Source organism: Camelus bactrianus, chromosome X, assembly GCF_048773025.1.
Source record: "Camelus bactrianus isolate YW-2024 breed Bactrian camel chromosome X, ASM4877302v1, whole genome shotgun sequence".
Lineage (NCBI taxonomy): Eukaryota > Metazoa > Chordata > Mammalia > Artiodactyla > Camelidae > Camelus > Camelus bactrianus.
The window spans coordinates 8,422,432-9,575,864 of NC_133575.1; the positions used below are offsets into that span (position 1 = coordinate 8,422,432).

The 1,153,433-nt window shown below is 41.7% G+C and overlaps 6 protein-coding genes, 3 long non-coding RNA genes, 3 other non-coding genes and 1 pseudogene across 26 annotated transcripts; 10 read left to right on the forward strand and 3 right to left on the reverse strand.

The window, feature by feature from the left end:
* The first annotated feature begins 454 nt into the window (after nt 1-454).
* Nucleotides 455-15,040, forward strand: MSL3 (MSL complex subunit 3). 2 transcript variants are annotated; one of them, XM_010966210.3, is made up of 13 exons: nt 455-616; nt 1,983-2,065; nt 2,463-2,558; nt 2,885-2,985; nt 3,544-3,629; nt 4,209-4,331; nt 4,911-5,071; nt 5,837-5,995; nt 7,539-7,801; nt 8,472-8,581; nt 11,426-11,525; nt 11,877-11,961; nt 14,228-15,040. In XM_010966210.3, exons 1-13 carry the CDS (start codon nt 515-517, stop codon nt 14,325-14,327), a joined length of 1,569 nt encoding a protein of 522 aa, XP_010964512.2. In that variant the 5' UTR covers nt 455-514; the 3' UTR covers nt 14,328-15,040. The 2 variants fall into 2 exon arrangements, with proteins under 2 accessions (XP_010964512.2, XP_045380991.1); XM_045525035.2 differs by lacking the exon at nt 455-616 and adding an exon at nt 661-687.
* A 6,075-nt stretch (nt 15,041-21,115) lies between these two features.
* LOC123620023 (uncharacterized) lies at nt 21,116-105,008 on the forward strand. 2 transcript variants are annotated; one of them, XR_006728731.2, is made up of 5 exons: nt 21,116-21,350; nt 26,398-26,552; nt 57,355-57,476; nt 88,282-88,411; nt 104,883-105,008. It is a non-coding gene; the product is annotated as an uncharacterized LOC123620023 (long non-coding RNA). The 2 variants fall into 2 exon arrangements; XR_012504848.1 differs by lacking the exon at nt 57,355-57,476.
* Nucleotides 105,009-257,662: 152,654 nt separating this feature from the next.
* Nucleotides 257,663-257,770, reverse strand: LOC123620028 (U6 spliceosomal RNA). Its single transcript, XR_006728741.1, has one exon. It is a non-coding gene; the product is annotated as a U6 spliceosomal RNA (small nuclear RNA).
* Nucleotides 257,771-288,451: 30,681 nt separating this feature from the next.
* FRMPD4 (FERM and PDZ domain containing 4) lies at nt 288,452-774,484 on the forward strand. 2 transcript variants are annotated; one of them, XM_074359181.1, is made up of 17 exons: nt 288,452-289,956; nt 607,219-607,335; nt 688,367-688,527; nt 692,791-692,893; nt 730,547-730,592; nt 738,568-738,672; nt 741,386-741,493; nt 745,558-745,689; nt 749,226-749,345; nt 755,400-755,536; nt 758,102-758,228; nt 760,529-760,618; nt 761,089-761,271; nt 763,495-763,633; nt 768,260-769,327; nt 769,714-770,997; nt 772,613-772,755. In XM_074359181.1, exons 1-17 carry the CDS (start codon nt 289,916-289,918, stop codon nt 772,615-772,617), a joined length of 3,966 nt encoding a protein of 1,321 aa, XP_074215282.1. In that variant the 5' UTR covers nt 288,452-289,915; the 3' UTR covers nt 772,618-772,755. The 2 variants fall into 2 exon arrangements, with proteins under 2 accessions (XP_074215282.1, XP_074215281.1); XM_074359180.1 differs by having other exon boundaries at nt 288,453-289,956; nt 772,618-774,484.
* Nucleotides 765,942-766,013, forward strand: TRNAT-GGU (transfer RNA threonine (anticodon GGU)). The gene has a single exon. It is a non-coding gene; the product is annotated as a tRNA-Thr (tRNA).
* A 51,603-nt stretch (nt 774,485-826,087) lies between the features above and the next one.
* Nucleotides 826,088-856,566, forward strand: PRPS2 (phosphoribosyl pyrophosphate synthetase 2). 4 transcript variants are annotated; one of them, XM_074359552.1, is made up of 8 exons: nt 826,088-826,342; nt 831,873-832,056; nt 839,462-839,560; nt 840,258-840,382; nt 846,274-846,447; nt 847,283-847,442; nt 849,147-849,253; nt 850,467-851,722. In XM_074359552.1, the coding sequence occupies exons 1-7, from the start codon at nt 826,221-826,223 to the stop codon at nt 849,237-849,239; spliced, it is 957 nt and encodes a 318-aa protein (XP_074215653.1). In that variant the 5' UTR covers nt 826,088-826,220; the 3' UTR covers nt 849,240-849,253; nt 850,467-851,722. The 4 variants fall into 4 exon arrangements, with proteins under 4 accessions (XP_074215653.1, XP_074215652.1, XP_074215651.1 ...); XM_074359551.1 differs by lacking the exon at nt 850,467-851,722 and adding an exon at nt 855,456-856,566 and having other exon boundaries at nt 826,089-826,342; nt 849,147-849,287; XM_074359550.1 differs by having other exon boundaries at nt 826,089-826,342; nt 849,147-849,287.
* Nucleotides 856,567-864,669: 8,103 nt separating this feature from the next.
* Nucleotides 864,670-885,286, forward strand: TLR7 (toll like receptor 7). Of its 2 annotated transcripts, XM_010966214.3 has the most exons (3): nt 864,670-864,892; nt 865,266-865,366; nt 881,123-885,286. In XM_010966214.3, the coding sequence occupies exons 1-3, from the start codon at nt 864,745-864,747 to the stop codon at nt 884,270-884,272; spliced, it is 3,399 nt and encodes a 1,132-aa protein (XP_010964516.2). In that variant the 5' UTR covers nt 864,670-864,744; the 3' UTR covers nt 884,273-885,286. The 2 variants fall into 2 exon arrangements, with proteins under 2 accessions (XP_010964516.2, XP_074215645.1); XM_074359544.1 differs by lacking the exon at nt 865,266-865,366 and having other exon boundaries at nt 864,769-864,892.
* TLR8 (toll like receptor 8) lies at nt 865,266-918,606 on the forward strand. Of its 8 annotated transcripts, none has more exons than XM_010966216.3 (4): nt 865,266-865,366; nt 901,251-901,466; nt 908,894-908,960; nt 912,963-918,606. In XM_010966216.3, exons 2-4 carry the CDS (start codon nt 901,396-901,398, stop codon nt 916,059-916,061), a joined length of 3,237 nt encoding a protein of 1,078 aa, XP_010964518.3. In that variant the 5' UTR covers nt 865,266-865,366; nt 901,251-901,395; the 3' UTR covers nt 916,062-918,606. The 8 variants fall into 8 exon arrangements, with proteins under 8 accessions (XP_010964518.3, XP_045380987.2, XP_074215647.1 ...); XM_045525031.2 differs by having other exon boundaries at nt 908,894-908,957; XM_074359546.1 differs by lacking the exon at nt 908,894-908,960.
* Nucleotides 918,607-945,706: 27,100 nt separating this feature from the next.
* TMSB4X (thymosin beta 4 X-linked) lies at nt 945,707-947,808 on the forward strand. The gene is made up of 3 exons (XM_010966220.3): nt 945,707-945,799; nt 946,828-946,941; nt 947,363-947,808. The coding sequence occupies exons 2-3, from the start codon at nt 946,842-946,844 to the stop codon at nt 947,395-947,397; spliced, it is 135 nt and encodes a 44-aa protein (XP_010964522.1). The 5' UTR covers nt 945,707-945,799; nt 946,828-946,841; the 3' UTR covers nt 947,398-947,808.
* Nucleotides 947,809-954,289: 6,481 nt separating this feature from the next.
* LOC141576399 (uncharacterized) lies at nt 954,290-1,111,328 on the forward strand. The gene is made up of 3 exons (XR_012504775.1): nt 954,290-954,681; nt 965,461-965,526; nt 1,110,920-1,111,328. It is a non-coding gene; the product is annotated as an uncharacterized LOC141576399 (long non-coding RNA).
* TRNAT-GGU (transfer RNA threonine (anticodon GGU)) lies at nt 1,081,410-1,081,481 on the reverse strand. Its single transcript has one exon. It is a non-coding gene; the product is annotated as a tRNA-Thr (tRNA).
* A 6,954-nt stretch (nt 1,111,329-1,118,282) lies between the features above and the next one.
* LOC105077756 (casein kinase I pseudogene) lies at nt 1,118,283-1,120,526 on the reverse strand (annotated as a pseudogene).
* Nucleotides 1,120,527-1,128,175: 7,649 nt separating this feature from the next.
* On the forward strand, nt 1,128,176-1,140,383 carry LOC123620025 (uncharacterized). Its single transcript, XR_006728733.2, has 4 exons — nt 1,128,176-1,130,932; nt 1,131,679-1,131,806; nt 1,135,994-1,136,223; nt 1,139,558-1,140,383. It is a non-coding gene; the product is annotated as an uncharacterized LOC123620025 (long non-coding RNA).
* The last annotated feature ends 13,050 nt before the right edge of the window (nt 1,140,384-1,153,433 follow it).

The window sequence follows — 1,153,433 nt, forward strand, 5'->3', positions numbered from 1 at the left end:
CTCGCGCGGCCACACACCGCGGCGCGCGCTCTAAGGTGGTAGATGTGGCGCAGCCAGGGAGCTCCCGGAGGGCAGCCCCCGGCCGGCCTCCCCGCCGCCAGTGCCCACCCTAGAAGGGCTCTGTCTTGAGCGTCTCCCATCCCCGGACCGGAGAGCGCGCGTCCAGCGCGATGACCCCGTGGGCCCGCGTCACCCGCCTTTCCCAGGAGGACGGGAGAGGCCGCTCTGCGGGCAGACCTTGGCCACCGGGTCCCGGCTCGCAGCCTCCCCGGGGCCAGCGGGGATTCGCGGGGCGCGCTCGATCGGGAGCGCGCGCGCCCGGCCGCTCCGAGGTCCGGCAGAGGCGCGGGGCGGGCAGAGGCGGGGCCGAGGGCGGGACGGCCGCAGCCTCCGCCAGTCCCCGCTCCCTCCCCACCACCCCCGCCGCAGCGCGCCACCTCCCCGCCCCCACCCCCCTCCCCCACCGTGCGCGCTCCGCCCGCCCCGGAGCCTCGCCCTCCGCCACGATGAGCAAATGAGCGCGAGCGAGGGCATGAAATTTAAATTCCACTCAGGGGAGAAAGTGCTGTGCTTCGAGCCTGACCCCACCAAGGCGCGAGTGCTGTACGATGCCAAGGTGCCGCCGCGGAGGGACAGGGAGGAGGCGCGGGCCGGGGACCCCCGGACGGGAGGCGAATGCGGATGCGGGTGCGGACGGTGCCGCGGAGCTGGGGAAGTGGCGGGGCCCGGGCGCTCTCTGCTCGCGGCTCCTCGGCCTGCGCAGCGCCGGGCGGGCGACAGGGGGCGCTCGCGGGGCGCCGCGCTGGGCAGTCGGGGCCGGGGCCCTTCCGTTTCCGCCCGGTGCTCCGTGGGTGGGGTGGGGGCGGGCGCTGCGCAGGCGCTGTCGGAAACCTCGCGGGTGCGGTGTCGCGAGGCTGCGGCCGCGTTGTCGAGACGCTGGGGCCGCGGCGTCGGTCTGCGCACGCGAGGGCACTCGGGACCGCGCGTCCAACAGGCTGCTCGCTCGTGGCCTCTGCGTTCGGGTTAAATCTCTCCTCATACTGCGCAGTCTAGCGCCTCGTGGGCTCCCGTGCGACGCCCTGACCGACCGACCCAGGTCTTACTGCATAGCGTCACAGCGTTGGCCATCAGTGGCGACGTTTTTGCCCTGGGGCCCCAGTCATGTCTAGGCCCGACCCTTCCCGTAGGCCTAGATCCCCACCCGGAGGGCAGAGTCTTCATCTCTCAGGGCCTTGCAGCATTTAGGTTTTCAATCCCATGTCGCGTCCCGTGCCTGTCCGCCTAAGTCTAAGGGGCTCGGGGGAAATCGAGCCACATGTGCAGCTCCTCAGGTCTGGATGGCGAGAGGGAGTGGGCCTCGCAGGCCAGGGGTGGGGGCTGGTCCCTGGCCCCAGGTGTGTCTGGGCGGTGCTGTCCTTTGGGGGACTTTCCAAGCCCTGGTGGCTCTGTTTTACTTTCGGGCTCCGCCCCCGCTGTCCCTGTCTCTTTTTTCTATTTGCTGTGCTTCCTCCCTCCCCTCCTTGAGTCTTCCGAAGGGTGACACGCCCCATCATTTGCCCCAGACGTCCCCCCTGGGGACACCGCTGGGAGGGATGGCGTAATTTGCGAGCCAAACTGGCCCTGGACGCAGCGGAGCCCAGGAGACTACAAGTCCCAGAGGTCTCACGGCTGCAGCTCGCTTGTATGGCCTGGACTCTTTAGTTAGTGACAAATCGGCTGACCAATAGCTTCAGAAGCTGCATCCTTTCTCACACTCAGAGACCAATCAGGGGGTGATTGGAAGGATGTTTCCTATTTTTGAGGCATCCACTCAGGGAAAAAAATGGAATTGAAAGGAAAAATGTTTCAATCCAGCTCTCTGTCTAAAAAAGGAGAGAATGCTTTCTTTTCTTTTAAAAAAAGGTCTATGATCTAATTTTCCTGATCGAGCTTCTGATATTCTGTATGTTCTCTCGTTTGTGGACAATATTTCCTGGTTTCAGGTTGTCGATGTTATTGTTGGGAAAGACGAAAAAGGCAGAAAGATCCCAGAATATCTGATCCATTTTAATGGTTGGAACAGAAGGTGAGTGTACTTGTTAAACCGGACTAAAAATTGATCATGTCTGCACTGAAACATTGCAAACTTCTTTGTTAAGTTTTAGAAACACTCCTAGGAAAGTTTCATTTCCTGTTTTTGCTTTTTTATCAAACCTTGCCTACTCTGAAGAATGATTGCTTCTGAGTCGATTATATTTGGATTCTCTCTGGGTAATTCTGGAAACCCCAGTTTCTTCTGTGTCTGAATGAGTTCCTTCTTCAGTTTATTTGCATCTTTTTTGTGATTTTAAAATATTTAAATAGTTTTCTAAAATGTAAGTAATTCTGAGACACTTCCCTTACTATGAAGTACTGTTAGCATTTGTTTTGTATCAAACTGAAATACTGAATTTTACATACTTGTCCTTTTTTTGTTTGCTTAGCTGGGATAGATGGGCAGCTGAAGATCATGTCCTTCGTGACACCGATGAAAATCGGAGATTACAGCGTAAATTGGCAAGAAAAGCTGTAGCTCGCCTGTAAGAATACAAAAATCACGATATAAATGTTACTCAGTGTGTTTTCTTTTTGTGTTTAGAATTTTTATGACTAAATAAGAGTTAAAAAATCTGATGGCCATGGTTTATTAAATAATTTTACATACTGAAAGGGTGTTAGTGAACAGTTTCTATTGTATTCTAAGTAACTGCTGTGCTTTCAGAGAGGTTGTTGTGTAGCATTCTGAAATGGAGATTAGCACTTATGTTTTAAAGTTTCGTTATTTCTTACGTTATTTTGTCTTATTTTTTACCTCAAGACCCATAGCAGTCAACATCAGCACTTCAGTTGTGTTTATCTGTTTCAGGAGAAGCACAGGAAGAAAGAGGAAGCGCTGCCGGTTGCCTGGTGTAGACTCTGTCTTAAAAAGCCTCCCCGCTGAAGAAAAAGATGAAAATGATGAAAACTGTGAGTGGCTTGACTCATCTTCTCTGGTTAAAAGGAGTTTTACCTTGTTCTTTCATAGCTTAGGATTGGGGGGGGGAGATTCATTGGAATTATAGACAGGGAAACATTTTAAGCTCATTACATATAACATTTGCCCCTTTTGTTTCTGACAATTAAAGTAGCAGTCAGTAAGTTCCTAATCAGACCTCATCAGTTATGCACATGACCACTGCCTTCTCAGCTGGTGTCTTTAAACTAAACCTTCAGAGCTCCATTCTCATGTTTTCTTCTTGGTACCTTGCTTCACTTATGAATGCACTAGGGAACCACAGGATCCTAGGTGACTGAACACTTTCAGATCATTTACTTCTGTGGTTTTTGCATCCATTGAAATTGGTGTTTCTTCAAAATAAATTTCTGTTCTGAAAGGTACAGTATTTGTGTTCAGCATTTAAAATAAATGAAGGACTGCAGTTCTCTACCTGCAGTAAGACACACATGGCACCTTAAAGAATTGTAAATGTAAGGGTTAGGAAAGTATATAATGCTGGTTTGCCTGTTATTTTTTGTTTTGCCTAGCAATAAACAGTTCCTCTGATGACAGTGGTGAAGAAAAGGATGGAGAAATAAGTGAAGAAAGTGATATTGAAGAGAAGACTGAAGTGGTATAAAGTTTTTTTTTTGTAAAAACTCTTTGTCTTTGCTATATATTTTTAGTAGTGAAATTTTCTAGTTGTGAAATGTTTTGTAAAAATACATTTTTTAACCAAACATTATAAAGTTGTACTTCATATTTAAGGGAAAATAACTCTTAAATTGATAGTTACTGTATGAACTGCTCCATGGCTCTTTATACCCATAAAGTGTTTCCACAAATCGTAGTTACTTCTTTCTTTCTACTGAAATTGTGAACTTTATTTTTATAATGGTGGTTAACTTTCAAATGGTGTGTATCAGAGTTTGGCACCTCTCACCTGCCTGCCTACAAAGCTAACGTAGATCCCACTGGTACACTTAAATTGAGAAGAAACAAAATAAGCATTTATAGTGTGGTTAGTGCCCTAAAACAAGTTAACTTTTGCCCTTTAACACACTTTTCATTAGAACACATGGCATCATTACTGGTGTAAGTGTCGAGAATTAACTGTGTTTGTTTCATTGTAGGCTGTTCTATGCTGAGTTTTTTTTCGATATAGACTCTTGACCTGTTTGAGGTAGTTAAAAATGGACTTGTGATATTGCAGAAGGAAGAACCAGAGCTGCACGCAAAAAGGGAAATGGAAGAAAGAACAATAACTATAGAAATCCCTGAAGTTCTGAAGAAGAAGCTTGAGGATGATTGTTACTATATCAACAGAAGGAAACGGGTATACTGCGAGCAAATATAAAACATGGATTTGTAATAGAGCTTTCATTTCACCATATTTTGCAATCACAGACTCAGACAGTTGAGAACCTTGGAGGAATGAAATTCCTATTTTAAGTTATGTGCTGAGTCAGGTTTTCAACTCCTCTGGCAGTAGTATTCTGATAATTAAAGTGTGCACGTTCTTTTCCAGCCCTGGCTGCTCTTTAGAATCTTCTAGGGAGCTTTGCAAAGTCCTGATGCCTGGGCTTCAACCAAGATGTGAAGAGGAAATTCATGTGTGGTGTTGGGGGCACTGACTGTGGATATAGTCTTAGAGGCTCCCCCGGGTGATTCTAATGGATCACTAAGCTGAGAATCACTGCATTTATTTTAAAAATTAATACTGTAATCTGCATGGGATATGATCAGTAGAAGAAAAAAAGAGTTTCAAAGCACATTTATTTTAAAGAAGTGTCTTCAAATAGAATTGGCTTTTTTTTTTAGTTTGGAAAATGATGTATACAAGACCACTGTTTCTTGGACTATATGGTTTATACAATGGGATATATGTATCAGATGTTTATATTTTTGTTAACAGTTAGTGAAACTTCCGTGCCAGACCAACATCATAACGATTTTGGAATCATACGTGAAGCATTTTGCTATCAATGCAGCCTTTTCAGCCAATGAGAGGCCTCGTCACCATCACGCTATGCCACACGCCAACATGAACGTACATTATATCCCAGCAGAAAAGAAGTAAGTGGGGAGGGAAGGTTGGCATCTCATGGTTCTCTTTGGATTTTAGAGAAGTGACTTCCATTTAAAACAGGTAACCCTGTCTCTGTTTCAGTTATGAATTCATTTAATACAGTGCTTAATGATTGACTTAATAACCTGTTTAATTTCAAAATATTATCCCTTTTCCAAAATGTTTAATAACTCTAGATATGTGATGTGGATCCATTGAATATATGCACTGCCTCAACACCAGGACTAGTTTTTTTTCAGTGATGTAATTTAGGGAGAAAACTTTTTTTCTTCCTCTGAGAAGTACTAAAATGGAGGATGAGAATTTTATTGAAGTTTGTTCACAAATAGGTCTTTATCTCAGTCTAAGTAATTGTCCTCATAGCCAGCCTTGTGACATGACCCAGCTGTCGTTGAGTCAGACAAGTAGATTATTGGAGTTAAAATAGGTGTTAGGAGTACCTCAGGTCCACACCCTTCAGCTCCTGGTGATTGGGGCTTGTCCGTCCTCTGCGGCACAGACTACTTGGGCTCCTTCTGTGGCACTGAACATACTCATTTGTGTTCAGTGTGGGTAGGTTAAAATTACTTGCTTACTGCACTTTATATTAGGGATATGTGTTCCCATTTAATTCTTTGCTGTCAGCATCTGCAGACTCTTTATTTTTTATGTGTGTAGGTGTAGTATGTAACATTTAAAATGCTTCCTTGTTAAAAATGTGCAAATTCATTGTTGTTATTTTATTGCATCTCTCATCTCTTTAATCTTTCCAGTGTTGACCTTTGTAAGGAGATGGTGGATGGATTAAGAATAACCTTTGATTACACTCTCCCATTGGTTTTGCTCTATCCATATGAACAAGTTCAGTATAAAAAGGTGACTTCATCCAAATTTTTTCTTCCGATTAAGGAAAGTACCACAAACACTAATAGGTAAGTTGGCTTGCAGTTCAGCCATCAGGTATCAGCAATCAAATAGCTACATCTGTTTTTGAAGATTTCCATTTGATGCTACGCGACCAACATGTTTGGGGAGGGAGTAGATTACTGGTGGCTTCCTTTTTCGCTAGGTAAGCTATCATTCACTTTCTGAATGGTTCTCCTAAGTGAACATTCCAGTATAGAGAAGGTGGATTTGGGGTAGCTATCCCCTTCTTTCCAAAGACTATGGGGTGAAGAGAGCACACACGGCCTGTGAAGAGTAGATGTTGGTTTGAACTTGCCTCCCTCACTTGCTGGCTGTGTGACTTGTGGAGGTGCCTTCTGAGCCTCTTGTTTTGGCCTCTGTACAATGGAAAGAACATTTGCTTCTGTAGGTAGTTATTAAATGACGAAGTGCACGAAGGGCCAGCCACCTTTGGCCTTTGAGTAAAGGTTGGTTTTCTTCTTGTTCTGCTGGGTTACCACTTTCTTCCCTTGGTGACCAAGCATGCTCAAATCTCTATTCTTTGGGGGGAACGAACGTCCCCCAGCCTAAGTCTGTGCCTACATCTGTGTCAGCTACTTCCCTATCTCCCTTATGATTTTCTGCCTGAGAGAGAGAGTGGTCTGTTCTCATGATTTCCGCTCATCCATCTTTTCTTGCCTGTTTACCATCTGCCTTTGTCTCCCACCTCCCTTTGCTCCCCATGGACACCAACAACTCCCCACTTTGCTACGCCATGCATTGACTACCTTTCCCCTCCGCCCCTTTTCCCCCTTTTTTCCCAGGTCCCATCTCCTGGTTCTCTGCCTCATGACCGTGTCTTCTCAGCCAGCCTTTCTTCCCTATTGATTCCACCCCATTTGAGAGGCCTGTGTGACTCACTGGGGACCTATGTTGATGTCCCCATGCCCTATTCCAAACCTCGATATTCCCAGTGTCTGGGAAGGACTGTGTGTTTCCACAAAGCTTGGCGGACATTTGTCACATTTCTAGTCCTACCAGTAGTTACATTGTGATGAGAGAATGTAGAATTCTTAGCCTCTTCCACCAGGGTTTCTCAATCTTGGCTCGGCGGATGTTTTGAACCATGTCATCCTCTGTGGTGGGACTGCCCTGAGCACTGTAGGGTGCTGAACAGCATCCTTGGTCTCTACCCACTAGTTTCTGATAGCACTTTCCCAGATGGGACAGTCAAAACTGTCTCCAGAAGGTGTCAGTGTCCCCTGGCAGGGTGGAATCACTACCAATTGAGAACCACTGATCTAAGACAAGTATAAAAAGGCATCGCAATCTTTGATGGCAGTGTGCCTTGAAGAGTTATTGAGAGGGTTAAAATAATTTAATATGTTTAGTCACTTTAAAATATATATATATGTTTAGTTACTTTTTAAGAAAATATTTGTTTTGGCACATTTGAAAGTGAAAGTTCCTCACCGTCCTGGAGTGGAGGCTGTGTTTATTGTCTGAAGGAGAACTTTGAAGAAACCCTCCAGGTTTTGCAGAGATGCTGCAGGCCGGGGCATGTGTGATGCTTTCCCTTCTCTTCCCTAGGAACCAGGAGGAGCTCTCTCCAAGCCCACCTTTGTTGAATCCATCCACGCCACAGTCCACAGAGAGTCAGCCAACCACAGGTGAACCAGCTACCCCCAAAAGACGCAAAGCCGAGCCGGAAGCCTTGCAGTCTCTGAGGCGGTCCACGCGCCACTCTGCCAATTGCGACAGGCTGTCTGAGAGCAGCGCCTCGCCTCAGCCCAAGCGCCGGCAGCAGGACACGTCCGCCAGCATGCCCAAGCTGTTTCTGCACCTGGAGAAGAGTAGGTCCATTCCCCAGTGCCGGGAGGCTGGGGAGAGCTGACGTTGACTTGGTACTTGGTCTGGGCCAGGCACTGTGGTCCTGTAAGGGGTCCAGCCAGCCGGAGGGGCTGGGGGGAAAACAGGGTGAGCACACGGTCACATCTAGAGTCACATGCTCAACTGTGGCAGTTCGACTCAGGAGTTTGGCACACCTGAGGCTCATGAGGCATTTTCCCTCCCTCGTGAGCAGCCGGGTAAGAGAGGACAGCCCCCACGCCTTCAGCTGTGCACTTGGATCCTTGGCACTGACTGATTCAGAGTTGGCTAGCCATCACTCCCCATTTCCTCTCCCTAGCCCTAGTCTGCCATACTAGGCAACCACTGATTACTTCCTGTCCTTATGGATTTGCCTCTTTGGGGCATGAATTCATATCAGTGGAATCATACGATGTTGTCTTGTCTGGCTTCTTTCACTTAGCATAATGTTCTCAAGGTTCATCGTGTTGTAGCATGTATCAGTACTTGATTCTTTTTTTTTTTTTTGCCAAATAATAGTCCAGCTACTGTTGTTAATAATAGTCTTATTGTTAAAGATGAGTAACTTCTCTGCTTTTTGTAACGGGTCTTCCAGCAGTCTTTGAGTAGTTGTGTAATTTATAAGGGAGTAATTACCATTTTTTCTTTTTGAAGAGACACCTGTACATAGCAGATCATCCTCGCCTGTTCCTCTGACCCCTAGCAAGGAAGGGAGTACCGTGTTTGCTGGCTTTGAAGGCAGAAGAACTAATGAAATAAATGAGGTAAAGAGTTTGTGTCTGCTGTTTATTCCCAGTGAGTCCTTCCTTTTGTGATTTCTTAAGTCCTATTGGAGGAAATCGGGTTTTCTTAGAAGTGTTGTGTTGCTCTTGCTGTGAATATTAACAGAATTGTTTGTGTTATGTATAATGTTGTGTTTATGGTTTCGAGAATGATAAAATGGTTAGGATTCCAGCCCTACACTTAACATTCATCTTTTATTTCAAGTAAGTGCAAGTATTGAAATGCAAATATTTGCACTTTATAGAACAGTTACCAGCACACTTTTTCTGCAAAGGCCAGAGAGTAAATATTTTAAACTTTGCAGGCCACACAGTCGCTGTCAAGACTACCCAACTCCAAAGCAGCCATAGACATTGTATAAATGAATTAGTATGCTTTGTTCCAACAACATTTTATTTATGGACACTGAAATTGAATATCAGATAATTTCTGTATGTTATGAGGTACTATTCAACTTTTGGTGTTCTTCTGACCTTTTAAAAATATAAAACCTATTCTTAACAGTAATACTAATATCCATCCCTTTGAGGGCATGCTGGATGCCAGTGTTGTGCCAAGTTCTCGACCCAAGTTCTTGAGAGTAACTTTACCACCAGAGTTCCATTTTACGAATGGGAAACTTCATTTTAAAACTCTATTTTTAGGGCCAGTTAACTGAGGCAGGCAGTGAGTGTTTGAGGAGTTCGGGTGATGTCTTAGTCCCCTGGGATATTCTGTGACTCTCACCTAGGAGGTGGGATTTCCTTGGGAAGGATGGCTTTACTAGACAGAATGTTTATGGTGGGGGTTGGCAAACTTTTCTTATAAAGGATCAGATTGTAAATATTTTCAGTGTTGTGTACCAGTGTGAAGTTAGTGTGGACAGTTCACAAATGAATAGGTGTGCTGTGTGCCCCCAGAATGCATTCATGCATGCTGGTAATTGAATTTCGTATGATTTTCATATGTCGTGAAAGGTTATTCATTGGATTTTTTAAAGCAGTTAAAAACATAACCATTTTTAGCACAAGATGGGTGGATTTGGCCCAAGTTGACTGGCCCCTGATAGAAAACCCAATTTGGGTTACAATGATGTTAAGGCAAGGTTAGGAAATTCCTAGTACAAGCAGTTCCTAATCTCCCATTTTTCAAACAAGGCCCTGCAGGTGTTAGTATTCAAGGAGAATTTCTTTTAGAATACAGCTGAATATTTAGGCACATCTGAACATTCCCACTCTGGTCACTGGTACCAGGCCACCATCTAGTGGTTATAGGTACAGCTGCAGGATCTAGTGAAAAAGGAGGATTTCTGGTAAACGGTTGAAGTTCGGCAGGCTCTCGGTGATTCATGAGACCTCAGTGCATTCCCGCCTCCGTAAGTGCCTCTGTTGCAGCATGTTATAACTGAGACTTGCATCCTGACCACCGTTTGCTGCCCCACTGCATCAGGGCAGGATCTGGACTCACACATTCCTGGTTAAGATCACAGGTGGTTCTCAGGCACACCTCAGTTGAGAATCCCTCCATTTGAAACCTGTTATTTTCCCCCATAATGCATCTTTGATAAATAGGAGATGAGTTGGTGCATTAAGATGCAGAATTGAGTGCATGAGGTCCACTGGCTTGCTGACTAGCTCAATGACTTGCTTTTGCACACACATGTGCTTCATGCCTCCAGTGGTCGTAAATTCCCCTTTGTTCACTTCAAGTACCACTGTTGAAACAGTTCCTGAGCTTCAGCTTTGTGCACCAGGGGGTTAGGTGCTAAGGATAGTCTAAGGATGCTGAAACTATTCCTGCCCTGAGCCTTCCCCAGCACAGAAGACTAGCGAGCGAGGCAAGGAATGAAGCCGAGACCTTCGGCACAGAGTCATACAGAAACATGGTGGTGCTAGTTAACTTCTACAGTTTTGTGTCATTCAGTGGTCTACATCAGCCTTTCTGGGGTTGTGTTGGCATTCCTCTGCTTTGTCTTATAGAGGATTTCCTTTGGCCCTGCTATTTCCAGATTAAATTTGGCACAGCCCAAAAAGCAAAGCAGCAGCTCAGTAGAATAGTTTTATAATTTGCTGAAGTATTTCTATGGAAGCTCATCAGAGAATTTTGAAATTCAGCTCTTTAACAAAAGCCCCCAATCCACCCACAGTTCTGAAATTCAAGAAGGAAAAGAAATCATTTATCAGGGTTGAAATCTGTATTCACTTAATTCAGTGGGTCAGATTAGTTTCCAAAGTGAATCTCACATAAAAGAAAATTAGAGAATCTTGAAACAATGGTAACATTACTCAAAACATCTTTGGATTGCTTTTTACTGCTTCGTTGTCTAATACAGCAGAATTTCCAATAAAGGAAAAGGGGCAAGATGACCAAGACAGTTAAAGCTAATTCATAGGTAGTAGCTATTGAAAAATTAGAAAATCAGGTATTTTCCTAACCTAATTTTAAGTCTTCTCCCCTCACTTTTATTTATTTTTATAAGCTTGTGGTTATTTTGATATAGGGGCATATTTTTTCCTCTGCATACAATTTGGCGTAATTTTTAGGTGATTCTTTAAAAGCGTCTCCATGTTGCCGAGGAGGGTGGGATAGCTTTAGAACTTCCACTTTGGTTTGTTCCACATTTGGTTAAGCCTTCCTGTTTTCTGGTCCAGCTGTGAAGCAGCTCCTGAGGTGCCAGAGGGAGGGGAAGCTTGAGGGCAGAAATGTGACACTTGATTTGTGATGTCTTTCTGCTGGCCTGAGAATGTCAAAGCATGTATATTTCTGCCAAGATTCCAAATGTACAGACCTGTTGGTAATGAAGTGTTAAGATATAACTACAAAGCACTCAGTTTTGCTTTTCCCAGGTTCTCTCCTGGAAACTGGTACCCGACAGTTACCCCCCAGGTGACCAGCCACCACCACCATCTTACATTTATGGAGCTCAACACTTGCTGCGATTGTTTGGTAAGAAATCCTGGTCCCTGCTTTCTTCCCCCCCACCCCCTTTTTTTTCTGCTTTGATTTTAACACTTGTAGGCTTACGTACATCTTGTGGTAATTTTAGGTTCTAAGAAAAATCATTGAGAGTTGATCTCTTAAAAAAACACTTGAATGAATCTTAAATTTCATAAAAATTGTGTTTGTAATATTTGTACCACTACTCTGTGTTCAGTAAGGGTTTTGGTTTTATTTGGTAATGTTGATGTAAATTTCAGTTTGAATTAAAGACGAAAGGAGACACAGAAGATCCCTGGGTGTGGCCCACTCGTCAGAGCCTGCCGATTTTAAATGGTTTTACTTTTATTTTTCATGCAGTGAAACTTCCAGAAATCCTTGGAAAGATGTCCTTTTCTGAGAAGAATCTGAAGGCTTTACTGAAGCACTTTGATCTCTTTCTGAGGTATTGTTACTTGGTCAAAACTCACCTCTGCCACCTTATGTATGGCTTTTCTGAGCTCTTCAGCAGGCCTGGAAGCTAGCTCTGTGGTATTTTAAATGGTAACAGCATTACCTAAGGTGTGGTTGGTTCTAACAGTAATTGTAACATGGGAGTTCTGGGCTATTCTTTTTTTATAGTTTATCTGGTTTCTAAGTGAAGGGTATTCATTGTACAGAGATAAAATTTTTTGTTAACTTGGATAACCGTGTTGAATAGAAAATTTTCTACAGAAGTGATTGAGATTGATAATAATTTAACTTTACATTTTTTTATTCATGAGTACGCTAAATATTAGACTTCTCTTTGTTGCATATGCATAAACTAACTTAAATATACAGGTATAATTTTAGTGTCTACTTTGGAGTTAAGGTAAATGACCAGTTGACTGTGCTGATAGTTTGTGAATTCAGAGAAAGTTATTGTTTCCTTCAGCTGACAAAGCCAGTCATTTTGTTATGTCATAGGGTCATTTGCCCTGAGGCTCTGCCCTCCCCTCACCTTTGGACCCCGGCCTCATTTTATGCTGTGGCCCAAATCTCCCACCTGGATGTCTACTGACCAGTTCCTCTTGGTGCTCAAGGCTGGTTGTCCCCCTGCCTCACCCAACCTGTCCTATCTACCAGACCTTCTTTCTTCATTCTCTTTGGGGTGGGGGGTACCTTTTCCGTATATTTAGGCCCTAACCTGCAAGAGCTAATCAAGTAGGATTTACCAGAGTGCAGAACACTCCAGCCAGATAAATGGGTCTTTGAGTTTTTGAAAGATACTTAGGTGTGGGTATTTTGGATAAAGTATCTATGAGTGGATTTTGACTTTATAACATTTTATTAGAAACAAGTTTCAAAATTGCTCTCTTCCCCTCTAGCCTCCCCATCAAACAAACCCACAACTGTATTTGGCATAAAAATTGTGTAAGCTGAAATCAAATAATACCAAAATGAGGTAGCTGCAAGTTAGCATAGGAGAGCCTGCTAATTTTGAGATATGCCCAGTACAAAATAGGAATTAGAGTTTTAAGAAGTAACTTAGAAGGGTTTACAATTAAATGTAGTACAGTTGAACAACACAAATTTGAACTGTGCCAACCCACTTATATGCGGATATTTTAAAATAATAAGTACTATAGTACTACATGATCGATGCAGTTGGTTGAATCTCTGAATTTGGAGTAACAGTGGATATGGGGGGCCTACTGTAAGTTACACAAGGATTTTCGACGCCCCTAATCCCCACATTGTTCAAGGGTCAGCTGTAATGGGTTTTGTTTTGTTTTGTTTTATTTTTTATTGAAGTACAGTCAGTTTAAAATGTGTCAATATCTGGGGTACAGTATAATGTTTCAGTCATACATATACATACATGTAATGGGTTTTGAAATTGTAGCCAAAGACATCAACTAGAGAGTCAATGCATCAATAATTGCTGTAAAAAGGGTATAATCAGAGAAGAAAGAGCTCTCAAATGAATTTGGACTCAGTTTTACTGAAGAAGGTATTATATTAGTAGAGGTTTAGCCTTACCTTTTTAGGAATTTATACAGGTGGGGGGAGGCCAGGGAAATAAACACAAAGCTAATGACTTAGCTCAGCAGTTAATGTGGCCTAGGCGAGAATGTTTTAGCCCTTCATGGTGAAGTATTTGATACTTCAGGGGCAAGATAGCATCCCTGTGTTACAGATTCTTGAATGACTTGCTCAATTTTAGCATCTGCCCATCTCAGGCATAACTCAGCCTTATTTATGTGTTTTGATACTGTAAGCTGGAACTGTAGCACCTTTTAGGACACAAAATGCTCTTTACTAATTAAACCATCCAGTTTGGTTTAACGTAGCCCATGTAAGTTCTGTGAATTTCTCAAGTAAAATTTATGGAGTTTATAATTTATTTTTTATAGTTCATTTTTAAAACAGGAAAATGTAGAGATAGTCACTAAGGCCTTTTTGTACAGAAGTGTTTATAATCAAGGCTGCCACCCAATGGAGTTTAGGTTCTATTTCTGTTTGTACACTTGATAGTGAAAGGATTCCAGTGAAGTAGTAATTAAACATAGAAGCTGGCTATGTGCAATGAAAGTAATCGGTATATAGAAATCAAGATTATATTCATTATTTTTTTCTATCTAATACAAAAAAAGTGAAATGTCAGAGTGGTCGGAAGTTAAGATTTTGCTTCCTAGTATTTAGTCTTTACTGTGGTGATCATCAGGGCTATTTTTTTCTTTTTCCAGGTTTTTAGCAGAATACCATGACGACTTCTTCCCAGAGTCTGCCTACGTTGCTGCTTGTGAGGCGCACTACAGCACGAAGAACCCCAGGGCGATTTATTAAGGTTTTGATGGTTGATGGTTCTGGAAGAACAGCTTTTCTATCTAGCTTTGCGTTCTGAGTTCCCAGTAAAGAACTAGGGAGTTGGTGGGCCTTCTTTACAGAGTGGATGCAACACCCTCCCTCGGGGGGCTCAGGCAGAGGCAGACCCGTTTATTTGAGTTGCTTACCTACTGTAGTAATTTCTGTTAAGGATTACTTCTTAGGTGCCTAAACAGGTTCCAACATTTGACCCTTGCCACATGGTACGTGTCATCTGTGATGGCAGGACGAGAGCAGCTGTGTTCACAGTGAAATGTTCCTGACAGTGTGCATAGGTTGGGCTGTTTCAGTAGATGTTGGAGTTATTTGCTAGTGATAACTACATTTTTTAGTTATTTGTTAGCATTAAACAAAACTGTTCTGCAAACTGTTTTCTACTTATGATGAGGCTGAGCAGCTGCCCAACAGATTCTAGTTTTGCTTGGAAACCGCGAAGTAGTCCCAGAATATTTTAGAGGGAATTAATATTGATGGCAAAAGAAAATTTGCAGCTATGCATTTGCTTGTTACAGTTCCTTTTCCTTAAAACCTTATTTTTGATTAATTAAATAAAGCAGTGCCTGAATGTTTGAGATTTTACAGCTATACTTGATTTTGTAATGTTATGATTCCCTTTCTGTAAAATGTTATTTTTGGTGACCTAAATAAATCATTGCCCATCTTGTTGGAAAGAACCAGGAGAGAGAGTTTTCACTCTGGCCTTGTCCTCTTCTCTTTCTTTATTGTAGAAGAACTGTAATGTAACCTCGATTCGTAACTTTTTGCGTTTATTTTGTTTTACCTGTATGCCTTTTTTGTTAAGGCCTTTTGTTTTCCTTTCCTTCTTTGATTTTGCCTCGCTTGTCAGCATGACTAGAGGTGGTTACTGGAAGCTGGTAGCGCCTCCCTGTCTTATTACTGCGCTCCGGGCTGGCTTGCGGCCAGCACGATTATCCTCCTCCATCATTACCGGCTGATGGTCTCTGAAGTCACCCTTCTAATCCTCATCTTAGTCTCTCACAGGCCTACCCCATCCCCTCTTCCCAGGATGTTTTAGAAAGTTCCAACTCTGGTTAAGGGGTCCCAGTACTGTACAAGCCTTGAACATAGCATCTGCCTTTTCTTGTAGCTCAGCTTAGTTGACTTTAACTTCCAAAGATCACTGGACATGAGCGACAAGGGCCACAGGGAGTTTTAATAGATCTGTAAGTAATTCCATCAGAGAGACTTCTGTACATACTGACCAGTGAGAATTAGCACCTCTGAGTCGAGTAGACATTGTCTTAGTGCACCTAGTTGCTATAAGAGTCAGGTTTTGGTTTCTGATCTGGCGTAGCATTTGGGCTCGTGCTAGATTTCCTCTCCATTTGGTTTATGCACTACTTGTTTAAATCTAGTGTACCTGCAGTATGTTCACAATTGTTGAAAAATTTAAAATCAGTAATTATTCATGGCCTGGAAAAGAAAAAATTTTCTCTTAGAAGAATCTACTTGTTAAATATCCCCAATGAAATAATACAGACTCTTCTTTGAACATTTATATAGTTATATACCTTGAGTTTACAATTAATGCATTTTCTAAATAATAAAAAATTATTTTTTCCCCAAAGGCATTTCTTAATCACAACTTCCCTTAAGTTGATCATTTGTAGCTTAGGTTGATTAAAATAACTGTTCAAAATATTATCATTTTATGGTATATTGTCAATTTTTAGATTGTTACTTTCCTAAACCGCCAAACCTTGCCATTAAGTATCACATCATTGTATTAATGTTTTCCTTTTAAGTCATTTAAAGATGTATTGAAAATATTCCAATAACTTGTATAATAGATCCTTGTACTAGGACTTTGAAAAAAAATGTGAGAACAACCAAAAACACTTCTGAGCTGAAGCAGATTATAAAGCATTCCAAAGTATACTGTATACAAAAAAGAAAAATCTATCATTTTACAAAAGTTGACGTCTGTCATTAGATTATGTTAACAACTCTCTGAACATTTGAGCAAATGCTTTTACCCTGTTTTGCCATTATTTTCTTAATGACTCAGTGGCCTCTGCCCTTTAATATTTAGTCAAAGGTATGTTTATCTGAATATTTATTGATGACCACCCAACTGTAGTACCCAAAACTGCTAGGTATTGAAGAATGAGTACGAGTAAGGCTTTGGTGGGGGGATGCAGTTAAGAGAATCTCTACAGCCATAGACCATTGTTATTTTTACTAATCAAGTTCTATATTAAGGAAGTGTGTTACTTTAATTACTTACTAATTTTAAAAAGTATAATGTAACCATAAATAGCAACATTTCCCAAAATTAACCTTCTCATTGCCCAAGAAAGAATGGATAATTCTACTCTTCACTGGCATGTGGATGTCAGTTTAAGTTTTCTCTGGTTATAAAGTCTGGCAAGATGTTGTTAAGGGACTTGATATAGATTGGGAAAAGGAATTTCAAGAACTTAAAATTAAAAGCAGTAACTTGGGGAAATCGTGTGTATACTCCAATGAGATGCACTCAATAAACCAGTTAAATCTTTTTTGTTGTTGTTGTTCTTTTTTTAGCAATGCAATTGGTGACACACTTTTTTCTAGCTTCTGCTTGTCTTGTGCTTGAGCCAGAGTCTTCAAGATGTCCATTTGGGACAAATCCTTAGGTGGTGCATTTTTAAGATGATTGAGTTATGTTGTTTTTACCTGATTTCAGTAAAAAACAGAATGCTTTTCTTTGCCTCTCTCCCCCATGGAATACATGTTCTAAATTCAAAGTGAATTTGTAAATGGCCATTTCTTTGCTTCAACTTTCTCTTTGGTGTAAATAGTGGGACCAGCGAGCACAGTGTAAGTCTCCAGTGAAGGTCTTCAAGGCCTGGGATGATGTGCTTAGCCAGTTCCACTCCTTCTGCACATTGACTGGCGCATGAAATAGCAGGCTGACCCAGATCATCTTACTGAGATTACGTGTTGCCAGTGTTCCTCTTGCATCAAAAGCGTATGTATTACATCTGTCCTCACGTGGCAAGGAATTCAGTTACTATAAATGGGTGAATAGCAAGAGTTCATGTGTTGTTGAACAGTCAAGTTGTGGATTCAAGGGTGTGTATGGTGGGGATTTCTGAGTACACAAGTTTCCAGCAATGATGGATCTGCTTCAGAAAAAGAGGATTAGGGTGTGTTTGCTTGGTGGCTTGCGGTGTAAGCCTCCCTTAATCTCTGTAAGAGACCACTGCCAAAATGTCGACCATTCGCTTAATGTTTGAGGGGATAGAGTTGTGCTTTTGACCTTTTGTGGAGTTGGATTGCCAGGCTGAGACTGGCCTCCAGTCAAGCAGGGAAGGAGCAGGGATACCCCAAGAGTTGGAACATCAGGTTCCTGTGTTTTTCCACTCATCAAAAGGAGTCCAGGAGGAGGCAGACACAAGTCGCCATGTACTGTATGATGCCATTTATGCGAAGCGTCCAGACTAGGCAAATTATAGGAACAGAATGTAGATTAGTGGTCATCAGAGGATGAAGAGAGGAGGGAATTGGAACTGACTGCTAATGAGTCTGAAGGAAAGGGTGATGGAAATCTCTGGAGTTAGTAGTGATCATTGTCTCCCCTCTGTGAATTTACTAAAAAACACTGAATTTGACACTTTTAAAAGGTGAATTTTATGGTATGTGAATTATATCTCAGTTAAAACAGGGAGATCTAGGGATTGGCTATGCCTAAAACTCGAAGAAAAGTATATGATGAAAACTCATTTTTGAGAGCTGAAAGGCTCTCTGATCTAATACTCCAGCATGCCTGCTTTCATGCGTCATTGCCCAAGGCAGGCAAGCTCCTTTCCTCACTCCACTGACTTCACACTTCACCTGAAGGTCAGCAGACCAGGTGCTGTGCCTTCATACAGCTTCCTTCGTAGCTAAATAGGGAGTTGGCAGACCTTCAGACTTCTTTGATTCCCAAATTCTTCTGCATGGCAGGGCATAAGAAATAACTATATCCTGATAGTCTGATGTAAGCCCCCAAAAGATTCATAGAGGGGTTAGTGATAGCAAAAGTCACATGAATTAAGAATAATGTAAACCATAGCCAGTTCATCAAACAGGGCTTCTGGTTTGGAATTTCTTTGCAACATCAATCTTCATCCTTCCAGAAGGTCATGGAAAATCATAGGTAGTAAAGTGCTTGACTGTGTTTTCCTGTTGATTTGTACTTTTCTCACTCAGATTTACGACTTTCATCGGAATGATTTAATAAGTCATCTGCTTTGGCACAAGGTAAATTACACCAGCCTGCAGGTTCTACTTAGTGTTCAGTCTTCACTATTGTAAAGGTGACTTTTTGAGACAATTTCAGGTTGTCGGTCTCTCTTATCCAGGAAATAATTTTGGGTGAGATGATTTGTGAGCTGTATAGAAACAAACCTATTAGAGTCAGAGGATGAAGGCTGTTTAAATGTGTTTGGGCAGTATGTAAAATAAAGTCTGAAAACCAAAACGCTCTATTAGAGGGAAAACCCAGTAAGATTTTCTTTTGATATATGATAGTCCATCTTATCTTTTATATTCTGTAGCACATAAAGCTTAACCAGTCAGAGCATTAAAACCCTTTTTTAATCCACTGCGTTTTGGGGCGGTTTGCTATGCAGCAGTAGCTAACATTGCAATGCGCCTTTGTGGTGTAAAGGTTTTGTACCCTGATCTATGGAACAGCTCAAACTTCATTGCCTTGGCTGAATGCCAAAGTTCTGGCATGTTCAGAAGCCACCAGCTCACCAAGGGAACGTGTATCTGCTCTTGCTCCCATTCAGGTTTCAAGGGAGAAAACGGATAGAGACAGCAACATGTCTTTGGGATCTTGTCGCTAACACGACCTGGGTTTTATTTTGTAAGAAATTTAAAGTTAGCAGAAAACTAGAAAGGAAAATATAAAATATATTTTCACTGTAAAATTAACAACTGTGTTATTTTATATGATTGGTTTCCAGCCACTGTTTTTTAAAAAAAATGAAACATTTTGGATTTGTCTAAAATTCTTTTTATCATTACCTGGATTTCAGTCCCCTGCCCTTCTCCCAGAGGCAATACTACCCTGAGTTTGGTGTAGCATGGAGAAATATTGTACACATGGAACTTCTTGTTCTTTTATTTTTCATCATATTTTAACTTGTAATAGATGCATATTTACATATACATACATATGTATACACACATATAACTACATCAATTTGTGTTTTTACATAGACACATTTAGTTTGTCTTTTAACTGCTGTATAAAAGTCTATCACATGAATATAATACCCTGTATTAATTCCGTTACCATTGTTGGGCCTTCAGATTGCTTCCAAGTCTCCCTTTTACTAACAGTCTTTCAAGGAACAGTACTTGTACATAGTTCCTTGTATTCAAATGCCAGTCTTTCTCTAGGTCATACACCCAGAATTGTTGGATGGTCAGACATGTGCTTTTTCACATTTTCTAGAACGTGTTACCCCATTAGACAGGGACCTGGCTTTACAAGAGTTCCTGGGTGTTAAGTTTCAAGTTGTCTTGCGACAGATTTTTAACACAGGGAGCTAAAGGAAAACTGGATGAAAACTTGAAATCTCTTTGAAACATCCTCCTCATTACCACATCTCACATCGAACCCTCCCCCACAAAAGTGTTTTTATGCGGTATTGGGGATTGTTTTTTGATGGGCTCATAGCAATCAGAAATAAAAAATTAACTTCCCAGTGGTAAAAAGCAGGGTAGGAGGTGATGGTCTGCTACTTTGCTCACTAATTGGTTTCCAGGGCAACTATTAATGACATTATGGAAAGGGGTTGATTGGTCATACAAGGAATATTTCAAATACTGTGTTGAATGGAGCAAACACACCACATTAGATAATTTGAGGAGGTCACAGGTTCATAATGCCAACCAGTTCTTTTGGTTTTCTCATTTGAGAGGTCAAGTTTGAAAACCTGCATTTTACCATACTGAGACATGATGTGGTGAACATACCACGGTACAGTCAAGGTTAGGTCAAACAGTATTCTCTATAAACAGGGGAAAATTACTCTTGCTGCCTAAGGAATAAGTAGCTAAATGTTCTTAGATTTTACACATCTCCTGTCAAAAGTGAATCAGTAGACAAGAAGCCTATCCTCCCAAGAAATGTTCTTCCCAACAAATTGTGTGTAGCCTTTGTCCTTTGGGTTCAGTCCAGACCCACTGATCATGATAGGATGATGTCAGCATCAACCTATTGCTTTCAATGTGTAACCATATCTGAGAGCTGCCTGAGGTTTTTTGATTTATGTCAGGTTACGTTAGCTGCTCAGTTTAAAATTCTTAGAACTGGTGATAAGAGTTGCTGTTTGTAGACTTAATACTGTATCATGCATTTTGTACAGAAAAATGAGAAATAAAACTATTGGAAAACTACATCCTTGTCCTCAAAACTTCCAAGCCAGACCCATCACAAAATCATGATTTAAATGAGTCTGTTAATGAAGTAAACTCCTGCTTGCTCCCAGAAATCACTGTAAAAATAGCCGATGCTAGGTTTTTAGTTCTTTCCTTCACGATTTTTGGAATCAAGGCTCTAGCTTTGAAGATACCCAGCATATTTTGTACCCTTAAGGGAAATTTTATAAAGAGGTTTCAGATGTTGCCAGTTTTTCGGTGATTATCTGGCAGTTCCAAACCCACCGCTCTCTGCTATGCTCTGTTTTGCTGAAAATGGGACTCGGCAAATCCCATTTTTCCTATGCTGCTTTGCTTCCTGTTTCTGCCAGTAGAGGGCACCAAAGAGGGAGGCCTGAGGCAGGGAGGAGGGGCTTCACCCGGGCTGGCGTGCTCTCCCTGTCCCGGAAGCGGTGGCGCTTGCCCTGGCGGCAGCAGCTGGGTGCAGCCCACACCTTCTTTCAGCAGTTCCAGAAGCTGCCTCGTGGGAGGCGTCCCCTTCTTCAGACGCCCCTCTAAACTCCCAGGCCCAGCAGCAGCCGGGTAGCAGCGCTCCCTCCTTCACAGGTATCAACACGTCATACACACTTTTAAAGTTCTTGATACGTTTGCCAAATTGCTTTCCAGACGAATTACTGTGATTTACACTCTCACTGGGAATGTGTGAAAATGCTTCTAGAAAGCCTGCTCCCAGGCAATTGTTGTTAATTTACTCATCATTGACTTCTACCAGTTTTTTACGTTTAACTCGAATTCAGTGGCTCCCAAATGCTAGTGGAATTTGAATGGTTGCCACACAGAGTGCGTGGTACACGTAGCCTAAAATATGTATTATTCTTTCACAGATAAAGTTTTCCAACTCTGACCTAGATTTTCAACTAGATTACAATTGCGCCTGCCTATTTTTTATATTTTCAGAGTTATTTTTCAGTAGCTGTTGTTAACGCCCAATCTTAACACTCATAATTTCTTTAGGAGGCAGTTTCCTCCTTTTTAATTGATTTTATTTGTCAGAGGTGACCATTTTATGTTTTCTTTTTTCCCAAGAAATTTGCTCTTGGATTTATCAATAATGTTGTATTTTTGTTTTCTAACATCTTTTATTTTATGCTTTATTTTCTTCATCCTACTTAGACTTAAAATATCATTTTCTAAAAATGGTAAGGTTATTATTATTGTTATTATTAAACTAACCAATGCTCATTTCTTTTAAAAATCACATGATACTAACATTTTCAGCCCCCCAAATAAAACCAAGTTAAAAACTAAAAAGCACAGACACATAAAAGCACAATTAAAACGAAGGACAAAATCATGGATCATCCCACCACTATAGCAGGTTCCTAGTCATTTTGGAGTTTTTTCCTCCTAGTCTCCTCTTCCAGGCCCTGTGTGTTTCAATGGTTAGTTGAAGTCCTTTTCTTCTTTGAGATTTAAATTAAATTTGCCTGAGTGCCCTTTTCCACACTCCATGGGAAATATAATCCCCTGTTCCAAGTTTTTGTGACCCCAGGAGGACTTTTCTTCTCATGTCTGTATGGTTTCTTCTTCCTCTCCTCAACCGTCTTCTCTTTTTTTCTGGGAGTAGTTACCAACTTTGATTCTTTTTTCGCAAGTTGCCTCTCACCAGCAGACTTAAGCTCAACAGCTATAGTTTAGGTTTCTGTGACGTCTTTCTTTCTCCTGACCTGTTCTCTGTTTAATAAGACAAGTAGAATGGGGGGAAAAGTGCTTTTTGCAAAGATGAGATTCTATACAACAAGGACCTACTGTAGAGCACAGGGAACTAGATTCAATATCTTGTGGTCACCTATAATGAAAAAGAATATGAAAAGGAATATATGTATGCATGTCTATGCGTGACTGACACATGATGTTGTACACCAGAAATTGACACATTGTAAACTGTTTGTACTTCAACGGAAAAAAAAAAAAAAAGATGAGATTCTGAAACCCCTGGCACTGAGACAGTAGATTGGGAAAAAAAAAATCTTTCCAGAATTTAGAGTATGATTATATTTTGTGTCTTACTACTGTTGCCAGATGACTTCACTCTTTCTTAGATGATTCTCCATGTCTTACCTGTAGTTTAGGAGAGACATTTTTCATCCAGCATGCTCACACTGCCATCTGAAGAGAATGCTGTTTCTTGCTTTTAAGATAGAAAAGAAAATGATAGAGCTGGCTTGTTTTAGAACAATTTTTAGATATCTTAAGGAAAGTTTTGAAATACTAGATGCGACCTCACAGCCTTAAGTTGAGTGAGTTCACTTCTGGGTAATGACAAAGTTTGGTGGTTTAAAACGGCAGTACTCCTTCTCATCCCCCGGTCAGTTCTGTAGACTGAGTTGGGCAGTTCCCCGAGGTGTTGGCTGTGGCCCCTCCTGTGGCTGCATTCAGCAGAAATGTCCCACATGGCTTCACTCAAGACTGGCACCGTGGCTGAGGTGCTTGCCATGTCTGCTGACTCGTGGGGCCTCTCCTAGCAGGGGAGATAGAGGTACATGGTGCCAAGAGCAGATCAGAAACCACCAGGCATCTTCCACAATATTCTGCTGTCCAAGCAAGTCACAGGGCCACTCCAGATTCAGAGGGAGAGGAAACAAACTGTGCGTCTTGATGGAGAGAGCAGAAAGCAACACAGTGCGGGGTGGACTCTTTGGCAGCCAGATTTGCAGACTATCTATCAGAACTTAATGTGAATCCCATTTAGTTACATTCAGGAAAGCAACATACTAGATACTGAAAATTTACATATCTGGTATTTATTCTGCCACAGGGACAGTGAGGATAAATAATTAACTGTCTGGTGCATTGGTCAGTAAAGGGCCAGGCAGTAAATAATTTAGACTTTGTCGGCCATACGGTTTCTGCTGCAGCCACCCAATCTCTGCCATTAGACGGTGAAAACAGCCACAGACAATGTGTACCTGAATAGATGTGTGAATGAAAAGTATTGCTGCCGAGTCAGTAAACAGGATGCTGTAGCTGTCAAGCCGTCATATTGTGGCCGCCCTGACGGTGAGCCCTAAGGGAAGTCAGGATGGAAATAGGATGCCTGCCAGCCAGAAGGACAGCCCCTGAGGACACTCAGGATGAGAAGCACAGGATACTGGTCCTAGATAGTTAAGGTACATATCAAAGGGATGCTTTCAGTGAGCCCAGACTCTTGGATCTTCCCATACAGAGAAAAGCACTAAATTCCTAAACTTGAGGCAGCTAGTTTTCTTTAATTAACACTAAGCTTTTTGGGAAGGGTATATATAGCTCAGTGGTAGAACCCATGCTTGGCATGCACAAAGTCCTGGGTTCAATTCCCAGTACCTCCATTAAGAAAAGAAAATTTTAAAAAACCAGTAATCTTTTTGATGCAGGAAAACAGATGTGAGGCGTGAGGAGGGCTGAGTCCCAGGTCTCATTTGAGCCCCTGGTACGACGTGCCCTGCCAAGTGTGGGTCCTGGGCTTCGCACAGGAAAGAATTCAAGTGCGAGCCACCGTTGAGTAAAGGTAGATTTACTTAGAGAGATACACACTGCATAGAGTGTGAGGCAAGAGAAAGGCGAGGAAAGAGGTGTGGGAATTGGGTGCTCAGGTTAAAGTACAAATAGGTACGCACTCCATAGACAGAGAGCGGGCCGTCTCCAAAGGGGAGAGAGAGCGCAAAGGGCCACTAGGCGTGGTGTTGTCACTTTTTATGGTCTCAGTAGCTTCACACGCTTACAGGTGGGACCATTCCAACTGCCCTGGGAAAGGGGCTGAGATTCCCAGGAATTGAGTCACCGCCCATTCTTTGGCCTTTTGCTTTTAGCCTTGGGGCTGTCGTGGCACCTGCGGGCATGTTCTTTGATCACGCTGTTACAATGAGCATATAATGAAGCTCAAGGTCTACTGACTAGAAGTTAAACCTCTTAATCCTCAAGGCCCACTAGGAGGTGAACCTTCCAGCATGTTGGTGTTAAATTGCTGTCATTCCTTGAGTGGCTCTGGCTTGCCCCCTTCCCTCCTGTCTCATTTTGATGTTCTGATTACCAAGTGTTTGTTGCAAAAACTCCTATGTATCCTGGCTCCTCCCCTACCTCTTGGGAGCTGTCCCTTAGGGCTATCTGAGAGGTCGCCTCCCGAGCTTGAAGTCCTCAGAAAGCCCGCCAAATAAAACATAATTCTCAACTTTTAGGTCGTGCATTTCTTTCAGTCAACAGGTAGGACTGGGTTCCAGTACAACTTTCTTGACAAAAAGAAGGTGATGGGCAGGATTTGTCCTGCAGGCTGTATTTTGCTGCCCCTGGTCTAGAGAAATACTGTGGTGCTTTTCTTGTGTTCTAAAGGGATTTTAAATTAGTTACGTAGGAAGGAGATTTCAGATTCTAATAATACCCACATAAACTATCTGAAAGTAACTAGAGTTAATGTAATAGTGAACACGTAGTTAGCTTGTAGTTGTTATTTTTGTACCGTTAATATCACCCCATGCTAATCACATCAAGCATCATTTGTGGAGTCCATTTATTACTTGAGAGCCATGCGTGGCGGCACAACCTTTGTCCTTACTGGATTACCATTGCCTTTTAGATTCTTAAGAATGCCTTAATGTCCTTAGAGAAAGGACATTTGATAATGTGAAATCCTATTTGGTAAGCAGAAGGCAAACAGGGGGATAGTTGCTATTTTAAAAATACACTTGTTAGTTTTATATTCCTATGGCTCCAAATATTTGAGTTCCTCAACTCTTAATAATAAAACCCAAAGGAAATCATGATTTCAAAACCCTCTTGATGCCTTTTTGTCCTGAATTTTTTTGACCTCTGCACTTTTCTGTAAACCCTCAACATCTCATATTTCATTCGTGGTACATTGGTGCTTTATGAGGTCATCGATTGGGTTTTTTTCACATCCACACATGCCCATGTGCAGGTGGGAATTAATGGAGTTTCATCAGTATGCATACCATTTAAATGTCCAAGAGATCCCAGGGAAAGGAATTTCCAGCCTCAGCACCAAAGATACTTGTTTTCATGGATTTTTATGTGTGTGCATTTACATAAATTGCATATACCATTCTTTGCATCTCTAAGATACGGCTTCCATTAAATCCAAAGAGAAGTATTTCCTTTTGAACTTAAAATAAGGACGCTGCTCAATATGCCATCTATGAAAAAGTAAATATTTTAAATGTTTTTCAAACTTGCTGTCAGAGTCATGCCCTTTATAAACTCTGAGATATTCCACTGCTGTTTCATTCTCAGTTAACATCCTTTATTTTCAAACAGAAAAGCTGCCCTCTGGGCTTCGTTTTCTCAGGTATTGACCGTGGGAGGTCATATGATGCTGCCTTTTTCAGTCCTGGCCTCCAGCTTGCCTCCTGGGTCTGGCAGTCAACCCCATCCCCAGGCCGCAGAGGGCGGGGGCTTCCGGCCTGGTTCCAGGCCTCTGCCCCCTGGGAAGGGCAGCTGAGGTTTGGCGAGAAGTGTGTGCCTACTGTGTGCCCAGAGGAGGTTGAGAAAATCCATAACTGCTTGAAGAGTTGCTTTGCCTAAGTGTCTGCTTTATAGGTGTGAAGGGATGCCCCCAGCTTCTCCCACTTAGCCTTGTCTGTATCGCTCATGTTTGATTCAGATGGCGCTGGCCGCCCGCTGGCTTCATGCCGACGACAGGAGAAGTGCTTCAGACTGAAAAGTGAACATCGCTCGAACAGCAGTTGGTGCCTGAGTTGCTGCTCCTCTTCCTCCTCCTGCCACAGAAAGTTCCTTCTCTCAGCTGCTGCGCCCACTGTGAGTCTCTCCCAGAAACTGTCCCAGAAACGAAATAGACAGAATCCATTCCTAACACTTTGTTTGGAAGTGGGTTTAGCCTTCCTTAAGAGGCCCTTCCAAATGGATGCTTCCTTGGTATTATCTTTTTTAAATTGAAGTAGAGTCAGTTTACAATGTTGTGTCAATTTCTGGTGGACAGCATAGTGATTCAGTTATACATACATATATTCCTTTTCAGATTCTTTTTCATTAGAGGCTATTACAGGATATTGAGTATAGTTCCCTGTGCTGTACAGTAGGACCTTGCTGTTTATCTATTATCTTTTCATTTCATGATTTTTCCTTTCAACTCCGAAGCGCTCATCCTGAAGGCGGGCTCCTGCCCCCCAGGTGGATGGGTTCAGGCTTCTAGAACCCAGCACAGAGCCTGGGTCTCTGGGAGGGGCTGTTTTTCTTTTCTGCTTCCTTGAGGAAAATCAATCCACAGCCATGCACAGACCTTATTCTATTTCATCCACCAGCCAGCTGCCTGGCACTTTTTTTAAACATATGAAGTTACCATGCATTGGGTTAGTTTCTCTAAGCTTCCTTTTGAAACCATCTCCTTTGATTCTTGTCCTATTTCCTTTTCAACCATATGTTGAAGTATCTTCTTTAGAGATACTGAAATTGAGACATTAAAAATGCTTGTGAGGCTGACGGCTAATGTTGGTGATTCAAGGCTTGAGGGGGCATCAAGGATCCACTATGAAACAAAATACCCCTTTTCCTATATTTTCTAAAAGGCACAGAGAAGTTTGAAAGTGCCAGTAATGAGTTTTTTGAAGACTTAGAAATGACAGTTATTTCATTTCGATTTCTTAGATTACAGTGTAAATTGCCACCTCATAAGGATGTGGACCTTGGCACGTGGGAAATGAATACTTTACAACATGCCTTTCACTTTTCAGCCTAATTGCCTTCATAGAAACCTCTAGATTCATTCTGTGGACACTTCACAGTATGTATTTTTGAGAAATTACTCTTCCAATAGACTGTTCAATACTTCCAAGCTGATTATTTTCTCTTTAATGTCTCATTGTGAACAACACTCTTAAGAAGGATATTCTTTTCCCAAGGGTAGTTTCCTGTTTCCCAGATTTTCTATACCTAAACGAACCAACTCTAATCTTTTCCAGTGAAAGACCACAAAATTAGCTTGCTATCAGGATATGCAAAAAGAGTGAAACGATGTAATTTGTTTTCAGTGTTAATGACTGAATTGTGTATTTCGATCAAGTCAACCAAAGAGCATCTGAGCATATTTTAGCCACCTTAAAATATGGAATTATTTAAGGTGGCATTACACAGATAATACCAAGTAATTAGTGACAATCACACATTTTTTGCTGGAGACTTGCTAGAATTGTGGCTCGGCCTCAAGTCAGCTTGAGTAACATCATATACTTTCAGGGCCCATGGCTCTTGTTGAACTTCACGAAGGCCAGGTTGACAAATAATCTGTGCCTGGGCCCCTCTGACCGCAGCGCCGTTTTTCATAGTTGACTGTTCTGTAGCTAATTTGTCAACATAGAATCTATTCTACATTGCATTAAATTAAGTGGTTTAACTTGTGCATTCGTTGCTACATGATTCTGTAATAATCATTTTGTTTTGGTCTAACAAGGAGATCCTTTGCACCCGGACTCCAAAACCAAAATGTCAAACTCTGTGTGTGTGTGTGTGTGTGTGTGTGTGTGTGTGTGTGTGTGTGTGTATGTGTGTGTGTGTATTCACAGTACCTCTTGAAAAAAGAAAAGAGAAAATTTGTCCAATGAAGTATATTTTATGTTTTATAACAGAGAAGGGTGCTGTAATGATTTTTCAGCTAAAATGAAAATTACAAATATTCAATATTTTTTAAAAATTTGGCTTAGATCTATGAAAGTAATGCATACAATATGTTTATTTTTCAATATTTTCTTATGGGAAATAGTGAACATATACAAAAGTTGACCCGGTAGAATATTGAGCCCCCCAAATATGATCATCAGTTTCCACCATGATCAATTTATAGCCAATCTGTTTTATCCATACTTTTACCTACTTCTTGTACCACTCTCAAGTTAGTTTGAAGTAAATTTCAGATATCATATCATGTAAAAATACCTTTACAAAGGGATGCATTTAAAAATGTTGGACAAAATTAAGTATAAACAGGTAGTAGGTTAGTAAAAGCTATTATCTCAATGTAATTCAAGAAATGGAGTGAGGTCTGGCATTTAAATATCAACGTTATGGCAGGAAACCAGACTTTTACAAAATAATTAATTAGGTATAACTTGAGAGCCAGTCAAATTGAAATGTACTAATTGGTCAATAAATATTTTTTCTATATACATATTTGTCTATTTGTATGTGTATAGAAAAAAATAGAAACAATCACTGAGATTTTAACCATGGTTGCTCAGAGTAGTGAGACTTTTATTTGCTTTTTTGTGCTTTTCCTTGCTTTACAAATTTCTTGCAGTGAGATTTATTGCTTCTGAAATGATTTTGAAAGTATTAAAAAAATGATTTTGACTACATGTAAGCTATTGTACAAGGTGCCAGGTGGAAGCAGAAAGATAATAGTAGATTATGTCTTGTCCTCAATTCATGATTACTTTGGGTTGGCTTCGTCTGTACACATAGAAAGCCAGCACAGCAGGCATTTTTGCTTTTTGCTCCCTTCTTTGTTCTCCCTTCCTTCCTTACATTTCCTGTGGGGGGCATCTCCTTTTCCTCACTCCCAGTCCCTGTGGCTTGTGTATGAGGTGAGAGGCTTCCTCTCCAGCTCCAAGTTTGGGCACAAGACTAGACTGGGTAATCCCCGCCCCCAGACCCTTGGGCACCTGGTGATTGGTTCAGGAGGAACATGTGACCAAGGCAAGCCAGTCCAATAAGAGCTTGAGTTGATTAGACTCAGGAAAGATGTAAATGTGGGCAGTTACTCAAAAAATTAAACATAGAGTGACCTCATGGCCCAGCAATTCCACTTCTAGGTACCTACCCAAGAGAATTAAAAACTTGTGCACAAATGTTCATAGCAGCATTATTCATACTAGCCCCAATGTGGAAACAATGCAAATGTCCAAAAAAGAAAAGAAAAGAAAAAGAGATGAACAAATGAGGTCTATCCACATAATGGAATATTACTTGGCCATAAAAAGAAGCAAAGTAAAAAAACACAAACAAAGCATAAATACAAAGCAGAAATAGACTCATAGACATAGAATACAGACTTGTGGTTGCCAAGGGGACAGAAGGTGGGAAGGGATAGACTGGGATTTCAAAATTGTAGAATAGATAAACAAGATTATACTGTATAGCACAGGGAAATATATACAAGATCTTATGGTAGCTCATGGAGAAAAAAATGTGACAATGAGTATATGTATGTTCATGTATAACTGAAAAATTGTGCTGTACACTGGAATTTGATACAACATTGTAAGATGTTATAAATCAATAAAAAATGTTAAAAAAAAAAAAAAGAAGCAAAGTACAGATACATGCTACAGCATGGATGAACCTTGAAAACATTATACTGTGTGAAAGTGCCAGTCACAAAAGGTCGTAGAGATTATATGATTTAATTTATCTGAAATATCCAGAATAGGCAAATAGATGGAAAATAGATGAACGGTTGCCAAGGGTGAGGAGGGGGCCACAAGCAATGGTGGATGGGCTCGCAGAGGAAAATGCTAATGGGTATGGGATTTCTTTATGGGGATGATAAAATTGTTCTAGAATTAGATAGTGGTCATAGTTGCCTAACTTTGTTAATATACTAAAAACTGCTGAATTTTATGCTTTATTTTTTTTTATTGAAGTATAGTTGGTTTACAATGTTGTGTTAATTTCTGGTGTACAGCATAGTGATTCGGTTATACATATATATATATATTCCTTTTCAGATTCTTTTTCATTATAGATTATTACAAGGTCTTGAATGTAGTTCCCTGTGCTGTACAGTAGGGCCTCATTACTTACCTATTTTATATATAGTAGTTAGTATCTACGAATCCCAAACACCCAATTTATCCCTCCTATACCCATTTCCCCACTGGTAACTATAAGTTTGTTTTCTATGTCTGTGAGTCTGTTTCTGTTTTATAAGTAAGTTCATTTGTGTCATTTTTTAAAAAGATTCCACATATAAGTGATATCATATGGTATTTTTCCTTTCTCTCTCTGACTTCACTTAGAATGACCATTTCCAGTCCCATCCATGTTGCTGCAAATGGCATTATTTCATTATTTTTTTTTATGGCTGAGTAGTCTGAATTGCATGCTTTAAATGGATGCATTTTATGATATGAGAATCATATTTCAATCTAAATAATGCTATGGAAATAAGAACATGTAAGCATGCCAAAAAAAAGTAAATAGATATATTTTGACACTAAAAGCTTGAAGAGTTGGGGCAGGCATGTTAATCATTAAAGTAAAACAGTAAGTGTTTTAAAAACATCTCTCATAAAACTAAACAAAGCAAAGCAGGTCAGGGGATTTATTTGATGTCTTCTGCCCAAGTCCAATTTCAGACTATTTGGCCCAGTCATTTTTAGAATAATTTGCAAAAGTGAAGCTTGCATTTTGCTGCCTTCTCCACCAGGTGTCAAGCATAATATAACCTTTTCTGTTTTGGTCCAGGATACTTACTTACTGCCTTGGTCATATTAGGTACGTGGTAAGCATTTAACTGATTAGATAAATGGATGTTTCTTCTTACTATAATGTTTTCTTAAGAAAGCACATATTGGGTGTGTAGGGTTATCTTCCTCTTTAAAATGAATGCTTTCAGGATGTCGTACTTTGTATTTGTCTACTTTAAAGTTTCTCCTTTACTTATATGCGCAATCTTCTCTTTCATAATTTATTTGTTCAGATCAGGATTGAAATAATGTTCAAACTCTGTAATTGTTGATAGGTCCTTTAGCCTCTTTTTAATTGGTAGGTTTTCTCCCTCCCTCCATATCTTTTGTTTTTTTCAAATCCTCTTGCAACTTATGTTTTGAAGACATTAGTTCTTTGTCTTGTAAAAGTGCTCACAGGCTGGATTTTGCTACTGCCATTTATGTGGTATTGTTGAACACTTTCCTTTGGCCCCTCTAGTTCCTGTACATTTGCAGAGGGGACAAGAGGCTTAATCAGATTCAAGTTCAGATCTTTTGACCAGACTACTTCACAGCTGCTCTTGTTACTCATGTGGTACTTTCAATCTGGTTGTCCCTCTCGTGAGGTCAGCAGCCATTGATGATTATTGATTTATTGAGGGCTGAAAAATGGTGTTCCTGGTAGCCAGCCTCTACGGCGGCCCCCAGTCCTCCCTGCCTCCTCGTATGCAAGCCCTTGTGTCATTGTTGCCGAGTCCAAACTCATTCTGCTCGCTGCAAGACAGGCCAATAAATCAGGAGACGAGGTGTTGGGGCAAGGAATAGCGACTTTATTTGGAAAGCCGGCAGTCCGAGAGGACGGCAAACTAATGTCTTGGAGATCCATCCTGCTCTAGTCAGAATACAGGCTCCTTTTATACAAAAAATAAGGGAGGGGGTGTGGTTGATTGTTGTAATCTTCTTGCTGCAGGCATTCTTTGTTCTTGCAGACATCCCCTTGGGCCAGGTCATGGTGTCCCTGTAAACCTGCAACAAAACAAAGCTTATTCTCTACTACATCATGTCCTTCTGTACTGTATCAGGGTTGGTGTGCGTGACCCATTGAATATGAGGCAAGTGATGATATGTCACTTGCAAGGTGACGTCATGAAAGGCAGTGTAGCTTCTGCCCCTCTTTTTCCAGCATTTGCTCTGAGCAAAGGCAGCAGCCGTGTCAATAAGACCATGTGGAAAGGAATGGAAGCTTCCTGACAGCAGCCCCATGAGTGAGCTTCAGGTCATGTCTTCTAACCCTTTCATGCAGTCTATTAGCTGGAATCCTTCTATAAAGAGAAAATTTCTTTCAACAACTATTTGATTACTCTGTGGTACTGTTGGTATAGGAAGTAATAGTTATTCTTTTAGCTCAGAATTAGAATCATACCATATATATGCCTTTGTACACACACACATATATATACATGCACATATATGTATACATATATTTGTAGATGGATGGATATATAAATTGATAGATAAATTTAAAGAATTTAGAGCATTTTCTTATATTTTTACCGGTTGTCCTGCACATCATATGATACTTGTTGTGTAATATTCCACAGAGTTTATTTAACCATTCCACTTTGTTGGAAATGTAATTTGTTTCCAGTGTTACTGCTAAGAGCTCCTCAACTGGAAAGATTTTTGCATAATGCTTTTTATGATTTTAAGTTTATTTTGTTAGGTCAGATTCCTACAAGTAAAATTGCTGAATCCCAAGTTACAGCATTTTTAAGACCTGATCCATTTTTCTAAATTACTTGCCAAAAAAGAAAAGAATTTCTCCTGGCACCAGCAACATCTGTGTAGCCATTTCACTGCATTCCTGTTAGGAATCTATGTTATTTATCCATTTAATGTCCGTACAACAAACATTTATAAAGTATCTGCTCTGTGCCAGGCACTGTTCATAAAACAAAAAAACTCAATTTCTTAACTGTTTTTGTTCCAATCGTATCTCCAAATTTTTGTTTGGAAGTTTTTTAATATCTGCTTTTAAAATATCTTTTGATACTTCTTCTTTTTTACCCTCTGAGTCGAGCAGGCGCTTATTTGTGTCCGCTCACCCCCGTCAGCTTTATAGTCTCTGAACCTTCTCTCTCCATCCCTTTCCTGTTTTGCTTCTTTTATTTCCTGGAGGCTGTGAAGCCAGATAACCACCTTGTTAGGACAATGAATTAAATGAGGTGACTTTGATTCATCTACTGTCATCATCCATTCTTGTAAATGAAAGTGTAAATCCTTTTTTAGGCCATATTTTATTTAGCTTGATTTATTATTTCTCACAAGAATAGCTTTCCCCGAGAGTCCTGGAGGGAAAGCAACCTCATAAAGATGCAACAAGACATTTTCTAAGAAAAAATCTTTTACAACAGAGACTGTCATCCTCTAAACTGAAGAGACATGAACTGGTTTCTCCTTTAGCAACATTTGGGGTGATACATTGAGAGCAGAGATTAGATTGCCTTTAAAATCACTATCTCATAGATTACATCTTTAAAGGAACCAGGGGTTAATTCCAGACCAAATCACCAAATAGATTTGTTTCTTTTGAAGGGCTACCATTTGTGTGGTTTCACTTCCACTTTAGATAATAATTATCCCCTCCTCCATCCTAAGGGTAAAGTAGAAAATTTTCAGTCAGAAGAGCAGAAAGAAAAAAATACCCATTGCTTACAGCCCCACAACCCAGACAAGCTCAGCACCAGTATTTCAGGCTACATCTTCATGTGGGCGGTTCCTTCCGCTGCCTACGGGTCATTCACCAAGATTTGGGATTGACTAGATGCTACGTAGTATGGGACAAGGAGTACATCCTGTAGGGAAAGGGCAGATTTATAAAACCAGAGTTGGCAAGAGACAGCAGGCATGGGCACCCCATCCTCCCAAAAGAAAGGAGTTAGGTTTTTGCTGTCTTTGCATGGGAGGTTCACGTCCTAGTAGAGTGACCTTATCTCTCGTAAGCTTTCATTCTTATAAGAGAGTATGAGAGTGACCATGTCAGACGTGGAATAATCAAGAGGCTGGCTCTGGGAAGTCTAGATTTGAGTGCCAGGTGTTTGCAGGACTTCTCCAGAAATGCCAGCTCCCCAGGACCCCAGGCCTTTGGAGTCCATGGGAACTTATGGCCCCTTGTTTCTCAGGACGGGAGCCAGTGGACCTCAGGGAAGCTGTGTTTAGGTGAGGACCCTTTCACTAGAAGAGGTGGAAGCATCTTTTTTACATAAAGCACGATCCCAGCTCAGTTTCAGTCCAGGTCACCCAGCTAGGGTTAGGGGGTGAGCTCCTGGGTCCCTCTTGGACCCTAATTTCCTTTTAACTGGTGTTGTGCATGTGTCTGTATGTGTGTGCATGCCTGTTATCTCTCTCCACACACACACACACACACACACACACAAATTCACATGCCCACGTGTTCTGCACAGTTCCCAAAATGTCCTCAAAATGTTCACGGTTTCCAAAAACTTCACTTTCAGACACAGAGTTCTTCCTACTGCCTCCATAGCTTGAAAGCATCCTATCCTCTCTGCTTTATTTTTAGTATGCTCTTAACTTGGAGTGCTTTTGCTGATGTTGTATTCTTATTTTTAAATCAAAACAGCTAAGATTCACCTTTAAGTTGAAGAGTTTTTGTGTGTTTTTGAAAGGTGCCCCTTTCCAGGGACAGAGCTCTCGTGTCAGTCAAGGCGTACATTTTATTCATGTCTATTTCTCTTGTCAAATTTAGCTACTTCTCAGCTCTTGGGGATCAAAATGAGAAAGTGTGGGGTCCAGGCCTTGGCTCCTTGGTTTATGTCTGCTTGTTTCAGTCAAAACTGGGATTTTTCCACGGAGAAGCAGGGGGTAATTATAAAACCATTATACGATTTCTGTTTAATCCCTCACAGAGAGAGCAAAGCAGGGCTGAATTATCTAGCAGGAGATTTTAGAAATTTAGAGGCAAGGTCAAGGAGCCAATCTTGGCAAAGTGCCCCCTTAAGACGTCTGCCCGTGCGATCTGGCTGGCGGCTTGTGCCGAGAGGGCAGAGGAGGGGGACCGCCCGTAGTGTAACACCTGCGCCAGAGCTTCGTGCACGTGCTCACTTAAGCCTCCCAGCAACTCCTGGAGGGATCTGTGTCCCTGTGGAGCTGACGAGAGACTGAGACACAGAGAGAAATAACATGCAGCCAAGAAGGGAAAAGCAGGAATGAGAACCCAGGGCTGCCTGTCTCCCACTACCGGGGCCCGTGACGCCTTCGTGGGCCCCATCTTCCAGCAAAAAAAATATTTTAAAATATATTTTACTTCTGTTTGGGCATAAAGACAAATGTAATCCAGGCTGGAATCATTCTTACATATATTTTTTTATTATAGTCTTTTTTACTTCTGTTTTGAAAAGAAATTAAAATGCAAATCATTTTGAGGGGTGGGCTGTAAACATATTTTGGGCTGTGGATCCCAGAATTATTGTACCTAATGGAGAAGTTGGCCCTGTCCACTCTCATGTGATTCTTCTTGCAGTTTCTTTGTTTCCTAGGAGAGGGAAAGTTAAGGGAAGCCAGAGCTCTGGGGTCAAGAGAAGAATAGCAGAATACATGACAATGTATTGACAAAGTATTAACAATGACAAGACTCAATATGTAGAAGCAGAGAATATCTGGCATTAAGCAGAGTTTGAAAGTCACTGTGATCAGTTGTTTTTCAAAATCTTTCATTAGTGCTGGAACCTTTTGTGGTAAAAGGATGCATTCTCTTATGCAATGTTAGTACAGCCAGCCCTCCATGGCCTCGGATTCCGCATTCGCAGATTCAATCCACCATGGATCAAAAATATTTGGAAAAAGAAATGTCCAAAAAGTCCCGAAAAGGAAAACTTGAATTTGCCATGCACTGGCAACTATTTACATAGCATTACATTGTCTTTACACCCATTTACATAGCATTTACTTTTAGGTATTTTAGGTATTATAAGTAATCTAGAGATGATTTTAAGTACTGATTTGGGGAGGATGTGTGAGATTATATAAGGGCCTTGAGCATCCTTGGATTTTGATATCCGAGGAGGCTCCTGGAACCGATCCCTGTGGATACTGAGGGATGACTGTATATAAAATTGGTCAAAGTGGGCAGGGGCTGGAACCCCATTCCAGACACCCTGCCACCCCGAGGGGCTCCTGAGGGACCCTCACTGATCCTGAAGGTGCTTTGGAACATAATCTGAAACCTCACCTCTGTCCTAGGGGAGTTCAGTGAGACTCAGAGAAGCAGAGCTGTTCACAGTAGCTCAGAGGTTCAGTAACATTTGGACCCAGGCCCGGGTATCTGGATCCCGGATCTGGGCTGTTTCTGAGAGCTTCCTCCTTCACTATACCTTCCTAGGTCCAAAGGGTCACAGCCAAATCCAGTTTTGAATTTTCAAAATATGATCCAACTGGAAGACAAGTGGAAATAATGATCATAATATTGAAAATGAATTAAACAATGAATGGGGAAGACATTCAAACACCAGGAGAGGTTCTGGACTTCTTTGCAAGGTCTCCTTTGGGCTTGAAGCTCAGGCTCTTAGGTCCTCCTCATCTTCCCTGTAATGAGTCCAGTTGTCACTGTGAGATTTTTTTGGTTGTTGTTAATGGAGGTACTGGGGACTGAACCCAGGACCTTGTGCATGCTAAGCATGTGCTCTACCACTGAGCTATTCCCTCCCCCACCATCAATTATTTTTAACTAGGAGTTACATTTGTCCTCAGTACCTCCATTAACAGCAACAACCAAAATCTCACAGTGACTGCGTAACCTTGGGCAATTTGTGTAATCCCTGAAGCTTCAGTTTTCCCTTCTCGACAGTAGAAGACAACGATGCCCACTGCCTCACTTCATTGCTTTGAAGATCAGATGTGGTAATATCTGAAACAGCACTGAGCAGTCTTTCTCCTGGGTATGTGTCTTAGGGAAATTCTCATACAGATACATACGGAACATTTCCAAAGGTGTTCATCATGACACTTCTACCAGTGGAGTGTTGGGAACGCCACCACTGGTGGCAGTGGGGGAGGTTATTGGTCACCTGCAGTGAAAGCATACCCTGGAACGTCTCTTAGCAATGGGAAGAACTGTACTGGATTTGCACCCACTTGAAAACAGTGCTGTTTGGAAGAAAGTCAGTAAAGTGATGTGGTTTAGAGCCCAATGCCATGCATGTAACATAAAATATGTGACACACATGCAACCCTAAATGTTCTACAAGGCCATATACCAAAAAAAAAAAAAAAAAAAAAGTAAGAAAAAAACCCCACACATCAAGGACATTAGAATGGAGACAGAGAATAAATAAAACAGAATCAGGCTTGTAGAGCCCAGTGATGAAAATGTACCATTGACCAGGGAGTCTGAAACCCCCAAATAAAATTGCTAGCAGTGAGCCAGTCACCTAGGAGGCTTAATGAAACCTAACTCTGCAGCGGGGTTTCTCAATCTCAGCATGATTGACATTTTGAACTGAATCATTCTTTGTCGGGGGTGGAGGGGCCGTGCTGGCTTATGCATTGTAGGAAATTTAGAAGCATTCCTGGTCTTCAACAACTAGATGCCAGTAGCATCCCTTCCCCAGTTGTGTCAATCCAAAATATCTCCAGAAATTGCCTAAGGCCCTAAGGGTACAGAGTCACCCCTGATGGAGACCCTGATTTTGAGAGTGGTGAGAGAGAAACTGAGGATGGGCTACCAGAAGAATAGTCTTACTGCTCTGGGCTGGGCCAAGTTCAAAGTAACAAATCTGTACTTGGTATGAAAAAGTTATGTTCAGGCAGAGAAGCCAAGAAAGAAAGAAATGGGAAGAACAAAGTGTCAACAACAGCTGGACCTGTGTCTCTCTAGCAGAGTTCCTTTTTCGGGGCGCTCGCCATTGGAAGACACAAGCATATTTCATTTGTTATGAAGTTAAGAAAAAGCACTTCATGCTTATGGAGATGTGTGTGGGTGTAGGTATACACATATGTACACACTCACAGGTATGATTCTTCCCCCATTTACTCATTCATAGGAAGATTGTATCCTGAATATTCTTGCTTCTTCCCCTGTTGATTCTGACTATGGTGAAATATTACTTTTCTTTTTGAGCTATCTGCTAAACGGATAGTCCATAATTTGATGGAGTGGAAGATTATTAATTCTGCAGGAGGAATGTGGGAACTTTCTATCATCTAGTGAGTGATTTTGTCTGCTGTGTGGTGTATATTTTAATGCAGCCTTGTGTACCTTGTATTCTGTCGCTTGTAATTTATGTCCCCTTGGAAAGGTAGATCTTCCATTTAAATATATTATTAGCAACCCATGAAAACATCTGTTTTGTAAATATCCCATCAGTTCTGTTTCCACAACGTGTTTATGACCAAATTGGAAGATGTTAGAAGAGGTAAAGAAAAGGGAATAAGGATGTTACAGCTTTCTAAAACTCTGGCTGGTGTTAATTGAAAATGAAGGCACTTTTATTCCCCCTTGTCATTTTGATGTATCTGTGAGCTTTTGTAAACGGATTTTCTTTAAAGCTTCAGAGATTACAAGGTATGCTATATTCCACCTCAGCTGCTTTAACTGATTAGCCACATCTTCCATTTTACCAGTGCAGTGGCTGGGGTGAAAAATAATAGATGATAGTTCCAGCCTTCTAAATTAAACTTCAGTCTGTTGCATTTCAGCTTAGGACAAAAGAGTTTCCTTAGAGGGTCTAAGTTTCTCTTTGACATCAGTGTTTTCAACTGTGATACATACTTAATTTTGCAGAAACGGTTCTTTTTATTTCAGTCTATTAAGATGTGCTACTTGAATTTTGCTATAAACTAAGGTTAGTTCCTGCACTCAAGATAGCTGGGTGGAAGACCAAAACAAAACCTCTTTATGTTTAGACAGTAAGTTTGCTCAGGGTCAATACATGTATCTGAAAGAAAATATTTTTCTCACATAACAGAAAAACTTGTCATTTTCCTGATCCAGTCCTTTATTTATGAAAATGTATTAGTATCCTATGAATTTGGACATGTCTATGTAGAACTACAGCATTTTAAAGAAAATTCCCATTCAGATATATACCTCAAAACACCTATCTGAGAAAAAGATTTCAATATATCAAAATTCCAATTTGAGCTGCCAGCCAAAAGTTTTATGTAAGGGAATAATTTTTTTTACCTACTTTTATAAAATAAGAAAAACTGATTTGTAAATTTGGGATAATGTAAACCTGTTCATATTTCAGTTCTTTAAACTGTTGTCAAATATAAGCTTTCTCATCAATAGGTTACCACTTGTAATCATTTCTCAGCTCTCATCCAGAGTGATTAATGCTAGTGGAGTGATGGCCCCATAGGTGGATGTGGGGTTGGCCCAGTACCTGGGTGGGTGATGGCCTCATACCTGGACCAGGTTTGGAATCTGCAGGGTGAAACATGGGATGCTGAGAGCCAGGTGGTCTATAAGGTCCGAGCCAATAGGGAAGCAGCTGAGGGTCAAAGTCCTTGAGTTCCCCTCACAGAGCAGGGCCAAAGGGTTAGAGGTGGTCTAGGCAGAGGTCAAGATGTCACAGTTTAGAGCCCATTTGGGACAAGGCAGAATGGAGAGACCGATGTGAAGATAACCCCTTGCATGTTCTCGAACTGGCCTCCAATCCCAGTTGACAGACATACACCATAGTTGTAGGGAGAGGGAACTGAAAATGTGAGTCTGTTTTCAGTAACAGGGAGCACCCATGCGCTTGCTGCTGGAAGACAAAGAGGCTTGCTTGGATCGGCCGAGGGGGTCCCTGGAAAGGCTTAGGGGGCCGCACAGCCAGGAACAACATTTTCAGAGGGGACCACAGCGACTTGGACACAGAGCCCCATGGCAGACTACTGAGAGCCACGCAGCTGTCAGGATAGAACACAGACATAAGATACCATGACCTAGGGAGCCAGTGAAACCAGGCGGGTGAGGATAGGTGAGCTGCAAAGAATGAATGCTGTTGGCACTTCCTTATGTGACTCTTCTGGCCCACAGAAACATAGTGCAAAGTAATCAATGATTATTATTACCTTCTGCCTCTTTTATAGAAACTAAACATTAGTAAAATGGTGTTAGAACAATTGGTGTAACTTCTTAGGATACTGCTCTATTTGGAGTCTTTGAACACAATCTAACTTACTTTCTAAAATCTTGACTGTCTTATCAAGATTCTGGAAGATTTCTTATGAGTAGGGAAAGCAGGGAAGCAACAATGTATATTACCCATGAAGAAGAAATTCCTATTGCGGCATAATGTATAGGCATTAAAATGCAGAGATCTTAAGTTCAGTGACTTTTTGCAGAGGAACAGCTCCAGCGTACCCGTCACCACAATCAAGATCTGGAACATCACTGTCTCCCCAGAAAGTTCCCTCATGTCCCTTTACAGTCAGATCTACCTCCAGCTCTCCCACCCCCTCCCCCAGGCCATCACTATTTGAATTGTTCACTGTAGAAGTTTCATTTGTTCTAGAAACTGTTGCAGCGTGTACTCTTTCACCTCTGGCTTCGATTACTCAACAAAATGATTCTGACATTCTTTCATGTTGTTGCATGTCTCAGTACTTCCTTTTCATTGCTGAGTCAGATAACACCACGCTTTGATGGATTAGCCACTCACTTGTTGATGGAAACTTGGGTGTTTCCAGTTTTTGTCTGTGATGAATAAAGTTCCTGTGAACATTTACATACAAGTCTTTGTGTAGACATACATTTTCATTTCCATGGGGTAACTACCCCGGGAGTAGAAGACCAGGAGTAAGAGTATAGAAACTTTATTAAAAAGTGTCAAACTCTTTTCAGACTATATCACACCATTTTATACCCCCACCAACAATGTAGGTAGGAGACTTCCTGTTTCTCCCCAAGCTCCCTATCACATGTTAATGCTAATCTTTCCATTTAAATCATCTTCCTGGATTTATAAACTAGTGGTATCTCATGGTGGTTTTAATTTGCATTCCTGATGATTGATGATGCTGAGTGTCTTTTCATGTGCTTCTTGGTCATCTATCATCTTCTGCAAAGTATATTTTCAAATCCCATTTACAATTTTTAGTTGTCTTTTTATTACTGATTTGTAGCAGTTCTTTTCATCATCTGGATTCGTCATGGATTATGTATTGCGCATCTGATCCTAGTCTGTGGTTTGCCTTTTCATTTTCTTAATGATGTCTTTTGGGGAGCAGAAGTTTTTAATTTTGATGAAGTTCAGTTTATTGCTTTTTATCTTATGGTTAATGCCTTCTGGGGTCCTGGTTAAAGAAATCTTTGCTTACTTCAAGGTCAAGAATATGTTTTCCTCTGACTTCCTCAAGAAATACTATGGTTTTTGCCTTTACATTTAAGCTTATGACCCTATGAAGTTATTTCTTATTTACTGCTTATATACAAATCTGTCAGAGACATGAAAAACAATTTATATGACAAAACATCTCTTTGTGAAAATAATGGCATGCAAAACATATGTCCTAAAAATACATTATTCATAGTGGCCTATTAAATTGCAATCATGTATTAGTAAGGAAGTGATTTAGAAAATCAGCTGCCTTTCATTCTGTTGGGAGAGCTTGCTAATTACTGTAAAACTCGCATTGTAATAACATGGGAAAGATTATCTAGCTGAATTCAGTTTTGCTAACAAAAGAATGTGCAGGTTTTTACATACATTTCTTTTACCCAGATGCATTTCGCAATTTACGAAATAATTTCGTATTAATGGCATATTGTTTCTGGAAATAGTTACGGTTTTGAAAATCTCTTTCCTCAGCTTCTATGCAGAACAAACTCATCAGCCCTTTTCTTTTATGAGTGGCACATGGTGAGCCCTCCAAGAGGTGCTGGAGATGGTCTTTATCAGCAGCAAGGCCAGCTGTTCCAGACCCCCTCCATCTCTATTTCTAAGCAGAAACTCCAGGAAAGTTTAGTTTGCAGATGGAAATTCCTCCATCCCTTCCTTCTTCTTCCATTCATCAAGATTTGAAACACCTCTGATATACCAGGGGTAGTATACATAATTCGAGGATCCCCAAGGATACATCTTGATCATTAAATGTAATTTTCTTCTTAATTTTTACCTACATGAAATATGTGAATAAATAACTGTATCAGTCAGGGTTCTCTAGAGAAACAGAACCTATAGGCTATATGTGATGTGTATGTGTGCGTGTGTGTGTGTGTGTGTGTGTGTGTGTGTACATACATTATACATATATATCTATATAACATACATTGAAAAGATTTATTTTAAGGAATTGGCCCATGTGATTGTGGGGGCTGCCAAGTCTGAAATCTGTAGAGTGGGCTGGCAGGCTGTAAACTCAGATGAGATAATATTGTAGACTTAAGGTCTAAATGTGTATGGTAGGCCAGCAAGCTTGAAACTCAGGCAAGACTTCTCTGTATAGTCTTAAGGCAGAGTTCCTCCTTCTCTGGGAAACCTCAGTTACTGCTTTTAAGGCCTTAACTGATTGGATGAGGCCGACCCACATTATGGAAAGTAATTCCATTTACTTAAAGACAACTGATCATAGATTTGAATCACATCTACAGAATACCTTCACTAGACTAGTGTTTGACCAACCAACTAACCGTAGCCTAGACAAGTTATCACATAAAATTTGACCATCATGATAATATTTAGCAGATTCTTGAGTAGTAAGTCATTTGGAGCCAAAATATTTTATAAGAAAACCCAATTTTCCAAAAGCAGTATAGTTTATCCCAAGTTCGTCATAGAGGACTGCATGCATTCAAAGCTTTACATAATGAAAATATCTGTTCCTCCTTACTTGAAAGTAAACAATGTCTATCACAGGCATAAAGTTGTGGCTTATTTTCTATTGAAGTGGTTAAAGAGGAAGAGAGTTCTTTCTCTTAGATTCAGGTAGTGGATAGCCCAAGCTTTATATTTTCTTCTGAACATAAAGCTGAGGTGTTGGACTATCAGATGAGCTGTGAGACCTCCCCATGTGGAGAGTATTAATGTGTCAGCTAGAAAGAGCATTCAGTATGTCCCTTGAGGATTGTGTATGAGCATCTATTCACAGATGTTGCAGGAGAGGGAAATGTCACGTCCGGGGACCTGCAGGAGTACTTAGGACAGACCACATGCCAAGAGAGAGTTCTTGGCTTCACACAGGAAAGAATTTAAGACTGAGCCATACTAAGGGGAAAGCAAATTTATTTAGAGAGATACACATTCCATAGGCAGAATGTGGTCCATCTCAGGTGAGAGAGAGCCTGGGTGTGGGGTCGTAGGTTTTATGGGTTAAGTAATTTCATACGCTAATAAGTAGGAGGAATATTCTTGCTATTTCAGGGTAGGGTGGGGATTTCCCAGGAATTGGGCCACTGCCCACTTTTTGGCCTTTTATGGCCCCTCTCAGAACTGTCATGGTGTAAGGGGGAGTGAATTTTAGTATCACAGTGAAGGTATAATGAGCTAAAGGTCAATGACTAGCCTATTCACCAAGCCACTATGGTTTCAGCTGGTTCCAGCCAGTCTTGATCGCATCCCAGCAGCTGGGCGCCTTCTTCATTTATCTAACATTGTCCTGCCCCTTTCCCTCCTGTCTCATAGGGGCTGAGGCATGGGCCTCTTTTCAGGGAACTAGAAGACAAGCCTAAACGTCATCCAGAGAGATAACCCAACATTCTTGGGGGATATCATAACCTTGGATGACAACATTAAGATGCTCAGTGCTTAAGGAAACAGTTACGTTTCCTTAGTGGATAAACACCTTTTAATCCAAGGAGAAGTTAGAATTTAGAAAAAAGTTTAGGAGAGTCAAAACTATAGCACTAATATTTTTTCTATTTAAGAATAACATATATGTATTTGACATTCTAGGTGTTTTTAATATTTAAGAGAATTTGCCCTATTAAATAACCAATCAGCTTTGTGATACCAATTCAAATTGTGTATTTTACTTATTAATTTCAACTTGTGCTTTTAGCTTGAAACCTTTTGAAGTTTATAAGCAATATTAGAAAATTCAGGAAAACTTAAGTTTATCAACATATTGACAAATTTAATTCATTCAATTTATAAACATTGCTTAAGTACTTGGGAAGATTTGTTACAATTGAAGCATGTTTAAAAAATAGAATATATTAAAAATTTAAATGCTGTTTAACATGCTAAAGAGAGTCTAATCAACTGCATTGGCAATGGGAACAAACATAAATTAATGATCCCTGGAGAGTGATTATTAAAACTTGGTAGATTTATAAATACAACAATGTGATGAGCAAATTGAATGTAAAAGCCAAGAAGTCATTTTTGAGTTGGAAACTTTAATAAATTATTTTTAAATATCACAGGTAATTTAAATTATTTTGTGTGTGTGTAAAAGCTGATATCAGAAAAAGCACAAAACATTCATTGACATTTAATAATTAGCGTTACTACTTTCAAGTAGTCAGAAGCTACCCAATGATTGTGATTCGGCTCCTAACATATGTATGTGAATAAGAAGGCTCACTTAATCTGTAATGGAAAAGAATCTGAAAAAAAAAGTATTAATTTTTACAAATTCTTATTCTTTATTAAAGTGTAGTCGATTTACAATGTTAGTTTCACGTGTACAGTGAAGCAGTTCAGTTACACGTATACATACATATTGAATGAATTAAATTTGTTAATATATGTATGTATATGTGTAGCTGAATCGCTTCACTGTACACGTGAAACTAACATTGTAAATCAACTACACTTTAATAAAAAATAAGAATTTTTAAAAATTAAAAAAAAAAGAAGGCTCACATAAATGCCCCCTCACACAACAGGATCTGTTAGAAGGACAAAAACCTGCAGTGATTGAGGAAGGAGATTTCTAGAAGTTTGGTTACTTCTTCTAATCAGCAAATGTTCAGAAGTATTGAGTTTGAGTCTTCGGATCTTAACTGTCTGCCTTCACATTTCTCATCGTATGGAATATGAAGCAAAATTACAGAAGTAGCTGATTGTTTACTGAACAACCGGAAACCCTACCTGGGCAAAGTTAAGTCCAGTCCTCCTAGCCCTCATCCTAACCTTTTTGGACCCTGTCAACCTAAATAAACCTAGGAGGCAGTAATCAAGCAAAAAGCATTTATTTGAGATCAAAGAATGCAATTCGGGGCACACAGATTTGGGTAGTAACCTAAACAGGGTCCCACTAGGGATTAAAAGTCAGAGTTTTTACAGGCAAAGAAGGGAGGTTTGTGTTACAAAGAATCTTAATTGGAGGTGGAGGCAGAAGCTAGTCATGGCTAAATATGATTGAATACTAAGGCTATCACTAGAGGGAGGTAAAAGTCCATTATTTCTGTGACAAGTGCAGGTGTTCTTGCAGAGTCCTTGGAGTGTTTGTGGTTCGGCCCACTTCAAAAGTTCTTGGTTCTACCCGGTGAGGATGTGCATAAGGCCCACCTTCTTAATGGCCTCCTGGCTCCATTTGAAAACCCCTTGACATAAAAGACTCCATTTTATTTCACATTTCACAGTCCTTTTTCCTAATTCTCTTGGAACCTGTCATCCTCCCCCTACATGAGAAGGTTAAGTCTATGATCTGAGACTCCCACCGATTGGTTAGTAAGCATTTCCATTTTCAGCTGTATCAGTGTTTATTTCAGTTGTCATTTTCTTCGTGGTCTCTTCTCTCCAGATGGTGGCTTTTGCCTCAATATTAAAATAATGACAGCCTTCAGGAAGCAGGTGGATAGGTATTTGTAGAGTGAAAGTGTTCCTAAAAAATCTCAGATAACTCCTTGCTTCCTGCCAGAGGCTGTTCTAGCCAGTTCTAAAGGCCTGTATCTGGATCTCTTGGCAGTTGTCAAAAGGGGAACAGTTTGTGTTACTTGTCATCAGCTTTTTACAGGAAATGGAGTTTGTCTTAGATCTACCAGCAAGCCCACTCTGGTCTTTGTCTCTCTTGCCTTGTGTGATGTTCTAAAATATGTTCACAAATTCTTTGACTCATTCTTCAAAAAGTAGAGCCTAATTCCTCTCCCCTCAAGTGTGGTCTTGTTTCTAATTGATAAATAATGTAAGGTGGAAGCGATAACACAAGACTTCTGAGAATTCATCATAAAAGGCATTGTGGCTTCCTCCTTGCTCACTGTTGGATCACTCACTGTAGAGAAAGCCAGCTGTCCTGTCATAAGGGCACCCTGCAGCCCTATGAAGAGGTCCATGTAGCAAGGAACTGAGGCCTCCCACCAATAGCCAGCATCAACTTGTCCACCATGTGAGCCATTCTGGAAGCAGATCCTTCAGCCCCAGTCAAGTCTTCAGATGCCTGTAGCCCAGCCAGTACCATGACTGCAGTCTCATGAGAGACTCTGAACCAGAACCAGTCCCCTAATTTGCTCCCAAGTTCTTTACCCATGGAAACTGCAAGGTAATAAATGTTTGTTGTTTTAAACTGCTTATTTTTAGGTTGACCTGTTATGTATTGATAGATACCTAATACACTTTCCTTGGTTGAACCCCTGATAGATACCTAATACACTTTCCTTGGTTGAGCCCCAGGTTAGGCATCTTTGCATCTTCACTTCCTCCTAAATAACTCCTTCTCATGCTCACTCACTCAAGGCTCCTAACAACGTTTCTAGTTTTCCCCATCACCTTTGAATATCTCATATTTAAGATAATATTTGTATCACAAACTCCCTTATGTCATGCCTTGCATTGATTTTTATATGATCAATGGTTTATTTTCCTCCAGTATCAAAGCTTTAAACAGTGCAGCATGTTGTTGGACATTTTCCTCATTCTTCACAGAAAAATTCCTGTAATTTTTGAGTAGTTTAAATGTATCACGTCTACTCTATATTCTCCTTCTGGACATTAAGAGCTTACAGACATGATTTCATTCGGATAAAGCCCGTCAGACAGGGAGTCTCATCTTCCTACTTTGTGGTCAGTGGTTAAGAAAGATGAGCAGCTACGTTATGTGCTATATGTTCAAATTTTGCATCAGTACCGCTCAACCCTGCCTATGTGTTAGAATCACCCGCAGAGCTTCATAAAGATTTAAATCAGAATCTCTGCTGGGATGGAGAGAGAAATCTACATTTTAAAAGGCTTCCATGTCTCCATTAAGCATTCAAGGTTGAGGTCCACTCCTTTGGATCATACCCAGCTTAGAATTCAGTCTTTCACTACCAGCTCTAAAGAAAGCAGGGTGCTAGTGCTTCTGCTACTATTTAGGTCTATCATCTTAGGAAAGTCACTTTACCTCTCTGGATAGCCATCTTCTAGAAGAGAGCAGTGGTTCTAAACCTTGGCTGTGGTGCCAGGGAGCTTTAAAAGCTTTATTCCTGAGTTCCACCCCCAGAGTTTCTAATGCAGCTGTTTCGGGGTGTGGTCTGGACCTCAGGATTTTAAGAAGCCCCCATATGCAGTCAAGGCTAAGAACTAGTAAACAGATCATTGCCAAGATCCTCTCTAATACTTTTTATTTTCAGTGCCTGTGATGTGGGTTGACATGATCCATAATATTAAAATATCTTACCCTCATAGGGAGGAGTTCTCAAGCCACATATTTGACTCTTGATGTATGTGGTGCATTTTTCATGAGTTATTTGAAGTTACTCAATAAATAGAAGGGTTGGAACTGGAAAGGGTTAACCTTGGAACACTTTCAGAGAAGTTGAGTTTTTATCAAAGTTGGGAAGCCAGGGAGGACAGTGGGAGGACTGAGAGGAGTGGCTCTTCTGACACCAGCTTTTGTGGATTGTGCATGAACATAGACAAAAGGCCAACTTACTCAGTTTTTCCAAAACTAGACATTGGCTATGATTTTTTTAAGGCTGTCCCCCCTAATGACCTTATTGTCTTGATACTGCACCAGGGCAACAAATAAAGTACATGTCATCTTTTATTTTTAGTCCTTAAATAGTGTGATGGAGGAAATGTTGTGCTTCCATTTCTAGAAGCAGGAATAGAAACAATCCTGTGGTTGCTTCACAAAGTGCCTAGTGTTGGTTTGAAAGCAGTAATGTCAGTAAGGGGTGCTTGTCGTAGGTGACCTCTAAAATGGCCCTGGTGAGCTCCGTATTCTGGTGTTCATGCCCCTTGTGTATCTCTCTTGAGTGTAGGCTGGACCGAGTCATATGCTTATAATCAAGAGCATACAGCAAAAGTGATCAGATGTCACTTCTGGGATTAGGTTATAAAAGACTTATAAAATATTCACACACTCTCTTTGATTCATCTCATGGACTAGCTCTGATGAAGCAAACTGGAGAGGCCAACATGGTAAGGAACTGAGATGTCCAGTCCACTGCCAGGGAGGACCCGAGGCTCTTAGTCTAGCAACACTTGAGGAAGTGAATCTTGCCGAGAACCACCTGAGTGAGTTTGGAAGTGAATTCTTCCTTATCAGTCCTTCAGATGAGACTTACATCTTGACCACAACCCTTTGAGAAACCCTGAAGCAGAGGGCTTAGTTAAGCTGTGCCCAGATCCCTCACCAACAGGAGCTATGGGATAACAAATGTGTGGTGTTTCAAGATGCTAAGTTTTTTTTTAAATTGAAGTATAATAAGTTTACAATGCTGTGTCAATTTCTGGTGTGCAGCATCATGTTACAGTCATACATATACACACGTATATTCCTTTTCATATTCTTTTTCATTAGAGGTTACTACAAGATATTGAATATAGTTCCCTGTGCTATACGGAAGGACCTTGTCGTTTATCTGTATTATATACAGTAGTGTGTATCTACAAATCTCGGACTCCCAATTTATCCCCTCCCCTCTCCCTCCCCCCATAACCTTAAATTTGTTTTCTACGCCTGTGAGTCTGTTTTTGTTTGGTAAGTGAGTTCATTTGTGTGAAGACACTAAATTTTATGATAATTTGTTAGACAGCAATAGATAATGAATACAGTGCTGATGATGAACTTGTCTGGAGGAAGTTTTTGGCTATGCTCCTTTTTGAGACTTGGAGCTCAGTGAAAGTGATGGTAACAGCTGAGTTTCAAGCAGGGTTCACCCCTACAGAGGTTGACTTCAGGGATCTCTGTGCTTGGATCCTCCATAGGATATCTGCAGTCTCTGAGAAAAACTACCAGCCTGCCTACAGATCCTGGAAATATGACTTGTCATTCCAAGGAGGAAAGTCAGGCATCTTTCCTCCTGGCATGAATGTTCATCTTGCTAAGTCTGTGACCAGGGGAGTGAATCTGCTGGTAAAGGAAGAATGGAAAGAAGGAAGTGGAATACAGGCTTGCTACGTATAAGCATGTGCTCGGCACTTGATCCAAACATTAGTCCTAAACGTGAGGTCAGTGTGGTTCTCCCATTTCACCCAGGACGACAGGCTCATGGCAGTTAGGTCACTTGTTAAGACCCCAACCTACACTTTTTTTTAGATTTTTTTTTCCACTACACTAAGCTATTTATAATTAATCATTGTGATGTGAATGGGTTATTCTCACCCATAATTACTGCTACACAAATAGAAAAATGACCTCCTGAACACACACCAATTTTTGCTGAGTTCTCCTCCTCCTCCTCATTGTCATCATCAGGTTCATCATTTCCGTGGAGAGACCGAGAAGCAATACAGCATGGTTTTTGACGTCTAGTTCTAACTTCAGTTGGAAATAGGTTTCGATGCCTTTGCCAGTGCATATTGATTGCGAGTGAGTGCTGGAACTCAGTGTAAAAAGAATCCTGGGGCCAAGTTTAGGCTCAGTTAGAAAAGAGTTGCAATCAGTTAGCGATTAGTTGGGAGTAGAGCAGACTGACAAGGATTATCGTTGTTTTCTCTAATGAATGTCAGCCCTGACATAGGGACCTAAGTAGGAGGATCAGTTCATCCTGGTTTGTCTGGAACTTTCCTGGTTTTAGCACTGAAAGCCCTGCATCTTGGCAAGCCCTCAATACCAAGCAAACTAGAACTGTTGGTCATCTTATACCAAAGTATCTTTCTGGAAGCCAGGTAGACCAGAAATTGGAGGTATTGTAGTGCCTTGCTACTCAAATGCGATCCCTGGGCCGGCAGGATTAGTATCCCTTGGCAACTTATTTGCAATGCAGAATCTCAGGCTCCACCCTAGACCTATGGAAGCTGGAAGCCTAATCTGCCCTTCTACAAGATCCCCGGGGAAGCGTGCCCAGGAAAGTGTGAGCGGCTGCCTTGGGGCCGTGGGCCCTGCTGGAGGACCACTACTTACAGATGAGTGGCTCCCGGCCCTTGTCAGATGAAACACACAAGATCAGTCACAGTACACATGTGACACAGTCTCAGGAACACATCCCATGCTCTACAGACATGCACACCCCTCCCATTCGAGAATCACCTGAAAATGAGAGAAGGGAGAGTGAGGCTCATACACAGCTCCCTAGAAACTGCTCGGACTGATGCTGCAGTGACAGCAGTGGAGGCGGGGCTGCTGCAGGGGCAGCTGCTGCCTGAAACTGCTGCTCCGAAAGCAAAAGCGAGCAATTCTGCAGAGGACGACGGGAGACTCATTTGTCCTCTCTTGCTCCATGTTCATCCTTTGGTCATGTGGCCGGTGATGTTCTGTCCTAGGATCCCTTTCTAGATGCTGTGGGTGGGGCTGGGGGTGGCGGGGTGTTGCTGCAAAACCAGCCTCTGTACCCCCAAAACCGGATTGAGACTCAGAGGCAGAGTCTTGGGGAGATCCGAAAAGAACAGCTTTATTGGTTTGCCAGGCAAAGAAGAGTCACAGCTGGCTCGTGCCTTAGGGGCTGTGAATCCATCTTGGGGTTGGGGTCTTGAGGTTTTATAGAAAAACTGGGTGGAACAGAAAAGGTGATAACAATCAGGGCACTTTACAGGGTGTTAACATTCCTCTTAACCTTGATGATCTTGCTGGCCTAAGGGAGGTACTCCGGAGGGTTTGTTCTTCTGAGATCACCGGCCCATTACCTCCTTCCTGGGGCATAGCCTCTGGGTTAAAGCTGTTCTTGGTGGCGGTTGTTTAGAAGCCAGTTAGTTTGCTTCCTACTCCTTCAGAGGTGGGGTTTGTAGAGAAGCCTTGAGGTTCTCTCAACCTGTGATTCTCAAACTTGAGCAAACCTCAGAATCACCTGGAGGGCTTGTGAGAGCAGTTTGGTGGTCTTACTTCCAGAGTTCCTGTTCTGTAAGTCAGACATGGGACATGAATGTTTGCTTTTCTTGCAAGTTCCTGAGAGTCCCTTGCTGTTCACAGAGTGTGGTTTCCGGGCCAGCAGTATCAGCATCACCTGGGAGTTTGTTCAAAATGCAAACTCTGACAGATTCTCAGGCCTATTGCAGACCTCCATCTGCTTAAAAAATTTTTGTTTGTTTGTTTGTTTTGGAGGGGGAGGTAATTAAGTTTGTTTGTTTGTTTATTTTTAAATGGAGGTACTGGGGATTGAACCCAGGACTTTGTGCATGCTAAGTGTGCACTCTACCACTGAGATCTACCCTCCCCCCTGAATTTGCATTTTAATATGATCCCAAGTGATAGGTGAACTGTGGCCCCGCAGACCATGAACTGTGGGTAGCAAGTGTCAGATGGCCACGAGAAGTCGTTTTTCTTGTTCCAGACTTGTTGGAGGTGATGGCAGTTTTTCGATCTGTCTCTGCCCTCTTTGAGTGTCTGGTTGGTTCACCATCCTGCCTGTCATCCCCAGCCTCCTCTAGGTTGTCCCCTGCCTCACTGTGAGCTGTCTTCCTTTGAATACACCGCTGTGTATCCCTGAAAGGAAATACTACTTGACTCTGCTCTGAAATATTAGTTTTCAAAATTCTAAAGAGGGTGAATGCTTAAATATCTACCCAGCTTCCTGCTTCTCTGCAGGCAGGTGGTGACCTGTGCACTCCCTCAACTCCCTGCCTGCGCGAGCTCTGACCCCTCACTTCCCCCTCAAGGTCTTCTAGCAAATATGCGGAAGACCGAAACACTACTTCTGCATGGCACTGTTACAGGAAGGCTCCAGATTTATATTTAAATACCCAGAAAAATGATGGCAGTGATGTGCATGTGCTAGGTACGGTTTTGTCTGCAAAAGATTATGGAAGTAATATAACAATGCAAAAAGTTGGGAAAATAGAATAGAGCATATTCACTCAATATCCCACTACCCTAAAATATAGTTACATTTACATATATTTTCTTCATCTGTTGAAAACTGTATGTGATAGATAGAATAATGGCCCCTCAGTGATGTCTGTATCCTAATCACCTGAACCTGGTAATTTGTTAGGTTCCATGAAAACTTGGAAATTAACAGATTGAGGATTGAACAGTGGTTGCTTATTGCAGACCTTAAATAGGGAGATTATCCTGGATTATCTGGGTGGGCCCAGTGCCATCGCAAGGGTCCTTAAAAGTGGAAGAGAGAGACAGAAGACGGTTTAGAGGGAAATGTGACTGTGGAAGCGTGATGTGATATGAGGACTTTGAAGATTGAGGGAAGGGCCGCCGACCAAGGAATGTGGGCGCCCTCTAGAGGTTGCAGAAGGCAAGGAAATGGATTCTCCAGTACAGTTTACAGAATAGGATGAAGCCTTGAGGACACCTTGATTTTAAGAATAAGACTTATGTCGAACTTCTAACCTCCACAATTGTAGGATAATACATATGTGTTACTATAAGCAGCTAAATTGTGATGATTTGTTACAGCAACAATAGAAAAGTAATGCACCATATTTTTCATAGTTACATAGTTACATCATGCCTAAATATTTTTTTAATGTTGCTATAGTTTTTATAATTATTCAAGTGGTCATTTATCATTCCACAGAGCTGAAGTACTGTCATTCTTTAACTGTACCCTCATTTGAACTTTAGATGTGAGAAGAGCTTTCTGTATTTTCCTTTTTTAAGTTTCATTATCTTCGAAGGATATTCTAGAAGAAATTAAATATTTTCTGTATTTAGCTTTAAAAAAACTCTTAAATCCACTTGAAATTTGACTTCATATGTGACACAAGATAAGAGTACCTGATTTTCCTAATTTTATTATTTTCTTTTCTATTGTTTTATAATGGTTTATTTATTAAATATTCAAATATATATATTATATATATATATATAATATATATAAGCTCCTTTTTTTGGCTACCGATTCTCTTGTACTGACTGGTTTGTTTTCTTGAGCCAATATTGCACTGTTTGAATTCTTGTTACTTTTCACATGTAAATTCCTGTGAGAACTAGTTTTCTCCCTTATTACACTTTTTAAAAATAGTACATACTTAAAAATTATTTTTAATTAAAAAAATTTTAAATTGAAATATAGTCAGTTTTATTTTTTAATTTTTTTTATTGAGGTGTAATCGATAAATGCCTTTATATTAGTGTCAGGTCTTATTACACTTTAAATTTTTTAATTGATTTTTTTCAGGTGAATTTGAATTTATTGTTTCTAGCGTCTAGAAAAATCCCATTGAGAGTATCTGGTGTCCACTGCTTTGGAAAAGACCTTCAAAACGCTTACCCTACAGCCACAGCCCTCAATCATGTGACCCCCTCTTCTTCCCTATTTCCATTTTTCACAAACTTCAATTATAGTTAGGCCATTTCTTTTGTATCTTCCTTGTGGATCATTTTGCATTTTATGGATCTTTGTGCATTCTTTTCTCAGTCCAGCTTGCAATTCTCACAGTGAAATTATCTGTGATTTGTCTTATGAGCTTTTCCCAACAGTCCTGGGCTTGAATCTCAGCTCTGTTTCTTACTAGCTGCTTGGCCTGGAATGAGTCACACATCCTCCTTGAGCGTCAGTTTCCTCTTTAAAATGAGGTCCACAGCATCTTCCTTGCAGAGTTGTCAATTGGATTATAGCTCATGTATACAAAGAATCTAGTGAGATCCCTGGCACTTAGTAGACAATCAATGAATGTCACAATTCATCTCATGAATTTGTTATCTACCCTCACTAAATCATAAATTTCTTTAAAAGTAAGGACAGTTTATTGTTCTTATGTGTATAGCCCATGGAACCTAGGATGTAACAGGTGCTTAATAAACTTTTACTATTTCAATTTCCTCCTCCCTCTCGCTGTCTTATTAAAATCTCTTTCATTCTCCAAGGCTCCTGCCGCAGCCCCAACTCATTTATGACTCACCCTCACCGCCTTCCCCACACTTCAGCTAGGTGGGTGAGTGCAGTTGAATGATGGAAATGGAGGACAAGGGAGAAAAACAGGGGTTCAGAGGTGGTCCATTAGATCCCTTCTAGCTCTAACTTTTTATGTAATTTTGGGATTTTATGGGGAGGGAGTTATTACTGAGTTCTTGTTAATGTGCCCACAAGTTTCCACATATGCTAGAGCTTCTTTTCAGGCCATTTAAACCTCAGCTCTAAATGAGGAAATATTTGCAAAAGACACATCTGATAAAGGACTGTTATCTAAAATATCAAAGAACTCTTAAAACTCAAAAATCAGAAAATAAACAACTCTATTTAAAAATGGGCTGAAGACTAACAGACATTTCACCAAGGAATATGTACAGGTGGCAAATAAGCATATGAAAAGATGAGCCACATCATCTATCATAAGGGAAATGGAAATTAAAACAAAAATGAGATACCACTGCATACCTGTTAGAATGGCCAAAATCCGGAACACTGACAGCACCAAACGCTGACCAGATGTGGAGTAACAGGAGCTCTCATTCACTGCTGGTGAGAATGCAATGGTACAGCCGCTTAGAAAGACAGTTTGGTGGTTTCTTATCCAGATGAACTGAAGACTTGTGTTTGCACAAAAACCTGTACACAGGTGTTTATAGCAGCTTTATTCATAATTACCAAAACTTGGAAGCAACCAAGACGTCCTTCGTTAGGTGAATGGGTGAATAAACAGTGGTCCATCCAGACAGTAGGATATTCAACACTAAAAAGAAATGAGCTATCCAGTCATGAAAAGCCATGGAGACACTTTAAATGCATATTGCTAAGTGATAGAATTCAGTCTGAAATGGCTATATAAAATATATAATTCCAACAGATGACATTCTGGAAAGGCAAAACTATGGAGACATTGCAAAGATCAGTAGTTGCCAAGAGTTGAGGGAAGGGAGGGATGAATAGGCAGAGCACAGAAGACTTTGAGGACAGTGAAAATACTCTGTATGACACTGTGATGATGGATACATATCATTATACATTCATCCAAACCCACAGAATTTACAACACCAAGAGTGAATCCTAATGTAAACTATGGACTCTGGGTAATGATGGTATGTCCACGTCAGTTCATCAGTTGTAACAAATGTATTGCTTTAGTGGGGCTGTTGATCAGGGGAGAGGCTATGCAGGTATAGGGTAGCAAGTAAATACAACTTGAAGCTGCTCTAAAAACTAAGTCTTTTAAAACAAACCCAAAACTCAACCCAACCCTCACCATATTATACTCATTTTTCAGACAAGCAAATGTAGAAACAGAGAGGTTAAGTGGCAGAACCAGGACTTTCATCTCCATTTCTTTGCCTCCAAAGCCCATGGTCTTTCTACTCTATCACGCTGGACGATGCTGACGGTGTCCTGCCCATGACCTCTTGTTTCTCACCATTCCCATACATGCCTTCAGCTTCCTTCCAGGAACCCCTGTGCTTCTACACCTTCTCAGCCGGCAGAAATGTGCTTGGCCCATTAGCCAGATAGACCAGAAGGACCAGGAGTCTGTGTGCCAGGGAGCAGCCCTTGATAATGATGGGTGGTATTGGTGGAGAGCTGTTCCCGCCTCCTCACCTACTAAGAGAGACCATGGGGCTGTGAACTGGTGAACCGTGGTGATGGCCTTGGCTGAGATCAAGGGCCCGACCTGTCTGTGATAAGTTAGGTGCAGAACTTCAGAGTGAGCACTGAGAAGCTATTAAAACAATTAGACCACGATGTGATGTCTTTTGATTCTGATAATTAAAAGACTTGCATTTTTGATGCCTGTCATTTACATTTCATTTTTCTGGTGATTCATTTTTGTTGTATTGACAAAAATCTTGTTTTGCAATGGAGTGGACATTTTGAAAAAATTAGTTCTTTACCCTGGGAGTTTGAGAAACACTATTCTATAGCAAGGGATTGACAAACTACAGCTCTCGGGCTGGTGCCTGGTTTTGTAAGTAATGTTTCATGGGAACACAGCCATTCCCATTCATTTACATAGTATCTCTGGCTGCGTTTTTTTCTACCATGACAGAATTTAGTCATTGTGACAGGCACTGTCTGACTCCGAAAGCCTAAAATATTTACTCCCTGCCCTTTACAGGAAAAGTTGGCTGTCCTCTGTTCTACTGTGTCTCCACTGGTTCCCCAGCTGGATGGAGCTATAGTGGCCGCCAGTGCTAACTTGCTTGTTAACACACCTTCGAGTGCCTTCTTTCTGTCTCCTGTCTTTTTCTCACTCCCTGCCAGTGTTTCCTAGATGTCCTCCCAAATAAACGACTTATACTTACATTCTTGACCCAAGGTGAACTTCTGGGGGAACCCAGAATGCACACATCATGCCCTCGTTTGTCCTAATTCTAGGCCAGATTTACTGGCAGAGTAGGGACTGCTTACTAGCAGTGTCAACCTCAGCACATCAATTAAGCTATCAGCCCTGTCTCTTCTGCCGCGCTGTGTGAAACTTCTTTGTCGGCGTGCATTTTTCACATTCATTTACTCTATCTTATCAAGCGGCACCTCTGCACCAGGGATGCTGGAGGAAAGGATAAAGGGGGAGGGGGAGAAAAAATCCCATCTTGCCCTACATAGGGATGCGCTTGGGGCCAATCCTGAGATGTCCGTGCACCTGAGTCTAGGCTAGACATTCTCAGCCTCACAGGACGTGGCAAGTCATCGCCCACCCCCACGTTATCGCTACTGCTTTCATCTGTCTCTGTCTGCCTCTCCTAATTACTTAGGTCACTTCAGACCTTAATTCTGTCTTCTAAAGTGTAACACTGCCATAATTAGGCCGTATGTTAATTAGCCAGGTGACGTCTTGTCACTCGTGAGAGATGTGGCTCATCCCAGAAAGTACCATGGAAAGGGCAGTTCAGCTGGAAGAGGAAGTCTAAGGAGGCTGGAAGTGACTCTCCGCTCAGCCACAACTACCTAGAGAGCAGGAGGAAATGGCAGGGTATAAGAGGGGAAAAGGATGGGGTCACACAAAGAAAAAGGGCTAGAGTTGACCTCTTTTCCACTCCAGGAATGAGATGTGAGCCAGAAGGCAAGCCTGAGGCTGAGAAGCCACCAGGGATGGCAGAATCTCCTGAAGGACTGGAGGTGGCCAGGGCTGAGGCCAAGGCCCCGATGGAGGCCACAGGCAAGGTGAGTGTCAGGCATGCTCCCCTCTCTTATCTCTGGAAACCTGTGGGGATGCTCATGAAAAATCACACTGGTCTCTGCCTCTCTGGTCACACTTAGTGACCTCCAGATAATCTGAAAGAGTGCAGTTCTGGGAGTCTGGGGACTATTTCTACATATTCTCCAGGAACTTACTGTTGATTTCCCTGTTTTCTGGTAACTAAACTTATTTTCTGGCATTCTTGGGATTAGAAGGTTGGAAAATGGATTGTGCAGGTCATGATGATTTCCCATTTCAGACAGTGTCACCTTTCTCACTCAGGGGACAAGTTTCCAGGAAACTAATTACTCGGGGAATTCATGATTCATGCAATGACATGTGAGTTATGAAGATATTAACCTCCCTCCAGTTTGCTGTCAAAACATAATGTGATGGGAACTTGTTCTGTCATCACCCAACTAATGTATGAAAAGGACTAGGATATTTAAGTTTTATTTGCCTGGATTTCAGAGAAAGGCATTTGACACAAAATCTCCTATAGCATACCAAAGGGGAAATTTTGAGGGGTAAAGTCTGTGGTAATAATAATATTAATAAGTATTATTATTTTTGCTAATATTTGTTGAGTTCCTCCTACTATAATCCGAACCATTACAGGCATTGCTTCTAGTACTCCTAACAATCCTTCAAGGAAAGTAATATTATCTCCATTTAATGTGAATCTCACAGACATTGGATCATACTCAAAGATCACCCTGCCAGCTGAGACAAAACTGAAATCCATGTTTTGTTTTGTTTTTTAAACTCTAAAATTTAAGCTCTCGTCAGTGTACTGGGGTCACTAAACTTGTCCTGTAAAGGGCCAGATGTTTTCAGCTTTGCAAGTCATACAGAGAATGTTGCAACTTCTCAATTCAGCTATTGTAGCACAAAGGCAGCCAGAGACAGTATGTTAATGAATGAGTGTATCTGTGTCCCAATAAAACTTTACTCACTAAGATTTGTTTACTATGATTTTCACATGTCATAAAATATTATTGTTCTTTGCAACCCCCCCCCCAATTATTCATGGGTCATACAAAAACGTGGCAGCCCAGGTTTAGCCCATGGGCTGGGGTCTGCTGAACCCTGCACTACACAAAACTGTCTGACATTGACTTATGAAAATAATGAAGTGAATGCAACTGAGCTAAGTCAGTTCCGGGAAAGTTTATTGGTCCCAAAGCTGCAGGAAACAGTGGTTCTCATTCTGGCTCTACCATCAAGTTAAATGTGTAGATTTAGGTACATCTCAAAAATCCTGGCTCTTGCTCTCTTCATCTCCCAAATGAGATCCCTCACAGCTCCACTGTTCTTTGATTTTAATCAGAGTGTGCCTGCAGAATCAGAGTTTGGATCTAAGATGACTACTTGCATGGTACCATCGTCAATACGGGGAAGACTAGGGGAGAAGCAGGTTGTGGATGAGAGCAAGTTTGGTTGTGAACAAGTGAAGTTTGAGGCACCTACAAGCTATAGGTAGAGAGAGTTACATATAAGAACTTGGAGGTGGGGGGGGAAGACAGGACTAGAGATTGAAATTTGGGAGTTATCATCAGCATGTAGACTGAATCTGTGTATAGCGTGGCATTAAGCAAGATCTTTCAGGGCTAGATTTTATAACCTTGGCACTATTGACAGTTGGGGTGGGATCATTCTTTTTTCTGGGGGCTGTCCTGTCCGACACTACACTGTAGGGTACTGAGCAGCATTCCTGGCCTCTACCCACTAAATGCCATTAGCACACCTCCCACCCCACCGCCAGCTGTGGCAACCAAAAGTATCTACAGACAATGCCCAGTGTCCCCTGGAGTGAAAATCAGCCTTGGTAGAGAATCATGTTTTAGGGAAAAGCCTGTGGATGGTCCCCAAGGTCTCTGGCTTTGGAGGTCAGAAACAGGAGAGGGAAGTGGGAAAAGAGACTGAGAAGGAATGGCCAGTGAAATAGGAGAAGACTCCTCAGTGAGGTCCCAGCTGTTTAGTCTGGACTTGGTTTAATAGTTGATGAAAGGCAGAGGTGGAGGTCAGACATGAAGTAATGGCCCACTAAACAGACACAGACTCGCAGACATAGTAAACAATTTTACGGTTACCGGGGGGAAGGGGGTGGGAAGGGATTAATTTGGGAGTTGCAGATTTGCAAATGTTAACCACTATATATAAAAAGAGATAAAAAACAAATTTCTTCCATATAGCACAGGGAACTATATTCAATACCTTGTAATACCTTTAATGAAAAAGAATATGAAAATGAATATATGTATGTATGTGCATGACTGGGACATTGTGCTGTACACCAGAAATTGACACATTGTAACTGACTATACTTCAATTAAAAAAAAAGGTAATGGCCCATAGCTCAGTGCTGAGCCCCAGCAAGCTCCACCATATTTCCTTTATGGGACCCCCAGTGGTGGTAGAAGGAACAGGAGTACATGAAGCTGAGGCCACAGATAACTGCATGGAGCCTGAAGATTGTGCAATGGACAGAGTATTTTCTAGTAAGGAATGGTGATTAAATAGGAGGTTAAAAGTAACATTTAGAAACCATGCATAGAGACCTCTACCGGTTTCTTTTTCTTTCTCATTTTATTTTTAGAATAATCCTCAAAGAATAAAAACACTGTTGTCTGGGTGCAGGAGAAAAACAAGAACAGAAATAGAGTTGCTATGATTTTGAGGAAAAGCAAAAGTGACTTAAGACCTGGAGCTTTTGCCATCCTGAGCTGCAGAATGGACCCTCTTTGTTTTGTGATCTCTTCACTCACTTTATGCCCAATGGTAGTTAAAAAAAAAAAAAAAGGAACAGATTGTGTGAACTTTCTCATTATACATTTGAAAATCGAAGAGCTCTGACTTAATGAAGGCCCAAAGTGAAGGTTAAAAAAATAAATCCCTCATATTGAAATTAATGTCATTAGACAAGAGTGCCTGTTAGCTACGTGCCTGTTACTAAAGACCAAAAAGAGGGGAAATGTCTGCTTTTTTCTTTTTGTTTGTCTTCTTTCTCCAAAATGAAGATAATAAATTTACCTCCTAAAGTTATTAGATAAAAGTGCCTAACAGTACCTAGTGCATAGTTGGACTTCCATAAATGTTTAAATACAATAACAATGTGTATCCTGGTTGTGGTGCTGGTTACACATGTCTAAACATGAAATAAAATTCCGTAAAACTAGACACGGCACTCTCAGCCCCCTAAAAGTGCAGCAAAAAGTGAATTCCAAATACAATTATTAGTTGAGTTAACAGTATTGTATCAAAGTCAGTTTGCTGATTTTGGCCATGTACTATAAGGTACGTAAGATGTTGTCATTTGGAGAAGCTGGGTGGAAGGTACGCAGAATCCTACATTATTTTTGTAACTTCTTATGAGTTGTAACCTATTTCAAGTAAAAAGGTATTAAAAAGAAACAAACGTGTTGAAATAGACTGAAAAGACTTCGTGTTCATGATTCTTGGGTCTCTCAGGATCATTGGGGTTTATGGTCAAATTTACCTTGTAGATTTATTTTTATTTTGATGGAGACTCATATCATGAGTAAGCCCAATTACCAGGTTTTATTTATACATGACAAAACAGAATCTAATCAGTGTATGTTTAGGCTAATGTAGTAGGTTATAATCCAGATCATGAATGTAAATTGATCTTAACTATGCAGTCACAAAGCCTAATGGTAGGTGAAAGCCTGAAATTAAACAGGATTACCATTCATCTTTAGTTTTGGCATATTTTATTTTTGGATAGTGCAGAATTCATCAAAATTTGCCAGAGATTGAAATCTTCACACAGCACATCCTTAAATTCCCTGGGAAGTATAAAATAGAGGTGGCTTGCCTACTTTTCTGGTGAGAATTTCTACTTCAGCAGACTTTGGGGAGGGCAAGCCTCCCCTATCTTGCTGATATGCCTAAGATGTGATCTATTTATATTACAAACCATATGCAGAGCCTGGCAAGCCTTTCTATAAATGAGTTCATCGGCTCTGCCCTAAAATAGGAGGCTGGGAGAGGGGCACCAAAGACATTAGGGACCTTTCACAATCATTATGCTGCTTGAACTGGAAGGATGAACAAAATCTATGAGTTCTGATAGGAAGGATAAATAATAAATACCTGTCAAGGAGAACAAGATCCTCTCTTTGCTCTTCTTTGCAGGTCGTCAAAGTCAAGTTCTTAAGACTTGAGTACTTTTTAATGAGTTTTTCTTTTTTGTGTAGTGTACAAATTGCAAGTACAGATAATTTCAGATTTGTCTTACTGATGGGCCTCCTTCAAAGTGTGATGAGTTTTATCTAGAGCTTCATTCAAAGTAACCAGTATTTTTAGAACATTTATCCAGTGTTAAGTAATTAGATTTGTCTGTAAGGAAATAGAGAAGAGTAGTTGCTGACCTCAAAAGATCCCAGACAAGTAGGAAAAGATGAGAAAACAAAGGAGGGTATTACAAAATGACCCACACAGCAAGAATAGTCACACACAAGGTTCAGAGAACCATATACGGTGGAGGTCAGTAACTATTTATGACAGCGGGGCTTAAACTGGGGCTAAAAAAAAGATATATTCTTGGGGTGTGTTGAGTTACTACAAGAATTTAAAATTTTTGTGTTTTCATTTAGATGGAAATTATATGTTTACATATATACACATACATACATATTTTTCCAGTTATTTGGATGAGTGTAACCTAAAAACAGTTTTTTATTATAGTAAGAACACTTAACATGAGATCTACCCTTTAAAAAAATTTTTTTAATGGAGGTACTGGGAATTGAACCCAGGACCTCATGCATGCTAAGCATAAGCTGTACCACTGAGCTATACCCAACACCTCCTTAACAAATTTTTCAGTTCACAATACAGTGTTGTTAACTATGGGCACAGTGTTGTACAACAGATCTCTAGGAGTTATTCATCTTGTGTAATTGAAACGTTTTATCCATTGAGTAGCATCTCCCCCTTTTCCTGCTTCCCTCGGCCCCTGGCAATCACCATTTTACTTTCTGCGTCTATGAATTTGACTACTCTAAGTTCCTCCTGTAAGTGGAATCATGTAATATTTGTGTTTTTGTGCTTGGCTTATTGCACTTAGCATAATGTCCTCCAGGTTCATTCATGGGGTCAAATTTTATAGGATTTCCTTAATTTTTTAAGGCTGAATAATATTCCATTATATGTATATGCAGCATTTTCCTTACCCACTCATTGTCTAGGGATATTTAGATTGTTAGTTATTGTGAGTGGGATGAGACTCTATCTTATTGAATACTCATGGCCACATGGTTTTACTGCATTTGCATCTATATACTGTTCAGACGAGTGTTTTGCTTTAGTTTGAAACTGGACAAGAAAACCAAGTCATTCCAGAGTACAGGCAGTTGGGAAGGTGGCATTCACAGAAAATGGACTACAGCATTAATGGCATATTCCGAGTTACAATGGATCTTTTGCATAGATGCCATTTTTGTCCTAACTAGTAAAACATCCTTAATAGGAAGTGTAGTAGTATATAGTCAATGAAGGATTTGTATGTTCAACCACAGCTGGATGAGCTGTCCATTTAGTGTCTGAATAATGCTCCCGTGCTTACCCTCCCTTTAAGTCAACAAAAAAAGCTGTGCCCGTGACAGACCCTTTCCCCCTTCTCCGTATTCTTGTCATAAACAAGGGAGCAGCAATTTTAATACTTTAATGAAAAGACCAAAAGAGCTATAGATACACTGGCAGTGTCTCAATCAAAAATTGCAATCATTTGACACAACATTGTAAAATGATTATAAAAATGATTATAACACAATAAAAAAATTTTAAAAAATTGCAATCAACTGCTAGTAATAAAAACCCATAAAAGGATGGCTTAAATTATGTGTTTATTAAGTCCAGAATGGGTACTCCAAGGGTGTTATGGTGGTTTTATGATTTAATCAGGGACCCATGTTCTTCTTGACTTTGTGTTTTGTCATCCTTGTCCTCCTGATCTCAAAATGGCTGTCAGAGCTCCAGGCATCATATTTTCAATTTGGGCATAAAGAAAGGGAAGAGCAAAGAGAAGAGAAGGCATATGCCAACTGTATTAACCCCTAAAAAATTGCCTTCCTGGAAGTCCCCTTCAGTGACTTTTGCTTATATCTCACTGATCAGGATCATTCTTAAATACTCCCAGTTGTAAAGGAGACAGGAGATTTCATTTTTAGTTTGTCCCATTGTCCTTTCAGATATTCTCAAGGTTCATGTAACTCAAGAAAGATTAGATATTTAGTAGACAGCTAGTAGCCTCTGCAACACTGAGGTCTTATTGTCACTGAATTCTTAATGTAACTTCAGACTTCTTGATATATAAGAGAAAGAAACCCCTATTTGTTAAAGGTATTGTTGTTTAGGTGTTTGTTATTTGCAACTCAACACATTCTTAACTGAAACAAATTAAACCCTACTTACTGATGTTTAACTTTTAGAATTGACTCATTGACCAGGGATCACAAATCCAAATACAGTCAGCACTAGCTAGGCAATGTGAGTGAGTGACATGGTTGGAGAGCGAACGCCCCAGCTAAAGTGGGTCGCTGCTGCTGCTGCTGAACGGAGAGGCTTGTTTTCATACAGGATTGACAGCCCACTGTTACCAGATAAAAAAAATTCAAGAGAACCAGAAGGCCAGATCTTTCTGTGTGTTGCAGGGTCAGAAAATTTTTTTCATACCACAATATAGATATAAATAAAAGAATCTCAGTTTTTCATTGAGTCTGTAATTACAGCCTCTTCCAATCTCCCTTCTGCGGATTAAACACAAGAGAACACCAAAGACATCTAAAAGTCAATCTTGTTTAAAGGTTAGTCCACTCTGAAAATTTGGAAAATGTTGCTTTGTTCTTTTTAAAAATCATTAAGGTGTAATTCAAATACCACAAAAGTCACCCTTTGAAAGTTTGCAATTCAGTAAGTAGTTTTTCGTGTATTTACAAGGTTGTGCAACAATTGGCACTGTCTAACTCCAGAACATTTTATCACCTCAAAAGGAAAATCCATACCCATTAGTAATTGCCCCCCCAGCCCCTGGCAACCACTAATCTACTTTCTGTCCCTACGGATTTGCCTACACCAGACGTTTCATATAAATGGAATCATAATATGTGGCTCTTTGTGACTGACTTCTTTCACTTAGTATAATGGTCTTAGGGTTTATCCATGTGTAACATGTATTAATACTTCATTCCTTTTTATGTCTGAATAATATTAACATTGGATTGATAGACCATATTTTGTTTATCCACCAGTTGATGGACATTTGGGTTGTTTCCACTTTGGGGCTCTTATGGCTGATGCTGCTATGAGCATCTGTGTACAAGTCTTTATGTGGGCCTGTGTTTTCACTTCTCTGAGGTACATACGTCGGAGTGAAAATGCTGGGTCATATGAGAGGTTTGTCTTTCACTTTTTGAGGAACTGCCAAAGTGTTCTCCAAAGTGGCTGCACCAATTTCCATTCTCATCAGCAGCGTGTCCGAGGGTTACAGTTTCTCCACCTTCTTACCAACTCTTGTTATTGTCTGTCTCTTTGATTCTAGCCCTCCTAGTAGGTATAAAGTGGTATCTCACCATGGTTTTGATTTTTATTTCCTTAATGACTAATAATGTTGAGCATCACTTTATGTTCTGATTGGCCATTTATATATCTCCTTTGGAGAAATGTCTATTTAAATCCTTAATCTATTTAAAAAATTGGATTACTTGTCTTTTTATTATTGAGTTGTATGTTTTTTATAGTTTGAAATATATGTTATTGTCATATTTTGTAGTCATAAGTATTTGAAAATTGGCAAATAATATGGTTCGAACTAATACAGAAATACCCAGTTCCTGCTTTTCTCCCTAGATGAGTATTGAGGTATATGCAGTAGGGTGTTGCTTTTGTGGCCTCCTGGTAGGAGGGAAGAGTTAGGCTCTTTGGATCTTCTGAGCTCCTGAAGCAATGTTATTCGTTCCCTGGGTGCTGCTAGCTTGCTGGCATTTGTGGCTTATGTCTGTAATGGATGAGCTAGTGATCTGGCTGCTCTTGGCTTTGGGAGGGTCTTGTGTTGCTCTGGCTGCTTTGGCCTCAGCTCTGCCTCTCTTGTCACTTCAGCCTCCTCTGAGATCTGACCCTCTCTTCCATTTGACCCTGTCTTAGTTCATTTGGGCTGCTCAAACAAAATACTGTTGACCCTCTGGATCCGTGGGTTCCAGATGCAGAACCTGTGGATCTGGAGGGCTGACTGTACTATGTCATTTATGTAAGGGACTTGAGCATCCACAGATTTTGGTATTGGCCCGAGGGGTGTGGTGGTGTGGTCCTGGAACCATGTCCCCTGCGGATACCAAGGGACGACTGTACTACAGACTTGGTAGTTTATAACAGCAGAAATTTATTTCTCACAGTTTTGAAGGCTGGAAATCCAAGAACAGGGCACCCATGTGGTTAGGTGAGGACCCTCTTCTGGGTCACAGACTTCTTGTGTCCTCACCTGATGAGGGGCTAGGGAGACCGGAGGGATCTCTTTTGTAAAAGCACCAATCCCATTCATGAGGGCTCCACTCTTATAATCTACTAAGTTCCCAAAGGCCCTTCCTACTAATAGCACCACCTATGGAGGGTGTTAGGATTTCAACGTATGAATTTTAGTGGGGGCACAAATACTCAGACCATAGCAACCCTGACTCAAGTGGTCTGTTACAGAATCTTCAGTGGACGCCACCTTACCTCCACTATGACCGTTACTAACTCTGCATCTAGAAACTCAGCTACTTTTCTGAATCGGACCCAGGGCACCTTGAACAAGCTAGATTTTAGGGTCTCCTTTTGCATGACTTCATTGTCAGGCAACGTGATATGACTGCGTTGCCAAGCTGTATGAGAAAGCTTCATCTCAGAATCCCAGATCCTCTTTATTCTTCCCAGTTTGTCCATCATCTCTCTCCTTTGTCAGGCACAGGCTCAAGAGAAGAAATCAGGAGACCCAGCTGCCCACTTTGGTCTCCTGCTTTTTTTCTCGCTCCTCAAATTCCTCAGATTGGAAGAGAGGAGAGCACACTGGTCAGGGTTCTCCAGAGACCCAGACCCGATAGGATGTGTGTGTGTGTCTGTGTGTGTGTAAAGATATTCACTATAAGGAAGAATCGGCTCACCCAATTATGCAGACTGACAAGTCCCAAGATCTGTGGGGTGAGCTGGCAAGCTGGAGACCCAAGAGAGCCAATGATGTGGTTCCAGTCTGAGTCTAAAGGCCTCGGAACCAGGAGAGCCAATGTCGTAGTTCCAGTCTGACGGCCAGCAGGCTCAAGACCCAGGAAGAGCTGATGTTTCAATTTGAATCCAAAGGCAGAAAAAAGCCAATGTCCCATTTTGAAAGCTATCAGGCAGAAGGAGTTCTCTCTTAGCCGGGGTGGGGGGGTCGTCCTTTTTCTTCTATTCAAGCCTTCAACTGATTGGATGAGGCACCCCCCCCCACATTAGGGAAGACACCTGCTTTCCTTAGTCTACCAATTTAAATGTTAATCTCATCCAGAAACACTCCGGCAGAAACACAGAATAGCGTTTGACCAAATAGCTGGGCATCCCATGGCCCAGTCGAGTTGACACATAAAATTAACCATCACAGAGGACTTTCCCTTAACTTCCATTATAATTAGGATGACTGTAAAATGTATCATCTGATCTGGAACCTGTTTGGGAATGAAGGGAGGCACTAGCTGGATGGGATGCAGGGACAAGTGTAAACTGGGACTGTCCAAGTCAAACTAGGCTATATGGTGACCATACTTAAATCCTGACTGGCATAGCTTGTGCCCAGTTGGCAGAGATGGAAGGATTACCTCTTGTCAGGCTACTGTACAGAACAGTGAGGCTGGGTCCTCGAAGCTTGTCCCTTGGCAAACTTAAGAGGGACATAAAGTAATCTAGAAAATCCTCTCTCAAGAAAATAGCTAGTTTTGGAGGATTAGTGTCCTGCTTCATAAGCCTCTTTTTGAAGATCAGAAGATGAAGATTCCCTTGGACTTTCTCTTTGAATTTGCTCTGAAATGGATTCTGATTTCCTTCCAGGCAGCTAGATGACTGAGCATTCGAGGGTGAAGGGCATGTAATTGAGAAGGTGAAAGAGTAAAGCACAGAGGCAATATTAAGGAAACAGTACTTCCATTAGAGGGGAAATCGCTTAGTTTAAAATACAGGGATGCAAATTTAATTTGTAAATTTCTATTTTAATCAAATGAAACACAGCTATGTCGTTTTTTACTCAGGGGCTAAGAGCTTGTGACCCTTGCTGGACAAATCACAGATGAGTTTTGTTACAGAATCACGTTGGTGGGGACGTAAAAGGAGAGGGGAAGGAAAAAGAAGATTACTGCTTCCCGGGACAGAATGAAGAGGCAAGAGACATTGTCTGTGGTGGAGACAACGTGAACAAGAGACACAGAGATGTGCTTGTTACTCGCAGCACTGGTTAATGGAGGTCTTGATCTGGAGGTATAATCAGAGTATGTGCCCAAATATAAGTGGACCCTAAACATGAGTGAAACCGTCATTTTCCTAAATGAGAAAGTTGAAAACAACTTCTCTTTTTTTCAACTTGAATATGCGCTCTTTAGGGAAAGAGTTGAAATGACCCAATGTCTACCTATAATATTTAATTTAAACTTGAATTGTATAAATACATATTTTAAACTTCGTGTTATATCAAATATATGGTTTTACAGAATTGCTCTTTTGCACACTCACATTTAATGATCCATTTTTCCCCCCAAATCCCGTCCATGAACATGCCCCTTCCTTTCCTCAGCTGGAGCTGCTTGAAAACAGTGCCACCTCTTGCTTCCAATTGTTTGCAGCACTTTCTGACTCTGAGCTTGATGCTGCCCATAGAAATTTTATCATAATTCACATATACCCATTAATTGGTAGCAAGCTCCACAACATAAGCATTTAATGTTGTAATAAACTGTTTTTAAAAAAGGCTTGTATGCAGTGGCACCTACAACTGCAGTTTGAAGTCATTTCTCCAGAAATGATGACTCAATCTGTGTTAAATTCATTTACCTTCCCCCTTCTTGTTAAGTGACCTCTATAAACATGCAAACTGAGTTTGACTGAGATCATTTCAGCCTAGTGTGTCATCCCCAAATCGCACTTTGTTGTTCAAAATTAAGTAACTGAGAGACTGCCTGTAATGTGAAGGCTTAATAAGGACTTCATTTTTGATGGGATAATTTTCCCCATTTTCTTTATTGAAGTATAGGTGACTTACAATGTTATATTAGTTTCTGGTGTACAGCATAGTGATTCAGTATATATATATATATATATATTCTCTCTCTCTATATATATATAATATATATATATTCTTTATATATATATATTTTTTATGTGTATATATGCTTTTTCATTACAGGTTACTACAAGCCATTGAATATAATTCCCTGTGCTATACAGTAGGACCTTGTTGTTTATCTATTTTGTACATAGTAGTTTGTTTGATGGGATAATTTTGAGGAAAACCTTGCCTTATATTTGAGTATATGCAGAATTTGGGAAAGAAGGACTCCTGGAAATTTGGGTGAGGGCAGTAAGTGAAATCTTCATCTACAGTAGCAGAAAATTAATAGAAATTTGATTTTGATAAACCCAGAAGTGGTGACATAAAGCATACTATCTAGAGACAGTGCAGCAACTACTAGATGGTCAGACATAAGTAATACTTTCAATTAGTGGCTTGTGGGGAGCTAGACTGGGACAGGGTAAGACTGAGCCAAGAAATTTGTCATTCATTCTTAAAGTATGTAAACTATAAACTACTATACTGAAAAAATATAAAAGCTAAAGCAGACCATTACAGTAGTCCAAAGGAGACGATGAACCATGTCATTGGTAAAGGAAGAGGCAGATTTTAGAGCTGCCTGGGGGCAGAGTTGATGGGATTTCATGCCTAGATTATGGAGGTTCACGGAGAGGGAAGAGTACAGGGTGACTTTTAGTTTTCCAGCTTTGGAGACTGGATAAATTGGCAATGCATGGAACAGGGGAGTGAAGGAGAATGGGGTCCCTTAGGAGCACACAGACTCTTGTATATCTGTGGCCTGTTCAGGTAGAGGGGAGAGCATGGGAGACAGGTCCTTGGAGAGATATACCCTTGGGATTCATCAGAATAAGAGTGTAGATATATTCATGGGAATAGATAGATTGCCTAGCAGATGTGTTTTCTGTAATATAACAAGGCTGGGGTTGGGCTTTAGGAAAACCATACTAGTAGCTGGGAGTGGAGAGAATCCAATGTAGGAGGCTGAGAGAAAACGGGCTAGAGATAAAGAAGGTCAAGACAAGGAAGGAGCAAGTGTCAAGGAAAGAGTATCTAGTAGTATTAGATTTCTAAGGAGTACCAAGCGAAACAAGGAATGAGAAGTAGCCACTTGATTTAGCAAAATTATTTTATGTTTCCTAAATAAGGCTATGAACCCTTTAGAAGATTCCATCTGCAAACAGTTTAGAAGAACTTTTGGGAGAAAGTATGATTTAGGAAAGTTTAGTTAAAATAAACTCAATATTCATCAAGAGGATGATGACCCCTGCAAAAACAAATGAATGTGCTCTTTGCCCAGATTTGCCTCTGACTCTGCACAGTGATAACCTCATGAGCACCTAAACTGAGCCCCTGCCTTTGTTCTCCAGGATCTCAAGGTCACTCTGAGTCCACCTTGCTGTCCATTCTGGTTCTGTCTGGTTGTCTCTGGTCCCTGCCTCATTCTCTTCCAATGCCCACCTGTATGGCAAAGGCCTTACATTTACTGGAACCTCCAGATGCCCACCACTGTCTTTCTGATTCCCATGCTTTTATCTAAAAGGTGGGAAGTATGGAGAGACAAGTTGTCTCAATGCAGAGATGACTCTCAGACCAAATGATTCAAGGAGGTAATGAAAGAGTTAATCAAAGAGGTACCAAATTTCCAGTCTCTGAAGATCTTCCCGCAAAGATTAGATGACCTTTCAGCAGTCATACTGAAAAGAATTCATCCATCTGATGACCTTTAAAATCCTTTACTGTCCTAAGAATCGATGGTCTCCCAAACACCAAACAGAGCATAGAAATCAGGGAACCTCATGGTTAGAAGGGACTTTCATAGGTCATCTGATTCACTTCCTACCAAATAAATACATCCCTTCTACTGCCTTATTGGAAAGGAACATCCCGACCTTCCTTCTTTTTTTCTTAACTAATAAGCTGTATTTTTAGAGCTGTTTTAGATTCAAAGCAAAATTTAGCAGAAAGCACAGAGAAATCCCACACACTCCCTGCCCTCACATTTGAACAGCCTCCCCCACTATCAACATCCTGCACTAGAGTGGTACATTTGTTACAACTGAGGAACTTACATCAATACGTGGTTGTCACCCAAAGTCCATAGTTTACATTAGCATTCACTGTTGTGTTGCACACTCCATGGGTTTTGACATATGTATAGGGGCATGTATCCACTATTGTAGTATCATATACAATAGTTTCATTGTCCAAAAATCCTCTGCCCTCTGCCTATTCATCTCTTCCTCCCCATAACCCCTGGCAACCACTGATTGTTTTACCATCTCCATAGTTTTGCCTTTTCCAGAATGTCATCGAGTTGGAATCATGCAGTATGTAGCCTTTTCTGATTGGCCTTTTTCACTTTATAATATGCATTTTTTTTGCTTATTTAAAAAAATTGGGCGGGTAGGTAATTAGATTTATATATTCATTTACTTTTTAATGGAAGTACTGGAGATTGAACTCAGGACCTTGTGCCTGCTAAGCATGCACTCTACCACTGAGCTATACCCTCCCCCAAATAATATAAATTTGTTTCCTCCATGTCTTTTCATGGCTTGATACCTTATTTGTGTTTAGTGCTGACTGTTGTCTGGATGGACCAGAGTTTATTTATCCATTCACCTACTGAAGGGCATCTTGATTGCTTCCAAGTTTTGGCAATTAGGAATAAAGCTGCTATAAACATCTATGTCCAGGTTTTTGTGTTGACATAAGTTTTCAGTTCATTTGGATAAATACCAAAGAGTGCAATTGCTGGATCACATAGTGAGAGTATGTTTGGTTCAATAAGAAACCAAACTCTCTTCCAAAGTGGCTGTACCATTTTGCACTCCCACTAGCAATGAATGAGAGTTCCTGTCGCTCCACGTCCTTGCCCACATGTGGTGGTGTTAGTGTTTTGGATTTTAGCCATTCCTTGACTTCTGTTTGACTGCTCAAATGGTGGTAATTCACCATGTTAGAAATTCAGAACATATTGAATAGCTGGGCAAGGAAGGCTTTATAGGATAGTAAGCTGAGATAAAGAATGTTTGTGGCACCTCTGCCTGGACACGGAGTTCTATCTGGGCTTTGGGCAGTGCGCCCTCATACAACACTGAATATCCATTTCCTCCCCCTGTGTTTCCTAGCCTCTCTGTGCTGGGGCGGTGACTGAGCTCTGGCCAATGGGAATATGCGAAGAGGTGAAGCCTCAGTATAGGTTTGAGTCACTCAAGAGTCTGCGTGCCCTGGCCTTTTTCTGTTCCTTACATTCAGAGAACTTGGAGCCTCTGTGATCCAGATGAAGCAGTTCTAAGGAACGAGACCCCTGTGAGCTTGGACCCCAGAATGACTGTGTGGGACAGAACTCCCAACCCACCTGCAGTGGGACATGTATTTGGAGCAATATATAAACTTTTGTGTTAAGCCGCTGAGATTCCAGGTTAAGCTGTTACCTCCACATAGTCTAGCCTAACCTCACAGTACACCTCTCTTTGCTGACCTTTAACTTGTCTCCATCCAGTTGGAATTCCCTCCTATGTCTGTGCTAAACTTTAACTTCAGACCTCGTTAGTTCTATTTGGCAATGTGACCCATCTCAACAAGGCTTTTGGAATCTGCACCATGTCAATAAGGTTTCCCAGACTCCCACTGCATTCTCTGTCTCTGGACTCTGTGGGAATCCATATGCTCACTCTTCCGTCCGGTCCTTCCATGGGCTTCCCGCTGGTTTCTCAGAGTTTCATTAACACCAGGGCTCCAGTCTTTAGCTCCATCAGTGACAGTGCCCCTTACTTGACAATTACTGAATGAGGCAGCCCATTCTATTTTCAGAAGGGTCTAACTGACATCAAGTTTTTCCTTAAGTGAGTTTACTGTGCCTGATGCAAATTACCTTGTGTTTGTTCAGCTGTCATTATCTGGAGTTGTGAAAATTTCTTCTTCAGTGTGGTATACTTCTAGGCAACTGCACATGGGAAGCTAGCATGTTCCTCCTAATTTCTTCTCTTATCGAGGGTGTCTGATTTTTATCCAGGCGAATATATACATATTTTTACAAAAGTGAAACCCTACTGATTATAAAAATGGGAATGATAAAAGGATATACATTTCAGTACATAAATATACTTATAACTAATATTATATATTTAACACCAGAAAGATGAGCTTGTTTAAAAAAACCATAACACATGCAGAGGACGTATGATTATACCTATAACCCATCTGCTTTTTATACATCTTTCAGTTTTCTTGGTAAGATTTCACTTGAGGTTGAAACTTGGCAAAGCATTAGTCTGACAACAATTTTTAAAATACAGAATGTGGGAAAAGGAGAAAAGGATCTGTCATATTTTTCAATTACAAAAGCACTAAAGCAAGGAATAGTTCCTTTATCTTCTTTTCCTTTTAGTGAACTCAGAAAGTCAAAAAAGGGAGGGTTGGAAGACTAAAACCCTAGAATGTTTCAACTTAGAAACAATTTGCTCTAGGTATTTAAATAAGAGAAGCAACCAAGGACCACTCAGAAGTCAAGGAGGCCACTGTCATTTGAAAATACACTCAGAAGAGCCTATTTTGCCATATTTTCCCCGTGCTTCTCGTCTTCTAAAGCTGGAAGGACTGCGGATTTCTTTCAAAGTTCAGAGGGGCTCTGGGAGCCTGTTCTTGCCATCTTCTTCCGTTTAGCTTAAATATCTTCCTATTTAATCTCATTACTGTTGGGTTTTCCCTCCCTCTCCCTTCTCCTCTCTCCTTATCAAAACAGCCAGATGACACCATGGTGGCCAAGGGGACAGATATGTATATAAACAGAGCGCATGAAAACTTGGCATGTTGGACAAGGCATCACAGGAAGCAGAGTGGGAGGTGGGGCGTTCGGGGGGCGGCAGCGCTGAGAGAGGGCTAGAGGGTCGGGTGGCAGGCGGAGGGGCCAGCTTGGGTTGGCCTGGTGATGACTTTCTCATCCGCCTGCCTTCTCTCTTCCTTTTCCTGTCTTCTTCCCTTGCCCTCCCTTCACTTCATTTTCTCTCTTCCTTTCAACCATTTCCTCCTTTCTCTGCTTTCCCCAATTCTGATTACCCTTCTTGCCTGTAACTCCTGCCCTCTTTCTCCAGCTTCTCACTTGCCACGTGGACAGGGAAGACTTAACCCAGCGGACCTGAGGCTGCTATCTTTAAATGGCCTTCTTACAGGGTTGGCCCTTGGCTGGCAGCTGGGAACTTTGCCTTGGAAACGTTCTCTAAGTGATAGATTGTTCTGCCCCTCTGGGCCATTAAACACCTGCTTCCTTCTGGGAATCTGGAAGTTCGGCAGTAGTGGAAGGTCATTATGCCTAAGTGACAAACCCACAATATAAACTCTGGACTCCAGTCTCAAGCAGGCCTCACATCTGTTGCTGAATCTCATTGCTAGAGGAAGAAACACGTTACTTCCTGGTGCTAGGGAGACAACAGAGGACATGGATTCCCCAAGCTCCTCCTGGGGGTCTTTCCCCCTCAGTGATTCCTGTAATACACTCTAACCATCAGTCCCTCTGCTTCAAAGTCCTGTGAGCCCTTCTAACAAATCACTGGAATGTATGGGTGGTCTTTGGACCCCTGAAACACGTAGCAAGCCTAACGTTTTCCCTGGCCCATCTTTGGTACTTTCAAGTGGCATTTGGAAGTCAGATAAAGGACTGCTGATTTTTTTACCTTACGAAAATTATTACTATTTCCCACAGGGAAGAGACTTATTTTGAAAGAAGCGGTGAGGGTGAGTGGAGAGACTATTACACACCCCGCGTGGTGCTAAGTGCTTTATGTACATGGTGCCATTTAATCAACAACCCTGCGAGGCAGTTATTACCACTCCTACTTTGAATGCAGGAAGCTGGCTCAGCAAAGATTGCAAAGGTGGACTTACTTACAAAACAGAAACAGACTCACAGACATAGAAAACAAACTCGTGGTTACCAGGGAGAGAAGGGGGAGGGAAGGGATAAATTGGGAGCTTGAGATTTGCAGATACTAACTACTGTGTATAAAATAGGTAAACAAAAAGTTTATACTGTAGAGCACAGGGAACTATATTCAGTATCTTGTAGTAAACTATAATGAAAAGGAATATGAAAATGAAAAGAAATATATATATATGTAAATCTGAACCACTATTCTGTACATGAGAAACTAACACAACATTGTAAACTGACTATACTTCAATTAAAAAAAAACAAAGATGGGCGTTGGAGGAAGGAGGACATCAGTGGTTTAGTTCAGTTTCATGTACATTTATTGAACAACTAGCATATACCAAGCAGCATGCCAGGCACAAGAGAGAATATGATAAATGATGCCAAGAACTAACTGTACAGTTGCTCCCTATTTAGGGAGGTAACAGACAGATAAACCTACTTATTATGCTCTGGTGAAAGCTTAAGACAAATATATGCCTGGCACGCTATGAAATTTGAATCTAAATATTTTTGATGGCAAAATTCAGGCTTTTTCTTTTCAGAATTCATTACTGCTGCAACTCCCCTTTCATTCAAGGGAAACACATATGAGGAAATGAAAAAGTCTAATTTTGTTCTTAAATAATTTTTATTAGGTTTTGAAATCTAAAAGGATATATTCATGAAAAGAATGACAGTTCGAAAAGTAAAGGGAAAAGTCAAAATCCACATCCATTTTCAGCAACTTCCCCCCTCCCCTTCGTCATTGTCCCACTCATTCTCTAATACTGGGAAATACCAAATACAAAGACAGGAGCCCAGCAATACTTACTTTTGATTCTTAAAATACTTCATCATTTTCTTCACAGCTTGTCTGGACAGAGTTTAAGCGTCCTGACTGCCCATAGCCACGTTGGACTGAACTTGTGTTTCTGACTCTGAATTATATTTCTGACTATAAATTACATTACTATGAATTCTATTTTTGTTTATATTTCACTTCATTTTTAAACTGAAAAAAAAAAGCATTGTATTTCCCTACGTTTCTTTCTTTTTTATTTAAACAGATCCTAGTGATCAATTCTTTAAGGGAGTAATCTTGAATATTTATGCTGATGGTGGATTTTGAGGAAATTAATTTGAAATGTTCATTTTTTTTTTTAAGCTGAGATTTTGTTTCTTCTATCGTGGATCAGAAAAAAAAATCTTACTTTCCTAAGGATGTGGTAGAAGAAGAGTGTGACAAAAATAGACTCATGCTCAACTCCTACAGAAATAGGTGACAATGGGTAGAAATGATAAATGGTGGGAGGAATACGGGGTCGTGATTATGCTAGAACTGGAAGGAATCCTCCAGCTCACCCAGCGTGTTCCCTCATTTTATATATAGGACTCTCTATATTGCTAAAGATGAAAATCAGAAATGAATATTAATTCACAGTGAGAGGAGTTTGTGGTTTGGTTTTTGTTTTTTTCCTAGAGGCTACTTTGTTTGCCCCTGGACACTCGTATTCTTGTGTATGTTTGGAGAATTTGCAGTCGTACAAGCTGAGTAATTAAGGAGCAGAAAAGCCACTATGTTCGATCCGATTTAGGAGAATGGCTCAGTCTCACCAAGCTTATTCCAGTGAATTTAAATCAAGTCAGTTCAGTTCAAATTAACTCATCAAGAATCTAGCACAAATTCTTGCCCTATATTCTAAGGCATATTCTTCATTCCGTGGGGAATAGGATCCTCAATGTGAAAAATTAGAAAGCAGTACAGAGTTCAAATATGAGACACAGACAAAAGCTGCTAGAAGATATTCCCACGTTTTTATGGGCTGAAGAAGGCAGTTTTCTTATTTGTAAAATGAAGATTTTGGATTACATTGACCCAATGGTTTTCTTCTTGAACTTCGAGTAAATTCATAGGATTGTGTCACCATCGTCACAATCTTGTTTTAGAATTTTCCCATTACCCTCAAGATTTGCCTGGAGCACAATTCCCAGCCCCACCCCTACCCCAACCAGGCCCAGGCAAATGATGATCTGCTTTCTGTATTTATAGATTTGCCCTTCTGAAATTTTCTTTCCCTTCTGAAATTTCATGGACATGGAATCATATGCTATGCAGTCTTTTGTATCTGGCACATTTTTTGGAGGTTCATCCATGTTGTCACATGTTATAGCATGTACCAGTAGTTTGTTTCTTTTTATTGCTGAGCAATATTCCATTGTGTGGATAGATCACATTGTGTTGGTGGAACCACCAGGTGATGGACATTTAGGTTATTTTCACGTTTTGACTTTTAAGAATAATGGTGTTATGAATGTTCCCATACAAGTTTCTGTGTGGACATATGTTTTCATTTCTCTTGGGTAGATTCCTGGAAGTAGAATTCCGGTTTACATGGTAAATTTCATTTTTAAAGAAACTGCCAAACAGTTTTACAAAGTGGCTGTACCGTTTTACATCCCACCAGCAGTATATAAGGGTTCTCCTTTCTCCAAATGACTTATGAGGTACATCCTTTCATATGCTTATTATTTATTTGTGTATCTTTTTTGGTGAAATGTCTATTTAAGTCTTATGTTTAAAAATGGCTTGTCTATTTATGATTGAGTTATAAGAGTTCTTTATATAATCCGGATTCACAGAACTAAGAAATGAATTGTTAATTTTTGAACTCTTCTTATGGATTTTGTTAACAAAAGATTTGGGGGAGTCCTTGGCTTTAGCTTGGGTATGATGACAAGAGAAACTTTTGAGAATGGCTAAACTCACACCTTGGAATGTGAATCACATGCAGTTTACCTACAGTAACTTAAGTGTAAATATATACCAGAAACCCCTTCCAACACATATACAGTGAGATTCTGTTACCAATGTCTAATTCTTTATCACAAGGAAATTAATGAAATCCCTTTGTCTGGTATGAGTCTGAGAAGAGAGCCCTTGTTTTGGTCCAGTAGCGAAACCTGTTTCTTCATTGGATGTTAGCTGAAAATGAGTCTAGCCCACTGGGCTGATAAACATGGATGATGGGTGAGGTGGGGCGTGGGATATTCCGCTTAGCCATTTCGTGCCATCTGGGCCACACGATCACACCTTCTGTCTGGGAATGACTTATGTGTCAGTAGGAGGAAGCACCAGGCTTTATCAGTAAAGTGGGCCACACTCCAGGACTTTCTCAGAGTCTATGGTGAGAACGCATTTTGTGTGATTTCAGCCTTTTCACATTTTGGGGGACTTGTATTTTGGCCCAGTCTATGTCGTCTATCCTGTGGAATGTTCCATTGGTACTTTAAAAGAATATTTACTATGAAAACTCCTAGCAAAAGAAGTTGATTCTGAAAAGAAGTATTCTGTGAAACATACTTTGAATCACTTTCTGATACCCTTGTGTAAATGAGGCTTCTTCCTATTCTCCTAAGGTAAATTTAACAAGACAATGCATATTTATAATGCATATTATTAAGAAAGCAAATATACTTGCAGAAATCCTTAAAATTGTAGCTATGGAAATTATTTTTTCCTATCCCTGGTTCTAATAAGCAGTGGAAGGTGTGAAAATACTATTTGTTTCTTCACCATGTTCTTCAATAGTTGGATCCATAATATAGGCTTATTAACCATTCCTATGCTTGAACTGAACTATTTGACCTTTATTTAATTAAAATATTATTCATTTACAGCACATGGGAAGAACTACACTTGCAGACAAGGACAGAATTATCCAGGACATCAATTTTGATTCTCTGCAGTATGAAGTTGATAATAGCTAAAAGCAGGAAGCACAGAGCAGCAAAGTACAGCATTATGCAGTGTTTTGAGGGTTTGTCATGCAGGGTTAAAAAGGAATTTCAGGTTTTCGCATGGTCACGTTTTGCAAAAGATATTTACTTCCACTCATTTGAACTTGGAATGATCATTTGAGACAGAATCTTCAGATGAGGTGGATATTTTCTAAGATAATTAAAAAAAATAAAAACCATGTTACAATGATAGAATTCCTCCATTTTGCATCAAGTAAGGAAGGCTTCTTTTTGAGACTGTTGAGTTTCTGCTTTTTCATGTTTTAGAGGCTAAACAGTGAAGATTGCTTTGTTATTCAGTTTATCACTATTTTAGAAATAACACTGAGGTTCAGGGTCAGGGAGGAATTACTGAAATTGTTTTCTCCACATATTTTAAGAGTTTTGCTTTTGGGGTTTTCTTTTCTACCACCCTGCCTCCAACCCTTGTTACATTAAGTGGTTTCCCATGGTTTAGAATAGCTGCTGCCGCCACTTCAAATGAAAGGCTCATTTCTGATTCCTGATGTTTCCACCCTGCCTGTGTCTTTCTCCTACTTTGGGGATATATTCCTGTTGTTGTTCCAGTCTTTATGCTTGAGAATTTGAACTGTCAGTTCCGTTCACTTTGCTTAACTTTTGCCTTGTGTGCTGCAAAAATACCAAGAATTAGTGTTGACTTAAATGAGTCAAATTAGCAGTTAGATGCAATGGGAATATTTCTGAGGACAATGTAAAGTTAAGAACACATTTGCCAGAGCACTTGCAATCTACAACAATAGGCATATATTTTGGAAAGGATAGTTTCTCAATTTATTGTTTTCTTTTAAGAAGAATTGCTGTGGTTTTTGACTGTCGATTCTGAGCAAACTTTTTACAAATTGTTACTATCTCTTGGATTAATCACCTTTTGGAGATTGAGTGTAAGGAGAACTTCTTGGTGGAGAATTTTCTATGGGCTCTTGGCCTGAAGTTCAGCCTCTTCCAGGGTGTATTGGGACTGTGTGGTTGAAGCCATACCAGGACTCAGGTAGCATTTGCAAGCTTGATTCATATCTTGCCAAGCAGCATATTGATGCCAGAGACTGTCTTCTGATAATCATCAAAATTCCTTTTCTTAGATATACTTGGTTTTCCCAGGAAGGAGAGTTGGCAACTTAGAGCTAGTTGGCACCTGACTAACTATTAGTAATATGTTCTTCTCCCTCTGGATGTCAGATCCCTAAGGGTTCTGTGCCAAGCACATTTTTAATGGTATTTAGGAGACGAATTGTCTTGGGTAAATGTTTCTGCCTTGGAAGCATCTTACGAGGTTCCTGAAACCTGATTACAGATGAACTCATGAAAGAGATACACATTTTCTAAGTCAGTTGGCTTTTTCCTAAACCAAGTTAGAAAGAGACGGTTCCTTCATTGCTGCAGGTGAGGTGGAACGTGCTTAAGGGCTTTCTGTAAGGATCAAGTTCCTGGTTATTCTCACAGATGAAGACTGATCAATCTTCATTTACTGCTAGTTGTGTTTTCATTGGAAAGTTTACAAGGTTCTCTATTCACATAAGAATAGAATCAATTCAAAGGGTTTTTTAGTCTACGACTCTTGAATTTCATTGAAATTCTTTCCAAAAGTATTAATTTTTTAAAAATAAAGAAGCAATTAAATCTCTGATACGGGACTCTTAAGCAACTTAAAGGCATTTAATGATTTTATTTCTTCGTATTAATTGTGGATATACAGTTGATCCTTGAACAACACGAGTTTGAACTGTGTGGGTCCACTTATACTGGATTTTTTTCCAATAAATATGTACTACAGTACTACATGATCTGCATTTGGTTGATTCTGCAGATGTGGACCTGTGGGTATGGAGGGCCAACTGTAAAGTTATACGTGGAGTTTTGACTGTGGTTCCCCTAACCTCTGCATTGTTCAAAGGTCAGCTGTATTTGATACAAAGGCAAACAAGAGCCACAAGTTCCAATAGAAGGTTGACCCTGATATCTGAGATAAGTGATACCTGAGAAAAAGGACAAAGAAAGGTGAACAAGTATTATTAGGATTGTAAAAAGATAAACTGAGGCATATTAAAAAATTTTAAGAGTTTGAGCAAAAATCAATTGGAATAGGGCAGCACCAAACCAGAAGTGGTGAAGAGTAGTCCACCAACAGGAGCTTAGGAGAGGCTTTCATAGAGAAAAGGCAGAAGTAAGTAAAGTGTTGATTGGCTGTAGGCTAAAGCCTAGTTGGCTCTCTGTGATTGGCTGTCCTTAGCATTTTGATTTCATAACCTTGAGGAACTCAACAGGCTTAGATTTTGGGTTCTTACTTAGGCAGACAAGCCATTAGAGCCACCTCGGTCTAATGGACTCTTTGGTTAATTAATTAAACAATTCCTCCCTTTTGGTCATCCTCTCCTACACGAGAGATTGACCCCAAATTTGGTATTAGCACCACTCTCAGCCACCAACAGAGTTAAGTTGTTCTTGTCTCATCGTGAAACTCTTGGGTTGTGATGTCAGATCCGTGGAAGACTTCCTTTTGCTGTTCATCTCATTTTTCATCCTGTTTCTGTTTCTCTAAGCACAGAGACACCATCTGATGTACTGCCAATGGCTGTGAACGTGCATTTAAGACCTTTGAGAGAACATAGCACACCAGGGACTCTACAATGATGACAATTAGGAGGATAATACAGGAGACTGAAGTATACTCCTTAACCCGGGCCCCCATGCATCAAACCAGTTGGTATCAAATAAATCAAAGAATGTTCCTGAAGGGGCATCAGCCTGTTTGTTAATTTCCTGTATTTGTTACGACACTAGAGGTGTTGATCCAGGTACAGCAGGAGGTATTTGCTATGGCACAGACTCCTGCTTGTTCAGCCAGCAAGTAATCTAACACAACTCTAGTATCTAAGCCACCTTAGCAAGAACGTCTCGGGACTTGTGTTGTGTAGCTGCGGCCTGGGCAGCGGATGCACGACAGTGGTCGGAGGGAAGGAGCACTGTCCTCCCAGGCGTTTACGGAGAGGAAAAGCAAGTAGCAAGAAGGCAAAAGGAACAACGTTTCCGTGTTGGAGATGAAGATCTTGATCTGTGACCTTGGAAGATCTGTCCACTGCAAGCTGCCATCTGCTTCTGGGGAGGCGCTCCCTAGTCAGTTGTAACTTGACATCTGCTGCAGTGTGCCGTCCCAGGAGTCTGGGGAAGCCCTTTTCAATCGGGGGATGTGTACCCAGGTTCAGTTCCTTGAAATCTGGCTGCCACCTGGGTAGTGAGGAGGACCTGGTGTGGTCCCTTCCAAGGAAGTTCAAGGGCAGTCACATTCTTAGTGATCCCAAAATAGAAGAGTGGGAGAAAACTGGAAACATTCGTTTAGAGAGCCGTTGCCAGATATTTGAGGAAACTGGAATTCAGGATCCAGTTCAGTTTACAGATACACAGTTGTTTCCTCTCACCTCTATTATTTCTAGTAGTTCTAGTTATATATATTTATAAGAATTCTTAACCCTTAGAATCCTTTATTCCTAGTGAAAACTAAGAAGTAAGCAGTGTGCACTGTCCGTTACACTAGCATTCTAGTGTAACAAATTTAGAAACACTGTTCACAATTTCTAGAAGTATATCCTTCCTCTTGGTAAGTTTTTTAATGTGGCGTAAAACATGTTTGTGGGTAGAACCAAGTATCTTTAGTTCCTCTGTAAAAGAAAGCCGAAAGTGGAAAACCTATGTTTAGTAATTAATGTTTCAGTATTTTATCTTATTTGGAAATGATGTGGATGTTCAATAAATAGCCATCATTTAACTTATCTCGTCCAACTTTAAGGTCTTAAGTAACTCAAAAGATTTTGGAAATTGTTTTTAAGCAGAAATACCATAAAGCATAGTAATTGTTGAAAAGTGCGTTTATAAACTTTTATCTTACTGACGTCTCTTTAGTTTACTTATTCTTGTTTTGTTTAGATTACTCATGAAAATTTCATGAGACGTTGAACAGGCAGCCATCATCCTAAGTTACCTTTGTTTCCTAACAAATTATGTAACAAAGATTACATGAGCTTATTTGACTTTACTTAAGCTAGGTAATATAAAAGTATTCTATTTAATGCTGATCACTCTCAAGACATACCTGTTTTAATTAAACCAACCAACAAACTAGCTGTCGTTGACCAAAGATTATCCTAGAGCACATGAACTTGAAAAACATTTGGGTTGGTTTCTATATTTCTGAGCATATACTTGATTTATATAAATGTTTGTTTTTGAGCCTATTAACAGAGCTCTTTACAAATTAATTTTGGCACTGCCATCAGAAGGTAGAAAAACATCACACATCTGTCAGAATCATACAGCAATATATAGGCAGATGCAGAGATCATACAGCTTTTGTTTAAAATTTTTATTGTATGAGATAGATACAATAATGCAAAACTTACTAGTTTATAAAAGAATGATTGGATCCAAATTGTATTTCTGGCTGATAGAATACATTAAGTTTACCAGCTCAGATGGCTAAACCTTTTATTAATATTTGTGGAAAAAACTTTTAATATTTTTCATTCTCCTAAGTTCCAAATAACTGCTGCTGTTCCTCCTCTTCCCCCGCCCCTTCCCCCTGATAAGAATTACCTCCCTAAAGTTTGCATTCCATGAGCTAGCTCTAAGTTCCTCGAGAAGACCAGGTAGAACATTTATATCTCAAAGGCACAGAGAAAGGACGTAAGTTTCTCCAAGAAGGGCTTTTACTTTCTAAATCCAGATTTTTTTCAGAGTATTTGTAAGCCTTTTCATATTAATAGAGGAGGTTGGGGATTGGTAAAAAGGATATGTGGGCTTTGAATTGTTCCTGGAGCCACATTTCTGTTTTTGTAAAAACACAATTTGTAAGATAAGTATGGTTATTTTAAATTCCTCAGAGAATTGGGTTGCAATCAGAATGATATCTAGACTTTGACCTAGCTATCAAACTATGTTATGCTCAGTTTGCTTCTTTACGTCAGGGAGATCTTCAACTAAGATGGGAATCAAAAGATTCCTATGTTTTAGATTTCGAACTCTGTCTTTGGGATGTTTTAGTAAATCCTTCCACCACAGCTTCAGAGTGTTTTTCTTTCCCTTTGGGTGCACAGTGCTTAGGGGAGAAGGCTTTTTAAAAACGTTCCTATCAGGTTCTGAGTATCAGCTTCCAATTTGGCCAACTTCTGACCATAGAGCTATTTTTTTAAAAAAGAAAGTTTTTGAATATCTTCTCAGGTTTCAGCTGTGACAAAAAGTAAATATTCCCGTCAGTATTGAACAGCCCCATGGATACAAGAGGGGTTCTCAAAGAGGGTGCAGAAAATACTACCCTCCCAAGATCCAGAGCCACTTCCAAAAATAACCAAAAGACTGACACCTGGCAGCAGTCGGTGGGGTACTAGCTACAAATGGTTTGCAACGCATATTTCTGTCTGGCTATAGGTTTGAGGTCCCCAACCTGGCAATTGCCACGCCACGTCCTCAGGACACAGAATGAGACAAACAAGAAGGCAGTAGCTGTCCCTGGGAGGAAAGGACCGATAACCGATGTGCCTTCCTGCCAATGTGAATTTGGAAAGGAAGGGACAACGTGAAACTGTGCCTTCCTCTCTCGACCAGGCTCCACAGATCTGGGAGGGCTGACCTGACCTTGGTAAGAATTCTTACCCTTTGCCAGGCTTCTGCCAGTTTTCCCAGGACGCTGTCTGCTGGATTCGGAGCGAGTGGGGTGTCCCAGCGGGTCTCATCCTGGTCACTAGAAACTGCAGAGGAGGAAAACTGTCCTTCCCTGTGCCCTTTATAGTGAGTGCCTGGCTGAGACCCCCTTTCCTCAGGGCACCTCGTGCCTGGGTAATGCTGTCTGACGTGGTTCAGAGTTCTCCGCTGTGGCCACTGTAATTCAGATTACCTCTGTTAAGGTTAACCTTAAAACACAGTTCTATTCACCCGGGTCCTTACACTGGACGTGGTCAGGTTTCTGCGTCAGACCCAGTCGGTCCCCAGACCCATTTCAGTTTCTGAGTCGGAACCAGTTTGTCCCGCGACCAGGTGCAGTTAAGTCGGACCCAGTTTGTCCCCGGACCCGGTTCCGTTTCTAAGTCGGACCCAGTTGGTCATCGGACCTGGTTCAGGTTGTACTTCGGGCCCAGTGTGTCCTGGTCCTCGTTCCGTTTCTAAGTTTCTAAGAACCTGGTTTGTCCCCTGGCCTGCTTTGTAAGTCGTAAGAAGTCGGTTCTGGCCGGTTTCTGGACCCAGTCCGGAGAAGGAAATGCTCCAATAAAGTCCGAAAGCTCGACGCAAAAGGCGGAGTTGGGATTCAGTATCCGAGAGGGCCTTGCCCACCACGTCCAGCGGCAGCGAGCACGCCGCCGGTGCTGGCGCTTCACAGGTACCTCTGCCCGTTTGCTCACTGCTCCCGGGGCTCCGGGGCGCCCTTGGGTCCCTGTTCTGACACAGAACTGTTAAAAGATAAACTGAGGTGTATTAAGAATTCTTAGAGTTTCTTTGAGCAAAAATCGATTCGAATCCCGGTAGTGCCAATTCAGAAGTGGTGAGGAGTGCTCAACCCACAGGAGCTCCGGGAGAGAATTTTATAGAAAAAAGGTGGAAATTAAGTAAGGAAGTTACTGATTGGCTATGGCTTCAAGCTAAGTTGGTTGTTTGTGATTGGTTGTTCTTAGCTTTTGGATTTCGAAACCTTGAGGCATTTGCAAGCTTAGCTTTTGGTTTGCTTACGTGGGCCTCTACGGCATTAGAGCTACCTCTGTCTAATAGCCTTGTTTAATTAATTTAACAGGATTCTATATTTAAACTCTCACAAAATAGTCATTTATTGGGTCAGCTTCCTGTGTCAGCTAATTATACCGAGTGAATTTCTTCATGACTGCAGCGGTCCTTTCCCAGGTCTGTGGGGATTTTTGTTTCGAATGTTAGAAACGATATTACTTTGGGTTTAATAGTTTCTATTTACCTTATAAAATTAAAAAAATCAGTTCAAATGTGAAAGTAAGGAACAAACAAGGTCTTTTAGCTTTATTTTAGCCCTGGCTTGATAGGTACGCACCAGGCCAGAATTTGTCTTTCATTAATTAATTTATTTGTTTATTCAGTTTACTTTTTGCATAATATTACAGGAATACAAATCTGAAATGTGTGCACTCCTTCCAGGGCTTTGCCGCAGAGATAAAATTTATAACTAAAGCAGTGGGTAGTACTTAATTCTCTAAATGCTCATGTCTAAGTGGGCAAAGTCCCATGAAGTTTCCTAGGCAGGAGAGAGAACCTGTCTACTAAGGCAGGGGTTCAGTAGGTGGAATGGAGGCAAGAGTTTTGAGGACAGCCTTAGTGTTTAATTGACATTTCGTATGCACCTTACAGAATAGGCAGGATCTTGAAAAGAGGGTTTAAGATGGAGAAAGTATTAGAGGGAGGAAACAGAATGAAGGAAAGTATTTTGGTCACCTATGAGGCTTATATGCAGATGAAGGGAGTACTTAGACTACTGTAAAGGTGGCAAAAAGGGAAGTGCTACAAATTAAGTTTGCACCTGGTTTAGGTGGATATCAGGGAGAATTTGGATGTGCAGCTCAAGATTCATTGTACAGGTATACACTTTTGAATTTCTGTGTAGGAAAGGTTGTTAGCCCTGAGAATGCACCTTGCAGAGCTTCCTACACTGAGGAACAGTTGTCCCGGGGCCCCAGCTCCTACAGTGTGGAATCCATGATCTTGCTTTCCATGGGCTGCTCTTCAGCAGTGACTGAGCAGGTTGGGGATACAAAGGCATGCTGTTCCAGGAGACACACACTCCTTTTTTAGTTGACCTTGGCTCCAGAAATCCCAGACAGCTTTGCTGAACCTTCCTTAGACATTAAGGGAGTCTAGGATGCTTCCACCCAAGTGAAGGTGGGTATGTCAGCTCTCTTGACCTTGCCTGGCTCCATCTGTATTTTTCTTTGCACAAGCATTTCCACTAATAAAATCCGTGTACGTTTAATCGCCTCTTGACTTCTACATCTTAGAGGAAGAACTAGGACTAACTCAAAGTGTTTAAGGGTGGCCACCTGGTTGGAGGTGTATGGCTAGGGAGGTTGTCTTGAAGAGATGTTTGTATGGCGAGGACACTGCTTTTGTTTAAATTTCATGGATATTTGAGGAGGCTTTGGTGGAAGTGGTGAAGATTATGGAGGTCTGTAGCACCCCCAGGCTATCCTGGGTGTTGGTAGTGGGGAATCACTTAAAGTTTTTGACGCATTACAAGAGTGATGATACAGATTATTTCCTAGTTCAGTCATAAACTATGACTGGGGTCATATATATATTATGTATGACTAAAGATAACATTATTCAACTCTAGTTCATTCAATATAAACAAAAAATAATGAATAATAATAACTTCTACCTGTCATTCAGTGCTTCTGACTCAGACATGATGTCTTAAGTATTTGACAAAGACAGCTTAGAAATTCTTTTCCCCATTAATATTTTTCCCTCAGTATCCTTTTAATACATTTTATCAGGAATTATGGCATGGCCATACAATTTCTTAATTTACAGTGCCCTTTCTTTGTATAATTTCTGAAAGAACTGTGACACCCAGAAATTACTTTGACTCAATTTAATATTAATAAAGACATACGTTAAAGCAGGTCCTTTGTTTGCCTGTTCCTCAGCTTTGTGTTACGCATTGTCTTGCATTGAAATAATTCTATGTTTAGGACCTTACCGTTGGTTGCCTTGGATATCATGGTACTGTCACAACTTTAGGCTGTGACTTTGCTGCAGGTGTTAACGAGAGGAGACAATAGTCTGCCAGGCAGATGCAGAGGAAAGGAAAACCGGATTCCCACACATGCTGTGGCCCTGGCAAGTTGCACACATTATATGCATCTGTGAAAATAATTTTTACTCAGAATACCTGCAATACATAAATTAAGACTGCTCGGAAAGTTAACAAGAGTGAAGGAATGAGGGAGCAAGAGGAGCGTGGGTGCAGACTGAGGGCACTTGAAGGGCATTGCATTGGCAGCACTAAATGGGTGATCAGGGACACCGGAGGGGCAAGGACAGAGGAAGCCACTAGGGGATCTAGGGCTCATGGGAGTCAGCCAAGGCTTTGAACAGGGTAAGTAGAAGGGAAGGGGGAAATGGCCAGTGGTTTCGATTTGCCTGCACAATTGGAAATAAGGGCTTTTAGTATCTTTGGGGGGAAAGCATGTGCTTCCTCCTGAGAGACTAAGGGGTGATTTCACAAATGTACAAGCTGTCAGGCCTCTTGTCTTTATATGTAAAACTGTCCTGTCTTCTTTTGTTGCTCTGGGAATATTCTAGAAAATTGATGCCTTATTTATCCATGAAGACTTCCACTCATGTGCTAATCCCCTGAGAACAAAGTTACATTCCAAAATTGGAAGGAGTTTAATGGACACTTTCCATTCACCTTACTGCTCTTTGATTTTGTTGGCAACATTGACTTCTTCTTATAGTAAAATGGGGTTTTCTCTAGTAAATGTTTGTTCTTGTGCAGAAAAATGTGAAAGAAGCCTTATAATTCATTGTTACCAGTAGTTGTTTAAAGTTAATCATTATTTAAATTGAGGGTGGTAGGCAAGTCCGAAGAATATCCGTCAGTGACTTTCCAGGAGAAGAATTCGTGCCAGTGAGTAAAACTGAGTGAATGACACAGTTCTTTAAAAATGTATTACATATGCTGTACAAAGAAGATAGTCAAAATGAGGTATCATTTATCTTATAGGTGGTTGGAAACGAGACCAAGAGAAAAAAATAAGTGACTTAATAACCCAACTTTACCCAGAGAGTGAAAAATAAAATGCAAGATTCCAAACCCTGACCTTCCATTTCATCTTCATCTTTGAAAAATACAGGTAAGTATTAATCATTTTGAAAGTTGACCTTGTGGCTGTGGACACAGAAAGTGGCAAGACAGCTGTGCTGATCTGACGTAAAGATGGTTTTAGTTTTCTTGCAAACATAATTAGGATGGTATTATTTTCTGATTCATGAATGTGAAAACATGTGACTTGATTCTTTTTTCTCTTGTCAACAAAGAATGGCGAGGGTGTGGAGAAGTGGGCTGGACTCTCAGGCTAGTCCAGATTTTGCCAGCAGTTAGTGACCAATGCTTCCTTTATTTGAACTCTTCTGGGAGTTTCTTCCCAGTCCTTGCCTGTTCCCAGCCATCCACAGTGAATGGCCATCTGCAGGCTGCCTGGCCTGGACACTGGGTTAAACCAGCTTGGCAAGATATGACACTCCTGCTCCCATGGTAAGTGGCGTTAAGAGCTGTTTGCTGCCTTATTCTGAAGGATGGAACATGGAGTGCACAAATACGTGTGCTGGGGAGATATGGGGCTCCACCCCCAATCACAGGTGACTGGTAAGGCCGTCTGGCTCTCTCTGCCCAGGTCTCCTCGGCTTACCACTCCATGAGCCTCTGGTAGGGTAGAGGGGAGCTATGTGTCCCGGCCACGGTCTCCTCTAATCTGCCACACCTTCCCTACCTCCTCTGGGCTTCCCCGGTGCCACACCCATCTGGGCTTCCTCTACCCACTCCTGTGCTTGCTGCTCCTTCTCTGCCTCATTGCTGCCTTTCCCTGTACCAGAGTGCAGAGTCTGAACTCTCCCTCGTGGCTGGGGACCGCATTCACATTCACTACCGGAACCCACGGCTTTAGAATTGGGTGTGTCTGTGTGTTAAATATTAGATATATTATATAATACACACATAAAATATTCAAAGCAATATATGTATAAACATATATACATATGTATTTAAATTTACGCATGTGTGTATACATAGATACACATGCGTATTTATTTATTTTTCTCTTTACCTTTTTTTCCAACTTACTGCCCTCAAGGTCCATCCATGTTGTTACAAATGGCAAGATTTCATTCTTTTTATGGCAGGAATAATATATATTATACACACCCCAATTTCTTTACTCATTCACTCATCTATGGACACTTAGATTGTTTCCATATCTTGGCAATTGTAAATAATGTGGCAATAAACATAGGGGTGCAGTTATCTTTTTGAGTTAGTGTTTTTGTTTTTGTTGATTAAATACCGGAAGTGGAATTGCTGGATCATATGATAGTTCTATTTTTAATTTTTTAAGAAATCTCCATACTGTTTCCCATAGTGGCTGCGCCGCCAACATATTCCATTCGCACCAGGAGTGCACAAGGATTCCCTTTCCTCCACATCCTTAGCAACACTTGTTATTCTAACAGTTGTGAGGTGGTATCTCATTGTGGCTTGCATTTCTCTGTTGATTAATAATATTGAGCATCTTTTCATGTACCTGTTGGCCATCTGTGCGTCTTCTTTGGAAAAATGTCTATTCAGATCCCCTGTCCATTTTTAAATTGGATTGTTTGGGGTTTTATGTGCTATTACGTTGTATGACTTCTTTATATATTTTGGATATTAGCCCCATATCAGATATATGATTTGAATATATTTTCTTCCATTCAATACGTTGCTTTTTCATTTTGTTGATGGTTTCCTTTGCTGCACAGAGCCTTTTAGTTTGATGTAGTCCCACTGGTTTATTTTTGCTTTTGTTGCTTTGGCTTTTTTGTATCAAAAAATCATTGCTAACACCTATGTCACAGAACTTACTGCCTATTTTTTCTTCTAGGAGTTTTATGAATTCAAGTCTTATGTTTAAGTCTTAATTCATTTTGAGTTAATTTTTGTATATAGTATAAGATAGTGGTTGAGTTTTATTCTTTTGCATGTGGCTGTCCAGTTTTCTCAGTAGCATTTATTGGAGAAACTGCCCTTTCCTCCTTGTATATTCTTGGCTCCTTTGTCATAAATTAATTGATTATACAGATGTGGGTTTATTTCTGGGATCTAAACTGTTCCATTGATCTATGTGTCTGATTTTAGGCCAATACGAGACTTTTTTGATTACTGTAACTTTATAATATAGTTTGAAATCAGAGAGCATGATACTTCCATCTTTGTTCTTCTTTCTCAAAATTTCTTTGGCTATTCAGGGTCTTTTGTACTTCCGTACACGTTTTAGGATTGTTTATTTTATTTCTGTGAAAAATACCATTGGACTTTTGATAGGGATTGCATTGAATCTGCATTTTGCTTTGGGTAGTGTGGACATTTTAACAATATTAATTATTCTAATCAATGAGCATGGGATATCTTTCCATTTATTATGTCTTCCTCAATTTCTTTCATTAATGTTTTGTAGTTTTAAATATACAGGTCTTTTACCTCCTTGGTTACGTTTATTCCTGGGTATTTTATTCTTTTTGATGCAGTTGTAAATGGGATTGTTTTCTTAATTTCTCTTTCTGATAGTTCATTATTAGTGTATAGAAACGCAACAGATTTTTGTGTATTGATTTTGTATCCTGCAACTTTACTGAATTCGTTTATTAGTCCTAACAGTTTTTTTTAATGGAGTCTTCAGGGTTTTCGATGTATAGTATCATGTCATCTGAAAGTAGTGACAGTTTTACTTCTTCCTTCCAATTTGGATGCCCTTTGTTTCTTTTGCTTCCCTAATTGCTGTGACTAGGACTTCCAATACTATGTTGAATAAAAGTGGCAAGAGTCGGCCTCTTTGTTTTCTTCCTGATCTTAGAGGAAAAGCTTTCAGCTTTTCGCTGTTGAGTGATTCTTTTTTTTTAAGCACATCTATGTGAGTTGTATACACCATATGAAGATGTATACAGGACTGAATCTCCACAGGAAAGACAGCTCTGACAATAGCAGCAGTGATAGCCGCAGTTTATAGAGTACCTCATTCTATGCTGAGCAGTGTGCCAAAGTGCATTCTATAGATTTTCAAATTAATCCTTATATAGGTTTCCCCTGCTATCCAAAAGTCAAGCATTCCTATGAAACTTTTCATAAGCTGAAATGACATAAAGTGAAGAAGCATGCACCTTAGGACACATCTTGGTAATGCATGTACAAAATAAGTGGAGGTAAAGCACAGATGCTCACAGACACAGTGCAAAGCTGTGGCAGCTTAATGCTGAGATGTTGAGCGCAGTTCCTGAGGAAGGAGCTTGGTGGGGCCCCTCTCACTGCTCAGGGTGCACGCTGCCTCTATAAGGGCTTGCTGCAGAATAAATGCTGAACATTATTTTCACTTTTTGGCATTTTGTAAGAGGGAAAATCCTCTTCAGATTTGTTTAACTTAGTGAAAACAGGTACTAATGTAGGTTCTTCATAAGAGTAAAATGGCTCAAAGCAAACTTTTGAAAAGCGGGTGACACCTGCAGTCGGATTAATTAGGGGTATGTATTTTTAGCATCTTATGAATATGGAAACTGAGGCCTAGAAAGGCTAAGACGTTGGCTGAGGTTCATATATCTAATATAACTAGTCTAGGTTTGTTTATCTGTCTCCAAAGATAGTTCTCTCTACTAGAACAGATTAGGTAACTGGTCAACTGTGTGGCGATTGGGATACACAAGATCCTTTCACACATTTGATTTTTCTAAAAGGATTTCCATATTATAGAGTAAGTTGAATCAAAATCAGTCAAGTCATACAAGGCTTTGGCATGGGAATAACTACTATGTGGCCTGGTCTTATGATGTCTTATGCCCATCAATTACTTTGGGGAAGAGAACTTTACAAAGTGGATACAGTTTCCTGGCTAGTAGTTCAGGTAATAAAGGCCTGCAAACATTGAGTTTAGACAATAGAAGAAGAAACAAGGTGGAAAAGCATAGTTCTGAGTTCTAGAGTCCTGGAAATCCATAGATGGATAATGAAGGTCCAGGGCAGACAAATTCTGTGAGCTATAATGGTGGTCTCCAAACATATCTGTTCACATGTCACTGCAGCAAAAAAAATGGTACGACTATCCATATATGCCTGTGTCTTTGTATGTCTGTATGTTTACAGATTGTATACATATATACTAAGAGATCTTTAGAGAGATTAAGTTTAGTAAAATTTTGTGAAGTAATGGATGAGTGTTGTCTCATGGTTTTTAATATTGAAAAATATGATAGTGGTTTGTTTTTGTGGTCTGGATGTTTAGTTTTTAAAATGTTTCTCAAATTCTGATGACTTCATTCTCCCATTAGCCAACTTCTAAGGGGTAAAAATATACTTTTGTGGTGAGATTGATGGTTAACAGTAATGGATGTTAGTCCATATTTAGATAGTCTTAATTTCGATTTTGTGTGACTGATTTCTCCTCAGATCCTATTGCATCAGTGTTTTTCAAACTGCATGTCACAATCTATTGGTGGATTATAATATTAATAGTAACTAATGTCATTTTTAATAAAATAGGAGAGAAAATGTCAGAGTATATTACTAATAAGTATTGTTTTGAGAAACTCTTACTTCAGTTATATACCTATATCCATATGTCTGTATATATTTACATGTCATCTAAATACTGAACCATGGAGTGAAATGTGTCAGTCAGAAACTTTTGAAAGTATTGAGTTAGATGATTATTGTTTTTACCCAAGCCTTGTTGCTATTAAAGAGCTCATACCAGGGGAAGGAGAAATGTGCTCTACCATTTTCTTGCTTTTCTCTTGTCCTTACATTATTGGCATTACTTTCAATCCTTGATTCCTTTGCACAGAGCTTTTTAATCCATTCATGTGTTGTGTGAGAGTTCATTTAGTTAAAACTAGAGAATATGATCTGTAAATTCACTTAACAAGGCACATGTCAACTACAACAGAAGGAAATATTGCAGGAGCCTATGGACCCTTTGATAACTCTTTTCCCTCAGGAAATTTCCAGTAACATACCTGGTTCACGACCTTCAGGCATCCTGACTAAGAGAGAGCCCCAATGGCAATCCTTATATGACCTATTAGCAAAGCTTAATTTCTTCCATATTATTTCAGACAAAAAAACATTTAAATGAAAGTGTTCATATTTTTACCCCTTCCCCCAGTGGATCATATGCCCTGCTTTGTAGATGCTGACTCATTCACAGGCATGGCTGCCAGAGGTTGCAGCCATCCCTGCCTTCCGTTTTGACCTCATCTCACACCATTCTTGTGCTTACCTACCTTCTCTAGTCTAACCACTCTGAACACTCCAAACAGGTTTCTGCCTCAGGACATTTGAACTCAGGACAATAAGAATCATGGTTCTTATTACCATGATCCTTACGAGGCTGGCTCCTTGTCATCATGCAGGACTTATCCCAAAAGACACCCTCTTAAAGAGGCCTTCTCTGGTCACTGTATTTTACATAGCCCCTTTCTCCCTCTCCATGGCTCCTAGCCACTCTTTATTCCATTCCATTCCATTCCATCTATTTATTTATTTATAACTTACCACTATCTGTTTAATGCCCGCCCAACTCTACTTTAAGCCCCTCTAGAATGGACTTTTGTCTCTACAGTTCACTCCAATGTCCCAGAATGTTGTTGGGATTGGTAAATATTTGTGGAAAGATGCAACAAATGACTCAGCATTTCTCCTGTCCCTCTGCTCCGCTTGAGCCAGTCCCTTTGAATCTTGTCTTCTCATTTGTCTGTGAAACCAGTTCCTCCTATGATGCTGAGATACTGGATTAGAGGTACTGGATTAGAAAGGATGAGTTGGTTGAGCCAAAAGCTGTTAGAATTACCTGGAAGAAATGCTTGTGAGCCAGGGTTTAGGTGGGGATGTTGATCCTGGAAATCCTCATGGCTCACTTCTGGTAATAAAATTATCAGGCCACCTGTGCATTTGGGAAGAGACCTATAACTGCAGCTGTATTATGCTGTTAGCTCTAAAGGAGGCCAAATTTTTGTGTCCCGTAGACAATTTCCATGATCAGAAATTTGATCTCCAATTGAACATGTTTTCTTGAGAAATAATTAGTAGAGATTGCTAAATTTTATCCCTGTAGACAAAATATTACAGTCTTAACCTGAAGTTATTCAACTCTACCAGAATGCCCTACCATCCTGCTTCATGTCTGGCACTCAGTAATAGGTATTCTTAATAGGTATTAGTTAGATGACTCTTAATAGGTATTAGTTAGATGAATAAATAAATAAACATAGCCAGTCATAGAAGCTGAGTCTGGCCTGGCTATGACATTATTCAGCTGTGCAGTCTAGATCAGGTTTTGGCAAACTATGGCCCATAGACCAAGTCCAAGCCACCACCAGTTTTTGTAAATAAAGTTTTATTGGAATACAGCCATGCTCATTTGTCAAAGTATAGTTATCCCTCAGTATCCTTGAGGGGGTCGGTCCAAGACCCCCATGGATACCAAGATCTGAGGATGCTCAAGTCCTTTATATAAAATGGCATAGTATTTACACATAACCTACACACATCCTCTCATATACTTTAAATCATCTCTAGATTACTTATAATACCAAATGCAGTGTAAATGCTATGTAAATAGTTGTAAATGCAATGTAAATGCCATGTAAATAGTTGCTGATGTGCAGCAAATACAAATTTCGCGTTTTGGAACTTTTGGGAATTTTGTGTGTGTATGAATATTTTAGATTTGTGTTTAGTTAATGCCGTGGATGCGGAACCCCTGGCAGACGTATTGCCTTTCACACCACAGTGGCAGAGCTGAGTAGGGATGACAGAGACCACAGGGCCCACAAAGCCTACACTACTTGCTCTCTGGCCCTTTACAGGGAAAATTTGCAGACCGTTGGGCTAGAGAACACCACTTAACTCTTCTGGGCATTGATTTTGTCGTTTGTAAAATGAATTGAATGGACTCAGCAGTGTTCAAGATCCTCTTCAGAGCTCATGTCTGAATTCCCTGGAATTTAAGACACCGTGTCCATAAAGAAAATGCAGAGTGACATAGGCTTAAGGTTACAGTCATTGTCTTCTTAGAAAACATGTGGTTTGCAGTAAAGTTCTCATTAAATAGACGTAACTATGTCCCCACACATAGCTTGAAGACATATAGAACATTCCAGATTGAGTTCATTTCTATGGTTTGGTGTTTAAATGCTTGGAGAATAGACTTATTATGCTGCTTAGTACCACCTCACAGCTTTCACCAACAGCTTTACTAAAGTAAAAATGAAGGCTTTGTGAAGTGACTATGAGAAGTGGGTTTGCTTACAATCTGTGATGCATTAAGTGTGGGTCTGGCATATTAAGTTGAGATGAAAAACAATGTTAAATATGACATTGAAGATCGCAGTTGAATTTCCTTGACTTACTGTGAGGTCATTTAGTGCTAGATAAGCAAATTATTGGTTGCGACATATAGAAGGGGAAAAATTCTAGAGCGTGGGAAGAAAATTTTGTCTTTATTCAGTTAGAATCAGTTACATTATCTTGATTGGTTTCCTTGTTTTGGTTTAAACTGTAAATGCTTAAATAAATAAAAGCCTCATGGATACCTTTCAAAAACCATTAGGTCGGTAAAAATGTTGTTCAGGTCACGAAGTTTGCATCAGATATTTCTTTCCATACTTGCCATCCTCTTCCTTAGCGACTCCTAACACTTCTGACTGCACCCTGTATCCCAGATCACAGAACATGAATGTCACCATCAAATCACGTAGTCAAGGGTTTCTAACAAACTGAGCAAAAAGCAGAATACATTGATTTTTAAGTGAGGATAAGGAATAAGTTGCAATTCAGGGACTCTGTTCCTCACTCATTAAACTTTTATTCAGCATCTACTATATGGCAGTTCTGTGCCAGAAGCTGGAATATCTGTTTTATGTTATCTTTTATAGATTGCAAATCTATAGAACTTCAGAAATGTTACACCATGATCTCACTTGATTTTCATCCCAAATTTGGGAAGGAATCAGAGCAAGAATTCTGTCCACCTCTAAGGCTTCTGTGGGACCCCTCTGAAGGAAGAGTGGAATGACAGAGTGAAGAGGTGAACCCAAACTGGCACTGTCTGGAGAAGTTCCATCTTCCCTCACAGAACTTTCTTTATGTGGGAGCTCGGTGTGATCTGGGGAAGGCCAAGCACCTTGTTGACCTGAGGATAGGGAATGGAAAAGGGGCAGTGCCATGACTCTGGGGCAGGGTGACTTCTGCATAAAAAGAGGACTGATTTGTAACTCACACTCTACCCTGTCTCCCAGATCCAAGCAGGAGACTGAGTTCTCATCCCGTGGTGAGAGGGCCCCCCTGAGTCTCCATGATACCCAGATCGCGTTGGTCCTTGCCCAGTGCCCCACTCCTGACCAGACTCAAAGAGCTCCTCCTTTGGATGTAGCGTGGTAGGAGCGGGGTCTATGAAATGTGAAATTTCTTTGCAAATCATCCATCGCTGTTTGATGGTGATCTGACCATAATAGAAAGAGCATCTTGGACTTGCCAAAAGGTAACTCCTTCCTTTGGAGAAGAAACTCTCTAACATCCTGATCTGTGAAATAACAGGGTTGGATTGGATTATCTTTGCAGTCTTTCCCAGTTGTTACTTGCCACAATTTTTGGACTTACATTTGGTTCCCAAAATAACTCGGTTTATATTGGGCTCACAATCCAGAGATGTCGTTGTGGCAGATGCTGTCACGGCAGTGCCTGTTCATATCTCCTTGGCATCCACCATCTCTGCTGGCTTTGCTGCAAGCACCTATCACTCTCTGCCAGAGGCTTTCATCTGGCTGCCGAGACACACTTGGCTGGAAATGCAGCGAAGTTAAAATCCCCAGGAACAATCCTCAACTAATGCCAAACATGAGTTGAAGAAAGATGCTGCAGCATTGTCCCTCAGGGGAGACACCTCTGAAGTGGGTTCTCACTTATCCACAGCAGTAACTTGTTGGTTAATGCACACTGTTTTAGATTCCTTCCCTTCCCTCTTTTATGTTGCCTCCCAAATAAGCTGATTGCGCTCAGATTCTTATATCAGAGTCCGCTTCCAGGGGAACCCAACCTAGGACCCATCCCAAACAAGTTCTACTTGTGATTCATCTAGCAGCATGCATGTTAATTCACAGTGGTCAGTTTCTTGAGGAGTGTATTTTATTTGCCCTGACTAGGGCTGCCAGATTTAGCAAAGAAAAATATAGGAGTCCAGTTATACCTGAATTTCAGATGATATCAAATTATTGTTTAGTATGGGTATGTCCCATCCCAAGTATTGTGTGGCATATACTTATGTGAAAAAAGTCATTTTTTTGAAATTCAGATATTCTATATTTTATCTGTTATCCTAAATCCCAGCTTTCATTGGGAGGACAGGGCATTGCAGCTAGACAGAATTCCAGCACTGGAGGGAAGGCAGAGGATGATTGGGATTGGCTGAGAAGATGCAGAATGTGGAAGGAGTGAGGCAGACCTAAATAGCAGTGCCCAGGGATAAAGCCAGGTCTAAACCAAATAGCCTACAGGTGTGGGGTGGTGGATAAGGGATTATCCATTCAAAGGGCTCAGGCAGAGGGGCAAAAACCGCAGCTAGCAGTCTCAAACACTGTGGGGAGGGGATGCTGAAGTCACTGAACTTGCCCAGACATTATTCCTTTCTCTAGCTCTACTGTCTAACACAATGCCTGGCTCACTCTTGGTACTCAGTAAACACTGAATGAATGATAGGGAAGGAAGATGGATGGGAATAGGAAATTCTGCTATTGTGAATTTCATGGAGAATTGTGCCCACTGAAAAATGCGGAGAGCCTTTTTGAGCAATGACTTGCATCTGATTATGGATGCATAGCAAACAGGAATTGCTATGTGAATTCTAAGTAATGAGCTTTTCTAATCCTTTCCTCATTTTTCATTGCAGATGCAATTCAACTTAAATCTTTCATAGGTAGACAGATTTTTGAATGCCACTTGTATGTTCAAAGGTAATTTACTTAATAGCCGACTTAACTGAACCTTGAACAATATACTGGGAACATTTAGACTGAGAGAAGGAGTTTGGGAGGCAGATTTCCTCTTCAGTTTCAAAAGGCTGTAATCAATTTATGTTTTTAATGACATTTCCTTTTCTTTCTGCAGGAAGGATAAAATCTCATTGTGTGTCAATTATTTCTAACTATAAGTTCAAAGTTGAAAAAGATTGGTCTTATTCTCAGCAAGCCATGTGATATTTTTCTTACTCTTTTACAGAGAAGACAAAGGAAAATAGAAAAATAAATGACAGCATATAGATAACAGAAAAGTAGTGCCAGTGTTTCCTCAATTTTCATTAAAGTCAGCTTTTATGTTACTAGAGAAAAACGTTTTTATAAAACACCAAGCAGGCTGCTCTCTGAAGGGTGGTTTTAACTTTAAATAATTTTTTTCCTATGGATGATGTATTTTTAGAGTTTACATGTTCATTTTGTGTTAACACCATGTCAGCCACATGAGAAGAGCAGAAATTTATATATGGAGAAATACTGAAAATAAACCTAGGAATTCAAAATAATACATATCTTAATGTAAATTTAAAGGTGTACTTGTTCTTAGCATTCTGTCAAAAATGAAATTCCCCCCAGATGCTGTAGAGCCAGTGATGTTACTTTGAGGTTTATTTTAACAACTGTGTGACACAGTCATGGAAATTTGTATAAATAAATAAATAAAAGTAAAAGAAGGTCTCCTGCTACTAAGAGGAGCAGGGCCAGTTATTCAGACCAATTCTCTGGATGAAATACTTTTTAAAAAGCTTAAAGTAACTGAAAAGCTGAGTAAAGTACAACAGTGAAGGAAAGTGTAAAATAACAAGTGTTGGTGAGGATGTAGAGAATTGGAACCTTGGGCGTTGCTGTAGGAATGAAAGTGGTGTAACTGCTGCGAAATAATAGTCTGGCAGTTCCTCAAAAGGTTAAACATAGAACTCCCACGTAGTCCAGGATTCCATTCCTAGGTATACACTCCAAAGAATTGAAAGCAGAAACTCAAACAGATGTTTATCACCAGTATTCATAACAGCATTAGTCACAATATCCAAAAGGTGGAAACAACCCAAGTGTCCATCAGCAGATGAATGGATAAACAAAATGTGGTCTGTCCGTACAGTGGGACATATTTGTCCATAGAAGGGAATGAAATTCTCATACACGTTACAACACGGATGAACTTTGGAAACATTATGTTAAGTGAAATAAGCCAAACACAAAAGAACAAATACTGTATGATTTCACCTACATGGGGTACCTACAGTAGGCAGATTTGTAGAGACAGAACATAGAATGGTGGTTACCAGGGGCTGGGGGAAAGGGTGATGGGGAATTATTATTTTGAGGATGATGAAAAAGTTCTAGAACTGGGTGGTAGTGATGGTTGCACCACATTGCAAATGTACTTAATGTCATTGAATTTGTACACTGAAAAATGATTCAAATGGTGAGTTTTATGTTATGTGTATTTACCACAATAAGAGAGAAAAATGAAGGAAATAATGAGAAAACTGACAGGTAAATGAGCCCAGAGTAAATGACCTGGGGGCATGTGCCATTTCTCAGAAATTTTGGACCTTTTCTTTACAGCATCCTACAGCAAGAGAAACAGAAATCACAGCCCAGAGTCCTTTTATTGGGTTTTTAATATTACTCTTCATTAATTTTATCCTGAATGTGTTCATGAGGTTTTCTGAATCAGAGACAGACTATCATTAGTGTTATTTACCTAATAATCACTGCATTGGCCCCTTTCCCCAGACCTTACTCCTGGGGCATCACAATGAAAGCCAGATGGAAAAATCTCTTACGTGAGAGGCCAGATAATCCACAGGTGAGGAATGGAGAAAAATGGATTTTCTCTGCTTATGTACAAGAGAAAGAGGCTGCTGCCTTCCCCTTTTCTCTCAAAAGGAGGGAATAAAACTTTTGCTCTTTGAAGACAGGATGAACAGATCCTGAGTTCTTACTGTAACCTCTTGGAATGTAATGACATCTTTTCAAGGACCAAATAAGCCTGAATGTCTCTGGCTGTCCAAGGCACTGAACCTCATTTTCCCTTGAAATGTAAACACATACGTCCAGAGTTAGGCCCATCTCTCTGGAGTTCTTTCAGTATCTATGTAGTTCTAAATGACCTTCCCAAGGGTTGCTCTTTGCTTACTCAGGATCCCAAGTTTTCAGCAAAATTAATTCAGAAGTCCCCAACTCGACAGGAACACAAAAATATTTTGTCTACGCTACACTGTTGAAGGCTACACTTTAAAAATTTTCATAAAATTCAATTGATCAATTCTTTGTACTACTTAAGAATGCTTTTTCCATAAGGTCAGGAACGAGGCAAGGATTTCCATTCTCACCACTTCTATTCAACATTATACTGGTGGTTCTAACCAGTACATTAAAACAAGGGGGGAGGGGGCAGCAGAGGGAGAAGGATTAGAAAGGGAAGAAGTAAAACTGATTTCATTTGCAGATTAAATGATCAGCTATGTTGAAAACCCTAAAGTATCTACAAAAAGCATACTAGAGCTTCATCAGTAAAGGGGGAGGGTATAGCTCAAGTGGTAGAGCACATGCTTAGCATCAACAAGGTCCTGGGTTCAATCCCTAGTACCTCCTCTAAAAATAAATAAACCTAATTGCCTCCCCCTCAAGAAAAACCTAAAAAAAAAAGATATTGTAAACGTTCAATGAGTTTAGCAATTTGAACACAAGTCCCTGCAATGGAAGGCAGAGTGTGACGGCTGCTTTTACAGAGGTACCACTTCTTTTAGAAGTACCAAGGTGGGGGGATTAATTCTCTTGGAGAAAGTGGAAGACATCACAGGAGATGGGCTGTGAATCAGGTGTTTGGGGAAGGATTGATTTTGGTCAGGAAGAAGGGAATTGGTGTTCCAAAGGGAGGTAAGAAAAAAACCCCAAATGTTTGGAGGTGGAAAATCACAGGAAGCTCATTGCATTCTTTAATATAATTGGCACGGAAAGTCTCAGGAAGAGGAGAAGGGAGGCAGGGTCAGAAAGGAAGGTTGGAAAGATGGCAGAGGCCTTGAATGTCAGACCCATAACTAAGGACTTTATCTGAACAACTTTAAATAATTCTCAACACCTTCCTTTAGGGGAGTTTAAAATTAGTTTCTCAACTATAAAATAGTAATCTTTTTCTATTGGCTAGTCAAAGATGATTATATTCATAAGTAATTTTAAAGTCAATTAATTGGGAATTTGGGATTTGCAGATATACACTACTATATATAAAATAGATAAACAACAAGGTCCTACTGCACAGCACAGGGAACTATATTCAATACCTTGTAATAGCCTATAATGAAAAAGAATATGAAAAGGAATATATATATGTATAACTGAGTCACTGTGCTATACACCAAAAATTAATGCAGCATTGTAAACCGACTCTACTTCAATTTAAAAAAAAAGGGGGGGGGGAATAAAGTGCACCTTTAGTTTCTTAAGCTAGGCAAAATAATCCAATTTTATGTAAAAACAAACTGAAAATGTGAAATGAAATCTTTCAAATCTGCTGCTCTTGGATATTTATCATCTCTCTCGCTAATCCTAGAATATAAACTCTCTGAGGGTAGCAATGTGATCTAAGTCTTCCATATTTGCTATTGTGCAGGCCATTCAGTGGGTATTTAATAAATCCTTGGTACCCAGCTGTAATGTAAAAGTGCAGGAATCTAGTTGGTAGCTCTTGACATTATTAAGAAGTGTTTCCAAGTTAAAAAGAAAGAAAGAAAAATCTAAAGCACATAGCCAAGAAATAAATATGGAAAGTAGAGTAGAAATAAAGAGATTTTATTTCTTGAAGCTTCTGCTTCTAGGACCCAGTGCTCAAGTGGAGGGTCCTTCCCCCATCCCGTATTGAGCAGCCTGCACGTTTCCTGAGGCAGACAGCATCCTCCTCCTACAGTCCAGCCCATAGAGGGGGACATGGTTTACTCATCTCAGAACACAATTCTGCTTCATTAAAAATTCTTTTTCTCTCTTATTTCAAAGGAAATAGGACACAGCACTTTCCCTGCCCATTCAATACCCTTTTCCATAGGAACCTTGAAGCACAAACCTCAACCCTTCAGGGACTGACCCCTCCATACAGACTTCCAAAATAAGCCCTGGAGTGGACAGACAGCCATATTGACATGCTTTACCATGTGAAAAACTCGCCTTCCTCTTGATCACACCTGTTCCTACTCAGAAAGGAAATTCTGAGATTCCGAAGTCTGTTCCTTCTCCCAGGACAACTTCCCCATTGCAAAGTTTCTCCTAGGCATGCCATTTTTCTAAATGAGACGATGTCCACCACCCCTGTGGACTTGCTGATCTGTACTTTGGATTTTGAAACCGTGACCTAATTTTCTCAGCATTGAATTTTAGTGAATTGCTGTTATTGTATTTACAGGCATACCTCATTTTGTTGCGCTTTGCAGATACTGCCTTTTTTTTTTTTTTTTTCAATTTAAAGGTTTGTGGCAACCCTGGTGTTGTCAGATGATGGTTAGCATTTTTTAGCAATAAAGTATTTTTAAAAATTTTTTACTGGGGGTACTGGGGATTGAACCCAGGACCTCATGCATGCTAAGCACACACTCTACCACTGAGCTATAACCCCACCCCCAGCAATGAAGTATTTTTAATTAAGGCATATATGTTGTTTTTTTTTTTTAGATGTAATGCTATCACACACTTAATAAGCTACATTATAGCGTAAACATCACTCTCATAGGTACTGGGAAACCAAAAAATTCATGTGGCTTGCTTTATTGTGATATTTACTTTATTGCAGTGGTCTGGAACCAAACCTGCAACATTTCCGAGATATGCCTGTATGTTTGTGTGTGTGTGTGTGTATGTATATATACACACAGAGAGGGAGATTGATTGATTGATTATAAGGAATTGGCTCACATGATTATGGAGGCTGAGAAGTCCCATGATCTCCCATCTGCAAGCTGGGGACCTGGGAGAGCCAGTGGTGTAGGTCCAGTTTGAGTTCAGGAGAAGACCCATGTCCAGGCTTGAAAACAGTCAGGCAGAGAGTTCTCCCTTACTCCACCTTTTTGTTCTATTCAGACCTCCATTGGATTGGATGAGGCCCACCCACATTGGGGAAGGCAGTCTGCTTATTCAGTCAGCGGATTCAGATGTTAATCTCATCCAGAAGCACCCTCACACATACACCCAAAATAATGTTTTAACCAAATATCTGGTCATCCCTTAGCCCAGTCAAGTTGACACAAAAAATTAACCTTCACAGATAGTGAGCAGTTTGGCAAATGTCAGTGGGGGGTTTGTATTCCCCACTTTAAATGTGTCTCCATTTAGACAAATCAAATTGGCCACCTGCATATGAGTCCTAGGGTCACCCGCAGCCTTGACTGTTTACCTACCACCTGTCTTTGTAATGAGCCTACGCCAAATGTAAATAACATTCCTCTGCTTTTGAAAAACTTCACTAAAGCAATGGGTCTAGAGCAATGTTTTTAACTGGGGTGATTCTGCCTCCCAGTAGGTATTTGGCAATGTCTGGAGACATTTTTGGTTGTCACAACCAGAGATGCTACTGGTAACTAGTAGGTAGAGGCCAAGGATGCTGCTAAACATCCCCCAGTGTACAGGGCAGCCCTGCAACAAAGAAACATCCAGCCCAAAATGTCAGTAATGTTGAGGTTGAGAAATCCTGGTCTAGAGAAAAAGGGACATTCTATACCCCTCAACACAGTGTACCCTAAGTGTCCCATCTGTGTCACGGGAAGCCAATGCTTTCTGAAAGATTTCTGCATTGGCATTTTCCCACTGAGTTTAAATTCCTGGGTAGTTCTGGCATTAACATTGGCAACTTTCGAATGGCTTTAAGGTTGGCGTGTTAAATCTCAAATTTGGATGAAACACAAGAAAGCCATGAGAGAAGTTCACAGCACCTTGAAATCTAGGAGAGCTGTGAGAATTGCGTGCAGGTGTGGCTTCATTCCAGCTCATAGTGCCAAATAGCCCGTAGTGAGTTCTCAGACGGCGAGGAGCAGACATTCATTTTCATCAGAGGCAAATGCTCAAAGTGCAGTTATGGCCTCTTCGAAAGGTGTCACTTTATCCCCAGTGTAATATCACTGTGATTCTAACTGCACGGGGTCGTCCTGATTCATGGGGGTCAGTGGCAGAACTTTGATCAGAAATCTTGTTTCTTGACTTGTCTCTTTGTATGCTTCTTGCCAAACCTGATTGCTTTTTCCCCCTTGAAATGAGTAACCTGTGAATCCTTGCTCGTCAGGAAAAAAGTACCCATTAATAATTTACAGAAGACAGCTACTCCTCTTTTGCATCCTCAAATCTCTCAGAGCACATGATTGTCTCAGCATATCTGGTTTCCAAGTAGCTGAGTGATGAAATATGATTGGCTTCTCAGCATCGATTCCCCCTGTCCTTCCTCCCTCCCTCTCCTCGTCTAGCAGTTGTTTGTTGTGATACAAACATTCTTCTTATAAAAGAATAAAGAACAGGGTTCTTTCTCTCCATCTTTAGGAAGAGGTGGGCTGTTTTGGCTTCCTACCATGGAGGAGGATCTGGAAGGAGAAACTTGGCAGACCTTCTCCATTCCCTGGGGCTTCGGCAAGACGGTAGAGAACGAAGGCGCACATATATGCCAGTGAGTAATAGTCCTCAAGTGAAAATATCAGGGGTCTTATCATTGCTTTCAGATTAGCTCATGTTTTTCCGTAGGATGGATTTATTTGCACAAGGGTTGAAAGCCATGTGTCGAAATTACACAGGAATGATGCCTTTGATAGAAAAGTGATGAGATCCTTCTGAGTTTTTGTCCAGGTAATTCTAATATTTAAAAAGAATATTTGAGGCTTTTTCTTCTGTAAAAGAAGAGTACAAAACTACATACTAGTCTGGTTATTTCCTTATGACTGAATGTTCAGAGGCATTTTTGGGAAAAGAGAAACTGATTTTAGCTGCGCATCCTTAGATGTGGTATTATAATAGGCTATAATTCAGTAAACTTTTGACTGCGCTTTTTGCAAGGGAAATTGGATTGTGTTGTGTTTATTTTCTTTTAAAAATGGTATCTTCTCAGAGACAAATGTATCTGTCAGGATGAAAAGCTTTGACTTTTTAAACAGAAAATGCTATGTTGGCTATGCAGATTGGTTTGTGTTTAATCACTTCTTTGTGTTCAATGGTCTTGAAAAACAAGAGTTTCTCCTTTGAGAAAAACCACAGTTTTACAGAAAGTTCAGATCATTGCCGAGTGACTTACAGCTTATATAAATATGGAATTCTTTCTTGAGGTTGTCAGAGTTTCAAGTATGAGAAATTTGTCAGTAATGAATACATTTTGGAATGCTGATTGGAAAGTTTCCAGTCATTCTGCTATTTAATGCTTCCTCATTAATCACTGGCATTGTGTATTATAAGCCACTTATGAATTTGTTTAAAATATATTTTTTCAGTAGACTGTATGATCATTGAGTGTTCAGGCATTGCAGTAGGAAAATTATATGGAGGCCCAAGTATAAAGGAGCTGCCACAGGTTAAAAGAAGCTCTCCAAATGGATAAAGTTCGTTACCCTTGACTTTTACTACTTGGGACTTTGAGCCAAATACTTTTCTGAGTTGCCGTAATTTTCCACGATGGTAATCACTTGGTGGCACTCTTTGTTTTAAGAACAGTTTTGAGAGTTTGCATGAGTGCAAATGAAACCTCTTTCTGTTATGTAGTTCATTTATAAGAAAAATTTAGAAATGAATGTTGTCATTATATGGGACTGAAACACACAAAACAGTTTGACATTTTGGAACTAGCAACTGTGATTCCCCCCAAACTACTGTTTGCTTATGATATAATTTCATTGGATAACTTTCTTTTTTAGTGCATGCATTTTCCTTCTGATTTCCTACTTGAAGGATGAAATGATTGAATATTTGTACTAAGGAAAGTGACCCCTTAAAACATAGATCCTGGGACTTGTGCCTCTTGTTTGTCTGGTCAATAACATAAAAAGAAATAGATTCAGTTCCAAGCTCATTGAAGCATATTGTTTATGAGTTTGGGAGAAAGTAGGTAATAAAAGAGATAAGAAATATTTTAAATCAAAATACTAAAGCCAAACCACTGAATTCCAATTTGACGGTTTGTTGGCCACAGTTTTAACTCCATGCGTCCAGTGAAAAGTCTAGTATGTCTTGTTTTATTAGACCTAGTGCTAGATATATCTCTAAAGAGTGAAATTCTATGTTATCTCTGGATGTGCTTAGTCATTAGATGTTTCAGGTTAGTACACTGTTAATTTTATTTCATATCTATGTAAAATACTATTTTATTTTTATGACTCAACATAAAAAGCAACCACTATTATGACTTCAGCTCACGTCTCCTGTGGAGGATGCTCTCAAGTGTAGCACTATATAAGTGGGGTTCAAGATGCAGTGGATGGGGATAATTTTCATAGAGTAACAAATGATGCTCAGTTGAGTCCTGTTTCTGCTGCTAGATTCACAGGAATAAGATCTAAAATCCTTAGTCTGTCCTCCATTCAGGCCATGCAGGCTTCCCAGACTAGGGGTCCCTGAGCCACTCATCCATATGTCTCATTGCTGATCTGAAGGAGCTGTCATAAGACTGATGTGAAGAGGAGAATGGTTCATGTCACATCATGAAGGGCTATAAAACTTATACATTAAACATTAAAGTGACTTGAGATTGTTTTTGTTGTTGATTAAAGAGCAACTTGTTCCTTTGCCCAGTAGAGCTGGCACGCAGAATGGTTAGGACTATGGTTTCTGGAACTAGCCTGACCTGGGTGTGCACCCTGGTGCCTTCACTTATTAGCTGTGTGACTTTGGGCAAGTTTGTCAGCTTCATTAAACTTCAGTCCCGTCATCTGTAAAGAGAGCATAATACCTATCTCCTGGGGTCGGAGGGGTAAGTGAGTTACTATAGGAACAGCTCCTAGCTCATTCAATTATCTAATTCCTGATGCTCATTCTTATTGTTAGTACTAGTAGCAGTGATAATAGAGCCTTTCAAGAGCAGTCTTGTTTGTAAGCCTTTCAGCTCTCTTTGAGGAAAATTGTAGATTACATTGCTATATCAATGTTCTAGTAGGAAGAATGATTCATTTAGGGCTTGGGGAAGGAGTGAGTACAGGAGGGTAGGAGGGAGTTTCGTGCTTTTATGCATTTTCTTTGGTTTTTAAACACAAAGCTTGATAGAAAGTATAATGAGAACATTAGTGAATTTGAAACGGGTGAAAAAATGAGATGAGTTTATTTCAGTTCAACAAATATTTATTGAGAATCCACCAATGTGCTAATTGCAATTTTGATATGTGATAACTTAAAACGTAAAAGATGAAAATACTCAGTTCTTGCCCTTGAGGAGCTCACAGATGCGGTGAGGGACAAACACAAAGACAAGTAATTATAGTACAGGGGATGGATGTAGTGATAGTGACGTGCAGAGAGCAGAGTTACACCATCGTGACATGCATGCCACGACGGGGTTACAAATGTGCCCAGATGTTGCCACACAAGGACTGTGAAAAAGGGCTCAAAAGAGGGCTTCTCCAGGGGAGTGGGAGGGCCTTACAAGTGAACCATTCCTTGGCTGAGAAAGGCACCGAGGAGAGAAAGAGTGACGTGTGAGTTGGGAGCTGTAGGGCGTTCAAGATTACAGGAATGCAAAGAGTGAGACTGGCTGGAGAAGTGAGTCTGTGAACAGATTTATAGCTAGCCTTGTCTAATGAAGGAACATTTTGTTGTATCATAGTAGATTTGGGGCATATTTAGAGGCGAATGGGGATGAGGCAGCAGAGGGGGCGATTTGAGAAAGAGACAGGAAGCTGGAGGGAGGAGATAATGGGAAGAGGTGTAGGGTTCCATTTTAACCGTCAGGTGCTGGAGAACCCTCTTGTAAACTGTGGAGCATTAACGGAAGACTCTGCCTCCTGGGAGGATCTTTTCATTCATTTTCATTCATTCATTCATCATCAATTCATTCAACAAGTCTTTATCGAGCACCGAGCCGCATGCCAGGCACTAGTTTATCTCCTGGTGATCCAACAGTGAACAAAACAAAGTTTCAGCTCTTGTGGAGCTGATATTCTAGAGGCTGAATGAGCTCAGCCTCGGACAATGGTGAGGTGTCAAGGGCCTCTGAGGTAATGATATCTAGTAGACTGGAGCTGTAAAGAGCAGTCTGGGTTGAGAATGCAAATTGAGACTCACTGGCACGAAGATAGAAATTGAAGCCTGTGAAATTGGTTAAATAACCAATTTTTATACCTCAATAAAGCTGGAAAAAATCTAATTTTTCCACCAAAATTCTCAAAGATTTGCCATCAGGACTTGTCCTTATGTGAGAAAGGGAGAGATATATGTAGCTTATGCTGTAACCCCAAGGGTACTCATCCATCCATACTCCTTTTTTTTATGACACCCTGGTAAAGGACTCTCTAATCTTCCTAGAAGACAATTAAAAGTCTTAAAATTAAATATCTTTGACATGCAGAGCATTTTACTAAGGTTTAGGGTGGGGAGAAAATGGAAAAGAAAGAATAGACCTACTATCTGTTTTGAAAACACTGAGAGTCTGCAAGGAGAGAGTTTCTGTGCCCTTTGTAAATATTCGTGGTACTTGAAACCAGCCATAAGCAAACAAGTAGAACTTCTCGGTTGCTAAGGGGACTCTATATGCACCAGCAGAGTTGTAAAGCAATCATTGAGGACACTTCCAAAAGCAGTATGTTCTGAAGCCAAATTATTGATGATCTGAATCCACAATGGCTTGGAATACCACAGTCAAGTTCTTGCGTTTGACTTTGGGTAACATAAATGGGCACATGGTGTTTTTAAGAGATTATTTTAGTGAGACAGTTTTGACCCAGGTGTGTTGTTAGAGCTCTTGTGACTCTGGTACCTATTGATGCCATCATGTTGACATGGCCTCAAGACTAAATCATTACAGTTCCAGCTGTTCTGATAAGCAGGAAATAAACAAATGGATGTTCCTTCTCCATCCTAGGGCCGCATCTCCCCTGTGGTGGGTTTCGGAGCAGGTGGGAGTTACAAGTGGGGAAGTAAAGAGTAGGTTCAGGCACCCTCTGGCCGGCAGCCAAACATAACAGGGGGTCACATGCTAACCATTGTCCTTGGCTCATAAAGATCATTCTGAGCTGAATGACCACTCATTCTTGGAGCAATCATAGACATCTTGAGTCTACACCTCATGTTAATAAATTTTGCCTCTAAAGTTACCATGGCTCTACTTGTTTACATTCAACAAGGAATTAGACTTACTCAACTAAAAATTTAACTTATTTCCTTTTCCATTTGATAATTTGAGGATAGACACTTCTGATATTTGAAGGCTTCTTGAGCATACTCAGTTTTATTGGTCAGTGTTATTGTTGGACACTGGGGGACAACAGGAGGAGGAATTCATGTGTCCTTATTCTCAGCTCCATACTACACAGAAAGTCTTCAAATAAATTTCTAACAGATCTTCTAATATATGTTAGAATATATTTTCTTAATATAGAATCCATTTACCAATATTCATATTATAAATTTCCTTGGAAATTAATTTTTAAGAGATAGTTGAGATACCCTTAGATACTTAGTTCTAACAAACTTTAAACGATCTTTATTGCCTTTTTACTATAAAATTAATGCATACTTGTAAAAGTTCAAAAAAAAATTGAAATGAATAAAGTTGAAAGTGAAATCCACATAATTGAGGAGGAGTTAAGTATAGAATAAGGATCAAGGAAGTCTGTCATACACATGGCTTGGTAATGAAATGCCACTCTCACATGCTGGAGAGTCCCTTTTGACAAGGGACTTGACTCCTTGCATCAAAAGGGCCCATCAAAATGGCTCCATCAAAATCACTGTGTCATTCCACTTCTGGGTATGCATCCAAAAGAACTGAAAACAGAATCTTGAAGAGATTTCTGTACACTCATGTTCATGGCAAAATTATTCATAGCAGCCAAAAGGTGAAAGCAAACCAAATGTCCATCATGGATGAATGAATAAGCAAAATGTCCATATACATGCAATGGAATATTATTCAGTCTTTGAAAGGAAGGAAATTCTGACACATTCTACACCTACAGCAAAGGTGAACCTTCAGGACATTATGCCAAGTGAAATAAGACAGACACAAAAAGACAAATACTCTTATATGAGGTACCTAAAGTAGTCAAATTCATAGAAACAGAAAGTAGAATGGTAGTGCCAGCGGGGAGAGAGAGGGAAAATGGGGAGTTGTTGTTTAATGGGTGTAGAGTTTTCAGTTTTGCAAGATGAAAAATTTCTGGAGATCTGTTGTACACCAATGTGAACATACTTAACACTACTGAACTGTACACTGAAAAATGATTAAGATGGTAAAGTTTATGTTATGTGTATTTTACCACAATTTTAAACAGGTTTTCTAATATTTAAAAAACCGTATGTCAACACAGCCTGCTTGGATGTACATATCACCTATAAAGTGAAAACTCTTCTCCTGGTGCCGTGCAGCTGGGAGGTGTTCACTGTTGTCACATTGTCTTCCAGTGTCTCCAAGGCAGGGGGCTTCAACAACAGACCCAGGGTATCCATGAGCTCCTCCATACTTAATGCAAATTCTTATTTGTTTAAGCATTTTTCTGGGGAAAAAGGCCCATCACTTTCTTCAATTTCTCAAAGAGGCGTATAGCTCCCTCCCCATCAGTAAAGGCTTAGCAGTGCTGCTCAGTAGATTCTCTATTCAATAGACTTTATTAAATTAACTGTGCACAAAAGCTATTATGTCAAAGCTTTGAGTTGAATATATACTCAGATAAAGCACAATCTTATTAAGGCTCATTTATGTGATTGATTATTCCATCTATGCTTTCAGTAGCTGGGATGAATTTATGGCCAAATACTTATAAAACCAAGGTGCCCCTGTGAGATGCCCAGCTTAGAGTGCTTTATTCTGCAAGGATGCGCCTGCCCGGGGGAATCTTATTTGTTAGTTTCTCAGCTCTTCCTATACAAATCAAGATGTATTCAGTAGTGATCAGTAATTCAAACCCCACCAATGTGTACTCCCCATTCATAATTTTCTCCAAAATGTACCCCTATTTTCCAAAGATTTTTAAGATGACAGTTAGGGTATCTTCTACTGTCTCAATAAAGCAGATTTCTAGAAGGAAACAGCTGGGAAACATGTTGGAATTACAGAGACGAGTTCTGTTTAGACAAACTTTTTTTTTTCTGATTACCAAGCACAGACAAACTCAGTGTTTTGAAAAGCAAACAGAGATGTTAGAAGGTCTTTCCCCAGGCAATTCAACAAGCACTTGAAGGATCCTTCTCCGACAAGGAGTATGCTTTGCCCTTTTAAAGCTCACTCACAGGTAAAGATGGTTATCCTGTGTTATAGATAATGGCTGACAGGATTGAACAGAATCCTCCCCGGGGACTGAAGCTAATGGGTTGGAAGTTCTGTGTCTTTAATCTATTTGCCCGAGGAATGCCATTTCTCTTTCCCAATACAGAACTCAAAACCCCAAAGCGGAGAATATACACACACACTCTCACACAAAGCCAGCTCCAGTAATCATATCTTTGATTTTTTGTTATTTAATTTTTGGAGCTTATTCTATTTCTCAGTTTTTTAGTATTATTTTTCTTGTTATCAGTTAATCGTATCTTAATACCAACTCTCCTTTCTGACACAGGATTTTTGTGCTAATGCTTCCCTTTCTCTGAAATGTTTTACTGCTCACATCTCTGCTGAAATGTCTCCTTCTTGGAGACAAAACTTTCCTGAATACCTTACCTAAAAATTGTTCCTGCTTTCTGCTCTCCTCCTCTAGATGCAACTTTAATTTTCTTCAGAGAAATTGCAATCATCTAGCATTCTTATACAATTCTTAGTCTGTTTATTGTCTGTTTTTCCCCACCGTGGTATAGGTATTCAACAAATAAATATCCCTTAGATTTTAAGTTACTGTAACTTTTTCAATATTGGCCTTGTAACTTCATTGTTAAATGGATAAATGAAGGAATGTTCAAAGGATTTAACTACAAGAGTTTAGGGAGGGGGAGCCCTCTCCTTTCTTACTTCCTCTCTCCAAGGCTGTCCTTGAGAAAGCTTGCACGCATTGGCATGTGTTCAGTTAATGACTGTGGGTCGAGTGCTAACTATGAACCTGGCACTGATCTAGATGCTAGTGGGAGGGTAACATTATACCCTTGCTAAGCCAGTCTTTTGTCTCTTTGTGAATACTTGAACACTCAACTATGATTTGGGGTTGGAACTTTTGTCTAAAATGAGTATTCTTCTGAGATCTCACATTACCATTATGTAAGGATTGTGTTCTTTTCCCATGGGGAAAGAGGTAGCAAAAAGATAACATAGATAAATGGAGTTTTGAGAAGGTACCCAGACGATTACTTTCTTGTTTTAAAAAAATGGATTGATTGATTAATTATCCAGTACTTGATTTGTAAGTGCATAATTTTTCTTACAGAAAATGCTTATAAAGAATATTATAAAAATAAATATAATTTTATTTTTACATCTGATTCTTAACCATTGAACTTATCTTATTGGAGTATTATTGGAAATTTTTAATTCTGAGGTTTCACATTACCAATAGCAACCACTTAATAGAAAATATTTTCCAAAATGAAGCACATTTTAACTGGGATGTGGAGGAGAGTGCTAAAGATGATCACTACATACATTAAATCCTTTATATTTATTTCCCAATTCTATTTTGTGTACACTTTTCACCTTCAAAGTTCTATGTCATCATCTTTTGGCTTTCACACTATACCTTCACAATTTTCACCTGGGTTACATCTCTGAAATTCTACTGTTTCTGCTTCTGTCACATATATTCTATAATATTCTTAAATCTCCATAATTTACTAATTTAGTGAAATTGTGTGCCATGTATTATAGCAAATAGTAATTTCAAAGGTCTATTTAAAATTGTCATTTTCTGTATAAAGGACTTTGAGAACTTTCTAGAAGTTATTTCTCAATAGGGCTGAGTTTTTTATTTTTGTATAGCACATTTGAACCCCATTATTTAATCTTTACTTACTTCTTTTTACTCCTACATTTATCCAGGTTTAAGTTTAGTGAATTGTTCTTTGATAACTCCAGAATACACTGACTGAATTCCTTTTAGGTGTCCATAGAATTTTATTCTTGATGTTAAAATATTTTGATTCTCAAATACATGCTTAGTGCACTATTATTAATTAATGCATGTTTTCTTATCATTTTCTTTGTAACATACTACTATTCCCAATTATGTCTCCAACTTTTCTCACAGTAGCCCTGAATAAGTACTTATTAAGTTAAATTGAATCCAGAAGAGTGATCTTCATTAAGAACTCTCTAAATATAAAAGTCAGCTCCTGGCATATATTCTGCCCTCCAGTTGGTAGGCATGTTTCTTTGCGGTTCTTTCAACTGTTCTGACTTTTGAAATTTCTCTTATTTCCTATGTGAGTAAAACATGTATATCAGCTATCAATTGCTGTGTAACAAACAACCCCTAAAACATAATGGCTTAAAATAATAGAGACTTATTATTTCTCATAATTCTCAGGAGTGGGCTCATCAGGGTGGTTCATCTGCTGCCTGAGATCTCAGCTGGGGTCACTTGTGTAGCTGCATAATGCTAGGAGGTCAGCTGGGGCTGGAATGTTCAAGTCAACTATACTCACATGTCTGGCCCCTCAGCTGCAGTTCTTGGAGCAGGGTTTGGGAGGGAGCTGGCTCTCTCCCTCTTCTCATTCATCAGTCTAGCCCAAGCTTCTTTACGTGACAGCTGAATACTAAGAAGGCAAAAAAGAAAGCTGCCAGGCTTCCTTAAGCCAAAATGTAAAAGTCACACAGCTTTACTTATGCCACATTCTCCTGCTCTAAACAAGTCCCTGGACAAGCCAGATTCAAGGGGAGGGACTCCACCTCTCAATGGGAGGGGCAGCAGAGTCACACTGCAGAAGGGCTGGTAGTGTGGGAGGAACTGTGGGCAGCCAGTTTTCAGATAATCTGTCACAGCAGGATAGCATGAAAGGAATGTGAAATTACCTGGATAAAGTTAAAATTTTACATCTGAGAAGAAAAACTGAGGCCTGGAGCAGTGAGATGGCTTACTTAGGGTGCTGCAGCTGGTTTCCCTTGCTACACGAAGCATGGTCCCTGGACCAGCAGAATCAGCATCACTGGGAACTCATCAGAAATACACTCAAGTCCCACCCAGAGCTACTGAACCAGCATCTGCCTTTTCCCATGCTCCCCAGGGGCTCAGAATGCACATCAAAATGTCCTGAGAAGAGCCATTGCTCTTTTTGTTTCCAGAACGGATATGGAAGACCTGCCACCTATTAAAGAAGAATGTTTCACAGTCAGAGACTTGACTCAGCATGGATAAAGCTTTGTTTACTTAATATCTATTATGTTTTTCTTAAAGCACTGCCCTTAACTCTTTATAGTTACTATTGAATTTAATCCTGACAACAACCTTGAAGGATAATGATTATAATAATTTCCACTTTACAAAAGAGGAAAATGATGCTCAAAGACCTGTACTTGTACATGATGGAGATGATGGAGCAGAATTCAAACCTAGGGTTTTCTGACTCTAGACTCCATGCTCTTAATTATGGGACTGTATACACTGGCAACTGCCACACAGCGGCCATGAAGGAGTCTAAATGCTTAGGGGAAGAGCCTGCTAGAGGGGAGCTATGGCATGTGGCTGGCTCGGTGAGCTGTCGCTTTTCTCCTGACGCCTCCCACTCCCACCTTGCCGAAAGTGAGGAGGCTGGCACAGGCGTGTGACAGATGGCGCAGCCCCTCTCAGCCGTATGTGCACTGCTCCCTGTTCCTGGGCACACAGCTGCCTGATAACGGGCAGCTGGGCAGCTGCCTCTGGAGGTGTCTCCAACGGCCGTTGCTCAGAGAGTACAGTCCAGCATTTTCTCCGCTTTCCCTTTGAGACACGTCTTCCTTCCGCTCCTCTTTCTCTCTTTCTCTCCACCTGGAGTAGAGAGCACTGTTGGGGCTCTGCCTGGGAGCCAGTGCCAGACCTTGAGCTGCACAGAACAGGTGGCACATGGATGAAGCTCATCCAAAAGTGGGTGAGCCAAGGAAGGAGCCAGGAACGGCTCCTCCTGGAATCCTGCTCCTGGGAGAGCTCGGCGCCTGCCAGAGCTTCCTTCCAGCAGCTGTGCGTGGGCTGGAAAGGCAGTTTCCTCCTGGCTGTTCCCTTTCCAGGAATGAGAGAGGAAGGAATGAAGAATGAGGACCAAGTGTAAGCCAGGGCACTCCTCTTCCGAGACCCGGAAGCCGTGGGAAGAGAGAACCAAGAAAGAAAGCTCCAGAATCCCTCCACATTGGAGTAAAGAGAGCAATATTTATGTTTGCTTTGCTCCCATCAGCACTTTATGTCACCACCAGATAGGTTAGCAGTTGACATCTAACACTGATTGTGCTATGTTAGCCCAGGTGCCATGGTTACCCTCTCTGGATTACAATCTATGTGCTATTACTTTCTTGGCAGCAGTTACTAGATCTTGATAAGCCTCAGGGTTCTCATCTGGAAACTAGGAGTAGTCATTTTACCTCCTCATATGGTTGCTTACCTAGGCCAATAGCTGGTATTTAATATATATTTGATAAATGATATTTAGTAATGTTAAAGTCTTCGTGAGGGCAGAAACTTTGACTTGTCCACTGTTGTATCCTTGGCTCCCAGAACAGTTCCTAGCTCATAGTACATAGTCGTTATTTGATAAATAAATGAATTATTTGATGAATGAATTAATGACCAAATCCTATAATGTTCTAACAGTTATTTTTGTGCTTGATCAGAGGGCTCACTGGCTTTAGTTAGAGGGTTGAGGACTTACACGTGTGTGTATGTGTGTGTAATTGTGTGTGTGTGATTGTGTGTGTGTGTAGGAGGTGTATATACATATACATATGGGGTAGACAAGACATTTTTCACATGCTGCTCAGTTGATCAGAAATGATACTTTTTTTTCTGAAGGTAACTGACTTCCCTCCCCTTCCTGCCGTCCTTCCTTCCTTCTCCCTTTTTTCTTTCTCCCTTTTTTCTTTCTCACTTTTTTCTCTCTCACTTTTTTCTCTTTCTCTTTCTCTCTCTTTCTTTTCTTTCTTTCTTTCTTTCTTTCTTTCTTTCTTTCTTTCTTTCTTTCTTTCTTTCTTTCTTTCTTTCTTTCTTTCTTTCTTTCTTTCTTTTTTTCTTTCTCTTTCTCTTTCTCTCTCTCTCTCTCTCTCTCTCTCTTTCTTTCTCTCTCTCTCTCTTTCCCCCCCCCCCCCACCTTCCCCTCTCTCTTCCTCCCTCCGTCCCTATCTTTCTCTTTCTGGTTCTTATTTTGTGGCATTAAAATCCCACCTCAGATTATATCTAAATAGATTGCTTTCATGCTCAGAGTAGAACAGAAAGAGTAACCTAGATAGAGACCCAAGGTCTTTGCCAAGTGAAATAGTACAACCTTTCTGCTCTAAAGATGGTTTTTCAACAATGCACTTGCTTTTGTTGTAATTGAAACCAAGCACCAGGACAGTCCTTCTATAGCCATCCTTTGGTGAATGAGCATCTGTGGGAGTGGAACTTCTCCTGATCTTGGCCTGTTGGAGACCCAGAGGCTCTGACAACTACCTTCTCCTTCACTCTACATGTGTTGGAAGGAAGACAGGATGAGCAAAAGACACACAAGTGAAAGGGCATAACCCGAGGCACAAGAATCAGTACATAAAAATCTGCTGTGTAGAGCAGGGAGTTACTCTGCTCAATAATTGAGTTCTGAGATGGAGAGATTGAGAGGACTTTCCACAGGTAAAGAAAGGGCCAAGAATGAAAGAAGACTAGTCTTGCCTTTCCTAGGGCTCTCCACCTTTTGGTCAGAGGTCGGGAGAGCCCGACCAGGGTCCTGGGCGTAGGGTGCTCTCTCGTCCCTCAGGTAGCCTGTGTTTTCCCGAAGGGGTGACTTTCTAACAAGAGCTGGGAGTAAAATATGCTCTTTCAGAAATGAAGTTTGGGATGGCTCTCAGTGCTGGGGTTTGCTTCAGAATCAATGAGAGCATGTCAGCATACACATGCCTGGACCTCAGAATTTCCATCAAAATTCCTGGAGGATCATCCAGGGTTTGTTTGTTTATCATTTTATTAAATAACCCTTTTTATTTTAGAATAATTTCATATTTACAAAAAAGTTGCAAAGATAGCCCAGACGGTTCCCAGGCAGCTCTCACCCCGTTCCTCCCAGCGTTAACATCTTAGCTCTCCCTAATACAATGGTATTTCTATCACCTAAACTCTAAACTTGATTTAGATTTCACCAGTTTTCCTACTACCCCCTTTTCAGTTCAAGGATCCCACCCAGGATACCACATTGCATTCAGTTGTCATGTCTCTGCAGAATTCCCTGGTCTGTGACAGTTTCTGTGCCTCTCCTTGTTTTCCATGACCTTGACAGTTTTGAGGAATCCCAGCCAGGGGTATATTTACTTTTTAAAAGTTTCAAGTTGAGTCTGACTCTGAAGGGCACTGCTGTTAGTAACTCCCTCCTCTACAGGTACTTGAGCTTGCATTTCATTGTGCATATATTTTCCCCCTGAGTTCTTAAAGGTTTTATTAAGATTTCATACTGCCTGTCAAGTATCTATGACATTTTGGTGACACATAACCTATTTTTGGTGAGGGATGAAAATATGTGTTGGCTAATAGAAGCCAAGGTAAAGTTGAAATTGAGATTTCAGTTTCAAAATATCAAAATGCATTATATGCACAAGCACTTTGATATAAGCATCTTTGGCCAAGTAAACTTTTTCGACTTTGATAAGGACAATAATCTTGCTTGTTGAGTGCTAGTTGTGAGCAAGGTACTCTGTCCTCAGTGAGTTAGGTGTGGTCAGGCATTTAACTCTGTGATGGCTTTTTGGATGTGTCAACTTGGCTAGGCTCAACTCCAGTCCAAGAAATATGAACTCACAGGACGAGAAAGATTCCCAGATGGTTGTTTTGGACCAGATGATTCTTGCTCTTGCTTGTACGACAGATTATAGTAGAGCATGGTTTCTTAACAGTGGCACTAATTGATATTCGGGACCAGATGATTCTTTTTTGGAGGGATATCCTGTGCATTGTAGGATGTTTAGCAGCCTACACTAAATGCCAGTAAATGCCAGTAGCAGCCCGGAGTTGTAACAAGCAAAAATGTCTTGAGAAATTGCCAAATGTGCCCTGAGGGACAAAATCACCCCCATTTGAGATCTCCTGGAATAGATGGAAAGTTAGCACAGGGCTGTTGCGCTAGGTTCCAAGATAAAATATTTACAGCATAATGAAAACTGTTAGGAAGAAAGAATGAATGGCAGATCCAGTCACTGCCCTGGAGAACAGGAAGCACTTGGTCAAGGAGGAGAAGGAAAGGAGGACGGAGGGCCTTGGGTTCACCCAGCGTAACAAGCGTGATCCTATTGAAATCAACAAACATTTTCTGAACTTCAAAATTAGGCAGTGTTAGGATAACAAAACAGAGGAGTGTCCTGCCGCTGGTGGTGACATTGCAGAGGCCAGTGGATGGGAAGATAAACTGTTCCAGGATGTAGGTTCATTTTACTTTAGGTTAAGATGGGGAAGGTCTTCTGCCTTTCAGTCTTCCATTAATGCCTACCCAAGGACTGTGTGTCTCGTTGTTCTAGAAACCTCTCAACCATGTAATAAGGGGAGCTCCACCTCCCATAGGTTGTTTTCTTTCTGCAATGGGGTCAATGTTTATGCTTCTGACAGAGTTGTGTAAGCATCCTGAGATTTTATAGCCATTTTAAAAGTCACTATTTATATTTGCACCTGAATCCTTTCACCAGTATTTTTTTAAATCCCCTGTAATCAAGCTACCTTTCTGCTTTAGATGAATATATAAGAGTTCAAGGAGTCTTTCCTTTAAAAGAAGTGTCCCTTATTAATGCTCTTCAATGTGATTTCCCCGTTTCAGGCTGCCAGCCATTGAGTTCTGAATGATTTCCCCTGTGTGATGGTGCAGACACCCTCCTTCAGCCCTTTAGGCTATCATGGTTTAGATAATCCAATTAGCTTTCCTAAATCCTAGCAGCAGAGGTGCTTTTAAGAAGGGAATTCAAACTTGACTACATCAGTTGCTTGCTCCTGCAGTGTTCCTTCCTTATCTTTCCACCCCCTGGTGCCAAGCTGGTGTTTGTAAAGAGGCCAAGGTGATATTAGGAGTCCTTGCTTAGTTCAGGTGACCAGCAGCAGTGAGCCCTGTTGCAACAGTCCACGGGTAGCACGAGGACTGGACTGCTGAACTGCTCACCGGAGAACACTTAACCAGGTGCTTCTCAAACTGGATGGTGCCCACTGATCACCTGGGCAGCTTGTTAAAATACAGGTGCTAATTCAGTAGGCCTGGGACCAGGCCTGGGATTCTGCATTTCTAGCTAGCTCCCATGGAATGCCAGTGCTGCTGATGCCCAGGACAGACCACTCTTTTTTGTTTTTTTTTCAACTTTTTTTTATTGAGTTCTAGCCATTTTACAATGTTGTGTCAAATTCCAGTGTAGAGCACAATTTTTCAGTTATACATGGCCATACATATATTCATTGTCACATTTTTTTTCCGCTGTGAGCTACCATAATATCTTGTATATATTTCCCTGTGCCGTACCGTATAATCTTGTTTATCTATGACTACTCTTTGAGTAGTGAAGATTTAACCCAGTCTTGTGGTTGGAGGTTTGGAAGCTGCTAAAGTCAGTATCTGACTTAATCAGGATGTAAGTTCCTTAATGTTTGTCTCATCTTGCTTTCCTCGAAAACCTTGATGATTACTGTTCCAGTTTTCTGCTTTAAAATATGGTGTGAAACATGGATGAATTACTGAAACAGTGCGTTGAGCAAAAGAAGCCAGACACAAAAGAGTACATACAGTATGACTCTATTTACATGAAATTCTGGAACAGGTGAAACTAAACTGGAGGGGTGGATATTAGATCCGTGGTTTCCTGGGCCTGGGGTATGGTGGGGTTGTCTGAATTTGTTAGGGGTGATAGTAGTCCTTGTATTTTAGAGAGAATACTGATACATTTACAAATAAATAATACAATTCCTGAGACTAGGTTCAAAATAATCCACTGGGGGAAATGGGTAGGCATATAGCTAAAACAAGAGTGGCCACGCATTGATAATTGTTGAAGCTGGGTGTTGGGTACACGGCCTTCATTGTACTATTCTTGACTTCTGTGTATACATGACTATTAACAGAACATACACTTAAAAAAAAGTGATTGTCTGTTAGGGCATTTCTTCTCATGATAAAAGCTATTTTCTGAATGTAGATGTTATCACTGAAGACGACTTTCATTCAGTTACTCAACATACATTCATTGTGTACCTACTATGTGCCCTGCACTGCACTAGGTACTGGGGTTCATTAATGAATGGAGCTGGAAAAAACCTCTCTGCTGTCAGAGTGCTTGCATTCTGGCGCAGAAGACAAGCAGTAACAGATTAGGGTAATAAGGAAGTAAATGGGTTGTGAGATATGTAAGACATCAGTGCTCCGTGAACACTGAAAGAGGGTGAGGGGTCAGAAGTGAGGAAGGGAGCAAGGGTGAGAGGGACAGGTGAGGGCTCACTGAGGAGTTGGGTGCTCAGGGTAGGCCTCCCTGTGATTACATTTGCATCAAGACCTGAAGGAAGTGAGGGATTTACCTCATGCAGATAATGGGAAGGAACATTCTAGGCAAAGAACAACTGATGAGAAGGCCTCTGCAGGAGCAGCCTGGAGCTCAAGCCAAAAGGAAGAGGCCTTGTGACTGACTGGAATGTGAGGGGGAGGGAAGGGAGATATGAGAGAGGAAACCGGGCAGTAATGGGTCCAGGTCAGTCTTTGTAATGACTACCTTACTCTGAGATGGAGGCCACCTGAGGGTTTTGAGTGGAGCGTGATGTGACCTGACTGTTGTGTTGAGAACAGATTCTAGGGGCCGGGGCAGAAGTCAGGGGGGTAGGCTGGCAGGTGACTCCACTCGCTTGGACTGTCTCCGATGTCTTCTCTCACGTGTTGCACGTAGATTGCTCCATATGCTATGATTCACAGCCAAGGATACCCTCCTCTTTTCCGATCTCTCCTCTCTTTCAAATATCATTCAGTTTGAAACACACGCCAGAACCTTGCTACCCAAGTGTGGTCCCTGGACCAGCAGCATCAACCTCACCTGGGAGGAGCCTCAGAGATGCCCCATCACTAACCCAGGTGAGAGACTGTGGGAGAGTCGGACAAAATGGAAGCTCTGGAGGTAGGGAGAATGAGTCAGATTCTGGAAGTAATTTGCAAGTAGAGCTGACAGGATTTCCTGACCAATTGAGTGTGAACTCTGAAGGTTGGAACCTGAGTAAAGGGAAAGATGGAGTTGCCTCTGAGATAACACTGCTTTGGGTCTCTGAGAGAGGGTTTAGAGGTTGTTTAACAAAGCCTCCGCTCTGCAGTGAACATAACATCTCCCTTCCCTAAAGACAGACTTATGTTTGTGCAGTAGCATCATACCAACTACAGAATGGCTGTTCCGTTGTACTGAGGAATACAGGAAGCCTGGACTAGACATCTGTAGGGCATTTCTGTTGATGTCGCAGCTGATGGCATCGTGATGCACATGTCTCTGTGGCACCCTAATTGTTCACGCCGGAAATGCACCTGGGTGATTGAGAATGTATTTGTTTCCTTTCAGCATGTGGCTGGTGACTATAGCAAGAGGCAGGTTGCAGAATAATTTGTTAGTACAGAAGAAAATGGCTGAAGAGTTGATTGTGAACCAAAACCTGATATCAATTCTAATCTTATTTTCCCTTGCTGTGACTCAGAAATGATGTTGGCTTTCTTTGCAGCTGACACTTTGTGCTGTCAACCTCCACTTTTATTTCTTTGTTTTGGCTTTTTATTGTCACACCATTGCCGTCTTTTTTTTTTTTTCCCGAGAGCTAAGGTTTAAGGCTTAAATGATAGAATAATATATTAATGATTATTTTTCTCTAGTCTCTGAGTTACCGAATAATGCTTTCATTTTTATGAAGAGTTTTGAACATAAGACACATTCACTTAAATGGACAATTATGTGAAAGAATTCTTACGGGTCATTTTATACCAAGAATAGGAGCACCATTCCAAATGGACGGTATTCCTTCCTTTCTGTGAATTTGTTACTTGCTTTCAATATACCATCGTTCTTCCCTGAATCATTCCCTGCTATTACCCCAACCTCACAATAATAGAAGAATATTGGATATTAAAGAATTATTCAAATGCCTGGTCTTTGGAAAAATACTCTCTTAGTGATTCAGTCCCAGCCTCTGAACAATATTGTTTAGGTCAATGTTCTTTAGTTTCTTTCAGGTCTGGCCGGAGCCAAGTTCCTTGTTTCTCTTCTACTTTTACATCCAATTGTAAGCAATCCAATATGAAAGATATAATAATTTGACAGATTATTAAATTGCCTTTCAGTGAGATTTGTTGTTTAACTCTCACCTCAGCAAAATAGAATTAGTGGGAATCTGCTTTGTGGCAGCTCGCACTTGGCATGGGAAATCATCTCTTAGAATGGAACTGGAATGGAAATGGTGGTAGCTTCTCACCTCTCTCTCTCTCTCTCTCACCCAGGCTAAGGCACAATTCCCTGAAGGAAAGTGAGTGGCTGAGCAAAGAGCAAAGGTGAGGGCCAGGAGACTGGCCCAAGGTTACTACAGGAACCCAGGGGAGTCAGAAGGGAGTCTGGCATCGCTGGCCTGGCTCTGGAGCTTTCATGGGTAGATTCTGGATATGACTTAAATACAGGGCTAACAGGATTTGCTGATGGGATAAATATATGTGTGAGCCAAGGATAACTCTGCGGTTTGGGGCCTGAATAACTGGAAGAATGCAGTTGATAGGCAGGGCGTTCTCAGGGGGCTATACAGAAGGGAAGCTGAGGAAGGCAGGGTTTAGAAGGGTAAAGCGGCATTGAGGAGGAGGCAGCTGCTGTTGGTCACTTTGTCTACAGTCTTTGAGAGGGGTTACTAGTCTGATCTACCCCTGGACATTTTCCAAATCTTTCTAGTAAATGAAAAAGGCTGGCAAAGATAAGTGGTGTATATTTGTATGTCAGTATTGAACACAGACATCAATCCCAAAATGATATATATTGCCCCAGTTTTCTAAACTATAATATTTTCAGTTTTAATATTTATGCTAATATAACACTCTTATTGAAGAAAAATGGATTCAAACTGGTTGAAGAGCAAATGAAAACCATATTCATATACAGTTTAAATTCCTTGACCCAAAACATCAATTAAGTAAAATATTAGGTTATTGCAGAAGTATCGTCAGTTTATTTTGAAATGGTCACACTTACCGTCTCTGTCTTTCTCTTTAAAATGGGTAGGTATACATAGTTATCATCTGGTTTAAAGCATTGTCATTTTTATTTTTAAATATTTTTTATTCTTTAATGTTTTTGTTGCATCCAAATAATTTAATCCAATGCTTCCTTAGGCAACCTGATGGTCTCCCACTCCTGGTGGTCACCATATTGATACTGAACTCAGTGTGGAGACCCGATCCCCAGAGCACGCTACAGCCCACAACTCCTGGGCTCAAGCATTCCTTCTGCCTCAGCCTTCTGAGTAGCTGGGACTACAGGCACATGTCACCACGCCTGGCTGTAATTTTTATTTTTTACAGTGTCTATTTCAATAGAAACCAGACGGAGCCCTCCATTATAAAAAGTAGACTTCATAAAGTGCAGCCTTACTCACTGAACTCACATAATTAAGGAGAGACTTTTCCACTAAGCACGAGGCTGTGGAGGGTATACATCTTTTTCATCAAATCCTGTTGATCCTTGACCTTTTTAGTTGAAGGGCAAGGGACACTGTTAAAATGTTGGCTTTCAAGAGGGCAAGAGCTTAATTTGGGCTTTAAATTTAGCATTCAGTTTTGCCCTACCAATATCAAGTCAAGTGGTTTTATACAATTAGCTGAAACCAATATTGAACTTCCTGTCTTGGTCCTCACTTTCACCCTTCTCAGGAAGCAAGTTGGAATTGACTCTGCATCAGCTTTGACCTCCAACACTCATGGGAGGTCAATACTCATCAGCACCTTTCAGGAATATCAACAGTGACCATACTCAGACAGAGTTATTATTGATCCTTTGATTGCTATTCTTGCTTTAATGTTAGGTCTCTGAACTCTTGACCTTGTCCCCATAGCTTCTGAACTTTCATATTATGATTGTGTTTAAAGATACAACAGTGTTATTGACATGTAGAGAATAAATCTATTTTTGGTGATAAGGGAAGTAGCTCCTCAAGTAACAAGACTGTGTTTTTGCTATTATTTTCTGTGGCAAAGTTAGTTGTATCCATAACAGTATTTCCCCCTTTTCCTTGCCACCAGGAACTCAATTTTACTTTGGTGGCAATGTGTACTACACCAGGAGATGAGTCTAAATAAGTGGTCTAAACCAGTCGTCTACATAAGTGCATGGTAATTCCATTTCCCTTGGACAGATACTCTCCTTCCCAGCCCCTCTTGCAAAGTAGGTGGCCATGTGATTTTTGACCAATGAGACATAAGGGTGAGACTACTGAGGGATATCCAGGAGAGATTCTAACTGCCTGACAAAAGAGAGAGTTTGGCAAGACACCTCCTCTGCACTGTACTTTCCCCCTTCTTCCTGCCTTGAATGTGGTTATAAGATGTAATGCCTGGATTTATAGCATCCATCTTGTAGCCATGAGGTAACAAACTAAGGCAAAAAGTGCTAAGGATGACAAGGTGGAAAGATAAAAATTATCCTGGGACCTTGGTGATTTTGTTGATCTAAGGCATCAACCCAGGAACTCCCTACGTTCTCTTATTGAGATAATAAAATCTATTTATTTTCACATTGTTAATAATTCTGTTCCTCAATAAGAAACATTCCTTATTGATCAGCTTCTCTCATATTCTTCAGACAGATTATTCATATACTCCAGTTTGAGCTAGTTTTGAATTCCCTACAGTGAAAGCAATATAGAGGCAAAGGTTATCAGAATCATTCAAGTACTTTAGGAGACCCTGACCACACTTACAGAAGCTGTGTGGCTCTAACTGCTGAAGCATGGTACCATGTTGTGGCAAAGGGCCTCTCCATCCTTCTGAATGAACTCCACCTCCATGCTGGCACCTTAGAGAGCAGCCACAGAGAGACTCTTTGACATAATTTTGGTAGGGCCTGATAGAAGCAAGGAGGCTTCTCCAGGAGACTGAGTGGGCAGGAGATGGAAACCAGGGTAGCAAGAACAAAGAGGACAGGAGAGACATCTGGGATGGACTGTAGCTGGCAGATGTTTTTGTGGACACATGGGAGCTGGGAACTACTGTGATGATAATGGTAGGAGAGAGAGTTGGGGGCTTCATTCCAGTTGCTTTACAAATGAGTACTGTTGAGCAGGAAGAAGACTAAGAGTGCAGAGAAAGGAGACAGCTTTCCCAGGTGATGTCAACAGCAGAGGCTGGCTCCTCCTATGCAGAAGCCACTCAAGAAAAGGAAAAATGTGCCTCTTGTTCCTCTCAGTTGAAGCTGGCGGTTAGGAGGAAAGTGAGTGTCTCTAAACCACTCCCAGCCTCTTTTCTTATTTTTCCTTCTTAGTTTGAAAGTTTTAGTGTAATCAGGTTGGCCTCACATCTTTATACGTAGCTAAGCCTTAGAATGTTACCCTTGGAAATGGAAACTCATGGTTGATATGGGACAAATTGTATTCTCCTCTCCTCACGATCCAAAAGGAGATCATTTACCAGAAAGATATTTTCTTCCTGTCTTATGTCTAAATGATTGACACAATGAACAGACAGCTTTAGTTTACTAGTGTTCTGGTAGGCTAGATAGCAAATGAGTTGTTGGGACAATAACACATAAAAGAAATATAAAGGCTCAGATTCCTCCAAGGACAAAAATACCACTTGACAGATGAGTCCACTGGCCTGACAAACTAGTGAACTTATCTTGACCTATGGAGAAAAAAAGTCCTGTGTACACATGATGACAAAACAAGATTTGGGTCTGCCTGTGGATTTCCTTCTGGTCAGACAGTTTTTAAATGCTTCATCAATTCTTGCAATATTTTTAAATGTGAAAGTTCTCTGTTGCTCAGTCACAATTGTAGGACATGACAACCAATTGCTTATGTTCTTTCTTTTTTTTTTAAACCTTTATTGTGGTATGATTCCTGTACAATAAACTACATATATTTCAGATGTACAATTTGAAGAGTTTTGATAGATGTATACACCAATGAAATCACCATCACAATCAAAATAGCTAACATTTCCATCAAGCCCCAAGAGGTGCAAATTTCGAATTCCCAATTTATCCCTTTCCACCCCCTTTACCCCTGGTAACCATAAGTATGTTCTCTATGTCTGTGAGTCTGTTTCTGTTTTGTAGATAAATTCATTTGTGTCCTTTTTTGTAGCTTCCACATATAAGTGCTATCATATGGTATTTTTCTTTCTCTTTCTGGCTTACTTCACTTAGAATGACGATCTCCAGGTCCAGCCATGTGCTTATTTTCTCATATTTATAGCAGAATAAGTGAGATTACAAAAAAAAAAAAAAGAGACTTCTTCTAGACAGTGGCAAAATGGGGAGGGGGATTTATGGATCACCAGCTCTGTCCCAGGTGTGAGACTGGGTGCTGTAGTTTTGTTACTTCATATTATTTCATTTAATTCTGAGGTCATTGCCGTGACCCCATTTTAGAGATAGGATAATGGTAATTAAGTAGTGTACTTAACTAAGGTAATTACATTAAGTGATGCTAAAGGAGGTTAAGAAACACCCAGGGGGTGCAGCTTTTAAGTGGCCAAGTTGAGATTAATACCCATATCTGCCACTAAAGCCAATGTAGGGGGAGGGTATAGCTCAGATGGTAGAGCACATGCTTGGTATGTATAAGGTCCTGGATTCAATCCCTAGCACCTCCTCTAGAAATAAGTAAAACCTAATTACCTACCATCCCCAAAAAAGAAATGTCTCTAAAGCCAATATACAATGTACTACAGTATCCTTGTAGTTCTCTACAAGTCTAGCCTGTGGTTCACAGTCTGTTGGTCTTGTGTACTTCAGAGAGGGCTGGGAATTTGCAGATTCCTGAACCCTGGCTCTAGAGATCTGAATTCTGTTGCTTTTTGGGGGGTGTGGTCAGAAATTCCCATTTTCCCAGGCACATTCTATGATTGTGATGCTGACTGTCTGAAACCAATACTTGGAGGAGTGCTGGTCTGGACCTGAGGTTCTCCATGCTGGCTGCACATTGAATCTCCCAGGGTTACACAGTACCGATACTTTGTGCCTCACTTCAGATTCTCTGGAGTGGAGCCCAGGCATCAATATGTAAAAGTCAAGTCCTGCCCCCCTCTGAGTCGTGGCCATTCTGATGGACAGTGAGGGTTGTAAATCTCTGGTCTAGCTGTTTCTGGCCGTGGTTTCATCATTGAGTAAGTGCATGATCACTGACAGCCCTGGCTCCTTCATAAGACGTTGGACCATGATGCTTAATTTCATGTGTCAACTTGACTAGGCTAAGGAATACCCATATAGCTGATAAAACATTATTTCAGATTGTGTCTGTGAGGGTGTTTCCAGAAGAGATTAGCATTTGCATCAGTAGACTGAGTAGAGGACCTGCCCTCATCCATGTGGGGAGGCATCATCCAATCCACTGAAGGCCCCGGTAGAATAAAAAGGCAGAAGAAGTATGAATTCCTGGCCTCCAGAGCCACATAAGCCAATTTCTATAATAAATCTCATATGTATCTCTGCATATCCTATTGGTTCTGTTTCTCCAGAGAGCCCTGACTGATACATGGACTCTACCTTCAAGATCTTTTCCTGATACCTGGGTCTTTGAGGAAAACTACATCGTTGGTATTGGATGCATTAGTCATTGCATTCAGTAAAAATTCCAAATATATTATATATGATTGCCTTCTAGAATTAAAAATTTTAATATCATTTCCCACTTGGCAAATAAGGAAAAATAGAATATTTGCAGGTAAAACCTGATTTTGTTTTAGCACTTCCTGCAGAATAAAGATCAAGAATTTCCCTGTGGTAGCTCAGAGAGAAAAAAATGTGACAATGAATATATATATATTCATGTATAACTGAAAAATTGTGCTCTTCACTGGAATTTGACACAACATTGTAAAATGACTATAACTCAATAAAAAATGTTAAAAAAAAAAAAAAAAAAGAATTTCCCCAGGAAGGAAAGTATAGCTCAGTGGTAGAATGCCTGCTTAGCATGCATGAGGTCCTGGGTTCAACCCCCAGTACCTCCATTAAAAATAAATAAACAAACCAAGAAATAAATAAATAAACCCAATTACTTCCCCCCGTAAAAATTAAAAAAAAAAAAATTCCCCAAAGCTGTAAAATAGAATCGGAGGACAAGGGCTGAAGATGTAGGTAGTGAGTGAATGAGCAGAGGGGTGGCAAGACCCCAGGTCAAGTTCCCTGTTTCAGTGGGACTCCCAGCAAGTGCTGGAGAAAACAGATGTGGAGGAAAGAGAATGGAAGTATGTGTAGATTTGGTAATTATCATTGTTCTTAACTGTGGCAGACAGTGAAAGCTGCCAATACATCCTAGTATTCTAGTTCTGCTAGGATTCTGTGACTTGAACAACATGGGTCTATAACTCTGTATCCCATAAATACAACGCTGTATTCTGTAAATATTTCCTGGATGAATTACTTCCTCCCGACTTAGAGAAGGTTCATAAATGCGGAAAGTGAATTTGTCCTTTTTGTTTAAAGGATCAGTCAGTCTAACTTGGCAAACTGATGGTGTGTTGCATCTGAACAGTGTGTTGCAGTGTCCCTCAATAATGATGTCATTTGAATATTAACTAGGTAAGAATATGACTTTTTGGGAAAGTATCTCAGTGCTCTGAGTTAGTGGAATACTGCCTAACCAGGTGTTGCAAACTTAAATGCCTCCGGCGGGGCAGAGAGGCAGTCTAGATGGGAGTACTGAGCACATAGAGAACAGAACGGAATGGTGGGAACAACGAAACATTTGAATGTGCGAGCCCTGTCTGAAAGCGTGCGTTCAAATACAAAATTTCTAGAAAAACATTGTGTGGGCGGAATAAAATACATCCAAGGGCCCCGACTTTGTAACCCCTGATCCAACAAAGCCAATTAGTATTCTGTTGCAGGCTGATGTTGTGTAGCTTTAAAACCATAATCCTTTGATTATTTAAACACTCTTTACAACTTTCAACAGCTACTTTGTTGCCAGGATCTCCTTTCTGATAAAGAAAACAAAACTCAAGACATACAAACAACCCTGTGTGTTCTTTAAACTGTAGCTAAACATATGGGAACTTCTTTCCTGTGGATGTTGTCATTCTCTGTGCACTGTGCTGAATGGGGGAGAAAAATTCACCTTTTTCCGTGTATATACATAAATAACATGGTGTAGACAAAACATATGCTGCCTTTGTCACTTAGATATTTTCACACTGAGTAGTGACTAGTGTTCAGAAATGTAAATTACTGATACAGATACCTGCCAAAGTTTCTAAGCATAGATCTCCATAGGATATGGATATATATGTGTGTGTACACACACTCACACACACACACACACACAGAAAAAATGGGCTTTCTAGAAACACAAAACAAATAGCTTTCAGGATGTTCTTGTCTTGACTGCAGTTGACTTTTATTTCCTATTCCTTGGTGCAGTGTGTTGACCTTATAAATGTTATAAGATGTTGACCTGTAAATATAAATAAGAATTGTCCATAAGTGGTATTGTATTTCTGAACACAGAAGTCAGATTCTCCTCTAAGCTGCATGAGGTTGCTTTGAGCTTGTAGTATTGAAAAGTAATAAAACTTTTTTTTGAGAAGCATTTTCAATTAGAGTGGTTAACCAAATATTCTAATAATAGGGATTATTTGCTACAAACATCTGCTACAAAATGGAAACTCAGCAAAATATTCTTGTCCCTCAGTTGTAGGGGTCAGAAGGCTGTCCTACATTTTTCTGGCAGAAAAGGCAAATAAGCCTGACTATTTCAATCTAACAAACATCAAAGCTGTTTCTTGGAGGCACATGAACAAGCTGTAGTTCCTGCCCTTGTACAGAGAGAAATATGGTACCAAGCTTTGTTGTCCAGTATGGTAGCCTCTAGTCACATGTGGCTGTTTAAATTAAAATTAAATTAAATTAATCAAATTCAGATCCAGTTCCTTAGTCACACTGGCCACATCACAAGTGCTCAGTAGCCCTGTGTGGTTAGTGGCTACCATACTGGACAGTGGAGATATAGACTATGTCCATCATCATAGAAAGTTCCATTGTGCAGTGTTGTAGAAATGATGAACTCACCTCTGGAGTCAGAATGACTGCGTTTGAAACCAAGAAGAGTCCCTTGAGATCGCTGTGTCTCAGCTTCCCCCATCTGTGAGATGGGCATGATACTTTCAAGAGGGCTGCTGTGAGGATTAAATGAGTTTATCATATAAAATACTTTTATAAGTACCCGGACCATAGCAAGTGTGTGATAGATCCAGTGGGGACTTCCTCAATAGATGTTCAACAGATCATTCTGAACACTCAGAAGAGGCAGCAAATTAATTCTGATGCAGAGAGATTGAAGAAGCTTCATGGAAATGGTGACATTCAAGTTGGACCTAAAATGATGACTTTTAACAAGTAAAGAAGGGAAGTGGGTGGGGAAGAAGGGTATTTAGCCTGTGCAGAGGCATGGAGGTATTAAATTATGTGGCACATCTGGGTCATGGCAAAATTGCCCAGTTTTCCCATGGAAAAGAGTAAAGGCAGAAGGTGAGGCTTGGACGGCAGAGGAAGAAAGACTATGGTGCCTTGCCTGCCACACAAGGTGGCCAGATTGTATTTTATAAAAAAAGTAAGGAGCCATCAAGGAATTTTGACATGACCATACCTAAGGCTTAGAATGATAACAGTGGTGATATTGTGGAAGATGGATTAAAGTGGAGGGGTCCAGCAATCAGGAAGGAAGGAGTGGGGGATGAGATCTTGAAGTAAGTCTGTGATCTTGAATTAAGGCTGAGAAAGTATGGAGGTAAGAGAGAGAGGGGTGTTGAAAAGTCTTGGGGGTGAGTTCCATGTAAAGAGGTGGAAAAGGGGGGCTTTGAAGACAACTGCTTGGGCTTCTGACTTGGGTGGAGATGCTGTTACTAAAACGGATTTGGGGAGAAAGATCAGGCACACATCTCCTGTGAAGCCTTCCTTGACCTCTCCAGACAGTGCTGACAGCTCCTGTTTTGTGTTTTACATTCTAGCTCTAGATGGCAGCAGCGGTCTTGTGCTAATCTGATTCTCCCTGCCATGGGCTGTGAGTTCTGTAAGGACAGGACCAAACCACATCCACACGGTTATGTGTCTTCTTGGGGAACCTCTCCCATCCTTTTTCTTGCCAGCAGACACCCCCTCCCACTAAAATGCCGAAATCTGTGTTCCTAGCCTCCCTTGCCACTCAGGCCTGGGCGTGGCCATGTGAGTCAGTCCTGGCCAGTGTGAACTGAGGGGACTGTTGGGCCTGGGGCTGGGCAGAGACTTTCTTCCTTGACAGAGGAGCATATTGAAATGGGACGCTTGTCTCCCCTTCGTGCTTTAAGGCACTGTTTTGAGAAAATGTGACAGGTAGAGCTGTGGCTGCCATGTTGTCACAATGAGGCAAATGTGAATAATCATAGAAGCTGACAGTGAACCCTGGTATTGTTGAAGCCCTGGACCAAATATGGACTGCCTTTCTCCTCGTATTTCCCTGGCTCTTTACATCACTTTAAATAGGTCTTCTCTTACTCATGTGCCCTCAGAGGCAAACTTGCCCCTAGTAGAGAACCATAGTTCTAGGCAGATACTTTGTTTATATGTCAAAATCTAAAGGACAAATAATAGAAACTACAGAAATACCTGTTATGAATCGCTGGTGAGTACATGAGAATCCATCTAACAGCCTAAGGAATGGGATGGCGGGGAGGACAGAGCCTATGGGGACTGGGAGGCTGTGCACAGGAATTGAGGAGCCAGGTGACATCATGGGTGCTGTGGAGGGGTGATTGGTCTGGCTGGAATGTTCCAGAAAACTCCTAGGGAGTCAGGGTCAACAGCAGACACCAAGAAACAGGCTTGGCAGTTATCATTGGAGTGGATCCAATGACAGTTCTTGCCTACTTCAGGAGCTGAATTTGGAGATGACTCGAGAAAATGCTGCTAGAAGCAGGACTTCCACCATGAAAACTAGTTGATGTTTCCACATCAAGGCTATTAACTGAAGCTGCCTCATTATATTCCATTATCTAGGTTTTAAAGCCTGAATAGAGTAGACTGTCTTTAGAAAAAGGCCTCCCCTCCTCCTCCTTGCTCCTCTTCAGAGATTGTCAGTTTATCCACGGGACAGAGCTCAGCACCTGTGACAGCGCTGCGTGCTCTGTGCAGATAACTATCACACTGTTCTGGAGTTAGTACTGAATTACCAAAGGACAATATGGCAATGAAGAATAGTAAATGGATATTTATTAGTGAGCAAATCTCTTCTTAGGCCTATAATTCCTGGATTAAAAACAACCCAGGTGGCATCCTTTTAAGAAACATTACACAAACACGCCATATTCTCCTCCCTCCCACCATCTAAATTCCTGATATAATTGCCAACGCTCCCCCAACCCCCATTTTGTTTCTAATAAAAATAGAGATCCTTTCTTTGTACCATTGAGATTTTGCATTGCTAAGACCAGGGGGAAAATAAGGGAGGAAAAAAAAAGCCAAGTATGTTTTCAGCTTTTGCAGTAACTGTGGGCTTTAATCAAAATTGATGATTAATGCTAACATCTTTATTTAAATGCCGGTGTTGTTATGACAAGTAAATTCCATTCGGCTGCACAGTGGCCCTATTAAATAAATGCACTGAACCTTTCTTCTTGCCTACAGGTTGGCTCAACAGCCTCCATCCTTCCCTTCCCATCTCCACTGTCTACAGTCCCCAAACAATTGATCATAATATCTTCTGTATGGTAATTAGTCCTGGAAGATGAGCTTTGATTTGAAATTATGATTTATGGAACAAAGGAAAATGTCTCTTTTGGTAAGACTGATACATTCTGAGCTTTAAATTCCCCTCAGGGTGAATTTCTTCAGTTCCTAAGAAGAATCTAGGAAGAAAGCAAAATGATATTTGAACAAAACCTACTGTGTGCTAAGATTTGCTCTCATTTACTTCTCACAGCATCTCTGGGACACAGAGATGTTCAGTGTTCTTATTTGACATACAGACAGAATGAAACTCAAAAGAGTTAATGAAATTTGCCCAAGGCTACAGCACTAGTAAATTTTAAAATCAGGTTCCAAGGACAAAGTGCTGTAGCTCTGACACCCGTCTCTTCCACTTGGGCCAGCTGCTGCCCATTCCGTGAGGTCTAGGAACTGAATTAACCCTAGACAAGGGGAGAAGGGAAAGATGTTTTATCTTCAGTGCCCTCTAAACCACCTTTCTGTATGTGTCTAGTTAGCCATTCCCAATGCATCTGAAAAGTCAGGGTAAAACTGGCCAACTGCTTTAACAAACATCCTCCAATTCAGCGGCATAATGTGATAGATGGTTTCATTGTCCCCAGTTGTCTAGTCTCTTGCTATGTAAGAAGACTGTCATCCTCACCCATTGCCACATGACTCGCAATGCGTCTTTGTGGCAGTGTATTAGTTCGCTAGGACTGCCATAGCAAAATATCACAGATGAGGTGACTTAAACAACAGAAATTAATTTTCTCACAGTTCTAGAGGCTGGAAGTCCAAGATCAAAGTGCTGGCAGGTTTGCTTTCTCCTGAGGCCTCTCTCCTTGGCTTCCAGATGGCCACCTTCTCATTGTGTCCTCACATGGCCTACTCTGGGTGTCTCTCTCTCTTCTTTTAAGGACACCAGTCTTACTGAATTAGAGCCCCACCTTCATGATCTCATTTATCTTTAATTACCTCTTTAGAGGCCCTATCTCTAAATACCGTCACATTGTTCATTAGGACGTCAACCAGTGAACTTTGCGGGGATATAGCCCAGTCCATAACAGTGGGTAAGTGGATTTTCCACTCTGCTAACTGAGGCTCAGCCATATAACAGGCTTCAGCCAATGAAATGTGAGCAAACATGATGGATGCCAGGTCTGAGCAGAAGCTTTAAGAGCCTTGCGTAGTTGCTCTGTTGTTGGTTCGTTTTCCCCTGTGCCATGAAAACAGCATGTCTCATGGATTCTGGAATAAATAAAACATAAGGAGCATAGTCATAGCCAGAAAGCTGTTATCATGTATTATGAACTATAAATAAACCTTTTTTTCTCTTAAGCTATTGAGATTTTTGAAGTTTGTTACCACAGCATAACCTAACAAAAACTGACCAATACATGTAACAATGTAAACATTTATTAATTCTTGCTCAGTTACAATCGAATGCAGCTTGGATACCTCTCCTTTTATGTTTCTCTTTCCAAATAGTAACTCAGGAATCTGAGCTCCTTGCATTATAGGCTTCTGTTATTTTGAAGTCCTCATGTGTTGACACTCAGATGGAAGAGAAAGCCAGTGATTTCTTGGGAGATTTTAGTGGAGAAGCCTAGATATGAAATGTATCACTCTGTCTTCATGTCTTTGATGAGAATTAATCTCATGGTCTAAACTTAAATGCAGGGGAAGCTTAAGAACAGTTTTCCAGAATGCCCAGGAAAAGGAAATATTGGTGTGCATTTTGCTACCTCTGCTTGGTCACCTCTCCTCAATATTTAATTCCTGAGAGGGGTCCTCTCCTTCAGCTGTTAATAACATCCTGGGGTTATTAACTGACTGTGGCATAAATAGTTGGATACACATCTGTTTTAACAAAGGGCTTTTAAAGATCAGAGAGCCTCATGAACCCCAAAGGAATAAAATGCTGATAATCTACCTAACAGATGAAGCTGTAACCTATGTGCATCTATTCATAAGCCCAGCTGGACCCAAGTGGTTCAGTGAGTATTTTTTAAGCACTTAGCTGTGCCCATGTGAGACCCTGGATGATATGCTGTGAGAAGCAGAAAGTGACTAATTTTGCCAGTGAGGTATTGATAAGGTCATGTGGAAACAGTGACATTTGAACTGGCCCCAAAGATTTGGTTCTGCCAGGGAAGGTAGCAAATGGCATTCTGGTCAGAAGGGCACTGTCATGTGATCACACAACAGAGCACAGTGTGTCATGGGAGGTACGAGTGGCAAAGAGTACCCAGATCACAGTGTGCATCTGGCTGGCAACAAGGAGGAGAGAGGACATGGGGAGGTAAAGTGTAGTGGGGTGAATGGTGGCCCCTCAAAAGATATGTTCACCTGGAACCAGTGGGTATGACCTTATTTGGAAAAGGGGTCTTTGCAGATGCAAATAAATTAAGGATTTCCAAATGAGATTATCTTGGATTACCGAGGGGAGCCCCACATCCAGTGACAAGTGTCCTCATAAGAGGAGAACACATACACACACAGAAGGCCATGTGAAGATAGAGTCAGAGACTGGAGTGATGCAGCCACAAGCCAAGGAATGTCTGGAGCCTCCAGAAACTAGAAGAAGCAAGGATTCTTCCCTGGAATCTTTGGAGGGAGCACAGCCCTGTAGACACCTTGATTTCAGATTTCTGGCCTCCAAAACTGTGAGGATAATTTTCTCTTGTTTTGAAGCCATGAAGTTTATATATAGGTGATTTATTATGACAACCACAGAAAAGTAATACGTGAGGATGTGAAGAGACTGTTCGATGTCTTTCTGAGGCATTTGGACATCATCCTGGGAGCAGGGGATGGACAGAGGAGGCATTGTTGATAATCCTTAAGGTGGAACCGATATCATCTGCCTTGTACATGAGAAAGGCAACTCTACTAACACAACGTTGTAAATCAACTATACTTCAATTAAAAAAAAGGCAACTCTGGTGGCTCTGAAGGGTATCAGGCAATTAATATCAGTCTGCTTGTTCTTGGGGAGTGGGGTGATGGTGCGCTGTGGGTGAGCCTGAGGTTCAGTGGAGCTGAAGCTGGGACATCTCCCTCTAGAGACACCAGCTATGCCTTGGCCATGAGGTCCCAGAGTCTCTTCCTAGCCAGTGAGTTACCCCAGCACCCTCTCAGAGGATACCTAATGGGCTGCCTTTATCTAGCTCCCAGAATAACCAGTTCATTGCTAGAGGGAGGAGAATGAATCCTTTTCAGTGATTCCCTTCTGTAAAAGGCAGAAATATTTTTATCATTGGGCCATACTTTGCCTCTTTTGGAATACTGACCTCAGAAGTACTCTGAGTTCAGCATATGTGTGGGAGTGTCTCATTAGTTAGCCACCCAGTTCCACTGATGGTTATTTTATTATTTATTACCATATAACAAACCACAGTACTTTGATTTTCTCTCATCATTCTGTGGGTTGACCAGCTCAGTTGTGCACCTCTTCTGCTGGCCTTTCTTGGGGTTTCTCACAGTTGTAGTCAGATAACCTCGGGTCTAGAGTCATCTGAAGGGGCTCACCTGGGTCACTGGGACAGCTGAGCCTCTCTCCTTCTCCATGTAGTCTCAGTACCTTTTCCCTCCACATGGCTTCTCCATGTTGGGGAATGGGACTTCTTACATGGTGATTTTGGGGTCCTAAATGTGAGAATTCCAAGAGGGAGGATGTAGAAACTTTTAGTACTCATGAAAGCCAGGTCTCAAGTTAGGGCAACCTGCCTTCTGCTGCAGTCTGTAAGTTAAAGCAATCACAGTAAAGCAGATTCAAGGAGGGAGAGGTAACCTCCATTTCCAGATGGGTGAAGACAGAGAATTGGCAGTCATCTTTAAACTGTCTCAAGGCTATTTTTGAAAAGTTGCACTTTTGTCATTTTCCTTCAGCTGAACAAATGGGAGTAGAAGAGGCATAGTGTAGGTAGCCAATGAATATTTGATTAATAGATTTATGAATACATGTATGCACACATGCAAACAGCTTGGTTTCAGAATTCCTAAGTCATTTAAGATAGGAGATTTGAGAGTAGCCAAGGATGGAGTAATGAAATTAACCAGAAATACTGTTGAAGGGTTAGGTTCGAAAAAACAGAAAAGCTTCTTGTCCGGGCAAGAGTATAATGTCAGCATGGAGTAGTGTTATTAATTCAGTCATGTCGTTAATTGCAGGCTGGATGTGTACACCACAATGCTGAGCCCGGGGAAAACACAGTGTTTGCTCCTTGCCGTTTAGATGGGAGACTTGTTACAAAGAAATATTAATGACATTTAGTTCCTTTTTTCTTAATGAATTCTAATCTAGCAGATAAAACTGCTACAGGCATGAATTAAGAAAGATGAGCTAGTCACTGAAAAACTTCATAAAATTAAAAAGCTTTTAAATCAATATGTACGTTTCATCTTTACTGAATAATTCTGCATTCATAAATTATTTTCGTTGCTTAACTTTTTCTAACCTTTCCCTTTCTCTCCTTCCTATGATATGAATCCTAAAAGACATCACTTTTCTAACTTAAGATACCATAATTACTTTAATATTATAAATTAAATACTACCAGCTGTACTCATGTTTCAGGCAGCATACAAAAAGTATATCGAAATGCTGGGGGGAAATATCAACAACTTTTTGGGAAAATGTTATTCAAATTAAGAGATGGGTCAGCTGCCCAAATGACTAGGTGACTTTAACGCAGAAATCTCCAGTTGTATATTGTGCAATGAAATTCTTCAATATTTACTACTTTGAGTTGGGTATCTCAAACCATATACCAGGTATTAAATACTCAAAGCAACTTGTTCTCCTGTTTGAACAAATGAAGGTCTCAAGAGGACCAAAGAATACAAGAAACATTCAAAAATGCCTTGAACTTGACAAGCATGTTCCTGGGTACGTTTGCCTAGCCCACTCTTTCCCTCTGCCTGAAACTCACATCCTTGGTGGGACTTGCCCCTAATTCCATTCACAGGCCTGCTCCATTTCAGCCTCACTCCCCAGAGTCACATTTCCTGACCACCCTTGCTAAAATAGCATCCCCCATCCTAAGTTTCTTCTTGGTGTGTGCATTGAGTGTTCGGTTTCCTGTTTATGATTTGTCTCTCTCCACTAAGAGCAGGGGCATTGCTTTCTCACTGCTACCCTACAGTGCCTGGCGCATAGCAGTTGTTCAGTTAATACCTATGTATTATTCATAAGACCAAGTCCCAGAATGCCAGCTTGATGTAATACACAGAGGCTGAGGGTTTGGCCACTCCAAAGTCAGGTACACTTTTCCACAAAAGAGATAGATAAACACTGCCAATATAAGTCCTAGCCCGAGATTCTAACATGGAGGCAGCTGCACCGATTGTGGGAAAGGCTGCCGGGCTCAGATTGGCCTCATTATTCATGGATCATAAAAAAGAATGATTTCTTCCTCTTGGAAGACAGCTTATCAGCAGTGTTTATTGCTTTGTACTAACCATATCCTTGCCATGCTCCTCGTGAAGACAGGCTCTGTCCCTTTCATGGCAGTCCCCTCTCCCAGTGGCCGCTCTCTTTTTTTTGTATTTAAGCTCTGAGCTATCTCAGCAGCCTCAAATGATTCATTGGTAAAATATCTTTCGTTTGGATCACTGAAAGTTTTCCAGATGCATGGAGTTGCAGTAAACCAGGAAACGTCAGCAGAAAATCCAACATTTTATTGTATTGCTGCAAAATGATTTTCATTTCTTTCTACACCCAAATCAGTGCCCAGAAATTCCAAAGGATCCAAAACCTCATTGTTTTTCAGTGCCTCCACCATCAGTTCTATTTCAGGAACCAGTTGTACCCACCCACTCTCGATTGGGGAGAATAATTGTATGCATTTGTAGGAATGAAACTGAGTTCCCAAAATATTTGGTGACATTATTGAGGTTAGCTTTGTTTCTTTAGGGACGATCAATATAACGCTAGAATAAATGTAGCATCAAATTGTATTATTTCAGTGGCAGGGCTTCTAATTATGATTCAGTTGATAAATCTGGTGCTAAGCATGCAATAACCTTGCCCTTTTGTTTATGTTTGCCTCTGTGCTAATTTTCTTTTTAAATTAAACTCCTCAGAAGAGAGCTTAAGGTGTGGAATTTTTATTTCAGTTAAGCAGTCCCTGCTTATTCATGGCATAGACCCGGCTCTCCTGGCCCATTGCCAGTCATACTTAAAGAGAGATGAGCTTATCAAGATAGCTTGACAATGCCAGGCACCAGTCTGCTACCTGATAATCTCAGTTTCAAAGAATTTCAAGCAAGAGGTATGGATTTAGTCTACTGTGCTGGCTAGGTAAAAGAACCACTGCCTGCTTCCTGGGTCACTTCACTGGGTACTAAGACTTGAAGTTGCTGGGATTTTGTCTGTTTGCTTGCCTTACTTGGGTCTCCCTAAGTTTAAAACTAGGAAAGTGTGCTTGAGTTCTCACAGCAGCGTGGTTCTGCCAACCCTCAAGACAGCTGATCTACGTAGAAACAGCAAGTTTAGGGCTGGAAGGAATATCTTGACATTCAGTGTCTCCAAGCACAGCACCAATACGAAAGTTACTGAGTAATGGAGAGCATCTGTCTGGTTGTGTAGGACAGTGGTTTCTAAACTAGAGCCACTCCCAGGAATGTCCACATGGTAAGGGTGGTTTACTTAACTCGTGCGGGAGACTGACCTTCATTACAAACATAAAGAGAGCATTTGGGGAAATATTTTCTGTTCCTGTATGGAGAAGTAATGTGTTCTTGCCAAACGTAATTGGATAGTATTTAGTATTTTAAGATGATAACTTGATGAAGGAAGACTTTGTCTTTTCTAAAATGGTTATTTGTTTGTAATTACTTACATATCTATGTTCCTCAAGATTATGAACTCTTTGAAGTTACGAACAATGTCTCTCTCTCCCAGTGCTGTAACCCCAGCCTAGGACAGAGTCTGAGACATGGCAGAGTGTCAGTAATACTTACAGATTGAACGATGAAGGGTTGAATGCTATCTTTGAAGCTAATAGCAATTTATTACCCAAGATGATTTTTGTTGTTGTTTAATTTGTTTGTAGAAGAACAGGAATCGCCACATTATGTGAGCAACAAAACACAGGCAAGACAAATCACACGTAATTCTTGTGAGTGCTGAAGGTCAAGTTCATCCAGATACACTAGTCTGTCGATAAACTTTGGCCCTTTGTGACACTTAATTTCTAGCATTCCAATAAACTATTGGTGAATTTTTCAGTACTTTTGGAAGGTTTTAGGAGATAGTTATTATGAGAAATGCCATATGTTTACCTGTAGGCCATTCTGATTTTTACTAGTAACTGAATTCCCCATGGCCCCAGCACTTAGTGAAATATAGAAGCATTCTGTCCTTCCTCCCCGACGGTTAGCCATATGCTTCCTCATATCCATAGGTAATTCTTACACATCCCTCCCTCCTGAGAAGGAAGAACAGCTCACATATATGAAGACTCATTCCAAAATGAGAAGCATGGACGGTGTTTAATTTACTTAAGAAATACTTCAGCTTCAAGTATTTAAAAGCTTAAAAGAGCAGTACCTTTGTTGGAATAAATCCAGTGTTCAAAGTTTGAGGAAATCCAGTAGGCTTCAAGCAAGCTTCTAAATTCATCCCCTAGTTTAGAGGACTTAGGCAAGGGAGACTGAAGGCATGGCGGTTATTTTAAGCACTATTGAAATTGTGGAGGTACATCTTTATTGCTCTGCAAGTTGAAAGGCTTTTCTCCTGTGCTGAAAACATCAGGTCCTCTTCCTCCTTCCTAAGGCCATGTGTGTGTGATGCTAACAGGAGCCCCGTTAAACATCAGTCCCCAGTCATCAGCTGTGACCAGGGGCTTCCAGATAGGACATGTGCAGTGGAGAAGTGGAGAATTAAAGAAAACCCATCACTCGGGTGCATGTGAATGCTAAGGCTTCGGAGATGGACAAAGGCTAAACATTATTGCAAATCGGCTTCTGGTTTGATGCATATAAAATAGCAAGGGAGAAACCTCCACTAACCCTTCATTTAATAGTAACTTTGTTTCAAACTCTTACCCTATGGAAATCTTCTGAGTGATTATGTTGATTTCTAGTTGCAAGATATATTTTAAAATGTATCATTACTTAAATAAAAATATTTAATTTCAAAAGTGTTAAAAATCAAGGCACAGAGGAAGCACAAGTAAGGGAGAAGCAGTAACCTCCCTCCTCATGAAGTCAACTGCAAATGAGGAAATGAAAGTTTCCCCCAAATAGTGACTTTTTAAACATCTATGTAAGACCAGATTTTTGTGTCTAACAAAGAGATATTAAGAATTAGATTGTCTTCTATAGTATCGGTCTCTTTTTTTCAGAATAAGTAAAAGGAAAGCACATGGGATCAGTTTTTTCATTGTGTCAAAATTCATAAATAATGAATTTTTTGTTTAGTTTGCCAGTTTAACTTCTTTAAAGTGCACAATTTGGGAGCATTTAGTATATTGCACAGCTGTGCAACCATCAGAACTAGCTAATTCGAGAACATTTTCATCACCCCAAGGGAAACCCCATATCTGTTAAACAGTCACTTCCTATTTCCCACTCTTCCCAGCTCCTGCAACCAAGTACCAGAGTTAGGCAACCACTAAAATAAATATACTTTCTGTCTTTTTGGATTTACTTATTCTGAATATTTCGTATAAATGAGATCAATTTTTTTAACAGGGGAAAATCTAAGCCAGCAATAGCCATCATTTGATAAAGCTTTAGGCAGTGCAGTCCATGTATGAGGCATACATGCACATGGTAGGTGAGGAAAACAGCTCTCCCAAGGAGAGGCTAGTACCAGCAGAAGATGCTCTAATAATCTGGAGGCTGCTGCTTCTATGACTACCCACCAGAGGTCACCCAGAACAGTTGCTAGTCCTTGCACCCTTGGACCCTGAGCCATGGTGGTGGCAAACAGGATAGGAAGCCACTCTCTGAGCCAACACCTCCCAGTAAGCTGAGGGTAGCAGCATGTATGTCTCCAAACCATGGTTATGCTCCAAAATTCCCTCCGTCCCTCTCTTGGAGCAAAACACCAAAGTTCTGTGCACCATTGCTGAGAAAAGAGAGCTGAAAAAGAAATCCACTGTTTTTTCCAACTCGAGAATGCTGGTTTGATGTTTCAGGAAATGCCATGAGAGCAGCGGCTTTGTAATGGGACTGCACATTGATATCACCTGGGAGCTTTGAGAAATCTTGATGCCCAGGTGCCACTTCATATTATTTACACTCAAGAAATAAGTGGCCGAGCTGGGAGTCCATCTCCAGGGTTCAAGGTCATGGCTACACTGCCTCTACCTTTAATTTTGCAGGTAGATGATGTCTTAATGGAAAATGATCAAATTATAATAAAATAAATATCAAAGTGAGCAAAAATAGAAATCTCTGACCACAGCTCATGTCTATAATCCTTTAAGTCTGAAATGCCCAAAGCTTGAAAAACAGAGAGTATTGTAAGTTTGGCCCCAAAAACTTGTTTGTGTTCAAGACCTGAACTGAATCAATGTGAGGTCATGCATGATCTCTTTTTACTACCACCCCCCAGGGTAAGTAGTCGCATTTTTTGTGGCGCAGGTGTTGGGTTTTCCTACTCCTTGCTATGACAGACTCTGTTACATAATATATGGCTGTGGAAATCCTAAGGGCTGTGTACCAAGTATTTCCTGCTCTCAACTCTCTGGGCATCTTGTAGGGTTGCACTTCCCCTCCTTTTTGAAGTTAGATGTGACCATGTGACTTGATTTGACCAATGAAATGTGAACAGATGTGATAATGTCACTTCTGGGCTGAGGTTTTAGGTGGCAGTTTGAAATTAGCTTTAACTCTTTCTCTCTGGAACTCTGACCAGCCATGCTCCTGTCTGTCTTTGCTCTGACAGCCTGGACCTGGATGAGATACAGAGCAGAGCCCACACCAACTTAGATTTTGGAGATAGTTGTTACTGGAGCATAATCTAGCCTATCCTGACAGATACAGTGATACAAAGTACCACCTTACCTTTCTAAAATCTGAAAAATTCTAAATTCTGAAACAGATCTGGCACCAAGGGTATCAGATAAGAGATTGTGGATCTTTATTTAAAGATTTGAAATTGGGTTTTTCCCCAAGAAAATTTGAACTGTGTTATTGCTTTGAGCACAGCTATTTCCTGACATGATTAAACTAGCATCTGGGCAGTGGCCTCTGGCCTGAGCTCTTGGAAATGAGGAATTGTCTCATTTATCTTGGTAGCCTCAATGCCCAATGCTGAGTGAACTCTTGGTAAATAGGCACTGAAAAAAAAAAAAAAGGGTGGCACAGACAGTTAATACCCGGAGCTTGAGGCTCCAAGAGAAAGAGCAAAATGAGAAGATATAAGAGGTGAAGGCAAAAGTTATCTATTTCATCTAGTTCGCGATTTTGCCTTGTTCAAATAATGAACTGGAGACAGAGCAAATCCTGTTGGAAAGGACGATATAGTGGCTGTAAGTAAATGCTCATGGGTGGATGTCAAGATTAATTGAGGTAATTTGAACAAGTAAGGCTCTTAGCACAGAATTGGTTTATAGTTAAGCTGTAGTAAATGTAGCTATTATTCATATTAATTAAAAACTAGATAGCAATCCTCATGAAACTGTATTAGGGAAAATTGGCTAATACAGTGGTTTTCAAACTGTGCTTTACTGTGTTCCATGGATTCTGAAGCATCTCTTCAGTACCTCTAGGGTGGGAAATCTCAGAGCCCTGGGGAGGAGAGGGGGCAGCTGAGTGGGTAGGGCCTGAACCGTCAATGCCCACTCCAACCTCACCAGCTCTGCTTTTTAGCCATCATGGATTAGCTGCCACAGAGGATTCTGTTAGAAGAAAGGGTCCTGTGGAAAAAAACAACCTTGGAAACCACTAGAATAATATATTTTAGAGAGACCTTCAGCAGCAAGTGTTGAAAACCAAGGCTTTTAGATGAATTTCATTTTAAAATAAATGAATTAACAAGTTATCCATGATGTACTGGTATTCTGGCTAATTAAGGTTTTAATGTAGCATTTTGACATAACATTTTAAAAAATATTTAATGCTCTAGCAATCACGAGCATATAGATCCTTACATTTTCCCTGCCTCCTCAAAAACCAGATAATAGACTTAGAAATTTGTATATTAATCACATGAGAGCTCTGCTAAGCTAGAATTTAATGAGATATTACTTAAAGCTCCTAGCGTCTCCTCCTTGGGTGATGAACTAGTGGCTCTGTGGGGCTCACTATTAATGTTCTGTTTTAAGGTATAGTTGGAGACTTTGAGGAAAGCCTATTGGGTGGATTCTATTTTCTGAGGACCCACTGATGTGATAAATGTGACATCACTGAATAACATTAGCTCAGTCTGACTTTTGAATTGTGTGGGCTGTGGGAGGTGTGTGTGTACAAGATGGAGGTCTCCGTATGGGCTCACTGACCCATGCAGTCTCACAAGATGATGCTTTTCCTACTTACCCTTGCTTCCTGTTGGTGCTTCAAGGATTCCTGGTCCTGGGGGCCCTTGAGGGGAAAACAAAAAAGAGACTTGAAACTTCCAGAGTATTTGTTCAGAAGGGGGAGGGTTGGGGGTTGCTGCTTAGAACACCTAATCCAAGTTAGAGACTTTTAGGAAATGAAAAGTTTCCAAAGACAAATCTGATTATTTTGAAATTTCTAGAGTGAACCCTGCAAAAGTGCGTACATGTATATTGGTGAAGGGTTGCTAGAGGGAGAATCGAATTATTTCCTTTTCCTCTTTCTCATATCCAGAATGTCTCTGATTTTCAGGATTCTTAACCAAGTGCATTATTATTAAAAGTTGACTTGAGGTCAAGGATAGGCTCAGTGAGGGCTGCGGCTGGCCTCAGACAAAGATGGAGAAAACTGCCACCTGGGCCCAAACTGGCTTAGAATGGTCTCTAGGAACAAGCACTCAGTTCCACGCAGGAAGGAATCAGTGACAGGAATCTTCACATCTCTTATTTATTAGAAGTCTCTTCGGTGGTCATAATACTGCCATTTAATGGTTGATGAAACTGACTTTGAGAATCTAAATGACAAAACTTAATTTAAACTCAAAGTGTTTGATGTTAAGTTCTGCCATTTTTCCTCACCTACCGGAACGTCATTCCTATGTTTAAAACACAACTGGAAATATGGCCTCTTTGACTGTCCTAATTCTGTGGGCGATGTGTACAGTGCCTGACAACACTGAAATCACAAATCCTCTGTGTGCAGGTCTAACGAAATCCAGCAGACGTTTCATAGGCTTGACTGGTTTTGTCACACCAGGTTTGGCTACTATTTCTAGGGTGAGTTTTGTTCACGGTCTCACTTCAGAATTAACTAAGAGAAGTGAGTTTTTAAGAGGATTCCATCTGGGACTCGTTGGAGAAAGGATATGAAGTTAACTTTTGAGGCCTAGGTATAGCTCCCAGGTAGGCTGTTTCTAAATGGCTGGAGACTAGTTGCTTGAGGGGGCAATCACATTCCTCCTGACTCCGAGTCTGAGTGCGGCAGGTGGGCTGTGGCTTGGCAGAATTTGAGGATTCTCCAACTTGCCTATGAGTTGCCCACTGGCTGAGACAATGTCATATTCATATTTTAGACTCCCAGAAGGTTCTTGCTTGTTTTTGTTTTTTTTTTTAGTTTGTGTAATTCTTAAAGTCACTTTTATTTATTTTTTAAAACTGAGATATAATTTACATACCATGAACTCACATACCCTTTTAAAGTGTCCACTTCAGTGGTACTTAATATGTTCACAAGATCTGGCACTTGGCACTGAGCCTCCTGTGCCCAGTGGGTGAGCCAGCCCTGCTTTCATGAATACTCTGGCCACTGGTCAGTGTTATGGGTGGACCGAGGGCCCATGGGAGCCTTATCCTCTTAAGCAGAGCTTTAAGAGAATAAGAATATGCAGGCTCTTTCCCTGTCAGGCTAAGCTTGGCGCTTTTATTTCTTGAAGCTACAAAATCAACACTTCTTGGTACATCAGGATGAGAGCATTAAATCACAGCTGGAGCTGTACAAGGGAAGTCGTGTTTATCAGAGTAACCACCTCCTCAAATTTATCGCAGATGCTGCAGTTTGCATCCCAGGGGAGCAAAACCTAATCTGCCTTCCCCAGAGCCCAATTGTAATCTTTGAAAGGCAGTGGGAACTGGCAGCTGTCCAACCAATGCCTTCTTTCTCCTCCCATTGCAGGAGGTGGATGCTTGAGATTGAAGCAATTACTCAAAGCTCAAAAAAGTGTATTTGAAAGGCCCTGATTTTTTGCATTTCTCCCTGTCCTAGAGACTCTAGGAGGGGCAAAGCTAACCCTGAGGACGTATTTGCAGCCATTACCCTACCCGCATCATATAGCATCTCCCCTGACACCAACATTTCCCTTTGGGATGGCCACCCTGGCCAAGGCCGTTGGGACTCCCTGGCTGAGGATGGCAGAATAGACTCAATGTGGGGACCATCAGCAGCATCAGCATTGCCCTGAAATTTGTTAGACATGCAAAATTTCAGGCTCCACCAAAAGCAGAAACTGAGGGCGATGTTCAGCAAGCTCTGTTATAACAAACCCTCCAGGAGATTCTTTTGCACATTAAAATTTGAAATGCACTGAGAAGACCATGATCAGGTGGGATTCAGAGTGCAAGAGATAAAGAGATTGGCTGGTACAAAACTAATAAAAAAAAATCAAGTGACCAGCTCCAAACTTCTGAAGCTTATATACATGACCACGAATACCCACACACACATTGTAGCACATTCATATAGGCTAAAAATGAATGAGACTGCCCTCTCCTACCTGCCTCTGTTGTTTTATCATTTGTTAATATCCTTCTACCTTCAAGACATTCTTTTTTGTTAACTTCGTTGCAAATAGACTAAATTAAGAAAGGAAAAAAGTAGTGATGAGCAAGGGGAAAAAAAAGGAGACTTGAATTTGTTTTCTCATTTCATTTCATTTTTAGATCCTGGGATTTAGGAGTCAAAGATTCTTGACCAGGGTACTATTTAAAACTTCTACCTGGATTTCCATTGTCAAATAAAAACTAAATCCAGATTTAGATAAGGAAAGACTATTCAAAAAGATTATTGCAATAAGGGAAGGGGACCATTGCAATAGGGAGAGAGAACTCTGCAACACAGTGAACATTCAGTCCATAAGATCTGCAGGCATCTCAAAGGCCAGGCAGAAAGGAATTTTCAAATGTAGTGAGGGGTAAATAAGGCTAGAAAGAACCAGATATTGGGGAGGGGAATGAACGGTGGTATGATCCAACAGTTTGAATGGGAAATGTCTTTCCTTGGGGTCAGCTGATTCTTGTGAGGCGTCAGTGAAGAGGGTTGGCTGTTTGGCATTCTGATGCTGTCAGCAGGCATTTTGTCCAGACTGGTCAGTGGGACCAGTCCAGTTAATCATTCATGGCAATGAGTGGGAACATGGAGGGTCTGTGTCTGGTGTTGTCCAGGTAAGTCCACCAGTCTTACTGGAGTCATATGGGGATGGTGGTTCTCTGTAGTAAGGAAGCCATTCCCCAGAACACAACAGGTTGGAGGGATTTCTTAACCTTTGCTGTTTTCCACGCCCCCAGGACTCAGGTCAAGTTGAACATTGTCACTGTAGATCTTTGGAACATTTTAAAACATAAATCTCTTTAAAAACACACACACACAAACCTCTTAGCATTTATTTAATAAAGCAATTCTCTTTAATACAGAACACATTTGTTGACTTCAGTTTGGTACATGATTTAATTATAAACTGATGTGTTTTGTAATTAAAGAGAGTATGCTTTTTTGGATAAATGCTAAATTTCTCTTTTAGGAGAGGAACCAGTAACCAAACTTAGCTTTAAACACATGCAAATACATAGCATAGATTTTTTAAAAGGTACTTTGAGGATAGATAGAATTGAGTCAACTATTTAAAGCTGGATGGAAGAGTTGCAACTGAAGAAGATGCTACATAATTTTTCCCACGTCAGTAAATCTGGTATACACCACTGTGTGACTTTGGTGAACAAAGAAATGCTGCGCAGTCATTAATTACAGTAATGAGAGGACAGTGTGGCTTAGAGGGTGTTCACAGGTTGTCCTATTAGCACCTCCTAAAAATAATCATCATGGCTGAAGTGCTTTTTTTTTTATGTGGAAAGCTTAATAATTAAAAAAAAAAAACCTAAAAACAGGGGAATCCTTAAGTAGAGGTGAGGGAGGAAAAAAGGTTAATTTTTTAAACCCCACTTTTTTCAGTGCTGTAGTCCACTATGACCATCAGCTGCCTACAACTTCTATAAAATAAAGCAAATCCCTTTTAATACCATCCTGGAGTCTCGCCATAGTGTTCTACAGTTTGCACTGTTGTTCTCTAATATTCTAGCTTTCATTATAGGATCATAAATTGATTGTAGGAACTGCTAATTTCCACTGAGGATTTGTTCTTAAGCTTGTTGGTGTCCTTGGGGGCTTTTTAGCAGAGTAAGAAGGCCTTATCACCAGGGACGAGTCTAAAACTCCTCCCAAACAGCAACAATAAAACCATTTATTAAGAATCAGCCAGACACTGTCTTAGGCGGTGATAAAATTAATTCTTTTACTGAGACCCACAAAATGGAGGCTACCCACGTGGCCTGGTCTCCATCACAAATCTAAACCTGAGTCAGCCTGCAATTATGGTAAATGCCTCACGGTCAAGGAAACCTAATACTAATCACAATTCTCCAACTCAGGTAAGGTAGTGTACCTTACCCTACAAAATATCAGTTTATACATTTTATTTCATTTAAACCTCACAACCTATTTAGTGGATATTGTTTCACTCCACAGATGGCAAAATTGAATTTCCAAAGTTTAGTCTCTGTCTTATCACTGCACTACAGGAAACTTCTAAAATGCATGGCAAAGAAAGGGGTCCCTTTTGAGCCCAAATTTCTGAAGGATGAGTAAGGGGTCATGGCAGGGGTGAAGGGGGCTGGTCTTTCCAGCTTCTCTCAGCTGTGGGCCTCAGCGACTTCACATTTTAGGCTTATCTTCGCCAAGTTGCAGAATCAGTTCTGACACAGGTGGGCAGTATGGTAATGATTATGGGATTCAGGATACCCTACCCCAAAATATGGTACCTCGGCATCTTGACTATTTTATGCTGAAAGAACTTGAGAAATGGCAGGTACAGGAAGGACTCTCTGACCTTTGCCTGAGGCAGGTCATAAGACCCTCGAGTGAGAGGTGCCCTCCCCACACCGGAGGAACGGAGCATCCTTATCTGTGCAGATGAGGGACGCTGGGGGACATCTGAACACAGAGGCCTTGCTGGGTTTCCCCCAGTTGACGACCCTTAGCTCATGCCCTTTGTCCTTTCACATTTTCCCATGACTTCTCACTCTTCCTCAAACCTAGTACAGAAACACTCCGGTGTAACTGTTTCTGAAACCAAGCAAGACCCTGTGGTGCCTTCCCAAGTACAAAGGCCTTTCTCTGTCCCCTATTTCTTGTTTATAGGAAAAAGGTTTCAGCCTCCTAGCCCTTCCCTGAGTCCAAAGGGCAGATTCAAACAGTTACTAATTAGGGGAGTGAGGGAAAGCAGAAAGAAACGATACTGCTGAGACAGGGCCTAGTCCTGGTTCCTCCTGAGGGTGTGCACGACAGTGTGATACAGATCTCACAGTTCTCCTGTAGGAACTAAGGCCCCCACCCAGGTGGAGGATGGCGACTTCAGGCTGAGCACAAGCTCTTGCACCCCAGACTGGTTGGAACCTGAAGGCGGATGATAGAGATTCCTGGAACACCTCCCTGTTAGCTCCCCACCAAGCAGTCAGAGGTGGGCCACACACCCTGCAGTCCTCCCCACAAATTTTGCCTATAGACATTTCTTCCCTGAAACCCATCAGTGAATTCGGGTCTTCTGAGCGTGAGCCACCCTTGTTCTCCTTGCTTGGCCCTGTGCAATAAACCTCTCTCTCCTCCAAACTCTGACATTTGGGTTTGTTTGGCCTCACTGTGCATTGGGCACATGAACTTGGGTTCAACAGCATTTCTTCAGGTCTTCATTTCCTTATGAAGTCTCCCAGGTCACACAAAACTTAACTAAATTTAGGTGCTTTTCTCCTGTTAATCTGTTTTTTTTTTTTTTTTTTTTTTATGGTGGCTCCAGCCGAGAACCTAGAAGGGTAGAAGGAAAAGATATTTTTCTTTCTATACAATGGCTCAAGGCTGCTGGAAGACGTAGTCTAGAGTTCTTACTGCCTGCCATGTGCTCCATCTCTGCTGTGTTCACCAAGCCCCCACCCTCCCCGGCTCTCTGCATATATAGAGCTTGTTAAATGAAATAAAACCACACAATGTGAGAGTTGTGGGTTAAGTTTTTTTTGGAGCAAAATGAGGACTATAGCCCGGGAGACAGCATTTCAGACAGCTCTGAGGAGCTGCTCTGAAGAGGTAGGGGGAGAGGTCAGTATTAGATATGATGTTAATGAAGGGGGGCGTGCAGTCAAGCCCACAGTTAGGCAGAGGCTGCGGCTAGTCACGAGGAGCAGATGTCACCGTTAATTATTTTAGTGCTTTTCTAGATGTGAGGAGATGCAAGAATTTGGGCTAATAAAATCTTCTCCTGAAAATATCTAGCTGTCTGAAGGCCTGTTTTGCATTTTCCCAGAGCACAGAGCGCCTCGTTCCTGATCTCCACCCTGAACTCCTTTCAGGGTGTGTTGGAGGTCAGTGGCTGCAGCGGCTCATGATTTAATCCAAGCAGAGTTAGATGGCAAGTGCCAACGTGATCCAGTCCTTGTAGAGACAGATAGCAAATGCCAATTTTTAGTTGGCAAGCTCTTGCCCAGTTCTACCCAGTGTCCTTATTAGCATGTCACTTTCCCTACTGGAACTGGAGGCTGTCCTGACTCTCTATTCTATTTCTCACTTTCCAAAAGGTGATATTGTGGTAAATTCAATTAATTGTTATTATATTATTAACTAATTAAATTAATTCTATTACATGAAGTTTGGAGAGCGGGGACTGCTTTAGAGAACATTAGCTACTCAAAAATAACATAAAACCATTATGTAAAAAGATGCTGAATATAATAACAAGAGCTAACTTCATTGTTAGTACAGTTAGATTAACCCTTAGTGGGATTCAGGGATGCTGTGGTCCTGTGATACCTGTATGCACAGTTTACATTAGCCTCTAGTGTGACCTAGCTCTTCCTTGCTTGGGGACAATACCTCTTTTATCAATATGCTTTCTTTTGTGTCAAAAACTCTTTGAAACATTCTCCTGTACCAGTTTTAAATATCATCTTTGTTCTCTTTTCATCTTTGGCGTTTCAGAAAATAAACTTAGAAGGTTTCAAAAGCATTAGAAAAACTCTTTTTCCATGTTAAAGTTAGAGAACTGAGGTAGAACTGTTTTCCAAAGGAGGCAGGCTGGTTACTAATATATGTTCTAGGATCTGGCCCTCAGGTTTGGAGTTTCAGAAACGGGAATTGTGTGATACTCAGAGTCAATCAGCCTTAAATGTAGCCTAACCATACTCACAAGAGGCTGGTTTATCATCAGAGTCATAATTTATTTGTTCACATTGAGAAATCCAATTTGCAAGAAGACTAGAATACCTCTTGTATCTGGTATTGCATTTTATCCCTTACAGAAAAGCTGTGGCTTTTGGCAAGCCAGAGAAATAGAACAAAAAAGAGATAGATGAACTCACTGGCTGACATCATCTCCCTCTAGATCCTTTGAATATTAACAATGTTCTGGATAGAACCTTTTAATGGATAATTTTTAACAAAAGGTAAAATCATGACTCATATGAATATAAAATGAACACATAAAATATTTTATGTAATTCATTAATTAATTGAGGGCCCCAGAAAGATGTTACAACCAGTTTGAAGTCAGCTTAATGAACCATTGATTTGTATGGAGTAAAGAAATTTTCAAGTGAATATACAAATGGACGCAAAACTGGCTTTTTCCCAAGGAGTGTGGTTGAGGGAGTCAACTGCCACCAGACAATTTATTTACTTATCTATAGGCAAGAATTACTTGACATTGCCATTATCTACAATTTACTGTTGTAAAATAGCTCAAAGAAAATGAAAGGCTAGAATCAGACAACCCAGGAGGTTGTGCTCTATACAGTGCATAGTTTTCCCATTGGAGATACCCAGTAATCTTTTTGCTTATTCCTGTTTTTTTTTTGTAAACTTGTCTGACATCTTTTGATGGGCATTCATTATCTTGAAGGTCAGTTGTAGAACTGATTTTTCCTGGCCTTTAGATACCTTTGTTCCCTCCCATCTTCACTGGCCAGCTAAGGTTCCTTAACAATATACCTTAAGGAAGTAGCTTTTATTATTTAGAGTGTTAGAAAACAAAATTCAACTGAGTAAATTTGAAGATCTAATTGGCTTTATTCAACGACTCATGAATCAGAAAGCAGCCCATCTAGCAGAGAGAAGGGTGCTCTGAGGGGCTGTACAAAATGGAAGATCTTTATAGGCAGAAAGAGGGCTGGGTAAGAAAGTATTAGCAAAAGAAAAGAAAGGACTGTTTCAGGCCAGGCCTTCTTCTTTTGCAGGGAAGGGAATGGCAGAGGTCTTTATCATGCCAGTAACCTCACTAGAGTTGGTCAGGAAATTTCATATTGATTGTTTTAAAGGTAACATTTCTGGAATGGATTGGAATTCCAGTTGAATATTGGTATGCTATTGTTGGGGCAAATGACTCCATTTTGGGCTTGTTATTTCTTTTAACAAAAACAACCCTTGATTGGTATTTTGTGCAATTAAAATTAAGTACTTAATATATTAATTCCCAAACCTGGTTGAATAGAACCATCTAATTGGATTTGCAGAAATACAGACACCCAGGCCCCTCTCTGGATTTTCTGATCCAAGTTCTTGAGGGTTGGTGCTTTAGGACATATACATCTTTACAAAATTCATATTAGGAGTCTATGGATATACTCTGAATTAGCAACAAAGGGGCCTGAAAGGGGGAAATGTCAGTCTTGATGGAGAGGAGGTGAAAGAGTAGAAAACTAACAAGATGGCTGTTGAGTTGTTCCGACCTGTACTTTTAGCTAAACTGATCTTACCACTAACACGCTCCCCCCTGTGCACCCTTTTCTTAGAATAACTTATCCTTTTACCCTAGAGGTCTTGAAAGAAGGTCATGCACTGAACCTCAAGAAAATGGGAGACCTTCCTAAATTCCTCTATAACAACAGCAAGTTCTTATCAAGATGAAAGGAAAGTAGCCCCTGCTCACACCCTGATTGTTATCACCTTCCTATTCCCATTTTTCTACAAAACCCCATGACCCTTACCCCAAGGTGGGTTCCCAGTCTTTAAGGCATTAGCTTGCCATGACTCCCTTTGCCTGGCAAAGCAATAAAGCTCTTCTTTTCTAATTCTCCCAAAACTCTGCCTCTGATTCTCAATTTGGTTATCGGGGTACAGAGGCCAGTTTTTCAGCAACAGAGGGTTGAGCTAGAGGAGCCATTGAGGCGAAATTGGTGGGACCTAGTGACAAATTGAATATTGTAGTGGATAGTGGGAGAGGAGGAGTTTTCTTGAGTTGAGGATTACTTCCAGTCATTGAGCAACTTGTTGGGTGATGGTAAGGCTCATTATCATCTTTACAATATTTAAATAATCAAGATATTCACATTAGTATAGCTTTTCCCTCCATGACCAATCTGGAATTAATTTCAACATTTACCATCACTTTAGAAAGAGGCATTTTATGATAGAATGTAATTCTCTATATTGCCCTTATACTATTATATACCAAAATCCAATATGTAAATATAGGATATATTTGGTAGTTTAGACTCCATTAAAATTTAATTAAATGGGCTTTAAAAAATCATAATGCCCAAAAAAATGTAGTTTGTGTCCTGAAAAGAAGTCTTAAATGAGAAGACCAAACTATTTATTATTACAGATTGTATTTGTGATATTGTGATGTTGGGGAGGAAAAAGTTTTCCTCGACCCTCTTAGAGTCCCTGGATAGGTCTGAAAATTAAACTGACAAAGGGATTAACAGGAAAAAACAATAACCAAATGTATTTAATACGAGCTTTCTATTATTCGGGAAATGCCCTCATAAGGAAACGTTACCCAATTGGTCGACCAGACCCACACCAGGGTCCTAGCCTGGGCCCCGGGCCAAGACCACTTGTCTCAGGAGACTCTTTTTCTGATTGGATTCATGCAGCCAATAATGAAACCAATGCTGAGCCTGGAACAGCATCAGCTTTATTCAATGGCCAACGATTGGAGAAGCAGGAACCTAGTGTGCAAATCAATCTTTCAACACGTTTCTAGTAGAAACGCCAAATATAGAGGAGGGTCGAAGTAAAAGGGAGGAATTGGAAAGGGTGGAAAATGTTTTCTGTTTAAAGTTTTCTTGTCTTGCCATAAAATATGAATTTTATTTCACAGTCTTGCACAGTATTGTCACACTTCCTGAACGCCATATTTTGTATTTACTGAATCAATCATGGGGTATTTTTTAAGCACTGTGCTTGACAAAAGACATCTAAGACACAAATCCCGCCTAAAAAAGGCTTTAAATCTGGTGAAAATATTTACAAAGGTGGAAATAAAGAAGCTTCTATACAAAGAGTGTAATTAATTAAACCTTTTCTATGCCGAGGAAATATATTCACATCTAATCATAGTAGTTATTTTCGCCTTAATTTGCCTCCATTTACCATAGCAATGGGTTGAAAAGATAGCATAGATATGTAAAAATAATCTATGATTTCAAAATGTTGTAACCAAGACTTTTCTCATGAATCTGTTATTTTTCTAAGGCATAATCAATAAGTAACACCAAGTCGGATTTTGCTTTCTTTCTCTTGTTTAACATTTCCAGTAATGCCAAGTGACAATTCCTTTGATTCATGGACTCTTGCTTTGATCCAGAATCCTCCTGAATGCTTTATCCCTTAACTCTCCATCTAAATGTATTTTTAAGAGACTAACTTGTATGAATGCAGCTGATTTTTTTTTTAAGTAGGATAGTTAAACATTCTGCGTGGCCACACTTATTTGGATTACACTGGAGGATTCTCTTCTAATTAAGCTCATTTCAGGTCCTACTTCCCTAGCCATCAGCAAGTAAGTGGCTTGAGTGTGATTTTTTATCATTTTTCTGGGTTTCCTATATGCTTTTCATGGCAAAAGTTAACAGCAATTTTTTAAAAAGTGCTATTGCTGTCCTGGAGTTCGAACTGAGCAAAGACTTTAGATGTAAATATATTTTATCCATGTTGGAGCTATTTCCCATTTCACTGCCTTCAGAAATTGGAGACACTGTCTCCTCCACCCAATACTACTGAAAACATACTAAGTCATGAACTGTTTTTGCATGGACAGGGCTGCTATATGGTGGTGTGTTGTGAACCTCTGATGGGTGCATTTTTAAGTTTAGATTTAGAGTCACAATTTACTGTCTCAGTTACAACTGTGCCTCCCAAGGGTCTCTGAATGACTTTTATTTGCACAATGCATTCATAGCAATAAGCTTTTGAATTTGTAAATTTCCAGTGCCTTGAGCTCTTACCATCGGCCCTGATCATTTGCATTTTTACAGTGAACACCTGGTCTTGCAGTTGCTGGACCAGATGCTGGTCTTATAGGCTCTGGAATGGAGGGGAAGCTCACCAGCTGGCTTCAGCTTAAACCCAGACTAACAGGAGCCTGGGACACACCGAGAAGTGGATGACTCTTGGGCAGTGTGGAAATTGACTAGCGGCAGCTATAGTGGGTTTGTTTGTTGCAGATGCTACAATCACTGACTCTTGGTTTTCTCTGAGAAGTAGAAGATTCGCAGGAATCTTCACTGAAGTAGATAGCTGACATCTAGAATTCTGTGTCCCCTCTTTTCTCTGTTTGACCATCTAGGTCCACCAAGTGTTTCCATTTCATCTTCTCTGCTCTTGCATTCCCTTTTCCTGTGACCAGCTGGGGAGCCCTTAACTGTGCCCCCCACAACTCCCATTGTTTGGGCCTTGGGTCTAGTTCACAATAAAAGCTACTGTTTCCTGCCAGGTACTGTACTAATATTTGCAACAGTCCAATGAGATACTAACATTTTCTCCTCTTCCCTCTTCTTTCTCAAGATAAGCAAGGCACAGAGAGGTTAAGTAACTTGCCCAAAGTTAAACTGGGGTAATGGGTAGCAGAGAGGGTTCAAATCCAGGCAACCTGGTTCCAGCCCCTGTGTTTTCAACCAGCAAGCCATTGGTCACTCAGGTAAGCTACAGGCCATCTCTGCCCCATCCTTCCCAGTTTGGGGAAGCAGTAAAGGTACTTATTTTTGCCACTTGTAACCTCATGAGGCCTGACAAATAGACCAGCCAAAACCCATTTGCTTTTATTTCGACTTTCTTATTCTCTGGTCGGAGAAAATAAGGAACCAGTAGGGGGTTTACTTTCAAATATTTCAGCTAAGTAAAGTTTTAGTATCTCCTGTCTATATCTCATTCAGTCCAGTGTAGGTATTTTTTCAACTGACGTTTGCTACCTTCGTAACTATTATTATAAATGGGAGTTTCCTGGGGGTGCTATTAGCTATTGTGTGGTTGTTATAGGGAAGTATTTTAAAAAGGTGGTGGGCAGTCCTGAGGAAGACAAGATAACCATGAGTTTGTTGGCAGGAAGAAGGATGCCTGATGAGGGATAGGAAACTCAGCTGTTCCATGAAGAAATTTAGGATTGTTGAAATGATTTTTCCCTGAAACTTTTGATGATTATGTAAACCACTTGCTTGTTTTGAAGTCACTGCGCTTTGGTCAAAAATGCCTATCATTTATCTCATACAGCAGTCATTGAAGAGAGCAATATATCCCCAACCAAGAGTGTCATAGAGGTTGCATCACATTTTGGGACAGGTAGAGGCCTTGAGGCTGTAAAGAAACTTCTAACCAGATGCTGGGGTGGGAAGTCAGTGTATGAGACAATTTCAGGCAAGTCTATTATCAAAGTAGAATTTACAGCCAGGCAGGCTATGAATGGATGTGAAGGCAGTAAACTTTGGCCTGAACAATCTGGATAATTGGATCTTATCTCCAGCCGTATTGTGTCAGTGGAGACTGACAAAAACAGAGGTTATTTGTCATCAGCATTTCCTCTTTGCAACAGGACTACTAAGAGGGGCCCCTTTTCAGCCCTCTCAGGATGGCGAAGTGCCTTGAATGTCTTCTTGTCACCTCTAGCACAGCCCCCATCCATTTACTGAAACCAGGCTGAATTACTGAACTTGCTTATCAATGTTGATGAATTCGGCAGTGGAGAAGCATGCCCCTAGAACGTTACTGCTGGTGCAGTTCCATCCCAAGTGTGAAAGCATGGCGGGTGGGTGTAGCTCAGCAGTACCGCACATGCTTAGCGTGCCCCCAGTACCTCCATTAAACAAACAAACAAAAACAAACAAAACAACAACCAAATGTGAAAGCACTAGTGGATTTCCATGGGGTTATGCCTTAGATCTGAAAATAAGGAGTCTTCCATAAATGACCTGGATAATGGAATAGAAGAATCACCGGTATTAAGATCCCAAATGGCCTTAAAGCAATTGTAGGGGTTGCCCAGCAGCTTGGAAATTGGGTTCAAGTTTAAAGTTACCTTGATAAGTGGCTATGATCATGAAGATCAAATAGTTAGGAGCCCAAGGCTGTCTTTCTATAAATCCACTGATGAATTTGTGTAAAATGCTGTGGTCTGTGAAAGGCTGGCTAAGTTTAGGGTTAGAAAGATGCAGAAAGCCTGGAATCTATGTAATTTAATAAAACATCATTGTCTTTGTTATTTAAAAATATGTAACATGTGAATTCATTTTTACTAACATCTCTCAAGGTAATTAGCTCAATAGACTTAAAAGCTTGCTTTAACTTCCCTGTCCCCATTTCTACCTTTTCCCACTCCCACCAGCTCTCATTGGAATATTCAAAGTACAGGTAGCCTTCTGAGTTACAGTAATAAACTGTTCCTAGCACATTCCCCCTCCACCCTCAGATCCAATAGCCATGGTATTTGGGGGTTTGTAGAATACTGTAGCCAAACCATAGACAGATATAATTTGCCATATTGTGGGAAACCTTACTAATTTTAAGATGCCTCTTGGCACCAAGAGAGTAGGCAATTTGGGTCTGCAGCCCACATCAAAGATATCAACTTATTCAAAAGTGTATCTCAAGGCTCTTCTCTGTTTCCCTGTCAACTCAGTATTCTTTACCCCTCCTGTCACCATAACAACCTTCATCCCATAATAAGCAGTGATTATCAGGAGAGGCTAAAGAAGAAAGCTTTTCCTGGTGTCTTTTTTTTTTTCTCTTCCTGGGGCCCATCTGGTGATCTGATCTTCTTGCCGGCTCTTTGCACTTTGTAATAGAGATGATCGCATCCATTAGACTTGACTTCCCAGATGGAGTCTGATGCTGCCATGCTGTGTGCAACCTTTTTGATCATTTCTGTCTCTCTGTTGCTGAGCATCCACATATCATGATCAGGATAAATGCCCAATCACACTGGCTACCTAGGAAACGGGAGAAGGGCTTGGTGTCGGCACAGACAATGTCCCAATCACAAAAATTAACTAATCACGCTCTAAGCAGATGAGCTGCAGGATGTCACTGTTCTTCATAGATAGGAGCTAGACAAGAACCACCAGGGGAACAGAAAGAGTAGGTGTCAGGAGTAAAATTTCTGCTGACTGCAAATCTCTGCCACTTTGGCTGGGTGAAATGATTTTTCCCGGAAGGTTTCGGTGATTGCCTAAAGCAGTTGCTAGTTTTGCTAATGTGGTTTGACCTCACTGGGGCTCTCATCACAAATGCCTGTTATTTATCTCATACTACACACAGCTGAGGCAGAGAATTTATTCGCAGCCAAGAACTCATAGAAATTGGATAATCATCCTTCGGTTCAATCCAATTCTGTTTGATTGTCCCCTAGTTTAAGCCTCCCCTACAAATAAATATAGTATTGATCTGGTGGTCAGGATGTGTAATTGGCAATTGTTCTTGCCCTCTTCCAGATCATTTGTGTGTCTCACATGGTTTATAATGGCTGAATTTGTCAGGGGTTTTTCCACTCGGCTTCCTAGATTTCTGCAGGTCATGATCTGATCCCCAGTGTTTATTTCCTCTCTTTCTGGAATCTTGAGTCATTGACTGCGTCTTAGCCATGGACCGGCCTGCCGTTCTTACTCCAAAATCGGACTCTGACTCGCTGCCTGACATGCAGGTTTTGTCAGGGCCAAGGAAACAAGCCTCCTCACTTGCAGCAAAGCTTTTTGAGTGAAGATCCCATATGACACATTGTCTATGACCTAGCCATTTCCTATAGCAGATTATTGTCTGGTTATTATTCCTAGAACATGACTCAGGAGTTATTACAGTATTATAATTGTCTTACTTAGGTAGAAACATATGTATATATAAAAGTTAACAATGTAAAGTATCAGTATAGAGTGTGAGCTGGTCACTGGCAGGGTCTGTATCTCAAATATGTATATTCTAGCCCCTCAAAGAGTAAGTAAGTACCAGCTCATAGTTGGAATTCAATAAATACTTTCATTTTAATGGATAAACAAGTGATGAAATAAAAGAATGAATGACTTTGCACTAGATTTTTCCACATTAGTGCGTGCCTAGTAACTTAAAGAACATTTTAATTGTCTTCCCAACATTGGTTCCACCTTGCCGTGTGGGAAATAGTAGTAATGCATTTGGTACAGGGGTTGGAGCTGCCCCACCTCTAGGGTGAATTCCTGAGTGATCTAGGCCTATTATCCCGTTGTTAGGTACCACAAAGGACACACTATTTTAGGTACCATTAAGGAAAAATGAGGAAAAACCCTGACTGCTATGCATCAATTTTAAGATGTATTTTTCCTTCAGAGACGTTACAGTATGAAAAACATGCATCTCACAATGGATCCAATGAGGAGTTGGTTCAATCAGACTGAAGCTCAGGACTTGTATTTGATAGTTTGGGGGAGAGGAGGACCTCCTCTCAAGTGCAAATGAGGAAGTAAGTAGGTCCGAGAGTCTCTAGCTATCAACATCCTAGGACTCTGAGAGGAACTGGCCCCAGATGTGGCCTACAGTTTCAATGACAGTGTGAAATGCTGAAAAGAAACTGGATTCTTGACCCTGTCCTGCCTCTTCAGTTATGTGGATGAATATATTCCCTTTATTACTTAAGCCAGTCCCAGTTTTATTTTTTAAATTTGGAACCTAAAGCTTCCTGAGAATGACTTTTAATAAAGGATGCTGGGTTCAGAGGGGACAGACCATATACTAGCAGCAATTAGAATGGTAGGGAAAGAAATCCAAACCATAGCACTGTATAGAATGTGAATGAAAGAACCACTTGTAGGAGGAGTAAAATGTCCCTTCTGTGTTCTCACTTCAGCTAGATTCTTGGATCATAATTAGTTCCTGCACTCAAGTCCACTTGGAGGACTTTTCATTGGAATTCCAGAGGAGTCTTCCAGGAAAAGTTTCTGAGAAAATAAACTGGAATTGTGTGGTTTGGAAACAAAACAAAAGTAGTTACAGAGAGGCAAGCTAGTCTTGTGGAAAGCTTCCAACCAGAGTCAGATGCCTGAGTTCGAATCTTGGCTTTGTCGCTCCCTCCTAAGACCTCAGGCACATTGCTTCTCCCTGTCTTCTTTCCTCATTTGTCAGATGGGACTGATAGAGTGCCTACCCTTTGCATCTTTAACAGAATTAAGTGAGATTGATTCCCATAAAGCACAGAGTGAATGCCTTACAAACGCTAGTCATTAATATTGAAAAAATTTAGAAATCCTTTTCAAGTATATGCTGTGTCCAGACGACAATAATCAGGTGGCCTTATAAGTATGTAAGAATAAATTAGTTTAATACTAAAGTTCAAAGATTTAGGTTGATAAAGGGAGGGGGGGGACTTTTCAGCCAGTAAAAGCTGCCAGACCTCAAGATAGACAATAGACAAATAAGATTCTTATCTGTCTAGATTCAGTCAAGTCCTCTCTGAAGTTGGCCCAGCGTAACTTTCTGAAATGAAAGCTTGGCTTTGCCTCCCTCCCCCATGGGCTCATGTCTTTGGGGTTCTTTTATTCTTTCCGAAGCAGAATTCAGGAACTTTATTTTTGCTTGATCACCCAGTAACCTCCACTTCAGTGCCTCTTTCTAATTCACACTTTTTCTGTCCTTTCTCCTCCCTTTGTTGAAAGAAACAACTTGTGTCCATTAATTCAGGCTCTCATCCATAGCTAGGAATAAATAAATCATTGTTATGTTTGAAAACATTTGGTTTTGCTTAAATGTATTCAGTAAAATGTGATATTTCAAAGAAAAGGGCTATGGTTTGAATTGGAGACAGGGCTACCTAATGCGTGTACTGCTTCAGGAGGAGGCCAGGTATAAATCCAGCTCCACGTGGTAGATCTAGGGCTTCACTGCTCAGATCATGGGCCTTGTTGTAGCCAGGGCATCACCTGGGAGCCTGTTAGAAACACGCCCTCCTCCCGACCTCCTGAACCAGAATCTGCATTTAAAAAGTACCTCCAGTGATCATGAAAGTTGGAAAAGCACTGCTTCACCAGGGCATATCTGGACTGTAAAGTTTATCTTCTGATTGGAAGAAGGCCTCTGTGTGATTTTATGTTGATAAAGGTTCATTGTTTGCTTTCTCTATCTTTTGTATTATCCTCCTTTGTCACTAAGAGAGAAGGCTCACCACTTCCTAACAAAGAACCTGGACTGAGAGAGACCCTCTGGTGATAAGGAATGCTCTAGAACACCAGGGAATAGGCAATAAAACTTGTCTGCTACCAAAGAAAGCACAAAGGCCATAAGGATGGCAGTTAATGAATGCTACTCAAGTCTTGAGGAGAATCAGGATTCAGTCCAGCAGCAATTGACAGTGATCAAAGATTCCTCTGCACCCTGAGATGAATGAGAGTTGGGCATGACAGGCCCTGGGCACTGCTCAAGGGGGTGGGCATGCAGCCGGATCCCAGGAGCATCTGGGAGCTGGGAATCAGGCTTGAACTAGAGATCTGGCGTGAGCAGTTTGAAGTGGAACGCAGGTCCGCACTAAAGTGAAAAGCTTGCAGAGAGAAAAGGTCAAAGTCAAGAGACAGAGGTGCAGGCAGCCTCAGAAAGAGCAAAGGGAAAGGTTAAATGCCCAAAGCAATCATCAGAAGCCAGAAGATCCCCGGGAATTGAAGAGGTAGGAAAAGTCCCGTGGGAGATAGTGGGCAGCAGCCCTCTAGCAGCTTTGCAAATGAGCATCTGTTTCTCAGCCAGCGATACGCTGTTGGTAAGTGCAGGCTATCAAGCCCTGTGTGTGGTTCTCCAGGAATCTAGGTTATTATTAAACAGAAGCTCCTGGCTGGAATGAGGAGAGAGGGTCCTGGAGAGGCTGCTGTTGACCGGGAGCTGTTGACCCAGGCTGACCTCTGTGGTGTAGGTGGCCACGGGGCGAGGCTGGGTGGGAAAGATGCAGTCCATGAGGTCAGAAAAGCTGGAGCAGGAAAGGTTAATGGAGGAGCAGAGTTCCTGCAGGGTTATTGTGGGTGAAGGAAAATCATAGAAGGAGGTCAGCTCGGGTGGAAAAAGTGAGAGGAGTCAGGCCAGTGAGGCTGATGGCCTGGGATGCTGAGATCTGACTGTTGGTTCTCTGCTCTTTCACAGAATCTCATGGGGATGGATGACCCTGAGTGTAAATCACATCACAAAGGAGGGCAGAGGCTTGCAGAGACCAAGAGCAGATAAATCAGTGAGGCCTGTGCCTTGGTTTAGTATTTTCAGTTAAAGTCTTCATCCAAAAAAGGTGACACCATTTTGAATATAGGACAAAGCGTGCTATCGAGAAAATTTGCCAGCATTTCAGTCAGACACACTGGGGCTTTGGAAAATCATCTTTCAGCTTTAGTTTCCGTTGCCATAACATTGAGAAAATGCTACCTCCTTTGCAGGCAAACATGTAGAACAGTGAACTCAGTAACGCCAAACATGCAGAGGGAGCCTGAGAAGATCCAAGTAAATAACTGTCGGGGAGTTGGCCTGACTTTCTACCTCCTCTGGCCTCTTTATGAACATTTCATTCTTCTTTTTGTGTTTTGGGGTGCTAAATTTTTTTGGTATTCACTGCACAAAGAAGATTCTATTTCTGGTGGGTAATGGATGAGGACAAATGTAACTCGTAGTTAAAAATATAATTGATGGCGGGGAGGGAATAGTTCAATGGTAGAGCACGTGCTTAGCATGCACAAGGTCCTGGGTTCAACCCCCCAGTACCTCCATTAAAAATAAATAAATAAATCTAATCCCCTCTAAAAATAAAGACAAACAAACCAAAAAAAAAAAAACCTGAAAAAAATATATATAATGGATAGAGAGAAAGTTGAACGCTACCTAGAAGCTGTGCACAGCACAACCCTAGGAAGAGCTCTCACCTCCTGCCGGCTTCCTTGCCCATGTGCAGAGAGCTGGGGGGAAAGTAAGTCTCTTTGGTGCTAGCTCTGAAAATCCATGTCTATAAATGCAACCCAATGCCTCAGCTTGAATCAAGGAGCTGCAATTTACTTGATAAATTATGGGGAGTTAGTGGTGGGCCTAGGTAAGTACCCTGCCCTCTCCAGACGTGACATTTGCATTTTACCAGGGATCTCCAGAGAAAAATGCCACCCTTCAAAGCAGTGACTCTTAAACACTGGGAAGTGTTGACCCGGTGGCAGAGCCGTGGGAGAGCAGTTTGAGGACAGGGAGACTTTTTGATATTCCTGTCCTTCGTGCTCCTGGCATTCCTGCTCGGTGAGCCTCTCCTGCCAGATTAATCCTAAACTTCCCTGATGTTGAGGTGGGGAGTAGATTCTTCTCAAGCTGTTCCCTGGCCTGGGATTTTTTTGGTTCTGCAGCAGAGGTATTTGAATAATCTATAGCTTACCACACAAAAAATTGAATGACAAATTCTTCTTGAAAAAGTAAGGAACAAAAAGAGGAGGGCCTTCTGGCCTTTTGATAGTGAATCATGCCATAAAAGATAAAAGTATTCCCTCTAAAAGCTATTTTTTTTCTTTAAAAAAATCATGCAGCCTTGATCTGCTGCTGTCTTTTTCTTTTTTCCTTTTTAAAAACAACTTTTAAAACACAACACTCTTGACTACACATCCATTTTCAGGTAAGCTGTGGCCTTGATCAGTGAACCAATTTTTATTTAAATGGAAAGGAAAACCTACTTTCTGGCAAGGGCATCAATCTGGTTGACCCTTTGAATGTGTTTATTACAACTGTCAAAGGAATTGGAAGACATAGCTTTAAATATTAGATCAATTGATCGAGTATAATGTGATTCCTCACATCAGGCACTTCCGTTGTGTATTAGACAAGCCCGTCACTATTCAAGATGCTGCCTACTGAGAATTACCCATGACTAGCCACTTTAAGAGATTAACCTTGCTCAAAAAGACCCGGAACGGCTGTGATTCAGCGTCTTCATTAGACCCAGTTACTTCCTCCTTATTTACCATGACTCATCAGCTTTGATGTGACCAGTTCTGTGATCATTTCCACTTTATTTGTCCTTTCTTTGGGGTTGCATCAGATTTTTAGTTTAATTTTCCATTGTATAAGATCATATTTATCACAGAGGGCTTTTTCTTGTCAAACAAATAAACAAAACAAAAAAAGAATAAATCCAGGTTCATGGAAACAGGGGCAAACTATACTCGACTGTTAAGCAAATAGTGTTTTTTTTCTCGAGTATAATGAGTAAAAAATATCAAGAAGGCATTTAGGTCAATAAATTTTGCTGCTGCTTCTTATTAAAAAGTAGCTGGAACAGTAGAAAACAAACTCTGAGCAAATGGCTGCGTTTGTGTAAATTCACTTTTCAAAATATTCTAGCATGGTCCTGGGTCTCAGAAATGGATTCTGTGTACAGAGTGGAATCAAGGACATCTGTCAGTCCACGTGTTTTTACTCTCTGGTGCTCTAATGGGTACTCAGAACAATCTGATGTCATTGGGACTTCACACTGGTTTTTCCTCCTGGAAAACCTCTCCAAGGCTGATGTCCTTCCCTGTAATTCAAAACGATAGGTGATGTTGAATAGTGTTAAGTGGAGATGGGAGAAGAGAACTATATCCAAGAACACTGCAGCGTATCTACTTGAGCAGGATTGAGCTATCTGGGGCATTTTGCATATTTAAAAAAAATTAAAAGGAAACAAACTGCACTTGGAAATATAAACCGATTCAAAGAATATATGCTATCCATCTTAGAGGGGAAGAAAAAGAAATCCTTCTGGTAATTACTGCAGGAGAAATCTCAACTGATTCACTGGAGTAATGAAATGGTTATTATGAGTAACATAAGTCAGAGCTGCTAGGAAAAATGGAATCTTAATGAGTAGAGTGTGTTTGTAAAGAATGAATCACACACTACAAAAACAAAAATTTGTTTTGGAGCAATTAGAAAATTAGGGGGCAAAAAAGAACATCTTTAGGATTAAAATTTTTTCCCAGCTTTACTGAGATATAACTGACAAACACTGTGTATATAACGTGTACAATGTGATATTTTGACATACATTGTGAAATTGTTACCACATTCAAGCTAATTAATATATCCATGACTTCCCAGAGTTGCCATTTTTGTGTGGTGGGGACACTTAAGCTTTACTCTTACTATATTTCAAGTGCTATACAATACAGGATTGTTAACTATCATCAATCTGCTGTGCATTTGATCTCCAGAATTTATTCTTTATACTCTTTGATCAACAGTTCCCCACTTCCCCCACCTCCCAGCCCCTAGTAATACCATTCTACACTCTGCTTTTGAGTTCAACTTTTTTAGATCCCACATATGAATGAGATCATGCAATATTTGTCTTTGCTGTGTCTGGCTTATTTCACTTAGCATAATGTCCTCTCTGTCATCTATGTTGTCGCAAAAGGCAGGATTTCCCTTTTTTAAGGCTAAATAATATTTCATTGTATATACAGTTGACCCTTGAACAACATGGGGGTGAGGGGCACTGACCCCTGTGCAGTTGAAAATCCATCTATAACTTTTGACTCTGCCCCCAAACTTAACTACTAATATCCTACCATTGAGCCTTACCAATAACATAAACAGTTAATTAACATATATTTTGTATAGTATATGTATTATATACTGTATTCTTACAATAAAGTAAGCTAGAGAAAAAACAACATTATTAAGAAAATCACAAGGAAGAGAAAATACATTTTCAGTGTTGTACTGTATTTATTGATACAGTGAGTTTACATCATCTGTTTACAAGATGAATTATCTGTCAGTTCCTACATCAGAATTGTCTTATATGGTACAAAATACTGTAGATATTATATATATTACTAACAGTCGCCATTAAAATGAAAAGATAATGTGAAAAAGAAATTCATATTTATTTATAGGTGTAGCGATTCATGCACTGATAATGAAGAAGCCACAATATGGTTGCTTTATGGTTGCCTTGTGCAGTTGATACATTGCTTCCATGTGGTAGCTTAGCCTAAACACTAATGAATGAGTCATTATAACATTTTTGTGGCATAAGGTATAACAGTCACATTCATAACATAGCACTGGGAACATTATTACATTTAAACACTTGTGATGATAGGCTCACGCACGAGAGAGAGGGAGAGACAGACAGAAGACAGACATACTGTACGGTAAGTTTTTGAAAGCAAAGTTATAAAGCAGTAAGAAGACTAACATACTCAATTTTAGATTGAAGATACTTTATACCTATGTAAGGTATATCTCCTCCAATACAAATCTTGCACACAGTATTCTACATGTATATTTTTGTATGTTTATTGAAAACAATAGCATATAAGTGGACTCATGCAATTCAAACTCGTGCTGTTCAAGGGACAGCTGTGTGTGTGTGTGTGTGTGTGTGTGTGTGTGTGTGTGTATCACATTTTGGTTACCAATTTGTTTGTCGACAAGCACATAGGTTGTTTCCATATCTTGGCATCTTCAAGATCTTAATTCACTTTAGGGTCAGTGCTTTTTTTTGAAGCTCAAGTGTATGTAGAACTGCTGTGTACCCTGTCTTCACCCCATTCCTCACTGTTCCAACACTTCACCCCAGAATAGGTCCCTTTTCATTCCCATAGTACCTTATTTTTTGTAGCACTAAGCACTTTTTTAGTTATTACTATCTTCAAAAATTTATTATGGTGAAGTGTATGCATACCAGGAGGGTGGGACTCATTGGGGAGTCACCTTAGGGTCTGTCTTTCACAGGGTCTAATCCTTAGCAGCATTTCAAAATAAGGTCCAATGTTTCAAGTATGAACACTTCCAAGTAATGATTTCATAAACAAATTATCATGTAGAACAAGGGGCCACACTTTTATTGTTGCTTGAGAAGATGCCTTTGAATCTATTTTTCTTTTTCTTGAAACACAAATGATAAGATGCCTCAATAAAAGACCTAACTTGGTACCTCTATTCCAACCACAGACAGGGATTTAAATTTAGACACTAATTGTAGTTGAATAGACTATCAAAGTCAAGCTTAAGAATAACGATTGCTTCTAAAATTTCCATCTTTCTTACATCCTTTTGAACCTGAAATATTTCTTCTGTGCTTTGAGCAGTAGAAAAAAATGATTTCCTTTAAATTTCAGTCATTTATTGTACAGTCACCTGAGAACATTTAGAAATTTGCTCCTCTAAACAGAAAAAGAGGCAGCCCTACCTTTGACACTGATAAAGCGGGTATCTCGGTTGAGATGCATTATACAGACTTAGAGTTGATTTCGGGTTTGCTTGCCCTGATTGCAAAGAGTGGCAATTGAAATGGTATTGAAGTTTTATTGCAAGTGCACACACATCCAGATCACAGGGAACCATTTTATTTTTATATTTAGACTACTATCCAACGATTTAGAAGATGGATCTTATCTAATTTTATTCAGTGTGTTCTTTCTGAGTGCTATAATAGGCTTTTGTTTGCACGCAGGCACCTAATTAAGAGAGGGGGAAAAAAATCTGTTGTTAAAATCAGCTGGGAATAATCAGAATGATCATTCCGAGGCTCATAAATATTACATGAGCAATATGGGTGCATTTGTAATATATAACTGTTTTCCAGTTCCACTTAAAACTTTTTGTTCTAAAAGTCTCCAAGCCCAGGAGAAGATTGGTGCTTTAAATTCTTAATCACAAGAAGAGCTCACGGGATTTCTATTTGCAAAGGTTTGGTTTATTTGTATACTTTCAAGGATTATTACAAAAACTAACATGTTATTGCTGCAGCCATGTGTTTAGTCTCTCAGGACATAGGAATCTAGTGTGGCTTACCCAGAGTCCCAAGGAGATGCCTGCATTTGCTGGGATATTTCACCACCACCTGTGTTTTGTACCTTAATCTTTTGATTGCCCCCTTTTGTTAGGTTCCATTGCCTTTGGAGAACTTGGAACAATGGGATATGTTTACATAAATCTTCAAAAAAGATTAAGTCAGATCAGAGCTCTCATTCAAATTTTTATCTGGAATTCCTGAAAAGAGATGCAAAGGGAAAATAAATTCATGGTGAAGAGATTTACTTAAAGGAAGAGGAAGATTAGAGCCTCACTTGAGTTCTCTTTATTGCTCACTTCTTGTCCCCACTCTCTGGCATGGTGGCCTCCTTGTGCCCTGGGAAAGCCCTTCAGCATTATTGCCCCTCAGGGAGCTGCCTCCTCTTGGTGGAGAATGAGGGGGTAGAGGGTGAGGAAAAGAGCCTTTAGCGACCCTGGAGGTTCAAATACACAACCAACGGATACTGTGTTCCAAAAAGGTCCTTGTTTTTTTGCAAATGTTACAATTCATCCATTTAAAAAACAGGATTTTATTCCAACCATACTTTAATTTTTTTAGTTTGCCAAGAATGCTTTAACCGAGAAGAATAAAGTTATTTCTTTGTCTTTTCTTCCCCCAAAATTGGATTTTTCAGGTAACAGTTAAATGGGGCACCTACAGTAGATATATCCCTATCCTAGGCATCGTGGTCATTAAACAAATGGAGAAGATGTGAGTACCATGTCTTTCCCATAGCTTGTAACCAAATCAGGGACTGTGTATGGGAGTTCTAGTTATGTGTCTAGACTGGGATTTCTCAGCCTCGGTACTATTGACTTTTGGGGCTGGGTAATTCTTTGTGGTGGGAGCTGTCTTGTGCATTGTAGGATGTTTAGCAGCATCCCTGTTCCCCCACCCCTAGATGTCAGCCCTATTCTCCCTGCCCCAACCTCCAAGTTGTGATAACCAAAAATGTCTCCAAATATTGACAAATACCACCCCCAGGCAGGGGGAGGATAAAATATTCCCCGGTTCAGTCCCACTGATCTCAAGAAACCATAAGGAATGGAGATGGGGAGTACCAAAAAAAAAAAAGGTTAAGCAAAAATAAACATTTATTTAAAAATGAATATGTTCTATAGATCAGAGTGTCTAACTTGAGCCAGAGACATGTATTGTACACTCAGGGATCTAATATTAGAATTTTTGTAAAAACAAAGCTCTGCCTCTTCATATGTTCTTAGAAGTTATTTTTTCATTCCATCTGTTTTTGTGATGCAGTCATTTCAAAAGCCACAGTGAGTCTAAAGGAACATATTTGCTTGCCCTTTAATTTAGTTTCAAGCAGGTATTTGTGAATAAGTCTGAGGGCAAAGAGTGTGATGATGTATTGAGTCCTTGCTTGACAACATTTTCATGTGTAAATTTTTCTTCGTTGAAACAAGAACAAAAGCTCTTGACTGGAGTCCAGTTATTCTGGTTATTTTGTGATGAGTAGGTTTCCTGTTTTGTTTTTGTTTTCTATAGAGTGATTATATACTAACAGCAACTGCACAGGAATAAAACCCAAAATCTGAGGCAATGAATTTAAGATTATTGGTCTTTGCAAGTAAGACCTATGTTAGGGGTGGGGGGAATAGCTCAGTGGTAGAGCGCATACTTAGCGTGCATGAGGTCATAGGTTTAATCGCCAGTACCTTCATTAACAACAGCAACAACAAAAAAAAGTAAAGCCTGTCTTTACATAAACAAGTGCTTCTCAACTGGGTTGTTTTGTGCCCCCAGGAGACATTTGACAGTATCTGGGGATTTTTGACTTTGAAAATGGAGTGAAGGGTTGCTATTGGCATCTGGTGTGTAGAGGTCAAGGATGCTAAACATCCTACAATGCACAGCAGTCTTCCATAACAAAGAATTCTCCACCCCAAACATCAGCAGCACCAAGGTTAAGACACCCTGGCCTATATATTTGGGAAAGGAAGGCGTCATCACATAAGAGGACTTGAGGGTCAGAGGAAAGTTATTTTTCCCCCCAAATTCCTCCCCTACTAGCTTATGGAGTTCATTCCTTTGAATCTAGCACAGACCTCTCATTCTCTTCTTTTGAAAGGCAGACAGTCTTGGAAGAGGTAAGATGTTGAATTGCTAAAATGTAGTCAGAACCCTCAGATGGTTTGTTCTTATGGTGAGAAGATGGTGGAACAGAGCAAGTATACAACTTTGGGGACTGTTTGGGAGTGGAAGAGGTCTTTGAAATGAGGGAGAAGTGGCTGAAAGGGGCAATGGAGTCTGTAAGGTTGGATTCTATTTGTTGCTTCATTGTTTTCCGAAAGATTCTTATTTTTTAAATTTATTTTTATTATTTTGGGGAGGGAAGTTATTAGGCTTATTTATTTTTTTATGTTTAGATGGAGTACTGGGGATTGAACGCAGGACCTCATGTGTGCTAAGCATGCACTCTACCACTTGAGCTATACCTTCCCCTCTTCAGGAGCATTCTTAAATGCACGAATACACACAATGGCAAAGTGTATTCAGCGGTGTGTGTGTGTGTGTGTGTATAGGAGTTTATTTTAGAGTAAATCTAAAAGATGATTCCTATAAAATGGGACTTCTATGCTCGCTAGTTCAGATAATGAGTGATAATGGGGCATATTCACCCCGATAACTCAAGCACCCCAAAGTTTACATTTAGCTCATAGACTTCTAGAAGGCATCAAGTCTGTAGGAAGCTCTGTGCTTAGTCCTTCATTTCAGTTTTGTGTCTATGTTCTTTCTTTTCATTATGGCATATTTAATGCCATATGTCTGCTCTGAAGTAGGCCCAGAATAATTTAAAATACTGGTATCACTTTAAAGAAATCCTTTTTCCCCAGTCCCTTTTCCACTTAAGACTCCAAAATACTTGCAACAGCTCTTCTTTTTCTCTCAGAACAGCTTGAATATGTGGTCTTTGGACCTTTTGTTTTTCCCCTGGATTATGCATTTTGTCTTTGTACAGAAATGTTTCTCACTGCTAAGCTATAATTCTTTACAATGAAGGTTGGCTTTAATTAAGAGTTTAGCAGAGTCTTTCAAAAGTATCTGAAGATCAAAGATGATCATCAAGACTGTCACACTATGGTGTGGTACTTTAAGGCACAACTTTCCTTAAAATTTGGGTTTCCTGACATCTGTTTCTTCACAGTGGCATACTGTAGCACTTTAATTTTTTTTTTTTTCAGTCACAGATCAGCCTGGAAGAGGTCCCAGAGAAATGTAATTTTGTCATCCCAATCTTTCCCACTCTCGCCTAGGTCCTGCTATCTTTATATTCTTTAGGTTTCCCATTTTCGTTGCCAGTGAGCTGTAAATAGAGTTCAGTCTTCAACATTTCAGACTTTTCCCCCCACCAACAGGTGCAAGGGAAGAGTCTACTTTTCTTGGAAAATACGCCTTCAAACTGAAACATTGAGAATTGAAGACAATGAATTTTTGATTGCTCTTTCACCAGTTAGATGTTTAAACATGCAGTTATTTGAAGTATTAAGAGAAACTTAATACTTTGATTTGTTAAAATCTCACTGTCTGTCACCGTATATTAATGTATTTATCCTTCTTGGTCATTTGAAGGCTTTTACCCAATAGCAATATCAACACGTCTTCTGATTTGGCATCTGTCATAACCGGGGACCATCACGGACTTGGACTAAAAGTGTGGGCAGAATTATTCACTTATGTGGGTAAACATCAAATTGCATTAGAAATGTCCAGCACTCCAACTCTGATGTTCATTATGGTGTGGCTGATATACTAGAGGCTGGAAGTGGTCCTCAATTAAATTTCACTTTTGATAAATGCATCAAAGCTATTTTTCAGAATCTTTTGGCAGTGTTACTTTAAAATTATGTTACTGAGTTCTATTTCATACTCAATAATAGGACTTTAAATTTTCCCCCAAATGTGCCAGGTATCAAGATTCAGTTATTTAGATAGGCTCTCCATTTATAAAAACAAACAGAAAAAGAGCAGACAGTGTACCTAGAAAATGCAATTCCATTAGTTAGTGCATTGATTCTGTAATGTAATACGCCGCCTCTTTGATAAATTATGGAAGTTGCCACATTGCTGTCAGATGACGAGGGGAAAATTAAGAAAATGCATTTAAATATTTGTTTCTGGTAAACTGGAAAACTATAAATAGTGTGCTTTACAGAAAATTCCCTCCCCAGATGCCCTTTTGGCTCTTCCTCACTGCCTTTGTGAAGAAAGTAAGTAAGGATTGACCATCATGTTCCCAGAGTGGTGGCAATTAGGTTAAGACAGTTTTCTGGGTAAGAAATGATTGTGACTTCAGAAAGGGCATCTATCATGCTCCTCTTTCATCTTTTTAGTCTGGCAATAGATATAAACATTTAAAATATATGCAGCAAATAGAATGAAATTTCTTCTGAGGAAAACAGTGATGTTTCCTTTTATATATTTATTTGTTGTTGCTGTAAATTGTAGAGCTTTTGAGAGGCCATAGGGAACGATTTAGTCATCTTTTTTCAGCCATTGCATATCACAGTGCCTGGCACATAGTAGGGGCTTAATCAATATTCATTGAACAAATGAAAACTTATTTTAGGGTGTCAAACAAATATCCATTGCTTATTGTGTCCAGCCATTCTGCAATGAATTTGGGAGGGGTGGGGGGACAAGAGAATGTAGTAAAATTTGATGTAGTTCTGGCTTTCAAGGAGATTTCAAGGTAGTTGGGAAAATAAGATATACATATACAAAAAGCAGTACTTGAATAGATGCTCCTGGGATATAAACTAAAAATGTCATAGGAACATATAGTCCTTGAAGCTCTAAGAAGTCTGGGAAGGGTGATTACTGCATGAAAGAAAAGTGGCTTGAAATAAAACTTTATAAATGAGGTGAACAGAAGTGGTGAATATTCTAAATGAGGTTGAGGGGGATAAGTTCTACTGCCTGAACAAAGATGGCATAGAGAATTAATTTGGGGTGCAAACAGTGAAGGGATTAAACTATTTGGTAGTGTTTGGAAACATTTGCATTTGAATCTGAAATACTGTGTGATGGAAAGTCTTGCAAGTATGACATGAAGATGGTGTTTAACAATAGTCTAGACATAGACTTCAGAATAGATGGAAACTGAGCAAAATCAGATTTAGGAATATTGATTATGAAGGTGTTCCAGTAATACAATTCTAAAGAAGGACTGAAAGAATATCTCCTTGGTATTTTGGATTTGGAAGAACGAGTACAAGGTTAAATGGGAGGTAAAAACTGTTGTCATATTTCCTAACATGCATATATTAGTCAGCTATTGCTGCAGTAAAGCTGTGTAACAGATCACCCCCAAACTTAGTGGTTTATAACAATAAGCATTTACTTTTCTTGCTTATAAGTCTTTGGGTTGGCTAAAGTAGCTCTTTTTTAGGCTGCAACTTAGTGGGGCTTGGTTCCATGTTTTGGAGCCCATGGACCAGGCTTTGAACTCCAAGTTTCATATCTACAGCATAGATCTCATGGGGTCGAGGCTGAAGAGACAGAGGCTACCTAGAACATGCTCTTCTCATGGCCATCATAGGACAAAATATACTTAAAACTTCTGTTAGAGTTATGTTCCTTTGGTCAAAATAAGTCACATAGCAAAGCCCAAGTCAATGGGGTAGGGAGGTATATACTCCAAATAGAAGGAAAGTTAAGTGAGTATTTTCTAAGCAATAATCCAAGCTTTCAAAACTGGTATAATTTTTTTGAAATGCATCTGTACAGGTCATTCAAGTGGTTCCCTACTGGTATAAAGGTCAAACTTCTTAGTAAATAGAGTTCTTCATGATCTGCTCATAATCACATCCTTGTTCTGCTACGTTCCCACAACGATCTTGCCTTTTGATCCCAATGACCTATCTGCACTTCCTCATGAAATTTTATGCCTCCTTTTCACATATTGTCCCTTTCTGCCTAGGGTGCTCCTCCTCTCCTTTCAATCCTTCAAGTCTCAACCTAAGGATTGTCTTCTCTCAAAGGATTTTCTGACCTCCTTGAAAGGCCATGATTGATGCTGCTAATCTTTATTCCCTGGTACTTTATGCATAACTCTGTCACAACACCTATCACATTTTAATGCTGTACCCTAGAGGTTGGACATGTGGCTTATCCATCCATAACTCCCTCATGTGTGTTGACTGAATGAGGCTAGGATACTGGTGTTAACTTTAGAAGGAATTGGAAACTTGGGAAGCAGAACCAAAGGTTGTCTTTGTTTTATTTTTGTTGCTGTTTTTGTATGGGTAGATGAGGGACAAGAAAATGAAGTTTTCCCTTTGGACCTTTTCAGGTTTGAGATGAAGACAGGATGTCCAGGTGGCTCTCCATAGCTGAAAGTGTGGGGCTGAGGCAAAGGTCTGGGATAGAAAATCCATTTTGGCAACCATCTGTATTAAAATTGTACTGAAATCTTCACTATGGGTATATGGTCTTTTCTGCCTAATTGTCCTCTAAATTCCTGTTTTTGAAAATTCTGCCATAAAAGGAGATTTTTTAAAAAGCTTTTTTGTGGTTAATCCATACATCATATCTAAATCATAGGAAATGTGTGATTGTTCATACTCAGAGGAGAAATGATTGTTTCATCAACTTGACATATCCTATCTCCAAAACTTTTATTTCTTAGTGGTGATGAAAAGGCATGCAAACTTTGAACGCTTCTTTAGGAAACAACTTCTCTTTCCAAACAGCTGGCATCAGGAACAGCTGCACAGTCAATTAAAAAACTAGTTGACTAATGCTTTTCAGTCATGGGAAGATGTTTTTCCTTTTTTTAATAAAAAAGAGAAATCTGCGTTGTTGTTTTTTAAAGCAGGGATAGCTCAGGAGCCCTACCTAAATGGGCTATGAGTCTTTGTATAATTTCATATGTCTGTGGGACCCACAGTAAATAATAGTTGATCATGTGACCACTGGTGTATACGGATTTCATCTAGAAAGCCCTTACACATGCTGCTTCTGAGACCTTGGGAGATGGTCGCCTGTGGAACTGCCCCAAGTATCACATCACTTTATCCCGGGTGTACATTTCCTGCCTCTATCCACGTCTACAAGGCTCCCTTGAGAGTTGTCATATTTGTCCATAACCTGCCATTCAATCCAAAAGCAATAAAGACATCGCTAGCTGCACCAGACCAAAACTGAATGGGTCAGCTTTCTCTATGATAAGTGTTCCAAAGAAACTCAAAGAAGAGATCCAGAAATGACCCAACCCCATAAATTAACATAGAGTTTGAATCCTGAAATGTTAACATTAACAATTAAATCAGAAAACTTTCAGATTGAATAAATGTTTCTTAGCAACCGACAAAAGAACGTATATGAAGACTAATAACATTGGGTGTATGGCAGCTATCCCCTGAAGATATCATTAAAGCATATTTGAAACTTGATGGGGGAAGTGATAGAAGTTACTGACAAATTCACCCCGGCAAGATGAGTTCGTACATGCAAAGTGATGTGTGCACCTGTAACAATCACATGGGAACTGGGTCTGCATCACATCAGAGACTCAAAAGGCAGAAAGCAAATCTGAATGGGAGATTACAGAGAAAGAGGCAGAGGAAGCAATTAGCAAATGGAGCACACCAGCTCCCCCAACTAAAAACCTCTTCTTCAAATGATTATGAGCATCTGTGCATGCCGTTGATGGCTGTGTCTGTCTTTGGAGCCCATCAGTGATATTCAGAAAGTGGTAAAGAGAAGCCTTTCCTTGTCAACACTCAGAGCACATCCTGAGAAGATGGTCTATGCTTTGAATTCTCTTCTACTCTTTGAGAAAAAGAACTCAACTTTTACTGACATTTAAAAGGTCCATGTTTGAGAGTTAAGCTTGAAGTGATAAAATGATATACCTCCTCAGATTTATTATTTTTGAATTACACCAAATCACATTCCAATGATAGTTTTAAAAACCCACTTTACTTTTTATCTTACCTACTTGAGTTCTTTTACCATCTCTGCCCTGCCCTCTCTCTGCTCCTACCACAAGAAATCTTTTCTGTAGGTTTTTATACAAGTTTGGATTATTTTTCTCCAATTAATTTGACATAGAGCAGAGCTGTGAAAATATCTGTGAAGGTTTTGAGTTACATAGAGATAAAGTGACACATAAGACCAAGAAGCATGTTTGACTTACAATTCTTGTTTTAAAATATCTCCAGAACAGTGATTAGAATTATGCAGGCAAAAATGAAGTCCAGTAAGAGTCTAATAAAAGGCAACTTTGACATCAGTATATAGCAATGTTTAACAGAAGAAAAGTTCAATATCAGAATAGACTGGAAATGGATGGTTTGCTTGTAGAGAAACTGTCAAACAGGATGCTGAGTCCAGCTTGTTCTGAGCATCCTCTGCGCGGTCCTTCCTGACCACAGTAGCTGCCTTGGAGTGTTTTCCTTGCCCAGAACATTCTTCCCTCTCTTCCCTTCTTCAGATTATGATCCCAATTTTCAAGAGTGAGATTGGGCATCGCCCTCCCCTGGAAAGTCTTCCCAAACTGGATTTTGTGTCTTTTTTCTCCGAGGCCTTAGCACCTGTCTCTCAGAGCTTAGCACCCTTAGCTGCTTGTCACGCTGTGTTATTCTTTCCTCACTTGTGAGCCCCTTCCCTAAAAAATTGTGTCTCGTTTCTCAAACCCCTAGCTTCATGAAAATTTGTTGAATAAATGGTTCTGTAAATCTTACTTTTCTGCTTGATACAGTTTGTAACTCATTGCATGCATTTAGAAAACTGACATGAATCTATTTATAGTCTTTGTGTCTCTTGCCCAGTGTGAATATTCATGCATTTAGCTGCAGAAATACAAGTATGCTCGATTATCAGGTGCTCTTCTAGACTCTGCTGATGGGTTATGTGATAAATGGTATATGTACTGCTCACCTTTCTCAAACAGAAGAATGACTTCCGGCATGCATGCCACCCTAAGAGTTTCACTCCACACGCACGCTGCTCCGGGGCACAGCACCTACACTCAGTGGGCGGGCATTTGCATTACTTAAGATTGGCTGTGCTAGCTGCTGCAATACAGACTGAGAGACAAGCACAGCCAATATGTGATTCCTAATATTCCTCTAAGGTGGACCACTTGAAATTGAACTGCGTTGGAAATGCAGGATTTTCAGTTAGTTGTCTTTCCTGATGATTTACTTGACAATCACACAGAAGCATAATTGAAAATACAGGAAGGTGATAGGTGATAGATCGTTTGCATTAAGAAAGAAGGCAATCTGGAGAAAGAGGAGACTGTATAAATGACCATCTATTTCTCAGATATTTTATAAGTGTGGACAAATAATGATTTAGGAGAGCAGTGGTGCCATACCATCTCCTAGAGGCCATAGTAGCCTGAAACACAAAGAGACATTGTTACAAACAAACAAAACAAAACAATCATGCTATTAGGAGGGGGGAAGATATCTCGTAGACTCAGAACACCCATTTTCAATTCTGAATTTTTCCCCTGAGTTAGAGGCTTGCTGGAATGACTTGACCTGCAAAACTGATGCATTTTTATCTTTGTAATTAAACAAGACTTTTGGAATTCTTCCCTGTGAATGAATTTTTCAGAATGGCCATTGAATTAATTATCTCCCCATCATCCTTTTCCAAAGATTATTGGTTTTGAATAAAAATTGACTTGCCATCCTCAGCAGACTAGAACCAGTGCCTGGGCTTTCATGATCTGGAGTGGGGCATGAGTGTGATGTCTGTGTGTAACCAGAATCTAGGAAGTAAATAATTATATTTGTGGCTCTCACACTTCCCAGGGGTCCGCAGAGCATCCAATGACATACAAAGCTCCGCATCAAACACAGGATTAGATGGCTCCTTGGAGGCCTGTTCTTATAATGCTGGAAAGTAAGATGCAAAATGTGGCCACAGAGCATTGGACTTCCTTCTCAGTGCATTTTGTGGAGCGTTTATTACCCAAATTTTGGACAATGAAGGATGTGTTTTCATTAACTTTCTGTCTCTCCAGTGAGTTCTTAGACCCATCACTCCCCTTTATGTGGCTTGAATGATAGCCAGGAGCAATAGCCTGCCTGCTTCTGCTCATGTGGGTACGGGAATCCATTATTTTCCTAGGTTTGTTCATAGGCAGGCAGCTTTGGTTGTGTGTCAAGCCAGCAATTCCAAGAAACTCGATAGCATTACTCCTAGAATTGTCTTTCTAATCACAGGACAGTGCAATGGACTCATTTAAAGCAAGTATGTAACAGAAAAGCCAAGTAAAATTAAATAATGTTAGAGATCAAAAGCAGTCACAGTATGTTTATTTCTGTCTACCTTATGCCCAATTTTTAAGCCCTTCATCTGGCTGCAGTAGTGTTGATAATTGAGAGCCTTTGCTGGTGTTCATTGCTATATCCCCCCTTCCTGGAACTGTGCATTGTACATAGTTGGTTCTCAATAAATGTTTGTTGAATGAATGCAAAAAAAATTTCTTGGAAACTGGAGGAGGAATCCCCTGTGGGGTCAGCTCTGTATTCATTCATTCATTCATTCATTCAACAGACCATTACTGAGAAATTACTAGGTATCTCATAGTATTAGGTATTGGAGATGCAAGACTGAGTTTTCTCAAGCCTAGAGAGGTAGGATTTGGAACATATAGACACACTGACATAATACCTACCTGCTAAAGTTGCTATGGTAGACATGTATTTCAGTAGTCCCACTGACGGGGGCAGTTTGGGGTGAGAGTTTGTCTCCCAAAGACCCAGGCCCTGAGACACTACTGGGTAGAGTTTTAGTAAAATAAGCAGGGACTGAGTAGGTGCCTACCAACTATTCTAGAAGCTGCTTCGACATTAAGCTAGTCTTTTCAAGACTCTCCAACCCCACCCATTCCAGGAACTCAAACTCAGAAACAAACTGCAATAGCCCAAGAGCAGCAGCAGCATTGATCTGGGTTCTTCCTGGCATTCCTACCTGATGCAGCCACTTTAAGATAGTGGAACAATGTCTGAGATCTGAAAGGGTTGATTGGCTTTATCCTCTGTAAGCCTTGATTTCTTAATCTGTAAAATAGGGTTATAATAGGATTAACATGGACAGTCATCAGACTGAACTTAGAGCCTGGTACATATACACCCATCAATTTCATTCAGTTCAACAAGTATATATTGAGATTTAGCTGAGGAACTGTTAGTCTCCTTCCTCATTTGTCACCTGGTTCCTTTCACTGGTTCCTCTCACTGTTCCTTTTTTATCTGCCCATCATCACCCAAACATACATCATTAACATTATGAAATGCATGATTTTTTTCATTACACTTTGTCTCAGGTTTCAGACAAATGACTGAGTGGGGGTGTTTCAGGCAGGTGGGTTCCTCACATAATTAGCTCACCTGAGGTTCCAGTCATGAATCTGTCCTATCCCTCCTTCCCCTACTTCCCCAGGGAAAGCTGGGTAGGAATTGGCTTCTTCTTCCCACTCTTCCCCTCCCCTCGGTCCTCAGTACTGCCTGTAATAGAATGACTTGGTGAGCTATCTAAAAATGCTCCTGGGTCCCATTTTCACCTATACAATTGATCTGAGCCTGGACATCATGTATTAAAAGCTTCAGAAACTGAGAGCCACTGCTCTAAAGCAGGGCTCCATTTAGGTCTTGGTGGTTGGAGGACGTCTTCCTAGAGCCAAGACCAGTGTGATTCCGGTGAACACTACTTCCAACCCAGAGCGGTAGAATTCAGATTCATCTGGCACTTGGCAGTTGCTCAGTCACTGGTGGAATTCACCATTGGCAGTTTCCTTGCTTTGGATATATTAGCAGTATATTGAGCAATTTTGAAGATGGCCTCTGATTTGCATCACCACATTTCATCTCCATGCAGCACCCATGGCACTTCTGTGGTTATGTTCACCATCAGGCCTGGCCCACACCACACTATGAGCCAGCGCCTAATAAGGGTAGGCCCCCAAACCTGTATATTGTTTGTCACCTTGGTGTTGAGCCACTTAAAAACGGGGACAAATGAGAACAGGTCGGATATTAAGCTTCTGATTGTCTGTTTCTGCTTGCTATCCATGATCTACAGTTGTCCCCTTATATCCATGTGGACTGTCTGGCACTCTCACTGCCAGGGGACCTGTTCTGTCCAGCTCAGCCCCGCCTTTTGGCCGCTGTACTGGGGCCAGGTATTCTTCTGTCCCAGGAGCAAGAACCATGTTCTGCTGGTCCAGTGCTCTGCTTGACTTCTTCCTCAGATTGTTTAGATCTGATTTGTGAACTTGTCAAGTTTCATCTATTAGCATTTATTCAGATCCTATCAAACTTTAGGCAATTTCCTAAATATCTAAATAATATATAAATTAGGCCTCATTTTGTTATGCATTCTTGAGAGTTAAGCCTAAGTCAATCAGATGCCTACTGTATAATTTTTACTTTATCCACAATCTGAATTGGGGCTTGTCACACAATCGCATGCTTAGGAATCATCTGGAGGGCTAGTAAAACACTGATTGCTGTACTCCACACCCAGAGATTCTGAGTCTGTAGGTCTGGGATGGAGCCCAAGAATCTACATTTCTAACATGTCAGGTGATGCTGCTGCTGCTGATCCCATGGACCACACTTTGAGTGGCATTGGCTAAATCACAGGCATCATGGGACATCTTGGGTTGACAGTTTATATTTGAACTTCAGCTTGACCGTTATTGAGACTCCCCAGCATGAGGAACTTGTGACAAGCTAACCATTTACTTGGTTCTCTTTATTTTACTATTATATATATTTTCCAGTCTAGACAGAGTCCATTTTATTTCTGATGTTTGTTTCCTTTAATCCCTAAGTACCTGGAGATGCAGAACCATTCTGTAGCATTTTATTGTCCTAGTTTTTACCCTGATGAATCATCTTTTAACAGACATGTGAGCCTTCACCAAATGCATTATGTCATCCTTCTGAGCTCTGCAGAGAGAAGAATTGATACGCCTTTAGGTCTGATGTGAAATGATGGCTTCAGTGTGCCCATCCTGCAGCATCTCTGACTTGGGAGGGTTCCCAGAAGTGTGACAAAAAACCCTGTGGCTGGTGCTGAGTGGGGAAGGGGTGGCTTGTGACCCTATTACTTAAGCCTCCTACCTCCATGCTTGTGGGAGCAGGTCTGTCTCCTCCCAGGCTGCCACATTCAAAAGTTGGATTTATTTTTAGAGAAGAAATCATTAGTCATTAAACTCTCTCATGCTTCTTTTTTCCCTTTGGGTAAAATTTAAGAACCTGATCTTTATAAGAAAATTTTCAGGCTGTTAGGGAAAAAAATGGTAAAATGATTATAGCCTTGGTACAATGAACCCATTTGCCTCTCTTTGAGACAAAGGCAGACTTCTCACCGGAGTCACCACTCTCAGTCCCTACATCTAAATCAGCTTTATCTTTTGGCTTTATTTGAGAATCCCCTGACTCTTTTGATTTCCTGGCCCTTTCAAACCTAGGATTTCAAAAACTAATTGTATCATACACTGAACATTTGCTCTTTAAGCCCATTATAAAATCTCATAATGGAAGCTGGTTCTTAGCAAAATAGCCCTCTGGCTTACATATGTGCATAGTTTCACTTAATAACAGAAGGATTTAATAGATATAATCTATATTGAAGCAGAAATAACTGAAAACAAGATTTCTCTGATATCTTTAAATTCAGGGTTATATTACAAGAACTTTTAGCATGTTTCCATTGCCGCGGACTAAATAAATGTCATGTTGATGGCTTTACTAGCAGAAAATACGTCAAAATAGCCAGTTTTTGTCTTTAATTAAGCTTTATCTGTAAATGTGTAGTTGAGAATGTCATCATTTTGAAGCATATCAAAAATTCATAATCACCTGGTGGTTGATAAGGCCCAGGATACCCTGAGAGGACATCGTACATTTCGTTGCATCTCTCCCTCCCTCCCCACAGCTGTAACATTTTATTTTTACAGTTTAATTTGACTCAGTGAGACAGAGACCATCAATTTTAGGAAAGCAGGAAGTAGATTTTGCAAAGGGGTATCAGGAACCCAAAGGAAAGGGATACTAATGTGTGACAACTCAAAGTCTAGAGGGTTTCTCTGGTCTTGAGACTAGGAAAAGGGCCACATCATGATGAGGTAGCCAGATGCAGCTCCTCTGCTTTGCTGAAGTGATGGAGAAGGAGCAGAGAGCAGTTATTTGAGTCTCAGTCTTCTCTTCTACCTCAGACAACTGAGTGTGGCAAGTTAAGATGGCCACAAATTCTTTGGCACACCTCTCATTGGAGGATGATTCTGTGTCCTCTTCACTTGTGTCTGAGTGGGCGAGGTGATGGCTTAAGCAGTAGAATGCAGTGGGATGTTGCTGTGCCAGTTTCTGGGCCTGAACCTTAAAAGACATGAAGCTTCTACTTTCTGTCTCTTGGAACACCCATCCTTGGAACCCAGCCTCCATGCTGTGAGGAAGCCTGAGCAGCTCTGGAAAAGCTCACATGGAGAGGAACTGAGGCCGGATTACAGCTGGCACCAACTTCCAGCCATATGAATAAGCTGTGTTGGACTTGGGTCCCCCAGCTTCAGTAGAACTGCCCAGCTGCTACTGTGTGGTACAGAGACCATCCTTCCTGCTAAGCCCTACCTGTCTTGCAGATTCAGGAGCAAGATAAATGATAGTCATTATTTTAAACCGCTAAGTTTTGAAGTCATTCTCTAGGCAGAAATAGATATCCAGGACAATTAGCACCTCCTTTTTGTACTCCTTACCATTGCTTCCCCAAGAGGCAATTGCTCTCATGCTAGAGCCTTTCAGACACGGTCCTGCCAGAGTTTCCAAAACCCAGAATTCCCTTAGATGTGTCTTCCCAGTTCTTTTCCATGGCAATGCTGTTGTCCAAAATGATCTCTGTACCTTCCCCCAGCTCCATCATCCACACAGTGTTGCCGTCTCTCCTTCAGAGCCCACTGATTAACTAAGTAATATGTTTGGGGTCAAGAGCAAGAAGTAACTGGAGATTTCCAACCCACTGTTAGTCATCATAGCAATAGAAAGTTTTCATCAAGGTTAAAAGCTGCTCAGTCTTCTATATCCCCCCTTAGGTGACATAAATATGTCCTTAAGGGTATAGCTACAATCTGTAATTTTGTAATATTGTTTAATTCTGAGTAGGGATTGGCGACAGTCAGCTAAGAGTAAAGATTGATCTGTCAGTGGCCGCAGGACAAGACCCTCCCCCTGAAGAGTGCTGGAAGGGTGAGGATACTCACCATTGAGAAGAGGAAGGAGAACTATGCTGAGAAGGAAACAGGAAATGGAGAGGGCATCAAAAATACACTTAGATGGTTTCCCCTGACTAAGGGAGACTACTTCTGAGTCACTACTTGCCAAGCTGATGCGGAACCATCACTGTGATTGATACTAATTCTCCTTCCACTTGATGACATAGTAGGGCTTTCTTTATGCTAGGTAATGTTCCAGCACCCTGTCTGAATTAAGATGGATGTTATTAGTATCCTTGGCTTATGCCTAAGGAAACTGAGGCATCGAGAGGAGAGGACACTGACATGGCAGTACATGACCAAATTCAGAACCAGGATTCAATCGCAGGGGGTCTGGCTCCATTATCTGTCAGGGCTGACATCAGAACTCTAGGCATAGAGGCTTTGGTGAGCCCAGTTTGAGTTCACAATACACTTTTAGTCTTTGCCTCATGTCATGTACCATGTCACACAGGCTAAGAGATGCTTTATCTTTCTTATTTTAAACATATTTTCATCTCAGATATATCATATGTGCCTTTGTAGGCTGCTTGAAGTCATTCTCAGAAGGCAGAGTAAAAATAAACAAATACACAAAGATTGGTTACAAAGGCAGATGTAAAAGACAATAGAGTAGCTCCATGTGAGAAGAATTAAGATTTTGGGGTCCAGCCCATCACCCAGCTAGCCCAGTGGGCCATGATGTACCAGGAAACTAGGTCACATATGCATTCGGCATGTTTTCCTGAGTTTACAGACATTCTAGTAACCCTTATTACAGTGGCTTTAAAAACATATTAAGTTTTGCTTTTTTTAAAAAAAAAAGTAGATATAGATTTATTTTTAGTCTAAATTCATTGGTTGCCCACAGAGAGTTGAATACATACTTCATGATATATATTTTGCCAGTTAGATAGCCTTCAGCTCAGAGAACCACCTGCTTATATTGAAACCTTTCGTTTGCATTGAATTGCATGCATAATTTAAGCTGACTGTAACACCTCAAAGAGGCTCAAAAAGGAATCCATTTTTTCTCACTGGGCAGAAATAAGTAGGCTCTCTATAACTGTAAAGAATATGACCCATTTCAAAGAAAGGGGTATTTCTTTAAAGAATCCTATTTGCATATCAGAAACAATGTGGTTATCTAAGTGCAAAGACATTACAAATACTGTTAAAAAATTCATGAGTGTAGTGTTTAATATATGCAGAATAAAGTCAGAGGGTTTTTACAGGAATACATAAAACAAATGTCCTGTATTCTCACCACTCTGCTTTTTCCCAGTGTTTCACATCAGCTGTGTAAACAATCAATACTGAATAGTCAGGAGGTGTTGCTGAGCAGATAATGGACTTGAATTAGATCAACTTGGCATGGGCAGACTGAACATACTGGTGGGCATATGAGTCTTACTTATGGTTTAATCTGATTGCTACTAATCTGAAGTCAATAGCTTTGAGATGTTGAATGAAAAAGAGCCACTGCCTTTGTAAGGAGGACAAACAGAGCAGGAAGAAGTAGTGTGAGCAGCGTGGGAAATGTACATTTTTTATATCTTTAAATGATTCACAAAAAAATAGTTGCAATTCTGTTATATATATATGTATATATATTCTTTTTCATATTCTTTATTAATATGCTGTACACCAGAAACTAACACAACATTGCAAATCAACTGTACTTCAATTTAAAAACAGTTGCAATTCTATTGAAAATAAACATGGCTTACCTGGACCATGATTATTAATTTACTAAGCAGATATATATATACGTTTTTATTTTGGGTTACGTCAGCATCTTGGTTCAATTTAGGGGAAAGCAGGTAAGCACAGAGAGGCAGAATGAAGTAGCTCAGAGCCAGAAATCAGAAAATCTGGGTTTATGACCCAATTTTGCAACTCTCTTTACTAGCTGTGACCATAGGCAAAAGTCTCTTTGTGCCTTAATTTCTCATGGTGTAAAATGTAGATAAAGAGACCTCCTTTCTCTGTGTCATCAAGTTATCTTGATGAGTAAATGAGAAATTGAGTGGGATAATGTTTGCAAATAGAAAATTGATATACATAAGCAGACACTACTGTTAATTCCTTATAAACAAAAAATTCTTTTTAAAGTATTTTTGATGTTACCACTATATGTAGGACAATACTCTAGGTCTTGTGAAGATTAAAAAAAAAATCAGATATGGTTTCTAAAGTTCATTCCAAAAGCTTATAGTAAAACAGGATCAGCAAACTTTCAGTGAGGAGCCAAGTAGGAAATATATAAGAGTTTGAGGGCCAGATTGTCTCTGTTGCACCTACTCAGTTGTGCCGTTATAGGGCAAAAGCAGCCATGGACAATATGTAAAATAGCAGTCATGACTCTGTTCCAGTAAAATTTTATTTACAAAAGCATGCAATGGACTAGATTTAGTCCACAAGCTGTGGTTTACTGACACTGGGTCTAATCAGAGAGAAGATACTCACATAAAACTATAATACGTGGTCAGAGTACTAAGTGTTACAAACGAAATAGATGAAGAGTGAAGGAAATCATCTAGCTGAGACAAGAAAGTCTTCCAGGAGATTATAGATTTGAGTTCAGCTTTTAAGGATGTGGTTATGTTTGGATTTCTAAGGTAGAGGAAGACATTCCCAGCAGAAAAGATAGCCTAAGAAAAGGTATAAAGTGGAAGCATGAAGGAGGTATTTAAAGAAGAACAAGCAATTTGCTTGGCAAATCTGTGTCGGTGGAGTTAGAAGCAAGAATTCACTGGGGTGCGTGTAAGAGAGGAAAAACATATAATGACTTAAACATAGGTATATTTTTTCTGACCTTACCCCACACCCCTTAATGAATACTAAGCTATAGTTCTTAGGAAAGCATTTCTTCTATTTTTGGTTGGTTAGAACACTCTTAAATGTTTCTATGTTGCAGAATCATTGTAGGTATTTCTAAGGATGTACTGCAACTTGTAATTATTCCCAAGGGTGGTTTGTCTATCTTCATGCTTCTATATACATTCCTCATCAATCAATGAAGAATTACACATAGGTTGGCCACTATGAGGTTAGAACCATGAGGAGGAGTATCTGATTCAGAGCAGAGACTAACTCGCTAGAGCTACACTGTCCAACATCGTGGCCACTAGCCTCATGTGGTTATTTAAATTTAAATAAAATTAAAAATTAAGTCATGCAGTTATACTAGCCACATTTCAAGTGTCCAGTACCCACTTGTGTCTAGTGGCCACTATACTGAACAATGCAGATGTGGAATATTTTCACCATCACAGAAAGTTCTGTTGGACCAATGTTCCTCTTAAGAGATGAGAAACCAAGCAACAATTATGCATTGATTTAGAGTCCTGGAGCTGGAGATTTGGGTGACAGTTTTGACATTTAGTAACTGGTTCCATTAACAAATACATCGCTTTCTAAGTATTGGTTTTGTCACTTGTGATATGGGGCAATAATAGTACTTATCTTACAAGTGGTTATGAAGATAAAACGATGCATAGCTCTTTGGAAGCTGTAAAACACTACATAAATCTATAGCATGGCTGTTATTTCAATGGTACCATCTCTGTGCGTTCAGGCAATTTCCATTATTTTCCTTGTTTGCTTCCATGTACAAAATCATGTCATTTGCAAATAGAGATAGTTTTGCTTTTTCCTTTCCATTTCCGATGCCTTTTATTTCATTTTCTTGCCTAATTGCTCTGACTAGAATCTCCAGTACAGCACTGAATAGAAATGGTTAGAGCAGACATTTATGATCTTAAGTGGCAAGTTTTCAGTCTTCCACCATTAAGTATGATGTTATCTGTAGATTATCCGTAGATGTCCTTTCTCAGGTTGAGGAAGTTCCCTTCTTTTCTAAGTCTCTTGAGTTTGTTTTGTTTTTCTATCATGAAGATGTGTTGGTCCTTGCTGCCTTCTGCTCATTCAATTTGTCTATCACCTTTTCTTAGCTCCTTTACTGACTATTTTTTTCTGTCTTAGCTCCTTATAAGAGTGGAAACTAGCCATGTGACCAATGGTACCTAACATCCCCTAAAGAATTTCCTTTCCAGGAAGGCCAGACAAGAGTATATGGATGCATTAGACAAATCCATGGCACCTAAGTTAAGGCTACTGCTGAAGAGCCAATGCAGAATTCATGTTCTACCACAGTGGGAAACATTATGTCTCAGCAGAACTGTATACCATTAATGTTTACAATTGATTTTTTGACATGGAAGACAATGGAGTTTATTTATCGATATGGTAGTCTGCTATAGGGGAGAAGAGGGGAGAAGAGGGAGATAAAAGAATAAAAATAAGATGCAGCATGGGAAAGGAAGTAACTCTAAGTTGGGGAAACTGCATGAGCCAAGACGTGGAAGTGGAAATGATCAAGGAATGTTCAAGAACAAGTGAGTGATGAGACTGAGCTGATGCAGGTGTTTTTGCAGCTCAGGTAGGTAGCATGTGAGTCCTAGAGGTCCAACCATAAAACGTCAATTTGTGGACAGATCTAATTCTGGATCTGGAACCTCACTGTTTATGACGGTTTCCTGGTTGAGAGAGTCATTAAACATTCTCAAGGAGTCTAAGGAAATTATCTTTTAATAGAACAAAAAAAAAAACTCATTAGTTCTTTTATCATCACAAATTTAGCAGTGTATTTCAGTGTTTCAATGCCTTTTTCTTCAGGAAAGGTAGACAGGTTTTATTGTGGCCTTCTCCCATTTTATCCCCAACCTTCCCTCATTTTCTTCATATGAGTCTGAAGAGCCATCAAGTCCTTTACATCCGTGGTCCAGGAGAGACTTTATAGTCTCCCAGATATCTCACCATTGCAGAGTACATGGCCAGCATCATCTCCAGGGCCTTTATGTATTATATTCCTTTATCTGACTCAGTGTCAAGGTTCCTTTGTTTTAGTTGCAGTGCCAATTTGCTGACTCATATTTAATTTACTTGACTAGGCTATTTTCTCAAGCTCCAGTGATGTCAGTCCTATTCTCTTAACTCCTGTATCAGTGGAAGACCGGAATCAGCTTCTTCATTGCCCGTCTCTCCTTTCTGAGACGTTTACCATTTTTACAACTCCCTCTACCTCCTGGGTATCTGCCTTCACCTAGCTTCCTCTTGACTCCTAAGGAACCTGACAAATACACTTACGCTAAGGTACAAGGAGCTTCATGTGTTCTCTCTCCCCAGAGGGCAGACGTGTTAAAACAGGACAGCAAGGAGTGGTGTGGGAGGCAGCTTCTGACCTGGTCCCCAGTGAACTCCGTCTCCTGGTCTTCACTCACTTGTGTGATTTCCTCCCCTTGGGTCTGGGGCACAAGGGCTAGTGTGCCTGTGGTACAGAAAGCTGAACTCTGACAGCAGGTGTTTGCAGCAGAATAAGGGTTATGTAGCAATAGGTAATTAATACAAATGGACAATACCTGCTCCAAAGTAATGAATTCCAAATGGTGAACATCCAGATATCCAGAAGCAGGAAGGGCACTATTTTGGAGGAAAGGCTTGTCTCTGGCTTTGCCCCGTGGAGACTGCTGCCTACTCTTATTAAACATAAGGTCATCTCTACTGGTAGTAGCTAAAGACCTTACAATCCATAATAATCAACTCCTTAGGACTTGCTTTGCTCAATTACAATTACCATTAGTATGTGAACCTGAGGTAGGCCAGTTTCTGAGGTTATTAGTTATTCTTTCCTTTATAATTTGACCCAGGTGTGTTGGCATTGACCTGCACCAACTTTGTCCTCCTGCATTTTCCCAACTTGTCAGAATTATTTCATCTGCTTCTCTTGAGTATCAGCAACATCCCCCAACTTGGCATTATTAGGAAAATGTAGTGTGAGTATGCTCTTCAGCCCCATTCCCTAAGTCACAAAGAAAGCATCACAGTGCACTGAGAGCTAATCCTTTTGGAACCGACTTAATACAGATCGCGTATTAGTACTTCTTTGAAAATGATTCTCAAATCAGATATTTAAACTATATTTCCCAGTTTTTTTTTTTGAGAGGCATGAAATGTGCTTATCAAAAGTCTTACTAGACCCAGGTCTCATTTTTCTCCTGCATGTTCCCCAAGCCAAGCATGGAAAGGTGTCTGCCCATGTTTCCCCCACACCTTCATCCAGAGGATGCCAAGGCTGAGATTTGGCAGTGCAAGTCCTGGCCATCAGCAGTGCAGCAATGCAGATAGGAAGCAGTGACAGGAAACGGAGTGGGTGGGGTGGCAGGAGCTTCTTAAGGTCTTTGGTTCTCTCTGCTTAAACAAGAGAGAGGACAGCTGCTGTCCAGGAGGGACCACACTGCCGTCCCTTTAACTAGTGAAATTCTTCATTCTGTTCTATGAATATTAAATGACCTGTTTTTATACCATTAGATTTCACAGTGCCAAGTGGATGCTATCCAACTTAATTTTACAAGTTATTCTGAATGCTGCATTCCATTTGTTTTTGTGAGTCTGGAAGCTCACATCCGTAAACGCAAATGTTTGACTGGGTCTGAGTTGCGTGATAGGATATAGGCATCCCTGTCTGCTTGGTGCCTATTTTGCAGAGAAGTAAGCCAAATATTGTGGAAAGTAAGAAAGAAAGCAAAAGATAGTAGTCTTCCATCAGAGTTTTCAGTACTCTGAAGAGAAAAGAACGTAATTTTAAAAGTCTATGGACACAAAAACCCGGAAATATATGCAAACTTGATTGTGTGCGTGTATGGTGTGGATGTGGGGGTGTATGCATGTTTAAGGAATTCTAGAGAGAGAGCTGTGCTAGAATTGCTGCTGAAAATATACAACATCAAGTGCTCTGTGATTTTATTGAGTGTAAGCTTCCGTGGAAGCAATAGCCATGCAAGTACTGCAGGCTGTGACAGGGAAGTGGGATAAAGGATGTGAAGGGGCAGTTGTGATGATGAAATTGCAAATCTCCCTCGATTTCCCAATAGTTAACAATGTAAAATCACATTTTAGATGGTAAAGGACCAACAAGTTAGCTTAATCAGGGCTCTGTGGTTGGATCCCAAGATGTATAAGGAAGACCAAGAGTGGGTGAGTTTTCTTTGCTGCGTTTCTGTAACTGGCAGCACTATGCTGGATTTTGAAAAACGAAGAAAAATATCTTGGCTTCTATTTTTCATTCCAGAAGTGAGGTCGGACAAAGGGATTGATCTTTATGTAGACTAGCTTTGGAAACAGTGTCATCTCCAAGTTCAGAAATTTGAAAAATACGTTCCCTCCCCATCCATGTTATAGTTCATTTCATAGTAAACTTTAAAAGCTTTAGTTTCCCATTTTGACTCTGGTTTGAAGGTAGCGAGGAGAGAACACAGCGCCCCCTCATCTACTTAATTCCTATTTATTTCTCAGGTTTCACTTAATAGGTTTTTCAGGATCATCTCATGTTCCCCACACTAGGTCACACTGCCTCATCATATGTGCTTGTTACCAACCTGACCTTTTTCATTTTACCATTTATCAAAGCTTGTCTTGTGTATTTTTGTAATCATTTCTTTCGTCTCTCATCAGATGGCTGATATTTTTTACCCTCCCCTTTTTAAAATTGAGGTATAACTGACATAGAACATTGGATAAGTTTAAAGTAGACAGTATGTTGATTGGATACACTTCTGTTGTGCAATGTGGTTACCACCATAGCCTTAGGTAACATTTCCATCATGTCACATAATTATCACTTCTTTTTTGGTGAAAATATTTAGGATCTTGTCTCATAGCAACTTTGAAATATATAGTACTGTATTGTTGTCTATCACCAGCACACTGTATGTCAGATCCCCAGAACTTACTCGTCTGCTAATTGCAAGTTTGTGCTCTTTAGCCAACATCTACCCAGTTCCTCCCCTCCTCAGGCCCTGGTAACCACCATTCTAGTCTCTGTTTCTGTGAGTTCAGCTTTTTCAGATTCCACATATAAGGGCGAATATACAGTATTTGTCTTTGTCTGTCTAACTTATCTCACTTAGCATGATGCCCTCAAGGTCCATCCATGTTGTTGCAAATGGCCAGATTTCCTTCTTTCTCATGGCTGAATAATATTCCATTGTTTATATATACCACAATTTCTTTATCCATTCATCCATTGACGGATGCTTAGGTGATTCCATATCTTGGCTGTTATGAATAATGCTGCAGTGAACACAGGAGTGCAGTTATCCCTTAGATATCCTATTTTTGTTTCCTCTGGATATATACGCAGGAGTGGAACTGCTGGATTGTATGATAGCTCTATTTTTAATTTTTGAGGAACCTCCATACTGTTTTCCATCATGGCTGTACCAATTTACATTCCCACTAACAGTGCACAAGGGTTCCCTTTTCTCCATATCCTCACCAACACTTGTTATCTTTTGTCTTTCTGATGCTTGCCATTCTAACAGTTATGAGGTAATATCTCACTGTGCTTTTGATTTGTATTTCGCTGATGATTAGTCATGCTGGGAACATGTAGCTGTTGGTCATTTGTATGTCTTCTTTGAAAAAATGTCTATTCCGTTCCTTTGCCCGTTTTTAAATTGGATTGTTTGTTGTTTTCCCATTGAGTTGTATGAGTTCTTTATATATTTTGGCTGTTAACCTTTTATCAGGTGTATGCTTTACACATACTTTCTCCCATTCTGTAGGTTGCCTTTTCAATTTGTTGATTGCTTCTCTTGCTGTGCAGCAGCTTTTGAGTTTGATGTAGTCCCACGTGTTGGTTCTTTGCTTCTGTTGCTTGTATTATTGCCCTTTTATTCTATCTAAAATAACTCTATTCTGTTTGGGGTAGAAATTTTCCCATCTAAAATATACATTTCCTAGACTGCTATGCATTTATAGCTGCTCATGTGATTATACCTGGTCATGTGAATGGATGATTAAGTTGTAGGTAAGTTATACGATAAGGCTTCAAGGATGTTCTTTAAAATGGTAACCAACACAGCTGACTTGGGTGGCTTTTGCTTGTCACATTCCCTCTTTTCCTGTTTAGGGCACAGTTACAATATTGGAAGAGAAGCAACCGCTTTGCAACCAAAAGGCAACAAGCATTAAGTGGAAGCCATGTGCTATGCTGGGTCTGCGGAAAAAAGACGTGCAGCATGGATTCCCCAGTGGCATCACAGAGCCACCATACGCTTTGGGACTTTCACACAAGAAAAATGACCGCTTTGCTGATGCTCGTTGTTTTTTGTTTTTTTGTTTTTTTTCAGTTTCTCTTGCAGTAGTTTAGAAGGATAAACAAAGAAGGAGTACTGTTGACTGTTTTACCTAGAGAAGAGAGCTGAGTTTTGTTAGACTGAAGTGTGAGGTGTTGGAAAGTTATACCCCTTCTTGGGAACTTGTGATTAAAGAAGTCAGTAGAAGAAAGTTGAGGGTGAGGCCAAGACCTCACGAGAGAAAAGGGAAAAGTGCTCACCGAATGCGTTAAGTCACAGGAAATGGAAGGGTAATCGCCGGGGTCTGTGGGATGTCTAATGTTCCTGTTGTTAAGTGTGGTTGAGTTGGAGGAGAGGCTCAGTGTGGTTAGTATATGTATTGTGGTGCATTACGCAGACCAGAGTGCATTAAGTACAGAGCAAATTGATTTTATACCACTATCCTCTGCCATCTTTTTTGCAAAATAATGACTAATGCAAACCTGCAAATGTGTTTCTCCAGAAAATCTTTTGGGAAAGGGAGATTTATTTTACCTAATCCTTTTCGTCTGTTACAGATTTCTTAGTATACTTATTTGACCTTAAGAACTATACTTTTGGCCATTAGTCAAAGGAAGGCTAGCTTAAAAAAATTTCTATTGAGCACTATCCTTACAAAATCAGCTATTTAGGTCAATTTTTTTTCCATTCCCAAATATATAGAGTACGCTGTCCCAAAATAGAAAACTCTGGTTTTAGAAGGTAAGTTATCTAGAGGCCAAAGCACAGTCCATATTAGGCAGCTCACAGCATGGCTTTCTCTCTACTTCTCCCCGCTCTGCATTCCTTCCTCCAGAGAGATCTTCCCAGGTAACTTCAGCTGGGGGCGTCAGATTTGCCCACACTAGGGAAAGGCTCAGCCTCCCCATGAGGCAGGCCGAAGCCTCTCACTGGAGGAAACTCTGGTCTCACTTCTCCAGAGCTTGCATCTGGCCTCCTGAGCTTTACACCGCTCCTCTGTTTTCTCCACTCACTAGGCTTGTTCACCTTAGAGTAGTGCTTGCCACATATACCAGGCCTCTTTATGTCCTCCTGCTTCTGGCTGACTGCCCTAGCTTTGGAATCCTTACTTGCCGTGATCTTGGATAACTGTGGCCTCTTCTTCTCTGGCTTGCCTTGTGGCTTCTGGTCTATTTCGTGTTCTGACTTCTGGTACTTGCTCCGTCAATAACTAATACCCTGTCTCTACTTCCCTGGTTCCTTGTCTGGGCCCTCGTGACTCATGAAATTATTTTACAGGGTTAAATGCAGAGAAGCAGAAAGGGATGGACTGTTAGGCAGGAAGTCGATATGAACATATAACCTGGTGCTATCCCAGGCATATGGCAGAAGCCAGACTTCCTGCCTGTGACTGTGTTCATAGCATCCCTTTCTTAGTCAGTCAGGAACTGGTTAATCCCTGGAATCTGATTTTATGGGCAGGCTTCATTTCAGATGGCCACATTTCAAGCCCTTAGCAATCGATTCCTTTTCTTTTTCTTTAACACTTTTATTTCAAAAGAACATCAAACTCAGCCCTTCATAGAAGAGCTTGTTTACACCAAATAAATGCTCAGTGAAGGGTCAAAGTTCTGTTGTCCGAAAATAAGGGAGAGGATTATGGTACAAAACTATTACTTTCTCCTACATTTAAAAAAATATTTTGTATTAAGACTTTGTTTTTTTAGAGCATTTTTAGGTTCATAGCATAATTGAGGGGTAAATACAGAGATCTCCCATATACCCCCCCCAAGCATAGCCTCCCTCATTATCAGGATGCTCACCAGAGTTGTACATTTGTTATCATTGATAAACCTACATCGATATATCATCACCACCCAAAGTCCATAGTTTATATTAGGGTTCACTCTTGATATTATACATTCTGTGGGCCTGGACAAATGTGTAATGGCATGTGTCCCTCATTAGAATATCATATAGAGTATTTTCACTACCCTAAAAACCCTCTGTGCTCTGCCTAGTCTCTCCTTCCTCCCCTCCTAACCCCTGGCAACCACTGAGCTTTGTACTGTATCCATAGTTTTGCCTTTTTCAGAATGTCATAGAGTTGGAATCATACAGGATGTAGCCTTTTCAGACTGGCTTCCTTCACTTAGTGACATGCATTTACGGTACCTCCATGTTTTTTCTTGGTTTCATAGTTCATTCCTTTTTAGCGCTGAATAATATTCCATTGTCTGGATGTCCCAAAGTTTATTTATCTATTCATCTACGTCTTGATGGATTCCAAGTTTGGGCAATGTGATTGAAGCTGCTATAAACATCTTGTGCAGGTTTTGTGTGGACATAAGTTTTCAGCTCCTTGGGATGAATACCAAGGAGTGTGGTTATTGAATCATATGGTTAAGAGTCTGTTTAGTTTTATAAGGAACTGCCAGACTGTCTTCCAAAGTGGCTGTCCTGTTTACATTCTCACCAACAATGAAGGAGAGTTCTTATTACTCCACATCCTTGCCAGGATTTGATGTTGTCGCTGTTACGGATTTTGGCCATTCTAATAGGTATATAGTAGCCTATATATTTTTGTTTTGTTTTGTAATTTATTTCCTATTGACAATGCTTTTATTATTCCTAGGGAATAGAAACTAAAGATTATGTGATTCTCTGTTGCTAGTTCAAATTCAAATCTGCAGGTCCTAATCTTCTGAATGTATAAATGAAAAAAAAACCCAATGAATCAATACCTATAAAGTACTTTGGAAAGTGTCTTATACAACATAAGCATTGTGCAATTGTTTGCTATTATTTTAGCTAGAAATCCATCTGCATTCATGAAAAATGCATGTAGCGTGTATGTCTTGAGCCCATTTGGTAGCACAGGAAAGTTGCTGAATTGAACCTTTGTTGGTAGGTGGGCCCAACTCATTCCATGCTAAACGACACATATCCAAGATTTTCAACACAGATTTCTCTCAGAAATGGACCTGAGGGTGAAATACTTGTGGATTTACTCAGCATCTTGTCTTTTCCCTTACCAGGAGCAGCTCGCTTCTGGGCCATTCTGTGTTGTTAAATCACCGCAGAGCTATGTCAGGACACGGCATACCAGGCCTTCTCACCCCATGCTCAAGACCCCATCAGCATTATTATGTCTCTGAAAGCCCAGATCTGTCTCCTTGGTCATCTCCCTTAGGACTCAGTCTCTCACCTGTGCTGATGCCTTTAATTACAGCATTCCTCATCGTTTCTCATGACTCAAGCAAGAGTCAGGCACCAAGAACATATTTCTTCTTTCAGTTCATTATTGGCTTTCAGTAGGTCATTCAGCTCGAGTTCCTTATAAGAGTAAGTCAGAGTCAAGAGGGAGCTCTTGGGCTCTGTGTGTGGCTGGCTGGATCACTCTGCTTCCACCTATCCTCCTTCCCTCCTCACAGTCACAGCCTTGGTGCCACTATCATTCTGCCTTGAAACCATCGGATCACATCTCATCTTGTCCTTTGTCCCTGTTTGAACTGGGAGTCACCAGAAGAAGCTAGACTCCTCAAGTCTTCCTTCGTTTCTTGGACTCCCATCCCCATACTTATCATGTGTCACACGTCACTTTATTAGTGAGTGTCTCCCTGCTCAGGGGATTTTTAATTTCCAACCCCTCCCCTCTAGTGCTCCTCTGCTTTATTTTTCGAAATTACCACTGCTTATAATCTCTTTCATTGTTCATTACCTGTCTCTTCCTACTAGAATATAACCTTCATGAAGGCAGGGACTTCACCTTGTTCGCCATGTTTTCCTAGTGCCAGGAACAGTGCCTGGCACGTGGCAGGAACTTGAAAGAGAATTGTTGAATGGCTCTCTACCAGTAACGGACACATGGTACTGGGGGAAATATTCTTAGGACTTTTATGTTCCTGAATCCACCTTCAGGAATTCTGCTCCATTCCTCCTTTCAGCATCAACTTCCTTTAAATTTCTGTTTAGGGTCTCTGTGCTTAATTTGCCTTTCCCATCCTAGTCATGACTACAGTGATCATCTTCTTTAGGCTCCTCTGTCAGCCTGTTTTTTTTAGTTAAGCAGTTGTTGAAGAGATGTCCTTTCTCTTTTTTTCCTTTATGCTTTTTTGTGGAGGGCAGCAGTGGAAAGGGTAGGGCTGGAACACTGCTTGCTTTTGAAAGTCTCATTACTACAGTCAAGCCATGAAGTTTGGCTGGCTTCTGAGGATCTTTCTTCTAGTTTCTTTTTACTAACACAGATAGATCTGAATACCATTTGGCAGTATTCCCTGCCATTTTCTTTCCCCTTCCATTTTCATTTCTTTTCTCTGTAATCTGCATTCTAGCTGAGCTCTGAAAGATTGTCTTTTTTCAACCCTCACTGTAAAGGTTGAATTATAGCTATGATTTATTTGTTGCCTGCAATACATTCATCAATGTGTACATATATGTGTGTGCATGTATGAATGTGTATATATGTACACCCACATGCACACTCATGTGTGCACACACACATATACACACATACACACATCATCTTATGGGTGAGAAAACTGAGTTTCAGAGAGGTTAAATAACCTCTCCAAGATCACTCAGAGGGGGAAGTCAAACTTCTCCAAAGAAGAATTTACCCTTCCTTACCTCTCATTTTCTCTTTAGTTCATTTTAACCTACTCCATTTAAAACTACTCTTAAAAAGTTGCCAAATCTTGTCCATTTTGTTCATCTAAAATTTTCATTATGAAATATTTCAAACATATAGACAAAAAGGGAAAATTGTATCAGTGATGTTCATGTATTATCCTATATTTGTTTCAAACTTTAAAAGAAATAGTACATTCTAGATAAGGTGATGTCTATTATGTACTTTTCTTTGATCACTTTCCCCTACACCTTCCCCAGATGTTACTGCTTTCATGAATTTTTAAAAAATAATTCCTGTCTGCTTTTACATTATTCCTAAATACAAATGCATCTATAAAATATATAGATATTAGTTTTAGATGTTTTTTAACTTTTCAGTAATATCTGTCTTTGTAACAATTGCTTCTTTTTAGTTCAACATTAGGTTTTAGAGATTTTTCCATGTTGATGGGAGCGTCTCTCTTTCTCATTCGTTTTCATTGCTCAGTGTAGGCCCCTGATATAAATTATCCCCTTACTTACATGTAGTTCACCGCGCTGATATCACATTGGGGTCACCAAATGTCGGTGTCATGATACCATGTACACATACACACTGTATGCGGAGAGAGCTGATGGCTACTCTGAAGCTTTATTAAGTTACACAGTCTTATATAGCTAAGAAGAATGGCAAGGGAAATGGTTAACAGGCAGCGTTTGGCTCAAGGTCAGAAGACCCTTTATGTTTTGGTAAATCGTGTTCGTGTTGGCACCAGTGAGCCTTACAGCTTATCAGGGCGGAACGTATGAGAAACGGCTGCTTCACAACATTCTTCTTGGACTCAGGCGGCTGTGCCTGTCTTAGGTTGTCCCCCTCTGGGGACCTTACCCATCCTTGGCTAACCAGCCTTCTCACCTCTGAGTCTGCAGCTTTTTATAACTTGTTTACCATTCCGGCCCACGGCTCGTTCCTTTGTTCCCACAGTCGGTGGCCTACACTCAGAGTCTTCCATTGCATGAATATACCACAATTTATTTACCTGGCCTCCTGTTGATATAAAATTAGGTTGTTTCCATATTTTGATTTTTAAAACTATCATGTCACTTTTCTGTCTTTATTTATGCCACTTCTCAGCAACATTTTCCATAGTTAACCATTCTTTATTCTTCTACACTTTTCTCTCTTGGTTCTGCAACACCAAGAATCTTTGTCTTTTTCCTTTTCCTCTGGTCACTCCTTCTGAGTTTTCTTTCCCTTCCTGCCCTCTTCTACTTACCCTAATAATTTTGGGGTTCCCCCAAACTTGGTATCAAGCCATTTCTCCTTTTCTCTCCTTCCCACTTTCTTCCTATACGGTCTCATCTATTCCTATGACTTTAAATATAGACTGACAATACTCAAAGTGCCATCTCTCCCCACATCTCTGAGCTCTAGACTTAGGAATCATGACAACTGCCTATTTGACACTTCTTGGGTAAGTTCAAACTAAAGATATCTTTTTAAAAAGTTTTAAAAAAACTTTAAAAAATTTATTGAAGTGTGGTTCTTGTACAGTATTATATAAGTTACAGGTATACAATACAGTGATTCATTATTTTTAAAAGTTATACTCCATTTATAGTTATTTTTAAATATTGGCTATATTCCCCATGTTGTATAATACATCCTTGTAGCTTATTTTATACCTAATAGTTTGTACCTCTTAATTCCCTACCCCTTATAACCCATCTCCCCTTCCCTCTCCCCACTGGTATCCCCTAGTTTGTTCTCTATATCTGTGAGTCTACTCCTTTTTTGTTATATTGACTAGTTGTATTTTTCAGATTCCACATATAAGTGATATCATACAGCATTTGTCTTTCTCTCTCTGACTTATTTCACTTAGCATAATTCCCTCCGAGTCCATCCATGGTGCTGCAAATGGAAAAATTTTATTCTTTTTTATGGCTGAGTAGTATTTTGTTGTATATGTATATGTGTGTATATACACACATGCACACGCGTGCACACACACACACACACACACACACATATATACCACATCTTTATCCATTCATCTGTTGAAGGGCACTTAGGTTGCTTCCATACCTTGGCAATTGTAAATAATGCTATTATGAACATTGGGGTGCATATATCTTATCGAAATAATGTTTTTGTGGGGTTTTTTAATCATTCTTGACCAGAGGTGCTTTCCAGCTTATTTGAGACAGAATTTTCCAGTGTGGTGCAGAAAGTGATGGTTGATAAAGTTATACACATGTCATTGTATTACATCATCTGACTAATTATTCTCTTTTTTCCTTAATTACCCTCCCCATATATGAATCTCTAGGGGTGAGTCCTTAAATACCAGAAACTGTAGCTGGGTGTTCTTCCTCTCTTCACCATTAAAGAGTTTGAGCAAATTGCCAAGATTGCATTATACCTAAGGAAGAAAGGCATAAATTTGTTCTTGTAATATACAGTAACTGATGTGTATATCATGTCATAAATCTTGTCCCATTACAAGCACCTAATGGTGTAGGATATCTCTTTAAATTATTGCATCTTTTTTTCTTTAGAATCATAAAAACTCTTGAAATTGAAGTGGGGACTTTATTGTTCATTGGGCCCACTCTCCCAAGTAGTGTGGAAATTTGTTCTACAGAGTGATCTTCCAACGTCTGCATAATCATTTCTAGTAATTGGCAACTCATTATCACATAAGGCAGCTCATTTAATTGTTACAAAGATGAGATTGTTATAACCTCTTATATTGATTTGAATTCTACTTCCTTTTGATTTCTAGCCTGTTTACTTCTAGCAAGACTGAGTAATTCTACCTTGGGGTTCATTGCTACTTTGTAAATTCATATCAAAAAACTTAAACCCCACATGACTAAGGTTTTTGCAATGGCTTATAACTTTTAGGTCCTCAAAGTTAACTTAATTTGTTCTCACATCAGTTCAATGGATTCTTTATAGCAAGAGACAATCTTCAGATGTTGAATTGTGAGAAACTATAATTTCCTCGATCACATAGACATTTGATGTAATCATCCAATGCGAGCAAGCAATCTATGTGAGGAAAACTAGAATCAACCTGAAACAATTCCTTCCTGTTACATGGAGTGTGACAGAGTGATCAGCAAAAACTGTTCATAGAAGTCAACACTCATTCCTCAGTCCTTGCTTTCTGAAAACAAATTTGCTGGGGTATAAATAAGATCAGCAGTAAATAAGTAAGAAAGATAGTCCCAAGGCAGAAAAAGTCAAACAGAAACCTCTCAACCTTTGCTTCTTGTAAATTGGACTTTGCGATGCATTTCTAGATATCTAATGCATTATTTTGAACCAAATTGTGCCTTCTTTTTCTAGTCAAAAGAAATATTAGTAAAGCTAATATCTGGGATATGTTACCTGTGCAGATAAAATTATTCCTGATTAATGATCAGTGTAGTCTTAAATGTATAGGAATCATTTGCTTATAACTATAGTGTTTTTCTACCGTTGGTGTTTAGATTATTGGCCACATCTTTGAAGTTCCCATAATATGGAAAAAACAAGTTTATTAAATAGGTCACTAGTCTCCTTCTGTTGTCAAACATTGCACTTTATTTCTCAACTTTAAGGATGCATTAGTTTTCAATTACTGCGTAACAAATTGCCACAAACTTAGCTAATGGCTTAAAAAATATGCAGTTTATATGAGTCAGGAGTCCATGCATGGCTTAGCGGGGTTCTGTGCTCAGTGTCTCACAAGGTTGAAAGCAAGATGTTGGCTGGGCCGTGTTCCTTTCTGTAGCTTAGGGTCAACTTCTGAGCTTATGTGGTTGTTGACAATTCAGTTCCATGCAGTTGTATGACTGATGACCACACTTTCTTCTTGGCTGTCAGCTGAGTGCTGCTCTCAGCGTCTACAGACCCCTGTATTTCCCTCCCACTTGACTTTCTTACAACATGTCTGCTTACTTCTTCAAAGCCAATAGGAGAATCTCTCTGATCTCTACACTTTCTTTAAAGGTCTCACCTTTTTGGTCAAGACTACCCAGGAAAATCTCCCTTCTGATTAATTTAACATCACTTGATTAGGGACTTTAATTACATCTGAAAATCCCAACACCCTTGACATATATAATCTATATATGGGATAACTCTCCTATCATATTCACAGGTCGTGTCCACATCTGAGGGGAGGGAATTACATAGGGCATGTACACCAGGGCAGTGGAAATTTGGGGGATCATCTTAGAATTCTGCCTACTGCATTCCACTTGCTCATTTCTGGTCCTAATATCTCTCAGCCTCATTTGATCATCTGTCAAATGAAAATTGTTACAGATCAAATGAGAATTGTTATAGCTATTAGGATCCCACTATTAGCAGCAACTCTGTCTTTCTCTTTATGCTGTCGTAGTAATAGATAGAGATAAAGATATCTTTTTTTAACTTTTATTTTCTTCCTTTTTTTCTCTTTCTTTTATTTTTAACAAATCCTTGTGTCAAGGGCTGATTTTTGATAGATCGCAGAGAGAGATAAAGTTATCTTAAAGATAGAGGATAGGCTGACTTAGAGAATCATAGGAAACTTAACAGACATGAGGCACACTGGCATCCTGGAAGGAGAATGTTAATCTTCTAGATCATCTCAAAGGAACAGGCTTTCCAGAAAAGTTAGTACCAACATTGTGGAGTCTTTCACAGTCCTCTAAGAAAGCACGTTCAATGCCACTACCATTAGCACAATACCCCACAGTTAATAGAAGGGATACCCACATACGGGATGATGGAGTAAACCTCCAAATGAGACCTTCTTCCTCAGGTGGACCTGTTGGTGGTTGGGGTCCTTTCTGCTTGTTTTGAGGTCTCTTGATTATGGCCATCAATATGGAAAGACTCATCTTAAGCTACTCAGTGAGGCCTTATTTCTTGGTAGTTGAAATCTCTGCAAATCCAGCACCAATTGATTAGACAGACAATGAAAACAGCACATATTTTCTATGGCAAATCTGGAAATGGCAGAAAACCACAGATATCTGACCATTCCTTAATTCCAAAAGGAATCTGGACCATTCTAAGAGAAACGGTCATGAAAGTCATTAGAGAAGGCACTATTCATTAGCACTTGTAAGGAGAAAAAAGAAAAGGAAACCAAAAATCAGGCTGGAGCTAACCATTGACTTACTAGAGACAAGGAAAGACAGAATGTCAGTTGAAACAAAGCAAAAAGGTGAGAAGTGAAGGCTATGTTTTGACAGTAGACATTTTCCTGTTAAGCTAAGTGCCTATTATTTCTCTCCTGAAATCCAACTAAGCATCTCCTTTTCTAAGATACCCTAGTAGATGCCAGTAATGCCTCTAAAGATGAATTTGGGTGAGGAACATTGATAACATTTGTAAAGTACCTACCATAATGCCTGGCAAACAATGAATGCATGTAACAAATGCTAACTTGTAGTAGTTCTAGAAGAAATAGTATGAGTGGTCTACAGTACAATCTCCCTAGAGGGAAAAACTATAAAGTACCAACACCAGTGTTCACAGTAATTTACAATAGGATTGGGGAGAAGAGGAGTGAATATAGAAAAGCATGTTTCAACATGCCTGGTCAGTTTTCAGTAACAGAAGTGGTTGTGCTTTCCCCTAGGTGATCAGTTTTCTGGTCGAAACTGTAATGAATAGAAGCCTGTATCATCTGTGTCTGTATGATGAATGCTATTCAGAGCAAAGAATTATTTATAAAAATCTTTTGAAATTAAACCTGCAAGATATATTTGGCAGGTTAAGAAGAAATATGGAGGGACAGAGGAATGTAAAAACAAAAGGTGGTAATGTCTATGGTGGTGCATCTCCCATGAGGCCAGTGGCAAGGTGGAAATATTTAGTGTAAACAATGAGCTGGGAGGGCGAAAACCGAGGAGTCTTTTGCTTTCCATCACTCTAGGTCAGTCGTTCTCAACTAGGGGGTGAATTTGCTCCTCAGGTGGCATTTAGCAATGTTTGGAGATGTCTTTTGGCTGTCATAACCCGGGGAGAGGAAAGGCAGTGCTCATGGCATCTAGTGGGTAGAGGGCAGGGCTACCGCTAAATATCCTGTAGTGCACAGGACAGCGCCCACTGCAAAGGAATGATCTGGCCCTGAAGGTAAACAGTGGCAAAGTGTGAAATCCTACTCTCGGTGTTTAATTCTATTATTGGGTCAAGTTGAACCAGCAAATGCTACATCCACAAACTATGTTAGTTTAGCCCCTCATGAAATCATAGAGGTGTACAATGTTTTGCTTTTTACCTTTGTCAGAGGCCACTACAAATAAATGTATAAAATTTAACATGGCATTTGTACTTTTAAAAAAGATATTGTTCATGAGCTACATGACGCATTTAATGTTAATTTCATTGCTGGTAGAAAAAAAGATTACCCTTTGCTGAGGAATTTCCACACATTTCCTATTCAACAAGATCCATATAGTAGATTTTCTTTCTCTTTTTGCCTTAGTAGCCAGGAAATTTGGGACAAAACTTGAAGCTCAGTCATGATTTTTGAGAATTTGAACATGAGATAGCTAGAATAGTTTTATCTTTATTTTCTTTGGTTTTGCTTTTCTTCTTACATTTACAATGAATTATCATTCACATATGTGAATACATGTATTCATATATATGATTTTCTCATAATCAGACACAAAGAACCTCCTTGCTTTATAGAATTTCTAATCATTTTTAACAAAAACTACCTGGATTATTAATATGTAAGTTATTATTGTGTGTCCCTTCTATACAGTGCACATTCATGGCATTTTATGCATTAAATACTTTATTGGAATGTCAGACATAGCACTTACCTCTGGCAGTTGCTGCTGTGGGAATTAGAAGAGGTATGACCAGAGAATCACAAAGGATTACTAGTCAAAGGACTTCTGAGGCCCTTTTAAGACTGGCTACTTTCAATATGGTACCACAAATCCATTCTGTTTTGAATTCTATCCAGCAGTTGTCAGCATCTTGGTAAAGGCAGTGTCAATGCAGAGTTGGGTTTATTAGGACTAAGATTTAGCCGAGCAGATTTGAGAGGGGGGAGTGAAAGAAGGGTGTTGTGGAATAAATGTCCATAAAACTATATATTAAATGGAGAAGGAAGTGACAACAGGATGAGGGGTGATGGATAAGGAGATCAGTACTCCTCTTATTTAGCCTTCATTCTCAGCCCCAATCCATCTAGCTCTTGCCTCCTGCTGCTTCCTTAGGCTGGGAGTTGATTTAGCTGAAAACATTTTCATCTGGTACATAATCCTATTTTACGTGAAGCTTCAAGTGCAGTCACTAGCTGTACCAATGCTTATTTTAGCACTTGTGAATAGAGCACTGATTCCATTACAGCTGCCCATTTGCCTCCACCCTTTCTGGTTCTTTCACTGGGAAGGTACACTCACTCACCATTCTGGTAGTTTCTTCAAGAACTGATGAGACAACTCATAAAATAGCATGTAGGCATTACTTGAAGGGAGTTACACTTTAGTTAATTCATCTGTTTCTTTGCCAGGCTGTTGTGTGTGTGTGCACATGTGCACATGTGTGCATGTGTACCCACGACTGAGAAAAGCAGCCAGTGCTTGAGCATTTCCCATAGCCTTGTGTGTAGGCAGCTCCAGCATCACTGTAAAAGGTATGCAGTAGGCTGACAACCGCAGTTGGCAGCTGTTCCTCCTGAAACTGTACTTTACTCCTTGAAATCAGCATGAAAAGTAGTCAAGTCTCTTGATCAGTTTATGCCTGATTCTTGGCATCATTAAAATTCTGTTCTATTCAGTGTTGCTTCATTTGTACAATCAGGATGCTCCATTTTCAGACATTCAAAGCTTTGGAAATTCTGTAATAAATAGATTTTTATTTGGCATCAAATCCAAGTTGAGTGATTTTTCATGTGGGAAATAATAATAATTGTATTTTGGAGGGCATTTTCCCCGCTTTGACTGACATTTGTAAGTGCTTTATGGCTTCCAGAGCTCTTTCAGGCATGATATGTTTTATTGTTTATACAACCCCACAGAGTTGGTACTATGAGCCCCAATTTAAAGATGAATAAATGAATTTTCAGAAAGGAAAGTGAATTATGAAAAGCTAGATTTAAGTGATAGAGGTAAGATAAAAACACTGGTTGTCTTAAACTGTGGGGATCTTTCTATTATAACATGCTAACTTTAAGCAAGTGGGGTTTCTAGTGAGTTACCAGTTTGTATTGTAACAAACAGTGTCCAGCTTGATCTCAAACTATATTTCAAGGTTAACACTTTATAAATGGGACTGAATCATTGGGGCTTAAGCCAGGGGCTGAAAGTTTATTTATTGATCCAGTCCACCCTCTTGGGATTCTTGATATTTGGTGAGATGGTACATTTGTCAGTACATTGGAAAAGCGTTTTGTTTCCTCCAGAATGCAGAACACTGCTCTTGAATTTTAAACAGAAGAAATCACTGTCTAACAGGGCTCATGGGAACAAGGCGTAAACAGTAAGCTTCATGTTGGTACAGGAAGAAAATGGGCAATTTCTGTAGAGCCCATCTATCAACATTTACTTAAATCTATGCCTTAAAAATAATGGAAATATAGCCTCTGAAAACCTGTAGAATAAGTACACACATCTTACTCTTCCAAAACTAGATCTGATGAGGTTAATAGTGGCTAAATGTGTTTATTTTTACAGAAATTATACTTTACAATGTCATAATATTTTAACATTAAAATGTATGTAATGGAACTAAGTTATGAACTGTCGAAGTGTTTCTACGTCGGTTATGTATTAATTACAAAGGGTAAAAGATCCCTTTACTGTAGAGATAGCTGACGAATACCACCTATGCTAAATGATCCAAATTGACACCCCTCCTACTAGCACAAATGAACATCCCCTTCCTTCTGATGTGATACAGCACGAAGAATACAATATTATGTCTGTGGAGGACCTGCCTAAAATGCTTAACCAGGAACTAATCATGAGAACCATCTGACAAACCCAGATGCAGGGATACTTTACAACGAAACTGACCACCCCCCACCTCTCCAAAATGGAAATATCATGAAAGAAAGGCAGAGGAACTGCTCCAGGTTGAAGGAGTCTGAAGAGACGTGACAACTAGAGTTACATCTGGATTAGAAAAACAAAAATTGCTGTAAAGGATATTATTAGGGGATTTTGCCAAATAAAAATTTGAACAAGAGAAAATGGCAATATCATTGCAAACAGTTGAGAAGATTTTGACATTTCTTTAGAAATAATGTGAATTGATTTGAATTTTGAAAACAATCTAGAGCTAAGAAATGAACAGCTTGCAGAGAAGACTTTGAGTTTGCTTCGTTATTGCAAAATGCAATAAAAATAAGAAATGCTGCCTACTTCAAGTGAAACAAATTTTTTACACAACCTTATTTCGGCTCAGGCATTATCTAACTTACACAGATCAATTTTACTTGCATAGAATTGTAAGATTTGGATAGAGTTCTTTATTGTGATTTGTCTATCTGTTTTAATCTTTAAATGAGTCATCTGAAAGACATTTTGTTCTTTGTACATGATCCCTTTTTTAAAAAAAGTATTTATCTGTTTACTGACTTGGCATTATGATTATGCACAAAGATTCTCAAACAGCACTGGCACCATTGACATGGTAGTGTGGGGAATTAGATTGAATTTATAGGCTCCTGTTTTCATATTTCACTATTTAATATTTCACCCCCACACCTGGCAGAGTATCTGAGTTTAGCTAAATATCTTCATTAGAAGCCATTTATCTGTCCATTTGTTTTACAAATGTGTTTTAAGAAGCTATGAGATTATGACCCTCTGCTGGGTACTGGGACTATACAGATAAATTACACCAGCTCTTTCTCCTCACACAGGCAATGCACTGACTTGTTGAACTTCTAGGTACTTCTCCAGTGTTCTCAGCTGGATTGTTAGAGTTTTTACTCTGAGAGGATGAGGAGACCTACTTCTAAACCTGTTTTCTCATGAGGATGATATTTGTCAATAATCTTTTTTTCCCCTTTTGTACCTATTTATTTAAGGTATATTTTGGCAAATGTATACAGTCATGTAACCACCATCACAGTCAAGATTTAGAACATTTCCATCATGCCAAAAAGTCCGTCGTGTTCCTTTACACCTGTCTCCTCTCCCTGTCACCCTTGGCCCCGATCTGATTTCTGTCCTTACTATGCATTTTCCAGTGTATGATATATTGGAAGCAAACGGTGTTTGACCTTTTGGATTTAGTTTAGCATAAGTTTTTGAGAGTCATCCATGTTTTTGTATGTATCAGCAATTTATTCCTTTTTATTACCGAATGGTATCTCATTGTACGGATGTACTACAGTTTATTTATTCATTCACCAGTTGACAGGGAATTTGCATTTCCAGTTTTTGACTGATTATGAATAAATTTATTATAAATATTAATTTGCTAGTCTTTTTAACATGTGATTTCATCTCCCTTGAATAATTATCTAGGAGTGGGATTTCTGAGATATATATTAGGTGTATATTTAAGCTTTTAAAACATGTTAAATTATTCTCCAAGGTAGCTGCATCACATTGGAGATACATCATTAACAATGAATGAGATTTCCAGTTATTCCATATTCACATTGGCACTTGATGTTTTCAGTCTTTTTCATTTTAGCCATTCTAGGAGCTGTGTAGTTGTATAACATTATGGTATTAATTTTCCATCCAAATGTTTTCTTGTCATCTCATTTATTTGAGTAGTAATAGTTCTTTATGTGCCCTAGATTCAAACCCTTTAATAGATGTGTCTTGGAGATATTTTCTTCCAGATTTGTGGAGTGTTTGTTCACTTTTTAACAATGCCTTCTGTAGAGCAGAAATTTGCTGGAGTCCAATTTACCAATTTTTGTTATACTGTGTGCTTTTTATGCCTCCATGTAATTAAATCACCGCCTAACTTAACTTCACAACAGTATTCTCCTATGTTTTCTCCTAGGTTTAATTTCAGCTCTCACATTTAGGTCTATCCTTGAAATAGCTTCTTAAGAATTTGTCTATTTAAACTTTTTTACATAATACATTGGTATAAATTTGTTCATAATTTTGTATATTCATTTAACTTCACTAGAATTGGTAGTGATATTCAATCTTTCATTCATGAGTTTGATAATTTGTTTCTTCTCTTTTTGGCCAAACTGACTAGAAATTTATCAGGTTTGTGATTGATTTTCTTTATTGTTTTTCTATTTTCCATTTGATTGATTTCCTCTATGATCATTATGGTTTCTTTCCTGCTGGCTTTGAATCTAATTTCTTCTTTTTTCTTATTTATAATATTGGAAACAGATTATTGGTTTGAGACCTTTCTTTTTTCTTATGTAGATCTTTAGAGCTATAAATTACCCTCTAAGTGCTACTTTAGCTACATCTAATAGGTTTTAATATATATGATTTTTTTCTTAATTCCCTTCAAACACTTTATAATTTCCTTTGTGACTTCTTCTTTATTTATATAGTATTTTTAAAAGTATGGCTTAATTTCCAAATATTTGATAAGTTCCTAAAATCTCTTCTGTTGTTTGCTAACTTAATTTCATTGTGGAGAACATACTTTAAATCATTCAATACTTTTAAATTTATTGAGACTTTTTTTTGTGGACTAGGATGTGGCTGTTCTGAGGAATGTTTCATGTATACTTGGAGAAAAATGTGTAATATTGCTTTTGAATGGAGTATTCTATAAATGTTAATTAAGTGTGTATGGTTGGTATTCTCTCTGCTCATTTTTTTCCGCTAATTTATATTTTTGTCCTGGATATATAGATGCCACAGCTCTGTCTGTATAATGTAACACTCAGGCAATGATTGGGCAGAGGTTGTGTTCAAACACTACAGGCTCTTTGGCTGCCACAGTCTGCCCATGAATGTGTGTGTGTGGGGGGTGGTAACACATTCAGAGAGTTCAGGTGATTTTAACATTGGCCTCAGCTTTTACTTTCCACTGGGCCATTTAGGCTCTCCCTGCCCATATATGTAATTTCCCCAGTCAGTCAGATGTGTGGAGAGCTTTTCTTGCTCTTCTAAGGGGATCTCATTTCCAGGACTACCTTCTTGTTGAATTCCTGCCCGGCTTCCCATCTGCCGTGGAACCTCAGGCTGGTGGGGCTGTGGCTTTTCCCCTTTTGTTTCCTACTGAGTCTGCAACTTTTACTGACAACATTGCTGGGATTGAGTTTTCAGCTCTGCTCCAAATCAAGTCAACCATCTCTGGTGGTGCACTTGCTGGTTTTCGGTCTAGCTGCACCCTTGTCTCCTGAACCAAGCAGCGGAGATGGGAGCAGCCCCAGGCTAGCAGGCTGCAGACTCCCACAGTTCTTGCCTGACGTGCTGCGGGCTTTGCATGAATCAGTGCTTCTCTATTTGTTGCTTGCCTTTGGTCAACTTTTGGAGCTCTGACATAGTTGTTTGTGACCATTTTGTCCAGCTTTGTATGTGTTTTTTGTGGAGACAATTTGCCAAAATCTTCACTCTCTCATAGATGGAAGTTCTGCCAGTTATAAGAGTTTTTAAAGAAAACTCTGTGACTTTTTTGTGGTGGAAGAAATGATATATGGTGAATTTAGTAAGCTAATGATGAAAGCTTGTAAATCAAACAGTAAGATAATTGAAATTGATAAAGATATAAATTAGAAAGTAAACTTAACATCAAGTTTAAGAAAAAGAAAATGTAAAAGCTTCTGAAAGAACTGTCTTTGGTGATCTATTGTGAGACTTGCTATGAAGGACAGAGGCATTTACTATACAGTGATTCGGAAGGAGAATTTAGTTCTGTTAAAAAGTCGGAGTTGAAAGCGACTTTGATACTCTCTAATCCAGTAGTTCCCAAACACTGGGCTGTGGATTATTAGGGCTTTTGGTACCTTTGAATTTCTTTTCTCTAATCTGTAGCATAACTTAAAAAATAGAAACAATTTAACATGCTTTTCAGAAAGCTAAATTTATTTAATTTAAAGGATGGCATTTTAACCAACATAACATTGTTTCCCACATTTTGGTGTTAAAATGTCCTTTCTCGTCTATGAAATGGTGGTGATAGAGGAGGAGACATATTATGTTCTTATTTACCAAAATTAAATTTTTTCCACTGCATGTTATTCTCTAGCATTTTGAAAATTTACTGCAAGTCCTAAGAAGTTAAATGCTGTTCTCAATTTCACTCAGTTTTTTTAAGAGGAGAAAATATCATCTTATGATATTAGAATATAGTTTGTTCTTCATAAGAAAGGCTTTTTATATAACTGACATGAAAAATGAATTACTACTTTCCCTTCTGTGTAATTTAACTATTTGAGTTAATTTTTACCAATTTTCCGAATGATAAAATCTTATTTGGGCTTGGGAAGAAATTTACCCATAGTTCTTAAATCTTTCTTTTTAAAATCAATTTAGCAATGATTCGATGGCTTTATAATCAGCAATCCAGAGCCATTCTAATATGGTTTTGTTATGATCTCATCACAATGCTTGTATTTTAAAGATGCTGAGGTTTGTATGGGTATGCAAGGGATTTGTATATCACATCATTCTTCTTGTATTATATGAGAAGTGACTGGCTCATTCTTACTCTGTCAGTTGGTCCTTTGGGCCTGTCTACTGGAAATACATGAGCTTTGCTCTGTGGAGACCAGATCCATTTATCTGATGATCTTCAAATAGCCATTTCCAGGTGTTGGTTTTACTGCCCTAGTTATGAGAGATAGGAAGCTAGATAAGGAACACTCAAATGAGAGAGAAAAGCAGTACACTGGGAAGTGCTACAGGGCGTATGTGCAGAGGGCAAAGTGAGTTCAGATGACAGAAGCATTCACCTTGGACAGAGCAGGGGAGGAGCCTGTGAGGAGGTGACCAATTTGAGCTGGATTTTGAAAGATGAGTAGGGTTTTCTGTGCCACTTTCCTGGTGTCAGAAACTGATCAAGTCACTTAAGCATTTCAGGTCTCAATGATCTAAGTCCAGGTTCTAAAGTTCTGCTTTCCCAGATCAGTGCAGACACAACCATCTTATTTGATCAATAAACAGGAGGCTGTGGTCTTGTGTACTGTGAAGTCTCTGACTTGGCCTTCAGTGGTACAGTAAGAGGCTTCTCTTGGCCAGTTTGTCTGCTGGGAAAAGTGCTATGGAAACAAAAGTATCCTTTAAAAATTATTGATTATTAATGCTGCTTGGTTTAGTAATAATAGCAAACACAGAAACACAACCACATTAGAAAATATTCAGAACCGGGAGTCAGTGAACATTTGCCTGTGGGCCAAATCTTGCTCGCTGCCTATTTTCAGACAACCTGACAGCCAAGGATGTTTTTACATTTTTGAATGTTAAGAAAGGATTAAGGATATTTATTGACATTTGGAAATTATACAAAATTTGTATTCCTGTGTCCATTAATAAGCTTTTATTGAAGTACAACCTTAATCATTCATTTATCAGAATCTCCAGGTGTACAGACACTTGGAAATTTAAAAGCACATTTTAAATTAACACACACATTAAAGAAGAAATTATAATGGAATTAGAAAACATTTTTAATTAAAGAATGATAAAAACAATATGATATTTCAGAACCTGGGTTATGTAGCTAAAGTGGTTCTTAGAAAATTAATAATCTTGAATTCTTATATTAATAAAAAGAACCTAAAAATTTAAAAGTGAAGCATTTTAGTTAAGATGTTAGAATAAACCCACAGAAATTACAAAGAACTAATAAAGAGTAGAAATGAAAGAAAAAACAAAGATACAACAGAAAAAAAATCAACAAAACCAAAATATTGTTCTTTGAAAAAACTATACACACAACACATATAAATATATATACACATATATGTCCATATATGTGTGTGTATATATATATACATTTAATATATACATATTCATGTAAGATTGGTCAAGTACAAACAAACATTTAGAATTAAACTATTTTTACAATGTGAAAAGAAAAACTTTAAAATTTAAAACTAATGTATTTTAAAGAAAACACAGGAGGCATAATTTGAGACTTTAGTGTGGGGAAAGTTTCTCAAATAAGACCAAAAAAAGCACAAAACCATAAAAGAATAGGTAGATTCATTAGCTACAGCAAATGTTAAAAGCTTCAAAACATCAAAATACTACATTGTAAAAATGAGAAAAGATAAGCCACGAACTTGGAGAAGATGTTTATTGTACATAAAACTGACAATAAATTATTTAGAGTATATTAATATCAATAGGAAAAAACCACAAATAACCCAATTCAGTCTAACCAAAGAGTGTAAATAGGCAATTCACAAAAAGGGAGCCTAATTAGGCAACAGACATGCTGATCTTTATTAGTAATGAGATAATTGCAAATTAAAATAAGATGCCAGTATGTACCATTGAGATTAGCAAAAATTAAAAGTTGATAATATTAAGCCTTGGTGAAGATGTGGAATGATCAGAACTTTCACGTATTGCTGGTGGGCATATAAGTTTGTTGTCACTTTGGAGAGCAGTGTGGCAATATCTAGTAAAGTCAAAGACATTCATTTCCTATGACCTGGGAGTTCCAATCCTAGCTAAAAATGATTCACACTTGTGCACAAATATAATCCTAGTACAAGATGTTCATATTAACATTGCCAGAACCAAATATTGTAAACAGCATAAATATCCATCAAGAGGAGAATGGATAAATAAATTGTGGTGTATTACTGGAATGGAATACTACACAGCAGGAAATATGACTGAGCTAGAGCTCTATGTATCAACATGAAAAAATCTCATGTTGAGAGGCAAAAAGCACATTACGTAAAGATACATATAGTATAATACCATCTATGTGAATGAAGTTTAAAATCATGCAAAATAGTACTATCTATGATTTCAGGATACATGCCTGTGTAGTAAAAAGTATAAAGGTGGACATGGAAATGATGGACAACAAATTCAGAATAATACAAACTTCAGAGATTTGAGGAGAAGTATATACATAGAACTATAAACATATTCATAATGTTTTATTCAGACGTGTGATGGTTACCCAAGTTTTTTTTTTGTAATAAATCATACTTCTGGGTGTAGACTGGGTAGCAAAGGAGACCTTGCTATAGAAGGTGTATGCTGCTTTAGAAAGAAATTAGTGGCGATGGTGATTAAATGTTATGGATAACACAACCACACAACCATTCATCCATGCATCCATCCATGCATCTCTCCACAAATCCAATAAATGCCCAGTGTTGTACCAATCACTAGTATGGTTAGGGTGATGGTCACTTTCCTCCAAGTCTAGCAGAAAGGAATATAAGAAAGTAAACAGTTACATCCCCATGTGAGTGGAGATATATTCCAACTGCTCCAGAAGCACAAAAGAGGGAAGTAATAACTTGGTCAGTGGAGGCAATTTTCAGCTGTATAGAGAATATGAAACAATTCTTTTCATTAAATGGAGCCAGCGATTTTGTTCATTAAACATTTAGACATATTTGACAGTATACCTCAAAGATATTTTTAATTTTTTGAATCATGTAAAACTTGCTGAATAAACATAGTAAGAAGGTCCAATGGCATTTTGCCATTTTGATGTGTTGTGCTAAGTCAAGATATCCAGATTTTACCAGGATCCATATTCTTGAGGTTATTTCTGCTAGTTGGAGGTAAATTCAAATAAGGCATGTATAAATCACTGTGTCCAATTTATAGAGAAGGGAAGCTTGTAAAATGTTTCTTGTGGTCATTAAATGCCCTTTTTGTCTTCTGCCTAGCTTGCTATATTGATGGTCTAACCAACCATCAAAGAAATTTATAGGCTTGTAGCTATCTCACTCAGCCAGAGAATCAAAAGGGAGTGGGGAGGAAAGGGCATCTGAGTACTGAAATCTTGTCTTTACAGATTTCCACAATGAAAATGTTTGGTCTTTATTTGGGTGGTCAAAAGAATATATACTCTGATTTGCCTAGCAAAATGGGGCGAGTGGAAAAGCCCTGAACTGAAAATCAAGGAACATGAATTGAGTTGCCTGTGATACTGGGCAGATAGCTCAGACTCTTTATCTGCTTTATCCCATAGCCACTCAGTTACCATGTATGCAGGATTTCCACCAATATTCAGAGTCCCTTCCAAGTCTCTCACTTAGGCATTCTCTCAATTACTTTAAACAACCAACAACGACAAAAAGTTGCCTATGATAAATTAACATTAATTCCATGACATTAATACTAATATTAATAAAACCCTAATATGGCAGTATTTAAGGCCAAGAACCAAGGTATCATGGAAGGTAGAGGCATGTTTAAGGGAAATGAAAAAGTTGAGGAGGGTAGTCAACGTAAGGGTATTTATTGTAAACTTGGACCATATTTTCTCTGGCTAAATCTATGACACATGGCAAGATTACAGATTCTTGTACAACACTCTTAAGAATTGAACTTAAGCTACAGATTCAGGTAGACAATAGTTTCATGTGGAAGCAAGCTCAGTTAAGGGCTACACATTACAAGTGAAAAAGGCAAGAAAAAAATGTTTAGGTGAACAACCTAACTGTGGCCAGTTCTTAACTGTAAGCCCCTCCAAACTCTTGCTGGGGACATTTGGGAAACCGAGACGAATTGCCACTCAATTCCAATCATGGGCTTCTCAGTGAGGGGCCTGACTGTCTTCCTTTGCAGAGCCACAGATGGTGGTTTAAAGGACAAGCCAGTGGGAATGGATGACAGACATGTCCTCTCCCACAGTCCAGCGCCCTCCCTCTGTGACTTGGACCATCCTCAGTATGCTGGTGGGCCCTTGATTTGTCCTGGCTCCTCACACCCTCCTTCAGCTCCTTAAAAGTCTAATTGACTTGTACACTCCCCAGCCCCCAGTCTCATTACCCTGTTCTCTTCCTATTCCTGCTCCATGCAATTTACTGATTTATGTCTGTTGTGTAAATGTTTGCCTCCTCTCCCTAGAATGTAGTCTCCATGAGAACATCCATCTTCATCTGGTTGCCGTCTTCATTTTGGTCACCAACTGGTCTAGAAAAATTTGTTGAATTAAGGTTAATTAACTCTGATCGAATGAAAATAGAAAGGTTTGAACTGGAACAGATCTCATTCCCAAGAAGTAAATGGAGGGGGGAGTACATATCAAAAAAAAAGTTAACCTAACTAAAATGTGTTTGATATTAAAAAAATTACAAAAGTGTGATGTCACAAGCCATAATTTATTAATGTATAGATGTTTCCAGTCTCTCTACCTGAGCTTATTCAAAGAGAAAAGGAGTTTGCCTCCCTCCCTTTCTTAGGGGTTTTTGCATTGAACCAGAGAATAGGTAGGAGAAGATGAAGCCTGAGGGCTTGAGGCATGGGGGCCAGGAGACACGTGGTAAAATAAGATACATCTGTCTCAGCCTGATTGCCTTTGGCCCATAAAAGGCTACAGAGCAGGAAGAAGGGTAGCAGACTAGGAGAGGAATGTGATTCCTGTTTCTCTAGTGTCTGACTTGAATCTGGTTTGATGTTTGCGAAATGTGTAATTAGACATTTTAGAAATTAGATTAGAAAGGAGACATTTAAGCAGTTAGTATTCTGTTTGTGTGGACCTTGTGTGTTCAGGATTCATAGGAGTTATAATAATAAAAGAGATCCCTCCTTCTCCTCATTTCTTCCCCCAACAAGTGCTATCTTCTCTTCGCAGTTTGGTTTTTTTAAATCTTTGTTGTTTTCTTTTCACAAACCTTATATTTTAAGCCTTTTTCTATGCACAAAATATAAATAGGTACATAATATTTTTTAAATAAAAATGTCATCAAACTATATTATTGTATTACAACTTTTTTCATTCAATAAAATATTATGGGTATATCCATGTCAGTACATTCTGACATGCTTATTCTTTTTAATGGCTACATAAAATTCTATGATATGGATATACCAAAATATATTTAACAATCCCTATATTGATGAGTATGTGAGGTGATTTTGTTTTATTATAACAATGTAATGATCACTCTTATATAGTGTATCAATTATGCATTATGTCTGTTCAAATGACTCCAATAAAGTATGGTTTAAATAGTGAAAAAAAACTTACTTGAGAGTAAATTGTTTTCTTTCTCTTTTTTTGCCACTGTGAAAGTTTAATTTCTAGTGCTTATTTTTAGAGAAAAATACTTTGATATTATAAAATTCTTTGAAGCAAGAATACAAACACCATACAGTAATTGTATGATAAATTTAATGTGTCCATAATGAAGACAGGAATGTGCTTAAATTACCCCAATTTTGGCAGATGTCCCTTCTGCTTTCATTTGTCAATTAGTTATATTACTGATGATGGTGTTTTTGAACAGAGCATAATTTAGTCTCAATCAGCATCACTGAAAAGAGTCAAAATCAAAATGACTATTTTTAGTTATTTCTCTAGTGTCATTTCTTATCTGTCATAAATGGAATGTATTTAAATATTTAGATCATGAATTTAGATTTGGGTATACTATCCTGGATCATGCATTAGTGATATATTTTAAGGTCTGGTGAAATACACAAAACTGCCTTCTTCTCACCAAGCCTTTGCTGGGGCCTGAGATATCAAAAAGAATGAATTTCCGGATATAATAACTGAAGTTGACTTTTGTATGGGCTCAAATAATTTAGCCATTTTAATGGAAGTTATCCTAAAACAAGGTTAGTCATCTGCTACACTATTAAGTTTTCTATTCTGAGTAGCTACAAACAGTGGCTTAAAGCAACACACGTCTATTAACTCACAGTTTCCATGGGTCAGGAATCCAGGCATGGGTTTGCTGGGTCCTCTGCTCAGGGCCTCTCCAGGCTGCAATCAAGAGGGTGGAAATTATGGAGGCCACCTTAGAATTCTGCCTTCTCAAATAGACGATATTATACTTTTAATGTTTCTGAAAATGTACAAATAATATTACGAATATCCATTTCTCTCCTTTGCTCTTACACAGATATTAAAATTGTGCTAGAGCACAATTTGATATTAGCTTTTGAGTTATGGTGACAATCAATTCTTCTGCCTCTGCCTTGTTATCTTTGCTTTAGGGTTGATTTCCAGGGCCTGAATTTACTAGACCATTTATCACTAGATAAGTAAGAAATTCTTGTTCTGGGGCTGGTAGGAAAGAATACCTGCTTCCTCTCACAGGATTTCTATAAATCCTTTGCATGGTTTTTCTCAATCTTTCTTGACACTGGGGTCAGAGCCAGTAAAATAAAATTACACAGGGAACACAGAGGGTGACACCTGCCATTCACAAGTAGAAATTGCTTCAAGCAATATTATCATAAAACAGAAGGGTTATTTTATATCAGATTCAGTCATCAAATAAAATGACAAAGTCCATTGAAGGGTAAATAGACTTAATAAAATAAATGCTAATTTATTTCAGATTTAATGAAAATAAATGCTAATAAATAAAAATGGTATGCTGTGATGTGGTTTATCATTTTTAATATACTGGTTTCATAAATAATTTTATAAAGTATAATACACAGAGTAGCTTAATATTAGTGGTGTAAAAACATATTTTCCCCTGCAAATGAGAGTGTCTTTTGGTTCAGTATTGCTGGAGAATGGACCACAGATGCATCTTTAAAATGTTCATACCCTTTGATTGAATAATTCAACCTGGGAGTTCATTTTAAGGAAATCAGTTATCCAATCAAAGAATTTTGTACAAGTGTTTCTTATTTATCATGAAACAAATAAAGGGTGTTGAAAGTAAAATGTCTAATTATGTATAATGATTAAATTATTATATGTTGTAATATTTTAAAGTTACTAAAAGATGCATCTGGAGAATATTTCATGACAAAGAAGAATGCTCATCATTTCACTATGTCAGTGATTTCTCAACCTGGGACCATTTTGCACACACTCCCCACCACCAGGAGGTATTTAGCAATGTTTGGAGACACTTTTGGTTGTCGTAGCTGGGGAACAGAGGTGCTACTGGCTTTAGAGGATAGAGGCCGGGGACACTGCTGAACATTGTATAATGCATAGGACGCCCCCCCCCCCAAAAAAGAATTATCCAGCCCAGGAGTTAATGGTGCTGGTCAATAGTCCTGGGGCTGAGAAGCTTTGTCCTAGTGAAAGTAGACTACAAACCTATATTAAATATAATTCCAATGCAGTGAAAAAAGTTGTATTTTCCATGCCAGCTCTATACTATAGCTTTAAAGGACGAAATTGTTTCCCCCCATCTATAAGTTTGAGCAGAGACATTATTTTACATAAAAGTTGGTGCTGAATAGATCATTGGCCTAGAATGAGAGAGTAAATCCATGAAGCCTCTGGCTTTCCTTCCTCACCTGTCTTCAACTGCCATGTGTATTCCCTCCCCTCTCCCTGTTGACCCAAAGTCTCTTTTAAAATGGTATATTTTGTAGTCATGATTCTTCTGTGTAGTTATGATATGTATTTTGTATTTACATGCAGTGAGTCAAGATTATGTGTGTAATTTAATGTGCTTTATATCCAAATTGGCTGCTGCGCATTTTTGTCTAACTCTTTGTTGTCTGGGAATAATAATGGTTCACATATATTTTAGTGCATAATACTTGCTATGTGCCTCATTTAATCTTCCTGTGTGGTGGGGAAAATTATTATACCCATTTTAGAGATGAGGAAAGCAAGAAATAAGGAGATGAAGTTCACCAGTTAGGAAGTAATGGAAACTGGAAGGGCAAATGAGATCCTGCAATTAGGAGAAAAGCACAAAGAAGCCAAAAAATAAAAACAGAAAAGAAAAATTAAATCATGTTTAACTTATGATTACCACATGCCAAAAGTAGGTGGAATTTTTTTTGCAACTTGAAAATGAAGATTTCACATTTTGTAGTAGCAATACATGTGATAATAGGGATGTTTGCTTTAAAAATCCATTTTAGAAGTAATTTATTTATTTTCATGCACTTCTCTGTTCCATTGTACCGAGGAACATTTTTGTTCCCCTCAAAGTCTAATGTATATTTATTAAAAATCAAAATGTGTTGAGTTGATGAAATAGGAAAATTTCATTAAAACCTATTTTGAGCTAATTTGAGGACACTAATGTTCTTATACTCAGAAAGATGAGAAACACACGGTTTAGCATTTAGAAGCTGGTAAGCAATTCCTTTTAAGTCTTTAATATCCTTAAAGTTTTTAATTAGAAAAATAAAGCTTGTTGTAAAAATCCTAAGGTGCAGTCATGGGGATAAAATACAAATCTCCTTCCCCTTGCATCCTACCCCTCCCACTCCTTGTGATATTACTACATCTGTACTACCTCTGGGTCTGCGTACAAACATGCACACAATTTGGGGGGGCTTTAATGGAATCATTCTGGGAAAGTTACTTTGTTTCACTTGACAATGTATCATGGTTATTTATCTTATCAGTACCCAGATAAATGCATTTCACATTTTTGTAGCTTTATGGTATTCCACAATATGCACATAACAAATTTAACCACTAATAGAGATTAATTTGGTGAGAAATAACTATTATTTTGAATATTGAGTCTTCCCTTCCAGGAATATGATCAGTCTCTCCTTCACAATCTTTTTAAAAACACTTCAGTGATAATTTATAATTTTGTTTGTATATGTCTTCCACATTTCTCATTGAGTTTATTTTTAGTTTTGAAGTGTTTGTTTCTTCTTTTTCTTCATGTAGGTGGGTGGGTGAATGGATAGACAGATCTGTGGACCAGAGGTTGGTTGTGCAAAAGATCTCCATTTTTCCTAATTATATTTTCTAATTGGTTATTGGTGGTATATAGGAGCACTTTGGTTTTGTAACATTTTCTATCTCACCATGTTACTGATTTTTGTTATATTACTGGTTTGTGTATCGACCCACTAGAGTTTTCAGATAGCAAATTGTAACAGAAGGTTATGACAGAAATATTTATGACAGCCTTTTCTGTTATTTCCCAATATTTATGCTTCTTATATTCTTTGTTTATTGCACTAGATAGTACTTCCAGTCCAATGTTGATTAGTTGAGATGAAAAAGTTGAGAATATTGCTTTATTCATGGCTTTATGGGAATGCTTCCAGTATTTTACTACTGAGAATGAAGTTTACTATAGTTTTCTGGTGGACATAAATTAAGAAAGTTTCCCACTATTCCTACATTATTTAGATTTTTTAAAAAAACAGATAATGAAGTTTATCAAATGCTTTTTATTACCTGTTGAAAAGATATTATGTTTTTCTGCTTTAACATAGTAGAGTACTGAAATTCATTCATACATTTCCTAATACTCATGGTTATGGGATAACTAAATCTACAGAATGAAATTTGCTAATATTTTACTTCGTAACTTTGTATATGCAGTAATAAGTGAAAGGGATCTGTATGTAGTACTCCTTATTCTGTGCTGCCCATTTTCAAAGGTGTTTGGCCTAGTAAGAGAGAAATGTTCATCTCTGTGCTTATTCTGGACTACTTTAAATAATAGAAATATATGATCATTACATGTTTGTTAGAATTTTTCTATAAAACCATCTATGCCTTCGTAGGGATTAACTGACTACCTTTTCAAATTCTTCTGTGATTGTTAGATAGTTCCAAATATCTATCTCCTTGACTTAATTTTAAAAATTTATATTTTCATAGAAAATTATTCAGTTCATCTAGATTTTCAAATTTATCAGTGTCATGTATAGTGAAAAACTAAATGGATTTACTTTTGTTTTAATAAAGACATCTGAATTTCACCCAGATTATTACCTATGATGTGTCTGTTATTGTCGATGATGATGACTGTTGATATCATAGTGCTATTTTAGTAAGGACAGTAAGCTATTGAGTCTTACATGTTAAAGTAGAGACTGATTAAAGATCAGGATAAATGATTAGCTTAGCTTTCCCCCTATTTTATACCTATCTGGCAGACTTTATTATTACTCAACCATCCACTTATTCTAGGCATTGTTTGTTCTAGATGCTTTATGTTTACAATCTCATTTAGTCCTCTAAACAACCTTATAAAGTAGATGTTAACACTGATGTTATGCAGATGATTAAATTTAGACTTAAGAGAGTATTATATTTGTTCAACATTCCAGAACAAGTTTGTAGCAGAGTTGGTGTTCTAACTGAATTCCGTGGCAGCAGGGGAAAATTTATGACAGAGTACTGTATGGGAGGAAAGATCTCTTCTACCAATCTTAGGTTCTCCAGTTGGGGCTCTGTAAGTGAGTCTGGCCAAAGACAGAGTAACAAGACAAAAATAAACAAAAGTTTATTAACATGTGCAGTGTGGTATACACTAGACAGCACTCAGCTATGAGTAACCCAAAAGAGTGGTTAGAATTTGTGTTTAAATATACCAACAAAGGAAAATGGGTTTGGGGCTTCTGTGTGGGAGAGGCAAGTTAAGGAAGGATGACTAGGAAAAGTATGAACCAAGGGTTGTTTAACAAGATTTGTTATGCAGATTTCGGTTGGAGCCTTCTCCCTGGGTGGGTGAAGAGTACTTTTCCTGGTGAGGGAGAGGGAGACATCTCTACAAATGGACGTTTCTTTTATAAATGGAAATTTCTTTTACAAAAGGAAAATTTGTGACCTGTTTTTTAGCTCATAATAATTCGTATGTCAAAGAGGCATATTTTGGGGTGGCATAATCTGGTACCCTTCAGTACCATGTCTCTGGCACAGATTTGAATTGTAATGGAATTTTTTAGGGGTCTAAATAAATCAGTATATTCCCAGAATATGCCTTCCTGGGCCCATTTCAAGCCTGACAAACATCTGGCCAAGAAATGTGTCTGATGTGTGAATTACTGATCAGGTGTCTTTTTCTAGAGTTAAATCAAAGTGTGTTTTAAGTCTACCACTGAAAATACTTGAATGTGGAGGTTTGGAATTGTTGATCATCAAAGTGAGATTCAGAAGAAGGAAGAATCAGGAACAGTAAGGTTAATCTATGCAGGAATAAGAAATCTATCACTACTTTATTGGATGATTTCTCCAGTGCTTTAAAAAAAAGTAAATAGAACATAAGAATTAGAGATAATATATCCCGAGAGAAAATTCATTCTAGGGCTTGATATTTTAATTAGTAGAGCCCTAAAAAACTGAAAAAATATTTATTTCAGTGGATTAATGTAACTGTTTTTAATAAAGATTACTAAAAATTTTCTGTCTGGTTTAACGGAAATGAGCTAATTTGTGGAGGAAGTTTTATGGTTTGAACTCTTCAAGTTAATAATAAATACACAGAATTCATATGGTTTTTAAATGTCAGTATGCATAATTAATAATCTGCATTTACTAAATGAAGATTAGGCAGTTAACACGAAAACAGAGTAATGAGGCTTCTGTAGTTTCTAAAAGGCCATAACGATTCCTATTTGCAAATACTATTGAATTTTAAATCTTTCTCAATTGGCAAATTGAGTTAGTATTGTGACTTTTAATAAGCTACTGAATAGTAGAAGAAAGTAAATCATTAAATCTTAAAACAGATTCCTGTGTGAACTCCAAGTACTCTGGTGTATCCCTTTCAAAGAGAGCTTTCCCTGGCCAGTCTGAAGTACTGAGCTACTGTGAAAAACAGGTAGCTGGAAATGCACAGTAACTCATAGTGGCAGAAGACAAAAAAAGGAGAGTGTGTCTTCAGCCAACGCCAAACAGTGACTGGTGGCAATTTCATATTGTAATCAGGGGAATCAAGGCTTGGTCAAACGCCTGTTTCAGAACCTTGGACAGTTCCATTCAAAAGGCGCAAGCTGGCCGACTAGCCATCTAGATAGATCAGGCCCTGGTCGCCTGATCCTGATATTCCTCCTTCTTCTCTCTCCACTTCCATACCAACCTTTGAGGCGGCATATTGAGCGTAAGTATCTCTTCTCGCCTTGTATGCATATAGCTGCAGCAATCTACCTACCATGGCTGCTCTTGTTTCTGCTTTTGGCTTTGTGGTTCAAGGCTACTTTTAATGATTATTTTAAACAAAATATTTCCTGAATACTAATATTACAGCAGGAGATGGGGATATAGATACACCTTATGTTTTGCCCTTGGTTCTTACACTTTGAGAGATGGCTCTCTTTGTAACAAAGTAATTTTAATGTTTGTGTTTAGTAATCCAAATTAGTACCCTGGGACTATGTGAGAAATTATTCATTTTTTTCAGTCTATATAAATCTCATTTATCCTATATTTCTAGTCTTACCCATTGTTAAGGTTCAGAAATCAGCCACAATTGTTCAAACATATAAATCTAACTAAACCTAACTATATTCCTCCCCTGGGAGCTATATTATGTCACAGCCATTGGGTTAAACTATGAGATATTTCATGTGTTTCAGGAACTTAAATCATTTGGTTGGGGCCAAGATTAACCTGCTAGAATAACAATATCCTGCAGTGAATTAAGTTTCAGCGGGTTTCCAATGTTGTTTCTTTCTCCTGCTATTTTTATTAACTTAAAGAAATTAAATTTCCTCCCAAAGAATAACATCCACCCCAGGTCTTTCTTTTAGGATGTCTGCTCAAGCCATATTCTGTCCCTGAAATTTACACTATGTAGTTTCAGGATCTTTATCCATGTGTAGGAGCAAAATGATGAGGCGCAGATACCAGATTTGAAGGGGTGTTACCTAGGAAACAAATCAAATTCTAAGGCTGTGTTTTCTATAATCGTCCATGATTGGAGATGAACCCTTGAAATTTAACTTCCCAGGAATGTGTCTTTTTGTGAGCATGGTGTGCACAGAAACAACTGAAAGGATCAATTAAGCAAACGTATTTGATGAGATATTCAGCATTTCTTTTCTGCTTTTTGCCCTTTAAACAACTTGAGTTCTCTTTGACCTTTAACAAATATAACTACTTCAGGCTTGTTCATAAGGAAAGAAAAATTTAATTATGGAACATTTAGGTTTTTGAATATTTGGGATGCTTGAGGAGCAATAAAGATATGGGATTCATATTTTATAGACCACCTACGTTCCTGAAATAATGTTTTATTATGTATTTTTTAAAATTCTGGATAGTTTTTAAACAGGAACAGTATAAGGTAAGCATTCTTTGGTGGGAAAACATTATTGTAAAACTCAAACTCTAGTTCCTATAGTTTATGACTCTGGATACCTTAAAACACATTTATAGCAGCAGCCCCAAGATCCTGAAGAAGGATTAAACTCCATGACAAGTTTCTTGCACAGTGAACCTTTTTCATATAAGATGAGAAGATGGCCCCACACCCTTGATCTCCCCTCCTCCACTGGCTTGCAGACAGTGTCCAGGTCCCAGGAATGCCCATGGCCAGTCAGGGCTTCCAGTGTTCACCCTTTCTGGCCTTGGTCACTAAAAGCCAAGCACCAAGTGAAGCATGTTTTATGTAAATAATTTGTATGTTCTTGAATTCTGCTGCAGTTTTGGCATGCTTAAGTTACTGATCAAAAGAATCAGAACAGTACCTTTTTTCCTATTGTTTTCATAGTGAATGACTATTTTAGGCAGTATAAAGCCCTTCCTCCAAAGATATCTGTATCTTGATCCTGAATATGTATCTCACATGTCAAAGGGACTCTGCAGATGTAATTAAGTTAATGATCGTAAGATGGGAAGATTATCTTGAATTATCTGAATAGGCCTAATGTAATCATAGGGTCCTTACAAGAGGGAGGCTTCAGAGAAGGAAATGTGATGACAGAAGCAGGACAGAGCGCAAGAGAGAAAGAGATTGATTGATTTTGTTCTGATTATAATAACAAGCTCAGATTTTAAAAAAAATTTTACTCTTCAGAAAAAGTGTAAAAGGAGGAAGGAACCCATCACTTAGAGAACACAGCAGTCCTGTTTCAAGACCTTCTGACTCTCAACTTGCGCCCACTTCTTACTGTTGAAGTCTAATGAACACATTATGCCATAATGCATCTTAGTTAACCTATGGAACTAGACTGCTTATTTTTCTGACTTACCCTGTGACTATGAGCCCTTGGCTTTTAGCAGAATTCTTAACACACAGTAAGTCCACAATCAAAAATTGCTGAACTCATTGATTAGTTGATTAATTGATGGGCTGCTATTAAAATGTAGTACTCTATAAATATTCATTAAGTATCAAATGAAATATTTAATATTTGTTGAGTGTCCATTGTGTGTCGGACTTGATCCCAGGCACTGTATAAAAAAGAAGTCCCTGCCCCTGAGCAATTCTTACATCTGGAGGGGATACACAGGCAACAAAGAAACAAACAAAACAAATGAATATACAGTGTTTCCAGCAGTCACCAGTACTTTGAGGAAAAATAAATGATATGCGAGATGGAGAGTGTTGGGTTGGTGCTATTTGTATAGAGAAGCAGGGAAGGCCATTCTAATAAGGTGACATTTGAGTAGAACCTGAAGAAAAAGAGGAAGTGAGCAATGTCACTATCTCAGCTGCGAGTGAGAGCCCTGAGCCAGGAGGTTGCTTGGCACATTCAATGAGACACAAAGAGATGCCTGTGAATAGAGGCTAGCAAACAAATGAAAAACTGCTGGCAGCGAGATCACAGAGGTAAATTGGGCCAGTCCTGAGGGCCATGGTTAGAACTTGGACTTTCACCCTGAGTGTGATGGGAAACTTTAGGAGGCATCACCATCTGACAGTGTAAAAGTATCGCTCTGGCTGCCAAATGGAGACTAGGCTGTAGGCGGCAAGGGTAGAAGCGGAGAGAATAGAAATCTAGACTAGAGATAATAGTAGTTTAGATCCCAGTTGCTGTGGCAAAGGTGATGAGAAGTCGCTGTATTGTGGACATATTTCTAAGGAAGCACCAATAGGATTTTCTTGTGGATTGGATGTGAGATAAAGGATGTGAATCTGGAGTTCTGAGAAGAGGTCCAAGCTGAAGACACAATTTTTAGCAAGGTCAGTGGATAGGCGGGTTTCAGTCGAGGAGGCTTGATGTGTGCACCTAAGGAGTAAGCGTCCAGCATGAAGAGGTCTGGGCCCAGAGCACCCCAATGTTTGGAGGTAGAGGAATGAAGCGACTGAGAGGGATTTGCCATGGGCGATGGAAGGGTTGGGGAGAAGAACTGGGAGTGGAGTCCCAGAAGTCCATGAAGAAAGCATTTGGAGGAGCAGGGAGGAATCCACTTGTCATGTCTGTGGATAAGATGACAAAGATAGGAAGGAGTGTTGATTATGGAAATTAACCGCAGGGCAGGCATTGGTGACCTTGAATGAGCAGTTCAGATAGAATAATGGAGACAAAGACCTGGTCACAGTGGGTCCAGAGAGAATGGGCAGACAGGAAGTGGAGACTATGAGTACAGGCAAACCTTTCTAGGAATTTAGCTGCAAATGCAAACAAAGAATTTAGGCAGGAGCTGGAGGAGATGTGGGACCACAGGAAGGATTTATTTTTAATATTGGAGGTATTAGAGGATGTTTGAATGTGGATAGCTATGATCAGATAGAGAGCGGGGGAATTGAAGATGCAAGAGGGATGGGAGATGATTGCTAAAGTGATGTGCTTGAGTAATCAAAAAGGGGGATGGGGCCCAAGGATCCTATGAAAAGCTTGGCCTTAAAAGTAGTAGATGGACAGGTCACATATTTTCTGAACAATTGATAGGGCCAAATCTTTTAACAAAGAATTTTTATGCCACTTTTGGATGTGGGAGGCTTTTCAAACTATGTGGTTTTGATGCAGAAAAAAGAGAAAAATAGAAATTTCTGGAAATTTTCATGGTTTAGAGGGGATGACAGGACAGAACATTAAAAAAAAAAACCTATGCTTTTCACAGAAAACCCATATATGCAGACAACTATCTCATTGATCAGTAGTTATTATATCTGATTTGTTTAACTCATTTTGTTAGAATGTGAAGCTGAGGCCATGGTTCAAGGCTCCATCTCAGTGTAGTTCTGCCAGCTTTAAACCGATAAATACTTGTTCTGTAGCTGTGAATTGCACCACTAAAGCGAGCCATATAAATAAAAGTTGTGGTAGCATAAGCACACAGGGCTGATTCATTGTGGGAGCTATCTCACTGCTGGAAAAAAAAAAAAACAAAACAGCTCCAATGACAGTGCATCAGCACCATTAGCCCACATAAAAGATGGCTCTTTGGGCCAAGAAATAGATATATATTGTGGAACTGATACTGTCCATGTAATGAAACAGCCTTTTAAATTTTTTATTTATTTTTTATGAAATAGCTTTTTAAAAGATGAGATACAATTGAATTAAATCTTCTAAAGTGTGAGCCTTAGAGCTTCTTGGACATTTGCATTGCAAACCACTCTGGTTCCTCACAGCACTAGGCTGTATCGGTCATTAAGATCTTTCCGGAGAATGTGTGCTCTGGATTTATTTTGGAAAGTCAAATTTTTTTTTTTGTCTTAGAAAATTACTTGGCAGTATTTTTGAAAGATTGGTTACATTATCTACACATTGCAGGTGACAATGATGAGATGGTTGAGTTACCTGCCCAGAGCCCATAAACAGTGCTGATAGAAGGGGTCTCTTTGTATTGATGAGACCTAGTCAGGTTTTTCCTCTGGGGACGGTAGACAGGCTTCACTTTTCCCTTCCTGCTGTCTCTCTCTTCCTCCCTACCCTTCTCTTCCCTCCCTCCTTCTTCCCTCCTTCCTTTCTATCTTGTCTCTCTCCCTCCTTCCTCCTTCCCTTCCTCCCCCTTTCTCTCCCTTTCTCTACCCCCCCCCGCATCTTTCCTGCCTCCCTCCTTCCCCACTTCTCTCTCCTTCCCTTCCTTCCCACCTCCCTCCCCTTTGTAAATCCCACGAACCATGGCATATGCCACACAGATCAGTGGAAATGGTTTCACTAAGTTGCATGTTACACAAGTCAAAGCATCTGCTAGAACAGCTGACATCTTTACAGAACTTAACCCTTAATAAAGTATTTTGGCAGGAATTTTCCTTTAAAGCATTTCACAATCCTGTGAGATAGATATTTACCCTTATTAGCTTATGATTTCATTCATTTGGCCTTGGAGAGGACGAGATGCTTACCCAGGGTTGCACAGACAGCAAGTGGCAATGCTGATAATGAAATCCAGGTCGCATGTTCCAAGACTCTTGCCCTAATACCGCATAATCTCTGTTCCTCCTTCCCTCCTCATTAGTGAAGGCAGACAGACACAATTGTGATGCTGATACAGGCTGACAAAACACCCGTGTCCCTCGCTTTCCCTTTCTCCATAAATTTTTCCTCACAGGGTGGTGAAAACTTTTCTAATGCTCCGCCTCCACACTTACCAGCCAAAGGTAGGACCCGTCAGGCAAGCGTTTGACCCAGAAACATGTGATTGTAAAAGCACAGGGGTTTCCATGAACACTCTCTAGTCCCAGCAAACCTCAGACTCCCCAACGTTAAGATAGGTGGTGTAAGTTTCCCAGCGCATCTGACGTCATTCTTTTTAGTATTTAATCATGCTTCATAGCAATATCCCTCTTGACTTATAGCAGGAAACAGCACATTTCTATTTCTTTTCCTGATACTGCTCTTGGAAACGAAGCTGTTTTTCATTCAATGTGTCTGGGAAATGCACACTCTATTAACAGAGGTGTAATTGGAGAGGACTCACTCCTTGGGAAATACATTGCTACGGAATTCTTTTCTATTTCCATCTCTGTTCCAGTATTCATAGAGCATTTGTCTGGGGTTATGGTAATTATTTTGTCACCCATACCCTACAGTGTCACGGTAATTAGGTGGGTAGTCAAAGAACAAGGTTTATGGACTAGGTAATTAATCATGCCCGCTGTGGTGCATTTCCTAGCGTCCAACGATGCAGGACTGACATTAACCAAACCTCTTGCCTGACTTCCTTTCCCAAGTGTTAAGTAATTCAAAGGCATTGACAGAAAAGGTTGTGGTTAACTGAAAATGTGGGCAGTTAGAAATAATAGCTATTGGAATAGTTTCATAATTCTGAAATCGTATTTTCAATTATGAAGATATTTCATACATTTCAAAGATGGAGCACACATTGCAAGAAACATACATAGAAATATAGTAAACACACTGAGTTTCCTTTTTGTTTGCTACCGATACTTCTTTTTAAAGCAGTAGAACATTATAGATGTAGATGAAGTCCCCCATCCCTTTGCCCTCTCATCCTCTGCAGAAACAACTGGCATCCTGAGGGTGTATATTTTTCCTACCTATATTTTTATACTTTCATTCTCCATCTCTCTTTATGTATATATCCATACACCATATATTGTATCATTTAGGGTATTTTTCAGAATGAATATAAGTGGTTTTATACCGTATCCTTTTACAACATGCACCTTTTTTCATTCAACATTGAGTATTTGAGGTTTATCTAAATTGTACATGTAAGTCTATTAGAGTTCACTGTGTAACTTTACTAAGACTTAGTTATGTAGTCACTTCCTGATGGGCATTCACTTCAGTCCCAGTTTCCTTCCATTACAAACAACATTCCAGCGAACGCTCTTGCACATCCTCCTTGCACATACCTGCAAGAGTTTCTGTAGGGCCAAGGTCTGCAAATTTTTTCCTGTAAAGTGCCAGAGAATAAGTATTTTCAGCTTTGCAGGCCAGATGGCCTCTGTCACAACTTCTGAACTCCACAGTACATAAACCAGCAGGCATGAGCGTGTGCCAATGAAACTGTACTTACGGATGTTGATGTGAATTTCACATCATTTCCATGTGTCATTATTATTCTCTTGATTTTTTTCCCTCAGCCATTTATAAATGTTCAAAAATATTTCAAGCTTCTGGGCCATACAAGAACAGACATTGAGCCTGATTTGGCCCAAATTATGATTTGCTGACTCTTGCTCCAGGGACTATATCTAGAAGTGGTTTTACTGTACCAGATGATGCGTGCAACTCCACCTTTACTAGGTAGGGCCAGATTACTCTCCAAAATGTGTGTATTCATTCCTATTCTTACCCATGTTTTCCAGCAGCCTCACCTCCACTTGGTATTATCAGACTTTTTATGTATTGCCTATCTAATGTGTGGGAAATAGTGTCTCATTTTTGTTTCAGTAGGCATTTTTCTACAAACTGGCATTTTCATCTTTTCATTCAGGATTGTAGATAATATTTCATATGTTCATTAGCTGCTTGTTTTCCTTTTTCTATTGATTTACCTATCTGTTTGCTTTTCAAGTTTTCTATTGAGTTGTTTGCCTTTTTTCTTACTAATTTGTAGGGGGTTTTTTAATACATATTCTGAATACTAATCCTTTGACAGATATTAGATATCACAAATGTTTTAGGCTTGTGGCATGTCTTTGTCATACTGGAATAGTTAATATAGAATTCATCAATATTTTATTGATAGGTTGTGCTTTTTGTAAAAGAAACTTCCAGATGAATTTACTTGCTCTAAAATTATTTATCTCTGTTCAAAAGACCACTACCACTACTGTAGTTCCCACTCCAAAATTGAGAGGGAGGTGACATTTGTCTTAGCGGAGCCCAGCCTTCTGATTTTTCACTTGTGTCTTCTCTCCAGTCCCCATCTCCCCAAATGACCCCTTCCCCTCACTCTTCTGTGACCCTTCTCTTATGTGTCCTATTAAATTCTGCTCCCAGCTCCCCACTTAGATACAAATCCCTGATACCTGCTTAGAGATTTTTCCCAAAGAGATCAGCATCTTAACCTAAAGTGATAATTGAATAATGTAAAATTTCAGGCATCAATCAGTAAAAAAAGAGAATTTTCTTAACTCCCTGAAATCAAACTAGTTAGACTGCTATAGACCTGCCTTACCATTGCAAGATAAATGAGATTATTCCTTAAACACAGCATATTATTGATTCAACATATGGCTCTTATATTCTATTAATGAGATTTGAGATAATAAGAATGTGTAAGTGTCCCAAAAATGTACTACATGTTTTGCTAGCTTTTCTCCAGTGACAAAAGATTGAAACTACATTTGCTCTGCATGGGTCTTGCACCATGTCGAGTGACATAATTAAGATAATCGCTTTTATCCTATAATTCTTACAGCAGTGTTCAGAAGTATTCTTCCCCAAATGCTTTACATTATGGTCTTTCGAAAAAGAAATGTGGTGTTCGTAAAGGGAAGAAGGAGCTGACAGCCTGTGTGGGAAGAGATTAAACCATGATAAAGAAAATGAAAAGTTATAAGCTTGCAGGAGGCAGAAGGCAGTGTAGTTGGCCAGATTATGTCAGAAACTGAGGAATGGGTGGATCCGATGCCTATGTAGGCTGTAATTGAAATCCACCCTTAAGCTCAGTGACCGAGAATGGCTACGACCTGGAGGCTGTCTATGGCTTTGCTTGGGCATAGAATGAACCAGCCAATGCTTCACTTTGCTCTTTCATCTTTTGGGTTGGAAATGATTATTTTTATATGCCTGTGTTCACTGAGCATGTGAGAAGTGGCTGGCGATTAAAATATAGGGCATTCTGGAGAGGAGGAACATTGGGCCAACTGCACTGTCAGTGCTACACCAGTTTGGGAAAGCATGGGCTGGCGTGGAACATCTCAGAGGCTGCTACCTGGAGGTTTCTAAAAAGAGAACAGGAATGGTGATGGTGAGATATGGGAAGAAACCGAAGTACCTTTCAGAGGACTCTAGAAGTAACTTTCTTCCTGATCACGAGAAAGGAACAGTAATACAACTCAGGACCACAAACTGGAGAGAAGGAAAAATGGAAGTCTGGAAAAAAACAAAAACAGATCTAAACAGATTCTCTCCTTCTCTTGGGTCAAGGATGTTCTGCATGCCACCAGGCATCCTCAGGGAATGAGTGCATCAAGACTCCAACCTGAGTTCTAGAAAGAAAGAGAGAAACATTGTCAGCTCAGCAGCCTGAATTGAAGGATCTGAACAAGATACAAATGTTCATGATAAAAACTCTGTGAGGACTCAGGGAAGAAGGAAACTCCTTGCAGTGGATGTTACAAGTCAGAGAAGTGGAAATGGAAGCTTTTAGCCTTCTCTAGATGTAATGTCTATATCAGTTTCATGGTGGTGGTGGTGGTGATAAGATTGATGGTATTGATGATGGTAAATTATGACTTCCAAGGGAGGATGGGTAAGACCTTACAGCTACACAGAAAATATAGTACTAGCAGTGCTGAGAGTTGAATAAAGAGTAACTGTGCCTTGAAAGATAAGACTTGTATTAGTGACCCAGAAATTTAATAAGAGAGATGATCCACCCAAGCATTACTATTAGATGTGATTTTGAAATGGAGACTTGACACTCCTTCACCAAAATTAAGCTGTCTTCCCATTTAGTCCACCTAACTCACCATTGTTAAGAAAGCTGGGCGAGGAAGGCAGAGTCCCTGCCCTGCATGAACTCACAGTCTAGAAGAGAAGACAGATAAAGAAACACATAATGACTGTCCAGTGGAACAGGTGCTGTGTTAGGAGCCTGCTGTTGGGCTTTACTCCTGACGTTTCTCCTGCCCCTCTCTTCTAAACCACCCCCACCCTCACCCCCACCATACACACCCACGTGTAAAGTGATTCTGTCCTCGTAGACCCTACCATTGGCCAACACAGCCAGGTTAGGAAGATTTGTTGAAAGCTCTGATGGGCTTCTTTTTAAAAACTCAATCTGATTATCAACATAAGCAATTAAATCTATAAGGAAAGAACAATTTTGACTAACATAATAAAGTATTTATAATCTGCCAAGTGCTGTACTTAAAGTACACCATTTAATCCTTTCATGTTTTAATGCAGGTGCATCGGACCCTCTTCACTTTATCCTTCGTTCATTTTGCTCTTTGTTTTCAAAAGGTGAGGAAAAGGAGGCTTAGTCAGTTTAAGAGACTGGCCGAAGGAAACACAGCTAGTGACGGTCCGAGTTCCAGATCTGTATCTAACTGCACTAAAATGATACAAACGCCTGTATCGCAGTCAGCACGACAGCGATGCCACAGGTGCCCTGGGTTTCCCCACAGCCAGCCAGCTAGTGTTGTGGGAGAGTTAGCTTTCTTGGGCAGATCTCTGATAATTGCAGAGCAGCAAGTCACTTTGCAAACTTTATTTAAAATAGCAAATTAGCAGCAAAACAGCCAGTGACCACAGTGGTTGCTGAATTAAATTGCCTGGACTGAACTGAGCTTCCCCTGGGTCTTGATTGCAAAGAGCACTGGGAGATTGAATCTGAAATTGCAAAATAAGACATTTCCCGCTTAGCAATTCCTCTCCTTTCCCTACCCTGTTGTTAGTAGTACTTTACCCCAGAATTCTGGCCTCTGCGTCATAATAAATATTTTAGAAAATTATTCTGTGAGTTCTTTTTGAAACTTTTGTTTGTTTGCTTGCTTTTGAACACTATCATGAGGAATGTTTTTCATTGATTTCTTCCCTGCACTGTTTTAGGAATGAACTCTTGTGGTAGAGAATTAAGAACATTTCTCAGTTCTCTAGAAAGTTGGCTAGAGCATAACAAATGCATGAATAAAGCATTTGGTTCCTCTTCATTGACTCCTTTACCCTGTAGACAGTAACACCAGGTACCATTTTCCATTGGTGAGTTAGTAGTCCTTGGATGGATGGAATACTGAGGAAGGCATCAACTGCAGCTTAAGTCCTTTTCTGAAAGAGAGAAAAAGAGAGAGAGAGAAACAGAGAGAAGAGAGAGAGGAAAAAACAGAGAGAAGTCTCCTGACCTGTTGCCAGGATTCTTAAGACAGCTTACTGTCTCGAGACAGAAATCTTATCTGAAAGATTCTAAAAATTACTCTCAAATCAAAGTCCATTTGTCAGAAGGAAGGGTGGTTGAGAAAGAACTCCCCTTAGCTACTTAAGGATCCTACTTGAAAACTTCAGATGATCAAATAGACATCTGCTCTTCTCATTGAAAGTTCAGATTTCCACTTGGCAACCCATAGAGATTAAGGACCCTCGAGGCACCACAATTGAAGGTGCTCTGATTTTTCTTCCTTTGTAGAGAGAAAGTTTCCCCCCACTTTGTCTACTCATTGATGACCTTTCCTTAGCACTTAGCACTTGACTCCGACTCTGCTCAAATTCCACAAATTGGCTCTGTATTCATTCACTCCCTGCTTCTATGAATAGACCTTTTCTTTCTGCATCCCTTCTCTCTTTTCTAAATCTGTGTTCATCCTTTTCCATCCCCACTGCCGCCAGCCTTAGATAAGCTCATATCACCTCCGTCATGTTATTTCAATAAACATTCCAATCACAATCCCTGCCTTGAGCTCTCTTTTAGTCATACGTCTATCATTTTTCTTTTTAATTTATCTCCTCAGCTTTGCCAGCACCCTTTTCTTCTCATCTGTTTTTGTTATTAATTCATTTTTCTTATGATTTTACAGAGTCTATGTTTTCTTTCACTTCCATCAGTGTTTGAGTCACTTACAGTGTTCTTTTGTTTACTTGAATAAATCTTCCCCTGATTGTTCACATCATTTGCTTTCTCCATCCAAAATTGTTTCTTTCCATTACAAGCACTTTTGTTTAGATCCCCCATTTGCTTTTGTTTTTTGTTTTTTGTTTTTTGGTGCTTTGAACTGAGACAGGTCTGCTTGCACCCATCCCCCCTTTTCCCTCCTGATAAGTATCACTGACAGAGTTTCCTTGATTCACTTCTACTTTTAGCTAAATTCTATTTGAATCTTCATCTTGGAACCCTAGATAGAGGAGTGGGCATTGCTGTTAATTTATGTTTAGTCTCTTAGTTTTCTAAGGGCTGAAGGGCGAGGTGTGGGGTTTTTTTGCAGCTGGAAATGGAGAATTCCATCTCCTTGAACCCTCCTTCCTCACTTGATAAAACTCCATCAGGACTTCCTATGCCAGGCCACCACATGGTTGTTTGTCATGGAAAAGCATCTCATGTTTCTACGCACTTTGGGGTGATCTGGTCACTTTGGAGAGAAAATAGGTGAAGGTGAAATCTGAAGGCTTTCTGTAATTTTGTTTGGTGAAGCAGTGTGGGATTTTCTGTGTGTGGCTCCCTTTGATCTACTGCTGCCAGTTGGCCTTTAGATGCCATTTTATAGTGATCCTAATCCAAAGCATCTCCAGACTCTCTGTTAGGAAGTCAGATCAATAGAGAAGAGTATCACATGGTGCCATACTTTTTCTTCAGCACCAGATACTGTTTTTCCATGGTGAGTTCATCCTGGTGCTGCATAGCATATTACCACAATTTGAGCAGCTTAAAACAACACACATTATTATCTCACAGTTTCTGTGGGTCATGTTCAAACGCAGTTTAACTAGCTCTTCTGCTGAAGGCCTCACAAGCCTGCAGTTTTGGGGCCAGCCAGAGCTGCAGTGTCATCTGAAGCTCAATTGGGGCAAAATCCTCTCCCAAGCTACCTCAAGTTATTGGCAGGTCACCTCCTTGAGGTTATAGGACTGAGGTTCCTGGTTTCTTACTGGCTGTCAGTTAGAGGCTGTCCTCTGGTCCTAGAAGCTTCCCACAGTTCCTAGATACATGACCCACTTCATAGACAGTTCACAACATGGCAGCTTAATTTTTCAAGGCCAGCAAGAGAATTTCTTACTTCAGTCTTCTAATACAGAATTTTTTTAAGGTCTTATCCTATGAAAGGAAACATTTATATATGTATTTTATATATATATATATATTTTATATATATATAAAATTTTTGTTTTTTATTGAAGTGTAATTGATTTACAATGTTAGTTTCAAGTGTACAGCAAAGCAATCCAATTATACATACGTATATTTTTTTTTTCAGTCTCTTTTCCGTTATGGCTCATTACCAGAAATTGAATGTAGTTCCCTGTGCTATACAGTAGGTCCTTGTTGTTTATTTTATATATGGTAATATGTATCTGTTAATCCCAAATCCCTAATCTGTCCCCACTTTCCCCCAGTAACCACAGTTTGTTTTCTATGTCTGTGGGTCTATTTCTGGTTTGTAAATCAAATTTGTATCTTTTTTTCCTTAAGTTCCTCATATTAGCGACATCATATGATATTTGTAAGACAGGGTCTTATGTATAATGTAGCATAATCATGAGAATAACATCCCATCAACTTTTCTATAGTCTCTCAATTAGAAGCAAGTTACACTCAAGAGGATGGGATTCTACAAGGATGTGACTCATTGGAGGTCACTTTAGGCTATGAAGAATGAGGGGCTTGCCATTTTGTCTAACCTGGGCCCCTGAGAACTTCCTCCCTCCCTTCCTGTGCCACAAACACCTTCTAAAGATCCTATAACCCTTTGAATAGAGAACACCAAGCTCCAGATACAGTGTATTCCCACAATTAGGAAACTAATTGTAAAGGTATCTGATTTTACAGCCCATAGGCAATCAATGTAAGTTGGGTTGGGTGAGTTATCAAATGGTGAGTTCCATCCTAGGAAATGACTTCAAAATACAGTGCTAATGTCTAGGACAGGACTTCTCATCTGTAACACTACTGACATTTGAGGCTGAATAACTATTGTTGGGGGCTGTACTGTGCATTGTAGAGTGTTTGGCAGCATCCTTGGCCTCTTCTCGCTAGATGCCAGTGACACTTGCCCACTCCTACTCCCAGCCCCGGGTTGTATCAACTGAAAATGTCTTTAGATATTGCCAAGTGTCCCTTGTTGAGAGGGAGCATAATCAACCCCAGTTGAGATCCACTAGGCTAGGGTCTTTCCCCAGGTTTCCATTAAGGAGACAGTGGGCATCTCCTGATGGCAATAAAATCCAGACAGTGTAATTTCATGGAAATGTAATTAGGATGAAATTGGTATGAATACAGCTGTGAGTCTATCCTACTGCATTACAACTAATGATATAAGGCAGTGGGAAATTCAGTCATGCTTCAGGCAGCCTAATGGGTTTTAAAGGGGGTCCATTTCTAGTTTGGACCGTAACTTCTCTATGCTTGGGTCACTTCATCTGTAAAATAAGCTGGTACTTTCACACTTCTGAAAAATATGGGTATTGTAGTCACAGAAATGGTACTTTGATTTGAAAAGTGCTGCTGCATCCACTGAACACTTCCCCCTCCACAAGATGCCTGGCAGTTGAAATATCTGTATTTACTATTTATAGTCTCAGAATATTTCTTCTAACTGAAGAAAGAATGAAATTTCACAACTTATATCATTAAACAATAATAAAAACTCTTGTGAAAGATACTGTTGGCTTCTTGAATCTCTGCACACGATCCATTTTCCAAATGTTTGTTTATGTCCCCATTTTTGCACTTTAATTTAAGACTCCAATTTTCTAGCCCTTCAAATGATAATAAAATGTACACAACTGGAAATGAAAGTCCTCAGACACATGTTTGCCAATCCATTAGAAACTGCAATTTGTATAGATGACCCCGTAAATCTAAATTATTGGCACTCATGAAACATTATTTCCATTTATTTTGTTTTATTAGGTAATATTTTTCATTCAAGCTGAGGTAGTATGAAGTCCTGCCAGTTCTACAGTCATAACTCGATGATTTCATTTATTTTGTAAATATCTGCAGCCTTGGACCCACCTCTTCAGGTCCTTCAGCTATTGGCCATGTTAATTGGAATATATTCTGCAGCCAATTTTTTTAAATAGAGAAGGCCCATTAATAATCCATTGCTACAATATCAATTGGCTGGAAATATGAATATCTCTTTAGATTCCAGAGTTAAATACAGAGTAAAATCAAAGAGATATTATACCTTAATGTGCCTTTTGCATCATTAACACATTTATGTAGAAATTAAGTTCTTACATCTTAAATTGTTACTGAACCAATTACTTCTGGAAACTCTTGGAGATCAGGCACCGTATCCTTTCAGTCAATAACACACTTTATTCTCTGAGTGCAGCTAGAATGAGGACATCATCCCCGACAAGGAGAGGATGATGATATTATTGACCCACTATGTCTCTCTTTCCCCTCCCCTCCACAAGTTAGCAAATTCTATTTCTTGCTTCACTTCAGTTACCTGAGGGACAAAGCCACTGTTTCTAACTTTAATACCTAGAATGGCCATACATCCCTGTTTGCCCAGAACAGTCCTGGTTTACATCTGTTTTTCAGGTGTCATTATCTTTAAAACCTCCACTTACTCTCAAAAGCATTCCGGTTTGGACAATAACATATATGGTCCTCCTTCTCCTAACCATCCCTTCTTTAGAGAATCTGGAGAAAAAGTGGTCCATGTTTCTATTTAGGTGGTATCCCCATAGATGTCCACCAGGGAGTGCTCTTGTTTCTGCCTTACATTCCTCAGCTAGAGAAGGTTTTTTTCTCTCCTGGAAGATTTTAAGAAAAAGAGAAGAGAAGCTAACCCGTGGGTATCGGTGAGAAGACGTCAGCTGGGCTCAAAGCTCTCAGTAGAACTTTTAAAACTTGGAAGCAAAAAATAAAAGGACAGTCTATGCTGAAAACATCAGAGCCTGAAGATGGGATAGAAGACAGTTATTGCTAAGAGAAAAGTAAAATAAGAGGAAGCATCTAGAATTCTAGAAATTATTTATAGTGTGATTATTTGGGAATTATAATTCAAAGAGAATTTATGAGCATTTCCTTTTCAGTAGTGATTACAGCTGCTTTTCTAGGTAGTTGTACAAGGTCAAGGCAGTACCGGCATAGATTTCTTGGGCAACCCAGCTAAACAATGCAAAGCTGAATTATTTCTTTATAAAGGCATCAGTATTGCATTTTATTACCTTCTGAAAATGTGTCAGACTCAACTCCTGTGAATTATTTACCTATTTGTTCGCCTTGCCTCCCATTTAAAAGGCTGCTTATTTAAAGCTACCCACAGGAAACCATCACAGCAAATCTTTCTTGGCTTTCTCACCTTGGTTCTTTTCATGAGTTAAGTCACCTTAGACAGAGTGGACTTGCACATGACCAAAAGATGAGGTTGTTCTGGTCTACCAGGGCCCGCTGCTTCGTGCAAAACCCTGGTTCCCTCACACGCTAAGAGCACAGAGGACGAGAATAAACTTTACTTTGTTTTTATCTTACTTTAGATACAACATGCATGTTGTAACTCAGTTGAGGTTAATGCTGACAGCATTTTGCTTCCCTCTAGGATAATGGTATCTTTCTCTCTTCAAGATTTTCCCAGGAACTTCATTGTAGGAGGACTTAGAGTTTAACACGAGGAGAGTGGTCTTGGTCAGGCTGTCTCCCGGTCGGTCGTGGTTCTATGAATGGTGATCTCTTTTCTGGGGCTTTTTTCTCAGCTGTGAATTTGACCATTATCTTATCTACTTCTAAGTACTTCACAGACACGAAGGAAGCTCGTAGATCTAGTAACAGGCTGAGAAGGAACAGCAAAGCTGCCCCAAACCTTCCCCACGCCTGATGACACTTGGATTGCTGCTTTTAGAATACCAGTTTCTTTTATTTAATTCTTTCAGTGTAATTTTAGATTCTAACAGGAAGGGAGAAATATATGACTATGGACTCTTCTAGGAGTTGTGCTTTTCATTTTTTATTACATTTGAAATCCTCTAATGTCACTAGAATTGACATCTCCTAACTTCGAAAATTTCATCTGTATTCTCTGCTGTGTGTGAGACAAATTTCCTTGTTCCTATGAAGTTTATGATGTGGGGAAGGAGCCGCCATAAATATTCTTCCCTCTCATTGTGACATTATTCAGACAGTGGGTGAGCTATACTTTTGAAATTACCTGATGTAGGCCGACTCATGATATTTTTTATTTGTTTCTTCCAGGAATCAAGTACAAGTCATTTTCTATAGGAGACTAATTAATTGTTAAAGCAAAATAAGATTTTAACCACATGGAATGATAATGTGAGATGCAGTTAATTTCTTATTTGTTATTTCTTTGAGAACATCTAATTGTATTTATATGTGCTCTATGTATGTGCATTCTAAAGTACCGTTTTTTGCAAAAGGCTTATTTTTCACAGTGAGCAAATATATGCAAATTTCACATAATTTCAGTGCTCTGAAGGAGTGATGGGGAATTGCTGATGTTAATACTGAATCTTATTTTTGATAATCAAAAGAGAGGTAGACATTTTGGTGGTTCATTATCTAAAATAATGAACAGTTTCCAACATATCAGAAAAACAACTAAGCAATGGATTTAAAATTTGCTTTGCCTCTCCGCTGTGAATGAAGGCAGAATGGTATAATGGTTACTTAAAAGAATCTTCTGGCATAGGAAACTCCTAGAAGAGAGAAGCCACACTGGGTGGAAGCTTTGGAAAGACCAGTGACTTCAGCACAAGATCGCCCTGTGTGTGGAGAACTCAGGGGCGCAGATTCGGATAGGAGAATATGCAGATCAGCAACGTAAGAGCCTTAAGACAAACTCACGCCTGCCATCTTGAATTCAGGTAGAGCCAGAAGGAAGCCGGGGCGGGGGAGGTCCTGAGGTTTGGATATCATCAGGGGATCACAACTAATGGAAGAATAGAAAATTAAAAGCAGGATGGATAAAATGCTTACCGTCTCCACCCAGTACATTTGAAACTCAGTGCTGGGGATAAAAGTAATCATGAGATATTCATCTCAGTTAAATAATTATCTCCAATTATGGTGTTTACTAGTGTCCCATCATAACAGATATACCAGCAGATGCTAAATTTCACCCAGTAAATGTAGCTTCAAAGAGTTCAATTAAAGGAAGTCTTCTTGTGGGTCTGCAATACAGCAATTATTGCACTAAACACATGTATTTCAATTTTTAAAAATTGAAACATAGTTTAAATGTATGAGGAAGTTCATCTTTTATAGAAACCAGGGACATTGTTTAAGTACTGAAAAAATTAATTGATCTGATTGTTTTATGGATAATCACCCCTTAATTTTGTAAAAATAACATCTGGTTGGAGAGGGATACATGTGAGCTATTCTCCCTAATTTTTATCTTTTAAAAGTTATTTGCAAACAGTAAAAATTATAGAGGAGAAAAGAAAACACCCTTAAACCTACTATTGTAGAATAACTACTGATAAAACTACTATCATTTGTAGACTTCCTATTTGAGTAGCTTCTCATCGTTTTCGTGTGTGTATGTGTGTGTGTATATCTCCTCTCCGGGTTGGTATCTTGTGAAATTCCACATGCACACAAACACACACACACACTAAACGATGGAGGAGGAAAAGGCTCTGTAGTTAAATAAGTTATAGAAATGCCTTATGCTTATCTTCCCCTTGTGAATGCACTAACTTCTTTAGGGTGTTAAAAGCTCTAAAACTCCTACAGTAAAGGAACTTGCCCAACTTTGCTTTGCTCAGCACTTCCCCAATATATTTGTCCACAGAACTGGTTTTTTGCTTTGTTTTGTTTTGTTTTGTTCTATAACAGTTACTAACTCAGAGAACACACCTGGAAAAATTCTGAGGTTTCCTCTTAAAAAGTGTATATCCCTGGAGTGGACAGATGACAGGGTCATTAATGTCTAATTAATTATCTATCAGAGCTTAACAAGCAATTCTTTTTAAGGCTCTGAAGAAATAAGAGAGTTTGGATGTTTGAGTAGAGAGGGTGATGTGAGAACCTCTTTCAAAGATGGGACAAAGATAGGGAGGTCTGGATGGGATGTGACGTGGGGGACCCTGAAAATTCAAGCTAATCCTGAGAGCACTGTATTCATTTTCTTCCCCCCACCCCAGCTTTACTGATGTATAGTTGATATGTAACATTGTATACATTTAAGGTGTACAATGTGTTGATACATTAATATTTTGCAAAGTGATTACCAGTATAATTTTAGCTAACACCTCCATTCTGTCACCTAATTGCCTTTTCTTTCTGGTGGTGAAAGCATTTAAGATCTACTCTCTTAGCAACTTTTAAGTATATAATACGGTGTTATTAGCTATACATTCCCCATGCTGCATATTAGATCCCCAGAACTTGTTAATCTTATAACTAAAAGTTTGTGCCCTTTGACCAATTATCTTTCCATTTCTCCCACCCCCAGCCCCTGGTCACCACCACTCTACTCTCTGCTTCTCTGAGTTTGGCCTTTTTAGATTCCACCTGTCAGTGATATCATGCAGTATTTGTCTTTGTCTGACTTATTTCACTTAGCATAATGCCCTCCACTTTCATCCCAGCTGTTGCAAATGAAAGGACTCTTTCTTTCTCGTGGCTGAATAATATTCCATTATACAGACACACCTCATTTGATTGCACTTCAATTTATTGTGCTTTGCAGATATTGTGTTTTTCACAAATTGAAGGTCTGTGGCAACCCTGCATGGAGCAAGCCTACCAGCACCATTTTTCCAGCAGCATTTGCTCACTTTGTGTCTCTATTTCACATTTTGGCAATTTTCACAATATTCCAAACCTTTTAAGTATTATATTTCTTATGGTGATCTGTGATCAGTGATCTTTGATGTTACCTTTATAATTGTTTTGGCATTTTTTAACAATGAAGTATTTTTAATTAAGGTATGCACATTTTTAAAGACATGATGCTATTACACACTTAATAGACTACAGTATAGTGTGAACATAACTTTTATATGCATTGTGAAACAAAAAATTGCAATATTTGCTTTATTGAGGTGATCTGGAACCAAACCCACAATATCTCCCAGGTATGCTTGTATGTATGTGTGTATACATACATATCGTTACATTGTCTTTATCTATTCATCTGCTGATGGACACTTAAGTTGTTTCCATGTGTTGGCTATTGTGAATAATGCTGCAATGAACATGAGTTTGCAAATATCTCTTTGAGATCCTGTTTTCATTTCCTTTGGATATATATTCAGGAGTGGAATTGCTGTATCATATGGTAGTTATATTTTCAATTTTTGGAGGAACCTCCATACTGTTTTCCATAGTGGCGGCACCAATTTACACTCCTACCAACAGTGCACAGGATTCCCTTTTCTCCACTCCTCACCCACACTTGTCATCTCTTGTCTTTTTGGTGATAATCATTTTAACAGGTATGAGGTAATACCTCATTTTGGTTTTAATATGCATTTCCCTGATGATTAGTGATGTCAAGCACCTTTTAATGTACCTGTTGGCCAGTTGTATATCTTCTTTGTAAAAATGTCCATTCAGTTCCTTTGCCCAGTTTTTAATTGCCCAGTTTGTTTTTGCTCTTGAGTTGTATGAGTTGTTTTTATATTTTGGATATTAACCCCTTATCAGGTATATGATTTGCAAATCTTTCTCCCATTCTATAGCTTACCTTTTCATTTTGTTGATTGCCTCTTTTGCTGTGCAGAAGCTTTTTAGTCCCACTTATTTATTGATGTAGTGTCACTTATTTATTTTTGCTTTTTTTGCTTGTGCTTTTGGTGTCATATCCAGGAAATCACTGCCAAGATAAATGTCAAGGAGCTGGTCTCCTATGTTTTTTCTGGGAGCTTTATAGTTTCAGATCTCATGTTTAAGGTTTTAATCCATTCCAAGTTAATTTTTGTGAGTCCTGTAAGATAGGGGTCCAACTTTGTTCTTCTGCAAATGATTATCCAGTTTTCCCAGCACTGTTTATTGAAGAGACTCTCCTTTCCTCATTCAATATTCTTGGCCTCCTTGTCAATTGTTAGTTAACCATGTATGTGAGGGTTTATTTATGGGCTCTCAATTCTGTTCCATTGGTCTATGTGTCTATTTTTATGCCAGTACCATACTGTTTTGATTACTGTAGCTTTGTAGTATAGTTTGAAATCAGGAAATGTGTTGCCTACAGCTTTGTTCTTCTTTCACAAGATTGCTTTCACTATTTGAGGGCCTTTTGTGGCTCCAGACAAATTTTAGGGTTGTTTTCTATTTTGGTGAAGAATGTTAGTAGAGTTTTCATAGGGAATTGCATTGAATCTATAGATGGCTTTGGGTAGTATAGACATTTTAACAATATTAATTCTTCTGATCCATGAACTTGGGATATGTTTCCATTTGTATCTTCTATTTCTTACATCAGAGTCATAGTTTTCAGGGTGCAGCTCTTTCATCTCCTTGGTTAAATTTATTGCTAAGTATTTTATTGTTTTTGATGCTATTGTGAATGGGATTGCTTTCTGGGGGGGTTGCTTTCTTTATTTCTTTTTCAAATGTTTTGTTGTTAGTATATAGAAATGCAACTGTCTCCCATATGTTGATTTTTGTATTTGGAACTTTACTGAATTCATTAGTTCTAGCAGTTTTTTTGGCGGGGGGTAGAATTTTTAGGATTTTCTATATATAAGTTTATATCATCTGGAAACAAAGATAGTTTTACTCCTTCTTTTACTGTTTGGATGCCTTTATTTCTTTTTCTTGCCTGGTTGTTCTGACTGGGACTACTAGTACTGTGTTGAATAGGAGAGATGAAAGTGGGCACCCTTGTCTTGTGCCTGGTCTTAGAGGGAAAGTTTTCAACCTTTCACCATTGAATATGATGTTAGCTATGGGCTTGTCATGTATGGCCTTTGTTATGTTGAGTTATGTGCCTTCTATATCCAATCTGTTGAGAGATTTTATCACGAAAAAATGTTGAATTTTATCAGCTTCTTTTTCTGCTTCTATTGAGATCATCATATGATTTTTATCTCTCATTCTGTTAATGTGGTGTGTCACATTTATTGATTTGAATATGTTGAACCATTCTCACATCCCAGGGTTAAATCCTACTTGATCATGGTGTATCATTTTAATGTCCTGTTGAATTCAGTTTGTTAATATTTTGTTGAGAATTTTCAGGGATATCTGTAATTTTTTTTCTTGCAGTGTCTTTATCTGGCTTTGTTGTCAGGGTAAATGTTAGCCTTGTGAAATGAGTTTGGGAGTGTTTCCTCCTCTTCAGTTTTTTTGGAAGAGTTTGAGAAGGATTGACCTTAATTCTTCTTTAAATGTTTGGTGGAATTCACCAGTGAAAAGTGAAACCATCTGGTCATGGGCTTTTCTGTGGTGGGAGGTTTTGGATTACTGATTGAATTTCCTCATTCAGTATTGGTCTGTTCAGATTTTCTGTTTCTTCATGATTCAGTCTTAGTAGGCTGTATGTTTCTAGGAATTTATCCATTTCTTCTAGGTTATCCAGTTTGTTGGCATATAATTGTTCATTAGTAGTTTCTCATGACCCTTTGCATTTCTGTGGTATGTTGTAATGTCTCCTTTTTCATTTCTGATCTTGAATCCTCTCTATTTTATTCTGAGTTAGACTAGCTAAAGGTTTGTCAATTTTGTTTATCTTTAAAAAAATAGCTCTTAGTTTTACTGGTCTTTTCTGATGTTTTTCTGGTCTCTATTTCATTTATTTCCGCTCTGATCTTTCTTTTATTCTTTCTGCTACTTCTGGACTTAGTTTGTTCTTGTTCTAGTCCCTTGAGGTATAAAATTAGGTTGTTTATTTGAGTTTTTTTCCTTAATGTAGGCATTTACCACTATAAACTGCCCTCTTATAACTGCTTTTGTAGCATCCTGTCAGTTTGAATATGTTGCACTTCCATTTTCATTTGTTCCAAGGTATTTCTTGACTTTTATTTTGATTTCTTCTTTGATTCATTTGTTATTCGGGAGCATGTTGTTTAACCTCCACATGTTTGTGCATTTTCCAGCTGTCCTGCTGTTATTGTGTATTTGTTTTCTGTTGCTGTGTAACAACTTAACACAAATAGTGGCTTAAAACAACATGCATGTGGTATCTCACAGTTTCTGTGGATCAGGAGTCCAGGTGTGGCTGGGCTGGGCGTTCTGCTCATTGTCACACCAAGCTGCCATCAGTGTGTCAGCCGGCCTGCCTTATTTTGCTGGGATCCTCTTCCAAACTCACCTCGTTGTTGGCAGAATCGTTTCTTGGTACTGTGGAACTGAGGTCCCAAAATTTCTTGCTGGCTGTGTGCTGAGGCCACTCTCACTCCCAGAGGTTGCCTGCATCCCTTACCACAAGGCTCTCTCACAACATGGTTGCTTGCTTCTTCAAGGCCGGCAAGGAAGAGTCTCTGGTTCCGTCCCTCTAATTTGGAATCTTGCCTAATATCCCATCACCTTTGCCACGGAGCATAACTTAAGGGAGTGACTTCTCACCATCTTTGCCATATTCTGTTGGTTAGAAGCACATCATAAGTCCTACTTGGACTCAAGAGGAGGGGATTAGGCAAAAATGTGACTCCTTGGTGGTCACCTTAGAGTGTGTCCACCGAAAGCATCAAGGGCCTAAGGATGGGAGGTGGGGTGGGGATAGGGGCTAAGAGGCAGGGGGGAAATCAAAGAGAGGAGAGTTCAGAATACGGCACAACAGGCTTTCCAAGCCAACTTCCCCTCTTTCATCCGTGTGCTCAGTTCTGTCCTGCTCTGAAGCCTGTATACAATGTACAAGTTTATGCACTTGGTGCTCTCCTCTTAGAATTCCTTGCTCATTGTTGATATCACCCAGGGTCAGCATCGAGATTCAGGAGGCCTCCTAGGTAGACAGATTTGTTTACCCAGGCTGGGTTATGTAATACTTTGGCCTCTTTTGTAGCTTCACCTCCTTCTGGCATCAGTATGCACTAAGCAGGGAAGAGATACAAAAGCCTTGTTCAAGGAGAAACAAAAAATACCCACATCGTTAATTTAAACATGTTTTCCTTGAATACAAAATATAGATTTTTTTTGCCTTCAAAATGACAAGGCAAAAAATTGCTACTTGTAAGATTTTTCTCTTTCTTCCCCCCAAAGCATGTTAACAATCCTACAGCACAATGTACCATGTAATTACTAACCAAGGACTAGGTTATGATTCTGCTGTTCAGCTACAGAAATTAGCATGTATACATAGTCTGAAAGAAACAACTGGCTGCAAAGAAAATTAATAAATGTGTCCTCTCCTATTAGATTCCTGTCAAGTTTTCGTGAAAAAGTCTGTTGATGGAGAACTCTTGGCGCCTTTGCTGCAGGCAGACTTTTTTTTTTTTTTTTTTTTTGTGCTCCAAGGATGGTCAGCCATCCCAGGAGAATGTAAACTGTGGACCTTTCTTATGGCACTTTGCTAATTCCTAGGAGGCAGGAGTTCTGGGACCACGCTCCCATCTCAACTGTGAATTGGCTGCATGGTTTCAGACCAACAACTCGATTCTTAAGAATCTGTTTTCTTGTTTATGAAATGAAGTTCTTTGCATTTGTTGAGTGCTGAGCTCTGTGTGAAGAATGACATGTTCTAGTGTGTTTAGCAAAAGACTGGAGGTGGTGAACTGGTGCTGGAGAATGGAAGGTTTTGTGACAGTGTGAGCAGAACAACTATTCTTTCCTTATAGGTTGCTCTCTCCAGGGAATGGTGACTTTTGATATCTACATACTATGTACAAAACAAAAAGCAGTACCTGGAAATAAAGGAAAATGTTGGTCATTTACTCCTATTTAAATCAACCAAAATAATGTTAACTTTATATGGAAGAATAGTCTATATATAGAAGAGGGTATGTATTTTAATCACACAGCTCAATAAATTTTCACAAATTGATCACATTCACATAATCAATACTCAGATAAAAAAATAGATTATTAGCAGTCTTCTCTGAGAAGACCCCCCTCATACTCCATTCTCCAGGAATAACCATTTTCTTAACTTCTAACAGCATAGGTTAGTTTCACTAGGTTTTATGCTATATTAAATTGGATCCTTTTCTAGGTACTTTTTTGTCTCTGGCTTTTTTCACTCAACATTGTGTTTGTGGAATTCATCCATTTGATGAGAGTATTACGTATTCCTTTTCTTTGCTGTATCATATTCGATTAGAAGAATATGGATGTTTCTTTATTTATTCTGCTATGGATTGGCATTTAGGTGGTTTCCAGCTTTTAGCTATTACAAATGGTCTTACTGTGAATATTCTAGTACTTACCTTTAAGTGAACCTATGTATGCATTTCTGTGGAGCATAAACCAAGTGGAATTGCTGAGTCACAAGATGTGCTTTTGCTGAGATTTTGTAGATACTGCCAAACGGTTTTCCAAAGTAATTGTCTCATTCTGTGGTCCCATCGTGGTGTGTGAGAGTTCCAGTTACTCTATTCCTTGCTCTGCATCTTTTTATTTCAGACATTCTGGTGGGTATGTGATGACAGCAACACAAGGTTTTAATATGCATTTTCCCGATAACTCATGCAGTTGAGTATCTTCTCATATGTTTGTGGGCCATTTGGATAAATTCTTGTGGAGCATATGTTTAAGTCTTTCACCCATTTAACCATGATATTATTTGCTTCTACGTTGATTTGTAGGATTATATCGATGTATCTGTGTCTACTTGTGGGAGTCCTTTCTTATTTTGTTTTCTGCATTTGAACACATTCTTTACTGCAACATAATGTAGTGGCTAAAAGTACAAGTTCTGGAGAGAGACTATATGAGTTCAAATCCTGGCTCTACTACTTACCTTGTGACCTCAGACATATTGCTTAATCTCTGTAAGCCTCAATTTCCTCATCTTCAAGTTGGTTTCATTAGTACTTTCTACGTCATAGGGCCGCAAGGATACATGATTAATTATGTGAGTCCTTTATTGAATACATGAGTCGGAATTAATATAATTTTTAATTATTTCGTGGGTTTGGTGCCTACTAAGAGCTCCCCTCTAAACATGGTGCAACAGGAGAGACACATGAGAAACACAAGTTAAGGTCCTTGCCACAAGTCATTTAATGTTTGCTTGGGAAACAAGGCAGCCACGTGAACCAGAGTGGAGGAACAGCTGCGGCGAGTGTGGGATGAAAAGCCTTGTGGAGAGGTGCAGTCCTCTGAGTACTTCTGGAATTTGAAGTAGTCTTGAGAGCATGCCAAGGGCCGGGAGGAGAAATGAAGCACCCATGCTGACACCTGGAGAATAAACAGGATTTGGAGAAGCTGAAACAACCTGAACAAATGGTAGAGGGCTGGCAAGAATCCCATCTGCTCCTGTACAGGGAGGCTCCGGGTCTAGTCCGGGTGGGGGGGCTTGTGATGGCGATGTGTACACATCCCGGGCCCCGTGAGTGTATGTTATTACCTGAAAGCCTTCCTTTAGAGGAGTTCAGAAATAAGACAAGGAAGGAGACAATGAAAAAGGAAACCATAGCCTTTCTCAATCTGAAGTGTCCAGAAAGTACATAAAGCCCATATCAGTTTCACTACAAATTTGTTTTTCTCCTCCTGGGTTTTCCATTAGATACTTTAAACTCATATTTTTCAAAGGCATTCGAGTCTCCCCTTCCTTCTTTGAAATTAGCTCATCAGATATCAGTGAGAGATGATTGAAGAAGAGAGACTAGTAAGTTTACTGGACGTGAGAGATTTCATTCTTTTCTGGGCAGATTTTATAGATATGTCAGTCAGTCCCTTAAAGAGTAAGATCACCATGTTTTCTTTGTTTCCCCTTGAAGAGCGTTACAGTGGCAAACACGTATTGAGTGCGTATGGCATTACCACAGCTGTTGTGAGCACATCACGTGTCTTTATTCATTTAATCTTCACAACAACCCTGTGAGTTTGGCACCATTATTGTCAGCTCCATTGACATATGAGGAAGCTGAAACACCAGTTGGTTCAAGGACTTTGCTGCAAAAAGTGCTGGTGAACTGTTAGCCGAACTAGGATTTAAAAACAAGCAGCCTGCCTCCAGATTCTTTCTGTGCTATAAGCTGAGGATCGACAACTTTTTCTGCCAAAGGCCAGACAGTAAATGTTTTAGGCTCGGCTGGCCGTGCTGCCTGGGCCACAGCTACTCAGCTCTGCCTCTGTAGTGTGATAGCAGCCATAGGCGATATGTGCATGCTGAACGTGTCTATGTTTTGATAAAATTTTATGCACGAAAACAAGTGGGATGGATTTGACCCGCGGACCATGATTTGCCAGCTTCTGCTGTAAATCACAAAGATAAACAAAGATATATAAGAGAATGTGTGCAAAAGCTTTAAGTCAGATCTGCTTTTTACTGCTTTCTATTTCCTGTTCTGCGGTCAGACATTAGTGGTTCTCCACCCGGGGTGATGGTGCCTACCCCAGGATATTTGGCGATATATAGAGATATTTTTGTTTATCACAATGGGGCAGGGGTTGCTACTGTATCTAGTGTGTATAAGACACGGATAATATTAAATGTCTGACAGTGTGCAAGGCAGCCCCCCCATAGTAAAGAATTATGTGGCCCCAAATGTCAACTGTGCCAAGTTTGAGAAATCTCATCTAGTTGAATCAGATTCATCTTTCAACCTATGAAAGGTCCCCTCTTCTCTATTTCCTTTAGCATGATGGTACTTTTCTCTCTTACTGCCCCCTAGATAGATCAACCCTTCCAGGTAACCACAATGATGATGACGGTGGTGGTGGTGGTGGTGGTGTTGGCTGACATCTATTGAGCACCTATTATGGATTGGATAATTGTACATACAATATGCCAGTCTTAAAATATCCTGTTTCATTCTAAAATAAATTCATAAAGTAGGTATTACGATTGTGTTTCTTCTTATAAAGAAATACAAGTATCTGGATTCAAACCCTGGATCTTTCCGTTCTACCTCACTGCCTCTTTCTTGCTCTTATAATGAATTATATCATTGGACATAGGACTTCAAGATTTGGACAGCCCCCATGAACACCAGCTATGCCTGGAAAACAGTGCTAGATTTGTGTTTTCAAGTTTTATTTGTGAAGTTTCTTTTCTAACCATCATGAGCTGAAAAATAGCTTTTATGAGAGTCTGGGATTGAAAAATTGATGTTTGCCTCCTTTTTCCACATCAGGAAATAAGGTCAATGGTCAGCCCCATGCCTTTCCTGTTGATAATAGCTTTTTACCTTCCATTAGTTCATGCAGGCATTTTCCCTTTCCATCACTTTCCCTCCTGCTTAATTTGCCTTGGGATGGAGCTCCTGCTGACCTGAAAAGGAGTGACCTGTGGACACAGGTTGAAAACGGAAAGACAGCCTAAGAGCAGAGCAAATACGGACTCTGGAGGAGGCCCTGAACATGAGATTAGAGCAACAGCCCAAAGGCCAAACAGGAAAGGCAGTGGGGCTTAAGGCTCACGAGGCTCACGCTCACCTCATTGTGCTGCCTTGGTCGTGTCCATTCATCCAACACACATTCATTGAGTCCCATGCTGCATGCCTGGTAGGCGTCTAGGTGCTGGGACACAGCAGTGATCAAGACAGTCAAAAGCACCAGCTCAAAGAGCCGAGAAAGTAAAAGTAACTTTTATAGTCTAATGAAAGGAAACAAGCATTATGGAAAGAAAGAAATCAGCCAAGGGGACGGGGAGTGCTGGAAGGGAGACTGCAAACTGTCAGTAGGTGGTCAGAATAGATCTGCCTATGAAGGTACTTTTTGACTGATTTGAAGCATGTGAGAGAGCAAGCCACTGGTATATCTACGGGGGAAAGTTCCAGGAGGAAGGAACTGCAAGGGTTTGGCCCCTGAGGATGGAAGTTACGCCGTAAGTTGGAGGAATAGTCAGGACTCTCGTGTGGCTGGACTGGAGTGAGTCAGAGAGGTGAGTGAGGGGAAGAGCAGCCAGTACACTGTCTAGAGGTCATGGGAAGGATTGTGGCTTTTTTCCCTTTTCTATTGTAGGTTATTAGAATGGATAATATAGTTGAGTAGAGTTCTCTGCTCTACAGCAGGATCTTGTTTATCTATTTTACCTATAGTAGTTTGTATCTGCTAATCCCAAACTCTTTCATTATCCCTCCCCCTTTCCCCCTCTGGTAAACATAAATTTGTTTTTTATGTCTAGGAGTCTGTTTCTGTTTTGTAAATAAGTTCGTTTGTGTCACTTTCGTAGATTCCACATATAAGTGATGTCATATGGTATTTTTCTTTCTCTTTCTGGTTACTTCACTTAGTGTGATCATCTCTATGTCCATCCATGTTGCTGCAAATGGCATTATTTCATTCATTTTTTTAGAGCTGAGTGCTATTCCATTATATATATATATACACCACATTTTCTTTATCTACTCATCTTTCAGTGGTCATTAGGATTGTGGCTTTTACTCCAGGCAAGATGGGGGATCGCTTAGAGGGCTGTGAGCAGAGGAGTGTTAAGAGTGGCACTGTTCGAAAATGAATCCCTCCAGATGCCAAGTTGAGAAGGGAGTATCTGTTCCATAGGAAGAGAAGGATCTAGTCACATCAACTTCTTGCTCCTTTGAGACTCTCTCCCCTACTCCCTCTCAAGCCAGAGGACAACCCACCTGTATGAGAGTCTATTTGGGAGTTAGAAGAGTGGTATTTATCTAACTCTCAAGACCAGAAGAGACGTTAATAAGTCTCTCATACTGTTCTCCCGTTTTCCTGATGAGCCAGCCAAGGACAGTTTATTGTTATGGAATGTTTACTGTGAGCCTACAACCTGCTTAGCTTTGCAGTGTTTGCAGACAAGACCTTGACAAAACAGTCTTGCCTTTGAGGAGTGTCCAATCTACCAATGAGCAAATCAACAATTTCAAAAGGGCATATGTAGTAGAATAGAGGTGTGCTGGGTACTCTTGAGGTATGGAGAACAGACATCCAACTCAGCCTGGAAATCAGAGAGGGCCTCCTGGACGAGGGGGCCACAAATCAGTGTCCTACTTAAATTCTGTGCTGGGGCCTCAGCCCAGCCAGCTCTCTTGTCTTGTCTGTCCAATCCCCTCCTTTCTACAACATGGTACCTTCTAGGAGGCAGAAGACTACCATCATGTGACAAGAACTCCTAAATGCAGGGATTTCGTGCTCCAATTTCTTAGAAGAAAGGCAACACAGAGGCTGAAACTGTCATTCCCATGACAGAATGATAGGCTGACAGAAGCAGTAAAGAGATTTCAGAGACTGTTAGTCACTGGCTGTCCAAAATCTCCCGGTCATAGTGCCCGTTGTCTCTTGACATTTAGACTTGGTCTTCTCAGGGTGATAAGAATAATTAATACACTTTTTTTCTGAGAATAATTAATATGCTGTTATTTATTCATAAAGCCTCCCAAAGACCAGGAGAGTGTCAATTTAATAAATGCAACAATAAATGCAAACCAACTGCCCTGCTGTACTTGTTCTTGATTTTTTTTTGTTCCCATCTAAATACCTCAAGCAGTTTATTGGCATTAATTAATTTACTCAATACCCTTGGGTGAGACTGGTGAATATTAATATTATCCTTCATTTTTCATTTTACAGAAGAGAAATTGAAGCAGGGCTCTCCCCTAGGCCAAACTTCGGGACAAACAGTTAAGTTTCCTTGCTTTTCTGGATTCTTTGTTTATTCATTCTTCCTGCCTTTCCACACTTACTCGGCATCACCAGTTCCAGCGGCTCAACACTATGCCTGCCACCATTTCCTGGACTTGCCAGTCGGTGAGCTGCCAGTCTTTACCTGAACTGTGGCTGAGCCCAGCTCATCTGGTAAACTGACTTCACAGTCAGGGGTGGGGCTGGGGGAGTTAAGTGTCAGAATGAGCTCTGCCCGCAGCACTCACCCCCTTGCCTGTTTTCCTGCTATAGCGCAGCATGACCAGAAGTGCTTGCCTTCCAGGTTTGCCACATGGATTAACTAAAAGAGTATACAGAAACATAATTCTGGAGCCAGGCTGTCTGGGTTCAAATTCCAGTTCCCCACTTTGTGGCAGTGAAGCATTCTCTGTGCTTTGGTCTCAATTAGTATTACCTATAGTTATAATTCTTGGAAAAAGATGATGAGTTTAAAAGGACACACCATGTCTCTCAGGTTTTCCCCAGACTCAGAGTCACAGAACTGGGAGCAGTCTCCAATGTCATCTCGTCCAGGGATTGGCAAACTGCACCTGTGGGCTGAATCTGTCCCACTGCCTGTATTTTCACAGCCCACCAGCTGAGGATGTTGGGGGAAAAAAAATCGAAAGAAGACTATCTCATGCCATGTGAAGATTATACAAAATGCAATTATCAGGGCCCAGAAATGCAGTCTTGTTGGAACGCAGCCACGTTCATTTATTTATGTGTTATCTGTGACTCTCTTCTTTATACAGCAGCAGAGGTGACTAGTTGCGACAGAGACTATGCAGACTGAAAAGCCGAACATGTTTACTCTCTGGCCCTTTACAGAAAATGTTTGCTGACCCCTGATCTAGTCCAACGCAAGGTCATCAGCTTGAACACTTTCTGTGTTGGCAAGCTCCCTGTCGTATTAAGCCACCTCCTCTGTTGTCTGAGGAAGTTACCCACACAGAAAGTCTTCATCCTCCTAATTTCTCCCTAGTGATCCTAATCCTTTTATCTGGTTGGTTCTTTGTTTTGGTTTTTTTTTCTTTTAACATTTTTTTAAATTGATGCATAGTTGATTTGCAGTGTTGTGTTAGTTTCTGATGTACGACATAGTGATTCAGTTATACATATATATATTCTCTGGTTGAGTCTTCATTCACATAACTACACTTCAGCCACACCCCATCAATTCTCTCTCATCTAGATTATCCATTCCTACACCTCTCAACTATGTCTTACTATTTCCAGACCCCTCCCCATCCAGGTTACCTTCCTGTGAAAGGACATCTAGGCTGGGTCCACCCTTTCCTGCTCTCCTGAGCCCTGCCCCCTCTCTCTGTAAGACTCACCGTGCTGGTAATGACTGACTCAAGACCTGCCTTCCTGATAGCTTAGAAGCTTCACAAGAACAAGGACCTTGTTTTCTTCTGTTTCCCTATATTCCCTGAAACAAGCATGGTGTCTGATACCGCTGGCTCAATTATTTGTTGAGGGCCATTGAATGACTACTCTGTAATATATCTCTTAAAATATTACATTCAGAAATGTATGTAGTACTCCAAATGTCAACTCAACTCTTCACTTCTATTACTGCTGCTCATGAACATAATATTCTTTTTATAAATAAATGATATATCTGATTCACGTGGAAATTGTTGGCATATAAAACTCACCATCTTTTTTTGAGGTATCATTGATTTACAATATCATATAAGTTTCAGATGTACAACAGAGTGATTCACAAATTTTAAAGGTTATACTCCATTTATAGTTATTATAAAATATTGGCTACATTCCCCATGTTGTATAATACATCCTTGTAGCTTATTTTATACATAGTGGTTTCTATCTCTTAAACCCCTAAACTTATCTTGCCCCTCCTCTCTCCCCTCTCACCACTGGTAACCACTAGTTTGTTCTCTATATCTGTGAATCTATTTCTTTTTTGTTATATTCACTAGTTCATTGTATTTTTTAGATTCTGCTATGTCATCATACAATATTTGTCTTTCTCTTTCTGACTTATTTCACTAAACATGATACCCTCCAAGTCCATCCATGTCACTGCTTATGACAAAAGCTCATTCTTTTTATGGCTGAGTAGTATTCCTGTGTGTGTGTGTGTGTGTGTGTGTGTGTGTGTGTGTGTGTGTGTACCACATCTTTATCCAGTCATCTGTGGTTGCTTCTGTATCTTGGCAATTGTAAATAATGCTGCCACAAATATATGTATATATATGCATGACTGGGACATTTTGCCGTACAGCAGAAATTGACACATTGTACCTGACTATACTTCAATTAAAAAAATAATAATGCTGCCATGAACATTGGGTGCATGTATCTTTTCCAACTGATGTTTTCATTTTCTTTGGATATATATCCAGCAGTGGGATGATATGGTAGTTCTATTTTTAGGTTTTTTTTGAGGACCCTCCCTACTGTTTTCCACAGTGGCTGCACCAATTTACATCCCACCAATTTCTTTTAAATGAGTGATTACGAAGCTGGGTCTCCTTCATTCTGTTCATCTGAAATGGATTTATTGAACTTTTACAGTGTATCTATTCTTATTTAATTTTATTTTGTTTGTTTCAGCACTGTTGCACTTTATTGAGATACTTTTTAATCTTAACTCTATTACCTAATATCTTTTATGCCCCTTCAATCCTTGAGTAACTAATGAATTGAATTCGAGGAGTCTACATCTTCAGTGATGCTGATAACAACATGGTCCTGTGGCGAGACACTGGAATCTTTCCTCCATCTAGATCAAAATCCATTAATGAAACACTTTGTTTAGTATACATTTGACAGAAACTGTTAGAATGAAAGCCTAGGCCAAAGGAAGCAAAGGGAGTCGGGGACAGAATAGAAAAGGGAACTCTTTGAGGTGTGAGGACTTTAAATGCTCCTGCATCCTCCAGAAAGTAGGTACCACCTACTCTACTAAAATGAAGTTTTGCCTTCATTGAACACATGTGAATGAGTCAACTGATCTGCGATTCCATTGTATGTCATGGCAACAGTGGAATCAGAATCAGTAAAACTTGATATATCATTAATTTGGGAGATGCAGAGAAGGTTGGAATGGAAGGGAACATAGAGATAGGGACAAATCTCTCTTTGTTCAGACCTGCATTTTCAGGCCTGATGAACAGGACAGTGGAAGCTTACCAACCAAGCTTCTGGCCTGATAGATGAACCTCAATTTTCATTCATGAAATATTTCATCTAGACCTATGCAATATATGTTAACAGCTTTTCTCGTGTGTGGGGGTAGGTAATTAGATTTATTTACTTATTTATTCTTAGAAGAAGTACCAGGGATTGAACCCAGAACCTCATACATGCTAAGCACACACTCTACCATGTGAGCTATATACCCCCTTAACAGCTTTAATGGAATATAAATTACATATCATAAAATTCACCCATGTAAAGTGTACAATTCAGTGGTTTTTAGTTTATTTACAAAAGTGTGCAACCATCACCACACTCTAATTTTAGAACATTTTCATCACCCCCAAAAGAAACTCAATACTTACTAGCTGTTACTCCCCATCCCCACCTCTCACATATACCCCCAGCCCTAGCTAATCTACTTTCTGTCTATAGATTTGCCTGTTCTGGACATTTCATATAAATAGCATAATGCAGTATATGGTCTTTTTAAATATTAAATACATTTGATGTGTAGCATTGTATAAATTTAAGGTATACAATATGTTGTTTTGATACATTTATATACTACAATACTATTGCCGTTGTCATGAAAAAATATGGAACGCCTCCTGAATTTGCATGTCATCCTTGCACAGGGGCCATGCTGGACTTCTCTGTATTGTTTCAATTTTTAGTATATGTGCTGCCAAAGTGAGCACAGTATGTGATCTTCTGTGTCTGACTTCTTTCATATAGCATAATATTTTCAAGGTTTATCCACACTGTAGCATTCTTTTTATTGCTGAACACTATTCCATTGTATGAAGATACCACATTTTGTTTCCCCGTTCACCAGTTAGTGAATTATTTTGGTTCCTTTCACTTTTTGGCGATTATAAATAATGCTGTTATTTGGGTACCAGTCTTTGTGTGGACGTATGTGTTCATTCTTCTTGGGTAGATACCTAAGAGTAGAATTGCTGGGTCTTATGATAAATTATGTTAAACTTTAAAGAAATCGCCAACCTATTTTCCAAAGTAGCTGCACCATTTTACCATTCCACCAGCAATGTATGACAGTTCCAGTTTCTCTACATCTTGTCCAACATTTGTTATTGGGTATACCTAGGTCATATTTTAATTGACAGTAGAATGACATTTATTTGAGGACTAATTCCTTTTTATTACATATTTCGGTTAATTGAATTTTAGTTAGGGAAGGCTGGAGGTAATATACATTTCGAGAGATTGTTATTGCAAATTCCAAGATCACTTAAAAGGTGTAAAAGACAGAATGAAAAAGAAAAAAAATCAGAGAAAACATGTTGATCCCTAGAACATTAATATTGACATCAAACCTATTACAGTGAATGACAAATGATATTTGGAACTATAAAAAACGTGAAGAAAGCACGTTAGTGCATTTGAGTTAGTGCATATGAGTTTTCAATGAGTTCAAAGCTACAAAATAATGTCTACACTTCAATAAAAAAGTGGGGCTGAGTGAGCTTATGGTCCTTGAAGTAGAAGACAAGTGCTCTGTCTCGTGTGGTCTTATCCTCTCCTGTTTTTTTGGACTGAATGTTAAAATAAAGCCAGTATTGGGCAGTTTATGTTCTAACCCAGTACTTTTCAATGAGGGTGACTTTGCCCCCCAAGGGAAGAGATGGCAATGTCTGGAGGCATTTTTTTATTGTCATGATTAGGGGAAGGATGTTACTGACATCTAGTGGGTGGAGGCAAGGGCTGCTACCAGGCATCCTAGATTGCTCTGGTAGCTGCCCCAACAAAGATTTATCCAACTCGAAGTGTCAGCAGTGCCGAAGGGGAGAATCTCTGCTTTAACCAATGCCCCTGAAGATGGAATGATTAGAATTGCCTGAAATATTGATTTCCCCTTATTTTGCTCCCTAAGAGCAGACGTCATGTTATTCCCCGACTCCACCCAGGGGGTCTTGAATCGGGGTAGTGGGGGTGAAGGCTGGGCTGTATACTTGTGATGAAGCTCTCCAGTTGATTCTGTTACTCTTTCTTTCTCCATTCCCTCTGTTTGCAACCCAACTGAAAACTGACTCACCTGGAAAGGAAATGAATGTTTAGCATAAGTGATTGGAAGAATGGACATTTTCTTCTTCCCATTTCCTGTTCTGTAAAACATCAGTCATTCATTTCCTCTCGCTATGACAATGTATTGGATGTGTGGGGTAAATCTCTGGGTTATCAAAGCCCATACAAGAAAATGTTCACTAGTGTTTTCCAGGAAATTCAGGTTAAAGTTATTTTTTTGACATTCACATAATAATTCTTCACTTGATTTTAGCAAGGCCAACTTCTCACTGAAATAGTGCTAGCAAACCCTTTTGAGACTATAAATTTTACAATGAGCGTGGGGCCTGGAATCTTGATATGTTCTACTTGAGTTCTTTGGGCACAGTTTGTGTTATGGAGCAATTGTGTGTTTAGCTGAGCGGAATTTCTCCTCTGAACCATAAATTTTGCTTTTAAAACTGCAAAAGTTACCATGCCAAACACAACTAAGCCTGGAGGAAAGAACGTGAACTCTGGGACAGATGGTCCTAGATTCAAATCCCAGGCCCACCATTTGTGAGCTGAGGGACCCAGGACAAGTTGCTTGAGCACTTTGACCAATAGTTTTTCCATTTGTAATCTGGGACCACTGGGAGCTGAGAGGCAGGCTAACTACTGCCCACTATCCAAATCCAGCTTGCTTCTGTAAATAAAGTTGTGTTGGGACACAGCCGGGCCCATTCACTTACATATGGTCTACCGTTGCTTTCGTGCTACCGAGGCAGGGCTGAGTGTTTTGAGAGAGACTTAGGTCTGCAAAGCCTAAAATATTTACTGTTTGGCCCTTTACAGAAAAAGTTTGTCGGCCACAAATCTCAAAGGTTTGATGGACTTAAATAGAGTTAGTATATGTAAATCTCACCTCAGATAGAATCTTGGAAAATATTAGACCAAATAAATTGTTTTTAACACCAACAATAATACTGAGTAGTATTCAGCATCTAATGAAGAGGTCCCTACGTATAAGATGTTTAATTCTTAACAATAGTCTAGGTAGGTACAATTCTCATTTTGTACGTGAAGAAACAAAGTTTCAGAGAGATGAAGTAACTTCTTCCATGTCACAGAGCTAATTAGCAGAACAGGTGATAAAAATACAAATATCACGGCTGTTTTGGTTTTTCTTTTTCCTCCTATTTAAACAACCCATTTATACTCTGTAAGACTCTCTTCAGGACAGTTTTTGAACTATCTAAAAAAAAGGAGGTACTGTTTAAGCCGCTGAATAAGCCTCAAAGGCCAGAATGTAAATTAACTTTGAATGTTTGCTACCAGTTGTTTTCTAAACACTTTCATGTTTGTGTTAATTTGCTGCTGTCTCCCTTGTTCTCCATACTTTATCATCCCTCGTTTCTCCTCTTTTCCTTAATCTTTGGTTTCCTTCCCTCCACTTTGAAGCTCCCCTCTTTCTTTCTTAATGAGAGCAAGCATTTTGTAAGGGAGGGTGATGAGTGTCCCCTGAATCTGTGAAGCCATAAAGCAGGTGGTTGAAAGGAGCAGCTGAGTATGACCATGTGACCCTTCTGCGGCTACTCGTCACCAGCGCTATTGATTCCCAGGCATTCTTCACGTTCATGAAATGCTGCCATCCCTAAAGACATGCCACTGACTATATGGCTTATTATTTTAGGACATATCTCCCAGCCCTGAGGAGCATCTTTAAGGATAGAAAGCCAACTTCGTGGTCACTTCTTACGAAGGGTTGTGGGCAGGAAGGACATCCAGCATCGGGGTGTGTGCCTCTTCGTTCATTGGCGTCTGGATGTGTATTTCCGTGTGTGCTCATTGGCCTCTGGGAGTGCGTGTTCATGTGTGGTCATCTAGCATCTGGGGGTGTTTCTGTAGTTGCTCATCTGGGCATGTGCCTCTGCAGAGAGGGAGCCCTATCGTGCTTTTTTTAGTACACTGTCATCGTGGAAAAGTATGTCCTCTATTGAATTTCAGGGAACCTCCCTTTCCTTTCTATCTCTTGGTCCTAGTTCTCTCTGAAACTACCTGGAATAAAGTTCCTCTACATGGTTGCTCTTCAGAGAATTTGAAGAGCCTTATCTCTTCTTCCTTCAAAGCCTTCATCTTTTTCCACGATAAAAATTGCACAGCCCTTCAAACGTTTCTCATAAGTCAACATTCTGACCCTTTATTATCTGTTCAAGTGCATCAGTGCTTTATTTTCCAAGTGTAATTTTTTTCTGATTTCCAAGGTAATGAATATTAATTATAAAAAAACCTGGACAACATATAACTCCAAGAAAGGAAAGGAAGAAAAGAAGGAAGGAAGGGAGAAAGGGAAAGAAAATCACCCCATTATCCCCCTACCCAGATAAATACTCTGTTAACTGTCGTCCTTACTTTCCTTTCTGTGTGTGTGAGAGAATAGTGTGTATTTCCACCCCCCACCCCCGTAGCATTCACAAAGGTTGTTCCTAACGAACCACATTTCACTCTGTTCTGTGGATACATGAGAACTGATCTGAGTCCTTTATAAAGTGTGAGTGACAGAGGCCATCCCCATGTTCCAAGCTGAACTGACCATGGCAGAGCCGCGGTGAGCCTGGCCCCTGCCTCGTCATGCATCTCGACTTCTCTTCTTAAACATGTAAACATGGGTCTTGGAATTAACTTACTTTTCTTAGTTCTCATCTTAAGCTTTTCCTTAGCATCCAAGCACACTAACCCTGTCAATCTGTAGGAGAGAGGCCCATTTGCAAATGTGATAGGCTGATAAATATGTAAAAAATGATAACAGAATCGATCTGTGTTTCACAGTAGTCATGTGGACTGAATTAGTTAATATATGTGAGGCACTTAGAAGAGTGTCTGGTGCATACTAAACACTCAATAAAAGTTAATGTTTATTTCTACAAATAAGGCAACTTAGGAGTTTAATGACTTGTCCAAACCATCACGGGTCTGGAGGGACCCCGCTTATAAGAAGTGTTCCATAATCGGCAGGCTATGCTTGAGAATTTCCTTCACGCTGACTTCTCTGGGGTAAAGGGCCAAATAGTAAATGTGTTAGGCTTTGTGGGCCTTGAGGTCTTGGTTGCTCCTGTTCACCTGGGTCATTGTGATACCAAAGCAGCCATGGGGAGTACACAAAGGGGTGTGGCTGGGTTACAGCAAAACTTTATTTACAAGAACGGGGGAGAGTCAGATGATAGTTTGCAGGTCCTTGCCTCTCCCCCACCTTAGAGAAAATAAGAAGATACTACTTCAGTATCTTCTGGTTCTTAATGCATAAGTAAATGTAAATATATTAGAACATTTATAAATTATCTACAAACTCAAAAAACATGTTGAAAAATAAGAATCACCCATATTCTACCACCCAGAGATAACTAGAGTTTACATTTTGGTGAATATTTGAAGAATATTCTTCTAGTAGAAAGATGTTCTTAATCTCTTCCCTTTGTAGGTCTCCCAGAGCTTAGTTTATTTGTGATTTACTTCTTAGCGCTAAGGTTTAATTATGGTCATTAGTGGGTGGAACAACTGTCTGGGTCTAGTGCCCATGACCCTAAAGGCCAGGCGAGAGGTGGTGACATGCTGTATTAATGGTTTACTCTTTTCAGAGTTGTCTTCTCTCTTCATTGTACAGCAAATTTCCTTATGTGATTGTCACACTAGTTGCTCCAAAGCTATTCAGTATCTATAGGGGCTGGTCTTGTATCATTATGTGACGTATCTGCTAAACTCTTTTAACTGATATCCCTTAAGTTTTTGTTTTTTTTTTAATGGAGGTACTTGGGATTGAACCCAGGACCTCATGCATGCTAAGCATATGCTCTACCACCGAGCTATACCCACCCCCCCTTAAGTTTTATATATGCATATATAAATAGTTAAATTTAAAAGTTAATGTAGGGGCATACAAAGGCACTTATATTTGTTCTTGTCAGACATATCACTGAGAATTATAAACTCTTTATTGAGCACTCACTATATACCAGACACCATGCTAACTACTTTACATGTATCATTTCATTGCATCCTTCCCCAAATTTATAATATAGACATATGGTTCTCATTTTACAGAGAAGTAAATTAAGGCTGCAAGAGGTTGAATTACTCATCCAAGACAACAGAGAGTAAATGGCAGACCCAGGATTTGAACTCAAGTCTGTGGACTCTGCTTTAAGTCTGCATACATCATGTAGCTTTGTGTGGTGCTAATTATCCCCCTTCATTTTTATTTCAGATGGTGGCCTTCATTAGCGTAGGGGGAGGTAAAATCCCAGTTGTGAACTACCTTTCTCACTTGACAAGCAGAGACACTTAAGACAGAATCAGTTATTTGCATTAGTTGTCAGTACATGGTCAAAGCCCCTCCTCACCCTTGTGATTCGTTCCATCACATTTGCCATTCAGTTTGGCACCTGAGAAGACCTGTCTCCTTTTCTGGAGGATGCTGAGTCTTTGTCTCTTCTTTTGTTAATTGAGACATCCCAGCCCTGCTTTCCTTGGTACCTGCTCCTCCAGTTAGGATGTTGGCACAGACCATACCTGCAGCATCATGTTACTCTCCTCTGCTAAAAATAACTGAGACCCTGGCTGAGACTTCATATATAATTCATGGTTTTGATTTATTAATCTCTCCATTAAGCCAGAAAATGACATTTTTGCTGGCTGCATTCCAATCTGCATTATCCTAGACATTAAGAATTTGCATTAACTTCAATACCCTCCGTGTGTGTGTATGTGTGTGTGTGTGTTTATTTGTGGTTTTAGTAACATCAGAATCATCTCTGTGTATAACTCCCTTAATCTTTCACTTAACCCCTGACTTCAGACTCATAGCACAAGTGTAATATCTGAAAGAAGCAAATATCAGATGCTTGTTGATGATAATGAAAAAACAGAACCAGGAAGAAAAAGAATAGTTTTGCCTTTTTGTATAGACTTGACATTAAATTTATATTCAGCAAGTCAGGAAGGGCAACACTTTGAAGCCAGTTCATTCATTCAGTATGTATTTAGTGAGCTCCTTCTGAGATCAACTTTCACGCTACCCCCGGAAGTTTTTAAAAGAAATCAAAATCCTTTCCCACTCCCATATTCACACCAGAGTTGGTTCCTTTCACCTGAGATTTTAAGACCTTGGAAAGAATGGACACATTTTAAGGGTTTTCTAAAACACTTCTCTAAGAACTATACCCTAAGGGGTCACTTCACCTTCTTGGTTGCCACTCCCACCACTTTTCCTTGGGCACGACCAGGCTCTTCAAAGCAGGAAGGGAGGACATGATTATAACAAATAAATAAATGAAGGAGGAGACCCACTCATCAGAGTCCTGATGCTTTGCTGTCAGAGTCTACCAACCATCAACTGTTGGGAATTCTTACACCCTCGCATCTCAAGCCCCCTTTGAGCAGTGACCATGTCTTTGTACGGGCAACCCCACCTTGAGTTGAAACCAGTGCCATTTAGACATGGCATTTTGCAATTGTTTTACATGTTATTAACATAATAATTGTCCTTCTTACTGCTGAGTTGCCAAATTCATTTATTAATACAGAATTTTTTAGGAGTAAGGGCGGGGGTGGTCAAGGGCACTAATGAAACCAGACATGTAATAAAAATCTGGAGTATTGTTTTAATTTTATAATGTTATTTTAAAAATTGTATAAATAGTATCCAAAGGAAGTTGCATCATCAATTGTGAAATTCTTGGTCAGATATTGAATATGTGATTTTTAAATAGTATGTTATGTTTTATGCTCAGTGGTAGCTATGATTCTTATTTACTCAGTATCTTTTCCTTTCCCCTCTTCTGGTAACAGCACCTGTCTTTTTTATGGGCACTCAAGTTCTGTGGTTTCTATGAGGCAGACCCTCCCTGCCCCCCACATCACAAGGGTAGGAGGACCAAGATCTAGCCAAAGTACTGCATACCCTTAGTAAATAATTGGTTCAAGGAAAGGGTGTGGCCTATAACAAACCCTTCTGCCCTGGGCTTTTCTGGAGTTGAGGTGGAGTGCTTTTCTTCTGACCTGGCCAGTTTTTTTTTTTTTTTTTTTGGTATATGTGACTTTTATTTATTTATTTATTTATTTATTTATTTATTTATTTATTTATTTATTTTAACATTTTTTTATTGATTTATAATCATTTTACAATGTTGTGACCTGGCCAGTTTTAAGCAGGGCTGCCACACAGTATAACTCAAGGGATACTCATCCATTAAGGACAAGAAAAGCCTTAAACTACCAGTGGTCTTCTCTTCCACGAGAGGAGGAACTGCTGGAAAATGAAATGGCGCAGAGGAAAACATTGCTTAGAACTTATTGTAATAGACAGGTTCACAATATCAGCTGAAGCATTGGATTAAAATGGGCTGGAAGTTCGTTACACTCCCTCAACTTCTCGGTTACATGAGTGTATTAGTTTCCTACTGCTGCTGTAACAAATTATCAGGAATGTAGTGACTTCAAACAATGCACATTCATTATCTTGTAATTTGCAGGTCAAAAGTCTAAAATGGTTCCTCCTTTTCCACTTCTGGGGGCTGCCTGCATTCCTCAGTTCATGGCTCCTTATCTCTCTGACCTCTGCTTCTACCATCACGTTTTTCTCTGACTCTGACTCTCCTCCCTCTTTTCCCTTATAAGGGACCTTGTGATTACCTTGGACCCACCCAAATAATCTAAGATAATCACCCCATCTCAAAATCCTTAGCTTAATCACATCTGCAGAAGTCCCTTTTGCCCTGTAAGGAAGCATATTTTTAGATTCTGGGAATTAGGATGTAGACATCTTTGGGGACCTACCACAATGAGCAGATTCATTCCTTTTCAGTTTAGGCTGGTCTGAGTTGGAATACTGTTATTTGCAACTAAGGATTTTGAAAATTACTGTATTAAAGAAAATTAAATACAGCAGCAACTTAAGGACCTTTTATATAGATATTTGGCGTTATAAAGCATTTTTTGGAAAGATGAAAACATTGTGCAGAGAATATTAAATTATACATATGACTTTAAATGACTCCAATATTTTCTTGTCCTTTAATCTCTTTGTACCTTTTTAAAACATTTTTTTCACTTTTGTTATGTGACCAACTGGGAATTCTCTTTCACATACTCTTGTTCTCACTCAAGTTCACCTTTAAAATATCTTGCTTCCTACAGCCTGTTTCATGCTACAGAGCATTTCTGCAATATTGTTTCCTCCTGTCATCCATTTTTCTTCTTTCCTCTCAACTGTCACTCTTCTCAGTTTTCAGAATATTCATCTTTTCCTTTCTCAAATTTGAACTGTTTCCTCTTGTTCACTATTTCTGTGCGTATTTTTTTCTGTATGTATTTGGAGGTAGGAAATGGGCTCAAAGCATTTTTTTAAAAATTGCCTGTTTCTGTTGTTCTAGAGAATGTTTTGTTCTAATTCTCATAGCTGGTATCAAATGAACATGAATTCCCATTTCACAATAATGAATGAATAAGTCGCTTCCAGAGTTGTTCTTGTTCTTTGCTGTTTCTATGTAAATCACATAGCCCTGCGTTACTTTCCTGAAAAGCTTATATTTTAATATTTTTAGTCTTTAAGTACTCATTCATATTTCAGCCTCCTCTTTTTTTGATTGAAATATTGTTTCCCCAGGATATTTTGACTTTTCACTCATAAGAACAGGTAAGGGAGGAAAAAGTTTTCCTCAGCCCTCTTAAGTGTCCCTGGCTTGGCCTGAAATGTAAACCGACAAAGACAAATTAACAGGAGAAAAGCATACAAATTATTTGATATAAGTTTTACGTGACACAGGGGCCTTCACAAGGAAATGAAGACCCAAAGAAACAGAGCAGTGTGTTGGTATGCTGGGTTTGATCAGGAGTGGACAGTCGTGGAGGAATATGGTAGGCTAAGGAGTATAAGGTTCTTGTAGGAAACTGGGGGGATCTTAGCAAGGCCTGTTTACTCAGATTCTTCTCGGCTTTTGGGAGATCAGGATGTTCCTTTCCTCAGAGTATGGGGAGGGCCCCTCCTACATGAGGGCCTTATGACCTGTTTCAGGGGAGAAGGCCAGAAGAAGGCGGTCAGAGTGACCTTCCTGCTTCTGCCAGAGTTTTCTCAAATTCCGTCAGCTTAAAGCATTCACTCTGCCAAGGTGCCGTATTGTAGTGTAGTATGTCTAAACCCCATCAAGTACATTGTGCAAGATCCTTATTTACTCAATGACATTTAACTCTATTTTTGATGTAAATTTAATCCAACAAATGAAATTTCGTTTCTCATTGCACTAATGTGCCAGAAATAACTGTTTTATATTTTATTTTTATTCACCATTTAGCCATCTTTAACCCATCAATAACTATATAATAGACAATAGAAATACAAAGTAACTCAAAATAACTAAAATATAAGCTTTTTTTTTTTCTGTAAGATTCTATGACCCCTTTCCAATTCTTGTGCTGGTACATTCAAGGCTTTTTTTTTCTTTTTCCTTAATTCATGTAAATGTTTCTGTGTGTCAACTTGATCCACAGTGCAGTACAGTGTTCTAGCATATAGTCCATGCAGCCGTATCCCAGCTTAGCTCACTTGTTGGGTGGCTTTTGTGTTCTTACTCTGTTCTGTTTGTTTACAGTATGAGCCCTGCAGCTATAACCAGTCTTGAATACATTTTTAAGTGATTCCTTGGGATAGAATCCTAAAGGTAGTAGACCAGGCCAGGCAATATGGTCATAACTAATTTTGTCTAGAATACTTTTAGTGCTGTCAGAATAAATGCCCCAGAGAGTAAATAAGCTTTGGATGGAGGGAAGCTAGCACAAAGAAGCAAGGAGAGGAGGTTATTCTCTGTCATATGAATAAAAATTGAAGAAGTGTGTTTTGTTTTGTTCTCATTTTTAATGAGACTGGGGTCTGAGGGATTTGGGGGAAAACAAATGAGATGTAGCTCCTTGGGCTGGATGTTTCTGGTCTTTGTGATGGCTTTCTCTTTCTTAATGTTCCTTTCCTCCAGGGTTGTATGTCGCCCCTCATGGTATTGCACCCTTTTGCCCCTGTCCCTTCTGTTGGCTCCTTTCCTCGCTTCATCCCCTAACTCTGGGTATCCCCCGTGCTGGCCTCTTCATTGTCATGCTGAAACTTTATTAACTTCAGTGATGTTTCGGGGCCTAGAGGCTAAAATCTAAACTCTTTGTTGAAGTAGTCCTTCGTGGACTGTTCCCACCTCATCTTCTGCCATCAGCCCCCAGTCACACCCATCCCCCTTGTCATCATTTCCCAAACGTGCCAAGCCCTTTCCGCCTTCTGTCTTGGCACATGATGATCTCTTCTTTGCTGGACTTGCAAGCTCCCACTGATTTTTTTCAAGATCCATTTTAAAGCATCTCTTTAAAAAGCCTTCCCAGATGCCTGAACTCTCCCCCATACTCCTGGGACTTTAAATCTTGAGCAAATGAACCAGTAACATGGGAACAAAGGCAATAAATAATGTGTGGCCAAGACCATCTTGTGGTGCCTTCTGCTCAGCCCCCAGCCAGCCTTTCTTGATTAGGGTATCTCATTTGAGCCACAGAAACTGAGAATGGTTTGAGTGACAGTTTTCTTAATTCTGCCAAAGATGGCACATGACTAGTACCATTTTAGATGCGTAGGAGAGGAGTTAAGTCATTATATGTAAGGCATTCTATGGGCTGGTAGAGCTTAATTGTCTCATGGAACTCAGGTTAGAACAACTGCTACAGGGCATTTTGGGAACTGCCATCTTTCTAAGCCTGACCCTCTGACCTCTCGCTGATGCTATGAGCACCTTGCCTTATGATACGTTCCTTTTGTGCCTCAGATAACTAACAACTAACAAATAAGACCCTTCTCTGCTATAACAACATCAGAGAATATGTATTTATTGCTGTATATGTTTGTTGAATGATTAATTGGATGAATAACCTTTGAAATGTCTCCATTCCTTTTTCCCTTATACCAAAGCAGTCACCACACACATCAGTCCATTCACAGTGCTGCTCAGAGTCTGTCCTTGCTTTACATTTCCACTACCACCATCCTTGTCTAGGGTTTTATTGTCTCAGCCCATATTCCTAATGCTGCCCTTTCCCTCTTTCACAGTTTCCCCTTAAACGATACTGAACCCAGGTCAATTTTTTCCCCTAAATGGAAGGACACTTATCATATCAACTGGTTTTGAGGTTAAGTTAAACTCATGAGCCTGGTACTCAAGGTCTCCCACGGTTTGGCCCCATGTTCTCCGTCCGGCGTGCTTCCTTCCCTCCACTCAGACAGAGACGGTGCGCTTCTCTACTCTTTGTTTTGTTTATGTGGCTCCTGCCACCCCTCTTGCCCTGCAACCTAAATTATTGACTTAAAAAAAATTCGTTACCACATCTTACCAAACGTTCCCACCAATATCCATGGTCCAACCATTTTGTTTCCTGAGCTTATTAAGCCCTATTCATTGCTTCTTTTTCTCTTGATTGGCCTTTTTCCTGTTCCCCACACTACATTTCATCTGGGTAATTCTTTTTTTTTTTTTTTCATGTTTAAAATACTTCTATTCTCAATGTAATGCATGTACAGTGGTAAGGAAAAATAAGCAAATGGTGAATTATAGAGTGTTCAAAATTTTTTTCTGAATTATTATTGATTTCTAAAACCCCTTAGTACCACTCCAAAATCTACCTTCTTCCAAAAGCTTACTTGATTCTCTTTGACCTAAATACTCACTCTTTCCTAATTCTAACCCTTACACTCCATTATTGCCTTATCTACATACTAGTAAGTGGAATTATCCACTGGAACTCTCTTCATCAAGAACCATTAATTAACCTGTTAAGTATCACTTAAGTGGAAGACAAAGACAAGAAGTACTCTTACCCCACTTTCTTTTCTTTTCTTATACCAAATTGCTAAATACTTTTTATTTTTTAAAAAAGTGAAGGTCTGGCTATTAACAAACCTAGTAAGAAGCAAAACATTTCCAAGTCAGTGTTGGGGCATTGGCATTATCGATGGAAACAGAAAGTCCTCTTGTGTGTGTCTGGGGGACTCAGGGAGAGCATTTGCCACCAAGGAGTGCAGGTCGGGTAGTGTTGGCTTGGATGTCCAGGGCTGTGTCAGACTTGGAGCATTATGTCTCCTATGCCTAAATCATTAGATGGCAAGGATGGTCTTGGCTGGGAATCATTTGGTTGCAAGAGTTAGAAATCTCGAACTAGCTCATGATAAGAAGGGAGTTGTAGTACATTTATACTATGCAATTACTCAGATACAGGAATCAGAAATTGGCCAAGCTTCCTGAAAATGGCAGAAGGGAAGATGCTAGGATAGAAAGCTCTTTGTCTCTCTTCAACTTTTTGTTAACAAACACAAGACCTCTCCCATTTCTGTTTTTCTTGGTCTCTGCTCTCCAATAATCTTGACTACTTGTAAAGGATTCAAAAGGCCCTCATTTACATGACCTAACTGACTTACTTCATCACCCACTGTTCGCTGACTGCATTTTCTGTGACTTTGAGTTCAAATTCTCAAGGGAAAGGATTTGGCTAATCTTTGGTTTGGTAATGATGGTTGACCTTAGGCCAAGTGTTCATCCTTGGTCCACAGCACTGTCTGGGATTGTGGGCATGTATTATAAAAATCAACACTTGGTCCTGTCCTTTCAAGGAGGCTTTGAGTGGAATCACACATAGGTCCCAAAGCTTTCATTATAGCAAGTGCAGTGTTGCATGTGTATTTCAGACTCATCACTGAGTAGTGTTAAAGAAGAATAATTTAATACTCTAGGGCTGTTTCTTTACATTTTTCTAATTTTAGTAGCTAGTTCACTATGATATGGAAGGGGAATTGTTAATTTAATCTTAAAATTAACACGTTACTGATGTCATCAATAGGAAATGAGGGAAAATTATGAATTAATTCTTCTAATCATATATATCGTATGTTGCATAGTTAAAAAAATCAACCTTATCAGGGGCTGGGTACAATTTTGGCCTGCAAATTTAAAAGAGCATATGGAAGAATTGGAGAGGGTCTATGGAAAGCTAAGGAAATGATAAAAGAGAAAGAAAGTAAAATGTGAGTTTCAAACTAAGGAAGAGGATAGGTTTATTTAGCCTGGAGAAAAGAAGACTGAGCAATGATGTGAGAATTTTCCCAAATATATGAAGGTGAAACAGGGGTACATTGAGCTCACCTCTATTGCCTTGATATAACATGCAACAGAATATAGATTTAAATGATAGCATAAATTCAGCCTTTTGGACTGCAGTGCTGTTTGGAGAAGTTGATGGACTCTTTATGTATAAGATGTATAAATGTATCTATAGGAGCAGAGTGCGGTATCATACTCACAGGAGTATAAATTAGAGAACTTCATTGGAATTGCCTCAAGCTCTATGAGCCTGAGGTTAGTTTTATGATACTTAGTAGAAATGAAAACAGAAATTAAAAAAATTTTGTCATTATTTTTCTTGATGAATTATTCCAGATGTGGCCAAATGAATCATGTTCTCTAATGGGCATCCAAAGGAGCAGCAATAATCACCAATCACTGAGTTTTCTTTTGTAGAGTGGGAGTTATGAACTAAGGGTGAAAGCTAAATTTTCCTTCATAATGAAGCAAGATTCTGAGTGACTCCGTGGAAGAAGAGAGAAGGGAGAGATAAAGTGATCAGAAATGGGAAAAAGATGGCGGAAATTTCAGTTAGAGAAATTACAGGCTTTCCTGTAAGCAGTGTGTGGTGGGAGTCATCTTTCTCCACCCCTCTCCCTTAAGATTTCTCCATAAAATCGTCACAAAATATTTGTTTGTGGTTATTGAGTCATGGAATTGGATCTCTGTTAGGATGCACAGAAAACGCTAAGTACAGCCACAAGGTAGGATGGACAAGAGCTGGGGCCATCTGTGGAAGGTGCACTATACTCAGACTATCCATATTTATCAACCCAACAGTGAACTAAGTAGGCACTTCAATGTAGTATCAGGAACAAGTAAGAATTTTGATTGGGTAGAAGAAAACTCAAGATTGGGATTCCAGAGAGATTTAGTATATGACCTTGGATGAACAAATGAACTCTTTGTGCCTTAATTTCGACTTCAAATGAAGATAATGTGTATACCCTATCCACTTCAAGGTACAATAATGTATGATTACTTAAAAGAAAACACAGGCATTTAAGATCAGACGTCCTACCGCCCAATACTGAGAACCATTGAAAACTGAGCAAGCCCTGCGCACTGAGGCATGGGCTACCACTTCCACTTGAAATGTGGTCTGGGATCATTGGGGTCCCTCAAACTAACTTGGGGGGGTACAAGGTCAAAATTATTTTTATAATAATACTAAGACTTTATTTGCTCATTCTCTCGTAAATGCCTGGTGGCGTTTTCTGGAGGCTACATGTTGTGTGATATCTCAACAGATTGAATGCAGAAGCAGATGTGAGAATCCAGCTGTCTTCTTTAAGCCAGATCTTAAAGAGATTTTCAAAAATATAAAATAGTGCTACTCTTCTTACTAAATTTTTTCTTTTGGAAATGCAGGGTTTTTTTTTTTTCATTTAAAGCATTATTTATGTTAACACATAATGGGTTTATTGTTCTTATTTTAAAAGAATAAATAAACATTTTCAGTTTTTATTTCTAGCACAGTAAATATCAATAGATATCTTTCATACAAACAAAAGATTTTTGAGGCCTTCCATTATTTTCAACGATATAATGGGAGTCCTGAATGAAACTGTTGAAGAACCACTGGTCCCCCACTTCATCTTGGCAAAATGACTTTGCATAAGGTTGTCCATGTTCTAGCTTTCCCTCCTTCCCCCATGATCTTATAGTGGGTAGTGGGACCCTTGGGAGAATCCCTCAGAGACTGCAGATACCTGGGAGCCCTCTCAAACTTATACAAGATGAAGCTCAACTGTGTCCATGGTTCCCTAGGCAACCATCATATCCAAGCCTCACAACATATTTCATTCCTGTGCTGTAGGGATTCTCCAATGTTACTCATCTCTGGGTCAGAGGTTGATGGCATTTTATGCTAAAGGAAGGGTCCTGGAAGAGATCTGGACTTGGTGACAGAGCCTAGTCTTGTATCATTAGCGTTTGTATGTTTTTCAGCGTGTGCATAGAGTGTTCCAGTGTCAATCTCAGAATAGCTGTTGTTGATGCTCATGACAGGTGAGACATTGATCTAGGAAATTTACATGTATTACATCTCACAACACACTTATGCGTTAGGTATCATTATCATATTATTACAATTTTGTGTCTGAGGAAATTAAGGCACGCATTTAAGTAAATTTGGTTAAGGTCTCACATGTAGAATGTGGCACAAGTCAGGTTCAAATGCAGGTACTCTGGCTCCAGGTTCTGAGGTATTAAACGCTATATTGTATCACTCTTCCTATAGACTTGATGACTGCAGTTTCCTCTTACAGTTACTAGGAAGGGTAGGCTAACTACTGGAATAACCAACCTAAAATTTAAAAAAGGTTAATACAAAAGTAGTTCCTTTGTGTTCCAGTGCAAAGTAGGTTGGTGAGGATCACTCAGAGACCCAGGATCTTTCCACCTTGTGGCTCCATCCTTCCATAGGCCCTTGGAGTTCTCTATCTTTAGCTAGTCATTGCAGAAAGAGAATGGAAAACTGCACAGAGGAGGGTTTTATAGGGCCAGTGCTTCCACCCATATGTCATAGCCTTAAATTACTCATATGGCTACACCTAATGGTGAGGGATGCTGGGAAATACAGTCTTAACTGCCCAGAAGGGGAAGAGTTGAGCAAACAATCACATGAGCACTCTGAAGAGTTTTGTGTTAAGTAATAATGAAGAGATTCCAGCAATATTGCCAAGGTCTGAGCTCACAGGTCAACTGATGCATCAGAAGGTCTACCAATAATTCTGTATCCCTGACATGGAAGGTTCTTTTCTTTAAGGCGTCCAGGGCCTAGATCCTCAAATATAAGTATATATGGGCCTGAGATTAACTATCAAAAAACTTTAATATGATAGCTCATGCTCAGCAGCCCATAAAACATCTTAGTGAAAATTAGAAAAGACCATATTTTCCTAAGATGCTTCAGTGCTGTATTCCAGAAAATTTTCTGAGCAAATATACAAATCTATAATTAATATATGAATGATACCCTCTAAAATGGTGAAGTACATGTCCTGCACAACTGTACAAGGATGGCCTGCCTTTGTGCTGGCTAAGTTCTCCCGGCCCTTTAGTGGTTACAGTTCAGCCCGGATTTCCAAGTGTCTTGCTGGAATGCACCTGGAGGATAATTAAGTCATAGCTTGATTTTCTTTAAATGTTCCTCTTCCTGGTTCCTTCTCTTTGGCAGATGCACTGTAGCATCTCTTATCATTGCCTGGGTGTAGTAGAAAAGAAAGAACAATAGATTATTCCTTGAGTGAGGGCCACCTAGTCCTGGAGTTCCAGACTCTGGTTCAGACAGAGATTCTCAACATATGTGGTTATTTAGTCTATACAGTGATTCTGTTAGCAGGGTTTGTAAGCCTTGACATGAGCAACACTCAGGGTGGCTGACTCTTCGTGGCAGGGCCTGTCTTGTGCATTGTAGGGTGTTTTGCAGCATTCCTGCTCTCTGCCTACTCTATCCCTCTTCCCAGTTGTGACAACCCAAAATGTTTCCAGGCATTGCCAGATGTCCTGTGAGGGTCAAGATCACCCCAAGTTGAGAACCACTGGCGGCAGACAGTGGCCTGGAGTGTAGTTATTATCTCCTAAACTTGTCGGGTTAAAGCCCTCCTCTAATGGGCGGCTGTGCTTATGCTACTTGGATTCTAGAACGGTGGAGTCTATTCTTGGTTTGTACCTTTCCTCATTCTCTCCGCTCCCACCCTGGCCAACCACCCCTGGGAATGTCAAGAGTGGACATGTGACTGCTGTTCTTAAAACACACTCCTATGACTTCCGTTGCTCTTAAGATGGAAGCTGGTATCCCTCTGGTGGCCTCTGGGTCCTCTACCTCTTCTCTGACCTCGCCAGCTACTGCTCTACCTCATTTGTAATCCAAACCCTGGTACATCCCATGCCGCTTCTCTCCTTTGGGGCTTTGTGCATGCTGATCTCTCTTTCTAGAATGTTCTTCTTGACGTCATTCCTCTTCCCCTAATTTCTACTTATCCTTCAGCATTCAGAGCTTATCACTTCAGGAACCCTTGCCCTAGCACCCTCCTCCTCTTAAGACAAGGTTAGGTTTTGAGTTAAATATTTATAGAACATTCTGTACATTCCTTTCCTAGCTCTTATCATAATTCAAAATATATGCACTGTTGGATAATTAAGTAATTATTTTCTCTCCCACACTAGAAGGTAAGTTCTGCAATGCGGGGGCCCACTGGGATGCTGGATCTCTTACCCTTGACAGACAAAACACCAAGAGCCTTTGAGCTTTTCAAGGGCTTATTTCATCATTTGAATCTGAGGGAAAAAAGATACTGACCTCCAAAGTATGAAAATAAGCTGTAAAATGGAAAGTAATAAATGTATAATTAAATGCCTACAAAAATTAATGACATGATGATACAGCAACCAGTTGACGGAAACTCAATTTTTATATAGTTTTGTATAAATAGAATTCAAATCACAAGAACCAACTGAGTATTTTATTCTGTATAATATTCAAAATTAGGAGTGTTTGGAAATTTTCTTTTCAAAAATTGTATAGCAGCAACATCTGTTTAATGCGTGAAGAGTGTGCATTTTAATATGCTTAATATAATGGGGGGTGGGGGGTGGAGCCCCAAGGCGGAATGCCTTCAGAGTGTGAAAGTACCAGAAGCAGCATCCGTTTGGCTCACCGCTGTAGCCACAGCGTCTTGCACAAAGCCTTCCACGTAGTAAATGCTCAATAACTATTTATTGAATGAAAGAATGAGTGCATCAGTGAATCAATAAATGTTCTCTACTGCCAAGGCCCACCGCTCAGTTAACTTCTGCGTTGCACAGCATGTTTTCCAGCCTGCAAGTCAGCTGGGAATGTTCTCCCCCTCAGTCCCGCAGCCTGGCTGGGTTCTTAAATCACTGGGTGAATGATGCATCGGTGATCTTGAGAGCATACCGGGGGCCCCAGAGGCTTTATAAAAGCTCTTCTAATAAGTCCATACTGAGCATCCAAAGCTCTTCTCCACTGTGTCAATACCTCTGATGTGGCAATAACTTTCGTTTGTGAACCAGCATAGGATATATTAATTTTCTGGAAGAGTCTCATGGAGCTTCATAATCCTGAGACACCAAGCATCTGGAGTTAGAAGGATACCCCTTAGGTTTTACAACTCTGGAAGGAGACCATAGCTGGAAGGCTTTCTGGAAGCTGGAAAGGGTGTTACCAGAGAGAAAGTAATCTCATTATTGACTAATCTCTGATACACAGAAAGCCCAAAGGAATGTGCCGGATGTTACTTTTATTTAGTAATCTTTCCATCTTGACAGTCAGCCTCTAGTGGGTGATGGCAATTGAGAGTTTTCCCCTCTCTGGCCACACTTCTCTTAATTTTCCACCCTGGTCTCTTTCTGGAGCTTTCCTGGCAAGCACCTTGGGGTCAGGTGGGTAGAGGCTGTCTTTCCCAACTCTGTTCTAGAAGGGATCCAATCCGTCCGTGCAGACAGGGTGAAGTCCTCCACAGGTATAGCTTTACATCCTTCAGTCTCTTCAGAGTGGAACAGTCGTAAGACAAACTTTCCACCTGCTAACATTGATAGCCCCTCATACCCAGAGTTCAAATGTTATTAAGCTTAAGCAAACAAAAACAAAAGTCCTCTTAAGGTGAAGAGGACAAGAATCAAACAGGGTGCAGGGCACAGGAAACTGCCCTGCCACACTGAACAGCCCTGAAAAATCTAGCTTGGTGACCTTTCTCCATTTCCCATGCTCCTGTCCCCTCCCCAGAGTCCAAGGGCATTCCCAAGACTAATGATGCATGGGAGGATTTACATCGTTCCATATACCAGTCCCCTAACAATTATGATGGCATTTTGCTAGATTACTTTTGGGTGATGGCAGACAAGGCCTCAGTAATAATACCTTGCAAGTGTAACATGTCTGTAATTAGACTGTCCTGTAATTAGGAAGCTGACAACTTAGCCACAGCTTGTCACTAGCCAGTGACACAGCAGGACACGGGAAGAACCATTGAGAAGGACATCTGTCTGCCAGTTGATGGCGAGGATCCTGAGGAAAGTCAGAATGAATAACACAATAATAATAACAACCACAAGCCATTGAGAGAAGATCACATTTCTTGATCAGAGACAAAGCTAGTGACTCAGAAAGAAAGGACCCATGGATCTCCCTCCATCCTCCTGCTCTGAAGAATAATGTGTGAGAGGTGGATTTTAGTGTCTCACAAAGCCAGGCACATAGCTAAGGTTGGATCTGGAATTTTGGTGGTGATTCTAGAAAGTGTGAGAGAGAGGTACCATGTCACATACGCAAACTGGACTAATGGCTCAAAAAGGAGCCCTCTTTGTGGCTCTGGGGAGGAGTTTGATTTGATTAAATGAAGACATTTTCCTTAGGATGTGAAGGAGCAAGTGGGCCGATCATCTCTGTTATTCTCCTAAACTTGCTTCTATTAAATTGTTTGAAGTCTCATTTGGTTCATCCCTTCTACACCATCTCCTAGAGTCAGTAGCATATCTGGTCACCATCCTAACTCCATCATATCTCTTCTATTTCGGATGCCCCAGCTCTAGTTTGGGTCATCACAGGCTCTTTTCTGGACCAACCATTGCAAAACCTTCTTCCTGGTTTCTGCACTCTGAGCTCTCCTCCTCCTCATCTACCCGGAGCCCTGTTGATAAAGCTCGGTTTCCCATTGTAACTGCCCTTATGGTCTCTCTTTCGGAGTTGCTAATGGAACCCCAATTCCTACTAACATGGAGTCCTTGGCATAAAATTTAAGACCTGGTTTCAGAATTCCTATGTCTCTCATATCTTTAGTTTCTCTCTAACTCAGGGCTTATACTCCAATTGAAATATTTGTTCCATGTCACTTGCATCTTCCTAGCCCAAAGGGCACCCCTTCTTCAGGAAGCTTCCCTTGTTTCCCCTCCTGGTGTGTTTTCTTCCTCTTCTTCCTCTCAGCATTTTCCCCAACCTCTTATCTTCACCTCTCCAGGAATTTCCTCAGGCCCCTGGCCACTGTGCTGACTGGTAGCTCTGGTATAGTTGGAAGCTCAGTACATTGAAAGTTGGGATGCATCTGTTTGAGGGCTGCTGCTTCCAGTTTGCTTGTGTGTGATCTCTGGCAAATGACTTAATCTCCTAGAACCTCAGTATCATTATTGACAAATTGGAGGTAATAATCCTTGCCTCATAGGATTGTTGTAAGCCCTGAGATGAGATACACAGAAACCTCTTCTCAATTGGAAAGCATTATACCAATGTGGGATCTCATAATGATTATCTATCTTATATTCTAGTTGTTTATATAATTGCCTTGTTATCTCTCTTATGCTATGGTTATTTGAGAAATTATTTTACTCCATCCTCCCACAACCAGTGTTAACCTCCTTTATCAGTTAGGCATGCATTCAGGTGCAAGTAACAGAATACATGATTATCACAGGTTTAAGCAAAAAAAGATTTATTTACTTCATAAAAGAAGAAATTTGAAGGCCAGCAGTCAACGTTGAGTCTACAAAACAGGATCTTCCAGCTTCTAACCCACTATCCTCAGTATCTTTGCTTTCTGTTTTCATGCTTGTTGTCTTATAGTTCAAAATGATAGCCACGGCTCAAGGCTTGGTGACCTCGTTTGGAGACAGGAAGCAGTGTGTGTGTGTGTGTGTGTGTGTGTGGTGGTGGTGGTGATGGTGGTGGTGGCGGTGGCAGGGGAGGTCAAGAGACTACCAGATTGGAAGTGGGCCCTCAGGTGGCCTGGAAAAGGGACTTCATTTCCACTGAAAAGAGAGCATACATGTTGAGTAGGCTGCAGTGTCGCCTGTAGCTCTTGATGCGGGAATCAAGTCTTGTTCATCTTGATTTCCTCTCTACGGTGCCTAATATATAGTAGACGGCATATGGTAGCTGTTCAATAAATATTAATGGAATGAATTAATAAATAAAATAATAAATGAATAAATGAATGAGATTGTGAAAACCTGAAATAACCAGTCTCAACTCAGCCATTTTGGTATATATATCTTCCTTAAAGTTCACCCTTATAATAGCCTTCAGAACTAGAGCAATTTATCCATCAAGCAGAAGTGCTGTTATTCAAAGTGATTTGATTAGTTTTTGTCTAGTCAGAGGCTAAGATGCAGGAACATTATGTTGGAAAGACAGCCAAAAAGTGAGTCCAGATCTGAGAGGTTTAAAATGAGTCTGAAATATTAAAATATGTCTCAGATAAATATGAGCCTTTGTGGTTTTCTTTTTATACAGAGTTGCGTAGGAATTCAAAATATTGTTACAGGGTATATCACAGTAAGAATTCATATTCTGAAAATTATACACTAGCAGAATCTTTTAAATGACCTCCTCCCCTTTTTCTTTCCGTACCTTATCAGACAGGAGGAGATTTGGTGGGAAAGCAGTAATTATAATCCTTCCTACATTGACAGACTTTTGGTATATGCCTGAGCAAAATGGGTGAGAGAGGGTGGGGATAAAGATATAAAGGAAATTAGGTGACCTTATGAGGCCTACTGGAAGGTACATGTAGCAAATGTGGTTCTTAACTCTGAATAAAGTTCAGCTTATAAGAGAATGAGCTAATAATTTTCTGTTTTATAGATTTTTCAGTTGACTGGTAAAAGTCTCTGGTCTTGAATTTGTTCCTGTAAAACCTAGCCTTCTGATTACAGAATTACCAAAGTAGGTGGGATCTCAAAATACCATATGTCTCTTGATCTTTAGAAAGAGGCACTTGTATATCTACATTTACAAAATGAGGCAGGGAATGGTAACAGACAAACTGAGTTTAACCCATAAAGCTTACAGATGAGGAAGTCAACACTAAGAAAAGTGAAGTGATATCACAAGGGTCATTTCTGTTTGCAGACTTGGGAATAGAACTGAGAAATCCTAGTGCTTTGTGTCTTGCCCTTTCTATTGCCCTATATGGCATCTTTAATCTTTGAATCGCCTTTAAGATAATCAACTGTGGGAGAAAAAAATTGAATTATGTTAGTGGAACTTGAGAGACTTTTATTCTACAAATCTTTATTCAAAAGTTACTCTTGTGATGCTAGACTTATCCCTAAGAGCCAGTGCTTCTCATAATAATCCTCATACTTTGTTTGAAATTATTGTCATCACTTAGGTTTTCTCGTCTTACCTTTTGTCATCACCCAGGTGGGACAGTAACTTTCTTGTCTAAGTTACAGGGTTATTTCAAGAACTAATAGACCAAAAGAATTTAGAAAAATGAAAACTCACAAATGTACAGCATGATTCATTACCTTATTTAATACTAATAAAATAATAAACTTTAAAGCCAACTTGTCTTGCCTTCTAACCTCTAGTCCCACCACCCACCCCTGTAGAATATTAAGACGTGCATGTAAGGTAAAAAATAAAAATGAAGAAAGGAAGGAAGAAGGAAAATAAAAATAAGCCATCCTTCCTTTACTACTCTTATTCGTTTTTTACCTCATTTCTCAAGAATCCCATTGTCTTTAGGTGCCTACTCCATCTCTGAGAACATCGCTCAATTATTTATACCCAATATCCCATGGAGAAGGGGAATTAACATTAGTACTAAGTTCATCATATTTGGTGCCTTATTGATCTGTCACAACTGCCCTTTGGGTTCAGGCACATACATCTAACATCCTATGGCCTTCACCTGGGTGTTTTACAGTCCATTCAAATTCAACATATCACAAAGTGAATTCATCATCTTCCTACATAACTGCTACTCGGGTACCCCTGTCTCAGGTGCATCTCCATTGACCCAGGCATCTAACTTAGAACCTGGGAGAGTTCCTTGACTGACCCCACTTCCTACTCCCATATATAATCAAATATGTAGTCCTGATGGTTTTATCCTCAGCACAATTCTCTATCCCTTCAACTTCTGCCATAAACTCCCTCTATGTTCTCCTAGCTGACCTTCTTATGTTCATTCTTCTTCCCAAAGCCTCTAGAAGGATGTATTTATAAATATCTATCTGACCAGATCATATCCTGCTTCAAGCCAGTCAATGACTCACCATCACTGGAACCATGGTTCTCAAACTGGGTTCATATGGAGCCCGTGTGGGTGCCTTCATTGGAGAGTGGAAGAAGGCAAAGATAACAAAGGGGATGCTATCTGAGCTGGTGTCTACATTCCCACTTCAGACAAGGAAAGCCTACTCTGTATTTGCTTTCTGCTTTGAGATTCTTGGAAGTAATTGCTTTTAGATAAAAAACATTTTGCTGTTAAAATTGAAGCCCACAACCATAAAGTATAGTCCATGACCTGGCCCCTGCCCACCTTTCAAGGTTTATTTCTCTCTTCTCCCTTCTCACTGTAGAACCAGGCAGCTCCAAACTGCCTACACGTGCTACACACACAACACTTCCCTGCCCCTGACTGTTTTATTATGTTGTGCCTTTCACCATGAAAGCCTTCTGTACCACATCCCTACCTTTAGGGTAACTAAATTTCACCACCTTCAGGAAACGTTCCCTCTTCCCCCTAATTGCCCTTTCTCTCTCTGACACTCTACTATCCATTATATGCTAGTTCACATGTGAGGGGCATTGGATTACGTAGTACAAAGAACACTGGGTTCTGATCCTCACTCTGCTACTAACTATGTGTGTGACTCTAAGCAATTCACTTCATCTTTATGGGATGTACTTTATTCAATCAATCATCCTTGCATTCATTCAACAATATTTATTGATCAGTATTTCCCCTTTACGGAGCTCATATTTTGGTAGGGGAGATAGGAAATTAAATTAAAATTATCCTATGGCATGAAGAGCTATGAAGAAAACTAAAACAAAGAGGAATAAGGAGTCTGGAGGGTGGAGTATTTCTTTTTATATTGAAGTATAGTTGATTTATAGTATTATGTTACTTTTAGGTGTACAACATAGTGATTCAATATTTTTATAGGTTGTATTCCATTTAAAGTTATTATTAAAATAATGACTATATTTCCCTGTGCTATATGATATATCTTTGTTGATTATTTATTTTATACATCATAGTTTTTGTCTCTTAATCCCATATGCATATCTTTCCTCCCTATCCCCACTAGTAACCACTAGTTTGTTTGCTGTATCTGTGAGTCTGTTTCTGTTTTGCTATAACATTCATTTAAGTTTTATTTTTCAGACTGCACATATAAGTGATAGCATAGAGTATTGTCTTTGTCTAACTTGTTTTACTAAGCGTAATATTCTCTAGGTCTATCCACATTGTTATGAATGGCAGAATTTTATTCTTTTTTATGGCTGAGTTATATATATATATCATGTGTTTTTTATCCATTCATCTGTTGATGGGCACTTAGGTTGCTTCCGTATCTTGGCTATTGTAAATAATGCTGTTATGAACACTGGGGTGCATGTATCTTTTTGAATTAGTGTTTTTGTTTTCTTTGGATATATGTCCAGAAGTGGGATTGCTGGGTCATGTGGTAGTTCTATTTTCAGTTTTTTGAGGGACCTCCATACTGTTTCCATAGTGGCTGCACAAATTTCTAATCCCACTAACAGTATACTAGGGTTCCCTTTTCTCTACATCCTCACCAACATTTGTTATTTGTAGGCATTTTGATGATAGCCATTTTGACAGGTGTGAGGTGGTATATCATTATGCTTTTGATTTGCATTTCTCTGATAATTAGTGATATTGAACATCTCTTCATGTGCCTGTTGGCCATGTATCTATCTTCTTTGGAAAAATGTCTATTCAGGTCTCCCACCCATTTTTAAATTGGGTTGTTTGTGGGTTGTTTTTTTTTTTTTTTTTATGTTGCATTGTATGACCTGTTTATATATTTTGGATATTAACTCCTTACCAGCCATATCATCTGCAAATATTTTCTCCCATTCTTTTCATTTTGTCTTTTCATTTTGTCAGTGGTTTCATTTGGTGGTATATTTCTATTTGAAATAGAGTGTTATAAAGGAAGGCCTCTCTGATCTCTGGGAGAAGAACTTTCCTGGCAGAAAGAAAAAGTGCAAAGGCCCCAAGGCCAAGTAGTGGAGGCAACCAAATGGTCGATATGAGTAGGAGAGAGGATATGTAGTCAGGAAGGGGCATGGAACCATATCGTGTATGTCCTTGTGAGTGAGAGGGGAAGCTGCTGGAGACTGTGAGCAGAGAAATGGGATGATCTGCCTGCTGTTTTAAAAGAAGCCTGATAGTTGTTGAGTATAGAGGCAATGGGAGAACCAAGGGGACCACGAAGTAGGTAGGTCATTGTAATTATCCAGGAGAGAGATGGTGACTTGGACATAGGTGGTTGTGGTGGAGTTGGTGACATGTGTAAATAGTGTGGATCTATTTTGAAGGCAGAACTGAAAGATCTGATGATTGGTTTGAGGTGAGGTTTAAAAGAGAAAAAAAAAAGTCAAAGATGGTACCTAGATTTTGGAACTAAGCAACTAGAGGAATGGAATTGATACTAGTTGAGCTGGAGAAGACCATAGGGAGGAGTCTTCTCTATGAGGATTAGTTTTAGGATATGTTAGTTTCAAGGTGCTATTAGACATCGGATGGAGATGTGAAGTCAGCAGTCTGGAATTGAGAGATCCAGGCCAAAGGTATAAATGTGGGAGTTGCCAGCATATAGAGAGGATATAAACATTGTAAAACTCAATGAGGTCATCTAGAAAGTAAGCATAGACAGTCTAAGAGAAGAAGGTCTAGGACTGAATCCCGGGACATTCCAATGTTTAGAGTTTGGCAAGATGAGGCACAGTGATAGAAGAGTAGCAAAGACGATATTGAGAAGGAGCAAGAAAGCAGCAAGGAAGGAAGAAAACCAGGAGAATGTGATGTCCCCAAAGCCAAGTGAAGAAAATGTTTCATGGAAGAGGAAGTCATCAGCTGAGTTGAGTACAGTAAGAACCGAGCCATTGACCATTGGATTTAGCTACATAGTTGTCCCTGGTTACGCTGGCAAGAATAGTTGCAGTGGAGTAGTGATTGTAAGGGTGGGAGAAAACACAGATGGAGTACATTCAAGATGCAGTGAGAGAGCAGACAGAAGTGACTTTTGGGAGCAGCATTGCTATAAAGACAAGCAGAAGAACGGGACTTAGCTGAAAGGAGATTGGGTTAAGGGTTAAGATTTTCTTAAAGATAGGATAAAGAGCAGGATGTTTGAACGAACATGGGAATTATCCAATAGTTAAGGGGAAAATTCTGATGTAGGAGAAAGAGGGTGCTGGAGTGAGGGCCTAGAGCAGGCAAGAGAGGCGAGGCTTACACATCAGGAGGGTCAGCCTCTGGAACATGAGAATTCATTGAGAGGAAGAGGAGGCGAGGCTGACTACGTGAGCACAGGGTCAGGGGAAACCCTTCTGGTTTTTATTTGTTAAATACCTGGAGAAGGGAACCAGGGTATTTTTTAAAATAGCATAAATCAGTGAGTCGTCCTTGATTCCTCTCTTTCCTTATTTCCTGCATCCAATCCATCAACAGATCCTGTTCAAAACATACCCCAAGCCTGGCTACTTTTCATCATATCCTTGTAATGGTCCTTTCTGAGCCACTGTCATCTCTTGCCTGGATTATTGGAACAGGCTCCTAGGTTGTCTCCCTGTCCCCATGCTCACTTCCCTCAAGAATGGCCACTCAAAACATAAATCCAATTTTGATACTCCCATGCTAAAAATCCTCCTCTGGGTCCACATCCCACAATAAAAGGCAGATGGCTTACCATGCCCCACTGTGTCCCGCGAGCTAGTGCCCCTGGCTACCCCTGCAAATTCACCCACTCTCACTCCACTTAATATAGTACCCTTCAGGCACTCCGGCCACCTTCTGATTCTTCAAACATACAACGGTTGTTCTGGTCTCAGAGACTCTGTTCTTGTTTTTTCCTCGCTGGTCTTTCCGTATGGAATGCTCTTGCATGTAAATGTTGAGTGGCAACCTCCTTCCTGTTCATCATATATTCTCAGATTAAACATCACCTTCTTAGAGAGATCTTCCTTGACCATTGGATCTTAGTCATCTAGTCACTCCCTTTTGATCAAAATAACTTTAATTCTCTGCACATCACCATCTGCTATTCTTCTTTTTTATGTTATTTTCTTATTTTGCTGTTTATCATCTGTCTTCTCTATTAGAATATCAAGTCTGTGAGAGCAGAAACTTGTTTTGTTGCCTGCTGTATTCCCCAGTGCCTAGAACAATGCCTGGTTCGTGGGAGAAATTCCTTAAATAATTATTGAATTAGCAGATACCTTGCTTTTTACCTACTCACTTCTGTTTTCAAGACTGTGACCAGATGGCCAAGATGCTACAGTCCAACTGAGAAATGCATGGGGCTCTCTCTTCTGTAATTTGCAGCAAAAGAACCCTCAGCTGCCATCCTGTATGGAACATCTGGCCCAATAGCAGATTCCTGACACTAGCTTGAAATAAGGTTTTAACGGTAATGAAGAAATGTCTCCCTCTTTTCCCTGAGAAGTCCTCATAGCTGAAAAGATACTACTGCTTAGGGCTTTGGTAACTGACCAGGAAATAGTGAGATTGATTTTTCGTCAAAAAACCCACCCATGATCAGTCAAAGCAAATGTTTCCACCTTCAAAGTAATGATCTTAGAGGCTGAAACTTTTACTGCCAAGGCTCAAGACAGTTGTGGAAATCCTTATAGAGTTAATAACCATGTGCCTCACTTCACATGTATTCAACTCTGAATTGGTGCCCAACTTTAAGGACTCATTCTAGGTGAGGTAGGAATACATTATCATTTCCATCTTACAGGTGGGAAAACCGAGTCTCAGAGAAGTTAAATGACTTGCTCTGCATCTGATGCCCTTAAGTCTCTTATTGGTGAATACATTCAACAGTGTATGAAAGTATTTTGTTTTCAGAAATGACCAACTGTCACTTGGAGCCAAGTAAAGCAAATTAAACAAATTCTTGAGGCTGAGGGGTACAGTTTCCAATGAGTAAATCTCTGTAAGATCTAAAAGGGGCCTTAGAGATTCTTCAGGCTTAAGATAAAACCTCAGAAGATCACATATGTACTCAAATGCCATTTACCGGTTTTTGTTTGTTTTAGGCAGATCCATTCTATGCTAGACAAAGAAACCTATGCCAACCTCTGCTGCACACACCTGGCACAGGGAGGGAGCAGAGCCTGGAGATCAGCTACTGAAATCTTTGCCGCTTTGCCAAGAGGGCTTAAAGGTATAAACTGGCTGTGTTAGCATGTTTCAAGGGAGCAGATTCTTCCATTTTTATGTTAATGAAAAACAAAGGAGGAGGGGGAGAATCTCTGCTTTAAAATATATATCAATCCATTAGAAAACATTCTAGATAATTAATGTACCAAAGGAATATAAAGACCTGGAGAAGCCAGTCGTTTCCCCCTGGTGGCAATTAGGCTGTGGAGAGTCGGCATCTGCACCATTCATAAATGTAGCGCAAAATTGGCACAGATTGAAAGCCCAACAGCAAGCTGTTCCAGGTAGACCAGATGTCTTGAAGGGAGGCTGTCTCTCTACAAGTAAACGCAATGCCTATTTCCTGTCACTTTCACTGTTGAATAACTAGCTTTTTGGTATCTGGAATAATTCTTGATTAATAGGGTTATCTTTTTAAAAAGGGCATCCCAACTGTTCTGTTCTCAGAAGGAAGCACTTTTTCAAAACACATTCTCCAAAGGCATTTCTTCACTTCCCTTTCCTGGTCTAGAGCTGGTCTTATGCTGCCAGATGTTGACTCAGAGATGAGGGAAGGTTTTGGTGGCCACACTCTTGGGAAAGGTAGATAGGGTACAGGGGAAAAATAACTGGAGAATATGAGAGGGCCTTCATTGTTATCATTAGCAATCTAAAGGAAGATGAAGGATGCAGGGGATGGAGGAGTGGTGGGAGATGGACGTACATCAGTGATGAGGTCAGAGAGGGAGCAGTACCCACTGGGGATGCTTGGCCAGCGTTGGTTTGGCTGTGAATCTAATGAGCATAACATTCATTCATTCAACAAGTATCTATTAAGGTCCTTCTACATCCAGGGAATTGTTCTAGGCATTTGAGATCCATCAGTGGAAAAACCCAAAAAGCAAAACCAAAAAAGATCCCTGCCCTTGTGGAGCTTTGATGCCAGTGAAAGAATCAGACAAGAAGCAACAGACATAAAAATAAATTATATAGTGTACTAGTGGGTGATAAGTGCTATGGAAACAAACACACACAAAAAAACCAGTTAATGAGGCCTCAGAGTCCCAGAGTGTGGGGGGGTCTTCCAATTTTAAATAGGCTTTTCAGAGGTGGCTTTTTGTAAGTGATATTTGTGCAAAGACTTGACAAGGTGAAGGAGCTGGCCATGCAGATATCTGCGGGAAGAGCATTCCAGGCTGAGGGAACAACCATTGCAAAGAGCCAAAGGTAGGAGGTGGGAGGAGACCTGCAGAGTTTGAAGACCAGCAAGAAGGCTGGTATTGCTGGGGCGGAGTAAGGGTAGTAGAGGTAGGGGGCGGGGTGGAGTAATAGATGAGGTCAGAGAGATCAAGGGCCAGGCATCTAGGGCCTCGTTGGTCATTGTAGAAATGCAACTGTAGCTCGAAGGAGAATGGAGAGCTTTTGCAGAGTTTGGATCAGACAGGTAACCTTATCTGACCCATGTTTAAAACGAATCTGTCTAGTACATCGAGAATAGATTGTGGCGTAAAAATAAAAGATTTCTCTTTCTAAAATATGTTGCCTTACTTTTATACGACAGGGTTGCTATGAGACTCAAAAGCAAAAGCACTTTAAAAATTATAAAACACAGCGCAGACCCAAATTATAATTATTTTCCACAAATAATAGGGGGTTCAAACGCCAAGGTCCTTCTTGCCTCCTCGGATCATGAGTAGGAACCCGTTCATGAAATTAAACTCGTCTTTCTCTAAGAAGCAAAGGAAAATTGATTCTATTTATTTTTAAAATAATGTAGTTTTGTGCCTGAGTTTCACGTCATTTAGATTTTTTAGATTGCTACTGATTTGATGTATAATTTTGGAAAGAAGCCTTTTTTTAAAAAAGTGGAAGTACTAGGCTTGAATACTGAAGACTTTAAATACAGCAAGAGACCAGGATAGAAGCAGAAGTCTGGGAACTTTAAACCTATTTCCTTTTCTCTAATCCCCTTGGAGAGCTAGGAGCGAGCTGGTCAGATCCTCCAACATTTCCGGGGTGGCATCTTTTCTTTGCGGTGGCCCTGCCATCAGGTGAACGCTTCTGGGTGGGAGAACACACTTTGTGCAGCCGTCTGACCTTCAGAGAGTCTGGGGAGAAATTTTAAAGGATTTGGGAGAAGAGGCCTTGAGTCTCCAAGAGAAAGAACAAGAAAAAGGGGCCCGGAAGAAGCCTGAGCCTCCGGGGAGATAAAATTGAGTTAATGAAGAGGGGTGATTATCCCAGATAATTATGTAAAAGAGAAAGCTAGGAGTTCTAAATGGCTGCAACTTGGAGTTTACTCTGCCTAAGGTGAGTGTTTATGTTTCTGTGTTTTTGGGTTTTGGTTTTGTTTTTTGAATAAGGTTTGGTTTGGTTTTGTTTTCCTTCTTCACCCACCGCGCGGCAGCTCCGTCTGCCAGCCCCCCATTCTCCTCCCTTCTCTTCCTTTAGATTCTGAACCCCATTCATACTAGTCTCCGCGCCACTGGCTCCTGGGACCCTCATCTCAACGCCCCTTTAGTAAGAAGCAGCTGTGTGTACCGCCGTCTCCCCCCTCCCCCCCGCGAGCCTCGCGTTCTTATTTTCTTATTTCTCCGACTCTCTCCCGGTGCTGCTGTCCAAAGACACACCTTCCAGCCTACCCTGCTGTCACGTCTCGCTCCAGCGGTTCGGGGGAAGCAGTGGGAACTCTGCGCTCTCCAAATCCAGCCCGCTGCGCTGGGTATCTCCCTCCCCTTCCCCTTGAATAACGACCCAGCCTCGACCGTCCCCGCTCCTTCCCGACCGCTAGTTTTGTTTATGGAACACACCAAGGCTTGGGGCCATCTGCAGTTGCCCGGCTCTCCCTAGGTTTGGGGAGGAAGTGGGTAGTTTACACGGTCCCCGGTGTGCCCAAGACGGTTAGATCCGATCTTTCGGATCTGAAGGCACACGCAGCGGGTGACAGGAGAGCCCCCACCCCCCCGCAGGTTGGGGGTGGGGAGAGGAGAAGGGACTCGGCTTGGGGAAGGAGGCAGGGAGGCAGCTGCAGTGCCGGGAGGGGTGCGCGCGCGTGTGCCGGGCTCGCCTGCCGCCTCCCGGCTCAGTCTGCGCTCCTCGGCACGCGGGGCTGCCGGGGCTGGCGGGCCAGGGAGCAGGAGCAGCGCCCCGCGTCCGGGCCTCGCCTCCTCCGGGCGCCCGGCAGTCCCCGGGCCGCGCTCCCCTTCCCCGCCCCCTCGCACCCAGCCCGGCCCCTCTCCATTGAGTTTTCCCGACGCCGGCGCCCATCAATGGTCCTGCTCGGGGATGCACACGCAGCTCACGGCCGGAGGGGGGTAGCAGCCGCCGCCTCCAGGTGCGGGCTCTCCGGGGCCGCCGCTGCCACCCGCCGTCGCCGCCACTCGAGCCCCGGGGCGCGCTGAGGTCCCGGCCGGCCATGGGGCTGCCGAGGCTGCCGCTGCTGCTGGCGTGAGAACGGGCGACGGAGCCGCCGCGCTCGGGGTCCCTGGCCGCCTGCATGGATGTCTTCAGCTTTGTGAAGATTGCAAAGCTCTCGAGGTAGGGGCTGCGCCGGTTCATGTGCACCCAGGGGCCCCGCCGCGGGCAACTTGGTGCTTTATTTTTCGGGAGCGTCGGGGAGAAGCAAAAGCCGGAGAGAGCAGCTGGGCTTAAGACAGGACTGAAATGAGGTGGCCAGGGGCTGCCGCCTTCAACTTATTTCTCACTGGCTGGTGGGGCTTGTGTAGCCACGGCTGTGGACCACACACACAGAGATACACACGCCCTCCCGCACAGCCCAATATTCACGACAGTTTGTTTTCCCTTAGGAAAAGCCCCGGTGGTGCTTGGGGTCACATGTATAATTCAGGGCTAAGAGAAGATGGTTGTAATCGCTGCTGCTAGAGAAAGCCCGAAGTGCGTACAGCTTGGGTTTGTGCTTTCCAAGCAACAGTGTCCAGAAGTGATCCTTTTCCGCCCCCCATCCCGAAATTAGACTTCCACACCCCCAGAAAGTCAGCTTGCAGAGTGACCCAGGTAATCTGCCAGGTGTTCCTGGCAGTGACCTAGATGCTGAAGTCATGGAGACAGAGGAGAAAGACCTTTAGCCTTTCTGTGGTTAACTATGTAGTTCTAAGCCTTGAGAGATTTAGAAATTTGCTGCCAAGTGGCCATGCTGTTGAAACAGAAGAAAAACCATCGATTCAGGCAAATTTCTCCGGCATTGCTGATAGAGGAAAAACATTTCCACTTTTTGGCTGCCTAGGCATTACCTTGTCAGAGCATTCCTCCTAAGTCTTCTGCCCTGCTTTTGCTTCCAAAGACTTCATCAAACCCAGGAAGTAGTGTCTGTGATTCTTGGAGTGTGGCATTAACTGGGAAGAGCTTAGTACGAGAAGTCTTAGAAGACCATGCCCCACCTTCTCAGCCCAAGTCTCTGGAAACACTAGCCTTCTGCCCTTGGAGTTCTTTACAGCGGTTACTACCACAACCTTAGGAGGGAAACAGAAGAGGTCTTCAGGATGCACTTTTGACTTGCTTGCGACACTGAGAGAATAAATCTAGGGTTTCCTTCTTTCCTTAGTGTCTGGGTGGGACATGTTGACTGCTTCAGACAAGAATGAGCAGCCTCAGGTAGCCCGGGTCAGAAATGTATATTGACTTTGCTTTGCTAAATTATATCTGGGCCATTTCAGAAACATCCTGTTTGGATGTTGCCATTCAGACGTGCCTCTCTTCAGCATGCACTGGTCTTTATTTGTTCTTCTTGCCCATCTGCACCTTCCCTCTCTACTCACACGGGTCAGTCTTAATGTCACCAGCAGATTTCCCAGGGAAAGGGCCCCAGTATAACTTAGTCTGGGTGAACGTGAGGTATGTGTGTCTGTCTTGGGGCAGCTCACCAAGAGATATTGCTCTGCACGTCTGAAAACTAATCTGTTGAGTGGTGGACAATTGTAGTGTGGCAAATTGTTTGATTTCATGCCAATATCATAGAGGGCCATGGCTTCACACCTCTATTCTGTTAATTTCCTGCATGCTTGTGCCTATGACTGGATAATAAACAGCTGTCAAATCATGAACCATGGATGGGAAATGGCTGTGAGCAATAGTTTAGTGATTGCCTGGTGCCAGCTGTGATGGACAGAGAGATTGCTCAAGGGAAAGGGGAGCTCAACCGATAGTATAGTTCAAAGTAACCAAGATGGATGTCGGTGGCCTCAAATGCTAAAAACGTTGAGGCTAACGAAACGTCTAGAGCCTAGATTTCGTCCTTAAACTTTGGAGCTTGGGAGAAGACTGTGCTGTATGTCAGTGAAAAGATGGTTTATACTCATTTTACTAAATTCTAGGATGCCTCCATGATATTCACAAATCTGAGTTTTGCAAAAACCCAAGCCAGGCTGTGGGGGATTTGTATCTTATTTTAAAGAGAGGTTAAAATTTAGTAAATGAGTGTGAATTGCACTTTCTATCCTTAACGTGATCCAAATAGACGGTTTATTCTAAAGAGAGGAGCTGCACATGTTCTGAGCTTATGTGCCGATTAAGAAATCTCCCATCCATAAAAATTCCTCTTGTTTCTCAGTGTGAGCTCAACGATGGTCCCCAAGCTGACATAGAAATACCTTTAGAGGGTCATCAGTACGCAGAAACACATGTTCGCAGCTGCTTGTTTCTGCCCTTGAAGGAATAAAGTCTTGTGTGTGTGTTTTAAACACTGTTACAGAAATCAAGTTCTTTTCTCAAAGGTGAAGTATAAAAGTGCTTACACTGCAGGATTTTCCTGATTTCAGAACGGATAATCTTCCTAAAGGATTTAGCTTTGATCAACGTGGTTACTTGAGTGCTTCAGATTCTCCTGGTTTAGAGATGAACACACACAGTTACCCCAGGTCTTAGCCTTGCCTTTGGTTCCTAAGTGAGTTGAACTTGAGTTTCTAAATGTTAATTTAGAAAGCATTTGCTGTCTGATATTTGCTAACTGTCCCACCGGTGAGTAAAGAAAGTGCTAATTACAGAGAATTCCAAGAGAATATTAATCCACACTGGAATTAACAAACAGCATGTTTTGACTTTTCAGAGTACCTACATTTAACCACTTGTTCCCAGAATCTGTGCCCTTTTAATCATGTGAAAAGTCAGAATTCGCATTGCCCCTCAAGAAAGCAGTACCATCTTATGATCATCATTGAAAAAGAAAAACTGCCAAGCATTGAAATAGTTGGCAAGTTGCGACCCTTTACATCATCTTTTTGAGTTGTGACCCTTGATTGCATCCATCCATCGTGAGTGGCACAGTGTGTCATGGTTCTATCTGGAGATGGTTTTTCTTGTTCTTCTAATTTTCTGGTTATTAAACTGCTTGATAGTTTACATGCAATTTTACTTCACAGTTTCCTTGGTAACAGTTATATATCATTTTCCATCCTTGTAGATGAGAGCATTACAGATGATTGCCTTATAAACCAGTAATAGTATAAAAATAGGCATATATTTTTATTGTTACTGTTCTTTGAATCAACTGTTTCATCTGTAAAGCAGATGCACTCTTTGAAGTGTTTGTGGAAGAATGCAGTTCAGTAGAAAAACATATGATTATGCCCCTTTTGCCTGAGGGAAGTGATTTGAAACCCAAAACTCCTAGGGGTATTATTAAACTGAGCAATGCATTTATGGGTGGAAAAAATGAAGAATTCTTTTCTTTCAGCAAAACGGCGCACTTCGAGATAATGATTGGGTCCCAGTTATTAATATGAAGATTATTTCTTGTAGTAGGTAAATTTGGGGGCTGCTTTTTTTGTATTTTGTCTTGTAGTTGCATGGGTTATTTTGTAGTATAGAGCAGTGACGAATAATAAAGTGTGCTAATTTTGTTACAATTCTCATGCATTTGAGGAAGAATAAAATATATATATTTATAGTTGCCTCAGATCTTATGTAAAGCCTATTTAGAGACTACTAAACTTCTATTCTTTACCTTATTCACAATTAAATATTTCCTAGAGAAAAAGGAAATTAAAGAAGCAATGCAATGCAAAGGTCAGATTTTTCCCATCTCCCTTTTTACCCAAGTAATTGCATTAATGTCGCTGATAACAGCGACTCCAGAGGCTAACGAAAAACTCCCAAAGACTCTGGATTTGAATTTTATTAAAAATGTTGCTTGCTTGTCGTCTGAGTCCTGTCTGAGTTCTGCTGATTTCCGTGGCTGTCAGGAGGTGGAATGATGAACAGTTTCATAACAGAACTCGATTCCTGTTTTAGGATTATTTAACTCTAGTTTCCCAGAGATTGCTAGTTTGCAGCTGTGAAAGTCTAGTCATTAGCAGTTCTAGGGGAACATGTCTAGTTCAGGCTATGTACCATTTCAAGCATCTCTCTCTCACGGAGCAAGTGAATTTTACCTTCTTGGTATCAGAATTTAATATAAGTTTTCAGCTGAAGTGAAACTTCCTTGTACTTTAAAAGCATGACCTGGAAATTCTCCTTTTTATGTTTATGAACATTCCAGCTGTTCATTCTCTCGATCTCTTTCTCTCTCTCTGTCTCCTTCATTGAAGTATAGTTGACTTCAATGTTATATTAGTTTACATGTACAGCATAGTGATTCAGTATTTTTACAGATTATACTCCATGAAAAGTTATTACAAGATAATGGCTATAATTCCCTGTGCTATACAATGTCTTCTTGTTGCTTATCTTTTTATACATAGTAGTTTGTATCTCCTAATCCCCACCCCTATCTCGCCTCTCCCTCTTCCCTCTCCCCACTGGTAATCGCTAGTTCTCTTTATCTGTGGGTCTCTTTCTGTTTTGCTCTGTACATTCGTTTGTTTCATTTTTTATATTCCACATGTAAGTGATATCATGCTGTATTTGTCTTTCTCTGTCTGACTTATTTCATTAAGCATAATAATCTCTGGGCCCATGCACATTGCTGCAGATGGCAGAATTTCATTCTTTTTCATGGTTGGGTAATATTCCATTGTATGTGTGTATATATACCACATCTTCTTTCTCTATCTGTTCATCTGTTGATAGACACTTGAGTTGCTTCCGTAACTTGGCTATTGTTAATAGTGCAGCTCTGGACATTGGGGTGCACTATCTTCTTGAATTAATGTTTTCTTTTTTTCCCCCAGATATATATCCAGCAGTGGAATTGCTGGATCGTATGGTAGTTCTATTTTTTTTTTTTTTTGAGAGACCGCTATACTGCTTCCCATGGTGGCTGCACCACTTTACATTCCCACCAATAGCATATGAAGGTTCCCTTTCCTCCACATCTTTGCCAACATTTGTTATTTGTAGATTGGAAGTTCAAAAAAAGTAAGGTCTACATTAATTTGATAATAGCCATTCTGACAGGTGTGAGGTGGTATCTAACTGTGGTTTTGATTTGCATTTCTCTAATAATTACGTGTACACATATAGACACACAGAATTCAACTTTATTACTTTATTATTCCATTTGGAGTTTGCCTTGGATGTTTAGCTATGAGAGAGTATCCATTATTGATAAATTAGAAATTTATTTAAGGAATAGACTTAAAATCACTGATATCATACTTCAGAAATGAGAAACGAGAAAAAGTGAGAACATATTTTTAGTTTGTTGAGAACCACAGTCCTTAAATATACTACTCTTACCGTCAAATGATCTTGAACTTTGAAAGCTAATAATAGCAAGGAAAGAAAATTATTAATACTTTAAACCATGGATTGGCAAACTATGCCCTGTGGGCCAGATCTGACTTGCTCCCTATTTTCACATAACCTGTGAACTCAGAATGGTTTTAAATTCTTGTAAATGTTTAAATAGTTCAAAAAAATCAAAAGAAGAAGAATATGGAATTAAAGTGTCTGTGTCCGTAAATCAGGTTTCATTGGAACACAGCCAGGCCCATGCACGTGAGTGCTGTCTGTGGCTGCGTTTACTCTACAACAGCAAAGCTGGATAGATGCTCCAGAGCCCTTATGGCCAGCAAAGCCTGAAATATTTACTTTCTGGCCCTTTACAGAAACAGTTTACTGACTCCGGGGTGAAACAATGCCTTTTCCTATTTTCTCTTCTTCACGTTATCAGCATGTGTGGGTGAGTACACGTATGACCAAATACACACTGTCAGAGATCAGCAGAGCCAGACACTGGTTAAAGAGGTGACTGGGCATTTTAAAGGGAGATTGAGGGAATAGGGATGGAGAGAACTGGGGCTTAGTACAGGCAGGGAAGTGAAAAATTACAAAAAACAAGAAGAGGGGTTGGTCTCTGTGAAACCCATCTGGGTTTGTTAACTGGCTCTAATCAGAGTTAGGCTCCTGCCCTCCCACAGAAGCAGAGAGACAGGAGCCCCATCTTCAGGTAGGGGCTGGAACAGTCAATTCTTTTGCAGCCTTGAATTTTCTCAGACAGGCACTTTAAGGGCAGCTGGAGTCATCCTAGGGATGTAGCCTTGAGCTCTTAGAAAATAATTTAGTGTCTATTCAGGTCTCTACAGGCCAAGGTTGAGGCCTAGTCGAGGGAGGGCTCAGAGGAGCCTGGCTACAGTTTGGTTAAGGAGAGAAACTTTGTCAACACATGTTAAGTTCAGCATATTAAATATATGCATTCACCAGTGTATATTCACAATTAATGTAGACCTTACTTTATGTGAACTTCTGATCTCAAAGTATTTACTTAACTGTAGGGACATTGAGCATCGGAAGTGAACATCATTGCCCTAGTGGTATTTGTTGCACTGGGGACAATTTTGCATGCTTATTCTTTGGTCACTAAGTGGGCCTACTTTCTTTGGGCTGGAGAGTTACTTGTTAGAGTGACACTTGCCTTCCATAAGCCTTTCAACTTCTAGTTTAACTTGGATGGAAAAAGAATGGGCAACAGTACTTGGAGAGCCTCAACTGATGTGCTCAGGGAACTGATAAGTCCACAGGAGAATGCCTGGTATTTCCTTACAGTACACTTGAGCCACCTGGTCCTAATGGCTTATGACCTTCATTAATATTTTTCCAAATGGAAAGAAAACTAGATAAGTGGATTTAGTTATAGACAGAGGACTGGAGGTAGGTTGTATTAAGCCATGAAAAGTATCTTGAAGAAATCTAAGCCTCAGTTTTAATCACAAAGTTAACATTCCCATTTTTTCCTGGCAAGAGATGAGAGGGTTTCCTGTCTGTGCTCGTCTTGAGAAATGTATTTTCAAATGTGGTTTACAGCATTTGGCATACGATGAATACTCTATACTAAATAATTCATAAGTAGAGTCATATGCAACCCATTCTACTATTTCTTGCAAATAAATTATCATCATTTGTTTAGCTGAACAATGATCATGATCAGTACTTCAAAATTGTAAAGGAGTACACAAGTTAATAATAAATCATCTGTGCTGATTATAGATTGAAATGTTAAAATGTTGGATGCATTGGAGTAAATAAAATATATTATTAAAATTGAAAACATAAATGGCCAGCTCTTGGACTCTAGGTAGGGGAGAATAAACTTTTATTTCTGTTTTGACATTTGAGGTCATGAAAGAAGCCTTAAGAAATTTAAGAGGATAGAAATTATCTCAAGCACCACAATGGCATGAAACTAGAATTCAACCACAAGTGGAAAAAAAAATGAGAAAAAACTGACTGCATGGAGACTAAACAACATGCTACTAAAAACCAATGGGTTAACAATGAAACAAAACAAAACAAAACAAAACCTCAAGACAGTTGAAAACACAACCACACAAAATCTATGGGATGCAGCAAAAGCAGTCCTAAGAGGGAAGTTCACAGCGATACAGGCCTTCCTGTTTTGATATTTGAAGCTTTAGTTTACTAAGCTCTATTTTAAAAAGTCATCAACTTGGACTTCTAAGAAATCTGTGTTTTATTGCTATAAGATCAACAAGCAAAATTAAGATTATGCTAAAATGAGTTTTTATAAATGTCAGTAAGTTTTTATTTTAGAAAGTCCTTGAATGATAGGAAAATACTGTCATTTTTATGAAAGAAACACTTCTCAATTTTGAATAGGAAAAGTATTTTCCCTACAATTATAATTTACACTAGGATTTTAATGTTTATTTTGGTTGTTTTCATATATTTTTATAGATTGTGTGAAATTTGCTTTGCTGAAAATAAGAACATGATACTATCTGACAAAGATGAGCTTTAAAGAACATAATAGGCCAAAGTTCATAAAATTAATGTTAAAATTCACCCACAAATGTCGGAAGGAGTGTATTTATACATGTAACTGGCACGATTATTTAACTGGTAGAAAATTGCTGTGGTGGAGAGCTGGAAGCCATCTAGCCAATTCAAGACTGTTCCACATTGGCTCATACTTCTAACCATGATGGTTTTACAGTGGCCCTCTAACTGGAGTCCAAAGTACTAGTGTCATAAAAATCACAGTCTGGGTCACCAGTCTTGACCCCAGGGCAGGGTGATTAGCAGTCTCAGTACACAACTGCACTGTGGCTCAGGGCAGTGCAGTGGGCATGGATTAGCACACTATAGCCCACCTGATAGGTATAATCCTATTTTTACTTCCTTATTTACTGCCAGTTTTTGTAAATAAAGTTTTATTGGAACACAGCCATGCTCATTTGCTTATGTATTGTCCGTGGCTGCTTTTGGCAGAGTTGTATAGTTATAACGGAGACCACGTGGTGTCCAAGACCTAAAATATTTACTCTCTGCCCTTGACAGGAGCATTTTACTGTTCTTCCTTGAGCTCTCTGCCCAGTACTCAAATTCCCGCTGGGGGCTAGTGCCATTCCCTGGGTGTCTGCCTGCTTTGCTAGGAGAGGGAAGGGGAGATATGGCTGGGGGGACACCCCACACCCAGGCAGCCCTGCTGGCCACCTCTGGGGTCTTTACCTGTTGGAGCTTACTCTGCCACTTGGAGGTGAATTTAGAAGCTTTCTAAAGTACGTATCTGATCCTCTCTATCCATCTATCTCCTTGTTCCTTAATGCCCCTGGGGAAAAATCCACATTCTTTATCTCTGCCTTTTCGGGGTTGGCTGCTGTTTCTTTTGAATATCTTATTTTGGACACTTCTTTTTTAATTGTGGTACAGTTGATTTACAACATTGTATTAGTTTCAGGACACTTGTTATTTCTCCTTCTTAGCATTAATTAACTTTCTATTCAACCCCCAAACACACATACACACACACACACAGACACACACACACACACACACACACACAGACACACACACACACACACACACACACACACACACACCCCTCCCTACCTCTAACTATGGTGAACTTTTTTAGGAGTCCTAGATTGTGTCACACCTCCGAGCCGTAACATATATACATTTTGTCTGGAACAAATTTTACATTGCCCCCTTTTTCACCTAGAAAATGACTATTTGTCTTTTCTGTTCCTGCTTGTCGCCTATGTTTACTCCATGTAGTCTTTCCAACTACTCAATCCTGGGTTAAATGGCTAACATCTTTTGTTAGTTAAGATAATCTAAGTGCTTTAGCAGATTAGCCCCTCAATTAAGAATAAGTTTCTTTGTACAGCACAGGGAACTATATTCAATATCTTGTAGTAACCTATAATGAAAAAGAATATGAAAATGAGTATATGTATGTATGACTAAAACATGATGCTGGACACCAAAAACTGACACAGCATTGTAAGCTGACTATACTTCAATTAAAAGTATTTTTAAAAGAAAATTAAAAATAAAAACTCTCATTGAGAAAAAAAAAAAAATAAGTAGCTTATTTCTTGTCCACTCGGAGCCCCTAACAGGTGTTCTTAATGGAGTGAGGGAGCTTTGCTACACACACTAAGTCTGAGCATCCAAAAGATGGAGGCTTTCTCATCTTCAATATGAGATTCAAAGTTGCCCTGCCCATCAAATTTCAGCTGACAGAGGAGAGAAATGGAGGAAGATTGGGTGGGAGGTTTGGAAGGGCCATGCCTGGAATTGAAGTATATCATTCTACACACACTCCATTAATCAGATCCATGGCCATACCTCATGGTGAGGCGGCTGGGACATTCAGTCTAGTTGTGTACCCAGTCTCTGCTAGATATCACATGCCCTACCTTGATAATAACATTTATTAACTATCTGGTAGATTGCACTTTTGTTCCCTATTCTTAAACCTTCCCTCAGTCCAAGCCTTTTCTATGTGACGTGACAGTTCCTCCTGTTAAAAGTGGAGTGACCTTCTCTGACTCATTGCTATTGGGCTTGTGACTTGCTTTGACCAATAGAACATGGGCAGGAGTCAGAGCATCAGTTTGGGTAGAAGGCCTTAAAAGGCAGTGTGCATTTCTTTTTTCCTTCAAACATTACTGTATGAAGAACTGCCTGGGTTAGCCTGCTGGTCCCAGAATATTCATGGCACAGCATCACAAACTGGTGAGCATGAAAACAGGTGCTTATTGTTGGGTGACACTGAGTTTTGGGGAGGTTTGTTATGCAGCATTATTATGGCAATAGTTGACTGTTACATATATTATAATTGAGTCCAGTTTGGAGTTGTGTCTTATTTATGAGCTTTTTGAAGGCAAGCCTCCTAAAGGCGGCTTTTATTAAACCTCTTGGTTCAGAGTAGATATTGAGTAAATATTTGGTGAATTATGAATGAATCAGAGTGAAAGCGTACTGTTCCACATGACGTCAAGCATTGATTGTCACAGATACGCCTGCTTCTGTACTTCATTCACCAGCTCCTGATTTTTAGGATTTGATGCCAGTGCTCATTTATTGTGCCTGTTGGACACTTGGCAGTGAATCACTGCCTCCCCCTGTAGTCTGAGACCCAGGCCTACATCTGGACCCAGATCCTCTCAGTCTCACATTTGTTTTCTATTCCTTTTTTCTGGTCCTGAATATGCTAGTCTTCAATTATACACGGTTTTTCTCTACTGCCGAGAGAGAAATATAAATAATGTTTGTAGCATACTTAAAGATTTGATAAGAGTTTTATGTTCTTAAATGTGATAGTAAAGAACCCAAGATCAGGATATCTTGCATTCAGAATATTGGGAAAAGGAAATAAAGACCTAGAAAGTGGAGTCCTCACTCTACGAAATAAAAGATACCGTCTTGTTAAAGTGCACATACTTGACCTAGAGTTAGTTTTTATATTGCCCTCGTAAAATGTAACACTAAATGAGCAACTTTTAAAAAATAGATCTATGAGGATTTTGCTTAAAAAGTTAACATGAAATGCAACGTGGCTGTAGGGAAAAAAGAACAAAGAACTGCTCTGTGTGCAGTGATATAGAAAGATCTTTGGATATACTTACTGTTAAATGAAAATTGTAAGGTACAAAACTGTATAAAAAGGAAGGAAGTTTAAGAAGGAGGGTATAGCTCAAGTGGTAGAGTGCATGCTAAGCAGGCATGAGGTCCTGGGTTCAATCCCCAGTACCTCCATGAAGAAAATAAATAAGTAAACCTAATGCTCTCCCCCTGCAAAAAAAAAAAAAAAAAAAAAAAAAAAAAGAAGAAAAGGAAAGGGGTTTAGTATGTATTTATTATATTTGCATAAAAATGGCCAGAAAGATATAACAAAAAACTAGTAACAGTATAAATACTGTAAAGTAGGGGTACAGAGGATTATGTGTGAAATGGCCTGGGTAGGCAGGGGACGTGAGTGAGTCCCCATGTCCCCATCCACACTTTATATTTTATTTTCTTTTGATTTTTGAACCCTAGGAATATATTAACTATCAACAAATCAATTTGAATTTCAGAAAAGTCATAGGATACCCACATAAATCCAAGGGTCTACATAACATTATCAACAGGATTTTGATGTAATTTTTCTGACTGTAAAAGTAAGATAACATTATTGTAAAAAATTTTGAGAATGTAGAATATATAAAGAAAAAAATATGTATAGGTATTTGAAACTCCACCAGCCAGATATAATCACTGTTCTCTATTTTCTTTAACCTCTCCATCTATTTTACATAGTTAATATCCTGTACATAATTCTGTACTTAGATTTTAAAAAATGTTATGATCTTATTAATTTTTATAAATATAAAATAAACAGCTACATATACCACAGTTTACTGAATGACTTCCTATTTAATTAACATCTAGATCCTTTCAAGTGTTTTGCTTTGGATAATAATGTGATGAATATCTTTATAGTGAAGTCTGTGGATTCCACAAGAATATTTTTTATGACATTAACAACAGCATATTGAGTATTTCAAAACTCATAAAAGTCAGGAGGTAGTTTGAGATGCCGTTAAAATGATATTTAAATTTTATGCTAAAATGATGGGCATTTTATTTCCTCAAAGATATTAAAGTTGACAAACAGTATTTGTCGTAGAAGTTAACCTAATGACAAGACTTGAGTCATTTGGTGACAGAGGACTTGAGTAATGGTGGTAGGAACTTCAAGTGGATTTTTAGCGATTTGAACCTCTGTTTCCTCACATTTGTAAAATAGGGAAACTATGCAATATTCCCTCTAAATTTAATTCTATTTCTGAATTTCTATCATTTTACCATAGAATAAGCAAATTCTAAGAAATGCATCTATGAGAACATAGATTAAAGTAGCATGAAACACTATGCAGCTATAAAATATAAAGAACAAGGGAACACTCTATGCAGTGATACAGAACCAACTCCAGGATGTCTTTATTAGGTGAACATGGTAAATTACACGAAATTTTGTATTTACATAAGAAAATACTGAAAGGATACATAAGAAACTAATAAAAGCGTGATTAGATTGGAAGCAAACTAGGGAGAGAAGAAAGTTTACTTAGACAAAAGAATGAAAATTGGCAGGGGAGGGTACAGCTTAGCAGGCATAAGATCCTGAGTTCAATCCCCAGCACCTACATTTAAAAAATAGAAAGAAAGAAAGAAAGAAAGAAAGAAAGAAAGAAAGAAAGGAAGGAAGGAAGGAAGGAAGGAAGGAAGAAAGAAAGAGAGAGAAAGAAAGAGACAGAGACAGACAGACAGACAGACAGACAGAAAGAAAGAGAAGAAAGAAAAGGAAGAAAGAAAGAAGGAAAGAAAGAAAGACCTACCCCCCCCCCAAAAAGGAATGAAAATTAGGTAAATATGATCCTCCAAAATATGATGAAATGTTGAAAAATCTGTTCTGGATGAAAATATAAATTACTGACTCAGACAGTTTTAACCTATAATTAGTTTTCTCTATTTAGGATGAGTGAAGCATAAGAGATAGTTTAATATATTAAGGGTATATATCAAAAAAGTATAATAGAAATTTCGTATCTATAAAATTTTAATGGTAATTTTATTAGCAAATTCAGATAAAACTGGAAGGTCATATCATTATAAAAATGATCTTATTCTTCATATAGAATTGAATACTCTGAAGCAGAATTCCTTCTGTTTTTATATCTAGATAAGTCTTTCTCTGATAGGAATATAAACAGAAAAAATGTTTTTTATTTGTTCCCCACCACCCAACAAAGAATACATGAAAGTTTTTTTAAAACTTAAATTTTACTAAATTCTTACAGCAGTCCTAAAAATTGTATCCTGATAATCCTCTCTTCACCAAAGGGGACAACTTGGTGTTTTTTGGAGAACCACGTTCTGGGGATGTTGATGGATGTTTCCATTAGGACTGTCATTTGATTATGATGCCATTAGTTCATAATTTGGCTTTCTGGTTGAGATCGTGTTGACAGGCTGATAGAGTGCTATTTAACTAAGTTGATGAAACACACATAGGAGGCAATAAAGTGCCCAGTCCGTCTCTACTGGTTAATCCTTTAGTTTATCTCACTGTACTACTGATGTGGTCATGTATAACTCCATAAACTTCCATTTCTCTGGACTAGAGTGATGGATTTAATCAGAGTCTGGTTACTTTAACTGTATGTATTAACATGCTAAAAAAAAAAGATCATCTGAACACAAGAAGATACATGCATAAAACTATACTGGGCATAACTCAGTTTTAATGCTGACCTAGAAGTCATTTCCAATTTTTTCCTGTGTCCTAGATCAGGGATCAGTGGTTGGCAAACTGCAGCCTGTGGGCCAAATCCAATCTGTTGCCTGTGTTTGTATAAAGCTGAGAATGTTTCTTACATGTTTAAATGCTTTTTCAAAGATCAGAAGAAGAATACTGTTTCATAACATGTGAAAATTATATGAAATTCAAATTTAAGTGTCCGTAAAGAAGTTTTATTGGCACAGCCACGCCCATCATGTGTTGTCTTTGGCTGCTTTCTCGATACAGATGACTTATAAAGTCTAAAACAGGTGCCTGTCTATAGAAAGTTTGCTGGCTCCTGTCCTATGTCATCAGATATTATTAAAAGTAGTTCTTGATGGGTAGAGAATCACAAATGAATATGTAGATACAGATGTCAATATATAAATATTTTCTATCTTTCTGGGCTTTTTTGGCAATTGTGCATAAAGAGAAGTTAGATAATATCACTTTGCACTTATAGGTGATTCTCTGTATGAATGTTCCTACCGTGAACAGTCCTTTCTCTTCCCAAATAGATTTTAAATAACTTGAATAGGAATTGCATTGTAAATGTTTATATCCTCCTGCTACGCTTGCTTTCTTTTCCAGAAAGATGTAATAACCCACACATGCTATGTAGTAAGGGATTCTAAGCCAAAGGGTGATAAACTCTTTCCTCTTTGTCCACCGGTTGCTTTGCTCTGATGGGTGAATGCTTTGAAGGGGAGTGTAAAAACCGCACTGAAAAAGTAGGCTTGCTTAAGAGGATAGAAGAAACAGAAGAGATCGTGGACCCCCTCGATCTATCAGCCCTCAAGGGTTATCCTACTAAAATGCTGTCTACTGTCTAGGAAGTGGACTTCAAAACTCCACTATATCTTGGGTATACTTAGTAGTTCATATATAACCTAAATAGCATCTATGTTTTAAAGTTTAAAATGTCATTCTTTTTATGCTTTCTTATTATGAGTTTATTGGTTAGGACATTTTAGCTGCAAGTAAAGGAATGCTTGAATAACCCTGGCTTCGACAATGTATTCCTAGAGGGGGTGGTTCCTGGAATGGGCTTCATTGACTCAAGCTTTCCTTCTCTCTGTTTCACCAGCTGGTTTCTTATTACCTCATGGTATAAAGTGATTGCCACAGCTCCAGGCATCATATCATCATATGACTGGGTTCAGGGGCAGGAAACAGGGAGTGTCTGGAGCACTGTGAGCATTTTCCTTGTGTGATTTTTTTTTTTTAATCATGGAGGACCACCTTTTGCAGAAGCTGAGGATCTTTCCTGAGTGTCTCCTTGACTAGAATGGATCACATGCTACATCTTGCAAAGGGCAATGTGATGTTTATTTCTGGCTCACTTTCCCAGAGATCCTAATCAGAGCTCAGAATCAGGGCTCTAGTAGTGTGGAAGAGGAAGGGAAAAGAAGTTGAGGAAGCAATCAGCCTGCAGTTCTTCTCCAGTATTTTCTCTTTTATTCAGAGCTGCACTTGGAGAACAGCAACAAGGCTGTTGTTTGCAGAATAAACAATTGAATTTTGGCAGTAGCTAACAAGTATCCATGTAGACACCATACTCATATTCCAGTAGAAATATATGACCCTTAGTGCATTATGATCACATTGAAAGTGTATTCGTTTAAGATGCTGTCATCAGCAGGTACTAGGAAACACAACCAAAATAGGTTAAAGGAGAGGACAGTTTATTCTCTCACGTAGAAAATCCAGAGGTAGGGCCATATAAGGGTTGGTAAACTGGTGTCAAGGGCTCTGGGTTTTGTTGTTTTTCTCATGTGTCATCTCAACGTGTAGACTGTACCTCTTGTGGTTGCAAAGTGACTGCAGTAGCTCCAGCTATCATATCATCACACAAAAAAGACCAAAGATGGGGAGAGGGGAGCAGGATATATTTCTTTCATGCCTTGGTTTTTGAGAGTGTGGTCAATTTTTCCAGAAACCTCATAGCAGAGTCCCTTGATCTTGCATTGTGCAGAATTACCATGGTGTCTCGTGTCTTTCTTAGATCTACCTGGTGAGGAGAATCACCATGGCTGGTTTAGACTTGCAGACGTTGGCAAACTACAATCTGTGGACCAAACACAGCCCACTATCTGTTTTTGTAAATAAAGTCTTGTTAGAACACAGCCACGCCCATTCATTTACATATAATTTATGGCTGCTTTTGTGCTACAGTGACTGAGATGAGTAGCTGTAACAGAGACCATATGGCCCAAGATAGCTTAAAATGTTTATCAAGTGACCCTTTACAGAAAGTTTGCTAACCCCTGGTTTAGAGACCAGTGGTTCTCAACTGGGGCAGCTAGTGGACAATGCCTGTAAGTGTTCTGATTGTTTATAGTTTTGGGGGCAGGGGTCCTGTGGGCGTATTGCAGGAAGGAACCAGGGATGCCAAGCATCCGAACATGAGCAAAACAGTTCTGTATAATGAAGAGTCGTCCCACTCAACATAGCAGTGGGGCAAACACTGGCTCCTATTAATTGAGTCAGTTTCTAGTACGAGAGAGAATCTCAGCTCCCACGACCCCCATCTCACCCCCAGCCCAGCCCAGGGCTATCTGAGACTCTGCCAGAGTGAGACTCTGCCAGAGTGAGACTCTGGGAGGAAAGGAAAGGAAATGACTGTTGGTTAGGCAGGCTCTGGAGAACAGAGAGGATTTGCTAAATTGATCTCCAGAAAGGGATGGTTACGTGGATACCTAGTAATTACCGGCTGACTCATCAGCTGATGACAGTGGTTGCCCTCATGAGGAACAGCTCGCAGTGCCGGAGTTTTCTGTGAGTGGGGTGTGCTACCCTGTGTTCTGATACCACAGGATCTGAGTTTACACGAACTGAAGAGGTCTTTTCTTTCCTGCTGTTCTATAATGAGCACATTATTTCCAACAAGAGTGTATTAATCGTGTGATTGAAGGTAAGTTTTTCAAGATAATTATAAACAATTAAGTAAATTTCAAGTAATTTTTATGATAAAACCAATTAATTTATTAGGCACTTGTGTTTGGGTATCACTGAAAATAATTGTACAATTGTGTATTTCTTATTCCTAACCATTTTGTCATTGACTGAATGAGGTATAATTGTTTATAGTAAAATTGTCTCAGCTATACCTTTTTGTCTATTTGTAGACATAATCACATTAAATGAAAGCATGGTGCTAAGTATGAAATATACACTAAGTGTTCTCATGGGTGGGCAGGTATAGATGTTTACATGTTAAACAAATCTGATGTTTGATGATTGCCTAGAGTATTGGAGTACTCTGATTTTTTTTTTTTAAACTAAAACCGACAGAAAGAAATTTGTTTTCCATTGTTACCTACTACACATATATCACATACACACATACAAAGGTTCACAAAGTATATTGGATTGAATACAGTCTGATTCTGTTCTGTTTTATTCTTTTTCATCTTTAAATTCTGCTGATTGTAGCCCCCGGAAGTAGCTTCATGAACCCTTCCCCAAAAATAAGTTGCAGCCCATGTTTAAAAAACACTAGGATGCATGATTTTTCCTCTCCTGGGACTAATCCCTCTTCTTGAAACATCACTTCTCTTCCTGTGGGAACTTCTCTTTCCCCACACCATCCGTGAACTACAGGAGTGGCTGCTGATTGTCAGCCCACGTGACCCAGACTGAGCCAGTGAGAGCTCTCTCCCAGCGTTTTTGCACCCGAGCTGACAAGGAGGGGCTTTGTTCCTCTATGGTGACAGCCTTTAAGCGTGTAAGCCCAGAGCTCCCTGTAGCCATAGGTGCCATCCCAGGGGACCTCTGGCCGAGAGCCTGAGTCAGCATCTAGTGAGAGGCTGAGAGAACTCTGGTGGCACCTGAGCTCTGGATCCAGCCATGCCAGAGGCTAGTGTGCCTTGTGGGTTTACTCATACAAGCGAATAGTTTGGGGTTTCTTTGTAATCTAGTCTAAGAAGGTTTCTGTCCTGAAAGGCCTCTAAGCAGGACACATCAACCAGGACAGACGTGGCGAGCCCTGGAGATGGCCGTGTATTGATTCCACAACAGGACCTGATAGGCGTAGGACCTTCTCTTGTATCTGGAGTGGCCTAAGCCTGTTGAACAGTACAGCCATTGCTGGCCTCAGTGAGTCCAGAAGAGAGTGAGAGGGCAAAAATGAGAAGGAAGGAGAAAAGGGGGGAGGGTAGGCAGGGAGAGATTTATTGAAAAAAAAAATTGATGTTATCATTGGTGGAGAAATCCATTTCCCCTGTAATTTTGCTTGTGCTCTTTTTAGTATCTGTGTAAATGTGCCTCCTGAGGACTCCTAAGGCTTGAGGGTGTACTTAGGTAGTAAATAAAAAATTTGTGGTTTGAATTGAAGATTATCAGACTGGGCTGCAAGATAAAGAAGTAGGTAAGGTTTCCAATAGCTGTAAACATCAGAAATATGTTTTCTGCAGAAAAAAATCTTTTCTCACTTGCCTAAATATGTGTAGTTGACTCTGTGGACACATTGACCCCTTGAGTCTGAGGTACCTTCTCCAAACTGCTGTCCTGACATCAGTGACACTTGTTATTTTTTTAACTGTTTGTCAAAGCATAATAGTTTTGTACATTTAAATCATAAGTGCATAGACTCAGTGAATTTTCCCAAACTGAATACACCCATGTAACAGTCACCTAGTTGAAGGATCAGACTATCACCTGAACTCTAGTGACCCTCCTTGGACCCTTTTCCTGAAGTTACTCACTTGGGTGATTTCCATCGCCATCAGTTAGTTTGGCCTGTCTTTGAACATAGTATATAAACAGAATCATATGGCTGTGTGTGGCTTCATTGACTCAAGTAATGCTTGGAGCCACACCTGTGTTGGTGTGCGGTGGTAGTCCACTTATTCTCATGGCCGTAGCGTGTTCCATGAAGACCCCGGTTGATTTATCCCTTCTACTGATGATGGCTCTCTGGGGCATTTTCGGTTTTTACATTGAACAAAGCTGTCCTGATCGTTCTTGTGCCTTCTTGTGATGATCCTGTGTGCAGATTTCTATTGTGCATATTCCTAGGAGTGGAATTGCCACCTCTGTAACTGTCTTTCGTAGTCACTCCTGTTTCTCTCTCCCCTCCCTAGACTGTAAATTCCTTGAAAGGAGAGAGTGTCTTACTCACCATTATCTAACCCCTATAGTTAGCAGAGAAGCTGTTGCATAGAAAATGCACAGACAGCTTAAACATGCCTGAAAGTGCTCCTGCATGAACCCTTTAACATCCAAGCTGGAACAGGACATGTTGGCCAGCCCGTCTGGATGTAATAAGTTAAGGTAAAGCTGCTGTAACAAAATAACTCCAAATGGTGTAATGTCTCCAATACCAAAATCCTTTATGTCTTGCCCTCATCAGGGGTCCTCCAAGTAGTGACATAGGTACCTAAGTTCCTTCTGTCTGTGGATCCGTCGTCTTCAGGGTGATCTTCAGTATGCAGCTTCCAAGACATTATGCTTGTCTGCATAAAGTAGGCTGATTTTGAAAGGAGGACAGAGTGGATGAGAAGGCACCCGTATCCCCTCTGCTCTCATGCATTAGTGAGAATGAGTTCTGAGGCTGGTTGGACCACACGAGATACTGGGAATCATAGTCTCGTGGGTATCTTGAGTAAGAGAAACTGATCTGGTGACTGGCTGGCCAGTCTCTGCCACAGAGTCCCTTCTGGAATTCCAAGGTCCTTCTTCCTGTTCTTACCCCTTTATTGGACTAAGAGCTTGCTGTCTTCTCAGTACTTTGTCCTCCTCTGAGGGGTGAGAGAAGTCTTGGTCAAAGGACTGCTACAGTTCCCCTCAACCGTCGCTCTAGGCCACCACTGTGTGTCTATAGTCCTTATAGACATTTGGCAGTAACATATCTCTCTTAGGCTGGAGAAGACGTGGATGAGAAATGCAGTCAGTTCTGCTATGATGCAATATATGTGTTCTTGACTTTACAGCATGATTGCAAAGTCATGTAATACAAAGCCACCAGGCTTGTGGGGAAAATGGATGAAGGGCATGGCACTTAAAATGTTAAAAAAAAGTCAGTGACACAACAAAAAAAAAGATAAGAAGCTAATAAAAATTCTAGTGCAGTTTTTCACAAATTAAGTGGTTAGGAAATACATGAATACTATAATGCATATGTCACTTTCCCTTGAAAAGCCCTGAAGTTGGCTTGTGGAAGTGGGCAGAGGCAGGGCTGCAGCTTGTATGTTACAAGGGGTGGAGGAGGGTGACCTGAAATCAGACGGGAGGTGATACCAGCAGGTGAGCCCTTGTGAACTAAGGTTGCTGCAGACCTTGAGGAGGGTGTGTCCGCGCATATTTTGTGTTCCTGTGCAGCTCTGTTCAGCTGGATGAAGTTTTCTGAGTTCATCATCCTTCTCCTCCATGAAATTGTGCATCAGCAAATGGGAAATTTGCATTGTGCTGGAGTCATTCCCTAATGTATCCATCCCGCTGAAACAAATTCTCACTTATAAAGTGGGAGTGTGAGATCACAGAACTGACTATACCAGGGTAGTGCAGATAGTTACAGGTAGGCACGAAGTGGCCTCTATTATTTGCAATAAAGTTCTGATTGGTACATATTTTCTTTTTTTTAATTCAAGGATAGTCAGTTTACAATGTTGCATCAGTTTCTGGTGTACAGCATCATGTTTCAGTCATCTATATACATACATATATTCCTTTTCATATTCTTTTTCAATATAGGCTATTACAAGATACTGATTTTTTTTTTTTTTTTGGTTTTTGTGGGGGGAGGTAATGAGATTTATTATTACAAGATATTGAACATGGTTCCCTAGAAACTTGTTTATCTATTTTATATATAGTAGTTAATGGCTGCAAATCTCTTGCAATTAGTATACATCTTCTTATATGTGATATTTTCACAGAATGTTTTTGATCCCCATAATTCTCAAACTGGGTAGCTTGCTACTAAGTAGTCAAGAATCGACTGTAATTTGGAAACTATTGCTACTAGAGTAATAAGCTCATTTCTTTCTATTTCAGGTGTTTTCCTCTGTGTTCTTTTCAGAGCAGCCTTTCCTCCTCATTGGTAATCAACATAGCTCATAAATAACCCCTCCTTTAATGATTCCTCTGTGGCTTTCCTTCCCTTTTATCTACATGAAGATGACTCTCTTTTTTCCTAATACTGCTCCAAGATACAATTATCTTCTTTGAAAGGAAGGCAGAAGGATATCACACTATTTAGAATACCCTTGTGTCCAAAGTAAATGAAAATTTCTGGTACAAAATAGGCCAGTTTTATATTGTGTTATTTTTATTGACTGCAATAATTTTTAGGGCCTAGAATATTAGTATAATTATGAAAACTGGTAATAACCATGCTTTTCATACTACTAGAAATGTTAATATTAGTATTAGTAACAGCATTACTAATATTGTTACTAGTAATAATATTAGCATTAATATCATTACTTAATTCTGCAATTTTACTATTACTACATCTTCCTATTTAAATTAGTAATTATTTTACCACTTCCAAAACCTATGGGTGATATCCTTCGTAACTGCTATCTAGTTACTACTATTACTACCATGACTACTGCTGCCGCCACTGCTGCTTCTGCTCCCACGACTACCTAAAGTGTATGGAAGGCTCCCTGTGTCCCAGACACTTGCCTAAGCATTTTCTCAGCAATCATTCAGGTATTTGATTTTCACAATAACCTAGTGAGATAGCTTCTACTGTTAGTCCCAGCTTGCTAAGGAGGACACTGACGGTCACAGAGGATAAGTAACTAATTTATCCAAGGAAGAAGAGGACTCAGGATGTAACCATCGTGTCAGAGTCCCACTTGTAACTACTTTCTCCACAGCAGAAATTAATGCCACTTTGATGTGCTGTCATCATTTGCCTCCTATGATCACATCGACCTGCCTTTATAAATAATAATACTATCCTATAGCAAAGAGGATATTTATATTCTGTGCTGGATTTTATATATTTCCAGAGGTAAAAGTCTCATTTCCAACAATGTGGGTATTAATGAAAGTAGTTTCTTCCCTCTTTTTTAACGCAGTATGATTTTTATCATCACTATCAAAGGAAATAGAGCAATTAAGCATTCCAAAAATCCCGAGTAACCCTCTTTCCAGATACCCATCATATTACATATTCCCTTCTTTCTTTTGAACCTATACTGCCTTTGTAGATTTTATTTCTGAAATAAAATGAATGCAATCCACTGAAAAGAACAGTAGCTGTCATGAGATGTCAGAGAATATAAAAAAGTCTGCATTGTGGAAGTAATCTGAAATTGCAGGTAAAACCAGTTATTTTCCTCCTGGAATAATTGTTGAAGGGTCTGATTAAGAATTCTCACTGGCATGTATAATTAACTCCAAAGTGGGAACAGGTTTCTCATATTTAACAATGTTTATCCAGTTGGGAACAATGTAGAACTGAGAATTAATTAGGTGGAGTTGTGTGGTCCATTTTGGGCAACACCATATCAAGCCCAAGAAAGGTGCTGGTGGTTTCTAAGAACAAGATAAAGAGCCTTGTAGGAACAGCAGCTTTGAAATTAATGTAGCAGCTTCTTGGAACAGGTGTGGTTATGTGGGGCATGTTAGCTGGAAGTCCAGATTTCCCACTCACAGTGCAATAGTAAATTGAATCCAGACTGTTCTATAAGGAGATGCATTTTTTTTGGTGACTTGCTTCCTGTTTATCGTTTTCAATGACATTTACAATTAGTGCCCTTGAAACTGAGGACCACTAGTGCCAGGGAAAATTAGTCTGTGTAGCAGTGAGTCACAGTGGTGGTAACATATGCTTTGGGATTCGCTGCCCACCACAGACACCCTGACAGCAGCATCTGGGATTCAGTCCCAGGCAAACCTGGGAAGACTCCTCCGCTTCCGTCCCTAGCAGGTGGTGTGTCCCCTTCCCTGTGGTGAACATGGCATTTTTGGGTCAGGGAGATTCCTTCTTGACCCAGCACGCAATCTGCTTATGTTGCAAAATGGTGACATTTGATAGATTTCTTTTCCCTCTAACTTTAAAGGTTATGATGAGCCATAGACGTTACCTAGCTACAGTCTTCACCTTTGTGAATTTCTCCACGACGGAAATGTCCAGATTCATTATGTTCAGTAAGACTTTTCCTTCATCTTACTGTGAATTTCTCACTAATAACATCTTTTGATGCCTCCTCCTCAGGTCACATCATGAAAAGAGGAGGAAGGAAGGAAGAGAGGGCACATTTTTGTGCATTGGTGAAAATGAAATAGACGGTTGTTAGAAGATGGTTTCCAAATGATAAATGGAGCCATTAGGTTCCAATTAGGGACTGTAACCTCCCCAGTATGTGGGTGGCTCACAACAGAGATATCTAGGATCCAATGATACTTGTTGGTGAGATTTTCTCAGGACTTTGAGCAAGATAAACTATTCCAATTATTCTTTCTCCTTCTCTGCAGTCGTATTTCTCCCTGTGTTTCCCACTCTTTGGGCTTTATATTATTGCTATTATTTTTTGTTTATATGCTCATTATGTGATGATTCTTGATTGTCATAATTTTTTACAATTGGGTTTATTGGTTCCAGTGACCTTTGGGCGGAGGGGAAGTTGTACTTGAGACCTTGTGGTTTCCATGTTTGGTTTTGATAGCAGCCTTCACTCTAAGTCTCCTGACCTTGGCAAATTGTAGCCATGAGGGTTTTTGTGCAGTGCCAGACCACGTTTACACTTTTCAATGCACTATCCTTTTTTCGTCTAAGATAACACTTTCCAAAAAGAGACTTCAAGGGCTCCAGCATATGCCAGGTGTAGGACAAGCACTATTGGTGGTAATTTTACCACTCTTTCCTAAGCAACCAGTGCACGTTGATGGGCACATACAAAAGACACAGGCCTGCCTTTGATTACTTGCTAGCAGCATCAACGGAATTTGGAAAATGTAAGTAATTATCAGGGGTGCCAGCATTTGGCTTGTAAGAGACATTTTTACAGTCTCATGGGATTTGGTTTCACTTGCAGAAGTGGTTTTGTGCATAGACTGTTGCCTTCCAGTGAAGAGAAGCAAGTAGGGTAGTGGATTTTTAAAGGGAGAGGGAATGAATATCAAGGGGACCTACTGAGAGCTGGAAAAAGTCCCAAGGGAACCAATTTTAGTCAGGCTAGTAAAGACTTCTTATGTGACTCAGGGAGGGAAGTGATTCCTGTGGCCAGTGGAATGGTTCAGAAATGGTTGTGAAATAATTCCAGGCAGGGGGACAGGGTACTTACTTTTTATGGGAAGATGGTATAATGGCCTTTCCGGCTGAAGCACCTGATGTCCAACAGCTACTGGAGCCATGTGTACTACACAGGCAAAGAAAACTTAATATTAAAAATCTTTTAAAGGAAATAAACTAGTCTCCCAGGAATAAATAGAACACGTCATCTCTGATGAATGATAATAATGTTTTTGAGTAACTCAGTGGTTCTCAATGTGGGGAGGGAAGACTATTGTGCCACCAGGGGGCGTTTGGCAGTGTCTGGAGACATAATTTTTGTTTGTCACAATGGCGGGGGCAGGGCTGAAGGAGGTGGTCGCTACTGGTATCTAGTGGGTAGAGGCCAGGGATGCTGATAAATATCCTGCAATGCATGAGACACTGCCATACAGTGAAGAATGATCCGGCCCAGAAAGTCAGCACTGCCAATATTGAGAAATCCTGGTCTAAAGGTTTAGAGGAGGCAGAGCCCACAGATGGGAGATGCCTGGGCCCCCCAACATCTGTGTAGAGCAAAAGACATCCACACACTTCCCCCACCCCTCTATAATTTCCTGGAGTGGGATAGTGAAAACTAACTTGGGCTGACTTAAGCCACTGATACTTTGGGATTGTTTTGTTATGGCAAATAGCCTCTCCTGCTAATAGAGATTCAAAGCTAGATTGAAAAAGAATTCTAACCTGCAGTGTGATCAGAATGCCATATGCATGCAGCTTACCTGAATGGCACACAAGCTGACTGTGATGCCATCAAAGACAAAACAGTAGGAGAATAAAATTCAGAGAGCTTTTTAAATGCTCATGGTGAAGCAGGGGGAATAGATTTTATTAGAGAGTAAAGAAGTGTAACTTTCTGAAAGTTATTTTGCACCCTTTGGAGAATTTTAGAAGGTAAAGACATTGATTCTTTATCACTTTATTTCATGTCAAAGTGTTTCTTTCATCTTCTTTGACAAAGCACATCCCTAATACAACTATTAAACTTACTATTCATGATGAGACTTGTATTTTGACTCACGTGGAGGTAGCTTTCTAATGCCAGTAGACAAGAATGTTAGAAGAGAGAGTAATAAAGAAAGAAGGTAGGAATATGGATATGTCAGAAGACTGCTTAGGTAAGTAGCAATTAGTGAAATCTAGAAGAAAGGGGAAGCACTTATCGGTATGATCCCCTGAAACAGGAAGGAAAGAGGTGATGGGAAACAAAGCTGCTGAGTTTTTTTTTTTTCCTTGACTGGGCAACAATTGGTATCACTGGCATATAATATCAAATTTCATGGAATCTATAAGAGTTCATCAGTTGCTAGACATCGTTATATGTGTGCACTGGGAAATGAAGACATGTTTTCTCACTTTGCTCATCAGTTGGCAGATTGGCTTGGAGGCCAAATCCGGCCCCACTCCCTGTTTTTATAAATAAAGTCTTATTGGCACACAGCCACACCCATTTACATTTTGTCTGTGGCTGCTTTCCTGCTACAGTGGCAGAGCTGAGTAGCTGTAGTAGTGGACGGAATGGCCCACAAAGCTGAAAATGTTTATTCTCTGGCCCTTTACAGAAGAAATTTGGCAATACTTTTACTTTTGTATTTCTTGAGTTAATTTTTAGACTTAGGCATAGATTTTAATCATATAATACTTTGGTTTGCCTCTATTTCACTTTTTTGTATGCACAATTTAGGTGAGGTATTCCTCAAACTTTTTTATATATAAAACATAGAGCTTGACCCATATAAATCACTTTTCAATGTAGTAATTGATGTCCGTGGTTTTCCACAAAATATTTTCCTCCATGCCTCAGAAAGCTCTGGTGATGCAGCATTTCTTGAATGAGTCCTTCATTATTGCCTTAGGATTTTCTTCTAAGCTGCTTAAACCCTTTCTGCCTGCTTTGTGGCAGACACTTTCTTCATCTTCCCAGAAGTTTTCAACAAATTTTTTCAACAGCAATGACGTCTCCTCTTTCCTTCCTCAAATGGACTTTAAATAGTTTTTGGCTGAAATGAGGAGGAATTGTGATTGTCCAATCATGATGCTGGGAATAATCAACCAATTGTGCTTCCTCTAAGAAAGCAGGGATTCAAAAATGCCATTTATTATAAGATAAACCTGGAGACTTTAAAGTGGGAAAGGCCTGTGCTTCTTAGAATTCATGAAATATGTTAGCTTGTTTGTTTCCCAGCAGGTGGGGAATGGCTCGGTTTCTGGTTAATTGAGGTGAGAGAAGGAACAAAGAATCCAGTCACGTGTTTCTGCAGGTCTTTTGTAAGCCTGGCACTACTTGTATACTTGAGATGTTCTGTTCATTATTTGCTTTACTTTATCAAGCTAAATAGACTTCTTCCCAAGGCTCAAAGTGAAATCTCATGGAAATGGTCTTCATGAGTCTCTGGATTTGAAGCTGCCCCACTCTTCCCGGGGCTGCAGTCATTCCGATTGATGCTTGGCGGCAGTGACGGGCATTGGGCTCCCTTGGCTCAGGCCGCTTGGTTCTGGAGCCTAAATCTGGAGTCACAGGATCTGACTGTGAACTTTACAGATTAACTCATCTTTGTCCTCTTTCCTGTGTATAACATCAGTGTCCTGTGATAGTCTAGAAACCCCTTGTTGGGTTAATAGGCTGAGACACTGTTTTGCATGGCTTTCCATTCACTGGTTTGGTTCAAAGGGTTGCGCCTAATGAGCAGGTGTTTCCACTCAGTCTCAGATTTCTAGCTGCTGGGGTGCACTTCAGAGAAGTTGCCCACAGCGAAGGGTTGTTAGCATCTAAGGGTCTTTTCTTCTTGGTCTCAGGGCACCCCAGTATTTGTGGTCTAGAAGCCCCTTTTTTATTTCTCTGGCAGTTGGGGTCCTAATATTTTTTGTAACACCAAGTGCAGTGGAGGAAGGGCTGCTAATTTCCAGAACTCTGCTTGTGGATGAGACCCTGAAAACTGAAAAGGCAAATGATTCAAGACAGCAAGGAGCCTAGCAAGAGCAGGCAGCCTTGAAATGTGCCATGGAAGAACCATGGGTTGACCTGAGGGCCTCTCTACTGATGGTACATCGCAGTTTGGGCTGCAAGTTCTATTTTTTTTTTCTTCTTTATGCCAGCTGTGGTTACATAAGCAGCTTTCATAATGAGAAATAAAGCTTTTGATTTTCCTATACTTTGCTTTTGTGGGCTACCGGAGGTCTTTGAAAGAGCCGAAGCCATTTCCCCCAGCAAAAACACAGCAGAGAAATCGTTTGCACTTGAGAGTAGAGCTTAGTGTGTGTGCTTCTCACTTGTTCCCGTTGAAGAGCTGCCTTACAAGTTGGCAAGATACCGGAGATAAAAGGCAGGGTTGCAGGATTGCAGTAGTTACAGATTCCATTTTCAGGGCCCAACACAAGCAAGCAAAAACTGTTGTAGACTCAGGAGCCAAAAACTGCTTGAGCTATTCTCCATGCACTGATAAGCATCACACCACCAGGCCACCACACTGAAGGGTAGAGGCTTCTTGGGTTCTTTGACTTGGGGAAACAAAGAAGGTCATATCAACAGTTAGTAGAGACTTGGGGATGAAAAAAGGTATTAACAAAGCGAAACCCAACCTGGCTCTGGGCTAGGGCCCCAGGGTTTCGCTTCGGGTTGTACCATGAGTCCTCATTGCCAGTTATCCCCTCCCATCACCCCAAACAGAGACATACATTGGCTGAACCCTTTAGTCCTTTAGTGCCACTCTCTTCCCTTGAATTCCTCCTGGCATAGAGAACTGCTGCCCTGTCCAGTCATCATTGTCCAATACGGGTACGTGCTTGATGCTTGGGGTTAGTCACGTCTTAACTGATGCTCAGGATGTCTGTAGAATAGTCTGGTTTGGTGCTGAACCGGCAGGCTCCAGTGCCTTTGTTAAGGCCTTGTCTCTGGGATGAAGGGATGTTCACATCTCAAGTACCTTGGCTTCTGCTCTGTCCTTAGAAACCATTTCAACAAGACTTTCCCCTGTGTACACATCAAATTCACCTTGGAGGGCGTGTTGACATGCAGGCTGCTGGGCCTGTTCTCAGGGATTCAGATTCAGTAGGTCTGGGGTAGGGCCTGGGAATTTGTCATTTGTTCCCAGAAAATGCTGATGCTGCTGTTCTAAGGACCACACTTGGGAATGGAGAACAAGAAGAGAAGAACAAGGAGGAACTGGAACAAGGAGAGTCTGAGGTGGGAGAGACCCACGGTGGCTGGGTCTGAGCAGGGAATACAGGGGGCCTCTAGGAGTTGACTCTAGAAACTGTGGACAGAGCACAGCCACGTCTTATCGTGGGAAAGAACCTTTTCCTTAAGGCAAAAGTTATCTGCAGGGATGCGACTCTGCCTACAGCCACTTTCTTATTTACCACTCCTGCAGTTGCAGCATTTCAAACCTTTCCTGTACTAATTACAGTCTCCCCTTTACATTTGCATCGCTAAATGGTCCGTTCAAGCAGCTTTTGCCAAATCAAGTAATCCTCTGTCCAAAACTTGTATTCACTTTCTACCCAGAAGAACCTCAAACGGCTGCAGCTCTTGGTTCCAAAGATATAAAATCCAAACTTCGGGCTGAACCCAAGCTCAAGGTCTCTATGACTTTTTCTCTGACCCGAAGTTTCTGGAAATGGGAAGGTTTCCTATAATGAGGAAGCCTTAAGTGACTTCTGCTGAAAATAGCTGTGGTTGTATGAGGCAGGTAATTGGAAGATATTAACAGATCCTGCACCCAGAGCGTAGTAGTAAATTAAATCTGGGCTGTTCTCCAGCAGATATATTTGGAGCACGGCATAGCCTCCTTGCAACCAACCACAGTGGGGTGTGGTGCTGAGACAGAGGCCACAGGTGTACTTAGACATCTTGCTCCGGGGATCACCAGCTTTCCCCTATGGTAGTGTGTCAGTGGGGCTGAAAGAAAAATGGCTTTCGTATTCAAATTCAAGGAGAGCCAGCTGAAGAGAAGGGCATCTGAAGCATGAGCAGAATGTTGGGAAGTAAGGTATATGAGGAAATGCCACATTTCTCTCTTTTCCTAAATTGAATTCAACCTGGCTCAGCCACCACCTGCCTGACAGGAGGGATGTGCAGGGGAGAGGGTCCCCGCTCCTACGTTTTGGCTCATTTAGAATTCCAGGGATTAAGAATGCCAGGACCATTTGAGTGGGGCCTCTGTTCTTCATTTCGTCATGACTGCTGCCAGGATGCTCAGGGTCTACACTGGCATTTGGGCGCCTTTGCTGATGGCCTGCACCTTCCCTGCAGCACACAAGGCCACAGATTTCAGTGGTCTTACACTAAGCTATCGCCCCATGGTCCCAGAAGACACCTACTACCTCTGGGGCTCGGTCTGGGGCTGAGACCAGGTCTCTGAGTCTCCAGGGCTCCACTGTATGTGGAAGCCACCAACTGGGGGACTCTCCCTCTTCGTGGTCTGGGTCAGTCCCTCTTTCCTCATCCTTCCGAGTCTCTTCTAGCTCTAGACCTTCACAGGCTTCGCCTTTAGGATGAGGGTCAGCAGATCTCTTGGTCAAGGCCAGCTTTGCTGACCACGTAGTCTGTCACAACTCCTCAGCCCTGCCATTGTCCTGTGAAGGCAGCCACAGACAGTTCACAAAGGAATGAGTTTGGCTATGTGCCAATGAAACTGTTTCCTGGACACTGAAATTTGAATTTCATATAACTTTCATGTGTCACAAAATATTATTCTTTGATTGTTTTCAACCATAGAAAAATATAAAAACTAGTCTCATCTCATGCAGGAGACAGTAGTGGGTGGTGGGCCTGATATGCTGGTGGACTGCAATTTGCTGGCCCTTGCTTTGAAAAAAACCAATGTTTTTTTGACTCTCAGGGGCTGTGGGCACCGAGATGGCCAGGAGAGGATATAAACAATTCCTCAGGGTTTTTAAAAAACATAATTTCAAATCACTCTCTGCAGGCTGGCCCTGGTCTTTTCTCAAACCCAGCTCCTCCTTCCCTCAGAGACCCTTTGTGTTACTCTGACACATCACATCTGGCAGAATTCTCTGTTTGTGGTCCTCCAACCTTGGTGTATGTCAGACTGACCTGGAGAGCCAATAAAGGACACCGAGGCCCACAGAGAGCGCCTGAACCTTTGTAGTTTTACCAGGTTCCCCCAAATGATTTTGATGCCCACCCAATTTTGAGATCCATTGGCATCAGTATGTTTTGTGCTGTGCTGCCCTCAAAGCAGCTGTTCTCTTTGCCTGCGCTAGTTTATCTCCTTCTTTCCTCTGGTCCAATTAACCGGACTCTTACTTATCTTCTAAAAACGTACATCAACTGACAGTACTTCTTGTCAGACCCCCTGGGCCCGATCTTACTTTGAGTTCTTAAAGCAAGCTGCGTGTACCTTTATGATGGTGCAGTTACCAGACGTTTCTTTGATTGAATATCTAGGTGCTTGTCTTCCAAATCAGGACATAAGCTTCTAGACTGGACCTTTTCTCCCTGATCTTTTATTTATAACCTCCTATCCTACCAGACATATAAAATAGACTCAATAAAAGATGGTGATAGGAATGAATGAATGAATATATCCAGAGAATGGAGGGCAAGTGATAAAAAATAGGCAGGACATAAAAGGCATGAATAAATAGAAAATTGTAGTATTTAGATCTTGTTCCCCAGCTTTTATTGTGAGCGGTGCTCTATCTGGGCTGATTTTGCCTTCTCTCAACTTTTAAATCTAGTCGTTGCACTTGTTAGTTAGTTCACGCTCATTAAATGCCCTGGACCAATGATTCTCGAATTGTGGCCCCTGGACAGCTTTCATCAGCCTCACCTGTTGGAAATGCAGCTTCTGGTGCTCTACCCCAGATCCACTGAATCAGAAACTCAGCCAGTGTTTTAACAAGTCCACCAAGATATTCTGATAGCCCCTCAAGTTTAGTAACCACCATGTTTAGACCACTGGTTCTCAAACTTGGCTACATGTTGAAACCATCTGGGGAGCTTTAGAAAATACTGATACTTGTGCAACCCCCTGCCCCTACTCCAATGATGCGCTGGTAAATGGTTAACAATGGACTCCCTGGAAGATAAAGAGCCCTGATTTATAGTCTCTGCCCCTTTCTGTGGTGTAAATTCTCCCACACTTGCCAATTTCTAGCTATGATCATTAATGTCACTGAACACAGAGTTGGGAAGACATGTGCACTATTGGCTCTTATAGGAGCTGCTGAGAGTCAAGCCAGCTTCAGCTCATATTGGTCCCATCTCCAGAGATCCAGATCATATGATCCAGGTTGTGACCTGGGCATTGGGAGTTTTTAGAAACGCCCCAGGTGATTTCAGTGTGGAGCCAAGTTTGAGAGCCATAGCAGTAGAGGACTTATGAAGTAAATTTTTAGTGAATATAATTCCTCTCACACAGCCATGGGCAAAATACTTCCCACTCCTTTGATTTAATCCCTTCTGTACTATGACGATGCAGGTTCTATAGGGAAGTCACTGATTTTCAAACCAAGGGAAAAAAATTGTGTAAGAATGTTATACATTTCTCCCAATTTTATTCTCAAAAAATGTTTGTGTAAGTGTGGCTAAATGTGATGTTAAAATCTGTATAATTAAAGTCAAATTTAGCTCCCATTCAATAGTTTAAATCAAAATTTTAGATCATAAAATGTTATGTTTGAGACAAGATAATTTTTTCCTCACTATGCAAGTATATTTCAAGACAATATTGGCCTGAAACCAATTCTGAACGTTTATTATTCTAAACATTCAATTAGTGTGATATCTAAACTGAAGCGAAACAGCAATGTTTTGTATTCTGAACATTAGAATAAACTACAATTGGGATATATCATCCATAAAAGGCACAGAAAATTTAAAGAAAGGTGGCATTTTGAAAAACCAAGTACTGGGGAAAAAGGTAAACCATAAGATGATTTTCCATGTGGCTTGCCATAGTCATGTTTGAAAAATGCAATTTCTCAGATCCTTGGGAAGAAAAATGGCTTAATGAGAGCAACAAATAAAAAATTGATTAAAATTAAAATGAATCACTTATTCTAGAATGACATTGGTTTTCTCTAGATGAATAAAAAGTAAAAAACCATTATGAGTGGGTTATTCTTCATGTACTTAGATAAAATCATCACTAATGAAAAGATACCATTAATTAGTATCCATTAAATACAAATAAATCTGAAAATTTCACCAACTGGATTATAGGTGATAGTCATTAACTGGATCTTAAACCAATTATTCATTCCAAAATCTATGTGTGGTGTAGAGGGAAGGTAGATGTGGTTTTCATGAAACAAGGCTGACCAAGAATGGATAATATTGAAACAGGGTGACAGTCACATGGAGTCACATTCTCTATTTTTATATGTGTTTGAAATTTACCCTAATAAAAGTTTAAGTTATTCATTACAGTTTTATTATTTATACCTGGTTTGCTAGGCAGAATGGAAAATACAGAAAAATGCAAGAGAGTGGTCTAGCTCTCAAGATACAAGGAAAAATAGACATGTTCTGACTCATTTATCTGGCAGTTCATGTTCATACATTTTTTAGATGAATGGTTACTGCTTATAGTGTCCAAACTTTGAAAAGCAATTGTAGAATGTTTTCCAATATATTCCTCCTGCCCTGTGTTGGTGTAATGAATATATTTTGACCTTTTCTTGATAGCTCAGGTCATTCTCACTTTAGACATCAATCTGATCTGTGCTGTCTATGGTGATTGCCTTGGAGGCTGTTCCTTCAATCCACAAAGATTTACTGAGCGCTGATGATGGGCCAGGAGCTGGGGTGTAGCACTCAACAAAGGAGACTAAAATCCCTGCCCTCCGCCTACTTACATTCTTCTGGTGATTGAGATGTGTAGTATGGCTCAGGTGAGGACTTTGAGTGAGAGGATCTGTCAAATAGGTCAGAGTTGTATACTTTTCCTGGCTCTCTTATCTCTTCTTTGTAGTTAATTTCATTTAGCTCCTTTCTCTTTCTGAATTATGATTTTTGTTACCTTTCAGTTTGCCTACTGTGAGTGATTTTTAAAAATTAATCTATTTAGGCCTGCCTGCCCAGCATTCAGGTCATGGCTGCTATAATCCACATGATATGATCACTAGGTTTGTTATGAATGTGTATAAAATGAGATACCCTAGGCTTTGAATAAATTCCTGAGTTGTGGCTGGGTGTGTCTTGTCTTACTGACTCCCACCTCCCCATCCCCACCCCATCAATTACTTTTGTATTTCCGTGTCTCTAGATAGCTGAGATCTCTAGATGCATGACTCATTCATTTCGCATTTAAAAAATCGTTATTCAGCACCTACTATGTGCCAAATACTATTCTAGGAGCTGGGAAGACAGGATCTAAAATGAACATGGTGCATGCCCTAAGAGGTTGGGGAAGGTACAGGAGTTTGAAATACCCTGGGTTAGATGGAGAAGCCTTTGCAGTGGTACCTCACCAGGCTGGGAGTGAAAGGAAGGCTTGGGAAACCTGGAAGGGGATGGGATTGCATTTACTGATGGACTTGTAAATTTGATATGCCTCTGAGAAATGCACGGATACAGTTGGAATTTCCGTTATGTCTTGTTGCCTAACAAACCTTCCTAAAACTTAATGACTTAAAGTAGCAATTTAGTATTTCTCACAATTCAGTGGGTTTTCTGAATAGTTCTGCTGCTGGTTTTGCTTGAGCTCACTCATATGGCTGCATTCATCCAGGACAGCAGCTAGACTGGAATGTCCAAGAAAGCCTCACGTGCCTGTTTGGCAGGACTCTCAGCTGTTGGCCGGAGCCACTCGATTCTTCTCCACGTGGTCTCTGAACCTGCAGAACACTGGATTGGCTTCCTTTCATGGTTTCAGGGCAGCATTCCAAGGCTGTGGAGGCCGAAGCAAGGCCTTTTTAGGTCCAGCTTTAGAAGATGCATAATGTCATCTCAACCGCAATCTTTTGGCCAAGCACTTCCCAAGACCAGCCCATGTTTGGGGGATTGGGAAATTGACTCATTCTCTTACAGGGAAGAGCAACAAAGGCACCTTGCAAATGGTCTTTGCACACAGGACGGGAAGAATTCATGGCCATATTTTGTAATCTACCACCGTTGCATAGATGCTTCTGAATCTCAAGAGAGTAATTTGGATGGAAGACCGAGATTTGGAAGTTATCAGTGTTTAGATTAGAGGCTTGTAAATCCTGGCCGCACATCAGACTCCCCTGTGGAACAGGGACAGTTTTCCATATGCTCCACATGCAGTAATGGCAATTCTTATGCAGGAAAGAGATGCCACAAAACGTTGGGTGGGAGAACAGAGGGCTTCATAGAGAAATGAAACTTCCTGGACATCAAGGAGTGAAGAATCCAACCTCACTTCCTGAAGTGATTTCATGTAAATTAGGTCAATAAATTGGCCTTCATTCCTAGTCATAACCACAAAGTTCAGTGCCCACCCCGGGATTTATTATGTTTAATAAAGAATTTGTAATAAAATGAAAACTTAATGAATCCCTAAATACCTTCTGTAGTGTTCTAGTTTGCATACTGTCTTGCAACCTAGCCCCCTTTTTATGGTATATTTGTTTCTTTCCCAGAAATCTTTCAAACCTGAGCCGGGTTCAAAGCCCTCATTTGCCGTTAGGTATCAGGGACAAGATAGACTTCAGCCTGTCAGTCATCTGTTGGTATTGGATACCAGAGAAATGAGGGTGTTCTCTCCAGGCAGTTATGTATATGACAGCCCTGCAGGAGCCTTGAACAAGAAAATGTTGCGTAGAGAGCATGGAACTTTACTATTTCTTAGTGTTCTTAACTCTTTAATGCTGTCCTTTCCAGTACAGTAGCCACTAGCCACGTGTAAATTTCCATTCAAATTTCAATTCACTGAGTTACATCAGATTAAAAATGGAGATCCTCAGTTGAACTAGTCACATTTCAAGTGCTCAATAGCTACACGTGGCCAGTGGTCACCATCGTGAACAACGCAGACATGTAGAACATTTCTAGCAATGTGGAACAGCAGTGGATAGCACTGCTCTGGCATTTCTTGTCCAATTAGAAATAAAACTGGGAATGCCAGTGTTAGATCTCCACGTTGTGGGTTAGAATTAAGGGTGAAGGGTAATTTCCTTTGCGATCTAAAATAAATCTAAAATGTTGCAATGCATTATGGATCAATTAAAATAGATTTTAGGAGACTGGGGATACAGAGTACGATACAATTTTGAGACTATTTGCCTGTGAATTTTTAAAGTTTAGATGTAGGTGACATAGTGATGAAATTAAAGAAAATCTCACCAAACTGAAACAAAGGGCTCAAACTAATGAAGCAAAATCTAACAAGGATAAATAAATGTTTGTATTGTTGGTTTAAATCAGGGATTGGCAAACCTTTTCTGTAAAGAGCCAGATAACAAAGATTTTTGACTTTGTAGGCCAGCTAGTTTGTTGTAACTGTTCCACTCTGCCATCATAACATGAAAGCAGCCATAGACCGTATGTAAAAAATTAAACATGGCTTTCTTTCAATACAATTTAATTTACCAAAAGACCGTAGTGGAAGGAACTATATTCAATATCTTATAGTAACCTATAATGAAAAAGAATATGAAAAGGAATATATATGTATGTATATGTATGACTGAAACATGCTGTACACCAGAAATTGACACAACATTGTAAACTGACTATACTTCAATTAAAAAAAAAAAAAAAAAGAAGAGCCAGTAGTGGGCAGGATCCTGTTTGTCATTGTAGTTTCTTGACCCCTGCTCTTGGTCAGTTGTTTAAGTACAAAAGGGTGAGGCTTAGCCTGACCCTGTCCTATGGTGTCTTTAGTTGACTGAGGTCTCAGCTTGAGCCAGCTGCCTTAGGTAGTGCCATTTTGGTCTGTGTTAATAGACACATTCCATCCAAAGTCAGGGAAGGAAGAATTCCATTGTAGTTCACAGTAGGAGTTTGCATTCAATCTGGATAGTGACAATCTGGATAGTGCATGAGATGTTCAAGGGTTTGGAAACTGAATAAACGGAGCCTGAAAGCAACTGTGTCTAACTTAACAATGGTGAATTATTGGGGGATGTGATTATAGCTGTCTTCAAGTATTTGATGTCCTGCCATGTGACAGGAGGTGCAATTTATCTGAATAATTCTAGAGATTAGAAATAGAGTACAAGTGTATAAAAGGAGAACTTTAAGAATATTATAGTTGTTTCAAAATGGGCTACCTCACAAAGTAGTTAGTTTTCCACGTCTGAAGGGTTTTGGAGAAGGATGTATAATTATCTATGAGCTGGTAGAAAAATTTGTTCTAAAATTGGGTGGAAGTTTGGCAAGGTAATCATCTAAGTTGTTGTTTTACTGTCAGATTAGAACTAAGTTGCATGTAGGGAAATCTCAGCCTAAACTAGTTGAAATGAAAAAGAGAATCTATTGGCTCATACAAGTGAAAGGTCCTAGGATAGGTCTGACTTCAGACATGGCTGGATCCAAAGGTCTTAACTGGTCTTTAGGTAAGGCTAGCTACATAATTTGTGGGGCTTAGTGCAAAATGAAAATGCATGGCCCCTTGTTCAAAAATTATTAAGAATTTCAAAATGGCGACAGCATAGCCTTAAACCAAGGGAAGGGCTCTTCCAAGTGCATGGCCTTATAAACTTCACAGGTTGTCTTCAGGTTATGGTCTGTCTCGGCCGTTCAGCTTTATTTTTCACTGGGTTAGTTTCATTTTCAGGCAGGCTTTCTTCATTTGCAGCTCAAGACTTGTATCTTATAGCTAGAAAAGAGCCTTTCTCTCCCTGGTGACACCAGCAGATGGTACCAGATAATTTCTAGTAAATTTTTTTCATCTCTGAATCCAAATACATGGTGACACTCCCTTTGGCCAGGAGCGGGTGATGTGTCTGAGCGTAGAGTCAGCTCTACTCAGACCAAAAGGACCAAGAGAGAAAGTGATAGTTCCAAAATGGAAAACAGGGTGGAGTAACCTGACAAAGGGAGAATGGGTGTGGGGTAGTCCAATAATAAATGTCTACTCTGTTTAGCAAACAACAACTATGAGCAAAAATGAAGAAGTGACTCCAAGCAAGAAAGTCTTAATCCCGAGATCTTGCCCATAAGTAAATAGATTCCTTTCACTCTAAAAGGTTTTCTAAATTTAAAAATTCTATTTTTTCAAGTATGCAAGCAAGATTTTTCCTGTCTCATGTATATTCAGTATAGTGTTTGTATTCTTAGCATGAGCTACCTAAAAGCTGTCAAGATTCTGAGCTCCAACACTTATTGATTACCCTGCTTGGAAATTATTTTAATGCAATGAGATTGTTCCCTGGAACCTTATTATATTTCTCAGGCCTAACTTTCATCCACAACTTTGTTCACTTTCTTAGAAGGGGAAATATATTTTGTATGTGTGTGTATACGTGTCATCACTTTCTGTCTTGGTCAGTCCTGCTGCTGAACCACCGTATTTAATAAACTCTGCTCAAAACTTGACTTCTTTAAAGGTGAAATCATGGGTCTAATGCCTGGAAAGAAGAAGAGAACCAGGTAGCGCCAGGACCATGTGGAGTTGTAGTTGTAATAGACTGACCACCTAGAGAAATCATTTCAGCCAGAATATTCATTTTAATCTAGTGACGTCTGACCTTATTTTTCCTGTCAAATTTGACACTTTTGGGGATCTGAATTCACTAACAATTTTATTACAGTCAGTTTATCAGGGGAGGCTGGCACAATGAACTAGAGTCTGGCTCTGTTATGGTTCCATTCAGCTGACAGAGAACCCGTTTCTGAAGTTGGCTGTACTGAGGCAGAAGTTAAACACAAGATCTGGGGAGAGAGATGTCTCGGGTTGGATGCCTGGTCCTGTCACTCATGAGCCATGTTTCCCTGAGCCAGTGTCCCTCTCTGAGCTTCCTTTTCCTCATCTGTAGAAATGCCATTGTTGCTACCTATGTATAAGCCCACACCATGAAAATAGTAGAAGTGCTTGCTTCCCTAGGTCTACCAAACCTGCCGAGATTCACAGGGTATGTTTTTGTGAGTCATTCAGCTAGGATGTTAGAATAGAAAATGAGAAGGGAATGCCTTGACTTCCCTTTAATACAAATACATTATCAATTAGTAACATGATTGGGCAAGTATATATTGGTGTATATATTTACATTGGTTGACTTCCATCCAAAAATCTGTCCTTAACCTGCATGGTTCATTCTCCCCAAGTCCACGAGGCATAGATTTACATTAATTGAAAGTCCAAGAGGATGGCCTTTTTTGCTTCCTTTTCCCTGTCTCAAACAAAGCCCTCACTGGAATAAAATCCTAAAGCTTTTGGAAAAAGAAAAGATATTTCAAGGAAGACTCAATTTTTTGGTCTTTCACCTAGAGATTGAAATCTGGTCTAGTAACTTCATTAAAGAATTTTCCCCCCCAAATATCTGGATTTTCCCAGTTTGCAGGTTTGTACTTGGCTTTGATTGGTCTTGAAGATTCTTAACAGAAATTGTAAGGGCTTGGTCCCTTCCTGCCATCTTTCACGGAGGTAACTTTAACATGTCTTCCCACTGATAGTCATTCACAGTCCATGACTTTTTAAGACATGCACACCAGTCTATGTTCTTCAGAATATAAATAGAAGCATTGAAAATACTCTTGGAGCTTTCTAAATTGACTTCCTGGAACTAAGCTAGAAATTAAAGTTGGGTTGAGGTGCCTGTCTTTAGCTCATTAAGTCTTGCAGTGTTTTCTCTGAAATGGCAGATCTCCTGGGACAAATCAAGGAAATGTTCTTGTTCAATTCCCTGAAAATCATAAGGGCACAATTTTCTGATAATTTTTAATTATTCTTTATGAGGACTGCATATTGAAAATGGAGCATACCACCTGGGTAGATAAAGAACATTGATGAAAGGAAAAAAAAAGAAAACACATTTATGTTTGTATTCACTAGCAAAGTAGTCAGCAACACAGTTGGATTTTTTAAAAAAATCCCAAGCTTCTTTCCCATCTTTGCTAACAGAACTACCCTGATTTAAAACTTCTCATAACTTTAGGGAACAGGAATAAAAATCCTGACCGCCAAACAAAGGCACATTTGAGAGAATCCTTTTGAGAAATATTTGCCTCCCTAGACATATAGAGACTACACTGTGAATTCCTGACCATACCTACCTTGCTCAGGAGACAACCGCGGAGCTTAATTTCAAAGTTCAAGTCATTGTCTCCTGTGGCCACTGACATACTGAAAGGGATAAATACCCCGACTACATGCTTAGCCTTGAAACAAACTGCAATACTAGGCATCACCCAGAGCTAAGAAAAATTACAGTGAAAGTTCTGCCTGTGCGTTTTCCCTCCGTGAGCCCGAGAGTACCCCGGCATTGCACATTTACCCCAGTAAGTGCTCATGCCACGACTAAGGTCTGCATTATATGAGTATGTCATGGCCAGGCAGGTGAGGCAACACCCAACTCCTCAGCTCCTGCTTAAAGGATTCATTCAAGTCTTAGATAAAGAGCATGTGTGCGTATTCACCATGAAGTGGTGATTGACCGCCATGGGTGAGCCAAGAACTCCTGTGTGGAGATTTTATCGAGTACAGGGGCTCAGCCCACACTCACCTAACCAGAATTCTGGGGCTGGTGTTCTGGCCTGGGTGCAAAGTTAACACTCGCCAGTTAATCTCATTGAAATGACTGGAACAAGATGAGACCAAGGTCTTCTCTTCTGCCAGTAGACCGGAAGCCAGAGCTGACTCTTCCAATAGTCCTTGTACACCCATGATCGCCCATCCTCCCTACTCCCTTCTTTCTTTTCCTTTGACTTACTCATTCTCAATATTCCTGGAGTGGAAGACACCTCCAAGGGGCAAACTGTTCACTAAGTAATTTTTAAAATGTCATTGCAAATGTAAGCACTTCTGGCCTCACATAAGAAACAAGGCTAAAAAATGGAGTACTAATGGTGGTGAGAGTTTAAGGAACTCAGTTTATTCCCAGGAGCTCCATTCATCAAATATCACTATAACTTTATTGCCTATTCACCAGAAATCATTACATTTTGGTAGTCTTTGAATTCCATTACCCGAGGTCATAAAATTCTCTCTAATAAGAAATCATGGCTGTCAAGTCCAGTCTGATTAAAAAGAATGACAGATGATCAGCAGCCTTGGAGATGATGTTTTTGGCTGCCCATTACTTCACATATGAAGGATGATTAAATGATTATAAAAGGAAATCCATAGGTACAATTACAGGGACTCACATCATAAATAATTTTAAAGGCAAGTAATCGGCACTTTTCATGTCTTTTATTGTTTGCATACAGTTCCTTGAATTGCCTCCACCCCAAGACATTTCAACTCTCTACTTCATGTAAAAATACCTTTTAAAAACCTCACCAGCCAGACACAACACCCTGACCATAAAACTGATGAATTCGATTCCTCCTTGCTAATAAGATAGAATGCTTGTGTGTCATGAAGCACAGCATACTCATCAAACAAGGGCAGTGATGTGTAGTTCTTCCTTCCTCCTGTCTTACTTTCATAGTACTTGATAGTGCCTGGGATCTTTTGGTTGAAAAAATGGCTCCGTAAAATTAGTTTATTTAATTTTTTAATGGAATCTCCCAAAGTGCTTGTTGGTGCTGTTACTTATCGTTTTACTTATTACATGTCATGTAATAATACAGCAGTATCCCAAAGACAGGACTTAGATAATTTTTGATGATGACAGAATTAATATAGTTTGATACTCTGGCTATTCAAAATTGGTAATAGTGACTTCCTAACAACAAAGTAGTAAATCAAGTCGAGGCTCCAGTGTGTCTTTGGCATGTGGCATGATGATAAAAAGAGAATTTTATTAAGAGGAAAACAAATAATAATGCTTCCATTCATAGAGTGAATTCTGGAAAGGAAATAAAACTGTGTTCTGTTTTTGCATGTGGTTTCCCCCTCTCCCCACTTGCATCATCACACAGTGTTTTTTCTTCAACTTTTGGGAGAAAAGTACATCCACAAATGTGTCAACACATCGTATTTTCCCTGTAACCTTTCTGTTGTATCTCCTCAAAGTCCGTGCAGAGGATGTAGGGAGCGCAACTGAAGAGTCTTTTGAGGGCATGTAGGAAACCTGAATTTATCTTACCTGTGTATGAAAGTGCAGCATGATTTTTCTCTCCTCCAGTAGCTGAAAGAAAATATCAGTGGGAAAGGTGGCAATAAGGTAAAGATGATTTTTGGAGGGACTGTTTTAGAAGACACTGACCACCTGATGGTAAATGAGAGGTATACCCAAGCCCTTCTGCCTTAAATATCCTTGCTCATCCGCACCATTCCTGTGGGTCTTTCTCAGCTGGATTCCAGTGTCACTTTGTTTTCTTATGGGGCATTCCCCAACTCCCGACTATTCACATGTATTTTACAACAGACCTTCATAAATGTTTTACATCATCAAACATGTTGCCTTGTATTTTAGTTGTTTCCAAGTCAGTCTCCTCTAAAGAAGCACGAGTTTCTTTTGAGCAGAGCTGGATTAAATTTACTTTTGTTTCCACAACAAAACCAAAAGCTGTTTCTCTGAAAACACCAATAAAATCCATAAGCCTCTGGCTAGGCTAACTAAGAAAAATAAGGGAGAAGACACAAGTTACTAATACTAGAAATGAAAGAGGGCACATCACTACAGATCCCATGGACATTAAGAGGATAATAAAGAAATATGAAAAACTCTGTGTTCACAAATTTGATAACCTAGATGAAATGGACCAATTTCTTAAAGGACACAATCTGTCAAATCTCACACGAGAAGAAAAAAAACAATTTGAATAGGCCTATAACTATTAAAGACATTGAATCGATAATTAATAACCTTCCAAAACAGGGAGCAGTAGGTCCAGATGAGTTCACTTGTGAATTCTTAAGAATTCTAAACATTTTATTTTTTTAAAATTTATTTTTAGGGGGAGGTAATTAGGTTTATTCCTTTTTAGAGGAAGGACTGAGGATTGAACCCAGGACCTTGTGCATGCTAAGCATGCACTCTACCACTTGAGCTACACCCTTCCCCAAGAATTCTGAAATTTAAGGAAGAAATTATACCAATTCTTTACAATCTCTTCCAGAAGATAGAAGCAGGAAGAATACTTCCTAACTCATTTTATGAGGCCAGCATTACCCTAACACGAAAACCAGACAAAGACATTACAAGAAAACTACAGACCAATTATCTCTTATGAACATAGGTGCAAAAATCCTCAACAAAATATTAGGAAATTGAATCCAACAATGTATAAAAAGAATTATATACCACAACTAAGTGGAATTTATCCCAGGTAATCAAGGCTAGTTCAACAATTGAAAATTAATGCAAGCCATCACATCAACAGGCCAAAAAAGAAAACTTTTTTATTTCAATAGATGCAAAGAAAAGCATTTAACAAAAACTAGCACCCATTCATATGGGAACTGTCTGTATCCTCTGTTCAATTCTGCTGTGAACTGAAAACTGCTCTAAAACATAAAGTTTATTAGAAAATTAATTAAACCATAAAATGCTTATGAATCAATTCTTTCTTTTCTGGAGTGCTTTCCCCTTAAGGCATTATTCTGCTTTGGGTTTGCTTTGAATGAGCTGTCTCTTCTCTGCTGGTTAAGTCAACTTTATCACATATTGAAACACAACCAAAATTTCTGGGCACATTCCTCAAGCTGGGGCTCAGAGCCCTGTAGTGGCACTGGTGTGACCGGTCTCCATGCCACTGGATACCATGTGACATGGACATTGGGATGATTTAATTAGCTGGCCTTTATTATTTCTGTGGTAGTATAGAGGAGAGGCGGTAGTCTTTAATCACCAACAGGTGTTTTGAAACCTTGCCCGTAGCAAGCTGCAGAATGGGGGCTGACAACTGGAGAGGGTGTGCAAAGATGGCAGCCGCACTGATACCGGAGTGAGGTCTGATGCAGTGGTAAGAAGGATTTTGTGAACTTTGCATAATCACTTCTTCACCTCACCAGTCAAGCACAGCAGAAGGATGAACCTCCTTGCCATCTGCTTCCCCTCCCTCTAAAGATGACAGCTTGGGTACATCTGTAGTCAGTGTTTCCAAGTTTAGCTGGGTATGTGCCAAATGTTGAATAGTGATTTTCAAACTTGAGTTTTTATTAGAATCACCTGGAGGGCTTTTTGTTATCAGATTACTGGGGCCCATCCCCAGAGCCTCTGATTCCTTAGGTCTGGGGTTAAGGCTGAGAATCTGCATATTTAACAACTTCATACATGATGCTGATGCTGCTGGTCTAGGGACCACACTTTTAGAACCTTCTAGAAGGAAGCCCACCTAAACAACAGAGGAAGCACTGAGTGGAAGGTGTTAAAGACATCAGAAAGGAGCACATGTTTCTCTGACTTGTTTTTAAATGGGTAGATAGCTCAGCATTTGGTCTTGGAAAAACTAGAGTGTTTCAGATGAAAAAAAAACCTACCGTGTGCAACTTCTTTTTAAGGCATTGGCAAAAATGGTATGAAAATGAGAACACAGAGCTGGCTGGAGGTGGAGAGCAATGTGAGATCTGAAAAATGGGCCCGTGTTTCTACATCTGTTTGTCAGTCTCAGAATTGCTAGGTGATTTTCTCCATGGTGCTACCTTCCTGGCTTCTAGGCGACACATAATAAGCTTCTAAAAGAAATCTATTAACTTTGAAAGCTTTGTCATTTTCTGAATATGGCTTGATGGCCTTCTTAAATTGTTGGTAACTAACTCCTATTTTTCCTCCAAAATAGTATCAAACATTCCTTTCATGCCAAAAATATCTCAGTGCTGTGCATTCAGTTATTGAAACAGACATATATGCCTTTTGGAGAGAATGGGCCCCTGGTCAGTGCGAGATAGCGGTGAAAGAGCAGTGGGGACGGGATTTATGCCAATTGGAGAGTTTAAAAAATTGTTTCTTTGGTAAAAGTCTGAGAAATCGAGGTAGGGGAGATCTGTATCTCTTTTTTCCATGACCTGGCTAGTGGGTGGTATGTTTCAATGTAATCATGAAAGCAAGTCTCAGATCAGAGTTTGTGTAGGTATGAGTGAGCCGGCAAAAAGAAAGAAAGAAAGAAAATGAAAAAGGCAACAGAACAGATCTTGTACCTTGGAAACAGAGATGGTGTCAGGCATCTGGCTGGACCAGGCCCAGAGTTCTCAGTCACATGGGCCGTGGGTGAGGGCAAGGGCTTGGGCAGAATTCAGAGAATTACTCTTGGGTGTTCAGCTGCTGGTGAGGCTTGGCCCAGTTCCTACTCTTTTCTCATGCAGGGACAATCATGCCTGTGCCGTCTTCCCAGCTACCACATTTCCGGACCCCTCTGGTGCAGCTTTAGTTAACACACTTGAAGTGTTTGCCTTGGCTGCCTCTGAAGTGTGGATTCCTGATCAGGGGCCTTTAAACATGACCTAATTGTCTTGAGGATATGGGTTAAAAATTAGCTTATGTAACCCTATACATATCACTGTTTTTTTCCAGTTATAAAAAGTTAAGAGAGGTGAGGTAAAAGGTTCTACAGGCTAATCACTGAGGGACTTAAAAAATTGGAGAGTGCTTCCCCATTATCAAGTGTACATCTTACAGGTGTTGGGGATAAAGAAAGAAATTTGGGGACTGTGTTTACTGAAGTACCATTATGAAAAAATTGGATTTTTTTGGTATGATTTAGGTTCGTATTTAAGAAAGTGTTATAAAAATGAGTGTCTTCTAATTCTATCTCGAAGAACCAGAATTTTAGATTCTCAGTGGCAGAAGAGGTAACGAGAGGAAAGGCATGCTGGGAAAAACCGGTTGGACCTTTCTCAGAGGGAGTACGGTTTCTTTCCACACTTTTCTATTCCTAGTGCACCACTTGGGTTGTGCTGATAGCAAGCCCTGCATTTAATTATTGAAAACAGTGCCAACATGAAATGGAAGTTCCCAGTGCCGGCTTCCCTGTTTTATTCAAGATTAGTTAATTTGCCAAATAACTTGAATAAAAGATTGTGGCTGAAAGGTTAATAGAAGCCATGTTGCCCTTGGCTTAATTCTGTCCTTTCTCTTTATGCCATTTGATGTTCAACTGAAACTTTTGAAATCAAAGACATGAAGACAGATATATGAATGCATGTATGGTACATATGTGGGTGTGTGTTAAACACAGTGTAGATTTTCTGTTTTTTTTAAAAACACTGATAACACAGGTAGATGAGGCAAAGTTAAAAAGAACTTGTCTGGAGATCGTCATTCTAAGTGAAGTAAGCCAGAAAGAGAAAGAAAAATACCATACGATGTCACTCATATGTGGAATCTAAAAAAAAAAAAAAAAAAGCCAAATGAACTTATTTACAAAATAGAAACAGACTCACAGACATAGAAAACAAACTTATGGTTACCAGCGAGGGGAAAGGGGGTGGGAAGGAATAAATTGGGAGTTCAAGATTTGCAGATTCTTAACTACTATATATGAAATAGTTAAACAAGAAGTTTCTTCTGTATAGCACGGGAAACTACATTCAATACCTTGTAGTAACCTGTAATGAAAAAGAATATGAAAACGAACACATGTATGTATCTGTATGACTGAAACATTATGCTGTACACCAGAAATTGATACAACATTGTAAACTGACTATACTACAATTTAAAAAATGCAAAAAAAAAGAAAAGAAAAAAATAAAATTGAGTCATCATCTCCACCCCCCCCAAAAAAAGAACTTGCCAAAGTAATTTATTTCACCTAATTTAAAATTTTATTTTACTTCCCAAACTCTCAAATTCACTGAGTAGTTGTCTCGAAGGGCACTAACGTATAAATTCCAGCCCAAATGGTGGACTGTTGCAACAATGGGATTGTTTTCGGGTCTGAAAAACCACCCACTTTGGGGGCAGTTTTCTAGGACTCATGGGGAATCAGCATATAGTCCTGTTAATGGTTTCGTTTATTTATTTGTTACAGCTACACAGCAGGGTTACACGTTCAGATCAGGGAGGGGAAAAGGCACAGGCAGAGTCTAGAGGAATCCACGTGCAGGCTTCTCGCATTGTCCGTGTCCCTTAATGAGGCCATACGGAACAGAGCACTCCCTCCCCCAGCATGAAAATACAGCAACTCGCCTACAGCGTTTCTGCTTAAGGAAACCTGTCTGAGACTCAGGGCCCAGGGTTTTTATTGGTGTTTGCTCACATCATCGTGGTGACCAGCCACAGTTCCTGAAACTCAGGATTTCCCCAAAGTAGGTGCTGTGTGCTCCGGGTAGGGAAAACAACCTGCTAGTGTAGGGAACTTCTCAGAAGCTGACTTCCCAGAAACCAGCTAAGGGCCAGCCTTATAGGGTAGCTTTCTCAAGATAAGAGCTAGGCCTGGTAGATTAACCCTTTCCTGCAGAGATGTGTACTTTTCTTTTTAGTGCTGCTGTAGTCTCTTTCATGTCATGATCTATAAATGTATGTTTGAATGAATAGACCATCAGCTCCTTGAGAGCAGAAGTCATAGCCTGTCTATCCCTGTTTCTCTGGCACCTGAATGACAGGTGAACAAGAATCTCTCTGGAAACATTCTGGAACCATGAATGAATGCATCAATAGAAGGTGAGATTTTAGTCCTGTGTATAAATTCAAACTTGGATATTTATTAGATTATAATTTACCTGTGTGTATAATTTATAGATGATAAAATTCTCATTTTCTGAACAGAATTTTGGCAGCCTGGCCACAATAATCTTAAGATGACCTCATTTCTAGGCTCTTCGAGCTAACTGCTAAACACTGTTTTATGCAGTTTCCAACTTCCAAGTCTAGATACTGTTATCTAAGTATCAGAGAGAAGCTACAGCAGAGGATGGCGGCGGGGGGGGGGGGGTCCTCTCCCAGGGAGGCCCCACAGGGTCCTGCTCGGTTACATGAATGTAGGGAGCATATCTGTACTCCTTTACCCAGTGGGTCTTGGGAAACAGCAAAATAAGCATGCATGGACTCTGAAAGTCCAGGGTGACCCCAACATGAGTTTAGTCATGATGCTTTAAACCTTCATTTCCTCATCCATGAAATGGGGTCTGCATAACAGACTCAAAGAGACAGAGACTCATTTAGAAGCTGTAAAATATTAATACAATGTAAGAGATGATTGCTGTTGTCATAGCACTAGCAGTGAAACAGTTGAAACCCCCAAAATAGGCTTCCTCTTGGTCTTTGGCTCAGTTTCCACTGATTGTTTGCTGAATAGAAACAGGAAATTTGGAAGAAGGTGGACAAGAGAAGCAGGCACATGGGTTGACTGGAAGCTGAAATAAGGCACAAACCAGGGTCAGCTTGCTGGTGGCACTTCTGAGTTCTCTCAAAGGCCTTGCCCTGCTACCTGGCTGTAAATGTGACTTTCTTGTGTGTGTGTGCTGGGGGTGACTTTTGTAATGCAGAAAAGTTTATTTAAGGGCACATTTTGGACTAACTTGATATCCAATGTATTCAAGTTACCTATTCAAAATCCTGTTTCTTCCTTAATTAAAAAAATTTTTTTAATCTAGCAAAATTTCATACTTTTATGAAGACTTATAATTAAATTCCCTTAAACATTTAAAATGGCATTTCTGTATTTTTTTTAAAGCCCTTCAATTGTCTAACAAACGCATCCAAGTATTTAAATTACTCTTGTAAAGCTAATGTTTTAAACTTACAGATACAAGTGTTTGGATCTCTTAACTATTCCAGCCCCATTTACAAACTGTCTTTTGATATATAATCCCAAATCTAAACCAGTTACTCAAATACACACTTTAAATCAGAATTCCAAGGCTACCTTATTGGATATTCTCATGCCAAATTCTCTTAAATAGTGTAAAGTACTTTTAATATCAAATATACCGACTAACTCTAACTTAATACGAAAGTATTAATACTGTAGGATTGATTTATTCCATCCTTTCTATACTTGATTCTAAACCTTTCTGGGGTTAAAAGACTTCCAATAAGGAAAATCATCCTCACCAAGGTAAGATGGGGCTTCCATCTGCATTCACCCAGTTTTTGATTCAGCCAGGGAGGGGCAGGCCTGGTCGTTATTACTGCTTGTGACACTGATGAGAAATACCAATCACTGTCAATGTCCCTGTTTCTGGACCAGTGCTTCTCCATCTTTAATGTTCACTTGAAGTACCTGGGGGTCTGGTTGAAATGAAGGATATGATTCGGTAGGTCTGGGTGGGCTTGCGACTCTGCCTTTCTCACAGGCTCCCAGATGGCATCTAATCTGCTGTGCGGAGACCACCTTTGAGTAGTGAAATCTTACATTCCAGGGGCATTTTACATAGTTCTTCCATCTACTCACAGATGGCTTCCTCTCCCACGGAGATATCTAGCTTCCGTCACAGTTTGATTGGTTTTGCATTTCTTTGACTCTTAAGACATTCAAATGTCATCCCCATTAGACTCTGCAGACTTCTCCAGGCTTTGTGTCTCTGCAGTCATGAAATTAAAAGAACTCTTAAAGATTAAAATTACTCTGACTCTTTTAAAGGGAAAAAAAAGATTGTTCTGAAGTACATGCATAGAAATATTTCACCAGAAAAAAAATTTAGAAAGGACAGGGATAATGTTGCCAGAGTGATAACTTGAATTCTCTTTAGTTTTATAAATATAAGGTACAGCATTTTAAAAACTTGGTTCCTATAGGTAAGTGATTTTTTTAGATCATTTCTAGATACTTTGTATTGATTGAAGGTATTAATACAGATGCAGGTGTTGACTGAAATAAACGCACAGCCTAAAAGTTGAGAGTTATGTTTTATTTGGTGGACATTTCTGAGGACTTGAACCCCTTCCAGCCAGGGATGACAGCCTCTCAGATCGCTCTGAGGGACTGCTCCAAAGAAGTAGGGGAGGAGCTAGGATGTATAGGAGCTTTACAACAAAGACCAGGTAGTTGGAACATTAAAAGCTTACTTGTTAACTAAAGAAAATCAGGCATCTCAAGTTAAAGAATTTAGTGCTTTTCTATGTAAGGGAGGGAGCAAACAGCTGGGCTCATTGAATTCATTCCTTTGACAAGCACCTAGCTATCCAGGGCCAGTATCTTGTCCTTTCTTATTCTGCGTCCCCGCAGAGGGCACCATTGTGAGTGGCCACAGAGGCTGGGCTGCAGGCTTGTCTTCACTGGGGGGGGGGGGGAGGGGCTGGATGGCGGCAGTCGCTGATGACTTGATGGCTTCAGCATTCTTTGTTGACTGATATGGTTTGCAGTATTTTTCGTTCACACAGGTTTTTGGGTTTTGTTTTAACTTAAGGGCTGTACCTCCTCTCCCCTCCCCATGAGTCCTTACTTGAGTGTCAAGGAATATAGCTTGCTGGACAGCTTTTTCTGTCAGTTATGAAAAACAAAGCTTCTTATAGACTGACTGAGCTTTTTATTTAAACTAGCTAACGCCAGGCCAAATTTCTCACTAACATTTCTTTACACGGTAAAGCAGACAATTTAAATTTTAGGAACATGGTGTGTGTGTGTTTTCTTCCTTGAACGCATTGAGTGGTGAGAGTCTGGGAGCAGGCCATGAGCATTGAGCACTCTTCTGTTCCCATCAGAGGTCAGTGCTCTGCGGTCTTACTGAACGTCTGAGAAATCCATCTCTCTTACCTTGCTGGCCTCCTTGGCTGTTAAGTTTGCTACCCTGCTAGAAATGGCTCCTCTCTTAGGGTGTTCATGGGAGCGCAATTGTGTATAGCCTGTCAGCAATAGGTTTCTGTGTGTAGATGTGCATGTATTTCGACTCGGCAATTGCACTTCTAGAAAGCTGCCCAAAGAATTAATTGGGCAGGTGGGCAACCTTGTTCAAGGATGTTCATTATGGTGTTGTTCACCAGAGCAAAATATTAGAAACGACCTAAATATCCATCACTGTGGAACATGCATGCAGTTGGAATAATATGAATTCATTTCAAGTCGGTATTAATCATCATGGAGAAGAGCTGTGATGTGTTGTTAAAAGAAAAAAGCAGCCTAGAAAGAAGTAGTTACAGTGGGATCACATTATTGCAAATTAATTAATAATGTGTGAAAGTAGAATTTTCAAAACAAAGTAAAATCATGAACCTTATACAGATATCAAATGAACACATGTTAAAGATTTTGTTTAACTCATTATCAGCGGGGTACCTGGTAAGTTGGTAAGAATAGCGGTTCAAAGGAGAATCTAAAGAACCGACACGTTTACAGATCAGGAATATTGAAATGAGTGTGCAGTTGATTGCAAAAGTGGCTTCTTCACCAGGGAAAGTTGCAACTTCACCCTACAGAATTCAGTTACTTGTCTGTAGACAAGTATTATTTTGCATTGCTATCAGTTATCTACAACTGATGGAGTTGCAAAAGAGTTCAAAGGCAATGAAAGGTACAGAGCCACTATACAATCAGAATCAGGTAACTCGGAAAGGTGTGTTCCACAGATTAGCGCCTGCACAATGCATGGTTTTCCTTTGAAACACACATTTTCCCTGCATGTCTGCATATATTAGTCTGAAATAGGAACAAAAAATGATTGTTATCAATGGATGGTGTAATTTTGTGTTATGATTTTTCTATTTTTTTCTATTTTTTTTGTATTTTCACAGTATTTCTAAATGAGCATGTAATATTTTTTATAATCAGAAAAAAACCCACTTCTATATTGAAAAACAATTACAGATCATCCTGTGATGTTTTTTAGCAAATCCTTCAAGAACAACAGTAGCAAGAAGTATGCTCCGTGTCTGCTCCCTGAAGGGTACAGTGATGAAGGTAACAGGATGACAAGGGGACCAAAAAATGTGGGGTAGCTGAAAATCCCCTGGCGAATTGTTACGCAACTCAGTTTTGGCTGCTCGCCACTCAAAAGCCAATAATTTGAGAGGCAAGTGTCAGTAGAAAGGAAAAGTGCTTTAATCAGAAGAGCCAGCAATCTGGGAAAATGGTGGACTCATGTCTAGAGACCATCTCTGAAAATTCTGCTCAGCCACGACAGTTTTTAAAGAGGAAAATGGGGGGAAGAATCTGAGTGAATCATGGAGGCAGGAGGTTGGGGTCCGCATCATCTCCGTTGCCTGCAGACTGGCTGACTCTCTCTTCAGATCTTATCTTGCTCCCCTGATCTGCCCTCAGGATCGCTAAGGGGGCTTTTGGAGGTAGAGGGCTAGTGATTCTTTAACTGCTTGATTCTTCATTCTCACTTCTTTTTATCTAGGAAAAGAATCAGCAGGGGTGCACTCAGGAGAGCATAAGTCAGGAGTTAGTTCAGTTGCTTAGTGATCTCATTCCTATGATTTGGTTCTTTCAAGGTTGGAGGGGGACAGGAGTGGGTGAACAGGAAAGGGGCAGAAGAGCTGCTTTCAGTTCCCAGCTGTCAGACGTCATTCCATTCTCTTGGCCAGTTCTTGGTACTGAGCCGGCCATGGATTCAGTACGGCTCAAGATGGAATAGCTTATGTCATGGCTACAGCTTGGTCATCATGCACTTAGCTATCTTCCTCTGGTGGCAGGTATAGTATCTGTAAAACAACTCAGGAATGTGCATCAGACACTGAGTCTGTGACTCTGTTGTCCTAATCATTAGCTGCTTGGTTTTGTGCTTGGTGGGGGGGCCTGAAGGTTCTGCTCAGTTCTAATACCTGCTATTTCTGGTTGGTCCTCCACTTCATTGCTTTGTGTTTGGGCCTAAAATAGTCCCATTTACAAGAGATGTGATGAAATCAAAGTGCCTTGGTTGGCATGTCAGAGATGCTTTTGTCTTTAACGCTCGATAAAGTACCCAGAAGTTGCTGCTGTTTTCTGTGCCTTTTTAAGGTGAATCAGGAAAAATTCTGTTTCTTAACAAGCAACTTCCGGTGGGACAGGGGAGGAGGACCGTGGCTCTGCGTGGTGTGTCAGAAGGGAAGATGACAGTTATTAATGAATAGATGTTTCCAAGTCCACGCAACCCCCTCGGGTTAATGTGCTTATTTATTTATAGAACGGATTTGAAAATTAAACAGAGCTGTTTCTTTCCCCAATTTTACAATTGTAAGGAGATAATAAACATGCTGATGGCTTATATTATTCCGTAACATTTGCCTAGGTATTGATTATTGCTTAGAGATTTGTTGTCTCTGCTCTGGGTGGTTTTTTTGTTTGTTTGTTTTGTTTTTTTGTTTTTCTTTTTTTTCCCCCTCTCCTGCCATTGTGCTTCTGGCTATAATCCTCACTTCCTTACAGCCTGCCAAACTGCAGCTCCTTTTGGGTGCCAGGTTTTTCTTTTAATCCTCACCCTGACTGATGAGAGATTTGCAGAGAAGCTGGCCTACACATACAATACAATATGTGTCTTATTGACAGTGCCCATGGAACATGTTGGCTAACCCTAGAAGGTTAGATTAGCCACCCGTTGTATGAAAATGATTAAGATTGCATCAGTCATTAAATAGTCTTCTTGCTCTCTTCGGTTTAGCTCAGAGCTGTGGGCCTATTGGTGCCAAAATGTTTTTGTTGAATGAATGAACTGAACAACATTTATTTATATCAAGCTATGTGTCACCCTTCCGGGCTAGCCATACGTGTGACTCTGTAAGCATCCTGCCCTCAGAAGTTATAACTTTACCCGTAAGAAACACTGGGGGTGGGCAGTGTTCACATTTGATTTGAAAGTTTAGTTACAAGAATGCTACATCTCCTCAGATGCTGGGCACATGTTCTATGATGCTCAGGGCAGCAGCTCTTACGGCAGGATTGGCCTTGGGGGAGAAGCAAGAGGCAAATTTGGACTTTGATGTCTGTACTGGGTGGAATAATGTCCCCCTAAACTTCATGTCCTGGTACCTGTGAATGTGACTTTATTTGGAAATAGGGTCTTTGCAGATGTAATAAAGTTAAGGGGAGGTGCTATTGGATTAGTGTGGGTCATAATCCAGTGACTGGTGTAAGAAGGACACGCGAAGACACAGACACAGAGACACAGAGGAAAGCACACCATGTAACAATGGAGACAGGGAACGAAGTAATGCAGCTATAAGCCAAGGAATGCCACGGATCGCCAGCAACCACCAGAAGACAGGAGGAGTCGAGGAAGGATTATTAATCTAGGATTCTTCCTCAGTGCCTTCAGACGGAGCATGGCCCTGCTGACACCTTGATTTCAGACTTCTAGCTTCCAGAATGTGAGAGAACAAATTTCTGCTGTTTTAAGCCACCCAATTTTGGGTCATTTGTTATGACAGCCCTAGGAAACTAATACAGTGCCCTCTACTTCATGGTGACGTCCCCCTTTTTTCCTTGGTGTCTCTCCCTGGTGTCCGATGCTTTTATTGTATGGGTTTATCCATGTATTAGTCAAGGCTGAGGAAGGTAAGCAGGAACCACTCTAGGAATACTGAGCGGAAAGGGACTGAATATAGAGAATTAGCTGCTCGCATAACTGTTAGAGGACTTAGGTAGTGAAGGTCCGGGAAACGTTTCTAGTACCAAGAACTCTGGAGGGGCAGGGAAGGCAGAACCCGCTAGCTAATATCTTAGCAGCTTTCAGCCCTTAATGGGGTCATTTGTAAGAAGCTGCTTGAAAGCTCCCAGCAAAACTCTACGTATATCATCTGTTGATGTCCACACATCTGATTCCTGTGGCAACATCCTGTCACCAGTGAATCATGGCTTCTCTCTCTTCTCTTACCAGTTCTCTGTGAATGACTTTCAGTGGCAGAACGTAGATGGGGAGCCTTGCTGCTAAGGGATGCTGGGAAATGTAGTCTCCAGGCTTCCAGCCCCAGTGACCCTGGAGAAAGTGTTGAAGGATAGGGGCAGAGCTAAATACAGGAGATGATGTCTTGCTTACTCATTTTAACTCCTTTCTCCCAAAACAAGAACAAAAGTACTTGCTTCTCTAAAATGTTCTGATAATCTATTCATTTATACCAAGGTATTAAGGACCAGTGATACCTTAAAATATCTTTTCTCCCCAGATTGTTTGCACTTTCATAAGACCAAAGACTTAATTCAAGAGGGGAATCCATTTATTTGACATTCAGTTGGGATAGGGACTCACAACAGGGCTTCCTGAGGGGTCCATAGGAACACAAATTTTAGATGGAAGTCTAAAATCCTTTTGAGGATTTTAATCTGCTATGGCTTTCTCTTTATGCATGAAATGATATTTAGCTGATCTTCTTTTATTTGTATACAAATACATAAGTGAGAGATAGATTCATTCTGGTTAAATGGTTAAAGTCTTCTCAATTGTCTATTACTAGTGATTTTCAACAGAGCAATTTTATCCCCCACCTCCCATCTCCCAAGGGGACATTGTCCAATGTCTAGAGATATTTTTGGTCTTCACAGCTGGAGTAGGGGGGATGCTACTGGCAGCAGGTGGATTGAGGTCGAGGATGCTGCGCAACGTCCTGCAGCAAACAGGGTAACCCCCACGGCAAAGAATGACCTAGCCCCAAACGTCAGTGGTGCCACAGCTGAGAAATCCTGCTCTTTACTGTATGTGGTTGGAGAGAAAATATGAGGTAGGTCTTTATTATTGTGGCCCTTTTCTAACCTCAGATGATCTTTAATGCTGCTGCCACCACTCTTGTCTGACTGTCCACTGTGTTACCCTTCTCACTGTCCTCTGAGATCTCCTGCCAAAAGGTCCCCCTGGCTGCTCAGTTCAGAACTGAGATGCTGGCAGTACATCCCCTCCCTTTTAATGGCTCTTTGCTTTTGTTCTGTTCTGAGATCCCCTCTCTTTCAAAGCCTCTTCCTCCCGCAGTCTGGAAACAGCCCGTCTGTAGTTTGCCCCCTAGTCTTCTGAAGGGTCTCAGGGTCTCATCACATGTCTGGAAGGCCTTTTCTCTTCTCTTCCCTTTAGTGCTCTCCTCTTTGTCCCTGCCCTTAGCCAAATGGTCTGTGTCTTGAGATTTTTAATGTTCTCATCTTCTCTGCATCAGCTGGAGAAAAGCTGATGCCAGAGAAATCTGCTCTTCTCCCCAAATCCCACCCCGCGTATTTACATCGCTTGATTCGCCCATGCCCAGGGTACTTACCCTGAATTTGTACAGGTTGTAAATTGCCCCATTGGTGAATTGGGCTAATTGTGTTTATTTGTTCATTTGCTTCATGCTGGAGGAGTCAATTCTCTGGGGTACTGAAGACTCAATTCTAAGAGGGCAAAAATGAGGTCCCTGTAGATACACTTTGATCAACGTGGACACAAAATCAGGGCTAATTAGAAGCTAAAGAAAGCATCTTTCTGGTGATGAAGGTGATGATAATCCAGGCTGGAAGGGACTTTGGAAGCCCATGCAGCCTGTTTCCGATGCACCCCAGCAGACTCAGTCATCCAAGATAGATGAGGATCCATCCAATTTTCAAAGATTTTCAGAGAGGAGAATTTCACAACCTGTTCCAGCTATTAACTACCCAGTTATGAAATGCTTTTCTCTGTTTAACCCAAATCTCCTGCCTCTTCAGGAAACAACATTATGTAAAAATTATAGTAATAAATTTTGAAGTATGAGTTAAGGTTTTCTTTATATATAAGAAATTTATATAGATAGTACAGTTTCCCTTCAAGTTAAGAGGATTTTTATTTTGATCTGAAAAAAATGCTAAAGTAGGGCTTTTGGCAAGGGGATTGGAATTCAGAATAAATGAGTAGCTTGAAAAGACGATAGATTGTATGAAGTAAGAAAAATAGTTGAATTCTTTCTCTATACTCTCAGGGTGTTACTGCACAGCTGACTTAGAATGTCGAAAGCTCTTTTAAGATGACTCATATTTGGGGTGTTTATTTCCTTAAAGGTATCCTCTCTCTCCTTCTGTATTAAAATGGTACATTGTATTGTTTCTTTCGTAACTTCCTACTGGGCAGCTGCTAAATTATGCAACTTGACAGGGCAATTCTGTCTACCTCAGCATTCCCCCTTTCATCGCAGAAATGAATTTTCAAGATTTGTGTAATTTATTCAGCACACAAGGATTGAGCTTCTCTTGTGTGCTCAGTGACCATGTGAGCTAATTATAGATTCAGAGAAGACGATGCTGTCTTGACTTGCACAGTGCTTTAGAGGCCAGCAGGGAATTTAGACAGGTACATAAGGAAGTTTGGGGGAGGGCCATGGGCTTCGGGACAGCAGTGTGTGTAAGATACAGTGGGAAACATTTGCTACATAACTTTCTAATAAGTATGACTTCTGCGTTCTTCAAGAACATGACTTTGAACCAAGGTAAACCTGGTGACAGATCTGGTCTTTATCACTGCATGATCTTTCTGAGCCTTAGAATCTACCCTTGCAAATGGAAAACAATCATACCTGCCTTAAAGATCATTGTAGTAAATTAAATTAAATTAAATTAAGTTAAATTAAATTAAATTAAATTAAATTAAATGAGATAATGTGCTTTAATAGGGCTAAGCAAAAGGGCCTAGTACTAGGTAGGTACTTAATAAATGTTGTTTCTGGATTCTTTCTTTGATGATTCAAGGCTGTTGTAAAGAACTTCTCTTCTTTACTTTGGGAGAGAGTCACCTCCTGGTATCAAAATTGCCTTCCTGCATGTGGGGACTCTCCTGTGTCATGGGACGGAGCCAACCCTACCTTAGAATTTGAAGATGCCACAGACCCACTTTTCCAGCCTACCTTTGAGCTGGCAGTGGGCCCTGTGGCCCATCAGACACCCCAACACCTGTCCTCGAGTCAGTCGCTTGTGGTCTAGAGAAGCAGGAGTTGCACAAAATCTGTTGTGCTGATGCGTCATGTTGACAGCAGCTGCAGTACCTGGTCACTAGAGGTCTCAGTGTCTGTAGTGCCAGCAGCAATAGCTCCAGTCCGCATTGGTGACATCCATTGTGCAGGTTCCCGTGTCTGCCCTCTGTGGTGGCAGAAGTGGTTCCCCTTAGCGTGCTGACCTGGGATGTGGCTTCTGACACGGGCTCCGGGGCGCCGCCTCCGGCCCTGGTTCTCGTGAGCTCCATAAACAGCCTGTGTGAACCACTGCATTCCTTTCATTAATCCCTTTTGAGCTTGTTGTCTTCATCCTGTTTCTGTTGCTCACAACTTGAAATTTCTGACTGATAAAGGTATTGTCATAATGATCATAATGAGTTTGTTTGGTTATATAGTGGTGTCTTATGTGCTGTCCAAGAAGGAAAGGCTGTTCCCTTCATCATAAGTAGACCCTTGGAATGATCCCATTTCAATTAGTTTGCATTTTTTGTTTTTAAACCTTTCTGCATCTTCCTTTATTGTCACATCATTTCTTATTAGAAAAATAGAGTCTCAGAGTTTCCATTCTATTGATGCTGGATCTACATGACAGGGAGATATACCTTGTAGAACTGCCAAAACCTATAATGCCATATGCAGAGAGAAAACAATTCCAACTTTCTGTTTTGGGTATTGAAACAAAATGCCTCACTATTCTTCATTAATATTCTATTTTAAAAAAAATTCTATTTTAAAACCTGACTATTAGGCCCCAAAGCTCTTTGCTATAGATAGAAATTTTCCAATATTTTAACCAAGGCTGTGAATTAGAAAAAAGAAGTACCTCTTTAATTAAAAAACAACAACAAACTATCACTTAGCCAAAAATAAATCTCAGGGGATGGAAGATATGGCTCAGAGATAGAGTATATGCTTAGCATGCACGAAGCCCTGGGTTCAATCCTCAGTACCTCCACTAAAAAAAATTAAAATAAATAAACCTAATTACCCCCACCCAAAAAGTTAAAAATTAAAAAAAAAATTTTAAGAAAAAATTTTTAAAATTGAAAACAATTCAAAAAAAAAAAAATCTCCAAGATTCTCATTCCAGCACTGGCAGTGTAGCTGGTATTATTCTCACCATCGTTGGCTAACCATTTTGCTGATAACAATTATAAATTCAAAATTATAAATGGTAAAAACAATTGTTGGAAAACTGCCTGGAAAACAACAAAAGCGAGCAGAAACTGGGATGTGTGACCCTTCAAAGAAGAGAAACATGTTGGTGAGATCCACACTTAACTGACTTTTCTGCTGGTCCTACTTCTCAGTTCATGTGGCACATGGACAGAGCTCAAGTGGAAAGTGGCATTCTAATTAAGTAGAGGAGGCAGAGGTTAGAGTGTACGCCTGCTGAAACTCCTAGAAATTGAGAAGGAATCCTAGAGCTAGGGAACCCTCAAATCTACATATATATCCCCAGTTGACTCCTAAACTGTGCATGTGCAGGTGTGACTCCAAGGAACAAGACAGAGAACAGTAGTTGGGAAGTTAAAAGACCTGAGCAGAGATTTTACCAGCTGCCAGGTTCCAGAAAAACAGATTGGAGTGCAAATCATGGCAAGCAATTAAACACTTCATGATTTTCATTGGAGCCCCAGAGTAGCCATACTTTAGTACTCAAGTAGGGACTGTGTGCTAGGAATGAGGACTGTGCCCTTGAAATAAGGACAAAACTGAAATAGACCCATCCTAAGAAGACCTAAAAACCAAGCATCTACAGAATTAAAGTGATCCTCTAGTAATATAATTGCCTGCTACAACAAAAATCAACACTCTTCAGAGGAAGATAACAGAACCCAGACTATATAGAACATATCATCAGTAATGTCTGTATATAATTAGAAATTACTAGACATTTAAGAGGCAGGAAAATCTAACTCATATTAAGAAACAAAATAATCAATAGGTGAAGATCCACTAGTCACCCAGGTGTTGGAATTAACAGGCAAGGACTTTAAAATACTTACTATAATGTGTTTAAAAATGTGTAGGAAAAGATGAGTATAATGTGTAAAAAGATGAAGAATTTAAGGAGAGTGAAGGAAACTCTTAAAAAAGAACCAAATAAAAATCCTAAAACAGAAAAACAAAATTATATCTTTGGTATCCTGTTCATTTTGGTATTCTGTTCATTGCTTTTATGCCAAATAGAATTGTTTATGTATAACTGATTATTAATTATATTTAAAAGACAGGTATCTTTAAATTCATAAATTTGGATTTCCTCCTTCAAATCATATAAAAATAGGCAGATGATACCTTACTATACTATAAAAAAGTTTACAGTAAATTAAAGTAGTAATGTGTCTAGATACTTTTTAAATATAGTTGAAGAAATTATTTCGATTAAGCCACGCTACTCAATTAAATACAATCATCTGTTGCATTTACTACCTATATTTAAAATGTAAAGAGTAAACAATCCAATTAAAAAATGGGCAGAAGACCTAAATAGACATTTCTCCAAAGAAGACACAAATGGCCAATAGGCACATGAGAAGCTCAACTTTGCTAATTATTAGAGAAATGCAAATCAAAATGACAATGAGGTATCACCTCACACTGGTCAGAATGGCCATCATTTAAAAGTCTCCAAGTAATAAATGCTGGAGAGGGTGAAGAGAAAAGGGAACCTTCCTACATTGTTGGTGGGAATGCAAATCTCTGCAGCCACTATGGAAAACGGTATGGAGGTTCCTTAAAAAACTAAAAATAGAGTTGCCATATGATCCAGCAATCCCACTCCTGGGCATATATCCAGAAAAAACTCTAATTAGAAAAGATACATGCACCCCAGTGTTCATAGCAGCACTATTTACAATACCCAAGACATGGAAGCAACCTAAATGTTCATCAACAGATGACTGGATAAAGAAGACACACACACATATACATACACACAATGGAATACTTCTCAGCCATAAAAAAGAATGAAATAATGCCATTTGCAGCAATGTGGATGGACCTAGAGGTTATCATATTAAGTGAGGTTAAGTCAGACAGAGAAAGACAAATATAATGTCACTTATATGTGGAATCTAAAATATGATACAAATGAACTTACTTATAAAACATAAACAGACTCAGACATAGAAAACAAATTTATGGTTACCAAAGGGGAAAGGGGGTGGAAGGAGGAGTAAATTAGGAGTTTGGGATTAACAGATACAAAGTACTATATATAAAATAAGTGGCAAGGTCCTACTGTATAGCACAGGGAATTATATTCAATATCCTATAATAAACCATAATGGCACAGAATATGAAAAAGAATATATAGATGTGTAACTGAATCACTATGCTGTATACCAGAAACTAACACAACATTGTAAATCAACTACACTTCAATGAAAAAAAAAAGATAAAAAGTAAAATTATGGTAAAGTTATATTTAGGAAATATTTGGCAAATTATGAAATAGTTGGAAGAAACTACAATGATTATAAATCATTCTGGTAGAGGGGTTTTGCCTATTTCGAATCAGCTCACTGAAGTAAGTTGGCTTTCAGTAAGGTATTTAATTTGTTGATTTTAATTATTGAATGTAAAAAACTATTTGTGACACTAAGGATCACAAAACCCAGTGCAATTAAGCTCTAATGGACTTCTGAGTTTTTAAACTGATTTAGTTACTAAGTATGTTTTTAACCCTCTTGTGAATCGGTCCTGTGTTTTTTTTTTTTTTTTTTTTTGAGGGGTAGGTGATTCGATTAATTCATTTATTTATGTTTGGAGGAGGTACCGGGGATTGAACCCAAGACTCATGCGTGCTAAGTCTGCCACTTGAGCTATACCCTGCCCCCAGTCCTCTGTATCTTGAATGAACATATAAATTATTTCCAATCATAAAATATTTCCTTTAGTATCTATGATACAGTTTAAGGATTTTAATATGGAGCTTTATAAAACTAACAGCAGACATCCCTGGGCCTTTTTTCATTTTACAGAGTAATAATATATTAAAAAATATATTTTTTGAGATTAACTCTCTTTTTTTTTTGGCCAGTTTTATGTTGAATCTTTGAAATAGCAAACCAAAACCCAATACCATGAATACAATCTTCACTTCATAAAACAAATAATTTTATGGAACCAAAAATTAATTTAGGAAACAATCTTAAGAAGAGAAACTGAAATCCTCTATAAACCGGGACTGTGGAAATTTGATAGCCTCATCTGTTTATATATACACCACATAGACCTCTTTGTTTTACCACTGCAAAATATTAGACACCTTGTCACTTAACCCAAATCTATAGATTACCATTTCAGACCCCCTGCTGTCCTGTGGCTGGGCTTCAGTGTAGTGGATGGGCTTGGTGGCTGGTGGTGGGTGGGTGGGTCTGTGAGTACCTTGAAAGTGCAAAAATATATCTATCTGCAGACATTATGTTTTTTTTTTCTGGGAAGAAGTTTCCTAACTTTCAGATGATTATCATTTGTGTCCTTGATTCTGAAAAGGATCAGAATCCCCAATAATAGCCTTTTTTTTGGTTATTGACAGTAGTGAATCGCTTCCATTTCCTTATTGCTCCTAAGTTTTAATAATCGACAAGAGAAATCAGTGTAGAGGGATATTCATTTGGTCACTTCTTAGAATTCATCTCACCTATAAGAAATGAGATCAATCTTTTCAGAATCACATGTTTCTACTGTAAAATATGAAAGCTACTGCCATGTTTTCAGAGGGTTTACTTAAGTGACTGGTGCTTGGTTTTCGTTCTTTGGTAGTGCCTTCATGAATAATTATTACCCCGTGACTTTGAGCATATCAATGCGTTTATGCCCCACCTTATTGAAGAAAAGATTGAAAACTATTCCTAATTACATGCATGAAACGGTAAGACAAAATGTAAAGTAAGTGATAAAAGCAAGCACAAAGGGGAAAATTAGTTGAGTTGAGGGGGAAAGAATGCAGGTCAGCAAAGCTAGCTTGGACCAACAGAAGCCAGCTGGCATGGGCTAGCACAAACCAGTGTGAACTGGTTAGAAGCCGCATGAATTCTGCATCCTTGCCCCGTAGTGGAGTGGTTCTGGCTTCTATTCTGTAGGAGAGCTCCTAGGACAGACAACCATAGAGTGCTCACACCTGCTCCTTCAGGAACCTTCCCCACTCCCTCCCCCACTATCCCAAGGCTTTCCTGCCCCTTCACTCCACTGGTTCATCAGTGCTGCCTCCCTCCCTTCCCTCCCTTCCCTCCACTCGTCCTTCTGTAAATGTTTCCTGAACCCCTCCTTGGTGCCAGGTTCTCTGCTGGGCACTGGGGACAGAGCATACTGAGAGAGTTAGCCCCTGAGGAAGCCGACAGTCTTCTTGAGAACAGTGTGAACAGTGATCTAGTAAGGGCAGCAGAGGGTACCCTGGGAACCTGCCTTTATGCTGTCTCGGGTTTCTCTGTAAATGATTAGAATATTTGGCAAAAAGAAATCCACTTATTTGAGAGACTTTGATTTCCACTGACTGCTACTGCTGGAGCCTGAAATAACCCCCAATTTAAATATGTACCAAGAATCTGATTGGGAATGTGGAGTTTAAGGCTTCCTGGAGGGGCTGGTCAGGCAGAAAGGGTGGACAAGGGTGTCCTCATTTTTCCTAAAAGACGGGGTGTAGCTTCTTAACACGTATTTACATAGAGCTTGGCTGTGCTCCGAGTGAGCACAGTCTGATGTTCTGGAAACTCTGCAGGCAGTCATCGTGTGTCAGTGTTGGAACCCTCCCCTTGTGCGCACACGCACCAACATGCACAGGCTTCAAAAAGGGGGAAATAAAACCAGGCAACCTGCAGTTTGAATTTAGATATAGGAGAGAAAGTGACAGCCTTAACATTCGCCAAATTTAAAGAGACAGTGTTCAATGGTAAGTTGTATTTTAAAATACCAAACACTGAAATGTTAGACTTTGAGAAATATGAGGGTTTTAAAATGTCAAAACTAGGCATTTAAAAAAATTCCGCAGATATAATTTCTAAGTGACAAAATGAAATAGATGATCTCTCTGAAAGGTACTTTTGTTAAAATAAAAGTGTTTGATTTCAGTGGGTGATTGTTTCATTGCTCTGGCATTTATTTTACCATCTCTGCAAGGACCTGAGAGAGACCAGCTCCATGTAACATGACAGGCATGGACTGACTGGTATTTTTGTAGTTCTCATTAGCAGAATTGAGTCCACCAAAAGAAACAGTGCTGGTTTCTTGAGCATCTCTTTATACCCGAGTTTTCTTTGATGGGCGACTCCAGGAAGATCTCTGGCAGGAAATGGTGGACCAGAAGATTGAGTAAAGCAGCCCGCATCTCTCCACTTGGAGTGTGTTTCCTGCCCTTCCTGCTTTAGCTGCCAAATCCTCCCCTTCCTTTTGCTCCACTTGGCTTATAGATCTGTTTACCAGCCCCTGAACTCTTTGATGTCTGAAGGAAGCCTCTGCATATGGAAAGGATTATTTATAGTAACTTTGCTTTTAACGTCATAGTTAGTTTATTAGAGTTACGCTTGCAAAAATCCTAGTTTTTTTTGTGTTTTGAAGTTCAGTGAATAAATCTTATTATTCTATTTTTAGATCTAGTAAAAATCAGGACGATCGCTCATCACGTTTTCTTTGATTCATATTTAATTAACTCAAATAAAAAATGATACTTATTTAAATTATCAGACCCATTTTCGAAGGTAGTTAATTAAATTCTCTTAAATATTTCACACTGCAATTATGCATTTAATATATTATATTTTCCTTTGAAGTGTTTCCAGTGACTGATAGGACAACTTGGTATGCAAATAATCAAAAGCTTTCCAAGCATTTAAAAGTACTCTTATAATAAATTAAACTTACAAAGCAAACAAGCCTGTGAAATGTTCTAATTCTGTTTAAAAACACAATCTTATTCCTTTCAGCTTAAAATGGCAAGACTAATATGTTAGAGTTTCTTAAATCACTTATATAATAAGCATAGATTATTCATAAAATTTACTAAAAAATGCTAATTCTATGAGTTTGTGTGATTTCAGTTGTTTATTTAATTCTAAATATTCTCATTGTTGAAAAAACATTCCTGCCATTGCAGAAACTTCCAGTTTCTCCCCTGTATCCATTCTTTCTTCCTCTACAGCAGACATTGGCAAACTTTTTCTGTAAAAGACCAGATAGTTAAATATTTTAAGCTTTGAGAGCCACAAATGGCCTCCGTCTCATATTTCTCTTTTGTTTGTTTTTTTAAACAACTTTTTAAAAATGTAAAACCCATTCTTTACCTTTTGGCTGTGAACACATAGTCAGTGGGCTGACTTTGATCTGTTGACCTCTATTCTTTAATTTAAAAATCCTTCATTTTCTTTAGTGGGACCATTTCCCTGTAGCTGGGTGGCCATTAGACTAATTTCTGTCCTCGTCCCCTCGGAATGGAACGTAGACCTAGTGGTTCGCCATCTTGGACCTGTGTTCAAGGACAGCACTGTCAGGCTGGCAGAACATCAAGATGGAAGGAGGCTGGGCTGCATGGCACTTGGGATGCCATGACACTCCAATAACTTCATGGAGCCTGGTTGACATATAGCTTAGACTTTTATGTGAGAGAAAAATAAATTTCTATCTTGTTTAAGTCACTATAACCTGAAGCCAAATCCATTTCTTAACTAAGATCTTGCTGGAGAATAGATTCCTATCTCGTCACAGAAAGAACTGAGAGATGAGAAACGGAGGTCAAGAAAGTAAAGTGAGGATTTATTAAGTGATAGGATGCTCTCAAGGGGAGAGCTGGCAGACTCCGGTAAATGCTGCACTGAGTTTCTCTGGCAAGCTGGTTACGTAGGGTGTAAAAATGAATGGGTGGAATAGTCATCAGAGAGAGGGACTTGGGGTCGTATTCCCTAATTCCCATCCCAGCTCCGCCTTCCTGAGGGGCGGAGAGATTTTTGTCCTCATTTAGTCTTGATGGGAAGTGTCATGACGTCGATGCATGATGGATACTTATAATCTCCAAGGCTAATTTTATTGTAATAAGGGCATAATGAACAAAAGATTATATTCGGATGGTGGAGATTCTTGCCTTTTCCCACCTTTCTTTGCTGGCCTCCAGGACACTTGTCACCTCCAAATATGTAATTTCTTATCATTCCAGAGGCTCCTGCTTTTCTGTCTACCCAAGGACCCCCATTGTTCACAAGATGTATGGTTTCCTGCCATCTGGTCCGTGTCCCCGTTTTTCTGTTCATATCTAGCTCTCTGCCTGCTCTAACAAATCCACTTTCTAGGGGGACAGATTAACTCAGTAGCTCAAGCTAGTGAGTCAAAAATTTATAACCACCTTATGGTTGTCATTGTAACTAATTCTTTAGTGATTGCTAATTGCTGTCATCTTTTCCTTCTTTTCAGGATAAAATCCTGCACCCCCCAGCCAGGTCTAAAGGAATTCTCATGCTATTCCATTAGATTTTTAAATTCTCTTCATAGTTTGTTAGAAAGCCCAATGACGTTTTTTGGTGTCTTGCTTTGTCTGTTTGGTTGTTTGGCTGATCTCTTCTAAGAAGGCAGGGCCTAAAGATCCTTGAGTCCTCTGATTGTAAATTGTGACCTGAGGCCTAAATGGCATTGGGACTTTACCCCTAAGGCTCTGGATCAAGTCTTCCTCACTACCTTCTTCTGGGTGACCCATTGACCAACTGGTCGCCAAGACATGGTTATAGCTGCATTTCTTCCTGGTTCCTGTGGTTCTGAGTCTCAGTTTTGGTAACTTACTCGGGTTCTAGAACTCTGGCTTCTGTTCGCCAATCTCCTTCCAGAATGGAATCCACCGGCATTCCTTTGTGATATGGTCCCCTTTAGGATGAAGTACCTTGCAGATAGTGAAGACTTAATAAAAGTTCATTCTCTTGTCCCTAATGCTCTTGAAAAGAAGAATAAAGCCATAGCTTTTGGAGACATTTCTCACTGCTGGCCTTAAAAATAAAATATAAATGCATTTTGCCAGATTAAATTGGTCTCTTCACACATAAAGGTTGAAGGATGGGTGGAAAGTATCGAGAATTTATGGAAAATATTTGGTCATGAAGAAGCTGGGACATATTTTCCTCAAAAGAGGCACTGACCTCCTGAGAGTGCTTTACTTGAATGGCTCAGTTTTTGCTATCCATTCCAAATGACAGATGGGCGTTTAATCATTTTTGTCTGAAAGATATTTTTCAGTTGAGTTTCTTGTTGGATGAGTATTGACCTAGTGAATACCTTGAAAAATGGCTTGCATCTCAATTTCAAGAGCATCGACTTTACATATTTAGAGAAGCTTTCACGTATCACTTTTCCCCTACCATCTTAGGATGCTTTACTTTCGCTGTAAAATGAGAAAGGGCGAAAATGTATGACTCAACCAAACTCAAAGGTGACTTCTCGTATTATTTATAAAACTGAAAATGGCTTAAGTGTTGGTCCTTAGTTATTTGTTTCATCTGTTCTTCTTAAAACGTCTGCCTTACTCAGGTATATATTGAAGACTGCATTTCTTTTGGTACATTTATTTGACTTACCTCAGGCCACATCTTTTAAAAATTGACTCAGAATTGAAGTTAGAAATATTTATTGGGAATCAGCAGCTATTTTATTTTGGAATGTTGAAATTTAAGGGGATATTATAATACATTTAAATTTTCCTATGTTGTCATGTTGTATGAACTTAATAATAATGATTTATTAAGCTTTTTATTATCAAGTTAGAAGTTAATTTTAAAAAAAAAGCCCTTTAGCAGTATGAATGGTTGAAGTTTTTCTCTCTGTATGTTTTTTTCTTGGTGACTAGCATTTTTGAAGTAATTCACCTCTGATTACTGGCCTTTAAAAATACCAAATAAATTGCCTAAAAAGTGTAACTTAATGCAGTAAAATATTCTCTTGCCATCGAGTAAACATTGGGTAAAAACGTTGTTGAATGCAACCTAAAAGGCAGCCCCTGCCTGTCTCCCTCTTTCTGACCCCGCCATCTTCCCATCCCTGTTAGCTGGCTTAGCCTCTTTCTAGGTACCAGTGCTAACGGTCTCCCCAGACACATCTTGGCTCCTTCCTCAGTTCCTTCTGCCCCTTGTCTAGCTTACTCAGTGTCCCTTCTTCTACCTTATTGCTCACATTTGTTGCCCTCTCTCTCTGTAGTTTCTCTTCTGGTTAACCACTGTCAAAACAGCAGCAAGCATTTCAGTAGTGCTCCCTATTTAATTTAATAGTGTGTCAGGTATCTAAGGCCTTTACATGTCACCAAACTCTCACAGTGACCTAAGAGGTAGATAATATTAGCCAACCTCTTAGATGAGATTAGGAAACAGAGGCACAGTGTTTAAGTGGCTTTCCAAGAAGTCATCTGGATCCACAGGGCATATGCCTAAGTACCAAGCCATCCTGCTAAGTACCTTATTTTGCCTCCAGAGTAGTTTCTGTTATTTCTAGAATAAACAGCCACATTTGTACCTCTGGCCTAACATCAGGTTTCTTCCTTTGCCTAGATTAGTGGTCAGCAGACTACACTCTGTGGACCAGATCTGTCCTCCCCCACCATCCCGGCCCACACCACCTGATTTTGTAAATAATGTTTTATTGGAACACACTCACACTCAATCATTTTTGTATCATCTGCCTGCTTTCTTGGCACAAGAGCAGAGTCACGAAGTTATAACCAAGATCAAGTGGCCTGCAAAATCTCAGACATTGACTGTCTAGCCCTTTAAAGAAAGCTTGCTGATCCTTGGCTTGATTACAGTTTTTATATCCAACTGTTTCACTTACTGCAGCTGTGTAACCAATTACTTCAAATTTTAGTGGTGTAATACGACCATCTATCATGTTCGCAGATTCTGTGGGTCAGGCATCCCAGTGGGGCACAGCATTTGTCTTCCACGATGTCTGGTAGGAGGAGAGGGATTTAACGAGCCAGGGCCTGGAGCTCAGGGGCTCCACGGGCGTTACTCCCCAGCTCTGCGTGGTCCCCCCGCATGGTCTCTCCAGAGCGACAGCTTCAGGCACCCAGACTTCCAATTTGTGTGTCCCAAGAGAGGGAGCAGGGAGCTGGTGCACCTTTTCTGACTAGCTTTGGACGTTAGGCAGTGTCACTGCTACTGTATTCTCTTGGACAAGGGCAGCACAAAGGGCGGCCCAGGTTCAAACAGAGTGCATCGAGGCCTCACCTCTCACTGGAAGGGAGCCAGCATCAAATTGTAAATGTGTCTCCGGTGGAATATATATTGGTGTGACTGCTGCAGGAAAAATGCGGCGCGGGAGGATGATCATGGCCCAAGTCTCTATTGAATCTCTGGGACACGCCCTACCAGGTGAGGGTTCTTGGCTTCGCGCAGGAAAAGAATTCAAGAGTGAGCCATGGTTGAGTAAAAGTAGATTTATTCAGAGCGTGTACACAGAGAGTGCATAGACAAAGTGCAGGCTGTCTCAGAAGGCAAGAGAAAGGCCACGAGGTGTGGGGATTGGGTGCTTAGTTTAAGCAGAAGTAGTTACATATTACATAGAGTGTGGACCGTCTCACGCAGAACTGAGAGTGCTCACGAGCTGTGGGGTTGTTTTTATGGGCTTGGTTATTTCATATGCTAACAAGTGGGAGGGTTATTCCAACTACTTTGGGGAAAGGGTTGAGATTCTGAGGAATTGGGCCACCTCCCTCTTTTTGACATTTTGTGATCAGCCTGGGAACTGTCCTGGCACCTGTGAGTGTGTCATTTACCATACTAATATATTACAATGAGTGTATAGTTAAGCTCAAAGTCCACTGGAGGTCAAATCTCACGCCATCCTGGGCTGCAAGGTCTACTGGGAGTTGAATTTTCTGCCATCTTGTTTCTAATTGTTGTGTCATTCCTTTAATGGCTATGCCCTGTCCCCTTCCTTCCTGTCTCATAACTATGTCTGGAATATAAAATCTACCACCCACTTGTCTTTAACGCTAGACATCTTACTATCTCCCAGGACCCTAACTGGGAACACACGTAGGGTCCTGGGCTAACAAATATTTAGCACTTAGTACCTCACCTCTGAAACCACCTCTGTTCATCTTTGTATCTGGAAGTCACATTCATTTCACTGTTTCCTCTTCCTTTGTTAGTAGAAAACATCTGAGATAGTGTGATTTATAAGAAATATATGACCAAAATATATTTCTCATATATTTGGTCTTTATACACGGTTCCTGGCTCACAGCTTCCCAAATCCTTGAAATTCCTGAGGATATGAGCAATGGGAGCATCTTTTGTTATAATATTTGGTCTCTTGTCCTCAGTTTCTGAAATCCTTTTAGAACCATAAAGGTGAAATGGGTGTCTTGTTATTCAAAACAAGCCTCTTTCCACCACAACTCGGTTTATGTTAATGAGGTAACTTTTGGAAAGCACCTAAGGGTAGGGGCTGGTTGCCAGGGGAACCAACCCTGATTAGAGGGTTGGAATTTTCAGTCCTACCCCCTGATTTCTGGGTAGGGGAGAGGGACTGGAGGGTGAATCAATCACTACTGGCCAATGAATCATACTTCTATATTGAAGCCTCCATGAAAACCCAAAAGGGACAGGATTCCAAAAGCTTCCGGATTGGTGAACACATGGAGGTGCTGGGAATGTGGCACTTGGAGGAGGCATGGAAGCGCCGCACCCTTTCCCCATACTTGCCCTCTGCATCTCTTCCACCTGGCTGTTCCAGAGTTATATCCTTTTATAATAAACCGGTGATCTCGTAAGTAAAATGTTTCTCAATTTTGTGAGCCAGTCTGGCAAACGAACTGAGCCCAAGGAGGGGGCAATGGGAATCTCTGATTTATAGGCGGTCGCTGGGCTTGTAACTGGTGTCTGAAGGCCTCGATAGGGGTGGTGGGGGGCAGTCTTCAGGGACTGAGTCCTTAACTCGTGGACTCTGATGCTGTCTCTGTACCAGAGTGTCAGAACTGAGTTGTAGGACACCCAGCTGGCATCTGAGAATTGCTTGTTGGGGTGGGGAAACTCCCCTCCCCACATGTTAAAATTGGGTCCCATAACCCAAATGACATCAAATTCTTAATCTAAGTCCTGAAGATTACTCCCAGCCTCTATCTCTGCTTTTTTTTTTTCAAAACGTGTGTTATAATAAATGTGTGCTTTTGTTTTTCTAAGTCAGAATCAAACCTTAAACCTTTTCCTCCCTGTGCCTAAGCAAGGCTTCTGCGCTGCTGCAGATTTAAAACCGTCATTACCCCTTTCTGGGGTCTGCAGAGAGTCTCTGTAAAAGAGATTCAAGTGACTGTCTTGGTCATGTGAAATGTACGTGTGATGGGGGGTGTCCAGGGGACTTGTCTAGAAGCTGAATGTATAACTTTCACACACAACTACAAAATGTCAGTGGACATTATTTTTAAAATTGTGGCTGGTGGGGTTGATGTCTTTATTTATCCCTTGGTTCTGCCACCGACTTCCTTATTTTTGAACTAACCTCTTTGTGTAATTTTTCGTTGGGTCTGGAAAGTAAGCTTCTGCAGGGCTGCTTTGAGATTTGCCAAAAGAAAGAGAAGTGTAAAAACCAAGTTAGAAAAGTAGATCCTGAACACCTCTTGTTGGTCTTCAATCCAAGCCAGTCAATAATAGTGGGTAATAGAAGAAGAAACTTTCCTTTGATATTTAAATGAGATCATTTCTTTAAAGAAAACCGTAAAAGCAGGAAATAACATTTTCGATGTTCCACCCCATAGTTCGTGAGCTACTATGCTTGATACTCTTAATTGACAAACTAGGTAATCATTATAGCTCATCTCAGGAAGTACTATTTTGGTTATGTCTCTTTTTCCCTCCCTCATAAAAATTTCCACCAAAATCAGGGGTCAGCAAATGAGGGCTTCCAGGCCAAATCCAGCCCTCCACCTGTTTTTGTAAATAAAGTTTCAGTGGAACTCGGTCATGCCCATTCATCTACGTGTTGTCTGACTGCTTCCCTACCACAGCAAAAGGACTGACTAGTTGTGAGAGAGATCACATGATCTGCAAAAGAGAAATATTTATTCTCTGGACTTTTACAGAAAGTTTGCTGACCCAAAGCATATGTTCCCACTTAAACTAATTTCTTGATTTTTTTTCTATTTAAATGCCAAATAAGGCAGAGAATTGCATGACACATTTTAGTAGGAATATATTTAACTTTACACAGAATTATGTGTTTAGTCAGTATAAAAGTGTCAGGAGAAACCAAGATACCTCTTCATTTTGGTACTTGTCTGATGGGACCTGAGAAATGAACTCTCTCACAAAGGATTTTAGTCAAGGATGTTCATTAACATCCTTGGTTTTTTTAAACATCTCAAAAGAAGGGAACAAGATGAGGTCGAGACAAGAACTTAGGAATCTATGAGATGAACTCTTTCGAAAAAACAATTAAGATTAATATCCTATTAACGTGCAGTGATGTTTGTTTAAAAGAAATTTGTGAAAAGATTTACAGTGACTTTCCAAAATGGTTGTAGTAGTGAAACTCCCTGACTGTAGTAACAGAGCAGGAGTCAGGGCAGACTTCTGCAGACTGGGCTTATAGGACTGCGCACAGGCCGGCGTGCCGGGCCGGAGAGACTGGCACAGATGAACTGGCGTGCAAAACTGGGTGAGCTGCACTCAGAGAAGGGTAGAAGTCTCTCCAAAGAGCACAAAACTGTCTGAGGATTTAGTTGTGCTAGTTCATAGAATCCATAGTCAGGGTGAATAGCTCTCAGTTGAATTTATTATTCTCTACTTCTAAGCGTCCCAGCCTCTTCCCCAAATGGAAGTAGGGAAAATAAGTTAGCTCTAAAAATAACACAATGGTAGAATCGACTTTAATGAAAGGCTTTTGATGATGATAATCATGACTGTCAAAATTTCAAGAGTGTATAAGGAATCTAGGAGGTGAGCTCCAGGGCGGATGGTTCTGTGGGTTCTGTGAGGCCCCCTCAGAGGCCGTGGCAGTTGGAAACCTGCATGGGTCAGTGTAGCTCCGTCTCTTCCAACCAGACCTATGCCTTTGTTTTCTGTGTCCTGCCTTACACCTAAGATTTGCTTTATGATTTGCTTTATGAGTTGTTAGTTTTTACTTAGCTAGTTTTTACCAGTTTTACATTTTTATTTTGAAACCGTAGATTCTGGGCCGACTCTTCAAATTTTGCCGATGAGGAAACTGAAGCTACAGTAGCTTGGATGACTCTGCTTGGGTCATACATATAATTACGGTAGAACTACAGTTAGAAGCTAGCTCTCTGGTGCTCAGTCAAGTGCTTTTTTCTATTTTATAATGAGCAGGAGCAGACTCCCATGCCTTAATCCACTGAGACAAAGGGTGAACCTTTGTATTAATACCCTCACCTACGGGTATTAAAATAAGAGTTTAGTATTTGACAGCTATTGTGACTTTTGTCATCATGCTATAATAGTAGTTCTCACATTTTTGTATGCATAAGAATTACCTAGGGAACTCATTAAAAGAATTCAGTTTCCCATTTATTCTTACTAGAAATTCTGGTGTGGAATATCTGTACTTTAATCAAAAAGCCCAGGTGCTTCTGACATAATGTTCATGTACCATAGTTTAAAAAATACTGTCTTAAGACTTTTATGGTTGGATCTTGAAGGATACTAGTACAAACACCCTTAGCAGTTCCTTGGTGCCATACACTTCATTGAGGCAAACTGTTGTGAAGTAGATGATGTTAGCGTATTACGCTGTTGTGCAGTAACAAACCAACCCAGTTCTTGACATTCTGTAGGGACTGTTTCTGTTTCACAACTCTGTCATCAGAAGCACTTGGTCATAGAAGTGGGAAGAGAAGTGGCCATAGAAGAGGAAGAGGAATGTAAAGTCCTGCTTAATAACCTTATTATTGAAGTATAACAAACATACAGAGACATGCCCAATCATGACTGTGCACGTTCAGTGTGTTTTTCCAACCTGTCACACTCTTGTAACCAGCACCCATTGTAGCAAATGTGCAGGATTTTGATTTCAGGTTTAGAAGTTGCTTATATTGCTTCCTGCCATATTCCATTGGCCAGAACACTGTCATATGACCCCAACCTAACTGCTGGTCCTGGGAAATGTAGCCTTCCTTTGTTCCCAGGAAGTGAATTGTGTGGTTAACATATAATATTTTCTCTATTACAGTTAAGGTTGTAACCTAGAATATAATCTAATGATCCAAATAATTTTATTTTCTATGATTTTCTATAGGTGTGGCAGATTAAATAAAAATCTGCTTACTTTCTAACTTAATTATTTTTCCTTTATCTTTTGTTTAATTTTCTTTAGAAATTAAATATTTTCATTCCTAAATAACTATATATTAGTGATTACTTGAAAACTATTATATGGAGTTGTGGATGGCTGGTAATTTAGAGCAAGATTTCTAAAATGTGAACTTCTAAGAACAATCCATTTTTCAAACATGCCCTGAACGCCATATCAGTTTCGTGGGAATGAGAATTAATTCCTGTGGATTCTGGGCTCCTGAAGAATGTCCAAGTGTGCACAAGATGTGTCTTTCTTTAGATCACAAGAGTAATTTCTTTACTTGACTTTCTTACTGTAGCTTTTTGACATTTGAGGTTGGTAATTGTCTTGGTAATTTTTGTGAAACACTTAAGCTTATTTGTTAAATACTTGTTGTTCAGTTATGCTGTTTCCTATATAAGTGGCTTGTTCCTTTGTATTGCCTAGCAGTATTCCATTTTAGGGATGTACCTTTTCTTATCCATTCACCAGATATTGGACATTTGGGTTGTTTCTATTGATTAGCTATTATGAATAAAGTTGGTGTGTATATGGGCATTGGAATATTTGTGTAGACCTATATTTTAGTTCTCTTGAGTAAATAGAAGTAGAATTGCTGAGTTATATAAGAATTGTGTGTTTTATGTTTTAAGAAACTGACAAACTATTTTTCCAAAATGATGGTAACATTTTACATTTTTCTGCCAGTTGTGTGATAGAGTTCCAGTTTCTCCCTATCCTTGGCAACACATGTCTTTATCTTTTTGATCATAGCCATTCTAGTGGGTATGAAGTGGTATTTTATTGTGGTTTAGTTTGCATTTCCCTGATGGCTAATGATGCGGAGCATCCTTTCATGTGTAGATTTGCCTTTTTTGTATCTTTAAGGTCTTTCAAATCTTTTGCTCATTTTCATTTATTTATTTTGCAAAATATTTTAAAACATTACATAATTGTGTGGTTAATGCAGGGTTTATCAACCTTGGCATTGTTGACATTTTGGATCATTCTTGGTTGTGGGGGGCTGTCCTGTGTATTGTAGGATATTTAGCACCATCTTTGGCTTCTGTCTAATAGATACCAGTAGCACGCCCTCTGTCATGACAACCAAAACTGTCTACAGATATTGCCAAGTATTGCCCCGGGGACCAAAATTACCCCTAGTTGAGAGCTACTGGTTTGGAAATTGATAGAGATTCAGAGAAGTAAAGATCAAAGATATGTGCTAAAAGTAGAACTTAACTTGGGTATTTTAAATGAATATCATTTAGAAAGGTAGAAAGAAGTAGAATTTCAGGTAAAATATTTCCTTTTTTATAATAAATTTTGCTGCTGAAGCAGATTTGCCACGATAGAGATTTAAGACCAGAATTGTATTGTTTTCCTACCATCCTAACGGCAGTGTTGTTTCCTTTTTTGTGTCTCCTTCTGATCTTTATCTAGAAGTCTCTCTTGGTAGGCAGGGGACTGCACATGTTTTTTGTGATACATTTAGTATGGTTCTGATTTTTGTTCCTGTTTTTTGGTTTTTTGGTAAGGGGAAGTAATTAGGTTTGTTTGTTTGTTTGCTTATTCATTCATTTATTCATTTAAATGGAGGTACTGGGGATTGAACCCAGGACCTCATGCACAGCATGCACTCTACCATTGAGCTATTCCCCACCCCCATTATGGCTCTGATTTTTGTGCTCTTAAGTCTAGTATTTCAGTGTGCTCCTCTATTGAGATAGGTTTTATTTTTCTTATTTTGAATTATTTTCCTGGAATAAACATCTATGAATAATATTACTGGGATAAGGGATATAACTTTTTCCCATGGATTTTAATACATATCACCTCTTTGTTTAATACATTTGTACCAGTTAGGAAATAACCGTTTCCCATTCGTACAGGTGCTGTTGTACCAAAGGTTATCTTTGAATAAACCATTCTTTCTCTGCATCTTGAGAGGCAGCTGTTCCAGTTTCTAGGCATCTCATCTAACACTTCTTAAAGATGCTCTTTATGAAGCAAACAATCTGCTAGGTCAAAATTACTGCACTAAATAAGATCCCCATGACAGACTCAGATCTGAAGTATGGAAAGATAAGAAATGAGTTTAAAAAAAATAAATCTGCTCGTGTGCCCAGTCAGGATAGTACTTTATGCAATAAAGCCTCCTTAAGTAAACATCTGATGGAAGGAATAAAATCTTACTTGCACATAAATCTTTTTTATTAACAGCAAGTTTGTGTGTATAAGTGAGCAATAATGTACCCAGGGGAAGAGGCAATAGAAGGAGTGATTATAGCAGATAAGAGGAGGACAGAACTGTTTCACCGTTCATCATCAATTGGTCCAAAGTTGTTTAACCAAAACTAAGGAAAGATGGATGGCCATCCTAATGACACTTCACATAACAGAGTGAAGCTAATACTTGCTCAGTAGCAACTTTCTCTAAAGATTCTGAGTGCTCTAAAAACCTAACACAATTCAGGCATAAATGGAAAGTGTTTTCTGTCCTTTTCTTTTTTGATTTCCACAGCTTAACTGAAAATGGAAGAACAAAACATATACACCTCACATGGAGCTTTGTGATTGCCTTTCTGCTTTTATGCAAAGGCAGCGACACTTCAGTGGGCAGAGCTCTCTGGAGTCATGTGATCTGAAGGCATTTGGAAAAGGAAGAGCCTCACTCTCCCCTGGTAGGAGTTTTGTACCAAGTCAGTGTTGCACAAACAAGTTCCCTTTTCCAGGTGTGACCTGTGAGGGAGGGTAGGATTAAGTCAGTGACAGGAATAATACATGAAAACTAAACCTGCTGGGACCTGTGTGGTATGCACGCCGGGGCTCAGTCTGTGTCAGGTGGCAGGTCCGTTGCATCACCTGTAGCATCAGCTTGCCTGGGTTGGAATGATGGTAACTACCTCCTGTGGTTGTTTCTCTTCTTCTCATGCTCTTGCGTGGGCTGGTGGTCCAGGGGCTCTTATTCCTTGGGGGCCATGTGGATCATGAGGTCCACCATAAGGTGCTCTTGAATTTTGTTTAAACCAACCTTTGCTAAGCTTACCTGACAATCCTAGCTTTGTATAAGATTCATGAAAATCTCATGGAATTAATGTTTGGGAGAGCACATTGCAGAAAATGTTTCATGGTGTTGTTATGCCCTCATGGTCACAACTGAAGTACTAATAAATAATAAGGGGAACTTTCAGATTCTTTCAGAGCTTTTTAGTGATACCTGTTGTTTCACTTGCTGCTTGTATCTAAGGTCAGTTACAAACTCGAAATCTTTCAGTCCTGGCCCTGCATTGTATTTATCTCTAGTAAGAAGGTCTAATCAACCCACATGATCTAGAACTCCTGATACTGACATTAGTATCCAAGGCTTTAATAAGCACTACTTTAACACATTGAGTTGTTAAGATTCTGTGGAAGGATAAATGTGCTTGGCATTTCATAGAGCTTGAGCAACCTCACTGAGAATAGATTCCCATTTTTCAACAGGTTTATAGAATATTCAGTGTTTATGTTGCAGAACACAATGGTTGGTGACCATTGGGCAAGAATGTCTTTTTCTTGGGTCCATGTGTGGTTTTCATTATTTTGTCTTCGTTGCCAGGTAGAATATCAAGAATGCAGTTAAGAATTGGAGAACAGCTTTAGTTTTCATCTTTAGAAGGCTGAATCAATTGGAAGTTTTATTGGGTGTTTTTCGTTAGGTCAATTGGAAGATAAATTAGTTTTTTTAATCTCTACTTTGCACAAATCATGTATCAGATTTTAAACATGACATCTGCTCCTTTTGTTGGAAAACAAGAAGTGAGATAAGACAAAGTTGGTAGGAGTTATCCTGGCAGGAGTTATCACATAATCAAATTGGATATTGTGATTAATTTCACAGTGGCTAAAATTATAATGTGGACAATTTCTTTTCACCCAGTAACATCTCTTTCCTTTTTCTGTTTCATCATGCATTCAAGTCAGGGAGATCAGGGAGGTTTGTGTTTTAATCCTGGGTCCACCATGCAAATTTACTTAATATCTATGAGCCTCGGTTTCCTCTTTTATAAAGAGGACCATATTTATATCATAGGGTGTTAGACGTATTTGATGAAATGCCAACTATGAGGGGCCCGTATCGTTCCTGGAAGATAATATATGCCCTTGATATGTTCATTTCTTGTCTTTCATTCCTTCCCTTCTTCACGTTTAGAATCTTTCCCATGGTACTCCTTGGCTGAGCTCCATGTGGGTCTCCCCTGATGCCCTATCCCTACACATTTCTTTTGTACCTCGTCTTTCATTGAATGGTTTTATCTTCCTTTCCGTTACTCTGTTTCTAGGTTCATCTTTTCTCTCTTCTTCTCTGTTGGTTCTCCCAGACTTCAGTCATACCTTGATCTCACCCATTCTGAAAAGGTCTTGGTTCTATTCTGTTCCTCCCTTGAGATACCAACATTATTCTCTTTTTCAGTTCTTTACCAATATCCTAAACATGTTGTCTCTGCCACCTTCCATTTCTCTTCTCTTTATTCCATGCTCAATTCTCACCATTTGCCCTACATCCTGCTATTTTACCATAACACCTCTCTTGAATGTTGCCAAGATGCCATTCTGCAAAATTCAATAATATCCTTCAGTCCTCGTTTTTCTAGGCCTTTCTGCTGAATTCCATTCTCTTGACTCCCTGGAAATTTGTCTTTTGCCTTCCCCTAAAAATTTATCATCCAAGTCCTTGTTCTCCCTTTCTAACTACTGCAATACAGTGCGATTAAATTATGCCTGCAGATGAATTGGACCAGCTGTTTTCCTCTCATATTCACATTGTTATCACTTGAGAAGTGGGCCATGGGGAAGTGATCCTTTCCAACCAGACTGGCTGTGAGTAAACTTTTGGCACTGCCATTATCCTCCTGATACTCAATTCTGCGAAAATGACTATTACAGCCATCATGTCCATAAAGTGTACAAGGGGCTGAACACTGGCAAACTGACACCAAAATTATTCAGACTACCTTTGGACGTATAAGTAGGAGACAGGTGAGTGTTGTCACAGGATCTCCATTTTGTTTTTGAGTCAAATCAACCAATTTTGGAAATCAGATTAAGCCATCCCCACGCCCACCCAGTTTATTCCGTACAGCAAATTGAACCTTTCTGAATCAAGATACGGGGATCCCCAAAGTCCTGATAACAAGGACTAGGCAAGTATGGTGAGATTGGCTGGTAGGAGGTTATGTTTTCCAAGGGGCTGGTCTGCCCCAGAGATGGTCCTACATAGTAAATGGATGAACTCAAGACATGAAGCAATGAGGTTTTGTTTTCCTATTTGCATCCTGTTATTTAACTAATTTCTAGTCACTTCTAGTCCACATAGAACTACTGAATCAACAAATTTTCTCAACCCCTTTACTTTCCCTCTGTGTTTGTTTTTTGGTTTTTTCTAGGCCTAACCATAGAGCACCATTAAAAATATTTCTTATTCAAAGAAATATTTTGTACACAGAGACTATAGTGGGTAATTCAGGCTCTAATGTCAGCTTGAATCTAGATCTGAGTACTTCAATTGGATGTATAACTTTGAGCAAGTTGGTTAATTTCGTGTCAGCCTCCTCCTTGTAAGGGATTAAATGATGCAGTGCTTGTAAAGCAGGTAGCACATGGCTTGGCTCTTCCTCCGGTGGTGTGTTTCCGCTTAGCTTGGTAGTTCCTTTTCCTGTGCTCCACAGAAGTGTTGGTGAACAGCCTACCAGGCTCAGGCTTACACACAAGGCCCTCATGTGGCTCAGCTTCTACCTTTGGATGTACATCTGATTAGATTCATTTGTAGATCAGATCAGTAACTGCTAGATAGTGACTTGCACAGAAGACTCAGTTGGGTGAATTTTTTAAAAACACAGATTTCCTGGCTCTACCCAACTGTGCTAGATAAGAACCTCGTGGAGAGGGGAGAGTACTGTGATTCTCTGTATTTTTGAGATCTCCTAGAGCCTAGTGATTCTTACGTGCAACTAGTCTTTTCCCAATGACTGGAAAGCAACAGATGAGATTAAAAGCCCCGGTACTTCCCACTTCGTAAGTCTGTCATTCTAAGAGAAGCACTGATTATCTGGAATGAATGCTTTTATCAAGACCATTCTGAGGAGAAACGGTTGTGTACTCTGTGGGGTATTTCCTTACCGCCTCCCTATTTAAAATGAGTTCTTGAGTGTTCTGTGAATGTGCTGACCATTCAAACCAGGGTGCTTCTGAGAGTGAAGGAGGAGTTGTTAATAATTATTCTAGGACAACAGATATAAGCCAAAACTGTCCCAACAAACAGGGATGCATTTCACCCATAAGACCCTGGCCCAAGTCAAAGAAGAAGAAAGTAAGGGGAGGGGAACCCACTGGAAAAGGTCACATGGGAGTAGAAACATGGCACATCTGCCATGTTTCGTCTTCTTTCTGCTTCTCCTTCTCCCTGATGCTTTATATGGTATCCAGTGGGACATACTGGTCTTGCCTACAGAGGTTAGACTGGCAAACACCACTGTCAAGTGGGATTGGAGCAGAGAGGGAACAATATTGGAATGATCTGTAAACTAGATTATGCTGAGTTGTGCAGCCTTTCAGTTAAACTTGGGCATACCAACTCGGTCAACCAAAAGAGGGAGAAAATATGTGTGCTTACCCACAGTATAATCAGGGCTGAGCTGGGCCCTGGGACATGAGAATAGGTAAGAGATTCCTTGCATTTAGGGAGCTAATGGCATAGTAGGAAGTGTAAGCAAGTGCACAAGCTTTTCAAATACTGTGTGAGGTTAAGTACAGGTTTCCTTCAGAAAGAAGTAATATAATAACTCATGCTGTAGGAGTCAGCATGAGCACAGAAATAGTATTCAACAGGACCCCAACCACCACCAGGAACCCCATCAAAATTTGCCGTTGTTTCTCAGTCTCTCCTTTTCTTTTTTTTTTCTTTTTTCTTTCCTTTTCTCTTCTCTTTTCTTCTCTCCTCTCCTCTCTTCTCTTCTCTTTTTGTGGCCAGTGTTTACTTTCTGACTGTGTTTTATAATTCTAAATTCTGTGAAGCCTTACCTAGTACTAACAATAAAAATGCTTCAAGCTCCAAATTCTCCCACTCTGCACTATTCACAAATCCAGTTTTCCGAGGCCATTCATGCGGGTGAGGAACTGTTTAAAATAATTGACAAGGGTGTGACCCTCCTACGGACTCTTTTTAATTCAAAAGTGAGATACCTTAACCCAAAGGAATCTCAGAATGGTATATATGTGTAGGGTTGCCAGATTTAACAAATAAATATACAAGATGCCCAGTTAAATGTAAATTTCAGGTAAACAGCGAATACCCTTTTTTTTAGTAGGAGTGTGTCACATGCAGTATTTGGGATATACTTACTGAATTTCATTGTGTATCTGAAATTCAGATTTAACTGGGTATCCTATATTTCATCTGGCAAGCCTGCATATTTGGGTAGCTAAGTGTGAATCAGGATCTTTCTGGAACTCTTTCGTTTGGTCTCCATTTTTATAATTTTAGTCCCACCTATGCCCACCATGAGATTATTTTCTTTCATTCTTTCAAAAACTATTAATCAAACCTACTGTGGCTCAGGACCCAGGATGGCGATTGCCAAATGGGAAGTCCATTCATCACCAAAGGGGAAGCCCAGATGCTGGGTGTGCTTGGTGGCATGCAGCTGTAAGCAGGGCGGTCTTACTGAAGCCTCCATGGTCAGCAGTCATTGACTGGAGCTGAGTGGAGAGAATGGGGATCAGAGGTAGATTTAGAAATGGAGGCAGACGACTGTGGACCATGTCAACAAGGCAGGGAAACTTCCTGAAGGCAGAAATTGTGCTTTATTCCAGAGGGCTTCTAACAGTCTTTGCATATAGCAACTGTCCAAATATTTGGTGAATTAAGTGGCCTCCTCCAAGGGCATACCTTCTGCCTTTTCCTTCTGTATTATCCACTGGGAAATGACGTGCTTGGCTGATTTATTTCTTTGCTGGCTGCTGCATATGATTGGCTTCCCTTCTTTGAGTTGATGAATGACTCCACAGGGTTCAGTAAAAGAATCAACCTGAGCAAGAATGGATTGGTAGACTGGCCAGTCAAGCCAGGCAGAGGGCTTCCCTTTAACACCATGGCTGAGTGTGAGAGTGTGTGTGTGTGTGTGTGTGTTTGTGGTAAGAGTTACAGATTGTAAATGTTGTGCCAGGGATAGATGGCTCTGTTAACGTTTACAATATAAAACTTTCATTAGAAACTCCGAAGTACGGATTCATTACAAAATAAGGCAAAGTCAATCCAGAAGGTGAGAAATGAGTGGGTACTGAAGGCAGGTTATGCAGCAGGTCGTTGTGTGTTTGCTCTGACTTGAGCAGAGAGGGGCAGAAAGACCACTGAGTGGCCGTCATACTGAGCGACGCTCTTGGGTTTTCTCTTACCGCACTTTCTGGTGACTGATTTGCAGCCTCCTGGAAGGTTGCCAGCCATCTACAGGGGTGTTAAGAAATATCCAAAACAAAATTAAAATGAATTCACTTTCATTTAAAATGCAATTTTTAATGTGTGTGTATATATACATATATTTAGCACTTTAGGAGCAGTAGAATTGGGTGTTAGAAAACCGGACAAAGTGATAGGGCAGCAGTGTTATGAATTGTGAAATTGGGAAAGAAACAAACATGCTGATGACTTAGTAAGGGATTGCACACTGCTGGGGAGGAGATAGAAACCAGGAGAGAAACAGCCTCTAAATTTAGTTTTAATCAAACTCTTGGGAATTCATCTCTATTCTTGAACTGTCATCAATAGAACAACTTGCCCTGGTGGTTTCTGATTTTGATCTTTGTTTGTTTGTGATTCATTCATTCAGTATCACTGTGTGTGCTAACTCTGTGCTAAACACCAGGCTTATTAACACATAGGGCGGGTTTCTCGTGGGTTCCCTTAGCATCCTCATAATACTGTCCCATCTACAAATGCTGTCCTGGCCTGCAGTGGGAGCTGGGAAGAGAGTGCAGCATCAGAGGCTGAAATGTAGTGAGCTCCGCAGCGGTAACCATTGAGAGCCCAAGGGTGCGGGCACCGCACATCCCTTCTGTGCAAAGGAAGATGTGGATGGTAATGGCTTTAAGCGTGATATGTGCTGACGTCAAGGACAAATTGGGGTAAGGCAAGAGGAGAGAGAATGAAATGTTCTCTCCTTTTACAAACCTAAATTTAATTGTAGTTAATAGTAGTTCTCTTTCCCTGTGCCTTTTGTATAGGAAGAGAGTCCTTCCAAATTGTGTGTGCGAATAAATGGGCCAGAGTTATTGAAGATTTGGGATAATTTTATTTCTTCTTGCAGCACAACTTGATTTTGAACGACCATCATATAACTAAAATCTTTTTTAGATATCAAAACTCTTACTTTCTTAGTATCAGAAAAGTGAAAAAAAAGTCAGTTTTTTGACAGGTGTAACTAATGATGCAATTAGTGTGGTTAACCTGCTTTAGAAGATTAGCCATCAGTAATTATGAAAGTAAGTGTAAATTAAAGAGCAGTGCTTACATTTCAGTATAGTGTTGTATACCCACTGTTCAATATTGTACTTTTTATCCAGTATTGTATTTTATCTGATGCCCATTTCTCAACATGTATATTTGAAATGTAGAGTCATAGAAAACACATAGCTTTTATTTTTTAATCAGAAACAGGTAAACAAGGAGAAAAATTGTGGCATCAGAAAAATCACTGAGTAAGAGTAAATGTGTACATATTTTTGAAAAATTATTTTATTTAAATATTCAGTAAAGATTTTTAAAGTATGGTTAACATTTAAAGAGTGATTCAATGTATAACCAAGTACCCACAACTCAAATATGTATATATTTTTAAAATTATGTTATAAAAATGTTAATAGTGAACTTAATAGAAAAACTAAGTTTAAAAAAAATCGGAGACGAGTAGAAATGAGAGAGGAGATAATGATTTACAGTAATTTCAACCTTTGGAAATTATGCAAAAAAAACCCTCACAAATATGTCTTCTATATTTTTCTATGAAAAAATTGTAATTAAAAATTTCCAACAAAAATTATTTCATTGGAAAAATAGAAGAAAATACTTTAAATTTAAATCATGAATCCTGGGCAAATATTTTTTAAAAAAAGAAAAGGAAAAGAAAGGAAAATAGAACATTTCCAGTCACCTTGGGCTGTTTATGAAGATTTTTTTTCTCAAGTGTACATGAGGCGCTCTGCCTCTGTCCTGCTGTCGCATGTTTCTCTGTAAATGGTTGGGATATTTGGCAAAGAGAAATCCACATTCTTGAGGGACTTTTGATTTCCACTGACTGGTACTGCTGGAGCCTGAAATAATCCTCAAATACGTCTGAGAATCTGATCTGAAAGAATGCTTGACAACAAGCTTAGGTATAAATTAGAAATCTTGTCATATTCATGACATAGGAGATGTCGTTGGCTTCTGTAAGCCTGCAGGTCCTAGCGCATTGCAGTGTTGATGGATATTAATTTCTCTTGGATATGAAGACATGAATTGATCTATACTCATCTTGCTCAACTGGGGCTGATTTTACCCCTAGGGACACTTGACCATTTCTGGAGACATTTTTGGATTGTCACAACTGGTGAGGGTGTTGCTACTGACATCTAGAAAGGTAAAAAGGTAAAGGTCTGGCCTGCTGTTCAGCACCCTACGGTGCACAGGAAGCCCCACCACAGAGAATGATCCAGCCCAAATGTCAGTAGTGCCAAGGATGAGAAACCTTGATTTGCACAATTAAAGAACAAGGGTTTAAATTTATATCCTGAAATTAGTAGACAAGAGGATATTTCTTATGCATAGTTTTTCTTCTAATGGACTGTGTCTGATAAAATAAAAATTACTTTTGAAAGTTTGTCTTTACATCTAAGACACATCTATTTGCATCATTCTTTCAGTGTATGCATCTAAGTTGTATAACAAATTTTTTTTTAATATTTGTTTTACAGCTGTATCAGAAAATAGATGATTTAGTGAGTTCAGACATGTTCCATTCATCCTGATCGTGAATGAAACGTCTGCCAGAAAAGGATCATTTCATACCATATTTCATGTTGGCAATCAGGACTTGGACTATTTTAGTAGTACTCTTAGCATTTGAACAAATATCCTCCATATTCATTGGGAGGAAGGTTTATTAAAACATTGCCAATTAAATTCTATTTCAATTCCGGTGCTGACATTTTTTTTTATCTTTGTATTATGTGACTTTCATACTTGATCATAAATTTAGAAAGAGAGGCTATATTTAGATATTAACCCTGAGGATTTCAGAAAAGTTTTTCACTAAAATGTTTCCTACTACCCCTTTCTCCTTGATATTTGTTCTGAAAATTTTTATTTAGCCAGATCTAATTCATTCTCACCAATTCTCATTTTTAAATTGCACCTAAATATTAACAATAATTATTTAATATCTACTATGCATTCAGTGTTCAAATTTCCAATTGTCTCAGGTTTTTTTTTTTGTTTTTTTTTGTTTTTTGTTTTGTAATTTGCTTGTGTGAATTAGAATCCCAGTAAGGTCTGCACACTGCAGGGGATTGATGTGTCTCTTAACGTTTCTTTTAATCTGTTAAATTCATCCTTATCGCTCGCTTGCTCTCTCCCGCTCTCTTTTATAATGTGTTTTTTGAAGAAACTGGGTCATTTATTCTGTAGAATTTCTACTCCGTCAGGATTTGGCTGATTTTAATTCTATGGTAGGGCTTAACAGCTTTCCTCGCTCTCTATATTTTCTGTAAATTGATAGTTGAATCGAGACATCATTTAGCCTTAAAATTAAAATCAAGAAGGAAAATACATCCCCATATTTTGTTTTTTTAAATCTTTTTGGAAGTCCATTTTTGGAGAGGAGTAGGAGCTTGACACAAAATTTACAGAAACTGGTAAGGAAAGTAAAGTAAATCATTATATTTCTAATTATGTTAGGGCTATGTATTCCTAATAATTATGTAACATTATTACATATTATATTCCTAATATTGATTCCTAAATACCAATGGTTTAAGAGGTGAGGCAACTATTTTCTTACTATATTCTTAGGTTGCCACTGGGAAACACTACTACAGGAATTGACAGACTAGAGCCAGGGTGGGGCCTGCTTTTGTAAATAAAGTTTTATTGACACACAGCCACAGACATTCATTTACACACTGCCCATGGCTGCTTTCTCACTGCAACAGCAGAGGTGGATAGTTGTCACAGAGATAGACTGGCCCACAAAGCCAAAAATATTTACTGTACTATCTGCCCCCACCAAAGCTTGCCATTCCTGACAGTACAAAGTTAGACCTTAACAAAAGTGATCTGCAGTCTGCTATAAACTGTTGATTTTTCTAAAAAAGTCATGTCACTATTATCTGTCACAATATATAATTAAAAAGTGAATTATTATTATTTGATCATGATATATTTGTACTTTATCAGCCTAAACTTCATTTCATATCTCTTTATATCTCAAATATAAAAAGTTTACATATCTAAATATTTTCCATAATAGAAAAGTCATTAAAATTTTCAAAAAAAGAATTCTGGAAAAACTGTGTATGCTCTCAGATAATATAGTCTAATAGTCTGACTACAACAATTTTGATTAACTAATCCTTTCTGTACACTTTTTCTGTCTTTAAATGCAGTTTTAAAATCTGTAAAATCAGGGGCATTAGGGGCTTAATTACAATGTCTCTTTAAAATATTCCTTAGATGGCAGAATAATAATGCCTTAGAAACAGTATTTTCTGAATTATGTGAAATGGTTTCTGTGGTTCCATCTGCAGATAAGAAAATAGCTTATTTGTATGTGTCGTTGATATGAATGATGTGCTATCAATTTATCACATTAAGTAGGAATTGACATCATTGCCTAGAATGAAATTGGACCTCTTTTTTTAAGACAGGTACCACTTCTGTTCTTGGGTATCGATCATTTAGAAATTGGGCCCTGGCAGGATTTTTCTAAAAAACACTTGTGACTTATCCCATCAGATTATCCTTGACAAATGTTAACAGATATGGGGAGAGGAGGCAGGGGAGGACAAAAAGAAACTCCTTGCTTAAACATTGTAAATAAGTCTTTAACTTCAGGGAAATCCGGATGCTAAAACTTGTCACAAGGACCCAGATGGGAGCATTAATGTTTCTCCAAGGAAACTCTTTTTTCATTTCTGAAACAGTTTGTCTGATATCTGGTGGTCAAGATTCTGCAAACACTTAGGTATTAGAGTATTCCAACTGCTGAAATAAACTCAGACTTAACACAATACAGTTGATTTCTTACTCAAGTCATTGTCCAGTGTGGGAGTGGGGAGGGGTAAGAGTTTCTTCCTCACACAGTTATACAGGGACCCAGATTTTTCAGTCTAGGGGGCAAACCATGGCCTGTGGACTATGCAGGGTTTTCACATTTTTCCAATGTTTAAATACTTTAAAAATAACAAGAATGGTAATATTTTGTGACACATGACAATTACTTGCAATCTAAATTTCTACTGGCCCATAACAGCGCCCATTTTTTTTCACTTATTGTCTATAGCTGCTGTCCTGCTACAAGGGCAGGGTTGAGTGGTTGTGACAGACCATGTAGCCTGCAAAGTCTAAATATTTTCTATCTGTCCTTTATAGGGAAACGTTTGCCAAACCCCTAGTCCAAGGGCTTGGCAGTCTACCATAACAAAGGAAGAGAGAGGGACCCCCCGGGGGATCTCACAAGAGGTTTCAGGGCAAGGCTAACACATGGCTCTGCCTACCCAGTTGGTTGCAACACAAACATGAATCCCTGAAACCTGCAAGGGAGGCTGGGAAATGCAGTCCAGTGAAGCGCTGCAGACGTGAGAGCACACGTTTGGGTGGACAACAGTCAATGTCTACCATTTTGTACAAGAAATGCATTTTTGTTGACATCCTTGAGCTGTGGCCTCAACTCTTGTCTTCACATGATTTCAAGATCTATAAATGCACGAGCTCTTTTCTTCCCCCTCCCTATGCTGTCATTCTTTCAGCTCATCACCCTTTGTTTTCTCAATGTGCGTAGTCACAAAATGAAAGACAAGTTGTTTGGTTTTTGTTTTTAGATTTTTTTTTTCTTTCTTTAGATCAAGTGAGCAACGGGCTGAAAACAGCAGGAGTGTCCAATATTGAGCTGGGTTTGACAGGCTCATTTGTGTATTTACTGACTAGTCATGCAAAAGGCGTTTGAAATAGCGATCAAAGCAGTGTTTTATTTTTCTGAATCCTGTCGTCTTTCTTTTTGGTCTGATTGCACCTGCCGTTGTTTGTGAGTTATTGTCAAATTGGCACCTTCCCAAAGGGTAGTGTTTCATTGGAGTTTAAATTTCGTGTGAGAGTAGAAGCTCCTATAAATTCAAAGATTGTGATTGGCCAGATTTTCCTTTAAAGACAGATGAAAGAGATAAATAACACGAATAAACCAATCAGATTTTAGTATTTCTACAGGGAGTACTTTCATAATAAAACCCAGTAGGAGCCTTGATTTTCTTTGGGCTCCTGGGAATTACCTGACATCACAAATAGCTTTAAAAAAGCTGGCAATAAGAGAAATTTTAAACATTTATCAGTACACCAAAGGCAGGGTACAGAATTGGTATTTGACTTATTACATTCAGGAGATTTATCTGCTCTGGACTCAGATTGGAACAGGACTGACTTAGACCTTCTCCAAGTAGGTCACTTTTATGCCATCAACATTGGGTCTTTGAAAGTTCTTGGAGAGCCTAAGTTACAATTGCATGGAGAGTGGGAGGTGGAAGTTTGTTTGAACTAGCAACTCAATGCTGCCTAGAGACAGGCCTTTGGGCATGTCAAATTTCTTCTTTTACCTTCAGTTCCTTTCTCTAATTTATATTTGCGGCCATTCCAGCCTGGGCTTCCTTCAGTCCGCATGTGCTCCTGCAGGCCTTTCAGCCTCCTGTGAACACCTTGTCCCACATCACCCAACAGGGCCCGAGTTCTGCAGAGCACTCCGTACCTATTCATAAAGGTGTCTTGACAGCTTTGGACAGGGTCTTCCTTTTCTGACTCCGGCCCACTTGAGTGATGGATTCTGAGGCCTCTGGTGGCTGAAATGAAGTGATCCTATGCAGTATATAACTTCCATCAAGTTCAGTAGTTGTCAACTAGGGATAATTTTGTTCCCAGAGGCATTTTGGGTATATGACTGGCAGCGGGGGATCTTACTGGCATCTAGTGAGTGGAGGCCAGGGACGCTGCTAAACCACCTGCAGTGCACAGGACAGCCCTCACGAGAAAGGATGATCTGGGCTAAAATTGCCGAGTCTAGTGCCAAGGTTGAGAAACCCTGGGTTAGAGGATTCTTCTAGGCTGAATGACCCTGGAATTCTCCTAATACTCTGGTTATGACCAAAGCGTAAGCCCCTAGGTATTGAGTCCTAGTGACTTAACTTCCTACTCCTTCACTTTGGGCAGACGGTGTCCTGTCGGAAGTCTGGTCATACAACAAGAGGTTGTCATGATGTTCGTGATTTATTGCCTCATCTTCCTTAAATAGTATCCCGACAGTGCCACACATCGGAATCACCTGGGGAGCTTTAAAATAACCCTAGGACCTAGGCTGCACCTCAGACCAATTATACTGGATTAGCAGAGGATGGGCCCCAGGCTGGGGTATTTTTTTTAAAGGTCCGCAGGTGACTCCAGTGCACACCCGTCTAAACCAGACCTCCCACTGCCTACCAGAGTTCTGTCATCCTTATTTCTTCCATGACTGTGGACCCCTAAAAGCACCACCCTGGAGGTGCTGGGGCAGCCTCTATCCCACACAGAAGCAGCAAATGTTCCTTGTTTGTCATTTACAGCTTTGTAACTTACACATATCAACGTGATGTTGCCAAACCCCAGTATTTGAGATTTTGCAGTGAAAACACACTTCCAGCTTGTTTGTTTGGATACGAGTAGGGTTTCCTTTTTTCCAGTTGAGATGTCTCTTCTCTTCAGGCAGAAGAAATGTTCATTTTGCCTGTGAGCCTGAGCGGGGGGAGGATTTGGCACCCTTGGGCGCTGTCTCCTCCATGCTACATTGTGGGGTGGGACTCTGAGGAGTAGGAAATTTTTAAATTTGAAACTGCCTTCATGTTGTCATGAAAGTTCTTTTGTCAAATTAGGAGGATAAAATGCTTATTTGATTGAATGAATTATTAGCTCGATTTGGAGCCGTTTCTATTTAGACGTATGGCGTATGAGCCTCCCTTCGTGTTGGCGCCTAGACCCACAGATGCTGTGGGTGGGCGTGCAGGGAAGAGGCTTGCGTCGCTTACGTAGTTGCCTGCCTGAGCCCCACTTTAATCTGGCCCTGACTTCCTTGGAAAGCACCCCTGCTCCGAGATGATAAGGAAAGCAGGGAAACGGTGGTTAGAATTCTTCCTTCACAAAAGGACTGTGTCTGTGGCCTGCCCTGAGGCTGATTCAGCTCATAAACTTCTTATCAAAAGAGATCCCAAGAGTTGAGAAGTGCCAACAAGTGCTTTGTCAAACCCCAGATAGTTACTGTGCGTACTTACCCAGAACAGTAAAGATCATTGACATAACCCAGTCTCTTTTCCAAGCTTTTCTCCTCTGTCACGAAGTCATCTTTCCTTTCCCCGGGTCTGAGGCTCAGTCCCAGAGAGGATGTGCAAAGCCACTCACCATGGATGGGTTGCCACAGAATCGCCTGCCCTGTGAAAGGTTCCCGCGCCTTCTGAGCCAGCCAGGGATGCCAGTAGTGTTCTTCCCCACTTGGGCTTTTGCAAACAGATGTTCTGACAGCTCACCACTGCTTCTTGTGATTCATTTCCTTCGAATTACTGAACCCTGGACCTCACAGGGGTTCTGAAAAGAAGGCTTCACAGTCTGATTGCTGCTCTGATAAAAGTCAGAGAAGTCTTGGTTCACATTGCATCAAAATGAGGTGATCTGTCCTGTTTCTGAAAGCTACTATGCACTCACTTGACTGAAATGGAGACTTTTAATCTCCCACCATATTCTGATAGGTAAAGGTTACATTTCTGTGTGTTAGCAGACAAAATGCAAAAGTGGTAGAGAAATACTTGCAGGACTATTCAGCTCTTAGCATCATTTCTTCATTGTTGGTCCAGGGTACAGTGACTTGCTATGGAGTCACTGAATTCCCAGATGAGCCTGTTAATTTCCTTGGGCTTTTTGGTGTTCATTCCTTGAAATTGGAGTGATACTAACTGAGGTTATTTTTAAGGATTTAGTTTTCACATTCTCCGATAATGCTCTTAAACCACTTAGAGTCATAGGAAAAAAGGCATATTTTCTCTTTGCACAATTCTTATGGTAATTTCTGTTCTTTTTATTGACTGATGAGAAATAGTGCAGACAAAAGGAGATACATTTTGCATGAGATTCCTGAACCAGTTTAGCATTTTTTAGCTCATTTTAGTATAATTTTTCCTGGACACCTTAAAATTAAGGTCTCACTTTCCATTAATGGGATGGCCATAAAGTAGAGTATCATTACACTGCCAACAGACGAGATTCTCATAACTTAAAAAGAAGGAGATGAAAAATTCAGAAACAAGATTTCTGTCAACCTAAGTAAATGGTTTAAAACTAAAAGTGTGGGCAACTAATGAGCCTCGGAGAAGATTTTTTGGTCTGATGGACCAATGGTTGGAAACTTAAGAGAATTACAGAGTTTGTGAAATTTGTCTTGAATTTTCTTGCCTCACAGTTTCTTCCCCCAACTTCCTTGTGTCTAGATCAGAGATTCTCAACCTCAGCGCTATCGACATTTAGGGCAGCATAACTCTTTGTTGCGGGGGCTCTCCTGTGCATTGTAGGGTGTTTAGCGGCACCTCTTCTGCACACTAGGTATCGGTAGCATCCCCTCCCCAGTTATGACAAACAAAAATGTCTCCAGACATTGTCAAATGTCCCCTGTGGGACAGGAGGAAAATCCCTCTTCGTTGAGACCTTCTGCTCCAGTGGCTTCCAGTCACTGGGTGCTCCATGCTACCTTCTGGAGTTCTGAACTCATCCTACCAGTAACCCATCCCCAAGTGCCCTCTTCTGGAGTATCCATGCTCCAAAATCATTGTTCTTTCTCCCCTAGAACGTGACTCTCACAGCGGAAGGGTGTGGTTTGTCACCGGTTTAAAGTGGTTCGTACTGGTGCATGAATGTCTCATGGGCTGACCTCAGACACATTCACATTTTAAAAGAGGAGTTTGTTAAATTAGATGTCTAATTAGTGTAAAATAGGAAACCAGCTATCACTTTACTATTTGTCACTTGGTCTTTTTTGAGACTTCCAGCAATTATATCTGATAGGTAAGGTTATGGAAGAGGAAATTGAGCCTCTGGGAGATTATGTTATGTACTATAAACAAAGTCAGGCGGCTTGGTATAACAACACAGGGATCCCATTCAGGTCTCTTGGATCTTAGCCTGGTGTTACAGGTATTTTGAAAGGTCAAGAGAGTCTTTCTAGGTGCTCCCCAATTGTCCCAAGCAATCACTAATACTCTTCCTTTTCTACCTCCCACCTCCCACCCGTCATAGAAAGCCATCTTCTTTTATACCACTTGGTTGTTCCTTGTAAATCACAAAAAGAGTATTCAAGAAGTGAAATTCCAAGAAACTGACATGTTAGTTTGAGCTTTATTGACGTTGGGGCGGGGATTACCAAGTTTAATTCCACCTGCTAACACTCTAATTTTCTATATAGGCTTCTCAATCTCTCCAGTTTCAAGCCTCACTTACTGCAAACAAAAGTAAGAACAAGACTCTTCTTCATACTCCTCTTATGGGGGATGATATGCTCTTGCCTTACTATTTTCACAAGAGGTATTTTGATAGTCCTTGTAGAGGTCCAGCTGATTACCTCGTAATTGATTTCTTGGTTTCCTGGGGAAATGTTAAGGGATTCTGTAACACGTTAGCAAACTTCTAAATACTGGGAAAAGTTGTTAAAGGTCATGGGCATGCATTTTATGTTTCACAGCTATGAAATTATTTTTTAAAGTGTACTGTTTTTATAATTATATTGTAGCAAATTTGGAAACAATGTAAAATGACAAAGAATAAAGCAAATTACCCATAATTCCACTGCTCAGTCATAACCACTGGTGACATTTTAGTGTCTGTCCTTTTAGTCTTTTCTCCCTACTCACATACATTTATGAAGAAAACAAACACATTGGAATCGTGGTAGTCATAGTATTTTTATGCATAAAAGATTGTGGGCATTTTCTAGAATCATTATTTCTTTTCTGATGACTGCATGTGCTCTGTTTTGTCATATCATGATATTATATGTATTAAAATAAGTTCTTCTCTTAAATCTTGAATATAATAGACACAAAAACATTAAAGGCATTTTGGGGAGCATACTGTAAATCCCTTGTAGGATTAAATTTTATTAGGAAAATACAGACAAGGTAGAGGAAAGCATGGATGCCTGGACTTGGTTTTTTGTGAAAGTCGCAGGTCCGACTAGGTTCCACAGAGAAAAGGTGGTGTTAACTTCAGCAGCCATATTTCGTAGGGCGACAGATTGACTGGGAAAGCATGAGCAGTTCTGGCTGGCAGTGAAGCAAGGGGGACAAAACCCCAGAAATAGGAGCGCCAGTTCCTGTGGCCATTGAGGGGCTTTGGTGCCTTGGAGCAGCTGGATGGAAGGGCAAGGGGAGAGAAGTTTGCTTTCTATTTAATCTAGTTTTCCAGGGCAAGAAGTGCTACCATCATCATCTCCAACACACATTTATTGACTCTTTTCTGTTTGGTAGACCTCTCAGGAAAGTGGGATGTGTTTGAAAGTGTCTGCTTCATACCCGGAAATATATTGTGAGAGAAGGAGGACCCTTTGGGCAGTTCTTACAGAGACTTAAGCCATCCAGATCATTCCTTCAGAAACTTCTAAATTATCAGAAGACAAGAAAGATGTTAATAAGTTATTTTAATGTTAAAGTGGTTATGTTGGATTTTGGACAAAAAAACCCCAAGCTCATCAAGTTGGATCATGCAATTATGTGTGTATTGGGTATCGACACTCAGAGCCCCATATGTAATCAGTGTGCTCATCAGTGTAGGACTTAGTGTAGAATATAATTTTTATTGGGTAGAGTACATATTTAAGCTTATTTTGTATTAGTTATAATTATTTGTTATATATACATATACACGCATATCCTTTCGTGCACTTTTTTTTAGTGTTGTACGCACAAAGGGCAAAAAAAAAATTCTTTTTTTTTGGTATGCTGAAGGTCCCCTGTGATGTTTATTCTGCTAGAGGTTTGCTTAGTGACTTCATTTCCATGCGCACACTGTGATACCAACTGGAAACCGCTTGTCCATGGAGCAAGTTATAACTGAGCATTTAACCGTGTCTTTTGTCATCCCTACATGAAGTGTTATTTTAGGCTTTTTCTTAACATTTTTCCTTGGTAATGATTATTTTCACAGCAAAATAGGCCAACAAGATCACAAAACATATCTTAAACTTCCGATGGGTAGGTTATAACATCTTTTGAATTCTTAAGGTAAGTTTTTTCAGAATACCATATGCAAATACTTCTCTATAAAATTAGAATTTCCAGGTTTGACTAGATGTTTCTTTAGCAAAATTCATTGCTAATGAAAACTGAATATACCTTTGTGGAGATTGGTACATATTATAAAGTTAATTTCATATAGCAAAGCATAATACAGAAATTACTTAAAGGCGTAGTTTCTGTATTTCTGTTCAGTTGACTGCCCTAGGGTAAGAAAATAAAAATTTCACTCAATACAGTGAAAATTAAAATTTGTTTAATTTAGTGACCTTATATTGTCAGAATTTTAAATTTAGCCTAGAACTGCTATTAAAAAGAGAGATCAGTGCTAAAAAAAAAATTAAAAAATAGTCTGTTCTTCTAATCCTCAACCAAATGGCCATAACTGCCAATTTATCCAATGGCCAAAGTGCTTTGTGTTAATTAAAAAAAAAAAAAAAAGCAACCACCCAAGTAGCAGGGCTGGGGTTGGATGCGAGCCATGCCACTTGTGTGGGGATTGTGGAATTGCAGGTGGAGAATGCAGAAAGTGCGTGTTGTGTCTCGTTGATCCTCTGGCCAGATGTCCGCAGTAGAGCTGGGATGGCCAAAAGCCCCTTGACCTTTCCCCTTCTGTCCCCTTGCCCCTGTTGGCCTCTGCTGGAGGAGAGGCCTTTGCTCATGAGACTCCAGCCAGGCTCAGGGCCTAGCCTCTGGTTGTCTTCTGGCCAAGACACCAAAGCATCCTGCTGGAATTTTTTCTTCCCCTGTTCAAAACTAGCCTCGCTGAGCACTGATCTGCCACAGAAAGAATAGCACTTCCAAATATTGCCAGTGGAATTCAAGATTTGGTAAAATGGCCTGATGTTCAGAAATGAGACAAAATCTTGGGCAGTTCCCTTAAAGACTTAGGAGACCCTGGGGATCAGAGCAAGGGGCAGGTGTCATCCACAGGAAAGTCGAGCAAATGCCCTGTGGCTCCTAGGTAGGGCGGACAACGTCGCGGTCTGGCCTGGATCCCTTTATAGCCTTTGTACTGTTTCTGTGCCCTCCGCTAGCCCTTTCTTAGTAATTCCCTTTGATTACTAGAACCTGCGTTGCTGATTGACTAGAAGGCTGGGAGGACTTGGGACTTTATGGCCCTATGCCCACCGCCTACCCGCAAACACACAGCTCTGAGGAGTGGCTGCGTGGGGCTGGCACACCGAAGCCCTAACCCTGTGGCTCAGGTCAAGACAACCCTGAGGTACCTCACACTTCAGAATCCCCAATGGGAATTGGGCAGAAGCTACCCTGTACTAGACATTGCCTGGGAGTCTGCTCCCCTCTCCGCATCAGCAGGTGTTCCAGGGGGTACTGCCTTTAGGGTCCTTTGCACACTCGCCCCTTCTTCTGCTGGAGAGCCTGGACTCAGATAACAAGTCGGTGTACACATTTAGGGAGGAAAGGAGAGATAAGGAGCACTGAGGCCAACGCCGCCATGTTCTAGTAGGCTGTGTGGCTTCACCGTTAAGAGCAGAAGCTCTAGACTCTGAGGAACCTTGGTTCCACTGCCAGCCCTTCCTTCGGTAGCTGTGGAACCTTAGGGAAAGTGGCCCACCTCTCTGAGCTGCCCTTTCCTTACAAAGTGGAGGAAGAATAGAACCAAACTCATAAAGCTGGTGTGACGCTTAAAAGAAATAATGCTCAAAAACATCTGTTCATGGCCCATAATGAACCTTCAATAAATGTTAGGTTTATAGAAAATCCTGTTCTTAAGATTCAAAGGCATCCATATGTTTAGATAATTTTCTATAGCACAATTCAAAGACACTTTATGAGACAGAGCAGTGTCCCCATTTTGTAGGGAAGGGGATGGGCTGAGAAAAGTCTGTGTGCTCAGCTGCATGGTTTGCTGGGTGTGTGACTGGGACCCAAGACTCTGGACTAGCAGGGCACTGCTTTATCCATGGTACACATAGTCTGCTGGCATCGAGTGGTCTGACATTTGGGGAATATGTTTGCTTGAACCCCTGAGCACATTGAATTCCCAGTGTAAAAATGGCCACGAGGTTTTTAAAAATCAGAAATAGTCTATCACTAAGGAAAGAAGTGTAAGATTAGAACCACAGTAAGAGTGTGTCCTCTAACTGTTCTTTGAAAGCCACAAACAATAATAATATTTCATTAAATGAGAGTCTTTCTTAATTACAAATGATTCCAATCTCTGATATTGATTCTTCTACTTGATCTAGAGGAAATGAAAGAGATTTTAGATGATGGTGTTCTTGGAAGCTCTTGGATCTGTGAATTTGAAAATGTCACATGGAAAATCTGAAGGTCGTGTGCATAAATCTACATATGATTGTGTTCATGTATGTGTTGATTACTTCCAAAGAAATTCAGATCAGGCATATGGAAAACCGTATGTACGAGGAGGAAGAGACAGGTGTATTCAATACATTAAAGCGCGGAAATCTCACCTGGTCAGGCTGTGGTCAGACTGTGTGGAGGGCATGGGTGACTCCAGTCTTTAAGGTATAATGCAGTGAAAGTGACAGCATTTCACTAGTTTAGGCGGGAAGGTCCAAGATAGGAAATCTATTTAGAAGTAGGACTTTGAATAATATATAAAGGACTTCAAATTATATTTGAGTTTCCTGGAGGGTTTGGGGCCGCCAGGTCTGAGACATTTCAGCTCTCTGAGAACATCCAGAGGACAGAACAGTTGTAGTGAAAAAGAGACAGAACGATGTCCTCTAAGTCAGGGTCTCTATTTTTTGTTTGTTCATTTGAAGCAAGATACAAATACAAGTGAGACATGCAGAAATGTAGGAACGAACTGGGAGGGTTGTGATCTGGATGAAGGTGCAGGATTCTTGCCCAAGATTCTGGAAGGTAGAACAAAAATTGGAGGAGGAAAACTCTGGTGAGTGGACCATAGGATGCACCTTCTTACAGCTCAGCCGTGAACAGTGAGTTGTCCATCACTAGGGGTGTTGTCCACTTATCAAAGATGTTACAGAAAGCTTTGGGTAAGATGTGACTCTCCCAACTTCTAGGAATCTTTCATTTTAACTTTCATAATCATTTGTGGTCCCTTATAATTGACACATAATCAGTGTTCTTAAGGTATTTTTAAAGTGTCGTGGATTTTATGCCCTTGTGATTTTAGTGAGTCTAGTTAAGAAGCTGTGTCTTGAAGTCAAATAGACCACATGTAATATCATTGTCTTTGACTGAAAGCAATGCATCTTAATTATTGATGCTGCTTCTCATATAAAACTGAAGATTATATTTTTTCAAAAGGACAGGATTATTCCAAGCATATTTTTAGTTAAAGTAATTGGAAAATGTGTCTGTGTAATGTAATAATATGTTCAAAGTGTTGGGAGGGAGAGAGAGGGAAGGGATATAAGAATTCAAGGAATGAGGGAGGGACGGACTCAACACCAGTAATTACCAGAAAAACTACTTCTCAAGGATGGTTTGAAATAAAAGATATTTTCCAGTAAACAAAACACAAGAGATTTTCTACTTAGAGATGGCAACTAAAGAGTGTGCTCCAGGAACAAGGGAGTATTATTGGGAAAGCATGTAAATAAGTTTTTTTCCCTTTCTCCAGAAAGGGAGGGTCACCATGAAGGGATATATTAATTTAGTATAAAATATGGTGGTGCAGTATCCTTTGGAAAAAATTAGATTGGACAAAGAGCCCATCTGTAGGCTACTGCAGTGATTGGAGCATTGGAGGAACAGGAGTATTGAAAATAGAGAAATAAAATGTTAGAATCGACAAGACTTGATGACTAATGAGATGTAAGGAGTAAAAGCCTAGCGAGGAGGCCAGGATGGACACCAAGGTAGATGCTGGTGTCTTTTAGCAAGACAGGAAATAGACAGACTTGGGGACAAGACCCTTAGTCTAGTTCTGAGACTGGTTACAAGATATTAGTGAGACATCTAGGTGGAGATGTCAAGTGGGCAATTGAATATATTGGTATAACCTGGAAGGCAGCTGAGGCAACTTGCTTTAGGATTCAAATAAAATTATGTAGATCCCTAGTCAACACACGGTGAGAGACACAGCGCTCCCAGGCTCTGGGATTCTTGACAGCAGGGCTGGTAGTAGGGGGCCTGCCTGCGAATTGCTTTCTGCTTGTCTCAGTCTAAATTTCTGCTTCTACTGAATTTGTTCAGTAGACTGATGGCTTCCTTATCCTCATGTGCTCATGTCTTTCTCTTCCAAGTGTGGAACAGAGCCCCATTTTATTGATCATATCAACAGCAATTATATACACAAGGCATTTATTTAGCAAAATTGAAATTCTGGGGACTTGGAGGGGTTGACATTAGATTAATTGCTTTTTTTTTTAAATTGTTCTTTTCAAAAATTGAAATATAGTCAATTTATAATGTTATGTTAGTCTCTGTTGTAGAGCATGGTGATTCACTTATACAGACATTCTTTTTAATTTTTTTAATTTTTAATTTTTAAAATTTTAAAAACCTTTTAGTTGAATGTTTACAATGTGTACAGTTTACAATGTGTCAATTTCTGGTGTACAGCATAATGTTTCAGTCATACAGATACATACATACATTCATTTTCATATTCTTTTTCATTACAGGTTACTACAAGATACTGAATATAGTTCCCTGTGCTATACAGTATAAACTTGTTTATTTTATGTATATATTCTTTTTCATTATAGGTTACTGCAAGATAGCAAATATAGTTCCCAGTGTTTTATAGTAAAACCTTGCTGTTTATCTATTTTATATATAGTAGTTTCTCACTTCCTCTAATTAAATATCTGGTTAAGAATCTCTAGTTAAATATCTCGGCACACTTATAATCCATTCATGGCACACCAGTGTACATAGGCAGTGGACATTATTCCACAATTCTTCCTAAGCCCCTAAATGTTTGTTCCACTACCGTTGATGAAATCAAATTATCGTCTCAGTGTTCTCATTTATTTAATGACTAAGATATAGTGACTCTGTAAACATACTTCCCAGAAAAGATGTTTTCTCCCAAGCATTAGACATACCATCCAGCTTCTTATTTAAATTTTGATTATCATCAAAAGTGATTGTGTTGAAGTGATTCTTCAGAGTTGATGTTTCTTACTTGGTTTTACTAGTGTAGCGTCTCTTGCCAACATTTTCATTTTCTTTATGCTGTAATTGTTAGGTGCTTACGAGTCATTCTGTTTCACCAGTATTTGGCTTTATGACCTTTTCTTGCCCATATGGATGGATGAGGACAGTCTCTTAATTGAAAATGTTGTCTTGGGTTTTATCACACTTGTGGTTTCCCTTTTCTTTTTTTTCTTCCTTCTTCCCTCCCTCCTCCCCCTCTTCCTCCTCTTTTTTTTTTTTTTTTTTTTTTTTTGCTTTTCTACCATCTTACAAATTCTAGATAAGTGATTTACTCTTTCCTTTGCCTTCTAATTCCAAAAACACAAAAAAGCCAACAAAAAAGGATTATGCTTTGATTCTTGACTCATTTTCCATGTAATGATGCTTGAGGCCAAAGACTCTTCTTGTTATTTTATTATCTTGCCATTTCTAGCCTTATGGAAGTCAGAATAAATCTTTTATTTGCTCTGATTTTTTTCCTCTTATCTTTTTTTTTAATTTTTAAATTATTTTTTATTGAGTTATAGTAATTTTACAATGTTGTGTCAGTTTCTGGTGTACAGCACAATGCTTCAGTCATACATGAATATATGTATATCCATTTTCATACTATTTTTCACCATAAGCCACAAGACATTGAATATAGTTCCCTGTGCTATACAGTATAAACTTGTTTATTTTATATATACCAGTCAGTATCTGCAAATCTCAAACTCCCAGTCTATCCCTTCCCAACCCCTTCCCTGCTGTTAACCATAAGTTTGTTTTCTATGTCTGTAAGTCTGTTTTCCTCCTACCTTGCCCATTGGACCGTAAGAAGTGTCATGGTGAAGAAGATTACATGAGAGACCTCTCTATTCTATCAGGTGTACTGGAAAGAACATGGTTTTTTTTTGTTTTGTTTTGTTTTGTTTTGTTTTCCAGTTAAACGAACCTGGGTTCCAGTCTTGACTCTGCTGTTTATCAACTGCATGATCTTGGAAAATAAATTATGCTGAGTCATTTCTTCACCTGAAAAAAAGAAAACCCTAATGCCTGCTTTATGTACCTCGAAGAACTATTTTACGGAGTACATGAGAAAAACACTTAGAATTACCTTGCCTTGTGCTGGGGACATAGTAGATGTTAATAATTGCTGCTTATCCTCTTGTGATGTCTTCTACAGAAAAACCTCCGTATGTGCTTCCCTCCAGTTTCAGATGATACGCTGTCCCTTCGTTTGCTGAAGTTACCCCTGTCTCTGTATTCCTGTTCCCTGTCCCTCTTACCTTCTCCAGGGTCTTGATGTTGACGACGAAGTGGAGAAAGGTGTCTACCAGACGCAGAGTCCCAGCTACATGCCAGGCACTAGGCGAGGTGCTTGATGTCTGTTACCTCAGACTCTCACAACTGCCCTGCAGCGTAGGGGTTGTTACCTCTTTTCCCAGATGGCAGTCCCTTTGTGGCTGAGTTTGTTTTATCTCTACGATCCGACCTAACTCTGGGGTTTCTGTGGAATAATTTTATATATATATATAGTGTCGTGCCCCAGGTTTGTGGCACTTGCCCTATGCATCTGTTTATCTGGCTTTTCCTGAGTTAGATCCTTTTATAAAAAACCAGTGATCTAGCAAGTGAAATGTTTTCCTCAGTTGTGTGAGCTGCTATATAGCAAACTCATCCAACCCAAGGTAGGAGGCATGGGATCCTTCGATTTATAGCCAATTGGTCAGAAGGACAGGTGACAATTCAGACTTGGGGTTGGCTTTTAAAGTGGGAGGAGTTCTGTGGAACTGAGCCCTTCACCTGCGGGGGGACGACGCGATCTCCAGATAGAGAGGAGGCCCCCCAGCTGGGGTCGCAGAGAACTGCTGGGCGGAGGCAGACGCTCCGCACATTGTCATCGGGCGCGTTGGGAGCGCGCTAGTAGTGCGAGCGAAGGAGAGGGCCTGGGAGGAGTGAGCGCTTCCCGCTCAGCGTCCAGCCTGTCGCGTGTTGCTTCTTCATTACTCTCATAGGTTCTTCTCATATTAGCGTTTTGTACTTGGGTGTCCCTGGTTGTGATCTTGGCCTTTTTCCCTTCTTAGTCAACGTGCATTCATTTCGCGGCCTCATCCTTTTGTGGTTGTCACCTGTATGTCAGTGACTTTAAAATCTAAGTCTCCGTATCTCTTACCTGAGCTTCAGAAGGATACGTCCAACTGCATATGTCTCACATACCTCTAACTCAGCCTCTCCAAAAAGTACCTCTCTAGTTACATCCAAAGGATTTGTTTTCCCTTCTGTATTCTCACAGTAAGCGACCCCACCCAGTCACCCAAACAGAAACCTAGTGGTAACCATCAATTCTGGCTCTTTACCAATGTCGCCTCCTCTGTGTAACTCTGAACTAGCTCCCTCAGCTTCTACCCTTCCACTGCCTGGTTCTCATTTTTTTATCCCTGGATTGTATTTCACTAGCTCTTGAGGGTTTCACTTATTAATCTTACTTCCTTCAAATCCATTATCCCCAGTGCCATTCTGGTACCGGAATGTTCTCTCTGAAATGCTAACTGTATGCAGTTGTTTCCCGTTCACTCATCAGTGACTCCTAATTAACGTACCAATCCAAGCTCCATAACGTGGCATACAAGGCTGTGGCTGACCTCTTTCTCCATGACTTCTGCCTTGCTGTGTCACTGCCCTGTGTCTTTCCTGAAGCTGACGTCTCTCCCTAGATGCCCTTTTCTCTTCTCTGCATGTAGCGAACTCCTCTTATCCTTCAAGTATCTCTTAAGATGCCTTTAGGTTGGCTCAAATCGCCCTCCTCTGGGCTCTCCTCGCACCCTGTGGTTTTCTCTATCTTTGCACTGGGATGGTTTACAGAAATCCCTGTTTACGTGTCCCTCCCAAGAGTAGCTTCCCTGAGGGCAGGGCAGCATGTCCCGGTACCCGACATAGCAGTTTCTCGAGCGTTGTAGATGCTGACTGAACATTTGCTGAACAGAGCTGAGCTTGCAGAGGACAGAATCACCTGGATGGGGTTTTGAGCCTGGACATGACCACAGATGATTGCTCATCATCCCCTACAGGAGAAAAAAGATGCTTTACTTAGTAAAAGTCTGTGAAAATGGCATTTCAGAATCATTAAAGCTGACTCGAATAGAATGCAAAATAGACAAAGCTCTAAATTCTGTCTGATTCTCTGAGTTTTATTGATTTAAGAAAAAAAAAAGAAGCAACAGTGTTTTGATGCTTCCTAGAACCTCTGACTTCAAAAGCTGGTGATTTGCATTTATCCTCTTAAAATGCCATCAATGCATCTTTCCTGCCCAAGTGCGCACCACCAGGACGTGACATTTAGGGAAGAAGCTATCGAAAGCTGAAGGACTGGCAGACATCATTTTGGTGATAAAAGCTACAAATGGCTGAGCTCAGCAAGAGGCCAGAAAGAAAAGGGAGTTAGCACCCCCAAGGAAGTCAGGGTACCATGCACATTGTATTCAACAGTAAGTAAGGCTTTCATATTTTTAACTCTTTGTTATGAAAATTTCTAACACACATGAACAGAATAGTAGAACAACCCCTCATGTCATTCAGCTTCAACAATTATCAACATTCTTCTATAAATGAATCGCTGTGCTGTACACCAGAAATTCACGCACTGTAAATCGACTATACTTCAATTAAAAAAAAAATTACCAGCATTCTGCCATTTCTAGATCATCTCAACACCCAGACAGTCCCCATTCCCAACTCTTTATATATTCAAAAGCACAAGGCCAATATGCCTATGTTAAAAATATTTCCATCCTGAAATTAATAACAGAAGTATGATATATTAAATTTTTATTGCTTTAAGTTATAGCGATATCACTTTTGGGGTCTTGTTTACTTAATAAAACATGTGGCAAAAAAACTCACAAAAATAATCGTTGCTCATATGAATGGCATTCTTTGCACTTTTAACTTGTTTGTGGAAGCACTTTAGCAGAGTGGGTTACAGTAGGAGCCAGCAGACTGCAACCCACAGACCCAATCCAGCCCCTGCCTGTTTTTGAAAATAAAGTTTTATTGAAAGACAGGTGTGCCCATCTGTTTGCGTGCTCTTGGGCTGCGAGGGCAGAGTTGAGTCTGCCACAAGTTGTGAGGTCCACAAAGCTTACACCGTTTTCTGTTTAGCTCTTTACAGATGCAGTTTGCCAACCCCTCATCTAGAACACGAGCATCTGTGTGGCCTTAGATGGGTCACTTAATCTCCTTGAGACTGTTTAATCATCTGTAAATAGTAATGAAAGTCAGATCTAATTCAGAGGGTTGTTTTGAGGGTCAAAAGAGTTAATAGATGTGAACGCTTAGGGGGGTGTTGGGCACGTAGGAAGCACTAAGTGCCACCATGATTATCACTATCAGTATTATCAAGTGATGGTGCTGGCGGTGTTGGAGGCAGATAAACCTTTGGGCTTCACAATGCAGCTGTGCCACTTAGGGTTTGAAGAAGTGAGTTATCTGGCTGAGCCTGTTTCTGTAACTGTAAAAGGGAGGTGATAGTCCCCTCCCTGTGAGCCTGCTGTGGGGAATGCAGATGACAAAGCCACGGGTCAGGGCAAAGGGCCATGAAATGAGGCTGCTGATCTTCATGAGTTGCTCTGCTATTCTCCGTTGGGATGGAGACTGGGGCACGGGGATCTTGTAGAGGTCTGAGTACAGACGCTCAGGAAACCTCCCGGGATAATACTCTAAATCTTAGTCAGATTGCTGCAATCCCAAGCCTAGGCCTCAGCTTTGAGGGTCTAGGAGCCTTATTTTGTTATTTCTCCAAGAGCAAGTTTTTCCCTCTTGAACAGACTTTAGGTCATGAGACTGATGCGTCAGCCTGGGAAGTCAGTTTGTACATTTCCTTTAAAATTAGAACTGCTAAAGGGATTGGCCACTTGTAGCCCCAGACCGCATGTTAACACCCATCCATAGAAGGTTTCAAGTGGGTTGAGAACAGGGCCATCTCTTAAAGCTTTTGCTTATTTAATGACTAGTGCTTGACAAGACTATATCCCCATCTCCCACCAGAGGCTGTGCCTTGGGGTGGCCCCAGACAGGGCTGGGATGGATAGTGCCAGCCTTTTATTGTTTGGGTCTCCACTTCAAGCAGAATGGGGAGGGGGCTGTCTGTTGGCCTTCCTTTTGTTACATACATATAGTGAATCAGGTTATGGGCCACCCTGCAGAACTGTGGGCAAGCCCAGGGAGCCCTGAGTTGGGGGAGGGAACTGGGCGGCTCAGGTAGCAATTTTTCACGCACTGGTGTGGCAGGGCGATCTTTTACACTGGGATTTGGTGTACTGGTGGAGCAGCATATACCCTGAATTTTATAAGCCTCAAACTCTGGATGACAAAACACATCCAGAAAGTGAAATCAGAGCCAATGTTCATAAGAGGGCAGGAAAAGAAAGCTATTAGGAATGTTAGCATTTATCTTCATGAAGCAAACATTTGCCTCCTCAAATGAGATATTTATTTGGGAGGAAAACAAAGACTCCCCCAGCATATCCTTGCAATAGTACAAATTTGTTTATAAAGCCAGTTGTGGGTGAAATGAGGTGATTATGGTTTCTGATGTGCATTGCACCTGGTATACTGCTAGCCTTTCATGACAATAAAGTGTATGAAGTGTCTTCACCCCCTGCTTGGATGAGTTGTTTATGTCATTAGGAAGTTGGTAGTGGATACATTATAATAATTAATTTATATCATGCTTGGGAAAACATCTCAGTGTACTTTTCACAATTGTAATAGATTTTAAGGCATATGAATGTAAGGACAAGTACTGAAGTGCATTTTATGTCACACTAACTGCCCATTTTCAGCCCATCTTTCCTAGGTAGACTTTGGCTCAAATTTCAAGCGTATTTTCTCCCACAATCACTAAATTTAGTCTGTGCCATGGATTTTTCTAATCACCTGTTGGTTATAGTTCTTAAGTTCATTAAGGAATAGTACTGATTTTCTATTGTTATCTTGAAGCCATATTGTCATCTTGAATCATATATATATATTCCCTGGAACATTTATTATACAGTATAAATAATTATTTCGTTCATATTTACTGAGCATCTACTATGTGCTGGGCACTGTTCGAGATTCCTGGGAATACAGCAGTAAATAAAACAGCCCTCATTAGCTTACCTTCTAGTGGCGGGAGTAGGAAGTGCAACCAAGTAGATAGAGCCTGTTAGATGACGATAGACTCTGAGAAAAAGGAAGCAATAAGAAGGGGTAAGAATAGGGGGAGGAGAAAAGAGTCAGTTTTAAGTATAGGTAGTGAGCGAAGACCTCACGTGAGGGAGGAAGGATGCCAGTGAAGGCATCTGGGGGCGGGAGAGGTTGGTGGCCACCTTGTCTTGGTTTGTCCCGCCCTTGCTGGTATTTAGCACTGAAGGTCCAACATCCTTAGAAACCCCTCAGTCCCTGTTGAGCTAGGATGGTTGGTGACCTTAGGAGAGGCGACAATGTGCCTGGCATGCAAGAGAGTTAGCAGCAAAACAAGTGGAGCTGGAGAGGAGTGCGTGTGGGAGGAAGTGGCAGTGAAATCAGGTGAGGTGGGGCATCTGATGTGTAGGGCCTTGTCTGGACTTTAAAGGACGACTTCTGACTTGGAATGAAATGCAAAGACAGGGGAGGGGTAGCATCCAAGTGACATGGGTCGATGAAGGCCTGTGCTGCCTTCTGTTTCGAGACTAGAGCAGGGAGCAGGGACGGCAGCAGGGAAACTTGGTAAACTCCTCCAATGGTCCAGGCTCAAGATGACGCTGGCTCAGGACAAAGCCAGGTAGCCACGGAGGTAGAAGTGGTGGGATTCCGGTTGTGGAGTGAAGGAGTGAGAGGAGTCAAGAGGGGGACTCTTTTGAGTTTTTGTCCTGAGTAACTGAAAGGATTAAATGGTCATTTCTTGAGACTGAGAAGAGCTACTGTTTAAGGGGAAGATCAGGAGTTAAGTATAAGATACCTGTTTAGATATGCAAGCGGGAGTGTCCCACAGGCAGTTGGATTTAGAAGCCTGAGGTTCAGAGGAGGGGGCTGGGTGTTGTCATGGGAACTCAAGATGTTCTCCACGGCCTCAGCTCAGGCCCAGGGCTGGTATTTCACAGCACAGCTGCTTTTCACAGACACTTTACAGTTCTGCCCTATATTAGTGTGTCCAAGAATACAATGTGATAATTAATAAATCCATCTCTCCACAACAGGTGTTGATTGGAATTAAGCAAGATGTGAGTGTAGACAACTGTATGTTTGTTTTCCCACAAAACTTTAATGAGTTTGTTTAACATAACAAATTTCTGAAAACCAAGAAACATTTGATTATGCCATAGTGTGTTGTTGAAGAATGCTTACAGCTCCTGTTTGGTTGTTTTCAAAACGTTCTTTTACTAATTTTCAGGAGACACAATTCTTTTGCAGTTATTCTGAACTGAGGAAATTCAGATGGGAAAATATGGAGTTGGCTTGTATTAAGCCTAGTATCTACTGGGAAATCTACTAGTAAAGTCATCTGTTCTCCTCTCCCGTCTCCCACACAGGCCTAGGATGGAGTGCTGTGGGGCAAAGGAGTCCAGTTTTCAATAGAGGAAAATAAAGCCTGATGGTGTACGTTACCCTGCTGATATACTGCAGTAGAAGAAAAAGTTGCCTTGTTGACTTTGGACTAATAGAAAAGCAAGGGTCACCTATGTTTCCGTTCCAGCCGGTAGTGGTCAAGGACCAAGTACATAGTTCTTGACCATGGCTGCACTTTGTACTTACCTGGGGAGCTTAAAAAATACCTGGTTCCCTCTCCCGAAGGTTGTCGTGTCGTTGGTATGGAGTATGACCTGGGCATCAAGATTTTGTAAATCTCCCAAGATGATTTTAATGTGCAGCCAAGTTGCAGAACCTCTGGGATAGACCAGATTCGGATACTGTGGTTTGCTAGTCAGTTCAGCAGTGAAGATTTTTATAGTCAATTAATCAACTTCTAAGAAGGAAAAGGAAGTCCAGTAAATGGAGTAAGTCTTCTGCGCTTGTACGGGGTCTCATTCCTTAAAGTCTTTTGTGGGTGTATTTGAGACTGAAATAAGATAGGTATGGTCCACACACGTTTGCATGTTTTTATCCTTTCCTTGGGAAATAATGTGGGAGATGCACCTCCTCTGATTGTGTGTTCAGAGTGGCCTGCAGCAGATTTGGGAGACTAAATTAGATGTCTATATAATCAACCACTTGCCTTCTTTCTGCACACTGTAGATCTATCCATTTAGGTAAAAAAATTCCTTTAAGCATGACTTTATAAGCACCTTGTAATTTCTCCCCATTCCTTCTAGAATACCAAGTACTGGTCATTTTTACTAAGCTTGCCTATTATGACAGCCCATTTCCCTCCCTTTATAACGTAAAAAAATGTGTAGTGCTCTAAATAGCTCCTTCTTTTTCTAAGACAGATGGGATGCTTGGAAGTGAAATCTTGAAGCATGTTTATTAGTGTAAGTCCTGATAAATTCAGTAACAAATTATTGGTTCACTTTTGGGTTGCTGGCTTTTGTCAGAGTGATGATAATTATGCTGTTATTTGTCTCATTGTTTTATTTTGTTTTATTTTATTTTATTTTTTGTTTTGGTTTTTTTTGGGGGGGGTGGAGCAGTAATTAGGTTTATTTACTTATCTTCATGGAGGTACTGGGGATTGAACCCAGGACCTGCTGCGTGCTAAACATGCACTCTACCACTGAGCTACACCCACCAACCCCCATCTCGTTGGTTTATGTGTATTCTGTACAGAAAATGTTTGGGAGGAAGGGTTCACTTGGATATTATTGGGTCTCCATTGTCATGTGAGGAGAAGCTAGTGTTGCTTTCCTCCAAGCCAGCCCTCACTAGAAGTGTTGCTGAAGAGGGAGCTAGCAGCAAAGGCCTTGAGAAGTGAGGTCCTTGAGCAGAAGTGGAAAGGGCTTTATTTAGGACAATGCATGCCACACAAGTGGAGACTGTCCTTGGGACTCTGTGGGCAGCATCTGTAGCTCTCTTCTGTAGGCTGGACCCTCAGAAGTTAGCTGACAACGTGCGCATTCCCCTCCCCAAATGTGCTGCTGGACTGAGTTGTTTTTGATAAAAGCAATGGTAGCAGTTAAGGTAATTATACACCAAATCTCAGTGGTTTCATACAATAATAAAAGTTTATTTCTTGTTCATATCCCTGGCCAATGCAGTGTGGATCGGGATGGCCCAGCTCTACAGGGTCATTCAGGAATCCAGGCTCCTTCCATCTGGTGGATCAACCTTTCTCTAGGTCTGTAGAGTCATCTCCGTTTAGCTAGCAGGTTGGGAAAAAGAGTAAGGACCTCAAGTGGGAGATTTTCAATTGATCAGGCTTGGAAGGAGCACATTCACTTCTTCTCGTGTTACATTGGCTTCCTGCAGCCATGGCCAATAGAAAGAAAGCGGAAAAACCTAGTCTTCCTGTTCGCCCAGGAAGAGGAGGAGAACCGGGGGTAGCCATGAGCAGTAGCAGGCTCTGTCATAGCCACGGACAGGAACATTTCAGGGGTACAAATATTGCCAACACACAAAGGGCAGGAACCTCCTATTCTATCTCTAGCGGGAGTCTGGGTTCCTGTCTCTACTCTGCACTCATGAAGGGTGAGGGGTCCATTTTTTTTTTTTTTTTTTTTTTTTTTGCCTATAAAAACCTACCGGGTCTCCTCCCAGCCTCTTAGGATGATTTTGAGGGTCAAATGAGCTCGGAGTTGGGACTAACTTTGCACGCATCAGTCTTTCTGTTGTGTTTTGCAGTCTCCAGCGCAGTGCTGGGCATAGCCTGTAGTTGCCTTTCTGTGACTCTTTTTTTCACATCGAAGTTTGATGAGAATAGCACATCATTAGGTCCTTAGGGTGCACAGCCTTCTGCAAGGACTTCTGTTTCTGATTTGGGGGCCCTTACTGCAATACCGAGGGAGTGCTGATATAAATGCCACTTTAAGCTTTACCTTCCTACTGAGACTCAACTTAGAGAGTCCTCCCTTTTCTTTAAAAAATATCTGCATTTCTTTCCCTTCCTAGCAGTTTGGCCATAACGTACTAGAGGGTGAAATTTGACTGTTCTTTTTGGTTTTGAAGCCATTTCCTTCTTTTTCCCCCTGCTATTGCTTACCACTGTGGAAGACTGGGGCTTTGGCTTTCTGTCACATAACTAGGTAATCTAGAGCCTGTCCATAAAATGGTAACCTTTTCAATTACATGAATAAGAGTTTGAGAGAAGCCAAGGAGGCCACCCAAGGTAACTGGACTAGAAACCACGTTGCTTGGCTCATTGGGTGATTGAGGAAAAATGCTTACCTCTTTAGAGGACCTTACTTTCTTCATTAATAATAAAAAAAAATAGTCTTCTCTGAAGCTCTATTAAATCTTCTGGCTATAGGCTCTTTTCTTTACACTGATTGACTGGAAAAGTTGGGAAATAATTTTTTAATGCTGGAATGAAAAGCTTATGACATCTTTGGGATCGGCTATCATTGATAGATGTGTTGTCAGGTCACTTCACATTATTTCTAGTTTATTTTTAAAAGGACTGAGTTTTTGTTTGAAAATATGTGTAAGTAATACGATTATGGCAGCGGTAAGTTTGCTCTCTCCTGGTCAGTGGACATTTTCCATGTCTGAAGACATTTTTGATTGTCACAGCTGAGGGGGGTGTTGGGTACTACTGGCATCTGGTGGGTGGAGGCCAGGGAGCCTGCTAAACACCCTACAGGGCACAGGACCGCTTCCGCCTGCACCCCTCCAGCAAAGCGTATTGACCAAATGTCAGTACTGCTGGGGCAGAGAACTCTGAATTAGACAGATTGTGGAGACTCACATTATCCAGCTTTGGGCCACTGGGATGATGGAGATTCATGTTCAGGAGGAAATAGGGTTTGAATCGTGTGTAACCTAGAGTTCGGAATAGATCGATGAGGGAAGTGAGAAATATGGAGAATATGAGAAGGTGGCCCTCAAACTCATGTGCTTAACTTTGGTCACATTTAATTCCCAAAGTTCTAATAGGCTAGTAGACAGTTCTCTGGTGAAATGCCTGATTCCTGGATCCTTCAGAAAGAACTTTTAGATGCCAAAATAGCCATGTGCTCGCTATACCTAGTATCATTCGCTGGCTCTGGGCCAGCAAAATTCCTTTTTCACTTTAGTTTCATCAGTTTGATGTTTTTATCCTGAGTAATTCTTTATTCTGTAACTCTAATGAGGAATATTCGTTAGCATGCCAAATGCCATTATCTTTTCCCAAAATATGCATTTAAAAATACTTTCTTTGGTTTGTCTTGGATGTACTGCTTAATTGAGCTGTGTGTCAAGTACTTTTCTCTTAAAACTCTGTGACCATCTGGTTGATTCACAACTCCTGAAAACTGAAATCATTGTGTTCATTTCACGAAAGGACTTGCGAGAGGGGGAAAGATACAGAACAGTCCCAATACGGCAGTTAGGTAACTAGTAGGACTAAATGATTATGATCAAGTTATGTGACCGTGTCATGAACTGGAAAAGTTAATTTGCAGGTTCACCTAATGATTGTTTTACTCTTCATTTTCAGATATACATACAGAGATACAGATATGTATACATGCATACATATGGGTGTGTATCTACATATAGATTTCTATGTATACGTGTATATATCCACATATGTATTTATGTATAATATGTCTGGAAAGAATAATGTCTAACAGTCAAAAATTAAGCAACATATTTTTATTGTATTTGCTTACGCATCGTTGTTTCCTTTGTAAATCTATGAAGAGGGCCACAAGGTATGACACTGCCAGCTAAGACAGAATGTTCTTATTGGCGAGCTTGCCAGAGAGTCTAGAGTTGAGTTGATAGTCTTGTGCCAATGTCAGTCTCTTGGTTTTGACAGTGTATCATGATTCCGGAAAGGTGAGTTAGCATTTGAGAAGCGAGGTAAAGGGTACATGGAAACTCTCTGAATTATTGTTGCAATTTCTTGTGAGTCTACAATAAAATGTTTACAAAAACCCAAAACAACTAGGATAGTCTTCCTGCATCCAACAGTAAATAAGTGTAAATAGTTTTCCTAAAAAGAGGACACACCCTGCCTTTTTGTTAGAAAAGGTAATAATACTGCCATATATACTATGAAATTCCTACCACTCAGTTATAAAAAGTATTATTTTGCATATCTGTTAATTAGGGAAACTGTTTTCTAGAAATAGACATTTTTTTAATGTCAACTTTTATCCACATATAATATACCTGCAGAAATCCCAAGTCTACAGCTAGTAAATGTTCACAAATTGAACACACTCATGTAACCAGCACCCAGAGCGTGACGGGAATACCGCCAACATCCAGAGCCACCCTATCAAGGGTGCCCCTTCCGATCCATAATCGGACCCCACTCCTGCCAAGGGTAGCAATATCCTGACTTCAGATACCATAGATTAACTGTGACTGTCTCTCCCTTTGGCCTAGTGAAGTTTCAAGTGCCTCACACACGCTGCCGGGAGAAAGGTGGAGGCCAGCACCCGCCGTCACCACACAGGTTTCTGTTCTCGTGCCCTGTGCCAAGAGCCACCACTGAGCTCCTCTTAGCAGCTCACCTGTGCCTAAAGCTGAGTTGGGTACCCCAGATTTTTTTTTCTTTTGTGGCTTAAATTTGTGAACTCAGCTTGTCATTTCAAGATGAAAGTACAAGATTTTATTCAACTGGAAGTGAGAGCTTTTGCGTGGTGATCAAAAGGTCTGTACTGCATTTTTTGTCATTAATGAGTTCCTTAGACTAGTGCATGTCAGACTATGTGATCATCAGACTCCCCGGGGACCTCCTTAACATGCGGATTCTCATGCACTGAGTTGCAGATTCTGCATTTCTACGAAGGTCCCCCAGCCCGCATACTGACACTGTGGGTACAAGTTAGGGTTATGTGGACTTTTTCTTATAACCAGGAGCAGCACTCTGTGGTGGTCTACCACAGGGACATGAGCCAGATCGCCCAAAATCAAATCCTTGTTCTGCCCTTTCCCTGTGGACCTCAAAGAATTTTCCTCTTCTTTCTCTGCCTCAGCTTATGCACCTGTCAAGTGGGGAAAATAATGGTAGGATTTTGCGAGGGTTAAGTGATACCACACCCGTACAGCACTTTGAGCTGTGCCTGGCTCGTAGTAGCACTTAATAAATGCTGCCATTATTATTCGATGATTGGGCACTTGGGAATATTCTCTGTCAATCATGACATTGAACTTGCAACCACTTGGCCTTCTAGGTAGGTAGGTGCATATTTCTGAGAGAGGTGTTGAGCATAGAGTTCAGTCTTGGCATTTGGATTTGGATGGGCATCATGTCGGCAGCGACAGCCCTGCAGAACCTGGCATCATTAAATGACAAGGAAATGATGGGAATCATTTGAGCGTTGCAAGAATACAACCTCTTGATGTCTGAGCAGCTCCTGATGAAATAAATGCCTGTGGTGGTTGAGTTAGGGTGATTTGTAGAAGGGGCAGTCTGTAAGACTTTGTATTAATTCACCTTCTCTGTCGATCATCTGATCTCAAAGTTCAAAGAGTGAACCTTGACTTATTTGAAATCTGTAACAAGTCTTAGCTAGTAATGGTCAGCTACCTGGTGGAGAGATAAGCCAAGGTGGAGAATAAATATCACACCAAGATGTTTTTAAAAGAAAATAGAATTATGTGAAGCTACAGCTTAATAAAAGAAAAATGACTGTCATTTTAGTCACCAGTGCTACTGACATACCTGCTTAGTCTTTTAAGGAAATCCAGCTCCTGCCCTCTGCTCACTGCGGTCTTGTTCTTTTAGATAAGGACAAAGACTGTGGAACAGTAGGTATTTTTTGTTTGTTTTTGTTTTACAAAATGAACTTGGTTCAAAAGCATTCAGAAAGTACCCAGGAACTTGAAATTTTGAAAGTATTAACAAGTAAATGTCAAAATTTTTAAAGAAGATTGCTGTCCATTTTATTTAATGTACTTGTATTATGCTTTCTGTCAAAGTACAGGGACTTTATTTTTAGCACTTATGGTAATTTGGCTTTCAAATCAGGCACATTCAGAGACACTCGAAATTTTGCAAGCATTAAAATTGATGTAGATTTATTTTAGGGATACCGATTGTTCCAAGAATGAAAAAATCAAAAATGATTAAATAATATTTTATGTAAATGCAGTGTTTAGTCATATGATTTGTTAAGATGATTGGACCCTCTTCACTTATAGGAGTTTCTGGTTCCTTGCGGTGCCAGTCTCACTAGTGGAGGTGGTCTTTTAGTAGAAGCACACTAGAGTTTATAGTGCCAGTTATTAAGGATATTTTTCATGATTTGCTCCTTAGGTGTCTGTATTCTGCTGAGACCATGAAAGGTCTGTGTGCTTCACACAGTTTGTAAAAATGGAGACTATCCATAGAAGTCTCTCTAATGCTTCGTGTGCGGGGACTGACTTTGGGAAGACTTTCCTCTTTGTACTGTATTTGCATTTCTGGGTATCAAAACTGCGTGTCATTTAATTTGCCTCCTTGACTTAAATGTTTCTTTCCTAGGTTGTCACTGTCACTTTGTTTTCCTCCACAGAGGTGACAGTATTTCCGTGCTGCTTTGCCATTTTCGTAAAAGTGCTTATTGCCCCATCATGGAGCAGCGTCACGTCACAAAATTCCATTCATGGATTCATTCATTTGTTTAGTCGTTTATTGACTTATTCATTCAGCAAGCGTTATGGGTCTTTTGTGTGTGGAAGGAGAGACCTACTGAGAGTACAGAATGGGCAGTCAGCACCTTCCACTGGATTTTGTGTTCCCTAAATGGCCTCTACGATGTGGTGGTGTTGTTTTTTTCCTTCTCTTTTAAGATTAAAAAAAAATAGGCTTAGGTATCTGCTCTTTCCAATTAAAAACTAAAGGAGAACTAAAATCAGGCACACATCCAGGTTTTGCGGAGCCAGGAGCTGTTGCGTGATGAGAAGCCCTCTTTAGGAAGAATAATAGGAAACGATGAATACAAATTGCCAGAGCCTCACCCAGAGCCCCGGAAGGAGCCTCACAATTAGGGTCCTGAAACCGAGGCATCATTAGTCTCTCAGCCAATCTACTTTGGAATGAAAACAGGCCTCTTTCCTCTGAACAAATGCATGCTCATTCTTAACTTGTGTGAAAAAGAGATGGCACCGATAGAACCATGAAGCAAAGAAACAACATGATTGGGTTTTACAGCTCATGTCAGCAGCCAAGTGATCCGTTGAGTGGATCCTTCCATAGAATTTGTTTCTAGAGGAAGGAAGCAAAGATGGGGCCAGTCTGCAGCGCTTCTGCCTTCAGTGGGGGGCACTGTTCTAGTTCCACTTGGGATGCAAAGATGGACCCTGCTCTTTAGAAGCAAGTTCCGGAGATGAGACGTGCACATAAATAGCCACTGCCCAACACAGGGTGATTTCCTTTTTCAGAAGGCAGTGAGACATGGTATGAAAAACCTGAAAGAGCTAAGATTACTGCCAACTGAGGAAATACGAGCTCTCCCAAGAAAGGTAGCATTTCAGCGTGACTTTGATTGACAGGTGGCATTTGAAGGTGTGGGGACGCAACGAATTGGGATTTCAAGCAGAGGATTTGCTGCAAATAATGGAAGAGGGAAAGGGATGAGACCAGCTCCCTGTGACAGATGCAGAAAAGGAAGGGTAGACATGGGAAAGGAGATCCCACTGGGGAGAGCCAGCAGGGTTACGTGGAATCCTCCTTTTTTGTTGAGTGGCTAAAGGGAAGCTGGAGAATTTTTGGTCCTGACAAGGACCTTTGAGGAAGATTAATGGATAGTGTTACAGTGATTTGGAGATCAATTTAGCTCAACCTCTCACTTGACAGATGAATAAACTTGGGCCCAGAGGGGCAGCGATGTGTCAAGACCACAGTGTGTGTTGGGGAGCCATTTTGGGTTTCCAGATGGACAATTTTCCCTTCTTGCAACCAAGACATCATGTGTCAGGATCAATCTTCAGCCATATAACTTGGTTCACAAAAACATTGTTCCATCCTCCATTTAGGGAAGTAGCGGAAGGGGCAAAATACAGGATAGCTAAAATATTTGACAATAAATATCAATTTATAAATATCAATTTTAAACCCCTTTTTATAGAAAGCAGCACTGAGACTTAAGAAATTAAACTTTTCTAGTAGCCATATTTTTTAAAAGTTAGAAAATGGTGGAATTAATTTTAGTAACAAATTTAACTTACGCATTAGATGCAAAGCATGATCATCTTAACATGTAATCAGTAAAGAAAGTATCATTAAGACATTTTACATTCTTTTTTTCTTTTTAACTAAGTCTTTGTAATTGTGCAATTACAACACATCTCTATTCAGGCTTACCATGTTTGTTGTATAAGCTCAATTGCTACCTGGGGCTATTGAACACAGGTAGAAAGCTTTAGGCTAAGGTTTAAAAGAGGCCAATTTTTGAACTTCTAGTATGGTATTTCATATTCTAATTGGTCTCACTTATGTCTGATCTAGCTAGTATTAGAAATTGCAAGAAACAACTGATTAAATATTCCCATAGTCAGACCTCCGTATGAAACGTAGAATCTCACTTTTTGTTCCCCCAATTAGAAATCTGGGTGAGGGCACTGTGTAGATCTCAAGCTCAAGACTGCTCTCTCCCTCGGCTCACTGGTCTCAGAAAAGGCCATTCTTCCAGGAAGGTGGTGAGTAGCCTTTTCTTAATAAATTTTTTCCTACCTGAAATTCAGGGTTCAACGTTAACAAAGTCCAAAGAAGCATCAAGCCTGTTTTTTTGATAAGGAAACAACAGGGAATGATTGTTTTTTTCCAGCCCCTATTTGATTTTCACCCATTTCAGCTGCTACTTCTGGTCACAGATGCTCCCAGCCACCTGTTCTCTGAATATATTCTTTTCCCAACTGGCTTCCCCATTTGTTTTGATACTGGGAGAAGCAGATTCCAGCCGTCACTCATTTATTAAGCCCATTCAATCCAAAAGCTTTGTCCACATGCAGCCAGGAAGATAAAGTCAGAGGTATCATTTCCAAATCTAGTTCTAAAATCTCAAAAAGATTCATCCATGGATCTAGCCTCAGCTTAACTCCTAAAGCGAAAATTAGGAAGAAGGAAAGATATTTATCTCTGATTGGAGATGAACTGGAGAGACAAGGCTATGAGGGGCTTTAGGAGGCCTTGATTTTTGTATCAAGTCAAATGCCTGGAGTAGCAAATGCTTTCAGGGCCCTGCACAAGACTTCCTGGATGCTCACTCTGCCTGGACATGCTGAGGGCTCCCTGTTACATGCACCTGGGGTTGACTCTGTGATAGCTTTTTCTGTTCTGATCTTCCATGGGGCAGAAAAAGTGCTGGAGAGTTGACCCGACGGACGGGAGTTGGAGGGTAGAGACCCCAGCTTCCTCCCTCTTTAGGTGGATGACTCTGAGCCTTGCTTTATAGAGGCTCCCAGGAGTCCCCAGCCAGACTGAGCTCCAGTTGCCCACAGTGGTCACTTGCTCATCAAGATTCCTTTTATTGCCTTCCCTTCTCTGTCTTACTTCCCCACTCTCTCCATCAGAGCTTCCTGGAATTCTCTCTTAAATAGTGTTTTCACCCAGATCTTTGCCTTGGGGGTCTGCTTCTGAGGAGCCCAGCCTGAGACATCTGCCTTTGCCAGCAGTTCCCTCCTGAGACCTGAAAGAACCCCTGTGCCACTCCTGGGCAGCCAGGGCTCCTTCTCCTGGTAAACACTCAGGGCCTATTGTTAATAAAGAGTGTTAATCCACAGCAGAAGTTGACTTAACTTCATTGGAGCCATAATAGGCATGAGGATGGGACGTGTTCACATACCTCGAAGCCCCAACATCATAGTGGGAGCAGTGCCCCCAACCTACTGAGAGAGGGAGTCTTCTCAGGCTGCCATTGAAGGGTCTTAGCTCCCTCGTCTAAGGTCTTCTTTCCCCAGGTCCTAGCTTTCCCACTCATTACCCATGACTTCAGACAAAAGATAAGTCTCTCTGCATTTCTCTCTGGCCACCTCAAAGTGGAGACACAGATAGACTTACAGGGCTGCTGACACTGCCATCACCAGAGTCACTGTCAGTGTCATCCTCACATTCTCCTTGGCCGCCGTGTCTCTGGTCCATCTGCTCTCTGAACTCTAGCTCTCTCTGAACTGTAGGAGGATGCTGTGCCCTGAACGGCTCCCTGAGGGTCCTCTCTCTCAGCTTGTAGCAATGTTTTCCTACGCTTCTGTCTTCCATTACTTGGGGGCGGGGGTCGGGGTGGAAAGAAGAGCAAGCATTATTAGGGAAAAACTAATAAACAAAACAAAACAGAAAGCCCTCACCCAGCCCAGGTGGCAGGGAAGTTTGGGTGATGGGAGGCCATTTCCTTTCTCAATAGAAATTTCCATATCAAGTCAGGATGAAATACAACTTTCTTCTGGAATTTTGTTTCCTAAACCAAGGGACTATACAAAAGGATAGAGAATCTGCTATCATCATCATGAATTGCATTCTCAAACCTAAGAATTCCAAGCCAGTTGAATCTTTGTTTAAAAAAAAATAAAGTCCCTCCCAGTCCAGCAACCTTTTATTTTGTTAATTTTGTGATCAGTGATGGGATTTTTTCTGTGAAAGACATTGTGTTTTGCAGGTATTATCTTATTTAATTGCCATCACAATCTGGTAATATAGATACTACGTCATTTCAGTGGGATACTAGAAAATTGGGATTCAAAAGTTTTAAGTAATATTCCTAAGGTCACAGAGTTTGCAGTAGACCCAAGATTTGAATCTGAGTTAATGAGATTCCAAAGGCCATGATCTTGACCTGAGTTTCTCTTTGTACCCTGGTTGCCAGACTACTGATACAGGTATGATCACAGATTAAGAGGCTTGAGGGATTTCTGCGCTATCCTGTAATTGTGATTCTAAGTATTTTTGAAACAAGTGAACTCAGATGTTTGCAACTTGGAATTTATGCCTGGCCTAAAGCTATCTGATGTTTCTCCCATCGTGAAGCCCCTCCCTCTACTCTGACCCGCAGACCTTCCGTGCTACTTGCTGAAGGGCCAAGAGGAAGTCACAGATCTTAGAAAACTGGAGGCTAGTTTAAACACTGAGGAAAAAACGGGAACTTTTAGGTCAAAGAAAATGTTTTAATGTGTAATATTAATATCACTGATGTACTTCTACCAGTGTAGTTGTAAACTATAATTTTTAATATTGTTTTATCGATGGAGGGATGTACAAAGGTCATAGTGTCTTGGATCCATGGGAAGGGTCATATGGCACATGGCAACTGACACCAAATCCTGAAGCAAAAACTAACTTTAGCAAATCCAGTTGTATGATTTCAAATGCTTATAGGCATTTGAACTGTCCTGGAACGGGGCTTGGAGGAGCTCAGGCGCACACCCATGTAGTGGTAGGATAGCAGCATCCATTTGCCATCTGCCAAACCAAAGGAAATTAGAACCAGCTGTGAGGGGAGGGGGGCAATCATGTTAGAGTTACGTTCGGGGTCTACAGCAGCTTGCTCTTGGCTTGCCCAGATGGCCACACGAACTCTATGCTTAAAGGCAAATGGATACCTGTCTTCAAGACAAGTCTACAGTGTGGGGCCCAGAAATCTCCGAACAGGTCAGTGTTTACTATTACTGGCTTTGTGGTTTCCCAGGAGCAAAGTCTTAAGTCACAGGCCCACACAGAGAAGAATCCTTGGAATCCCACGTCTTATTTCTGCTGGTGGCAGCGCTGCCCTTGCAAAGCTCTACCTGCTGCTGTGAGGAACCAGTGTTTAGGGAGGAGGCCAGGCGCTGTAATGAAAAGATGGGAATGATCTGCAATCAATTCCGTCATTATTTCTAAGTGAGTGTTTCTCAAGTTCTTGAGATCAGTTTGTTTTCATGGGCAAATGAAGCACATCTTCGAAAATCTCGTTTGTACCGTTAAACTTAGGAGCACAGTCTTCCTAGTGCAGAGATAAATTTCAGCTCAGACAAGGTCAACCGATGACACATGCTAAATTGGTGAGCTTTTAATTAATGAGATTTTAGTAGAACTATCATTTTCTCTAGTAAATATTTCGTTTCAGTTGTATTTTCAGAATCTGCGTTGCCTAAGTGACTAATTAACATATAAGAGACATCAAATTCCTCTGTAACCATATAAATGATTTTCCTTTTTCACCCTTGCTGGTATTTATTCTCTGGTTCATTTACCAGACTGCCACAAAGAAATGAAGAATAACACCCTGGGCAGGCCTGTAAGCTCACATATAATATTTGTGTGTTTTCAGGACTCTTGTTCATGATGTTTTCTTAACATAAATTTAAGAAATTCTGAAAAATCCCTGTTTGAATGGAAACAGATGATTAGGAACCTTCATCATGTAGACACCTCAGGAATAATCTTTTTTTTCTTTAAATTTAAGTATAGTTGATTTACAGTGCTGTTAGTTTCTGGTGTACAGCATAGGGATTCACTTATGCATGTATATATTTTCAGATTCTTTTCCATTATAGGCTATTACAAGATACTGAATATAGTTCCCTGTGCCGTACAGTAGATCCTTGTTGTTTGTCTGTTTTATATATAGTAGTGTGTATCTGTTTATCCCAAACTCCTAAGACATCCCCTTTCCCCTATAAGTTTGTTTTCTATGTCTATGAGTCTGCTTCTGTTTTGTAAATAAGGTCATTTGTATCATATTTTAGATTCCACATATAAGTGATATCATGTAGCTGGTTTCTCATCGATAATATGAGCAGGGCCTGTGTTGTGATGTGACTGGTGTTGGGCAGTACAATATGCCCTGAGAACCAGGAACTAAATTTGAGGATCTGACAGATCCCTTTGAACTCTATGATTTCTGTGACTCTTTAATGAAATTTATGAAGCACACACTTATGCTAGTAAGTTTCATGTATTATACTGCAAGTTTGTGATTGGCAGAATATTGGGAGAGGCACAAGGATCCATCCACTTGTGACTTATGAAGGATTTCCTATTGTTAAAGCTTTGAAATTGGTCAAAAAGTGAAGAACTAAATCTTGTGATAAACTCTGGGGGTCTCATTTGTCACCGTGTAGACAACAGTGAGTTGATCAAATGCATGACATTTTGATGTCCTTTAAAGAGTGAAAAAAATGGTCCATTGAATTTTCTCATTATAACAAATGCAGAAGTGAAAGTGATAGGGCCGTCTGGCACATTTCACAGCTGGAGCACATCTGGCCTTCGGGAACTCTGAGCCTGTGCGGTAGAATACCCTCTTTGGAGGCATCAGTCCTGACTTGGCCTAAGCCAGGAACACTTGGGAGAATGGATTAGTTCCATATGGTATCTTTATTGATTCACAGTTGAGGCAGGGTGTGAAAGAAGGTCGATCCATTCATGTGTTCATTCAACATTGGTCCCGTACCGAGTGTCTGACCTGTTCCTGGCTCTGGGTGCCGAGGATACAGTGATGACAAGGCAAGGCTGTATGTTTTCCCTGAGGGAGATGCTTGTGTTAGGGGTGGAATGATTAGGACAAGTCAGGCAATTGTAAAATTAAAGAAACAATATGTGAATTGGGAGCCTTTAAGAGGGGCAGCTAACCAGGTCCTGGTGTGTCGGGAAGACTTCTGTCCTACTGGGAATATTGATAAAGGCCAAGAAGGGTTTATGCTCAGTGTGGGGTGGCAGCAGGGTCAGCCTCCCAGGTGAAGAATGTATGCCACGAATTGGGGACAGCGGTGACCATGGTGCATTTGGGAGCCTTGTCAGAATGTGAAGATTGACTGCAGCACCAGGCATGGCTGGAAGCCAGCAAGGGCCAGATCACAGAGGACTTTACCATGAGGTCACATGTTCGTGGCTGGAAGGATGCGATTACTGTGAGTGCTTTAGACCAATTAATACATGCCTTGAGCATAATGCCGTTCAGCTCCTGAACAAAATCCAAGTCCTGTGAACAGGGAAGAAGGGGAACGTGGCCATGGCTAGGCAATCCGACAGAGTATTCCCAAACTATTAACAAGTCTCAGCTAGAGAAGTGGAATGGCTTCACATTGTTTCCACTAAAAACCAAGAGAGAACATCTTGCCTATTCCTCTCTAAAGCTACAAATATCTCCACTCAAATTGTTTTGTATTATAATGCTAGCGTTTGAGCATCTTGATGAGGTTTTGGTATGCCTATCTTAAATGACTGCAGCATTATAGTGATATACAATTTAACTTCCCAGTGGTACCCAAAGGAAGAAATGAGAAAGCTCTACTTCCCTGGAAAAATTATAGTTCCTACTTTACAAATTCATCCTATCATTTCAATTTACTGCTGAATTTTCCTGCCTTATTCCTTCATTTAAAAAATTTTTTGTGGCTATAATTTCTTTCAGCTCTATTGAGATATAATTGATATGTAACATCCTATAAGGTTAAGGTATACAATGTGTTGATTTGACACATTTTTATGATTACCACAGTAGCTTATTAGTTAATACCTCCATTGTTTCACATAATTACCACTTCCTTTTTTCCATTCAGTTTTTTCTTTTTTTGCCTTATTCCTTTAGAATTTTCCTCTCCAAGGCATGGCATCTTCAGTTCAGGCTAGGCCACCCTTGCTTGGTGATGAATGAGCTATGATTCTAGATAGAATATGTGATACTTCATCGTTTGGTGTGGAAAAGGATCGGTCTCTAACAGAAGTGAGTGGTAAACACTATTTGTCCCTCCTTTGAAGAAGAGTGCATTGATAATTTGTTTTATTATTTATTAAAAATTTTTATTCACACATGTTCATATTTGGCTCTGAATCTTGGGCAAGGCACAGGCACATGGATGTTAACCAATGTGGTGCCTGGTTTCTGACTTTGTTGTCAAGAGAACAGTGTCTGTCTGGCTGTGTATAAAAAATGGAGCTACTATTAGGGAAAGGAGCTGATTTGGCACAGGGCTAGCATGAGCTCAAAAAATGATGAAATAGCTTGATATTATTATCCATTTATTTCCATAGTTCTCTGAGTGACTAAATTGCACAGGAGACAGTCAGTGCTTTCCACCTCATCGTCTTTCTTCCTTTTTCTCTGAGTCTTTCTTCCCCTCCATACCTCACACCCATGGAGTTTCTATTCCTTGGATTTGTTTCCCTTCTCCCCACCTCACTTCCTCTCTTTCTCCCTCTTCTTCAGTCTGGTTTTTAAATGCCAGCCCCACCAGGACGGGTTTAAAATATGTTAGTGTTGTTATTTTCCCATTGGATTCTGACTTTTTCCCATTTGCCTTCTGCTTCTTCTCCTATAAGTCATCAGAATTGAATCTTTGTATATTTACATTGCATTCTAATCTCTAGACCTATGTAGTCCAATACAATAGTAGCCCACATATAGCTAGCTATTGAGGTGGTATTTTAATTAATAACATTAAATAAAGTAAAAAATCATTCCTCTGTTGCACTAGCTGCATCTCAATGCTTAAGATCTACACGTGGCTAGTAGCCGTTGTCCTGGACAGTGCGGCTAGAACATTTCCATACTTGCTGAAATTTCTGTTGGCAAGTACTACTCTAGATGCTTGCCAGTCTTGCCTTTTTGTTTTGTTTTGTTTTGGAATATTTGGCGTGTACAGTGAGATGAGTCTTGTGAGATGAGATGACTTAAAGAGGTGCGGGGCGGTCTCTGACCTGGCTCACAATAGCTACCAAGCCTACAGTTCATGGAATTAAATGTTGGCACAGGTGCAGAAGAGAAGAAAATCCTCAGCCCATGAGAAGAAGGCTCAAGTTAATACTGAACAAGCCAGTGCCTTCTTGCAGGTGTGGGAGCCTTAGGCCAAGACCTAGCCATGATCCACATAAATACATTATTTCTTGAGAGGGGTCTTAAAGCAATCCTGGTGAGGAAGTCCCACCATTAGTTGGTACTGTAGGGTGAGGAGACCAGAGTAAACACTGGGCTACACAGTGGAGCAGTTCTATTTTTAAACAGAGAAGGGACTTTACCCAGAGCCGACCATCTTGAGTAGCCCCGATCCTGCACGTTCAGGATTCCAGTCCTCCATCGTAGCCTGGGAAAGGCCTGGACCTGGAGATTCCCTTTTGTAGTCACCAAATTGCGTTCCTCCCTCAGAGAAAAGTGAGTTTCTGTGTTAGCATCAGCAAGATAGAGCTATCAGATGCTTGCTTCATGCTCCAAAAGGGAGCCTGGTGATGACTCAAGACTTTATTTTGTTCATGGAGCCCAAGGGTAGAGGAAAGACCAGGTTATGAAATGAGGGACCATGTGTTGAATTTTGGGCTTTGCCACTACTTCACCAGTATTAGCATTGATTAAACTCACTGAGCCTCAGTTTTCTCCCCCCTGACAGGGAGTGAAATTTAAAACTCTTTTACACTTGGCTAATTACGTAAGTACAGTGCTGGTAGCATAGTACTTTGTCATTGCTTTTCTTTTTCTTGGAGAGGGGGGAGATTATTAGGTTTTTATTTGTCTATTTATTTTAATGGAGGTACTGGGGATAGAACCTAGGACCTCGTGTATGCTAGGCATGAACTCTACCACTGAGCTGTACGCTGCCTGCCTTGTCATTGCTTTTCAATTTAAAAGGAAAGGCACTTGTACATATTGATGAATTTTCATTTTAGGAGCAGTAAAACATTTCACATATATGACACTTCTGGCAAAGGCAATAATGAGAAGTCCAAACGTAATTTTCCTCAATGTGATGTAGTTCCCATAGACTATATTTCTCTCGATCAAGTTATTTGAAAACTTATTTACATGGTAGAGCTAGCATGGGAGAGCTGTGTGTACCTGTATATTGCTCTGTTTAATGTAATCTCTTGATATTCACCATCCCAGTTTCTACCACCCACTGCACACACACCTACAAAAAGATGACCTTATATGTGGCAAAGAAGTAGAGGTAATAGGCAAAACGTTCCCTAAACACATCAAGATGGACTCCTTCCTTTGTCATAGCTTATTTTGGAAGAAGATGGAGCTTCTTTCTTACAAAGCCATCACTTCAAAGTCCTGGATTTCTCCCTCTACCTTGTGACTTTAATTATCACTTCTCTTCCCACATAGTCCATCTTTCTAGCTCCTTGGCTCTAGTACCAGGGTCAATTAGCATGCTCAAATTGCCCCTTGGGTTAAAAAAACAAATGAAAATGCCTTTATGCTCCCTATCCCCCTTGCTGCCCCTCTCTCTTCTGAATAGTTCCCTTGGGAGGCTTAATTGTCAGATCCAAAGGCCAGTTTTTGATCTCATCTTCCTTGAACCACTTTGTAACATTTCTCAATACTGCTTTTACTTTTCAAATTTCTCTCTCTCTTTGATTTCCTTTTCTTGGCTTGATCTTAATTTTCCTTATATTTCTTTGATTGTTCTTATCATTCTTTGCTGGCTGCTCCATTTTCATCCAACATAATGCTTCCCCAAGAATTGTTCTTGGCTCCCCTTGAGGGCCTCACAGTACATTCTATCCCAGGTTGATCTTATATCCTCCTGGCTTCAAATGTCATTTATATGCTAATTACTCTCCAGTCTTTGACACTGGTTTCTCCCCCAGTCTCCAGATCTTGACTTCTAAAGACAGGGACATTTTCTATATGGATATCCTATAACGATATCAACTTGACAATTGCCAACTTTTATTATTGATCTTTTCTCCGCAAACTCTCCTACTTCTCACCAGTGGTAGCAAAGTTCACTCAGTTTGCCCAGTAGACATCACAGTCGTTCTCATTGCCAAGTCTCTCCCTCCCTCCCTCCCTCCCTCAGCCCTGAGTCACTTTTGATTTCTCCCTTGGACTTGTGTCTTTCGAATCTGATTTCCTTTCCTCCTAATGACACTCACTGCCTTAGGCTTACCTCCATGCTCTACTAGGAGTTGTTGCTTCCTACTTTGTCTGAATACCACCAGCATCTTGCCAGTGCAGTTCATTGCCACGTTACTGTTAAGAGTTACTTCTCCAAACAACACATGTTTCACTTCTTTGCCTGAAAACCTCTTTTTGCCCTCTGTCGCCTAGGGAATAAAACCTCACAGGTCTGTTCGTGGCAAAAAGATGCTTTCCAGACGATGACTGCCAGGAGCATACCTAGAGTTGAACAAGTTGGTTTATTGCATATTGCAACAAGGGAGAACATCCACTATGGGGAACCATGGGGTGTCTCAGGAAAAGAGCATTAGAAGAACTTAGAAAATTTGAGCTAATGTTAGGTGATTGGGAAAATGTTCAAGAAGCAAGACTTTATTCTGGATGGGATGCTTCAGAAGTAGGGGCAATTCTATGACTGTAGAGAGGACTAACAAGTTGGATCTACAAATCTTATCTATGAGGATGAAGAATGCATTGAGGCTAAAGTTATTTAATAAGGGACCTGTAGTCACATTAGCAAAGCTTGGGTGATGTTTGGCCATTTTCATGGTCTGGGCAATGTTCCTGTTACATCTGAATGCAGACATTATTACAGAGCAGTCTTGTTTGTGTCTTGATCCAGTGTAGTCACAGACTGGCTTTGTCTGATGTTGGTGTTCTGTGAAACTGTAATGGTCACCAGGAGAACACGCAGGCCCAGCTGTAAGTATCTCCAGCCTCCAGATGTCAGGGATACTTTTCTTTTCTCACATTTGGCCCAGTGGTTCCGTTGGGTCCCTCTAGCCTTCTACTCTACCCTTGATGCACTCTCTCCTCTTTGCTTCTACTCTTTTTCCTGTTTTGCATCCCATATAGATAGACACTTTTATTTTTAACACCTTTATTGTGGTATGATTCCTGTACAGTAAACTACACATATTTCAGATGTACAATTTGATGAATTTTGATAGATGTGTGCACCCATGAAACCACCACCACAGTCAAGACAGCGAACATCTCCATCACTCCCCAAGAGGTGCAAATTTGAATTTGTCCCTTCACACCCCGTTTACCCCCTGGTAACTATAAGTTTGTTCTCTATGTCTGTGGGTCTGTTTCTGTTTTGTAGATAAGTTCATTTGTGTCCTTTGGTTTTAGATTCCACATAAAAGCAGTATCATATGGTATTTTTCTTTCTCTTTCTGACTGACTTCACTTAGAATGGCATCCTATCCTATTTTGCCACACTGAAAGTCTCACTTTTCTTAACCAGGCCATGGCATTTCTTACCTTTCTGCCTTTGGCTTTTTCTCAACAGTGACCCTCATTATCACTCATGTATTTTTCGCAGAATCATCAAGAGTCTACTCCTGAGCGGAATAACCTTATGGCACTTTCCACCTTGCACTGTAGTATATTTGTTCCCCTTGCTGTATTGTTATCTTGCCCAGTGGATAACTTGCCAGCTCTACAACTTTGAGCCAATTACTTAACCTTTTAACTACCTCAGTTTGCTTACTTGTAAATTGGGTAGTACCAACCCAAAAGTGTTGTCAGGCTTACTGTGTACAAAGTGCTTAGATCGTTGCCTACACCACAGTAAATAACAAATACGTATTATCTATTATTATTGGTGGTGGTGTTGGTGGCGTAGGGCAGTGTTGACAGTTTTACTATTGCTTTAACAGTGTTTCAACAATGAATTCAGGGCCTGACCCACAAACTAGTGGTCGAAGAAATGATTGTATATTTCTTTCCAATGTAAAGTACTTGTGTATTCATTATTCGACTTAGATTTAGGACAGTGTAAGGTAATTCTTTTCATCCTCAGTTTCGAATTGAGGAAACCAGTGTGGCATCATTAGCTGGCGTGCTCATTATCACACTCAAAAAACTGAGGTAGGAGACTTGAAGTGTAGGGTCTTCTCATATCTGATTCAGTGTTTCTCAAACTGAATATGCCTATTTAAGTGATAACTTTCCCATATGCATTACTATATTCAAACCATGCTTCCCAGGCTCTGAAGTCTCTTGACATACATTAGAGAACATACTGAATGATCTCAGTCACTTTAGTATGTTGGAATCTAATTGAGAAAACTGAGCTAAATGTCAAATCTCTCCAAGGAACCCGATCCAAGTATAAAAGGTTTTGGTATACGGAAACATACATACAGACACCCATACACATCCTAATATTCTTATATGGAACATGGAACATAGATTTTTTTAAATGGAAGTTTGATAGTAACTGTGACTGCATTTTTCTTCTTTCCATCGCCTAGCAAGTTGTTCATGCTTAGTGACTGTGGTCTGGTGTTAGGAAAATTTCACCTCTATTTTTGGCAGATTCAAGTATGTGCTTCCACAAGTTTGCAGCTAGAAGGCGAATGCTAGCAGCTTACAATAATGAGAATATAGCGATGTGGGAAGCAGGGCTGAGGAAAGGGATACTAAGAATTATGTAGCAGAAATAGATCAGATCTGGGAAATAGATTGAGTGTTTCAGGGGAGTCCATTTGCAATTGGTATGCGATGTAAATTCCTGCCTAGAGAAGGGCAACAATTTGAAATCTAACAGCAAAGAATAAATATGCAAATTGTTCCATTCTTTGCAATAGCAAGAAAGAATTATACCTTAATTCACTTGTGGTGTCACTGTCCATGTTAATACTCAGAGAAACACTGGATTCTTTCTACATTTAATTTGTTCATTGCCTTTCCTTAAATTTTCCTTGTTGTAGTGAGTGGCATTGTGGTACAACAAGAAAGACTGAAAAATTAAGATTGACTGCCTTGTATCGCATAAGCCAATGCCACAGACTTTGGAATTAATAATAGGTAATTTTGCCTGAATTTAGTGCAAGTCAACTATTGAGATTTTAAAGTATTTTCAGTTTTAAGCTTCATATAGCAATTTTTTTAAATTTTATGTAACAGTGTAGTGGTAATTGTATTATGAATTAGATATTTCTACTTTAGTCCTTCAGTTGCATGCAATTGTATTACTTAACGTGGGGATGATTTTATAAATCTAGTTTTTTTCTCTGTACCTAAGGCTGATTAAATATTTTATGTTTTTGTCAATAAATTCCATTTTCATTAAACATATCTTTGACTAAGCATAGTGGAGAAGCCGTTAGAGCAATGCCCTGTGCTTAGAGGAAGAAAAGACTCATCAGCCATGGAGTAGTTACTGGGAACTCAATGGTCTATGATGGTGATTAGGTGCTGGAACAGCATACGACATGGCCCTCTGAACTCTAGGGGTTCACACTCTGTATCAGTCTTATGTAAGTCCCTTTCTTCTCTTTCTTCTTTTCTTCATGCCCTAGGATCTGGTTTTCAAACAAGATATTACCAAACCACTCTTGCAAGAAGGCATGGTGGGGTTGAGGAAGGCCAGTGGTTTGCCCAAGTGGCCCTGAAGAGTCCCCAGAACTCTGAGATCTCTTAGGATAAGCCAGGAAGGCTGTTGCTCCACCTGACAAAATAAGATGCTCTTTTGAAATGCTAATAGCATTTCATGGCAGCCAAAGTTCTACACCAATGAGGGACGTAGCTATGAAGCCCAATAGGAGTTACACAATAAACCATGACATCTAAATTGTTAAGTTTGTTCATCAAAGGAAGTATTTGAAACATTGTGTGAATATTAAGCACTTTAGGAAAACATGTCCAAAAACCCATAGCTGTAAACACACACAGACACAGACACAGACACAGACACAGACACAGACACACACACACACACACACACACACACACACACACAGAGCTTTGTAATGGGTTTTTTTTAATGTTTGATATACAGCAGTTAAATAAAACGTATTTGACTTAGCTGTTACCCCACTTATGATGTGCACGTGTCACAAGGCCTTTACCAGATGGTGTATGATCTTTCTGGCGATGTCTTTGATCTGATTTGCAAAGGTCAGTGGTCAGGTTGGGGTCACCTACAACTAGAGAGGTTTCCTCTACCAGAGCAGGGACCATGTCACCTTAAATATCCCTGTATCCTCACACCTCAGTGCAGTCCCTGGTAAATAACTGTTTAATGAATAAGTGAATTCCGAAGGCCAGGTGATAGGCCTGATCAGGGAACTGGTCTTCAGATGCTTCGTCTGAGAATCAGATTTGGTTCTCTTACTGAGCGTAAATTGGCCTCTGAAGGAAGGAATCCTATTAAGGAAGTTCATAGAATTGAAGTATCAATTTGCATATTTTATTTATCTATGTAAACATGCAGAGATCACATATGCAAGTTTCTACATGGCCACACCCCTCTACCCTGCCAAGCCTTGTTCATGATAGATCTGGAAAGTTGTTTTTCTCTGGCTAAAAAGACAAAAGAAGCAGTGTACCTCAAGACACTTCTCTGTCCCAACACACTCTACGTAAGTACTCCAGTTTATGACTAGGATTAGTCATCTCAGTTTACTCAACAATCAAATATTCATGGGCCATAAGAAATTCAAAACCAAACAAAATATAGTCTGTGCCCTCCAGGAAGTTTCAATCGTGTAAGACACAAAAGTGAATCATGTTGCCAGCAGATCTAGGTAGGAATGTGAATAAAATGCTTTGAGAGCACAGACTAAGGCAAGAATCACAAAGAAGTGGATTTGACAAGTCAATTATAAAACTCTACAACAAAAGCACAAGAAAGGAAATGTTTCTCAGAGAAGGTAATTGAGATAGATCTGGAACAATAGTGAAGATGTCTAAAAGTAAAAAAATGAGATCTCACAGTATTCAAGTGAAGAAAATAGTGTAAAAACACACAAAGAACAGAGGTAGGACGTGGCCCCCTTGCTGCGACTGGCTGGTAGAATGGCTCAGAGGAGGATAGGGAAAGGGCGATCGTGTAGATGCATCTGACTACTGGCTTCAACTCTTAGAAGCCCAAGAGTTTGGATTCTCTTTCAAAGGCTCTGAGTTGCTAATGAAGATTCCAATGAGAAATTGACCTCAATGTAAATGACAAGAAGGACAAGGAAGGTAGGAACAGCACTCATGCCTGAGAGTTTTTGATGTACCTGTTGGACTGGCAGCCCATAGGGCCTCCAACAACCAGGGAGCTCCAGGAGGTACCTGGAAGCAGGAAGGAAAGGGGACAAGAATTTATAGAACAAATGAGTGAAAGGGGGGAGGAAGAAAAGGGGAGACTGGAAATAATAGGTGACATGGACTTTACGCCACCCTTTCTGGACCTCCGTTATCGTTTCCACTTGTAGAGTGATACCTGGACTAAGCGATACATTAGCTTTCGTTCAGGGTTACTAATTTTACACTGTTCTGTGGTGTTTCAAGTTATGAACAGATGTGAGAAAAGTCGAGGGGTTGAGGTGGGTGCTAGGTAATCTGAAACGCAGTTCCTGATCTAACAGTTGGGAGAATCAATAAAACCCCAAGAGTGAGGTGGCCGAAAAAGTCCTGAGAAAGAAAATTTTGTTGGGATGGGAGTAGGGTGGAGGTGGTGGCATTGGTGGAAGATTGGATCCACAGGGTCTTCTTAATCCAGGGGATTCTTGAACAAGTTTTGACTTGGAACAGATGAGTAGATCCCAGGACCACAAGGAAGAGGTAAGTATGTCAGCTGCCTCCTTCCTCCTCGCCATCCTGGAGGTCTCTCAACCTTAATGTGCCTCTAGCTGACCTCAGTGCACTCCCTTCCCTTCTGCGCCTTCTTCATGAACAGAGAAGCAGTGTTTCCTTCCACTCAGTTTTCCCAGGCTAGAAATCCCTCTGGTCCCTAACTGCTTTCTATTCCCCACTCTCCATCATCAGTGGCTAGGAAGCCCTCTAGATTCTGCTTCCTGAATGTCTCTTGCATCTATCCCCACTTCTCCATGCCAACTGCCACTGTCATCATTGATGCATGGCCATCTCCTTCCTGACTCGTTACAGCTGCCTTCTGGCTGGCATCTTGGCACTGGCCTCTCCCACATCGTGCACTGTGCTGGTCCTACACGCTGATCTCTTTGCTTGAAAACTTTAACTCGCCTATCATTGGCCACCAGATGAAGACCAGACTCCTTAGCAGAATCCGTAAAAGCCCTTATCATCTGGTCCAGCCTGCCCCTTCAGCTTCCCACAACCCCTCCACACCATCCCACGCTGCAGCCATCCCCAGATGGCATACAGACGTTCTGCTCTACGTGTCGACAGAGGTTCTTCTGTGGTCTTTCTTCTCCCGTGCTGTTCTGTCGTACAAGACTCAACCTGAACATCAGCCTCTTCAGAAACTCCCCAATGCTCCCCAGTGCAATTATAGTACCTGCAGTTTCTTTGTTCCTCTAACACTTCACAGATTTTTTTTCCAAAGTTAGTTTCATATATTGCCCCTATCAAGGGCACTTGCCCCTCTGGCTCAGATGCTGCAGACTTTACAGTAGATACTTGGTGAATCGGGTCCTCTCAGCACCACATGGCCTGCAGTACAATAGCAGGAGACTGCTGCGTGGGCATCATTCTGCCCTGGGCTGGTTTCTTTACATAAATCATCATCTTTAGCCTGGATTGAACTCCTTTGATATTTTAGATGCAGATTGGAAATTTTTTACTCTACCATTTTGCTTATGAATTCTACTCACCAACATTTGTTTCATTTTGTTCTCAAACTAGATGATGTATTTGATAGTTATTAGATATGAGCTAATTTATTATTGCTCTTGTTATTTAGTGACTCCCTACTGTGTCAGGCACTATTTAAGCACGTAGCAGACAATATCTCATTGAATACTCACAAAATCTTAAGAACAATCACTGTCGTTAGCACCTTGTTAGACATCAGGAAATACGAAGTGAGTATATATGGCTGAAACATGCTGCACACCAGAAAGTGACATGTTGTAACTGACTATATTTCAATTAAAAAAGAAAAAATACCAAGTGGGATTTGCAAGAAGGGCTTGTCCTCAGCTCACCTGGAGGAGGCAGAGATGAACCGTCCTGTGCCCAGATGCCACTATCTCTCTCTTTTTAAAAAGTATACATGGCTTATAATAGATTTTTTTAATTTTTAAAAATTTTTATTGAAGTGTAGTTGATTTACAGTGTTAGTTTCAGGTATACAGCAAAGTGATTCAGTTATACATGTACAGACATATATATTTTTTCTTTTCAGATTCTTTTCCATTATATGTTATTACAAGCAATTGAGTGTAGTTCTCTGTGCTATACAGTAGGTCCTTGTTTATCTATTTTATATATAGTCATGTGTGTCTGTTAAGCCACTACCCTTTTTGGAGCTTATCACGATGGCTCTTGCTTAATGAATGTTGCTGGTTTTTGAAGAGCTTGGTCATTATAAAAATCTTAGTTTAAAAAAAAGTGTTTGGGAAGGCCCCAATTCTCCTGTTAGTGAGAAATTTTGTAAAACTTACCATCATTTATTCTTATATTCCAACTGGGCCTTTTGGAACCAGGCAAGACATCCAAAGCAACATGAACTCCAATTTTCCATCAAAAATTAAAATGTAATCTTACTGTTACCTATAGTCTTTGGGCACTTACCAAGTGCAAGATTCAAGCAAGTGCAGTATGGTGGCTGGAATGCACCGTGATGCTGGAACCTTTCTCCCCTCGAAATCAATTCCTTGGTCCTAGGAAGAAGGTACTGCTGACATGTAGATTCATTTCCTAAATAATTTCAATCCTGTTACTCAGTGTTAAAAGTCAAATATTAATTCAAGAAGAATCTTTTAAGAGGATAAAATCTGAGTAGATAATTGTATTAAAAATGTTTCCCCACAAGCCTTAAGTAAAGAAAGAAAATGTAAGTTTCATTTTAGGCCGGTCAGATAAAGTAAGTAGATGAAGGAAGGTAAAATTCATCAGTTATAATAATGATGATGTTGAGATTTAACTAGAAATAAAGATCATAGTTTTCTTTCATTCTGTCTCATTAAACCATCTTAATTAGAAGACAAATGTATTTTATTGTAATAGTATATTCAGTAATATGAGTAAATAGTGAAATGATAAGATTATAAGCTTAGAATATGTTTGCTGACCATTAATATATATAAATCTCATTTTAACCAGTATCTATAGGTGTATTAAATCACAATCCTTAGAGAAACATTACTTAGACCTTTAACTGGTAATTTCTTCCTCTTTATTAGTTGGATTAATGGAAATAACCCAAATAAGAAAAACAAGAATTAAAAGATGGAAAAAGAGAAGAATTTGTAAATTGTTAAATGAGGCTAATGGTAGCAATATGGGGGGAACCTTCCTAAAAAAGAGAGCTTTGAACAACCAAAATGCTGTGGCCACCAGACAGGAAAACTCAGTTTAGAAAGAGGAAAGACTCAAGTCTAAAAAAAACCTCACTTGCACAAGCAGTGTAAAAGGTTAAATGAAGGCAAACACTATATTCTTTTCATATAAGAGTGACATGTCCAAATTGAGAACTCTTCAGGGTAGACTGTGTACTCCAAAGAAGCAGCAGCAGTCAAGGCAGAACGTGATCATTGGTACCTAAGTGGGTTCAGAGAAAACTCACTACACCTACAGCTAGGAGGTTTCTTTCTCAGACTATGGCATATGACTTCTTTCTTTACCCTTGTGTCAAACGATAAAATTAACGATGTCTGTTTACCAAGGTGTCAGTGCCAACTATCATTTCCTATGTTCTTGGTCCTAAGTTGCTAATTCTAATAATGGGAAACTAAGAAGGAATTGAGGGGCCCATTACCCAAAAGCCTTGCACTATTAAAGTGGTGGCAATAGGTTAAAATAGGGCCTCTCTAGCTTTGAACTGTTGATATTTGAAGCCTGATACCTCCTTGTTGTAGGGGGTTTCTAATCTGTCCAGTCATTGTAGGGTATTTAACAGCATCCCTGACCTCAGGATGACCCATTAGATGACTAGTACCCACCTCCCCAAGTTGTGACAACCAAAAATGCCTCCAGACATTGCTTAGTGTCCCTTGGGGAGCAGAATCTCTTGTGGTTGAGAACCACTGCTATATATATATATATATATATTTTTTTTTTTAAATGAAGTAAGTCAGCTACAGTGTGTCGATTTCCCATGTCCCAGTCATGCATATACATACATACACTGCTTTATATTAAACCTGTAATTATATAACCTGTATTTTCCTTTTTGTCCCAAGAACTTTAAATAAGAAAATAAGTCAGTGATGGGGCCATGGAGGTGTAAATTTCCTGTCACTGTTCATTATCGATGGAGACAAAGCAGCCTCATTGTCTGCCTCTGCCCAGTGGAGCCATTTTAAGGCAGCCCCTGTCATCACTCATTCACTCACTTGAGGCAGAAGGCACCCTGGGAAAATTTTTATTTTACAATCACATATAAAATATAGATGCCTGTTGCATGATTTTGAATTTTGACTTGATGCATGTCATAGGAAATGAATTATTCATGTTGAAGACACGGTACAATCTATTGTAGAACAATATGCCATAGAGAACCTTATTAATTGGGTGACTATCAATAAAATATGAACATTGCAGTTCAGATCTGACTCTGCCATTTTACCAATTAGTTACAGCTCACTGCAAAATTCTGGGGAGAAATGATGAGACACTAGAAATTAGGAAGCATGATGGATAGGGAAAGTTTCTTTGTGCGCCCTGACTTAAACATAATCCTTTGATAGGAAAACAGCTTTTATATGGATTTTCCTCTGACTTGATGCACCGAATTAGCATCCTATACACAGGTAACTTACTCAGATGCAGCTCTATTTAATGAGGGGTCAAGCAGGTAGACAAGGGCAGGATAGGTGAGCATTCACATCGCCTCTGAAATCCTGCCGCCCAGCTTTCCACCAATTAGCCTGTGCCCACAGGCAGGGAGGGAGGCAAACTCAAAACCTGCAGGTTAGCAAAGCCTCTGGAAAGAATATTTGAATGACATTCCAGTTTCCTCCACCATTGACAGAGAAGTGGTTTCCTCCACCATTAACAGAGAAGTGAAGCGCCTTCTCAGGTGACAGGCAAGTGGCCTCAGAGACACACTGACCAGGGAAGACTTAGAGGGAATCTGGAAATCGTTCCCAGAGGGCAGTGGTGATGACAGCCTAATGTCCAATGTGGGATCTTCATAAATGCGCTCAAGTGTCCAAAGCAGCAAAGTACTTTAACAACTTAATGGCTGAAATCTCTCCAAAGTTTTTAGATTGAGGTATGCAAATTCTGCACGGGATTACCATACAAAGCAGTGAAGACTGTATCTGAGGGGCAATTTTAAGAGATTCCACAGATGATGAGATTTGAGTTTAAGATCCTAATGGCCACCTCTGCTGGATCTCCACTTTATGCTTTTGCAAGAGATTTTGCTCATTAATTTTACAAACTTAAGCTGTGCTTCAAAAAAAAAAAAAATCCCTCACATCCTGACCCAACAGAAGTTAGCTAATAACATGTTACCATGGGTTCTAAGTGGACAGCAGCTCTTTTTACAGAAATTCTTTCCACAACCAGAAATACTGATCTCATTTCTTGTTTGTCTCAAAAAGCTTTCCTCATGTGCTTTCTTTTTCCTCCAAGGTTTTCTCAAAGCAGTATTTCCACTGATTATATTATTATCTATTTATTTTCTCCAATGGATTGTGAGATCCTTGAGGGTCAGGTTTACGATCTCCGGTCCCTACACCCCACACAGCTCTCAGCACAGGGCCTTGCAGTGATCAGTATTTAGGAAAACAGCAAGGAATGAATATATTATGAGAACACAGGCTGATTATAACTAGTGACCTTTTCCTATTAATTCTTTTCTCTCTTTTATTGTGCCCACAAGAACCTTTCCTCTTTCTCAAGAACCTTTCCTGTCTAGTGGCCACAGCATTTTGGCTGTTTGAAGCTCTTTTTTTTTTTTTTTTTTTAATGCAGGTTGTCTTTTAAAGTCCTGTTTTATTAAAATTAACCAAAAACTGAACATCATCCCACCAATTTACTTCTTGATTTGCCAAATTCTCCCACTGCTTAAGCGATTAAACGATTCATCTAGGTGAGTGCTTAGTAAATCCCAAAAAGGGATGTCCTTTGGAACACTGCTCGAGTAGCATCAGAAGTTTGAGAACAGCAGCCGGCCCTCCGTTCCACCCAGCTCTGCAGTTAGTTTTGATGGAGAAGTCACTGTGGTCAACAGAACTGTGTCACAGGGAATAGTTGCAGAGTATTCCGATGTAATGGGCTTCCACCATGGGAGATAGGATGTTTTCTCAACACTCCCTGGAGGAGCTGGCATTTTTATACAAGCCTAGAAGGTTGTGGACGTTTTCCACAGGCATAAATGAACATAGTAGGGAAGGGACACCTAGGGCCCAAGCCATTGCAGAAACAAAGGCCCCCGAGAGGGAAAGTGAGGGGGGTGTGCTTGAGCAGTGGGGAGAGATTGAATTGGGCTGAATGAACACAAACATGGAGGGCTAAGATGGGCTATAAAGGTTGGATGATGAATCAAATGCAGTAGCAGAAATCTTTGAATGGTAGAACAAGGAGCCTAGTTTTGTCTAGAAAGCCAGTGAAAAGCCATTGGCACTATAACTACTGTGAAGTCATATAAGGGGAGCTTTGATGTGGTGAGATTAATTTGTCAGCTTGGGCAGGAAGCAGTGGTGGGGGAGAGATTGGAAGTCGGGGAGAATAGGCCCCTGCAAGCTTTATCCATCTTAGCCCTGAATTGTGAACAACTTATATGTCCATCAACAGTAAAACAGGTAAACACATTGTCATCTAGTAGACTACTGTATAAAAGCAAAACAAACGAAACCCAAAAAACTAGGAGTTCAAAAAAAAGAAAACTAAAAAAAAGCCAGTGTAATAGTTTTGTGGAAGGGAAGAGGGCCTGATCCAAAGGCCAGTGAGAGTAAGAGCTAACACTTGACATGTGACAGAACTTGTAGGGTAGGTGGAGCCCAGGGCGACGCACATGATTCATTGAGGACTTAGGGAAGGGAGAGCAGTTAGAGAGGGCTCTGAAGTTTTCAAAGCAGGTAAATGTAAGGATCTGTGCATGTGTGTTGCTATAGCAATGGGAGTGGGGGGTGGTCACAATATGTTGGGTCGCACGTAGTTAGGATGACCATTTGATTTCTAGCTACATAGGAAGCCTTAGCAGAATGTACCTTGGCTCCGAGGTTCTAGCATATTCTGGCATACTTCTGCTTCCTTCGTTCACACCCACAGAAATACAAGGACTCCCTGGTGGTACTTTGCATCCCAAGATCCTCTGCATCTTATTAACATCCACCTTGTATGCTATCCTACAGATCCACTCTTCACTCTGAGGAAGCTCAGTAAATACAGTCTCACCAAGGTCATTGCAGAGCTTACACAGAAACCATTCTGTATCCAGAAGATTCTGCAGTCTACAATTATGGGAAGCTTTGTCTTTTCAGGGTCATGATGACCGAAAAAATATGATGCTGGATAGCTAATTTTCAAAGGGTACTTGGATCCTGTTAGTATGATCATAGAAAAAGATCGTGAATATGTGTTGCCCGTTCCTTCTTTTTATTTCTCTGTGTCCAGCTGGGCCCTGGAGAAATGGGTTTGGGCTCCACACACGGTCTGTGTTAGGGGCCTGAGCATTTGAGGTGAGCAGTGAGTTCTTGAAGGAGTGACTGTACTGGCCGCAGTTTGGGGCTTCCCGATGAACCAGCAGAGAGTCTCCCAGCTTTCATGGGAAGGCAGCAGACTCCCTAGGAAACCATTGAGAACTAATGTGAACTCTTCAGAGCAGGGCCCTGATCCTGGTTCACCAAAGCAGTGGACGTGGCCCAGGGCCCATTTTGGCCTTTGATAAGGAAGAATATGGGGATGGCTTAATCTTACAAAGATAGATACTTTGTTTTAATAAAAGTGTTTATAATTAACTCCAGGGAGCCATCTTGGCATGCACCAGCTGCTGAAAGGGCCCTTTTCCCTGGCTGTTCAACATTTGTCTGTGCATGGAGGCCAACACCATTTTATGTATGGCTGAAAATGTCCCTTCCTGGATTCCCTCTACAGTGAACTTTGGCTATAAAGGACCACATAGTAAATATGTTATCTTTTGCAGGAAATGTGATCCCTGTTACAACTGTCCAACTCTGCCATCATAGCATGGTGTATGCCACAGAAAACATCTAAACAAATGAGCATGGCTGTGTTCCAATAAGACTTTATTTACAAAAACCAGGTGGCTGTGAGACTTTCCCCATGGGCTGTAGTTTGCCACGTCCTGTTTGGGGGACCTTTTTCTGTTCAGAGCTAAGTTCTTTTAGCCACTGTATTAAGTTATGCTTGTATGTGCTGTCACTGAATTCTGGAAACTTCATCTACATGAAGTTTATCTCTGAGAGACACCTAGAAAGTTGCTGTCACTGCTGAAATTTAAACCCTTGGTGGAAAATTATCAAGAAATAAGGCCTGGAACTTCTTGAGGCCTAATGTTTTCTTAGAAGAGTAGCACTGAATTACTTTAAAACTTTTAATCCTTTGTCACTATTTAATAGTAATTAAATTAGTTTTTGAGGTGAGAAATTGGTGTATAAAATTAAGCAGATTTGATCATTTGCTAAGTGTGTGCACCATGATGATAGACACCATCTTCTTGGTTAACCATTGTATAACCTACCCCCTAGTCATAGGTGCACAGTAAATATTTGTTGAATGGATTAAGGGTTGGGGCATGGAGGTACAATAGTCTGTTATCTGAGAGTATTTTGGAAACAAATCATGGGACTCTATCTAATTCCAGTGCATAAAACATGCTGTCTTTATATGATGCCTTGGAGTAGCCTTCTGGCAGGACATCCTTGCATTGTGTTCAGGTGTCAAGATTTTCTCTGCTCTGTTGACAGTCTTGCTGGTCCCCTTGGTGTAAGAGTTGCTGATTGGATCAGAAAGGGCATCTGGGCTTGTGCGGGAGCAAACCTAACTGGTCTCCACAGATTGGATTCTGTTCATTTGTGTTCTGAGCACTGCCCTCTTAGCCTAACGAGCTGAACTACGTCAACATAACTCCTTACCGGTCTTGGTCCTAGTCAGTTCCCTCAGTAAAAATGAAGGGAAGATGTTAAGATTCAGAAACTATCACCAGCCCAGTTTCCTGCCTTGCCTCCAAGGAATAAATATCATCGTCATTAAATGAAATCAATAGTTTTTCTTGAGGTGTATCCAGCATAAAATAGCATTCATGTGGAGCAAAGGAGTGACTGCGTATAAAGCAATATTATCCCCAAGCTGATGCACCAAGGTTGACTTAATTTGAGAAGTTGGTCATAGCATGTAACTATTGTCAGCTTCAGTAGTGGCATACCCTAGTGTAGCCAGAAATCTTTATCTGCCCAGCAGAGAAGAATATCAATAATGACATTTTCCACTCCGTTTCTATTGCCAGGTAATGTTCCTCTCTAGATTGCCTTATGTTTTATTCATCTTTTAACATTTTTCTCTAGTCTAAAATTTTGTGTCCCTTACAAGCAGCATAAAGTTGAAATTTAAAAATATTTAATCCGATTTTATCTTAATGAGAGCATTTCATTTAAATTTAATATAATTATGTATATTAAACTATTTATATTAAAAAGATATTTATATGCATAGATTCAAATCTGCCATCTTTAGTCTATGTTTTGTATTTGTCTCAGTGATTCCATATTCCTCATTTATTTTTTAGTGCCTTTTTTTTTTTTTTTTTTTTTTTTGATGGGGGCAGGATCTGGGCCTGCCAAGGTAGGACCCTTCATGAATCTGTCTTTCTGTACATCCACTGCCATGATGGTTGGAAATGGCTGTGACACTCCAGTGCCACCCATTTTCCGGACTAGTTGATTTGGCAGGTTTCTATCCTTTAAGTGATTATGATAGAACGTGAAACATGACTTATTAGCTATCACTGTCTAAAGTTAACTAATACTTTCATTCTCTTCCTACAGAATAAAAAAAATATTTAAACTCCATTTGCTTGCTCCCTCACTTATAAACATACATGCTGCTAATTTGATTCTGTGTGTTTTTTTAACATTTTTTATTGATTTATAATCATTTTACAATGTTGTGTCAAATTCCAGTGTTCAGCACAATTTTCAGACATTCATGGACACATACACACTCATTGGCACATTTTTTTCTCTGTGAGTTATCATAACCTTTTGTGTGTGCTTCCCTGTGCTATACAGTGTAGTCTATTCTACAATTTTGAAATCCCAGTCTATCCCTTCCCACCCTCCACCCCCCTGGTAACCACAAGTCTGTATTCTCTGTCTGTGAGTCTATTTCTGTCCTTTATTTACGCTTTGTTTTTGTTTGTTTGTTTGTTTTTGTTTTTGTTTTTTAGATTCCACATATGAGCGATCTCATATGGTATTTTTCTTTCTCTTTCTGGCTTACTTCACTTAGAATGACATTCTCCAGGAGCATCCATGTTGCTGCAAATGGCATTATGTTGTCAGTTTTTATGGCTGAGTAGTATTCCATTGTATAAATATACCACATCTTCTTTATCCAGTCACCTGTTGATGGACATTTAGGCTGTTTCCATGTTTTGGCTATTGTAAATAGTGCTGCTATGAACATTGGGGTGCAGGTGTCATCCTGAAGTAGATTTCCTTCTGGATACAAGCCCAGGAGTGGGATTCCTGGGTCATATGGTAAGTCTATTCCTAGTCTTTTGAGGAATCTCCACACTGTTTTCCATAGTGGCTGCACCAAACTGCATTCCCACCAGCAGTGTAGGAGGGTTCCCCTTTCTCCACAGCCTCTCCAGCATTTGTCATTTGTGGATTTTTGAATGACGGCCATTCTGACTGGTGTGAGGTGATACCTCATTGTAGTTTTGATTTGCATTTCTCTGATAATTAGTGATATTGAGCATTTTTTCATGTGCTTTGTGATCATTTGTATGTCTTCCTTGGAGAATTGCTTGTTTAGGTCTTCTGCCCATTTTTGGATTGGGTTGCTTATTTTTTTCTTATTGAGTCGTATGAGCTGCTTATATATTCTGGAGATCAAGCCTTTGTCGGTTTCACTTGCAAAAATTTTATCCCATTCCGTAGGTTTTCTTCTTGTTTTATTTCTGGTTTCCTTTGCTGTGCAGAAGCTTGTAAGTTTCATTAGGTCCCATTTGTTTATTCTTGCTTTTATTTCTTCTAGGAGAAAATTTTTTAAATGTATGTCAGATAATGTTTTGCCTATGTTTTCCTCTAGGAGGTTTATTGTATCTTGTCTTACGGTTAAGTCTTTAACCCATTTTGAGTTGATTTTTGTATATGGTGTAAGGGAGTGTTCTAGCTTCATTGTTTTACATGCTGCTGTCCAGTTTTCCCAACACCATTTGCTGAAGAGACTGTCTTTATTCCATTGTATATTCTTGCCTCCTTTGTCGAAGATGAGTTGACCAAAAGTTTGTGGGTTCATTTCTGGGCTCTCTATTCCGTTCCATTGGTCTATATGTCTGTTTTGGTACCAATACCATGCTGTCTTGATGACTGTAGCTCTATAGTATTGTCTGAAGTCTGGGAGAGTTATTCCTCCAGCCTCCTTCTTTCTCTTCAGTAAAGCTTTGGCAATTCTAGGTCTTTGATGGTTCCATATGAATTTTATTATGATTTGTTCTAGTTCTGTGAAAAATGTCCTGGGTAATTGGATAGAGATTGCATTAAATCTGTAGATTGCCTTGGGCAGTGTGACCATTTTAACAATATTGATTCTTCCAATCCAAGAGCATGGAATATCTTTCCATTTTTTAAAGTCTTCTTTAATTTCCTTCATCAATGGTTTATCGTTTTCTGTGTATAATTCTTTCACCTCCTTGGTTAGATTTATTCCCAGGTATTTTATTACTTTGGGTGCTATTTTAAAGGGGATTGTTTCTTTACTTTCTTTTTCTGTTGATTTATCGTTAGTGTAAAGAAATGCAACTGATTTTTGAACATTAATTTTGTAACCTGCTACCTTGCTGAATTCTTCAATCAGCTCTAGTAGCTTTTGTGTGGACCTTTTAGGGTTTTCTATATGTAGTAACATGTCGTCGGCATATAGCGACACTTTTACCTCTTCTTTTCCAATTTGGATCCCTTTTATTTCTTTCTCTTGCCTGACTGCTGTGGCTAGGACTTCCAGGACTATGTTGAATAGGAGTGGTGATAGTGGGCATCCTTGTCTTGTCCCAGATTTTAGTGGGAAGCTTTTGAGTTTTTTACCGTTGAGTGCTATGCTGGCTGTAGGTTTGTCATATATAGCTTTTATTATGTTGAGATATGTTCCCTCTATACCCACTTTGGCGAGAGTTTTTATCATAAATGGGTGTTGAATTTTATCAAATGCTTTTTCTGCATCGATTGAGATGATCATGTGGTTTTTGTCCTTTCTCTTGTTGATGTGATGTATTACACTGATTGATTTGCGTTATGTTGAACCAGCCTTGTGTCCCTGGGATGAACCCCACTTGGTCATGATGTATAATCTTTTTTATGTGTTGTTGGATTCTATTTGCTGAAATTTTGGTGAGGATTTTGGCGTCTATGTTCATCAGTGATATTGGCCTATAATTCTCTTTTTTTGTAGTGTCTTTGCCTGGTTTTGGTATCAGGGTGATGGTGGCTTCATAGAATGAGTTTGGGAGTAATCCCTCCTTTTCAATCGTCTGGAAGAGTTTGAGAAGGACTGGTATGAGTTCTTCTTTGTATGTTTGGTAGAATTCCCCGGTGAAGCCGTCCGGTCCTGGACTTTTATTTATAGGGAGGTTTTTAATTGCTATTTCTATTTCCTTTCTAGTGATCGGATTGTTCAAGTGTTCAGATTCTTCTTGATTCAGTTTTGGTGGACAGTATGTTTCCAGAAACTTGTCCGTCTCCTCTAGGTTATCCAGTTTGGTTCCATATAGTTTTTCATAATATTCTCGTATGATATTCTGTATTTCTATTTTGTTTGTTGTAATTTCTCCATTTTCCTTTCTTATTTTGCTAATTTGTGCTCTCTCTTTTTTCTTCTTTGTGAGTTTGGCCAGAGGTTTGTCAATTTTATTTACTTTTTCAAAAAACCAGCTTTTGGTTTCGTTGATTTTTTCTATGGTCTTGTTAATCTCTATTGTATTTAATTCCTCTCTGATCTTTATTATTTCCTTCCTTCTGCTGCTTTTTGGGGCTTTTTGTTCTTCTTTTTCTAATTCATTCAGGTGGTGGGTTAAATTGTTTATTTGAGATTGTTCTTCTTTTTTGAGGAAGGCCTGTATCGCTATAAATTTCCCTCTTAGCACTGCCTTTGCTGTGTCCCATAGGTTTTGAGTGGTTGTGCTTTCATTATCATTTGTCTCAAGGTATTTTTTAATTTCAGCTTTGATTTCCTCATTGATCCATTGTTTTTTCAATAACATATTGTTTAATCTCCATGCTTTCCTTTTTTTCTCCTTTGTTTCTCTGTTGTTGATTTCCAGTTTCATGGCATTGTGGTCAGTAAAGATGCTTGAGATAATTCCTATCTTCTTAAAATTGTTGAGGTTTCTTTTGTGCCCAAGTACATGATCGATCCTGGAAAATGTTCCATGTGCACTTGAAAAGAATGTGTATCCTATTTTTTGGGGGTGTAATGCTCTGAAAATATCCACCAAATCTAGTTTTTCTACTGTAGTATTTAATTTCTCTGTTGCCTTGTTTATTTTCTGTCTGGAAGATCTGTCTAGTGATGTTAATGCAGTGTTAAAGTCTCCAACTATGATTGTATTCCCATCAATATCCCCCTTTATCTCTGTTAGTAATTCTTGTATGTACTTAGGTGCTCCTATATTGGGTGCATATATATTAACGAGTGTAATATCCTCATCTTGTATCACTCCTTTAATCATTATAAAATGTCCTTCTTTATCTTTCTTTATGGCCTTTGTTTTAAAGTCTATTTTGTCTGAAATCAGTACTGCAACACCTGCTTTTTTGGCTTTTCCATTTGCATGGAATATCCTTTTCCATCCTTTCACTCTCAATCTATATGTGTCCTTCTCCCTAAAGTGGGTCTCTTGTATGCAGCATATTGAAGGTTCTTGCTTTATTATCCAGTCTGCCACTCTGTGTCTTTTGACTGGAGCATTTAGTCCATTAACATTTACAGTAATTAATGATAGATGTGTGTTTATTGCCATTTTGAACTTATCTTTGCAGTTGAATTGGTATATCCTCTTTGTTCCTTTCTTCTTCCTTTTGTGGTTTGGTAATTTTCCTTTGTATTATCATGGATTTTATTTAATTTTTGTGACTCCTTTGTAAATTTTTGGCTTGTGGTTACCCTTTTTTGTAAATCTGTCAACCCATTACTATAACTGTTTTTATTAAACTGATAGTAACATGATCTCAAACCCATCCTACTGTTAAAAAAAATTAAAAAAGGAAGAACAAAATATTCTATATTTCCCTGCCTCCCTCTCCCACTCTCAGTGATTTGTATGTCTTCTTTTATAATTTCATGTTTACTTTATTTGTAATTCATGAGTTATCACCTTTCCAGTTGTGTGTTTCTCATTTCTGTAGCATCCTGCTGCTTTTCTATTTAGAATAGCCCTTTCAATATTTCTTTTAGCATGGGTTTAGTGTTGCTAAACTCCTGCAGCTTTTTTTTGTCTGTGAAACTCTTTATTTCTCCTTCTGTCCTCAAGGATAGCCTTGCTGGATAAAGGATCCTAGGCTGCATCTTTTTTTCATTCAGGGCTTTGAATATATCTTGCCACTCCCTTCTGGCCTGTAGTGTTTGTGTAGAGAAATCAGCTGAGAGCCTTATGGGGGTTCCCTTGTAACTTACTCTTTGCTTTTCTCTTGCTGCCTTTAGAATCCTTTCTTTATCCTTGACTCTGGCCATCTTGATTATGATATGTCTTGGTGTGGGTCTATTTGGGTTCTTCCTGTTTGGGACCCTCTGAGCTTCCTGTACTTGGATATCTGATTCCTTCTTTAAGTTTGGGAAGTTTTCAGTCATGATTTCTTCAAAAACCTTTTCAATCCCCTTTGATCTTTCTTCTCCTTCTGGGACCCCTATTATGCGAAGATTGGGACGCTTTATATTATCCCATAGGTCCCTTATGCTATTTTCATTATTTTTTATTTGCTTCTCTTGTAGTTCTTCTGAATGGGTGCTTTCTATTGCCCTGTCTTCTAGATCACTAATTCGTTCCTCTGCATTATCTAGTCGGCTTTGCACAGCTATTAGATCATTCCTCATCTCTGTCAATGAGTTTACCCATTCTACTTGGCTCTTCTTTATAGCTTCAATTTCATTTTTGACATATTTTATCTCTAAACACTATCTCTTTTAATTCCTTCAGCAATTCGATCACTCCTTTTTTGAAATCTTGATCTAGTAGGCTATCGATGTGTATTTCGTTGATCTTTCTTTCAGGGGATTTCTCTTGTTCTTTTAATTGGGAAAGGTTTTTCTGCTTCTTCATCTTGCTCATACCTCTTTGGCACTGTGGTTTATGGAGTATCAGTTGTTTATTTTGGTCCTTAAGGATTTTATCTATCTGATGCCTATTTAGGAATAGAACTTAGGAAAAAAAGAAAAAAAAATAAGAGAGAGAGAGAAAGAATTTTAAAAGAAGGTAGAAAGAGGGTTTGAAAACAGTGTATAATGAATAATAGAAGAGTGAGTTGAAGCATAGTATTAGTCGGGTTGAGACGTCCTTTTGAAACCTTTACAAAAAAGGGGGGGGGAGATGAATAGATGTATTTGAAACCTGTGTCTAATCAATAGCAGGACATCAAAACCCAAGAGAAACAGAAATGAATTAAGAAGTAAAGATTAAGAGAGTAATAGAAAATAGAACAGGTAAAAACAGATTTAAAAAAAAAGGGGGGGGGTGGGTTTGTCGGTGTTCTCCTGGAGTCTGTGTGCTTTTAATGTGAAGTCTTTCTGTCTTCGTCCTGTTTTGGAAGCTCAGCTTTCTGTTTTTCAGAGGCCCTCCGTTGGCGCCCTCTTCTGTGCTGCTCCCAGCACCTGTCGGCAAGCAGATCGCGCCTCCTCCTAACACTGGGTCAGGTGCAGCTCTCTGCTGTGGGCGGGCGGGTCGCTGCCCCTCCGGATGCCGCAGTCAGATGTTGCAGACTGGCCGGGTAGGAGGGCGGGTCGTGCCCCCTCCCAGCACCTCGGTCAGGGGCTGTGTTCCTGCCCGAAAGGCGGGGGGCCGCTCTTGCTCTAACTGCGCCGCCGCCGGTAGCTCCGCTGCTCTGTGCGGCTGGGCGCTCCGCCCTGGTCGGCGCTCCGCGGGTGGGCTCGGGGAAGACCGAGGGACAGCCCTGTCCCTGCTCCGAGCCAAAACCCAGCTCCTTGTTTGTCTTTGTGGAGCAAGTTCTCTGAGGGACCAGGATGGAAGGATCCTATCTGCCCCGGGCTGCAGGCCAGTCTCAGTCTGGCCTTTGAGGCTGCTAAGCCCTTCGGTGCGGATGCAGGTTTCGCCCCCGCCCCCGCCTGGGTGCTCAGCGCGGAGGATATGGCGGCTGCGCCTCAGCCCCGCCTCTCTTCCCCCGAAAACTTTCCGCGGGTTTTCAGAGATGGGGGTGTGCACCCTTCCCCCGAGAGCACCTCAACCTTGCTGTTTTATGGAGGGCCCAGGTTGTTCTGCCCTGTGCACCCACAGCCACGGCGCGCAGCCCCTTGCGTTCCCCCGGGGCTGCCTCCGTGCAGCCACTTCCGTCCTCCGCCCGGCTTGTGCAGCCTGGCCCTGCCCGCGGCTGCCGGCCCGCCTCGCAGGCTGGGTGTCGGTGGGATGCTCTGTGCCCGTTTAACTTAGTTCTGTTAGTCAAGGGCTGCTCTGTACAGATCCGAGCCTCGGAGTCTCCCCCTCCGTCCCGCTGGCCTCTCAGTTGGAGAGGGGAGCCCCAGCGAGCGAGCGCTGGTCCTCCTTTGCCGCTCCCTCCCCGCGGGACCCGTCCCGCACTGCTTTGCCTTTTGTTCTTTCTTTTTTCCTTTTCTCCTACCAGATTTTTGGCGTCTTTATCTTTTGAAGAGGGCGATGTTCTGTCGGAGTTCCACAGGTGCTCTGGTTGGCTGAGTGGGTCTGTAGATGTGGGTCTTGGTGTATTTGTGGGAGAGGGTGACCTGCGAGCGTCCTTCTACTCCGCCATCTTCTCCCAAAACCTTGATTCTGTGTTTTAATTCATCCCACAAGATGAATTTTACTTGATGCAGTTAGTCTTTCTTTAGTTACCTAAATATTTACTAGTTTGTATGCTTTGCTTTCCTCCCTACATCTTAGACATTTTCTCTGGCATCTTCTGTCTCTTTTTTTAACCTGGTTGAAGTGCACGCTATAGAATTTCATTTAGAATGGTTCTATTGGTGCTATTTTTTTTTCCTAAACATGTATTTATTTTACTTTTATTCTCAAAAGGTATTTTTATTGATTATATTATTCTAGTTTGGCAATTATTTTCTCTCAATTTATTAGGGGTATTCTACTGTCTTGGAACTTACATTGCTGTAGAGAAGTCTGGGACAGGTAATACATTCAGGCAGTTTGGTGATCATTGATGACCTCTGAAAGAACAATTTCAGAACTGGTCGATGGAAATCAGGACTCCCAGTGTTGGGTAGTAATGTAACAGGATTTAGAGTTTAAGAAATGGAGCCATGAGATAGTGCCTTGAGATTACAACTGGAGTTGGCAAACTATGGCCCGTAGGCTAAATCTAGTCCACTGCCTTTTCTGTAAACAGTTTTATTGGAATGTAGCCATACGCCTCAATCTCCTTCTTTTTTAACCTATTATCTGTAGAAAAGTTGAGTAGTTGGGACAGAGACTGTCTGACACACAAAACTGAAAATATTTACAGTCTGTCCCATCATGGAAAATGTTTGGTGACCCTTCAACCACAGTTTCTTTGCATTAGTACAGAAGAGCGTGTTTAAGGCCAATTCTAAAGGAAGAGTGGAGGGGAAAGGTGAAGGTCATAGTAGGAGCGTGGCTGGTGATGGGGACTTTTCTCAACGAATTCGATCTGAAAGCTGTTGGAAAGATAGCTTTCAAGGAGTTGGAATTTGCTCTGAGTCACCATACAGAGAAGCGAGAACAGAACGACTGTATCTACCAGAACTTTGAGTGGAGAATTTTGAGAGAACTCAGGACCAAAGTTTCGGAGATCCTTTTCTCTTTGTAATGTAAAATATTCAAGAAGTTGAAAACCCTCAACTCTTTGAAAGGGTAAGCTTTTGTCTGCTTTTCTCCCATTTCTTTCATCTTTATAACCAATTCCTTTTAATTTCCTGAGGGGTGGATAGTTTCGTTTTTATTGTGTTAATCTAGTTTCTGACTTGAGCTTTCCACTGTTTTCAATTTCTCTTTTTTCCTTCTCAATGGAGTTAACCCCCCCCATGAATTTTTCGAAATTCCTCAATCTTTAAGAGTTAAAATGGAACTTTACCAAAATCTAATGTAATGACTGTAGTATAATGTAATATAAACACATTCAACTACAAAATGGAAATCAGGACCAAAGAATGAAACGTAGCCACAAATGTTGTATATGTAAGTGATGTTTAAGCTGCTGTAGGGTTCAAATTTGGCGAATATTTGTGCAATTCAGGGTAAACCCAAGACAGTAACATTTAACTCTCAGTATCAGAAAGCTAAAAGTGCTTATTCAATCAACTAATTACTGATTGCCTTTTATCAATTAGGCATGGAGAAATGTGTAAATCTAAGACACTCTCTTTAAGAAATTTAGAGTGAAGAGGGAGGAAATAAATGAATCAATTCCACCAGAGGTTATAAGGACAGTGATATAAGAGAACTCAGGGTGCCTTGGAAATACAAATGATGGACATTTAAACCAGCTTGGAATTAGCAAATTGGCTTCTTGGAGAAGGTGGGCCTAAATTGTCTTAGGCTGTGGTTTGCAAGCCTCAAGACCCCTAAGAATCACCTGGAGATCTTGTAAAAAATACGCATTTCCAGACTCTTTCTCCCTGAGCTTCTAAATCAGTTTTAGGAGTGAGGCTAATGATTCTGTACAGTGGCCTGCTGCTCTGTGGACCCTACACTGAGCAACTGGGCTGTGAAGGAGGCCTAGAAATTATCTGGTGGTACTGGAGAGTATATCCCATTTTATGGTCTGTGAACATAAAAATTTCAATTTCAAGTGAGCCTATAGTTGGTTTGGGAAATCTGAGGTTAACAATGAGTGCTTATAGTTTATGTGTGTTTTATGAATTTTTTTTAAAATTTGGTAGTAGATTTGCTAGGCCCGTGTGTCTCCATCCTGAATGTGGTGGCAGTTAGCTTAAGAGACAAGTGACTGAGGACAGCATGATTAGAGAGGGATTCTTAATTAGTGACACAACTAACACTGAGAAAGCGGTGGCATCTGCTACAGTTGCTAAATATAATTGCTAGAGAAAAGTTTATAAATATTCATTTAAATGTATTTCTCAAAGGCTTGTGTTTGGAACCACAGCTGCTGGGTTGCCTAAAGAAACAAAAATGCACCACAATTAGTGCATTCTTAAAGAAAGAAGAAAAGCTGTATCTTTAATATGCAGGCATTTGAGTAAATACTGTGGATCAACCATTTCTATTGCTAACATTTTGAGTGTCGTATTAGTTGGTGACTACTTATACGTTAGACAGTCAGTAGTTTGTGTGATTATGATGTCCTCAATTTAACAGTTATAAATTTAACTTGTGGCGAGTGACTAATAAACTATTTATTGTCTTGTATGATTAAGTTTTGAGTTTGTGTGCCAGAAAATTTGGCTAAAGACTGTTTAAATAAATATCATTTTCTTGCAAACAGAAATCTGGAAAACCCATTTCATTTTAATATTGCAGACAAAGGGAGGCGTTTTGGTAAAAAGTTTGGGGGGTTAATTTTCCATTTTGTTGTTTTGAGAAGAATTTAGTCATAATTATCCATTGACTTCCTTGAGCCAGTATGTCTCCAAAAATGAACTAAATGACAGCATTCTGATGACAGTTTCATATTGTAGGGGAGGAAAAATTCTTTCACCTTCTATCCTCCAGGTTTTCTAGTTGGGGCCCTCTGAATGGGATTGACAGAAGGTAGATTAAAAAGAGAAAAGCACACACATTTATTTAATGTAAGTTTTGTGTGTCATGAGAGCCTTCATAAGGAGATGGACTCAAAGAAACAGTTAAGCCTAAACATTTTTATACTTGTTCCCCCTTATCGGTGGTTTCACTTTCCGTGGTTTCAGTTAATCCGCGGTCAGCTGAGACCCGAAAATATTAAATGAAAAATTCCAGAAATAAACAATTCGTAAGTTTCAAACTCTGCACCATTCCAAGTAGCGTGATGAAATCTCGCGACATCAGCTCTGCCCCGTGAGCGGCGTGAATCCTCCGTTTGCCTAGCGAGCCCCACCCGTTAGTCACTTAGCGGCCGCCATTATCAGATCTGCTGTGTCACAGTGCTGTTTTCAAGTGACACTTATTTTACTTAATCCTGGCCCCAAAGCGCAAGAGGAGTGCTGCTGGCGACTTGGAAATGCCAGAGAGGAACTGTAAAGTGCTTCCTTTAAGTGAAAAGGTGAGAGTTCTCGACTCAATAAGGAAAGGAAAAAAATCAGAAGTTGAGGTGGCTAAGACCTATGGTAAGAACACATCTTCTCTCCGTGACATTGTGAAGAAGGAAAAAAATCTGCTAGTTTTGCTCTCGCACCTGAAACTGCCAAAGTTCCGGCCACGGTGCATGATAAGTGCTTAATTAAGATGGAAAAGACATTACATTGGCCAATACGATATTTTGAGAGCCAGAGAGCACATTCACATTACTTTTATTGTAGCATATTGTTAAAATTTTCTATTTATTAATTAGTTTTTGTCAGTCTCTTTCTGTGCCTAATTTATAAATGAAACTTTATCATAGGTATGTAAGTAAAGGAAAAAAACATATATAGGGTTCTGTACTCTCTGGTTTCAGGCATTTGTCAGGGTTCTTGGATCGTATCCCCTGTTAATAAAGGAGGGACTACTGTACTCGGTTTGCTGAGGAGTGGAAAACCATGGAAAAACAGTATGAGCTAAAGGTAGAGGAAGGTGCCCTCTTTCGGGCAGTGCGTTCTGAACTCTATACTAGCATCTCATATATTGAACTTGGTGGGTTTGTGGGAGGGAACATAGGAAAGACCAAGGGTCAGTGACCCACCTGGGGAAGCCAGCTGGGGATCATCAGAGGATTTGTAGGTGCCTGAGAATATGGTGGGCAAGGCAGGGATTAAAAAATATGCAGATTCTCAAGGGTAAAGTCAGGCAAGACACAGCAGAGGCCAGAGCAAGGCATGAGGCGGGATTCATGATGGGCAAATGAGAATGAGAACTAGGCACCTACAAACCAAGTGTTGGCACGTGAGCTTGACGCTGCTACAAGACGTGGTCCAAGAGTGTCAGTGCCTGTGGACTGGTTCTCAACCGGCGTAGCTTTGCCCTGCAGGGAATATTCGCCAATGTCTGGGGACATTTTTGGTTGTCACAAAATCAGGAGGGGGTGAGATAAAATTGCCACGTAGTGGGTAGAGACCAGGGATATGGCTAAATATCCTATATTGTGCAGGACCACTCCCACCACAGAGAATTATCTTGCCCCAAATATCAATTGTGCTGAGGGTGAAATGCCACGCCCCTTCGCCAAAGGGCTGCCGGGGAGAAGGGTGGTGTAGAAGGGAAGCACAGACCTGAAATGGCAAATTATGTTTAGTAAACTGGTTGGATTGTTAGAAGTTGTGTTCATTTCCAGATTTCTTAAAGAGCAATACGTTAGGCGGTTACTACATGCTCTAAATTCTAGACAGAAAGAGAATTTAAAATGTTCTTGACCATTGTGTGTTTCAAGATGATAAAACCAGAACAGGTTTTATTCTACTCAGCTGAAAACTTGATTGTACTATTTATTTATTTTTATCAAACATAACGAGTTCTGTTGATGTTTTTCACATTTTTCTTTTCTTCTCATTATTTTAGATCCACTTCTGAAATGCATTCCTTCACAAGGGTCTCCAGGTAAATCCACTGTGTGGTATGCTTGCTTTCAGCATTATAAGGGGTGCTGTAAGAATCCTCCAGGGTTCAATGGCATTCTTTTTTATATTACAAAGGTCAGTTTAAAGTCAGGAATATAACTGCTGGAATGCACTGATCACACTGTCCGATGTGGAAGTCAAAATCATTTATAGTTACGGGGCTCATTATTGAAAATGGTATGCATAGTTTAGCATTTTTTAATGTTACTAAAATCGTTAAAATGTATATGTAATGAAGAATGTTTAGTTCTGATTTAATGAACTTCCTATTGCCATTTTAAGATCTGTATATAGAAGCCATTTGAATTTTAAGGTCTTTGGTGACTGCGTAAATTGGATTGAAATTAAATGACAAAGACTTATACATTGTCTTGTCACTAATAAGAAACATTTCCTTCACGCTGTTTTGTTCTAATAGGATCAGAGAGGGAAAAGTGTCAAGAATGTTTAGGTGAAATGACAGACAACGTGACAATTATAATCTTCGGGATCTCTTTTGGCTGTCCTTTCTGGGAAAGTATGAGGATGCATTGACTCTGTTAGGTTAGCTTACCCAGGGTTGGTGGGCATTTCCCCCAAAACATGAACTGGCCAGTTAGAGCAGAGACAGAATGACTGGCTTTCATTTCACCGCCGCGACTGACTAATGTAGTGGGTGCCTTAGAATCCTAGAGGCTGGGAAGCTGTCTGCTTGATTTGCACTGTTGGCCACTGACGTAGGAAGCAGGGTATGGGTGCCCTTGCTGTGCACTGACCATGCGTACCAGGCCCTTTAACTCTGCTCTCTGGAGCACTGGGCTCCAAAGCTGAGAGTGCAACTTGCTGATCCAGGTGTGGAGCTGGATATTTGCTTTTTATCTTTAAAAAAATTAAACTTTTGTACCATATAATATAGAGGTTGATGTGGGAATGCTCATTTTGGTCTATAACATGTGATCACATTTCCTGTGCGATCATGTATCTAGAGGGAAGTGGAGAAGTTTTATAACATGGAGAGATTGTCAGCTGTACTCCTGCTCCTTTATTTTTTTCAGTGTTTTGCGACATGTGTCAGTGACATCCTGTAGAATGTCAGTACTGTGCCTAGTTTGATAACAAGTTTCTACTGTACAGCACAGGGAACTATATTCAATATTTTGTAGTAACCTATAATGAAAAAGTATATGAAAAGGAATATACGTACGTATATGTATGACTGAACTATTATGCTGGACACCAGAAATTGACACAACATTGTAGACTGACTAGACTTCAATTAAAAAAAAAAAACGACTTTTTTTCTTAAAGCTTTTTTCTTTGGGGTGTGGGGAGGTAATTGGATTTGTTTATTTTAAAATTTTATTATTTTGAAATGGAGGTACTGGGAATTGAACCCAGGACCTCGTGCATGCTAAGCACACGCTCTCCCACTGAGCTATACCCTCCCCACAAAACATTCCTTTAAATAGTGGACTCCACTGTACTTGGTGACGAGATGGGACATGACTATGAAAATCTTTTGATATGTGTAAAGGCTTGCTCCTTGTCTTGTGGCAGACTGTTTCTTAAAGGTGTTGTCAAAATTTTTAAATGTTTACTTTTCATTTTATAAAAATCCTTTTCAGATCTGACAAGAAGGTGTTAATAGTATGCTATCTTATACATCATTTTGAGACATAAACATATTTGGTCTGTTATTTTAAAATAAAAATTTAAACATTGAACAAGCGGTTAACTGCTTTTCAAGACAAACCTGTTTTAAAATTCTGGATCATTTTGAAAATGGATGTTTGTCCACGTTTCCATTGTTATATGTTCTTAAGCAAAAACGTTACTGCTGAAAATCATGAGTGTTACCTTTCAACACTCATGGCCAAATGCTTAAAATTCTTGGATGTGAAAATTTCTAACCTGCTTAAAAAGCTTCCAGATTGAAGGTTTTAGTGGGCTCTGAACTCTTGTATTAAAAATGTGAAAATTAACACATTGCGATTAGTTTCCAGGACAACTGATTGTTGCCATGGACGATGGACATTTACTGTCAGAGGTTTAAAAAACATAATTGCCTGGTTGCTGGGTGTGGGTTGAAAACTGAGATTCCTGAGTTGGAAAACTCAGCCAGTCAACATTTGGGTCAACGTAGCCCTGTCAAGTTTTTCTTTTGGTCTGAGAGCCACTGATCCCAGTTTAGCAATGAACTTTAAGCCAGACTTTCTGATTGCTGTCTCATAGCGTGTGAAACCAAGATTTTCAAAGTTAATTAAGCATATTAAAACAAATTGCCCTCCATAAAAAGGTATTAACAGGAATGGTTCCACTGGAACACATTCTATACTATTAATAATTAAATACACAGCTAATGATACATTTATTTTGTCCATTGACAATTCGTGTGTTTTAGGATATATATAACATACTGGCCCCATGAGACACGTAGATAATTGAGCACAGTCTAGGTCAGGGGTCCCCAGAGTCGGGTTCATATGCCCGATCTGGCCGCACGCCCATTTACATGGTATCTGAGGCTGCTTTTGTGTCGCAAGTGCAGAGCTGAGTGGCTGCAACAGACTGTCCCACAAAGCCAACAGTACTTACTGTCTGGCCTTAGGCAGACAAAGTTTGTGGACCCTTCGTCTAGGCAATAATGCAACAGTGGAAAAGAGTTGTTCTGTCCTGTCTCCATTCAGGTAATGGCTTTGGGAATGCCTTTTAGGACTGGTTCTCGGATGCAGCAGTGCATCGTGCTAGTGTGGAGAGTTTTTTTTCTTTAAATACTGATGCCTGGCCCCATCCTTAGGGATTCTGATGTAATTAGTATGTGGTGGGGCAGGCACACTAGGAGCTGCCCCAGGTGGCACTACAGAAACGTTCTTGTCTGCATGTCTGCTAAGTAATGCTGAAGGCCAAATGTCCACACCTTTAGTGGGAAGAGGTCAGGCTTGGGAATAGCAGCCCAGAATGAAACCTTAAATTTCCTCAGGGCTGTGGCAAGAAGAAACGAGAATGGTGCTGTAAAAATGCATTGATTGGAAAATCAATCATTTGGGGAGACTTTGGTGAATTGCAAAACCCATGGGCTTCCATCATATTGTCTCTGTTTTCGGTGTTTTCCTTGGCCCTCTGGTGTCTGTTTTTATCACTGAACAGAGAAAATCTATTGGCAACACTCCTGGTTGTTATCTTCCATTCAAATATCAATGGAAGATGATCTGAAGTTCTAGGAGTGTGGCCACGGTGAATTTCCTTTCCTACGTGGGTTCAGAACTCAGGATTATTTGAGCAATAATCCTGTTTCTGAATGCTTGCCACATAATGCTGTTTTGCAGTTCTATACATGGCTGTCGTTGTCAACACTGTTTATAGAACCTTTATCAGCATTTGCCTCTGGAATTTATAAAGCATTTAGTATAATTTGCTGTGAAATCACTAGTGTTTTTTTTAGCTTAATAGAGTCGCACATATGGAGTATTTGGAAGATAGCAGTTTACATCCTATAAAATGGCTTGTGCGTCTAAAGCACTTTTATCTTAACCATTTTAAATGATTGATTAGTTAATTCACACAGCCAGGTACTGTTCTCATTTTACAAATGAGGGAAATGAGGCAAAGAGAGGACAGGAGACTTTTTCAAGGCCATGCGGCAAGATAGGAGCAGTGGAGAACCGGACCTCCAGGTTCCTGGCTCCCCAGGCTGGACTTCCCCATCCGCTGCTTTCCCCCACCCCCACCGCAAGGCAGCGATAACACACCCCGCGTCTGCATCCTCCCAGAATGCAAAGCACCCCCAGCAGATGCTTGTAGTAAAGCACAGGACCAAATCCTGCTCCTGCCTTGAGGAAAACCTCTTCAAACTTTATTATATTTTGCTTGGAATGGCATAAATGCAAATAGATCCACTGAGAAACAGACATTTTACTTTTGAAAATTAAACCAGTACTCCGGGGTAGGTAATGTCATCTCCACAGCAGTTAGGGAATTAATTCCACCAATGTTTTATAGTGTAAGATGGTAACCAGCAGTATGTTTTCTAAATGGTATGATTTAAACATGTGATTCTGCTGTTTATTCCACTTAGAAGGCTTTTGAAAGAGGTATTTTGAAAGCTTGATTAGCCAGAAGACAAGGAAAATAGAAATGTACCCAACTTAATGGTACCTGGAAAGGATGAAAGGATGAAAACAAAATGCTTGTTAGGTGTTTATTAAAAATTTTAATTTCCAGACCAAGTACCAACAGAGAACCTCTTTCTGTGAAATGTAATCATGCTTAATATTCATGGCAGTGACACTTAGGGGAAGCGAGACACTCAATTATCAAGCATGATTCACTTCTTTCTCTCTGTCTCCTTTTTAAGGCAGCAAAATAAAATTAAATTATGAAAAATATTCTGTCACTGTGGCTAAGCCATGTTTATTCACCAAGAACTACAGTTAATTGAGTTTCTTGTTTTGATTCTCTAACTATAAGCATCTCTTAACTAGAAGGATGTATTACCTCAAGCAAGATTTTGAGATTATAAATGTGTCAAGTACCATGTGTTTTAGAGAGCACATTTTTGTAAAATCGGACCTTCTTGACCACTTATAAGGTGGCTAAGAGTTTCCATAGCAGGGTACATCTGGACGAAGAAGTGAATGGTACAATTTGTAAATTATAAACTTAGTGGATAGAAGTATGCATTTATGTTCATTGTGACTGTATTGCTACATGATCTCTGTCCTCGTGAGGCTTGCAGTCTAGTTGGAGGAGTCTGGTGACAAGCAAGGGCTCAGATCCATCTGGCTGTGGTCATGCTGTAAACGAGCGCCAGGCAGCCCCTAAGCAGCAACAGAGCTGCTAGGCTGACCTCCCAGACTGGTGCAAATTCCGTCTGTGCGCAGGGAGTCCAGACACCGCAGGCAGGCACGACTCATGGCGCAGCATGTTTGCTTTGGTTCCTTCCCTTGCCCCAAAGTTGCAGAGGTGAATGGAGAGGGGCCCCGAGTCGATGCCGGGCACATGGTGGGATTGTGTCCCAGCTGGGAAACACCAAGCTTAGGAGACTCCCAACTGCTAGCCATCCTACCCTTCATCCCTTCCAAGAGAGTCTCTGTGTGGACAGTAAGCAGGTCTTCTCTTGGGAGGCAGGGAGACTTTCTGACCCTTTAAAGTCTCAGAACGCAGGGGACATGAGGGGGGAGCTCTGTGTTCAATTCCTGGTCAGGAAGCAAAGCAGTGACCTGGGGCTATGCAGTCCCCAGCTTCCAAGGTGGTTGCTACCCCAACATCCTTGGACGAAGCTCTCGGTGCCCTTGACTCAAAAGACGCGAAACCTCGTGAATTAGCTCCCATCCCTGAAATGCGGTAATGTGATGTAAAGCGACTAAGGGTGTCAGGTCCTGACCTCAGTGATGATACTCAGAGAGCAAATTATAGAAATAACTCGGGAGGGGCATTTCAGGAGGACAGCATGAGGTGGGTGATGGTTCTTGGTGTGTTCACGGGGCTTTAAGAACAGCTGCGTGGTTCAAGGCGCTGTAGGCAGTGGTTTGAATTGGGAGTTCACCAGAGATGTGACGGGAGCCTGCGCCTGCCTACAAGCACGTAAGGGACCTTCTGTATTTTCACATTACAGCTTCAGACCCTGCAGCGGCTAAATAAATCAATATAGCTGGTCACATGCGGAATTTTTAAAAAATGAAATAGAATAGGACAGGAGATATCAGAGTGCCTTATATGTAGTAGAGTAAGTATTATTTCACAGAACTTTGGTTTTTATATTTTGTTAATATTAAGTTGCACAGTTTTGGTATTTTGACAACTTTTCTAAAATTAAGGTGGGTCTCACAATCAATGGCATCCAAAATTTGGTGAAATACAGTATAAATGATTGATACATGAACGTATGAAGTGGGTTGCTGAGTAATATTTATTTCTAACTGTGGGTCCAAGTCAATATCTTACCTCCAGAGCCCTGGTTAATGGTAGCAGGTTTAGGGCCACCTGGGGAGGGAGAACACCAAGCAGGATTGGATGCCCCCATTCTGAGTGGGGTGATTCAAAGGAGATGGAAGTAGCCTTGGCTCTGGAAGCAAATACCTTTGTTACTCGGACCAACTCTACCCGATGAATGTGATCAAGCCAGCAGACTCAGGCACTGACAACCAAATGTAACAGAATGGGGAGGGCGCCCCATGGACAGAGGGAGCCTGGAGCTGACAAAGCGTTGTCCCCTGGTTGGAAAACCAGCAGAAGTAAAGACTCAGCCTTTAGCGGCTCATAGATACTAGGATGGTTACCAAGCCGAGGTCTGTGGGAGAAAGAACCAAACCCGAGCCCCCGTAGAAAGGATGTGGCAGCCAGGCCGTGACACTGTGGAGCCAGGCCCCATAGGAGGGGTACTGGAGTCACTTCTTTGACCACTTCTCAATCAAACGCAATATATGGCTTGCTCGCTGTTTTTTCTTTACGTTGGAGTCTTAATCACCTCTTCAGAGATGTTACTTTTGGGGAACGGTATGCTCAGGGAGAGATCCCACCCGACTCTGCTTTGGGAGTCTTAAGGTGACTGGGCCTCTGGGACTAAGTGGTAGCCATTGTTGTTTCTAGCAACAAGGGCAGCTGGAGTCCCACAGTGTTGGGTTGGCCTTTCATAAATCCCATCTGTCTACATCTGAGTTCAGTTCCTTTAAGAGCAAGGTTGAGTCTCTGGGGGAGATCAGTTGGCTTAAGGAAGAGGAGAGATGCTGTGGCTGGAATCCTGGGGTACCTTCCATCATCTCATCACTTGAGAGATGGAAGTAATGGGTGGATGTGCAAATGGCTACAAGTGGGTTGAGTCAACAAAGAGAAGGGAGGATCTGCATGTCATGTCTTCGCAGTAGAGCCCTGTGTTTCCTTCCCTCTCCGAGTTCTCTCAGGCCAAACCCTGCCTTCGTTTCTCCAAGAGTAGACAGGAACAGACAACAAAGATCTATCCTTCAATTAGAGGCTGGGCGGCAGCCTCGCTTTCATGAACTTTATCTGTTAATGGTAGTTCCAGTTCTGTAACCTTCTCCCAAGGAATTGAATTGAGTCATAGTATTATTTTCCAACAAGTACCTCAAAATATGCCCTTTATTAATTGTCAGATTATGTCTGCAATTAATCAAGTCATTGAAGGCTGCCCAGGACCAGTAAATTAGCTTGTGATAATTTGTTCTTCACCTAATTCTTCATGCAAACCGTACCTTCTGCCCGTATATGTGGGCCTTACAACATCAAAAGGCGTTTCTTGAGCTTGAGAAAGAGACACATTTTGCTTTTGTGTCTCTTTTTTTTTTGCATTTTAATTGTTCTCAAGGATAACAGTTAAGATTTTTAAGCATAATTTTAGTGCATTACCAAGAGAAACTGCCAATTAACTAAAAGCAATTTGCAAATAAACCTGTCGCAGTGAAATTTTTCTAATTTTCTTATTTTTGGCTTATCAGTAATAAATTAATGGCTTTATGTTCTCCAATAGTAAGTTCCCAGATTATTTTACTTCTCTTTTTACTGACCTGCGTCTGTGTTCATAAAAAGATATATTGATGCATGCAAATTAATTACCTTCTCCTTACTCAGTATATTCAGAAAGCAGTTGCTATTACTAATAATTTTTCTAATTAAGATAATGGAAGTAGAATTTTTTTTTTCATAATAGACTTTTACCAAGCATAAACTGGTGTTTTATGGTTTTTTAATATTTGCATGACAAGGAAAGTTCTACAGTCCACCAAAACTGAATCAAGAAGAATCTGAACACTTGAACAATCCGATCACTAGAAAGGAAATAGAAATAGCAATTAAAAACCTCCCTATAAATAAAAGTCCAGGACCGGACGGCTTCACCGGGGAATTCTACCAAACATACAAAGAAGAACTCATACCAGTCCTTCTCAAACTCTTCCAGACGATTGAAAAGGAGGGATTACTCCCAAACTCATTCTATGAAGCCACCATCACCCTGATACCAAAACCAGGCAAAGACACTACAAAAAAAGAGAATTATAGGCCAATATCACTGATGAACATAGACGCCAAAATCCTCACCAAAATTTCAGCAAATAGAATCCAACAACACATAAAAAAGATTATACATCATGACCAAGTGGGGTTCATCCCAGGGACACAAGGCTGGTTCAACATAACGCAAATCAATCAGTGTAATACATCACATCAACAAGAGAAAGGACAAAAACCACATGATCATCTCAATCGATGCAGAAAAAGCATTTGATAAAATTCAACACCCATTTATGATAAAAACTCTCGCCAAAGTGGGTATAGAGGGAACATATCTCAACATAATAAAAGCTATATATGACAAACCTACAGCCAGCATAGCACTCAACGGTAAAAAACTCAAAAGCTTCCCACTAAAATCTGGGACAAGACAAGGATGCCCACTATCACCACTCCTATTCAACATAGTCCTGGAAGTCCTAGCCACAGCAGTCAGGCAAGAGAAAGAAATAAAAGGGATCCAAATTGGAAAAGAAGAGGTAAAAGTGTCACTATATGCCGACGACATGTTACTACATATAGAAAACCCTAAAAGGTCCACACAAAAGCTACTAGAGCTGATTGAAGAATTCAGCAAGGTAGCAGGTTACAAAATTAATGTTCAAAAATCAGTTGCATTTCTTTACACTAACGATAAATCAACAGAAAAAGAAAGTAAAGAAACAATCCCCTTTAAAATAGCACCCAAAGTAATAAAATACCTGGGAATAAATCTAACCAAGGAGGTGAAAGAATTATACACAGAAAACGATAAACCATTGATGAAGGAAATTAAAGAAGACTTTAAAAAATGGAAAGATATTCCATGCTCTTGGATTGGAAGAATCAATATTGTTAAAATGGTCACACTGCCCAAGGCAATCTACAGATTTAATGCAATCTCTATCCAATTACCCAGGACATTTTTCACAGAACTAGAACAAATCATAATAAAATTCATATGGAACCATCAAAGACCTAGAATTGCCAAAGCTTTACTGAAGAGAAAGAAGGAGGCTGGAGGAATAACTCTCCCAGACTTCAGACAATACTATAGAGCTACAGTCATCAAGACAGCATGGTATTGGTACCAAAACAGACATATAGACCAATGGAACGGAATAGAGAGCCCAGAAATGAACCCACAAACTTTTGGTCAACTCATCTTCGACAAAGGAGGCAAGAATATACAATGGAATAAAGACAGTCTCTTCAGCAAATGGTGTTGGGAAAACTGGACAGCAGCATGTAAAACAATGAAGCTAGAACACTCCCTTACACCATATACAAAAATCAACTCAAAATGGGTTAAAGACTTAACCGTAAGACAAGATACAATAAACCTCCTAGAGGAAAACATAGGCAAAACATTATCTGACATACATTTAAAAAATTTTCTCCTAGAAGAAATAAAAGCAAGAATAAACAAATGGGACCTAATGAAACTTACAAGCTTCTGCACAGCAAAGGAAACCAGAAATAAAACAAGAAGAAAACCTACGGAATGGGATAAAATTTTTGCAAGTGAAACCGACAAAGGCTTGATCTCCAGAATATATAAGCAGCTCATACGACTCAATAAGAAAAAAATAAGCAACCCAATCCAAAAATGGGCAGAAGACCTAAACAAGCAATTCTCCAAGGAAGACATACAAATGATCACAAAGCACATGAAAAAATGCTCAATATCACTAATTATCAGAGAAATGCAAATCAAAACTACAATGAGGTATCACCTCACACCAGTCAGAATGGCCGTCATTCAAAAATCCACAAATGACAAATGCTGGAGAGGCTGTGGAGAAAGGGGAACCCTCCTACACTGCTGGTGGGAATGCAGTTTGGTGCAGCCACTATGGAAAACAGTGTGGAGATTCCTCAAAAGACTAGGAATAGACTTACCATATGACCCAGGAATCCCACTCCTGGGCTTGTATCCAGAAGGAAATCTACTTCAGGATGACACCTGCACCCCAATGTTCATAGCAGCACTATTTACAATAGCCAAAACATGGAAACAGCCTAAATGTCCATCAACAGGTGACTGGATAAAGAAGATGTGGTATATTTATACAATGGAATACTACTCAGCCATAAAAACTGACAACATAATGCCATTTGCAGCAACATGGATGCTCCTGGAGAATGTCATTCTAAGTGAAGTAAGCCAGAAAGAGAAAGAAAAATACCATATGAGATCGCTCATATGTGGAATCTAAAAAACAAAAACAAAAACAAACAAACAAACAAAAACAAAGCGTAAATAAAGGACAGAAATAGACTCACAGACAGAGAATACAGACTTGTGGTTACCAGGGGGGTGGAGGGTGGGAAGGGATAGACTGGGATTTCAAAATTGTAGAATAGACTACACTGTATAGCACAGGGAAGCACACACAAAAGGTTATGATAACTCACAGAGAAAAAAATGTGCCAATGAGTGTGTATGTGTCCATGAATGTCTGAAAATTGTGCTGAACACTGGAATTTGACACAACATTGTAAAATGATTATAAATCAATAAAAAATGTTAAAAAAATAAAATATATATATAAAAAAAAGGAAAGTTCTACAGATTCAATAAAATTCTGTGAGGACAGAAAACAGTTTTTTTTGAAGCTCTGTCAAAGCTATAAGCACTTTAATGTAATCTCCTGTGGGTTTGTTTTTATTTCTATGATATTTCCCTCACCCGGAACACAAATTAAAATGTACCAGAAGAGGAAAGTATTTTAAATTAATCCAATCTGTTTTCCTTTTTCTATTCTGGAAAAATATTATTTGTTGTAAAATATTATGTAACGCTTCATACACTATTTTGTAGTTTTTTTATATTGGCCTCTTGGGTAATGCCTTTATTTTTTAAACATGTTGTTCAATGAACAGTGAAGACATAGAGTGTGAGTTTTGTAATTCTTGGGGATTGAAGCCTGTCAAAAACTGATCAGCTCACTCCCCCTGAGAGGCAGTTTTACCTTAGAGGGAACTGCTGACAGCAACTGGGTTGCACACAAATCCAAAAATATTTGCTATCTGGCCTTTTACAAGAATTGTGATCCAGATGCATTATTAAGAGTTATTTGAGTACTTAATTGGATTCATGGGAAGTGGTCCTTAATAGTGAAGGTTTGGCATTATAGCTCAGGAGTTAGCATTTCCAGTGACTGTACGGCAGTCCATGTGGTCTCTGTCCCAACCACTGAACTCTGCTGGTATCACCAAAGCAGCCGCAGAGGACGTGCAAACAAACAGATGTGGCCGTGTGCCAGCACAGCTTTTCGTGAAACTGGCTTTGGCCTGGATCTGGCCCACCAGTTGTTCGCCAGCCTCTTCAAATCCTTGTTATTTAATGAAGGACCCCCCCCCCCAACTAGGAATACAGGCATTCTCTGGAGCATCCTTAGAGATGCAGAATTTCCAGCCCCACCTTGGACCTACTGAGTCAGAATCTGCATTTTAACAAGATGTCCAGGAGATTCACCTGCTCTGTGAAGTTGGGGGAACACTGGCCTAAACTGCTCTTCAAAGAGAAGTAACAAGTAGCTCCCAGGAAGCTATGAAATGAATAGGTATTTTGACTGGCTTACCTCTGGCTCAGGGGCTTGGGGGTAGGCTGTTTCACTGTGGACTTGTAAATACTGGAATAAAGAGAGCTTTATCTGGGGCACCAGAGCCCCCACTTCCTGCCCTAGATCTTCTCAGATGGTTTCTTCCATTTCTTTAGGGGAAAATCTCCCAGTTTCTTGTCCTAGAAAATATTGGCTGTTGGCACTTCTGTGTGAAATACAATTTCATGTAATTATGTTTATTCCTTCTATGTTCTGTCCAGGGCTTGTGCCACCCATGTCTGCACCTGGCATTTCTGAGTCCCAGACTTTGTGGCATTTTTTCAAGTCAGGTCAACCCCTCCACACTCCCCAGTGTAGGCCTGTCTGACTGGACGTAAGCTTTAAGCTTCCCAGCCTCTGTGCGGAAGTGCTGCTCTAGGGCTTCTGAGCCTGGGCACTACTGGCATTTGGGGACAGATCGCTCCTTGTCACGAGGGCTGTCCTGCAGATGATAAGGTGTTTAGCTACATCCCTGGCCCCTCCTCTTTCAGTACTAATAGTTCCCGCTTCCTGCCCCTCTGTAGTTGGAATGGCCAGAAAGTCTCCAGACATTGCTAACTGTGCTTTGAGGGACATATTTGCCCTGGGCTGAGAGCCACTGAGTCACAGGGATGCTGAGAAATCGATACCTTCCTGGTGATTTCAGGGCAACTAAAGGTCCAGGACATTGGCCTCCAGCCTGGAGCATCCTCTGTTGATCCAGTGAGGCATAATAATGTTATTTTCCATGTGAGTCATGGAATGAAAAGTTTGTGAAGCACAGTAATAGCTACAGCATCCCTACCCCACTTTTCTGGCCCCGCCTTTCACTCAGTGCTTCATCCTCCCGACACTTGCCTCCTCTCAGCTGCTGCTCCATCCTCTTTCCTGTTCTCTCGGTTACAATCAGTTCAGATTCCTTTTTCTTTTTCATATTCACTTTAAATAATCTCAAGTGGGAGAAGAGATAAATACGTGTTGTCTGCCTGGCATTTGTGAACTGAAATGTCTTTTGTAATGTTCCCTACAGTCATATACTGTGGACGGGGAAACAAATTGACTTTCATAGTTTAGGAATCTTCTTTCAAATTAGAAGTTTGTTATTGCTTAGTTTTTACTTATGTGGTCCATGGTATACTTTTAAAAGTCATCACCAAATAACCTAATTTCTGTAGCAGATTCCCCTGGCTGGCTCATCACAAGTCAGGCTGGTAGTATGATTGTCCTTTGTGAGGAAGACAGCTAGCATTTGCTCAGTTTTGTGAGTAATGGTATCCCTCGAAAATCTTCCCAGTCTGATCAAACCAAGTTCATTTACTCCTATAAAAGATCACTTTATCTGATGCAGTGATTATAATATTAAATTTTCAAATATTGAACTTTATTTTCCATTTGGTTATTTCCCACTCACTGTATGCGGTATGCAAATTTTCAGTTGATTCAATTGACTATAATAAAGGTTGTCAGAGGGAGTAAGTCTGGGTCAGCCTGACAATCGACTCTGTAGTTTACCTCCTGATATGAAAGTACTGTAGTGGATCTGATGTACAGCTTCATTTGGATTTTCCTCATTTTCCAAAGAGAAAAAAGATTACATCTATAACAGTGTTTCTGCTGTACATACTGTGCCTTTGTGAATATCATAGATTGATTACAAAATTGGATCCATTTCTCCATCTTTGCCTTTGTCCATGTCCCTTGCCCTATGACTTTTCAGCTCCTCCCATCAATAGTTGAAGCCTATGTCTCCTCCCCTTAAAGCTGGGGTAGGCTTGTGCCTTGCTTTGGCCAATGGGATCCGGGTAGCAGGATGATGCACCTGTTTGAGCCTAATGTGCTTGAGAGACCCTGCACACTTCTGCTGTCTTTTTCTTGGAACACTGCCCAGCTCCATGAGAACAAGCCAGGCCTGGGCTGTTGGAAGGTCATAGGCCGCAAATGATAGACAAGAGCCAGCCCAGCTGAGGCCACATTTGATCACCAGTCCTATGCTGCCCAATATTTGGCTGCAGATGCTTGAGTGAGCTCAGCTGATACCAGAAGAACTGCCCAGCTGAGCCCAGTCCAATTGCCAACCTGTACAGTTGGGAGCTAAGTACAGAGATGTAATACGTAGTTGTTGAGTGTGTGTGTGTATGTGTATGTATATATATATTGCTTACACAACAAACATTTCTTATTGTTCTAGAGGCTGGAAGTCTAAGATAATAGTGACAGCGTGTTTGGATTCTTGCTGAAAAAACCATTATATTTTAAGATGATTTGTTATACGGCAAAAAGCTAACTAAAATGTGAGAATTGGGAAATGTTATCCCCTTTTTGGTGGATGAGTTAGACCATGATGCCCTTGTTCTGGTGCAGCCCTTTGCAGAGAGCACACCTGTGCTCTCTCCTTCGGGGGTCCTAATGCAAGGCTACAGCATTCATACTTGGAAGTGGAAACCATGGGATTTCAGGATGCTGCAGTCCAGCCTAGTCACTGCCATATAGAAGCTCTGTGAGCTTCAGGAGGGAACCTCATCTCTTTAAGCCTCTGTATTGCTTCCCCAGATTTGGATATCTGAAAGTATTCATAGACTACCCAGAAAATACTCACATGAGGCTTCTGTTTAAAGGCAAAGTTCACGGTACAGCAAGAGAAAGCATATGTGGGCAGGCATTGGTGTCTGAGAGCCATTCTACCCACCTAACTCTCCAGAGCCCTTTTCTTTGAGACCCAGGACCAGACTGAGTCACTGTCTTGAATGCCAAGGCCTGTGTGAGGGATCTTGGCCTGGGGACAGTTCAGAGTAGCTTGCAGTACAGGGCACTCCTAAATTCACTGGGTCCTCATCACGCCAGGTTTGTTAAAGTGGTTAGGGCAGTTGCAAACCATCAGTAAAGAAACTGATGGGGAGCAGATGACTGGATAAAGAAGCTGTGGTACACGTACACAATGGAATACTACTCAGCCATAAAAAGAATAAAATAATGCCACTTGCAGCAACATGGATGGACCTGGAGATCATCACACTAAATGAAGTAAGCCAGAAAGAGAAAGAACAAAACCAGATGATACCACTTATATGTGGAATCTAAAAAAAATGACACAAATGAACTTATTTACAAAACAAAAACAGACTCACAGACATAGAAAAGAAAGTTTTACCTATCAGGAGATAAGGGGAGGGTGGAAGGATAAATTGGGAATTCGGAATTTGCAGAGTCTAACTACTATATATAAAATACATAAACAACAAGATCCTACTGTATAGCACATTAGACTGTATGTTCAATAGCTTGTAGTAGACTACAAGGAAAAAATATGAAAAGTAATATATATATGTGTATAAATGAATCACTATGCTGTACACCAGAAATTAACACAACAGTGTACATCGACTATACTTCAAAAAATATGTCATCTAAAAAAAAAATAAAATTATGGGGGAGGGGAATTCTAACCATTAAAATATTCATCATAAATCCCGCTACCCTTATCTTGGCCAAGAGTCAAAAACCAGACATTCAGCATCCTCAGATATAAAAATAGAGTTTTCTTCCCATCCAGTTGTAAATCATTGCCATCTGCACAGCCTCAGTTTCTTAGTTTGTAAAATGGAGTTAGTTATAAACCTTTCCATAGGATTGCTATGAGGATTGCATGACGTGATCCACGCACAATACTTAATACAAGTGCCTGGAACTTAGTAAACACTCAAAAATATTTTCACTGTTACTAATTAAATGGACCTTCAACTAGGAATCAAGAACTGACTACTGCAGTGTGGCCTTGGACACAGGACCTCAGTTACCTGGACATCAGTTTCGTTATATAAAATCAAGAAAGTAATCTGTTGGTCCCATCCTATGATTATACCATGAACACTTTCAATTGAACTGATGCCCCCAAAAACCCAAGGAAGAGGACATTTTTATTATTAATAGTTAATGCAAGTTAGGAGCTAGTGGGTGGGAAAGCTAGAAAAATGACTTTTACATATTTTTAATTCTATAGGGATAGTGCAAATTATGAGGATAACCTCATAGGGTAATTTCAGAGCGCACGTGAACTGAAGAAGTCTTGAGGTTTAGAAAAAGAGTTGAGGAAACTACTGGTATTGAAAGTCTGAGCATCACAGAGAATAATCTTCTGGGGGTCACCTTGTTGTTGGGGCTCCATTGTGGTCCATGAACCATCGGTGATCAGTGGGTTTTCACCAGCAATCAGAGAATGCTAGAAAACTTACTTTGGGATGTCACTTTGCAAACACCCATGAGTATATGCAAGCAGAGTAAATGGGTGAGTGAAAAGCTTGGTTTATCACAGTGGCCTTCTTAACTAATACTTGATTTCACCTCTGAAACAATGCATATATATATATGTATAAATGAAAGATCTGAAAGACCCTGAAAAGATCTGAAAGGTTGGCGTTTTGGTATTTAACATAAAAGTTTTATTTGGGGGAAAAAGTTCAACTGCTTTATGCTAAAATTTTATTTTTGTGGTGTTTAAAGCAGACACTATATAGAAACGGTCTCCTCATTAAACCTCAGAAAGTAAGTGAGTTGATCAAGTGTGCTCATTGGGTACACAATAAATAGATGAAGTACGTAGTGTTTTCAAGGTCACTTTGATATTTACATTGGAATTAATTTTCTGGTAGGAAACAGATAAATCGTCCTTTACTTATTTTACCCAAACTTGGATTAGAACTAATATTGAACCTTAGGATCTTGGGTTCGCAAGTTAATTAAGAATCCTGAAAGTCATTTTTGCTGGCTTTTTAAAAAAAATAGACTTTTTAAATTGCTTAGTGACACAATTTAACATTATAAAGTAAAATGAAATCGACTAATAAGCCCTGTATATTGTTTATTCTTTCCTCTTGAAGAGTTTGCTCTTGAAATACGGCATCAGGAAGCAAAATGCCCTTGCAGTCTGAAAGCAGCATATGGACAGAGTAAATATCATCCCGATTAAGCTCCCTATTTTATATGGGATGCAATGTAGCCAGACATTTTAAATACCTGCAACTTGTCAGCCCTTAATTTGTGGTTTCCCACAGGACTTAGGCAGTATAGTATATTTTTCCTAGCTACAGATGTTCGCCATTTTTAACCATAATAAATGGACCAAAAGTTTTTAAAGCATTATATTTTTCTACTCCATTTAAAGATAAACATCTGTTTGCTTTAAAATTGGAATAAAGTCTATGAATCATAGGAAAAGTGACACATTTTATGGGCCATATGCACACATTCTAGAAATGGGCCAATTTTCAAAAATTATTATGGACAGACAATTATGTGCTTGAAATTTTGTGAGCACATATGATTCATTACCTGAGCCACGTTGAGACTTGGTTGTATTTAGAATGTTTTGATAAGAAGGCAACCGGTAGGCTATGTTTCTTTTTTGGACTCATAGTTATGAAGGTGTGGCCAAAATAAAAGGTAATCTCTGTTATGAAAAAAGAATTATGATTCTCAGCCAAAGTAGCTTTCAATGTAACAGTGCCAACAAAATGAATCCTTCTTGCTTCAAATTAAACAGAAAAAGAGATGTGTCAGAGGGTGCCTGGGTTGTGTTTTCACTTGTCAGAAAGAAGATCGGAGCAACAGATGGCTACAGTTATACCTTATAACTTAGGAAAATTTGGCTTTACCTTCTATGACCCTGTGTGGTCTGTGATACCATGCAGAATAAACTTGTAAACATAACTTTTTTGACAAAAGGTTACAATCCTGATCCTCCCTATGCTTTGACAAGCCAACCAACTGAAGTGTGTTTGAGGGTGAAATTTAAGTAAAATTAGGAAGTCTTCCTGACAACTCCACATAATTTACCTAGAAAGCATGTATGCACCTGGCTGGAAGGAATATATTCAGATTTGTCACTTTTTATTGTTGTGGTCATCTCCAGATTGTTTAAGTTTTGGCTAGAAAACTGTATTAATGTCCACGTTTGAGAACGTACGTGCATCGGGTATAGATGGTGAACAGGGTTCCCTAGGTCTTTAGATAATGGGTAGACTTTTCTGATGTGTGTTAAATGTAATCAAAATCTGTGGTTCCTCATTAGCTTTCCCTTTAAAAGAGCCCTTTTGTGTACTGTGCACTCATATGCTTTGATCTGGAGATCTTGGAGAGTCGTTACCTCTCTGGCCCTTTAAATCGCTAAACGTTACTAAAGTATTGTGAATAAGCCTGACAGTAAGGTTTATCCTCTACTTTTTGTCTTATTTTCTTATTTCAGGGGGAGAACAAGTCCTGCATTCAATTGGTTTAAAAGCATGAATTAACCTAGTTATTGTAAACCTAGGTATTCAATTTGCTTACAAATGACAGGGTCTCCAGCCCACCCTTCTCTTCTCTCCCTGCCTGCCCCCACTCCCTCCCCACCCCCATTCTCCTTGGGGCCAGACTCTTATCTGTCTGGTGCTAGAAGTTATCTCCCCCTCAGGGATCTGCCTCAGGGGCTGTTCAGTGTTCCCTGCACTGGCAAGGCACTGGGTCTGACAGTCAAGGGCCAGACTTGAATGCTCTGCACCCTCATTCTAAATGTGGGCTTTTTATAAAGGCAGGCACTATTGAGAAATGAGGCAAGTTTCTGCATCATCTAAGCTATTAAGTCTCTTTCTCTGGCTGTTTAAATAGGTATGGTATTGGCAGAACTCTATATATTGATAAATAAGCTAAGTTTTCAGTAGGCAGGTTGCGAGAAGAGGTTTTGGCTGTGGAGGTTATTCAGTGACAGTTCCAACTCTCACTTCAGTTCAGCACACATTTATTGTGCTGGCTGTGTCACGAGGTCGGAGGACACGGCACCTGCGCCTGAGGAACCCACAGGCTGCGGACGAAGGACGTGCACCCACAGCTCTAGTTTGCTTCGTACAATGACTTACTGACTCGCTAAAATGAATGTCTATAGATGCCAGGTATTGTTTGGAGCCCTCGACGTATATGATCTCCCTTAATCCTCCAAATAACACTATTAAGATTATTAGCCCATTTTACAGATGATACAGGCGATGTGAAATAACTTCTCGAAAGTCATACACTTCTTCACTTATAACTTTAGTTCAAGGAGTTGTTGGTTCTGCATTTTCATGCGGCGAGCACTACTTCGGGATTCAGAGCTCTGTGCTAGTTTGTGCCACCTTCTTAACTTCTTGACTTTTTATAAAGCTTTTTTGGTTTTAACTAATTTCTTTTCTTCGAATTTCTTTTTTGAATCTTTAATTTTTTGTACAATTTAAAAAGGCTGTCCTCCATTGACAGTCACTGCAAAATATTGGCTCTATTCCCCATATTGTACAGTACATCCTTGTAACCTATCTGACACCCAAGAGTTTGTACCTCTCCTCCCCCACCCCCATATTGCCCCTCCCCCTCCCCCACTGTAACCACTAGCTTGTTTTCTATATCTGTGAGTCTGCTGCTTTTTTTTTGTTATATTTACTTGTTTGTTGTACTTTTTAGATTCCGTATATGTGATACCATATAGTATTTGTCTTTCTCTGACTTATTTCAGTTAACATAATGCCCTCCAAGTCCATCCATGTTGCTGCAAATGGTAAAATTTCATTCTTTTTCCAGGCTGAGTAGTATTCCATTGTCTATATATATCACATCTTTTTTATCCAGTCATCTGTTGGTGGACACTAATGCTTTCTTTTAAAATAATACATCACCTCTCCCCTGACACAAAGAATCTATTATGGGCCTGTTCCCCCTTAGACTCTGAGTCTAGCCCACTCTCATTTTCTGGGGACATCTCTCTCCCCACTGAGACACTGTCACCATCAACTCTCTTCTCCAGATTCTAGGATACTCAAACTTCAGTTTCTGTCAGGAGAGTCATGAGTGCATTTGCTACCTACTCCTGCAGAACATATTTTGCTCCTCTTTCTCTTAGCCTCTCCAGACTGTGAACCTTGAAGCTGAGCTTTGCATCATCACAAGTTCCAGTAAGGTATTTCCCCAAACTACAGAGTGACTGGCTCCTAAGAAGGACCTAGGCTATTTTCCAACATAGTAACCTTTGACAATATCGTATTTCTTTTCAGTCATCTCACTTGTATCTCTGACTCACACAAAGGCGTTGACTGAATCTTTTCATAGGAATTTAGATTCACTTTACTATTTGTTCTTGCTAACTGAATCTGCCTGGTTGGGGTTCTAAGTGCAAAGCCTTGGATCTTAGTCTATGATCTTGTTTCCCTATGAGTCATTTAGTATGGAAAAATGAATTTCGCCCTCATCAAGATTTTGTTTGTCCTAAAGGAGAAAAATAATAGCAGAGACCGGGATGAGTGGCCCATTTTAATCTTGATTAGTTAAGAGGTTGTCTCCAAGTTCAAAGTGATATATAAGACTTGATCTCTTTGCATCTTGTTTTCGCTCCCTCTGACCACAACAAAGTTTAAAGTTTAGAGGCCACTTGTTAAGATGGGTACAAACTGTTTCTCTGTCCAATGTCTACTGGACAATTATTAGAGCTTTGTAAAGTCTTTGTATCCAGCAGTGGGCTTAACTGGGTGTGGAGACCTGAAAGTCCACGTTAGCAATGGCCTTGCCAAAGCTCAACCTGTTAGCCCTGAGGTGGGAGGATTATTTCTCTCTGCGTCACTCCTCTGGGCATAATAAGGTGTGGAACTCAAAGAGCTGAACGTTTCCTTTGCTGTCCTGAGTAGGGCAAGACACATACATCTTTTCTTTAGCAGGAGCCTAGAGTGGTCCCTGGCATGTGGCTCATTCATGGATGGAGCCACATCAGTGAGCACCACAGATACTGTGCAAGGATCTGGAACATCTCACACGGGAAAGCTGATCTGGGGAGAAAGGCCAAAAGGACCTTTCCTCGTAACATTTCTATGGACTTTTAAAAACTAATGATGTTTTGGATTTAGCTGAACAAACTAATCCCATGCTGAGCCTGAAAGGTCACACAGCTGGTCTAGGAAAAATGTCCAACTTCAAAATCAAGCCTTGCTCTTATGCTGCAAAGATAGGAAAGGAGGATTCAAGAAGGCGAGCATTGTAGTAGATGGATGGCTCACAGTTTTGATGGGGAAGAACAGTGGTGTGAACAGAGAAGAGAGAATCTGCCTGAGTAGCCGGTCTGGGCTAGGGGGTAGTGGGCACTCTTCTGGGTGGGCTTGAGTGGGACCAGATGCTGAGAAATGGTACATGCTTGTGTGTGTTAGGAGGAGGCAGGTGGGTACCATGGAGAAAGCAGAGTTTAAGAGGTTAGGTTGTACAGAACAGACTAAAGGAGGAGATCTGAAGACACTTTGACCAATAAGGGAGCAATTATAGCAATTCAAACACAAATAACCAAAAATTATCATTAAATACATGCAGTATACATTCCCTGGTTTATGATTAATGCTAAAATTGAAGGTGATTTTCTTTTTGTAGACAAGTATTTGTGAAGAGACTTTTCTGTTATGTTTATGTATTAGCTCAATATCTTTTTAATTGTAACAGAAAGATAAAAAATTATCATTACTGCCATTGTTCAGGGATATGGGGCTATTTAGAATTGCTAACTGAGGAGCCGGAGAGGAATTGTATGTACCTGATTAGAAAAATACAGTTAAGATTTATAGGGAATGTGCACGTATTCTAGCAGTATGCTGTGTGATATTGTTTTTATTTCTTTGTCCTTGCCTTTTTGCCTGGGTATTTTATATTACCTGTCATCTTTGCTTTTTACAGTTTTAACCCCGCTGATGGCACTCCCCTTAATCCTGCTAACCGACATTACGCCTGCGTCTGCGCGTGTCCACACTGTGCGAGCTCGTTAGTTTCTGGTATATGTCATTCTCTGAGCATTTCTAGGAATATATGACGTAAGAGATGAGACATAGCCTGACCAACTTCTGGCTGACATGCCATGCTATCATTGGAAAATGTTCAAGTAGATTACTTAGCAAACAAATTTGGGTAGCAGTCAAGTCACTCACTGGCAAATGGGACTTCCCTCTACCTGTTCTGTGAGTCAGTTCCCACTTCCCTTAGACTTGTTCCTCCCGATGGACTGCGGCATTATAGCACGTCCTGTGCAGTATCGGGCTTCCTGGCCTTGGCACTCAGCGACTGCATGCTCAGGTTGCCAAGCATTGCTTAGTCTGATTGCAACCTCATTGCACCAGTACAGTGTTGATTGTATCATAAAAGCTGTTAACCATCCTGTAAATGTCATGTTTTCCAGTGGAAGCGAATATAGCATTTCAGTACTCGACACTTTTCTGACAGTCTTAATTATTTGCAAGTACATTTAGTTACATGGAAAATAGTCTATAGAGTATTTTCAAAGAATAAAGAAGACAGAAAGTATTTCTATGAGAGAGGGGAGAGGAAGGAAATCAGTGTAGGGACAGTGAATGTTGACTGACAGTTTTGCAGGAAACTGATAAGCTGTCTGGCACAAAGGTCGAATTTTGTCCTTTAGTGGGCCAACTAGCGTTATCGAAGAAAACCATCTCAGTTCTTACAGATTCTCTGGAAAACCTGGAGATTTTGGCTTAAGAAGCACACACCACTAGTTGTCTCTTGATTTTAAAAAGCTTATTTCATGCATTTAAGGGTTTTGATTTTGGCATCAACATTGATTTTCAGTGGGCTCCAAACTTTCCTTGCCAGTGTCAGTTGCTCTAATTATTAAAGATGTGTATCTGTGTAACCGTGATCTACCTAAATGATGTGTTTCAGTGAGATGACTTCAATCCTTTTCTTTCCCGTTGCTGCACCATGAGGTCGATGGTATTCAAATCACATCAGGTGAGCTGACCACCACTTTCTGCTGCCAGCATGCTGACCGGAGGGCTGCGATCTCTTAACTGAACTCTACCTCAGGAAAATTGTAAACTTTACTTTACAAACCTCCTGACTCCAGCCCTCAGCTTAGTTTAATTTTGTAGGAGTTTTGTTTTTGCTTGTTTTTTGTTTTGGTTTTCAGGTCATTTTATTTGTCAGCTGGCTGGGCTTGGAGAATGTGATATTTCAAGTTCTTTCAGTGTTAAATTCTCTGGCGAGGACTATCCTTCATGAAGACTTACCTCCCAAAGCATTTCCCTTTATCTTCCAGGCATGAGATAATTCCTCAGAATTGTGTCATTGTAGGAAGTGAATCTAAAACATTGATCAGAAAGCAGTGATGCGTGGGAGGGAAGCATACTGAAGCATCGCTGTGTGCTGGACCATTGGACTTTTTCCTTTATGGCTGAATTACTGATTCTACTGGAACCCTAACCGATTGCTCCCCGATTCATGGGGACTTCTGTATCTTGATTCCTGACTCAAAAAGAAAGATCAAATTTGTTTTCCCAAATCATGATGTGTGTCCTTGTCCTTGTGATTAACATACACCACTTATGAGTATTGTACTTTTCAGGTACTCTGCTGTTTTACAGGACGGGGACTAGTGTCTTTCCTTACACTTTAAGAAGCTGCGGCAGGAGTAGTTCAGGTCACCCTGTTGGCGGGTGGTAAATTCAAGATTTGAACCTCATCTGCCTCTAAACCTTGAGCTCTTAATACTCTACTACACTTGACTTTTGCTGGTAGACTATTATAACTCTTCCCCACACTTCTGTATTGTTTCATATCTCCTAACACAATGAGTGAACAATCCTTGATCCAAGTAACTTTTTAAAAAATGTCCTTTTTCAAATATGTGAAAAGCTCTTGGAATTAAAATTCAGGAAGTCCAGAAGCACTGTAATTAATCACAGCTAGAAGCTCAGATAGAATTGCTTTCTTTCCTAGTCCTTCAGGGAATATTAAAAAACATTAATTGGGCAGCAAATACCTTATTAACAATATACTGACTTTTGCCTCTGGATTTTGCCAAATCTCCTATATCTTTTAGAATGGATATTCAATAGAGTAGAATAGAATTCAGATTGATGAGGCTGACCCAGACATTTGTTATGTTCCAACAACTAACACAGGAGGGTTGACTGATACTCATTAAACAAAGACTCAGGCCTTGGTAGTGCCTATTTTGAAATTAAATACAGTCCAAGACACTGTAAAAGGAATAAAATAGCATTTGTCTTCCCGGGTTCCTCAGTCTGAAGGAGGGGGGACATATGAAAGGAACAGACTTGTACAAATAATTGCTAGTGCTTACGGGGTGTTTCCTGAGTCAAGCTGCGTTCTCTCTTTGGTACCTACACAGTAGGTCTCAGCTGGTGCTCAAGCCCCTATCAAGAAGGTGCTATTTCAATCCCCCTTTTATAGTTAAGGAAGAAATTGAGGCATGGGGAAGTTAAGTGACTCGCTGAGGGTCACCCAGCTATTGATGTGAGAGCAGGCCATTCAAATCCAGGCAGCAGGACCCAGAACCAGCACCCTCAGTGGGGTCACCGGTGGGTGTGCTCACGTCTAGCTGAGAGGCCTTATGGAGGAGAGGGCCAGAGGACCTTGGAGTTTGGTTACCGTTGACAAGTTCACACTTGCTGCCCAGGCCCTGGGAGTGAGGCCAGGCGGAAATATTTGCAAAAACAACAGCAGCAGGAAAGCACTAAGGAAATGTTTGTGGAGCAGTGAAAGGTCAACTTGGTAGGCGTGGCTTGTGACGAAGTGCTGTGGCTCAGGGTTAGGGCAGGGTCAGCTTGTAGAGGCCTCCAAAGGCCCAGGTGAGCGAACGAACTCGGTTTATTTAGCTGATCCTTAGGTAGAACGAGCCATGTGTCCACATTCTATGTGTTAATCCATTTGTTTCTAATAATGTGCTAATGTGTCATTATGACCATTCCCCTTTCACAGATTAGAGAACTAAGAAGACAGAGAGTCACTGCCCAATGTCACACAGCTACTAAGAGGTAGAGCTGAGATTCAAATTGAGGACGTGTGGTTCCAGAGGCCAGGAGTTGAACTCCTGTGTTGCCATAGCTATTACTTGGAAGTGGAGTGATGTACTCAGAGCTCAGGACCCACAAGTAAGGATCTCTGAATAGGACAGGAAGAAGAAAGACAGGTGACAGCTGGAGGAGATTACTGCCACACTCCACATGACAGGTGCTCCATGTCCCTGGTAGGAGTGGAAAGGTTGGGAGGTGAGAGAGGTTCATGAGATAGGCTTGAAATTTGGAAGTAGGAGCTCCAAGTTCAAGTCCTTACTCTGTCCTTTATTGGTTGCTGCGTGACCTTGGGATGAGCCTCTGTGCTTTGGTCACCTCATTCACAAAGGGAGGGAAACACCGCAGAGCCGGGGGGAATTAGCTCTATTTTGACTCTGCTGATGTCGAGGTATCAGCCAGTCATCCATCTGGCCATGCCCGGCAGGGCGGCTGGAAATCTGGGTCTGGAGCTCAAGAAAGAGGTCAAGGCTAGAAATGGACTTAGGACTCACCACCAGGGATGTGAGCGTTGAAATTGCTAAGGCAGATGACTAGAGGGGAAGACAGGAGAGCTGACGAAGGACCACCTGCTTGCTCCTGAGTTGTCGAGATTGATAATGAGATGACGAGGAGCATATTCTGCATTTCTAGATCCCTTGTTCCATAGTTAATATCTTTTTTGCTATGGGAAGCCGTTACTACCCTCTTTCCTCACATCAGCGTTAATTACCTGTGCACAATTCATCGTGAGACTCAGGTTGTGGGCGCTCATGACATATCTTTATTGCTCTCCACATTCGCTGTCTGTGGATGAAACCACTTCAGCAGCATGGCTTCGGCAGTAGCCTCCTGGTTACTAAATCCATACACAAAGACAAAAAGGCACATTTTCTGTTCACTCTCGAGGTCCCAAAGCCCTTCTATGGGGCATGTGTTGCCAGTGAAATTACAATCTTGTGATTTGGTATTTTACTAATGCATTAAGTCCCTTAATTTAATTAAGAATTCGAAATTGTAGTGTGCAATTAAAGTTGACTGGAGGAGCAATGGTATAGAATATTACATTTCAGAAATGGCCTTTGAATTGTCCTCAGCTGGTGCCTTTTTGTTTTTCCCTCCAAACGCCCTTAGTCCACATCTGTGTCTACCTAGGCTGCCTGCTCTTGCCTTGAGGCTCTTCTCAGCAGGCTGTGCCATTCAAAGGAAACACAACCTCAAGAAGCCTTGTGAAAATGATGGAGGTCCGTGCCGAAGGTCTGGAGGACATGAACATGTATGGGATGTGGGGACATCACTCTCAGTGCAAAAACTTCCCCCAAATTCTCACTAACCATCTGTTTCTCAAATGCCCTCTTGTCAGTAACTGCTCAGATCCCTCCTTTTTTTTTTCTTTCTTCTGCTGCTTCTCTCTCTTTCCCACCCCACCTCCCCCACAAGCCAGCACATCCTTCCCCACTTTTCTGATCTTCAGATATTACACTTACCTCTTCTTGGTCTTCTCATTTGCATCACCACGTGCGGTCTTTGTCAAAACCGACACATTTTCCATATTGTTCATCATCATTAGGAGATGAGGGAGGAGGGATTGTAATGCTTTGCTCCTGTCACGCAAATATTAATTTCATCCTATTGAAATAGAACTGAGCCATATTCAGTGAATCATGTACAGTGGATTGAGCCCAAGAGCATTTGTCATTTGGGACTTGAGTGAGATTTCACTGACCTTTCCAGACTGCTGGTACTGACATCTTTTGGAGTCTGTTTCTGCTTTGATTTTTTCTTTCCAGGCTTCAGGAGATGGCCAGTGCCAAAGGTGCTCAAGTATTTGTAGATCTCCCCAGATCCACCACAGTGGGGAGGGGAGGTAAATCTAACTGTGAAATTCTCCTTTGTTTCCTCCTGCAACCCCTCACTCACCGTATACAGAGCAGGAAGAAATAGCCGTACAAAATTCCTTCAAATGTTTTGTTTGTTTCTTTAAAGGTATCAGTTAATCCCAGTTAAAAACGAATACAAGGAATTCCAGGTATCACCTCAGTGGGCATTTGGTAGTTGGATGGACGGGTGGGTGGATGGATGGGTGAGTGGATGGAGCGTGTGAAAGGACGATGCCCCCCACTCCCCTTACATGTGTGATGATGAGAGGGAGTTGGGTCGTTATGGCCTGGTTAAGCATGTTTAGCATCAGTTCAAGAAGACGCTTCTTTTTCTTCTAGCAATTGCACCTCTAAGCCTTTTCCCACGAAATTCACAGGCCCAGTTAGTGGTAGACCTGGGCTTTGCATGCAGAGGATCACAAGCTGTCAACCTGGGCTAGCAATGGTCAGTACTGGGAGAATTCAGTACCCTTTCTAATTCCTCATGTTGCTGATTTTTATTACTCCCTGCAAGTTCCCCAGTCGATAAGCCCATGTTTTATGATACAGATGCATGATTTGTGGCATATTGGGAGGCTGGGAGGGATGATAGCAAAATCTCATTTGTCATTCATTTAGCCAATTTAGTTCCATCCTGTTAATTCTGTACTTTATTGAACACTAAATCTACTCCCATCTTATAAAATAATATTCATCTCTCTAGCTCTTTAAAATATAACAATATATGATGTGCTTAAGAGTTAGAAACTTGACGAAGAGCCCAAGACTATTTTTTTTTACTCTGAATTTATAAAAGGCAGTAGTTACGCCACTTCATGAATAAGAAATCTATAAGGAATGTTTCTCTTAAGCTTCAGAATATAATTTGGCATTTAAAATGTATTCCTCTTGAATTTTATGTCAAAAAATTTTTTACTGTATATTGTAAAGGTAAATGCAGAATAAAGATTAGTGCAGTTGACTTGAACCACTCAACATTGTGCAGCCACTTATAGTAAAGCAAAGCAGTCAGCAAAGATCTGGTATGTTTCGGGGATGGCAAGTTGATGGTTAATTGAAAGCTGTGATTAATGAAATATCATTATGATTCACTGCAAAATAACTGGAAAGAGTTTCTTGGGAAGATAAATTTTGCTAGAAAAAAATACGGAGGGTATAGGTCAGTGGTAAAGCGCATGCTTAGCATGCCCAACTCCCCAGGTTCCATCCCTAGTACCTCCATTAAAAATAAATAAATAAATAAACAAACAAACAAACCTAATTACCCCTCCCCCCAAATAAAGCCAAACAAAATTTGGTTGCATTGCAATTACATAAATAAAGGACAAACAGGCAGAGCCCAGTCTGAAATTGTCATATTTGGGGGTGGCTGCATCTGGAGAAGGCTTGAGTGCAATGAGCTTCTAGAATCTGGTTCTGAATTCACTGTCTCCCACTCATTCCTGCTGAAGCCTTGGCAAAATTGTATAATTTCTTTGCTTAGATTGCCGTATCTATAAAACTGGCAAAACAATACCTCCTTCAGAGAGCTGCCGTGTCAATTATTACCGCTACAGCACTTCTTTCCGGCGTACCTTTCGTACGTTCTCCGCTGCCTTACAGGTCTTTTGCAGTGTGCCTCCTAGTTTTGACAAAAATGGAGTATGCATTTTTATTCTCCTTCCACCTTATTGTTTTGCCCCTTTATTTGTTGAGGGAGAGTACTGATTCCTTGATATTTTTCTTACATTTATTTAGAGATTTTTAACATCACAATGTTTAGTAAATGATATGATTGCTTTCATTATTTCCCTGAATACTTTAATAATAATATTCCCTTCCCTTTAAAAATAGGATAATCTTTAAATTTTTTATATTTTAAGACCTTTAATTCATTCATACTCCTAGAATTGACATTTACAAATAGGATATGAAATTATAGGAGATGTATTATCCAATATTCTGAGACAAGTAGGTAACAAATAATACTTTTCATTGCCACAAAGTGGTTGTATAATTTTCTTCATGGAATTAGTTGGGGATAGTTGTGATAATATGATGATTCAGCCTAGTTAGGCATATTCTGTTTAATCATATAATCTGATCAAGGGAAAGCTGCTTTTTCTCAATTTGGGCACAGGAATACAGTCTGGATAAATTTGATATTCCTGCTCTTGAAAATATATCTTTGATATTTTACGTATTTTATCTTTTCCATTGCTGTCTGTTATAAGAATTCTGGTAATATTTATCATCTTTTAAAATCTACAGTTAAAATAGTCCACAAATGATAAATGCTGGAGAGGCTGTGGAGAAAAGGGAACCCTCCTACACTGCTGGTGGGAATGTAGTTTGGTGCAGCCACTATGGAAAACAGTATGGAGATTCCTCAAAAAACTAAAAAGAGAGTTACCCTATGGTCCAGCAATCCCACTCCTGGGCCTATATCTGGAGGTCACTCTAATTCAAAAAGATACATGCAGCCCAATGTTCATAGGAGCACTGTTTACAATAGCCAAGACATGGAAACAGCCTAAATGTCCATCAATTGATGACTGGATAAAGAAGCCGTGGTATATTTATACAATGGAATACTACTCAGCCATAAAAAAGAATAAAATAATGCCATTTACACCAACATGGATGGACCTGGAGATCATCATTCTAAGTGTAATAAACCAGAAAGAGAAAGAAAAATTCCATATAATATCACTTATATGTGGAATATTTATTTAAAAAAAGACACAAATGAACTTATTTACAAAACAAATAGACTCAAAGACATAGAAAACAAGTTTATGCTTACCAGGGGAGAAAGGGTGTAGGAAGAGATAAGTTGGAAGTTTGAGATTTGCAGATACTAACAACTATATATAAAATAGATAAACAAGTTTCTTCTGTGAAGCACAGGGAACTATATTCAATATCTTGTAGTAACCTATAATGAAAAACAATATGAAAAGGACTATATGTATGTATATGTATGACTGAAACAGTATGCTGTACATCAGAAATTAACACAACATTGTAAACTGACTATACTTCAATAAAAAATAAAATCTTAGGAAATTAGTGTAAAATTTTCACCCCAGGATTAGTTTAATTATACATATGAAAATATTGATGATTATTTTTGAGAAGAAATGTAACTGTATACTAGATAATAGAAAGTTGAATTCTTAATTCCTAATTATTTCATAGAAGTTTCAAAATTTTGAATATTTTACTTTGTAAACTGAGGTGATATGAATTTATTCAAATTTTTATTTAAATTGTTCATGAAAGTAGAATAGTTGCAGATGATCAGGACTCTCCATCCACTAAAATTGATGTCTGAGATTTCTTAGGCTGTAAGTAAAGGAAAATACAAGAGACATCCATTATTTGTCCTGTTTCCGTGTGTGAGAGGGAAGCAGAGCATGAGGATGCTTTGTGATTCTATTTCTCAGGCTACGAGAGATCAGTGAGTCGCTCCCCAGGAATTCCAGAGCACCTGGAAAGGTAGAGGGAAGAGGAGGAACCAAGAGGTTCTTACATCCTGGAGTGAGAACGGAAGACACTGGGCCTCCCCTCTCCAATAGCTACATGCTGGAGGGAATTCTCCCAGAAAAAAGTGGATCTTGAATGAGTGTTTGCCATCAGGAAGACCCCCTCCCCACCAAAAAAAAACATTCAGAAAACAAGCTTTGATCATAAACTAAAGAATCAATTTTCCATAGGCTAAGACTGGGTCACACTTTACTGAACCCAATGTTTTTCTAAATGGAGTCATGGAGATGCTTGCTTGAAGATGTCAGAGTTAGGGTGTTCTGACCCCCTTCTCCTCTCCTAGTCTAATGGAAGGAACAGCAAAGAGAATTCAAAACTGAGAAGAAAGCTCTCTTTTTGATGAAATCAAAGAAACAAGCTATTAAAGTTGGTTAAAGAAATCCCAAACTACCAACTACAACAGAAAATTGCCACAAACAGTGGAATTTAGCCTAAATTTGGCGGGGGTTAGGGGGGCTGGAGAGAAGACAAACATCTCAAGGAAGGGAGCATTCCATAAATGTGGACACAGGTGTGAAAGGGCCAGTGAGTGTCCTAGAAAGAGGAGGACCCAGGCACGGGTGCCTCCTGTCCCTGCCAGAGTGCAAAGGGGGAGGTGGCCTTGAAAAAGTCACACCGACCTGTCATGTCTGCAGAAGGCCACATGGAGGGGGGAGCCACTGGGAGCATTCAGCTCTGCAACAGCTCATCTCAGCCAAAGATAAATAATCAAAAAAGCACAAAATCACCACAAACACTTGCAAACCTTGTGACATATAGGACTTCCCTACAAGCCATACGCAGACCTGCTCTTTGCAGCAGAAATGGGAAGGAGGACCAGAATCCTAGAAGCCCCACTGGAATCAAACTCAGGTCACCTGGAGGGGCAGGGATAAGGTCAGGCAGTAAGGCCGCCGCCAGATTTCTCCGCAGCTAAGCTCAGTCCTGCGGAAGCCTTCTCTCCGCAGCGCTCCAGGAGTCGTCGGTGAGAGCCGAGAATCTCCTGCTTGGCCAAGTTGTCACTTAGGTACAAAGGCAAGAGAGGGATGCATTTTTGAATGCATCTGTGACATCTGTGGGCTCTTCTTGAAACCAAAGTGTGACATCCGTGGGCTCTTCTTGAAACCAAAGACTTGATTTTGAGATTTCTTTACCCAGGAATTAATAGAGATGCTGCAATGAGTAGTATGTCTATTTCAATATAAAGTCTAAACAGTTGTGAGAATTAGGATTACAGAAGAAAATGCAAATGTTTTATGTCTTCCTAGTGGATCATTAATAATCTAATGTATATGACATCATTAAGGAAAATTCATAGCAGGAGAGGGTGTGGGAGAAGTTTAGGGATGTGGATTTCCTCCTATTTCATAGCCAGCAGTAAAAGATACTAAAATGAATACATTAAGCAACAGATGCTTCAATTATATGATAAGTATAGTTTGAAAGTACAAAGATAACCAGTAGAAAAACTTAAAACACATTGTAACAAATCAACATTTTCAAGTGGAGCATAGAGCGCATTAGGCGGACAAATACGTGCATTTATTTCTCTTAAAGTCGATCGTTAACAGACCCTGTCTAATGTTAGTAATGCATGGAACAGAGTTTGAGTATAGAATACACTTATAAAGGTAAGCAGAGGGCATCTAACAAATTGACTCTAACACCTCCAAAGTGTCAGGAGCAAAAAAAAAAAAACCAAGGAAAACAGACCGTATAGCGAAATACTGTTGATGCTGTGTGAGTGAGGTATGGGGTAGGAGGAAGAGAGACTCACTTTTCCTTTTGTTCCTTCTCCCCTTTGTCCTGTAGAATTGGATTTCTCATTTTATTTTATAATATGGTGGACCTGTTTTATACTTTTAAAAAAATGAATAGAGAATATTTGTTCCGGTCTTCAAATTTCAGATTTGCCTTCACGATTCTATTGTTCTTTAAATGCAAAACTTCTGGCCTCTTTGCCAGATTTTAGAAGATGAAGCACCAGATTCATATGTGAGAACTGATTATAGAACCCAAGGTCTGCTTTGGTCATTGTGACTGTATCTTTATTGAAAAGGAAAGTTGTTTTGGGACTACAATAGTGAACAGAGATAAACTGTCTCATATTTAATTAAACTTTCAAGCTGTGTTTGATTAAAACTACCCTGATAAGAACTATATGTTGAAACAGGGCAGACATTTCAGATTAACTTTGTAATAAGTTAAAAACAGGTCAAAAGACAGGAAATGAAAACTGGAGTTGAGCAAGGAAAATCTCGGAGTCAAAAAAGTTCATGAAAAGTTCTTCCAGAGTGAGCGTTCTTAAAAATCTTGATTAAGCCCTTCAAAAGAGGGTACATCACGACTGAGCAAGATGTGCCCAAAGTACAAGAAATGAGAAAGAACATTTGGAGTCAACATGTTTGCCTCTGACGTGCGATTTTGCTCCAGTTGTTTCCGAGAGCACTGTGTGTGGAGACTAGAAATTTGTAAGTGTTACTACTGTTTCTAACACCTTGTCGGGAGACTTCTTTCACTGTTCCGTTGACATGGGTCCCTTTTCAATATAGAGCAACATGCAACCTAGTTCTTTATGCTTGAGTTTCTCAGTGACTTTTAGATAGTCAGTTCCCAGACTTGGGGATCTCCCAGTCTTACACATTTTTCTTTTAATTGGAGGACTACCATAGTGGCAGTCCCCATCGTTTCAAGAAAGCAGGACCGAATTTTTTGAACCAGTTTTGCCATCCTGTTGTGTTTCTCGCTGAATTAGAAATTTTTTGAAGAGTTAAAAAAAGAAGAAATAAAGGACCATTCTAAAGTACACTTTTTCTTAAAGTATGGCATAGAGACAGAAAAATGCACAACTCAACGAATTTTCACAAAGTCAGCACGCACGTGTGCTAGCGCCCAGAACAGAACAAGAAAGAGGACAGTCCGAGCCACCAGAAGTGCCTCATGCCTCCTTGGGGCCACTCACCAGCCCAGATATTGTTTGTCCTGGCTTCAGACAACACAGATAATGTTACTAAACTTTATATTAATAGAGTCATAGAGCAGGTGTTCTTTTACATCTAGTTTCTTTCACTCAGCATTATGTTTGTGAGTTTCCTTCATGTAGGGTTGTCTTCCTTCTTTCTCAAATCTGTGGAATTCCATTGAATGAATACACCACAGATTACCTAGCCCTTCAGTTGTTCATGGGCATTTGAGTAATTTCCAAACAAGAGCTATTACAAACAGTGTTGATATCAACATTCTACTCTGTGCCATTTGGTGACTGTATCTGTCTATTTATGTTGAGTACATTTCTGAAAGTCTAATTGTTGGACCAAACAGAATTTCTTGTACACTCAGCTTTAATGCTGACTTCCAGTTTTCCAATGTGTTTGCACCAATTTATAGTCCCACCAGCAGCATATGTGAGTTGCCTGCATCTCTCCTCCACCCTTGTCGATGGGTATCTTTTTCTTTGTAGTCATTCTGTTGGGTGCATAGCAGTACCCCACTGTGATCTTTTGGTTGCATTTCCAATGAAGGCATTTTAACAGCAAAATTAGAGACTATAAATGCAGAAAAAGATGTAATCCTTTCTCAAAGAGAAAAGTTGGCCATTTTTGTTGACCTGTAGATTTTTAAACACATACTGAAAATATGAATGACAACATAATCATTTCCTTTCACTTTGTAACATGGACCTTTGTTGCTTTCTTGACATACCTGTGTTAAACTGGGGCTTTCAGTTGACTAGTTCAACATGAACCCAAGTAGTGAAGCCTGGGTATTTAGTTGGTTCTGGTGTTTCTGCTGTGTTCCAGTCATAACTGAAAATGAAGTGAATAGCTGTATGCTGGTTCTCTCAATCTAGAATATTCCGGCCAGACGAAGAGAAGCCCATACACCAGAGGCTTTCTGCAAGGCCGGGAAGAAAGTGTGAGTTGGCTGGCTAGGCAGGACCAGAGAAAGAGTGGTCCACCAGACACACTTCACTGTGTGCAGGCTCCGAGAGGAGATGCTGCACTGACCTGGACCCGCTGGACCGAGACAGAAAAGTGTCTCAGATGCAGCTGTTTCTGGTGAAGTGCCTGCCATTGACTGACGTGAGTCCACAGGGTGGCTTTCAGATTCAATGGCTCTGGCTGACTCTAGAAGCTGTTTTCATCACTCAGGCACTGCTCTCTCTGCATGGGGTTGCTCAATCTTCGCTCATCACTTCACTGCTTTGGCTTCGTGTTTTAGCCTTCCATTAGACAGGCTTCCCAGCAGAGCGACTTCTGCCTTGTGGAAGGCTCAGCCAGCCCTGCTGGACTCACCAGCTGAAGCTCAGTCTTTGGGCTGCTCATCAGAAAGTTGTGTAGAGACAAGTTTGCCATGAAGTTAATGACCCTCAAGGTCGAGAGCTTTTCACTTGTGCAGACCCTTTATGAGACTCCATAGTTTTTTATTTTGTATTCGTAATTTGGTATTTTTGCTCTTAAAGCAGTCCCACCCCAAATTGTATAAACTTGAGGTCCCCCAAAACCTGGATAAGCATCTGGCTTTGAATGTCTCACCTCTTGTTTGATTTGTTTTTCCCTGTGGCCGAGAATTGGGAGTTCACATAGTCTACGAGTTCTTAGCACTGGAACGCTGCAATTAGTTGTGAAGTGGTTTTCTGGTTAATGAGAAAAGCAGCCACTGTTCACTGAGTGCTCATTTTGTGGTAGGGGCTGCTCTCAACAGGATTTCATTGATTGAACATGTCTCTTGTAAGACAAAGACACTATTATTATCCTCACTTTTTGAAGGAGGGAACTGAACCTCAGAGGGGAAATAACTTTCCAAGGTCACATTTCTACAAAGTGGCAGTGCCAGCACACTTGGCTTTTTCTAGTCACTATTAGAATGTTAAATTGATCTGTGCACCAGAAATTCATGCAACATTGTGAACTGACTATACTTCAATAACAAAAAAATAAATGCACTATCCAAAAAATATTTAATTGATTTTGTATCTCAAACCCACTTAAAAGCACAAATTCACCAATATCCCCAATATTGTTTTCACTTGCCTAACAGATGGTTGGGAGAGAATTGTGTCTAAGCTAAGTTCATCTCATCCAGCCTGTGTTCTCTGATGAGTCCCCTAGAAAAGGCAATTTGTTCCCACGTGGACATCAGACATTTTCCCATGGGAGACAAAATGTAAGAACTGCTGGACTGGCGCACCTGCCTGCCAGGCTTCAGAGGGGACAGGCGGGGCCGCCCTGGGAAGTGAGAGACTGGCTTGCAGCTGGATGCTGTGTCGGCTCCATGCTTTGCCTCTAACTCAGTTGATCTCAGAGGCAACCTACAGATCTTGACAAGTGTCGAAAAAAATGGCTACGTGAAAGCATGAACCAAGCTGAAGTCATTTCTTCGGTTTCAATTGTCTTTCCCACTTGATTCAGTTCTGCCAAAGATTTTTTATCATTGGACACTCTAGAGTTATCTTGGGCTTTGGGTTTGGACCAAAATGTTAGTCCTTTGTGACTTAATGAAACACTTTGCTGGTTTTCTAGACCCAGATCAGACACTGTTCCTAATAGTTTAGGCCTTTAAAAATTTTAGCACACTGTGATTTTTTTTTCAAGTATCTGTATGATCACTAATATAAATCTTTCTGCTAAAGATCACATTAAATGATCCAAAAGAATTCTGACCAGAACTATAAAATCTATCCGTTGATGTCAAGTCACAGAGTCAGACGGCATTGCCTTTTTCTTCTCCCTATTGAAGGAACAGGGATTAAAATCTAGGGAGATTAAAGATGGTTGGGAAGAGTATCAAATCGCACTTTAATATGTGCAATTTCTACATATGATGGGCTTCAAACTTTGGCTTTTCCTTGATATTTACACCTGGATTTAATGTACATGAAAGAAAAAGCCATTTGGAAAGCTTACAGTATGGGTAGTATGATGTTTTCCCTCTAAAGGAGAGGTAATGGAATATTTTTCCTTCCTGGTAATTCAGTGTCTCCTTAGCCCACTGCAGATATGTTTTCTGCACTAGGTTTGCTTCTGCAATGTTCTAATACTCTTGCGTCACTACTTTAAATACTCCTGCAAGTGCTTCCATATGTATTTGAAGCATATTTTACAACTTTCGGAGTGGCTGCAAAGTTTTAATAAATGTGTTGTAAAAGGCAAGCTTTATTTTACTAGGAACGTGGGGAAAGTGGAATAAATGAGTGAGTTTTCTTCCTCCAGAATAAAAGACATATTTTCAAGACAAATGTGGATAGATGAACTATTTGACTCTCCTCCAGTTTTCTTTTGGAGTAAGACTATAATTTCCTCTATTAGAAAGGAATTTCATATTAGTTCTGTGTGTTTAGTGTATTAGGTAGCAAAATCAAAACCACTATTTAAAAAAAGTGGCAGAGAGGAAAGATTCTTGGCATTAGAGTCATTATTTGAATATGAATTATCTGTGTGTTGTGTGTCATTTAAGTCTCTTTCCTTTTGAACATCCTCAAAAAGAATAAAGCCAGAAATAGCTATCCTATCTGAAAGCTGTTACAGCTTAATAAACTCTTTTTTTTTATTGAAGTCTAGTCAGTTTACAATTTTGTGTGAATTTTTGGTGTACAGCATGATAGTTCAATCATACATATACATACAAAAGTTACCATTACTCATTGTTATTTTCATGACCATTAATTATCTTTTAATTTCAAAGGAAAAAAATAATTCAACTTCTCTAACCTAGGAAAGAGATGTAAATCCAGAATATATAAGTAACTCCTATAATTCAACGACAAAAACCTAAACAACCTGATTAAAACATGAGCCAAGAACTTGAAAAGACATTTCCCTAAAGAAGATGAACAAATGGTCAATAAGCATATGGAAAGAGTTTCAACATCACTAACATTAGGGAAATGCAAATCAAAATCACAGTGTGATACCACTTCACACCCATTAAATCCACTATCATTAAAAAAAAAAAGACCTTTGGTGAGGATGTGGAGCAATTGGAACCCTTGTGCATTGTTGGTGGGAATGTAAAATGATGCAATCTCTGTGGAAAATGGTATGACCATTCCTCAAAAATTAAACATAGAATTGCCATATAATCCAGCATTTCCGTTTCTGGGTATATACCCAAAAAATTGAAAGCAGAGATTCAAACTGATACTTGAACACCCATGTTTTTACCCATGTTCATAGCAGCGTCATTCACAATAGGCAACAGGTGATAGCTACCCAAGTGTCCGTTGACAGATGAATGGGTAAACAAAATATGATATGTTTGTCCACAATGGAATATTATTCAGGCTTTAAAAGGAAGGAAGTCCAGTGGTATGTTTATTCACAGTGGTATATTTTTAGGCTTAAAAAGGAAGGAAATTCTCACGGATGCTACAGCATGGTTGCAACTTGAAGATGTTATGCTATGTGAATGTCGTAGGTGAACAAATATTGTATGATTCCACTAATATGAGGTACCTAGAGAAATTCATAGAAACAGGAAATAGAATAGTGGTTGCCAGGGGCTGAGGAGAGGGAGGAATGAGTAATTAGTGTTTATTGGGTTCAGAGTTTCAGTTTGGAAAGATGAAAAATTTCTGGAGATGGGTAGTGGTGATGATTGCACAACACTGTCAGTGTACTTGTGCCACAGAATTGTACACTTAAAATTGGTTCACATTACATATATTCTACCACAGTTACCCAAAAAGAGATTGAGATGTTCATCTTAATATTCATTCCCAACTATTTCATCTTGGGTGGTTTCGAAGAGATAACACCAAGATTTTAACTTTGATTTCCTCGAAAAGCTCAACAAACAGGGTCTTTTAGTAGCAGCTCTGCTACCAAAGAGAAAAGGATATGGGGAGGTTTTGTGCTGTGAGAGTGGTTCTCTACACACCACTGGTATATGAATTATGTCTCAGTAAAACCGTTATTTTAACAATACATATAACCTTTAAAATATGTTATTACTTTGTGTGCAGATGTCCTTTCAATTTATATAAATACCTTTGGACTTTTTTTTTAAACAACAGCCATGTGTGGCTAGTGACCACTATATTGTACAGTGCAGATGTAGAGCATTTCCATCATCTCAGTAGGTTCCGTTGGGCAGCAGTGCTCAAGAGAAAAACTCTACTTTTCAGATAATAGGTTCTTAGAATTACTATCCCTCTCTACTCTCCACATTTCCATTCTTGACTTCATTGTCAAGCATATACATTTGTTGAAATCTCTGTTGTGAAATCATCTATAAGGCTCATTTCAGCTCTAATAAAATTCCTCCAGAAATCTCTGGGGGAAAGATATTTCTGTTACCCCCCATCCATTTCTCCAACTCTGAGTATTTCTTTTTTTTTTTTTTTTTTTTTAATTTTCCTTGGAAATACTGGATATTTCAAACTTGAGGTATTGAGGTTGGAAACAACTCATTTCATCCCAGTAACTGACCATGTTTAAATTTGACAAATGAACATTCTGATGATTTAAATGTCTGCTGTCTTTTGTCTATAGGTCAGTTTAGGTGATTGCTTGTGAGATTTTGACCATATTCAGGTTGTTTCAAACCATGACCATACAGGCAGTCTCTTCGGTTAAAATGAAGTCGTGATGGTCTCTGTAGCCAGCTCTGGCAAGAGAAAGAGAACACTGAGTAACTGCCTCTTTAGGTCTCAATACTCCACTGAATTAAAAATATCTCTAAGTTAATATTGACTTCTTCATTCTGGCTTATTGATTTTTGAAGATATACAAAATTTTAATATCTTTAAAGACTCACTCTTAGCTATGAAAAGACGTGGAGGAATCTTAAATGCATATTGCTGAGCAAAAGAAGCCAACCTGAAAAAGCCACATACGGTAGGATTGCAGCTATATTATATTCTAGAAAAGGCAGAGCTGTAGAGACAGTAAAAAGATTGGTGTTTTGGGGGCAGGGAAAGATGAATAGGTGGAGCAGAGGGGATTTTTAGGGCAGTGAACCTATTCTATAATGGTAGATATATGCCAATATACATTTTTCAAAACTTATAGAATGTGTAGCACAAAGAATGAACCCTGATGTTAATTTCAACATTTGATAATGATGTATCAGTGTGGGTTTGTTAGTTACAACAACCGTACCACTAGTGCAGGATGCTGATGATGGAGGAGCCTCTTCATGGTGGGGAGAGGTACATGAGAACTCTGGATTTTTTATTCAATTTACTAGGAACCTAAAATGCTCTAAACGATAAAATTTTTAATTTAAAAAACTCACTCATACAATTAAAAAGTCCTAATGCATTGTAACTGAATATGCAATTATTTGTTCCTATTCAACTTAGTAGCAATTTAGTGTGATGCAGATGCTGAATTTTACTCTCCTGTATTTTTTCTACCTTTTTTTTTTTTTAATGTTTGCATTGTAATTAGGGTTTCTGGGGTTATCAAGTAAATCAGCAGATACTATTTCCAGTAATAGACTTTGGAAAACTGTATGTCATGTCATTGACATAAAATTATAAAAATTATTAATTTTTATTGAAAGAATTAGCTCTTAAGTATTTTAAATTCCTCAACTATATTCAAAGGGCAAAAACAAGCAGCAACAAACATATATGGAATGTGGTCTGTGTGCCAGGCCTGGAAAAGAACTCTACATGTAATAACTCATTTATTTAATCCTTGCAACTCTATGAAATAGGCACTATTATCCTCATCATACGGGCAAATGTATAAATGGAGTATAATCTCTAGCATTTGTGGTCTGAACTCCAAATGTGTTCAGATCAGATGTGGATCCAGGTTACCCACATCCAGAACTGCAGGACCTGGCATTGAATGGTATCTATCTATCTTTGGTCACAGCAAATGGGAAACTGAATGAAATTGTAGATGATGCAGTTTTGATAGTCTTGCAGGATTGGGGGCAAAGAATGAAAACAAATATACTTTAGCACCAGATGTGAGAAACCTGAACCAAAAAAAGCAGCTCTCAGGGAAGATCTTCTGGAGGCACAATTTTTCTGTCCTAAGCTTCTGGGGCTTTTTTCTCTGATTTTTTTTTTTAATGTCTTTATTGAGGGATAATTTACATACTGTACTGTCCACCCACTTTAAGTGTATAAGTCAGTGACTTTTGGTAAATTTACTGAGTTGTGCAAACATCCTTCTGCTCATTTACAATTCATCCCTGTTCCCATCTCTAGCCGCTGGCAACCACTACTCTACTTGCTGTGTCTATAGATTTGCCTTTTCTGAACATTTCATATAAATGGAGTCACACAAGATGTTTTCTTTAGTGACTGCCTTCTTTCACTTAGTGTGATGTTTTTGAGGTTCATCTGTGCTACAGCATGTATCAGCACCTAGTTCTTTTATGTTGCTGAATTGTATTCCATTGAATGGATATACCACAGTCTGTCGATCCATTCTTCGGTTTATAAATACGTGTGTTCTTTCCATATTTTTGGCTATAACTAATAATATAGGTGTATAAACTTTCTAGTGTTTTCTCAAGTTACACAGTCCACACATAACTTTATATTTGTCTGACAAACTTCTCCCTGCCCCTACACCTTCCACATATAGACAAGGAATAAGTTGTGACCCCAAGAACAACAGAAATATCTCCTACCTGGAGAAAGTGACTCGTGAGTAAAAGTTCAGGGCTCTTAGATGCTACATTCCAAAGGTTTATGCAGTTGAAAAAGTGACTGTCTTAAGTTGCATACTGTTCTGTGCTCTTTGGTGACAGAGGAAATATGGTGGTTCCTTTATTGGTGGCTTCGTGTCTCCATTTGACAGGATTGTCCAGTAAAGACACTCATCTTGCCATCCTTGTGACTTGTCATTGCCTTGGACTTTATAATGCTGTCTGAAGACCCCCAAATCTCAGTTCTTAAGATGGTTTTATTCATCCTTTGTAAATCCCTTTGTTTGATAATTAACTTTAGCATGCAGTCACTGGGAGCTTCTGAGGGAAGTCTTTACTTATTACAATTTAAATTTAAAGAGAAAAAATTGTGAAACATAGAGAAAGAGTGTGCAATTAGAGTTCTCAGTGCAGGAAAGGGGTAGCTTCAAAAATTCGGTGCTGGAACACGTAGAGAGCATCTACTCAAAATATTCAAAATGCAGATATCTCTTGCTTGCTCTGTTTTTTAGGATTTGATTTTTGCCTCATCACATGTGTCACTCCTCATGACTTTTAACTGGGTTTCCACATAGACATTACTTCTCTAACTTCAACAGTATTGTAACATGGGCTGAAAAGCTTCCCCTGGAGGGAACCTTTGCCTTTTACATTTAAACAAGGGTACAGCATGCTGGAAGCTATCATCAATGCTAAATGGAAACCACGTGATGTATGTTTCCATGATGTTGCAAGTGTGATCACTGGCATATCTATTAATAGCCCAGAGTTGATTTCTGACCTTGGATTTGTTAAATAAAAGGAGCTATAAAAATAGAGATGAATATAATGAATAAGAAAGGAAATCTAGGGTATATTCCCCACTTCACAATTTTTTTCTTATTAATATTTAGCATATTGTGTGTAAGGGGGTACACATGTGTATGTTAATTAGTATTTTCTGTGTCAACCATTGCAGAATGTAAATTTTACTTTCAGGGTTATCTGATTGGAAATATGAAATCTTGTAGAGCTCATTATTCTCATCTTTCCACTCTTTTGTTTGTTTACAAAAAAACCATTGCTGTGTTCTCAGCAAAGTGCATCAGTTCTGCTGGGGGGCAGAGCGAGGAGGGAGGCAGTTTTGTTACTTCTCATGTTTATGCAGTTGGCGATTGTCCGTCTACTGGGGGACCAGGCTGTAGACCCCATTATCTCTCATGTGACATGGAAGTCTCCACTTCATCTGGTGATGACCACAATAGATGTTTCAGACCAGGGCCTCCATCAAGCCTGTTGAGGCTGCCCCTTCTGAGATTTAAGTTTAGACTTAATGCTACTTTTCAATATTTCAATAATGTACTTTGATTGTTCAAAGTACTTTTATTTTTATTTTCTTTTCTTTTTCTGACAGGCTAATCAGAATGTTGAAAAATAGCTGTCTCAGTATGTACCTTACCACTAACTCTTGATCTTTAAAGCACTTGGATATTTTAGATGTGTACCCAATTAAATCGTATCAACCAGTTATGCCACAAGTGTGAAGAAATTAATGGATTAAGGGGCATCAAGACCAAATTCCAATAACTGCAAAATTTTGCAAATGATTGGCTTGCTCAGTGATTTGAGGTGAGAAAAATACATAGTTCATTAGAACATATGGGGTTGGTTTAATGGAGGGTAATTGTCCATGTGTACACACCAGGGCAAGCCCAGTGCTTTCCGCTTCATTTTCTATACCAAGACTAAACAGGTAGAAAAAAATGAAGAAAAAGAAAGATTTCTGTGTCACACAGTGTCCGAATCTGAACAAGTATAAGTCGCTGTTGGTCACCAATATTCTGTGTCATTAAGAGTAGTTGCAAAAAAAAAAAAAAAAAAGAAGTCGCATTTGTCAATTCCGTGTCAGTAAAGGTGGGAGGGTGGAGATTAGTCGTCATGTAAGCCACCTGATAAAAATTCCTTTTCATCCTCTCACAAGTACTATATTCTCATCATGTTCTGGTTGATTCCTGATGTTTCTTTACTAGTATAAGCTGGTTGTTTACCAGATGCTGTGTCCACGATCATGTTCCTCCATGGACAAGGTGACCACATGTTTTGAAAACTATTTCAAGAAATAAGGATATTTAAGAATTAGTTTGTACTGAGGCAATAGCATTTTTTTTTTCTGATAGTTAAACAGTTCTGCTTTATATATTCATTTCTTTCTCTAGCCATTTCAGGAAAACAGTGACATCTGTGGCTTTTTTGTGTTTCATGACTCTTTTGCTAAAGACTCAAGTCAGGGAAAGAAGAGACCAGTAAGTAGTTTGAACTCTGCAGACTTAAGTGGAGCTCCGAGGCTTTGGGGAGTGATCACAGAAGTTACTCAAAATGACTTGTGTTTTGTCAGCTCAGAGTGGAAAGATGGAGTTTCTTGGAAAAAAATTAAGAGTCAGTGCAATGGAATAGTTGAGTTTAATGGCCTTGTCTTACAAAATAAAGCAAGTCAGCTCTTCCTTGAACCATGTCAGACTGTGGAATCCTGATGTTGCATTTTTCCGAATCTAACGTGCAAGGCACATTTTGAAGCATATGGATGTATTGGTTAAGAGATGGCTTTTACAAATAGCCAGAGCAGTGAAAGTTCAGTTGGAATATTAAGTAAATCTTCTCTGTAGAATGCATAAGCAATAAAAGAAAATTGTCAAGGAGAACAATGGGTTTGCCAAGTCTGGAAAGATTCCAGGCTGATCTTGACATCACCTCTCTGTGATAATTTAGAAGTCACAGGAGCAGGCTTGCCTCAATGCGGGAGAGCAGGCAGATGGGGCACCAGGCTTGGCTGGGACACTGAGCCTGTCTTTCTATTTGATGTCTCGTAAGATTTGATTGTTTAGCTTTTTCTGCTTGCAGGGGAAAGAGCTGGATGCAATAGTTGAAGACAGTGATTTTCAAATGTTTAGCGACAAGGACATGTTGTTTCATTATAATTTATACCTTTTGGACTTTGTACATATGACAGAACATTAGTTTCCTGTGGTTGTTGTAACAAACTGGCTGGCTTAAAACAACAGAAAGATTTCCTCTCCCAGTTCTGGAGGTCAGAAGTCCAAAATCAATGTGTTGGCAGGGCCACGCCCCCTCTGAAGCTCTAGGGAAGAATCTTTCCTTGTGTCTTCCAACATCTGGTGGCTCCAGGCATTTCCAACCTGCTCTCACCACCCCACCGCCCCCCTTAGCAACATGACTCCAGTCTCTGCCTCTGTCTTCACATGGCCTTCTCCCATGGCCTTCTCCCATGTGTTCTTTCCTGTCTCTGTCTTCTCCTCTTTTTATAAGGATACTTGTCTTTGAATTTAGGGTCCACTTAATCCAGTTAATCCAGAATGATCTCATCCGAGAGCCTTAATTTAATTTTACCTGCAAAGACGCCTTTTCCATGTAAGGTCACATTTACAGGTACAGGAAGTTGGGCTTGGACATCTTGTTGGGAGTCATGATACAGCCCAGTATAGATAGCAAAAGAGACTCATTTAAATTAGTACTTAGTAGAAATCTGACCTTTTTTTTTTTTCTTCCAGCTCATGTAGGCAATCTTAACCTTCTCTGGGTCTCTGAAAATATTAGGGGGGAAAGCCCATCATCCAGAAACTTCCTTTGTCTTACACTTTAGTAACTTGCGATTCTAAATTACATTCTTGCTAGTAGAATATTTTATTCCTTCAAAATACTTGCCTCTTTGGAATGATATAGTTCCATAGGCAGTGTGTCAAGTATTAGCTAATTGTTTCCATTTCTCAATTTCTAAGTCCTGGGACATGAAGGACTTGGAGGGTCTAGAAATCAGCAGTGACCAGATGGCAGAAGTCCTAATAGCTCAGCTACTGAGCTCAGCTACTCGAATAGGTGGTGTTCTATCAGCCGGAGTGCCAACCAAATACAGTTGTGGGTATCTACCATTGCTGTCGTTTGGCTCATAAAACAATTCAGATGCTGGAAGTTTAAGTCACTGTGAAGGGGTTCATTCCATTGTTGTGACGTGTGTGTTTTTTAAAGAAGAACTTGACAGCCTCTTCAGGGAGTGCAGTGACAAGTCATCAGCATGACAGCCTCGAAAGTGGCATCTTGCAAATGGAGAGGAAGTCGATGCCCCTGGCGTTAGTTCCACGTGGTTAGAAGCAGGAGAGCGTATCAGGTGACAGAGCGCTTTGGGCTGAGGTCAGCAGACTCCCACGTCCCATTCAGACATCCGTGCTGCAAGTTTGTTTACAACCCTGTGGAAGCATCACTCATTTACGTTTAGAATCTGTTAGATGTTAGAAACTTGTATGTTTCCATATCAAGGGAAAAGTGAAACTTGCATTTTCTTAGAAGATGAAGATACCTGGAGAGTCAGATACTCCACCCACACCCACATCCCTGCCAACACACACACACACCACACACAGAGTTCTAAAATATAGTAATTATTAATAGAAAATTTGAGGTATAGTAAGGCCAACAGTTTGTGAGATGACTGCCATTGAGAACACAGTTTATTATTCACAGTTCCTAAGGTGAGAGGGCCACTCTGTGCCATCCGGGGCCATATGGGGGAAGCACCGGGGAGGCAGAAGGAGCAAGGGAACTGTAGCAAGAACCTTTATTGTGGCTTTTTTAAAGAAGGAACAGGTGAAGGAGGGGTATAGCTCCGTGGTAGAGTGCATGCACAGAGTCCTGGGTTCAATCCCCAGTAATTCCATTGGGAAAAAAGAGCCTAATTACCTCTCCCCTAAAAAAATGTTTTTAATGTAATATAAAATTTGTTCAAAAATTAAATTAAAAAAAAAAGAAGGAACAGGTGACGGGGGCAAATGGGCATAGGACTGGCCAATTTGAGTGATTTCAGCAGACTCTGGGGCGTAGGGGCTGGCCCTGGGGGGATTGGGGCAGGGGAATAGTGAGTGCCCTGGCACGTGGGAACACAATAAAGGACGTGGTTAGGGGCATGGGCTCTGGATGGGCTGGTTTCTATTTGAAAAGTGTGCTTCTAGAGGAGGACGCTCTGCTGGTGGGATGCAGATGTTGAGGGAGGCAAGAACCCAAGGCAAGGTGACTTGGGCATATCCTCGGACAAGGAGTATCTGGCATATGGCCCGGAGGACACATATTAAAGCACCAAGTTCACAGAAGCTAGGAACATGGTACACACACACACACACACACACACACGCTGTTATTAGAAGGGCTTTTTCCAAAAGCTAGAAGCCAATCTGGAAACTTGCAGTCCCAGTCACTAAGCTGCAGAGATTGGCTTAGCAAGGTTCATACAGCTTTCCTTGGTCGGAGACAGCCTGAAATAGTGTATTGCTCTTTGATTGACTGATTCCTCCCTTCCCTCCCTTCCTCTCTCCCTTCCTTCCTTTTTTCATCACAGTACACGCAGACAGGGAGGCAACACGCGGGGCTGGCTGTCAGTTCCTGATCCCCCTCTGTGTGTCCTGCACTGGAGGCTGCTCATCCAGCAGGTGCTCTGCTGCGCCGTGGGCCTGATTGTAATTCTCTGTCTCTGCAAACAGCCCATGTGGGAACAGATCTCCTCCCTCAGTCAGTCCTGCGTTCTTTCATTTGTTCATTCATTCATTCAGTAACTTTGTGCGTCAGGCTCTGAGCCCAGGACTGGTGATAGATAAATTAGAGCTGGATTGCCCTCAAAAGCTCAGACTCACAACAAACAATGAGATAAGTAATGGCCTTCCAGTGCATTGGCGTTTTGGTTGGGGTTGGGATGGAGAGCTGTAGAAATTCAGGGTAGGAAGTTACTAGGAAATTCAGGGTAGGAAGTTACTGAGATCCTGAGTGATATCAGTGCAAGTAACTTTTGAGCTCGGCCTGCAGGACACCAGGGGGTTTGCCCAGCCAAGAAGGGGTGAGGACATTTCAGTCGGGGCAGAGGGTATGGCCAGCCTTACAAGGGCTGGAGTAAAGTTTAGCCTAGGTGCACTTAGGATGGGACTTGGGAGCCATGGGAGGTTTTAGCAAAGGTGAGGCTGGGTGGTGAGGAACCTCATACAGCACGCTCAGGGACTTGGGATGTACCCTGCAGGCCGTGGGCACCTGGCGGGATGGAGCAGGGATATGAGAAGACCGGACAGGATTAACTTAGCAAAACCCAACTTTGGCGGCAGTGCAGAGGGTGGAGCGGAGTTCTAGAGCTGACATAGGAGGTTGTGGCAGTTGTCTGGAATGTAGATGAAAAAGACATAAGTTAACCAGAGTACTAGGAATCCTCACGCATTTAGTCATTTATCAGAAACGATGCAGGCTCTGGATATGAATGTACCTCCCCTCAGTGTCCCAATGGGCCAGACTCTATGCTAGTTCAAGGCATGTGACACTAAGTCAAAGTGACACACACTGTCCTTGCTCTGATGGCCACACAACCTCGTAGGAGAGGGACCTGGGATCAGACGGGCAGAAGGCTAAGTGGAGTGTGCCGGTGGCTTTGACAGCTCCAGAGGAAATCTGCAGAGGTTGTGGGGACACATCCTGGGGCAGAGGACCGAGACTGGCCTTCAGAGAGGGCTTGGCGCCAGTGCCCAGAGCTTCAGGCTGAGAGCTGAAGAGGGCTGAGTTGCATTAGCCAAGTGAGAGGAGAGCCCGGCGTTCAGGCTGAGGGAGGCCCTGCCCTCAGCAGGGGCACCAGCCCAGCCAGAGAGGTGGCAGGAGCCACCTATTGCTGGCCTTTGCAAGGGCCACCGTCTTCTCTCTGGGCAGGGTGTCTTCTGGGGGAATGACAAGGGTGGGAGCAGAATCAAAGAGCAGCACCAAGGCCAGCTCCCTGGGGGCATCAGGACAGCAAGCCTTTGCTTCTTCTAGTCCATGGCTTGTCCTTGTGCAGGAGCAGGTAAACAATAGGGAACTACAGCACTTTGCTATTTAATTTACTTACCTGCCTAGAATCAGTGGGAGAGGAACAGAATGTCCAGAAGTTTTCAAGCCCTTTCTACACTTTAATTGCCCTCCCCTTTTTCTGTTTTGCCGTCTCTCAGTACAGATAGGATTTCTACCCAGTGTACCACTTCTCAGTGGGTAGGGCTGCCCACTGCCCTGCCCCAGGCCGGCCTGCACACCCAGCACTGCAGCACTGCATTACCCCAGGGCGCCCTTCACGCTTTATCCTAGTGAACAGTGCCTCCCGGAGCATGATGTGGCACACAGCGCCCCCTGGAGTTGTGTAATGAACTCCCCCAGTGGCTGCACTAAGGCCCTTTTCCCACTTTGACGCGGTCTTGGTGGCTGTAGGGTGGAGAGCAGAGACTGGAGGGCTCAGGGGGTGTGAGGAGGCCAGCCTGGGGGCTGCTGCACTGGTTCAGGGAGAGCTGATGGCTTTGGGCAGCAGTGTATCGGACACTGGTGGTGACGGTGGCAAAGTGGCTGCACCTGGTCAGGGATTAGATGTGGATGGTGAAGAAGAAGGTTCAAGGACCAACCTTAAGTCAGGTGATGTAAGGGGCTGGTAAGAGTTTTGTGGAAGGGATTTATCACTGAAGTTCATTAAGTATTATAGTTCATTAAGAAGCAACTATAGGGAAATAAATAGACTGAATCTTCCTCCATCTTCATTAAAAACAAACCAAAACTTTGGTCAAGTTTATTCCTAAGTATTTTATGTCATTTGATGCAATTTTACAAGGGATTTTTTTTTTTTACTTTCTTTTTCTGATTTTTCATTGTTAGTATAAAGAAATGCAACAGATGTCTGTGCGTAAATCTTGTATCCTGCTACCTTGCTGAATTCTTTTATCAGCTCTAGTAGTTTTTGTATGGAGTCTTTAGGATTTTATATATATAGTAGCATGTCATCCACATATAGTGACAATTTTACCTCTTCTCTTCCAATTTGGATCTTCTTTTTTTCCCCTGTCTGATTGCTATGGTTAGGACTTCCAATACCATGTTGGATAGAGACGGCGAAAGTGGGCATCCTTATCTTGTCCCAGGTTCAGTGCCCTGTAATAAACTGAAAGGGAGAAGAGTATGAAAAAGAATATATGTGTATAAATGAATCACTATGCTGTACACCAGAAATTAACACAACATTGTAAATCAACTGTACTTCAATTAAAAAAAAATTCTCTTGGGAGGTTCACACCCCAGAAGATAGCTGCTTCCCCTTCTCATCACTGACACACACAGATCTGCAGATACCTCCCAGGCCTCAGTCCCGGATCTCTCCCTTTCTCTCCCTCCTCCTGGCTGACGCCAGCATCTGTGGAGATGCTGCTTCTAAGGCACTGAACGTAAATTGCCAGTCCATCCAGAAGGCCTCCTCCTGGCACAGCCCAGGTCTTGGCCTTGCCCCTGGGAGGTGGAGAGAGTGGGGGTTCCAGCCCTGTGCCTCGGTTTCCTCCCTCCTGCCCTCGGAGACAGGCACTAACGGAGTGAGGTATGGAAAATCAAGAGACCCCGCAGCCCAGTGCTGTGGTCTGTGCCATTTTTTGTAGCTGGAGGTGAGGGTGTACAAGAACTGACATTACAGGGGAGAAAGAAAGAGACTGAATGGCAGTTACCACTAAAATTAGCAAAACCAGCCGGTATAAATTATTCACGCCATGGTCCTTGCAATAGGTGAAGGCCAGTGCTCAGTTGCAAAGGGAAGCAGTTGATATGAATGGTTTGCAGATACCTGGCAAGGGAACATGTGTTACAGTTTCTGCTCTTTGCTATTGTTTTTACAAGTCAACAGATTTAAAACATTGAAACATGACCTGTTTATCTAAAAACAACATTCTATGTAATAGAAGCTATAAGTTAACACCAAATTTACAAAAAGCATATGATAAATCTGGATCTAATTTCAATGCTTTCTGCCTCTCTCTCTCCCACTCTTCCTCTTTCTTTAGAAAGTAGCCCCAGAAAAATAGAACTTTGTGGAACTGTACTGAGCTTGCATTCTCTCATTTGGAGACATCTTTGTTTTTCAAGGGGAAGTCTGTTCAATGTCAGGACATTTTCAAATCAAAGTCAAATTTATTTTCATTTTGAATTCTTTAATAATTGATGAAACCATGCAAGTATTTGGAATCACACTGGTCTGTCTCGAAACCAGGTTCAGCAAATAGTATTTTCAAGCCTGGGTGTATCTTTTAGTTCTTTCAGGCCTTCTTTTTGTCTGAATTGGTTTCAAATTCAATTCAATACATATTTACTTGGGCGAGATACTGTCTCATCACTGGCAACGCAAAGACATAAATTAGAATGGGAGCCATCTAGTATAGAATGGGAAACAGATTCAAATGCATAGTTATCCAGCGTGAGAAGTGTCGTAGGTCTGTACAAAATGCCATGATGGATAATTACCATGACTGGGCCATTCTGGGGAGGCTTCATGGAGGAGGCGCGATTCTTCATTTTGGTCTTCAAGATACCTGGGAGTTCAGTAGTTGAGAGAAATAGTGAGAGTCTTATAGTCAGTGGAAACCTTTGTTATAAAGAAGGACTCTGAGCCTACTGTATAGCACAGGGAACTATATTCAATATCTTGTAATAACCTATAATGGAAAAGAATCTGAAAAAGAATAGATTTATATATATGTATAACTGAATCACGTTGCTATATACATGTGAAACATCATAAACCAACTATGCTTCAATTAAAAAAAAAAAGAAAGAAAGAGCCTTGAAGTATAAAATGCATGATGGGTTCAAGGAACTTACCTGGAGGTAGCATGACGTCAGTGAGGGAGGCCGAGGCCAAATTCAAACAGGCCTTGTTCCTATGCTAAGAGCTTGGACTTAGTCATAGTTAGTAAAGGAAATCATCGATCCTCTGTTATATGGAAATATGCATAATACATGTGTTATGTGTGGCAAATATGCGTGTGTGTCTGTGTATAATTTTTGCCTCCTCCGTAAGACTAATGGCTCTTTTTTTGACCGGCCTCAAGTTCGGCACGTGAAAGCGCTTTCTAGTATTGAGCCGATGCTCTCTCAGCCCTGTCGCGTTCCTGTTTTTCAAAAAAGGGGATCTATGCTGTTCGATAACTAACATAATTCACGAAGAAAATGCCCACAGGGAATTTGCTTCAAATTTGTTGCTTCCTTCAAAGGTTTTGAACTGGGAAGGCAGATGAAAAAAGGTCACAAAAAGCAAAAGCCACGTGGGTTGGGAATTTTTCTAGCCATTTCTCCCAGGAAGCTCCTCTCAGGGGAGCGGGCGACCCTCTGCCCTTGGGCTTCGCCATGTGGTGCTAGGATCCCTTGCTGGGGGCTGCTATGACAGCTGGTTGCAGCCCCAGGGCAGTGTCTCTCTCCAGAATCCATCCCACATGCTCTGAGTATACGCTCACACAAAAAGGCAAGGATTCTGGAAGATGCTTGCCAAACATTTCAGGCGTTTTAAAGACAGAGGTATGAGGTGAGAATAAGGAAAGGTTCTGATGAACCATGAGCTGTAATTGTAATTCTTCAGGTTTCCCTCAGCCAGACACCTGGCTATTTCTAAAATTGTTAGAACTCAAACCTTCTTCCTTAAACCTATTTTTTGAGGGGTGCAGGGGGTGGGAGGTAATTAGAGTCTTTTTTGGTTTTGTTTTTGTTTTTTTTTTAATCTTAATGGAGGTACTGGGGATTGAACCCAGGACCTCGTGCATGCTAAGCATGCACTCTTAGCACTGAGCTACACCCTCCCCCTAAACCTATTTTTAATATTTGTTTCTTGATTGTTTAGTGCTCAGGGATTTTATCCTAAAGAATATTTGGAATCCAGAATGCTTCTGTATCTTTCGTAAAATACAAAAATTGACCCAGTCTACTGTGTTGTCTGGCGAGCTAGGTGATACGTTAATCTTATTGCCAGGGGAAACTTTCTCCCTCCTGATAGCGTGTTTCTTAATATTAAACCAGAAATCCAGTAATAGATTGTGTTTCCCTTTTTGCCTCACCTGCTGGGAAGCCTGTAGTTAACGTTTTACACTAGATCGACATTGCTATCTTCAGCCTAGATTTCCTTGTAAAACTAGCCCAACCCCTTCACTGCTTGAATTTTGTACTTTTATACCTGTTTTGGTGGATTTTTAGTATCAGTGCTTCTTTGTATGTCATCCTAATAACGTGTAGTTTTAAAAAGAGAACATACACAATAAGTAATTAGCTACCCAAATCGCATAGCCTGATGAGTAGCTCCTGCCCCCGCAATGTCACAGCCAGATCATCTGGTTATGATTACATCTGAGGATTATGGTGGGCCAGGGTGTTCTCGAGAGGCCGGTGGGATGACTGGAATAGAAAAAAAAGAAAAGCATGGGGCGTGAGGGAGAAATGTCCCTAATTAGATGTTATTTTCTAAACTAATTTACTCGTAGCTTAAAGAACTGAGCCTGAAATTCGTATATTAAGAGTTTCTTTTGGCTTCATTTTGATATGACTATGTCAGAGATCCCACTGAAATCAGCTTGTCAGGAAGTCAGGACAGTCGTGATTGCAGCCATTTAAGGAGTCTTATTATATGCCGGGAACTGGGCTTCGTGCTCTGTAGGCTCCTGTTTAATTCTCATTCTGTCCCGTAGGAAGCCCGCTATTACCTAGAGGGGACCTGGGGCTAAGACAGGCTAAATCATTTGCTGTAGGGCGTCCTGAAAGTGGTTGGTTCGCCGTGCCCACCTCGGGCTGCCCCCCGCGGTTGACCCATGCTTACTCATCACGGAGCAGGAGAGTCAAGGCCAAGAGCTCCTCGAGGCTCAGTCTCCAGATGTGCACGATGGTAGTTTGTGAAGATGAAATGTGCTCCAATAGGCTAAATGCCTAGCTCCAGTGGCTGGCACATGAGATCAGTAAATCTGCCTATGATAACAGTTAAGACCAGATAGGAACAGAGTGACCACATGTAGGCGATAAAACTATAGGATGCACAGTCAGATTGAATTTCAGATAAATAACAAATTGTAGGATTAGTGTGGCCCACACAATATTTGGATCATATTTATCCTAAAAATTATTGTCCCTTGTGATATTCGAGCTATACGTATACTAAAACATTTTTTGGTTTATCTGAAATTTCTATTTAGATGGGCATTCTGTGTTTTATTAAGGGATCTAAAATAAAAACAAGTGCGGAATGGTGGTCTGTGATAAATGCTGAAGGACTTCAGAAGGCAGCCCTGCTCCTCCATGGAGAAGACTGCCGTCAGGTTAACTTCATCCACGGGCAGCCTTCCTGTGTTTGACGTGTGCTAACATCTGGAGCTGCCCGAAACCTGCCTGCCTTGCTTAGGTGCTTTCTAACCTTGGCCAAATGTTAGCATTGCCTGAGGATCTTTTTAAAAGCCCTGATGCCCAGGTCCCATTCGAGGCCAGTGATGTCAGAACCTCTGGGGTGAGACCAGGCGTGAGTCTGTTTAATGCTTCCCATGTGGTTTCAAGGCGCCGCCTGGAAGGAGAGCCACCACCTAGGCTTACAGGCCCTCCGGAGCACAGTGATGTCACCCCTCCCAGTCTCTGCCGGAGCAGTCTTCCCCTTATCCCGTCCCGCCCCTGCCAGCCCGTGCCAGCAGCATCTCCTCGCACTCCAAAGTAGCAGAGTTGGGTTCTTGATAAAGCTGCAAGGACCCAGCATGTTGGATTCTCACAGCAGTCTGTCTGGGCCAGGCCATTGCCTTTTGCTCTAGTGCCTGGAAATGGTTAACAAAATTCTGAAAGCCTCCTAGGAAGATGACATGGCCTTTTCCCTTTTAGTCATGTGCCAGCAGAGCTGGTCTCCCCTTCAATTGAGTTTGAGACACCACCTCAGAGAAGGAGAGTGAGCTCTTAGTGATGGAAGTGTCCGAATCTGATGAAATGAAGACATCAGTCCTGAAGCACCACAGGGGCCGACACCATCTTTTTGGGACCGAGAGAGGCCAGGAGCCACTGGACCCCTGGCCCGTGGGGCCGTGATGCAGCTGAGACGTCCTTTAGAACTTTGTGTGCTGAATTCTCTCCTCCCGCCGCCTCACCAGAGAACTCTGCAGTTACAGGACAGTTTCATTATACTCTGGTCTTCATTCGGTACTTGGTACAAAAACCTTGCATCGCTTAGCCCCTGGATTTGTAAAGCCAAGTGCCAAGTCCCAGTGAGCGCCACTTGCTGTTTTCTCGAGGCAGGTTGACGCACCCCCTTTGCTCTGTGTGCTCTTTTGAACAATTAGAGCTCTAACTGATCACTTAGTGGAAAGGAAATAATTCATTTTGCAGAGAGAATATCACATTTCCCATCTTTAACCTGAGTGTTTAAAAATTCACATTCTCAGATGACATTTTGTTGCCTCTTTTGCATTTTAATTATTGTGGAGCCTTTTAAGAGAGTTCAGTCAATTAGTAATAATCAGATGCTGATTGCTGAAACTCTCTAAAGTGTTTGCTTTTAAAAACCTCAGTCCCAGATAATAAATGGTGGGAGTTTATCAAAGCAAGTGCCATATACTTTTCCTCTCGATTTTGATTCAGATGTGTGACAATTTCTACCTGCTGGTTTAAATTGGCCCTGAGAACGCCTTTTGTGTTAAGCCCACTCACGGCTAGAAGGAACTAGCATCAACCCAACAATAGAATAACATTATCTCCCAACTAAACAAAGCCAAAAAGCCAATGGGACAAGTTGTTCTGTCAATAATTGAAAGCCCAAACTGTGTGGTCTCCTGCTATTTTTAGAACTGGAGGGGAAAAGACTCCTCCTCATTCTGAAAATGATCCAATTAAATATGAAGCCAGCCACTGGGAAGCTCAGTGTTCCCTTTGAACACCATTTTGGACACCAGTGTTCCTTTTATTAGAACAGAAATTGAAGCCCACAAAGGCTGCAGTCTTTCAAAGGAGGAACAGAGGGTCTGTGATCACTGGGTAACCGGCATCACACAGGTCAGCTGCATCACCGCCTGCGTGCACTTGCAGACATGGTTTGACCTCATTATACTAAGAATACAGAAAAACTTCTCACTCTGACTTAGCTCTCCTTGAAATTCACCAAAGCCTTAAATTCCGTTCACCTTTCTTTACTGTCGTGTGAAGTGTCCGAAATGGGATCTCTGTAGGTTTTCTGGAGTTGGTATTATGCTAAATTAATGGTAAAGTAGATTCCTACTTTGAACAGACTTAAAGAAAAAAAAAAAACACGGAGCATTGATAAATCTTTCTGCAACCTCAGAACCATGGATAACTTTGGGAGTCAGGCTGCCCTTTCATCAAGATGCAACATGATACAATCTTAGACTCTGAATTTTAAGACTAGGATGAAGGGAGAGAGAATTCCCTCTGATCCCCAAATTGAAATGTTTAAGTTAAAATGCCAACAATTTTTTTTGATGGTCCGTGCCAGAAATATTCATGTCGAGCTCAGGCTGTCTTGCCCTGCCTGGTCCCTCACTGTCTGCTCCGCTCTATTCTGCTTCACTAGGGTAAGGCCGGGGAGGGCCTCTCCTGAACAGCAGACTGCAGGAGGGTGCCCCCACATTCCAAAATCAAGACTAGGGTAGGGTAATAGCTCAGTGGTAGAGCATGTGCTTAGCATGCACGAGGACCTGGGCTCAATCCTCAGTACCTCCTTTAAAAAATAAAATAAAAAATTTAAAAATTAGGGGAGAAAAAGATTATCCTCAGGGAGAGAAGGGTACAGCTCAGTAGTAGAGCACATGCTTAACATGCACAAGGGCCTAGGTTCAATCCCCAGTACTGCCACTAAAATAATAATAATAAATAAACCTAAATTTTTTTAAATGCCTGTCCAGAATCCAAGATGAACAAAATATGAACATGTTAGATAAAGTCAGAGTCCAGCGGGTGAGACCAGGGTGAGGGTGGTGAGGTAAGAGTTGTGCAAATGTAGGATCAGAGCCAGTTTTTGTGTAAAATGTCGGTATTTTGATAGTTGCTAACTGATCGTTTGTCTTGGGAGGTGGGACACGCACAGCTGGCAGCTTGGGTGTTCACACCACCTGTGGCTCCAAATGTACCCCGCCGCACCACAGTACCTCCACATGGAAAGAATGGCTTTATCCTCTGTTCCTGGTGTCTCACTTTGTTCTGCTTAGCCTTCAGGTTAGCTGCCCTGTCTCCTGCATTCTAGCCTAACCCCCAGAAGACCAGGATCTTCCTGCCTCACTTGCCTCTGAATCCCCAGGACCTGGCCTGGTGTCGGTGCTTATTTGACGAATGGTGCCCACTCTGCTCTGGCAGTCTTAGAATCATCCTCCTGGCCTCTGGGTGTTCCTGTCCTAACCTAGTGTCTTTCCAGGCTGGGCTTGTCCATCCAGTGACGTCTGTGGTGCTGGTCAAGGTCACCCTCCCCAGGGATATGAACCAGATGAATGGAGCCGGTCTGCAAAGCAGGATGGTTAGTTTGCGGAAGATCGCCACCCTTGGCCATAGGCATCCCTGGTTTAATGGTTATCTATTGCTGTGTAACAGAGTCCCACTACCTTAGTGACTTCAACAGCCCCCATTTATTATCCCATAATTTCTGTAAGTCGGATATCTGGCAAGGTATGTCTGGATTCTGTGCTTTGGGTCCTCCCAGGCTAAAATCAGGGTATCAGGGCTGTGTCTCTCAGCTTCTCAAGGCTGGGCGCTCCTCCCAGCTCCCTGTTTGTGGGCAGAATTCAGTTCTTGGCACTTACAGAACTGAGGGCTCCAGTTCCCTGACATGTGCTCCTTTCGTCTTCAAGCCAACAGTGACACACTGAGTCCTTCCCAGGCTTTGAGGCGCTCTGATCCCCTGCCACCTCCCTTTCCTGCCTAAAGGGGCTCATGTGACAACATTGGGCCCACTGCTGTAATCCAGGAAGATCTCTCCCATTGTAAGCTCAGCTGACTGATAACTTTAGTTACATCTGCACGGTCTTTTTTGCCATCTAACAAAACCACAGGCTGACACCAGAAGGTGAAGGTCATGGGAGACAGCTGATCGTTTGCAGTTCCTGCTGGTGCTTCAAGTGCAACGATCCTTGGTGTCTTCTAGGCTTCTCTCTCCCAAGGTATTTGGGGAGATCAGGCTCAGCTCTTTAGAACCACAGGGGCATTGCTTTGTGGTCTCAAATCCCTCCTGTGGAATCTTGCATTGTCAATTTCTGGGACTATGGGAGAAGTATTTCTTGGGGAAATGAGGAGAAGCCTCTGAGGCCCAAAAGCATGAGCCCCATATGGTCAGGAGGGATGATCTGTTATTCATTTCTATGTCCCTCCAGACATCCTTGTCTGAAGAAAGGAATGGATAAATGACTACGTCCATCCTGAGCATCTTCTATTGGGAATTTTTGAACTGATATTTACAGTCACCATTTTCTACCAGCTGTTTCCATATTCACCCAAATGCTGGAAGGCATCCTTCGATTGTCCAGGCTCTCGGTGAGCCATCATAATCATAAATAGCTTCTGAGAGAGCTAGACGGAACGTTTGCCTAAAAATTTCTTTCCTCATCATCAATGCCAGTGTACACATCTGTTTCTCCTTCCCATCAGCATTCGTCCTTCCCAGTCTTACACTGATGGTTTCAGATGACTGCGGTAGAATTAGAAATTGCATTTCTGTACTTAGGTCTGTTGTTGAGTCTAAGAATCGACTATATTTTATCTGAAATTGTTGATTTGTCAGCTATTTGTACAGTCTCTTAACCATACTTTCAATTTGCCATTGACTTCTAGGATGAGATTTACATAACTTGATATTTATTCCCATACTATCAATGCATGCACACGCGCACACACACACACAAGCTCACTCACTCACTCCTCACACCCTTACACTCACAGTTTCTTAGTCCAGGGAGGACAAATTGGCTACAGGTTCGAAGAGAAGCTCATAGCAGACAATGTTGTCCAGCAATGCTCTGCTTGGTTTTGCACTAGACTTATTTATTTATTTTTTCTGTTTTTAAAAATGTCATTCTGTGCACCTGAAATTCAAAACAACAGAAACAGTAAGCCCTTCACTCCCTCAGTACCTGACTCCAGGCCAAAAGTTGGAGAGTTGTGCCAAGCTCAGTTGGTAGATATCAAAATTCTGGTCATGTGAAAGACATTGCCCTTGTCCTACGTGATTTATTGGGTGAATTGTAATTTATACGTTGTAATCTGGTTTAGACCTCATTCTCTTGTGAGTGTGATTTCTGTGACTTTCCAGGGATCTGCAAGATCCCAGGGTACAGTGACCAAATAGAGATTCTTGCTTTGCAAGAATTAGAGTGGAATTCCTTGGACCCCAGTGACAATAGTCTGAATTTCCCAAAGAAATACTACTGATGAAGTTCCAAGGTACTTCCTTCCAGAGAGGTGCTTGCCGCCCACATGGAGCCTCTGACAACCTCAGTCATGTCACCACTGGAACAGATATCTCCGAGCAGTCTCTCGCTGCATCCAGATGCACGGGACCCCAACTCAGAGGCGGTGAGAGAAGTTCAAGTGAAGTCCCTACCAGGCCACACCAGGATTCTGTTCGAAACACAGCCATGCAAAGTTCATTCCCAAACCATGGTGGGGTGGTTGGAGGGTGCAATTTTAAGGAAGAAAAATGAGCACTGTAACAATACTGTCTTTGCAATTCAATTAACTCTGAGCTGCGTGTGAGTGGAAAAATGTAAAATTAAATGTACTAAGAGACCTGCTTTCCCTCACTGCTGGTAGCAGGTCATTTTAATCAGATGGGATGCTGGCAGTGGCCCGGTAGGCGCCCTTCTGGTGTTACATAACATCGCACACTTTTGGGACAGTGGGTTTTTATGGTGCCTGTATTTCATGTTACGTATCAAAGATGAATTCAAGCTATCGCGGCCTGTTTTCGTGAATCTATTTCTGATCAAAGCCCACCGAGCAGTTACTTCTGAGCATAAAGCTGACACAACAGCATGCATCTGGTGCACATTTGTCCCAGTCTTGAAAGTTGCTGATTGAAAGAGAAAAGCAGCCCGGCGGCGTCAGCACTCTCCACGTCCCCATCACCGGGTGCGGATGGGAGCTGGCGAAAGGTGCTTCTCCGAGCACAAGGCATCGTGGAGTTTCAGGGGCGTGAGAGTGCGTGGATGGGATGCTGGCTTGAAGTCGCGCTGCTCGCAGAAGTGCAGCCGGCGCTGGCAGGGGTTCAGGCAGTGAAATGTAAGCTAGCCCTGTTATAAAAGCTCCTGGGAATGCAGAGGATGCCTCGGCATTAGGCATTCTCCTCGTGTTTCACATAAATGCATCCTGTTCGCAAGAGCAGATGAGCCGTGCGTGCACACTGGCTCATTCAAATTGAATGTTGGTAAAAGGAGAGCCCTAAGCAAACAGAACAGTCTGGCATCTCCGAAGGCAGGAGCAAGGTTAAGCTGTGGGCCGTGTTCTCCATTGTTTATTGGATGTTGATTTGCTGGCCCCATGCACTCCCAAGCCAAGTTGCAAACAGCCACAGACGGGGCCAGCGATGCCTGCTCGGCTCAGGCATCCAGGCAGTTTGGCCCAGGCTCTCCTGGGCCATAGGGTTCAAGGCTTCATACGTGGCTTCACCTGTTGTCCCCAAGTGTGGGGTGGATCATGTTTTGCTGGAAGAGAAATCTGCTCTGGAGAGGCAGTTTGTTTGGCGTTTTTCTTTTGTTCTTCTTTCTCAAGGCTGCAGCTTTAACGTTGTCACAGCGAGGGTGAGGGGAGCGAGCCTGGGGAGAGCTTTTGGCAACATGCTTTTTCCATTAGTTTCAACCAGAGGGGAGCCGCCCCAGCAGCGGCGCTCGCTTGCTCCCTAGTCATGTGCTGTGAGGAATAAAGCCACTGTAGGGCAGTGAACCTGAACTTGGCCTGTTCATCCATACGGCACTGAGTGATTGCGTGGAGTGGAGTCAAATGCCACTTGGGGGTGAAGAGCACGCATCATTTTGTGTTCCTGCTGGAGAGGGTAGGAAGAGCCCTTGTCGGCATCTGATCATTTAAAGGTAAACCACGAAGTGTGTGCTGTGTGGAGTAACGTGTGGGCTGAGGGGAGAGGGGGCTATGAGTCACTTTGTTTGGAATGATATGGTCCTTAGATTTTCTTGGCCAACGGCTCAGAAGCAGGGGAGAGATTTCTACTTGCTGCCGACTGACAGTGTAGTCCTAAAGTTACTTTTATACGTGGTGCTGGCTCTTCTTGTCCCCGGGTACTCAGAGCTGTATCGGACTCCTGTCGTTGAAGCAAGAGTGTTCTCAGGGGGAGTCCTGATGACGAGAAGTTTTGACCCCAGAGATGAATGAGTACACCCTTTGCTGTCTCTGGTTTCTTTGAGGTGAACTCTCCTCTTGACAATTCATTCTGTGTTTGGAAGTCGTGGTCCCGTTTGTTTTTCCAAAATCTGATAAGAAATGGCTTTTAGACAAAAACAGACTCGCAGACATAGAGAACAAACTTATGGTTACCAGGTGGGAAAGGGGTGGGGGGGATAAATTAGGAGTTTGAGATTTGCAGATACCAACTACTATATATAAAATGGATAAAACAGTAACCTTATGCTGCACACCAGAAATTGACACAACAGTGTAAACTGACTATACTTCAATAAAAAAGAATGCAAGTTTTGAAAAATTCAGTTGAGAAAAAAAAAAGTGAAATTGGCTTCTAGAGACACAAAAGGCCTGGGAAATGTAACATTTCTCTTTGGTTCCTTTCTGAAAGCAGACATAGTTACCATCACCCCTCTGGAGAAAGTCTTGACAAAAGGGTGAAGCTCTAACATGGCATATGCTTAATGAAATTTAGGGCCGCTTTTTGTAAATCATTGTTCCATGTGCTGGCTTTATGTTAAGACTCTCTGAATCAAGCAGCATCCCTCGGTAACGTGTGTTCTGGGCAAGTTATTGATGAATTTTGCGACTGGAAACTTAGTTCGTGCCTAGTAAATCTCCTGCCCCGCTCTTTGAGCTCTTTTACAAGCTGCATTAAAAATAGAAGGACAGATTTTTTTTAAATTTAAATTAGGTGTTGTATTTGTCCTCAGGGAGCTGGAAAACAGGTACGTGGGCATGTGGACAATGGGAGTCCGTCATGTCTAAGGGAGTGTGCGTGTAGCTTGCATTTTTACAGTAAATCTGCTGCTGTTTGAATCTTTGGGGGTATTTTCTTTTATCACTCTGTACGACTGAATATTTATTTCAATTAACACTCAAATAAATGCATATGGATAATTTGTGATATATCATATAGCCATTATGTATTCATGATATCAGTATTATTTCTTGATACATACACATATACATATGTGTATATATGCATTTATGTAGACACAGTAGGTATACATATCTTCCAGAAGATTTGTTCAGAAGGTTAGACTGGGAGCGATGCAGTTCATCAGCAGCAGAGTTAATAAGACTTTGAATAGAGTAAAGCATACTTGGCATATAAATATGGGTTCTCAGAAAGAAAAAGAGATGCTCCAACAGGCATCAGCCAATGGTATTGCACTTGTGAAATAATGCTGGTAATTACCCAGGATTCATCGCGGCATGGCATGTGGATCGTTGCTCCCGTGCAAGAAACTGTGCATCTGATCCGAGGATGCAGGTGTGGGGGAGGGGGGAAGGTTGAGGGAAAGGGATGCTTCCTCTTTGGGGAAAATTAGTATCAGAACTAGTAGCTTCTAATGGAGTCCATGCCGGCGCGGGGATCGACTCTGGTAACCTGATAGCAAAACCAACTTTGATTGATGGCAGACTCTTCGTAACTTTTAGCCTATCAATCAAAGTATGTTTACTATTCTTTTTTGGTTTATCTGTTCAATTTCTTATTTCAGGTACCAGTTTAGGTTTTCCTTAAGAATGATTTTCTGGTGAGATTTTAAAGTTTTAAATATCCCCGTAGAATTTTATGGAATATTTTATAGTAAAATGTCACAGGAGAAAAGCAAATGTGTTATAAAAGATAAGCTCTAAATTTTCAACAGTTTTGATTAATGAGTACTGAGTTTATAAAAGGACAAGCTGTTAAGGGCATAGCATTCGAGGATTCAAACTAGTTCCTTCATTTTCAATTGAAATGTGAATTTTATTATCTTAATACCTGTAGTTAGAATCTGTGCAGCTGTGTAATAGTAGAAAGTAGGGAAAACAAGCAGGGTCTGGATTCCAGAAGGTTGCAGCTAATTTGGATTAGCAGTTGAGTTTTCAGTATGTGGACTAGTCTGCTTGAACTAAAGCAAGCATCTGGTCTGTTGAAGAAGGGTGTCCAAGATCCCACGGGCACTGAAGGTTGCTGCCATTATCTCTTTGAGGTTCCAACCTGAGCGGGTTTGTTGAAGCAGGCAGGAAGAGTCCGTGACCCTGGAAGCCAGGAATGTCTGTGCTTGTCCTAGACTCACCTGGCAAAGCAATTGTGATATCTTCTGTTTACAGAGCAGCCTTTTGTGAGTGTTTTGGCGCCATTATCTAGTTATCAGAAAAGCACAGGGAAATAGAGCGCTTGTGCTATCTCCACTTTACAGTTGAGATGACGTGGGGACAGAGAGGTAAAGCAGTTTATCCAGGATGATTCAGAAAAAGACTGATGCGTTGCTAGGAATTGAGCCAAGGTGAGCTCTGGATGGGTCTGGGGCTTTTGTCTCTGAAGATACTCTTACCTTACCAGCTGGCTCTCAGCGTGCCCCCTGGGGTCCTCAGCCCAAGAGGATTATGTTCTAACTGAACTTCACGGGCCCAATCCCCACAATTTGTGGTTATGGGATTCTAGTAAGCTGTCCATCATGTGTGATAACCAAGTGGAATGAAAGCAATGAAGGACATGCCTGTGGGCTGCAGAACTGGGGTCCCAGAATTAGCAAATATCACTGGAGATCTTTTCAACCAATGCAGAAAGCTATGGGACATGTGACTTCCCCTATGTTTAGAACTGAAAAACATTTGACCCTCCCCAGAAGCCCGTCAGCTGTCAAGGAGAGCATTGGGATGCTTTCTGCTCCTTGATGTAGGAACCAGAAAAGTGACAGTCAGGAAACACTTCCTTAGGATTCTAGCTTTTAGGCATCAAGACAAGCTAACGTTGCTTAGAGTTGAATTAAAATTATTAAGAATTTGGGGGAAAAAATGTCACACACTTATGAGACTCTTTACTCAATTAAATGCTTATTTTGGATAAATTGGTTTCTTAATTACAAGATAAAATATTTTCATATACATAGAACTTATTAATGTCCTATATTTTTGGTCTAATTTCCATTTTGAAATAGACACCAAAGCAGTTGCCACATAGCCTGTTATTTGGATTCACGGCAGTTGTTTGACAAGGCACAGACTGTCTGGAAGACCATTACATATTGAGGACTTCTCTGGCCACGGTCAGATGGAAAAGGCATTATTTATGCAGTGATCCAGAGGTAGCCTCTGAGGGGATGGATCACAAGAGGAATGCCTGCAAAGTGGAGTAACTGTACCAGGAGAGGAGAGAAAATAATCCCTAAGAAGGTCTTAGCTGCTGGCCTGACCCCGATGCTGCTCTCATATGCTGGATCTGAATTTGAATAAGTGAGAGACCAAGCTGAAAGGCAGGCAGCCTACAGACAGAGCCACTGGGGAGAGTGACGCAGTTCTGAAGGTGTTCAGAGAAGGAGAGACCAAAGAACTGGAGAAGAACAAGATCTGGTGGAGGTTGAAGGAGCCCAGAGAATCCACAAAGGCTGGCAGGGAACGCGGCACTTTGCGCGCCCGTGCGCGCGCACACACACATCCCCCCGTAAAAAAGCCGATGGGATGCAAGAGAATTTCTGAGAGCAGAACATAAAGGTGCCTAATAGATTGGTTTTAACGGCTGCAAGAAAAGCTACAAGAGGCACTTGGGGGAGATGGGAAGGAGAGAAAGGACTCTCTTTTCCCGTGATCACAGGTACTGAGGACAGTAGCTTAGCCCTAAAAAAGGGTAAGGAAGATAGGGTGACCCACAAGTTGAGGACAGAGACCCAAGGGACCACCTCAGCAGAGACACATGAGCCTGGGAAAGCTGTGAAGTAGGGGAGGCTCCGACAGGACTGTTGCAGGCTTGAGTCTCGAGAACCCACTGTGGACTCTGCTCTTGAGAAGTTGTGACCCCGGCAAGCTGGGCGCTTCTCTCACCGTACTGGGTGACCCGCCTGGCATAGCATAGCCCTCAATCATTGCTGAACAAAAGCCCATCTTGGAACTTGGTGCTGGGTGCCGCCTACAGGCGATGGCCCCTCTTCCTTTGTCAGGCTAACCTTGGGATGACTCGCCCTTATCCCCTTTGAAAGTTGTGCCCAGCACCCAGATCCAGCGCTCGCTGACCCTCCCTCTTTCTCGGCACCAGAAGCAGTCTCTACCATGTGAGATACTGTACGTTTTCACTGTTTGTTAAACAGTAGGATGGAGGCTCTGTCCCTGTAGCAATGATCTGTCTTGCTCACTGCCTTTCCCCAAGAGCCCAACCCAGTGTCGTTTGTATAACAGAGAATGTTTGTTAGATGAATGACCGGCTCCTAACTCATTTGTTTACCGCCCCTTTTGGAACCTTTTCCGCCTGTTTGGGATTCCTTGTCTTCTCTGCTCCTCCCCTCCCCGAAACAAGTCTTGAAACCTTGAGAGCAGTGAAGTATGTCATACTAACTTTTTAAAAGCTCCTCGGTGAATAGGATAGCACCTTAAACTTGTGGGGGGACTCAATACATATTTACAAAATTGAAATTATACCCCAAAAAATAGAACAGTGTTGCTCTCCTTAGAATTTATAGTCAGACTCACTTGGGGTATAGCACATAGATAGAAAATTCTCTAACAATGAAAGAATATGTTTAAATTCGTGGTTCTCAAACTAGGATGCTTTTGCCACTCCTTCCCACAGTATACTGGGAAATGTCTGGCTACATTTTTGTAGTCACATCGGTGGGGTGGGGGTGCTATTGGCATCTCAGGGATAAAAGCCAGGGACGTTACTGAGCATCCTACAGGCCAGCCCCCAACAGAATCATCTGGTCCCAAATATCGGTAGTGCTGAGGTTGAGAAACCCTGATTCCAAACAAAATCCTTATCACATTGTTCTAGAACAACAGTATTGTCTACATTTTCCATTAAACTCTGTGCTTCTCTGTGGCAGTGGTTTGTCTTTCTCATCCTTGTGTACCCCAGGTTCAGCCTAACACCTGGCACATCTTACCTTTTAATAAATGACTGCTGGATTGATGAATGAATGAATATTAATGATGCCAAAAGAGGCACTCCAGTATCCTCTTCGGAACTATGTTACAATTAGAAACTGCATTTCTAATCAAGGCCTGGACATGAAATAATCAATAGGGTCAATGTCAGGTTGTAAAAGCAGAGACACAGAGGCCACGCATTCTCGTCTTTACTTAAGAAGGTCACCAGGCCCCGCGTCATGGAATATTAGCCCTGAAGGGGACCCGAGACGTCATTCACTTCAACCCTCTTAAATTATAGATGGAGCAATCGAAGCCCAGGGAGGTAGATGACTCACCTAAGGTCTCACAGGTAAGCGGCCAAAGCAGGAGCAGAACTGTTTCTGACTCATAGTCCTGGCGTGTTTTCACTGTGTTCAAGAATCCATTGTATCTCCCTGACAAAAGTCGGCACAACAGACAGCTCGCAATGGTTGTGGGAGACACCTCCCCCAATGTCGTACTGATGGAACACCTACCTCCCTATCTTTACAGCGTCGTAGAACTTGACTTTAATATGCTAGGCGCTGGCATCATTAATACAGAGGGTAAAATAATGGAAAGTTAGGCCTGGAAGAAAATCTCACTAACCATCTGCTAAAGCCCTGGGTTCTGGGAAGAAATGAAGTGAGGAGTGCAGAGGTCAGGAGGTTTATCCAGAGTCATAGAAAGGGGCTCTGGAGCTACCTACTCATTGTTCTTCTCCACTGGAGGAACACTTCCTAAATTGGAATATTAATCGCAAAGGATATTACAGGAAAACAGGGTTACACTGTCAGATAAATTTAGAAAATTCAGAGGTAAACAGAAATAAGCAGGTTTGCCAAGGGCCATCTCCAGAGTTTTTCATATGTGGTGTACCTCTCCAAGAGGGAGCTATAATACATGGCTCCCCTAAAATTTATTCATTAGACGATCACTTATATTTACCACCAGTATTCCTCTGAATATAGTATGGAAAATTCTCTACTACTTTTTCCAGTCTATTTAATTGATAGAAAAGTGGCAGGACTGGTAGATTCTGTTTCTCATGGTAAATTTCCCGATTGCAAGCCAAGGTTTCAGAGAGAGTCGTTCCTGTGACCAGTCTTGCAGAAATAGATACTGAAGCATCATAGAGCAGAGAGACACCGGGCTTGAAGTCAGAGCCTGTTGCCTTGGCAGTCAGCTAACATCTTACTGGTTATCAGTGAAATCAGACATGACCTGAACAGTCTTCCGTGCAGAATTTCAATGTGATCGGGGAGACAATAGGACTAATTCGTTTATAGAATGTACTAAGAAATTCCATGTTTTCCATTCTGTCTATACAATGAAACCTTGGACGGGTTGGTGTAGAGAGGCCAATTCACTTTCAGACCTGCTGCCTCATGATTCCATGCTGCGAAGAATACAGACCTTGCTCTGTAATACTGCGGACCTCAGCCAGTCCTTCAGTTACTTTTATAATTGCCTGTATTTAAATTGACTTCAATTTCTAATAAAACTGTTCCCTAATAGGAAAGAACACTAACAACACATTGCCCTTTGCATGTTGAGTCTTGTAGGAAATTGTATTAAAAAAAAAAGTACATATTTCAAAAGTATGTTTACCACAAGAGCCTTTGGTGAATTTTAAGGAAAATATATTAACATGTAATTAACAACAATGAAAAAGGAGAATCAAAGAGATTCTAAGCATAATCTTGGTCAGCATTGAGCCATATGATAGATAAAATTCTGCACCTTAACCTGCAAGAAAAGTAGTCCAACGAGAAGGAGGAGGATTGTTTGAAAAAGCTGTCCCAAAGAGTTTAAAATGGTGCCTTGTTTTTCTTACAAGTTTCCTCTTAATTTGTAACCTAAGGCCTTTGAACCCATTCCACTAACCGTCCTTTCAGAAATTCACAAAGTGCACAGGTGGACACACATAAGAAGGACCCTTTGCTTTTGGATGAGATTTGAGGTGACTCACCTCTTGCTTCTCTTCACTGAACCTGATGCCTTTCAAGTTCACTGGGCTCCATCCTTACTTAAGAAATCACATGAAGAACACAAGTATCTTCCTCATGATTGGAAAGAAATCCCAGCCCTTCCGAAGCCAGGTTTTTAGCGTTAAATCTCATAACATCTGGAAGGAGATCAGCGCATCTGAAATTGCCACCAGATGAAATAACCCTCTCAAGTGATGAAGTACAAAGCAACAGCCCATTTCCCTGAAACGTATGTGAGGGAGAAAAGCTTGGGAGAGTTGGTACCCAAGTATAGACTGAATGGTTTATGCAGCGTGTGGTTGGAGGGAAATTTATGAGCAGCCAAGGATGAAGGCGTATGAGTGGATTGATCTGGAGGGACTCCTTCTAATTCTCGGGGCTCAGCCTGGAGTTTGACAGGTGGGCTTCTCGTAAAATTCTGGGGTCTATCTAACCCCCCGAGGCTTGTGCATCATGGTTGAGGCTAGCAATAGGTACGCCCTTCACCCGTTTACTTTGCTTTGAGGAAATAAAACGAACCTGAGTGAATTACCTGCTTTTCTGCTTGTTTTACCGTAGCCAGCTCATCATCTTTGCATGAAAATGCCTCAGCAGTTCTTGTATGTTTACTTGATATGTCACAGGCTACAAAAGAGTCCGCAAGTAGAGAATCAAAGAGGTGCAGCTCAGAGGACAAAGGCTGTCCATCAAGAGCACTAAATGGAGATGGTGAGAAAGGATCAGTGCAAAAGGAGGTTGTCATAAAGAGATATAGCTGTTCTGATGGGGGAGGCTCACCCTAAAGGGCACTAGAGACGATTTGTTTTTTTGTGCTAATTACCCATATCAGAAGAAAAACGTTTGGTTATCATGCAGCAGTTACACTAGAAGTTAATCCAAATATGCAATTATTGGCAAACAAGTTGTAAGGAAAGGCTTTTTTATTTTACTGAAGGCAATTTTTCGGAACTGTGTTTAAGTTTAACTGTGTGTTCATGGGGTGGTGCAAGTCTTTTAATTACTAGGTTAAGAATATCATAAAATGATAGGGAAGCCATCCTTCCTTTGTCTCGGTGTGAGAGGACTGTCTAATGATATCAGCAATCATTTTAGTAATAAAATTTGCAAGTGAAACCTTGATAAATATTTTGTACTGTTTTGGATCCTGCAAACATCCCCAGGGGAGCGCAGGTACCTTAAACTTAGGTTAATACCATTTCAGACCAGCCTAGTGATTAAAGGCTATTCATTTCTATTTTACGGCATTAATCTAAGCCTCTAGGAAATTCTAAGACAGATTAAATAATGTGAAAACTGAAAGATGCACACAGGAGCATGAGGCTTATTGATTAGAAAGTGAAATGAATCTCACTCAGAGGCAGGAAGATTGTGGAAGGAAAGTTATGTCCATGAAGAAAGCTTTTTAATAAGGTGTCATGATTGAAGAGAGAAGTTTAAATCAGGTACATAAGAAAAACATAATTAAAATGAATTAATCATGGATCAACATCTTGCTGGAAATCCCTCTTGTTTGAGATATAATAAAAATGATATTAATAATGTGACTTCCTAATTTGATGTACTTGTATCATTTCAGAAAATTGTGGAGTTTTTTAATATACACAGTACAAGCGTGTGTGGGCTAGCTGAGCAGTACGGTGTGATATAAGACAAACCCTGAGGCCATCAAGTATTTTCTGTCCCTCCTCTCCCATTCCCTTTTCCCTCAGGTGTATGATAGATTTGTCCGGTACTTAGGACAGCCAGTGTCTGTGTCCATGAGTGGTGTAAGCACCTCAGTTGTCAGTGTGACAACTCTTGCTAGCTTGCCAATCACTCTGGAGTATAAGAATCTTCAACCCCCCCCCCAAAAAAAAGTAGTGTAGTCATACAATGAAATACTGTACAACAATGCAAAGAACGAACTGTACAGACATAATATTTGAGCCAAATAGGCCAGATGAGAGTCTGGATGTATTCTCCATGGTTCCGTTTATGTGAAGAACGAGAACCCGCACAGGTAATCTGTGGTGCTAAAGTCAGAATGATGGTTACTTCTGGTGCCCTTGGATACCGACTGGCAAGGTGGATGAGGGAACCTTCTGGGTGCTAGATACGGTCTGTACCTTGGCTTGAGTGTTGGTTGCATGGATGTGTACATACTCATTGAACTGTACACTTAAGATTTATGTACTTTATTATATATGTATGTTAGACTTCAATTTTAAAAAGTTTAAAAAGAAGCTGTTCACATATTTATTTATTTTTAATCGAAGTATAGTCGGTTTACAATGTGTTAATTTCTGATGTACAGCATAGTGATTCAGTTATGCATATATAGGTATATATTCCTTTTCATTATAGGTTATTACAAGGTATTGAATACAGTTCCCTGTGCTCTACAGTAGGACTTTGTTGTTTATCTATTTTATATATAGTAGGGTGTATCTGTTCACATGTTTAGGTACAAGATACATTGTGAATGTGTAGTGTTTACTTTTTAAGCAAGAAAGGACCTCTGAATTGTAAATATACTATTGTTTTGTATAATTAATAATGGTGGCTGAGACCCTTGCTAAACACTTACCATGTTTCCTCATTTCTCATGAAGTCTTGCAGAACAAGCCGTCTCCTTACCATTTTATAGATTTGCACCATTTGCTGTCCTCCAGTTGCTAAGCATGACTGTGCCAACATTTAACCCTGGATTCATCTGACTCCAAGTCCGCTAGAGGAGTTAATCAAATTGTGATGGCAGTAGACATCAAATTGAAAGTGGAGTCTGAAAAATTACTAGCTTGGATTGATGTTGTTTCTAATCTTTGTTGAGTATTTCTAATGCAGCCAACATAAGAACCGGGCTACGATACTACAGCCGCAGCTTTGTGATGGAGGAATAAAGTCGCGCAGGGAATGAGGGGGAGGTTACCAAAACCCAGGGCCGTTGCTGTTTTATTTTTTCAGTGTGAGGACAGAACCTGCCACTACATGAAAGAGGGAGTATGGAAGGGAGGGAAGGAAAGAGGAAGGCACGCAGGCAGGCAGGCAGGCAAGCAAGCTCCATGAAATACATATAAATTAAATACTTTGTAAATATTGAAGAGATGACTTTTTTCTCTTCACTTGGTTATGATCCCTTTTTACCTTTGGATAGGTTTCTCCAAAGCTCCAGTTTATACAGAATTCTGTTTGTAAGATTCTCACTTTTGTTGTCAATTCTTTACCTTTTAACAAATATGTTGACTTTTGTTCAGTGTTTAATCTGTATTACTTGTGTTCTCTAGAATGTTTGATGTACCTAGATAATGCAAGAAGATGTGTCCACTTCACTTTAAGAGTCGTTTTGTACATCACTCTAGAAAGGCAGTACAGTGGATGGGACTGGGTCCTTAGCGATCACATTAGGGACCTCATCATTTCAGAGAAGGCTGGAAATTGCTGCCCCCAAAGGCTGTACTTTATTCACAGCTATACTGCTCAGGAGTGATGAAGCCAAGGTTGGAATGAATTGCTTATGGTGTTAATCACCTTTTTCTGGCTCTGTGATGAGTCACTCCAGGTTGCGTTGAGTTTCTAGGGTCCAGTAACTAAGTCGTTCAGAAATTCTTTCCTCGCTTCCATCTTCTCATACATTTCGGATTTCAGCGTAACAGCTCAAGAGATACTCTAAAATGTAATCAAGAGAATGTTGACGGAAATCATCTTTTAAATTCATCCCCACTTATGTCTCGAAAACATTACTGTGTTTCAGTAATCTCTGAGGTTTCCAGATCAGCGTGGAAAGAAGTTTCAGTACCTCATAGAGTCGGTCCTTTGGAACAGAAGGCCTGAACTTGATGCTCGGTCTAAACCCCTTATCTTCAAGTGAGCCTCTCTGAAGCTTAGAATCATAAACTTCTCACATACTACTTTTTAAGAGAAAAGTTTTGAATTCCTTTAATAAGGAAAATTTTCAAAAGAAAATGATATCCTTAATGTCGAGTACCGCTTCTAATTGCCCCCGTCCTTGGAGAACTCATTGGGTTTCTGTGATGACTGGATGCAAGTCAGGAGGGGGTCATTTCTAGTTAATATCTAGATTTGCTCATTCATGCTCCCTGGGACTCCAGTCTCTCAGTGCTGCTCATTCAGGATCATAGCATTTGAGAGCCAGAGGCGCCTTTGGAAACCACCCACTAGCTGGTCCTCACTTTAGAAATGAGGAAACTGAGCTACAAAGAGGTAAAGTGACTTGCTCGCTCGTGGAGAGCCTCCTGGGAAGCCAGGTTGTCTGTCTGACTCCTGCAGCAGGTCTCCGTCCTCTTTGACATCACCCTGCCACGCGCTGAAAATCTCTAGATGGAGTCCCCTAGGTGAGCTCCTCAGGGATAAGGAGCGTTGGGGTGAAGCAGGGGCACAGGGGCCCCACCAATCATAGAACCACAGAAACACAACTTCTGGCGGAGAGGAGTATTACCTTGAGGCTTGGTGGGTCCTGAGCACTCCTTCCTACACCACTGCCCCCGCAACACAGAATTGCTCAGCTCTGTGCCACATAGGGTCTCAGTAGACCGCAGGCCAGCCCTGCTCAATGAAGCTTTCTACAAGGGTGGAAATCTGTGCTGACAGCCACATGTGGCTGTGGATTGCTTGCAATCCATACAGCTGTGCAGTTGTGGAAGTACATTTTGTATTTTATTTAATTTCCACTTGTCTAAATTACACAGCCACACGTGACTAACGTCTGCCTTCTTGGACCCACTCCTTCCTTTATGACTTTTCAATTCAGATCTAAGTGTCTGCATTATTTTCTTTCTGCTTCCCATGTCCTGGAGATAAGACCATTCCAGTCAATCTAAACTAAGTTGAGATACAGTAAACTATATTTTAAATAATGATTTTTGGTTCAAGCTCGGCATACACTTAATTCGTTTTTGAAGATTACCAGCATAAAAGTTCATAGCTAAGATGTGAACAGACTGCATCAGTGATCTTGAGGCAGAGACTGCAAATCCAGTTTGAAACTATCTTCTCTGTGTCTTTTGCGTTAGTCCGTCTGCACCTCGATTCCCCTAGTTTTTAAGGAGAAACAAAGGATCACTAGTAGAATTGCGAGATTTAGCAAATAAAAACACAGTAGGGATCGCATGTTTATCTGAACTTCATTTAACTGGGTCTTCTGGAGTTTATCTGGCAAACCTATTAATGTGTGTTTTTAAGACATCAGTTCTCTGTTATTATTTCTTTCTATTGATTCAAAGAGAAAGAAAGAAAAAAAACTTGGAAAAATTCTTAGACAAATTTTCATCGTTTTTCTTTCATATTTCCCTAATAGGATTTTCTTGGTCATAGAGGTAATTTTTTTAAAAGACACATGATTAATCTAAATTAAGACAGGCTTGGCCTATCTTGCCCTCTGGTCTGGAAAATAATTAAGTAAGAATTGAACAGAAGAGGCCCCATTTTTAAAAACCCAAACCATTGATCTGTTTTTCTTTTTAAAGCAAGAGCATTTGTTTGTTGTTGCTGTTTTTAGAACAAACATACCTAGCTTTTCAGGAAAATCACAGAAGACCACGTTGCCTTTTGACTAATGTCTGTCACCAAGAAGATTGGAAATTTGCACATACTTTTTTCTCAAGTAACCCATTTGTCGAGACAACATTTTCACCCCTGGGGGAGTGCAAGGTAATAAAATATTTCCCTGCAGATCTACCAGATGCATTAATAGAAATCAGAGCTTTTAAACAAGATCTTACACACTTGTCTGTTTATAAATGCTAAGAACCTGTAGCCATTCTATAAAACGGTAAGGCAACTCACTGTATGTGTGTGATAGTAAGAACAGCAATAGTTTTGATAGCAATATGGAAATGTTATGGCTTATTCATCTTGTCATCATTGAGTGATGGCTGTCATAACTCAAAGTCACAACCATTTAAAGAGGACAGAATCACCGTGGAGCCCTAGAATTGCAGAGTGAGAAAGTACCAGAACTCTCCAGGCTGAATCTGATGGAGACGGTGAAATGAGGGAATTTGAAAGAAGTCTTGAGGACGATGAGACAGAACGGGAGCCCCTTTTCAAAGCCAAATTGACAAATACAGTTTGTTTTGCCCTTCACCCTGTGACCCTTTCTCCCCTCGTATGAACTTTCCCCTTCTCATTTAGGTGTTCTTTTATTGCAATTCAAAACAAAATTTAAAATATGGCTCCTAATAGATGTTTTTAAGCGGTATTGTTCCCTAATCTTTGTGAGGAAATGATTTAGCTTTCTTGTTGGCCTGCTCGCAGCTGAAGGATTATACTGTGGACAAACACTGGGTGTCAGCAATCGTCCTCTCTCTGTCTCTCACTCTCCCTCCCTGTCTTCCTCCCTTCTGCTTTCCTGTCACATGGCAGTCAGAAAGTCCTTTGTTTTATTGATCCGCTATAACACGGAACAGCCTGGAAGTGTTGTAATGCATTTTTTCATCTCCATGTTTGGATTTGTTTGCATTCCGATCCAAGCTGCTGCACTGTGGCAGATGCCCGGTGCCGAACAGTCCTTTATAAAGCTTCGAGTGGGTGATGATGCTCGCAGGATTTGTATTCATTTCACAAGTGCTGAGCTAGAGGTGACTGGCGTGTTTGGCCGGGTCGCGTGCTTCCAGAATGTTGTAGGTTGGCATTTCCAGGCTTCAGAGAAGGCTGGATCCAGTTGCCACATCTGAAGCATGAAATTCCCTACTTCTCTGGCTGTGTTGACAAATTTAACTAACAGACATCTGTTGGTGTAGGTGTTGGGCACTGACCAATAACAATTATAGTCTCCAACTGCTAGTGTGAAGCATAATGTAGAGTTACTTCAGCTCTATTGACAAGCTTACCGGTAGATTAATTAGTCCCAGGAGGCTTCTCGGAGAAACAGGGAGGTTCTGAACTGGAAGGCATGTAGGTCTGCGAGCAAGCCTTCCCATACGGTTGGCTGGAGAATGAACAGAACTTCCTTTGTGCATGTAAAAGCCAGTAAATTAGCCCCTTTTGTGTTTATATGGATATTATTAATCGGTGTTTCATTCACATCACGTAGAATATATCAAATTTTCATCTATCTACTCTTTGACATAATTTCCCTTGAAATTTTATTTGAGGCTCTGGAGTCCTTTCTTTTTGATGTGCAATATTACATAAGATACAGGTATACAACATAATGATTCACTATTTTTAAAGGTTTTACTCTGTTTATAGTTATTACAAAATATTGGCTATATTCCCTTTGTTGTATAATATATCCTTGTAGCTCATTTCTTTATATGTAATAGTTTGCACCTCTTAATCTGCTACCCCTATCTTGCCCCTCCTCCCTTCCCTCTCCCCCTAGTAACCACTAGTTTGTTCTCTATATCTGTGAGTCTGTTTCCTTTTTGTTATATTTGCTAGTTTGTTTTACTTTTTAGATTCCACATAAAATGATATACAGTATTTGTCTTTCTCTGTCTGACCTAGTTCACTTAGCATAATGCTCTCCAAGTCCATCCATGTTGTTGCAAATGGCAAAATTTCATTCCTTTTTATGACTGAGTAGTATTCCATTGTGTGTGTGTGTGTGTGTGTGTGTGTGTGTATACACACACACACACACACACACCACATCTTCCTTATCTATTCATCTGTGGTGGATGCTTAGGTTGCTTCCATATCACAGCAACTGTAAATAATGCTGCCATGTACATTGGGATGCATGTATCAGAAACTGAATTGCTGGGTCATTGATGAGCTCTAGTTTTCTGGTGGCATCTTTAGGATTTTCTATGTATTTGTATCATGTTATCTGTAAACAGTAACAGTTTTACTTCTTTCCAATTTGAATTCCTTTTATTTATTTTTCTTGTGTGATTGCTCTGGCTAGGACTTCCAATACTATGTTGAATAAAAGTGGCGAGGGTGGGCATCCATGTCTTGTTCCTGATCTTAGAGGAACTGCTTTCAGCTTTTCACCATTGAATATGATGTCAGCTGTGGGTTTGTCATATATGGCCTTTAATGTGTTGAGGTATGTTCCCTTTCTGCCCACGTTTTGGAGAGTTTTTATCATATATAGATGTTGAATTTTGTCAAAAGCTTTCTCTGTATCTATGGAGATGATCATATGGTTTTTATTGTTCAGTTTGTTAATGTGGTGTATCACGTTGACTGATCTGCAGGTATTGAAAAATTCTTGCATCCCTGAGATAAACCCCACTTGATCGTGATGTGTGTTCCTTTTAATGTATTTGGTTTGCTAATATTTTGTTGAGAAGTTTTGCATCTGTGTTAATCAGTGATATTGTCCTATAAATTTCTTTTTTGTGGTATTTTTGTCTGGTTTTGGTATTATGGTGATGCTGGCCTCGTAGAATGAGTTTGGAGGCTTTCTTCCTCTGCAGTTTTTGAGAAGGGTAGGTGTTAACTCTTCTCTGAATGTTTGGTAGATTTCACCTGTGAAGCCATCCTGGTCCTGGACTTTTGTTCTTTGGGGGTTTTTTAATTAAAGATTCAGTTTCATTACTGATAATTGTTCTATTCATATTTTCTGTTTCTTCCTGGTTCAGTCTTGGGGGATTGTACATTTCTAAGAATTTCTCCATTTCTTCTAGGTTGTTCTGGAGTCCTCTCTTTACCTCAGTTGTAATTATAACTGCACTTTTACCAGACGTCTACTTACACCTTAATACTGGTTTAAACTAGGAACAGTGGTGACTATGCTTTTGTAAGAATACAAAACTTAGGTTAGACGAAGGTGGAGAATTTGAGGGTTGAACAATGTTTCAGTCTTTGTTTTTTTCTGCTTATGTTGTGATGTTCACATACCAGAATAATACTCAGTTTAAAAATTCATGGTATAATATCCTCCTCTGTAAGCAACAGAACTGAATGATAGCCTCTTGTGTGGAGTAATGGGATATTATTTAAGGTAATGGCGGCAGCTGCGAAGAATATACTCCAAAATCACAGTGGCTTTAAAACAAAAGAAGTCTATGTCTCACAAACATGAAGTCCAACCAGTGGCAGGAGGTGGGGGTGGGATGTGTGTGCTCCATTCGGTCATTCAAGCGCTGAGAGGGATGGAGGCCCTGCTGTCTTCAAAACAAGCAGTTTCTGGGCTTGCCCTGGGCATCGATATTAAGTGCACAGGCGGAGAAATAGAAAGCATGGAGACTTGCATGGTTTTATGAGCCACTCCTGGAAATGGCAGCCATGATTTTGCCCCCATTCCATTGCCTAGACGTCAGTCACATGTCTTCCCTGGACACAAGGGGGCTGGAAAATGTAGTCCCCCACTGGGCAGCTATGTCCGGACAACAACTCTTGCAGTACGGAAGTGGGACGTGAATTTTTGGTAGACAGCTAGTCATCTCTGACACAAATTGTTTTAAAAAAAACCCTTTTTAGGCTAGTAAAAGCGGTCATATGATTGTCATTGTCTTCTGGCTGTTGATTTCCTGATGACCTGTGTTTTTTTGTTCAGTAGTCTGGTCTGCACTATTTACAGGTTGTCTCATGTGTCTGCTCTCAGACTGCTGTTAGCACACGTGTGGCTGATGGACTGAAAAATCTTAAAATATGTAAATGCTTATTATTAACCATGAAAATAATTTCTGCTCTTTAAAGAAGTCACAAAAACGTAGAAAACCAGAAAGAAGGGATGAAGAGGACATTAATCCACAAGCCCCACTGTCCAAGCACAATCATCTTGTCAGTGTTGGATACATTTCTTCCCTTTCTTCTACATAGGTTTGGAGATTTTTCTGAAAAATTGACTCACCCTCAAACCATAAATACAATTTTGTTTTCTGCTTTTTTAAGTTAACATTTGATTATAAGCATTTTTCTGTCACTATATTCTTTCTAAAAGCACATTTTGTGATGATTGTTACTTATTCCATTAATGAATATTCCATATTTTGTTTAATCATTAACCTATAATTGGATATTTAGACTGAGTCCAAATTTTTACTCATATAAAATATTTTAGGGAGGTATATCTGTGTATAATTAAGTGTTTGGGAGGATGACAGATAAATTCTTTGAAATGGCACAAAACTAAAAAGCTACAAACATTTTAAGACACACGTACATACACAGACATACATGTACATGTGTGTATACATACACACAAATCATAAGTGCACATATGTGTCTTCAAGTTACTTTGTAGAGGGTTTCCATATGTTCACTCCTAAAATCAATTTGGAAAAAATTTTTTTACTACCACCTGGCCAACACTGAATTTTTTCCATCTTCACTAATTTATAAAAAGAAAATCATCTCATCGTAATACATATTTCTTTTCCTGCCAGTATAGGCATAATCCTTACATGTGGTGATTTATTTTCTTTCTTCTTAAATCATCGCCAGTGGGACTGGTGATGGTATTCGTAAGAGACCAAGAGTTCTTTTCCTGGGCTGAGGAGCCCGGTACATCGCTGGCTCTCAGGAGTTCCCAGGCACATGTGCATGAAACAGCTCCAGTAAGACAGCTCTACTAAACATTTTCTGACTTTCCTTGATTTTGAGGGATGGATTTTTCTCTTGGTCCTCCCCCTTCACACAACCAGACTCATTATCCTGAAGAAAGGATCAGGATCTGGGTGAGTGTTCCAAGACCCCTAGGCTTACAAACAGTTCTCATACCTGTCACACCAAGAGTAAAGGATGAGCAAGATTTTTCAGAACTTTTTTTATTTTTAAAAAAATCACACAAATTTATAAGCAAATTTACGTCCCTCAGAACTAGCATTCTGTGGAACACATTTGGGAAAACCATTCTGTGTTACAACCATCAGTTGAAGCATTAGAGGTATTAAAGCAATGTCATTAAAGGAAGAAAATAAAATGCAGATATCACACGATGAGCATACTAAATGGATTTCAAATTACAATGTGAGAGTAGATTACAGTTGTTTAAACTATAGAATGTTAGAAAATGGGTGCACACGATCATGTTTTTATTGTAGCAAGGATTTAAAAAAAAACTTGGTAAGATGAATGATTTTACTGGTATCTTTGACTGTCTTAAACACCTAAGTGTTTTGGTTATTTCTTGTCAGGCTATGACTTAGGCAAGTAGGAGAGACCCTGAAAACCTCAGCATCTCCCCTCTCTGTTCTTCTCTGCCGCTGGTTGGCTCCATGGTCATTCTGCATTATCCCGCCGATGAGGACTGGAGTAATGTAGAAAAATGCAGGGTAATGTAGAAAAGTGCCAAGCCCTTTATAAAAATGGCTGGAAGCACAGTTCCTATTCACACTTGATAAATAATGTAATAAGAAATGTAAACTCCATGAGGTCAGGGGATTTTGTCTGTTCTCTACTGTATCCTCAGCAACTAGAGCAGCACCAAGCGTAATAGCTATCTGTAAGTGAGTAACACCTGTGTGTATGTGTTGATCTGCAGAGCTGTTTGCTACTTAAAAGAAGGCAGTGGTAGGAGGCGATAACTCACGGAGGCATCATCTGTTGACAATTCTCCAGTCTCTTGGGATCCTTTCTCCTTATAATTAAAAAGCTACAAACATTGTAAGATACAGGTACATTTGAGAGCTTGTTAAACAATGTATCCCCCCTCCATGATTTGAGCTCCTGAAAGAAAGGAAGGTTCCTTTCTACTTATTCACTGGTGCATGTTTAGTACTAAGGACAGCTCCCAGAATTTAGTAGGTTCTATATGGTAGATAGATGCGTAAATGAAGGTATGGGTGGGAGTGGGGAAATAAGGATGCAGATATAATTGTAGATATTAATATATAGGGTGTTTTTCTTTTTAAATAAATACGTCTTTCAAGTTTCTCAAGTCCACGAAATGTGAAAATAATATGGACATTGAAGCTTTATCCCAAATATTTATGCTTCAGCGTTGATTCTGCTTTAACTTTACATCAGTGCTTGACCGTGGCTCTTTGGGGTGTTCCTGAGGCATCATAATGCTGGCCTGCATCAGGTTCTCAAGCCCTCATCCAAAAGGTATTCTTTGGCAAAACAGCCTTAAAGGGAACTCAATGTGAATATTTGTACTTGCTTCTGATTCCTCAGACAGGGAGAGTGACACAGGTATATTGCCCATACTCCATTATTTAATGAACTCATTTTCTTGAGAGTTTAGCAATTGTATAGCAATGCCCCCAATATTGAGGTGAAATGAAGTCCTCCTAAAATAATTAGGAACATTAACCTTCATTGACATTTTTAGAAAGTAAGTTGAACCATCTGCTTCTTCCTATTTGTCATATTTCATTTGCCAGGAAGGCTTTTTGATTAGAAAGTGGGCAACCACTATATCCTTTTGGGAAATCTGCCTGAAGCAGAGAGAAGACGCCAACTGGCAAAGTGCAAAGCCTAAAATTATTGGAGGAGCATTAATTCTAATGGGTCCCCCCTTGGATGTCACTACGGGTTTGAATGTAGCAAGCACCGTGACATCTGTGCATCAAGTTCATTTGGTTTAAAGCAAAAGGACCTTAACAACTGTCATTTCACGACTAAATGTGATTTTGATAGCATTACTTTTCTTGAATTTTCTACCCCTACGCTTGAGATTATTAGTGCCCTTTTTGACCCAGAATGGATGCCAAACTGCCACTTTAACTTGTATGACTTTTATGCCCTTTCAATTTGATTTCCAGTTAGGTTTTTCAACAAAGTTCAGGCCAAGTATAAGATCACAAGAGTTCCATTTTGTTGCATTAAAGTTTGTTTTGTTCCTATTTCTGTTTGAATAGTTTAAGGTCATGAAAGATTCTGTGATAATGCTGACTGGAAGAGAACACTTGAAGCTAATGGTGTGATCAACAATTAAAAGAAACACACATAGAACCCTGAAACTAAAAATCTCATAATTCCATTTTTAGCAAGCCTCTTAGAAAGGCTCATAATTCTCATCTTTTGTTAGAGGAATATGAACAGAAGAATATAATTAAATTGCCTGTCCCTTAGCTTAAGTCAAATCTTGGCTGAAGAAAATCTGCCATTAGAAGGAAATATGATGTTCAACCTACATGTTCATGTAGGCTTGTTCTAGAGAAAATGGGCAACTTAAATATAGTTTAAGTTAATTTGTCAGTTGATCTTATGTCCTTCTCTCTTGATGAGACCAGAAAAGAGAGTTAATCTCAATCTCAATTCTCTGTCTCTTTCTCCCTCAGTGGAGAATGTAATTCACCATCTATGCGAATGAAATGGTTCATGTGGACGCTGCTTATTTCAGCGACTCATGGCAGGTTGAGTGAGGACAGTCTGAGGACAGTTGCTTCTAAGAGTTTTTGGCTTATGTTCCTCCCCATTTCTGCTCTTCGTCATGTTCCAGATTTTCCTTGTTATTCTTATCCCCCAGCACGCTCCCTGTCTTTGGAAGGACCAAATGTGCCAGAGATAAATGTAGAAACAAGAAAAGAGGAGTAAATATCTAACAGAAGTTGGATATGTTAGTTAAATTGGGACAGAGAATGATGAAAGAATATCAGTTTTATACAGACAGTCAACTGGCCTTTGGGTAGATTACCATATGAATATTTCTTAGGTATAATAATCATTTATGTGATACCATAATAAATCTGAGGGCTCCAATATTTAGATTCTCCCATTACACAAATAGTCTATTTGCAAAGTAGTGGGAGGAGGTGTTTGTTTATTTACTTTCAAAGTATTGTACTAGATACTGTGGGAGAGAAAAGTGAGTCACTTGGAGTAATCGTCCACAGGTTGCTTAAGAACAAGTAGGGAGGTGACCACAGATGTACAGTTTGTACTGGAAGGTCAAGTGCTTTGGGCTGGCATGGCCCTGGAGGGTGAGGATGAGGCTCCCCTGGGCCAGTGTGGGCTGGAGGCCCTGACCACTCTGCAAGCAGCCTGCTGCATGCTTCCTTGGCCTGTGCTAGGGAAATGAGAGGTCAGTCTTTCAAGGTGGCCAAGAGGAAGAAGAAGAGGAACAGGAACAGGAAGAAGAAGAGACTGGCAGGGCCAAGGACAACAAGCATTTTGCCAACGCCACACCCACCTTTGGCCAGAAGAGCCCAATGCCCCCTCCCTCGTCCTTGATAAGCCTGACTCTAACAAAGCAGGGTGGTACTCCGCACCCTCCTCCACTGCCCCATCCCAAGAAAGTAGATAGAGTGGTCAGGACAGAATTCCCTGTGTAAATGGCATCTCAGATGAGACCTGACTAATAAGAGCTGAGGGAACAAACGTTCCACAAAGAGAGGACAGAAGTCCAGAGACCCCAGGGCAGGACTAAGCTTCCTGTGTTCCTGAGGAAAACACCCTGAGTCCACTGTCCAGAGGTTTTCCCCATCTCACTCAATTGCTAGCTAATTTCTTTTTGGTTCTGAATAATATACCACTGTTGATGTATCCATTCAACTTCTGAAGGACATCTTGGTTGCTTCCAACTTTTAGCGATTTTTGAATAAAGCTGCTCTAAACATCCCATGCAGGTTTTTGTATGTACTAAATTTTCAGCTCCTTTGGGTAAATACCAAGGAGCTGGATCATATGGTAAGAGTATGATTAGTTTTGTAAGAAACTGACAACCTGTTTTCCAAAGTTCTGTACTGTTGTGCATTCCCACCAGCGAGCAGTGAGAATTCCTGTTGCTGTGCTGGTATTTTCAACAGCTCTCCAAGTGCTTCAGATGTGCTGCTATAGTTGAGAGCCACTAGTTTAAAGGGCATTATCCCCACTAGAGACAGGGTGTTCCCAAGGTGAAGTAGATGGGCATGTGAACAACTAAATCTAATAAAAGATGAAGTGAAATAATTGTAAAAGAACCATAGAAAGGGGGTTGAGGCGGACATCAGGAAAGTTTCCCTAGAGGGTGACGTTGGAGCCATCCTTGAATTTTGAACAGGTTTTGATTGGCACAAAGGCACTATCCATCTCTGGTCAAATTTCTACAAAGTCCCGTCTCCCTCATTACTGTGAAATCAAGAATGTAATGAAGAATTAAAACCTGTGCCCAGGAGCCTTTGTTTATTTGCCCATTGTCATTATCTTACTCTTCTGGAATTAATATATCAGTGCCTAAAGGCAAATGAATAATTATACTTACTTAAATTTTAGTTTTTTTAAGGAAGTGAAAATTAAAATCTGAGATTAAAAAAAAGAACTGAGATAAAAATCTGAGGAAGACGGCAGAGATAATGGGATGGTTCTATATGCTTGCCCAGAATCCATTCTTTCAATATTATTATTTCAAGGAGTACTTATATAATTACCCCCACAGGTCAATTTTTAAATAATCTCTGAAGTCACAATGGTATCTTCTAACAGTCGAGAGCGGTGGCATTAACATATCTGAAAATCTAAAAACTAGCTTTTGGATACTAGAAGGGGAAAAAATTTAAGATTACAGGAAGGCCTGCTCTTATTTAAAAAAAAAAAAAAGTTCCCCATTACAGTCTCCTACCCTTGAGGCAGTATGGCTCTCTTGGTCTCTCTAGATCTTCCTCCCCTACAGAGCTGGGTTGGTTAGTATCTGCCTTCAGAAATAGCTGTTGAAACAGTCTGAGCAATCAGTCTCAGAATTCTTCCTCTTGAGTTTCTAAGTAGTTACTTAGCCCAGAGGCTATTTCTCAACTCAAATCCTACCTAACTGCATTATTTTGTTCCATGAGGCTTCAACCATTAGCTTGAATTATAATAACTCCCTCTGTTGCTGTCATTGTGTGTATACTAAAATGTGGCCCAAGTAAATAAATATGACCTATATTTGAGTTTCCTATGGCTGCTCTAACAAATTTCCACAAACTTACTGACTTAAAACTACTCAAATTTATTATTGGACCATGCTGGAGGTCAGAAATCCAGAGTAGATTTTCCTGCATTAAAATCAAAGTGTTAGCAGGGCTGGTTCCTTCTGCAGGCTCTAGGGGAGAATCCATGTTTTTGCCTTTACCAGGTCCTAGAGGCTGCCCACATTCCTTGCCTTGTGGCCATAAGTCACTCTGAACTCTGTTCCCATCATCACATCTCTGACTCTGTCTCTCTAGCTTCCTTTCAGTTATCAGGATCTTGTGATTTCATTGGACCCACTTGGATAATCCATGATTATTTCCCCTTCTCAAAATCCTTAATTACATCTGTGAAGTCTGTTTTGCCATGAAAAGTAACATATTGACAAGTTTGGAGATTAAGATGTGGATGTCTTTGGGGGTCATTATTCTACTTTCTGTTGACCTAAAACCAGTAGACTATCAGTAATTCCTCCAGCAAAAAATGGGTTTATTTAGAATCAGCAGAGGATTGCAGTTCTGCAACCATGGTTAGCCATAGGTGAGTTCCCTGCAAAGATGGAGAGGAGATCTCCTTTTAGAGGGGAAGGAAGTTGGGAGGACTAGAGTAAACAAAGAGGCTGTGGCTTTCCATTGGCTGACTTGTGTCAGCCTCTCATTGGCTGCGCTCTTGCCAAGAAGGAAGAGGAAGTCTTTGTTCTTTCTTTTGGGCTCTTCTAAGAGGGAATTAGAACTCCCTCTTCTGGATTCCTAACGCTGTTTAACTGAGGTTTCTGTTTATAAATTTTTTATACTATTATAGCTTGATAGTGACCAAATATGGTATTGGTACTTGAATTCTTTTATGCAGAGAAGCATGCAGTTTACCATACAGCTTGAGCTCCAGAGGCAAAGGACCTGAATTCTAGTACTAGCTCCACCAGTTACGAGCTACATAGGTATGGGAAAATTACTTCACCTTGCCTCAATTTCCCTACCTCTAAAATGGGCATTGTAACAATGCCTCCCTGGTCAGGTAATCGTTGAGGGCAGTAAATGAAATCATGTACTTAAGGTGGCACACATAACTCTTGGCTCATAATAATTGCTCAGTATGTGTTAGCTATTAGTATTGTCACTCATGGGGCTGTTTTAAGGATTAAACAAGACAATTGCCAGGTCAGCCGACCTTTTCTGTAAAGGGCCACAAAGTATATATTTTTGGCTTTGCAGACCATACAGTCCCTACAACTATCCAACTTTGGCTATAGGCCAGAAGCAGCTACAGATGATGTATAAGTGAATGGACATGGCTGTGTTCCAATAAAACTGTCCTTTCCAGCGCAGGCAGCGGGCTGTGCTTGGCACGCCCAGGTGATAGTTGGCCACGCCCTACTCCGGAACAGTGGGGCGCAACCCGGCCTCCGTGTTGCTATCCCCACAGAGCTTGTAAAACACAGTAATGATACCACAGCTAATTTTCAGTTTTCTTTTAACTAAAAATAAAATTCCTCTTGTTTTTCTACTCTAAGTTCAGGTTAAGTACCTGAGATCACTACCCTGTACATAGTAAGTTTTCAGTAGCGCTTTGTTGAAAAAATTGTGATGGGTCAATTGAATCCAAATCTCTGGGGGCCTGAAGGAAGAATGTGTGTTCCACAACCTTGCTTCTGTCTCCTGTAACACGAAGCAGGACTGTCTCACGCTGGGCACTGGGTTTATATCCAGTGAGTATGAATGAGGAAGCACGACGCGGTGAGCACAGTGCCTGGTCCGTACTAAGCACAGTCAATGATTGTTGACCCTTTAGGGTCCTTGTATGCAAAAACCCACACTGACTAATTTAGCCAAAATAGGATGTGATTGGAAAGATGAAGGTCCTCAAAGAATTCAAAGATGAGTATCAGAAAGGCCAAGAACAAGGGCAGCTTATTAGGTCTGAGAAGCAGCAACAGGAGGACTTTTCAAGGATTCTTAAGGAGGATGGATGACCTCTGCCCTTTTTCTGTCTTTGGTTTGCTCAGTCAGAGAGAGATTATCCACTCCTTGGCTAGGAGACAGTGGGATATCTTGATGGGCAAACCTCCCCTTCTTTGTGACTGATGGGGAAGAGTTTGTCTCCAAGGCTCTTACTAGAAGAAAGGACAGGAGGCAGCAATAAGCTACAGATAGCTAGTGTGCTGTCTTTGTTATTATTATTTTATTTATTTATTTATATTATTTTGTTATTATTACTCTTATTAAAAACACCTTTCATGTATAACTGAAAAATTGTGCTATTCACTGGAATTTGACACAACATTGTGAAATGACTATAACTCAATAAAAAAATGTTTAAAAAAAAGGCACAGTGAAAAACCAGTTTAAAAAAAAAAAAAGAAGCACCTTTTTAATGAGATAGAATGAAAAAGTATTCCTCATGGTACAAGGCACACAAAGGACGCTCGAGCCATTTATCATCAAGTAACCATTCCTGAACACTGGTAAAACCAGGAAGTCACATTGCTTGCTCTCCAGTGGATTTCATTATATCACTTTTATTCCTATAGAGCAGTGGTTCTCAACTGGGTGATTCTGCCCTCTTTGCATTGTGGGGGGCGGGTTGCTACTGGCATCCGGTGGGTAAAGACCAAGGATGCTGATAAGTCCCACAGCAAAGTACCATCAGACCCACACAGTCAATAGGGCCAAGACTGGGAAACCCTGGGATATAGGAAAGTAGACAAGTATTTGCTTGTGTTGATGCAGTTTTCTTTTTTCCCTGTGAAAAGTGATGCGCTTTTTCCATTTGCTGAACTATTTCTCTTTGTGTGTCCCACACCCCTACTTGAGAGACTGAGTTTGGTGGAAATGAGGGATATTTGAATCTGTCCATTTATTGAAGACAACAAAACTCTGAGGGGGATTCTGAAGTTGAAATTAGAACAGAGTGAGACCGAGAAATAGGAAATGTAGGACACTTTTCCAAAGTTTACCTCAATGTGGTAAAAAATTTACCCCAGAATATAATGCACTAAGAATAAACTAGCAGAAGAAATGAAATTTGAGTAAACATATGTTAATGAACCACAGGAGAATACTATAATGGTCAAATGGAAAAGATTTTAAAATAAATTCAATTACAACAAATTAGTTTTATGTTTTCCAATTTTACTGAAGGAATCGTTCCATGAAATGAAAATCATATTTAGCAAAAATCACTCAATATGATATTTCAGTTACTTCTGGGGGGTGGTAAGGTGCTGAGCAGTATCACCTTTGAATAGTGGTACATTTTTATTCTAAAATGTACTTATTAAGCTCATTGGTGTTCACTAACCATTTACCTCTTTTTTCTTAAGTATGTAATAGTTGCACAATATGTGAATATCACCCCTTTTCTCTCCTGAATTTTAGAAAAACAGGGCTTTAAAATGTCTTATGGATGCTTTATGTCTTATTGATGCTTATTTAAGCTTCCAATTTATGGTGAAACATTTTTCATGGTGGGGAGCAAAAGATTGAGTTAATTATTTTATCAGTTTCTGACCCATTATCATCACTGGTTAAATGAATACATCATTCATTTCCTTTTATCCCTTATGCTCCTCCTACTTGCTATACCCAGGTAATTATTCTAACAAGTTTAGAGTAAATCTTTTTGTATCCATTTGTTTTCTTTCTTTCTTCCTTCCTTCCTTTCCTTCCTTTCCTTCCTTTCTTTCTTTCTTTCTTTCTTTCTTTCTTTCTTTCTTTCTTTCTTTCTTTCTTTCTTCCTTTCTTCCTTTCTTCCTTTCTTCCTTTCTTCCTTTCTTCCTTTCTTCCTTTCTTCCTTTCTTCCTTTCTTCTTTTCTTCCTTCCTTCCTTTCTTTTTTTTTTTTTTTTTTTTTTTTTACAATTTTAAAGGTTACCCTCCATTTATACTTACTACAAAATATTGGCTATATTCCTCTTGTTGTATGGTACATCCTTGTAACCTATCTGACACCCAAGAGTTGATGCCTCCCCATCCCCCACCCATATATTGTGCCCCTTTCCACTGGTAACCACTAGTTTGTTGTCTATGAGTCTCTTTCTTTTCTATTATTCACTGGTTTATTGTATTTTTTAGATTCCACATATAAGTGAGATCGTATATTGTCTTTCTGTGTTTGATTTATTTCACTTAGTATAATGCCCTCCAAGTCCATCCATGTTGGTGTAAATGGCAAAGTTTCATTCTTTTTTATGGCTGAGTAGTGTTCCATTGTTTGTGTGTGTGTGTGTGTGTGTGTGTGTACATATATATACACACACACATCTTTATCCATTCATTTGTTGATGGGCACTGAGGTTGCTTCCATAGCTTGGTAATCGTAAGCATTGCTGTCTGCACTTGTTTTCGCAAATGAGTATCATTGTTTATATACATTCATTTCAATTTGCATTAATTTTATTCAATAATATATATCATTATGCATGTTTCTTCTGAGCCCTGGGATTTTAAAGTCCATCCATATTGCTCTGTGTATTTCTAACCTTTTTTTTCTAATTGCCACATAATGCTCCGTGGTGTGTAGCAAACTTGTTTTCAATATAGAACCAACCACTTTACGCCAGGAACTCACAGTTCAGCCTTTGCTCCTTTTATGATGGAGTCGTAACAGTCTAATGAAAGAAAAAGCTGCTAGCTGTGAATTGCAGCTAAAATGTCAATTTCAGGCCCCTCAACACTGATCCTGCCCATCATCCCCTAAAATGCTCTTACTTTTAACCCTGGTAAAAGAAAAATTTCTTTTACTAACCCCCAACTCTTGCTAAAGGCTATTTAGTTTATAATTTCATTTCCCTCTAGCAAACACCACTTTAAATGTAGAGGTTTCCATGGTGTCCTTTGCTTCCTTATTACCTTTATCAGGCCTTTTTCTGATACTGGCTTACAGAAATGGTCTCTGAATTGTCCTCTCTGTCTCCTTGCTTCTTAGATTTAGTCTTGGAGTTTTTATCATGTATCACTCTTGAACATACTTAAAAAGAAACATATAAGCGAAATGAATTGGTTAGGTTATTCCCAAAACTCTTTCACATTCAGAGCCCCTTCTGAATGCTTGTTTGACTCAGAATCACTGATATCCATGCTTGTTCATACAACGGCGTCTTGTGTCGTCAATAGTGTTCGTGATGTGCATTTCTGAGGAATCCCCAGTAGCGTCTCTGAGGTTTTCTTCCAAACTCCTAACACCTCCTTTGCACGTTTCGACTCTCGGGCTTTTCTTGTTTGGCCTGGAATAGGCAGTACTTTTCTAAGTATCTTGGTAGCACACAATAACAGCTTTATCTACCTGTGGGAGTATTTTCCTGTACAGAAAGCATTTGTCACTTTCCTAGAAAATAGGAAAATGGGTTCACTTCTTCAACAAGTAATGTTTGCTTTTCTAATACCAAATTCATGAACTGCTGCTCTGTTTCCATGCCTTTCTATGTACCAGTAACTTTCCATTTCAGCACTGAATAATAGTGTAATCTTTTGGAGGACATTTTAAATGGGATTTAAGCTTAACGTGAGTGGTATCAACAGTAGACATAATTCAGTTGAAGTGGAGGCCATGTAATTAGCCATGAGGATATTGTCCGTACATCTTCATGGCAAACTATTGCTTGATGGAGAGCAGTTTAAAACACCATCAATTCTAAGGCTCATCCCAATTTTAAAAATGTTAAGTTGTGGAAAATGTGCATCTTGTATGAGTCCAGAGGTATGCAGGTACTCAAGATCCAACAGGGCGACTCCATTGATCATCCGAAACCTGAGCTCTTTCGCCTGTTTGCCATCGCATCCTTAGCAAATGGCTTCCGTTGTCAAGGTCCCTCTAGGTGCCAAGATGACCTGTAAACTCCAGATCTTGGAGAGGGAAGAAGTCAAAAAGGACAAAAAGGCAAAGGATCTTGAACTCATTGGACTTCCCCGCTTGAAGACAGGCTAGCTGGAAACTATAGTCTTTTACCTGGGCAAGCTTGTCTCCTGGAAGCAAACTGGGCTGTTGTTATAGGGGAAGAAGGAGAGAATGGATGCTGAGTAATCAACTGGGGGTCTCGTCACCCCATCCTTTTGAAAAGCTCAGTTCCCACGCAACCTGATTCACAATCCTTTTCAGCCCATTTCCAATCATATGACAGTTCAGTGTGTCATGCTTTGTGACGAATCTTAACATTTTGTTCTTATCATTATATGTGATTCGGAAGTAAGCACAGTTCTGTACTAATTGGCATTTGATGTGGCTAAGCTACTTCTCCCTCATGAGCCTCCGGATTCCTTGAGACAGATCTGTCTTCTACATCTCAGTCACTTCTCCCACCTCATCACCCACCCCGCTGCCAGCTGTCTGAATCGTCTTACACACAGTAAATGCTCCATACAGGGATTTGATGTCATCTGTTTCTGTGGCCTCTGTAAGTGATTGCTGCTTCCAGCCGATTTGATGTTGGAGGCTCCCTCTTTGAGTCCATGAGAGATTTCATAAATGCAGCTGCTTGAGAAGAGGAAATTTTTAGAGTTTGCTTATCTCCTTTGGGAAATTTTTAACCCATATTCTGGTGGGCACCAGTTCTGGGTCAGGCATTTCTATAGCGTTCAGATTAAAGAAAATCAACTGTAACCTGCTAAGGCTCTTAGGGTCATGCCTGATAATGGCAGCAGAGGGAGAGGCAGTGGACTTGTAAGAGTAAAGACTCACTGGTTCCTGGAAGCGGAATTTTTGTTTGGGGTTGGCAGTGGTTTGCACTTCGTCTCATAGGCACATAGTGTGCAAATGCAAATAATTCCTGGTTTCCCAATCTGAGCCTTTTTGGTTGAATCTGAATCATCATAATGATAATCATCAAATGTTATGGAATGGCTACTCTGCTGGGATTATCAATGAGTCTTCCGGGAGCAGACCACAGACGTAAATACGAATAGCATTGGCTGATGCCTCGTGCATAGTAATAGAAATCGTAATCGTAAATAACACTTATGGAACTCTTTCCATCTGCTGTGCACTGCTCTGTGCGCTTTATGTACATTAATTTGTTCAGCCTTGCCCATGTCGTTGTGCACTAGAAGACTTCCAGAAGTCAATATCTGCATCTTTGTGGCTGAGGGATTTTTGTGGAACTGTTTTTGCTGCTGTATTTTTGTCGAGGAGCAGTAGGAAAATAACTGACTAAATGTTGGTGTATAAATACCCCAGCTCCCTTACACCTCAGGTGGGTTGTTTCAGAGATGTGAGTTTTACATCATTTCCAGAGTTTTTTTGGCAGGATTAAGCTCCACTCACACACTGGTTGCTGGGTAGATAATTCATTCTTTACTGGCTACTTTCTCCTTTCAGTAGAGTTTCCCCATCCCTGCACTAGAATCTTTGGCTTGCAGTCTGCTCCTGGGTAAACCTGAACTGACAAATTCTAACACCAGCCCTGTGAGTTACGTAGTAGTATTATATTTATTTTGTAAACAAGGAAATTGAAATGGAGAGAGGTAAGGGAAGTGGCAGAGATGTGTTTCCAACCTACACAGTCTGGCTTCAGAACTTGCACTGTCACTGCACCACATAAATGCCACATGAGCTTAGCAAAGGAGTATAGAGAATTGTCATATTGAATGGAGACTCTGGTCTGATAGAGAAAAGATTTCCTAGTGGCCTGTAGATTTAGTTACTTTTCCAGATTAAAAATGTCTGATCAAATGTAGAAAGTGTTACAGACTATTGCAGTTATGACTTGGTCCCTGGAACGTCACATGCCAGTTTTCAAATGTGCAAACTCTTATTTTTAAAGACCTGATGTGCCCACTAATTAGACTACTTGGAGGATTGTTTTTAAATCTAGTGCTGTTCTGGGTGATGTTCAGCTCTCCCAGCTACAGTGCTCCAGAATCATCAGCAAACTAAAAGGTGATATTTTTGTCTTCTGTTCCCTTCAAATTCATTTAGTGTCTGGATGATAAATGTCTTTTAATTAAAGCCTATAGGGCTGTGGATTTACTGTTTGCGAGATGGTGAATTTCGCTGTTAAACCAACATTGGTTGTGTGACTGTAAATCAGGCTTTCAGTAGTTTTATATGAGTGTATTGGCTAAGTGAAAAGAAATTAAGAAGTTATTGCCGCAAAGACTCCTTTCAAGAACACTTAGTCATAACTTAACACACGTTGCCGTGACCTTCCACCTTAATGTCCCCGTGCGGTAAGTGAAAGAGGTCTTCACTAATCCTCCCAAAACAACACCCCGTGAGCCATTAGTAGATGCCTACTGATGTAACTTTTGTCTGCCCGTTTTCAAATTTTCTGTTGTCTGCTATTGGCAGATTACAGGTCAAGGGGTTTATCATTGATTCAGCATGAAATTTGATTCTATTTGAGACAAAGGTTTATTTGAATTATTTAAAAAGCCTTTTATGAAGTGAAAAAGTTGTTTCTTAGCCTCAGTTGATTCATTTTCTTATTTGATCCCTCTCAACTTAATAATGATTATCATCTTGAAAATACTTTATGTCAGCATGGAAATCCATGGGATATGGATTCATATTTTCCTGTTACAGAAAGGACTAGGAGATTCCGGAACCCAAGGCTGTGTATATCTCAGATGTTAGAGAGTCATCAGTATATAGAGGCCCTGAAGACCTGCGTCGTAGGGTGGGCCTTTAGAGAGGAGGGAGCCCAGAAATAATGAAGGTGAAAATCCAACACAGAGAGAAGACCTAATGTGCTGAGAAGTCACTCTGTTCTGAGCTTTGTGCTGTTACTGGACATGGTACTGCATCTTTCCCTAAACCACAGAAAGATGAAGTCATTTTTTCAGTTGATGACAAGACTAGGGAGACTTTTGAGTTCTGTTTGATTTCATAGCTCTGTTTCCACGCATGGGTACTAGATTGTATTGAAAGCTTCTATGCTGAGTTGTAGAGTTTGTCTTTTCTGTCTTTTCTGGAAGGATGGGAGTGTGTCGTCCTTCAGGTGGTCCCTTAGATGACATCATGAAGGAAATTGTCTAATTATCAGAATGCTGCTAGACACTATTTAGGTGGTGAGCGCTACAAAGATAAGGAGGGTGTTGAGGATCTGGGAAAAGCATTCTGAATGCATCAGTGATCCCCAATTTTCCATGTAAGCCGTTCTAGGTGACACATCTGACCTTCGGTTTACCCATGTTCTATTTTAATAGTAGATTGATGCTCAGGTAGTGTGTCTCCCATTGGTATTGTTGTGGACGTACATGAATGCTGAGAATGAGGGAATCTTCATTACAATTACAGCCCTCCTGAGCGTCTTGGAATGGATAAATAATATTGCTGGATAATGTGTGTTGCTTTCATAGGCAACGCTCTGAGCCCCGCAACATTCCCCTTGTCCATCCATTTTCTCCTCGCCAGTTGAAAATTCACATTTCTTTAGTTCTTAGTGTGAACAAAACAATCTGATTAAACTAATGTATTTGGAGAAAATCTGATTAAAGGATTTTATACCAGAATTCCTCTAACACCCCTTTGACCCCTACCAGCTTGATTTTCTATTTAACCTAAATGATATTTTTTATATTTTCAGGTGATATTTTAACAAGAAGAGTTTATTCTTAATCTCCCCTACTCAGCACACACTATCAGCGCTGGAAATTAGACAGAAAGAGGGATGTATATGGTCCCCCAGAGGGACTAATTGGCTACCAGACAATAGTAGGTCAAGTTTTTTTCTTTGGGAACCAAGTAAAATCAAACTAGCTGGGCTATTATGGAGCAAAATTATGAAGTCAATGAAATGTGACTTAAGGATTTTCTATTTCCTGTTTTTAGCTTTGACTACAATTATAAGGGAGATAAGATTGATTTCTAAGGCTCCTACCATTACTGAAGTATTATGACTAGCACCCAGCTGCCATTTATGTATCGTGATAATAATATTATTAACTATTTGAGATTAACTTTCTCCCACGTTGCATTTGATTATAACACCTGGTGTTGTATGTGGATCCATCCAAAGTCTTCCTGGTTTCTTGCTCATGTAGCGAAACCTACTGTTTGCAATGATCAGGATTTAGAGAAATGTTGGTCATTGTCTTTTGGAAATATTTGGGTCTTTCACTTTGAAGTGTATTTTCTAACATTGCTGTTTACTGTGATTCTCATCATTTGAAGGTCATGGTACGTTAGCATTATTCACAATTGTCCACTGAGCTTTGGGGAAGCTGAGCTTTGGGGAAATTTGCTGATTATCTAAAGGTCTTCATAAAAATACGAGGAAACTTACAGACTTTGGGGCAGCATGTATAATTGTAAAGGGAAGGAACTAGTCCATCTTCTGGTAAGCACTGAAGTGCCGAGAGCAGGCTGTTAGGAAGTCATAACGTTTATTGAGCATCTATTCTGTCCTGAATGATTTCTTCCCTCTTTCCTTCTCTTCTCTTCCATTCCCTTCTGTTCCTTTCCCTTCTCTTCTGTTCCTTTCCCTTCCCTTTCCTTTTCTCTGTTTTTCTGTTCCTGTCTGTCTCTCTCTGCCTCTCCCTTCCCCCTTTCTCTCTCTCTCCTTTCTTTCTTTTCTGGATAGAAATGGTGATCGAGTGAGGTCGCCAAAATAACTTTCTTTCCTCCTTAAACTCCTGGGGGAACGTTCTGTTCCAGGTATCCCTGCCTGGCCTCCCTTCTGTGCCATCAGTTCCTACTTCTCTCCAGTTGTGGGAAGGCAGCCCTGACATGTCCATTAACAACCTGTGTGATGTTGCCTTTGAAGGCAGGGAGCTACTCAGCCCCATGGCTCTCTAATTTGTAGCGTTGATTATCAGTACCTTTTAGATTTACATAAGACCTTTGTACCTTAATGATCTTGGCATTCTCTCAAGATAAATTTTCCTGGGACTCAATTCTGAGCTCTGATGTTCAAAAAATGGATCCATGTGGTCAGAGGACATTTTAATTGGTTTCTTATGACTCTCTTTTTTTTTTACCCTCTGCCTCTTTGGAGATGGAACATATGATGAAAGTTGGTGTGTCTCCCTTGTGAGCAAAGGAGAAATGAAAAGTTATCTGGCTTGTTTAAAATGGAAGATATTTGCTCTATGTTCTTGTTACATATTGGACTTTTCCTTCAGATCCTTTACAAAGGAGGTCGCTAACAGCATACATTTTGTCTATCTTTCTTTAAATCCTTTGCTTTAGGAACCCCAGAAAATGGTTTTTCAGAAATATTCTCACCATTTTTGCATAATCTCTTTCCTTAGTCATCCAAAGACAATGCTTACTTAATTGAAATTTTTTTCATAATTCATATATAAGAATAAGATCTTCATGACTCAGCTCAGATAGCGTCTCTCCAGGAAGCCGTTTCTATGCTGTGTCTCCCATAGAATGAGTGCATACTCTATAGTTAATGTTTCCTCAGTCTATTCAGCTGATTTCGTTATCGGTCTGCCTTCTCGTTAGCCTATAAACTACTTTTTTTTATTGCCAGCAGTCACCACCACCTTGGACATACGTTAACAGTAGTAGGACCTCCAAATAGTGCTAGCTCTTCCTCTTTAATATATTAACTAAGAAGCACACTTATTTCTATATTATAAATTTGCTTTTCAAAATATGTTGATAATTATATTGCATTGTAATTGGTTTCCTTGACAATTCTACGTATTTTGCTTTATGCATTTAAAAACACTGTTCTGAGAAGGAGTCCGCCGGCTTCGGCAGGCTGTCAGAGGGGCTCATGGCATGGAAGACGTTAAAAGCCTCTGCTGGAATGACATGTCCCACAACTCAGAGATGCTTTAAAGTAGGTTTGAGACGATGGATTCACATCCCCTTGCCATGGCAGCCCTCTTGGTCATCGTCGCCGTTTCCCTATTACCACCATGGAGAAATCTTTTGGATTTCTGGCTGGTGCAGGGAAGAGTGAAGATTGAGTGACTGGGCTATTCCAGGTCCAGCTGATGGCTCGAGCATCCATCAGTGTTTCTCTTTGTAAACAGTATTTGTTTCTATGTGATATGGTTGAGATATGCAGAGAACATTGCTGTTGAACCAGACATAATCATGTTATATTGTTAAAGCTGCATCCTCTGATAATACCATTATTGCTGGCTTGCAAAAAGCTGAAAATAGTCACCGCTTCTTTGAGTTTTCTCTAGAAAGGCCAAAGATGTTGCATTTCTTATTGTCTTCCTTCTAAAATCTTTTGGCATGAGTTTCAGTTTTCCAGAAGGCCTCACAATTTCTCTCACACCACAGGTACCTTTCTTGATACTCCCTGTGGATTTATCAGAGGAGACTTCATTCCTTGGATTTCTTTGTAAATAGAGGAAGACTTGGTTATTTCTACTCAAATATTCCCTGGGCTTTTTCAGTTTCAGCCTTCTGCTTGCCCTTGTTACAGTGGAAAAGAAGTTCCTTTTCCTGTCTCGGGCAAAGGCAGACTATTTGAATTCTGTCCAGGAGCAGACAGGAGAGAGCCGTTGTCACTAGTAAGCTGTGTATCAAAGAGCCCTGTCCCCAAGGGTGTGAGAAGATGCTGTTCTCCTTACCGCGTCCTTTTGTTTTGGAAAATGTAATATGTTTTATAAAAATATGTTATTTATTATCATGAAGTTGTTCTTAAATGAATTACTAAATACTTGGATAATTTCTCAGGTTTAATTTCTGGCATGTTAGATATCGATAGATATAACCAACATAAACCACAGGTTTTGGAAGGTCCTCAGTAATGTTTGAGAATGTGAAAGAGTCCTGAGGCCAAAAAGTTTGAGAAGTGCTGCTCTACATTTCTTGAACCCACTTCTTCACCTCCCTCCTGTGCCTCGATCCAGTCAAATTGGATTGGACCGCCCTCATCAATACGAACGAACCTGTTCGTTCCAAAGTCACCAGATTCAGTGGGCGTGTCTTCCTCGGCCTCTGGAAATTATTCCACACTGGAAGTGCTTCTCCACCGACTTAGGGAAGTGGAGAGAGGAGAGCCATGCCCACTGCTGGTGTCCCTCCTCCCTCCCCGGTTCTTCCACAGTTCCACCCCCTCCGTCTCCTTCCTGGGCTTTTTTCCCTCTGTCCACCCTTGAAAGCCTCTGTCCTCAGGGGCCTTCCCTCCCCCCCCCCTCCCTGGGCGATCTCACTGCTTCTTTGTTTTCATTTGCCATCCCTAGGTTGATGGAAGCTTTGTCTTCCGCCCGGATCCCCACCACCACCCCAAGCTTTGGACTGAATATTGACCAGCTTGCTGGGACACCTCTCGTTGGATATTCCACCGGCAGCTACAGTTTAATCCATCCTGAACTGAACTTAGCATGTCACTACCCCACCTGCTCCTTCATCAGTGTCCCCTTGGCCCAGCCCATCTTCAATCTAGTTGCTCAAGCCAGAAGTTTGGAAATGATTCTTGATTCTTTCCTTTTTTTTAAGCCCTTGCTATCCCCTGTGATATAGCTAAGCAGTCTCCAAGCCCCTTGTCACTCACCTCCTAAATCCTCAAAATAATCCACTTATTTCTAACTTTTAACACTGCCCCATCCAAGTTCCATCATCTCTTCTCTGGATGACTGGACCAGTCTCGTGATTGGCTCTTCTCTAATCTAGTCTCCACGGTGCTGCCAGAGTCAGCCTTCCAAGGTGCAAATCTCATTATTTTATTGTTTCTTCAAGGCCCTCCATCACCTGGCCCCCACTCACCTTATCTACTTCATCTCTCATCACCTCCTGTCCTTTAGGGGGTGGCCGTTAGCGCTTCCTCGTGGTCATGCTCTCTCTGCTCCAGCCCTCACTTTGTGACCTTTCGTGCTGGGCCTCCGTCCCTGCCCCCTCCCCTCCGCATCTTCCCCCCTCCAGCATGGGCAGTGCTAGCTAACTTGCGCTAGTTGTTAATTTTCCAAATTAGACTTCTCGGCCCCGGGGAATCCTTTCCTAACCACCTGCTCCCACCTCACCCACCTCCCACCCCACATCTGAGCTGCTGTAGCGCCCGTGTGTGCTCTGTGATGACATTTGTCAATGCGCACTTGTAACTGCTTGTTTGACATGACCTTTGGGAGGACAGCAGCCTCACCTCTCTTATTTGTCACGGACCCCTCCCAGCATCTGCTAGCTCTCTCACTCACCAGAATCTCTCTGTTCCTCTTTGTTGAATGAGGAAGTTCATAGTTCTAATTTTTCGTTTACTTTAAAGACAAAGATGTCACTGATTTAAACTTCATCAAGCAATCACAGTATGGCTGGAGCACAGAAAAACAGTGATTTCAGTGCTTACAAAATAAGGCCTTTATTGTTTACCTACGACCTGGGTAAAATTTCATCTGCCACCCGAAAGAAAGACATAAGAAAGAACACCTTTGGGCTGGGGTGACGGTGGGACTTGGCGATTATATTGTTCAGGTTAAAAATGTCGTCTATCAATATAGAAGGAGGGTGGAGTGCAGGAAATAAGAGATCTGATAAAAATGTTGCCCTATGCTGAGCATGTCATCAAAAATAATTCCATTGCTTTTTTTTCTTTCGAAAAATGGCCTTTAATTATGAAAATGCTAACTATAAAAATTTTCCTTTTATTTAACTGTTTTGTCACCTAGGTGAGAAAATAAAACTAGAATTTATCATAGGACATGTGTTCTAATCACATATGATCTGGTAGGTTCGGCAGGACAAGAGGAAAAGGCTCCCATGATAACTTTGTGTTTCTCAAAAAGTAAAATATTTTGGAGGTAAAGGATTTTTTCCTTTCCTTTAATACAAGGATGGAATTTCTAGTTCATCATATAAGGAGACTAAATGGGATGTAAACACAGACCATGTAACCCGGGGATCCGTTCCTGCTTCGTGCAGCTTCTCACTGTCTGTCCTTCCTCCCTTGACTTTTTCCCCACTTCCATTCTGCTTTACACCGCTGTGGACTGTTCACCAGCCCTCCGCCTCCTGAAAGCCATAAACACACAGGACGTTAAGGTCTAATGCTTTTGAGTCCTTGAAATCAGGGTGCATTTGGAAGGCGTTTCCTTCCCAGTGTTATCATTTAAGGTGATTACGCGTGGAATTTGCAAATGATCATGGCTTTGAGGTTTGCTTCTTCTGATCAGGAAAGCTTCCCCAGGATTTCACAGCAAGCCAGAAAGAGGTCTTGCATTTTTGTAAGAAGTGAAATGTAGAGGTAACTGAGAGACAGATGAAGACATGCATTTTCATAAAAGCAGCACGCTTGCTGTTTGGTTTGACCTGTACTGATGAAGGTGGTTAACGGCCCAGAGACTTGACCAACAACTGTGACAGGTCTTTAAATTTGTACTTATTTATTTATTTATTTTGGTTCTTCACGCTCGCGCCTTTTGAAAGACAGACCAGGAAATGGAAAAGACGCAACTTTTTGTTGTTGTTAGAGCTGATGGTTACTGGAGCGAAGGAAGGGCGACAGACCATGTATCCCGTGTTTGTTCAAAATGAACTGAGCTTTTGTGGGAAAGGGGTTTTCTTGACAGCTGGGCGTTTCATATCCTGCCCATGGAAACTCAGTAGATTTCGGAAAGCAAAGTTTGGAAGCAATAAGCAAGTGTTCCTGGTGTTCTTATGTGAAAGGATTATTTTTTGGCTTTGGGAGAGCAAAACACCTTTTTAAAAATTCCTGTTCCTGAAATCTGTCAGCGCATAATTCCATTCTAAGTAAGGTCATGGGGTCCAGTTAGCAGTAATCTAACATTGTTCCACAGTTGACCCCAAATTGTTGTTCCTCCTCAAGGTCTTGAAAATAATATGAGACTAGGTTTTGAAGGGAAGGGAAACTTAAATGAGTGGTTTTCTTTAATTATGTTTTTGGCTGCCACCACAGGGATTCTGGGCTTTAAGCTTCTAATCTTCCACCTTTTTTCATATATTTCCTGTTACTGTATTACTGTGGCCTGAGTAGGGGGAAAAAAAACAGACTGCAGAGGAAAAAGAACCCCATCAACATAAGTGAAATGTCTTTCTCTGCAATTCAATGTAACTGGCTTTATTTTTACTATATTTTTGTAAAGATTTTTACAGTTGCCTTTTAATTTTTTTTTAGTACCTTTTTTTGCGTTCTTTTTTAGTGAAGTATAGTCAGTTTACAGTGTTGTGTCAATTTCTGGCGTAACAGCATAATGTTTCAATCATACATATACATGCATATGTTTGTTTTCATATTTTTCTTTATAGGTTACTACAATATATTGAATATAGTTCCCTGTGCTTTACAGTAGAAACTTGTTGTTTATCTATTTTATATATAGTGCTGTATAGCTGCAACTTTCAGACAGTTGCCTTTGCATTACATGAGATTGTTTTTCATTTATAGACCTAACTGCCTACTAGTTATTGACGCTCTTTAACCTTCTGCCTTGGACTTTGACTCATCATTTTAAAATACAGGAAATTTTAACTCATAGTATTGATGTCCCGGGACTGCTGACAAGGCCCAAGAAAGCTCTGTTCCTATAGTCTCAAATCACAAACAAAGCAAAGGAAGGAGGGAGGGCGTGAGGGAGGGAGAAAAAAAGAAAAGAAAAAGGAAAGGAAAGGAAAGGAAGAAAGCAAGCCATCTAAGGGTGTTAATTACTTGTTAAAGCTCACATGGCGTTTTGTGTGTTTGTGCGGAAGATCTGAAACATATCACCATGAAGGAAAGATGGGCAGTGTCTAGCTTGGGTGCAGTAACTGGTCAGGGAGTGGTTTTACTTTGAGCTTGAGGTATGGCGCTTGTCATTTCTTTTCAGGTAGAGTTCCCCTGCCCCACCTGAAACATCCAACCAGAAATACCTCCCTTTGAAGAGCATCTACAATGAAGGCTTAACTTAGTCACTGTTGTAACAGTTCTATTTAGTTTCCTGTTGTCACTTTTTGTATAAAATCTGCTATTCCTGGAATATCAGAAGTTCACTTTAAAGATATTTTTTCCTATTTTCCAAGAAGCTCTAAAAAGAATATTCTCAAAAAAAAGTTTCTCATGGTTACCGCAAAAGAGTCTGTACAATGTAATCTTAAACGGTAGAATTGGACTCTCCAGGCTTCTTCAACTTTTAATGAGCATAATTATCATCTGGGAATGTTGTTAAAATGCAGATTCTGTTTAAATAGGTCCTGGGCGGGGCCTGAGCTTCCGTAGTCCCCACGGGCTCCCAGGTGATGCTGATGCTGCCCGTCCTGGGACCACACTCTGCGGGGAGGGCTCAAGGCCTGTTCTGAAGTTCAGACTCACTGTCTATACAAGAACTGAATGTTCATTCCCCTACACTGATTGTATAGCCTCTCCATCTGGGAAATAATTAAACGCTATTTGGTACATCATGAAAACATGAAAGCTCCCAACATTTTTTTAATTACCTGCAAGTTTTCTGAGCATCTGTGATGACAAGTGCTGCATGAATTACAGATGACCGTTGTAATGTAAGAGCCCTCTGGACTGAGATAAAGGCCGTGCTGCTTCTGCAGCGCTTTGGCTTTCTCAAAGACAGTCAGTCCTTACTCTAAAAATAAATCACACAGTCACTCAACTTTCATTTTTCCCCAAGTGTTATGGGCTGGATGTTTGAGTCCCTCAAAAATTTGTATGTTCCTTGCCTAACCCCTAGTATTGTGATATTTGCAAGTGGGGCCTTTGGAGGCAGTTGGGTTTAGATGAGGTCATGAGGGTGAGCCCCCATGAGGGCATTAGTGTCCTTATAAGAAGAGGAAGAGACCACAGTGCTCTGTGTGTCCCCACACCTTGCCACCTGGCTGCACCCACCTCCCGCCCCACCCCCCCACCACGAGGACACAGTGAGAAGGCGGCCTTCGGAAAGCCAGGAAGAGCCTTCTTCCCAGAACCAAATCTGCCAACAGGTTAATCTTGGACTTCCAGCCTCCAGAACTATGAGAAAGAGTTGTCTGCTGTTTAAGCCCCTCGGTCTATGGCATTTTGTTGCAGCAGCCCGAGCTGACTTAAGATGGCAAAGGATGTTTTCATAGGCTGAATATGTGAAGTCTCTCTTTTAAAAGAAATTCCTAGACAGCTTTAATGCGGCGCTCCCCTCTGTGGCTACTTAGGCGCTTGTCCCACCTGGTTCAGGAAGCCAGCATGATGAAAAATCAGCTAGAGCCTCGCCCTCTTTGTGAGACAGATGGCTCTCCTGAGCTTGTAGTCATGCTTTGTATGCCTATATTTGGTTAGACAGACCGCATTCCTCAAAGAAATGGCACCTTCTTCCTGTTTAATCTTCTTTGTTTTCTGTTCCACGATGTTCTTCTATCAGCTTGTCATAGCAGTTTTGAAAGTTATAAGAAATTGCCCATCAACCATAGTTGTATTTTGTGCTCCTTCTTGTCACTGTCAGTGGAAAAAAAAGAAAGTCAAAATTACGTGCAAAAAGATGCTCTTTCTTGGGTTTCCTCGGGGCTCTAGGCCATCTAAACCCTGCTTTCTGTTCAGTACTGAATGAATCTATTATCACTATATGATAGATGCAAAGTAATCTTGTTCTATAAAATTAGAATTTGTATTGAAGAATTTTCTGATAACGGCTGATACATTCTTTATGTCTCCAGCCATGGCTCTCCATCAGGATCAGTTTTGCTCTCAAGGGAGTGCTTGGGAATGCCTGAAGACATTTTAGCTGGCATGAGCCAAGGTGGGGGGCTGGGGCGTACTGGCATCCTGTGGGTCAAGGTCAAGGATGTTGCTAAACATTTTGTAATGTGCAGCATAGCTCCCCATGACAAAGAATTATCTGGCCCCAAATGTCAAGAGTGATGAGGTTGAGACATCCTGGTCTAATGTTACTGGACACAGTCTTGCCCACTTGGTGTGGCTGTTTTACACTCTGGTTACTATTGCATTCCATTGGGCTTTTTTTTTTAATGTGTGAAAGTGCTGGCTGTGTAATACCCATTAGAGTAATGAGAATTGTCTATATACTCTCTGGCAATGAAATTGGATTCTTTTTGAAGATTGGACATATTTTGTGATGGGTAATTTGGGGATGGCATAATTAGGTATGTATGTATGAATGTATGTATTTATTTATTTATAAAGGGAGGTACTGGGGATTGAACCTGTGACCTCGTGCATGCTAAGCATGCACTCTTCTCAACAGCAAGTGATTTTCTCTATATACTGAATCATTAAAAGTTACAGCAAGTGACTTTTCAAATCATGAACACCTTTCGACTTTGCCATTTGAGCACATTTATTTTAAAACACATTTGTGCAGTAACTATCCCTTGAGAAAGACTATGGACGGTCCCCAGGCTAGAGGGATTGGTTCCCAAATCTGGAAGGAATATAAGTTAAGTTTTCTGTCGAAGTGTTTTAATGTGGCACTGGGAGGAACACATTCTAGGAAAAAGAAAACTTCTCTTGAGTCACGTTGATCCCATTGGTTCCCAAATCTGGAAGGAATATAAGTTAAGTTTTCTGTCAAAGTGTTTTAATGTGGCACTGGGAGGAACACATTCTAGGAAAAAGAAAACTTCTCTTGAGTCACGTTGATCCCGAGTGCTGTGAATAAGGTGCCCTACCATCAGGCCAGGGGCCCCAGAATCTCCGACCCCAGGCTGGGCAGGCCTGAGAGATGGTTGGGACCAGCCCCTCACCTTAGAGACAAGTCTTGGCAGTTAACCATTGGTTATCCTTGGCAATGGGAAAGAGATTATACAAAGAGTAGGCTGAACCTCGAAATCTGTGACCTAATTTGAGCCTTGTTTTGTCTTAGGCCTTTTTGTTCTTGTCAGAGCTTCTTACCCTAAGAAGGGCCTCTGTGGGCTACCGTCCTTTCTCTGCCTTTAATCAGCCTTAGGAGAAAACAGCAGCGAAAAGTAAACTGGCCCCAGCCCTCTCCAAGCAAATTAAAAACAAAGACACAAAAATACCAGAAAGTGCAGAAAATAAAAGGAGTACTAGCCCTTCCAGAGTCACAGATTGCTGGCCCCCGACGAACACTCAGGTCAGTCTGACTCTATTTCACCTCCTCTGGAAACCATCTCTCAGATTCTGCTCCTCCAGCATACATTTGAATTTTGGAAATAAAATTTCCTCAATCCCATCTCTATTCCTTGGGGCTCCTAGCTGAAGAGTTCAGTGTTTTTAAACTGAGTTAGAGTCTTGGCTGTCACTCGCTGTGTGACCTCAGGCAAGTTACGTAACTTCTCTGGGTCTAATCCCTCTGAAAACAGGTATAATGCCAGTCGTTATATTGTAGGTGGGAAGGTGAGGATTAGCCAGGTTAGTACATGTAAAATCCTTAAGACAATGTCTGGCACATTCTAAGCACGATATAAACATTAGCTATCATGATGTATATACACAGAAACTCACTTGTATTTCAGCACCTTCGAACTTAATTTTGTTTTGATGCAAAGGACAATTAATTGGTTGCTGAAGGGTCACTTCCAGTACTGTATCATTGCACATTTAAGACTATTGTATCTCCTTAATACAAAATTTCATATTCATAATGAGCCCTTTTTCTCCCCCAGTTCTAGTCTCATCTTTCTATTTCTCTAGTAAAAAAACAAACAAATAAACAATCAGAATTTTTTAAAAAATTGAAGTATAGTCCCTTTACTGAGTGTCAGTTGCTGGTGTACAGCATAATGTGTCAGTCATCCATATACATACGTGTGTTTGTTTTCATATTCTTTTCCACCATAGATTACTACAAGATATTAAATATAGTTCCCTGTGCCATGCAGTAGGACCTTGTTGTTTATCCCTTTTATATATAGTAGTTAGTATCTGCAAATCTTGAGCTCCCAATTTGCTAGCTGAAATCAAGACACAGGCCAGTGCGTACATATTTCTCCTTGGGGAGACCAGTACTGCACAGTCCCTTCAAGCTAACAGTACAAGACGAGTCGACAAGTGATGATGAAAATATAGGGCTGGAGAAAAGCCAGGAGTAGAACACAGCAGTGTGAGAGTAAATGGAATCAAGAATCACTCTGGTCTCCTTGGGGCCCTGAGGGTACGTACGATGCAAGGGAGGAGGCAGAGCATGCTGGTGGTGCTCGTCTCTGGAGACATCGCCAAGGGCTTGCCAACCTCCTGTAGTGAAGCCACCACACATCCAGGTGCTGTCTCCAATCACCAGTGGAGGGTGCACGTGCCAGAAAGAGGGGTTTATATGGGTCTTTGGAAAAAGATGCTATTTATTTTACTTTAAACCAAAATTTTACTTAAAAATAATTTTAAAAGCCCAATGGTGCTGAAGAGCTTATGACATAAAAATCAAAGTCTGTTACCTCCTTTTCCCTTCCTTGCCCGCTCCTCGGAGGCAAATACATTTAACTCCGTTTATTTCTTTTGTTATTTAGAAGTCTTTTTTAAAAGAATGCATAAATTGCAATCTTTTTATTGATCTAATTTTAGACATTATCTCTGGACTTTTTACTGTGGCATCTTTTAATCACAGTTTAACTTTTTCTTAAATCCATATAGAACGTTTTTATTATGATGATGGTGTAAACACCATTCCTTGCTAACCTAGGTATCAGGTTATGACAATATTTCCTTTTCTGAATAATTGTTTTGTTTATAGTTGCTTTGGTTTTTTGTTTGTTTGTGGGCTATCTGGAAGAGTCTTCATACAACCCTCCTAATTCCTAAAAACCCCTCTCAACACAGTTTTCCCGAGTCTAGCAGGTCAAATAATTGATCAGTTTCTGTTGTTTTCCTGAATCCCTCCAACCTCTGTCATCCTTGGGTGGCTTTTCCTTAGACCAGCTCTGAAGCGCTCGTTTTAAGGTAGCTCCCACTTTGCCATCACCCTGTGCACCGCCTTGGTTTCCTTTACTGGTGCTGGAACCTCTGTTTCTTCAGAATCCCATATCCTTTCTGCCTAGGTTTACTCCCCCCCTTTTTTGGCATGCATCCTCCACTGCTTTTCTCAGAAAGAGTACGGAGGCTGTCGCATCTTCTCTATGCTCTCTGAGAATTCAGTTAGAAATTAAATACTGCTTCCGTTTCTGTTTCTTCTGTGGGAAAACCTCCCGGCTTCTCCACTGGTTGAAGAAGAATGCTTATTTGGCTACCCTCAGTCGGGACTGCAGGCCCAGCTGAATAAGGTGCTTTCTACTGCTTGTCGGTCACGTGCCCTCTTTCCAGACTGCTGGCTCGCCCTTCCTTCCCGTGTACCTGGTGCCTCTGATACCTGAAGCTCTGGGGGCCTCTGAAGAGGTAAAATGCTTGCTCCTACCATTAGCAGCCCACCTCCTCAACCAGAGCGTCCACCTTTTTCCTCTCTGCTAAGTTCATTTACTTGGCTTTTCTCCAGTTGATTTCTCTACTTTGGAGTAGAGTTGCTCCAAAGCTGATGGAGGTTGTCCTCTGATTCTTCTTAGTATTTTTACAAAAGCGCAGAGTATAAATGCCTTTCCTCTGCCATTTTGAAAGTATGACTCTGATTGATAATGGTTGACTCTACATTGATAATGGTTGTCTTGTACCTGCCTCATGGCATAAATTACTGGAGTAGAATGAAGTGCAGCAAGACTAAGGGTTGTTCTTCTTACAGTCTCATTTCCCGTTATTCTGTCTCAATTAACTCTGTATCCTTTCCATATCACATCATTTGCACTTCCCAAAACTTGCCGTGTACTTTCACAGCTCGATGAGAACCCGTACTGAATGTGACTTTCAGAAACATATGTACATCTTCCAAGTTCCACGTGTTGAGTGCCATTAACAGTTAGCCCTGCCTTCCCTCTAATACCGGTGTTTATTTGTTTACACATGAGTCTCCCAAACCAGATGGGAAAAGCTTCGAGGGAAAGACACCGTCTTATTTACTTACCTGTGAATCCTCAATGACAGCAGAGTTCCTTGCTTATTGTAGGTGCTCAGTTAATACATGTTTAATGAATGAATGAAGGATGTTTTTATTTGGGTGATTGCCCTCTAAAAGAAAAGACAATGCTTATCTTAATGCCTGGTTTTGCCTCTTCTTCTGGTACCAAGGCCAGCTCCACCAGCAGCTGGAAATACTCTGAATGACAAGGTGGGGAATAAGTTGGTGCCGACCCTCTTTTTGATTAATGAATTGCCCTTTCGAGGTTCACATCTTTACTTTATGGCCAACCCACTTACATTCAGTCTTTATTTTTTCATCTTTAAATTTGTTAAGCATTATTTTCTAATCTCTCTCAGACACATGTAACTTCGTCTTGATGAAAAAATGACTTCATTGAAGTCTTTTTTAGATGAAAAACATTCTCTGATGCATCTGACTGCTGCTATTAGTTTTCCAGAAAAATATTTCCATAACACTCAGGGTTCAGGGGAGTATTTATATCCAAATTGCATAGAGAAATTGCCTTATCCTGGAATCGCAAATCAAATTGCATCTTCAACGTTATATTTAAGAGAGTCATATCTCTTAATTTTGGCTTTTAGGAACATACCTTCAATCCATGTATTCATTCATTTATGCAAATATTTAATGAAAACCTATTTTGTGCCAAGCAAGTTTTTAGGCTTTAGGAATGCATATATAAATACGTTCTCCACTCCGAGGAGTCTGGGAGGGAAAAAGACATAGATTGCAAGCCAGATGCAGTGTATCCCATATGAATGTATAATGGTTCGTGAGACCAGTGTCAGAGGACGTGAACATGGCATTTGATGTCATGAGAGGAAGTACGCGGTCTTACCCTTCTCAACAATATGAATGTGTCTGTTCAAACAAGACTGAGATTCAAACCCAAGAAACATTTATCGACTACGTACTGTAGGCGAGGTGAGGTGCCCAATGTTTAACATGAAACTAGTAACATGCCTTGAGGTTGCGTTAATATTTAACTAAAACATAAAACGAACTCAAACATAACAGAGTAAACCGAGTAGGTGAATAGGAACAGTTGAGAGTTTTCCGTTTATTTCCATTCTCCACGGGATTTGGTGGTTCTCTCAAAGGCCTGCCCAGATGTCAGAGCGTAGGCTCCCTTTTTTCCTTACTCAGTGGTTCTCTGGTTTTAGCGGAGTTAAGAATGACTACACATGATTGTTATACGCAAAATCATCTATAATGAACTGCACGGGTGAGCATTTTGACTATACACTGATTTTGCCTTATATGCGGTATCTGTCTCCTGGTAAGAAGCAATCTTTAATTACTCTTGTTCATATCAGATTACTTTAAACACAAAAAAGCCATACCTTTAAGAATATATCTTCTGTGCTTTGTCTGGTCTGACAGTTTCTCTTTATTGAGGATTCCATTTCTGCCAGGGAGAGACGGTTAACCTTGAACTGAATGAGACGAGTCAGGCACGCGGTCCGTTCACAGAGAGGACCAGGCAGGCCAGAGCCGGAAGGCCCCCCACTGCCCGCCGTGACTTGGGGTTCTGAATTTGCCTTAGACGGCTCCATGCAGAGCTGACCATCTCAAGGCCACGTCTGGCTCAGGCCTCCGCACTTGTTCCCTCTCCGTGGAAAGCACTTCCTCCAGATTCTGGCCTAATCTCTAGCCACACTCTCTTCAGTCCTACACGCAAGTGTCTCCTTTTCAGAGAGGCCTTCACTGACTACTCTTTACAGAATCAAAGCCCCACTTCCACTCCAGGACCTGCTGAACTCCTTATGCTTAACCAGAGTACTTCACATCCAGAACACCATGTCTTAGTTATCTCCTGTTATGTGACAAATTACCGTGAAACTTAGCTACTTAAAACAACAAACATTTATTATTCTAAGATTTCTGTAGGTCAGGACCTGGCCACAGAGTGGTTTGGCTTGGCTTTCTGGCTCAAGGTCTCTCACAAGGCTGCAGTCAAGGTCTTGACAGGGCCATAGTCTCTCAAGGTTAAACTGGAGCTGCGTCCAAGATCGTTCACATGTCTATTGGCAGAATTCAATTCCTAGAGGTTGTTGGACTGACATCCTTAGTTCCTCTCTGGTTGTGGGCCAGAGGCTGCCTTCGGTTCCTTGCTGTATCAGCCTCTTCATAGGGCAGCCCAAAACACAGCAGCTGGTGTTATCAAAGTCAGCAAGCAAGATACAGTGAGAGAGTTCCAGCAAGATGGAAGCCACGGTCTTCTGGAACTGAATCTCAGAAGTGAAATTCCATCACTTTTGTTCAATTCTACCATTAGAAGCAAGTCACTAAATCCAGTCCAAGCTCAGGGCTGTAGATTACACAAAGACATGAATCGTTATTCTGTGGAGACAGGAATCATTGGGCGCCTTCTTAGAAGGCTGCCTACTTCATACCATGTATTTATTAGTTTATTTTCCATCTTCTTCTCCACAAACCAAAATATAAACTCAAAGAGAGCTGGGATTTTGCCTGTTTTATTCACTACTGAATCTCATGGTGCCTAAAATGTAGTAGACATTCAACAGATATTTGTTGAATGTTTGCATTTCATAAAACAAAGGAGCTTTTGAAATAAATATTAATATAAATTTCCTTCATGTCCGCACTAGAAAATTCCATTGCTCTTTCTTAACCAATAGATACTCATTAGTAACCTCTTTTCCTCTTTTTTTTCCCTCATAATATCCTTTTTGCATTCCAAGCTTTGGTCGCATGGAACTGAATTCAGCTTCTCCATCATGCCACCATTTCAATCTGGAGTCTTCACAAATGCCTATCCCTCTTCTAAAATTCTCTTCTTCCCAATATAGTTAGAGACCCATCCTTGATTCCTCTATTGCTTATCTTTGAAACTGTAAATAATATGTTTAATCTTTTGTTTCTTGTTTCACAAACTGAATATTTCTTGACACTCGACTTGATAACATAAGGATATTAATTCAACCAGCCTTTCCTGGATACCATCTTACTGCAGTCTTCCCTTTTCTTGTTCCCATCTAACATCTCTTGTTCCCTTATGTTACAATAAATGGTGGCATAATTTCTTTAGCTGACTTTTTTTGTACATATTAATTGCTTTCAATTGTTTATTATAAATCTCAATTATTAGAAGGCTTTACTGTATCTTTGATTATTCTTTCATAATATGTTCTTTGAAATTGTACTTCAGAGTGAAAGGCTTTGCACATCTCATTCTTGAGATCTATTGGCAAAGTGCTATGCACAAAAATTATATCTACTTGATCTCATACCTTCTATCTCATTTATGATTCCCTAGCCAGCAGTAATATTCTCTTTATAGGGTTTTCCAGTTTGATAAATGAAAACCACAGGTATTAGTTTCCTATTGAGGTTGACTTGTTATAATATGTTTATCAGCTATGTGTATTTCTTTGTTTTGTGAATCAGTTGTTTATTTCATTGTCATTCTTTTTATTTGGGAGCAGTGTTTTTTCTTATTGATTTGTAAGCACTCTTTATATTTGGTGGAATCAATTCAATTTTGTCAACATTTTTACAAGTAGGTTATCCCAGTGTATCACAGGTCTTTTAATGTTACAATACAAAGGCTACTTTCAATTTTCATATAGACAAATGTATCAGTATTTCCATTTTAAGATCTTCTGTTTATATACTTAGCTCTTAATCTTGAACACATATTTAAACTTAAGTGCTTTACATTAAGTGGGCTTTTCTTTATTCATTGGTGCCAGGTATGGTTTCTCAACCTTGGCACTACTGAATTTGGAATAGATAACTCTTTGTTGTGTGTGTGGTGGGGAGAGGGCTGTCCTATGCACTGTGAAATGTTTAGTGACATCCTCGGCCTCTACCCAGTAGACACCAGTTAGCAGCCCCTTCTTCCCATCATGGCAATCAGAATTGCCTCCTGACATTGAGAAATGTTGGGGCAGAGGGGTGTGTGGAATAGTTCCCAGATGAGAACTACTATTTTAGAGCAATAGGTTGTAGAAATAGTGGAGTGGCAGGGAAGAGAGGATGAAGTGAAGGTAGAAAGGAATTCTATTTAGTGTAAATGAAGGGAGACACAAATAATTTTTAATCAATAGCTAATGAATATTTTCTAAGAGCTTTTTTCTTTTTGAAATATGAAGCCTCATGCTCGTTCCTTTTGCTCCTCATAATAGAAAGTTTGTGAATCTTTGATAAAAATATAGCCAAATAACCTGCTTACTCAACAAAGCACGTTTTAATGTACAATAGAGAGATTTTGCGAATGAAGCTTTAAAATAGTCTTTTAAATCATTTAATCACACCTTGAATTGCTTGTTGTTGATGAGCACACTGGATTTTTAAAATCTACCTTTTAGTTTTTAAGCTCTGGTTTAAGTTAATTAACAGTTAACAGGTAACTACAGTTTTATATATAACAAATGAACTGCATTTTTCTGCTGTGTGATATGAGAAGTAGCCACAGAGGGTGGTAAAAAGAATATTTCAGAAAGGGAGATTTCAAGGTCAATAGCTGCTTTGTTAATGTACTTTGGTGTGCATCCTAAGCAGTCTTTTCATGGGTTAACTTTGGACCTGTGAGAGTTGTCGTTAGTATTAATACCAGCGTTGAGCATCTAGCTAAGCTTTCAGGAGCAAGGAAGAGGTTTATTATCTTGGAGTTTGTTTTCATAAACAAAATCATGGGCAGAACAGAACTGTGCGGAACCAAAAGCAATCTGCTTCTGCTGACATGAAAAGGAGATAAATAGGATTAAGTTATAAAGACAACCTGGAGATTGTCATCTTCCTTCCTCCAGCGACATAACTGTGCCTGGGGTACAGATGAGTTCCTAGCATCTGAAAACATGTTGATTGAATCGACCTCTTGCTGCTTGGGAGATAGTCCTCTCCAGAGGATGACCCAAATTCACAGCTGCATCTTCTTGAGTTAACTGACCAAAGAGGGGTGAGCAGATTGTACAATTTGAAGACAAGTTAAAGGTAGCCAGGCATGCAGTTAGGGCCGGAGATATTAAATGACAAGACAAATCTGGTCAGAATGCAGATGGTTCAAAAAACGTGATCGCAGAAATCCAACTGAATCAACAATATTTTCAGAGAGGTTACTGTATCAAAGTACAAAGGACTGTAAAGGTATGGCTTACTTCCTGTCTCCAAATAGCTTATAATCTATTTGGAAGAATGACAAATATTTGAACAGTTAAGCAGCCATCAAGGGCCTCAGCAACAGCAGAGGAGACCACCTGGCACTACATGTTCAGTCGCCAACTTTGGGATGTCAGCCCTGAGGAGGAGGTTGGAGGAAGGGAGAGATGACTAACCTGGGGAAAGTAGGGAAGTGTTTTGTAAACTAGGCAAAAATGTCAGCTAGGTTTTCTAGATAGGAATGACTTTATAGGTAGAAGAGGGAGTGTGGGCCTTCCCAGTCGGTAGAAGAGTATACGTTTATTAAAGGCTTGGAGGTGAGAAAATGCAGCATGTGATCAGGAGCAGAGAAACTTCAGATGTGGAGGAGGGACATAATGTAGGAGCGTTGGTCTAGGGCATGACTTGGAGAGCAGCTCTTAGGTTCATGGTAGACCTCTGCTCTCCAGGCCTTTCCCTACCCTGGTGTCATTTCTACATGGGGGTTATGTTCCTTCCACACAGGTGCTTTAATTTATATAAACTGAATTGTGGTTTAAAGGTTCCCGGAGAAATTGCTGTTTAGGGACACCCTATGATGAATACTTAACTGTCATTAAATTCAAGCGGCTAATTTTGTCAAATTACAAATTTCAGAAATTGTTATAAAGGGTCCTCGGGTTGGCATAACCCAGTGGTTGCGACCCTGTTTCCCTGTGATAGCCTTGGCTGGGCGCTCCTCTCAGCATAGCCCTCGTTTCATTAGGATGTCAAGATGGTGGCTCAGTTCTGTCCATACGTCCCTGCTAGAAAATATCAAAGGAAGAGAGAGCACTCCTGCCTTTAACACTGTAGGTAGTGAGTTGCTTCTAGAAGCATCCAGGTAATTTCTCTTCCAGTCTCCTGGGCCTGAATTAAGTCATATAACCTTTGCTGAGCCAGCCTGGATTGGCCTGGGCATGCCATACACTGATTGGCTGAGACCTGATTTCTGAAACCACTTGTTGAACTTGAAAGATCTAGACCACTCAGGGCCACTCCTGGTGCTGGCATGAATCTCCAAAGCACAGGGCAGCTGCACAGAGGAGGAGGGACAGCACAGATGTTGGGGAGAACCACAGGGTTCAGACATTCATGCTTTAATTATGGTACAGATATGGAATTGTATATACAAGTTTGCTTTAAAAAAAGCACTCTTGCTATTCTTGCACATTTATTGGCCTGTATTAATTTTAATTTATTATAGCCAAGTGCCAGCAAAAGTCTTTTTCAGATTTGGATTGGGGTTTTAGTCAAAATAACTGAGAAGAATTGATCCTTTGTTGGAGTTAATCCTTCTCATCCTTGAACATAGAATGCTGCTGAGGTCCTTTTATTTCTGTTAACATTTTATACGTTTCTTCCTATATGATTCCTCATGAATGCTTTCTTCATAACATACGTTTTTTATTAGATTCATGCCAAGATATTTAATAGTTTTTCTTATTATTCAAAAAGGGATCTAATTTTTTATTACATATTCTAACAGGTTAGAATGTGACATTTGGGGTCTTATTGATTCTTGTATGTTAATCTTGTCACTGGCCATGTGCTGAATTCTCATATGACTTCTAATTATGCACTGATTATCTTAAGTAGTACATTGTCTTTAAATAATGAAAATATTGTCCCTTATTTATAACCCTAAAACCTTTTACCAGTTTTGAAAATCACTTTTTTAGCTGGAATCTCCAGTACAATGTTGCATATATGTTGAATATATGCTGACAGCAGATATTTTTAGCTATTTCTGGATATTCACTGGAATACATCTTAAATTTAACTATTAAGTAGGTTATTTTCTGTATGTTTTTAGTAGGTTCCCTCTCATTGAGTTAGGAATTTTCCTTCTTTCCTAGTTTGCTATAAATTGATTAAATGTTAAATTATAGTAAATGCTCTTTCTACCTTGATTAGGATTATTTTTTCATCGGAATTCATAAATAAGTTTAGTCATTTTTTCTTACATTACTTTTCTTTGATTTTGGTTTCATAGTTATGCTAGCCTCTTGAATCAGGTTGGCAGGCTGGGCATCTTTTTACAGAATATAAAATAGTTACTGTAAGATAGGAATCATTTTATTGTAAGTTTGAAGTCTCCAGTAATGTCACTAGACGTGGCGGAGTTTCTGTAGGAACTTGGACTACTGGCTGTTTTTCTCTTCACTGGTCTGTTGCATCTTCCAGTTATTGCTGTCTTTGTAGAGACTTATTTCCTAAGTTTTACATTTATTGGCTTAAAAGCGTGTATGGTGTTCTTGTACAATTTCTGAAATCACTACAGCATCTATACTTATGCCCTTCATCTGTGATATTACCATTTTTGCCTCTGTCTTTTTTTCACTCGTTTTTAATTTATTTCATTAGGCTTTTGTAGAACCAACATTAGCTTTATCGAACAACTCATAGGGGTTGGTTTGGTTGGTTTTTTCCATTCTAACTTCTCCTCTTATCTTTCATTTTCTTCCTCTTGCTTCATTTGGCATATTCTAGTTTTGTGAGTTGGTCGCTTTTCTGTTTAGTTCCTTTCCCTTTTTAAAAAAAACTTAAAACATGAAAGTGCTGCTTTAGCTCATTCCACTAATTTTGTTATGAACTGGCTTTCATTATAATTCTCTTCTAAATATTGTATAATACTTGTTTTTCTTTCTTCACTAACCATGAATTATTTAGACATAGATTTCAGTTTTTCAATATTTTGGACTTGAAGTCTTTTCATTTGTTTATACTGCGTTGTGATGATTAATTATAGAGGATAGGAAATCAGATCTTTACAATTAAGAGAGAATTATTTTGTCCTAATACGTAGATGAGTTTTTAAAAATCTTTTAGTATGTGAGTTTAACCGATTCATATGTATTATGGCTATTGAAATAGTTGAACTTAGTTCTTGTATCTTCTTTCTCTTTATTTTTATTTTTATGTTTTTTTTTTAATTCTCCGATTTCTGCTAGGTTGATTGAATTGTTCCTTTTTTTACTGCTTAGAAGCTATGCATTCCATTTTTATTATTTTTTGCTTATCTTTTTTATAATTAACAAGCACACTTTAACATTTTTTCTAGCAAAATTTAAAGCTAATCAGTATTGGCCCTCCCAAACAGGACACTTTAGCTTCCTAACATATTCCCAGCCTGGAACCTACCCCTGACTCCCAAGCTAGTATTCCATGGACTTGAGAATTGTTATCCTAACTTCTTACTACATACACACACACACACACACACACACACTTTTTCCATACAGTACTTATTTTGCTTTAGCAATTTATTTTCTTTTATTCTTTCTTTTACTTCTATGTCTCTCCCATTCTTTGCTTCTTGTATTTGTTTCAGTTATATTGGCATCAGTCCTAACTTTTCCTCCCAGTTGTGGTCCATCAGTGGCAAACTTTCTGAGTTCTAATGTGTCTTTAATTCTTACTCTTGAGTGCTGTTTTGGGGGTTCTAGGTTTTTCTCCCTCAGAACTTTCTCAGTGTTACAGTTTTACTTAGGTCTTGAAAGATCTTACTCCATTGTCTTCTGGAATTTACTTCCATGATGAGAAATGTGGTATTGGTCCTTCTTCGTCTGTGTCTCATAGGTATGTCTTTGCCTTTTTTCCTTTCATGATGCCGCCATTATGCTTGATTTTATTAAGTTTCCTATAAACTATCTGAAGACTTAAGTGAATCTTTCCTAAGTGTATATAAATTTAAGTCTTCTTCAAGAGTTCACGAAGAAACCAGTCATATTACGCATTGAAAGTCCCTTGATTACCTGTAATTTCAAAATAGAATAGAATTTTGTGAGTTCTGTTCAGGACCAAGGATCAAAAACTTACTGTTGAAAGAGAGTGTGTGGATACTTCCAATCATCTTTTACCTAAGCCTAGAAAATAAGAGAGAGTAATAAATAAGGCTGTCTCTGGTCTTTAAGGATTTATTATTTTGTGACTCGCCAGCCCTAAAAAGAATTAAAAGCTTTTTGGATTATATCCAACTATTTTATTTAACTACTGAGAGTATCAGCAAAGCAATCCACAGAGGATTTTCAGATGACCTGATGAAGTCAGCTATTCCCACTGTTTCAGTAGAGTCAGTTGAAGTTGACACAGCACACAAAGACTGTGAAATTAGAAATCCAAGAGCAGACTGTCAGTGAAATAACCTTACCTTCTCTCTCATCCTTTATGCAGTTTGGTATTGGTTATAAAATTGTTCTGCTTCCTTGGTCATTTTAAAGTATGTTCAGTAAACAAGTTTATAGTGTGTAGCACAGGGAACTATATTCAATATCTTATAGTAGCTTATGGTGAAAAAGAATGTGAAAATGAATATATGTATATTCATGTATGACTGAAGTATTGTGCTGTACACTGGAGATCGACACATGGTAAACTGACTATACTTAAATAAGAAAAAAAGTAAAGTATGTTCATCAATTAATAAAATTTGAGCAATACTAGATTCAGAGGGTTATATGCCAGCCTCTTGCTGAAAAGAGTGTTGTGGGAAAAGTAAATGTATATTTCACTTTAAAGATTTAAAAGTAGCTTCTCATCTATTATCTCATCAGTCCTAATAACAGTTTGGAGAAAGTATAGCTTCTCTTATTTTAAAGAGGAAAAAGCCCCAGAGATTCAGGATGTCTCTCAAGTAAGGAAAGTTAGATTCAACCAGGCACTCTGGGCGGAATCCAGCACATCACAGACCGTTGTGAGGTGGTAGGTGCTTGATACGTATTTGCTAAATGAGTGGGGTGATAAAACCTGGGATTCTGAGGCCACACTCAAGGCACTTTCTAGTCCCACAGCTGCTTTTATTTATTCATTTATTTTTAATTTTTAAAATGGAAGTACTGAGGCTGAACAAATGCTGACACTATGGTTGCTGTAAGTAATAAATTCTTTTTTCTCTGACCCGGGAGTCTCATGTGTTTGCCAAGCAAACATGACACTATAGCAGACTATTATGGCAGCCTGCAGACAGATGAAAATCTCAGACCTGTGCGGCTTGAACCCATATGTGATGGACCTCAGAGCCAGAGCCCCCAGCCTTCACGCTGTACTATTTCCCATGGAAACAGTCATGCATAATCACAGCAAGAGCCATGGTGTAACTAGAGCTGGATTTTTTTCTTTTTTAATGTTCTGAACTAATGAAGTCCAGAGCTGATTTCATTTTCTTCTCTATTATAACCCTTGTAATTATATCCAGCCTTATTCAAAGACAAAGGAAAGGCATCACTTATACTGAATGAGGGTCGGGAGAAGGTCACCTGTCAGCAGATGAGATGTTTCCTCTGTGAACAATTCACATTTCCCCAGTAAGACACTATTGGTTAAAATGTCCTCTTCTGAGTTGGCTCAGCACACCAAATGATTATTGGCCGCTGGAACCTAAGTTTGAATTCATTTGGTAACTTTGCTTTTCCAACATGGAGGTTGAGAAGTGCAGAGTTTTAAGAAAATGAGACTAAAAAAAAACCAAAACAGTAAAAATTTCCCATACATGAATCAAAAAACTGCCAACTCCTGAATGACATTCAAAAAGTCACTAGACTTCACCAAACTTAAGTTTTTTCATCTCTAAAATGGAAATAATGATCTCAACAAGTTGCTGTGAGGTTCTAATAGATAAGGTTGCCAGATTTAAAAAATAACGGTGCAGTTGCCAGTTATATTTGTATTTCAGGTAACTATTTAGTATAAGTATGTCTCAAATATTGCATATGACATATTTGTACTAACTAATCTGTTGCGTGTGTGAAATTCAAATTTAACTGGGTGTCCTATATTTTCTTTGCAACCCTACAGAGAGATAATATATGTTAGCATGACCTTGACTTGAGGATTTGTATTCTGATGGTTTATTAAGGAATTGCTCCCAGGGTGGGTTGTGAGAGTCCTGAGAACGGAAGAGAAGAGGGAAGGAGGGAGTCAAGCAGAGGGACAGTTGCAGCCACATCCTGCAGGGGGACCCAGCCTGATCACGCAGGAGGCTCTGCAGTGTGAAGAACAGTGCAGACGGGGCTTGACCAGTGGTGGGGAACCTGGACTTTGATATTCCCTGTACCTCTCAGTTACTGGCTAAGGGGTACTTCTGGCTTTCTATAGTACTTGGCAAAGCAGAGCCAAGGGCCCCAGGAGAGCCCTTCACAGAAGATCTGTTGCTGCAGATCATTGAAAAGGAAAGCACATGTAGGGGGGAGGGTGGCGCAGCAGGGAGGCATCAACAGAATCCTTGAGGAAGAGATCTAAGAAAACCTGGGAAGAGTGCCAACACCGTCCACTACACTGCTCTGTAAACTGCAGAAGGCTAAGAATGGCAGGAACAACAGATTGAAGGGCAAGGGGAGACGGACCCTCAGTTAAGAAACTGTCTTAGTCCATTTGGGCTGCTGTGATAGAACACCATAGATGACGTGGCTTAGAAACAATAGAAATTTATTTCTCATAGTTCTGGAGGCTGGAAGTCTAAGATCAAGGTGCCAGCAGAGTTGGTGCCTGGTGACAGCTCACTTCCCGGTTCATAGACAGCTGTCTTCTCTCTGGGGCCTCACATGGAGGAAGGCGAGAGAGCTCTCTGGGGTCTCTTTTATAAGGGCACTAATCCCATTCATGAGGGCTCCATCCTTCATCATTTAAATCACTTCCCAGAAGCCCCACCTCCTAACATCATCACGTTAGGGGTTAGAATTTCAACGTATGAATTGGGGTGGGGGCAGAGGGTGACACAAACATTCAGTCCGTAATAGAAACCAAAGAGATAGAAGACCCTACTCCCCCAAAAGTAAAGTGGCATAATTCTAATAGTTCTTTTCTAAATCCTGCTGCTCATTTAGGACATTGGATAGTGTCCATTTTATTTGCTTGTATCTTAAAAAAAAACAAACAAAAACCCAAAGAGCTTTCCTTGAATCCAGGGAGAAACAGCCCCTCCAGAGAAACCCCCTCCTTACCATGCCGCTGAAAGCCCGGCTGGAGGCAGCCGTAAACAGACAAGCGCCAGCCCTGGAAGGGCATCTCCTGGGGAAACTACGGGGCATAATTTGGAAGCCCAAGAAGTGCTCCATGGCTTTGTCTGAAAAATTGTCCAGAGAAGTTGAATGGACTTAAACTGATGTCCAAATTGCACATTAATAAGCCCTATAATTTAGAGGAAGTCTCCCCAGGAGGCTGTATGCTCTGCTTGGCCTATAAAATTCTAAATATTACAATTAAAAATAGCTAAGTACACAAAGTACACAACGGGAAAAGAGCATGTCTGTTGAAATCATCATTTATCTTGTTTGCTTGTTTGCTTTTTGCCCCTTCTCTTTCCTTCAAATAATACCTCCCCAACGAAAGGATCCTCTAATACCGTACTCATTCCCCCTCACTGGATCCTGAGACTCCCAGGATGCAAGATGATAGGCTGATGGGGCGGGGCATTTTTCCACTGCCTTGTGCATTATTTAGAGATGTAAAGGAGCAAACCGAGAAGCTAGGGGAAGAGGAAAAGAGTCTTTGGCAAGCCACATGGGAGATTTCGTTTTGAGAACTGGGTGAGGAACTCGGTAGGAATAAAATATAGAACATGATCTCTCAACTCAATAGGGATCTGCTTCTGTCAGCTACCAGGTACTCAGGTTGTCACCATGATGATGACATGCCTTTAATTGTTAAGAACCACCCCTCCCAGAATTTCCATCCAAGATGATTATTTTCGTGGAACCACAGATTTTGAAACTGACCAGTAGGTGGCAGTAGGTAGCATTTCTCATCAAAATAGTTTGGTAGGGTTTTTGGGGGGGGTAAATTAGGTTTATTTAATTATTTTTTAATGGAGGTACTGGGGATTGAACCCAGAACCTCGCGCATACTAAGCACACGCTCTACAACTGACCTACACCCTCTCCCCCATCAAAATAGTTTGGGAACACAAAGCTCCTTAGTGAGTGCCTTTGACCATAAGAATGTGGATGGTTGGGATGTTTCCCAGGGCAGCCTGATGAGCTGCTTCCGGAGAGGCACAGCTTTCAAGAGTGAGCTCCCAACCTGTGTGCCACAAGTGGGAGAGAAGCAGGGTGACCACATCTCCCAGTTGGCTGGGACAGTTTTGGTTGATGCCTATAGTCCCAGCATAATTATTAATATTTGCTTTATTGGTCATGGGGCCTCTGCTGGTTATGAACACTGCTGTGGAAACACGTGGTCTTTAGGTGGGAGGGGAAGCCAGGAGACAGAAAATTAACATCGAGGCTGCAGGTAATGAAGCCAAATTGTCCCTGCAGATTTGACAAATTCAAGTACTTATAGCTGCTCTGCAAAGACTGCCTAACCCAGAACCGTCTAATAAAAATGTGCAATCAAGACTGTAATGAGATACCACTTCACATTCCTTCAGAATCATAACATGAGAAAAGTTAGACAATAACAAGTGTCGGTGGTGAAGAGGGATCATTGGAACCCTCACACACAGCTGCTGGGAATAGAAAACGGTGCAGCTGGCTTGGGAAACTTTTTGGCAGTTCCTCATAATGTAAAACATAGAATTACCGTAGGACCCAGCCATCGTACTCCTAGGTATGTACCCATGTGAGGTGAAAGCAGGTCCACACAAAAACCTGCACATAAGCGTTCATTGCAGCAGTATTCAGAGCAGCCAAAGAGTGTAAAGAACACAGGTGTCCCTGACCTGATGAGTGGATAAACAAAATGTGGCCCGTCCATGCAATGCAAGATCATTTGGCCATAGAAAGGAATGAAATATTGTTACATGCTACAACATGAATGAACCTAGAAAACATTGTATGATATGTGAAAGAAGCTAATTGCAAAAGATCACAAATTGTATGCTTTTATTTATCAGAAATACCCAGAATAGGCCACTCCACAGAGACAGAAAGATTTCCAGGGGCCACAGGGAGGAGAGAATGGGGAATGATCGCTGATGGGTACAGGGTTATTTTGGGGGGGGGGTGATGAAAATGTTCTAAAAATAGAAAATGGTGATGACTGCAGAACTCTTAATATAGTAAAAACAACTGAGTTCTACACTTAAAGGGGGGATGGTGTGTAAATATCTCAACAATCTGTCTTTTTAAGACAAAGTACATAATGCAAGCCACCGACATAATTATACGTTTTCTGGTGGACACATTAAGAAAGGTAAAAAGAAACAGGTGAAGGAGTATAAAGCAAACAAACTGCCTTCCCCGATGCGAACCTGTTTGCTGAGTCACTCTTTACTGAGAATGACTTTAACCCAGAGGCTGTGCTCCAGGCTGATAATCTCAGAAGAACGGACAGACCCTCCAGAGTTCCTCCTGAAGATTCATTGAGGTTAAGAGGAATGTAGCCCCTGTAAAATGCCCTGATTGTTATCACCTTTTCTGTTCCATCCAGTTTTTCTATAAAACCTCAAGACCCCAACCCCAAGATGGGCTCACAGTCTTTAAGGCACGCGCCTGCTGTGACTCCCTTTGCCGGGCAGAGCGATAAAGCTGTTCTTTTCTATCCTACCCAAACTCTGCCTCTGAGTTTGAATACGCTTTTCAGGGTGCAGAGACCGATTTTTCGGTAACACAGGTGTAAATAATTTTAATAATACATTTTATTTAACCTGAGCTAGCCAAAATATTATCTTAACATCTATCAACATGTTTTAAATCAATGAAGTATTTTACATTCTTTCTATCGTACTGAGATCTTAAAAGTCCAGCGTGTATGGTTAACCTCACAGCTCATCTCAGTCCACTCTGGCCACATTTCAAAAGACTCAAATGTCACCTGGGACTGGGGGCTCCCATAGTGGACAGCATGGGCCGGGTGGTTATTAACAGCTGTCAGCTTCTAGGTTTTCTCTGTTTCATATAATAAGGTTACATCCAAAGGCTAAAATAACTTCAGCTTTTGAGGGAGCTTAGTAGAAGTGGAAGCCAAGGAAAGCATGATTAGTTGGGTTTTGATCATTCTTAGGGCCAGCCTGTTTGTCCCAAAGGAAACGTGGGCTGCAGAGCGAACTCACAGCTACTGACTGACCCCATTCACGTTCAGGTTTTGGTCTCCCAGAGAAGTGCGTCCAGCCGTAGATGAATTAGCTTTCTCTGAAGAACTTCAGCTTAGGTATCATTTGCATCATTTCTCCATTTTCTAAAAACTGGCCTAATGCTCCTCTTGGCACTTCTGACTCAGCTCACAAACCTCTGATTGATCAAGTTCTAGTTTCCTCTCCACCTGGTGGTTTTGGTGACCTCTTATCTCAGCAGCATGGCCTAGAGTACACCTTGACTCCCTCTGGATTATTTCGTTCGTCCTCCAAGTTCAGAGACGTGGGATTGTCATTAACCTGTGGGTGGACTTGGGGGTTATTTGTGAAGTGGAGAAAAGGGAGAAAAAAATAACCAGTGAGGGATAAGCTGGTCTCTTGCCTAAAGCTGAGGTTTTCTAAGGACGGGGAACATGAGGAAATTCTGAACAGAAATTTCTTGCCCAGCCAAAAACAGAACCATGTCCTTCATTAATTTTCGTGAGCCAGTGTTCGTGTTGACCGGTGGGAATAAACGGGGTGGTGATCTCTCTGCAAGAGGACCGTAAACAACAACTGTGAGCACAGTTTCTACTGAGGATGAGAAGAGACTGACCTTTGCTTCTTCCTCCAACAATGGAGACAGTGTTTTTGTTTTCCTCCTCGACCTTGGGGTTCTTGGGAGTTGAGGGCAGGGCTTGAATCCTCCTCTCTTTCTCCAGGGCCTGTTTCACTCGTTTTAAAAGCAACTGAGCTTCTGTTCATCCTTGTCTTCAAGCCTGGGTCGGCTGGTTGCAGTGCTTTCAGTGTGTGGTTGGCTGGTTCCTCTGCTGAGGCCGCGGCATGAGTTATCATAGAAGTCCATGTGGAGCAGTGGTTCCCCAAATTGACCCCTGGATGGGCATCAGCAGCATTACCTGGGAGCTTGGTGGAAATGGAAAATTGGGGGCCCCTCTCCAGATCTATTGAATCAGAAAAATGTGTTTTAACCAGCCCTCCAGATGATTGGGATGCGTGCTAGCACTAGCGACATTTTGGGGCCGGATAATTCTTTGTCCTGGGGAGCTGTCCTGTGCATTGTAGGATGTTTAGCAGAATCCCTGGCCTTGAATCTGGATGTCAGTAGCATTGCCCCCCACCCCCAGTTGTGCCAACTGAAACTGTTTCCAGATACTGCCATGTGTCCCTAGGGGGCAAAGTCACCCCAGTGGAGTGAGAACCACCCATCTGAGGTAGTGAAGAGAGCCCCAGATGACTTTAAAAATGAATTTCACGTAGGAGTAGGAAGTTCACAAGCAGCATGATCCCCCCCTGCAATTTTTCTGAGTCACTCAGCACACCATCATGATAAGGGGCAAACTGTGAAAAACTGTTTTTTCTCTATCCCCCCGAATCACATTTCTTACACCTTCTGTAGTCAACAGCATGTCAAATGATGTGTAAAAGAGAAAGAAAGTCAGATCTCTCTCTGCCGTAGGGGGAAACCAAGGTCAGCTAGAACCACTGCATCAAGGTTTTATGGTCCTGCCCAGAGTGATGGGGTCATGCTTCTAATATTTCTCTGGGTCTCGAGCAATTAACTAACCATTTACAGGCTAAATCCATCATGGATACAGAGCCCTGTTCGGTTGACTAACATGCAGGATAAATATGTAAATTGCAGTATGATAGGTTCCTGGTAAAATGTTGTTTGGAGGAACAAAGACTGCATGACACGTAGGGCTATATTGCCTCTTTCCAGTTAATATCAAAACAACATACAAAATAAGCATCATCCCTCAGCTCAGTTCCTTTAATTTCCACTCTGTTTCCTTTCTATTTTATTTCATCAAACCGAATGTAATATAGCCTTCAAATGTCTGCTTTCACAATATACAGCTGTCCACTCAACAAGAATTCCATTTTCAGCTTTTCTGGGAAACATGATTTGGATTTAGGTGTCACAGGTTGTAACTGTCCTTGTTTCATAGAGGTGGTATTTATAGAGAGCCAATTCATTGCATGCAACAGATACTGCCCGAATCTCTTTAGAATCCCCTGCCTGTGCATGTCTCGGGAATGATGGAGTATTTGTGTGCTCGGTTATTCAAAGTGGAAGCATCTTGTTGTTTCCCAATAAAACACGCTTCTCTAAAAATTTATTAATTGAGAGTAACTGCTCCTGATAAATGAACTGATCTATGCATTTGTGAGAACTTTGTTCTCTGTTTTAAGGATAACTACATTTAGAGCTGAGAAGAGGGGATATTTATTCTTTAGAATTCATGTTGTTGGCCAATGAAAAAAAAGAGGAAAAAATACTACCTAATTCTTGGCCAAGAAACACATCAATAAATAAAATGAGCTCCTTTCCTTTAAGCAAACATTGCTAAGACGTGCGATATGTACTCGGCAAGTGCCACCAATCAGTACGGTTTGGGTCCTTGTGAATGTTATTCTTTCTGCCATTGATTGAGTTAAGAAATCTTTGGCTGGAAAGAAAATAATATTTCTGGCATATGCCTAGGAAATATTAAATTACCCAGGCAAATGAGTTTGCTTGTTTTTCGTGCAAGAAAGACTAATGGGAACCATTGCTGTCTTCATGGTAATACAGGGATCATAGGTTGCATGTATTGAAATGAAGGTGCTTCTGTTTTGTGTGCTCAACATGTATATATTTGATTTCAAGTTAATGCTCATATGTTGAAAGGGGGAGGGTGTAGCTCAGTGGTAGAGCGTGTGCTTAGCATGCTTAAGGTCCTGCATTCAATCCCCAGTACCTCCACTTAAAAAAAAAAGAAAAGCTATGTTGAAGATTAAACACCTGACAATGTGAGTGTGGGCAGCCGGATCTGATCTCGTACCAGCCTTTTCCCATTGAGTGGTGCTACTGGCCCCGTGTGCACCCCACTGAGCCCTCCGTGGTGAGCAGATTTAGGGTTTAAAATTTTTTATTTTATTTAAAAAAAATTTGGGGGTGGATTAGATATTTATTTATTTATTTATAAAATTAGACATTTATTTATAGAGGTACTGGGGATTGAACCCAGGACCTCATGCATGCTAAGCACACGCTCTACCACTGAGCTATACCCTCCCCTAACATTAGGGTTAACCCCTCCTCTGGATGGACATCCCACCTCTGCTCAGAAAACGGTCTCTCTGATGGCCAGGCAGCCTGACTGACTATAAGACTTATAAGGAATTAATTCTCTGTTTCATACCTGGCTGAGCTATTCATACAGGCAGAGATCCGTGGGGTGGGGGGCGGACCGTGCTATTTGAAATTCTGAGTTAAGGGATTTTCACAGAACCTCTTTTAACCAAACTGATTGTGGCCATCCATCTGCTCTCTGCGAAATTGTTTGGAGAGAAAAACCATCGGATTAAACCAACACGGGATTTAGCAGTCAGAAGAATCACATCTCAAACTTCGGCCCTCCCTTCCCAGCTGGGGACCTGGACAAAGTTGCTCAAACTTTTTGATCCTCCCTGTCCTCAAGCATTAAGTGAAAGTAACCATTTTGCTGCTCTATATTTCAATACTGTTGCAAGTATTGGAGACAGTAATACACCTGCAGTTATTTTGGAAGCTGTGAAAGGGCCTTTAAAATAAAAGATAATGTCATTTCTTAGTAATTGACATCATATTATCAGAATGGCTAGACCTGGAGAATGAACAGAAATATTTTTCTTAATGCAACAAAATCTAATACTGACACAAATCATGCAACTACTAATAAAAATGCTTTTCCTTTATTTAGAGGGTTTCCATACCTGTTATTTGCTCTGATTCTCACAGCCCTGTGAAAATATTAAGAGATTTTATTTGCTCTCTTTTGACTGATGAAATCAAAGGGACTCAGAGTATGTAAATTGGGGCTATAATGGTGAAATCGCAAATGAACATCTATTAAGCACCTACTTTGTGTCACCCCTGAACTGAAGATAAGTTGGTCACAATACTATGAGATACTTATTCTTACTCTCTGTTATTCTCAAATTTGAACTCATTTGCATGTTGTAAGAGGAGGGAAAATGAGAATTTTACATTAAGTAATTCTCCATGAAGTTGGCGCTTTTCTCCAAATGGAATTTCTGATTCTGCGTAGCGCATTGATTTGAGCCAACCATCTTTTTTATTTATAGCCATCCCCCAGGCATCGTGTGTGCCAGACAGAGAGGAGCACTCTGTCTATGATCGGTTCAGCCAATTAGTCTCCAGTCTTTGTCTTGGGCTCTGCTTCCATGGCCACTACTTGAGATGCCCTTAATTATAGACAGTGCTGTTTATTTGCACTGACTCTGTTTCCCTGGGAGATTTTCTAAATTTGTAGTGCTTATTTGAGGGGAGAGGGATGTGTTATTTAAAAGCCAAAAGCCATGATTTTAAAAAACATACAAGCTAAAGGAGGAGACGACCTACGACTAAAACAACCTAACTCTGTTAGGTTCCGTAACAGGTAGTAGGAAATCATTATTATAATCATAATCATAATAGTAATCATTTAAAAATAGTTGTGTTTATATCTCCTGTAAAGGAAGTCTGAAGTTTGGGAGGACAAGGCTTGGCTGGACACTGTGGTCACCACAGGACCCCTGCTCCTCCTACCTTTCATTCTGCCACTGCAGTGAAGGGCTTCCAATCTCAAGTTCACAGTTTGTTCTGAGATGGCCTGTGAGCCCACAGCACTGACCTGGGCGTTCCGGGGAGTAGGAAAAGAAGGACGGAGGGAAGAGGAAGGAAGTGCAAAAGGGATGCGTCTACCAGCTCTAAGGACATTTCAGAGTCCCACTCAGTTGTCTCACCGCAGTCTCATTGACCGGTACTTAGTCCCACAGCCTCACTAAGTTCCCAAACTGCACATGTAGTCTTCTGGCTGCGCAGACTGGCACTGAATGGAAGAAGGATTCTAATACTCGGGTGGAAAAGAAGGGGGCTAGCGGGCAGCAGCTGGCAGAATCTGTGTATACTTCCCTCCAAATCAGTAGCACTCCAAACAATTGAGATAGAATACTTGACAGGGGCCTTCTTTGCCCTGAATAATCGCCACCAAATCAATGAAAATAGTTACCTTTGGTTTGGACTTTTGGTTTATCTACTTTTGGTTTGGTTTGCTTTGAAATTTATCCAAGTCAAGGAGAGATGTAAAGTCAAAATGATGCAGGGAAACAGATGTGAAGCATGAGGAGGGCCGTGTCCCAGGCTTCGGTGGAGCCCCTGGGACGCGCCCCGCCAAGTGTGGGTCCTTGGCTTCGCGCAGGAAAGAATTCAAGAGCGAGCCACAGTTGAGTGAAGGTAGATTTATTCAGAGAGATACACTGAAAGGCAAGAGAAAGGCCACGAGGTGTGGGGGTTGGGTGCTCAGATTAAAAGTAGGTATACACTCCATAGACAGGGTGTGGGCCCTCTCCGAAGAGGGAGAGAGAGGGGCCGGCTTGAGGCGCTGTGTTGCTGGTTTTTATGGGCTTGGTGGCTTCATATGCTAATAAGTGGAAGGACCAGTCTAAGGGGAAGGGGCTGGGATTCCCAGGAAGTTGGCCATTTCCCACCCTTTGACCTTTTGTGGCTAGCCTTGGGACTGCCATGGTGCCTGGGGGTGTGTTATTCACCATGTTAATATTACAGTGGGCGTATAATGAAGCCCAAGTTCTGCTAGAAGTTAAATCTCTTCATTCTGAGCCTCAAGGCCAACTGGGGGTTGAATCTTTCACCATTTTGATGTTAATTGCTGTGGCCTTCCTTGAATGGCTGTGCCCTGCCCCCTTCCATCCTGTCTCAAAAAAAAGCGCATTAAACCCGCATCTCCCCACCTCACTCTGAATGAAGCCGAAGTCCTCATGTTGAATCATAGGCCCGACCCTCCAGAAACTGGCCTCTTACATCACCTGTTGCTCAGTCCCTTTCAGACACATTAACCTTGAACTTGCCAAGCTGGCCTCTCTACCTTAGGATCCATGAACTGGCTGCTCCCCTGGGGCGGAACATCTGCTCAGCTCTTTCCTTCTCCTTCAACTCTTTGATCAAATTTACTCTTTTCAGTAAAATCTACTGTGATATTGTGATTGATAATAATATATTTGAAGGTCCGAATACCCTTGAGAAGAGAGCGATAAAGGTATCTCTTGCTATGTTAATGAGGCCAACGTAGGAAAGCACCTAGGGCTGGGGGCTGGGGGCCCCGGGAAGCCGACCTCGTGGTTTGAGGGTTGAAACTTTCAGTCCCACCTCCCCCCACCCCCTGAGGGGCTGGAGGTTGAATCAATCGCCAATGGTCAATGAGTTAATCAATCATTCCTGTGTATTGAAGCCTCCATAAAAACCCAAACGGGTGCGGAGCGTTTCCAGGTTGGTGGATGTGGAGGTTCTGGGACAGTGCTTTGCTTAAGAAAGCTTGGAAGCCCTGTGCTCTTTCCGCAGACCTTGCTTACTGCATCTCTTCCGTCGGCCTGTTCCTGAGTTATACCCTTTTATGATAAACCGGTGATTTGGTAAATAAAATGTTTCTCTGAGCTCTGTAAGCCACTCTAGCAAATTAATCAAACCCAAAGAGGGAGACCTCCGATCTGTAGCCAGCTGGTCAACTCGGACTTGTGACTGACATCTGAAATGGGGGGGAGGATGGGCAGTCTTGGGGGACCAAGCTTGTCCCCAAACTGTGGGATCTGATGCTGTCTTTGGTTAGATAGTGTCAGGAATGGGTTCAATTGTAGAACACCCAGCTGGTGCTTGTTGAAGGGGAACCACCCACCCCCTCCCTGCCCACCATATTGGAACTGAATATCAGAATCGTTAGTCTACCCCATCCAGAGAGACTAGGAGTTTGGCCACCTTTTCTTCACAGCGTTTAGAACAGTAGAACCTCTATCCCTCAAAAAGAAACAAATAAATCATGGCACTTTCCAGTTTTTCAGATGGTGTCTGTAAACAGTTGAGGAACCTCCTTTGGTCTTACATTGCTTCTCTCATTTTATCTTTCCATGAGGTGATTTTTCTACCTGTTTAATTGTGAAAGGAGGGGAGGGGGATTTTCACAGGGTGTGGCCTTGAAAGAAAGGGCCAGTGCGGCAGCCTACATACCATGTGTTTTGACTGATAGCTATTTCCGTGTGTATAAAAATATGCTCACAGGACAACAACAGAGAAAATGTGTATTTAAATATGTAGCATCTTTATTTGTGTTTCTCGCCAACGTTTCAGACTGTTCTCACCGTAATTTCAGTTTCCATTATAAAGTCTTTTTTTTTTTTTTTTCAGATTCTGTATTCCTTGTAGCTTCCCATTGTGGATACACTCAGTGCTGTGGGGTGTTTGTGTGACTTTATTTTCCTCTTTTCCATTCTTATCTGGGTAACAAGTCTTGACATAGTTGAATAAATTCTCCCTTGTTTTCTTAGGCTGTGGCCCCACTCATTACTTTCTTACTTTTTTTCTCCATCCATTTTCCATACTACCCTTGAAATTTTGTCAAGAAATTATGTCTCTTGTATCAGTAGCCTCTACCATCCTCCAACAATTACACCATGAGACACTGTGAAATCTATCAGACTGATGTCATGTGCTTCCTAGTATCCTCTCCTCTGCTGTGTCCTCTCGTGTAGTCTACGGGGGTGACTCAGTCAGCCAAAGCCAGCGCGCAAATTGCAAAACAGGGCTTCTGTATCTGAAAAGATAACCCTAACCAGAGAGGGTCTTTATCTTTACAGAACAAATACAAATAGCTTATTTCTTACTTTAAACCTCCCATCTAAATTATTCCTCAATGAGTGGCAATTTCAACAGGTTTTCAAAAATACTTTTATATAACTTATGATGTGATACACAGATGGAGTCAGATGTTCATGTACTTTGCCCTGCATGGCATTATAATTGATGGAATAACTTCTGTTTAAAATCTGCAGCATATTCATGGCCATAAATTACTATCCTGACAACTTTTTTTTTTTATTACTAGAGACCAAGGGCAAGCGATTAAGAAACTTTGCCATAATCAGCAGAAAACAGCTCTTAGAGCTGGAAAATGCCATTGTCCCAATAGGGCACTGGTCTTCATTGTCAGTGCCCTGAACTCTTCTGTGTCTGCCATTTGAATCCCTCAGGGCCTGCATTTTAAGAAAGTATACCCAAAAAAATCCAACCCAGAAAAACCCCACCATCTCAGAAGTGGAATATCAGTTAAAAAGCCAATCCTCTTTTTAATATTAATATTCATTTTCTACTGTGAAATTGTCATAACTTTTTATGTCCGCTCATAAATGTTGAAGCAGGCCCATGATTCAGCACCATTAAATCACTTGTAAATTACCACTGATGAGGCTAAAATTGCTGCTTCTAAAAACGCACTGCTGCGAGGGCTTCCTGTAGCTGCGTGAATTACCGCCTCGAAACTGCCTTCTGAGTTGCCCAGACTGTCTGGTCAGACGTGATGAATGCTTGCTGGCCGCCGTCCTGGAGCTCCAAGTGGCGAGGCCAGGCTTCCAGCCCAGTGTGGACGTCATTATCACCGCTTTTGATTTTGACTACAGAAGGTGGAGTAGGATGTCCACAAAATGTAACTGTAAAATGTGACTCTCATTTCTTTAAAAAAAAAAAAAAAAAAACCCAAGCACGTATTTGTCGTTGTTGTTTAGAGCTGAGTAGTAGAGAAACAGGTCAATGGTGACATTGCATTTTCTTGCCCATTGTAGCATCTTGTGTTTATCTCCTGTGCTTTTTCAAAACTCACTACAGTAGATAGGACAAATTAAGCAAATAAAGGCGAGAATTAGGCCTTGGACACCGTCCAAACAGTAAGATGCTCTATTTCTTGAAAAGGAAATATACTTGTAGAACAAAGAGGCTACCAAAGGTCTGTGTTGATAACAGAATGGCCAGGTTGCTGGTTTTGCTTGGTTTGGTTTGGTTTTGGACTTGTTTTTGCTTGTTTTCATTTACTTTTGAAGTAAATATTTAAAGTATTTAATGAAAAAAATGCTCTTTTTCAAATGTTAATACTGCATAAAAAAAGCTCATGAACAAAAGCTCAGTGGACTTTCATTTTTTAGGTCCTTATTGATGAGATAAATGTATCATATTCAGATGCTATTAAAGATTAATTTAATCCCCCACAAAATGCCCTTTTTGATGTCTTCTTAAAAGCAGCAAATTCTTCCCTGGTAATTCTGAGGAAGTGGTCCTTGACTTTGTTGGTGGGACCTAAAGGGTAATAATAGGGCCATGAGTTCCTCAGTTAGTCGGTCATCCCTCAGAATTAGTTCTGAATGACTTAGAAGTCAAGAACTGTCAGGCAGATTACAGGAAGTTGGGTTTCCCAGTAGGTACAGTTCAGCACAATATCCTTTCATTCATTTCATTCATTTTTTTAGAATCACATTTAAAGCACCTTTATGTGCCAGAATGAAGTAAAAATAGAACTTTACTTTTGAAGTTTAGGTGTAACATCATCTGAAAATTCAGCAGAATTTTGGTTTCTGGTATAGAACAAGCACTTCTCTGATCCACATGGGTTTTGGTTTTATTGTGCAACAGTGAACCTCTGACTTTTTTATCCCCCTCTGACTTTTACTATAATGTTGCACAGTTCCTCAAGCCAACATATTAACATACTAAACCAGTAGACTGCTATTCAAATTTTACCCCTCTGGATTATGAAGAATTGGGATTGATACATTTGCTACTTGGAAAATACAGCTGAAATCAATATGGCATAGGAATTCTTTGGTTGTGAACAGATTTGTACTTGTTCAGGAAAGTTTAAAAAAAAAAAAAAGCAGAAGGTGATCTTCATTATATCTTAGAATGTTCCAAATGTACAGTAGCATTGGCTTAACTAAAAGTTGGGTTTTGGATGCATATGCTTTTTTTTTTTTAATTATTTTTATTTCTTTATTTTGGGGGGGTGGTAATTAGGTTTATTTATTTATACTGATGGAGGTACGGGGGGTTGAACCCAAGACCTTGTGCATGCTAAGTGTGCACTCTACCACGGAGCTATACCCTCCCCCCCGACCAGATGCATATGTTTCTGTGTGAATATTAACCTTTTAGACAAGTTGTACTTAAATGTGAATCAATCAACAGGCATCTCTTGTCTGTAACATTTCAGTGATGTACCCGTATGCTTTGATTTTTCATAATACAGACCTTGGAGAATTGGAATAATAAACTTTTAAGAAAGGTTACCTTGGAAACATCCAAGGACATATTCCTTTTCTCTAATCTTTACAAGACTTTTACTCGTTTTATTATCTCTTCTAAAAGTCATGTGCACATGGAAGACAATGAGATTTCTGGAAGGACTCCACAGTACTGTAAAATTCCACAGTGCAATTAAGAATAATCACATGATCATGGACTGTAGAGAATTAAATGTCAAAGAATGGCTAGAGGGTGATTTTGCAAAGTAAAATGACCTTAGGATGATCAAGACCAGTTCTGCCAACATAGGTTTACAACAAAGAGAGAAGCAAGCCCGCGTAAGGAGTTATTTTCTAGACATGTATGTGAGGGTTTCTAAGCGAATGTAGATGTTGAGCTTTGCTGCAGGTTATTGGGGACATATTCTTATCCATCACTCTTGAGTTGATCCATCCAGCTCAAAGGGAAACCTCCTTTTTTTTCAGAGACAGTAAGATTTGTAGGATTTGGAGTTAAGATGCCAGGTTTTTGTATCTGCTCTGCCCATTGGACTAAACTTGAAGAAGCCACAGTTCCTTCATCTTTTCAGTAAAGTATCACTAATACCTACCAATCTCATAGAGTTGATGTAAGGCCATAGGAGAAGTTGATGAAGTGAAAACTATAAATTCTGTAACACCACATACATTGTCTTATTATTTAACAATATCTACAAAGTCATTCGTGGAAATAGGGGTAAAATTTATTTCATGGAATTACGCAAGGCCACGGTGGGTTCACTTCAATAGCCTTCAGTTGTTCATAGGTTGAATGCAGCCCTTACTCTGTGCAAACTATTGTGTCTTGTGCTGTACACGTGGTAGAATTATCTCAGCCCTTCCTCCCAGAACCCAGCAAATGAAGAACGACATTTGTAAGGCTGAGAGAGGTTAAATAACTTGTGTAAGTCAGACCAGCTTAGATGGGAGAGGTATGTTTCCAACCTGGGCTGTCTGACTCCAAAACTTAAATGCTTAACTAGTACTCATACTACCAACTCTCACCACGTACGAGAGATCTTTTTATTGTATAACTTCTAGTAAACCTTTTTGCATGCAAGATGCATGTCTGCTTGATCTTTGAAGCCCTGTAACTGTCATCTTTGGTGAAATTCTGCCATTGTAACAAACAACCCCCAAAGTCTCACAAACTTATAGTAACAAAGGTTGTTTCTCACTCTCATCCAAGCCATTGTGGACCACCTATGGCTTGCTACCATGCCACGTTCATTTTGGGAATTGAAAAAAAGAAGGAAGGTAGAACCACCTGATGATGCTTACTTACCATTTTTTTCTAGAAAGTCTTCTCTCACTTCCACTCATACTTTATTGACCAAAGCAAGCCATTTGTCCAAGTCTGACTCCAATGGGGTAAGGAGACAAATTTGCCCATAGAGAAGGATAATGAATAAAATGTTCCAAACCACCTCCCCGCTTTTGTAGATAATAGATGGTCTGTTTATAAATGAATGAGTAAATGTAAGGAAGAATCAATAGAAGGAAATACAAAACAATGTAGCCCTATCGGCCATCAAATTTGAACCAGGTGATTGTTTCCACAGAGAGCAAGAGAACAGAATGGATGTCATACACATTTTTATTCTTTCCTGTAGAAACTTCAATACTGAACCTTTGGGGAATTTATGGACTCTGCTCTGGTTGAGATACTTATATTTGACCATGGGATTAGTAACTCCTCATTACCAACTTTATACAGTTACAGATGCCTTAATGCCGTTAGGGAAAGTAGTCAAATATTTGCCCACTTTCCATCTTTCTGTCATTCAATAAACCTAAATAGACAGAGATGCTCTCTTAAAGTGGAGTTTACTCAGTCCACTGTCACATCTAGGTTTCATTGAGTGAAGCATTTCATTGAAACTTTTTATTTAAGTATATGTCTATCAAAATCAAATTGAAATTAAGATCACATCTAAGAGTTATCAGAGGCAGAGTAATATATTTTTTTCTACTGCTATTACTGTGCGCTGTGAGAGGGTAGGCAGAGTCAAACCCCAAAACACTCTCTATCCGTGATGAACAGGCAAAAATTGAAGTCTAAGAATTTGATGAACTGAGTAAGAGATCAGAGAAGCCATTAAGAGGCTTCTCTTTTCTCGAGACTGTCATCTTGTTTTGAGCAAGGATGCCCCCTATTGTCAGTGTTCACTGAATCCTGAGAGTGTATATAGACCAGATCTTGGCAGAATTTTCTAGAAGGACTGCTTGAGGAGCACACGGCCTGCCATCAGCTCGGAGACTCTTTCACCAACAGCATTTTACCTGCCAGCACTCTCCCTAGTCTGTAGCCCTTTGAGCGCAAATACGTTCCTTTACCATACTTTTTTTCTTTAAATGATGATTATGAGACACAGAATATAAAGATGATGCAATTTATTCTAATACTAGAATAAAGCCAGGCCAGGAACTTGCTGCTTTATTTGAATTGCATCTTCTAGTAAGCATCCGTTTCTGCGAGGGCAGCACAGCCACTGTACGAGGGCCACATTTTATCATGTGTGCTTCCTTCGTTGACTTCTGTCACCAGACATGGAGCGGTGCCTGTGTTCAAGGTGAGGGTGTGAGGGCAGGTGGTTTCTTGGGGAGGTGATTCCAGGAAGCAGGAGTGAGGAAGTGGGAAAAATGAGAAAAGCAAAACAGAAGAGAGCGTAGGTTAGCCACGTGGGTATCTGGGGCTCAAAGCCACTGGCAAATTTATAAAAAATCATGTAGAACAGAGATCAGCCAACTATATCCTAGGGGTCAACCCTGGCCTATTTTTATAAATAAAGCTTTATTGGCACACAGCCATGCTCCATTGTTGCCATATTCACTCTGGCTGCTTTTGTGCTACAGTGGCAGAGGTGAATACTTGCAACAGAGACCATGCAGCCGAAAATACCTAAAAGTGCCTAAAAAAAAAATCTGGCTCAGTACTGAAAAAGTTGACTTACCCCTGGCCTAGAACTTCCCTCAGACTTGGCCTTCTGAAGGATGAAAGTTGGACTGTTGATTCACTGACCCCTACCCACAGGTGTTTACCCCAGCAGCACCTGGACTGCATCTAAGCAACTTAAAAGAAAACTCTGAGACAGAAAAGTCAGAGGCCATTCAAACAGGACCCTTGAAGTCAGACCACCCGCAGACATCGATGTGTCCCCCTAGAGTCACATGACAAGTACAGGCTGGCCAACAGGGAGGCGTCACAAGCAGCTGCTGCGGTAATGTTAGCCTGCAAGGGTTAGCGTCTTCTCACCCACCATTAGTTCTTTTTCTTTGATCAGCAAGAAAGCTTAGCTGTGGTCCCTTTTAACATCATCTAGAAAGTTCTAGTTATCCCAGATATTTCAATTTCAAGTTAAGGGTGTGTGTGTGTGTGTGTGTGTGTGTGTGTGTGTGTGTGTGTGTGTGTATACGTACGTGTACCCTAGACTAGGGTACACCTGTGCCCTAGACTACTGACAATTTGATCCAGTAGAAACCTCTATTCATAGGCACAGACTGTGGGACAGCGCTGAGTGGGGGGGGGGGCCTCCAACCAATGTCTTCTAAATAATGTGTGCCCCTGACAGCAAGGGCGAGCTTTGTGGAGCTGAATGTCTCCGGAAAGAATAATTTGCTGTTTGATGTTACTTTAGATGCTCATTATCAGTAATGATGTGCAAAACGGTTAACTATTTCCATAATCTAATTAAGAGACATTTTGGAATTGAATTGTATAAGAATGACAGGTGTGTTAGGAGCTACAGAGCTGCCCTGGGGCTAAAAATAGAAGTGGTCGTTTTGAGTAGAGGAAACAATGGGCCAAAGTGAAAAGAGAAGATGAAATTCAGGAAATGGCCCTCCCTCCTTTAACATGACCCCCCATGAGCATCGCCAGCCAATGACCTGTTCAGCACGGCCTCTCTGCAGGGAGTAGCCACTTACTTCACTACTTGTACTGCTGATTTCCCAGTAGTTAGAGGGTACTTTGAATCTATATGGACAGCATTTCCTTGAAGTGATTGCCTCTGAAAAATAGGAGCCAGAACCTGAGGCATGCGTAGGGTTAGAAGGTCGCTGTCCCATACTCCAACTTTCTGAAGTGTTCTAACTTTCCTTCATCCACCAACTCAAGTGGCTGAGCAAAGGAATAGCAAACTGTGACTGATGGAGAAAAATGATATAATCCCAAGCTAGGAAGCATTTCTACTATGAGAATCGATGATTTGAAGGGAAGGGTGTAGGAAGATGGTCCCTGATTGTATTTTGCTTTATGGGTCACTGTCCTGACGGCTGCCTGGCTCCCAGCTCAGCCATAATGATGGCTGAATGTCTTGGTGACACACAACAAAAGGGAGGGTAGATTTTATGGTAAAATGGTCAAGAAGGAAGACTTCCCAAACCCTAAAATGAATGTCCCATTCCGCTGCTTAGAAAACACCCGGCTTTTCACTGCCCGCTGTGCCTCAAAACAAATCCTTCGTTGGATTTTGGTTACATTTTATAAGTTTAAGTGAATCATCTTTGATACTGCACTTCTGATATTTGAAGACCTAAATTTTAATAAGCATCTGCTTGGGAGACTTGCAAGCTTCAAGGTGAAGTGAAGGGCTCAAGGTGGCAATGAACGCAGTGCCTAGAATGCGTGATGATTGCAAGTTGTCGAGAGCAAGCCGAATAAGGAAAGTGATATTTAACGTAAAGAACAACTTCTGACCACAAGTCATTCTGGCCACATCTATTTCAAAATACAAAAAGCGCACAGAGTATGGAGATCTTTGGCTGTTAGATGGAGACCCTGGGTACCACACCTGGGTTGAGCCAGCAACTTTCCTGCCCTCATGCTTTTTCTGGAGAAAGGCCAGTCTACCTTTGCATTTTCTCCCTGAAAGCTATCTAGAAGAGACTTTGAAATTAGATTCTTTGTGGGATTTTGTGACTTTTTATTTCCAAATGAGATGGCAGTCCAGGTTGGAAGAGGTGGATGCCTAGGGATTTATCAATATAAATCTCATTCATAGAAAAAGTGGAGAATTGAGAATGAGAGTTTAGTTCTTTTTCTGAGACTAAGGCTTTTTGGTTTGTGTTCTCAGAAATGCCTGCGAGACTAAATGGAAACAAACTTCTATCAGGAGAAACCAGCAGTAGTCTTTTTCCCAGTGTTATTTTTGATAAGGCTCATACTTTGACATCGTGTGATTAGAGACTCTTTTGTCTCCCCATTGCAGCCGTGCTCTTCACTCAGCAGGCCTGGCTGAGATCTTCTGATTTTTCTTTTTGATTTCCATCTCTCCCAGAAGTTTTCTTCCTGTGATCTGTTCTTACTCCTCTCTTCTGTGATCTCTGAAAACGCGTTGGGTTCTTTAGAACTTAACAAGAGTCAAAAGAACTTGCATTTTTGAATGCCTGCAGTCTTCAAATCACAGTGGAAGAAAGCGAGGAAAGAGCCAGAACCTCGTTAGTGCTGGACAGAGAACACAGACTTTGCACCATGCTTAAGGGAATGTACAGTGCGTGCTAAATCAACGTGCAGAGCTGTTTCGTTCTTCCTGAAACAATAGCCAGGACAGGAATGGCTGGGGTTAAGCGAGAGATGATTATGTTGGCATTTTGGGAACAGTAGGATGCATTTAAGGAACATTGAAATGTTTTTTTTTAATAAATGATGTATTTGAACCAACTCATTTTTAGAGAGTTCTAGTTAGCTCCATCTCCTCTCTGTTCCTGTATTTGTCCCCCCAAATGATGAGAATTATGTGTATGCGTGTGTGTGTGTGTTGCTATAGAAACTTTCATGTGTGACTGCTACTCGGGTGCATGCTTGATTACTCAGAAATACTAATTATACAGCTCTAAGGTAATTGGAAATGTCAGTATGCAGACTTCTAGGTTTACCATTGTGATGTTCTGGAGAAGATTAAAAAGCAGTTTGTATACATAGACCTTGGCCAGTTCAAGTAACTATGAGAGTTTTACCTCCAACACATGCCCCGTCGTACCAGGCTAACTCGTCCTGTGCAATCTAGCTTGTTAATCAAGTTTCCAACATGGTATCCCTTCAGCTCCAGACTGCACTTCATCTCAGGCTGAAAGAGTCGAAGAATGACACTCGCAGCCCTTTGGTGAAGTATTGGAGTGTGTGGTGTCTACTGAAAAGAGTGTTTGTTTCCTGACAATTGCTCCTTCACATTTTGGTAGCAAGACTACTCTGACTGGCTTTTTTTTTAACGGAGGTACTGGGGATCGAACCCAGGACCTCACGCATGCTAAGTATGCACTCTATCACTGAGCTATATACCCACCCCATCCCCCAATTGATATTTTAACTGCCTATCCTTGTTGGACAAGCCTCAGTGCTGGGAAATTGTTAAAATCTTATGGCTTCGTTCTCACATAATGGTCCACGGCTCGAATGTGCCCGGTCCGGTGTATCAAAATAGTTGAAGATAAAATTCTAGTTTATGAGCCGTCAGGAAAAATTATCTGTTTACTTTTAAGAAATGGAAAGTGCATGTTGACTTTCAGCCAAAAAAATATAGCACTACTGTCTTTTAATTAAGATGACACTTCACTTATTTTCATGCAACGTTAAGTTAATTTGTTCCAATTTAATGCAAACAAGGGAGAAGGGAATCCACGCATGCTAGTCTCTGCATGCTAGTCTCTGCAACATCCTTTCCATGGGTAATGTCTAGAGGAGGGATTTGATTTTACACTGAGTGAAGGGTTTAAATCGACATTAAATCTGAGCTATCAAAAAAAAAATAGAAAAATTTTGAATTTACTTTTGTACTAAAATACTAAAAAAGCACTCATGTACTTTTCCCATTTCTTCATGAAAATGTTCATTTGTGTAACAAGTGACAATGAAATCTGAAATTGAATGTTCAAAGTGAAATGAGTGGAGATGTGAATCAGCGCATGAGGAAGAGTTAGTGAGTTTTGGTGAGCTAGTCAGAAATCGCATTTACTAGACTGAGCCCCCACGTGTCATGTTTGCTTTGGGGATGTGTATGAATTTCATCTCAGTGGATTGAGTGAATCGAAGGAGCATTTGCCTCACTTCATTTTCAGCAAATGTGTGTAAATTTTTTGTTAGGAATAAATAAATGGTTTGGATCCAGCTGTATCTACTTGAGATGGTATCAAAGTGCTAGAACAAATTATGCTTTTAGAAAGGAAGTATTTTTGAACAGAACACAAAAGGGATATTGTGCAGAGGCAGCAAAAATGAACAGCACGATTGCATAAAGTGGAGATGGAACAAAGGAACGTGTAGGGAGGTGTCATATCGCAAGCTGATGTTCGTATCATTATGACTGCGCTGAAGGGAGGTTTAGGTTGCCTGACACTCAGAACTTATTGTGTGTTTATATTCAGACCCTGTAGAGAAGCAGGGCGATGGGAGTTTGGCAGAAAGGAAACTGTTCATTTCGGTGAAGTTATTTAACTTTCAGAAACACCTCATCTGCTGTGGTGCATGCATGGCTTGAGGTTTACAGGTGATAGACGTGCCGAAAACGGTACCCAAGTGAAAAGAATGTTCCAGTCATATCATCACTCCCGTACCATGGGATCCCAAGCACGAGTCACCCTGATACCCTGGACCAGGCAGCTATCTATTCTTTTACTCCCCTGACAGCCATACAGAAATTTATGGAGATGTAATGGAAGAGAATCTGAAAAAATATGTATACATATATATGTTTAAAAAAATTTCATGTTATTCCAGATCATCACAAATTCAGATGAAGCATTGCTGATATTTTTTAAATGTCTTCTCTTCTAAGCTTAATACACTCAGTGGTTCATTCCTGCTTCCTGTTTCTCTTCTGATTGGCCAGAAATGGAACAGCTGGTCCTTCATGTGCGATCTAAACTCTTTAGAATTTTCAGATTTTTCTGTTGTATAACATATGCTGTTGTATCATATTACTACATGATACCGTTGTAGTTGGTTAGTGATACTTAGCAAAACCTTTAATGTGTAGACAATAAAAAATTACCACATTTTCCACTTCAAAAATATTTATGGAGAGCTGTGCATAGAGAACAAAACGTCCTGATAGCACTCGTTGACCTTATAAGGAAAAGTGCGCTATAGATAGGGGTTTGCCTCTGCTGGCTTCACACTACCTGTACGGGACACATTGCATCTGAGTGTCGTCATATCTGAGTCCTTTAATATTTGGCACATCCAGATGAAAGACTGCAGCCGGAACTGGGAAGAGCAATGCCTTCCTTGATTCCTTAAGAAAATGTCAATTTTGAAACTGATTATGTAAAAGCACGATTCTTTTCTACTTTGAAATTAAAATTGAGTTATGTCATTCGTTTAGAATGATGTGGACATTGGGTACCGTGTTCCATTCCTAAAATTTTGGTCGTCTCTGAATAAGTATAGCTTAACAGTTTGCATATTAGGAATGAACATAGATTTACTTTTCCTTTCTTCCAGCCTTCCTTTTCCTGCTTGCTGCTGCTGCTGCTGCTGCTGCTGCTCCTCCTTCTCCTCCTCTTCCTCTTCCTCCTCCTCCTTCTTTTTCTTCTTCATCTTCATCTTCTTCCTCTTCTTCTTCTTCCTCCTCCTTCTCTTCTTCTTCTTCTCTTTTCTTCTTTTTCTTCTTCTTCTTTTTTTTTTTCTAATTTTCTTGGCAAACTCTCCAGGAGAAAAATTTTATTCTCAGAGGTCAAGATTTTTCAGGTTGGGGTAGACTGGCTTTTATAATCACCCTCTTGAAGCTGAGCACTGGCAAGTACTCAAGATGAAACAAGGTGATGAGTATTTCAAAGGCAACCTTAAAGTAAGCTAATGAGGAGAAGAAAAAAGTCTTTGAAGTTATTTCAAATAAATTATCCATAGCTGGCTTATAATTGGATCCCCTATGCAGAGAAATATGAAGTCATCTATTAGGTAAAAATACCTGAAAACGTCTCACCTGTTACTGGGATTCTTTCTCTCAGATAGTTGACATGAAATAATGGCAACACTGTTGCACCTAGAAACACAAACTTAGAGACAAACTATCAGCCCTTGAACCTGGGATCAGCCAGGTCATCGTCTCTGAATTGGAAATGCTCATTTACCCTCCTTGGTCTGATGGTTGGGAGATGGAATGACAGGTGTGAAACACTTTTTAAAGGGAAATCTGTGATCTGAGATACCAATATTAAAAATATCGGTGCTAGATGTTTACTCTATAGCAAGATACCATTACTGTGAAATCCAATAAGGAGCCAATTACGGTGCAGCCACAATTAAAACCAGTGTATCATTGAGAATAAAACCTTCTCTTCATGGCTGTTTAATGACCAGTAAAAATCATTATCTCTGAGAAGGCGATTCTTAGGCTTTCTGTGTAAACATAATTGTGGTAACATCTATATATTCTTTTAGTGGTTTCCCCCCATGTAATAACCATCTAACTAATGATCAATATGCTTTTTTAAAAATAAATAGTTTCAACCGAAGGGCTCGTGTTCACGAGGACTTAAGACCCGGTTCTTACCTCAGTATTACCCATCCATTCAATTGCAGCTACATAGGGGAAAAAATGGGCTTTTCATTGATATTATTGATTCATATTTTTCTTTCAGCAAAAAGGATTGAATGGCCTGAAGTCTTTGTGGTTAGGCTCATGCATATTAAATATGAATTAATTACATCTGTGACTGAACATGAACACGGCATCTTAATCCTAACATTGTTATGCCAGTTTGTGTTTATCTCCATTATAATAAAAGCAAGGGGATAGAGAATTGTCTCCAAAATTTCTTTAGGAAAGTATAACTGTATTTTCTTGAGACCCAGTATGAGAAGATCAAGCTGTGTTAATAAGGGCAACCATTCAGATATCCCTCCCTGAAGCTGTTAAATGTATCTTCTGTGTCTGTCACATTAGATCTTCCTCATCAAAATGTTTTGGTAGCTCCTGTTTCTACTGAGAACAAATGCAGAAAGCTAGCTATAGGCTTCTAAGCCCTTCATCGGTTATCCCTCTCATGTGTGTGCATACATTTCATCCATCCATGAAAGTATCAAGTAGTTGCCGAGCATCTACTGTGTTCTCCTAGATACGTTCAGAGACCCGAGTTCAAGGCCTCCTTCTCCTGTTCATATTTTCTTCATGGAAACTGTTCTCCTGTACTTCCCATTAAAGAAGCTGCTATTCTCCCAGTTTAAGGCACTTACGTCTGCACGTGAACCTTCACAAACCTTCTGAACTTTTTTTCCCATGGTTCCATGGGTAGAAAGATTCTTCAGGACACAAATGAATCTGACCTTCCCGGCTGTGGAAAGAGCTTAGCAAAACTAGCCTTGTCAGTGCCTGAGTAGGAGCCTCTCTCTGTAACAAATGATATTCCCCCCTAAGGAAAGATGCTCAGGGATTAAGAAACACAAAGCCTGCTCTCAAGGAGTTTATGACTAATGGAGCAAGGATAAATACAGTGAGAAACAAACACATCATACATACTCTCAACGGACATCTGAAGTGAAACTGATACAGTTTGAAAGAACTTCAGTGAAGCACAAGGGTGGCATCTGTCATAAAGTTAGGTGACTGGATAGCGGGGACCCATCAGAGAAGACTTAGTAGAGGAGTGCCGCTGCAGGCAGGGATTGGAATGGTCAGGGAAAGGGCATATTGGATGTGGCAGTTCCTAAAGCACAGGGGACAGCTGAAGAAAAGTCCAAAACACAAATGAGCAGCAGATTTGCTTGGCTAGTCTTTGGGCCAGGGAGCAAGAGTTCTGAGGATGCTGACTTCACGGTGCTCAGCGTTATCCTTTCATTCACAATAGTGCTCATCCTTTATTGGCCATCGCTGGAAGCTGGGGAGGTTATAGGCAGCAGTGCCCATTGTTCCGGACTCAGTGCTGTGATCTCATTGACTGCCAAGGTGGTTAACCCTGAGGGGAGGGAAGGACGCCGATCTCGGCACTTGGCATTCATCATTCTCATTTAATTCACCCACAGCGAAAGGGGAAGGGATTTTTCACTTTGCAACAAGAAACTGAAGCTTAAGTACATGCCAGAAACAGAGCCCAGACTCAACCTCTGGACTTTCTGACTCCCAACCCTCTCTGTCCACTTTTCGGTGCCTTCTCTCTGGCAGGGTTTCTCAGTCTTGGCACACTTGGCCCGGTTGGCTGGACCACTCTTTGTATCGGGCACTGACCTGTGCACTGCAGGGTGTTTAGCAGTGCCTCTGGCCTCTCTACCCACTAGATCCAAGTAGCAGCCCCCTACACAACCTGTGACAACCAAAGCTGTCTCCAGAAATTGCTAAATGTTACCTGGGTGGAGGTGGCCTGGGAACTTAACTAGGGAAGCAAAACCATCCCTAGTTAAGAACCAGTGCTCTAGAGTATTGTAAGGGTTTTGAAAATTTTTTATGTAAAAAATTCCAGTTTTAGCCACACTGAAAAGTGCCCAAGAGAACCTGGAAACCAGTGTGAAAGCAAAGTTTGTACAGTTCAAAATTCTGAAGACAATCACCCAGCTTTTTGCCCCAAACCAAATTATTGTAACTTGAAAGTGCTCTTAAAAGAAGACTCGTTGCAAGTAAAATATCCGACGTGAGACCAGCAGGGAGCCTGAGAACTCAAGTCAGGGAGCAAAAGCCACGCACAGGCCCATCCTGGGGTCGTCTTCACAGAACCGAAGAAGCTGCAGCTTGAGTCATAAATTATTTGTAAGTCCCTCCATGCGGGAAGTGTAAGCAGACCTGCTGGGCAGGCATCAGTCTTTTCAACTGGATTGTTTCCAGCTGTCTCACTGAATACCGAGGCGAATTCTGAAGACTGAAAGCTCCTTGAGATTAGGGACCATGTGTTAAACGCAGTGGGGTCATTACAAAGCCCAGCTCATCATTAGCAGTAAATGCGTTGGTGCTGCAGTCATTTGTTGACAGGTATTTATTCATGCTCTCACCTACAGGCGTAATATTACAAGGGGTGTATCTGTTCCTGTTCAACATTATGATTGTTTGATTAGTTATCCACAAATGTTTTTGATTCTGTTTTCACGGTAACAGAGAAAACAGAGTTTGTCAAGTATTAAGGTTTAGACAAAATCATCAGGAAGGTAGTTGCCTCAACTCTAGAATGTTGCCCGAATCTAGCCCAACTCCTGCTACATAGAATTTGCCACATATGGTAACAACAGTGGACCGAAATCTAAGGGTCTGGCCCCGTCACTCCAATCACACCTAAAACATACGCAGTCTGGTATTTCCGCCCTTGGTAATGGATAAAATCTGTGGCTTGAACCACAAACTTTATAAACTGTTAGGAGCAGATTTTTAATATGAAAATACCTCATTAAACTTGTGACTTGACTGTGTTCCCACTAATCAGCCAAGGGTAATTAGAAAAGGATGGTTATACTGCTTCAGAATGTAGACCTCGAATATATGACATCATTTCTTAAGCCTGAGTCTGCTTTTAGCCGTATCTCAGAGCGCTCATTTGCAGAGTAGCTGTGTGTTAGGATTCGTTTCATCCGCTTGGCTACAGAGTTCACCAAAATACTGGCCTTGGGCTTTCTTTGGCTTAGAATGCCGGCAGGGGACCTGTGTTTAAAAGGGCTTAAGTTTATGCAATTCTTTCTTGCAGATAACCTGCTCATATCTAATTATTGAGCTGTTACATCTTTCAGGGGATACTGCCCTTGTAGATAATTCCAGGGGAGGCTGGATGACAAGATAATTAGACCAGTAGGGAAGCAAGATTTCTTCTTTCTCCTTCTCTCTTAAAGATTATATGGAAACTTTTCATATTTACACATCGCCTTTTTTACCGCCTTGTTAATAATTACTGCACATCTCTTATTTATAGTAGCACAATGTATAACCTTCTTTATATGAACTCATGTGTGTGCATAAGGGGCATTGTTTATAGATTAAAAGGGCCAAAAAGGATCTTCAGGGACTTGGAGGGTTTTCTTTGTTTTTCCTATCTCCAAGCAGAATCGGAAAGAACTACACATTTGCATTCCCAGCAGAATGCTGAAATAGTTCCTGCCCTAGGGAATCCCCTGAAAAATTGAAGCTCTCAACAGCCTGTGGCAGGGTAGGGACAGGTGGCCCGGGCAAGAGTCCCCAGGCTCTTGGCTTCCCCCGTGCCCTTGGCAACACCTGGCCCAGAGAGAATGTGCTGGCAATACCCTCATGCCTCCTGGGGACATGCATTTCAAGTTTAAAACAAAATGATGTGCATGGCTTGTCCCTTGGCTGCCATCTCCTGCTCGCAGGAAGGACGTCTCCAGTAGGCCAAGGTACTGGTTTCCATGCAGGGAGCGTTCCAAGGGCAGGCGCTCTCAGAGGATCGCAGGCAGGCCCTACAGAACATGGGTGAAAAGTGGGCGAGAGGCAGAGAAGGGAGGAGGTGGTAATCCTTTTCTTTACTATGTCAAGACAGAAGCAGTTTAAAAAAACAACAACAAAGTGTAGACTCAGGATATGAATTAGCCAAACCTGGGTTGAAATACTGGCTCCATCCACTTAGTAGTTAGATGACTCTGGGCATTTGTGAAACGGGGTTAGGAACGGCCTTATAGGGTGTTTAGACCACTGAGTATAAAAATTCTTGTTAAGTGCTTTTCAAAAATAACAAAAGCTTAGACTGAGAAGTGTCAAGACCTAGCTTATGAAGCTAATTTGGAGACAACTCGCTTGGTCCTGCCTTGACCTTTTTCAGCGTCACTTGCCCCATTGGTCACAACGGGGAAGGGAAGGAGAAAGTTTTGGCTGGAAACTCTTTCAGTTATAAAATGATCAAATGCTATCGAAGAAATCTAAGTAAAACTGTTACTAATATAGGAGTGGAACAAGTAAACAGTTGCGCAGCTCTCCAAGGAAAGCATATGAAACACAGAGCAAAATTAAAACTAAAACAAACTAAATTTATGTTTCTTCCACCTTGTGCCTCTACAACATGAGAGAGCAACAGATTTTAAACTACATCTATGAGAAGAAATTAAGTCTTGAGATGAGTCACCCTTTTGTTGAGAATGAAAATTAAGGATAAGGCTCAGAGGGAAAAAAATGGAAGAAATAAAATATAAGAATCTGGACCTGCTGTGACATAAATGAGTGATGGTCTGTTCCCATTTCCTTTTTAAAAAAAATTTAGGTAAAATAGAATATAACATATAAGTTTCATGTGTACAGCATTATAGTTTTAATTTGAATTCTGTATACATCACAAAGTGATCACCACTAAGCATCTGGTTACTGTCTATCACCAGACATTTTACCCCCTTCTCTGGTAGCCATCAATCTCTTCTCTGAATCTTTCAGTTTGTTTTTGTTTTGTTTGTGTGTTTTGAGTGAAATCGTATGGTATTTGTCATTCTCTGTCTGACCTATTTCATTCAGCATAATACCTTCAAGGTCCAACCATGTTGTCACAAATGGCAAGATTTCATTCTTTTTCATGTAGTATTTTTTTTAGTAGTACTTCATTCTACACATAAACCACCTCTTCTTTATCCATCAGTGGACAGATTATTTCAGTATCTTGGCTGTTATAAATAGTGCTGCAATGAACATAGGGGTGTATATATCTTTTCATATTAGTGTTTTCATATTCTTTGAATAGATACCCAGAAGTGGAATAGCTGGATCATACAGTAGATCTATTCTTAATTTTTTGAGGAGTCTCCATATTGTTTTCCATGGTGGCTGCACTAATTTACATTTCCACCAACAATGTACATGGGTTCCTTTTTCACCACATCCTTGCTAACACTTGTTATTTCTTAACTTTTTGGTACTAGCCATTCTGACAGGAGTGAGGTGATATCTCATAGTGGCTTTAACTTGGATTTGCAGAGTAATTAGTGATGTTGAATGTCTTTTCACCTGCCTATTGGCCGTCTGTATGTCTTTGGAAAAATGTCTATACAGATCCCGTGCTCACTTTTTGATTTGGTTATTTGGTTTTTTCATGTTGAGTTGAATGAGTTCTTTATATATTTTGGTTATTAGTTCCTTATTGGATATGATTTGCAAATTTCTTCTCTCATTTAGTAGATTACCTTTTCATTTTCTTTGCTATGCAGAAGCTTTTTAGCTTTACATAGTTTTTTTGTTTTTGTTTTTGTTTTTGTTTTTGTTTTTTTGGCCTTTGTTTCTCTTGCCTTTGGAGTCAGATCCACGAAACCATTGCTAGGACCAGTGTCAAGGAGGTAATATTTTCTTCTAGGGTGTCTATGGTTTCAGGTCTTACATTTAAGTCTTCAGTCCATATTGAGTTGATTTTTGTGTGTGATGTAAGATAATGGTCTAGTTTCATTCTTTTGCATATAGCTGTTCAGTTTTCCTCTGCACCATTTATTGAAGAAACTGTTCTTTCTCATACATTGTATGTTTTGGGCTCCTTTGTTATAAATTAATTGTCTGTATATGTGTGGGTTTTTTTCTGGACTCTCAATTCTGTTCCATTGAGCTGTTTGTCTGTTTTTATACCAGTACCATACTGTTTGGATTACTGTACCTTTGTAGTACAGTTTGAAATCAGGGAATGTGATACCTCCAGCTTTGTTCTTCTTTCTTAAGATTTCTTTGGCTATTCAGGATCTTTTGTGGTTCCATACAAATTTTAGAACTATTTGTTCTAAATAGAACTATAGTTCTATGAAAAATGCCACTGTAATTTTGATAGGGCTTGCATTGAATCTATAGGTTGCTCTGGTAGTATGGTATTCCTGGTTCTTTAAGGCTCAGAATGCAGCTGTTTTACCTCCTCGTGTCTCTACTAGGAAATGGGTCCCTCCTTTGCAGAGTTTAGGGGAGATTGATGAGGTAATGTCTGCATAGTGGCTTAAGATTCTTGGGTGAGGTCCCCTTTGCAAGTGCACATTTTCATCATCATGACTGTTTGTGCCTCTCTGAAATACTGCCAAAGAGAACAAGAGGAGCCAGCCAGGAAGATAAATTTCTTAAGGCAAGAGATGAAAAAGAATTGGAACGAAGGGTGAGATTAAAAAAAAAAAAAAATTTTTTTTTTAAGAGAAAAGCAATTGCAAGAAAGAAATTAGAACAATTATATAAACAGAGATTGGCTTTAAGGACACATGGCCAAAATCCCAGACTCAGAGGAGGGCAAGGAATGGTAGGAAAAAAAAAAACACAACAAAAGCCTTTGAGAGTTAGAATATCAAATTCTCCAAGGGTGATCAGAGAGGTTCCAGAATAGAAGTTTTAAGCAGGCTACATTAAAAAAGGAGACGAAGAGATGAAAAAGATAAAGCAGAATTTTCAGTAGGCCTTTGCATTTTTGACTCCTCTACCTCCTAGAAAAGATATTTTTAGCCGTAAGATATTGGATAGCACTGGGAGAGAAATACACATGAAATATAATAGAATATAAATAGTAATTATGGATTTTGCAGCCTACTAAAGAAGTTTATTATGTTTCTTGTATGCAATGCCTCTTTGTTTCCAACTCATTCCCCTGTGCTCTGAACACGGCTACTTTCAGCTTGCTCCTTCTTTTCACTAAAATGAGAGTGGCCTATAGCAGGTTGTCTTGTGTGTCATGATTGATGGCTGGTATCCTTCCTGTGAGTAAAGTAAATGGTCTTAATGACTTCAGAAGCCCACATTGGAAACATTTATCACAGCAGTGAAGCTAATAGAGACTTTGAACCTGCAAGTGATAACGAATTGGACAACAAACATATGTTTGCTCTGAGACTTTTTAAAAACTTTGTTTTGATGTGGGTGTTTTCATTAAATAAACTTAGCAGTTGATCAGCTACGCACTTGCTTGTTATAGGTATATATTCATGTTCTGTTTTTCTACAGGAAGTATCTTAGGATCACAGAACGGGTGATCTGGGGATCCTGATACAGTGTTACGGAGTTAGACGGTCAACTCAGGTAGCAATACCCAATACTTTGTGGGGAATCTTGCTTGCCTGCTCCCTACTATCTGGAGGAGAGAGAAGAGGGGTGTATCCCTGGGAGCAGCCATTTCTGGATACTGGCTTCTTTGGGAGCTTCTCAGTGGTGTGGCATGTGGGGAATTTACACAGCTACTGTAGGGAGCTTGCCAGCCCGGCTGTAAGCAGCTCTTCCACACCCCTCACTCTCCCACCTGCGCCCCCACGGCCCTGCCCTTGACCTCTCCCCTCCGAGGCAAGGAGGATCTGCATTTGTACCTGATTAAAGCAGAGTCCAGTTTAGTCGAATACTTACCCTCCCACATCAAGGCTTACCTATAAAACTCTTTAAGTATTTTTAGCTTACCATTTGTTGAATTGATAATGACTTTTTTTGGATAATGACTTTGAAGGTAATAGTACGGAGTCCTCTGGAAGATAACAAGGAAAATATAAGACATCTTTTCAAAAGACCTAAAACTCTGATGAGGAAGAAGAGACTCATTTACATATCCATGTTAGATATTTGCATTCACTGAAACCTGGAGGGCTGGTGGAGACCAACTGGTTTAACTCCCACAGTAATCGTGGCCCAGGGGCTGCAGCGCTTGTCTCTTGATTCTTAATGTAGTTCTTGTGTTCATTCAGCAAACACGTGAGTGCCTACTGTGCCTAAGTTATGGATATAATACTGAACAAGACTTCAGGTTCCCTGCTTCAAGCAGCTGACAGAGCCCAGAACATATAGACAAGTTATATTTTGCTTAACACAATATATCCAAAGTAATATTTTTCAATATGTGATCAATTCTTAAAAATTCTTAATGAAACATTTTATTTTACTTTTTCCTAAGTCTTTGAAATCTGGTGTGGTTTTCACACTTATAGCACATCTCAATTCAGACTCTCCACAATTCCAGTGTTCAGTAGCTATCTGTGGTGTGAGTGGTCACCATATTGGACAGAGCAAGTGGATAGAATGTTTCTTAGAGGATGAACCCTTAAGCCAGAAGGATAAGAAGTCAGTCGGGAGGATGAATAGAGATGGGAGAGTTGGCGAAGGCTTCTAGGCTTGAGGGGCCAGAAAGCTTAGGCACTCAAAGATGAGAAAAGGCACGTATATTTCCGGAAATGCATGGAATTCATTGTAGCCTCTCTTCCAAATTTATAGGGATTTGGAAGTTAGGCACAGGAGCTGGTTTGAGAGAATGAACGTGAATTCACTTTTGGATGTGCTGAATTTGAGTGGTCTGTGGACGACCAAGTGGAGGTGTGAGATGGTAATAACTATAGGAATTCAGAGATGTCACTGTGGACCATGGAATTTCTTTCACTGGTCGAATGATAGTAAAGGAATGAAATGCTGAGCTTCAGAACATACAGTGAACAAATATGGTAGTTTGGAAAGGATTTTGACTTAGTCTCCTTTCCAGAGGCGATGACAGAAGGTGTATATTTTTATTCTGTTCTTAAAAATTGATGAACATAAAGCAGGAACTTTTAGAAGAAAGAACAAAGTTAATTGCTTACAAAATGCAATTACTGCCTTTCCTTCCTGCTGGGTCCTTGGAGCCCAGCTAAGACTGTAAAATACCAGATGAATGGGGCTGTAGGAGCAGAAGGAGAAATACACAGCCCATAAACCGGCGTGCCAGTGACTGTGCTTCTGGGCTGTTTGCATTGGAAAGGGCACGGACTGTGCTCTTTATCTCCGCTATGGCTTGGAAGTAAAGATTCACCAAGGATTGCTAGTGCTAATATCATGTATTTTATGGCTGCAATTCATTATGGAGCCTCTTGTAAAATCCCTGTCAAACAAAATGGCTGTAAGAGCCACTTTTTGTTTTGCTGCCAAAAGGACCATTTGGTTTCTGCTAATTTGGTTACAGGTATAATCAGATGTTTGCTTATTTCTCTTGATAATTTCACCGTCCTAAATATCACAGCATCAGTGGTGCCCTAGAAAAACTCCAGAGTTCAATTTCATTCAACTCAATTCACTGAGCTCCACACTTAGGCAAATCCTTATACTGGTGGTCCATCACTTACTCGGCTTTAAGGAGGTTTGGAACGTCTGAGAGAACTGTATCCCTGTAGGACACAGGTTCGGTTATGCCATAAACTAAATGATGTCACCTGGACTTGTGCAATTGGGTGGCACTGGAGATCTCCCTCTCTCTCTCTCTCTCCCCCCACCCCTGCCCTCCATCTAGAGTGGACTGTAATACAGGATGCAATTAAAGTGACATCAGGAAGTTACTCAGGTTCTCATTACTCTAGAGCAGAGGTTGGCAAACTGTTTCTGTAAATATCCAGATAGTAAATATCTTAGACTTTGCAGGCCATATGGTCTCTGTCACACTACTCAACTCCACCATTTTCACACAAAAGCAGCCATCAACTATACTTAACTCAACGGGCATGGCCATATTCCAATTGAATTTTATTTACAAAACAGGCAGTGGGCCAAGCCCACTGAGGTGGGGAATAGAGGGAGGAGACAGCATTGCTGGATGTGAGAGTCAAGCCTTTGTGAAGGTAGTGGCATGAGAAACAATGCTATGAGGATGTGTAATATTTCTGCAGGGATGTATATTTTCAATCTAGTTTATTCTTGGTTGCTTCCAACATACATTACATGTAAGTTTCCTGTCATTAGCTTTTGTACATGTTCCTTGAGAACTGAGACCAGGTGATCATACTGCGTTCTTAAGAGAGTTTTGGTGAGTTACCAGGTACGATATATGCTCAATAAATCCCCTTGGAAGGACGTAGGGTAGGGGCTTCAAGGAAGGTGTCCCAGAGCTTTTCAACTCTGCTCTGCTAAAGAACCAATACCTTAGCCAAAGATTAGGGCCAAGCCATGACCTGTGTACTTTGTCTAGGATGGTGGATACTGATAGGGCTTCTAAGATACACACTTACCCCAGAATCCGACCCAGAGAAGGGAACCCTTTGATTCTAGACCGTAAGGGAGGCTCTGTGCTCATGTTGGAAGGAAATGAATTCTAGTTCCATTTAATGGAGATGATCATGGATGTGACTGTGAACATTTGTCAGGGGACAAACTTTGTTTTGTTTTCCTCATTTAAATCACTTCTCATCGACCCTTTTGCCCTGATCTGGGTCTCCCCAGGTCCGTATCAGGTAAGGAGTTGGGTGCTGACTTCCATCCTGGCAAATGCCTGCCAATCTGGTCTCAGTGACCTCACAGACACCTGTCAACTGCCATCCATCTGGGAGCCCCAGGTTGAAACCTCCAGCAATGATAGTTTTAGAAGCAGGTTAAGGCTTGCTGCTCAAAGTGTGCTCCTTGGGCCAGCAGCATCTGGACCACTTGGAGCTCATTAGAAATGCAGAATTTTGAGCCCCACCCTAGGCTTGCTGAATCAGAACCCATATTTTAACAAGATGCCCGGCTAATTCATCGGCATCTGAACGTTGGAGAAGCCAGGTGGTAAGAGGCACTTTTTATTATGAAAGGTTTTCAGAATTTTTCTAATAAATGCATCATTTAGTTGCTAAAACCCTTTTTCTGGAAATAGTAATGGTTAGAGTGTTTCTTTTCACTGTCAGAGGAACAGATTTTTAGAACTTGTCTAATAAAAACTTTGCATGTCCTACCTAGTTATAATATAGATCTCTGCCACTTGCAAGTCTGCACACTTTGTAAAGAAATGTCTTCCTTGCTGTGGAAGTAATTACTGCAGGATGTAGAAATATTGAGAGCTTATTGTCTTCCCAGTGTTTTCAGCTCATTTCTTTTCTATGCCACATCGTGGGAAATACATGATGGTTTTTGTCCCACTTTATAAAATGAGCATGTTTGGAAGTCAAAATGTAGCAGAGCTTACTCGTGGCCATTACTTAGGTTAGGACAAGGAATTTCTGGATCTTAGTGTTCAGCGACAACATGCCTATCTTTGGAGCAGACAGAATGAAAAATTTGGATGAACTCCAGGTAGAAGTTCGGAAGATGGATAAAAACTAATTGTCATGATAAATATTTTTATCAAAATTGTTACGGAAATGTGAGGGAAGAATTGAGATGAAAATTATCAAAGAGTATGGGTTTTCTCTTCCGCCAGCAGTGTGAGGCGGACTCCACCCTGTAGAGATGTTCTAAAGACATAAACCATAATTCTGTTTCCCCATAAGGAACAAGGAGGTCTGATGCTCAGGTTTTCAGCCTACACTTGGCATCACCTCCTCTCTGTTTTTTATTAGATTGTTTTCCTTATGTTTATTAGATCAGATTAGACAAGGGCAGGGGCTTATCTTCTTTATCTGTCACAGTTGTACCCAGAGAATGGTGCCAAACAAAAAGGTTTTCAAATGAACAAAACACAGATAAATAAGAGGAGGGTGATATTGGCTGGAAAGCATGTGTAAATTGGTTTTCGTTACTACCTGAAAGCTCCCATGTTATCTTTAGAGTATGTTTTCTCCTTACGATCTTCACAGCTGTTTAAAGACACCCCCCCCCCCCACCAAAATGTAGTAGGAGGCCCTGAGTGACAGATCTCTCTTTTCAAGTGTATACTTTCATGTCCTATGAGGTTTCTTGTCCTCTCTAGTCTTACACGTTTTGGATGACCTTGGAGATGTGCGTACATTGAAAAATCTGGGGAAATCACAGATTCCCCTTTGATATCTAGGCAGAAAGTATTAGGAAATTTAATTTCTGCACTTACCATCATGTACACATTTGTTGCTTCTATATTAATAGTTTAGGAAAATGAAGAGTGAGGAATTAAGAGTTGTGATGGGGTGAGGTGATGGTCATGTGAATGCAGGAACAAAACCATGAATCTCTGTGTTAAATGAGTCTAAATAAAAAGCCACCAGAAATCTTGCGAGAATTAGGTAAAATTAAAGTACACGAAGTTGATGTGCTTTGTTGATGTTATAAATAACCCATTAAAAATATCACCAAAGCTGTCTAACTCTGGGGAAGGAAACCAGACAACACACCTTAGCATGCAGGTGTATTTAGGTGTGCCTCACTGTGCTGTAACTCTCCGTCTTACCTTGTTAAGGATGTCAGCAGGTGTACTACGAACACCTGCTCTTTAGGGATTATAAATCAGCAGTAAAGAAAGAAGTCTCCAGCAGACACTAAAATAGCAAACCAAACTCAAGCATAATTTCCACTGAAAACAGGCACACTTTTGTTTGGAAAACAAATGGCTGTTGGTGGTTTTAAAAATGTGAATCAGGCTAAAACATCTTAGAACATCACATTTGAAAACCCTACAAAAATCAGCTCACAAACCATTTGTATAAGACCTCCAAAATCCTGATTTGAATTTTAGAAAGCAGCCACTGTGGCAAGTTTTCCCACTGCGATTTTTGACTGCTTACATACTACGTATTTGAAACATCACTCATCCAGATAGTGGCCCTATTTCTAAAACAAGATCAATGGTTCAGAGATTTGAAACTCCCCATAAATATTCAGGTATGTGATGAATGAGCTATAATGTTCTACTTTGGGGTCAAAGGCTGTGGAAAATAGGAATCTTGTTCACCTCGCTTGAGTGGTGAACTGTTACCTCGGTGGAAAAACAGTTTTGTGGAATTTGTGGCTCTGGGTTTCTTCCAGTCCTTTTAAAGATTATGGCCTTTGAGAAAGAGACTGGTTTAGTTGATGAAGGTGAACATTTTGGAGCTTGAAGGGACCTCAGAAATCATATCATCCTGCCGCTTCATTCTATGGAGAAGAACATTGAGGGACAGAAATAAAAATGACTTTTCCAAGATGCCTCTGTAAGTCAGGGGTCAGCAAACTATGGCCAGTGGGCCAAATGCAGATTTTTTTGTTGCTAATAAGGTTTTCTTTTTTTGTTTGTTTTTATTTTGTTTTAAGCACCTTTGTTGTGGTGTAATTCCTGTACAGTAAACTACACAGATTTCAGATGCACAATTTGATGAATTTTGATAGCTGGATACACCTATGAAACCACCACCACAGTCAGGACAGCTAACATCTCCATCAGTTATGAAGTTTTCTTGGAACACAGCCGCGCTCGTTAGTTTGCACATCGTCCATGGCTACTTCAGATACAGCAGTAGAGATGACTAAATGCAACAAAGCCCAAATGACCCTCAAAACTGAAAACATTACCTGGCTCATCCCTGCTATAAATGATAGACTTGGGTTTACTTATATACTTATTTTTCAGAGGAGGTGCTGGGGATTGAACTCAGGTCCTCGTGCATGCTAAGCACGTGCTCTACCATTTGAGCTATACCTTCCCCCCGGACATGGTGGACTCAGAACGTAGTCTCCTGCCCTCCAGGCCATTGTCATTCTATATACTTTTTCACTCTTAGTTCACAAAGGGTGCATATCTAGTCATATAACTTTCTTTTTCTCTCTTTTCACTTTCTTCCTTCTATAATCTCTTTCCTTGTATTCCTGCTGGTACCTAATTGAGGATCATTTTTAAGTCATGTTTGATTATCTCACTCAAATTAAAAAAAAAACTTAATGAGAGATTGCTATTAGATATACTTTTAACATAGGATTCTAAAAATCATTAAGCAAGGCTAAGAAGATTAAGAAACTACAGTCCAGACAGGCAGATACTTTCTATGTTAATCCGGACAAATTTAAAAATGATCAAATTATATGTGCATGTCCCCAATGGTGAAAATATAATTCTCACAATGGATAGCTAACTTAGAAAATGTTTGAGTTTTTTATATGTGGTTCCTGAGGACGTTCACTGGGAAGCCACGTGGACTTGGCTAAGCTTGGTCAGTAGCAATAATAGGTTATGATTCATCTGTAGATAAGTCAGATATGAGAGTGAATGCTGCTTCTCAAATGGATGAGTGTTCACGAAAGTGTTTTCACAACATATTTGAAAATTAGATGAGGCCATTTGGCAGATGCAGCCAATGCTGGGTTTCATTAATGCCGTAAGCATTATTAAGTTCCATGACATGATGCATTTGGTGGGTCCTGAGAGCATATTCAGGTTCCAGATAACGCTCAGAGCCAAAGACTGGGCTCTAGATGAGACAGGAAAAGTAGCTAACGGTCAGTATAGATGAAATAGTTGTCCGTGTGGACTAAATGGAGAGGTGTCAGGAAGAATTCCCTGTCTCCTTGATGCCTGAATTTCCCAGTATGGGACTCCTACCTGAGGAGTTTCAAATGAAAGTTCAGGGTTCAGAGCAAAGCCCAGAGCCTGGACCATGTCTGGGTTGGGGGAGCCATGATGCCTCCTTCTTTAACAATCTTACCACCAGCCCCGTGAGGGCAAGTGCCCTATCTGTTAGTCACAGCTCTAGCCCTGCGCAATGACTGGCACGGAAATCCTTAGTAAAATGTTTTGAAAGGGCAATTGAATGAATGAATGTAGTGAAGAGAGAGAGTCCTCAGACTACATGATAGCCCAGCGAGTAAGCACCGTGGGCTGTAGGGTTGCTACATCATATACAAGGCCACCCAGAGCCTTGCAAAAAGGAGTTGATGCTCAATGAAGGCTTGTTGATTGACCTCAAAGGCTGCTCTGTGTAGAGGCTTGGCTTGTCCAGTGCCCTGTGTGTCCATTCTGAATCCTCTCTTAAAGCTGATTGGCCAGTCTTCCCTCCGGTCATCAGCTAAACCAAGCTGTACTGTCTTGTCAGGAGATTCATATGCCCCCTCAGATCCTTTCTGGGGAGAAACAGGTCAGGTAAGTGCCTGGCATTCTCCAGCAAATGCGAACAGTCTAGTCTGGCTGTGCCTGGGCTCCTGGCACATCAAGACATCATTGAGAGACTTTCTAGCTGGGCTAGAATGTTCTTTGATGTCCGAACCCTGGCCCTGGTGTCTGTTGTGCATCCGTGCCTCTCCCCCTAGCCCATCCTGCTGTCTCACCCTGACAGCCAGACAGTGGGGGGCTCTCATTCCTGACTGGCCCGTTCCCTCATCCTCAGTTCTAGCACCCTTTTTGTTCTTCCTTCCGGTTGCTGATAAGTTATTAATTTATATTTCCATCTTGAACTCTGTCCTTTGAAAACTCCTGGGAGTCCTTGGGGCCCTGTCCCAACTGTTGACAATTATGGTCCTTGCATAAAAGAGTCTCATAACTTGCGTGTCAGCTCAGTTAGCAAACAGTTTCTGTTGCACAGCTACGTTGCCAGGTACTGTGTGAATTCCTGGGGTCGCTTTTGAATAGACTCTTTGGTGTGATTTATAAAAAGTAGTCATTATTGCTGGGATTTGAAGGAAGTTGGCATCATTTTGGGGAAGAGTGTGGGGAAGGTAATTAGATTTATTTATTAAATGGAGGTATTGCGGATTGAACCTAGGACCCCGTGTGGTAAAGCACGTGCCCTCCCACTGAGCTACACCCTCCCTCTCGCCCCTGGCGTCATCTTTTTTCGAGTCTTAAATTTATGATAACTTTGCACCCTTGAAACATGATTGAATAAAGAGACAGGATAACTAAGTGCAAAGCATAAAGCTTGACTGGATACTGAATCAACCCCCCCCTAAAACTTATTAATGAACATTATTAGGGTAACTGGGGACATTTGAATATAGACTATATATTAGATAATATTGTATCAATATTAAATTTGAGTGCAGTATAGTATTGTAGTTTTAAAGGAAGGTATCCTTTTCCTTAAGAGAGAGATGGTGCAGAATTTAGGGGCGAAGTGTCCCAATGTCTATTACTTACTATAAATGGTTCAAATAAACATTTTACACATGTAAACAGAGACAAAGGGATTGGATAAAGGAGCAAAGGGAGAGGGGATAAAACCACTGTTGCAAAATACTAATAATTGATAAAGCTAGGTCAGTGTTGTTCAACCTCCACACTGTTGACATTTGGGGCCAAATCATTCTTTGTTGCAGGGCCGTCCTGTGCGCTGTGGGGTGTTCAGTGGCGGCCCTGGCCTCTACCCACTAGATGCCAGTAGCACACCACCACCCCCAGATGTGACAACCAAAACTGTCTCCAGTCGGTGCCAAATGTCCACTGGGGGGCAAAATCGCCCTTTGTTCAGGACCATTGCTCTAGGGGAAGTGTACGAGGGTGACTGTGGTACTCAACGTTTCTATGTGATTGAAAGTTTATAGAATGAGAAGTCGGGGAAAGAGAGTCCTGGTTGGGACTGTGAGCTTGTCATCACTGAAGAACTATTTCCAGCTAAGGGAACCTTGAACTGGAAAAATGAAGATGACCTTATATCAAGGAAACTGATCTAGGCTTGACAATGTAGCATTACTAAAGTTTAGTCTTAAACTCTGTGATTTTGATCTGGGGCGTCTGAATCACAGTTTGGTCTTCACAAAAACAGGAGGCTTTCAGGAATGCCAAGGCAGCAAGTTCCTGTTGTGTGTGGTGTTGCCTTCTGGGCTGTAGGGTCTGTCTGTTGAAATCCCGGACCCGCCTAGTCATTGTCATATGGCTCCTTTTGGAGGATGCTCTGAAGTTGACTGCTATTCATTCATTCGTTCATTTGTTTGTTCAATCAAATGCTATTATAAAACAGTTTCCATGGGCCAAATATTATACTCAATGCTGATGTAAAAAGTGGTTGTGGGTTTGGATCCAGTTAAGTAATTTGGGCTTCTTGGCCATTGCTGAACTCAGAGGTGAGGATTGGAGGCCCGTGAGTCCCACGTCTGTACGTTTTGACCATGCAGAGACATAGATCCACCCAGCCATTCAATAACAGAGGGTAATATTAAGAGGTTATATTATTGCTTCCATGTCTTTGTGTTCCCCCTCCAAAGCAATGATAAAATTCCCATTTCTGTACAGTTTTGTAGCCCTTAGTAAACCAAGTCTAACAGAGCAACTCAGTTAACAAACGTGTATGTTGCACACATACCGTTGCCAAGTACGGTGTGGATTCCAGGGGTCTAAAGATGAAGGAGATGCACCCGTGTCCTAAGGAAATCACAGTTGGCCAGGCGATGTAACAGACAAGTAACAGATCATTCCAATTCAAGGTGGCAAGGCCAATGAGGAGAGTTCAAGTTGCAATGACTATATGAACAAATAAGTGTTCACTGAGCATCAGCGAAGTGCAGCATGTCGAATTTTGTCAGATGCTATTAATTCTCAAGAGCTTACAATCTAGGAAGATATGTATTCACACAGTCATTGGCAATTATACAAGGCAGATGCTCCCCCAGTGATGGAAACAGTGGCTTCCCAGGAGTTTAGGGCAGCGAGGTCATCATTTCAAGGCAGGGATATTCAGGGACTGCTTTCTGCAGTGGTAGCATTTGATAGGCGTTTTGGAGGATGCATCAAATTTGGACAGATATGGAGAGGTATCGGCAGCCGGGGTCGGGGGAAGAGGAATGTTTCAGCCGGAGGGAATAGCATGAACCAAGATCTGGAGATGTGAACGTGGGAAACGTGTGTTCAGGGAATATGGATGACTCAGTTGAAAAGGAGCAGCATGTTCTTAGAAAACATTAGTTGGATCTATGCTAGAAATGAAGATCAGGGCCAGGTGATGCCGGGGGGGTGGGGAGGAGGATTTTGTTTGTTTGTTTCTGTGTTGATGGCTTTGATTTTTGTTGTCTGTTTCGTTCGCTGCAGTGTTTCAGGCACCTGGAACAGCATGTGGTACGTACCAGCTCCTCAGTCAGCGTGTGTTCTGTGTGTTAAGATGGGCGGGGTTTAAACACAATTCACATCGTCCTCGCAACTATCCAACAAGATGGTTAGTATTCTCCTCAGCTTTCAGGAGGTAAAGTGGCTGTTTTGAGGAGAATGAGGAACCTGCTCAAATTCTGATGCTCCGAGGTGGAGCCAGGGTTCAGCGCAGCTGCGTGTCAATCTAGACTCCATGGTTGGGCCTTATTTCTGCTTTATTCCTCCCTGGCTTTTACACAAATGGTAGCAGGCTGTGCGCCTTTCTGCACCCTGTCTTTATTGTTTTATTCACTTCAGGATCTTTCCAGATCTGTACACAAACAAATTTCTCATTCTTTTTGTTTTTATAACAGCTTCACGTGTCCCACCATGTTTGCACCATAGTTTATTTCAGAGAGAGAGACTGCTAAATTGCCCTCCCTGGGGGAATGCTGAAATGCTCTCTGAATGACGTGTGATCATACCTCTTTTTCTACAACCGCACTCACACCATCGAGGACCACCTCTCTCCAGTCTTCTGTGAATCCACCAGAAATCTATAGGGAATCCTATCCCTTTCTCAGTTTCTTTTCTTTAAAATAAAATCTTAATTACAAAAGTAATACTTGTACATTACAGGAAATAGAGAGAAATGAAGGCAGACCCACAAGACAACAAAACGCGTCAATCTCACAGGCCAGAGATAGCCACTGTGGGTCTGTCTTTCCCGACTATTTTCTTCTGCCTATGTGCACAGATTTCTTTTTACAAACTAGATCATATTGTATATACTTTTTTTGTAACCAATTTTGTTCATTTAACTCTCCTATGATCTCCAACTTTGGTTAAACGGCTAATTGGTGTCCATTGTCAGATGAACTGTTATGGCTGCAGTTGACCCTTCTTGTTAAGCCATTGTGAAATTTAAAAAGGAATAACCCATGAAAGTGTTAATAACAGTAGTTACTAAACAGATATTACCTCCCTCCTCTCCTAACACCCACTCTTACCTTCTTGAATGCCCAGAGCTATGGTTTTAATGCCTAAGATTCTGAGCCAGGACCATCATGTAGCTGGGATTCCTTTGAGTGCAGTTCACAGTGAACATTACTATGTGCTTACGCTAGCCTGAGCAGCAGAGGTAGAAAGATGAAGACATGGCCCTGGCCTCACGGGGTGTGCACCCAGCGTAGCGTATCCACTTGGCACCATGTGCTTACCTGGGAGCTACAACTACAGACCGAGTGAAAGGGGCTGACTGTTCCCGCGTTTGGCTCTGTAACAGCTCCAGCTCCCCCAGCATCCTCGGCCAGCCCGGCCAGCCTGCATCTGTCTTCTCCTGTACAATACAGGGCTAATTACAGTTGTCCTCCCAGATTCACAGAGTCACAGAATTCAGTAAGCCCGTAGATGCAAATGCATTTTGCAAAAATGCAAAGTTCAATTCGAGGCAGAGCTGTAACTGACTTTAATGGCCACCCTGTGTGCAACATTTGGGGACTCTAGATATGTGGCCTCAAACTCTTAGAATGTCTTGGGTCTGTCACTGGATTGTTTACACAGTGAGGCTCAAGTTTATATGTGCAAATTTTTGGAAGGAGAACCAGTTAGCCTGGACTTAATTCTCCTGGTAATCTCTCCCCATTAGGAAACAAATAATTCAACAAGCTGGTGAGAAGTTTGCAGTGAAACCCAGGGATGTTTAATCACACAGTTAGTTTTTTTGTGTGGGTTGGTAAATTATGCAACTAAGCGATGAAAATAATCAGAAAAATGTTTAAATTTGGGTATGAAGATATACATCCAAATGTCTTTTACCGTAGTTAAACTCTTGATTAATAATACATTTCTGCTGGACTAAAATGATTTTATAATGAATGTATTTTTGAGTTTCTGCTTTTACGAGGCTTGGTATTCATATTTAAAGGAGTTTTGAATTGCCTGCTTCTTCCTGTTTACTGTATTTCCCTGTCCTCCTTACGGTAACAGAAGTGACATCGTAAAAGTAGTTGGGAGGGTGAGTCTTCTGTGTGCATGGCCGTGATGTTATCTCGTCCTATCAACATAGCTCTCTTTATGTGCACCTGCATTAAAGCTGCTAATAAGGGGCCATAGGGTGGGAAGCTGTTACCTCATATGAGATTGAGATGCTGTGACTACTGTAGTGAATCCTGATTGAACGAAGAGGCTTAGTTCTGAGTCGGGAGACAACACACCTAATTCAGAAAGTATGTGTCGCCAGCCTTCTGAACTGGCACCAGAAGGCTTGGAGGGTCAGTCAGTTCCTCACTGATCCATGGGATGAGAAACTGCAGGGCAGGACCCCCTCCTGCCCCAGTGGAGCCCACCTAGTTGGTCATAAAAGGAACAAGGCTGCCAGCACATTTGGAGCTTTTCAGATTCATCCAGAGCCATCTTTTGTTCATTTTTTCTCCCTCATTTTCTGCTTCCTTTACCTTAACCCACATGGCACGTCAGCTATGAAGGTCATCTGTTGGCACGCTGTTTGAAGTTAGGAGTTCTCTAGGTTTTCAGGTACTGTCACCCCGCCACCGTTTAGAGCAAAATAAATGAGAAAGTGCTTTACATCCTATAACACTGTATTTAACGCTGTATCACTTGGGTTATTCTGAAAAGAATCTTTGTGAGTCCAAAGAGATAAGGATGGTCAATATCTAGGTCACTTTTTATTTTACTGGATTTGTATTGAGTTGTTCCATCAGGGATGACTAACTGAATAGCTGTGGCTTAGGTTTTTCCCTATCAGAAATGGACCTGAAAATTAATTTCCCAACACCAAGTTCAAAGGATACAGCTTGATCCTGGCCACTGGTCCTAAATATTATGAGGTACATAGGCAGCCCCGTAAGTTGAAGTCACACTTCATTATGGCACCGTGCAAGTAATATGGGATTTGGAGCAGGAAACCTCAGGGCTCAGTCCTGGACACTCTTCTGTCTAGTTGCATAACACCAGCAGGAGCTTTGCATTGGGTGAGCTTGGGTGGACTCTGCCCTCCCCCCACTTCCATCCCCAGTACAATCTGTAACACACGATGCTGGCCGAAACCCGCGGCCTCCCGACTACATGCCTATTTCCCGCCCTCGAAGGAAAGCTGGTGCCTCCACCCAACGTTGGGCAAGTTATACACTCTCTGCACCTCAATATCTTCCTTTTTTAAATGGAAACATTAATGCTTTAGCAGATATTCTGTCACCTGTGGAAGCAGGTTTGTGACTATCACAAGAAATTAGGTATGGAGAAAGGCTATTGACACTATTAGGTCAAGTACAAAAGTTATTTCCATTACTGTTACGTCTGCCACTTCTAACACCACATACCATTTGCTGAGACTGTTCTAAATGAGTCAAGCATCGCAGGGATAACATTTATCTGCGTAACATCACGTGAGCTGGATGTTGCTATTTGCAATTCACATGGACAACTACAACCCAGAAAGGCTAAGTCATTCACCCAAAGCCAGGAAGCTATTAAGCGGCTATGTGAACGCTGATGCAAAGGTACATTCTCGCTGATGTAAAGATGCATTTGACTTAGTATTAATTGGGCTTTAAGTGGAAACATTGAGAAGGCTTTTTCCCCTAACTAAAGTGTACCGAGGACCCACATGTGCCAAGGACTGTGTTAAGAACTGTGCCGTCATTACTTTGTTTATTCTTGACAACAACTCTGTGAGCCCAGCAGGGGCACACTCGCCATTTGGGCTGGATCATTCTCTGTGCTGGGCTGTCCTGTGCACTGTAGGGTGTTCAGCAGCAGCCCCGACCTTTACCGACTAGATGCCAGAAGCACCCCTCCCCCCGTTGTGACTCCCCAAAACGTCTCCAGATATTGCCACGTGTCTCAGGGGCAAGATCACCCCTGAGTGCAAATTATTGAGTGAGACGAATTCTGTTTTCCTGGTGATGAAAATAAGACAGACTCATAGACTTAGAGAACAAACTGATGGTTACCAAACGGGAAAGGAGGGGAGAGGTAAATTAGGAGTATGGGATTAACAGATGCACACCACTATATATAAAATAGATAAACAACAAGGACCTACTATAGAGCACAGGGAACTATATTCAATATCATGTAATAACTATAATGGAACAGAATCTGAAGCCATACAGTTAAAACTAACACAATATTATAAATTAACTGTAGTTTAATGAAGTTTAAAAAAAAAAAGATACAGAGAAGAGTTCAGGGTCTCAAAGCTAGTAAGTGGCAGAATTTGAAATCTGTCTGACTTGAGACTTTAGAACCAGACCTCATTCCTTCTCCCCTACAGCATCCCTTTTGTCTGATACTGAGGTGTGTTTCTAAGGAAACTGAGGTTGCAGTCTGCAGGTGGTTTCCAAGAAACCGCCTTCTCCTAGGGCAGATTTGCTATCAAGATTTGGTCCAGGGCTTAGAGGCATGTACACAGGAAGCGACCATGGGTGGCTTCCACCAGTGGTCTCAACACGAACAGTTCTGCAGTTTTGCCTGGACCGTTCATTGCTGCTCTCACTTCTTAGGAAGTGTGAGGATCTTTTTTGTCCAGGACAGTTTCCATCCGGTGCACATAATAGATGGGTGAAACACAAAGTCGCAAACCAGTTCAGTCAGTCGTGGGGAGTTTCTGGAGTGACTGAAATAGCCCTGCCAATGTAGGTCGCTATTTTTAAGGCTGAGCTAAGTGTTTGAAAGTGGTTCACACAGCCATGATCTCAGGTTGAAGTCACAGAATATCAGAGTTGCAAGGAATCTCAAGGTCTGGCCTGAGCCAGCTGGAAATTGCCCTTCAGCCTCATGGATCACACACAGAGCTGGGATGGTGGTGCCTGGTAAAAGCGTTCTGATATTTTCTTCTACTTCTGCTGAAATCATCTACGTCTGACCTTAGAGGAAGGTGTCACTGGCTTGCTTCAGCCCCTTCCTGCCTTGTTCTTGCCAGACTGGAAAAAAAAAAATAGGTGACTGAGCCTTTTACCCTTTTGCTGTTTCGAGAATGGATGAAACCATTGATACTTGCATAACCGGCCAAAGTCCTATATTCTCTTTGCGGGGACACAGAGATTTATTTAGCAGAGAATTTATAGCACATCCTAGGCTATGTGCTGGGCAGCATACTGAGACCTTTACAAACTGCATTTAGTATTTTCCCAAAGATTTGGTCCCATTTCTGTCATTTTACAGAGGAGTAGCTGGGACTGAGGGGTTCAGAGAGGTTGACTAGCTTGCTCAAGATTATGGAAAGTCAGAGGCAGAGCCTGGATTAAAGAGTCTGATTCTAACTCAGTGGCTAAAATGTGGGCACCAGTATTACCGGGAGGCTGGTTAAACACAAATTGCTGGGTCAGTCCCATCCCCAGAATTTTGGTTTAGGAGGTCTGGCGTAGCGCCCAAGAATCTGCATTTCTAACAGAGTCCTGCATGATGCTCTTGCTGCTGCTACTGCTGGTCCAGGGACCACTCGGTGAACCTCCTGCTCCAGTGCATGTGCTTTTGACCGCCACACCCTGCTGCTTCTATCTAGTCAGCTGGAAAAGACGGTAGAATTACCTTCAGCAGTGGGCGGCCACCTTAGGGTACAAAGTACCGATGCCTGGGCCTCGTCCCCAGATATCCTGACTCACGTGGCCTGGCCTTGGTCCCAGGCATCAGTCATTACCAAATTCTCCCATGTGACTGCATTGTGTGGCAAGACTTCACATTGGAAGCCTCTGATGTAGGCAGTACTTAGGAAAACTTTAATGCCTAAATAAATCACCTGGGGATGTTGATAACATGCAGATTTCACATGTCCCACAAACACCCGGGAGAAATGCATGCTGCTGGACTTCAGCCCAAACTGTCCGTAGCAAGCACTTGTATTTCCCAAAGCCCATGGTTGCCGGGTAAAATACAGGATGCCCAGTTCAATTGGAATTTCTGAGAAACAGCAATAATGGGGAGTAAGGCATAGCTTAGCATGCACGAGGTTCTGGGTTCAATCCCCAGTACCTCTGTTAAATAAAGACAGAAATAAAACCTAACCACCCCCCCAAATGTTTAAAAACCCAGCAAATAATTTTTTTAATGCAAATATATCCCGAATGTTGCATGGGACGTATTTTACCTTACCCTGAATTAACTGAATGAGTGTTTTTGGCTTTTTCCAGTATGAGCATGTGATTGGGTGTTTTATGACAAAAGGCTTTATTTGAAAACATCTTTCTGAACTGTTGTTTGCTGCCTCCTGAACATACTGTCCGGGGCAGAATGTAGTTTATAATAAAATTCAGGCTGCCTCTAGCTCATTATTGTATCACTGTATTTTGCTTGTAAATTATATTAGGAAGCCTACAGCTTTCTTTTAGTGATTTAGACTTCAAGGGGAAAGAAAGATTGAAAGAAAAGACAAAAGGAAAGAAAACGGTTGGTTGTTTAATAAGTTAGCCCCCTCTGGGAAAGGTGAACATTCTGAGATGGTACATAATTTCGTAATTCCGGATAAATTGTTGCATTCTCAACACAGGCCTCCTTTCACTTGCAGAAGTGTCCTTTGCGTCACCTCTTTCTGTACGATTGCTTTTGCAAAACTTGTTAACAACAGGATATACCGTGTTTATACCTCAAAGGGCTTATATTCTTGGTCCCACCTCAGAAAGCCTTCCAAACGCGTTCTCTGCTGCTGTGGAGAAACTGGCGGGCTCTTTGTAGACCCTCAGTGGGGCAAAGCCATGAGCCCTCTCACTCCAAGCAAGTAGCATGTTCTGCAAAAACCGCCGGAGGAAACGGCCCCCGCTGGCTCGGGCGCAGAGAAGAGGAACAAAAACTTGCTGTGTCTTTTCTTGTCATAGTCCTCTGATGGGAACTAGCCCTGTGGCGGCATTCTCAATGCGTGGGACCTGAGTTAAATTAGTGAACTCTTCCTCCCCACACTTTATGAAGGATGTGGGAAAACTGAAAGGAAGTTCAAGAAAGGCAACGGAGGTGGTGAAAATTCTACAAACCAGTTCCTCTCCAGAAAACTGAACAGGAAATGGGCTGGTTTCCCTTGAGAAGTGTTGGGTTGTGGTCAGATGTCTGAGTGGGGAGATGGGAGCAAGTTACCCTCCATCCCAGAGAATTAAAAGCCTCCTCTCCTCACAGAAAGTTTGACACCCCTGATTTGGATGTTTGCTGTGGGGGGGCCCGCCACGGACAGTTGCGCACGTTGTGCATCTTGTCCCTGGTGTGGGGGCAGGGGGGCGCTGCTTTCTAATTATCAGGAGATCCCAGGTACGCTCTGGAGACACTGACTGTGAGGCCCTGGAAGTGTCCTCACTGTCCACTGCCCACCACCCCCACCTCCCCCCACACACACTATGGTGCCCATCGGCAATATGTAACTGCCCAGAGGGTCTAAGAGGCATCCAGAGTGAGGAAGTTCACCTGGAGCCAAAGGGCCAAATGATGAAGGATGAGGGTTGATCCTAAAATAGCATCACATCTTTCCTTCCCACTGTTGAGCTCTGAAGGAATCTTTGGCGTTCGTGAGAGAATGGTGGCATTTCTGCACGTGCCGGGCAGAAGAGGAGTGGCCAGGATCTGGCGATCCAGAGACTGGGCTCAGGCCTCAGGTTAGGGGTTGTCACTGTGCAGTGCTGCCCATCACAGCAGCCTGTCGCATGGAGGCACTTCCCCTTTCCTCTTGCTCTTGGAAAGGCAGGCTTCTAGAAAGTTCGCTTTAACCTACCCTTTCATTTTGCTGATGAGTCAAATTTAAGGTGTGGATTGGAAAGTGTAAAAGCTAATGGGTGGGTTTTCATTGCAACATAAATGGAGCGTTTGTTTAAGGCTTTATGACTCTCCTTGACTGGAGCGTGGTTAATATGGAGTGGAAATTGTATATTTGGGTCAGCGGAGTCCAGAAAACTGAGGCTTGGGGTGATTTGTGTAAGATCCTTAAAAAGAGTAATTTATTTTCATGTGTTGTGATATCTGTCTATATGCCAAACCATTCTAATGTCTGGTCCCAGCAATCCCTAGTGTCATGGAAAGTGTGCTAAACTTTCATTCACAATTGCACGTGTCCTCAGGAAAGTTACATAATCTTTCTGAGCTGTTATTTTTCCCTCATCTCTAAAATGAGTTAAGGATACTTATCTCCTAGGGCAGCTGTGAAAAGCAAGCAACATACTATAATAAAGAAAATATCAGGGTGAGGGTATAACTCAGGGATAGTGTGCGTGCTTAGCATGTGTGAGGTCCTGGATTCAATCCCCAGTACCTCCATTAAAAAATTAAAATTAAAAAAATAAAAACAAACAAACAAAAAATATCAAGTATAGTATTTGACACAAAAACGTTCTTTCTGATTATTTAGTCAGCTGAGGAAACAGCCCGCAGTTGAGAGGAGCAAGTCCTCTGCCCCTCGTGGAGTTTGTCTCCTAAGAAATGTTCAGGAGTCAGGTGTAATGATGCTTTTCTTTTCCTCTCTTTTTTGCCAGCCACAGGACGAAGTCTTCAGGCTGGCCACCTCCCTCGGGAACCTGGGGCTTGAACCAGGTGCCACCCTATGGATGGGAGATGACGGCGAGCCGGGATGGCCGAGACTGCTTCATCAAGTAAGTTGAACGGACAGCTTGAACAACAGTCTTGGGCTTTTTGGATGTCTCTAGTTTGACCCTTGCTTTAGGAGAATTAACACACCTACATGAGGGACTCCTCAGCCTCTGGAGGCCATTCCTCAAGCACCCTGATCTCCTGGGCCTTCTGTCTCTAGTGACGTGAGGGAGCTTCGTTCTTGGACAGGCGCCGTCTTAGGTTGACAATTCACAGGGTGGCATCCCGGCCCAGAGCTGAAGTGCACATTGTGAAACCTGAGGCCTGTTGTACTCATTGTCTGAGGCTGGTAACTAAAGTCTGAAGTGGAAGAGGGTCACTTGGAAAGCCTTCTAGAAACAGTTAAGACAGGAGTGTTCCTGGCTCATCTGTAACTAAAAAAATCAGCTAAAAGGCTTATGCGCTTTAGGGGTGGTAGTACAAATTCCTCCCTCGAACACTAGCTAAGGTTTGGGATTTTTGTGGTGCTCTGGAGTTGTTGTTTTAATTGTGGTAACATATATAGTGCGTAATTGTTACGTTATTTATGTTCTGTCTATATAGAATGGTTATGTTACGTATAACATGATGGTAAGTAAAATCACTTTTAGGTGTACAATGCCATTAACTACATTCCACAACACTTCATCATCCCCAGCATCAACTGTACCCATTAAACGGTAATTCCCCGTCGCCCCTCCCCCAGCCCCTGTATGGAGCTCCCTGATCTGGGTGTCCCATGTCAGTGAGATCATACAGTATTTGTCTTTTTGTATCTTTCTTATTTGACTTAGCATCACGTCCTCAAGTTTCATCCATTTAGTAAGAATTTCATTCCTTTCAAGGCTGAATAATAGTCCATTGTCTGGGTAGGTCACGTCTGTTTATCTATTTATGTGTCAGTGAACATTTTAGTTGTTTCTACCTTTTGGCTCCTGTGAGTAACGCTGCTGTGAACACTGGTGTACAAGTATCCGTTTGAGTCCCTGATTTTAATTCTTTGGGGTTTATACCTAGGAGTGGAATTGATGGCTCATAGGGTAATTCTACATTTACCTTTTTCAAGAATGACCGAACTTTTTCACAGAGTCTGCAGTGCTGTTTTGTTTTGTTTCGTTTTGTTTTGTTTTGCAGTTGTATGAAAAAAGTACTTATATTCCATTTTTCAAAACAGCAAATATTCACCCAGTTTTGATTTCCAGTCTAAGTGAAATATCCTCAGTTATGAGAAATCAGTGAAATAGATTTGACATCAGGAAGCATGGGTGGCCCTAGCCTAATACAAGTAAGCAGAGACTGGAGGCCAAGAGGAAGATATCCTTCAACATCACAGGCTGCGTTCTTTCTTCCAGCCAAGCTGACTGTGGACTGATTAGCAAATATAGAATCAGCATGATGTGGGGGATCATTTTGATAAAAACAGAAATGTCTGCCAAGATTGTTTTTTGAGAGTGGTCTTTTGGACAGCCCAGCACCTCTGAGTTAGGACTGTTGGAAAGCAGCCAGAGAAAAACTCACATGAGTGTTGTGAGTGGTTTCCTAGTCTCTGCAGCCACGTCCCTCCCCTTCCTAGATTTGCAGAGGGGGGAGGACCCCTCTCCAGAGTAGTCTGTGGCTAAGTGGCTTGTCTCCTGGGTCCATCCTGGAAAGATTCCAGTTTCCCTTGAGTATGACCCACTCCAGGGAGCCTTGAGAAGTGGCCCTGTGGCTCTCCAAGGCTTTCCTGAGGATGTGCTCATAGAGAAACTCTGGTGGGAATCTCAGCAGTGGCAACAGAATCTCTCAGAAAGCTCAAAGACTCCAAGAAAGGCCAACAGTTTGTTTATAGCCTAGATTCTGATTTGTTAATTTCATATAGTTTGCATAAGTCCCTCATAATGCTAGAAAGATGATATTTTTTGATATTCTATTGTGCCATCTATTTTGTAACGTGGTTACAAATTTCTGTAATTGTCACAGTTCGGGCAGCCTAGATACTTTGACTCAAAACAATAAAAAATGTCTGCCAAAGAAAGGTAAGTTTTAGAAGACATGGATTCAGAACTTATGAAGGTGTATCTCAGACTTCTCTGATTAAAATGGACTTTTCTTTGTTCCTGATCGGATTGTGCTTCCTGTACATTCCAGGCCATTTGATCAATAGACAGAAACCCAAACTGTGGCCTGTGGATTAGGGATTCTGGGAACCCCAGTTAGAGCTACCAATACGCATTTCCATTAATGTCATTGACATTTTTAAGGGCCAGCCCAGATGTCAATTTAACATTTACACTGGCCTGATGCCAGCGGTTGAAGCGGATAAGAACAAATCAGCAACTTAACAGAGAAACCTGCACTGATTACTAAATGGCAGATTTTAAAATCAAAGTCACCAGTGTCACTTTTCCAAATCTCCGGATTTTTTTACTTGAAAAGTAAATTTCCAGAGTTCTTTCAGAGACACTGTTTTAAGACATCAAGAATAGTACTTCTTTCGAAATTGTTTGTTGTTTCTCTGTCACTAATGAGTTTTATAAATAATGAGACTCATTCTGATTTTTTTCTCTTACCTACTGAGTGATGTCCATTACAAAGAGATACTCTAATTACCAGAGTTTCCGGGGAGCTCAGGTTGGCAATACAGTGTGTATCTCTACTCATTAGTTGTAGAAGTTAAAAGAACAATTTGAAAATTGATCTGTGGTTCATAATTAGCACCTTTGCATTTAATTTTCCTCTCTTACATATTCTCTTTGAAAGAGAGTAGACATCTTATTTTTTCATCTTACGACCTAAGTGATAACTCACATCAGACAATTGTTTTTGTTTTTTGGGTTTTTTTTTTTTTAATTGAAGTATAATCAGCTTACAATGCTGTGTTAATTTCTGGTAGACAATTGTTTTTGATGCAGGTACAACTACTTCTAAGTGATGGGCAAAACTATGGGAGGAGCCAGGGTTCACATGTTCAAAGTTAGAGTCTCAGAGTTAATAATGAGATAATTCTATTATTAGGAGTTTTTCAGAATATGGCCCAGAGTAGTTCAAAATGTGCTCATATTTCATCTTCCCTCTCCCATCCCCAATTATTTAGAGTAGGGCTGGGTAACCTGTTTTCTGTAAAGAGTTACTGATCCATAGGGTTAAAAAATGTTTGATGCCATTAGGCACGTGTTAATGTACATGTGTATACTTTTGTGTAGTCTGCAGAGCGGTGGTTCTCAGCCTTGGCTACACATTGGAATAGTCTGAGGAGCAGTAAAATACCCGGATGCCTGGGTGTCTCAGGCCATTCAGGCTGCTGTAATGAAATACCAGAGACTGGGCAGCTTCCACACAGATATTTACTTCTCTCAGTTCTGGAGGCTGCAAAGTCCAAGATCACAGTGCTCGCATGGCTGGGTTCTTGGTGTCACAGTGCTCGCATGGCTGGGTTCTTGGTGTCATAGTGCTCGCATGGCTGGGTTCTTGGTGAGGGCCCTCTTCCTTGCTTGGGGACAGCTGCCTTCTTGCTGTATCCTCACAAGGCAGAGAGAGAAAGCACCTCTCTGTCTCTTCTTAGAAAGTACTAATCTCATTTTGAGGGCTCCACCCTCATGGCCTGATTACCTCCCCAAAGGCCCCACCTCCTAACACCATCACTTTGGGGAGCAGGGCTTTAACGTGAATTTTGGGGAACACAAACATTCAGTCCATAGAACTAGATCTGGGGTAGAGTCTAGGACTAGAGAGTTCCAGGAGCTCCCCAAGTGTTTCTAATGAACAGACAGCTCCAGTTGCTGCTCTAAAGCACATTTTTGCATTTGACTTCATTTAATGAAGAATAATTACCCCATTTTCTAGATGCTAAAACTGAGACTCAGACCCATCAAATGGCTTGCCCAAAGTTTACATACATATACCAAGTCACAACCTATTGCTTGTTCAAATATACCAGATTCCCCATTAAGAAAGGACAATTTTTGTTGGTATTCTTAGGAAAATATGAAATACAGTTTTTTGAGGAACAGAGAACATCGTGTAAGAAACATAGCAGATGCAGAATCCAAATTTTTCAGTTCTTTGTTATTTCCGGTTAAGAGAGAAAGCGGAGCAGGGGAAGGGAGAGAAGCAGATGGGAAGAGAGAAACTCCAATGAAGAGAGCATCCTGGTGAGAAATGGCTAAGAGAGGGAGAGATGGACAGAAAGAAAAAAATAAGAGAAACAGAGAAAGTGAGGTACTCTGAGATGGCTCTTAAGAATAATAGTGTTAATAAATAATAGGTGTACATGGATATAGATATCGTTGTAGACATAAATATATAGCTGTAGACATAGAGAATATAGATAATCACTTAGATATTGATACAGATACAGATGGATGCAGATATCCAGATATCATTCTAGATATAGATACCAATGGATATAGACTGTAGATACAGATGGATAATCGTAGATGTACACGAGTGACCACACAACCAGGTTTTTCCCAGGAGGGTCCTGGTCTATGGGTATTATTCTGATATAGTGACTAATGGGACCTCCTTTTGCTCTCAGAGTGTTCTGATTGGGATCAGATAAGGTAGCTCTACATATCACACTACCAAAGTTGTGAGCATTCTTGCGAGACGTGAGAGTTCACTGAATCTTGACCGTTGTCCCACGAGGTAGTTAAGGCACACATAGGGATCTCCTTTTTACAGAAAAGGCTGAGGTTCACAGGGGTTGGGATCTCCACATCATAGGGCTAGTCGGACTGGTGTTGGCACCACCTCGTCAGACTCAAAGGCCTCGGTTCTTTCGGCTCTGTCCTGGAGTTTAATCCATACTGAGCTTTGATCACGGATGACCCAGCTCTGTCAATGGATGCTCAGCTCAGCTCACCTCCACCTGTGCCTGCCATTCCCTCCCCACTCAGCATCCTTAGAAGTGGCCTGATCAGCCTGGTTGTCCGGTCATGTGCAAAAGCACACCAAACATACATCCACCCAACATTTATTAAGCATCACTAAATGATGAAGATACCAAAATGAACAAGATAAGTTCTTGCCTTTCAGGATCTTAGAGTGTGGCGGAAGTGATAAGTGAAATAGTAGAATGTGCTTTAGCTTCTGGGCAACCCCTGCAGAAGAATTAATCCTATCTGTTGGCAGTAGGGGTGAGGATGCAGGCTGTTGCCATGGGCCTCACACTACAGAGATGCCAACCATCATTCTCAACCAAGCATTGTCTCTTTTAAGCTCTTTAGAGACACATAATCATAATGGGTTTCATGGACAATAGGGAGTGCTGTGTTCCTTATTTTCCATTTTTTAGTTAAATAGAATAAGAACATGCTTGTTTAACTGTGGGGGTGGGTAGAGTTAATGCAAAATAATGTGCTTCATAAATCTGGAAATTTGGTCTTTGTAGATTGAAGAAAAAGTTTAAACATGAGCAAAGTAAATATTAAAACACTAGCTAGCAAGATAGCAGATTATGGTGAGTCAAGTTGGAGTCTTTGGAAAGGAATGGGGGTGGGTAGTCAGAGAGGAGACTTGGAGGGTCATTTCCAAACCATGTGCCCTCATTTTTCAAGTTCTAAATTTAAGAATTTTTTTTCTTTTTTGGCCCACTCATTTTCCGGCCACCTTTACCCTGTGAGTCTACAAAAAGTAGCCCCACATGCGTATCGGACAAGACACACTGTTCCGTTCTTCCACCAGCAATTCCCATGGTGGGCAATTAAACCAAGTCACTATCTTCTTAATGCAGAGGAATTCAATTCTGAAACCTGAATAGGGGAGATTAGTAATGAGATGGTGGAAACTTCCACTTTGTTTTCCAGTATGGCCTTGGCCCAACTTAAAAGAAGTTTAACCGTTGCTGTCTGCCAGTCAATTCAGTGGTCAATGTGAAATGTAATTTTGGCTCATCTATCTCCAGAAAAGAATAGTCTGAAGAAATACAAGCAGTTTATGGGGTTAGGGTTAGGGTTAATTTTTTTTTTATTAACCAGAAGACAGTCACATACATGTGAAAGGATTCTGTCATCATGAAAATTTGAAATGAGTGAGCCTTCCCTCAAAGTGTTCCCTCCTGGCTTTCCCTAGTCTAATGCAAATGTCCCAAAGAGGGAAGAAGCAACTGATCATTTTCAAACATTGTTTGGTAGTTCTAGGGCTATTCTTTGCTATTTTTTTCCTGATTTTTACCCCAAGATTTCACAAGCGAGCCTTACTGTGACTCTGTGGATGAGCCCCTTAATCGGTCATCCTGTGATGAGTGCCCTTGATCTGTTCCTTCTCTGAAAATTACTCTCCAAAAATCAAGAGTTAAGTTGTAAAGCTGGATGTGGATATTGTGGTTGCCCCTACCAGTCTCCGTAATATTTTCATATTTGAAGCAGATATCAGTTTCCTGCTTGATTGAGCCTACATGTCAACAACAGACAAACGAATCTGAGAGATTACCCAAGTTACCCTTTGTTTCTGGTAATAAAATACAGAAGATCTTTGCAGATATGAACAGTTGTGCCAGTAAAGGAAATAAGAGAGATCCATTCGAGGTGGGTGGGTTGCTCTGTTACTTCATGACATTTGAAATATCCAAAGAGTTAAGAACTGGCATTATATTAGAGAAGAGACAGGTTGCCTCATTTTTCATGTTTTTGGTGAGGAATTCTTAAATAAAATGTATGGTTTCCAAGTGCACACAATGAATTCTGCATAAAATGCAAATAATTGCTTCACTGCAAGACCAAATGCAGTTTAGGTAAATGACTTCCTTAGGACCGAGCATCCAGTCAAGGGGAGGAAGGTAAATTATAATTTTCGAATGGGAGGAACAAAGTAAATGTGATAGTATCATTACATAAAATGAAAGGTAATTATGTCGTGTCAATGCGAAAGCTTCCCAGGCTGAGCATTAGGGGCTGTTTATTCCCTTCATTGGAGCAGATTTGTTTTCTTTCACATTTGACAAAGCACCTATCCACTGAGTTAATAATCACCGCGCCCAGCTGGAAGGTAAGTTTGCAGAGTTGATGGAAGGGCTCTTAACAGGAAGGCTCTGAAACGGCCCCCTCATTCCAGATCTAACTTAGCATGTAGCACAGAGAGCTGTGCAGGGTGGAGTGCTCCTTTCTTGGAGGCTGCTTCATTTTCCTTGTGTGTTCGTTCTGTATAGTTTGCCGGTGGACTTCATGTGGCCGTCATTCTAGGCCAAGTCCCAAAGCCACTTGGCTGCTTTGTCCAGCAGGCCAGGGTGTCTGAAGGGATTGTAATTATCTGAAGTTCCTTGGGCCACTTGATTACAGAAGAGTTGGGACTGCACATTCAGGCGGAGCTGTAGACAGCAGGTTAGCTGGTGGACGGGGTGGGTTCTTTCTTCTCCAGAGCTTTTATGTAGCCCCTGGGGATGTGCATGATGTGGGTCACAAAGTCCATTTGGAATCCCAGGGATAGCCAACCTGTGAAAAGGAGAAGCATCTGAATGAGCAGGTTTCCATCACAGCCTGTAATTGAAATACTGGCTTGGGGCTGCCTACCAGCCCTCGATTCCTGTGAGTCACCTTTGGATCTCTTCTTTCTGGATCGAGCCAACCCTTGCAGAGAGCAATTTTGATCTCATCACCTAAGGCGGGGGCACAGGCAGGAAATTCTGGCCTGTCCCAGATGCCAAGTCAGGGGTGTGGGTGTTGCTGCCAAGTAAGTAGGCTGAACTTAAGAGGACGAATAATCACCTTTGTGGCAGGTGTCTTTTCGTTCATGTGTGCACTCTGCTTAAGTGGAGGGGAGGAAGGCTGGTGATGGCGTGCTTTACTGTGGTCCGCCAGGGGACAGGAAGCAGCAGTTCTCTGCCAAGCCCTTGTCCTGCATCTCCTCTCAAAGCTTGAGTAAAACCTTGATATCAATTGCCAATTTCTAGACAAGAGTCTCTTCAGTTGCAGGCATGAGAGATGACGGTACACTTTGTGCCAGTGGACACTCGGATCAGTCTGAGTCAGGAGTGTCACATCGTTGTGGCATAAGGTGTGCCCCTCAGCTGCTGCAGGGACACAGGTTTGATGATAGCAGTTCAAACTGGGAAGGCCAGGAGGGACTCTCAAATCTGTTGGGTATTAAAGGGTAGTGCTAAGTATGCTGTGTCCACTGGCAAACTAGGGTAGACATCGGTAAAGTGACTTTTCTGAGGTTGCACTCTGAGTCATGCAGGGAACTCAGAGGGGCCCCCGACCCCCTCCCCTTTTTTTTGCTACTTGTTGCCGGAAAGCTCTATCATGTATCTCTTGTCTGCAAGAGTTCTTGTACAGCTCTGACATTCATGACCTGCCTCTAAAAGGTATTCTAGGAATAACATTGTTAAAATCCACCAGAGAAGTGGCACTTTTATTATGAGAGTACCTTCAACTTGTTGCCTCCCCCCCCCCCCCCAGCCCGCCTTCCTTGTGGGTGTTCAGGGAGAGGAGATGTGCTGATCACAGGGTTTGCAACTGCTCCCCACCTTCAGCTAACACCTTCGTGGGAGGGGGATGGCGGAGCAGGAAGCGACAGCAGCATGGAGCCCAGTCACAATGGAATGCTGCGTGTGAGTACAAATAATTGTTAGGGAGGTGAAAATTACATAGCAACTTGCTCATACTAATGGTCTACGAAGAAACAGCCCCATTGTACTTTCAAAACGTTAATTGTCCATAGTGTTTTGAAGAAATTCTACTCATTATCATTCCGGAATTTTATAAAGCCTCCCATGTAAAGATCCCCAATTTATTTTTGTTCTCTTCTAGGCTGTTCTCTTGGCTTCCATGACACCATCAACCTCCTTTTGCTCTAGACTCATTGGAGGTTTCGTCTCACGTCTCCTCGGTTTATTCTCCTTTTTTCCTCCCCATTCCAGCTTCAGTTTCCCACATTTTAAAGCCAGTATTTCTACTTAGAACCCACAAAAAAGAAAAAGGGATTTGTGAACTTAAATTTATGTTGATACCATTTGATTTTGGCCCCCAAGTTGCTGGAGACTCATGACTGTCCCACTACAGGAGATGAAAGAGTGCAACAGGGGTTGCTTTGCGCTGCTCAGAGCATTGACTTGGCAACAGCAGGTGGGCAGTAGATATTTGTTGAATAAATATTTAGATATATGTACATACGAGTAAGTGGATGGAAGGATTATTGGAAGAATGAATAGACCTTTTTCTGAAGCATTAGATTCAGTAGTTTGTTAGGAAAGTTGCTGATAAACAAGTATGTGAGTGAAAATTCTCTCTCCTTAACTTGTTTATATAGAAATTTCACTACCAGAATTTTGGCACAATTGATATATCCTATATTTCCTAATAAGACTTTGAAAATTCACCACAGCCTTGTCACTGATCCATATCTTAGTGTGATTGTTTATAAGACCTCCAGAGTTAAGGATGTAATGAAGGTACCTTTCTGGGGTAGTGTGATTGCATTGTATCCCAGCAAAAAGTGGCATAGAATCATGAAACAAAGGAATCAGGGAGTAAAAAAACACTTGGGCTAGGGCTGCAGCTCTTAGTACTGGCTATGTGATGCTGGGAAACCATTTGAACACCGTGGGCCTCGCTTTGCTCTTTATAAAATAATGTGTTTGTACTAGAAAAGTACATCACCTCGGAATCTTGTGAGTTACAAGAAACAGAAAATTCTTAAGCAATTTATCTTAAACAATAAAAAGAATATCTTGGTTTATGTACCTAAAGAATAGTGGGAAAACTGCCAGAACCTAAGGAGACATGACAGCTAAATACGATGTGATATCCTGGATGGCATTCTGGAATAGATAAAGGATATTAGATAAAACCTAAGAAAATTTAAATGAAATATGGACTTTAGTTACTAATAATGTATCAGTATTGGTTCATTAACTATGACAAATATTCCACACTAATGTAAGATGTTAACAAGAGAGGAAAGATACACAGGGACTCTTTGTACTCTTTATAATTTTCTGTAACTTGGAAGTATCCTACAATAAGTTTATATATGTATAAAATAAACAAAATGGGGTGATGTCAGCAAGACAGTAATCTAGGAAACTTCAGACTCTCACTCTTCCACAGTGAAACCAACTTACTAAATGAGCCAATATACCTTTGTAAGAATTCTAGACACTAGTTAAGAATTTACAGCACCCAGACCAATGCAAAACCAGGAAGGAATTCCAGCAAAAAGGGTAGGAAAATTTGTGATGTATTGTATATCTGTTCATGTCCCTCCTCTTATCTGACCTAGCACGGCACGAACAGGAGGAAACCATCTATATTATTCCTCAAGACAGAAACAGAAGAGTGGATCATGCAATTAATGTTTTGGCTAGTCTGGGGCTAACCTGAGGGAGTGGTTTATCTGTCCGACCTGATTTGGAGTGCTAATGGGACTGATGGCCTCATTTGGAAGCTGCTGAAAACAGATGCAATCATGACATGTTAGAGCTGAAGCTCCAGAGGCAGATGCCAGGGGCAGTGAGAGGTTCTGAGCTTTTGAGAACTAGGAACAAGCTGTTTAGTGAATTTAAAATGAAAAAAAGCACAGGCACAAGCCCCTAGAAGACACATCCTCAGAAAAGTTTTCAGAGGTCCTAGAATCTCTAGCTGGGCTGATCAGTGAAGGTTTTTCCTAAATGACACTAGTCTAAAATGGCTAGAAGAGACTTTTTCTTTCCCCAAATGCCCAAGTCTCAACAACAACAACAAAAATCACGTGGCATACAAAGAAACAGAAACGTGGTCATATCAATGAAACAAAATAAAACTCCAGAAACCAGCTCTAAAGAAATGCAGGTCTATGAGCATGCCTTTATATTTCACATATCAAAATAACTGTCATAAAGATGCTCAGTGGACTAAAGGAAAACACAAATAGACAAGTAATGAACTCAGGAAAGCAATGCATGAACAAAGTGAAAATATCAGTAAAGAGAGAGAGACTATAAAAAGAGCCCAACAGAAATTCTGGAGCTGAAAAATATAATAATGGAACTGAAAAATTTATCAGAAGAGTTCAATACCAGACTTGATTGGGCAGAAGAAAGAATCATTGAACTTGAAGACAGGTCATTTGAAATTGTGGAGTCACAAAATCAAAGAGAAAAAAAAGAAGAAAAATGAAAAGTGCCTAAGGGACCATGGGCAACTAACAAGCAACAATTATGTATTATGGGATTCCCAGAAGGAGAAGAGGGGTAGAGAGTTTATTTGAAGAAATAATAGCTGAAAACTTACCAAATTTGAGGAAAGAAATGAACATAATAATTTGAGCTTGAATAACTCCAAGCAGGATAAATTGAAAAAGGCCCACACTGAGACATTATAATTAAACTGTCAAAAGGCAAAGGCAAAGAGAAAATCTGGAAAGCAGCAACAGGAAAACTCATCACAAACAAAGTGATATCAGCGGGTTTCCCAGTATAAACATTGTAGATTAGAGTGAGTGGGATAATATATGCAAAGTGCTGAATGGAAAAAAAAAATCTGTCAACCAAGAGTACTGTATCCATCAAAACTGTCCTTCAAAAATGAAGGAGAAATGAATACGTTCTAAGGTAAACAAAAGCTGAGGGAATTTATTACCATTAGTGCTCTTCTGTAAGAAATACTAAATACTTCAAGGTGAAAGGAAAGGATGCTAGAATAACACAAAGGCAAATGAAATTATAAATTTCTCTGGTACAGGTGAAAGATGGACAAATATCACAACTTTTGTTAATGTAATTTTGGTGCATAAATTCAGTTTTAATTTCTGCATATAATTTAAATGATAAAAAATGAAAACTACAAATCTATGTTAATAGGTATGCAATATATAAAAATATAATTTGTGACTTAAATAACACAAAGAGGGGAGGGTGGAACTGTATAAGAATAGTTTTTGTAGATAATTGAAATTAAGTTATTAGTTTAAAATAGAATGTGATAATTTTAAGATGTATATGATTGCAATGGTGATTACAAAGAAAGTATCTATAAGATATACAAAAAGGAAATGAGATGGAAATCAAAGCATGCCACTACAAAAAAAAAATGGAGCACAAGAGAAGGCAGTAAGAGAGGAAAGGAGGGATGAAAAGCTACAATTTAAATAGCAGTAGTATATGCTTCCATATCAGTAATTACTTTAAATACAAATAGATTAAAATCTCTAATCAAAAGACATAGGCTGTTATTTAAAAATAAAAATGCAGAATTCAACTGTCTGCTGTCTACAAGAAACTCACTTTCAGTCTAAGGACAAACATATGCTGAGAGTGAAAGGACAGAAAAAATTTCAACACAAAGGGTAACCTAAAGAGAAAGGGGTGGCTATACTAATATTAGACAAAATAAATTTTAAGTCAAAAACTGTTATAAGAAATAAAGAATGACATTGTATAAAGATAAAGGGGACAATTCACCAAGATAACATAATAATTATAAATAATTACAGCATAAATGTGAAACTTCCTAAATATATGAAGCAATCATGGAGAGAATTGAAGGGAGAAATAGACAGCAACACAATGGTAGTAGACTTCAATAGCCCACATCAGTAGTGAATAAAAGAACCAGAAAGAAAATAAATAAGGAAATAGTGGACTTGTACAACACTATAGACCAAATGTACCTAGCAGACATATGTAGATTACTCCACCTAACAAAAACACAATATACATTTTTATCAAATGCATGTGGAACATTCTCCAAGATAAACTACATATTACACCATAAGACAAATTATAACAAATTTTAAAAGATTGAAATTATACAAAACATCTTTTCTGCTTACAGTGGAATGAAACTAGCAATCAGTAACAGAAGCAAAACTGGGAGATCATAAATGTGTATAAATTAAACAATACACTCCTAAACGACCAGTAGGTTAAAGAAAAAGTCACAGGGGAAATTAGAAAATACCTGAAGAGGAATGAAAATGAAATCCCAATATACCAACTAATGAGATGCCGTGAAAGCAGAGCTAAAAGGAAAGTTCACAGCTGTAAGCATGTACATTAAAAAGGAAGAATGTCTCAGATTAACAACCTAGCTTTACACTTCAAGGAACTAGAAAACAAGAACAAAGTAAACCTAAAGCTAGAGAAGGAAGGAAATAATAAATATTGGAGCAGAGATTAATGATACAAAGAATAGTGAAATAATAGAAAAAATTCAACAAAACTAAGGTTTGGTTTTTTGAAAGGATCAGCAAAATTGGCAAATCCTTAGGTAGATTAACAATGAAAAAAGTAAAAACTCTTAAAAAATAATTGAAATCAAAGAGAGAAGGGATGTTATAATCAAATAAATCAAATTATGACAAATAGAAAGAATTATGAGGGAATACTTTGAACAACTGTATGTCAACAAAATGGATAACCTAGAAGAAATGGATGAATTCCTAGAAACACACAAACTTACCAAGACTGAATCATGAAGAAATAGAAAATCTAAATAGACCAATAACTTGTAAGGAGATTGAATCAGTAATCAAAAAGCCTGAGTAAATTACTTTACTGGAGAGTGCTACCAAACATTTAAAGAATTAATCCTCCTCAAACTCTTCCAAAAAATTAAACAGTAGGCAACATTTATCTCATTCTGTGAGGCCACTGTATCCCTGATACCAAAGCCAAAGGCATCATAAGAAAAGAAAACTACAGACTAATATCCCTGAATGTTGATGCAAAAATCCTCAACAAAATCCTACCAAACTTAAGTTCAGCAGCACATTAAAAGCATTATACACCATGACCAAATGGGATTTTTCCCCCTGACTTGCAAGGATAGTTCAATATATGGAATTCAATCAATGTATTATACCACATTAAGAGAATAAGGGCAAAAACCACAGGATTATCTCAACTGATGCAAAAAAAAAAAAAAGCATTTGACAAGATTCAATATTCTTTCATAATAAAAACACACAAAAAACTCAGAATAGAAGGCAACTATTTCAAAATTATGAAGACCATATATAAAAAGCCCGTAGCTAACATCCTACTCAATGGTGAAAGCCTGAGAGCTTTTCCTCTAAGATCAGGAACAAGGAAAGGATGCCCACTCTCACCACTTCTAGTCAACACAGTATTGGGAATCCTAGCCAAGGCAATTAAGCAGGAAAGAGAAATAAAAGACATACAAACTGGAAAGGAAGAAATAAAACTATCTGTCTTTGCAGGTGGCATGATCTCATATGGAAAAAACATAAAAAAATTCCATACCAAAAAAAAATATATATATATATGAGAACAATAAATAAATTCAGCAAAGTTACAGGATACAAAGTCAGCACAGAAAAATCAATTTTATACAGTAGCAATGAACAGTTGAAAAAGGAATTCTAAAAAATGATTTCATTTATAACAGCATCAAAAAGAATAAAATATTTAGGACTGATCCTAATCTAGGAGGTGAAAGACGTATATACTGAAAACTATAATACATTGCTGGAAGAAATTAAAGAAGACAAAAATAAGTGGATAGATATCCTGCGTTCATGGATGGGAAGGCTTAATATTGCTAAGATATCAATACTACCCCAAGTTTTTACAGGTTCAACACAATCCCTATCAAAATCTCCATGGCATTTTTTTGCACAAACAAAAAAAATCATCCTTAAATTATGTGGAATCAATCTTCTTAGACCTTGGATAGCCAAAATAATTTGGAACAAAAAAAGTTGTAGGATTCACGCTTCCTGATTTCGAATTATATTCTAAAGCTACAGTAATCAAAAGACTATGGTCCTGCTGTAATGACAAACACATAAACCAGTGGGATAGAATAGAATCCAGAAATGAACCCAATGATCTTTGACAAGAGTGTCAAGATCATTCAATTGGGAAAGGACAGACTTCAACAAGTAGTGCTGGGAAAATTGGATATCCACATGCAAAAGAATGAACTTGGACCCTTATTTTACATCTTCTATAAAAATTAACTCAAATGGATTAAAGACCTCAAAGTATAAAACTTCTAGAATAAAATATAGAGGAAAAGCTTCATAACATTGGATTTGGCAATGATTTCTTGGCTTAAAAAAATGAACAAAGGATATTTTCTCCAAAGATGATAAACAAATGGCCAAAAAGCATATGAAAAGATGCTCAACATCACTAATCATCAGAGAAATATAAATCATGGCCGCAATGAGATAACACACTAAGTAGGATACCTACTATCAAAAAAGCAAAAAATAAACAAGTGTTGGTGAGTATGTGGAGAAAAGGGAACCTTTGTGCATTTCTGGTATTACTGTAAAATGTTGCAGCCACTATAGAGAACAGTATAATGAATGATTCCTCCAAGATTTAAAAATAGAACTACCATATGATCCATCAGTCTCACTTCTGAGTATATCTAAAAGAATTGAAAGCAGAGTCTCAGACAGCTGTTCGCCCACCCATGTTCATAACAGCAGTATTCACAATAGTGAAGAGGTGGAAACAACCCAAATGCCCAGTGACAGATGGATAAACAAAACATGGTAAATAAATACAGTGGAATACTATGCAACCTTTAAAAGGTTGGCAGTCCTGTGACATGCTACAACATGCATTAACCTTGAGGAAATTACTCTGTGTAAAATGAGCCAGTCACAAAGGGACAGATACTGTATGATTCTCTTTATATGGGGTTTGTGATATAGTCAAATTCATAGGTCTAGAAAGTAAATGTTGGTTACCAGGGTCTGAGGGTAGGGGACAAGGGCAGGTTGTTGTTTAATAGTGTGAAGTTTTAGTTCTGCAGAGTTAAACGGTTCTGAAGGCTTTTTTTTTTTTTTTTTACAACAGTGTAACCATGCATAACACTAGTGAACTATATACTTTAAAATGGTTAAGATGATAAATTTTATGATACATTTTTTTACCACAATTTTGAAAAATACACAAAATTACCAAAGACAGCTTTAGAAGAGGTTTAAAGAACATCTCAGAGTCATCAGAACTCTGCTCTGTCTCTCTGGGGTCTTCCTTTTCTGCCTCCCTTGTCAAGTTTCAGTCTTCCTGGCTGCAGTCCTTCCCATCCTCAGACTCACATGCAGAAGAGAGATAAGCTGTGCGCCAGCACTCTTAGATTCAGCTCCTGGGTTCTCGCTGATTAGACTGGGGCCACACGCCCACCCCTGAACCAGTCATAATGGCAGAGGGGGATGGGAAGTGCTGATTGGCTTACACCAACCAATCTGCTGGGAGTTGAATCATTCCTAGCTAGACCACTTGGGGAAGAGGTGATCCCAGCAGGACCAGGGATCACCAAGTTTTTTCTGAAAAGGGCCATATAGTGAATATTTTAGACTTGGTGGATCATATGGTTTCCATTGCAACTATTAAACTCTAGCATTATTGCATGAAAACAGTCATAAACTTTACATGAGTAAGCCTGGCTGTGTTTCAATAAAACTTTATAGACTCAACCTTGAATTTCATCTAATTTTCATGTATCATGAAATATTATACTTACGTTGAATTTTTTTTTAACTATCTGAAAACCTAAAATCATCTTCATTCACAGATGGCTGGTGGGATTCAGCCCTCAGGCTGTAGTTTGTCGATCCCTGTTCAAGATCATCTGTCTTAGCTCAGTGATTATTTCCCTTCGTAATTTTGTCTGGTCACCTTCATTCGTCTTTTCTCTAATACCTGTAATGAGTTGACCCTCAGCTCGAAATTCTTACCCTGTCTTGCAAAAAAAAGGCAGTTGAAAGGTCATACAATCTCTTTTCCTTTTCTCGTGTGGTTGAGTTGTCCTAATACCTTGGTGACCATAGAACACTTAGGAAACACAGGACAGTACACTGTTAAATATTCAAGATAGTGTCTCTTCCTCTCCACCGTTATTGGAAATTAAAGACGCCTTCACATCTGCAGTATGATTTATAGAGTTCGGTTAAAACTCTGTCATGTTGCTAAGCAATTATTCTCCTATTTTTATTCACCTTTAGCCCTGCCTCTTTTTTTCTAGTTTAAATATTTAGTAGACTAGAACTGTCTTCAGGATGATATATTTCTTAAAGGCTTTATTTTCCAGTCATTGGTCAGAGTGCTATTATGTAAATGATTGAAGTAAGTATTAAAAATGTGGGTTTGAAGATCTTCAGGGTCAGAGGGTGACCCTGGGGAGAGAAGGATGGGAAATAGAACTGAACAATAAAGGAACAGAGGAAGGATAAAGTCAAGGAAGCTTTTAAATTCCTACAAGGAGAGGGTTTGGCTGGGTCTCTGGAGAAAGATGAAAAGAAAACAGGCTTGGGAAAAAGTAAAATGCATTGGAATAGCATGAGGCTGTAGGAAGGCAATGATCTATTTTATAACTAAAATGGGCAACTGTGGAATGATTTGCTTAAATGTATTTTGGCAGCCTTTGAATCATAGTCCAAATACCTTTAGCGCACATGAGAACTCTTAAAATTTGTTCACTGTTTAGGTCTTCCTTGCTTGCTTGCTTGCTTTCTTCATAGTCAGTTTATAATGTTGTGTCAGTTTCTGCTGTACAGCATAGTGATTCAGTTTTACATATATTCTTTTTCACATCCTTTTCCATGATAGGTCATTACAAGATGTCTGCCTACTTCTTAAAAAACCATCTGAGCCTCAAATAGCCCGTGTGGCTATTAGGCGAATTACAAAAGGCACCCCTCTCGCACTGTTGTGTCCCAGTCAGCGGCGTCTTTGTACCAAGAGCTCTGCGAGAAGGCGGGGTTCCAACGTCCGTTTGCTGCCCCCTGCGCAGCCGTTTGCGGTGGCCTGGGTCTCAAGTGGTTCTTGATAAGACACCTGAGTGGGTGGCAGTGCCCTTGAATTGTTGCTCCCCAGGTGGAATTTCCAAACAGGGTCAAGGGCCATTTAGGAGACAGGGCTATGAAGGACCAGGTGGAAGTCGCCTGCACTGACACTGACGCATAGCAAATGGAGGCCTCACTTGTCTAACTTTTCACAAAACTAAATTATCCTGATACTGGCAGGCTAAAATGATAAAGTCTAGAATTTTATTGTAACAGTTGTTTTAATGGCAAGATTTCCAAATGACTAGTGTACAGTTCCCTCCTTTTATGCTCTCTTGAGCCATCATGTTGCTTTTGCTGTTTGTTGGTTTTCTCTAGGGACTTTGCTGTTGTTTCTTTTCTTCTCATTTGTTGTCCAAATTGGAGGCCTACCATGTAGCAATCTGCTTACATCGCTTTGGGCTTTAAATCTGCCTTCTAATAATAGCAGCCCCTTCCCCAAATATTTTACTTCCTTATTCCTTTTAATTTATAGTTTATAATCTGCTAATGACCAGGAAACCAGTTTACTGGGGGAGTTAGAGTTATGTAGGAGATAAAAGTTAATAGGCTCTAAGCAAGTGCCTCATGGGCTCTCATGAAACAAACGAACCTGAGGTTTAGTGCTCAGGTTATGTGAAACCTCACTGAGATGGTATCTTTTGGTTAATCTTTTTTACCCATATCCTTTTTAATACTGGATTGTTGTGTTCCAGATGGTTGTATTTATAGGAAAGTGATGTCCAAGTACTGTTATAATGAAGGGTTTTTTATTACCTGTGAAATAAAAGCTAAGGTACAGGAAAGCCAGGTGGTTAAGAGTATGACCTCTGGAGCTAGGCTGCCCAGAGATGAATTTTCTGTATCATTCACCAGTCACATGATGGCTGGCAAGATGCCGACCCTTCCTCTGCCTTCTTTTACTCATCTGTAAAATGGGCATAAGAGTAGCGCCTACTCCATTGAATTGAATGAGGATTAAATGAGTTCTTCATGTGAGGTGCTAGTAACAGGAAATACTTAGGTGTTAATTATTTTATATATTATTATTATTATGAGAAGTAGTAGGAGAACAATAAGGAAGCAATCTCTCCAAACGGACTTCAAGTTAAGTATCATTTGTGGGATTGCTTCCTGGAAACAGATGATATGTATTTTCCTTTCCCAATACCTGTCACTTTGAAATATACAAAGTTCTGGGTGTGGCAGTGTCTTAGTGAGGTGTATTCATCAGGGTGCTATGGAGAAACAGAACCAATAGGATGTAGAGAGAGATACAGGGATATATCGGAAGAGATTTATTACAAGGAATTGGCTCATAGAATTTTGGAGACTGAGAAGTCCTATGATCTGTTGTCTGCAATCTGGAGACCCAGGAAAGCCAGTGGTGTAGTTCCAGTCAAAGACCAAAGGCCTGAGAACCAGGGGGAGCCAACTGTGTGAGTACCAGTTTGAGTCTAAAGGCCTGAGAACCAGTAGCACCAATGTCCAAGGGCAGAAGAAGAAATGGATGTTCCCTCTCAAACAGAAACAGCAAATTTACCTCCTCTCCCCATGTTTGTTCTATTCAGACCCTCAATGGATTGAATGATGCCCCCATTCACTGGTGAGGGTGATTTCTTTTACTCAGTCTGCCAATTCAAATGCTAATATCTCCTGGAAACACCTTTGCAGACGCATCCAGAAATAATGTTTTACCAACTCTCTGGTCATCCCGTAGGCCAGTCAAGTTGACACATAAAGAGAACAGAGCTGAGAGGAGAAATAGACAGCCATGCAGTAATAGTAGGGAGTTACAGTGCTCCACTTTCATTACTGAATGGATTGTCCAGACAGGATGAATGAGGAAACAGCAGACTTGACCAGGTCGACCTAACAGACATGCAGAATGTTCTATCCAGAGGCATCAGAGTACACGTTCGTTTCAGGCACCCATGGAGCACTGGGTCATATGTTGGGCTGCAGTCACATATTGGGCTGTGGAACAGGTCTTAACAAATTTAGAAAGATTGACGTCATATCAAATGTCTTTTTTGACCATACTGGTATGAAATCGATAGCAGTAGGAAAATGGGAAAATTCACGAATATGTGGAAACTGGACAACATGCTCCTGGACAGCTCATTCATCAGGGAGGAAACAAAGAGGAAGATAGGGGAGTATACTGAGTACGGATATATTCAACTTTAGTACAATGTTTTTATTTTACTTTTTTGAAGTGTAACTTACATACCATGAAATTCACTTGGTTTGAGTATACAATACAATGCCTTTTAGTAAATTTACAGTTGTGTAACTGTCACCAATATCAAATTTTAGAACATTTTTATTGCTCCCAACATAATTTTGTGCCCATTTGCAGTCAGTCCCTGTTCTCACCCCCATCCCCAGGTATCTACTAATATGCTTCCTGTCTCTGTGGATTTGCTTATTCTGGATATGTCATATAAATGAAATCATATAATATACAGTCTATTGTGACTGGCTTCTTTTACTTAGCGTAAAGTTTTGAAGTTTCATTTATATTGTAGCATGTATCAGTACTTCATTCCTTTTTTTTTAATGGAGGTGCTGGGGATTGAACCCAGGGCCTCATGCATGCTAAGCATGTGCTCTACCACTGAGCTATACCCTCCCCCATGTTTTAAAAAGCATTTTATTTATTTGTTCATCACCTGTCTCCTTCACTAGAATGTAAACTCCGTAAGAACAGGAATTTTTTCTTTGGTTTTTTTGTTTGTTAGTTTGGTTTGGGGTTTTTTTGTTTGTTTGTTTTTCCCCTTAACAGAGGCAATGGGGATTGAACCCAAGACCTTGTGTGTGCCAAGCATGAGCTCTACCACTGGAATATACCCCCCCACCGCCCCTCATCCTTTTTATGGTTGAATCCCATTTCATCATATGGATATATCACATATAGTTATCTGTTCTTCAGATGATAGATATCTGAGTTATTTCCACTGCTTGAACATTCATGTAGAAATGTTTGTGTGTGAACATATGATTGTATTTTTCTTGGGTAGATACCTAGGGGTGGAATTGCTGGATTATATGATAACTCTGTGTTTAACTTTTAAAGAAATTGCCAACTGTTCTCCAGTTTACATTCCTCGAGCAGTGTATAAGTGTTTCAGTTTCTTGACATCCTCACCAATACTTGGATAATATCTGTCGTTTTTATTATAGCCATCCTAGTGGGCACGAAGTGCTATCTCATTGCAGTTTTGATTCGCGTTTCCCCGACGGCTAACAATATTGAGGGCCTTTCCATATGCTTATTGACCATTTGTATATCTTGTCTGGAGAAATATCTATTCAGATCTTTTGCCCATCTTTAAATGGGGTCATTTATCTTCTTATTAATAAATTGTAAGCGTTTGCTATATATTCTGGATAAAACATGCCTTTTTCTTTCCTGACACATTTTGTAATAAATTTTTTCTCAGTCTGAAAGCACTACAGGGGAGGTAATTTAAGGTTCAGGGGCCTTCGAAGCGCCTTGTTGCAGAAGCAGGACTGATGAGCGATTCCCACAAGCACGTAGCCGTCTGCAGGCTCCCCTGGTGGGTTAGTTCCCTTGGTGTGATCGATTCATCAAAGCGTAGTTTGTCTGTGTCAGTCTCGCAACAGCAAGAGCCGGGTGTGACATTAGCATTCATATGCCCTGAATTTTAATTTTAAGCACCTTTGGCCCTAATGTTTGCTCCCGAAGTCTAAAGCAGCCAGAGTGAGTGGCAGGAGCCTGTAATGAGATACTTTCCTGCTGTATGCTTCTTCATGCAGGCACAGGTATGCCTCTTGGTTCACAAAGAGCCCCTTGGGGCAAGCAGCATTGTTAGCAGGAAGTGCTGACTCAGAGAAGTCCGTTTCTAAAGGACCTGAGAGTAATCCTAACGTCGGTCCCACTCCTCGTCTGTCTCCCCCTGGATCCTTTTCCCTTGGCCCTCCAGTGCCAACCTTCATAATGCATTCTCCAAGTCTTCCTTCTGCGCCAGCAGCAGCCCTCTGGTGGTCACGTGAGCATTAGAAGTGCCTTTGACAACACTGTGGAAATTGTAAGCAACAAAGCACCTTCTGTTTCTAAGAGAGATCATCTCTGGGTGATAATAGAAAGGTTTTAAACTTCCAGGAGAGGTTATCAGATGAGAAAACAGTCTAATTTGCTACTGAGCTGAAAGATTACTTATGCTTTAAAGTAATATCATTGTCTTGTACATCAGCATACATAGCAAGAAGAATTACTCACGGGTGACACTTTTTAATTTCTTCATCTTTCACAGCACATTAGGTTGTAAGTGCTGCTCCTGAGATTCAGTCCTAGAATTAGAAGTCAAAAAAATACAGAAGAATCCTTTTCCTCATCTATGTAGTCTGTCCTCATTTGCTGCATCCAGTCCGCTTCCTGGGTTCTCATATAACCAAGATCAAATTTTGGCAAGCTAGAAAGAAATAGTCAAGCAATCCCTGAAGAAAAGACTGGCCTTAGTTGATCATTTTGTCTTTTAAATTGTAAACTCATAATCGGTATATCTCTTGAGGGGTAAATACTGGTTGAGTAACTCCAGTTGCCATATACCTCATAGTGCTTTATTAAAACCATTAGTGATTTTTCACTTGCTGGAAAATGACGTGCTAGTGGCATCTTTCTGGCTGAGTCCTTACCTAGAGAACTCACTAGAGGTGTTTCCACTTACGTCACATTGTATTTAGCCTCGTTTCTTCCTCTGTTAATTTACATTTGGTGCTGCTTCTGTTTCTGTAAATGATCCTTGTTAATCCTTTGGCTTTGAGGCTTGCAATATTGACTAGCCCTTACCCAACATGAGAGATGTGAGTTACTGTTTGTTCTTTTGTCTTCCTTCTTTATGAAGCAAAAACCAAACACCATGCCCTTGGAATCTGGGTGTTTGTTGGTGGTGGTGGTGGTTGGTTGGCTGATTTTGCTTAGCATCTCTGAGAACTCCACTCAAGAAAAATAGCCTCCCATTTTGACCATCTTCTACCTAGCAGTCAGACGTAGATAAAAGCCTAATTTTCATTGGGTCAGTATACCTGAAATACCTAAGCCAAGATGAGTTCCTGTCTGGGATGCATCATCACAATGCTTTGCTGTATTCCTTTCTTCTACTAGTAAACTTCCTTACAGAGCTGAGATGCCATGGTTGGAATTTTTCCGAAGGTGCTGAATGAAGCTTCTCAAAGTTTCACTCCAAAGAAATTTTAAAGCATAAGAAATTGCTTTGTCTCAGCGGGGAAATCAAAATGATTTCTCATGTTATAACTTCTGGCATTGAAAAACCTTTGTGTTGTTACTCATCAACCTGTCAATCAGTGGGAGTTTACTGGGTGATTACCATATGCCAAATGATGTGTTAAGTACCTCGAGAAATAGGAAAAATTACCAAAAGTGACCCTGCTTGCTCATTCATTCAACTAATGTCTACTAAACATCCAGCATGCGCCAGACACACAATCTAGTTGAGGCAAAACAATTATATTGAAGAGCAGTGCAGCAGAAGATCAGAGACAAGGCAAAGCCTCCAGGGGGAAGGAGCCCGCAGGGTTAAGATGTCTCATCTCGCTCAGGGTAGTTAACCTTCTGCTGACTTCTTTCACTGCTGATGTGATTGCAGAACCTCCACAACCTGACCCTGCCTGCACTGGTCTCCTCACATTAGAAACACTGACCAAGGTAAGAAGAAAGATAGCGAATGTTACTAAGTGGAAGATTCCTCTTTGAAGTATCTTAGCCTTTGTTCCAAGGGATTATTCTTTACAGCATGGATGCACTGTGTATAAAAATTCAGAATTAGGAGTCCTTAAATAAATCTCACCTTAAAAAGACTATTTTTCCTACTCATTTTTAACCCTACATCCAGCATCATCCATAACTATTCTTAAGTCATTAGTATTTATCAACCCACCCAGATTGGTTCTTTTATTGTATTAGTTATCTGTTGCTATAATAACAAATTACCTAAAACTTGGTAACTTAAAGCAACACACGTTTATTATTTCATACTTTCTGTGGCTCAGGAATTCAGACATGACTTAGGTGGGTCCTCTGCCACAGAGTCTCTACAAAGGCTACCATCAAAGGGTTTGCTGGGGCTTGAGGTCTCATTTGAAAGTTAGATTGGGGAAGGATGCGCTTCCAAACTCACTCAGTGATTATTGACAGGATTCAATTCCTCCAGGTTTGATGGACTGAGGTTTTCAGTACTTCATTGGCTGTTAGCCTGACTCTACCCTCAGTTCCCTGCCATGTGGGCCTCCCTGGCAGAGCTGCTCACTTCATCAAAACATTTAGTGCAAGAAGGCTGTAGAGACAGTCTGCTAGCAAGATGGAACTCATACTTTTTATAACCTAATCACAAAAGTGGTATCTCCTCAACATTGCCATGTTGTATTAGTTAGAAGCAAGTTGCCCAAAGAGAGTAGATTACACAAGGCAGCTAATACCAGGAGGCGGGGATCATTGTGGGTCATCTTAGAAGCTGGATGCATAATTATTTTATTCAGCAAACATTTATCAGTCATCTAACATGTTGTCACTAGAGTGCAACTCTGATAATAAGTGGCCCTTGTCTTCAATGTACTCACATCAGCTTGGGAAGATGAACACATCAACCTCTAACTCTAATTTGACATGGAAGGTCTTATAGTAGAGTCAGATTCAAAACCCAGTGAGAATGTGGAAAAGATGTCTTTGTTCATCATGAATCCCCTAATGAGGATGCCATTTTCTTCCACGGTTAAAAATAAACATGATGTCACTTCTTTTGTAGAACTTTCTCTGACACTCCTTTTCCCCTAAGTTAATTCCTAAAAAAGGTGAGTAGAGTAGGATACTTCCCTGATGCTTCCAACTCCTTTGACTTAATCATAATATGTGAGGAGAGGCCCAGCCTGCTGCCCGCCCCTCCTCCTCCAGATCCCTAATGCAGCTGTCAAAGCTGGCCTTCCCACCACTTCCTTCTTCTTTCCCTCACCATTTTTTAGCTTAATGTTTTGTTTACAGTCTGAGATTTAATCTTTAGTCTCTTATTCCTCAAAGTCTTCAAACATCCACAGTCAGTTCAGGCTCATAGGTCAGGTATCAAGTCCAATTTTGGGGAATTTGGGATCTGATCATTGGCAATGTTTAGGAGGTCAGCAATGTATGTAACAAAAAAAAAAAAAAAAAAAGAAGAGAGAGAGAGAAAAGCAGTCAGCGTGGGTCACTGGGGAATGATGGCTTAGCTGGAAACAAGGCAGCCCAAATCCCAAGCCTTCTGCTAAACAACTGCATGACCCTGAAGAAACCGCTTACCCTACCTGAGCCAGTGTTTTGTCAGCCGTAAAATAGTACCTTAATTGACCTCTGGTCTGTTAAAGTTAATTATGTGCAGGCTGACTTATTAGTGTCGTATCTTCATCACATGTCTAAACTAGAAGACAGATTCCCAACATGCGGTTCATGGATCTCCAAGAAGTCTATGAATAGAATTCACAGCATCCATGAACCTTGACTAGGGTGGGTAGGGTGAGGAGTGGAATTGCATTTTTACTTTCATTGGCCTCTGACTGTCAGTGAGTATTTTTCAGTCAGGAATATAAACAACAGACTTGAGTAGGATTTGGAATTCACCAATAGAAATCACAAATGTATTTCGTACATTACAGGTTTTGTAAATATCGAAATGTCATGATGCTCACCACTACTTAGAAGTTTTGGTGCTTCTTCGACCCTCCACTGCATCTTCTCATTGAGCCTGCTAATGAGGAAGCACACCTATTAATAGGCCAGTGCTTGTCTGTAAAGGAAGATTTTGCCCCATGGTGCACATTTAACAATATAGACATTTTTGATTGTCACAACTGGGAGGGAACCTGCTACTGGCATCTGCTAGATGTCCTACAACACACAGGACAGTACCCCCATGAGGAAGTCTAATCCAGTCCAAAATTTTAATAATGCTGAGACTGACAAGCCTGCTATAGCCTTTTTTAAAACATTACTTTGGTAATCATGTTTTAGTATATGTACTTAGTATATGTAATTTAGTACGTACAGTTTCCTTTGGAATCCTGTATATTTTGTGTATTTACAAACTTTGTTCTTAGAAGGGATTCCATAGCTTTGCTAGACTATCAAAGGGGTCCATGGCACACAGTATGCTAAAAACTCCAGTATGAGAAGGAGGTAGTAAAGGTCATGTGAATTCACGTCTTTTGGTTCATAGACCAGAAAACTGAAGCCAACTACCATGCAACCATGGCATCAGAAAAGGTTCATGTGCCTGTTCCAATCTTACTGCTTTTAGGACTTTGGCCAAATCATTTACCTTTTCTTTCTCTTGGTACATTTGAGCTTGTATGAAAAGTACCAGAGACTTGGTGGCTTGAACAATAGGAATTTATTTCTCATTCCAGAAGACTAGGAAATCCAAGATCAAGGCACTGGCAGATGCTGTGTCTGGTGAGGTCCTATTTTCTGATTCATAGACAGCACCTTCTCACTACGTCCTCACATGGTGAAAGAAGAGAGTCAGCAATCTGGGGTCTCTTTTATAAGGGCACTATCCTAGTTATGAGAGCCCCAGCCTCCTGACCTCATCACCTCCCGAAGGCCCTGTCTCCTAATACCATCACCTTCGGGTGGGAGTCGGGGTTAGAATTTCAACATACTAAGTTTGGGGAACACAAACATTCAGACCACGGCAACTTGGAATCAGTTTGCTCATCTACAGGATGGGTGAGATTGCCCCTCACTTATAACAGGAGTCAGCAAACGATGGCCCAAGGGCCCAGTTCAGCCTGCAGCCTGTTTTGGTCGATAACGTTTTCTTGCAACACAGCCACGTCCATTTGTTTACATATTGTCCTTGTCTGCTTCTGCAGTGCAGTGGCACGCTTTGATAACAGCATAGGCCATACAGCCCGCCATGCCCAAAGTATTTACTCTCTGGCCTTTCACAGAATTGTTGTCACCTTTCACTTATTGATATAAGGGCTTTGTGTCTCTAAGGGCAGCTTTTAATCATAGAAAAGACTCTTCAATGGTTTGTTTTGTTTAAGTAATTATCATTCAATGTTTTCCAGTTTTTAAACTCCAAAGTAATTTCCCTCTGGCTTTTAAGTTCAGTTTCAAAGTAGATTGCAGGGTATTTTAGCAGTTTTAAGCAGCCTTTAAACAATATTGGTCCAATTTAAACACTTCATTATTTAAATATCTTCAAGAAGTTAAAGAATTTAATTACATATATATATCCTATTTACTCTTTAAATATTAATTCACAAAATTCATTAGGAATTAATTAATAAAACCTCACTGGGTTCAGAATAAATCTTGAAATCAAAATAAATAAACCAAACTTATGGTGAAACAGGTGTTTTTTAATTTCAAATATGCATATAAATTTAATTAGATTTCAGTCTAAAATGAAAAGAAAATCAATCACTTAATTATATACTTTATCTGGGAGTCACAACTATCATCTTAATAAGCCAAATTCTCTTAACTATTACAAGACCAGACGATACCAGATTTGTTCAGATGCCTTAACCAAGAAATATTAATATGATGATTTTAAAATCTCTCATTGATTTCTGCTCTCAATTCTAAAGCTTCTCAGAGTTGAAAGATTCTTTGTCCTGCAGGAAGTCAAATGCAGTGTCAGTTACTGGGATGACTTTTGATCAAAGATTCCAACTGGGTGTTGAAACTTGGAGTAGACATCCAAGGTGATTGTTCCCCTACCAGCTCACTGTCACTTTATCCCGTGAAATCTGGGGGTTGCCTTCTCGGCATGCTGGAGATTTTGAACAACCAGCAATTTCAGGCAGGAAGTTACCAAAGTCCTTGTCGGGGAAACTTAATGTGTTGTCCTAGTGGTGTGTGCCTTACTTTGCAGGGTGTGGTTATGCAGCCCAGCTCCCTGGACGTGAATTATATACAATAACTAATCCTTTCTTCAAAAATACTGCAAACCCCACCCCTTTAATCACGATTGGATTTTACATCATTTTTGCCTCTATGTAAGTGTAAATAAATACCCTTTCCGTGAAATTTTAACATTTTGAACTTGGAGAAAGATCTCTCCTTTCATATTCCCAGGACCCACCGTGTTCTTGGATATTTAAATCTGATCCTACTGAATTCTCTACCTGGCTGCCTGGCCTGTCACCACCACTTGTCAGGCTCTTTTATAAGCACACGGGATCACAGAATTTTGTTGATTCTAGAGATGTTCTCCCTGGCTCCTTCACACTCAGCCATTCCCCCTGGATTGGGTGCAGAATGAGTGCTTTTCTCATTTATGTCTTCCTGTCATCAGGACCAAAGTATAAGATACATCAAAGTCTCCCTGTATGGTGTGTGCCCTTGGGCAGTCGCAGTGAACAACATTCAAAAAGGATAAACCCCTGAGATTTCCAAAATTAATTCAAATGGCCCTAACTCCCTTGGCAACTGTGTGGCGAGAGTTGCCAGGTGGGGGCGGGCGGGGAGAGTGGGGCGGGGATGGGCTCTGCCTTCTGTTTTAATATGCGGTCTAAGCTCCAGCCTCCCAGAGTGTGGGAGAGTTGGAAAGAGCGAGATAATGATGTTAATAGTAAACTGCAAGGAGACAAGCAGGGAGGAGGGGAAGGGACCTTGGAGTAATCTTTCTGTGCTTCAATGCCTGGGCCGGCCCTTTATTCAAGGATTCTTTCCATGCTAGGCTCCATAGCTTAAGGGAAGTTTGAAAAACTAAACAGGCAGCTCAGCCGGTGGCACATCTTGAAAGCAGGAACGAAAGCTCCCTAATTATCACTTAGCCACTTGAGTTATCTTTATTATGCAACAGTTAGCGCTTCTGCTTAAAACCACTGTTAGTAACAGCTGGAAAGAGGGTGACTGGAGAAAGGGGCCGTTTAAAGCCATCTTTCTGAGCTGCAGTTTCAATATGTCAATGAACGAGTCGTCCAAATTGTGGCATATTGTTTCCTAATGGACTTCCGTTGTATCCTAGTCATCATTAAGTGAAATATATTGTATCGCAAATTATGAGAGTTTTCTTTCTTGCCAACTGCCTTTATGCTTGTTCTCTCCGTAGCCCACAGGCAGCTCTATTGTAGTCTATTCTTATGACCACAATGTTTTCCACTTACTGGTTTGTAAGCTGGAAATTAGAACACGGAATGTACTTTTCCGTAGAAATAATGTTAAAAGGGGTGGCAAAATGCCAGGCTAGTCCATAAAAAGAACTTGGTTGACATATAATTTAGCTGTAGCTGGGAACACGGGGATGTTTTCTCCATATTTGTCCCAGGCAGCAGTATGTTACGTATGATGCATTGCTTTCAGCCCTGCTACCCCAGAGGCAGCAGTGCCAGATGAGTCCGCCCGGCAAACACCTTTAATACCACTGACCATGTCCTCCACTGAAACCCTGGTGCCTGGTCATGGTGGCGTTTACATGTAAATATGACAAGACCAGTAATAAAAACAGTTAATATTTATTAAATGTTTATTATGTATCCATCACTGATCAAGTCACCCTCACAACAATCCTACAAAGTGGTGATACCTCCCCAATGAGGAACTGAGGCACCGAGATATTAAGGAGCTTGCCCAAGGTCATACAGCTTGCAAGTGGCAGAACCAATTCAAACCCAGATAGTCTGGCTCCAGAAGCCATGGTCTTGTTCACTGTACTGTAGGGGCCAGCAAACTTCCTCTTACCACCTGCTACTATATGGCGTGCAAACCAAGAATGGTTTTGCCATTTTTAAAGAGTTGGGAGGGAGTGAGAAAGAATATTTTGATGTGAAATTTCAGTTCCAGTGTCCATAGAAAAAATCCTACTGGAGCACAGCCATACCTGTTTGTGTGCGTACTGGAGCCAGGATGGCAGAGTTGAGTGGTTGTGACCCTCTGGCCCGCCAAGCTTAAAATACTTAAAATCTGGCCCTTTTCAGGAAGTTTTCTGATCTCTGCTGGAGTGCACGAAAAGCTGTCAGGCCCAATGTCTATCTTACTGGAAATCCTCAATAAATGCTGGCCTTTGGAAAAACAAATTCATCTCCTTCCCAGTGCTGGAGATGGTGCTGTAACTCCAGGGTTCCTGCTGCAGAGTCACGGTTCTCCCATTCAGAAGGTGCCAGATAGGAGCTCCAGTGGCACAGCCGGTTAGCGCATGGTACTTATACAGACGGTGCCAGACAACCCAGTCTCCAACTTCAGGACCCCTGTGACAGCACCTGCTTGTAAGCCCCCACTGGCCAAGTCAGGGCTCTATCAAAGGCTTAGTCCTGAAGGCTTTGCTTGTGGAGGCCTGATTGGCACGTCAGATACGAGGGTTCCAGGTAGACCAGCAGCATCTTCTTGGGGGCTGAAGGGACTCTAAATCCAGCAGCCTTGGAAGGGCTGAAGGTTTCAACAGCAAGGGACACTTGAGGCTCATTCCTAACCAGAGTTTTCCTCCCCAGCCTGTAGGGATCACTTCTCTGTAACTGAGGAACTTAACATCTAGCAGAAGAGATATGTATGTTTGAGAGGCTTGTGTACAGGTGTACTGGGAGATCGCACAAAAATATTCAGAGCCTCGTTTCCATAGCAAAAACCTCGGCACAACCCAAATGCTGATGGGTTAGAGAATAAATCAATAAATAAATATGCCTCACTCTGTTTTCTTCTTCCAATCTTTACTCAATTGATACATTATCCAACAGACCTACCCTGTCTCTCTCTCTCTCTCTCTCACACACACACACACACACACACACACACACACACACACACACACACACAGATAAAGGAATCAGCAAAAGGTACACTTTCAAGTACATGGCTCCTGTGGGCTCAGTCCCTCTGGGGGCCTCTGGAGCCAGTATAGAACCAGCCTCACAGGTACCCAACCAAGGGGTAGGCATGCAGGGTTTTTGTCATTGATTGAATGATAACTTCCCAGAAGTCATCCTTCAAACACTTTCACACCTTTTTGTGCCACTCTCAGGCCAAGGTGCCCCTGTTTCCAAAATAAAAGCCCTCAGGCAGAAAGTTGTAGGCGTGTAGAGTGAGTGCCCAGGGACCCTGGGTGGAGTGTCAACAGCAGTTGGGTCTAGCCTAAGGTCACGTTGACTGCCCCTTTAACCTCTGCTCTGCTGTGACTGACAGCACACCAAAAAGTTGGCTGGGGTTGTGCTCTAACACAGAGATGAAGGGGTTCTCTAGGCCCCAAACCTCTCCATGCTGGCATGCATGCTGAAATTCAGCACAATAAGATTTCACATCAGATGTAACTTGACTTCTTGCCTCAACCAAAAATATTGTAATGAAATAACACTGAATGTCTAGAGCTCTGTATATTGTCACTCTCCACTGGGCTCCCTGACTACCCCCCTACCCAGATGAATTTTCTTTTTAAGTGTAGATCAAAGTGTATGGATGACTAACTTACATAGAGTTATTATTTATAAGACAATTATCAAGAGTTTTGAAAGTTTTGTGGCCTAAAGTTACTGCTTTAATATTATGTGGATAAAATATATAAAATATAACTACTTCAAGGAATGCAGCCTCTGAATATAATCATGAATGTAAAAATGATTTAAAACTAATTATTAGAATATTTTTAATAATAGAGAAAATTGAAAGCAAACTTGATACCCAACTTTCCATATTGAGTTCTATGGAAAATGTGATTCTCAACATGTCAGTATGATGCCATCCAGCATAACTCCAACAGGCCAGGCAGGATTCTCCCCACTCCCTTTTTGATCCTCATTAGAAGGTGTCACTAAGTCATAGTATCCCTTTCATATATTTTCTCCATTTCTCTGCAGACTGCTTGAATGAGAAATAACATAGAAAATCTTTTCTAACAGGGAACTAACAAGCTATAACTACATATTAGACAATGGGAACTAGTAAGGAACTGGGCAGCTAGTCTAGAGCGTGGCAGTCAGCAATTAAAGGGACAGTAGCCCAGCTTAGGCCTTGTGCATTTGGGCGTGGCAGAAGGTGTACATTTTAATCGCATCAGGCCAGGCACAGTTTGGAAAAGTGGCAAGCTCTTGCTAAGCCTGTACTGGGGAAAAAAAATTAGACTGGTGAAGAAAACAAATACGGCCTGGACAACTAGGGGGCTGGACCCTTCATCATGAGTTTCTCATGAAACAGCTCAGAACCATGGACAGATCCCACAAGAGTAAATGTGTCTGAAGGAGAATGGTTTCCTCAGAGTCCCAAGTTGATTCCCCCCCACCCCACCCCCACCCCCCAGAACTTGTACTTTGAAAAACTTCTTGTTCTCTCCTATGTCCTCTGAGTATTGGGAACATGGAGCCACAACTAGCAAAATACGCTTTCTTCTGAAGATGTCCACACACATAAGATTTCCCAGATTATTAGATAGAAAAGCCATCACTTCTAGCCAGTACAACTAAGGATTTCATAAGTTGAGTTGGAGCGGAGGCATATGATCCCCCAGAGCTTTCCTCTCCTGGGTCAGCTCAGAAGTACTAACAACACAGCCTCTTCTTTGCAAGTTTTTGAAAGAAAAAAATGTCATTTATTTTACAAACCTGATTCCTACAATGTGCACATTCAGAAACTCTCTATTTCTTATATCGGTATTGACTGTTCTTGATTTTTCATAAAATTAGATTACTCAAATTGTAGGTCCTTTTCATTTAGCTTCTATAGCTGATATTAATTTACCTTTTCTTGATTAGTTCTTAAAATTAGTTTGTATTTTGTATGTCTTTTTAGTACAAAAGCCCAGAATGTATGTTCATAAATGGACTTATTTTTTTCCTCTAAATTAGCCAACTTCTACATATGGTTCAGAAAATAGAAGTTCTGAATCAGAGCTACAAAAAGATTTAATGGGCTCCATATTGCCGAATCTAATTACCTGTTGTTGGCAGTATCCGGGCACCAGTAGACCAGCATTATCCAAAGTGTGTTTTACTGAACACTAGTCCAACAAAAAACTTGGAAATGATTCCAAGGAAGACAAATTTGCAAAACTCTGCCTCACTTTCTGCCTTTTTTTTTTTTTTTGGAGAATCACAGTGTTCATTAGCATTATATGTTCTGAGGAAAGCATTTTCATGCTCTTCAGCCCAACCTTTTCCAAATTTTTTGAACCTAAGGAAACACCCTCCCCCTTATTTTAGGAGTGCCTAGTAATATCTCCCTGATTCACTATAAAACAGTCAGTTTACAGGCAGACCATTGAGGAGACTAATGTACCTAAGACATAAGGTTAATGAGCTTTATTTCTCCTAACCTGAGAATCTATGATTTTTTTTTTTTTGGTTATCCTAACTCAAATATTTACATATGTGATGGAGCAATTTCAGTTAGAATCAAGAGATTGCATTTATGTCCTTCTTAAATAGAGCACTTTGGACCTTGGAGAAATTAATTTCTAACAGGGAAGTAATAAGCTAAACTACGTATTGGACAGTAGCAGGCATTTAGTAGAGGCTTCAGACTCATGGGGTTTTCAAACCATAATTAAAATCTATAAAATTGATAGACAATGAGTTCTGTTACTATTCTAGAGTAGAATTCTATGTTAGCTATGGAAAATAACCAAGCCAAAATGTTTTTAAAAATTCATGGGCTGAACTGATGTGTAATGACCTTAGAGATGTTAGCATCTTCTTTGAAGAATAAAAATCTTACAAATATTTAAAAAATAAAGAAGAGCATTATATCTGATGTTTTTGCACAGAAAAGAGCAGAATGATTTATTTTGGGTTCACTGAGGTGTACTATTGAATATTTCAAAGGAGCATGTCAAGTAGGAGAACCATAGTACCGTGTTTGCAGCTTCAACTTTGAAAGCAGTTTTCCAACTCATTTATTAAAGAGGATTCATTTTCTAAGGCAAATGATGTAGCAAAAAAATTTGTTCTCTATATACACAGTACTTTTTTTTCCCTTGGCAACCTTGCCTGCAGAAGATGGATTTAATAAAATTCCTCATTTCATAGAACATTAATCATTTTTGATCCACAAAAGTCTCACTCCTGATACACATGTATATATCTGTATGCATCTGTGTGTGTATATTCTCTTCTTTAAGAGATTATATAAGTATATATGAATATAATATATTCTAATATATTAAAATGTTTCCTTTTATATGTATGAATATATACAGTATACATATATTATATACATATGTATTTATGTGGATATATGTATGTGTGTATATATACATACATACATACATATATATATATATATTTCATTTTACTCTTGCCTAGGGAAACACCAGAGATGTTTAGTCAAATTTCTGTGCTTTAAATTTACTTGAAACGTTTCCTTTCTTTGCACTTATGTCACAAACTCAATTCACAGTTAGGTTCTTCTCTTTCACTTTGCTTTTATTTTAAAAAATTCCTTTTTAAATTTAACCTTGTTCTATAACTCTTTAAAATGCTTACCGGGTTCTAAAGTGAAATTTACAAAATAAGATGTACATGGAGAAGATGAAATTTTATCTCTGTCCTTTCCTCCTCGTTCAGCCTCTTCCTCCTAGGTAGTATGTTACTTTATTTTTTCTAGTTTTTGTTCTTTCCTCCCATGGTCTTTAAACATCAGCATGCATATGTATGTGTATATGAAAATACACCAAAGCATACAAAATGTGCTTTGCTCCACCACATTTTTCTCTTCACAATATATTCTGGAGGTCACTTTCCAAAGATATACAGGAGCAGTTCCCACTCCATTTTGCAGCTACAGAGAATATTGATGTACATTTGGGTTGTTTCTAGTCTCATGCTACTACAAATAGTTCCATGCAACACTAACTTTGTGAGATACGTCCATATTCCAAAACATACATCTAGTCCATTGCTTTTAACTGCAGTAACATACTCCATGTAGCATAGCCATCACGTTTTGCCTCTCTTCCAATTCCTTCCTCTCACAATAGCCTTCAGCACCCTGCCACTTGCCCAGATCCCCAGTTCCATACCCCAGCCCTCCAAAGCTGTAGATGGCACTTATCCATACAGGCCCAGGTCCTGCTAGACCCTATAAAAGACCAGCTCAATTAAAGCTGGAGTCTTAGTTGCGTCCATAATCTTGCACAGCTTCTTCATGAAGAACCATTTCAGGACAGACGTCTATGTAATTTCAGTGTTAAAAGTAGCCGTACTCATCATAAATCATCTGAGTTTGTCTTATAGACAATGTGAGTTGTGTGCATGGCTAGATTTCCCTCGGCAGTTGCCTCAAGAAATCTGAGTACCTCATTTATGACCCATTTATAGCAAGTATATAAAACTAGGTGGTTATATTTTATCCTTGTTTAGTTGTTTTAATCAAGTCATTCTATTTAGACAAAGTTCAAGTCTTGCTGCCACACACCTATTTTGTATCCAGGCTGTGTGAGCATTCTAGAGAGACACATGCAAGCACATGTTATTTGATTTAACAGGATGTTTACAAACATCGGTGCCCTTGAAAAATGTTTCTGACCACATGCATACAGTGCCTTGAAAAATATTTCCAGTAGTCTGTAAAGCATATTTCTCTGCCATGATCACATTTTGAGGGGATTCCAGAAATAGTGACCTGTTCCAAGAAGCTGCAGGGTCAGGGGTTTTATATGAGCCATGGAGGGCAGACCCCTGCTTCATAATTTTACATCTCAGGGAAAACAACAAACAAAACCCAGAAGTAGTTATCTTGGGTTTCTTTCTTTATTGTGAGTATGTGCTTGTGTTTGTATCTCTGTAAATCAGAAGCCATTTTAAGAGATAAATAAACAGGTTTCAGAATTTGGCAAGGAGTCAACTCTGCTTTAATGAATGCATGGCTTGTAAGAGAAAAACATAATTTATATGTACATGTATGTATATTTATATTTACTATTTATTTAGTTTGTGTTTATTTTTGTATCAAAAATATGATCTAGGAAAATCTGTCTACCTGTAGTATAGTGTTTTATACAGACTTTTGCCATATACAAGTATTATCCAGCATTATTACTAAAATAACATATCTATGGAAGGGAGTTTTCTGGGTACTTGGAACAGCTAATACCCAAAACAGGGCCCACTAATGAATTCAGTAGCTACTGAAATACAGATGATGGTTGTTTATATGCAAAAGATTTCCAAAGGCTGTCTGGGTCACTGTTTTTTTTCTTTCCCGAAAGGTAGCCAATACCTGTTAGTGACTCATGAAATCAATTCATTAAGTCACAACCAACATTTTAAAGTACGACCTAAATTAAAAATAGGAAAAGAAGAGTACATTGTGTATAGTGTAAATATTGCTTTGGAAAACTTTTGTTCTGCTATAAATAAATATAGATGTATACATGTATACTAAGTCAGGGAAAAATGTATTTCTTGTGTTCTTGGGGGTGGCAATCAAGAAAGTCAGGAATCCCCTGCTCTGGGTAGCTTTGGGTCCCAATCCACCACACTCCGTGATACGGATGCTCTGATTCATCTCATGTGGGCCATTTTCTCTCAGGCCCAGAGCTCCATCCAAAATATCCACCATCCTCTTACCTCTTCTTTTCATTACTTTTCCTCTTTTTAAAAATTGTATGTCATTACTCTTGGTTTGGGGCAAAAAAAAGGATAGAATTCTATAATATCCTCATCCTGTCAATGAACGTGTTACCAAACTCGGGTTCGGCTGCTCGCCACTCAAAAGCCAAGAATTGGAGAGGCAAGTGTCAGTAGAGAGGAAAGTTACTTTAATCAGAAGAGCCAGCAATCTGGGAAAATGGTGGACTCATGTCCAGAGACCAGCTCTGAAGATAATGCTCAACCACGACAGTTTTTAAAGGGGAAAATGGGGGGACCAATCTGAGTGAATCATGGAGGCAGGAGGTTGGGGTCCGCATCATCTCCATTGCCTGCAGACTGGCTGACTCTCTCTTCAGATCTTATCTTGCTCCCCTGATCTGCCCTCAGGATCGCTAAGGGGGCTTTTAGGGGTAGAGGGCTAGTGATTCTTTAACTGCTTGATTCTTCATTCTTACTTCTTTTTATCTAGGCAAAGAACCAGCAGGGGTGCACTCAGGAGAGCATAAGTCAGGAGTTAGTTCAGTTGCTCAGTGATCTCATTCCTATGATTTGGTTCTTTCAAGGTTGGAGGGGGACAGAAGTGGGTGAACAGGAAAGGGGCAGAAGAGCTGCTTTCAGTTCCCAGCTGTCAGACGTCATTCCATTCTCTTGAGGCCAGTTCTTGGAACTGAGCCGGCCATGGATTCAGTACAGCTCAAGATGGAATAGCTTATGACTTAGGAGAAGACAGTAAATAGTTATTGTAAGCCTTCTGTGGATTCAATTCTGTAACATGTAGTGAACTCATTAATTTTAACAGCATCTTCTGGGTTAGGCATCATTTGCCCCCCTTTTAAGGAATGAGACACTAAGACAGAGAGAAATGAAGTCAGCCGAAGTCATATGGTTAGTATGGTTTGATTCTAAAAGTCTGAAGGATTCCAAAAAACCACTCTCTTGCCACCGCGTCCTGTGCAATTAGAGATGAACGCTACATCAGGCTTTGCACAGTCTTCCCCAAAGTCACCAACTAAACCATTCGTGCATGATAATAACAGCTACCATTTGTACATCCCTTGATGGGCGGCAGTGAACCTGTACATCTTTCATTTGATCTTCACCAGGCTGATTGCTCATGCAAACTGTCATACGCTTTCCCCTTAAAAAAAAAGTTGAAGGTACATTATCTGGAATTGAAAAGGAATTGGGTCATGCCGAACACATTACTAATAAACAGAACAAGAAAAGAAAATGACCTAGAGACATCTCGATGACCAAAGTTGTCATTCTGTAAACAAGATGCTAGCAATGCATATTATGTCTCTGCAACTGTAAGGTTATAGTGGAAACCAGACATTTTGTGCTTTTAATTTAAGACATATCATCAGGAAGTACTCTGCCTTTAAAATATGAATACATTTGCTAAATGATGTCTATTACAACACGATAGATGTCCTTTTTCAAAAGTCATTTTGAAAGTAGGAGATAGCAGAGAAAAAGCACAGAAATGTTTGTCCTTACACATAAGAAGGCGAAGCAAAAGCAGTTTCTTTCTGTAAGTAGCCTTAGTTACTCAATGGAGTTATTCATATAAGGAAAACAGTAAAAAAAAAATAACCTCCAAGAATGAAAAGGGCAAGGTCAGGGCATGGTACTATTTTGTAGGTGTTACGCTTGATTTTTATTCCAGGCTTCCAGATTTGAACCAGGAGGCATCAGTTAAATGTCAGAATTTTCAATTTTGGAACTGCTGAAAACGGCTCATCCATTACCCAAGATAATTCTTAAGCATAGAAGAGTTACTTGGGCTGCACACCCTGTAACTTGCCAGATTGAGAAATGTGTTATTGATTAATTGGCTCAGTAATAAACATACCTTCTAGCAAACCAGTAGGCCATCTGATAAAACCAAAGCAAAAGAGAACGATTGGAAGAAGGGGAAAATTTACTATGAAAGGATTAGTTAAATGGGAAAGAATATGAGATGATGTTTGAAAAAGTGGTGAAAGAATTGTTTAGTTCAGGCATAATTGTACATTATCTTGAAGTCTTGCTGTAACCCTTATTTGAGAAAACAATCTACCTTCTGCATATAAACATTTAGTTACGGAAGCGTGTTTGGTGTGGGGGACTTGTGACTTGCTTGGTGCGGCAATTATTTTAAACTGTAAATTTAGGGAAGAGAAAGTTGATGTCTTCAAAATTAGATTTTGTTCTCTGAAGAATAAAAATGTCTACTTTATTTTCAATATGCCCTCCCTGTTTTTAGTCCAGGAAACCCAAAATTTATTTCAGAAAGAAAATAAGGGTTTTCGTTCGCAAGTGCTTTGCAGTTACAGAGTGCGTTCAAATTTACTCAAGTTTATTGACTTTAAGAAATGACAGAATTGATTTAATAATAATTCATGATACTTTTTTCAAAATCCACTGAAGAAAATACTGATTTAACTCTCATGGTAAAATATCAGACTGTATACACACAATTGGAAACTGTTCCCCTTTAAATATAAAGCTCTGTGATTCCATAATTTTTCCCCTGGTCAGAACCTATATTCAGATATACACTTCTGGTTTCTTATCTGAAGTTCATTTCTCTTAGAGTTGCCAAAACCACAGAGTTGAGAACCCAGGGGTGTGCAAAAATGGACTGCCTGGATTGATGGGGGAAAATGAAAGTCAACGAGAGAGAATTTAGAAGGGGCAAAAAACAAAAGAACAAAAAAACAAAAACAGTCACCTGAGGGACCCCAGAGGAGGGATAATGACTAGGCTTTACAGCAATTTGATTTCAGTAACTCAATTCTAAGGGGAAGAAAAAGTGAATAGTTTATGGTTTCTTTAAAAATACAAAAGAGCAATGGTATACCTTTTGGAAATTACTACTAGCAAAACAGGAAAATAAAATAAAATTTTGGAGCTAAATAAATTGTTTCATAAGCTTCAAATGTTTATTCTGTCCAATGAGTCACAATAAATTACTGTTGCATCTTTATAAACCTGGCATGCCACATGTCTGAACCACAGTTGGTGTGTATCTGTTTTTTGCGACTTCATAGCATCTGAGAATAGGAGTCCTCCCTGGTGTTCGCATCTCCGCTCGTCTTCTCTGACAGCTTTAACGTTAATTTCTCAGTCAAATGGAAATTGTGAATATTACCCGCCTATTTTTACTTTTCACAGGCCTTGAGGAAATCAGTGTGTACGAATATCTAAAAATCTCTTTAAATATTTCTACTTTTTCAATCAACTGAAGACTGAAAAATTCAATATATCATTAACAATTGAAGCAATTTTTTAAAAACACATAAATATGTTAAAACATATTTTCCCATTGAATCCCATGTTCCCCTTGGATGTATATTCCTAGAAAAGTTTCTTAGCTACCAGTCATAATAAATTACAAACTTCAAAAATCCTGTACTTCACCACAGAGAATTTTCTGCCTCTGTCAAGGAATACTACATATTGTAAACACACTTACTGTATTTAATTTTCCCACAGAGTGCTAAATGAGAAATCAGTTCACAAGATATTTTTAACACAATCATACTGGCATATTTATGAATATATCCTATACAAGGTACTATTCTAGGTCCTATGAATTTTTTTTTCAAATAACCCTTGTTCTCAAAAAGCTTAAAATCTAGTTATCATAAATGTAAATTAACAAAATAAAGTGATGTATGGTGCATACCAAGTGCGGAAGATTGGCAGTGTTGTGGGAGTTTGAAGAAAGGCTCCTCATGATTATAATAGTTGATATGTTTCTGTTTCAGGTACCCTGTAAATCTTATCCTCCCAGCAACCCTGAAACACGTTTTGTTAGTCAAGACTTTTCTGGTTGCAAGTGACAGAAACTCCAACTTAAAGTGGTTTGGGAACAAAGAAGGCTTTGTTGGCTCATGTTCGGGGTAGAGCTGGATCCAGGGGTTCCAGCAATGGTATCAAAACTCTATCACTTCTGCTCTTCCTTGTGGCCCTGTTTTCCCCTGGACTGGCTTCGTTTTCGGGCAGATTCTCTTGGCCACTCTCAAGCTCAGGCTTACCTCTTGCAAGCTTTGGGACTGGCAGCAAGAGTGCTTCTCTTTCCCAGTAGTCCCTCCCACACAAATTATAGGTCTAACAATCATCTCTGTTGCTTCTGGTCTGTTCCTGAACCATTCACTGTGGCTGGAAGTACAAGATTCAGGGCCAGCCACATGGGTGTGTGATCTGTGCAATCTCACCGGATCCTGCACTTAGAAAGGTCCCATGATTGTTTTACTTCTCTGCTGCCTTCGTTTTGAAATTCTTGATAATTTTTAAACAAGGGGTCCTGCCTTTTCAGTTTTCACTGTCTCCCACAAATTAGGTGGCCAGTCCTAGTCCTGATGGGATATGATCATTGGCTGACCTAAGTCTTAGGTTTACCACAGGAGCCCATGTTGTTGGGGTCACCTCTATATGGACATGGGGTAAGGAGTGAGGTGAGTGGTTCTTCAAAAGAAAACTGAGAAGGAAGAATGTGCCTAGCAAAATCAGTAGATGTTTACTGCGAACACATGACCGTTGTCACCATTGCTCAAAGTCGGATATCTAATAATGGAGGGGTCAGGACAAATCCCCCATCTCCTCCAAAGCATGAACTCTTAAAAATTAGGCCATGCTACTAGTACACACTTGCTTGGACTGTGTCATGGAAGAAGAGTTCCAAGGAGAAGAGACTTCCATGCCAAAGCTGGCGATGCTATGGATAAGTTGCTGAGATAGAAATGCCTTACGATAGCATAAGCAACAGTGAGTAAGAGAGTCTAATATCAACTTCATAGAGCTGCTGGGCCAGGGGAAGATAAGGTAGTGCGGGTGAATCTGAGACCAGGACGTTGGACAGTGTCAACTGGTAAACTGCCAGCTTGGGCAGGATTAGAGCTGGAGGGAGCGCAGGCAGTGAAGAAGGCAGAGGGCCTTGGTTGTGACCCTGTAGACCGTGCATTCTCAGCGGAGGCTGATCTCACCCCTAAGTGGGGAAAAACTGCTTCTTGGAGGATAAATGTTGTTATACTCTTTCTGTGTATAAAGCACAGATACACATACATAGTAAATCTTTGATATTGAAATTTCATGGGATTGGCAAGGTCTGTTGGGAAAAAAAATGTCCCAAAAGGCTCTTTAGGGACAATAATGACAAAGGTTGGAAAACACTGCTTTTGACCACGAGTTATTAATTTGGGTCCCAGACCCCTTTGGAGTACCTGATGACTGTACTAAACCTGCCCCTAGACTATGCATACACAGAATTTTGCGTGTTATTTTACAGGTTCATACACGCACCACTGAAGCTATAGGCACCAGTTCGGTTTCATGGTAAGAGTTGTGAACCTGAAAATCTTTGAGCAAAAGAGTATCGCTTTCATGGCTCTCCCAGCATTCCACTGCAGCACGTTTCATGAGCCCAAGGAGGTGTACAGATCAGAAGTAAGGGGAAGGGTGGAAGGACTTGCTAAATGGCACGTTATAGTTGAAAAGAAAAAAAGGAAAGAATGCTATAGGTCTGTGACTGTCTATTTCACTCAAAGCTCTCCCTGACTCTTTGACAGTTAGATGTTAAGCAGCCATCAAGCCAAAGGGTGAGCAGACATCCCTCACTGTGTAGGTCTGTAGAAAGTGGGGAGATATTTTTTTCTCTGATGGACATTAGCCAATCCAAGTCTACACATACCAATCCTACATCTATTTTATCAAATGGACAATTTCAGTCTCTTCAAATAAGTGAAACAAATTTCTTCAAGGGACTCCACTTCATTTTCTGCTAGTTTAATACACCTGATTTAAGCTTAAAAACCTACCTCCTGCTTAGATGAACTTGTGTATGGGAGTGGAGGGGTCTTCCCCAGAGAGGTTGGACAATAAATCTTCCTGTAACTTGCAAACATTATTTTCTTAGGGTTCTGTCTTCTTACTAACTCAGATGATGCAGTCAACCCTTTTGAATATTCTCCAGTGTGATATTCCTGGGAATTGACCCGTATGCTTTCTGATACTGGCCATAGGCAAACATATCTCTGGCTCCATTTCCTTTATCTGGCTCATTATGAAAATACTTGCAGTCTGACTACCTCAGAGACTTCTTTCGCAGTCTCTGAGGAACTCAGCATGAAGTAATTTTAGCTCCTCGGGAGGAAAAGACGTGCAAAAGAAGCATAAAGTGTTATGATTAATTCCTTCATTCTTTTCAGATGGTGTTAGTTGAAAGAGGAAACAAAATGAAACACAGGAAATTGAGGTGAAAATTCACATAAACACACGCCCTGTGAACTGACCTTGCATGCTGAGACCCAGAGCAAAGCACCTCTGAAAGAATAGATTTGGCTAAAAGATGTCATGAGGCTTGTCTGGGCAGAAGTAAATCTTCGTCTTTTTTCTCTTTGAACGCAGTAAGGTAAAGGCATTTCCCAGGTGAAACCTTAGAGCTTAGTTTCTCATCAGGGATGATATGAAAAATATTTTAACAGCGTTTATAGTATGGGTACAGAAAAGTCAGGGCAGATAATGGCCAAAAATAACAGGTATCAACAAACCAGTGGGTGTCTGTGGAAACAGCCCTGGTTTCCTTGGAGTATTGGTTCTCAGTGTTAAGTCTGAAACTGTGAAGGGTCTGAAATGTTACTCTCAATCTAACACATCAGCCTATCGCAGGTACGTGTATGTGTGTCCACACACACACACACACACACTCTAGACCTCTGGATCAGAGACAGACCGCTCACAGAGGAGATTTTCCCAAATCCCCACCTCCTTCCAAGGCAAATCAGCGAAAGCCAGATGCACCTACCTGTATCTCCAGGCTTTTACATCACAGGGGAACTCCAGAATTATGAAACCCAGACCTGATACAGGAGCTGCTGTCACAGCTATCCATCCTCCCCTCTGGAGAGAGAAAGAATGGCATTGCTGGAAAATGGAAACAAATCCTCTCTGGGGAGCAGAGAGGAACGTCCCTACCTCAGCACCCTGGAATGTCAACACAGGGCTCCAGGGAGACCCAAGACTCCATCACTCCCAAGGCCTCCATCTTGAAGGTTGCTAGTCAGTCATCCTTTAACCCAGTTGTCAGTCCTGTTTCCTTAGGAAGCCCCGACCATGTGGAAACATGAAAATATCCATGGGGCATTGTTTCTTGACACACAACTTGAGCTGTCCAGCGGGAATCCCTGCACCTTGGCTTTCCCCTAAATGCTGGCTGGTCTGGGATACTTCCCAAATAATTCCGACCCCACTGTGTCCCAACAATTGGACTGAGATCCAATGCTGCACAGATTACGTTTTCAAGTAATGTTAGATGCGATTAGGAACTGAGTTGTAATAAGGGCGTATCTTCAAGATAATTATTGGATGATACTGTGTCGTCTGAGCATCACACTTGCCCTGCATGGGCTTTCCTTTACAGATTGGAGTAACTGTGCTACTTTAAACATTTACAAAACCGGGGATTAATTGGATGATAGTTTTTTGAAATCTAAATGACTCAGATTTCTATTTTATGGTAAAATAATGACAAATGATGGAACATGGGCTGGTAGAGTTTATTCCATCTGGCAAAAAGGAATTCTTCAGCTATATGGTACTGCATGCAGACACTACTTAGTTCTAAGTATTGATGCTCTCTGTATAAGTACAACACTTTTCCCCAAAAGACTTATCTCAGAGACTGTGGTTTCACAATTTAATGTTCAGTTTCACTAAGTATGTACTTATGGAATACAATCAGTGAGTTTTATACTCAGTAAGTCATTGTACTTGGAATCAATAAGGAAGTCAACCTTCAGGTTAGGACACGTGACTCCTCTGAAGGCCCCTACTGAACTGGAAGAGTTTGACCACTTTCCGATAAAAGGAAGCAGGGCTTCTTGGAGAAATGGCTGATTTGAAGACCAGGACAGGGGAAATACAAGATGAGCCTACAGAAAATGAGGACAATCCAGAGGGACACAGAATTCAACCTAAAAGAGCCCCTGATGGCCACACCTGGAAAATTTGAGCAACAAAATAATCACATAATATTGCGTTACAACCCAATGAAAATATCAAATAGACCTGAGTCCATAGTACCATCAATGAATCAGTTAATAAATACATTAGTGGGAGAGAGGAGACAAATCTTCCCTACGGAAGAGTTCTAAATAATTTATGTAAATACTTTTCCTTCCAGGAGGTGGAGCTTAGCGGCCACTCCCTTTCCTTGAGTGTAAGCTCAAAAAGTAGAGTATGTGAAGGGGTGAAAAATACCAATAACAATAATAACTTGACACTGGAGGAACTTGGCAAGCACCACCTTGGCCGGGTGATCGAGGTTAACATCACCAGTGAGAAGTCATTTTGAGAACATTTACCGCTGACGTGATGTAATGAGCGAGGTGTGTCACCACAGTGATGTTCTCTCTGCAAATCCGTAGCCTAGTCTAATCATGAGGAAGATGTCAGACTAACCCAATTTGAGAGACATTATATCAAGTACCCAACCAGGACTCCTCAAAACCGTCAAGGCCATGAAAAATAAGGAAAGACTGAGAAACTGTCGCAGACAGGAGGAGACTGGAGAGACATGACGACTGAAATGCATCCGGAGCAGAAAGAGGACATTAATGGGAAAAGTGATGAAACCCTCATGCGGCCTGGGGTTTAGTTAATGCTCGTGTACTGTCATTGGTTTCTTAGTTGGGGGAAATTGGGTGTGGGGTCGACAGAAACTCTGTGCTATCTTGGTAACTTTTCTACAACTCTAAAACATTTCCAAAATAAAAAATGTATTTAAATGATGGCATGAAGCCTTAACCCATTGATTCTAAAACACAATTTCCTTCATCATATTAGTCATTTTCGCGGCCGGGCATTGAGCAATTGGGAGGCAACGATGGTGCCTGAATTGGGGGGCCTAGGAAACAGTTGCAGATGCAGGGGCATTTACAGAGGAGGAGCTCCTGAACACCTGGAAGGCAAGAACTACAACTGCGTCTTCTGTAGCATGACCTTGCTGTCTTACACCGAAACAGAACTCAATTTTCATTCAGTAAGGACTAATGTGAATACAATGGGCCCTTGAAAACAGAAGGTAATAGAATGTAGCAAAAATGGGACAAGATTCGGAACTGGCTTCACCTCCTGCAAGATACTGGTCAGGTTTGAGTCTGCTGGTCCTAGACCACCCCCAACCTCCGGCAAACCCTGGGGAAGACTCAGGTCTCCCAAACGATTTTAGAATTCTTGATACCATGCATTTTGTTTTATGTATGTGATTTCTAATCTTACTATTACCCAGAAACTTGGTTTGCCTCTTGTTTGGTGTCGAGCCAAAAGGCACAACCCAGCCAAAGAGGGAGAGAAGGATTTATTACTGGCAGCAAGTACGGGGAACACCGGGGATATTTCCCAAAGCAGTGTCTCCCGAAACAGCAAAACGGGGGAGGTTTTAAGCTAAGGGCACGTGCATGTTCAGGAGGGAGCTTAAGCAGAGGAGAATTCAGCATAGAATTGAGGCAAAGGTGGACAGAGTCCCAGCTTTAGTTGATTGAAGTCAGGAGGGTCAGAAAAGGTCAACACCATCATCCCTTAGGTTCCAGTTGATCTGGTGACTGAGCCCTTGAGAAGGATTTGAATTCTGCAAAACACTTCAAGAAAGTGCTTCAGGCTAATCTTTACCATTGAAACAGAACAAGGTTCTTTCCAACTGATATATTTGCTGTTGTTTTGTCTCTTGCCTGAACAATCGTCAGTTTGTTCCTACATTCTTTTGTTCCCTTAAGGTCATTAATTACTGAGGCCTGTTCAAGGACAAGCATTGTGGCCAGGCTTAGATCACCAGATGCCTTAGGCCAAATATGGCTTCTCTTATGTCAAGAAAGCCATGCCTGCTTCTCTCTCCAGGGACGTCCTACCCTACCTGCTTACATTACCACCATGACTGCTTCCTGAATACTCAATATGCTTACATTGTTCTTATAAAAAGAGTTCATAATATCACAAACAATATAATATCGTATTAAGTATATGGGTTTTTTAGTGTGTGATTATTTTCATCAAGCTGACAAGAATGAAATGATGGAAAAATTAATATTTCCCCATGCAATTTAAAGAAAACCCAAAAAAGAAGCACTAAGATGAACTGCCTTAAATTTCTAGAACTTGAAGGTTAAAATGAGTAAGAAATCATTTATGAAGAGTATTTACTTCACTTCCGCCTTGAGGTGGGATTTGGACAGAGCAGATCGTGTTAATAAGTGCCTTCTGTTCTTTGGACTCAGGAGCTCTGACTCTTTGGGGAACACTTTTGTTTGAGGAGTATTTGGGGATCAGTTTCCCCCAACATCGTGCACCAAACTGACTCTCACAACTCAGCTCTGAGTGATGAGAAAGCGACCTTTCTTTTTCCCTTGCAATATAAGCACACTCCATTCTTACCTTGGCTCTAAGCCAAAGATCGGCGCGGTAGAAAATAGGAATTAATGCTGATTGCCTCCATTCCATTTCAGTATTTTCTTCCGTCAACGATAGGTAAGCCATTATCCGGTTCCCTCTTTGTCCTGGTTTTGAAAGGAACTACACTGGTTTTTCTCCTCCCTCAGCTACTTTCCGTCCTGCACGGCCACTTTCTGAACTGCTGTGGATTCCCGTTGTCTGAGCTATTACAGTAAACAACTGGATTCTTACTGTTGGGTTTCTAAGGAAGGTGGACTTCTACCTCAGCCTTTAAGAGCAGCAGGTTTGCTCAATACTCACTTCTGGTTGTCCCAGGGCCATTTGGATTTAAGATAAGGATTTTATTTGAAGTGAAATATCTACGTCCCTTCGCGATGTACCTGTGACATGGAATTGATTTTTCTAAAAAAAAAAATGATACCTAAAAATCCTAGCTCTCTCTAATCATTCACGCATGCATGCATGCACTCAAGCATTCTTTAAACACTTAGAGACTCTGGTCTGCTTGGTAGTAGGATTAAAAAGTGAAGGAAACAACAAGCCCTACCCTGAAGGGGTCACTGTCTCGTGGAGGGAACCAGTAGACAAGGAGATAATGGCGATACAGTGTAGCCAGTGCTGGGCCAGGAAATGAGCAGGATTGGAGAAGGTTCAGTAGGTGGAGTGACATTGTCTTGAACAGCAATAGTTTTACTCTGGAGATAAGCCAAGGACTTTGGGGAAAGAGGGGACAGCATGGGCGCTCAGGCCCATGTCAGGGCTTAGGTGTTCCCTGCACTAGGGTTGGTGGCCCCAGACTGGAGTGAGAAGACGTGTGTGATGATGGTGGAGAGGATAGTTCGGGACAGGCTCTGAAGAGCCTGCTTTACTACACAGAAGACACTGGCCTTTTTCTTCTATGGCCTGTGAAACATCAGAGGTGTTTAACCAGTAATGTTACATGGATAGCCTCCACTTATAATCATATCTGCATCCCCTTGACTGCTTTAAGAATGACCTAATTATGTGTATTTTAAATGTTATCAACATTTCTAGGAAGATTGATTGTTTCATGATAGCCACAGAATGCAAAGGCTTCTTTGCTGCCTTCCAGAGGCCACCAGGGCTCAGTGCTTCTGAAAAAAAAATAGACTTGAATCTGCACACATACTTCATTTTGTTTAGCAGGAAAATATTAGCAGTACGAAAAGTAGATGATAACCACATCAGTGTATAGCAACTGTTACCGAACCCAGGTCCTGCTGCTCGCCACTCGAAAGCCAGTACTCCAGATGTAAGTGTTGGTAGAAAGTTTGCTTGGTTCCAGAGGCCAGAAACGTGGGAGAGAGCGAGACCAGAGGCCAACTCCTCCCTGCTGATCAGTAGGCAAGAGCTTTTAAAGGGGAGTTTCAGGGGTGTACAGGCGGACGGAGGGCAGCATACAGGACAGCACAGTCAGCTCTGACAGTTACGTGCTGGTCCGATCAGCATCATCTTGATTGTTCTAAGTACAGTTAATGTTCTATTGCAAGGTCGGTTTGTTCGTATTTCTTTGAGGCGGGTTCTCAGGATTGTCGCAGCTTACGCCATGGCTGCAGTCTGGTCGTCATGCAGTTAACTTCTTTCACGTGGTGGGGCTTGCAAGCCTCCGCCTGAGGACAGGTCTTTCTCTAAGTGCCTGCAGAGCCCAGTGGAAGTGCTCTGGCCCAGCTCACTCGCCCGGGGAGAGACCCCGGGCCTCCCAGCACCTCCCCTGGCCCTCACCGGGACTTTTCTTTCCAACCGATCCTCCACTGCTCTGCCTATCCCCTGGGGAAAAGACAGTGAAGGACTGCACAGCGCTTCCTCGCCCTCTGCTGGGGAGGTTGGCTGACTCAGTCTTAGAGACACCCCTCCCCCTCCCCCCGCCCCCGCCCCCGCCCCCCTGAAGGAGGGAAAGTGTTCTCACACTGCCTCCAGGACTTGCATTCAAGAGTCCCTCCTACTAAGTAGCATAAAATAATCTCTCTCCCTTCTTCACACCCTTCTTCATCTAAATCCAGCAACTCCTATATATTTCTTTGCTTTTGCCCCCCTCTCCAAGCTGCCTTAGGTTAAAATCAAGTCTCTTTTTTGAAAAAAAAAAAGTACGTTTAAATTGCTTCAGTTACCCTTGGTTTGAATGTTTGCTTTCTACTCTTAATTCATACTCATATTCTGTGTTGCTTTAAAACTTGAATAGCACTTTGTAGTTGGCCAAGCACTTTGAGGTTGTTATCTCGTCTGGGTACCCGTAAAGAGTTGCCAGGCAGTGAAGGCACTGGAAGCAGGATTTTAGCCCAGGGCTTCTCCCAAATAGCCCCCCCTCCCCCGCCTTCCCGCCAGTGTGCCTTAGGGCAGCATCCCTTCGGTAATCTCTTTGGAAAGGCACTCCTCCTCTCTCTCTGAGCTTTACATGTTAAAGGAGTTCCGACTTTCAGCTTTTTCTCCCCAGGACCGCAGTATAAAACACCGAAGTTCTGTTATCTCAGTAAATAAAAATGTGTCATTTTTGTTTTTGATGTCTCTAAGTAATTACATCCTAACTTCAACTTTGAGGTCAAGATTCTCTACCCTGTCATTAAGAGTGACCTTAATTTGTTGAGCCATTGAGCTCTCTTTTTCCACAATGAAGAATTCAGCCAGGCAATGCCCTATGAAATAATTAAATGAAAAGTACTCAAATGATCACAACAAGAAAACCCTTATTAACTTGCATAGAAACCGTATTTATGCTATTTGCCGATAGGTGTTGCTATGGCAACATCTTTTTTTTTTTTTAGTTTTGAATATTTACCACACTAAGTGAAGAGCACGGACTGTGTGTAATTTTTTTAAGTGTGCATTTACATGACATTGAACTTGACAGTGGCTTAATGGGAACTAAACAAGGCTGAGTTTTCTTCTCTTCTTTCCTGCCCGTTTCTCCTTTCCTCCCTCGGAAGAGCCATTTCAGGCTTTCTCTCCTGATGAACTGTGTCTTAGTGATTGGAGATTACAGCTCAGAACAGCAATTCTGTGCCATAATTGTAGATGATAAGTTTTAATTCCACACTGCAATTGCCCATAATCAGGCCATGTTCTGGCTTTTCTGGAGTGCTTCTTTAGAGGCCCCTGGCCTTCTCTTTCTCACCCTTCTAGCGGAAGCATCTATTCCTGACTCATTGCCATCTGAACAATTGTGTCTATAGTTACATGATATGATACATATTCCTAGACTTGGAGGACTTTGAAAAGGGGTTGTGTAATTACTATTGTTCACTTGATTGAAAATTTCAAAGCTCTAAAGCTATGGTCTGTTAATCATGAGACCACCGAAGCTTTAATTTGCTTCCAAAAGAGGTATTTTGTATGGTCAGCGGTGAACATTGGTATAAAAAATAGTGATTTCTTTTCCCTATTTCTTCTAAACAAAGGGAGTACTTTATAAGTTGAAGAAAATAGCAAGAAATAATCAATACAATTCATTGGGTTTTCATTTCACATATGTAAAATTCTGAAATGACTTGCCTTGTCTTAAAAAGACAGTTTCTCTAAATGTGTTCCTCAGATTCTCTTGCCCGAAGGGCTCCCTAAAAAAGGAGTCCCTGGTCCCCAAATGCCATGCGGTGTATACCCTTTTTTGGAGGTTTGCAGTGTGTTTTAGACTTTTAAAACCTCTGGTGATTCTCGCAATGACAACAAAAACTCTCTTCCGTTCTTACTTTTTTCAAGCCTAGATAACTGTGAGTCTCTCTTTTCAAGTGACAAATGTTAAACTGAGCTTATAATTCACTCAACCATTTTCAAATCTTATTATAAACATATTAAGGTAATCATGTTAGGGTTCTAAAAACTCCTTAAAAGATATGATTGAAGGAGAAGTGATTAGGATCCCATTTAGAATAGATGCTGCCTTTAGAAAAAGACATTTCCACGTTCTAATAGGAAAATGAAAGTCATTCTTTATAGCAGGGCTTCTCAGTTGTGGCACTATAGACATCTGACGCTTCTCTCATGGTCACTGTCCTGAGCACGGCAGGATGTTCAGCAGCAGCCCTGGCCTCTGCCCACTAGATATTGGTAGCATTCCCCATCCCCAGTTGTGAAAACCAAAAATGTCTCCAGATATGGCCTAAGGTCTCCCAGGCAACAAAACTGTCCCCTTTGAGAACCACCACATTCAAGCTTCCTAACAGTGAGTAAGCTAACAGTTCATTTTCTACATGAGATATGAAAAGTTGTTCAAAATTTGACTCCTAGCAGTATCTCCTATTTAAGGTGGAACAAAACAAAACATTTGAAGTTAGTTGCTTAATACAATTGAAAGGCAAGGCCATGGACTTTTCAAAGGGAATACTGATCAAGTACTTTGACTTTGTACCTTAAAGCATCATAGCGCTCTACTTGTTTTACTTACTAAAAGGGACTTAAAAAGGAAATTGGATTTTTTTCCTGGATCACTAGTTAACGGCTGCTTCAAAAGTCTTCTAGCTTGAAAACTCTCAGAATGAAATGCAGGATAAGAAGTAGACCAGACCTCTGTAGAAGGAATCTTAGTGAAAAAAGAAGGCAGAACAGCCAGAGACTGCCTGGGAGACTGGAGTCCCCAAAGTGTTCCTGTGTCTTACTGTTTTAAAGACTAAAAGTGGTAATATTTTTGGAATCAGAGTAAAATATCACTTTTTAAGACAATTTTTCTGACTGCAGCCCTAGCATACATTCTCTGCAGCCTGTAAGTTTATATGCCATTTATTAAGGGACCATTTATTACTCACCCCCTGATGAAAAACACACTGAAACAGTGGTCCTCAATGTGTGGTCTCGGGACCCCAGGGAGTACCAAAGGCCCATCACGGGGTCTATGATATCAGAACTCATTTTGTAACAATACTAAGACATTAGTAGCCCTTTTCATTGTCATTCTGTCTCAAGGATATAGAGCCATTTTCGGAATGTGTTATCTCACAAGAGAGTGAATGCAGAAGCAGATAGGAGACTCCATCTGTCTTCCATTAAGCAGGCATTAAAGAGATTTGTGAAAATAGAAAGCAATCCTCTCTTCTCACTAATTCTTCTTGTTTGGGAAAATACAGTTACGCATTATAAATATGTTGCTTATGTTTAAATATACTGTATTTATTATTATTTAAATGAATATGTTTTGTCTAATTTCTCCTTTTTTTTATGTACAACATAGTAAATATCAATTGATATAACCCATCTAAGCAAAAGCTATTTGGGGTCTGCAATAATTCTTAAGCATGTAAAGGGGCCCAGAGACCAAGAGTTTAAGAAGGGTTATGCTAGAGAATGAGAATATTCTGTTGGGTGCCCATGGACCGGGAAAGATCAGACTACACTCAAAGAGGCCTGCGACACGGAGGAGCATTTTAAATACATGCTGAAAGGTGGCTAGAAGTGTCGGAGCTGGGATTCATTCACATCTTCAACCCAATAAAACGCCACGTTAAAAATTAGGCTCCTCCTCTGATACCCTTCTGTCTATGCAGGGTACTCATTAAACAGGAAAATCTATGAAGTTGAGACTCCCTTCCTGACAGCTTTTGCATCGATATTCACCTTCTACTAACTCATAACTCTGATTTCATGAGAGCTCAGCTGTCTGGCTCTCCTCCCCACCAGACCCACCGTTCCCTGCTGGAAATGATAACATCAAGAAGGTCCTTCCAGTAATGCCTTCACTGAGATCCTAATTCATATTTGAATGCGTATTTGAATGCTATGAGAAATGGAAAGCTTACTTTAACCTGGATCATCAGAATATACTCTCAGTCTTCCCATGATTCTGCCGGGTCAACCATCCTTTCGTTTTCCTCCTTTGTTGAGTCTGTCATAAAAACCGTCTAAGACACTTTCTCTTGTTGGGGGTCCCCAAAAAGCCATAACTTAATTTTGGTAAGTAAAGACCTATTTTTTCAGAACTATAGCTCATCTGTCTTGTGATCCTCTCTATTACTTGGTCCTGATAAAGTTAAGGCCCAGGTGGTTGAGCTTAAATCCTTTACCATGGAGCATGTCAAGAACTTTCGTAGAATCAAGCTGTGTTGAAGTTTCAAGAAATCTTTTAGCATCGAATCCAGTGGTTCTTAAATTCCCCTTTGGGAATCTGTTGACAGTGAATAACTCCTTCCCCCAACGAAGGTGCACTTGACAAGCAGAATAATGGCTCTCCAGAGACGTCCATGCCTTAATCTCCTGGAACCTGTAAATATGTTATGTAAAATGACAAAGGGGAGTGCAGGTTGCAGATAGAATTGAGGGTGCTAATCAGCTGACCTGGAGACAGAGAGAAGAGCCTGGATCATCCAGGTGTGTCCAGTGTAATCACAAGACTCCTTAAACGTGCAAGAGGGAAGCAAAAGGGTTAGTGTCAGAGTGATGCAATGTGAAGACGTCCTGACCAGCCAGTTCTGGCTTTGAAGATGGAAGGAGGCCACAAGCCAAGGAATGCAGGCAGCTTCTAGAGGCCGGAGAGAACAAAGACACAGATTCTCCCCAAGCCTCCAGACAGAAACCAGCTCTGCTGACCCTTTGATTTGAGCCCAGTGAGACTCATTTCAGACTTCTGAGCTCCAGAACTATAAACTAGCAAATAAGTGTTGTTTTGAGCCAATAAATTGGTGACTATTTGTCATGGCAGCAGCAGGAAGCTAAGCAGTGCACATCCATGCATACATACCCAATTCCGTGTCCAATTCTGGGGAGGACTGACCCCAGGGTAAGGACCCCCTGTTATGTTCCCAAATCTCATTTTGTGGATGGCGGCAGAACCCAAACCCCACCTTCTAGTCACCAGTGCTCTTTGTTTCTAAAAGTAAACTGTTGACTTTCTCACTCATAGCCAAGTTCAGAGTTAAAATAAGGGCTTTGACTTCAACTTGGATGGATTTTTCTTTTTAATGCAGCCAAAATAAGAAAAAAGAGATTCAATCCAGACATCTAATTAATCATGCTTAAGTTGAGAAAGAAAAATTTTTTTAAAAAATTCTTACTGCAAACAGAGCCCACATTAATGCAGATACTTAAGATGTGTCTGGGTCTGCGAGGACCCAGGAGGCCGCCGCCGGCCAGGGGAATTTATGTTTATACCACGCAGCATCCTTAGTTGCTTTAAGGCCCGCAGGCGAAATTTGTGAAACTAGAAACCTGTCGGTGCCTTCCTGCACAATAGCACCCTCGGGCTCTCTTTTGTGGGAAGTGAAGCAAGAAAAACAAATCTGTTGTCAAGGTTATAGGAGGCAGGCTAAGGGTCAGGGCAGGATGGGGTGAGTGAGGGCGCCTTCTCCGTGGTATCCTGGGGCACTGGGGCAGACAGACCGCTCCGACTGCTATGGGGTTGTCTCAGAGTTTAGAAACAAGCTTTAGCACACTGTTTGGAAACTGGAAAGGCAACTTAGATCATTTAATTCGGAGAATTCACCACTTTGTAGCCGCTTTCTGTCGGTAATAAGGAAATGTGTAGGCGTGGGCATTCATTCTGAGGCCAGTTTAATGAGTTGTGCCTGTCACCTGGACTGGCCAGAGGTCCTTGAGGGACCCGGGATGGCCTGAATTCCAGGATAGCTGTCACTTGAAGCCTCTGGTTCTTGTTAAATTGTAAATCCATGGCCCTGGCTTAGGACGCCTAGTGAACTCTAAACCCCCTGAAGGAAAGAATCAGATCTTACTCCTCATCCTTCTGTTCCCACATGAGGAAAAGCCTCTTACCTAGGGGGTGCCCAGAAGATGTTTGTGAGTTACTGGTGAGAGATGACACTTTAGTTGTAATCCACAACAGTTTGTTCATTCCACGCATCATATTAGGTGCTCTGCATTTCTAAAATAAATCATCAAAAAACAACCTTCTCTCCTGGAGAGAGCTACACTTTAGTGGAAGAGGGAAGACCTTTATACAGACAGCTGTCATGTGAGCAAAGTATGATAAGTGCATTGGAAGAAGTAGAAACAAAGTGAGGGGGGCTTGCAGAGTGAGGAGCCATTCTCTCCAGAGGGAGGCTTGGGGAGGCTTTGGGGAAGAAGCTCTGTTCGAATTGGGTGTTAGTCGTCTGTCGGATTTTATTTCAGATGAAGAATGGTGGAAGAGACATTCCACAGGAGGGCTAGGTGGGCAGAAAGCGATAAGGGAGTGGAGAGCCTGAAGCCATCAAAGTTAGCCAAAGCTGAGGTGCCAGGATGGGTGAGGAAGAGGGAGTCATTAGTCATTTAAAGCCAGTACAACATAGGAGAGCTGCTTGGATGGGAGTGAGGGCTGCCCACTCCACTCTTTGGCTTTGCTGATGAGATGAGATTGCATTGAGATCCGCCCAGGATGTGCTTTAGTGACTCGTCTTGTGTGGTTTTATCCACTGCGTGAAGTGGGTAATTAGCAGATCCAAGTTGGGGCGAAGCTTTTTGAGATGATCATTATATTGAACTGACAAACACACAAAACCCCAAACTGATATTAAAAATAGTTATAGATATAAAATCTCTATGTATCTATCCATCTATGGATTGATCGTGTAATTGTACGTATGTCTATACCTAATATGTATTCAGAGGAACATACATACATACATACAGATAGTGTGTGTATTTGTATCACTATTTCTTTTTTCCCCCCTTTTTAAATTGAAGTACAGTTGATTTACAGTGTTGTGTTGGTTTCTGGTGCTCAGCATAGTGATTCAGTCATACACATACGTGCTTTTTCATTATAGCTATTACAACTTATTGAATATAGTTCCCTGTGCTACACAGTAGAACCTTGTCGTTTATTCTGTATATAGTAGTTTGTCTCTGCTAATCCCAAATACCCAATGTATCCCTCCCCCTGTATCACTGTTTCTTGACCTCTTTTTTTTTTCATTATCTCCCCCACCAAAAGGAGCCTTTTTAGATAGCTTTTCCCTAATTGCCCCTCAATGAAATTTCAATACTGCGGACACTTATACTGTATATAAGTTTATATACTACATGTATATCTGTGCTTTATATATTTTAAAAAGTGAGAATTTCGTGCCCTCTCCTGCCATGAACCAGGTTTTACCCTCTTGGAAGTGGTAACCACCCCCACTGAGAATCCATGATATTTATGTATGTGGCTGTGCGTCTGTACGCGTGTGTGTCACTCTGTTGCACAAAAGAGTTAGGGTGCCATATCAGATGTTACTTATTCATTCACAATGATGTTCCAAAGGAATGAATATTCCCATCTTCCCTCCAGGTACCAGGAAAATTGAAGTAGTAGATTGAAGGAAAAACCTGCTTAAAGAGCACTGACTCAAACAAATAAAATAAAATAAAATAAAATAAATTGGATAGTATGGAAATATTTTTATCTAATGTATAGAAATGCCTGATGAAGTATCCCCCCAACACATAAAACCTTACTTTAGTGAAAAAATATATGTAAGTCTGTAATAGATAAAATATTGCTGTATCTTTGACAATGCTGAGTGAAGTCTCAAAGTCTGTTATTTCCATCCTGTTTTTGTAAACACCCTTCAGACCACCATTCCAATTTTATGATACTGCAGAAATTGTCACTTGTTATAACGCAACTGAGTAGTCGATAGCCCTTGAGAGCCATTTTACTGTTCTTAATTGGATTAGACTGCAGAATCTAGTCTCATCAGGGATACATTTCAAAGCTATCTAGTAAGGAGAGTTACTTCAGCAGATCCATTGCGTGTTGATTCAAATAGTTTCAGCTTCAGGGGCAACCTCTTTCTGACTTTGTCTCCGAATCCTTGTGGTCCCCCAGTGGAGCGCAGGTGCAGTGATTGTGGTCGGGGACTGGACTGGGCATGCTCTGTTCAACCTGGCAGCTAGTGTTTCGTTCTACATCTTCCTCATTATATAATGATGCTTTTGATGTTTTCTTTTTAGAATTTCATAGATTTTGTAGACAAAAATCATTTTTAAAATCATCAGGAGGTAACTGTGGAGTTAGTACCTTTAAAAATCTTACTGAACAGAGAAGTTAAATCCAGGTTCCTTCATGACTGCTTCATTACAGTTCCAGAACATTCCCAATAAACAAACAAAAAGAAAACTCAAAACACTCTCTTGTTGTAGGCTTCAGAAAAAGATGAGGTTGAAAGGAGAGAAGATACTAAAACTAGGAGATAAAATATCTTTGAAAATAAAACTCCAATTAAAATGAAAGATAATGGAATAGGTAAAAAGTTCAAATTATAGATTTGTTTAAAAATAAAAATGACTTTTCATTTCCAGTATGTCCAAGAGCTTAGTCTGATCCTCTTCTATATAATAACTATAAATGCTGGACAAATTTTTTAAAAATTTAAACGCTAGCCACAAGGCATTGGAGAATGGAAAATGGTAGACAGATTCTTGAGGGGAGCTGACACTTGGAAGAAAAGAGTAACAAGGGAGAATTTTACTAGTTTTTATAGCTTTTTTTTTTTAATGGAGGTACTGGGGATTAAACCCAGGACCTTGTGCATGCTAAGCATGCGTTCTACCACTGAGCTATACCCTCCCCATCTTTTATAGCTTTTAATGTCACAGTTGGCCCCATGTGAAGTGACTAAAATTCCAATAGAAAACCTATAGTCTTTCTAGCCTGAAGAACAAGAGGGCAGAATTTGGGACATCCATTCCTGATGGGAAGTAAAGGGGGGACTCTCAGAACAGAGAAAGCCAAAGAGGGTGTGACCATCATTCTGTGTACAAACTCCACGCAGATCTCTGTGTGACTCCTGAACCACACATGTGCAAGCAAACTAAGTTTATAGTCTAGCTAGCGGTAAGAGAACTAAACTGAAATTTTATCTAATGCCTAAGAAATAGAGCATCCACTTTGAGTCTCACCACATTAATTAATTGAAATAAATGCTTTTTGGAGAAACATCACACAATACAGAGTCTTCACAATATAAAATCACAATGTGCAGAATAAATTTCAAAATTACTTGATACGAAGGAATATGTGAGCCACTGTTAAAAGGGGGCAATCAATAGAGACCAGTATTGATGACACAGATAGGTATAACCATGCTCAGCAATCTAAAGGAAAATATGCATGGAATAAAAGAAAATATGGGAAATCTCAGCAGAGAACTACAAAGTATAAAAATGGAAGTTCTAGAACCGAAAAATATGATATCTGAAGAATAAGTATAGCATGATTCCTTTAAGATTTATATGACAACACACATTAGTGCCTAATACATTTTTAAGAAGAACTCTTGTTTTAAGTCATTTGTGAACTAGTTAATAATTGTAAGCAAGTGAATTCTCCCAATGTGGTGTCTCAGATTTCAAGAAAGGATAAAAGGATGCCATGCAATCATTTTTTGTACACAAAGTTGTTTGCTAAATCTCTCTCTCTCTCTCTTTCATTCACAGTGAAATTGGGTCTAGCCTATACCCAAGTTATTACAATTTCTGAGCAGGACAAAATCGGTGCAGTGTAACTGTATCTGTGAATTCTTCTTATCCTGCAGTGGGTTATTTTCTTCCTGTCTCCCGTTAGCAGGGAGCTAGCTGTTGGGAGTGACAGCCCCAGGAAGCAGTGTGCAGGGAAATGGTCACGGGGTTCTAGGACTCGGTCCCCGGAACACTGCCAGCATCTCCTGTTGTCTCTGATTGTCAGCCACTCCCTACTCTTTTCTTGCGCTCCTCCTGTCTTGCCCCTTCTTTCTCATCCTTACCTATCCTTTAAAACTGATTCCCTCTGCTCCCTCCTCAACCTGGCCTTTCCTGGGCCCCAGAACTTCATGGCACCCTCATTCCTCTGAAACCTCATTGTGTCCTTGACCCTGGGATCTGCCCTCACTTCTCTCACTCAATTGCTCTTTGTCTTTGGACCAGTTCCTACCCACATACTCATCTGTCGTGTGTTTGCAGTCTGGCCACTCAGATCCCTTCTGGGGCAAGAAGTCTCTGATTCCATGACCTACAATATTCCAGTGTATTCGGATTATGAATCCATTTATCAACCTTTACCAGACTGTAAACTTTTAAGGATAGGAATAACTTAATCTCTGAACTACACCTCTGTCTTCTGAAAATTGGGAATAGTAATGTCTCTAAATGGAGGTCGTGTAGTGCCTGGGACAGAGAAGACTCTCCAAATAGATGACAGATGTATTGGCATATCTCTGTGCTCCGGGAAGAACCTGTTACAGTGTCTGGGGCATTAGAGGCATTCAAGAAATATTCGCTGCATTATGGAAGGGGAAACTGAAGGCCAACACTAGTTACTGACAAAGCCAAGCCCCCTTTACACTGCATGCTGTCGCCATCCTTCTTTCCCATGTTTCCAGAGCCAAGAGTTGATTAAATACCAGAGAACTGGCTTTAGCCAGATACTCAAAGAGCTAAAAAATCCTCTTGGAAGCTATGCCCAGTCAGTTAGAACCTCCACCAACCAGCTGGTTCCAGGCAGTCAACTTTCTGTCTCAGCCACTCTTAAAGCCTGTTCTTTGCTGTCATTAAACACAGGAATTATGGTTCCAATGCCAAGGGGATCGTTTTCCGTGGTTTCTCCAACAAAATGACATCTTTAGTATCTGACTTTTGCATCTTGGTCTCTTAGCGTGCCGTTACTATTTCCTGCAGAGAAGAACATTCGTCGGTGCTGGTTTCTGCCTGCAAGTTTGATCTGGATCAGTGGCAGCAAATCTTGTTTAATTGAGGTATTGAAACTATTAACCAGACCTTGCAGACATCCACTTAAGCTGTCATTTGTTGTCTCAATGATACAAAGAACTATGAGGACCTAAAGCTAATTCTGCAGCAAGGAGTATCCTGCTCAGAATCACAAACACGATCGATCAGACCAAGAACCTACCCAAACATTATTGCAAAACTTTCCACTACCAGGTAGGGTTCATTGCATCCTCTTTTCTTTCTGATTCTTCCCTCGTAGATAACCCTACTCCCTTCTGCCTCTCCCACTCCCTTCCTGGGAAACGATCATGTGAATAGTGATTCAGGAAATTTAACGCTTGTGCTTTGCAAGAGAGCTTTCGTTTCTTTTTAATATTATCCTTCCTCCCAGGCCATGCCCTGTAGGAGCCTAGGAGGGATTGATGGGGATACAGGAAGAAAATTAGTCCCTCAAAAGGAGATATTACAATGTATTTTTTATTGTTGTGAAATACACATAACCTACGATTTACCATTAGTGACATTTAGTACATTCATAATGTGTCACACTAAGATTCTGTCCCCCGTCCCGCTGTGCAGGAGCTTTTCTACCCGCACACCCAGCGATTCTCCGACAGCAGCTGGGTGTTTCATTTGAAACTTTCATTGTCTAATGATAATATTCATGGAAGCAGGCAATGCAGTTATCTTTCCAGAGATCAAGCCAGTGTCCACTCAGCCGCTCCTTGATGAATTCTCAAAATGCAAGGAAAACGCCGTGGGGAGAGAAACCGGGCTCACAGGTGTAAACAGTCTCCGATTTTAATGTATCTGAAATTGAATATAGAAAGGGTCACTTTCCATTTTGCAGTCATAGTCACCCATAGAAAACATTGATCTTCTCACATAGCATAGGTAAGATAAAAAGTATTCATGGTTATATTATCTGCAAAGCCCTAGCTTCAGTGTGGGCTGAGAACAAGTGCTGAGACTCTGTCTGCCCAAACTCCGTTTTTGTACACTTTCACCACATCACACGCTTCCTGAGATACGGCTATGAAAAGTGAGCTGTGGCCTTTCCACGCTTAATTTACTTCTTAATTGTGCATGATTTTATAATGCTCATAAAATAATACTTACAGGCATCCCATTTCAAAGGCAGCCCTTTTCAGAGAAGGAGAGGCAGATTTATTTCCAGATTCTTCTGGCGAACATTTTCTTTTTAGTTTCCCTCGCCCTACCCTCTGATTTCATGGTTGTGATTAACAGCACAAAGCTCCACAGCAAAATTCATCAGCTGATTCCTTTCACCTACTGAATCCACAGTTTTCGGGGCTCAATTTGAGACATAATGAAAGTCGACTTTGCATAATTATCATATGAGACAATCTATAATTAAATGATGAAATGCGGTTCTGCTCCAGTGTGTAGATGAGGCTTCATGTGAACTGAAACCACAGAGGTTTGTTTCTTTGCTTTAACTTTCACCTGGTGTTTGCGGGGGGAATACAAACAAGCAATTCATTTCCAGCCGACTTGAAATTCCCATGGGAATCTTTTTTTTTTTTTTTTTTTTTTTGAAATTTCAGGAGCGAAGGCAATTTCTTGAAGAATAACTAGAAAGGTTGATGTGATTACGTCTTCAGTGGTCATAGACAGTGCTCACAAACTATAAAAAGTGCTAATTCTCAACAATTCCATTTTGAGTTTTGTCTTAAAAATATTTTTTAAGTTTTTCTGATGGCTTTTCTAATACCTCTCAAAAAGACTCATTCATCATGCAATTCTAAAGCCTGAAGGTAGCCTTGTAAAAAGTTTCTAACCTTTTTCATAATCTTGATGTATAATATAACTTCTCTATTCCTTCTAACAAGAGAAAGCCAAATTGACGATACCAAGTCTAAAACTAAAGGACATGATATCTCTGGGGTTCTTTATGAAACCCTATGAAATACTGTTAAATTAAACTTAAAATAACTGAACAGGTACATTTGGCTAAATGATATCTGTATTTTCTAATAGTCTTTGCACACCAGCTCTATGCCATACACTGTGGCAGAGACTGAAAATAATGAGATATTACACAGCCTTTAAGGAGTTCAGAGTCTAGTAGTATTTGATTCTAAAATTGCCAAGAGGATGCATTTATCAGTGATTTACCCGGACAGATACTGGAGTAAAGCTTCAATTTCCAGTGCATTTCATCCATTGACCTTTCCTATCCTAAATATTGGGAAAAGGCTACCATTGTTTAATCTTAGTGGAACATTTGTGCCGTTGACATGACTTTGAGAATCAAGAGAGAGGATTCCTTCTAGGTGTGAAATGAAGAAGAAAATGTAACTGTTCATTTTTAAGGTCTCCCTAGTGATAATTTGGGAAATTATACTCTATTGTTTTTGTAAATGTGGTGATTTCCCATATAGGTCTGGATCTGGGCTCAGCAAACTATGGCCCATAGGCCAAGTCTGACCCTCTGCCTATTTTTTTAATAAAGTTTTATTGAAACACAGTCATACTCATTCTTTATCCTTTTGTCTATGGTTGCTTTTGTGTTCCATTGGCAGAGATGAGTAGTTGTAATTGAGACCATATGACCTGCAAAGTGTGAAATATTTACTATCTGGGCCTTTACAGAAAAAAATCTACTAACTCCTGATCTAAATAATATGCTTAAACTGGTATTTCCAGGATTACCAATTTTAGATCTTACCTACTACTGCTTACTCTGCCAGTTAAGAGCTGATTGGTTGTGCCATTCTCCACCTCCGTCTCACACCTCTTTTTCCAGTGTAGTTCCGTAACTGCCAGTTATCTTTGTGATTTTTTGTAACTGAAGTATAGTTGATTTATAGTATGTCAGTTTCTGGTGTACAGCATAGCGATTCAGTTATACATTTTATATATATATATACTTTTTCCTTATAGGTTATTGCAGGATATTGAATATAGTTCCCTGTGCTGTACAGTAGGACTTTGTTGTTTATCCATTTTGTATATAGTATCTGCAAATCCCAAAACCTAATTTATCCCTCCCACTCCCCCTTTCCCCTTTGGTAACCGTAAGTTTGTTTTCTATGCTTGTGAATCTGTGTCTGTCTTGTAAATAAGTTCATTTGTGTCATTTTTTTTAAGATTCCACATATAAAGGATATCATATAATATTTGTCTTTCTCTGTCTGACATACTTCACTTAATATGATCATCTTTAGGTCCATCCATGTTGCTACAAGTGTCATTATTTCATTGTTTTTTATGGCTGAGTAGTGTGTGTGTGTGTGTGTGTACCACAACTTCTTTATCCAGTCATCTGTCGATGTACACGTAGGTTGCTTCCATGTCTTGGCTATTGTATATAGTGCTGCTATGAACACTGGGGTGCGTGTATGTTTCCAAATTAGAGTTTTCTCCAGATACATGCCCAGAAGTGGGATTGCTGAATCATATGGTGACTCATCTTTGTAATTTTTAAATGATTGATTATACTTTAATTTCTTTTTCCTTCTACTGAAAACAGCATGTTCTGATACTAGTGATTTCTACTTAGGAAGATGAAAGTATAATCTATGCACCCTTCTTGCTTACTCTTCCTAACCCTCTCTTTTGTCTTCTGTATTTTGCCTTTAAGGTTAAAAACATTTACAATTGTCCTGTAACCATTACTGAGTCATTTGGGCCTTATCTATAGGTTGATTCTAAATTTTAAAACTCACTGAAGACTTTATTACTAAGAAAATATTCATTTTATAGTTGATTATTGCTAGTTATATTGTCACTGTTTTACAGGTTTTTGTTTTTCTAGCAATCTCTGTTTTCCATTTTCCTCCTCGCATGCATTGCCTTAAATACTTTGTCCTTCTCAAGAGTAGAGTCAAATCTCTGAAACCACCTTCTTTCACAGACACCTCCCTCCTCAGTTCTTCTTCCAGCACTAACCCAGACTGATGACTTCCTAGGCCACTACAGAACTGTCATTCTATGACTTTTCTCCCTTCTTACCCCATGTTGGGGCCATGGTTTCCTTGATCCCATTCCTGTCTCTCTCTCAATTTTGTTGGAGCACATCCTCAGGTAACTTGCTTAGAAAAGATATGTGGGAAGTAAACTTCCTAAATCTTTGCATGTCTGAAAGTATCTTTACTCTGCCCTGTCACTTGAGATAGAAATCTAGGTTGAAATTAATTTTCCCTCAAGAGGTTTAAGTCAAGCTACAATGCCTTTATGCCTCCAGTCCTGCAGTCAGGTAATCATCTGATTCTCATTCCTTTATCCTCAATGTATCTTTTTTTTCCCTATAGCTTTAAAGATAATTTCTTTATCCTTGGTGTATTAACGTTTCATTGTGATGCATCCAAGTGTGAAGGTGCTTTTATTGTCAGGCTAAGTCCTCAGGTCATTCAGCTTAGGGGACTGTTCAGATTCATTTATTGGATAATTCCTTTCTCCTGTGATTGTTTCTTTTTTTTTTTTTTTCTATTTTAAAAATTCCTATCAATTGTATATTGGATCTTCTGAATTGATCATCTGTAATTTGTTTCTTTTATTTTGCATTTCTGACACTTTGTCTTTTTATTCAGATTCCTGTAAGATCTTTTTAAAATTTTATCCTTCAAGCTTTCTATTGAATTGACTATGAAATTATATATTTAACTTCCAAGGATACTCCTTCATTCTCATGTTTCTTACTATTTTTTCCTCCCCAATAAAGTGCTGCAGTGCATATCCTTGGACACATAGCTCTCCCCCATTATTTAATAGGATTTAGGCCTAAAAACAAGCTTGCTGAGATATATAATATATGCATTTAAATTATGAATTCTTGTGATGAAACAGGTTGAAACACCTTACACTTTTTTTTATTGAAATTGATTTACAATGTGTGAATTTCTGGTGTACAGCATAGTGATTCAGTTATGTATATATGTATTCCTCTTCATATTCTTTTTCATTACAGCCTATTACAAGGTATTGACTATAGTTCCCTTGTTGTTTATCTATTTTGTATATAGTGGTCTAATATCTGCAAATCCTGAACTCCCAATTTATCCCTCTACCCCTTGCTTCCTCCCCTGGTAACCTTAAGTTTGTTTTCTATGTCTGTGAGGCTGTTGCTGTTTTGTAAATAAGTTCATTTGTGTCATTTTTTTAGATTCCACCTATAAAGGATATCATACGATATTTGTTTTTGTCCAATTTAACTTCTCTTAGTAGGATAATCTCCAGGTCCATCCATGTTGCTGCACGTGGCATTGTTTCATTCTTTTTTATGGCTGAGTAGTATTCCACTGTATATATACACACCACATCTTCTTTATCCAATCAGTCATCTGTTGAGGGCCATTTGGGTTGCTTCCATACCTTACACTTTTACTTCAAGGGGGAAAAGTGGTACATCAGTATTTCAGTCTGCATTTATTAGTGAGAATGAGTGTGTTTCAGAACTTTATTGGCCATTTACATTATTTTTAGTCTATGTGCCTGGTCATACACTTCACCATTTTTTAAAATTGGGTTATTTTTTCTTCTGAATTGTACAAGCTCTTTATTATGTGTATTATATATTTATATATTTGTCCTATATGTTGCAAATATTTTCTTCTAGTGTATTGTCTTATAAATTTTCTTATGTTTTTGCCTTTTTAAATTACTGTTTGTCTTTTCCTTTATAGCTTCTGGATTTCACATTATACTTAGAAATGCCCTTCCTACCCCAAGATTCTAAATGTATTCTTTAGTGTTTTTTTCTTGTACTTCCATAGCTTAAGTGTTACTGCTGTGTTCCTCAGTGTCCTCAACTATAGATGATAAGAGTACTACCCACCTGGTAGATTTATTTTGAAAATAAGTATTCTAAAACATAAATATAATGAAGAGAACAGTTCTTGGCAAGCTTCGTGTGTGTTAGCAGCACCTTCTTCTGTTATGGTAATGGTTCTGTTCTTTAGGGCCTCGCACAGTACCTGATTTTTAAAATATGACTTAAAAGTTAGATTAAATAAATGTAAATTATTGAAGAAGATGGAAACCACTTGTGAGGAAGAGAGAAGAATGTAAAGTTTTAATGCCCTTTTTTAAAAGTGGAGAGGGATTGGGGCAAAATCTCCCAGAGTTTTATCCTGGGACTTTGATTTGTTTCGCCCGTGTTTTGTGTGGCCCAGAGAATAAGTGTCACACTAATAAAGGTTGAAAGTAGTTTTCAGCCCTTAAATTGAATTAAATGAATACTATTGTGACAAGTTAATTAAGCATGCATAAAATTGCTAAATATATGTCATTGAAAATGCCTATGTTCCATATTTTGTTAAACATCAATTATGATCATAAGAAATCTGCATCGAGTAAAACGGATACTGCTGACACATGTTAATGATTCTGGAAAATAATTGAGCTCTTTAAAAATTTCAATATGCCATTAAGCATGCATGGCCTCTGAATGCTTAAGCTATTTTGAGCTTATTCAAACGAATCTAATAGTATAAAATGAAGTAAAAATTTCCCTAAATTTCTCTTAGTGAGACAAAAGGCACATGCGAATTGCCGCAGCAAAGGGTCTATAAAATAAACTTGGCTTGGACTGCAGATGTTCAGGTAGGCATGTTCCCAAGTCTCAGCGGCTTCGGTCTGTGTGGGAGAAACACAGGAAATTAAAATGAAACAATGAAGAGCCGTTTCCTTTGTCCACAAGACTATGGTACAGCAGTTCTCAACAGTGCAACATAAGAAGGAGTTTTGAAATGCATGCCTCTAATCCACATGCTTTCCAATCCTTGACTGAGGTCTGGATTCATGCTAATACAATGGCGAATGTTTATTCAAGCCATCAAATTACTTATCATCAGGAATTGCTGTTGCCTCCCATAAACGCTTCTCCATCTGGGAACTCAGATTCTCAAAACAATCACTGGAAACTAAGATGATATAACAGGCTGATTCTGCAGCCAGCTGTGTAGTGAGAAGAGGCTGCAAAGTACAAGACACGTGGAGGTTGGCTGGCTGTCTCCTCTCCTGAGCTCTCTCCCTGGATGTCTCCCACTGAGCCATTGCTTTTCAAAATGCAGTCCTGAACCCTGCACCAGAGTCACCTGGAATGCCTATTGAAAACCCTGATTCCTAGGTAATGCTAGATTAGCTAATGGGGAGAATTTAAGTATAATACAGGTTATCAGCTAAGCTGGGTCTGAGGAATGAAATATTTTCAAGGAAGCAGCATCAAAGTAGATACGGAAAATATCAGAACATTGTTATACTTTCCCTGATTATTTTAAGTTTAATATCTTTGTTTTCAAATGGAGGCAGGTGGTGGGAAATTCATTATCTTGGAAGATACTCACCATTCTACTCTGGACTACTCCCTTCTCCCTACTAAAATGGAAGGCCTTCCCTGCTTGAATAGGGTGTGAACAGCAAAATCGTCTGGGTCCCCCCCCCCCCCCAGCACTTTTCCGTGAGGTTGACCTTGCTCGCCAGTGCCTCTAACCCACCAAGTATCATGGAAGGACCATAGACAAGATGTGAAGATCCCTGCTCCTGGATCCTACCCAATAGACCTGAAGTCAGGATTGAGAATAAAAGCTTGGGTTTACTGCTAAATTGTTCTCTAATGTGGTTGTACCAATGTGTTCTCCAGACATTTCCATAGTATTATTTGAAGTGTTCTATAGCCTTCTCTCAAATTCAATTCACATTAACTTTCACACCAAGATACTGCACTGTTCGTATTGATTATTGCCAAATAGAGCATATGATTCTGAATGTTTATTATGTAGCTACCTGACATTATATTAACTGTCTTTTAAATTTTTAATCAGCAGTAAATCTCAATCTAAAGTTAAGTGTTCTTGGGAGTAAGGCACATCTGGAGTTGATGGTGTGAGGTGAGGCTGAGAGCTACCAGCTCTGCTCAGCATCTCAATCAACCCAAGGATGTGACTTGACTCTTTTTGCCTCCGACACGTTTGAGTGCCATTAACATAAAAGTCACATTGAATTGAACTCAGTTAATGTAATTACCAGCCTAACTATGGGGATCTTGCAGCTTTAAGGAAACTGACAAACATTTTGCCCTTTTAGATCCTACAATTAGATTCACAAGGCACAGTCAATAAGCATTTTGCAAGCGCTAATTTCATTGTCTTTAATGATGACAAAAATCTCTGAGTAGATAAACTGGATGTTGATAAAAGACTAATTCTTGAAATGGTTTTCAGTAGTGGTATTGACAAACAGAACTGAGTCCTTGAAGGATAAATTTGATCATGAATTAGTGGAACCTATTTTGGACATTAATTTATACAAGTCCTAATAGATCCTTCATTTATTGCATCTCATTTGCTAAAGCTGAAAGTGTGACTGGAAAAAATGTAACAGTCTGGGTTCTGTTTAAACTCTGTGGTCCTTTGAACTGTAACCCTCAAAATGAACAATACTCTGATTCATAAATAAAATTAATAATATGTGTGTTCAAGGTAATATTTAAGAACTATGTTAACCTTATTTTCTAAGACAGCCAAATTTTGTCTCCTGGAAGTGGAGAGAATTTCAGGATTTTTATTTCCTGAAATTCCTATTTTTATTTTATTCCCATTGCATACCAGATCGTAATCAAGTGGTAGATTTTAGAGCCTCGGACCTTTCCAGGAAGGACATGCTCTTGCTTACAGAAAGGGCGTATGGCTGGTAATGGACAGCATTAGTACGCGGCTCGTAGTTTTCCTCTCTAACCTCATTTCTCTTCGATGCTGCTCTCCCCCCAAACACTCTCACTCATTACCCCGCAAGCAGCACTTACAGTTGTCCCAGACGCCAGTTTCTGTTATGCCTTGATGGCTTTGTTTCCTCCTCCCTTAGACTGGAATATAATTCTCTTCGTTATCCATGTGGTAGTTACCACCTCACATCTCTAGGCTCACCTCATGGGCATCTACTGTGTGAAGTCTTTCCTGGTCCCCATTCACTGCCCTTGGGTTAGACTGGCCACCCCCGTGGATCGTACCCCCGGAGTACGGGGTGAATCCTTCTATCACATATGCTTCTAGCAGTCTGTTCTACTCAGATGTTTATATATCTGGCTCCTCCTACTGGATTGGAATTTCTTTGAGGGCAGGGAATTTCTTTGAAGGCATAGAACCAAGGAGAACTTCACAGTAAAGTGATGCTCACTAAAGCTTTCTTGAATACAGTAATGACTGCATGATTGAAACAATGGCCTGGAGACCATTCCGTCAGGGTCGTGATACAACTGTTTATTCTGCCTGGAATATTTTTCTCCTGGGTATCCTCCCAGCTCAGATCCTCACTTCATTCAGATCTCAGAAATAGCCTCCTTAGGCTATTTAACTCCCTTCTTGTTAAAACAATCCACTCCCTCTTTCACTCTCTGTCTTGCTGTATTTTTCTTCATAAAAACTACCAACCCCTGGCAATATGTGATATAGTTTATGTTTACTTGATTTTTAGTGTCTCAGTCCTTCCATTAGAAGAGAGGTTAGCAGATTTTCTTCTGTAAAGGACCAGGTAGTAAATATTTTAGGCTTTGTGGGCCAGTCTCTGTCAAAACTACTGAACTCTGTCATTATAACATGGAAACAACTACGATGCATAAGTAAATGGATGTGGCTGTGTTCCAATAAAACTTTAGTTACAAAAGCAGGCAGAGGTCACATTTGGCCCATGGGCTATAGTTTGCTGATGCCTGCACTAGAATATGAGCCTGCTGGTCTGAATCACAGCCGTATCCTGGGTGCCAGGCACATCAAAATCTTCTGTTAAATAGTTGTTGAATAAATGGTAGATAAATTTGATCCACCAGAAATAACAAAAGGGACCGATTCTGATTGAATTTGAAATTTTCTCAATTTCTGCCAAATGGAAAGTAAATGGTAGACAAAATCTTCAAAGTAGCAGATAAACTCTTCTGAAACATAAAAGCATTAGCCAGAGTCTCATCTAGCTCTCAAATTCAGTGATGTTCTCTCTCTTGCAAATTCTGTTGTATGTCATGTTGACCCAGCATAAAAGTCTACTGAGAACACTGTGACAGAGAGACAAAGAGAGCATGCCTCAGTTACGATAAAAAGAGATTGCATTTTATTTAAATTAGGCAAATAGGAATAGATTCCACAGTGGTCAGTTCTTGAATTCATTATATTTCATTGTATTTAAGGGCTTATATGTGGAAAATACGTTTCATTCAGAAAGTAATATTTAATAGGTACTTTCTGGAGGGTTTTTGTTTGTTTTTGAGAACCATTGCTATGAATATAAGTATAGTTGATATATTATAAATGAATATTAGCTGAATAGTTGATTTCCGTGTAGACATGTTTATTGCTCTTGGCTAAGAATCAGAACGGAAGCTAGAATGACATTTTTCACTGGAATCCGGCACAAGGAGACTCCCTACCAGGGCCGTCTATCGGGCAGGGTTTGTTTCACTGGGACTTACAAGGTTGCTTCATGGAAGAGAGAGGCATGGTGTGTGGCTCTGGCAGGAAATGGATGAGTGTGGGCACAGATGAGGAAACCAACAAGTCCCATGGAGGCGCCCAGGGCGACAGCTGGGACCTGTGAGCACCGCTAGGCTCCAGGGGCCTGGCATGGAGCACGGTGAGCCTTGGAGCCGTGGAATAGGGCCTGACGTGAGAGGAACAGTTACCGGAGTGGATCAAGTCACTCCGCCACTGCACCGAACTGAAGAGGCAGTGGGAGGCCTAAGTACCCCGATCTCTCTCTCCCCCTAGTCTCACTTTCCCCTGCCGGCACTTCCCAAAATAATTTCTAAAATAAAAAATAAATTGATGACGAAACAGAAAAGATGTGTAACCTTGGGCAGTAATATAGTTTTGTGTCTAAGGAAAATAAATACTCTAGGTAAGGGCTAGGAATAATTATCTTAACAAAGAATAGATTAAGAGATCACAAGTTTTTAATTAGCACAAGACTGTTAGCTTAAACCTTTGGTTCTGTGATTTCTTAACCAGGGCCTTTTAACTTCGGTCAGAAGTTCTTAGTCGTCAGAGTGAGTCCTTACCACTTAATCACTTTTTGATAATCCTTTGTGTGAAGATTATAAAATCATGAAATTTGGAAAGTGTGGCTAGCATCTCTCTAAAAATATCTCTTTTTTAAAAATCAATTCATGTTTTAAAATAAAAGATCAAAGCCTGTGAAATACAGACTCTTACAGTTTGAATTTACAAGAATCATGGGATTATTTTCACTTTCTAGGGGTAAGATTATAATACACATTTTCAAAGAGTACGCAGAGATCACAGGCATATACGACAGCCCCTTGGGATGGGACGGGAGCCTCCTGTGTCTTCAAACTTTGCCCAAGTCCTGCACTAAAATAGGGATCGCAGCCAATTTGGTGGAGAGAAACTCTCAGACCTAAAGAGATGCTTTTCACGTGTTTGAGAATGGCTTTGCTCATTGTTCTCAAGTCTTTTGTTCAAAACTGTGTTTTCCTGCAGGTACAAACAAAAAAATAAGGGTAATCAGTCAAGAAGAAAAAGTCTGCACAGCCATGCTATACTTTATCCTCTGTAAGCAACAGCTGTCTGAGACACCTTAGAATGATTTGGAATGGTTGGATTTCCAAACCCCGAAGGGTTCAATCTAGTGAAGCCCAAAGCAAGAATACATGGGAGAACCATGCATGTGTCTGTCCCTTCATCACTCAAACCTGGGGCCAGTCCATTTCATCTTGGTGGCTAGGGTAGGATCAGACAAGCAGGATAGGGAACATTTCACTTGTAGGTTTCTGAAAATGCCACTGACCACTTCTGAATGTGAGAACTGGACATTTTCAAGAGCTCTAATGAGCTTGGTGGTATCGGTGATTCTGTCCATCATGTTTGAGTATATAAAGCACCCTTTGCGCCCGCACCGCAAGTCAGGAACCCCTAGGTTACACAGAACAGAAATTTTACAGAATAGTAAAATAAGAAATTTTACTCTTATTAGTAAAAATGTTTTGCACATGTACCCCCGAATATATATTTATTCATAATTTATATATATACATGCTGCTGTACAGAATCTATATATTATGAAAAGTATAAAGGATAGGTTAAAAAGATGTTAAAATGAGACGGAGGTGAAATACACATTTTAATCACTTACAACCTTTTTGCTAGCACTGCTGCATTAACAATTATTTAATGTTTAAATGATAGCAAAGTTATTGAGGGCGCTTATTTATTTTGGGGCATCTTGCTTTACCACTTCATTGAATAAATTTTGAAGGTCTGGTTTCATGGTCAGCTTATTTCTTCACTTGGTTTTAATCAGTCATTGGAACAAAAAAGGGAACTACAGAAACATATGAAAGAGGCAAGTGGACAAGGTGTTTCAGCAGCTTGCTTAGTAGATCAGGAAATGTTTTTTCAGTTCTGTCTGTGCAAAGGATTTTGTTGAAATTCAGCTGGAAAGTTTCCATATTCCTTGATGTCCTTCAACTGTTCTCACAAACCAAATGGAAGATGTTGCAGTTTATCATATTTAACAAATGAGTTCACAATCCACTGATATGCTTCATTTGGCAGGTTTTTAAACAGCTAGGAAAATTCATTTTCACATTTTCAAAGGCTGCTGTTTTTATAGATACATATTTGCATAATTTTCAATAAAACAAGCACATAATGGTGGAGTCATTTCCAAACATCTGTTTGCCTACATTCTTCCCACAATCCAAGTTTCTTTTAAAAAATAAGTTACTTTCTCATTTATTGTTATAATACCTCCTTTACTCTGAAGAGTCAACTCTTTTAGTTCGTTGTTGCCAGGTAGCCAATAACCCCTGTGTAGGACGAAAGATTTTCATAGCCACTCTGCTCTACTTGAATGGTTTTGTCTCAGAAGCAACCGTATTGTTGACATTGCTACTGCACTTCAGTTTCCCTGGTGCCATAGGTTGTGTTGAATTCTTTCGAGAGGGCTTTCATGTCTAGATTCCCCCCGGAATCCTTGTTTTGTTCTAGTCTCGGCTGCTACTCCATCATTTTCTACTTTTCTCTGTTTGTGCTAGTATCTCAGCATCCTAAGATTATCATTTTATAATAAGTTCTGGTATCTTGTAGAGCTAGACAACCAGTGTGTTTTCCTTGTTCAGAGGGTTCTTTTATATTATTGTATAAAATTTAGAATTCTCTTTGTTGGATTCTTTAAAAGGACTGTTAGGTATCTTCATTACATGGCATTAAATCTATAAATTAATTTGAAGAGAACTGAAAATTTCCATCTTCAGTCTACCCATTAAGGAAAAGCCCCATTTCTTTCAAATACTCCTAAAATTTTCTAACAAAATTCCTCCACACATTTTTGTGATCTCTACGTTTAAAGCATTCTGGATTCTCTTGGCTTTTCAAGTACCATGTACGTTTCCAAGCTTGACTAAACAGTTCAAAAGCTTTCAATGCTCCTGACATGTTGTCGGAATTGACTGACAGTGGCCTGTGGAATTGATTAGAGAAGGTTAAGTTCCTCTGAACCCACAATCTGCATATTCATGAAGGCAAGAAGCACAGGACTCACTACGTTACGTGACCTGGAAACATATCACGTCCAGTTATCTCTGCTTATATTTAATTTATCTCCAGTGGTGGGATTTTCTTGAGCTCTTTTGATCCCAAAGGACAGAGATTTGCCTGGATTTGCAAAAAGAAGAAAAGGTGTGGGGAGGCAGAGTGGAGTATAAAAATACATATATCCTAGAAGAGATGGAATCCCATGGACATCTGAGAATGGAAATGCAGCGTGGCTGAGCCTCCTAGCCTCACGGGAAGCAGCTCTAGGAGGTAGTTCCAGATTCAGATAAACTTTAGGACCCTTATGAGCAGGAGTTCCTGGATCTCCCAGCATGATGTCACTCCACAGTATGGTTTCTTTCCAAGCTGCATCACGTCTTTTCCAACTCCCCTTTCTCCTTTCCCTCAATGGTGCTATTTACTCATAGTTTCTGTGTTGTCACGTTGCAAATATAAATCTTATCCTTAAACTCATATGTGAGTATAGTCATATTACATTTCCTGCTGGTGGGCAGTTCAGATATCATCATGTTGAATACTCAAAAGTCCTTGGACTCTCTGCAGAGCAGAAATTTGAACCGGCCTTTATAGTCTTCCGTCCACATTGCCTGCTCCTGGGATACTGTAGTCTAAGCCCGCAAGGTCCCCTGAAGTTCACCGCCTCTGTCATTTCTTTAGGCTCAGCCTGTGGATCTGGGTGCTTTGCTAGACATACCACCAGGCTGTCTCTCCTGAAGTTTCTCCCACCTCACGGGGGTCCTGTGCCCTTAACTCCTAAGCCCAATTGCTCAGACTTTCAGGAAACAGAAGTCAGGAGGGAGGATTTCTGCAGTCAGCTTTTGCTCTGGGTCCTGGTAAATGCATCTTCCCTGAGACAAGGGACTGAACAAAGCTTGTCTACCTTATTAGGCCTGGAAGAGGGAAATGTCAATGAGAAGAAAGCAAAAGTTTTTCCCAGTATGTTGTCTTGCTACACACATCGTCGTCATTTTGACTTGCTGGAAACCTATCATGGGGTCTAATCTACCTCATGGTCCCCTCAGGCGTACCCTTTAATAATTCATACTTCTTTCTTTTTCCCTTCCTGCTTACATTCTCGTTCTGGGAAACTCTAGTTTGCCTAGTTCAGCACTTTGGCTCAGAGCCTCTCTTATTAGACCCCTGTCACAGGCCACAACAGGGTTTATGAATTGTTGACTTGGGAGCTATGACTACCCAAGTCCACTTAGAGAGATGAGCAAGTCATGAAGAATAGACCCTGTGGCTTCCATATCAACTGGGATAGTGAAGGGAGACATTTCCTTTGAAAATGTCTCTAGTGTTTGTAAAATGTAACATTTTTAGAGATAAATGGTATGATGAATAACGTTGTATAGAGAATCCTTTTTAGGATGTAGCATTTCAGGGTTTAGAGATAATAGTGAAAACAGTATTTACAGATTGTATGAGTGAGCTTTTGGTACATAACAAGCATCTCCCAAAGTCAGTGTCATACAATAATCATCATTTGTTAGCCTTCATTCGGCTGGCTGAATGATCAGCCGGCTGATCTAGGCTCGGGGGCTGGGCAGCTCTGCTATACTTGGCTCCTCACTGAGGTGCTGGCCCTGGTCTGTTCTATATGTGTCCATTCCAGAGCCCAAACTGACCTGGCAGCAGCTACCTTGAGAAGGTCTTACGGGGACAATAAAAAAGCAAGAGCACATGCCTAACTGCACGAGTGTGTTTTGCTTGTCACATCTGGGCTCTGCCACCTGCCATGCTTTAGGTAATGAGATATTAGCAGAGTCAAGAGTTGGGGAAAGATGTACTGTGTACAGTGGGAAGGCACTTAAAAGCGGTGTGGCATTCAGTGGCAAATCACATCCTGGGGAACCAATGAAGAATAATTCAGTCTACCATACAGACCAGTGCTACCAAGATGGGAATATAATACATTGGTGCTTAATGCTCTCGTGTAATCACAGCTGCCCATCCTTGAAAGGTGACACCAACAGTGACCTTCTCAGGCAGAACTCAGGCACAAATGTTTATTTATACTCCTTTTCGTTGCAGTCTTAACTACCCAGGTGTCCCACCTGCCACCATCTTCCTAGATTCTTAAATTCCACACCAAAGATAATGGCTTCTAAATTTGGTTCTTCCTTCCGGAATCTTTCCACTCAGCACGTCTTCCAAGAAAGGACCTCACTGGCTCTAATGAGTGCATGGAAAGCTGAAATTACTTCAGGTTTTTCTACAGGGCACATTTTACTAGTCAAAGTTATTCTTTGTGATACATTGGATATATCAGTCTTTGATTTCTGCTGAGGAAGAAAGGCTCCCAGAGTTCAAAGAAAACCCTTGCCTTTTGTTGTGGGGTGTTAGGCAGCAGGATTCCCATCATTCCTTTTGAAATGAGTCTGTCGGAAACAGGAAGATGGCTCATTCAATCTCAATGGAGACATTTTCCATCTCAATTAATATACTGTGAATTTTTAGGTCAGAGATTCCTGGCCTATGTGAGTGTGTTTGTTGGAGAAGGTTGGGGCAGGGTGTGAATGTTTATGTAACTCATCAGTTGTATTCTTTTAGGCTGCGCTTCAGAATTCACTGAAGCGTGTTCAGCAGGTAAAAAGATGTTTCTTTTTCAGCTTATTATAAAAGGACTCAAGTGTCTTTATAAAAAACTTTGCAAGGAGAGATCCAAAAGGTGCTTGACTAATACAAAGAACAAAATGATATTTCAGTGGGGAGCATTTTAGTGTGGATTCATTCTTACTGGAAAAGAGACAGGGGCTGATGATTTTTAGATAATGTATTCTGAAAATACAACCCTTTGAGCAAGAAAATGATCATGTCATTGGAAGGTTATCCTCAAAGTACAAGCAAAGCAAAAAGACTTTAAAAATCATAAGTGATTAAAAAAAATCATAAACGAAAAAAAAATACCAGAACAAGCTGCGACCACAAAATACGCACGTGGTTATCAGTTTCAAACCTTCTTTGGCTGGGGAAACAATGATGGTGTGATCTGGACCAACGTCAGATGCTCTGACACAGAGGACAGCAGCGTCTGAGATGAAAGGGCCTGCTCTTGTGTCTAGCTCCGTACGGTGGAGACAGTGCGCCTGCCATTCCCCATGACGCGCGCTCACTCCCCAGCCCTGCACCGGACTCTCGCTTAGTAGTCTCTGAAACATGGCAGATGGAAACTTAACCGTAGTTGAGTAGCTTGAGAAGCCTAGATTTTACTTTTTTGTATTCTGGCCCCGTTTTACCTCTTGCATAGCAATATATACTCGTGTTTACCGTATCATTGCATTTGATATGATTCTTCAAATTGAAAGCCTCAGAGCTTACTTGGGATTTGTGAGGCATCTCACTGAGAGTTGGGCTACAGGCATGTGAAACACTATTGAGTTTGTTTTCATCCTGTAAGATTAAATGAGTTCATAATGTCTGAAACCAATGCCTTTTTATTCATTGCCTTTAAGAGATGAAAATAACAGCCAGTGCTATTTGACTGCTTTTTACATGCCAGACATTTTGCTAAGTGCTTTATGTTTATTCATTCATGTAATTTTCACAACAATCTTATGAGAGAGTTTCCGTGATTATCACCATTCTGCAGATGAGGAAACTGAGACACAGAGTGATAAAGTCATCTACACAGGTCACACTGATAGGAAGTGGTGGGGCCAGGATTCGAATCCAGAGAGTCTGGCTCCAGAGTTTCATTCCAAACTACCGTACTAGTTCTCACATTGTGTTTTTAGTTCTCGGGCATTTGTGTTTCTTGTACAAACCGTAAAACATCAGTTCCTGGATAAGAAAATGTCTCCTGCAATCTGGATACATCAGGACACAGGACTTTGGTTAGAAAATGTGCTCATATGTGCTCAGCGCCACTTAGAACCTTCTAGTAGCTTCCTGTTTCCCTCAGAACAAAAACACTAAGTCCTTTTAAGAGCTTGTGTGATCTTCAGCCCCCCAGCACTTCTCTACCACTCCCCTCACTTCCTCTAGCCTCCCCCCACCACTGGCCACAAGGCTGTCCCTTAAGCATGCTCTCACAGGAACAACCCATGCCCCAGGACCTTTGCACATGGTGGTCCCACTGCCGAAGTGCTTCTCCCCTAACATTTCCTGACCCCTGATATAACCTCAAAGTTCCCTCACCCAGCAGCTCTCTAGCCTTCCTCCCTGCATTATTTTTCTCCTCAGTGTTCATAATGACCTGGTATGCCATACATTTTGTGGATTTAATTGGTTTATTCCCTGTCTCTGAACACTAGAGTGAACATTTTGTTTTTTCATTCTGCTTTCATTCCTGTTGTATCCCCAGAACTGAGAAGCCAGTGGACGTTCAATCAACGTTTGTTGACTAAATGAATAAGTGAATGCATTATAGAGTTGTTTTGGAGAATTAAATGAACTAACATGGAAAACATCTTGAAAAAGGCTTAGCATGTAATTCGTGTTTAATAAATATTGAGTATTAATAAAATAATGCAATATGTATTAAATGAATGATGAATTAAAAATAGGAGACTATTACTTTATCATATAGTGAAAGAGGGGAATCTAGCTACAGATGCTTTAAATATTTTAACTTATGTTTGCAGTGGATGCTAAGGGAGGTAATTGGGGACATCACTTGTGTCCCCTTTTCCTACTATTCAGAAGGTACCAGAACACACCCTTCCCTGGGCAGAAGAATGTCCCCAAACCTTGCTGCACTTTGGAATCACCTGGGGAATCTTTTTAAAAAATCAATAGCTTTCACTCCCAGATATTCTGATGTGATCGGTCTGGGGGTGAAACTTGGGCATTAGGACTTTTTAATGCTCCCCAGGCGATTCTAATGTTCAGCAAAGTCTGGGAACCACTGCTAAGAAGCTTTTCACAGAACTGGCAACAGCAGGGGGAATTGTCTTCCGCAGTCCCTCTCTACACTTGGAATTGAGAGTTACACCAACCAGAGTTCGATTCTCTATTCTACATCTATGACCATTAGCAAGTCCCTTCACCTCTACCTTACTCATTCAGAGTATGTCTTTGGTGGATTCTGGTGCAAACTCAGAGCTCAGGGCCAAAAAATGTGGATTCGTCCTCCTGTTTTTCCTCTGTTTTGTCCCTCTGGAACAAAGGAATAAAAGGACAGACTTATTTCCAAATGTAGCTAGAGTACAGCACACTCCTCTTACTGAGTCCAAGCTCGTACCACGTACCGCACGACAGGCCAGTAAATCAGGAGATGAGTTGTTGGGGCAAGGGATAGCAACTTTATGTGGAAAACAGGCAGACTAAGAAGATGGTGGAGTGGTGTCCCAAAGAGCCATTTTCCCTGAGTTAGAATTCTTTTATACTACAAGGAGAAGGGAGTGTGGCTGGTCCTTGCAACTTCCTGGTGCAAGAATCTTTTGTTCTTGCAGCTGTCCGCATAGGTCTGGTTTCAATGTTCCTATAAACCTTCAATAAGACAACTGTTATTTTCTGTTCTGCAATTTTTAATCTCTATGTGAATGGAAAAGTGTTGCACCTTTAAAGGTCAGAGCCTTGAGAATGGGCTCTCCTGTAGATTTCAGGCTCGAGGCAACATTCTTTTACAAAAGGTGCAGAACCAGCGTGACTCAGCACAGGGAGCAGAGCACAGGGTTAGAGCTCAAGGAACACATCCAATATGGAGTCTAGGTTTGTTCTCTGTTACACTCTAAGACAGAGCTCTCTTAGGAGATGAGAGAACAGAGCCCATGATCCCCCTGCAGCCCCACTCTCCCCCAGGCACACACTGCCTTGCCTGTTTTAGGCATGTGAGAGATCAACGTGAAGGATCAAGTTCTGCCCAGGGTGGCCTCCCGTGGGAGTGTGAGAGGCGCTGCTTGGCATCCTAGTTCTCAGCCCTAACTTCCCCACTTGTTCCCTATGTCTCAGTCCCTGCCTGCCCCGGCCCCATCTGCGACTGCCATGACTGGGGCTCGCCCTGCATCAGTTTTGCTGGTTTAATCAGGGCCTTGAATTCTGTCCTTTGGACTGCCAGGTCTCTCCATGTGACCTGCCCACCTCCCTTCGTCCCAAGCATGTGCCCCACCATGGTAGCCATGTCTAATCTCTGGATCTAGACAAGCACCTACAATTTCACATAAGGCAGCCTCTCCCCCTTTGACCCTATAATGCCGCCACTCTGAGCCTGGACACTTCTAGAATGGTGCTGGCGACACTGGGGATAGCACACCACCAAGGCCAGCTTCGTGGACGTGTGCCCTATGCAGTCACACAGGGCCCTGAGCTGGGCTTCACATTCTGCTGTCTTAAAGTTCTGAATCATGTTGGAACGAGGGCCCCCACATCGTTTTGGACTGTCCTTGTAAATGATGTAGCAGATGACGCGTAGAAGACCTAGCGTGAATCACACCTGGCTTACACCTGAGAAGAGTGAGACCTCGGCCCAATTATTCTTCCTCCCTGGGCATTCGCAAAGAGGAGGTGGGTGGGGTCAGACGCCCTCCAGTGTGGGGCTTCTGAAGAAGAAGTAAGACACCAGACGAGTGTCGGCACGTGGCACACAACAGGTTCTTTCTCAACGAACACTTCTCTTTTTCCTAGTGTTCCAGATCAAAAGCTGCTAAATCGAAAAGACATTTCCTTCTTTTCCGTTTCAAAGGGATTTTTAAACTTTTATTTTCCTAGTCATTGATACATGCCTAAAGGACGGATCCTGGCAGGTTTTCATTAATTTTTCTTAACTCTCATTAATTACACTGAAGGACAACACGATTCCTCCTTCTCCTTCTCCTTTCTCTATTATATTTGAACAATGTGTTGTCCAGATGGCACATAGAGTAGCATCTTTCAAGGTATTTAAAAATCATCTTCTTTTACTTATTGAAGAAGATTAGAAAGAGAAAAATTGAATTAAGCCCATGTCATTGAAATAATCTTGGCTTACATACTTTAAGGAGATTTCTAGTGTTCAAACTAACAGCTCTTCCCCAAAAGAAGTCTGCCTTGGATGACGTGCATGAGTGAAGACTTCATTAAGAGTCACAGGAGTTGGTTTTCGACCTGACATTCTGGCATCGCAGCCATGGGCCCTGAGAGACAATAAGCCACTCTTCTCGTGTCGGTTTCCTCCCTGGGAAAATGCAGATGATAATAGCTGCTCTGCTCCTTCATTCTCAAGGTTGTTTTGTGGCTCAAATGAGCTATTCGTGGAAGCATTTGGAAAAGTTTTGAATGTGATGCACATTTCAAGTTTAGATAATTGGTAAGACTTCTGAAGTTCAGGTTTTAACAAAAAGGTTCATTCAAATCGTTTGAATGTCTCTCCAGAACAGAAATGCCAAGAGTTAATTCCTCAACTTCTTTGGAAAAGGGGGAATGTATTTGATGCCAGGATAACCTAGTACTACCCAAGTGATCTCCATCACTTCAATTTCGCTGGAGCCAAAAGCCATGCACGTTACCTACTGAGGTTACTCCTCAGCATATCAGTTACAATTGGATACTTTTCCACAAATGGGAAAGTGGGTGGGGAGGGATAAATTAGGAGTTTGAGGCTAGCAAATACAAACTACTATATATTTTAAAATATATATATACATTTCACTTCTGACAAGCTGTAGGTGATACTGATGCTGGTCTGTGGACCACACTCTGAGAACCACTGTCCAGGCTGCTAATCAATTTCTTTATTGAAATCATCTTTTTACTTGTCTGTCTCTCCAGCTAAAATGGGAGTCCCTTAGGGCAGGAGTTGGTTGGGTTTTTTCCTTTTTGTTTTTTATGTCCACATTCCCAGCAACTAGCAAAGTGGTTCTGATAGGGGGTAGGCCCTCAATAAACGTTTATTTGCATGAGTGAATGAGTGAATGAATGAGGTAATGGTTCTAGGCTCTTTATTTAAGTGTGTAAAATTTAAGCATATAAAATAGGTAAAAAAAAAAAAACTAAGTCCTACTGTACAGCGCAGGGAACTATATTCAATAGCTTGTAATAACCTATAATGAAAAAGAATGTATATGTATAACTGAATCACTATGCTGTACACCGGAAACTAACACAGCGCTGTAAATCAGCTATACACAAAAAGTGGGCCTGGAGTTTTCAAGGAAGAAGGCGGCCATGCACAAAGCATGACAGTGGGTCTCCCCGCATCTTTCACACTCTCTACCAAAGAGAGAACAGGCGGTTTTGCAGCTAGAGAGAAGCCATCGCCAGGCCATTGCCAAACACGTCCATTGATGCCTTGTTTCTCTTGTGTGTGTTTGTCCCACAGTCACATGACACAGGCAATCTCTTTCGATGACCCTCGGTTGGAGAGCTGCCAAATCATCCCTCCGGCTCCGCGGAGGGTGGAGATGAGGAGGGACCCAGTGCTGGGATTCGGTTTCGTGGCAGGGAGTGAAAAGCCAGTGGTCGTTCGCTCAGTAACACCGGGTAAGCATGCAACCCCACTTCTCGCTCTCCGGGACCATCCGCCACCCCTTGCCAGCACAACCGCTGTTCCATTTCACAAGTGTCATACTGGTCTGTTTCCGGCTGTGAAGGCTAGTTGAGTTTTCCCAGCAGTGGACAGAGCCAGACCACCAGAGGGACAGAAATGGCTCTGCAAATTAGGTTTTAAACTGCCAAATCCATCATCTCTTGGGACTTAGGAAAACACGGATCCATCATTTGTAACCATGGAAATGACCCACTTCTTGAATGCAAATGTTAAGAGGCAGGCACTGTGCTGTGTTCAGTAAACACATGGCAAACTCCTTAGTGAAAAAGCAGCAAGTTGTGTTTAAGCTCCTGTAGGATTTAGTTCATTGAGGTGGTTGGATTCCTTTACAGAGGTGTGCTCCCCTCCCTTCCCACCAGAGGCAGAATGTATTTTCCTACCCCCTCTGTTGGGCTGGACCAGGTGACTGACTTTGGCCGATGGCATATTAGCCAAGATGACGTGAGTGAAGGCTTAACCTATGCTTGTGCTCATTTCTTGGCCTTCTGCCATGGCCAGAAGACGAATTTCCCTGGAGGGGCTGCTACCCTTTCAGCCTGAGCCCCACAGTGAATGTGTGGGGCAGCCAGCCTGCAGCCTAGAGCTAAGTCCAGCCTGATAGTCACTGTGCAGTAGAACTGCCCGGCCAAGCCTGGCCTTGATCAGCCAATCCACAGTCATTCTAAAGACCTGTAAGCGTGAGAAGAAAGCCTCCTGAATTTGAGGTCGTTTTGTTACACAGTAAATGCTGACTGATATAGTATGTGGCAAATCTCTTAAATTCTACCATCTGATCAGATAATTAATGTACGTGGCCTCAGTCACTCTCATTAGAGTGTACAGATGTTCCACGATCAAAACAGTTGACTATAATGGACTCCAAGGCAATTGCCTGAAGTGGGCTCCCTTTGACTTTCCAGAAACAATGCCCTTTTTCTCATTCATTTAATATACATATTTCTGTACTTATTTTAATGGACTTAGATCAGATTTGTTTTCAGACAAAAGGAAAGTATCTTCTCTGCTGTTTCTCTCCAGGATTTTGCACATCGGCAACAGAGTTCAGAAGTAAAGTACTGTAGGAAGGAGCACAGACTGGCATCAGACTGCCTGGGTTTGAGGGATTTGAATCCTGCCTCTGCCCCTTATTAGGTTTTTTGAGCTTCTGTGTTAACTCCCCTACATTTCAGTTTGATGTAACTTCTCTACATCGTTTGGATAATGAGGATCATAATTTGTACCTTGCAGGGCTGGGGAGAGGATGCAGTGAGTCAGAAGGGTGCGAATTTCATGCTTATTCCAGGAGTGCTTCTCCTCCTCCCCCTCCTCGTTATTATTAAACTCTAAAATATTTGGCCAGTTGAGTGTGTCAGTTAAAGGAAATGAAAGCCACCTAGTGAGCTAGTATAGTTTTTTAAAGTTGATTTCATTTGTCCTTTTTCATCGTTTGGACACAATGTGCCCCAGGGCAAGCACTTCAAATCCAGTTAACCACCATCTACTGGTGCCTAGAAGTTTCCTTTGCACGCCTACCGCTGCCTCACTGCCCAGCTTCTTACTCTGTCTGCTGAGCTTTTTCTGGCATTAGGTACAGATCATCATTTAGTTCTGTGGTGGGGCTGTTGACCTCGATGCAGTGGAGAATTTTATTCTTAAAAAAAAAGAGAGACTTGTTGTTTTTTTATAATAATGAAATAATATATATGCTTTGTTGAAAAACAAAACAAAACACGACAACATAGATAGTATAGAGGATAAAAATTCTGAAAAGAAGTCGTCTGCATTCCTGCTACTGAGAGATCACCATTCTTAACATATACATGGAGAACTTATGTATAGGAGACAATTCTGTGCATACATATGCATGAATTGTGTATCATATGTATTCTCTGTGTGTGTGGACACTTTTTTTTCCTAAGTGGGGTCAATTTGGCATGCAGTTTTGTAAGAGTGTGACACTTTAACCCCTCTGGTTATGAGATTCTCCGAAGTGTGTGTCCTCCTTGGAGCTGATGGGAGATTCAGGTCTTGTTTTTTTGCTTCTATGGCCTCACTTTTCCTTCAACCTCTTCCCTTCATTGCCCTCAGTTCTCCTTAGATTCAGACACTCACACCTACCATTAGACAATTTTGAGAAGAATGGAAAAAGTGAAAAGTAAGGTTAGGGAGTGCTGTTTCCAGTCATTTTTATGAATGAAAATGCTGGTTAAATCAACTGTGTCTACCATCAAAATGACTTTCCTGAACTCCAAGTGATGCCAGTGGCAAGGGCAGATTTTCTGTCGTAGGCAACCCAGCCTTCAGAGTCAAGGGCAAGAGCGTTCGCTCACGTGTACCATTGCTTGACATTCTGGAAGGAACTATGTCGTGTGTTGCTTCCTCCCATAATTCTTACTGAAACAAGAGTATCTCCATTTGAGCAAAAAGCATAGGCCCCATGTCAGTCTGTCCTGTTAATTAGCACGTGGTTTGCTCATCAGAGTAATTAACATCCACCATCCAAACAGTTCATTTGAAAATTGTTCTTTGTTTAACCAGCATTTGACTTCTAGTGACTTTCAGACTTGCACTTGTGTGCAGACACTGCATCTCAGTTCTCACACCTTGAAATGAATATTTTCTCTTACTGATTCAGGGACATGTAAAGGTTTTCCCCACTCTCTTGCTCCCCAGGAGACAAGTGTGTTCTCCAGCTCGAGTGACCCATCTGCCAAGCGTCCGGGTGGGGAGAGAATAGCTCAATTATTTTGAGCTCCATGATCTGGGTGTGAAGTGTTCGTTTCAATTCCTATATGAAGTAAAAGTGATAATATTTGAAAGCCAATGTTTTGGTTGCACCTATTACCCAGACAGACCTCTGGGAATAAAGTGAAAATTCCAGTCCCACGTAGTGCCAGATCCCTGCTGGGGGTCATGGTATTAGACGTGAGAAGATAAGCCATATTATCGGAGTGTTTTAAGTTTTATTTCATACAGATGTGTGCTTCATGCAGCTTTAAGTTTATGTGTCAAGAGACCTGGCAATGACCAGTTTTTGAGTTATAGGAGCAAATTCAAAAGAGGTGTCAGCCACCTTGAACTTGGAAAAGTCCACACACCTTAGCAGAGGTCAGTCCTCCCTTTCCAGCCAGTTCTTTCCCCTGTGTGAGGCTCGGTTATGTCATCCCGTGCGAGGATTAGAGTACACAGTGCGGTTACTAGGTCAGCATTCAGCCCATTGCGGGGTGCACAACAAATGCTCAACACATATCAGTTCTCTCCCTCCTCGTTGGAAAGACAGCTGGAAGAGGCTGCGATGGATCAAGACAGAAACAGGGGTCCTCTGGAATCGCACGTGAGCCCCGACACAAACATCCAGCACAGTCCAGACCACAGAAATGACCAAACACCCTCACCTCCCAGCGGACGGGAGGGATGACTGCGGCTTTACCAGTCCCAGTGGTAGCCCTGTTTCCCTCCTCCCACCTTTTAGACGAGAATTACTAAGATGCTCACGGTAGAGTTACTCCCGGTTCCTTCAGCCCTCCTCCAAAAGCACGTAACACAAGGCCAAGCCTGCAAGTCCTTCCCAGCACCTCCTTGTTGAGCTGCCTTACGGTTCCCCACAGTGTGCAGCCTCCCTGGCGTGCAGAGTAAGTCGATGCAACTGTGTTCAAACCCAGGTGTGCCCGGCTGGTCACAGCTCTGGCCACAGGGCATCAACATCGCTGACTGGCTACCTGTCAGGGGGAATACCTTCTTCTAAGGGCCCCGATACTCAGGGTCTGGTCAGCTGGCCAGCAGCATCAGTGGCCCCTGGGACCTTGTGAGAAATGCCTTACGTCACCCCACACCCCTCCTAACCTGGAGTTGGCCTGCAAGGCAACACGGTCCCGGGCGACGCACAAGCCCGTTAACGTGTGAGAAGCATTGCTCGTCTCAGCCTTGCCTGGGCGGTTTGAGGGCAATGTAGATGCCTGAGTCCCACCTCCAGAGGTTCTGATTTCACCCAGCAGGGTGCAGACTGGGCCGCGGAGGTGGGGTTACCCAGAGCTCCCCTCCCCCGCCGGAGTTCTGTCTAACCTTGAGAAGGTTATGGAGACAAGACCCTGGGTGTGGGTGGGTGTCGTTTTTGCTGAGAGCACCAGTCATTCCTAAGGAATCGTGATGGGGAGAGGAGGCCACGGATGGATTACCAAAGGTCTCCTCACCTGCCCTTCACTCTCATGTGTCTCCAGGTGGCCCCTCGGAAGGCAAGCTGATCCCGGGAGATCAGATTGTGATGATTAATGACGAGCCCGTGAGCGCTGCGCCGAGGGAGCGGGTCATCGACCTGGTCAGGTAGGCGACCCTGTGCCGGGGCCCGTCTGAGCCCTCAGCCAGCAGACGGAGGGCTTCCCCGGGGCCGCTTGGGGCAGAAACATCAGCTCACACGTTCGCCTTGAAAGTGCCGGCGACGCTGACCTCTAATACATAAAACCAGGCTCCGTAAACACAAAACACTCGCCTGCCCACTCTGTGTTAACGTTCAGGGTGCCTGGGCTTGTGCTTGAAAAGTTTTTGAGTCCTCTATCCATTGCTGTAGCCAAGGGCTGCATTTTTGCTCTCTTCCAAAATGATGACCACACTGATAGCTCATAATCAGGGACGTCCCCTTGCAACACCTGACTTCCCTTTAAGTGACGAATAATTTGATACCCGCCATCCCGTGGACACACCAGCACACAGTTCACCAGTTTTTCATACTTGACTGAGTGATTCGTTACTTAATTTTGAAATCATCAACCAAGGAAAAAGGATAATTAGGTCAAAACAAGGACAGTTTAAAAATGTGTTTGCTTTACGGCTTTAGTTTCATCATAGATGTAAATAGTCTGTTTTGTGATATTCTTAAAGGGTTGCCAGAAAATCTACTTGATGTGATGTTAAAATATCGGTCAAGAATCCCCGGAGAAGCCCACTGGAGTTACAATCCCACGGTGAATTTAGCGCAAAAGGGGTCTTTCGAAGTTTTCCAAATGAAGCTGAGCCCGCTGGATGAATGGGGCCCCTCATGCTGCGGGACGTTGCGGGATGTCGCGTTGTGTGACGTTTGCCCTTTGTAAACCAATCTTTGGAGGCAAAACTGAAGCAGAAGCTAGGCTATCAGAGCACTTGAAACTGAGAAGGAAATCTAACATTTATGATCTCTCATAACGAAAAGTACACCTGTCCCCTCAGAAAGGGATGAAGTAGATACTTCTGGGGTTTTCTGGACCATGTATCTTTCCCAAGCCTGTTTCAGCTTCTGCTCTACACAGAAGTGCTGGGCTGGCATGTGTCCTGGGAAGAACTGGGTGAAGGGTAAGAAGGCAGAGACATAGAAACTGAGGGGGCTTATTTTTAGGGTGAGCATCCATCCCAGCTTTAGCACAGAAAGGCCCACGTTGGGGCACCCCCAGGTCCCGGGGTGCTTGGGCACCCTTCTTTAGCGTGGGCCTCATAGAGCAGAGCCTTCACAGCTGGCTGGCAAAGCCCCTGTCCTCCCAGGGGGTCCAGATCTCCCAAAGAAGTCCCTACACAGGAGTGGACACAGGCTCGTGTCGGTCACCCTGCAGCAGGAGCCAGCCCTGGGCACGGCACCATTCTCCTTGGGGACCAGAAACGCAAGGATCAGGAGTGACTGCATTTTAGAGCCCTTGGGAGGGAGCTGCAGTGTTACCATTTGGAACCACTTCTCTCTTGAGAGGAGTGTGGGCGGCCACGGGAACACACTTCACACAGGCAGGCCCTGAGCCTCTGCGGGCTCGCGTCCTGGAGCGCCGTGTTGGGCTGATGGCGGGGCCCTTGGTCATTTTGTTTTCCCCTGGGCACATGCATCTGTGATCAGCCCTATTGATTTCCGTGCTCAGAGGATGACAGAAGCAATAAAGTATCTGTGTTTGTGTTTCCTGGGACTGAATTGCCTGCTGCAGGACAGAGATGGAGAAAAAGCTGTCTAAGAGTGTGATCATTTTTTTAGCAATCCTTCCAGGGCATTTAGAAAGATTGTTTTCCGAAAAAGATTTTTCCTTCTTCTGTGGAAGAAAATGGCATCTCTGTAAACAAAAGTCTCTCTAGGACTTTTTGTGTAATGCAGCTCAGTGAGTATTTGTTGAATAGATGAACCAATTAAAAGGTGGGGGGAGGGTCTAGCTCAGTGGTAGAGTGCGTGCCTAGCATGCAGGAGGTCCTGAGTTCAGTCCGCATTACCTCCATTTACAACAAACACACACACACCCACACGCACACACACAAAGAGGGCAGAGCAGACAACAGCCTGTGGTCCAAATCCAGCCCACCATCTGTTTTGGATGGCCTGTGAGCTAGCTAAGAATGGTTTTTGTTTTTGTTTTTTTAACCATTTTTAAAGGGTTGGGAAAAAACAAAAACAAAAGAATATTTTGTCACACCCAAAAGTCATATGAAATTCACATTTCGGAGCCCGTAAATAAAGTTGTATTGGAAACCAGCCACACACGCCCGTTCACTTCCATGCTATCTAAGAACGCCTCCTCCCTGCAATAGCCAAGCTGAGGACATGCTGCAGAGACCCGTGACCTGCTAAGATGCGAATAGTCGCTACCGGCCTTTACAGAATAGGTTTGCGCACCCCTGCTTTAGGAAATACTAAAGTAACCAATCGCATTTTCTTTGGTTAAGTCAAGTTTAGATTAAAACCCCCAAATAACAGGCGCAGAGAACTTTGCTCAGGATGGGATTGTGATGAGCGTAAGATTGCCGCATACTTAATGAAGAAGTTGTGGTGGTTTCAATGTTTGAAGTGGAAAGCATGCATATTTTTTAAGCATCGTGAAGTATGGCAGGTACAGGAACCTCTCTTTCCCTTGTCGCAGCCTGGCCCCCCTTCCTACCCTGGGAAGAGAGAGCTGAGGTCACGGTTACAGCCCTCTCTGGCTGAACTACAGCTGCTCCTCTGATTAGCATTGGCTGTCACCTCCCTTAGTGGCACCAGTACCTCCATTTTGGCTCTTCTGTGAAGCTCATCTGTGGGTTCCTTGGTGGCAGGAGAGGAGGGCACCCTCTTGCCACTAGCTTTCCCGACAAGACCTCTTGGGTACGGTGCCAGGTAGACCAGCTACTCTTCCAGGTGTCCCCCGTGACCTCATCACCAAGGGGAGGACGTGAACTCTCACTGGCTCGCAGCCCTTCTGACAGCTCTGCAGTTCTCCCCCACCCTTTCCAGAAGGAGAGAGGGAGAGGAGGAGGTGGCTGGCAGCACATCTGGCCTCCCCTTAGAATGTTCTGGGGAGTCCCTTTGGTTTGCAGTTGACTTTAGAACGTGATCCGAGTGTCCCCTGGCTGGTGTCTCACTGATAGATGACAGGGACCCAGTTTAAATCAGAAATGTAGCTTGATGTAGAATCAGGTAACCCAGGTTCTGAGTTCCGTGAGAAAGGAGACCTTGTCTGTGTTGCCCTCAGCCGTGCCCCCGTGGCCCAGCCCCGTGTGTTGAGAAAGTGAGTGGACTCTGGAAATAACCAATTTCGCTGGCTTTCCCCAAGATCTCCTACAGGCTAACTTGTGAGTTGGAAGGTCAGCTCATTTGAATCCATCTCTCAAAGAACATTTATAGGCAAGCCAAGGCCCAGCCTTCAGGAATCTTCCATCATGTCTGTACAGGTGGGACCCGTCAAGACAGACAAGCCCCCACATTGGACACTTGGGAGAATTGTCAGATTTGAACGGAATTTGCCTGTGATAAAAGCATCCAGTTCCCCCTTCTCCCCTCCTCTCTGTTAGGGCAGCACCTCGGTTGACTGTTCCTACCGACCTGATAGGCTCGGATGCTACTGAGAGGGTGAACACGTGTTCCTAAAACTGACTCCCTTTTCATCTCAAAGCAATGAATTTACCTTTGAAAAAGTAACAAGTTACTTTATCGTAAGCAAATAAATCGCAGTGCAGTGACACAGCGCGGTTCACAGAGGCACCGCCTGGTGGAGTTCTTATTGTAGCAGAGACCTTCAAACTCATTAAACCAGAATTTTGAAATAATGTATTTCTCACTCATGAAAAAATTCATCCATTAGAAAATTTTCCTGTGCCTTCCCATCAGTTTAGCCATCTATCTGCCATATGTGTACTCACCTAAAAATTTAGCTCTTGCAAAATAATCTCTTTTTTTATTGGCCTTCTCAGCCGATCTGTGTTTTAATGTCTCTATCTTACACAAGATAAATTCCCTTTCTGTTTAATAAAATATCCTATTTTCTTAGCCACTGAGGAAATTTGGGAAAACACTCATCATTTTAATAACACTGTAAAATTCTCTCTTTAAAAACTGGCATCCATTTACTTGCCTGTGTGGTTTGGTCTTATTTTTTCTTTTCTTTTCTTTTTTTTTTTTTTTTTTTCCTCATTGCCACATTTGCTTGTGGATTATTTTTTGTTTCCAGCTACATTTGTGTTTCTTTGTGGACTAGTTTTCTTATCATTTGGCTGTTCTATTATAGATTTTTTTTTTCTTGAGAAAATGAAAGAGTTTCTTGGAGACCAATTTACTGCTATAGTAACCACATTTGGGTTTTTTCCTGTATCCTCAAAAAGAGCTATAATTGCTGCACTGAAATTAGACGAGTTCCGTTCATTTCATAGGTTTCTAAATTGTTAAACTCTTAACTCATGCTTTGTAGTGGTGGAGGAGTGAAATCTTTGAAGAATTCATGCCCTTTGCAAATTACCATATCTTTCTTCTTTAGAAGTATCCAGGGATAATTTCCCTTGGCTTTCCACAACTAGACAAATTAACGTAAAACAGTCTCCAAGACTTTATGTTGAAAAACTATGGCGTATAATTGCTCATAGGCATTATGACTCATGCCCCATCCCCCCAGGCTAGCCAATCCAATTAAATGCATTTTTTAAATTAATTTCGTTAATTAATTTACAATGCTCACAATTATTGCGCATTAACTGGGTAGCAAATGTAATGAAGAGCACCGAGGGTGTATACATACATAAAACATGATTCCTGCCCTCAAGGAGGAGACCACTGATGACTTGCACAATGTTTAGAACTGTGCAAGACTGAGGGGGCGGGTAGTGTTTGGTAAGAACGCTTGGTAAGGATGGATTACTACTTGCAGGAACATAGTAATGGTGGTAAAGGGTAGCCGTTGGCCCTGAGTGGAAGGGCAGGTTTATGCCTGGAGGGAGGGTTATAAAATCAATCTTCCTCTTATCCCTGGGAACCCCAGACCCTCCTGAGGGAAGCTCACTTTCCAGCTGGCAGAATGGAAATATCCATTGTTCAGATGGCTGTCCGGAGCCAGAACGTCAAAATCTCCACCTGTCCTCCCTCAATTAACTTATCAAGGCAGCAACAGAAATCTGGTTCACGTTAGATTGGAAGTACCAGTCTATTGGGATGAGAGATCCACCTGAGAATCTGATAAATACCATGGGCTTACCCGTCCCCCCAGAAGATCCGTGTGTATGCATGGTTTTGCATGTCCTAACAGAACGTTCCTTGACTCCCTTGTTGCCAGTCCCAGTTTTAGAACCCCAGCAGCTGACTCGGAAGATGCTGGCTCCCTCTCTGTCTCTGAATCTCTGTTGGAAGGTAGCATTGAAGAACCGAGTATATGAGTTCCACCTTCTCCCCTCCTCTGCAGTAGGGCAGCCAACTATGCCTTCATCTGTCTGCTCTCACCGCCCAAGTTGACTATGCCTGCTGATCTTATTAACGAGCAGAGCCATAACTATGGCCGTATCGACAGAACGCTGCCTGCATCTCTCACCCCTTCTGTACTGATAACCTGCAGTCAGAGCTTTTCTGGGGCGCAGTAGGGTTTCTCTGATAAGAAAGTAACTATAATAAGAAATAAGAATAGGGAGAGGATAATAGCTCAGTGGTAGAGTGCCTGCTTAGTATGTGTGAGGTCCTGGGTTCAATCCCCAGTACCTCTAAAAAGATTTTTTTAAAAACCGTAAAAAAAATAAGAATAGATTATAAATTATTAATCATTAACTCACAAAGGACGAAATCACTAAGTTTTAGTAACATTCCTTTTACCTAAGTAACTAATATTTGTAAACACATGCCAAACGATGTAAAATTTTCGTTTCAAGGCCAGGAAAATTATTTTAACAGTTCTAACAAGAGTGCTCACAGAGAGGGCTTGTGTTTTCCTGGAACATATACATCCTTACAAAAAAAAAAGAAAAGAAAAGAGCCAACTGACTTCCACAATCAAGGTCAAAGCTTTCTGGATAACTTTTAAGGGTAACTTTTTTGACACCTCAGGAAAAATAAAAGAATATTATTGATGGCATCCTACTTAATAATGGTGATGAGAGTTCACATGCATTAAGTCCTTTTTATATGCGAAGCCTTCTGCTAAACTCTTTTCCTTTGTGTTAAGACTAGCCTCACTCATACCGTAATATGCCCTGTCCCGAGTGCTTTTTGTGTATTAAAACTCACTCAGTCCTCAAATGGTGAATGGGTACAGTACTTACCTCCAATTTACAGGTGGGAAATTGAGGCACAGGAAGGTTAAGTGAGGGGCCCCAAATCCCACAGCTAGTAAGTGGTGGGGGAGGGGAACCCAGTCTGGCTTCTGAGCGAATGCTCTTAACCTGTTCATCGTGTGGACTCCTTACAACAGCCTCGTGAGCAAGCACTGTTTATTGTACCCACATTACAGAGTGGAAACTGAGGCTTAAAGGGGTTGAGTCGCTTGCTCAGGGCAAGGAGGCAGGTGTGCAGGGGCAGCGGAAGAAAGCCAGTACAAATTACTGGGACGTGGTGGACTCAGCAAACAACAGAGCTGTAATTGGGCTCTGAGTCTTAGTGCCTTCACCCCATAGACACCTCCGATTCTGGATTAGACGCAAATAGCCTGTCTCCTATCCCCGGTTGGCCAAACATTTGTGTTGATTTTCATAGGAAGTGCTCAGGGGTTACCTGCTCGTTGTGGTCGGTGGGAGCCTGGCGAGCTTATTAAAAGCAAAATAAACTATTTAGAAGGGACCCATCTAACCATTAGATCTCAGCACGTCTGTCTTTTTACCATTCCCTTCTCATCAGAGTGATAATGGAAAGTCAAATCAGATCGTGATCCAGGAGCACTGCGCCCGCAGAAGAATATATTAGGAAGGTCACCTTCCTGTCTGATTTCAGCTGGGCTTAGATGCATTGCCATGCTGCTTAGTAAAATAACAAAGCAGAGAACATCTACCGAGCATCCGGCACATAAAATATGCATGATGATGTATGATATAATAAGGCCTTGTTATAGTAAAACCAGCAAGCAATTTCAGTGAAAACACAAAAGAACAGCCCCTTAGTATGCTGACGCTACCGATTGTGGTCTCACCTAATACGCACTTGCAAAGTACACATTTTCTGACAATTGCAAATTACAGAGCCTGGGGAGAAAGAGGTCGGTGACTCTAGAAAAAGAAAGTGTGGGAAAATGTTCTGATGTGGAGAAAGTAGAAAAAGGGATTTCGGTCCATAGTTCATAACGGTTATAATGACGTATAATGATGAAAATTAATAAGAAAAGTGACTTCACCCAGACTGTTTTAATGTCCCTTAGATTTTAATAACCATCTCCCACTCTCTCATCAAATCTCTCCATTACCGTAGATGCACTTAATGCAACTCGTGTATGAAAAATAAATGTTGGGAACTGAAGAACCAGAAAAAAAAATTTTAAACTAGGACGTGTTTTCGGTGACCTCATGTGGTTGACACGACCAAATACCTTAACTTGTATTAACAAGTACCTTACTTGTATTAAGGAAAAAAAATAGAAGAAGATCATTATTGGACCTTTGCCATGTTCTGGTAATCCTTTAGAAGTACAGATTTATAAATTATTCCATGCCCTTTGTATAAGTAGCTGAAAAGAAAAAAAAATTATCTTGGTGAGCCTGTGATCAGGATATGATCGGGATCAAAGAGTAAGCCTCATTCCTTAGAGGTTTAGATGGAGGATCTCAGGCGCTCAAAGCCAAATCTTATTTTGACAGGCAACACAGTGGAGGATGTGGTCGCCAGAATCTCAGGCCACACACTCCACTGTGTAAAGAGTGCATTGTTATTTATCCGTTACCTATAATAATCCAAATTTTATTTCAAATCCTTATCCTAGTATATGATCAATTCATGCCATTTTCTGCAGTGCTCAGTCTGCATTGAGTGTGGTTGATTTAATGGGAGGAGGCATTGGGAGAGATGAAGTGTGTCCACTCTTTGGCTGCGTCGTTCATCACACTAGAGTTCACTGAGCTATCTCTATGCCCATCTGGTCCGCCTTTGTTCTCTCACTCAGGCAGGGAGCTACTGGATCATCCCTTGTTCACCACTGCCAACCCTTCCAAAGCTGCTTCTCTGCCATCTTAGATGCACCGGCCCCTCCTGAGCTGTCCTGGGACACTGAATAATTCCAGGGCTAATTCCTTCTGGAATTGTCACCTTCCCAGGGTTCTAACTAGGAAAGAAGTCACAGGTTGCTGTGCTCTTCAATTCCACAAGGCTTTGTGAGGGTTCCCAAGTAATTCTTCCCCAAGGATCAGCTTCTGAAAAGAGAGGGAGCACGCCTTCTCTTTCACAGGCACCCACAGTTGGTGTTCTTCATCTTGCCCCAAGTCTCACTCCATCCTCTGAAGAGCCCCCACTTGGAGAAGAGGATGCTTTACCTGATTGATTGGCTATCCTTCCCAGCCTATTAGTTCCTAGCCTATTATCCTATTATCTTTCCCAGCCCTTAGTTCCTAGAACCTAGACATTTTTCTCCTTTCTTCTGTAACAGCCCTGTCCTAGAGTGATGAGTGTTGTGTGGTCTGGCTGATCAAATGGGCAAAGAAATCGAGCTGACCCAGCAGAGCAAAGAAATGGGCATGGAGGTGAACATCAGTGACAATTTCAAAATATTTTCCTGCTACCGATGGGAAGACATGGAATGGGAATCAGGAAAATCTGAATTCACATCCTCCCTCTGCAACGATTAGCTGTGCGTGACCTTGGGCAAGGACTTCATTTCTATACTCCTCAGTTTCTTGACCTATAAAATGAAGACCTACCTCATACCATTGTGGTAAGAGTTAGGTAGACCACAGTGCGAACTTGTCTTTCTTTGTCACAAGTCTGTGTGTTTCTTAATGACAGGGACCAGGATTATTAGGCTAGCATGAGCTGTTGTAACAAATCCAACGTGATACAAAGGTTCAGTCACAGTAGGAGTTTATTTGTCAGTCACATAAAGTCCATAATGGGTGCCCCTGATTACTGGACAGCTCTCCTTACGGAGGTCATCCAGGGACCCAACTCAGACCTTCTCCGTTTTCTGGCTCTGCCATCTTGAACACATAGCTTCTGGTTTCTCCCCGTCAAAATGCAGAAGGGGAAGAGGATGGAGGGGCCATGGAAGATTTTCTGGGCCAGGCCCAGAAGGAGTGTACTGCACTTCCACTCCCCTTCCCTTGGCAAGAAGGCAGCCCGTGAATGAATCTACCTGCACAGATTTTAAACCAACAGCGGGTCCATTGCTTGTCTCATGCTTTTGCATGCTGTGTTGATTTCAGACTTGATGCATCATATGATAGTGTGGTAGTGCAAAACAGACCAGCACCTGGGAAAGAGAAGATCACGGTTCTCCTCTAGGTATCTCCCCAGCAGCTCTGTAATATAAGCGTGTAAAAGCTCAACAGTCCTCACCCCTCAAAAGCTGGGGATGGGGACCTATAGGTGTTCCATCTGAGACCATTTTTCATTGTACAGCTCTGTCTTTGAATGGAAGGACATTTAGGATCTGTGGCCTCATTCAGTAAATCCTGGTGGTGCTCCCCAATCACTGGGGATGCCCCCGTCCCATCGAGGACCACTGGAGATGATTGTTATGAAATGTTTCCAGCTTAGGCATCCTGCAATCATTAGTGGACACATCTTACCTTTTTCTCAAGAGGGTGCAATTTTCAAATTCCTGCAGATGAATGGTTCTCAGTGGATGGAATATTCCAAGATGGCAGAATATCCAGGAGATGGTTGAGAAGAGAGGAGGGAGGTGATGAGGCAAGTCCTATCCCTGTTCCTAAGCAACAGAGCAGGGAGCAGGGACCAGGGAGGTAGTAATTATCAAGATCCACCCTCTCCGTGATGGGAACCCAGGTGGTGCAGTAACAGAGACCCCCATGTTCATCAACAAAATGGTAAGACTAGATTTTTGTTATAAATAGGATCTGTAAATATGTGCTGGCTTGTAAATCTGAGGCACTAAAGGATACTTTGAACAAGTAAGATCTCTTACTCTGTGCTGCTGCTTGGTGTCTAGGGGGCCCTTAGATACCGAGCAGGCCTGTCTGTGCTGGGTGTGCGGATTAGCTACCGGAGGCCCCTTCCTAAATGGTGAGAGCTGAGTAACGTCCTCAGGACCCTTGCATGACCTAAGCAAGAGGGCAACTCTCCCAAGTCATAACTGAGAATGTGTTTCCCACCAGCCAACTGGGCAGCAGTTCGGAGTAAAGACACATGGTTTAGAAATACAGAGAAATGGGGTATTTCTTACAACTAATGTTGCGGCATAAACTAACCAGTCTTTTTTTTTTTTTTTTTTTTTTTAACGTTGTTCAGAATTCAGAAGTAAGGAAGATGGGGACTTTCTTTAGTGCCATTCTGAAATACGTTTTAATTCCACATACAAACATATGAGCTCATGTCTATCAAATTGGTCTTAATTTCAATATCATTGCTTATTAGTATTCTGTATATTTTAAATCAGTCTTTATTAAGGGTGCCAAATTATACACCACCATGTAGTACACATGAAAAGCAGCCAATAAGCCATTTGATAACAACTTAGAAAATACAGACTCAGTTTCTCCATGTGCTACGTACGGTTAGACACAAAAGTACCCAAAGCTTATAGATCTTGTCATTTAGACAGAAACAATTCTAATATGTTATGATTCCAAATAGGATTTCACTTCTATTTCAGCATCTTTGCTTTTTTGTATTCTGAGTCTTTCCAACCTAAATAACCGAGGTGAAATTTGTTACCACTTCTAAGTCAAATAATAAAGGACCCAGAAAACAAAAGATTTGTTATTTTTTTCCCCATGTGAGAACTTATCACTGTTAAATATCCTTCTTTCCCTTTTAGCTCCTTGCTCCTATTCTGTTTATATTTTTATGCACAAAATAGTCTACATTTCTGTGTCTAACAAATGGGATTGCTTTGTGAGCTGAGCATTCTTGGATTTTTACAAGAAGCATGTCAGAGCTGAATTTTCATCGCACACTCTGAAACCCTACCCCAGGGTGTTTTCATTTATATTTAATGTTAAATCAAGGATATTAGAGGTGGAACAGACTGTTCTTCACTGAGTCCAATCAGCAGCATCAGCTCACTCTGAATTCCGGAAATAACATTTGGAACGTTCTTTTTGATAGAGAACACTTCAGGGTATCCGGGTAACTTGGAGCTTGGTAATTTAAAAACTGAATAGCTAAACACAATAACAAAGGAAACCTCTCTCGGGATTTATAATAAAAAATACCACGTTTGGAAAAAGCTTCTAAAAGCGCAGAGATTTTTTTTTTAATGCGTTTTTTTTTTTTTTGTTGTTTAATTGAAATTCGGAGTTTGAAATTCAAAGGTTTTTTAAACACCCATTTCTCACCCTTTAATTTCCTGCATATATTATGTTTCTTAAACACAGTGAGGTACCAGTTTCCATTATTTGACGAAGGAATACAGTATGTGGAAGGCCCTTAAAAGTAGCCTTCCCCTATAATTTGTTTTCTTTCTCCGTGAAGTCCCTCTCCTTGGGCCCTCAAATATACAGTATGTCTTAAAAGTAGCATAGCTCTGATTAATAAGAGCCTTTCCGGCAGAAGTGAAATGTGATTCAAATTTACTTAATCAGAAAACTGAATCTACTGGCTGGTGGAACTCAGAAGGCTATGGGGCAGAGCTGGTCAGGCACTAGGGGATGGGCTGTGAGACCTGGCAGCATCAGGAATCCTTCATCCCCCATCTCTTGTCTTGGCCCACTTTCCTGTCCTGGCTTCCTTCTCAGGAGAACTCTCTCCGAATGGACTAAACCACAGCTCTAGGCTTTGCATGCCACTAGCCTAACAGCCCCAGGAGGTAAAAGACCACCATTTAAATCCAATCACACTTCCCAGGTGGGACTTTCTTGGCCCAGTATGGTGACACTCCACCCCTAGACAGATCACTGCCACCCAGGAAGTAGACTGTGCCCGGGCTGGGGGTTAGGGGACAGGTCTAGGTCATGGGTCACGGGATGGAGATGCAAACAGCCCTACTTGGATTTTCAGCATCTAAGAGTGGGGAGATTGGTTCTGCAGAGGAAATCTGGTGCCCATTACTCAAAGGATGGTTTGACAAAGAAAACAACTGCCAGTGCAACCAGTCACTCATGGCTGCAGGGTGTTTTGGACGCATTTTATTCTGGAAGATTTTGAACAGGATCCTAAGTGTAGAGAATAGCATAGTCGACCCATGTTTGCATCACCCAGCTTCCGTGGCCATCAATCAAGTCATGACCCATCATCCATACCCAAGACACTTCCCCAGCTTTGGAAGACATTGAAGCAAACCCTAGACATTGCATCATTTCATCTAAAATAATTCAGTGTGTCTCTCTAAGGAGTAGCATTCTTTATTTTAAAAAAGTAAAATAAAAATCCCGCAATAGCATTATCCCACCTTACAAATTAACATTATTTTCTAAATATTATCAAATATCCAGTCAATACTCAAATATCTTCCACAGTCTTATAAAATAATTTCTTATTGCAGTATATTTGAATCGAGATCCGTATAAAGTCCATATACTATGATCAGTCGATATGTCTTTTAAGACTCTTTCAATCTGTAGTTCTTCCTTTCATCTCTTTTTTATCGTCTTGCAAAACAATGTGTGTATATTTAAAGAAACAAGTTATTTGTCCTGTTGAGGTCCCCAGAGCCTGAATTTTGCGCCATGTGGCATGATCTGACCTCCTGTATTTCCTGTAAGAGTGATCTGTTCTCTTACAGAGGATGCTGTATATTTTCATCCTCTAGAGGTGCGTGGTATCTGATTGTGTCTTTCTATGATGTAATCAACTATTGATAATTGTTAAAATCTATCCATTCATGAATGATTACAAAGAGATGATATGCTAATCCCATTGTTTCTTCTTCAATTACTAGCTGAAGAACACAAAAGAGAAAGTATTTGGTTACCCTGAGGAACAGCGCATGTGAAAGGCAGGACAAACACTTTCTTGTGTCCCTTTATTTACCACTTTTCAAATCCAGTTTTCAAAGCAATTCGTTGTTTCATAGGCATTCCCAAAAAACAGGTTGATTTTTTTTTAAAGGTATTATTATGAACTCATGGATTTAAGTATATTTGATTATTTAAATCCAATGATATTATTCTTTGTTGAAGGTCAGTTTGTCTCATCTTTGGTCAGTGGGAGCCTCTCCAGAGGGCTCTTGAGTCCTATTAACAGGACCCAAATGGTCTCTCTTAGTGTCTTGACTTTCCAATTAAGATGCTCAACGTCCAGCTTGTATGTTTGTTGCTCCACATCTGAAATCAGTCATTTCTCCAAGAAGCCGTGACTCCTAGTGAGAACTGGTATTGAGTCATCTGAAGGCTAGTGTGCTTATAGCTAAGGACAGAGCTAAGACATCTGTGTGCATTTTTTAGAGAGAAAATACATCACGAGCTCATCTCAGTATGATATCTCTGATTCAAGTTCAGGACTAAAAGTTTTTATGTAACCTCATCTGTTAAAATCTCCTTTTTCTCAAACTGTATATCCCAGTTCTCAGGGTCCCCATCATCACTTCTCCACTTGATCCCACACCACATACACACCAGCCTCAGAATAACAACACTACCACAAATAAACTGATTACGAAACACATTTTAAGATATTTTTATTGCAGTTCTGTTTGTCTTTCTGGCATATCCCACGAGGCTGTTCAAAATACCGTTTTAAAATCACTTAGGATGGTTCCTCTCCGTGTCATTCTGCCTCTAACAGGATTCACAGATCCAGTATTTCATTTACTTAAGCAGTTGTTCGGGATGGTTCTTTTGATTTTGTTTGAAAATTATGTATAACTGTAACCTTGCCACCAACTGGGCACACAGGTTCTTTATTCCATTTTACAAGCAGTTTTTAGGGATTTTATTTAACTGTGTCTTATAATTATGTATCTTTACATGATTCCCAAGTCATATCGACACAATGTGTATTCAAAGAAGTACGTGTAAATGCTGTCCCTGTCCCCTCCTCCCTGTTTCCTTCTACATATGTAACACTTATTTTTAAATTGTATTTTATGGTTCATTCTTTCCTTGTTTAATGTGAACAGATACTTTAATCCCTCTCCATTCTTAGAAACAGTAATAAACTAGACACACTTTTGTTCACTTTGCCTGTATCCTACCAATCACACACATACACACACACACAAGTAGTGATTGGGAAGATGTATATTTTTGTTCTAGTGGTTGTCATTAGACTAATGCCTTTGTGTAATAGCCTAGTCTCTCCTCCCACAGACCCCCGCTTCCCCCGCTATCTACCCACCTTTTAAATTTTCTGGCTATTGTCTATTGCTTTCTTTTTCTTTTTCTTTTTTTTTTTTTTTTTTTTTTACAATTGAAGTACAGTCAGTTACAATGTGTCAGTTTCTGGCATACAGCATAATGTTCCAGTCATGCATATATATACGTGTATTCGTTTTCATATTCTTTTTCATTAAAGGTTATTATAAATACTGAATATAGTTCCCTGTGCTATACAGAAGAAATTTTTTATCTATTTTTATATATAGTGGTTAGCATTTGCAAATCTCAAAACTCCCAACTTTATCCCTTCTCACCTGATTGCTTTCTTACTGTGAACATTATTAAAATTAGCCAAGTAACCTCTTCTTCGTCTTTTTCCCCTCTTCCTACATTTGACTTGAACTAATCTCTTTTGACTCACAATTCACGTGAATGACCTACAAAGCAAGCATCTACCTGCCTGTGCTCATCATGAACTTTCTCCTTTCAGTCCCCATTTGTTGTGGATAGATGTGCTCAGTCTGCTTTATCACAGTAGAGCCAATATGGATGCTCCTGTCCGTCTTATGGTATCAGAGTGGCAATTGTACAGGGAAGTGCGTGCTTGTGCCTCACCGCTCTGCCTTGGCGACTGTCACTCGGCTTCTGGGGGGTGTCTGTGGCTTGTCCCCCACAATGGGGATCTCCCACTTCTTGTGAGAAGGTAATCCAGGATATGTCTGGTCTCGGAGTCATCAGAGTCCCTTTCCCTTCCCTCCATTGCCTCCCACACAGACGCCTTGGTGGCTTATCCCCACCAGCTTATGTGACGTTCATGGAGATATCTCACCACCTAGCTTTGCTGGGGACGTTGTCCATGGGTTTTTGGCTTTGCCATTCTCTCTGCTCTCTCTCTTTGTTATGTGAGAACTCAAGGATGTTCAAAAACTATCTTACCAACTTGGCATAATCCTCCAGTGGCTACAAACTATCAAAACTTTTTAATTTTAGGAAAGTATTGATAAGTATTCCGTATCTTACAGGTTCAGGTGACACCCTGCTTTTTTTTTAATAAAGAGGAAACAATCATATATTATGGAAAAATAAAAATATAGCTGCTCTGTTAAAAACAGAATGTTTCCCTTTTTTCTCGGAAGTAAATAGTAGGCTTCTTTTTATGACACATGTGTGATTTGCTATATGAAGTTCAAATGTTGAGAATTTTACATCTGTGGATATCAAACAAAGCCCAGATTTTAAAAACTGACTTCCTGCAAAGTAAAGTATCTATAAAGCGGGGTGGGAAATATTTGATACACTGAAGACATTGTTTCTGCCAGTATTATTTTCATGCTGTATGTTCTTCCGTGATTAATATGCATAAGTAAAGAGTACCATTCACCTTCCCAAAATGGTGGACTAGCAGAAAAGGTTTTCTTTATTCTCTAAATGAGCCTACAGAGGCTCAAAGAAGTGTAGTACTTTCACAGAACCAGTAACTAGCAGAGCCCAGAGTCGAACGTGGATGCCAAGTGAACCGACTGAGAACTGTTGTACCAGACCGCGTAGAAACCACGCAGCACCGTTTTTGACACAAGAAGGGATTCTAACCATTACCATCGGAGAAAAAAACTTGGACTTTTTCATTTGCTTCAAGGATAGTGAGGAGAGGAGGGGGCAGGAGAAGGTATTACAAGACTTGTATCGTCTAAACATTGCCATTCAATAGATCTAATTTTTTTCTTCCAAGTTTTATAAGCTATAATTCAGAAAGGCACCAGGGTGGTATCTGCCCACCTCTGGATTGAAAAAGAAACACAGAATCAAGGCTATTTTCAGCATCTGTCAGGCTGTAATTACCTCTTTGCTCAGAGAAATCTTTATGTAAGACTAATGCAGATTGGCATTTCTTCGGTTTAAAAGAACAGTTCCAGTCATTCTTGTAAAAGAATGATCCTTATTAATGACAGTTATTTCGGCATGTTTTGATAGAGGGAAAATGTTCCCAGCATGACCTTGACATGGGCGATTTTACTTTTAATCTGGTCTGTTTCTTATTTACTTGCAGGCTCCATATCCTTTGAGTTTTCTTCACGCTTTCTAGTTCAGAAATTGTTGAATGGCGTTTTTTAAAAACTTCTCAAGGAAGCTAGACTGGTCTGTGCATACCTTCGACAAAAGGTTTACCCAAATTACAACCACTAAGACGCGGGGTTGAAGTGACAATTTGTAGAGAGAATACTAGTTTTTCATCACTAAGCGCTTGTTCTCCATCCTAGGTTGGGCTCCCAGAAGCTGCCCCTGAGATGAGGAGACATGTATAAGTGACCTGAGGGGGAGAGTTCCCAGGAGAAATAAATAGGGGAGTGGGGAAGTAAGACCTGGAAGAAAAGGAAGCCGAAGAAAGATGCCGCATCAGGCAAAGTCCCGGGTAGATAACTTTGACTCAGACCACAAAGGAGCTCTGGGTACCTCCTCGGTCACGCGTAGTACTTGTCCCATCAGAGGCACAGATGGAGAGCTTCTCCTTCTCCTCCTCCTCCTCCACCACCAGACGGTCACTGTTTAGTTACTGCCCGCTGGGAAATGTAAATTCCCAGGTACTTTCGGCTCACAGGCAGTGGCCGACTCGGTAGCCTGAGGTTATTTCTTGAACAGAGAGTTAAGTCCAGGTGCTGGATGACAGGAGTGAAAGCCCTTGGGATCAGCATGTGCGCTGTATACCGATTGCCTCTGGTGCTTTCTCCCTCCTCATTATACTTGCTTTATTCCTGCTGCTTCCATCAACACGTCCTAGAGTTCCCAAGGACATCTTAAACAGACAAACGTTCAAAAGAAGTTCAAGTTCTGTTGTGTTCCTGACAAATACATCAGATCAAATATCTGATGAGACCACCTGTACCTAATCCAACTTTCCACATTCACTGACAATTATCTCTTGGAAAAAAAGGACTTGAGAGTGAATTAATTTAATTATAAAAAATATGTGCTATAAAAAGAAAACCATGTTTTTCTGATGTTTAATTCGGATTATAAATATGCAGCTAAAGTAGCCTGAATGTTCTGACTGAGGTGATAGACCGCCAGCCACCTGAATGCCGTTTGAAAAAATGGATGGTTTTATAAAGAAATGATCCTGTCTATCAAAACTCTATCTGCAGAAGAGAACCAAAAGCAAGAAAAATGTCTAAGTCCAGGTACTTTCCCGGGTGCTTGACATCTTTAATCAACCCAGCAATCCTCTAAGGCAAGTATTGTTACTGCCTTAGAGGATTTTAGAGGTGAGGAAACTAAGACTCAAAGAGGTGAAATGTGTCCGTTCAATAGATATTTACTAGGCACCCACTGTGTGTGAGGCATGGTGGTTGGTGCTGGTTATGATGTGGCAACCTGGCCCCTTCCCTCCTTGAGAATATGGTCTAGTGAGGAAGATGGACAGTAAGAGGTGAAACAAGCAACTACATAGATAATTACAAATCATGTTATGTGCCATGATAGAAAAGAACAGGACACTATAAGGAAGAATGATGGCATAGGACTCAGAGACTCAGGGAAAGCCTCAATGAGGACCTGACATTTAAGTGTTACTGAGAGGATGGAAAATGTCAACCAGGCAAAGAGTGGAGGGAGGGAAACAGCCTAGAGTGTTTGGAGAAGAGAAACAAGAGCGTGGTGGCTGTCCTTGGCCAGCAAAGGGGAAAGTGGTGTGGAATGACTGGAGAGAGACAGGACCTGGATGCTGGAGGGTTTTGTAGAGGAGGAGTTGGCCAAATCTGGCCCGTTGTCTGTTTCTGTAAATCAAGTTTTATTGGAACATAACCACACGGGCGCTTTTCCACGTTGTCTACAGCTATTTTTGTGCTGCAACTGCAGAGTAGAGTAGCAGCAAGAGGTCATCTGGCCCACAAAGCCTGAACTATTGACTGTCCGGCCCTTTACCAAAAGAAAAGATGTTGACCCTTGATCTAGACCATGAAAAATAAGTCTGGATTTTATTCTAGGAAAGAGAGGGAACCATTGGAAGGTTTTAAGCAGTAGAGTAAAATCATCTAACTTGCATTTTTAAAATGTCACCCTGGCTGCGCTTCATGGGGAATGGAATAAGGGAGACAAGAGTGGAAACAGAGAAGCCATTAGAAGTTCTTGAAAGAGTCTAGGTGAGAAATGACAGCCAGGGGACTGGAGCAGAGTCGTTCTGAGATAGAGCAGAGTGTGGCATAGAGAAAGGATCAGTAGGACTTGGCAGTGTATTTGATGCGCAGATTGAGGGACAGTGAGGGATGGAGGATTACTCCCAAATTTCAAGCTTGAGCTCTTGGTGCCAGTCAATGAGGTGAGCCAACTGGAGTTGGCAAAAGTAATTTTTTAAATATATTTTTAATTTTATTTATTTGGTTTTTTGGGGGGAGTAATTAGGTTTATTTATTTTTGATGGAGATACTGGGGATTGAACCCAGGACCCCATGCATGCTGAGCACGCACTCTACCACTGAGCTAGGCCCTCTCTCTGGCAGAAGTAATTTGAGTCAACAAGTTGAAGTTGCTCAGAGTTCTCTGTTGTTAAGTCATGGAGCCTGCGCTGGAGACCACGTCATCACGCTATTACGATAAACAGTGTGGCCTCCCAGATCATCACGTGGGCTTAACTCTCAGTCGAATTGGTGCCTTTGACAGAAAACCACCAGCATTAAATCTTTTCACACCAGTATTTGGAGCAATTGTGTATCCGGGTCACAAAGAAATGGTCAGAGTGATCTGTTTTAGGAAGATATGCCTGTAATCATGTAGCCTGGTTCTTTATATTTGACAGAGTTTATATATAATTCATACTATGCATAAAAATGAGCTAATTTAGAGCTTCATCTTGTAAAAATACTATCTCAGGCCACTGATTAAAATCTTTCAGGTGTGAATTAAATATGTATCCATATATACTATGCAGAGAGCACCATTGGGCATATACAGAATAGGATTCAAAATAGTTGTGGGGCTTTTATTGTCCCCATAACATTTATTTTGTCCTTGGCATCTCCAGGGGACCCATTCACCGAACATTTCTCAGGTCCTGATTTGAAGTCAGTAGATTGTAGAACTGTGCTTAGCCGGCGGCTGAACGGGAGTGGCTCTGAGGGCCCCAAGCCTGAACAGAACCTCCCACATCTGGCTCATCGTCCCATCTAGGTATCCAGGAGGGTAGCAAGGGGCTTCTTCTGGTGGCCTCACTATTCCACTCAGACAGAATGGAATCTGAAGCCCCAGCCACCCCAACCCAAGTCTCCTTAAACAGCAGACCTGGTCCAGATTAGAACCTGCCACAACTTGGAAGGCGAAGGTTGACCCAGCTAGCCACGTTTCAAAGTGAAGCCCAAGCCATCACTTACAGTTAATCATTTTCTGAGATCTCCGTGGAAAGCTTTTACTTCCCTGCCTTTAAATGAGTAGCAGTTCGTCTACCTGGAGAAGCTACATGTGAATAAGAGCAAAGCATGTCACGAGTGAGTTACTAACTCTGCAGACTGACTGCTTTACCTGTTCCGCTCAGACTTCCCCTCACAGTTCTGTGGGGCAGATGTTTAAAGACATATTTACCTGATACATTACCTAAGTTTCACAGGAGCCATTAAGGTCTCATTTGGGCAAAGAAAATGCATTTCATAAAAGCCCTCCTAATGTGTGTTTGTATAATCGTGTCTCTTGGTATTTTTAATGTTGCTACTGTTCATTAAACATGAAAAATAAGACTTTATAATATGATCAAAGTAATATTCGCATAGTCTCCTACCTATTTTGTATTTCCTCCTAATCCCTTACCATTGCTTCCAACTTACGATCCTTTCAGACCCTTGTTGTATTTTATTTCATACTGTTTTTCTATGCATAGTGTTTTTGAATTAGGCATTAGGTAATTTTGAAAACTCTCGGTCTTTAACTCAGTTTCTGCATTCGCCTTTTTTTTTTTTTTTATCTTTTCACCACCCTACAGGACTTCTTCTTGCTATTTTTCCTAGTTAAATATTGATCCCCTGTGGACATTAATGAAATACAAGGAAAAAGATACTTAGTGTAAGAGACAAAAATGTGCTCATATTTTTAAAAGATTATTGCATATATTTTTTTATTTGCATCCTTTTTAATGTACTTGGGCTCTGGACATGAATTTAAGCTTCCATTTGGTGGCCAGAGTAGAAAATACATGATGTTTAAAAATGGAGATCACCATCCTATACACTCGCTGTCCTTCTTAGCCTGGAAAGTAGAAAGAATAAAAGGCCATGATGCTACAAAAATCTCTAATCTCTTATTATTTTAAGAGATGAAAAGGGAACTGACCCAAGCTATGCTTTTAGGTTCTGTAGCATTCAAGCTATTTCACCTCTTCTATTTGCTTGTTTTTATTTTGTTCTCAACCCCAATGGCTATCTTCTTTTGAAAAGTAATCTTTATATGATTCTTCACATAGTAATTGGGGAGCTTTTGTGAGTGAAACCCTTTCCTTCTTCATGTAGTCAGTCCAGCAGCAGACTCTAAACCCTATTAATACAAAATAGAAAGGTCTCAGAATTCCGTAGCAAGGTTAGTGTAGTCCAAGTTCACGTTCAAAGCAGTATTTCCCAGCAGACAGGAAAATGGGATTTCTCTAAGCCTTGCCGTGGAGAAGTTACAGCCATTGATTATTTTAAAGTAAATCATTTTCCTAGGTTGAGGCTAAATTCAGACATGGAAGGCACATTTCAAAAATTTAATAGAAATCCCACAACCTCTTTCCATTAGTGAAGATGTTATCACGATCAACTGAAAATCTGTCAACTTTCAAAGAGGATTAAGGCATCACTAGGTTTCGCGAGAGCTGGGGTGTTTTTTCCGGTGAGCTGTGTTTTGGGCTGTGTACCTGTTCTTCCTTTACCTGATTTTTCTGCCTGGTAAGAAGGTCCATTTTGTCCTTTAGCTGTTTACAAGCTGTCGCTGTGAGTGCCATCTTGGAATTACAGGTTCTTTAACGGCATCATTCCTATTCCTTGCCAGCGTTACAAATAGTATTTCTCTGTTTTACACTTGGGCCCCTCCCCTAACATGCATATGCAAGTATCAACTGGAAGCAGAGTTCAGAGCCCTTACCATTGCCTTATTATTGATGTTCAGGTTCAATCCCAGCAGAGCTCCGCATGGTCCCGGGTCTGATACGTGTAGATCGGGAGGTAGCGGCTATGGTCAGTACCCCGGGAACACGTGGGAGCCCCAGCTACTTCGGGTATCAGAACAACCGTATTTGTAGTTTCCATTTCACTAATTCCATCTGTGCCTTTTAATTTCTCATTCGTGGCCACCATTCAGAATGCGAGGCCTCTGGACACAGGTTTCCTCCGCATCGTTTTTGTATCTCCCCTCCTCTTCATCACCGTTTCTCCATCGTTCATTTAAGCCATCATTCCGCCTTACCTGGGAGATCGTAATGGCTTCATCACTGAGTCACCGTCTCCCCAACACCTTTAACAGTTGCCTGCACTGTTGGCTAGGGGAGTTTTTCAAAGCAAAACTGATTTTTGTTTCAGTCCCCAGCGTAAAGGACCCACCGCCGGGTCACAGCCATCTGAGATTAAGTGCGCGGTGCTTCCGCAGATTCAGGACCCGCTGCGATGGGGCCCACGGCCCTGGTCAGCGGCCCGTGCTGCCTGCCCTCTGGCATGGCACTACCAAACCTCCGGCAGCCCCCAGATGCACGGTCTTCTCTCTTACACTCTTTCCTTTGGCCTTGTTATTCCCACTGCCTGAAATGTCCTCCATTTCCTTGCCCGCCTGGCCAACCAACTCCTCCTCCATCCCCTTCCCTCAAGACCAGGTGAAGCATCTCCTCCTTGGCAAACGCTTCCCTGAGTGTACCTTTCTTCACATAGACCCTGCCACCAAAATGTAACCCGTTTTGCTTCTTCATGACACCTTCATTGCAATTATATTCATCTTTTGGTCTAGATTGTGGGCTCCTTGAGGACAAGGGACCTGTATCTAGTCCCCATATGCCCTGTGGCCTAGCATGATCCCAGCTACCTTGATGTTTGAATGAAAACGAAAGTGAATGAATGGTTATATGAATAAATGAGATCCAGATTTGGCTGCTTGGTTTTGAAAACCTTGACTCTTGTGTCTGGCTTCCCTCTGAAAAAATGAATGGGTTTCCTCTAAATTCTAATAGTAGCAACAGGCATTTTAGAGCTTTCCTTGCTGTGTAACACCCACTGAAAACACATGTGTTTGAATTTTCACCTGGAACTCTACTTGGTTTCCTATGCACAGGATGATTTCTGCCGGCCATCACCCATTGACAGCATTCTCTTTCTCTGTAATGAGTCCACTACTGAAGGGTGGTTCTCACCAGGATCCTTTGTGTCAACTGGGTCTTCCTCAGCTCTCCCCTGAGTTTCTACCTTCTTGCTCTCGGGCACCACCCACCATTTTGTGTGCTCGTTATGCTTGGAAATGCACTGTTCCCTAACCAGACTCAAAGCATTCCTGCCTGTCGTATTGTTGCCAGTTTCATTGTTCCTGGAAACCACTTTCCTTGTTAAGCTCTTACCCATCCACTGAGATCCTGCTCCAAAACTGCCTCCTCTGTGGCTTCTCCATCCATTGTCCTTCTGTCTCCCACAACTTGGAGTTACTCTTCTCCCATTCTGTGTTTCCATAGCATCACCAGTAGCTCTGCTTTACAGCTGTCACATCCTGCCCTGCTGGGTGGAGTGGACAAATTGCTTACCCTCTCCGCACCACAGTTTAGTCAACTACCAAATGGAGGAAGTGATCTTTACCTGTCTGACATTATGGAGATTAAAAGACACAATACGGGAACATGCTTTGGAGCCAACAGAGAAAGGCAAAACTTTGGGACATGGGCACTCTGATTACTGATAATGACTTTACCGAGGACAGAGGGAAAGAATGTTGGCGCAGGTGGCCTGGTTGGTTCCTGGCTTTACCCCGAGTGAGTTGTGTGGCTTTGGACAAGATGCTTAGCCTCTTTGACGAGAGCTTGTTTTCTCGCATGCAGAACGGAAAGAATGAAATCTACCTTGTAGAGTGATTTTAAAGATTAGAGACGATGAGGGTCAAGCAGTGGTAAATAATAAATGGAAACTGACATAGCTCTGATGACTTGAACTCAGATGGTTTCCGATGCTCCCTTATCATCTCTCATGGGGACCATACTGATCAGGACACACACCCAGGCAAGAGACAGTGTTATGTGACTTGACAAGGCCTGGGAGAGTCAGACCCGTGAGACTGAATTCCATCCTGGGAGGCTGCCGACCTGGACAGATGTCAAGATCATGCTTTAGAAACCTGCTTTGACAAGCACCACACTCCCAGGCTTCTCCGACTCACGGCTGACAGCAGTTTAGAGCATCCTGTCTGCTCCTGCAGGAGTTATTCTTGGAATGGTGAGCTCAGACAGAAGCTTCGAGAATGTGCAGCATGCATGGTGGTGGGGTGAGGAGAACAATTTTTTAAGTGGCAGTAAAATGAGCCAACTCCATGCCTGGGCGAGACTCTTCTCTGTATCTTCTGGAATGCTCTCCTTCAGGGCTCTGGGGACAGGAATTAATAATAAGAATGACAATCATGTTTTTTTTAATTGAAGTTCAGTCAGTTACAATGTGTCAATTTCTGAGATACAATACAATGTCCCAGTCATGCATGTACATACATATATTCGTTTTCATATTCTCTTTCATTAAAGGTTATTACAAGATACTGAATATAGTTCCCTGTGCTGTACAGAAGAAAATTTTTTAATCTTTTTTTATATATAGTGGCTAATTTGCAAATCTCAGTCTCCCAACAGTCACAGTTTAACAGCAGCAGCAGGCAGCAGCATTTCCGGAGACGTGTGGGTCAGGGCATCCCGCGTCCCTTATCCTGCTCCGTCCTGCCGCTCGTGACCTGTCTGGCCAGTGTGGGGCATGCTGCTTGGTTGTAGCAAGGACCACCCTCCTGCAGGAGGAGTGGATGTGCTTTGATAAATGAAGATTTTTTTATTATTATTATTATTTTTAACTTCTGGCACCTGAGTTCAAAGTATTTTAATTTCTACAGCCTCTGTATCTTCATCTTTAAATGGGAATTGTAACAGTTTATCCCTAAGGTACTTGTAGGAGTACATGAAAAATAGTGGGTATGAAGTGCTTTACCCAGTCCCTAACATACAGTAGGTGTGAAATAAATGATCACCTTTGGCCCCACACGGATCCTGACCATCCCTCATTCCTATGCATATTGAAACCTTGTGCAGCATAGCCTTCCGATAAAAATGGTCCAAGCCCTGTGACTGCAGGTAGCCAAGCAAGCTCCTTCTCTCCTTTCCCAATTTGTTTCTTCTTTTCTTGAAGGAAAAGCAGCAGCTTTCTTCCCACCCGCCCCTGCAGAGCTGTCCATGGATGTTGAAAGGTTGCCATGGACACCAGTAGGGCTGGAAACAGATGGGGGCATCTGGGAAGACTTCAAAGAAGTGATTCCTGGAGAGTGTTCTGAAGAAAGAGGCTGGGGTATCATTTGTTGTTGAAGAGGTCGCAGGAAGTTTTAGGTGAATGACATTGAACAAAACAGCTTGATTCATATAGAGACTCACGAACTAGAAGGGTAAGGAGCTTTGGGTCTCTAGGAGAAACTCATGTAATTTGAGGTCAGGTCCAGTTTCTACATCTTCTGGATGAGAGTACAGATGGCCAGAGGTGAAAGGGGCTTACCCAGATCACTCCCAGCCAGCTAGGGCATCCTCTGCTCAGACACCCGAGTCGCAAGTGAGTCCACAGAATGACAGTCCCAGACAGGAAGGGATTATTTCCTTTGTTCACAGCGTATCCATATAGCCTAGGACAGTCTTTGATGCATCGTAGCAGATTGTCAAACATGTATTTAATGAAGTCCAGTGGTCTTTAGAGCTGAAATATAAATGGAGAGCTACTGGAGGTGTCCCCTCCTGGGAGAAAAAGATTAGGAGTCTTACCTGACTCTGAGATGCAGTTGGAAATCGTCATATTTTGAGAAAGGAACTGGCATGATCAACATAATACCTCAGTAAGATGGTTCACATTGCTTCCAAATAGACCAAGGAGAAAGGAGACAGGAAGCATTCCACCTTTTGATTAAAAAAGTCATTTTTGCCAAATTTGGTTATTGAATGAATTCATTTGTAAAACAGTTGACGTATTGGTTGTCATGAAAGCCATAAGCTTCCCTTTTTTTTTTTTTTTTTGGTGGAAGGGAGGTAATTTGGTATATTTATTCTTAGAGGAAGTACTGGGGACTGAACCCAGGACCTCGTGCATGCTAAGCATGCACTCTACCACTTGAGCAGTACCCTCCCCCCCAAAGCCGTAAGCTTCTTGTTCTCATCTCACCTGGCAAAGTCACCCATCCCCCATGGAGTCCAAGGTAGGAATTTAACTTCTCTGGCTGGGAATTGCAACAAGCTGCCATTCAGCATCGCCTTCTGAAATGGTTAGTTTAAAACAAGAGTTGCACGTAATAGTCTTCGCATGCTAACTGTCCTGGAGGACGCAGTATCAGTGTCCGCCCTTGGGAAGTGGCATTTATAGTTCCCTGGGGAGAATATTCTCAGTCGGTGCTAAAAACCATGATGGAAGTGAAGGCAGCAGCCGTGTCAACAAGATGGAGAGTGTGCTCTTAGCAAAAAGGACATAAAATCTAGATATTTCCCAGGCAAGAGCAAGATGGGGGTGGGGGAAAGTCTCGCGATCACTCCACACAGCTGTGCAGCTGGCTAGATGAAGATTATAAAGCCAAAGCAATGGCCAAGAAGTGCTTCTATCACTTGCTTCTTTATTTTCTCTCCCGTTCCTGCCTCAGTCCCCACTCTCATCCACCCACTAGGATTTTTTTTTTTTTTGGCAGCCTTTAAGGAAAAATAATGAAAAGAAAAAGAACTGAAATTTACATAACACCCTTCTTCCCAGATCCTAAAAGCCATTCACCCATCTATAATTTGTCCTCACAACAATCCTCTAACAGGGCTATTGTTGTGATGATGATGATGATGATGATGATGATGATGATGATGATGATGATGATGATTTCCATTTTGCAGTCACATCGCTTACTGCTGAGACTTTTGGCTAACATCTCATTTTTGGAACAATCTTTTGCCCCTCAGCGTATGTATGAAAAAGGTCTCAACTGCCACCCCTGTTTAATTTTATCGTTTAAAAATATATTTAACTCCTCTATTATGAGAGCACTGCAGGACTAGTGAGCAGAAGGTGAAATAAGCACCCAAAGAGAACTGAATCAAACATAAATATCTTCAGAACTGAAAGGGAAGTGGAAAGCAGCTGTCAAGGCAAATTGACTTGAATTGCATAAGAATGTGATTTTTTTTTTTTTTTTAAAGAATTGACTCGGGATATGAACTCCTCTAACAGCTTCAGCTTGGCAGATGACACCACCTGTCTTTTTCGAGTCTCTTCCAGTCTTTCAGGCTCGGAATTTGTGTTGGCTTCAAATTTTTTAATGTTTTGAAGATGTTTCCAGCTCACTGAGTTCCTCTGGTCATCTCACATAACCCATGACAGCAGTGCCTCCGTGGGAATGACCCCGAGATGGCACACGCCTCTTGTATATGCTCTCTTGAATTGTCCCAACAATCAGTTCATTCCATGGCCCACTATCTAATTTTTGTTTGTTTGTTTGTTTTTTGAGGGGGATGGAATTATCTTTATTTATTTTTAATGGAGATCATTATGCAGGACCTCATGCATGCTAAGCATGCACTCTACCACTGAGCTATAACCTCCCCTCTGCCTAATTTATTTTTAACCTGGAGAGATTTCATTTAGCAGACCAGATGGTGAGTCTGACATTTTCCCCCTCTTTCTTCTTCTCTTACTCATATTCAGTGTTATATCAAGTTCTCATTCTTCTCTCCACATAAAACCTGTCCTACTGTTAGATAGGGGCTATATCAGTCAGCTGTTGCTTCGTAACAAATAACAAGATCTCAGTGGCTTAGAACAACAGGCATTTTCTTCTTTTCCATTATAGTTTATTATAAGATATTGAATATATTTCCCAGTAGTATACAGTAGGTCCTTGTTTATTTATTTTATACACAATAGTTTGCATTTGCCAATCCCAAACTCCTAATTTATGCCCCACCCAGTTTCACCTTTGATAACGATATATTTGTGTTTGAGTCTTTTTCTGTTTTGTAAACAAGTTCATTTGTATCGTATTTCAGATTTCACACATAAGTGATATCATTTGGTATTTGTCTTTCTCTTTCTGGCTTACTTCAGTTAGTGTGACAATCTCCAGGTCCAGCCGTGTTGCTAGAAATGGCGTTATTTTATTTTTTTTATGGCTGAGTAGTCTTCCATTTTGTGTGTGTGTGTGTGTATATATACACACATGTAATACAACTGGATTTAAATTTTGTTTTACTTAGTGAATTTCAATTTAAGTAGCCACAGGTTTAGACAGTTCTTTGGATGTTCTGATCCAGCTAGAATGCTCTTGGAAATTTTGATATTAATTCCTCAAATAACACATCCTTGACAATACAGACAGGTGAAAAGAGGGTGAATAGACTGCTTCCGTACCGGAAGCAGGTCGAAGTAGCCTGCAGTGAAGGAAATGACATGAATGAACCCTCTCCTTTCCCGGCTCATCGTGGTGAGTGGTTACCAACTGCTCACCAGGACTTTGAGGCTCCCAATAATTTTAATACAGTTTGTACTACTTAGTTGGGGTGAGTTGAATGTCATTCTGCGCATCCCTCTTGCACCCCTCACTCAGCTGACAAAGCTTTAACCACTTCTTATGTAACTTTAAGACATTCTTCTCCAAACCCTCCTTTGTGAGACATAAAGTGATGGCTTATTCAACATGATGTCTTTCAGTCATCATAGCACTTTCCCACATGCTCTGAAGAATCTATGTTAGATGAGAGCAGATACTGACGGACTGCAACTTGTTCCAATAGCCGGCAGCATAGAAGGAGCTCAGCCAGCCACTAAGAAGAGTACAAGAATAAGGTAAAGGAAGACTATTAGCACTAACAGAATTAAAGAGATACAGATGTCACGAGATCTGAAAGGAATGATGTAGCCACATAAAACAGGGTCTTTGCCTGAACACATGCATCCCCCATGACCTGGCGGTTCTGCTCCTAGGACTATCCCAAACAGCAATGCATACATAGATTCACCAAAAGATGCATACAAGATTATTAATAGCAATACTGTTCTTCACAGCCTCAAGGTGAAACTCACCCAAATGTCCATCAGTGGTAAAGCGGATGAGGAAATTGTGGTACATTCACGAAATGGCACGTGACAACTCGGCCGTATCTCAAACATGATGCTGAGTGAAAGAAGAAAGACAAATGAATAGTTGATGCTATGTGATTAAATTAATAAAAGTTCCAAATGGGGCTCAGACTATTCTGTGGTGTTAGAAGCCCAGATAGTGGTTATCCTTGGTAGGGCGTACATCTGATACAGCCCAGGGTTTCTCCGTCTCAGCACTACTGACATTTGGGGCTGAAAAGTCTTTGTTTTGGGGGCTGTCTTGTGCATTGTAGGATGTTAGCAGCATCCCTGACTTCTTTCCACTAGATGCCAGTAACACCCCCCGACATTGTGACGATCATAAAAGTCTTCAGGCATTGCCAAATGCCCCCTGGGGGGCAAAATCATTCCCCATTGAGAATCACTGCTGTATCCCAAATGCCTCACACCTGCTAAATACTCAGTAAATACTTACTGAAGGAATGAATGAGGCAAGAGCTAGTTAGTAACATACAGGTGTATGAAATAATTTCATTTTTATCTCAGAAGATCCTGCTGCCCTTTGTAAATCTTAAATATAAGTACCAGTTTCATCCATTAATTAAAGAGAAGTAGTTCAAAGGCCAAAGACAATTTTCATTCAGCAAAAAAAATGAATTAAATGGACAAAAAATTTAGGTCAAACCAAAACCAAATATCCTATGCAAACAGAACTCTCTTAGCAGCAGTTTCCAAATTCAGAATACCTAACCTGAAATTTTACTGCAAAGGTTTAAACAATACAAGAAAATAAAGGGCTTGAAATGAGACAGTTTCATTAAAATGTTAATTTTGATCACGGCATCATTTAGATGGATTTTAACCTAATAGCCTCATATTCTTCACAAAGAAAAGCAGAGCCTAAGTCTTAAATGCATTCAGTAAAATGTCAGTTAGACTTTTCAAAGAATTCTGGTCTCTCCCTAGGTTTATATTCAAGTCATTGGGTGTATGGAAGCTATTTAATTCTAAACCTAAAATTACAGTGCAATTTAATCCTCCTTTTACAAATACATATCCCACAATGCACTGCCAGTTGTGCCCTCAAAATTCTTCTTTGTAGTGAAGCATTTTTAGTCCAAGACTCTGATTGGGGCTTGTCCTCTCCCCTAAGTTTGCAGTTCTTTTCCCCTCTACCCCAATCTCCAAAAACCCATTATCAGTGTTACAGTGGTCCTGGTCCCCTTCCAGCAGGTAGCCTGCTTTTCCACACTTCTGCATCTGCGTCTATGACAGATTTTTTTTTTTTTATGTGTGTGTATCCGTGACCGTGTCCTGGGTAGTCATTAGATCGAATACTTTCCCTTCTTTGCTAAGCGAGACATGTTCACTTTCAAAACCATTTGACGCCTTTGATTGCCTGTTTTTTCAAAACATAGTTTTCAGACTCTTTATGGACAGAGGATGTTCCTGTTTTCTACTGCCTCCCAACAGATGTAATGGCTTAATAAAATAATTTCTAATCTCATGAGTCTGTGGGTTGACTGGGCTCCTTCACATGGTTCTCGCTGCAGTCGCTTACGGGGCTTCAGTTAAATGACAGCTAGAGTTACAGCCGTAGAAAGGCTTATTTGGACTGAATATCCAAGGCGCCTTCTTCAGGCATCTGTTGTTGCCCTGACGTAGACAGCTAGCACCACTGCAGCTGGCCGGGCCCCTCTCCCTCTCCCGATGCTGCTTCTCCGCCTGGCGAGCCACCTCTCAACGTGGCGGCCGCAGGGTTGTTGGACGTACACGGCAGTTGGCTTCTCTCAGAGTGAGCATTCCAAGACACCCATGTGGACACTGCCAGGCTTCTAGGATTCTTCTAGCCAAGACCTGGAAGTCGTGCATTGCCACTTCCACAATATCCCATTTGCCAAAAGTAAGTCCAGACTCAAGGGAGAAGGCTCCACAGAGGCGTGAGTACCAAAAGGTGTGGTTTGTTGAGGGCTATTTTTGGAACCTCCATATCCCAGATGGGAAAAGATGAACAGTATGATCGTACAGTCAATACATAAGCTGTGTTGACTAGGCTGACTTAATGTTCCAGCTAGTCATCAGGTCACAAACATCTCAGTAGTCTTTTTCACAGCTCCAGGTTTAGGTAGGAAGGAAAAAATGGAAGGCATCTCAATGGCTTCGTAATACCCTAGGATTGCAGAAAGGTTCCTCTGAGCAAAGAGTCATTAAAGAAATGCTTTTGATCAGCTCTTATTTCCATGAATAGTGACTGTCCTCCAGCAGAGTTGAAAGGCTGAGGTGCACTAGCTTGCAGGAAAGAATGTCTTTCTAATCTCTTTGAAGAACTCTGCAGTTTAGGAAGAAGAAAGACTCTTACGTGTGCATGTATTTACCTTAGAAGTGAGAGTTCAAACACTTTTTCACTGTGCCTTCCCATCTTTCTTTCCAAATAAAAATACTGCACATCAATCTTTAGAGTTAGGTTAGAATGTAATTTTAGAGTTGACAAAATTCTTTCATCTGTAGCCCTAAATTACCTCTTTGCTTTGTCTTTGAAAAGCCTAACCTTTTAGGCTTCATGAATCGATTCCTTGTTTCCATTTGTGAAGTTTAAAATCATATACTTAACTTGTTTGGACCTTTTTCTTTTAAAGCAATACTTTTGAACTTTGACATAAAATATATTCTTTTTACTGTAGTTATTTTGTTTTCATTTTGTTTTGTTCTGTTTTCCCAGTCCCTGAGGAAATCTCCGTATTCTTCACAACTCTGTAAATTTGTATCAATCTCTGAGTTAATTCAGGGAATCTACTGAGTCAGTCTAGAAGGGAAATGTTGCACAGTAGTGCATGCCAATGTGGTCAGATATTGCAATATTAAGATCGTGTACATATAAAGTGGGAAAGCCAGTTAACGAATGGTGCCAAGCTATCCTGCTCTAAGAGAAATCAAACAGCGGCTTTAACTTCATTGGTGAAAGGGATTTTAATACTGAAAGACTCATTAGACTGAGGTTCTTCCTTACATCACTTCGCTTGCTGCAACAGAATCACATCCAATGAAATCTTAAAATGGGCTGTGATGCAAAAGCATGACCTCCAACCACTGATGCTGAGTGTCCCGAGCATGTTTCAAGGGACTCTCCGTCAGAAAAGGATAAGAAAAGGCTATTGTTAAAGGAATGAAAAGAGAGGAATTGAAGGCAGATTTGATAGGAGTGGTTGAGGGTAGATTAGACTGTATTTTCCTCGGCAGGTCAGCACTGTCATACAGGGATTAAAATAGTGTTTGTGACAAATTCAACCATGTAAAAAGTATCGGGCCTGCAATTTGAAATTACTCTTCAAAAGTAGAAAATTCACTTGGCATCTATTATGAAATAATACTTCTCTAAACGTGCTTCTAACTGGGGCTTTTGTAAAGTCTCTAGCTGTTTCAGGCCTTCATAAAAAGAAGTTGTCTGAGTACTTGAATGTGACATCTTTCATTGCCAATTCTAATCTTTCTGTTAAGGCTATTTTTAAATAGCATAGTTTTTTTTTTTTTTCCTCCTAGGATCTTAGGGTTAGGCAATTCTAAGGGACCCAGGACACTACAGAGTTAATTTTTCTTATTTGGCAGGTTATAATTAAATAATTATAGGCGAGAGAAAACAGAAGAAAAACCTATCCCCAGTCCTAATGATAAATAACATATTGGAATCTTTTATTTCAATTCAAATAACTTCATTTACTCATTAAGTGGTGAAATTAAAATCAATATAGGTTATGTTTCAGGCAATTTACAGAGAATTACTACAGACACAAAGCATTTAAATGCCGTGAGTATAATGGACGTATTTTGAAAAATGGTTCCCATTTTCAAATTAACAAGGTATGCCGAGCAATGCTTCTTCCTGACGTTCTTGACAAAAAAACTGTGGGTGAGGTGAAGTCATGGGTAGACACTACTTTTGAGATACTTGTAGGTCACTTGAACCTCTTTGTTGGTGTGGCAGACAGAAACTAAGATGGCCTCCAATGACTCCTGCCTCTTGGTGTTCATAGCTTTGTGTATTCCCTTCTCTTTTACTATGGATGGAGCCTGTGCCTTGCTTCCAACCAACAGAATATGGCAAAGGTGATGGGATGTTATTTCCATGATTATGTTACCTAAGATTATACCTTCCATCTTGCCGAAGGAGACTCTCTTCTTTGCTGGTTTGATGAAGCAAGTTGCCATGTTGGGGAGGCCCATGTGGCAAGGAACTAAGGGTGACCTCTAGCCAAGTGCCAGCAAGAAACTGAGGCCCTTGGTCCAACATCCCCAAAAGTAATTTAATCCTGCCACAAACTCCAAGAGTGTGCTTGGAAGTAGATCCTTCCCAAGTGAGTTTTCAGATGAGGCCTCAGCCCTGAATAGCACTTTGATGGCTCTCATCAGAGACCTTGAAAAAGATGACCAAGTGAAGTTATACTCATATGTGTGACTCATAGAAACTATGAGATAATAAATGTGTGTAGCTCTAAGTCACTAGGGTTTTGGTAATTTGTTATGTAGCACTAGATAACTAATAAAGCTAGTATCTGTGGTAGGACAGAACAGCGAGCCCCTAAAGATGTCCACATCCTAATTCCCAGAGCCTATGTCTCTGCAAGTGTGACTCAGTTAAGGCTGGAGCAATTTTCCTGGACTATTCAAGTGAACCCAATGTAATCACAAGGGCCCTTATAAGTGAGAGAGTCAGGAGAGATAGGGAGAAATTTCAGGATGCTGCATTGCTGGTTTTGAACATGGAGGAAGGGGCCATGAACCAAGGAATACAGGAAGCCTTCAGAATCTGGAAAAGTTTCCAGGATGCAGTGCAGCCCTACTGACACCTTGATTATAGCGTAGTGAGGCCCATCTCAGACTCTCGACCTCTAGACTTGTAAGATGATAAATTTGTGGTGTTTCAAACCACGGAGTTGTGGTAATTTATTACAGCAGCAGTGGGAAGCTAACGCAGTCTCTCTGTTCATTTTGTTAGCATCTAAGATGAGTAACGAGTACCTTCTCCAGGGGCTTGTCTGCTCCTAACAAGACTGCCCTGGAGCTGTGAATATTTGCTTCTTTTTCCAGAAGTGAACAAATAAAGATGGTGCCATTGAGCACTGCTCTAGGGGAAATGAGCGTTCCCCCCCACCCCCAGCCTGGTGGGTCCGTCCGTTCTCCTGCCCACCCGACTACCTCATACCCCTTATTCTTGCATTTACCTTTTTACGTTTCTTCTTCAGGTTCTGAGCACTCACTGTCTTAGTCAGGGATTGTTTGGGCTCAGATAATCTGATCTATTCAAGTCAGTTTAAGTAAAGAGAAATTAGGGATAAGTGTGGTCTCCGAGGGTGGAATCGTAAAGCAACTGTGTTCTTTACCCCACTGCCTGTTCCTAACAGCTCTCCAGGGCCAGGCCTGCCTTAGCCTGCAATAAAATCTCAGGCAGGCTCCAGAAAGGTATTAAGCATGTTCAGAAAAAATTCTCCAGTCACTTGTACACTTGTAATCACAACAACTTGTCATCTATAATTAAAATGTTCAGTTGTCGTGTAATAATCAAAACTGCCAGCCCCAAATAACTTCTTCCTTGCCCTTATTTCTGGCCTGGGAAGCCTACAGCGGGTCAGGGGGCATTCTCCAACATCCTTCTCTAGCTTTGGCTCCTTCCACATTCAAATGAGGCCTGGACAGTGAGGTAAAAAGCAGGAAGGTCCTCACTTGATCGGCACCAATGTGGTCCAACACTGGTTTCCTCTATCCGTGGAAGACCATGAAGGTTGACTCTTTGCCTTGTGGGTACTTCTAGAAAAGTCTTCTGTTGAGTTGCTCTACCTGCAGTTCCCTTGATTCAGATAGTACCCAACGGCTGGCTTTGTCCAACGCTGCTTAGTCTCTTCATCTTTCTACTGCGGTCCTCTTGCCCCAGAAGGAGCTCAGCTGAGCAAGACCCAGGGCGCCATTCCTACTGCATCTTCCATATATCGTCCACAGGAATTGCACCCTCTGGGCTGGCCTCATTGGAAGGGTAGTTATTTTGCAAATGTAGCCTCTCCTCCTTGGGATTGTGCTGCTTCTACTGGCCTCTCTGTGTTTTTTTAAAAAAATTAAGTCATGAGTGAGACCCTGAGATGAATAAGGGGTTAAAGATCCCAAACTCTGGTTTTTAATACCTCCTTTGAAAGTCCTGCCGCACCCTGTTTTGGCATGTAGGGGTTATTGGCATGAGGCCTTAGCTGAGTCCACCTCAATCATCTTAGCATCCCGTAACAGATGAACATGTATGGCTTTGATCTTTTTTTCCTTCTAGGGTTGGAATCCTAAGGGACCCAAAGCATTGTGGACTTAATTCTTCTTGTCTGGCAGGTGATAATTAAGTACTTAGAGATGAGAGCAAACAGAAATAAAAGCCATTCCCAGAGCTGATGATAGATCACATCCTGAGATCATTTACATCAATGATTTTATTTCTAACAGAATGCTGGCCAGCCAGGCCTGCTCAGGGGACCACTGACATCTGTAACCTTTCCTCTTAGTCAGTCATGAATGTGACTGAGCCCCCAGCTCTCTTCGTCTGGGTGTCGTAGTTCTGATTCTGGAGAGAGGACGTCCGGTGGACTACTTCCAACACTCAGCTTCAACCAGCTCTGCCCAGAGGATGAAGTCCGGGCCCGTTAGACTTGGGTAGAGCAGACCAGGCAGGAAAAACGGGCCCACACCACGGCTGCCACACATGAAGTCTTCCGTCAGCGGGGCTCCATCACAGTTCTTGTCTGCTGACTGGTTTTTCTTTGCTATGAACAAGGGAAACTTGAAAGCTGAAAAGCAGTACTTCGCTTCTATTTGTGTTGCTTTCTGAGTATTTGTTCCTCTTGTGGAGAAGTCCACAGGGGAAATGGTGGGAGTCCAGGGGCTGTGTAAACCCACCCAGGTGGCCCCAAGAGCTGGGAGGCTGGTTCTCCATCGTCTTGGTGAGCAAATTCAGGATCACTCTAGACATCTCCAAGAGCCCCTCCCCTTACACAGTTTGTAAGTGTGTTGACATATGACTACCCCAGATTTCTTCATCCTATTTCAAATTATAAATTTTTTTAAAAAATCACAGGTGCAGAGTTGGATTAATCAAACTCATAAATTCATGCTATAAATGATCATCATCAGAGACCCATGCAAGGCCCCTGTCTGGTTTTATTTGTTTATGCTCACCCCCCCCCCCACTCCCATCTCCCCCGAGAGCAAACCGTTCTAGTATGTTTCCTATGTATCCTGTCATGTTTGGTTACATTCTTCCAAATGCGTGTTGCTGTTTTGTGGACATGTGTTTTGAGCTTTTGTAAATGGTGTTAAGTTCAGTATCTCATCCTGTCTCTGACACTGCGTGTTAAGTTTCACCCAACATGCACACCTCAGCCCCTGATTCTCCTGCCGCATCATTCCGCTGTCCGCACCTTCACACACCCACCCCCCGAGCGGTGGACGCCCTCCTGGCCTCCAGTGCTTCCACTACAGGGGGCATCCTCACTCACGTTCCCTGAAAGGCTAGTGGCAGAATTCCTTTGATATAAACTGGAGTGGAATGGTTGGGTCATAGTGCTTGTAACACTGAAGTCTGCCTGAGGGTGCCAGGTTGCCCCCCGGAACTGCTACCCCTGTCTACACGGCCAGCAGCAGTGCATGATCGTTCATCTTATCCACTGACTTATCATTTGACTACACTGTTGCTCTGTTACTCCATCCAGCGGGAGTACTGGCTGCCACTCCAGTTATTAGGGTCTTCTGCCAACCCTTGGCAACCAGGACCCCATGGAAGCTGACAGGCCACTGTCAGTAGGGTATTCTCCTCCCCACCATCACCATCAGCCTTAAATATTCTGATTTTTCTTCCGATTCTTGAGTTCAAGTCCTCCTTTCCCTCTCCATTGATTCCTCGCCTTTCCCCTCCCACTGCCTCCCTCAGGGCCCACGCCCACTGCTTCTGGGGGCACATCAGCAGCACATGGTCCACCCCAGGCAATGGGCTCACAGTCCGGGGCAGACGAGCACATCATGCTAGAAAGGCAGTTCATAGTGGCTTCTCCAAGGGAACAGCACTACAACACATCCCCTTCGCGTGACTCATCGGGGCGGGAAACCACAAATGCAGGTAATTAATTACCACCTTAAGTGAAGAAGTCAGCCCCTCCACACAGCGGCAGCTAACCTCTCTTCTACTCAGGGTAAAAAAAGGAACAAAGGAAGGAAGGAAGAAAAACTGTTATAACCCATAATGCGATTTTTCCCCAGGGGTTTGAGTTGTTTGAAAGGTTTGGGTTACTGGGGGGAAATTAAATAAACCATTATATTACATTGTGCTGCTCTTAGCTACAAAGTGTTCCCTGTGGGGAGCATTGTTTCCCAGTGAGCACCGGTTTGAAACGTTGGTCTGCCCAAGGTCCTAGGTGATGTTGTTACAGCCTTTGAAAGCCACACAGTGTGGGAAGTCACGTTTGCTGGGATGCTGTTTTTACCTAAGAAACCTCCAGTGACCTTTTTCTTTCATGATGCTGACCCTAAGAAGATAATGATCGGGGGAGGGTACAGCTCAGTGGTAGAGCACGTGCTTAGTGCGCACAAGGTCCTGGGTTCAATCCTCAGTACCTCCACTAAAAATAAATTAAAAAAATTAAATGTTTTTTAAAAGATAATGATGTTCAAGGAATGGATAGAATTTTTAAAAATCTCTCCCTTCCAGAAAACTCCACAGACCATTTTAAGCAGCTACAGGGAAATCAGAAGGGGAGGGTCCATTTTGAGAGCAGGAAAAAGTGTGAAGAGATTGAGCTGAGGCTTCTAAAATCCGTCTTCCCTGGGAGGGTTTGATTTTAGGCCCCTGCTGTTGGGCTTCGCAGATAATATCACCCGACATAAACTGAATGGGAAGCTTTCCACTGGGCTGTTTGTGACCCCTGGGTGAACACTGGATTCTGGTTTTCGCTGTGGTCTGAAAGCCCACTTCTGAGCTTTTTGATTCTCTGCCCTGGGAGCCCAGGGAACGTTCGCCAACGATCGCACATTGCGTTTCAGAAGAACACTGTCGCTGTTAGAGTCCGGGCTCCGTGCGCATCATAAATATGGCTGTTTTTCCCTCTTACAGGAGCTGCAAAGAATCGATCCTCCTCACTGTCATTCAGCCTTATCCTGTAAGTATCCTGCGAGTAAAAGTGCCACTGCGTGATCCCAGACTTCCGTCTCCTCCTCTCACTCCCCTCTGATGAATAACAGCAAAGAAAAATAGTAGGCGTTCACAGTACCAGTTGAAGCATCTTGATTGTTTGTATTTGCTACTCTGTGATAACAAAGCATTCACTGCAGAGACAAGAAAGTAATGTGCTTCCTAAATATCTTGAAAATCAGCTCTTCAGTCCTGTGTAACTGTCACATCTGGAAATGACACAAAACGCAAGCATTTTCTGGTGATTCTTAAGTTTCCAGCTCAAGGGCCACAAATCTAACGGGAATATCTAATTGTAGGAGGTCGAAGCATGATTGTTTTTCTTACCCCGCCTCTAAATAATTCGGTAGAGACATTGAACGTTTCAGCGAGACCTGCTTTAGAGGTGAGTTTTAGAGATCATGTGACCGTCAGAGCTGGATTCAGCAGCCTTGGTCAGGAGCGTGGGGAATGATGAAAATCGTATTGCCTTCAGTTCCCATGATTTTGTTACCAACCGCTTTATCATAGTGGAGTTTGCATATCGTAACATCCACCCATCGTAAGTGTACAGTTCAGCGATGTTTGTAAAGTTTATGGAGGTACGCAGTCGTCACCACCATCCGGTTTGAGAACACTTCCGTCACCCCAATGAGATTCCTCGTTCCTTCTCAGTGCTATAGGCTAGGCATTAAAGGCAGGAAAAAAAACATATGTATTCAAGATAGGATAAGATCACAACTAGAACCAACCAAGACAACAGGTTATGACATGCGGGGACATCACTACAGATATTAAAAGTGCAGTTTCATATCGACTGTTACTTTTAGTCCCACCTCTTTGACACACCTACACACACACACACACATTTGGATTTGAAATCTAAGGAGAGAGCAGGATGTAAAAGAACCAAGATTTGAGATCTGATTCCTAACAGTTTCACAGGGGACTCCCACACCGGCTCAGAACTCCAGTCTCTCATCTGTATAAGAAGAAGGTCAGATGCCATCCCATCCAAGGGCCTCCCTGCTCCACCACCTCGTGACTTCAATGTTCCTTCCACAGAAAGTCTAGCTCCTGTGTTTTTAGATCGTTTCAGTTCACCCAGTTGTCGCTCTCTCCTGCTTCATATCTATCCACACTTCCTCATTTCTCTGCGGTGGACAAATACATTTTGGGGGAGCCAATGTCAAATGTAATACAAGTGATTGGCCAACTGTAAATTCCTGATGGAATTTGAGTTTACACTGTCTTTCCTGAATTCTCTCTCCCCCACTTTATAACCTATTAGCAGTGCAAGATCAGACCCATTTTACTCCCAACCAGGTCCTTTTTGCATGTGGGGTAGTGTTTGATCCCACGCAGTAGACTTAGAGGATTTTGCATTTCAGTTAAGGGTTCTGCCTTGTTGCTCAGCTTGCTCTGCTTGTCCTTTGATTCTGCGTGACTCGTATGGATACTCATTACTATCCATGAATCACGGAAGTTCCTTTTAACAGATAATCTGGAATTTTCTAGAAGTTCAGGTGGCTCCTGCTGCTGTGCTCTATTGAAAGTCAGCATTTAGCCCCAACATTTAGGAGTGTTGCTTGTTCTTATGGCCAGCAGAGTCCGTCAGTCCCGGCCAGTCATTGTAGGTGAGTGCTCATCTTTGACCTTCCTTTGACCAGCCCTCTTTCCTGACATGCCCAACACGTGCTCCACCCGCCACCTCCTCCTCAGCCTAGCCAAATCCTTCCCACCTTTCAAGTCTCAGCAGCATTCTCGGTCTCCATCCACTAGATGCCGGGAGCATCCTCTCCCTGAGTGCTGACAACCAAAAATGTCTCCAGACATTGCCAAATGTTCCTGGGGACCAAAATCACCCGACTCGGGAACCCATGTCCCGCCTAAAGTCTTCCCCCTTAGCAATCCAGTCTAAAATGGCTTCTTCCTTCTCTGAATTGTAAGAGTTGAAATAAAGGAGTTGAAACTCCAAAGTTACTTAAATACATTAATGGAAAGAGGAGAGCAAATGGGAAAAGAGACCACAAACTTTTACTTATATTTTTGCGGTTGGATTTTCCTACAAGCACACTCATGGCTTTAAAAAAAATTTTTCCCCAAGATTTTATTTATTTCCTAAACATTCTCTTGGCAACCAGGATTGACAGAAACAAATGATCCCCAAGACCAAAAAGAAGTCCATAAATTCTACTTTTATTACAGATGATAAAAATTGGCATTTTAATTTATTTGCACCTTACTGGTCAGCATTTTTGATGTTGTACCTCTTCTGCATAATAAGATCCAGTCAAAACAGAGCCAGTGTTTACACCTTTTTGCCATATTCCACGTGTTCCCAGGGCACCCCAACGTGTCCCGGCCGCAGTAATCAATCTCCTCGGAGGCCCAGGTCAGGGGGGCCTGGGAGCAAAGTCTTAGGATGCCCAAAATTGTTTGATAAGAATTTAACAGGCTTTTGCCTTCTATTTTAAGTATTATGGAGGGCTCTCTCTCTCTCCACCATTTTTACTTTATTTCTTAGAGAAAAATTGTGAAAGTACAGAAAGAAATTCAGAAGCAGAAAAATATGTGTTGGCAGAACTTTTCCTCAAAAAAAGACAACTGGTATAAACATGTTGGCCTAGTGCCTTCCAGTCTTCTAGTCCAAGGCCTTGTCAGTGGCTGAGATCAGATTACATGCACACTTTTATTTTGCATGTCGCCAAGGGTTCTCTATAAGCATTATACACGTGGCTGTAAAACATTTCACTGAACCAAGATTTACTTAACCAATGCCCGTCATTAAGCCGTTCATCCTGTCTCTAATGTGTTTGTATTATAAATAATTCTACAAAGAAGAGCTCTGTGTATAAATCTTCCTCTGTATTTAGTAGCATTTCCTCAGGATGGAATTTTAGAAGAGGAAGTTTGGAGTCACTTGTGGATTTTGTTTGTTCTGCTCTGATGGACCACTTTCTTTCCTTGTACTGTTACCATTTTTTATTACAGGTCTTTCTTGATCAACTGCTTCCTTCTTTCCTTTCCACAGTTCCCAAGTCGAGGACTTTCAGAACGCTCCAGTCCAACATTACCTGACACAGAGAGTATTTAAAGAGTCTCTGTAACCTCCCCTCACACAGCCCCAATTCAATGGGACTCAGGCTAAGTCACTCTCAGTTCTGGCATCTCTGAGCTACCCTGATTCGCCTTCCATCAGACTTCTTCTAGGCCAGAGAGCTCAGAGACCCCCTTGCCTACCTCTCATTTACTGTCATCTACCTTCCGGTGTGTTCCGCATACCCAAGGAAGGCTACACACCTCCTCATGGAAGCTCCAATACAATAGATGCTCTCAGAATGCAGCATGTATCCCCTTGGCATGTATCATGCTGAGCATGCAGGCCCAATTTTCAGCTGAGAGTGCCGCTGATGCTTTGCCTGTGGGCTTTTTCTGGCCACAGGAGCATGGTCATGAAGCCAGAAGTGCTCTAGGAGCACTCCGTTAGGAGTTATCACTCTTGTAAGAGCAGCCCCTTCATCACTGATTGACAGGAGCTCGTGGGCAAATACCCCAGCTCCCTCTCTCCGCAGTCAGCATAACCCTGAAGCATGTGTCCCGCCTTGTTTCCCAAAGGCTCCCAGCAGGGTTAACCTCCAGTTGTTCACAGTGGTGCCTGACTTAACAGTGAATGCTTCGTTGGCTTCCTCACCCTCTGTGTCTCCCTTCCCCTGCTCACCTACCCATGCGTCCCCCAGTCAGCTACCTGCCTGTGAATCCTCGTCTTGGGGTGTGCTTCAGGGGAACTCCAAACTAAGTCATGCAGAGATAATGGTGGGCTAGTTAGGCCTCAATGCCTACTGTATAAGTAGTATTGTAGAGCTACAGGGATCACAAGTTCAAGACTTTATACTTCAGTTTCAGAGATTTATCTTATTTATGTAGTTTTTAAAAAAAAAAAACCTCTGTTCTAGGGACTTCTAAGAGTATCTAAAAGCATCAGGAGCATGTCAGCCATCTATCGTGGCCCACAAATTTGGGGAGAGGTACAGGGGTTGATTAAAGTTCCTCTAATCTTAAAATTAATTAACAGCAGGGGAATCTGCTTATTCTAAATGGTAATGACTTGTCATTTCCACCACAGGATATGAAATGCTTGTGATCAGTATTTAATGGTCTGAAGCTTGCTAAGAATTAATTCATCAGGTTTTTGGGTGGTGCAGGTTGTTTTTTGTTTATTTATTTGTTTGTTTGGGGAGGTTGTTTGTTTGTTTGGTTTGTTTTTGAGCCACAAAGAGAGATCAGAGTCAAAACTGCAGTCATGACTGGTTTACATACCCCATGTACCAGAAATAACTCCAGCCAGTGGAAGAAGCCATTACTCTGTTGATTCTAATTCAGTAACCTTCAGACTTGAAGAGCTTATGTTTTTATTACCAAAAAGTAATTTTTAAAATGTGCGTCAATTATATGAAATAGTCACAAATCCAGAACAAGAAAAATGCGTTTGTATGGATTCTTTGACTTTTATCCCAAGTCTGTTGACTTCAAAATGTGTACAAAATAATACTTACTTAACTACTCTGGCTATCTAGTTTCCTTTCTGGTTTTCCTAGATTACCAGGTTTGTCATTAGGGCATGGTAAATAAATACAGAAGTGAGGCTCCAAGAGGTGGGCATGTCACAGCTACAAACAGAAGAGACAAGCATCCCCAGCTCGGCAAGTTCTGCTATATGGGGCCACTTGCTTTAGGAACATATAACTGTACTTCCAAGGAAACCTCACTGCATTCTAAGATTCTACATCCAACGAGAGGCATACAAAATTAAATTCTGTTAAATATACTTTTCTATTGAAGCAAGAAATTATGTAGATGATTTTAGAAAAGTGTGCTAAAAGAGTACATTGAAAAGTTCAGACGCATAAGGGGTAAACCTTAGTATCTGGCACATTGAACACGTGTGCAATCCTTCATTCCCCAGCAATGCTGAGAAGGGAGGCGTTACCGCATTCAGACATCTCATCTAATTAGCAGTGTCTCTTGTGGGCAACTTTATTACAGCCGCTTCACTGGCGCTAAGCTCATTGTACCGATATAAATATCGCCTGCTTAAAATCATTACAGGAAAATAATGTTTTCCCTTCAGCTAAAAAAAATATGGCATATCCAAAGCAGATGAACTCACTACTGTATGATTTGTTCGTTAATCATGACTAAACTTGGCCCTATAATTGCCACGATCCCTAAGAGAACACCACCGTGACATCCCTTCGGCTCTACACCAGGATTTTTAAAAGTCACGTTGAGTGCGTTCAGAGCAGTTCTTCTGAGGAGCAGCCATTTGTAGTTTTTTTTGGTTTTTTCTTTCATTTCGTTTTGTTTTCAAAGAGCAGCCGTTTTCTGAAAACAGTTGCATAAATGGAGGAATTGAAACTCCGGAGGTGACCCATCTATCCATCCGGTCCTCTAAGACAGTGCTCAGAGCGAAGGAGGGGATGGATGTGGAGGGGAACTTTTGAAATAACAGGCTTTTCTCAGTGTTGAGGCAGAACCCCACGCAGGAATTCACGTGCACATGTTTTATCATGTTTTTTTCCCCAACAGTGGTTTTGTTTTATTACAATAGAGTGCTAGATTTCTGTTATGTGTATTTTAACCAAATTGTATAATTTTGCGGCATTAAGTGCACTCACAGTCTTGTGCAACCATTGCTGACTATTGACTTCTGTACCCATTCAACAGTCATTCCCCATTCGCTGCTCCCCAGCCCCTGGCAACCACAAACCTACTTTCCGTCTCTATGGATTATCCTGTTCTGGATATTTCATACAAATGGAATCAAGTCGTACAGTATGTGGCCTTTTGTGTCTGGTTTCTTTCACTTAACATGCTTTCGAGGCTCATCCATGTTGTACCGTGTATCAGGACTTCCTTCCTTTTATGGATGAAAAGGATGCCATTGTATGGCTGGACCACATTTTACTTATCCATTCCATCGTATTATTTTTAAGTTGATCTCAAGTATACTTGCATTTGACAAAGATGGGAATCCTTTTTTCTTCCCTTTCCACTTGAAATTCAAAGTATAGGACACCCTAATTGCTTTTTGTGCTTTGAGATTAATGCAGTACACGGAGGTTGAGCCTCTGTGTTGATTCCAGAGTCAGCTACCAGAATTCTTCACACAATAGCCTCAGTCCCTTAGGGCTGCATAGTATGAAAATCCATAGCTTGAACCATGTACAATTTCCAATATTTGGGCCATTTTAATCTATAAAATAGCAATTGGATGATTTAAGCTAAATGTTGAAGTCTATATTAGGTTCAGTAGAGAATGCAGTCCTTTTTAAAAATACACAGACGTGCCTTCAACATAGTAGATGCCTATGATCTGAGTTTCCTTCCTCAGGCTTTGGTAAAACTATTTAACGAGACAGTGGGAGTGTAATTTGGTGCAGCCACCATGGAAAGCAATATGGTGATACTTCAAAAAACTAAAAATAGAGTTATATGATCCAGCAATCCCACTCCTGAGCATATTGCCAGAAAAAACCTCTAATTCGAAAACTTACATGCACCCCAGTGTTCATAGCAGCACTATTTACAGTAGCCAAGACATGGAAGCAGCCTAAATGTCCATCAACAGATGACTGGATAAAGAAGTTGTAGTATACGTATATGTGTTTGTATGTATGTATACAATGGAATACTACTCAATCATAAAAAAGAATGAAATAATGCTATTTGCAGCAACATGGGTGGACCTAGAGGTTATCATACGAAGTAAAATAACTCAGACAGAGAAAGACAAATATATGATATCACTTATACGTGGAATCTAAAAAAAAAATGATACAAATCAACTTACTTACAAAACGGAAACAGACTCTCAGACATAGAAAACAAACATATCGAAGGGGAAAGGGTTGAGGGAGGGATAAACTGGGAGTTTGGTATTAGCACATACAAACTACTGTATATAAAATAGATAAACAACAAGGTCCTACTGTATAGCACAGGGAACTATAGTCAATAGCTTGTAATAACCTATAATTTAAAAGAATATGAAAAAGAATATATAAATATGTATAACTGAATCGCTATGTTGTACACCAGAAAGTAACACAATATTGTAAATTGAATATACTTCAATTAATTAATTAATTAATTTTTTAAAAACTATGCAACGAGGATACTTCTTGGATGATGTCAATTTACCAAGATCACAGCTCTAGATCTAAGCAGCTTTTCTCACTGTGCTTTCCATTTCTGAGGGAGACCAGCTGAATCCCTCAGCCCCTCTTTCCGATGAAAGACAGTATAAGGAACCTAAAAGGTGAGGCAGAACTGGAAGCTGAATTCCCATTTTAAGTCAAAGTCTCCTCTCTACCCTGACCAGGAAGGTCCTAGGATCACAGGTTACCAAAAACAGGCTGAAACTCAAGTTTCGGGCACATGAATTGTGGAAGCTGTTGCACTTGCGTGTGTGTGTGTGTGTACACGCTTGCCTGCTCACATGCCCATATGCCCTTAATGTGAATAACAATGTGATTATACACCATTTCAGAACTATCAGTGACTCTTCTCCATCTTATTAAAATAGATAATTAATAATCAGCTTATCATCAGCCCAACGTGAGACTTGACCACCACCCACCTTCCACACTACTCAAAGCTCTGTGTTAAAAAGCAGAGTTTATATACTTTTACAATTCTCATTTATAATATCCTTGGAAATGTGCTCAGTAAGAACATGGGACCTGCTGTTTACAGTTCTGGTTCGTGACTAAATGAAACTTACTACTTTACGAGCAGAACAGGGTTCCGATGGCATCCATAATTTGTACTTAGCCCTTGAATTGAGCAAGCAGTGAACACTCTTTAGAAATTTCTGGGAGGCTAAAGACAGAAAACAACTATTACAAGGTTGGTCTTATGTTACCAATAATTGGATCACATGTTTTCTTTTTTTTTTCTAGTCTCCCAAATCAGCATTTATCAGTGCTGCAAAAAAGGCAAGGTTAAAGTCCAATCCAGTCAAAGTGCGATTCTCCGAGGAGGTCATCATCAATGGCCAAGTGTCGGTGAGTTGACAGTCGCCTGCTGGTGACTCAGAGAGTCCCTGAGGTCAGAGCTTTGCACTTAGCAGAGCCAGTTGCCCCACTGGAATGATCGATGCAGAATTGGTTGATGGATTTCACAAGGGGGTCGACTCTTAGGATTGTAAAGGGCTTGAGGGATCACCAGTTGTGTTCGCTGTGTTTCCTCTAACAGACCCAGAATACATCGTAGTCTGGTATTTCCTTGAATGCTTCCAGTGTTGGAGACCTCACTACTTTGCAAAGGAGTTGGTTTGATTTGAAATCCCTGACTTTGCCTCATATTGAGTAAAATATGCCTCTTTGAAACCTTCACCTATTTCTCCCCATTCTGCCAACTCAGATGTTCTTCCATATGACAGCTCTTTCTGTGTTTTGAGAAGGGCTTACCCTAAGTTTTTCCTTACCCAAAATAAAATGTCTCTATTCTTTCAAAATGATAAGAAGTTCGAATGATGGAAACATTTCCTAGATGCAACCCTGAATGAAGAAATTCTGCCCAGACCTCCATCAGTTGGTCTTGATAGAAATCCTGATTACTCAGGCACATAATTGATCTTCAAAGTGAATAATGCCAGTGTCAATGGAATGCTTATTCTTAATTTTTTTTTGCAAAGAATATAGCATAGTGTTTTTCGTTTTTAGAAAGCTGTCTTCTAGCGCGTGTGTATTTTTTGGACCTTTGCGTTGCCAGCTTTTGTTGTTGCTCTTGTTGTTTACATAACTCACAGGGATAAAATCTCGTCCATGACGTGCTTGATGGGGCCACGGACTCCTCCCTGAGGGTGGTCCTGGATCTGAATTTGAAGATACAGGCCTGCACATCCTGGGCAGGGCACTCATGGTCCAAGTGTCTTCTAGTCAAAAGTTGCCGGCCTGCAGCTGCCCCACGTGGAGTCCGGGGGGTTAGCTGGCCAATCTGTCCAACTGTTGTGATGCTTGTGGGGTGGGGGCTAAGGCTGTCACCATGGCGCCCGCGCGCGTTTTAGCTGTGGCCTTACCCTCCCAGCGACCAGCTCCCGCCTCATCCCCTCTGCCCCCATTCACACCATGGTCTGTTCTGCTCACCTCGGTGATTCCCCATCCCTCTGGAGGCAGAGTTACCATAATCATCATTTCAGAACAAGGCTGGCCCAGTTTAAGGCTGTTAGTTCCAGCCCCAGCGGGATATCTATAACACAGACGGTCACAGGAAACTGACCTCGTGTTTTCTCAAGCTTCTGAGCACAAGATTGGGCAATCAGTGTATGCATCTTTAGAGAGAACAGGATGCTAGAAGCTGCTGTGGCAGTTTCACTTTGTCCCTAGATATAACAACTCATTCGAGGCAGCTGGTATGTGGGGACCGCTCTGGGGGTCGGTCATCTCCTGTGGCCTCACTGCGTCACCGCAGGCCTGGGCATGGCAGGGCCGTTCGGTCTCGGGTCTGCCCCTCAGCCTTTGTGACCAGCTTCCTTTCTAGTCTGCTCTTGCTCTTCTGAGTCATTGGATAGCCTTCCTTCTAGACTTGGAGCCACATTAAGTCCATGAAATAGGTAGCAGGAAAGTCCTGTGCGAAGACACGGGAGAAGAGCGGAGGGCAGGGGAGTCGGAGAGAGAAACGGACGGAGTGGAAGGCATGGGCCAGCATGTTGTGGACCTACTTAGGGACTGGAGTCTCCTGGACCAGCTGGAGGATGTTAGCTAATCTCCGGACAGCTCATCTTCAGTTTCCTCATCAGTAAAACAAGGCACTTATTATGCTTTCATGACTGCTGACTTCCTCGCCACTCCTGGGACTTCATGACCCACTACACGTGAGGAATGCAATCCACTCCAAGGATTCAAGGAACTTACCCAGCATGTCTTCTTGCTCCCCCTTTCATCTCTCCTTACTTCTGGTTAAGGAGAAAATTCAAAGGAATATTTTCTTTTGTTTCCTTTTGGTTCTGTTTCAAGCATCTCTTTTTGACTTATTTTTATATTATGATCTGTTTGTTATAGATTTTATATTTTATTCTTTTCACACAGTAACCTGTTCCTCATATGCCCCCTTCGAATTTAAGGAACATCTCTAAATGGGTTAAAAAAATCACTTCACTAAATTACTTTAAACTTGAACCTTGTTAATGCTTGTGGTTCGCCATCATGACCTCCGCCATGAAACATCACATGAAGCGTGAAACATATCACATGAAACACATCACATGAAATATCACGTAACATCAGATGAAACATTGCATGAAACAACACCATCATCACTGCTGGTCCTCGTTCTCCTCAAGACATGCTGCTCTGCTGAAGTCTGGGCTGTGGTCCCAAATACTGTGGTTTAATTACAAAGGAATTATTTCTGTAATTGTGTTTCCCAATGGGAAACTTGGATTTAAATTAAAAAAAAAACACCTCATCTGATTGATTTTCTGATGGGAAAAGATCTTTTATTTGAATCAACTGAGTTATTTGCAACTAGGAAAGAACTTTGTTGTGAACACCTGAACTCAGATATCACCAAGGGGATACTTTGGTTGGCCTTAGAGAGTTTGATTTTTTTTTTTTATGTTGTGATTAGAATTAATTGCAGATATGTGCTGCTTCTGCAAAGAGTGGAATTCTAATTTGACTGACTTCCACTCCCTTCTCTCTCTGTTTTTTTTCGTTTTGTTTTGTTTTGTTTTGGTTTGGTTTTTGTTTTTGTTTATTTGTTTTGGTTACATAGGAAACTGTTAAGGATAATTCACTTCTTTTTATGCCAAATGTCTTGAAAGTCTATCTGGAAAATGGGCAGACCAAATCATTCCGCTTTGACTGCAGCACCTCCATAAAGGTAAGAGGACCCGCCGAGCTGCATACCTGGACGCTGCCAGGTACGGCACGGGGGTCCCACCGTGAGTCTTGTGTGGCAGCACCTTCCTTCAGAACTACCCATTTAGTGCTGAAATTTTTTCTGAGATTTTTTTATTACCAACTTGTATGAAAAATGTCACTGGCAAATAAGGTAGCGTGTGAATACTTAAACACAAACCCAAACAAAAAGTTTAAGAAGGTTCTGCTGTGTGTGTATGTGTGTGTTGCAAAACAATACAATATGCCGTCAGTCGTGAACTATAGGACAAGTCGTGTTCATGCAACTGCTGCTTAATTAAAATCACGTGACTGTCACCAAGAAGGCTTGGCACCCCGCCCAAAGCCAGCGTGGTTTCCCAAGCAGTGGCAGCCACCGAGACGATGAAGATATTAGCTGTTAATTGAATGCTGCTTTGGTATCCAGTGAAAACAAGGGGTAGAATTATGTAAAGATGACATTTATTTTTCATTGCTGGAACCACTTTCATGGAAATGATACATGAAAAGTCAGAACTGAGGCCTCCTTCTTAGGCGAAGGGGTGGAAAGGAAGCGTCACAAAGCCATCCTATTAATTCAGAGCCGCAGGTGAGTTCTCCCTAATGGATATTAGAACAAAGCATATGCATTCTTTCCCCCCATGTTCCTTCCTGGGGGAAAAAGAAGTGCATATTGTTTTTTATTGGACAAAAGTGTGTTCAGAAATTGATTGCTCCCTAATGTTCCATCAGCCTAAAATAGGCTTTCTTCAAATGGCACAATATGAAAGATTTTATTGAGGTTAAAAAAAAAAGGTAGCTAGTGATGAGCTGTACAATAATGTATCAAGAGAATATCAACTTTGTATTAAAAATGTCTATCACTAGTCAACCCCTCATTCTCCTTTTTTTTTTCAATTAATCAGCACAGACCTTGTGAGTAAAAGCATTTCTGCAAAGGCCCACTCACTGTGCACTCTTACATACTGCCGTGATAGCCCAAGCAGCTTGTTTTGAATTGCTTTAAATAGGTAGTGAATTAGCAGGTAACAGAGCAGACAGTATTAAATTGATGATGGAGCATTGAAATCATCCTCAAATCATTGCAGATGAAATATTAACTTCCTTTGTACAAGACTGCTAATTTTCAGTGGTGATGACTGGAAAAGTCCTTTTGCTTTTATTCCTACTCAAAATCAATTTATGGTGAAATGTTACTCTTAAGTATTCATCAACTAACCTAGGGTTCAGCAGACTTTTCCTGGAAAGGGCTGGAGAGTCAGTGTTTCAGACTTGGTGAGCCATTTGCTCTCTGTTGCAACTACTAGACTGTTGTTGTATCACGAAAGCAGCCAGAGACAAGTGGATTCAGGAGGTCCTAAGACCACCCTCACTGTCAGCAATTCACCTGAAGGACTCCCAGAACGCAGCACGTTGTTGTCCTCACAGTGACGGTTTAATACAGCGAAAGCCTGCAGATTAAAATCAACATCAGAAAAAGGTGCTCAGGGCGGCAAAGCGCGGGCGAGGAGCATCCAGCCATCCTCCCCCAGGAGAGTCAAGGCAACAGTGCTTATTTCTCCCCGCACCGATGTGTGACAATATGCATGGAGTACCACCAACCAGGGAAGCTCACCCGAGCCTCGGTGTTCAGAATTTTTATTGGGAGTTGACCATTTAGACACAGCTGACCACCTGCATGGCTGACCTTAGCATCCCGCCCCTCCAGAGATGAACTTTACCAAATGGCCCAAGGTCCCCACCGTAAGTCCTATCGCCAGCATAGACTCTCCAGTGTAGCCCAAGACCCCCGTGGCCAACAAGACACCCCTATCAGACGGGACACTCCAAGGCCAAGAGCCAGGAGCAAAGAGGCAAACCTTTCTTTAGGCAAGACTAATCCTTCACTACACAGATAATATGTAAATGAATGGCCATGGCCAGGTTTGAAATGAAAGGGCCAGACTGTAGTTTGAAGACCCCTGACCTCAGAGCTACGTTATTACAGCTCCCTCTGACACTAGGGGTTGTTCCGTGATACCAACTGGTCCAAAATCTCCTTGCCATTGGACCCCTTACCCATCCAAAGATACTGGTAAAGATTTGCATCTTAATGGTTTCTTAACAGAAATAAATCAAAATTTAAAGGTGAGCCCTATTGTTAATTCCCTCTGGCCTCTTTATGATAGGAACCCACATCAGACTAAGTTTGATTTCCCCAAGGATGGCAGATGACAATGAGAAGACGGGGGAGCGGTACAGAGAGTTCACGTCAAATTAAAGTGACCTTATCTTGTTCCTAACGGCCTGATTATCACAATAGACATAAGCACATAGGCGTAAAATAGAAATAGGAGAGGTATGAAAGGGCGGTGACACGGTTTAATAAAAATTGCCAAAATTCTTGCTTACCAAGTCGCAATAGGGAAAAACCACGGCTGCCGAGAGTCCTCCCTGGTGACCCAGGAGAATGTTTTATAAAGTATGCGTTGCCACACAAAGGCTGGTTTTGTTTTCTCTTTTCTGGGCCTTGAGCAAAAATTATGAAACCGGGTGTCTTTTTATGAAATTCAAGATAGGCAACAGTCAAGGAATTTCTGTCAAATGATTCTTTTGGGTGCTTTGTTTTAAAGAAGTCAGAAGAAATTGAAAAAGGTCCACAGAGAAGAATCAAAACCTCAGAAAGATCAATTAAAAAAAAAAATCCTTGTATGGCAGGGTTTCTCTTTCTTGACATCGTTGATACTTTGGACCAGATAATTCCTCGTTGTGAGGGCTGTCCTGTGCGTCGTAAGATGCTTCACAGCATCCCCTGTTGCCGGTTGACTCCCCAGTCCCACTGTGACAATCAAAGATGTCTCCAGAAATTGCCAAATGTTGCTGTGGGGCAAAATTTCCCTGGACTGAAACCACTTTTCTGTGGGATGTTTAGCACCTTGAAGATTATCTTTGAAGAGAGACCATGTACTAGTTTTCAGGTACATGGAAAAAGTAATGGTTGAGAACATTAGTTTGTGTTGCTGTGAACTTGGGCTTGTGTGTAGAATGCCTTTCTGATCATTGATAGTTAACCCTGTAAAGGATTGCTGACAAAGCTTGCTCATTCTACCTTCCCCAGATATTTAAAATAAAAGCTAATATATGTAGATGGTGATAGTGTCCTGACTCCGTGCCAAACAGTGCTAGACTAAATGCTTTCTATGTATGAGTTCATTTATCCATTAGTGTCTATGTGCCCATTAGTGAGTTTGATCGTATGTTGTCAGTGTTTCCTCTGTAAGGATGTCTCCTTACCTGGTATCTATTCCGAGGCAGGTATTACAGTTATCCCCAGTTGACAGGTAGGGACGCTAAGATACCTAGAAGTTAAGTAACTTGCCAACAAATACACAGTAGAGCCAGAGTGGAAGCCAGACTGTTTCCAGAGCCCACATTCCTTATCATTCCCACGTGCTCTTACGGAGGGGTAGGCTAGGCAACTGCAAGCTTTTTCTGTCAAGGGCCAGATCGCTTCCCAGGCCACACAGTCTCTGTTGGCCCCGTTGTGCTGATACAGAGTCCAGGAGCAGCCATAGACAGTACATAAACAGATGAGCATGACTGTGTTCCAATAAAACTTTCTTTATAAAAACAGGCGGTGGGCTGGATTTGGCATGTAGGGAGTACTTTACAAAACCCTGGGGTAGACCACTTGCAGGGGTGGTGCAGTTGCCGCAGCATTTAGAAGAGGGGGAACTGAGCTGACTACACTGCACAGTCTTCTGATGTGCTTTCTGACACCTTAGGTGATAAGCAAGCTCTTCTTCCATCCATTCACCTGGCTGCCTCTCTGTTTCTAAACTCCATAAATATCTGGGGTCGGAGGGGACAGGATAAGGGCAAGAAGAGAGGGACGGCCTCATTTCTGTATCTTTGGGGGGTCTTTGGAGCATCAAGCTTTAGAATTAATCAAAGGTACAAAAATGTTAAGATCTGAAGGCCATTTGTATAACACTTCTCGGTTATGGTAAACTCCACAAGCCGGCTACCTTGATTTTGATGGCATCTTGTCATTGTTTCCTCTGTAAGGATGTCATCTTAACCCTTCAAGAGAAGCTCTCCATCAAAGGCATCGAACACTTCTCCCTCATGCTGGAGCAGAGGACAGAAGGGGCCGGAACGAAGCTGCTCTTGCTTCACGAACAGGAGACTCTAACTCAGGTGTGTGAATTACTTCCCCGGTGTTCCCGCTGCCGGTGAGAGCAGAGGCCCCCCGGCCCAGAGCTCCGCTGTCTGTGAGCCCTGTAAGTGCCTTCACCGCAGCCCAGGGCAGCCCCACTAAAGGCAGTGCTCGCATTCATAATGGATTTTACACCTCAAGGTGATGTTTTCCTTTTTGTCAATTTTTCATAGACTGTCAGTTGGTCACACAGACAGGATTGTCAAAGACTCAGCAGTGACTCATTGGGAATATGGCTCTGCAGAAGTATATTTTATCTTATGGTAATGGCTTATTCACCTGTTTTGATGATCAAGCTCTAGAAACTATTAAAAAGAAATGCTTTGTGAGATTATTTAAATTAAGCCAAAATCATATTTAGTTAAATTCCTAGTGCCTGCTTCAGACTATTTTTGGAAGCCTGAAATCCCTGTCCCAGTCTGCCCTCTCTAAGTATGTGAGCCACCAATGTGTCCATGCTCCTGGTCACCAAGATGCCACCCCCACCTGTTCTCTGGGAGACAAGCGAGCTGCTTGGCTGCTGGATTCAGTACGGCGTCCTGAATTTCATTGTGATTCCGCACAAGCAGAGTCTTTGTTGGGTGTATAAAGGATCTCAACAAGTTCTCCCTGTGTAGGAGAATTCATTGAAGAGGGAACTTTACTGAAGGGCATGAGAGGACCTCAGGAGGAGAGGCAGGGAGTCACAGCACCCCCAGGTGGATGGAGTAGCAGAAAGTGTCATCACACTCCAGTGCTTCTTGGTTGTCGCATAATTAAAAGCCTATTACTTTTGTCAAGTTTAAATCTACCTATAGATATTTTGAATCATGCCCAATGATTGTTTATTATTTTAACCTGTGCCAAAATACACTTGGAAAATGAGTTATTTATTCTTTGTTACAGGGGGGCAGCCCCTGATACACAGAATCCCACATGTGAAAGGTCAGCGTTTGGCTCTGAGTTCCTCCAGAAGCTGAATTTAAGACAAAGATTTGGATGCAGGTGGTTCATTTGGGAGGTGATATTCAGAAATCCTGGGAGAGAAATGGGAGGGGAAATGGGAAAATTGGCATGAGCCTAGCGCCCCCGCCCACAGCTTTGTGATAGCTCTCGTTCTGCTTTCCCTCTGAACCTCTGGCTGCCGCCTAGCCTCTCGGAAAGCTTTATGCCAACGTAGCTCTTCTTGATTTCAAAGTCTCTTCTGGTGCTAAGTAACCATCGCTTCTCATTCCGAGCTGATTTCTAGTTTTTAAATTTCTATTAAAACATTAAAAGGCAACAGAAAGCCTCTAACCATGATTCTTCCCTTATCTTTCTAGAAGAGGCTTTATTTTGTCTTTAATCAGAACTAAAAGCAAAGCACTGAGACTCAAGTGTTATCTCTAGAAAAGAAAATTGATTGTTTCAATATCCTGAAATGAACTGACTGTATGCCTTTGAATTCAATATACAGGAAACACTTGACCAATAAAATATTTATAGGCATGACAGAGAGGAGTAAGTGTAAGAAATTGGTCCAATAACAAAAATTATTTTAAAACATGTAACTGTGATGAAAACGCCCAAAGAACTTTTAAGCGAGTCTACCTGCATTTCTGGCAATTTGACACTGAACTTCTTTTTTTGATGGAGGGACTGGGGATTGAACCCAGGATGGAACCCACATGCTAAGCATGTGCTCTACCACTGAGCTCTGCCCTCCCCTCCACTGATGCTAAACTTCTGTCTAGAAAATAATACTGTTATTTACATACTACTTAAAGTTTCCGAGAAATTGGGGGGGGGGGTTTGCTTATTTTAGGGGCTGTTATTCTTAGGGACTACCGTTTCTAATGAGTCTAAAGCAGCCTTTTGCATTACATTCATTTATTTCCCAAAACTAGTATAACTAACCAATGATAGAAAGAGACTCAAGACTTACAGAAAATTCAGGACAGATTCTAACCAGTAATTAAAGGAGCCAGCGATACAGTGATACCTGACTTTCTAACATCACAGCGGACCTGCTGACAAAAACACCCTGTGACGTCACTGTGAAACGCAGCGGCCGCCCCGCCCGCACCGCTGGCCTCCTAGGTTCCCACACTTCCTGCTTCCTGGTCTGCTTCACCATCGGCCAGTGATGAGCAGCCCAGAGCCCACGGGCCCCTGCGTTCACTCAGCTTGGCAATCCGGCCGCAGCCAGAAAGCTGGTTCCGCGTTACTACTTCTCAGGGTGCCCAATGTACCTTTAAAAGTAGGGTACGTTTTCCCATTGAAATTCCTCTAGTCAACAAAGTTAGCAATGTAAACTCTAAGATTATATACAAAGTCTAAGAACGTACGTATATGCACGCACTTGTGTGTATGCTGGGGACTGAACAAAGCTGTTACTATTTTTATTTGGAACTTTTAAATTGCGGTTCACAGACGTTTTTATTTTGCCTGATTTGCCCCCTGCATAAAAGTAGTTACAAGTACATGAAACCACATACAAGAGCATTAAAAAGTACACACAAGCGCACAGAACTTTCGTGTAGGTTCATGCTGCCTGGTTTTAGTTTCATCGTGTTGACCTGTTTAAGGAAAATTGAAGAGCTTTTACCTTGTTTCTTGAAGTCCAGTTCATTCAGCTGTGTATTAAGTACCTACTGTTCATTGACTGAATCCCTTTTGTTGCAAAAAGAATTAAGAAACTTAGTACCTAGCAGCTGGCACATACTGTGCTGGGAAAAAGGAAAACAAATCAGAATGATCCATGGTCCTTAACCCTGAATAACGCGTGGTGTATTCAAAGCTCCTTTGAACGATTTGAACAATGTCATGATATCAGAAGTTGGGGTAATTTGGAAACTTGTGGACTCCACGTTTAGTGAACAGGCCCCAAATTCTGTCTTCCTACTTTCCAAATGGATGTCACCAAAGGCTGATAATACTTTCACTGCTACAGTCATTCTGGAGTCTCATTTAGGAAAAAAGGCATAGCAGTGTTATATGCAGTAATGAACTGTAGTAGACAGCTTCTGTGCTCTCCCTCGGGTCCCCTTCTGCACCCCCACCCTCACCCTTGCCTGAGTGTGCGGCTGTCACAACCGCCAGCATCTGCAGATCTCTCCCAGAGGACTGCCCTCTGACCACTGCCGCCCATCCTGTCCACACCTGGAAATTCACATCCCCCGGGACAGCCCAAAACCCATGACTGATCCGTGCTCCCAGCGGCTCCGCGATGTACGTTTCCCACCGGAGTCTCCCTCAGGACAGCCTGGAACCACCCGTGCTGGGTTGACCTGTGCTGGTGCCCTTGTTTGACACCCCCAGTGGTCTCTCCAGGGAGCACTTCCTTATTTAAGTCCCTCATTTCAGAGCCTGCTTTAGGGGAACATGACCTCCTCAGTCACAGGTAGGTACAGGTTTCAGGGAATGAGTATCTATGACAGATGCTAAAAGAACTTCAACCACGTCCTTCCTCAGTGTCAAAAGAAAGCTGCCTTTGCTTCTGCCCCTCAGCCATTTCCTCCAGCACTGAACGATTCTTGTGATTGGTTTTCTCTTTCAGGTGACACAGCGGCCCAGCTCCCATAAAATGCGGTGTCTTTTCCGAATTAGCTTTGTCCCAAAGGATCCGATTGACCTTTTAAGGAGAGATCCAGTTGCTTTTGAGTATCTGTATGTTCAGGTACGTGAGAGTTGGGGCATGTTTCATGTTAACGTTGTGGGATAAATTACCTGTGGGGCTCCCACCGGCCCCCGCCGAATTCTTTCAGCTGGGATCTCCTTTCTCTTCGTCCCTCACCCCAAGCTCAGCGTATGATGAAAGGATTCCATGGTGCTTTTTCAATTTTGACTTCTGATTTGGAAATAATTTCATCCTTATGAAAAAGTAGATACAAGAGTAACAAATGAACTCTTCGATGTCTTTCACCAATTGTTACCGTATTACTTTATCTCTACGTATTTTTATATATACTTTATATATTTCATATATTTATTTTATATATTACTTTATCTTTTATATATTTACTTTATCTTTAGTGTGTGCACACGGCCTCTCACACACACACAATTTTTTATCTAAACCATATGAATGTCAATTACCAAAGCCATGCGTATACTTCAGTATAGATTTTCAAGTAACAAGGACATTTTCTAATATAATCATTATACAATTGACAAAATTGGGAAATTTAGCACTGATATGTTTCCATTATCTGATCTCTAGTCTATATCCAAATTTTGCCTATTGTCCCAAAAGTCAGTTTTTTTCTAGAACATGATCCACTGCAAGATCTCCTTTTGCATGTAGTTGTCATGTCACCTTGTTCTCCTTAAACCTGGTGCATTCCTTCGCCTTTCCTTGACTCTCCAAACCTGGACAGTTTTGTGGAGTACTGATCAGTTATTCTGTAGAAATCTCTCAATTGGGGGTTTCTCTAGTGTTTAGATCGAGGCTCTGCATTGTGGGCAGGAGAACGACACGAGTGACTCCATGTCCTCCTTAGTGCATCGTATCAGGCGGCATGTGATGTCCCTTTCTTGGCAAGGTTCACACTGACTTTTGTCACTATTAATGCTAAGCAATGTTCTCCAAATGTATCCATCCAAAAGTTACTGCTTGTCCTTTTATAGTCAATAAGTAATTTGTGGAAAGTCACTTCACAACTCTCTTATTGCCCTTTTGCCCCATCGTTTTAGTATTCATTGATGATTCTTGCCTGAATCCATTATTACTGTGATGATTGAAAATGACAATTTGTCTAATTCCATTATTTCTTCTTCATTTATTAATTGGGATTCTCCTGTAAGAAAGAGTTCTCCCTTCTCCTTTACTTATTTGTTCATTCATATATTTGGTGTTTCAATTGTTATGAAATTTCATGATATTCATTATAGTGGAATTATTCATTTCAAGGCAGTAAAACTTTAGGAAGACAGTGTCTTTTGCAGATCGTGTACATCTGATTCTGGGATATCATTTCAAACACAAGGCCTGCAGAAATGAGAATCTTCCCTAGGTTTGTCCCAGAGGGAATTTATCCACTTGATATTTAGATGTTCCTATATTTCTCTGTAACTGCTTCCCATTACTCTAACTTAATTTCCCAATACAATCACATTAAACAGTAAGAACCCACTTACCTAATGCTTAGGAATCTAAAATGAGAATTACTCAAAGAGGTTGTAAACCACAATGTAATCTGCCCCCACATAAAAAGGAGAAAAGGGAAGAATAAGGTCAAAAAAAAATGCTCTCTTTGGCTGGGGGATATCTATATAAGCCAAAGACTGCCAGAGCTCTGAGTAAGAAATAAAAAGCAAAGATGTAGGAAAAATAAAAGAAACATTTGTTCACTGTGGGAAGTTGATGTACTGGTATTTGTTTTACTATTCTCGATATTTTCTTGTGTATTTCAAAGCTTTGTAATCTTGAAAAAGCTGGGTGGGAGGAGAAAACAGGTAGAAGATGGCAGAGATGTACACAAGATAAATGGCAGAGGTTAGGAATGGTGACATAAATTAAAGTGGCAGTAAGCCCTGGAGAACAGAAATTAAGTGGGAGAAGAAAGAAGCTGAACATTCTAGAACATTCCAGCAGACGGGGGCACTCAGGGCACTGTTGAATGTTCCCCACCTCGGCGGCCTTTGGAGGAGACTGCGGTACTTACAGCTCAGTAGGATGATTAATGTTCAGGAAGATAACCTGGAGTCATCAGGAAAAGGCACATCCTGTTCCGTATACCTTGTTTATCAAAGAAAGAAATGTGCAGTGCACTGTACTCCATTTTCTACCCAGAACAATGAGCTGTCATGACGTGGCTTCCTTAAATGTTCAATTTTACCTGAACCCCTCAACAATATCGCATGCTCCCCAAAGGCCAGGTAACCCAGATCTGACTGCATGGAAAGGCCCAATTTTCAGTTGATCTGTTACTGCGTCTTCCCCATATTCCTGCTGAGAACCGACCCAGGGCTCTGCCACTGCAGTTCAGATCGTGTGCTGTGTTTTTAGCTTATTAGTTGCAAACAAATAGTGACAGGTGCCAGTCGGCTCATGGCTGTAGATAGTGAGAGGCATTCAGTTGTCGTCTCTATACTTATATACTTGTCCTATTAACAAGAGGATGCTTAAAACCATTTACTCTGCTTCTGCATCACAAGTCCATTGCATTTCTAAAAGAAGAATGCAGTTGTGTTTGTCTTGGGGAATGGAAACCTTTTACGTAGACCAGGAGTACTGCTAAGCACTTGTTCTGTTTAAAGTGTTTGCTCAAATCTAATGCAGTTCATGAAGATCCTTCTTATTCAAACGATCCAACTTTTATACCTGTGGGCCTGTCCTGAGAACAGGAGAACCTATCCAGGGAACGTGCCCTAGGACTAGCTGAAGACAGAGGACACTTCTCCTTTCCCACCTTGGGTGTTGTGTGGGTGATGGATTAGCTACCCCTTCCAGGAGTAGCCAGTGCCAGGGAGGGAGGCTAGGGGGCCATGTCATGGTGGGCAATAGGGACCAAAATTAGTCTACCATCACCTCATGTATCCTCCACTCAACATAGGAAATGAGAATTTCTGGGGTTCAGACCCTCTGTTTCGAAGTGCCTTGTATCACAGGATTGCGGTATGCCTGAAGCTACACATCTGTCTGGCCTAAGTCAGTGGATCTTCAAATGGTGCTTTGTGCCCGTGTTGATTTTAGGGTACTCAAAAGATGCGATAAAAGTAGCGTGGAAAACAAAAGAGTAAACAGAAGCAATGTGTATCACATTCCACGGACAAAAATCAATTCAACCGAGTGGGCTGTTAATGAGGATGGTAGCCATTGACTAGATGAGCCGTGACGATGGACACAGGTTTCGATAGTGATGATACATAGGAATCGCCTGGCCATTAATGGACCACGAGGTATTTTACCGATTTTAGCACATATAACAGTAAACCCTAATCATCCAGGCTGTTCTAATCCATAATTATAATAAGCTATGCTAATACTAAGCTATCCGCTAGCTATTTAAAAAAAAGATTGTTATACCAGTTGGTAAACAGGGTAATACCTAAGAGGCTACGAAATGTTTTCAAACACGTTAGCAATATCCGTTTCCTTTTTAGTATCTTCCATGTTCATCATAAAGGAACTTTTCATAGATCTAAAGTGAGATCTTTCTAGACTTCTGTTCGGCAAAATGACCGCCATTTGCTTGTATTAACTGTAGTGTTTAAATTTTTCTTAAAAATTCTGTAGTGCTTTACAATTTTCAAAAGTTTCATACACGTGATTTCATAGAATCCCATGATGACCCTTTTTTAATCCCCTGCCCCTATATTGCCCCTCCCCCTCCCTCTCCTTGCTAGTAACCACTATTTTGTTCTCTATATCTGTGCCTGCTGCTTTGTGTGTGTGTGTATAACTATTTTAAATAATGTACTGGAGAGTAATAAATGCATGATTTGTACCAAAACTATATATACTGTAAGTCAGACATCACACTAATTCTCCAGGATCAGTCTGAACTAATTATATAATGTAATTAAGTGACTAATCACCTTGACAAAAAAATTTCACCCAGAAGTCTGGTTAAATATAGGGTATAACAGGGATGGGGAAAAATCAGCCCGAGTCACAACTTTGCAAAGAAGTGACGTGATGACTTAAATTTATAAAGCTTGTTCCATTTTATGAAACATCCTTGCAGGTATCCCAGCAACTGTGACAGTTGGCTGTTGTTAGCCCATTTCTCAGATAAGAAAACTGAGACTCAAGAGAGATGAAATGCCATGTCCAAGTTCATTTGATCAGTTGTTGACAGAGCCTAGGATCAAACCTGGGGCTTTTTTGTCTAAATTCTGTGCCCAAATCCTGTTTTAAATCTGTCATGCAACAGCAGTCATAGAAGAAAGCACTTTATCAAAATGGTTTATGAAAAAACTTTTCAAGTGCCTGTTATGGCCGGGCACTATGCCAAGTGGCTTCCTTACCCTCATCCCTTGTGAGACCCTCTAAAATGACCCTCTCTGGACCCTCAAAGCTGTGATGCCCCCTGGCGGACAACCCTGGGCTCTTGGAAATAACTGGTAAGCCCAAGACTAGCAAAACAAAATAGCAGCGTGGAATTGCTCCCAGGGGCTGCCTTCCCTCAGAACCACCCTCTCTTGCCTCCAGTCAGACGTACTTCCAACAGGAGTGCTGTGTGACCCAGAGAGGTGTGGGATTTTAAGAAGTGAAGGTGGAAGACCATATAAAGGATGGAGGGGAGAGAATGTGGCTTCACTCTGTGGGGTAAACGGGATGGGCTGAGAGGCACGCACCCAGAGCGTGTTGGGGGAGGGGGACCTCGCCCAGCACCAGTGTGGGGCGTAGAAGTATCCGAAGGGCGGGGACTGTGTGCAGAAACCAGACAGAATGTGGCTACATGCTCCCATTTAGCAGAATCAATACACGAAGTCTCAGAAAGAAGCCGGGCACATCCTGATAAAGTTTTCCATTTGAAATCTTGGGGCGCGAGGCAAAGACTAAAGAAGGGAGAAAGAGGCTAAATGTGTTTTCTAGCCCAAGGGCCTAGTTTCCCAAAACAACAGTAAGTAACCACACACGCAGGACACGCTCAAGCAGTGCTGGGCTTCCCGGCGCCGTCGGCCCGGCGCTTGCCCCCGACTGAGTGAGGAGGCCGCCCTCAGCCCGTTGGCTTGTGGTCGCCGAGGACTTGACACGTTCCAACACCCTCTCAGCCCCTCTTCAGTGTGATGCTCACCACAAACCCTGTGAGGTAGGTCTCCCTTTTACAGGTGAGCAAACTCAGGCCAAGACATGTGGAATGACTCCCTTAAGGTCGCAGCGTGGCAGTCACCACCGAAATGAACTGGCGATGTCAAGAGCCACCCTTCGCCGAGGGCACAAAGCGCTGTGGCCCAGCGCTCGGCATGCGTCTCATCCCACCCTGTACCCCTCCCCGCTCCGCTAGAGTAGTTAGTATGAGTCCCCATTGCACAGATGAGTAAAGTGAGGCTACAGGCGTGAAGTAAACTGCTTGAAGATTACACACAGAGGTAGCCATTGGCAAAGCCAGGACTCGGAAGCAGGTGTAGGTCCAGAGCAGCTGTTCTCCATCGCCTTGTGAATTCTGCCTCCCCGCAGATGCTCTGGATGAGAGCGAAGAGGAAGACGTTGGTGACAGCTCTTAAAATGCACGAGTGCTTCCAATATGCCGGGTAGGGTTCCAAGGGCTTTACACTGTTAACTCATTTAATCCTCACCACCACTCTGTGAATGGGGAGTATTATCCCCAACTTACAGAAGAGGAAACTGAGGCTGGGAACAATGAAGGCACTTCCCCAAGGTCACACCCCTATGAAGTGGAGAAAGTGGATTCGAACCCAGGATTCCCATCCCAGCAGCCTAGCTACAGAAGCCACATCACGCTCCCAGTGCTTCACGTGTTCAGTGGTGGCACCTGTGTTTGGAAATTTCATTCCTAAATTCCTCATTATTTTTACAAAAAGCTAAATATTTAAATAGCAGCTTGCTCGTGATGAATGTTAAATGTTTGCGTGGTCTCTGTGTTTGTGCGTGCAGTTAAATGCTGACTCGGTTCCAAGCAGCGGTGGAAATGTTTCCGCATTTAGCCCCTTGCCTTTGAAGCGAAGGTGGAAGGCTCTGGGGGAAAATGCATGTCACCTGTTCCCAAGGCAGCGCAGTGCAGCCTTTGACGAGCTACGCCCTCTGCTGGTCTCTTCGCAGAGCTGTAACGACGTCGTGCAGGAGCGCTTTGGGCCGGAGCTGAAATATGACATTGCCCTGCGGCTGGCAGCCTTGCAGATGTACATCGCAACCGTGACCACCAAGCAAACGCAGAAAATCTCCCTCAAGTACATCGAGTAAGTGCTGACTCTCAGAACCATTTCGGAGGCAGAGATGCTGCCTCCTTAACAGCCAAGTGTATTTTTGATGTGTGTCTCTATTTCCAAAATTGATCTTGTTTGTAGCAGAGCATCTGTTAACCAGAGGCAAAATATATGAATATTCTGTTCATTTTTGGTAGAAGAGATCTGTTTCTTCCATAATCCACCTTTAGAGAATTGTGGTTAAATTGAGGGACGTGCTTAAAATGAAGGTACATTTTTAAATTCCTCAACAGACTTGGTTCCAAGCCAAGCTTTGGTCTCAGCAGTTTCCAGACAGTAAATTGTTTGATTCTCACAGCCTCCCTAGGAGATCGGGTGGACGGTAGCTCTATTTGACAGATGAGCCAGCCAAGACACAGGACGATTAAGTACCTTACCCAAGTCACGCTGCCTCTTATCTAGAGGGGGTGGGATTCAAACCCAGGAGGTGGGACTCCACATTGTGCTACAGTTGGTGTGATCATTTAAAGGCCTTTGTTTAGAAAATGATCTGTATAACCAGAGATTACTTGGAGATGATCAAAATGCAGCATAAACAGTCATTCTCTTAGTCATAATCCAGAAGGATGGTTTTTGTAATAAGGAGCTGTCACAGAGTGAGAAGGGATGTCACGCAAACTGCTTCATGAACCAAATGTTGTTTGGAAAATATAAATGCCTTTGCTGGCTGAATACAGCATTTACAACATCAGTCTACTACCTCTTTAGCCGGAAAAGATACCCCTCTTAGAAAAGAGCCGTTTGCGTTGCCTTCAGTTGGCGAGCCTATTAAAGGGTCATCCTTTAAAAGAGAACTGTCTGTCTCCCAGTCACCCGTTGGCAGGTGATGCAACAGCCTAAAGCTGCCACCACGTTCTTAAGCCCCGCAGCTCTAATGCTAAGAAAAAGGAAAACTCAAATTTCAAGGTTCATTATGGGGCTGAAGCCTCTTCTCCACGTAACACTAAAAGCCTTCGTCTGCTCCAAGTGGCGTCCAGTCAATTGAAAGCCCACATTCCAGAGAAGCTTCCTTTAAAGCCTTCCTGAGTTCCGTGGCGCCAGGTTGACCCTCCCTCCCCTCACCCTCCTCCCCATGGAGCAAAATGGCTTCTTCTCAACAGGTTTGTGAGCCTGTGTTGGAGAAGATGAGAGCGCTGTTTGCTGGCTCCCGGCGCCCCTGATCTTGCCACTCTCGCTTCCCCTGTCGATGCCTGGGGACAGATCCGTGCGTGCAGTTCCAGAGCCCCAGGCCTTCTAATCTCAGTCCTCTGACTTGAGATGATTTTCAGACAGCTGAAATGCACTCCTGTTCCTGCTCTCCATTTGACCAGATTGAACGTGGGAGAGTCAAAAACTTCCAGAGCTAACTAACTTGACTGAGAATCTTGCAGTCTACAGTACTGTTCTCATGAATTAATTCATTCACTCAACAAGTGTTCATTGGGCATTTTATATGACACTGTACTAGGACAGTAGATAAGACTAGTAAGATTAAATTATAATCTTAGCCATTGAAGAACTTAGCCATTGAAGATCTGATTATAAAAAGAAAACATGAGATGAAAAGTAGCGATCTAAAACACCAACGCAAGTAGAATTACAACGTAGCCCATAAGGAGTGCCACAGGTAAAAATAAATGCAAGTTGTGGAGGAGGAGGAGGAAGAAAGCAGTGGTCACGAAAAACACCAACTTAACTAGTGAAAAGAGCGTAAATGGTCAAGTGGGGGAAGGCTGCCTTCCTTCCCTTCTTTGGAGAGGATCTGGAGCAGGAAAAATAACCACAACCTTCTCGAAGGTCTTCACATAATTTAGAAGATGCTGGTTGGGCATGTGATCAATCAGGAAAAATTCCCTAGAATTCAAAATGTGGAACCTTCTTGTTATCGTCGTTGGAGAAATGGGCTCATGGCAAGAATCGACTAACCCAGACATACGTAAGGGTCATGAACCCTACCCTGACTCCGTGCCAGCAACCCCCTCCCCTCCTCAGCAAGAAGAAATGTTGATGGGAGGAGTAGATAGACGTACCTGGGTGGGAGGAAAGAGAACTGTGTTTTTCTAGAGAAATTGCCATCGGTAGGGAGGCACAGGGAGATGGGGAGGGAAGAATGGTTTGGGGTCATGAAGGAGTTGTATTTATCCTGCTAAGAGCAGACAGACAGAGTGTGGGGAGACAGGGGGAGGTGGCATTGGGAATAAACAAAGGGATGGAGAGAAATTGGTATTGGAAGTACAAACCCAGAGACGTGAATGAATTCTAAGAGACTCAGAAGTGAGTTGGATCAAGTGTCCAGTTTCCATTGGCCCCAAATGCCTCATTAGCATTCTCTCTGGAAAATGAGGACTATGTTTCTTTGAAAATACCAGCATATGGATTAATGATCAAATAGTACGTTTCCTGAATGTAAATTACAAGTTCCTTCCCTAATTGGGGACTTGCCTCCATCCCCTGCCTTACCAAGAGTCCATTTGTTCCAACAAGCATCAGAGCGCCATTTAGTCTTAGGTAACTAATCATCACAAGAATGTGAAATTAAAGATATGCTCTTTATTGCAGAAAAGAATGGGGATTAGAGACGTTTCTTCCCTCAGCTGTGCTGCAAAGCATGAAAGAGAAGAACATAAAGAAAGCACTTTCACACCTTGTCAAAGCAAATCAAAACTTGGTACCACCCGGTAAAAAGGTATCACATTTGCATCTTAATAGAAAATGGATTTTAAAGAGAGACGTTTGCATGCATTTTAAAAAATGTTTAAAATTAGCCCGTGAATAAGATACTTAGCACCAGATTCTCAGAAGCTGTAACATTGTATAACCTTTTTTAAAAAACTATTAACATGTTTTTAAAACCAGTGAAAAATAAGTATTCTTATGGAAAGCTATTTATTCCTTGCCAACTATAGACTCCTTATTGTACGGAGTATGTGTGCATTCACACGTGCACGCGAGAGAACCTTGCCTGGCCTCGAGACCTGGGGATTGGAGCATAGAATGGCAAGATGATTTCATATTTCCATCTTACTCCTCAGAGCAGCTTAAGTGCACAACAGCCAGCGAGGGTCTGTGCAGACTAGAAGCCACGTTAATTAAACCAAGGTTTCTCTGCCTTGGCTCTGTTGACATTTGGGACCACATTATTCTTTGCTGGGGGAGAGGGGCCGTCCTGTGCATTGTGTGATGTAAACATTTTAACAGCATCTCTGGTCTCTACCCAGGAGATGCCAGTAGCACCTGTCCCCTCAATCATGACAAAAATGCCTCCAGATTTTGCAACACATGTCCTGGGGAACAAAATCACCCCCAACTGACAATCCCTGAATTCAATCTTACTTTTAGAGGAAAGATAAAATCATTTCTGCCATTAATCATCATTAGTCTTAAAATCTCCTTTTGTTTTTTTTCCAAGTAGAAGAAACACAAAGGACATTTTAAAATATACTGTTGGTCAGAATAGAGAGTTACATTTACAGGTAATAAAAAGCAGAGGGTTTCAGGAACCAGAAAGAGAAGGAGCCTTAAGATACTGGACCTGTAAAAGGCGAAGCAGTCTAACAACCCAAGAACCCCTTCCCAGTGATGTCGGCCGTAGGAACTTCTGTGTGACTCTGCACATTACTGTTTATGTGGCTAATTCTTTGGTCTTAGTACCTGATTTTAAGCCCTTTTTACTGGCTAAGATATACTTAATTCTACTCCCTGCTCACCCCAGTGACTTAAACGTGTAATCTCGTTCAGCACACCATCAGCCACCTTGGGCTGGCTTCCCAGTTTCTCTAAGCATTCAACTGATGGAAACATAACAGGATGCCATGGGTCAGGATGTTCTAAATATCAGTTCCGATTTGCCTGAAGTTACTTGCTTTTAGTTGACTTGATGTGATTTTTTCCCCCAGCCTGGCCCACTGATTTTGTAACAATTTGGATAACTGCTCAAAGATCGATCTGTCGCTGTCCTTACTGTAGACGTCATTCTTTCTAGTTAAGAGTGAATGGTTTGCTTTCCCGTCAATTTGCAAAGGGCTTTGGATTTTTGAAAGAAATAGGATGGACAATTGGTTCTGAATGACAATTACATAAAAGGTAGCACATCAAGGTATGGTTAACAAATGAGGCAGGTAGGGAGGGCATAGCTCAGTGGTAGAGCACATGCTTAGCATGCGCGAGGTCCTGAGTTCAAGCCCCAGTACCTCCACTGAAAAAGTAAATAGATAAACCTAATTACTACCCCCCCCCCCGCAAAAAAAAAATGAGTTGGCGGGTCATCTGCAATTAAAAACAGAATTTTGGCATTCCTTACCACTTGATCTGCACCTTATTGGGCAATTTCACCCCTAACAAATTTCCCTGGCATATTCAGTATGAAATGTGGACTTTTCTCAATCAAGTACTTTTTTTGTGATATGAGAATCTACATTTCTAAGTCTTTATAAAGATAATTTTTTATCTGGATAAAATTGCATCTGTCACTCATTCATGAACCTCAGTAGATTCTTAGGATTGAAATTAATAAAACGGGGACTTAGCGAGTGAGTTCAAGCATTTCCACAATGATCAGCGCCCTGAAAGTTCATTTTCCCGAAAACCTTGCCAAGGCTGGGAGAGACGAGATGGGAGCATAGAGCCCCTTGAAGAGGCTTTCTGTGGATTGCAGGTGTGTATTGAAACCAGCTCCCGCAAACCCTGCACGCATTTCAGCGGAGAATTTGAGCATCTTGTTCTCACTTATTGAACGCCCTGGCCCAGCACATCCATGCTTTTCCCCCAAACTAAAAAGATTTTAATCGAGATGTCCTGCCGCAGCCCTTCATCAGGAAACCAGATACAGAGCAGTTGACTTCCATTCGTCACGAAGAGCGCTTGTCACACCCCATCTGTTGGCAGGAGCTGCCGCCTTCTCGTTTGCCCTTGTTTTCGGCTGGTCTCCAGCAGGAACAGAATCACACCCAACGGAGTGAACACCTGAGGTTTCTTTTCTCTCCTCAGCTCTCTGCCCTGCAAGCCAAGGTCCATTATCTCAAGTTCCTCAGTGACCTTCGACTGTACGGAGGCCGTGTGTTCAAGGCAACACTCGTGGTAATTTCTTTTTCTTGCTTTTCTGTGGCCACCACAGAGGCCTGCAAAATGTCACTGCCTAGGCTGTCTTGAATGAGCTGCCTTTGATGACAAAAGCAAAAGCTGTGAATCAGAAGAGATGTTAAGCTAGATGACACTGCTGCAGAATGCCCTAGAAAAAGAAATGCAAAGAGCCAAGAGAACTGGGCCAGAATGCTTTAAAAAAGGGGGGAAAATCCTCATTTCTTAAGATCTCTCATAATAATGAATGCACGTGCTATGAGGACCTTTACTTTTGACATTATTCATAATGTATCAGAGTCTCACTGCCATCATATATCTAGCTCTTCTAATTGGATGATTTAGTACAATATCACCCAGAAAGACTTTCTAAAGAAAATGTAATCTTATAAAACAGACACTTGGGTTCAACTCTGCGTGGCGCTTCAGAGGTCCAGTGTTTTTATGTGTTGTCAACATCTCTTTCTCAGCAGGCAGAAAAGCGCTCGGAAGTGACTCTCCTGGTCGGGCCGCGGTATGGCATAAGCCACGTCATAAACACCAAAACCAACCTGGTGGCTCTTCTAGCTGACTTCAGCCACGTCAACAGGATCGAGATGTTCACGGAGGAGGAGAGCTTGGTGAGGGTGGAGCTCCACGTGCTGGATGTGAAGGCAAGTCTTACAGATCCTGACACGTGGCCTTGGTTTCCTACAGCCCTGCTGACATTTACAAAGTGGGTAGAATTTCAACGTGTGCGGCGCCTCGGAGGGGCAGCGGGTGCCGAAAACAACCCACTCAGCTCAGAACTGATGGCTCCAGGCCCCACTAAATAGCTCTGTGATCTGGGGACAAGTCACTATACTTCTCTAAGCTCAGTTTCTTCATCTCTACAAGGGAAAGCAGGCTAGTTGATTTCTAAGGTCCCCTCTGGCTCCAGAATGCACGAATCATGGACAGACAGTGGGGATGAAAGATGTTTCCCTACTTTCTAGACTCTGTAGAATATTCTAGAATATGTAGACTCTCTCTGGTAGGGAGTCAGGGAGATTTTTCCCAACTTCGTTTAGAACTCCCGTTTCCTTTTGTTAGGTTGCATCTGCAGGTGTCTATTCTTTTGGGAAAACTGAGGATTTTTAGTCAGACTGTCTTTTCATGCTATGGCAGTCAGTGCTGACTGAACATCTGGCCCCCGTAACAGCATGGCTATTTCACTTAAAACAACAATCTGAGATTGTCTTCAAAGGGCAGACTCTGACTCCCAAAAGAGAAGTTGACAGGAAGTAATCCAGGTCCCCTGTCCCCGCCTTCTTGTCCCAGTAATAGAGGAGTCACTGGATTTTGGCAGCGTTAATGTAGCTGATGTCTCTGTGGGGAAAAGACACTGGACCCAAAGAGAGACAGTGTCTCGTCTCCCCGAAAGAGACTGTCAGCCAGCAGGAGGGCCCACTCCCATCCTCGCTCCCGCCCGGTGCTGTGGGAGGAGCAGATTAAGAGTAAAGGAAAATACGGGGAAGGGTTTCTATGCAGAAAATCTGGAAGGATCAGTGAGCTCTGCAGCAGGAAGACATGAGCATCAAATGGAGAATGTGGTGCTCAGGCGTGCTGGCCACAGCCCTCGGCATTCCACGGGCTGAATGCAGGGTGCTCCAGTTGGCTTCACGGCAGCGAAAGTACAAGAATCGACTTGGAATGCCTGGCCTGGTCCATGACCAAAGATGCTGAGAACAGCCCATCATGGAAAAGGGGCAAGAAGAAAGGGTGCATGGGATGCAGTCATCACAGACCTGATAACAGGGATAACCTGTCTCAACCAGAAAGGGGGGACAGGGCCCTGTTGCTGGCTCCCTGCCTGTATAAAAGAACTGTGGGGCGGCTTAAAGGGGAACCTTGATTGAAATGGAAGGAAAAGACAGGACATCAAGTAATACGGGGGCTTTGGATGGAAGTTGGGTTTCACCAGCCAGGGCCATTGTCCTGACCAGTGTCCCAGCCCCGGGAGTGAAAGCAAGAGGCCTGTCATCTCACTGTGTCTGTGCCTCTCTGAGTGTCTGGGGTTTTTTTCCCTTCTTCCTTCCATCTCACTTTCTCTCTCTTTCAGCAAGAACCTTGTTGTTTATCTATTTTATATACAGTAATGCGTATCTATCTATTAATCCCAAACTCCAAATCTACCCCTCCCCCTCTTTCCTCCCTGGTAACCAGTTTTCTAAGCCCATGAGTCTATTTCTGGTTTGTAAATAAAACTTGTATTTTTTTTTTTTTAGATTTCACATATTAGTGACATCATATGATATCTCTTTCTCTCTCTGACTTACTTCAATTAGTCTGCTAATCTCTAGGTCCATGCATGTTGCTGTAAATGGCGTTTCATTCTTTTTTATGGCTGAGTAATATTCCATTATGTATATACACCACACTTTCTTTAGATACATATATATATGTATGTGTGTGTGTGTGTGTGTGTATATATATTGCAATGCAATATTACTCTACTTGATTTTTACTTTGCTTCAACACTCATTTTCCCCCCAAACCCAAACTTAATCTTCCTGTGATTTTTCAGATTGCAGATTCATATCTGGTAACTGACTCCTTAACTGTCACTTTGAAAAATGTTAATGCTTTGGAACAAAACCAATGTAATTTTTTTCAAATCCAATATGACTTGGAAAAGATTCAGAATATCTAGGCTTTCAAAATGGTGCCACGTAAACGTTTTTCAGTCGGGCTCTCTGTGGTATACGTGACCTTCCCCTCACTTGTGTTTCTCCAATGGGACGATCCACTCCTTCACTTGGTTTGTTCACATTTCCTAAGCACAGAAGCAGCCATTGTCGCTTGAGGAAGGCTATTAAGGAGGGATGGCTTTAACCAAAACATTCTCTTTTCTGTAGCCCATCACACTCCTGATGGAATCTTCAGATGCCATGAACCTGGCCTGCTTAACAGCTGGATACTACAGGCTGCTGGTGGATTCCAGGAGGTCAATATTTAACATGGCCAGCCAGAAGAACTCAGAGACCCCAGACACAGGTACTCTCTTCCTAAACCCACAAAGCACTGACCTCCCTCCCCCTCCCCACCTGACAACAGTAATAAGGATGTTTCTTTGAAAGTTTAAATTGTACCCATAAGAATGTCTCATGTCCAAATTTAACACAAAAGCCTTCGAATACTTCTGATGTGATCTGATTTTTTTTTAATGAAAAATCTTCATTTTTTCCCATCACTTTCTATACATCACTTGGAAAGGTCGGGTATGTGCTTCAGAAGCAGTGATCTAATTCTTGGGAAAGCTGTAGCATCAGCCTTTATAGCTAAGTTTTCAGCGCCTCACTCTTCCAGAGGCAAGTCGGATTGCAGAGCACTAAGTATGGAATGCCCAGTAGGAGGTATGAGCCCTCACCTTTAGGGTTTGTCCCTCCTTAAAGTGCCTTCGGTCACACATACCTCCAGGATTCTGGGAGTTCTACCAGCAGGAAGACTTAGGAATTGCCCAGCCCTTGGACTTAGGGCTGTAGAAGGGAGCCTGGCAGCCCTCTTAGCTCTGTGGTGGGAGCGTCAAGATGGCAAAGATCAAATAATGGAACTCAGTCACTTGACAGGAAGGAATAGCTCCAAAGTGTGGACAAAGAGGGCTGCAACTGTTAACCTAATAGTTTCTCTGAGGGTGAGTGGTTTTCATTTGTTTTAGAACTTTTGTTCTTCAGTGTTTGAACATTTTCCTCCATCTACGGTGGACCCACAGTCAACGTAGCTCATGGGCAGACTCTACCAGTCAAGCCAGCTCTCCTGACCCATGAAAAAATATAATCAGGGGTTCTGTAATCAGGGTTTCCTTTGGAAGAAAGGGAAATTCTTATTTTTCTTTTTTTTACCCTTTTTTTTTGAAGTATAGTTTACAATGTTGTGTCAATTTCTGGTGTACAGCATAATGTTTCAGTCATATAGGAACATACATATATTCGTTTTCATATTCTTTTTCATTATAGGTTACTATACGATATTGAATAGAGTTCCCTGTGCTATACAGTAGAAACTTGTTGATCTGTTTTATATATAAGAGTTAGTATCTGCAAAGAAAGGGAAATTCTTAAGAACAAATTCTATTGTCACTGTTTCTAGGAGCTAAGTGGGGAAGGAAAATGAAGGGAAGGAAAATCCTCTGCCTTTCAAACTTAACAGAAAACATAAATCAGTAGTTTATAAATACATAGTAATATGTAGCTAGATGCACACACAGCCAGACTGGCACGCTGTTTGCTATGACAGCTGGCTAACTGGAAGCTCTCCAGTTGAAGGGTAAAGGAAACCCAGCAAGAAAGAGAGGTGTGTACATGGTGTGCCGGAAGGTGACCGAGACTTGGACTGGATTTCCTCCAGTCCCACCTGGAAGTGGCTGTTGTTTCTCAGAGACACACATGATTAAGAATAAATCGAGGAGGAACAAAGAGGAGGTGGTGAGTGTGTGCTGGGATCAGTGGCAAATATTTTCATGACCACATGTTTTCACTGAGTGAGAAGATTTACAGCAATTTAACTCTGACCTTTGAAATTCCAAAGAGCGGGTCAGCAATTCAACAGTCCTTTCACATTGGAAAATGAGTTTTTGGCTTTTTATTTTCAAACCTTAAGTTTTATTATGAATATCAAACCTTTTCTCCATAGGCTGTTAAGATTATACAGGTGCAAGAAGAAAGCCGAACCTACCATTCTAAAAATGGTTACAGTAATAAGGGCCTCGGGTCTGTCCCATTTATAGTGACTCACAATGTAATGTTTAATAAAATTTTGAGAGGCCAAAAGTTAGTTCCAAAAAGTATTATATCACTGTAGGGGACGAATGGAACTTTAAACTTTCAGTAATTTCTCTCAGTTCCACAGTGAGGATGAGGGTGAGGACACGTGTTCCAAATAGCACACACGTGTGTATGCACACGCATGCACGTGTATAAGAAGGGAGGACCAGGAAGAGAGATTGCTTGCTCCAAAAAGCAACTGGTAGACCCAGATAGCAGCTCAGGGTGTAGCATCCTCTAATGGCTGAAAGTCCTCCCTTCTCTTCAGAAACTCCCCAAAGTTCACCTGAGACTCAAAAACTGTAGATAGTGAAGTTTGTCGAGAGCAGCTCATCCCTTGTCCATCCTCTCCTCCCCCTCTTTAGGAGACTGGCCACAGAATAGATCTCAATTCCCAATCCACATCCTTCTGTGTCTCCAAAATCATTCCAGAAGCCATATCACTATACCCTTCTGGAAGGAAGCCAAGACTGAGCATGCATTGTCTTCTGGTCTCAGATTGATCAAAGACCCTTGTCAAGATCTCTAGCCAGGTAGGGTGAGGGGGTATAGCCCAGTGGTAGAGTGCGTGCTTGGTATGCATGAGGTCCTGGGTTCAATCCCCAGTACCTCCTCTAAGGGGAGGGAAAAAAGATCTCTAACAATGAACAGTAAGCCCCTATTTCTTCTTCTCTGTCTTGAAAATTAACACTTCAGGTACTTTCAAAATCTCTGAACCCACATATTTAAGCATCTCTGAGCCTTAAGAAGGTCTATGAACTTCCTTTTAGCCTACTGACATACTCGTTTTTCTTATTGGTCTAGACCAGGAGTTGACAAACTATGGCCCATGGATCAAATCTTGTTCTTGTAAATAAAGTTTTACTGAGACTCAGCCATGTACCTTATATTAGATTCCTAGGGCCACCGTTACAAGTTATCACAAACTTGGGGGCTTAACACAACAGAAACTTATTCTCTCATGGTTTTAGGGACTAGAGGTCCAAAATCGAGGCGCTGGCAGGGCCATGCTCCCTCCGAGGTTTCTTGAGGAGAATCTTTTCTTGCCTCTTCTTGCCTCCTACTGGCCATTGGCTTTCCTTGTAGCTGTGTGACTAATCACTGCCTTCACACGGCCTTCCTCTCTTCTTTGGCCCAAATCTCCCTCTGCTTTTCTCTTATGAGGACACTCTGCATGGATTTAGGGCCCCCCAGGGATAGCTCAGGGTGTTCTCTTCTCAAGAGCCTTAGCTTAATTACATCTACGAAGACTCCAAATAAGGTCACATTTGAAACTCTTGGGGAGCCCACCATCCAAGTCCATTTGTTCACGTGTCATCTGTGGCCCCTTTCACGTTACAGCTGCAGAGCTGAGTGCTTGCTCAAGTGAGCCGTTGACCCACAAAAGCTAAAATATTTACTATCTGGTCCTGCCTTTACAGGGAAGATTTGCCAACCGCTGGTTTAAACCCAGAGCTCTCTCATACTTTGGCTGAACCCCTCTCCTTCCCTCAGCAATCCACACTCCACACACACACACACACACTCACACACACACACTCACACAAAGCCAGTCATAATCTGTGTTATTATTAATAAAACAGTTCTGATCTCCCACAGGTGTATTTATTGTAAGACATAAATATGGCTGGTGTATAACTCAATGTCTTCAAAATTTTATCCTTAACTTGCTGTTCACAAAAATATGTTTTTAGTAAAATGACTCAGAACATTGTTCAGCATTGAGTCCATTGTGTGTTTTGGGAAGAGCAAAAACCTCTTCAGTAAAATTCTTTTTTTCTTCCTGTATCTCTTGTATATCTGATATGAGTGTCATCCAAACTTGGTCCAGAGGGCAATTTGAGGAAACAAATGGGAGAATATGTGGTCGTACCATTTCCTCAAAATGTTGCCTCTGAAATCTACAAAGCAGCATTGACAGAAGAACCCACTGCCCTGTCTTGGTAAATATCAGAGCAAAATCTCCACGTCAGAATTCTCTGTTGAAGGACCCCTGAAAAACAAAACAACGATATATAAATTAGCGGTTTGCGATTTTAATTCTCAAGGCACATCAAACAGAGTTTCAGGAGTTTTCATGATACCAATAAAAAGTGAAATTCGTCGGAGTATTGTGCTTAGAGATAGAGAGAGGCACGTTACCTGCGAATGCTCTACCTTCCACATCCAACCTGTGTGTCCATGTGTGTTTACAGGCGTGCGTGCTGCCGTTTATATGTGAAAATGCTCACACCCACTAGGACAGAAAAAGGCTGAAGATAGAGGGTTTTGTGCTATCATCATAGTATATAGTATTACATCCCACTTGTATGTATATATATTATATATATTTATTATTATATTATCATTATGATAGTTCCTAAAATGTGTAGTAGAAGTATGAGGGTCTTTGACCTTCTCTTAATTCAGTGAGGAAAAAGTCCAGCATCTTCCTATACAAAGCGGGAAATGTTAGATCTCGCTTTACAAAGGAGAGGGCAGTCTGTTCTCCGGAATAACAACCTATTGGACTCCCACCTGTAAGGATTTCTAAAGGCACCTTATATATTCACATTCATGGATGTAAATGAGGTTTTTAATAATAGAACCAGGGGTCAGATGGCATTAAGCTCTAGTTCCTACTCTCAGATGGTGTTACATTTTATCAGATAGTAATTCGATTTTATGCAGTATCGATTCTCCTAACCAAGAAATCCTTACACCCGAAGCCTAAATCGACCGCTACCATGTTTGGAAAACTGAATAATAACCGTATTTACAAAAGTGATGCTCCAAACCATTAAATTGAGAAACAGAGACGAGGCCCCCCCAGAAACCAGATAGGGGAGTAATTTGTCTTTGCATCACTCTTTCCCTTTAGGAACTGAAAATAAAGGAAAGCATAACCTCCTTGGCCCAGATTGGAACTGTATTCCCCAAATGACCACTTTCATTGGCGAAGGGGAGCCAGAAGCCCAGATAACATACATAGATTCCAAACAGAAGACAGTTGAGATTACGGATGGCACCTTGTGTCCAAAGGACCACCACCGGCACTTGTATATAGACAATGCCTATAACTCAGACGAACTCAGCCAGCAGCTGACCCAGCCGGGAGAAGCGCCGTGCGAGGCAGACTACAGGAGCCTAGCTCAGCGGTCCATGTTGACCCTCTCAGGACCAGAACCTCTAAAGAAAGCACAGGAGTCTCCAAGAGGAGCTAAAGTGTCCTTTATTTTTGGAGATCTCGCCCTGGATGATGGTATCACCCCGCCGCCCCTCGGCTATGAAAGGCTATTGGACGAGAGTCCAGAACTGCTGGAGAAGCAGCGGAGTCTCTACATCGGCAGCGCCAACGACATGAAGAACCTGGACCTCCCTCCAGACCCCGAGAGCATCCAGTTCGTGGCCAATTCCGTGTATGCCAACATCGGCGACGTGAAGGGTTTCGAGGCCACCGAGGGCATAGCCGAGCCCCTCCTGCACGACATCTGTTACGCGGAGAACACCGATGACGCAGAGGACGAGGACGAGGTGAGCTGCGAGGAGGACCTCGTGGTGGGAGACATGAACCAGCCAGCCATCCTCAGCCTGTCTGGGTCAAGCGACGACATCATTGACCTCACATCCCTGCCCCCTCCCGAAGGGGACGACAACGAGGATGACTTCCTGCTGCGCTCCTTGAACATGGCTATCGCCGCCCCCCCACCCGGCTTCCGAGATAGCTCCGACGAGGAGGACGCTCAGAGCCAGGCCGCTCCCTTCGCCGAGGACAAGGAGCCGGGCAGCAGCCTGCAAAATGACGAGATCCCCGTGTCCCTCATCGACGCTGTGCCCACCAGCACCGAGGGCAAGTGTGACAAGGGCCTGGATAACACCGTCGTCGCCACGCTGGACGCTCTAGAAGCGCTGTCCGTGTCAGAAGAACAGCAGACCAGTGACAATTCAGGTCCTTTCACGATTGTTACGTTTATTCACTGATAGCCATGTCATTTCATCCATTTGCCCGTGGAGTCCTGTTCCGCAGTGTCCTTCATTTCACGCATGGCCCCTTTCGTAAATGTGCTGAAACTGCCCTCCGGGTTTTTGTATATGTGGTTCCCTTTGTTGTTGTTGTTGTTGTTGTTGTTATTGTTGTTGTTGTTGTTTTTAACACGTGGCGCCTTCCCCCACCTCCCCATTTCTGGAACAACTGTGCAATAAACTCAGAGTCCTTACTGAAAAGGAAAAAACTTGTTTTTTTTTTTTCCCATAATAATGAGTCCTGTTTTCTTACGTGTCTCCTAGTGCCTCTGATGCGACCATTAACCGGTTCTTGTTTTTTACGGCCTGCAGGTGTAGCCATCTTGCGGGCTTACAGTCCCGAGTCTTCCTCAGACTCGGGCAATGAAACTAACTCTTCAGAAATGACTGAGAGCTCGGAACTGGCCACGGCCCAGAAGCAGTCAGAAAACCTCTCCCGCATGTTCTTGGCCACTCACGAAGGCTACCACCCCCTTGCAGAAGAGCAGACAGAGTTCCCCACCTCCAAAGCTGGGGGCTTGCCCCCAAAGTCCTCCCACGCCCTGGCCGCCCGTCCAGTGACTGAGCTCCCGCCCAAAGTTGTGCCTTCCAAGCAGCTACTTCACTCAGACCCCATGGAGATGGAGCCCGAAACCATGGAGACCAAGTCGGTCACGGACTATTTTGGCAAACTGCACATTGGGTCGATGGCGTATTCCTGCACCAGCAAAAGGAAAAGCCAGCCGGCCGATGGGGAGGGGAAGGCACCCCTTAATGGGAACATACCAGGGAAGAAACAGCAGGGGACCAAAACAGCTGAGGCGGAGGAGGACGCCAAAGGGAAGTTTGGTACTGTGTCTTCAAGGGAGAGTCCACACCTAAGCACTTTTAACTTGGAGAGAACTGCCTTTCGTAAGGACAGCCAAAGATGGTATGTGGCCACCGAGGGGGTGGTGGCTGAAAAAGGTGGACTGGAAACAACAACAGGAATAACCTTTCCGAGAGCTTCTGGTGTAGGGACCAGGGAGGCCGAAGGCAAGGATGACGGGGCTCCCGATGGAGAAGCCATTGAGGTGTCAGGACTTGGCCAACGGGACCACTTCTTAACTGACGTGACCTGTGTGTCTTCAGCCAAAGACTTAGATAACCCGGAGGATGCGACCCCGTTGAGCTGTGAGCATCCTTCCAAGCTCCCTGAGGCGGAAGAGTGCGTGGGCCGCCTCTGTGACTACCACTTGGCCAAGCGGATGTCGTCGTTGCAAAGCGAGGGCCATTTTTCTCTACAGAGCTCTCAAGGCTCCTCAGTGGACGCGGGCTGTGGCACGGGCAGCAGCGGCAGCACCTGTCCCACGCCGGTGGAGTCCCCCCTCTGCCCCTCCATGGGGAAGCACCTGATACCTGAGACTTCGGGGAAAGGCGTGAGTTACCTCCCTGCGGAGGAGAGAGCCCCTGGGCTTCCCAGCCACGGAGCCACCTTTAAGGATTTACACCCACAGACAGAAGGGATGTGTCCGCGGATGACAGTGCCCACTCTGCACACAGCCATCAATGCCGAACCCCTGTTTGGCACTTTGAGAGATGGATGTCATCGACTCCCCAAGATTAAGGAAACCACAGGTACAGCAATGACAGATTTAGCCCTTTGCATTATAGGCCAGGAGCACATAAAGCAGATTCACAACAAACCTAAAAATAGAAAGTCTGGAAGAAAAGTAAAAGTTAGAATTTTTCCAAAGGCTGCGGAACTGTGTCCAGGTTAAGTGTCAGTCATGGATCCCCCAGTGTTGAATAAATACTGAAGTTTCTAGATCTGGAGCAGTAGTGGAAATGGCGTGTGCTCTCCAGAACCCTGCTCTGCCTTGCTCTTAGAATTTGATGGAGCAATATTTTTTCCCTAAATTCTAAATGTAGACTTTTAGCAGTGCCTACTAGGGCTTTTAGTTACAAGATAGTATTGCTTAGACTCACGGAAGTTTGATTTCCTTCTCAAGACATCGAATTTCTAATTTTGCCATTTCATTTTTGAGAGGCAAGGAAGGATGACAGAGCAGGGGGTCTGGGAAATTGGAGGGATTTGGGAAGATTATTTGCCCCTCATCAATACTTAAGAGAGCCCTCCTTACTCTGTAAGACTGTCCCAGATGAATATTCTGAAGTGGCTGCCATACCTCAGTATCAGGAGGGTTTGGGGGGTGTGCACGATGAGCTGTGTTATTTTCCCCAAAATAGTAAAATACAGACACAGGTAGAAACACGAACACAGCCGCCTTCTGTGCCCCCCTCCCCCTTCTGCCACCCGCCGGGCACCTGTCCCTCTCCCGATCCACTTGGCCAGCTGTCGTGTGGCAAAAGCAGGCGTTCTTTCATGCTTTCCTTCAAATGATATCCTCAGTCGTGTCTTCTCCACAGAGGTCAGTAGAGATTAGTGAGGTCTTACGTTGGTTAATTTCCATTCCTGCCCTTTTAAGATGATCAAAACCCACCAATGGCTTCACCTGCTTTGAGAAACCCATCTACGAATGTTACTTAACTCATCACCCAACTCGCATCTTAACCTCTAAACTAATTGAAGCACACTGTTTAATCCTTTGCAGTTTACAAAGAGCTTTCGCCCAACTTAACTCTTGCTTCTCACAAAAGTTTTGTGAGACAGAGATTATTTTCTTGACATGACAACTTTTCTGGGGCTTTCCCCAGGTCTCAGCTTCAAACCCTGTACCAGGCAGTCCTCATGGGGTCCTCTTAAAAAAGTGAATATAGTTAATTTGCATTAGTTAAGTCCGGCCACTTCTTTTATTAGAAGGTAATGGATGCCAGGATTAACCTAACTCTTTGAAATGAAACTTAAACGTCATAATAAATGTTCGCATAATCTACATGTAGGATGTGTGTTTTCTAATTATGTATCTAAGCTTTAATAGGTGAATATTGGGAACAAAGCAATTCACGAAATTCCATTGTCTTTCCTAAAAATGTTTGTGATTTCTAGACAATGCCAAATGAATCAGTAAGAAATAACAGATTCCAGTATTTCTTGAAATCTATTAAAATTGAAATCTATTAAAAGATTTCAGGAAGCAGTCTTTGGAAATCAGGTTGACTCTGACACACGGCTGCCCTTCTAGAATACGTCCTTGGGAAATGACAGGCATCACATAGAGGTTGACATTACATAGAAAATGATCACCCGTGAGGTGCTTAATGATTCTCTCTGTTTTTCTACTACCCCTAGTGTAGCTTTGACAGAGCCTGGGAAGGAGAGACGAGGAGGCATGCCTTCAGCTTGGTCTCAACATCCTGAAGCTGATCCCACCCTGCTACCATCAAACATTCACTTGGAATCAAAGGTGCCAACTCCAAATCAAGACCCTAATGATTTTTCCCAAGCAAACCAGGCATACGGAGAGGCTGTGAGCTGGCGGCCACTGGATCTGAGAGGGGGGAGCCTCAGGACACCCCCCAGCCAGAGAGCTCTGAGACGTAGCAGCAGTATCCTCTCGGGATCTGTAAGTCTGGAGACCTTCCGAGAGAGAAGCAAGGGTGCAGTCAGCTTAAAGTGTCCAGGTACCACAGAAGCACAGGAGGCCAGTTCAGAAAGGCGAGCAGAACTCCCCCTAGGGAAGAAGCTCACCAAAAGTTTTTCCCAAAGCTCGATGCACTTTAGTTCTGAGGGGAAGGTTCACAAAAGGTCCGCGGTGGCTCACAAAGACTCAAAGCTGTATAGGACATTGCCCTTGCGGAAGCTGGAAAGCAGCAATTGGAGATGCCGGGGACCTTTCAGCTACTGCTTCCTGAACCGAGGGCAGGATGAAGATGGCGATGAGGATGAAGAGGAGGGAGAGGCCACCCGCCGAGTCTCTTGCCTCTTTCGACCCCACATGACTCAAGCCATGCCAGAACCAAGCAGCCCACCCCTGGCTGTTGGGATTCAGAAGCAAGGAGGGGAGCTGTCCAGAGGTTCCGTGCTGAAGGTCTGGGCAGAAGACTTGAGTGGCCCAGATGATGTGGACTTCAGCACCCTGGCTTTTGATGCCCAGATTGCAAGAATAAATGCCCTAAAGGAGAGCACATATGCAATGCCCGATGGGTTCCTTGCAGCCCAGAATGATGCCAATGAGCTTCTTTGCCTTGTCAGGGCAACCAAGGGGAAGAAAGAGGAGTCACACCCTGAAGCGTATGACCTTACACTTTCTCAGTACAAGCAACTGTTATCCATTGAGTCCAGACAGTTGGGAAGTGCCTGTAGGAAAATGGCAATGGCCGAGAAAAGTCCAGAGGAGATGCTCCTAGCTATGACTTCCAGCTTTCAAGTGCTCTGTTGCCTAACAGAAGCCTGCATGCGATTAGTTAAAGTCGTGAACTCAGAAACACAGCGGCAGGAAATTGTAGCGAAGATTGATGAAGTGGTCATTAACTACATCTGTCTCCTGAAAGCTGCCGAGGCAGCCACTGGAAAGACCACTGGGGATCCCAATGTTGGACTCTCGATGCGACATTCAACCACCATGGCCGCTCTCGTAAGCACACTAACACGTTCTCTCAAGATGCTTTTAAATAAATAAAGTATGAAAGTCACGTCATAATCTACCTTTGCAAAGCCATACATGAACTTTTATTTACTTTATGTGTACGATGAACAGATGTCTCCTTTCTTCTCTCTGTATATTTTGTTATTTTATATGAAATAGGAGATAAAAGTCACATTGATGAAAAGTTGAAATGTACTAATCCAGATGTATTCTGTTTATATAATACATATATATACATGTAGAAGAAATATACAAGAAAGTGATGACATTTGGCTATTTTTCATATAGTCGAAACTCCAGCTATATGATGTGAAATTTTAAATTCTACTGTGTTGGAGCAAAACAATGAATCCTATCCCCTTTCCTTCCAAGCGGATACTTGGAGACCATATCATTCATATTTAGAAGTAAAAAAAAAGAAAAGAAAAGAAAAGAAAAATCACAATGTATATAAAACAGTACTTATGTTTTAAAATTATAATTTTTAAGCATTGGAAATAGCAAAAAGACATTTAAAATTCAAAAAGCTATTATGAATTATTAGAGAATATATAATAAATTAATTTTTGCTCATAGTGTTTTGTTATCTGATGCTTTTTTCCAAGAATCTTACATATTTCAAATTGGCTTATGCCATTTGGGCTAGAAATGGGGTGGGAGTGGATTCTATTGTGTCAACACAAATGCTCTTCATGGTGTTTCTAGAATTCAAATACTTCCCAAATAGAAGAACAGAGGGAATGATGGGCAGGTTCCCGGGTAATGTCTAGCTGTAGACTATCTAATTACATAAAATGAAAGAAATTAATAATACCAAAATTAAATTATTTGATGAAAAGAGAGATCTGCTTTGACTCAAGGTCAAAATACATAAACCAAAGACATCATCTCCCTGCCCTCCAATTCAACCATGAAACGTAGAATTCCCTAAGAGTGACAGAACATTTAGTACAGTATTTGCAAAATGACGAAAAGGAACATTTAATGATCCTCAAAAGTAAAGGCAGATCCAGTCGACGTAAAGCAGACTGCACCCCAGGCCGTGAGTCACGTTGCAGGTCACAGCTCTCAACATAGAGCTTTGTGCATCACCTCCTCTACAGGGGCCAATGCTTCCAACCAAATTTGGAATTACGGCCAAACAGTGGGACAAAATTTCAAATCTGGAATGTTCCAGAAAATCAGGGAGAGAGAGCTACTGTAATATGGAAGCCATACTCAAATAAACAATAAAATATTTGTGAAGTGTTCTCATCTGGATTGGCTGATAGAAATATGAAGGTTGAAAAAAAAAGTGGTAAATTTGACCACTTTAAGTGCACCTGATGGAATGCAAAGATGTTTTTAGAATCATCGTCTCTCTAAAAATGTATCTTTGGGTCAAAGCAAAAGGATGCACACTCTGCGATTGTAAAATACAGTTGATATGTACATATGTACTTCATGGCTCACTTAGTGCTCAAGCTACCCACACTCCTAGTTATGTAGGTGACTTCTTAAAATACAACAGGAGTGCACCCAGTGCAAATATTTCCTTTTTTGTAGGCATAAACACAGGACCCCAGTTGCTGTCTCTCTCTTGTCAGTCGTTCCATAGAGATTCAGTGACAAAAGCCACACTTATTTATAGGTGGTAGCAAACAAAAGGAGTTTAGACATGTGTTATTATAATGTTTAAATAATAAAACATTATTTGATTACAATTATAAATATTGGTGTTTGATAGAAATATTAATGGTGTTTACTGTGGAAATTTTTGGTAAATATTCTGTATACTCAAATACATATTAATAGGATGTGTGTTGTATGTCAGACAATGTGCTAAACATATCACATATATTATCTCGTTTAATCATCACAATGATCTTATGGTGTGGACACTACCGTTAATTCCCAATGGAGGCATATGGTTTAGTAGTTAAGGACATGGGGCTTGGGGTCAGAAACTTCTTGATTTAAATTTGGACTCTGCCATTTTCTAGCCCTTTCATCTTGGGAAAGCTAACCCATTTTTCTGTTTCAATTTCCTCATAGTAAAATGGAAGTCAGTAATAAGATCTATTTCCATAGGATTGTCATGAGTTTTAAGTAAAATGATGCCTGTAAAGTTCTTACCACAATGCCTGGTAGAGAGTAAGTGCTCAATGTTAGATATCATTATCATCATAAGCATTGCGTTAAATATGTTGCCCAAGATAATATGTGGGGGCTGTTGGTTTTATATGCATATTGTATCCTGACTCTCTGCAGAATACAATAGTGTATTGCCAATGTGTAAAAGGATGGATACAAGGAAGCGATGATCCTTGTGTCAATCACATGTTCGGTTACACCATCGCCCCGGTCCATTTCAATTCTTCAAGAGGCCTCAGTGCAATAGCTCTGGGTCTTTCTAACCAATCTCCCATTACCTTTGGGTGCTCCAATAAATTTCTGTTTCTTGTAAACAAACTCTTTACTGCTTAGGAAACCTCAAGAGTCCCCCAGTCACTCAATGTGCCGCTCCTAAGTGGGGCCCTGGTCCACTAAAGTGTAGGAAGAACATACTAGAACGATACTTGTGTTTATTTTTATCTAGCCTTTTTTTATGTTTCTGTATGTTTTATAATGGCCTAAGAGTACAGTGGTATATGTACAGCATTTTAAATAAATCAATTAATTAATAAGCATATGCTGGGTGCACGTGTGCAATAATATTGTCGCAGGTAAGGCTGCACTCACTAAAGGTTGGAGACCACTGAAGTAGAGAATGAAACTTCCTTCTACCTGAGTCCTTTATATTTAGTCCCCAGCCTATTTTTTCAGGTGTATCACCTGTCATTTTTATTAATCCTTTATTACAAATCTTCAAACATATACAAAAGTAGACGCAATCATGTAATGGATCACTATGTACTCGTCACACACCAATTCATGTCCAGTCTTACTTTCTCTTTCTCTGCACCTCCTTCCGCACTATATGTAGAAGCAAATCCCATACATCATAGCATTTCATCCATGAATAGTTCAGTAAGTGCTTCCTATAGATAAGAACTTTCAAACATAATCGTAATGCCATTTTCACACTTTTAAATATTAATAATTCCCTAATATTACCAAATAAATATTACAGAAATAAGTGATGAAGAATGTGACAATTCCTGTAGACCCAACCCCCAGAGACAGTCGTCAGCAATTTAGGGCATCTTCTTTAAACTTTTCTATATCTATACTGATGTTATTGTTATTGTATGGGTTTATGAGTTTCACTTTTGCCTCAGAGAGTTAGTCTGAGCATATTTGCCCTTCTACTTAGTCTCAGTTCCACCATATTTTATTAATTGGATTGGCTGGAGGGATATGATTGACATGGAAAGATAGGGTGTTTAGAAGAACCACCCCCACAGCATTAGGCTTATATTAAAATACAACAACTAATGCAATTGCCTTAGACATTGAAATTAACACGGACCTCTAGGCCCAGCTGAAATTAGTCTAATCACTAAAAACGTATCGCAGAAAAGAAAGACTGACAATATTGAAACAGCCAGCTACAACAACAGTACAATGGATCGATTCCTTTTGCTATGAATTTCACCTTTCATTATGATTAGTCCGAGGAAAGACAATCTTCATTTATATTCCTCTTTTCTATATTTCTAAATGTTACTTATTCTCTGAATGTTATTTCTGAGCTACTCAGGCTGTCACTTTAATTTCTTCCTCCTGGACTACTCTTAATTTGACAATGGAGAAGTTTGTTCTCTTTGACCGATGATCACCATTCATAATTGCATTAACTGTTTTTGAAACAAACAAAAGAGCATGTCAGCTATGTTCGGGTGATTCCTTGCCTCTTCCAAACATTTGGGAGTCCTCACAGGGATCATTAAGTTTGCCCTCACTGCGTTCCTCCAGCCCATATATCTACACTCTACAGTGAGGGCAGCAATAACATGCCCACACTCACCTACTACTATTACTCCTTTACATTTGGTTGTAATTTCACTTCCGGAGTAACCACTTTTTATTTCTTTGCTACACTTTCATCTTCGTTGGCCAGTTCCCTCTCAGTCATCCATTTTTATAAAATGTTATATGGCTTCATCACTTTGCTGTCTGTGCATGAACGGACTAGCAGATGCTAAGTGACCAATCCCTGGCAGACTTTGAAAGAACTGATATGATTGGTCACTGATCATCATGCACTTTTTTTTAACTTACATAGTGATCCTGGGATTAAAGAGCTAGTAGCCAAATTTGTACCTTATGCAATTATTCATAGTTAACATACCATGATAACTGAAGTTTAAACCACATTGTTGGGGAAATGGTGTTTTAGCTAAACCGTGTTAATGGAAATTCACATATATCACAGCCATGCAGAATGAGGGCTGCCTGTAAAGGGTCTGAAGCCAGTGGTGAAAATGGCCGAAGGGGTAGCATTTAGCACTCTTCCAATAGAACTTTCTGCAATAATGGAAATTTTCTAAATCTTTGACGCACAATATAGTAGCAAATAGCCATATGTGGCTCTTAAGTACTTTCAATGTGGCAACTGAATTTTTAACTGTATATAATTTAATTAATTTAAATGTAAACACCCACCTGTGGCTAGTGGCTACCATATTGGACAAGGAAGCTCTAGTAGGCAAGCAGACAAAAAAAGTAAAAAGTAAACAGAATAGTGACAGATTGCAGTAAATTCTAAGAGGGAAGTTCATAGGCTGCTGAGGAAGATTTGTCCAGAGTTGGGGGAAGGAGCTAACTCTGATCAGTTAACACACATGACACCCATTTCACACTGACCCTGCTCAAGACATTTAAACGATGTACGTAATGGAAATAGTAGCAGATAAAGACTGTCCCTCACTAGACCACGAATTCTGGCCCGAATCCTGTCCTCAGCCCCAGGTAAGCCCTAAGTAAAAAGATGCCCCAGTGCCCCTGAACAACGCCAACACACAGTGAAGCTCAAGCAACGCTCACTTGTCCTTAGCTTTTGGATGCCTTGGATGGTGTGATTTGCAGGGATAACTACTTCTTCCCCAAGATCTGAAAACCTGCTGGGAATTCTGACTACAGATTCGTTTGTGATCATTAACAAGTGCACTGGCATATAGGAAGCGTTGTGTCAAATACTGACCTAACAGCCAGCATATGCAGTCTGTTCCCTAAAATGTGTCTGAAAATGCAGTCTGATGCACACCAGCCCTCAGCCCAAAAGGAAAGCTGGGACTTTCTTCTGCTTTTCCCCATCTTTCCACCAGTTTTTGGGCCCAACTTCCTTCTTGCTTGGCTTCCAGGCCTGATCCCAAGTCCAAGCAGATGTGGCCCAATCCATTCCGCAGCTGAAAGTATACACAGAGTAGAAAGGAACAGAGGAAGACGTGAGCTCAGAGTTTGATGAAAGCCATTTTAAATTTAGTCTCCACTACCCATTTTTTCCACCCTAGATCTTCTTTCCCCTTTATCTTCCCTGACACCCCCACCCCAACTTCCTGTATTAGTTTTCTATTGCTGTGGAACAAATTAATACAAACTTAGTGGCTTACAATAACACAAATTATCTCACATTTTCTGGAGTTCAGGAGTCTGGGTACAGCCTAACTGGTCTTCTGCTCAGGGTCTCAAAAGGTTGCAGTCAAGGTTTCGGCTGGACCGCATCCTTGTCTGAAGGCTGAGCTGGGGGCGACTGTTTCCAAGCTCATTCAGATTGTTAGAATAATTCGTTTTCTCGCAGCTAGAGGACTGGCCATTATTCCTGCTGTTTTGCTGGCTGGAGACCGGAGGCTGCCCTCCGGTCATAGAGGCTGCCCACAGCTCCTTGCCACGGGGCTATCTCCAACACGGCTGCTTATTTCACCAGGCCTGCAGAGACAATCTCTGCCCTCGTGGTTGCGTCAGGTCCACCCAGGATAAACGCTCTTTTGACTAACTCAGAATTAATTGATTTGGGACCTTAACTACATCTCCAAATTTACTTCACTGCTGCCATATTCTGTTGGTTAGAAGCTTGTTGCACACTCAAAAGGGACAGGAATCATGGGGACTGCCTTGGGGTCTGTCAGCCATGCTCTCTAAGGCTCTTCCTTCAGCGACTAACTCAACAGATCACCTATTCCTCTGAACAGAAAAATTAGTATAGACACTTGAAATACAAACTTGAAAGGCTTTCAGGACCCACAGCTCTGATATAAGTCATCAAAGGCCACGTGGACAGCCTTTGCCTTCTCTGCCTGGCCCTGGCCCATCCTTTAGATATATCTCTATGTTAATATGCCCAGTTTCTCTGGGGCTGGAAACTCCAATAACTATAATGTACTAACCTGTGCGGGTCAGGATTTCGGTAAGTTCATAGGTGAGCTTTCTGTGGCAACATGACTTTTCTCCATTACACTCATTTTAGAGTCAAGTATGACTTCGAGGTCAGGTTAGATCGAATAATTCAACTGGCAGATGAGTTATTAAAGATGCTGAACTTGAACCAGCAGGACCAACTCCTTATGGGAGGGGAGATGAGTCAGCCCCAGGTGGCTTTCCCCGAGTGGAGCCGCCCGCCGTGCCCCCACCTGACACTCCTGGCTAGAGAACCCTAGGAGGATGCTGCTTCCTCCGTGCGGGTCCGGCGGAGATGAATATGGAAAAGGGCTCATTAGCTTCTGTGACCCTTTATTCTCTCCCTTTATTTTCCAAAGCTATGTAAAGCTATATTGTTGAGTCAGACTTTACTGAAGTACTCCTTTCATGCTCCCTAGATTTCTGAGAAAGGTGTGAGAAGGCAAACACACCCACCCACACACTCACACACACACACACACGCGCGCGCGCGTGCACATGCCTGTGATGTAAATAAATGTAGTGTCCCATCACCCAGAGATACATGCACGGACCAGATTTGTCTTTTCTGCCTCCAGTCTGCCTCTGTCCCTCAGTACTGCAAATTCTGTTTCCAGTCTGTTTCCGGTATGATTATAATGACATCAATAATAATAATACCTAAGGTTTATTCAGGCAAATGTACCAGGTACTGTGCTAAATGACTTTCATGCATAATAACTGCATCTATTTCCTAGAACAATCTATGAGAAATTATTCTTATCCCTTTTTTACTTTTACTTTTTTTTTTTTTGCTACATTCCCCATGTTGTACAATACATTCTTGTAGCTTATTTTATACTTAATAGTTTGTACCTCTTGCGGTATTATCGCTTTTTTAAGGAAGAAAATTGAGGTTGGAGACTCCAAATAATAGCTTGCCCAGAATCATGGTTGCTAGTCAGAACTGAGATTTGAACTCAGGAATTGCAATTTGGTTCATCAACATTTAGCCAAATAGATAGCTTGATTTTTTTTAGTTTTTTTTAAATTGAAGTATAGTTGATTCACAGCGTTTCAAGTGTAAGCTTGATTGTTTTGAATCAAATACATACAGCATGGATTTTTAAAAAATGTTAAATTCCACCAAGGAACTTAGAACAAAAAGCAAACATCTCCCATCCCAAACTCCCAACCCCTAGGTCCCAGTTCCAGGAGACAACCCATTTCACCAGTTTCTGGACTTAGGTTTCCTAGTGGTTTTCTCCTTAATTCTAGATAATACAGTTTCTTGACTTACCAACTTTGGACGATGTCTACCAATTACCCGTTGAAAGAGAAGGAATTCACTTATTTCTGTTACCCCTCACCTTCTCTTCCTCACCCACAACCAGTGTCTGACTGGGCTATTATTACCGTGCGCCAGTCTTTGTTATCTATTTAACTCTAAGTGTTACAGCTACGTCTCTGCTTCTTGTTCAGTCGTCTTTAGACACTCTCTGTTGACTCCTTATCTGTGTGGACTGATGCTAATTATTCCCCCAGCCTGTCTTTCTTTCCACCTCACCACTCCTTCACTCCTTCCTCCTGCCTTAGGCCATCAGTACCGTCACACTGACATCATTTACACTGTTATTAAAAGCAACGTTTACAGTGTTTAGGGATCAACATTTTGTTAACTGCTGCAGCCTGGAAAAACACCATCGTCAATTGCTTTTGCAGAAACCATGGCGTTATCCAGAGCTTTTCCGGAGGGTGAAGCCAAGAACCCTATACCTGGAAGGAGGGAAGGAAGATAGTCTACTGTGCATTCGTTATATCTTAAATTGGTGGTTCTCAAAGTGTAGCCCCTGAAACCCGCAGCGGCAGGAGAACCACCCACTGGGAAATAGGGGTGCAGAGTCCTGGGCTCCACCCAGACCTGCTGACTCACACTCTGGGGGTGGAGTCCACCGAGCTGATTTAACAAGCCGCCAGATGATTGTAATTCCTGCTCGAGTTTGAAAATCACCGTGTTAAATGATTAACCGCAGTTATAATTTAAGAAGCATGACTCTACTAAACCTTGTCTTGTGACTGAACCTGAAATTCCTTCAAACGTGTTTAAATATTGAAATACACACAGAGAGGCTATGATTAAGATTTCCAAAAGAGAGGAGATCCCAGGGAAAGAAGTTTCATAAGAGAAAGTACACAGAACACCACTTGAATTGCATTCAACCTGGAGAAGTTCTGTAGCAGCCAGAATATTTATAAATACGCCAGAGCAAGCTAATTTTCTGCCCTACATTTGCCTAATGAAAGTTCAGTGTGACTGCTTCACAGAGCCCCTTTCTCTAGAGCGGGTCCCTCCTTCTTAAAAGGGCAAGTTTGTCTTACTGTTTCCTCCTAGTCAAGGTTGATAACGTTTTCATTTCTCTAATTAAAATGAAGTCATTCTTGCTCTGACTTAGGCTGGATGTGCAACCTGCAAGCCAATGATCAGCGTTTGTATTATGATTATTATTGTGCTGATTCCCTTTATACACCCTCAGTATCACGGCTCCCAAGTTATGTGCAAGAATGTTCAATGCCTCAAAATAAAATAGACTCTTTTCTTACACAGCATTGATTTTTCAAAATCGTGCCATATTTAGATTCCTTTATATTTCCTTTCTAGGTTTTTAAAATTTTTTCTTCCTGAAGTTTCTATAGGTTTTCCTTTTTTCTTACTGATAAAACTAAACTGCGCTGTTCTGAATATCTCTCACTGCATTAAAAAAAAATCCCAAAATGTAGGCGCTTAAAGAACTATGAGCATCTCTCCTGGGTCTGGGGACGGGCTCAGCTGCACGATTCTCACTTGCAGTGTCTCATGAAGTTGCCTTCTGGCAGTGACTGAGACCAGAGTCACCCAGGGCTTGACAGGGCTTGGAGATGACGTCTTATGTGGCCAGCACTGGCTGGGAGCTCAGCGGAGGCTGTCAAGCAGAGTCTTACTTGGGACCCTCTCCATGAGGCGTGGGCTTCTCTCATAGCATAGCCGTCTCAAGATAGCACCTCTTACATGGTGGCAGGTGTCCAAGATGGAGCATCTCAAGAGCGAGGGTCCCAAGAGAACCAGGCAGAAGCTGCAATTCTTATCACCTAATCTGGAAAGTCACCTCAGTAACTTTCTATTGGTTAACTGAGTCCCCCAACCAAACCAGTGTCAAGAAGGGAACTAGACTCCAGCCTTAACACACTCCAGCATCTCACTCGTGTTATCTAGTCCATGGAATCGGCTCTTCCTGGAGACATGCCACCCTGCTGGAGCCGTTTGACTTCCTTTCTAGTATAAACCTGCGTTTATTGAATACCGTCCTAGGACTTCCCTTCCCTCCACGGTTTTCTGTATCCAGTACTGCCTCGAGGAGTTTTCCCATAAAGATTACGCAGAATGTAATCTTGTTGAATCTCACGTATCTGAAAATACCTTTGCTTTTCCCTTTTGCTTAATTGATCATTTGGCTGCATATGGGATTCCAGGTTCAAAATTACTTTCCTTGGATGGATGTCACTGCCCCATCATCTTTTTATGTTCGTTTGCTAAGTGTTATTATTATTCCTTTAGAGGATAGCCCGCCACGCCCCCATCGCCTAGAAGATCTGTTTGCTCCCAGTGTGAATTTCACAAGGTTGTGTCTAGGTCTGGAATTTCCTTTGATTCATTCTGCTTGGCATTTGCTGCATCGTTTCCTTCTGAGAGCTCATGCATTTCTTCAGTTCTCAGTTGTCTTCCTTGTCATTTCTGTTTTCTCCTCTGAGCTTTCTCTATAGTTGTCATCTAGTATTCAGTGAACAGAGCAAACCACTCACAGATATTTATGTAACGATATCGGCTACATGGTTTTCATAAAATTCTTTTTAATGCACTGCAGAGCGCTGGTTGGACATTTTTCTGATTTGGTTACAATGTGGGCAGTGGACCATGTAGAGGTCATGGGCGAAGAGCAGAGTTGCTGCCCTGGCCACGATCTAGGTGTGCACAGCTCCACGTGCGGGAAACCTGGAGTCTCTACTTTAGCACGCTCTGGTTTATATTGTGACTGTTGTGTGACGCATCGGAAGCACGCATTTATTATCTACAGTGTTCTGCAGTCACTTCCTGCGTGCCTGCCTCCCAGATTGGTCGGACCCTAGCAGCTCGCCCTATGGCTTGGGGTCATTATTGCAAAGACAGAAACATCAGAGACAGAGTTGGAAGACTGAGTAACCTTCCCCAGTCCCATGTGTCTCTCCTTGCTCAGCTATCAGCAAGCCTGCTTTGGCTTTTGTATCCGTCCCATGCAATTCTTCATATATTAGCCACAGAATTACATGTCCTTAAAAATGTGTACTACTGTTTGGCATGTTTTTAAACTTTATGTAAATGGTATCATACTGTACATATCCTTCCACACTTTGTGTTTGTTATTCAACGTTAGTTTTACGAGATCTATGCCTTTTAAGAGATAGAGCTTTTATTCACTTCTCTTCATTGCTTTACAGTAGTCTATTGCTTATGAGAATTTAGATTCTGCTGTTAATGGACATTTAGGTTGTTTACAATTTTTTTTGCTATTAAAAACACTGCTGCAATGAACATTCTGGTACCCGTCTCTTTGTGCATATGCGTTGCGATGTCCCTCAGGCTGTATGCTCAAGTTTAGAATTGAGAAATAGACACGTGGTCTTCACCTTTCCTGGATACTGATTCCCGCCTGGGCTGTTCCAATGATCCACGGCAAGAGCACAGAAAATCCAAGCAGCAGGTCGAGATGTTCTGAATCTACGTTCTCCAGTTTCTCTTGGTTCCTGAGTATCGGAGGTTCTCTAAGCAGGCTACCAAAGCAGGCTGGCTGATTTCTCAGGGAGAGAGCGACAAGCCGAGACACGGAGAGCTAGAGATGAGAGTGATGGAGAGACAGAGACAGATAGAAATGCGAGAGAGAGAAATGAAAGAGATTGCTTTCTCAGCAATAAGTTATGTACTCCCCAACACTGACTCAAACCAAAGGACCCAGAAGTACTCTCGAGTGTCTCAGCTCATGTAAAACCCTTATATAAGTTGTTTTGTTCTCTTGGCGGTAGCATGACTACCGTGTAGAAAAATGTTGGTAGTGGGTGCATATGGACACATTTATAGACACAGCCTGAGTAAATGAAATAGGCCAAGGGATGAGCGAGGGAAGGGAAGGGGGAAGGAAGGGAATGGAAGAAATTAAATGATCAATTCAGGAGGCCCTTTATCTGAATAACACATCTTCTAGAAAGTTTGAAGAAATATGTAGTGTCCTTTTGCTTGTATCATGACAATATAAATGGTACTGTACTTTAGCCCTCACTCTAATTATTATCTTTATCTTTATTTTCATATTATTGTGATTGAAAGATCTGCCCCATGTTGCTTTGTGTCCCTCCTTGGTCAGAGCCTGGTTTCTGATTGCTGTAGAATATTCCATAGCGTAATCCATCACCTTTGCTGATCCCCAGTGATGGACACCCAGTGACCTTCAACTTTCTTCTGCAAACAAAGCTGAGAGGAATATCATCATACATCCCCCTCTGTAACAACAGCAACTCACACCCACACAGAGAGACACAAGGGATGTGTGTGACCAGGATGGCGGCACCAGTCCACACACCCACAGGGCATTGATTCATGTACCCCACCGCCAGTGTGCGTTATCCAGCTTTCTGACTTTGCCTATTTGGTGGATTTATATTTCTTTATTGTTTTAATTTGCATTCTCCGATTATGCCTTGAGGGTTTTGTTTAAAAGTCCTTCCTCAATTCTTCATGAAAAATGTATTCTTCCACATTCTCTTCTATTTGCTTTGTAGTTTCACCATTCATATTTAGTTTTTAATCCACCTGAAATCCACTTTTTTCTATATAAAGTCACGTAGGAGTCCACTCTTACTTTTCTCCATGTAGAAAAGTAGACAGTTTCCTCAGCATCAGATCTCTGATCAGATCCTGAGGGACAAGCAGCATATTTTGAGGCTTAGCTGGTGAAGGATGGACAGATTGGGGGTGGTGATTTGTATGACATCAAAGTTATATACATTCTGCCTCTGGGTCACTTGGGACTCCCTGGAGGGAACACCCTTAGCCATGACACCACAGATTCCATTGTGATGTCACACGGGGAAAGGCTGAGGTGCTCTCCCCTAGCTTATGGGGAGCAGATCACAAGAAAGATGAAATGAGGCAGAAGAACATGGCAGATGTCACACGTTCTGGTCCGAACTGTTGGTGAACTTCCGTGAGATGCCATCAAGAACTCCCAGAAAGAACTGGATGAGACATTAACAGGAAAGAGAAGGCTTACATTACTAGGTGGGCACAAGAGCAGCCAAGCCATGGTTAATTTCCATTAAGGTGATCTCTTTTATGACCACCCAGCTGAGGGGGTTCAGGGGAAACTGAACAATATATGTAAATGGCATTCTCTAGTGTGCGAAGAGGTGAAACCACCATTTTACTTTCAGGTTCATTAAATAAGAATTACATTCCTGGGAGTAAATTGCAGTTTGAAAAGAAAAAAATTTTATTTTGAAACCAAGCTGGTATATGTCACCCATTCATGTTGTTAGAAGTGAAGGATTACTCTATATTTTAGAATTATTTTTCTATTACACAATATTCATACTGTTAAAGGCAAATGGATATGAAATGAGACATTATAATTATAACATTTAATCATGTAAAAATATCACTAAATCACACTTGAATATATCTTAAATGAAAAAGCATAATGGAAAGAATAACTAAATCCAGAAAGACATTTTTATCTGTCTCTGAGAATCTAGAGCAGAAGTCAGAGCGGTGGTCATGAGTGCCTAAGGCAACCCAGGAATAAGATAATAATGACCGATTTTTGATAAATACTTCTTGAATTTGTAATTACAGTTTTAAGCCACATTTTCCAAGGTAAATAGCTCTTCACCTTGAAGTCTTTCCTCTGCTTTGTGTGACTAATGAAGTCCTATTCAATTTTCATGTCGCACCGCAGAGGTCACCTCCTCACACAGCCCTCCATGATTGCACCTCCAGTCCCACTCAAGAGCAATACTTCCTCTTCCAACCTCCCTGTGTCTTGTTAATGCTTCTATTACTGCCTTGTTTCCACGGTATTAGGTTTTTGGGCTATGTTTTTTAATCTGTTCTGTTTAGAGAAGTACTTGCATCTTATTCACATTTGTATTCCTGGTGCTGAGAACAATACAGGGCTCACAGCAAGCACCAAATCAATGTCTTTTTTTTCTTAATTGAACTGAAATGCCAAGGGCTTTCTTTATGTATTACCACAGTGATGAAACAATTCCAGGGGGTGGGAGGAAAGCTGTATTTTTTAAAACCTTTAAATACAATCTGATTTCTGGCCACATGAAAATTCACAGAATTATACAACCTGAACCTTGGAAATGAATGTTATCTAGTCCACCACTTCTCCAGCTTCAAAGTGCATATGAATCACCAGAGCATTTGGTAAAATACAGATTCTGATTTAGGAGGTCTGGGGCAGCCTGAGATTCTGCGGTTCTAACAAGCAACCTGGTAATGCGATGTTTTCCACCCACCGGCCACGGAAGCAAGACCCTCATCCCCGCTGCTAATCAAATGCGTGAATTGTAGCTACCACATTTGGACAACTGGTCCACAAGCACACAAGCGTGAAAGTAAGTGTTCCTAAACTTCTCTAAGGTGGTGGTTCTCAAACTTCAGCTCCATCAGTATCACCTGTAGAACTTGTTCAAGCAGCTCGCCCAGCCCCGCACCAGGTGTTCCCAATTCAGCAGGTCTGGGGTGGGGCTGGGGAACTGGCGTTTCTACCAAGTTCCCGAGCAAGGCTGTTGCCGCTGGTCCAGGAACCACGCTTCGGGGACTCCTGCTCTAAGCGTCACCTTGAAGCCACTGTAATCAGTGGCCAACTCCCCCATGATGGTCAGAGTCCAAACATTCCCACGGTTGACATTAGACTGGAGCACCTTGGAACCATCTGCCATGTGAGAGTGAGTTGGTAGCCTGCTATACTGGAGGTTTGGCTCCACACTGGTACAGAGGAACGAGCACTGGATGAAGTGTTCGAAGACTTGGCTTCCAATTCCGGGTCCTGAACCTGTGATTTACATCCCTTTGGGTCATTTCTGAACCTCTCCAGGCCTCAGTTTCTCTGTCTGAACTTCATGACGCAGCAGCCGTCGGCCCTGCTCGCTGACCTCCCGGAGCTTCTCCAGGCAAGTCTGACCTCGCATGTCCCTGGACCTTTGCCCTTTCCTCTTCAGTGCGATGGTATGTCTTTATCACATTAGAACTCCGAATTATTTGAGGGTAGAGATGAGTTTTATTTATATTTATTCTCCAGCAACCGGAGATACCCCCGGCAAAGAGCAGGTACTCGTTAAATGTTTACTATTGAATGACTAAAAGTAATAAACCCTGGGCTCCAAATAGCCCTTTAGGACCTGGCTTTATGCTAATTCTCTAATTTTAGCTGCTTTGAAGTGTCATTAGAATAGAATACCCCAGCAACTGGCGCTGAAAACGAGAGAGGCATAATTCAATGCTTACTACGACTCTCCAGGGACAAATTATTTTTTTTAATTTTCAGATTTAATGGTACATAGAATTATTTTTGCAGGTAAGTATTTTTACTGCTGCTCTTTACCACAAGCTTTATTAAGAAAAGTTTTCCTGTAGGGCCCTGCTTTTAGAAATAAACAATGTCTTTTATTACTGTAGAAGTTTTCATTAACGAAAGAAATCTTTCTGTACTCAGGTGTTTGTTTTTTAGATTTTAGAAGGTAGTTTTAAGCTAGAAACACTTTTCTGATGAAAAGAAGAATAAATCCGTACATCGCAGCCGCGACTTTGGGTGAGTCGCCTAATGTTTACGTGCCTCAGTTTCCTTGCGGACAGGGATAAAACTGCTCCTACCGTATAGTTTTCATAAGAAAGACAGGAGTTAATTGATGTCTTTGGAAGTGTGTCTGACATATAATAAGCCGTAATAAATGTTAGCTGTTTTTGTTTTAAGACTGAGTGAAATGAACGCATTCGCAGGAAGGTGGGGGCTTTCTAATCAAAACCAGAGGCGATGTTTGCCCCCACCCACGTCATGAGCCAGGACGGGTCTTGTTGGGGTTCCCCTGGACACCCACAAAGATGGCACGGCCTGGAGTCCTCCGGCTTGTCCTGGCTGCCGCCAGCACAGGGAGGTTCTCCAGGTCTTGTTCCTCTTCCTAATTCTACTCGTGCTAATGAGTCATGAGATCTGCCCTCCCCTGTTAACTATAGCTCCGTTCGCAATCGGCAAGAGAGGGGAACCACCTAGATGGCCATCAGCTGATGAATGGATAAAGAAATTGTGATATAGAGATAGAGAGATGAATCTGGAGCCCATTCTGTCAAGTAAGCCAGTCACAGAAGGACAAACACTGCATGATCCCACTTATATGGGAGACCTCAACCCCCAAAGTGCCGTCTCTCATGCCCAGTGCTGCTTGCTGGGGGATTCTATTCTGATACTTCAAAGCAGCTAAAATTAGAGAATTAGCATAAAGCCAGGTCCCAAAGAGCCATTAGAAGTACAGAGTAGAATGGTGGTTGCCAGGGGCTAGGGCTGGGCTGGAGAAACAAGACGTTGTTTTTCAAAAGGTATGAAGTTTCTGCTGTGCAAGAAAAGTAACTTCCAGAGAACTGCTGTGGCGTGCAGGGCCTCGAGTTACCCCTACTGTACACGCGCATCTTGTTTTCTTGCATTTCGCTTTATTGCGCTTAGCTGACACTGTATTGTTTCCTTTTCTTTTAACAGATTGAAGGTTTGTGGCCACAATCGAGCAAGTCTATCGGCACCATTTTTCTATCTGCTCATGCTGTGTCTCTGTCACGTTTTGGTAATTCTCGCACTATTTCGAACTTTTTCATTATTATATTTGTTATAAATATAAAACTGTAATGGATAAGGAGTTGCTTCTAATGGATAAGCCAAGAAAATGGTTTCTTAAGATGGAATGTACCCCTGGTGAAGATGCTGGGAAGGCTGTTGAGTATTAAGACAGCAAAGGATGGAGAATGTGGCATAAACTTAGTTGATAAAGGAGGAGCAGGGTTTAAGAAGACTGACTCCCATTTTGAAAGGAGTTCTGTAAGAGGCTATCAGACAGCATTGCATGTTACAGAGAAATCATTTGTGAAAGGAAGAGTCAATCGATGCGGCAGACTTCGTGGTTGTCTTATTTTAAGACATTGCCACAGCCACCACCCTGATCAGTCAGCAGCCATCAGCATCGAGGCAAGACCTTCCAACAGCAAAAGGATTACGACTTGCTGAAGACTCAGACGATGGTTCACGATAAAGTGGTTTTACATTAAGGTATGCACACGTTTTTAAACATAATGCTTTTGCGTGCATAACATACCACAATATAATGTAAAGAATTTTTTCTTTTTAAAGTTTTATTTTTATTTAATTTATTGAAGTATAGGTGACATGTTAGTTTTAAGTATACAACATGGTGATTTGATAGTTTAATAGATTATACATCGTACAAGGTTATTATAAATTGTTGACTATTCCCTGTGCTGTATATTACATCCCTGTGATTACTTACTTCATTACAGGTGCTTTGTACCTCTTAATCCCCTTCCCTGCCCCTACCTCTCTCCCCGCTGGTAACCACTAGTTTGTTCTCTGTATCTGTGAGTCTGTTTCTGAATTGTTCTATTTGTTCGTTTGTTTTGTTTTTTAGATTCCACATATAAATGAACACATACAGTATTTGTCTTTTTCTGTCTGACTTATTTCACTAAGCATAGTAAATACCTTTCGGGTCCATTCATATTGTTGCAAATGGCAGAATTTCATTCTTTTTTTATGGCTGAGTAGTATTCCATTGTATACCAAATCTTTATTCATTTGTCAGTGGGCACTTAGGCTTCTTCCGTATCTTGGCTATTATAAATAATGTTGACATGAACATAGGGAGTGCATATATCTTTTCTAATTACTGTTTTTGTTTTCTTTGGGAAAATAGTGGAATTGCTAAATCATATGGTAGTTTTATTTTTAATTTTCTGAGGGAACTTCATACTGTTCTCCATCGTGGCTGCACCAATTTACCAACAGTGCACAAGGGTTCCCTTTCCTCCACATCCTCACCAACACCTTGTTGTATTTTTGATGGTAGCCATTCTGACAGCAATATAGTGTAAACATATTTTTTATGTACACTGGGAAACCAAAAAGTTCATGCGACTCACTTTATTGTAATACTTGCTTTATTGTGGTGGTCTGGGAACCAAACCCGAAATGGCTCTGAGGTCTGCCTGTACTGTATACCTAAAAATTTGTTAAGAAGGTGGATCTCATGTTAAGTCCTCTTCCCACAATTAAAAAAAAGTGATTTGTTAGGCTTCTACAGTGTTTTTTTTTCATTGAAGTATAGTCGATTTACAATGTTGTATTAATTTCTGCTGTACAGTGTTTTGATTTACAAAGGGCGTTCCCAGTTGTCCTCCTGGAACCCCCCAAACAATTCTGTTGCCCTCCCTTCGCATCAAGGAAGTGGTCTCTAAAGAGTCAGAAAGGTTGGAGGACCCGCTCAGGGGCCTATGAAAAGGGACGTATGAGAGGCAGAAACATGGCTCCAGTCTAGGCCTTGGAGTCCCGAGCTCACACCCTGAAACCGCCCCATGTTATATTGCAAGTTATAACATATGGCCATATGAGGGACATAAACTCATCTGGTTTCCAACATAAAAAAGCAAGTGTTGACTAAAAGCCCTCATTTCAATCCACCCCAAATTCCTGTGCTATTCTCTCTGCTCACTGCAGAGTCAAGGCCACCAGCCACTGAACTGTCTCCTGGGTAGGGAGTGCAGGTGGGAAGAACGGAAAGGGAGGTCAGCAGGCCGGGCTGGGTGGAATGGAACTGAGCATTAAAGAGGGCGGCTTCAGTTACCCTAATAGGCTGAGCCCCACGAGTTAAGGGGAGGTAGGCGGCCTCGCTAGCCCGCACGCTGGGGCTTCGGCTGCCCTTGCACGCTTAGGTGGGTGCGCGGCCGCCATTGTGAACACGGCCTCCTGTGGCTGCGTGGCTTAAAGCCAGGAGCAGTTGCCAAAAAGAACAAAGGCAGACAAAGGAAGGAACAACCACCAAATGCACACGTGGCCTGAAAATGCTATATCCAGCAAGCCAGATCTGTTGTCCACATTCAAGGGGTTGCCATGGTGGGTAACAGATGTGAAGAAGAAGAAATGAAGCTAATGGAAAGACAAAGATGGAGGCCCAGGAGAGCACTGTGACCATGGAGAAGGCTGGCCCACAGGCTAACCAGTTAGGACATGGGAAATCTCAGACAAGCCTGCTAGGAAAGGAGAGATGTGTGGCCCAGTGGCCCCCAGTACCTCAGCTGATAGCCAGGCAACTTCCAGAAACAGAATGGCCCAGCTCACCTGTTGCCGACCATCACTGCGTGAGAGAACCCAACTGAAACCAGAACTGCCTGCCAAGGCCAGCCTGTAGAGCAGACTCAATGAATCAAGAGATAAGTAAATGGCTATTGAATTAAGGCACTAAGTTTGGGGGTGTTTGTTACATGGCATTTGATAATTGATACAGGGAACAATTACGGTCATTCACATATGGACTAGATGGTCCATCCTGTCGGGACACGTTTATTTACTTTTCTTAAGTGTGATAATGTTACTCTGATTATATAAAAATAGGTCCTCACTTTTAGAAGATGTAAGAGTGAAGTAACATCTGCAACTCTCTTTCAAGAGATTCAGCAAAAAACTATAGCTAGGCAGCTTGATAAATTAATATGACAAAATGTTACCGGTTATTGAATCTAGGTGATGGGTATATGGTGATCGTTGCATTATTTTTTTCAATTTTCCTGTCTGTTTGAAAATTTTCATAGTAAAAAGAAAATGACATTTTCAAAGATCACCCATATCCCACACTAAACATAAATTTATGTTTAAAACGAAATGCTGTTATAATTTGCTTTTGAAACTATTTAGTTAATAATGACATAATTAGCCCTTGGCTCTAATTTCTTGGCTCTTCTCATGAACACTCAGGAATCTTGTGAAGAGTGAAATCTAGTGTATAAGTTTTCAAATACACAGAAATTTCTATAAAATGTATGAATGTTTATTAATTTTGAGCACTAGATTGAAGTTGACCACATTTAGCAATACATAGTTGGCAGATTAAATCTCACAGTCACTTAATCAACTTAGTAATTTTGACTCCGCAGGTTTCTTTTCCAGCTTAGGAGCCAGTACTTTTCTCCCTGTCCTCAAAAGGTTTCATAGGCTGTGTCAGAATAGCGGTTAAAGGAAAATCAACCCATTCCACTCCTTACTCAAATGGGAGAGTGACAAATGAACAGAGGGAGAAGAGAGACATTCCTTGTCAGGGACCAAGGAACCTTGGAACTGTGGTTACGGGAGCCCGAGAGACCTGGGTTCAAATCCCAGTTATGCCGTTTTCAAGAAGCCACTTAACCACTCTCAGCCTCAACTTCCTTTGGTTTACGACGGAGACAGTAATGACTATGTGAGGAGATTTTCATGATGGCCAAGTGAGGGCATCACGTGTAAGAGCCTTCATCATGCTTAGTGCCACTGTGCTTGGGTCTCATGGTTTTATTTCCTCGAAATTAAATGACTGCAGAGGAGGAAGAGAAGGCAGGCCTCTGGTGGGGTCTTCAGCTCAGCCCTAGGTGGGGTCTCTGTTGGGTTGCTAAAAGCCTGCAGGGGGGTGTGCAGATTTGCCTCCCAGATGGCTGTACGTCAGCCCAGTAGGAGAGTGGGCGGTCCCATGGGAGAGTCTCAAGAAATGGCTGTCAAATCAGTTAATGGGACTTGTCCCTGTGCTCTACACTCCTTAGTGGGACTATTGTATTTGGGGGACGGTCCAGAAGCGAGAGCTAGGAAGTTGACAGCAGAAATAGCTAGCGCACAACCGCTTAATTAACCCATCACCAGTGGGGCTGACAGTCGTGCGTGTGGCATCTCTGTGTAAATTTCAAAAGGTACCTCTTTCTGGAGATACTTTACTTCACATGTTAGGAAATTGCTGAAATACACTGATTTTTTTTTTTTAAGGCCAAGGCGATTTAATTGTCATGACAAATATACAAATTAATCTACCTTATGACTTCTAGGTAGAAACATGGCTTCATTTTTTGTGCAGTGCCTGATATTCAAAGTTGGAACACACACACACGCCCGCACACATACACACATATATACACACATACCCTGCTGTGCTCAGAAGTGAAGGTGAAATTTCATTCATGTTCAGCTCTTCCATGAGCAGCTGGGAAAGTATAAAAAGCTCCATCTCAGTAAAATTTAAGAGATTTATGGTCCTAAACCCAGAATTTTTTAAAAAGTGAAATCAATCTTAAAAATATATACCCTGTATCTGTCATAAAATTATTCCTTCTCAGAACATTTTTGCGCACAGAGCAGCATTGGTTCCTGATTTTATTTTTAAACTTCTTGAAAAAATACATTTTCATTTTCACTCCTGTTAAACTGTGACAGTTCACAAAGGACAACAGAGAACGGCCTCGCCTAGTTCAGTAGTTTCCCATAGCGACTAAACATCATAATCACTTGGAAAACTATAGAAAAAACAACAACAAAGGAAGAAATACACAGGCTCAAACTTCAGCTTGGTTTCAGACCCATTGGTCTGATCAGATAATAGAATATGAAGAGGCAAGATGGCGGTGTCAGCCAGAAATCCTGAGTGCCTTCTTCTCCCAACGCCCATTCAATTTCCTCTCTAGAGCCGGCAGCCGGGCCGCCGGATCCTGCAGGGCACCCCAAGCCTCAGATCGGGCAGGGATCTCTAACCTTGTGGTCTGCAAAGTGGGGAGCAAAACACTGCAGGAGTCATGCAAGACAGTTTACTAGAGTCGAGGAAGAAAACTGCATTTTTTTTCATCTTTTGATAGTGTATAACACATTGGTTATATTCATGAAGTGCTTCATTTCGTTTGATTTATAAAGGTATGTAATCTATTTGATTTATTAATGGAGTGGTACAGGTATATGATTTACACATAAATGTATTTTTTTGTGTATCTACTAATTGTGATGCTCAACCATTTTTTTTTTTTTAACAAAGATAGGTAGTATCTCTTGTCCTAAGGAAATAATGGGCACAGGACTCTGTCCTCCAGTGAACCAGGAGGCAAAAGATGGAGAAGGGAGTGCATTAGGGTTTTCCAGAGAAAGAACCAGTAGAATGTGTATACAGAGAGAAAGAGATTTACTATAAGGAATTGGCTCATGTGATTACAGAGATTGGCAAGTCCAAAATCTGCGCAGCCACTGTCCCAGTTTGAGCCCAAAGGCCAGCAGGCTGCTAGAGAACCAGGATGATTCAACATCCTAGTTCAAAAGCAAGCAGGCAAGAAAATTCTCTTTTACTCAGGAGTGGGTCAGCCTTTTGTTCTGTTCAGCCCTTCAACTGATTAGATGAGGCCCACCACATTAGGGAGGACAATCTGCTTTACTCAGTCTACCCATTTATTTTTTATTCAAATAGAATTGATTTACAATGTTGTGTTAGTTTCTGGTGTACAGCATAGTGATTCAGTTACATATATATATATGTGTGTGTGTGTATATATATATATTCCTTTTCATATTCTTTTTCATTATAGGCTATTGTAAGCTATTGAGTATAGTTCCCTGGGCTATACAGTAGGACCTTGTTGTTTATCAATTTTATATATAGTAGTTTGTATCTGCTAATCCTAAACTCCTAAATTATGCCTTCCTCCCCCTTTCCCCTTTGGTAACCATAAGTTTGTTTTCTATGTCTGTGAATCCATTTCTGGTTTGTAAATAAGTTCATTTATGTCATTTTTTTAGATTCCACGTATAAGTGATAGCATATGATATTTGTCCAGTCTACCCATTTAAATGTTAATCTCACCCCAAAACACCCTAATAGAAGCACCCAGAATAATGTTTCACCAAATGTCCAAGCACCCCGTGGTCCAGTCCCACTGGCACATGAAACTCTTCATCACAGGACGCCGCAGGAATGGACCGAACCATCCCAGTGGAGATGCTCCCAGTTATGTTGTTTCCATTTCCAGGCTCCAAATTCAAACTTCTGCACCAGCCATTTGTAACTGCTTCACCTGCCATCGTTAGTTCCACTTCTTTCTCTGCCCCACAAGTGACCTCAGTCTCACTGAAAAGTGAGATGAGAGAGAACTTTTCCATAAACAATGGGTTCAATTTTCACATCACCCAAAGGTTTCAACTTCTTTTAGAGTGCGCTTGGCCAACATTTCACAACTTTTCTTTATCAGGAAGAGAAAGCACACAATACGTTCTAATAAAGAATGTAGAAGTAATAAAAGGAACTAAATCTTCTAAAGTCGCTGATGCCTGACTCCCCCTGCCCGCTCCCCTCCCCACCAGGAAGTGTGTGATCTGCCTCTGTGTACATTAACCTAGGAGGTCTTGGCGGCTCTTCTCCCAAAGGAATAGCTAATGCTACCTGCACAGGTGAGCATATCTACTGCTAACCCTGAGATGGGGAAAAACAAGAAACCACGGGCACGAAGACCTTAATAGCTGCAACTAGAAAGAGCTGGAAGCAGAAAGGCTTTCTCTCCCAAGGGCTCACCTGAGGGTCAGCCTTACCCCCTACAAGCGGAGACTGAATTTTGCCATCCCTGGAATGACGCTAACAGCACCACCTGACTGCAGGCAAACTCTCAGCAGCTGGAGCAGAGTAACCAGGGAGAGAGACCAAAGAGAAGCCCAGGAACAGGTAGCTTCTAGTGAACTGTGAAGACGGAAGGCAACATATCACCTCTAACCAACAAAGAAGAGCAAAGAGAAGACTTAAGGAAATTCAACTTCAGTGTTAGCAAAAGACTTTCTGGAACTAAAATCAAACAAAACAAAACAGACACACATTACTATATATAAAATAGATAAACAGCAAGGACCTACTGTATAGCACAGGGAAGAATATTCATTTTCTTGTAATAACATAATGGAAAAGAATCTGAAAAGGAAAAATATATGTATGTATATGTATAACTGAATCACTTTGCTGTACACCTGAAACTAACATTGTAAATCAATTACACTTCAATAAAAATTTAAAAAAAAAACAAATAATTTCCAAGTTTTAAAAGGGAATATGTGGGTTTCCTTTCATTGCTCTGCCCCTGTTCATTACACATTTATACAAATATTCAATGAATAAATGAATAAAAGTAAACAGATAAAAGAGGCAGTGGAAACCATTGAGGAGAGAAGTAGTGGCCTCAAAGTGGACTCAAGATGCCAAAACAATTAACACCACGATGAGATACCATGTCACACCCACTAGGACGATGACTATTATTAAAAAATAAAACAGAAAATAACAAGTGTTGGTGAGGATGTGGAGAAATTAGGATCCTTCTGCATGGTTGGTGGGAATGTAATATGGTGCACCACTGTGGGAAACAGTATGGTGGGTCCTCAAAAAATTAAACACAGGACTTACCGTATGATCCAGCAATCCCACCTCTGAGTATACAACCAGGATAAATAAAAGTAAGGACTCAAACAAATATATGTCTAACAATGTTCAGAGCAGCATTATTCACAATAGTCCAAAGCTGGAAGCAACTCAAATGTCCATTGACAGGGGACTGGATAACCAAAGTGTGGTCTATCCATACAATGGAATATTATTCAGTCTAAAAAAAAGGAAAGGAAAGTATGACACATGCTACATCGTGGAAGAACCTTGAGGATGTTATGCTAATCAAAATAAGCCAGACACAAAGGATAAATCTGTGTGATTTCACTGAATGTGAAGTATCTAGAATAGTTAAATTCATAGAGCCTGGGGGTAGGGGGTGGAGAATTGTTTAACGCGCAGAGTTTCAGTTCAGGAAGATTTAAAAAATTCTCAAGAAAAGATAGTAAAGCAGAATTTATCAGTAACTAGGTAAGATACATGAAGACAAGAGATTGGGGAAACCTAATACATTAGTAACAGGAATCCTAGAAGGAGAAAAAGGACAGAAGGTGAATAATTAAAGAGATAATATAAGGCTGATTTTCCTGGTCTAAAGAAAGATAAGTCTGCAGCTTGAAAGGACCCACAGAGGATCAGATAGCATTAATGAAAATCAAAGGCCCTTGCCTAGAAAGATCTTGATACTATTTCCGAGTTCCAGAGGTAAAGAGAAAATCTTACAAACATGGCTCAGACTGAAATAATACATTACTTACAAAGGGAGAAGAATCAGACAAGCATAACACTTCTCAAAAACAACACTAAAAATCAGAAGGAAATGAAATAACATCTATAAACGACTAAGAGGAAAGAACTACGGTTGAAGAACCCAGTGGCCAACCGAGACGGCGTGGAGCTGTCAGGGTGAAAGATACACAGCGATCGGTAACAAATACACGTGGCAAGTGCACTGAGGACTTCCTGTGTTCTGGGTACTCCTCCATCAACAGTGTAGATAATACTCCTGTCAGCCTCACAAGTCTTATGAGGTAAACATCTTTATTAGGATCCCAATATTACCGATGAGGAACTGAAGCACACAGTAATGAAGTGTGAGATCACACAGCCCAGAAGCAGCAGAGTAAAAATTCACATTCTAGTGTTCACACGTTTACATCATTCTACCATTCCTAAATTAGTTGTCTTTATGAGAGGTCGAGAAAGGGCAGAAGGAAGGTTTGCGGAGTCAAGGACTCCGGGAGGAGACCAACAGGTGGAAAAAATGCAGTGTAATGTACACAGTATATGCCAAACATAAAATGCTGTAAAATACTTTATTGCGAATATATAAAAATTGAAGGGACATATAGACAAGACCTAGAAGGTGATAGGCTGTATGAAGGCGTTGATTTGATCTTGACCAATCTGCAAGTCGTTTTATTTGTATATTTCTATTATTTGCATGGGGTTCTGTAAGCAAGAGTTCAAAAAGTATAGAGTTCTGACTTGGGGGACAGACTGCCTGGGTTCCAGTTCTCATTCTAGTTACTTAGCAGCTAACGTCTCTCATTGTCAAGCTGCTGTCGCTCCAATAGCCCATCGGCAAACCTCAAAAAAGATCACAGGTGTGAACAGATAGAAGCAGCGTTGGCCGAAACTGGAGAAGTAGCCCTTAGAACTAAGAAAGTGTATCCAAGAAAATTTGGGCAGAACACTGAGGCACCCATATGTTGTTTATTTTTCTCCTGTAACAAAAAGCACAGAGGGAAGCCGCTGGAAGAGTTAGATAAGGGGGTGATAATACTATCAAGAGACAAAGCACTTTTATCTTGCGACGCCTCCGTCCTTCACGTGTTGGCTTTGTGCTTTAGGGATTTAGAGGCTGCTCACCCTCCATAAATAACATCCATGTTCCAAGCAGGAAGAAGCGGGAAAGGATGACGGCCAAAGGTCTTCCCTGCCAAGGCTTTTACATTTTGGGGCTCTCTTGATGTGGGAACGGAAACTCCCAAGCCAACTTCCCCTTCCAGCTCATTAGCCAGAACTGGAAGAAATGCTCACCCCCAAACTAATCAACTGCCAAAGGGAATGAGAGCCCTACGTTGATTTGGATTATGACCCATCCCCTGGTGCTGGGGCAGGAGCCCACTCCCTTTGAGGTCAAGGATTTCCACCAGCGACCTGAACACATCACCGTTCTATCAGCAGCACTGATGGCTGGTGGGCTGGCTCTCAGCATACTTGCCACCACCCTGTACCCTAATTGAGATCACAGGAATAATGGAAATTACGTGGTCCAAGGAGAGGACACGAATGGAAAGAGAAGAGGATGGGAACTTGAGGAAGCAAGCTATCCAACGGGCTGGCAGAGGAAGAAGAGGTTGTGAAGGAGTCTGGGAGAAGAGCCACAGAGTGGGAGTGCCCAGGGGAGCATGAGATCACAGAAGCCAAGGGATGAAAAATGTCTAGCTCCTGTTATGGTTCTCTGTTGCTGTGTAACAAGCCACCCTGAATTTCGTGCTTTCAGTCAGCACTCATTTCTTACTATGATCACTCTGGGCTCAGCTCGGTGCTTCTGGCTCAGGGTTTCTCATGGGACAGCAGTCAGCTGGTGGCTGACGTGGTCTCAGAGGCGTTCTCACCCCCATGTCTGGGGCTTGCAAACAGCTGGAGCCTGGAACAGCTGAGCATCCCCAAGCATGATCTCTTTGTGGCCTTTCTAAGAGATCTCTTCCCTGTGACTGCTTCGCAGTAGCCTGGCCTCATAGCCCTTCTACAAGCGTGTGATCCAAGGAGAGCCAGGTAGAAGTCATGTCACTTCTTGTGACCTAGTGTCAGAAGTCACGAAGCATCACCTCCCGCTGCGTTCTCATTAGAAATGAGTGCCAAAGACCCACTTCCTTCTATTTGTTTTTTTTTTTTAAACTGCAGTTTAGTTGATTTGCAGTGTTGTGTTCCTTCCTGGTATACAGCACACTGATTCAGTTATACATATATACATATTATAGATATACATAAGAGACCCACCTGCTTTTCAATGGCATTTTTTCATTTTTCTTAAATTTTTTGTATTTAATTTTTAAACTTATGGGGGGGGTAATTCGGTTTATTTATTTTTAATTTTCTTTAACGGAGGTATGGGGATTGAACCCGGGACCGCGTGCATGCTGGGAATGCGCTCTGCCACTGAGCTAGACCCCACCTGCGCCTCAGTGGTTCTTGACAGAAGCCCAGGCAAAGAATTTCCAGGCGCATTTTAAAACCACCGCCTCTCAGTCATTTTTGTTTGAAACCGCTGTTTGGTTGTCACAGCAGGACAAGGATACAGTTGCTGGAAAGATCGCAGTAATTCCTTCAATGGAGCTACAGGAGTTAAAGGATCCGAGAGTAATGTACCCCCTGGGGAGCCCAGTCTCCCCGCTCCCCCCGCCGCCCAACCGGAGGGAGAAATCTCACTAAGCTTCCAGGCCCCCAGGCCACCCAGCTGATCAAAGAGAGGAGCTCGCTCGGCGGCCTTCCAGACGTTCATGTTTGCCGTTCCCAAAGCGTTTCCCACACGCCCCAGCTTGCACCCCCACCGCCCCAAAGGAGTCCTACCCAGGCTGACCGGCTCTCAGGTGCCAGCTGATAACAGCCCCCGCAGATGACTTTTCCCCCGCGTTTACGGCCAGCCTGAGTGATCAAAGGTCACTTTTCCAGCCTAGCTTGTGCTGCTGGCCGTGGCCTCGGGGCGGCCTGCGGCCCTTCAAGCGCCTGCTTATCTCAATCTATACCCTGCGTGTTTCCAGAGCCCGGGAGGCCGCTCGCATGATCAAGCCCAAGGCACAGGGGGGTAATGGAGACTAAGGAGCCCCATGGGAGGAGGACAAAGAGAGCTCAGGTTTCGCCGGCGGCTCTCAGCTTCCCGGCGGTGGAGCTGGAAAGGCCAACTTCAGCTTGTGTTATTTCCATTCCTCTTTGGAGATCAGCGTTCTCCTAAAGTAGGCCCATTTACCGCAACGGGGGAAGAAATAAAGGACACGTGGTCACAAAGTTGACACAACACCTCGCTCTCCGGTCATCCGAAGTCCCCCTGATGTCTCCCTGATGGCTTCTTCTGCTGAGCTTTTAGAGCTATGACAGCTATATTCTGCCCCTTAGGCTGTCTCTGCCAATATTACGTGTCTTAAGCGAGTCTTTCTTAGGTTCCTTCTCTGAAAAATGTATTGAGTATCTTCGGCATGTCGAACACTGCACCAGGTGCTAAAGTAGTAGTCAGTTTCTCCTGCAGTCCCCCAAGACTGCGCTCGTCCCACGGGAGGGTCCCACGGGAGTACGCCGCGTAACCCCGGGAGTTGTGAGGACACGGGGCCCCGCCCCGGGCGCCGGTGCGCTAGGTCTGGGTGGGGTCCGTGAATTTGCATCTCTAACCAGTTCCCAGGTACTGATACTGATGCCGCCGGTCCAGGGCCCACACTTTCGGAACCGGTCCTCTGTGCATCTATCTCAGAAGAACTGAGTCAGGCTTTATTCCCAGCTACATGGAATATCAGTTCACTTTCTGAAAAGTGTGGGAAATGGGGGGGCCCATTCTAGGAGGAGCGGTAATTTTTCTCAGCCAAGAACTTGGGATCTTTTTGAAAGCTACATAAGGCCCTAAAGTTGCTGCCAAACAGCGTGGAAGAGATGCTATTTGGGCTGAAGATCATTTGAAACATCTGTTTCCTTCTCGTGGCTTACTCTGCACAAGAACCCCAGTGTTGCTCCTGCAGATGTTCTAGCTTTATGAAGAGCGTCATCTTGATGGACTTGTGAGAATGAGTCAAGTGCAAAACGCGCTTCCATGGGCTAAATGAATTGGCCATTTACATGGAGGTTAAGACATCCCAATGCTTTCTTTCCACATGTTCCCCCGATAATCAGTACTAATCCATCATTTGCTGTGTACACTTCAAAGAAATCCATTCAAATAGAGATTTCTTGTGAATTTGAAAACTTAATATACATATTAGAATGTTTAAAATGGAATACTCTAGCTAATTTGACTTGTTTTCAAAGGGCGCTGTGTAAGTTTTGAAAAATCTGATTTTCAGTTTTTCAATTTCTCTTGGTCTCTGCTGAAACACACGTGTCAATTCAATGATTGGGATTTCTGGTTAAAGATGGCTCATTAAAAGTAAGTACTTAACTCTGTCCCATTCCAAAGCCCTCTTTGGTAAAAAGAGGGATTTTTTTTTTCATATTTATTGAGCTATAATTGACATATAACATTGTATTAGTCTAAGATGTACAACAGAATGATTTCTCTTGCCTGCGTTCCTTGGCTCATGGCCCGGCATCACCCCAGCCTCTGTCTCCATTGTCATATCTCCTCTGTCTCTTGCTCTCCAAGTTTCCTCCTTTGTCTATAAGGGCCCTTGTGAATACATTGGGCCCACCTCCCCATCTCAAGGCCCTTAACTTAATTACATGTGCAAAGTCCCCCTTTGCCATGTAAAGTAACATATTCTCAGATTCCTGAGATTAGGGCGGGAACACCACAGGGGGCTCCATTGCTGTGGATGAAACCCGTGGCTGACAAGCCCCACTCACTGACCCAGAGCTTCTTTTCTTCTCTTTGGTGCCATGTCTTAAATATTAGCAAACAGTTTAGATATCTGAGCCTAGTTTCCTCATCTCCAACAACCCTTACCACTGGGGTTTGTTGTTAAGGATGAGTTAACGTGTGGAAAGCACTTAAAAGAATTTCTGCCAGACACTGTGATAAAGCTATTCGATTTTATCATTTGTTATTATTATCAGTGAAGGAAAACTTGTAATGTGAAAAGGAGAGAGCAAAACAGACAGAAATAAGTAACTGGGGAGAAAGACTACACAGAAAGATAAAAACACACCCCCAAAATCTACCATTAACATATCCTCAGAGAGAGAAGACAAGATATTACATCCAAGAATTGGGAATGGGACACTTTCAAAATGAAGGGAAACAATCAGAAAACAAGAGCATGTTTTGGAAATTTCAAGCAGCAATCTGAAGCACATGAAATACCCATTTTTAAAGATGGAAGACCATCAAAAACTTGACCATTTCATATGGTTCAACCTAATGTGAACATAAACTCAGTGGAAGAAAACATTGAAGAAATCTCTCAGACAGTAGAGCAAAAAGATAAAGAAATGGAAAATAGAAAAGATATAAAAAGTATCTCTCCAGGAGGTCGAACAACCAAATGAGAGAAGTTCCAGAAAGAGCAGAAAAAAATGGAGGGAAGGAAATCGGAGAATTTAAGAAATGACCCCAGAACTGAAGGTTATGAATGAAAAAGTCCATTGAGGGGCTGGTCTAATGGTGGAAAAAGAACCACACCATGACCCATGCTAGGGTCAAAGAGAAGCTCATAGAAGCTTCCAGAGAGGGAAAGTGGGGAAAGAAACAACCTCATACAAACGATCAGGAATCAAAATGCTTTGAACTTCTCAGCAGAAACAATGGAATCTAGGAGTATGTCAAAACCTTTAAAATGTTGAGAGAAAACGATTTCCCATCAAGCATTTTGCATCCAGCCAAGTTTGAAGTTAAGTGTGAAAGTATGCTGAAGACATTTCAGACTGGCAGAACCGCCAAAATGTATTTCCTATGCCCAATTTCTCAGGAAGCTACTGGAAGAAAGTCTCCCCCGAAATGAGGGAGTGAAGCCAAAAGAGAGAGAAAAAAGACGTGGTTCCAGGAAAATTCTGGAACAGGTGATAAAGGTGGGGCCAGTAACAGGAAGACTGGGCCTAAGAGAAAAGCAAGTGTATTTTTCAATAAAATTTTACATATATTTGACATAACCAAGAAAATTCTCTGGAGCAGGGCAGGGGGAGGGGCGTGTCTCACACCTTAAGGTAAATTACCTGGAGGTTTTGTTGAACCAGCGCCAGCATCCTGGGCAGAAATTGCTCTGTATCAGTATTATTGAGAGATAAAGAGGCTACTTAGGGTAGGGGAGCAGGAAGAGTTGAAAGTGGTTGTATCTAGGGAAGAAACACTGGGGATGCAAGGGTTGGGGGGCCCGGGGCTGTGCAGTGTAGGAGATGTGGAAGTCACCGCTGTGGGCCGTGGCAGGAACGGATTTGGCCCTTTAAACCAGGGGTCCGCAATTATGGCCAGCGAGCCAGCTGCCTATTCTTGCAAACCAAGTTTTATTGGCATGTATTATGTCTGGTCGCTTCCCCACCACAGGGGCAGAGTCAAGTAGTTGGGACAGTCCCTGTGGCCCGTAAAACCTTAAATATGTCCTCTCTTGCCCATGCAGAAAAAGTTTGCCAACCCCTGTTTTAAACCATCAGTGTTTAAAAATTAAACCTCAATTGAAAACAAAAAAAGCAAAACCAAAAGACGAATGACTATAGAATCATAACACATTAGTGCTGGAAAAGATCACTTGCACAATGCTGGTTTACAAATGAAAAGACTTAGGTTCAGCTTGTCCGAGGTCCCAGGTAGTGGGAAATCTAAGAGTTATTCTCCAGGCCACTGATTCCGCTCTCAGATCCGTACCTACCGCCAAGCAGCTATCTCTGTCTGATCTATGGCGGTATTTAAGTGGCTTTCCAACTAGGTGAGTCATAAAAAGTTACTAAAGCAAGGTATTCGTAAATTAAAATTAGCATGTGACTGGAGTTCACCAAGAGTTCTAATTTAGCATTCTCTGATGAAAGCTGTGAACCATAAAGCTCACATGGAGCTGAAATTCCCCAGCTTTTCAGGAAGGACACTGATTTGTGATTTTCTTTGCTTTCCATTGGAAAGTATTACTCTAGCTTGCTGTCAGTTACTTTATCAACCGAAGTATGTATATGCTGATGCGAGACCTATAATTTTCCCAGAGCGAGGTTTAAGACGCCTAAGCTTGAGGGTTCAAATATGAATCATCCACTGTTTTTTTTCCTGACTCTTGTGAATTTGTTTTTAACTGAGATCTAGTCATCCACATGCTTTGTTATAAGCCAACTCGTTGTAACAAGTAGAGCCCAAATGTAATGGCTCTCATTTAAACCAGTTTCTGATTCACATAACACTTGAAGGGATGGGAGTTGAGGGGGGTGCAGTGTACACAGTTAGTGGGGAGAAGGAAGAGAGGCACTCTGCTCTACACATTCAGAGCCCCAGGCTGATGGCAGCTCTGCCATCTTCATTGTTTGGCTTCCAGGCACACTGTAGCATCATCATTCCAGCCAGCAGGATGCAAGGAAGGACATGGAGGAGTATTTGAGATGTAATGTCGCTTGAGCTCAAGTTCCACTGGCTAGAACTCAGCCACATGCCCGCTCCTAACTGCAAAGGCCACTATGGATTGGGAAAAGGTAAAAACTGCCTTCTTCTGGTCTTGGATACTTCGGCCTGGGATTGGTGGAATCCACATGGTCCACCGTTTAGTTTGCTTTCCCAGCCCTCTCTGATTCCCAGGAGAGATGGAGCGCCTAGCGGGAGGAGCGGAACAGGGAGGCACGCACCCAGGTGGGGTCAGGCTGTACCTGATGGGAGCAGAGCCACCCAAATGTATGGGGGAAAGGGAAGTCCAGAGGCATCAAAGATAAACAGCCTTTCCCTTAAAATACCACCTCAGCCTGTCACATCCTCACGTAGGGACCAGTGATTTGTTTTTGTAGTAAGAATGCCCTGATTTCCTGTGGGCTTTGGGTTTACGTTCATTTTGATTTACAAATTCCTGCCATCTAGTGGCCAAATTAATAACACCTCTTCTCTCTTGAACATGCCAGTATTTGCCCGAGTAACGAGGACCTGATCCTTGAAATGCGATTTTTTAAAATGCCGTATGCAGAGCAGATGTTCAAAAATATTTGATGCAACAATGAAATGTAGTTCCACCCAAAGTTTCAAGGTGGTACACGACACACACGAGGAAATGAAAGAAAATAGACATCAGACAAAATCGATGGCTAAGCTCTCTGTCAGTGTGTTATCATCCAGTCAGTGTCCCTCCCAAGAGATCCTCAGGTGGGCAAGTATCATGAGTTATTCTCTGCCCCGTCATCCTTGTCGTCATCATCATCCATGCAGAAGGGACCAACGACAGGTTTGCGGGGGAAAAAGGGGGAGAAGTGGATGGCAGCGGTGCCTCTGACATTTGTCACGCCAGACGGTGGGACCTCGGGCGTGGCTGGAAGCTAGGTTTGCAGAGCAAGCCTGTTCCTTTTCCCCGTTTGACTGCACATGAACATCACCTGGGGCTCTTTAAAAAATTCCAATGCCTGGGCTGCATCCCAGACCAACGAAATCTGTCTCTGGCAGGGGCCCAGGCAACAGAGTTTTTGAAGCTCCCCCAGGGGTTCCGATGTGCAGGCACACATGGGGACCACAGGCCTGTGGGGGCTGAGCATGTACTTCCCTGCAGCGGTGTCTTACGTGAGCATGGCACTTCACAGTTTACAAGCACGTTTGGCAAAGATGATCTGGTCTAATCCGTGTGCAGTAAACACAGTCATCTCCTTGGCTGCTCTCAGTTTCCGAATAGGAGGGCATAGTGGTGGCGAGCCAGATGGTGAGACTTCAGGGCGTGGCTGGAAGCTAAGTGTGCAGAGCGAACCTGTCCCTCATCTCTATTATATGGTGATGGTGGTGGCTGGAGGTGGAGAAGCTGATGGAGAGTCTGGGGGCCTAAGGTCTCCTCCCCAGGGAGGAAATGGAGGCTCTTGTTCACAAGCTGCTCCCAGAGGTAGTGCTGCGATGTCTGATGAGGGTCTGAGGGGATCTTGTCCGTGTGAGCAGAAAAGCCACATATTTCAGTGGCCTTAACATTAAGCAAATTGAATGTAGAGAAATCTGAATTTTTCTAATTATATGAGATGATTAATTACTTTGTGAAAGGCTTCCTCTCTTTATGAAAAAAAAAATCACCACCAAATTTCTTCAGCTAACAACCCACTTTTCTATATTTTCAAGTATTCAGCTTAAAAGCCCAATTCTCCATTCACCTTTTTGGTATCATTTTTAAATTTCAGGTTAAGCTCACTGAAATAGTGTCTAAGTCATTGACTCTTTATGTGTATACTTGTCCATCCAGCAGACAAAAAAAAAAAAAAAAAGAAACTTTCCAAAACTCCTTTGGGGTTCCCCTCCTTCAGTGTAAGGGTGCATGGGTTGTGCACTGCACAACTCCAGGAGGCACGTGATGTGACTCACAGCCTCTCCTCATTTGTGCAGGTGGCACTGCTCTGATGCCTAATGTTGCAGAAGAAATAGAAATGCCTGACTTGTGTCTCTGACATGAGCGCTGGTGACCCACCAGCTCAGTCTTGGAAGACCCCACAGCCAAACCTAACAATTATCACTTCAAAGCCGGTGCAGACTCTTTTGGGATGGCTTTATACTGGTTCTAGGTCATTTCTCCAGGCATATGAAGAACATTTCTTTTTTTCCCTTTTTAAAAATACTTTCACTGAGAACAGTTTTTTAAAAAAGGCTTGTTCCAGCTCATCCATATTCAAAAGAACTTCATGCCTGACTCTTAACATGAGCAACTCAGCTGATGGAAAGATCTCATTTATTTCCCGAAGCATACACACTGACCCTTTCTCAACCTTCAGTATCATTCTCCCCTTTATTTTTCTGAGCAAATACTGATTCGCCTTATATTCAAATACATGTTTGGTCTCTTCTCAAACATATTCCCAGTTTTGTGTTTTGAATGGCCTTTGAAGTGTGTTCATGTGTGACTGTGAGCCTCCTGCAGCTGGGAATCACCAAGCAATTCCTGGGAGGGAAGGGAGTGAAATTTTCTTGCTGCCTCGGCTTGCGTGTCCGCGTGTATAACACAGAGCTCATTAGATTGATGGATTAAGATCAGAAGCACTGAGCTTTTCCAGCTTCTGGCCTGTGGCCCTTTCGTGTTTTTTCCTGCAACCAGATCTTCAGTAAATGTCAAAAGCCTTCTTTCCAAATCCTGAGTCTGGGGATCACCCCTCACCCCTCCAGCATTCCTCAGGGGAGTCATATACTCGACTTTGCCTTCTTCGCCTCCTCCTTTGCCTGCCTGGAAGCTCAGAGCTGTTTCGAGGTGCAAATATTCTCTTTTAAGCTGGCTTTTGAACGTAATTCTTCCAAATCCACTTGGTCTTTTTAATCTTGTATTAGTATGTTCTGTTTTCATCTTCCTGTGCTTTTTCTCTGGAGGTGGCCCTAAATCCCTTTAGGGAGGAGGATAAAGTAAACAAGCACATGAATTGAAAGTATGCATTTTCTGTATTTCCAACTCTGAGCCTTTGAGATCTGGCCAGGAGATGGGTGCTAGGGAAACCAGAGGCCAGGGGACCCCTGAATCCAGCTTCCTGCTGGTGGAAACGACAGGGGTGACTGGGGCGGGGGACAGAAATTTGCTTTTGCTCTCCTTTTTCTTAACACATTGGAAGCACGGGACAGAAAGCAGAGACGAGGAGCGCAGTAGTTCCGTGGGCAGGCTTGGGAGAGCAGATGCACTTGAGTTCAAATCCCAGCTTGGCCGCTTGCCAGCTATCACATGACAGTCTCCCTGCCCTGCAGTTTCTGCATCTGTAAAATAGGGATAGGAATGGGCAGTTCCTCAGCTTTTGTGAGGATTAGTTGAAATCATGAAAGCAAACACTTAGCACAGTGCTTGGAGAATGCATAATATGGGCCTAATATATATGTTATAGATTATGTAATATACATATAATCCTAATATATAATTACATATGATATATGATATGTTATATGTCACATATATAATATATATTACATAATATATATAATACACAATTATAGCCAAATATGGTAAGTATAGTTTTATAATTTTGTTTCCAGTAGAAAGCTGGATAACAGTTTGTGTCTGGCGATTTTATTATCCATCATTCTGAATAAGCAGCACAATTCAAACTGTCCTCCTTTATGAGAAGGTGTGGGGGCTATGGAAAGAAAAACTTCTAGGAGAAACCTTATTTCTCTCTTCAGAAGCCTCCCCAGTACTTTTTCTGAATTTTTATATCTTTGTAATATAACTGTCATCAAGCACTGGTTTATTCAGACAGTGAAGGGTCTGATTTGCATACAGTAATCTTTAATCAAGAGATTAAAATGCTATTCCTTTGGAGTTTTTTTTTTTCAAGTTTAAAAATTAACCATATATGATCTCAGCAGACGGATCACTCAAATAACCGAGAGGTGAAATATGTGTAACTTCCCTTTACTGTTAGAAAGACAAGTTCACTGGACGTTGCTCTATTTCAGAAAGCTAAACTAGTAACTTGTCGTTCTTTCCCTTTGATATGCTTCTCCACGAAACTGATACACTTTCCATATTTTAGTTTTCCCAAATTGTACAGAAAATGCACAATAAAAATTGAAAATCATTACCAAGATGATGATACAATACAAAACCATTCTCTAGAAGAAATGTAAAAATCTAAACATATATCTAAAATAAGTATTTTCTAAAAAACCCAGAATTCTTCCGTATAGCACAGGGAACTATATTTGAAATCTTACAGTAACCTATAATGAAAAAGAATATGAAAATTGATATTTGTATGTATATGTATGACTGAAATATTATGCTGTATACCAGAAATCGACACATTGTAACTGACTATACTTCAATTAAAAAAATAAAAATATAGAAGTATTCTTTGGGAAGTTAAACTAAAATTGTGAATCTCCAGCTACACATACTTGGAATTCACATGGAAAGGACAATTGCCAATTAGACAATTCCACTGTCACCTGTTTTCTTAGGGATGCAGTATTCATTTTAAAATGGGGATATTATTTAATCCTCTACCAGTACAAGGCAGGGTGCAGGTCTTTGGCGGTGAGGAGCGCAGTCCGGGTCTGCGTTCCCCGACTTCATTGCCGGGCTCTGCTGAGGCTGGTGCAGCCTCCTCTGCTTAAGAACAGCCTCCATCTTAAGGCAACACTGATATGGGTCTATTCGCTATGCTCTTTGTTTTTCCCTTCAACAGTGAAAGCACTCTTGCTCTCTGGGAGGATAATTAAATTTCTCCAGATGCAGGCACGTCCTGAGCTGCAGACCCGAGATAATTGGAGCCAGGCAGTGATTTGCCCTCTAATTTAAATGGGTCCTAAGGCTTAGAGGTAGACAAGCTGAATCAGCCGCCTGCGAGAGCCGAGACAGCAATGGAGACGCGTGACGAGGGCAGGGCGGAATGACAAACAGGGGCACAAAGTGATAAAACATGAAAGCCAACAGCTGGCCTCTGTGAGGATAAAATAAAGACTGCTGGGGCAGAGAGGAGACTGCTGCCCCCCACCCCCTGAAAGGGGACAGCCTCGACTCAGGGCCAAACAACTGTGGCTCTCAACGTGAAAGCTGGGCCAGTGATGCCAGGTCTTCCAATTTTTTCAAGAGAAGTCAAAGATCTGGTTTTATTGATTGACTGATTGAAGTATAGTCGGGTTACAATGTTGTGTTAATTTCTGGTGTACAGCATAGTGATTAAGTTATACATATATATATATTCTTTTTCATTATATGTTATAACAAGATATTGAATATAGTTCCCTGTGCTCTACAGTAGGTCCTTGCTGTTTATTTTATATATAGTAGTGTGTATATGTTATTCCCTAAATCCTAATTTATCCTTCCCTCCTTTCCTCTTTGGTAACTATAAGTTTGTTTTCTACGTCTGAGAGTCTGTTTCTGTTTTGTAAAGAAATTCATTTGTGTAATTTTTTTAGATTCCACATATAAGTGGTATCATATGGTATTTGTCTTTTTCTGACTTACTTCACTTAGTATGATCATCTCTAGGTCCATCCATGTTGCTGCAAGTGGCATTATTTCATTCTTTTTTATGGCTGAGTAGTATTCCATTGTATAAATACACCACAACTTCTTTATCCAGTCATCTGTCGATGGACATTTAGGTTGCTTCTATGTCTTGGCTATTGTAAATAGTGCTGCTATGGACATGGGAGTGATGTACAAAGATCTGGCTTTTAGATGAAATCTTCCCTATTTTAAAAAAGTTAGCAACTCGTTCAAGGGAAGGGCAGCAATACGGCAACATCACTACAATGACCAAAGGAAACAGAATTGCAAGGTGCTGGTTTCCTACCTTGTGGCCCAGAGTAGGAAGTTTTCTTCCAGGTTGCATATCACCTTGAAATAGAAATTGAAGCCAATGCTATTTTTTCAAAAAGTCTTCTCTATAAGAAATATTAAAGAAAAAAACCCCTACATTAATGCAATGTGGTGTCCTGGATCGAATCCTGAAACAGAAGGAAAAAACCAAAAACATAATGGTAAAGTAGTGAAATCAAATCAAGTCTGGAGTCTAGTTAGTAGCATTGAAGGAACGTTAATTTCTTGCTTTGACAAGGGGGCCCTGGTTTGTAAGATCTGAACATGAGTGGAGACTGAGTGAAGGGTTTGTGACAACTCTCTATACTAGCTCAGCAACTTCTCCATGTATCGAAAATGATTTCACAACACAGAGTTTATTTAAAGATCAACTACATTGGACCCCGAACAACGCGCCAGGGTTAGTGGCACAGACTCCTCTCGCAGCTGAGAATCCGCCTATAACTTCTAGTTGGCCCGTTCGCCCTCCCTCTATGAGGCTCCTCTGCGTCTGTGAGTCAGTCAGCCCGTTAGTATGGCATTTACTATAGAAAAAAAATCTACCTGTAAGTGGACCCGCAGAGTTCAAACCGTCTGTGTTGTTGAAAGGTCAACTGTTTGTAAAAGAATACGTGTGCAATATGTCCAGTCAGTGAACCCACAGAACACATACCGCACAAGCAAGCTGTCCGTGAACATTACTGCAGTAAGTGGAGCAGGGCGAGGGTGGAAGTGAAAATTCCAGAAAGAACAAGGTATCTCAAGACAGTCGGGTAAGCCAAGGTCAGTAGATCAGAGGCTCTGTGAGGGGAGGTTGGAGGTGAAGAGTCTGAAAGGAGATGACAGCACACTGGTACTGACCTGAATTCCGTGTGGATGCAGCAGAAAATGGCATCATTCATTTAATTTCTCTTTACCAAAAATGTTGTTTTACAATCACGGTAAGGCTTCTTGATTCATCTGCAGTCTACCGATTTCCTAGCTTCTGATTTTCAATGGCTTTTTCTTCACCAAGTTAATGAAATATAAGGTGTATACTAGTAAAGATTAAGCACAAATAAAGGGCCAGAAGAAAATGACAGAGCTATAGATCTAAGACATAGCTTCACGTAGACATACACGGCCATCTAGTCTATGAATTCACCCAGCGCAGTATTTCTCAGCCTCGATGCTATTGGCATTTTGGTCTGGATACTTCTTTGTGGTAGGCTGTCCTGTGCATTGTAAGATGTTTAGCTGCATCCCTGGTCTCTTCTAACTAGATGCCAGTATTAGCCTCCAAGCTGTGGCAAACAGAAATGTCTCCAGACATGGTCACATGTCCCCTGGGGGGCAAAATTGCCCCTGATTGAGAACCACTGGCCAAGAAAAAAGCCTGTTTATCAGGGAATGTATTCCACAGGTATATCCCAGTACTGGCATTCAGGTTGTTAGAACAACCAGGTGGAATTCCATGAAATAGCTGTTTTTGTAGGGCATAAATGGTTGAATATCAGTAATTTCATGTTTCAATCTGAAATTGATGTACTTCTATACTAATTGGTAAATAGCAAAATAGCAGCTGCTGTTACTAGTAAAAATAATTACTAGCATGCATTTTTTAATTGAAGTACAGTCAGTTACAATGTGTCAATTTCTGGTGTGCAGCACAGTGTCCCAGTCATGCACATACATACATGTATTCATTTTCATATTCTTCTTCATTAAGGGTTATTACAAGATATTGAATATAGTTCCCTGCACTGTGCAGAAGAAACTTGTTTTTTTCCTTCTATTTTTACATATAGTGGCTAACATTTGTGAATCTCAAACTCCCAAATTTATCCCTTCCCACCCCTTTTCCCCCAGTAACAAGATTGTTTACTATGTCTATGAGTCTGTTTCTGTTCTGTAGATGAGTTCATTAGTGTTCTCTTTTTTTCTTTTTTTTAGATTCCACATATGAGTGATATCATATGGTATTTTTCTTTGTCTTTCTGGCTTAGTTTACTTAGAATGACGATCACTAAGTCCATCCATGTTGCTGCAAGTGGCATTATTCTATTCTTTTTTTATGGCTGAGTAGTATTCCATTGTATAAATGTACCACAACTTCTTTATCCAGTCATCTGTCGATGGACATTTAGGTTGCTTCCATGTCTTGGCTATTGTATATAGTGCTGCTATGAACATTGGGGTGCATGTATCTTTTTGAATTAGAGTTTCCTCCGGATATATATGCCTAGGAGTGGGACTGCTGGATCATATGATAAGTCTTTTTAGTTTTTTGAGGAATCTCCATAACATGCATTCTAATAGAAACTCACTGCAAGGTTTTGCCATGTCATTGAACATCATGTTAACAACCAATCATCATGATGGCTGTGTGACTCAGTAAATTAATAGAAATATTAAATAAGTTCACATTCCATTTAGAAAAAGTGGCTGGAAAATGTTTTTATTAATTTGCTGTTGGTTCATCAGAAGCTAAAAGTGAATTAAGCACTGGGAAAAATCTGGTTGCTATTAACATGTATTTTCTGCTGATTAGATAAGAAGTCACCAAGGCAACATGGCTCTCTGGCAGCTCTGAAGGCAAGTGATGGGAGCTGGGGACAGTGTCAGTGTAGGGTGCCCAGTAGGCTGGAGGAGGGGGTGTTGGTGGCCCCATGGTCTGAGGAGGCTCAATTCTCAAGGGCCTCACCACACAGAAAGCTCTGGTATCCACAGGCTCAGCCAGCTGAGATCTGGAATACCCAGCCTGGTGGCCCTGGGCCGCAACAAATCCAAGAGCTGGCACTGGGACCCTACTGACATCCATTTAGGGAGAACGTCATTGGATGAGTTAGATGTGATTCCTTGTGTCAAATCACAGCTCAGTCGCTTAGCTGATCATAGCTGCGTCAAACAAAAGATCATGTGAACAATTTCAAAAAATCAGAAATAACTTGGAAATTATTAGAAAATTAAGGAGCAGAGGGTGGGAGGTATAGTTGAGTGGTAAAGCGTGCACTTGATATGCACGAGGTCCTGGGTTCAATCCCCAGTGGCTCCGTTAAGGAGGGGAAAAAAGAAAATTAAGGAGCAATATGCTACCACTTAGATTGCTTGGTAAGCAGTCTTGGATTGATACAGCTTAGTTTTACTTAGAGCCTGAAAGAGAGCACATTTATGATTTTGTACGTGTATGATTTTTGTATTAATTTTATTCCCACTGCAGTTGTAAAATACATTCATTTCACCAGTGTCCTATCAGCAGATCTCTAGAATCCCACTGGTTCCCAGAGGACCACTCACCCTAGCCAGTATTGAAGAATGCATAGTTATCATCTGTGTTTCAATGTTTAAAAAAAAAATCAAATTTATGCACGGAAAACAGAGAAGAGAATTCAAATTCTTGCCCACTGCCAATCTTGGATGCCTTACAAATGCTCTCTGAGCCTCAGTTTTCTCATCTGTCCTGTGGAGCCAGAGCCAACTGGGTTGCTGTGAGAATTAAACATGACTCTATGAGAGCGGGTGGCACGTAGTAGGCACTTGTGCTCCCTTTGGGGGTTCCCATTAATGAATGAATTACTGGAAGCCTTTTTCTATATTAAACTGATACAATTTATACGTGAGGCTTCGTGTTTCACACAAGATAAGTGTTTATGAAATGTGTTTTACTGACTTAATTTAAAGCACCTGCAATTTAAGGGTCTAAATATTCCAGAGTGTGTTTGAACTAAAATTCCCGGTTGTGGTTTGTTGCATTCTTTCTCTTCCCTGTGATAGTGTAACCTTGAAGGCATGCCAATGGAGTTAATAATTTACGAAGTGTGGCTTTTCCCCCAAAGACATTTGAGCTAAAGCCTTTTCAAGCCTGAATAAGGTCACGTTATTCCTCTTTTAAAAGATTAAGAAAATCACATCATGCTTTTGAGAACTGATACATATAGTTGATATCATAAGTCCGCATTCAGGGAAATGAACATTTTTTTTGTTAAAAAGCTGTGCTTATAAATCAGATTCTCATATACGATAAACCTTCAGAAAGTACATACTGAACTTGCTGACGTCTTTTAGAATTTTATTTTGGAGAAAAAGAAACATTTTTCAAAAGTATTCATTTTATCTTTCAAAAAACACTGTTTTTTTAAATAAACACTTTTTAAATATGTATTAAGGAAACGGCGATTTCAACATTTCCCCACCACCCTTGCTAAATTAATTAGGTGGCAGAAACAGTTTGTATCTTTTTAACTGACTCCTCTAAGCCTGAGGAATAAAGGATCTGTAACATGGGAGGATGAATAGAGATCATGTCATATCACGGCCCTAATGGCGTGAATGATGGCAGGAAAAGAGGATGGGGGTCCAGAGAACTAAGCCAAGAGTAAAACGACCCCAACTACAGCACCTGCACCGTGAAATCGGGCTCCATTTTGGGGTTCACTACCAGTTCCTCCAAGGAAAAATGTCTCAATAGTCTGGGGAAAGAGAAGAAAAGGATGAGGCAATTCAGAATCCAGAGGGACAAAAAGCCAATGGTAGAACTGGAAAGACTCGGGGCTCATGTGCGCGTGTGTGTGTCCCTTATTACACGATGATTAGAAAAACATGTTTTGTTAAGTTAGCCCTCATCGCTCTAAGAGGTTTCTAGGGGTCACTTGATACTAATTCCTATTTTATTGCTGGAGTGTTTATGAGACTGGCTGGGTCTGTGCAGCATGAAAAGAAGTGAACCTTTAGGAAGATGCCAAATGGTGAAGGGGCATTTGGTTGCTATCTGTTGATCATGTCTATTGCAAAGTAATCACATTTTCGTTTAACCATGTGTTGGCTCTGAATGCAGATTTAAGGAGTAGTGGGTGGGCAATATTCCTCAGCTTTAAGTTCTTCCCCGCCTATCTTCTTTATTCCCCCACCCCCCAAAAAAGAAAAAAATGAAGAGAATCTGCTGAGCAATGAGCTAGCTGAAAGACTGGCAAACTACTTATGGCCTAGGGGCCAAATCTCCCCACCCCCCTGTTTCTGTACAGCCTTCAAGCTAAGAATAGTTTTTACATCTTTAAATGTGGAGAGAAAAAAAAGAATAATATTCATGACACAGGAACATGAAATGACAGTTACATCACAGTGTCTAAATAAAGTTTTATTGAAACACAGCCACATGCACTCATTTACATGCGTGGCTGCTTTTGTGCAACAACTTCAGACTTGAGTAGTTGTAACGGAGACCCTATAGTCCATAAAGCTGCGAATAGTTACTGTCTGGCCAACTCCTGTGCTAGACTCTGAGGATAAAGCTGTGACCAAGGTTGACCCAACCCCTGATTGTGTTACTTCCAGTCTAGCCAGTATGCAATAGGCAAATAAAAGCAACAAGATGACAATTACGATTAAGATAAATGCTATCAAGGCAGTCAACACAGGGAGTGATGAAGTAAAGAGAAACTGGAGTGGGAATGGGTAGGAAATAGAATTGTGGTTTGTGGAGAGGTTAAGGAAAGAGCTTCCTGAGAGAGGAAGGCACATATGCAAAGGTCCTGTGGCCAGAAGGGCTGTAAGTGTTTTAGGAAGGAGATTAGAGAAGCTGAAGGTCAGTGAGGGCACATGAAATTGGAAGGTTAAGCAGGGCTCAATTCCAAGCACTATGGGAGGCCACTGACAGGTTTTAAGCAGGAGAGTGACATGATACTTAGTTTTGATTTTTAAAAAGTCATTCTGATTGCTGTGTGGAAAGGGACTGGAGAGGCAAAGATCTTGGGAAGAATACCACAGAGGAGGTCAAGGCAGGGGCTGGCGGGTGGTCACGGAGATGGAGAGAAGTGAACGGGCTAGAGATCGAGACTTTATGAACAGAACCAACAGCCTCAGCACATGGAAAGCAATGGGAAGGTCAGAATCAAGGGCTTGGGGTGGGGAGCAGGGGGTGGAATGGGGAGATGTTGGTCAGAGGCATCACACTTCCAGCTATAAGGTTAGCAAGCTCTGGGGATGTAATGCACAGCATGGTGATTGGAGCTAATACTATATTCTCTACTTGGAAGTTGCTAAGAGTGTAGATCTTAGTTGCTCCCCTCACAAGAAAGAAAGAGTAATTGGGTGATGCTGTTGTTAGCTAACACTGTGGTGGCGATCATCTTGCAATATGTAAGTGTGTCAAACCAACACCTTAAGTTTATACACAAGTTATATGCCAATTATCCCTCAGTAAAGCTAGAGGTGGGGTGGGCAGAAGACTTCTCATTGGAGAGGCCCAATTTCGTCTGTAAAGGACCAAACAGTAAATACTTAGGCCTTAAAGCCACCTGATCTCTCCTTGTGGCACAGAGCAGCCAGAGGCAATGTGTAAATGATAATTTTCACCGGTGTGTGAATGGGTAAAACTTTACTTACAAAACAGGCTGAGAACAGAATTTGGCCTTCGTGGGCCCACCCGTGAGTGAGTGCGTTGGAAGTTCAGGCCTAGCCCTCAGGAGAGAGGTCGGAGCTGGAGATATAAACATGTAAATCGTCAGGATTTACCAAGTCGTGGGCCTGGAGGATGCCGAGCACAGCTGGTAGAAAGATCGAAGACGAGAGAGGCCAAGACCACACTCCAGGCATTCCAATAACATCCCCCAAAATGCTGGGTGGGCGGGATCATCTTTATCAAAATTGTGTTACTGTGATTACTTAGAAACAGGAAATGTCATAAGGAACGAGATGTACTCTTTTTATTCACCACATTGATCTAAAAAATAGAAAACCTTCTTCAGTTGCTCCCACTTGCGTGGTGGCGTGAAGTAAGGGGCAGCGGGTACAGTAGTATAATCCCCCCGACTCTGCTACGTAGCTGTGTGACTTTGGACAAGTTACTTAACCACTCTGTTTCCCAGTTTCTTTAGCTGTGAAATGGGGATGAGGGTCATAAGACGGACCTCTCAGGGTTGTGGTGAAGGCCTGCCATGCAGTGAGTGCTATATGCACGTACAGTCTTACTATTCCTTCTCTCAGTTGCTACCTTACTCTAGAAAGGGTTTGTGGTAACTTGCTCTTTTTGGTCCTTACTTAATTTAGACCCTTCGCGTCTCTCTCAGTTTGGCTCACACTAAGATGTAGTGCAGGACTTCCCGTTTGGTGCTGCCCAGTTGGAAGACATTTTTGCTCAAATAAATTTAAAATTTAACATTTAAAATTTAAAAAATACAGTGAAGCTCAGTTCAACTTAACAGACCTACTGTTGTTCCTCTCATTAGAACACTCCTCTGCCTGCTCACAACACTGCAAACCCTCTCTCCCCTGGAAGAACCTTCTAGCTCCCCGGCTGTAAAACTTCCTCGCACTCCTGTCTACACCCTGGGTGGGAATTCCTGCGCTGGCTATCTTGCCTGGACTCCTCTGCTGGAATTCCGAATGCCCTGTGCCTCTCACTGAGGGCCCCGGAGGAGTCTGTATCTTTGATCTAACGTCCAGCGGTGACTGCTCTGACCCACATGAAAGGAGATCCCCCCGAGCAGCGTCAGATTACATCGGCTCATTCTGCCTTCACCTTGCCTCTCGAGAAAGCCTGCTCTTTAATGACGAATTTCATGGAAAAGAGTTGGTTGAATATTCATCTTCACTGGGTCCAAGTGAGGTTGACTTTTGTTCCTGTTTTGTTCTGGTGTTCATTTTATTATGGATCGTTAGGGACTGTTTGATTTTTATACATTTTGTACATTCCAGGCAATTATCATTCCATGAATTTTTGCTGTTCACACTGTCCTACTTTTGATGAGAAGTAACCACTTGAAGCCGGCTCCCTTATCTGCAGACAGAGTCCTCCTTGTCCTCCTTGTCTTGGAAAAGCTGACGCAGGATGTGCTGGCTCACGTTGTCCGTCCCCTGCCCCAGACCTTGGACCTGCCAGATCTCCAAGGATCCCTGGTTCCTTTCAGTGGGAGGCAGCATTTGCACCAAACTCCTTACTCTGAAAACTGATCATTAAGAGGAAGAAAATGAAACTTTTGCGTGGCTTTTCCAGTACAGACTGTATTTTAAGGTAACTAAGTAGCTGCAGAAGATGATAGGTTGCTTTATTTACTGGAGAAATTCCAGTTCATATTTGTAGACAGGAAGAGATGACAGAATTGGAGAATTAGCCTTTGCAAGGGTAGAAAACAGCCTTACCACAGGGGAATCAGGCCATCACCACCTTAAACCAGTATGATTCTCAATATCTAATAGCAGGTCAACCTGACATATTAGTATGTTAGATGTGATCATGTTATTGGAGTCATAAAGAAATGTCCTTTTTAAACACATCTCTTACTGAGATATAATTCACATACCATTCAAATCACCCATGTAAAGAATAAAATTCAGTGACTTTCAGTATATTCACAAAGTTGTGCATCTATGTCACAGCCAATTTGAGAACATTTTCATTATCCCCAAAGAAACCCCACACACCCCTTAGCCATCACCCCCAGCCCCTCCGCACCCCCATCCTCCAGCCCTAGGCAACCCCTAATTTACTTGGCTATAGATTTGCCTGTTCCAGACATGGAATCATGCAATACGTGGTCCTTTGTGACTAGCTTCTCTCACTTAGCATACTGTTTTCAAGGTTCATCCATGTCATAGCGTCTATCAGAACTTCCTTTTTGTGGTTACGTAGTATCCCATTGTATGGATAGACCATATTTTGTTTATCCATTCATCAGCTGATGGACATCTGGGTTGTTTCCTTCTTTTGACTATTGTGAATAGTGCTGCTATGAACATTCATGTACACAATTTATCTGAGTACCTGTTTCAGTTCTTTTGGCTGTACATCTAGGAGTGGAATTGCTGGGTCAGATGGTAATTCTATGTTTAACTGAGAAACTGTCAAGACTGTCTTCCAAAGCAGCTGCACCATTTTACATTCTTACCAGCAGTGTATGAGGGTTCCAATTTCTCCACATTTTCACCAACATTTCTCATGATCCGTCTTCTTGATTATAGCCAAACTAGGGCGTGTGAAGAGGTATCATTCCTGATGACTGATGATGCTGAGCATCTTTGCATGTGTTTGTGAGCCATTTGTGTATCTTCTTTGGAGAAATATCTATTCAGATCCTTGACCTACCTTTTTCATTTTTAAAATAGACTTTTTTTTTTTTTTAAGAGCACTTTTGGGTTCACAGTAAAATCGAGTGGAAAGTAGAGAGTTCCGATATAGCCTCTGCCTCCACATAGACACAGCCTCCCCTACTATCAACATTCTGTGCCAGAGTGGTACATTTTGTTACAACTGATGAACCAACACTGACACATCATCATCATCCGAAGCCCGTAATTTACATTAGGGTTCCCTCTTGGTGTTGTATATGCTATGGGTTTGGGCAAATGTATAGATATGTATCCACCATTATAGTATCGTGCAGAATATTTCCACTGCCCTAAAAATCCTCTGTGCTCCACCTGTTCATCCCTCTCTCTCTCCTAACACCTAGCGATCACTCATCACTTTACTATCTCCGTAGTTTTGCCTTTTCCAGAATATCACCTAGTTGGAATCATACACTATGTAGCTTTTTCAGTATGGTTTCCTTTTACTTAGTAATATGCATTTGAGGTTCCCTAGTGTCTTTTCTTGGCTCCATAAGTTTATTTCTTTGTATCCCTGAATACTATTCCATTGTCTGGATGGACCACAGTTTATGTATCCATTCACCTACTGAAGGACATCTTGGTTGCTTCCAGATTTTGGCAATTATGAATAAAGCTGCGGTCATTTTTTTACATTCCAGATACAAGTCCCTCATCAGATATATGAATTGCAAACGTTTTCTCCTATGCTTTGGGTTGTTTTTTCACTTTCTTGATGGTATCTTTTGAAGCACAAAGGTTTTGAATTTTGATCTCCAGCTTATCTATTTTTGCTGTTGCTGTTGCTTGTGCTTTTGGGGTCATGACAAAGAAATCATCGCCTAATTCAAGGTCATGAAGATCTCTTTTCTTCTGAGAAGTTTATAGTTTTAGCTCTTACGTTTAGGTCTTTGATCCATTTTGAGTTAATTTTTGTATATTGTGTGATATCTGTATCTTTTTATAGATGCAGACTAAATAACTTAGAGGTGAATATACGATGACTGTAATTTAGAACACGTCAGGAAAAAAACAGATGAAGCAAATATAGCAAAATTGTGACAGTTACTAAATCTAGGTGACGGGTTTATGAGTGTTCATTATACTCTCCTCTCATTTCAAAAATATTTTTCTTTAAATAATAGAAAGGAAAAGATATAGAAATAAAATCGGAAAAAAATACTTGATTATGAGTGAAAAAGCCACTAACTGAAGAACAAATTTGCATCCATTTAACTACTATTTTAAAGTAAATTATTTATGAACATTAGTATTTTATAATTAGTTATAAAGTATTTGTCAGACTCCTAATAAAAACAAATGATAGAATGGACGTATCAGGGTGTCTTGGCGCCGCTCTTAGGAAGCAGAGAAGTTTTAGAGCTTCTCGCTCTAATTTGGCAACTGCTAGCCCCCTGTGGATGTTGAGCACTTGAACTACGGTGAGTCTAAATTGAGGTGCGCTGTAGGTGTCAAGTATACACTGGATTTCAAAGACTTGGAAAAAATGGAAAAGATCTCATTACTAATAACTTTAATATTGATTACAAGTAGAAGTAATAATATTGGGGGATATATTGGGTTAAATAAAGTGTATTATTAAGAAAAAACACCAGTTTCTTTTTATTTTTGAAATATGGCTACTAAAAATGTAAGTTACATACATGGCTTGCATTATAATTCCTTTGGCCAGCACTGTTCTGGAGAACAGAAGACTGACTTAGAAGGCCTGCATTCTAGCCCCCTTGTTGCCTTTTACTAGCTTTGGACCATTTCTTCCATTTCACCCCTAGGATCGGTGACAATAAATTCATTCAGCAGATATTTAGAGTTCTTACTATATGTGAGGAACTTGGCGAAATAATGCGGGAAATAAAAGATGTGAAACTGTTCATGAACTCCAATCATTGTTTTCCCATTTCAGCCCTATTCATGAGTCAGGGAAGACAGAAGTCAACAATGGAAATATCTTATCATTTAAATTTTCTCCAATAACATTTTATCTCAAAATAATGAATATTTTACAATATGTCTGGGGTGTGAGATCATATGTACGTATAGTATATATTCTTTTCATCCTCTGAGTCTTGAGTCTTTGAACGTGTGTTCCATCTTCCTGGAGGCTCCTTTGACTTGGACATTCTGTCCAAGAAGTAAGTGCACTGGGGTAGACAGTTGGTAGACTAGTGGACTCGTGAACCTAGTATTCAATTCATGTCCTGATGTTGTCCCATACCACTTTGATGCCGGTCTTGGCCATGTGACTTGCTTTGTCCAGTGGGACATTAGCAAACAGGGTAAAAGAAGAGGCTTGATAAACTCTTGCTCACTGAGGCTTATCTTCTTGAAACACTGCTTCTGGAGCCCTGCAGCCATGCTGTGAGGAAGCCCAAGCAGCTCCAAGGAACAGCTCACATGGAGGAAGAAAGGGACGGTGGTTTGTTCAGACAAGTGGTTCTCAGCCTGGGGTGATTTAACTCCTTAGGGGACATCTGGCGATGTCTGGAGACACTTTTGGTTGTCACATCTGGTGGGGAGGTGCTACTGATAGAGGCCAGGGATACTGCTAAACATCCTACAATGAACAGGACAGACCCACAACAAAGAATTACCCAGCCCCAATGTCAGTCGTGCCAATGTTGAAAGACCTGCTCTAGACCAAGGTTTCCCCACAACCTGGGTGCTATGGATCAGGGATAAACAGGCCTGGGACAGAATGTGATCGCACTTGAATAAAAATCATCTCTAGCTGCTCATTTAAGCCTGTACATTTACCAGTGACAGCTTTCTGGACAGTCTGCTACCCATGATGAGTTTAGATCATCAATCCCAGTGGTACATTGCCCCTTGTGTACTCTCAGCATTTAAGCATCAAAGTGTTGCCCCAACCCAGATATTTGCTTCTCCCTTGTAGTATTGGAGTCATGGCTTGTGAAAATTCAATCATAGTTTCCAAATGCCTGACCATTAACAGATTTGCAGGGTGAGGGCTTTGACTTCCAGTGTTTTATAGAGCCCATCGGTTTTGTTATCAAAGAACCGCAGCCCCACCATGCTGACAGGAAGTCCCTTTCCCTCTGAGAACAATGTGTGTCCATTTTGCCTATGAGAGACATTTTAAGGATATAAAAATTATAATAATATTGTTGGCAGTAAATTTTATTAGGAGAGTTTAAAATAATTACATTGGCAGACTCATTCGATAAAAATTTTAGACATACGGTTGAGTATGAGTATAAATCTCATCACTATGGTAATTATCCATAAAATACATAGATAATAAATCACTGCAAGTAGGTTTTTTGAAAAAAAATAATAGAGCACATACGCACCTCCAGGTGGAATGAAACAGGGGCAATAGTGCTGCCAGTATTAATGCTTTGGACAGCGTTTTGGTGAGCTGGAAGATGCAGGAGTTTAAAAGAAATACTTGATGTGCTAGGCAGTCTAACTTGTAAAGTACACGGACCCAGATGAAAAACTCCAATGATATGAATAATCCTACAATCCCCCAAACCGCAACAGTATGAAGTCAAATTGCAACAGGCTACACCCTGCCCACCCTGTGCAAGCGGCCTTCTCTAGTTGATGGAGAGCCAGTTTTGAGCAATTTTAGGCAAAACCCAGCCATTTATCTAACCTGTTTAATCTGTTTTCACTGAGGAACGTTAAACTGTGAACGTTAAACGTTAGAAACTGTTAAACAGCATCACCAATACGAGGCCCCTCCCCACCCCCACGTAACACATTCCCTTCTGCTTTTGCTTTGTGCCCAGCGGTTGGCTCTGGACTGTATTTCCTTCCTGAGAAAAATCTTTCTGCTCTCCTCTGGAGGGAGGGAGGGGATGGCAGGCCCTCCAGGGAGGGATGTGGAGGGCTAAGGCTGGGCTCAGGGCTTCGAGAAAGCAACAGGCAGGAGGTTGGAACGCTGGCTCGAGGACCACCACATCTACCTAAAACTGAGGAATCTGGAGGGGCCTTGGTTCAATCCAACTTGCCGTCCACAGCAACCTTGCCCCCTCCACCTGTGGTCAGGGCTCAGACAGACACTGGTATTGCAGCTTTTTCAAGGACCCTGGGCAATTCTGTTCTTTGACCAAAGACTGGATGGTAAATAATTTAGGTTTTGTGGGCCAAGAGGCAAAATGGAGAGGATATTATGTAGGTTATTTATATAACAAGAGAGAAAAAATTCACAATGTTTTTATTGATAAAATACAAACTATAATAATAATTAAGTAGGTTTTTTTGCGGCACACACACTAACAAGAGGAAAGGAGTTCCTTTTTGAAAGGGATAATATTTCTCTTAATTGGGGTTCAAAGGTATAGTAGCTATTATCACATAGATGCTCAAACGTTGAAGTGTGAAACAATGCTTAGCTTTCTGGTACAAACAAGGCAGCATGTGGGTCTGGCCTGCGGGCCAGTTAGCAGACCCTTGTAGTCCAGCACCAGTGCTCTGCAATGGGTTTGGGGGTATTCCAGGTTGGGGGTCGCTCCTGGTTTCGAGGCACCTCCATCGCCCCTTCCCGCACCCTCCGTCTGTGCCCAGTTATTCTGGTTCGTTGGCTCTCCCCCGCGAAGCAGGACAGAAAGGTCAAGATTAGGGCCTGGGGCTCTTCCACGAAGCCAGGCCACCCAGGGTTTCCTCGTCGTACCGCCTTCGGTGGGTAGGAGCCCCTGCCTCGCAGGTCCCCCGGCTCTCCCTCCAATCCGGCTCCCCCTCCCTCTCTCGCTCCTCCGGCTTCCCCCGCCCCAATCCTCTCCAACACCCCTTCTCCTCCCGCCTCCAACCTCGCCCCGCTACCCCATCTGTTCCTCCTCCTCCACCTCTTTCTCCCGGACGCGCCGCTGCACTTCCCCACTCCTCCTCCCTCAGCTCCGTCCCCTCCAGCTCCTCCCCCGGGACCCGCGCAAGCGCTTTGCCGCTCCTCCGCCCCCTCCAGCTCCTCCTCCCGGGCCCGCGGCTGCGCTTTCCCACTCTTCCCACCGCGCGGCACCTCCTCCTTCAGCTCCGCCCCCTCCAGCTCCTCCTCCCGGCCCCGCGGCTGCGCTTTCCCACACTTCCCACCGCGCGGCACCTCCTCCTTCAGCTCCGCCCCCTCCAGCTCCTCCTCTGGGACCCGCGGCTGCGCTTTGCCGCTCCTCCGCCCGCTCCAGCTCCTCCTCCTTCAGGCCGGCGCCTCCGGCTTCTCCTCCCCCCGCCCCGCCCCTCCGGCTCCGCCCCTGCTAGCTCCTCTTAGCTCCGCTCCGCTCTGTGGCCACCAGACGCGCTTTCCCGCTCTCGCCGCCGGTTCCTGCGCTACCGCCGCCTCCGCCGCCTCGCGCCGCTCCGAGCCCCGCGCCTCACCATGCCCAACATTGTGCTCTTCAGCGGCAGCTCTCACCAGGACCTGTCCCAGCGCGTGGCCGACCGGCTGGGCCTGGAGCTGGGAAAGGTGGTGACCAAGAAGTTCAGCAACCAGGAGACCAGGTGGGGGCCGGGCCGGGGAGGCCGCTGGGCGCGCGGCTGCGGGGCCGGGCCGGGGCCGGCGCCTGCCCGGGACCACCTCCACGGCTGCCCGTTCCCCCTTCCGGGGCGGGACGGCCACGCCGCGGCGTCCGGGAGAAGCCGAGGAGGGCGGCCCCAGCCCGGAAGAGCGACCTCGGGGCGGTCGCAGGGCTTCAGGGAGAGGTGGGCGCAGCCGGCGGCAACTTCATCGGTGCAGGGCACGCGGGGAGGGACGCCCCTGGGCGTGCTCGGCCCGCGGTCCGCGTTCCTGCCGGGCTCATCCCAAACCCCGGGCGCGCTGGGGAACGTCCCGCCCCTGTCCCCAGCCCCGGCTGCGGGCTGGGTTCGCCTGGGGCCCTTGAGAAATGCCGCTTCCCCGCCCTGCCCCAGAGGTTCTGATCCCAGGTCTGGGAATCGGCGTTTTAAAAGCTCCCAGGTGACAGTCCTGAGCTGCCAGGGTGCAGTCTTCTGAGGTATCCCGAGGGTGTGGTTGTGCAAAGGGTTTAAAGAGCCTGCGAACTCCAGGGCACACATGCTGGGATCCCTTGTGCCAACTTTAACTTGTCTGCTTCAGAGATGATGGACTTTGTTATTTCAGCTTCTTCGTTGTCATGGGACTCTGCTGGGTTCCAGCAGCAAGGCAGTGGCTTGAGTGTAACTGTTACCCGTGTCTGAGGTCCACAAGAAGTGGTCACCTCTGTTCACTGAGGTCCGGCTGGTGGCCCCCTCAGGAGCTGGGCCAGTGGCTCCTTTTTTTCCCACTTGCCTGAGTCCACGGAGCTCTTTGACTAATTTCAAGTTGATCTCATTCTCCTCTAACTTATATGTCTACCGCTGTCCTCAGTTACTGATCATTTTGATATCTTTGGCAGAGATCCAGTTCGGCCAACGTTTTCAGCAAGTGGTGCTGCATCAATTGTTGACAGCTGCAAAAAAACAAAACAAAACAAAACTCCAGCCATACTTTCCACCATTTCAGAAATTAACTTGAAATGGATCATAGGCCTAACCGTAAAACCTAAAGCTGGACATTCCTGGGAGAAAATCTTGATGATCATGGGTTAGGTAAGGATTGCTTGGATACTGAGGGAGGTGTATTATTACATATCAGAGAAGATGGTTTTGCTGTTATGTGAAACCCTTCTTCCAGGTGGGAAATCACCATTGCATGGCCCTGATGATAGTATAAGTGAAGAAACACTTGTGAATGAGTATCAGGGGGTATTAATGCAAGTGTCTTTCAGCTGAAGAATTGTACTTTGCAGAGTTGAATACAGAAGCCTCGAAGGATGTCTAGGGCCCTGGAGAAGGAGAGTGATCTGGTTTGAATGCTGCAGCATTTTGCCAGTCCTGAGTTTCAGTAGCTTTAAGAGGAATGGGCTCAGAGGAGGAGGGTATAGCTCAGTGGCAGAGCGTCTTCCTAACATGCATGAAGTCCTGGGTTCAATCCCTGGGGCCTCCATTAAATAAAAAAATAAATAAACCTAATTGCCCCTGCAACAAAAGTGAAAAAAAAATAAATGAGGTCACAGTTTTTGTTCAGGAGTTGGTGTTGTATAAGTCAATGAGAAATTTTTATTTGGTTCTGAGTATTTTTATAAGTACCACTTGATAATTAGAAATCATGAGGTTTCAAAAACTACTCAGTGTGAAGTTACATTGTCTCATGCAATATATGTATTGAATACATATATTCAATGTTTATTCATTGTATATGTACTTAGTATATATTGCATATAGAATATAAAAGCAATATATATATATATATAGCTTATATAGTTACAGTTTGTGTTTTTAATATCTAGACTGTAAAAGGTTAACTGGCTGACTTTTCTCTTTCCCATGAGCTGTCTAGGTCCAGAGACTGATTTTTACAAACAGTCCCCCCTGTACCAGGTACTGTGCTACTGATCCAGTTTTTTACCATGTGGTGCTGGAGATGAGAAACAGAAGGGCAAAAGGAGGAGAGAATTGATTCATTTCAGGTCAGGGGCCCCTTGCTAAATCTCCCTGAGCCAGGACCAGAAATCTGGTTTGCTGTCTGCTGGTCGTCACTCCTCCCATTCCCCATTTTAAAAACACTACCTAATCGGACACAGAGCTTTGCGATTTTACCTTCTCATCTCGAAATCATTTCAGCTCTGCAGGGAGCTGTTGGGCCCAGCTTTACAACAGACCACTGAAATCCCACGATGGGACAGCATTGATGATGGTGTCTGAAAGTCTGTGGTAACACTTCACGCTGGTCTGTTAACCTGCCCACGGGGTCCTTAGCTGTACTGTATGACCCCAAGTTCTGGTTCTCTGTTGTGTAATAAATCGTCCCAATAATTGTTGATTTGACTCTCAGACCTGCAATTTGGGCAGGCCCCAGTGGTGGCATCTGGGACGGGTAACAGGCTGGAGGAGCCACTTCTAAGATGGCTCACTCACATGGCTGGTAAGCTGGCCCTAGCTTGGGCCTGGAAGCTCGGTTAGGAGCCTCAGTACCTCTCCGCAGGGCTGCTGGAGCTTCCTTAGTAGAGCATGGAAGCTGGGGTCCAAGCCCAAGGATTCCAGAAGATGGGAAGTGGGAGAGGCCAGACTGTTAAGGCCCGGGCCCCAGATCTGGTGCGTCACCGCTTTGGTCACGTTGTGCTGCTGAGCACGGAGTCCTCCCAGATCCGGGGGGAGGGGACAGAGACTGCGCTTCTTTTATTTATTTATTTATTTATTTATTTATTTACTTTTTAAATGGAGGTACTGGGGATGGAACCCAGGACCTTGTGCATGCTGGGCACACGCTCTACCACTGAGCTGTACCCTCCCCCGCAGACCGCGCTTGTTGGTGGGAAAAGTGTTAGAGTCTGTGGCCATCTTTTAATGACCACACCCATTCGTTGTTGACTCAGATAAACTCATCAGCCTTCTTATTTCGGGATCAGTAAAGAGCCTCTGTCTGAACAGCCCGTGGATGCCGCCTTCTGGCCACAGTGTTTGAAAGACTCAGAATAAAGATCAGCCATGACCATCTTTGTGAGTAGAAGCAGGAATAGCTTGGGGGGAAAGTTGCCATGGTGACCGGATGTATTTTTCCATTTTCCCCTGGACTGCTAGTCATATGAAGATTGAGGTTCCTGAGGAAAAATAGGCCAAAGAAGCTGAAATTTGGGGGAGAAACAGTCATAACGCCAGGAGTTGGTAGGCTTTTTCTGTAAGGGGCCAGATAGTGGTTATTTTAGGCTTTGGGGGCCCACATCTGGTCTGTCGCTACCATCTACGGTTCTTTAGGGGAGAAGTTCATCATGGGTCCCTGCGTACCCTTCTGGAGGCTCCAGGAGGGGATCCATTCCTGGTCTTGTCCAGCTCTTCGAGGCTGCCCGCATTCCTTGGCTCTTCGCCCCTTCTTCCATCCTCAAAGCCAGCAACAGAGCACGTCTCACCCGGCTTCTGTCCTCACATCTTTCTCCAACGTCTTCTCTCTCCCTCTTCCATTTTTAGGGACCCTTGTGATGACACTGGGCCCGCTACAATAATCCAGGATAATCTCTCTGTTTTAAGGTCAGCGGTCTAAGTAACCTTAATTCCATCTACCACCTTGCTTCCCCTTGGCCATGTAAACTAACATAAGGTTCTGGGGATTGGGACAGAGACGCCTCCGGAAGGTCATTGTTCTGCCTACCACACCATTCTCAGCTCCTGGGCTGTAGATGGTCGGCCCTGCGATTTCCAAATTGACTTCACCCCATGGTCACTGTGATGCTCACAAAAAAATTACATTGAGCTCCTTAGCACTCGAGATAGGCGGGAGCACACAGACTGCTGTCTGTCTCACTCTCATCCTGAGGCTGGCATCGTTCTCTTTCCATCGGTAGCAAAGCACACGTGAGAATATGACCCGCTCTTATCAGAACTCATTTTCACATCACGTCCGCTTGAAACATGTCATTTTCGTCTTCTAATTCTACTTGAAGTTAAGTAGAAGCTTCTGTTGATAGACTGTGGTATTCCAAATGTCACTGGCATTTAAATTTTCTTGAGAAATAATTGGCTCTTTTCATAGAACAATACCGTTGGGTAAATTGGCTTATGGCAGGAGGAGGAATGCGGATAATTGTGTACGTGTGTATGCCAACGTTGGGCCGGCTTGTTCTCATGTTGAACACCCATAATTCTACACCCAAAGTACAGAAATTTTCTAATAAGCAATTTTCAAAGACTTTTGAGCGCCCACCTGCTCTTTCTCAAGAAGCTACTGGAGGATACCAATCAGCAGAACAAGGAAGTACCCCATGATGGGGCACAGAAAGTGGGAAGTCGCGGAGTGGAGGGGCTCCCCGGGGGCAGCTGTACACGGGTGGAAGGAGAACCTGGGTCAGCCAGCTCGGGGAGGACGGTGAAAGGGAGACCCCTCAAGGCCTCTGACATCGTGGGGTTTAGATTGTCACCCAGGCGTCAGGACTGCCATCTGTATTCAGTACGTAGAAAACTTCCCAGATGAAAAGGTAGGATACTTTCCTCCAGGGTAAACAGACCAAAAAAAAAAAAAAACCAACTGTGCATAAAAGGGAAATCAAACTTGGCTTTTAGCTGACTCCGTGGCTTGAGTGTGAATGGCATTGACACAGTTAAAATGTAGCCTTAAGACTTGGTTAGAAATCCTGACCTAAGTTGGGAGGATGGCAGGATGGAGATGGGCAGGCTGCCCGCAGTGCTGATGGTGGTACCCGGAGGAGGCAGAGGTAAATCTCATCCTCACACGTGATGCTGAAAATGAAACATCAAAGTGAAGCAATACAATCGTGAGTGAGGGACTTGATACAGCTTTTAGCTGTTTATCTTCAAGAGTTGAAATTGGCTGCCTCTGGGCTGTTTGTTACAAGCCATACAGAATGATTTGAATTTTCTAAGCAATATGTATAGGTAATGTTAATAGAAGTAAAAAACTAAAATACAGTATTTTGCAGAAAAGAGTTAAGATCACAGGCCCGAGGTGAATTTCTAAAGAGCAGATGAGATCCCCTCACAGAGGAAAAAGGCCACTTTGCAAGGTGGCCCTCGGCTGACCCCTGGGAACTTAGGTTTTGCAAGGTTTCCCACCGTCCCCTGTGGAATGGCTCATTGCTGAACTGTATAAACCATGTGGCTAACACTGAGTCCCTGGGAGTCTGAAATTTGGGGACTTGGTAAGCAGAGGGTGCCTACGTGATGTGCCCCCAATAAAACCCCAGGCACCGAGTCTCTGAGGAGCTTCCCTGTGGGCAGCACTTCACGTGTGTTGTGACAGCTCATTGCTGGGGGAATTAAGAAGACCTCTGACTCCACGGGGGGAGGACTCCCGGAAGCTGGCACCAGGTCTCCCCAGACCTCGCCCGTCTGCTTTTTCCCTTTGCTGATTTTGCTCTGTCTCCTTCTAGGGTAACGAGTCATAGCCGTGAGGACTACAGCCTGCCAGGTCCTGGCCAGTCACCAACCCTGGGGGTGGTCGCAGCGCTCCTTTGATATTAACAAGTGGCATCTTCCTTTTCCCTAGCGTGGAGATTGGTGAAAGTGTGAGGGGGGAGGATGTCTACATCATCCAGAGTGGCTGCGGCGAGATCAACGACAACCTGATGGAACTCCTCATCATGATCAACGCCTGCAAGATCGCGTCGTCCTCCAGGGTGACCGCCGTGATCCCATGCTTCCCCTACGCCCGGCAGGACAAGAAGGACAAGGTACGGGTGGGGTCCTGTTGGAGGAAGCTGCTCTGGTTCAACATCTACATTTCTTTTCTCACCTCTTACCCCGCAGTCCCTGGAAAAGGATTCCTTTCTGTTGTACTCATTGAGTAACGGAGCTTTCTCATCTGTCTCTGAACCAGCCATCGCGTTACTATCTGTAGGCATAGAAACAGATAGAGCATATTTTTGCAGGATGAAAATACCATCACTGTAGTCGTTGTGATGAAATTGTTGTATATCTTTGGGGCGGTGGATAGAACAAAATACACACATGTGCGCATGCATGAGGTCCTGGGTTCAATCCCCAGTACTTCCATTTGAAAAAAGAAAGGAAAGAAACTGGGGCGAGAACACATTGGACCTCAGCCTTGTTTCTTAGAGCTGCGTAGGAGTCTACACTTACCTCAAGATACTGAGTTTAATGTATACAATTATCTCCTTTTAACCTCCCAAGAGGAATGAAGTTAATACTGTTGAACTGTTCTTTTGTAACATTAACACTGTAGGAGACTCTGTGAGTTTCTAGAAGAAATTGAAGAAGATGGGGTCTTTGTCTTGGAGGAAAGTCAGGGTTGGAGGGAACCCTAAAGGGGATTGTAATACTTTGCTAGGGCTCCCATAGCAAATGACCACAAACTGGGAGGCTGAAGACAACAGAAGTGTACTCTCTCGCAGTTCTGGATGCCAGACGTCAGAGGTCAAGGTGTCAGCGGGGCTACGCTCCCTCTGAAGACTCTGGGGGAGCCTCTTTGCCTCTTGCTGTTTCTGGTGGCCCCTGGCATTCCTTGGCTTCTGGTGGCATCACTCCCATCTCTGCCTCTGCCTTGACGTGGCTGCCTTCCTGTGTCTCTGTGTGGCCTTTCTTTTATAAAAGCACGGTCCTGGCCCACCCTAATCCAGAATGACTTCATCTTGATCTTCACCTTAGTTGTATCTGCAAAGATCCGATTTCCTGATGAGGTCACAGCCTGGGGTTCTGGGTGGACGTGAGTTTTGGGGATACCATTCACCCCTCTCCAAGCTGTCCTGTATTTTATGAGTAGATGTTCAGTAGGTTCCGTGTGAATCCTTCCAGCTTACCAGACACTGCTGTTCTGTGATGTGGTAACTGATGATGAGAGGTTTTCCCAGTTCACCTCCATTTATTTCCATAATTCATTTTCTGAAACAACGCAATTTTTTCAACAGCACATAAGATCTTGTATATGGAAAAAAATCCCTTTTATAGATTTGAATTCCCCGTAAATTTTAGTGCCAAACTTCTTCAGGTGAGGTTTTCAGACCCCAGGCTGAATGCAGCATGGTCAGTTACTTTCTTACTAAAAGTTTGATCTCCAGAACCCCATCCTGCACTTGAAATAGGATCCACTGTATATATTAGAAGAGGTCTGCAAACTTTTTCTGTAAAGGGCTTTATGGTCTTTGTGGGAACTCCTGAACAATAGTTGTTTCTCAGAGACAGACAATATGTAAATAAACGGGCATGGCTGTATGTCAGTAAAATGATTTACGGACACGGAAATGTGAATTTCATATAACGGCCACATGCCGTGAAATGTTCATGTGTGTGGCAGGTAGAGGGGTTTTTGTGTGTGTGTGTGTGTGTGTGTGTATGTGACTTTGTGACTTGGCTTCAGCTTGTGGGTCGCCAAAACCTTTGATCCCACCTGTGAAGCATACGGCCTCCCACTTGTCATCTCTAAGTGGCTTTCAGTGTCAACTTGATTTGAAAGTTTTATGTGCATGTTTAGCTGCTAAGTTTCAATGTATTTATTTGGTCCCATCAGTATAGTCTGTTGTCTTAGCTCCTCCTCCATCTGTGTGTTTCCATGGACTATTTAGCATCTTCACCCTTGTCAGTGTCAAAAAGGACCTAATGCTCTGCTATAATTTCTCTTCCGTGTAACTGAAGGTTTAGTCAACTCTGTATTCTGTAATTTGTAATCAGCTTTTCCTTTTACTTCTAGTAGCTTTTGCATTTGGCCCTAAGATATTTGATAAATTACATCTTCAGTAAATTATTCCTTTTGTTATGAAATGGCCCTTTCCCACTGTTCAATGGTTTGTAACCCTAAGTTTCTTTTCAACTGACTCAAATATCAAGAAGCCTGCATTTTTGGTTTGTAGGTATCTGACTGGCAGTTACCTCTTGTTCCAAGATGGTATTTTCAGGCTTTGTTTCTTTTGTTTATTTATAGTGAAGTCTTCGTTGTAGAGAGAAGCTGGCATTGTCCGTGTGGCTGGTCTCCTGCCCCCACAGGGACGTGATGTGACTCCGGGCCCCTCCACTGCACTGACCAGAGCTCTCGGAACCCTCGTGGTTTAACTGTTCTGTGGAACCGCTTCATTTGACCCTCTCTTGATCTGTGCTCCTATTGTCAGATGTTTACGTGGGTTTTCCGTTTGGGGCCATTTTGAGCACCAGTTCCTTTCCTTCCTCTCACTGCTTCTTAGTCACTTGGCTGTAAGTGTGTTTCTTGGAAATAACATGGTAGCCGCTTTTAGTTTTTAACTCGATCAGACAACTCCACGACTTTCTGAACTGAAGCACTGATGGAAGAGCTAAGATGCTCATCGTCAGCAGCACAGAAGCGAGGATGTGGCAGCGGCTGAGAGACTGCGCAGACAGCAGCAGCGGGAATCCGGAGTTGAGAAATCGTGCACCTGACCGTTGGAGAAAACTGATAGGAAGGAAGATATCACAGAGGGCTGTATTAGTTTCCGATTGCTGCTGTAATAGGTTACTATAAATTGGGTGGCTTCAAACAACAGCAATTAGTCACTCACAGTTCAGGAGGGCAGAAGTCAAGAATCAGGGTGCGACAGAGCCCCGCCATGTCCAGAGGTTCTACAGGGGGTCCGTCCTGCCCTCTCCCAGCTTCTGGCAGCTGCCACGTTCCTTGGCTTGAGGCCGTATTACCCCGACCCCTGCTTCCATCCTCACAGGGCCTTCTTCTCTGGTCTCTGTGCAGTCTCCCTCTTTGAGGATACATATGCCAGCACTGAGGGCCGTCTGGGAGAATCTCCTTACCTCAGAATCCTTAGTTTAATCACATCTGCAAAGGCCCTCTTTCCAAATGAAGTAACAGCCGCACAGGTTCCAGGGCTTGGGACCTGAGATTGTTGAGATCAGCCCACTCCAGGGGGCCTGGAAGGAAGTCACCGATGGGTGAATAAGTGAGTCTTTTAAGAACAGCTCAGACTTTGAGATAGTGTCATTCGTATAGCATTTATCGTCTAAGTCAGGATACTTGAGAGCCTGAAAGGGGATTCTATGAGTAAGTATGCCACGGGAGTGTCTACCTGACTGTCCCAGGTGAGTCTGACTCACGGCCACCTTTTGTATAGCCTGTCGCTTTGGGACTGACCTTGGAGGTGACCGGGACTTGTCAATGGTCCCAGCACTATTGTCTCTGACCTGTCTGTGTAGTCAAGGTGCCTCGTGTTATAGTGAGGAGAGGCACTTCCATTCTTTTCACCACACTGGTCGAAAGGGAAATCCTTAATTTTGTCTGTTGATTGAGGTGTGCCTTTGTATTTTTCAAATTGCTGCTAATAATTTTTCTAACTATTCGTTTCTTTCCTTAGATCAAGTGGTTTGCCTTTGTATCAGGAAACAGTTGAAGTGAGGGTAACAAAGGGTTTAGTAAGCACTTAAGAGAAAGGGCCTGAGCCGCTGAGCATAGTCATTTACCAGCAAGGGTGAGTGAGGAGGCCCAGAGTGATGGGGGAAAACACTTCTTGTCCTTTTTGGCTTTACTTAGATAGGCTAAAGGCCCTGCAGTGTCAGAACGTGATGGGAAGTCATGGGCCACATTTGTCCTATGAGATCAGAAAGAAATCCTCCTCCTCGGCCCCCAGGAGGATCCGTGGGAAGCCCCCCAGACTTTCTCATGGCCTTTCCTCCCCGTAGGACTGCACTGTCTTTGGTGTCTAAGACACTGTGGAATTCCCTGCAATTGATCTACTTAGAGTTACTGGCGGAGAAGCCCAGAAAAAGCTAGAGCCTTTTAACCATATTCAGAGCTTGTTGCATCTCCCTGCTTCTTTGTAAGTAAGCTTTGGACAGCCGTAAAATCTTGGTTTTTGGCTTTATTTGTATGTGCAAGAAACCAGGGACAACTCCTGACAGTGAAGGAAAGGTTTCCTCTTGATCAGCACGTTGTAATACTAACATGGAAAAGTGATGACGATCTAGTGTTAGTTGTACAAGGCATGGTGCAGGGTGGTCTGAGCTCTGGGGCTCCGACTCTGGAATCAAGTGGGCTCAGGTTTGACTTTTAGTGTCATTATTTGCTCTTTGTCCTTTGTGTCTTTTCGTTTCCTCCTCGGTGAGTTAAAGGCAGTATTTACTACTATTTAGAAAGTGCTTAGCTTATAATACACAAGTGGGCAGACTTTTCTCCGAAAGAGGCAGGTGTCAGATTTTTTAGGCTTTGTGCACCACAGGGTCTCTGTTGGAATCACTCACTTCCATCATTTTGGTGAGAGCAGCCATATGTAATGAAGGGGCGTGGCCACGTCCCAATCAAACTTTATTTACGGGCATGGAAATTTCACATACTTTCCAAGTGTCACAAAATAGTGCTCTTTTTTGATTGGTTTCCATCCACTTAAAAACGTAAAAACCATTCTTAGCTCCCAGGTTGGTAGAAAAACAGACCACGGGCTGGCTTGTCCCCGGGGCCGCAGTTCCCGGCCCCCGCCCCCTGCTCTGGTGGCTGCTCAATAATTGCTTATTTCGTCCCCTGGTAGTAACAGTATGAAGTGGGCACAGCTGGAAAGAACTGCTTTTGAGGGGGTAGAGGACTTAGGGCTTTTTTGCAAAGTTTTCAAGGTTATGTTCTATTTTCAATGATAAAATTGTTTCTTTTTACTTCTTAACTGGAAAAATTGGGCTGTTGTGCTGACATGAATTTCTATAACCTTGGAAATTGTGAAAGCTTGTGTCATTTCTGCTTGGAGCAGGGCAGCATCTGACACATTGAGAGTAAGATCTGGACTATCTGGAGAGTCTCTGTCATGATTGGACTGGTTGGTTCGCCGAAATGCCATACTGATTTTTCTCTTTACTGGCTGTCAAGTCAGTTAGCTTGGGGATCATCTTTCCTGCAAGCCACATAGTGAAACACAGTACAAAATCCAAATTTGAAAACAGAGTTTGGAGGAGATCAGAAACTATGAATTTAGAAATGACTCCTGTGTTTTGGCTCGATGTCATGGAAAGATGAGAATGGAGGAATCTTTTTAGAGGTTATCAAATTATAGGAAGAGCCCCAAATTGCTTAGTATTGTGAGTAATTCCCAGCGATTGATTTGTTCTTTTAATTGGCCTGGAATTTTGTTAGACTAAGTAATTCTCACCATCAGTGAGGTTAATGACTGAGCCTCAGAAACTTGGTGTTCTAGAGATTCTGTTATTAAATATTTATCAAAGAACTATCGCATGCAAAGTACAGAGCTGGGTGCTGCAGGTGATGGGGAAATCTCCAGAACCAATTCTTTGCCCTTGAGGGATACATGGTCTAGTTGTCGACTATACACCGTACACAAAATACCTTCTGGTGTCATTCTGTCAGCAGGTGGCATCAGGTGGTCCCTAATGGTGGGGGCCAAATGCTCTGTCCCTTTAGAAGGGACAGATCACTTCTCTCTGAAGTTCTTGAGGTGCTTTAAAGTTGGGTTATTGGAACCAGGTTGAAGGATGAAACGCACTGGCTCAGTGGGGATGGGGTCGGGGTAAGGGTAAGGTGGGTGTGTGGCTGTGGAGGGCAAGGCTTCAAGCGTTCTCCAAAAGAGGGAGAGCGCAGGCTCGGTACACGATGTGGGGAGGATCCTGCCTTGTGGCCGATGTTGGGGGTAGGGGGAGGCAGTCCAGTTCTCAGTAGCTAGAGCCACCGTGGGGCAAGGGCTTTCTAAGCCAAAAGCAGCGTGGAACAGAGCAAGGGAATTACACGATGAAAACATGAGTTATAATATGTAGTCAGTTCAGAGGGTTGAACAATTCAAAAAACTGAGGAAACCTTCCCCAGAATCTAGCTTTCTAGGAACATCTACTGTTAACACTTGGGGATGTTGCCTCTCATTCTTTGTGTTGAGGGGGGAAGTGTGTGTGTGTGTGTGCATATATATGTGTATTTTTCTAAAGTAATAGGTTTCTTTTTAAGAAAAGAATGGTGTTATTAGAGAAAATAAAAATAATCTGTTACCATTGTGATATAATTACTTCCTGTGTGTGTTTTTACATGAACATACTCTGTGTGTGTGTGTGTGTGTGTGTGTATTTAACAGGGATCATTTATTTGTTACTGTTTTGAATGAAATCTTTGTTTTCAGCTTTACTGAGATATAATTGACATACAACATAGTGTAAGTTTGCATGAAACCTTCTCTTAAGCTTGCATTTGTGTGTGTGTGTGTGGTAGATTGAAATACTATTTACAGCAAAATGCTGAGCTCATTGCCTGCGTCTGGTCATGTCTGCGAAGTCCCTGGGATTGTTTGGGTGTGGACAGTCACTGTCCATAATTTACGGTGTGGAAGGGAAAGCAATGGACAAGTTAGGTAACTTCAGAGAGGGCACACTGTCCGGCTGCGTCTGTTTCTCAAAATAGCAAATTATCCATCACCTTAAGGTGTCCTTTCTTCTATCCGGTTTTTGTTGAATTTGTAACAGCATTCAGCGGTAGTGCGGTAGTGCGGAAGCGTGTCTGTAAGCACGGGCCTTGGCCTGAGCCTTCAGTGCTCTGCAGGGTGTGCCCCCGCCTCCTCCCTTCGGGCGTGCCCCCACCCGCCCTCCTGGACCACTGCCTGCAGCTGCGCTAGGCTTTGTTCAGTCCCAGGATGTGACGCTCGGCCTCCGTGATGTCACATGTGCCGCTCTTTCTGGAACGTTAGTCTCCCCGCCTCTGCTGTCAAGGGCCTTGAAAGCAGCTTCCGCAGAGGGGCCTCTCCCAACCAGCATCTTTCAAAGCGACGTCCCTCATGCTGGTCTGTGTGTCTCTCTCACGCTCACTTTCTCTCTCGGTCCCTATTATGCTACACACTTGTCACAATTTGAATGATCTAAATTGTGATATTACAGGTAGGTATGCTTAATTACTTGCTTCTTTGATGTCAAGCGTGTTATCTCAAAGGAATTGATGTAAATAGTAAATATTTGGTGAATAAAATGGGATGAAGATCTTTTGCTATTATAACACGTAGCTATATTAATAATTAAATTCTTTAAATTATCAAAGTGTTTAATAATTGTTAGGTATTAATGTTGATTTTCTTCACGTGTAATACAGCAGCTGTGATTCATCTTTCCCATGTAAATCTTAGTGGGAGGAATTTGAATGTCTCCATCTCTTCCCATCTCTCTTCCTGTTAGAAAATCCATGCCTTTCTATTCTAGAGTCGTGCTCCGATTTCTGCAAAACTTGTGGCCAATATGCTCTCGGTCGCGGGGGCGGATCACATCATCACCATGGACCTGCATGCCTCTCAGATCCAGGTTCTGGCATTTTCTTTGTTGTCCTTGGTTGTGGTGGGGGCTTAATGGAAGTGGTAAAATCCTAACTCTCTGTTAAGTCAAGTAATTTTCAAAGGAGGTAACATTCCTTTAAGTTTGTGTATAGTGACTCTCTCAGATTTTCCTCTTAACTCAGAAATATAATTTAATGTTGAGATCTGAATCCAACCACCATCCTGCCTGCAGTCACTTCTGGAGGAGTGGGAATGGCTTCCTGATACGAAACTAGAATTCCATCTCAATTTCTGGAAAACAGTTAGAATGGGAGAGTCGTAATGTAGGTTCTTTAAACTCTTCATAACTTAAGTTCCTTCATTTGTAAAAACAGGCCAAATTATCCTGGGCCTACTCTGTGATAGAATGAATGGTGAAGTATTTGACTTCTGATAAGGTGCTTTAGAAACAGCAAACCTCTCCTCCCCTGCTGCCCTACAAAGCCATCCTCCTGTTCCCCAGGATGTAGGCAATCGTAAGATAACAGACCATGTCCGCAAAGATACTGGACTGGACTGAAACTTACTCCCGGAACATATGTATCTTTTGATTGAATTCTGTTAGAATTAAGAAAAGGGAGTCAGTTAAAAGAGCTTCTTTTGAATACAGAATTAAATTTTATTTCATGAAAGGGATGATCTTTTTAAAAACTTGGCGATAACGTGACACTCACTTCTCCCCTCAGGGGTTCTTTGATATTCCCGTGGACAACTTGTACGCAGAGCCGGCCGTCCTGCAGTGGATTCGGGAGAACATCGCCGAGTGGAGGAACTGCATCATTGTTTCCCCGGATGCAGGGGGAGCCAAGAGGTACCGCGCCGCCGGCACGCTGCGGATGTCTGTGTCCGCCGACTGCTTTTTCCTTTTCGTCTGTGTTAGATAAGGAACCACGTCTTAACTTACTTAACAGTTGATTTTGCAAATGAGCAAGTAAGTAGCCAGCAGGCTTCACCCCCACAGCAGAGAGCCGTCGTCTTTGTTAACATGTCATCGCTCAGGAGAGAAAATACATCCACATATGTGTTTTCAGCAAAGGATATATTTTACTTAGGTTTTTTTTTTTTTAAATTTTTTTTAATTTTGGGGTAATTAGGTTTACTTATTTATTTTTTTAGAGGAGTACTAGGGATTGAACCCAGGACCTTATGTGTGCTAAGCATGCGCTCTACCACTTGAGCTATGCCCTCCTTTCTTTACTTGTTTTTCTTCTTTTTTTTAAGTTTTTATTTCTGATTATAAAACAATGAGCACATTTGAGAAATAAGGTTCTTAATTAACAACACGATCGACAAAGCTAGTCCTTCTTGCTACAAACAAACCCTTAGAAATGGAAGTCAAAATAGAACAGAATTTTAAAATCTGTGTCCTCAGAACAGCAAGAAAGAAAGGAGAAAAATATCTGTGGCCAAAAAATAAAGAAGGCCACAGCCATGCTGGAGGCAGCCTGGGGGATGGGCGTCAGGTCCAGGAAGAGGCTGGTGACTTGGGTGCTAATGCCCACACAGGGGCCTCTGGAGAGAAGGGAGATGACAGGGAGACCCCTCCCCTGCAGCCCAGGAGGAAAGCCCATCTTTCCCTGGGCCTTTGAGCGCGAGGGGAAGGGAGCCACCCGTGAGAGCTCAGAGCAAGGGTCTGTGCCACGGGCAGATGTGCGGTGCGATATGCGCTCTCCCCCTGGTGCGCGGGTCCCGATGCTGGGAAAATTCACGTAAAAATTGGCCTCAGGCTGCAAAGCCACCGCAGAGGGAGAATCCTGCAAGCCCAGCTGTTCAGTAAGCACTCCCCTCCTCCTGCCTGACAGTCCAGGTTAGACAGCCGAGGGGGCGCAGCCCACCGGGAGCCAGCGCCTGCAGATAACACGGCAGCCAACGCCGTGCGCTCACGGAACAATCACTAGACTATGAGATGAGGATGTTGGACAGAAACTGACATGGCATGAAAAGCATCCGCGTGCAGGCACATGGACTCGCATGAGGACAGTACTGAGCAGCCCTTCTCCAGGCTTTGCAGAGACCCAGGGAATTCAGGAGCAATCAGAGGGTTGAAAACGGGGAGGAGATGGAATGCCGATTTGATGCAACGTGCTTTACTGCACGCTGAGCCTCGGTGACTCAGAGTGACCTTGTAGGACCGCACAGCTGCTCTCTGGGGAGGGAAAAAGAGTGGGATGGAGTTTTAATGCCCAGGCAGGGGCCTCCGTCAGGAAGGGAGAGGGGAAAAGAGAGTTCTGTCCACCAGTCCAGTGAGGAAGCAAGGAAGCTCCTAGGTGTGCGGCAATAAACCTGTCACGGGAGAGTGGTGACCGTTAAGCTTGGGGATATCTTCACAGTGCAGACGCCCATCTGTCATCCATCTGCGACCAAGCTAGGGACCTAGAGTTGAACTCAAAAGCACACCTCTCAGTGCAGGCACCCCGAGTGTTGTCTGCTTCACACAGCAGGGGGATGTGGAGGAATTTCCACCAGAAGCGCTTGCAGTTTACTTGGAAGCTTACTGAAGTCGCACGGTGGGGTCTGCATTCAAACGTGGCGAATCCACTGGCCTGCTCGGAGCTTAGAGGTGAAAATGTGGGCTGAGAGGAGCATGAGCATAAGATGTAACTTATTTTTAAGAACAGCTTTATTGAGGTGGAATTCACATCCCTCCGGTTCATCCATTTAAAGGGCACAGGTCAGTGGTTTTTGTGTATTTAGAGTGAGGTATCTCTCACCACTAATTCTAGAACATTTTCATCACCCCAGAAGGAAACTTGTACCCCCTAGCAGTCACTCCCTACTCCCCCTCCCTCCAGCCCCTGGCCCCCACTAATCTCTGTTCTGTCTACGGAGCTGCCTCTCCGGGCGCTTCATGTGGATGGATCATTCAGCACATGACTTGAGTGTCAAGCCTATTTCTTTTTCTAACCAGAAAAACTTACTTTGATAGCTAACAAGCCAAAAGAATGATAGGTTCTGCAAACTTGTGTGGCTTTTTCTTTTCCTATCCCAACTCTGCATTTTATATATAGTCTAAAAAGATACACATGTTCTCAGCAAAACTTCAGGCAGAGTGATGTTCCCTATTTCCTTCTTGAGAGGCCTCTCTTCTCTCCACAGTCAGAATTTTGTTACTCACACATATCTCCCTTTTAATTTCACACGGATGAGACTATGCTACACACACTTCTTCACTGAGTTTTTAAAAAATGTGTTCCGTCTTGGCAACAATTCCACAGCTGTGCAGTAGATCTGCTTTCTTGTTTTTCACAGCTGGGTAATAGTCCCTTGTGTGCGGATGTCACAGTTCCTTTAACCAGTTTCCTGTTCCTCTTTAGTCGGTGCTGTGGTTGGCGCTCTTAAATACATGCCTGCAGCACTGCACCCACTCTCACGTTCTGTGTCCATGTGCAAGTAGGACACGTTCCTGGAACTGCTGCTTGTGAGTCAAAGGGCATGAGCCGTTTCGATTTGGTAGACAGGGGCACGATTTGGTCTCTCAAAGAAGGTAGACCATTGGGTTTAACAGATACACACTACTATATATAAAAGAGATCAACAACAAGGTCCTACTGTACAGCACAGGGGACTATATTCAGTGTCTTTTAATAACCTATAATGGAAAAGAATCTGAAAAAGAATATATATATATATATATAACTGAATCACTTTGCTGTACACCAGAAACTAACACAACATTGTGAATCAGCTACACTTCAATTGAAAAACACTCGGGCCAGTTGACATTCCCAAGTGTGGATGCCAGTGACTGTGCACGGCCTTGCTCGCACTGCTGATTTATCAGGCTTCTTTCGCTTTCTGATCAGCTAAGTGGTACATGGGGTCTCTTCCTGTTAGTTCCGGTTGCTGTGCATAAGGTCGAGCCCTCTTCCAGCACATGTATTTTTTTGTTCGTACCTTCTGCCTGTTCTGTCAGCTGGAGGCCTCTTCCTCTGCTATGTTCAGAGTTCTGCACAGTCAGGAAGTTCATCTCTGCCTCTCGTGTGTGTTGCAGATAATTTTTTAGTTTTTTAGTTCTTTCCTTTTTGTATTTTTGTTTTCTGTGGGACTTTTAAAACATTCTTATGTAGTGATACATAGCTCTTTTTCACATTATGGCTTCTGGGTTTATGAAGGATTCACCCTTACTTAACAGTCTTGTTCTTCCATGATTTCGTATGTTTTAAGGGTTTCCTTTTTCCTTTTTAATGTTCCAGTTTTTCTTCCATCTGCAATTTGTTTTGGAATAAAGAATGAAGTAAGAATCCAACTCTCCCCCTACCCTCAGCTATCAAATGGTTCCAAAACTATGAAATAACCCATTTCCCCCACTGATTCAAAATACCATCTTCTGTTATATACCCGGCACCCCCATCCACTTGCCAACTCCTGCTTTAAAAAATGCAGAATCAACTAGCCAGAGGAAATGGCCAGCAGCCACAAGCTGTTCTATTCACATCCCCTTCAGAGCAGCTGCACTCAGACTACCAGGAAAGGCAAGCTTTTTAGCGGTGTGCATTTCAGATTTTTTGTCAGCTTTCCTGTTCCACCAACTTTTTGCTGTCGATTTCTGTCATCCTCATATTCTGGAGTAAGCTGTTCCCCAACGGACTGAACAGCCTCGCAGGTAACACATGATACATGCAGCTGATGTTATCTGTGGCTTCTTCGCTTGATGTAAAAAGTCCTATTTCACCAAGGAAAACAGGTATGTAGCTGACAAATTTGAACTTGTTGCCTTAAGAAAAAGCTTGTAGCCTTGATTCTTTCCAGGTAAAATTTAATATCGCCAGAAAACTTAATATCACCACAAGAGGTCACTCATGGATAGTCTCAGAAGCAGAGAAAATAAACTTTAGGAGGAAACACCACTGTTGAGGCAGTCAACGTAATGTAAAGGTGGTTTGGGAAGTTGGTGAAACTAAGTAATTCAGATTTGATGTCTTTCATTTTACTTTTGGAAAGAATGTAATCATTTATCCAGAAGAAACAAAAATAAAACTATGTATTTTTTGTTCTAGCTTTTTCTGCCCAAGGTTTCAATGTGACGCATAGTCTCAACATCGTATGTTAGGAATCGGTATTAAGTCTCAGTTACCAACATGGAAGAGTTGTAGCCTGTTGAGAAATAGGAATATTCTAGCAACTCATGGGGCTTTTTGCAGGGATCTGTTCCTTTATTTTCTGCTTCTGACATTACCATTGGATACCTGAAGTGGCTGGGACTCCCACTCATGGCCCGTGCCCACCCCCACAACCACGTCGCTCTGCTTCTTTCCCTCACAGGTGCCCCCTGCTGGTCTGTTTGTTCGCAGGCTTAGAGCAGGATGGCCTGCGGAGGTGTGATCACAGGTTAGCTTGGCCTTGAGCGGCTTTGAACTTCAACCCCAAATGGTGGTGCTTCCCCATGTGGGGCTGTGGACCAGGGCCCTGCCACACAAAGATCACCCTAGTCCTTACAAATAAACAAGCACAAAATTTCATATATATGTACATCTGTAAGGTGTTTGAAAGTCTTTTCTTGGGAGAACCTGTCCTGCATTCTGAGAAACTAGCTTTATTTCATTGAAGTTTAAATGGTTTAATTTTTTATAAAATTAGCATGTAAATGGTGGTATATGTTTTAAGGTGATTACAGGGCAAAATTTTTGTCAGCTTTTAAATTCTGTTTATACATATGTACATACATATATATTCATACTTTTTTAACCACAATTCTTTTGCCACAATTGAAAGAAAATACTTGTTGTGGAATGTTCTCAGAAGCAGGCAAGGGTAGCTTGCAATACACACTCGCCTTCATGCAGCCCCCTTGGCCCCAGAAAGTGAGTTTCTCTCAGAGACTTGGTGGCGTTCTGCTTGATCAGGGCACCCATGGAATGCTGTTCCTGGTCGCCACCTGAGGAGGACGCAGTTATTGGGACCAGGACTTAAAGAGCATACAGAGGCTGTATCGTCTGATCAGTGTGTACTAAATTGGGGTGTATGAGCGTATATGTTTCGGTCCCTCAATAAACATTATTTTAGCTGAATTGCATAATGCGTGGCTGTTACTTTAGAAAGTAAACTAGGAAAATCTTCACGTCAATGGTGCTATGTTGTGCTGGTTTCATCATTGAAGTCTACTCTTCGCAGGAAAATTCCAGAATGCTCTGGGCTCACCAGCAAGCCTGGCCTACCTCCTTGTCCTTCTGTTGCCAGCGCAGGCCTTTCTGAGCTGATGAGCTTTGAGTATTTGCTGTAGATGGGCAGGGGTCGGACTGTGATTCACAGCCTCTGGAGGCCTCGAGTACATCCAACCCCGTTGTCACGTGCCTACGGATTGCGTGGATGCGCTACCTAGACCTTGTCCCCACCGGCTGCTCCCCAGGCTGAGCAGACGGTAGTTTCTAAATCACTTGCTTGAAGTTGTGCTCCTGACTCTAAAAGGTACCCACGAACGCTAACCCACTGAGTGTCAGCTCCTTAGCCGGGAGTTTTAGCCTGTAGTCAAGGCTCCCCGACCACCTTCACCGGCCGCCGCAAGTGCAAGGCCACGTCCCTGGCACGTGTCTCCCCATGGGTTGCTTAATGCGTATCCCAGACGAGGCCTGGCTTTGCAGGTGAGGCCTGATTCTTGCATCATCCCAAGTGTGGCTGGTTACGGCAGTCCTAAAACACAGCTGGGAAGAACACGGTGCCTTTGTATTGACAGTATTCGACGTATCCGCCTGTGTTTCCGCGCAGGGTCACGTCAATTGCGGACAGGTTGAATGTGGAGTTTGCCTTGATTCACAAGGAGAGGAAGAAGGCGAATGAAGTGGACCGGATGGTTCTTGTGGGCGACGTGAAGGACCGTGTGGCTATCCTCGTGGATGACATGGCCGACACGTGTGGCACCATCTGCCATGCCGCGGACAAGTACGAGGGCGGTTTGGGATGGTTTAGTGGGGAGTGTTAGGGCATCTCGCTAAGAAAGGAGAAAATGTTAGCTTTTGAAAACCGACCTCACTTTTCCTAATTATTACTGATGGCTTAGCAGTAGTTTTTCAGACCAAAGTCAATTCTAGGCCCATTTGTTTTGCATTGGTAGGAAAAAGCCATGCTCCTTGATGGCTTGGTTTTTATTTTCAAGGTTGAACTTCCAGTGTTAAAAAAGGTCAGCGGAGGTGCTTCTAAAACTGAGCACAAAAGGAAAAGTCTCTTCAGGCCCTTGCTTCCTTCTGCCTCCTCAGCTTCTGGGGCCCAGCCGTGTGTGGCTGTGGAACCCTTGTCCTGTGGCCTGTCTGACGTGGGGTGCACCAGGAGCAGGTTTCCAAGACAGAACAAAGAGTATAAAATAGCTCAACCTTCTCTATTGATTGGATGTCAACGTGTTGATATGTTGGCTTCATTGGTTTAAACCAGTGGCTCTCAACCAAGGGCAGTTTTGTTCCCTGGGAGACAGTTGACAATGTCTGGGGACATTTTTGGTTGTCACGACTGAGGAGAGGGGTGGTACTCTAGAGGCCAGGGATGTGCTACACAGCAGAGAATTATCCGGGCCCAACGCCAAGGTTGAGAATCACTGATTTAAGGAGTACAAAGTGTTTGGCCAGCTCATACCTTAAAAGATCCTGTTGTAGGCTGATAAATGTGAACGAAATTGGTTTCGTATCTTCCTTTATGGCATACACTATTGTTTTTAAATTCACACTAAGGGAGATGTCTCAAGAATATCCGTGTGCGCTTAATTTTTTTGTCTTCTCTTTTACAGGCTACTCTCAGCTGGAGCCACCAAAGTTTATGCTATCCTTACCCATGGGATCTTCTCTGGGCCAGCTATTTCCAGAATAAATAATGCTGCCTTCGAGGCAGTTGTTGTCACAAACACTATTCCGCAAGAGGACAAAATGAGACACTGCTCCAAGATTCAGGTACTGGTTATATTGCTGGCAGAGCTGGGCAGTGAGGCACACGCCTCAGATCCTGAGAAACAGCATCACGTCTTGTGTGTGTGACTGCTCGCTAAGGCAGATGTTGCCAGAGGTTACAGCTTCCCATAAAGGGAGGGTATGATACACGTTAGATCTCTGGGAAAGGCTGGGGCCGCCAGGGGTCAAAGTTAGAAATAGTAAGTGAATAAAACCACAATAGACAAATGGTAAGAAACAGGTCGTGCTCAAGTTAAACAGAATCGCTATATGACCCACGAGGTTAGCTCTACGGTTATACGCCCAAATCTGAAAATGGATATTCAAACAAAACTTTGTACATGAATGTTCCTAGTGGCCCTCTTCATAGTAACCAAAAGGTGGAAATGACCCAGTGTTCCCCAACAGCTGAATGGATAACCAAAGTGTGGTCTCCTCATACAATGGAATATTCCTCAGCCTTAAAAGGAAGGAACTTCTGATACGCGCAACAACATGAGTGAACCTTGAAAGTAGTAGGCTGAGTGAAAGAACCCCATCACAAAAGGACAAATATATGATATTTTAACTGGGTTCCACATATCTGGGAGCCCTAGAGTAATCAAAATCATAGGAAGGGAAAGCAGGATAGTGGTTGCCAGGAGCCTGGGAGCGGGAAGTTCATGTTTAATGGGAGCAGAGTTTCTGTTCGGGGTGACGAAGAAGTGTTGGAAATGGACAGCAGTGACGCTTACACGACCTTGGGAGTGTAATCAATGCCACTGAGTTGTATATTTAAAAATGGATAAAATGACAACTTTTATGTTATAAAATTTGCTGCCATTTTTAAAAATGAGGGAGGAAAACAAAGGAGTAGCTGGGCTGTGCCGAGGATCTCCAAGCTTTATCCCTCCTGCCCCTCCTGACTTGGGAGGACCCCGGGGAGTTGATGATCACTTGAGACCAACTGGCCTGAAATAAGTTGAAGGGGTTTGCATCCCCATTTTGCCTTTCTGTCTTGGTGAAGCGTGGCTAGTCCTCTCATCACCAGAAGCCTCCATCCCCATCATTAGAGCGTGAAGATCAGTTTCTCATCCATCCGAGAACAGCACAGTTCATTTGGCACCAGGAGATAAGACACGTTCAAGAACGGTCACAGTAGCCGTGCCTTAGATTTTCATGTCTGACGAGCAGTAGTTGAGAGTCAGCCAATTTAAGGCCCACAGGCCCAGTCCAGCCCACCAGCTGTTTTTGTAAATAAAGTTTTATTGGAACACAGCCGTGCCCATCCATTTATGTACCACCTCTGGCTGGTCTCATGCTGACCCCAGAGTGAGGTGATCACAGCTGTGCTTTTAAACAGCACAGTCCCTGCGTTTGCAGTAGCTGAGAGAGAGAAAAACCTCACACATAATGACTGAGTAAAATTAATTTCAAAACAACAAACGCCCCAAGGAAAGGATCTCTCTGGTTGTCCACGGCCCTGAAAAGCCTCTGAAGCATCTGCGTGGGAAAATCTCACTTCCAGGATGCCGTACAGGCTTGTGATTTGAAGATAGACCCAAAACTGTCTGTCCTCTCAGAAGAAACGGGTGTTGGGGGTTTGATAGTGTATCTCATGTGCTGGAGAAATCATTTCGCGGCTTTCTGGTTTGGAAGTTTCTGATTAAACATGACTAAGATGTCGCACTTTCCTCTCCCCTTTTCTGTCTTTTCCTTGGCATTTAGGTTATTGACATTTCGATGATCTTGGCCGAGGCGATCCGAAGAACCCACAATGGTGAATCTGTGTCTTACCTGTTCAGCCACGTCCCCCTCTAAATCCAGGATGTGAGGTGTGGAGTGAGCCTGCTCTGGCTTCTGACATGCGTGCGTTTGTCTGATTTTTTTTAGCTTTAGGACTGCGCCGTTATATTCATGCAAAAGCCTCAGATCTCTGAATAATCCACGATCCGCTGTTTCCCCTTCTAAAGCTCATGGCCATTTATTTCCTGTTTGGTGGAGAGGGCGGTGGTTATTGGATCTTTAAGTGCACAGTCTTAAATGAGAAATATTTTTGTCATCTTGACTTGTTTTGATGGGTGACCTTTTTTTTTTTTTTTTTTTGTTCCGCCAGTACTTTGAGGCCACAACTTTCAAGTATATAATTCCATCGTGGAAGTTCTTAATTTATAGATTTCAGGGTTGCCAAAGGTCACTTCACATTAAAACCTCTGTGTAAATAGAAACTAATAATGCCTATGGACATTGGGGTAAACCCCTGTAGAGAATTAGCTTTTTACTTCTGCGTGAACCTTAGAAAATTTTTAATACTCTGAATTTTGAAATTTTTTTTTTTAGTAATCAGGTTTCAAATAAACCATTTTGGTTATTATGCTTAATTTGGACCAAATTTTATGTTGCCTAAGATGGCCACTGGCACATTTCCTTTTGGTAAACATTAGACATATCAGAGGCAATGTAGTTCTGTGTTTCTTTTTATTGCTGCTTCTGAGAAACGTAACGATCATGTACCTGAACTACTGTGTTCTAAAATTCCAGAGTCTCGTTCAGCAGTAGATCTGATTGGGAAACTGTTTAGAGACAGTCTCCAAGCTCGCTGTCACGTTCATGCTCTTGTCTGTCCATCCCAGATACACCTCATGTCCTGCTGTCTTGGGTTTTTTTCCACGTCCTGTTTTTAGCTCTAGCTTTTACTTTGCCTTTTTTTCCAATAGGTTCGCATGGTGGCTTTCCACCCAAAGACCTCTTTCCTAAGTCCCTTCAGATTTACTAGTCTGATCACTATTTGGCATTCAACTTAAAAAAGGGGGGGATTTTTGTGAGTGCCCCCAAATACATGTTTAAACATTATTTCCTTTAGTGTTGATCTCATGTTCTTTTACCTTTTGTAATCAGAAGCAGCAAGTCTCCTGTGCAACTGATTGTTTTAACTGAAGCTGTTACATGAAAAATGTAGACACTTGTTGCTCCGTTAAGTTACTGGCCCAGTGGCGGCCCAGCAGTGATGTGGAGGGAGGGTTGTTATCTACAATTTGTTATCCACAGATGGCCTTGAACAACTCCTGAGTGAGATGCCCCCGTCCTTTGTGGCGGGCGGCAAGCATCGAATCTGAATTTTCCTGTGTGCCCATTGGTAGCCGAGTGCTTCAGCCCCCAAAGAAGAAAATGTGCCTGCACAGACAAAGCCCAGGACTGATAAATACGAATCTCTCTCTTCTGCCGGATCTCCAAACTTGAAGAGAATGAATTCTCTGATCTAAATTCTGTGGGTGGAAAAAATGAAATCTATTTAAGTCATTAACAGACTTGAATAGCAGTCTTTAAGGTTTCAGACTTAACTACAGCAGAGGCTGAGTCGAAGTTGAAAAGTAGCGTTCTGGTCATTGCAGAAACTAGCATTTTGCTGTATCTTAACATGGCTTTTGAGAAAAAAATGAGAGTGTAGCCTGGTAAGGTCAACTATGCAATACAGACTGATTATATCTGGAAAGAGTTGATTTGAGATATGTAAAGAGCCTATTTGGGTGTATATAATTTTTATTTTGACAAATGAGTGATATCTGTATTTCTCGACATTTCTATGCATAGAGAAATGAAAATGTAGTTATGAATACGCACAGGTAGATGGCTTGGCCTCCAAGTGTAGACACGTTGACAGTGACTAAAACCAGCTGATTGGAAGGTAATCATTTTATCTAAGATTTAGAGTCTAACATACAGAGCTAGTTTTAAAATACTGCTCTTCTGATAGACATAAAAATCGCTATTGTCATCTCTGTTCAAAGAACTGATTGTGTCTATGGTTATTTAGCTCCACTTTTGTATTTTAAAGTACTTCTGGTACATTTATCAACTAACTAGACTAGACTTAGCCCTACGCAGTGGCGTTGTAGACCTTAACTATTGGATGGTTCAGTTCAACAAAGATGGTGAAGACGGCCTGGAGAGTGGCTTAATCCCAGAACTCAGGCATCCCTTGCTGCTTGTGTGGAGACATTTACATGAAACCACCAAATATCTTGGTCCTGTCTGACTCTGCTGAATGGTGGTCGACTCTGTGGACATCCAGCCAAAAACGGGAGCCAGAAATATGAATATACCAAAGTTGCCCAGCTTCCAACTTAAATTACATTCGTCAACTTCAAGAGACTCATATTACAATTCTCCTTTGGTAAATATGCCGACTAGATTCAGGAAGTATGTCCTTGGTGGTGCTTGCATCCGTTTAGAATATAGGATTTGAAGCTCTTCCAACACTACTAACACATTTCAATAAAATCCTGCTCCTTCTTTCTTCCATAGTGTGTAGCATCAGTCTGGAATGATGTGTTTTGATGGGGTCCTCGACATGTTTGCTATTTCACGGTTATAGCCCAGCATATAAAATTGCAGAAAAGCCAGAAGTTAATTGAAATCAGCTCTTCTCCATTTTGAAGGTATTTCTCCTTGCCTCAAAGCACAATAGCTGTGCCACATAAAAATTCTAGATGTTTTCATGTAAAACTGAAGATTGTACCATACGTTCACACATCAGAAAAGGAGTGTTCAGTGTCCATAGGTGGGAGCTGACCAGACTTAGGCCCCACAGAAGTTTCTCATGTGCTTTGATTTCAGAAGCACCAAGAAGAGTTTCCTGCTCCCATAAAACAACTACCTGTTTGGTGATGCTTTAAGTTACTCTCATGGGGACAAAGTAAATTTCTAATTATGGTTCTTCCAATAAAGCTCAGCTTCAAAGCGTGGATAATGCTGAGAGTGGCAGCATCTTGTCTTAAAAATCCCAGTGAAATATAAAGAACTAAAACCAAGTCTGCTGGAGAAGATCACAGCTTAATGTGGAACATGGTAGAATGTACTAGAAGGGAGAAAGAAAATGGAGAGATGGAAACACAAAAAACACACTTCACCAGCTTTATAGTTAGACGTAATTAATGGCGTCACGTATGTCCAGAAGTGTTTCACTTCATATAGCAGGTCCTATCGAACCCACTGGCTGAGCCCCAGGGTGGACAGGCTAAGCGTCAGAGGGAAAGATGAAATACTAAGGGGTTCAGAAGATCGAAGGAGGCTGGGGAGATGAGAAAGGGCTTTGAGAAGTGGCTGTCATTACAGATAGCACTTCATGGCAGAACCTTCTAGAACCGGATGACTATTCCAGCATGAACTGAAGCAGGACAACATAGGGTGTTCGGTGCGTGTTATGTTTGAGCAAGGATATTCAATGAAGATGGAAGTTGGGCTGAAACGTACTACCATATCCATGTATGTTGCATGGAGAAATTGACAGAATTGCTCCTTTTCACTGTGAATCTTCACCTTATTGGTTGATCTCCCTGCACCCCAGGCACAGAGCCCTCCACCTTTTCCCCTTGCTTTCCGGGTCCACATTATGGATTGGCTTGCTTACTGTCATCTCTGAGCTCTTATTTTCTCTTTGAAGGAGCATGATGCTCAGAAACAGACTCCACCACGTACTAGTTGCTTACCTCTTCTGTGCTTGTTTCCTTGTATCTGAAACAAGGTAATAGTTCCTCTCTCATAGGATGTGATGATTAAATGAGGTGATATCTGTAAAGTTTCGTGCATTAACTTCACCTTTTAGAACAAGCATCTTCAATCTTCCCTTTGAAAGAATCTAAGGAGGTATGAAGTAGCAAGATTTTCATGCACATCCTGGATGTTAATCCATGTGCCTGTGAGCTTGTCAGAGTCCCTTTTCATCCAAGGGTACGTTGTCCTGGCATGTGACATTTCTGTCAAGGGTAGCATTTGATGATGACAAGTGGTTGTGTGTTGAAGATATTTCGCTGGCGTGTAGAAATGAGAGGAGGGGATGCCATGTCGTATTGGAGATGCCGATCACTTGACATTTACAGCAACCTGATTCTATTCACCATCCCAACATAAAAAACCCAAAAGCAGTGTCTCATATAAAGAGCTGTATTCACTGTTCTAACAGCCGAGTCCTGTGGTCAAAAGAAAACCCAGCTGAACTCATTCTACAAGAGCAATAAAAAGAGAATGGGAAAGCAAAAAATGTATTTATTGCAGCAAAAAGTGCCCTAAATTGGGAATGCGATGATCTAGAGTCTGGTTCTTGATAGGCTACTAGCAAGCTGTGTGATCTGGGGGAAATGTCTACACCACTCTGAGTATCTCTGCAAAAATGAGGGGAAAGTTAATGGCTTAAGTCCCCAGCACTTTTAATAGTGCATGACCTCTATTCTAGATTGAGTTGGAATATTTCTACTAACTGAAGTTTATGGTTCTAAATGAGGCAAAGATGGTTACTTCCCCATTCAGGTGAATGGCTTGTTTGGGCTTGCAGGGGACTTTTGCAATGTTAGCCCTGGAAGTCCTGCATCCCAGGAAAGCCCGCAGTCCTGGGCACCCTGGGATGCTTGGAAACTCTAGTTCTCTCTCTTCTAAGACGGATGGTTCTGGATTCCCAGCACCCAGTCTCAAAAAGACAGTGCTTCTCTCTGGGAAGAGTTCTGCCAGGTTTGCTTGCAGCCCATTACAAATGTTTGGGTTCCCTAAACTCGGGGTTCCTCAGCTGTGATGCAAACCTGCTCCATGCGGAGCATCCACCCCAGCCCCTCTGTGGCGCTCGGGGGACAAAGGGACCCAGTGCTTGCTGTGCCATGAATACTAAAGTCCTTTGTCTCTGACCCAGGAGCTTCATGTTCTGTCAGCATCCAGGAACCTGTGGCAGATTAACTTGTTAGCTGGCAAGTCGGGTAATAGCTTGTACTTTCACGGTACCTGATGAGTATATTCACCAATTGTTTTCAGGTAGGGCTAAGACCCCTTGAGTATGGGTCCATGATTACCTGTCTTCCACAAACTCCACCTGGAATACATTAGCTATTATTTGTCTTTTTTTTTTTTAACTGGAGTGAGAATTTAGAAATGTAATGCCTAACAATCTCAGTACAGAATCTTTCCGGGTATTTTCCCCATTTTATTTATCTCACCCACATCTAACTTGATAAGTTATTAGAATTCTTCAGAGAGACAGAACCAATAAGAGAGTCTAAATCCATATATATAGATATGAATTTACTGTAAGGAGTTGGCTCACATGACTGTAGGGGCTTACAAATCAAATCTGTAGGGCAGGTGGCCGGCTGGGAACTCAGACAGGATTTTTATGTTACAGTCTTAAGACAGAATTCCTTCTCCTCTGGGCAATCTCAGTCAGCTGATTGTAAAGATCAGTCACATCTGCAAAGTACCTTCACAGAAACATCTGGACTAGTGTTTGACCAAACAACTGAGCACCGCAGCCTAGCCAAGTTGACACATAAAATTAACCATTGCAATAGCCTTATTCTTTTTTAAGCAGCTTACTTTGGCTGCCTTTCCAAAGCATTCAGCTCTGTCTCTGCTTATACTCATATTTCATTGAGCTTATATTTAATTAAAAACATACATGGCATAAAAAGGTTTAGAAACAAATAGAACTGAATCTTGAAAACTCAACTGGTAGATAAAGAGTATATGTACAAGTAGCCTACTGACTTGAGATGTTAAATAAGTCTTGGAGGTGAGTTAACATTTTTCTTTTACAAAAGGAACGGAGAATGGATTAGATTTTGAAATATTTTTATATTTATCTATTTCATTATATATAATATATATTTATATTTATATTTTTTAAATACATTTTTGGATGGTAGGATTACTTTTTAAAAAAATTTTATTGAAGTATGGTCAGTTACAATGTGTCAATTTCTGGTGTGAGGCACAATGTCCCAGTCATGCATATACATACATATATTCATTTTCATATTCTTCATTAAAGGTCATTACAAGATACTGAATGTAGTTCCCTGTGCTATATACAGGAAACTTTAAAAAATCTATTTTTATATAAAGTAGCTAACATTTGCAAATCTCAAAACTCCCAGATTTATCCCTTCCCACCCCCTTTCTCCGGTAACCATAAGATTGCTTACTGTGTCTGCAAGTCTGTTTCTGTTTTGTAGGTGAGTTCATAGTGTCCTTTTCTTTTCTTTTTTCTTTTTTTAGATTCCACATATGAGTGATATATGGTATTTTTCTTTCTCTTCCTGGCTTCACTTAAGATGACGATCTCTAGATCCGTCCATGTTGCTGCAAATGGCACTATTTTATTCTTTTTATGGCTGAGTAGTATTCCATTGTATAAATATACCACAGCTTCTTTGTCCAGTCATCTGTTTATGGACATTTAGGTTGTTTCCACGTCTTGGCTATTGTATATAGTGCTGCTGTGATCATTGGGTTGCATGTATCTTTTTGAATTAGAGTTCCTTCTGGATATATGCCCAGAAGTGAGACTGCTGGATCATATGGTAGGTCTATTTTTAGTCTTCTTAGATTTTAAATATAGGTCAATCAAGAGAGCTTCTATGCCTGTTGGTCTCAAGCTTGTCTGTCAATTGGAGTCAATTACATTAATTCCACAAATCAGTACAAGCCAGCTTCTGCAAAAAAAAAAAAAAAAAATTCTTTTTGGAGAATTTAAAAGCATTTTCTCCTTAGTTAGAATCCCTACAAGTGGAATTCCTCCACCAAAGCAATCCCTGTTTTAAATTCTGATGTATTTCAATTGCTCACCAGAAAGGGTGTATCAATCTGTAGTCCCATCCAGAGTCCCTAAATCCTTGCTAACACCGAATTGGAATCTTTTCTGTTTTTTTCAATCTAATAATTTAAAGATACTGGGCTGTTGTTTTATTTGCATTTTTGTAAGAACTTCATTTTATTGACTGCAAATGTTTTACTTTATAAGATGTACAAAGTCACATAGTAAGATAAATATTACATAGATATACCCAAACCTTGTTAATCTATCACCTATTACTATACTTTTATCTCTTTTCTCCCAAAATAAAAACACTTTATTACTGGTTATAAAGTAATAGGTATACATGAAAGAGATTTTGGTAAATACAAGAACAATAAATGAAAAAAAAACTTGTTAATAATGCCTTGGCAATAACAGTGGCTAAACATATAGCATATAACCAAAGAGGTATTTGTTTTAAAACATTTTTTGTTTATACTTAGCATATTATCTTTTTCCATGTCATTCAGTATTCTAATATGTAACTGTTAAGAGCTGCATAGTATTCTAAAGTAAAATGCTTTAAATCCAGTATCCTTCAAAGAGTCTGAAACAATAGATTTTGGCTTAAATATGCATCCCTTTAGCTTTCTCTTGTATCTGTCACACGCGGTAGGCCAGCGCTGCGGTGCTTCCCAATGAACCATGGCTCCCGATACTCATGCTCTTGCAGATTGCCTCCCCTTGTTGACTGTAGGCTTGGCCAGTACATAGGACATTAGCAAGAATGATGCAAACAAGGCTTAGTAGTGCTTGTGCACCGGGGCTTATCTGTATTGAAGTGCTCACTTTTAGGATCTCATCACCATGAAAAGAAGCACAGGGAGCCACATGGAAAGAAAAAGAGCAAGAGGTCACACCCACCCCCAACCATCCCACACTAGGGCACCGGGCATGTGAACAAAGCCATCTGACTGCAACCTCATGGGAGACCCCAAAGGAGACAAACGGAAGAACAGCCCAGCAGAGCCCCAGCCAACCCATAGAAGAGTGAACAAAGAAAACGGTTGCTGTTTTAAGCCACCATGTTTTGGAGTGCTTTGTTACACAGCAGTCGATCACTGAAACATGACAGCTTCTAATATGAGTAGTTACATCAAATATGGAAAATAAATCTTTAGAACCATAAACTCAAAAAGAATTTTTTATTATTAGCTGGTGAAATTGCTGAAGTCCTGGCTGATTAGATGACTTTCAGAAAGACATGAACTGTACCCCAGTTTTGCATGTTACTGAGATATAGATGACTTCTTTGACTGTCAGCTTCCTCGTGGGTAAATCAGATTTTAACAATTGCTACCTCAGAGGTGTTTTATTCTTTTTGTTTTTGTTTTTGCTTTTTTGTTTTGCTTGTTTTTGGCAGAGGAGATAATTAGGTTTGTTTGTTTGTTGATCATTTTTAATGGAGGTACTGGGGATAGAACCCAGGACCTTGTGCATGCTAAGCATGTGCTTTACCACTAACCGATACCCTACCCCCGGAGGTGTTTTATTCTTAAGCTTGGTGAGTAATGGCGCTTCTAACGCAATGGAATAATAAACAAGAAGGAATGTGCAGGTGTGAGTTCACATTTTTGTTAGTAAGCCAGGTCTCTCACATCCCAAGCAAGTGTTCTTGCCACTGTACCTCGTTACTGATGAATCCACTTATGGGTCTTTGAAAACCAGATGGCGAGAGGGATTATCTGAGATGCCCACCTGGCAAAACTGCTTCTGATTTTCCAAGGCAGCAGGCAGAACTGCTTAGGGACCATTGCATCCATAAATAGCCTTTCCTCTTTTTAACCAAGTCATCTGCTCCATTATTTGCATTGGCGCTTTTTTTCCCAAAGCACCTGACCCTTTGGAATCATCTTGTGAACTCTAATATTTACGTGGGGCTAGCCCGCAACACGAAAGGAGGTTTTTGTTATATGAATTTGCATATCCTGTCAAGGGCTTTTTTCAGAACACTTTCATTTCAAGGTAAAATGAAACTTACAAGACTAAGCAGAGAAGTGCTCCACAGTTCAGTTTGAAGAAGGAGGGGATGAGAAGAAAAAGACAAGGTTAATTATGACACTTGGGTTTTACAATGCTAAAAATATATTCTATACAAAGGAACCATGGAGGCTGTGTTCCATTTCCACGTGTCATTTACAAAGAGCAGGCTCACGATCTCTGCAAAATTCTAGTAAAGAGAAATATTTGAAAAACGTTCATGGTTGTATCTAACTGAAAGGATTGAAACTTCAGACTTGTTCCAAAAATACTATGATGCTTGTCCTTAAAGCCTTCACTCCTTTTCATCAAGCCGACCGTGACTTTCAGAATCTAAGAGTGGAAACAACCGACGGAAATTGGGGAAGCAGTGGGGTCTACCTGTCATTCACATGCTCACTCAAATAGAGAAACACTAAGATGTTATACTTCAGTGGACTAGGGCACTTTGTTTAAGGGATTCATTGAGGTTCCCATCAGCTTTAGGTGAGTATGTATAATGCTGAGTTTCCACTCAGCTACTTTGATGTCTATGTCAGAGCCAAATGGCAGAGCTGGGACTCAAACCTGGGGCTTCTGTCCCCAGCTGTTTATTCGTTCACCTACCACTGTGGATGCCGCTCAAGTCTGGCCTTCCTTTCAAATTCAGAAACTTAATCCTAGGAGTCCTTCAACTGAGTTTAAGTCTCTAGATTAAAATATGTCACTAAACTAGCACTGCCGGATAAAATACAGGAGACCTAATTAAATTTGAACGTCAGACAAACAACAATTTTTTAGTATCAGCATGTCCTAATTCACTAAATTTAGCAACCCTACACTAAATCTTAACTACCCATCAAGAGCCATTTTGATCTTCTTGATTTCCATCAAAAAGGCAAAAAGAAAGGCAAGGAGGCTTAGAAAACCAAGTATGAGGTCTCCCAGCCAATGAGAGTTCTGTTCTCACAAGATAAATAGAAGAACTCCATCCTTTTTATCCAATAATTTCTCTTCAGCTAACTAACCTGCGGGGGCCTGGGTCCCCAGTGTCACTCAGATGGGGGTAGCTCACCGGGGCCACAACTAACTCTTCTGCAGAAGGTTCAAGGTTAGTCTTTGCACCACTGCTTGTAATACCAAAGATATGAAATAACCCAAATGTCCATCAAGAAAGACATGGTTAAGTGAACTGTGCGATATCCAGTCAACGGAATGCTTTCTAGCTGTGAGAAGAGAATGAGGATGCTCTCTATACGAAGATGTGGGAGGAACTCCAAATGGAAAAAGCAGGTGGGAACGAAGTATATGCTAATAAAGTGTGCCAGTGGGTGAAAAAGGAGGGGAGTGAGAATATAAAGAAACTCTGGAAGAATAAATAGGGAACTAATTAGTAGCAATGATTTCTGGTAGGGCTGGGGATGAGGATGGAATTGGTGGACGGTGCATAAGGACAGTGGAAAGTGTTTTTACTCTGTATCCATCTCTGTATGTGTGGGTGTATGTCCCTGCGCAGTAAAGAGGCGACATGGCAGGTCTGAGACTGCTGTCATTAGAAAGTCCTCCTTCCAAGGCTGGCCTCTGACTGCGCCTGGAAACGAATTTCTAGTGGGTTCTCACCATTCCCAGAACTGGTAAGAGTGGCTCAGGGTTCCTTAACTGTTTCAACTGTTTTTGTAAATAACCTGATTTATGCCGAACACCGGCTCTCCTTCTGGGAGTCTGGAGTCTTGGTATGTGCCAGGAAGAGGGTGCCTACGTGACCAGCCCCCAGTAAGCGCCCTGGGTGCTGAGTCTCTGATGAGCTTCCCTGGCAGACAGACTGGGTGCTGGGGCTCCCCTGGGAGGGAGCTCTGGCAGCTCATGCCTGGTTTCCTCCAGTCATTCCTTGCCCCACGCACCTTCTCCCTTTACTCATTTTGGTTTGTATCCATTCACTGTAATGGATCATAGCCTTGAGCGAACTATATGCTGAGTCCTGTGAGTTCTCCTACCTGGGGGTGGTCTCGGGAACTCCTGACATCGTTTCTCCCTCTCTCCATTTCTTTCTCTCTCCATCTTTCTCTCTGTCGACGTGTATGTGTATATATTATCTTTCTATCCATCTTCTGTACCACGTGAATATGTATCAAAATCAAAGAAAAAGGAAGTCCTTTGCTGTATATTTGCCCAACAAAAAGCCCTATTCAGTCTATCTCCTTTCTTCCTTCTGTCTTGCTTTTCTTCTTTTTCTACTTACTCTGGATAAGAGTGCTTACCTCATGACTATGTATTTTCTATTAAAATAAATGAAAAAATTAAAAGGCTATGGCTTCGCCTTATATTCACCTAACTGAAAGCCCCATTCAAAATGTTTTCAGAGAGAGAAAGAGAAAGAGAGAGAGAGTGAGAGAAACAGGGAGAGAGAGACAGAGAGAGAGAGAGAGAGAGAGAGAGAGAGAAACTGAAAGGGACTAAGAATAGAACATATTTAACTGCCTCGATCCCTAAGGAGACAGAAAATTCTTGTAGCTTTTCAATAGCAATTTTAGATTTCTTTTGTTTGTTTTTTGGGGTTTTTTTTTGAGAATTATTCAGATTTTACACATTTATACTTCAAAATCTTAGGGCTTTTTTCCTAGAAGAATATGGCCCCCTTTGTATACATGAAGTAGTCAGCACATAACTGGAAATATGGGTCTGCCCTTTAGGAGAACATTTTTGTCACAGAGCTTAAAATCACCTTGTGGGGCTGGCGGGGGGTGGTGAGATCATGCAGTTTTAAAAGTTTTTCTGGAAAGAAAGATTGTAAAGAGATTACGGAGATGTGACCAAGCTCTCTGTGAATCCTGAATGGCTCCTGAGTCAGAAGAAAAAAAAGCCATGAAAATGATTTGGGGACATAGCGGAGATATTTGAATATAAAATCGATATGATATGATAGGATTGCCGTCAGTTCCCCTCATTTTAGAAGACATGGGCTTAAGTGTTTGGGGTAAACTGTCATGCTGTCGGCAGCTTTCAAATGAGCAAGAAAGCAATGGACACGTGTATACCCACATACAAAGGCTGACGCTGAACAATTACTGCACTTAGGCAGCTGGTCCGCAGGCTGCATTGTACAATTTTTTCAACTTTTCTGTAAATCTGAGAAATTTTCAAATAAAGAAAGGTGGGAAGAACAAGATTTTATTGAAACAAAACAGGCTGTTCATAAGTTGCTGTTTAATTGAAGTTAAAGCAGAATGACATAATACGGGTTATTATAAACTCAATAACCACGCTACCATTGAAGTCACCGCATTGATTTAAGAAGGACTTAGTATCTTCTGAATAAGAAAACATAGGTTTTATTTACGCTCAGCTCCTAGACAAGTTGCACTTGACTAACCTCCTACTTAATTCAAATCTCATCAGTGAAACTAACTGGATGCCGGTCACTTCAACTGGTTAATGTTAACGGTCTTCCTCTCAAAATTAACCTGATTGATTGAATTGTTCTTATTTTCATGATCACTTTCATTTTCATCATCATGGAGTATGATTTTTAAGTCCCTACTATGGACACGATGCTGGGGACAATGTATCCTTAACTCAAGGGGTCTGTAACATCGTTGGTGACCTAGGAGGTAGAGTCAAAGATAAATAACCATACAAGAAAGCATAATCAATAAGCCACAAGCATAGTATCATAATCTCTCAGGACCTTGCTGTAGAAAACCTGGGTATATCTTTACTGACCACACAGCCTCAAACCTCACTTTACAGATGAACTTAAACTATTTTTATGTAGTCACATTTTTTTGAAGTTTTTTTTCAGACTCTGGGGTTGTTGATGTTAATTTCTTGTTTGTTTGTTGTTGTCATACTTAGAATGACTTTCCCCTTCAAGATTATAAAAATATTTATCTGTGATTTCCTCTAGTACTTTTTAAAGCATAGTTGATTTACAATGTTGTGTTAGTTTCTGGTGTACAGCATAGTGATTCAGTTACACATGTATGTATATTCTTTTTCATTATAGGTTACTAAAAGCTATCGAATATAGTTCCCTGTGCTCTACAGTAGGACCTTGTTGTTTATCTATTTTGTATATAGTACTTTGTATCTGCTAACCCCAACTCCTAATTTATCCCTCCCCCCTTCCCCTTTGGTAACTATAAGTTTGCTTTCTATGTCTGAGTCTGTTTCTGTTTTGTAAAAGTGTTCATTTGTGTCATTTTTTTTTTAAATTCCACATAAGTGATATCATATGGTATTTGTCTTTGTCTGACTTTACTTCACTTAGAATGATGATCTCTAGGTCCATCCACGTTGCTGCAAATGGCAATTCTTTTTCATGGCTGAGTAGTATTCCATTGTGTATGTATACACCACAACTTCTTTCTCCAGTCATCTGTCGATGGACACTTAGGTTGCTTCCATGTCTTGGCTATTGTAAATAGTGCTGCTATGAACATTGTCTACAGCCACAGCACCCTGAATGCACCCAATCTTGTCTTCTAGTACTTTTAATGCTCAATGTCTTACATTTAAATTTTTGAGCCATATGAAATTAATTTTGATGTAAGAAATGAGGTAGGACTACAGCTTAATTTTTTCTAAACTTTCAGCCAATTGCCCAACATTATCTTAATAGTTCCTTTTGCCGTTGGTATGACTTTAAGCTAATGTTCCATATGTGCTTGTACTTAACTTTGCTGTCTCCTCTCTCTCACCGATGTACTGGTACTGTGCTGTTGTAGGCAGTGCAGCCTCATTTTTTATAACAGACATCTGGTAACGTACCCTTTACTGTACAGAGGAGATGACATTTATGGATAACCTAGTCTTAATCTTTGTGATAAAAACGTTTAACTGATTTCTGAAATGCTGCCTAGTTTAGAATCAATCTGGCAAGTTACGCATGAAACCCTATTGGGATTGCACAGCATTTACAAATCAATTTAAACAAAATTTCCATTTTTTACAGTGTTGTGACCTCTAGCCCTATTAACGATATATTTTTCTTCATCTGTTTACATCTTCTTCGCATCCTCCAGAGTCCTGACAGGAAACAAGTGGCACACTCAAAGTAAGAAATTGATGAGTTTGGCGAAGTGACTATTAATGACAGGTCAGACAGGATTTGGGGAGACCATAAACAATGGTGCAGCATTTCAAGGGTTGAGTCTTCACAGCCCCAGGCCTCAAGTGTCAAGGGAAGGAACGATTAGTGGAATACAGAAAACATGGTCATGAGGAGAGCATCACCCGATGAGAACTTTATTGGAGGGTGACAGACAGCCCACAGCTTCAGAGAGGGAGGGAGCCCAGGGGTCATTACTCAACCTCTCTCCCCTTTGGCCCATCCCAACCGGAAGTCCACCAGCTACTGATGAAGTTCATACTCTCAGCCTCCCGGGATGCAGAGCAGGGTGGGAAAGCGTGGAGAGCGGATGCGGAGGGGCAAGTGGATAGCAAGCAGCCTGCGAGGTAAAGCGTTGTCATCCCCTGCCCCTCCGCCCTCTCCTTTGTTCCTAAGCTTTTCATGTCAGTTTTCTTCCGAAGTATTTTGTATTTTTGTTGCTGTTTTGAACGAGAGCTCTCCTATCACCAGTCTGAATCAGTTACTGTTTAAATATTAGAAAGTTACTGATTTTTACGTATTGTTGGCATGGCAAAGTGGTTTGTCAAGAAGACATTTGATTTTTTGCTTGTATGAATATCACTTACATGATGTGTGACCTGGGGAAAATCTATTATCTTTTCTGCATTAATTCCATTATTTGTTAAAGAAAAAAAAAGTAGGATATTTACTTCATTTTTTTTTTTTAGTATTTAATGAGATAATACATATTAAGCAGTTAAAACAGTGTCTGGTTCATAATAAACCCTCAGTAAAGATCACCTGTTTTTTTAGGAGTAGAGTTGATTCACAATGTGTTAGCTTCAGGTGTACAGCATAGTGATTCAGTTATACATCCATACATATTCTTTTTCAGATTCTTTCCCAGCATATAAAATATTGAATGCAGTTCCCTATACTGTATAGTAGGTTCTTACTGTTTCTTTGGCATTTCGTAGAAGACCACCTATTATTGTATCTAATAGTATCTCAGCCGATCTGGAGCACTTTGACTTTTCAATCCAGTAGATTAAGCCTGTTCATTCTCAGCTGGTTTCCTCATGACAAACTGCATTTTTCAAGTGCTCTCCAGGCCAGCTAGGTGGGCTTAAGAACTTTAAACGTAACTATCGCCATTTTGGTTCTACCCCCAAAGCCCCCAGTGATCAGGTGAGAAGGGAATGATTGTCCCGGGAACCCCACTTTGAGAAGCAGGGCTTATGTAACACTGGCCTGCGAGTGCAGCTGCCCTCGTTTCACTGAAGTGACTGAACCAACTGGAAGGTGCGCCCCTGCCTAGCCACCAGAGTCCCTTTCAACTGCGCCTGAGACAGAACAAGGGAAATTTAGACGCGGTTGCCAGTCTGGGGCACTTTTGCCCCACAGAGCGTGTTTCGCAAGGTCTGGAGATAACTAATTGTCTGGAGTGGAACAGGCAGCACTCCTGGCATCTACTAGGTACAGTTTGGAGATGTTTCTCACCATCTTATGATGCCACAAAGAACTATCTCCCCAAAATGGCAGTAGGGCTGAGGTTGAGAAATGCCTACAAGGAAGTTGGTGTGGCAGGCTACAGAGATTTAGACATAACTTGCCCCAGCTGTGGTGTAGAAATAACAGGAACTTGGTGCTCATGCAAACCTCCTGTCTGAGCTTATGTGGTCATGCTCCTCCCCCAGCCCCCGACCTTGTCTTTGTTCTTGGGAACTCCAGGGCTGCCAGCCTGGAGTCTCTGTGACGGTAGGTTCCTACAGCACATCTCTTCCCTTCGGAAGACTCCAGACCTCGAACCACTCCATGCCACCAAGAAAGGTATTTTAAACTTTGGGACAAACTCAGCTAATTGAAGTAACTAAGGGTAGGAGCCATTCTCAGGGAGCAGGGAGGGAAGGAGAAGGAACCCAAATTGTATGCAAAAAACTTTTTTTTTTTTTTTTTTAGAATCTAAAGAAGAGTTTCAGTGGTCTCAAATGTCATTTCTACAAAGCTAAAGTCAGACTTTCCCTGATCTTAGAAATGGTTTTCTGAACTGTGTCTCTAGTCTGTGTAATTTTGAGGAAGTAAGTAAGATCAATAGGTTGAGTTTTCAACAGCACGGATTAGAGCGATGTTCTCAGCACGTTTTGAAGCTACAGTACTTTGCTGTCTCTGAAATGTGAAGCTTGGTGTTTTCTCTTTGTCTTAGTCGGTGCTCTTGGGTCCATCTCAGGCTGCTTTCGAGGCCTCTCATGCTCTGCTCTCTTCAACCAGACCTCTCTGCTTCATTCTGGAAGAAGACTAATTATGGTAAGGCAGCTAAGAGATCCCTAAAAAGCATTATCTGTAATTTTTGTGGGAAGAACTGAAACCGGCTGGCAAGAGAGATGTTTTAAGTATCTGTAGCTGGGTTATTTGCTGAGGAAAACTTTCATGATATTTCACAATCAAGCTGAATCGTGGGGGGATTTCTCCATTGCAGAGTCATCACTACCTGCTCTGTCCAACAAGACAGATTTAATGCGTGCTGCCCAGAGAAGGAGCAGATGTTGGAGTTGGGGAAATAGCTTCCATGGGTCTAATTTTTTCACCCCAAATTTTGGCTTGAAAACCATAGAAATCACTGAAGTTACTCTGTGCTTTTTCCAGCCTGTGGTGGCTTTTGAATGAGTATATGTGGAGTGGGGCAGTGGCGGGGGTGGGGGGTGGTGTGGAACACGTAGGGTTCAGAATACAGGGAACCTGGCCTCCCGTGCTGTCAAGGAAAACCAGAACCGGACGGTAGTTAAAGCTGTGAAAACAGATTTTGTTCAGAAACTACTGAAGTCGGGGGAAAAGAGACCTTGGTGTGGTGTAGGACTGGGCTCAGTTCCAGATACAGCGTGGGCATGGGAGGATGCAGAGTGGAGGGGGGTTGGCCGGTGGATGGAAGATTACTAAGGGAAAGCTCAGGGGTACAGGGGATTCTGGTAAACCGACTTAATGGGATTCTTACGGAAAGCAGGCCAGGGAGATGGGGCGTCACTTTGGGGATGGTAGTGTTGAGGTGTTTGATTGGACATCAAGACTGATCAGATATCAGTGGTGAGGGATTCTTGCTAAATGCACCTAATAGGATTTGTGCTAAAACTGGGCAGATGGACCTGGAAGCCCAGCTCAAGGCCTGATGATGGAGAGGAGCCAGATTGAAGTTGAGTCAAGCAGAGAGTCTTGGCCAGTGCCGGCTCTCCCGGGCCCTAGCTGGGGGATCTTGGGCTTATGACCCAAGCCTCTTTCTTTGACTATAAAACGAGCATTACGTTACCTCTGCAGTTGCCTTGCAAGGCCATCGTGAGGCTCAGATAATGGTGCATGTTCAAGTTTTTTGCAAGCTGTGCCAGTTATTAGGCGTGCCAAAAATCAGTCAGAAAAAGGCATCAGTGGCCTTTTTCTGAAATTACTCCATTGCCCAAATCAGACACAACGGAGTGCATTCACCAGGAACCCATTCTGACTTCTGGATCCGAATGTTGGTACCAGGGCTCATTTTGTGTCTCATGTCTAATTAAGAGTTAACCAGGGGGCACTAAGTTACAAAGGAAACAACAGCTTAGAGTTTCATTTCCTAGAAACTCAGACGTCTATTTTTATGCAAGCCCATGCCCGCATCTGCCTTTGCCCCTTGGGGGATGGCATGATAGGATAGATAGTAATGGAGAGCTCGCATTTATGGACCACTTACTACAAGTTAAGCATCCTGCTAAGGGCTGGGTGTCTCTGATTGGATTTCACTCTCAAAGCAGCCTTGTGAGGCACAGATAGGGGAGCAGGGGCCTCAAGAGGTTAAGGAGTTTGTGGTCATGGCTGGGCAGCCTGACTCCAGAAGCCATGCTGCAGACCCCTCTGCTCTACCTAGACTGAGCCTGGCACTCACTTCTACCTGGGAGACCCTTGGTCAACTCGAGCTTCAATTCTGATATCTTCCTCCTTAAGGAAAAAGAAATTGGGATATCTTTTATAGGAAAAGACATGAAAACAACTTTCAAAAGGAGAAATACAAAAGGCCAAAAAGCATAAGGAAATTATTCAGTCTTATTAATAGTTATATGTCAGATCCTTTGATATGGAAACTCCCCTTCTAGAAATTTCTTAGGGAAATGGTCAGGGATGTGGCACACTGTTTACAAAGATCATCTTTGCAGTATGACGGAAAGAATATCTCATGCCCGGTGTTGGGAAAGGGTTAATTAATTGTGGTATACCCATTAAGTGGAATATTAGAAAACCATCATATCATATTTTTTCAAAGAATATTGAATGACAGAAGAAAATACAGTATAATGGTAAGTGGAGAAAGCAAGCTAGGAATTAAGTGTTGTATGTTCCTGACATTTTTAGTGCACGTATTAGATGCTTACCAAATGCTGCTTAATTTGGGATGACGGTTTCCATGAGTAAATGTGTTACCTATTTTTCTCAGTAGTTTCCCAAAAGAGACCCACATTCTAACCCTTTTACAGTTGAGAAGTCAAGAGACTCGTGAGGGAAAGTGATTCGCAAAAGTGAGAGAGCACTTAGGTGGCAGAATAAGAATTTACAATCAAACTTTTCCACTGATAAATCCCCAGCTAGTACTAAAATGCTTCTCGCCATGTGAATTTGATGCAGGAGTCGGGGGACCAGTGTCAGAGGGAACCCGCCAAAATGTAACATTAGTTAAGCAATTTAAAAACTAAAACCATGAAGCTGCTCTTAACTCTAGCAAATTTCTTCATGGCCAAAGAGATAATAAGGAATCCATTGACTAAATTAATCAAAACCGATTATTTAAAAAACTGGAAGATCATGCTGAAATTGAAAGCAATCATTACAGAGGGGAAGATACAGCTCAGCAGTAGAGTGCGTGTTTAGGACGCCTGAGGTTCTGGGTTCGATCCCTGGTACCTCCATTAAAAAAATTAAGTAAATAAAGAAACCTAATCCCCCCCCCAAAAAAAACTCAATCATTACAGATTAACCAACCAGTGTCTTTGCACCCCAAAAATAGATCATTTGTATCTCAGAAGCCCACCAATGTTTAGGGCCGGCATGGAAAATTACAGCCTGCCACCTGTTTTTGTATGGCCCACAGACTAAGAATGTTTTTTTCCATTTTCAAATGATTGAAAAAGTCAAAGGAAGAATAATACTATTTTGTGACCCATAAAAGTAATATGAAATTAGAATTTTTGTGCCCACAAATAGTTTTATTGTTTGTGTTTCTGTTTACATATGGTCTGTAACTACTTCTGCACTTCGTTGGCAAATTACTCGAAGTGTTGAGTAGTTGTGTTAAAGACGGTATGGCCTGCAAAACGAAATACTTACTAACTGGCCCTTTACAGGAAAAGTGTGCCGATTGTATGGAAAAAAGGGACTAGGGTAAAAGGTCAAATAAGATTTAATATCTTATGGTCTTTGGTGCCTGCCATTATGCATAGTAGCTTCTTAGTTCCTGATTTATGTAAGACTGTTTTGTATCATTTTATTTTATTTAGAAAACTAGGTCTGTTGGGCTAAAATGGTAGAAAGTAAATGATAAAAAGTCTTTTTTCCATAAGTGGGTACTTAAATTTTTCTTGTTGTTATAGAATGAAACTTTGATGTCCATGTTAATTACACCCTACAGAGGTTAGCCTATAATTAGAAATATTTCAGAAATTGCAGAAAGGGGCTATTTGATTGTAAGCCTGTTAGAGAAATTCCCATTGAAGGCTGGTCTGTAAAACAATAGCACGGAAGTACCTTCTCTTATTCACAGCCCTGGGTTAGCCCCGAGGGGGATGTACATAACACAAATCTAGTTATCAAACAATTCAGTGTCATACCAATGTGGCAAAAGTTTAGCAAGTTCAAATTCAAGGGTTTCCAACAATTGCTCCCCGACTCCTTGCCTCTTCCAGGCCCCTTTCTGTTACTCTCCAGCTGGCCATCACCTTTAGTTCAATCCAACCCATCCAATTGCGGGATCTCCACCATGCCATGCAATCAGGGAAGCAAAGACTTCCATAGCTGGGCTCAGTGACGTGACTCTGGAGCTGGATCTCTCTCACAGTTGCAGCCGATGCCGGGGCTGGACTCCCCCCGCACAGGCCTGGTGCCTGAGAGGGGTCTGGTGCCGGGAGACTAAACAGCTGCGGGCGGAGCAGCTGGGGCTGCTCAGCTGCTGTCTCCACGTGGTCTCTCCAACATGGCAGCTGTGGTAGGGTTCTTCCAAGGCTGGCGGCCCAGGACTCCAAAGCAAGTGGAGAGAGACAGAAAGAAAGAGCTCGGGAGAGAAGGAGGGTGGGAGGTGCATGAACCAGTTCACAGACTCCTACACTAAGTATGGAATCTTTACATCCCAGCTAAGGCCAGGGTCCCCACCAGTGCACCGGTCCCCTCCCTGCCTGCCACCTCGGGCTCAGAGCACCAGCATCCTCCCCTTTCTCTCCTCCATCTTCATCCGTAGTACTCTTCGTGGCTTTCCTGCGCTTTCCCCCTTCTCACCAGCATTACAACATGCTGTTATTTCTCCCATCCTGAAATCAATCCTCTTAACCCTACTGGCCCTGTGAACTCCTGCCAGCGTCTTTCTTCCCCTTCACAGGAAACTTCCCAGAAATGTTTGCTGCCTCCAGTCCCTCTCCTCGCATTCTTCCAAGAACTTTGAAGTCATGTTTAATTTGGCTTCACCTTCAAAAGTCTATCCAGTATCTGGCAAGTTCTCACCACCTCCACCCCTGCCAGCTGGGGCTTTTGCTTGAATTCCTGTAATATCCTCTTGACTGGTCTCCGCGCTTCCACCCGTGACCCTCGCTGTCTCTTTGCAGCACGGCAACCAGCATGAGCTGTCGAAAATGTCAGACCGCGGCGCTCTTTGGCTCAAAAACTTGCAGTGGATCGGCCTTCCGCTCTCCTTGTTGAGACGGCCAACAAGGCCCTGTAGGCACGCTCGGCGCCGGGCTGGGGGCCCTCCCTCTTGGACTTGGTCTTTCGCCCTCTACTCCCTCTGCTCCAGGAATAGTAGGTTTGGTGCCACTTTTGTGACACCTCGCTTTCCCCATCCCCTTCACCTCACCCTGCGTTTTCTTCTATCACACCAGTCACTGAACATCTGCCATCATTATGACAGTTATATATATATATATATATTTTTTTTGAGTTTGTTATTTGGAGAACATAAACTACGGAAGAGCAGGACATTTTTCCGTTTGCTCCACTGCCGTGACCCAAAGCCCAGAAGCAGGTATCACTAAACACTGGTGGAATGTTTCATTTTTCACCATTTCCTTCCACCTTGTTATGATGAGCTTTTATGACTTCCTCTCTGTAATTTTAAAACATTTTAATACAAAGAATACATGTTCTTCATAAAAAAAAAAAAAAAAAGAACTCAAGGAGGAGAGAATAGTATGACATGAAATTCGAAGTCCTCTTTCCTCACAGTGAAGGCACCCTTCTTACGGCCCAGGAGACATCGTGGTGAAAAGTCTGTAATGTGTTCTTCCATGCGTTTCTCTGCAAATGAGAATCCAGTGTACGTATATATGTATATATATAGTCATTGTAAAGGCAGCATATGCTATATGTTATTTTTGATGCTGCTTTTAAATTTCATTCTATTTTTTATAACTTACTAGTTTATCCCACGCACCTATAAACCTACCACATTCTTTTCAAAGAGGCATTTGATACTGGTGGCTTCCCACTTTGAACCATGTCTCCAAATTAATACTGTCTGCCAGTTTTCCCCATACTTACTATTTCAGAGAGCAGAATAAAACTAAGAAAATACTTCTATCTAAGACATAATGTGTATTATGATAAAAAGATGCAGTAGTATGGGTTTTGTTTTGGTTTTTGGGTTTTTTTGTTTGTTTGTTTTTGGATTTTTGGGTTTTTTTCTGTCTGTGGAATCCTTAAGAGGTTCGTGGTGGTTGGAAGCTTTGCTTAGACTGTTTTGAAACGCAGCAGCCTGAAGTTCTCGGGGGCTAGGAGGCCTCCCAGTTGGGGACAGACCCTGGCAGATACGTTCCCGGGGGCTCTGGGCCAAGCCTCAGAACTGTACATAACTGCACGAGAAAAGGAGCATTGGAGGCAGTTAGCGCTCCCTCCGTAGTGTGCTGATGAGAAAGTCAAGGTTTAGGAGAATTCAGTTGGTAGGACTGCATCAGAGCAGCTGACTTCTTTTATTTTCTTTTTAATTAACAAATTGTATTTATTTTATGTAAGTATAGCTGAGTTACAATATTGTGTTAGTTTTAGGTGTACAACAAAGCGATTCAGTTACACATATACATGCAGACATACATTATAGACATACCTATCTATATTCTTTTTTCTTTTTATTCCGTGATAGTTTATTACAGGATAGAATATAGTTCCTTGTGCTGCACAGTAACTCCTTGTTCTTTATTTTACTTAAAATTTTTTTTATTGAGGTGTAGTCAGTTTGCAGTGTTGTGTCAATGTCTGGCGTACAGCATTATGTTTCAGTCACACATATGCACGCATATATTCGTTTCCATTATTTTATCTGTTTTATATATGGCAGTGTGCATCTGTTAATCCCCTGCCCCCAGTTTATCCCTTCTCCACTTTCCCCTTTGGTAACTGTAAGTTTGCTTTCTGAGTCTGTGAGTCTGTTTCTATTTTGTAAATAAGTTTATTTGTATTATTTTTTAGATTCCACGTATAAATGATATCATATATTTGTCTTCCTCTGTCTGACTTACTTAGTATGATTATCTCTAGGCTGACTTCTGATCTGACTTTCAGTTCACAGAAACTAACCCCCAGAATAAATAAACATGAGAAGTCAGCATAATCCTGGTCTCTCTCTAACTTGTTGCAAAATGCAAACCGCTTAACCTCATTTCCTCCCTCCTGCCATCTGTGCCTCTCGGTCCTCAGATTGTGTCCATGTCAGAAGCTTGCAGAGTCTTGAAGATAAAAGCAGTCGGCAAAGCGCAAAGTTCAGCTCGTCTAGGTGATTGTGTTTTCCCGTTAGGAGTCATAGCTCTACAACTGTAGACATTCTAGTGGGCATCTGAAATGGATCGAAAATCAGGAGTATTCACTTCTGAGCTCAGGCTTGAGTCCTGCCACAGAAATGAGGCATCCACGGGGACATGTTTTGCCACTTCAGAGGGCTGTGTATTCAAGCTTCTGTCTGAGGGTGGGCAGGCAGCATCACCTTCAGACCTGACTAGTCCCTGTCCCACAACTGCTTCTTTTTCCCACCATGGATTTCCCTGACAGCAGAGAGTCCTGTGCTTGGGAGATACACACGGCTTCTGAGAAGCAGCAGCAGAGGACTTTGGATCCTAATTGGGCAGGAATGGTATCTCACTCATCACCATGCCCATGCTGCATCTAACATGGTGCCTTGCATAGAGGAGATTCCTGGTGATGTTTGTTGGATGCATACGTGAGCAGATACTCCTTTATTATGAAGCTAAAGCTCAGCATGCCTTTAAATTTATAAACTCATAAACTATGCTAACATAGCATTACTGGGCGTGAATGCACTCGTAAGAAATACATGATCCAAGAAGTCTCTTTTCTTCCCTCAAGTTGGTCCCACTCAAATCATAAATATCTTTTCTTAATATTTAGAAATTTTTCTTAAAATTCCAGATAGCACATTATCAAAACATTAGACTGCCAAGAATCCTTTAACTGAGAAGGAAATTAACCAAGATGCAGGACTGCATCATACCAAGTAGATTGGCTGGAATTTGAATCTTGGTTTAAAATTGCCTCTCTGATCTCTGTTTCCTCATCAGTGAAATGAGGAGATTTCTGTGTCTTGTCAGCTTCTCTGTCAGGTCTTGGCGATGTGATATAAAGCATGTATCTACCTCGACATCTGGCACATAATCAGGACCTGATAAACAGCAGCCATTATAAAAAACAAAACGGCACGTGATTGCCTAATGACTGTTCAACGTGAATTCTACATTTTCCACTTTAACAAAAAGAGGTGCTTTACTGACAGAATAGAACACCTGCGCATACAGAATCAAACATTCCATTTTTACCATAATTAGCTCGCTAATTGAGCATCCACATTTACCCAGTGGATTTGCATGTGTAATTAGCTATGACTCATTACTAACGCTCGGCCTAGCCCATGGTGCAATATGCGATTTTACAAACCAGATTCCCGAAAGGCATATGTCTTTAGGAAAGCATTGCCAAAAAAGCAAGAAAATAAAATAACACGAATGATTTGTATCAAATGAAGAAAAACAGGCTTGGCTCCACGCTGAATGAACTCTTATATTGAAAAACAGCATTAGTGGAAGCGAAGGGCCTAGCTTCAGTCTAAAGCAGGTGGTTCCTGAGGGTTTGAAAGGGGAAATTTCCACACCTCAGGAAATTTCCATTGATATAAAGGAATGTTTCACATTTTAGAATCATCTTCTCAAGAATATCTCTCTTGTTTGGAAGCCTCAAAGGTATATTATTTCTCTTTAGGTAACAAATTTCGAAAGGCTTTGTTCCTTGACTCAATTTTTTTCCTCACCTGCTTGATCAGAGCCCGCCTGGGCGTTCAAGGCTCCCCCGCCGCCTGCGTGGCGAGCAGAGAGAAGGCTTGTCTGCATATGGCGTTCCCAGGGCCATCTGGGCTGGGGCTCAACTGTCGAGTATTGGACAGGGTCCCATCCTGGCCGTGCCTGTTCCTAGGAGAGACGAATGAGCTCTGTGCTCTCACTGGGGCTTCAGGTTCAAGGCGACAGAACTTCTGAGAAAACAGACTGTGTAGGAGTCCTTCTGCGGGTCTGCTTCCTGTGGGCGCCCTCTGACACCATCCCTGTTTCTTCTGTCGGTTTTTTTTCCCACTTCAGCTCTTCTCTTAAAGGTCCCCAGCCCCTCCTGGCCAGTCCTCATTCCCTTGTCAAAAATCTCATCTTTGGAAAGACTTTTTACTATTTATGATCATTGAATGTGTATCTTCCATGGGCTTTTAAGCATGTCCAAAGCCTTGGTTTACTCAGCAAATATTTAGCTCGCACGGCCTAGGTAGAGGGCATCATCACAACAGAGCACACGACAAGTGAGGTTGTGGACCTAAGAGTGTTCACCACCTAGAGGGGAGATGGGTGAGTTGACATCCAGACTTCTGGAGAGGGAGGCTGGCGGGCTGGCTGAGGGCTAGCTCTGTGTCTCAGCTGCCTGGATCTCATATCCAGCAAGTTCTATAGCTTCTGCATTTCACTGTCCTCATTGTAAATGTACCTATTTCTTAGAATTGGGATGAGGATGGAATAATCTGCTAAATCTTACGGGTTGAAATGTTAAGGCATGTGAATGGACGTGGAGGTTTACAGCTAGTAAGATTTCTTCTAATATTTGGCAGTCTTGAACTGCATTTGCTTCGAGTTAATTCCATGCACAAATTGAAGGTTTTGTCTAGACCAGGGGCCGGAAAACTACGAACCGTGGACCCAATCTGTCCCACCACCTGTTTCTGTACAGCTTGTGAGCCCAGAATGGCTTTTGCCACTTAAATTCATTACATTCTGAATGGTTATTGAAGTACCCACATAACAGCCTCCATTTTGTCTAAAATATTTACTCTCTGGCCCTTGACAGGAAAAGTTTGCTAAGCCCTGGTCTAGACCAGTGCTGTCTGACAGAACTTTCTAGAGTGATGAAAAATAGTTTGGGTCCTGCTTGGATACAGTAGCCAGGAGCCTGATGTGACTTTTGAGCACTTCAAATATGGTTAGTGTGACTGAGAAACTAAATTTTTAAATTGCACTTCATTTTAATTAATTTAAATTTAAACAGCCACATGTGACCGGCGCTACCACATTGGACAGAGCAGCTTTTGAGCATCTAAATCTAAAGAGTCTGTATCCTGTCAGTGTTCCTCTCTCTCAATTTAATCAACTTCCCAGAGGCTGTCTGAGTCAAGAGGAAGGCAGTGCTCTTAATCGGATTTTTTTCTTTTTCTTTCTTTTTTTTTTTGCCCTGGACTGGCTTTCACTGTCTGCTAGAAAATGCTTAATGGAAAGTGCTTAAAAAATGCATGTGAGCATATCCTTATTTCCTCTTAAGGCTGCTCTTTGACTGTATCCATGACATCTGCTGTCATTTGGGGTAAGGCAGTCAGCTTTTCCAACCCCACAGAGCCCCAAATTAAGGATGTCTTAATCAACTTTAGCGTTCAGGCTGCAGGCAGAGAAAACCTCACTTAGCGAACATGTACTTCCTTCCATCCCTGCTAGACTAACTTCAGCCCGAGGTCACTTCTCTCATAAGATTGCCCGGAACAGTAAGGAGTCATTAACACGCACCATCATTGTGAATATCTCAAACCATTTTCCCCAAGAGTAAAGCCACGGCTGGCGTTCTAGAGATGTCATGACCAGCATGGCGACTATGGTTAATAATATTGTATTGCGTATTTGAAAGTTACTGAGACGGTAGATCTTACAAGTTCTCCCCGCAAGAAAAAAAATTTTAACTATGTGAGGTGATAAATGTTAACTAAACTTACTGAGGTGATCATTTTGCAATATATACATATAGCAAATCATAATATTGTACGCCTAAAACGAGTACAGTGTTAAATGTCAGTTATATCTCAGTAAAACTGGAAAACCAAAAATCATAGTTGGCGGGTGCTCTGTCTTCCAAGATAGCAGGGGTGATAGTTGTTATCAAGTGTTTTTGTCGCGACATAACACAGATCGCTAATTTTCCAGCTTCCAATGCCTGAGTCTTTCTTGCCCATAGCCTGATTATATCAGTGTCACATATTTTAGGTTCTCTCACGGGCAGCCATTTATTTCCAAGTGCTAAATTCTACACTGGCCAAAATTGGGTTTGCGTTTGTGTAATAGAATTTCCAATTGACACTGGCTTAGCATAACAATCTTAGGACTTCTCGTAAACTCCTAGAAGTCGACAGTTCAGAGCCTTTATTTCCACTCTGCTCTGTGAGGTCACACAAAGATCTTGACACCCTGGATCATCTACCTTGTTGCTTCATTGTCCCTAGCATGTTTTCCTCATTTGCTTCACGCAAGATGGCTGGCTACACTATCCGTGTTGTAACAAGCCAGGTGGAAGTAGACAGGAGGAAGGGGAATGGTCTCACTCTTTAAGGACATGTCCCAGAAATTGCACATCTCACGTCCTCTCACATCACATTGTCTTAAACTTTGTCATGTGGTCATGCTTAGCTGCAAGGGAGTCTGACAAATATGATCTTCTGTCAGAGTGGCATATGCCCAGTTACAAATGGAGATTCGATCACTATGAGATGAGAGAAAGGGGAGAAAGATATTGGGAGATATATAACAATCTCTGGAGTCTATGAGAATAATAACAAGAATTAATTGGCAGTACCAGAAAATACCCCTGGAATAAGAACAACATACAGTTAATCAACACATATACAAGTGGCAGCATCTTATCTGGAAAGAACTCATGGTCTTTCCACGTTGTATTTTAAATCTGTGTATTTTGTCTCTCCTCCACTAGACTTTGAGCTCTTGAAGGGCAGAGACTGTGTGTCTACTGCCCCTAGTAGAGATCCATTAAATATTTCTCAAGTGAAAGAATGAATATGAGTCAGTGGATTTCTGATCTTTTAAATAAATTCTTTCTCACCAGATACTTGGTACAATTTCAAGCTAAGGAATTTTGGGGGAATTTCCTGGTCCAGGTCCATTATCTTGATCTAGGAAGGTTGTCTAGGTCCTTGGTATCTCACATTGCTGTTTCTGGGTCCGTCATCCTCTCGTAGGGAATCTTCTCCTAAGCACAGTGCCCGCCTCAGAAGGGTACATGGATAGTGACCTGCCAAGCCAGCGCAGGACCCAATTCTTCCAACCTCCTTCCGGAGTTCTTTTTACAACCGCACATGTGATCAGCGGAGTAAGAGATGAGAGGAGGGAGCGATCGCGTCTGTCTAGGTTGATCCCAGAAAGCTTCCTGAAGAAGATGGGTTTGAACTGGGCATTATAAAAGCAGTGCTTCCTAAACCTTTCCCCCCAAGGAACCCCAGGGCAAATAGAAGAGGCAGAATATGACCCCCGGAGGGTCCCGAAGCGTAGCTGCAGGAACCTACTCTGGGGGTGGATTTCTTTTAACTCTTTTGCTTTATTTCACAGTTCATTCATGCATGCATTCATTCTTCCATTTGCGTATTTAGCAAACATAATGCAGCATTAATTAAGTGCCACGTATTGTTTTACATGAGGACACGCAAAACCCTGCTCTCTCAAAGCTTACATTGTCATGCAGAATAGACATTAAATAAGCACATAAACCAGAAGCCTAAATTGTCAACAAGATAATTTCTGTTTGTGCAAAAGGCCATGAAGGAAATAAAGTAGGACAGTCTAACATGGAGTACGTATACCTCTCTGTGCCTCAGTTGGCTCATCTGTAAAATGGAAGTCTACGATCCCCAAATCCCCAAATTGAAAGCTTTGTCCTAACTCAATTGATGGCAAACGCTACTTGGTCTGAACTCATTTGGAGGTGAATCTTGACCTGAACCAAATGATCTAGTTCTTCTTCTTCTTCTCATTCTTCTCCTTCTCTTTCTTTCTTTCTTCCTTCTTCTTCTTCTTTTAAAAATACCACATAGAGTGGACACATCTGTGCTTAATCTATGTAAAGCACTGAAAACGTTGCCCAGCAACATGGTAAGTGCTACCTAGGTTATCTCCTGTTACTGTCATGATCTCTATTATCACAGTGGGGGTGGGGAGGAATTTAGAAAAGTTGCTCAGAGAAGGCTTCTCTGACCGTGTGTCATTTAAGCAGACCCCCAGAGGGATGAGTATGACCAGGCTGTGGGAAGAGGAGGAGAAAGATGATTTCAGGAAGAGAGAATGGCAAGTGCCAAGACTGGCTCAAATACAGAACAGAAACCAGGCTGGATGTTTGGGGTGTGATCAAAGAAGGGGGAAAGAGGTTCAAGGTCAGAAGGGTAGTCTGGAGTCAGAACATGCATGATATAAACCATGGTAAAGACTCTGGATTTCATTCAAAATGCAATAAGAAGTCATTGTAGTTGATCTGACTCATGTTTGTAAAGACTGCTCTGATGCTGTTGAAGGATAAATTGTAGAGGAGAAAGGGAGTCAGGGAGGCCGGTTTGGAGTCCACTGCTGTCACCCAGGTGAGACCTCGTGGCTAAGTGGAGTAGGGAGGTGGTAGTAGACAAGGAGAAAAGTGGACAGGTGCAAGAAAAAGTTTAGAAATAAGGGAGAAAAAGACTTTCTGATTCGTTTTTTCACTCATTATAATTTATATATCCACTTGTAGAGACTGAAAATTTCACAGTCACTGTCTCCAGTGTGTAAGGTCAGTGGTTTGCTGAAGCCAGCTCGTCCAGGCTTGCTAGGGCAGTTTTGCACATCTCTCTCCAACTCTGCATTCAGTGACATCATGCCAGCAGCTGGAAATTGGCCATGGTGGGAGTATTTACACTACGGGAATTGGCAAATGCTACAAATCAGGACTTAACAAATCAGAGACTGGGGTGGGGAAGAAAGCCAGTTGTTAAACAGTTACCAGCACACCACTGTTTTTTTTTTTTTTTCTGTAACTAGCTTCCTTTGTCTTAGAGCCTCCATTTCTCCATTTCCCCCACCACAAAAATAGTGAAACTAGGCATATCCCGGAAAGCTTAGTTTGATGAATGCTATCCCTATCACTTCATGTTTTCAACTCAGTTAATTCCAGGATCCTTCCAATTTTTTTCTTAGGGCCTCCTCTGGGTTCGTGGAGATGGGATTGGAGGAGGGCACCTGGTTGATGATTTGTCCTTTATCCATTTTGGTCCCGTCTGGCTATAACTCACCTCCCTGGTTCATAAGACCAACCACTCTTAGCAGCATTACTTATTGCCTTTTGATAGTAGGATTCCTGAACCCATCATGTCTTCTGACAGAAGCATAGCTGGGGATGGGGTTCAGGATCTGGGATCCTGTTATCAGGGACCATAGAAATAAGTCATGGTTCTTCTCACCTTTCCTTCTTCTAAAGCCTTTTCCCCCATCTTGACTTAATCTGTCTTCCCTGAGTGGTGGACATTTTTCCTAAATCTTTGAGTAAGATTGATGCCCAAGGAAGGTATACCATAGTTAGCTAAGGGCTTCCCGCACTCCCTGACCATTGCCACATCTTCCAAGACATCTGAGTGCCCCAGATTGAGAAGTATAGCCTTAAAGGATAACCAGAAGTCTGGTGAGTGGAAATGGTAGGGAAGAGTACTCCATATGGAGGGACTTGAAGGTCAGGGAACTGCAAGCTGGGCTTGGGCTTAGTGATTAGAGAAGCTGGTAGGGGAGTCGTATCAGGTAAACCTAGATAAGGAGATGGGGCCAAATTAATGGAAGACTTTGGATGCCATGATAAAAAGTTAGGGCTCATTCTGTTAAAAAAAAAAAAAGGAGAAGAAAAAGAAAGCTATTGGAAGATTTCATAGCCATAGCATCTGATTCATGCTTGGGACACTTGAAGACAGGGTGGACTGGAAAAATGAGAGCCTGGGGACAAGGATGAGGTTTTGGAGCAGACCAAGGGTGGTCCACAATCAACTGAGATTATGTCAGCTAAAATGGCAAAGCAGGGAGGATGTCAAGAAGGACGATGAAGGAGGTCAGCTAGACTCAGGGAATGGTTTTAATGAGGGGGAAGGAGGAGAAAGGGTGGTGAAAGGAGGAACAAAAGCCATGTTGTAGTTCCGACTCCACCAAACTTGAAGCATGTAAAGATGTGTGAAGGGGCTCTTTGAGATCCTTCATAACCATCTTGCATTAGAGAAAAGAAAGCCAAGAGAAAATTTGCTTATTTACCTCCTACTGGAGGAATTAAGGCATTTGGTTTATGAGATAGCAACAGCATTGGTTGATTCAGTCAACTGGGAGGATGGAAGCATTAGTTGAGCTAGAAGCCAGTTATAGAGACACAGGCTGCATCATTCCATGGATAAGCACCGGTTACACTAAAACCAGTGTACTGAAGGAAAACACTGATAGAAATCCTGAAACTTGAGAGCACATCTATGGTTAAACCACCCTCTAAGGCAGAGCAAGGTCAAGTTAATAGGGTGACGAGTAAAGCTCTTCAGCGCTTCCCATATTCCCTTTTAAGGTCTTTCTCCCCAGAGTCCAAGTGTCTCTCATGCTACACCTGGGTGCCCAAGAATCACCATTAAGATTAGGGTCCCACATGTCCCAGTTTGCCTGTGAGAGTCTTAGTTTATGCCTCTGGTCCTAGCATAACTATTAACAACTCCCGTTCCTCTCATTCCCATGAGTATCCCATTTGATCAGCTGGGGGTCACCCAGGCAGTGCCCTGACTCTCTACTCTCTCCTTTCCAAATGTATGAAACGTAAGCCCAACGTGTAGGGAGAATGTTCATCCCCAAATCATCTTGGAGATGATTTCCAAAAACAATCCAAGAGGAAAGCTGGCTTATGGAATAGCAGTGCCATAATGGCAGGAGTCGTGCGACCTTGGGCAGATCAGTTAGTATCGCTGAGCTATGTCTTCATCTGGAAAATGGGGATAATGGATCACCTTTGTTTCCCTACTTAGAATCTTAAGAGGCTCAAATATTGTGAAAGCTTCTTGTCATGTGTACCAGAGCAGGCTTAGCAAACAAACGTTAACTGCACTAAAGTCTTCATGCATTTTTCTTCCCAGATGTAGTTGTATTTTAACATTCCTTCACTCCCCCCACTGCACCCCCGCCAAATTTCCGACTTTGGCAGCGAATTGATGGCTCTTGCATTGCAGCATTCTAAATAACAGGGAATAGGAAAGTGGCTGCTTCCACCACCTGAAAAGCTATGTAACTGAAAAACTTTTGATGCTAAAAGCTAACTATGAACCTAAGTTATTCTGAACCTCAGTAATTGACAGCTATAGTCATGGGGTAGGGGTGGAGGTTCTGTTTAGACAGTTGAGAGCAAGACCTAAACTGTTTATTTCACCATGCAGCAAAAGAGGGAGCGCATGGGAATTTTCTATTGTGATTCTTAGTGTATTTCAGAGGGGCGATTTGTTCTTTCTTCTACTTTCAGGTGTTTCCACTGTGGACGTTGAAGAGACAACTTCTTATCCTTTTTAACGTGATTCTAATTTCTGAATTCCCTGGGGCTATATGGTTTCCTAAAACTCTGCCCTGTGATGTCACTCTGGATGCTCTGAATGCCCATGTGATCGTGGACTGCACAGACAAACATTTGACAGAAATTCCTGGAGATATTCCCACCAACGCCACCAACCTCACCCTCACCATTAACCACATAGCAGACATCTCTCCAGCCTCCTTCCACCGGCTGGACCATCTGGTAGAGATCGATTTCAGATGCAACTGTATACCTGTTCGGCTGGGCCCAAAAGACAACGTGTGCACCAAAAGGCTGCAGATTAAGCCCAGCAGCTTTAGTAGACTTTCTTATTTAAGAGCTCTTTACCTAGATGGAAATCAGCTTCTAGAAATACCTCGAGATCTTCCTCCCAGCTTACAACTGCTGAGCCTTGAGGCCAACAGCATCTTTTCGATCACAAAAGAGAATCTAACAGAACTGGCCAACTTAGAAATACTCTACCTGGGCCAAAACTGTTATTATCGCAATCCTTGCAATGTTTCATTTTTTATTGAAAAAGATGCTTTCTTAAATCTGAGAAATTTAAAATTGCTCTCCCTAAAAGATAACAATATCTCAGCCGTCCCCACTATTTTGCCGTCTACGTTAACAGAGCTCGATCTTTATAACAACATCATTGCAGAAATCCAAAAAGATGATTTTAATAACCTCAGTCAACTGCAAGTTCTTGACCTAAGTGGAAATTGCCCTCGGTGTTATAATGTCCCTTTTCCTTGTACACCCTGTGAAAATAATTCTCCCCTACGGATCGATCTGAATGCTTTTGATGCATTGACGGAGTTACAGATCTTACGTTTACACAGTAACTCTCTTCAGTATGTGCCCGAAAGATGGTTTAAAAACATTAACAAACTTAAGGAACTAGATCTTTCCCAAAACTTCTTGGCCAAAGAAATTGGGGATGCCAAATTTTTACATCTTCTTCACAACCTTGTCCAGTTGGATCTGTCTTTCAATTATGAACTTCAGGTCTATCATACATTTATGAATCTGTCGGATGCATTTTCTTCGCTGAAAAACTTGAAAGTTTTGCGGATCAAAGGATATGTCTTTAAGGAGCTGAAAAGTTTGAACCTCTCCCCGTTACTTAATCTTCCCAACCTTGAAGTTCTTGATCTTGGCACTAACTTTATAAAAATTGCTGACCTCAGCATATTTAAAGAATTTAAAACCCTGAAATTCATAGATCTTTCAGTGAATAAAATATCACCGTCAGGAGATTCAAGCGAAGGTGGCTTCTGCTCTAACGTGAGAACTTCTGTAGAAGGTCATGGGCCCCAGGTCCTTGAAGCACTGCATTATTTCAGATACGATGAGAATGCAAGGAGCTGCAGGTCCAAAAACAAAGAGGCTCCTTCCTTCTTGCCTCTTAATGAAGATTGCTACAGGTATGGGCAGACATTGGACCTAAGTAGAAATAATATATTTTTTATCAAGTCCTCTGACTTTCAGGATCTTTCTTTCCTCAAATGCCTGAACTTATCAGGAAATAGCATTAGCCAAACTCTTAATGGCAGTGAATTTCAGCCTTTAGTGGAGTTGAAGTATTTGGACTTCTCTAACAACCGTCTTGATTTACTCTACTCAACAGCATTTGAAGAGCTACAGAACCTGGAAGTTCTAGATATAAGTAGTAACAGCCATTATTTTCAATCAGAAGGAATTACTCACATGCTAGACTTTACCAAGAATCTAAAGGTTCTAAGGAAACTGATGATGAACTATAATGACATCGCTACCTCCACCAGCAAGACCATGGAGAGCGAATCTCTTAGAATCCTGGAATTCAGAGGAAATCATTTGGATGTTTTATGGAGAGATGGTGATAACAGATATTTAAAATTCTTTAAGAATCTGCTAAACTTAGAGGAATTAGACATCTCTGAAAATTCCTTGAGTTTCTTACCTGGTGGAGTTTTTGATGGTATGCCTCCAAATCTAAAGACTCTCTCCTTGGCCAAAAATGGGCTCAAGTCTTTCAAATGGGACAGACTCCAGTATCTGACAAATCTTGAAACGTTGGACCTCAGCTACAACCAGCTGAAGACTGTCCCTGAGAGATTATCCAACTGTTCCAGCAGCCTCAAGAAACTCATCCTTAAGAATAATCAAATCAGGCACCTGACAAAATATTTTCTACAAGATGCTTTTCAGTTGCGACATCTGGACCTCAGCTCAAATAAAATCCAGGTTATCCAAAAGACTAGTTTTCCAGAAAACGTCCTCAACCATCTGAACATTTTGTTTTTGCATCATAATCGGTTTCTGTGCAACTGTGATGCCGTGTGGTTTGTCTGGTGGGTTAATCATACGGAGGTAACGATTCCTTACTTGGCCACAGATGTGACTTGTGTGGGACCAGGAGCACACAAGGGTCAGAGTGTAGTCTCTCTGGATCTATATACCTGTGAGTTAGATCTGACTAACTTCATTCTGTTCTCATTTTCCTTATCAGCGATTCTCTTTCTGATGGTGGTTACAATAGCAAACCATCTGTATTTCTGGGATGTGTGGTATAGTTACCATTTCTGGAAGGCCAAAATAAAGGGGTATCAACGCCTGGCATCACCAACTTCTTGCTATGATGCTTTTATTGTGTATGACACTAAAGACCGAGCAGTGACAGAGTGGGTTTTGGATGAACTGGTGGCCAAATTGGAAGACCCAAGAGAGAAATATTTTAATTTATGTCTCGAGGAAAGGGACTGGTTACCAGGGCAGCCAGTTCTGGAAAACCTTTCCCAGAGCATACAGCTTAGCAAAAAGACGGTGTTTGTAATGACAGACAAGTACGCAAAGACTGAGAATTTTAAGGTAGCATTTTATTTGTCCCATCAGAGGCTCATGGATGAAAAAGAGGATGTAATTATCCTGATATTCCTTGAGAAGCCACTTCAGAAGTCCAAGTTTTTGCAGCTCCGGAAGAGGCTCTGTGGGAGTTCTGTCCTTGAGTGGCCATCAAACCCACAGGCTCACCCGTACTTCTGGCAGTGTCTGAAAAATGCTCTGGCCACAGACAATCACGTGACCTATAGCCAGGTGTTCAAAGAGACAGCCTAGCCCTTCTTTGCAAAATGTGACTGCCTAACTTACCAAGGAGAAGCTCAGCCGCCTACTTTTGCTCACAAATGTCTCACCAAAAGAGTGTTTTAAAATTCTCCAAGCCCTGGGATTGCCCATATCAGAGAGGAGTCACCAGCGTATGACAAAGGAACTGGAAAAATGGGATTTATATAAGCATCAAGTCGTCTTTTTTCTCTCTGTGTGTCTCCATTTGCATTTGTGTCTCTGCCTTCTGCTCCTGTATAAAAATACTCTTGGGAGAAGGGTGGCAAGCAGAGGATGTGGGGGCTCTGATTTTCCTGCAATCCTGTCATCTCAATCACCATATCGAGAAGAACTGAACTTCGACCCCTAAGAGGTGCTGGTATGTATAGGAATAGGGTTAAAAATGCTCAGGATCTGCCTGTATGACATTAAAATTACCAGAGTTAATTAATGAAATAAAAAGTTAACTCCTCAACGCACTGCTTCAGTATCATCTAGCGCCCCCTTCTGGGCAGACCGAGTGTTGGCACCTGACGGACAGTTGCTCCTTACGTGCAGCTCACTCTATTCCCCTGGGCCTGTTACTGGATTCTGTGGGGCAATAGTGCCATCGATGGACATAGTCTACTTACAAATGGGAGAAAAAGAAAGTGATCTGTTTTTATGCAAAGTGATGGTGTTTACCTTTCATGATATTTTGCCTACTTAAATATTGCCATGGACTGAATGTTTGTTCTCCCTCAAAATTCATATGTTGCAATCCTGAGCCCCAGTGTGATGACAGTAGGAGATGGGGCCTCGGAGAGGAGATTAGGTCATGAGAGTGGAGCCCTGATGGGATTAGTCCCTTAGAAGAAGCAGGCAGAGGGCTAGCTTGCTTGGTTCCCGCCACATGAGGATACGAAGGGAAGTCGGCAGTCTACAAACCAGAAGAGGGCCCTCGCCAGAACCAGACCATGCTGGCACTCTGACCTCAGACTTCCATCCTTCGGACCTGTGAGCAATAAATGTTTGTTGTTTAAGCCAGCCAGCTTACGGTGTTTTGTTATAGCAGCCCGAGCTAAGACAAATATTTTTACCTGCATTGCAAAGTACCGCATCCAAAGAAAACTTGCCTCATCCAATGATCTTTCAAACTGCTTTATTATCTATACTGTATATTTGTAATTATCTGAAAACTGGATCCATCAACATTAGATGGTTTTGATGGTGAATTCTAAAGGAGCACTTCAAGAATATGTATTTATTTGGAATTATCAGGCAAGGGTGACAATTCATATGGATTCCTTTAAATCTGGGGGGTGGGGAAACAGAGGTTTATAGACCTTAGCAGCAACAGAGCTTCAGGCTTCTTCTGAAGACACACATACTTTCAAGTGAGTATGAATTTGTATGATTTCAAAGTTGGAAACCTGACTGATTTGTTTTAGTTCTTGAAAGAGATGATCTATGGAGGTGTCTGTGCCCTTTGAAAGGTAATGCGTATAGGTGACTTTCTTTGGTGAAAACAGATAACTTCATACAAAGTGGCTTTGGGCATCATAAATTTTCTTCTATTAAAACTCATAAATACATAAAGTTTAAGCTCTTTTGGTGATTTATGAGTCACACGGCATTTGAAGACAACTTGAAGATCTTCTGAAATGGATGAAGAGGAAGGAAAACTGGAAACAGCACAACTCAGAAACCGCAGCGTATTTCAACACGAGGTTGTGCACGGTGGTTTGTTGTAGGAAGTGACCAAAAGCGCATCAGCAGATGCTTTTAGTTTTAATTCCTTTATAATCTTGACAAGTCACTCTTTTCACCTTCTGAGGGTCCTCTATGGAGTCCTGTGCAACTCAAGTTGTTCGTGGACGGCTCAGATCAAAACCCACCAACTCAGGCCACCAGGAGAACATGACCGCGAGGTCCCCTGCTCTGAATGTCCTGCTCTCAGCTGACCTGCTTCTGGTTGGCTCTGTTCTGAAAAGTATTTCTGATTCTCCATAAATCCCACTCCACCATCAAGGAGTTCCCAGCCTCTTTCAACCCTGAACCTGGCCAGCGTGTGTCCTTCCTCCCTGGTCAGAGACTGTACCTCAGCAAGACTAGGGCATCTGTAGGATCCAAGCCAAGGGAGGCAGTAGGCAGGCAAATGGTACGGCAGAGAAAAAGACAAAGCAAGCGTTTGCAGTCCAAAGAGGAGAGAGAGGATGAGTCTGCCCTTAGCCCCACTGCTGAGTCGGGCTCTCTTGTTCCCAACCTCACGTCTACTTCCGTCTCTATCTGAACAGTCTTAGGGCCAGCTGGTCTCTTAAATGTAGTCAGGGAGGTGGGGGATGGTGACTTGAGATCCTGAGCATCTTGTTCCCCAATCTCCAAGGAAACCGTAACAGGGACAGCAGGAACACACACTCCTTTTCAAGGAGGCTGTCCCCCCACCCCAGTAAAACATATATTTTTTTAATTTACCTCCTCATCCTGACCAGGGAGAACCAGGCTGCATATCCTGTGAGGTATTTATGGGCCAATTTTAAAGCTGGGGTGGGGATAGGATTGGATCTGTCCTCCACCTCTTCAGCACGCACTAAAGCGGCCAGAGAGCGCTGGTTCCGGGCCAGACTGGCTAGTCGGGCTGTGGAAGTACGCCCCTCCCGGGGGCCCTGGGGCGGCAGAGCCCGGGGGCATGTAGCACTGGGGCACGCCACCAGTCACATCTGCTGGAAGACGGAGCCTTTGAGCCTAAGAAACACTGGGGGCTGTTTGTATCCTTTGAAGTCCAAGTATCAGCGTGGGAGGGAAACGACCAAAGAACGTGACTGGAGAACACCGGCGCTGAGCATTCACCTGTTTCGCTGGGTGCACGTCGTGAGAACACGGGACGGACCAACCAACCGAGGGAAAAAGGAAGGGTTACAAAGGGAGGAAAAGCCCCAAACTCACCGTCAGATTGTGTGGAAGGAGGTCTGGTGACACAGGGGCCATCCATGCTGGTGACAATGAAATGACAGAAGGTTTTATATCTTTCCCCTCTTTCTTCTTGTGCCTCCCCCTCCCGCTCAGTTTCCTTTTTGGCTGTCGGCGCCCCCGGCAAGCCACGTGTCACACACAAGAACCAAGAGAAAGAGACGTCGCTGCAGGTGGAGTGTTCTGTTTGGAAGCGGTGGTTTTGTGTGTACTTTGGGTTTAAAACTGGTCTCTTTCCCACACACACGGAGTAAATCCCCACCTGCTTCAGTGAGCGTGACCGTCTGTAATCGGCTCGGTGGAACCTTCCCCGGGTGGCGCTGGATGGATTCTCTGTCACATTCAGATTGATATTCTTTCTACTTATCTCAACTTTCAAGCATGTGAGTTAAGAAGCTAGATAAGATCTGGGGCTCTGCCTTAAGATTACTCTACTTTTGGGTTGTAATTCATTTCTAACATATTTGCCATAATGTTTCAGTGGTGATTTATATTAATTAACTGTTTTGGAAGAGCTCAAACTGACTAAGGAAGTTTGAGTCCCAGTTGCTTCACAACAAGCACCCTTCAGAAACAGTCTGTTAGGCTCTGGAGGATAAGAGGAAGTCCCTGTGGCCTCGTGACAGTTTTCAGACATCCCTAGAGCCCACCAGTGTGCAGGGTAAGGCAAGCAGCTGCTTCCACACACAGAAAATGGTCCTCAGTGTTCTTCTGGCCGGTGGCAATCCCCGACACGAGGGCCAAAGACAGCCAACCAGGACACCATCTGGAACAGTGGGTAACACTCCTGGGCCAGATCCAAATGGAGGCCCACCAAGCCAGACCTTGTAACCAGGTGATATGCATTAAATGAAATGGTTTCCAGCACCCATCGCTCTCCCTTAGGTCCTCATTTCCCACCACTGAGTTGCCTTTCGATGGAAGTTGAGTGAGAAGAATGAATTTTAAAATAATCACCAGTTTGGCTCCTGTTCATGAGGGCGGGCCTCCAAGGGAATCACAGGGCGAGGAGAGAGTGAGGAGGATCTTAGGAAGAAGGGTCAGATGGAGTCCCTGGTACCTGGACAGTGTTATCGAGTGGGATGGGTTGGAGGAAGAGGAGGGAAGGAATCACATGTGTTAAGCAGCAGATCCAAGTGAAATGCATCACCTGTTCTCTTAAATCTTCACATCGGCTCTATGAGGCTGGTATTAGGAGCTCCATCTTAAGGATGATTGGTTAACTCAGAGATGAAGTTGGGATAAAGGCGTTAAGTCAACTGCCAAGGTCACAGAGGAAGTCAATGGCCCTACCCCAAACTGACCCAGCCCTGTCCAATCAGTCCAGTTGGTTCTTCAATTTTACAGGGGATCAGAATCACGTAAGGAGCTTGGAAATCATGTGGATTCCAGGCTCCCACACCAGAGATCCTGATCTCTGGGACCCAGGACTTTGCATTTCTGAAACTAGTGCTTCTGAAGCAGCCGGTCCGTGGAGCCCAGTTTGGGAAGCGCCACATCTTCCTTCGGGATACCAGGGACTGTTAAAACGGGGATCACTTCAGCAAGGCAAGCCTGAGCCCCCCAGATAAGCTCAATTTCTCTTTTTCTTTCTGTGTGTAACACTCGGTGCTCTTAACCCACTGCTAGGGAGTGGAGCTGCACTTCAACAGCTGGTTCCCACTAGGCACTTGTTTTAAGGAGGGATGTAATTTAACCACGTAGGGTTGGCAGTTCTGTTCAGGGCTAAAAGATGAAGATGATTTGAACAAGCACACTGAGCAGATTTGACGGCCAACTGATTCACGGTGCCGTAAGTCCTGACAAATAGAGCTGCTGCTTGCAATCATGGTTTAAAGAATGTCTCTACTGTAATTTTCCTAGTATCTGACTGAATTAGACTGCCTGTGGGTCTACGGATGTAGTGCAGAGTGCCACCTAGCGGAACCTCGTGAGTGTTGCTGTTCTGCTGCCGAGATCCTTGGCTAAGTCGCCAAAGCAGGGTGTGGGAAGAAAATATAAGAATAGATATAATCACCTCTTAGAAAGTGTATTTGGGGCTATTTTATCATGTACCCTATGTATTCATATAGAAATATGTAGGGCTGTATGTCAGATGTTTTTTGGTGAGAGGGCAATATAAAAAATATTGAAGACCATAGACTGTCAAAGTTTTGTTTCGACCACTTATTTCCACTGCTTTGGCTTAGTGTCTCAAAATGGGGCTGGCTGTGCATTTCCCTTTGCACGTGCAGGTGTAGGTGGAAAACCTGAGTTAACCGGGTAAGCAGCCTTCTTCTGCCTCTGACACATTTCCTCTTTTCATAGAACATGGACCCCACGTTGAACTGTGGTGTGACAAGGATGCCCTCTGAGTATCTCTCTAGCTCCCTCTGGTGCTCTCTCACGCCCAGCCTCACTCGCTGAGCACTTTCTCTCCCTCTCTCCCATTTCTGAATAATCTAACCACCAACTGTTCACCCCCCCACCTCCAGCCCATAAATAGCCTCTTTAAAGCAGGCTGTAATTTAATAGTTAGTGGTGTTTTTCATCCTACTGAACTGTGAGTTGGTGAAAACTGTCGCTGGGCGGGCATGATGCTTGGATGTTTCGTGCCCACTTCCCACAGACAGCATTCACCAAGTCAGAGAGGATGGACTGCTCACTTGCTTTTATATAGACAGAAGATTCCTCATACAGTGAATATGTTTAATCTTTGTCTTTTAGTATCTGGGAATTTTCTTCTACTAACCATTTCTGCTTTGTATAAAGTTTATGCTCAACATTTCATGTACTGTATTCATACCTTATATTAAAATTGTTTTTAATTTAAAGGCTGACACTTAATTCGTTAGCTCCTCCATTCATTACATGTTCTCAATCACTGCTTGGTCTACTCTTGTTTTCTTTGAATTTAAGTCCGTGGAACTTTCTAGAAATGTCTCAGATACCCAGAGCTGATTTCTCTAGGCTCTTTTTTAAAATATAATTTCTCATTTTCCATAATCTTTTTCTACCATGAGAACGCTGACCACTTCCTGCTTAAAACTTATCTGAGGAAAGTCCCTTTTTGTTGATCCAAGTTCCCATGTTTCCCCAGTTCTGCTTTTTCCTATGATCCTGCAAGAAGAAAATCCAGAAGTATGAAATAGTGCCAGTGTTGCTTTGCACAGAGCCCTGCGATGATTCTTTACCTCTACGAATCAGAACTGAGTTCTTCCTGTTTTCACCCCTCCTCGACTTCTCTTTGGGTAGAATTGTCTTTCTCCATCGTCATGTGTGAGTTCACATTTTTCCTGATATAGCCTGTTTTCGTGAAACTTCTTTTAAAAAGACCTGTCGAGAGAGACCAAATCACTTGGACTTGTCGTCTTGCAACTCTCCAACCCCCTGGCTCCGTTGAATTGGCTCACTCAGCAACAGGTAGACACGAAGGAGGAATCCTTCCATCCAGAGTAAGGGCGCCCTGTCACACAGAGCTCACCTCAGGGTGGTAGAAGCAAGGAAGGGGGTGCTCTCTGCTATGGGCAGGCCGTCTCAGGAGAACAAGAGCCAGGAGACTGGAACAAATAGGAGCAGTGAGCATTTCCCTGCTGTCATCAATCCCACAAGTCACTCTGCCTTCCATGAGGAGCATAGGAAGGGGTAAAAGGAGAGAAGGGCTAGTCCCCATCCTTCCTCATTTCAGGAGTTGATATCACAGGGTAAAGGAAAGAGAAAACTCCCTCCAAAGTACCATTCTGAATCCATAATAAATGAATAAAATCTCAGTTCAATGATCTGTACTAATAAACTCATCTGTAAAATATCATGCTATGCTTGGATCATGGAATGAGGAAGACTGTTCTTTTTAGAGCCTCAGACCAAAACTTACAGGTGTCCCATCCTGACAGAAGATAAAGTTCTTACCTTCAGAGGCACTAAAGATAACATTTGTACGACTCATGATTATTGATTGGGTTCCATAGTTTCCTTTAAGCATTTATGAGATAGTGTAGAATGTAGTTATGAAATTTACATTCTTTCAAAAAACTTTTTATTGAAGTATAGTTGATTTACAATGTTGGGTTAATGTCCGGTGTACAGCAAAGTGATATATATTCTTTTTCAAGATATCATTTCAAGATATTATTATAAGATATTGAATATAGTTCCCTGTGCTATCAGGTCCCGGGCCAGACCTCCTGAATTGGAAGCTACATTTGAACCAGAGCCCCAGGTTCCCAGACATTAAAGTTTGAGAAACACGGCTAATAGGCTATTCTTTCAACTAGTTTGGTCATGAAGGAGAGGAAACAGACATCGTGTGATTGTATATACAACTGGTTTGCTCCATGTGACTGCCTTAAATATACTTACCTTCTAGATATAGATCTGAAAGAACCACGTATGGTTGAACACGGTGCATCTTTAAACAGGAATATGTGCAGTCTACAGACTCATCAATCAGAGCTCTGCTTGCATTCCTATTTTCAAGATCTTTGGTGGGTTCAAATTTTCATGACTTTATCAAGGTCTCAAGTACAGTTGTTACTTTATACTTTTATCCAGGCAGTTGGTGCCATTGAACAAATGAACATGTGTTTACAACTCCGTGGCTTTCGTAAAAGAAGAATATTTTGTATAGTTTAGTCTCAACAGAACCTTAATGCTTTTACTAAGTGTGTTTGTCTCAGTGGACATGAAGTGGACATATATTACTCTAGATTGGTGGTTTTCTTTCTTTTTTTTCTTTTTTTCCCCAGCTGTATTGAGACATAATTGGCAAAAAAAAAATAATTGTATATATTGAAGGTGTACAAAGTGATGGTTTTAATATATGTATACTCTGTGAAATGGCATAGTTACCGTTTGGGGGTGGTAGTGAGAACACTTAAGCTCTATTCTCTTAGCAAACTTCAAGTGTAGCATATAGTTTTATTAACTATAATCATCATGCTGTGCATTAGATCCTCAGAGCTTATTCATCTTATAACTGAAAGTTTATACCCTTTGACCAACATCTGCCCATTCTCCTCAGCCCCTCCCTCCATTCTAGTCTCTGGTAACTGCCATTCTCCTCCCTGATTCTATGAGTTTGACGGTTTCAGATTCCACATATAAGGGTGTCATACAGTATTTGTCTTTCTCTGTCTGACTTATTTCACGAAGCATAATATCCCCCACGTTCATCCGTGTTGCTCCAAATGGTAGAATTTCCTTCATTTTTACGCCTGATTTCTATATACATGCCTCACATTTTCTTTACCCATTCCTCCATCAATGGACACTTAGGTGGTTTCCATATCTTGTCTATTGTGAATAATGCTGCAGTGAACATGGGGTGCAGGTATCTTTTCAAATTAGTGTTTTTGTTTTCTTTAAATACTCCAGAGTGGAATTACTGGTTCATATGATAGTTCTATTTTTAAGTTTTTGAGGAAAGTCCATACTGTTTCCCCTAGTGGTTGCACCAATTTCCATTCCCAGCAACAGCGCACAAGGGTTCATTTTTCTCCACATCCTCACCAGCACTTGTGATTTCTTGTTTTATTTTTTTTATTTATTTATTTATTTTTTTTAATAATAGCTCTAACAGGTGTGAGGGGATATCTCATTGTGGTTTTGATATGCATTTCCCTGAAGGTTAGTGACACTGAACATTTCTTCCTATACTCGCTGGCCAGTTGTATGTCTTTGGAAAAATGTCTGTTCGGATCCTCTGTCCGGTTTTAAATGGGAGTGTTTGCTTTGTGCCATTGTGCTGCATGGTTCCTTGTACATTTTGGATATTCGCCCCTAATCAGACATATGGCTTGCAAGTATTTCCTCCCAGTCTACAGATTGCTATTTTGTTGATGGCTCCCTTCACTGTGCAGAAGCTTTTCAGTTTGATGTAGCCCCACCTGCCGATTTTTGCTTTTGGTGTCACATCCAAAACAAACCATTGCCAAGACCAATATCAAGGAGGCTTTTGCCTATATTTTCTTCAAGGAGTTTTATGGTTTTGGGTCCTACATTTAAGTCTTCGATCCATGCACACAGGTAAGATGACACTGTCTCATCATTAACAGGGGTTACAACCACAGAGAGTCTCAGGCTCGGGGTGACACCACGGTACCCCAGCAGGGAGGGTAGTTTATTGTGAGACACTCCCAGTGATTCAGATATCAGTTTCTCCACCCTTTAAAGTGGCTCTTAACCTTCGCTGCACCTTGAAATACCCTGAGGTTTTTCAAAAATCCCCTTGCCTGTGTCCCACCAGTGAATGGCTTCTGATATAATTGGCCTGGGGTAGAGCCTGGGCTTTTGGATTTGAAAGCTTGCAGATGATTCCAATGTGCAGGCCACGTTGAGAACCACTGCTTTAGGATCTGTTGCAACTGGTTCTCAGACTTGAGCGTGCATCGGTCACCTGAGGGGCTCGTTAAGACACACGTGGCTGTAGCCCACATTAGTCGCTGATTCAGTAGATCTGGAGTTGGATGGAGCCTGAGAATTTGCATCTCAAAGCAGCTGGGCCCCTGGGGTGCTGATGTTGCTGGTCTGGGAACCACCCTTTGAGGACTCCGGCTCTGCTGAACAGGTCTGGTACTTCGTTGCTTTCACTGGCCCGCCCTGCCCTGGAGCTCCTGGGTCATTGTATTTGAGTCCTGATATTTGCATTTTAAATAAGAACCAGGTGATCCCCATTGCAAATGATCTAGAGACAAGCCTTTGCGAAACCCTCCCCTCCACCCAACGTGTATTTGTAATGCTGAGATGCCTCTGGCCGGCGGAGTGCCTTTGAGAATGTCGTCTCTTTTCTTTCCTTCTTCTTTTCCTTCGTTCCTGTTCAAGCTGACCTCAAGCTCTGTGCACATTGCCTTGGGGGACATGTGCAGGGTAAGTTATTCGGATATCGCTTTCTAAAGGCTTCATGGTCTTAGGGGATCCTAGAAGGGTTTGTAGGGGTAAACCTACGCAAGGAAACCTGGGTCTCCAGGAATGGCCTAGGACGACGCTGCTTCTCCACCCTTTTCGGAGAGAGAAGCCAAGGGGGATGGGAGGGATGGGAATGGGACGGCTGGGGAGGTCTGTTGGTCCCGAGAAAAGAGGGGGCCTGCCAACTTTCTGTGGTAAATGATTAAGAAATGGATTGCGCGTGCGCGCGCGCGCGCACCCCCCACCCCCGTGTGTTACTACATCAGACCCAGACACTGTGCATAATCCCTGGGAGGCGAGCCTCATCCAGTCCCCTGAAGGTCTGAGTTAGGCTGCGGGAGAGTCAGGTAGGATGAAAGCTCAGAGTCAGAAGCAGAACCGATTCACTGAAAATGAAGCCGGCTTTCCATCCATCGCAGTTGGTAGACTGACATTCACACCAGATACACTAGATATCCGTTTGTACTATCTGAGCAATTTCCACTTGGCTCTGTTTCTTTTGTGATCGGCTTTTGTTTTCTCAGACTCTAACTCAGTAAGTGGATTTAGACTAGATACTGGGAATGCTGAGCTTTATTTGATATCTTTGATAATTTATTAAACTGACCCTTTGATAATTTATGAAACTGATCCTTCTCTAGCTCATTCCGTAGTTAAAATTCTCTAGCTCTTCCCAAATGGAGGAGCAAAAGCTTATTGCTTCACAGTGTTTGCTTTTCTTAAACCTTAAAACTTTGAGACTCATAGGGCAAATTATGAATACAGATTGTTTTTGTTTCGAAACTTGGGTTGCCTTAACTGAGACGGCCCCCAAACGAAGAATAAAGCTTTTATACATTATACATGTGAAGATTTTATTAACTTTTACAGCAGTGTAAAATTTTATACCCATTTTATCCCATACGTTATCACACAGAAAGGACCCCTCTGCTTCGTCAGGAAACCTGAAATACTGGACGGGGAGCGCCACCTGCTGGCGGGATGGTTACTAACGCCTTTGCCTTTGACTGGATCTTCCCGAAATAATTTCTGACCCTGAAAGCGATTCCGGAGTCCCTTGGGGGAGCAGATCCAGAATGGAGGAAACAGAAATGGTTTTCTCTAACTCCAAAAGCACCACTTTGAGAGATAGGAAGATTGGGAAAAGAGAATGAAGGAAAGAGGAAAGAAGACACGCTGGGATGGGGAGACGGAAGGGGTCCTGGGGATTGGGAGGAATCCATTTAAGACCTCATAGTCTTCCTCTCCACACCCAGCCCGGGGCCTCAAACCTAAGGGAATTTCTTGTGCTTTCAGAGCACCTTCATATATATGAATTATGTGGCTGTCCCCTAGATCTTCTCGAATGTTCTCAGCCTCAGGTATCGATACCTGTCCCCTACCAGCCACTCTCCTCTGGTACCCAATCTCACCTCCTCCATCAGTCCCAAAGAAGTTGGAGGCCCACTGATGTGCACTTCTTCAAATCCCCTCCTCTCTACATCAAAATATGTTTTATGTCACTGTCCTCCACACCAGCTCATGAAAACAAAGTTCTTTCCTCAAACAGCCTATCCTATTCACAAGGAGTGGGGGCCTTCCCTTAGGTGTCCCTTCCCCTTCCCAAGTTACAGCTCCACCCGCCCCTGCTCCTGGTTCCTTCCCTTCTGCCTCATCAGATACACTCCATCTGTGGCATCACCGCTCTCGTCCATCCTGCTGGCGTGCCTCCTCACCTGAACGTGGTTCCTGGAAAATCATTTTCTCTCCAGATGTTTGTTGCGGCACTGTTTGCAAATTTAAAAATTAGGACACTATTTCATTCTTTTATATGGCTGAATAATATTCCTGTGTGTATGTATGTATACGTACCACATCTTCCTAAGCCAGTCATCTGTTGATGTGCACTTGGGTTGCTCCCCTGTCTTGGCTATTGTAAATAAAACAGCTGAAATGAATACATTACTGCAAATCAACTAAACTTTAATAAAGAAAAAATTGGGAAACCCAAATGTCAATCAATAGGAGGCTCATTAAATAAAATGTTGCGTCCATACAGTACATACAGCATAACCGTTTAAAAAAAAAAAGAGACAAAAAAGAATAAGGCAGATCTATGTATCCAAAGCAGTGCTAGGTGGAATAAATGGTAAAGAGCAGTACGTATCATTTGGTCCCATTTTTGTAAAAAAAAAAAAATCATAATATGTCAGTATCTACACAGGAAGAGTCTTCAAGAACGTACACCAAACTGTCAGCGGTCATTGTTTGAGGAGTGGAACTTGGAGGGCTGTCAACGTCTACGTTACACATTCCTGAATGTGAATGTTTTAGAGCTACGTAATATTATAACCGGAAAAGACTTACATATAGCAAACCTCCCTTAATTCTACCCATAGACTCCTCTGTGTCCCCCATACATTTTCACCAACATTTGTCAACTGATAAGTGCACAGGGCTGAGCTGGGCACACACAACAGCCCTGGGGCTCAGAAGGTTTGCAGTCTGATAGGGATGTAAGATGGTCCCACCAAAATATAATCCGAGGCAGAAAGTGACAAGGTCCGCTGAGCTTTCAGTTCGTTTGGGCAAATTACTGAACCTTTGCAAGGCTGCTTCCTCCTTTCAAAGTGGAGCTGATAATAACCACCAAAGCATAACGTGAAATGGGCACGGTCTTAGGAGGATACCCGGCCCAGTGGAGATGAAATGGCGCAAGAGGCAGGGAGGGGCCGGGGGACTGAACACAGAGAATGTACATCTGCTGGGTGGGCCGGGCCAGGTGGGTGCCGCTTGAGATGGGCAGGGTCCCCACAGCTGCGTCCCAAATACTCTTGGCCCAGAGGCACCAACCATTCACAGAATGCAAGCTCCTGTGATTCGCAAAGCTGGGGTGGGGTGGGGTGGGGTGGGGCAGGCACAGACGCGTCCAGGAAGCACGCAGAAGGCAGCAGAGTGGGGGAGGGCGCGGGGCGTTCTCAAGGAGTGGAGGGCAGTCAGGCCAGCGAGAGAGCTGGGCGGAGATCCAAGGCTACTGACAGGGAACGTCGGGGGAGAATGGATCTAGGTGGCAGAGAAACTTGCTTACCAGCTCCCGGGTCCATGCTGATGGTGGAGTCAGAGCTGAGATGATGGTCATCAGTGTGCTCCTTCTGGAAAGTTCTGGGGTGCTGGGGTTGGTGGTGACTGAGGGGTGACCATGTTTGCTCTCAGGCCCCACTACTGTTTAGCCCCTTAGAACTCAGTTTTGGATTCCACCAAACTCAAAACTACTGCCTTGAATGTCACCAATAATCTCTTTGCCATATTGGGTGAAATTTTTATAGATCCCCGGGATCCTTTGCATGGTAAGAATACTGGATAGTGGTCTGGAGCCAGAGGAATGTGACTTCTTCAACCTCTTGGTGCTTCAGTTTCTTCCTATGAAAACTGGAATGACCACAGTCCATCCACCACGGGGCCCCTGAGAGGGGTAAAGAAATGAATCAAGGAAAATTCCCTGACACAGTGAGCTCTGCTTAAGGATCAACCACAGCTATGAAACACGTCCTTTCTTCTCCTCCCACTCTCCTCCCTTCTCTCTCGCTCTACTTCTCTCCCCTCTCCCTTTATTCCAGAAACATTTACTGAGCTTAGCTTCTCCTCTCCCGCAGCCCCTGAGCTGGGTGCGTGGGGATAAAAAGGACCAAGTGCCTGCCCTCAGGGAGCCCCCGGCCAGAGCGAGGCACAGGCTAGTCAGTTTAGGAATAAAAAGAGTCTTGAAGGGGGATGCAGAGGATGGCTTGGCCCTTTGGGAGCACAGAGCAGAAGCCCCAGCCCAGCCCTGGGTGGGGCTGGCCCAGACACGCATCCCGGAGTTGATGAAGTCTGGGAGTTATCCCGGCAGGTGGCTGAGCCTTGGTGGAGGGGTGAGATGGGGGCAGTGCGAGCCTGTGCCCAGAGAGGTGTGCGAGCGGGACTTGGAAGGGGAAATGCAAGAGTCTCTTAAAGGCTGGAGTGTGGGCTCAGAAGGGGGGCTTGGCTCTTGAAGACCTGAGAAGGGAGACAGAGTGCATCAGAAAGGGTCTTCGTTGGTGATCCTGAGAAAGTTAGACTTGATCCTGAAGGCCATGGGACATTCTCTGAAGAACTTTCGGAGTGGGTAGTGGGGTGGGCAGGGGCTACGGTGTTGACAGCTGCATTCTAGAGCAGCCATCCTCTTCCCACTTCCCATCCCAGGACTGGTTGGTCCCGGTCTGCCCCTTCCTTGGATCATTCTTCTTCTGGCTCCTTTGATAGCTCTACTTCCATCACCTTCGTTCAACAAGGAAGTTTTATTGAGCCCCTGCTGTCCGCCAGGCCCTGGGCAAGTAACCAGGACTACGACGAGGACCAAGATGGCCCTCTTCATTGTTTTCATTGCTCTCTGAACACGACATGAGTGTCCACGCCCTCTGCTTTTGATCCTCTGCAAAAAGCTTTGTCTCGGCTCTTTCTGTTTAAGCAAGAACATTCACATTTTATTTTACACACATTGCCATATACACACATAAAGAATCTTAACCTTGCTCAGTTTGTAGTCGCATATTTTTCATATTTGCATCCACTTCTTAATTTTCGAATTGTTTTAGATTTACAGACAAGTTGCACATAAATGGTACAGAGAGTTCCTGTAGACCCCACGCCTGGTTTCCCTTTTAGCGTCTTACATGCTTATGGTATATTTGTCACAATTAATAAACCAGTAATGATACAGTTTTCAGATCTTCTTTGTTTCCGATGACCTGGCAGTTTGGAGGAGTACTGGTCAGGTAATTTGTAGAGTGCCGCTCACTTTTTCTGTTGTTTTCGTCACGATCAGACTGGGATTATGGGTTTTGAGGAGGAAGACCCCCCAAGACGGGAAGTACCATTCTAGTTACAGCACCTCAGGGGTACCTGTTACCGATAAAAGTATTTCTATATTTATCCATCAGTGTCTATTGACGCCAAACACGGATTCATGCCTGTGTCTCTTGTTTGCAGCCCAGTACCACATGGTTCATTCAGCCTGGCCTTCACCCTTGTACAGCTCCCTTTTTGATCAAGTTCTTTTATATCTTAACTTCGTTCTCTCCCACCCTGGTCTTTACGCGCTGATCAGGATGGTTAATGCTCAAAGCTTTACAAGCTATAAAAAACATTTCCATCTGATGCAGGCACAGTGGAACAGTCGCACAGGATGGTCTGGCTTCATGAACCAACTCACTTAACTGGGGTCCATGAGTCCACACTGACGTCCACGGGTCCCTTCAACCTGACCTTGAAACCCTCCCAGTCTCTCGGCCAACTTTCACTCTCCTTTCTCAAGTATTTCCCTCCACGATACCCAGGACTTAAGAGAGAACCAGGGCAATGGTCTCCGGCCCTTTTTGCCTCAATGTTCCACGCTATTCTTATGTCTGTGGTAGGGGAGGAAAATTCCAGACACTGCCTCGTGTCGTGGTTGCAGGTGGGGTGTGAGGACAAGGTTTCCTCTACGCCTGACCCCCAGAACTTGTCTGGGGGTTCCAAGTCTCCTCTGCTCCCGACCTTACCACGGGCCAAGCCCTCATCTGAGACCACGCTAGCATCTCTCTGACCATCTCAGCCTCTCCAGGCCGGCTAAGTTTCATCTTCTCCAAGGAGAACTAGTACTGTTTTCTGGGTTGTTTCATAGATTTCCTACAGTTCAAACTGGACCACAGCTCTTGAAGCTGCCCCTCCTTCTCCAGCTGTGTGGAGCCAGCCCTGCCCTGAAGCAGTGTCTGCCTCAGAGCCCACTTCCCGGTGGGTGGAGGACCCGTGTGTCTCGAGTTGGGGCTCCCACTGGTAAAGGCCTTAGGATGCTTTTCTGCTTGACTAACCCCTTTTGGTCCAGGGATGTCTGTCAACACCTCAATTTGCTTTGGCGGACCTGGGGCAGCAAGAATTCATGTCAGCGGATACATAATCCTGCGCTGAAGACAGAAACTTGATGATTGTGATGAGATTTTAATAAAAAGAGGCGGGGAGTCAGAACAAAGGGCTGATGGGAACCAGAAAACCCACACTCGTCCTCTTCTCAAAACACTGATGGAATGCTCGAGCCTGTCTGGCTCTTCACTTAGGGCGTTCGTGAAGGGAGAAGTTGAAAGAACACAAGAGCAGAAGTGGCACAGTGGGAGTTCCAATACTCCTCTCCACCACCATTGCACTCTTGACCTTTGGCTTCAGTTCCCTCATCCAGGAAATAAGGGGCCCTTCCAGCTCTAGAGTGCTATGGGTTTTTGTCCTGTCTTGGCCCATTATTTGGGAGACACTGACTTCAGAAAACACAGGAAGGGGTTGCAACTGATGGAAAGACCAGGTTTTCAGGTAATTCCTCTGCAACCTACATCTGACTCAAAAAAGGAATTGGTAGAGGACTGCAAGGACCTCGCCTTGTCCCTATTTCTGTGTAGTTGAATATGCTGTTGAAAGGAGATGGTCCCATTCATCCTGATGAAATGAGCTTTAGTTTGCTGTAGCTTGGCCACCAGGTACAGTTGCACAGGTTGCGCACTGCTTAACAGTAGTTGGCCATATGGCTGAGTGAGCCTGGAATCACAGCCCTTCCTCCTCTTACCTAGCTCGGTGCCGATTTGGGGTTACATCAGCCCACAGGAAGAGTGCTTTCAGCAGACTTTTTCATCCAGAAGGGTGCCTTTTTCGAATGGGCACTGAGGTGTTGCGTAGCCTAGCACTTTAAGCTTTTGTTGGGAATGAGAGATAATAGCGCAGATGGAGAAGAACTGCCGCAGTTGGGAACGAGCGCAGTGCGGTCGGGGTGAGTCAGGGCGCGGGCTCAGGAAGAGTGGGGTAGAGAGGCAGGAAAGGAGGGAGGGAGCTGTGGACTTGTGGCAAGCAGTGCAGGAGGACCAGGAGATCACCAATACCTGCTTCCTGCCTCCGAGTCCTGCAGCCCGTGTCACCTGTATCTGTGCTGACCAGGGAAGGGCAGCTTGCTGTCCCCTCTGGAGGTCTGTGCCTCAATTTAAAACCAGGATGGGCTCACATCAGATCTGGCCTCGTGTCAAGGAACCCTCTTATGCATGTCTTCAACCAAATCCTTTGCCTAAGAAATGTTTCTTGTACAAGACCTCTTCCACTTTAGCCTTTTCTATATTTCATGATGGGTTTGTTTTTTTTTTTTTTTTTTTAGACAAACAACAGATTCTCAGCACCTGGTTTTGTCCAAAGTCTGGAGCCGTGTCCAGGGCTCTATCGTGTTTTCACACACGGGACTTTGCCACAGCCCTGATGGGGAGAAGCCATCTGCAGCCCTGTGAGCGCGCTGGTGCTCACTGATGCCAGAGGAAAGGGTCACGGCCAGCGCCTGGCGTGGTCCTCCCTGTCTGCCGTGGGCCACGGCCCGGAGGTGAGTGAAGTCCATGGCGGTAAGAGTGATAACGATAACCCTAGTGCGACTTGTTGAGCGCTTACTGTGTGCTAGGGACTGTCCTAAGGCTTTCACAAGCATCATTTAATCCTCAAAGCTCCCATAAGAGAAAGATAATGTTATTGTCATCCCCATTTGAGAGATGAAAAAACTGAGGCTCGGCGATGCTCATTTGCCCCAGCAGGTGGTTGTGCTGCCTGGCAGACTTGCCCGGCCAGGGTACTTAATGACCGATCGTCTCCATTTCGAAATAAAGATCTGAGTCAGCGTGGATGGCAAGGCAGAGAACCAGCAAGGAGCTTTGTGGAGCTGTGTGCCCTTGCAGGCCCGGGCAGGAGAGCGGATGTGGCCCCTGGCTGCCGGTTTCTGGGCTCGGGCAGAGGGTTGGATCCTCTGGCCACTTTCCACGTGGGACTAAACTTCTAGTTCGGGTGACTGTTCTGCCCTGGTGTCAATTTCATTTTCATCCTTCGCGGTTACTGTTTGTATGGAAAACCCAGTGATGGCTCATTTGATTTGAATAAGGGGCTTGCTTTCATGGTTGGCCTAGCGTGGGCACTAAGCTGTTGGCAAGCATAACGCAAGTGTGCGCCGTGCTCCGTGGGCTCCCAACTGACTGCTCTGTAACTGGCCAACATTTTGTGGCCCGAAGGCCAGGCCGTGTGTGTCTGGCTTTTCTAGAAAGGCTGACCACTCTCCAGCCTGAAGGAGCCTCGCTCAGTCCACTACTGGTGGTCACTTTTACGTCCTTTCTTGAACTTTATTTCTCAGCAAATGTTTCAAGGGAAGCCAAGAGATTGGGTGGCGGCCAGATGAGGTCTTTGAGGTGACTGTCACCAAGGTTTTTGGTGAGCCCATGAAGTCACAGACTGTGTTCTCTGGGGTCCTGGGAATCCCTCCCCAGATTGTGGATCAGGCCTTGAATCACCTGTGGTGAGAGGGCAGTTAGGAATGGCCATCCAGGCCTGCGAGTTCTGAAAGGCATGCCTTCATGACACGGTCTCCAAAGTCCTCACGTTGTCACATAGAGAGGTTGTAGGAGAGAGAGGGACCAAGGGCCTGAGGGAAAGTAGTAACAATGAAGTGTGTGTGTGTGAGTGAGAAAATGTCACCCCCTACCCACCCTGTCCCCAATGCGGTTTCCTCCAGTTCAAGGCAAGGTGAAGCACACTCTATCCCATTCTAGACTCTTCTTTTGGCCAGGAGTCAGCAAAAGTTTTCTGTAAAGGAAATATTTTAGGCTTTGCAGGCCAAAAGGTAAATTGAAGACTCTAGGAAGATACTTCTATGATAAAGAGAAAAAGAAACTGCTCAATTATTTACTTGATAAAATTCGAAATATAGTAAGAATCAGGTGCAGTCTTCTGTAATATAGGTCTAATAATGGAAAGGATGGAATTCTTTGCGAGGCATGAGAACATTTTGCCCACCTGGAGTTTATAGTTAGTGTTCTTTCTCATCAGATGGATGGCAGATTTCATCTGTGAAAGTCATTCTCTACTCCCTGGCCTGATCCGGCCCACATGCTGGAGTTGGCTGACTCCTGCTTGGTTAAACCTTCTGAGGCCTCCCTCCTCTGAGAGCTTAAAATCCAAATCACTTACCAGGCCAAATCAGGAAATTCAGTTTTCCTGCCTCGTGCTCACGTTCACCCATGCACTCACTCATTCATTCAACAAACATTTATTGAGCTTACACTTTATGCCCGGTGCTGGCTGGGGTGCAGGGACACCCAGGAGAAGGGTGCCTGCTCTGTGACCACAGCCTGGTGGGGGAGATCCACACCCACCACGCCGTGTGCTGTCTTGGAAACACATGGATCAAAGATGAAACGATGCAAATGTTATTTAACCACATCTGTGAATTATATACAGAAAAATGAGTTTGGGCAATCCTAAATTGAGTACAAATTTGTAGTACAGTTGGAAAAAAAAAAACGACTCCAGTTTTTTAAGGCAAAGCACTAATCTCCCCATCTCTCCCTCACTTTCCCTCCATCCTGTTCCCAGAGCTGAGGTTCCTTACAGCCACCCACACATTCACACAAATAAAGCCCAACTTACAAAAATGCACCGGATGTATCTGGCTCGGGTTATATTGAAATCATTTCATAAATGACTTTTCTCCCCCCAGTTTCAGTTTTGAAATGTTAAAGCATAGTCAATAAATGATTTGGCAACAGTGAAGAAATCACAAGTTCCCTTCTTCCTACAGAAGCCTTTGTAAACCGCAGGCTAGGTTCTGCTGGTGGTAAAGCGGCCGGTTTGAGGAAGCGGGTTAGTTCCTTCTGTCCGCGCGCCCGCCGCACAGGCCGCCGCTCCGCTGCGCTGCACGGCCCGGGCCGAGCAGTTAGAAGGGCCGACAGAGGAGCGGTAAGCCCCTTCTTTTCTTTTAACAGAGCTTGCCCCCAAAATAGAGGATTTCTGACCCCGAAATATGGCTTGGTGGCAAATACGGCTTGAACAAAGAAAATGATCACAGGGCAAGTCAATATCAAAAGGTGAACTATTGAAACAACTCTCACTGGAGGCGAAGGGGCCTGGTGTGCAGGAAATTTCGAAACTCGAATGCGGTGGTCTCGTCATTTTGAAGAGGAAAACAAGCAAATTCCAAGTTAGGAACTGACCTGGAACAATATTCCGGGTCAACATTCTCTTCTAGAATACTCTAGAAATAATATTCTCTTCTAGAGCCAGAGGGTTGGAGGTGAAGCGGGTGGGGAGGTATGTGTCCTTTGCTACTTTTACAGAAAAGGACGACCTCTCTGGGCTCACACACTCGGGTCGCTTGCTTGGGTCTCTGCAAAGCCTGAACTTCATCTGCTCCCAGGAAATTAATGTGCAAGAGTGGTTGCGGCTTTTCTTGGTCAGAGTTTTTAAGTAAAGACGTTACTAAGTCCATAATTATGTTCTATAGTGTTTAGACACAGCTGGTGGTCAGTTTTGGTAATCGTCAGGAACTGTCAGATTAAAAACCTTTGCCATTTAAAAAAAAAAAAGTATCTTTTCTAGAAAATTCCATGAGATTTAAGAGCAGCTGCAAAGATGGATTTCCAGAGAAACTCATCCAATGTTTACCTTTGTATATTTTTCCCATGCTCACTCAGTGCTTATTAAAGCTCTTGGAGTTGTTTTTTTAACAACTATTTCACGTATGTATAAGTTCTTGAAATTAGTGTTTTATATCCATTTAATACCCATTATAATTCTCGAAAGTAAATGAAGCCTGCACTGAAATTGTATGATGCTTTACAAAATGACTGCAGTGGCCCATAAAGAATTAGGCCAGCAGGGCCAACGACATATATAGAATTGCAATTGAAGTTATCCAATTTCTACTTGATATTCGTAAACTGCTGAAAACCGATAGAATCCTATTATCAGAAAGGGAAAATAAAATAATGGAATCAAACTAAACTTGAAAAAATGCCCCGCCTCCCTCTCATTAGTGGTGGGCGGAAGTCAAGGATCTAGCTGCCTCCTGGCCTCAGAGCAGGGGTTCTTAGCCTTGATTACGTATTAGAAGCACAGATCGAGCTTTAAAAAGCTTGATGTCCAGGCTGAAGCCCAGACCCCAATGGACTCAGTTCTCTGCAGGTGGTCCTGGGCACTCGTAGCTTTCAGCTTCCCAGGTGTCTCAGCATGCAGCCAAAGTTGAGAACCGCTGCCTTAGCACAGCGTCTACACAGCACCTTTGGTCCTCTCCTTAAGGGGCACAGGCTTTTTTAGGGGGTGACAAGGCCTCCAGGAAGACCTGAAACTTATTAGTAAATAAGCTAATAAGCCCCTCGGTTTGATTCCAGAAAGCAAAATAAAAGTTGCAAATATGCCTTATCAGAACAGCCGAGGCTGTGGACCAGGGAGAGGGCAGTTGGTGAAGTTCATTGTCCTTCAGTCAGCTTCTTGTTCTTTCATGCAATGAGCCTAAAAACTGCGCGGGAGTTTACGGAGAGAAGGCGGTTCCACGCAAACCCAGACTTACAGAGCATCAGGGTATGTCTCACCGGGGAAGACGGTATGACCCAGGGTCAGTCTTTGAAACTGAGTTGTGTATTATTTCTAAGTGTGTCTTGGTGCCACCTCCAGGGTCTACTGAGGGGAATGTCATTCCGATGAAATATCTTTTGAGTTCAACTGAGCTTTGGGGGGTTTTTTTGGTCCTTTCAGATCAGTTTACTTTTTAATTGAACTATAGTTGATTTACAATGTTGTGTTAGTTTCTGGTGTACAGCACAGTGATTCAGTTATACATTTGTATAGACTTTTTCATTATAGGTTATTACAAGCTAGTGAATATAGTTCCCTGTGCTGTACAGTAGGTCCTTGTTGTTTATCTATTTTATATGTAGTACCTAATATCTGCAAATCCTAAACTCCTAATTTATCCCTCCCCCCTTGCCCCTTTGATAACCATAGGTTTGTTTTCAATGTCTATGAGTGTTTCTATTTTGTAAATAAGTTAATTTGTGTCATTTTAAAAGATTCCACATATAAGTGATATCATGTGATTTTTGTCTTTCTCTGTCTAACTTACTTCACTTAGTATGATAATCTCTACGTCTATCCATGTTGCTGCAAATGGCATTATTTTATTCTTTTTTATGGCTGAGTAGTATTCCATTGTGCGCGCGCGCGCATGTGTGTGTGTGTATACCAAACTTCTTTATTCATTCATCTATGGATGGACACTTAGGTTTCTTCCATGTCTTGGCTATTGTAAATAGTGCTGCTATGAACATTGGGGTGCATTCAACTGAGTTATTAAATGGAGTTGAGGGATTTGCTATTTTTTTAAACTATTATCCCCAGTTTATAATTATTCAGGGCTATAAAAACACAGTGTATTTAAATGTGTAACCTATGATCCTAGATTGGCATTCTCAAGTACAGGCTGTGTTGACTTTTCAGATGGTTACAAAGAGTGGCTAGTTGGTGCCTGCATCTAGAATGAGTGGCTTTCCAGTTGTTCTATGGAATGGCAGAGAACCTGGAAGTGCTCTGTGGTAGACTGATCAGTGGAAAGGCACAAGGTAGGTCATAACCCCAGAATTGGAAGGTTCCAGGAGATTCCTGAAGGTTCCTACAGATTCCAGGTCTGGCTTTGGTGTTTCTGCTGATGATTGAAACCAGATCACTGTCGAACAGCTGCTTGGTTCCAATCTGTTAACTACTCAGGTACCTTTAGGCTGTTTCCACTCTGCCACCTACCATCTAAATGGCCTTGGATAAATGAATGTCTCTGAGCCTCAAACTCCATGTCTGTAAAATGGGGGCTTATGACAGCACCCACCTCACCGATTTTTAGGAAGATTGCTAAAGCATACAACAAATGCTCACTACTGTATATTCTGAAATTCAAATAGCATAATTTTTCTTATTTTTATGTAGATAAAATCAGGCCCCATCTCTTCATTGATGCACCCATTGAATGTGGTAGTGGTTTCTTTTGTTTTCCAAAGCTGTTAGTGAATCCATCAAATGTGGACTAGGTAACATAAAGTATCTAGTATTACCTGTAAATTTCATCTAAGGTGACAAATCCTATCTGCACGACTGTTACTTTATTAATTTACTGTCATAATATATCATTGGTCAACACAGGCACCTGCAAATGAATCAGAACCCATGAAAAATTAGAACTATTTCCAGTTTGGCAAACGTTCAGTTCTGGTTGAGTCCTACATCATGCCCAAACAGCTAAGTAATTCAGTTGGGGGGATTAATCACGGTTTATGATCGGTTCTCTTGGCACTTCAGTGTCAGTGGGCATCAGCAGGGCCCAACCTGAGACAGGGGTGCAGCTGGGGAGACGGTCTGAGGCAAATCGCATCTCAGCAAGAGGAAAAAGGGGGGGCACCATTGCAGAATCGCTGCTTACAGCCTAGGAGAGGGGTATGAAAAGCTAAAAGGCTGTTTATTTCGGTGCCTCGCAGACCACCTTCACCCTAGATTGTGTGGGAAAACCTGCAGAATTTGAGCCCCACCTGGTGGGGTCACTGCCTTTGTACCCAGAACGTCCCATCTCTGCCCTACCTATAGCCTTCACCCCACAGGCTGGGTTCTGGAGGTGGCCCCTGGTCTCACTCTGACTCCCAGGGTGTCCTCCACTAAGGCAGGTTTGCTGAACTGTTCTTAAAACTCCTCTAGTCTTTCAAAATTGTGTTTTTGGTGTCCATTGGGGTCCAAGTTGAGAAGGAAGATTCGGGTGAGGACTGAGAGGCTGCTTTCGATGTGCTCTCTGGTTCCCTTGGAGCCCAGAGGAGACAGCTGGCTCTTCACATGGCGTGGACCCAATCAAAGAACTGATTGGCGGTGGAAAATAGGAAAACAGTTGCAAAATGACTTCCTCAACAGCTAGCAATGCTATAATCAGCAGGGAGGGGGAAGTTAGGCAAATTTCTTTTTTGTGTGTGATTCATATGCTTTCTTTACAGAAATCGGTCTTGATTTTTTTTCTGGGTGTTCCAAGGCAACCCCCAGTGAAAGGCTGAGACCATGCAGACCCAGTCGTCCTCATCAGGGCTTTTTCTGGCAGCTCAAACTTGTGTCGGCAGTGAGTTCCACCGGTCAACTCTTGTTTCCCTGCCCTCTGCTCTTACTCTCTGTCTCCTGTGGCTGTCGTCACAGAGGACCACAACTTTGGTGACTCAGAACAACAGAAGTGTATCCTGTCACAATTCTGGGGGCCAGAAGTCTGAAATCAAGGTGTTATCAACAGGTCTGGTTCCTCCTTGGAGGCCAGGAGGGAAAATCTGTCCCATACCCCTCTCCCAGCTTCTGGTAGTGGCTGGCAGTCCTTGTTGAATAGAGTTCCCTGTGCTGTACAGTGTAAACTTGCTGTTTATCTGTTTTATATATAGTAGTTAGTATCTGCAAATCTCAAGCTCCCAATTTATCCCTTCCCACCCCCTTTCTCCCAAGTAACCATGAGTTTGTTTTCTATGTCTGTGAGTCTATTTCTGTTTTATAAATAAGTTCATTTGTATCTTTTTAATTTTTTTTAGATTCCACATATAAGTGCTATCATGTAGTATCCTTCTTTCTCTTTCTGGCTCACTTCACTTAGAATGACGATCTCCAGGTCCATCCATGTTGCTGCAAATGGCATTATATTATTCTTTTTTTTATGACCGAGTAGTATTCCATTGTGTAAATATGCCACCACTTCTTTATCCAGTCATCTGTCGATGGACATTTAGGTCGTTTCCATGTCTTGGCTACTATAAATAGTGCTGCTATGAACATTGTTCCCAGTGAGATGCTCCAATCTCCTGCCTGGGGTGCTGGTATGGGATGTTCATAAACCAGGTGGATGTCAGGGTTCCCAGAGCTGGAGGAGGGAAAAGGATGGTGTTCCATGCTCCATATTCACACTGTGCTTTAACCTTCCTGTTTGATTTTTGACAGTTCACCCCTGCCTTCACTTGTGCCTGGACTCCCGAACCCAAGGCTCTGGATTCAACCTTTCAAGGTAGTAAGTCTCAGGGCGGGGATCAGGAAGGGTCTAACTTCTCATGCAGACTTTCACCCCATCCTTGGGCAGCCCTACCTGGCACGCCACTGCTTTGACTGCTGCCTGCAGCTCCCGAGTCTTTCTGGGCTCCTGTGCTATGAATTGACCTTGCTCTGATTGGCTTTAGCCTTCTCTGCTCTGCTGTGCACCACCGACCACTCACCCACCCGCTCGTCATCTTCCTCAACTTTATACACATTCCTTGTTGGCTGTGGTCTCCTTTTATGCCCTTTTCCACCTTGTAGGATCCTAGCCCTTTCCTGTTGCTTTACTGAATGCCTTCAGCTGTCAGCCTCAAACAACAGAGGTCTGTTTCTCTCTCTCTCTCCCTGTTTTATTTGCATAGTTTTACTTTCTATCTTATTTGCATAATTGCCTTTTTTTTTCCTGTTTTATTTACAGAGTTGCCTTTTCTCTCTTTATTTTTCTTTTGAATACTTGCCATTTCTCTATTTTATTTGCAGAGTTGCCATTTTTCTTCTGCCAGCCTGGATGGTTTTTATTCATTGGTTATGCCTTAATCAGGTAGATTCTCTTTGGTTTCCTTTGATGTCCTTTGGGAGCCAAGACTTTTGGTAGCGAGAGGCATGGGTGTGGCCCGGAGGAAGAACCTGGCCGGGGAGATGCAGCTCTCGCTGGCCAGGGCCTTGGGCTCTGCTCTCTCCTCAGAGCCCATGGATGATGTGAGCGAGGGTTCCCTCTCTGGATGAGGAGCCTTCGCAGTCCATCTCGCCTCTGTGAGGCCTCGGGGGATGGAGAGGCTTGAGCAATCAGGGTTTTCTCTTCGCCATCTTTGCTAGCTGCCTGCTCACTCCCACTCTTCCCATCCATGTACTTCTCTTCAAATTGAGGGTGTCTGGAACTTGCCCACTCATGTCCTTACCTCAGGACTCTTTCAGGAGAGTGGAGTTGTGAATCTCAAGGTCTTCGCTCAGAAATCCTTTCTGGAATATTCTGCTCATTTCCATGGCCCCGTCTTTATTTTCAGTTGCCTCGGAGTCTCTGGGAGGCCATATTCATCCTGAAAAAAGGAGTGAATATGAAGACTCCTCTTCTGGTCTCTGGCGCCCCCTAGAGGCTTTTCTCCCCAGTTGCTTAGTGCTGTATGAGAGTTACATTTGAAACGAGACGTTGAGGCCTTAACCTGAGGCTAAGGAGGACACATCCTCCTCTTTTTAGGCTTTCCTAGCATCACATACTTCTTGGTGTCACCATTGAAATCTTGTAATGTTGCGTTTCAGTCGTGTCTGTTTAACCCACTAGATGGTGAGCCAACTGATAAGCTGCGCATGTGATGAAGGAAAGGCCGAGGAAGAGTCAGGAAGTGGCTTCCGAATCTAGCAACGTTCACACTTGGAAGTCACATAGGCTTAGATCTGCTTAGGTGCCGAGCAAACATAACATGGCCTGGGTCACCTGCCAAAGGTCCTCGCATCCCCGACCGTCATTACCCCTTGGTGCTCCTGTGTCTCCCAGTGGAGATGTTGAACTTGGAGACCTGGGGAGGCCTCTGCAAAAGCTGCGTATTTTCAAGTCATGAATCATCTTTGAACACACATTTTCGAGATGTTTTAGTTTTCTGTTGCTACGTGACAAATAACCCCCCAGTATAAAGGCTTCAAACAATACCTCTTTAGTAGCTTAAATTGCTGTGAGCTAGGATGTGGGTAGGCTTGCCTGGGTTCCCTGCTCTAGGTCTCATTAGGCTAGAATCAAGGTGTTGGCCAAGCTGGACTCTTCTCTTGAGGCTCTGGCGAAGGATCCATTTTCAAGTTTATTCAGGCTGTCTGTCAATTTTAGTTCTTGGTGATTGTAGGATCAGGGCCCCCATTTCCTTGCTGATGGTCACAGGGAGCCACTCGGCTTCTAAAGGCCGCTTACATTCCTTGTCAGGGGCCCGCCCCCTCCATCTTCAAGTCTGCAATGCTGCGTCAAATTCTTCTGCTTCCAATCTCTGACTCTTCCTTCTGCTATTTGCCAGAGAAAGCTCTCTGCTTTTAAAGGCATATATGACTAGATTAGGCACATCTAGATAACCTCCCTTTTGTCACATAATGTGACATAATTACAGGAGTACTACCAGGTGGCAACGTTCACAGGGATCATCTTAAAATGCTGCATACCACACCGGGCAAAGTAGGGCTTTCTTTTAGTAAAGGCTGAACGTCAAAGGTCCTCCTGTAGAGCACAGGGAACTATATTCAATATCTTGTAGTAAGTTATAATGGAAAAGAATCTGAAAAAGAAAAAAATTTATATATATATAACTGAATCACTTTGCTGTCCACCTGAAACATTGTAAATCAACTATACTTCAATGAAAAAAAGCATGATTTACAAAAAAAAAAAGTGAAACATTGAGCAGCAGCACCCTGATAGGGCTGTCTTTGGAAATATTACAAGTAACTGAAAATGCCTGGGTGTTCTCTTCCACTTTCTCATCTCATAAGGAGCTGGTTTCTCCTTGGCTGTTATGAATGGGTAATAACTGAATCACTATGCTGTACACCAGAAACTAACCCAACGTTGTAAATTGACTCTACTTCAAGTAAAAAAAAAAATAAAAATTAAAAAGTGCAAAAAAAAAGAGATTAAGAGCAAAAAATAATTGTTGATCCTCAGAATGCTCAACATCCACAGAAAAATATTTTATAATGTAGTAAGTATATGGCAGTGACTGTTAATTCACTACGCCTAAATTTTAGAACAGTTTCAAAAGAAAGTACGTACTTAGTTTAACTCGCAATAAGGACATGAGCTGGGCTTTAGTGAAAAATACAGTTTAGTAAAGGTTTGTCTCTACCCAGTGAAATAAGATTTTGAGAGTTCTTTTGACCATAACTCTTGATCATACCAATCACATTAATCTGTTTGTTGCATTTTATAATTACCAAAAGTAATGTATTTAGCCCCCTATCAAGTATTAGAAACATCCTACTAAGTGTTACAAAGGATGCATAAAAATATAAAATGTCATCTCTTCTGTAGAGAACTAGACAAAAACAAAAGAACGGCTCTTAATGGCAATGTTTATATGATAAGGGACACGTTAAGTCATAGCCGTCTCACAACAAATTTTTGAGCGCCATCTCCATTTGAGGAACTGTTCTGGCATGAAAATTTCAAACTGAAATTGTATAGCATGATGGTTAGTGGTTAAAAACAACTTGGGAATCAGATTGACTCAAGTCTCACCTCTACAGTGTATTATTATCCTCCTGAAAGTCAGTTAAGTCTCTGAGTTGGTTTCTTCCCTTACAAAATATGGATAATAATAGCACCTAGCTCACTGTGTTGCTGGGAACAGTAACGTGGGTGAGAAAATGTTTATGTTTGGCACAAGACGTGACACTTTGCTATTACTAGCAACAGAAAGTGTCCACTTGCCTGTCACGCTCAGACGTAAGAGGACTTGATACATACCATCATAGAGGTATAGAAAAATTGTGGGAAATACCAATAAAAGAAATGGTTGTGGAGATAAGTCATGGCGATGACTCTGGCTCAGCGATCTTGGACGAGAGCATAATAGGAGGTGGATCAGAACTGTCCTTGGGACTGGCCAAGGTGTCATCAAGACTTAAGCTGATAGGTTGAAGCTACAGATATACAGCTTGCTGTGCTATAGATCAAGCATAAACCATAGCCGTCGTCCAGCATCAGGCCCGCTATGTTGTGTGGGGCATCTTGATTAGCGCTTCTGCGAGCTTTCCAGGTTTTCTCATCATCACATCCCAGATAGCTTCGTCTTTTACTTCTTTTAGCATCATGGGCTAAACACAGTAAAAAAAATAAAATAAAATAAAATTGCTCTGAATCTAATTTAATGCAGTGCATTTCACTGTTAAAAGAACTCACATTTCAAAACTCACAAAGTATGATGAAGCCCTGTGAATTTCATCATGAAATGGCCGGCAAATATTGCTACTCTAATGTTGTTGACTCCGCTTTGATTTTCCTTAGGAAAACATGACCCTTCACTTTCTGCTTCTGACCTGCCTTTTCCTGCTTATCTCTGATCCCTGTGAGTTCTTCACTGAAGCAAACTATTCTAGAAGCTATCCTTGCGATGAGAAAATCCAAAATGGCTCTGTGATTGCTGAGTGTGACAATCGTCGACTACAGGAAGTGCCCCAAACGGTGGGCAAATATGTGACAGAACTCGACCTGTCCGGTAATTTCATCCGACACATAACAAACGAATCATTTCAAGGGCTGCAAAATCTGACTAAAATAAATCTAAACCACAACGCCAGGCTATGGCCCCAGAATGTGAATCCCAATATAAACAATGGGATGACTATCACAGACGGGGCGTTTCTCAACCTACAGAAACTCAGGGAGTTACTGCTGGAAGACAACCAGTTATACGAAATACCTGCTGGTTTGCCAGGATCTTTGAGAGAACTTAGTCTGATTCAAAACAAAATAATTGTGTTAACTAAAAGGAATACTTCTGGACTAAGGAATTTGGAACGTCTCTATTTGAGCTGGAACTGCTATTTTGCTTGCAATGAAACTTTTGCCATAGAAGACGGAACATTTGAAAAGCTGACACAGTTGAAGGTGTTGTCACTCTCTTTCAATCCCCTTTTCCATGTGCCACCCAAACTGCCGTACTCCCTAAGGGAACTCTATCTTAGCAACACCAAGATTAGAAACATCAGTGAGGAGGACTTCAAGGGACTGGGCGATTTAAGAGTCCTAGATTTAAGCGGAAACTGCCCAAGATGTTTTAACGCGCCATTTCCCTGCATACCCTGTGAAGGAGGTGCTTCGATTCAGATCCATCCTCTCGCTTTTCAAAACCTGACCCAACTTCGCTACCTAAACCTCTCCAGCACCTCCCTCCGGAAGGTTTCTGCATCCTGGTTTGACAACATGCGTCATCTGAAGGTGCTGCATCTCGAATTCAACTATTTAATGGACGAAATAGCCTCTGGGGAATTTTTTATGAAACTGCCCTCCTTAGAAATCCTTGACTTATCTTATAACTATATACAGAAAAGATATCCCAAATACATTAATATTTCCGAAAACTTCTCTAATCTTAGATCTCTCCAGATGTTGCACTTAAGAGGTTATGTGTTCCAGGAACTTAGAAAAGAGGATTTCCGGCCCCTGAGGAACCTCTCAAACTTGAAGACTATCAACTTGGGCATTAACTTTATTAAGCAAATTGATTTTACCGTTTTCCAAAATTTCCCCAACCTGACAATCATTTACTTGTCCGAGAACAGAATATCGCCCCTGGTCAATGATACAAATGGCTCCTCTTTTCAAAGCCATATCCTGAAGCCACGCTCAGCAGATTTTAAGTTTGACCCCCATTCGAATTTTTATCATAACACCCATCCTTTAATAAAACCACAATGTTCATCTTACGGCAAAGCCTTAGATTTAAGCTTGAATAGTATTTTCTTTATTGGGGCAAACCAATTTGAAGCTTTTAAGGACATCGCCTGCTTAAATCTCTCTTCAAATGGCAACGGTCAAGTGTTACACGGAATGGAATTTTCACATTTGCCAGGTATCAAGTATTTGGATTTGACAAGAAATAGACTAGACTTTGATGACGATGCAGCTCTCGGTGAACTGCCCTTGTTAGAAGTTCTAGATCTCAGCTACAATGCACACTATTTTCGAATAGCAGGAGTAACACACCGGCTAGGATTTATTCAAAATTTAACTCAGCTGAAAGTTTTAAACTTGAGCTACAACAGCATTTTTACTTTAACTGAGCCATACCTGAGAAGCGCGTCCCTGGAAGAATTAGTTTTCAGTGGGAACCGCCTTGACCTTCTGTGGAATGCGGAAGATGTCAGGTACTGGCAAATCTTTAAATATCTCAGCAATCTGACGCGGCTGGATTTATCCTTTAACAACCTTCAGCATATACCGTACGAAGCACTCCTTAACTTGCCCCAAAGTCTCACCGAACTATATATACACGATAATATATTAAATTTCTTTAACTGGTCATTACTCCAACAATTTCCTAATCTCCGCTTGCTTGACTTAAGTGGAAATGAGCTCTTTTTTTTAACTGATAGCCTCTCTAAATTCACATCTTCTCTTCAGACACTGATACTGAGAAGAAACAAGATTTCCCACCTGCCCCCAGGCTTTCTTTCCGAAGCCAGCAGTCTGATACACCTCGATTTAAGTTCCAACCAGCTAAAGATGATCAACAAATCTACGCTTCTAACTAAGACCGCCACCAACTTAGCCATTTTGGAACTAGAGAGAAACCCTTTTGACTGTACCTGTGACATTGGAGATTTTCGAGAATGGATAGACGGAAATCTGAACGTCACAATTCCCAGGTTGACAGATGTCATTTGCGCCAGTCCTGGGGATCAACAAGGGAAGAGTATTGTGAGTCTGGAGCTCACAACTTGTGTTTCAGATGCCATTGCAGCGATATTATGTTTCTTCACCTTCTTTGCCACCATCATGGTTATGGTGGTTTCCCTGGCTCACCACTGGTTTCACTGGGACGCTTGGTTTATCTATCATGTGTGCTTAGCTAAGGTGAAAGGCTACAGGTCTCTTTCCACATCCCAGACTTTCTATGATGCTTATGTTTCTTATGACACCAAAGATGCCTCTGTCACGGACTGGGTAATCAATGAGCTGCGCTTCCACCTGGAAGAGAGCGAAGACAAAAATGTGCTCCTCTGCTTAGAGGAGAGGGATTGGGATCCGGGACTAGCCATCATCGACAACCTCATGCAGAGCATCAACCAAAGCAAGAAAACAATATTTGTTTTGACCAAAAAATATGCCAAAAACTGGAACTTTAAAACGGCATTCTACTTGGCCTTGCAGAGGCTAATGGATGAGAACATGGATGTGATCGTATTTATTCTGCTGGAGCCAGTGCTGCAGCATTCTCAGTACCTGAGGCTGAGACAGAGGATCTGCAAGAGCTCCATCCTCCAATGGCCTGACAACCCCAAGGCGGAAGGCTTGTTTTGGCAAAGTCTGAAAAATGTCGTCTTAACTGAAAATGATTCCCGGTATAACAATTTGTACGTCAATTCCATTAAGCAGTACTAACTATGTTAAGCCGTGGTTCAGTGACATAAGGAAAATGCACAGCAATTGCCGTTCTGTCTCAGCTATCACTTGCTGTGTAACAAATTATCACCCCCCACCCCAAACTTAGTGGCTTATAATGACACAATTTGGCATCTCAGCGTCTCTGTGGATCAGGAATCCAGGCGTGGCTTACAGCTGGGTCCTCTGCTCAGAGCCTCTCAAAGGCTGTAATCTCCGTGTCGGCCAGGGCCACAGGCATCTCCGAGGGTTAGCATCCACTTCCAGGTTCACATTCGTGTGGTGGTTTTCAGGATTCACTTCTTCCAAAGACGGCTCTCGGTTCCCGGTCCCACGGACCCCTCCCCATGGCAGCTTGCTTCATCAAAGCCAGCAAGAGAGAGATGCTTAATGTGATGGAAGTCGCCATCTTCTGTAATCTAATCAGAGCAGTGGTAGCCCATCTGTTTGGCCACGTTCTGCTTGTTAGAAGTAAATCACAAGCCCTGCCAACTCCGTGGGAGTGATCACCTCAGTCCTGGGAAAGTAGTCTGTGACCAGAATGGGCAATTGTGATGGCCTCACTCGTCCTGCCGTCTTGGTCATGGATTATGAATACCAGGAGAGGGGTCAACATGGGCCATCTTAGCAGTTGACCTACCTGCCAACTCAATGTCTACCTGCTTCTCAATATCTCAGAACTTTTGTGACTGTAACTTATCATTCTGATGTTAAGTTGCTGTTTAGATTTATCATATATCCATGGCTACGTGGTTATATCATGCTGTGGTTGCATTAGTCTTTCTTTTACAATTACTTTTATAAATATTAGCTGTAATGTTTGACTTCTAAGGTTTAGATACCATTTAAAGGCTAAGACGAGTAGTAATGAAAGATTTTGTTTTTACTTCTTAACTGATTTTTTTAAAAGTATGCAGCTAAATTAGAAGCATTTGGAGTATCTGTCAATTGCCATTGCTGTAAATCTTGAAATTAATGATTAAGGGGCTTCAGTTCACATTATGAGCATATAATGAATACATAGTATGGAAACAGATCTGTAATATAAAAGAAATTACCGTCTACATTGGGTTTTTAGAGAATACTTAGGAAAAAAACCTTTGGTAGAAATCAAAGGGGGAAGAGTTTTCATGAAGTTTGTACATTAAGATAATTATGAACAGAGAAATTAATTCTACCTTTAATTCCTACTCAGAAGACATAAAGGCAGAAATGCCTACCTGTTGGCTTCTGCAATTCTCCCAAGGGAAACAACATCGGCATTCCCTCCCACCTCTCCTGTCCCTTTCATTCCTCTGCAACTGTCCATAGTGTCTTCTCTCCAGTATAGGTGTGGATCTTGAAGGGACACCTTATGAAATTTACCTGAAAGTAATGGGAAATTATTCAATCATAAGTAAGTAACGTCCCTTCGGAATGAAGAGAAGAAAACTCTCCGAGGCACCATCCTTCCTTAAGTACAGTCTCTTAGTTAATCTTGCAGAATAAGTTATTTTTAAATATGAGTTTCTTAAACAACACGTTTCTAGTCTATAGCACCAGGAACTCTAGTCAATATCTTGTAGTACCTATCATGAAAAAAGAGTATGAAAACGAGCGTCTAGGTCTGTGTCTATGTCTAACTGAAACATGATGCTGTACACCAGAAACTGACACATTGTAAACTGACTATATGTCAGTTAAAGAAAATAAATATGAGTTTCTAAGCAACTGAACAAATGGTGTGTCAGTGTTTATTAACGTGGACAAAGTGGAAATCAGCACAAGTTTGTCAAGGACAGTTTTAGCTTTGCCACATCGAACCCTGTTTTGTGCCCACGATGTTTCTAGAAAGATATTTATGCTTGCGTTTGTTGAGGCATGAAGGCAAGTATTTAAAAGCAGGATCATTCCAGGAAGGGACACTCTAAAAAGAATGGTGGTGGGGGGTGGGGACAGTTACAGCTCGTCCCTGTTGGTGCCACATTAACTTGTTACCTAGTAGAAGCTCGCTCCTATGTTCTCTGCTTGTTTTGGTAAAATACAAATGGACCCTTTTCAGTAACAAGTAATTACAGATCTCTGTTAAGCTCACACACGTTGGCAGTGTCCTTTTGACAGAATCACAAGTTAATGAAAGACACAAACAATTTTACCTTCTCCCAAGCAAATATCTTCATCAAGTGAAGGTAGTGAAGTCACTGGTTGATGAAAACATTTATTCCTGAAACTCACTCATTTCTCATCAGAGGTACAGTTACGGGAAAATCAGGCATCTAATCTGTTGAAAAGAAGGTCAGCATTGTTCGGTTTTCTGTTATTTTTTAAGTGAATATGCGCTGATACTCGCATATGTTTTTAAAAATTCAAGTTTTACGAATGGATGCACGATGAAATTTAAGTCTCCTTCCCAACACAACTTTGCTTCCTAGAAACAATCACTGTTTAAGATTCTTGTGTAGGGGAGGCTATAGCTCAGCAGTAGAGCACGTGCTTAGCACTCACGAGGTCCTGGGTTCAATTCCCAATGCGTCCATTAAAAAATAAATAAAGGTTTTAAAAAAGATTCTCGTGTATTCTTTTGTATTGTAAGTGTAAAGGCTCAGTTGCTGGAAGCAAGAGTCCCACAACGCAGATGTGTATTTCTTTATCTAATATGCTATGGCCCGAATGTCTGTGTCCTTCCAAAATTCGTGTGTTGAAACCTAAGCCCCAAGGTGATGGCGTTAAGAAGTGGGGCCTTTAGGAGGTGGTGCGGGCATGACAGCAGCCCCCTCATGCATGCGATTAGTGCCCTTATAAAAGTGGCTCCAGAACGCTCCCTTGCCCCTTCCACCATGTGATGTTACAGCAAAAAGATGGCTGTCTGGGAGGTGGGCTCTCACCAGGCCCCAAATCTGCCTGTGCCATGATCTTGGACTTCCCAGTCTCCAGAATTCTGACAAATAAATGCTTGCTGTTTATAAGCCGCCCGGTCTCTGGTATTCCGTGATAGCAGCCTGAACGGACGGAGACACCCATGACAGTTCCCATGAGAAGAGTTTCAGTTGGCTAGGCAGTGGCCATCCAAGAGCTCTTGTTGCTCTGCTGTCCCCTAGGGAATTGGCATCACCTGCATGGTCCAGCAGGGTCACTACTACAGGTGGGCTCCAACTGTAGGCGGGGGGAAAAAACAAGGAAGGATGCTGAGACCGGTGTCTTAAGGCCTAGACTCAACAGTGGCACGCATCTGCTCACTTTCCATCAGTGAGGACCAATTCGACCCCACAGGAGTGCAAGGTATGCTGGGAAATACGTATATTTCATCTCTAGCTACAGGAGAAAGGGAGAAGGGACTAGGTAGACAGTTAGAAGTCTGCCACAGTTTCTAGAAGTTTCCAGTTTGCATATCTAAGCCTTTAATTACGCTTTTACTGTAAAGGAGCAGACTTTCTATTCATGCTCTACATTTTGCTCTTTTCACTTAATATTGCTCAGAGGGTGTATTTTCCTTTTTAATGACTGCGTGATAGTGACTCACGTGAATGTGCCATAGGCATTTTCCCTGTCCTTTATTGCTGAACATTTTGATTGCTTCCAATCTTTTGGTGTTACAAATCATTAAAAATAATTATATAATAAAAATAATTTTTAAAATAATAAAAAAAATCTAAAATACTTAACATCTTCGTGTTCACATATACATATCTTCAGCCTTGGCAGAAAGAGTTGAAGGGTTACAGAGTCAAAGTAGAACTGATGGTTGTCATTTCCCACGTGAGCCTGTGCTCCGAGTCTGTCTTGTGGGTCCTCGTTGAGGAATTAGAAGTGATCAATCGGCATGGATGTGGCTGGCCACCCAAAATACGCTGTGAGCACAGGTATGATGGAGAAGTCTCGAGCCGTCCTGGCAGTGTGAGGTCTGCGAGGGTTAGGAAAGCATATTTAGCATATATCGTGCTTTTCTGATTCAAACTACACAACACAAGGTTTCATACACTGTTATTGACAGATGGCGATCCGTGGAATGAAGCGTGAGAAACCCCGTGGGGATGCCTTGGTTAAGATGAGCTTTACTCGACTTGATGTGATTCATCAGCTGAGTAATGATGGGGACAGGGAGTGTTACATGGTGGCAGGAGGGGAGAGGCCCGACAAAGCAAAGAGTGGACAGGGGGCCCAGGACAGAGATCCGCTTCATTGCTTCCACGTGAGTTTGCTTTCTACCTTACGATCTCTGGCCCGGAAAAAGCCTGGTTGCAGGACCTGGTTCCATAAAGCTGAAGTCACAGGCCTCCTTGATGCTGTGAGAATCTAACGTCCTCTCAGCGAAATGCTAGGGTTTCTTTGCTCTGAAATCTACCTCGAGATTGGAACTACCAGCCGAACCAAGCGTTCCCTGCCGTTCTCAGCAAGGGGCACGTAAGTTAGAAGAAAGGACACGTAAGTTAGCAGAGTCTTTTCATGAGACGACAGTCTATCACAATGGCGTTTTATCAGCGCCCTGGGGAGTCAGCCCCAGACAGGTGCTCCTCCGCGCCCCCAGAGCCTGTCCTGCCAGGTGGACACTCTCTCAGGGGAAATGGCCACTCTTCCTGACGTAGCCTGCTCCTGCTCAGACACTCTCCGCTGGCCATGGAGTGAGCACGGAGTGAGCGCCTACTGTCTGTACCAGTTGTCGCTGCATCAGAGCGCACGCATGGGGAGTCATTGGACCAATGGTGACTGGTCCTCCCCTCCCCTCTCCAAGACCGGGCCTCAGGGGAGCATGTTTCCTCAGGGTGATAGAGAGGAAGGAAGAGAGGGCTGTGGGCAGGAACAGCTGTGTTCCAGCAGTCAACGTGTGTGTATGTGAAGGACTCTCTGGAAGCTCTCCCAGGTACCTGAAACCATCCACACAGCGCTCATTGCCATGTGCTAAAGGAGCCAAGAGTCAGGTCATGAGCACTTTAGCTATAATTAGATCCTCAGGCCCCTTCTGTTGAGAAAAAAATCGGTCTCACACATTCCAAACCTCTTGTCTTGTGTCGTGTTCAAGGCTCCGTCCTCCCCTATCACCATCTTTGGCGAGAATATAAAATGATTAGGCTGGGGATATCTCAAACGTTAGCTCATCCGTCTTCCTCTTTAATTCACAATTTGTACTTCATGGACAAATGCTTTTTGAACAACTCATAGGTGTTGAGTCCTAAGGTGGGTTCACAAATGGCCCAAATCCATCAACTAATCAAGGGCTAAATAAGATGGAATATAGCCACACGATGGAAAATTATTCAGCCTTAAAAACGGATGAAGCACTGACACACACTACAACATGGATGCACCTTGGAAACATTGTGCTCAGTGGAAGAAACCGGACACAAGAGAGCACGTGTTGTATGGCGCCATTTATACGAAATGTCCAGAACAGGCAAATCCATAGAGATAGAAGTGAGGTAAGTGGCTCCGTGGGACTAGGGAAGGGGGATTGCGGGAAGGTGGGAAGTGGCTGCTAATGGGCACAGGACTTCTTGTTGGAGTGAGGCGTATGTTCTAGAATTCATTATAGTGATGGTTGCACAGTTCTGCGGAGCTACTGACAGTCTTATTTCTCTTTGTTGCCCTTTTCCTTCGGTGGCTTTTCTAGCATGGCCCCACCACATCTGAAGCTCCTGGCATTTCCACTCTGCACTCTTAAAGTCCTCTCTACCAGCTCGCTTTGGTCGTCTGCTGTTTTCTTGGAGCTAATCAGGCTTTGCCAAATCCTTGTTTGGTGCTGAACACCGATGGCTGGCCTCTGCAAGGAACTCTGAACCAAAAGGAACTAGAATACCCAGTTCTGGTCAGAGCAAAGGAACTGGGTAACTGGGCAAATCCCTCCACCTTTCTGAGCACGTTCCACGTTTGTAGAATGGACTAAATGATCTCCGAGTTATTGTGCAATGTGACAGCTATATTAGCTTCCTAGGGCACCATGGTGAAGGACTACAAACTGGGTGGCTTAAACCAGCAAACATTTTTAGTCTCACACTTCTGGAGGCTAGAAGTCTGAAATCAGGGTGTCTAGAGGCCACGATTCCTCTAAAACTTCCTCGCCTCTTCTAGCTCCTGGTGTTTGCTGGCAATCCTTGCTGTTCCTTGCCTTATATGTGTATCCTGCTGTTACATGGCTATCTTCCCTGTGTGTCTCTCTTCTCATATGGACACCATTGATGTTCGATTAAGGGTCCACCCCTACTCCAGCAGGGCTTCGTTTGACCTAATAACATCTATAGCAGATAAGATGTTGACCTCTCTTTCCAAATGAGATCACATTCTGAGGTACTGGGAGTTAAGACTTCGGCATAAAATTTTGGGGGGATGCAGTTCAACTCATCACAACCACCGTGGCTTTTTTTCTTTAGAAATTACTCAGAATTCCGTGAAAGTTGAAAATGCCCTTGTGAAAAGGAAAGGCATTTAGGAATACCAGAAGAATGAAGGCAATCTCCCTGTCAGCTATTAATAAAGCTATTATAGTGATATGGCTCAGTTTCCACCATCATTACCCTTGAACTTAACGCCATCATAGGCTCTATTATTTCCCATGAGTACAAAAGAATGTTGCACAACTGTGTTCTCTTCCGTTCTGACCTTGAATGCTTTCAGGGAATGGGGGAAATGGTAAAGCCCTGCGTCTTACTCAGCAATCATGTGATAACTTGGAGGAACAAGGCAAGGGATAACTGTGTTTTGAATCTGAAGGGGACATCTCGGGACTTCCTCTGCCGATGACCCAAAATGGAAAATGGTCTTTGTAAATGTCCCTTCAGGGTGCAAAGGGAAGAGACTAGATTTAAAATTCGTGCGACAGGAACAGAAGATCAAAAATCCCACTAAGGGATGCAGAATGTTGCCATTGGGAAGCTGTTTATTATTTGAGCCTTTTAATTTCTTTTCTAGTGAGAAATGAGTGTCTAGTAGGAAAAAAAAAAAAAGACCCCCCGTCTTCCCAATCTTCTTCTTTGACATTATACCTGGACTATTTTAGGGATAACGCTCTAGTTTGCTCAGTAATGATGACACCAGATGCTCAGAGATGATCGAGAGCACTGTCTGGGTTTGCAGGAAAAGCCCAGGTGCGGTTGCTGAAGCCAGAAACCCGAAGCAAGGTTGTTGACTCCTCCATCTTACTCCCACACCCAATTATTCACCAAGCGGTCTTGGTCTGGCCTCTTAAATTTCTCTCCCATCCGTCCTCCATCTCCACCTTCATCATCAACACCCCTTGTCCAAGCTACCAGCATCTCTCATTGGCTTCCTGGTATCCACTCTGGTCCCTCCAATTCAGTTCTAGAAGCCAGTGATTCATATAAAAGGTGTGACTTCTGAATTAAGTTTAAAAGCTTAACTCCTGAACGAGGTGCACAGAGCCCTCTGCAACCTCCCATTTGCCTGCCTCTCTAGCTTCCTGAGCACCCACATCACTAGCCTTTGGTTCACGCTGAGGATGCACCAAACTGTCTTGCCCCGGTGCCTACACGCGCGCCCTGAGGCCCCTCTTCCACCAGGCTTCACTTACCTAACTCCTGCTCATCCTACAGGGAGAGGTTAACTGTCGCTTAGAGAGGCTTTCCCCTAACCTCCAAATCTCACTTATACTATCATCTTAGCATTTATCACAAGTTTTATTGTGTCGATGATAGAGAAATGGATAGAGTGCTATTAACACATGGGTCTTCCATTACACCGTGGCCTCCAGGGATGAGGGAAGGTGACTTTTGGTCCATCGTTTTGCCCCCAATATTCATTCCCGTGCCTGATACACAATAAAGATTTTCCATAAATACTTTTCAAGCAACTGAATGAATGTCCCAGAGGGGACATGACTCTTCTGAAGAGAGAAGTGCCAAAGCAGATTATAATTCAGAAGCAATAAATAATGAAAGTGTAAAAATGATAGATCTTCCTTGGTATAGGATGAAGAGGTTAATACTCATTTCTAAAACATCGTTGGCTATATAAAAATAATTTTAGTGCTTGAAATAAACTGAAAACAGACACGATACTTCCATTGATTGGGCTAACCTTTGCTATGGCTGAATGAGCTCTCCAGTGATTTATTAAAGAATATTGTGCTTTCGGAGATGTCAGATCCAGTGGGAATGACTAAAGCAGCCAGACTCTAATCTCAGAAGAATTTCCACCTCTGAATCAGCAAACCAGATCCAACCAATGCTCTAGCAATATTGCTGACATTGGAAGCCAGTGTGAAATGCGTACATATGTGTATAAATGAGAGGTCTCTCTCTATAAGGTTGGTCATTATCGACTGATTAATAGATACTAAGAAATTTAGTTAATAAAATTTGAAACAAGGAATTTGTGAGGAAAAGGAGAGCATGACACAGCAGTTCTCTATTTCTGTTTCAATGTGTGTTTCTGCCCTCCATTTCATAATGGCGGGGCCACTGAGAAGCAGCACCTCATCAGAAAAACACAAAAGAGACAAAATCTCAAAGATTCCGTCATAGGTATTTCTTCCCCTGACTCAGCACATATGCTAAAAAGTAGGTAAAAGGGAGCAGGTATTAGCTGTGTAAGGTCATGAGAAGGACAAGAAAAGAAAGAACAGGAAGGATGTGGGGAAGTGTGTAGGCGAGGGAAGAGACGAGGCTGGGGCGAGTGGGAAAAGGCACCATTTGGAGGCAGTTGAGGGAAGGAACAGAAAAGAAATTGTGCTTCACAGGCTGTAATAACCCACATATTGCCTATGGTCTCTGTCCGACTTACTGTTTGGCAGGTATATAAGCAAATTAAGAGATAAGAACATAAGAAGGATGATTGAGTGGAGCTTCTGAAAGAAAGTCTAAAATTTGTCAGCATATTGACCCTTCCTTTATTAAGCATATTTAATTTGCCATAAAACATGCACATTAAAAGATGCATTTAAATTGTATGTATCCTTTTTTTATTTAATTGTTAGACATCTGTGTTTTTATGGAGCCAGAAATCTTTCTCCCTATATATTCCTTATATTTCTCCCTAAATGTTCCGCCCACTGGGCACTGTGTTGGACATGGAGAACTTAAAGAGGAAAATGCATGACTCCTGAACTTCAGGAGAACAAATCCAGCAGAGACGGTCTTGGACAAATGCTATTGGAGAGTAATACTTGGCTAGACTGGGGAGAATGGGAAGACAGGAATTAGAAATACTTTCTAAGGCAAACATGCACACAACTTGGAGACTACATGGATTTATAGAGCGAAGCCCAGGAGGATTTCCAGGGAACGCTAGAAGCTTTAGCCTGACACAGGTGGGAGGACAATGAGGAATCAATTACAGAATTTGGCAAACTTGGAGAGAACTGGTCTTCAGTTTTGACATGTTGACTTTGGGGTGACGGTAAGAGTCCTCAGGGCAGGGCTTCCCGGCCCTGGCACTGCTGGCGTACTGGACTAACTGACGGGTTGGCTTTTTCTGGTTTCCCTGCCCCTCCAGCTCATCAGGATGGCTTCGCATACCTTCCCAGCCTCCACTGAAGTTCAAGTTAGGCCCTAATCTGAACACAGTCATGATTTTTCTGATCACAGAATGTGAAACATTATAAAAGGAAGGCTCATTTAAGATTCACAAGAACATGGTCCAAAGATAATGAAAACTACTGCAGGTGTGTATCTCCTTATTCTCGTTACCCCATCCTGTATGTTCAAGGGAAAGTCCTTCCTGCCTGCAGCACTGCTGGTAAAGACGGGCGGACCAGGCTTCAGCTGGGATTTACCTCCACCGGGGGGCTTGCGCCTCTTCCCCACGAGGCAACACCAGTCACTGCCGATAGGTGGCAGCCGCAGTCTGCCTAAAGCTTTGGTTCTCGCTTCCCAAGGAGCTCAGGGTGTGGAATCCTCATTGTTCGCCCCGAGATCTGGCATCTCCCAGGCCTGTGGACTCACATCCTCCCCCAGCCAGCCCTCCCACAGCCTCAGAGCGAATGTGTAGAAACTAAGCGAGCTGATAAAAGGCTGGACCTAGTGCAGATCAGAGAGCAGGCTCTCTCCCGTAAAATGAGCTTTTGGTTTTGGAACATAACCCTGCATGGTTTGTTTGGCAATTTTGAGGTGTCATCAATTTAGACATTAACCAGTAAAGTCAAGTGGAAGTTTTTTATTGGCTCCTGGTGATATCACACGAGGCTGGCGGAACTGGTTTTCTGGGTGTGGGGCTCCTTTATTCTCTGAAGCATCTAGAAAATACTCTGAGGCCTTTCACCTCCTGCCCAGGCAGGGCCTCCAACGTAACTGGATACTAAGCTTTCTCAGACTCTTTATAAACAAGAGAAAATTCCAGAAATAGAAGTGTAAAGTAGGAGTCAAGAAAGTAAAGCGGGTCTCTCCTGGGCTGCACGGGGAAATCAGCTGGGAGTTTCTGTGTGCACACGGCGCCCGGGCCCCGCCCCAGAGGTCTGATTAAGTGGTCTGGACGCACCCTGGGCAGCTGGAGTTTTCAGAGATTCCCCAGGTGACTCCTGTGTTCACCCAAGACTGAGAACCGTTGTCAGATATAAGCCTTTGCTCCTGTGTTATTTAAATCTTCACACCCACTAACTGGTGTAGTTTCCTCGTGACTTGAGCACATTTAAAACAAAACCCCAAACTTAGGTAGGAACAGTTAACACAGGGTCAGAGGAATGGGAACCTAATTAAAATCGATGATAATGCAAAGTCAGTTTTTTTCTCTCTCAAATCACCATTAACTGCTCCCAAAGAAGACCAGCCTGCTGTTGACTTTATCCATTTCTGAACGGAGTGCTTGTCCTTGCAAGTACTTTGAGGTTGTCCAAGAGGATGCCGTGCGGCACTTCAACTTTTGTGATACCTGGCAATTTGTTTGCATCTGATCCCTTTGAACCTTTGCATTTGACAGTGAAGTCACTGCTTCCATAAGTTGCCTAAATTCTGCAGTGGAAGGCTTCGGGCACAATTTAGGTCAAGTCTGTTTAAAGGTTAACACTCAGAGGCCACCAGTGGAGGCAGAGATATGAGTGAGCCCCAGGAAACCTCATTTCAATGGCCAAGAAATGGCTGTGGACCACCTTCAGATGATGGTTATGTTTTTTTCACATGCTGATAAGACCCGTGATTCTCTTGGACAGTTAGCCTATTCGCCCTCCCAAGGGCAGGCAGAGTTGGGGGGTATAGCATGGTTGTGTGGTGTGCTAGAAGGACTGAAGCCGTGGAGCGTGTGACAAGCTGGCCTCACCCTCTCCTCACCAGCAGCGTGACCTTGTGCAGGTTGATCACTGTCCCTGAACTTTACCTATAAGGAAATAATAACCATGCCAAGTGGTTTGTCTTAAATAAACGCGATAAAGCTGTGATGTGCTGGGGACGTTTAACGACAGGTTGGGGTGGGGAGCACCCTGATTTGTGGTGTTTGCCAATTTCCATGGTGTAAATGCTCCCACTGTGGCCAATTTCAAGATGCCAGTGAGTTTCCATAATATCTGGCTTTTAGCACGTACCATATGGCTGCAATGCTTGGTGTCCCTGTCAGCCTTCTCCCTAATCCGTAAAGGCAGGATAGTTTTCTCCTCACGTTTGCATCACTTTCTGCCAGCGTGGTTCCTTCCCCAAGATCAGAGCATAATAGCTAGATTCAGAACATGTGGATGTGGGAATGAAGGCTGGACTCTGTCATTTGCAATGGTCACCTCCAGAAATCATGGCGCTGAGCTGTCAGTGCGGCAGGACAATTAGAGCATCTCATGGTAGCGTCTGGAGCTACCTACTCCACTTCCTGCAGGGCAACCTGGGAGCTGGAGGAAAGATGAAGACTGCCTGTCTTCCCATTGGCCCCAGAAGTAGCCTTTCCCCTGAGATCAGTATGTGTCTGTTAGCCTCTTTGCAGAGGAAGGAGGGTTTGGGGTGAAGACTGAAGAGAAACAGCGTGATGAATGGGATCCAGGAGCCCCAGACTCTGATGCTGCCATGTTTGTCTCAGTAAAGCTGGTAATTGGATTTGGGCCTTTAGGCCAGTCACTTACTTACCCTGTCCTCATTTATCAAAATGTGAGAAATACCAGCTCTGTGCTCGGCTTCCTTTCAAGGCTTTAGAAAAAGGGGCGAAAGAGCTAGGGGCAGGCCTTGAGTACAGTCAGATAGTTAACGCGCTGCCGGCAGATGTGATCACGTGTAAGCAGAGCCGGGGCTGCGCAGGAAAGTTCACATTCACACGAGAAGTGAAAGTGACTTGCGTCACTTTCTATCACGTGACCGCCGTGGGCTGCTGATCAGCTCACTGAGCCTGTGTCCTCGTGTGTGGGATGGCGCTGATGATAAGTCTCACTTATTGATCACTCCCAGTGTCGTCCTCCCTGTTCTAAGCCCTTCACCGTCAGATTTGTTTTATGGTTACACAGCTGGCAGCGTCAGGATCGGAACAGCCACGTAATTTGTGAGCCCAGTGCCCTTCTTCAGTTTGGCTAAGAATTTCAAGATGGCAGCAGAATGTGAACACACAGGTTTGTCCACCCACGAGGCCGTCTCCTCAGGGGGTTGTGAGGTTGGAAGTGAGACTAAGGCATTCTTAGCAGTGGGAACAGCGTGCACAACGGTCTGGAAGTGGAGGAATATGCACAAGGAATGATGAGCCCTTGTGGCTACAGCTTCGGTTATGTGGAGGAAGCAGAAGTGTGCTGGTAGGTAACACTGCTTCCAAACTGTGTGCCCTGAAGGCCAGCCAGAGTCCCTTGCCCTTTAAGGCTCCTTGTGGTAGGACGCGCTGGAAGGTTTGGATGATTTTGAGGTAAGTCAAAATGATGAGTTTGGGTTACAATCTGGATATGGGGGAAAAGGAAAAGCTTCTGATGCCTGACGGCCTGGCCCTTTGTTTGGGGGACAGCAGGCCTGTCCGGGTGTCATCACACGCACACACTTTGCCTTTGAGCACACAGCAAACAGGATGCGTTTCTTCCGGAAGCAGAAACTCTTTGAGAAGACACACTCGATTTAACTTCCTAAAAAGAACAGCTGTCACTGGCTGTCGATTCAGTCATTTCTCAGTTTGGGTTCCCCCCCCCCCAAATATTCCAGTCCAGTTCTCAGAGGCAACATCTGTTCTTTGCCTATGTTCCTTGCATATAATTATATCATATAATAATCATCATTGAAAATTTCAGAGGAAACAAACTCTGCAAGAATAAAACAAAACCAGAAAAAGAAAAAAAAAAAATCTTCTTCCAAATCACTCCCAGATTCTTCTCTCACACTAGGTAGGGGCCCCAGGAGTGGGGCACCTCAAGTCCAATGGCCTGGATTCAAATCCCAGCTCCCACTTCTTAGCAGTGAAACTTTGGACAAGTTAGGTAACCTGGACCTCGCCTTTAAAGGAGGGTGATAGTACTAGCCCTTACCTCAATCCTAGTGCGTCACCTTGTGCTGAAAATTCAGTGAGAGATGCTTAGACTAGTCCCTGGCATGGGATAACCAGGCCGTACATGTCAGCATCATGCTCTCCAGACTTTCTACAATGATCCTCAATCACATTTAAGATCAGAAGCATCTATATAAAGTTATATTATCATTATTATTACTTCTTTATCCCCAGTGGGAGTGAAGGTACCATCAGCTGAGTCTATGGTCGTGAGGGTGGGTTAAGCTGTACGCCTGCCCTGGAGGCCTAGAAAGAATGGCTCCTGGACTGGCCCTCCCACGTGGGCTTGTTGACTGAAAAAAAAAAAAAAAAAAAAGCACAACTTAAAAGTTGAGAATGCCATTTTATTTGGCAGACATACTGAGGCCTGAACCCTGGGAGACAGCCCCTCTGATCGCTCTGAGGGGCAGCTCCAAAGAGGGAAGGGAGGAGCCAGGATATATAGGAGATTTTGAAAACGAAACAAAACAAAGCAAAGCCAAACAAAAACCAAAAAACGAAAAACAAAACAAAACAAAAAAAACAGGCAGTTAGAACATCAAAAGATTACTTTTCACCAGAACATTAAAGATTAAAGAAAACCGGACATCTCAAGTTAATGAATTTAGCGCTTTTCTATGTGTGGGAAGATGGAAGAGCCTGGGCTCACTGAAACCGCTCCTTTGATCTGCACCTTAACTCTCTAGGGCCGGTGTCCTGAAAGTCCCATCCTGAATCCCCTCCGGGGGCGTAGTCTGGGCAGCTGCAGTGGCTGATGGCTTGATGGCTGAACCATCCTTTGTTTACTGATGTGGCCGGTGACAGTCTTTGTCCACAGGCTCATGACAAACAGACTCTTGATGAAATTATCAGAAGCCTGAGCTGAGCGAGGCCACAGGGAAGAGGGGAAGCAGATTGCAATCTGCACCTGGCTTGGAAGAGGAGCTCTCCAGATTAATAACCATCTCCCTTCTTTCACGATTCAGGACTGGACTCCTACCGGGAAGCATTCCACAGGCATTATTCCTTCAGGGCTGACGTGGCTGTGTGCTGGAGATACAAAGAGAAGTAAAACCTAGGTCCACCGAGGAGACCCAGCCTGCTGGGGCGACAAGACAGGGAACAAACAAATGGTGACAACAGAAACAATTGTCACAACGTGAGACCTTTCTGAGGCAGGGGGTGTGAGGACTGCCTTCTGCTTCAGGAAGTCCAAGAAAGCTTCACACAGTAGGTGGCCATTTAAGGCTCTCAACTGACTAAGAGATGAGGAACTTTCTGGGGTGACGGAAATATTCTGTATCTGGACGGGGACGATGGTTGCATTGGCACACGTGGTCACCCACATTCAGGGAGCGTAACTGATAACGAGCGTGTTTTATTTTATGTCAAATAAACATCAATCGAGTTGATTAGAGGAAGAGCCAGTGAGGGCAGGCGCCGTGTTGTCGGGTTAGCACACTGCCTGCCCTTAGTGGACGCCCAGTAATTCTCTGCTGAATGAGACCAGGAAGGCAGAGGAGTGAGAGTACTGAAACTTTCTGTGTCCCCAGAAGCCGGCTCTCCCTGGCTGCTGGTTCTGAATCCTGCCTTTGTGTGGCCACCAGAAGCCTGGCGCTGAAGCCAGCCTCTGCGGGGGGAGGAGCCTCCACTAAATGCATGGATCCAACCTGGGCTATCAAGGCCTCAGGGAGCGCAGGGATGTCTTGGCTCACTTTTCTTGACACCCAAGCTCTCGGGGTCTGAACACGGGCATGATTGGTGGACCAGCTCCAAGCCTCGCAGGCCTGGTGGCTCCCATCTGCTCCATGGTCTACAGTTTCCTCTGGGCTGAGCTCTCAGCTGCCAACCCCTGACACTGCTCTCCTCTGAGGCTCTCTCCCCTCCCCCTTCCTCCCCCTCCCTTTCCTTCCCTCTCCTTCCCCTCCCCCCGTCCTCTGCCTGAGGACTCTGTGGGGCCGGCTGGCAGGAGGCCCCAGTGGGGAGAAGTGAGGCCTGAGCCTTACTAAGGGCTGTGTGTGTGTGTGTGTCTGTCTGCCTGCCTGTGTTTGGGTGGATCAACCTGTGAAAAGCTCTAAGCTTCCCCCCTCAAAGCAGGATTGCCACATAAACTCGAGGAAGCCCAGTTAAATTGGACTTGCAGACCATGAATAATTTTTAAATAGAAATATGTCTCAAATATGGCGTGGGATGACTTATACTCAAAAGCTCTTTGATTCCATATGATATCACTTATATGTGGAATCTTAAAAAATGAGACAAATGAGCTTTTTTACAAAACAGAAACAGACTCACAGACACAGAAAACAAACCTACGGTTACCGAGGGAGGAAGGCGGGGAGAGGGATAAATGCAGATACTAACTGCTACATATAAAATACATCATCAACAAGGTCCTACTGTACAGCACAGGGAACCATATTCGATAGCTTGTCATGGCCTATAGTGAAGAAGAACACAAAGAGGAATACATGTATGTCTAGGTGAATCACTATGCTGTACACCAGAAATTAACACACCATTGGAAACCAAATACCGTTTTTTAAAAAAAAGCTATTTGATGTTTATCTGAAATTCCAACTTTGAGGCATTCTGCATTTTTCTGGGCTAAATCTAGCAACCCTACTGGGGTGGGATGAGAACCTGTGGAAAGGGGAGAGGGCCATATTCCTTTAAGCCTGCCCAGGGAGCTCTCAGGGAAACAAGCGCGGCCCAGCCACACGGTATTCAAGAGGGACCTCAGCATCAATGTCAGTCACGGTGGTAATAATGGTGATGGTAGGGGGGCACGTGAACCTGCTCTGCTCTGCTCCCGTGGAGGTGATTATCCAGTAATTCATACGGGAGAGCGGCAGTTTGGCAGACATGAGAAGGGACAGGGGCCGCGAAGATGCTTCATTCCCTCTCCTGCCCCCCACCTCCTCTGTGCCACTCCTTTTTGTCACAAGGTAGCCAAGTGGGAGTGGCTGGGGGGCACAGGTATGGATGCCAGACTGCAAGAGGTGGCAAGATGCCCCTCCTGCCCCCGCCAGCCTCACCTGTCTTCCCAGGCTTCCCCCATCCACTACCCATGTGGGGCCCTCCTTCGTCAGCACCCCCGCTTCAGCACTCCTTTGGCACTTAAGTCTCAAAGTAGGCAAGTGGAAAGTTACTTGTACATAAACGGACGGACGGATGATGAAACCCCAGGAAACCACAGCTCCTCCCCTGCTGGGGCACCAGCCAGAAGCCAACCTGCTAGGCTTGGGACCCGCTTCTGGCCTCACTGCACACCCAGAGACCTTAGGCAAGTCACTCACCACGTGTGCCATTTATAAACTCTTCCTTCCGGGGCTAGCAGATGCCAAATAACGGAGACATCTGAAAATGAAGCCTCCGTACAAATGCATGCTTTTGTAGTGGGTCAACCTGGCCACGGGTGCCTCCACTTAAAGAAATCCAGTGCAGGGATAGTCAAACGCACACGTACATCGGTATTTGATTCCAGGAGCAGCCTCCCTACCTGACTGAAATTATAATTCCACTCCAAAATGCACTGGTGTGCTCGCGTTTTAGAGGAAGGCCGCCAAGGCACACAGCTGCTCTAGGTAAGGGTGGCTTAACTCGGGGGCGGTGGGGCTGGCTGACTGAACTGTACTTCAGCTGCGTTCTAGAATGGACGTGTGCTGGGGCCCCGTCTACAGTCAATTTGATTACGGGTTCTAACAGCCATAGTCTTGACCGTAACTGTCCCCCTGGCCCTTTAAGAACACAAGTTCCTTCAAGTGCAGATGAGCAGGAAGCGTCCCTGCTCCGTCCTGACCCTGCGTTTCACTTCCTTTCAAAGGTGTTTTCTTTCTAAAGAAACCCCAAGTCCAAGGTCACATTTGATTTCTTTCAAAGGCATTCTCAATCAACTGCCTTTGTGTTGGCTTTATGAAGTTTCGGGGGGGGCAGGAAAAGGTACAAAAAATATGCGTTTTTTAATTTTACATTTTTAAAGAGACTTTATTTTTTAGAGCAGTTTTAGATTCATAGCAAAATTGAGTGAGAGGTCCGGAGATTTCCCATATACCCTCTGCCCCCATACATGCCTAGCCTCCCCCACCAACACAAACAATATTTAAAAAATACATAAAAGATTGTCGACTGAAATAAATGCACAGCCTAAAAGTTGAGAGTTACGTTTTATTTGGCAGGAGGACTTGAGCCCGGATGACAGCCTCCCAGATCGCTCTGAGGGACTGCTCCGAAGAGAGAGGGGAGGAGCTAGGATGTATAGGAGCTTTACAACAGAGACCAGGTAGTTGGAACATTAAAGATCACTTGTTAGCTAAAGAAAACCAGGCATCTCAAGTTAAAGAATTTAGCGCTTTTCTATGTAAGGGAGGGAGGAAACATATGGGCTCATAGAGTTCATTCCTTTGACAAGCACTTAGCTATCTAGGGCCAGTATCCTGTCCTTTCTTATTCTGAGTCCCCGCAGAGGGCACCATTGTGAGTGGCCGCAGAGGCTGGGCTGCAGGCTTGTCTTCACTGGGGGGTGGCTGCAGCCGCTGATGACTTGATGGCTTCAGCATGCTTTGTTGACTGATACTGTTTGCAGTATTTTTCGTTCACAAGATGAAAGTAAACCATAAAATTGTATTTTAAATGTCTTGAAATGTAAAAGTCGTACATGCTTCTGGGAAAAACTTAAACGATAGAGGATTGTCCATTCCTCCTGCCAGAGGTAACCTCTGATAATAGTTCTTAAGACCCCCTTCTGGAAATTGTCTCTGTGTACCTTGCTTTTTTATTACACAGAGGAGATCCTCCAGTATTTCTGAGGTTCTCTTTTTTCCACTTAAGAGTATACTTTGGACGTCCTTCCTTGGCATCGTGAATAAACCTGCCTCAATCTGTTTCTAACGGCTGCATAATTTTCCATTATTTGGCTATTCTATTATGTATTTAATGTCTTAATTAATATATACTTAGGTTGATGCTAGATTTTCCACTTAACTACAGTGCTATGGGGAAAAGCTGTACACGTATGTATATGTATATGTAGCTATAGATACATTCCTTTGCATGTGTCCAGATTCGACGACAGAAAACAGTTCCAACAGTGGAGCTGCTGGGTCACACCAGGAATGCTGTGAGAGCTGTCAATACCTCTGAAAAGTCTCTACCGACTAATACTTCCAGTTAGTGCCTAAGACCAAGTTCATGGGGTTATTGAGAGGATCTAACAGAGCAACACAGAGCACACACTACAAATGTTAGTGTGCTTCCCATCAAAGCAAAACAAAACAAAACAAAAGCAGACAAAAAAAAAAAAAGTCCCAAACAAAAAACTGACTTCGACTGACCTAGTCAAAGGCCAATGAATAATTTTTGCTGTATCTGAGATCTCAACTTCTCCTGCCTTGCTGTCCCTGCTTGAGGGAGGAAAATGCAAATGAAAGACTGAAAAATAAACCTTCAACGGTTGCATTCAATGGCTGGCCTCACCCTCTGAATAACCTTGGGCATGCTGCAGCTCTCAGCCCTAGTCTCTTCCTCTGTGAGATCGGTCTCGCTATAACCGCCCAACCAGGTCATTAGGGGACTGAAAAAGCACGCAGGACCGTGCCTGGCTCTGCCAAGCCTTTCACAGATGATCCCTGTCATTGTTATTCTCAGCCACGAATCCCCCCCATCCTGCTCCCAACTGCTCTGCCCACGTCCCCCAGCAGGACAGGCAGACAGTTGAGTCACCTCACCTAACAGATGATTCACAAACACAAACTACGTGCCAGGCTAGTTGAAGGCCCTCTGAGACTCAACACTGCAATAGGGGACTGGTCCAAGCGCATCCTCCAACTTCCTGGGCTGCCCTTTGAAATAGAGTTATAGCCCGTGAGGTTCAGCAAGCAAGTTGATTGATGTCTTATCTTTTGAAATTTTCTCCTTTGAAGCCCTCCTACACTGTTGATGGGAATGTCAATTGGTGCAGCCACTCTGGAGAACAGTATGGAGATTCCTTAAAAAACTAAAAATAGACTTGCCATGTGATCCAGAAATCCCACCCCTGGGCATATATCTGAAGAAAAATATAATTTGAAAAGATACATGCACCCCAATGTTCATAGCAGCACTATTTACAATAGCCAAGATGTGGGAGCAATCTAAGTGTCCATCGACAGGTGACTGGATAAAGAAGATGTGACATATATACACAATGGAATACTACTCAGCCATAAAAAAGAAATGAAATAATGCCATTTGCAGCAACATGGATGGACCTACAGATGATCATACTAAGTGAAGTAAGACACAGAAAGACAAATATCATGATATCACTTATATATGGAATCTAAAAAAATTATACAAATGAACTCATTTACAAAACAGAAATAGTCTCACAGACATAGAAAACAAACTTATGGTCACCAAAGGGGAAGGTGGGGAGAGATAAATTAGGAGTTTGGGATTAGCATATATAAAATAGATAACCAACAAGGGCCTACTGCATAGCACAGGGAACTATATTCAATATTTTGTAGTAACCTATAATGGAAAAGAACCTGAAAAAGAATAGATTTATATATATATGTATATCTGAATCACTTTGCTGTATACCTGAAACATTGTAAATCAACTATACTTCAATAAAAATTTTTTTTTCTCCTTTGGAAACTGGGTACCCTGTGAATACTCTGGTATTGTTCAAATGACAGCTAAGTTCCTGGTAAGTGGGGATGGCGCTGACATGGTTTCTCCATGTCTTCAATGCCACACAGAATCTCACTTGGGTTTGTGCACAGTGGGGGAGCCATTCGCCCGCACTGAGGTTACAATTAATCCTGCCATTACTGAGCGCTATGGTCTGAATGTTTGTGTCCTTTGCAAAATTCTTGTGTTGAAATCCTACCCCCCCAGTGTGATGGTATTTGGAGGTGGAGCCTTTGGAGGGTAATGAGGTCATGAGGGCGAAGGCTTTGTGAATGGGATTAGCGCCCTTATGAAAGAGACCCCACAGAGCTCCCTAGCTCTTCTGAGGACACAATGAGAAGTCTGTGGCCTGGAAGAGGGCCCTCACCCGGCCATGGTGTCGCTCTGATCATAACGTCCAGTCTCCAGAACTGTAAGAAATAAATTTCTGTGGTTTAGAAGCCCCCCAGTCTGCGGTATCACTGACCTAAGAGTTCTTCCCGAAGACCGCTAAAACATCCACACCATGTCAGGAATAGAGATCAAATAAAAAGCACGTCTCAAGAAAATAGCGGCTTCACAGTGGAGGAACCTGGCAGAGAACACTTTACTCAAGTAATCAAAGTTTACATCCCCAATAATGGAACAAACCAACATCGTGCACCTCCCGATGCAAGACGCGGAGAAGGTCCAGCATCCCTTGTGTAGTACTCCTGCCAAAAAGGCCAAGCCCCAATCTAATCACGAGGAAACATCAGGCAAACCTAATTCAAGGGAAATCGCACAGAACAACTGCCCTGTCATCTTCAAAAATATCCGTGTCACGGAAGACCAAGAGAGGCTGAGGAAGTTCTATATTAAAAGACACCAATGGGACAGGACAGCTAAATGTGATCCATGCTCCTTGATTAGAACCTGAATCAGAAAAAAAAAATGTTATAAGGACATTATCAGGCTAATAGGCAAAATGGGAATGAGGTCTGCTGAGCAGATAACGGCGTTGGAGCAATGTGAAATTTCCTAATCCTGATAATTACACTGTGGCATGCTGGTCCTTGTTCTTAGTAAATACACACCAAGTATTTGGCAGGTAAAAGGTGTCAGATTGACAATGAACTCTCAAAGGATTTAAAAGATCAATCGATCGACCGATGGCTACATAGATTGATCGATCGATCGATAAATAGGTAAGAGTGAGAGAGATAGGATGATAAAGCAAATGCGGCAGAATATTACCAGCTGATAAATCTGGGTAAAGAGTATACAGGAATTTTTCACTGTCTTTTTGCAACTTTTCTGTAAGTCACTTCAGTATCATAAACAATCAGGTGTGGTCCCAGTGGCCCATCAGGAAAAACAAAGGCATTCCAGACACTTGGGAAATTCCAAGTTTAGAGGTTCCCTCCTAGGAACAAGGGACCTAGGCCAGCTGCATACTTTCTTATGCAAAACCAGATCCAGTTATTTTAGCTTCAAAAGTCCGGCATTTATGCCAACATAGCCATAGAGTACAAAATATAAAATTCAGACATGAAAATACCTCCTCCTGGCCCAAACTAAAATTATGTCCCTGTCCGTACGTAGACAGAAAAATAGAAAGACTTAAGTCCAAATGTATGCTTACTCTTTGTGCCAGGGACCATAGTAGTAAAACAAGGCGGGGAGCGTGTGTGTAAATACGTTAGGCAAGCCGTTTTCATGAATGAGGAAGTTTAGGTTTTTGGACACCAAGCAGGCAGGTTCAAATCTGAGAAATGGATTCTTGGAGAACAAAAACAAGCTACCAAAACACCACCGTCACTGCCACTGCCACTACCACAACGAAACCCCGGTGTGCTATTGTTTGCCTAGCGCTGGGAACAATTCCATTACCTATAAATCACCCTGCAGTTCATTTTAATACTGCCCTTAGACGACTGAGTTTCATAAATGACTGAATCTGGTTCCCTCTCATCCTAGCTAGCTACTCCTTCTCCCGAAGTATGCATTAGCTGAGCTCTAGCACCTAATATCATGCCTAAAGGACCGGGGGCCCACGGTTGGAAGTAAGGAGTTTAGGTTTATGGTTTGGGCTCTGCTCACCAGCTGAATACCTTTGGGTGTGTCACTCAACCTCTCTGTGCTGAGTTTCATCCTCTGTGAATTATTGATACCTAGCCCCTTTATCTGCATAAGGGTGCTTTAAAGAGATCATGACACCAAAGATGAGAAAATGCCATGATAAAACTCACAAACAGCAGAGAAATGCGAGTTGTATTACATAAGAATTACGAAAGCCCAGGATGTAAAGTGACACCTGTAAACTGGTCTTTTTTTTTTTTTTTCTTTTCTTTTCTTTCCCAACTGGTGTCCAATCTGCTGTTGCCTTTGAGCTCTTGCCTAAGCCTTTTTAGGTAATCTGCTGCTCTAGACTGTGGAATTTAGGCTGTACAGAGAGTATGGAGGAGGAAATGGTAAATTACATTTCTAAAGCAGAGTTATTCTGTGGTTTCTCCGGTTCATTGGTAGCCATGCCGTTTCATCCATGCACTCTCAGAAACCATCAGCTGGGGACTTTGTCTAGTTCAAGAGACTTCCCTTTTAGATAGACTGGGGTCCACAAACATTCAAGAGCTCTTTGGAGCGAATCCATGAACTTAGAAAAAAATTACACCTTTATTTTCTTTAACCTCTAACTGAGCGTTAGCATTTCCTTCCAGGATGCACGTTGGCAAATCGTTTAGCACGGGCTGCTACAACAAAGTACCATAGTTTAGGTGGCTGAAACAACAGACATTTTGTTCTCAAAGTTTTGGAGCCTGAGAAGTCCAAGATCAAGGTGTGGGTAGTTGGGTTCTTGGCTTATAGACAACTGCCTTTGTTCAGACGAATGCTCAATCCGTAACAGCGAGGAATCTCTGTAATATGAGTAGTTCCTGTGACTGTATCAACAACAGAAATCACAACTATTTCGATATCTGTTAACGTTTTGCAGGTATCTACCACTCATCACTATTCTGAATTTATGCCGGATGTGAGGCCTACTGCTAGATGATGTTACTGAACGCGTAAAGAAGCACGTATATTACTACATCACAGTGTTTACAGCTCTTTTGGTAAGTGTATGGACATATAATTGCTTGCATTCGTGATCCCAGGTTCTTTATTATTTTCTGCATTTACATAATTCCAAGAAAGGGTCTGTAGACTTCCTCAAGTTGCGCTGGCACAAAAAGAGTTAAGAACCTAGCCTCTCACCCCACCCTGACTCCCCTCCCACTTCCTCATAACCAGACACTGGGGTGGGAGGAAATGGGACTCTGATTCACTTTCTTTTTTCTTTCTTTTCTTTCTTTTTTTTTTTTTTTTTTTTGCATTTAAAAAATTGAGTTAAAACTCACGTAACACAAAGTTAACCAATTTAAAGTGAACGATCCAGTTGGCATTTAGTACATTCACGATGTTGTGTAATCACCACTTCTAACTAGTTCCCAAAGATTTTCATCACCCTAAACTGAACCCTGGTGCCTATTAAGTAGTCACTCTTTTCCTCCGTCCCCATTTCCTTGGCAACCTACAATCTCCTTCCTCTCTCTATGGATTTGCCTATTTTGGATGTTTCACAGAAGGGATTCATACCATATATGGTCTTTCATATCTGGCTTCTTTACTTAGCGTGTTTTCAAGGTTTTTCCATATGGAAGCATGCGTCAGTGCTTCATTCCTTTTTATGGCTGAATAATATTCTATCACGTGGATGGACTGCTTTTCGTTTATCCATTCATGCATTGATGGACATTTGAATCATTCCCACCTTTTGGCTATTGGAATAGTACTGCTGTGAACAAGAGTAAAACTGAGTACGTGCTTTCGATTCTTTGGGGTGTATACCTAGGAGCAGAATTGCTGGGTCATATGGTAATCCAGTGTTTAACTGTTTGAAGAATGTGATTAACTTTTAAATCTTTTGTTGAATCTATTCATTAAAGTGAGATTTGGTCCTTGTAGTGTCTGTGAATCCCAGTTGTCCATCTCCTCTTTACCAAGTCAGACAACTGAGTCCTGGCTATAAATTGCACAGTATAAACCTAGAACTCAACTATTTTTCTCCTGGTATTTTCATTTGCCCCGTGTTGGGCCTTTGTGTGAAAGGATGATATCCTCTTCTCGCTTTGGTGGAATGTCTATGGAATTCTTTCCCAGGGAAGGCTCCTTTGAGGGCAGGCGTCGGAGGGAGTTAGGGAAGTGGGTTGAGATGCTGGTAAGGGCTTGCTCCTTCACTGGCCTTGGTATGTGCCAGTCAATTCTGATGCACAAGTAAGCTGATCACTACAGGCGTCCCTCAGACAGGAAACAACAACCTGCAGAGGGGAAGAGAAGAGAACTGGTGCATGCACCCAGCACAGTTCCTAGGAAAAGGTGGTGACCACCCCAGGTCAGCAGCTCCAAGGGCAACTAGGCTCAGACTGAAACTCAGCAGAGGGTAAAGAGGCTGAACCGTCCTGTGAACGCACTCAGACCTTTCCACGCTTGGGCACACAAGTGGGAATGATCAGAGAGGGCATTCTAGGCAGAGGAAGAGACAGATGAGCCAATGGACCCATTCCCGGGTTCTAGGAAAAGCCAGGGGGCATTAGGGACACCGAGGGAATGAGAATGAAAGGGGCAGGACCGGTTTCATAACTTGGGGACACAGTGCAAAATGAAAACACAGGGCCCTTTGTTCAAAACTATGAAGAATTTCAAGATGGCGGCAGCAGAGCATTAAGGCAAGCACAGGGCCTCTGTGAGGGTGGCGCCTTATGCGATGACACAGGTTGTCCGCCCCATGAAACCAGCCTCAGGGAGGGGCAATCAGCAGGGTCCACCAAGAAGGCTGATTTGGGCCCATGTGAGGTGTCACCCTAAATCTGGGCCAGTTGTCCATTGCTCACCTGTGCTTCATTTTCCTTCCCATAAAGCCGTTGACCACCTTCTGCTGATGATCTGGGAACTACCGTCTTATAAAAAAGCTTTGACTTCCACAGAAGGCGCACATTAAAACATGTGAACACTTATTACTTGCTGATGATAACTCTGCTTCATAATGGAATAAAAAGTTCACCATTTTTAACCCAGAAGGGCGTTGGGAGTACATAATGCCTCCCCTTTCAATATGTTATTTGACCTACTAATGCTTTTCATCACTGTAATATGAATGACTGCTGGGAAAAGTATTAGATTAGTGAAAAGCTGTGGGAAACTACCAACGATCAAGATTAAACAATCCCTTTTATTGTGAGTGTGTTGGTCTATGTAGGAGGCAAAGAGAGCAGATTTGGTTTCTGTCCTGAAATCATGTGAAAATTGGAGCATGCAAATCTTTCATTTATATGATCTATTACTATGAGAGCTCTGCTTAAGTTTTAATGATGGAAACCGTGGATGGTTTATTGAGACGGAATGTAATGTCACCCTTAACTGGCCTACAGAACACAATCTAAAGGCCTTAGTGTAGGCTTCTAGAAAAGTACACTGTTTAAAATGAGGCAGCTTCTGAGGCAACCAGGCTGAGTTCAAGCCCTGCCTCAGGCTTCCACTGTGTGGTTTTGGGTAAGTTATGTCATATCTCCAGGATTCCCCCATCTGTAAAATGGGGAACCTCATAGTGCCTCTGTCACAGATGTGTGCAAGGATTTGGGGTGATTACCCATGGAAAGCTCCCCCCAGTATATGGTAAGCCCTCAAAAGATGTTTGCTATTATTATGGTCATGATGGCTACTGCTGTTGGTTTTGTTGTGTTTGTTCTTGTTGTTATTATTGTTATTATATAATCTCGCCCCTGCCTGCCTCTCAACGTCTATTTCCTGTCAGTTTCTCTCATTCTATGGAAGCCCCAGCAAAACGAAGCTACTCCCCGCCCCCTGTGTGCACTCGAAGATTCTCTGCTTTCTTATCGTTGCTTTGCTGTGCGGAGGCTGAGCAACCACTTGGAGGGGATGTTGTAGAGGCGAATTCAAGCTGCAGAAGGGAACTGGGTTGCATGAGATCCCTGTAAAGTTCCTTCTGGCTCTAAGATTCCGTCAAATCAACAAGGTGGATGGGAGAGTTCGCAACACAGTGTCCGACATTCTCGAGAGTGTTCTTGACTCTCCTCTGCTCTCCTGGTCCTGTCCCCTCCTTTGGAGCACACAAGCTGGGGGAGCCTTTTGCTCTGTTGTACAACACACAACAGGCACAACGTGGAGCTACCAAGGCTGGGATCCTGGAAAAAGACTACAGTAAGGAAGAGATGGGCCTCCCTGGGACGACTAGGTAGCTCGACCTGGGTAGACACATCTCGAGCAAGCTGCTCAATTTCTCTGAGCCTCAGTTTCTTCAGCAGTAAAATGGGGATACAAGAACCCACTGCATAGAGTGAGAATTGAATCAGATGCTGGACACAAAGGGCTTTAACAGAGGGTCGACATACAGCTAGTCCATTAAATATCATCTCCCTGTCACCAGGGGGACTCGGGCTGTATCTTCAAGGGGACTGAGATGAACAGATGGAGCTTGCGGGGTCACAGGGGACAGTGGGTTGAGGCCCTGCCACACAGACAAAGGGACCTGGGCCTGAGAAAGCAAAGAGTTGGGAGCCTTGCTTTGTCCTCATTCCTCCTCCTCTGCTCTGGTCAGTGCTCTGAACAAAATGTAATAGGTTAAAAATAATAGGACTATTTGTTATGAACTCAGACTTCAAGGGCTGCTTCCCCAGTTTTGGAAAGAGCTGCACATCTGTCCCCGGCCCACCCTGGAAAGCAACATAAAACACCGTGTGCCCCGACACGGCTTCCCGGTTCCACCGGGCCCAGGCTTGGAGAGGGCCACCTTCCAGGGCAGGGTCTCTTGGCACAATTTACACAGGGCCTGTGGGCCCCGAGACGAGGAAGGCAGGGCTGGTGCCAGGAGGGCTGTCTGCTCAGTTTTCACTGGAGAGCCCTGAGCCCTGAGCCCCGAGCACACACTGCTGTTCTTTTGTGCCTCCAAGCCTCTGTCTTTTCAATTGAAATCGAGAACTCCTGCGTCCAACGGTCGCTGTGCCCAGCCGGTGCTCTCCCATTTATAAAAGGGAGTTTCCAGGAGGCAGGAATGGCCTGAAACATCAATACCGAGAGGATGGAAGAGGAGAAAGCACTGTAGCTAGAGTCACAGGTGCAGAGTAGGGCAGAGCCAGGTTCTAGGACCTTCCACACTGACGCAAGTCAGCCTGAGGCCATGCCTTAACTGTTTACTGAACAACTACTATGCACCAGGCGTTGTGGGAAACAAAGCAGCCCGCCTCACACTCTTCGTGGTGAGTCTCAGGCACAGACTCCGGGCCGAGGGTGAAGACTTTTGTGTGCCCCTTAGCATCAATAATACAGACTGGCTACTGGCTCTCTAAGCCTCAGTTCCCCCATCTGTAAACCCCTCCTCAATGAAAGGCCGTGGGTATGAAAGGCACAAACAAACGAAAGCCCTCATGACAATGCCTGACTCTTACAAGGCCTCAGCCACAAGAGTTCCTTTTTATTTGCTGAAAAACTAGCAAAAGATCTCATGAAAATCTCAGTACACTGGGACTTTAGAAGAGAAATAACGAATATGGAAACATCTAAAGTTTGCAATGAATTCCAAATACTACACATTTATTATTTTTTTTCCTCAACCTTCGGTCCTAAGTAAAAATAATAATACAAAGCAAAACAGTTAAGAACTCTGTCACACACTGTCCGAAGTGTTTCGGCCTCCCAACCCTGTGAGGTCAGGACGGAATGGTCCCATGTCACAGATGAGAAAACTCCGCACAGAAAAATGAATGAACAGGCCAGGGTCACACAGCTTGGGGGACTGTTCCTTGAGTTTTGCATTGGCTTCCATCTGCCTCCCCCCGGCCCGTTCCATTCTCTCTAGATCCCTGGCAAGTCGGCAAAGCCAAGCCCAATGTGTAGCCCCTCTGGCCTCTCTGTCCCTTCCTCTCCATCCGTATCTAAACACAGCAGAAGGGAGGCTGCTGGTTACCAAACTGGAAAAAGCTCCTGGCATTTACAGATTTCCGCTCCTCCACGGCCTTTGGAGACCACGTTCCCCGGGGCCTAACCCTTTTGGAGGAAGAGGCCTGGGAAAGGAGCGCGGAGCAAGTAGTGGTGTTCCTTTGTCAGCGGGAGACTCGGGGAGCAAAGAAGTGATTTTTGACATCGACTCCGGCAGGGTCAGGGGGAGGTGTAACCAGAGGGGTGACATCCTGTGCCTGCACAAGAAAGGTCCAGTGCCCCCATCCCCTGAGCAGAGCAGTGGGTCAGCCACCCAGCCGAGCAGGAACTGGGGAAGCAGACGGTCTCCGGCCCCTGCCCACTCTCCCCCTCTCCCTCCCCACCAATAAGGAAGTCCAGTGAATGAAGAAATGGGGAAGTCCTAGCTGCGCCTGCAGTGGCTTTTAAGGGTCTCTGTAACAACTGACTTGAATCCCCAGTGAGACAAAAGACTCCCATAATCATGATTAGCAAGAGGTTTCTGGAAACGTTTTCTCAGGATGCAGGGTGCGGGGAGTACTGTGCACACCGCTTTACCTCAACTCCATCACAACCTGGCTCTTTTTCCTCTCACATGCCAGTGTGCAGACCCCCACTTCCCCTCTCCCCGCCCTGGCCCCCCGCATGGTATTTGTAACTAATTTCAGCAGCAAGCTTGGGGGGAGGGGGTCACGGTACTCACAGAATCAGGTGCCATTTTGAAAACTGTTCCTCTCTACCTAAATCTCCCATATTTCCGGATGTAACTCAGAAACGCACTTCAAAATGGAATCGTGCTGAAAAGACTCCTTTCAAAACAGAGTTCAATTTTTGCATTTCATCTTCGGACTTTAGAGATCATGGGATTGCAGTCTTTGGCCTTCGACACGGGCCTCCTCGGCAATCGCTTTTATAATTTGGGAAAATAAGGAAGAGGAAAGTAAAAGAACTTCCTCCTTGTCAGGCAGCAAGTCAATAGCAGGGCTTGAACTTGACTTATTTTTCTAAGGGGGAGGTGATGTACTCTGTAAAGTCCGGATAAATTAACCGCCAACCAGCAAATATTACGGTTATTTAATTTGAGTGCTCACAGAAATTATAGCTATGAAAAGGATAGGCATGTTTCAGTGAGAAAACTTCTTTTCTTTAAGCCCTTAAGGGTGCTTCACCTCCCACCCAAGTCTAGGAGAATGCGAGCGAGGAGACAAAGAGGGCCGGGGTGGGGCGAAGGCCCTCCACTGGCCTAAAAAATGAGTCATGAGGACTCGCACCCCTGCAGTGGGCGAGGCCAGCGGGCCGACACCGCACCCTGGCTTGGGATTCCGCATCGGACAAAGCCAGCTTCGCAGTAGAGAAATGCCTGTTCCCCCTAGGTACCACCCAGACCCTTGGTTATCACACTCCGATCCCCAAGAGCAGGTTTGCGCGGCTGCTGCCAAAATCCATTATGAGAGGACAGAAAAGGGGGGGAAGGCGTTATGAAGAAAGCGTTGCAGGGTGCGCTTCTGCTCGTCTTATTCTTCGCCATCGTCGCTGTTAGGTGCGTGGGTGGACGCGGGGTGGGGTGTGGGGTGGAGCCCCCCCGCCGCCAGGCCGGCCGGGCGCCGTTCTGGAGACGCGGCGCGAAGGGGTTAAGCGGGCGGGCGGGTGACGTCACCTCATTTACATAGAAGCGCGCATATAGCGGCGCCCGCCGCGCCCCGCCCGGCACTCGGCGGCGGCCACTGCGTAGACCGGATTCAGCTCGCTCGCTCCTCGTTCCGGTGAGCCCCGGGGCCCCTTCCTCCTGCTCTCCTCCGTTCCCCTTTCCCTCCCCGCGCTCGGCCTCTGGCCTCCCCCAACCCTGAAGCCGAGCGCGACTGGTCCTCCCGGGAAAGGCTGCCCTGGGGACCTTGGGGATGCCAAACCCTTCTAGAAGCAGGGTAACGGGGTCGGTAACTCGGTGGTTTTTGTTTGTTTTAATTAAAAGAATTGGCGTTTTGCTGTGCAGCTTCGAAAGGAACATTTTTTCTTTCTTTTCTTCCCCGCCAAAGGCATTTTTCATTGCCTCTTAGGCGGTGATTAATCAGGAACAGAAAGAGCCTTTGTTCCAACGCACACCCACCCAAGCCCAGAGCTGCACATTTTTCTTCGCCTCCGAGGGCTTCGTGGGCTGTATCTGTCCAGGTTTCAGGCAGCTGGGCTATATTGTGAAACGTTTAAGGCGTCCTTCTTGCAGGGCCATGCGTGCAGAGCTGCCGAATGGCCCCTAAATGCAGAGCAGGATTGATCTAGAGGGTGGGGGAGAAGCTTTGTGTGCGGGTGGCTGCATTGTTGAGAGGGTGAGAGGAAGCGGGTAGGGCGGTGGTCGGTGGCGCCCGGCAGCAGCTGCCGCCTTTGTGACAAGAGAAGGAAGCAGGACGGCCCAAGTCTTTGGGAGAGAGGCCACGGATAGAAAATGGAAACACTTCGTGCAACCTTGTCTCGATTTTAAGAAATTTTACTGGATTTTCTTCCCCTTAAACTTGAAATGGCTTCACTATTCTCTCCTTTTGATACGCTACAATTAACCCACGATGGTTAATTTCATTGTTCCCAGAGATTCGGCCTCCGAATTTGGTCCCCCGCGTTTTGAAATAATAAAGGGGGAGGTTCCCCCCCCCCTCCGAAAGAGGAAGGTCTTTAGCCCTGAATGAAAGCGGAAGGAGGCAAAGCGCGGTTTCAGGGTGCAGATGCAAAGGCAAAAGCGCAGTTCTGAGACCGGAGGGTGGGTGGCTCGCTCTCAACCTCCGTCTTGGCTTTGTACCTGCAGCTTCCTCTGCAACCATGTCTGACAAACCCGATATGGCTGAGATTGAGAAATTCGATAAGTCGAAATTGAAGAAGACAGAAACGCAAGAGAAAAATCCACTGCCTTCCAAAGAAAGTAAGCCCCCCCCTTCTTTAGAAAAGGCTGGGCGGGAGCGGCGGGGTGGGTAGGAGAGGATGGGAGGGGCTGGGAGAAGAATTGGGGTGGGGGGTAGGGAGCGCGGGGGAGGAGCTGCCAGTTTTTTGATGAATGTGGCTTGGAAAGGTTAATTTAAAAGTGTTTTTTGCACCCAACAAAAATAGGGCTCGAATAATTTAATAGAATGTTTAATATTACCATATTCATGTGCAAATCCTTTTATCTGTTAACGTGTTCTATTTAATAAGTATCTCACGATGGAATGCCGATTTATACGTGTAGAATTTTTATGCGAAGGAAGGATATTTTTAAACGGAAGTACAGTAATCCTATAGTAGGCTATACTGAATTCGCATAATCAGCCCCCTCCATCTTCTCTCTTTTTCTTTTCCGGTCACAGCGATTGAACAGGAGAAGCAAGCAGGCGAGTCGTAATGAGACGTGCGCCGCCAATATGCACTGTACATTCCACAAGCATTGCCTTCTTATTTTACTTCTTTTAGCTGTTTAACTTTGTAAGATGCAAAGAGGTTGGATCAAGTTGAAATGACTGTGCTGCCCCTTTTCACATCAAAAATGGTGAACTACTGACAACGAAGGCCGCGCCTGCCTCTCCCATCTGCCTGTCTGGCAGGCAGGGAAGGAAAAGAACTTGCATGTTGGTGAAGGAGGAAGCTGGGTGGGTCGACAGTGAAATCTAGAGTGAAATGCAAGGTGATCCAAGGTGTCCTGCAGGCTGTAAAATGCAGTTTAATCAGAGTGCCATTTTTTTTTTTTGGTTCAAATGATTTTAATTATTGGAATGCACAATTTTTTTAATATGCAAATAAAAAGTTTTAAAACCTGGCTGGTGTGACAGTTTGGTCTCTGGAAGGGAGCGCCTTATTCAGATGAAACTTCGGAAAACGGCCAAGAGTGGGCTCACTGGGGAGCGATAGATGAAAAAGACATCTGGTAATCTGGGTAAATACTCAGACGACATGGAAATGGGTTTCATCCGGGTGTGTGGAATACCTTGTCTGTACTAGGTAATTGGGAATTCATTGTCTTAGGCCGAATGAATTCCTGGTATCTAGAGTTGAATGAAAACTTTGATAAGAACGTATTTGCAGTTCTTTTCAGGGGTTTGATAGGCCAGCACTGAATTTATTACATTTGATCAAGAAAATGAAGGCGGTGATAATTCACAGCACAGTGTTTACAGTGTCAAACAACCTGGGTTATTTAGCCAACTGCCAGTTGGCAGATGAGGACAAACTACTGCTTTATAAAAGGATTCAAGATGGGCTTCGTCTTTGTCTAATGGCTGGTTCCAATTAGGATTCAATATTTAAAATTGTTTTTATAAAGTAAGTGTGCTTAGGATTAATGGATATGACAAAAGTTAATTCTCTTGGTTTAGATAATGAAGAGCTTTGGATTTAAAGGACACAAGCGGGAGAAAGATGACATTTGTGCTATTTAAACCCAGTAGGATTTAACTGGCTCACCTCCAGGGCTTAAGTCCTTGGTAACTTCCCTGTCCTTTGAAACACCTATTTTCACTGGCAGGTAAAAGCCAAGCCCCTGTTGGGGGGAGTGGGGTGGGTGTACTTAAAATGCAGAAAGGGAAATAAGATACCTGGTTTTAAAATAAAAGGGATGTCTTGTTTTTAGACAAACATCTTTAATGGATTCCTCTGCTCTTATATAGAAATGTGCAAGTATTTTTTCAAAAAGGTTTCAATTTATTAGTGGAAACAGCATCTAAGAATGGTAGTTTACCTAATAGCTCAGCAAAGCTAAGATTTACAATGCAAATATCCAAGACTTCCCCTCACCCCTGCCCCACCAAAACTGACTTGTGAAAATACCCTTTTCGAAGAAGGGTAGGAGGGCAGATTGTCAGTGATTATTAAACCGGTTGATTTCATTTCCTTTGCTCAACCCTTATTTTGAGAAATGCACAGGAAACCATTTACCTGTGGTTTGGACAATCGACCAGACCATCGGCTAGAAGCCTTTATCTGCGTTGCAAAGGAAGGGATGTGCACCCGTGGCTGCAACACCTGAAGTACCACAGCTTGCTCGATCGAGAAAAAGAGCAGTGAGCACGAAGGTCGGGGAGCCCTCTCAAGATGGAGCCCAGCCCTCCAGCCCTGCATTTTCTCTTCCTGCCTGCAAGGAAGGGTGTAGGCAAAATGAAAATGTCCAAAGCACAAAGATAAAGCAAGCCCTCGTAGGTTTTTGCTGTGTGCATTTTTCAAACATCACAGTGATGAAATCAGATGGTAAGATATTGACACAACTCTCCTGTTTCTCAGCTTTAAAATTAAAATGAGCGTTAAGGGGACATGATTCATGAAGTCAAGTGATGGACGGGAAAGAGGACCTTTCTCTCCTGGGAGGACAAAGCCAAACGCAGCCGGGGGGGTGGGGGTGGGGGTGGGGGTGGGGGGTGGGGAAATAAAGTAAAATGAAAAATCTGGTAAGGACTGAATTTTGGCTGCTTGGGGTGTGGGATGGGGTGGGGAAATTCAGAAGCTCCTGCACGTATCACACTGTACACTTAACTGCTGTACATGTAGATGGCGGGGTGGGAGAAGTGCTCTGTTTTTGTTGTGTTTTTTGGTTTTGTTTTGTTTTGTTTTGTTTTGGATGAAGGAAGAGAATTCTTTTTTCTTCCCAAGAGAGAATCTTCCCAGAGGGCTGGAGTATTTATGCATCAGTATGGGAATTTATACCCCCGCTGTTCAGGAGCCTGGAGTAGACAGTATTTTTCACAGACACGAAGGGGACCAGAGGGAGGGGAGATCAGCCCAGCTTTTGGGCTGTGTCTTGGAGAACTGTGAATGTGCAGGAGCTGGCGGGAGGCGTGCAAAGTCTTAAACTTGGAGCCCTCTCCCCTGTGCAGGGGCTCTTCCACTCCTGCTAAACTTGGCATCCTCCCCACACTCCTGTGCGTTAGACAGCCTCCTTTGAATGCTCCGGGAAGATTGATTTATTTCCCTAAAGAAACGTCTAACGCCTCAAAACACCAAAATAATTTTCTATTCTTTCTTAACCGTATGGGGCCAATTTTGTGCTTACTGGAAAGAACAGTGCGTTTTAGAAACAACATTATGGCCAAAAAAAAAATAAATAAAAATAAAAAATCTTGAGCCTCTTTGAGTTCAAAAATGTACATGGAAAACATAGTTTCATAACACTGAAAGCACTTAACACGGTTGACCCCAGAAGCCTTCCCTGGCCAGAGAGAGAACAAGAAACGTACCCTCTCCAGCCTCCCACCCCAGTTTCTCACTTTTTAGGAGTGGCTTACCCTTTCCGATCTCAGAGAACTAACCACACCCATTTGAAGTTCAACTGTAATTTATCTGCATGTAATGAGAAGGGACTAAGTTACGAATTGAAGGCACAGGTGTGCAATGAAGTACGCACAGAAGAAAATATATTTTTAAGACCTAGATTTACTAGGCTTATTTTTTCCTTGGATACTTGTAGAGCTTTTGATCTCTCTAGTCGCATCCTTTTTTTAAATTAATTAACTAATTTTTAAACTTTTTTTTATTGAGTTATAGTCAGTTTACAATGTTGTGTCAAATTCCAGTGTAGAGCACAATTTTTCACTTATACATGAACATACATATATTCATTGTCACATTTTTTTTTTGCTGTGAGCTACCACAAGATCTTGTATATATTTCCCTGTGCTATACAGTATAATCTTGTTTATCTATTCTACATTTTGAAATCCCAGTCTGTCCCTTCCCACCCCCATCTAGTCGCATGCTTGTGCCAGTACCAGCCCAACTCTTGGCTTCTAAGACTTGTGGGCGGGGTCCGTGCAGTCTCTGTTCGCATTTGTATATTTTTTCTTCTATGTCCAAGAGTGTGCCTCGCATAGTAGTGGACATCTATTAGACCCTCAATAGGCACTTTTCCCCATCTTAATTGATGGAGACTTCATTTAACGTGCTTTTGAACATACCTTTGAGTATGTGAATGGCATGCTCAATAGCACAATTTAAAATATATATACTTAATATATATATCTTAATCAAGGAGATTTTACAGGGACATTTTCCTCAATACTTGTTGCTAATATCCACCTAAATATAATGAAAGGAAATTCACAGGTAATGTGGGATCTCCATTTGTGAAATTTAAGAATTATTTTACAAATATATTTAAAGAAGTTTAAATGCTAATTTGCACTGTCCTTGGTTATGCTGATTTTCAGTCAACACTTCTAGCTAACTACATATTATTAAGGCAGAACACTGGACCGTTCACTGCACCCGTATTTATTGATGCCCAGTACATGCCAGGTACTTCGTTTGCCACAGAGGTACAGTCATAAACAAAATGTAGTCCCTGCCCTTGTGTGTCTTCTCTTGGCTAAAGATGCCCTTTTCATCTAAATCTGAGTGGAAAATGCTTCGAAGTCATTCTTTTCTATTTTTAGGGTGAATGGTGAACCTAAGGGCTGTGTAGTTTTAAATGAGTGTTAAGGTCTGTTCTTTGCTTTGAAGTGGACTTTTTTCCATAAGTCTCTGTAATGCTTCCATTCAAATCCTTTTGGAAGCTCATTGGCGAGTGACATTTGATGGAAACCACCAATTCTTTGCATCACAATCAGATCTTTTATCAGCATAAAAAGATTGGGCATAATAACTCTCACCTGGTATCTTTTGACAATCCTTCATGAAGAATGCCCAAGATTTAGGAATGGACTGAATGGTTATTATTTTAAAATTTCTCTTTTTTTTCTTCTAGGATTTTCTGATTTAGTTCTGAATTTCCAGAGAAACACTTATTGCTCAATCCTTTGCCTTCTTCTGTCAGCCTTCTTCCTCTAATTCAAGTAAGATTGTCGGGGTCAAAAATGGTCATTCCCATTTTGAAATCCTTCAGAGAACAGAGAAAAACGACGACCACAGGAGGATATCTGTAAGTCTAGCACCTGGCTGGTTGACACTTGGGTCACGTCCACAACTTGGAGCCTCAACGGAGAGGGACAAGTTACTTTCATGATCTATTCAAAGCAGTTGGAGCTCTTCCTGTACCATTATTGTCAAACCACAGGAAATTAGGCCTTTCCCCATTACCACACTGAGCTCTGTAAGTGGCTGATACCCTTCAGCTACGCAGAGACTTGGTGAGAGTATTTTCCCAATCTAGCAACAAAAATATTTCAAAAGAATATATATATTCAAAATGCAGAATCGATAAACAAGATTGTACTGTGTAGCACAGGGAAATATATACAGGATCTTGTGGTGGCTCACAGTGAAAGAGAATGTGACAAGGAACGTATGTATGTTCATGTATAACTGAAAAATTGTGCTCTACACTGGAATTTGACACAACACTGTAAAATGACTATAACTCAATAAAAAATGTTTATATATAAAAAAAATCTTTAAAAAAAAAAGAATATATATATCGAGTGTCACCTGGTCATTTCAACCTAAAGTCATGGCTGGCATAGAGGGTGGAAAAATGCAATGCCTTATATAAGGGTTTGCATATTAAAAGCTGGTCCTGGTGTATAGTTTCTTGAGGCTGCTGTAACCAGTGACCGTAAACTTGGTGGCTTCAAAACAATAGAAATTCATTCTCTCACAGCTCCAGAGGCCAGAAGTCCAATATCAGGGTGTCGGCAGGCCACACTCCCTGGAAGGCTCTAGGGGAGGATCCTTCTGTGCCTCGTTCAGCTTCCAGTGGCTCTAAAAGTTTCTTGGTTCCTGGCTGAAGAAATCTATCACCTGCCCTCATCTTCACGTGGCCTTCTCTGTGTCTTCTCCTCTTCTGTCTCTTCTAAGGACACTTGTCATTGGATTTAGGGCCTACCCAGGTAATCTGGGATGGTTTCATCTCAAGAGCCTTAACTATATCTGCAAAAAAACCAAACAACCCCCCCCCCAACTTTTTGTGATGTGGAATTGAGCTCTCGGGGGGCCACCATCCAACCCACTAGGAATCATGACCAATAGATCCAGTTACACCAGCGAAGGCTGAAGTGTTAAACAGATGATCAGCTCTGTGGGCAGAGACATTTTATTGAACAAGTGGGTTTGTGGATGGAGAAAGGATAATTGTGGTTTTTTTTCGTCTTAATCAGAAAGTAACTTCATGGATATAAGGATTAATGTGGAAAAACTTCTAGGAGCTGAGTGAGTGGGGACAAAGGGGAGATGGAATGGAAGAGCCACCAAAGGTCTGGGCCTGGTTGTATGTTCACTGTGATTACAGAGATGAGTAACACGGGTGGTCAGAGAAGACAATTGGGTCTGTACGGTGGTTTGGAATGTCCTCCCAGCGAGTGAGAAATAACGTCTAGGGAAATAAGTATATATACTAGTAAAAGTAGGTGGAGAGGCCAGTGCTGAGAATTACAAAGAAAACAACAAAGTAAACAGAATATACACTGGATTATTCCAAGGAAGGATTGTAATATTTAACCCTGAACTTGTCGTTTCAAAAAGTATTGTTTACCTTGAGCTAGAAAGACAAGAGCACCGAACATATACGCCTAAAGTACCCCTCTAAGATTCCACTGGTTTTCTCTTTAAAAGCCACGTGTTATAGCAGAGGTGCACGAATATATACATGTGCCAAGAGCAAACATATTGGCAACTAATGTTTTAAACCCTTCATCCAATCACGGCTGCTCTTCTGAAATAGGTTATGAAGTTTTCCAGCCAGAGGGATGGATACCAGAAAGTCAATTTAGGTCCTCAACCCAAGTTTCAAAGAATTAATTGTTTTTTTTTTTTTTTGCTTATCACCTGGCTTTCTTATTTAAACATTTTATTTTATTTATTTTTCATTGATTGATTTATTTTTAAATGGAAGTAGAGGTGATTTGCAATGTTGTGTTAGTTTCTGGTCTACAGCAAAGTGATTCAGTTCTACATATACATATATCTACTCCTTTTTCAGATTCTTTTCCATTATAGGTTATGACAAGGTATTGAATTTAGTTCCCTGAGCTGTACAGTAGGTCCTTGTTGTTTGTATATTTTGTATACGGTAGTGCGTATCTGTTAATCCCAGATTCCTAATACATCCCTCCCTCCGAATGAATTCTTCAGATTAGAAAGAGCTGAGGTCAACTGACGCTTAACTCGGGCAGTAAGGCCCACCTGCCCCCAGGGAGGCAACGCTACCCTTTCAACCATATTCCTTTGAAACAGCCATGATTTATTTTCTCTCTCCTTCTCTCCCGGAAGCGGACTCCAACATCTGTTGATGTCCAGGTATATTCAGAATTTGTCAGGCGTTCGGCTTGACCGAGGCCACTTGTGACGTGGGCCCCTGCTAGCAGGCTGGCTACCACAGGTGTTTCCAATTAGGGCTTTTCAGGCACGGGGGGGGGGGGGGAGTAGTTAAGGCTTTGGGTCACGGGACCAGGTGAACGATGCTGGGAGGGGCCTAGGCGTGGCTAAGGAGGGCAGGCCGAGGGGGGGGTCGCCAAACCAGAGAGCTGACTGCCGTTCTAACCTTGACTCCCCCACCCTGGGCCACACCGCAGAGCCCCGTTTTCAAACCACAGGCCGTGTCCCCTTAGAGTTTCAGGAGATCAGTTGAGTTGACTCTTGCCAGCAGAAGAAACGAAGCAAACCAAAAAAAAAAAAAAAAAAAAAAAAAAAAAAAAAAAAAAATAGAACAAGCCAAAACAAACCTCTAAGGAGAAACAGAACAGGACTGACCCGCCTCTCCTGCGTGGTGACGGTAGGTATTGTTTAATCGAACTTCTGTTTGACTTATTTATGTGAGAGAGAGTGTGTGTTTACTGGCCTGTGATGTAAGATGTTTTCTCAGCATGAGTCAGAGCCACATTTATCAAGACATCCATTCCCCAACCTCCTGCCTCCTCAGAGCCCCGTTTCCTAGTTTTGCTCAATCTAGCATGAACTCCTAGGCAGTCACTTCACAATGATTTAAAACCCTCCCCTCCGCAGACGTTGCCAAAGCCGTCCTGTACACCCCCGTCTTGATTCCACTCCAAGAACCTCAGTGTCCCGGTCCTTCATCCAGGTTCCCAAGTGCCAACAGACAAATGATACACTTTTTCATGCTGTCGCCACTGAACTCGTCCCTTGTTCCTGGTCAGCTCCTTACTAGCTGTGCAACCTTGCATTGGCTTCAGAACTTCTCTGAGCTTCGCTTTTTTTTGTCTGCAGAGTGGGGGAGAGGATGGCCCCAACACGTGGGCTTGCTCTAAGAGCTGAAAGAAAGACATGTACCTCGTACATTACAGGTGCTCAAGAGAGGGTAGCTTTTATAATAAGGACATGCTCCTCCATAACCACAGTACCGAGGAAATTAAACATCAGTACACTGCTCATATTATAGAAGCCAAAGTCCATACTTAGATTTTGCCAGTTGTTCCGTTAATGTCTTTAACAGCCGTTTCCTGCCTCCTCACCGGGATCCAATCCCAGATCACGCGCTGCTTTTCATTGTCACGTCTCTTTAATCTGAAACAATCATTCAGCTGTTCTTTCTTTCAAGACACTCACATTTTGGAAAAATACAGACCAGCTGGTTTGTAGACTGTCTGTCAGTGGGGTTGGCTTGATGTTTTTTTCATGCTTAGAATCAGACCATTTTTGTAGGAGCGCCCGTAAGGGATGTCGTGTCCTGGGTGCCTCACTGAGGAGGCACGTGATGCCCGTCAGTCCCATCGCTGGTGATGACTGTGACCGCTTGTTTCGCTGGTTGCACCAGCTTTCTGTCCGGTGAAACGAGCATGCGCCCTTTGTAACTGACAAGTAATTGTGGGTCAATACTTCACGACTCAAGTCTCCTCTTCCTCCTCAAACTTTCACCCCATGGTTTTGGCATTTCTTAATGATTCTTACCTGAATCAGTTATTTCTGGGATGTCAGCAAAAAGGTGAATTTGTAACTCTACCATTCCTTCTAATGTGAACATGATTTTTATGTGTTCCACTTTAGACGGAGAAACCGATGAATGCCATTTCAAAATTTGTTAGCTGACAGTATTAGAAATGAAAGCAGCTTATACATGTAGGCCTGTGGGCTTGTTCTGCTTGACTAGACTCAGCATCGTAGAGGGGCCACGTCATCGGGGATATTTTCAGAGGCCCTGTCGAGATGCGGCTGAGGCAGGCTAGTACTGTCATGGCGTCTTTAAGAGTCAGCTTAGGGCTTGTTTGCAGCCAACATCTTCACATGTCGTGGCTGTGCTTTTGTAAATTATTTTTACATTTTTAAAAAATTGAACCTTAAATTCCTTTTTTAAGCTTTTTTTTGGGGAAAGGGGGTAATTAAGTTTATTTATTTTTATTTAAGGGAGGTACTGGGGATTGAACCAGGACCTCGTGCATGCTCAGCAGGCACTCTACCACTGAGCTATTACCCTCCCCTGGAAACCAGGGGAAAGTCTATGATTTCAATGGGAGCATATCCTCAAGAGAGGCAGTCTCCAGTATGTAGTCCTAAATGATACAAAGTTTCTCCTATTTGGGGCAGGTGGGGGATAGCAGTTGACCTTTTAAAAATATTTTTAATTATTAACGTTTTTTAAACTCAGAATACGGTTATATGGTTCAAATATTGAAACAATATGAGAACTATATTCCCCTTCAATGAATTTCCCTTGCTGTCTTGATTAGGTTCTTGCTTTGCCTCCAAGATATTTGTGAGAGCAAATATATATTTTTATCTCCCCTTGCCTTATACAACTGGCATTTAATCATATTTTTACAGTTTAAAAATTATTATAAAAATAATGTACATCTGTTTAGTTAAAATAAATCAAACAACATAGAATGGACTAGACGAAAAAGTTCCCCTAACCTCCAGCTCCCGGGCAGCCACTGTGAACAGTTTTTTGTGAGCCATTCCAGAAGTTTCATTATTATTAGTGGCAAGAGCCACTGATCAAATTTTCCAGAAATTTGAGAGCTAGTTGTTCAACATAGCCATTATTAAAAATTTGTATAAACTTACAACAAAATAAAAGTAAAGGTAACAAGTACTCAAAACTCATCACTGCCTAATCATTTTACTACAATCCATGCTCTTGAGGTTAATTACGTTCCAGGTAGCGTATGTATCTGGGTGCTGGAAATACTAGTCAACGGTGGCTGCTGCTTATCTCTTCTCTGCTCCTTTTTGAGGCCTTTACACCTGCACTGACATGGAATGTAAAAGATAATCCATCACAGTGAATCAAAAATAGAAATTAGGAAATGTAAAGATGCAACGTCAACACAATTATTTTGGAATTTAAAGAAAATCAGCATTGCAATCAATGACATTGCTTAGTTAGGGGGGGAAAAGGGCTAAACTCTCATAGACGTACAAATATCCTTTCCTATTTTTTTTTAATCCAAATGCCCAAGTAGGTAAGCTCTATCCCCCGTCATCCTGGAAAATCTCATCTCTCATCAACCTATCACATTTTTGGTCGTCATTCCAGCATCTCCCCTTGGCCTGAGCTCTCCCGCAATTCCCACTGCATTCTTCTGGCACTTTCTATGAAGACTGAGAGTCCGTTCCTCACTGGAGGAGCATGATGAACTAAAGATTGATTTCTCTCACCAGACTGAAGGCTTCTGGGATGGGGCGCAGCAGAACTGGGGCCACAAACTGATGTGTCTATAGGTGCCCAGCAGGTCACATAAATAACTGGAGACACCAAGCTCTATCCGGAGAGGGGCGCGGGGGCCAGCACCTTCTCGGCTGCTGCCAGTTACCATGAGGAAACACGAACCCAGCGTTGCCGAATCTTCTGATTTTTCAAGAGAAGGCAGAAATACAGAGTTTTAAATAGGCAGTCTCCCAAGTTGTAATTATTGGTAACTGATGAAAGACATTTTAACGTGTTTATTGTAAAACATTTAAAAAGCAAAACTACAAAAAAAAAAAAAAAACCCCACCCAAATGCATGGTTTAATGTGCTATTATAAGACAAACATCCAACTCTTATAACTGTCACTCAGGACAAGAAATAGAACTTTGCCACCTATCCCAGCTGCCCTATTTCAGCTCCATTCCAGAGTCAACACCCCCGAATTAACCCCCGCCCTACGTTTGTACTCATAATTGGCTTTTGTTTTCTTATGGTTTTAGCATTTGGGCGTGCACCCCTAGGTGCTATACTCTTAACACAAGTTTATATGTCTGAGTCATTTTTTAAAATGTGTGTCTTTGCATCTATAGCCTCCCCCCTCCACCTCTTCCTTTTCCTTATAGTTTTTCTGTTGAAGTACCTGGGGCATTTGACTCGTACAGTTTCTCACAGTCTGGATTTCGCTAATGCTGATGGAATGGTGCAGCTCAGTATGTGGTCTGCACTTCCTACACTTGGGTGACTCGATCCAGAACTCACGTTCATTAATTAAAACGTTGTTTTAAATTGTGAATATCATCAATTGGCAGCAGCTTATCTCCACATCCTCTACTTTGCTTTATCTACTTACTTTGTTTCTCTGTCTACTTACTTTGCCCTGTCTATGAATAATCAGTCAACTTCTTTGCCACTTGCCATGTTTAGGGGAGGAGGATGTATTCTGATCTAACAAAGTATTCATAACGATCACATTTCTGACCATAAACATTAAGTATGGTGGCTCCTCTGATCCAATAACATGGGCCACATGGAGATGCTTTAAAGGGAGGAAACCAGGCATTTGCCCAGAGACTGATTGGTTTTCTTTTCATCTGCATAGTTCACCAGGTGGGATTCAGCTAAGAAACCAGCCTTTCCCTCACCAGATGACTGGATTTCCTCCGACCACAGCACATAGTGATTTAAAAGAGAACTCTAGAACCACTTCCCACATGTCGGGGTAAATCTTACTGCAGAAGAGTTCTAAAGGCAAGGGGTAGGGGGTGGGAGGAGGGTGTGAACGCAGCAGAAGGACACATGTTTCTGAGTCCAGACTCGTTCTATTTGCCACACGACAGGCCAGTCAATTGGGAGAAGCGGTGTTGGGGCAAGGAATGATGACTTTATTCAGAAAGCTGGCAGACCGAGAAGATGGGGGCTAATGTCCTGGAGAACCATCTTCCCCAAGTCAGAATTGAGGCTCCTTTTATACTAAAAAGGGGAGGGGGTGTGGTTGGTTGGTGCAGATTTCTTGGTGTTGGAATCCTTTGTTCTTGCAGCTGTTCACGCAGGTCAGGTCATGTCATGGTGTCCCTGTAAACCTCCCACAAGGCACATACTGTTCTGCAACTTTTGATCTCTGTATGAATGGAAGAGTGTTGCACCCTTAAAGGTCTGAGCATTGAGAATGGGCTCTCCTGTAGATTTCAGGCTCGAGGCAACATTCTTTTACAAAAGGTGCAGAACCAGCGTGACTCAGCACAGGGAACAGAGCACAGGGTTTGAGCTAAAGGAACAGATCTAATATGGAGTCAGATTTGTCCTTCCCTGTTACAAATAGAGCTTGTCCAGTAGACGCCATCGTACGTAGGGACCCATGTTTTCCACAGGGTTACAAGGAAGAAGAATTTGCAGAGAGACCCCCCCCCCCCAGGATAGCAAAGCTCTGGTGAAAAGGCTATCAAAAAAATCTGTAAAAACCCCCTGAAAAAATACATAATAAAAAGAGAAGAGAACAGCAATAACAACCAAATGAGAAAGAGAAAAAAAAGGAATCTGGACAAAAGAACCAAGTCATCTACCCAAATGTCATAGATCAGAAAACATCTTCCCAGTCGATGAAAGGGTCTGGTGAACAAAGCTAAAATTGTACGTCCATGGTAATACATGTACTTGATTATAATTATTTAAACCACTAATCATTTCATGTAGAGTTTATCCATAGTGTTCGATTGGTACCCAAGCAAAACCCTTTCTGTTACCAGTCAGAGATGAAGAACTCAAATGCATAAAGCATAATGACCATTGATTAGTGGACTAATAACCAGGTAAAAACCTGTCTCTGGGTGAGTTGACCTGACCAGCTAATGCCCTGGGAGGAATTCCCTCCCGTTGAGCGGGCAGGTTTCGTGGCGGGTAATAACCCATTACACCAGCAGGTGCGCCCTTCAGCTGGCCTGACCCTTCTACTTTCTACCCTTTTCACGCCTTTTTGCCCTACCCTTTCATTTCTTAACCTACCTCAAGCTCACTGTTAATTAGACAGTGAAATATCAGGTTTCACCTAGATGGCAAGGTGAAATTTTCCTAAAAGAACATAGCATTCAGTGTCTGGCAATAATTGACTTGCATTAAAATAGCTCTCTAGTGAACTGTTGAGTTTCAAAAGAAGTTTTCTCTGAATGAAAATTTGGCTGGTCACCGTGCTCTGGGCATTAGAAGATCGCATTCTAGGGGAAAAGAGACACATTTTTCTTACAGAAAAATTCCAAATGATGTATGTAGATACTCTCCCTCCAAGAGGGCGAGATTAATCCCTTCCCACCCTCCACCCCACTGGGATAGATTCAGTGACTCCTTCCAAAGAAGAGAGTATGGACTGGGAAGGGAAAAATAGCAATATTATAGTGGAGAAAGCTGGCAGACAGCTCCTTAGCTAAGTGATACAGGGTAACATTGCCAGTGATGTCATGCAGATATCAGGTACCTGCCGATGTGTCGTGAAGAGAAGGGAACTTTGCCTCTTTCCAAAAACACATAACCCCCGTCTAATGAGGAAAACATCACACAAACCCCAATCGAGGGACATTCTAGAAAATTCCTGACTAATGCTACTGAAACTTGTCAAAGTCATGAAAAGATGTGGAAAGATGCAGAAACTGTCACAGCCCAGAGGAGACTAAGGAGACATGGTGATGGCATGCAGTGTGGGATTGTGGATTTCATTCTGGAACAGAAAGAGGACATTTGGTGGAAAAACAGGTGAAACTAGAATAAAGTCATGCCTTTCATTAACAGTAACATAGCCGTTCATTTGTTAGTTATGACAAACAAGATAAAGTTTATTGAAAGATCAATGAAAAAGTTAAAAAATAAATAAAAAATAAACTTTTAAAAAAGTTTATTGAAAGAAATGAAACAAAGACAACAAAAGGTAACGTCTTTTAATTGGGTACTGAGGTACTGAGTATTCAACATAGATTCATTTTAATAATTCAATATTCCTCCTGTCTTGTTGGCGCACTATGTTAACATAGTGAAGATCTATTTTCTGTTTGTAATAGTTGATGGCAGGCTGCTTGGTGTATAAAGGAGAGAAAATCAAGACTAGAGATTTAACATGGCTTCTTAATTCTGTGTGATGCTATAGCTGAGGTCTCAGTCCTAGCTTTGTCCAGAGAGATCTTGTACAAATGTACGCTGTTGGACTCGGGGTGGGTGACTATTCCCTGTGGTCCCCCCCTGCCCCCCAGAAAATAACTGAAGGCACATGTTCTGTTGAGGATGAGCCAGCCATGCAGTCTTTCCATATGGAGACTTGCATGATTATAACTAAAACTTTCATTTGCCTATTACAATTAAAGAACGGCTATAAATTAAGGTAACAATATTAAAACCTCTGGGGGTAAGTCTAAAACTCCTCTCTGTAATTAGAGAGCTACAAAAGTTAAGGAACACTGATTCTTTTCGGCATCAAGGTCTCATTTTGCAAAGAAGCTGGTATTTTGCAAATCATAGCTCTTTCGGGGCTGAGGACAAATTCTGGTTCTTGCTTAGGATGATTGCCTGAAACATCTTGCCCTTTGAGAGCTAGACTATGAGTTCGAGAACACTAATTTCTTACCCTGATGGGACATCTGAGAATCTGGGTGGTCTTGGCCATGTCGTGCCCTTTCTAGGTTAGAGTTTCCATGGTTCTATAGTTAGATGTTGGGTTATTAATCTTACTTGACTCTTGGAATTCAAAAAGCTTGAGCAATTTATTGTAATAATGACAATAATACCCGTCTCCTTAAATAATACAAGCTCTCTGTAGAAACAGAAGGCAATAGTTATAGCTGGTGGATTTGCTTAGTAATTCTTTATATATTCTTCTTTGCACTTCTCTATATTTTTCAAATGTTTGTGTGTGTGTATATATATATATAGTCATATAGACAGAAAGCGGTTTTCGAAAACACTATAAAGACATATACAAAGAGACTTTTCAGAAAGACTTACTGAGTTAAACCAAGGTGTTGTGCTCAGGTGGGCCTTAATCCTTCCCTCTAATGACAGTTTTGCCAGGACAATCTGAAAGCTGAACTGGCTTTAAGTCCACCCCCTGACAGCCTTTTTCCACTTGCCAATCTTAATATTTGTTCTTTCTCTTTATAGATCTTATTCCTCAGTTTTTATCTTCTTTTTTCCATTGGATTAAAACAAACAATGTGTTTTAAAAAGAACATTCCGCATGGTAGATATCTCCAGAGAGCTTATATTTACTTTCAACTGAGTCTTGCCAGACCGCCCAAGTGGATACTCCTGATTTTTCATCATCCATCAACATGTTACACTGTAGAGGATATAGTGACATAAAATTGGTGCAGTCCAGCCTAACAGGACAACACGAAACCATGAGAATGGTTTTCTGTGTAATTCTGAAACAATGGTTCCCTCCTTCCCTCCTTCCTTCCCCAGTTCCCTCCTCCCCTCCCTCCTCCCCTCCTTCCCTTGGAGGTTTGTAAAAGGTAAAATTATGTATATATTAATTTGGTGCCTAAGAATTTTGAATTCTGGAAAATGGGGTTGCCACGTTTCCCATTGGCTAAGAAGATGCTTTCCTTAAGACCGTGCAAACTGTAATCTAGCCTTTTACATCTTTTAAAGTTATACTTGTTTGTTTCATAACCGAATGCCAGCGTGACACTACAGTCAACTGTATCTGAGACTAAAATTATATGTTTTGTGTTCAGTGTGACGAATGAGGACATAGAAAGACTGGATATTTGAGTTTGCCCATGATTATCTGAAGTTGGCAGAGATCTGGCTATGGCTGAGTCATTTATGGTTTGATTATCTTGGCTGATTGCCACCAATCACATTTAAGGATTCTGCCATCACGCAGCCCATTTTTCATACATGCTGACCTGTGTATGTCACACCGTGCAAAGGACTCGATGGGAATTTTAACCTGCAACCTGAGTCTTTAGTTGTAAGAACCACAAGGTGCATCCTGGTCTCCTGAGTTTCTTGTGTAGAATGAAGTGCATAGCCAGTACCAGTTCCATTAGCAATAGTAAAATCAGCCTCCTCTTTGAAGATTTGTCTTAATTCGTGAAGCTGATCACTATAAGGACATCTTTGCTAATTTAGTACATATCTAATACTGCTACTTTTTCAGCCATAAAATTTTCATTCCCAAAAGAGAAAGCTCTTTTACAGTGATTAATTCATTAACTCTGATAGCATCTCTCTACACATTAGAGTCAGCAAACCTTGGCCCGAGGGCCAGATATACCCACTACTGGTTTTTCTACAGCCTGATAGCTAAGAGTGATATTTACATTTGCAAATGTCTGGAAAATGAATCGAAAGAAGAATACTATTTCTCAGCATGTAAAAACTGTATAAAATTCAGGTTTCAGTGTTCATAAATAATGTTGAATAGGCACACTCGTTCATTTGCGGCTTGTCCATGGCTTTCACATTCAGTGGCGGGGTTGGGTAGCCGCGACAGAGACTCCATGGCCTGCAAAACAGAGACTGTCTACTATGTGGCCCATTTCAGAAAAAGTCTCCTGGTCTGGACCAAGCTATTTTTAGAAGGCTCAGCACGAAATGGATAGACATAGAAAAATGGCTACAATGAACTGGCATGGGATGTAAACCAAACATCTCATGTGATATAATTTCTGGTGAAGCATCTTGCCTAAGTGGGGAAAACTAAAATCGAGAGAGTCCAGTAAAAAATCAAAAATCAAAAACCTAAATTTTGTGCAGTGGGAAAGTTGGAAGACGAGAGCACAAGGGCCTTTTCTGGACTAGCATGCTCCCCTCTCTGAAAACAGTGCTGTGCAGCCCTGGGCCAGCAGGAACCCTTGCTGATTGACAGCTCTCAGTTTGGTCTGAGCAGGGAGTGATCAGGGCAACCTTTGAATGTCTAGGGTCTCAAAACGCACATACTCTGGGGGGCCTGTGAAAAGGCTGAATCTGTGTCCTTCCGTGAATGGCCCCCTAGAGATGCTAACAGTCAGGTTGTCAAAAAACCTGCCTCTTCCTTTTATTTTTGTCCGTTTGTAAAGGGATAATGAAGATTAGAGCTTCGGTCCTTGTTAGAACCTTGTCAGTGGTGGAGGACAGAAGTGGCTGAGAACAGTGGTTGTGCTTTGTAATTTCTGGTTTGTGTGTGTACGTGTGTATCTAACGCTGTATTTGGGAGTAAGCTCAGGTATGTAATTTATAAATACATAATATATTTTTTACATATTTGTGTGCTCCAACTTCTTATTCATAGTTTTATATGTGTTATCAAATAGTTTGCATATTTGTTGGCTTAATTTTCTATTGTGTAACAAATTACCACACATTCAATGGCTTAAAGCAACACATTGATGGCCTCTCAGTTTTTAATCCATCAGGAGTCTGGGAATGGTTTAGCTAGATCCTTGACTCAGGGTCTCACAAGGCTATAATCAAGGTGTTGGCCGGGGCTGCGTTCTCATCTGGAAGCTCTAGTCTACTTCCAAGTTCAGGTGGTTTTGGGGCAGAATTCTTTCCTTTGAAGCTATAAAACACATAGTGGCTTGCTTCTTCAGGGTCATCAGGAGAGAGTCTCTGGCTCAGAGAAGGCCTAAACCCTCTGTTACGGACGCCCAGCCGATGAAGTCAGGCCCACCCAGGGTTAAGTTTGCAAAATCCCTTCTAACTTGCCGTATAATGTCACATAATCAAGAGAGTGACATCCATCATCTTTGTCACAGAACGTAACAATCACGGTGTAACACCAGGGAGCTGAGATCACAGATACCATCTCAGAATCTTGGCTGCCATGTGGGGCAAGGAAAGCATGGCTCCAAGGCTCAGGGGGCACCAATGTTGAATCTGAGCTCTCCCACTTACTAGCTCTGTGAATGAACAAGCAGTTTAACTTCGCCATGCCTCAGTGCTCTCAACTGTAAAATGGAGATCGTTCTAGCATCATTTTAGCATCCTAGCACCTACCACTTTGGGCCGGTGCCAGAATTAAACAAGATAATACTTAATAAAGTGTCTAGCCCAGTAACTGGCAAATAGCACTTGGTGACCAGGTGTCAGATATTTTCATCAGCTATTCCCTTTCATACATACAGCTGTTTTATTTATATAGCAGAAAAATAATATTGGACAGCCCCAGAATACACATGACTGGGCCTTCAAGAAAGCAAGATGAGAGGGAGGAATTCCAGATGCAAATTAAGCCTGGTTTTCTAATAGAAAGGGCTTACTAAGAACAAGCTAGTTCTGTAAATGGTGCTTTAACTGCACCCACTAAATATTAGTTGAATTTAAATCTGGACAAAAGCACACACTTAATAATTGTCTGTGGATTAATTGATGTGATTATCTTCTTTTAAAAGTCAAATCCCGTGCTTAACGAAATGATTTTTTCCCCTTTATTGTTACCCACAGAACTGTTTGAACCTGACAGACATTTCATCTGCCCACGTGGTCTCTCCCTTTCTTCTCCGATCTAAGGTAAGTTCTGTTAATATGATACCAATAGAGAAAGTCTCAGTATAAGAACGTTTGCCAAAGGTCTTGGTAAAGTATTGTGTGTCAAACGGAGAAATACAGATAACCAAGCCAGGACCTGAAGCGTCTGTGCTGAACGATAGTTTGTACCCGCCTCCAAGTCTCAAGCTAATAGCCTATATTAAACCCTTCTCCGAAGGGAAGGAGGGTAAACCAAAAACAACAACCCTAGAACAAAACCCTCCCCAAAGACCCTGCTCTAAATTTGCTCGCGTCCTTGAAAATAAAGAGGAACAGATTCCCCTGGTGACAGACTTCCTGCCCTCCAGAGAACGCACCGCCCCGAGTTTCCACATGCTCACAACAGCGGGCAGACAGAAGGCACACAGGGCCGGCTTTTGTTTCCTCACTGTATTGGCTTCTTATTCCCCGGAATGGCTTCTGGCCTGGGAACGGGGAGGAGGGCCTGATCGCCGAGGAACCCTCTTCGGAGTGGCTGCTGTGACTGTGGGCAGAGTCCAGGGAGGCAGGGAAAGGAAAGGGAAATTCCTGGGGGCAGGGACTGTGCCCTCCAGTAACTCAGCCATCCTGGAGTTCCTGCCACGGCTGATGCTTCAAACTCCCCCAGGTTCCTATCAGAGTGAACTGAAGGGCTAACTATTGTAAAGTTTTATAGAAATGAAAGGAGGGAGGGAGGGATGGAGGGAGGGGGAGAGAGAGAGAGAGAGAGAGAGAGATCACACCAACACACAGGAACAGTCTGCGTCTCATTGTCGCGTACGGGTAAACCATCCTAAGTGACAGATCCCGATCTTGCTAAATTGCTCCTAGAATAAAAATTATTTTAGATCGCAGTAGGAACAAAAGGACTGTGGGGTTGGTAGATCATTTTCTTGACTTACTTCAGAATCTATCTCTGTCTATTATCTCTTTTTATCATTAAATAATTGGAGAAACATGGAATAATGGAGACAACCATCCAGAAGTTTCCAAGCACCCAGGTGCTTGACCTTGTGGAGGTCTATATGAACACACATTATCTGGCCTTTATATGGACTAGTTATTGATCTTTTTTATTTATTTGCTGATTTATATGTATTTATTTGGAGGGGTGAGATGCGGGGTCACGAGCAGATTGCATTCATTCAGCACACACTTAGGAAGCATGCACTACTGAGGGTAAGACACTGAAAGACACACAAATGAAACAGAGAGGGACTTTGGCGATAAATTTGCAGTCCTGTTTCAGGATGATAAATCGTGTAACAGGCAGTGTTGAAAGCTGTATACGCCTCACTCATCTTCTGGAAAAGCTGTTCAGAAACACGCAGTGGGGTTGCCTAATTCTAGAAGAGGACGTGAGTGAGGTTGAGTTGGCTGGTAATTCAACAGACCTGGTTAACTCGATTTTTCCAGTTGATCCATAGGCAAACTAAACGCTTCTAGTTAGGGGTAAGCCAGCTCTCGGTTGATTTTATTTTTGTGTCTTTTGGAGGAAAAAACAACCAATCCAAGTGCTATCAGGAAGACAAAATTGCAACCAGCCGGTCAGATGGAGTTTTCACCTCTGAACCAAGTGTTTGGTTTCACCCTCACACTTCCTCCAGCGTGTGTTTCTCATTCCACAATTCCCAGCTGTATTTCCCCCCATTCAACTCAGCTCACCTTCCTTTTAGTCATCAGTGGCAAAACAGGATAAAATACCTTTATTATTATCTGAGGGGCAGCATTACACTTAAGATTTATCTTCTGAAAAACCGGGAAGCCATTACGTTGATCAAAAGGAGAGAAGTAATGGGTGTGACTAGGGGGTTCGTGCTGCCCATGGGTGTTGTAAATTACACTAAGAGAATCTGAGCGTGAGTGCCTTGTGTTACTGGTGTCTCCAATTTGATGACTGCTCTTTTATGAGTGCCTTCCTGTCCTTCTAGACATTTGTTGTGTTTTTCTTAAAGGAACGACCAACCTAATAGATACATATGACTTGCACCACCTGAAGCTTTATTGCTAAGAGGTACATTTTACCCAAGGCTGCACCATCTTTTTGGCACCATCTTTTATGGCTTTTTCCACTCCAGGGAAAGGATGCTAAATCAGAGGTCCGTGTTACTTAGTTGTGGGTTTCTGTGAAAGGTAGAATAAATGATGCTTCTCTCTACCGTCTGTAGGTGTGTCACGTGACAGGGTCTCTCTTGACAGAAGCAGCCAGGAAGTGACTCTCTCCTCCCCAGAGACACCGTTTTCAGATGGCTCTTTTCTGCTCAGTAAAGGTTAGAGAGGAAGTGAAACCTTCTGCATTCTTCTGCTCTGCTGCTTTTTTTTCAGACTGAGCAGAAACGCCTGCCCATACATTCTTCCAAGGACTTGCTGAAAAAAAAAAAAAAAAAGCTTTGAAAAGAGCAGGCAAAAAAGTGTGTCTTTGTTGTCTGTCCTTTGGCTATGAAATAAAAACCAAAACATGACGTTGAACCTGGCGTTAGAAACTGTGGCTGTGATGATTGGCCCAGTAAGCCCACAATATTCTAGAAGCCTGAGCCTGTCCCAGGAGCCAACTCAGCCGTTTCTCAAGAATGAGACGGACTGGGGCCCTGCCGTGGTGTTTCCTCTTGGCGGCCTTTACAGCCGCAAGCTGGGCAGAAACACATGCAAATCAAAATCAAGAACCCCAGAGAGTAAGCTAAATCATTTCCAGACAGGCTGATAATGAACTTCAAGCCTTCATCTCAAATATCAGTGATTTAAATCCATTTATTCTAGCTCTGTATTAGAATATGAGGTTAAACACACAAAGCTACATTTTTAGAATTCTGTCTGTACTAATACTGCCATGTGATTTTTTTTTTTTAAAAGACAACATAAAATAGAGTGATTTTTTTTTAAGTCTAGTTTTTATGTCTTAATAAAGCCGGGGGAAAATTCTAGTATCGAATGAGAAAATATAAAATGCTTTTGGATTTGCTTTCCCTGATTTTGAATGTTTTTCTTTTTCCCTTTTCCTTGATGACCGCACTTTAAGGATTTTAAAATTTAAGCTGGGTGTGAGCTTTGAGGGAGAAGGAAGACGCATTTTATTTCTGTTTGTACCCTAGACAACCAGAAATGGTGGGGTTAGTGTTCATTGAATGCAAGAATCTTCTGCCTCCTACCCTTCTCTTCCTGTCGCCTATTTAATCTGTCCTTTGAATTTTCCTGTTGATGGTAATGTCAGATTTGCACCACTAGCGCCTGGGTCAGCAGTACTGTTTGTACTACTGGGATTACGTGGAGGAGATTACAAGATCTCCCATCTCTAAAGTCCTCCTTTTCCTTTTTTGCCATGTGTCTGGAGATTAGTGAAAAAGTCTGCCTTCAGCTACAGCAGTGGCTTGCCAGGGTCCTCGCTGACTTCCTGTTGATCATTTGCATTTCTATGACCTACTAGAGCTAAACATTTCAAAGAACCTCATAAACTGTGAGGGTTCATTTCATTAAACTACTTCTCTGTCTCTGGGCTGAATATGACAATGTTTTTTGCTCATTTCAGAACCGGAAGATGAAGGCCCCAAAGTTGCAAAGATATTTCTTTTCTGGAATTCTGTGTATATATGCGGTATATCAATAAATCATTCAGTACAGAAAAGAAAAATCTGATTTTTTTTCCCTTTAGGCTGGAAACAAAAACCCTTTTCAGAGATTTTGATGATTCTTCCTTCAAATCTTAGCCTTACACACATGTTCTGCTAACCAAATGGCCTTTATAAAACCAGTAGAACCATCTATCTTTGTGATCAGCAGAGACCATAAAGAAATTAGCTGAAGAATTAAAATTCTCCTTTTCCAGGGCTTTCATCATCTTTCTCTATGAAAATCCCTTGATCTCATCTTGTCTGAATTTTTCATTTAAACTGCTGTATCAGCAGTTCTGAACTTTTTTTTTTTTTTTAAGCGACCCCTTTTGGGCACTCTCAATGTTTGGTGGCCTTCTACAAGATATAAGAAGTGTTTTTCAGAATTTTGAAATGGATTAGAAAGAGAAGAATCTTTGAGCTAGAGCACTGCATTCATTTGAGTGGGAAAATACATGTTTGAAATTGAATCTCTCGGTCCCTGTTATAACTGTGAATCTGCAGGAGTTTGAGACCCAGAATGGAGCATCTCTGCTTTTCACTCAGCCGTTCAGGTACTTCCCTGCCTTGCTTTCTAGTTGCTTCTCAGTGTTTCATTTTCGGGGATGGGCTTGAAGCCGTCTTTTCCTCTTGCTGGCCGGCCGCATCGCACTGTTCAGAGACCAGCTGGTCATGCACTGCTCGGTCCATTCTCTTGATCTTCCTCGGCCTGAGAAGAGACACTGCCCTGACTTTTCCAACAAATCTCTGGTTGCTGCCACTCATTTTATGTTTCAGTACAAAGTGAAGGACCTCTGACCTCCATCTAGTAAGAATCTGACCAAGTGTTTGTGAATTAACCATTTCCATCTTTGCAGACTCGTTTTGCTTTCTTTTCTTACTGTTGCAGAGTCTTTGAGTTTTCTGATGAGCATAAAGATTCCAAGGATGTAGCCCCTCCTGAAAGGAACATCAGGACCCCTTGTCTGGATGGATAAAGGGTCCAGACCTGGCACGTAGGCTGCTGGGATGGTCAAGTGAAAAAAAAAAAAAAATGGCCCCATTAACCGCCTCTTCCACCCGTAGGTCAGTCTTGTTTGAAAACGGTTTGTTTCTAGTGTCTTTTCACCGTAGTTTCTACAATCATCTTGTCAACAAGTTAGCCTAAAAATTATTGAAAGGGCTTCATTAGTTCTCAGCAGGGAAGCTCCCTTTTGGATTCCTCTGTGACTTTTGCTTTGCTGTTAACATATGGCTGCTATGAACTTGTTTTGAAAATCCTGACACTGGAACACATCTTCACTCAGTCAAGTCACTGAAGCCTTCCTCGTGGGCTGGTTGTAAGGGCTTCTTCAACTAGTTGGCAATGATCCCAGAATCTGATCTCCACTGAAAAAATGTCCCCATTAACTCAGCTCCCTAACCTCACCCCTACTTCAGTTCTGTAGGTTGCTGGATGTTGAATGTAAATCACCTTCACTGGAGTTACAGAGAACTGGTTGGGAGTCACACAGATCTCTCTTACTCCTAAGAACTCCTCATTGGGTCTAGATCCTGGCTTATATTGCCTTCTCCAAAAATAAGTGGAGATGCTTTTTCATTTTAAATAATGTGCAGTGACCTGCCAGCAGCTGCAGGGTTGTTTTTTTGTTTTGTTTTGTTTTTTTACTTGCATGGTTCTCTGATGCTGTTGGGGAACGGTAGACCAAACAGATCCACATTCAGGCACATAATGTAACTGCGCCCAACTACAGCCAAGATGTATCAATCTGCTCTTGGCTTCTACTTAGCTGCGTGACTCTTGGCAGGTCACTCTCTCTGGCTTTGATTTTACTCATTCGTAAAATGATGCAATTGGATCAGGTTCTTTCCTGGACTCTTTCTGGTCCTTTCCATCTCTAAAGGTCTATGATTAATAGGCGAGCCACATCATTACGGGTTCTAGCCCGGCGCCCTTGAGCCTTGCTCCCCGTTCCCGGCACGCGTACACTTCTCCACGTAGGGCTCTGGGGGTTTTAAAGAAGGGCAAATGGAAAAGGAGACCTGAAACCCACAAGGTTTCAGTTCTGACTTAGTGTTTTGAATTTCAATGCTTTCCCATCTGAAACAGTGAGTGGACAGAAGAATCCTACAAAAAGAGAGCCCTGAGGTTGGGTGAGAAACACACAACTCCTTTCTATGGTGATTCTCTTTTGGAACAAAACATCACTTCTCAGAGCCAGAAAATTTAAAAAACTAAGAACCAGTGGAGCCATCGTTGCACAAAAAGAAATAGAACATGGTGGCAGGTGTACATCTAACGTGGCCACACCAGCAGGCATCAGAACGAGTTCTGGTTCTCGAGACTGCAAACAACAAGACAAATAAAAAATCAGTGCTACAAGGGAAAACTGCGGGGAATGATGCTACACGCACCAGCATCTCTGAAGTAGCTCTGTGGGCTGAGTAGCACTTGGCTTGGGCTGTGCGACTGTGCCGTGACCAAGAATGGTGGATGATGACATCTCCCCAGTGTTTCCTCCAGCCTCCTACTGAGGCAGAGATGCCTGTTATTAAGGGGTCTGAGCACACAGCCTGCAACTCCTATGTTTGCAACTTTTAAATTCATTTGAGTCCTGACGGACAAATGTGTTCCAGACAAATGATTATCTGCCTGATTTTTCATAGGATTTCGTCATACCAACACTTAAATGAAACACAAAACTGATCAGGGAGTAAGGGAGGTCTGAAATGTGCTTGGGCGTGTGAAGAGAAGATGGAGAGAGACGCTGAGGGCTTAAATAGGAAGAACTAATGAGGGAAAACATATGACACTATTATACTGGAATTTTTCCTTTTTTGGCCATTCCCCAATTTCCGGAGTCGTAACCATCCAGCTCAAGCTATTCCTCTGATATTTTTATATTGTATAAAAATGAAATGTCTATAAAAACACTGGAGCATTTGTAGCTGGCTTTTTGAAAAATGGCACTTATCTGCCCACGAGGGTCTTTCCAACCTTTGCTCAGATTTTTGGTGGGGAAGGGAACATTAGCTTTCCGGTTGAAGTACTGGACCCCACAGGGAATATCTGTTTCTCAGTGACTGATAAATAAGGAGAGGGAATATGATGCGGTCAACACATTTTAAAACATCAGTTTTGCAAAAGTTCCTAAAGAAAACATGACATGCAGGTTTGTGAGGAAAGATTCAAGGGAAGGCAGACCTCATGGAGAAAGTGACACCATGTGAAAGCATGTCGAGTTGGATGAAGAGATTTAGCTAGAGAATCATGAAATAAATGCAAATTGAAAGTCATGTTGGTTTTTCTCTTGGGCTTAGAAAGTTTGGGGAACCATTCAATAACAAATGCTCAGGATCCTTTCCTGAGGCGTTAGGGATGGGAAAGGTTGATTGCTACATGACGGCTCACTGGATGCTTGGGGCTGTTCCGTGTTTTGGAGATAAACAGTGACTAAAATTTAGAGTTTCTGCCCCAAAGGACATTGCATTCTAGCCAGGGGACACTGACACAAAAAAAAAAAAAAAAAAAAAAAAAAAAAGAAAAGAAAGAAAAAGAAATCAGTGCTGTATTATACAGGTTACGATCGTAAAGATCATTAAGTCTTGTCACCGTTCTACCTCTGCAGCGCTGAGAGATGGTCCAAGTTCCTCTGTCTGGCCGGTGCTCACTAGAAATACAGCCCAGCTCTCATGACCCAAGACCAGCGGTCTTCCCGTTTGCCTCCAGCCTTGGCTTGCCCACAGTTGGAAAAGTGTTGCTGCCCTCAGATTTGGAAGTCTACCCTTTTCCCTTTGCGATGGATTTGCGTTGATTTTCTTACGAGTATAAAAGAAGTCGTTCAGCACTGTTCCCATACCACCTTAGGGCGGCAGTGATGGTCCTTAAGATGGAGAAAGGGTTAATTTCCCAGTTGGCGACCTCAGAGTTGTCTAGAGTTGGCCCGACCAACTGGGAGGTCATTAAGCATTCGGGGCACTGCCTGGTACTCTTCACATTGACGCCACACGTTCAGGAAGAGAGCAGTGCTTTTCCAACTTCCATGTGCCCACGAGTCAGCTGGGAATCTTGTGAAAATGCAGATTCTGATTCAAGCTGTCTAGGTGGGTCTGAGATGCTGCGTTTCTGACAAGCAGCCCAGTGATGCTGACGTTGCTGGTCCTGGGACCAGACCCCACTTTGAACAGCGAGGGTCCAGGCGCCCCTGTTCCAGTTTGCTCAGCATCCCATCAAAAGGAATTGGCCTTTTCCTGTCTTCAGTTCCCCATTGCCCTCCTCCCCTCGCTTGGAAGAATCCAGCTTAAAAAAAAGAAAATGTTACGAAACACCAGTGCCAAGCCTGAATTACAATGTTAGGCACGTAATTATCTGGGCAAAAAACAGATGTCTCAAACTGGGGGTTAGCTCAGCCTGCTGCCGGGGCTTAGATGGAAGATTGAGGACCGCTAGATGGAAGAGGTGATCGAGGCCCCATGGTTTATGCAAAGAGGAAAAGGGGTCCCTGTGCCTGAAACTCGGGGAGGAGAGAAGTGAGCAAGGGTCACTGTTGCATAAATAATGTTGGAAACGTGTTCCCCGCCAGATTGCAAACTGAGACTCCTGCGTGCTAATCTTGGCTGCAAGCATGACTCAGTCTGCGTCTGCAAATGAAAGCTTTCATCCTTGGTGGGGAAATAAAAATAGCAAAGAGCGTGTCCCATGCTGGGGGCTTTTCCTCTCTGAGGGGCTGCCACGTCCATGGTTAAGAGCATCTGTTAGAGCCGTCATGAAGGAAGGAGCCGACGTGAGAGGGGACCCGGTCTGGGACGGAGGGCAGAGCTAGTCTGTAGAGAGAAGGGCACACACAAACCCTGTCTTCTTTGGCTCTTGACATCTGCCTACTTGTTCCTTGCTGCAAGTCTTGCAGTCGCCCACCTGGGCTGACCCCGCATATGTGGACCCGCGTCCCGGGGCCCCAGAGGGCAGCTCAGGAGGGAGAAGCCAGGCCTCCCCTCTGTGATCGGGCTGAGCTGGGGAGACCTAGGTTTCCCAAGTCTGTCTGCAAGCTCGCTTTCTTCTCAGAGGGAAAATGGTAACAGTGATACTAAGAAAAAAATTAAATTCATGTCTAAGTGGACAAAAGCTCAACATTTCCCGTTATTCTGGTGGAGACAAAACCCATGGTGGTGGGCCTGGACTTTCACAGCTTCGTGGGGCTTCATTTCAGTCTGAGACTTTGGACCATTTGGTCTGCATTCGGTAAGACCTGGTGGGGGATGTGAGGATAGGATGGCGAGCCAGTGGGAGATGCCTGACTTCAGATTTCTAGGTATTTGCCACAATCTTTTTTTGTTTTAAATTGAAGTATAGTTGATTTACAATGTTGTGTTAATTTCTGGTGTACAGCATAGTGATTCGGTTATACAGATAAACAGATTTCTTTTCATATTCTTTTTCATTATAGGCCATTACAAGGTATTGAATATAGTTCTCTGTCCTAATCTTTTAGGTTGCCTTACTCTCTCTCTAGTTAAGACTTGTCACCCCCAAAGATAATGACCGTTTGCCTTGGAACAGTCGGAATCTCCCTAACACGCTCACAAAGGACAAATGGAATGCTCTGAGCCACTAACCAATGGCCCCAAAGGTTGGCCTCTGAGTGTTTTTGCTGGTGTTTTTAGTTTCAAGTTGAACTGTAGGGGTGACAAGTTGAGGTGAACCTCCCTCATCAGTGACTAGAATGCTTTTCTCTGACCCAGATCAGCCACCCACGGAAACAAACACAAGTTTCCTGGTCGGTATCAGCTCCAGCTGTAACAGCCTCCCAGCCTTGGGGAATAGAAGAGTGAAGGACCACACCCTTTTCTCCATCACCAAATCTCCATCCATTGCAGCGTCGCAAGGATGAGGCTGTGGGGCAGTCTAGCTCTCGCAAGCCTGAGGTTGCCGCATGAGACTGTGATCTTGGTTTGGCAAACACCGCCTATTTCCAGAGGGAGATTCTGGGAAATCAAAGGAAAAAACCCTTTTAAATCAAGTGGCCCTTCTCCCTGCCACTTTGAATGGCTACATCTTTTGTACTCTTAATTGTCCACACTTCCAGATGGGCTGTAGGTGGACACCCACTGACAGGGCCATTTTATAGCTCTGTGAGCCAGCCAGGTTCCACGAAGAGGGGGGAGCAAGGAGGGGCAGAGAAAGGTTTAATCCATTTTTCTTATTGTACCACTAATCTTAAAATGTCACACTGTCTTTAAAGCCAAATAGCATGCTTGCTTCTGTTAGAGTAAATTCTTCACTTTGGAATTAAATTTGCAGAAAAGTTGCAACGATAGTATATAGTTCCTGTATAACCCTCACCCAGCGTCCCCTAATGTTACCTTTTTACATTTCCACTGTTTTTTTAAAAAATTATTTTTCTATTTTTTAAATTGAAGTACAGTCAGTTACAATGTGTCAATTTCTGGTGTACACCACAGCATCCCAGTCATGCATGTATATACCAGTTCCACTGTTTATTTGTCCAAACTAAGAAACCAGCATTGGGGCGGGACTGTTAACAACTAAACTCCAGAGTTTATTTGGGTTTTGTCAGCTTTTCCATTAATGTGCCTTTTCTATCCCAGGAGCCAATCCAGGGTACAATACTGTGTTTTCTAGCATGTTCTTTTCTAGCCAGTCTCCACTTGCACATACCTAGTTGATCTTTTCACCACCTGTTCTGTGCAGGACTCTGACTGGACTGACTCTGAGAGACAAAGATGAAATGGCCTCCAGCAGTTTGCTGTCTGCTTGTTGAGGGTGATGTTCAGATACCACCAGAGGGGTTTGCAAACAGAGCCTCTGGGTTGCAGAGCAGCAGCAGCACTGAGCCCAGGAGAATCAGAAGTCGTTCCTAGGCAGCCAGTGGGCTGGGAGGGGAGTCTAAGGAAGGTGAGAAGCAGGGCTGTGCCCAATTTGACTTCAATAGGCAAGGGAAGATACTGTGTGGTGCTGAGTGAGTCATTGAAGATGTGGATGCTTACAACTGGACAATATCCTGGTTTCCAAAAACAATGAAGGAGAGTGCCCTAATCCTGGATGTGTGTGTGTGTGTGTGTGTGTGTGTGTGTGTGTGTGTGTGTGTGTGTGTGTGAGTGATTTTCAAGCAGGGCTCATTAGGAAGAAATTCTTCCATCAATTTTTGTGTTTTCTTTTACTACAAGATACCTGGTTGAATTATTTGGTTTTACAGCAAAGAACTCACAAAAAGAGTGCCTTTCTTCCCAAGCTGAAAGCACAAGAAAACACCAAAAAAAACGTGTACTGTGCCAGCGCCCAGATAGAAAATCATTCATTTCGTTGTTTGGTCATAGTTTCATTGGCAGCGGTCATCTCTGCCCTTCCCTCACTCCGGTGGTGCTGACTCTCATGCTAGCAAAGGCTTGACTAGTGGCGTGAGGGCTCAAAACCCTCACTGAAACCAAATGGCTGCAGGGAAATGAAGCTGCCACAGCCTCAGCCCCATCCCCAGAGGTGATCATGGGGTGTCCCCATGTTACCGAGTCCAAACTCATCCTGCTTGCCACACGACAGGCCAATAAATCGGGAGATGAAGTGTTGGGGCAAGGAATAATGACTTTATTTGGAAAGCCGGCAGACTGAGAAGATGGCGGACTAATGTCCTAGAGAATCATCTTCCCCAAGTCAGAATTCAGGCTCCTTTTATACTAAAAAGGGGAGGGAGTATGGTTGGTTGTTGCAAACTTCTTGGTGTCGGAATCCTTTGTTTTTGCAGCTGCCCACCTAGGTCAGGTCACAATGTTCCTATAAACCTCCAACAAGACACATGTTATTCTCCGTGCTGCAACTTTTTATCTCTGTATGAATGGAAAAGTGTCACACCCTTGGAGGTCAGAGCCTTGAGAATGGGCTCTCCTGTGTATTTCAGGCTCTAGGCAACATTCTTTTACAAAAGGTGCAGAACCCGCGAGACTCAGCACAGGGAACAGAGCACAGGGTTAGAGCTCAAGGAACAGATCTAATATGGAGTCAGAATTGCTCCTCCGTTTTACACCAGAGAGAGAGAGACCAAACACTGAGTTGAAAGCAGCGCTCTTCAAGAGCAGGGTGTCCACTGATGTCAGAAAAAATTGCAAGGTTGAAAACCTAGGGGATCTCAGGTCGCGTTCAACCAAAGCGTTCCTGGGTTCTGCTTTCCATACTCAAAGCTTAATTTCTGTTCTTTCATGAGGATTTGCTCTCTTGATGCAAAGAAGGCCAAGATGTAGCATCAGTTCCGTGGTAGTCTGGTCTCTCACAAAATTCTCAATGTGCACAGGCGAGCAGCAGCCCCAGACTTTGGGAGTGGAGGTGGGAGTTGGGGCGAGGCTGCTGCCGAGGACCAACTAGGACTGGGGAGGAGGGGCTGTCATGATTCCCGCTGTGGAGCTCCAGGACTCACCAGGCAGGTGGGCTTAACTTAGAAGAGGGTGAGACTCAGGGAGTGGGGGTGAGGGGAAGGCCTCCCTGGGTGAGAGCCTGGAGGTGGAAAAAGCAGGAAAAAATGTGTCTTTTATGACTGTTTGGAAGTCATGGTCACTTCAGTAGCTGAGTGAACCTTAATCTTTCTGAATCTCAGATTTTTTTCTCCACTGTAAATGAGAATGTTTTTCACGTGCATTGTATAGTTTATGGGGCTCTAGTAAGAATTCAAAAAACAAATAAATGGAGAGTAAGTACATTACCAGATACAATGAGTGGCTATTGTTCACATTACATCTTGTATCATAAAAGAGCGTGTTCCTGCCTTTGATTCCTGGAAATATAAGGGTCTTGTTACAGTAAAAGGAGAACAAATGTTATGTTACAAAGAAAAATGTATGTAGGTAATTGCCTGTTGTGGTAGAGAAAATAATGGCTCTGCAAAGATGTGCATGTCCTGAACCCTGGAACCTGTGAACACATTATGGGACAAGGCAAAGGGGAATTTAGGCTGCAGATGGAATTAAGGTTGCTAATCAGACGAACTTAAAATAAAGTTACTATCCTGGAGTACTTGGGTGGGGCCCAGTGTAATCACAAAGGTCCTTAAAAGTGAGAAAGGAACATGTGAATGATGTGATTATGGGAGAGAGGATCAGAGAGGTGGCAGCATGGAAAGGATTTGGCCTGGCACACTCCGCTTTGAAGACAGAGGAAAGGGACATGAGCCAAGGAACGCAGGCAGCTCTAGAGGCTGGGAGAGGCGAGGAAGTGGATTCTCTAAGTAATGCACCAAGGCCAACAGCTTGATCTTAGCCTGGTGAGATCTGTGCCAGACTTCTTCTTTTTTCCAGATTTCTGATCTATAGAACTGTACGATCAAAAAAAAAAAAAATGTGTGTTGCTTTCAGCCACTAAGTTTGCGGTCATTTGTCACAGCAGCAATAGAAGACACACGCACCTGTCAATATAAGGTCTGGAGCAGTGGCACACTCTTGGATACAGGAATGAAAGGTTTCTTAGCTGCACGCTGTTTCGGGAAGCCTCTTCTCGTGCGTAATCCCAGACACGTTAGTATTTGTCCCCCGTGTGCCTGGCGCCGACTGTAGCAGCCGAGCTTGAACAGCTGTTTACAGAGCTCTTCTTACACTTTCTGTTTTGTTTGCAAAGATTTATATAAGAAAAAACTGGTCTGCTTCAGGATCCCTGGTTTGATTTTGGAAGAGGCCGTGCCAGGGGTAAACTGAAAGGGAAATTCCACCTCAAGGGCAAAGAGAGGATGATAAATCCCCACGCAAAATATTTACAGAAGAGAGACGGGCACAGTCAAGCGGGCCTTTTTCTCTGTGATGTCAAGCTTGCCCTGGGAACAGTGCAGGTTCCACGGCCCGTCCCTTGGCTTCTTTCTAACCTAAAACGAGAGGTAAATGGCAGAAGCCCGCTTCATATGGTTTCCCCAAGAGGAGCTCAAGGAGGGGGAGGAAACCGCCAGCTCCTAAGTAAACATCTGTGAAAGGATTTGGAGCTGTGGATAAGGAAGTTCTGGGGCCTGCTGAAAGGGAAGGAAGGGCTTCGCTTACTGGCCGGGGACCCTGCTTCCTGTTGTGCAGCTCAGCGCTGTTTCATAACAGCTGGGGGCTGCAGGGCCTTGTGCTGCCATGAGGAAGCCGGAGTCTCGGTTCCCCCACGTTACACAAGGCAGTGACCTCTACGGCGGCGCAGTGAAACAGATGGAGGAGGGAGATGGGACACTTGCACTGGGGCTTGCAGACACGACAAAAGCTGCTTTTTTTAATTGCAGAAATGCCTTCCCCTATATATGATTGAATATGCAGCATCTCCTTTGTTCTCGTGAATGCGCTTTGCTCGTCTGGAGGTTCAAACCGCTGCAACGGACAAGCGCCCACCAGGGTGGCCCCGTGGCTTATGTTATATTAGTTGTCACTGCACAGCCCGGAGCTACAAAAGCCAGCATGGCCCATGAAAGACGGAATTCGATTTATGTCTTTCTTACCATAGAACTTGGTCACTGGTTTGGAAACTGGTTCTGCCGCAGATTTGCCTGGAAGGTCACCTGGGGAACTGGGAAACATTTTCATCTTGCTGGGAGCCCTTATCCACCTGCCTGTGCTGTACCCTTCTGAGGAGGAGGAATACCGTGGTTAGGTTTGCACGTGTGAAATGCAGTGAAAAACTGCAGAATCTAGATTTTTCAGCAAAAGGATCTTTCAGTTTAGAGGACAGAGGTGGGGATCCTTCATCCCACAGGACGAGTTCAAATTCAGGTTGGACTCCTTACTCGCTGTGTGACCTTGGTGAAGTTAATTAACATCTCTGTGCCTCGGTTTCCTCATCTTTAATGGGAGGAGTAGTACAATGCATACAATTTGGTGGTTGTGAGAATTAAGGAAGGCAATATATGAGGCCCACAGAATAGTGCCTGATGCTAGAAAACGCTTGATCAGTGGTAGCTATTTTGATTAGACAGAATGGATGTATACTGACTATGGAGGAATCAAAGGTGCAGAAACAGGTGAGTCACTCCAGCCAAGGAGCGCTTCGGCAGCCCTGGGAGCGCTGCGCACCAACGTGACACGTGGTATGATTTGTGTCCCAGGTTCAGGGCTCTCTGACATCTCTGGCCAGCTTCTTTTCCAGTCTGTTCCCCCACGATCACCCTTCAGAAAGCGTCTGCACTAGCCCCCCTGGTCCCCAGGACTTGCCCCTCACCTTCCCTGGACTCACTTTTCCCCCCTCATACCTGTATCTCTGCCCATCAATCCACGGGGTTCCTCTCGTTCCTTTGGGAACCTCCCTCCTTTGAGCCAACACAGCTAAAAGTCACAAGACGTTCATCAAAAAAAATTCTTTGAAGGGTCTTGAGATAGCTTGCTTATGTTATAAACTTAAAAACTCTGGACCAGAAAAGTTGCATGGTTGGACAATCTGAAACTCCATACTTGGAAAATATGGGCTATGGACTAAATCCTAGGTTTTCAACTCCCTTAACCACGGGGCTGTACAAAATATCAGGAAGACCACTCTTCTAGTGACGGAAGCCTGTCCTGCCATCTTCTTCCTGCTCCGTGCCTTTCAGGAATTGTCTTCTTATGTCTCTAAGTGCTCCGGGCAGGTATCAGATGTAAGCTTTGTATTCCCCAGGATAGCTCTCAAATCTCAGCTCCTTGAAATTTCCAAGAATCTTTACTAGAAGTATTTCTTGACATTTGCATTGATTCAGTGACTTAGTTTCTGCCAACGCGGAGTTCACAAGAGCCTGTTTTCCTTATGGCAGGTGACATTCTAGGCTCTTCCCCGAGACTTGGGCTCCATCACAAAACCCTATCCTCAGTGTTCTGCCCACTGACCGCACTGGAAAGCCGAGGCTCGTTTTTCATGCAGGGACGCGGTGTATAAGGAAGTAAAAAGAAAAAGGCCAAAAGAGAACAGACCTGCTTTGTTCCCTTGAACCTCAGGTCTGGAGGGTTGCAGAATTCCGGGCAAGCTTTGGAGGCCAGCAAATTATTCCACGTTGCCTCCTTGGTGCACTCCAAGGAACGTGGTTACCGAGTTCCTTTTGCAGGGGAATGTGGGACACTTTGAAATGTTCACCTTTGAGCATCTTGCCTGGGAAACGTAAGGCAGGCAGGATCCTCATCTGGTAGCATGGGACTTGTGGGAGCCCCTGGTGCAGCATCTCCTCCTGTCTGTGTTGCTTCCAGACGAAGTTTATGCTAAAAACGTAAGAGGTCCATGTGTTGAGGGAAAGGTTCCTCTCTTACTTCCATTAACTGCACATGATACATGCCTTTCACAGCCTGGAATTTAAACCTTTGGGGCCTTCTCTCTGACACAAGCTCATGCTACAATGAAATGTCACTCTCGTAAGATCATTCGTGCCGACTGGTCTTTGACACATTCCAGAGAGCTTGGAGCTTTTGTTCTGCCAGTCTCAGCAATTCCAAGGCCGGTCTGCTTCTCCTCCACCTTTCATAGCCTTTCGCTGACTCAATCAGGTCCCGCTTTCCACCTCAGCCCTGAAATATTATTTCCTCCCACACCCTTAGAGCAGGTTGGCCTCAATGACAAACGCCTGTCAGTTCGCACATCCTCCACATCTCCTGTCTCCGGTGTGCTGTGGTACAGGGAAAGGAAAGTCGGATTTGGTGCCCGATTTGGGTTCCACTGGCATCCGTCTTGCCTCCTGGCTGTGTGGAGTTAAGTGAGCTTACTTCGCCGAGGCTGTGTGCTCATCTCCAGGACGGGAATGATAAGGGCTCTCACAGTGTTGTCGAGAGAGGGCAGGCATGCCAAGCGTCTAGCACAGTGCCTGGCACACAGAGGGCACTGGCTGCACTTACTTACTGCTATATTTTGATTTCTGTGTTCATAACAGTAGTGTCTCTCATGCGGTTACAAATAAGAACTGAACAAGTGACTCCTTACAATGATGTGTTAAAACACTAGGAATCAATAAATGCCATTCTCTGCCATTGATCCGCCCGTCTTTCTCCTTCCATTTTGGGGTCCAAATCATATCCCATTTTTGTTGCATAATTTTTTTTGGGTTTGGTTCCCACCACATTTCTCTTTGGCATGTATTCCACAGAATCTGACGAAGGGCTTGAAGCATGCTCATGTGTTCTAAACCTATAACCTACTCGATCTTTTTTTTTTTTTTTTTTAACCAACCAGTCTACGATGCCAGTTAATCTCAATGTCAGTTTCCACCTCCCTAATCCATGATCAGAGCGATCTGGTAAACCAGCGAGGGGCTGGAATCATTCACGGCCACCCACTGAGCGGCTCTCCCAGGTTTTCCATCGACAGCTCTGAGGAGAGCTTTGGGTGCTGCATGGACAGGAGCAAAGCTATCCAGGGGCTGCTGGGAGCTGGGCCTGGAAGAGGCGCAGGGGGTGAGCAGGAAGAAACAGGTCCTTCTTGTTGAGCAGCTGCATGAAGCCGATACTGGCTACACACACAGCCATCCCTAAGGCAGGGGTGTTTGTCTTCCAGCTTAACGAGGAAGCTCAGAGCTGGAGAGAGTCGGTAGCTCCCTCAGAGGGCTTTCTGCTTTGCTGCCTGGACTTCCCAGCTGTGTGGGAGTGATGGCTTGCTTGGTCTGCCCATGCTCAGGAAGTACGCTTAGTTTTCTGAGTAACTCAGCCCTCTCTGAGCCGTCTCAGACCACTGGATGACAATTTAAGTGCATATTTGCATCTGTCTCTAGCCTGCCTGGGTGTGTCCAGAAGTCATTCTTGCCATGCTTTCCAAGATGATAAGGCTTGAGGTAGGCTTTGAAATGACAAGAGTCACCTGGACAGAACTGAAATATTCCGCCTGATGCCGTACCCAGAGCTTTAGTCCATCTCCAATAAACCTCCGATGGCATCTAATTTTAAGAGATGTGCTTTTGCTTCACTCGCATTCCATAAACACCCCCCCTCCCCTGCTCTTGCTGCTTGGAAGAACATTGGCCTAAGAAGTCAGAGACAGCTCCCGGTAGCAGAGGCACTCAGAATTTCCCCACAAGCACAGACTCCCATGACAACCAAACGAAAAAGGAAGGGGAAGGAGAAACTCACTGTCTTCAAACCACCCGCTGTAATTCCTGTCTGCTGAAAACTGTAGCATTACGATGGTTTACTGTTTCAAATTTTGTATTATTTTTATGACCAACATAAAGAATGACACTGAGTTTAAAAGTCCTTCCTACTCGTCTCTCTCTGTTACCTCTTAACTGGTGCGGAGTTTAGTATAAAATCGCTCTCTACTAATCCCAAACTCTTAATTTATCCTCCCTTCTTCCCCCTTTGGTAACCATAAGTTTGTTTCCTATGTCTGTGAGTCTGTTTCTGTTTTGTAAAGAAGTTCATTTCTGTCATTTTTTTTTTTTTTTTTTTTTAGTTTCTGCATATAAGTGATATCATACGATACCTGTCTTTCTCATCCGTAATCATTTTGACTCTTTGCACACACTTTGCTCTTCCAATAACCCATATCCGTTTGCCACAGTGGGACTGTTGGGTCTGGCACGCCTCTCAACGGAAGAGTGAAGGAGCAGTTGATACGGTGGAGGTCAAAGTGATCGCTCTATTTCTGGTTTCCCCCTAATAATAATTCACACTATGACATCCCTGGTTACCACGGATGGCTCTGTTCTAAAATGCATTTTACGTTCATTTTGCTATACGTGGCTCAGTTCCCAGCAGCACCATTACTCATGGATTCAGTTCTGAGGAACACAAACTTGTTCACAAATCCGAGGTGGAAGGAGAGGGTTGTTTTTTTTTTTTTAATTGGAGTATAGTTGATGTACAATGCTGTGTTAGTTTCAGGTGTACAGCATAGTGATTCACTTACACACATACATATATGAATTCTTATATATTCTTTCTCAGATCCTTTCCCCACTCGTCCCGCCACCCCGACTCCATTTCCTTTTTCTGTACCCTTGACAAAGAACATAGGAGGTTTCGTGCACAGTAAATCCTCCATATGTTCTTATCCCTGGGTAGTTTAAAAATCAGAGCCAGAGGGCACATTTTTCTCTCCATAAATCACCCCAGAATCAGCCTCTGGTAGATCAGCAGCTAGCGTCACTCCCTGCCAGTCCTAGGATGATTCCTTTCTTCATGAGGAATGGCTTTCAGTGCCCTGGGGCTACACTGTGTTATCAGACGACGCCATGCAGTGTGCAGTGTCTTTGACTTCACTCAGTAATTGTGCCATCTCTTTAATTCTCTGTATGATGTTGTGTGTTCCAGCATAAGACAGTCAACTCCTCATCATTTTTGTCTCTTCAGAGAGAAAAATATGCATGAAGATTTCCCATAAGAATGTCCGTAGTATCTAACCACAGTGAGAGAAAGTTTGAAATAACCTGAATACCCAAGTAAAGGACATTCATCAGATAAAGTATAACAAAATGGGATATTTTAAAATGCAGGGTCTGAAGGATATTTTAATGCTACGGAAAGTTTATATAATGCTACAGCCGACATCCTTATACTGGTGCATGTGCACACGCGCATGAAATTCTGTAGGATGTATTTCCAGGAGTGAAATTGCTTGTTCAAAATGTTTAATCACATTTTATTTGATAGATATCGAGGAGGGGGAAAAGCTTCACAAAGATGGTACAAACTTAGAATCACAAAGCAATAATCCATTGGATTAGATTTTTCCAAGGGATCTTTTTTTTTTATAAACTTTTAAAATTGATGTATAGTTAATTTTCAATGTTGTGTTAGTTTCTGGTGTACAGCAAAGTGATTCAGTTATACACACATATGTATATATTCTTTCTGCAATTCTTTTCCATTATAGGTTATTACAAAATACTGAATATACTTCCCTGTGCTATACAGTAGGTCCTCGTTGTTTATCTGTTTTATACACAGTAGTGTGTATATGTTAATCCCAAACTCCTGATTTATCCCTCCCCACCCCCAACTGCTTTCCCCTTTGATAACCATAAGCTTGTTTTCTGTCTGTGAATCTGTTTCTGTTTTGTAAATAAGTTCATTTGTATCATTTTTTTTCTTTTTTTAGGTTCCACCTATAAGTAATATCAAATAATATTTGTCTTTCTCTGTCTGACTTACTTCACTTAGTATGATAATCTCTAGGTCCATCCATGTGGCTGCAAATGATATTATTTGATTCTTTTTAACGGCTGGGTAGTATTCCACTGTGTGTTTATATACACCACATCTTCTTTATCCAGTCATCTGTGGATGGACATTTAGGTTGCTTCCATGTCTTGGCTATTGTAAGCAGTGTTGCTGTGAACACTGAGGTGCAGGTATATTTTCAAATTAGAGTTTTCTCCATATATATGCCCAGGAGTGGAACTGCTGGGTCATATGGCAACTTTATTTTTAGTTCTTTAAGGAATCCCCCTACTGTTTTCAGTAGTGGCTGCAGCAGTTTACATTCCCACCAACAGTGTAGGATGGTTCCCTTTTCTCCACACCCTCTCAAGCATTTATTATTTGTGGACTTTTTGATGATGGCTATTCTGACTTGTGTGAGGTGATACGTCATTGTAGTTCTGATTTGCATTTTTCTGGTAATTAGCATTGTGGCCCATCTTTTCATGTGTCCAAAGGATCATTTTTAATCCATCCATCTTGGGCTAGGAATAAGCTAGAATGCTCCACAAGAAACTGAAACTGTAAGACACCAACTTATCTTTTCACTCAAGTGTGTATCATTTTAGTGGCAAGATGTGTAGATAACCTGTATATATATACAAAGTTATAAAGCACATTTTAATGCTACTGAATTAATCAATAGCAAGAACATGTATTATTAAAAATACATAGTTGAAAACACGTTTTTTTAAACATCCTGAAATCTTCAGTCTATGTAAAGACAATCCAGCTTTGTGTCTTAATGCTGTGCGTCACTGATGTATTCTGGCCCTAGTTTCCTTATTTGGAAAATGAAGAATTGGAATCTGAGGTACATTGTAGCTCTAATAACTTTATGATTTCACAGTTCCTCTTATTACCTGATTGTAACAACCAGGAGAAAGTCTTCCTCTCTCGTACGAGTGACGTCTTGTATTATAGATTCTGTTTAGTCCTCGTAAAAGCCTTTAAGTCTAAGTATCCATTTTACAAAGAGGAAACTGAGACACAGAAAGGTCAAGTCACTTGTCTGAGGCCACAGAGCCATGGGTAGCAGAGCCAGGTTTATTCTCTTTCCCTCTCTTCCTTTCCTCTGGTCAACAGATAGAAGCAAATGTCAAAGTAGACCCTACAGAATTGTTAACATCACACGCCCGGGCTTAGGTAGACAATGTTTATTTCTGTGTTCCAAGGGAGAAGATTCTCAAGTTATACCCAACTGAACGTATAAATCCCAACTTGGCTTAGCTTCTTTATGCTTTAAGATTCAGAGACTTCTGTTTTTTATTTTTATGTTTTTTGAACATGATACTGAAACCAAGGCAGAAAAGAATCATGAGGGAAATCTCTTTAGGGTCAAATCGGGTCGCTTTCTCTGGAAGATCCAAATGAATGTGCTCTCACAGGCAGGTCACCCCATGGCCCACGCAGAGGTCTGCACTGGTTCCCTTTTCTTGGTAGTGAAGGGTCATAGCTGACAAGAAGGCAAGGTAATATTGAGAATCTGGTGAGCCTAAGTATGCAGGATAAGTGCTCAGTAAACACTGGCTGCCACCTTCCCCTGATCTCCCACCCACTCCAGGCTTCTGGGTACAGACAGCTCAGGACACTTCAGCATTTTGTGCTGGGCAAGAGCCGAAGACTCTCTCCAAATCTACATCATGTTGGAAAGTTTTTTTTCTTTCAAATGATTTGAATGTTCCACATCTCCAAATAGCAAAAGACAAACAAACAAACAAACAAATCTGATTTCTCATTTTATTTATTTATTTTTAATTTTTTTAATTGAAGTGTAGTTGATCTACAATGTTAGTTTCAGGTGTACAGCAAAATGAACCAGTTATACATATACATATATTTTTTTCCTTTTCATATTCTTTTTCATTTATAGGTTATTACAAGGTATTGAATGCAGTTCCCTGTGCTATACAGTAGGTCCTTGTCGTTTATCTGTTTTATATACAGTAGTGTGTATCCATTAATCCCAGACTCCTAATGTATCCGTCCCCCGCCCTTTCCCCTTTGGTAACCGTAGTTTGCTTTCTATGTCTCTGAGTAAATAGGATTTGTATCATTTTTTTCTTTTAGGTTCCACGTATAGGTGATACCATATATGTCTTTCTCTGTCAAAACACTTGATTTTTCATTTTAAGCTGTCTTTCTTGATCCTAAGCCTTTGTAAGAAAGCCCTTTGCTTTCTTTGGTTTCTCAATTGGCACCTCCTTCTTCCAAGGTTATTCCTTGGGTCCCTTTGTGCAGGCTCTGGAGTGGACAGGCTGGCTTTTCCACTCAGAGCAAATTACTCACCCCCTCTCAGTCTCAATTTCTTCCGCTCCAAGAGGGAAATCATTCTCTCCACCTCGCGGTGTTTAGGGCTAACCAGGACGATGCATTGAAGGGTCCTAGCCGTGCAGGTGCCGCATCCAACCCGCCAGCTGCTTTTGTAAGTGAAGCGGTCTCGGCACGCAGCCCTGCTCCTTCATTTGCGTACTGCCCACGGCAGCCTTCCTGCCGCAGGCGCGGAGCGCGGTGGTTGCCCCTAAGACCTTATGGCCTGCAAACCCTAAAATAGTCATTGTCTAGACCTTCCCAGAAAAAATTGGCTGATTCCCAGTAAAACTTACACAAAAATAGGCCATCAGCTGTGCTAATAAGGCCCTTTGATTAAGTCATTAGTTTATTTATACATCCGGCAAGGGTTTACTGAGCCTGTGGGCCAAGCATATGCCAGAGATTCACTTATAAGACCTTCAAAGAAATCTCAAGGAATTTGGGAAAGATCCTGCAATTCCACGTGTTAAGTATGAATCTAGATATATCCAGGACTCCTAGATCGGGGAAGGGTGGGGTAGGATGAGGTGCTGTGCAAGCGGTGTATGTGTGGGGGTGGGAGGCAGTGGGGCTGGTCGTGGTGGGATGTAAGTTTCCAGAAATTGAAAATTTCTAAGTCGAATCCTGGGTAGGGAGACAGTGGGAGATGGCTGGCCTGTGTGTGTGTTGACATTAAGTCATTCCATAAATATAGCTTGAAAAAGCCAGTCAAGATCTCTGTCCTTAGGAGAGTAAGTTCTAGGATAGACAATCAGCAGGTCAACCAAGGAATGACGAGAATGAATGTGATTAGTAGGATGGAGAAGGAGAACACAGGTGAGGGGCTGCAGAGCACGGAAGGAGTTGGGGGAGCCTTGCTGTGAGCAGGAGAGCTTGTGCTGGGACACGAGAAAAACTGGCGGGCAAAGTGGCCCAGTCTGAGGGGCAGCGAGTGCAAAGGCCCTGGGAGTGGCAGGAGGATGAGAGACTGCTCATTGTGCTGTAGGGAAGGAGAGACGATCTATGTTGGTGGCTGGATGGCCACAGCATGTGAGCACTGGTGGCGTTGTAGTGTCCTAGTGTCTCAATCTGATTTTCCTGCCGTGGGCAGCCAACGGAAGGGAGTGGAGTGACTGGATGATTCGTAATAAGAGTGTTATAGTATAACTGTTCTGATCATTTTTGACATGTCATCCTTCTAATACGTTTAGGAAAAAGCCCTTGGGCTGACCGTCTAGATTAGGAGACTTATTCTGGGAATGCGTGGAGGCGAAGGATTAGCAAGGAAGGGTGGGGACTGAGGACTACAGGAGCTGGGCTGCAGACCTGGGCTGCAGGGTGGGGACACATCTGATATCACGCTCTTGTGTTTGCTCCACTTTGGACTCACCACTGCTCTGCCCTTGGCCGTGATAAAAGATAAGAGCAACTTGAAAGGAAATAGCACCCCTCCTCCTACTCCCTGAACAACAGCTTGTTGACCTGAAATGGAAAATTCCTTGGACTAGGACTGGTTCCCAGGGATTCTAAAGTTGTGAGGTCAACCTGAATAAGACCAGGATTAACTCAGCTGGGACTTGGGTACCAGTCAAGGCTCCAATATTCAGTGTCGATTCTTTTAGTTTTGCTTTCAACTTTCCATCAGCTGTTGCAAGTCCCACTCTTCTCAGCTCATGATTCCATGATGTTCTGGGCATCACGTTTCCGTGACCTGCCTCTCTGCACAAATTCTGCTAGGTAGCTGTTTCTACAGCGAAACCACGATGGATCAATTCAGTCAAAACCTGCTCTGTAGAAAGGAAGGGAAAGCCAGTCCAGCCAGGGGTTTGGTGTCAAGGAAACAGAGTAACGGGCTTGTAATTGAACCCTTCTTTCCCTTTAGAGCCAGGTGTCTTATTGCACAGCCAGAGCAGTATGTGCCTCTTCCCCACCAACCCCTCTCTCCCCCAGTTTCTGGCTGCCCTGCAAGCTCATCCATTCGGTGTTCCCTGGCTTCATGCCACAACCCATTTGAAACGTTGGAATTGTGGAAAATCAGAGGAAAGGGGAGTCTGGAGTCCATCTGTCAAACAGTTTCCTCACCCCATCACTGATAAAGAATGGTGGGGCAGAAGGGTGTAGCTCAGTGGTAGAGCACGTGCTTGGCATGCTCGAGGTCCTGGGTTCCACCCTTAAAAATAATAAACAAACCTAATGACCTCCCTGCTCCCTTAAAAAAAAAAAAAAAAAAGCTTTTCAAAAAAACACCATAAGAATGGGCCTGTGGGTCCCATCTGAAGAGAGGGTGTGAAGATCGTAAGATCATGGCGTGGCAGGAAGTGATTTACAAGGCCCCACGGCTCTCTGATTCGCTGACCAGTTCTGGGGAACTCGACAAAAGCAAATATGAAACCTACCTAATTCGGGGGGATTAGCCAGCTGTTGACCAAGCCAGCAGACTCCCGCCTTCACACTCACCATTCGTGGTGTGGGATGTGATCTTCAGGGGGTGCAGCAGGTCCCTTCCAGTGCGCTGTCAGGGTCCTTTCTTCTTTCTCTCCCACATTTCATCGCAGCTAATCTCTTTCCCTCCCCTCCAGAGGAGAACAGGAGGATACCCCGTGTCGGTTCCCGGTTTTAGAGCCTGAGCCTTGGGTGCTGACACGTGAAAAGGACTCGCGCTCCTAGGCCTGCACATCTGGGGGAAATGCCTGCTTTCCTTTGAATTCAATAGGCAGCTGATCGGTTTTCCATCCCTTCTGATCTCTCTGAGCTCCGCTGCGGCATCCACTGGCGGCCGTTTGCCAGGAGAAGGTGGTTGCACATACTTCCGTTGCAGAAGACTTGCAGAACTTGTAAGCGGATGGTCGTTTATGATGGTTCGACTGGATTTCAAAAATAACTGAGAATGCTGTGTGGGTAACAAGAAAACTTTATTGACATGAAACCACCACGGGTACTGGGAGTGGGTCTGGTAGCCAGGACAAAGGGTCTTGACTGGTCACGTTTAACACAGAGCCTGGGTTGGCAGGAAGAGGAGTGGGTTCCAACCTCTCACTTGGGCCTCATCAAGAATCTTTTTGAACAGTGGAAAGGTGCACAGATCATAGTAGGACAGATCATGAGAGTCACCCTTGCCTTCTTCTGCAGATCATCAATGAGGGCCACTTTATAAAAACAAGAGAGAAAGAGACAGACAGAGGTTGAGTGGATTTGATATAAGAATATATATAGAAGACCATTTTATCCACAAAGCAACTGAATCTGGACCACAGCCAGAAAGCACTAGTCAGGCTACTAGTGGGTGATGAGAGAGAAGCCAAAGTGGACTTGAACACAAGAACCTGAATCGTTTCACACACATGTTTGATTCCCTGTCAGAAAGTTGCAGAAAACCCATGACCTAAATCTCTGACCTTGGGTATTTCCAAGGAAACCACCCAACTTCCCCACTGTCTTAGCTATAACACAATTAATGAAATGCCTGGCAGGCCCCAGAGATCTTTGTGTAATTAGATCAATAGCAATAAAAATCATTAGCATGGGAGATTTTTCTCTCTCTCCAACCAAGACCCCTTTGGCTTAGTAGCTGTTCAAGTGGAAAGAAGGCGGGGGCATGGGGGCACCAAAAATAAACAAACTACTGATGCAATTAAGGACCTAGGATTTTCCCGAAGGCAAACAGCTGAACTCACACCACCAGTGAGACTGAAAGGAAGCCATTAGTGAGCCTTGACTCAGCGTTGGGCACAATTCATTCTGGCTGTTTTAATAAAACATGGGTTGATAGCAACAAAATCCTTGTATTTTAATAAAATGCAGGTTCATATTGCAGCCTCGGTTTACAGAGAAAGAAACGGAGGCTCTGAAAGTCATCAGGCATCCTGAAGTCTAGATCCCAAGGTCAGGTCTCGAACCCAGGACCTGGGACTCTAGAGCTGAGAGCATTTGTTGCCTTTTTAGCAGTCACACCTTATGTAGCCTCACTGGGCAAAGATGATTTCACATAGAATGTTTTAAAAGTGAGGAAGGGAGGTGGGTAGAAATGTGGCCCGAAATTATCTGGAGAGGAAACCAGCTCACTGGTTCACTAGGTCATGAAATGACCAAGGCGCAAAGGTGAGCTAGTAAGCCACAGTGCACGTGGGGACGGCCCAGACACAAGTGACAGCACCATCTGGAAAAGTAGGCAAGCCCAACAAGAAGGAATGCCCAGCAGACAAGTGATAGGGGTCTGGGTTAAGCAAAGATCAGTATCTCATGTTTCTTTTCACTTTAAGTAGTTATTCCTACTTATAACATATCCCTTCTCCCTGAGCTGACGCAGGTTTATTGGTTGAGTACAAAACAAGAGGAGAGCTGGTTGGGAACTGACATACTTTTTAGACGGAGTCTCTTCCTGTGCGACTCCATCTGGGGACAAAGCTCCAGGATTTCAGCGGCAGAGATTGCTTTCTTTGTAAACAACCTGGGAAATTCTTCCTTGTCTTCCTTCAGAGTCCTGGTGTTCATCATTTTATCAATAACGTGTAGGTGGGAAGAGAAAACCCTGGGATTTAAGATCGCTAGATTTTAAGATAAGCTTCTGGAGAGCAGGATGGGAGTTGGAAGGTGGGCACCTAGCAACTTGGAAGACAGGATCAGATTTCCAAAGAGATCAGAGGAAACTGGAAAAGTACAACAAATACTTGCGGAATGAGTGCTAAAAATGCAAGGCTTCTGAAGTAGATGGAAAAGTAGGTTGTAAAGCAAAAGTTATACAGGCTTTGCTTCTGAAATAAAAACCTAAGAAGTATCATGACAAGCATCAATGTAACTTTGTAACACCACTATCGTGAGTGCCTGTTGGATTAATTCTGTTGAATTAATTAATTGATTAATTATTCAGGGTAGTTCTTGATTGGTACATTACAGTGTACTCTTTTTGCACTTTTCAGCTTTATTGAGGGGTAACTGACATACAAGAAGCTGCACGTATTTAAAAAGTGCAGTATGATAAATTTTGATTTATACACATACCTGTAAAACCATCCCCCCCATCAAGATACTGAACATTGCCATCATCCCTAAACATTTCTTCATGCCTGTTTGTAATCCGTCCACCTTCGCTCTCAGTACCTAGGCAACCACTGACCCGTTTCCTGTTACTATCGACTGTATTTTATAGGCTAATTTTATATAAATTAAACCAGACAGTAGATACTCTTTTGGATCTAGCCATTTTTACTGAGCATAATTATTTTGAAAGCCATGATGTTTCAAGTGTCAGTATTTTATTTCTTTCTATTCCTGAGTGATATTTCACATAGTTTATTTTTTGAAGCTTAGTTATGACTTTCCTGTATAGATAAGTCAGTTGACATGTTCTTAACTCTCTTTTTTTAATTCTGTTTTTCTGTTCGTTTGACTCAATACTTATGTTGATTTATTTAAGGATTTGTTAAAAAAAAATTTCTTCAGGAAGATTCTATGAGAGGTCATTAATTCAGTCACTTATCCAATCATTCAGCAAAGCTTGATTCAGCCTTTACTAGTGTTAAAAGATAAACTGAGATAAGTTGAGTTTATTTGAGCAAAAAAATCTATTTGAATGGGGCAGCACCAAACCGGATGTGGTTAGGAGCGCTCCACCGACAGGAGCTCGGGGAGAGACTTTTATAGAGAAAAAGGCAGAAGCAAAACAAGGAAATGATTGGTAGGCTGGCGCTTCAAGCTTAGTTGGCTGTCTGGGACTGGTTGTCCTTAGGTTTCAACTTGGTAACCTTGAGGCTGCTGGGGCATTAGAGCCATCTCCATCTAATGGCCTCCTTGTTTCATCAATTAATCTTGCTTAATCAGCTAGGTTCCAGGCACTGTTCTAGGCGCTGGTGATGCAGTAATGAAGGAAACAGACTTGAATCCAGCTCTCATGCCTTTCCATTCTAATGAGGGGAGGTGGACATTCTGCATTTTTCAGCTCTATTGAGGAGTAATTGATGCTCCTGATCATTCTGAGTCTCATTTGCCTTTTTTATAAACACAATTAAAAATTTTATAGTATGTTAGAAGTTAACACATGCAATTTTGCGGGGCGAGTAGGTAATTAGGTTTATTTCTTTATTTAATGGAGGTACTGGGGAGGGAACCCAAGACCTCATGCACAGCAAGCTCTACCACTGAGCTGTATGCTCTCCCACAACACGTGCAATTTTAAAAAGTGATAGAGCAAGATAAAGGATCACCAGATGCCATCCTAATAATGCACCCTGATTCGGACCAGCTCCCATGAATTGGACGGTATGTAGACTTTGGTGTGGTTTTTTTCAGTCAAATGCATAAGATTACGTGGAAATCAAGTTTCCCAGGACTTTAAAAACAAAAACAAAAACAACCCAAGGTTGCCATGAATGGGCATGAGTGAAAGAATGAGGTGCTCTTTGCCCTGGAACTGCCCGCATGTGTTAAGTTTTGTGTCCACCTGGAGGAGAAAGGAGGAGGGGGCTGGTGTTGTCTCCTCGCCCAACTGTGGGAATCAAGCCAGAGAGTTTTAAATGGGGAGACCACTCTCCAAAAACTCAAAGTTGGTCACACTCTATGTTAGTAAATGTCCCATTTCAGTTTCGGGTATAAACCTGGACCCAGGAATGTGTGTGCTTGACTAATTCCCAGCGCTCATTTATTTGGTTTCAGGAGAGGAGAGATAAGGCAGAGCAAACTGAAAGTTCGGCCAAGCCCAAATGTCTTGCTCAAAAACGGTTAGAACTGAGCCGCCAGTCCGTAAGCAAACAATGCTGGACTCTTTCCCCAGCTGCAGAAATGTTTTTGCATTTAAGCTTAGGAAGGTTTAAGGGAGGAACGTAAGGAAAGAGTTTCTGTAACCAGAGGAAGAGAATCTTCTATGTCTGCCTTTGGCACTTTTACTTCAGTGCCATCTGGCACCCATCCAAGGCAGCTTGAACTTTCTGAGAAACTTGATTTCCTGTTCCCACTGACTGCAGGACCTGGGTGACTGAGGCAGGGGAGCAGGGCCCCGGGTTAGTTTAAAAAGCAGGGGATGGGAACTGTTTACTCTGACACGTTTAGCAAGTCTCCCAGCCGCAACTGTTTAAAAAAAAAAAAAAAAACCAAAAAAAACCCTTTGAGCTCTAGAAGCTTAGTTCTTTCAATAGTGAAATTCACTCATGAGATTCTTAAAAATCGTTCCGGAAGACAAGTTTTTTGGTTTGGTTTGGTTTCAGGGTCTTTTAAAACATACAATTACTGACTTCTTAAAATCCAGAGCGGGCCTTACCATCACCTAGTCCAGCTCTTAGATTTTACAAAAGAAGCCAGGCAGAGGTGAGAGCTACTACGTGGCATTATGGGGGGAAGGGATGGGAACAGGGTCCAAGCTTCCTGACTGTGAATGTAGTGCCGTTTCATCCACGGATATACAAAAGTGCAATTCCAAACACCAGGCCTTGGTGAGTTTTACTCTATGTAAATTATACCTCACAACCTGACTTTAAAAAAAAATAAAATGTATGTTATGCAGGCCTCCCCTTGAACCTGAGTCTGTTTGACTCCAGAGCCTGGGTGTTCCTACACTTTGCCTCTCGGTAACATTACTTACTGTCAGTACTGTGAACCCACAGTCCTTTCGTGGTTTCTGTTAGAGGAGGAAGCTGAGGACTGACCAGACTATACAACATGAAGGCATTCACCATGGCAATTGGAAAGAGAAGCTTGCTGAGTCCTAAACTGGACAAGTTAGGAGCTTCTGAGAGTGCTGTGTGAATTTCACTTCCCATGAAATTAATCACTCTTCGCCTAGAGGGGCTGTTATATCCCGGCCAGTCCCTGCTTGGGGTTCAGGACAGAAAAACAAAACAGCCCTGGCCTCGTGATGGGAAGGGGACATTTGGTATTATTCTTAGCTTCCTGGCTAATTAGAAAGTGTTAATGACATTCAAAGGAAACTTGCCTCCCTCAGTAATCTACAAATAAGGAAGGGCAACAGAAGGAAAGCCAAAGAAAAGTCAGGGTCCTCCAGGGCAGTGCGGAGCAAAACCAGTCAGCCCCAATAATCACCAGAGGTAAAGCAGCTTAATTTACAAAGGAAATAGACACGCCAGTAATTTGGAAAAGCGGCACAAGCTGTAATCAGGTGGGACCGAGAGCTTTTCAATTAATAAGCATAGCCGCTTTTCAAACCTCAAGGATTTGTTACTGCAAACCGTTTCTCAAACAACAAGCTAGCAGAATGAGTGATGGTCTCTTTCTTAACATCCATAGTAAACACATAAACATGCAATACAAATAATGTGTGTAAGAGGAGGTAGGAAACAAGAAGAGAAGAGATAGAGAAAGTAAAGCTTTTTAACTGTGAGTGGTACCAGAAAATGTTCTTTGATAATATTCCTTAAGAAGAAGATCAACATAATATTTTGTTTTGTCCCTTAAGAGTATTCTTGATGAATTTTGTTCTTGTGGTTAAAATGATATTCAGGTCAAGATTTCAATTTTTTTTTTTGAGAGCATAGGCTTGCTGGTCAGGGTCAATTCATTTTGATCCTTCCTACAGTTTGTTGTTGTTGTTGTTGTTGTTTTTTTTAAAATCAAATATCAGCCTTGGCCTTCTGGGGACTGAATCTTTTTATTCCCCAGCACTCTGAATGGAGCTCCACTCTCCACTGTACTGTGATGGCTGAATGAATGAATCTGGCACCTTCTGAATTTCCCATCTTGCAATTGCTATGTATTTGATGATGCCTATTCCATAGTTCTCTGGTCTCTTTCGGGAGTTGTTAATTTTTTTTCTCTCTTTTCTGCTTTTTTACCCTTTCTCATCTCCACTTTGCTCTGTGGCCGTTTTTGCATGATATATAGCTTTTTCAGGCAGGATTAAGATAGGTTCCAAGGATGTCATAGGCAACAATTTCTGGATGTTCAAAGTTCATTAAAATAACGGTCAAAAGATGCTGATGGCCAAGGGTGTTCAGCATGATGATACAGTGGGTGAAAATAATCACCTGGCTTGGGGGAGCTAGTTGCTTTAAGATACCTTTAAAGATTTTTAAATTACCTGCTTTTAGAAATTCTCTACTGTTAGAAATGATTCACAAATTTTGTACCAGGGCAGAGGACCTGCCTCAGACTCGGGGTGTTTCATTGAATCCTGTCCTACTCTGTTCGCACACACCAGGCATGACATGATTCTCTAGTGAATCTACAAAGCTGAAGATTTGCCCAGCCAATGGCTTGCAAGGGCTTGGAGCAGGCAGAACGTTCTAGGAGATGTGCTCTGTGTTTGCAGCACGGGTTTGCTTCAGCCTGCTGATGAGTTCGTCATCAAATGAGCTGCATTGCTTCAGGAGGAAACAAAGAACAGGAAACCACAACAGGGGTACCCAAAGCACACCCTGTTCACTGGCTGCTCTTCCCACTGCCCCTCCCTAGGCTGACCCCCTGCCCGCACCTTCACTGGAGCGGGGGAGCCAGGGGCTCTGGTGGCCAACAGTGCCCCGCCCCTGTCTGACGTCATGCAGGAAGAAACAGTCAACTGGAGGCCCCTTGGCTGCAGGCATAAGGCCATTTACTCTGCTAGGAAACTCTCAAAGTCCTTTTCCACCTTCTCGACCAGCAATGCTAAGGATGGATCTGAATCTATCCAGGCCTTTCAGACTCCACTGGGCTAAGTGTTCTGCCTAAAATGGTGGGCTGGGAAACGTGAGGGTCCCTAGCCTCAGAGATCAGGAATGCTCATGCCTACAACTCTCTCCATCTCCATGTGGGTCCCCAAGACCATGCCCAGGCCTGCTTCCTCCCTGTCCGCTCCAGGCCCCGACCGCTCTGACTCCCTTGTTCATCCCAGGCCACCTCCACCCCAGGCCCAGGCCCAGCTGCACCCTAGAAAGCATGGCCTCAGCCTGGAACTCAGCCTCCACACCTTTATGTCAAGATTTGTCTCGACAAGATCATTTCCGTTGCTGGGTTGGAGGCCATCTTCCGCTTCAGGTCAGCCACCTCTATATCTGGGGGTTCCCGATAACCAGAAAGGAACCCTGACCTCCTGAGACTGAACACCACCAGCCAGTCCCCTTTCCCCCCATCCCCTTGACACCCCGAATTAACCAAGGAAACATCTGGGGCAATTTTTAGCCATAATTGCCTCAGGTTTATTTCGAGCTAAAGATGTGTAACAGTTAAGAAAGAAGACAAACCTTGCTGAGTGCTTTGTGCAGCCAGTCTCACTACTTTATATCCCATCTGGGTAAATGCAATTTCCAAATGCCTCATCAAGGCGTTCGGCTGAAAGCACTATTCCGGGCCTGTTCTGTAATCAGAAAAACACACGCTCCCCAGCTAGCGGTATTCAGCTAAGACTTGAATGCCAGCTCATTTTTCTTTAGAAGAATGTCAAATCAAGGAACAATCCTCCGTTACAAAGTAGGATGAGATGTCAGGTGGACACAGACGAGGGTGACACTGCTACTTACTTGGCACAAGCACCTCGGAACAAACCAAAAAAAAAAAAAAAAAAAGGATTCTGCAGTGTTTGACAGGTACAAAGCATTCTTTTGCGAACTCCAAGTGTCCACGTTACAAAACCCTGAAGAAATTCTTCTCAACCCTCGGATGGGACAATTTATCTCTTTTCTCAGCCAGAGTATTGGTGAGATGTCTCTCAGAATGAAACTCAATACGCAGATCTTTAAGCCTTTGTCAAGGGAGGAAGTCTATTTGGGGCAGCTCAGACTTGAGGAAGCCGAAAGACTTGAAAATGCATTTTTCACATAGGTTTTGTGAACTAACCAAAGCGTTTAAGATGGACATGGTCACTTCGATTTTTTTTTTTTTTTCCACTGGAGGTTATCTGCAAAGACCACAGGAAACGTTTAAGCAAATTTAAAGGCTATTTCTCAAGAGCTATTAGAATAAGTACAGTAATTTAGTGACTTGGTTTCTAACAATTTAAGGCCTGACCCCTCCCACCCCCCCATGCCGTTCTCTACACAGTTATGTGAGTTGGCTAACAGATAATAATAATGCTGGCTAACAAATGTAGGAATGGCTTTTTTAAATGTTCACTCTTTTATCGTGCTCACTGAGAATGAACTCAAAGAAATGTACGACTTGGGTTAATAGATAGACAGCGGGACAGACGGATGGATAAGCCAAGTGTCACAAAATGTCAGTGGTGCAATGTAGGTGGTGGGAACATGAATGTTCTCTCTCAAATTCTTTGCACTTGGTATTTTGTTTGAAATTTTTAATAATAAAATGTTAGGAAAAAATCTGCTCCTTTTGAGAGCACGTAGGAGTCTAAGGTGTGGGCTAGATACTGAGAGCATCCGTGCTCTGCAGCCTGAATGAGTGCGTTAAGCTCTGATGGCCAGGCCCACGGTGCTGATTTATCCAACAGAGCCAGTAGTGCAGGAGATGGCGGTTTTCTTGCCAGTAATCCTCTTGGTGCTTCAGTATTTCATGTTCATTTAAATTTCAGCATTTTTCTCTAGGTCTTAGACTCTTGGCAAAAGTCTTTACTTGAACGCAGCAGCACATTGTAGGCTCTGGCTGTGGAAGGATAAATGAACGTGTCCATCTCCTTCAGAAAGCCTACTTTCCTTCCCTCGGCCATTAATGCCCGTCTTCTGTGTGCTCTTCTGCACAAACTCCATCAGGGCCCTCCCTTGTCAGTGGGGGTCCCAGGAGTGTCCCCAGCTGGGAGATTATAATCCCCGGAGAGCACGAGCAGCGTTGGTCCGCTTTGTTTCCCCAGCACTGACCGCACGGCTGGCCCAGCGCGGGCCGTCAGCAAATGCTGCCTTTGTGTGTAGGTGGATGCGTGCTGTGTATACACGCGGAGACACAGGCTCGGGCCTTCCCACCGGTCGGCAGAGTTACCCTGCCCAGTCCTGAGCCTCACGGGTCTGCTTAGAACAGAGGTTCCCCACACCGGGTCCCCTAGATTCGCTGGGGGAACCCCAAAGCGCAGTGCTTCCTTCGTCCTGCCCGCCGAGTTTCTGGTTAACTGCCCTGGCCTGTCGCCTAGGCCTCAGGTTGTTAAAATTTCCCCATTGACAGAAATATGCCGGCAGCATAGGGAATCCCTGCACTGGGGTTTTGGGGGCTACTAGGTACTTTGATTTCCTTTTCTTTGATTCTTAGGACCATCTAGCAGGTCACCAGGGCAAAGGCTGGTTCTCTACGTCGGTGGTTCTCAACTGGGGCCGATTTTGCCCTCCAGGGGACAGCTGGCAGTGTCTGGAGGCTTTTTTGGTCGTCACATCTGGGAGTAGGGGCATCTAGCCAACAGAGGCCAGGGATGCTGCTAAATATCTTACAGTGCACAAGACAGTCCCCCGCAAAGAGGGGTCCAGCCCAGATGTCATCAGGACAGATACGGCGACACCCTGGTCTATGGTACCCGGGCGTTCAGCTCGGGCGTCTTAGTCAAAGCACTTTCTTTGCTGTTATTCCTCCGCGCACGCTGTGCCCCCCACCCCACCCAGGTAAGAGCCACCCGCACAGCTGTCATTCCAAAGGGCGGCCGAGTACCCTGTTGATGTCACAGGTCCATTGCCTCCAACGAGTGAGGGAGCTGACTTGCAATGAGTGTTCCCTTAGTGCCAAGCCCTTCCTCACAGGGCCCTCTGCTCCTCCTGGGAGACAGATTCTAAATGCAAAGGCAAAACTCATTCTACACGTCACGCATTTAATGAAGGGTGTGAGCTCCAAGTTTTAAAGACAACAAGTTGCCTCAGATCCCAAATAGGTCTGTGTTGTCTTAATATAAAATTAACAGTCTCCTGTGTTTCCGGAACCCCTTTGTTTGAGAAACTCGGGCCTAAAACCTTCATCTTCCCTGGTCTCGCCGAATGGAGTTGACGTACATAAGCCGAATCATTCGCCAGGTACCCTGAGGCCCCTTCCTTGTAATCCCACCCTCCTCCACCCCAGCAGGAGTCTAACTTTTCCATTATTGGAGCCACCTCTTACCTTTATTATTATGGACAATTGAGGTGACTGTGCTAATGGCAACTTCTGAAAAAAATCTACTAAGGGGTACATGTCACAGTTAAAGTAGAAGGTACTGTACCTGTCACCGTGTTGCCAGGCCTGTCACAATTCCTGGCATAAAGTTTGCGCTTAGTAAGTGCTGGCTGGGTGAAACAGTGAAGTAATCGAATGAATCAGAATAAGACGCAACAAATTCCAGTGATGTGTGCAACGGAAAGTCTAGAGAGTTTTTGTTTGAGGTTGATGCCTTCTCTAGTGCATGCCGGAAGAGGGGCTAGCTGGCTTTTGTTTTATTATTAAAGCATGAATAAAGCATATCAGTATTTATTTTCTTGGAGAACCCTGACGCATCGTTGATGGGAATGTAAACTGGTGCAGCCATTATGGAAAGAGTATGGAGAGGCCTCAAAAAATTAAACATAGAACTAGCCTACAATCCAGCAATCCCACTCCTGGCTATATAACCAAAGGAGATGAAATTAGCCTCTGGGAGAGCTATCTGCACCCACGTGTTCATTGCAGCATTGTTTACAGTGGCCGAGTAATGGAAACAATCTCAATGTCCAAAAAGTCAAACTTACAGAAACAGAGGATCTAAAGCAGAACATGGTGACCGTAGTTAAGAATACTGTGTTGTATGCTTATAATTCTCTGAGTAGATGTGAAGCGTTCTCAACACAAAAAACAAAGACAGAAAACACAATGGTAACCATGTGAGGTGATGGAAATATTAATTAGCTTGATGTGGTAATCATTTCACAATATGTACGTACATGACAGCATCATGTTATATACCTTAATAGATTCCATTTTTATTTGTCAGGTATAAAGCTGGGCGGGGAAAAAAAGAAATAACTTACAGCATAACCAGAATGCTGATTTACTTCTATCGTTTATAAATTATTTTAAAATATAAGAAGAGATTTTCTCATCCTTATGTCAGCATCTTCGAGTGTCACCAAGTATTATACGAATGAATATAATCCCAGTGTTCACATCAACATTTCTTTTCTTGTTGGCATTCATTACATTTTTCTTTAAAAGAAGGCTAAGCAGTTTAAAACAGGAAATATCTAACATGATCAGTTTTTTTAAAAAGAATTTGCATGCTTTTATCGACATCTGACAAACACCCCTAGGAGCGACTTCTCCCTCAAGCCCAGAGCTGAGGGCCCACAAAATCATTTCAGTTTCTTCCAAAAAATCAGGAGGAAAAAACATAATCCAGCCTGGATTGTACTTGGCTTCATAACAACATCATCATAAAGTATAATTTTTAATATTTTTTTTTTTAGTGAGGAAGGGGCCCATGGCAGGACGAGGGCCTGGGGCCCAAGCAAGCTGTCCGGGGTCCTGGAGATCACTCTCAAATTCCACTGCTCTACCCCTTTCAAGTTAAGAGCTGTTTTTCTGACTAGCTTCTGATTTCAATTTTTCAGAGAGTTTCATTCAATCATCTGAATGGCTATCTAGGTCCTTCAGTGGAGGGAGATGGGCAGCTGAGGACATCCACTTCCGCATGATGGCGGGGGCCTGGCCTAGGAAGTGGGGAAGGGGAGAGGCGGTGTAGGAAGTGGGAATATACTGGCTCGCAGGTCAAAGGTGAGGGGTCAAGGATGACTCCATGATTCTCAGCGCGGGGATGAGGGCGCAGTAATCCAAGAGGTCTCCAGGAAACACCATAAGAGAGGAGAGAGTTGACGGGAGTCAGGGAGAATGAGCCTGAAAATGGCTCAGGCTGAGCCTGGCCAAGATGGAGGGAAAGGAAGCATCATGTTCTAGGTCAGCTTCCTCGATGTAAAGGTGAAGAAACAGACATTCCATTATAGTTTTGAACCCATCTGCTGTCTTGTTCTGACAAAGCAGAAGCGCCTCCTGGAATGACTGATTACCTAGTACAGTGCTCCTCACCCCCTGAATTTCTGCTCTCATCAAGGTGGATATTGCTCCCCATTCTAGCCACAAAGGGAAACTAAAGCCCAAGGCACGTCTGTCCTCCGGACAGGCCTCATTTCAGGAACGTTTCTCGGGCACATTAATGAGCAGAAGTGACTGGGCTTCATAGCTGTTTTCGGAAAACGCGGAGATTGAAGTGAAAAGGAAATACTTTTCTTTCTGCCTCCATCCTTTAGTGTGGATCAGAGTTAAGAGTTCATGGTCCGGTTGGCAGTTCACAAAAAAAGGGCGAGGTTGCCAAAAAATCAAAATCACACAATTTCCTGTTTTTGAAGATGATTTCAACAATGTCACTGAGGGTTTCAAAGACAAAAATGGCTGTTTGCCAGAGCCAGGCCAGCTCCAAGGGCCTTTGTTTGTGTTATTGTTTGACGCTGAGGGGTCAGCACACCCTCGCCATTGTGTTTCTCTCTCTGCTCCCCACCCCTGCTACTTTTTTTGTTATGCTATTAAGATTCCTGCTGAAAATTAAATTAAACATCCCAGTTTCCGCTTTGTTGATCCAAGCAACTAATTATAGAGAAATTAGAAATGATTTGGGATGCTAGGGTCTTTTTTGAGGTTGTAATTGGCTTTACACAAAGATGGTGGAACAATGGTTTTGAAAAAGGAAAAATACTTGCACTGATTTTTCAATTGATATTTACATACCTTGGCATCAAAATTCCTCCCATTCACCCCATTTGAACATGAAAAGGTGCCTCTTACTGGCACTGTAATCTACTTACCCCACCGTCTTCCTCCCTGCTCGTCCCCCCACATCCCTCATGCTATTTCAGAATTATAGCACTGGACCCATGTAGACCCTGTCATCCAGTTCCAAGGTCAAAGCCACGCTTCCAGACTACCTGGCATGTCATTGCCACTCACAGCTTCAGTTTTGACGGTTGAAAATTCTTCCAAGTAATGCCCAAGAGGGATAGTTTTTTCTGGGGCAGGCCTACTGTGCCAACTCAGAAGGGTGTGGTGGATTTTGATTATATGTTTTGGTACAGAGGGTGTGGAGGGCAGCCCCGGAAGGATTGGAAGGCTGGCTGACAAGAGGGCCTCCCAAGATTACTTTATGTGAATTCGAACTCCAAAGAAATTATGAAGTTGGCCCAATGTCCTGAGCTTTGAGTTCAGATCCATGGGCCCATCATAGACTTGAATGGGTTGACCTCTGGCCACCACAATTGAAAATCAGACTCTTGAAGAAGGTAAGATTTTCTGGAGTCTTTTTGGGAAGTAGGGACTTTAGGCCTGAATCCCTGTGCCTTGAAGTTTTCCCTTAGGAACCATTTTGAATATGGCGACCACATTGTCTGAATTTAAATGTGGGAGGCCTGAACCAACATCCTTAGAGTATCTGAAGTGTTACCGCCTGCAAACCAAGATGACTCTTCCAGGCTACATGGCGTTTTCTGTAATTTGTCACTCCCGAGTCTCCAATGAGAGAAGTGTTTTCTTGGGCTTGGCCGTCCCTGTCTAGGTTGACTACCAAGATCTGGGCACCTCAGAAACAAGATCTGAGGCCTGTGATGTCACACTGGGGGCCTCAAAGGCAGGACAGAGCTCTCTAGTCATCTTGATTTAGGGTGAAGCTTTGCAACCCCCGTATTGCAGTGAGGGGGCCACCTACCTGAAAGTCCTTGAGCTGAAATGGAGGGACTACCGTGTTCATGGTGATCATACTCTTCTTATCTTGCTAAATCTCTGTCACCCAGAGTATGAGTAATGAGTAATTGTTGACATTTTAGTTAAGATTTTTCTGTATTTAGCTAAGGCCATTCCATAAAACATTTTTAAAGGTGATTTTTTTCATAGAAGTTTGCTCTCCTCTCTATGATTTAAAATAATTGATTATTGGTCATTTAGACTTAATTGGTGTTCAGTATTGAACTGTCTCTAAATCACCAGTGTTTTCTGTTCAGATTTCAGATAAGAATTCATGAACACACTTGAACTTTGAACCTATATGGGCTCATCAGCACAGAAGGAACTGAGACACAGTCATCTTTGGCCGTTGGCACTCACCATGGCAACTACTGGGATAATCTTAAAACATCATCAAAACCAAGCTTTTATAGCTCAGTCCCATAAAATCAGAATTATAATGTACTTCAAATCAGTATTGCTGTAAATCAGCGTAATCCATTCATCACACTAATTATGAGACCTAGTTACTAATTTGGAAGTTTTCTGAATAGTCCACAGCCTCAAATCAGTGTTTTCTATTTAGTGTAATTATGGCATTTTTTGGATATATATATATATATATATATATATGTAATTCTAAAAATAATATGGACTCTGGATAAAGAAGGACAGTTCACCCTTTCTCAGTTGCATTCCTCAGATACAATCGTACTGTACATCTGCACTTGCCTTTCAGTTAACCTAGCAATGAACCTTGGGTGTTCTTGTGTATGATTACATGTATATTTGCTTTATTTCATGGTTGCACAGTATATCAGTGTATGGAGGTACCATTTTTTAACCAGTTCCCTCCTGATGGTTCTTTATATTGATTCCAGCTGTTTTTCCCTTTGCTGGTATGAACATGGTATTTTTATATCAGTGTTCATTTGTGCAAATTCCTAGAGATAAAAAAAAAACTGGATCAACTGGAGTGTATTTTAATAGCTAGTAATCTGATTGAGTTTTTTTTTTTTTTTTTTTTATAGTAAGCTGTATGAGCTGTTTGTATATTTTGGAAATTAATCCCTAGTTGGTAGCATTATTTGCAAATATTTTCTCCCAGTCCACAGGTTGTTTCTTCATCTTGTTTATTCCTTTGCTGTGCAAAAGCTTCTAAGTTTAATTAGGTCCCATTTGCTTATTTCTGCTTTTATTTCCATCACTCTAGGAGATGGATCCAAAAAAAATGTTGCTGCGATTTATGTCAAAGAGTGTTCTGCATGTGTTTTCCTCCAGGAGTTTTAGAGTAGCCAGTCTTACATTTAGGTCTCTAATCCATTTTGAGTTTATTTTTGTACATGGTGTTAGAGAATGTTCTAATTTCATTCTTTTACATGTAGCTGTCCAGTTTTCCCAGCACCACTTACTTAAGAGGCTGTTTTTTTCTCCATTGTATAGTCTTGCCTCCTTTGTCATAGATTAATTGACTGTAAGTGCATAGGTTTATTTCTGGGCTTTCTATCCTGTTCCATTGATCTATCTGTCTGTTTTTGTTTAGTACCATACTGTTTTGATAACTGCAGCTTTGTGGTATAGTCTGGAGTCAGGGAGTGTGATTCCTCCAGCTCTATTCTTCTTTCTCGAGATTGTTTTGGCTATTCAGGGCCTTTTGTGTTTTCCATACACATAAAAAAAAATTTTGTTCCAGTCCTGTGAAAAATGCCATTGGTAATTTGATAGGGATTGCATTGAATCTTTATATTGCCCTGGGTAGTATGGTCATTTTAACAATATTTATTCTTCCAATCTAAGAACACAGTGTATCTTTCCATTTGTTTGTGCCATCTTCAATCTCTTTTGATCAAAACAACCCAATCAAAAATGTACAGAAGACCTAAACAGACATTTCTCCAAAGAAGACATACAGATGGCCCAGAGGCATGAAAAGATGGTCAGTATTGCTAATTACTAGAGAAATTCAAATCAAAACTACAGTGAGATATCACCTCACACCAGTCAGAATGGCCATCATTAAAAGTCTACAGATAATAAATTCTGGGGAGAGTGTGGAGAAAAAAGAATCCTCCTGCACTGATGGTGGGAATGTAAATTGGTGCAGCCACTTTGGAGAACAGTATGGAGGTTCCTTAAAGAACTAAAAAAACAGTTGCCATATGATCCAGCAATCCTACTCCTGGGCATATACCCTGAGGAAACTCTAATTCAAAAAGATACATGCACCTCAATGTCCATAGCAGCACTATTTACAACAGCTAAGACATGGAAGCAACCCAAATATCCATTGACAGATGATTGGATAAAGAAGGTGGAAATATGTGCACACACACACACACACAATGGAATACTACTCAGCTATGAAAAAGAATGAAATAATGCCATTTGCAGCAACATGGATGGACCTAGAGATTATTATACTAAGTGAGGTAAGTCAGAAAGAGAAAGACAAATATCATATGATACCACTTATATGTGGAATCTAAAAATATGATACAAATGAACTTATTTATAGAACAGAAATAGACTCACAGACAGAAAACAAGCTTATAGTTACCAAAGGGGAAAGAAAGGGAGAGGGGAGGGATAAATTAGAAGTTTGGGATTAACATATACACACTACTATGTATAAAGTAGGTAAACAACAAGGACCTACTGTATAACACAGGGTATTCAGTATCTTGTAATAGCCTATAATGGAAAAGAATCTGAAAAAGAATATACACATATGTGTGTATAACTGAATCACTTTGCTGTACCCCGCAAATTAACACAACATTGTAAATTAACTACAATTCAATTAAAAATGATTTTAAAAGAAGGAAAAAACGAAAAGCACTGTAAAAAAAGTCTAGTGATCTGTTGCATGTTTCGTGTTGGCATGAAAGCCACTGCCACCGTTTAGGAGGTAGGGCTCCTGTGTCAGTGGAGGTATCACTCGGGTAGTTTAGAATAGATCCTTGCTCTCTTTCTCTTTGACAGGGTGCGCGCTGATCAGCAGACATTTTGTATCTGCCGCACGCAGTGGCAAACGGCATGCTATGATTCTACTGGGTTTTATTCCTATCCTTGATTATAGGAAGCTCTTCACATAAACATTGAACTTTGATTGTGAAGATGGGGCTTGATGATTTCAGGAACATGGAGGAGATAAGCTAAATGCTTAGGATTGCTATTTAGAAAACTATCGCGAATCTGCTTATTTGGCATGTCGATGTAGAAAAGTAAGTCTTGTTACTGGCGTTACAAATACTCAGGCAAGCCTTTGCCCTCAATTCTTCTGCAGGACTCAGGCCATTCTAAACATCCGTTGGATGGTCTTTCTGCAATGACACAGGTCATCAGAATTGTTGTTTATAAAATATGGACTCCAACTCTGGATAACTCAAGCAAAAAAGGAATTGATTAGAAGGACATGGGTAGTTCATTATAATCTCGGGAAAGTGAAGGATCAGTCTCAGAAAATCAACAGCAACCAACAGTGGGCATGATGGCCAAGGCCATGGTCAAGTTCACGCTGTGCTCTGGTTACGGCCTCACTGCTGGCAGCACTATTCCTGGAACTCCCCCGGGTCTTTAAGCTCCTGGACTCCACTGCTGCCACTAAGAACAATCTCACACCTTAGTCTTCAAGACCCAAAGTCGTAGGTGGGGCTTCCTTATTGGCTAGGCCTAAGTCACGTGCTCAGGTGCCAGTCACAGAGGAGTCTGGAAGAGGGAATTACCTGATATCCTTTGGCATTCCCCTTGGGAAATCTCCTGCCACACAATGGGGAACGGTTCCTAAAGAGAGGGTTCAGTGCCTCATAGCCAAATAAGCAAGAAATGAGAACTGGTCCCCACTGTGAGTTCTCCACTTCTGTTTCTGGAATGACATGATAAGTATTTATGATTCTCTTTATTGATGCCTCCTTAAAAGTAGCATGTTAACTCCTTGTAACCTCATCTAACCTCCAGCCATTGGCATATGTTGTTTTTAATGATTCTCAGCAGTAGCAATAAGGCTTCACAGTTGCCTAGTGCTTGTGATTTACTGAATGCTGTTCCATGGAGGGTGGCATTTAATTAATTAGCCTCTATGTAGTAGGAATAATTCCTCCCCATTGTGTTTACTTTTCTGCACATTTTTTTTTTTTAAACCCTCTCTGTATCCAAACACCAACCTGCCATTCCCACTTGTTTCCTCAGAAACATTCAAGAGCTCCATTTTAGTCACTGGAATGAAGACTGGGCTTTTTATTTTTTTAATTTTTTATTGAAGTGTAGTTGATTTACAATGTTAGTTTCAGGTGTAGAGCAAAGTGATTCAGTTATACATACACATACATATATATTTTTTCTTTTCAGATTCTTTTCCATTATATGTTATTATAAGAAATTGAATATAGTTCCCTATGCTATATAATAGTTCCTTGATGTTTATCTATTTTATATATAGTAATATATGTCTGTTAATTTCCAACCCCTAATCTATCCTTCCCTGCCCTTTCTCTCTTGGTAACCATAGTTTGTTTTCTATATCCATGAATCTGGTTTTGGTTTGTAAATAGAATTTGTATCATTTTTTTAAAGATTCCACATATAAGTGATATCATGTGATTTTTGTCTTTCTCTGACTTATTTCACTCAATTTGATAATGTCCAGGTTCATCCATGTTGCTGCAAATGGTATTATTCCATCCTTTTTTATGGCTGAGTAGTATTCCAGTGTGTGTGTATGTGTGTACATACATACACATACCACATCTTTATCCAGTCATCTGTTGATGGACACTTAGGTTGTTTCCACGTCTCGGCTAATGTATACAGTGCTGCTATGAACACTGGGGTGCATGTAAGACTGGGCTTTTTTTCCCTAAATTTCAGAACCCTCCTTGATTCTACCCATCAAACCACTGCTCACCAGCTCAAATCATTCATCCAGTGAGAGGTGTCCCTCTTGCCGAATCCGAGGTCCTTATGCACACATTACCCATTGATCTAAATAGAAATAAGGCCCTGGATTTTGAGTGGAAAAAATACCCATATTTGTATTATTTTTTAATATTTCAGAAATGTGCAAGTAGCAAACGTTTTTAAATATTTTGCACATTGCTCCTATGAACTTTTCTTTTGTGCAAAAAGCTGAAATGGAATAAAAATACTTTAGTGAATTCTATAAAAACTTACATTGAACCAGCTGTGTGTATTTTGGAAAAGGAGAGAAACTCTCTGGGTCTCATCTAAAAGGCTACATTTTGGGCCAGATGATTTCTGGTTTTTCTTCAACTGTCCTCTTCCATGAATTTAAAAAATGCCATGAACAGAGCACCGGCTGACAGAGGAGGGGACTTGAAGCAGCCTTATAGAGTAGAACTCCTTCTTTCACTGACTTTATCTGAGAATAAGAATCATAACTGATATTCTGGGAGTAGCTTGGGGGTAGATGAGTTCACTGACGTCGCGTGAGTTACTATTTTCAGGTGTGATAACGGTATTGCATGTAGGTTTCCAAAAAGCCCTTATCTTTTAGAACAGGATTTCTCAAACTGAGCACGCCAGTGACATTTGGGGATTCTTCTTTGTTGGGGGAGGGGAGGCTGTCTTGTGCATTGGAGGATGTTTAGCAGCATCCCTGGCCTCCACCCACTAGAGGCCAGTAGTGCCCCTTGCCCAGTTGTGGCAACCAAATTTATGTCTCCAGAAATTGCCAAATGACCCTGGGGTTGGGGGGAAGGGCAACTTTAACCCCAGTTGAGAACCACTGTTTTAGAGATATATACCGAAATATTTTTGGACATAACACTATGCTGTCTGGTGGAGGGTGGTGGAGGATGTGGCTGTGAATGTGGCAGGACTGGTCAAGGGCTGGTGCTTGTTGGGGCTGAATGATGGGTTCTGGGACTTCATTATATGATTCTGATGACTACTTCTGTGTATGTTAGAAATTCTCTAAAAGGAAAGCACACAAAAACATTGTTTTAAGACCCTCAGTGGCATCAACTGAAAATCCATTCCCAACCTTGAGCCCGCAGAGTGTCTTGCTTTGGAGAGAACACTAAGAGTTGAAGATGGAGGAAGTAGAATAGCACTCACACTCTGCAGTAGCTGATCTTGACCATCTTGGAGGCATCCTAAATTTTGAATATTCCCATTGAGCTCCTAACCAGCCTTGCCAGCGTCGGGCCACCATGATTGTTTGCTCCCTGGTCATCTGGACCAGCTTTAGGCAAACTGAAGACTGGCACTCCAGGACTCGTGGAAGCCTTTTGTCTTCCCGGTGGCCAGCACGCTCCTGATTTAGGTCATCGGCATCCGTGCAGCTGTATCTCAGCCCTGCCGCTTTCGGGGCTGATGCTTAGGGACAGATTTCCCTTATTAAAGCCTCGTGGGCACGGATATGCCCAGTGAGAAAGGAGCAGGGGAAGGCTGAGCCTGGCTGGAAATAGAGGAATACCAGCAGGGATCCAATTCATGATGCATAATTACCATCAGTCCTGAGGGTTTTGTTTTGTTTTGTTTTGCTTTTTTTAAGCCTGAGAAATGTAACTGGAACTTAGCTTGAAACTGGGCAGAGCCACTTTCAGAACCTTTATTTTGAGGCTGAGAACTGGTGTGATCCAGAACACAGCACGAGCCACCAAGGGCTACTTTGGGGATACTGATGTGCGGGTGGTAGAGATGAGGCAGGGCAGGTAAGCAGTACAGTACCAAAGTGATTCTTCTCCATGTTTAAGGGAAATAACCAGTGCTGTCTAGAGAAACTGGCAATTCATAATTCTCACCCGCATAGAAACAATGCAGCTGTAACTGATTTAGCAGCCTGCAGGGCTACTTCCAATTTTGAAGACAGTAGATGGTGTGGCTTCGAGATGCAACTCCAGCCAGACTCCCTGGAATTAAATTCCGATTCCACCCCTTTGGAGGCATGCTAAGCTTAGTGGCAAGTTACTGAACCCCGCTACACCTCAGTTTCCTCATCTGTAAATCCAGGATGCTACTCATGCTCATTTCTTAGAATTGTTGTGAGGATTACATGAGTTTATACACTAAAGGGTTTAGAAGAGTGCCTGGCGCAGAGTAGAAGTAGGTGGTGAAGACCGTTAGCCTTTTCTGGCCAGACACAGCAAACGTCATCTAGGTTGTACAATTGGAGAGTTTCAGGAAAATGCCCCCTCCATAAAATTTAGTGATCATTAAGGGCTATTCCTTTGGATTAACAAATTTCTCGCTTTTCCCATTTTGGAGAGGGTTAGTGTATAGTGTAGGGGGATGTTTATTAAATTCTGTTTCCCTGACAGCTCTCTGACAGAGCAATTCTGAGGGGATGGGAGGAGTAAGGGGAAATCTGTATTATGGGGTCTCTGTTCATGAGATGGAAGCGGGGCAGGTGCTGGGGGGACTCAGCTCTAGAAGAACGAGGCCAGGGATGCTGGGAGAAGGATGAGGGGTCCCTAAAGGGAGAGAAATGGTTTTAGAATCATTTCTGAGCTAAGAACCTCCTGACTTAAAATAACTGTGTTCACAGTAGCCAAGACATGGAAGCAACCTAAGTGTCCATCAACCAATGAATGATATGGTGTATATACACAATGGAATATTACTCAGCCATAAAAAGAATGAAATATTGCCATTTGCAGCAACATGGATGGACTTAGAAATTATCATACTAAATGAAGTAAGTCAGAAAGTGAAAGACAAATATTATATATCACTTAGATGTGAAATTTTCAAAAATAATACAGATCTACTTATTTACAAAACAGCAAGACTCACAAACATAGAAGACAGACTTATGGTTACCAAAGGGGGAAGGGAGGGATAAATTAGGAATATGGGATTAGCAGGTACACACTATACATAAAATAGGTAAACAACAAGGATTTATGTACAGCACAAGGAACTATAGTCAGTATCTTGTAATAACCTATAATGGAAAAGAATCTGAAGCTGTTTACCTAAAACTAACACAATATTGTAAGTCAACTATAGCTAATTTTTTTAAAAAGTAACTGCTAAATTGAATGTGTCCTATATCAAAGGGATCAAACTGTCCATTCAAGCTTCTCTTTTGTGCTATTAATGTATGAAAGACTCACAAAAAGTGTGTCCCTTTAAGATATTTGTGTGTGTGTGTTTTGGTTTTATTTTGTTTTGTTTTTTGTAAATGCCATTTCCTAGGTCACATGCAGACCCTTTTTGGTGTCATTTCAAATCTGGAAGTGAATCTAGTAGCCATCTTTGTTCCCAGAATTTTCTTGTGAAATGAGGTTACAGGAAATTCGAAGACTCCATCTTTATATACTCTCTATTCTGCCTTTGATGTTTTTCTTTTCAGCAAGCAAATTATTCTGGGTTTTGTACAAATACTGCTCCAAATCAGAACGAGGGCTTCTCACCCCCTTCCAAGGGTGGCCCAAGCACTGTCTGATTTTGTCTGCTTGCTCTCTGAGCTCTGTATGCAGTATTACCACGCTAAACCCGACTCCCAGAGTCTTCCTTAGACCTCTCCTATCAGAATCCCCAGAGTATGAATTAAAATCGCCATTTCCTGGCTGAATCCCAGATCTTCTGAATCTGACTTTCTGAGCGGGACCTAGGAAACTAGTTTTACCAAACGACCCAAGGCATTCTGATGTGTACTGATGTTTGGGAACTGTGGCCTTAAACCTTAAACCCAGCGTCTGCCCGTTTCCCCCGCTGCAGACTCCTCAGCATCCTTACCTTCTGTCTTATCCATCCAGGAATCTCCCTTCTCAGATATGCATCCTGCGTGGTGTCATCAAGTTGACTTTCCTAGGAAGGCAGACTCTTGATAGGAGCTTTGTGGTGAGTGGGGAGAAAGCATTTTTTTTTTTTTTTATCTAAAGCTCAGAGTTTATATCTTGAGCGTCAGATAGAAAATGTAAACAGGATGAGTCATCCAAGGAAAAGTTGAAAAGGTTTGCTAGCCTGAGCTGATAGAGACAGCCTTGTGAGTCTGACTGTGCGAAACCATGCTCTTGGTCCGATAAAGATTTACAGAATGAAACCGATGGCTGACTGATGCGGGCGTGGTGAGACAAGACAGGTCACTTTGATTATCTACCTGGGTACACTGTCTGACCCTGAGATTTCACTAACAGTAAAATAGCTTCGGTATCCTCCACGCTGACTGAGGCTCGGCCCTGACTCAGACCTCAATTGTTCTTGTTTTGTGCCTAATTCCAAGAGGATGGATTATCTGACTGCTCAGACCTCTGGAAATGGCAAGCTGTTTATTAAGAGCAATTTACAAGAATAAGGGGCATAAGTGGACACAGGCAATGTGACAAGAGGCAAAGTTGACAGACCTTAGAATTCTGGAAAATTTGATTATGTGGAGCTCATCATTCCACAATTATGATATATGTTTGGTGGGAATATAATGATACTTGTAAAAATTGAGTACTCCCAACTTAAAGACTTAACCTGAAGAATCTTCCAGTACTTAAAAAAAAAAAAAGTAGACCATTGGATCAAGGACAATGTTTACTACTTAGGGATGGAGAAACAGGAATAATGAAGGGTAAAGGCCTTACACAGGCCATGGAATTATGTCAGTAATGAGCCAGGGGCTAGGACTAGATCACAAACAGGTCTCTCCAAATTTATAGATTTTGTTTCATTTTAAAAAAATGACAGCCTAAAAACCTGTGTTGAACCTCTCTTTCATTTGATGGTCCTAAATTTCTTTTAGCCTTGGCTGATTACCAAAGCATTACATTAGCAAAATGCTTCCTGCGAGCGTACGGACATTTAAGCTAGAAATACAATACTCAAGTAATTAGAATCAGTGTTCTCTATACAAGTGTAAGTGACAGCTCGGACGTGTCTCTGCATGCAGGGAAGAAATAAAATCAAGTCCTGGTATCATTCTGTAAATATTAGCTAATTTCAGACAATTCCAGCAATACCATAACAAGATACAGGATGTAAAAGTCCAAATTCGAAAATAAAATGGAATGCTATTATGCCTAATTGTGTAACTCTTCTAGTTGAGGTTATGTTAGGAGACTTAGTGTTTGTGGTGCTCTGAGGAAACGAACTAAGTAAGGCAGGAACATTATGTTAGATCGAGCAGTGCCTCTGTGTGATTTTTGTCACATGAAATATACAGGGGGGAAATAAACAAAGGAGAAAACATATGAACTCACCATGGGCGATGTTCGAAACCGCCCAGGTGCCAGTCTTTCCACCGATAAACTAGGAATGTTATTGCTCACAGAGCACAGCTCCCCTCAAGGTTAATAATGATAACAAGTGACCCTCAAACTCCAAACGTGGTTTCTGAGAGGGGCAATAACATTTGACTGGAGAAGGGGGGGTCTCAGATCAGGAAGAAACTTTGGTTACACAGCGCTGTACTCATCTGACAGGTGAAGGACCAGGGTCAGGGAGGTGACGTATCTCCACCGCCTCTTTTCATGTAGTTTCCGCAGTGTATGATGATGGTCAGGCTGTGTTCCTCTCAGTTCTGGGAGTTCCTTCAAAGCAGGAGGTGTATCTTAATCATCTCGCTGTCTGTCTGTCCCAGCAGAGTGCTGAGAACACAACAGATGTTCGCTGTTTATTAAATAAGTTGCTAAAGCAAGTCAGAAAAGGAGTGTCCCTGGTAACCAGACTCCCAGCCAGCCCTTCTTTCATTAAATCTCAGCTCTGTAAACGCTCTTGACAAACATGTCAGCTCAGAACATGCCTGGCTCAATGAGGGGTTTGTCTCAGCAGCATCTCGCTGGAGCAAGATATTGAAATTCCTTTTCTGAAGGTCCTGGCCAGGTCTGCACACATATCATCTGTCTCTTTGGGCTCTGTCTCCCTGTTGTGGGTCCCTCGAGGATGCTGACTGTGAGCTGGCCATCTGTATGTCACTGGAGGCTAGCTCGGTGCCAGGACACACTAGGGCTTCTGTGAGTGTAAGTTAATATTCTCTAACGCTTCCTAAACGGTAACCATGCTCCCAGCGCCTTTCCAAAGTGCTTTCCCCAATGAACTCCTTTAATCCTCACAGAGGCATTATTACTGTTATTTCCACTTTACAGATAGAGAACAGACACAGAGAGGTTTAGAACCTAATCCAAGGTCACACAGCTGGTATAGAGGAGCAGGGATGGGAACCAAAGGAATCTGGCTCCAGGGCCAACCGTACCCGCAATCCCCAAGGTTGTGATCTCAGGCTCCCTTTGTACACTTAGACGTTATCAAAGACCTCAAAGAGCCTTTAAGTGGGCCAAATCTCTCCAATATTATGATAATAGAAATGAAACCTGAGAAATATTTAAGTACTTATTTATTAATTTGCTTAAGTAGAATGATAATAAGCTCATTACATGTTAACGTGGTATGTTTTTATTTTTTAAAAAACTGTATTTTCCTAAACAAAGAAATGTAATGAGAAGAGTGGCCGTGTTTTACCTTGTTGCAAATCCCTTTTTTTTTTTCATTGAAGGATAGTCAGTTTACAATGTTGTGTCAATTTCTGCTGTACAGCATCATGTTTCAGTCACACACATACATACATATATTCCTTTTCATTAGAGGTTACTAGAAGATATTGAATATAGTTCCCTGTGCTATACAGAAGAAACTTGGTTTTTTAATCTATCTTTATATAAAGTAGCTAACATTTGCAAATCTCAAACTCCCAATTTATCCCGTCCCACCCCCTTTCCATCCTGGTAGCCATAAGTTTGTTTACTACATCTGTGAGTTTGTTTCTGTTTTATAAATAAGTTCATTGATGTCTTCTTTGTTTGTTTGTTTGTTTGTTTGTTTTTAGATTCCACACATGAGTGGTATCATATGGTATTTTTCTTTCTCTTTCTGGCTTACTTCACTTAGAATGTCGATCTCCGGGTCCATCCATGTTGCTGCAAACGGCATTATTTTATTCTTTTTTATGGCTGAGTAGTATTCCATTTCATATATATACCACAGCTTCTCTATCCAGTCACCTGTTGGTGGACGTTTGTTGCAGATCCCTTTAGTGAGTGACTTCACAGCAGACAGCTGGGTTCATCCATCGTCTGCCCTGTGTTCAGTCTGTTGATGTTGATGGTGAGGCCCTGGGGCCTCTGGGAAATTCCGCTGTACACTTGAAAGAGAATGAGAGAGAACAAAGCACATGACACCTTGGGTTTCAGCGGCCCCTAGGGCTTCCCCTGGGTACAGTTGAGTCCGGACGTCAGTCACTCCCTTCCTGCGTGAGCCCTGGGATGGGTCGGGAGTCACCAAGATGAGCCTCTGCCGTCCAGGAGGCCTTCATGCTGCGGAGGCGGCCAAGGATGCGTCCTGCTCTAACCTGGTGCAGCTTGCGATGGGCGACTGTGGCCCCATAAAACCAACCCGTGTGCTGTCCCTCACGCTTCACGGGCTTCCCTGCCTCTGGCTCTTCTCGGCGTGCGGTCTTCCTTCAGACGGCTTCCCGGAGGCCCGGGCTGGACGGAGTGCCCCCTTCCTCGGGCTCAGGGCTCCCTGAATAGAGCTCCATGGAGGCCGTCACCATATTACAGCACATCTCTCTGCCCCTGCTCTTGGAGGCAAGTTTCGTCCTCTTTCCTTTTCCAGCACTGAGGGCAGAATTGCAGAGCAAAGTGCTGGGGAACACGGGGGTGGAGGAAGAAGATTTGACTTGAAGATCAAGGGAAATTTCCCGGAGAAAGGGGACTGGACCTGCTCTAGAGGCAGCTGGGAGGGAAAGGCAGTCGTGTCATTGGAACAATTTGAGCCAGGCCAGGGACATCTCTGGAGGAAGAGCGAGGTGACAGATGTGGTCGGAGGGTCCGTGGAAAAGGGGCTGGTGGAAGACAAAGCTGGGAGGGGGAGAGAGGGCACAGTGTCACCTGTGTACCCAAGTCACTGGGATGAAAGCACTGCATCTGATCTCGTCCCATGTGAGTTCCAGAACGACTGGACAGCTGGTAACACTGGTGCCAGCTCGGGGCAGGGAATGAATACTCAGGCCTCTCAGAAAAGATGAAAGTTCTTTTCCTGGGCAGCAGCTAGCAGACGGCACATCCAGGAACCTCCTGGCCCTGGGCTGGCTGTCAGACTGGCTGTGGCGGAGCAAGGCCTTACGGAGAAGAATGGTCACGGCCACTGCGCGGGTAAGTCTCTTTCTTCTCCAGGATGTAGGCCGCAGTCCTGGTACAGACACAGAGAAGCTACATGACTGGGAAACAGAGTACTTAACATAGGGATTTATTTTTAGTTGACAGCAAGAAATATATTTTTCCTCTTGTGCTTCAGCTGCCATCGTGGCTAGTTTTTATTACTCTGGAGAGAGGCAAAGCCAACAATTTCTTGTAGACGTGATTTCCCAGCAAGCGTCATGTTTTGAAGTGCGTGGAAACATCTTCCTCTTGATCTGTTTACTTTAGGCATTCAACGTGGCACCGCTTCATACATTATTACTACAAACTTAGCTCCATTGAAAACCTACCATTGTCATTATTGTTAAAATGGTGCTCATCGAAGATTCCAAAAGTGCAGGAAAACAAAAAGCAGCAGGAAATATACTCCCTCACTTCTCATTCCAAACACCAAGACTCTGATTCCTCTCCGGTAACCTCCCAAGACGCCTGCCATCAGTCATCTCCCTCCCTCCAGCCATGCCCCGGCGCTGCCGCCTGCCAAGAGGCACAGTCTACGTGTCCTTGAATCCGGGCTGATGTCCCGAATTGCTTTGACCCCCAGAAGTCTACAGAGGGGCTCTTAGCCTAGACCTTGAGGCTTAGCAACTTGCACTTTCCCTCTGGAAACCAGCCGCCATATGAAAAGTCTAATTATGTAGAGACTCCACGCTGGGAGGGAGCCCAAGCGAGTGATGGGGAGAGGCCGCACAGCCGAGAGCCAGGGTGTCCGCCGCGTGAGGAGAGCCTTCTCGGACCTTCCGGCCTAGCCCAGCCGCCGGTTCAGTGCGGCTGAATTGGTGACCTCAGCCGATGTCACATGGAGCGGAAAACCACGCAGCTAAGACAGGTCCACCCACAGGAATCATAAGAGATAATAAAGATTGTTTTATGGCTCAGTTTTGCAGAGTTTGTTATTAGGCAGCAGGCAATAACTGAAACACCCAATTACACCTTAGAATATTTTCTTAGTATCTTTTTCAAAGCATTTTTAGCAGAGTGGCACTCAAACAATAAATAGAATTGGGTTTTAGCACTTTTCACGTTGTAGAACATGAATTTTCTCCTTTTGTTAAAAGTGCTACGACTACGTGAGATAACTACCTTCTTTTCCGGAGAGTGAAGTCTGACTGTCGAGAGGTGTTATCATCTGGGCCAATCACCTCCCCACTCCTAGGAAGACAGAACTGGGACAGAGTGACTCTGGCCAGTCTTTGTAACTGGGGTGGCTACATTTGGGCACAGTATAAGCAAAACGAGAAGATCAGCTATAGAGACAAGGAAAAAGCAGACAGAGAGAGGAGAGAAAAAGGGGCCCACACAGCCCACACGGAGTCTCCCCAGAGTCTGCTGGCATGCTTGAATCTTTGTTTTTAATAAATTCTTCATTTACTTTTTTTCTTAATCTTAAAAATTTTCTTTGTTTGTTTGGAGGAGGTAATTAGGTTTATTTATTTACTTATTTTAGTGAAGGGACTGGGGCTTGAACCCAGGACCTCGTGCATGCTAAGTACACACTCTACCACTGAGCTGTACCCTCCCCCCTCTTCATTTACTCTTAAACCACTTTGAGAAACGTTGGTTCCCTTGAATAAGGCCAATGGTTTCAGAAGAAGAGCAAAAAGGAATGTCGGCGAGACCTTCTTTTCTGGAGAGTGAAGTTGCCTTTGATGAACCAGCTCTGTAACTCAGAATCGAGGAATTAACACACAGCTTGTGCAGAGAAATTCCAGCGATGGATGTGCAGCTTCTCAATAGATGTCCACCATTCAGGTCGATTCTGGTGCTGAACTCTGACTCAGAAGGGGAGAGAGGCTATCTTACCCTGTTTGAGCTGCCATGACAGAGTACCGCAGATGAGGCAGCTTAAAAAGCAGAAATGGATCTTCTCACGGTCCTGGAGGCTGGGAGGCCCAAGACCAAGGTGCCAGTCAATTCGGTTCCTGGTGAGACCCGTCTTCCTGGCTTGCAGAAGGCTACCTTCTCGCTCTCCTCAAATTTGGGGAGGGTAAGAGAGATCTTTATGCTTTTAAAAATGTGCTTACTGGAAAATTTTACATCCCATACATGGTTCATTTCTGTGGCTCACACTATATTTCCAATGGAGAGTGCTACTGTATAGAATTGAATTCAGCTCTTTGTGTGTTTAATCAGTAACAACTGGCAACCTTAAAGCACTAGAGTATTTCTCCTCGGGGCTCTAATAACCAGAGCAAGAACGGAAGAATTGGGGTGCGTTTGCCTCGGATACCTCCTTTCTTGGTGACTCTCTCAACTCCCGGACACTCCTCGCTGCTCTTAAGCATCCCCGCAAGAGAACCTACCGAGCATGCCCTGCCCCACACATGTCCCTGAGCTCTGCAGTTGCTCATTATTTTTCGTCTTTTCCATCTCCCCCAACTAACAACCCCTCAGCTTAGGGATCTCACATAGTTACACAGAGTGGAGGCTTCAAAAAATTCTCCACAAGAACATAAAAGACAGGCTCTCATTTACCCTGGTAGAGGTGAGATCACGAAGCTCTCCAATGGGATAACTTCTGGCCAAGTGTCCCAGTAAAAAGATCCATTTCCAACAGTGGGGAGGGTGGTGTTTGGGGCCAATATACTTAAACCAAGCACTGCCGACACACGGCTATTCTATAAATGGATGAACTGTCTCTCTGCTGAAGGCATGGTTAGCGGTCTCCCAATCAATATTATATGGTCTCAAACGGATTTCCCCTAAAATAATCTCTACCTGTTTCCATATAAGCTCCCCCCTCGTGCCTTGCCCCATATCCTCTTCCTCCATTAAAAATCTTTAAAATTCCGAAGGTGCCGTCATTGACCCGATCACTTCTGTTGCACAACCATCTGTCCAATGTTTTTAGCCATGTGCCATTATCCATAGCTCCCTCTCCTTTGGAGGAACGTGTTTCTCATGCACTCACTGAATATTTATACACCAGCACATCCCCAAAGCTCTTCAAGTTGCAAGGTACCTTTTGTATGCGTACAAATGTGCTCCCCCACTGTTGTTCTGTCAAACTGGGACTTGTCTGAAGGAAACCAGTTCCAGGAGCACAGCAATCCTGCTGCGAACAGACGGCAGGCCAGGCCCTTTGGGAACTGTTCAAGGCAGAGAGCTGGGCTTTAAAAAAAGAAAAAAAAAAATCCCCCTCTATTAACCCATAGTCTATAAACATTAGCCAAGACAAGCATCTACAGCATTAGATTTCAGGGAGTTTATGGGGATAAGCAGATCTTTGGTGGGAATCACTATCCACGTGGTCATTAGCTTTCACGTCCTTAAATATCCCACGTCAAGGGCAATCCTGTTGGACTCCATATTCATCAGAAAATAATTGTAGAAAATTGTGCCACTCACACAAATTTTTCAGAGGCGACAGCAATATAAAAGGTGGAAAGCAAAAGTAACATTTCTTTTTTAATATTTGAAAATTATACCCTGGCAGTTTGGCAGCACTAAATCTTAGATTGGCTTATTTATGTCTGATGTTATATGAGCATCAAATTATTCAACTCTCTACAATTCTTTTCATCTGTTCCTCATAAATGGACACATGTGCCTTGCTGCCAGTTTTGGTTTATGTGGTGATTGGTGGCTTAATCTTGGAAGACTTAGCTGATTAAAAAAGGATGATCTGTAGATGGGTGCAGTGGACACACACTAAGGCGACCATCAGTGAGTTACATTCTTATGTAATCCTCTCCCTCTTGAGTGACCGGCTTCCAGACAATAGGATATGGCAAAGGTGATGGAATAGCACTCTTTCCTTTTTTTTTTTTTTACATTGAAGTATGGTTGATTTACAATATTGTGTTAGTTCCAGGTGTATAGCAAAGTGATTCAGTTATACATATATTTATATGTATATATATTCCTTTTTTATTCTTCCCCATTATAGGTAATTATAACATATTAAATGTAGTTCCCAGTGCTACACAGTAGGTCCTTGTTGTTTATCTATTTTGTATCTGCTAATCTCATACTCATAAATTGTCCCCCCTCCCCTTGCCCTTTCCTCTTTGGTAACAGTAAGTTTGTTTACTATGTCTGTGAGTCTATTTCTGTTCTGTAAATAAGTTCATTTGTATCTTTTTTTTTTTTTAGATTCCACATATAAGTGATATCATATGATATTTGTCTTTCTCTGTGTGAATTACTTCACTTAGTATGATAATCTTGAGGTCCATCCATGTTGCTGCAAATGGCATTATTTTATTCTTTTTTATGGCCGAGTAGTATTCCATTGTATAGATACACACCACATCTTCTTTATACATTCATCTGTTGATGGACATTTAGGTTCCTTCCATGTCTTGGCTATTATAAATAGTGCTGCTATGAACATTGGGGTGCACGTGTCTTTTCAAATTAGAGTGTTCATCTTTTCCGCATATATGGGAGCGGCACTCTTGATTACATCCGGTAAGACTCTGTCTTAGGGGACCAAAGTCAGGGACTCTTTCACTTGCTGGCCTTGAAGGAGTGAGCTGCCGTGTTGGGAGGGCGTCTGTGAGAGGGCCACGTGGTAAGGCCCTGTGGGCGGCCTCTAGGCGCTGAGAGCAGCCCCTGGCAGACAGGTAGGAAGAACACAGGGACCCCATTCCTACAGTTACAAGGAACTGAACTCTGACTGGAGCCCAGCTGTCACCTTGATTGCAGCCTTGTGAGACCCTGAACAGAGACCCCAGTCATGCTGAGCCTGGGCTCCTGGCCCAAGGAAACTGTGAGCTAATGAATGGGTGTTATTCTGAGCCACTAAAGTCGGGATAGTTTGTTATACAGTATAGAGAACAAATGCAGTGAGTTTTCCATTAATTTCTATGACACAGTGTCCACAAATTTATCTTTAAACCAATTATTTTCAAACTCTCTCTGTGAAGAACCAGTGTTCTCATCTCCAGTCTATCTACAGAAAAACAATTTCCTAAAATGAAATAAAAATGAATGACTAGAAAAATGAAAGAAAAAGACCTTCAAAAGACATACAGAATACCAGCCCCTAAAGTGAAATAAAAAGGAGTTTGAGAAACTCAATAAAAAGACATACAAAATGCCAGCCTAAGAGTTTTATTATTAGATTTAATGGACATATAATTTCTTTTTCAAATTAGTGTAGCAGTCTCTCCACATTTACTCTCAATTTACATAGCTAATTGAGGAGGGCAATGAATAGTCCACAGACCAGCCCCAGTCTACGAATCATGCATTTGAATGAGACCAAGTCACCTTGTAAAAATAGCTGGTATTTATGGAGGGCTTACTGGTGAGCCCAGGACACTGTGTCCAGCCCTTTTCATGAATTACCTTCTATTCATGTGCCTCATGGCTCTGTGAACTGTACAAGGTCCCCCATTTACCGGTGAACCAACTAGGATTCGCGGGGCGAAGCAACTTGCCCAACTTGGTCACACAGCTGGTAAATACAGAAAGCTGTGACCCACGCTCAGAAACCTTCACTCAACAGGCTGACGCGGCAGAGCTCCTTTATCATTCGTGATAACTGAGATAGCGTGCTCCTCAAATGATCCAACATAGGCGCTCTCATTCATTTCACCCCAGCCAAGGATCCTACCAAGTTCCGTCTAGGGAGTTTTCTGTGCTCAGGTTCCCTAAAAAGGAGACCAAACATGAGCTCTAGAGAGATGAGACATATGGTGATTTCTAGAAGGAAATGAACCGTGCTCTGGCCAGTCTCCTTCTCACAACCTGGTTGTTCTTAGGAGCGGAATCAGAGGTGCGGAAGAGAGGAGAGCAGGTGTACCTGGGTGAATTCTGGTCCGTTTACAGTTCGCGCCGGCTTTCACTTCCTTCGCTGGAGTCTGTCCGAGGCTCTAGGGTTACAGTCCCCATCAGAGTCACTGTGGGGGTTTTTACAGCCGCGATGCCCAGGCCCTGTCCCAAGGGGTTCCTGGTCTTACTGGTCTGGAAGAGCCTGGGCCAACTGAGAGTATTTCCAAAGCTTCTCCAATGATTCTAACGTGTAGCCAGGATTGAAAATTGGATTTTTAAGGAAGATAAGCATGGGAGGAGGTCCAGCTGAGTCATTTCTGCCCCACTCTTGGTGCCCTGTTGCCCAGGGCTGTGGGAGAGCCCCACGGGACCAGCTCTCTGTCCATGGCGCTCGTCTACGGGGAACGGCCAACTGGGATTAGGGTGCCTCAGGGTCCCCACTTCATATGAAGCTCAGGGAAACTTCCACCAGCCTCTTAGCTCAGTCAGTTCAGGCCTTCATTAGCTGAGGTCTCATCTCTTCTGCAAAATCACAGGCAGTTGCTGTGCAGCTCATGTTCACGGTTTTTCCCTGCACTGTAGGAAGTCCCTTTGTCATTTTAGGACTTCCCTAGGCATTCTAGTATGTTTCAACTTTACATGCATCCAGCTTTGAGTGACCTTAGAGATAGAGATAGGGTCTCCCTCCAGAGCAAAGATCAGTCCAGTATAATAAATCCAGTCCCATATAACAAAGACAACATTTCTCTCCAGGGCAAAGATGAGGCAGGCTCACTGCCCATTTTAAAAGCTTTGGGTCCCCTACAGGCTGGGTTCTTCAACGATGACACAGACCCACTGCACACACAGCATCCAACTGGGCCCCTCCCTGTTGCCCCCGGGGGACCCATGGGTAAGAGGAACAGCCTTGAACATGAGGTTCATGCTGCCTGCTGTGCTGTGAGAAATCAAGTCTTTTGCTTCTGACCCAGGAGTCTTGTGTCTTCTGGCAGCATCCGCAAGGCTATGGCAGGCCAACTTGTCAACTTGCAAGTAGAGTCAAATCAGACCCTTCCCAGTTCTTGGTCATTATATGGGATCAACTCAATAGATTTTTACAGACTGTAAGTAACCATGGAAGCAGTCACCATATCAGGGAAGATAACATTATCAGTGCCCAGAAGGCCTTCTCATGACCCTTTCCCGTCCCTACTCTCCTCAACTCAGGTGAACCACCAGTGACTTCATACAGATGTGGTGAGCTGTCTTCTAAACCAAGATGATTTAAGCTGCTATCTACCAGCACTGAGTATGAGTCAGACACTCTCCTAACCACTGTACATGGAGTAAACAATTGAACCTTCATAGCAACCATCTGGGATGAGAACTGTTAAACTCATTGTACAGGTGATAAGGACGTACAGAGAGGCTAAGTGATTTGTCAGAGGTCACACAGCTAGAATTTGAACCTAGGTAATTTGACCTTAGAACTCTTAACTCTGTCACCCCATTGGACCCTGTGCTCTGAACCTGGCACTGGATGCCTGTCACAGGAGTCATCCTGGGAAGTCTGGGCATGTGTGGTTTTTCCAAATGCAAGCAGGCCCCGAGTATAAACATGCTGTGTTCAGAGAATTTGTTCATCACCAATCGTCTTTCTTGTGTGCTAGAATAGGTACTGAATTTAGCATCTGAAAAATCTCGATTCCATTCCTGACTCTTACCTGGCAGCTGTGTGACCTTAGACAAGTCACTTAACCTCTCTGGGCTTCAGTGTCCTCATCTGTAAAATAACAGAGTTGGCCCAGATGAGCATGCAAGCTTCTTCTCAGTTTACAATTCTGTACTTTTATATTCAATGTGTATCCTCCATAGGATTAATGTTATTCATTCCAAGGCTAGCACCATAATATTTTTTCAAGTAAAATGAACCTGAAAATTATAAACATATGGATTATAATATATAGAAGAGCATCTCCATGAACTAGAACTTGACTTTATCATTTGTAACTTGGACCAATCATTTATGGGGTTAAGGCTGCTGGTAAAATGAAAACTTCAAATACGTGTTCTAAGGGGGATCATGAACTCCAATCAGATGTTTATCTGTCTCTATCTGTCGTCTGTCTAGCCTTATGTTTTGTCAGGGAATGTGTATTATGCACATGAAGATATTTGTTGTTTATAACTTCATTCATTCATTCATTCAAAAAATATTGATGAATGCCTGCCCGCTTCCTGCCAGGTACTGTGTCAGTGGTGGAGGTGTGATACTAGAACACAGTGTGATCGCGTTTCTGAGGAAGGTCAGGGCAGGGGGCTCAGAACAGGCCCCTAATCTAATTAGCTGGTTTCGTCTGTTTGTGGGTAGGGGAGCAGGGGAGACTGCCCGAGGAATTGATGTAAAAGCTGAGACTTGCCGGCCAACACTGACAGGGCTGATGGGCGCCAGGATGGAGCGTGGGTAGGTAACACTGTTCCAGGCACAGGACCCAGCAGGGCCAAGGCTGGGAAGCATGAGAAAGTCAGATTCTTTGTCAGTGGGGTCAGTGCATTTGGACTTCTCAGAGCCACATTTCCCCTAACACGTGGCCTGGGGGTGGGATGGGGACCCCAGATTATAGGATGGTACATACGGCTCTATTTTGCACACTTTCAGTCCATCTTTAGAGATGAACCCTTTCTTAAGCAGCCCTACCCCTTCCAAATTGGGGCAATTAGGGAGGAGACCCCTGGAGCAAGCTCTGGTTGATTTCCAAGTCCTCTGAGAGTCACTTTCTCTGTCAGAAGTTATGTAGACAGAGTCTTAAGCCAGGGATGCCCTAAAGTCCACATCAGCCTGTGTCTCCTGCCTCACCCCTCCCCTCCTTCCTCCGCCAGCCAAGAGGGTGCAGAGGCTGGAAATCGTGTTAAGGGGTGAACTCTCCTCTTCAAAGCTCGCTGCTTTGAACCTCACTGTATCTGGCTAAAGATGTCAGGGGGTGCTTGCTCTCTCTCTTCACCCCATCCCTCTTGCCCTGGCCCAGCCCGGTCCAGGAATCACAGAGACACACGCTGCTTCTCTGGAGCTGATGGAGAGGTGCTGCTGGCGCAGTAAATCCCACAGATTCCTCTGCTCCAGCCTCGGCTTCTTCCCAGCACTCACCAGGGAGGAATCTGAGAGAGGCCCCTGCCGGAAAAGGGAAGAGCTTCGGGTTTGGGCTTTTACTTCGGAGATGGAGGTGGGGGCGGGGGGGGGGTGGCTGCTGCCTTTCCAACAGGACCCTGAGGGCACACACAGTGGGGAGATGCTGTCACCAGAACACCTGTCATTTTTCTTAACAGAATGACTTCGGTGACTCAAAACAGGCTTGCGGATGGAGAGCCAGGGAGCCAGAAGCTCCTTCTAGACTCCAAAGAGGGGGGGAGGGTATAGCTCAGTGGTTGAGCGTGTGCTTAACATGCGTGAGGTCCTGGGTTCAATCCCCAGTCCCTCCATTACAAATAAAGTTAGGAAGGTACTTGATGCAGGCGGGTTGGCTTCCTGGGGCGCCAAGTTCTTGCTTCTCGGCCCCATTGTGTTTTCACAGCTGCTTTGTGACCGAGAGGAAAAATGTGTCGTTGTTATTTGCTCTCTGCCACCTAGCAGTGTCTGGCAGGTCGTAGGCATTTGAACTATTTGGTGGAGGAGGGAAAATGAGCCTGTGTGATGAAAACTTTCTCTGAGTCAGGCGCTGCCCTGCCCTCAGAAACCCAGGGACAGCTGTCCCTTTCCTGTTTCAGGATCCAGTTCAGGACACCACGATGCATTCAGCTGGGCTTCATTTTCAAGCAAGAATGATTTCCCCTTTTTGTTGGAGAATTTTCATTCTTCATCACTATTGCTTGACTTTCTTTAAAAAAACCCCTAATGTCAATTTTAGACAACATTAAGTCTTTGGATAATGAGAGGGTTCTTATATTTAACAGTCAATTGGCCTTTATTTGCCAACAGTAGGGAAAAATTAAAAAAATTTAAAAAAATAAACATCGTTCTGCTGGGATTAGATGATATTTTAAGCAGCCAAGCAGATGGTAGCACATGGTAGAGCGATGGGTCCAATGAATCTGGTGGGAAAAACACTTACTCGCTTATTTACTTTTGCCATTTAAAAATGCATTTGCTAATTCAGGCTAGCAGATGACTCACAAAATAGCCTTGTATGTATTGTATAAAATGGAAGTGAGGTCATGTCCCTTTGTTACTTAAAATCCTACAATGTTTACAGCAGCATACTCACAATGGCCAAAAGGTGGAAATAGCCCGGATGTCTACTGACTGATAAATGGATCAACAAATTGTTGTCTCTCCATACAATGGAATATTACTTTGCCCTAAAAATTAACACAGTACTGAGATAGACTAAACATGGATGAACCTCCAAAGCATCACACTGGGTGAAAGCAGCCAGGCACTGAAGACCACGTACTGTATGAGTCCATTTACGTAAAGCACCCAGAACAGGCAAATCCACAGAGACGGAATGCAGATGGCTGGTTGCCAGGGGCTGAAGGGGAGGATGAAAGGGAAGTGACTACTCCTGGGGATGGGGCTTTCCCTTGAAGGTGATGCAAATGTTCTGGAACTAGATAGAGGCAGGGTTATTCAACATTTGGAAGGTACTAAATGTCACTGAAGTGGTCTCTTTAAAATGGGGAATTCTGTCTTATGTGAATTTCAGCTCAGTAAGGGGGAAAAAAACTATTTGATTAAAACCTGCAATGGCTCCCCATGTCCCTGAGAGCAGAAGCCAAGTCTTGTTAGTGGCCCGCCAAGTCCTCCAGGATCTGCTCCCTCCTGGCCTCATCCCTTCTTGCTCCCGGACTCCCCTACTGGGCACGCTGGCTCCCATGCCTGCTGTGTCTCTGGCGTGTCAGTGCTGCTCACACCCCCGGTCCCCTTTGCACAGGCTGTTCCCTCTGCCGGGAAGACACCCTCCCAATACCCATGGTGCTCCCTCCCTCACCTCCTGCATGTCCTTGGTCAGATGTCGCCTCTCAAGGAGGCCTGCCCTGACCACTCGACTTCCAGTTCCACCAGCCCCGAGTCCCCTTCCCTTTATTCTGCTCTCCTTAATACCTTTGAACCAACTTTTACCAATTTATCTATTTATCGCTTGTTCCCTTTCTCTCCCTCTCCCCCGACGATTAGGATGTAGCTCCACTAGGAAAAGGATTTTAGTATGCTTCTGCACTCTGGGCTCCATTTGTGTTGACTTGATGTCCACAGAATCAAATAACAAAGAATTACACACTCAAACAGATTCAATTAGGTGGATTCTGAAGGAAACATCCATAGAAAATGAAGTATCAAATCTAATAGTAAAATGCCATTATGGTTTTTTCTCCTCTGCCAGTACTTCTACTTCATGGGGGCTAAAAAGCATTTAGGTGGAAGGGAAAACGTTCAGTTCAGAAACTCCTCTCTCCCTCGATTTTCTCTTTTATCACAAGCCAGTGGAGTTTTGAACTGCAGGGGGTACTTTGGGTTGAAAGCTGTTAATTAGAGAAGGGGGCAGAACTGTCAAACATTGTCTACTGGGAGTTGTTACGTTGTTTCTGAATAGCATTACCCTCCTTTATCAGGGCCAATTGGGGTTGCTACAGCTTATGTCCGGGCGCAGGGGAGAATATAAAACCTTTCTGCATTTGTGCTGATTTATCCCATTTGTGCAAGGCCTAGGTGATTGTGGGAAGTCCAAAGAACATGCATGTTAGTATTTAAAGTAAGACACCCGGATTTGTCACAATGGGGGTGAAAGTCTGAGAAAAGGGGGAGAAAAAGAGAACAGAGGACAAGAATTTAGAAATAGACCTCTGCCTGAAATAGTCTTGTACACTGGCAGGAAGTCGCTTTTGGAAAGCCAGGCCGCAGACTCTTGCACACAGACCTTGCACAAGGAGATCTATGATTAAAAGACACCATCCTGACCTTGTAGATATTCCGTTTTGCAGACGGGGCATCTCTATTAATTTGGATCTCCATTGTGGCCGGCAATCCTGCCACCTGATGCAAAAAACCTGTAATGAAAAAGAATCTGAAAATGAATATATATGTGTATAACTGAATCACTTTAGACCAGAAACCAACACAACATTGTAAATCAACTATACTTCAATTAAAAAAAAAAAAAAAAGCAAGTAAGAAAGTCCACCCCCCTTCTCTCAATACTGGCACTGAAGCTGAAACATACTTTGATGTGCATCTGTTTATCTCAAGCATAAGGAAATTGAGGGTCATAGTACCAGAACGTGTCCGATAGGTAAGATTTAGTGCAGAATTCTGCGAGGAGGGCTGTTGAGCGCAAAGTTGCAGGTTTGGCCGCAGAAGGATTTCTGCATCCATTACCACGCTCTCATTTGGCTTAGGGGAATCTTTCACGAACCCGCATTCCACTGTCCTGGCACTGACTTGGACATTTGCATTCCATTTGAGGGAGAAAAAGAGTTCAAGAAGCAGAGGGGAGGTGGGATTTTTTGTGAATGTTGTAATTTCCGAGAATACAAAAATAGTTTGATCCATCCAGCGTGAGCAACTCCCGTGCTGCAGAGGGCTCTGGTCACAGCCACGTGGGGAACGCTGCATTTCGGAGGCAGAACCGGCCAGTTCAGGGACCAGCAAAGACTCGGGAGCTCACAAACCACATGTATACCCATCTCTTACAACAAAGTGCAGAATTTTGCCTAAGAGTGAGAGAAAATTTAGTTTTCCTAATTCGATGTCAGGCAAGTTGATGTGAATGCCTTCCTTGATTAACTTCAGCCTCCTCACTTAGAATTTGTCCTATGTCCTTGGAGCATAAACCAAGCAAAAAATATCCAAAGAAGCCAATTCCTCTTAGAGCGCTTATGTTGTACAGTGAAAGCTGCCAGGAGACTCCCACAGTTTCCCCACCCAGGGGTCCTCAACCAGGAGCGAAGCAGCAGGGGCGCACTTGGCGCCGTCTGGGAGCATGTTTGGTTGTCACAGCTTGTAGGGGTAGGCATTGTGACTCATCCAGCCGAGGCCAGGGATGCTGCTAGACATTTTGCCATACACAGGGCAGCCCCTCATAACAAAGAACGATCTGACCCAAAATGTCGCTGGTGCCAAGACTGGGAAACCTCCATCCTAACCTCCCCCGAACCACCATCTGATAAAACAAAAACCAAGGAACCAAGTTAGTAATATTCCCTCCCTCCTCTTTCCCACCCCACAGAAAATCATTGAATAAATGTAAGCATGACCCTTCTCTAAAAAAGGGAACAACTCTGTGAGCAATCTCCTTAAATACGTTTCGCTGCAATATTTGCCATTACCTAGAGGCTATTATGTTCCCAATAAAATCATTAAAACCACTCTAATGATAAAACATTCTAAGTGCATTAGCGTCTCTTGGCTAAAGTTGTTGAAATGACAAGTGAGGATGAAAGATAAAAAGACTTAAAAAAAATCTAGCTTGTTTGATGGTTACTCCCCAGTTGAAGGAGAAACACTGAAATTTAGGCTCAGACTGTCTTTAACGTCAGGGCAGTAAGCGACATATAGACAAACTCAAGCCCAACGAGGCAATGCCTCCTTCGGTCGGCCCGAGCTCTTCTAATCTGCTGGCCAGAAGAGGGAAATGCGCTTGGGTTGTTCTTCCTAGTCAGGAACCTTGATGGCTGGTTTTGAAATATGAAGCCCAAGATCCTTCGAGGCTGCCAATACAGAAAGTCCTGCCCATGGCTTGAGAGAGTTTTGTGCAAAGCGCAGTAATTGGGAGATTGGGGCTTTTAAGACAGTTGGTGCTACCATTTATCTGTGTGAACTTGCTCTTCCCGTTTTCTCATCTGTAAAACAAAGGTTATGACCTCCAAGGTCATGTGAAACTAAAGAAACAACAGCCCCCAGATAGTTTCGTCCAGGCTGACCTCGAGAGTTGTGCTAGACCACCAACGGTCTCTGTTTACGTGTTTTTGCCAGTTTAGAAGTTGTTAAGGAGCTTCTTTCCTTTCCCTGATAAATGAAACCAGGGCATCTATGATGGAGAGCCGATGATTCCTCCAGCATCCAAATCTATTTGTTATTCTGAAATGGTTGGGGTCAGGCATTTCTCTAACTGTAGGCCACTTTTATGTCGAATTTGGCCTTGCAGACTACCCCCCCGCCCCAGACAATAGTATCTCTATCTTAACTTCAGCCCGAACGTTAAGGTTAATTAATTTAGAATTTTCCGAGCAAATCTGTATGCAAAACAGAGTGCCTGACGGCGTGGTGTTTCAGCGTCTAGTGTGTCTCTGTGACAGGCTCTTGAAAGCCGAAAACAGGAGAATGCACAGAGCAAGAGTGCAGAAATCACGAGGCGCTCTTCCCTCTGCGGGAAGCGGCGCCGCGGGGCACACGGACAGCCCGGCCCGCCCCGCCCCGGCCGGCCGCGCAGGGCCCCTCGCAGGGCGGGCTTTGCTCGCTTCCCCGCCGGTCTCACTCCCCTGCCCGCGCCCTCCCGCCCGGAGAGCTTGGCTGGCTCGCTTACTCCTGCAGCTGCTTTCAATTACTTCGGAACCGCTCTGGCTGTTTAGGGCAATTGTTAAGAACTGAGAGTTATCTTTTTTAGAAATGTGTCTTGCGTTGTTTATCAAGGTATGTGACTTTGAGAGTGAGGAATAGGGAAGACAGAAGGAGAGTGAGACAGACCATCCTCCGTTTGAGATCTTGGGAACCAGCTGTTTCCTTTGCTAACTCTGTCTAAAGTTAAAAGAAACAAAAACCCTCAGCGGGGAAATATATAAATATTTACCAAGGCTCCCCCTCTCTCTCTGGTCCCCTTGTGTAAGAGCCGTCATCTTGCAGACTTGCAGTGTGGGTTGTATTTGAAATCAGTGGTGCAAGACGTGTTTTTTTGGTTTGGTTGGTTTTGTTTTTGTGATGCAAGTGCAACCTCCTTGCGCGGCTTGGGAGCCCGCCTCCTAAATTGTGGACTTCATCCGCCTCGGCAGGGGCAAAACTTGACCCAGTGCCATGGGGATCTGAACGTGTGGTTCCTAGGAGTCTGAGCATCTTCGGGCCCCCCCCCCCCCGGCCTCTCCATGAGTGTTTGTTCAGTGGTGGTAAATAACATCGATCTGCACTGAGGCCAGATTCCTAAGAGAAGGCAGCTAAAAGCTACTCTGTTTTAGTCTCATTTCCCAGAAGGGCTCACTCAGCTGCCTGGGGCGGGGGGCAGGGCTCCTCCTTCTCTAAGCGATCTCCTTAGAAGTTCGGGGGGCTCTGTCTCCAGGGAAAATGAGTCAGTCTGTGGAATTCTTTAAGAGCAGCTGAGAAAATGCCCTGGGTCCAGGCCTCTGCTCTGCTGAATCCAGCTTGTGGTCCTTTTCACGGTTGCCCTCAGAAAAAGAACAGTCTGAGAAATCAAATGGCTTTTGTCACAGCGTCTAACACTCGAGCCAGACAGAAGCCATTAAGGGCGTCTTGTGGGAATGTTCTGGCTGCAAGATCTACCTGACTGCTGTTCTGAAACCACCACTATCTACCGCATGCTTGCAGGAACCCCCCAGAAGCTCCCTGCTTCACGCAGCTCCTGAGAAGGATCGCACAGCACAGTACAAGTTGCTCTGCCTGCACTTGGGATTTTAAGGTATCTGTGGCTCCTTCCCATCCGTAAGTGTCTCCATTAGCACACAGATGCTACAAGACAACACAGAGGCGACTGTAGGTCCAGCTTCGCCATTCCATTGGGACCCTAGGGAGTTGCTGGGACATCTCCAGGGCTAAACAGTTTGGCAGGGGAACTTCCAAAGAACCATGGGGCTAAGACAGAGGAACATGACTGACCGATAGCAAGATGGTTCTGGAAGATGAGGCAGATGGGACTGGCATGGGCGGGCTGTTTTGTGAGGCCAGAAGGCTTGCAGCCTCCCCTGCTGAGTCCGGCACCCACCAAAGACTAATTAAAGAGCGTGGAGGGGAACGTGGTCTCAGGTAATGTTCACCCCAGGCCCCCCAAGTTAGCTCCGTGTCTCCCCCAAGCACTGGCTGAGTGAGACGTCTCTTTTTTGCAAACTACAATGGACGTATATTCAGTTCCGTTAAGGAGAGGCATCTGGTCCCCGGTGACCAGTGGTGTCAAAGTTCTGAGCACACGGTGAGCAGGTTCCTGAGGATGAAAGAGCCCTGTGGCCACAGGTCCCCACATCGGGGCTCTCCGGGGCTCCGAGGCCCCTCCTCGCACTCAGCACAGTTTGCTCCGACGTGCTCTCTTAGCTCTGCTAGAGGATGCAAGCATCCTCTCCCTCGCTGCGAACTCCAGGAAACACAAGACTCTCAGCTGGGCACCAGCTGCCCTGGCCTCGGAATTCCTGCATTTTCTCGGTCAGCTGGGGGGGTGGTCACAGCCTGTGTCCCCCACTTGGCGTGCAAGAGTGGCCACCTCCTTCTCCACGGGCCTGGGCGAACTTTCAGTCTCCATACTGAGTGTGAAAGGAGGTCCTTTCCCTGCTGACACGGGTTCTATGCAATCACGATGAGCCTGGCAGCAGCAAGAGTGGAGAGAGGGCCCTTCCAGCCTCCATCACGTCCACTGGTCTGTTAGCACCTTGCGTCTCTCCCATTTTCACCTTATCCACTAATTAGCTAAAGATATTCTTTTCCTAAATGATTTTTAATAACGAAACAGTACTTAAAGGGGTTGGATATATATAACTCAGTGGTAGAGCATGTGCTTCACGTGCATGAGGTCCTGGGTTCAATCCCCAGTGCCTCCGTTAAATAAATAAACCCGCCCCCCTCCCAGAAGAACAAAACAAACAAATAAACAAACAAAAATACAACATTTAAGGCCAGTAGGGAATTTGAACAATACAGAAGAGCCAATGATGGAAAAAACAAAACCAAAAAGCCCTTCTGAACTTCGTCCTCAGCTAGCCAGAGCGGCGGCTCATGTTTTGACGTGTTTCCTTCCAGTGATTTTCCCCTCTACCTCTACATTTTTTTTCCTAAACACGTGTCCCTCGTTTTACCAACCTAGTTCATTCTGGATCTTCAGTTGTGTTTCCTCTCTTTTTCTCATGTTTCATTGTAATTTAGCCACGTGACCCCCATTCTCCTACAGCATGGTTATGAATGGATACGTTCATTGTAAGATGGCATATATATTAAAAATTACTATTGAGGGGCCCTCAAAAGGTTTTTCTCCATGATAAACAACACTGTAATGAACATCTCTGTTCATAGATTTTAAACTGTATCTCTGAATATGGATCAACCATAGAATCCTTGAAATCAAACTTCCAAGATCAAAAGGTGTACATACTTTCAAGGTCATTGATGTGCCTTGTCAGACTGCCCTCCAGAATGGCTCTACCAATTTACAGTCACATAAGGTTTTCTCTATTATCAAAGGATGCTCAGTACTGAAGGCTGATCATGTCCCTGCAGTGTCTTAAGTGACAATGAAAAGCACAGACCTGCTCCACATCTGGAAATCAAAGATCCCAGAGGAAAACTGATCAGATGTGCAACGGAGGGGGCTTCCCAAGGTTGTTCTAGAGGGAAATGACCCCTCAAGGACCGTTTTGGCTGAGACACTGACCTTTGTACCAAAGAGACCAGCACAAAATGCCCTCAGCTTGAACGTGAAAAAGACCTATACCTCCTCCCCAATTTCCCTCATGTCCTCCAAACCCACACTTCTGTATTCAAGTCAGGGTTCGTGACAAGCAGCCAATTAGGGTTTGAGGTTTCGGGCGGAGGGTGGGGGGGAGCGGTGCCTGCATTCGTGATTAGCTCTTGCGCAAAGGAAAGGGATTGTACACGTTGACCTTTGAGGTCATGGTGCGCACCATGCAGCGAGAGCTCCAGGTGAACCAGTCCTGGTCCTCTTCCACTTCTGGCTGGAATTGATGGCGTCACTGTCTGTTTTTCCACTGGGGATAAGATTATGCATCGCCCTCCCAAGGGATCCTTGTGGCTGAATTGCTGCTTATCAAAGGCTTGGAAGAGAGGACCTGACACTGGATGCAAATGATTGATTAGGGAAGCCCAGCCCACCGCATCATTATCTAGAGGCCCTGGGTTGCTCCCAAAACGAGGCTGGGGTTAATAGCTTTCATCCTTCCAGAGTTCCTGGGGTGATTGTGCAAGAGACTCATGATTTGATCACAAGAGCAGAAAGAGTGCCTGGGCTGCTGATAACAAACAATTACACAAGGCCTGGAACCAACGCCAATGTTTTAGAACACTTGGCGGAAATCGAAGCTGCAAAGCATTGTATCATCTGGGGCCGTCGTGGAGGGGCCAGCTAAAGCGACCCCGCACACATCCTTTCACAAGCACCGAGCTTTCAATGGGGCTTTTAAAACCAGCTGAACCGTAGCTTGCTCTGCAGACTGTTGAAGCTAGTCGGCTTACAGCAGCACACACTGGCAGCGTGGCAAGAAAGAAACTGAAATGCAACCCAGCGCTGGGATTGAGAGCTCTTCAGACTCAAATGTCGCTGACACTGGGTGCGGCTTCTCCGCTCATTATCTTCTGTCAAACAAGGGCTGGAAATGTCAGCCCAGATCCAGATCCAGAGGGGCCAAGAGCCACGGCGCTGGGGCCCGGGTTTAAATGATGAAGGGCAAGTTTGAAAAAACTATTCAGTTGATTTCAAGACTTCCTGGGGCCGAAGTTGTAACCACAGTGTTCTCTTTAGGGGGCAAAGTTAAGAGCCAATCACAGCTGAGGTTTCTCAGCGTGTTCTGCCCATATTTGGCTGTAATCTTGCTTCATTCAACTAGATTTATCATCCAGGCACTTGAAAAGCAAGGCTTTGAGAAGTATGTGCGTGTCTTTCCCTGTTATAAAAGACGTCTTATCTTGATGCCTTTGGGCTTGCCTGTGAGGGTCTAAGGCATCTTCAAAGCAGAGAGGGGTCAGTGTAGAAAATTTTATTTTTTACTTTTATTAAAAAAAAAAAAAGCTTCAACTGTAGCTTCTCGTTTTATAGCACTGGCATGAAAATACATAGAAAACAGAAACTAGTTTTGTTTAACTAAATAACCAGAGGTGGCTTATGAGATTACAGGGATGTTAAAGGAACGCCACATGCATTGTGGCACTTGATCTATGATGTGTGGGAGAGGCTCTGGGAAATAAATGCATCCTTTCAAGTTTCTCCTTCATGGTCGCTTGAGAAGGATGATCAAATCTTGCGGGGAGATTTGACACAAATACGATAAACTTCATTTCCCCTTTTTCAAGTGAGTGTTTATCACCCCCTTTATACTTGCCATCCTTCTCACCACGATGCCACGAAGGAGAGCCTGGTCTTATCCGCGTTTTACCAATGAAGTAACTGAGGCAGAGAGGTTCCATGACCTTCCCAAGGGGCCCGAGCTTCTAAGTAGTAGCGCCCAGGATCAGCCCCCAGCAGTCAGATGCCCAAGCCCTTCACTCTTAACCACCCATCACTCTGCTCCATTGCGATGTCTTCTCATGTTTACAGGCAAAAACAAAGGCCTTGAGTAGTTCAGGAAGGCCCCAAGGACCTCCACCTCTAAGATGGCAGCCTCCTCCGACTCTCAGGACCCTATGGAAAGAAAGTCACGAGTGTGTTCGGCATGTCTCAGTCCTGAGGTCGGGAAAGTTCCCAGTGACCCCTAGGAGAACATGGCCAGAACTGTCTGGTCAGAGAGGAGCCCCTCATTCAGGGCCCCGGTCTCAGGAACCCCAGTTCTAGAAGGCCCTGCTCAGTGAGACTGAAGACAGGGCTGGAGCAGAGACCTGGCAACACAGTTCTCTGTGTCCTCAAAACTGAGGAAACCTAAGTGAAAAACTGTGCTGTACACCAGAAATTGACACAACATTGGAAACTGACTATACTTCAATTAAAAAAAAGAAAAGAAAAATAGGCAAAAGTATAGCTATTGTATAAATAATTATTTCACAAAAGAAGAAACATGAATAACTAATAAATGTAAAAAAAAAAAACACCAAACAAAAAAACTGAAGAGAAAGAGGAGGGAGGTGGCCAGGCAGCCCAGCCTCCCCGGGGACCGCAGAGCGGCCCCACCTCCTCCCTGCAGAGCAGTGATGCTTAGCTGGGGCACTCTGGTCCCCCAGGGGACATCTGGCAGTGTCTGGAGACATTTTGGTTGTCACAGCTGGGGAGAGGGTGCTACTGGCACCTAGTGGGTAGCAGTCAGGGATGCTGAGGTCAACATCCAACCCCGCCCCCCACCCCCAAGAATGATGCAGCGCCAGATGTCACCAGGGCTGTGGTGGGAAACCCCGCCTGAGAACCTGGGTTCAGTACATCAACCAACCACTCTGAGGAAGGTCTGTCTGGGGCTTCTTCAAAGAGTCATTCTGCAACCAGGAAGCCAGCAGCCCGAAGGCAGAAGGCAGGAGAGAGAAAAGGCGGAACTGTGTCTACCGGTTTTAATTTACCGCATCTTTCTTCCTGACAGAGAGGGGTCAGTGTTTGCCTCTGATTACAGGTATCAGGACCGGGTAGGGGCGGGCCCTGTGTAGTAGGCGGAATGATGGCCCCCAAACCTGAGCTATCAGATCCCAATCGCTGGAGCCTGTGAATGTTACGTTATGTGAGAAAAAAAGAAATGGCCCTTGTGGATGTGATTAAGTTAAGGATCTTGAAATGCGGCAATTATCCTGTCTTACCCGGGGGGCCCTACATGCAAACGCAGGTATCCTTGTAAGAAGGAGGCAGGGGGAGGGGTGACACGTGGCCAGTGGAGGAGGTCATGTGATCAGAGTGGTAGCGAGCGGAGCAATGGCCCCAAGCCCAGGAGTGCGGGCATCACCAGAAGCTGGACAAGGCAAAGAACGGATTCTCACTTAGGGCACTGCTGCCTAGATCAGGATATAGAAAGTCCCCTTGTCCTGCTTTCCCAGCCATTTTAACCCCCACGCTCCTGACACTCCAGCGAACGCCATAAACTATGTTTGCTTGTTCGCGACCGTCACATAAATGAACTCACATAGGACATCCTCCGGCGTCTGGCTCCTTTTCTTCACATAATGTTTTTGAGATTCATCCTTGTGCTTGTGTGGATCTGTCATTTTTTCTTTTTTCAGAGAGCTGCTCTGCGTTATTCCATGGCAGGGATAAGCCAGTTTCTTCGTCCATTCTTCTGTTGATGAGCGTTTGGACCGTTTCCACTTTGGACCTTTTGTGGAGAAAGCTGCTATGAGCGTTGTATTTTCCGGCCCTGTGCTTTCATTTCTCTTGGTTATGCACCTAGGAATAAAATTGCGGGGCCGCAGGGAAGGTGACTGCTTAACTTAATAGAAATGAGTATCTCTCTTCTTGATTGAAATACATGGAAACTGAGTTTTAGAGAAAAAGGAAGTAGGAACAGTCTTTCTGCACTGATTTTCCCAATTTCATCCGTTATACTAATTTCTTAAAGAAACAGCCTGCCTCACGCGTGGCTAATTGGATCAGCAGTAGAGAAGGCTGGAGAATCATGAAGCGTGGGAATAGAACAAACACGCAGCCACGTAAAACGGCCTTGTGTCATTTTCTCGTCCCTCACACCGACCTGGATCTTTAAAGCTGGTCTTTCCTGGTGTTGGGGTTGAACGCGGTGCTCACACAGACAGGATCGCTGTGAAAGGAAATATTTTAAGAGGAAGATTTGCTCTGTAATGAAGCCCTGATGGAAAGGACAGCTGCGGGCAGCGAGGAGTATATGGAATCTGTAGACCGAGGACCATCGGATCCTTCTGTGGTGTCCATTCTCAGTCTTTGAAGATGTCCCCTTCCCCTGCCAAATGCACAGCTCCCCTGGCCCGGGTGCCAGGACAGCTGCCTTCCCTCCCCAGCTGCCAGCTCCCCTCAGAAGTGAATTCCTGGGCGCCAGCTGCTCCCCAGTTGAGTGCCACTGAATTCTAGAAATCTTAAAGAGCTTTGCGAAAGTGACTAGAGAAGGGGGAACTATTTTAAGACCCTGTGGTGTTGTCACAACAGCCTAGAATGAAGGCTGGGATGTCAAAGGAAAGAACAGAAATCTCCAAGCTTCTGTTTCCACGAGGTGTACTTTACAGCAGCCAGTGCTCATTACAAGGCAAGTTCCTGTCACCCAAGCAGATGTATCGTACGTTTTTTTCTAATGATGCACAGCATTTAGTTGTTTTCAGATTAACTTCATCCCACCCTTTTTGCTCTTTAAAACTTTCCCCTTTACCCCTGAAGTGCATCTTATGCTTCCCTGCAATGATACATTCCTTGGTTCGTTCTTTCAGAATCTGAGATGCCACTTCTGGGATCTAGTCTACTTCATCTGTGTCTCATAATTTACTTGGCTTCTTGAATCCTCATACTGTCCTTTGCCCCTTTCTTCCCATTTATGGAAAAAAATTAGCTGTGTCTTTGACACATCATCAGATTGAGTCAGCAGGTAAGAAATGTCCATCGGCCAGGTTGTGTATTTGACACCAGGAAATTAAAACAGTGGAGTGATTCAGTCTCTTCTTCTTTCTTTTCTTATTTTTCTTATTCTTTTCTTGTTGTTGCTGCTAGACATTTATTTTTCCATCACTCTCCTGCTGCATAGATACTTGTTTTCTGGACAAAAATAAATCCCCTGAAGTTCATATTTTAAAAGCGGGGGGCAAGAGAGCCCTTTTATAAGGGCACAAATCCTATTAGTGATGGCTCCATCCTCATGACCTAATCACCTCCCAGAGCCCCACTTCCAAATACTATCTCACTGGGGGTTAAGATTTCAACACCCGAATTTTGAGAGGACCCCAACATTCGGCCCATTGCTTGAGTAAATCCTAGAAGTGGGAGCACTGAGTTGCATGCTAAGTGTGTCTTCAGCTTAGAAGAAATTGCCAGTGTTGTAAAGTAGCAGGACCATTTTACACTCCCACTGGTAATGTGTAAGATTTCCAATTGCTTCGCATCTGTGGCAGTGTTGTCAGTTTTTAGAAAAAATTGTAGACATTCTCATGGGTTTGCAGGGACATCTCATTGTGGGTTTTGTTCATATTTCCCTGGTGACTAATGATGTCGAGCATGTATTCATGTGTTCGTCTGCTATCTGCGTCTCTTTTGTCATGAAGTGTGTGATCAAATCTTTTGGTCATTTTTAAACTGAATTGTTTGTTTTGTTTTTATTGTTGGAATGCAGGAGTTCCTTAGATATTTCTGGATGGGAGTCCTTTGTCAGATTCATGGTTTGTAAATATTTTCTCCCAGTCTTGTCTTGTTTTTTCATTTTCTTACCAGGGTCCCATTGTACACTCTTATTTTCAGAGGGTTGAGGTGGTTTTTTGGCCCAGTCCTCACCCCTCCACCGTCTTGGACCACAGGGTAGGGAGCCTACGAGGGGCCGCTGGCTTTGGTCCAATTCACAGTACTCTGGTTGTGGGTTAATGTCCATCTCCTGAAAGAAGGATATTGGCCTAAACAATGGACACTTCACTCTGTAACTAGATTGTGCAGAGAGTCACCTGGAAAGTTTGAGTAACATGCAGATTTCCAGGCTCCACTCCTAGAAATGTTTATTCAAGAACTGTGAGGTGAGGTGCAGGTTGGCGCAATATTCAACAAGCAGCTGGATTGTCCTGATTGAGGTGGCTTCTGAATAACGTTTTGAGAAATCCTAAAACGCTAAGGCCACTGGCGGTAGGTGGTGTCCGCTGTGATCAGGATGCAGTGTAGGTCCAGCCCAAACAAGATGCTGTTGGGGCGGTGGGTCAGAGGAGGGAGACCTTACCACATAACTGCACAGAAAGAAGAAACACCCAGAATGCCAGCAGGCATCTTAGGACAGAGTTAACGACTGTGCGCCCACTGCTGCATCCATTTCTCTCCGCTATTACAGGCCTGTCTTAATGTGGGCAGATACCTTTTAAAAGTGACTCACTTTGCTGGACACCAGAAACTAACACATTACAAATCAACTCTACTTCAGTTTTTTAAAAAAGTGCATTTCAAGTGTGATCACTTATTTGAATAGACACTGGAGAGAAGAGGCGGCTGATGAGCAAGGCAATTATTGCACGTTAATAGATGTCAATAAATTCTTAACCTTGATCGTGAACCAGAACATTTTCTCCCACAGTCGAAGACTAGGCTGCCAGCTGTGGGGCTGCGGCGGATTCCACTCCAGTTTGCTTCAGATCCGCTGCACGTACCGGAAGTCATCCTGAACTTTTCACCAGAGATGTATGGAATGTCTTTGATTTGAGAGTAAACATTTTGGGGGGGGGGCACAAAGGCAGAACTTATTCTATGCATTTGCAAACAAATCCGTGAAGGAGGCTGGGGTATGAATCATTACTGTTTGTCACAGAAAAGGAAACGCAGACACTAGCAACAAAACACCCAGCTGCATAGGACCCAGGCATCCAGATGCTTGGACTTCATAATACCAAACAGCGGTCTGTCTGAGGTTTTTCCTGAATTGGACAAACTATTCTGACACTGCATAATTACAGCCAGCATGATTTAAGTTTTATCTACAGACAGAAACCAGTGGGGACCGACCTGATTTTCTGTGTTAATTAATCAAAGGTTATTGTTCCAACTTGTTGGTATCTCTCAGCTGAAATAATTTTAAAGGCCCGTTGTTTGAATACTGTAGTGGGGTGTTTCTTGAAGTCACAACTAGTTAACAAGTCTTCTAGGTAATTAGGGCACCTTGGGTTTTAGCGCACATAAGTAATCAATGATTGGGTTTTTCTGTTTGTTTTTTGAGCATTTTACGATATGGTGTTTTATTATCTCTGTCTTGGAAAATGGTAGCCACTGATAGTCTAATAGAGAGGAGAAACTCACTTCATTAATTTATTATAGCCCAGAGTCCTAGGCAGCGTTGATTGTTAATTAAAGATGGTGTAGTAGGAAAAAGCCTGGAACCAGAGGCAAAAATAGTGGATTCCACTGCCTGCTTGAGCTGAACTGTGCCTCCTTAAGCTTTCAGGAGAGTAGATACTTACGGAAACATAAATTTGTAAGAAGACTAAAACCAAAGCGGTTAACCACTCTCTCTAAATATAATCCACCCACCCCCAAAGCTAGCAAACAAAACAACCCTAACAATAGAATTGTTTATGTACCTCCCGTACAAAGGGGACCTGAAACCAGGAAGCCCCAGGACCCAATGAGGTCAGCAGAGAATTATTTGCTTTATTCCCCAAACTATTCAAGTCATGCATAATGAATGTTGCAAAGTTAGAAAACAAGGACAAGAGCAATCAATAAATCAAAACAATGAAAATTCTTCTACTCAGTAAAAACTGCTCTTAGCCTCAGGGTGTGTTCTTCCGCGGAGTCACATGTTTATGATCTATAGATGTTCCCAGTGGCTGCTGCCCCAACATCTGCTTCTTTGAGTTGATGCTGTATTGTAAAGCTTCTTGCACACCAATAAATAGGCACCTTCATCGATCATTTAAATGGTCATAGTGTATTCCACCGTAGGCTTGTAAATATCGACAACGAACACACGTACGGCTTCCTTTGTGTCCCGCACTGATCTAAGCACTGTAACACCATCCCTGCGAGGAAGGTACTGTAATTACTCGTGTTTTACAGACCGGGAAACTGAGTTAAGGAGAGGTTCATTAACTTGGTATCTGGGGTTCAACCCCAGATGATCTGGCTTCAGAGTCCAAGTTCTCAACACCTGGCCATATTGCTTCTCACCTCCTTCACTTTGGTTGTTTAGGTGGTTTCCAATATTTCATTCTTTTAAACAGGGAAGATCAATTTAAACCTCTCTCGCCTTACAAGGCAGGTGGTGAAGGGTGCAGGCAGAACAGGGAGCATGGCTTGTGGATGACTTTTCCGGAAGGGAGTACTAGAGAGACATTCTGTTGGGTAAGATCAAATGAGAAGGTGTTCAATCTCATGGTCAAAACTAGGAAAGTCTATAAAATCAGCGGGGTTACTCGGGGGAGGGGGGATTTTTCAGGCATGCGCAGAGACGTATTTGCAGCACTGCAGGAGAGATGGACTCCATGTACGTCCCTGGGTCTACTTAGAAAATAGCCACTACGTAGTACAAAAGAGTAGCCCTGGTGGTCAAAATGCAGAATTGATATTCAGCAGGCTGAACTTTACCTATGGCAAAGAGACAGAGGGGAGTCTAGCAATTGAAGTATCAGATTTAAGACAAGGAAGTGAGTTTTCATTTGGGACTCGGTATGGTTGGGACGCTGAGCAGAGGATTACTCTCAAACAGCTTAGCAGATAATGGGGGCAGGGCCAGGAGGAGGGAGGGAATTTCAGGTTGCTGGGCATGCACTTCTGTTTTTTTTTTTTAAATTGAAGTAGAGTCGGTTACAATGTGTCAATGTCTGGTGTACAGCCCAATGTCCCAGACATGCATATACATACATATATTCATTTTCATTAAAGGTTATTACAAGATATTGAATATAGTTCCCTGTGGTGTACTGAAGAAATCTGTTTCTTAAATCTATTTTTATATATAGTGGCTAACATTTGCAAATCTCAAACTCCCAAATTTATCCTTTCCCACTCCCTTCCCCCCGGTAACCATAAGATTGTTAATATGTCTGTGAATCCGTAGATGAGTTCATTAGTGCCCTCTTTTTTTCTTTTTCTTAGATTCCACATGTGAGTGATATCATATGGTATTTTTTTCTTTCTCTTTCAGGCTTACTTCACTTAGAATGATGATTTCTAAAAAAAAAAAAATGGTGATCTCTAGGTCCATCCATGTTGCTGCAAATGGCATTATTTTATTCTTTTTATGGCTGAGTAGTATTCCATTGTATAAACATACCACAACTTCTTTATCCAGTCATCTGTTGATGGACATTTAGGTTGTTTCCATGTCTTGGCTGTAACAGCATTATTGATAATACCCAAGACATGGAAACAGCCCAAATATCCATCAGTGGGTAAATAGCTAATAAAATGTGGTCTATTCATACCATGGAAGATGATTCAGCCACAAAAAGGAATGAAGTACTAACACAAGCAGCATCCATGACAGGGCGTGGATGAACCTTGAAAATATGATGCAAGGAGGAGGGTAGAGCTCAGTGGTAGAGCACATGCTTAGCACACACAAGGTCCTGGGTTCAATCCCCAGTACTTCCATTTAAAAAAATGATGCTAAGTGAAAAAAGGCAGACAGCAAAGGCCATATATTGCGCTTGCATTTATATGAAATGTCCACAATGGTTAAACCCGTAAAGAGAGAGTAAATTAGTTGTTGACAGAGGCTGAGGGTGTGGAGGAGCGAGGAGTGGCTACTAACTGGTACGGAGTTTCCTTCGCGGTGATAAAAATGTTCTAAGGTTGATGGCTGTGATGGTTGCCCACTGCTGTGAATATACCAAGCATCACTGAACTGTGCACTTTAAAAGGCGGGCTTGTTATGGTTTGTGAATTATATCTTAATTGAGGGCATTACATGGAGTGAAATAAGTCAGACGGAGAAAGACAAATACTGAATGGCCTTACTGAGATGTGGAATTTAAAAAAGCTGGATTCATAGAAGCAGAGATGGTTGGCGGGGGCTGGTGGGCAGGGGAAATGGGGACGTGTCGGCCACAGGGAACTAACTTCCAGTTATAAGACGAATATGTTCTGGGGATCTAGTTACAAAGCTGGGGAGGGGAAGGTAGCTGTGTGAGGTGGTGGAGGTGTTTGCTAACCCTATTGGGGTCATCATTTCATAATGTGTATGTGCATCCAGTTGGCACGTTGAACATCTTTAACACAATGCTGTATGTCAATGATACCTCAGAAAAGCTGAGGGGGGGAAGTGATGAAGTGAGTTGAGGGAACAGAAACACAGCCAGTCAGGCATGAAAGGCCATGTGTGGTCCAGGGACGAGAGAGGAGGCCCGTATGACCGAGTGTGCTAGAGAGACCGGCAGTTGAAACCAGTAATTATAGGCACTTCGGGGTTCTGTTCCTAGGATAACGGGAAATCTTTAAAGGCAACAAACCCCAGCAGTTACACAATCCAACTTGTATTTTAAATAGCACACTCTTCTTGATGGTTAGGGCAGAAAGAGATTTCTGTTACAGCTCATCAAACCAGATAGAAGCCATTAACTAAAATATTTAGAGTTAAGATTAGCACACAGTTTTTTGGGGGGTTTATTATGCATCCTAGGAAAATGAGGACCTCAAAATACTCATTCACTAAGAGAACAGAAGGGGTACATTATCATGGAAGTAATAATGTAAGCTTTTGACTTTTTATCTGGAATGTATTCTGTTGCTTTAGGAAGTGACAGCTATACGACACAAGTGAAAAGTTAGACTCATTGCATTTAAGAGAACGAGCCAGTTGTAGCATTTCTGGCAAAGGTCACGATGGGGTGGGCGAAAGCTTAGCTGTTTGTCAAACGTGGAATCCTCTTGGCCTCTTAGTTGAAACTGTGAAGAAGTGATTGGGACTAATGATTGAATTTGAGAGATTCGGAGATTAACACTCCCAGAGGAGAAGAGTCAGGCTCTCCTGGCCTCGGGGAGGGTAAGAGGATATCTCAGGCACAGGGAACACAGCTGTGCCAGAAGACAGCGGGGGAGGCGTGTGCATCCTGGGACATCAACTCAGGACCCAGGCAGTGGCGGGAGGACAAGTTTGTGTGTAGCAGCTGCCGGGTTCCCAAAGATACCCAGGTTTTTGTGTTCCTGTTCCCAGTTCCTTGACAGTGCGAGGCCTATGAAACTTCTGGAAGAGCCAGGTTCTCTTTTGCAGATGGCTGGCTGCATCGTTAGGAAGAAACTTCCCTTCAAGGCTCCTGGCAGTGACATTAGCAAAACAAAAGACAAAATACGAGGAGCAGCAGTTAAAAACAATTACAATGGAAGATTCAGGTATACACACACCCCGACCAAGCACCATTCTAGGGAGCTCCTAATACATTGAAACCTGGTGAACAGAAACCATAGATGGTGCAGTGAAGATTCGATTAGAGAGCCTGGATTCTTCATAACTTAATTACTACGATCTTTGAATGCATTCCTTTGTTTGAATGTATCACAATTCATTTACTCTTGTAATGATAAACCTTTTTACCTTCTCAGAGGGTGACAAACAATGCCACAGCAAGGTTTATTTTATCTATATATCTGCGTCTCTGCTGGGACAAGTAAACTGTGACAGATACCACCAAATTGTTCTCCAAAGATGCTGAAAAAATTGACATGGCCACCAAAAAGTAGACACACACGTATCCCAGCATCCTCCCCACTACCGGGTGTTGGAGATTTTTAACTTTTCAGGCAACCCACAAAGGAAAAGTGGTATCTCATTGCCACTGTTGCTTTGATTCGTAATTATTGAATTAGGAGAGTGAGTTGTCAGAAGTTTAGTGGCCATTTGTTTTCTTCCCCTCCCCTCCCCAAAGTTCCTGTTTACCTGTTTCCTGTTGGATTATCTATCTTGTTCTTACTGATTTGTGTGGACTCACTCTCATATGTGTTGCCAGATTTTCCTCGGTCTTTTGGCTTTAGTAATGAAGCTTTCTGGGCGGAGGGTGTAGCTCCGTGGTAGAGCGCTTGCTTAGCATGCACAGGGTCCTGGGTTCAATCCCCAGCACCTCCATTAAGAAAATAAAAAATAAATAAATAAATAAGTAAACCTAATTACCCCCCCCCAAATGAATTAAAAAGAAATGAAACTTTCTGAAAAACAGAATTTTATATTTTTATGTAGTTAAATTTATAAATAATTTCCTTTATGGCTTATGGATTTTATGTCTTGCCCAGAAGACCCTACTTTCCACTAAGGTTAAAACTACATTCGCTTTATAGAATGATCACATGATCTAAGAATTTCACTTCTAGATATATACCCCAAAGAATTGACATCAGGAAGTCAAGCCAATATTTGCACACCCATGTTCATAGCAGCATTATTCACAAAAGCCCAAAGCCAAGTGTCCATCAACAGATGAAAGGATGGACAAAATATGGTGTCTCCATATAGTGGAATACTATTCAGCCATAAACATGGATGAAATTCTATTATGTGCTACAACATGGACAAACCAGGATAACACTGTGCCAAGTGAAGTAAGCCAGACACAAAGAACAAGTACTGTATATTCTAGTTATATGAAGCACCTGTAACAGGCGAATTCATGAAGACAGAAAGTAGAATAATGGTTGCCTGGGAATGGGAAGTTACTGTTTAATGGGCACAGAGATGATGAACAAGTTCTGGAAACGGATAGCGATGATGGTTGTGTAAGATGGCGAACGTAATGTCATGAGTCCTTCCCTCCCTCCCTCTCTTCCTTCCCTTCTTCCTTTGCTCAATTTATTTATCTTTTGCTTTCAGAGTCACTTTGGTTTAAATGCATCTCCTATAAATATCACAGACTCAAAAGTTGGGTTATTTTATTATTCAGTCTGGGAGGTTTTTTTCTTTAATTATGTTTCATTTACCTCTATTGTTATGTATTTGCCGACATGTTTGGTCTTAATTCTGTTATCTTACTTTTCCTAATTTTAAAATATATGAACATGTGAGTTTTCCATCTGTTAATTTAGAAGATTTATGTTTATATTTTAGTATCTCAGGGGGTCACCTCACAAATTGAAATCATTTCGTACTGAACATTGTAATGACTGTGTAATAGTCCATCGTAGGATAATATTCTAATTTGCTTTGATCATTTCCTTTTGTTGTAAATTTAGGTTGCTTCCAGTGTTGTGCTAATATGCAGTAGTGCTAGGGTAAACATCTTTGAGCTTACATTTTGTTTCCTTATAGTTCAGATTTTTCCAGAGAATAGATTTAAAAAAATAGAATAATGTATCAAAGAATGTGAATATTGCAAACTCCCGATCTGTATTGTAAAATGGCTTTCTCTACATTCGGTCAATTTATACTCCAAACATTCACATAATTGGGAAGGAAAAAAAAAGTCTTCATTAATATAAGAATATTGCCCAACTCTTCATTAGCCTTAGGCCAATAGAGCCTTGGGATTAAAGTGTCCCCTAGGATTTGCTTTCTGAAACAAGTTATCTGAGAAAGTTCCAGAGCCAGGTAAGAGGAGCCAATTAACTTCACTTTCATCAAATTTTGGACTCCCTTTCTTGATGGAGAATTTCAGAGATGGTATCTTTTCTGTCTGTTGATTTCTTACACCACAAATAACCCTCATAACAAGCTCCTTGAGTTAGTTCTTTTAAATTGCAGGGGAAATTAAGAGTGTTCTGAAGATCTTGTAAACAAACACAAAGAGTTCAAGTCTATGGCAACTTATTTACAAGCTCATGAAGTTATCACCAGGTTCTAATGAAGTACAAATCAAGAAATTAATTAAGGAAGAACAGCATCATGGCGCTTCTGGCTTCTCTTTCACGCCAGGACTTAGAAGTTTTTACAGCCAGTGGGTTCGCACCTAGAGTATCATTGACTTGTGGTTAATCTCTTAAGGCATGGAATTTTAAGAAATGATGAAGTCTACTTTAGATTAGTTCAAGTTACATCACATCTTCAGAAGAGAAAGAATTCAGGGTATGATGTGGCTGCCCACGTCTATAATCTTCTCGCTTGTTTACAGAAACTCTTTAGCGGCTCTGTGTGATATTTCCAAAGCATTCCACAGTGCTGTTGGGTGATAAATTCTCTTTGGCTATGTCTGTATCACAGCCCACGAAAGATGGGAATTAGCAGTGTTCTCTCATCACAGTCCAAAACCTAAGAGAGGAGTTAAATACCACATGTGCGTGCTTCTCTCTCCCTCATCTTCCCCTCCAAACTTTGAGTCAGAAACCTGCTACACTTCTTCTGCCTGCAATTTCTCCCCAGGCTAACTACCTTCCTTGTGGGACAGGGATCAGCAAACTCTGGCCCGTGGCCCCAATCCAGCCCACCGTCGATGCTTTTATGGCCTGTGAGCTGAGAATAGTTTTAACACTTTCTAAAATGTTTAAAAAAAAATCAGAAGATGAACATTTGACATTAGAAAATTAGATCTGATTCAAATTTCAGTGTCCACAAATTAAGTTACGTCATAACACAGCTGGCGCCATCATTTACATGTTGCTTATGGTTCCTTCCAAGCTACAAGGTGGAGTTGAGTAGCTGTGACAGAGTCTGTGTACCCACAAAGCCAAAAACATGTGCTAACTGGACCTTTACAGAAAAGGTTTGCTGACCCCTGTCCTAGTAGATTTCGTAGATTCTGAAGGCTTCCAGCGAGCAGCTAATATGACCCAAGAGATCCCATTGGCTCAAAGTTGGAGCACCTGGTCTCCACTTACAACGATCCACTACCGTGGCCCAGACTGCACAGACTCCCCCAGTGCACATATCTCATTTCAGGTTCTCTCTGGTCACGAAAATATCAGGTCCTTTTCAACTGGGAAAGATTCCGAGCAGGGGTGCACAGAGGGCTGAGCATCTGAGAGTAAATTAGGACGTAGTGAGCTAATGTCTCCAGAAACACGGTCTAGACGGTGCCTCTCCAGCTGTAACGTGCGTTTCTGTTGCCCACAGAGCTTGTTAAAATGCAGTCTGATTCAGTAGGTCTGAGATGAGGCCTGAAATTCTGTGGCTCTCCCAGCCTCCCAGGTGATGCGGATGCTGTGGGTCCCTGATTTTCTTGTCTTCTCTCATCCCCTCTTTCCTTACGGGCAGAAACCTGTTAAGCCTTCCTGCGCTTGGGCTCGATCCTCCATCCTGGTTCCTTCCCTCACCCTTGGGCCTCCACAAGGCCGTCCTGCACTCCAGTCTGATGGACACAGTCAGGAGTCCTAAGGAAGCCTAGGGAACGTTGATGCGGCTCCCTCACTTTGCAGGTGAGCGCACCAGGACCTCGAGAATAGGGGTGATGCTCCCTGGGTAGCCAAGCAGAGACCAGGAAGCCAAGGGCCCCAACTTTCAGCTCTTGGACTTTGCGCGTTCAGCCCTCTTTTTCCATCCCAGACGAGCTCTTCTCAGTGACCTAAAAAGTCATCAACTGTGAAACAGTCAGTGGGCATCACACCTCCCGGGTAACGTATTTGTGATGAAGCAGGATCTTCTGATGTGATTCTAATGGCCGCGATTTCAGCTATCATGACGGGATAGCTGGGGACGGTCGCTTTGAAGCTCTGGGCCTTTTTCCAGCCTCAAATCTGCACTTGGAGGGATTGCTTGCCTGGATGCCTATGTGAGAATGAGAAGTTCAGGTAAACCTCACATAAAACTAAAAAGTGAGCGATTCAGTGGCATTTAGTGCATCCACGCTATTGGGCAACCATCACATCCATCTAGTTCCAAAACACTTCATCACCCCAGAGGGAAACCTCACACCCGCGAGCATTTACTCCCCATTCCCCTGTACTCCCAGCCCCTGGCAACCACCAGCCTACCTTCTGTCTCTGTGGATTTGCCTGTTCTGAACATTTCATATAAATAGAATCATACAATGTGTAACCTTTGAGACTGGCTTGTTGAGGCTCCTCCACGTTGTAGCATGCACAGACCATGATTTATTTATCCATTCATTCTTTGTGAACATTTGGATCGTTGTCACCTTCGGACCGTTTCATCGTTTGACCGCTGTGAACGGTGCTGCTGTGAGCATTGCTGTATAAGTATCTGTGGAAGCCCCTGTTTGCAGTTCTCCTGAGCATATGCCTTGGCGTGGAACTGCCGGGTCATATGGGAATTCTGTGTTTACCTTCTTGAGGAGCTGAATTTCAGTCTAGCGGTTTGACGATTCCCCCATCCTGCCACACTATTTCACAATGAGGACAAATGAAATCATCAGGCAGTGCAGAAGTATCTCACTCTAGTATCTCTACCTGTACCCCACCCAATGCTTTCAGCCAAATGACTACATTTCATTTTATACCATTTTCCCAGTCCACGGCTTATTAGAGCCATTTCTAAAGGGCCAGAGATTTGTCCCAAGGCAGCAGACAGGGAAGTGGATGAGGGAAGACACAGTGCCTGGATGACCATCAAATTGCCTGTGAGTAATCCAGGATCGGAGCTGGCTTCACGGGAGTGTGACCTGTGTAGTCACGCAGTGCCCTGCACGCAGAGGGACCCTGTGCTTGGTTTAATGCTGCCTCTGTCTTGACAATCTTGATAACTTTTTAAATTTTTTAAATTTATTTTTGGGGGGTAGGACGTTTACTTATTTGGTTTTTTTAGAGGGGGATCCTGGGAATTGAACCCAGAGACCTTGTGTATGCTAAGGATGGGCTCCACCATTTGAGCTATACCTTTCTCCCCAATCTTGACAATTTTTGAACAAGGGGCCTCAAAATTTCATTTTGTACTGGGCTGCATAAATTGTGCAGATGGCCCTATCAAGAACTGAGTTTCTCAGGGGGTTGCCAGAAGAGAAGTGGGTGGGGAGAGGAGAGAAATAGGTGAGGGAGATTAAGAGCTATAAACTTCCAGTTACAAAATAAATGAGTCACGAGGGTGAAGATTACAGCATGGAAAATATAATCAATCGTATTGTAATCTCTTTGTATGGTGACAGGTGGTAAGCAGACTTCAAATGGTGATTATTTTGTAATGGATATAAATATTGAAACCCTATGCTGAGCACTTAGAACTAACATAGTGTTGCAGATCAATTATATTTCAGTTAAAAAAATGTGTTGACACTATCAAGAAATCCATCAAAATGCTAATGGTGGTGATCTCTGAGGGGTGGAGATTGTGGGTGATTGTTATGTTTTATGACTTCATGCTTTTGTGTATTTCTCATTGTCTGCAACGAACATGTATTGCTTGGGAAATTAGAAAGAAAACAATAAATGTAAAAAATAAAAATGAAGGAATGAAAGAATCGATAGTTTCTATCATATCCCCAGCCTGTAACGTAAACAACAAATTCTAAAGTCTGAAGTTCTAAAACGGGAATGAAAAAGATCGGATTGTTACTAAAGGCGGAGGCATTCCAAATGTGGGTGGATACTAGGTAGAATGGTAATAAAATAGCTCAATTATATTTAAAAACACAGACAATCTCCCAAAGCCAGACAGTTTCCACAAATGAATTTGCCGTGTCTACTATTGTTGGCCTGAGAACTGAACTCAAAAAAGCTATTGTAGGAAACTGGGCCCAAATCTCCAAGAAAAAGAGGGGAGATTGCATTTCTTAGGCCTTCGAGTAGAACTGAGCGATGCCCCCTGTGCTTGGAAGGGCCCGGTAAAGTTGAGAACAGAATCCAGTCTCAGGGGATGTACTTTATAGAAACCAGATTACTCTGGCAACAGGCAGCTAAGCATTTCCATTATGTTTTGGCTGCAAGACAGATCAGGCTTCCTGGGCTCAAGGAAGTAAATAAATGTGTTACTGATAAGCCTAAACCTGCCCTACCCTTTCCAGTGGAAGCAGGGAGAGGAGGGCCTGGATTTTTCCGAAGATAAGAGTAAACAGGTTTTAAATTCAGGATGGAATCACAACTGGCCAAAGAGCTGGCTCTCAACAACCTTTAGCAATTGCTCCATTAATGACGTGTTGAAAGAAATCTCGCCAAGTGCACCCTTTTCCAGAACTTTCCATTGTTAAAACAATCTGCAAAAGCCTGAGTTAGAATTGCTGGCCACCCCTGTATTTACTACAAATGGGCACGGGAAGTATCCTAGGAGACTGATCCTCCAGGAGGATGATCGGCCGAGCAGTCCTGTCTAGAGACTTTCCAGTAAACCAGATGAGCTGTGATGCGATTATGTAATTACATGGCGTGTTTCAAGGAGACCTCATAAACGACAGTCTGGCATCAGGCCGCAGTCTGGGGTGTAATCTGTATCAGGAGGAGCCGAGCTGGACACCAAAAGCAGAGGAACTCACTTTTCTAGAGTTAGATGAGTGGAGGGAAGTGTTTGTGAGAAATAGAATGGATTTTTTAGTTTCTTATAAGAGTTTCTTAGATGTTTCCTGTAACATCTGTCTCCATCCCTGATTCCCCTTTACAGTTCATTACCTAAGTTGTAAAAAAGAAAAAAAAAAAGAAAAGCTTAAGGTAGAATGACAGGGGCAGGCTCACCTATAGTCCATAATTTTGCTGAGCATTGTGGGAGCGAGTTTCTGAAACGCGTTTATCCTCCACTCTCTTAACCTCTATGGCATAAATCCTGGGCTGTTTTCCCACAGTCCTCCCTGTAGCAGAAAACGCACTGAGCACTTACCAAGCCGGTCTTCTGGGCTCATCAATTCAAGATGGGCTGGTAGTCAGGCCACGCTATGGAGGACCGCCTGTATCGTTGCATATGTAATCTCAAGTTTTAAAACCAGTACTGATTCTGACCTGCCTTGAGTCGCTTGAACTTGATTCTGTTGGAAGGTTTACCTTCTGCTGGGAGGTGATATGATCATTGCTTTTTGACTTCTCTCTCTCTCTCTCTGTCACTGGAATGCACTCCTTGAGGACAGGTATCTCATTACATTGACCATTGTGTTCAGAGGGTCCAGTTCAAAGCTTGGCATACAGTTAATGCTTAATAAATGTTTCCTGCGTTTTTGCTGGATGAATGGAGCAGACAGAGTCTTTCAAGACCTTTTATAGCCCAGTAAGAACAGCATAGTGGTTAGGAGCAGGGATTATAGAATCGGATTACTTGGTTTTGTGTCCTCTGTCTCTTTCTACTTGTAGCTGTGGCTAAGTTCCTTAACCTTCCTGTGCCTTAGTTTTACCATCTTTAAATTGGGTGTACTAATAAGATCTATGTTATACTGTTAAGGAGACTGAATGAGTTAAAACAGAACCTTGCCTGGTACACAGTAGACAGTCAACTGTGTTAACTCCATTATTTACAAAGATGTCTTAAAGGCCCACTTCCACGTTCTTGCAGCTTTGTCCCAACCCCACTGGTTCCCGAGCAGAGTAATCTTCCAATAAAATATTTTCTCACAATAAATCATCATATATGCCATCATCCCCCTTGTGATTGCTGCATTACCTAGGGCAAAACACCCTACAGGAGCAAATGTCTCCAGATCTACCCTGGATACGGCAATGCTTAATAACCCCCCAACTAGCAAAAAAAAGTGGGGGGAGATGGACTTTCGGAGCCATTTGAAGCTCTTAGTGACCTAAGCCTGTGTAGCATTTAGTAGATTTCGATGAATCATTTTCAGTTACCAAACATAAGAAGGATTTGCTTATGCGTGGCTGTGTTATGAGTAGATTTGGTTGATACCCCATATGTTCCATTAATTCTAAACTATAAGATGGGAACCGAGTCCGAAGAGTGAATTGAAGCTCTTGAACAATAAACTTTCTGACATGTCCATCACTTCAGAAAGTGTCTGCACGTGTCCTTGCGGAAAGTCTGAAAAGTTATAAATATGCCAGGTGCGCCCCGATCCATTCTTCCAAGCATGCTGCTTATGCTGCTGGGAAGGTCTACCTCTGAATTATACTTGACATTCAGGGAAGAAGGACGTGGCGGTGAGCTGACTTCTACCAAAGCACCCCAGAGCGGGAAGCAAATGGAAGATGGCCTGAGTCCTGGTTGGTGAGTGTTTCTGGCTGAAACTTGTCTGACACAAATCCGTTGGTTTGTGTGCCCTGCAGTTGGGCTCTCCTCGGGGCTCTGAGACGCCACCATTGGTCCCCTCTGAGCTCCATCCACCAACACCAGCTTGTCTCCCTGGTTGACCACCTACTTCTTTCTTCACATGTCATGATTCCTCAAGCAGGGACAGGGTAGCACTCAGTGAGGGCAAAAAAGGGTAAGAAGCAGATACAAAATGGTCTGAATTGTGTCAAAAGAAAAAAAAATCACAGTCAGGTGTAGATTGGAGGAAAAGACACTAAAAATTAGCAGAGGTTACAATGGGGGTTTAATTTGTAGCTGATTTTTATTTTCTCCATTATACGCATCTGTAGTTTCTTAAAATGTCTATTTAAAACTTGTGCTACTATAATCACATAAGAAGAAATGAAGTTCTCTTGAGAAAACTATCCACAGGATGTGGGGAGAACTGGCGAGTCCAGCTCTCCTTGAAGCCACTCTTCAGCCACACGTACGAGGCGGGGTCTGAGAGCAAACCGGCCACCTCTCAGCCAGGCCAAGTCACAAGGACCTGCTGGGGGTCCTCACATCAAACTCCACTTGTTACCGAGTCCAAACTCATTCTGCTCGCTGCACGACAGGCCAATAAATCAGGAGATGAGGTGTTGGGGCAAGGAATAGCGACTTTATTCTGAAAGCTGGCAGACCGGAAAGATGGGGAACTGATGTCCTGGAGAATCATCTTCCCCAAGTCAGAATTCAGACTTCTTTTACACTAAAAGGGGAAGGGGTGTGGCTGGTTGTTGCAGACTTCTTGTTGTTGGAATCCTTTGTTCTTTCAGCTGTCCACGTAGGTCAGGTCACGATATTCCTGTAAATCTCAAACAAAACACATATTATTCTCTGTGCTGCAACTTTTGCTCTCTCTATGAACGGAAGAGTGTTGCACCCTTAAAGGTCAGAGCCTTGAGAATGGGCTCTCCTGTGTATTTCAGGCTCGAGGCAACATTCTTTTACAAAAGGTGCAGAACCAGCGTGACTCAGCACAGGGTTAGAGCCAAAGGAACAGATCCAATGTGGAGTCACATTTGTTCTTTCCTATTACACACTGTTAAGAGGTCTGCGCCTTTACTTGCTGGTAGTTTCCTGAGAATGCATCCCCAGCCCTCCCCTGTCACCCTCCTCAAGAGACGAAGGCTGGGCTGGATCTGAAGCTTGGAGCAGGACTGCACAGCAAGGAAGCAGCGGGCTTAAAAGCCTACCGTTCCTCCCATTCCCAGAGGCCTAGGGGACCCCAAAGGGGCACAGGGACCCTCATCGCCCAGCGGTGCGGTCAGCCTTTTGCACATGATCGCGCTTTGCCAGTTCACGTTAGCTTACTGAGTCAGCACGGGGCAGCATCCGTGTCCTCACCCGGTGAGCCAGCATGGTTTCCTTCCTTCAGGAAGACGGAGAGGTTATGATTTCACAAAAGCTACTTTTTCTCTTCAGGTGGAAGGTTAGACTGGCTTTAGACATTTTCACTTTCTTATGAACTTGTCTCTTCATCTTTTGCTTGGGGGAAAGGTGTTTGGTGGACTAGAGCACAGCTTATTTTTAAAGCATCAATGTGAAAATGATAAAATGTTGGTATCAGTTGAATAGCCACTGAATCTGTCAGTCAAAGGATATAGCCATTTGCACCAGTGCTGATGATTTAGCAAAATGTAGCTTTAAAGGGATTATGATTATTATTTTTGTGACCTAAAAGAAACCCTATCTCGTGAGACGGATTCCATTTACTCCTTGGGTTTCTGACCTGACCTAAGAGCTTCTCCTCATCTGTTCCACCTCGATTTGCCATGATTTCTTGTCTAACCCTCTGTCCTGCAAACTCCAAGGTCTCTTTTTGACTAAAGCAACTGTGTGTGTGTGTGTGTGTGTGTCTTACCCTCCCTGTTCCGCTAGAGCTCATCAGAGGCGAGTGTCACGCAAGTTTTATTTTGGAAAAGTCTACATTGCCTGTCTCAGTTAGCAGCTCACTTAATGATCGGCAAACCAATGAATTTTAAATGTATTCATTGGCCACTTATGCGTTCATTCAGTCAGTCACTCATTATATTTTTTGAGTACAGCCACAGACCAGTCATGTTCAGGGTGCTGGGGACACAAACTTAAATAGATCAGACTGAAATCTGACCTTTTGGAAACTTACATTCTTTTGGGTTTGACCGATTACCACACAAACCTTCAATTTCCTTAAGTGACTAGTTGCTGATCCCTGAAGGTTCATTTGAAAGGGAACAGGAGGATTTTTTTTTTTTTTTTGGTGGCTTTTTCTTTCTCTAAGGATGTGATCAAGATCAGGAAATAAATAAAGCCTTTAAAGAAGACTTATAATTTCACAATTTTGGCCCAGAACTTCATGAGGCTAAGGGTACCGCCCCTTCCCGGATAGACCTCTCTCTCGCTGGGGAATTGATCTGATATTGGAGAGGGCGGGAAAAAAGGAGGTAACTGGCTTATGTGATAACAACTTAAAGCATCACCCTCACAGTCTCCAAGTTGAGAATTTGGGAACTCTGTGAATCAGGGAAGGGAATGGTGGCTGACCAAAGGTATCACGGAGCCTAAAAAGACATAGGATGAGGAGGACCCCTAGGGCCCGGGCCTGGGGCTGGAGTTGGGAGCAAGGAGAGGAGGTGAACCAGGAGGAGGTGAGTGACCCATGGGATTCTCCAGAATTTTAGGATGGGTGTAAGACTTCCCGCCAGATGTGTGACGGGGCCCGAGCTCTTTTATTTAGACATGAAACGCAAGCCTGGATCTGGAAGGCTGGGGTGCATAGGGAATTCAGATTGTTCCGTAGTCATGACCTTGTCTTCCAGTTAGGAGAGCAGTTTGTTGGCAGATCTTTAGAGGATCCCCAGTGTGTATATTTGGTTGGTCTTTGTATTGCCTCACTTCCAGCAAATCCCAGACCTTGAAAAGATCTCTGGGAGCAAGAGGGTCTCATTTAAAAAGTCTTTCACTCATACTTGGAAACAAACTTTCCCTAAAACAAAAGGAGACAGGCTATAAATCTGAGTTTACATCATCTAATGTTCTGAACCCGTCCCCGTTGTTTTGTGAAACTGTTTTCAGGAGATGTTATTTGCAGCAGCCGCATGGGTCTTCACAGCCCTTTTTTTTTTTTCCTCTGAGAGATCCAGAACTAATCCCAGGAAAAGGCAAAAAGGCCTTCAGGCACATGGCTTTGCTGTGTTCCTTGCTCACAAAGAAGAAGCTGTTCCACGGAGAAACGCTACTTAAATGAGAAGCTGCCTCGTCAGCGATCTATTTGCACACCCTGCTTTGTGCGAACCGAAAATGAACGACATCGACAAAAACTCCCAGGGAGGGCGGCAGTGTGAAGCGATGCTGTCTCTCTCCCAGCCTCCTCTCCAGACTCCTCTATCCCAACCCACAAAAGAGCAGCTAGACCCAGGGGAACCCACGTTTTTACTGAGAGGACAAATTCAGCTTGATTAGAGCAAACTCCCACTTTCCCCAAAGACAGACGCCCCTGCACAGTCCTAGCTCTGACTTCAGACTTTGGGAAGGAAGATCCCAAAGGTCACCTGCGTTTGACGGAGAGCCCCATGTGGCACATGGCCTCTCCTCTGTTTCTGCCAAGAATGAGGATTCAGAGAAAACTGGGAACCCCAAGACTTCCACCGAAAAATGTAAAGTTCTGCTGAAGAGGTTGCTGTATTCATAACAATGATCAGAACAGGTCACCGTGGCGACACTCAGCCACGTGCCTGTCCATCTTCTACTTACAGTTTAGCCTCTAAACCCTTGGGGCTTAACCTCTTTGCTTTGGGGAGTAAAAAACAGATTGAATAATGGAGGATGGTTAGCATTAGAGGATTTCATAATCTTTTCATCCATCTGCTCTCATAAAGCTGCCTGGAAGATTGGAGAAGCTTCTCCTGTTATTACCCTTTAGCTCCTTCCTTGATGCTATATTTTGCTTCCTGAAAGCTTTTAATGGTCCCAGATAAATCAGAGCTTTTACATCTCCGCCACGCTTTGCAATCAGAATACTCTGCCGCCTCATCTAGGACTGAACACATCGAACAGCTCCTTTACTCTGGATCATATTCTGCTGAGCTTTCTACCCAGCAGAGAGCTTTTCTGTGCTAACGAGTTCTCCATCCCATTCAGCTTATAATCAAGTTTTCCCAACGTTTCCTCTGGTCTCCTGAAGGGCAAGAAAAAGAATGCCTTAAAGGTCGAGACAGAAAGCAGGCAGTGAGGCATGCCGGAGCTAAACAAAGATGTCTAGGACTTAGCAAAAACAAAAACAAAAACAACAGAACCCAAGCCCCATGCTGCTCTTTCTCTGCCCTGCATGTTCTTTTTTTTTTTTTTGTCTGTGGTCCTTGTGCATATTCGTAACTGGTACCCAGTAAATGCCGTCTCCTCTTTATCCCCACAGAACAGGGTCTCTCAGCTTTAGCGACAGTGACATCTGGGACCAGCTCGTCCTTGGCAGTGGCGCCGTCCTGTGCGCTGTAGGACCAACAGCAGCATCCCTCGCCTCTAAGTCACTAGATGCGGTAGCAGCCCTGCTCCCCACGGGCGAACTAGCACCAGTCGAACCTGGAGCTGGATCTCCAAGACCTTGAGTCTCCCATACTTTCTTTGATTAGTGCTTCTCAGAAATTCCTGTATCTTCACATGATCAGGTAATCCTGTTCAAATGCAGACTCTGATTCAGCAGATCTGGGAAGGAGAGGGCTGAGAGTCTGTATTTCCAAAAACCTCACAAAAGGTTCTGATGCTGCCGGCCCGCAGACTCCCCTTGGAGCAGCAAAGGCCTATTACAGGTTGCATCATCCTCTGGCATTTCTGATGCCTTGATGCTCATTTTTACCTGATTTTGAGGAAACAAAAAAGCGTTCAGAAGAATCACAAAATCTGTCATGGGGATAATCCCCAAGGTTATTTTTCTCTCATCACTGTGAAGTTGCATGTGAATTTATTACCATAATGCCCATTGACCTTCACGGTTTCAGTACAAACAGGCAATCCTACACTTTGCCACAACCCACAATCAACAAGAAAAATTTCTACTCTGTTGGCTGTTCGGGAGTCCCGCAGGGACCCACAGAAGTCCCTCCACCCCTTTCCCTTCAGTTAACACCAGGGAGCCAGTCCCAATGGGGAGCTCCTTCAAAAAGAACATTTCTCTTTCTTCTGAAAACGGATCGTTCCCTCTCTGCGTACATTTGTTTTTCATTTACACGGATATTTCAACCATTTTTGCTTTGTTGTGTAACCTAGGTAACCTAAACCAGCTAAAGTAAGAACTAATTCCAACTTTTGCATCAAATTTCAAACCTCACCTGAGCTTTACTCAGGTCACACAACAAAAGGAATGACACGGTTTTGCTTCCTCTTAAATCCGAGGTGGCCAGGGTGTCGTGAGGGCAGGTACAGATGTGCAGAGTTTCAGGTGCAGCTTGGGAAAATTGCCTCATGAACGAGGCATTTTTCTCTCTTCTTTTTCCTCCATGTTATTTTCTCTTTTTTTGTACTTTTACTTTCAGATTAAGCTGGTCTTTGCGTATTGGAGAAGGAATCAGCAAACTTTTTCTGTAAGGGACCAGGTAGCAAATATTTTCAGCTTTGCAGGCTTTAAGGGTCTCTGTCAAAAGGACTCAACTCTGTCTTGTAGCTCAGAAACAGCCAGGAATAGTTTATGAACAGTTGGGTGGGGCTGTGTTCCAAATAGACTTTATTCATGGACCCTGAAGTTAAGATTTCAATTAGTTTTCACGTGTCAGAACCTAGTATTGTCTTCTCGACTTTTCACCATTTAAAAATGTAGAAACCATTCTCAGCTTTCAGGCTGAAGAAAAACAGGCAGTGGGCAGGCTCTGGCTCAGGGGCCATACGTCATTTACTGACCTCTGTGTTATTCCGTGAGCACATCCAAAGGTAACGTCCTCCTATATGGGAATGGTAACACTTAGATGTAGAAGACACTTCCAGATTTCCTGCGGGCTGGGAACTGTTCTCGGTGGTCTGCAGACGTTTTTCCCGGCAGCCTTCAGTAGATCATACATCCTCATTTCCTGGGGCTGTTTAGTTTGTGAACGTGAAACCATCAACTTCCTCCGTTAACTTCAAGTAGCTGAGTTTCCCTATTTGTTTGAATTCCTTTAGTGGCCCCTCATCTTGTATTTATTTCTTTTCGCTCCAAAGGCTGACTGTAGTCCTAGCCAGAGTTTGGAAACGTAAGCCGTAATTTTCTGCAAAGGGATATATTCTGAACGATTCATTTCACCAAAATCTCCTTAACTATGTACTTTTTTAAAAATTTTGTTTAGCTCTTCTAAACTATGTACTTTCATTCTACTAATAATGATGATAATAAGGGTTCGTGGTTTGTACAAACACGATACACGAGCTCTTCGGCCTGGGATTCTCCTGTTATGGCTTCTGTAAACCATCACCTAATTGTTCATCTGACAGATTGTAGATGCAATGTAAGTTTATTAGCCAGAATATCTTTTTGTGACCCCATAAAATTAATTTATTTCTACCAAAAGAGATTATCTGGGGACAGGGTCAGTAAGAAACAGCGGGATCATAATCACTTTTGGACCAGCTGTTGTATTCCATTAAAATAACATTGACTCTGAACCACTGCCAGTGGCCCGTGCACCTTCAGGAGGTGGATGATGGGATGGAGAGGTGCCAGCCGCAGAACATAGAGGGATGCCCGCAGGCTCGGTGGCCAGCACACCTGATGGCAGGGAGATGAGTGCATTAGCTCCTCTGGATAATTTGCTTGTGTCCTGTTGCACCTTTGACAGGGGCGTTGGGACATAAAGGCTTTGTCAGCAGAATATACAAACAGCTCATACAGCCTAATAATAAAAAAGCAAGCAACCCAATCCAAAAATGGGCAGAAGACCTAAACAAGCAATTCTCCAAGGAAGACATACAAATGGCCAATAGGCACATGAAAAAATGCTCAATATCACTAATTATCAGAGAAATGCAAATCAAAACTACGATGAGCTATCACCTCACACCAGTCAGAATGGCCATCATTCAAAAGTCCACAAATGACAGATGCTGGAGAGGCTGTGGAGAAAAGGGAACCCTCCTACACTGCTGGTGGGAATGCAGGTTGGTGCAGCCACTGTGGAAAACAGTATGGAGATTCCTCAAAAAATTGAAAATAGACTTACCATATGATCCAGCAATCCCATTCCTGGACATATATCCAGAGGGAGCTCTAATTCAAAAAGACACATGCACCCCAATGTTCACAGCAGCACCATTTACAACAGCCAAGACATGGAAACAGCCTAAATGTCCACCGACAGATGCCTGGATAAAGAAGTTGTGGTGTGTGTATATATATATACACACACACACACATATATATACATATACATATATACACACACACAATGGAATACTACTCAGACATTAAAAAATATATATATATAAAGTGCCATTTGCTGCAACATAGATGGACCTGGAGATCGTCATTCTAAGTAAGCCAGAAAGAGAAAGAAAAATACCATATGATATCACTTATATGTGGAATCTAAAAAAAAAAAAAAAAAGACACAAATGAACTTATTTCCAAAACAAAAATGGAGTCACAGACATAGAAAACAAACTTATGGTTACCAGCGGGGGAAGAGGGTGTGAAGGGATAAATTGGGAGTTCGAGATTTGCAGATATAAAATAGATAAACAACACATTTCTTCTATACAGCACAGGGAACTATATTCAATATCTTGTAGGAACCTATAATGAAAAAGAATATGAAAAGGACTATATGTATATGTATGTATGGCCGAAACAGTATTCTATACACCAGAAATTGACATAACATTGTATATTGACTATAATTAAAAAAAAAAAAAAAAAGGTTTTGACAGAAGAGGAAGAGGGAGGGCAAGGGCAAAGGCAGCAGCAGGAGCCCAGCTGAAACCCACCCATGAGCTTTCAGATCTCTGACATCTGTGTGTCCTCGGCCCTGACCTTTTCCCAGCACTCCCTGGCTAAAGGGCGGTGCTCCCAAGAATTCAAGCCCTGTCACAACACCCTGCAGGATCAAGGACAGCCCTAGGTGTTCTAACAATAAAAGCAGAGCATCCTGGAGGAAAGGAAAAAGGACAAGGACTCTAAGTGAACAAATTGGCCGTGTTACAAGGGCCAAGCTATTCACTGTCTAGTTTGGCCCTTATAACATTGTCAGTTTCAGTCAATGTCTGCTTAATTGCCAGTTCATAAAATGGAGAGGAAAGGAAAGACATACACATGGCTGGCACATCTTTCTTGCTTTCAGTGACCTAATGCTTTGAAGAAAGTTGAATGAAAAGAGATACACAGTCATCTTCAAATACGGACAAGCAGTTTTGGCTTCTGGGCCACGGTAGTTGAGAACTCCAGACACCTCAGTTTGCCCCTTCAGATTCCTGCCCATGGTGGAGCTGGAGGAGGAGAGCCCCAATATTTCCCAATTAGCCGCACTGCTGGGGGTAGGCAGGGACGTGCATGATGCCAAAGCCATTTCTGTTTAGCTCAGGATGAGTTGTCTGGTGTCTGGTACAGCACCTTTACCCTTCTGATCTGATGATGTTTGGCTTTGACTAATTTTAAATGTGATGGTATTCCCCGTGTGTACCTTCTGATGAAATTTACCCCAAACACAGAGCTGTTTCACTGCACCTTGGGTAACTTTCTGCTGCCACAACACAGGGGAGCTGGTAGAATTCCTCCCCTGAAGACTGCGCCCAGGGAATCGGGCATTTTCCCCATTCGTTTTTCTCATGGTAGCAACCCTCCTTCCCATAATGTGTCAAGCAAAACAGGGACTAGAGTGGTCAGCTGTTGAAAGTACACTTTACTTGAGAGCAGGGTCCTTCATCCTTGGGACTGTTGACATCTGGGGCTGGATCATTCATTGTTGTGGGCACCACCCTGTGTAATGTAGGGTTTTTAGCAGCACCCCTGGTCGCTACCCACTAGATGCTGGAAGTACCCCCTCCGCCCCCCTCCTCCAGTTTTGACAACCAAAATTATCTTCAGACATCACCCAGGGTCCCCTGGGGGACAAAATTGCTCCTGCTTGCGTACCGCTACTCTTATATGAAGGAATTGTGGGGCCACAGGACAGCTAATATGATTCCTGGTAGCCTGGATCAGTCTGAAGCCCTGGCCATTCTTCTCCTGACTTCTGAAGTATAGGACTGGCAGCCACGTGAAGTCCATGAGCAAAGTGTTCCTGCTTTATCCCTAGCTCCTAGCCTGGTCAAAGCAAAGTAGGTATTCAGTAACAGTGTGACAAATTGAATTCGATTTCCTTTCACCTGCTCATTCTCTCTCCTTTCCACTCTGCAAGGGAAGTCTAGTGCTGGGAACTCACGTGGATTGGTGACCGGAAGGAGAAGGCACTTGGGCATTGGACCCCCCAGTCCTGACGCAGTTTCAGATCTCAATTTCCTCTTCTTAAATGCCAGGTGTCAACTCGAGGGCACCCGAAGAATCTTGCTTACAGTGTATGTTTGGAGGAATGTCTCTGTGCTGAGTAAGCCTAATTGTCCCACTTTCTCTTCCTCAATAGAGTTTCTTCAGCTTTCTCCTTGACTCTGTCTCTTGAGTGTCTGTGGCCCTCACTGGCCATCAGTGGCCTCCAAGTCTCTGTTTCAGCTCCTCGCACTCCCGCCACTCAGGAAGCCCCCTTCTGGGTCCTCTGTCCTGGGCATCATCTCATTACAGATAATCACTCGTGGACAGTTGAGACAAGAGGCTCTTAAGGTAGAGCCCAAGCATGGAACTTGGGGAATCAGTCAATCTCTAAATCATCAGCTGACCTTTTTCATCTGGGCATTTAAACCCTCCCTGAGCAGAATGCCCATGGCCTTCACTGCCTATCCAGAGGGATTTAGGACACAGAAAAATCTCCAGATCCATGTCTCTCGTCCCTGGCCCAGCACAGTTTAGCTGCACTTTGAAATCCTTTAAACAAATGAGTGGCTCATACCCTATACATGATCTTTAGGGGAAGAGACTGATTCATCATCTCAACAAATGCAGCTTGAGCACTTTTATATACTAGGTACCGGGCTAGGTAATGGAGATACAGCAGAAGCAAGAGAGCAGCAGTCCCTCCTCTCGTGGAGGTTACAATATTGGAATGAACTGGCTCAAGGGGATGACACCAGGAGCCAGCACACAACCCTGAACACAACCAGCCAGCATCTCTGGTCATTTCAGAAAATGGAGAAGAAAAACTACGCTGCGTGTAAGTTTCACGAGGAAAGCCTCCTTCCGTGCATCTGTATTGATCCAAGGCATCACTAAGGGAGAACGAGTATCGTAAGAAACATGGAATCGAAGAAACCAAACGGGTGGAAAGGCACATAAACCTTCCGTATGGGGAAAAAACTTACAAAGGGGTTTGGGTCCAGGTTTATGAAAAAAGAAGTGATACTCTCTAACATTTCTTTGGAAAATTTAAAGGAAAATTGAAGAATTCATTGAAGTACGAATTCGAGTAGAGGAGAGAAGCCTTCACTAATAACACAATGTGTTTTGTTTTGACCTTTTCATCTTACAGTGTGAGGGGGAAAAAAAAAAAAGGAAAGGCTGCTAAGGAGATTTTGGTGAGCGGGAAGGTCTCCAAAAAACCTGGATCATTTTAGTCTAACAGCCCTTGGTGACTTTATTCTGCATGGGAGGTGGCTGTGGAAAAAGGATGTAGACCATTATTTTTCTCAGTTGAATCATATAAAGAATGATATTGCAAAAGGAGTCAGAAGTTGTGCCAGAAATTATTATATAATTGATGCTCCCATTTTCAGAAAAATATGGTCAAAAGCCATTTCACAACTAGATTTTCATTTCTCAGTACACTGTGCCTTGGGGGATATGTAACAAGTCACAAACTGATCTTATCCACCAATTCACTGTTAAAAAGAATATTGTGAACAAAGGAAGGAAGGAAGGGAAGTAAAGAAGGAAGGAAGGAAGGAAGGAAGGAAGGAAGGAAGGAAGGAAGGAAGGAAGGAAGGAAAGAAAATTGGGAGCAGTGATTATGTTCTAGATTAGAAAGGCAAACAAAAGAACTCACATGGTTATTTCAATTAAAAACCCTAAGAAATAAGGAAAGGCTCACATCCATAGACAAGAGAAAGGGAGAATTCAACAGGGACCTATGGGAATACTATTACGAGGAAGGGAAGAGAGCTTAAGTTTTGGTGAGAATCCTTTGACATACTTGAAGGTAGTTTGATTTTCCAAATATTTCCAAAATATATGAGCAATAATATTTGTAAAGATTTTTGAGCCTCCTTATTGGGACAAGAGGTATCTGAAGGAACTGAGAAAGCTTAGCCTGAGCCCTCTTACCCAACACTGAGGACTCAGAAAGAACAAACGAGCACCAGAAGACTGCAGCTCAGACTCTGGATTCTGAGCACCACTGACCAAGGGATAAGAGCCTAGCATAGGTTAGAAGGTTTCATTTCTGAGCTCCTGATAGAAAAGCCAGTTATCAGTGGCATCGCGTTGCAGCCCTCTGGAAGGAGTTGTGTCAGATCAATCTAATATCTTTTAAAAATAAAGTTACCACACTGGTGGGACAGTGATATGAGAACACGAGGGAGAGGACAATGAATCTGTTGCCTCAGAACAGACACACTTCAAAGATTCTCTGACATATAGGTAACTTCCTACCAATCGGCATCTAGAAATATAACAAAGTACATAAAATACTATTTTTAGTGAGAGAGATGAAGGCCCTATATTAAGCAAGACCAATGATTTAAAGAAATGTGGTTAGGTAGGTAATTCATAGTGGTTTGTTTTTTTGTTTGTTGTTTGTTTTGAGTGGGAGGCAAAGTGGTTGAAGATCTAGAATGTGACAGAGACGGTAGATGGATTGCGGACATTAATGACAATATTGTCATGTGGGCTTCCTACTTATAGGCATTTGTAAGTTGCACATAGCCTGTGTAACAGAAGTGCGACACATATTATCCCAGAGCGCTTTCTTGTGACCCATTAGGTGGAAATTATCCTGGAAACCTCAGAGGTTAGGTGTTTTTCTGGGAGGAATATCGCTATTGGAGTTGAGCCAATTGTTCCGATGCTCCCAGCCTCCCTGCATGAAACTGCCTTAGCAGTGGAAACATGTGGTCAGGGACTGCAGGAACTCATGTGATGATGATGTGGTCGAGGTGGGTACTATTTTTGTAACATATTTCTCAACAAAACACAGATCTCTGTTGAAGTTTCAGGAGAAGTGCCAAAACTGAAGGGTAGCCTCAAACAAGAGCCCTCTTTTACACACACACACACACACACACACACCCCATACCATCCATAGCAGGACATATTTGTTTATTTCTCAAATATTCCTGTCTCTCCCCACACTCTGTTGGCTCCACTAACGTGATGGTGAAAATAAATACACTTTTAACCCTTTATCACTAGATTGCAAGCAATTGTTTCTACAACCTGGAACTCAGTGAGTCCCTATTGGTGGACCAACGGCCTCAAATGAGACAAATAAATGTTGTTTGAGGTTGGTATCCATTCGGGAAGACACTGGCTTCTCGATCTTGGCCACGTGTGTCCTCTCCCCTGGAGGAAGAAATGATGGAGATTAGAATAAAATATGCTTGATGTAGCTTGTTTTTCTTTGCACAGGAAATCCCATCAAATGCAGGTGGCCTTGAAAATAGGATGCTTGCAAGAAGGATGCTCTCTGGGTGGCCACCACCATCAGATTCCGTTTCATTTTTGAAATTGTAATTTCTGTGTTCATCCGTTTGTTTGCAGAGGGCTTTCTCATTATGCATTGTTTCGTTTATTTTGATTCTGCTTGGGAATCCAATACCAACACATGGTGAGGAATCGCTTCTAGACGGTGTTTATGGACAGCTGAAGGCAAGGATCAAGTTAAGTAGCCAACTTCAAAAAGCTAGAACTATGACCTTTATACACATATATGGTGAGCATGTATCAAAGCCGTATTTAATTCATTAATGAAGAAACCGGTGTACAGGAGAGACTGGGGTGTCTATAGTCAGTGGAAAAAAGAATGTTCAAATATGATTGCAAAGATAGATACAAAACTGTTTAATGTCATACAAGGCAATACAACTGTAACCTTTGATGTTACCTCTTTTACCAAAGAGAAATCATTTGTAACTTATCAGTCCCTGTGTTAATAGCTAACTTGGTAGAGTTCGGTCCTAATCAATGGTAAATAGTAAGTCAAACAAAGGCGCATTTCCATAGAGAATTAAATACCCTTGGCTCAGTAGACAGCGGTTCAGTACGACTTTGAAAGGACACGCTGTCATCCTTTTGCTTACTTCCAAGCACTGTATAACTATTCTTCGCAGGGCCACACATACGGCATTCTGTCTAAAGTCCAGTGGAAGGGGTTTCTATGGGTCTTGGTCTCTGAAATGCCCTTATAATTCCGCAAAGCCCCATGTCATGAAAAGCTTCCGCAACCAAAGGAAAACCCTGAGATTTCAAAAAAGAGATCTTGAAGGGTTTGTCTTTCTAACTAGCAAGGTTTGGCCAGGCACCCAAGGCAGAGGTGGTCCCCTCTCCAGCCAGCAGCTCACTAGATTGCAGGCCAGCCACCTGCAGGGGACCATGTGTCAACGTGCTGTTGACAGCTAAGGTTTTGAGGAGTGCGCCTGCCCACAGTTGGCCACAGCTCTGCAGTCTACACTTTGCTAGCCCACGCTCGCAGCCAGAAGAGTCCTTTGGAATGTTGCAGTGAACAAAACCAAAAGCCCACAGGCCACCCACAGGCAGAGGAAACCACAGACAGACTCACTGCCTTCCCCAGGCTCCCAACTTGTGTTGCCCCCAATCATTTCTCAGTATTTGAAGTCCTGTGACCTTAGCAAAGTTTCAACATGCAGTGATGCCTCAGCTGCCAGACACAGAATGGCCATTCTTGACACAGGCTTTGGAGGCACAAGAGTTGGATTCCGATTCTGTGCCCGCCACATACATGTAGCTGCGCCTACATCTGCTCTGTCTCGGTTTTCTCATCTGTACAGTGGGGGTGAGAAGACTCAACTCACTTCCTCTGCAGAATTGTTTCAAGATGAACAAAAAGTGTATGTTTACAGAGTTTGTTGTAATCAGTGTCGTTATGGTTGTTAAAAGCTATCCTAGACTGGGTGTCAACTGAAACGGGTGCTTTGTAGCCACTAATTCAAGTTTCATCAGGAGCCACACAGCTGTTGGTTATTAGGAGTGTGTATGACACATACCGTTACGTGCATACCAATATCCATCCACCCCCTTGTTCGTGCTAAAAGAACGTCAATCGTGTTTGCAGTAGCAGGAGGCCCAGCTCTGTTCCCCAGACCGTCCTGTAACTGGGAACAGCCACGTGACATGATTCAGGCAGTGAGATCTAAGAAGTCTTCTTGGGGCAGGAGTGAACTCTGGAAGGCACCTGCTTCCATGATAAAAAGAGACTGAGCTGGCCGTGTGGCCTTTCCCTCTTCTCACCCCCATTTTCCTTCTACCTTGAATGCAAAAGTGATGCTTGGAACCTGCAAAGTGAAGGAGAGGCCAGGAGAGCTGCAGGGATGTGGGCCCGGCTGTGATAGCGTGGGGCTCTTTGATCTGGAGAATGACAACTGCTCATCTCTAAACTTCGTGTTATATGAGGAAATAAATTCCTCTCGATTTAAGCCACTCAGGTTGGGTTTTCGATTACTTGCCGCTGAACACACACAAAGCGATGCCACGAAGATGAAGCAGTGGGGTTGAGTCTCCTAAGGTGACCTTCGGACCTTGGGTGATGATGTGTCAGTGTGGGTCACGGGTGGTGACATCTGTACCACTCTGGTGCGTAGTTGATTATAGGGCAGTCCATGCACGTGTGGGGGCAGGGAGTCAGTACATGGGAGAGCTCTGTAGTTGCTCTCAATTTTGTTGTGAACTCAAAACTGCTTTAAAAAATTAAAGTCTTTTTCAAAAAGAAGAAAAAGAGCCATGCCTGCAGGAGTCCAAAATTCGATTACTCCACAAATGACTCCTCTGTGAAAGCCTGGAGGCTCTGAATTCTGGGGCCTGGCTTTCCTTACAGAACCATAGAGGCCTCTATAACCCTCTCTCCAAAAAAAAAAAAAAAAAAAAAAATCATTAAAAATGGTCTTTACTGGCCAACTCTTCAAAATTAAGCTTTGAATTAATGCCCCAAATGAAGACTGGCTCTTGACATGGAGTAACTGTTTTCAATCAGTTTGCCCTGTGGTTCCCATAAATTATAGAAATATCATGGAATTTAAAACATTTTGCCATGCAAACTTAATTGAGTCATTCAGGTCTAGGCTTTGGGAAGGTAAGAGTAAAACACATGGCACTCACAGTCTAGGGAAGAAGACAGACTCAGAAATAAATAATTTCAAAAAGACTGGAAGGAAAATATCTCTGTGATTACTCTGAATGAGAAAATGAGAAATTTTACTTAGTTACATGTTTCTAAACACTTTGATTTTTCTGTATTGAGCATACATTGTAGTAGGGAGCCCAGATACCTCCGCCATTTTTTGAAAAAAGGAAAAACATCCTTTGTTGGATAACAAGCCCTGAATTTTGCTTTGAAAAATCTGGTTACTGGGTTTGACCTGACCCTTGAGATGGAGACAGATAGATGTAGGTCATGGAGCCAACCTTATACGTTGACTTTTGCCAGATCCTACCCAGCTCACAGACGTTAGAGATGGCCTGAGCCAGTTCCCCGATTCTCAGGTGAGGAAACTGAGTCCAAGGTGGAGGTGTGGCAAGTGAGAACTTGCCCCCAGGGCACTGGACTCAAACTAGTGGTCCTGAAACCCTCCGACTCCTCACACATGGACACAGCATTTCAGGGTTGAAGGTCATATTGGGAGGAGACCAAACAGTTGGAGGAAAAATGGCCTGGTTATCAGCAAGTATTTACAAGCACGTGGCCAGTGCCAAGGATTCTACTAGAATTTTTAAAAAACTAGATGTCATTTTTTGAGCGGTTTTCGGTACACAGCAAAACTGAGGGGAAGGTACAGAGATTTCCCATACATCCGCTGTCTCCCCACTCATATAGCCTTCTCCACTGTCAACCTCCCCCACCAGATGGTAGAATTGTTACAATTGGTGGAACTACATTGACAGATCATCATCACCCAGAGTCCATAAGTTACATTAGGGTTCACTCTCAGTGTTGACCATTCTGTGGGTTTGCACAGATGTATGATCACACGTATCTGATACAGGAAAAAAACTGTGCGGCGAGAGGATGGCTGTGGCCCAGGTCTCGGTTGAGTCCCTGGGACGCGCCCCGCCAAGTGTGGGTCCTTGGCTTCATGCAGGAAAGAACTCAAGAGCGAGCCACAGTTGAGTGAAGGTGGATTTATTCAGAGAGTGTACACTCCATAGACAGAGTGCAGGCTGTCTCAGAAGGCAGGAGAAAGGCCTTGAGATGTGGGGGTTGGGTGCTCAGTTTAAAGTAAAAGTCGATACCCACTCCACAGACAGAGTGCGGGCCGTCTCACTCAGAACGGAGAGTGCTCACGAGCTGTGGGGTTGTTTCTATGGGCTCGGTTATTTCATATGCTGACAAATGAGAGGATTATTCCAACCACTTTGGGGAAGGGGCTGGGATTCCCAGGAATTGGGCCACCTCCCACAGTTCTCCCTGGGAACTGTCCTGGCACCTGTGGGAGGACCACTTACCATGTTACTATATTGCAGTGAGCGTGTAATGAAGCTCAAGGTCCACTGGAGGTCAAATCTCCCGCCATCTTGGGCCTCAAGGCTCACTGGGAGTTGAACCTTCCACCACGTTGGTGTTAATTGCTGTGGCATTCCTTGAATGGCTGTGCCCTGCCCGCCTCCCTCCTGTCCCACATCTACCATGACAGTATCATACAGAGTAGTTTCTTTGCCCTAGAAACTGGCTGTGCTTCACCTATTCATCATTTCCCAACCTCTACGCCGCCTCCCCAAACCCTGGCAACCACTCATCTTTTTACCGTCTCCCTAAATTTGCCTCTTTCAGAATGTCATGTAGTTGGAATCTTAATGTTTGTTTCCTCTTCAGATTGACTTTGTCCACTTAATAATAGACATTTAAGTTTCCTCCATATATTTTCATGGCTTGATGGCTCATTGCTTTTTAGTGCTGAATAATATTTCATTGTCTAGATGTATCACAGTTTATCCATTCACCAACTGAGGGGCGTCTGGTTGCTTCCAAATTTTAGTAAGTATGAATGAAACTGCTGTAAACATCTGTGAGCAGGGTTTTGTGTAGACATAAGGATTCAACTCTTTCGGGTAAATACCAAGAAGCGCAGCTGCTGGGCTGTATGGTAGGAGTATGTTTAGCTGTGTGAGAAAATGCTCAACTGCCCTCCGAAGTGACTGTGCCATTGTGCACTCCCACTAAAAATGAATGGGAGTTCCCGTTGCTCTACATCCTCCCCAGCATTTGGTGGTGTCAGCGTTCCAGGTTTTGGCCATTCTAAGAGGCGTGTAGTGGTATCTCCCTGTTTGAAGGTGCATCTCCCTGGTGACATATGGTGTGGAACATCTTTTCATATGCTTACTTGCCATCTGTCTGTCTTCTTTGGTTCTACTGGAATATTTGTCATTCAATTCCCTGAATATCTCAACATCTGAATATACTTTGAGTGACGTTTTGTATTTACAAATTGATTGTGTTTACCTCCACAGTTTAGCAGTTTGCTTAGTTTGGAAATGAAGAGTTTCATGGATACAGTGTATCACATGCCTTCTATCAGGGACATTCGTTCAGCTGAAATGACTAAATGGGCCCTCAGCAGATGATTAGGCTGGTACCTGGAGGTCTGGCCCAAAGCAGGCTGCAGTATTTAAACATACCTCTTCATAGAATAATTTTTTAACACTAAATTGTAAACACCACTGACCACTCAGGCAGGTGAATCATTAGCTAACTGTGGTTTATCTCGCCCTGGATAAATAAAATGTGGTCTATCCATACAAGGGACTCTTATCAGCCATAAAAAGGAATGAAATCCTGATACAGGCTACAACAAATGAACTTGGAAAACATTACGCTAAGTGAAGGAAACCAGTCACAAAAGGATACATATTGCGTGATTCCACTTACATGAAATAAGTGCACGGAGACAGGAAACAGGAGAGTCATTGCCAGGGGCTAGGGAGAGAGGGGCTGGGAAGTGACTGCTAATAAGTATGGGGTGTCTTTTGGGGGTAATGACATCATTCTGGAATTAGAAAGTGGTGAGGGTCGTACAGCTTTGTAAACATACTAAAAAACCACGGAATTGTCTGCTTTGAAAGAGTCAAGTTTTGTGGTATGTGAATTACGGTTCCAAATTTTTTTTAAAAAAAGGATTCTTAGGTTATTTATCTTTTTAACTGTTTGCTAGAAGACTTGCAGAGTCGATTCTATCTTTCATAAAATTGCACGGCGGAGATCCCTTTTACACTGTAGTTTTCATTTCGATATTAACAGTTCTCTCAACGGGAAATGCCATCGAATTTACATCCACCTTGGTTTTTATTGACCCCTGTCTGGTGAGTTGTTTCCTTCTTTCTGTGGTGACATTTAGGGAACATTTTTACAACCTTCTTCTGGAAGTTCAAGAACTGCCCGGAAACACAAAACCTAAGATACCTAAGGGGGGGGGGGGAATGGTCTCCTTCTAAAATGGAGTAATTATGTCACCTTTTTGCACTTGGAGTTTTATGGGGTTAGTTTTATGGGGTTTGTTTTTTGAAAGGTTTGGTCTAGCTTCCTCCCCTTCCTCCTCCTCTTTTTCTTTTTCCAGTTAGAGGCCCAGAGGTTGGAGTGAGGGCAGTAAAACACACCCACTGCCTGCAGTCTCCAGGTGACGCACAGGTTGAGCAAACACACTCAGTTATCATGAGATAAAGCCAGAGGTTTGGCCAAGAGCGAGGCTGAGAAGGCCAGGCTCAGGGGTCACAAACCATTTCCTGGGGGCCTCTGTCACTGGGCACGAGGCGGGCCAGTTCCCTCACAACTGTAGCTTGAAGATTGTTAGCAGAATATCTCTGGGGTGAAACCTGACACTGGAGGTTCTAGATAACATGGCTCCAGGATCTCAGATCCTTGTTTTGGGTCATAGCAAGAATTTTGCTTCGCTGATGGAACGAGGGACGTTTACTTCCGGATTCTTGGGCACGTTTCTCTTGAAGGACACTTTGGTCTCTTCTTGGGCTGTGTGTGGGGAGCTCCATAAGGATCCAAACTCACTGTGCAGGCTAGGGTTTGGACATCTGAATTCTCCCAGGCCCTCTGTAGAGCAGCAAGACCTCTTCACCCGGGCTGAGACAGGGCCCTGCCTCCAGGTCCCGGACGTGCCACCCCGGGCGTGGGGCTTGACTCACCTCGTGCCGCGGGCTTGATTCTGAAAAGAGCTCTTTATATCAAATTACAGTGGAGGGGCTCGCTCACGGGACGAATCCAATGGATTCTTTGTAAATGGAAAGAACATCAAGACCCCATAAATCAGAGATTTAGAAGATTGACTTTATTTTAAGCTGTGCTTTCACTGAAGTGCATCTGTGCAGGGGAAAGATGGGGAGGGGGTGAATGTCTTTTTCCTTCCATAAACTTGCAGTTGAGTGAATTCAAGACACTGAGTCTTTTCCGTCATTTCACCTTCTGCCCCCAGCACAGTGCCCCAGGGCGCAGTAGGCAGTTCACAGATCTTTGTTAAATGAATGTATACATGAGTGTGGCATTATTCCTCTTAATAGTCAAAATATCTCCTCAAAATAAGCATCATTATCTGTTTACAGGCGAGGAAGTGGTGGCTGTTGTGGGTGACCTAATTTACTCAGTATCTTACGCAGCAGATGAGAACTGGAGATGGGTTTCAGCTCAGGTCTATGAGCGATGAGTAGATGCAAAAAATGAGGGAGGCGGGGAGATACTGCCCCCCCCCAACCCATCCTATCACTCAAATATAACTCAAAGTTAACCACCATTCAACTTTGATGGTTATAATATATTTTCTATTACCATCCCTTTTTTATTGGAGGCCGAGGAGTCTCTGAACAATTTTTTTTTCCTTGTAAAAATGGCAGTGGTATAAACATCTATAATCAAATCTTCGGGTCTATCTATAATTCTTTCTCAAGAAGAGACATAAGAAGGGAAATTGCTAGGTCAAAGGATATGGTCAGTTGTAAGCACCCACGCTCCTTTTTGCTATAAGATCACAAGATCAGTGCGAGGCCGACTGTGGTCAGGAACCAATGTCTTCCCTCTCTACGACTCCACGATGCCCTTGGGCAGGTGACTTCATCAAAGATACGGAAGTTCATGGGAGAATTTGAGGCAGACTCTGGATATGGAGACGCCAGTGCAGAATAGCATTAGATGATGAGAAAGGTTTTTAGACTTAAGGGAATGGAGGAGGAAGGTAAGATGAAAAGCAGAGAGAGCTCCCCAGCAATAAGCCAATGGCGGAGGGAGTTATCACACATTGAGCTCCCCCGAGGATCGACTGTGATTACATTGAAATGCAAGGAAAGTATAAAGCAAAAGGGAAACTCCACAGTGATGAGGAATTTCATATTAGGTATTACATTAAAATGCCTTACTGCCTACAGATCAGGAAATTATTAAAATATTCCAAGCAGCGTAAATGTTTCCAGAGACATCTGAGTCATTTTATAAAAATAGACTATTTTTCTCTTATTACTAAGAGTTAGTATCAAAAGTCAGAAATGGAAACCAGAAATCCCACGCCAGGGCTGGCAGTACGTGACAAGAGACTTAAATATGCTTTGAGCAAGCCCTTGCTCAAATGGAGGTCCTCATATGAGGGACATAGGACAAAACCAAATTGATGACAATGACCTTGTGGTCAGTAGACACAAAGGGCTAAATAGCGGCTCACTATTCGATACCTCTTCTGACCTAAAAAGGAGGCGGTCCCCCGAGGAACAAGGTTTAGCCTCAACTCTGTTATTTCCGGGTATGTGACCTTGGGCCAGATCGCTCTCTTAGCCTCCATGTCAAGGGCACACTGACGTCTGCCCTTGTCTGTCTCCCAGGATTATGGTGGTCATGAAATGAGATCATAGCTCTGAAAATGCTTTATGAAGACGGCATAATGGTAGGCATTGCCATTATAAAAAGTGGACCTGCTGAGCCAGTGGCAAGGCTGAGAGGCAGGTTTTGGTCTTGACTGTGCCGCTAACCGGGACGTGGCTTGGGGTAAGCCATGAAGAGTTGATGCTGACGGTGCCCCACTCACATCCCCTTTACTGGGCTGGTGCATCCTCCCCCAGCTACCGAGTGCTCCCAGCCGTCCTATTCTCTGGAGAATTGCTCCTGGCCAAAGGGAGTCCCATTGCTGGGAGGGTGTGCACTTCCCTACCTCCCTGCAGCCCACAGCTCGGGGGATCCCAAGGAGGGCCCTCTTGCCTCAAGGTGCAAGGGGGTCAGGCTGGGGCTAAGCCGAGCTGGGACCCTTGCTTTGCTCTCCTCCCGTCTCTCCCTTGCCTCCTTCGCTCCTCTCCTCCTGAGGGCACCACCTCAATAATTCCCATGCAGCTGAACTCCAGCCACAAGGTCTGCTTCTCTGAAATCCACCAAAGATATTTCTTGATCTTTCTTCACTTGTGGCTATAGTTTTGTTCCAGAGCGATTTCTCAGCCCAAAGAATTCACTGAAACTTCTGGTCACCCACGTGCTCTGTGATTCCTGTACATGTGTCAGTCTCCTGGTTAAATGTTCGATTTACCTCAAATGGTGCTCTTTACAAAGACTTTGGTGCTTCTCATGTTACCTGTATCCTGATTAGAATCTGCTCTTCATGCAAAGTGACCCCAAGAAGTGACTTGAAAATGAACTCTCTGTAGATGAACCACAATTACCCCTGGGCATACCGGAGCTTAAAAGTTAGTTTTGCTGATCCGACTAAGTCATGGCCTTGTTGGGTTTGGGGTTATATGTTTTGTTTTGTTTTGTTTTGTTTTGTTTTGTTTTACCAGCAGTGTAAGTGAATTAACACCCGATTCTCTTAGTTTTGTTTATAAAATGTTCTTCCCCGCTACCGGGCTGTCTTTCTGCAGCGTGGATGAAATCTCAGAGGGCCATGTCCCCGAGCATAATAGCACGACTGCTGGAACCTCCCAGGCTCCAGACATGACTGCTGTTTCAGTAGGGAGTGTTTCCCATGGTAACCCTCACATGGGACCTGCTGACAGGGGGAGGGAGGAAAATGGTCTAGTCTGTGGCATTTAATAGAAGCCTTTCCATAATTCCCTTCCTACGACAAACCCAACAGTCATATCTGACTTGTTAGCACAACACATCACTCTTCTGAGGATTCGTTAATATCTAGCAAACGTCATTCCCCAGCAAGTGTTCCTCTGTGCATTCGAAGATGGGCAAACCATGAGGCTCTGGGGCCAGAAGCCTCACCCACGAGCTGTCAGGCAAATGCATTTCCAAAATCTCTGAGTTTCTCTTGAGTTGCGCTAGTGTGTGCACACATCATCCTCCCTGCTGACATTAAACATTGCGGCAATCCTCTGTCCTGAAGCCAAGAAAACACAGAATAGAAGAAAATGGGAAAAACAAGTAATTCTGAGTTTGACATTTCTCCTGAACCCTGGAGTCATCTCTTCCTTTGACCCTTTCTTCCTCCAAACGCCAGTTCTGTAGGTATTGACTTAGCTCACGGGGATGCTCAGCAGGAGTAGACCAAAGGGACAGGTCACCCATCTTTATGTTGCTAACAGGTTGGAAAGATGGGACGTGGCTCAGTTGGATCCTGTTGGGCACATTTCTGAGATAAAGAAACGGAGGCTGGAAGAGCTTAGCTAATAGGTCTGGGGTCACCCAGCTACCTAACACTGAGCTGAGACTAAAACCCAGATCTGATTCCTGGTCAGCCCTCCTTCCATTGCCCCCAGTTGCCTCAGTTCGTGAAGCATACAATGGCTGTATTCTATGGCTGTAGAGTAAAACGGATTAAGAAGAGAGAGAGTCACAAGAAAAATCCAGAGTTGATATGGTAACCTAAAATATGACTGTCATGGAACCATTAAAGATGGGTCTTCGAGGCAGCACTTTCTCAATAGAGAGTAAACCAACTGGAACATCCAAGGATTCTGTTGGGTACTTTTTGGGTGAAATAGAAAAGAAGATTGTGAATGCAGTCTGTTCAGCATCGTGCTATGAGGAGCTAAAGTATATAAGAGCATGACCTCAAAGAATGGACACTTTTCTGGAAAAGAACTTTTCTGAAATGTGGTAGTTACCAGGGACAGTTCCCCCAAATAGCCAGGCCATCAGCTGCAGTGATTAGAGCACTCATATTTGTATAGAAGACAATTCAGGTGGTTTAGTCCTCTTGCAAGTCTGGGGCCAAGAAGGGGGCTTGTCAGTTGGCCCAAGTTAACTCTTAGGAGAATTTTAAAAGGACGCATCATAGAAGCTTACCGCTTTACGCCCATGTTACATGTGCCCGCCAGCAAATATGTCCTGTTTTATTCTGAAGCAATAGGACCTTCTTGCCTGTGGTTTTTGTTCTGGTAGACGATTTAAGGTTGAACAGGCAACTCCAGGTCAAATGTCTGAATAACAGACAGGAGTTGCTCTAAGGGAGGTCAGCGATGGAGGTCGCTATCTGTGCGGTAAAATGTCTGGGTTGGGAAGTAACAACCAGAGGGGATAGACCAGCTCCTTCCCTCCATTCCATCAACTAAATATGCAGTGAGTCATCATTCTACCAGGTACTTCGTGCAATAGCATCTCATGACATACCTTATATTAAGACGTCCATAAATCAGGTTTCGTTCCTTAGAATTTATGCTACAGTATTTTTATTTAAAAGCTGTTATTATTATTTAGAATTTCTGGGGGGAAATGCAAAGAATGTCAGAATAAATATTGGCAGACCAGCACTGACACGATCTGGAACATTCTATGACGTTTCCTCAGGCCTTTCCCAAATGTCTCTGTGCAAAAGCCTCTTTTCTTTTCCTATTGACTCTCCCTCCCCAACTTCTTTAGGTACTAAATAAATGCAGTGATGGGTCAATAAATTTTATCTAAGATGAGTTGGGTCATGCTTCCATCATAGGCGCTGATTCCTGCTTTTTCCGGCTCTTTCTGGCCCCAGAGTGTCTCAGCGTCTGTCTCTCCCACCTTCCGAACCCCTCTCACTGCCCCAGGCCCATGGGAGGTATCACAGGATCTAGAGCTGGACAGAAGGGTCCAGGCTCTGGAGCATCCCCGGCTACTACATATGGAGTGAGGCCCTGGTATTTTTTTATTAGGATGTTTTCTGGTGATTCTGATGACCAAGCAGACTTGGTAAGAACTAGTTTAAGTTTTTCTCAGTGGGTCTCAAAGTGTGGTGAGGTATCAGCCTCACCAGTAATTTGTGGGAGATGCAAATTTTCAGGTCTCCACCCCAGACCCACGGGATCAGAAACTCTGGAAATGGGGACCGGCAATCTGAGTATTAACAAGCCCAGGGGATTCAAGCCTGAGAACCACTGGGTGATCTCGAAGGAGCCTTTTCTCCAACCCTCAGGGAGTTTTATGTTTTAAAGGTTCCACGGACATCGGGGATGTCAGCTCGGTCTGAGAAGCACTTAGCCAAGAAAACCAAGCGCCCGACACTTAGATGGCTTGACCAACTTCATAGTCAGACAGTGACCCAGTCAGGGACTAGAAGCCCTGACTCCTGATCCTCAGAACCTGCGCTCACTCTGGGCCCTCTGAGGCTGTGAGGAGTCCAGCCGGGGAGAGCTGTCCCATCACTCGACTCTGTAAATGTTGACTACACTCTTTATCATTCCTCCAAGCTGCTAACCAAATTTTGCCTTGCCTTAGTAATTCACTTTTTGATGAGATTCCAGCTGAGGCAGGGTGAGGCCCCCAGTGCAAGGCATGCCGCCCACATTTGTCTTCTACCACGCTGGTGGCCCTTTGGGCACAGTGGCTCTCCTGGCTGCCCCTACTTGCGCCACCCCATCCCCATCCCCATCACAGTACGGCCTGCTTGACGTCCACGTCATTCCTCTCTACATGAGGCGGAGAAGGTTCACTTCACATTAACTGAACTGAATGCATCTGCCTGACAGTCTGCTTTTTTTAACAGTAATTTTTTTTAATGGGTGAGCAATTTTGTATTTTTTTTTACCAGTTAGTTAATGGTTAATTCAATTTCTTCTTCTCCTCCTCCTCCTTCTCCTCCTCCTTCTTCTTCTTCTTCTTTCTTCTTTCTTCTTTCTTCTTCTTCTTCGTAGAGCTGAAGGCTCCAGCTTGCTTTATTCATTTATTTTTTCAATTTCTGGTGTACAGCATGTTTCAGTCATACATAGACATACATAAATTCCTTTTCATATTCTTTTTCATTTTCTTTATAGGTTACTGCAAAATACTGAATAGTTTCCTGTGCTATATGGTAGGATATATTTTACATATAGTAGTTAGCATCTGTAAATCTTGAACTCCCAACTTATCCCTTCTCACCCCCTTTCCCCCCTGATAACCATAAGTTTGTTTTCTATGTCTGTGAGTCTGTTTTCTGTTATGTAAATAAGTTCATTTGTGTCTTTTTTTGAGATTCCACATGTAAGTGATATGGTATTTTTCTTTCCCTTTCTGACTTACATCACTTAGAATGATGATCTCCAGGTCCATCCATGTTGCTGCAAATGGCATTATTTTAATATTTTTTATGGCTGAGTAGTATTCCATTGTATAAATATACCATAGCTTCTTTATCCAGTCATCTGTCAGTGGACATTTAGGTTGCTTGCATGTCTTGGCTATTGTAAATAGTGGTGCTGTGAACATTGGGGTGCATGTATCTTTTCAAATTAGAGTTCCCTCCAGATATATGCCTAGGAGTGGGATTGTTGCATCATATGGTGATAAATGGTAACTTTTTCTTTAATATTTTATTATTGAGTTCATTATTTGTATCGAAAAGATTTTTATGTGACATCATGCCCATCTATTTTGACATGGAGATTTTTAAATTTGAGGTAAAATTCACATAACATAAAACTAACCACTTGAAAGTGTACAATTCAGTGGCACCTAATACGTTCCCAATGTTGTGCAACCACCACCACTATCTAGTTCCAGGACTTTTTCCTCATCCCCTCCAAAACTCCATACCTATTAAGCGGGAACTCCCAATTTCCCTTTATCCTCAGCCTCTGGCAGCCAGCAGTCTGCTTTCTGTCTCTGTGGACTTGTCTGTTCTGGATATTTCATCTCAGTGGAATCATACAGTGCGTGACCTTTTGTGTCTGGCTTCTTTCATTTAGCTTCAGGTCTTGAGGTCCATGCATGTTGCAGCACGTGCCAACACGTCATTCCCTGTGACGGCTGAATAACATTCCATTGTGTGGCTGGACCAATTTCATTTATCCAGTCACCCACTGATGGACATGGGGGTTGTTTCCACCTTTTAGCTGTTGGGACCAGTGCTGTATGAACATTCATGTACAAGTATTTTTTGAGTATCTCCTTTCAATTCCTTTGGGTGCTTGTTCACTTTTCAGTGGAGAGCGGATGTGTGCTTTGGTGGCTTGGTAAGGGACAGAAGGTTCCACTTCACCGGAGGAGTGAGCTCCATCCAAATGGCACCTTCACGCCCTTCCAGGCATGGTCACAGCTTTTGGTCCTCTCTGGGGGTCTCACATCATTGTTCTATTGTAAAAGCCCAAATGGCTACAGTGGAGAAGCTGCATGACCCAACTTATCTCCTGGAACCCAAGGGCGGGGACCCTGCCCAGCTTTCCACTTACGTGAGAAACTCCCTCCTGTGAGGGACTTTCAGTTACTAGCTCAGTGTCGAGGGAAGGGATTTGTAGTTTCTCTGCTTAATCACAACTTCCTATTTTCTCAGAAGGCCAAAAAGATTATTATTGTTAATAGAAGAAGGCACCAGATATTAGCTAGCACCTATGAAAACATGTTTTGAGGATAATTTAAAAAAATTTTTTTTACATGTATTTATTTTTATTTGATTTATTATTTTTTATTTTTCCCCTTAACGGAGGCACTGGGGATTGAACCCAGGACCTTGAGCACACCAAGCACATGCTCTACCACTGAGCTAGACCCCCCACCCCCAGGATGACCTTTTTTAATGACTGAGAAAAACAATTTCCATCAAATATGTCTCCTCATGGAAGAATTCCAGTCTTTGGCCCATGCCCCCAGCTCTGGTAAATCAAAATGTGTCTCATTTGGCGTGTGTAAAGAAAACGCAGTGGATCTCCAGTAGCGACCGAAAGGAAACAACTGCACCAAAGAATAGAAGCTGTGGCATGCTAATGTCTCTTTAGAGATTTGGAACCCTTTCCAGAGGCCTGGAAGTTTCTCTTTGTGTCTGGTTGCTATGGCTCTGTCTTCATCATTGCAAAATACTGTCAGATCGACTCCAGTAAGTGATTAAATGGAAGAGTTGATAACCACGAAGGCGCTGGCTGATGCCTATCTTTCAGGCTCCCCTCCCGGCCGGAAGCTTTCTGACTAAGCCTTTACACCCACCTTCTACAGCTTCTTGGAGCTGCCAGTGATGAAGGCGGCACAGGAAGAAATGAAAGAAAACACTGCTCAGAACACATTAGCCACTTCACTGCTGAGGCTCCCAGGGGCTCCATGTGACAGGAACACCAAGCTGAAGGTGGGCTGAATTTAGAGGGATCAGAAGATTAGACCTGGCAAATATTCTACCTGGGTAGCCCACGGGGCGGGTTAAGATGTGGCAGTAGATAAGCCTCCAGTCTTCAGATGTGAATTGACCTCATGCTGATGGACATGAATGCGCAGATTCAAAGGAGATTCTCTGCGGGGGATAGGAGTGTGGGGAGCTTTTTGCAAAAGCTTTCAGACCAATGAATGGTGGCTACCTGCCTCTTCTCTCTACATCTCTGAAGGGACCTGAACCATGTCTGCCTTGGCCTCCTTCCCTTCCTTCTCTTTGGAAAAGTGGTTCCTCTTCCAGTCCACGGGACCCCAAGGAGCCACCCCATCTCTTAGTAAATCAGCTTTCTTGAAGTATAACATATATGCAATAAGTGGGAATCCATTGACAGTGCACAGTCAGCTGAGCTTTGATGCCATGGAACCACTGCCACAGACAAGAGACAGAATGTCTCCATCATCTCCAAAACTTGCCTCTGCTCTTCATTCCCGTCTCTCTGCTTCTGACCTTAGGCAGCCACAGCTCTACTTTCTGTCACTCTAAACTAATTTAGTTCATATTCTCTAGAATTTCATGTAAATGGGATCAGGCAGCATGTATTCTTTGTTGTCTGGCCTTTTTCACTCAGAATAATGATTTTGAGATTCACCCACACTGTTGCACATAGCGGTCAGTCGCGCCTTTTGATTACGAGTTGTACTTTGTTGCATGCAGACACCACTTTGGGGTTATCCATTTTCCTAGTGGATAGGTTGTTGTTTGTGGCTATTGCTTCTCCTCTAGCTTTTTTTGGGGGGGGGGTGTGGAATTAGGTTTACTTACTTATTTTTTGATGGAGGCACTGGGGATTGAACCCAGGACCCCGTGCACACGAAGCCTGCGCTCTACCGCTGAGCTGTACCTTCCATCCCTCTCCTCTGCCTCTCATTGCATCCTCTCTGCTGCCTCTACCCCCTTAACATGTTCAAGTCTTCTCCATTTTTAAAAAGCACTCTCTTGCCCCAGAAACCTTATGCGTCCTATCTTAGAACAGTGATGAGTTGGGCTTTTCTGGGGGTACTCTGGGGATTTCTAGGCATAATCCAAATAAACCAGGCAAATTCAAGTGATCTGTCACAGTCGTGGGTCAAGCCAGCCTTTGCAGACATGGTTTATCCAATCCGGACTCTTCTCAGGGCTGGCTCACAGTCTGCAAGTGGAGACTAGGATCCCCCCTAGGTTATTTTTCTTCCTTTTTCTGGACCAAATAATCATTCTGTGCCTCAGTTTCCCCCTTGGAAATCAGGAAGAACCTTTACTTAATTACCTAAAATTAGCAAAACAAGTAAAAGGCAAAGAACATCGGCTTGGTAGAGAAAAGACAGTGACTGACTAAATCTTAAGTATCTGTATCTTGTCTTCTCTTGCATTTTAAATCCACTGGTAATTAGAGTCAAGGATAACATCTTATTTTAAATCACGAAGTACAGGACAAGTTGTACTACTAAAACTGTATTGCTGTAGGTGTGGCCTCGGCTGTTCACAGCCGTACGTCTCAGATTATTGTGGGTTTGGTTCCAGATTACCGCAGTAAAGCAAATATCACAATAAAGCAAGTCACACACATTTCTTGGTTTCCTAGTCCATATAAAAGTTATGTCTACATATACTATAGTCTATTAAGTGTGCAATAACATTAAGTCTAAAAAATGTATATACCTTAATTCAAAAATACTTTATTAATAACAAGGTCCTACTGTACAGCACAGGGAACTGTATTCAATAACTTATAATAACCTATAAATGAATAAGAATATGGAAAAGAATACATAAATGTATGACTGAATCACTATGCTGTACACTAGAAACTGGCACCGTATCAGCTACACTTCGATAAAAAAAGGGAAACTTTATTGCTAAAAAATGCTATCCATCCATATGAGCCTTCAAAGAGTTGTAACCTTTTTGCAGGAGTAATATCAGAGATCGCCAATCACAGACGACTGAAGCAAATATAACCACAATGAAAATTTTCAAATATTGTGAAGTTGCCAAAATGTAACACAGACGCACAGTGAGCAAATGCTTTTGGAAAGTGGCGCTGATAGAATTGCTTGATACAGCGTTGCCCTAAACTTTCAATTAAAAAAAAAAATACAGCGTCTGCAAAGTGTGATAAAGCAATAAAAAAGAGTGCAAAGTACACTACAATGAGGTAAGGCTGTAGAGAATGGTATAAGGCAAAAGTGAACTGCCGGGGTGGGCCTAGGCCTAGCGCCCTCCACCGTGGGGTAGGCAGGGGGCCAGATCTGTGTCACCCTTCCCCAGCTAGGCCTTTGTCGGGCATCGAGTTGGTGGTCAGATCTGGGGGCTGCACCAGAGCTCTCACCGTGAGGCTGGACAGAAAGGGGGACGATGAGGACAAGGTGTTCCCACAACCGCAGAAGGAAATGCTTGTAGTGACCATGAGGGCCAAACAGAATTCCCTGATAGTGTTTAAAATCACAGCCTTTGCAGTAAGAGGCGGCAGGACTCAGGGCTGCCAGACTCTTGACAAGTCACTAAGCCTCCCAGAACTTCAGGGTCGTCACATGTGGGACGGGTAGACCAACACTCAGCTCCAGTGTTGTTTAAGAACAACACGAAATGATGGATGTGGAGTGTTTACTGCCCAAGCGCAGACTGCTGTAGGTGTTTAAAGGCAGTGATGATGATGATGCTAGTATTTCAAAAAGGCCTCCTCTTTGCCATGTTTCTGTGGTAGAATAATGCCCCACCCCCCAGACTTCCATGTCTTAATCCCTGAAACCCATGAATATATCACTCTATGTGTCAAAAGGGATTTTGCAGATTGGTTAAATGAAGGATCCTGCGATGGAGAGATTCTCCTGGATGACCCTCGTGGGCCCAGTGTCATCACAAGGGTTCTTCTACAAGGGAGGCAGAGAGAGATTGGAAGATGTGATGCTTTGAAGAAGGAAGAAGGGGCAGTGAACAAGGAATGCCAGGGGCCTCTGGAAACTAGAGAAGACAAGGGGATGAATTCTCCTCTAGAGCCTTCAGAGGGAACCATCCTTGCTGACACCTTGGTTTTAGTCCAGTGAGAGCCAATTCAGACTTTCGACGGCCAGAATTGTAAGATAACGAATGTGTGCTGTTTTAGGCTACTACGCCCACGGTAATTTGTGATAGTAGTCATAGGAAACTCACGCCATCTTTAAGGTAAAGCCAGTGTGATTAGTTAGGGTTCCAATTCCTTGAGTCCTTGGTCACCAGCACTAACGGATTCCCAGGGGAGAAACACAGAGAGGGCACTCCAAACAAGTGGATGAATGTTTTTGACTAGCTATAGCCATGCGCCACACCCCTGGGTGGGAACCCTAGCTCTGGCAAGTCTGCCCAGACCCTGGGTGGCCCTCCCAGGTTTGAGTCATCTTGAAAATGAGGCTGTAAAACAATCTGTGGGGAGTTGGTCTCGTAAGGGTTCTGCTCGGCCTACAGCTTTGACTTTGCATTTTCACTGGCTGAAAATTAGGTCGTTTAACCTAAGATGCTTCAGAGGCAAATGATTTCTGACTTTCCTTGAAATGATACTTCCTGGACATTAAAGCTTATACTAGAGTGTTGCGTCTTTACTCTGAATAGAATTCTAGGGTAGAAAGTTTTTTGGGGACCCTCGAATACTATTCAGGTGCCTTAGCCCTTGTGTGGAGAGTATTTACTTGGACATAAGGTATGGACCAGATCACGGATACTCTCCAGAAAATGCTAAACATGAATAGGAATCTATTTTTTCTACATACACAGTTTCCTGCTGACCTAGTCAATGTATGTTGAATGTAGACCTGTGATACACACTTTAATATTTTGCTAATTGATATCTTTCAAGAAACCATGTGCCAAACATAAAATTTTAGAAAAAACCAAATTGTCAGCACATGGCATTTGGAGTATCACGTGCTTGGTATATAGAAAGCTGACACTATGCTAGCATGGTCATTTATTACATACTGAATTTGCTTAGTTAGTCTTTGGGTCCAACACTAGGCACATAGTAGGTTCACAGTCGTCATGAATTCATAACATAAAAAGTCTATATGATTCTGTCATACTTTGGCTTTAAGAATGGAGAACTGCAACACACGCTTAACCGAGTATCTGAATTTCCAGGCACCCTGTAGTGGATCATAGAGACAGCCTGGGCCCAGTTTATCTATGTGCAAGGGATACACAGTAGTGAAAGCAAGACATCAATTCACAAGTGAAGCCGAAGAATGTTTTTTCTCCACTTAATCATTTCTTTTCAATATGGCGGCTTGCAAGTTGTGTCTGACACACCCACGCTCTATAAGCTAGCATCTCTAGCTCTGGTTCAATTTAAACTATTTTAACTACTCAGACTTGTCTTCTGAATTAAATCAACCAAAGGCATCTATATGTAAAACTATGAGAATTTAAATGTTGTTGGGAAGTTAAAATATAGGCAGAAAAAATTATAAGGTAGTATATAATATCCAATGAGCGGAACAGATGATAATATAGCTACAGAATAATGATAATCTTTTCTATAACGATCAAATTACAGTGATCTGATTTGGCCAGGAGCCTCTTTAAAAAAACAGCTTTATTGAGATATAATTCACACACAGACAGTTCACCCATTTAAAAGTGTATAGTTCATATAAAGTAGATAAACAAGTTTCTTGTGTACAGCACAGGGATCTATATTCAATATCTTGCAATAGCCTATAAAGAAAAAGAATATGAAAAGGAATATATGTATGTATATGTATGTCTGAAACATTATGCTGTGCATCAGAAATTGATGCAACATTGGAAACTGACTTGACTTCAATTTAAAAAAATGGACCAAAAGAGAAAAGTGTATAGTCCAGTGATTTTTTAGTACATTCACAGAGTTGTGCATCAGTCACCATCATCAATTTTAGAGCATTTTCATCGATCTTAAACCCCAGACCCATTAGCAGTCACCCTTCATTTCCCCCATGCCTTCAGTCCCACCCCAGTCCTAGGCAACCACTGATCTACTTTCTAGCTCTATAAATTTGCCTATTGTGAACATTTCATATGAATGGACTTGTACAATATGTGACCTTTTGTGTTTATCCATTCTTGAGTTAATGGACATTTGAGTTGTTTTTATTTTTTAGCTACTATGAATTACACTGCTATGAACAGTCATGGACAAGTTTTTGTGTGGACAAATGTTTTCATTTCCCTTAGGTAGATACCTAGGAGTGGAACTGCTGGGTGATATGGTAACTGTAGGTTTAACCTTTTGAGGAACTGCCAGATTGTTCTTCAAAGTGGCTGCGCCATCTGACATTCCCACCAGCACTGAATGAGGGTTCTAATTTCTCCACATTCTTGCCCACACTAGTCATTGTCGGCCTTTCTGTGCTGCCCACCCTAGTGTGTGTGAAGTGATACTTTATCATGGTTGGCCATGAAGCTTTTGATAGGTCCACAGGTTTAGGGAAAGGCACTCAGGGGTGGGGGAAGGGGGTAGCAAGAGTAAAGACACAGAGGTAGGAATTCCCCTCCCCCAGCGTATTGATGTCACCTGTTGGAGGCTGGTCGTTTTGGTTTGCACAGAGGATATGTGTAGGGAAATAGTGAGGGATGAAACTAGAAAACTCCATCAGAGGGGAAACTCCATGTAGACAAGCAGAGGGTCCTGCAGACTGACTTGATGTGCTCAGGAAGTGGTAGAACCATTGAAGGGAGTTCTCTGATGAAAATCTTGCTCTATGAGAATTAGCTGGGATATGCAGGATGTCTTGTGCAGGAGAGAGGGACAGATGCTGAAAGCACTGGATGTGGGTCAGCAGTTGGACTGGGATGCTGGCTGTATATAAAGGATGACAGATGGGAAAATTCTGGTATCCTAAGAGAATTAGGGAAGTTAGGAGGAGCAGTTATTTTGTGGGGTGGATAAAGGACAGGGCCTTTTTTTTTTTTTTTTTTTTTTTGTAAATATCAAGGCTGAGGGTGTTTCAGACAGCGAGAGGAATGGAATGTGGAGAGAGGTGGCTAAACTCTGACCCTCGGGTCAAATCTGGATCATGGTCTGCTTTTGTAAGGCTCATGAGTAGTTTTTATATTTTTAAGTGGTTGGGGGGAAATTTTTAAAGAAGATGAGGATTTTGTGACAAGTGAAAATGACATGAAATTCCAATTTCAGTGCTCATAAATGAACTTTTATTGGAACATAATCATCCCAATTCATTTACACGTTGTCTCTGGCTGCTTTCATGCTATGAAGGTAGAGTTTCAACAGAGATGGATGCCCTGAAAAGCCTACAGTATTTACTCTCTGGCTCATCACGGAAAAAGTTTGTCGATCCTTGGATTAGAGAGAAATTGGGGAGGTGCTGCCTCTTAATTGTGATACTTCGAAGCCGAAAAAGTGAGAATGACCCAAATGGAGAGAGTGGAGAGGAAAAAGGCAGCTGGGTGAGCGTTTGGAGCTGTTTCTGTTTAGGGAAGAAGGAGGTAGAAGAAACAGTGAAGACAGCAGGTAAATAAGTTTGAGTAAACCTCAATTTAATTAAATGTGTCAACTCCCAGACTATTTATTGCTTGGTATTTCAAGCATACTTCCAAGAAGGAGACAAAGGAATAAAGTTGCAGCCTAGGGTGGCTATTCAGGGGAAAGCAGGACCAACCCCAAAGAAGAAGTTTGTCTTTGGCAGATCCCCACCCCCAATCTTTTCCTTCCTTCTCCGACTCATGCCTGGAAGGCCTGGCTTCTAACTAATTCTCTCAGGGAGAGTTATGAGGAAGAATATTCCACTAAGGTAAATGTTTGATAAAATCTTGAAGTGTTATTCCTGCCCTAAGATTTGAATTTTTTATTTTTATTATTATTATTGAAGTAAGAGTTGATTTACAGTGTTGTGTTAGACTAGGTATACAGCAAAGTGATTCAATTATATATAAATATATATTCCTTTTCAGATTCTTTTCCATTATAGGTTATTACAAGATCTTGAATATAGTTCCCTGTGAGATTTGAATCTTAATAGGGAGGCTTTTAAGACTCTATAAGGAAGCACACCAGAAATTAACACAACATTGTAAACTGACTAGACTTCAATGAAAAGTAAAATAAATTTAAAAGGAACTGCTTAAAAGAAAGAAACAAAAGACTATAAGGAATGACTTTCAACTCTGGAAGTTTCAGGCACTTGCGCAGGGGCAGACAGGGAGTTGTGTAAGAATTAGGGGATGGGATCCTGGTATTGTCCCTCCAACCAGGCCAGTGTGTGCTAAAGGATGTTGGAACTGACCCCACCCGCTTGCCAAGTGGCCTTGGATATGTTCTTTCAACATTCTGGTATGGTGACTCCTGTGGAAGTAGGGAATAAATTCCAAGTCATTGCTAAACAAAAGGCACAGAAGCATCTGAGCGTCCAGTGTTCGCTTCATCAGTCATGGCAGGCTGACTATGTCAGTAACAGTGGCGTTGGAGGTAGCGGCTGACTATGTTGATAACAGTGGCGTTGGGGGTAGTGCGTGAGAGTTGTGGGTGAAATTGTTCTGTGGGGAACAGGAAGTCGTTCCCAGGATCTGCCTTCCCCTCTCACCCCTGAGGACGTGGCACGGGGACAGCTATGGCTGAATGCCCAGGCCCAGAGCCACGACTACTAATCCGTGCCCTTGAAAGCAGGAAACACATTGTCTTCATGACCTCTGCTCTTTGGGAGCAAACATCGCAGGTCTTGTAGAAGGCCCTCATGGGCCCATTCAGTAGAGTGTCTGCCCTCTCCAACCATTGCTCCATCTTGTATTTGTTTCTGGGGCTATTCAGGAAGTACCGACTGGTGCCAGGGCCCCATGAGATATGTACGTAATAAATTATCCTTCATATCTATCTATCCACACCCACACACACCCCTACTCACTTAGCTTATCTCGCCCAAGGGACGAGGAGAGGCACAGAGGCACATCAGCAGACATTACAACTCTGCTTGAGGAAGTTAGACCCTGGATTCTCCCTTCACCCGCCCCACCCCCAAATTAGTATACACTCAGGTTCCTTCTGAGCGCGTGCCCGTGGCAAGTACACTGCTGACTGGTGGTTGATGAAAATAGCACCTTGATGTCCACCCAGTCCAGAGCCATCCAGATCTTCACAGCACAATGCAACTGCTGATCTGAGAATAATCTTAGCAAGCATCTGACCCACTGAGCATAGACCCCCTTCCCTTTCCCTTTCATGTAGAGGGAGACTGAGGCCCAGAGAATTAAAGTGTTAGTAAAACGTAATAGTTGAGACAAAATTTGGAATAGAACTCAAGGCACCTTGACTCACAATCCAAACCATCTTTCTGCAGCTGAGTTCAAAAATGTAAGAAAAATTTAGTAAAAAAAAAAAAAAAAAAAAAAAAATTGTAACAGCTATCAAGGTGTTAACCACCCTTCTTTATTGTTACTAATTATAAATGACCCTTCCTTCAAAATGCTTCTATGGGGTTCTTGGCAGAGACATTTCCAATCCTGCCCTTAGAAGCAATCTCTCAGAGACCAATGAGCCAGAGGAGGCCTGCGTCTGGGGGGATATGAGAGAGGAAGCCAAGGGGAGGCTGTGACACTGAATTCTGCATGCAGAAGTTTTTAAAATCTTTAGTGCAAACTCCTCTAGTTCTGGGTGATCTTCCATTTTTGTTTTAGTTAAACTAAGAAAAATACCCAATTCTTGATTGCAAGGAATTTTTAGCGGAGAATCAAAGGCCATCAGTTCCCATGAGGCACCCGGCTTGGCAAAGCCAGAAGTTCCCCCAGATTAAAGGTTGCAAATGAGAGGATAAGAGTCAAAACATCTGCCAATGCAAAATGTAGAGAACAAACTACAGAGATCTGTAACTATAAAGAGACAGATAAATAACTGAATAAAAAGAGCCATATGGATGATGGACGGATGGATGAGAAGGAAGGAAGGAAGGAAGGAAGGAAAAAAGGAAGGAAGGGAGAAAGGAAAGAAGAAAATAGACCAAAATGTTTGTTGTAGCAGATCTCTGGGTGGCAGGCTAATTTTAATTTTCTCACTTTCGCTTCTCTGTGTTTTACAAACTTCTGTGTTTTCTTATAATCACTAAACAGCAACAGCAATGTACTCATAAATGCAATTTGTTAAAAGGGTTAATAGACAATGATAAACACAAACCCCTGGAAATTTCCAACTCTGCTGCCCAGCAGTTCTGTCACATCTCAGCCACATCGAGGCCTCAAGAAATCCCACTCAACTGAAGTCCAGCCCACAGCTAAGACTGAACCCCCCCGCAGACTGAAACCTTTCTCTGAGACTTTCGGCGACTTTGACTCACTGGAGATAACATGACGGCCAACCAAGCCACTGTTTCGTTTTCCTTTAGATTCAGCCACGGGAATCCAAGGCCCGCCGCCACCATTTGGTTTTCATCAGGACTGGCTCAGTTCACCCAAGTGAAACCGGCTTTGAATTTGCAGCCTGCACACAGCGCCTCCAGGTTAATTTCAGGGCCGTGAATCTGAAACCTCTTTTGCCAGAGCTCATTTGAATAGCAAAGAGCTGCTGGCTGGAATCCAAACCTTATCTCTTAGCCCTGAGAAAATAGCTGTTTTGATATGGTAATCATTTAGTTAATAAGATCTCTCCGCTTGCTGTTTTATCTTTTATCTACCAATGGCTTAACAAAATTCCTCTACAGTACTTTATCATTATTTTTTAACTCTACAGTACTCTTTCGGCTAAAATATATGCTTATATTCCAGCCACTAAAAACGTCAGGATATAATAAGCTTTGACTCAAAAGAATGTGAAAACGGGAGAATGCAAGTTTTAGTGACATTTGGATCTAGTTCATTTTTAAACCCAGATCAAAGGTTACTTCTATTAGGAAAAATATATGTTATCCAAATTTTTGTGGAAAATTCATTTTAGGGCTTTGAAACATTTAGGTGGGATTGCAGGAATCTGAGAAGCAGGAACTGTAATTTTCTTTTTTAACTTCTGTAGAATGTGTGCCATTTGTGTTTGATATTGTTTGGTTTCAGAGACTGAAACAATAGATAGTTTAATTTTAAAGCTTGTGTTTTTATCTCTGATATGCGCTGGAAACTTTGCTGTTATATGAAGGAATGAAAGTTGATTAAGATTTGATGCAGTCACTGGCACTTCATACAGAGACAATAAATAATTATTCCATTAATGAATGATAAAAATCTGAAATTATTCATGAGATCTTTATATAATAATAGTACTATTGACAGTAATATCATCTAGCATTTATCAAATGCTTACTTCTTGGAAAATGCAATTCTAGATGTTTTCCTTTGTATCGCATTGAATCCTCACAGTCAGTATTTTTGTTGTTGCTGTTTTACGGATGAGTAAATTGTAGCACAGATATGTTAAGTAACTGCCCAGCACCTGGAGCTAGTGAATGTTGAGGGCAGGAATCAAAACCAAGATTCAGACTTCAGGTTTCTGAGCTGCATTGCCTCTATTGTGCTACTTCTTGTTAAAACAAAAACAAAAACAAAAAAACACACTAGGAAACCTTATTTGTAAGGCAACTTATTAGCCGTAGTTTAGACTTTCCGAGTATATGACTCAAATGATAAATCATACAATCGACATCATGTTACAGGAAGCTAACGCTGTCAGTCCTGTGGAAAATGTACTGGAGTTACAGGAGCCTGGGGGCTAGTTGACCAGCACACAATCAAAGTAGCGTAAGGAGCAGAGGGTAAGGACCTGGAGGGAGAGCTTGCGGAGATTGGGGCTAATTCAAGCAATAATTCTGGCAGGATTTGGTTAATCCATTGAAAAGAGGAAGAGGAAAGGTTTTTAGGGAGGACGCCTGGGTGGTGGTGGTGCCCTTTCCTTTCCTCAAGAAGATTGGAAAAAGGATGGGGGGGGGGGGACTTCAGGGATGGTGGGTGCAGGGTGGCAGATAAGGAGCCTGGTCTGGGAGGTGTGTCTTTGGGAGTGATTCTCCGATGCAGGGATGAGATGCAGAGGGCAGTGAGAATACAGGGCTGGGGGTTAAGGGCCCTGTTGCCTGTAGAATGCAAATTCTCTGCTCCCAAATAGCACGTATATGAGAAAGTAGAAGGACATGTCTATTACATCTTAGGGTTTTGGGTTTTCTCTTTAATTTTAACTTTCAGTAACTCTAGGTAAGAAGCCAAACTAAATGTTAGAATTCAGGACACTTCTATAGATTTTTGTTCAGAAACAATGAGCTGATTTCCACCCACTCGCGGGAGTCATACATAAGCCTTTCTGGATTTTGCCTGGGTGGTTTATGCTGTTGCTTCTCACAAACATCCACTTTCCCAGAGTTAAATACAATTTCTATCCTGAAGGCAGGTAGAGTTGAACATCCGAAAGGCTTGCCTGCTGGCTGCTGTGGCCCTAACCCCTTTGTTGCTGTATTAGGGTATCATATAATTTGGATTTAAATTTAAAATTACAATGTAGGCTGCAGCTGCAGCCCGGGGCTTTGTGCAAAGCCTGTCACTCAGATCTTGTTCTCCGTGACACCATTGCCTTTGTAATTACAGAGAGCTTCATTTTACTTAAGACAAGTCACAGAACAGTGGGCGCCGGCGACGTGAGGTCTTGGTGTAGAGAAATCAACAACCAGCCTCAGGTGGGCAGACCCCCCTGTCCGCACAGGAATGCACAGGGAGGAACAGTTTTCCTTCTGGGTTTAAAGGCAAAAAAAGCAGTTTTTCACCCTATGGATATATCCCAGTGCGTTCTGGCTTCCACTGGCGCAGAAACTTCCCTGAAACCTTACAAGGGCAGCTGTTTCTCATTAAGGAGACTCCACCTCTGATGAAGGTGTTGCTGTTTCCAGTAAAGCCTGTTCTGGATGTTTCTCTGCCGTGAACCCATGGACCCTTTGACTTCTTGCCCTGTGAGGAAGTCAGCTCCCGGAAATGCCCTGATGTTTCTCCTCTCGTTACCCTACCTTTCAGTTGACTGTGGAGACTTTCCAGAGTTTTTGTTCATTCTGTACCCACCCCATTCTCTCAGCAACTTAGAATGAGAGGAAAAAAACAAACACTGGTATTTAAAAAATCCCTTTGAAGGTATATGAATCCAGCCGTTCATAGCTGAATTTCCACATAACTACAGGGTTTGGGGGAACAACAAATGTTAGATTTTGGCAAATATTTTTGGCATAGTCCACACTGTGATATAACAGCAAGGCCATCAGAAGGTCAAAATATGTTGACTTGTGTCTTGGGAGGGTATAAGAAATCTTTAGTCTGTAACAATGCCTTACTGTGTAGCTCGTGGTCGAGTGCCCTCCCTGCCTGTTCCTGCTGTATCTCCCCACAGGGGTCTCTGAGGAATGATCAGTTAATGAGACCCCAGGAAATCTAGCTATACTTCTGGCTTTCTCTGGATCAGGAAATGAGGCCTTCTTCTAGAATAAGTAATTCAAGCTGGGGAGCCACACACTGGGAATAACTAAGGCCTTTTCTGTTGACAGACACAAGGATTTACCAATTTAAGGACTAGTTGTCCTTTAACCTTATATGAATTCCCATCTGGTTTGGGGAGGATGGACTGTTTCTATTTGTTTGTTTGCTGCAAAATAATATAGAGATGAATGTATTGTTAACGAGCCTCAAATACTTGGTTAAGTGCAGACTGACAAGGTTGAAGATGCTATAAATCATTCCCAGCGAATGCCTCGTTCACTGAGAACACTCCTGCCAAGCGTCCTGAACCACCATGCAGTAGGTCCAGCCACCTGGGACCACTGCTGGAAGAACACTTGTAGATGCTCCCGTAGACAGTCCCACCCAAGCCCGTCCTTCAGCCATCCCAACCCAGGTGCCAGACATGTGAATGAAGGCACCGGCTTGGAAGTAGCTCCTCTAGCTCCCGCTGGTCCAGCCTCCGGCCATTTGAGTTCTTCCCAATCATCTGAGTCATCCCAGCTGAGACCTCAGATGTCATGGAGGAGAAGAGAGCCATCCTTGCTGGGTCCTGACTGAATTCCTGACCACATCATAATTTTTTTATGCTGCCACATATTTGAATGGTTTATTACACAGCAAAATATAACCAACACATCATATTTTTCTTTCTTCCTTCCTCCCTCCCTCGCTCCCTTCCTTCCTTCATCATCTTTGTTTGCTTGTTCATTGTTCATCATCTTTGTTTGCTTGTTCTTGTTTGGTGGCACATATCCACCAGTGTTTTTCTGAGAAAGAGTATATGGAAGGTAAATTTTTTAAAGCATTTTGCTGTCTGAAAATGTTATTTTAACCACTCCTTTGATTGATATTTTGGCTAGGTATAGAATTTTTATTTAACATTTTAAGAAGACAAATGAACTTATATATAAAACAGAAACAGACTCACAGACATAGAATACAAACTTGTGGTTGCCAAGGGGGAGGGGGGTGGGAAGGGATAGACTGGGAGTTTGACATTTGTAGATACTGACAGGTATATATAGAATAGATAAACAAGTTTATACTGTACAGCCCAGGGAACTATATTCAATATCTTGTAGTAGCTCATGGTGAAAAAGAATATGAAAATGAATATATGTATATTCATGTATGACTGAAGCATTGTGCTGTACACCAGAAAATGACACATTGTAAACTGACTATAACTCAATTAAAAAAAATTTTTTAAGACATTGCTCCTTTGACTTCTAACCAATGCCGCTATCAAGAAGAGCAAGGTCAATCCAACTCCTAACCCTTTGCATGTTACCTGCCCACAGCCGCCCTTCCCACCAAGAAGCTTTCATACTTTAAAAAAAAAAAAAAAAAAAATTCCTGGTGGTATGAAAAATCGCAATGCCTGGATGTCACTCACGTTCCTTGTTTATTTTTGCTGTGTTTATTCATTTTGCTCTCAGGGAGTTTTAATCTGGAGACCCTACTGTTTTAGAATATATTCATATGTTAATTTGTGATTTTCCTTCTCTGCTTTGCCTGTTCTCTATTTCTGGAACTCCTGTTTAGTGGACAGTGGGCCAGCTAGACAGATTTTTCTTATCCTTTCTCTCGCATTTTCCATTTGTTTGTATTTTATTCTCCTTTGGACCACTTAGTTGCATAACTTCATGAAGCACTGGATTATGTCAGTGGTTTTCCATGAGGTTGTTCAATAGGACAGTATGACTGGGAGATAACCTTGACTTTATCATCTAAACCTTCTACTGATTTTTTTTCACTTGGACTACTGGAACATGTTTCTGTTGCTTTTAACAAATCCTAATCTTGTTTCATGTATAATCTTATTTCATGTTTACTGTCTCTGATGGTTCTGAGAAAATTAGTTTTAGTTTCTTTAAGCTTTTTCTTCTTCCTGATTTATCTTTGTCTCCTACAAGTTCCTTCATTTATGTGTGTTTTGGTTTCTGTCTTTCCTGTTGCTGGCTTTCCGTGCTTGTACGTGCAGATTTCAGACTAAAGCATGGAAAGCAAAATTAGAAGCTTTGTGAGCAGAGGTGGGGCTCAGTGATAGTTGACTTTTACCGTGGGATGCGGAGTGACTTTCTGTTGAGTTAGATTTGATATTGGTGGCTCTCTAGATATTAGTATCAATGCATTTAGTGTTGATCAGTGAATATCTATAGATCTGTGAGACATTTGCTTTATCCTCTTACTATCCCATAATTGGTTATTCATCTTCCAAAAAATGTTGGCATCTGCATTAGTGAGCTATTGCCACAAACCCCCCAAATCTCAGTGGCTTACTTTTTTTTTTTTGGTCTAAGTTACATGAAGGCTGTTTCTCTGCTAGGCTCTGCTAGGCTTGGCTCCACATATTTTTGAAATCTGGGACTCAGGCTTCAGAGCAGACACCATCTGGGAAATTTAGTTCTCCTGGTGAAGGACAGAAGCACAAGGAAGAGAACTGAAGCACAAAAGTGCACGAAAGCTCTGTTCAGACATGTCTTGTGTGTTATTTGCTCACACTGCACTGGCCAAAGCAAATCAAACAGCCGTGTCCAGAGTACACGGGGTGGAGAAGCATTTCCACCTATGGGAAAGCAGGGCCAGTAAAGGCAGGGAACAAATTGTGAACAAATAAAAAAAAAAAAGCTGTCACAGTATCTCATGCTGCCCGGTTGCACTGTTCCTGTTCTCTCTCTCTTTGTGAAGTTTTACTGTTTTTATCTTTTGCTATCATTTTAAGGGGGTGCGGGAAGATCAGAGGTAAATGTGGGTGTTCAGTCTTTAAAGTTTAACCAGAAGTCTGCTGTTAATTTAAACTCTAGATGCGATTAATATTGTTGGGCCAAACCTTAGTGTTTGCCAGAAACAACTCTCGTATAAAAACTGGGAAATAAGGATTAACATTCATGATTGTTTCGTGGAAATTCTGGAAGAAACGCATACGAAAGAACAGTATTTACCTGGGAGTGGCAGAAAGCGGGGATATGGCAGGCAGGAATGCCAGGGAGCTTTCTGCTGCATAACAATTATACATCCTTGTTTTTGTTTTGTGCAAATGTATTTCATCCTCAGAACGCAGAATTTACCAGTAAATTCTAGCAATGCTAAAGCTTAAAAGGGTTTTAACATAAATTTTCAATATTGGTATGCCTAAACTAGCAAATCAAATTGGCTTTCTTCCCTAAAGCTGTAAACATTGTACATGCTATCTTTCTGTTTGTTACCCAAGTCTGGTTGCCTAATATGTGACATGAAAGTGTTCTATTTGATCTCAAATGTCCCTCCTCTTTCCTATTGATATAATTTGAATTCCTTATGGGGGAATAATAGATTTTCAAGTCAGAGTGGAGAAGTTAATCTTTCCCTAAACTCACTCATTCCTCTGTTTGGAGGTATCCTTGAAAAATTCCTCTATTTCCATTTTTCTAAATTAAAAAAAAAAAAAAAACAGAAAAAAGAAAAACAAACCAAACGTTATTTCCAGCACATTAGCAAGGAGCACTAGAAGGAGGCAAGGGGAACTTGGTAAAAAGATTCACTTTAAATGTCATTTTCTGAAGACTTTCTCAATCCATCCCCTACCCACTCCTGCCCCAGGAGAACTAATATTCTGTGTCTCTGTGTTACCAACGCTTTGTTCATGTCTGTACTATGGTACTTATAAATCTATAATGCAATCATTGATCTATATGTCTTTCTCCTTTCCGGACTGGGTTTCTTATGGCTTTGTAATGTAAGGCCCTAGCTTGGTGCCTGGCACTTAATCAAATGTCAATGAATTGTTAATGAATTCATATACAGAATCTCATCCAGTAACATGAACAAAATACTAACAAAAGAAACCACTGTCTTTTTTTTCAAGATAGTTTAAATTCCAATGCTGACATTTATAGAGATTTCATTTTATTTCTCCTTACCTATATTCTTTTCTGGTTTTTGTTCTTACTTATTTATTTTTTCTGAATAACCACGGAATAAAAGTCAATAATGCACTAGTTTTTTTCAAAATTAAAAAAAAATTTCAGATTATAAAAATAATCCATGTTTATTCAAAACATGTATTCAGTAGTACAAAACAAAACAGTAAAATAGCAAAAAGTATATGAAGTAGAATATGAATAAACCACAACATTATCCTAACAAAGGGTAACCAGCTAGTAACAGACATGGAGACAACTGCAATTAACAGATACACACACGCACTGCCACTGTGCACATACCCCGTAAAAGTTAGGAACTAAAAATGTAGCCATTAAAACAAAAATTTAATACATATACTGGCCTTCTGGTTAAACACAGTAAATTGAACACTCCTGTTTACCTCTACTCCTAGCAAAATCCTACCAGAATGAAAATTAAGACTATTTTTAAAGGTAAAAAGATAGAAGAAAGAGCATAGGATGAGAGATGAGAGAAAATTACATTTTAGAAGATAGACTGTGGTTATATGAGTAGAAACTGACCTAAAACATGAAAGCTAAAACATAAGCCAGCAGTGGGAGAAGCCCCTCAGGAACATGACTGCTGTGTGCACCCCCAGCCAGGCTCAGGACTGCGACTACCAGCCACAAGTCAAGGTGCAGTGGGGCTTAAGTGAGGAAGACTCATAAGGAAGCACTTAGGATCCAGAATCCTTCCCCATCATGGCAGAAGAGCTGGTAAGAAGCAGGGAGACTTTGAACTTCAGATTTCAAGCAGAGCTAAGAGAAGGATTAGAATATATGTATATATATGTGTGTGTGTGTGTGTGTGTGTGTGTGTGTGTGTATATATATATATACACATATATATACAGATATAGATATATAGATTTTTTTTTAAGGGGAAGAGGTTAAATGAACATCTGTGCAGTTAATAGTAACATGCCGAGCTTCCTTCCCTACTTGGAGCCCAGAGCTCTGCAGGCAGTCTTATATACCCCAGGCAAGAAGTTAGAGATTTCTTCTCAGGAATCACTGATCGGCCCAAGAAAAATACCTAAAGAAACGGACAGCTGGGGATCCCACAATTGAATGGTTAAAACAGAACACCCTACATTCAGGTCCGCCGAGAACAAAAAGACTTACTCACAGTTGGACCTTCTGTTCTGTCGTGCTCTTTAGTATGAACAGGCAGTCAGAGGTCATCAGATGTTTGAAGGAAGCCAGCAACATAAAAGGTAGAGACCAAAAGAAAAAGGAACTTGGAAGAAACAGAGACAGTGCAGGAAGCAGAAAAGAAAAATAATAACAAACCTGTGATTAATATTCGCAAAGGTAGAGGAGACGATAAATTGCATCCGTGAAGCAAGAAGAGCACACTATAAAAAAGAAACAATCCCTGAATGCTTAAAAGTTAAAAGCATGAACACTTTTCTATTTTTATAAAATTCAAAATAAGAGTAGAAGTTCTGGAAAATAAAATTGAGGAAATCTTCCAGGAAGTAAAACAAAAAAATAAAGAGATGGAATGGAAGAGAGAACAGATGAAAAAAAAAAAAAAAAAATCAGACAAGCAGGCCAGGAGATCAGCATCAAAACAGCAGCCATCCCAGAAACAAAGGACAGAGAGAATGTAAGGGAAGAAGCCTTTAAGAAAACATTCACATTTTTCCTAGAACTGAAGAACATGGGCCTCCAGATTGAAAGGGCTCCCCTAAGTGAGCAGCATACTGAAAGAAAATCAACCCAAACCAATGCATATCGTTAGGAAATGTTTAGAACACCGGGGTTAAAGAGAAGATTCTAAACATTTCCACACAGACAAAATTATAAAATAGATCATATAATAGGGCAGGGAATAAACAAGACACCGGTCTCAATAGCAACCTGAAAGACTCAGGGAGATGTAGCTTTTAAAATCCTGTGTGGAAATCACTGGCTATGTTCCACCCTACAATCAAGTGTGAGGATAAGAAAGATATATTTAGACCTGAAAGTTTTTGAAAATTTCACCTCCTCTTTTTCCTTTGAAAGCTACTAGGGGAGGAGCTTCATCAAAATGTGGTAATAAACCAAGAAAGAGGAAGTTATGGGATTTAGAAACTGCTGACCTTACACAGGAGGGATGCAGAGGCAGCCCCCAAGATGACGGTGGAGGCAGGTTCTAGGATGGCTGATGTGCTGCAGAACCACAGTACAGCCAGTTCAGACTGATGGCTGATATTTGGTGTTTGGACATATTGAGATAAGAGTGGCCTTCTAGCAGAGATCCGAGGGGACATATCAGTATCACATACAGATATTTTACTTTTTGGTTTTATCAGAGTTACATATGCACAAAGCTACACACAAATAGTTAATTAAAAACATCACTCCTAGGTTTTGGAGAAAAGGGAACCCTCCTACACTGTTGGTAGGAATATAAATTGGTACAGCCACTATGGAAAACAGTATGGAAGTTCCTTAAAAAACTAAAAGTAGAGCTACCATATGCCCAGCAATCCTACTCCTGCATATATCTGGAAAAGATGAGAACTCTAATTTTGAAAAGATACATGCACCCCAATGTTCATAGCAGCACTATTTACAATAGCCACGACATGGAAACAACCCAAGTGCCCATCAACAGAAGAATGGTTTAAGAAGGTGTGGCATATATTTACATACATACATACAATGGAATATTACTCAGTCATAAAAAGGATGAAATATTTGCCATTTGCAGCAACATGAATGGACCTAGAGGATATCATACTAAGTGAAGTAAGTCAGATAGAGAAAATCAAATATTATATGATATCATTTAAATGTACAATCTGAAAAATAATACAGATGAATCTATATATAAAACAGAAACAGATTCACAGAGATAGAGAACAAATTTATGGTTACCAAAGGGGAAGGAGGGATAAATTAGAAGCTTGGGATTAACAGATACAGACTACTATACATAAAACAGATAAACAACAAGGATTTACTGTATAGCATAGGGAACTATATTCAATATCTTATAATAACCTATAATGGAAAATAACCCCTCAAAAATATATATTACTGATTTGTTATACATTAATCTCCCTAATTATATATATAACTGGATCACTTTGCTGTACACCTGAAACTAACACAATATTGTTTTTTGTTTTGTTTTTTTTCACAATATTATAAAGCAACTATACTTCAAAAAAAAAAATCACTCCTCTGTCTTCACTCATCCTACATAGTCTGTCTTCACAGAGGCAGGCATTTTCACATCTTTCAGCTGTTTCTTCTGGTATTTAATTCCACATTGCAAACCGAACAAGAATAACAGAACAAAACAAAACCCTGATTATTTTGCTCTTTCTTAATTATTCAGTTTTAGGTATTATTTGTTCATTTCTTAATAAGGAAATTCTCTGTCCCTCCCTCATCCTCCTAATGTAATTACATGATAATTTTCTATCTATCAATAGTTAGTATCTATATTTTTATGGCTATGCAAATATTCATCGATATGATTACCTTTCCTTTCTACAAGGGTCATTTCTAGAGTTAACATTTGCCTTCTCTTATTTGTTTGGATTTTTGTTTTTGGTGGAGGGGAGGTTGAGATTTTTAAGACAATTGGGACAATTTGATTGTAGACTAGGTATTGGGTAATAATTTTGTTCAGCGCAAATGGTGCTGTGCTTATATATAAGAAAATGCCTGTATTTTTTAGAGATGAATATGGAAATATTTAGAGGAAATATGATATAGCATTTGGGATTTGTTTAAACTACTCCAGTTAAGATTAAAAGGGGTATATAAAGCAAGTGTGGCAAAACTGGATAATTGTTGAATCTGGGTGAAGGGTACATGAAAGTTTAATTCTCTCTACTTTTGTGTATCTCTGAAATTTTTCCTAATTAAAGTGTCTCTTGGTAGGGTTTCCATAGAACCACATTTAATGAAACTTATCAATAAAGTTTAGATTTGCAAGAAGTGACTGTGATGTGGAAAACATAATGTCAATTAGATATGCTTATTGCCTAAAACCACACACACATACAGACTAGAAATACTGAAATTTAAGATCTTAATCTCAGCTTTGCCACCACTATGGTATATGACTGGGGCATCATGACTATAACTGGGCCTGGTCTCCTCAATTGTAAAACAAGGACAATGGACAAAATGATCTTTGGAGACTTTTCTGCTCAAAGCTTCTTAACTACATAGAGCTCCATCTAATATATTTGCTTCAGTATAAAAATTCTCCTCTTGGGATATAAACAGATGCCAAATGGCAGACTGAATATATCAGAATCCTAGAAACTTGGACCCCAGCTGTACCTTGCAAGTCATGTAGCTCCTGTTCCTACCCAGTGCAAGAATCTTCTCTCCAGCAGATGTCCATCCAGGCTTGAATTCTTCCAGAAACAGATGTCTCATTATCTGGTCAAGCTGCCCATTCCTTTAGAGATCGCTTTGATCCTTAGATGAAACTTATAAATTGTATTTTTCTTTAATTGCCTAAACATGGACACTCTCTCATTTTGATAATAACACCGTCATTTCATTATGCTAGAGAACAGTCAAGGTTTTCTAAAGCATTGAGATTAAAATAATGACAGATAAAAATCTTTTGAGTGCTAAGAAACTAATTCTATTTGTACAAAACAAGTTGGCCACGGTCTGCTTCCTTCTGATGGTTCCTCGCTCTTCAACCCCTTTATCCCAGTTGGACTCCCCACCCTTGTCAGTTTTTGAATGATCTGTATCATTCAGATGTGGATTTAGAATTATTTTTGCAGAAATTCTATCAGAAAGTGCTGTATTTGGACTGCATTCTACATATTTGCCATCTGGTTTGGGCCACACCAAAGTCCATTCTGTTTTTAGAAACCTAAATTCTCTTTTCTCCCCAAATTATGGATCCAGCGTCATTCATTAGATAACCCTTTTTCATTCTTCACCGATTTCCTCCTTTGGAGTGGAAGCCTGGGTTTCTCAGTTCAATAATGTCCATGAGGAACAGGCAGGCTTTAGGAATTTCTGTCTGTAATTGACAGTTTTTATAACCCTAACGCTTGTAGTGAAATGTGTGAAGAAAACCATTTAGTCATTTGTAGCTTCTTTCGGTCATTTCTCAGCCTTTGCCCGTATGAATGGAGGTAGATGAAGGGCTAAGTTATACTAACTGCTCAGGCAAAGCCACTGTTTATATAACCTTGAAGGTCAAGTTCAATATAAAATATTCCCTAACAGAGCAGAGAACACTTATTTTGTGGGGTTCCTCTGAGTGCTGAGTGGCCCACATTTGACGTTTTGGCCATTCATTTATCTGTAGGTTAGAACAGTCCAGAATCGTTTGCTGAGGGAGATACTGATCCTTTCCACGGATGTGCTCTTGATTTGTCTTCCCCACGTGATGGCTCTCTGGACGTTCATCTAAACACCTGTCTTGAGCTGGGATTTTAAACTTTCTGAGATGACCTAAACTCTATCCTCTTTTTGATGGTTGACATATATGAATATTCCCTGAATGGGCAACAGAAAATGTCTGGCGCTGTATCCACATCAGGGATATTAACCTTGAACAGTCTGCTCTGCAAATCTTATCCAAAGCACATTTGCAAGAAATAGTATTGTTGGAGGACTGCTTAAAAGAAATGAAGTCTATCCTCAGATATTCTAAAATGACCCTTGGACCAAGCCAGTCCTAGCAAGCTTTGTACTTGACCTTCATTGCTTGGACTCTGCCTGGATCACTTAGTAAATTTCCTTCTGCCTTATGCACTTATTCTACAATGAAGGACTCATCTAAGAAACAGCTTGTGAAACTCATTTTTAAGTGTTACAGAAAGGTTGTCAAAGATGCCTTTGTCTACTTACTTTTCAAAGTGTGGTCCCGGGAACAGTCGTTTTCACATCACCTGGGAATTTGTTAGAAATAGAGAATCTTGGGCTCCACCCTAGACCTGTTGAATTAGAATCTGCATTTTTTAAAATTGAGGTATAGTTGATTACGTGTTAGTTTCAGGTGTACAGCGAAGTGCAGAATCTGCATTTTAACAAGACTCCCAAGTGACTTGTGAGCACATTCAAGTTTGAGAAGCCCTGCCTTAAAGTATATTCCTTTTGGCCAGAAATCTTAGGCAAAAACAATAGCAACAAAGCTCTCATATCTCAGAACCTCATAAAGCTTTGGTTCCCTCTACACTCCTCTTATTCTTTGGCTTATTATTTTTCTAATCTTATTTCCCTTTCACCTACTTCTCATAAATGTGCAATGAGTTTATAGCAGTGTTACAGTTATCTAGTGCCGAGTACCAAACCATCCCCGAACTTAGTGGCTTAAGACAGCATCCACATTTATTTTGAGCACAGATATGCGCTTTGGGCATGGCTCGACAGGATAGCTGGTCTCTGTTCTACTTGGCATCAGCTGGGGCTGCTCAAAGGCTATGGGCTGGAATCAGACAAAGGTTTGCTTACTCAGATGTGTGGAAGTTATGCTATTAGACAAGAAGACAAAAACAGCTGGGACTCTGGATGGAACACTTACATGTTGTCTCTCCCTATGGCCAATATGGTGGCTGAGTGCCAAGGGTGAGCCTCCCAAGATAAGAATGAGCTGGGAAAAAGCTTTATTGCCCTTTATGACCTACCCTTGGAAGTCACTTATGCCACAATCTTTCCTAAGGGTGGTCACACCGTCCTTCCCAAAGAAAGGAAACTGATCCCTTCTTTTAGTAGTGGAATGGTAAAATTTTGGAAAGGATGAGAAATACTGCTGTGACTGTTTTTGGAAAATAAAATCTGCTACAACTGCTCCTATTTTTATGCTGTTTTCAATCATTTTGGGAAAAAGTGGGAGTATAAATTAATAATTAACACATTAATAAAAATAGTAGAATTAAATAGCTTTGGGGTTTTTTTTTTTTTTTTTTTTTCTCTAAGCCTCTTGTACATCTTTACTTTCTAGCAAATAGCCTGGGGTAAGTGGAAAAACAGTAAAAAAAAATTTCTGGAAATTGATCTCTTGCCCCTGATGTTAGAGGCAGATCTAATCCTAACAGGTTCTACGCACACTAGGGCCTGAGACTCTGCATTTCTAACAAGCTCCCTGGTGACGCTGATGCCGCTGGCGTTACACTGAAATATCTCTAAGATGTGTGCCTATGGAAATCATATTTGCCAGGACCTCTGTCCTGTCCCTGGATGGTAACCATGAGGGAGAGACTATTCAGAAGACTGAGATCACTCCCTTCCTTCTTTCTGAGGGCAAACCAGAGGCCCGTTAGGAGATGGCAGATTCTACCCTAAATTTACCCAAAAGATGCAGTTCTAGCTTCCTCTGCTGACTCTAAAGCCTCCTCCTTGGACATGAAGGATCCAGGCCTAGGTGATGGAGATTGGCAAGAAAACCACATCTTATCAGCGCCCCTTGACTGGTCCTTGCTGGATCTTCTCTGTTGGTATAAATCTGTTGGTATAAACTCTGGTTTTCTTGACCCTGGATTCTGTGCGCTGGACTAGCAGCTGTGCAAGCGCTGGTCTTTTCAGTAGTGCCTTCCTGTCCCTTTTACTCTCTCCTCCAACACGGAGCCTCCCTTTAAAGATTTCATCTCTTCCTGGGACTGTGCTGTCTCGTCGTACTGCATACATTCTATATATAAGGCAGAGAGGAGTCCCTCATTCCAAGTTGTTCTGTCCTCAGAGACCCAGGAGATTTGGGTAGGATTTCTGGGTTGTATAAATTTTCTTTTTCTTTTTTTTTTTTTTTTGCACAAGCATCCGATGTAATGGAGCACTGACCCTGTGCTCAGAGCAGTGAGTTTGGCCGCTTACTAGTATACATGAGCCTATTTCTTTGTCTATAAAGGGATTATAAAAATTCCTACCTCAGAACACAGTTAGAGGGAAATCATAGCAAATCATAGCAAATCATAGGTACAAAGGGGCTTTTAAGATTAAAAATACTAAACAAGTGAAAAGATCCAGGTTGACGGCCTAGCTTCCACTCTGATGGCTATAAGTATAATAGCAGAGAAGATACAATTTTATCTTTTTATGTCCACCGTCGATGGAAAAATGCACAACCTAAAAGAAAGAATTATGTTTTATTTGGCAGACTTTCTGAGGACTTGAAGCCCGGGATACAGCCTCTTAGATCACTTGCTCTGAGGCTTTGCTCCGAAGAGGTAGGGAAGGAGCCAGGATAGACAGGAGTTTTTGAAACAAAGACCAGGTAGTCGGAACATCAAAAGGTTACTGTTAACTCAAGAAAACTAGGTATCTCAAGTTAAGGAATTTAGCACTTTTCTCTGCATGGGAAGATGCAAAGTCTGGGCTCATAGAAATCATTCTTTTGATCTGCACCTTAGCTCTCTAGGGCCAGTGTCCTGTGCTTCCCAGGAGACACCAGTGGAGGCAGCTGCAGAGGCCAGACTGCCTGCTTGTCTCCATCCTGAGTTCCTTCCAGCTCGCCTTTGGGGGGATGGCGGTAGCGGCCGCAGCATCCTTTGTTTACTGATATGGCAGGCAATATTGCAATATTTTTCATTCACACCAGTCTTTCTAAAAGCATGGTTCAAGGGCCAGTGCATCAGAATCACCTGGACCATTTTCTAAAATGTAAATCCTCAAGCCCCGCTTTAGCTTTCACTGAGTCTGAATTCCTGAAAGGGGAGATACAGTCATCTGCTTTTTGATCTCTTCAGCTGATTCTCACACGTATTGAAGTTGTGAGAACCAGGCGGCTGCCTCCACCAGAGGGGTGTTTGATTGGCCTCTGCTGGGTTAGGCTTCATGGGGCAGACTCAGAGACAATGTGGATTTTTCCTGCTTGTCCTGAAATCCCAAATCCTGATCTTCCAAGCTCCAGTCCCGCTTGGTTTCCCATCACCTCCCACTTGTGAGTAAGTTGGAAGCTCTGTGGTCGTTCCTCCATATGTGGCTCTCATCCTAGCCCTTCTCCTGGGCATGCCTCCCAGGAGCCCCCGCCTTCAGCCTTCCTCCAGCTCTCACTCCTAGAGTGCGCCCGCTGGCTCCGCAGACTAAACTCTCAGGCAAGTTTCTGCCGCCTTTGGGGAGTAATTAGCACAGCCTTCCCTGTCCGAGCTAGCTCTCAGGGTGTCTTGGCGACAGTACCTCCCGTGAGTCAGCCCTGTCAGGAGAAAGGAAGACTCACCAACAAGTCGGGTCGTGTGGGAATCACCTCTTCCCTTTGAAAGAAGTGCAGTGACAGCTGCCCCCACCCCAGTGCTTGCCCGGAAGCCAACAGTCCTCCAGCGATGTGCAGAGAAGTAGCTCGAGCACTCACTCTTCCCCTGGCCCACTTCAGAGCAAAAGTCAGCATCTAGGGAGTTCCAGAAATGATCCATGGCACAGCAGTTCCCATTCGCCTTCACTGCCCCAGAGCCAGAGGAAACCGGGGGCCACGTGGTGTGATCAAGGTGGTTTTAGGAGGTTTCAGCCACTTCAGGCCTCAGTGATGTTCTACTTTCTTAGCTCTTACAGAAGGAAACATATGTTAGGAAAGTGAGGCTTTGAATCATCAATAAGTACCAACACAGCTTCCACTGGCAATATGGAAATTATTTTCTTCTAAGTCGATGTAGGGACGGGAATAGAGAGAAAACCTTTCTCATAATCAAATCATAATTAAATTTAAAAAATATTCACAATCTCTTTTAGTCTGATGTCCCTGTGATAATTATTCATGAGAATCTGTCAATCAAAAGAAAAGTGAATGGATTAGGATTATTCTACAATGTATTTTACAGTCCTCAATCCCGGTCATAATCCTTAGCAGGTGCCAGGCAATCCTATTTGCCAGATTACAATTGCTGAGCTATGTATTAGTCAGGACTTTGCGATCGCAAGTGACAGAAAGCTGAGTCACAACATAAGGCAAAAAGACAAGGCATTTATTACACACACTCAAACCACAGGAAGGAGGTAGGAGCAACCGGAACCACCTCCAACACCATCAGCTTTCCCTGTTTCTGCCTCTGCTTCTCTCTACTGGTGGGAGTCATTCTCTTGAGCCAACTCACTAGATCTTGTTTGAAAAATCACAGGAGGAATCTCACAGGTCTGGCTTGGGTCATGTGCTCGCTCCTGGTTGAGGGAGGGGAGGTGGAAGTATATTCTACTGAAGAAAGTGGGTGGAGGGAAGAGAAAGTGAGTTTCTGTTGCCAGAGGCAGAGGAGGTGGAGGCATCACAGTCACTGGGGGGATTATTTTGGAGCGGGCAGTCACTATGAGTGGCATCTATTGTACTAAAAGAGCCTGGATACCATATACAGGCAGACCTCAGAGATATTGCAGGTTTGGTTCCAGACCACCACAATAAAGCAAGTATCGCATTAAAGCAAGTCACCTGAATTGTTTTGGTTTCCCAGTATATACAGAAGTTATGTTTACACTACATCATAATAAAGTATGCCATGGCATTATGTCTAAAAATACAATGTACGTACGTTAACTTAAAAATACGTTATTGCTAAAAAATACATGCCATCATCTGAACCTTCAGCCACAAACATTCAGTTTGTAAAAAACAGTATCTGCGTGATGCATTAAAGCAAAGCACAATAAAACGAGGTATGGCTGTACAAGTAGGCGGCCAATAAAGTTCATGTCAGGAAATCCATGTTATTTAAATCTTTAAAGACCATCCATCAAATGTCTTCCAATCTAGGCCTCCTTTCCCTTCTTCCCCTTCTCACTGATGAAAATGAGGTGTACTTCTGTTTATCTTCCTCCAGCATTTTGGTCTCTACCCTACCAGCTAGAATCCTGATCACTCCCATTTATCGTCACCTCCATTCAGCAGGGCAGACGCTGAAGTGCTCCCCTAAGAAGTTACTCCAGTGCTACTAAGACTTCAGTGAGCTTCAGTCACCCCAATGGCTTGCTAAAACTCTGATTCCTAGGCCCCATCCCCACAGAGCCTGAGGCAGTAGGTACGGAGTGGGGCCCATGAACTTGCATTTCTAACATACTGCCATGTAATGCTGAGACTGTGGGTCCATGGACCACACTTTGAATAGAACTAAAATAGTTCATGCCTGTGTTTCCATAGTGACCTCACAGGCCCTGCAATTTTCACTTAGGGGCGATTGCCCTCCCCCCCCAGGAGACAACTGACAATATACCTGGCACTTGTAGGTATCTGGAGACATTTTTTGTTGCCACTATGTAGAGAGTAGGGGTGGGTGCTACCGGCATCTAGTGGGTAGAAGCCAAGGATGCTACTAAACATCTCATAATTCACAGGACAGCCCCCCAAGCAACAAATTATCTGGCACAAAATGTCAATAGTGCTGATGTGGAGAAACCCTACTTTAGTCTAGGAGAGGAACCCATAGACCAAAGATGAACTTTGCAAGTAGTTGTGTTTATCTTCTACCTTTTTCTAAAAGGCAGCACAAGTGAAAAGATGCTCTATGCCATCATCATGTCATCAGGGAAACACAAATTAAAATGATATTGAGAGACCACTACACACCTATCAGAATGGCCAAAATCCAGAACACTGAGAACACCACATGCTGGTGAGGACGTGGAGCAACAGGAACTCTCATTCACTGCTGGTGGGAGTGCAAAATGGTACAGTCACTTTGGAAGACAGTCTGACAATTCCTTACAAAACTAAGCATACTCTTACCATACCATCCAGCAATCACACTCTTTTGGAATTTACCCAAAGGAGCTGAAAACTTATGTCCACACAAAAACCTGCACAGAGATATTTATAGCAGCTTTATTTATAATTACCAAAACTTGGAATCAACCAAGATGTCCTTCAATAGGTGAATGGATAAACAAACTGTGGTACAGACAATGGAATATTATTCAGTTTTAAAACAGAATGAGTTCTCAAGCCATGAAAAAACATGGAGGAACCTTAAATATATATTACTAAGTGAAAAAAGCCAATCTGGAAAGGCTACATACTGTATGATTCCAACTATATGACATTCTAAACAAGGCAAAACTATGGAGGCAGTGAAAAGATCAGTGGTTGCCAGGGTTTGAGGGGGAGAAAAGGATGAGTAAGTGGATCACAGAGGATTTTTAGGGCAGTGAAACTACTCTATATGATAATTTAGTGACGGATATATGTTGTTATACATTTGTCCAAATCCTAGAATGTTCACCAAGAGTGAACTGGACTGTTGTAATATAAACTATGGACTTAAGGAGATAATGACGCATCAATGTAGGCCCATCATTTGTAACAAATGTACCACTTTGGTGGGGGATGTTCATATTGGGGGAGACTGCATGTGTGGGGTATGGGGTAGATGGGAAATCTTTTGTACCTTCTCCTTAATTTTGCTGTGAACTGAAAACTGCTCTAAAAAGCTTAGTCTTAATTTAAAAAAAAAAAAAAACCTGTAAAAGAAAGCAGATAATAGTACAATCAACTTAACATCTGCTGTTTGGCTTTATTATCAGCCTGGCCCCTGGAAGCATCTGAGTTTGTAACCCTCTGATCTCATCCAACCTTTTGATTTTACAGATGAGGGAGGAGTGAGGAGATGGGCAAACAATTTGCCCAAGGTTCAACAGGGAAACCAGACCTGGAATCCAAGCCTGTGACTGACAGTGATCACAATGCCATTGTGAATCAAGATACACACACTGGTACCCTCCAGTACATTCAGGTAAAGCCATATTATTCATCATTTATTTATTCTTTCAGCATTCGTTCACCGTGTTCTTATTTGCACACATACAATTAAATATTTAAATACATAAATCAAAGGTTTTTATGTATTATCTAATAACAGTATTGGACACATGACATATTTGGCCCAATATATTGATTTAGCATCCCCTCCAAATGCTTGAAGTTAGAGATATTCCAGTAACAAGTTCTATTTTTGAAATACCAAATGGAAGCTTGGAACTTGTTATGAGACCAGATGGCTCTTCCAACTATTGACGCAGAGTGAAAACAGCTGGCCCCTTAAAATGTGTGTGCAATAGCCAAAGTATTTCTCTGCCCTTCAAAGAGGTTTTGCACCATTTTAGGACTTTTTTTTTTATCTTCATCATTTTAACATTAAAGGAATTGTTAAAAACAAAAACAAAAACAAAAGCAATGAATAACGATAAAACCATAAAACAAAAAATTCCAAACATCAAAGAGCAAAGAAAGATACTAAATTACACTTGAATGTTTCTCTTGATCAGGGGCTGGTGAACTATGGCCTGCATGCCAAATCCAGCCCAGCGTTCATTTTTATAAAGAAAGTTTTACTAGAAGACAGCCACGTCCAATCACTTACGTATTTTCTGTGGCTGCTTTCATGCTACAATGGGAGACTTTAGTGGGCAGAGACCTTATGGCTGGGAGATCCTAAAATATTTACTATCTGGCCCTTTAGGAAAAGTTTGCCAAACCTGCTTTGCTTATGTATTGGGTTGTACCATATGAAAAGGCCAACATTTGGCAATTTTGACCTACACTTTCGTATGATTCATTCCCAAAAGCAAAAGTTAATGATTCCACTGAAAAATATCTTTTTTTCTTTGCAGGGTAAAACTTGTAGCGATTCTCAGGGCTTAAAACAGAATTTCACAATAGCCATGTTTAGCAATAAAATCACTTTCTCATCTACAAAAAACATAAAAATAAAAAATCCTTTTCCCAGAAAACGGACAAGCTAAACTGCTTCACTGGGCCTTAAAACAGAATTTTCTAGTCAAAGACTGTAGCTTTCTGTAGATGTAGATCCACCCTGCCCCACCTGTAAGGTCTCTCTCAACTGCAGTTAGTCATTCTGAGGACTTTTGATGAGCTCCCTCTTCTGCAAACACTCAAAGGTCTTCACTTAAGAGATGGCACTAATGTGCTTGCGTAACATGGGTCATTTCAGGTCACTGCTAATCTGATAGCATACACCTCTGCTTAGATGGCCTCGAGTTAACACCACACCCATAGCTGTCGATTTCTATCTTCCTATAGAAATATCCAATGTGGTGAATAAAATATCCAGCTTGCATGTGTGATGTGGGCCGACCTACTTTGGAACTCTGGCACTGCCTCTGACCAGCTGTATGAACTTGGGCGAGATTTATAGCTTTGATGAGCCTCACTTTCCTCAGCTATAAAAAGTGGATGATACCTACTTTGCAGAGCTGGTTGTAAGGTTGTTATTATGTAACAATGTGCCTGATAATCAGCAAATTAGTAAATGATATTAAGTCCAACGGTATGAAATCACTGAAAAATACGGCAATAGCATGTCCTATAACCTAAAGTTTCCAACACTGGGATTGTCGCCATTATTGTATGTACATGAGCCAGGCACAAGTGAAATGAACACAGCTCTTGTGTGCCTCCTGGAGCTTCCAGCCAAGGTCAGGACCAAGCAAGGCACCTAGGGTGCAAAATTTAAGGAGGCACTCATTCTCAGGTGCAGACCCTATACTAGCATGACTCTGAGAGCAAGTGCTTCCTTAAGTTTTCCTCCTGGAGCACTTCTCTGGACTCTCCCTAGTCCCAGCTCTTATCTGTGGTTGCCCTTATCTAGCTGAGAAACTCCTCATCGCTTTATCAGTCCAGGGGCCTGGTGCCTCTCCCTAACCTGAAAACCATCTCTGGGGTGACCTTTTAATAAATAAGGGATAAATGACTCACGGCAAATCGTAACATTACACCCAACCAAGGATACTTGCTTCAAGAGAGGATTAAAATCTTAATTTAAAAAGCACTAAGGCAGGATTTCAGGCTTTGAGTCAGTAGAACAGAAGACCAGCAACCTCTGAGGATCCTGAAAACCGTATCAGTCGGCAGTGTCTCCGGGCACCCTGCAGGGCTAAGCACAGAAACTTGTAGCCGCAGAGAGACTGATGCCCTGGGGACTTCAACTGGGTCTTGATGAGTGGCTCAGCAGTCAGTTAGATGAGAAGGGAAGGTATTTTACTATGACTAAAGGTACATTCCAAAGAATCTCTTCCTCAAGCTTTCCTTTTTTTTTTTTTTTTCCTTCTCCAAAAATGACTTGATATGACCAAGGACTTAGGTGACAGCCAGCCTCCAAGATGGCCCCCAGGGATTTTCCCTTCTTGGTTTTCATGCTCATGTGTCTTGAACCAGAACCAGCCCAGTCAACTATTCCCAAATTCCTGACCCACAGATAATGTTAGATAATAAATGTTAATTGATTTAAGCTATTAAGTTTTAAGTAACATGTTAAATAGCAATACAACTAGAAGTCAGAAACAACACAACAGAACAATGGGCAAAAGACTTGAGACACTTCACAAAAGAACAATATCAAAGTGGCCAATCGTCATACTGCTATAGACTGAGTATTTGTGTCTCCCCCCAAAATTCACACGTTGAATCCTAATCCCCAACATGGCAGTATCTGGAGGAAGGACCTTTGGGAGGTCAATAGGTCATGAGGGTAGAGCCCTCATGAATGGGATTAACGCTTTTGTACAGGAGACCCTAGAGAGCTCTCTCACCCCTTCTGCCCTATGAGGACATAGCAAGAAAACAGCCACCTGTGAACCAGGAGGCAGGTCCTCCTCACCAGACACCAAATCCACTTGTGCCTTGATCTTGGACTTTCCAGCATCTAGGGCTGTGAGAAATCTCTGTTTATACAGCACCCTGTCTGTGGTGTTCTGTTACAGCAGCCTGAACTAAGATGGAAATTGGTACCAAGAAGTGGGGGTGCTGCTATAACAAATAGTTACAAATGTGAAAGCAGCTTTGGAACTTGGGAGTGGGTAAAGGCTGGGAGTTTTGAGGGACGAGCTAGAAAAAGCCTGCGTTGCTGTGGATGGACTGTTAAGGGCAATGAGAGCTCAGAAAGAAAAGAGGAGAGCTTTAGAGAAAGCTTCCGTCTTCCTAGAGAATCCCTGAGTGTCCTGAAGCAAATGCCGGTAGAAAGACAATGGTAGAGGTCATTCTGAAGAGGTCTCAGATGGAATCGAAGATCATGTTACTGGAAACTGGAGGAAAGGTGATCCTTTTCTAAAGTGGCCAAGAACTTGGCTGATGTATTCACATTCTAGTGTTTTTGTGGAAGGTAGAACTTGCAAAGGATGCAACTGAATATTTAGCTGAAGCTCTTTTTAAGCAAAGTATTGAAGGTGCAGCCTGGCTCCTCCTGACCACTTACCGTAAAATGCAGGGCAAGAGAAATGACTTCAAGGCAGAATTGTTAAACAAAAAGGAAGCGGAACTTAAAGATCTGAGAACTCTTCAGCTTATCCATATTGCAAAAAAATGACAGTGCTAAGAGTGTGGCCCAGGGACCTGGTTATATAAGGGAGTCAGTCTGTATCTGCCATCTCCGCAGGTGCTAGGGACTCTCCTCCAAGGCAGCAGAAGATGACCCCTAACACAATTCACAGATCCTGAGTTAGGGAGCTGCTGCTCCCATAACTGACCTGAGTGCTAGGGGTACAGGGAGCAGAGCAGTTTGAGAGAGTGGGCACCAGACTTACAGGATCTTGGCCTGGTCCCGCCTCACACTGCAAGCTCTGTTCCCCACACCCTGGGACCATGATCCTTGGCTGCCCCGGGGGCAGAGCCCCCCAGCTCCCCGATGGAGGAGGAAGGCAGCAAACTCTGGTGGCTTCTGCAGGGTGCAGTTTCTGCCAGTGCAGAGCGTACAGCCTGGGAGGCATGGATGCTCCCACCTAGATTTTGAAGAAGAGGCTGCCCAGCAGAGTGGTGGGCTCAGGACCCCAACCGGAGAGCTGCAGGGCCCGGGCAGAGCACGGCCGTGGGGCCATCTGGCCGAGCTTCCGGGGATGGCGGGCACACACTGGAGCACTGCACAGCCATTGAACTGAATGAGCTGCAGCTACACACAGAACAGGGCTGTGGCTCACAGCCCTAATGGGGAGCTCCTGGGGGGCTGGTGATGTCTCTTTGTGTTGTATAATCTGAGTTACATGGATGGGTTCAGGCTGTGCATCAGCCTAACTGTAAAAAGAGATTTTGAAGGCGCCCACTTTCTGTGATGTGTTGAGGTCAGAAGCTCCCAGTTCAGATCATCACCTTTGCGGCTCTGAAGTCCCAGCTTAGGGTAAGGTCATGTGGGGTACTAGTTCTCTAATTCAGGGGTAGGCCAATTACAGCCTACAGGCAAAATGCAGCCAGCCACCTCTTCTGGAGGTAAAGTTTTATCAGGGCACAGCCACACCCATTTACTTATATATTATGTATGGCTGCTTTCACCAGGTACCAGCAGAGTTGGTTGTGACAGATCGCCTGATCACAAAGCCATCTGCTCTGATTGATGAAGACGCTTCTGCTACTGTTGCATCTCTCGCCTCTTTATCCTCTTCATTCTTTATCCTCTCTTCCTCTTGCTCATGCCTGTATATCAAGGCTTTTTCCAAATGCAGACAAGCTCTGATTCTCTAGATCAAGGTCAAGTGGGGCCAGCACCATGCTTGCCAATGCCCTGCCTCTGACATTTGTCCAAACTGTCTGCTGGGGCATAACCCAGGTGTGCCTGTGATGTGCGCTCTGAAATGGAATAATCAGATCGCTCATTTGGCTCATTACGAAAGTGCTACTGAAGAGAAGATTGAACTTGACAACAGTGGCACTCCAGGTCACGTGGAACACCTGCACAAACTCAAGCTGCTTAAACAGAAAGAGGTCTCTAAGTGAATCGTTTTCAGAAAAAGACACCTAGACAGAATCATTTTGATTACTAACTTCAAATTTCTAGCACATGATCACAGATGGCTCTGGATTCCCACGGTGTGGCTTTTAGCTAAGAGTATATGGCGCATACGAGGTGTTTGGCAATTATGTCTTGCTGACTATGGTCACTAATGTGGAAATACAAAAATCACTGTTGAAATCAAGAAAATTGTCCCTGCCAGACATGTTTGAGATTTTTTTTTTCCTGCAGTATTTTCTCTCCTCCATTTATAATCAGCTGTCTTTTGGGCATAATTTTTCCTTAAGAAAGGGGACATCCAAATGGAAGAAAACAACTTTGCAAGGGATTATCCAATAGTTAAAACTCTACGTTTCAATGGAAAAAGTTGGCTCTATTTTCTGCATTCTTTCAAGGATTTGCTCCATGACCTTGGGTTTGTGTAGCCTATCTGCTCTTCCATCTGTGAAAAATAAAATGTTAAGGTCATGCTAACTCACTTCCTCAACTGATCTAGGGAATGATTGTTGTCTGTGAAGTTCTTTTAGATGTTTCAGTGAAATAGATGATGGAATTTTAAAATTAACCCCTCTGACATGGGCCAGTTCATTTTCACTGCCAGTACATTGTGATAAAGAATGAAGAATTATGTCCATGGTTAGTCCTAATTATGTCCATGGTTAGCACAGTATCTTGGAGTGATGCAATCACTGTGTGAATTTGTGTACTTTTAACTATGGGAGAAGAGGAGTCTGAGAAATCTCCTTCAGAGAGGGAGAAACTGTACAAAAGCACAAAGGTAAGGACCTTCCAGAATTATTTGTTACTTCATTTTTTGCTTGTATTGGCTGAATTTTTCAATTAATTCTCCAGAAACACATACTGAATATATGTAATATTCAAGGCACTATTGTGGATACAAAGACATTTTAGAAACCCTCTTTGCAAGATACAAAGGCTTTTGGAGTAAGAAACCACAAACTCAAATTCTGTCTACATCTTTCATTGGATACATGACCTTGGGAAACCTACTTATTTTATCTGAGCCTTAATTTTCTCATCCTGAAATGGAAATAATCATTATCTACCCATCCCTTAGCATTGCAGTGGGAAGGAAATGATATAAAGATGTAATATGCTCAGTAGAGCACCTGGAAAGGAGCCAGCAGTAAATATTAGCCATATGATGGTTTTGTTATATTAAAAAGTGTTTCACTGTTTCAGAATTGAATCTACTTTTGTTAAGAAAAAATTTCCAAAACGTGAGACACAGAAAGGTTACAGTGAGCCCTTCCAATGCCATACTAGAATGGTATCTACAAACCCACCTACAGGGCAGAATATGGGCAGCCCTGTTTGACTTATTATTTACTTGATTAGACCTAAAACTTTATAAAATTGAATGATAACTTCTAGAAAATTGATAAACTAAAAAAGATTTTTTTCAGGTAGAGATACAAATGATTTCTGTCTAGTAGAAAAGTTTTATGGTTTTACTGCCCCATTGGATAGTAACCATTTTGTCTCTAACTTGGCAATCTTTTTTCAGCATCCTTTCTTTCAGAGACTGTAAATATTTAAGTTTTTGGTATTCTTCTTTGGAGCCGCTATACCATCCTGCTGGCTCCCTTGTTCGTGAATTAAATAAATCTTTAAAACATGCTCTTTCACTGTAAGGATGTTAGCTATGTTTTTACCTTTTTGAAAAGTATCATCTGATAGTTTCAAACCTCATCTTTTTTCTCTCCTCTTTGAACTGATTAGGAGAGGAGAATATTTGAATGTTCCAGGATGCTCGTTGGAGGAGCTGAAATTGTCCTGATATTAAGAGGGCTAGGGTCATTCATAACAAAAGAGCTAGAGTTAAGGCAAAAAGTCACTGTACCTCAGTGCCTAACGCATAGTAGATTAGTACTCCCCAACCTTCAACACCCACTCCCATTCTTAAACATTAATATACCTTCAAAGTTTGAATCTGAAGTGCGTCTCTTTGGACAGCATACAGTTGGATCTGGTTTTCTTTATCTGTCTGACAGTCACTGCCTTCGGATTGTATTGTCTAATCCATTTATATTTATAGTTATTATTGATATGGTTAGATTTACATCTGCCATTTTGTTTTGTTTGTTTTCCAGATGTTTTCAGGTTTTTTTTTCCTTTAAGTTTTTAATGAACTTGTAAACAAAAAAGCTCCCATTTCACAATAAAAAAAAAAACTCAGATCATATAGATGTTTACAGTAAATACATTTATTTAAGCAACACACGTACATGTTGTTATAAGATGTTAACAAAATTTCAGTGACAAATATGCTTTTTTTGAAAAAAACCAAGAACATTACAGAGTTAATGCAGAGCCCTAAGGATAATCTAACAGTCACTAAATTTTTCTTAAGTCTTCACTTTAGATGCTGTTACTTCTAGCCCAGGTAAGCAGGCAGAGTCTCATATGCTCAAACACTGGAATCTTTGGTTGCTACCGGATCAGCTGGCTTGCAAACAAGAAGCTAACCATTTTAAGAATGTTTTAAGTGAACAACTTGCAAATCCCAGGACGGATAAACCCTAAGAACACACAATTGTGAGCATTTACAACCATCACAACTGCAGCTGAAGACTGTTCATGCCGTTCTTCTGAAAGGAGATCTCAAAGCAGTATAGTTCAAAACAAAAGATTTTAACAAAAAATTGGCATATGCAGTTTCTCCACCAAATTGTGTGTCAACCATTTAGTTTACTTTTCCACTTGAAAAAATGCAATAGAAAACTGGACACCATGTTTCACTATCTCAGTTAATATTCATAATTACAGCAGTTACAACTCGGGACACAGCATCGCCAATGCTGCCCAGGTTGTCCACACCCACTGGCTAGTGTACATATGAACTAAAATCTCTAGATATAGGGAAAAACAAATGCTGCTTAGATCATCTGCTCTGCTTACTCTGTTCCTGGACTCGTGCTTAGAAGCCTTTGGGGGTTTGGGCCTGCTGACCCTGCCCACTTGAAGAGGCTGCCTGCTGGGCTGCTTTCTGCTTTAACATTACCCAATCAAATGTGTAGTCATGGTGGTGGTTCAGGGTCCTGAAAAGCATGCGGAATAGCTGCCTCAGGTATACGTAATCTGGGGTTTCCTCAAAGCGCAGCCCACGACAATAGTTTAAGTACATGGCAAATTCTGCAGGAAACCCCTTACATAAAACTTCAACAGGTGTGGACATCTTCTTTTCGCTAATTTTTTCATATTTTTGCTTTTTTGTTGCAGCCTTTATTCCTTGCCATGGCAGGCTGGTTCTATTAAAATACATCAAAACATATCCTAATGATTCCATGTCATCTCGGCGACTCTGCTCAACACCAAGATGTGCATTGATGCTAGCATATCGAGGAGTGCCAGTGAAATTTGTATCTTCTCTGTAAGGTACGTGTTGCCTAGTCCTGCTGTCTCTGTACTTTTTGGCCAAACCAAAATCAATAAGGAATAACTTATTGCAGTGACGCCCAATACCCATTAGGAAGTTATCTGGTTTAATGTCTCTGTGTATAAAATTCTTTGTATGCAGATACTCAATTCTACTGATCATCTGGTCAGCTAACATAAGTACAGTTTTCAAAGTGAACCTTCTTGAACAGAAATTGAAGAGGTTTTCGAGGCTGGGTCCAAGAAGATCAATGACTAGCACATTGTAGTCTTTTTCCTGACCATACCACCGTATGTGGGGGATGCCGACCCCACCTTGAAGAACCTTATACAGTTTGCTCTCGTACAGCAAATGGGGATACCTGGATGCCTGAGATTCTAGCTTCACTGCCACTTCCTCGCCTTTGATGATGTTGATCGCCAGGTAAACGTCCCCAAAGGAGCCAGACCCGATCTTCCGTACCAGTTTATATTTCCCTCCCACAATTAACTCGCCCTTGGAGCTGCTGCAGACGCTGCTGCTCGCCATCCTAAGAGACTAAGATGGAGGCTGGGTCTAAGCCCCGACACCTCTAAGGGGAGGACGCAGGCCGCTGGAGCTCGTCCGCCCAGGAAGGCTGCTGAGGGCGGCAGGAAACGGGAAACGCTGGCCCTTTCTGGGCGCTACCGGCACCAGGAGCGGCCAGAGGGTACCTGATCGCCGCCGCTGTCCGGCTCCGTTTGGCCAGGCCGCAGATTGCTGAGAGGGTTCCCGCTGTTACCGGCTCGCCCACTTCTTCCTCGGCCGCCGCTGCCTCGTTTTCGTGGCGAAGTCGCGGGCTGGAAAAGAGGTGTGGTGAGTTAGCGTCGCGATACCACTGCCACCACTGCCGCCGGCTCCCGCCCGGAGGGACCCCAGTCACTCGGCCGCCGCCACCATCTCATCGCTCCGGCTCCAGCTGACACAAAATGGCGCCCAGAGCTGGCGCCGGGCCACCTCCTCACGGCGCAGAGCACTCTGGGAAAGGGCGTCAGGGGGCTTCCGGTCCTGCCTGCCTCCCTCCCTCACTGCGTTGTATTACAGTTAAGTAGGTATTTTCTAGCGTGTTATTTTCATTTCTTCAATGATATTTGACATTTTTTAATTTCAGTTTTCTTCGTAATGGCTTACATTAAGCCGTTAATGGCTCTAGGGCTTACGGAATGCATCTTAATTTATCATATTCCACTTCACATATACTAACTTAATTCCAGTAAGATACAAAAACTTTATTCCTATATAGTTCCATTCTCTACCCCTATTTGAGGCTATTACTACTATACATATTATGGACATATATGTTAGAAACCAAGTAATATATTGTTATAATTATTGCTTTATATAATCTTATGTCTTTTAAAGAAGCTGAGAGAAAAAGGGAAAGCAAGTATATATTTATAGTTTGTTATATTAACTTTCTTATTTATCATTTTTGGTTCTCTTCATTTCTTCCTGTGGATTTGAGTTAGTGTTGGATATTATTTCCTTACTCCATACTCTCACAATTTAACTTCTTGATTAACAATAGAGCTTATAGTTTTAACCTCTGTTTTTTGTAGAGTTTTAGAGAAATAACCATGTCTTCTCTGACTCCATTTAAGATCTTTGTCAATAAATTTTAACCTTGTATCCTCACATCCAAAATAAAAATATTTGGATGTTAGTTAGCTCTTCCACACACAGGAAGACAAATACAGATATTTCATTGTTATTACTTAATCTCACCCTAAATCCTTTCTCCCATAAAAATACTTTAAAAACATGAAAAAATCAGAGGTCTTTTTGTGGACACTGGCTTGTTCGAACAAACTTCAAGGGTTTGGGTAACCTAATAGAATATTCTTTGACTCTTCAGCCTAAAAGATTTTCCTGGGGAAAGACAAAATTAGTTTTTTAGAGGCTTCTACTTTTGGTCTTTTTTCCCCTTAAGTTTCTAGGAATTCTGATAAGCAACTGCACTGTCCATTAGCACTGCACATTTTTTTAAATTGAAGTACAATCAGTTACAGTGTGTCAGTTTCTGGTGTACAGCACAATGTCCCAGTCTTGCATATACATACATATATTTGTTTTCATATTTTTTCCATTAAAGGTTATTACAGGATATTGAGCATAGTTCCCTGTATTAACACTATGCATTTTAATTTCAAAAACTCTAGTGCTGGTGACAGATTTCTCACTTTCCCCATATTTAGGCCTGTGCCTCCACCTCTAGCAGTATTTGCAGTTAGATGAAGAGATGGGGGAAGGGAGAAGACATGTCTATCTTGGGCTGCAAAATGGGAAATAATCCTAGTGTTTCTCCTCACAGAGAGGTTACATTGAGCCAGCGGTTTAGCAGTGCCCCCCAAACTTTCATGTGTGTGTTAATTACCTGGAGCTTAGTTACAATGCAGATTCTGATTCAGTAGACAGAGGAGGCAGCCTGAGAATCTGCAATTCTGATAAGCTCCCATCTAATGCAGGTATTACTGGTGGTTGGGGGACCGCACTTTGGGTAGCAAGGGTTAGGGCATGTATTCCCAAACTTCCTGCACACTGTAATCACCTAGGGAGTTTTTTAAAAGTTCCTTTTACCTGGGGCCCATGCTCAAAGATTCTGATTTGATTGACTGTGATTATGATAGTCATTTGCAGACAAGTTTGAGAATTACTGGGAGTTACGAGTCAAGAGTGTAAGAGACGATGGTCAAGCTAGGAATATCTTGGCTCAGTTTGTGCATCACTAAAATCCTGGTCAATACTGTTCCATCATTGAGTCTCTCCATGGCTAGTGTGTCCTGCCCATGGCTACCAGGTAAATCTGATTTCTATTCATATTCAGTTCAACTTTAGTACAGCTGCAGCCAGATACCCTTATAGCCATGGCATACCAACAGAGTTATCTGCAGGCAATAAAGGGACACAAATAGAAACAATTGAGAGACTGAATATACAAATGGACAATGGCCAGATCACATATGACAACAGAACTTTGATCCACAACTTCTACAGCAACCAGCTCAGGAAGCCAAACCATAACCTCTACAGCATCGGCCCAGAACCTCAGGACTTGGTCACTGACTGCCAGCTTCCCTGTTTTTTGCCCTGACTTCCAACTCAGGACCAACCAGAGAAAGCTGAATGTGCTCCTCAAACCAGCCACATAAGATGCCCCACTTCTAATTATTCTCCTCCAGTTTCCCCATGTCAACAATCATCCATCAGGGCATACCTGGAGCCTTCCTCGTTTTCCACTCTAAAGCTTTCCCACTCCTCTGCCTGTCTTTGAGTCTCTGTAAGCGATGCTGGCTGACTCCCTTGCTCTGAAAAAAGAGCGTCTGGTTGTTCCCTTTTGGGCGATCTTCATTGACGTCCATACAATCATGCACCCAAGAGTCAGTCTGCCTTTTATTATCACCACGCACCAGTAATTCTAAATCATTTCAGTGATACATTATTCTCCCAGGTGAGGATGGACTGTTCCCATCACCCTGGCCCTCTTGGTGATGTCCCTGCTTTGTAGGCACTTTTCCTGCTAGTTTTTAAAACCCAGCTTGGTATCCAGGCTGCCCTAGGACTCCTCTAGACAGATCTCCTCTTCCTGAACTTGCTGTTCCTCACGCCTCCCATCTCTACAGCAAGTGCTCCTCCACTTCCAGAGACCCCCTTCAGCTGTGCTTCTAACTGTTCAAGATCACATCTTTTTCTGGGAGGTTACAAACTCTGACTCACTCCTCCTTCAATCTTCCCGGCAGCTCCCCCACTCCCCACCCCAACCTACGGGCCTGGCTCCAAACCTCAACTTTTCCCTTTGGTATCTGTTCTATTTCTTGCCAGTTGATCCCCAGCCCACTGAAAATTCACATTTACAGCATTGTATAGTTCACATGGGATAAACTAAGAGGCTCTTTTCTATGAAAAAAAAAGTGCCTGTGCCTTCTCCATTAGCAAAGCATGTTATTTAAAGTCAAAATACAGTTAACAAGCTGCTTCTAAACCAAAGTATCAGTTTCTGATAGGGCACATTAAGCCTATAGTTAGTTTTTTCAAAAAGCCACTTACTTTTGTTGTTCAGTTTTGCCTGTCTCCTTCCCCACTGCCACCTACCCTCACCCCCAAAATGCTTTTGCATTCTTCACTTATCTGGTGTATTCTGAAAACTTGCACATTGTGAAGTCTATTGCTAGAATATTCTTCCTACCATGTTGATTATGAATCAAAATAAAGCAGGAAAGTGGGGCGGGGGTATAGCTCAGTGGTAGAGTGCTTGCTTAGCATGCGCAAGGTCCTAGGTTCAATCCCTAGCACCTCCATTAAAACAAAACAAAATAAAGCAGCAAAGAAATAATAAAGTGTTAAGAAAAATGACCTCAGTCTTGGAAATAAGACCAGCAAGGTTCAGGCTCTCCCTTCAGTGTCATTAACAGTGAGTTGCTTAACAAGCTCACCCCAGGACTACCTACAAGGCTGTGGCAAGTTACCTTTGTTTGACTTTTTACTATTTACTATTTATTAAATAAGATCCCAGACTATGAACTTCAGTGATAACATGGTGTATTTTGTCTGGTTGAGATGCTAATCATTCCTGATGGGTGGAAAAGATAACCCCAAAAGTTAGGGTTTTATTGTCCTGTAGGACAGTGAGTGGTTTCATATCTAACCTAGCAATCTCGTTCAAACATTCTTCTTTAATGCCTATAAATACATAGTTCCTCCAATTCTCCTTAAAATATCTTTATTGTCTCATTGATTCCATCATCAATGAATTGGCTAAAATCTTTGACACGAGCCACATTTTTAACTTTTTGGAAATTTTACTGTGAACAGAAAGTGCTGCCAGCCATTATCAGTAAACAAAGGATGCTGTGGCCATCAAGTCATCAGCCACTACCGCCGCCCTCCCCCCCAACAGTGAACGAAGGGAACTCAGGATGCAGACGAGCAGGCAGCCCGCCTCTGCTGCCACCCGCAGCGGTGCCCCCTGAGGGGACTCAGGATGGGAAAGAACAGGACACTGGCCCTAGAAAGCCAGGTGCAGATCAAAGGAATGATTTCAGCAAGCCCAGACCTTTGCATCTTTCTGTACATAGAAAAGCACTGAATTCCTTAACTTGAGATATCTAGTTTCCTTGAATTAACAGTAATCTTGTCAAGTTCTGACTACATGGTCTTTGTTGCAAAACTCCTATATATCCTGGCTCCTCCCCTACCTCTTCGGCGCTGTTCCTTAGCACTGTATGAGGGGCTGCCTCCAACGCTCAAGTCCTCAGAATAAAACGTCCGCCAGATAAAACGTAACTCTCAACTTGTAGGTTGTGCATAATTTTTCAGTCGACAGTACTTTGAAAAGAGTTCAGAAAACAGCACAAAAGGCCAGTCATGGCCAATGTGGTGAATGAGAGAACGTAGATTCATCAGATTAGCACAGCTATTCTAACCCTTTCATGGATTCCCCCTTGTTTGGTTCTGTTCCTTCCCAACCTATACTATTAACTTCCCTTCAGGAACCATAGCCCTGGAGAAGCTATTCCACAACGTTCATTAAAAGAGGAATCTGAAAATGTAAATAGTATCTGTGGCCTCCAACCTGCCTGGTGAAGCACTGCTGGAAGGCCTGCGGATGACAGCAGCAACGTGCACACAGTGCACGGTTTCAGAGTCCGGGGGGGCCCGTGGGACCGGCCCACCACGCCCCAGAGCGGAAGGCAGGACAGGTTTTCCACACTGATAAGGAGTAATAAAGCACACTGACTCGAGTCCCCATGTCAGCCAGACGCGTATTGGAGTAGCAGTTAATTTTCGTAACAATCCGGAAAGGTCTAGACACCCAGCAAGTTCTAACATCAAACCCCAGAGAAACCTTAGCTTCCCCGAAGAGGCGCATACTCGCTTGGGAAAATGTTCAGGGCAGCAACATATTTGAACAGCTGGGACCCTGTGTACAGCTCTGACACTGGGTATTTCATACAAAGGAGTCTTTTTCTCTTCCCCGCTCCAAAAAGGGAAAAGATCATTTCATGTTTTTATTTAAAAAGTAGTCATTAATCCTACTCGGTCCGTCAGGCAGCTTATCTGCTGGCTTCGTATTTATCACAATTCCCTGTCATGAAGTCTGTGTTTTCAATCATCTAGCATGTATATAAGTGGCTTTTTTCCAACTGAAAAAGCATTCCCTTTTTTGAAGATATTATAAGGCATGTTTCTCTCTTCAATGTAGTGTTGGCATTCAGGCTGCTGTTTGCAGTGTAGTCCACTATTTTATGTGCTATTTCAACAGCTCCGAAGTGTTGAGTCTATCAAAAAAAAAAAAATTAGCTACCGAGGAGATACAGACTGATAGTGTTGATCTAAATCGTTAAGATCTCAACCCTTACGGAGGAGTTTTCAATTTATTCTAGTTTGAAACATTAAGGTGACCGAGTGAAAACATAAACTGAGTGAAAATCTTATTTTTCAAAAATCTTCTTTGCTAAAATACCTGGCGTCATTCCATCTTTTAAAAAAAAAAAGGTTTTTTTATTGAAGTAGAGTCAGTTTACAATGTTGTGTTAGTTTCTGGTGTATAGCATAATAATTCAGTTATACGTATATATTCTTTTTCATGTTCTTTATCATATGGGTTATTTTAAGATAGTGAATATGGTTCCCTGTGCTACACAGTAGGACCCTGCTGTTTGTCTATTTTATATATAGTAGTTAGTATCTGCAAATCCAGAATTCCCAATTTATCCCTTCTCACCCCCTTCCCCTTTTTGGTAACCACAAGTTTGTTTTCTATGTCTGTGAGTCTGTTTCTGTTTTGTAAATAAGTTCATTTGTGTCATTTTTTTAGATTCCACATAAAAGTGATACCATACTGTATTTTTCTTCCTCATTCCATCTTTTGATAACTCTTGAACAAAGCTCTTTTGCAGTTATTAGCAGAAAAGGATTACCCAGGGCCTAGAGCAGTGCCCTTGTAATTGTTGGATGAATTTTCTTTAAGGTTATAGAAACAGCCTAAGTGATCAGTCTGTATACACTTCGCAGTGCCTTAGTCTAAGAATTTATCTGTCCCCAAATAAATCTAGAAAGCAGAGCTGAGGGATTGAGCAGGTCAGGGCTTCACTATTCCAGCTCTGCAAGGCTGAAGAATGCCTCCTTCCCCCTTTTACCGGAAAAAGGTTTCCTGATCAGGGATCTCCCCACCCCCGTGTTCAGTTCAGAGATCAGAGATGTGTTCGCCAGACGCTCACTGCTTTCCCTGCCAGTGAAGGGCTAGAAAACAGTCTGCTTTCTGGGGCTTTCTCTGGCTCCCCCTCCTCCCACATACCAGAGCTCTCTGTCAGGGAAGAAACCCAGAGAGGAATATAAAGAACCTAATGTACAATTTTTTTTTTCTGAAATGGCTTTAATGCTGGTTATTTTGCAATAGATTGAAAAAATCTCCCTGAAATATTGCTGCTCCCTTTTGGAGGTATTAGCTCAGGCTTTTCCCTTGCATTTTCCAGAAAATTCCATCTTCAAAGAGCTGAAGGCTCTTGCTCTGCTTAAAAGCTTCGGGGTCAGCCTTACCTCCTCTGGCCTGTGTGCTGCTTCTGACCCTCACAATTACTTCTTCTGCTGCGGGAGGCCCTTCACTTGCTGCTCCTAATTGGATTTGTAAATGGTGTCCTCACTGAAGAGGGGGAACTTGTCTGCTTTCTCCATTAGCCCTGCCATGAGGCTAAGATGGATGGCCCCTCCTAAATTGCTGGTCTGTTCCTTTCTCTGCCATAGCTGTCAGTTCTGACCCCAGAACATGGGTCATGAAAGCATGGTAGAAAAATCGGCCTCAAGTGGGTCTGCTCATTAGAAGAGCTTGCTTTGTGGCATTTGTCTGGAATCCTCCTAGTTCTGAGCCGCCCCTGCTGTGGTCCACCCCATCCCCTCCCCCTCCCCCAGTGTGAGTGGCTGCACCCTGGGGGCCCCCCAGCTCCTGGTCGGTTGGTGGCACTGCCCTCCCTGCTCCCAGGCCTCTGGGCCTTTCAGGGGAGAGGACCTGGCTTCCTCTCACTCTGCCCAGAGGCCTAGCAGAAAGGTGGGCCCTCAACTTCCAGTGAGCTGCTTCAGCTTCTAGACCACGCTGTCCAATATGGTAGCCACAAGCCACACTGCGGCAATTGAGCACTTGAAATGCAGCCAGTCCGACTGAGATGGGCAGTAACTACAATTTTACTAAATTCCAAAGACTTCAAATAAAATATATCCAAGAACATCCAATACCTCAGTACGTTTTTATATTGATGATATGTAGCAGTGACAGTATTTTGCATATGTTGGTTGAAAGAAAATGTACTATTAGCATTAGCCTCACCAGTCTCCTTGTACTTTTACTGAAGATGCAGCCACTAGAAATTTCAAATTCCACATGTGGCTTGCCTCTGTGGCTCGCATTCTTTTCCCATTGGGCAGCGTAGACCACCTTCACTCAACATCCCGCTGCCTTGTTGGCCACACCACTCAATGTGATGGCCTCTTTCCACCTCGAGTGGCTCCCAGACACTCCTCAGTCATCCTCTAGGTTGGCATGACCATTTTTCTCCATTCAACTGTAAATTCTTAACCAAGACCATTTTAACTAGTATCTAAATGAAGCCAGTAAGTATTAATTAGGTCCTTATTGCTCTCAGGCACTCTGAGGCTTGGGATCTGTAGTTTTTTAAGAGTATGAAATAGATTGCTAAGAACATGTAGTCTATTGAGGCAGAAGGGATTATAAATAATTATGATAAAATGAGAAAAGTTCTAGAATAGATATATATATATAAAGCACTATTGGGACCAACACGAGTGCAATTAATTCTTCTTGTGATGACCATAGGCAACACCAAGAAGAGGCCCGAGTGAGGGAGTCCAAGGGACATGAAGGTGGAAAGTGCCTTGCAGGACCAGATGATGGAACTCCAGGAGGCCACAGGCAGTAAGACTGTAAGAGGTGTGATGGGACCATTTGATGGGATGGTTTGATGGGTCTGGCTGTGAGACAGGAGGGAAGGGGGCAGGGCACAACCAAAGAATGACACAGCAATTAAGGAAGTGACATAAACTGGTTAGAACCAACTCAGCCCAAGATGGTGGGGGATTTGCCTTCCAGTGGACCTTGAGCCTCATTATATGCTCATCGTCATACATTAGCTGCTAAATGGCACCCCCACAGGCTCCATGACAATTCTGAGGCTGACCATAAAAGGTCAAAAAGTGGGTGGTGGCCCAATTCCTGGAAATCTCTCCCCCTTCCCCGAAACAATTGGAATAATCCTCCTACTTGTCAGCATGTGAAATTACCAGGCCCATAAAAACAAACCACTCCCCACACCTCGTGGCCAATCTCAGCTTCCTAGATGACCCCATGCTCCAGGGCCGCCTCTCTTGCCTTTGAGATGGCCCGCACTCTGCCTATGGAGTGTGAATCTCCTAAGCCACCTCTCTTCCTTTTTGAGTCGGCCTGCACTCTGTCTATAGAGTGTGTTATCTCCCTGAGTAGCTAACTTTCACTTTACTATGCCTGGCTTTGAATTCTTTCCTGTGAGCGACAAGAACCTATTCTCAGGCAACAGCTTGGGCACTAGGTGATGCAGCTGCAGAGGACCAGATGATGGCGGTAGATGAGGATGCACGGATGACGGTGCCACACAGAGCCACAGGAGATAAGGCCACAGTCTTGCCAAGCACAGAGGCAGGAGAGGGGAGTTTTGGTGGGGACGCTGGAGCAGGTCACCCCACAGAGGCTGTTACAGGAGGGGCGTGGAGTGCTAAGCAGTTTCAGCCCCCGTGCTGCATCAGTCCTGACCCTGATCGCACGGGTCTTTTGGCATGCATCCCCTGGGCACCGTCAGGGGATGGGAGCCGGGGAACTTATGGCTCCCAGCTTCTGCAAAGGTTTGCAGGTCTGCTCTTTGATGGGAGAGCTGCTTTTGCACTGAAAAGCTTAGCAGAAACAATGACCTAGTTCACCTGCCTGGAGGCTGGCCAGCCTGCCAAGGCAGAACACTGGACGTTATTAAAAGTGAAAACTCATTCTCCAGCTAAACGCCTTGCTTGTCAGAACCTTCTCTCCACCTCTTTGAGACACAAAATCCAGGGTAATGAGCAGTGACAGAGCCCATGATTTTTTGTTGTTGTTCTTGAAACCCAAAGACAAACTGTTAGAGGACCCTCTCCGCTAAGGGGTGTTGCCAGCACACCTAGGACTGGACCCCAAACAGCAGGCAGCTCCACGTCTGTGCATCCAGAGCTAGTACTCCCACTCCTGGTGGCCTTAGCTGTCGCGTGCGGGGAGGGCTGGCGTGGTTCGGTGGGGAGGGCGCTCAGAGATGAGAAATGTCTTACTCCAAAAAAATCAACATTGGGGTTAGGTTTCTTTTATAAAGAAAACCCTGCCAAGCCAAGTTCATAGCACTGATTCTCTGCTAGATTTTTGGCTCAGGGGATTACATAGGGAACTTAAAAAAACAACAAAGAGCCGCACCCCTGGAGATTCTGATTTAATTGGTCTGAATTTTTTTTGAGAGCTCCGCAGGTGATTCCAATTGGCAGCCAAGGTTGAAAACCACTGGGTTAGATTTTCAAAGTCCATCCTTTTCTTTTTTCTTTTTTCTTTTTTTTTTTTTTTTTGCTGTTTCCTTGGCACTCATTTTCTGCCTAAAGCAGGAGGAGGGAAAATTGAGGTTATTGACTCAAGCTTTGGGAAACCCAACAGGCAAGTACAAAGCAGGTGAGTCTGAGGCGTGTCCACGGGTGAGAAATCAGGGCTGCAGCAGGGAACCTCCCTTGGGGCAGGCTCCTCACTTGCTCGGCTGCTTTATCGCTTAGCAAAAGCCACAGCAGTTGTCCCAAAAGGGCCAGAAAGAAGCAGTTGCAGATCTCTGCTTTCCCTAAGGCTGTGGTTCTCAAGTAGAAACCTGGAAGGCTCTTTAGTACACAGATTGCAGATCCCATCCCCAGAACTTCAGGTTCAGTAGATGGGGTAGGGCCAGAAAATTTGCATCTCTAACAAGCTCCCAGGTGGTGCTGATGCTGCTGGTCCCCAGAAGGCAAGGGAGAAGAGGGTACTGAAAATAAAAATGCAGCAGAAAGTAGCAGACGTTTTCAGTGAGCACCTACTATGTGCCTGGCCCCAGGCCAGACCTGGGGACCCAGAGGAGACCCTCCTTAACTTGGCAGTCTAGAGACTGAGCCCCCCAGACAAACAATTACATGTTCTTAGGTTCCGTGGAAGGGACCTCCACTTGCTTCTTGGAGATATACGTGGCTAGGAAGAGCATGACTGCCACCCTTGCTATATCAGAAGGCCAGACAAACTGCAAATTCAAACTTTCCTGGAATTCATAAGACAGCAAGGTCACAGGGCAAAGAAGTAACCCAAGATGGAAGGACAGACAGACATCTGCGGGAAAAGATGAGACATCAGCCCTTGCTTCCCTGGGGCAGATGCAGCAGGACATGGGTAAGAATTCACTAGAATATTTTTTTGTTTGTTTTTAAAATTATTTTTATTGAGGTCCTCTGTGGGTTTGGGGCCACAATTTGAAATCCATTTTGAGACCAGACCCCTAACTCTACCCCTTCCAGCTTCCCCAAATGACAGCCCAGCCATCGAGTAGGATTGAGGAGGGGTATGAAAAGAACCCATACCTTCCACTGGATCAGGCTCCTTCAAGCAAACAGGGAAACTGAAGGGGTCTGAACTGTTGGAGGAAGTCCCTGGTTTGGGGGCGGAAACCCAGTCAACAGCGGCCATGCTAATTGCTGCAAATGGTGTTTGTGGCAACAAGGTATCTGAAACCCTAGAACTGGGCCAGCTGTATGGACCAATAAGGATTCCTTTTGTTAACAACTTCTGTCCCTGGTGGGCTTGTCCACCAGCCCAATTTCCTTCTGCAGCTCTGGGCACATCCCTAGAGCTTCTCTCTCCTGACAGTGTTTCCGTTCTAGCCCCATCCTGTGCACAGCCTCACAGTAAATTCAAATGGGGTTTCCTTAGAATAAAAGAAGCCAAGTGAGTGCAGTCTCTTAAAAACTGCCAGTCATGGGGCAACTCCTGTAACTTTTTCTCCATAAAAGTTATAGCCGTGTAGGTCTGAGATAAAACTGGAATGTTATTGGAAGCTCTGAGATCTGAAAAGACTTGTACTGGACTTTCTGAAACCTTTCATGTAAAGCCCATGAATGTGTATCATTTTTCTTTCCTAGGGGCTTTTGGAGAACATAAAAGAATTCAATGGGAAAAAATGTTCATCTTTCAGAAAACGCTAATAACTAAGATATGCTGCTTCTTAATGAGAGGCCAACAAGAGTCAGGCTAACTCGAGGAGAGAAAGGTAATTCTTCATCTGCTTTATGATCCTTGTTCATTGTACCTTAAGTCTGCACAGTTTTCGGGACTCTTGGGTCTCTCTCTGGCCTATACTGAGTGGAAAGATGCCCAACTCAGGTCTTCCTTTCAGAATTTGTGTGAACAATTTTTATTTCCTGTAACTCCTTTCCTGCCCAAAACACTCCTTTTCAGCCATCACAGCTTTGTCCACATACCAGGAACCTGGGGAGAAATGTAGGCCCTGAAATGTTATTTCCTTGATTGTCAACATAAACTTTCTAGTATTTCTGGTAATTCTATTGGTAATTTATGGCTCTCAGTTTCCCAAAGTCCCTTGTGCTGGTGAATTCTTGGTATTTCTTTGAATCATTCACTTTCACTCAACCTCCCTTCAAGTTAATTTAAACTTTCAGAGGAGAATCAAACCCATTTTCCAACTCTCTGGAGTTGTGAGTCTTTTTAATTCTGTCCTCAAAATGAATTAGCTAGATGTCCCACGGATTGTCCCAAGAGCAAGCTTGGTCTGGATGAGTTGAAGGAGTCGCACATCTAGGATCTTTAAACTGAGCAGTTGTGACCCTAATCCCCAGCTCCATATTCTGGTCTCCACATAAACTGCCCTACACGGAGATCCATACTTAGTTCCAGAACTCTCTTGAAACTGGCCAACTTCTCCCCATCAGTAATTAACCCAGGCACAAATTGGATGTCCTGAGCTGGCGCTGAACTCAAGTTGGCCCTTTGTGTCTACTCTTATCTTATCCCCAGTATTGAAGCTTGGTCGTTAGTGAGTTGGTATGCAAGATTCGAGTGAAAAAATTCCCCCCACACTGTCCTGGCAGTTGTCTTAGCATTTTGGTTGAAGGAGACCACCTTTGTGAGGGAAAGTCATCCAATGCACATGGGTTTTCACCAAAGATAAGCATGACATATGATTTCTTTCACTAGAACATTCACACGGATTTTCTAAATGTCCTTAAATACCACCAGAACTAAAAGCCTCATGTCCCAGGAGAATAATTGTATCTATACACACACAAATAAGCCGCAGAAGAGTATCACTGCATGGGAAATGGATTACATTAGTGAAATACTAAACCAAGTAACAGTGTCCATTTGCCCATTCTTGTTAGGATTAAACTGAAAGTTGTTTATCTGCTGCTAGTGGCACAGAGAGATATCTTGGCTTTACTTTTGAAAGAAATTCTTGACACGGTTTCATTGTTAGGGATACAGGATCCAAGACAAAAAAAAATGTGCTTAAGGAGTGTACAAGAATTATGGTCCTCAGATCTTTATCTCTCCTGATGTTTTGAAAACTTGCCTGAAGAGAAATAACATAGGCCTGGGCTAGAGGGACAGGAAGGAAGGGGAGGCTGAGCGAACAGCCAGGAAGCTGGGAGTAGCAGCTGTTCTGCTTTTCTGAGCAGGGGGAATAAAATTAGACAAGAGTTACAAACATGCGTGTGTAAAGTAACAACAGGTCTGAGCCGGGCCGAGTGGTGGTGGGTCCATTTGCTGGTGCGTAAAGGACAACTAAAATTAGTTCATGAAAAGTTCACAGAGGGAAGCAGAGGGCGTGTACTCGGCGTGGTCCTGCTCTTTCTAACCCAGACTTTTCCTGCTGCGGGCGTGTGAAAAGCCCATGGAGGTTCAGCTCATTCTCCATCTCAGTTGATTTCCACTAAACCAACAGACCAAACCTCATTTCTTTCTTTTTTTTTTCAAAATTAATTTAATTTTTAAAAATTTTTGGTAATTAGGTTTACTTATTTATTTTTAGAGGAGGTGCTGGGGAACGAACCCAGGCCCTTGTGTATGCTAAGCATGCGCTCTACCACTTGAGCTATACCCTCCTCCCCACCAAACCCCATTTCTTTTTATTTCTGCTTTTCAACATTCAACCAGGGCGCTGCTTCATGATGGCCACAGCTCTGCATCAAAGGCCTGCAGACAACTTTTCAGGCTTGAGTCATGCATCCACCTGGATTAATCTTTATGCAAAAGTCTTCATTTAGGCCTCCTCTCTTGGCTCTTGCTCCAAAGCCAACCACTGTAAACTACACAACGTGGCTCTGTCTGTACTCTACTCTTTCAAATCAGAGTAAGGGAAGCAGTCACCCTAGACATTTGTTTATTCAACGTAGACTTCATAAGCGTGCATGTGCTCTTGGGCTGGCTTGCTTCCCCTCCTCCTCTTCCCCACACCCTGGGCCTGTTCTTATCCAAATCATAGTGTGAAGAGGATGCCATCATGGGAAAAAGTAGTACTTAAGTCTTTAGGTAAATTCTTTTTCACAACCTAATGGATAAATTGCTTGGACTTCACTAAAATCAGCTCAATTATTTAACACAATTATTGAGTCTGTAATATATATGATACCTTGCTAGGCACTGGGCAAAATGTGGGTAATGAAGGAGACATAAATCCCTGCCTCCGTGAAACTTACATTCTAGCAGTGATGTAGGAAAGCGGTAAGGAGGGAAGAGGGTAGAGAAAGCCGGGGGGGGGGGGGGTAGGGCAGTTTGACCAAGGCTGGTCCACGGAGGTGATGTTTGCCAGAGATGTTTGAGCAAAGAAAGGAAGGAGGAGATGGGAGCCAAGTGGACGCTGGGGAAGAGCGTTCCTGGAAGCTGAAGCAGCAAGCGCCAGGGCCGCGGAGTGAAAGCCCAGAAAGCAGGGCCGCCCAGGCGCCAGGGCCGCTGCGGGCAGTAGGTGGGGAGGCAGGTCACTGTTTGAAGTAGTAATTAAAATTTCAAAACACAGCATTCTTTCTCAACCTGAGTCTTCCCAAAATTGTGTTTCTGATTTTTCCTTCCCCATCTAGACAAGAGAAATGATTTGAGGAGCCAGGTGTATTACTACTAGAAGTGTTAAAAATAATAATAAGGCCATGCGATCAGATCCACTTTTAATTATTGCATTGATTATTATCATAATCATTGTCATCACCACCATGAACACTAGTAACACAGTTGACATAATCTCATTTGACCCTGTGATAATGCCCAGATAAGTGTTATTTTCCCATTTTGCAGATAGGGAAACTTTTCAGATGCATTATGTGACTTACCTAAAATTACTCAGCTAGTAAATGCTGGTGGGCTATGGACTAGAATCCCAATATTATTTTTGCCAAATCACACTACTTCAATGCCAGCAGCATCCAGTATACCTGCTCCAAACGTCTCTACTCTCTACACTGTCTCCCTTTCGTAGCTAGAAAAGATTGGATTACCTAATAAGGGAAAAGTAGATCAGATGATGATGCTTATTACAGTGTTAAAAAATCATCGTTAAAAATGAGAAACAACCTGAAAGCCCAATGATGAGAAACAGATCAGCATGGTAGGGAATATAATGGCCGCCCAAAGATGTCTACTTCCGGCAATTTGGGAATATGTCACCCACCTGGCAAAGAGGGATTAAGGTTGCAGATGGAATTGAGATGGCTAATCAGGGAGATTACTGAGTGGGCTCGCTGTAATCACAAGGGTCCTTAAAAGTGGAAGAGGAAGAAAGTCACGGAGAGATGCAATATTGTGGACTTTGAAAAAGGCCAGGAAACGTTCTCCCCTAGAGCCTCCAGAAGGGAATGCAGCCCTGCCCACACCTGGATTTCAGCCCAGTGAAACCCAGGCCGGACTTCTGACTCCTGAAATTGTCAGATAATAGGTCTGTGTTTTAAGCTGCTAAGTTTGTGGTGATTTGTTACAACAGCTATAGAGAACCAATAAAGTCAGTCAACATGGACTATGTATTTAGGGTCTGTCATGCAGAAATTTAAGTATGTGTGAGGTCTACGTGATAACAAAAAGTATTTAGGATCTGCATTTACAAAGCAATATGTAGACATGTATATCCAGTGCGGTCAAAACTATGTTTGAAAAACAAAGAAACAAAAACCTGAGTTCAGTGGACATAAAATCTGGGGAGAAAATTCACAAAAATGTGGACGATGAGTAATGAGTGAAGAGATAATGCTGATTCATTTTTCTTTTCTTTCAACTTTTATGTGTTTTCCCAACTTCCTTTAATGGTTCTGTATGGAGAAAATACTAAGTTTTCAATTGATTTATGAAAGTAAAAACCCCATTCAGAGAGTCATAATGATAGATGCCGCCCAACCAGGCCACCATCAATTATTACATCAGCGGTAAAGCACCATTATCCTTTCCTCTTTTATCTAGGTAGCCATACGGAGAAACAGTTACTGTTTTAGCAGCTGGTACCAGAATTCCTCTGTAGAAAGAGACCCGTCTTAATTGAGAAGTTGAAAAGACTTTATCAAGTCCACTGGAGAGAAGGAAGTCCTCAGATTTCAGACTAGAGAAGGAAGAGGAAGGCAAGGGGACTGAGGCTGCTTGGGGCTTGAGTCGGGAAAAGGTGAGGTCGGAAGAAGACATTTGAAGGAAAACAGGTACCTACTGCATGTTTGCAAAGAATTCACTGTGTTATAGCTTGGATGGCTCCTTGTTACCCCCAGTCTTCAGCAAAACTGTAACTTATCCATGTTTGATTGGATTTCATGGGGAAACTAGTAAGAGGGCAAGGTTTGTGTCAAGGTTGACTCGCAGTTGAAACTGGGTTAGCTTGTGAAGATGAGAGTGCTGAGATCTGAATCACATGTCCCTATACAGTAGAGTCACTGTCCACTGGTAGTGAGCTTTGCTCAGTCACCCAGGGCCCCCACCTGTGGGTTCACTGCTCTGTTCACCATCTCTGTTCACCCCGACCTAGGGTAACTTCTGGCCCTCATGCACCACATGGTGCCTCGCCGAAGAGCGAGTGTTTGCAGTTATCTTAATCCCTTGGGTTGCATTTCATATACAAGACAACCTTAGAAATCAGCCCCTGGATTACGGGATCTGTGCGGGCTTGTTGCAAAGCAATCACTAAACGGATCCCCCGAGGACCTGTGAGAGGCTCCTCCCCACTGCTGTTCCTCAGAGACTGAGCATGAGATGGTCGCAGAGCTGGGGGCCTGCAGTTACTCAGAGGACTTGTGGTACCTGGGCTGTCCTCCAAGGCCCAGAAGATGCCAGGAAGGGGAGTTTGTTAGAAAACCCTATGGGGACTCTGCATCCTCCAGGGAGGCCCAGAGAGCTGAGTAAACTTAACTCCCCCAGATGCTGCAGAAAGAGCTCAGAACTCCTGAGGTGCCCATGATTGAAAACAAGGAGTCTTCCCTGGAGATCCTCTGGGCTGGAGCCAGCATTGCTCACAGCAATCTCTCCAGTGGCAATAGCTTCTTGGCTTTTGTCCAGTCCTGTTTTGAGGGCTCCGTGAACCAGAACTCCCTTGGGATCAGGTGATATCCCAGAGGTCTCATGTCTGCAGTGGGTAGTAAAACCCGTCACCTAGAATGTCAGGGAGTAGCAGTAATGATATTAGTGTGTGCACACACACGTTGTGTTCATGCACATGCACATGCACATGCACATGTGTACGCTTGTGCCTGTTTGTGCCTGTTAGGATGGCAGGACTGGACCCAGATTTTGTGGCTCTGAAACTGAAATGATTTTGAGGGTCCTTTTTAACAAAAAAAAGAATACTACATCACAAGTTCAAATTTGGGTATAAAAATAAATCCAAGTATCTACTTAGAATGAGAAAAAAGATTACAACAAATTACACAAAGAAGTTAGCAAATACCAAAAGCATCACAAAATCTAGAAAAATAACTTATCTTAATTAACTCCCTGATGTAGGCCTATAATATATTTTTTACATTTTTTTAGCTGGATTTTCTTTGATCAACTCTTCAAATGACTAGGATTTTGTCACTGTTTTCTGTAACAGGAATTGAAAGTCCTTTCCTTTATCTAGCATGATTGATTAATTTTTCAAAAAATTATTGATAGTTTAGAAATTGATTTTCGGCTTCCTAATTCATTTTCAAGTTGAAATGACAGTCATTGCCAAAACCGTCATGTTAATTTTTAGACTCTGTTGTCACGTCTGGAAAACCTATCACATTTCTTTCATGTATAAGCACTCAGATTTCAGGGCATTTCAAGTCACTACACACAGTGACTAATCTTAAACATTCTTTGAACCGATGACACTCATTTAACAGTTTGTCATTGATGTCCTTATTTACTGCTATATTTTGATTTCTGTGTTAACCATTGTTAATATTGGTATTTCTTGTCAAATTGGCAAGAAATTTAATTTTATTCAAATGTACTTATATGATTCACTTCTTTTCATTAACTGGATTAGCAGATAATCCAAGAGCTTGCTCATTACTTCTTTTTTTAATTACTGCTATTCAAAATTCATTTCTTCCTCTTTATGTATTATTGATTTTGTTAGTGATCTAAAAGAGTCTTTCAATTATAATTTATTTCTCCAATCAGTATAATTTATATTGATTTCAAATATACGTGATATATTTCTATTGAGTTCATGTATAGCACATATATTTCTTACATACTTTTCATTAATTATACAGTGAAATGATATATTTATAATAAAATGCATATAAAGCATATTAAAATATTTTTCACATATTTGAAAATATATCATATGAAATATATTTCACATATATATATAATTTCACTTTATAATGAGTTTATAATTGTATACACTGGGCTATCACAGTCTATTCCTAAAGGGAAAGAACTTCCATTTTGACTTGGGGTTATTGAGAACTAAATCCTCTACCTATAATTCTGACTGCCTCACGATTGGAAGGTTTTCCACAGACTAGCTTCTGGCTTTCTGTATTTCAAGTCTTCTTTCTCCCCTACTACGCCGTACTTCTGGTGCTTCTAGGTATGACAGCACGCGTCAATATTGTTTGCCTCTGGCCCTCAGTGTCATGATGTCAAGTGAGTCATCCCAGTAGGTGGTAGAAGTATCCCCAAAAGCCTTTCCTACATCAGGATGGCTAGTTGTCACTGAAATATGAAACACAAATATGTCCCACTAAAACCAAACTCTCCCTCATTCACCTCCACCTTGGTCAGATTTCAAAAATGTCATGACCATCTCCAGTGCCACCCAATACAAGAAAAGGAAGTCATGGTGGAAAGAGACAGCGGTCTTAATTATTTGTGGGGGAGATAAATTACTTTTGCAGATTTTACAAACAACACACAGGACCATGCGAACATATTACCCTGGAAGGAGCCTACGTGTGCCGTGGTGCCCTTAAGCTTCCTTAGCTTCCTGATCAACCCACCACAGGAGGCGAGAGAAGGTGACTGGACAGCGCCCTCTACTAGCACTTTTTCTGTTCTCTCAGACTGAATCCACCTATGTTTTCGCATGTGCCTAGTTTGTAGTACATCTCAGACATGCCAGGTTTCTTTCACTCCTTGTTCCAACATTTCCAGTTGAAACAGCTATGCTAGAAGCATGGTTTAAAGTTATCTATTATAAACGGAAACAATGTTTTAGCAGTTATTTTTCCCAAATGAAGCAAGAATTTGACTTTTCAAGTTGACAAGGAATTTTTATCTGACAATTTCAATAAAGCTAATACTTTGCCAAAGTCAAGACAAGAGACCAAAGGAAATAAAATTATTTTTATAATACCGCAATCAGAAAAGTTTCCACTTGTTCTGAAAACAAGAGCGCAAGTAAAGTGTAAAAGAAGCCACCGGAAAGTTGCTTTAAAAGGCTTTATTCTTCTGACTAACAATTCTTGCCAATTTGAATAAGATTAGCTTTTCTTTTTAAATCTCATCTAGAAAGCTTTATAAAATGAATCTAAATTTATTAATCATTTTTGTATCTTTCATCAGTGGCCCAAAAGATTTTAATAAAGACTACACTGATGCTGGTTGGAATGCAGTTTGGTGCAGCCATTGTGGAAAACAGTATGGAGATTCCTCAAAAGACTAAAAATAGGCTTACCATATGACCCAGCAATCCCACTCCTGGGCATATATCCAGAAGGAACCCTAATTCAAAAACACACCTGCACCCCAATGTTCATAGCAGCACAATTTACAATAGCCAAGACATGGAAACAACCTAAATGTCCATCGACAGATGACTGGATAAAGAAGATGTGGTATATTTATACAACGGAATACTATTCAGCCATAAAAATGTCAACATAATGCCATTTGCAGCAACATGGATGTCCCTGGAGAATGTCATTCTAAGTGAAGACCGAAAGAGAAAGAAAAATACCATATGACATCACTCACATGTGGAATCTAAAAAAAAAAAAAAAAAAAGACAAATGAACTTAAATATAAAACAGAAACAAACTCACAGACATAGACTACAAACTTTTGGTTGCCAAGGGGGAGGGGGTGGGAAGGGATAGACTGGGAGTTTGAGATTTGTAGATACTAACAGGTATATATAGAATAGGTAAACAAGTTTATACTGTATAGCACAGGGAAATATATTCAAGATCTTGTAGTAGCTCATGGTGAAAAAGAATATGAAAATGAATATATGTATATTCATGTATGACTGAAGCATTGTGCTGTACACCAGAAATTGACACAACATTGTAAACTGACTATAACTCAATTAAAAAAAAAAGACTCCACTGACATTAGTTGATCCATCTTAAGAATAATGACTGTGTAGATTCAGACTGGGAAAAATAAACCTATGTCCTCCTACTTCTTGATGAATTCTTTCTGGTCCGTGTGTGTGTGTGTGTGTGTCTCTTTTACACAACCCAGCCAAACACTTCCTTTTCCAAATATGATCATCGTTATCTCTCACACCAGTGGAATTTTCAGCAGTCTAAAAGTAATTTCAGTTCTATGGAGTCAGAGTGTTTTTAGTTACTGCTGCACAAACAGTGGGGTTTCACATTAGATCCACTGTGAAACACTATAAAAGACTCAGAACGTGATGGAAACATGAGAAAATGCTTTGGAAATTAGGATACCTAAACCTGATTAAAATCAATATCTATAATAGCCAAAGGATAAAATCCTAGTGTTCACAGTTGACTTAGAGGCTTGATAGGAATTATCTTGCCTTTCTCTCTTCCTCATCTTCTACTTGCCCTGTGTCCTTTATTCTGCATTTCAACATCAGCTAGGATTGGCTTTAGCCCCATACTTAACCCCGTCTTCCCAGCCTTCATCAAAAATCCTAAATCTAGGAGCAAGAAGCTAGGTAGGCTGTAGGCAAAAGGTGTGCCTAAAGCAAGTTGTTTCCTTCTTGTTTTCTTCCTAAGCTACCTGCTTTTGATTTTAAATTTTTGTATAACTGAATTAACATTTCCCCTCCTACATATATATTGTGATAGATAGAAGTGATTTGCTTCATTACCACCTTCAACCATGCAAAGTTAACTTTTTCAATTTGATTCACGTTGCTTACAAATACTACAATGAAGACTGGTGACTGAATTCTAATAATTGCACAATTCTTATGAAAAGCTGGATGGTAAAAATGAATATTCATGGAGATTGCCTAAGGAAAGTAAAATCCATTGCTGATGATAGATATTCATGGACTCCAGACTAAGGACGTGTGTTATTACTGATAGTGTTAATTAGTTATTGCTGCATAACAAATCCACCCCCCCCCCAATTCTCAGGAACTTGAAGCAGTAAACATGTGTTTTTCATACACAGGTCTGTGGGTCAGCTGTAGCTTGGCTGGATTCACTTGGGGTTAGGAGGGCTTAGCTTAGCTCCAAGCTGCAGGCTCGTTTTAAGTTTCTTCCTTCTCCTTGGACCAGCAGCTACTAGAGGCACATTTTCTTATGGGGAATCACAGGAGCCTAAGAGGTCAAGCCCAATCACACATGTGCCCTTCAAGCTTTAAAGCCCCAGTCAAGTTTGCAAGCTTTCCCCTGGCTAAGCTCAAAGTCAAGGGGCGGGGATGCAGACTTCACCTCCACGATTGCAACGTTGGGTCCCACGGCAGAGGGAGAGAGGGAAGAATTAATGACGGTCATCCCGTCTTTCACACTGACCAGTTTTAATCTGTCTGTGACTTGATTTCCCCATTTGCGAAATAGAACACAGCTGTTAACCACTATATATAAAAATAGATAAACAAATTTCTTCTATATAGCACAGGGAACTATATTCAAAATCTTGTAGTAACCTATAATGAAAAAGAATATGATAACAAATATATGTATATATGTATGTGTGTGTGTGTGTGTATGTGTATATGTATGCATGACTGGGAAATTGTGCTGTACACTGGAAATTGACATGCTGTAACTGACTATACTTCAATTGAAAAACAAAAAACAGAACACAGCAAAAGCAAAAAACTCTACACTCTCGAGTTGTAAGGATTAAAGCACTTAGTGCCTGGCACACACACACGCAAGCTTAATAAATAAAGTTAGCTGTTACTACTATTGCTGTTGACATACCCCGATTATCCAATGAGAGGAAGAAGTGAAGCCTTAGGAATAGCCATACCTTGGACCTTTCTTTATGCAGCCATCAGAAACAGCTATGAAGAGATGCAATAATTTGGAGAAATGTTTCTGCTTTAATAATGAAAAAACAAGCAGCATATGTAAAAATATGTGGATGTGATTCCAGCAATGTAAAAAGAAAATCTATACAAATTAAAAATGTGAAGGAAATACACCAATCATTAAAGCAGCTGATTCTGAAGGTGATTTTCTTCTATTTTCCTACAGTTTCCAGTTTTCTATAATAACATGTATTTTTTTCAAAAAGTTTAAAAAAAATTGCTAAAAAGAAAAAGAGATCTGGGGTTTGGGCCTAGAATATGAGGAGGAGACCCCACCATTCATTTTTTTTCTCTTGTCTTTTGGGGTAATTTTTAACCTCTTCTCATTAGGGAACAGTACAATTAGCTTGATTGTTTCAGATATCCAGTTTCTTTCCTCTTACAGCTGGCTTTGGATTTTTCAAAGGTTAAATGAGGTGCTTTTCATGATTGGAAAAATACAACTGCAGGTAAAGTTAACACAGGTCATCTGAAGACCTGGTAAGTACAAGCAAGATACTTACAGATATTAATAAATTATCTTTACATGATTTTTCTGTTTTAAGTATTTGTCTTTTTTCTTGAGTCCCTATGAATAATGGTACTGATTGTGAGCCTGACCTTTTAAGAAAAATGCTACACTTCTATAATTATGTTTTAGAGACTTATTTGAATAGGCATCTCAATATTATTCAGACATATTATAATATTACCAAGACTCAAAGTCTTTGAATGATGCAAACTTTCCTAATTTTACTCATCACATTTCGTGTAGGCAGGTTGAATGTGGGCATATTTTTTTTAGCTCCTTTTGGTAAATTAAATTGAATTGTGTTTTTCTATGAGCTTGGATTTCAAGAGCTTCATTATTTTCTGAAATCCAAAGTCTGCTTATGTGGTGGCTTGAAAATAGGTCCACAAATTCTTTGGTGTTCCTTCCTTTAAAAGGTAGAGTCTAATTCCTCTTCCCCTGAGTGCAGGCTGTACCTGGTGACTCACATCTAACCAACAGAATGTGAGTAAAGTGATGGTGTGTGACTTCCAAAACTAGGTCAGAAAAAGGATTGTGGTCTCCTCCTCGCTCTCTTTGATCACTCATTCTCAAGGAAGCCGGCTGCCATGTTGTGGGGATGCTCAGGCAGCCCTCTGGAGAGGCCCAAGTGGCAAGGCACAGAGGTCTCCGGCCAACACCCATGTGAGCTCACCATCTTGGAAGCAGATCCAGCAGCCCCAGAGAAGCCTTCAGATGACGGCAGCCCTGCTGGTGTCCTAACTACAACCTCACGAGAGACCCTGGGCCAGAATCACCCAGCTAAGCGGCTTTCAAATTCCTAACCCACAGAAACTGGGAGATGATAAATGCTTATTGCTTTGAGCCACCAAGTTTTGGAATAATTCGTTATGCAGCAATCGCTAAGTAACACAGCTTATCACAGAACTCTGTGGCTGGAAAACTATCGTGAAACGTTGTGTATCTTGACCACGTAGTGCCTACCGTAAGACAGTCTGAACTACATGGTAGGTACATCATGGTGAGGAAGATAAACCCAGAATCTGCCTTCAGGTAGTTTGCAATCAAATTCCACAAACATATAATGACAGAAAAGGAGACAAACATTTTTGAGATTGAGAAAGTAACTTAATATCAATTACCCTGGGTTTATGAAATGAGGAGTATTGTCCACTTTAAGGGTTGTTGAGGTTGAGAAATAACATTAAATCAAGTACTCAGAACAGCGGTGTCCCTCATAAAAGCTTGCTATTATTATTTAAAAGGGCGACTTTCACCACCAGCTGTTTTTTTTTAGACTTGAAGTTCAAGCCAGTGCCTAATGCCTACAGTGTGTAATCACTGCACGTGTGTGGAAGACAGCATTTTCACTAATAGATTTGAAAAGTTAGAAACTTTACTAGAAAAAGCACTCCACTGTCTTTCTCAAAACTATTGGTTTCAAAACTTCTTAGGGAAGTAATAGTGCCATGGTTTCAACTTGACTCAGTGCTATCATAAGCTGGTTGCAAGTACGTATTTTTATTGCAATCATTTAAAATAACACGTAAGTTTCCACCCTGATGTGCCTGCCTACTAGATGCATCAGCCATTCTGTTGAAAGACAGTAATATTTCTTATACTGGACCATGTGTGTGGTATTTTATTCCAAAGCAATCCTCTTATCATTTAGATAACTAATTATCATCACAGTATTTAACTCAAAATTACATAGGTTCACCTTTCCTTGATTATATGGTTTGCTTCAACTCCATCTCATCAATTATGCCGATTTCCTAAGCCACTGAGACCAAGGGACCTGACACATACCCACTTTGTTTATCTGCTTCTGCTCAAATATCCTAGGAATAAGCAAGAGGAAAAGCTTAGAACCTAAAGTTTAGATAGATGAGCAGCAATTTTAAGAGCCCCAAATCTAGATAATTGATGTACAAGGCAAAATAACTAGATGATGAGGAACAAGACACTTATTTCTGGGGGGGGGGGGGTACAGCTCAGCGGTAGAGACCATGCACAAAGTCCTGGGTTCAATCCCTAATATCTCCTCTAAAAATAAATAAATAGACCTAATTGCCACTCCTCAAAAAAAAGACAGTTATTTCTGACCAGAGCAGCTCTCCCTGACTGCCAGTTTTCCTTAGATGCATAAGTGCGGCTCCTGGATCGCTCTGTTGTCATGACAACCATCGCTGTATCTCACACTAAAATCTGGCATTGAAATGTATGAGAAGCATGAAGCATACATTTTTCATATTTTTTCCAAGTTCATTTTTTAATGTAACAGCCTAACATGAAACATTGATTTGAGCTGAAAAACTCATAAAGACATATTCTCCCACTTTGAGATTCAGAACCAGCTTCTGTGACTGAAATAGCAATTCACCATCAAACGGATTTAATACATTGCAAACAGTTAAACTTCTTTTCGAAGAAGGAAGAGGGATTGCACTCGGTGGTCGTCTGTAGAGCTCGTGTGCATCTCTTGTTCCCTGACAGAAGCTGAATCAGCCTTCATGTTGCAAACTGCTGTGAGACTGTGGGGAGATTGCAAATCAAGTGTGACATTTTTGCTCCTATTCCACAAGGAATAGGTAAATCTTGAAATTGTTTAATTCATACTGTAACGTCAGGGGCTTCTGGACTGAAGATCGGTTGCACCTCTGCTCTCTTAGAGCAGCCACTAGGGTTTGGCACTTTGATGAGACACTGTTCTCATGATCAGAATTGCTGGCATTTGGATGATGGCAATAAGGCTATAGCTTATAGTTAAATACTGAGCAATAAACCGATTTAAAAAAAAACTTCAAATAACCTAATTCAGGAACTCTCAAGGATGCCTCCTGGAAAGAATTTTGCATGAAGTGTTCATATCAAGAGAAAGACCCATATCCATTTACCTGACACGTTTAATTCACAACATTACTCCTCTTTCTCTAGGGAAAGTTTATATAACTGGAAATACAACAAATGGAAGTGGAACATAGAAAGTGTGTTGTTGAGTACATTGCTAACCTGGTATGAATTTTTGCAAATATTTTTTAGGTGGAACCTTAAACAGTTTTTTTCAATATCAATATTATCATATAATATTCATTGCCAAGACTAGAATATATTATTAAGGATTTGTAAAGAACTCAAAAGATTTGGAGTTTTAAATCTGCTTTTTCAGTGTTGGAGAGAATTCTCTGGTTGCAACATCTTTGCTGTATTTTTATTTTTTTTCATGGAAAGACCACTTCAATCAACTGGACAATCTTGTTAGAATACAGCTTGAGAGAGGGGAAGGGATAAATTAGGCATCTGGATGAAGAGATACACACTACTATATGTAAAATAAACAACAAGGACCTACTATACAGCACAGGGAACTATATTCAATATCTTGTAATAACCTATAATGGAAAAGAATCTGAAAAAGAATACATATACGTATGTATAACTGAATCACTTTGCTGTGCACCTGAAACTGACACAACATTGTAAATCAACTATACCTCAATTAAAAAAAAAAAAAGTTAAAAAATACAGCCTGAGAGGAATGAAAGATTTTCTTTTAATAGCTAAACCATTCTAGGATCAAATTTATGAACTTTGGACATGGAAATAAAGATTAAATCAATTAAAATGCCCTTGAGGCAGAAAGTAAGAGGATGGAGAAGTGAATGTCATCTGATTTATTCTGCTTCAATTCAAATACCATAAGCAAACCTCAGCAACTCAGTGGCCTCATTAAGAAAATATCCCAAACTGAGACCACAGAGGACTGAACCAGACCACGGCAGTTCCGGGTCCGTCCACCGTGGAGGGAACTGCCGACGACATAGTGAATTTCTGGGATGGATCTGCAGTGTAGTTAAAGTTGCCCTACACCTGGACAACTAGCATCTGCCTTTCCTCCTGATGAGTCATATCAGTCAAGATCCTGATTAAACAGATTCTGCATTCCTACTCGGTCTATTACACCAGGGACTGTGTGCTTGGTACCAGGGCACCCAACTGTGATGCTAAATCACAGCAGACCGAGGCCCAGGCTGCACCATGTATATTAGAACATTTGCATCCCAGCCCTAAGTTCCATTGAACACAGCTATTTTCGATGCAGAACATGTGATAAAAATTAATCAAGATTAACAGTATGGCTGTAGAAGGAGTTCTTGAAGTAACATACAAGCTTTGAATGCTTTCAATTTGACAGTATCTCAGAAATGAAACATAAACATGTTTTGGTGGCTAAGGGCAAATAATAAGGAAATGAAGGCTGCAGCCAATAATAGTAAGAACTTATAGAATATTTTTCAAGTTTTAAAAAAGTTGTTCAATAAAAACGTATGGCTCTTCCCCAAACCAGACACTGTGTTAGGTATGGATGCAAAAATAAAGAGATGTACATCCTAGCCTCATGGTGTATTCTAAAGAAGTTCAAACAAAGACAGATGAGCAATAGGAACCATCAATACAGCATGGGGGGGGGCCCTCCTCCGGGTGTGCAGAGGGTCTCTGGACCACCTCTCAGGACCACCTTCAGGAACGAGGCATTCACTGTCCCAACTGCTGGGAGTGTTGCCTGCTCCCGGCTGACACCCTCCCCAGCAGACCAGCACACCTGATTAGCCACGTTTACATGTAGAAGATCTACCCAGATATAAAATGATTTCTCCCCTTCCCTGTGACCTCCCCGAACCATCAGTGGACACAAGCTAGCAGGCAGCCATAAGAGCAAAAGGAAAAGTGCAGGTAAGATGTAATTAATGTCCAAGGTCGTAGTAAAAGCAAGTTTTGATTATTTGATGTATCTGGCTTTGCGAAGTTTGGGGCTTGGGATCGCAAAGGAAACGGTTTGGAGATGTGGCGAGTTCCCAAGGAGAATCCAGTATTGGCTGGGGAAGGATGAGCGGTTCAGCCGAGGTGGATGGAACAAGACACCTCATCCCTGTGATGGAGAAAGGCCTTTCTTGGAGGAAAGAATCACACCAATTCTCAGGAGAATGAGTCAAAACAGGTCGTACCAAGCCAAGCCTGTTTATCAGCAGCCCTGGGAATCACTCAAGTGGCATACCGCAAGTTTGACTCTGACTCCTCTCCACTGATGAGAACAATGAACCTGAACTTGGAACGCAAGGACACTGCATGTTCTTTGGGGCCTGGTATTATTCCGTAAGAGCAAACTGGCCGATCGGATGTGCTATTTTACAGAGAAGATGAATTGGTCGAGTTCCCCTTTCCCCCCGCCCCCATCCAGCCACGTGGAGAAGAGACCGAGCAAGGCTGTGAATCCCAGGACACCAGGTCTTTGCAGGAGAAGTATCTCCGTTCTCTGAGGGCAGTGCTGAACCCCAAAGAAGAATTTTTTATTTGAAGCAAGTGCCTATCTTGTCTTCGGTGTTTGAGGTTTTAGACTGAATTCCAAGCTTTCTGCTTGGTGCCGGTTCTGCAGTTAAATTCAGGAATGTACTCTCTGCTTCTTTCTCCCCGCCCCATCTGCGCGTGAAGAATAAAGCTCACAGAAACTCAACAGTCCTCCCCTTGAAGGGAAAGATCACCCCCTTCCCTGCTGCTCAAAATGCAGTCCTGGCCCAGCAGCGTCTGGGAGCTGGCGGAAAATGCACACCGTCATGCCCTACCCTGGACTTGCAGAGAGTCTGCCTTTAACAGGATCCCCAGGGCTTCGCGTGCATAGTAAGGTCTGAGAAGCAATGATTTAATGCAGTGGTTCTCAAAGTGGACCAGGTAGCAGAATCACCCAAGGGGGTGGGGGTGACCTGTTATAGACTACAGATTGCAGGGGGCACCGGCAGAGTTTGACTGAATAGGTCGGAGCTAGGACCCAAGAGTTTGCACTTCCGACAGGTTCCCAGGTGATGCTGGTGTTGCAGGATTGGGGCGCGCACTCCGGGAAGCGCGGCTTTAATGCAGTTCCCTCATTTGCTGGGGAACCAGGTACTCCTGAGTTCAGCATTCAGCTCTAACGCTCACCAGCTGCGGGACTCCAGGCACTCTCCTGACCTTTCCGAGCCCGTTTCTTTCCACGTGACCTGGAGTACTATCACCTGCATCGCACTTTGTGAGCATTTCAAGAGATGTTTCAAAGCCAGGCACCTCACCCGCGCCTGGCCCCAGAACACGCTCTTCAAAGGGTGCCCCGCAGACCCAGCACCCCTCCGCGCTCCTGAGAAGAGCAGGCTCCGGCCCCGCCTCGGACCTGTGGCTATCAGACTGCATTTTCACAAGACCCTCAGGTAAGAATTATGCGTGTTAAAGTCTATGAGAAGCTTTTCAAGCACATAGGTCCTCACTTCCCGGTTCCAGCCCAGGATACCAAAGCTCAGGGAAGGGGGTTCAGGCACTGGAAGCTCGAACCCCTAAATCTTCCTTCAGCGTTCCCATGCTCAGATTGCAGCTGCGCACTGAGGGCTTGATTCCTCATCTCACGCCGGGACACTGGCCGTGAACCCCCGCAGGTTTGTGGAATGGTGGGGGACACCAAATGCATAAAACAGGCGTTCACATGACCCTGCCTCCTAACCCAGAGTTCACCAAGAAATACGTACGGCCTGAGAGGAGAGAAAGGGTTCCTCTACCTTTTTGCTTAATTGACTTTGTGATTGCTTTTTTTTTTGGAGATTCACACTGAGGTTTCTACTTGAATCCTCATGGGCTGGAGAGTAGGAAAGAGCAGGGATGGAAGCAAAGACCACCAGGCAGGGAACACAGATTCCGACAGGGAGGCAAAGGACATTCTTTCTCCGGGCCGCCAGGGAGAACAGCTCCCTTCCAGGCAGAGCTGGTTTCTGTTTGAAAATGGCCCAGCTGAGCTCCCACCGCAGAAGTCAGCCCCCTCAATGTTCTGGCGTGTGGTTCTCTGGGAACAAAGTACTGTTTGGGAATCATAGCCATTTGGAGCTATTTTATTGTGTGAACCAAACAGAAATGAATCCTTCCTGAACATTCTAATGAACAAAACAACACAAGAGTGACTTCAGCTGAGTTGGGAAGGCAGCTCTGCTTTTTTGCATATGTATGACTAATGACATCTGAAAAACAGTCTCGCAGGAAATATAAAATACCCAGATTTATTTGATAATGAATAAAATTCTGGAAACTCTGTCATCCCCCATGAAGTGGCCCTTAAGTTTAAGGGTAATTTTGTCACTGAACGTGCTCTTTAATACCTCTTGCACTGTGATTGAAGGAGTTTGCTTTCATTTCATTAGACATCATGGACCAGGGCCACTTTTTCTTTCCTTGAAGCTGAAGAAGGTTGGATGCACATAAACAAGCCACTGTCCCAAATTCTGGGACTACAAGATTTATGCTATCTCTTGTAGTGGAAATCAATACAGAGATATTTATAGCTGGAAGAAGTGCAGGGGTGGGAAGTAATTTATCCAAGGTCACAGATGGTTCAGACTGGGGATAGGCTTAAAGTTTAGACCCCCATCTGCAGCCTCTTGATACAAAACATAGACATAAAAATGATGAGTTTCAAGAAAGAGCTAGATTTTAACTTTGAGTCTTGATTCCCTTACTTAGCTATATATTTTCCTCCCTGGCCCTTAAGCACCGACATCTCCTGGATATAGTGCCAAGGTTATGTCCATGGAAACAGAAGCAACTTTGGGGAAAATGGATTTCAGTTAAGCCTTCATCAAAAGCCCTCTTGTGAGAATTTGGTCTCCAGTTCAAAACTGGGCAGAGCCCCTTTGGATAAATCTACAACTCAACTCATTTAATGAATAAGAACTCTCAGAAACGTGCCTCCTCCCTCCCCAATCCCAGATACACTTCAAAACTCAACAAGATGGCAGAGTCAAATGGTGATTTCCTCTAAGGAGGAGAGGGTGGTGATTTGGGGCTGGGAAGGAAGAGACCAGGGAGAATTTTCTGGAGGGAAAGTAATGACCCACCACAGGGGTTTGGGTTAGGTGGTATGGTCTGCATTAGTCAAGACTCATGGAATGGTATGGTGAAAATCTGTGTGTTTCATTATGTTAATCTGACCTAAAAACAGATCCTGTATGTATAATAGAACTCCCAAAGGAAATATTTGGGACAGTAATAGGGCTAAGAGCTAAAAGTGTTAGGGTTGCATTTTTATCAGTTCTGTCATCCTCTTCACCAACCACAAAATACAAACATCTTTGACCACTTCTGTAGAGGGGAGCAGGTGCCAGTTCTCAGAAGCCGAAGTCTACAGTAGAGAGTGACTGCTCTGGGCCAGTTGTGTTTCTGCCGCACTGCCAGGAAGCAGCTCTTTGCCCCTGAACTGAGCAGGCTTCCTTTAGCAGTCAACCGTTCTGTAAAAACAGTCGCTCAGGATGAGAGTGTGTGTGGAGGATGGGTTGGCTGAAGACTTGCAGCAGCTCCGTCCCGAATTCCCTGGAGGGGCCCGCACGCCCAGTGGTGGGAACTGGGTGTCTCAGGTTCTCTGCTGTATTCCCCGAAGTAAATGCAGACTTGGGTCCCAAAACTGGCAGGGAGGAGAAGAGGCCCTGCTTCAAGATAAAATCCATTCCATGATGGGCTTGGGGAAAATTACACAAGCATCTGGGTAAAGAATAAATTGTATCTAAATTGTATTGCTTGGGGGTCTTTGCCCTTTGGTTCCCACTTTGAATACCACTCTATTTCCCTTTTTTTACCACTGTGGTTTGCCTCTTATTTTATCACGAATTATTTCAAGCATAGAAAATATAGAGGAGAACGTACTAAAGAGCAGTCCATCTATGGTCCAGTCTTGTTAGATTACTTCTTCAAGGTTGAAAATGCGTCTTAATTTGTGATTAGTAGTTAAACTGTTAGCAACTAAATAGTTCACTCCCCATCACTCTGTAACACTAGTGCCATTATCAACGTGGTGAAAGAGACAAATACCATACTGGAAATATTATGAGAATAGATTTGACTTCCCAGAACCCTTGAAAGAGTTGGGGACTCCTAGATGCCTGGGGACCACTCTTTGAGATCCTCTGATGTAACTCTCTCAAAAATATTTTTTTCTCCTTTAGGTAAATTTAGTGTCAGAATTTTGCATATTTAGCATTACAGATGAACTTAGCATTCCTTTATTCAGGAATTATGTGTGCACATAGACTGTAAAGTGCTGGCAGTACAGTGGTAAGCAAAAACAAAGTTCTTGCCCTCATGGAATTTCTATTCTACTGGGTGAGACAAACTGTAATCCGATCATCAGATAACTGTAACTGTAATTGTGATAAGTGCCCTGAGAATCACAGTGGGAGTTCACTTAACCTGTGAGTGGGAGGTGAAGCTATAGTGTTTCTGAGAATTTAGCGTTTGTCTTAAAACCTCAAGGGTCGATAGGTGTGAGCAGGTGGAGGAGGTAGTGGTGGGGAGTGTTCCAAGCAGAGGAACCAGCATGTGCAAAGATCCTGAGGCAGGAGACAGCTCGGCATGCTCAAGAAATGGGAAGTAACTCTGAAAGGGAGTGGGATGATGGGAGATGATGCCAGAATGGAGAGTATAGACCACACTAGACAGTATTGTCTGGTAACATTTTAGCTTTTATGCAGAGGATAAAGTGGTGCCACAAAGCCTTTCTAGAAGGGTGGCTTAATCAAACTGGCAGTATAAAAAGATCACCTGGGCAGCAGTGGTGAGAACCAATGGATGATGTTGGGAGGGTAGGGAGATGAATGCAGGGAACCATTTAGAAGGTTGTTGTAATTTAGGAGAGAGAGAAAGACAGTGGCAGAGTTGTGTTAGGGCGCTACCATGGGAAAGAAGTGATATGGATTCAGGGGAGGGGTGGGCAGGGGTAGGGGAGAAAGATGCTTCGCAGATAATGCCACGGCTCCTGGCTGCTGGGCTGGATGAATGATGGTGCCCTGAGGTAGCCATTTCTTATTAACTTAGGCTATCTGAGAACAAAAACTGGGAGAAAAAATAAAAGAAAGAAAATAGCAAAACAAAAACAAAACAAAAAAACCCCCCAAACCATCAGCACCAATGGTCAGGGGTAGAAGACAGAATCAAACTGGTAAGAGAGGGATTTGAACTGATTAACTTAATTATATCAGTGTTCCCCTAAAAATAATATATTTCAAGAGATTATTTATTTGGAGAGATTCCTAAGAACATTAAGTTTAGTTTCCTTTTACGTATTTATTTTTAGCAGCCAAAGAGTCTGCTATGGTGCTTGGTCTTCCAACAGAAGACAAGGTGTCAAGGCACACTGGGTGAGGGAGAGAACTGTCGAACATTCTGAACATGGGCTGACGGTCCCCCTGGGCAGTGTGCGCATCCTGAGCTCCGCCCTGTGCCAAGCTGTTAGACGGGTCCACAGACAGGCTCTCACTTAAAGCTGATAACACAGCATGACAGGCATCGTCATTGCTTCCATTTCACAGATGTGGAAGCTGAGAAATGGTTATGTTTGCCAAGGGTCACATCACTCCCAAGCATCAAAATGAGAATTTCCAAATTAGACTGTTTTTTTCAGCTTTATTGACATGTAGTTGACAAATAAAATTGTAATATATTTAGCCACACTATTTTTTCTCTTTTTAATATACTCTTTTTTCCTAAAACAGCTGAGTGATATTTCTAATGCAAAGGTTTCCAGGTTTTAGGGGGTCATGGACCCCTTTGAGATTCTCCTGACAACTATTAACGTTCTCTCTAGCAAAGTTCACATTTGCACACACACAGAATTGACACCCCATTTCCAGAGATTTTTAAGTTCTCTT

Coding starts and splice junctions, on each gene's coding strand:
- MSL3 (XM_010966210.3), top strand. CDS start 515: ATGAGCGCGAGCGAGGGCATGAAATTTAAATTCCACTCAGGGGAGAAA. Junction 2,066..2,462: donor TTTAATGGTTGGAACAGAAG/GTGAGTGTACTT, acceptor TTGTTTGCTTAG/CTGGGATAGATGGGCAGCTG. Junction 3,630..4,208: donor TTGAAGAGAAGACTGAAGTG/GTATAAAGTTTT, acceptor GTGATATTGCAG/AAGGAAGAACCAGAGCTGCA.
- TLR7 (XM_010966214.3), top strand. CDS start 864,745: ATGCTCCTCCCCCAGCCCCCGACCTTGTCTTTGTTCTTGGGAACTCCA. Junction 864,893..865,265: donor ACTCCATGCCACCAAGAAAG/GTATTTTAAACT, acceptor TCTTTGTCTTAG/TCGGTGCTCTTGGGTCCATC. Junction 865,367..881,122: donor CTGGAAGAAGACTAATTATG/GTAAGGCAGCTA, acceptor TTCTACTTTCAG/GTGTTTCCACTGTGGACGTT.
- TMSB4X (XM_010966220.3), top strand. CDS start 946,842: ATGTCTGACAAACCCGATATGGCTGAGATTGAGAAATTCGATAAGTCG. Junction 946,942..947,362: donor TCCACTGCCTTCCAAAGAAA/GTAAGCCCCCCC, acceptor TTCCGGTCACAG/CGATTGAACAGGAGAAGCAA.
- FRMPD4 (XM_074359180.1), top strand. CDS start 289,916: ATGGATGTCTTCAGCTTTGTGAAGATTGCAAAGCTCTCGAG. Junction 738,673..741,385: donor TCATCAATGGCCAAGTGTCG/GTGAGTTGACAG, acceptor TTGGTTACATAG/GAAACTGTTAAGGATAATTC. Junction 749,346..755,399: donor TTGAGTATCTGTATGTTCAG/GTACGTGAGAGT, acceptor GTCTCTTCGCAG/AGCTGTAACGACGTCGTGCA.
- PRPS2 (XM_074359552.1), top strand. CDS start 826,221: ATGCCCAACATTGTGCTCTTCAGCGGCAGCTCTCACCAGGACCTGTCC. Junction 840,383..846,273: donor GATGCAGGGGGAGCCAAGAG/GTACCGCGCCGC, acceptor GTTTCCGCGCAG/GGTCACGTCAATTGCGGACA. Junction 847,443..849,146: donor GACACTGCTCCAAGATTCAG/GTACTGGTTATA, acceptor CTTGGCATTTAG/GTTATTGACATTTCGATGAT.
- TLR8 (XM_010966216.3), top strand. CDS start 901,396: ATGCCAGAGGAAAGGGTCACGGCCAGCGCCTGGCGTGGTCCTCCCTGT. Junction 901,467..908,893: donor CCGTGGGCCACGGCCCGGAG/GTGAGTGAAGTC, acceptor GATTTTTGACAG/TTCACCCCTGCCTTCACTTG. Junction 908,961..912,962: donor GGATTCAACCTTTCAAGGTA/GTAAGTCTCAGG, acceptor GATTTTCCTTAG/GAAAACATGACCCTTCACTT.